Below are 1,153,433 nucleotides of genomic sequence, written 5' to 3' on the forward strand. Positions count from 1 at the left end.
CCTCTTCAAATTACAGTATTTACACTGGTTGTATTTAAAAAATAATTACTTATTCTAATAATTACACTCAATTAATTTTGTGTCTTTTGTATCTATTATTAAGTGTTCTTGCAAGAACACTTATTTTTATCTCACAAATATATTCTTATTCTTATTATAGCCAAATTTCCACGTTAACTCCTCCCACAGTTTTTACACTACAAAGACAAGTAATATATCAAAACGTGTGGATTGTTCCCGATCGGATTGCTATTACTTTGTGGAATGTTTCGCCAAATGGTTCACAAAATATCGCCGTTTTTGTGGTGAAATTTTCCCATAGGAATGAATGGAGCAACTAGAGTGGGAGCTGACAAAGCTAGAGTGTGGAAGGAAAAATCAGAACATGATTTCTAAACTGCCATCACTCTGTGATTTTCAAGCCCACCTACACATATCTTATATCAAAACGTTCAGCTATCCCTGCTGCCACTAAAAATGACCATTTGTTTGCAACTCACGATGCCCATTGACTTTCATTGAATCTCCATTACCAGACACCTGAAATTTTAAGGGACATTTTTAAACTGCGACTGTCCCTTCATTTTTAATATTTCAGAGACATACTATACATCAAAATGTAGGTCTGGTTCTTGTTATTTTCACAATATAAAGCTCTTCGCAGTAGCATGTATACTTTTAAAAGTGTTTGCAAGTGTTTGAAGATGGCAATCGCCAGTGCAGTTGGCAAGTTGGAGCAGTGTGTTTAGAAAAGCCCTTCTCACCTGCCTGTGAGTGAGTGAGTTGCTATAGCAACCAAAGATGACTCACCAGGCAGCTGAATGACCAAGGCTAGACTGTGAGCTGCAAAATAAAAGTTGAAATGCATTTCTCACTCTATCAGGCTTGCCATGTGCACTGCTTACATTTCATCAATCACTTGGTTAGGGTTGGATGCAAGAACACTTCACACAATTTCCCCAGAAATTGTACCTTTTCTAGTTATAATTATTATACAGGATTTATATAGAGCCAACAGTTTGCACAGCGCTTTATAAAATGAAGGTAGACATTACAGTTACAATACAATTTGGTACAAGAGAAAACAGAGGGCCCTGCCCATTAGAGCTGACAATCTAACTAACTGGAGTATAGCTTCAGGCAAGTAATAGTTTGCAAGACTTGCTTACCGACGGCACTTTGTCCTTTTTCAAATGAGTTCCAGCTAATTGCCTGCAAACCAATAGAACAAGTAAAATGGCAAAATCAACTGGCAGGCTAAATGCACCAACTTACCTACATCATTATCCCCACTCCAGGATTTATATATATATATATATATATATATATATATATATATATATATATATATATATATATAAAACAGGCTTACCTCGATTTACGAATTTAATGCGTTCTGCGGGACTTTTCGTATTGAGAAAAATTTGTGAACCAAAAAGCGGTTTCCCATAAGAATGTATTGAAAACCAATTAATCCATTCCGGAGGTCAGAAGTAAACAAAAAGTCTTTTATCTGTTCAAAAATCTTTAAAGTGCACTTTAAAGGCATAAATACTGTACAGGGACATGATTAAATAAAAATTTGTAAATGCATTGAAAACCAATTAATCCGTTCCGGAGGTCAGAAAAAAGTCAAAAAAAGGTTTTATCTGTTCAAAACTCTTTATAAGGGGCACTTTAAAGACATAAATACTGTACAGGGACATGATTAAAAAAAAATATTTGTAAATGCATTGAAAACCAATTAATCCATTCCGGAGGTCAGAAAAAAGTCATAAAAAAGTTTTATCTGTTTAAAACTCCTTATAAAGTGCACTTTAAAGGCATAAATACTGTACAGGGACATGATTAAAAAAAAATAATTTGTGCACAGCAGAGAAATACAAAACAGTATGTCTCCAAGGAAAAACACACACGGCACACACAGTAAAACACACACAGCACACAGTTAACCCTTTGATTGCCCCAGATGTTAACCCCTTTCTGCCCAGTGTCATTAATACAGTGTCAGTGCTTTTTATTAGCACTGATCACTGTATTAGTGTCACTGGGGATATCAGTGGCAGTTAGTCAGTTCCCCCCAGTGTCAGAATGCCCGCTGCAGTCCTGCAGTCCCGCTATAAGTTGCTGATCGCCGCCATTACTAGTATGAAAAAATAAATAAATAAAAATCCCAGTATATATACTGCCATTTGTAGATGCTAACTTTAATGTAAACCAATTGATTTAAACATATTGGGATGTAGCAGAATACATTTTGGCCTAAATTTATGATGAAATTAGATTTTTTAATTTTTTTTTGACATGTTTTATAGCAAAAAGTCAAAAATATTGTTTTTTTTTTAAATTGTCGAAATCTTTTTGTTTATAGCTCAAAAAATAAAAAAGGCACAGGTGATCAAATATCACCAAAAGAACGCTCTATTTGTAAGGAGAAAAGGACATAAATTTCATTTGGGTACAGCACTGCATGACCGTGCAATTGTCAGTTAAAGTAACACAGCGCTGTATAGCAAAAAACGGCCTGGTCAGGAAGGGGGGTAAATCCTCAGAAGGGCAAGCGGTTATATACATTAAAGTAAAAAAATCCCCCTGGGCTCCACAGATACAAAATAAACAATAACAGTGCCAGCTGCTATCACCTCTTCCCTTTACCACAGAAAAATTCATAACATTCAATTCAATGGTGAAGCGCTATGCTTAACATAATTATAAAGTGCCATATGTGATAAATAAAATTAAATAAAAATAATAATACACACTATAGTAATGTGTGCAATCCTATACATAATGTGCCACAAAAATACCAGATTAAATTCCCATACTCAAAAATGAATCATAAAATATATATACAATATGAAATAAACATGATATACACAAGTGCAATATAAATAAATAAAAATGAAAAAGTAATACATAAATATTCACAGTGATATAGTGTTGTAAAACCACACTTGTGATAATGTGCAAACACTAATTTTATCTGATATGCCAATCAACTAACCAGACCAATTATGTGAAATAATCCAGTGGGTGTCACTCCATCTATTCACACAAAGTGACAGGTGCTCAAAATTTATAAAAATATAAATATATATTCAAAAATTCAGTTGACAATAAAGTGCAAACCAATAAGTGCAAACAATAATAATGTGCAAGTATGCAAATGAAGTGCTTCACTTCTCCACTCCATGCTTGATGTGTGCTCAGGTGACACTCTGGTGTATCTATCCTTAGGTGGCTAGAGTGCCTCCTCACCTCCTTAACTCGACCCCTCGGGGCCACAGCTCATTTGGGTTATTGGAAGTTCCACACCTGGAGGAATCTCAACCACCTGGCTCCACTGGCTTTACTGGCTCCGCATAGACTCCACTGACAGAACTGGTACTCCTCTATGTATATGATCAGCATTGTAGGACTCAAACATATGCGGTGAATACCAAGGCCATAAAGGGATACACAAAGAAGACCTTCGTAGTGTAATGCTGTTTTATTCCAAATATCAAAAAAACGCCAAATAGAACACTCACATTTAATCAGGTACAGACCAGCGGTTTCCCATGTGCTATGGGTGTACTTGAGAGACAATGGGTGTATAAAGATGTCGTGAACCGCAACCGGAAATGCGTCACCGGTTAGAGCGTGTGAATAGATGGAGTGACACTCACTGGATTATTTCATATATTTGGTCTGGTTAGTTGATTGGCATATCAGATAAAATTAGTGTTTGCACATTATCACAAGTGTGGTTTTACAACACTATATCACTGTGAATATTTATTTATTACTTTTTCATTTTTTATTTATATTGCACTTGTGTATATCATGTTTATTTCATATTGTATATATATTTTATGATTCATTTTTGAGTATGGGAATTTAATCTGGTATTTTTGTGGCACATTATGTATAGGATTGCACACATTACTATAGTGTGTATTATTATTTTTATTTTATTTTATTTATCACGTATTGCACTTTATAATTATGTTAAGCATAGCGTTTCACCATTGAATTGAATGTTATGAATTTTTCTGTGGTATAGGGAAGAGGTGATAGCAGCTGGCACTGGTATTGTTTATTTTGTATCTGTGGAGCGCAGGGGGATGTTTTTACTTTAATGTATTTAACCATTATCTATAGGATTGCACACATTACTATAGTGTGTATTTATTATTATTTTTATTTTATTTGTCACGTATTGCACTTTATAATTATGTTAAGCATAGCGCTTCACCATTGGATTGGATGGTTAAATACATTAACCCCTTGACGCCGACGGCACACAAATATGCGGCCTCATGGAACTGGGCTTTTTTTCATGGGGCGTACCTGTCTTTGTGCTGGGAGCGCGCCGCGCGGTGCACTTCCAGCACAGAGACCGCGGTGTCACTGAGAGCCCCATGTCCCGTTCTAACGATCGGGACCCTGAACTCCCAATTCCGGGTCACGTGATCGCTGTGATAGCCTCTGATTGGCTATCACAGTGATTAGTCACTGTGCAGCCCGGCCCCGTTGTTTTTTCTCTCTCTATGAATGGAGAAGAGAGATACATTGTATCTCTCTAACTCCTGACATAGAGAGATAAAAAAAAGTTTGTAAAAAAAAAAAAAAAAAAGAAGATAAATAAATAAATATTAAAAAATAAAAGAAAAAAATAAAGAAAATACCTAGATCAAGGTTTGATCTAGTTCAGTACCAGGGTTAGTGTTTGGGTCAAGTTCAGGGTCAAAGGTCAAAGGTCAGGATTTAAAAAATAAATTGGTATCAGTGTCAGTTAGCGTTAATGTCAGTGTCAGTGTGTTTTAGGTAAAAAAAAAAAGACGAAAAACAAAGTGCGCACTATTGTTTCTGGGCTGTACTACGGGTACAAACAACAAATAACATACACATATATGGTATCGCTGCGATCGTCAACAGCTGGAAAATTTATTTTGGGTTGTTCTATGGAGGTAGGTTATGGTCGTAACAAGAAACACACAGCTAAATAAAAAAAAATATTTTTTTTTTACTATTTTGGGCCAGTTTTCCTTTGATAATAAAAAAAATTAGGAGCTATCCATTACTATTTACCACCAAATGAAAGCCCACTTTGTCCTGAAAAACACAAGGTATAATCCACCTGGATGTACAAAGTAGTTGTGATGATATGTATGGTTTTACTAACACATGTCAACATTGCAGAATTGTGCTTAGGCGTTTAGATTTGTTTTACCCTTAGGTGTGAAGGGGTTACGAATGAAAATAAGCTTCAGGAGGGCAGTATTTTTTATGAAGCTAATTTCAAGAACATGGGGACATGACCTTAAAATAGCAGAAGGAAAGTTCAAAACAAATATAAGAATATAGAAATATATATAAAAATATAACAAAATATAAGAAAAAAAAGAAAGTATTATTAGGGTCCCTGCACACTGGGCTAAAAGAAAATCGCTGCTTCTACAGGAGTTTTGCGTTTCTTCCTGTAGAAGCAGCTCAGTGTCTCCATGCACATTAAGACGTTTAAAGGCATATTTTAAGCTCAACATTTAGAGACAGGAAAAAACCCTTATGGTTAGAGATTTTGAGAGGAGTTTTGTGGCAGAAAAAAATGCTAAATGCTCCTAAATGCTCCTCAACACCTGTACAAAAATGCTCTATGCCAGCATGCACACTAGCGGTTTTTTAAGCTCAAAACATGCTGGTAATAACATTTTTAGTTTTTAAGGGTTTTAGTAGCATCTATGGGCGTAGCATTTTATTAGCCTTTTTACAGTGCATGTAGAAAAAGCTAGAAAAAAAGATGTTTGGAGCATTTTAGTAGCGTTTAACATTTTTTTTCTGCTGGAACAAAGTTAAAAAAAGCTACAAAAACTATTTTTTTTTCTGCTACTAGATACTGAAACTCAAAAAATGCTAATAGCTTAATCACTTCAATACTGGGCACTTTTATCCCCTTCCTGCCCAGGCCAATTTTCAGGTTTCAGCGCTTTCATACTTTGAATAAAAATTGCACGGTCATGCAACACTGTACCCAAACTACATTTTTATAATTCTGTTCACACAGCTAGAGGTTTATTTGGTGGTATTTAATCACCACTGGGGTTTAAATTTTTTGCTAAATTAATAAAAAAGACAGAAAATGTTGAAAAAAACATGGTTTTCTTTGTTTCTGTTATAAAAGTTTGAAAATAAATGTTCTTCATAAATTTAGGTCAAGATGTATTCTTCTACATTTCTTTGGAGAAAATATCCCAAATTAGTATTTATTATTTAGTCTGTAGGAAAGTTATAGAGTTCACAAACTATGGGATATATCTGAAAAGTGATCAATCCTGAAGTACTGATGGCCAATCTAATTTCTTGAGGTCCAAAAATGTCAGAACAGTACAGATATCCCCCAAATGACCCCTTTTTGCGAAGTAGACAGTTCAACGTATTTCATAAGCGGTAAGGTGAGTTTTTTGAAGTTGTAATTTTTTTGTCATAATTTTTTGGAAAATTAAGAAATTTAAAAAATTATTTTCACAATTTTTTTTTTTACATACTGTCACCACTGCAGTACAGCATCATCATATAACTGGTGTGGCAGTGATCAGGGACACTGACTTGTGACAGTACGAAAAAAAAATGTTAGAATTTTTTTTCAATTTTTCTTTTATTATGTGTTTATTTTATATTAAATTTTTTCCTCTTTTTTAAGATTTTTTTTTTCATATTACACTATGCCCAAAGTATTATAATTTTACCATAGCAACATTGTACTACTTTGGGGAAGTGATCAGTTTTTTTTAGTTTTTTTTTTTACACAATTTGATTGCTTATAGCAAAGAATTTCTTTATATATCAATATTGTACCGCGCTCCACTATATTCAACCTTAAGTGATGGATTTTATGTGATGTTATAAATTACTAAGTGTGTCACCAATTATCTAATAATTATCTAAATCAATTATACTTAAGTCAATGATTATTATTCATATATAAATAAATTATACTGATAAATGTGAAAAAATCAATTGATAATTTTTCAATAAAAATCTGTGAATACAAAAAATACATGTGAATGCAAAAAATATATATAAAAAGAAATAAAATAAAAAATAAAAAATGAAAAATAAAAAATGGGAATAACAGTTCAGTTCGTTAGAATTGAGATGGTATTGTGATTCAATCTAATCTGTGTGATGAGTCTGTGTTCACGGCGTGAACCTCTCTCTCCTTTCTCCTCTCCTCTCTCCTCAACACAGCCTTCTCAATAGGATTTTCTCCTCTGGCTGCTTGGCTTATTCCTCCATATATGATACATACAGAGAAGGGAAAAGAAACATAGTGTCTTATCCGAGATAACAATTATTTATTGAGCTTTGATCTCCCACTCACATGGTATAAGTAAAAGTAGCGCTTTGTGTAAAATGTATCCAGATCGTACTATAAAACAGCCTTGCAGGTGTGTTTGTCTTCATTGAATATACTCGCCGTTCCTCTGTGGATGCGTGATGACGTCACCGCCCCTCCCCTACGCGTTACGCTACAGGGACTCGTAGCTTCCTCTGGGGGATGTAGTTTTTTTTTTAGAGGAAGCTACGAGTCCCTGTAGCGTAACGCGTAGGGGAGGGGCGGTGACGTCATCACGCATCCACAGAGGAATGGCGAGTATATTCAATGAAGACAAACACACCTGCAAGGCTGTTTTGTAGTACGATCTGGATACATTTTACACAAAGCGCTACTTTTACTTATACCATGTGAGTGGGAGATCAAAGCTCAATAAATAATTGTTATCTCGGATAAGACACTATGTTTCTTTTCCCTTCTCTGTATGTATCGTATATGGAGGAATAAGCCAAGCAGCCAGAGGAGAAAATCCTATTGAGAAGGCTGTGTTGAGGAGAGAGGAGAGGAGAAAGGAGAGAGAGGTTCACGCCGTGAACACAGACTCATCACACAGATTAGATTGAATCACAATACCATCTCAATTCTAACGAACTGAACTGTTATTCCCATTTTTTATTTTTCATTTTTTATTTTTTATTTTATTTCTTTTTATATATATTTTTTGCATTCACATATATTTTTTGTATTCACAGATTTTTATTGAAAAATTATCAATTGATTTTTTCACATTTATCAGTATAATTTATTTATATATGAATAATAATCATTGACTTAAGTATAATTGATTTAGATAATTATTAGATAATTGGTGACACACTTAGTAATTTATAACATCACATAAAATCCATCACTTAAGGTTGAATATAGTGGAGCGCGGTACAATATTGATATATACAGTTAACATTCATACACCTAGAGAGGGTGTAATAAGTACCTGGTGATCTAATATTTCATATAATTTATTTAAGCACGTAATGAATTAATTAGAAATATTTTAATTATTTATATTACTTTTCTTTTTAAGCACGCAATTAATTGATCTAAGAGTAAGAAAACTCCTAGTGGCTCACAAGTACTAAATTTTAAAGAATTTCTTTGCTATAAGCAAGCATTTAACTGAATGAAATCGATTCATTCAGGTTTTTTTGTTGTGATTAACTGTGATTGGCCACGGCTAATCACATGACACAGATGGGCTGTGATTGGCCCAGCCTGTGCATGTGATCACTGTGACCATTCATGGATGGCATGAAAGGAAGCCATCCATTGTATACAACTAGAGATGAGCGAATTATTCAAAAATTTGATTCGGCTGATTCGCCGAATTTGCGGGAGAAATTCGATTCGATGCGAATTTATTCACTGCGAATTTAACTTATTAAAAGGGTTTCTAGGCTTCAGAGAGCCTTTATATTAGTGCAGAACACTGTACCTTTAATTTAAATGCCCTTGGAGTCTGCTGGGGAAGAGAAATAATACTGTCAGTCAGTATGACATGCAGATGAGTGCCGTCGATCTTAGAATCACCGCACACTTCACTCATTTGGGCAGTCACGGGGCACGACGAAGAAGAAGAAGAAGAAGAAGAATGAGAAGAAGAAGAAGAAGAAGGAGAAGAAGAATGAAAAGAAGAAGAAGAAGAATGAAAAGAAGAAGAAGAAGAATGAAAAGAAGAATGAAAAGAAGAAGAAGAATGAAAAGAAGAATGAAAAGAAGAAGAAGAAGAATGAAAAGAAGAAGAAGAAGAATGAAAAGAAGAAGAAGAAGAATGAAAAGAAGAATGAGAAGAAGAATGAAAAGAAGAATGAAAAGAAGAATGAAAAGAATGAAAAGAAGAATGAGAAGAAGAAGAAGAAGAATGAGAAGAAGAATGAAAAGAAGAAGAAGAAGAATGAAAAGAAGAATGAAAAGAAGAAGAAGAAGAATGAAAAGAAGAAGAAGAATGAAAAGAAGAATGAAAAGAAGAAGAAGAATGAAAAGAAGAAGAATGAAAAGAAGAATGAAAAGAAGAAGAAGAAGAATGAAAAGAAGAAGAAGAAGAAGAATGAAAAGAAGAATGAAAAGAAGAAGAAGAATGAAAAGAAGAATGAAAAGAAGAAGAAGAATGAAAAGAAGAAGAAGAAGAATGAAAAGAAGAAGAAGAAGAAGAATGAAAAGAAGAATGAAAAGAAGAAGAAGAATGAAAAGAAGAAGAAGAAGAAGAATGAAAAGAAGAATGAAAAGAAGAAGAAGAAGAATGAAAAGAAGAAGAATGAAAAGAAGAAGAATGAAAAGAAGAATGAAAAGAAGAAGAAGAAGAAGAAGAAGAAGAAGAATGAAAAGAAGAAGAATGAAAAGAAGAAGAAGAAGAATGAAAAGAAGAATGAAAAGAAGAAGAATGAAAAGAAGAAGAAGAATGAAAAAGAAGAAGAAGAAGAATGAAAAGAAAAATGAAAAGAAGAAGAAGAATGAAAAGAAGAAGAAGAATGAAAGTAAGAATGAAAAGAAGAAGAAGAAGAATGAAAAGAAGAAGAAGAAGAATGAAAAGAAGAATGAAAAGAAGAAGAAGAAGAATGAAAAGAAGAAGAAGAATGAAAAGAAGAAGAAGAAGAATGAAAAGAAGTAGAAGAAGTAGAAGAAGAATGAAAAGAAGAAGAAGAAGAATGAAAAGAAGAATGAGAAGAAGAATGAAAAGAAGAATGAGAAGAATGAAAAGAAGAAGAATGAAAAGAAGAAGAAGAAGAATGAAAAGAAGAATGAAAAGAAGAAGAATGAAAAGAAGAAGAAGAAGAATGAAAAGAAGAAGAAGAAGATTGAAAAGAAGAATGAAAAGAAGAAGAAGAAGAATGAAAAGAAGAAGAAGAAGAAGAATGAAAAGAAGAAGAATGAAAAGAAGAAGAATGAAAAGAAGAAGAAGAATGAAAAGAAGAAGAAGAAGAATGAAAAGAAGAAGAAGAAGAAGAAGAATGAAAAGAAGAAGAAGAATGAAAAGAAGAAGAATTCCAGTACAGCAAAAAGTGTATCTGCAGAGAGCTCCGCTATTTCTGACAGTTCTCTGACAGTTCCTTCACATTTACAGCGGTTGAAACATTGTATCTATTTATTTCCGAATAAAAACATCTGTATCCTAAATGGAAACAAATAGATACAATGTTTCAACCGCTGTAAATGAACTGTCAGAGAACTGTCAGAAATAGCGGAGCTCTCTGCAGTGACATTTTTGCCGGCTGATCGGGGAAAATTCGATTCGTGCATCCGAAGTTTGCTAAAATTCGGATTCGGTGCGAATCTAATTTTTCCTAATATTCGAAACGAATTCCACTTCGCCAAGTTTGATTCGCTCATCTCTATATACAACTGTCATGTGACCAATCACAGCCGGTCACATGGTACTGGCAACAGAGCCGGTACACAGATCTGTCATATTTAGCCGGTGTCAGATCTTGCTACAGCGCAGCCTTGCGGGCATGCGCAATGCGCGATCTGGGATGAACATCATATGACGCCCTCCCGGAGGGACGAGAGGCTCATCTGGCCATCATTTTACTATAGGCTAGGCGGGAAGTAATTAAAGTAGTGTGCATGAACACCTAGGATAACACTATTTGGCTTCTAGGAGCAGAAAAAAATGCTAATATCAGATTCTAGGAGCTTAAAAAAATGCTAGTTTGCATGGAGCCTAAATTAGTGTTTTTGGGGTTTATTTGCCAAGGGAACTGGTGTTGTTTTTTTTAAATGAGAAAACTTTTTTTTTAATCCATAAAATGATGAATGAGATGTTTATCTTGAGCCATATATGAAAATATAATCAAGATTCAGCTTACATTTCTACACAATGCTATGCAATAACTTTTCCTATAGAGATATAAAGATTAGAACATATTCAATCAGGACAGAGAGCTGAGCTACAGTCCTCTAAGCTCTAATGCCTGTTTTACATGCCATTATGATAGTTATTTTCAGCTGATGTTCTTTATAGCTCTGATTGGCCTTCATTACTGAAAATAATGGTTGGGATGCAATAAACAACTGTTATAACTTAGTGAATTGAGTCTCCTCTTTGTTATGAATGCAGACTGCCTACTTCCACCATGGCTTTTACTCCATACACTTGTGGTTTTTTTTTATTTGATATGAGAACATTAACAAAACAAGGCTTTTTCTTGTATTAATAGGAAGCAGTAGATGTACCAATCATAGAAAGGTTTCAGCCTAAATTAAAAGGATAAATGCAAATCCTCCCTCTCCTTCAACCCACAGCAAATTTCATTACATCTAATGGCACCTGTATGACAGTCTAAACAAGTCCTAAATCCAGTTACTATATTGCATAAGCCTCATAAAGTAAAAATAAAAAGCAAAAAAAAAAAACTTCCTTTACTTTTCTTGACTGAGTCTAATCCTTGTTCATTTGTGTCTCACATGCTTTCCCTCCCAGATGCAGCAGCCCTATAGTAGGAAGATATAAATTAATAAATCAGATTTTAAAACAACAAAAATAAATAAAAGCAGCTTGCACGTATGAAGGCAATAATGTAAAATAAATGAATAAATGCAGCACTAATTATATAATAGTCTTATATCACTTTAAATGTAATAAAGTCCATATAAATTCCCAAATGAATGGAAACAGGTGCATAAGAGGAAAAGGTCGATCCAAAAAGCCACCACCATACACCCAAACAGACTGGCCTCTTACCAGAAAGGTCGATCAACACGAGCAGTGTGATATAACATCAAATGCAGCAATCGATCATCAATAGAGATCCACTCCACAATAATAAGTAGCTTCTCCAACTTCAATAAACCTCCAAATGGCAGAAACTCCCATCAGATGGTAAGGGACTTCCGTCCTGGCCGCAGGCATGACACCCGCTCAGTGATTTACATCGCAGACAGCCGCCAACTCCTCACTAACTCTTCCCGAACACTTAAGGTGGGAATACACGATTAGAAAATCGGCCAACCGGTCATCCGATGACCGAGAGGTGTTCGTTCGTTGGTCGAAATCGCTCAGTGGTTCCGTGAAATTTTTCAGACGATTTTCTTATCATGTGTACAGGGCATTAGCCAGAGGACCACAACAACAACACCTGTGCTAAGTGTTCGGCAATAGGGGATCATGGGGCCCCTGTGTCCTTGCCCAAACTAAAAAAAAAGCCTATGAAAAAGGTACCAGGGGCATCTCATGGGGCCCCTTACTGACCCCGGGCCCTTGGGCAGTGCCCGAGTTTCCAAATGGTCAGTCCGCCCCTGATTCTTACATAATATTATACTTAATGAAGATGAAGAGCCCACCCACATTCTACCACTGAAAAGGAAAAAGAATCAGAGCAACATCATTCACAAAATCATACATTTTGAGTGCTGACCAGAGTTCCATTTTAAATATGCCCATCTACAGTATATCTCTTCACCAGTGCATGCCCCCAGGCTGATCATTACACTTTATGATGCATACATTGGATTGCAAAGGACTGTTGGGAGTGCAGGGACTCTCAGGGAGTCCGCCCCTGGTAAGAATACTTACCTCCTCAATACTTACCTGAGCCCCATCATGATCCAACGATGTGCACAAGAGCCTCGGTTCTCCAAGGACTCTCCCTCCGCATTGGCTGAGACATCAGTGGGAACCATTGGCTGAGACATCAGTGGGAGCCATTGGCTGAGACATCAGTGGGAGCCATTGGCTCCCACAGCTGTCAATCACAGCCAGTGAGCCAATGAGGAGAGAGAGGGAGAGGTGGAAGGGTTGAGCTGAGGCTCTGTGTATGAATGGACACGCAGAGCAGCAGCTCAGGAGTGAGCCTGCTTGGGTGCCCCCATAGAAAGCTTCTTGCTCTGGTGGCACTTGGAAGGAGGGATGGGCCAGGATCTCTGACGGGGGACCTTAGAAGAGGAGAATCAGGGCTGCTCTGTGCAAAACCACTGCACAGAGCAGATAGGTATGACATGTTTATTATTATTATTTTTTTCTTAAATGCCTTCAATATCACTTTACTCCACTGGGAGGAAGGGGGGACACATTTTTCACTCTTCTTGGACAATAAAACAGTTTTTGTGTATTCTCTTAAATGTTTTGAAGGATCTATTGCCAGCACTCCCTTCCAGCATATAGTATGACAGAATGTGAACTGTAAGTCATAGGCTTCTTACTTTCCTTCAGAGTCATTTAAAATGCAGAGGTGGGCGCTTTGCTTTGCACATCATCACTTGATATCTAATGTGGACAGTGTCATGAACGAGGCAGTAATGGGAAAGAACAAAGTATAGGCTTTTGCAAATTCTGATCTGGTTGGTTAAGCAATAATCTTCTTTGGTATTATTACTGCTGTTTGTTGCAAGATGCTTACAATGAATTCATCATAATATACCCATTCATTGGCTTTACTACTAGTGTATAATCAATCTGTTCATAACATTGGTAAATCAGCTCCTAATGGGTCTTTAATGTTTTTTTTCATCTTTCATGCCTTAAAGTAGAACTTTAGTCAGAATATTAAGTTCTGCTAGATCACTTCAGGCTCACCCCTTTTGCAGGTATAGCTACTGTATGTAAAATCTGTTTCACCCTGCTTTGCACATTCTCAGTTGCTCTCTATATTTAGGCACTGTCCCAAAAATGTAGAAGCAAATCTGCTGACAGCCTACAGATTTAAGGTGTTACTAAACCCAGGACCCATTCACTATATCTGGTCTCACACAGTACACAGAACATGGAAATGCAATTATTTTAGTAAATATAAACTGCTAAATACCTTTTCTCATCAGCGGTTAGAGCAGTCTTGTGACTTCTCACAGTGTCCAGCAGAGCACTGGTTAAAGCTTGTAGGAGGAGTTTTCTCTAGGAGGATGTAGAACCCCTGACCTCTGACTGGACAGTGCTGATTGGCCCTGTGCTGATCACATGCACTCTCATAAGAAAAAAAAACGCTCTTGGAATACACATCAAACTGAGCATGTGCACAGCGTCTCAACACAATATGTCTTATCAGGAGATAAAAAGGAGACACAGGAAGAAGGGGAGGATCAGAGAAAACAGGATCAAACAGCATTTTTACACAATGCAAAGGATTAACCCCTTAGGCTCCACAGTGAGTATAACAAGCATGCTTTACTGCATATACAGACTGATTTTACTGTTGTGGGTTTAATAACACTTTAATGCTGCTCAGAGGCACTGGGCTTCAGCAAAATGGCAGCCTCCAGCAATAAGAAACAGAAAGAATGCTGGAGGCATAATTATTAATGTGGAATATATGCTCCTTGCTTTTATCAAGGTGTTAGGGGGAAAGTTCTGCTTTAAAGTGATTCTGGTGCTAGCTGGCAGAAGTAAGATTACTATAACCCTGTAAAAGGAGAAGGTACTTACTTATTCGAGGAATGGCAAATTAAAACTAAGCTGTCTTCATGAGGTCTCTGACACTTCTGGGTGTGTGAAATTAGCAGCACATTGTGTTTTCTCCTGGTGACTCCTATGTCACCACTGTATCATGTAGTGATATTGGGGTTGGTGAGAGGACCCATAGTGCCCATTATGGCCAGACGTTTTAAGAGCTTTATTATGGTGCTTCTTACACTGCTCAACTGTCTTACTTCTAAAGGCACCCACCAGTAAGGGTTTGTTGAGCCCTCACAGAACTTCTGTTCCCACAAGGCCCAGCACTACCTTACACATCATTCTAACAAAAAACAGTTTGATTACTACTCCAATTTAACAGAAATAAAGTAAAAAAATGCATTTTCAGAGCCCTCTGCTCCATTTAAAATGGCAATTTGATGCATGGTTTTTGACGACCCTTTGGGATAAATTCAACAACCATCTTCATCTTCTCTGTGAAAGAAAATTATATATGTCTGCTTACTCTGGTACATGATACTTTGTTTTCCCAGCCAAGAGGTAAACACCTTCCACTATAGCAATATCTATGGTTCACCCACTCAGAAGATTCAGGGGATTTTCTCTAATGGGACAGAAATTGATGGTGATTCTTTTTAGTGGGGAAATAACCAGTCCCTATTTAGTGGGTTACCTTTCACTTCCTAGGACAGGCAATAAAGGCAATCTTTCTAGTGCAGACAACCTTTCCTATCCCAATGACAAGTGCTAGCCTCATTTATTGTCCTGTTACAGGTACAGGAGGTAAAATAAAATCCCAGGGTTCACAGACAGTAATCATAACTTACAGAAGTGTTCACTCTTCCCAAGTCAATCTAAAAATAGGACTTTAAAAGAAAGCATTATTAGTATAAAAGGATGGATCCAGTATACTTTCAAGAATACCCCTTTTCTTAAATGGTTGGTTTGGTAGAGTTTCCCTCTTTTGATTTAGTTCTATCTGAATCTCCTTATCAGCTAAATCAAGCTAATTGTGTATCATACTAGCAAGCAACTGGGTTGCTTTTATGCTGGGTACACACATGAAGTTTTTTTTTCGTTCAACCACCTCGTACGATCACTACTTCCCCCCCCTTGCCACCTGGGCACACTAATTAGAGCTCTCAGCCATTGGCTGTCAGCGCAGCCCTGAAGCCAAGCGGAAGCTGGTTCTACAGTATGCCTGTTTCACAGAAGCTGGTTATTAGACCGGCTTCCGTTGGATGAGGAGCTGTACACACAGGCCAAAGGTCGGGCGGTTCCTGCCTAACAAACTGTTTTCGGACAATTTTCGGATCATGTGTACCCAGCTTGAGAATATCATACTGAAATGTTTCCATTCATTTACTTATGTAGATCCTCACCTGCTGTAGTGAGAGCCTAGATTATTATTACCTCTACTGTCCTTGATTTGGACATTTTTTTCAAAGCAGCCTTTGAGCTGATGAAATTATACACAATACTGTTACACAGGGCATCTCTGAATTTTTTCTTAACCAATAGGAAGTCTGTCAAATCTCCTGCATACAAATAAAGTATCAGGTTAATTCTTCTGCCGGCTTGGAAGGGGTCCTTAAGTTGGTGCACAGGGAAGGGTGCAGTCCCTTTCAGATGGGAAGAAACAGAATAATCCCCTTTAGTGGCAAAGTGATTTGCAGAGTTCTTCTTAATATGAGGAATTGATGGGAAAAGTTCACTTTAAGATATGGCGTTGGAAACAACAGTCACTTTAAGAATAGGAGGTGGGGGTAGGGATTGACAGAAGTATTTTCTTTTAAATAAAGAAGTTGAACTTGCACAGAAAAGTAATTTTTTAGATGGCTTAAACTTATTTTTATATGACTACAGGGTTCTGCCTAGTAGGGAGTAGAGGGGTTAACTCAGTCATGTAACCTACAGGCAGTATTCGTGAAAGCAGACTGCAGCAATTAAAGGGCTCTGGCAAAACTTTGTATAATGTTGAGTGAAGCGTTGAGAGTCCAGCAATGGGGGGGGGGGCTCCCTTTTTCTTTGAAGATGAGACTATGACGATGCAGTAAACAGTCTTCCATGGCTGCCTCTTTACTGGTTGCTCAGCTTTACGTTCAATGTGGCTTCCTGGCCTAACCCGGTTCAGGCCGGCGTGATTGGCAGAGCTCTTTCCACAAGCTCCTCTCACCAGCCAAGTCTCTCTCTCCACTTTCCCCTGTGTTTCCGGGCTTTTGCTTTTATATGCTCCCACCACCTAATGATTGCTCATGGACTGTGTAGTTTAAATGCAGCTTAACTGTCAAGAAAGTTCTGCTTACAGCATACATCACCCGGCAGTCTCTGGACGCCTTTATCAAGACTGTGATGGATAGCAATGATAAACACTGTCATCTTGTGGTTAAATATGAAAATGCACTAACAGTAACGATGCACTGTGTTACATATATCATTTTTATATATATGATGGTTCTACCCTAATGGTCTCAGGCCACAGTACAGCTTCTGTTGCCTCAAGGGTGGTAGGAACATTAGCTGCCCCAACAACATATCCCTGAATGCAAGTTTGAAATCTAAATAGCCTATAGCCATCACCCATGTAGTGTAGCACCTACACCATGTGCGTTACCATCATAGTTGGGGAAGAACTGTTTGCCTGAAACAGTAATAAACTTAACTGCAGTATGCATGATACTATGTTGACTTTTGAGTTCCCTTTATTTCATTTTATAAACTGGATATGGGAACTGCCCCAGACATATCCATTTATAGATGCTAACTTTTGCTGAGCATAATAATAGCCAGTGAAGTTCTTCAACTGTTTGGTAATGGAACCGTAAATCTTGTTCTGAATAAAGTTCCACATGTTGAAATCAGAATTTATACATGGAACAGAAAAGGTTGCTCTTTCAGCACTAGCTTAACTACAAACCAATAGATAATGTCTAAAATGCAGATTACTGCCAGGAAATATTGTTTCACTCTATGACATACCTACAAGTCCAGATCTGTTTTATCCATACATCATATGTGTATACTGAATCAAAGTATTTTAATCATGGAGTTTCTGTGAGAAAATAAGCTCATGGGGTTCAAAAGCTTTGGTCAAACTTTGACCACATCTGAATCATATGCCAATAGTTTTTTTTAATTGATATGTGATTATAATTTGTCCAAGGCTTTAAAAACAGTATTGGTGCCTTCCAATGTATTCTACTTACTAATATCTGCAGACATAACTTCAAAATTCCCTTTTCCTTCCTGGACTTGGAATATGAGGCTCATGAAGATTGAAAGTGACTTTATCAGCCACAAAAACTCTTTTACTTAGTGAAGGGAGTAGCTAACAAGCTTGTGTGTTCTATCTCTTTGAACGATACAAAAAGCAACCAAACACTGGGATTAAATACTGTAAGGATAATATCTTGCCATTTTAGTATCAAATTTGCTGTGCAACAGTTCATAAAATGTTAAATTGTAATAACAATGTAGAACGCAGAACAGAAGCTCCAAATGTTAGCAAATGAATAATAATTATATATGTATATAAATACCAGTGGCACAGGAACAGAGGAAAGCTGTTCTGGTAGGGGACATTTGAGCCTTTCTAATCATATTAAAATCCATTCCTTACCGCCATCACCATGAGCTGATATGTAGCTAAACTGCTTCCCCTGGAGGAGGATGGATGTGCTGTTCAAGATGGAGAGGATAACAGAGTTGGGAAGGATATTACATGTAAATTAGGAGATATTATGGGGAGTTATATGGATTGGTATTGTTGTGTATGGAGAAGAGATGACAGTATTGAAGTTTAGGAGCCCCCTTTGCTTCCCTTTCCCACCCCTTCTTCTGTCCCTTCCACATAACAATTTTTCCTTACTTCAGTGGTCCTCACTCTGATAGAAAGTAGACCTGTCATAAATATAATCCTATAAAAATAACATAATTAGCTAAAAGTGGGCCCAAGGTTACTGTACATTCCTTTTTTTTTCTTATTCCTCTCCTGAGCATCCTGGGACAGCTCAAATAAAAAAGCACTTGGCAGCCTTAACAGTGAGTTCAGGCAGAAGTGAGAATTCTAGCACCCTATGAGCCCTAGTGACCTATAAAAAGAAGGCAGTGAATGCTTAAGTACTAAATGAGTCTAAAGTACACTTAAGGAGTTAATTAAAAGAAAACAGTAAGGGCTGATATCTTTAAATACCAGATTGTATCATAATAGCTTGTTGTATATGCAAAGTTGAAAGATAAAAACAGCACTTGCACTAAAAAGATATACAACTCAAAAAAAACTCCCAATGAGTCAAAATAAAAGATATGTTGTATATAAATAAATAAATATACACATATCACATGCTCAAAATAAAGTTCAAATTGAACCAATTGTGCTTGTATGCAATTTCAACCACCATGAGCTCCCATCCACTGTGTGACCAGGAAACACTCCACACTATTGACCTCTTGCTATGAACAAGAAATTCAAAAGCGCTTGTTGTAACTCCTTAACTGGCAGGACCTCTGGATAGGGAGCCTTAAATCACCATCCACTTCCCCAGGCTGATTGGCACCACTGGATACTGGACATGCAAGGGTGATCGAGAGAGAAGGGGTGTCTCCCCATAGTACAAAACTGGTTTATTAGAGATAAAATGCCAAATATACATTTGCACAGATGTATATGTAGCACTACCCCTGTAGGCACCCTTAGGAGTCGCTGAGTTTTTTTTGGGCTCCCTGTCTCCCCTCTCTAAAAGCCCACCCCTGCTGACACCACAGTACTCTTTTAATCAGTGTAAATTACCACCAAAAAGTAGACTCACACATAAAATAGAGTAAACTGGTATGATGCTTCTATTAGACTTCAATGTAAGCTTGGGTAAACAGCACAAAGTAGTATAGGTGAGTGTAATAGCAATTGTCACTCTGAGCAATTTTAAGTAAAGAAAAAACACTCACAATAGAATCTAAATAAGTGTTAGCGGGCCTGCTTCTCAGAAGTAAACCTAATACCTCCAATCTGAGGTGTTTCTAGTTCCCAGTGAGCAAGGGAAACTACCAAGGATTGAACTAGTTCAGTTTTGGCCCTCGGAATCTGATGGAAAGGTTTAAATCTGAGATAGAAAAGAGCTCTTTGACCAGGGTAGTTAATGTCCCTTCAAGTGCACTGAGGAATTTTCTGCACGCTCGTTGGGGCCCAGCTGGTGCACAAGTAGGGAGAGATGAAGGTGACAGTCCCTCAAAGAATTAAATACAAGGAAAGGAAGAAAGAAGGACAAGTACTTTCCCTTTAAGTGGCACTTGACTTGGGTGTTGTCCCCTTTAATCCACTGAGAAAAAGGGCAGCTTTAGGCAAATAAGGTGCCAAAACTGACAATAGGGCTTGTTGGCAAAGGGGTAACTCCACTCTGGGCTGCAGTAACCAATGTTAATTGTGATAGAAGTTCCTTTAAGAGGGTAGGCCGATGGTTAAGGAAGCACTGGTGTGATCCGGCCCGCAGAAGGTGTGCACTGCTGTTAGCTCTGATGATTGGAATATGTTGCAAATGTGTTCAACAATAGCAGCTATGGGAACTAGGCCGCAACACGTGTTAACTGAATGCAATGTCCGCAACTGTGTGCAGGAAAAGTAGCAGATATGAGGAGAATGTCACTGTTCTCTTCTTTAATTGGTGTATGGGACTTTCTCAACCAATCAGTGGCTTCCAGCAGGTCCTGGCTGTCTCTCTTTGTCAGCAGATAGGACCGCCAGAGGTTCTCCGGCCTCACTTGCAGCATTCCATCTGGTCACCGCGCACCGGGTCACCTGCTGGCAGACTATCTCGCCAAATAGGGTGGTAAGGCTAGCAGTCAGCGACTCCTCCTTGCCTCTCCTCTCTCTAGCTCTGTGGCCTGGTCTGGTTCTCTGGCAGTCAGCACAACTCTCTCTCCACTTCTGTTCTCCAGCTCTCTCCGCTCTCACTTCCTGTCTAGTCTTCCAGGCTTCTGTATATAAATGTCCCCACTCACAAGCCTGCTCCTCTGGGAAATGTAGTCCTCTAGTACACTGCTCCTCAGCAAAGTCCTGTGGTTCAGCATACAGGGTCCATGGGGCTGTTCTACAGAGTATGAGTGCCACTGAATTGCAGGACACTGCCATCTCATGTCTCTTTTAACATCCTGCAACTCGCATTATAGCAGGGTGTTACATACAGTAATGTGAACAGCTTAGGAAGAGCCACCAGTTACCCAGTTGTAATATATGCAAAATTATCATGTTAGATTGCAGCATTCCTTTAAATTTGCAAAATAAAACAGTAGCAAGCAACCTGTATCAGCAACTCAGCTTAAAGTATAGGTAAAGGCAATGCTTCCGAATAGGGGGATGCACCCTCTCTATATATTCTGGTTTCTGTTATCACCAAAAGAAACTCCCAAATTTTGTCTCCAAAATAGGAATAGAGGGAAATTGTTTCAATGGGGGCACTAATTCTGGTTACCCTGGGGACAGCCAGAGAATGCCTAGTTATGCAGAGATTGTGTTTCACTTCCTATGGGACAAAGAGTGAAGGAAAATCTCCCAAATGGGAGACAGAGGGCAAAAAATATCTGGAAGGGGTTATAACCGTCCCTTACTCTATCTAAAATGAAAAAAAAATAAAGTTTTGTTTTTAGTTCTACTTTAACTCTGTAATAAATTGTAGATCAAGATATCTGTGCACATAAGGCATGTGTTGTCATATACTTATACTATACTATATAGTTTTAACAGGTTCACATAACAATTGGGCAATGTAAAATGTACAAAACGTAATCGCAAAAACTGATCGTAAACAAAAAAAAATTGGCAACAAACCCCCATTGTTTTATTTTGATATTTCCATAAGCATGGTGTGAAAAAAACTAATTAATGATTTGTTCCTAAAAATTTTTGAAAACCCTAGTAATGGACTTTTGTCTTATCCACTTGATAAGTGCACAAAAATCTGTTAATATTGTCATAAGTTCATTGTGGTCCAGTGTCCATGGGCCACAATGTACCAAGTTCATTACTATTCTCAGCATAGAAATGGTACTCAGTCATTATGCAGTTGACTGAAAATGCTCTCAACTTAGCCATATGTAGTTCAACAATGCATTTTTTGTAAAATGCCAATACTTTGAATTACTGTGTGATAAAAATATACCTTGAGTAAATTCCATACTTTCATAATACTTAAAGTGATACTAAAGGCTTTTACTTACCTGCTCACTGCAGTGGTTTTGCAAAGTGCTGCCCCAATCCTCCTCTTCTCGGGTTCCCCTATGCACTCCTGGCCCCTCCTTCCTGTTGGTTGCCCCTACAGCATGAAGCTTGCTATGGGGGCACCTGCTGTTCCGTGTGTCCATTCACACATGGAGCCACGGCTTGGCCCTGCCACCACGCTCTTCTCATTGGCTCACTGGCTGTGATTGCTGCTCAGTATACAATACTTTAATCATTGAATTGCCATGGAATTTATTCAAGGACTGAGTTTACCATGGTAACTTGTTACGGATTATACCATATACCAGATACCAAATTCACTGTGATGTGACTTGGTTATGTTCAATTCAGTGTTTTTTTGCCATTTTAGAATGCATTAGCCACACTGAAATGATGATGGGCCTTTATACAGTGTACATGCACATATGCAAATCACAATTGAATGAACTCGTATGAGGGTGACATGGTCCCTACAGATGATTATATTCATGGACTACAGCAATATCACATACAGTATATACTCTCATATGATCGAATCTGTTCATGTTTGAGTGAACTTTCAGGGCTTCTGTGTGGAATATATGGATACCTGTGAGAGGGAGGTGATTTATTTCTTTGAAGAAAAATGCTCTTTGTTTCTACAGCCTCCTCTAGACCGTGGTATTAAAAATAAGGATATATTTACAAGGTCACTGTATATAATACTTGGATGTCTGTGAGAAGAAGGCAGCCAATAAATGCCAGGAGGGGCCGATCAAATCATTCAGTTATGGCCCCAATTACCTCCTCTGGACCACAGAATCAATGCTATCTACTACTGAAAAGCTGAAATAAAGTGATTGGGCTACTATCATTTCCGATATACTGTTAGTGACTATCTTCTGATTGCTATCTATGAGGGAAGCAACCAGTAATTTGGAAACATATCCACACTTTGATTACAGTCCCTCCCTTTTGGGTCATAGATCCCATTGGAAAATCTGGATATCTTTCATACAATATGAATTGATGTATGTGACCATAGGACAATTCAATTCTCATTATTAGGTTATGGTATGATATATACAGGCATACTTCGGTTTACGAATTTAATGCGTTCTGCGGGACGTTTCGTATTGTGAAAAATTTGTAAACCGGAACGTGGCTTCCCATAGGAATGCATTGAAAACCAATGAATCTGTTCTGGAGGTCAGAAAAAAGTAAAAAAAAAGGCTTTTATCTGTTCAAAACTCTTTATAAAGTGCACTTTAACCGTTTCAATGCCGTGCAATTTTACACCTTCCTGCCCAGGCCAGTTTTCAGGTTTCAGCGCTCTCACATTTTGAATGACAATTGCGCGGTCATACAACATTGTACCCAAAGTAAAATTTGATTATTTTCTTCACACAACTAGAGCTTTCTTTTGTTGGTATTTAATCACCGCTGGGGTTTTTATTTTTTGCTAAATTAACAAAAAAAGACCAAAAATTTTGAAAAAAAAAACACATTTTTCTTTGTTTCTGTTATAAAAGTTTACAAATAAATAATTGTTCTTCATAAATTTAGGCCCAGATGTATTCTGCTACATGTCTTTGGTGAAAATAACCCAAATTAGGATGTATTTTTTAGTTTGTAGGAAAGTTATAGAGTTCACAAACTATGGTATAGATCTAAATATTGATCAATCCTGAAGTACTGACAGCCAATCTAATATCTTGAGGTCCAAGAATGTCAGAACAGTACAGATATCCCCCAAATGACCCCTTTTTGCAGAGTAGACAGTCCGACGTACTTCATAAGAGACATGGAGAGTTTTTTGAAGTTGTATTTTTTTGTCATAATTTTTCGGAAAATGAAAAAATTAAAAAAATTATTTTCACTATTTTTTTTTTTACATACCGTCACCAGTGCAGTACAGCGTCATCATATAACTGGAATGGCAGTGAACAGCGACACTGACTGGTGACAGTATGAAAAAAAAAATATTTTTTTTTTTTTATTTTTTTTTTTTTTATTATTATATTTAATTTTTTATTACTTTTTTTTTATTTTTTTTAAGATTTTTTTTCATATTTTACTATGACCAAAATAGTACAATGTTACCATAGTAACACTGTACTACTTTGGGGAAGTGATCAGTATTTTTTTTTTTTTTACACAATTTGCTTATAGCAAAGAATTACTTTACTATAAGCAAGCATTTACCTGAATGAAATCGATTCATTCAGGTTTTTTTTTTTTTTTTTTTGTGCTTAGCTGTGATTTGGACACAGCTAATCACATGACATGTGCATGTGATTAGCTGTGACCATTCACAGCTAGGCACTAGTATACAATGGATGGCATCATGAATGAAGCCATCCATTGTATACAACTGTCATGTGACCTGCTGTGATTGGTCACAGCAGGTCACATGGTACCGGCAACGGGAGCCGGTACTCGGATCTGTCATCGGCCGTGTCCGAGGTGCACGGGCGGTGACAGATCACACTGCTGCGTCGCTCTGCAACCGCGCAAACCGCGCATGTGCGGGAGCACGCCAAATGGCGTGCACCCGGAAAGCTGCAGCGCTTTTCAAGCCGCCAAACGGCCATTGGCCGGGCGGCTAATGGTTAAAGGCATAAATACTGTACAGGGACATGATTAAAAAAAAATTAGTAAAAGCATTGAAAACCAATTAATCCATTCTGGAGGTCAGAAAAAAGTAAAAAAAGTCTTATTTGTTCAAAACTCTGCACTTTAAAGGCATAGTACTGTACAGGGATGTGATTAAAAAAGATAATTCCTAAATGTAGTGAAAACCAATTAATCAGAAAATCAGAACAAAGTCAAAAAAGTTTTATCTGTTCAAAACTCTTTATAAAGTGCACTTTAAATGCACAGGGCTGGTGCTATAAACGCTTCGTATTGCAAAAAAAATTCATAAACCGAGGCATTATTTTAAATGGATTTTCATTCGTAAACCGAAAATTACGTTAACCGAGGCATTCATAAACCGAGGTACGCCTGTATATGTAATTACATTGGCTGGTCTAATATCACCGGTGCACTATTCCAGCAGCAATTTAATGTATTACAGGTCAAGTGAGATACTATTATAGGTACTCTATTCTTATGGAATACTTTAATGGAAAACCCCAAGAATAGTGCTGCGCTGCCCCCTAGTGACCACAAAAAATAAACTAATAATAAATACCCTCCTGAGCATTAAACCCAATGTGTAATTGAATAAATCTGTGAAACAAATAAAGTCAATAGTAAATAAAAAAACTTGCTGAGCCACTAAATCCAAATGATATGTGAAACATATATAAAAATAAACCATAATCAAGTAGCAATAAACACCTAGCCAACCTATAATAAACACCCGGCGGCGCTGAAGAATAAAGTGTACAAAAGCAAGAACAGTAAAATATGTGAAAAATATGTGAAATATATTTTTACACTTTATTCTTCAGCTCAGCCAGGTGTTTATTATAGGTTGTCCATTTATTATAGGTTGTTTCATTCACTAAGCTCTGGGGAAACGTCCCTTGCAAAGCAAACAGTCTATTTGCCTTTAGTAATTCAATCCCGATTAATTTTAATATAAGATAACAAGATAAAAAAAGGTGTCTGTCAGTAATGTATATTTTAGACAGAGTTGTGTCTTGCAAAGATCAATTGGTATTTCATATATCACTTGTTAATCTTTAACCATTGATGATTCTAACTCTGTGATTGGCACCAGAAATAAGTGATTTGTTTATTATAATCAACCAAATCTCATCTGTGGTAAGGTCAGGAAAGGATTGGTTTTCTGTTGTTTCTAATGAGATCGAAATAAAAACAGTGTGATGGACAAAGACATTGGTGTAAACCAGTGGTCTCCAAACTTTGGTCCGGGGGATGTATGTGGCCCTTTGCTTGCCTTTATCTGGCCCTTGGAGCACTATTTCTCCCACTGATGTTTATGATGGGGCACCATTCCTCCCAATGATACCAACAATGGAGCACTATTTCTCCACTGATGCCTATGATGGGGCACCATTCCTCCCAATGATATCAACAATGGGGCACTATTATTCCCACTGATGCCTATGATAAGGCACTATTCCTCCCAATGATACCAACAATGGGACACCATTCCTCCCAATGATACCAACAATGAGGCACTATTGCTCCCATTAAAATCAATGATGGGGTATTGCTTACTCCCATTGATGGCAGGGCATTTTCTACTCCCACCAGCCACAGTGTGCCCCCCCTAAAGCCTGAAGGACAGTAAATTGGCCCTTTGTTTAGAAAGTTTGGAGACCCCTGGTATAGACATTGATGAGCTGAAGTTGAAAATGGTTTCTGAAGAAAATGTGTGAATTATCACTACAAATATCTAATCCCATGAAAAGCAAATTCATGTTCAATCATGTTCACATGCTTTTCATGTGAACAACTGAAGTTAATATTCACACAATTTATTGAACAAAAATTCTCCAAGCCTCATTTTACCATTTGAGGATGGTGTTAATGTTGCTTTGTAAATCAAAAAGAGGTTTCGTCATCCCGTTAAAATGTACTGTTTAATGGACAGCCTCAATTTACTGCTTTGTTCACCTAATTATAAACATAGCTAATATTGTCCACGGTCTTCATTTTCTTCTCACATCTGTCTTAAATGTGTGAATTAAATTAAAATTGTAACGTGAAATTAAATAAATCATGTGTAAGAACTCAAACTCATTTGTGTTTTGTTTGAAAATTTTGCTTTCTTCAGAACTATACATCATTCGATGACATTTTCACTGGGGTGGATGTCCTTGTAGCAGACAGTCACAATTGAAACCAAAGCTGTTTTTACTTTGCCTTGAAGCAAACCTGTACTATAGTAATAAAGCTGTCATTGCTAACTTCTCTTTGTGAAAATGCTAGTTGCCTGGTTGTCATGCTGAGTCAATGACTTCAGTACTTTTTTATTCTTCCAGAATAACGGGTCAGTTTTTACTGCCAGTACACTAAACCGCTACAGGTCTCCATTCCAGCTGTAGTGAGTCGGCGATAGGGTGAGGTGTGATGTGTCAACGCATCACATAAGTTCCCCTTTTTCTGTGTTAACTTTATTTGAAGTACGCAAAGTGCACTTTATTTGGAATGCACATGTCACTGCACAGCAGCTTGGTGCATTGTGCTCCTGTACAGTGATATGCGATCCCTTCCGGTATGCTACATGTCCGAATTTTATCACAGCTCACTGCACCACACCTCCAGGGTGCTTTGCAGTGTGAATTGGACACATAGAAAACAATTGTTTTTTGTGTGTCCTAATGATGACCTGTGTTTGTTCTGTGCAGTAAAATGCAGGTCACCTCATTATATGTGAACAGGGCCTTAGGGTTCTTAGGGGCGATTAGCATGCACTGCAAATTCCAGCCTTAAGACTCTTGTGGATTCTTGTGACTGGAATGATAGTTGTACTGTATGTGAAGAGCTGCAGCCACTCATCCCATACAAAGAAATGATAGTCTGTCAGCCTATCATTGCAGCCAGCTTCTATGAATGCAGCAGCTGGGCAGTAATGGCAGACATAGTTTGCTAAAACAAGTAGCTAAAGAGACTGTTGTTTGACTGCAGCCGGCATATACAAAATAATGATTCACTGCAAGATACATGAGAACCTTTTTCTATTAGTACTGATACATTTTAAGTTAAAGACCACAATTCTGATGAAGGGGTCCCACAATAGAGAGATCTAACTAGCTGGTATAGTAGGCGAGTTTGCCCAGGTGGGGGAGGTCGACTTTAAGTGGGCATGTGTACATGTGCCATACCAATCCCAGACATTCTGGATACCAGGAGGGAACACTTGTGCAAGCAGAGGTGCTGATTAACAACATACATATGAAAGCGCTGCCCAAATACAATTGATAAGAAATGGCATGTACTAGATAACCATTAGCCCTCATGCACACTTGAGGTTTTGATAACGCTGGTAACGTTAGCTGTGTAAAGTCATGTTAAAAACGTGAGTTTTTCAGCTTTTTTTTAGCATTTTCACATTAGCGTTTAGTGGCGTTTTCCCCCGATTAGCTGCGTTTTCCCATGTCTTTCCACATTTGCATTTTTCACTATTTTTTTTTAAGAAAAATACATTTTTTTTGGTCAAAAAACGTCCAAAACGCTGGTTTGCGGCATCTTACCGCATTTTGCTGCATTTTTCAGCGTTAGAGCGTTTTTACAGCTAAACAACTGCTCTAGAAACCCACTAGTTTTGTTTTTTTTTCCTGCCAAAAAACATCCCAGCCAAAAAACGTTGATTACAGCCTATGTGTGCATGAACACATAGGATAACATGCTGGGGAGTTTATTGACTGTAGAAAAAACGTCAAAAGCCAAAAATAACAGCTGTAAAAATGTCAAGTGTGCATGAGGGCTTATACATAAATTCAATAAAATAAATAGATAAAGTCCTTCATGTGAAAATAAATTGGTGCATGTGCTTTTTCCACAAACAATCGGTGACTCATGTTCTGTAAAGCTGAGTTCCTGTGAGCTACTATGGTGTATTTATTATGTGAAAAATTATATTATATCTAAAATATATATATATATACACTGCTGTGAATGGCGTGCTAAAGAAATTACATATACTTGTGTGTGTGATAAAAAATATATATATTTTCAAACATAAAAATAAAAGTAATACTAAGTGATTATGTGGGTCACCTATACCATACACATACTCATAATTGTTTGTCACTATAATCAAAAACAAATGCGAATACGTGTTGTGCTCCACTAATATATGTGAAATATACTCAACGGACTTATTCATAAACAATATAAAATTCAAAGTAATTTTCAATAAATCGTAAATAACATATGAGTCCAACTTTAGTGTGCAGTCCTGAAACTGCGTGCTTATTTTAAACACAATCCATGCTTATTTAGGTGTTTTCCTCTAGTGAAACATAAAAAAAGTCCACAAAAACTTTTACTTATGTGCTCCTTCACCAATGTGCGCTCACCTGATTTATATGACCAAATCGTTAAGGGAGGTCAAAAACAGCTTGTGTCCCTTTAAATGGACTTGGAAATGAATGGATTTATATATCCCTATCCCTGATGGATGGATGGATAGATGGAGTATTTCCCTTTTTCTCACCGATTCCTATGGATCTTTCCTCCTGGAGTTGGATGGATGGAGTTATCCCTCTCTCCTCTAGGGGGTCTCTTCACTCCTTTTTGGCTTATTGCTCCAAGACCAAAGCTGGGATCTGAAGACTCAGGCAGCGTCATCAATCATGCTCTGTGCTCCCCACCTGTGTGCCCACTAAATCACCAGCTATATTGGACTCTTATAATGAAACAAGAGTCATTCAAGCTTTGGTGGGGCATGTGGAGTTCTGCCGAATCTTGTAGTCCTAATGGTTTGAATGATGCTTGTCATCCTCAGTCACCCCGACATGGTAACATAATGTGGAGTATGTGCATGCAAAGAATGGAGGAAGGCATCCAAATAGTGTGATTCCATTTATGAAATAAAAATAGATACACATATGTTGCACTTACATGTTTCCAAAGTAAAGATAGCATGAATGTCAGCTTGGAAAGCAGTACACCGCTTGTGCGCTCCAAACACAGGTAGTGACGTCACCACGGTCCGTACCTAACATGTTTCGCCCCTCCCACTGGGCGTCCTCAGAGGCAACTAATTGCTACAATTTGATATTGCTGATTTCTGCTGTGACTAATTTGTAATAACCTTTTCAATTGTTGAACTGCGGTATGCTCAACTAAATAAAATTCAGGCAGAGCTTATTGTGCTGCAACGCAAAGTGGTGTTTGTAACTGAGCTTGTTGCATTGTGTCTTTCACTAAATAACTGCGGTGTCACCAGCTGGTGTGGTAGCCAATGCCATTCATACATGTGGTGCTAAATCCCAGTCTGTCCAGCAACAGTAGCTTTTGAAAGCTGCCACCATACAGTACCTCTTTACAGAGCAAAATTTCTCCAAAGATTCCCCTGAAGGCAGATGCCTTTGTTAATAAAAAGCAATGACAGAACTGGTACAATTGCTTTTGTCTTTGAGCAACCAAATAATCACACAGCACCCCTTCTTGGCAAATCCCCGGAGAGTCTAATCCTATGTAAGATTCCCCAATTATTATTATCATTATACAGGATTTATATAACGCCAACAGTTTGCTCAGTGCTTTACAATATAAAGGGAGAAAATACAGCAACAATACAGTTCAATACAAGAGAGTTAGGAGGGCTCTGCTCCTTGGAGCTTACAATCTAGGAAGGAGGGGCTGGTGGTATAAAAGGTAATAACTGTGGGGGACGAACTGATGGGAGAAATAGATTTGGTTATTAGCCAAAGGCAGGAAAGGCTTCTCTGAAGAGATAGGTTTTCAGAGATTGCATAAAAGTGAGCAGAGTAGGCAATAGTCAAATAGATTGGGGTAGAGAGTTCCACTGGATGGCGGAGGCTCTGGAGAAGTCTATCTATTTCTGAACCCCCCTCCTCCAGTTTAAAGCTGAATATCAGGCAAACAGTTTAATACACAGATAAAATAGATATAAAAGAGAGGTTTAACCTGTCAAAGGAATTTATACAGTAGTTCTCTTCATCCAACCCTGAAATATACACTCCCCTGCCACACAGCAATGCCAGATTGATGACACCACTTGCCATTAAGGAATGCAATGGTGTCATTTCTCCATCTGTAGAAAGAGCAGCAAACTGATGGGGTCATCTATCTGTCCTTTTCTCCTCCATGTTCCTTGTTAGCAAATTTGCATACAGCACGCCTGATTGACAGTACTGCCCCTCCCTTTCCTAGCTTGAGTGCCACTGTATAGAAAATGGCAAGAGGCTAATATTAGGTCAAATTCAGGTACCTATCTCTTAAGAGCCTTCGGGTCCTCCTGTCTAATTTGAATTTCTCATATTTATGCAAAGCGGCATAATGGCTGCTGGTGAAGTCGGATACTAGCTAGCCTCTTGCATGTCATTATTATTTGTTGAATGTGTGTCATATTATGGCTTTATTTTGTGAAAATTTTGAATATTTTTGCTGATTCATTGTATATATCTATCTGAGGTGCTTTGCCATAATAATAAAAATAATTAAAAAAAAAACGCAGGTACCTATACTCGTTGCATTTAAAAAATGCATTTAATGATGTATCATGAATATAGAGCAGTGTGAATCTGTGTCTTTAATATCTTCCTTAATTTAAAGTGCTTCCAGCTTTAAAGTTTTTTTAAACATTACATTTTAAAAATATATACAGCAGCATAAATCTGCAAGTACCATGTTCAAATTTTTTTTGAAAATTCTCCTTGCTTCTGCTTACATTTTGGGGTAGATCTATTGCCTTGCAGAGTCCCCTGGAGCCACCCATACAAGCGCGCTCCTGGTCAGCATTGCAGCCCTAAGTGTCACCAATTCATGCCCAGGCAGTTCATAGCTCCAGGAATGGGTTATTACCCAACTACTCCCCTGGAGATTGCTTGGTAGCTGTGGGTGGGGAGACCAGCTTAAAGTCAATGTTGGCCATGCATGTGCTGGGGTAAATGGCACTAGCAGTGATGGGACATGAATCCCTGGTGCAGGCAGTTATGTGATGATGTTTATAGTGCCCTCCTTTCCAACTAGAAGTTTGGGACGTGGCCCTGGGGGATAAGGAGGATGTGGTTCATCAGGATTCAAAAAGTAAGTGATTGAGGACAAATATAATAGGCATTCTCCTATTAAAAAATAGGGTTTAATACTACTTTAAAGTAGTTCTAAAGGCTTGATTTTTGTTCTTTAACCACTTCCAGACCGGACACTTTTACCCCCTTCCTGACCAGGGCAATTTTCAGCTTTTAGCGCTATCACACTTTGAATGACAATTGCGCGGTCATGCAACACTGTACCCAAATGAATTTTTTACCATTTTTTTGAGATAGATAAAGCTTTATTTTGGTGGTATTTATTCACCACTGGGATTTGTATTTTTTTTGCTATGTAAATGAAATGTCCAAAAATTTTGAAAAAAAGTGTTTTTTTTATAAAATTTTGCAAATAAATAATATTTCATCATAAATCTTAGCCAAAATTTATTCCATTATGTTTTTAGTAAAAAAAAAAATCCAAATTAGTTTATAAGCAAAAATTATAATTTTTAAACATTTTTTTTTACATTTTTATTTTATTTTGTTATATTATTATTTTTTATTTATTTATTTTTTTTACATACTGTCTCCCTAGCAGTACAGTGTCACCATGGTGACACTGTACTACTTGTGGGGGGTGATGAAGATTTTTTTTTTTTTTACACTGATTGCTTTTACACCCATATAGGATGTAAAAGCAATAATTCCTCTTTCTCTCTGTGTGCATTCTTGCACTCATTGAGAAGTACTGAGTGAGCTGTGATTGGTCACAGCTTGTCACATGGTACAAGGCTTTTGTGAATAGCCTTGTACCATGTGACCTCTGTGATTATTCACAGATTTCACACGTAGTAAGCAATGATGTCACAAGTGACCCCTGGTGGATAGGAGAAGTACAGTTTTCATTTCTGACAAAGTTGGAGAGAGAGGTCCTGAAGGGTATTACATCACAAGTGCATATTGCTGTTCTATTGTTAGACAGCACTGTGTTGTGGTAAGCCTGCAATTTACCTATTTGGTGGAGGATTAACACAGCTGGTGTTTGTCACATTGATGGTGAAGATTTGAATTAAAGCACTGGGATCCATCGGTTGTTCACTGGATGCACAAGATATATATGCTGGGATTTATTATGATGACTTTTATTTTAATTTAATTTAATTTTAATTTGTATGGACACTATTATTTTTGCATTCAGTTCATATAGTGATTTATGTATTTACTTTTATTATTATTCACATAGTGTGAACCTAAATTCTTTGCACCTGCATTTTGAGAACACAGGAAATTCCTTTATGACATCATCCAAGTTACCAAGTAAAAAGGATTTAGTGAATTGGGTTCAGCTGAAGAAAGAGCCAGACAGAATCAATGCTGAGTATCAATTACTGTACAATGTTAGCCCATAATCCTTTGTACCAGACCTTCCTCTAGACTTATCTCTAAACATTTTATTTTGTTTCTGTAATTTTTTAGCAAAAAAAATTATGTGTTATTATTTTAGTCATACTACTGCTAAAAAGTATACATTTTATTCTATAAATTATCAAATTTATAATGACACTAAAATCATAATTCTGGTACAAAGCACTGCAAAATTATTTACAAATAAGATAAAAGCTTTTTTTTTAAATTGAGTACATGTTTTTAATGGGTAAATGCAATTTGAAAATAATGCTACATTGTACTAGATCTCTGAATCACACATCTTAACCACTTCCAGACCGGACACTTTTACCCCCTTCCTGACCAGGGCAATTTTCAGCTTTTAGCGCTATCACACTTTGAATGACAATTGCGCGGTCATGCAACACTATACCCAAATTAATTTTTTACCATTTTTTTGAGACAGATAAAGCTTTATTTTGGTGGTATTTATTCACCACTGGGATTTGTATTTTTTTTGCTATGTAAATGAAATGTCCAAAAATTTTGAAAAAAAGTGTTTTTTTTAGAAAATTTTGCAAATAAATAATATTTCATCATAAATCTTAGCCAAAATTTTTTCCCTTATCTTTTTAGTAAAAAAAAAAAAAATCCAAATTAGTTTATAAGCAAAAATTATAATTTTTAAACATTTTTTTTTACATTTTTATTTTATTTTTTTATATTATTATTTTTTATTTTTATTTTTATTTTTTACATACTGTCACCCTAGCAGTACAGTGTCACCATGGTGACACTGTACTACTTGTGAGGGGTAATGAAGATTTTTTTTTTTTTTACACTGATTGCTTTTACACCCATATAGGATGTAAAAGCAATCATTTCTCTTTCTCTCTGTGTGCATTCTTGCACTCATTGAGAAGAACTGAGTGAGCTGTGATTGGTCACAGCTTGTCACATGGTACAAGGCTTTTGTGAATAGCCTTGTACCATGTGACCTCTGTGATCATTCACAGATTTCACACATAGTAAGCAATGATGTCAGAAGTGACATCTTGCTTACTACTTTGCATGTGATCACTGATTGGCCAATCAGTGATCACATGATCGGGACCTCGTACAGAGGTCCCGTCCGACGATCGGTGTTTCACTGTGTCCGGAGGACACAGCGGGCACCGGATCGCGGTGCTGCGCGCTCCCAGGGAGCGCACAAGCAGGGTGCGGGGAGGCCGTTTATAGACGGCCACCCGACCCTGCAGTGCCACCGTCCGGCCGTTTATATACAACGCCCGGTCGGGAAGTGGTTAAAATAATAAACACATCATACTTACCTGCTCTGTACAATGGTTTTGCACAGAGCAGTCCCGATCCTCCTCTTCTTCGGTCTCTCACCAGTGCTTCTGGCCCCTCCCCCTTGGATAATGCCCGCAGAGCAAGCTACGTACTCTGAGGGCACGCATGCATGCTCTTTCTCAAGCCGCCTCTACTTGTCAATGAGACACACAGAGCATGGCTCAGTCCCACCCCCTGCTCCCTCCTCACTGACTGTGATTGACAGCAGTGGAAGCAAATGACTGCACTGCTGTGTCTCAGCCAATGTGGAGAGAGGGAGAGCTTCTGCTCTCATGCACATTGCTGGATCGAAATCAGGCTAGGGCAAGTATTAGGGGGCAGTATAGAATGCATGAAGGTAAAAAACCTTCAACCTTTAGAACCACATTAAGTGATAGTTACCTGCAATGTACATCGATCATCCAAAGGAGTTTTTCTTCTCAACAAAAGTGGAGTTACTCTTAAAGTGGTTGTAAACCTAAAAAAAAAAATCAATGTAATCCTGCAGATGATTATATTTTACTTTTACTAAGCTTTTGAGCTTAGTTTGGTATCTTGAAGCAATCCCCTTCTCCAGGGACCCCCCCCCCGCTCTTCTGAACAGAATAAATCCGACACAAGCAGAAAAATGGTGTCGCCACTCCCTTTCTCCTGTGAGTGACAGGCCATGCTGACGACGAGACCAGCATGAGCCTCCATGTAATACACTGCAAAGGGGTGGAGGAGCGGGTGTCCTCTCCCTGCTGGTCTCTGCTTCACAAGATCGAGACCTTAGCAGCAGTGATTTATGACATAGATCGGCATCACTTCAGTAATGCTGTATTTATCTAGGTAAGTCTGCTGACAGCTGATTATTGTCCTGCTCTATTCACAGTACCTAGCCTGTGAATTGCTGTTTAAAGAGTTTTACATGAGAATGTTTCCTGGTCCACATTGCCACTTTAGGCTGCAGGATTCCTAGGATTTTTAACATTAACCCCTTCCAACCAGCTTTCTCCTGATTAGCACAGATCCTGGAGTGTACACAGAGCTGACATGCTGTAGTTGCTGGCACCTGTGTATTCCACTGAATGCACTCAGGAGACATGCTTGCAGGCATAGAGATGTCAGATAACTGTGCATGTCCTTGAGCCGTGTATAACTGAGGGATTGTGTGACATCACATCTCCGCCTACTATTCTCTGGTCCTAAGCCACGCCCACAGACCAGCAATTTTTGGAGGGCTGAGACAAGCTAAAGGAGCATTTTTCTGAGCTACACTCACAGCTGTATGTATGTTTACATTAAAATGTAATCATTTATGGCAAAAAATTATTTTTTTTAATATTTGCCTTTACAACCACTTTAAGCTTCATATGGAATTTGTTACTTCTGAGATGGGACAGCATCAGGGATCCATCGAAAGAAAAAAAATGTGCAAAATCCTAAAAGAAGGAACCTACCGATTACACTGTTGTCACAGCATTTTAATCATTCACGTTTCAGTTCTAATTGTTTGCGAAACTTCTCCCTGGTTCTGATGAGGTACACGGTGGAAGCATGTAGCATTAGCTTATCATTGATTAACTCGGTTTCGGTCATCTGTACGTGGTATTGCTCTATATCCAGTGATAGCAATGTTTTATCAGCAACTTTAGCTGACTACTAACTTTTGTTTGCCTTTTTTTTTAAATGTATTTGTGCCCTAAAAGATGTGCCTGGCTGACAGCAATAAGTCTCAAAGTCCAAGTCCAGCATGCTGTGTGATCACAGAATGTGCAGTTACTGCAGTCTCTATGTCCTTCTGCACTATTATTTACCAAACTTGTCTATTCTCCACAACTTAACACCCATCTTTTTTCTTTGTATTTTGTATTGTCTGCCAGTATTTTCTACATCCAACACAAAATATGTGCACAGAGCATTGATTATGTAGTGAATGTTTTTTCTAAATTGACCTCCCTAAAAATACATTGTTATAAAATGTACCACTATATACCATGTATATATACACTATATTGGCAAAAGTATTGGGATGCCTGCCTTTACACGCACATGAACTTTAATGGCATCCCAGTCTTAGTTTGTAGGGTTCAATATTGAGTTGGTCCTCTCTTTGCAGCTATAACAGCTTCATCTCTTCTGGGAAGGCTGTCTACAAGGTTTATGAATGTGTCTATGGGAATGTTTGGCCATTCTTCCAGAAGTGCCTTTGTGAGATCAGGCACTGATGTTGGACAAGAATGCCTGGCTAACAGTCTCTGCTCAAATTCATCCCAAAGGTGTTCTATTGGGTAGAGGTCAAGAGTCCACTGCATCCGATGCTTTGCATTGCACTTAGTGATGTATAGTAGGGCTTGAATGCAGCTGCTCGGCCATGGAAACCCATTCCATGAAGTTCTCTACACACTGTTGTTGTGCTAATCTGAAGGCCACATGAAGTTTGGAGGTCTTTAGCTATTGACTCTGCAGACAGTTGGCGACTTCTGCGCACTGTCACTTCAGCATGTGCTGTCATTTTACGTGGCCTACCACTTCATGGCTGAGTTGCTGTTGTTCCCAGTTGCTTCCACTTTGTTATAATACCACTAACAGTTGACCGTGGAATATTTATTAGCAAGGAAATTTCCTGGATGGACTTATTGCACAGGTGGCAACCTATCACGGTACAACACTTGAATTCACTGAGCTCCTGAGAGCAACCCATTCTTTCACAAACGTTTGTAGAAGCAGTCTGCATGCCTAGGTGATTGATTTTATACACTTGTGGCCATGGAGGTGATTGGGACACCTGAATCCAATGATTTGAAGGGGTGTCCCAATACTTGTATCAATATAGTATTATTATAGCCTAAAACAGAAAGTGTTTAATATGGTTGTAAACCTTAGACATGAAATATGAATAAAGCATATCCTTCTATAGTGTGTACTTGTCTCATCTAAGAGCACCAAGTGTCATTTCTATCTGCTGCCACTTCTGACAAATTTTCCTGACACCAAGAGAAAAATGATGATAGGAGAGGGACCTCCAGCAGAGTGACAGCCTCAGTTCTGTTCCTGTATGCTGTGTGAAGGGGGGGGGCATCTTCCCTCCAATCAGCTCTCAGAACTTTCCTCACTGTGTTCTGCAGAGTGTAACAACAGCTCTCCACCCCTTTTTTCTGAACTCTCAGACAAGCTTCATAAATTCAGCACTTTGAAACAGATGTAGAAAAGGGAAGACTGAAAAGACTGGTGCAACTTATGTAGGAGAATTTGTTTAATCTCTGTGTATCACCTGAGGCCAGTCACTTTACTGGGTATATGTAAGGGCTTACAACCACTCTAATGAATTAAGGTTTCTTTAGGACTTTCTGCCCACTGTTATTCATCAGACAAGCAGGGTACATTCCATCTCAATCTGTTCACACGTGATCTGTCTCTCGTCTCACTCATTATCGCTTAGATCAGACAACAGTAAGGCACAGGCAAGACCTTGGCACTGACTCCCAGAATGTTCTCTTTAATGAGCTGCATCAGAAGAAATGACTTGCACCTTCCTGTCACATCCATGCCCATTCAGTTTATGCAAAGCGGACATGGACAGATCCGCTGACCTCCTGGGTGTAAACAGGCTCCGTTGTTTGTTTACACCAGGCTACCTCCGAATCGGTCCACCAAAACTGGAGCTAGTCAGACTCAAAGTTAAGTGGTTGTAAATGGTCACAGGTCTGTTTACACCCAACTGTCCACAGGCTCCATGGACCTTCCGATCAGGTCTACCTGAAAAGCTGGTAGGCAAACCTGATCGGAATGTCTATGTGAAAGGGACCTAACACGACCCTTCTCCCAGACTGACAATGCTGCTGCCCAAAAGTGTTTCTGGTGCTCCTTCATCCTGAGTTTAGGCACTCTAATACAAGAGGTGTGTTACTGTCCAGATCACCAGGTGAAAACAGATAAAAAAGCCTAACAAAAAAACCTAATGCAACCACCACATCTAATGAATGATAAGCTGCAATGTATTACATTTTTGTTTTTGGGTTTAATACTGCTTCAGCTTCAAATTAGAAATTTATACTTAAAGCGGAGTTCCAATTGAAAAAAAAAAAAAAAGTCAGCAGCTAAAAAACTGAAGCTGCTGTCTTCTCTCCCTGGCACCGGCATCTTTAGTGTGGGCACCCAGCTGTGACAGCTTGCGGCGTCACAGCTGGGTGGCCACTGAGCATGCACGAGAAGCACTGCGCTTTGTGAATGCCCCCATAGTCTTCTGGGACCTGTCTTGTGTCCCAGAAGACTACGGTGGGGGGGAGGACAACTTCTGCTTCCGATCGCCTAGGCAATCACAGCGGAAGTGGGAGCGGGTACCTGTCAAATTTGGGTACTCGCTCCCCCCCGGAGAGGGGGACAAAGGCTTAAAAAGGAACATCCCCTTTTGGGTGGAGCTCCGCTTTAACATGTTAACATGAGAGACATGGTCAGGAGACAAGCCAGGGCCATGCACAGATAATCAGCCAGAATGAGAGATGTGATCAGGAGATAAGTCCTGTGCCCTCTGCATATTTCCTGTGTTATCTCAAAGAGTCCTCCTAGTTCTTATACTGTATTGGACCACAGAATTTTCAATCTAGCCATACACGGCTTACATTTTGTCAGATTCATGCTGAAACAGTCAAAGACTAAGCCTGCCAGCACCTACCCGCTCAAAAAAAAAGCTGATTTCAAAATCAACTGAGCTGGGTGGAAAATTCTTGGCTGAACAGTGACTGAATCCTATCAAATGCAGCCACTGTTCAGGTATCTGCAGTTGCAGCAGCTGTCTGAATGTAATACCCAGCAGTGCATATTCCTGCATCCACACAATTTCGAATGAATGGAGATATCTATTGATCTGCTCTTGTTCAGCCCTTGTGCTGAACAAGAGAAATCTAAACATGCATGGCTATCCTTAGTCTTACACCCCTGCAGACAACCAGACTCAGTCTAGATAGTTGAAGGCTCTCATCGTGTGTCTGCATCAGAACCAAGAAAGTAAATTAGTTATAAATTGATTTAAGCAGCTGCCATTTTTCTTTGTTTGATCAGGCAGTAGTTGCTTACATACAAAGAAAACAAAGAGAGGGCGCACAGTCCTAGTGCATTACCTTAAATAATGTTTATTGATAAAAAATGATAGGTGATATACTCACAAAGGACAAATGTAAATGAGTTCATCATAAAGAACAGCACTGTCCAGTCCACATGGTATCGCTATCCACATAGGAACACTAGATCTCCAACAGGCTAACACGTTTTGAGGACTTGCCTCTTCCTCAGAGCCCAGTAGTAGCTTACACATTTACATCCAGAAATGTTTCTTTTACATTCTTAAAAATGGTGTCTCCCATTTGTATTATTAAATGAGCTCTCCATCCTAATAATGTGTTATATCAGCCCAATATATACCCAAAGAAACAACAGAACTCCCTATTGTCTTGGAGATCTAAAGTGATTGTTATTATTCCATTTGATATCCAATCTACAGGCTTTCTGTGCATAGACAATGTTTATTGCCCTTTTCCCCATGTCTCAGCTCTCTCTAGAAAATAGGGATGAGCTAAGGTTACTCCCAAACCTGCAGGAAACTGTCATTTGACCATAGGCTGCTGTCAGTTGAAGCCGCGGAATTCCATGCCCCACAAACAAACATAATAAAAGGGCGGTGATGCTAGTGACATCATTGACCTAATAAGACAACATGGCCATAATTGGTCAATGATGTCACCAGCATCCCTGTCCCTGAAGTTGATTGAGTCGGTGGCCTGCTGTCATACGACAGTTTCCCATTGGTTTGGGCCAAACTCAAACCTTAGCTCATCCTTACCCATAATCCCTAGTTAGCAACTATGAAACACGTGTAAACATTAACTTTACTTTCAGAAATCAGTTTGAATATGACTTTATCTCATCCAGTCCATTCTAGACTAGATGAAATTATTATTTTTTTGTCTATTGGCTGACAGCCAATCTAAAAAGGAGATATGATATTATTGTATCCAGAAACACTTACTACACATGCGTATTATGCTGCTGATAGCAAACGTGAATTTTACATCTGTGCATTGGTCAATGGAATAACAAATGGAATAGCCAGGTTCCATTTAAACTTTAAACAGACGTACCACAGCGCTGTTTTTTGTAATATATTACATTGTTAAAAAAAACTCCAAAAACTTACATTTACTGTATTTTCTAAATAACACTTACAACTTAAGTGTTCAGTAACACAAGGATTGTTTTCAAAGACTTCCTAAATGAGTCACAAGTCTCTACATATACTTTTGTTTACTTTTTGAAGGACTATTCAAACGAATCTAAACCATGCTGTAGAGCATTAAGAGAATGAACAAGTTAAAGCAGATACCACAGTACAGTCAGGTCCATAAATATTGGGACATCGACACAATTCTAACATTTTTGGCTCTATACACCACCACAATGGATTTGAAATGAAACGAACAAAATGTGATTTAACTGCAGACTGTCAGCTTTAATTTGAGGGTATTTACATCCAAATCAGGTGAACGGTGTAGGAATTACAACAGTTTGCATCTTCTTTCTCAAAGACATCGGCTACACTGAATTCATAATGCAACTATGGCCAAGTTATGGATAATAAATAGCTACAAAGCTTTATAGTGTAACTGCACACTTATACTTTATTTTCCCCTGCCCCTAGCCCACACTGCCAGTCTTAAACTCACTTGTCTTGGATACAGTGAGATATCACTGAGGATGTCATGTATTAGTAATGTAGGTGGTCAGGCACCATATCTGGCTTCTGGGTTCTTCACCTATAGCTGCCCCCTTTCCCATAAGGCAAGCTGGCCTACTGGTACTTGGTTGCCCATAGGACTTATGCACAATGCTATAATGCCTGGCTACCACGCTGAGGCAGGCACAAACTGAGCACTGCAAGCAAGTATCTGCAGATGGCAGACAGGCAAAGTGGTTCAATGGCAGTCCAGGTACAAGGCAGGCAAGGTTCAGAGTAGTCAGTGTTCAATCTGTAGTCAAAAAGCAGGCAGAGTTCAGAGAATAGTTGATATCAGATCTGAGGTCATGAACAGGGGAATCCAAACAGCAGAGCAGGACAGATAGACAGGAAGTTTGAGCATGTATTACACACATGATCACAAGTATGAGACTGCAGGCTTGACTGGCTTAAATCAGATTTGGTCTCCACCCAGAGACTGGCCACATCAATCACCTTGTAGGTGGACATACAGACAGGGAAAATGGAATGATACTAGCAGTTGTGATGGAGCAGGAGCACTAGATGCTCCTGACAGCATCTTATCGAATTCTCCTGTGCTGGGCCCATGCATGTGATGAACACTGCCTATTCAGTCCTATAGAGAGTTTGTACTCCACTGGAGCATGAAGTACAAATACTCCAAAGGGTGAGGTTAGTGATGAACTAAATGTCTCAGGTTTGGGTGCATTTCCTCAAACATAGCTGAAGTTCTGATACTGAATCTAAATGCCGTTGAAGTTAGTGTCACTAAACCCAGGACCCTGCATTGACTATATCTGGTCTCCCACAGTACACAGAACATGGAAATACAATTAATTTAGTAAATATAAACTGCTAAACACATTTTCTCATCAGCAGTTAGAGCAGTCTTGTGACTTCTATCAGTTTCCAGCAGAGCACTAGTTAAAGCTTGTAGAAGGAGTTTTCATTCTCCCCTATGCAGGACTCCTGACCCTCTGTCTGGACAGTGCTGATTGGCCCTGTGCTGATCACATGCACTCTCCCAAGGGAAAAAAAAACTCTCAAGCAACACATACCAAACTGAGCATGTGCAGCTTGCCTCCAAGCCTCTGTTCTATCCGGGGATATACTGTATTGTGGGCAGCAGAAGGAGAGGATCAGAGAAGAGAGGATCAAACATCCTTTTTACACAATGCAGAGGATTAACCTCTTAGGTTCCACAGTGAGTATAACAAGCATGCATTACTGCATATACAGACTGATTTTACTGTTGTGGGTTTAGTAACACAATAATGGAAGCAAAATCTTCCATTATTGTGTTACTAAACCCACAACAGTAAAATCAGTCTGTATATGCAGTAATGCATGCTTGTTATACTCACTCACTAAAATCTAAAAGCTAATGGGCAAGAGTCTGGTTGGGGGGGGGGGGGGGGGCGTGAGGGCATGTACCAATTTACATCCTGTTCAGTAGGGAGCAGCATTTACAATAATGCTTAAAGCAGAGCATTACAACTGCTAAACTCCTTTAAATGACATTCCTGTGTGGCGCACCTTTCTGTGCAGGGTTAGAAGGCACTCCAGCAAAAATGACATTTAAAAAGAAAAGCTGTTGTTTAAATTGCTGTAATTTACATTTCCCTGTTGGCGTCTTCACTTTTTTTGTAAAATATTGTAAGGATTAAGAAGCCTAACTCCAGGTTCACTATGGTTTTAAATAGTTTGCTGGGGCTGAGCTAGGTCAAACAAACTATTTTCTTTACCAACAGATGCACCTGCTAGGAACGCTGTTTGAACTGGATGTAGCACCAGCTACATATGGTGGGGGGACCTATCGGAAAAAACTGTTTTTTTTGCTGGAAAATTACTTCGATTTCTCCCCCACCCCAAAAAAAAAACATTGTGTATTTTCTAAAGGAGGGGCTCTACAGAATAAAATGATGGGTGTTAAAATTTTTTATGTCACACAGTATTTACACAGCGATTTTTCAAACGCAAACTTTTTGGAAAAATGCACTCTTTAGGATTTTAATGCACAAGAACACAATATATTGCCCACTTGTTTGATAACATATAAAAGATGATGTTACATCGAGTAAATGAATAACAAACATGGTATGCTTCAAAATTGCACACGCCCGTGCAACGGCGATAAACTACGTAAATTTTTAATATTCATAGGTGACGCTTTAAAAGCCTTTACAGGTCACCACTTTAGATTTACACAATATGCCTAGTGCTAGAATTACTGCCCTCAATCTGATGTTTGAAATGATACCTCACATGCATAGTGCAATCTCTGTTTACATACCGCCACAGGAAGATCGCTTGCATTTGCACACAGGCACAGGGGAGGGGTGAATTTTTTTAATTATTTATTTTTGCTTTTTTTTGTTATTTTTACACTGTCTCTTTTACATTTTTTTAGCACTTTTATTGTTATCACTGTGATAGCAATAGGCAGTGACAGGTACCCTTTTCTGAGAAATTTTGGGTCTATTAGACTCTAGATCTGTCCTCTGCCCTTAAAGCATCTGATGACATCAAGATCGGTGTGATCAAATACTTTCCCAATTTTAAAATGGTGCTGTTTATATCTGGCGAAACGGAACTGATGAAATGCTTATAGCTTCTGGTCTCTTAGACCAGGGCTTGAAAAAACCGCTCGCCCGCTCGCCAAATGCGAGGATAAATTCCTCTGTGGCGAGCTGCTGCGAGCGGTGAGCACAGATGAAGCTTGGAGCGACTGCACCTGCGCTCCAAGCCTCATTGTGAAGCCGAGTTCCGGTTTACAACTTCAGGTTTCCAGCTACTGCAGCACCACCGCCAAGGGGACAAGTGCAGGAGAGGTCCGCTCTCCTCAACTGAGAGGAGACACCCTCTCCACCGCCGCGGGGGACTCGGGGGGACAGTAAGTACTGTATACAACATGTCCTATCACTATAATGGAGTACAGGGGAGCTGGGATATACATTACTGTATACATCTCATATCACTATACTGGAGTACAGGGGAGCTGGGATATACATACTGTATACATGTCATATCACTATAATGGAGTACAGGGGAGCTGGGATATACATTACTGTATACATGTCATATCACTATAATGGAGTACAGGGGAGCTGGGATATACATTACTGTGTATATGTCATATCACTATAATGGAGTACAGGGGAGCTGGGATATACATTACTGTGTGTATGTCATATCACTATAATGAAGTACAGGGGAGCTGGGATATAAATTACTGTATACATGTCATATCACTATAATGGAGTACAGGGGAGCTGGGATATACATTACTGAGTACACGTTATATCACTATAATGGAGTACAGGGGAGCTGGGATATACATTACTGAGTACACGTCATATCACTATAATGGAGTACAGGGGAGCTGGGATATACATTACTGAGTACACGTCATATCACTATAATGGAGTACAGGGGAGCTGGGATATACATTACTGAGTACACGTTATATCACTATAATGGAGTACAGGGGAGCTGGGATATACATACTGTATACATGTCATATCACTATAATGGAGTACAGGGGAGCTGGGATATACATACTGTATACATGTCATATCGCTATAATGGAGTACAGGGGAGCTGGGATATACATTACTGTATACATGTCATGTCACATTACTGTATACAGTAATCATTATTGTATACATGTCACATCACTATAATGGAGTACAAGGGAGCTGGGATATACATTACTGTGTACAGTTTTATATTTCAGACTATTTATTCTAAAGAAAAATGTAATTTCATAAGCTTTAAGGGGGCGTGGTTGGGGGCGGGCTGGGGGTTGGGGCAAACCTGGGCAATGTTGGGTGGGGCAACTGGTGGCGAGTAAGTTTTTTTGACTGGCTAGTAGGTCTGGACTCAAAATTTTAACCCCTGTTTAGACCATAGAGAAGATGGAGGCATTCCAGTCTCCAATCCATTCTATTGTCAGCCAGTGGAACTGCCGACTGAATTTTTGGGTTCCCTTGTGGGACAGGAGAGCCCAAGAAAAACTTGGAAGGTAGCGTTAGGGTGGGGGTGTCCCATCTTGCTGCTTGTAAAAATGATTCAGCAGCTAATTAGTGGCTAGGATTGTTTTTACATAAAAGCCAACTGCCAGCTGAAACAAATGATACCAGGATGATGCCTGTAGCTGCAGGCATCATACCGGTATAATCACTCAATGTCCAGTAACGTACCAGTACATTGCTGGTCCATGTTGGGCATATATGTAACAGCAGAGAACATGATGAATCAGGTCTGTGGACCAATATGACCACAATTCATTCTTTTTTTGTAATGCCCATGTTAAGGGTTAGGCCCAAAAAAATTTGGAAGCCATGATAGGTTTCCATGCAAATTGTATGGCAAGAACTGAATTTGTGTGCGTGGCAAAGCATTGTTGTGTGTATAAATTGCTTTGGTCCACAATCAATTGGAACAAATATTCCATGAAAAACAGCGGAGGGGCTAAACGCTAGTGCTGGCAGTGAACGGGGCTGATCCTGCTAACACTGCATTTTTAGGGACACTATACAAAGGAGGCACTAGTATAGATCTGTTTGTGATCAACATATTGATCTGTACAAACACTATACTAGTAATGGCAGTGATCAGCAACCTTTAGTGAAAGTGCGATAGTGTGCAGGCAATCTAACGCTAGCTGACCCTGACTGGGAGGGGTGCTAACGCTATCTGATGTTGCTAGTGGCAGTAATACAGTGATCAGTGAAACATTCTATATACTGACACTGTACTAATGGCACTGGGTGGGTGACTGGGTGATCAAAGGGTTAATAAGGGCGATCAAAGAGTTAAATGTGCTAATCTAACGTGTATAAAATTTAGCACTTTTACTCAGTGCCATGTTGTGTTGTCTGAAACACCCACAAAATGACCCCATTTTGGAAAGCAAACATCCCAAGGTATATTTTATCAGGCATAATGAGTCTTTTGAACATGTTATTTTTTTCCAAAAGTTTTTAGAAAATGTGGAAAGAAAAATGAAAACTTTTTTTTTTCACACAAAGTTGTCAATTTATAAGATATTTCTAACACACAGCATGTAGATACCAAGAATTATGCTGTAAAATACATTCTGCTACTCCTTCTGAGTATGGTGATACCACAAATGTGAGACTTTTCCACAGCCTGGCCACATACAGAGACCCAACATCCAAGTAGAACCTTCACGCATTCTAGGAGCATAAAAGGGGCATAAATTACAAATCTAATTTCCTGACTACCTATCACAGTTCTGAAGGCCCCAGGTACCCTGACAATGGAAACAGAAACAAAATGACCACATTTTGGAAAGAAAACACTCCAATGTATATTCTATGCGGCGTAATGAGTCTTTTGAGCATGTCATTTTTTCCACAAGTTTTTGGAAAATGTGCAAAAAAAAAATGAAAAAGTATTTTTTTTTACACAAAGTTGACAATTTCTAGAATATTTTTTCTATAGTCAAAAATACATTTTGCTACTCCTTCTGAACATGAAAATACCACATGTGATACTTTTTCACAGCCTAGCTGAAGAAAGGATAAACAGAAGATTACCTGTGGTTTTAGTAGAGCAGTTGTCCACAGAGAAGAACATTGGACCAGGAAGCAGGCAACAGCCACAGGAATTGCCCAGGCAGCAGGCAGGAATATGGTGGATAAACAAGCTATGGTCAGAACAGGCAGCATGCTGACATCCAGGCAGCAGGCAGAAACATGGTCCATAAAAAGTCCTGGGTCAGTACAGGCAGCAGGCAGAGATATGGTCAACACAGCCAAAGAATTGGTCCGGGCAGCAGGCAGGAACATGGTCCGAAAAAGTCTTGGGTCAGCACAGGTAGCAAGAGGAGATATGGTCAGCACAGCCAAAGTATTGGTCCAGGCAACAGGCAAGAACATGGTCCATAAAACATCCTGGGTCAATACAGGCAGCAGGCAGAGATATGATCAGCACAACCAAAGTATTGGTCCAGGCAGCAGGCAGGAACATCAGGCTTAGGTCCTTGGTCAGGTAGGACTGGGGTACAGGAGTAGAGGCTTCGTCCCACCCAATCTCTTTGAAGACCCTGTTCCAGGAATTACAAAACACGGAGAGAACAAAAAAATGGTTTACCTCTACTCTGAAGCCCCTCACATATGTGAGACCCCTGTGTTATCTTGAATCCCACTACTGCAGTAGCAGGGCAAAAGATCAATCCAAGCAGCAGGCAAAAAACATTGTCGATTTAACAGGCCAAGGTCAGTCCAGGAAGAAGACATAAATGTGATTGATAATCCAGACGGCAGGCAGAATCATAGTTGATAAACAGGCCAGAGTCAGTTCCGGTGGAAGGCAGAAATGTGGGTTAGAAACAATTCAGACATCAAGCAAAGACATTGTCGGTAAACAGGCCAGGGTCATTTAAGGTGGAAGTCAGAGGCATGTTCAATCAAAGCAGCAGGCAAATGATCAGCACCGATAAAAAAATGGGGAAATTGCAGGCTGTTAAAAATATGGGGAATTAATATTTCACTAATGTGTGATAACATCGGAAGCAGTCTCCGATGCATAGGCCTGGTTGGGAAGGATATTGATGACAATGAAAATTGGTATCTCTCCTAACTCCCCCTCTGTTGCATACCCTACATTTTTTTGGTGACTTCTTCCTGTTTCTGATGGTGGAATGTTCTCAGGGAAATGGCGTTCATGAAGTCTGCTGACACAATTGGAGCGAATGCTTTGTGGTGGAGATCCTTGTTGATAGGTTAGGGCAGTGACAACATCTTCTATAAATTTGAGGAAGGTGGTAGGTCTTTCCATTGACTTTTGATAAGTGATGTATGCATTAAAAATGGTCATGTGGAAAAAGCATATTGCACCTTTTTCATACCAGAAGAGGGACTTCCTTGTTGATAAATAGGACTGCAGCATCTGATCGTTTAAATCCACCCCCCCCCATGAATCGATTATAATTGTGGATACACTCTGGCTTTCAGATGGGACCTCGTCTTCCGTGAATTTCGGCCATGGTGTCATTATGGATGGTGGACAAGGCGTAAACATCTCTCCTATCCCTCCACTTCACGGCCAACACTTACTCATTCCTCAGACTTGCAGATTCCCCCCTTTGTAGCCTTGTGTTCACTAAATTTTGTGGGAAGCCCTTCCTGTTTGTTTGGGTGGTACCGCAGGCCATTGTTTTCTCAAGGTACAGGTGGCTGAAAAGGGGCAGGCTTGTATAATAATTGCCTAGGTAGATGTGATATCCCTTCTGGAAAAGTGGAAAGGCCAGGTCCCAGACAATTTTTCCGGAAGGCATGAACATATCCCGTGGCACTTTCACAGAGTTTGTTTAGCTTCAGTCCTTACTTGGCCCTTTTACTGGGAATGTATTGCTTGATTCTCAGCCGGGCCAGTAAAGTAGACAAGAGATTCGTCCACACAGATATTTTGGTCAGGGACATAAAGTTCAGAAAATATTTTAGAAAAAAAATTATTTAGTGGGTGAATTTTTAGAGTTTGTCATAGCCAGGCTGATATCGGGGAGGGCACTGGGAATTATCACTGAAATGCAGAAAGTGCATTATCATGTCATAGTGGGACATGGACATTACAGCTCAAAAGATGGGAATGTGATGGATGGGGTGGGTGGACCAATATAAATGTAAATAATTTTTTTTTGTAAGCCCCATGTTGATTGTAAGGCCCAAAAACAATTTAAACTCTACTGTTAGCCGTCTCCACTCAAATGGACAGGCATAGCATGAATTGGGCTTGTCTGTGATATATTGTTGGACAAACAGGGTAGTCTGATCCACAAAAAATTGAAGTAAATTATCAGCGAAAAATACATTTAAAAAATCAATTGGCAAAACATTTTCTGTGTTGGGCTGCATGCCTGGTTGTGCAGGAAAAGGGGGGATTGTAGCTGATCCTGAGCTGGAAGGCAGCCACAAAGGGTTTGCCAGAGAGTCTGGGAGGTATGTTTGGGCCCTGACTCTTGGGGTCTGGCGTGATATTCCAGTGCTGGTACTGGGCCTTTCATCCTGGGGTCTAGCTCCGTTGGCATTTGCCGATGGACCATTTGGATGTAATGGAACTGGTATGTTGGCGCTGTTCGTGATTGCCTGCTCTTCAGAGCATCTTACTTTTTTAGGAGGGACTGCTTCCTCTTCCGATTCAGTCACCGATCCACTGCTTTCTACTGGCTCATATTCCAAATCGGAATCAGAGTCGGACTGTGAAAACTCCTCACTGCTCTCATCCGTCATGCTGAGGATTTTGAAAGCCTCCTCACTAGTGAAATATTTTTTTTGACATCTTGGCTATGTGACAGGCAGCTGTGATGGGTACACTGCTGATGGGCGGCAGTGATGGTGGCTCTTTTATGGGTACTCTGATTAGGCTGCACTGATGATAGGTACACTGATAGGCTGCACTGGAGTATGTGCTGACAGGTACACTGATAGGCTTCCCTGATGGATGTGCTGACAGGTACACTGATGGGCTGCTGTACAGCTACACTGATGGGCTGTACTGACAGGTACACTGATGGGCTGTGCTGACAAGTACGCTGATGGGCTGTGCTGACAGGCTGCATGACAGGTACACTGGTGGGCCGTGCTGATAGGCTGCACAACAGGTACAATGATGGGTTGGCCACAGGTACACTGATGGGCTGGCCACAGGTACACTGATGGGCTGGCAACAGGTACTAGGTACACTGATGGACTGGCGACAGGTACACTGATGGGCTGGTGGCAGATACGCTAATGGGCTGGCGAGAGGTACACTGATGGGCTGGCCACAGGTACACTGATGGGCTGGCGACAGGTACCAGGTACACTGATGGACTGGCGACAGGTACACTGATGGGCTGGTGACAGGTACGCTGATGGGCTGGCGAGAGGTACACTGATGGGCTGGCCACAGGTACACTGATGGGCTGGCGACAGGTACACTGATGGGCTGGCAACAGGTACCAGGTACACTGATGGGCTGGCGACAGGTACCAGGTACACTGATGGACTGGCGACAGGAACACTGATGGGCTGGTGACAGGTACGCTGATAGGCTGGCGAGAGGTAAACTGACGGGCAGCTGTGACAAGAAATCAGGGCAGGGTGACAGGCAATCAGGGCAGTGTGGTGCACAGTACTGAATGCAGTAACTCCCTGTTCCCTTTCTCCTTCTCAGACATGGTCTGTGTGTGAGAAGGAGAAGCGGTAACAGCAAGTTACTGCTTTTTGTTTACAATTGTGATGGGCTGTGATAGGACACAGACAATCACAAGGCAAACAGTCAATTTCATTGGCTGTTTACCTGCATCAGTGAAGCTCTGTGTTCATGGGACACAGCAGATGAAAAATTGGCATGCTGAGAACCGCTAAGGGAGCGCTCAAGGAGCGTGATCGGGAGCGTGATTGATCTCAGCAGCGAGGGCAGACAGCATGGTGTCCTGTGCCTGTGAAAAGCCAGCCGTGTCAGCACCAGGGGCTTGGTCAAATTGGAAGGACCATATAATGTCCCTATGCGGGGAGAATGGGCAGAGTTTGAGTCAAAATGGACAGGGCAGCTGCAGGCCTCACTAGGAGATGCATTGAACTGTGCTTTGCTTTGTGCACTGCTGGGACTTGTGGTTCTACATTGCCTGTGTGGTCTTGAAGCTGCGACCAAGACACACAGCCCTCTGAAGACCCGTGAGGAGTTGGTGCCTATCTGCCTAGATTTCCTCTGCTGGGGCCACTGCTGGCTGGTAAGCCCCTGAACTACTACCCTGTGCCAAGCGCTTAACCCTCTCTGCTTTGACTGCTGGGTGACACCCCCTGTGCTGAGGATCCAACCTGGACTTAATCCTTTCTCACCAGAGTTCTGCCACCCTGTTGTGTGCCACCCCCTGTGCTGAGGACCCAACCTGGACTTAATCCATGCCCACCAGAGTCCTGCCTGTCTGCTGTGTGCCACTCCCTGTGCTAAGAACCCAACCTGGACTTATTCCTTGCCTGCCCGAGTTCTGCCGCCCTGTTGTGTGCCACCCCCTGTACTGAGGACCAAACTTGGACTTAATTCTTGCCCAACAGAGTTCTGGCACCCTGTTGTGTGCCACCCCCTGTGTTGAGGACCCAACCTGGACTTAATCCTTGCCCGCCAGAGTTCTGCCTGCCTGCTGGGTGCCACCCCCTGTGCTGAGGTCCCAACCTGGACTTAATCCTTGCCCGCCCGAGTTCTGCCGCCCTGTTGTGTGCCACTCGGACCTAACCCATTGCCTGCCAGTCTGTTACCCTGTTGTGTGCCATTCTGACCTAACCCGTTGCCTGCCAGAGACTGCTCCCTGTTGTGTGCCACTCAGACTTAACCCATTGCCTGCCAGTCTGCCTCCCTGTTGTGAACCCAGATGGTGCTACGGGCTATCCCCCCGTGTTGCCTACCAGAACTTAGTGATCCTTGTCGTGTGTCCACCCTGTGGTACGGACTTAACTTTTGTTTTTCCAGAACCTTGCTATACTCATCGTGTGCCCCCCAAATCACTCAATAAAAGCCTTGTGTGTCCCACTGCTCTCTGCGTGTGTTCTGTTCCACCCACATCTCCATCACACTTTGTTATCATTGTGATCATGTGGTCGCACAGCGATCACATGATCACGGGTCCCAATTACCAGGATTCTCATTCCGCTGTGTCCAGTGGACACAGCAGAGATGGGGAGGTGAGGATTGCATGCCTGCTCTGGAGCGCAGCGCCCCCCTGTTTTGGCAAAGCACCGTACATCAATGGTCCTGTAGTTGCCACCCGTCTGCATTACATTGCGGGTGGGCGACCAGAAAGTGGTTAAAATACCCCTAATTACTCACTCACCTAGTACCACTAGTTACTCACTCGCAAAACACACTGAAAAGTAAATAAATTCAAACACACCTTAGAATCAGTCTTTAATTGAAAAAAACACACATACTTTCTGTCTTTGACAAGTCCTTTATTAAAAATAAAAAAAAAACAAACAAAAAAGTCCCTCCTTGTAGATCTATCAGCAATCATGTCTTTCGGTGATGTAGATCTATGTCAAACACAATAAATGATGCCAGCCAAAACAAAAAAACATGCTGACCTGTCCACTGAATACCACTTGTTAATGATCAGCTTCCCTAGCAGTCATCTGAAATGTACACAAAGGCACCTGCAGCTTCCTTTACAACCATTTACAGGGACAGTAGGAAGCTGGTAATATATAGTAGCAGTAGAAAAACGCTACTATATATAAAGTGCAACATGTTCTACTTTTTTTTTTCTGGGACTGGAACATACTGGAACTGACCGCACTGCTGTGAACTATGTCACTGGAAACCATGTAACCTACTATCAATGCGTTTTTTATGCAGATAAAAAATGCACTGGACTGCATGTGGTGTGAATTGGCCCTAAATCCAAACTGGGAGCACATCCCTGGATGAGGATGAATATAGAGTGCAGAATATATCCAATAGAAATCCTCACTGACTTCTGTAGCTGCAGGCACTGTGGAGTAATTCCCCTTCAAAATTTACAGCAGAAGCACTTTCACCAGCTCAGTTCATCCTACACCTCCTCCTAGCAGTGACTTGACAGCCTTCTGGCCTTTGGATCTCTAATGTAAAAACAGAGCTGGGGAACAGGGAGAGGTGGAGAGTAAAGTGCTGAGACACGATTCTAAAACCTCTATAGTGAAATTTAAAGTCCAACTCTAGGCAGACAAAAAGGTATCCCTTGCAGTCGGGCTGTGCCCACACTGCAAGGTTTAACTGTTAGTTTATGTCAAGGGGAACAATAAAAGGAAATACAGTATACTTACCCAATCCCCTGCTCCTCCTCACAGCTGAACCAGTTCCTACAGCTTCTGCACAACTGCTCTCTAGTGGTCTAGGCTCCTGACATCATCAAGACCAGAGTGGGATCCATAGCCCGGCTCTGGACACAAGGGGTGCCATCTGCCGGGGAGCGTAGGATCAGGTAAGTAAAATAGTTTTTTTTTCTACTCCCCTGGACATAACGAGCTAGTAACCATTGCAGTGTGGGCACAGCTCCACTGCAAAGGATATTTTTTTTCTCTGCCTGGAGTTGAGCTTTAAGAATGGTTCACAGTGCCTGTAGTTACAGAGGTAATTGAAGGTTTGTTTTAAATCTCATGCACTTCTTGCTAAAATACGCTATTTGAATGTGCACTTTTTCCTTTATTATTATTACTATATAGTATCATCCTACAATTTGAATTGCAAGAAATGGGGTGGTGAGGTCATTGTTCACAGGCGACTTAAACAACATTAAAGCATATGTAACCTCTGACAAATATACAGTGAAAGCATTTTGTTATATCTTTTCAATGAGTGCAAAAAATGCCTGTTGATCCTGCCATAAACCTATTGCATTCAGTACACCCTGCCTGTGCTGCACTTTTTCATATAACAGTCTAGTAGTCATTCATCTCTGTGGACTAGAGAACACATTCTCGCTATGGTATAGAGAGGAGGAGAAGATGAGGTCTGTAGTCTACTCCTAGATGTGTCAGTGCTGCTCCTCCATAGATACAGTATGGTAAGCAAGTGTTGTCGCCCTAGGACAGGAACGCATTACTGGTAGTATAAATGGGTGAAAATAAAAGGAAAGATAGCCTGAAAAAAAAGAAAGATAATGCAGTCACTACATTTAAGCACTGGTAGGCTGCAATATATTAAATGTTTTTCTCTTGGGTTTAGAATTTCTTTTACTGGTTACAAGCAATTCATCTTACAGTTTAGTGATTCAAATTGCATGCTGCCACATTCACAGTGTTGACTTCACAATTACCTATAAAATATATACAGCAACATGTGTATAGCTATATGAAAGATTGAACTCTATGTTTAAAATCAAGCTGCTTTATAAGTGTAGAATTTTGAAAAACACCTTTATTTTTATGTATAAACTTCAACAGATGAACCTATTTAAACTGCCATGTGCAGGTACCTTATTGAATTGGTCACTCAGCAGACTAATCTTTTTATGTGCTCAGTCAATATAATTGATGTGTGCGTGTGTGTGCATATGTGTGTATATATATATATATATATATATATATATGCAACTGTGTATATATATATATATATATATATATATATATATATATATATATATATACAGTTGCAAGAAAAAGTATGTGATTACGTGCAGTTTTGCATGAATTGGGCATAAAATGTGCTCTGAAAGTCATCTAAGTCACAACAATAGAAGAACACAGTCTGCGGAACATAATACTACACAAACATTAGATGTTGCCATGGTTTAATTGCACATAACATGTAAACATTCACAGTGCAGGGAGGAAAAAGTATGTGAGGCCCTAGCTTAATGACTTCTCCCAGAGCTAATTGGAGCCAGGAGTGAGCCAACCTTGACTCCAATCATTGTGATGATATTGGATGTGTTGCTGACAGCTGTCCTGCCCTTAAAAAGCACACACCTGTTTTGGGTTTACTGGTTTCAAGAAGCACTGTCTGATGTGAACCATGCCTCGCAGAAAAGAGCTCTCAGAAGACCTATGATCAAGAATTGTTGACTTGCATGAAGCTGGAAAGGGTTACAAAAGTATCTCCAAAAGCCTTGATGTTCATGTGTCCACGGTAAGACAGACTGTCTACAAATGGAGAAAGTTTAGCACTGTTGCTACTCTCCCTAGGTGTGGTCGTCCTGTAAAAATGACTGCAAGAGCACATGCTGCATGAGGTAAAGAAGAATCCCAGAGTGTCAGCTAAAGACCTACAGAAATCTCTGGAACATGCTAACATTTTTGTTGACACATCTACAATAAGGAAAACATTAAACAAGAATGGAGTACATGGGAGGACACCACGGAGGAAGCCATTACTGTCCAAAAAGAATATTGCAGCACGTTTGAAGTTTGCAAAAGAGCACCTGGATGTTCCACAGCACTACTGGCAAAATATACTGTGGACAGATGAAACCAAGATTGAGTTGTTTGGGAAGAACACACAACACTATGTGTGGAGAAAAAAAGGCACAGCACACCAACATCAAAACCTCATCCCCACTGTAAAACATGGCGGAGGGAGCATCATGGTTTGGGGCTACTTTGCTGCCTCAGGACCTGGACGGATTGTTGTCATTGATGGGAAAATTAATTCCAGAGCTTATCAAGACATTTTGCAGGAAAACGTACCATCTGTCTGCCAATTGAAGCTCCACAGAGGATGGGTGATGCAACAGGACAATGACCCAAAGCATACAAGTAATTCAACAAAACAATGGCTGCAACAGCACAGAATACGCCTTCTGGAGTGGCCCAGTCAGAGTCCTGACCTCAACCCGATTGAAATGCTGTGGCATGACCTTAAGAGAGCGATTCACACGAGACATCCCAAAAATATTGCTACACTGAAACAGTTTTGTGAAGAGGAGTGGTCCAAAATTACTCCAGATCGTTGTGCAGGTCTGATCTGCAACTACAGGAAACGTTTGGTTGAGGTTATTGCTGCCAAAGGAGGGTCAACCAGTTATTAAGTCCAAAGGTTCACATACTTTTTCCTCCCTGCACTGTGAATGTTTACATGTTATGTGCAATTAAACCATGGCAACATCTAATGTTTGTGTAGTATTATGTTCAGCAGACTGTGTTCTTCTATTGTTGTGACTTAGATGACGTTCAGAGCACATTTTATGCCCAATTCATGCAAAACTCCACGTAATCCCAAGGGGTTCACATACTTTTTCTTGCAACTGTATATACTTCTCCATCAAGATCAATCATACAATCATCAGTCCCTCCCCTCATACCAGGGTACTAGGTGTAATCCTGGACTCCCATCTGTCCTTTTATCCCCAAATCCAATCACTGTCCAAATCTTGTAGACTTCACCTTCGCAACATCTCCAAGATACGCCAGTTCTTAACCTCTGAAACTACTAAGAAACTTTTTCACTCCCTGGTTATCTCTTGACTATTTTAACTCCCTCCTCATTGGCCTACCTCATCGTAGGCTAACCCCTCTATAGTCTATCATGAATGCTGCTGCCAGACTCATCCACCTTACTAACCATTCCATATCTGCCATCCCTCCACTGGCTTCCCATTGCCCAACGAAAAAAAATCAAAACATTACCAATCACATATAAAACCATTTATAACTCTGCCCCAAATTACATCACCAATCTTGTCTCCAAATATCACCCAAACCGTCCTCTCCTCTCCTCCCACTACCTCCTGCTCTCTAGCTCCCTTGTCTCCTCCTCCCATGCTCACCTCCAGGACTTCTTCAGAGCCTCCCCTATCCTCTGGAACTCTCTACCCCAATCTATCAGACTATCGCTTACTCTGCCCACTTTTAGGCGATCTCTGAAAACCTATCTCTTCAGGGAAGCCTATCCTGCCTCAGCTAATAATGGAATCTTCTATTCCTTCTACCAGTCCATCCCCCACAATTATTACCTTTTGTGCCACCAGCCCCTTCCTCTTAGATTGTGAGCTCCAAGGAGCAGGACCCTCCTAACCCTCTTGTATTGAACTGTATTGTTGCTGCATTGTCCCCTTTATCTTGTAAAGCGCTGAGCAAACTGTTGGCACTATAAATCCTGTATAATAATATAATAATATATATATATATATATATATATATACACACACACACACACACACACACACACACACACACACTGCTCAAAAAAATTAAAGGAAAACTTTGAAAACACATCAGATCTCAATGGGGAAAAATACTGTATCATGCTGGATATTTATACTGATATGGACTGGGTAATGTGTTAGGAATGTAAGGATGCCCCATCGTTTGATGGAAATGAAAATAATCATCAACCTACAGAGGACTGAATTTAAAGACACCACAAAAAACGTGAAAAAATGATGCAGCAGGCTAGTCCATTTTGCTGAAATTTCATTGCAGCAACTCAAAATGGTACTCAGTAGTTTGTATGGCCCCCACATACTTGTATGCATGCTTGACAACATCTTCTGCCAGGAGGAACCCAAGACCCACTGCAACAGCGTAGGGTCTGACAATGGGTCAAGGATTTCATCTCTATACCTAATAGCAGTCAGAGTGCCATTGTCTAGCCTGCAGAGGTTTGTGAGTCCCTCCATTGATATGCCTCCCCAGACCCTCACTGACCCACCACCAAAACAGTCATGCTGAATGATGTTACAGGCAGCATAATGTTCTCCATGGCTTCCCCAGACCCTTTCACGTCTGTCACATGTTCTCAGGGTAAACCTGCTCTCATCTGTGAAAAAGCACAGGGTGCCATTGGTGGACCTGCCAATTCTGGTGTTCAGTGGCAAATGCCAATCGAGCTCTATGGTGCTGGGCAGTGAGCACAGGACCCACTAGAGGAAGTCAGGCCCTCTGGCCACCGTCATGAAGTCTGTTTCTCATTGTTTGGTCAGAGAAATTCACACCAGTGGCCTGCTGGAGGTCATTTTGTAGGTCTCTGGCAGTGCTCTTCCTGTTCCTCCCTGCACAAAGCAGAGCAGATACCAGTCCTGCTGATGGGTTAAGGACCTTCTACAGTCCTGTCCAGCTCTCCTTGAGTAACTGCCTGTCTCCTGGAATCTCCATGATCTTGAGACTTTGCTGGGAGACACAGCAAAGCTTCTGGCAATGGCACGTTCTGATGTGTCACCTTGGAGGAGTTGGACTGCCTCTGCAACCTCTGTAGGGTCCAGGTATTGCCTCATGCTACCAGTAGTGACACCGACCCTAGCAAAAAGTAAAACCAATGAAAAACAGTCAGAAATGATGAGTAGTGAAAAATGTCAGTGGCCTCCACCTGTAAAACCATTCCTGTTTTGGGGGTCATCTCATTGTTGTCCATCTAGTGCACCTGTTGTTATTTTCATTTACACCAAAGCAGCTGAAACTGATTAACAATGCCATCTGCTACTTAACTGACCAGATCAATATCCCAGGAGTTTCATTAACTTTTGCCACATTTTGTTATGTTGCAGCCTTTTTCCAAAATGGATTAAATTCATTTTTTCCTCAACAATCTACAAACAATACCCCATAATGACAACGTGAAGTTTGTTTGGAAATCTGCATATTATTAAAAATAAAAACGCAAAAAAACACATGTACATTCACATCCTTTGCCATGACACTCAGAATTAAGCTCTGGTGCATTATGTTCCCACTGATCATCCTTGAGATGTTGCCACAACTTGATTGGAGTCCACCTGTGGGAAATTCAGTTGATTGGACATGATTAGGAAAGGCATAAACCTGTCTATATAAGGTCCCACAGTTAACAGTGCATGTCAGAGCACAAACCAAGCCATGAAGTCCAAGGAATTGTCCGTAGACTTCCAAGACAGGATTGTATCAAGGCAAAGATCTGGGGAATGGTACAGAAATATTTTTGCAGCATTGAGTGTCCCAATGAGCACAGTGGCCTCCATCATCCGTAAATGGAGGAAGTTTGGAACCACCAGGAATCTTCCTAGAGCGGGCCACCTGGCCAAAATGAGCGATCAAGGGAGAAGGGCCTTAGACAGGGAGGTAACCAAGCACCTGGTGGTCACTCTGAAAGAGCTCCAGCATTTCTCTGTGGAGAGAGGAGAACCTTCCAGAAGAACAACCATCTCTGCAGCACTCCACCATTCAGGCCTGTATAGTGGCCAGACAGAAGCCACTCCTCAATAAAAGGCAAATGGCAGCCTGCCTGAAGTTTGCCAAAAGGCACCTGAGGGACTCTCAGACCATGAGAAACAAAACTCTCTGGTCTAATGAAACAAAGATTGAACTCTTTGGCCTGAATGCCAATTGCCATGTCTGGAGGAAACCAGGCACCACTCACCACCTGGTCAATACCATCCCTACAGTGAAGCATGGAGGTGGCAGCATCATTCTATGGGGATGTTTTTTAGTGGCAGGAACTGGGAGACTAGTCAGGATCAAAGAAAAAATGAATGCAGCAATGTACAGAGACATCCTTGATGAAAACCTGTTCCAGAGAGCTCTGGGCCTTAGACTGTGGTGATGGTTCATCTTTCAACAAGACAATGATGCTAAGCACACAGCCCACATAACAAAGGAGTGGCTACGGACCAACTCTGTGAATGTCCTGGAATGGCCCAGCCAGAGCCCATACTTGAACCCGATTGAACATCTCTGATCTGAAAATGCCTGTGCATCAACGCTCCCCATCCAACCTGATGGAGCTTGAGAGGTACTGCAAAGAAGAATGGGAGAAATTGCCCAAAAATAGGTGTGCCAAGCTTGTAGCATCATACTCAAAATGACATGAGGCTGTAATTTGTACTAAAGGTGCTTCAACAAAGTATTGAGCACAGGCTGTGAATACTTATGTACATGTGTTTTTTTTTTCATTTTTTATTTTTAATAAATTGCAAAGATTTCAAAATGAACTTCTTGCACATTGTCATTATAGCTTATTGTTTATAGAATGTTGAGGAAAAAATTAATTTAATCCATTTTGGAATAGGGTTGCAACAGAACAAAATGTGGCAAGAGTTAAGCGCTGTAAATACTTTCTGGATGCACTGTATATACATATATATATATATATATATATACACAGTATATATACATATACACACACACACACACACACACACACAATGTTGTCAAAAGTATTGAGACACCTGCCTTTACACGCACATGAACTTTAATGGCATCCCAGTCTTAGTCCGTAGGGTTCAATATTAAGTTGGCCCACCCTTTGCAACTATAACAGCTTCAACTCTTCTGGGAAGGCTGTCCACAAGGTTTAGGAGTGTGTCTATGGGAATGTTTGATCATTCTTCCAGAGGCAAATTTCTGAGGTCAGGCACTGATGTTGGATGAGAAGGCCTGGCTCACAGTCTCCGCTTTAATTCATCCCAAAGGTGTTCTATCGGGTTGAGGTCAGGAATCCACCGCAAACTCACTCATCCATGTCTTTATGAACCTTGCTTTGAGCACTGGTGTGCAGTCATGTTTGGAACAGGAAAGGGCCATCCCCAAACTGTTCCCAGAAAGTTGGGAGCACGAAATTGTCCAAAATGTCTTGTTATGCTGATGCCTTAAGAGTTCCCTTCACTGGAACTAAGGGGCCAATCCCATGCCCCTGAAAAACAGCCCCACACCATAATCCCCCCTCCACCAAACCTTACACTTGGCACAATGCAGTCAGGCAATTGCCATTCTCCTGGCAACCGCCAAACCAATACACGTCCATCAGATTTCCAGACGGATAAGTGTGATTCATCGCTCCAGAGAACACGTCTCTGCTGCTTTAGAGTCCAGAAGCGATGTTCTGTACACCACTGCATCCGACGCTTTACATTGTACTTAGTGATGTAAGGCTTGGATGCAGCTGCTCAGCCATGGAAACCCATTCCATGAAGCTCTCATAGCACTGTTGTTGTTCTAATCTGAAGGTCACATGAAGTTTGGAGGTCTTTAGCTATTGACTCTGCAGACCGTTGGCTTCAGCGTGCGCTGACCCTGCTCTGTAATTTTATGTGGCCTATCACTTCGTGGCTGAGTTGCTGTTGTTCCCAGTTGCTTCCACTTTGTTATAATACCACTGACAGTTGACCGTGGACTATTTAATAGCAGGGAAATTTCATGGATGGACTTATTGCACAGGTGGCAACCTATCCCGATACCACACTTGCATTCACTGAGCTCCTGAGAGCGACCCATTCTTTCACAAATGTTTGTAGAAGCAGCCTGCATGCCTTGGTGCTTGATTTTATACATCTGTGGCCATGGAGGCGAATGGAACACCTGAATCCAATGATTTGGAGGGGTGTCCCAATACTTTTGGCAATATAGTGTGTATGTGTATGTATATTTATTTATATATATATATATATATATATATATATATATATATATATATATATATATATATTTACAAACACACACATCTCAAATTGCTGTTGTCCGAGTGTTGTGACAAATGGAAGATCTGTCACTGTGTATATTTGCAGATAATAATAGTACTCAGAGTGAGGCATGTCTGCACTGGGAAATTAATGGTCATTAATGTAACAGCTTCCCGCACAGCACTCTATCCATGGCCCCATCCAGCTGTCAGAAGATTTCCAAGCCAAAAGCTAAATGTGGGCAGGGGTGATGATGTTGTCACCCAAACACGGCAATGCCCATCCTTTATAAATTACCCCTATCAGCCATAGTGCTGTCCCTCCCTCTCCCAGTTTCTGAGTAAAGGCTGCACAGGAGATTAGATGATGCTGATATCAAGACATTTCAGAAACATTAAAATGGTGTAACCAAAATGCTTAATTACTAGTAGCACTGTGAAAACAATAACCACAATGAGAAGAGCATTAAATAATGTCCATAAACAATAAAAATACTTACTTAGTGATAACATCATAAAAATATTACGATGAATATTATGATGAATAAGAATATCGAATCCAACACTGAATCCTCTTCACTGCTGCGACTCCAGTGATCTATTTTTATGATGTCATCACTATGTAAGCAGTTTTAGTGTTTATGGACACTTCAGACTTTTTTTCATATACATTGCTCAAAAACATTAAAGGAATACTTTTTATGCATTTTAAAATAAGGCTGTAACATAACAAAATGGGCAAAAGGTAAGCGCTGTGAATACTTTCTGGATGCACTGTATGTATATATACAGTTGTGTTCAAAATAATAGCAGTGTGTTGAAAAAAATGAATAAAGCTCAAAATCCTTCTAATAGCTTTTATATCCATACACACAAATGCATTGGGAACACTACACATTCTATTCCAAATCAAAACATGAAGAAAAATATATCAAATTTGTGTTGTTCCTCTAAAAAAATTGAAGAAAAGTGAATATTAGATTGTTCAAAAAAATAGCAGCGTTTGTATTCTTCTTTACAAACTCAAATATTCACAATATAAACTGAAAAATGTCTGAAGATTTTGCTTTCCTTTGAATCACTTAATTAATATTTAGTTGTATAACCACTGTTTCTGAGAACTGCTGTACATCTGTGTTGCATGGAGTCAACCAACTTCTGGCACCTGTGAACAGGTATTCCAGCCCAGGATGATTGGACTACATTCCACAGTTCTTCTCTATTTCTTGGTTTTGCCTCAGAAACTGCATTTTTGATGTCACCCCACAAGTTTTCTATTGGATTAAGATCCGGGGATTGGGCTGGCCACTCCATAACGTCAATCTTGGTCTGGAACCAAGATGTTGCACGTTTACTGGTGTGTTTGGGGTCGTTGTCTTGTTGGAACACCCATTTCAAGGGCATTTCCTCTTCAGCATAAGGCAGCATGACCTCTTCAAGTATTCTGATGTATTCAAACTGATCCATGATCCCTGGTATGCGATAAATAGGCCCAACACCGTAGTATGAGAAACATCCCCATATCATGATGCTTGCGCAACCATGCTTCACTGTCTTCACAGTGTATTGTGGCTTGAATTCAGTGTGCTCTTTGGCAAATTGTAACCTCTTCACCACGTCTTTTTTTCAACAGTGGGACTTTGCAGGGGCTTCTTGCAGATAGCTTGGCTTCACATAGGTGTCTTCTAATTGTAACAGTACTCACAGGTAACTTTAGACCTTCTTTGATCTTCCTGGAGCTGATTGTTGGCTGAGTCCTTGACATTTTGGCTATTCTTCTATTCATTCAAATGGTAGTTTTTCCCTTTCTTCCACGTCTTTCAGGTTTTGGTTGCCATTTTAAAGCATTTGCGATCATTTTAGCTGAGCAGCCTATCATTTTCTGCACTTCTTTATATGTTTCCCCTCTCCAATCAACTTTTTAATCAAGGTACGCTGTTCTTCTGAACAATCTCTGGAACGACCCATTTTCCTCAGAATTTCAGAGAGAAATGCACTGTAACCAGCATGTACAACATTTGCTGCCTTCCTTCCTTCCTTAAATAAGGGCAATAATTGCCACCTGTTTTTCAAAGAATGAATGACCTCACTAATAGAACTCCACACTGCTATTATTTTGAACATGCCCCTTTCAATTAGTGATTCAATTACACAAAATCAGCAGCATGCATGTCATGACTGTTGGGTCTGTTGGATTTCTATTACTCTACTACACCTGCTAGTAAATTATTTGCAATGTAGAAATATCATTTCTACCAAAATCAGTAATTGATCAGGTTAGTGATGTCTGACTGTTATTATTTTGAACACAACTATATATATATATATATATATATATATATATATATATATATATATATACATACATACACAGACACACACTGCTCAAAAATATTAAAAGAACACTTTTTAATCAGAGTATAGCGTCAAGTCAATTAAACTTTGGTCAGTTAAGTAGCAGAGGGAGTTGTTAATCAGTTTCAGCTGCTTTGGTGTTAATGAAATTAACAGGTGGGCAACAATGAGACGACCCCCAAAACTGGAATGGTTTTACACGTGGAGGCCACTGACATTTTCTTCCCTACTCATCATTTCTGACTGTTTCACTAGTTTTGCATTTGGCTAGGGTCAGTGTCAACACTGGTAGCTTGAGGTGATACCTGGACCCTACAGAGGTTGCACAGGCAGTCCAACTCCTCCAGGATGGCACATTAATACGTGCCATTGCCAGAAGGTTTGCTGTGTCTCCCAGCACAGTCTCAAGAACATGGAGGAGATTCCAGGAGACAGGCAGTTACTCAAGGAGAGCTGGACAGGGCCGTAGAAGGTCCTTAACCCATCAGCAGGACCGGTATCTGCCCTGCTTTGTGCAAAGAGGAACAGGATGAGCACTGCCAGAGCCCAACAAAATGACCTCCAGCAGGCCACTGGTGTGAATGTTTCTGACCAAACAATGAGAAACAGACTTCATGAGGGTTGAATGAGGGCCTAACATCCTCTAGTGGGCCCTGTGTTCACTGCCCAGTACAATAGAGCTCAATTGGCATTTGCCATTGAACACCAGAATTGTCAGGTCTGCCATTGGTGCCCTGTGCTTTTCACAGATAAGAGCAGGTTCACCCTGAGCACATGTGACAGACAAAAAAAAGCGTCTGGAGAAGCCATGGAGAACATTATACTGCCTGTAACATCGCCCAGCATTACTTTTTGGTGGTTGGTCAGTGATGCTCTGGAGAGGCATATCCATGGAGGGACACACAGACCTCTACAGGCTACACAATGGCATCCTGACTGCTATTAGATATCGGGATGAAATCCTTGAACCCATTGTCAGACCCTATGCTGGTGCAGTGGGTCCTGGATTCCTCCTGGCGCACGACAGTGCCCCGTCTTAGGTGGTGAGAGTATGCAGGCAGTTCTTCGAGGATGAAGGAATTGATACCATTGAATGGCATCGCGTTTCAGTACATCTGACACTGCCAGGTTGCACCTCAGACTGTCCAGGAGCTCAGTGATGCCCTGGTCCAGATCTGGGAGGAAATACACCAGGACACTATCCGTTGTCTCATTAGGAGCATGCCCCGATGTTGTCAGGTATGCATATAAGCACGTGGGGGCCGTAAAAACTACTGAGTACCATTTTGAGTTGCTACAATGAAATTTCAGCAAAATGGACTAGCCTGCTGCATCATTTTTTCACTTTGATTTGTGGGGTGTCTTTGAATTAATTCAAAGGTAAATTGAATAGGGTGATAATTTTCATTTACATCAAACGATGGAGCATCCTTACGTTCCTAACGCATTACCCAGTCCATATCAGTATAGATATCCAGCATGATATTTTTCCCCATTGAGATCTGATGTGTTTCCAGAGTGTTCTTTTAATTTTTTGGAGCAGTGTATTTACTTATCTACAGTATGCGATTATTGTTTTCACAGCACTACTAGTAATTAAGCACTTCGATTGTTGATTACACATTTGTACTTATAAAAGTGGGGTTTAAGTAGCAGCAGTGGATTGTTTTGTATTTTTATGTATGTTTAGTTTTTTGATTATCACTTTTTTAGCACAGAGAGGGGATATAAATATTGATTTCATGTTTTTAATTAAAGTGGTTGTAAACGCTAACATAAACCCAGTGAAGTGACTGGCTTCAGGTGCTACACAAAGATGAAACAAATCATCCTACATATAGTAGGTTGTACCTGTTTATCTGCAGTATTATCTTGTCTACATCCATTCAACATTTTAAATTTTTAAGCTTGTCTAAGAGTTCACAAAAAAGGGGGCAGAGAGCTGAAGTTACATTCTGCAGAGCTGATTGGAGGAAAGAGACACCCACCCTCCACACAGCACACAGGAACAGAGCTGAGGATGTCAATCTGTCACCAATTTTTTTCTTGGTGTCAGGAAAACTTGTCAGAAGTGAGTAATTCGGATAGCAGAGGAACAAGGCAGCAGGCAGAAATGACACTTAGTGCTCTTAATTGAGACAAGTACACACTACAGAGGGTTATGCTTTGTTCATATTTCAGGTGTGAGGTTTACAACCACTTTAAGGGAATTCCGGAACCTAAATAAATAGGACTTAAATAGAAATGGTGTAATGTGGCCCGTACAAACCATATGTGCTATCTGTAAGTCTACATTTTTGTATCATGAAGCCTACACACATCAGCAGGCACTGTACTTCAGCATCTGTTATGTAGACAACAAGGTTTCTCAAGGACACTTCTGGGAAAGATTCCACAATACAAAGTTTCTGTAGCGGCAAGTACCCAGTGTGAATGCATAGAGACAGGAAGAGCCTGCAATTCTGGAAATGCTTTTTCTCCTGGGTGGTATAATATTCAATTGTAATGTTTTTGTGCTTGACATCTGGAGATAGTCAGGACACAGAAAACATACTGTAATGTCAAACTTTATATTCAGCATCAGACAGGAACAATGGAGCTATAACCCCATCCTAAACCAAAAGCCAACAATATAACGTGATATTATCCATTGACATTCCGTAAGACAACAATATGTTTTATCTCCCTTCTTTCAAAGGACATAAATATACACAGGCATTACATATTTAGAACCACGACATGGTGCTTTTTATAGCTCAAGACTTAGTAATGGATTGACTACCTTGCCAGATTCTGTAATTTGCATGTTTCTGTTTTAATGTGACTCCTCATCAGCGTATGTAGAATCTGCCTTTGCTATTGCTGTAGGTCTGGTGTATACTTTGCATTGTCTTTACTGCACTGCATTGTCCTCGTCTGTTCCATCAGAAAACAATTATGTGCTTGTTTTGATCGTCATTATGTCGCTTTGGGGAAGGGATCCCTGCGAGGTCCTAAATCTTAGTATTTGGGACTCAAGTAATGCTGTCTTCACAACAAATATGTGATGCACATTTACTTGCAGTGCTGGTGCCTTTGTATCTTCTCATTCGGTTCCCTTTCAATTACTTCGAGCACCCAACGATCATTTAAAGGTCAAGTATTGTGAGGAGAGCAGCTTCAAACTTGGACTTCATTATTTTGATCATCTGTCTTCTATATGAATCACCATCCTCAGTTTGCACAGGTAAAGCTGTTTTTTTGTAACTTAGATTACTACCATGTTCCTCTAGGTCTTTGGGTTATGATGTGATCACCATTCTCTGAAACAGTTAATGACCTCGTAGTTTTATTGTAGAACATAGCTTGCATTTGTTGGTAAATCCGCTATTGTTTTCCGACTAGGACAGGTGAAATGACCTATGGCTGTTTATAGTTGCTTGTCACAGATTAGAAGAGCGCAATTAAAGATTCAATTGTAGATGAGCTAGTCATCAATGTTTTTGTACTACAGCATGGCAATATGTTAATCTCTACATTTAGTTGCTTTTGAGTACTAATGCTTGGCAGTTTGAGCATTTTTCTTAATCTATCCATTTCACTGTGGATAGTTAGGTCCTGAGGCTTTATGCTAAAAAGCATTAGCTTTATACAACCTTTCAAATCCTTTTGAAGCAAACAGAACATAGTCTTCTGGAATTCTATATCTGGGAAAAATACTTTCTAGAAATAGTACATTTTAAAGGATCTATTTTAAAAATCTGCTGTAATAGTCAGCACAGAGTCTGACCCACTCTTTTACCATGATCATGAGGGCATTGCCCATGAAACCTTAAGTACTCTTGGATTTGAAGTACATTGTTGAAATCATAGTAGGTATTTGATCACCATTTCCTCAATTTGAACATTCATTTTGACAAGCAGAATATTATTTGGGTTTATTTTTCTGTATTTCCTCTTCTTATCAATTCAGCTTTTCATGAATTTAAAGGAAATCAATATTCTAGCTTTCTAGATCAGATCATCATTAATAACCAACTCTTTATTAAAAAATGTAACACCTGCCATTTAGTATGACATTTTCAGTGACAACAGTTTAGGGTCATCATCTTTGTGTTTTCAGTTGTCCTATTTTATTATTTTAAATGAGTAAGCTTGACATAGTCTTTGATAACATGCAAAGACTATAACATGGATCACCTATTGGCAGGTTTGTACTGTAGGTCACTACAATGTCATATTTTTAAGGCATAGCATCATATTTTGTATCTTAGCTTTCCAAGGATTTGGGATCTGGTTCCACAATTATTTGTAACCTGTATACTGCATGTGATGATAAAAAAAAGTTTGTCTTAACACAATGACATATTAATGTATTTTATTTCTACACAGCTGAGTTATGTCCCTGTTTGTGTCATAGAGGCAAAAACAACAAATTTTTCTTGTTGCAGCAACATGGTACCTAGTACTCATTTGGACGTATCAACATAAAGTCATACTTCTTCTGGCAGATCAGTTATTTCGTTATGCCAAATGCTTTACTCTGTTGAGATTCTCAGGATTGTTCTCAAGAAAGAACTGTATAAGCAAAGTTTGTAGGCTGCAATTGCTGACTCCTTTTGAAAATACTAGTTGCTTGGCTTTAACGCCTTTTCAATGGCTTTAATACTTTTTGTGGCGCAGAAGTTTTTACTCTACTCTATTGTCCTGTTTTGCATGTTTGTTCTGTGTCAGCGACTCAAAAATATTGAAGGTGACCAATGGCAGTCTACATATTTCTTTCAGTTTAAGTATTCTTTAAGGAGTTCTCTCAGAGCTGATTAAACATCAGTAAGATGTGGAATAAGTTTTTCCAGGTTACCAGCTATCCCTAGAATTCTTTTCAGCTAGGAATATTTTTCAGGTGGTCTCATGTAAGAGATTGTTACATTTTATCTTGATCTGCTTGTATTACTTCTAATGACAGTATATGGCCAATATACTTCACTCATTTGAACGATTTACTTGCTTGCATGATGCATTTTTCTGAACCCCACTCACGTTTTTCAATAACTTTTGCAAACGAAATACCAACCATAGGGATGATCGAAGGGTCTGGACAGAACCCAGGTTTGGACCGAACTTTCTGTGTTCAGACAATTAAAATGGAACTTTACGTTTTACTTTACTTTACGTCTGATAACAATTAATGTTCTTTACCAAAAGAACATACATTCCACTTTAATAATAATGCTAAAATAAGTGTGCGCTGTTAATTGCCTCCAGCATTACTCTTGTTTCTTCTTGTTGGAGGCGGCCATTTTGTTGAAGCCCAGAGCCATCACTTCCTTATTGGACAAATAGAATATAAATAGTGCTGTGCTGCCACTAAATTAAAATATACATGTGTTTCAGTATTCCTCAAACCAAGTGACATCCAATATAAACCAATCTCAGTGCAAAAAAAAACATCTTGGTAAAAATAAAAATTAACACCCATCAGACCTAGAAGCAAACGAAAAAAGGAAAAACAATAATGTTGGAAAATAATATTGTGTAAAAATCCTTCAGAATAAGTGTGAATCCAAAATAAATTTGCAAAATGAACTGCAAATAAACACCCCGCCTCCCTGCTAGCACACTGATGTAAACAAACAGGGGAAGAGGCAAGGCACCCAAAAGAATAGAAATAATATTCAGTAATAAGGGGGAAAATATATAAATGTGACACTAAAATATATATGCAAACTAAATATAAACACCACGCTGCCCTGCTAACACACAAATGCAGAAAAAGCAGGGAGGAGGCAGGGCACTAAAATAATGTGATCAATGTCTGTATAATAAGTGACAAGTCCACATAAGTGAAGTGCCAAGACAGTTCCACTACACCAGGGGAAAAAATTTCTTATCCAAGAACACCTGCTTATCTTCAATGGTAACCACCACCGTGATCCACCACCACTCAACTTAACATATGACCCATAGGATACAAGTCAAGTGTGCTTTTTGGTATTATCAGACTTCAGGTCCTCAAGAGCTCCTCCTTATTGGAAACTCTCTTCCTCTTCTTTGTCTTAAACTAAATTTCTCTTTCTGTGATTAAAATATGTACATTTCCTTGATTGTAGATTCTGGCTCAGATAGAGAGGAAGGTTGACAAAAGCTTTACAGTGCTGAAGTTCACAGGCTGTCAATGAGGGAGAAAGAAAAAAGTGTCAGGGAGATATCGGATGGTTAGACAAAAAAAAATAAAGTATGGCCTACTTGTGGGTGGGGCTTAGATGCCCTAGTGGGGGACAATGAGAACTACTTTCTCTAATTGCCTAGGTTCTAGGTAGGAGTTTGCGGTCATGTGAAATCAGCATTAAGGCACAACTTCAGACTTCTGTATGTATGTAATAATGAGTATTCATACCTGAATAGTAGCAAAGTCTTTAAAGTAGTCCATTAAAGGCAAGAGTTCATGAAGGCAAATACTCCACAGAGTGGCCTTAGAGTCCATGATTGACAATAATACTGAAGGAAGTAAGTCCATTACTGGTAAATGAAAGTCCATGAGAGTCCTTAGGTTCCCAGCCCCTCAGGGAACACCGACTGCCCCCACCCAACTGGGGTAAAGTCTAGCAGCATAACAGCCTACAATTTGGCAGAATTTCCCAGACAAAGCTTCATCCCAGCAGAAAGCTCCTGGGGTCCAGCAGAGCCCCTATTTATATGGGCTGACCTTCAGGGGGCAGAGTTTTGGTTTGAAAACTTGGCCAGCAATGTTAACTCCTTCCTCTCAGACCCATCCACCCAGTTCAATCCAGGTATACAGTGAACCCATAAACAGTGTAACATTTAGAAAGACAGCAAACTTGACCCAGGTAACTGCAGAACATGAGTAAGCACAGAAAAAAACATTAACTACTTGGAAGAACCTGCTTGCAAACTTAAAGTGGATCTTCATCTTCAAAGTTAAATTCCCTCCTCTCCACCACTCCTCTACACATAAAGTGCACTTTTTTGCTTATTTACAGTTTTTTGGTTTTTTTTGGAAAAACGTTCTGTCCAGCTCCTCCAATGTATGTCTCTATCCTAGGCAAATGATGTGCTTATGTCCAGTGTGCCTCCTGGGATATGTGACGTGCATATCCCAGGAGGCATACTCCTTCATTGATAAAAGAGGAGGGGGGAGCGAGCCAAATGGCGCATCATTGTGAGGCTAGGGTCTCCCACAGACAACACATAAGAAGATGGTGGCAGGTCCATTTACATCCGACGCTCCATAGAAATGAATGGAAGTTCCAATCAGGGCCTCCTGAAAAACGGTCAGGCAGACCTGATTGGAAAGTTCGTGTGAAAAGGGCCTCAAACCACATGGTAAGACTCTGTCCGTTTCAACTCAGTAAGTTCACAAACGTATTCGAAAACCGAACCCAAAAACAAATGTAGATATTATTGATGAGCTGAACGCCCGATCAATAATATCTACACTGCACGCTACTTTTTTGAAAACTGCATATATTTAAATTGCTTTCCGTGACAGCACTACCTGTAGAGATGGAATGAAAAGTGGTAAGAAGGTGCTGTGTATATGGTATCATATGGCACAGGCTATTTACCCACAAAATATGCTTTAATTACTGTGCCACAAGCAATATGTACCTCACACATTACAAACCTCAGCACAATCAGATGTAAAAAGTGAAACTCTTCCATTACATATGCTTTTCAGCATACAGCCCACCCTTCAGGAAAACTTTATTAGCATGGTGACTATTAAAAAACTAGCAACTGTTATACAACATAGGATAAACAATGCATGGGTCAGGAGTATATAATTTACCTAGAATTCAGGGGTCAGTAATATGTCATAGGCAGCCCAGTATACACAGTACAGTTGTCAGAGTATGTCATATAAAACCCAGAGTACAGAGTGCAATGATCAGGAGTATGCCATATACAGCCCAGCGTACAGGGTGTAGTGGTCAGGAGTAATGTCATATATACTGTAGCCCAGCTTGCAGTAGTCAGTTAAAGTAGTCCGTTAGAACCATCCATATACTGGAATGACTGGTACAGCAGTCATATAATGCACTAGGTATACAATAGTGGTTCTAAAACGTAGTAACACCATAACCCTGTAATTTTCTTCCAAAACCTTCTATGTCCCAACAGTAAATTCTCATTTACTTCATTGCTGTGTGTTAATGTGCATTACGTTGCACAATACATTTAGGCAGCCCTATCAAATACAATAAAAGTATGGGAATACATATTTTGCATTACCATATTCCTATTCATACCCCAGAAGTATTGAAATGCAAATATGTAATCTCGCTCTTCCACCTATTCGTGGTTTTGTGGTGCTGCTATCTACCCCAGTCTCTGTGCCACTGCTGTAATCTATATGATCACTCTGATGTCAGCAGACACCGTGAAAGCATACCCCTACTGGCACAGGGGTTTGCCCCTGCACCTCTTTTTTAATACTGCTCACTTCTGCATTCCCTGCCATGTTCTTCCAACACTGTTCACTTCTGCATCCCCTGCCATCCTCTTCCAATACTGCTCACCTCTGCAACCCTGCCTTCCTCTTCTAACACTGCTCAACTCTCTATCCCTGGCCATCCTCTTCCAGCACTGCTTACCTCTGCATTCCTCTGATACCCTCTTACAAAGCACAGCTCACTTCTGCGTTACCTGACACCCTCTTCCAATGCTGCTCAACTCTGCATCCCCCACTATCCCCATCCAATACTGCCTAACTCTGCATCCCCTGACACACTCTTTCAACACTGATGACCGCTGCATTCTTTGCCCTCCTCCCCCTGTTTCAACACTGCTCACCTAAGCAACCCTTGCCCCCCCCCTTCCATCATTGCTCAATTCTGCATTCTTTGCCACTCTCTTCCAGTTCTGATCACCTCTACATCCCCTGCCACTTTATTCCAATGCTGATCACCTCTGCATCCACTACCATTCTCTTCCAATACTGCTTAACTCTGCATCCCCTGACGACCTCTTTCAACACTGCTTGCCTCCCTCTACAACTCTCTTCTCATACAACTGTAGCACTACCCCCTCAGGGGCCGCTGAGTTATTTTGAAGTTCCCTGTATTTCTTGATCCAGCTCTGGAAGCCCAACCCCTGCTTACACCAACCTAAACCTCTGGCCAGAAGAACCCTCTGGCTACAAACATAAAATAGACTTGCATACAGTTTAGAGTGAACTGATATTTTGGTTGTTTTAAGGTTAAATGTGAGCACAGTGAAGCAACAGAGAAATGTTCATGAAATGACAGCTATCACGCTTAGTAACTTCAGGTAATGGTCACAACACAGCAGAATAATCAGTTCTAGATGTCCTGCAATTCAGAATTTAAACAGTCACACCTGTCCTGATATGTTTCTTCCCCAGTGAGCAAAAAACAAACTACCAAACAGAGAGGCTAAATCACTCTGGTCTCTTAGGGGCTGATGACTGGGTTTAATTCTGAGGAAAGAAGAGTGTTTCAATTAAATAGGTCGATGCCCTTTAAACTGCGGTATCTGATATTCTGCACGCTCAATGGGGCCCTAGTTGGTGCACATAGGTATTCACGTCTTCCTTGAGGCAAAGGTAGAAGTTCCTTAATAGGATCTGAACACAAAGAAAAGGAGCTGCCCCTTTAAGTGGTATTTAATTTGGATGGTACCCCATCAACACCGGCAAAGTGGGGATGTGGTATTAGGCAGAGTTTAAATAATGGGCAAAACACGCTTCTGTAGGGATTAGTTACTCTTTGGACCACGGTGGCAAACTGAGGCAATGAAGAAGTTCCTTGGCAAATCGAGCCAACCGTGATGGCAGCAATAATACAGCTTGACCTGCAGAGGGCAGACACTGCAGAAGGCTCTTGTGATATGTTGAAAGTGTAATAGATAGTACGTTGGATGAACTGGGCCTTGACACATGTAACTTGAGAAACAGTGTCAGTCAATCTGAGTAGAAAGTAGCTGAATTTAATAATGTCATTTGCAACTTACATGGCTTGAGAGGAACTCTCTCACCTGATCTATGGCCTCGGTCAGGTAGCGGATAGTGTCTCTGTAGGCAGTGTCCCCATGTTCTTGTGGTTCCTCCTTCAGTGATCACTCCGGACAACAGCACTCCAGTCCACCTGCTCACAGGGCATTCTCCATTCACTCGTCAGTGGTGTCAGTGGTCAGCAATTCCCCCTTTCTCCTCCACTCTGAGGCTTGGCCTGGGCCTCCAGCATCCCGCACAGCCTTCTTCTCACACCTGCTCTCCAGCTCTCTCCATCCACTTCCTGTCCTCGGGTTCCCAGGCTTCTGTATTTATCTACCTCTGCCCATTACCTAGCTCTTCTGGGAAGTGTAGTTTAATAGCTCGCTGCCAAAAAGGGAAGTCCTGCAACCAGTCTACGAATCCCACAAAGCTTTTCAACAGAGTCTGTGTACCTGGGCTGCAGGACACTGCTATCTTGTGTCTATTTAACATCCTGAAACCAGTGTTATAGTAGGGTGTAACACTACTTACCTCTGCATCCCCAGCTGCTCTCTCCAACACTTCTCACCTCTGCATCCTCTGACACCACCTTCCAATGCTGCTCAACTGTGCACCCCCTGCTGTTATCTTACAACACTGTTTACCTCTGCATCCTATGCCATACCCTTCCAACACTGCTTATCTCTGCATCCCCTGCCACCCTCTTTGGTACTGCTTACCTCTTCATCCCCTGCCACCCATCTTTCAACACTACTGAACTGCATTCCTTGTCATCCTTTTCCTTTCTGCACCTTTTGTCACCCACTACCAACAATGCTCACCTTTACATGCACTGCACCCCCTTTTCCAATACTGCTAACCCCTGCAACTGGTAAGCTGAAATTTTTCTAATTTTTGTTCTTGGGGTTAGATAAAATTTAGGACAACTCTAATATTGTGTGGTTAATGCTAGAAATATGGAACTGCTTAGCTTTGTCTGCCTTTATCCTGACCAGACAGGCATAACACTGAAATTTGCTAATTATATTTTCTCTTGTAGACATTTAGTAGTGCTCCCATTTTATAACCTTGACATCCAAATTAAACTTCCGCTCACCTCTGCGTGGTGAAATTACACACGTATTACTTTGACAAACAACTCAAATCAAGCTGCAAGTCTTTCTTTTAGTGCTGTGGGGATTGTTCGAATAGTCGCTGTTGTTTAATTTTTTTTATTGGCGGTTTTGTATTCTCCCAAAAATTGTCCTTGTCTACAAAATACAACAACATGCTCACATAGAATATCAGAGCTATTAACATCAGATGACATTTTAAATGTCACATAGAGACAAAACCATATCTGTATTGGTTTTAATTCCATATACACTCTGAGCCCTAGCAGTGGGTAAGTCGTGGTTTTTGTGAAAACGTTAGCTGGTGTCTGTGAAAGTTTTCATTTATCCAAATCATGGCAAATCTATACGTAATCACCTTAAAGTGTTACTAAACCCAGGACCTTGCATTCGCTCTATCTGGTCTTCCACAGTACACAAAACAAGGAAGAGCAATCATTTCAGTAAATATAAACTGCTAAATACCTTTTCTCATCAGCAGTTAGAGCAGTCTTGTGACTTCAGCAGGGCACTGGTTAAAGCTTGTCAGAGGAGTTTTCTTTCTGCTCTAGGAGGATAGTGCTGATTGGCCCTGTGCTGATCACATGCACTCTCCCAAGAAAAAAAAACCCTCTCTAGCAATACACACTAAACTGAGCATGTGCATGTGGATACGGGTTCAGTCTGTCTTATCTGTAGATAAGACATGGACATTTGAACAAGAGAAGGGGCACAGAAAACAGGATCAAATGGCTTTTTTACACAATGCAGAGGATTAACCCCTTAGGTTCCACAGTGAGCACACCAAGCATGTTTTACTGCATATACAGACTGATTGTACTGTTGTGGGTTTAGTAACACTTTAAACTGAATCTTTTGGATTCACAAATGTAATACATTGCATTTGAAATATATTGGGATTTTGATTTACAGTTATTTTTATAAAAGGATTGATACATGTACTGTATATACTGTGTGTTGTTTTGTGTTTTTGTGTATTTTAGGATGCCTATACTTCTAAAAGGAGAGATCACCAATGTAATGGTATAACTCTCCCTTTTCAAAGATTTTGATTGTATAGTCTATAGTAACATAGTTGCTCGGAAATTACTAAATTATGTGATTGCTTGAATGATTGAAGATGATTATTGCTGGTCTTACTAGTATATGTGTGAGTATTGATGTATTAGTATATATCTTTCTTTCTTGGCCTGATGAAGAACTGCCAAATTGTAACTTTTTCATCTGATGGGAATTTAATATGGTTCTAAACCTCAGACAAGCATGTCCCGCTATAGTATGTACTTGTCTCAATTCAGAGCACTAAGTGTAATTTTTATCTGCTGCCTTGTTCTGCTGCTATCTGCATGAGTGACTACTGACAAGTTTTCCTGAAACCAAGGGAAACATGGTTACAAGGGACCTCCAGCAGATTGACAGCCTCAGCTCTGTTCCCATGTTCTGCGTGAAGGAGGTGTGTCTCTTCCCACCAATCAGCTCTCATTGAGCTATTTCAGCTCCCCATCCCCTACTTTCTGAATGCTGAGACAAGCTGTGAAAATTCTGCACTTTGAATGGCTGTAGAAAAAAGAGGGCTGCAGATAAACAGGTATAGCTTATGTAGGCAGATTTGTTTCACCTATGTGTATCACCAGTCACTTCACTGGATACATGTAAGGGTTTACAATCACAAATAAATCCTATGTATGCTACAACTCCCTGGTTTTGGATTCTGGATTTACTGTATATGCTGTGTGTGTGTGTGAATGTATGTATGTGTGTGTGTATATATATATATATATACATACTGTATATATATATATATGTATAAATATAAAATAATATTATTATTTATTGTTATACAGGATTTATATAGGGCCAGCAGTTTGCGCAGCGCTTTACAATATAAGGGAGACAGTACCATTTCAGTACAGAAGGAATGGGAGGGCCCTGCTCGTGGAGCTTACAATCTAAAGGAAGGGGGAGATGATACAAAAGGTGATAGCTGCGGGTGATGATCTGCTGGAGGTGATTCAAGTACAGTTCTTAGGTGGAGGTGGGCTAGGCTTCCCTGAAGAAGAGCGTTTTCAAAGATCGCCTAATGGCAGACAGGGTGGGGGTTGACTGGACATGCTGTGATAGGGAGTTCCAGAGGATGGGAGAGGCTCTGGAGAAGTCCTGGAGGCAAGCTTGGGAGAAGGTCATCAGGGAGCTAGAGAGGAGGATATCATGGGAGGAGCGGAGTGGGCGATTTGGCCGATATCTGTGGATGAGGTTGGTGATGTAGCTAGGGGCAGTGTTGTGGATGGCTTTGTAAGCTGTGGTTAGTATTTAGAATTTTATACGTTGGGTTATTGGGAGCCAGTGGAGGGATTGGAAGAGAGGGGCAGCAGACGCTGATCGGGTGGTAAGGTGTATGAGTCTAGCAGCAGCATTCATAATAGACTGAAGGGGGGATAGCCTGTGTAATGGTAGATCAGTGAGGAGGGAGTTGCAGTAAACGAGGCGGGATATAACCAAGGAGTGGATAAGTTGTTTTGTGGTGTCATTGGTCAGGAAGGGGCGAATTTTGGAAATGTTCCGGAGGTTGAGGCGGCAGGATTTAGCCAGTGAGTGGATGTGGGGCCCAAAGGTCAGAGTCTAGGATTACGCCTAGCACCCTGGCATGAGGGGAAGGACCAATGGTTGTGCTGTTGATCTTAATGGTAAAGTCGTGAGTGGGGGATCGGGGAGGAGTAAATATTACAAGCTCAGTTTTTGAAAGATTGAGTTTGAGGTAGTGATGTGACATCCATGCTGATATGTCGCTTAGTAGATTTGTGATACGTGAGGAGATTGAGGGGGTGAGCTGGGGAGTGGAGAGATAGATTTGGGTGTCATCAGCATAGAGGTGGTATTGGAAGCCATGGGAGGTTATCAGTTGGCCCAGGGAGGAGGTATAGAGAGAGAAAAGGAGGGGCCCAAGAACAGAACCTTGGGGTACCCCAACAGAAAGGGGAAGAGGAGCGGAGGAGGAGGAGTTGTATGTGACACTGAAAGTGCGCTGAGAAAGGTAAGAGGAGAACCAGTAGAGAGCAGAGTCACAGAGGCCGATGGTGTGGAGTTTACTGAGGAGGAGCAGGTGGTCGACTGTGTCAAAGGCAGCGGAAAGGTCAAGGAGTATGAGTATGGAGTAATGGCCGTTGGTTTTAGCAGTTAGTAGGTCATTAGTGAGTTTTAGTAGGACAGTTTCTGTGGAATGTTGTGGGCGGAAGCCAGACTGTCGGGGATCAAGAAGGTTGTTGTCTGTGAGGTAACAGCTCATACGGTTGTGAACAAGGTGCTCAAGAAGCTTGGAGGCAAACGGGAGCAGGGAGATGGGTCTTAAGTTATTCAAACAGGTGGGGTCCAGGGAGGGTTTTTTGAGAATGGGGGTAACCAGTGCATGTTTGAGTGGGGAAGGAAAGGTGCCCATGGAGAGTTAGAGGTTATAGAAAATAATAAAATATATACTGGTGTATTATATATTATGAATTTTATGAATACACATTTTAAAATATTTCTTTACTAAAAAAAACCCATTTTTTTTTGTGAAGTAGCATATTTTTTTTTAAAGGTGTTAGACAATGTGTTTGGAATATGATGAGGCACATATTTTTGTAATGTGGCTGGGACAGTCAAAAAATTGCTTTGTGCAACAAGCATTTAAGTGACACAAAAGCATTGTCTGGAATATAATGAAGCACAAATGTCAATGTTACAGTTTAGCTGAATCTGTGACACACATAATAATTGTCTAGCACCTCCCTTGCTCCCTTGCGTGTAAGGGACTACCAGAGACAAAGTGGACTAGCATTTTCCCATGGCTGAAAATAAAGAATGTATTAATTGGGCATCAGTCGCTTTAGGGATGTTTTAAAGGGTTTTATTTCTCATAGCATTACATGGGAGAGAGGTATAGTGGATTTAAACACCTTTACTAACTTACAGACTCTATATTTAAGGCTCGGGGGCGGACTGACAACTCATGGGGCCCCCAGGCGATGGGGGATCATGGAGCCCCTGTGTCCTTGCCCAAACTCAAAAAATCCTATGAAAAAAGGTACCAGGGGCATCTCATGGGGCCCCCTACTGACCCTGGGCCCTCGGGCAGTGCCCGAGTTTCCAAATGGTCAGTCCACCCCTGTTAAGGCTCATTAAAGGTAAAGAGGGCCTTAAAGCTGAAACAAGCAATCTGTACCTGTTCCAGAAGTAGAAGAATCTCTTGTAGCAACAACACCCTCAGGTATCCTGTGATGAGTTCCCAACCTCTCTGTGAGTTCCTTGCCTTCAGAATCTCCAATGCTTCTTCAGATTGTAAGCAGGTGCTTATGGGTTGCCATTGAATGCATTCCCGAATGCAATCCTGTTGTATTAATGGCACTGTGTAGCTATGTGGTTAGTTCAGGCTAGCCTGGATAAGAAGGGGTTAACTATGTCTCAGATTTTTTCCAAGATTTTCTTGGGCCCTTCCCCCTGTTACAAACCACATAAATACAAGGGGAGGGCTCAGAGCTGAGAGCCTGCACAAGGGATTACAGAGGAAGAACTGTTGCGCCATGTAGTCCCTCTGGAGCATGTGACCCCCATAGTAGGTCACTGTGCTGGGATTCTCCCTGGAACCAGGAACATGCCAACTATGGAATGTTGCTAATGGACTTTGCTTTCCTAAAAGGTATAATTTGGGCAGGCTTCAGGTTGGTACTTAGGGCGAGAGAGAGACTAATGCAGTATATTCTTTATGGTGCTGGATTGTCCTGCCAAGATGTTCAGTAAACATTATTAAATGTTTCATGCCTGTTCTGAACTTTCTTCAGAGAGGTGCATGGTGGTATATGACTTATGACAAAGAACAGGGCCTGTTACATACATGCGAGGTGAAAAGGAAGACATGTAGTTACTAAGAACAACCAACACAAGGGAATGATATGGTGGCCAAACAACGGAAGGACAGTACCCGCAGGGGTGATGGGTTTTCTGTATAACAAAGGCATTGGTTCATTGATTGGTGCCCCAGCAACCGGAACTGAATCTGCAATGCAGAGACCTCATGGAGCTAGCCGCAGGTATGGGAAGAGTTAATTAAGTTAAGACATGCATGCAGGAGGTTCGCATTGCCGCTTGGCAGGACCTGTACTCTATCACTGGGAGTGTGGTGAAAGGAAAGCTGAACTGGTGGGATAGGACACCAGCTCAACCATGTTCCCTTCTAAATTCTGCATTTCAAGGGACACATTGTGTAGTACCAGGGGACGGAGCGGTTCACAGTACAGATCCTCAGGTTGTGGAACAGTTGCACCAGGTGTATGGCTCACTTCCAACTACTTTAAGATTGAGTTCACATGAACATGGACCCGCCTGGTCCCTGGCATTAGTGAGCACGTAAATGGGAAGAGAAGGCCCCATGTGCCAGTCGTGTATCCCCCCTCCCCCATGAGCTCCCAGGCTTTTTCATCAAGCACATGTAAAGGCCTCCTAGGCCACAGCCCTATCTAAAACAGCTGCACATCACACATCCTTGAGAGCTCACAAGGTCAATCCCAAATATTTATGCTCTCACTAGCATGCATCACAGGCTATAAACCTCCTTGAGGTCAGCCAGGGGGGAACATAAATATTCATAGCCCAACACTTCTGTAGCCACTCATCCAATTGTGTGGTTCCAGTGCCACTTACAGCCCACAGGGAAAAACAACAGTAGCACTGAACTTAGGGGAAGACCAAATGATGAACCAGAGTACAAATCAGCTTGGGCTGTCTACCACCCAGCAAGACTAAATTTGGTAGTCACCTCTGCTTAGAGAAGGGTGGTTACACATTAATGCAACTAACATAACAATAATAAAATACTGAGGTATGGTGTGGCATATATTTATTGTGATACTGGAATATGAGTCTTGAATTTGTGTAGGGATGTTTTAATACTATCGTGGCTATTGATACATTTCAAAGTAAACCTATGTTACTATTGAGAACTTTTCTTTTATTTTGAGCTAATTCCAGTAAAAACATCCTTTCTGGATGAACCTTTTATGTACCTGGAAGGGATTCTGAGTGTTTTATGTTGGAGATTACTGAGTGACTTTTAACCTACCTTTAGTGTGGGTGGTCTTTCTTGCTTGGTGAGTCCCTGTCCAAATAGCTGTGGGATTAAATCACAACGTATTTAGTGCACCTCAAGGTGGATTTTTTCCTCTTGAAAAAATGGTTTCTTGCTGGTTATGGGATCAATAATTTGTCCTATGTTTTCCTGTATGTATTTCTAGTATATTGTAATTTTGAAACAGATCTTTGTATCCACTGTGTGTAAAGCACTACCACTATAGAATGAAAACAAGTTTTAACCAGTTCAATTACAATTTCCCTGAAAAGGCTTAAAGTAGAGGTTCAGTCAGTACTAATAAAAATTAAAAGTCAGCAGCTACAAATCCTATAGCTGCTGAATTTTAGTAAATGGACACTTAGCTGTCTCAGGATCCAGCACTATCCTCACCCGGGCTAGTACAAACCTCCAGTTTCCAGAACTCGGCATCCTAACTGTTGGCAGCCGGCTGTGCTGCATTTGGCTTCACAGCTGGGTACCCACTGCACATACGTGAATTGCACTGCACTTTGTGAACGGTAGTCTTTTGGGACCTGTCACGTGTTCCAGACGTCTGGTGGGAGGGAGGGGGAAGGAGATCTGAGTGCGGAAGTGGGAGGGGGTGCCTGTCAAAACTAGGTAACTGCTCTTCCCCTTCAAAATTACATGCTAAATTAGGCAGAGGAGGGGGGAGGATATCTTAAAGCGGAACTTCCCCTTTTGGGTGAAAATTATAATTATTATACAAGATTTATATAGTGGCAACTATTTTTGTGCAGTGCTTCTCAAAATGGAGGGAGACAGTACAGTACAATACAATTAAATATGATGAATGCGATAATCATTAACTAAAGTGTTACTAAACCCGCAACAGTAAAATCAGTCTGTATATGTAGTAAAGCATGCTTGTTATACTCACTGTGGAACCTAAGGGGTTAATCCTCTACATTGCGCAAAAAGACTGTTTGATCCTGACTTCTCTGCTCCTCCTCTTGTTCAGATGTCCATGTCTTATCTCCTGAAAAGACAGACTGAACCTGTAGCCATTTTGCATATGCTGAGTTTAGTGTGTATTGCTAGAGAGGTTTTTTTTTCTTGGGAGAGTGCATGTGATCAGCACAGGGCCAATCAGCACTGTTCAGACAAAGGTCAGGGGTTCTGCATCCTCCTAGAGCAGAATTAAAACTCCTCCAACAAGCTTTAACCAGTGCTCTGCTGAACACTGACAGAAGTCACAAGACTGCTCTAACTGCTGAAGAGTAAAGGTATTTAGCTGTTTATATTTACTAAAATAATTGCGCTTCCATGTTGTGTGTACTGTGTGAGACCAGATGTAGTGAATGCAGGGTCCTGGGTTTAGTAACACTAACTTCAACGGCATTTAGATTCAGTATCAGAACTTCAGCTATGTTTGAGGAAATGCACCCGAACCTGAGACACTTAGTTCATCACTAACCTCACCCTTTGGAGTATTTGTACTTCATGCTCCAGTGGAGTACAAACTCTCTATAGGACTGAATAGGCAGTGTTCATCACATGCATGGGCCCAGCACAGGAGAATTCGATTAGATGCTGTCAGGAGCATCTAGTGCTCCTGGGTTTAGTAACACTTTAAATAAAAGGTATCAGAGGGTCCTCCTCTTTAGAGCCTAATATACATGTATGACGATGTAGTTGTTTTTAATAGGACAAGCAATAAATGAAAAAAATATACCCAGATACGTTCTTTTTGCATTTTAATATTCAGACTAACAAAGCTGATTTTTTTTTTACACTTGTATTAAGTGTTAAACATTGGCAGCAATTTAGCAACTACTGTCAGCTTTTAGCCATGGAAACAGAGTACCAGACTAATTCCTACGTTCTGTAGCACTAATGCGACATTTCAAATATACATTGTGTTCTTGGTTGTATTATGTGGTGACATTATTTAAACAATCAGAGTATATTATCTAATTTTCTTCATTTAGATTTTCTAATTGAAATATTTTTTGCTGTGCAAAAAAAAACAAATGTAACTGAAGTAGTTAATTTCAAGTAGATTGCAGACAATACCTTGTTAAGCAAAAAGAATGGTTTACATTTCACAAAATGTTTTTAAATACTAACTAGTAAATAGGGTGTAGCTAAAGTCATGTATATGGTCCACCTAATTATTCTTCAGCTAGGTGTACGCATTCTATTAGGGCTTGTTCTAATAGTCTAACACTTTAGTCTAACACTTGACTAAATTTCTAACTCTTAACAAATGCTCCTATAGCATTAGTATGTGTGTTAGACATGAGATATTGAGCTTTAGTATGGGCGTTAGACAGGTGATAAGGAGCTTTAGTATGTGCATTAGACAGGTGATAATGAGCTTTAGTTTGTGCATTAGACAGGTGATAATGAGCTTTAGTATGGGCAATAGACAGGTGATAAGGAGCTTTAGTATGGGCATTAGACAGGTGATAATGAGCTTTAGTATGTGCATTAGACAGGTGATAATGAGCTTTAGTATGGGCATTAGACATGCGATATTGAGCTTTAGTATGGGCGTTAGACAGGTGATAATGAGCTTTAGTATGTGCATTAGACAGGTGATAAGGAGCTTTAGTATGGGCAATAGACAGGTGATAAGGAGCTTTAGTATGGGCATTAGACAGGTGATAATGAGCTTTAGTATGTGCATTAGACAGGTGATAATGAGCTTTAGTATGGGCAATAGACAGGTGATAAGGAGCTTTAGTATGGGCATTAGACAGGTGATAATGAGCTTTAGTATGTGCGTTAGACAGGTGATAATGAGCTTTAGTATGGGCAATAGACAGGTGATAAGGAGCTTTAGTATGGGCAATAGACAGGTGATAATGAGCTTTGGTATGGGCAATAGACAGGTGATAAGGAGCTTTAGTATGGGCATTAGACAGGTGATAATGAGCTTTAGTATGTGCGTTAGACAGGTGATAATGAGCTTTAGTATGTGCATTAGACAGGTGATAAGGAGCTTTAGTATGTGCGTTAGAGAGGTGATAATGAGCTTTAGTATGGGCATTAGACAGGTGATAAGGAGCTTTAGTATGGGCGTTAGACAGGTGATAAGGAGCTTTAGTATGGGCGTTAGACAGGTGATAAGGAGCTTTAGTATGTGCATTAGACAGGTGATAATGAGCTTTAGTTTGTGCATTAGACAGGTGATAATGAGCTTTAGTATGGGCAATAGACAGGTGATAAGGAGCTTTAGTATGGGCATTAGACAGGTGATAATGAGCTTTAGTATGTGCATTAGACAGGTGATAATGAGCTTTAGTATGGGCATTAGACATGCGATATTGAGCTTTAGTATGGGCGTTAGACAGGTGATAATGAGCTTTAGTATGTGCATTAGACAGGTGATAAGGAGCTTTAGTATGGGCATTAGACAGGTGATAAGGAGCTTTAGTATGGGCAATAGACAGGTGATAAGGAGCTTTAGTATGGGCATTAGACAGGTGATAATGAGCTTTAGTATGTGCATTAGACAGGTGATAATGAGCTTTAGTATGGGCAATAGACAGGTGATAAGGAGCTTTAGTATGGGCATTAGACAGGTGATAATGAGCTTTAGTATGTGCGTTAGACAGGTGATAATGAGCTTTAGTATGGGCAATAGACAGGTGATAAGGAGCTTTAGTATGGGCAATAGACAGGTGATAATGAGCTTTGGTATGGGCAATAGACAGGTGATAAGGAGCTTTAGTATGGGCATTAGACAGGTGATAATGAGCTTTAGTATGTGCGTTAGACAGGTGATAATGAGCTTTAGTATGTGCATTAGACAGGTGATAAGGAGCTTTAATATGTGCGTTAGAGAGGTGATAATGAGCTTTAGTATGGGCATTAGACAGGTGATAAGGAGCTTTAGTATGGGCGTTAGAGAGGTGATAAGTAGCTTTAGTATGTGCGTTAGAGAGGTGATAATGAGCTTTAGTATGGGCATTAGACAGGTGATAAGGAGCTTTAGTATGGGCATTAGACAGGTGATAAGGAGCTTTAGTATGGGCGTTAGACAGGTGATAATGAGCTTTAGTATGTGCGTTAGACAGGTGATAATGAGCTTTAGTATGGGCGTTAGACAGGTGATAAGGAGCTTTAGTATGGGCATTAGACAGGTGATAAGGAGCTTTAGTATGGGCAATAGACAGGTGATAAGGAGCTTTAGTCTGGGCGTTAGACTGGTATTTTACAAGCATTAAAAACACTCCCCAAATACTCTATGTGCAGTTTTGATGCATTTTACAAGCGTTAATACTGCACCACAAATGCCTTCAATAAACTGTAATGTTATTAAAACACCACAACCGCACCTCAAACGCCTGCCAGCATGTCACCATAGACTTTAATGGGAGGCGCTTCAAACTTCTCCAGACTCTACATGAGGCTTTAATTTTGAAGCAACGCTAGTGTTTTGATAATGTGAACAGCACTGTGTGCTATCCATAGTATAATTTGCATAGGCGTTTGAGGAGCATTAAAAATGTTTTCAATGCCAATGTGAACTAAGTCTTAAAGTGATATTAAACTCAGGGTTTTTTTTAAACATATCATACATAGAATGCTGATAAAAATTGCCTTTCTTCCTTTTTTTTTTTAATAGTCCCATTGCCCCCACTTTTATGTTTTGAGGTGGCTTCTTGCACTAGCAGAGTCCTATGGAAGCAATTATTCATGCACACTTTTGCGGCTGTACTACAGTCCAACATGAAGACTCTGTGTTGATATGTATATGCAGCAAAAGGTAAACACACAGAGGACATACCTCTTCTCTGACTGTGTTGGCACAGGGTAGTGCCTGGATGCAGGGAGATTTACCACTTGCCCTCCTGAGGATTTACCCCCCTTCCCGACCAGGCCATATTTTGCGTTACGACGCAAAACAGTTCTCCTCCCTGTCGGAGGTCCTTGGAAATCACCGGAGGCCAGCAAAGTAATCACCGGCTGGGACCTGGTGATTGACAGCCACGGCCGTGTGTGGCTCGCACGCACCTCCTACCCAGAAATGCAGGATCACTTATATATTCATGATTTTGCGCACCTGTGGCACCCTGTAGCAAAATCTCTGCTATAGAGTGGTCGGGAGACGGTTAATGAAGGGGCAGAGTGAACAGTGAGAGATGTAATCTTGACTGCTGTTGGCTGGCTATTAATGATAATATAGGTATGTGCTGCCTGGATGGAACAAAAGGGACACGGTACAGAAGAAGACATATGATACGAAGAGTCTCACAACATTTCTGTGATGCCTCAATTCACAACTATAAATTTTCATAAACTGCCTGTGTGGTTCCTATACCCTACTCCCTTGCTGTAGTTTTGATTTGGCTACTGCCAGTGCAGAATCCTGGCCCCCAGACTGTTTCCAGTTCAGCCCCGTACCGCAAAAAAGGCTCAATAAACTCTAAAAACAGCAGGCTGGAGGCCTAGATAATTCTCTGTAAAAGAGAATGGGACTGTTACCAAGCCAGAGATTAAACATTGCATCTACTTATGTGTCACTTCACTAACTAAGTCATGTCATCAAAGTCCTTTCTCAGTGCATTATTACAAAAATTTAATTCAGTGCCACATTATCAGAGTTACACTGCCAACTGTGTTGTGAATAGGCCCCCTGTGCTGCCCTAGGCAACACGAAAATTGGACGCCCCCCCCTGCAAAGAGAGTCTGACACTGACCTACACCCCCCCTTCCCCCCATAGAGAGGGCCTAACATTGACCAATAACACCCCTGCCCCACCCCCCACCCGAATGAGCCTTCTACTAACACACACCCCCTCCCTTCCCTGCTAGAGAGAGAAAGAGACTCACCTTCACAGCTCCGGACATCCCTGGGAAAGAGTCGGGCTCTGGATACACCATAGAGCAGCACGCAGCCTCACCTGGTCCCTGGTCCGCATGTTTCCCTTCTTCAGTCCCTTCTTCGGGGGGGGGGGGGGGCAGTGCTGCCCCCGTGAAAAATGCCACCCTAGGCAAATGCCTTGTTTGTCTTGTGGTAAATACGCCCTTGCCTGTAGGCAAGCTGCCCCGAATCTGTGACTCCCTATCCCTCTTATTTATTAAATAGAAGTATATGGCATTGACCCACCACAACTTTTAAGCACCTAGACCAGTGATGGCGAACCTATGGCACGTGTGCCAGAGCTGGCATGCAGAGCCATCTCAGTGGGCACGCCAGGAAGAAGAGGAAGAACGTGCTCTCCCGCGCACCGCCGGGGGCGCGCAGCGGGCGATCTCCGTGATTGCTGTGTCCTACGGACACAGCTGATCACATGACGTGGTAAAAGGCCAATCACAGCGGCCTTTTACCACGTGATCAGCCGTGTCCAATGACACGCTGATCACCGGGAAATGCAAATGCCGCTTCTCGGCTGCACTTTCCTCACACTGTCAGATCGTGAGGAAAGTACTACCGAAAACCGGCAGTTGTCAGAGCAGGGAACGGCACCGATCATCAGGGTCACTGATCATCAGTGCCCTGATGATCGGTGCCCAGCAGTGCCACACACAAGTTCCGCCCACCTGTACCCAGCAATGCACCCACCTGTGCCCAGCAGTGCGCCCACCTGTGCCCAGAAATGCACCCACCTGTGCCCACCTGTGCCACCCAGTAGTGCCACCTACCTGTGCCCAGTAGTGCCACCCACCTGTGCCAAACAGTGCCACCCACCTGTGCCCACCAGTGCCACCCACCAGTGCCCATCAGTGCAGCCCAGCAGTGCTGCCAGTCAGTGACACCAGTCAGTGCCCAGCTGTTGTGCCAGTCAGTGCCCAGCAGTGCCACCAGTCAGTGCCCAGCAGTGATGTCAGTCAGTGCCACCTATCAGTGCTGTCTATCAGTACTCATTATCAGTGTCGCCTATCAGTGCCACCAATCAGTGCCGCATATCAGTGCCACCTATCTGTGACACCTCATTAGTGCTGCCCATCAGTGCCACCCATAAATGATGACCAGCAGTGCCGCCGGTCAGTGCCGTCTGTCAGTGCCTCCAGTTGGTGCTATCAGTCAGTGCCGCTTATCAGTGCCCATCATTTCCGGCATATCAGTGCATCATCAGTGCCTCCTCATCAATGCTCACCAGTGCCGCCTCATCAGTGCTACCTATCTGTGCTGCCTCATCAATGCCCATCAGTGCTGCCTATCAGTGCAGCCTCACCAACGCACATCAAAGAAGAAATATTACCTGTTTGCAAAATTTTAGAATAGAAGCAAAGGAAACCTTTTATGTTTTTAATTTTTTGCTCTTTTTTCATTTATAGTCCAAAAAATAAAACACCCAGTGGTGATTAAATACCACCAAAAAAGCTCTATTTGTGTGAAAAAATGATAAAAATTGCATATGGTTACAGTGTTGCATGACCGCACAATTGTCATTGTTAAGTGCAACAGCACCGAAAGCTGAAAATTGTCCTGGGCAGGAAGGGGGTAGAAGTGCCCGGTAGGCAAGTGATTAATTCCAGTGTTGGCACTTTGAAATAAAAAAGTTGGTTTTGTGTTGCAGTTTGGGCACTCGGGCTCAAAAAGGTTCGCCATCACTGACCTAGACTATGACGTAGACTATCATAGGCCAGAGGGAAGGTGTTGGTGTAGGGTGAGGAATCCAGTACTTCCTGCTTTTTTACTGAGGTGTGGTGGGATGACAATGGGCATTGTGCACTAGCAGGTATGGGCTCCCTTGGAGACTCCACAGTAGGGATCCATCCCTTGTCAATTCAGAAAGTTACTTTAAACAAAAAAATTATTATTATTATACAGCATTTATATAGTGCCAACAGTTTGCTCAGCTCTTTACAATATAACGGGAGACAATACAGCAACAATACAGTTCCATACAAGAGGGCTAGGAGGGCCCTACTCCTTAAAGCTTACAATCTAAGTGTGTACTATCAGTGTTTCCTACAAATAGGAGCAATGACAGTTAATTCGTGACTCAGATTATCAATAGAAAAAAAAATCTTTCTTTTTTCAAATGTGTATGTAGCAGGCTCCTTGTACAAGAGGATTCAGAAGGAATCACATGTTCAGCAGTCAGTCCTTCCTCTCTCTCCCCTATTTGTAAAACCTGGGCATTCTGCCAAGTTCATGACTCATCCACTACACAGCAAAGAACGCTGGGAAGGGAGGGAAGCAGGAAGTGAAGGGGAGAACAGAGAGACACGAGGCTGGAGAAAAGACAGGGACATATGGAGCCCGTCCAAGCAGAGGAGGAGGCACTACAGAACTCAGCGCGGACAGAGGGACCCTGCTGTGTGTTCAGAGTCTGGTGAGCTGTCCCACTGGAGAGAGTAAGACACACCATTTACACTTTGCATATAGACTGGGACATCCGCACCCCACTGCTGGGATCTCACCCATCCGGGGCCCTGTGCAAGCCACAGATCCCCCTGCCTGCTTTACCCCTCACCACCAGTGTAATTGAGACTGTCTTCCCCGGGGACTGACACATACTGGGAGATTGCATCCTGCGACTGCCCCTGGTCTTGGGGTGCTTTGTGTTGTGTTTAGACACTGAGGTTGGACCCTCTCAGCCCAGAAACCTAGTGAAATCTGATGTAACCCACACCAGCTGAAACTCAAAAGAAGCCTTCAGCTGCTATTTACTTATTGTAAGGACTAAACGTGCACCAACTAGAGCTCCACCGTTACAAGGACTGAAGTGGGGGAATCTGGCTTAGTAGCTTTATTAGAGGTACCTCTTTATTGCATTCTGTTCTGACTCTGAGGTGATTTTTGGCTAACGCCCCTCAGAAGCAGAATCATACACCGGTGTGGGTAATACATTTCATTGATAGAGCATAAGTAAGTTTATTTGTTTGATATCAGTTGTATTCTGCTTAAAGTGCGACTCTGCCATCCGGAGATTCTTGGCTGTGAAGCCCTCTAGTGGCAGACCAAATTTACTGCATTGCATAAAAGAAGAAAAGAAAGTTTTGAAGTTGAAAGGGGAACCCCACCCCTCTACACTGCATTTCATTCTCCATAAAATTGTTCTTGTTTCATTTAACCCTGTGTCAGCAAATTTCTTGGCGGGGTATTTGCTATTCATTACCAGTTGTGCCAGAGGGATTGGGTTTGCTTAGGGTTGGATCTATTGAGCGCAGGACCCATAATATATTCCAGCTGGTCCCAAGGGGCAGTGCTACATGTATGTTATTAATTGTGGCCAAACCTCATTTAAAGTGTTTTTTTTTGTTATAAAGTATGAATTATTTTATTACATTTGATGATGGTCCCTTAAAATTTATAAGGAGAAAATTGCGAACATTAATCAAAACCAAATTGAAGTCAATGGGAGGAGCAAATCTTGAAAAACAATTCTGGCAGTAATAAGTAAGGGATTGTCAAGCAGAGGGCATAGGGAGCTGGGCACTAATATGGGAGACTTGTTCCAATGCAAAAGTACATTTTAATGTATTATTATGTTATACTGTATATAATATTTTATATATATATATATATATATATATATATATATATATATATATATATGTATATAATATTATATACCAATGTTATTCACTTTTAAAATACTGTAAGTCTTCTACTTTGTCTCTATGGCTAACAGGAATTCCATCTTGTGGTTGAGATTACATATAGGAATGTTAAAAAAGGGTGGTTTCTGCAGCGCAAACGGAACCAGATTTAGACTTGTTATTTAAGAAGTGGAAAGCCAATGGTCTCTAATAAGTGATAGAAAGGGCAGAAACTTGAAATGAGAGCCAAAAACAGGTACAGACCCATACATTTTCCCAGCCGTCAACAGTATTTTTTATGCTTTTTTAATATTTCATGACCAGAAATTTCACTCTTTTAAGTTTTCATTATTAAAAATGTTTTTAGTCATAAATTTTTATCATCAAGAAATTGAAATCACAGTGTTTTATTTCACAGAAAAATTCCAAAAATATTGTAATGAGTTCATACACACATAAGCACTTTTACTAAGCCTAAACAGGGTCCAAAGCAGCAATTTTTAAATCACAAAATGAACATTAGAGTGCAATTATTTGACTGAAAAAACAAAACAAATACTGAAGTGAGTACATGCACAGTATTTAAACACTTTGACTAGGCTGCATTTTCAACAGAACCCTCAACAGCCACTTTTAAATCAAGAAATTAACATTGGAGGGTATTTTTTGTCTGGAAAAATATTTTAGTTAATATGTACGCTATACTTAAACAGTTTGACATTCATTTTTATGACAGTGAGTCAGTTATCTGCAATCTGATTCTACAATTGGTTAGATCCACGGTTAAGAACGTGCAGTTACATAATTTTTTCAACATAGTCCCTTTGCTTTTCAACGCACTTGCTCCAGTGTCCACACACTTGTATATATCCTCAGTAAAAAATGTTTTGGGTTTGTCCCTCAGCCATGTGTGTAACGCTACTTGGTCTGTGCATGTTGGTCTGTGGCAAATTGACAACCTTTTAAGGCATCTTTAAGTAGACCAAACAGATGGCAATGTAAGGGAATGAGATCTGGACTTTATGCAGGATGCTCCAATACCTCGAAACCCAGTTTCTGAAGCGTTTGAAAAATGTGGACAGCAGTATGAGGGTGTGCATTGTCATGCAACAATAAAACACCTTTCTGCAATAGGTCTTGGCATTTGGTTTGAATTATTGGCTTCAGCTTGTCACACAGCAAAACACATTGTGATGAAAGCCTTCAATGAATTTTGGCTCCTGGTACACCTTCAGACCATAAAAAAGTTTAAGATTGTTCACTGTTCTTTTTTTCTGCCAATGGAGACAGTGGCACAGCCAAGATTACTGTGCAAGATCAGCAAAGGAAACTGAGTGATGAAAGTCAAAGAACTGATAAAGCAATAACATATCTCAACATGCACATGCAGCAATAATTACAGCCAACCAAAAGATTATTATAGCAAAAGTGTAGACATTTTAATGGCTCACCCTCATAACAGGACCCACGTTAGCTATTTAAAAATCAAGAAATCAGCACTAAAAAAAAATCCCACAAAATATTGTGGTGAGCAGGTACACAGTAAACACTTTGACTAGACCGCATTTTTAACAGGACCCTCAGCAGTTTTTTATTTATCAAGAAATTAACACTAGACTGTATTTATTTTGCTTAGAAAAGCCTTCTAAATATTGCATTGACTAAACATCTGAAGGGCCTGGTAATTTTTAATTGCCTGCAATTCTTTTTTTCATTCAACGATAACTCATCAGTTGTTAAGGACGCAGCGGCTGCCTGCTCCTTAAAAACTATGACAACTATTAGTTGCTAAGGGCGCCTGGTTGTTAAGGCTGCCTTCTCCTTAACAACCATGACAGTTACTGGTTGTTAAGAACGCCGGTGGCTACCAGCTCCTTAACATCCAGAATTTACTATTGATAAATAAGCTGGTTACTGCCAAGCATTGCACTACCACAAGTTTTCACTACTAACATATTGCATTATTTCATAAAATAACTCATGCAGTATTTTAGTAGCGTTTTTTAGTGAATGCCAACAAACTTTTTGAAAAATTCTGTGTGGTATCTTACCGCATACGTGGATGTGGTAAATCTGCGCATGAGCCGTGATCTGCAAGGGACAGAAGTTATGGGGTTAATGCCGGCCATAGATGGGTCGAAAATCGGCCGTTTTTTTTAACGTTGATGGTAATGTCGGCCAATCGAACGACTTCGATTTTTTTTTCTTTTCGAAAAATCGGCCGATGTTTGACCCATCTATGGCCTGCATAACAGACACTAATGATACATTTCCAGTGTGTAGAGTGTCCAATTTTACAAAAAAAGTGTTGTGTTTTACATTTGTTGTATACAGTCAACCTTTTTTTAGGTTTATAAAGAATTACAAAATTCCTTCCCTCTATTGTTGAAGTGTAAATAATTGTCCATAATTATTCGTAAATTATATGTAGCATTTGTGTTGCACATTTATGCACAGCCATTTCAATAATTTTTTGTATGTCAACAATACACAAAATATGGTGGCCACTGTCATGCAACTGATACTAAGCAACATTTTAATGCTCCTGTCCCCTCTAGTGCCACTTTCCCAGATCTTCCTCTGTCTCTATCTTCCTATTCCTTTTTCTCAAGATAATATATGCAAAAAACATCATCACTATTAACATAGTTTTCTAACTTAGCCAGCATGTCATCCAGTGTGGATCCAAAGAAGTTTCACTCTCCCTTGACTTTTTTTTATTAAATGGTACTTCTCATAAATAGATCTTTTTAATTTACTGCAGTTGTGGAAAACAATATGTTGTTAAGGAAACTAAAAGGTAAAAAGTAACAAATGATACTAAGTCATGACATCTCAGATTTAAAACTTTGGCTTTCTACTTCTGGCACAGAGATAACTGCTTGTCCCCCAGCAAATGCGGTTATGATCCAGGCATTTTTTTTATTGATAAAGGCAGAATATGAGTTTATCAATAAAAAATCTTAAGCTTTTTAACAAGTTGCGTTTCTTTGCTTCTTTCACAGCTGGGGCCAAAATACCTTATTTTTTTCCTTTAAACACTTGCCCTCCAGAGGATTTACACCCTTCCTCACCAGGCCATTTTTTGCGATACGGCGCTGTGTTATTTTAACTGGCAATTGCGTGGTCATGCAATGTTGCACCTAAATGCAATTTACCCTGTTCCAAATTATTATGCAAATGATATTTTTCTCATTTACCTAAATAATTGATGTAAATAACAGTCAGCATAATTCTCATGTTATCAACTATTAAGAGTACAATTCAAATTTTATTGAACAAACCTCCTAATGATAACAGTATTTTTTTAAAACATAAAAAACTTACAATGCACTGTTTCAAATTATTACGCACAGTAAGTTTCAAAACACTTTATAGGTTGTAAAGAATTGAAAATTGTCATTTGTTGTGTTTGCAGCATATTTACTGAAATCAAAAGCTATTTCAATCAAACTTTTAACAACATTTTAACTTTTTAAACATTTTAACAGGTCATGTTACATTTTAACATAGGACCCCTCATTTGATAGCAACTTCACAAGTCTTGCATCCATTGAACTGTTTTTGGACAGTTTCTGCTTGAATTTGTTTGCAAGATGTCAGAATAGCCTCCCAGAGCTGCTGCTTGGATGTAAACTGCCTACCACCCTCATAGATCTTTTGCTTGAGGATGCTCCAAAAGTTCTCAATAGGATTGAGGTCAGGGGAGGATGGAGGCCACACCATGACTTTCTCTCTTTTTATCCCCATAGCAGCCATTGATGCAGAGGTATTATTTGCAGCATGAGATGGTGCATTGTCATGCATGAAGATGATTTTATTACGGAAAGCATAGTTCTTCCTTCTGTACCAGGGAAGAAAGTGGTCAGTCATAAACTCCACATACTTTGCAGAGGTCATCTTTACACCTTCGGGGACCTTAAAGGGGCCGACCAGCTCTGTTCCCATGATTCTGGCCCAAAACATGACTCCACCACCGCCTTGCTTACGTTGTAAGCCTTGTTGGAACAGGATGGCCGTCCACCAACCATCCACTACTCCATCCATCTGGACCATCCAGGGTTGCACAACACTCATCAGTAAACAGGACTGTTTGAAAATTAGTCTTCATGTATTTTTCTGCCCAATGCAGCCGTTTCTGCTTGTGAGCATTGGTTAGTGGTGGCCGAATAGAAGGTTTATGCACAGTTGCAAGACTCTGGAGGACTCTACACCTTGATGTCCATGGGGCTCCAGAGGCACCAACAGCTTCAAATATCTGTTTGCTGCTATGTAATGGTATTTTAGCAGCTGCTCTCTTGATCCGATGCATGGATCTGGCAGAAATCTTCTTCAATGTGCCTTTATCTGCACAAACTCGTCTGTGCTCTGAATCAGCCACAAATCTCTTAATAGTGCGATGATCACGCTTACGTTTTCAGGAAATATCTAATGTTTTCATACCTCGTCCAAGGCATTGAACTATTTCACTCTTTTCGGCAGCAGAGAGATCCTTTTTCTTCCCCATATTGCTTGAAAATGGTGCTCTGCTTAATAATGTGGAACACCGTCCTTTAGTAGTTTTTCCTTAAATTGGGCTCACCGGCCAATCTAATTATCACAGGTGTCCGAGATTGTTTTCAGTGATCAAAAGAGCCCTGAGACACAATGCCATCTATAAGTTAAATTGAAAAACAAAATATTTAATCTTTGTGACACTTAAATAGAATTTGCATAATAATTTGGATATGTCCTTTTTTCCCCACAATGGAGCTTTCTTTTGGTGGTATTTGATCGTCTGTGCATTTTTTAAACAAAAAAATCCGACAATTTTGAGGGAAAAAAAAATATTTTTTACTTTTTGCTATTAAACATGTCCAGTAAAAAAATAAAAAAAAAATTATTTTGTCATAAATGTAGGCCAAAATGTATTCTGCTACATGTCTTTGCTAAAAAAAATCCTAATACGTGTAAATTAATATATGTAAATTAATTGCTTTTTTATTCTTATACTAGTAATGACAGCGATCAAGACTGTGAGACTGGGGAGACAGGACATTGCGGGACAGGGCATTCTGACACTGGGGGAGAACTGACTAACTTCCACTGACATCCCCAGTGACACCAATACTGTGATCAGTGCTAATAAAAAGCATTGACACTGTACTAATGACACTGGGCAGGAAGGGTGATCAAAGGATTAACTGTGTGCTGTGTGTGTTTTACTATGTGCTGTGTGCTGTGCTTTACTATATAAGAATGCTGCTTTGTATGGCTCTGCCATGCAGAGTCATACAAAGCGTGTGCTGGAGCTGACAGGGGAGAGATCTGTATCATTTACATACAGACCTATCCAGTGATACTCAGCAATCACTGCATGTTGGCAGGGAATCGGCGGCTGGGACCCAGTGATCGACAGCTGAAGCCTCCAATGGCTAGGATAGGGGCATGCACCCCCCTACCCAGAAATACAAAACCACATATATATACAGCAATACTGCTGCCCTGTTGCAGTACTTCTGCTATAGGGCGGTTGGGAGGTGGTTAATGCATATCACAGAGTGTTTTAACATGTTGTAACACGTTGCAAGTCTTGTTCTACATTGTAGCATGTTCTATTTCACCCAGCACACAACACTACAGCTCATTGGTGTGAATTGGGACTATTCGAAATAATAGATTTTATTTTGCCATTGTCGTGGGCCTGCATTGAGGAACAAAGTCCAATAAAACCCAATGCACATACAGAATGTGGTGTGAATGGTCCCTGTTCTGCTTGACAGGCATGAAGCTGAAATTGCACCTTTCAATCATGATAAAGCAGGAAAGATGAGCCCAGCATCTGAAGAGCTGATAATCTAAGTGAAAAACCTACATTTCCAAGCAAACGCTAGCAGGTTTCCATGGATGGTGAACACATATATGAACATTATTATGCCACACATACTAGGTATCACTGTGTGCATTGAACAGTAAAGCCTGGGCCATCACTCAGCTCTAAACTGATGACCTGTAAGGGCTTTTGGAGTCTAAGGCTAATTTTGGGTACCCTAGTTTTTGTCTGTATGATGGAAGTGCACAGTTTTGTGGCTTGACATTTGGTATCTATTTACCCAAAAACATCCTCATCTGTTGTATTTTAACAATATATTGGGGATTACAGTATATTGTATTTGTGTGCACTAAATTTGAGCGTATATTTTTAACTGCAAATTACATAAAAATTGCAGACACTTCCATTTTATTTTGCATGGCCTCTGCTTTTAAAAATTTTCAAAAAAAGTTATGGGGGTTTAAGTGCATTTTCGTGTAAAAAAAAGCAGTTTTAAGTATAATGTAGTAGGGTTAGAACCTTTGTCTGGTTTTATTGCTGGGAAGATACACCCTCTCTACTGGTCCTAATGTCCATTATCTTATGTTCAAAACGTGAAGGGAAATTCAAAATTTATAGGCTGTCACAAAAATAGGAATTGAGGGGAATTCTTTAATTGAGGATACAGTTTCCAGTGACAAAGCTAAGTGGAGATATCTCCTACCTATGGGGAAATTACAACTTACTTTCTGCTAGGCCTCCAGGAAAGGAAGTGGAGGGAAATCTTAAATGAGACACACAGACATTCCCTACTCTATTAAAAACTGAAAAAAAGCATGCTTTTGTTGTAAGTTTTTATAACCTTTGTAAATAAATTCCTGAGTCCTCATTACTGCACTTGTGGATCTCCATCCTATTGTTAATGTTTAGCACAGAGCACTTTCTGACATTATTACTTTTAGGGGTCAGTATCCGAGGTTGAGAGGCTGTCTTAAAGGTGGTTGGACTGGTGTAAATGTTGCAGTTTAAGGTGAATTTGAAGTTCAAACAATGGTGGAATCTCAAGCATTTTATGCACTGCCTTGACACAATGATGAACATAATATTAATTTAATGTATATTACATTAAATGATAAAGATCAGTGCTACCCTTTTCAACCCTCTCAACCTATTTAGCTGCTGTATGGATATCTAATTCTGTGTCAAATCCACATGAACTTAATTTGTGCAAATACATGGGTGACAGATCTTTCATAAAGTACAGCAAATATATAATTGACAAATCTTTCATAAAGTCAAGTGTGTCAGAGAGGATCTTCATGCTCTGCCTTCAAGCATCCTCCTTGTGGCAACCTTCACCTAAAAGCACTCCAACCCTTTTTGGAGTTCAATTCGCTAAATACTTCTGACCTCTTAATATAATTAGTAGGTCTAACTGAACTTATGGGTATTTCCAAATCTACAAAAGGACCTCCATCTTCTTATTCTTATTCCCATTCTACAAGCTGGAGCTGGTAGAAATGGGCAAACTGAAGACAGAATTAAAAAAAAAAGAAATTTATACCAACTGTGCAGCATCCTGGCTGTGCTGTCTGGGAGGGTGTATACATTACAGAAGTGTGTGGGCAGAATTTCAAATAATTTAGGAGATAAGGCACTTTATATGTGAATATGTGTATTCAATAGTTTTTACTATGATTTTAAATTTCTTGTACCTGTTAAAGCACAACATGCCCGCCCATTTCCCCCTTCCTGATGAACTGTACTTAGGCATGAAACTGGGTTATGCAAGCTTGATGGTTCTACATTTGTTTAACTTGTTAATTGTAAAGTATAAACTTTAAAGTTTCAGTTTTTGGTGATGCTAGAGGTGAAAAGCTCATTTGAGAGTCTATTCTTCCTTGCAATATGTGCTGGCTGTACAGAAATGGTGTATACTTGGAGTGTAATAATTCACATTTGGCTAATAGCAGCTTCATTGTTAGGAAGGCCACATAAAAGGAGCGAGCTTTTGAAAAATGGCTTTGTTTATGCCAAACAGTGCTTGTTTGTTGGAATTATTTAGTACGCTTGAAAACTGACACATTTTAGTAAATTAGCTTAAAGCAATATTCTTCTTTTTGCTGTTTTCCATATGCAGGGTCTTCTCATTGCACCCTAGGGGATAGACTGGAAAACTTGCCACATACAGCCAAATAGTCTTTTTGGGTGTATTACTTAATGTCCTACATTATTTATCCTATTTTTGGACATTATGCTGTAGTTGATTATTACTGGGTTTTTTTTTACTTTTTTATGGGTTTCAATCTGTTATTGATGAACAAAAACTGTATTTGATGGAACTATAAATATAGTAATAATTTTGCCAAACCATTTTTACAAGTTACAGTGGGGAAAATAATTATTTGATCCCCTGCAGATTTTGTAGGTTTGTCCACTTACAAAGAAATGAAGGGTCTATAATTGTTATCATCGGTGTATTCTAAATGAATGAGACAGCATATCAATCAAAAATACAGAAAAAACACATGATACAAATGTTATAAATTGAGTTGCAGTTCACTGAGTAAATTAAGTATTTGATCCCCAAGCAAAACATGGCTTAGTACTTGGTGGAGAAACCCTTGTTGGCTAGCACAGAAGTAAGACATTTCTTGTAGTTTGTTACCAGGTTTGCACACATCCCAGGAGGGGTTTTGGTCCACTCTTCTTTACAGATCTTCTTTAAATCCTTAAGATTTCTTGGCTGTCGCTTGGCAACTCGAAGTTTCAGCTCCCTCCATAAATTTTCCATAGGATTAAGGTCCTGCGACTGACTAGGCCACTCTTCTTCTTGAGCCACTCCTTTGTTGCCTTAGCGGTATGTTTTGGATTATTTCATGCTGGAAGACTATGGCCCATCTTCAGTGTTCTGGCTGAAGGAAGAAGGTTCTCATCCAAGATTTTACAATACATGGCCCGTCTATTGGCCCCTCAATTGGCCTCTACCTTTAGCAGAGAAACAACCCCAAAGCATAATGTTTCCACCTCTGTGCTTGACTGTAGGGATGTTGCTCTTAAGGTCATAGTCAGAATTTTTCTTCCTCCAAACATGACGAGTCGAGTTAATGCCTAAGAGCTCAATTTGGTCTCATCTGACCACAGCACTTTCTCCCAATCCTTCTCTGAATCATTTAGATGTTCATTGGCAAATTTCAGATGGTCCTGTACATGTGCCTTCTTGAGGAGGGGGATCTTGCAGGTGCTACAGGATATTAAACCATGGAGGCGTATTGTCTTACTAATGGTTTGTTTGGTGACTGTGGTCCCAACTGCCTTGAGATCATTCACAAACTCCTCCCGTGTAGTTCTGGGTTGATGCCTAACTTTTCTCATGATCATCCTTACCCAATAAGGTGAAATCTTGCATGGAGCTCCAGACCAAGGGGCGATTGATGGTTATTTTGTATTTTTGCATTTGCAAATAATCGCTCCAGCAGTTGTCTCCTTCTCACCAAACTTCTTGCTGATAGTCTTGTGGCCCATTCCAGCCTTGTGCAGATCTTTCTTGTCCCTGACTTTCTTTGACAGCTCTTTGGTCTTGCCCATGGTGGTAAGGTTTGAATGGAAGAAAGAGATTCTGTGGACAGGTGTCTTTTATACACATAATGAGTTGTTGTTAGGAGCAATGTACTGACTCAACTACAGGACCATAAGCTTTATCTCCAGTGATGTATACAGCTATACAATGGGTATTGAATCTATCTCTTGCATAGGGCCAAACAGTTTAACTCAATTAATAAACTCACATGTTGAGGAAGTCAGATGAGGAAAACCATTCATATGTTCCATTTTATGGAGGTTAATCATAGGTAGAAAAAACCTAATGTTGTAAGCCTCCTGGAAAGATGCATTCAGGAAGACAGGATACAGTGGAATGGCTACCAGAGAGAGAGGCAGGGGGGAGGGGTATACACAAGTATGGTGAGAGAAAGATCTCAGCTTAGACAAGAGAAGACAGCTTAAAGACACAGAGCAATGATAATCAAGTAATGGTCACAGAGATAAAATAATAAATCAAACAGTGTAGCACAACAAGCACCTTCTTAAATTGACAGGACTAATCTGTGTACCACATGAGCACAGTTTGTGGGAGCCAGAATTATTGTTGGTTGGTAGGGGATCAAATACCTATGTTACTCACTGAACTGCAACTCAATTTATAACATTGGTATCATGTGTTTTTTCTGGATTTTTGGTTGATATTCTGTCTATATCATTTAAAAAATACCTATTATAAAAAGACCCTTCATATCTTTGTAAGTGGACAAACTTACAAAATCTGCAGGGGATCAAATAATTATTTTCCCCACTGTAGTTAACATGTAGCTTGGCTATTTGTATTTTATTTCATGTCTGTGTTCATTGTATATTAAACATAATTATCTTGCATATCTGTACATTTACTGTAAATAGGTATGTTATATTTATCTAATATATAAACATTTTGTAGTTTAAGCCACACAGCAAGTATATCTGTTAAACTCATGTTTAAAAAAATTATTCAAATTTGTGTTTGTAACTTAAAAAATTAAATTCAGTTGCTCTCAACCTTTTAAATTCTGCAGTGATCTGACTTCAAGGATGGCCTAGGCCAGGGGTATTGCATTAAAATTCAAGGAGGTCCGGTCACTAAAATTTTCTTCTGGCCAAGGTCCAAATAGGGTGTTCCCATCAGTATGCCCCTTTACATCAGTTATCCCCATCAGAGTGCCCCTTTTACATCAGGTGTCCCCATCACAATGCCACCTTACATCAGGTATTCCTGTCAGAGTGCCCCCTTACACTCAAAGTACCCCTCTCTATAATATTTCCCCATCAGACTGCCCCTTTTATTTATTTATTTATTGCAGGTACTTATATAGCGCTGTCAATTTACGCAGCGCTTTACACATATATATTGTACATTCACATCAGTCCCTAACCCTCAAGGGGTGTACAATCTAAGGTCCCTAACTTACATTCATACACATATTAGGGCCAATTTAGACAGGAGCCAATTAACCTACTAGCATGTCTTTGAAGTGTGGGAGGAAACTGGAGTACCCAGAGGAAACCCAAGCAGGCACAGGGAGAACATGCAAACTCCAGGCAGGTGGTGCCGTGGCTGGGATTTGAACCAACGACCATAGTACTGCCAGACGGAAGTGCTAACCATTTAGCCACTGTGCTGCCCATCAAAGTGCCCCTTACCATCACATGTGCCCATCAGAGTGCCCCTTTCCACAATATGTGCCCATTTGTGCCCCCTTAACATAAAACAGGCCCATCAGAGTGCCCCTTAACATAAAATGTGCCCATCAGAGTGTCCCTTAACATAAAATGTGCCCGTCAGAGTGCCTTTTAACATAAAATAAGGGGCATGCTGATGGGCACATTTTATGTTAAGGGGCACATTTATATTAAGAGGCACTCTAATGACCACATTTGTATTAAGGGGCACTCTGATGGATACGTTTTATGTTAAGGGACATTCTGATGGGCACATTTTATGTTAAGGGGCACTCTGATGGGCACATTTCATGTTGTGCCCATCAGAGTGCACCTTAACATTAAATGTGCCCATCAGAGTGCACCTTAACATTAAATGTGCCCATCAGAGTGCTCCTAAACATAAAATAAGAGGCATGGTGATTGACACATTTTATGTTAAGGGACACTCTGATGGGTACATTTTATGTTAAGGGGCACTCTGATGGGCACATTTTTTGTTTTTCCCATCAGAGTGCACCTTAACATTAAATGTGCTCATTAGAGTGCCCCTAAACATAAAATAGAGGCATGCTGATTGACACATTTTATGTTAAGGGGGCACTCTGATGGGCACATTCTATGTTGTGCCCATCAGAGTGCCCCTTAACATTCAATGTGCCCATCAGCGTGCCCCCTGTAAGACTACACCCTACCTTGAGGGCAGTCAGGAGCTTTGTCAGGATCCTTGCTGGACGCTTGTGCACAAGCAGGGAGTGGGAGCCGGAGAGACAGTGAGCTGAAAGGGGCGGGGCACACACGTGATGTCATGTTGGCGTGAAGACCGCCCTGCTCAGCGGCGGATCTGTCATTGCTGGCTGGCGGTCTAGGCAGCAGTGCTGCTGGGGCCATTAGCGGATCGTGATCCGCCATTTAGTGACCGCTGGTCTAGGGACTCTGGACTATGGGATATGTAGTGTGCATAGAATAATGTACACAATCGCAATTAACATGCATTGCTTGTTCAAGACACATGACAGTCAGGGGAAAAGGAAAAATATTTTACAGGGCTATTAAGTAGTGAATGTGTATGGATTATTTTCAGATAGTAAAGATATAGTTTACTGTCACTTTAATTAATGCTTGCAATATTTGTGTAGCTCCCCTATAGTTAGCCAGGGGGAGGTAGTTAGGTTTTTAGTTAGAGGCTGGATAACAGCCTGGTATGAGTCAACCTGGGATGAGTCAGAGAGGTAACTTTAGGTCAGGGCTGAGGGCTCTGCAAGTCAGTTCTCTCATACCTCCCCCCGCTCTAGAAGCTTAAGAAGTTTCTAGAAGGTAGTGAGTGGGGGTGAGGAGGGGCTGATCTGCATACTCAGGGAATCTGACCGAGCCCTTAAGTATAGGAGAGTCTGATCAGTAGTAGTAGTAGTGTCAGGTGGAAGATTGTGTGAGAAGGCTGGAGTGTGGAGCCTGGGAGGGACCCAGGGAGGGGCCTACCCGCAGGCAGGAACTTGGATAGAGGATCTCTCGGCCTCAACCATCCCCTGAGAGAAGACAGCCTAGGAAGCAGGGAAGGAGCCAGCCCAACATAAGGCCTGAAGGCAGCCAGCAACCCACAAGCTTACAGGAGAGGACTGAGTGAGTAATCCTGCACCCCCTGGTGCATCTGGGGCTGCTTTGCTACAGTGGCAGTTTCCGGGTCCCCTTGCTCAGGGATTCCCTCAGGCAGCTGAGTGTAGAGGAAGATTAATCTGGGGTCTGAGGAGGTACAACAAAAGGGCTGGAGAACTCTTCAAGGAGGGACTGTTTATCTATGAACTTGTACATAGTTGCTAAGGACTTTGTCCTCATGTTCACAATTCCTTGGGCATCCCATACACCCAGGGGCGGACTGACCATTTGGGAACTCGGGTACTGCCCGAGGGCCTGGGGTCAGTAGGGGGCCCCATGAGTTGCCCCTGGTACCTTTTCATGGGCTTGTTTGGGTGTGGTTTGAGTGTGGGCGAGGACACAGGGGCCCCATGATGCCTATTGCCCGGGGGTCCCAAAAGTTGTCCACCCCTGCATACACCCCTCAACCCCATCCAAGTTTAATACCCTTTAATAAAACTTAAAACCAAGCTCAAGGACTGTTTACTGACTCTGAGTGCAAGTGTGAAAGAAAAATGCGTGTTGCCTGCTTGTGCAGGACTATAGGGGGACCCAAAACTCAGCAAATCCTAAGAGGGGTATGTAGCTATTGTACGTACAAATATGGATGCGAACATCTATCTTGTTAAAGATCCCCCATTTTGAGTCATTTTCAATCCACATCAGCTCCCCTCTCCCTCTCTGTTGAGTGACACATGGTTCGTGTGTGCTGTGTTCAGGAGTGCATCGGGCACAGCTGGATATCCTGGTATATACCCTGGTATAACTTGGGAGGGATTTTGGTTCTAGCTGGGGTCTCCTCCTAGACCCCCCTCCCCAAATAGGCGATTGGCCCTTGGCTTCAGAGACACCCCCTGCTGGGGAAGTACAAAATAGGCTGTCAGGCCTGAGAGAGGTAAGATGAAGAGATCTCCCTTTTAACATCAAGAACCAACTTTGGGAGAAAAGGCAGCCTTTTGTTCGGACACTTGAATGCTGCTTAAACCAGGATTTCTGCAAGTATTCTACCTCTCTAAACTTCTTTCTTTATCTCTCTGTTGTGGTATTGCTCTCTGTATTTATATATATATATTGGCTACATCTTTTTCTGTAAATATTTTTATTGCACCATTTTGACCTTTTTAGTAATAAATCCTATTATCTGAAAAGTGTTGAACTGTTTCTGCAATGCAAACTAAGAATACCTGTCTCTGAAGAGCACTACTGTGTGTTTTTAAACTTCTGCATACATCTGCCTGCGGTGACAGTGTGTATACAGACGATTATTCAAATATCATAGTGTTACTGCTAAGATTGGCGAGTTTCCTGCTACTCTGTACAAAAAGGTGGTGGTGGCAGTGTGAAGGGTTAATTGCGTAATTAACCTGACCCAGTAACAATCGCTCTCAGGCTGCGGCACATAGGTTGTGGTCCAGTGAGCTGGAAAATCTTTGTGCGTTGTGCAGCTGAGCGTGGCATTGGTTTTAGATTGACTAGTCCTTCGGTCACAAGTTGGTGAGAAGGGCTGAGGGTCTGACGCCACGACCATCACAGGGTAGTGCTGCATTTGTACACATTCTTTACTATAAACATTTAAGAGAAAACATTGTGATACATTGTTTTAACTGGTACATAAGTATATGTCCCTTTTGAAAAAAAAAGACTTTGATAAGATTTTGAGATGCTGAGGTGCTTTGCTTTGTTTTGCTCAGAGTCCAAGTGTTGCCATTACACCTTTGTGTTTTTTTGTTGCCTGTATAAATTGTGGTCTTTTATAAACCGTTTCCACACAAGATCACACAACGTTTGTCTAGGATTCACACATTTTCCAGTTGTATCCAATTAGAAAAATGTATGACTCCTCTATGAAAGTTACATGAATCCTGTGTGGAAAATTAAGCCTCATGTATTTTATTCTTTATTTAATTTACACACATAGTTAACTACACATGTGTAAAGGAAAGCTTTATAAGGATGGTATTTTATGTAACATTTTATTTAGGTGAGCCTGTGTCATTTTTAAAGTCATCTTGTTTTGCTTCCTATGATAGCAACTCTTTACAATTTATCTTTAAAAATCTTCTAGTGCGGGCCGTGCAGCACGCGTTTGCTCGGGCATGGCAGCCCATTAATTTGAATGGACTGCTGTGCCGCATGTCCCGCACAAAAAAAGGTGCATACACCTTTTCAAATACGCATCCAAATGAACGGCAGCACAATTCGGCTGCGGGTGTCGGAACAGATGTATTTCCTGCAACCGACCCGCACAGTGTGAACCAAGGGTCATTTGCAATAAAAACTCTTTTTATACACTGACGAATTTTACATTCTTAAAAAGGATATAAGGATAGAACTTTGAATTGCAGCATAAATAGTTTAATTTCTGAAATTCATCTTTTATTTCTGTTACTTCATTTATCATTCACCACAATAATGTGTGACACCTGAAAGCTAAACTCTAGGCAAAAACAATTCAATCTTTCCTTTTTTTGCTTCTTCTCTCCTAGAACCCCGTTTATTTTTTTTACTTTTCCTCACTTTCTTACATTCCCCCCCCCACTCACTAAACAGCCCATGGTTTTTGACCCCTCTTCAGCCTCAGAACCCCCATTGCACTCTTCCTACCAAATCTTACTTCATTTCTTCCTTCATCTTCTTCCTTAACCACTTGAGCTCCAGAGGATTTACCCCCCTTAATGACCAGGCCTCTTTTTGCTACTCGGCGCTGCACTAATTCAACTGATAATTGTGCGGTCATGCAATGCTGCACCCAAACGAAATTTACGTCCTTTTATTCACACAAATAGAGCTTTCTTTCGGTGTAATTTGATCACCTGTGATTATTTTTCACGCTATAAACAAAAAAAGGCCAAAAATTTTGAAGAAAAACAATATTTTTTTCTTTCAGCTATAAAAAATATATAGTAAACTCAAAGTTGGTTATAAATTTAGGTCAAAATGTATTCTGCTACATGTTTTTGGTAAAAAAAAATCCCAATAAGTGTATATTGATTGCTTTGTGTGAAAGTTATAGCATCTACAAACTATGGTATAAATACTGCAATTTACGCCATTTTTCTGCTATACAGCGCTGCGCTAGTTTAACAGACAATTGCACGGTCATGCAGTACGGTACATAAATGAAATTTACATCCTTTTTTTCCCCACAAATTGAGCTTTCTTTCGGTGGTATTTGATCGCCTGTGCGGTTTTTATTTTTTGCGCTATAAAAAAAAAGGCTGACAATTTTGAGGAAAAAAAAACAATATTTTGGACTTTTTGCTATAAAACATGTCCAGTAGAAAAAAAATGTAAAAATCAAATTTAGTCATAAATTTCTGCCAAAATGCATTCTGCGACATGTCTTTGCTAAAAAAAAAAACCCATTACGTGTAAATTAATTGGTTTACGTGAAAGTTATAGCGTTTAAAAATGGCGGAAAAGATACTGGGATTTTTAGGTTTTTTTTTATACTAATAATGTTGGCAATGAAGGACTTATGGCAGCGACCAGCGACTTATGGCGGGACTGCGGCGGACATTCTGACATTGGGGGGTACTGACTTGGGGTCACTGACATCCCCAAAAACACTAATACAGTGATCAGTGCAAAAAAATAACCACTGACACTGTACTAATGGCAATGGGGAGGAAGGGGTTAACTTTATTTTGCAGGGAAGGGTTATAGGAGTGAGGGGAGTGTTTTACTAGGGGGCGGGGGTGTGTACTGGATGGGACAAGGCTGATCGAGAAAGAGAAACTGTTCTTTCTCGATCAGCTCATCCCCTATTTGTTTACAAAACACACGTTTTAAAACGTGGTTTTGCCTGCGAGTGCCGCCCTGCCGCTGTATATCTACAGTGGCTGGGCGGCAAGCAGTTAATCTTTGCAGACTGTAATAAAAACCCATCACACAAACACGCAGATGCTCCTGTGCGATCGGAAAGGCCGCTAAGGATGCGACTAGCCTGGGACACAGTGAGATGAACTGATGTTGTTCCTCCCACTTTGTGACGTCATAAATGAAGTGAGGAGGGTTTCGTCACTTCTGGTGTCTGTCTCATGTAAGCAAGCCATTACTGGCTTGAACAAGCATCTGATCAAACCAATCTTGGTTTGATCAGATGCTTTGGAGATCAGACGAGAGATATTCGGTCTAATAGACCTAAGATCTCTCTATTAAGAGGACCTGTGAAGGCCCATGCCATCACAAGGAATGTTGTTCATCCCTTATAATAGCAATAACAGATTTTAAAAAAAATAAAGATACAGGGTAATTTTTTTTCAAAGAAAATAATTTAAAAAATGTGTTTTACGGCACCCTGTTTCTCCTTGCTCACTCGCAAATGCAAACGAGCATGAGAGGTTTGCACACATAAGTAAACTGCATTTGCGCCACACTTGAGGTATCAACATGAACATTAGAGCAAGGGAAATTATTTTAGGACCAGACCTCCACTGTAACTCCAAACTGGTAACCTGTAAAGGCTTTTAAAGCTTTGCCTATGGAGATTTTTAGGTACCGTAGTTTGGGGCCACTCCACGGGCATACGCAGTTTTAAAGTGTGACATGTTTGATATCTATTTACTCAACATAACATAATTTTTTATATTTTACCAAACAATTTGGTATTATATTGTGTTTTTGTGCATTAAAATCCATTCAAGTGGTTTTTTTTTAAATTATGTTTGAAAAACTGCTGCACAATTATTGCGTAACATAAAAAAATTAAACACCCACCATTTCATTCTCTATTCTTCATTTTAGCCCACTTCCCCCATTCCCCCCCTCCTTATTTTGACTTCGGCTAGCATTAGTGATCCTGACCATCATCGATTAATCATTAAGCCCCTTTCAGACAGGGCGGACTCCATCAACTGGATCCACCTGCTCAGCGGTGGATCTTTCTGCTAATCCCCACTGAGCACGTGGCTAACAGGTCTGTGTTCGCTCTGCTATACAGAGTGGACATGGACACAGTCACCTGTTCTTTATGGGGCAGTTGGATGGAAACGGACCGCCTCTCCTTTTCTATCCAACTGTCATTTGATCTGATCCACCAAACGGATGGGGAACAGATCCCCATCCACCTGTTTTCAGCAGACAGGATCAGATTGGATGCTGGCAGGTGTCAGAGAACACATGTCCGCTGATACCACCACTCCATAGAGCTATGGACAGTCCGATCGGGTCCACCTGAAAAACTGACAGGCGGAACCAATCAGTCCAGTGTGTCAGGGGCCTTATAGGCACTGTAGGGCTCAGTGTGACACTACTTTGTCATTGAAATCTGATGATATGCTTTGTAGAGTTCTTAACTGTACTGCTACTATTTATACTGCATTTTCTAAGCAAAACGTGGCCTGCACAATATGCCTTAATTTTTATGTGTGTTTCTCTGTTGATTTGTTCTTTTATAGTCAAAAGAGTGTGAGGTTGTTAAATTTGTTATAATCTCTTTAATAAAATTCAAATGAAAAGAGAGAAAAAAATTGCATTCACCATTTTTTTATTCTACAGCGCCTTTGCGTTCAGGTAATGTTCTGGGGGTTATAAATATTCATAGCCAAAAACACAGATATTAATGTGTGCAAAAAATGAAAAAAAAAATAAAAATAGAAGAGCTAATGAATATAAAAATGCACTCTGCAAAAGATTAATGATACCAGTCCCAGGGGCACCAATCCTAATGTCATTATGTGGTCTCAGAAAAAACTTCAGCATACAACACACTTCCAGGTGTGTTGGATGTCTGGTTTTCATTTGTCCTACCTGCTAATAGCTACGTCACTACTGTATCCTGTAATGACATACCAGCTAGCAGTTGAAGTGACAGTGCTTTATGGCTGTTTTAGATATTTCAACATTTTTTTTCATATTCTTTACACAACTGACCATCTGTTCTGTAGTCAAAGTGAGCTCATTACATTTATATTGCTAAAATTTACTGCCTTTGTATATTTACTTTATTACATGTTAGAAATAAACTATAAATGTCCGCTTTGTATATGCTTATATGCTGTCCAATATCCACACTGGAACTCCCAATAATAAATAACATTTTAAGGACCATAGATGTATAAGGATACATTTGATTTATAGGTCTGTAACTCAGTCAGTGAAGGATTTTTGAAGGTTTTCCCATGAAGGCAAATTTCATTCTTAGATGTCAATAAAAAAAAGATGTTTTAAATGTTTAAAATGTCTGAACTTGCAGAGAAAACCTCCTGACTTTAAGCAGTAACTCAACCTTTCTGTGTAAACTTTTATGCATCATTAAATATCTGGCAGAAATGCAGTGTTTGAGCACATTGTTTGCATTATGCTTGTTTTCTAGAAGATGCTTAATTTTACATATATATATATATACAGGCGTACCTTAATTTACGAATGCCTCGGTTATCGTAATTTTCGGTTTACGAATGAAAATCCATAGAAAATAATGCCTCGGTTTACGAATTTGTTTCCCAATATGAAGTAAGTCTCTCCAAGATGCATTGCACCTGGGAGGTTTATAGCGCCGGCCCCATGCCTTTAAAGTGCACTTTATAAAGAGTTTTGAACAGATAAAAGATTTTTTTTTTACTTTTTTCTGACCTCCGGAACGGATTAATTGGTTTTCAATGCACTCCTATGGGAAACCACGTTTCGCATTTCGATTTATGAAATTTTCGCAATATGAAACGTCCTGGTGAACGCATTAAATTTGTAAACCGAGGTACGCCTTTATATATATATATATATATATATATATACATATATATATATATATATATATATATATATATATATCCTGCATCTCTAACTTGTCAAAAAGGCTTCTACCAGGAGATTACTGAATGCAGTGCTTTCAAGCTTTTGAATAAAAGCAGGGGGGCCTACCTGGTGTGTGGTATGCAATATTGTGGTAAGGTGGTGCACAGTGTCAGTATTTTGGACAGGTAAAACTCTTAATTCCTAGCACTCTGTTGGTAAAATAAAATTGTTTGGTCTCATTGTAGATGTAACATTACTTTTTCTGTCAGGTTACAACTCCGTGCCTTTGAGTTCAATGTCCATTACTCAAGTGACAAGTTTAGCTATGTGGCATTGTGTTTTGATGCCTATCATTTTGAAGTAGGCAACAGTATCTATTGTTTTAACAGAAGCATCAGCAAATATACACAGTTTTTGCTTCCTCTTCTACAGTATACATTTTTGAAAGGTAAAAGAATTGGATTTCAAGTCCCATTTTTTTTTCCTTAAGTAACAACCATGTTATAATTATCTGATCTGTGCAATGTTATTGCACAGAGTGGCCCTGATCCTCCTCTTCTGGGACCCCCGACCAGCCCTCTAGGCACTCCTTTTCTCTGCCCACCACCACAGAAGCCACTGCCTATGGGGGCAAACCTGTGGGCTTGCCCCCAAGCCGGGCTGTTTGCATTCATAGACACACACACAGAGCAGCTCTGACACTCCCTCCATCCCACCGATCACAGTATTTTTTTTTTTTTTCAGCAAGAGCAAATAGCTTCCACTGCTCTCACTTAGTCCTGTGAGCAGAGGAAGAGAGAGCAGTGCTGCACAGTGTTGGAGTGAGATAAGACACAGGTAATTATTTCGGCAGGTTGGTGGGGGGAGGGGCAATACAAATACTGGGGCATTTTTACTTTAAGACAGGGAATGCATTAAGGTAATAAAATGTCCTGCATTCAGAACCACTTTAGAGTGGTCTTGGGAAGGAAAGCTTCCATTTCTTCTGTGCTCTTGGGAGCAATATTGTGAAGCCAGAGGTTTGAGCAGGGAAGAATTTCCTGTGCTCTTTTGAGGATACTGTTTGTGGAGTCATTGGAATTCAAAGTCATCCACATAGAAATCCTTCTCTATCATTTGTAAAGAATCTGAGCCATCTTAGCCTCTTGAACAAAATGCCAACTTTATCAAGAAGTGTCCCTTTAGCAAGTACTCTATCATATATTTCTCTATGGTGTCTATGTTATGTGATCATTGTCTCTGAACCAAAGAAATCTTAAGAAGCTTCTATCTTTCTCTCTAACAAAGAAGCAATGAAACATCTGTTGGATGTTAGCTATGAAAGCAAAAGTACCTGCAAAATCAGAAAAGCACTCCCAGAAGTTTGTTATTAAGGTCTGGACCTGTCTAAATGGAGATACTCTTACACTTGGCACTGGAGTCAACACTTTTTTAATCTGACCTGACTTTTATTCTCCACATACTGGTAGGTACCAACATTTTTTGGAGTCCCTAAGAAAGGAAGAGTTTTCTGCATTACCATTCATAAAGATTTTCTCCATGAAAGTAAAAAATTGGTCTCTCATCTCTGGCTTTCTTTAGAAATTACATCTAAAATAAGAGAAACATTTCAGTACTTGTTCACTATTAGGTCGACATTGCCTGTGTAGTCTGAGGGATAGAGGTGTGACCCAGCTGTTTTTGTTATCTTTCACTAATCCCAGCTCAGTTATGTTTAAGTAGTGTTTGTTCTCAATAGACATTGCCACAGATTGTCATCCTTTGTTCTTTAAAAGACTGTGCAGCCTAAATGATCCTGGTCACTTTCACAGGCAAAGTTGTCACAAGGGGGCCCTGTGGATAGGCAAGGCAGATGGGCTTTGTATGAAAACTCCTTCCTGAGGAAATTATTGTGGTATGTTTGGAAAAGAGAGGGACACAATGTAAGCATGCTGATGACAGAGGTTGCTTTGTGCATGCTCCCTAAACAAACATCTCCTATTCTAGCAAAGCAACATTTTTGCTTCAATACCCCAACCTCAGCTTCACATACTGTACCTACCACACCTAATTTTCCTTTGCTCCACTGCCACTCTTTTTTGGAAGCCAAAGGAAATACCTGGTATGAAGGAGCATTTAACACATTGCATGAGACAGCTCTAACATCAGTATCCTGGGGAGACCTAAGCTACATCTACGCTATGACTATGGTGGTTCATAGCTTACACTGGAACTTCCTGTCCCTCATGGTGACTAAATAGAACAGTGAGGGATTGAAAGGAAAGTAAGTATATAAAGCTGGGCATTGAGGCATTAAATGTAATCTGTTGCTTGCCCCGCATGGGAAAAACACAAATTCACTTTAAGGGGTTGATTTACTAAAGGCAAATAGGTTGTTTACTTTGCAAGGGAATTTTCACTTGCACCCAATCATTTGCAAGAAAAAAAACAGTATTTTTGTTTCTACATGATTGGATGATAGACGTCAGCAAAGCTTCATTATATAAACCAAACAATTACCTCAAACTATGGCTTCCATGCCCAAGTCACTTAAAGTCTTACGTCTGATGGCACGGAATGAAATGGCAAAAATATAAAAACAGATTTAAGGCAATTATTTTTAAATATTTGGAATAATTATATGACTGGATTGAAGTGTGAATTTACAGTTAGGCTGGAACTATGTGAAGGATCAGTTTTTTAAAAGAGAAATTGGCCATTCTTATAGAGAATCTGTAATTCTCTGTTTATTGCCTAGATATTCTTTCAGCTTTTTGCAAGTGTGTGATCTCTTAGAAGGTTCCAAAGCCCTGAAAACCTTCAGCTTTGCCATCACTAGCCCCTTGGTGATCTCTGGGGATTGACAGTTTCATCTAAACTCACCCCTACAGCATTTTCATTTGTAAATGGAAGGAGTCAAATGTCACCCAGGGAGTGATATATTTTGAAGGCTTCTATGGTTACAGTGTACGTAAGTCTTGTACAGCTAAAAATATAATAGACCAGTCTCTATTTACTTTTCACTTTCCTTTGCATTATTTAGGATGTGCTTATCTTATAAGCATATAATGTTACCCCTTCCTGTGCTGAGCAATTAACACATTTAATTCAGCCTATAGATTGCAGAGGGGCAGCAGATCATGTCCATTGGCAGCTTGGAACTTACGTGGGCAGCTTTGTGCTTCATAGAGGCTCATTGAGATCATTGTATCCAGTTCACATGTAATTTCTCACAAATTGCCAGCTAGTTTCTTAAAAAGATCCAGTTACATAATTTTCCTCAATGCTCTTTTTCATATCTGCCTGCCTAAAGCTGTTTTTACTAATAAAAATGTACATATTATTCTTCCAGATCAGGTTCAGACAGCAGACGCCAGAATGGAAGAGATCGGATAACTGGAACTATTGATAAGGGAACACCAACAATGGAATCCAGCAAAGAGACTCGATACTGTGCCGTGTGTAGTGACTATGCATCTGGGTATCATTATGGAGTCTGGTCATGTGAGGGCTGTAAGGCTTTCTTCAAACGAAGTATACAAGGTAACACCAATTAAATGTTTGGGATATGAATATATGGCTATCTAAAACATTTACAGTATTTGTCATTTATGTAATTTTATTTTTATATCTGGGAAGCATGTATAGCAAGAACCTTAGCACACAGTTGTAAACACACCTTTCAGCATTCTCAAATTATAACAAGAGCATACCAGTAACTCCAGACCTAATTGTCAGTTTTAGGATATATAACTCACTTTTAATGTCTTTTTCCAATAATTAACAGAAAGCATTCAAAAACTTCAACTGAAGCATTTTGCCTGACTAGTGGCCCTCACTTCCAGATACCAAAAACACACAAAAAAAAAATCCCCTCCCAACCTACAAACCTAGCTGCTCACTTAGGGTGCAATCTTAATCCCCTGACTCATCCATCCCAGCTCCACTGACAGGTAGCCTCAGCCACAGGCAGGGCTTCCAGTTCCAGGGCTGCTGCTCCCAAAGCTGAGACAGCAAGAATTTCATATCAGCCTTTCTGGCTAATTCAGACAACCCTGCCAAACCTCTAAGCCATATCTTTATCATTTACTGCTGTCAAAGCAATTCGTTCTGGTCAAGGGGCTAAGACTGTGATTGGATGTAAAGGATAAACAGCTCACTGATAAAATCTCCTACCTCTCTGCTCCATCCTCCAACCAGTAAGCTTCATTTTCTATACTTGCAGCACTGTACAATGCAGTACACCTATACTGGCCTACAGTGCTTTCATTCCCCCCAAAACTAGACACACCAAGGTTAGTCAAATTTATTTCCTTTCACTAAAGACATTTCCTGAAAAATGCTTACGGTCTTGCTTCACTGCTTTTAGTTACTGACCTGAAAATCGTATGAAACAGGTCAGTGACTCAGAAAGTACTGAAAGCTGTAGCTCAGTTTACTAGTCAAACAACCATCAGCAATGGCCATGCCAGTATCACCTTCTCACTCTTTTTGGTATTAGAGCTGTAAGTAGAAGCGTGATTCCATAGACTAATTGATCCTTTGTTTTGCTCTACAGCAAGATGTATCTGTTTGGTTTTTTTTAGCCTTAGTTTGCTTCGTATCCTACCATAAACCTGAAATAATCGGATAGAACAAATGGCATATTTTGAACCTCAATTATTGCATTTGAACTTTTGAGCAGTGTTTTTATATGCCCACAATATAATTACCTGCTAAGCTAATGAAGCAAACAATATTTTTAAAAACAATTACTTGTTTTTAAATATAAGAGCTTTCCTGTTCTGGATTGTGGCTCATAAATATGCTTTCTTCAATGTTCTACTACTATAGCTTCTACATCTAAGCCTGTTATAGTAGTTTATCCTTCTATTTCCTAAAGTCTTGGTTATTTGAGCTATTTCATCAAAGTCTAAGGTTCTGGCTATAATATATTGATTTAATAAAATATTAGAATGAGTGCTAAATGTATGTAAAGGCAATTTGTGGGTGTCTTTTTTTTAAATGACGATATATTAATAATTTTTTTCAGTTAAAATAGAAAACCAGGTCTGAAAATGAGATCTTGTCTCTACCAAAATTGACAATGAAAGTAAATTAAAATCATTGATTTTTAACTTAGTCATAAACTCTATCAGTATTGATTCACATCCATACCCGTCCATATGACAAGGATGTCGTCAATATACCTGTGTCACATGACACAAGTACATTGACCGGTCTGTGTCTAGGAAAAATTGTGCTCTTCTACCTTCCCAGGTACAGATTTACATCCCTATGCATACTTCCATCTATACATGCATCACTTGTGCTCTACGTCAGTGATGTCTTCACCTCTGCAGACATGTGATGTGGATGTTTGTTTGGAAATATAAGAAGAAGGGTGCAATTGAGCCTTTCTTTTTCTCCCTGGTAAAGCACTGGAGACACCAAGTTTACATTTCTGTCCACATTCTTGCAGTCTGGATGTAAGTCTTTGGGGGCTTCTGTATCTGCAATTTCTGGTTTATATTGCATCTGGAGGGGAATTTTTCCCAGCTGTGCTTTTATGAATATTTATTTTTCATCTTTCCCCCCCCCTTCTCCTGGGGTACAAGGCACTAAGATGTTCATATATGTGTATTTAATGTTTATGTGTTAGCATAAGACTTCAGATGAGGTGTGTATAGTATATTGCCATGATGCTTTTGTAATTATTGTATCATGTATTGCAAAGATCTAAAAAATGATATGGAATAATAAGGTGCGTGTTCAAGCTCATGTTCATGTTCTTTGCTGAATTCTCATCAGCAGTTTTGTCATACAGGACTATGCATATGCTTGAGCCTGCTTTTTCTCTCTTTATTAACAGTACTTTTTATTAACAGTGATTATTTTGGTGAAATATATGAAATAAAGCAAAAAAAAATTTGTGTCTGTAATGTTGATGTTTATAGCATTGATTTTTCACACCTCAGTATCCATTGTTATACAGTATATGTTTTTTTTTTTTTTGTTCAAAATGCCTCAGCTAATTGTATTTCTAAGTCCAGGTAATTTATCAAAAGCCGAGTCTGACCAAGGCAAGTCTGATCAAGGCATCAGTATTATAGCATTCAATATTTGGGAGCCCCAAACAAATCTGCTTGGAATTCAAAATTAAACCATTAATTATTTTTTCCTATCCACAAAACCATCTAATTTCTCATTTCTTTTTTACAAATTCTTTGTATTAAGGGAAAGTTATGGGGATTGCATTAAGTACACCAATCATTGTAATATGTTAGATTTTATTATACTAACTTGCCCAGTTATACAAAATGGTAACCATTCCCAATCCTTTACTAGTTTAAGCACAGAGTCTGTAGTGGGAGGGGAGGTGGGTAACTACAGTATATATCTTCTCAAATTTATTAGTATAATTAAATCTTTGTGTGCATTCTCTATCAGTAGGGATATACCCACTGTTCCTACCTACCCATGAATATTCTGATTTAATGTTATACCCTGCAAAAGACCTGACACTTTCAAGCAGGTCTATGATTTAGATATCAGATTGGTTCAGAGATGTACAAACCAATTATTTGCATAAAACAGAACATTCACTGTTTTAATTCCCAAGAATATACCAGGATATTACTTTCTAAAGAAGCAAGTGGTTCCACTTCAAGATTATGAGCCTGCTCTCCACTGGCAATCCCTTCAGAGCTCTGCCTTAGCTAAATGAACATTGGAAATGCTCTGAGATTCTGATATGATGTCACTATGAATTAATTTCCACATCATCCTGGTCATGGTGGGTTGGGTAGGATAATTTCCTAATGTCCCATCTTTTTCCCTTTTTTTTGTTTTTCCTTCCCCCTCCATTCCTTCATTCCAGACTTCCTCTTATTCTCCCTACCTAATTTTCCTCACCTCTTTTGCTTTTTATAAGTATACTGTGGTGACTCTAGATACAGTCATATTGAGATTAGTAGATATACTGCCATCAAATACTACATGATTGAAGTGTTTATATCTAGATAGATACTTGGAAATGACCTGTATCAATGTACCTCAATACAATACATTTACAGTCATTTCTATTTGCCCTTTATACCATACTCCACAGCGTATGACAATAGTGGTAGTAGTTTTCCTTCAAGAAAAAAAAATGAATTATACATATCAGTTAGACTGGGCACTATCTCACTGTTTAGCATGATATATTCTTCTGAACTATATCCATGTGGTTCCAAATTCTTGAAATCAGAAATATTTGTTATAGATCTCACTTCTTGTTGTCTTATGTTACCATTTAAGTTTCTAACTGACTAGTGTCTAAATTTTTTAAATTCACATTGGGTCCAAAATTGTTCTTTATTGTGATCATTGAAAAGGTTTGACTTATTGAAAAATGTGTATAGAATTCTCTAGGTACACATTCTATATCCTCTTCTGAGGTTACTACTAAGCCATGTTTATTTTTCATCCTAGAGATAAAATTATTATTAATATTTTTTTATTATTTAAGATACATTTTCTTGGTTTGCCATACCTAGACCATCCTGCTTAATGCATTATAGTTCTAGACATAGCCCCAATTGTTCTCTAGTATTCAACTCAATATACAGTATACTTATATTACAAGATATAGCCCCAATTGTTCTCTAGTATTCAATTATTCCTCATATACCTTTTTTAAATGATCCATTGGGAATTACTTGTTAACAACAAAAGCATGTGTTGTGTAGTAAAGATAGACATAAAAAATACTCCACACAGATCCATATAGTAATGTTCAAGGTGGAAAAAAAGCACCACGGAAGCTGGCCATAGATTTTTCTTTTTTCTTTTTTTATAAGCCAGCAGGCTACAACATACATTAACTGTATCTGTTAATGGATGTCTTTGTTGTACCTATGCATGCCTCTAAAACCTTTGTACCTTCTCTGTAAGACTGGCCAAAGGTGGATCAATTTTCTTTCTTTTAGCCAGCAGGCTGATCAAAAGAAAAAGAAAAGCTAATTCTTCCATACACAGCGAGGTTACTAGTTGAATCCTTCCCTCTGGGGCATTGTATTCTGACAGAGGGGACTCTTTACTGTTAGAATACACTGACTAGTGGCTGCTGCCCATTGGCTAATCAAGAAATTGTTTCCAATATTCCCAGTTTGATAGAAGACAATTGTTAGATCAACTTCTGTTGAGCAGGAGTGGCCACACATGAATCAAAATTCGGCCAGTGCCCACATGCCTGCAAATTACCTAGGATCTACTGTATTGCACACTGGGACCCCAAAAAACCTTCTTTAAATTGCAAATAACTAAGCTTCCTAGCAGCGACACTGGGCCCAATCTCTACATCAGATACACCTTACTAGTGGTTAATAAGATCAGCCATAACCGTACTGGTCCAATAGTTTGGCACAGGAAGCAGAGAGACCAGGGTCAGTGTCACTAATTGGGAAGCGCAATTGAATATTTAAGGTACAGATTACCCAAATCTCAGTAAAACAGATTTTATTGCATTATGACATAAATTAGGTATATGAGTTCAACTAGATGAAGGCTACTTATAAAACCCTTTTAAAACTATATTTTACATATTTTAGGGCTAAGTTACAGTTGATGTGAGATCAAATAATTTATCCATATTTATAAACTATCTTCTTGTACTAGATGTACATGCTCGACCATAAGAATTGCATTGGTTTCATGCATCTGCAATTTGTTGGAATGGTAATTATAGGAGGGGCGTTCAAGTCAAACTGGAACTTTTGAGTTTTTATTAAAAAAAAAAAAATTTTAGGAAGTGGAAACAGAACTGCAAAACTTTATTTTTCAACATACTCCCCTGATACATTTACACACTTATCCCAGTGCTAATGCTTGTAAAGCTTCGGCATTGAATAGTTCCTACGACTGCAATATCATTTATAGTATATAATGCATTACTTACATAGAAATATAAACTATGACTTAGCCTGAAACGTTTATATGTAAAACAGGTGAATAAACATAATACTCCATATGCTAAAAAGAAATAAATAAATAGTAACAATAATTTTTGTGAAGAGCAAGCAGACTGAAGCCTCTTATAGTATAAGATGCAATTTTCAGAGCAATGTCAATATAAATTAAAATGAACAGTATACTCATTTAAGCTATACTGGAATGCAACAATTCCCCAAACTATTATCTGCTATTTATTATGAGATAGAAAATGTTACTTTTTAACATTATTGTTGTACAGTTGTGTAATGTGGACACTAAATGGCCCCAATATAATTGATTCTATATTCCTATACAGTAGGTGTATGTTTAATCAGTGTAGTTGTATTCTTTGGACTCTAGCTGACCTCAGTCTGTTATAAATCTATTGTGCATGTGGGTTATGTTATATTAACAGTCTTTTAAAAATGATTTTATGGCATAGGGCTGTCACATTAAAAGGTTATTCCACCCAAACATTTTATTAAGTTTTTGGTAAATACTAAAATGTTAAACCCATGATGATATCTTATATTTCCGGTGGACTCTGTTGGTGAGACCTTTGCGCTTGAGTTCCTTAGTCTGCATACCAGCATCAGACCTTGTGACGTGTTCCTACTTTCCCTGATGATGGATTTTTAATTTAAAGTGCATCTAAATCCAAAACCAAATGTGATACATTGCAGCTTACCAGTACTTAGATGTAGCGGCGGTGTTATTTTTTTCCTTTCTTTTTAACCCAGTAATCCTGCCATCAACACATTTTCTGTCCCCTAAACTCAATCCTCCTCTGTATCTATGGAGGAAGCCATAGTTGCCCTGTTTATTTTCATTATATGGTAGTTGATGGGATTAGTAGATTACAGGAGAATGATAACGCTGTTTTTGCTTCCAGTTCCTTTCACAGAAAGTAACAAGGGCAAGTAATTTCTGGCAAGAACAGCAGGTATTTTCTGTGCCTAAAAAAATGTTAACTAACACAGTCACCACATCACAGAGCACCAAACTGAAATATATAAAATTTTTGTTCTTGGGTTTAGATTTACTTTCATTTATATACTGGAAAATGAAACAAGGGAGCTGAGATATGTGGGTGAGACCATCCAACCACCAGGCTGACAGGAACAGAGCTGGAAATTATGGCAAGACACATAAGAAATTAAGGGCTGACTTAGCTCTGTATCCAAAATATCACTTTCAGTGGCCTGCCCCTATAATCAAACCTATAATATTTAATTATTATACTTTTAAGTTCTTAATATGTATACTTCTGTGTAGCTTTTTTTTCCTCTGTTTTAATTTTCTGTCTTAGCTCCTTGCTGCCATCCAGGGGGTAGTGTATGGTCTTTGGCTTTCAAACCTGTAGGGATGAACTGGCTGTTAAACTGAATGAATTGCAATAGGTTTCTACAGCCAAATCATTTAAATCAAGTCTTTAGTAGAACCAACAATTAAATCCATTTAGTATACTAGGAAAAGGAAAAAATGTAACTGGGTAATACAATAAGCCTAGTACAAGCTGTACACTGTAATGAGTTGGCATAACATGTGAGTTTTTCATCATTTATCTGTTTTTTCTTAAGAAAAAAACTTTTAATCTTTACTGGGGGAGACAGGTTAGTTCTTCTTTTTTACTTTCAAGTTTCATGCCTGAAGTCCTCCTCCATGGCCTTAATTATTTACTGCTGTGTCTATGAAGTAATCTGTAATCTTTCAAGCTGCAAACACTAAAATAAGATATTTTACTGTGTGGGTTTATTGACATCATTGTCCTAGCAGGTGCAAGGGCAAAATGGACACTACCCCACTTATCTTCAAGGTTAACAATACAGATTTCAAGTAAACGAGAAAAAAATACTAAAGGCATGTCACAACTAGTGATAGGCCGAACACCCCAATACACAGTTCACAGTCGAACATCCGAAACTAAAGATTGTTCGACTGTGAACTTCAAACTTAATGCAAGTCTTTGGGACTCAAACTTGTAAATTCAAAAGTGCCCATTTTGAAGGCTTATATGTATATTATTGGCCATATAAGTGGTATGGGGACTCGGGTACTGCCCTGAGGGACATGAATCAGTGAAAAATGTTTTTTCAAAAAGTACCATATTTAAAGGGACAGTCATTTTTCATTGCCTAAAGTAAAAAAACAGTTTGAAAAACTCCTTTTAATATCATGCCGAGGGGGGTTCTGCTTAAACTACCTGCAAAGTTGCAAATAAACAAAAACAAAAACAGCTTGTGGTTTCCCCCCTCCTTTTTTATGGTGGCAGGGTAGGAAAGAGGGCGGACGATTGAGCACCCCCCTCCCTGCAGCTTACCAGGCCACATGCCCTCACAGGACACAGGACAGCTCTGACTTCAATTATATATTTAAAGGATACGTTCACCTTTTGGAGAAAAATAATAAATACACATTTTTTTGCAGGTAAAAAAATGTGCATTTATTGTTTTCGTCCAAAGAAGCCTGTAAAGCATTGCACCAGTGATCAGTAGATCGCTGATGTCATGCTGGCCTCCTGCAGACCTGTCAGAATATCTGCTAGCTATACGGGATATATGGCCAAGCAGATATTCTGACAGGAATCTTGAAAGAACTACCACAGAGCTCCATTGAAACCTACAAGCCAAAAGTTGCTAAGGCTGCCGGGACTTGTAGGCACCCTGTCATGGAAAAAGAGTTTTGTATCTGCACACATCTGTGCGCCAGTGCCTGGTGCCCGGTGGCTGTGCCGGTGCGCATGCACACGCGGTTGCGCGCACCCAATTGCGCACGCATGCACGCGCTGAAATGCACAGGCAGGCTATTTAAACCCCTGCTGCACTTAGAATGGTGCCTTCTATGTTCTGTGCCTGTACCCTGACTCCTGTTATCTACCTGCTTGACTGACAACGATTGAACTCCGCCAGCACCGACCCGGCTCACCCCTTGACTATCCGCTTGCCTGCTCCTCTATACCCGATTTGCCTGATTGATCCTGACCCGGCTTGCCTGACGCTTCTACCTCTCCTGCCTGTGACTATTCCTGGCTGCCAGCTGCCATGGTTGTCTGCATCTCCACTATACCTTTCTGCTGCTGCACCTGCTCTCATGCATCTGCAACTGACCTGCATCCTGGTCCTCTGGGTCATCACCTGCCAGCTGTCACCGCAGACCTGTCAGGCACTCATGCCGCTCCTAGTTCGATACTTTCTGTCTACCCTATCAGGGGTCCTGAGTGAGAGTGGTTAGAGGACGTCCTCTCTCCCCATCAGGCTCCCCGACCAGGTACGTTACACACCCATTCACAGAACTCTGTGAATGAGTGACGCTGTGTGGGCGGAGCCCCGTGAGGACACAATGTTTTCAAATCTGAAAGATAGTATGGGGAAATTTCTCTCTGTGCTATTTGTCAAAGGGGGGGGGGGGGCTGGCTGCTGCTATGGGAACATGTTACATGTTCAACCCTAAAAATGGGCGGATCATGTAACATGTCCCAAAGGTGAACTTATCCTTTAACAGACCAATAGAGCACAAATAAGAGACGTTAAGTGTAGATAGAGCCCGGACTCTGTCCCTGGAGCAATGTCTCGTGTAGAAGAAGAAAGCATCAAGATATTCTTGACAGTCTAGACAAGTTTATTCATTATAGTAATCATTTGAAAACAAATACATTTACAGGGGTACCAAGAGAGGACGTTAATCCTTGAAATGTGTTGCTGGTGGCTTTTTAGAGCTATCTGTACCACAGTCAGAAGCTATGGAACTGAACTAATCATCTTCTGTGGTTAATGTTTGACTGATGGTCCCATTACCTCAAGTCCTCTAGAACTGTCATTTTAAATCAAATCTTACAGCTCATAAGAATGTCATGTAGGTTTAGTTGGAAGTCCTGCCTGATTTTTAACGAGGTACATGTAAATTGTTACTTCCCAGAATATCTTGTTCTTAAACAGTACATTGTGGAAAGTGAATTTGTCAGCCCTCAAAATTTTAAAAGTAAAATTCCTTGCCGAGATCAGACATCAACAATGTTTCGACTCATCAACTTGGACACAAAAACATTTTCTATGTAAGACTGTTAAACTAAGTTTGCTTTTGTTACTATAGTTTCCATTTTCCTGACTTCTGGAATAAGCTCTCTCTCTGAAGTTAAGGATCCACCTATCCCCTTTCCAATGAGGCCAGTCTTTGTGTACATTGGGAAGTGCTTTCAGAAAGGGGATTGGCAGGTGGGAAAAGGTTTGCCCAAATATTATTACTATTGTAGCCTTAAAGGCAGTAACAAGTTAAAACCAGTAATAAAGGAGCAAAAATAACCTTTTTGACAAACAAACATAATAGCATGCTCCTTGGGTTCACTTTCAAGCAAGACTTGAATACAGTCTCAATTTAACCACTTCCCATCTGGCCCATGTACATAAACGGTCGGACGGGAGCAGTGAAGGAGCAGGTGCCCGTTTCTAAACGTCCTCCCGCATTCCCTGGTGCTCGCTGTGTCCAGAGGACAAAGCGGAACACCGATCGCTATACAGGACCTCTGTGTGAGGTCCCGATCATGTGATCACTGATTGGCCAATCAGTGACCACATGAATAGTAGTAAGCAAGATGTCACTTCCTGACATCATTGCTTACTACTAGTGAAATCTGTGAATGATCACAGAGGTCACATGGTACAAAGCTATTCACAACAGCCTTGTACCATGTGACAAGCTGTGACCAATCACAGCTCTCACAGTATTTCTCAATGGTTGCAAGAATGCAGGAGAATGAGAAATGATTGCTTTTACAGCCTTTATGGGTGTAAAAGCAATCAGTGTATAAAAAAAAAATCTTCATCACACCCCACAAGTAGTATAGTGTCACTATGGTGACACTGTACTGCTAGGGTAACAGTATGTTAAAAAAAAAAAACATAAATAATAATATAAAAAAAAATAAAAATGTAAAAACAATTTTTGAAAAATTATAATTTTTGGTTATAAACTAATTTGGGTTATTTTTTTTTTTTACTAAAAAGATAGCTGAATACATTTTGGCCAAGATTTATGAAGAAAGATTATTTATTTGCAAACTTGTATAAGAAAAACACTTTTTTTTTCAAAATGTTTGGACTTTTTCATTTATATAGCAAAAAAATAAAAATCCCAGTGGTGAATAAATACCACCAAAATAAATTTTTATCTGTCTCAAAAAAATGCTAAAAAATTCATATGGGTACAGTGTTGCATGACCGTGCAATTGTCGTTCAAAGTGTGATAGCACTGAAAGCTGAAAATCGGCCTGGACAGGAAGGGGGTAAAGTGTCCAGACTTAAAGTGGCTAATAAAGACTCAAATAGCCTAAATAAAATAAAAATTGTTATAAATGAATTACAGTATATAAACAGACCGTATTGGCCTCCTTCTACCTATGCTAGTTACCTACCTTTTCTGGCTTCAATACTCTGTGACCTGGAACAAGTAAATGAAATCAAAGCACCTGACCTCCATATTTACAAGGTACTATAAAGGAAATGACATTAGGGGACTGTCACAACAATTGGGCAATAAGCATTTTAGGAAGCAATGGCAGCCTCAGGGGCGGACTGACAACTCATGGGGCCCCCGGGCAATAGGGGATCATGTGGTCCCTGTATCCTTGCCCAAACTCAAAAAAGCCTATGAAAAAGGTACCAGGGGCATCTCATGGGGCCCCCTACTGACCCCGGGCCCTCGGGCAGTGCCTGAGTTTCCAAATAGTTAGTCCGCCCCCCGGGCAGCCTACATATTTTTATCATGACAAATTACCATTATATCTGTTTTGGCATAACCTTCAGTTTTGTGGTTCTTCTGCCCCTTTCTCCTCTTCATCATTCAATGAACACTGTGTATTCTATGAACCATTCCAGGTGCATTGAAACAAAAGGCATTCAATGTCTTACAGTTCATTTGCTTTCTAAAGTGGTCACAGCCTGAGCATAATAGCCTGTTCCCTGCCAGCATGCTGCTGAGTGGGACCTTTGCTCTCTGTTGGGAAGCAGTGGTTTAAATGCAGAGGTCTAACACCCCCCCTACTCAGTCAGACCTGCAGCTTTTCAATCAGCAAAGCCTATGTTTATGCTGATTGGAAAGCTCTGGTTTAAACTCAGCAAGGGTCCAACTCTGCAGCATGATGGGGGGGGCAGGTTTTTGGACAAACTGTGCCTGTTTTTTAAACAAAACAAACTGTAGGACTTTAAACACTCTTTTTTTGTTAATGTACCTTGAATTTGGCAAATTTATACTGAAAGTTCAATTGGGCATAAGGTAGTTCACAGAACAATGCACATTCACATTACCTTCAGAAAGCAACTAGTTAAGTTTTACTACAGGCAGATGTAGCATTGATCTAATGCCAGCCTCTTAAAAGTATTGTGATTTATAAAATCAGATAAAAAGAAGAAGAGAAATTTCTTGTACTTGCCAAACTCTAAGAAAAACTGATTAAAATCAGCCTCGTGACTGTGGGTGGACTTTTAATTTATTTTATTTTTTTATTTTAATTTGCAACTGGTAGAAAAGAACACACAAACAATTGCAGCATTTAGAATATCACATGTAAGATATTGTAAATAATAGTTTTTACCTTGTGTTGGTTTCCTAATTATTTAGAATTGTCCTCTGGGAGAATGAGACTTGAAACAAGTTGCAGAAAAACCATAATTAAAAAGCTTCTATGGTGCTGCCGGAGTGAATGTCCTTGTTTTTACTTCATTGCATTTGCTAGTGTTGTCCATTAAAGATTTGACATCGATTGCTGCTATGTGCACTTATATTATTCAGTGATGTGATGTGAATATGTTATTTATATTAAAAATGACCATAAACATGAAATGGCATTCATAATCCAAACACTGTATGTATGACAGACATGCATGTATCCTATGAATATTCATGTAATCCACGTGGTGGAATTATCTTTTTATTGTCAGTTCAGAAAGTGGAAAGCGTTAAAGTGTACTTCCACTTTTGAAGCCAAACTGGGATAATACCTACTGTATATTTGTTACATGTTCCTATTTACAAAGAAGCTACAGTCATGAGCTTTGTACCATCATCGTTCTTTGCCACTGACCAGCTTTTTAGCTGAAGTGATCTGGGTGGTTGTAGATACCAGCAATCACTTATACAGTACTGAGTAGGTGCTTCCTGCGTTTGTTTGGAGCTCTCCTGTTCCTCCCTGCCAGGGGGAGAAAGATGTAAACAGACAAAAAAAAAAAAAATCAATGCTTGATCTAGGTCAGTGCCAGGGTCAGTGTTAGGGTCAAGGTAAAGGTTAAAGGTCAGGATCAATAAGGTAATAAGTTAGTATATTTTGAGTAGGATTTTTTAAATTAGCAAAATGCACCTTTGTCTGTGTAGACAAAAATCCTTGCACCAGCCCTGGATGACGTCACTCATGCACACAGAGGCGGACTGACCATTTGGAAACTCGGGCACTGCCTGAGGGCCAGGGGTCAGTAGGGGGCCGCATGAGATGCCCCTGGTACCTTTTTCATAGGCTTTTTTGAGTTTGGGCAAGGACACAGGGGCCCCATGATCCCCTATTGCCCGGGGGCCCCATGAGTTGTCAGTCTGTCCCTGCCTGCACATGTACACTGGAGTTTCACCATCACACCATAGAGAGGTGCTATAACTGCATGCCGAGCAGAACATGTGTGTACATAAATTTTGACAGGCAGGGAGAAAGGCTTATGGCATAAGAGACCAATACGGTCTCTTCTGTCATAAAAATCCTACCTGTCTTCCTTTTTTTCTAGCATGAAGAAATTATATAAAACAACTATAAAATTCATATAAAAGCCACAACAAACCAGAACTGTCCAATTTTAGTCCTTGATGAAAAAAAATAGAGAACAAGACTTTGGACAGAGAGAATTTTTCATTGATAGGTATGCTTTAATACCAAATTTTATGGTATGATTATGGTACATAGAATAGGGAATAGAAGCAGCAGGGCAAGGAAGACAACTTTTAAAATCTAAATAGAACACTATACATTTCTAATTTTTCTTTTCAATGATTTTCTTTTTTTTTAATAATGCCTGACAACATGTGAATCTAATAAAAGTAAAACATATCTGTGTGAAGTCAATGCTTAGAAAAACATCTAAAACCAAACAATTTTAAGGTTATTAAGGTCATAATAACATTTCATTTCTCCCCAGCTGATTTTCAAAAAGTCCATCTTTTTGTTTTAAGGCCATATGGTGAATTTAAACAGTTTGTATTCTTAGAATAAAAGAATTTTATTTTGGTTTATAGTTGTCAGTGCAGAAATGTTAACTTTTTTTGTCAAGACTTAATTGCCACTGGCCGTTTCATTTTTATATGTACAAGTGAATGTTTAGAAAAAACTTTCACTATCAAACCCTATCCAGGACAAAAGGTTATCAGGGTCATTAATACTCTTCAATTGTTTTCCAGACGATTTTTACAAAGACACTTATTTTCTTTACAGGCCATAATGACTACATGTGCCCCGCAACCAATCAGTGTACCATCGACAAAAACAGGAGAAAGAGCTGTCAAGCCTGCCGACTCCGAAAATGCTATGAAGTGGGGATGATGAAAGGGGGTATGTACTGGGTGCATTCAATGAAACAGCCTCCAAATGTGAAAAATATCCCACTTTGTTGTAATCAAAGAAACCTAGGCTTTAGAGCAGTTAGTTAAAATGTTTGCAAAAGTCCCCTTATGCTCATAATAGTATATCTGAAAAAAAAAGCTCATGCACACTTTTAGAGCCATAAAACATAACACTTGAAGTATAGTCAACACTACAATAATTTTACAAGGATAGCATAGACGAGCCAATCTGATATGGCAAAATAACAGAAAGATTGCTCTAACTGGTTTATCAAATGTTCAGGATTACAAGCACCAAAAGAAGATGAGTATAGAGTTGTGCTCATATGTTTGCATAGCCTGGCAGTAATTGTGACATTTTGGCATTTATATTGAAAATTTAAAAAACTGAAAAACTGACTGAAAAATTGTCTTTTTTTTAAGGATAGTGAACATATGAAGCCATTTATTATCACATAGTTAGGCTCCTTTTTAAACAATAATGATAAGAGAAATCACCCAAATAGCCCTGATCAAAAGTTTACATACCCTGGAATATGTGGCCTTGGTACAGACACATGAGGTAACACACACAGGTTAAAATAGCAATTAAAGGTTAATTTCCCACATCTGTGGCTTTTTAAATTGCAATTAGTGTCAGTGAGTTTGTTAGCTCTCACATGGATGCACCGAGCAGGCTAGATACTGGGCCATGTGGAGCAGAAAACATCTGTCAAAAGACTTGCGTAACAAGGTAAAAGAACTTTATAAAGATGCAAAAGAGTATAAAAAGATATCCACAACCTTGAATGTGCCAGTCAGTACTGTTCAATTACTCATTAAGAAATGAAAAATTTAGGGATCTCTTGATGCCAAGCCAAGATTGCAGCCACAACTGCCAGAAGAATTGTTTGGGATACAAAGAAAAACCTACATTGAACCTCAAGAGAAATACAGGCTGCTCTGAAAAAAAACATCGTGGTTGTTTCAAGGAGCACAATATCCACTTGATGAAGATTTACCCCACTTCATGACCAGGCCATTTTCCACTGATTGAATAGTACCGACTGGCATATTCAAGGCTTTGGATATTTTTTTATATCCTTTTCCATCTTTATAAAGTTCCATTACCTTGTTACGCAAGTCTTTTTTCACAGTTCTTTTCTGTTCACCATAGCTCAGTATCTAGCCTGCTCAGTGCATCCACGTGAGAGCTAACAAACTCATTGACTAGTTATACACAAACAGTAGACACAATTTAAAATGTCACAGATGTAGGAAATTAACCTTTAATTGCAATTTTAAGGTCTATGTATCATCTCATGTGTCTGTACCAAGGACAAACATTCCATGGTATGTAAACTTTTGATCAGGGCTATTTGGGTGATTTCTGTTATTATGGTTTAAAAAGGAGCCAAAAAACTATGTGATAATAAATGGCTTCATATGATCACTATCCTTAAAAAAAAAAAGACAATTTTTTGCCATGATCAGTTATATTTTCAATATAAAGGCCAGAATGTCACGATTTCTGCCAGGCTATGCAAAGCTTTGAGCACAACTGTATGTAAGGCTTATGATGGCCATATGTACAGCATTAAATTGGTTGGTTACAGACTTGCTTGTTTTAAAGCAATATTTTCCTAGATAAACATCATTGAACACAAAAATGAAAAAAAAAAACTGATTTGGTTAAATTTGACTGGATTCTTTATCAAGATGAATAATTGCCTTTTTATTTAAAAAAAATGCACATTAAAATGGACCTTGCACTAACAGGCAAGGTCCACTATCCAAATTTAATAAATTGCGGCATAAAAGTAAAGAAACTGTGGGGGGAAAAGGTTAGAAAATATACTTACCTTACCCCTGGTTTCTGCAGGATGTGATCTAACAGCATTTTCAGAGAGATCCCGGGAATACTGATTATCCAAAATACAATGCATCTCTTTGTGAGACCTGGAATAATCAGTATTCCCTGGGATCTTACCAAAAGGAGCTTGATGTCAACTTTGTCTAGACACTGCAAGGCAGATGGCAGGGGCATAGTAAATATAATTACCAACTTTTCCTTGTGTTTTTTAAGGCTTTCAAGCCGTGATTTATTTATTTATTCATTTATTTATGCAAATTACTCTATCAGTACAAATTAAATCTCAAGATCGTTTTATTGGTTTTTTAAAGCAATTGTAATATTGAATGATCAAATGCATTGCTGGCCATAGGCTGGACAAACACCGTACCAACAAACATGCAAAGAAGCATCTATAGTTCACTGTAATATGTCAGTGGTAATTGACTTAATCTATTGAATTCCTTGAAAATCTGCAATGTGATATAGCTGCGAATAATTTAGATTTTATGATAACTTGTGTTTTGCATAATGTAGATTTACCTGTTATTAGCATTTACTGAGATTAGCAAATTTCACTAAGAATGAATAAAACTTGTAAAGTGTTTGCACTAGCTAGTGCCAGTCTTGCCCTTAGAGAACATGTCAGTTCACACTTGGCAATTCCTACAGTAAGTGTCTCCATAATCAAATATGATTTCATAGGCGTTTGTAGCAGATTATTGAACTGATTATTTATTGAATCAAAAAAGAACCAAAAATACAAACATGTATTGAATCAATGTATAAATGTTCCTTGGTCCTCTTAGACTCTGTGACTGTGATGTACTGTATAGTTTGTACGCAAGGTATTTTCACATTTTAACTGGGCTGTGTACACACACATTTGTGTGCTGAAATGCCAGAAAGTGATGAAGTCAAATGATAGGGAGGAGAGTTCCTGGAGGATGAGTGCTGGCATTTGATTGATTGTAATTGCAGAATGCAGTTGTCAGGAACCAAATAGGAGAAACTTGCATTACCTATTAAATGAAGAAAAATAACATAAAATAAAAAAAGGGGGAACCCTAATAACGTTAAAAAAAATGTGTAAAGTATTACATTTTAAAGTTTTGAAATTTGCTCAGCAAAGAACAGATGACAACCTCCATAAAGTGGTATGAAACCCAAAAGCAGACATTTATTATACTGCAGCTTACCAATTCTTAGGTATGATGGCTGCATTAGTTTTATTTTTTAGGTACTCATTTTTATATTTTCACCTGGTGATCTAGTCAGTAAGTCTGTTGTTTTTGTTTTAAAAAAAGAAAACAAACTCTCTTGCAAATTGTATGAGTTACAGGGATGAGAAAAACCAATTACAGTAACATTGGCAGGGGTGCTTACAATTACCAGCTTTTATTTACCGTATTTTTCGCTCCATAAGACGCACCTGACCATAAGACACACCTAGGTTTTAGAGGAGGAAAACAAGAAAAAAAAATATTCTGAACCAATGGACTGCAGACACAGTACAGGGGATGACCAGAGACTGCGGACACAGTGCAGGAGATGACCAGAGACTGCGGACACAGTGCAGGAGATGACCAGAGACTGCGGACACAGTGCAGGAGATGACCAGAGACTGCGGACACAGTGCAGGAGATGACCAGAGACTGCGGACACAGTGCAGGACATGACCAGAGACTGCGGACACAGTGCAGGGAATGACCAGAGACTGCGGACACAGTACAGGAGATGACCAGAGACTGCAGACAGTACAGGGGATGACCAGAGACTGCGGACACAGTGCAGGGAATGACCAGAGACTGCAGACAGTGCAGGGAATGACCAGAGACTGCAGACACAGTGCAGGGAATGACCAGAGACTGCGGACACAGTGCAGGGAATGACCAGAGACTGTAGACAGTGCAGGGCATGACCAGAGACTGCAGACAGTGCAGGGAATGACCAGAGACTGCAGACAGTGCAGGGGATGACCAGAGACTGCAGACAGTGCAGGGGATGACCAGAGACTGCAGACAGTGCAGGGAATGACCAGAGACTGCTGACCTTTGGGGAGGGAGGGGGAGCGGGTACCTGAATTTGACAGGTACCTGCTCCCACTTCCGCAGAGTTGTCCTTCTCTCTTCTTCCCGGGCCGGCTTCTGTGACAGCCGGGTGCCCACTGCGCATGTGCGAGGAGCGCTGCGCTTTGTGAATGGCCCGGCGCTTTCTGGGACCTGTCATGTGTCCCAGAAGACACCGAATCATTCACAAAGCGCAGCACATGCGCAGTGGGCACCCGGCTGTCAGAAGCCAGCGCGGGAAGACTGTGCAGCGCTGGAGCGAGGAACAGGTAAGGCCCTGCAGGAGAGAACAGCTGAGCGGCTGGCCCGGTATTCTGACATGGTGGCGGGAGAAATACCGGACCAGCCGCTTTATATTCGCTCCATAAGACACACTGACATTTTCCCCCCTTTTTTTGGGGGAAAAAGTGCGTCTTATGGAGCGAAAAATACGGTACCTTTATTCAAAAAGGAAATAACTGTTTGCTGTAAATGCCTATACAGTATACTGTAGTGTTAGCTGGTGTTTAGCTTCAATTTCTTTATTTAAAGTGGTTCTAAAGGCTCAAGGGTTTTTACCTTCATCCATTATTTGCATGAAGATAAAAAACCTTCTGTGTGCTACAGCTCCCCCAGCCCCCTCAATTCTTACCTGAGCCTCATCGCGATCCAGCAATATGAATGACAGCCTTGGGTGTTTCGTGTCTCTGCCTCCTCATCACAGCCAGTCAGCCAATGAGGAGGTGGGCCAAGCCACGTCTCCATGTGTGAATGGACACATGGAGCAGTGGGGGCCCACATAGCAAGCTTCTTGCTGTGGGGGCACCCAACAGACAGGAGAAGTCAGGAAAGCCTGTGGGGGGCCCGAGAAGGGGAGGATCCAGGCTGCTCTGTGCAAAACCACTGCACACAGCAGGTAAGTATAGACATGTCTGTTATTTTACAAAAAAGAACCTTTAGAATCTCTTTAAATATGCTTGTGCAGGATTTGAAAAAGCCGCTCGCCAGCTCGCTCGCGAGGAGAAATTCTTGTGTGGCGAGCACAGATGATGGATAGTTTGCATCTGCGCTCCAAGCCTCATTGTGAAGCCGAGTTCCGGTTTCCAACTTCCGGTTTCCGGCTTCTTTGGCACCGCCATTACACTGGCAGTGCCGCTGAGGGGACAGGTGCAGGAGAGGTCTGCTCCACGCTCTCCACCGCCACGGGGAACTGGAGGAGAGGTCCGCTCTCCCCCACCACAGGGGACACGAGGAGAGGCCCGCTCTCCACCTCCTTGGGAGACATTCTTAATTGAATAGAATGCAATCCACACACAGCCATTAAAGTGGTATTTTGCATCACAAAAGGGTATTACACAAGTCTTGGTCCTGCTGTACAACACAAACCATGGCTGCTCTATTAGCACATCCAGGGGCGGACTGACAACTCATGGGGCCCCCGGGCAATAGGGGATCATGGGGCCCCTGTGTCCTTGCCCAAACTCAAAAAAACCTATGAAAAAGGTACCAGGGGCATCTCATGGACCTGGGCATGTTTGGGTGGGGCAACTGGTGGAGAGTAAGGTTTGTGCCTGGCTAGTAGGTCTAGACTTGAAATTTTAAGCTCTGTGCTAGTGTATCTAACACTTTCCTCCCCTGAAAGTGATGATGCTGCTGTACAAATCTGCCCTCTGTGCACCTTCATCCAGAATGGAGACATTCAAATACAGAAGGTGTGTTAGTGACCAGATCACCAAGTGAAAACAGAGGGAAAAAATCCTATCAAAAGAAAATGAATGCAGCCACCAGATCTAGTGATAGGTAAGCTGCAATATATTGCACTTTTGGCTTGGGGTTTACTATTGCTTTAAGTTGCTTTAGATTATTTAGAAAAAAAAATAGTTAATTAATGTAAACTTGTGTCAGAAAACAGGAAAAAAACACCAATGATCTAACCTAAATTTCCATTAAAGACTCAATCCCACTTGTCAGTAGCCAAGTATCACTTAAAATGGGCATACATGTGTCAGTTTTTTTTTAAATCAGCCAACAGGCAAGGTACATGGATTAATCCTCCCCAATGTGTTATTGTATTTTGATGGAACTACATTTTTTTTCCAGAGAACCTAGATAAACTTCTCAAGAATGGGAATGGCCATAGATGGATCAAAATTCAGCTGGTCCCTGCTGAACCAGCCAAATTACGATCCATCTAAAGACAGTTTTATTTTCAGCAAGAAACAGTGAGCTGTCTCATATTCAGACTGAAGACCCACTTTGCTATCTGAAACTTATTGAAGTTTTAACCTTCAGCCCCAGTTCACACTAGTGCAGGCTGTGAGGCCACTTTTGCTTAGGCACAGCAGACCATTCAAATAAATGGGCTGCTGTGCCTGCATTTCACGCAAGGAAACGGTGCATGCACTTTTTCCAAAGTGCATTTGCGGGGAAACCACATGTTCTTTTTGACCATATGGTTTCCGTGCAGTTCCCACACCCGTGATCACGCTGTGGAATGAGATGCATGGGTGTGACATTCTGAATGAATGGCACCCCCACGTGTCTTGCAAGAGAAATGCGATGCGGGTGTGGGTGGTTGTTGGTGCGGCAATCAGCCTGCAGTGTGTGGGCTAGTGTGAACTCATGAAAGTTTAAAAGTCAGCTCTGTCCAATAAAACAACAGAAAGCTGCATGCCACAGGTAAAGATATACAGTACACCCCTTGAAACAAGTGCATAATAATTGCTGTGCTAAAATTAAATACATAAATCACTATATGAACTGAGTGAAAAAATAATAGCGTCCATACAAATAAAATAATATCCACATTGTATTGAAGCTCCTGATAACATGCAGTCATGCAAAACATTGTTGAAATTGTGTGGTCCTGCTGCCATTCCATGCTAGATTGGCGGTCACCTATGTAAGTGCAACAAACGGCATTTAGAACTGGCTTTTCCTGACACAAGCATGACAGCATATATGTATGGGTAGGCTCCACCCCTCTGCCCAGTTCCAGGACCGGTAATACTATATAAATGAGCCACCTTGTACTAGGAGGCATTCTCCTTTTTTTCCCCTCACTGCTCAACCACTTATGGAACTGTTTAAAGCAAGAATTTTTACCCTCACCTTGCCAGGTTCATCTGGCCTATCTGCATAGGTTTAGCCTCCTAAACGCCTTCTGTACAGATTGTAAAATTCCTATAAGAGAGAGGCCTCCCTATATCCAGGTACTATGGTTTAGGATGCTGGTCTTCAGGAAGCCATCGGCAAGCATCAGGTTAGTGATGACCTTTTGCAGTCCCTGTGCAGGGTACTTTGTGGCTTGTACCCTATGGTAGTATTCTCATACTGTTGTTTGCTAAATTTCACACAGTACTTCTGCATGTGACTTAGTTTGGGGTGGCTGCCCTCTTCCATGATGGCTTCTCTGTGACTTCCGGTGGCTGGGCGGCAGGTTGCCTTCTCCTAGATGGCACCTGTCAAACTTCCAGCTGACTAGGGAGTAGCAACATCGCACCGGGCTGACTTACGGTTTGCTGGAAACGGTGGCCGGAATCCCAGCGGTTTACGCTGTGGTAACTCCTCTGAAGGGAGAGACATAGATCCTCCAGTCCAGTAGCTAAACTGTGAGGCATGGGTGCACAGAAGGAAGCATGGAGGCACATAGTGCAAGGTGCACTGCGGCCAGTCCTGGTTATGCCTGTGATGCTTATGGCTTATGATAGTACTTATACCTATCATTCCCTTAATTCTGTTTAGATGGGGACCTGTCAGTGTCATTTGGGATTCAGCTGTTTGCAGGTAGAAAGGGTCCTTAGTCTGCTGTTTGTCTAAATTTGTGTCCCACAGTAGCTCAGTTATTTTGTAGCTTCCCTTAAGGTTCAGTGATGAGCTCTCCCAGAGGCAAGCCACATAGCCTAAGGTGAGGGCCAGGTGTGTATATATATCATTTCTTTCAAAAAAGAGTGCATGGCTAATCAATTTTACATTTTTGCAGCCCTTATCATTAGCATCGCTCCTCCAGAAGCAATGTTACTTTCTATCCTGGTCCAGGTTCAAGCCCAGAGAAGTTAGCAGCCAACTCCGAAGCCCGCCAGGAGGGCTGACACAGAGTGGAGTCTGCACAGCATGAAGAATCTCAAGGATGATCAGTCTGGGATGCGGACAGGCAGTACTTCCAGGGAAAATGCTATGCCAGGCATGCTTGCTGGAAGCAGGGATGGGCAAAGAAGCTGTGAAATCTGACGCAGCCTCATTGATCAGATAGACCATCAAGGAACCCTACAGGAGTTATCTAAACTCAGCCAAGGAGTAACTTCTGTTACAGGTACACCTCTGGCCCAAAAAAAATCCCCTAAGGGAACTTTCTCCAGCATCTTTTTCAGGATAGGACTCCTCAGCAGAGGATGAACTGATACTTGGGTTCGATTTTGCTTTAGTGCAACCTCTAGTAAGAGCAGTCAGAGACGCATTCATTGGGGAAGAAGAGGTGGTGAAACCATCTAAAGCCAGAAAGTATTATCCACAGCTAAAAAAGCCAGTACTTTCCCTTCCCTTGATAGAAGAAGTGAGAGACCTCATCTATGAGGAGTGGAAGAAGGTAGACAGGAAGCCTTCACTATCTAACAGATTCTTTAAAATGTACCCATTTAAAGGGGAGGAAGTGCGCTCACTAGAAGCACCATCTTTAATGGATGTGGCAGTCATTAGGCTGGTCTGACACGTGACACTGCCAATGGACGCTGCAGTGTCTTTCAAAGATGTCCTTGATAGGAGGATGTTTACACATCCGCTGGCAGCTCCTGCAGACCAGTGTTAGCGCTCACCTCAGTGACTAGAGCCTTAAAGTGTTACTAAACCCTCAACAGTAAAATCAGTCTGTATATGTAGTAAAGCATGCTTGGTATACTCACTGAGGAACCTAAGGGGTTAATCTTCTGCACTGTGTAAAAAGGCTGTTTGATCCTGACTTCTCTGCTCCTCCTCTTGTTCAAATGTCCACACTGATAAGACAAACTAAACCCGTAGCCCTTCTGCACATGCTTAGTTTAGTGTGTATTTCTAGAAAGGTTTTTTTTTGTTGGGAGAGTGCATGTGATCAGCTCAGGGCCAATCTGCACTTTCCAACAGAGGCCAGGGGTTTTGCATCCTCCTAGAGCAGAAAGAAAACTCCTACAAGCTTTAACCAGTGCTCTGCTGAAGTCACAAAACTGCTCTAACTGCTGATGAGAAAGGGTATTTAGCAGCTTATATTTACTAAAATAATTGCATTTTCATGCTCTTTGTACTATGGGAAACCAGATATAGTGAATGCAGGGTCTTAAATTTAGTAACCCTTTAAGAGTGTGGGCCAACAAAGCAGAAGCAGATCTCCCAGCAGAAGCTGAAGTCTCCAATCTTGAAATTGTTGGGTAACATAAAACATACAGTCGATTTCATGAGGGAAGCTGCCATTGATTTCCTTTGATTCTTGGCCAGAAGTATGCTTTTCTCAGTGATGGCAAGAAGAGCTTTATGGCTCAAACCAAGGACAGCGGACTCTTCTTCTAAGTCAAACTGGTCTCGCATCCCCTTTGATGGTGCGGCACTGTTAAGCAACAAGTTAGAAACTGCAATATCTAAGGATACGGAGGAAAGACAGGGCTGTTCCTGCAAGACCTGAGGTCCAGGAAATGCCATCTGCTGGAGAGAAGAAAATATGGGAGCAGACCGAGAGATTTCAGGTCCTACAGACAAGGCAAGGATTACAGAAGAGGCTGGAAGTCCCCTCAGGGAACATTGGCTCGGCTAGTCAAACCAAAGTCCACTCCTGCACAACAACAGAAACCCTTTTGAGGGTTCTTCTGTCCAGATCTGGGTGGTAGGTGCCAGATTACGCAGATATATTCGGGTCTGGATATAGCAGTTCAGAGACCCTTGAGTCACGAATGTGATCCATTTGGGTCACTGATGGAAGTTTTCTTCTACCCCTTCAATACCTCACTTCATACCCATGAAGCTCCCTCATTCTCAGCAGAAAATCCAGATAATATTTCGATTACACTTAGACACTTCTGCACAAAGGTGCCATAGACAGAGTTCCTATTCAGGAAAGATATAAAGGCTTCTATTCACTGCTTTCTTAGTAAGGAAAAAAACAGGCGACTTGAGGCTCGTGTTGAATCTAAATTGCCTGAACAGGAAGAAAAAAGTTCAGAACTTCCGCAGGGAGTCGTTATAGTCAGTCGCCCAGGCTATCATACATGGAGACTGGATGCTATCCCTCGATTTGGACACATACCTGCATGTCCTGGTGCATCCTTAGTTTTACAAATACCTTCATTTTGCAGTCATGGAATACAACTTCCAGTTTGTATGTTTGTGTTTGGCCTTTCCACCTTACCCAGAATATTCTTCAAAGTTCTACTTTCAGTGACTGTCATCTTGCACAGACAAGGCGTGCAAGTATTCCATTACTTAGATGATATTGTATTGGTGGCTTGGAGTCCTCAGGCCCTAATTAACCATTTGGAAGTCCTAGTTCAAATGCTGCAAAAAGTTGGATGGGTCATCAATTGGCAGAAGAGCCAGCCGGTTCCCTCACAGAGATTACTGTTCCTGGGAGCAATTTTAAACACCCACAAGAACACAATAGAGCTTCCACCAAAGAAAGTGTCAGCTCTCATCTCCCATCTGAAAGAGGTATCAACACTATCTTTCCTTCCAGCCACTAAATGCCTCAGGCTGCTGGGGACATTATCTTCCAAAATTCTGATGGTCAAGTGGGCCCACTGGTGGATGAGAGCACTCCAGCTAGAGTTCCTCAAACAGTGGAAGAGTAGTTCTACTCACCAGAGGATTATACTGACTCCGCCTATGAGACGATCTCTCGACTGAAGGAAGGAGCAATCAAATCTCTTCAACTTTCAATAACTGAATTCGGATCCATCATTAGTGATCACATCAGATGCCTCGGCATTTGGTTGGTGTGCTCATCTCAATGGTCTGCAAGTCCAGGGCCGATGGGAGAGCAGCCAGAGTGAGGTTTCCAATGTGATTGAGTTGAAAGCGCCTTTCAATCCTTGAAGGTGTTTTGGAGTTATGTCCAAGGAACTAATGTAGTCCCTCACATGGACAACAAGACAGCAGTCGCATATGTGCTAGGGCAGAACACAGAGTCAAACTCTCCTGACAGAAGTAACACCCATTATGGCCTGAGTCCAGAGGAACCTGTTACACCTTTCGGGAGCTTATATTCCAGCTGCTCAGAATTTCCAAGCAGACACTTTGCATCACAAGACCTTAGACAATAATGAGTGGTCTCTGAACCAAGCGGTTTTTCTCTGGATATGCAACAAGTGAGGATACCCAGATCTGGACCTGATGGCAACTCCAACCAACACAAAATTCAAACGCATCCTATTGAGCATGAGGTTCTCAGAAGTAGAAGCAGTGGATGCCCTCAGTTCCACGTGGGTCTGCAAACTTGCATATGTGCTTCCTCCAGTGCCATTGATCTTCAGGCTACTCAGCAGGATACGCACTCATTCGGTCTAGCGATAGCGATTATACCATTCTGGCCTCGCAGGCCATGATTCCCGTGCAATCTCTGGCATTGGAACTTCTGGTCCTGCTCCCAGGGAATCTGCTTTAGCAGGGGCAAGGGCTGCACATGGACCCAAGCAAACTCCACCTAGCTGCTTGGAGATTGAGAGGTGAAGACTGATAGAAGTTGGTTGTTCAGTGTCAGTGGTTGAAACCCTGCTGAAAGCCAGAGCTCCCAATACGAATCATACGAATCATACCTATTCCAGAGTCTGGAAAAAATTTGCCATCTTTATGGAATCACAAGGATTTGACCCTGTGTCACCGTTAGAGTCACAAGTACTAATTTTTCTGCAAGCTGGCCTAGAGTCCGACCTGCGTGTAAACATGCTTAGTACAAGTTTTAGCCCTGTTTTCCCTAACAGGAGTTAGCTGGGCCTCACATGGACTAGTTTGTCAATTCCTGAGGGCTTGCACTAGAATCCATCTCTCAGAAAGGTTGTTTGTTCCTCCATGGGACTTGCAAGTGCTTTTGTATATGTAATCTCAGTCACTATTCCTGTTGAGTCAATCCTCATCAATCTGGAATGTAACCTTCAAGGCATTATTCCCCACGGCCATAACGTCAGGAAGGAGGGTGGCAGCCATCCATGCTTTAGGGTACCAGCCTCCTTATTGTTGCCTTTTCACAGACAGAGTTGTATTAAGGACTCTTCCACATCATCACCCCAAAGTTACCCCATTCCATTACAATCAAGACATCGTCCTTCCAACTTTCCAAGATGATTCGACTGCTACCCCTCACGAATTAGACATTGGTTTTGTAATGAAACTGTACGTACAGTTGACATCATCCTTCAGAAAAGCGGAGAAATTTGTACTATAAATACCTTTTTGCATTTGGTGGCTCCTTATGGAGTTGAAATGCTGATATTGACCCCTGGTGGATAGGAGAAGTACAGTTTTCATTTCTGACAAGGTTGGAGAGAGAGAGAGAGGTCCTGAAGGATACTACATCACAAGTGCATATTGCTGTTCTATTGTTAGACAGCACTTTGTTGCGGTAAGCCTGCAATTTACCTATTTGGTGGAGGATTAACACAGCTGGTGTTTGTCACATTGATGGTGAAGGTTTGAATTAAAGCACTGGGATCCATCAGTTGTTCACTGGATGCACAAGAGATATATGCTGGGATTTATTATGATGACTTTTATTTTAATTTAATTTTAATTTGTATGGACACTATTATTTTTGCACTCAGTTCATATAGTGATTTATGTATTTACTTTTATTATTATTCACATAGTGTGAACCTAAATTCTTTGCACCTGTATTTTGAGCACACAGGAAATTCCTTTATGACATCATCCAAGTTACCAAGTAAAAAGGATTTAGTGAATTGGGTTCAGATGAAGAAAGAGCCAGACAGAATCAATGCTGAGTATCAATTAATGTTAGCCCATAATCCTTTGTACCAGTAGACTTATCTCTAAACATTTTATTTCTTTCTGTAATTTTTTAGCAAAAAAATTATGTGTTATTATTTTAGTCATACTACTGCTAAAAAGTATACATTTTGATCTATAAATTATCAAATTTATAATGACACTAAAATCATAAATCTGGCACAAAGCACTGCAAAATTATTTACAAATAAGATAAAGGCTTTTTTTTTTAATTGAGTACATGTTTTTAATGGGTAAATGCAATTTGAAAATAATGCTACATTTTACTAGATCTCCGAATTACACTTCTTAACAATGATTACAATTACAAATCAGGAGCTCTGTTTTGAGAGCAGCAGCTCTAATTGCTGCTGCAATACCCAGCAGGTACCACCTGTCATTTTGGTATAGCCTACAAATATGACGGGTGAAGGGCATATATAGCATGCCCAAAGTCCACAATTGGTTAAATTGTTTGGATTTTTTTTTTAATACACCTTCACTATTGCAATGTGTGGATTAAAGTTCCCTGAGCAGAGAGGGCATTAATTAATGTCTTTTATTTTCGGCTCTATAGATATAATGAAGCAGTAAGGCCATTGTCAGACTATTTGCAGGAAGAACATATTATTTTATACATGGTACAAACTAGGTTTGCACTGATACTGTTTTTTTTATCGACGAATACCAATACTTGTGCTGAAAGACTTGCCGATAGTATGAGTACTCGTGCAAATGCTTAGTATTGGCACTGATACCAGTATATGTATCAGTGCAACCCTAGTGCAAACACAGGATATTCTGTTACAATCCACACATATCTCTGCATAGTAAAAGTACTGTTGTTCAACTCTTATTGGCAGATAGAAAATTTTATTTATCAAAGCAAAAAATGGCAACTGCTCAGCTAGTCAGCACTTAAAGCTGCTTCAAAACTGATTCAGGGTTTTAGGTTAAAAACATTTTAAACAGGCTTTTTGTGCTGACTAGTTGGAGAGGGTGCTGGGAAGTTTTTCTATTGCTCTGAACAAAACATTTATTGAACATTTTTTTTTTTAATTATCAACTCTGTACTTTAAACAACATTTCAAAATTCAAGAAGTCTTTACTAGTGGTAAAGATGTTTTATATAGGTGAGCAAACACGTATGGAACACAACCTTGCAGGAAACGTACAGCAAGTACTTTCCAAAATAACAGTTAGTAAGAATACAGAGAAAGAGACCTTATAAATACAATATGGCATTTGCATTTGAAAATACGGTTCTCTCTTCGGCAAACTGGTAAAGAAAGACACGGCTATTGCTACAAGCCTCATGTCTTGTACCAGGAACCAATTAAAGTGGTTCATTGGTATGAAATCACATTACAGTGATACTATAGGTAGATTTTTTTTTTTAAATAAACATGGCATACGTACCTGCTCTGTGCAATGGTTTTGCACAGAGCGTCACTAAACCTGGTCTTCGCGGGTCCCCCACTGGCTCCTTCTCAGTGATGAGTGCTCTCTCATGTGTGCTCGCTCCCGAGCTCTGCTTTGCGTGTCCATAGATTGTGGCTCAGCCACACCCCCCACTCCTTTCTCACTGGCTGTGATGTGGCTCCTGCTGCTGTCTCTGAGCCAGTGAGGATGGAGAGAGCTTGGAGAGCCGCTACTTCTGAGCACATCGCTGGATCAAGATCAGGCTCAGGTAGTTATAAGCTTGGGCTGGGGGGGGGGGGGGTTTGCAAACAAAGGGTTTTTTACCTTCATGCCTACAATGCATGAAGGTTAAAAACCTTCAGCCTTTTGAATAACTTTAAGTTCTAAGCATTTTTCTTCTTTTTAGTGGCTGTGGCTACATGTCTCCTCCGTCCTCTAACAGATCATTGAACTGCAGAGAGAAGCCTCCTTTAATAGAAGATATCTGTATGTCTTATTTGAGATATAAAACAAATAGGAGGTCTAAAACCAGGAAAATGAAAACATTGTAGAAACATACTGAAAGTGTAGCCAAATTTCACTGCCCTCATCGTGCGGTGTGCACTTGAGAAACTGGACTAATCAAGGATAATTAGGCCCCTGTGCTGTTTTCACAAGGGCCTTCCTCAATTTCTTGAAAGCCAGGGAGAATCAGAGCATGTTCCTCTGTGGAGAGGCACTATGAGGTGGCAGCTTTGCAGGCAAGGACTATTGTTTTCTTTCTGCCTTTGGACACAAGGCCTTTTTGCCTGCTAGAAAAAGATGTTTATTTACAGATTTTTTATACAGCTAGAGTTAGGTGGGCTATGATTTCTTTAGGTAGTGGCAGAGGTAAACCATGCACGGGACACAGTCCAAGCAAGTTTGTCTGATACTTTTATTCACCAAGGTGGCAAACAAATGGTTTCAATACAGGAGGGCTTCGTACAGCCAATTAAGAGCATGAAAAAAGCAAAAACTCTGCTTGTCTGAGCCACCAACTTAATTCATGTCAGTTCCTGAATAACAGGGTGTTTGCTAACTGGTTCCCTAACAAAAACAGGCAGCAATTGTACCTTTTTAGTGTTCTGTCAACACTCAACCTTTTCACCCAGCAGCAGGCTCCCATAACAGAGAGGGCAAGAGAGAGAGCACCATTTAGTTCAAATCTATAAGAGTCTGTGGACAGCAGAGACTTATAATGAGGTTTGGCTATGGGATAAGATGAGGTCCCAGGATTGGTAGCTTATATCCCACCAAAAGCTCTGCAAAGCCTCTGAGCTTATCAGTATTCTGTGAACAATATGTTTGTTTTCTTTATATCAGCCATCTATAATCCTGCCAGCCAGTGCCTTAACACATATATATATACAGTCATGGCCGAAATTGTTGGCACCCTTGATATTTTTCCTGAAAATCAAGTATTTCACACAAAAAAGGTATTGCATTAACACATGTTTTGCTATACACATGTTTATTCCCTTTGTATGTATTGGAACAAATATAAAACAGAGGCAGAAAAGCAAATATGACATAATGTCACACAAAACCCCAAAAATGGGCTGGACAAAAGTATTGGCACCCTTAACTTAATATTTGGTTGCACACCCTTTGGAAAACATAACTGAAATCAGTCGCTTCCTATAACCATCAATAAGCTTCTGACACCTCTCACCCGGAATTTTGGACCACTCTTCCTTTGCAAACAGCTCCAGGTCTCTCTTATTGGAAGGACACCTTTTCCCAACAGCAATTTTAAGATCTCTCCACAGGTGTTCAATGGGATTTAGATCTGGGCTCATTGCTGGCCACTTCAGAACTCTCCAGCGCTTCTTTGCCATCCATTTCTGAGTGCTTTTTGACGTATGTTTGGGGTCATTGTCCTGCTGGAAGACCCAGGATCTTGGACGCAAACCCAGCTTTCTGACACTGGGCCCTACAGTGCGACCCAAAATCCTTTGGTAATCCTCAGATTTCATGATGCCTTGCACACAGTCAAGGCACCCAGTGCCAGAGGCAGCAAAACAACCCCAAAACATCATTGAACCTCCACCATATTTTACCGTAGGTACTGTGTTTTGTTCTTTGTAGGCCTCATTCCGTTTTCGGTAAACAGTAGAATGATGTGCTTTACCGAAAAGCTCTATCTTGGTCTCATCTGTCCACAAGACGTTTTCCCAGAAGGCTTTTGGCTTACTCAAGTACATTTTGGCAAACTGTAGTCTTGCTTTTTTATGTCTCTGTGTCAGCAGTGGGGTCCTCCTGGGTCTCCTGCCATAGCGTTTCATTTCATTTAAATGTCGACGGATAGTTCGCGCTGACACTGATGCTCCCTGAGCCTGCAGGACAGCTTGAATGTCTTTGGAACATGTTTGGGGCTGCTTATCCACCATCCGGACTATTCTGCGTTGCAATCTTTCATCAATTTTCCTCATCCGTCCACGACCAGGGAGATTAGCTACAGTGCCATGGGTTGCAAACTTCTTGATAATGTTGCGCACTGTGGACAAAGGCAAATCTAGTTCTCTGGAGATGGACTTGTAACCTTGAGATTGTTGATATTTTGCCACAATTTTGGTTCTCAGGTCCTCAGACAGTTCTCGTCTCCTCTTTCTGTTGTCCATGCTTAGTGTGGCACAGACAGACACACAATGCAAAGGTTAAGTGAACGTCTCTCCTTTTTATCTGCTTTCAGGTGTGATTTCTATATTGCCCACACCTGTTACTTGCCCCAGGTGAGTTTACAGGAGCATCACATGCTTGTAACATTCTTATTTATCCGCAGTTGTGAAAGGGTGCCAATACTTTTGTCCAGCCCATTTTTGGAGGTTTGTGTGACATTATGTCGAATTTGCTTTCTTTCCTCCCTTTTTTTGTTTTGTCCCAATACACACAAAGGGAATAAACATGTGTATAGCAAAACATGTGTTAATGCAATACGTTTCGTGAGAAATACATGATTTCCTGGAGAAATATCAAGGGTGCCAACAATTTCGGCCATGACTGTATATATATATATTCGCTATATACAAACACACTATATTGCCAAAAGTATTGGGACACCCCTCCAAATCATTGGATGAAGGTGTTCCAATCACCTCCATGGGCACAGGTGTATAAAATCAAGCACCTAGGCATACACTCTCCCCCCCCCCCACAGATGAACTCCTCTGCCACTGCGAGACAGACTCTCCGCATCTATACGTCCTGATGTGAAACCTTCTACCTCCCTCAATTGACCAGCACTCCGCTCACCCTCCAAATAATGCCACCTGCATTCCTCCTCGTACTCCTCTCCTCCATTCAAAAAATCTCCTCCCACTATCCCCCTACTCCCCCAAAACAACTATACATCGGACCCTCACTACTTCCATCTCCTCTCTACGGCTCTCACCATCTCCTCCTGATACTCCACTCTCCCACTGACCCACACACCACCACTAACAGACCCACACGCTCTTGCACATCCCGCTCCCATGGCTCCTTTCTCACCCCCCTTCTCCTCCTAACCGTGGGGGATATCTCCCCGAACCCTGGCCCTCCACCACCTCGCTCACCCACACAACACCCTCCCGCTTCCATGTCCTGCCGCAACCCCCACAACTTAGTATCTGTCCCCCTGCTCCCTAAAACCACCCCCCGTTTTCGTACGCACTCCTGAATGCCCGATCAGTGTGCAACAAACTCACCGCCATCCACGACCTCTTTGTTTCCCGCTCCCTTAACCTCCTAGCGATCACGGAAACCTGGATCCAGGCCACTGATTCTACCTCCCCTGCTGCACTCTCCTATGGAGGTCTCACCCGGACCCACTCACCCAGACCCAATGGTCGTAAAGGTGGTGGGGTTGGTCTGCTCCTGTCACCACAGAGGATCTTCCGAGTCCTCCCAAACCCCCCCTCTCTATCCTTCTCCTCCTTTGAGGTTCACTGCATCCGACTATTCTCCCCAACCCCCCTGAAGATTGCCGTAATCTACCGGCCTCCTGGACCCGTATCCCGCTTCCTTGATGACTTTTCCTCCTGGTTACCATTCTTTCTCTCCTCCGAGCTACCCACCATCATCCTTGGGGATTTCAACATCCCTGTCAACATTGACGATCCCCGGCCACATCCCAACTCCTCCACTTAACCTCCTCCTTTGCACTTGCACATTGCATACAATCCACCATGCACTCCGACGGAAATATCCTGGACCTTGTCTTCTCCAACTGCTGCGCTCCCCACAACCTCACAAACACCACCTTCCCTCTCTCTGACCACAACCTTATTACCTTCTCTATCTTCTCGTCCTCTAACGCCTACCCCTCCAAATGACATACTACCACCAGCTGTAACCTCCGCAACCTGAATCCTGCCCCCCTCCACTCTGCAGATGATCAACTCCATGACAGCATTCTCCCCCTGTCCTGCCCTTACCTGGCTATGACTGCCTATAACAACGCGCTGTCAACAGCTCTTGGCTCACTAGCGCCTTTAACCACACAAAACATCAGACCCCGACCGCTCCAGCCCTGGCAGACTGATCACACCAAAACTCTCAAGCGACACAGTTGTGCCCTGGAGCAACTATGGCGCAAAACCAGATCCCAACAAGCCTTCACCCGCTATAAATCTGCCTTCCACACCTACACCTCCTCCCTCCACGCCGCAAAGCAAGCCTACTTCCAGACCCTCATCAAGACCCTCTCCTCCAATCCTCGCCGACTCTTTACCACCTTTAACTCTCTACTCTCTGAGCCCCCACCTCCACCCAGCTTCTCACTCACCGCCCTTGAAATTGACAATCACTTCAAAAACAAGACTGACACAATTCGCAAGGACATCGCCGCAGCTCACACTCCCCCCAAACCCGTCCCCTCTCACACAGCAACCCCCTCATCACCCCTCTCCCACGGCCCCACCACTACTCTGACCTCCACCCCACCCAACATTCCTCACACTGAAGCCCCCTCAACACTCCACACCTTCGACCTTACTATCATCGAGGAGGTCTCCAAGGTCTTCTCTGATGCCCACCTCACCACCTGCCCCCTCGACCCTATCCCCTCACAACTCCTACGACCTCCCTCCATCCTATGCTCCCTCACCCACATCTTTAATCTCTCCCTCTCTTCCGGCGCATTCCCCTCCCCTCTGAAGCATGCACACATCACCCCCATACTTAAAAAGCCCTCCCTGGACCCCAATGACCTGAACAACCTCAGACCCATCTCCCTGCTCCCATTCACATCCAAACTCCTCGAGCGCTTAGTCTACACGCGCCTAAGCTCTCACCTCAATGACAACAACCTCCTCGATCCCCTACAGTCCGGCTTCTGTCCCCTACACTCCACCTAAACTACCTTACTCAAACTCTCCAACGACCTTCTAACTGCCAAACCTAATGGCCACTATTCAGTGCTCCTACTCCTTGACCTCTCTGCGGCCTTCGACACAGTCTACCACCCTATCCTCCTCAAAAAACTACACTCCCTCGGCCTCAGAGATTCCGTTCTCTCCTGGCTCTCATCCTACCTATCACAATGCTCTTTCAGCGTTACCTGTAACGCTACCAACTCCCCCTCACTCCCCCTCTCTGTTGGGGTCCCTCAAGGCTCCGTCCTCGGGCCCCTTCTCTTCTCCATCTACACCTCCTCCCTTGGCCAACTCATACACTCTCATGGCTTCAACTACCACCTATATGCCGATGACACACAAATCTATCTCTCACCCCCTCAGTCTCCGTCTGAATCACAAACTGCTGAACGACATATCAGACTGGATGTCACTCCACTTCCTTAAACTGAACCTCTCCAAAACCGAGCTCCTAGTCTTCCCCCCAGCCCGCACACCACCCCCCATTGACTTCTCCATCTAGTCCAACAATGCCACTATCAGGCCCGCCCCGCCGGCCAGAGTACTTGGTGTCATTCTGGACTCCAACCTATCCTTCCAGCCCCAAGTCAAATCACTAACAAACTCATGCAGACTCCACCTCTGCATCATCGCCAAAATCCACACGTTCCTAACCCCCAAAACCACTAAACAGCTCATCCACTTCCTCATCATATCACGACTCGATTACTGCAACTCCCTCCTCACTGGCCTGCCTCACAACAGGCTATCCCCACTTCAGTCGATCCTGAATACGGCAGCCAGACTCATTCACTTTACCAACCGCTCCGTTTCCGCCACCTCCCTCTGCCAATCCCTCCACTGGCTTCCAATTGCGCAACGGATCAAATTCAAAATCCTAACACTGACGTACAAAGCTGTCCACCATACTGCCCCAAATTACATCACCGACCTAATATCCAAGTGCCACCCAGCACGCACACTCCGCTCCTCACAAGACCTCCTTCTCTCTAGCTTCCTGGTCTCCTCCTCCCATGCCCGCCTTCAGGATTTCTCTAGGGTGTCACCCATCCTCTGGAACTCCCTTCCCCAACCCATCAGACTATCACCTACTCTCCTCTCCTTTAGACGCACCCTGAAAACCTATCTCTTCAGGGAAGCCTACCCCACCCCCTGCTAATTTGCCGACCTCCTTCACTCTTCCTACCACTCCATCCCCCACAGCTATCTCCTCCTGTACCACTATCCCCTCCCTCCTAGATTGTAAGCTTGAAAGAGCAGGGTCCTCGAACCCCTCGTGTATCGCATTGTATTGTTACTGTACTGTCGCATGTTCTGTCCCCCTTTGTAATGTACAGTGCTGAGTGAACTGTTGGCGCTTTATAAATACTGTATAATAATAATAATAATACAGACTGATTCTACTAACATTTGTGAAAGAATGGGTCGCTCCCAGGAGCTCAGTAAATTCAAGCGTGGTACCGTGATAGATTGCCACCTGTGCAATAAGTCCATCCGTGAAATTTCCTTGCTACTAAATATTCCACAGTCAACTGTTAGTGGTATTATAACAACGTGGAAGCAACTGGGAACAACAGCAACTCAGCCATGAAGTCGTAGGCCACATAAAATGACAGAGCGGAGTCAGTGCATGCTAAAGCGCACAGTGCGCAGAAGTCGCCAACTGTCTGCAGAGTCAACCAAGCTTCAAATATATATATACTGTATATATATATATATATATATATATATATATATATATATATATACATAAAGATGTTTATGGCAGGTTGTTGTGCATTTGCACCAGTATGAGCTTTGGAAGTCACTCTGTCAACCCCTTCAGTATTGACATAAAGCAATGTTTTGCTGTACCTTTGTCCTGTGAATAATAAGAATCAAACACAAGTTGAAAGTGATGAGTTGCATTATATAAATAAGTATATAACACTCTGACTGTTTTGGCAGTTGATTGTTGAGGTAATAACATACAGATGGGATACTGTTTGAATGGCAATTTTAATCTAAATATTTGTCTGTGCTCTTTCTAAGTGTGCTTTCACACTTGCGAATGCACCCTGCCCACCATTTCCTGACAAAACCCCAGTGGAGGTTCCTGCAATTATCTGATAGTAGGCAGCCCCATTGAAAGCAATGGGAGGTTTCCAACTCTCACAGCTAATCACACTCACTCAAATATAAACTCTCAAGCAGCGATTACATGCAAGTGATCGGCCCTGGATGCAGGGAGGGCTACACATGCTCAAATCTGACTGTGTAATCTTCATTAGATCAGGCAACAGCTATGTAGTGCAAGGTCCCACCTGTTGAGATGACAAATTTTGCATCTGTAGCACTGGAGTCTTAACCAGTGTTATCTTTTCCTGGACTACAGGACACCCCTCCTTTACATATGGAGAAGGTGTTCTGTAGTCCAAGAAAAGAACTGGGTAGGGCTGATAACACTACTTGGGATTTGAGTGCAACAAAAATGTGATGTCAGCTCAGACAGAAAGTTAGGAGCACACTGTGTTTCTGGCAGGTCAACAGGTATTTTTCTCTGCTTGCAGTATATTCATTTGAAATGTGTATCTGTCACAGATGTTTTTTATTTTGCCCTGACATACATAATACCTTTAATCATAGTTTGCTTAATGATTTGCTCTAGGTTTCTTACATATAGCAAACGTTTGCCAAATTGGATCATATTAATACTCAAGATTCCAATCCCCTGCCTTCCCATGCAGGGCAATTCAATGTTCTCAACAACTACCTTCTTGAGTTTTTATACTTATCATTCCTTTACATCTCCACCACTCCTTTCAGTAGCCAGGAGTGAATCGGCATGCTAGGAATGGTGCAGCCCAGTACCTTTCCTTCCATGTGGTTTAATTATTGGCTGCTCAGACACCTAGAACTATCACACTGAAACAAGGAGAGAACCTCATGCCCGGGTAAGCTCCAAGTCACAGGTCAACTTCTATTCACTCCTAATGGCTGAACAAAGTGGTGGGGGAATGAAAGGAAGCTGAGTATGCAAAGCTGGTAAGGGTGAAAATTAAGTGAATCTCTTGCTTTGCATGGTCAAAGAACAAGTCTACTTCAAGTATTTGTTGTGGAGTAAGTTTTCTTATTATGGATCTCATCTAAATGTACAGCAGACAACCCAGTTTCTTTCTGATCAGATAGAGATGCTCGAGAAAACCTTGTACCAATGATAATTTTATTGATCTTTCAAACCTTAGGAAACAACTACAGCAATTCATTAACCAAAATTATCTTAGGCAGAGAGATAAGATATGGAAATATTAAGATGAACTAGGTCATGGGAAATACCCATTTGTGGATAAGGAAAATTAATTCATGTACTCTTGCGATTGGAAATTTTTGCCATTGAACCCCAGGGAAATTTGTTTCATAATCCCACTGCAATTTCTATTAATTTTAAAAAATTTTACTTTTTCCCATATAATATTGAAACATAATTGAGTGAGTTGCCTTAAAGGAAAGCATAAGAAAATACATTAATGAGCTAGTCCTTACTACAAAATTAAAAATGCCCTTAGTGAGTCCTTTAATAAAGCGCTTTATGAGTCCTTTACTGATAAATACCTACTAAAGTAATTAAAAAATTCTGCTTGTAAATGTCTATGAGAATCATTACCTAAAAGAGAAGTATGGGATATCCCCCCCCCCCAATTATGCTTACCTAGGTGGATGCAGTATCGGTCCAATGCTGCATCTGTCCCCTGCAGGCTCTAAGTGTGAGAACTCAGTGTGAAAACAACACTCTGCTCTGCTCCAAGCCCACCCCCCACACCCCCCATGCACACTGTAGCGCTGGACTATGAAGAGGCGGGGTGCAGCTGACTCAGGCTCTCAGCACATCACTGAGAGGCTGAGCCAGGTGCCGCTCCAGACTCTGGGGTGAATACCGACTTTAAATCCGGGATCTTTCCCCAGCCTTGACTGGCTGAGTGAGTCAGCCAACAGCAGGCTTCAGCCCACTGTTAGCTAAAACCAGGTCACTGCGAACTGCACGAAGAGCTTTGGCTGTACTTCCCCTTTAAGTAAAACAGTTCAAAACACAAACAGCTTCTTGCATTTATCCTCATAAACAGCATCCCTCTGAGTGAAGTTCAGGGTAGTTCTGGTAACAGAGGATCAAAGGCCCAAGGACACACAGGGAAAGGGGAGCCCACTGGATGTAGAGTACTCTGGTAACAATTTTTGTGGTGCTTCACTCAGTAGCCGGGCCTTCAGGAGACGTAGCTGGGCCTTCAGGAGAAGCTGTTTACTATTAGGCTCCTGCTTGGCTGCTTATACACCAGTTCTGACAGTGAATGGCCTCTTACCTGACTGCAGATCACTTGCCCAGCTACTTATGCCTTATCAGGTGCGACCTCTCTGAGCATGCCCAGGAGCCCATGGAGATGTGGGAAGAGTTAAAGTTGCCTGCACATGCACATGAGCATGGTGAGTAAATAGACACACTGCTACACTCAATACCATTTGAATTTGCTAGCCTTGGCAACTTTGCAGACCATTTAAACTCATCCTGAGCAAAGTGTACAGGGGTCTCCTGAACTTTAGATTTCTGGTGTCAGAGGTTTGTGGCTTACAAACATGAACAAGTTCTTCAAAAACCTCTGATCATGGGTTGTTACTGCCACCCCAAACATTTTAAAGTGGTTTCCACTAGCAAGTACATGATGTTACAGTATCTGTTTTCTGACATGTTGAGTTGAAGGAAGTCGGTGGTCAGTATTTTCTGTGGGGCAAACATGTCCCAAATCAGAAGTGGAATCCGAGCCTCAGCCCCTTCAACATTGAACAGGCCACAGAGTGTCAGCAGGCATGTTCAATCCACCGGAACAGGCTCACACACATGGCTTGTCACTTGAAACAAGTTAACATTTTTGGGGATACCCCAGTGTCCAGCTTTCATGTGGATTTTCTCTGCCGCAGAGAGGGCTCAAGCCTTTGACAGTGCAACCTGCTAGGTCATTGATGAGTCAATAGGTTACATTCTTCTGTGGTACAGTATGCCACTTCCTAGGATGAGACAAAACCATTAAGGAAATCTCTGACTTTGTTCACAGTCACTGGGGGCCTCCTTTCCTGTGTGGCTTTTTTTTTCTTGGGACTGGGAGTGTGGAGAAAATTTTGGCCTCTCCTAGAGAGGCAAGGGAGTCCTCAGTTCATAGAAGAGGATGGGCATCCCTCATGGTAACAGAACTCAGATGCCTTTAATCCACACAGTAGTGCAAGGTCCTGTCCTTTTTCCTCTTCAAAACAATTGGAGCCTCCCATAGGCTCTTACTCTCTTCATTCACCCCTTGTTGCCTCATCTGTTATAGCATTTGATTGACTTCTTAGTGGAGGTGTTGCTTTGATGTCTCTCCTGGAAGGAGATGTCTTGTATTCAATCCCATCATTTCAGCCCAGATCACAATCCCTCTCTGAGAACAGTTCTGACCACTTATCTAAAAGCCACCTATACTTACAGAGTGTGTGTCAGTTGGTAGTGATCAAGCTGCAAAATTGGTAGTATTTGTGCAGCTTTCCACTTTTATTTTAATCCCTGTTAACCACTGAGTCATATTAACTCTTGCCACATATCAACAACCATGAAACTCTTGGAGCTCTGTGTGACAAAACCTTGGGTGCAATCATGTCTGTGATTAAGGACAGTTCTGCCATTGTATTCCCAGGGAGAAGATGGAGTGGAAGAGTTTTTTTGTCATGAATTCCAGCTGCATGATGTAGTACCATACCTTGCTGGACCACTCGGAGGGCCCTAGCAACAAATGGAGCCACTTCTACTGTCAAAGGTTCCATTAAGACAGGGAAGCCTTGCAATCCATGATTAAATCCAACATTTATGGAGTATGAGCTCTTGGTTAAGTGGCTTTTAAACTCTGGCAATGCTGTTTTCCCAAATGTTTACAGAGCATGTGCCAAGGTCCACATAAAGTTTCTTGATTTCATTAGGTTGGCCTATTAGGCAGGGTGTCCCTTCAGCATCTCAGCCCTCAGTCCCCTTGTGACATTCATCCTAATGCTGCTGGCTGGTCAAATGATGCTAAAGCATAATAGACCCTGTGAAATAGTGTGATGCCGGCAGTGCCATGCCCCATTTTACTATGGCCCTTATAAGATACACCACCGTGATATAAGAGATTCTTAGAAGTCACTGAAATGTTGGAAGAGACTACAAGAGGCCGTTGATATGTAATAGACTATTGGAAAGTACTGATTGGTCAATAACAAATTGCAAGAGACAAAAGACCACAGCAGCTGACCATTGCTTTTACAGATATCAGATTTTACAGAGGTTGTCTAATGATGTCCTATAACTAACAGCATAATAATATATTGCAGCTAAATTAACAGGAAACAGGGATTGAGGATGAGATGGCAGAAGAAGTGTTAGTTCTGACTACCAATGTTGTTCTTAGGCCAAAGCAGGTGAGCACCTACTGTATTTAACATCCAGGGCAGATTATTATTTTTTATCATCATCTCCTGTATCAAACAAAATTATTTCCAGTAATAAGTATTAAATTAGATAAATAGTTATCATGGACAGAAATAGAACAGAAAAAAAATGCACGCAGACAATTGTAGTGCCTTTCAGTGTAGTTCTCCCTTACATTAGTGGTCAGTGCAGAAATTTTCTTGCATTGGTAGTCAATTCTACAAAGAATACCTTCTTACAATAATAGTCAGTTTGAAGAATGCTCTTTCTATTTTTGTCAAATGGGTAATATGCCCTCTTTGATAAGTGATCAGTGAGAAAATCCCCCTTACACTGATGGCCAGTGAATAGAATGACCCATTATATCAGTGGGAGAAGTGCCAATTTACAGACAGTTGTAGAGATCATTGGTGGTATTGGTAGCCTATTTGGGAGATGAGAGGAAATGCTACATTGGCTTTATTTGTTCTGCCAAGTGACATGAGTTCAATTCCTGTTTTATTAGTTTTGTACATTCATTTTGTACGTTCATTTTAGTATATGTCCTGCCGAAGCGAGGACATTTTGTACATTCATTTTGAAAGCATTGACATTCTGATGTGTTGAAGAAGAGGAAGCCAGAGACCTTTCCCTTGTTTTATAGTTTTATCTAGGCTTTGGAAAACTTTGTAAAACGTCCTCTTCCATAGAGATATTAGTATTATGAATACATTTGAAAAGGCTCTGAAGTAAAGGAGGTGTTGTGAAAGGTAATTGATTATCTGTTGTTTTCACAGACACTGTGTCATCCATATCATTTGCTCTAGGGATGTTAAGTTTCATTTTTGAGGATTTGGAGATGTGTTCTCTCAAGTAGTTGACATCAAAGTAAATCAATGCTGAACAGTCAGTGTTTGTTCCATCAAATGGGCTGTTCTGAAAAGGATAATGCATGAGGTCACAGGAACAAGTGTTTCCATTGGAAAATATCCCTTCACCTCCTAGTTCAGCAACAACTTAAAATTTGGGAGTATTAGTCTTAGAGGCAGTGGTCACCAGGACACAGAGAGTGAATATCCCAGCACAAATACAGATAGAAGTAAAACTTGACTCCCCATTATGCAAATAAAAAATTATAAAAGTAAAAAAGGGTTTTGGCCATAGATACACTGTGTATTGCATCATATAACTATGTGCTTGCATATATACTTTGATATTTTGGGCTTACTTATTTTTAATTAGACACTAGTGCTGGCTTAGGAGAGCAAACTATGTGTGGGCCTACAAGGATAAAAGAATGTTTCTATTTAAATTGAAATGATGTTTCATTGCCAGAGTATCTCATATTTGAAGGGTGAAGGTTGAATCACACAGCTAGAAATTACTTACAACAAAGCAGATGTTTAAATAGAAATAAGAGTCTTTCCAGACATATATTAAGAATATGTTCTAGTTTATTTCATTACAAGTAACATTTTCTCTGGAGGATTTAGCATCTGATTTTTTTTTTGTTATTTTCCCAAGGGGGGCATACAGGAAGGATCTACATGAATAAAATGTTGGGAAACTGCAGCCTTGTCTTAGAATGTGAAACTAGTCATAATCTGAATGCATTTTGATGACATCTACTGTCTTCAGTTATGTCCAAGATTTCCTTCCCACCATGCTTGACACATATTTTTCTCTTTGATGGATGCAAAGATGTAGGCCAGTGGCTCATCCCCTTGGCTGAAGGTTGTTAGACCTCAGCCAGCAATGTATCTCCAAGGGCCAACCAAAATATTGTTTACATCTAAGATGAGAGATGAACAAGCACTCATTTGTCTTATAATAAAGCTTGCTATGTCTTTCTTGTACAATCGCACATCATCGCTTAAAGTAGAGAATGAGAAGATGGTGCGGTTTCAAAATGCCAGTCCTACAGGGAGTTAACATTTGGCACGTGCATGCTCTTATCTAAATATGCCTAAACTGCTTTGTGTTATGCCTTTTACCTTTGAAGTCCATTGCCAGACTGGGGTTAAAAAACAAAGTGTATGCGAGTTGGAAGCCAACGAGCACAAACTTATCAAATGCTTTCACCTAGTAGACATTATTTATACATACTACTGTTTCAAAAATAGTTCTCTGGGAACAGAACTATATTGAGAAAACATGCTGACCATCTATTTACTGTTGCCCACCCAAGAAATCAAAATAAAATGGTGAACGGGATGCCACCAACAGAGAACATAAATCCTTACATAAAACTATGTCATAATCATTGTTCATTATCAGAACATCACTAGAGCACAGTTCTGTGGTTTTTTAAATAATGTTATGCTTAAATTCCAAAATGTTTTGGATAGAGTATCGACGGATTACCAGTTCTTTCCATTTTTTTCTCTGTGACCCATTTGGGAGATTTTTCCTCAATTCCTGTCTGTTTGATGGGTGTCAATACTGGAAGTGAGGGTAAATACAAGCACAAGCAGAAAATTAACATCTTTGCTAACAGAATGAAGAATGTTTGGAACCTCAGTGGGGACAGTACTACTGTCAGTGTAATCAAGGGAGATTTCCACCTATTTCCTGTCAATATGATGGATGTCTCATGCAAAAGGAAGAGAAGAGAGATTTCTTTCTTAGGGACTTAGCAATTAAAATCTAAAAAAAAATCTCTTTCCCTTTCTATACAAAATTTAAAAAGTGTCGATTGGATTTAGGATTTTAAGCAAATTTATCAATGAAAAAAGAAGGTTACTTTAATGTTTTTTTCTTTTCCATTGAAATTACTGATTTCTGAGGTAGCGTAATAAATACAAGGGTCGTTCAAGTCAAACCAGGACTTTTAATTTTAAAGGTATAAAAAGGGATGCTAGCGTGGCCATACTACACATGCATTGAACAGCGTGTTGTGATGAAATTTCTTGTGAACGAAGGTGTAAACCCAGCAGATATCTACGGGTGACTTCAAGCACAGTACAGTGATGAGATGTGGTAAGACATTTGAATGGTGTAAACATTTCAAAGATGGCTGTACGTCCATCAGTGACAATCCCGGCCGTGGTGGTTCCCGGCCCACAGCAGTCATTCCTGTGAACATTCAGCGTGTGGAATGCCTGATCCTGGATAATTGATGCATAATCTGTTGTGAAATTGCACAAGAGACAAATCTTTCTGTGGTCAGCATTTCGGCACTGATGACGAAGTGAAGCAGGCTGTCCTAGGATGGTTCAGGTGTACTGACAAATCTTTCTATGTCGAAGCTTTTCAGGCATTAATTTACTGCTGGGATAAGTGTATAAATGTAGCAGGGGAGTATATTGAAAACTAAACGGGCAGCACAGTGGCTAAATGGTTAGCACTTCCGCCTGGCAGTACTAGGGTTGTGGGTTCAAATCCCAACCATGGCACCACCTGCCTGGGGTTTGCCTGTTCTCCCTGTGCCTGTGTGGGTTTCCTCCCACATTCCAAAGACACACTGGAGGGTGAATTGGCTCCTGTCTAAATTGGCTTTAGTATGTGTTTGTATGAATGTGAGTTAGAGACCTTAGATTGTATACCCCTTGAGGGTTAGGGACTGATGTGAATATAGAATATATATGTAAAGTGCTGCATAAATTGACAGCACTATATAAGTACCTGAAATAAATAAATGCAGTTTTCACTCCCTGAAATGTGTTCTTTTATTATATAAACTCAAACATCGCATTTTGACTTGAACGCCCCTTGTAAAAATGCTCATTCACTTCTGGAAAGTCAATCTGGGGAGGGAGAGACATTTATTTCTAGAGGTAAGGGGTTTCCCAATGTTAAATTTCAACTAAACTGTAAAAGCTTTTTCATAATGTATCCTGAGTACTGTAATGTATTGTACAGTAGTTGTTTTACATGGGTGTGGGTGACTAGGCTATTAGAAAAGGCTATTATTTTAAACACAATAGGGTTTACTAAAACTGAAGAGTGCAAAAACTGGTGCAGCTATGCATGGTAGCCAATCAGCTTTTAAGTTCAGCTTGTTCAATTAAACATTAACAAACAAAGTGGAAGCGGATTGGTTTCTATGGAAAGCTGCATCAAATTTTGCACTCTCCCATTTTTAGTAATCTAATTCCAATGTGACCAGAGCCAGAATTCTATGGTGTATGCTATGTCCTTTTTATGACTATCCACTGACTTAAAATGGAATTGCATAAACACCTCTGATCTCTCAACATTGACAGGTACCCCTGACTTTTGGCACAAGCTTAGTGCGGAAGGGTTATTGTAGAAAACGCATATCCTTTAACCACTTGAACTCCTGAGGATTTACCCCCCTTAATGACCAGGCCTTTTTTTGCTGTTTGGTGCTGCACTAATTCAAATGATAATTGTGCGGTCATGCAATGCTGTACCCAAATGAAATTTACGTCCTTTTTTTCACACAAATAGAGCTTTCTTTTGGTAGTATTTTATCACCTGTGCGCTTTTTTTTTTTTGCGCTATAAAACTATATTTTCTACTTTCAGCTATAAAAAATATATCATAAACTCAAAGTTAAGACAAAATGTATTCTGCTACATGTTTTTGGTAAAAAAAATCCTGTGCATTAGCGGGAAAACTGGCGCTATATGGGAGGGGCGCTACCACTATCGGAAGTCACCTGTGACACTAATACAGTGATCAGTAAAAATCTGTTCACTGTAATCAATGACACTGGTGACAGGGCAGTGAAGGGGTTAACTGGGGGGGTGGGGGGCGATCAAGGGATTAAAGGAGATTACTGGTGTACTGGTGGGCAAACTGGCGCTATCTGGGAGGGGCGCTAGCACTATTGGAAGTCGCCAGCGACACTGATACAGTGATCAGTAAAAATCTGTTCACTGATCAATGACACTGGTGACAGGGCAGTGAAGGGGTTAATTCGGGGGGGGGGGGGGGGCGATCAAGGGGTTATACGGGATTACTGGTGTATTAGCGGGAAATCTGGCGCTATCTGGGAGGGGCGCTAACACTATCGGAAGTCGCCAGCGACACTGATACAGTGATCAGTAAAAATCGGTTCACTGATCAGTGACACTGGTGACAGGGCAGTGAAGGGGTTAACTGGGGGGGGGAGAGATTAAGGGGTTAAATGGGATTACTGGTGTACTAGCGGGCAAACTGGCACTATCTGGGAGGGGCGCTAACACTATCAGAAGTCGCCAGTGACACTGATACGGTGATCAGTAAAAATCGGTTCACTGATCAGTGACACTGGTGACAGGGCAGTGAAGGGGTTAACTGGGGGGGATTAAGGGGTTAAACGGGATTACTGGTGTACTGGCGGGCAAACTGGCGCTATCTGGGAGGGGCGCTAACACTATCGGAAGTCGCCAGCGACACTGATACAGTGATCAGTAAAAATCGATTCACTGATCAGTGACACTGGTGACAGGGCAGTGAAGGGGTTAACTGGGAGGGGGGCGATCAGGGGGTTAAATGTGACCTAGGTGTGTTCTAACTGTAAATGTGTAGTGTTTTACTCACGTTTACTGTGTCTTCTTCTCTGTCTGGAACGGAATGTGTCCAGGCAGAGAAGAATGACATCATATCCTGCCCTGTGTAAATGTCAACACAGGACAGGATAGGACAGGGACAGATCATCTGATTTCAGCCAGACATCACTGGCTGAAATCGAATGATTGATCCCTCCGGGATCGAATGGTGTCACCCGCGGGTTGGCGGGAGCGTGCGCGCGCGCCCTCTACCCGCGAAAGTGTCGGGAGCGCGGAGCCCGTTTTAAAACGTGGTTTTGCGCCCCAGTGCCGCCCTGCACACGTATATATACAGTGGCAGGGCAGCAAGCGGTTAAAATGAACTTGGCATAGATTTGTGATGTCTGCAAATGCATGGGTTTGTGTCTGAAACTACCTGTGTTAGTCTTTAGATTCATTCTTATGTCCCTGAGAAAGTCCTTGGTTCCAATACTTTTGCAATAAATTGCCCATAGCGTCCATTCAGTATTTTTTAAATGAGTACCTTAGTTGGTAAGTATGTAGTATGAATTTTTGTTTAAGGTCATGCTAGTTTAACTCTAGTCTGGTGGTAGCTGTACTGAATATTGCTATTAATCCTTCCATAATTGATATAGACTTGTTGGCGTTCTTGTTTCTTTTTTTTTTACATTTTTGCTTATTTGGATTTTATTACAGTAAATCGTTTCATTTATATTTACCCATTTTGTTAGTTCTGGCTTCAATTATACTAAATGGCTGGAAAATTATGAATAATGTGGTATTTAAATAGATTACGCTATTAAAAAGAAAGCTATAAACTATTGTTGTTAATAAATCCAAAGCAGAGGAAATTAGACTGTAGCTAAACATTTATCACTTAATTTTGGCAAACAGTAAAGTAGAAAGGTTCATTGCATGCTCCTATCCACAAAAATCAACAAGCTGTATGCATTAGTTTTGCAAATATATTCAGGCAAATCATTTGACTGTACTTTGTTTTAAAACATAAAAACATAAAATAATCTTCAACATTATCTAATTAGTAAAGAGCAACAGATCCAAGTGTTCTGTAACAGTGAACAGATTATTCTTCATTTTAAATGTATAGCTTTTTTAAAAACAGAAACAGCTCATTTTGCAAGAGAATTTTTACTTTGCATGGACATTTTACCTTAGCTTAGTCTAGGTTCACACCTATGCATTTTCCGCTGCGTTTTGTGGAAACTCAAAGCAGTCCATTTAACATGATTTCTTATGGGACAGGTTCACATCTCCGTGTTTTCACCCACGGTGTTTTTTAGAAAGGGTCAGGGACTTTTTTAAATGCAAAATGTTGTGTATTTGGTTCTATAGACCTCAATGGAGATGCTGCAGAAAAGCATGTAGTGCATTTTTGATGTGTTTTGCGTTTTAATCTGCCCAGCTACAAATTAAAAATAAGACAAAAAGTGGCAAAAGCACATGTGCAAAAATGCAAAATTCAACGCAAAACACACTGCAGAAATGGATCAAACGCAAACTGCGTAGGTGTGAACCAGGGGCGGACTGACAACTCATGGGTCCCCCGGGCAATAGGGAATCATGGGGCCCCTGTGTCCTTGCCCAAACTCAAAAAAGCCTATGAAAAAGGTACTGGGGCATCTCATGGGGCCCCCTACTGACCCTGGGCCCTTGGGCAGTGCCTGAGTTTCTAAATGGTCAGTCCGCCCCTGGTGTGAACCTAGTCTTAATGAATTAGGTAAAACTGTGCTGATTTTCATAATCCAATCATGTGCAATAAAAAAACTAGTTTTGCTTCATTTTCCTTGCACATGATTGGGTATTTGTTGCAAAGTGAATTGTCACCACATACACTAATCTTAGGGAAAATTCCCTGGCAAAGTGAAAATTCCATTGCAAGTGAATAGCCTATTTGCCTTTGGGAAATCAACCCCAATGTCTGAGTTCAAACCAAGATGTCTATATGATGTTGGACTTTTAGCTTGAACCATTTGAAAGCCAAGATAGCATAATATGATAAAAGGACATGATTATACCAATTTGAAAAACAGGAATCTTATTGAGAAGGTAATCATTGTTCAAATTAAGTTTCAAAATTGGGGTCCAGCATTTCCAAATTTCCAGACTAAATCTTAAAAACTGGAGGCAATCCTCATTAATTTGGAAAGATCAGTGGCTACAAAATAAATAGACAAACTATTTATAAATATGGTACAAAAAAAAATTTCATGAAACAATATTTTTAAACAATTGAATAAGTCAGGAAGACAACTGAACACAGACTATTAGAAATAGGTGCAAAAGAATTGTGCCAAATCAGCTTAAAATTCATTTAAAACAGTTATTGCTGCTGCGGTAAATGTTGCATTATTATGCTTCTCTAAAAATAAATATAGAAGAGCTTCTACTACGGAAGTTGCCTTGTAATTTTCCCTCAGCAAATATGATGAGGTATTATCAAAGCAGACATCACAGGTCAGGATCACGCTCTTAATGACCTGCCACCATTTTTATATAACCCTTTGTTACTGTTATTTCTCATGGCAAGTGCTTCTGACAGTGAACAATTTTATGTATGATATTCACCATATTATGTGATTGAGATCTAGATTAAGGAATCATTTTGTGCTGTCCAGAGGTTCTAACTAGTGCCTGGAATTGGAGGAGGAGAATATGTCTTCTTTCAAAAATGATACAATTTCTGATTTTTGATGATCAAGTCATTTTAAGAAATTGAGCAATCTTCTTTTATTTTTATCTGTTCCATTTCTATAAGGCGTCTTATTTTCCTGACAATTTTTAGAGCAATGGTGGTATATGTATCATGGAAAACCGGCCTTAAAAAGTAAAGTATGAGAACAGGCCATAACATCATGGTACAATGACACAAAGGGGGGGATTTACTAAAGCTGGAGCACTAGAATCTGGTATAGCTGTGCATGGTAGCCAGTTTCTAACTTCAGCTTGTTCAATTGTGCTTTGACAATAAAACCTGAAAGTTGATTGTTTTCTATGCAGAGCTGCTCCAGATATACACTCCCCAGTTTTAGAAAATAACTCCCAAAGTGTTCGTTTCAAGGTGCTCTTGCCCACTTTTTTCTATTTCCCAACAAGGTAAAAAAAAAGCTAAATTCTCTTATGGGGGTATACAAATTGAAACACAAGGTCTTCATTAGACATGTGCAGAACAAAAAATACTGTTTCATTTCGCTTCGATTAATTATTTAAATAATTCTGTTTCGTTTAATTTGTTTTCGGAATTTTTGTTTATTCATTTTCAAATTCAATTAGAATTCCATTCGACTGAATTTGGAAAATTTGAATCGGCATTTGAATTTATTCTATTTGATATCCGTAAGACTGTTATATACTTTTGATTTTATTCTATTGAATTCTATTGTTTTTTCTATGCAATTCTTTTCTGTTCTATTCTATTCTATTCTAAACTATTCTATGCAAATTCAAATTGATTCTATTCGAAATTCGAATTTTCGAAGACAATGATGTTCTTTCTATTTTATTCTATTATATTGTTTTTTTCTATTTGATTTTATTTTTTTCTATTTTTTTTTATTCTCTTATTTTCTATTCTTTTCTATTTTATTCTAACCTATTCGAGTTCAAATGTATTCAAATTTCGGAAGACAGTTAAATTTTCTATTCTATTTTTTCTGTTCTATTCTTTTCTATTCTATTATTTTATTCTATTCGTTTGTATTCTAATCTTCTCTGTGCAAATCCAAATTTATTCTATTCAAAATTAAAATTTCGGAAGACAGTTATATTCTATTTTATTCCATTCTATTGTTTTTTTTCTATTCTATTGTTTTTTATTCTATTCTTTTCTATTCTAATCTATTCTATTCAAAACTCAAATTTCGGAAGACAGTTGTATTTTTTGTATTTTATTCTATTCTATTCTTTTCTATTCAATTCTATTATGTTCTATTCTATTCTTTTTTATTCTATTCTTTTTTATTCTATTTTAATCTAATCTATGCTATTCCTTAATGTTCTATTCCATTTTTTTCAAATTCAATTTAGAATTAGATTAAAATCAAATTCGATTCGAATTCAAGTCAAATTTGATTCTAATTCAAATTTTGTCTGAATTTAATTTCGTTATTTCGCATTCGTTACTTTTGTAAATTTTAAATCGCTTAGCCGACAGTAACACAATTATAGTGCCTCTTCTCCTCACACTGTGCAAAGCCCCTACCTTTATTACAGCACTCACCTTTCTAGTCAGATACAAAACTGGCATAGTCTAGTGGCCAGGGAACCTACTCACTCCTCCCCTCCGCCCCACAAAAAAAAAAACATAAGCAGACCCCAATATGTCTTGTATATTAAAAGTCCCACTCTGTCTGGAAGGGCTAATATAATCATCAATTTCAGCGCTGATCTGCAAAAACAGACATTTCTGCTCAGTACTTATTAACCACTTGCCCTCCAGAGGATTTACCTACCTTCCTGACCAGGCTATTTTTTGTGATACGGTGCTGCGTTATTTTACCTGACAAATGCACGGTCATGCAATGCAGCACCCATATGAAATGTATGTCCTTTTTTTCTCACAAATGGAGCTTTCTTTTGGTAGTATTTGATCACCTCTGTGTTTTTTATTTTTTGAGCTAAAAACAAGAACTGACAATCGTGAAAAAAAAGCAATATTTTTGAATTTTTGCTATAAAATATGTCCAGTAAACAATTTAAAAAATCTAATTTTGTCATTCATTTAGGCCAAAATGTGTTCTGCTACAAAATGTTTTTGCTAACAAAAATCCCAATACGTGTAAATTAATTGGTTTACATGAAGGTTATAGCATCTACAAATGGCAGTATATATACTGGGATTTTTTTTTTTTTTATACCCTAGTAATGGCAGCAATCAACGACTTATAGTGGGACTGTGGTGAGCATTCTGACACTGGGGGGGAACTGACTACCACTGACATCCCCAGTGACACTAATATAGTGATTAGTGCTAATAAAAAACACTGACACTGTACTAATGACACTGGGCAGAAAGGGGTTAACATCTGGGGTGATCAAAGGGTTAACTGTGGGCTGTTTTACTGTGTGTGCTGTGTGTGTTTTGCTATGTAAGCACACTGCTTTGTATTGCTCTGCTATGCAGAGCAATACAAAGCAACATGCTGGTGCTGGCAGGAGAGAAACCCGTGTTGCTTACATACAAACCTTTCCTCTGTCAGTGTTCCTTGGCGATCGCCAGATGCTGGCGGGAAATCACCAGCCGGGACCCAGTGATCAACAGCTGTAGCCACCAATGGCGGCACGGGTAGGGCGCCGCATGCGCCCCCTACCCAGAAATACAAAATCACGTATTTATTTGTCATTTTGCGCAGCCTTGCTGCCCTATAGCAGAAGTTATTGCTATAGGGCGGTCAGGAAGCGGTTAATGTAAATGTAAATGATAAAAAAGTAATAATAAAAATTTAACTTCTCAAGAGAAGATAATTGCAATATATCGATTTTTTAACACAGGATAAACTTAAAATAGAATTCCATCAAAATTCAAACTATACTTTAACTTGCTCTCACCCCTATTCTAAACTTATTCTAACTACCCTGTAAAGGAAGGATTTGTATACTTACCTATTCTTAGGGAGCTCTGATCTGGTCACATGATCTCTACAGAGACCGGAGAACAATGGAGAGCAATGCTGTCAACCATACGCTTACTATGGGGCATCCATTGTCAGCTGTCCCTACACTACAGTGAAGCCAGCGCTGGGAACTGATCATGTGACCAGACCCTTAGACTAGGTAAGTATAGACATCTTTCCTTTACAGGATAGTTAGAATAGGCTTAGAATGGGGTGGGAGAAGGTTTAGGAATAGTTAGCATTTGACTGGAATTCTACTTTAACAGCTTGCCGACCAGCCACTGTACGTATACTGTGGCAGGGCAGCAGCTACGGGTGCTGCGATGTACTGGTACGTTGCTGCCTGTTTCCAGGTTTTGGACATGTACACATACTGTATCCCTGCCCACCTACTCCCTGTGATTTGATACAGCGGGAGTCCGTCAACAGACCCTGGCCAATGATTCATGGCTGAGACCTGCTGATCCCTGTATTAGTCTCACTGTTGATGCCAGTGCCAGTTACTCAGTTCCTACAAAGTGTCAGTTAGTGTCAGATTGGCTGCCACACTATCACAGCGCCACTATAAGTTGCTGATTGCAAAAAAAAAATATCAAAATTCCAGTATATATACCATAGTTTGTAGATGCTATTACTTTCACGCAAACCAATTAATATACATTTACTGGGATTTCTTTTTACCAAGTGTAGCAGAATACATTGTGGCCTATTGTAAATTTATGAAGAAATTACATTTTTTTGTTATTTTGTATTGACTATGTTTTGTAGCAGAAAGCACAAAATATAGTCTTTTTAAGTCTTTTTCATTTATATAATAAGAAAAAAACCCAGTGGTGATCAAATACCATCAAAAGAAAGCTCGATTTGTGTGAAAAAAAATTATATAAATTTAATTTGGGTACAGTTGCTCATGACGGTGCAGTTACCAGTTAAAGTATAGCAGTGCCAAATTACAAAAAATGGCCTGGTCATGAATGGGGTAAAATCCAAGATAGAAAATGAGTACAAACTTATTTACGCACCACAGTGATAGCACACTCTTAAAATTAAGAGACTATCATATACTCGGCCTACTGAGGTATACATCAACAAAACAGATTGGTAATTGCACTTTTAGCTACTGACAATATTGGTTATAATTAAGGCATATAGTACCAGCATAGTGCACTAATTGCCATCACAGTTATCCCAGAAGAGCAGACCAATGCATGGCCGGACTTCCAGGTAGTATAGTTTTAAGGAGTGGGGTGATATTATGTAGTGCCAGATGAGGTTCTGGGCTAGTCATCATTCCAGACACACGCGAGATAAGTACAAAAACTTCTTGCCAGAATTTGGGTAAACAGGTACATTCCCACATAATGTGAAGTAGGTTACCCTCCTTGAAACAATTTCTCCAGCACAATGGCGACACATTAGAGTACATCTTAGCTAGTTTGTACTGGGTAAGGTAGCTGCGGTATAACAGTTTTAGAGAGCAATCCCAGTGATCAGTGCATTTGGTGATACTCAACTTATTACTCAAGGCTGTATTCCATTCATCTCGGGTGAAAGATCTTTGAAGATCCTTCTCCCATTTACCCATACAGTGTAAGATAGAAGAATCATTGTCATAATGTAAAAACTCATAAAACCATGAGATACCTTTTTTCAGTCTAATAGGGTTAGTTAAAGCATGCCAGATTTTGGAATCTATTTCAATCCATTTCTTCGGATTCACAATATGATAATCTATAATTTGCAGAAAAGAGTGTAAGCCTCTACTTGGCACAGTGTTCCCTATCTCAGCGAAAGTGCTGTAACTTAGATCCCTTAACCTCCCTAGCAGTCTGATTATGTCCATATTTCTGTGCTCAAAGCGGTACATTTTTTTTCATGGAAAATGTATTTTTTTTATTGTAGGCCTGTAATTTTTTAGGAATAACTCACTGAAATCTGTCCAAACAAGAGTCTAGTAAACATCCTGGGTATGTTAAAATTTGAAACATGAAATCATAACTTATAATTTAATAAATAATCATAAGAAATAATAATAAAATAATAAATTTAATTAAATAATATAAACAAACCAAAAACACTGAAAGTCTTACATCACTGAGCAAAGTCGCAAAATCATTTTCAGTGTCTGATGACGAATTTCCCCACAAATCATTATCACTCAATTCTGTAAGTGATTCTAATTTACTATCACTGTTTTCTATATGGTCTAAAACTGATTTTGACCTAAAGGGACGCTTTTTGGACACCATGGACATTTCTCAGTTTCCAGGCAGAAAGAACAGTAAAAATGCAGGCAGGGCACAGGACAAAGCAGTAGGGACAAAATGTATGTGAAATGGTTTGATACAGTAATGTTTTACTAAGTGATTTTAGTGAATTTAGTGAATGTCACTTTTACAACTTTCAAATTTCCCGCCAGTTCCGTCCCCAGTACGTCCCAACGTCGCAGGGAACGGAACCCAGAAGACAGATGCCGGCATCCGCCGGAGGACATTGCAGGGAACAGTGCAGGGGGGACATCGTGTGAGCGAAGGACAAGATAAGTGAAGAAGAGATCCCAGAGCAGCGCTGCAGGGTATTCCCGAGTGTAGATCAGGGTTACCGCTTGTGGTTCTGAAACTTTACCCCGAGCTACACTTGAGAATACCGCCAGGGAGGTTAAAGGGTTGGTATTGAGATTAGGGATAAAGTATTCATATGCTAGTAATGGCATATCAAGTTGAAGCTTGTGAGAGGAAGAGGATATTTTGTGCAGACCAATTATCCACGCTTCAAGTGTTGCGGAGCTGGATGGAAGACATGTATTTAAGAGTTTGGGTGTAACGGATCTCGCTTGAAGGCTTGCAGATCTCTATTGGGAACTGCACTCTGCTCTATTTGTACCCACAATTTATCTGATGGGAAGAACCACTCTGGAAGTTGATCTAAAATGGCTGCATAGTAGTAAATAGAGAGTACTGGAAGACCTATACCTCCTTTAGATGTGTGTTTAGTGAGTGACTGGAATGGGATCCGTGACTTCTTTCCCCTCCAAATATATCTTTTTAAAGCCACCTCTAACTTTCTGAAATAAGTATGAGGGATAGGAATTGGGATTTTTCTAAAATAATACAATATTTTGGGAAATATCAGCATCTATTCTACCTATCCACGAGGTTTAATATTTTTCAAGACGCTGCAATTCCACTAGGATCGACTGATACAATTTTTCGTAGTTGTCTTTAAATATATTGGAGAACGGGGCAGATATGCATATACCTAGGTAGTCTAGTTTCTTGTGGGTATTTGTTTTTGAGATATTTCAAAGGTCCCCTTGTTACAGCTATTGGAAGCCACAGGATATCGTGATATTAAGTTTATAATAAGAAACTGCACTAAATGACTGCAGAGAGGCCGACATTTCTGTGAGGGAATTCAAAGGGTCGGTAGTGGTAAGTATGACATTATCTGAGAACAGTCCTATTTTATGGGATGTTGAAGCAACTGGAATGCCCGAGATACATGGATTAATTCTAATTGTGGTCGCTAGGGATTCCATTATTAGTGAGAAGATGATAAGAGATAGAGGACAGCCCTGCCTAGTTCCATTGGTGATAGTAAAAGGTTCTGATAAGGTGTTGGATGTAAATACTTGTGTGGTAGGGACCGTATATAGTGCCATAATAGCAGACTTTATAAATCCACTAATGCCAAATTCTTTTAGAGTAGCTTCTAAGGAGAGGAGTTATGTTTAAGAGATGAGTTGCTATGATTTTGGAGTATGTCTTAAGGTCTGTGTTTAGCAGAGAAATGGACCTAACATTTTGAGGTTGGTCTGGAGTCTTCCTCGGTTTAGGTAAAGTGACAACGATAGCCTTTAACATCTCAGGGGGAAATGTGGATGTAAGCACAGCTTCATCAAATGATCTTTTAAGTTGTGGTACTGCAATATTGTATTCTGACAGCAGGACATTCCCCTATCAGAATACACTGATAAGCGGATGCAGCTAATTGGCTGCAACCACTGACCGATTAAAGTTTTCCACCTTGGCCCTTTCAGCTGAAGGTGATCTAATGATCAATTCTGTTGAATAGGGAGGGCCACATACAGACTGAAATTTGGTTGGTCCCTGCTGAACCAGGCAAATTTCAGTCTAATTGTACCCACCCTAAATGTTTGCAATGGTTTTGTTTGTTTAATGGACACATACCCAAAACCTTAAAGTAGAACTATACCTTCACTTCCTGTCCTATGGTCAAAACAGGAGGTGAGAGAAAATCACTGCAAATTAAAGGAATTCTCAGGTCGCCAGAACTAGTGTCCCCATTGGAAAATTTCTATTACTTTTCTGGGGAATTTTACTTTTCCAGCTGGAAAATCACTCTTTACATATTGAGCTAAACTTTGAGTACTCCTGTGATGCTTTGTAGGTACCATTAGGAGTCTGATATTAAAGTCCTCTGCCAGTTGAATAATTTTATCCAAGTGACGTTTCCTTTAAATGCATTATGTGTGTATCATTATACAATGTAAACAGCTGTACATTTTAAGCTTCTGAATGTGGCTGGAACTGAGTGGGTAGAGAAGATAACATGGGTGGAAGGAATTTAGGTATGTTCCTGCAAATGAGTTTTTTGATAAAATTAGATATCATATCTGAAAACTGTTCAGTTCTGAAAACCTAATCAATCACACTCTGAAGATTTTAAGGGGATGCCAAGAAAAAACTAATCTATGTTCACTTATTTTTCGGTAGCTACTAAACCACAAATATTTATTATATGAATCTATCAGGATCCATTCTATCAAGTAACTGAAAATTATTTTTAATTTGTAGAATGTTTGCTCAACTCACTGAAGCTGTGTCCAGTTGTGTGCAAGTGAAATTCCTATCTTTTTAACATTCATTTGAAATGAACATATGTTCACAAGGTTAAGTAAACTTTCTACCCCTTTAGCAAATTGACCTTTGCATCTTATATGAAAAGGTAGGTGTCGATTGGGCAGAGAAAGAATACATTTTAGAGTAAAACTGTGCAGTTGACAGATTACGACAGGTGAAGTGTGTTCTTTATTGCGGCTGTCCTTTTTGAAAATATTTTACAAAATATAATCTATTTCAAGGTATCAGAAAGGATCGCAGGGGAGGACGAATGATGAAACACAAACGACAGAAAGAAGAGCAAGAGCAAAAGAGTGAAGGCAACGCATCGGAGATAAGGACAGCCTCCATCTGGGTGAACCCTTCTGTGAAAAGCATGAAGCTGAGCCCTGTATTGTCTTTAACAGCAGAACAGCTTATCAGTGCCTTAATGGAAGCGGAGCCGCCTATTGTTTATTCTGAGCATGACTCAACTAAACCACTCAGCGAGGCTTCCATGATGACCCTGCTAACAAACCTTGCAGATAAAGAACTGGTGCATATGATTAATTGGGCGAAAAGAGTGCCAGGTAATTACATGCTTAATAATTTATTTAAAATTGATGATAGTAATCATTCCTAACACAAATCACTATGTGTTTGAGACTTGCATGGCCAGAGTGGTAGACGTTCCTTTGACCACAGGCCTTTGTGGCAGTTCAGCCCTACACACTTCACAAAACATGAATACAATAAGCCAAAATAATATATGCGATAATGCATTTGTGTGTCTGGAGAATTACATTAAAAAAAAATTAGATGAGATAAAAAAACAATAGCAATGTACCTAAAACATAAAAGTTAGGCTCCCTTAGGGGCCAGAAACATGCTGACAGTAAATGCTCCTGATTTCAATCATTATTGGTTAATGAGTTCTTCCAACAGCTGGTGGCAGTTATGACACAGAAAGCATTTTAACTTGTTGGAAAGGTCCCTTGATTTACTCTTATCCTTCCTTTTTCCTATGAAAAATTCAATCCAACAGATCTTGGTGCTCTAATAATTCAACCAAGGATGAGCAGATATCTTCCCACCTGTTGATGTCTGTCTGTGGCCACCCTATCTCCTAGTTTATGTAGCTTTAATCCAGCATGAAAGTAATATGATCAGCATCTTTGACCAAGTATGTTTCTGCCTAATACTGCATGATCTGCCTATGTATGAGCATCTTCCTTTAATTATTTTTTGTGTGTTTTGTGTGGAGATATAATTTCAAGAAACAGGAGATGTTGATGGAAGCAAAGCAATTTTTCATTTCACTTTGTTTCTATTGAAAGAGAGCAAAAAGTATTACAAATACAAAATATTGCAGATTGCTTACAAAACTGTCTATACAAATTCTCAACCCTTGTCAGAATGGGGAATAGCATGAACACCAAATAATGATTTATCTCTGAAATACAGTGCAAATGATACATTAATCAAAAACTGGAGGATGGGTAATCCCTTAGACAGTGGGACCTCAGTTTGTACTAACAAACTGGATGGGGTAGGTTTCAGAAACAAAGTAGTGTCACAGGGAATTAAGGAAACCCATAGGTAAGTGACAGTACTGGAGAAAGGTAAAACTTACTGGAAGAGATCCTTACACAGCTAACTGTGGAAGAAGGGCCATTTGTATGTTGGAGAAAACAGCTGATTGGAGAGGCTGTGGGGAAAAAAGGAAGCTAAAAGGGAAAGAGTCAGACAAGGCTGAGAAAAAGGAAAGTAGAGTAGGGATACAGAGGGAAGAAGAGCGTAACCCAGGGGCTCATGTAAACCAAAGTTAATTCCACGATACTTATATTACAACTCAAAGAAATGGTTGGTCAACCATGATGATGGGAATTGATAGAACCAAGGCTGCCAGGTGCATAAAAAATGTATCATGTGTATCATTCAGGACCACTGTTAACTTCTCCTTAATAAGCATGCCATGTACACGACTTGTTATCTCTTTGAAACTACTGTAAGTGTCAGCAACTTCTATACCTTCGCTAAGCACACACTCCCATCGGGTGATGTCTTCTATTGGTTTATGTAGTAGTGCTTCCCAGGGATTTTTGCGTAGGCTGATATGGAGGACCACATTGACCATAGTGTATACCTGATTCCCCAGTTTCTTGACCCTGAGACATGTATCATATCTCCCAGGTCTGGCCAGTCTCGGAAACAAACAGATGGGTAAGCGGGTAGACACTTTACAAACCTAGCTGTGGTGAAATACCAACGTGACATAACTTTAAACAAATTTATTGCAGCTATCACATTACCAGATGATTTAAACTGGGCTTCCCTCATATTGCTCCAATCCTAAGAGGTTAAGACAGTACTGAAGTTGCCTTCCCACACTAAGCAATATAATGGGACTTGCACATTGGTATTGCCCTGAATGGAGGAACATAGCAGGGATATGATACCCTGGGTTCTGGGGCATGAATGATATCTAAACTCAAAAGCTATTATGGTTATGGACCAATTATGGTTCTTAGTTAAGAATCCCACTAGATGGCAAATTTGAAGGTAGTGAAATCTTTCTTCTAGTCAGCTAGTATGTCATGGAGTCTCAAAGCTGCTGATAGGAACGAATGCCTTGTGTGGTAAAAAGGGATTGGACTGTTGTGAGGATTTGCTGGTGCCAACAATGGTAGCTCTGGGAGGTTTCCAGCCCCAGGGATAAGAAAGGGCAAAAAATAATTTGCAAGAGTGGGAGATGTGGGGACAGCAAACAGGTTACATAGTTATATAGTTATTCTGGCTGAAAAAAGACAAAAGTCCATCCATTTCAACCATTAAAAAAAAAAGATATAATCCTATACCCACAGTTGATCCAGAGGAAGGCAAAAAAACCCAGCAAAGCATGATCCAATTTGCTCTTGCAGGTAAAAAAATTCCTTCCTGATCCACCCGAGAGGCAATTGGATATTCCCTGGATCAACTTTACCTATAAATGAGGTTCAATGAGGTAAATGAGGGAACAGGTAAACATGAGTTATTACCAGGTTAGAGGGTTTAGGGCACAACGACGGGGAATCCAAGGCATAGAGGGGTTATCTAGGCTGCTTTGTAATAGGATATATTAGGGACCCCCCAATCCTCACTTGCTTTTAAATTTATATAACAGTTGTCTATTCAGCCTCGGCCTAGTGGAGTCCCAGATTAACTTAAGAGTAAGTTGTTACAGAGAGTGGAGAATGTGGGCTGATCCAGGGATTTGCAAGACCCTCAACTGATACAGAAAAGACATTTTAATAATATGTATGTGGCTGATGCATGAAATATAAGACTTATCCCAGGTTTTTGGTAAACGGTTATAGGATTAAATAAGAAAAGAGTAATTAGCTGAGTACAATGAATGGTAGGAATGGGTAAAGTTGATTCCTAAATATAGAACTGAGGTGGATCATTGAAATGGAAATTGGGCCCACAAGGACCTGTATGTAGCTTCTGATAGAGATACATTCAAGTCATGCAATTTGGTCAAATTCACATGGAGACCTGAGAGGGATGCAAACCCACCCATAAAGGAATGTAGGTTAGGCAAAGAAGAATGGGGAGATGTGGCATGCACTAAAAGATCATCTTCAAAGATTGTGAGCTTGTGTAATACATCTGCCAGCTCTGAAAAAATTGTTTAATTGTTTACTTAGTTTAAGTCAGCTTTGGAACCCCTAATGGCGGTGCAGCAGCAACTCGCCGAGATTTGAATAATCTATGGCAGTGATCTTCAAGCTGCAGCCTGGGGGCTTGGCCGCTGGTAATAATCACTGTGTTCTTCCAGAGAGGATGGCTCCACCCCCACCAGGAGAGCACAATAGCTCCACGGGAGGGATTCCATCAGTGTTGAGGGAATCAAGCGATACGTTTTCCTGCAACCCTGGGTTTCAGGAAAGAAAATTGCATTATCTATGGCCAACCTTACTAAGAGGGGATCTGACTAAGGAAAGCCAAAAAGCGGACAAAAGTGTTAATACATCTGTCCCACATTCAGTTACCTTTTCAGGATGAGAAAGTGATGAGCAAAGGGAAAAGACGATAATACTCTTATTAAGGCTTTGCCCCAACATGATCAAAAAAGAGCAAGGACAGAGTGCTAGCCTGTCCTTATGCAGGATTAAGAAGTGGTAACAACAAGCTCCCAACTCCAGGCTTAGTAAAAACATGGTCCACCTTCCAAAAGATTAGTCTGAAGACTCCAGGGAGGCACAGATGGTCTCCAGGGGGGCACAGATGCACCTGCTATTTACAAACACTCATCCATTTAAGTGTTAATGGGACCCAATTCTGCGTAATGCCCAATATCAGATTACAGCAATGTGGCCTTAGGCTAAGGCAGGCCATACTTTATGCAATTTTCTTTCCTTAAACTACACATTGAAGGAAGGAAAACATCCCAATTCCCCCATCAACGCAGTCACTATTATGTTCTGCCTGCAGGGAGCACTGAAGCCTTCCCCACTGGCAGAATATAATGATCACTGCTGGTGGCTATAGCCTTTGGCAGTGATCGGTTGAAAAAAACCTGACAGGCTGGTTGTACTGAAGTTGTTTGATGGATCAATTTCTTTACAATCAGCCTGCCCATAGATTGATCGAAATTTGGCTGGTTCTTGCTGTCTATGGCCGGCTTTAGATAGTGGCACAGAAAAGTGGCAGTAAGATGCAGATGAAGGAGATATAAAATATAGATATAAAACTACAAGTAAGATATGTGTATTTTGATGGTTCCTAGTACCAGAATCTCATCTAGGTAGTATATGATATGAGAAAAATATGCAAATTCAGAGCTTGGTGAAAATTTCAGCCCTTGATTCCCTAGTACGCGAGTATTAAATCCATGCACTTAAACATAGGATGGTAGGAATGAGCAACGGGGACCCTTGCTACAGATGGTCTGGCCAAGACGGGAAGCTAGGAAGTCTCTATGTACAGCTTTTCATAAATGGAAAGACATACCCTAGGGAGTACTGAGCCCCAGGTGAGGTGGAAAATGACAGGCAGAAAGGATGCTTGGAGTAGGCTACAGTCCCAGAATCTTTGTGGTTGTGGTGAGACATCATCATGTTTATGGCCAAAGTATAAAACACAGTTACTAGCAAGAATGAATATTTCCTATGAAATTGATCAGCAGTTATCCTGAACCTACCAACTCAAGGTGGCCTGAGGACTCAAATCCAATAAAAGAGGTTGTCTGTCTTGGGAAAAGGAAAATTCATCCCACCGGGAAAAAAAGACCCTATGCAAGGCTTGGAATTCAATCAAAAGAGGCAGCAGAAAAGAAGAACACTCTCTGCACCAGGGAAGCCTGTTTAGGGTAGTCAACTTGGGGGAAATGAAAAAATCCTATTGAAATTCGTGTTCTGAATCTTTCCAGATAATCAGTGTCCTGGAATACAAGGTCTCAGGTAGAAAGTATGATTGGCTGACAGGGACTACATGAGTACATATTTCAAGTCAAAATTTGCAGTGCTTCATTTGTTATAAGGAACAGCCTGAAGGGTAATGGCACAATTTGTAAGTTTAGGTCCTTTGAGGCAGAGATACATGTCAGAGATTATACCGATGCAAGAAATTCCCCTTTTTCCAAAAAAGCTTTTTGGGTGCCCCATGAAAAGACTTCATGCAGAATGTTTTGTGGTAAATGAAACTGTACAAAGCCTGTGGTTTAGTGTAGGACACACAAATTCTTCTTTGAGAACTAAAAAGGGTGGAGCAGAACCCTTGAAACCATTTCAGAGTAGGAGCAGGAACAATAACCTTCTGAAGGATGTGTCGTTGTGGACTTTGTATAGCAGAGAAACAGCAAGAGAGAGAATAGAAATAGTGGAACAAGAACATTTTACATTCTGAATTGTAGTGGCATCCCTTGCCAAAGTGCAAAGAAATGGCAGTACTTGATACCAGTAGGCTAGAGAGAAAGTTCCTTACTTTGAAATCTACATACTGGGACACTCCATCATGCTGCCACAGGCATGCCTATTTACTGGGGAGCTTGGCTATCCAGGTTGTCTTAGGGTGAGTTTGCACCTTTAGAGAATTTTGGACATGTCACATGGCAAAGGGGCTGTAAAGTAGAATGCCCTCTGCAAGAGGATGTTATGAGTTCAGGCTATAGGAGCAAGGGTGCTCTTTCCTCATTGGCATCCCTGAAGATGTAATCAAGGGAGAAACTGGATGGATGACAACACAGAAAAAAAAGAATTACCAAGGACTTCATGAGCATGTGGTCTGTGGGTGTCAGGGCTCCCGGGTATGACCAGAGGTATGTGAACTGACGCAGGGAAACGCGGGCTTCAGATATGTTATAAACAATATAGTTTATTAACACTAACAATACATAAACGCAGTGCAATACTAAAACATAACACAGTGCAAACGAACCAAACCAAACCACCCCCAGATAACAGTACATACAATGCAAGCATCGTCAGGCAGGCCAGGTCAATAACAATCGGGCAGGTAGGAACAGGAGGAGCAGGCAGAGAGTAGTCAGGTCACGAGCCGGGTACAGCAACTAACGGGCAGGTAGGTACAGGGGGTCAGGCAGAGAATGGTCGGGGTCACAAGCCAGGGATCAAACAGGAGAAGTCAGCAGAGGTCCAGATCACGCAGGGTCAGCAACGAATCAGTCAGACAGGAACAGGAACAGGGATGCAGGTAACAAGATACAGGGGCCCATAGAAAAGCACACACCAAGGCACAGACTGCAGGTCTGGCCATCCCTTAAATACACCTGCATAATCAGCTTCAGGTGTTTGGCTGACTGCAGGGTTGAGTCTCTGATTGCTGAGAGCACCCGCTGGCCAGCCCTGGTACTGCAGCCCACAAGGCAGGTGAGTCCCACCATTACTGGCAAGTCCATTCCTGACAGTGGGCCAATACCTGGCCCATTATATAAACTCACTGTAGTCCAGTTTATGTACTTGTAGGAGCTGCTGGATTTGGGTCCTTTCTCCCGTGCACCACACCCACAGCGAGGCAATAGGAATTTTCACACTCTCTTCTCAGGCTCAATAATCAGTCCAGGGGATTTTGCTTTTGTTTTGTTTTACTCTTGGGTAGAACATGGATAGGGAATAGGGATGCTTGGGATACCCAGAGCTGAAGAACTTGGATAACTCTTGCGGACTTGCTAATCTCTCTGGCTACTGCGAACTGACTTCAAATGTGCTCTCCACTCATGGGAGTGATGATGCAACAAACTAGCAACAAGTGCAAAGTTCCAAAACTGAAGATGGAGGTGCTGCTCTTTGCTGGAATGCCAAAGCACTTGGCTACTGCTGTCCCAAACTGGAGAAATGGGGTGGTACTCAACTGTCCCCCTAGACCTGGACATGCAAGGTACAGCAGCCTTACTGTCCACTATATATAGGCTTGGGGTAGGTAGAAGTGGAGGTTACTCACTCAGTCCCTTTAAGTAAATCCTGGAATCCAAGAGGCTGCTGTAGAGGTGCACTGCTGTACAGGCCAGGACTTGATTTTAGAGAGTTTCAGCTAAGCCTGGCTGAAGCTGGTAATGGGTGTGAGGCTTTAAGCTGCTTTCCTTCTCTCTCTTTTTCACTCTCTCCTTCCTTCTGCCCAGGGGCTAAGCCCCCCAGCACAGTGGTCTCTTCCAGGCGACTGGACCCTGGACTCTCTTCCCTGACTGCCAGGCCTCTATGTATGGAACTGTTCCCCCCACCTACTGAGCTTTGCATCCTCACGGATTGGTGGATCTACGTCTAGAACTATCCAGTGCATTCTAGAAGCCAGGTGGAGGTAACAGAGCCACAGCCTTTAAGCACTGCACAGTCAATAACAACAATTAACCATCTGCCTACAGAGAAGCCAACTTAATTGACCTCACCTAGCAACTAGGAGGGTGCTACATACTATTCATAAATATAAAAAAGCTCTGTGCTTCAGTATGGATGAATGAAACATTTATAACGGGCCTGGCCTGCACCAAAGTGCTTGTAACTATTTTAAATGATGCCTTTCATTTTAGGAGTACCTATGAGATAGTCTGTAGTATCAGAAGTAGTTATATTATGTTCTTTATTGTAAAATAAATGTATTGGTTCTTGCTCTCAGAACCCTCAGTATCCCCAGATATCTACTGTGATGAGAAAACTGGAATAAAAACAGAGAGAACAATATGCAGTGTGAACATTTTTATGTATCGCAATACTTTTCCATTTTCACTCTTGCTGCATGCATGGAACCCGAGTGGTATCTGTCATGTAAAGTGACTACAGAATGCTAAAACAAAGGCTTAGGATGGTGATGCACGGCTGATGTAGAGGCCATATAGAACTGCATAAGTAAACATTGTTGCACAAAGACACCTGATATACCTATTGTTCACCTTAACAAGGGGTTTTTATTATACGGAATTATGGTGTTATTCACCACACATTTTTTAGTTTTATGTGTTTTTTTCTTTGTTTTTTTATGCACTTTATGTTTATTTGTATGTGATTGTTTATTGTCACTCATGCACCCATTAGGTGCATTCTGCTAGTATTGTGTGTTACATTGTTCGTTTTTATTTATTCCATTAGTGCATTTCTTTGGGGGGGGTTTTGTCAGCACTTTTTGATGTGCAGTCCTACTTGGGACTCCTTGTCATATAGTTTCTTTCTTATTTATTCCATCACTTTTAGATCCATTTTTGGATCTTTTTGGGCACTTTTGTTTTATTGGTCCCATTTGGACTTTTCCTTGGCACATTTCATATTCAGTTGAATTTATACACACGTTTGTGTGAGTGTTGTTGGCACCTGTCATCATTATCACTTTGCATGATTTATTGTATTATTTACATTATTTGCATATATCATTTTTGTACTTATGTTTGTGGGTTTCACATTGTATTTTTATTGTATTAGCGCCACATCATTGTTTGTATTATTTCTTCAGCTGTGAAGTTGATGACTAAATCGTAATAACAGCTTGTAGCAGTTTGATAACATGCTTACAATTTCCTTAAATACAGTTTGAATATATGCTGGCATGTTCTAATCATGCTATTCTCATTATTATAGTAAGATAGATTTAATCAAACCATTAAGTAGTGCGATGTTCCTTGATTTCATAATTTAATGAACAGATCTCAAAGAGATCAGCAATTGTCTGGCACTGTTCATCTAAAATTAATTTGACCACAATTAAAATGATTATATATGTGATTTAATTTGACAGACACACACAAAATTAAAACTAAATGAAGAAAAAAATAACATTTACCTAACTGGTAACAGAAGATAGATCAAAAAACAGTCTCCAGTAAATCTGAAGATGTTTAGTTGTGTTTCAATGGTCCTAATGGCAGTGCTCCCATCATAAACCCATGGACCAGACAGAGTGAGAACTGGTTAAATGCTACAAAAATTGATGACTTACCAGGCACATGGTGTTCTGTGTCATCCAAATTTGGGAAGTATCCCCACTCCAGATACTCAACAGACATTCAGTTAGCAGCAAATTTTATTGCTCTGTAGAAAGCAAGGCTGTTGCTCAGTGAATTCTAGTCCTTGTTTTAGTGCGATCCAAGATAATAACGCAATGTAAAGATTACATACTTATCTAGCAATACAATACACCTTGAATTCACAGAGCTATATAGCTAGAAATCTCTAGTCTTATGAATCTCAGATAAATCTAAAAATTGAAAAAAAACATTGTGATAAACCAAAAATTGAAATTGTACTTATCCATGCAATGTTAAATACTTTTATATTAATACAGCCTATGATTTTCCCCAATATTGCTGCAGTAGAATACTCACTTAGCTTTAGGTGGGCTGATAACAACAAAAAGGCATTAACATATAAAAACAGCTATTTGTTGGACTAACAACATTGCATGCACAAATATCCTCCTGAATCTTCTTTGTCTTGTCTTAGTGACACTCTAAAAGCTGTTTACATGGCATATGCCCTGTGCTTCAGTCTTTCCAATGTGCCCTAAGCAGAGTTACAACAATATTATTGCCTTCCAAATGACAGTTAGAACTCGTCACAGTCATTCTGCACAAACGACAGGGAAGTCCTCCAGCTTTTGATACCACCCTACAAATAAATTAGCACAAAAGTATTTATTCAGGTTGTTTGCAGAGAATGTACTTCAATGCTTCCATGGACCATTACAAAAGGTAGAATGGGTGTTTTCTTTCATTCAATAACAGTGCTCTGGGCAGCTATTAGTTTTCCCATGATGCAATATATGATTCCATGATGAATACAGTACATTTTGTAGCAATCATATTGTAACACCCTCTATCTTAGCTACGCAGGATTTTTTTTGTCAGAGGCTGGGTAGCAGCCTGGGAGTGAAGTACTGAGGTTACCTCAAGACAGGCTGGGAGGCTCTAACAGATGAGGGCTTCTGGAGCTCTCTTACCTTTATAGAGAGTGGAGAACATTCTGGAACAGGGGAGTGGAGGGGAGAAGGCACAGATCTGCATGTTTGAGGGACCTTTGCCAATCCCCTGGCAGAAGGCTGGGAGTGGTGACTGAGGCAACCCTCAAATATCACAGAGCCTGAAGGGCAGTGGTCAGTGTCAGGTGGAAGATGAAGTGAAGAAGCCTGGAGTGTGAAGTCTGGGAGAGAGATCCCCAGGGAAGGGACCTACCTACAGACAGCTTGCAAGGACATCCTCAGCAGCAGGGAAGGAGCCAGCCCAGCGAAAGGCCTGAAGGCAGCCACCAACCCACTAAGCTGACAGGAAAGGACAGTGTGAGTACTCTTACACCCCCTTACACCTCTCTGTTTCCATCAGCATTCATGGCCAGGTAGGTGTGTCTTCCACAGCTGCTGGAGTGGAAGAAAAAAATGTCTGCTAATCACTCCCATGCCCAGTGTCTCAATGCCAGCTTGGCAAAATTGCTGGCTTTACATCTGGTGGATAAGTTTATGGCCTGTGCTCCACCACAGTAGCACATAACCAGCCATCTTTTTTTTGCTCTGAAGGCTATTTTAGTGCTCCACCAGCATGTAGCTCAACCATGCTGTCAGTGGCAGGGTTCACATGACCACATACACATGTTCCAGCAAGCATGGACAAGGATGATTTATCTATATCACGGCTCACTGGGTACATTTGCTGGTAGATGTTATCATATATCAAGGATGAGGGGTGAGAATTATCATTATAATTATTGTTGCTGAGACAAAAGTTCCCTGGCCAATATGGAATACAAAACACTTCTATCAAAGAAATTCATTTTCCCGCAGCAACTTGGTTCATCCAGAGTTATTACGCTCCGGCGCAGTCCACAGGATACTTGCAGTAGATGACAAAATCCAGCAGAATATTTGTAACTATTACATCGAAAAGCAGCCCTCAGAGTCCCATTTATACTTCATATTAAGCATAGAGACACTACATAATCCAGAATATGTCCAATCTATAATATGAACCTAGGTAGCTGACTTGGATGTAATAATGTGTGTTATGATCTATACCTGTGCTTCCATATTGATGAGTGAATGAATCTAGTCTTCACAGCTAAACTTCCCTACACATATAAAGTTTGCTACCAGTAAGCAAAGCTGGAGGGATTTTGATTGGCCGACAAAACACTTTTGATCTTAACATGAAAATACTTAATTTGTCATTACTGTTAATCCCAATTAAAGTCATTATAGTGTGTAGTGTGACCCTTTCACCATTTCCCATGACTACCCCCTCAAGTTTAATTACATCTTTAAGTACTTCTTGTATGGTCAAGTCACATTCTTTATCATCCTTAAATATGTAAACAATATACCATTGAAATGTTAACTTTCCACAAACAAGGACAAAAATGCCCATTGGATCTTTAATACCCTTTTCATATCTAACTTGCATTTTACAACTCCTTGGAAAAGTTTAATTGGATAATCAACCATAAACAGGTCAATCCACAACTGCCAAGATAAGGAATTTATCTCTTGCATAAAATTAACATAGCTAAGAGTCCCTTTGATGTGTAAAATGGTCTTGTAACTGGCCTGTCCAAAAATAAACATGTATGTATGTAATGTGGTTATACAGTGGGTAAAACAAGTATTGAACAGGTCACAATTTTTCTCAGTAAATATATTTCTAAAGGTGCTATTGATATAAAATTTTCACCACATGTCGGTAACAACCCATGAAATCCATGCATACAAAGAAACCAAAACAAAAAAGTTCAAAAATTAAGTTATGTGTAATAAATTGGAATGACACAGGGAAAAAGTATTGAACACATGAAGAAAGGGAGCTGCAAAAAGGCATGGAAAGCCAAGACACCAGCTGAAATCTATCAGTAATTAAAAAGTAATCCTGCCCCTTATCAGTGTAAATTAATATCAGCTGGTTCAGTCTCAACTGATGGCCTATGAAAAGGTGTCTCATTGCCAAGGTATTACACAAAATCAAAGAACTCTTTCAAGACCTTTGCAACCTTATTGTTGCAAACATGCTGACGGCATTGGTTACAGGAGGATTTCTAAACTTCTGAATGTTCCAGTGAGCACTGTTGGGGCCCTAATCCAGAAGTGGAAAGAACATCATTTCACCATAAACGGGCCACGACCAGGTGCTCCTAGCAAGATTTCTGACAGAGTGAAAAGAATTATCAGAAGAATTGTCGAAGAACCTAGGACCATTTGTGCAGAGCTTCAGAAAGACCTGGAATTAGCAAGTACAATTGTTTCAAAGAAAATATGAAGTAATTCACTTGACCGCCATGGCCTATATGCACGCTCACCACGCAAGACTCCATTGCTGAAGAAAAAGCACATTGAAGCTTGTTTAAAATTTGCTGCACAACATTTAGACAAGCCTGTAAAATACTGGGAGAATATAAGCTGGTCAGATGAGACCAAAAATTAACTCACTGGATGCCATAATACACACCATGTTTGGAGGTCAAATGGTACTGCACATCACCCCAAAAACACCATACCAACAGTGAAATTTGGAGGTGGGAACATCATGGTGTGGGGCTGTTTTTCAACATACAGTACTGGCAAACCTCATGTCTTTGAAGGAAGGATGCATGGGAAAATGTACAAAAACATTCTTGATAAAAATCTGCTGCCATCTACCAGGATGATGAAGATGAAACGAGGATGGACATTTCAGGAAGACAATGATCCCAAACAAAAAGCCAAGGAAATTCTTAATCGGTTTCAAAGAAAGAAAATAAAGCTGCTCAAATGGCCCAGCCAATCACCTGACTTAAATCCAATAGAAAATCTATGGAAAGAACAAAAGATCAGAGTTCATAGGAGAGGCCCACGGAGCCTTCAAGATTTGAAGACTCTTTGTATGTAAGACTGGGCCAAAATCACACCTGAGCAATGCCTGCAACCAATTTCTCTATACAGGAGGCGTCTTGAAGGTGTCGTTACCAACAAAGAATTTTGTACAAAGTATTAATTACATTTCAGTTAGCGTGTTCAATACTTTTTCCCTTTGTTATTCCATTTTATTACACATAACTTAATTTCTGAATGTATTTGTTTTGGTTTCTTTGTATGTATGGATTGCATGGCTTGATAACAACATGTGGTGTAAATTTCATGTCAATTGCATCTTTAGGAATATATTTACTGAGAAAAATGGTGCCATGTTCAATACTTACAGTATTTTACACACAATATGACAACACACTACAGTAGATGGAAATAATACAAGACAGGACACGCTGCTGGAACTGATAGTGAATCCCCGTGTCCCACACTTTGGTAATGATGAGAGTGTAGTCACTCCTCCTCAATGGCGTCATTCTTTGCTTTCTCAGAACCACCAGACACCAGTGTCCCCGAGCATATGCAACATCTTAAGCAAAACTCTGCCATGCTGTTTTATGTTTGATATACCTGATAGGATAGGAGCCACACTGGGTCAAAGATTTTGGCTGTGTGTGTGTATATATTTGTATATATATGTGTGTGTGTATATATGTGTATATATTTATAAATAAAATTGTGTAACCAACAATCAAAGTGCTTAATTACTAGTAGTGCTGTGAAAACAATAATCACATAGGTAAGTAAATACACTGCTCAAAAAATTAAAGGAACACTTTGAAAGCACATCAGATCTCAATGGGGATATATATAATGCTGGATATCTATACTGATATGGTCTGGGTAATGTGTTAGGAACGTAAGGATGCCCCATCATTTGATGGAAATGAAAATGATCAACCTACAGAGGAATGAATTCAAAGACACCCCGTAAAATCCAAGTGAAAAAAATGATGCAGCAGGCTAGTCCATTTTGAAATTTCATTGCAGCAACTCAAAATGGTACTCAGTAGTTTGTATGGCCCCCACGTGCTTGTATGCATGCCTAACAATGTCCTGGGGTATTTCCTCCCAGATCTGGACTAGGACATCACTGAGTTCCTGCGCAGTCTGAGGTGCAACCTGGCGGTGTCAGATGGACCGAAACATGATATCCCAGAGCTGTTCAATTGGATTTAGGTCAGGCGAGTGTGGGGGCCATTCATTGGTACTAATTCCTTCATCCTCCAGGAACTGCCTGGATACTCTCGCCACATGAGGCATGGCATTGTCGTGCACCAGTAGGAACCCAGAACCCACTACACCAGCTTAGGGTTTGACAATGGGTCCAAAGATTTCATACCGATACCTAATGGCAGTCAGGGTGCCATTGTCTGGAATTAATTCATGCCTTTCCTCCCCATACTTTTGCAACAAAAGGCATTCAAGACTTTAAAAAGCACTTTTATAAATATTGCTTTTTTCTCACCAATAAAGTAGCAGTACAGCATGAAAAAATTTTTTTAAAATGGTGATGCTTCAAGCCATACTAGTTTGATTTCAAACCAAACAAGTACAAACACAAAACATCAACACTTGTTTTAATTATCCCCTCAAACCAATCACAAACTACCACATCAACACACCATAAAAAAAATCAGACAACAGCAATTGGCAACAAAATACATTTAAAAAGTGCAGTTTCCAAAAAAGAAGAGACAGACCAGATCAAGAATCTCCTACATAATGAAAAAATCATCCCATCCCTAAGGATGACAACATAACCTGTCAGGGATGCGGGTGTGACCAGAAGTGTGTGGACTGACACTGGGAAACGTAGGCTTCAGATATAGTAAATAATTTAATTTATTGAGACTAACAATACAAATATAAATGCAGTGCACCAAACCCCAAGCTAACACAAATACATACAACAAGGTGAAACAAACCCAAACCTAAACTGATATAGATACACAGGTACATACACATATAGAGCACAACGTAGTCAGGCAGGCCGGGTCGATAACTATCGGGCAGGTAGGTACAGGAGGAGCAGGCGGAGAGAATGGTCAGGGTCACAAGCCAGGGATCAAACAGGAGAAGTCAGCAGAGGTCAGGATCAGGCAGCGTCGGCAACAAGTCAGGCAGAAACAGGAATGCAGGTTACAAGATACAGGGGCCCATGGAAAAACACTCACCAAGGCCCTGACTGTGAGTCTGGCCATTCCTTAAATACAACCCCTGCAATCAGCTTCAGGTGTTTTGGCTGACTGCAGGGGTGAGTCTCCGATTGCTGAGAGCACCCGATGGCCAGCCCTGGTACTGCAGCCCACAAGGCAGGTGAGTCCCACCGTTATTGGCAAGTCCATTCCTGACAGTACCCCCCCCTCAAGGAGCGGCCTCAGGATGCGCCAAACAGTCCTAGCTGGGTAAAATGTTCCACCGCCTGGGTCTGGTAACTGGCGGGATATCAAAGACTGGCACATCGAGCTAGGCACCGGACGGAGGCCCATCGGGCTGGGCACCGGACGGAGGCTCATCGGGCTGGACACCGGACGGAGGCACTTCGGGCTGGACACCGGAGGGAGGCACTTCGGGCTGGACATAGGATGGAGGCACTTCGGGTTGGGCACCGGACGGAGGCACATCAGGCTGGACGCCGGATCACCAAGCGGAGCAGCGGGCACCGGGCCACCAGGCGGAGCAGCGGGCACCGGGCCACCAGGCGGGGCAGCGGGCACCGGGCCACCAGGCAGGGCAGCAGGCACCAGGTCACCAGGCAGGGCGGCAGGCACCGGGCAACCAGGCAGGGCGGCGGGCCCCGGGCCCCCAGGTGTAGCGGCGGACACCGGGCCCCCAGGCGGAGTGGCAGGCACCGGGCTCCCAGGCGGAGCGGCAGACACCGGGCCCCCAGGCAGAGCAGCGGGCACCGGGCCACCAGGCGGGGCAGCAGGCACCGGGCCACCAGGCGGAGCGGCAGGCACCGGGCCCCCAGGCAGGGCAGCGGACACCGGGCCTCCAGGCAGAGCGGCGGGCACCGGGCCCCCAGGTGGAGCGGCGGGCACCGGGCCCCCAGGCAGGGCGGCAGGCACCGGGCCCCCAGGTGGAGCGGCAGGCACCAGGCCCCCAGGCAGGGCGGCGGGCCCCCAGGCAGAGCGGTGGACACCGGGCCCCCAGGCGGAGCGGCAGGCACCGGGCCCCCAGGCAGAGCAGCGGGCACCGGGCCACCAGGCGGGGCAGCGGGCACCGGGCCACCAGGCGGAGCGGTGGGCACCGGGCCCCCAGGTGGAGCGGCTGGCATCCGGCCCCCAGGCAGGGTGGCAGGCACCGGGCCCCCAGGCAGAGCGGCGAGCACCAGGCCCCCAGGCAGGGCGGCAGGCACCGGGCCCCAGACGGAGCAGCAGGCACCGGGCCCCCAGGCAGAGGGGCGGGCACCGGGCCCCCAGGCGGAGCGGCGGGCACCAGGCCCCCAGGCAGGGCGGCAGGCACCGGGCCCCCAGACGGAGCGGCGGGCACCAGGCCATCTGGCTCGACAGCGGGCATCAGGTCACCAGGTACAACAGCAGGCACCGGGTCATCAGACATTGGATCCTCTTGCTCGACCGCGGGCACCAGGTCATCTGGCTCAACAGCGGGCATCGGGTCACCAGGCACGACAGCGGGCATCGGGTCACCAGGCATGACAGTGGGCACTGAGTCATCATGCATTGGATCGTCTGGCAAGACTGCGGGCACCGAGTCATCTGGCAAGACTGCGGGCACCAAGTCATCTGGCAAGACTGCGGGCACCAAGTCATCTGGCAAGACCGCGGGCTCCGAGCCATCTGGCAAGACCGCGGGCCCCGAGTCACCAGGCACAACAGCAGGCTCTGAGTCAACCGGCCCGACAGCGGGCTCCGAGTCAACTGGCAAGACAGCGGGCACCAAGTCATCTGGCGGAACAGCAGGCATCGAGTCATCTGGCAAGACTGCGGGCACCGATTCGTCTGGCAAGACTGCGGGCCCTGAGTCAACCGGCCCGACAGCGGGCTCCGAGTCAACTGGCAAGACAGCGGGCACCAAGTCATCTGGCGGAACAGCGGGCATCGAGTCGTCTGGCAAGACTGCGGGCACCGAGTCATCTGGCAAGACAGCGGGCACTGAGTCACCTGGCATAATAGGATCATCAGGCTGGATCAGTTCATCAGGCTGGGTAGAGACATCATGCTGGGTAAAGACATCAGGCTGGGTAGAGACATCAGGCTGGGTAGAGACATCAGGCTGGGTAGAGACATCAGGCTGAATAGAGACATCAGGCTGAATAGACACATCAGGCTAGGTAGAGACATCAGGCTAGGTAGAGACATCAGGCTGGGTAGAGACATCAGGCTGAATTGTGGGTGCCGAGGCACCAGGCTGAACCACGGAAGGCGGGTGTGACCAGAAGTGTGTGGACTGACACAGGGAAATGTAGGCTTCAGATATAGTAAATAATATAATTTATTGAGACTAACAATACAAATATAAATGCAGTGCACCAAATCCCAAGCTAACACAAATACATACAACAAGGTGAAACAAACCCAAACCTAAACTGATATAGATACACAGGTACATACACATATAGAGCACAACATAGTCAGGCAGGCCGGGTCGATAACTATCGGGCAGGTAGGTACAGGAGGAGCAGGCGGAGAGAATGGTCAGGGTCACAAGCCAGGGATCAAACAGGAGAAGTCAGCAGAGGTCAGGATCAGGCAGGGTCGGCAACAAGTCAGGCAGAAACAGGAACAGGAATGCAGGTTACAAGATACAGGGGCCCATGGAAAAACACTCACCAAGGCCCTGACTGTGAGTCTGGCCATTCCTTAAATACAACCCCTGCAATCAGCTTCAGGTGTTTTGGCTGACTGCAGGGGTGAGTCTCTGATTGCTGAGAGCACCCGCTGGCCAGCCCTGGTACTGCAGCCCACAAGGCAGGTGAGTCCCACCGTTATTGGCAAGTCCATTCCTGACATAACCCCACCCACCAGCAGACCTGGTGGGGAATATCATCACTGTATACACAAAACCTAAACCCTCCAGTTTCTATTACCACTGAACAGTACCACATGATCCAAAGACTACACTATATAGAAGCCATCCAAATTTGAACCAAGGACCTCTCAATCTGCAATTCAGTACTCTACCACAGAGTTATACCCTCCACCCCTACAGAATGGACCAACAATAAAGGATCCCAAGAGCACTATTGTTTTTCTAAAGAGAGAGCACAGCAATGATTGTTTCCTTACAGACATAATGTCTCTACTTAAAACCTCAGACAGAAAGGAAGTAAAAGCAAGGAAATTGAGTCACCACTCTCAATTCTTCCACTTGCATGTGTAAATTTTATCTTGAGCTTTTTAACTCTGCAACCAGCCTTTTTTCAGCAGGATGTAAGGACAAAACATCTGAAGTGGACCCAGGAGCTCTACCCGTTGTTTGCCTGTAGAATTGCAAAATATTTAAATGCAAGGTTTTATATTTACCTGACATAAAATTAAAAAAAAATGACCATAAAAATATAATAAAAAAAGAAAATGTACAGAAAACAACTGTACAATTCCTTTAATGCAGCTAATCACTTGTAAATTTTATGAGAAAATACAATGCTTACTAAGGTTTCCTTAAGAATCGTTGGTGGTCTCCTGATAGTATAATTTCTTTCGCACTGAATTTTAAAAGATAAGTTGAGATCCATACAGTATGTCAGGCATTTTGTTACAACCATTCTTCCTCCATGGCCATGCCCCCTTTTGTTTTGATGAAACCAAAGGATCATCCAGTGTCATTCTTTAATTTATTACAACTATTTATTTAGCAAAAAAATTTACAATGAAAATAACTGCACGCAAATTGGCAAGTGCTTGTCCACTTGTTCACTGGTTAAATTTTACCAGATGGTAATGTAACTCCACTTTTATGAGTTATGATGTGTTTTTCTACACAGACTCTCAGCCTAACATGTCCTTTTGGCTTTGCTGATTTTGCTTCTCCCACACAGCAACCTGTATGTTCTTAATTTGTACTGGTCAGAGGAAATTGCTATAATTAATTTTGGACGGTATCCTTTGATGTGACATCATCCACAGTTTCATGAGAATGGTCAAGCTTGGCATCCATTCACACTAATTCTATATAGAAAATGAGGCGGGAAAATAAAAGATGAATCTTTTTAATGAGTTGTGACACGGCTGTGCTAATGTTGTAATTAAAACTGCTGTAATGACATCTCATTACTTTGTTTATTTTCTCATCCTTATGGAAAGATCATTGACTACAGAAAAACATAGCAGACAGGCAAAAAATAAAAAAATAATTTATATTCATTGCTAATTATTTTTACATATCTTGCAGGAAGGAATAATCATTTAAAAACGAAAGACATCTGAAGGTTTAAAATGTCTGCAGGTGTCTTCAGAGGAGATTAATTTTATTTTCTAATAGCAAAATGCATTAACCAGACCTTGAACTTCTTGGGCTAAGCTTCAGTCTTTGGGCAGAGTACACAGTGTTCTAAAAAGTTTCTATTTGTAGACATGATGCTGTGTTAGTCTTGAAGTTAATTCTTCTACTTTAATTTCCTGGTATCTTAGAATACAAGTCGATGTTCAGAAAGCACAGATTTGACCAAGTAATTTTGCGATCTTCGGCTGTATATTTAATTCAACCATATGGAGTACTGTATGAAAACAAATTGTTACATTTTCAACTCATAAACAAATGTATATTTGATTAGGAAAAGCAGAGATATATTTTAACATTAAAGTTAGGCTTGATTTTACTGATTTCTACTTTGTGTACTTTTATTTACCTTGGCTTAGTATCATCTGTCCACTGCCCATCATTTGTGCTAAGCCATACTTTACAAATTAACCTTATGCTTCAATGTAACCCTTCATAAAATCCTAGCTTTGTCGAATAATCACCAAAATCATTTCAACTTGCATATCACAATGTTTCTATATGTTATATAATATATTATGCCTTATGTATATACATTTTATATCTATAAATACTCTATATGTGTTTATGTGTGTGTATGTATATATATATATATATATATATATATATATATATATACAAACTATATTGCCAAAGGTATTGGGACGCCTTCCTTTACACGCACATGAACTTTAATGGCATCCCAGTCTTAGTCTGTAGAGTTCAATATTCAGTTGGCCAACCCTTTGCAGCTATAACAGCTTCAACTCTTCTGGGAAGTCTGTCCACAAGGATTCTATGGGAATGTTTGACCATTCCTCCAGAAGCGCATTTGTGAGGTCAGGCACTGATGTCGGACGAGAAGGTCTGGCTTGCAGTCTCTGCTCTAATTCATCCCAAAGGTGTTATATTGGGTTGAGGTCAGAACTCTGTGCAGGCCAGTAAAGTTCTTCCACCCCAAACGCGCTCATCCATGTCTTTATGGACCTTGCTTTGTGCACTGGTGCGCAGTCATGTTGGACCAGGAAGGGGCCATCCCAAACTGTTCCCATGAAGTTGGGAGCATGAAATTGTCCAAAATGTCTTGGTATGTTGATGCCTTAAGAGTTCCCTTCACTGGGAGTAAGCGGCCAAGCCCAACCTCTGAAAAACAACCCCACACCATAATCCCCCCTCCTCCAAACTTTACACTTACCACAATTCAGTCAGGCAAGTACCATTCTCCTGGCAACCACCAAACCCAGATATTGGATTTGCCAGACAGAGAAGCGTAATTCGTCACCCCAGAGAACACGTCTCACTGCTCTAGAGTCCAGTGGCAGCTTGCTTTACACCACTGCATCCGAAGGTTTACATTGCACTTGATGATGTAAGGCTTGGATGCAGCTGCTCAGCCGTGGAAACCCATTCCATGAAGCTCTCTACGCACTGTTGAGCTAATCTGAAGGCCACAAAAAGTTTGCAGGTCTTTAGCTATTGACTCTGCAGACAGTTGGTGACTTTTGCGCACTGTGCGCTTCAGCATGCGCGGTTGCTTCCACTTTGTTATAATACAACTAACAGTTGACTGTGGAATGTTTAATAGCAAGGAAATTTCACGGATGGACCTATTGTACAGGTGGCAACCTATCATGGTACCACACTTGAATTCACTGAGCTTCTGAGAGCAACCCATTCTTTCACAAATGTTTGTAGAAGCAGTCTGCATGTCTAGTTGCTTGATTCTATACGCCTGTGGCCATGGAGGTGATTTGGAGGGGCATCTTAATACTTTTGGCATATATATATACATATATATATATATATATATAGTGGGGTTGGACAAAAAAATAAACACACTACATGATTTGCAGGTGTGAAAGTGATGACATGCTTCATGTTGAAAGCGGAGATGATGTAATGTTCTTTTGCTTCCTCTGTGTAATGAGACATCTAGCTAACAGGTGGGAAGCCTCACTTTCATCATTCACTGTGTGTACTGCTAGTAATACAAAGTCATGCCAGAGCTTACTCAGTTTCAAAGAGGGCAAATTGTTGGTGCCCACTTAGCTGGTGCCTCTGTGACTGAAGTTGCCAAGTTATTTGCCGTGTCGTGAGGTCAAGTATCAAAGGTTATGATGGCATATACAGTTTCCAGGAAAACATCCTCTGATAAGCATAAGTGCAATCATCATGGTCAACTGATCAAAAGAGACAAAAGGACATTGCGCAGGATTGTGACCCGGAATAAGAAAACAACTGCCGTAAAAGTGACTCCAGAGCTCAGTCTCAGTCTTCCAAAGTCCATATGCACAAAAACTGTGTGGAGGGAACTCCATAAGTAATGCAATAATGGGCGAGCTGCAATTGCCAAACCACTAATAACCGATGTTAATGCTCAGAAGAGGAGAGAGTAGTGCAACACACACATAAATTGTGGACTATTGATCAATGGAAGACTGTAATATGGTCCAATGAATCAAGCTTCACACTGTTCCCAACCACCAGATGTATTTACGTGTGGCAATGATCGGCCCAAGCTTGTCTTGTGGCAATGGTAAAACATGGTAATAGCGCAATTATGCTTTGGGCAGCCATATCTTGGTATTCTGCAGGCTCATCAATACCTTGAAAGGTAGAGTCACTGCCAGCAACTATGTACACATTTTGTCTGACCATGTGCACCACATGGTGCAGACATTGGGGTTGATTTACTAAAGGCAAATAGACTGTGCACTTTGCAAAGTGCAGTTGCACTCTGCAAGTGCAGTTGCTCCAGAGCTTGGTAAATGAGGCAAAGCTTCCCTTTGCCAAGAATACCCAATCACATGCAAGGAAAATAAAAAACAGCATTTTTCCCATGATTGAATGATGGAAGTCAGCAGAGCTTCTGCTCTTTTACTAAGCTCTGGAGAAATTGCACTTGCAAAGTGTACAGTCTAATAGCCTTTAGTAAATCAACCCCATTGTTTACTGAAGACAGCACCTTTGACCAAGATGATAATGCTCCAATTCCCACAGCTGGTGTTGTCAAATCATGTTTGATGATCATGCAGATGAAATCTCGCACCTTCCCTGGGCGCACCAGTCGCTGGCCCACAATATCATAGAGCCACTATGGTTAATTTTGGAGAACACGTTTTGGGCTCATTTTCCGCCTCCAGCATCTCTGGGAGAACCGGGACTGTTTTTGCATGAACAGTGATATCAGATTCCATTACCCACCATACAAGACTTATATTTGTCTATTCCCAGGCCAAAGATGGTTCCATATTAGGTAACAATTTAATTATTTTACCTGGTGTTTCCATAACTTTGTCCACCACTGAGTGTGGGTACTATATATATATATATATATATATATTGCTCAAAAAAATTAAAGGAACTAAAGGAACACTTTGAAAACACATGAGATCTCAATAGGGAAAAATATCACGCTGGATATTTATACTGATATGGACTGGGTAATGTGTTAAGAACATAAGGATGGGCAGCACAGTGGCCAAATGGTTAGCATTTCCACCTGGCAGTGCTAGGGTCGTTGGTTCAAATCCCAACCACAACACCACCTGCCTGGAGTTTGCATGTTCTCCCTGTGCCTGCTTGGGTTTCCTCCAGGTACTCATTTTTCCTCTCACACTCCAAAGACATGCTGTTAGGCTAATTGGCTCCTGTCTAAATGGGCCCTAGTATGTGTATGTATGAATGTGAGTTAGGGATAGTTGTGTATCATCTATCGGTGCAGGGTGATCACTGAGCATGGACCCTGAGCAGGGTGGGGGCCCACTGTACCCTGACACACTGCATCCATGAATGCCTTAGAGTAGGGCACCTATGTAGAAGGATGCCCTGCATACCTGATTCTTACACAGGGGGCAGGGAGGAGACCAGTCCCAGTGGGAAGGTAGGAGCCAAGCGCTCCATTACTAATGAGAAGTACTCATCTGACCAGTGGGGAACCCAGCCCGTAAGTGTATGGCCAGTGATCCATGCAGAGTTCCCGCAATGCCACCTGGATGGAGTAGGGCAGTGATGGCGAACCTTTTTGAGCCCGAGTGCCCAAACTGCAACCCAAAACCAACTTATTTCTTTCAAAGTGCCAACACTGCAATGAAACCTGAATATCGAGCTTTTGGTTTAGTAAAAACAACTCGTACAGTAGTGCAAACTAATTAACAGTACAGGGATGACCAGAGACTGCGGACAGTACAGGGATGACCAGAGACTGCGGACACAGTACAGGGATGACCAGAGACTGCAGACACAGTACAGGGATGACCAGAGACTGCAGACACAGTACAGGGATGACCAGAGACTGCGAACACAGTACAGGGATGACCAGAGACTGCGGACACAGTACAGGGATGACCAGAGACTGCGGACACAGTACAGGAGATGACCAGAGACTGCGGACATAGTACAGGAGATGACCAGAGACTGCGGACACGGTACAGGGATGACCAGAGACTGCAGACACAGTACAGGGATGACCAGAGACTGCAGACACAGTACAGGGATGACCAGAGACTGCAGACATAGTACAGGGGATGACCAGAGACTGCAGACACAGTACAGGGATGACCAGAGACTGCAGACACAGTACAGGGATGACCAGAGACTGCGGACACAGTACAGGGATGACCAGAGACTGCGGACACAGTACAGGGATGACCAGAGACTGCAGACACAGTACAGGAGATGACCAGAGACTGTGGACACAGTACAGGAGATGACCAGAGACTGCAGACACAGTACAGGAGATGACCAGAGACTGCGGACAGTACAGGGGATGACCAGAGACTGCGGACAGTACAGGGATGACCAGAGACTGCGGACAGTACAGGAGATGACCAGAGACTGCGGACAGCACAGGGATGACCAGAGACTGCGGACAGTACAGATGACTGCTGACCTTTGGGGAGGGAGGGGGAGCGGGTACCTGAATTGGACAGGTACCCGCTCTTACTTCCGCAGAGTTTTTTTTTATCTTACCTGTTCCTTTATCCAGCCGCGCGCTGTCTTCCCGGCTTCTGTAGTGTGGGCGCTTGTCGGACAGCCGGATGCCCAGTGCGCATGCGCGAGAAGCGCTGCGCTTTGTGATTGGTCCGGCGGCTTCTGGGATCTGTCATGTGTCCCAGGTACCGCCTTACCATTCACAAAGAGCACTGCTTCTTGCGCATGCGCACTTGGGACCCGGCTGTCACGCACACTACAGAAGCCCGGAAGACAGCGCGCCGCTGGATAGAGGGACAGGTACGGTCCCACTGCAGAGCTGAGCGGCCGGCCCGGTATTCTGACACGGCGGCGGTGGAAATACCGGACCGGCCGCTCTATATTCGCTCCATAAGACGCACTGACATTTTCCCCCCTTTTTTGGGGGAAAAAAAGTGCGTCTTATGGAGCGAAATATACGGTATTCTCCTGGCGTGCCCACAGATAAGGCTCGGCGTGCCGGCTGTGGCACGCGTGCCACGGGTTCGCCATCACTGGAGTAGGGGATCAGGCAGGAGGCAGTGGGGAGGAGAAAGGGAGAGCTGGGCAGCGGAGGTGAGTAGGGGCACAGGGTGCATGCTTTGAAGTGGAAGACTGTCTCCTGTAGCTCAGCTCTCTGGCATGTTGTGTGTCACTCCAGCTGAGAGAAGATAAGCAGAAGGAGAGCAGCAGGTGTCAGAGCTGGATACCTCTCTGAAACCCACTTCCTCTTGACTACTGCCATCCTCATGGTGACCTCACCCCCCTCCCCTGGCTTATGAGCACCTCTTTACCCCCCACGCTCACCCCCCTAACTGGGACTGCACGAACTCCACCACCCGCCACTGCCTTATGACGTGATGCTGGAGAAGTTCTATGTCTTGTCTTGCTGCCCCCCTTCTTATTACACTGCCCTCCTCCTGTCCCTCTGCCCCCTACTGTAACACCACCCCCTCCTGTCTCACTGCCCCCCTCATGTCTTGCTGCCCCCCCACTGTGACGGTGCCCTCCTCCTTTCCCACTGCCCCCCTCCTGTCTTTCTGCTCCCTTCCTGTGACGCTGCCCCCTCCTGCCCTTTGGCTTTCATCTCATGAATCTGGCTCTGATTTAAATGATACGCGAGAACATAGGACAGATGTTTGGCTGGTTGGATGCCTCTATTGCTTCTGGTGGATTTCCTGATTGAAGCCTCTTGTGGCCTGGTTTCTTCTTTATTGCAATATTTGGATTGTCTGCATTCATTTCTATTTCAGTGTCACTTTGTTGGTTATCTTCATGTGACACTGATGTGGACTTTCCCTCAATTTCAAGCGTTTGTGTTAGTATATGAAATGCTGAACTCACTGAAGCTTCATTGACAATTACACATCTGCTGATGGTTACCTTGTATGTGTCTTGGTGTAGAATGCTGTACCCCTTTTGAGATTCACTGTACACAACAAGTACACATTCCTTTGCGCAAGCATCCCATATTGTACGCTTTTCTTCTGGGATGTGCACATAGGCTTTGCTTCCAAAAATTTTTAGTTGGTTCAAATTCAGGGTTTTTCCATTCCACAGTTCATATGGAGTTTTCTCAGTTAATTTTCCTGGTAGTTGATTTTGGAGATAGCATGTGTTCAAAAGTATAGAAGGTAAATATATGTGAGCGCGCTAAGAAAAAAATGGCTATGCACGAAGGTAACCAAAGTAAAACCTCAATATAACAGTATAGTAATAGTATAAAATAGATAAGTGCAGCGCTAAATAACTTAAAATTATAATGACCGTTTGTCCAACAACAAAAGTCAGCAATAAAACTAAATTATCAATAAAATAAATATATGAATAAATGACCAAGACTTTATAAAATAAAGGTGCAGAATCTCAGTTAAATCCAGTAGTGGTGCTCCGAATAGTGTGGTAAAACTACACACTCACCAGATGCGTAATGTAAATATGCATTATAAGAACCAGTAGAGGTCTCCTTTAAGGATATGGATCTGGTCTGGAACAGAGATAATCCTCCTTCTAGGTGAGTGATGTTGTCTGGAGCGGACAGGGAAGCATAAGAATCCAGCTGACCAGAGTTCCCTTTAAGGGATGGATGGGTGCAGATGCCTGTATACAGGAACTCCCTTCTCTGGAATCTTTAGATGGCCGGATCAGGCAGACTCTATGGATGAATAGCTCCTCAAGGGAGAGTATAAAGAGTGCCCATAGTGTAGTATATTAAAAGTATAATTTATTAAATTAATTTGCAAATTTCCATAAATAGAGTAAAATTAAGCAGGGTTAAAACAGCAGCGTTAGGTAATGGACTAACCATCCCGTAAGCAAGATGGCCGCCGAGCCTCCATGTGGCTCACGGTTTCTTGGCCCTTACTAACGCATTTCGTGCGCACGCACTTCTTCAGAGGCGGTAACCAATGGTGATATAACGTCAGTCCATTAAATTTATAGGCAAGACGGCGTGTGCGCATTACATCGGCGCCATCTTGCCATAGTTCTAAACAAAGTAGATATTCGCATGCATGCGCGGCACCATTTTGCCATGTATTTTTAGAAGATGAGTAATCATATGTGCCGGAGGAACATTTAGTTAAGTCAGGTGTCTATAAATAACATAATTATTATAAGGCAGCAGGTGATTGATGCCCCGAGGACAAAGGGGCTGGCAAAAACACTATGACTGCTAGGGAATTAAAAATATATGAATGATATAAGAAAATATATATAAATAAAAAGAGGGTCAGTGCATATATAAACTGTCAGTGCCCTAAAACAGTCCTCTCAATACCAAAGAGTGACTGGATTGGAGGAGGAAAAAGTAATTAAAATTCAATATTAATAATGATATCCTGATAATTGAAATAAATTAATAGTGATATGTAAATTATATATATAAATCTATATAGTTCATTATTTTCTTAAAACACCTGTAAAAACAAAAATTTAAAAATTGTTGATTCAGAATAAAAGTAAAAAGTGGACTTAAAAAATCCATGGCAAAAATAAGCGAATATAAAAACGAATATTATGAGTAACAAACCGATAAAGTACGAATATATAAATCAATCGCATAGAATATAAAAATCTCAAATATTACTAAGCAACCAGATATATGAAGGATATAAGTATAAAATATACAAAAGGTGATATAAAATATATGATATATAAAATGGAAAAGGTATAATAAAACTATAGACTAAAATCACTGTCAACTATTGTCAATAAAACAATTCACATCTATTTCCACATTATGTCCTGCTGGGTGTAGTGTACCTAATTCATAAATGAGTCTGGTCTCCTTCTCCTCCTCCAGCCGTCTCCTCGTGCTGCGCTCTCCCAGACAGGGGATCTGATCTCGGTGTTACAGCAAGTGGCCAGTGGCCACCATCTACTGCGCCAGGAGGGAGTTTCTTCTGCTGAGAGCTCTCAAGTGTCTCCTGTCAGTGAATTTTCATAAATATGTCATATGGCTCTGTGGCTGGAACTGGATTTGGAAGTAGAAATCTTTTTGGCGGGCCGTCTTCTCAGGGTTACCAGCCTCTAGGCATGTCCTTGTTTTAAACTCCCTGGGCAGAGTATTAAATTTCAGATGCCCTGCACATGGTAAAGATCCATCCCAGTACCCAAAGAGGGATTCTCCAGCACATCCAGGGAGCAGCATCCACTCACCCCTTAAGGGGAACTCTGGCTGATTTAGATCACCAGTAAAGTCCAAGGACCCAGTTGATGTGCCACCCTACCCTTCAGATGGAAGTCACCCCAACACCTTACCCACCTTGATGACAACAGGATTTATACTGGATGCATTCATATTGTGCGCCTGGTGAGTGCGCAATTTTCTCTAAACCATTGCACAAGCACAGACGTACCAGGATAACAAGCACCCTAAGAGCACTGAAAGTCACTTTTGAACTGTACATTATTCATTTACTTTATTTTATGAACTTTTATTTAGTAGTTTTTTATCAATTCTACGGTCAGATTCGCATTATTCTTAATATTATTTAGCGCTGCACTATTACTATTATGTGTTCAAAAGTGCCTACCCTCAGTATGTGGTTGGCATATCTGCATTAAACAGCATGGATCATTATTTCTGAAACCCCGTTTTTATCCTGGGTTGTATGGTACAGTAATATGAAATATTATGCTATCCTTTCTGAGAATCTCCTGTGTGCTATTGCGTGTATATTCAGTTCCATTGTCTGTGTGCAATACACTCGGCTTTTTGCCAAACTTGTTGCTTACTTGAGCCAAATGCCGTTCAAGTTTCTCTGGTACTTCACTTTTGTTGTGTAGCAGATATAGTGTAGTATACCTGGACTAACCATCTATAAGAGTGAGAAAATACCTCTTCTTTCCTGGAGTCAGTTTTTTCATTGGACCACAAAGATCTGAATTAATTAAGTCCAGAGGTTTTCTCTAGCTCTGCTGTTACTCCGCTTTGGAAAGGCTTTTCTTGTCATTTTTTCCTTTTATACAGCTGGTGAATTTCATTGTTCGATCACAAAGACTAATTTTTATTCCACTTGCATAGTCATTCTCAGTTGATTCTTTTATTATGTCATGACTTCTGTGCTCACGTCACCTGTGCCATGTGTGAATGTAGTGAGAATGTTTTTCCCCCTTGGCAGTATTAACCACCTCATTGCAGTTCAGCTAATACAGTTCATCTTGCATTTTAGCCTTTGCAAGCAAGATATCCCCTTTTGTGATTGCACAACTGTCACCATGCATGGTCACTACATTGACTTTCTTTGTGAGCTTCTTCACTGACAAAAGATAAGTTTCAAGTGCAGGGATATACAGGACATTTTTCACAGATATCTTTCTGGTGACACTCTGGGAAATAGGACAGTACAGAAACCATCTCCTATTCCTTCTGATTCCATTATTTGTCCATTAGCTGGCTATGACTGGGATTCCTATGCTTCTGGGCCCATAACCTGTTAGAGATTCTGTTTATAGCTTTGCAGAAAAGACGGTGCACAATCCATATTTGCTTTTCTGCTTTACTGCAACAAGGAACAGGAAACTTTATTCAGAGAAAAAACATAGATGCAGCTACAAACTTATAAACACTGCCATCTACTGGTTGAAGAATATATCTCTACTGAATACTGATGTAGTTGTTGCACAAAATACATGGACACTGTATTCCAACAATTAGCCATATTTCATAATTACTATACAGTAATTAGAATTTAGATATAAAGATCATATGTTGGCATAGATCTGTTTTGGGGGCTTATGGGAAATGGTCCTCCCCAAACAGGATATTGCACTAAACTCCCTAAACCTATAGGTAAATAAGACAATCAGAACCTTTGCTAAGTGGAAGCATGGTTAATAAAGTTGAAAGTGCCTCCACCCATAACAGGACCTCTGTGAACAGAGGGGATTCCTTTCCTGGAAAATTAACCGCTTCCCATCTGCCCTATAACAGAAGTACTGCTGCAGGGCGGCACAGGTGTGCAAACTCATGCATACATATGTGATTTTGCATATCCGGGTACGGTGCATACGCGAGGCATGGCCGCGGCTGTCAATCACCGGGTCCCAGCCAGTGATTACTTGCTGGCGCTCAGTGATTGCCGAGAATCTTAGTAAGAAAACAGTTCTGTCCTCTGTCAGCTCCTGCACACTGCTTTGCATGGCTGTACACATCACAGCCATGAAAAGCAGTGTGCTTACAGTGACGCACACATACACAGCCCCTAGTAAAACAGCATACAGCACACAGTTAACCCTTTGATCACCCCACGTGGTAACCTCTTCCTGCCCAGTGCCGTTAGTACAGTGTCAGTGCTTTTCATTAGCACTGATCACTGTATTAGTGTCACTAGGGATGTCAGTGACACCAAGTCAGTTCCATCCAGTGTCAGAATGCCTGCCGCAGTCTCTAATCTCTGCCATTACTAGTAAAAAAAAGGTCCAGTATATATATCGCCATTTGTAAACCCTATAACTTTCAGGTAAACCAATTAATTTACACGTATTGGGATATTTTTTAGCAAACACATGTAGCAGAATACATTTTGGCCTAAATTTATGCCGAAACTTGATTTTTAAATAATTTTTTACTGGACATGTTTAATAGCAAAAAGTAAAAAATATTGTTTTCTTCTTAAAATTGTCGGTCTTTTTTATTTTATAGCGCAAAAAAATAAAAACCACACCGGCGATCAAACACCGAAAGAGAGCTCTATTCATGGGAAAAAAAGGATGTAAATTTCATTTGGGTGCAGCGTTGCATGACCGTGCAATTGTCAGTTAAAGTAATGCAGTGCCGTAACGCACAAATTGGCCTGGTCAGGAATGGGGGTAAATCCTCAGGAGTGCAAGTGGTTAACCAGTAATCTAATCAAAGTAATTTGAAGCAGAAGATCTACTGCAACCAGCATCTAAAATTACCCAAAAGTATATAGATGAACACTAGTATAGAAATAATGCAAGCTTTCTATAAGAAGAGATTATTAATAGTACATACTGTTAATAATGAATTAATCAGCAAAGGTCCTGATATGAGTCCTGGTGGAATTGGGCACATATACCCAGGTATATATATTTATTTATGACTGATAACTGTTGCAGAAAAGTCCTGTTGTAAGGGTCCCTGTGGATGATGCAGTGCCAGTCGTTGTGTCGGAGACCTGAACACAAGACCTGCGGTGATATGGAGACCATAAAGCTGTTACCCAACCAGTCTGGAACACAATCCTAGTTATCTGGCACTGGACATGTGGATGAGGTCTTCTCTCTCTCCATGTAAGAGAAACCGAATTCATAGCCCCAGAAAACCAGTACAAACTAATGCTCAAAAGATGTGCTCTTCCAGTTCATCACGCACACATTTGTGCACACATGCGCACTTGCAAACGGGCTCACACTCATTCCAATTAGCATGCACACTTGGTGCCCAATGGCCTATTTAAACTGGTCTGTCATTATGAGCAGTTGCTAAATAGTCCTCAACTAGTTCCTGTGTTCCTGTGACCTGATCCGCTGTACCTGCTTACATGTGTATGACCAGGCTTACGGTTGGACTTCACTTTGGCTCCTGCTTAAACTCTGTTCAGCTGATTACTCTGACCTCACCCTGTTTACTGGACGTGCCTTTGCCTACTGTTTGTGTACTGCTTTGCCTGGCTATTACTGACCTTGGCCTGCCTCCTAGACTTGCTCTGCCTGTGACTACCAGTTCTACCCACCTACAGAGTGGACACCCCCAGCCAGCTACTTCGGCATTCGTGCCACTCTTTGCCCTCACACTCTGTCTTCACCTTCAGGAGTATTGGGCAGGAGGTGCAAGAGAGGCCTCAATAACATTTAAGTCTTCACCAGGTACTTGATACTCCACTTCCTTCTTCCAGGAAATTTCCCAACAACCCCAGTGTTAGGAAGTGATATACATAATTATACATTACTGTGCAATGCTAACAGCTGAGAGCAGCAGATCATTACATTGGTATTAGGGCCATACACTTCTGACTGATTATGAAATTGCTTCCTGTCCATTAGTGCAGGTACTGGATTGCAAGTATTCTAATTACATCTAATTTTGTCTATATCTGGAAACATGGTCAGCAAGTAAAAATAATTAAAGTTCTGAAAAATTATAAGAGGAATCATTATGGTATGGTTCTTAAACTTAGAAAACTTAAAAAGGCACTGAATGTAAACACTTATATAACACAAGCATCAGAAGGGTGACTATTTGCTTGTCCAAAAAGAAATAATTGTAATTATTTAAGTGTGCTTTAAAAAAAATAAAAGGGAAACTGCCTCTCTAGTTTCTCTAGTTTCTATGAGACTGTTTATTACAATCTAGCCAATGAGTGGCCTCTTGAGGATTTTAAAAGAAATGCATTGCTCCCTATGTCACTATATTCTACTTTGCAGGAAACACCAATTATGGCCTTTCCTTATTTTTGTAGATTTTGACATTTTATTCTTAATTTGTTCAGAGAAATTGAAAAAAAGGGAAATTTTCCCCAATGTGTCTCCATATTATTTCCAAATGTCTTTAATTTAAGGATCTGGCCAGAAGAGGGCTGAGTATAGTCCCTAGAGGGGGTGATCCATTCAGAATTTTAAACGCATGCTCAACAGCAGGTAGGACGGTAAATATAGTTCCGTCAAATGCATTTAATAGTGAACACAAATACATTAGTAACACTAGTACTGTATATCCAGCTCTGGAACATGTACATTTGTAAAAGTTACGTTTTTTTTTGGGGGGGGGGGGGAGTGGAGGATCTATATTTCTAGCTGCTATGAATATACTATGAGGCTCATCCACACCTGAGTGTTTTGTAGCCCGAAGCTCAAAGCTCCAAAAAGCTCAGGGAGAAAAAAAATCAATATTACTCTATGGAGATGGTTCACCTCTCCATTCCAAGTCGCCTGAAGCAGAACGCCTGAAGCTCAAAAGAGTTTTGGAGCTACATTTTCATTCCCATAGAGATACATTAAAAACACATAAATTGCTAATTTTTTTATGTGCTTTCATGCTTTTTGTTGTGCAACCAAGAGCTTTTCTCTGGCATGGAAAAACATGGCAACAATTGATGTCAAAGATTACATTTTTCTCTTTTGGCTAATACAAAAACGCCAGGACTCAAAAAGCCCGAAAACCCTAGAACAAAAAGGGGAAAAAAATTTGTAAATGCAAATGTATATGCAATGTATATGTCCATATACAAGCATGCAGGGGTGCATATATGTTCAGGCTAGCTGATATACCAATCCAGTAGAGGGTATTTCTGAATTATTTGATTTTAATTGTCTATATGTGTATTACTAGTTTTTTACATATTAGGAGATTGTATTCGCAAGAAACTTATTTTGATTTTATCATTTATGTCTCATGTTGTGCCTATAAAGTCTGTTATTGGGAGCTGGCAGTGATCTTTCCTCTCCTACAGTTTATTTTCCCTTATTATTTTTTAGTGTGTCTTTCCTGGGTTTTTAAAAAGTGATTATGAAGACAAAACACTTATTTGAACAAAGTCTCAACAACGTTGCAGTGAATATTTCTCAATCTTTGTCCAACACATCAGAGATGTACAATATTAAAATAGACACATTAACCACTTTTGGACCAGCGTCATACCCTTGTGTCACTGGACTTTAGATGGTTGTGACCTCCGTAATCTAAAGTGGTAACCTGTAAAGGCATGAACAATTTTAAAGCGTGACATGTTTGGTATCTATTTACTCAGGATAACATCATCTTTTATAACCCAAAAAATTGGGTTATGTATTGTGTTTTTTGCAAAATATTTCTCCCAAAAATTGTGCTTCAAAAACCATTGTGCAAATACCGCAGGATATAAAAGAAAAATGCAAAAACCACCAATGTATTCTCTAGGGCCTTTGATTTTAAAAATATATAATGTTTGAGGGTTCTAAGGCATTTTCTGGCAAAAAAACCCTGATTTTAAAATGTGAACAAAAAGTGCCAGAAATGGCTAGGGGCTGACTTGGTTTAAAAAAATTGTTTCATCAGCTGCAATTCCAACATGAAAAATGTACAATGAGACAAGCATGAGGTAGAACAAATCGATCAACGCATTTCGCTCAAGAAGAACTTCTTCAGGATCCACTTAGTTGTTGACTCTCTATAGCAAGTGCAGCTGACAAATAACACAATACATTAATTATATCTACACATATATGTCAAATCAACCATTGAGATAAATATAAATTGGTCAAATAATAAAAAAAACTAGACTGTAGAGAGATTAGCACTACAGGGAGGAAGATGGAGGCAGGGGGCTGGTCTTGGGGAAGGAGGGGGGGGGGGATGAGAGAGAAGTATGAGGGGGAAAAAAGGGGGGAGGGAAAGTAAAACACACAAATCACACTGAGGCGATCCAACAGGGATGAAGTTTTATATTGTCAAAGAACTTGGGCTGGCTTTTAATGAGCAGCACAGTGGATAAATGGTTAGCACTTCTGTCTGGCAGTACTAGGGTTGTTGGTTCGAATCCCAACCATGGCACCACCTGCCTGGAGTTTGCATGTTCTCCTTGTGTCTATGTGAGTTTCCTCCCACACTCCAAACACATGCTGGTAGGTTAATTGGATGCTGTTAATTGGAGGATTATTGCAAGGCACAGATCTGGGGAATCTTGTCTATATTCCCATCACACACATTCTTGGGGTTCATCAGTAATAGGTGCTGCAGCAACTACCAGCTGGATACTAGAAACATCACAGATCAATGTGCATATTTGCCAGCACATCAAGGATCTTCAAGTGTCGTCCAAAAGGTTTATTGCAGAAAGTTCTCACAAAAGAACAGGTACAACATTTCAGGGCCACGCAGGACTCTTTCGTCAGGCATGTGATGAGATGAACACCTGTTCTTTTGTGATGTGATCTTTCTGCAATAAAAGTTTTGGACAACACTTGAAGATCCATGGTGTGCTGGCGAATATCTGCACATATCTGGGGAAACTTTTCTGTTGCACTGAAGGTTCCCAAGGGCATAGTTCTCAAATGGGAGACGTTTGCCACAAACAGGACTCTTCCAAGAGCTGGTTGCCCAGCCAAACTGAGCAATTGGGGGAAAAAGGTCTTAGTAAGAGAGGTGACCAAGAACCGAAGGTCACTCTGACTGAGAAACAGAGATCCTGTGTGGAGATGAGACAAAATTCCAGAAGGACAACTATCACTGCAGTCCTACATTGATCTGGGCTTTATAGCAGAGTGACTAGACGGAAGCATCTCCTCTGTGCAAAACACATGAAAGCCTGCTCCGAGTTTTCAAAAAAAGACCTGAAGGACTCTCAGTGGGCTTTCATGTGTTTTTCACTGAGGAGAGACCTCTGTCTAGCCACTCTGCCATAAAGCCCAGATCGGTGGAGGGCTGTAGTGATGAAACATCCATTCTGTTTGGCAGAAAAATGCATTCTTCCTTACAGCTAGTAAAACTATTATTACGGGTATTAGTTGATATTTTAAAACACATCTGAATTTGAGTTAAGTGATCATGATAATGTAGATGATGAATTTTATAGAAAAAGGACAGGACTAGGAAAGGTGCTCAAAATGATATGAAGTAAAATAAAGAAGAGGAATGATCCATAGTAGCATATAACCAAAATTACAAAATGACCAGGACACCGTGCTACTTCTTTAGTGGGCAGCTCTGTTGTCAGTGATTCTGCATTAGACTTTCACTCTCAGGGTACTAGATTTATAATAGACTCTGTCCCCAGGGGTTACAGAGCAGCAATCAAATTACTTTGGTATCTCTAATCTAGCAATTTTTCTGTACACTCGATGATATATACATTGTACTCAATGTAAGTAAGCTAAGCAGGAGCAGCTGTCATACAGCATATGAAACACCATTACACCATCCAGTGGGAGAAGTACTGTGGTAAGGGGTACCAAGCTCTTACCCCTTTTTCCTCATTAATCGGCTTCTCAATCATCATCATGATTTATTATTCCTGCAGTCACTGATAACCATGATGGATAGTCGGCTTCTAGTCAGACTTCTTCATCAATCACTGTGGCAGTGATGAAGAGGAAGGGACAGGTGGTATGAAATATTATTTCAATTTGGATTCTTTACAGGATGTGTTTTCAGATGAAAAATGTTCAACGTATGTGGGACTTGAAAGGGAGCATTTTTTTTATAATCTACAAAAAAATCCTATAAGGTCATTGTTGAAAAATGTGATCGGCCATAGATTTTTTTTACCCTGCAAGCACATTAAGAGTATGCTGGATGAATCATTGATAAAGACAGTTTTAATATCTAGTTTTATGTCAATACATAAACCAAATGAAATCTGACAAATTGGTATAACTTATGCAATTCTATCAACAAACTTGTTATTAATGTAGATTCTTTTTGTTGCAGGTTTTGTGGACTTAAGCCTTCATGACCAAGTACATCTCTTGGAATGTGCTTGGCTTGAAATCCTCATGGTGGGTTTAATCTGGCGCTCTGTGGATTTTCCAGGAAAACTTTCATTTGCTCCAAACCTCCTATTGGACAAGTAGGTATTTTTTTGTTTAGCCGAAACAAATAAAACATAGAAACAATATAATAAGAATACTAGTAATAAAGCAAAACATTTAGGAGGAATAATAAAGAATTTAGGGCCACACAGTTTTTATTTAATTTTTTTGAAAAAAGGGCCTGGATTATGCACAACGTAGCACATATCCAATTACAAAATACATATAGATTAAAATTCCTCTTTGTTAAAATATATACATGTTTTATATGACAAAAAGCAATGGTAAACCCAACATTTTACAACTATCACCAGTAACAGGAGGCGAGAGTATCAATTCCATTATCAATGCTTGTTCTGGTGGCAACTGTATGTTTTTCGATATTTTTTTTCTCAGTTCCTTTTGCGTCTTCAAGACAAGAAATAAAAGAAAAGCTTTGCAATGGGAAACAGACAACAAAAAATATGAACAATCTGGCAGGGGATTTACCCATTCTGCTCTATCCAAATCAATATGGCCATTACATCACTTATTACATTATACATCACTTATTGTCATGAAGTGTGGGATAATTCCCTTACCTCAGATTGATGTGGGTTGTGGAAGTAGACCCCTTACCTCATCACAACTGCTTCCCCTGAAAGTGCAGTTTAAGGGGCAACTGGTGTTCCCCAGGGACTCTCACACAAGAGTTTGGTTGGAAACTACCCTCAACTTTAGTTGGAAACTACCCTCAACTCACCTAAAACATACTCTTGGAAAATGGGGCAGGTTGGTCCCTGGAAATCTGAAAAGCCTACATTAAAACAGAACTTCATTAAAATAGTCAGGGACTACATAGCAACTGGCAAATGTAGAAACCATAAATGCTTTGTTACAGACTTAAAATATAGAAAATAGAGTGTAGGGATCAGGAATATGTAATGTACAACATATTGTATATAGTGCAGGGTTTAGGAGTATGTAACATATGGCCAGGTGTACAGATAGCAGTGCTGGAAAGTACACTGTTCAAAAAAATTAAAGGAACACATTTTAATCAGAGTATAGCATAAAGTCGACTAAACTCCTGGGACATTGATTTGGTCAGTTAAGTAGCAGAGGGGGTTGTTAATCAGTTTCAGCTGCATTGGTGTTAATTAAATTAACAACAGGTGCACTAGATGGGCAACAATGAGATTAGCCCCAAGACAGGAACAGTTTTACAGGTGGGGGCCACTGACTTTTTATTCATCTTTTCTGAGTGTTTCCCTAGTTTTGCATTTGGCTAGAGTCAGTGTCACTACTGGCAGCATGAGTTGATACCTGGACCCTACAGAGGGTGCACAGGCAGTCCATCTCCTCCAGGATGGCACAACAATATGTGCCATTGCCAGAAGGTTAGCTGTGTCTCCCAGCACAGTCTCAAGAGCATGGAGGAGATTCCAGGAGAAAGGTAGTTACTCTAGGAGAGCTGGACAGAGCCGTAGAAGGTCCTTAACCCTTCAGCCAGACCAGTATCTGCTCCTTTGTGCAAGGAGGAACAGGATGAGGATGAGCACTGCCAGAGCCCTACAAAATGACCTCCAGCAGGCCACTGGTGTGAATGTCTATGATTAAACAATCAGAAACAGACTTCATGAGGGTAGCCTGAGGGCCCAACGTCCTCTGGTGGGTCCTGTTCTCACTGCCTGGCATTTGCCATTGAACACCAGAATTGGCAGGTCCGCCATTTGCGCCCTGTGCTTTTCATATTAGAGCAGGTTCACCCTGAGCACATGTGACATACGTGAAAGGGTCTGGAGAAGCCATGGAGAATGTTATGCTGCCTGTAACATCATTCAGCGTGACCGTTTTGGTGGTGGGTCAGTGATGGTCTGGGGAGGCATATCCATGGAGGGACGCACAGATCTCTACAGGCTAGACAATGGCACCCTGACTGCCATTAGGTATCAGGATGAAATCCTTGGACCCATTGTCAGACCCTACGTTGGTGCAGGGGGTCCTGGGTTCCTCCTGGTGCACAAAAATGCCTGACCTCATGTGGCAAGAGTATGCAGGCAGTTCCTGGAGAATGAAGGAATTGATACCACTGAATGGCCCCCATGCTTTCCTGACCTAAATCCAATAGAACACCTCTGTTTCGGTCCATCTGACGCCGCCAGGTTGCACCTCAGGCAGTCCAGGAGCTCAGTGATGCCTTGGTCCAGATCTGAGAGGAAATACCTTAGGACACCATCCATCGTCTGTGCTCAGTCTGTTGTTGTCTGGCATTAGATCTCTCCAAAACTGCTCTTTTCTCATTCCTGTTTTTGGGAGGCTCCATTCCTTTACAGCTTCCCATGGAGCCACCTTTGCATGCAGACTGATGATTGGCACTATACAGTGGGGATCGAAAGTTTGGGCACCCCAGCTAAAAATTTGTATTAATGTGCATAAAGAAGCCAAGGAAAGATGGAAAAATCTCCAAAAGGCATCAAATTACAGATTAGACATTCTTATAATATGTCAACAAAAGTTAGATTTTATTTCCATCATTTACACTTTCAAAATAACAGAAAACAAAAAAATGGCGTCTGCAAAAGTTTGGGCACCCTGCAGAGTTAATATCTTGTACTGCCCCCTTTGACAAGTATCACAGCTTGTAAACGCTTTTTGTAGCCAGCCAAGAGTCTTTCAATTCTTGTTTGAGGTATCTTTGCCCATTCTTCCTTACAAAAGTCTTCCAGTTCTTTGAGATTTCTGGGCTGTCTGTCACGCACTGCTCTTTTAAGGTCTATCCATAGATTTTCAATGATGTTGAGGTCAGGAGATTGTGAAGGCCATGGCAAAACCTTCAGTTTACACCTCTTGATGTAATCCCCCGTGGATTTCGAGCTGTGTTTAGGATCATTATCCATTTGTAGAAGCCATCCTCTCTTTAACTTCAGCTTTTTCAGATGGCATCAAGTTACCATCCAAAATTTGCTGACATTTTTTTGAATCCATTTTTCCTTCTACTCGTGAGATGTTCCCTGTGCCACTGGCTGCAACACAACCCCAAAGCATGATTGATCCAACCCCATGCTTAACAGTTGGACAGAGGTTCTTTTCATTAAATTCTGTGCCCCTTCTTCTCCAAACGTACCTTTGCTCATTCCGGCCAAAAAGTTCAATTTTAACCTCATCGGTCCACAGAAATTGTTTCCAAAATGCATCAGGCTTGTCTATATGTTCATTTGCAAAGTTCAAACGATGATTTTTGTGGTGAGGACGTAGAAGAGGTTTTCTTCTGATGACTCTTCCATGAAGACCATATTTGTACAAGTATCTCTTTATAGTGGAATAGTGTACCACAACTCCAGTGTCTGCCAGATCTTTCTGGAGGGATCGTGCAGTCAAACGTGGGTTTTGAATTGTTTTTCTCACAATCCTGCGAGCTGTTCTGTCTGATATTTTTCTTGGTCTTCCAGATCTTGCTTTAACTTCCACTGTTCCTGATGACTGCCATTTCTTAATTACATTCCGAACAGAGGATATTGACATCTGAAAACGCTTTGCTATCTTCTTATAGCCTTCTCCAGCTTTGTGAGCGTCAACTATTTTCAGTTTCAGTTTTCTAGACAACTGCTTAGAAGAACCCATGGTGCTGATTGTTGGGGCATGGTCAGATGAGTCTGGGCATTTAAAACCTTTGAGCTTGACATAACCTGGTCTTCCCAGACGATGAATGAGAACAATCCATGACACTGGCTGGTCTCAGCTTGGCAAAGGGGGCAGTGCATGCTATAAATTCTGCAGGGTGCCCAGACTTTTGCAGACGCCATTTTTTTGTTTTCTGTTATTTTGAAAGTGTAAATGATGGAAATAAAATCTAACTTTTGTTGACATATTATAAGAATGTTTAATCTGTAATTTAATGCCTTTTGGAGATTTTTCCATCTTTCTTTGGCTTCTTTATGCACATTAATACAAATTTTTAGCTGGGGTGCCCAAACTTTCGATCCCCACTGTAGACCCCAGCTTCAAGCTGCTCCTCTTTTCCCCATCCGTTCTGCTTGAGATAGCTTAGAGATTGCACATTGCACTAATTTATAAAAAAGACTTTTTAATTTATTCATGCACCATATGTATTATATTTGCACAATTTATTGTATTGATATTATTGATTGAGCACATATGGTATAATTTAGCACAATATTGGTTTAATTTATACACATTGATCTATATGTCACATTAATTATTTATTATTAATTATCATTATTCAGTTTATTCATATATTTATTTAGATGAGTGACACATAATATGTGATTAAGAATTTATAGTAGGAGCGCGGCATTATAAGCTTCTTTAAGTGCGGACACCGGTTCACTCAGTGAGGACTTCATTTTGACACTTCAATACACCGATGAGCTTTTTCATACTTTTACCATGTGAGTGATTTTCCATTGTTCCGAAATAAATGTCCTTATACTGCACTTAGAGGTGCTTTTTCTTCTTCATTGTGTCTTTACCCAGAGCCTGCTACAGCTTCAAGAGCTTGCCCTAGTGCTATGTGGACTTATATACATTGAACTTTAATATGTACTTTTACTTTGTTCTTTGGCATCAGGACTTGGGAAATTAGTTTGCCAAGTCCTGATGCCAAATATTATACAATTAACAACTGAAGTTCAAAAAATTAACAAGAATACCTACAATTGATTGCCCATGCCTTTTTCCAACTCACCAATGATTACAAGAAAGTGGGATAGCGTTCCTCCAAAAAATCCAAATGTATAGAATAGATCATTCAGTTAGATTCTAGTAATCTTGGCCAGCTACACAGGTTATGGCCTTAAATCGGATTGATGGTGGGTGTGGTGTTTATATTTCCTCCCAAAAGCGGAACAGATCTGTTAGTTGTAGAGGGAGGAAGATGGCGCCCATCAAGTGGTCCCCGGCGTTTTCCACAATTGTGGTGGTTTCTCTTGTGCAATTTAAGGTTACCTTAAACATCCCAATAAATGTAAGATATAAATTCTTTGTATCAGGTAAGCAACTATTGATAGCAATGCTAGGATGTTTTTTCTTCACCTGACACCAATGCTGGGGCTTTGTTTCTCACACTGGCACAAACAATGAGGTGTTCTTCCTCCCAAAATTCCTGGAGAATCTTTACGTCGAACTGACCACCTATGCTGTAGGATTTTTCCTCCCACTGACCACTGATGCTGGGGCAGTTTCTCCTCTCACTGAAAACAAGGGGGAATTCTTTAGCCCAGGAATGCTAGGGAATTTTCAACTCAAACTTACCATTGCTGTTCTAGAATTATTTCCTACCACTGCCCACTGATGCCAAATCATGCTTTCCTTCAAGTGATCACCGACACTGGGGCATGTTGTCCTTCCACTGATCACAGATGCTAGGGTTTTTTTCCTTCAAGTACAACTGAATTTGTCATATGTACCAATAGGCACACTTTCAATAATTTAACCAGATGGCTGCTCTGCAAAAGTCAAATTAGGTATAGATGGACTAAACCTTCTATAAAGGGCACAGTAAAGCAAGTAATGAATGTGTGACAGAAGTTGTAATACAATTTTAATGGCATTTCCTCTACATGGGAAAACTGATTTGTCAGTGTATATTTAGTGAATAGTTGCAAGAATGGTTTATTGTCAGAAGTCAGAGGGCAGCTTTAGGCTGCTTAATTGTGAAAAACATCTCCATCTATAAGCACTCAATGACTCAAAGAAGGGAATTAGTCTACATCTGCAACATTGGCAGAAAGTCCTACTGTTTCTTACAAGTGGATTGTGGAAAGTAGGGCATGCCTTCTTGCTATTACACAGATGGGGTCTGAAGCAAGGAAACCACTTTTCAATGAAAGTGGAACATTTTTTTATTTAATGATCACAACGGAAGAAATAACTTTTGCCCCAAATCATTTTAGTTTTGCTTTACTATTTTGTATTCATTATAGGAATTCTTAACAAAAACAATATATCTGTTAAGATTTATATTTTCTTTGTAACATACAGTAGATCTTGGGAAATGTCTCTAATAAAGGGGGTTAAAGAAACATGCCGAGGTGCTTTATAAACTTAATTTATGCTAGAATAACTGTTATTTTGAAATCTACATTTTATAGCAGAAAGGTTGGTCACAGTAAGTGAACTATAACAATGCACCTTGGAGCAGAAAACATACCCCCTGCCTGAACAGACTTCTTTAACAGTCAATTACTGGACTGGGAAAAGAATGTTTCTCACCTACTAACATCTATTTCTAAGTGGGGGAAATTAAAAAAAAGATTAATATGCATGTCTGTATGTAAAATAATTCATAGTGAAGGACCATAGATGTGACATGGCATGAAGATCTATGTAGGCAGGCATATGGACCAAACATCAAGCAGAAAGTAAACAAATGTGTTAAACTATTATATGTGGGGCACAGAAGGACCAAGGCACTACACAGCCTTAGTACAGATTTTAATACTTTCATTTAAAGTCTGGCTGAATGTTCTTTCATTTAAAGTCTGGCTGAAATGTTCTATTTCAAAGTTCAGGTCCATTATCTTTGTTCTTGAATTTCAGATTTTAGTTTATCTAAAGCCAAAACTTTTTCTTTCATTGTGGAAAGAGTAAGGAATATTTAAAGTGTTACTAAACCCAGGACCCTGCATTCACTATATCTGGTCTCCCACAGTACACAGAACATGGAATTGCAATTATTTTAGAAAATATAAACTGCTAAATATCTTTTCTCATCAGCAGTTAGAGCAGTCTTGTAACTTCTATCAGTGCCCAGCTAAGCACATGTTAAAGCTTGTAGGAGGAGTTTTCATTCTGCTCTAGAAAGATGCAGGACCCCTGACCTCTGTCTGTACAACGCTGATTGGTTCTGTGCTGATCACATGCACTCTCCCAAGAAAAAAAAAAAACTCACTAGCAATACACACCAAATTGAGCATGTGCCGAGTGACCCCACACAATATGTGATAAGGAGATAAGAGGAGAGCACTGAAAGAAGGGGAGGATCAGAGACAGGATCAAACAGCATTTTTACACAATGCAGAGGATTAACCCTTTAGGTTCCACAGTGAGTATAACAAGTATGCTTTACTGCATATACAGACTGATTTTACTGTTGTGGGTTTAGTAACATTTTAACATCCTACCAGATGGTAGACACAACAGGAAGCGAGAACAAATCTTTCCAAAGTGCCTTAAATTCCCTTTTGGATTGACTTAGTTGTCACCAGAACAAATGCTTCATTAAAAAGTCTTCCCCTCTATTAATGTTTCAGTGGCAACTCAAAATGTTAGATTTTCCCATACTTTCAGTTCCAGTGACAGTGGCTACCAAGACAAATAGACAGGGTGAATCTCTCTAGCAAGGACACAGACAGCAATAGAAACCTGACATAGCTTCCAATCTCCCATCACTCTATCCAAAAAAATGTTTTGGCTCTTCATTCACTTTAACCACTTCAATACCGGGCACTTTTACTCCTTTCCTGCCCAGGCTAATGTTCAGCTTTCAGTGTTGTCGTGATCATGCAACACTGTGCCCATAAAAAAAGTTATCATTTTTTTCACACAAATAGAACTTTCTTTTCATGGTATTTATTCACCACTGAGCTTTTTTTTTTTGCTAAATAAAAAAAGGAAACTTTTGAAAAAAAATACATGTTTTTCTTTGTTTCTGTTATAGAATTATGCAAATAAATAACCTTTCTTCATAAATTTAGGTCAAAATGTATTCTGCTACATTTCTTCAGTGAAAATACCCCAAATTAGTGTATATTATTTAGTCTGTAGGAAAGTTATAGAGTCCACAAACCATGGTATATATATCTGACAATCGATCAATCCTGATGTACTGACGGCCCATCTGATTTCTTGAGGCCCGAAAATGCCAGGTTAGTACAAACACCCCAAAATGACCCATTTTTGGAAAATAGACACTCCAAGGTATTTAGTAAGAGGTATGGCAAGTTTTTTGAAGTTGTAATTTTTTGTCACAATTTTTTGGAAAATGTAAAAATGTAAAAAAATTCACATTTATTTTTTTGTGTGCATATTGTCACCAGTCCAGTACAGTGTTATCATATAACTGGGGTGGTGGTGATCAGGAACACTGACTGGTGACAGTATGTAAAAAAAAATTAAATTTTTTTCAATTCTTTCTATATTATTTTTCTTTTTTATTATATTTTTTGTACTATTTTGTTTCAACACACTGTGAGCAGAGCAATACAATGTTACTCTGGGCAAGTGATCAGGATTTTTTTTTTTTTTTTACACATTATGATTGCTAATACTAATATACACTATATTAGGGCACCCCTCCAAATCATTGGATTTAGGTGTTCCAATCACCTCCATGGCCACAGGTGTATAAAATCAAGCACCTAGGCATGCAGACTGCTTCTACAAACATTTGTGAAAGAAAGAGTCGCTCTCAGGAGCTCAGTGAATTCAAGTGTGGTACCATGATTGCCACCTGTGCAATAAGTCCGTCCATGAAATTTCCTTGCTACTAAATGTTCCATGTTCAACTGTTAGAACAGTACTTGCCTGATTGCATTGTACCAAGTGTAAAGTTTGGTGGAGGGGGGATTATGGTGTATGGTTGTTTTTCAGGGGTTGGGCTTGGCCCCTTAGATACAGTGAAGGGAACTCTTAAGACGTCAGCCTACTAAAACATTTTGGATAATTTCATGCTCTCAACTTTGTGGAAACAGTTTTGGGATGGCCCCTTCCAGTTCCAACATGACTGCGTGCCAGTGCACAAAGCAAGTTCTATAAAGACATGGATGAGCGGGTATGGGTTGGAGGAACTTGACTGGCCTGCACCTCAACCCAATAGAACACCTTTGGGATGAATTAGAGCAGAGACTACGAGCCAGGCCTTCTTTTCTAGAATCAGTGCCTGACCTCACAATTGCAGCTCTGGAAGAATAGTCAGGCATTCCCATAGACACACTCCTAAACCTTGTGGACAGCCTTCCCAGAAGAGTTGAAGCTGCTATAGCTGCAAAGGGTGGGCCAACTCAATAATGAACCCTGCAGACTAAGACTTGGATGCCATTAAATATCATGTGCCTGTAAAGGCAGGTGTCCCAATACTTTTGGCAATATAGTGTACTTTATTGATATTAGCAACCAATTTTACTGAATGAAACTGTTTCATTCAGTCTTTTGTTGTGATTAGCTGTGATTGGGCAAAGCTCATCACATGGTACATATGGGCTGTGATTGGCCCTGTCTGTACCATGTGACCAATCACAGCTAACAACACAATTGTATACAATGGATGGCATGAAAGGAAGCCATCCATTGTATACAATTGTCATGTGATCTGCTGTGATTGGCCAGAGCGGTCACATGACACTGGCAGTGGGCCGGTGTAGTAATCTGTCATCGGCTGTGTCCCGTTTGAGCAGCACCTTCTGATAGGATGTCATAAGACATCTACTCAGAAGGAGGAGTGTCCCACCCGGCCTATAGCAGATTGATGGCAGGGCTGGACGCTCCTCCTTCTGAGTGGACGTCATACAATGTCCTGTCAGAAGGTGCGGCTCACATGGTCATGGGGCCACACAGCGGCGTGATCTGTCACTGGCTGTGTTAATCACAGCCTACAATTTGGAACTTCAAACAAACCTTTTTCTAAAACTTCACACATTGCCTTAGACCTCTTTCATAATCATTCGTTTAATAGTGTTGTATGTTGATGGCAATTAATGATGATCATGGGTCAGTTTTATTTTAATTTTTTTTTAAATATATCTGCATTTTACAATATGTTTTAGAAATAAACATTTAATACATGACAATTGCCAGAGCGCCATGGACAACCTAAAGAGAGAGCACGGCAGTCACTGCCTACTTTTCTACTTTCCTACGTATTTATGATTGAAACTTTAGTCTGTGCTGTTTCATAAACGATGACTAATCTGCTCTTTTTGTATACATTTCCTCTTGAACTACCATTTGAAATAGAAGGCTTTTTTAAACAAGTCTTTGGGAAATAGCATTTTCAGCACACATATTTCACTTATTACTTATTATTTTTTCCCCCTGACTGCCAATAGACGCATACTACCCATCATGGATGTACCTCTTATAGACAGCCATTGATGTGTAGTACACATCATGGCAGTCATAAGTGTTAAAAAAAGATTGTTTTCTCCTATTGGAGCTATGAGCTTGTTTAAATTGACTCTACTGGCTCTGTTCCATGTGTAGAAGTGATTAGGGCAGCTTTTCAGCCACTCCAATGACTCTTACAATGATATAGGTAAAGCCGGTATATTGTGATGGCGGGTGAAAGAATATTTTCTAATAATGTGCACAATGTCATTGTTTGTAATATATATGAAGAATATTCATCTAAATATGACATCATATGTATGACAACATACAATTTAGCACCTAGTTTGTAATTAACACTGGTTGGAAGAAATGTATAGTCACATATGCTGTTACATTCATATATATCCAGCACAAATTCAGTTTCTGATTATACTTTTATGCAGGAACCAGGGGCGTTGTGTGGAAGGTTTGGTTGAGATTTTTGATATGCTGGTCACTACAGCTACACGTTTCCGGATGATGAGGCTCCGTGGGGAGGAGTTTATCTGTTTGAAATCTATCATTCTTCTCAATTCTGGTAAGTATGAAGATGTGATTAATGATCAGCCTGAATCTTCTATACCTCTCCTTAATTGCTTCCATTGGTTGTATAGGACTCCTTGTGTTAGCCTTTTGTGTGTTCAGATTAGCTGTTGTGCTTTCACTTCAACTAAAGTTGATTTGGTAATCTAGCTGGGTCCTCTCATTCCCCATATTATAATGTAATTTGTACATACCTTGCATTTATGTGTGACAAAATGCTCATACCAACTGTATACAGGCTCATATAAATGGCTCTGTGAATTTAACCTGTACCTGACCTATGCAAAAGTTGTTCTGGATGGCGTGACTTCTGGTTGCTCCCTCTTCAATTGTAGCCTAGTTAAACTGCTTACATGATGTGTAGCAAATCTGTATAATATTTCTAGCTGTTGTCTCTGAAATAATATACTCTACTTTTAGTTTTATTATAAAACTTGCCTTGACCCCCCTCCAATTGCAGCCTGGCAAAATTACTTACATAATGTGCAGCGAGCCTGCACAATAATTCTAGCTGCAGTCTCTAAAATAATATGCTTGAATCTTTTTTCATGAAAAAAGTTCCTCATCTTAAATTTCAGCCCAGTCAAGATGCTTACATATGCTCCAGCCATTGTACTATACATATGGCTACTGTCTCTGAAATATGGCACTGTCATTTTTATTTCATAACAACATAACAACTCCCTCTTTAAAAGGTGGAGTTTTGGTTTTGAAGTGTTATTGTGCACTCTGTTTTGAGATTAACATTAATTAAACCGACTGCAAAAAGGAGATCACTATAAACTGTTTTGCCACTGTTAAGAATTGCTTCTGTTGGTCATATAGTATTTCTTGTCATCCTTTTGTGTGTTCCCATTAGTTGTTGTGCTAGTTGTGCTTCCACATCAACCTAAATTGACTTATTAATCTATCTGGGTCCCCCCCAATCCCCATACTATAAAGTCATTTGTCTATACCTTGCATTTATGTGTGACCAAATTCTCAAACCAACTGTATTCAGGCCGAAATAAAATTCTCTATGAATTGAACCTGTATTGGAGCTATGCACAAGTTGTTCTGGACGCACATTTAAATACAGGAACATGAAGGAATGACTTGCATATCTATACTTACTACCCTAAAATGAGGAATAAACCCCTGGTTTTTTCATTTGTATTGACATTTAAATACCTTTTCTTCTGACCTTCTTCTCTAAAATGTTAGTAGGCTGTTTGATATTTAGAGCCACTGTCCTCAGTACTTTCTAGGAGACATACCTGGAGCAAGTATTCAGATCGGGAAAGCGACAGTATAATCAGATGTTCTTATCTGTGTGTTTCTATTCAGTAGTCTAATGTATGATCAGCATAACTCCATAAAGTTCAAACAGAAGCTGCCCACCTCACAGAACTTGACCTTGTCATGACAGCTGCCCAAAGTGAATGCCACAGATGGTGCTGTGCCAGAAGAAAATACAGTGGGGATCGAAAGTTTGGGCACCCCCGCTAAAAATTTGTATTAATGTGCATAAAGAAGCCAAGGAAAGATGGAAAAATCTCCAAAAGGCATCAAATTACAGATTAGACATTCTTATAATATGTCAACAAAAGTTAGATTTTATTTCCATCATTTACACTTTCAAAATAACAGAAAACAAAAAAATGGCATCTGCAAAAGTTTGGGCACCCTGCAGAGTTAATATCTTGTACTGCCCCCTTTGGCAAGTATCACAGCTTGTAAACACTTTTTGTAGCCAACCAAGAGTCTTTCAATTCTTGTTTGATGTATCTTTGCCCATTCTTCCTTACAAAAGTCTTCCAGTTCTTTGAGATTTCTGGGCTGTCTGTCACGCACTGCTCTTTTAAGGTCTATCCATAGATTTTCAATTATGTTGAGGTCAGGAGATTGTGAAGGCCATGGCAAAACCTTCAGTTTACACCTCTTGATGTAATCCCCCGTGGATTTCGAGGTGTGTTTAGGATCATTATCCATTTGTAGAAGCTATCCTCTCTTTAACTTCAGCTTTTTCACAGATGGCATCAAGTTACCATCCAAAATTTGCGGAAATTTTATTGAATCTATTTTTCCTTCTACTCGTGAGATCTTCCCTGTGCCACTGGCTGCAACACAACCCCAAAGCATGATTGATCCAACCCCATGCTTAACAGTTGGACAGAGGTTCTTTTCTAACTTTTGTTGACATATTATAAGAATGTCTAATCTGTAATTTGATGCCTTTTGGAGATTTTTCCATCTTTCCTTGGCTTCTTTATGCACATTAATACAAATTTTTAGCTGGGGTGCCCAAACTTTCGATCCCCACTGTACAAGATGCAAAGTCATCAGCATCCAAATAGATGCCTTTCATGTGTTTATTGTGACAGCATAGACTCACATAAGGCATAAGAAACTGACAGTTCAAACTGACTGATGCTTTATGTGAAGCTGTCTTCACAATACACAAGTGACACATGTCTATTTGGGGTGCTGATGACTTTACATCTTTGTGATCAGTAAACACTGTCAAGCAGCAAGCATTTAAAAGACAAGTAGTTAGTAACGGCCACCCCATGTTTACTGTACTTTCCATTGTTTTAATGGAAAGCTTTTTGGTTTCTTTTGGCCCACCTCACCCTATTCTGACAAGCTTTTCTACTTAGTAATCTAGAATTAACTTTATAAAATGAACCTTGGCAAAGAAGATCAAGGTTGCCCTATTTCGCTGCAGATTGCTTTGAGCATGAAGGTGCCAAATGCCAGCATTTTTAATCAGAGGCTTTAGTTTTTGGGATCATTTATAAATAGTTTGTTCAGAAAGCATTCTTCACGCTGGGCATAACTCAGAGATTCTATAACTATTAATTTTTAAACCTTTTTTACTTTCTTGACATGTTTCTTGTATGCCAAGAATTTCTACACAATAATCTTTACCAAAAAATATAATAGCACTTCCACAGTAATTATACGTTTAGAGGTTCATTCTTGGATATGACGCCATTGAATGTCTTGCTACAATACCTAAAATTTGACATTAACAAAGTTAACCATTTTGTTTTAAGTGCAGTCATACTTAGAGTCCATTAAATATGCTTTATGTTATAGCTGTTAATTTATGACTTTAATTACATTTATTTATTTCAGGTACTTATATAGTGCTGTCAATTTACACAGCGCTTTACATATATATTGTACATTCAGTTCAGTTCCTAACCCTTAAGGGGTGTACAATCTAAGGTCCTTAACTCACATTCATACATACACATACTAGGGACAATTTAGACAGGAGCCAATTCATCTACCAGCATATCTTTGGAGTGTGGGAGGAAACCGGAGTAATCAGAGGAAACCCACGCAGGCATAGGGAGAGCATGCAAACTCCAGGCAGGAGGTGCTGTGGCTGGGATTTGAACCAATGACCCTAGTACTGCCAGGTGGAAGTGCTAACCATTTAGCCACTGTGCTGCCCATAGATAATAATCATAATTTTTATTGTTATGTTTGTGAACAGCAGAAACATATAAAAAGAATTAAGAGGATGGAGGCATATTTGCCTGTTTAATGCGCCTTTTTACATTAAAGTCCAATTGAACCCTTGTTATTTATTACTGTAATGCAGTTAGACTGGAAGCACATTGGAGAGTTGGACTGGATTTCATTTTTTTTTTGTATGTATTATGTTTAGAACTTGAAAACATATTTAGAAATTGAAAGCATATGCAGATGATGGCCACCATACTAGCTAGCATGCTGTTTGGTATGCATTGTGATTTGTCTGTCAGATGTATGCATCGCACATGTAGTAAGAGCTCCTTAGAAAAGAGAAAACCATCAATTGTTAGAAAAAGTTACTTTTGTTTCAATGATAAGAAGTAATGATGAGCAATTGTCTAGTTTCCATGCACAGGCCATTTGTTGAACTCTGTAAATTCTGGAAATTACTTGAAAGTGTTTGGAAAGCTACATTTTTTAATTAAAATAATAAACTTACTTTTTCTGTGCACTGGTATTGCACAAGTGGACTCGAAACCACCTCCTCTGGGGTCCCCTGCCGATGATCTTGGCTGCCATAGCAAGCTGCATGCTATGGGAACATTCATCCAGGAGCGCTCCCAAGCCAGGCTGTGTGTGTCCATAGCAGAAGGGCCATCTTAATATCATCATGGGCCCCTGGGCATAATAATGCACTGGGGCCCCCACAAGCCTGCACTACCACTCACCAAACACAACCCATTCAAATAAAAGGGTCTGCGCTGCAACTTTCCCACAACCGACAACCGTGTGCGATGCATACGGTTGTAGTTGGGGTAATGCAGATATTAGAGCAGGGGTAGGCAACCTTTGAGAAGTGGGTATCTACCTGAACAACATGAAAGAAATGTATAATTCCTTTTTTTTTTAAAAGAAATTAACTAGCAAGGTCTAACTAGATGACACGCAGAAAACTTAGAAAAATTATTATAAAACTAATGTCAATGTAAACTTAAGCCTACTTTAAAAGTTAACGTTGGTGAATGCCGAGTTTCAGGCCTTAATGCAGGGCGGGGTATAGAGGTCAGTAATAGGTAATGCAGAGTAAAGGAGTCAGCTGTTTGTAGGGCAGATTATAGGGGTCAGTATGACAGAGGATGGGGTCAGTAGAACAGTAGACAGTGTCAGTCAGTAGGACAGAGGATTGTGACAGTAGGGCTGTGGATGGTGTCAGTTAGTAAGACAGTGGATGTTGTCAGTAAGGCAATGGATGGTGACAGTAGTGCAGAGGATGGTGACAGCTAGTATGATAGTGGGTGATGACAGTTAGGCAGTGGATGATGACAGTTAGTAGTGCAAAGGATGGTGACAGTTTGTAGGGTAGTCGATGAAGACAGCATTGCAGAGATGGTGACAGTAGTGCAGAGAATTAGGTCAGTCAGTAGAGCAGTGATGTGTTGCCGGCCAAGTTGATTGTCTTTCCATGTTGGAGCCATCAGCTTGCCACTCCATTGTTCATGTAAGCACAGTGCTTTTTATTTTGCATCTTACTTATTTGGATGTGAACTTTCAGTTTAAGGAATAAAGAGCTTTTTTGGGCATACTTCACATATGCGTTTTCTTTATTTTTCATTTATTGATATCACGGTCATTGTGTCAGGGCTGGAGCGGTGGAATGATCAGGCAGGCTTTATGGTAAGGTCATGCACTGACTGGCAACAGCCTCTGGTGACCCACAGACCGGAGTCCCTCAGGGCGTGGAGTCTAAGCCCCAGGCTGCCTTTCACCAGGGTCCCTGATGGTGGGGATGGACTTGATGCAGCCTGAGACCAGGTCGCGACCCCCGAATAGCCCCAGCTGCGGCAAGGGTCAGAGCAAGAGGAGTCTTTGTCAAAGCCGAGTCGGTTTCCAGGAGAGCAACGAGAGCCAAACAAGAGCTTGCTGCAATGCAACATACAGGACACGAATGCAAATAACGTCTGCAACCGACAGACTTAAATGTGATAGGCCGCACCCTCCTGGGAGGAGCTGCAGAGGACTGAGAGCATAATGGATCCCACAATGCTTAGCAGACACCCAAGATGGATGCCAGCACATGGAGCAGCACAAATCCTGAGGAAAGGTAGGACCTTGACAGTACCTCCTCCTCAAGGGCCCCTCCGCTGCTCAACATAAGGCTTCTGGGGAAAGCGGGCATGAAAAGCGCGGAGGAGGGCCGGAGCATGAACATCTGCGGAAGGAACCCAGGAACGCTCCTCGGGACCATAACCGCGCCAATGGACCAGGAACTGCACCTGACAAATGGACCAATTGAGAGTCCAGGATGCGGCTCACCTCATACTCCTCATGCCCGTCAACCCGGATAGGACGGGGCCAAGGCAGAGAGGCAGTAAAGCGATTACAGACTAGAGGCTTTAACAGGGATGCTCTATTCGGACGCAGAACGCCATTATTTCACCCTCTAGTGGTCCGTCTGTTTTGGAATATCATCTATTATGGTTACTGGCCTGCTATGGTGAAGTTGTGATTGCACATCTTTGAGCAGAGTGCTTATGACCATTTATAATTTTATGGTTCACCTGGTCTGGTAAGAGGCCCTTTACATCTATATGTGGAGGTGGTGGAGTTTTCTCACATCTTGGTGCATTGTTGCAACATAGATCACACTTGACACTTTATGTATACTTACTTTTGGAGAAGAAAGGACTCTAATTGCAATATGAATTTGTAATTTATGTTTCACATGAACACTTTAAATAATTTATATTATTTTATTATTTATTTGTTTCTTTCACTTTTATTTCATTGTATGAAATTTACTATATGAAAATTCACTATACTGTAAATATTTGACTTTTACATTATTAGCACTGCTAAGGAGCTGCCGAGACATGCATACGGCAATGATCAAAGGTGACGGCTTGGAGATGGCAGGCAGTAGGTGATGCCGGCACCCTCTTAGTCAGACCTGCTGCTAACAAAACTAAAGTTGCTTGTGTGCAATGCAGTAACAGTTACCATGCCACCTGACCTCCATATTACATTCCTCTAGTCTAGATCATTGCCAGCCCTGATGGTGCCCCATGAGCATCTGGTAAGATGGCTCTGTATATAGCAGGGCTTCCGGTGGGGACAACGCAGGATCAAGAGTGATGTCAGGTAAGCGTTAAGGGAGAAGGAGAGACACAGTGGAAGGATTTTTACTTTAATGTAGAGATTGCATTCGGTAAAAAACCTTCTGCCATTAGAACCACTTTAATTCAAACCTCGGTGACGTCAATGGGGGACAATTCCTGAAAACAAATTGTGCCCATTTTAAAAGATAATAGCCAAGGGTTTGTCAAACAAAGGGTATGTGAAGTTGGGCACCACAATGGGAAAAATGTTCCACTACAAAAATGTTTTTTTTAACCACTTGCCTCAAGTGAGGGCTTAGGAGCGGGCTTGTCTCAAGTGGTCAATGGGGAAAAGCACCCAGTAGTTTTTCTCAGTAGGAAACTGACGGCGGCAGAGAAAAACTATGCTGTGGTGGAGCGAGAGTGTCTCACCATTAAATGGGCTCTGTACTCATTGTGGTACTTTTTGCTAGGTGACCTGGATGAGACAAAACAAGCATGCCAATGTCATGGTGACAATATGGTTTCTTTCTCTCCAGGAGTTCAACTTTGGAGTAGAGCACAGGAGGGAGACAGCAGTAAAATGCTGATGCCTTCTCCCAAGTTCATTGTCTGATGCCAAATGGTGCCTCCAACACCTCTGCGTTGTGGCCGGGGGGGGGGGGATATGTACAGGACACCAGGGATGGGTCCTAGATGGGCGCTATGTGGCCACAATATTTGGGTTATGGTCCCCTTAACCCCTATACTCAGGGGTCTCACCCGTCATGTGTGAGGTATTCCGGGGTAGCCATGCAGAGGAGAGGACTGACTCACAGTTCTCTTTGTATTAGCAGAGATATATTTTGGGAATGTTTGGAGTGACATTCAGGTGGGAAAAGAACCTCCACTCCTGACTATGGGAACTCCAATCACTAAGGGGTTAAGCAGCCTCCAGGATGCAGCACAAAAACAGAATGGTCTGAATGTCAGGTGTGGAGAGTAGGAGTTTTGAGAGAGACATGTTGGAGTGCTGCATGTGTGCTGGGAGCTGCCAAACAGCCGGAGTTTGACTGAGCTAACCATGAGGTGAATCCCGTCTATGAACTTTATTTTTCTTTATGTTTTCTTTATGCTGTTTGTGCTGAAGATAAGCAGACTTTTCTGTTATATTTTCTGGAGTTAAGTGAATTTCATGTTGATGCTTGACTTGCATTTAAAGACCAAGAAACCCAAGATCCCTAGAGCCTGTCTCTGTCCTGTACTCACACAAAATATTCAATGATTATCTACTGTTGCAGTTGCAGTCATGGTACCATGGCCAACTCTGTGTTGTAGCAAGTGGGTGTTTTGCTAGGCAAGCAGCTTGTGTTGCCACTGCATTTCAGCCAGTTGAACACTCGCTGGGTATGACTGCCCTAACTGCCCACACATACTTCTGACATGCTGCAGGACATCACAAAAGCCAAGATACCTAACCAGGAACTGTTGCACCATCGGATGGAGTGGATGTGCTATACATGCATGAAGTTTTCTTGCTGAAGAATGGACAGCAGGTTGGTGCCACTGACACATATGACCCTGCTTGGCAGAAGCTGGCATGTGGTTAGCCACCTTACACTGGTCAGTGTAGCTTCTGTCTCCCAGGTATATCAGCTGCAAAAGAGTGTAGCAGAATTTTGCCTCGGTCATTGCATAAGCCCTTGGTCACTTGGGAGACCCTGGTGGTTCATGATAAGTAACCAGATAAAGCTATTGAGGAGGAGGAGGGGGTAAAGGTGACTGAGCTGTCATCATCATTAAGGTACATGATATGGGGTGGAACCACCTTTGTACTCATCCTTCTGAACCATCAGCAATTTTTTCCAGTGTGTAGTAAAATAGATGTACCATACTTTCTAGACTATCTTTCTGTGTTCATGTGAACCCTGTCACTGACCGTGTGGCCCAGGAGACATTATCTTCCACATGCCAGTGGTGAGAAGGGGCAGAGTCTACCAGCTGGAAATGAAACAGCTGTGAAGACAAACTGGCTCCAAAAGCTGGGGGGGAGACACCTGATGGAGGATGATGCTAGAAACAGTGGAGTGGGGTTAGGAGACTTATAGTGAGGGTCACAACTACTCTTGGCCCTAGTCGGCATGACCGTACGATAACCCTCTTCCCTGCTTGATTTGCAATGATCATAATTTGTAAGGTAAGCTTCTCAAACCCCTTGTCAGACTTCCACCTCATTGCTTGAGGCCACTGATGTTGCAGTAATTATGCTTCCAAAACATCCAATAACAAGTAATCTTCAGCATCCTCCATCAGCAATTACTCATTTTGTGCTGAAATATTTAATCTGACTCCAAAATTAGCTGTGATGGAAAAGGGTGCATTCTCAATTGATCAAAACGTGCTGCTCTCTGCATGGGAAGAGGAAGGCTTTGCTAGCCACTCCACAAACTCCTGCACATGCTCTGGCAGTATAGCATGCCCACTGCTGGAAGAAAAGGCAGGTGTGTCTTGCCTTTCAAAGGTGTGCCTGGACCATTGCTTTGTCCTGCAGAACTTGTTAATCCCCCTTTGGCTGTGCATGAAGAACCTCTCTCTTTTAGACAACCCTGACATGATGAATACAGGGGATTGCTTAACTTTATTAGAAGCTCCTGTCAAGCACTACCATTTTATTTATATCATAAGGAGCCAGCTGTCTTTACCTGGTTCTTGTAGCTGGCGCAAGCTGAAACAGACATCTGGTGCCACATATGTTTATATGTTGTCCTATGAATGGAAGAAAGTAATGCCTCCTGAAATTCCAACATTGCATATCCCAGGAGGCATTAATTTGCTCACCATTTACAGACCAACATGTAAATGAGCAGGGTGCCAGTTAGTGTTTTATGAGGCCCAAAACCTAAAGGTAGGAGGCATGGACCTGTGGGGTGGTAGGCGGACTGCCACAAATGGTTGCTTTATTTGTGTATTTACAGAGTCCTTTTATAGTATGAGTGAGAAATACACCTATTTTTTTTTTAAATTTAGGGTTTTTAATTAAGAATCCATATAATATTTTCATTGATGTTTCTATCATTGGGGAGATCTTTCTTTACTTGACAAGACAGGAAGCAAATAGATGCTCTCCTACAGGCTTGCACATGTTAATAAAACTTTTAAAAGTAGTGTGGGCAAGGGTGAAAACTTTTGTGAATGTTTTCTTGCTGTCTGTGTCTTCATTATAAAATATTCCTTACTTTCACTTTGATCACCAAGACAGTAAGTGAGAAATCTCTCTAACAGGCCTATAGATGAAAGTAAAAAACTGAGAGGTCCTAACCCTTTTACACCATAAATAAATCTACAAAATGTGGTGGCACATGGAGGCTCAGTCATACCTATATATATGTGATTGAGCCTGCTCCGGTTTAGGAGCCCCTCCTGTGACCACTGTGTCCACCGAACACAACTGATACCCGATTACTGGTTACTGATGATTGGTCATAGCAATCACATGATAACAATGTAAGCAACCTGTTATGAATGGCTTTCCATTCATGAACAGCTTGCTTACTGTTGTTATCTGTGATTGGCCCACAGCAATCACATGGTACCTGGCTACCTGTACTATGTGATTAGCTTAGCCAATTACAGATCACAATAAAAAAACAAGCTGTTCATGAATGAGAAACATATTCATGACAGCTAAATCTATTGATTATACAGTGATCCTCAAAAATGCAAAAATCAAATAAAGAATTGTTCTTTTTTTTTAACATACTATCATCAGTCAGTATCCCTGATCACCACCACACAAGTCATATGATGACACTACTGCATTGGTTACAGTATGTAAAAAATACAATTGTGAAAAAAAAAACAAATTTTATTTCACTTCTCTATTTTCTAAAAAATTGTGCCAAAAATTACAAGCTCAAAAAACTTGCCATGCCTCTTACCAAATACACTTATTGGGATTCTTTTTTTTTTTTTTACCAAAGACACGTAGCAGAAAACATTTTGGCCTAAATTTATGAAGAAATTAGATTTTTTTTCCTTATTGTCTTGACTGGATATGTTTTATAACAAAAAAGAGAAAATATAGGTTTTTTTTTCAAAATGTTCTGTCTTTTTTTGCATATATAATAAAAAATAAAAAAAACCCAATGGTGATCAAATATCACCAAAAGAAAGCTCTACTTGTGTGAAAAAAATTAGATAACATTCATTTGGGTACAGTTCTGCATGACCGCACAATTGCCAGTTAAATTAGAGCAGTGCCAAATAGAAAAAAAAAACACTGTCAAGTTTTTATTGTTGTCTGTGTTCCCGTTAAGGAGATTCACTCTCTAATTTTCCTGATCACCAATGTCACTGAGAACAAAAGTCAGGGTAAATCCTCAATTTTGAGTTGCCACCAGAACAGGAATAGAGGGGAAATCCTCTGAGGACACTTGCCCACATTGCAAAGACATCTTTTCACTTACTGTTGAGTCTACAGAGCAAGAAATAGAGGCAAATTTCCGTAGCCTCCCTGGCGGTATTCCCGAGTGTAGCTCGGGGTAAAGTTTCAGTGCCACAAGCGGTAACCCCGAGCTACACTCGGGCTTACCATGCGGCGCTGCTCCGGGATCCCTCAATCACTTACCTTGTCCTGCGCTCCCACGATGTCCCTCCTGCAGTGTCCCCTGTAATGTCCTCCGGCGGTTACCGGCATCTTTCATCTGGGTTCCATCCCCTGAGAGTGTCGGGACATACGGGGATGGAACTGGCGGGAAATTTGAAAATGACAAAAAGTGACATTTACTAAATTCACTAAAATCATTACTGTACCAAGCCATTTCACATACATTTTGTCCCTAGTGCTTTGTCCTGTGCCCTAACTACATTTTTACCGGTCTTTCTGCCTGGAAACTGAGAAACGTCCATGGCATCCAAAAAGTGTCCCTTTAGGTCAAAATCGGTTTTAGACCAGCTAAAGAACAGCGATAGTAAATTAGCACCACTTGCAGAATTGAGTGATAATGATTCATGGGGAAATTCGTCATCAGACACTGAAAACGATTTTGCGACTTTGCTCAGTGATGTGCGAACTTGGCGCTATATTTCAAATTTTAGTGTTTTTGGTTTGATTATATCATTGAATTAAACGTATTATTATTATATTATTAATTTTTATGATTATTTATTAAATTATAATTTATGATTTCGTGTTTCAAATTTTAACATACCCGGGATGTTTACTAGACTCTTGTTCGTACAGATTTCAGTGAGTTATTCCTAAAAATTACAGGCCTACAATAAAAAAAATACATATTTCCATGCAAAAAAATGTACCGCTTTGAGCACAGAAATATGGACATAATCAGACTGCTAGGGAGGTTAATGAGACATAGATAGCAAAAACTGATAGCGGTCTTTAAGACACTCCTACTCTATTCAATTTAAAAAAGTATTGGCTTCACATATAAATTAAGAGCGCAAGAAATTAGATGACTATCTCCTACACCATCAATTTTTTTTCAGCTCAGTAAATGTTTTGTACCACCAGAATGATATAAAATAATAAGCAAATTTAAAGCAATTTTTTTTTTTGCTAAATTCAATTATAAACACTGAAATGGAAACGTGTTTAATTTAAAGAATGGTTCCAGACTCCTGTTGTGTATTGAGTCATTTACTGTTGTCTATAGCACCTTATTGCAAGGATTTTACTTTTGCTCATAAATGCACTGTTACAATAGAAAGGTAGTGCTAAAGCATTACTACAGGTCAAATGAATGTGTTTATCATGGACCCCAGGGTGAGGGGATAGCAGAGTTCATAGTATGTACGTATACTTTATTATTTTAAGCATGGATGTAATAAAATATGGGATACAATTAATTTTTAAAGTGTCAGGATTTATCGAGTTTAGTGATTTTGTACATGTATCAATCCTTACTATTTCAGGTTGTTTTTTTATTATCTACCAGAGACTATGAAGGTGTTATTAGAGCCCTAAAGAACAATGGGGTTGATTTACTAAAACTGAAGAAAATGCATAATCTGATGCAGCTCTGCATAGAAACCAATCAGCTTCCAGTTTTTTTTTTTTTTGTCAAAGCCTAATTGAATAAGCTGAAGTTAGAAGCTGATTGGCTACCATACTCATCTGCACCAGATTTTCCACTCTCTTATGATTGCATAGGAAGTATTTTGGTATGCAGATTTATGTTTTGTATTTGATGTGCAGTCTAATTTATTTACTCTATGATAAACGGTATATTTGCATATGTTAGAAATGCGTAAAAGCCATATTTATTATTAACTTAATTGTCTTTCTTTTAATACTCACAGGTGTATATACCTTTCTGTCTAGTACCTTAGAATCTTTAGAAGACACAGACCAAATTCATTTGATTCTGGACAAAATCATAGACACATTGGTGCATTTTATGGCTAAAACTGGACTCTCTCTTCAACAGCAGCAAAGACGACTGGCTCAACTGCTTCTGATACTTTCACATATTAGGCATATGAGGTAAGAAGCCATCTGCTTATTTTTTTTTTTTTAAAGCAAAAAACATCATTGAGTAAGCTTTCTGCTTTCTGCATCTAGCTATATAGCATATTCAAAAATTATTTGCTAAACTAAGTGAGCATTCACTTTTTAATGTGAATATTTCCTGCTACATGAGTGAATGAATAACAAATGAGTCAAGTGACTCCCACACTTCCATTTAGAAAAGAAGGGTAACCACTCTGTAGAACTGCAAAGTAAGAAGCAGATCCAGTGTTCGGAATGATCAAATATGGCGGCCACAATGTACAGTTAAAATTACACATTTTTCATAGAAGCAAGGTTCTGAAAACAAATCAAATACTTAAAATAACTTTTAAATCAAGTTTATCTTGTTTACCTTTACACACTATATGGTTAAAAGGATGTGGACACTTATATGAGCTTGTTGGACATCACATTCCAAAACCATGGGTATTAACATGGAGTTTGTCCGTTTCTCCAACTTTGCTACTATAACAGCCTCCACTTTTCTGCAAAAGCTATCCAGGCTGCCTAGCTGTGGGAAATAGTCCCCAGTGTGTCAAAAGAACATTTGTGAGGTCAGATGCTCATGTTGGGTGAGAAGACCAGTTTAATTTCATCTGAAAGATGTCAGGACTCTAAATTCCTCCACACTAAACTGTGCACAGGGGCACAGTCCTGCTGGAACAGAAAAAGGCCTTCCCAAAATTGTTACCACAAGGCTGGAAGTGCACAATTGTTTAAAATATCTTTTTATGCCTTAGCCTTAAGTACACTTCACTGGAAAGCCATGAAATCAATCATTTTGAGGGGTGTCCACATACATGCACCATATACACTATATCAAAAATTGTCTTCACATTAATAAGATTATACATTAACCCCTTCATGCCCAAGGGTAAATCACATCCTAATGCCTAAACACAGGATTGCAATTTTGACAGGTGTTAGTAAATCCGTACATATCACAACTACTTTGTACATCCAGGTGGATTATACCTTGTTTTTTTTAGGACAAATTGGGATTTCATTTGGCAGTAAATTGTAATGGATATCTCTGGATTTTTTTATTTTTATTATCAAAGGAAAGCTGGCCCAAAATAGTAAAAAAAACAAATGTTTTTAAAATTTAGCTGTGTATTTCTTGTTACTACCATAACCTACTGTATTACCAAAGAAAAACCCAGAATAAATTCTCCTGCTCCTGCGATCACTGCGATGCCACATATGTGTATGGTTGTGGTTTTTTTACCCATAGTACAGCACAGAAACAATAGTGCACAATTTGCTATTTCTTTTTTGTTCTACCTAAAACACACTGACACTAACTGACACCGATATTAATTTACAAAACAGAAAAAAAATCCTGCACAAAATATACTGACCCTGACCTTTGACCTTGACCCAACACTAACCCTGACACTGACCTAGATCAAACCTTGTGCTAGGTATTTTTTCTTTATTTTTTTCGTTTATTTTTAATATTTCTTTATTTTACACACTGTTGTTTCTTTTTCTCTCTCTGAAAGGCAGAGAGAAAACACAGGGGAGGGCTTCACAGTGATTGATCACTGTGATAGCCAATCAGAGGCTATCACAGCGATCAGGTGACCCAGAACTGGTAGTTAGTACAGGACCAGGAGCTTATGGTGAGACCCATGTGGTGTGCTGCCAGCACAAAGGGAGATACGCAAATATGTGGCCACATGGCATAAAGCCCAGGGCAGTGAGGCCACATATTTGTGTGTGGCCAGCATCAAGGGGTTAAATAAATGAATTTAAAGCTGGAGTTTAGATATGGCAATTTTTGCATAGTATGTATGTGCCATACCTGTAGGATCCCTGTGAAAGCTGGAAATCACTGTAGGTTGTAGCTTACTACAGTGATCTCCACTAGCTTCTGGGTCCCATCCTGAACGATTGCTGTGCTGCACTGGGAACATAGAAGGTCATTCATGGAACACTTAATATTTTCTCAATTAATACAAACATTCTTTGATTAGACAAGGTAGAGAGGTGGGGCAGTATCATCACCAGCTCCAGCTGATCCAATCAGAGAATTCTTTACATTCGAGGTGAGCACCTATCCCAGGTGAACATTCTCCTGTGTTCAGTAAGCAGCAGGGCAGTCACTCAGCATGGGACCCAGAAGCTAATGAAGATCACTTTCCAGCTTTCATGGGGATTCTATAGGTATGTCACATACATACTCTTGGACCAATGTGACTATATAAAACTGTCATACCTAAACTTCAGCTTTCAATAAATTAGGCTCTAGTTACTTGAAAGACATGCTGCACCCTCAGGCCCCCATTCACCCTCTTTGATCATCGGGTTCAGGAGCATTCTCTAATTTAACCCCCACTCTCTGAAGCTCGCTACCAGATTAAATAAGACATAATCCTCAATATGGGATAAACACTCACATCATTTTCTACATGGTATATGAGAGTAAATTTAAATCCCTATTCCTCTTTAAGACAAATAACTGTTAATAATTGTTAATATATACTGTATGTAACTGCAATATTAGCTCCAAGGATGAAAAGTTAATTATAACTGTTTCTTTGTACTTGTAGTGAATAGCTTAATATCATATTTTACTAGTTATTTTACTAGATTTTATAAAGTAACTCCAGAAAAAACAACACTTGCAGCATTCCCCCTTCCCACTGCAAAGGTTAAATGTTTGTTTTGTCATCCACATCCCAGAACCACTGGTCCTACATTGAACATGAATACATCAGAAAGGCCATGAATGTTTGAGTGGCAAAAAATCCTCTTTGGGGACCACTTGTGTGACAGGGAGTAAATTTGCAGAAGTATAGAAAAGGTATTTGCTTAGTCATCTGCCCCTAGACAAAATGTACAATGCAGGGGTAAATAGTTTTTTTTTCTGGAGTTCTGCTATAAGAAAGCTATTTTTCAATGTTAGGGTTCTAAGAAGTAAATAATAGGATGTACTTGGCAAACAAATCTACGTATCGTGCATTAATACTTGGCTCTACCTAATGTTATAAATCTTTTGATTAAATGAAAAAATCCTCTTTGAAACACTACAGCTCCAAAGGCTTCCAAAACATACAAGATGGTATATATGATAAGACATTAATATTTATTGAGCATTAAACTAAATAACCAGAAGGTATTTAGGTATTAAGTCTTGTAAAAATGATTAACAGCTTCGATTTTATTGAAAAAGAGAGACAGTATGATTATTTACACTACAGGTCATATTTAATAACAATATGCAAATAATGCCATAAAATATTAGCTTTGTGCTTTAAGTTTTATTCATAATAATGATTAGTTGTTGCAGATTATGCCAGATCACTGTTCTTTATGCTATATTAGTTCATAATTCCTTAACATTGACTATGGCCTGAAAGAGCAACTATCTCAGGTCTATAGACACAAAAGACACCCTCAGTCAACCCTTTGGCCGATATCCTCATCTAAAAAAGACTTAGGTTGCATTCAGACTGGTACACAAGGATGGCCACCAAATATTATCAGAGATTCTCGCCAGTGATGCTAAATGTTGTCACACAGTGTGTGTGGCCAGAAACAGTCAGCGGTGGCTGTAAAATTTGTATTCTGTACAAGTCAATTGTTGATGCTACTGCAGTTCACATTTAACTAAGCGACCATGGTGCCAGTGTGTGTCCAGAGTTGGCATTCTATAGAGTTTTTATGCGGCCATAGTGTTGCTGTGTCCAGATGCAGTATTTACCTGACTCTGAACTCTGCAAACTATCTGCCTCGGCCTCCTGTGTGAATGTAACCGTAATCATGCCAACCTCCATCTGATATCTGTGGTCACCCTAAAGCTGAACACCACACAAAAAAAAAACTTTTGATATATATATATATATATATATATATATGGTTTGGGCAGCACAGTGGCTAAGTGGTTAGCACTTCCACATTGGTTCAAATCCCAGCCATGGGACTACCTGCATGTTCCCCCTGTACCTGTGTGGGTTTCCTTCAGGTACTCCAGTTTTCTTCCACACTCCAAAGACATGCTGGTAGGTCAATTGGCTCCTGTCTAAAATTGCGAGGCAAAACAAAACAAAAAGCACACCAACCTTGCACATTACTTCAGTAAACCAAAATTTATTGAATACAGAATAATACTCACAAAATGCGAAGCAAATCAAGCACGTAATTCCTCAAGGGAACTTTAAAATAGTAGAGCCTGCGCGAGTCCCATCATAGGGGTAGACAGCCATGGTACAGCTGACGCATTTTGAAGCTCTGATGAAGACGGGACACCCTTTGAAACGCATCAGCTGTACCCTGATTGTCTACCCCTGTCATGGGACTTGCACAGGCTCTACTATTTTAAAGTTCCCTTGAGGACTTACATGCTTGATTTGCTTCGCTGTTTGTGAGTATCATTCTGTATTCAATAAATTTTGGTTTACTGAATGTAATGGTAATGCGCAAGGTTGGTGCGCTTTTTGTTTTGTTTCGCTTCGCAGTATTGGTCGGGCTTCCCCAGCCTTGTTTGGAGCTGCACAACCTCATATGCACTGGTGGTCAAATTTTTCAAGTTCTGGTTCCATCTATCCACCCCTTCTCGGGTCTCAGAGCGCAGGAGAGTTCGTTTTTGGTTCTTCCTGTCTAAAATTGACCCCAGTATATGTACTGTATGTATGAATGTGAGTTAGGGACATTAGATTAAAAGCTCCTTTAAGGTTAGGGACTGATGTAAATGAACAATATATGTAAAAGTGCTGCATAAATTGGCACTTGCCCTCGGTACAGCAATGTGGTGTAGTTAGTATAGAAGTACCTGTAATAAATAAATAAATATATATTTATAAATAGCCACAAAGGCTGTAAATACATTTTCTTTGTGGCACATGCCGTTACAAAACCAGATAATACCTTGTAAACGTAGCAGTGACATCATCACTGTGCTGCACAAAGCTTGTCTACATAGGAAGGCTGTGGGTGGGAACCATCAGGTCCATCTACTACAGGCAGCCTGCAGAACACCACATGGTTGCCAATACAAACCAGAGAACCCCGTAGGAGAAAGTAGCAGAGACAAGGAAACTACTGCTCAGAGGTAAAGTGTAGAAATTGTTTCATGCTGGAATACTGCACAGATCTAAAAATATGCATAAAGGACACTGAAGGGGGCTTTTTATATATATATAAAAAAAAAAAAGTCTCAAACATTAACATAGCTGTCTTGAATAACATCCACAGTTTATGTAGTACAGGTGCATCTCAATAAATTAGAATATCATCAAAAAGTTAATTTATTTCAGTAATTCAGTGAAAAAATTATATAGATTCATTACAACAACAGAGTGATATATTTCAAGAATTTCTGTCTTTTAATTTTGATGATTATGGCTTACAGCTAATGAAAACCCAAATTCAGTATCTCAGAAAATTAGAATACTGTGAAAAAGTTCAATATTGTAGACTCACGGCGTCACACTGTAATCAGCTAATTAACTAGCCTGTAAAGGTTTCCTGAGCCTTTAAATAGTTTCTCAGTCTGGTTCAATAGGTTACACAATCATGGGGTCACTGCTGACTTGACAGTTGTCCAGAAGACAGTCACTGACACCCTCCACAAGGAGGATATGTCACAAAAGGTAATTGCTAAAGAAGCTGGCTGTTCCTAGAGTACTGCATCCAAGCATATTAATGGAATGTTGAGTGGAAAGAAAAAGTGTGGTAGAAAAAGGTGCACAAGCAACGGGGATAACCACAGCCTTGAGAGGATTGTGAAGCAAAGGCCATTCAAGAATATAGGGGAGATTCACAAGGAGTGGACTACGGCTGGTGTCAGTGCTTCAAGAGCCACCACACACAGAAATATCTAGGACATGGGCTACAACTGTTGTATTCCTTGTGTCAAACCACTCCTGAACCAGAGACATCAGAAGTGTCTGACCTGGGCTAAAAAAGAACTGGACTGTTGCTCAGTGGTCCAAAGTCCTCTTTTCAGATGAAAGTAAAGAGGGAGAGTGGAGAGGCACAGAATCCAAGTTGCATGACGTCCAGTGTGTAGTTTTCACAGTCAGTGATGATTTGGGGAGCCATATCATCTGCTGGCGTTGGTCCACTGTGTTTTATCAAGTCCAAAGTCAGCACAGCCCTCTACCAGGAACTTCTAGAGCACTTCATGCTTCCCTCTGCTGACCAGCTTTTTAGAGATGCTGATTTCATTTTCCAGCAGGACTTGGCACCTGCCCATACTGCCAAAAGTACCTATATCTGGTTTAATGATCATATACCATGTATATATGACTTGACTGGCCAGCAAACTCGCCTGACCGAAACCCCATAGAAAAACTGTGGGGTATTGTCAAGAGGAAGATGAGACACCAGTCCCAACAATGCATGCAAGCTGAAGGCCGCTATCAAAGAAACATGGCTTTCCATAACACCTCAGCAGTGACACAGGATGATCACCTCCATACCACGTTGCACTGAAGCAGTAATTTGTGCAAAAGGAGCCCCAACCAAGTTTTGAGTGCATACTATACTGTACATACTTTTTAGTAAGACAAAATTTCTGTATTTAAAATCTTTTTTTTTATTGGTCTTCTGTAATATTCTAATTTTCTGAGTTACTGAATTTTGGGTTTTCATTAGCTGTAAGCCATAATCATCAAAATTAAAAGAAAAAAATGCTTGAAATATATCACTCTGTGTAAGGAATATATATAATATATGCGTTTCACTTTTTGACTTGAATTACTGAAATAAATTAACTTTTTGATGATATTCTAATTTATTGAGATGCACCTGTATGTATATTTCCTATGATCATCAGCCCCATCTAGTGACTATAATGCAGTATTCTGATGAAAAAATCAGGAAAATACATTGTTATGACCACTAGATGGGGCTGACAATCATAGGAAGTAAACATATTACACAAATTACGGTGATTATTCATGACAGCTTCACAAATGCGTGAGACATTCGCATAGCAAAATGTTATATAAATATATAAATTCATACCTAAGGTTCAAGTAAGAATAAACAAAGCTCTTGTATTGAGATACTGGAAGACTTCAAGGGGTGAAGACTGAGGTCCAAAGACCCAGGTGCACAGTCTGCCCCCTCATCCTATTTCCTTCTGTCTGACATTCTGCATGAGCAGAAGGAGTGCAGCCATCCTGGGGTTTATTTACTAAACCTGGTTGACTCAGAATCTTGGGCACCTGTGCATGGTAGCCAATCAGCTTCTAACCTTAGCATGTTCAGTTAAGCTTCAGCAATAAAACCTGGAAGCTGATTGGTTTTTATGCAGAAGTGGACAAGATTCTGAGTCAACCAGGTTTAGTAAATAAACCCCCCTGTGTCCTACAACTGAAGGCTGCTGGATATCATGGTGAAGGCTGATGTGAAGACCAGGGTTACAATATGGAACAGGATAGTAGCTGGAGCTGTGCTTGTCTGTAGCAGGAGAATGTGCTCAAGATAGCCATTGTTCACCCAAATGTGTCACAGGGTTGCATAATCTTCATAGCTTGCGGAAGGTGGTGCACACTATGATCATGGACTTGACAAGCTATTTAAAGTGGCTCCTGCTGAGTCATGGCTGCAACAAATTAATCAAAATCAACCTGCCCCACCAGCGTCACACTACACCTGCACTAAGGTATTCTCGCTGCCCACGGCAGTGGCCCAGTGTCCAGGGATTACCCTCTGGGTGGGGTCTGAGGTGTTTGAGGGGTGGGAGGGGAACCCCAGAGAGATAGGATCAAAACCCTGAACTCACCACACTGACCCCTTTCCAAGGGAAGACCCACCAGGTGGGCATATCCTCTTCTCCATAAAGAGGGTTTTATGCACTGGAACTACCCATTGTTCTGTAGAGCACTCTGCATTTAACTGCACCGCATTGCAAGGTCCAGTGCTGAAGTCACCATTACAGGCCAGCCCCATGTCTTCCATATGGCGGGGTCTGGGTACAGTTCCCTGAGGTGCTGCTGATGAGCGACCCATCTGGAATATGAAATCACATTGCTCCAGTGGCATTGATGCAGCCAGAAGGAAAAGTATTTCTCCATGTGAAGAACTAAGCATAGTCTTCAATCTTTCAGAAATGTTGGAATGACAAACCAGAAGCTGCTCTCTGTAGAGAGAGATCAACCCTCAACTAAGGACAATAGAAAAAAACTGAGGATTGCTGGGAGTGGGAGGGCTTATATGGGCTGTCCTACCAACTCTTTGCCATTGTCCTCACCTGAAGGTAACAGCATAAAACGCATGTTCAAGACTGTTTAAAGTTTATTTGCTACTTTTTAAGAATGTGTAAACATTTGAATACTCATAGTCTATCCACAGTTCTACATTAGGAAGCCAGGCAACATTCCTGTTTATTCATAATGAAAAATGTATGTACCTTTTTCTGCATTAACTTTAAAATGTTGCATTTTTTTACAGCAATAAAGGGATGGAGCACCTGTACAGCATGAAGTGCAAAAACGTAGTGCCGCTATATGACTTGCTGTTGGAGATGCTGGACGCACATCGCATGCATACACCCAAAGAAAAATTTGTAACTCAAGAGGAAGATAGCCGTAGTCCACTGACTGCAGCCCCGACTACTTCACCCTGCTTGCAGCCTTATTATGTAAATAGGGAGGAAACAAGTTTGCAAAACTCATTATGAAAGAATGCTGTTTTTACTTTGATTTTCTTTTTTTTTTTTAATTGATTGGTCTTAAGTGGCCATGCAGTTCCCAACAATATACTACCTAGTACCTATAGTCTGTGCACCAATTTAGCTGAATAATGCTGCATATATAAACACACTCCGGCATGCATCTTTTCAATGATTTCTAGTGCAGGGTTTCATCATCTCTTTGCAACCTATCAAAGTGGAAGAGGCGCCATTGGGCTGAAGGACTCTCTCCATTACAATAAATGCTTTCTGTGATTTTATTTTTGTACGCTATTTCATGTAACTCTGTGCTACCAAGGAGCACAACTACATTTCTACAGCTTTCAATAAAATAGTTTGGATAGTGTTAAAATAGCATGGACTATGACTGATGCAAAATCAGTATATACTGTAGTTTCACGTGTGCAAGTTTTTATCTAGCACCAAGCATTTACAAATATCATTTATATGAACACTTTATCTACAGTTGTGTTAGTGTATCTAGTTCTCAATGTTACTGTAGATATCACTAGTGCCATTTCACTTACTACTTTATATAGTTCATCCCATCATATTCCTATTCATTATCCATTTTCTTTACTGTTTATCAATGGTTTCTCTGGCTATTAATCAATCTGACAAGGGAGCAAATTGAATATACATGTAGTGCCAAACATTTATTGGGCACAATGGTTTTACAGTTGAGTGGTAGTCCTTAAGATGTCATTAGCCTTGACTGTTGGTGAACGAATGTGGTGCTCCAACCAGGTCCAACCAAGTCATATTATATGTTTAAGTGCTTATCTACATTTTGTGTTCTCTTTGATTATTAATAAGCCTACAAATGTAGGATTTTTAAAGGCACTAAATTATGATAATATTTTTGATAATTTAATAATGAAATATGATAAAGGTGGCCTAAACTATAACTAAACCATCTCAGTAAACAGATGGCCTTTGTTTGTTTTTTTATTTACTGACAATGCTGAAAATGCTCTATGGGTGTGGCTAGAAATGTGTACCCTATACTATAAATATCATAAATATACCTTATCAATATGATAAAATATGAGAATGTTTCAAATCAATTATTATTGCCTAACATGCCTTGAGCATGGATATATTTTGTTTGCACTATAACAAATGACACTTTGAATTAGACTGGCTGCTATGGGTTACAGCCAGAACCAGTTCTACATGAAAGTAGACAACAGGAATAAAACATTTAACAGCATAATTCCTGCCTTTTCTATCCAATTGCCTTTGGGGATCTTTAAATAATTTTCCTGTTAGAGCAAACTGGACTATGCTTTATAAGGGTTTATTTCCTCTGATTCAACTACAAGTTAAGGATTCTGTGGAAGTATTTTTTAAATTTTTTACAAGCATAAATATGTAGCCCCAAATCCTGGGGTGCTCGAATATGCAAATTCTGACACTTCTTAGCACTGATGGAAGCTTACTTATTCCTTCTTCCTCCCATACCTTTCAGTTGGCCTATATGCCTACCAGTATGATACCACTTTTTGGCCAACAGGAAAGTACGGGAGGGAGTTTTAAAAAATTGCTAAGGAATGGTCATGAGGCCAGTTCAATACGATTATAGCACTGACAAGTGTATTTTAATCACATTTGATAGTAAAAACATGTTATTACTGTAAATGCAGTTTATGTATCCTTGCGTTTTGCACAATACACGCGGTTCTTTAGAAGATCTTTATGTTGTTCTTTGATATATTTATTAAATATATCACCTAAGTTGTCTTTTTTTAGCTCTCTAACACTGTCATTTATAAGGCACCAACATATTCTACTTCCCTTGATAATTCAGGAAGAACAAACAAACTAGGGAAGAACATGTAACAAACAAAACAAAAGTTGCATTTTTTTTCTAAGTCTGCTGGTGTCTGTGTTACTGTTACCATGCAATTTAAAACTTGATCAGGGTGCATCAGCGCTGAGCAAACCTTTTAGCGCTATATAAATACTGTATAATAATAATAATAATCTATGCTGACTAATCATCTAGAGCAGGGGTTTTAAACTGGTGGCTCTCCAGCTGTTGCGGAACTACTAGTCCCATCATGCCTCTGTCTGTGGGAGTCATGTTTGCAACTGTCAGCCTTGCAATGCCTCATGGGACTTGTGGTTCCGAAACAGCTGAAGGGCCACCAGTTTGACATCTGTGATCTAGAGTGTGGCCATACTTCTCTTCTGGGTCACAAGAGTGCACTTCTTTTGCACTCCTGTGACCAAGGATCAGCTGTCAGCAGACTAAAGCCCAGATTCTGACGGGATCCTGACAATAATGTTGGGATTCACCCAGAAGCCTGACTGGCAGCTGATTCCACCTCTCAGTGTGCCACTGAGAGCCTGAGCTAGCCACTCCCACCATCTTCACAGCCCAGCACTCCAGTGAGCGCTGGAGGAGCGGATCAGAGAGCTGGTGACTTACAGTCACTACTCTCTGCTCAGAGCGGATTGAGGACTAAGTGATCAGTGGTCATGTGATCACTCAGTTCTTGGACTTAGAGCTGGGAGGAAACAGCTACACCTATAGTGGTATGAATTTTTCCTTTTTTATTCCTACTCTGCTCCTTTAAGTGATTGACACTCTAACACTCTGATGTTACACTTTTGATTACTTAACAGTGTATATTCAACAAACTATACAATTTTTAATTGTATTAGGCTGCTCTACAACACATATATGAGAAGAGTAAAAGTAGAAATTAAATCAGATTAAAAGCTGAAAAAAATCTCAATGTACAGTTCATACCTACTGTCCCCCCACTTGCACTGTTGATCTCTATTCTCTTGAAAAGCTACAGTGGCTGAACACAAAAGAGGCACCTCTATGAGTGTGGGATGCAAGTTCCCCCACTTCATTCTTTTCTTTTTTTCCACCCACTAATGTAAATTAGCACAAAAGCTAACATTTTCAAATACATGTTAGCAATGGAAGCCCAAGTATTCCTCAGATTTATTTTAAGCTAGATTTGCCATAGACACAGATGACTATAAAAATACAAATGCATTGATGATTCTCACTGGCCTGAAGTGGGCTAATGTCCTTTGTAAATGTTACAGACCACTATGTACCCTTTGACATCACTCAATTGATTCACTAGCTGTGTTGCATTACCCAGACCTAAAACATCGGGACTGAACTCCAATATCTATGTCGGTGCAGCCATCTCCTTCCCTGTAGATGTTACCATAAAACTGTATTTTGTTCATTATAAAAAATGGAATACAGTGAACACTTAGTACAGCTGCTCAGATTTTCTTTTTAAATACATGTATTCATAAAAAGGAAAGATCCCACTTCACTTTCATGCCTCTACTGTTGGGGTACAATCAACTTAAAAGAAAATGCAAACTCTCACAAAGGTGATTACAGAAAAATCAATGCGCATTGTAGTTTGATCGACTAGTTTACATATTTTTATAGTTTTATTAGTAATATTTGTATTAATATTGACTACAATAATTTTTGATCCAGCAAATTAGGCTTAAGCAGTAAAAGGCACTTTACATATACAGTACTGTATACAGTATCTATGTAAGCACCAGTTTGTTTCTGTTTTGGGCAACACGTGCCTAGCTTTATCATTTTTCAGAGGGGAAAACTGAAAAATATCAGTTTCATACTCACATACTGCCTTAAGATTTATGTGATATATTTTCCCTACAGAAATGGTGCTGCATGAATACTTTGTATGCCTTCAGAGAGATAACAATTGTCAGCACACCAGACCACTATAGTTTCAATGGGTAGGAGAGACTTTTTTACTTTGCAAAAATAAAGCTAAGTGTACTTCAATCATCCATTCAAGATATCATGCATATGATTGGGTGCTCAAAGTGAACATACCTTCACCTAGATCACTAAGCTAAATAAATATTCTCTACTTTTTTAGTACGGAAATAATAAAGTGTATCAAATTTTGGCTAGAGTAGTGAATAGTTAGAACTCCTTTCAGATTATTGTGCTTTCTGTGTCCACCTTGGAGAGATTTCCTTTCACTTCCTGTATCAGGACACAGCAGGAAGTAAAAGGAAATCTCTACAATGTAAGGGGAAATCACTTATTTGTCGTTTACAGAACAGGGATTATCCATGTGACATAAACGTCCATGTAAACGTTCATTAAAAATTAAAGATACTTTTATGGAAGATGCAGATGATTATGTTATTCTTTTACTATTTTGTATACATTGCTGAAAAGAATGTTGGTGCTCTATAAATGAAAAAAAAAACTGTACTTCAGCAACAGTTCACCTACATATTCCAACATCCTCTGCCCAATATTGGCTAGATGTGATTTCACAACAATTTTATTAAGAATCCCAGCTGCTGTGATGACACATGTAATTCATAGTGCCAGAGCAGATGCCTGTTATTTCTAGAAGGTAAACCCATGATGATTATTTGAACAAGCAGCTCACCCACTGTCCTGTAGCTTTATGCCTTGTACACAGAATGAGAAAATCGGATGAATGTTCCTTCATGTTTTTTTGCATATTACGCAAATATCAAACATCTCATACGATACAAGTTCCTGTGCGCATGACAACATTCCAGCATGTAATCAGAAGTGATGTCTTGTTTGTGTGACCCCTCTGCAGATAATAACCAAATTGTAGCAATATGATTATCACTCCATTATTGCTATTATACAGTCAATATTTCTATCCTGAAAACAATATTTTTTTTCTATTTAGGAGCATTTTGTTGTATACGAAAATTGTTTTCATTGTCTTTTCTCCTTCTGGGGGGAGAGGCTGGCTTAGGCTCTCAGTGGCATGCAGAGAGGCTGAGCTAGCTGTCAGTCAGGCATCTGGGTGGATCCCAACTTTAAATTCAGGATTCCTACAGAATCTGGCTGGACCGGCTGAGTAAAGTCAGCCAACAGCAGGCTTTAGCAGATGAAGGAGTGCAGAACGAAGTGTACTCCAGTGACCTACAGGAAAAGTAGGGCCAAAGAGCTTTTTATACCCTTAGGGTAACATATCTCTGAATTAGAAATCCAGAATGCCTCTTATTTAACATTTTCTTAAAATGTATGTAAGGGCAAAATGTTTTAGTTTTGAATCAAGGAAGGAATGACAGAGATCCCTTTAAATGTTTTTTGCTGTCTGCCCATTGTGGAATTTCTCTTTCCTTCATATCCCAGAGAATCATCAGAAAGTAAGCGGTGATCTCTCAAAGGAGATGGGATATTCAACAGTCCAGGGGTCCCCACTAGGAGATTTTCTCTTACCTCTTGTTCCTGTGACAATTAAAATATTTTGGATTTCCTTTCACTTTCTGTGCTGGAGACATTGGTCACCAGAACCAGTAGTGAAGGTCAGTCCCCCCTGTGAGGAGACAGACAGCACTAACAACCTGCCAGGGGTACGTTTGGGCTTTACAAAGTCTTTAAAATTACATTCTCTGACTTCTCTCTATTCCTTGGTTAACAAATCGTAATGTATTCCTCACTTATACAGACAAAAAATGTACCATTGAACAGATTGCATGATCTGGCTTTCTGGAATCACATGTTCTGAAATCATCCTCTCCATTGGGCAGTTAGTTCAATCTACGTATTGGAATGTAGACCATCTCATTTATTATTTGTGATTGCTAGAACCTTTGCACTACTGTTAAACCAATACAGCACACATGTCAATCACAATAAATAAACCAAAGTCTGCTTACTTACTTTGTAGGAGGCACACATAAAGTCCAACTGAACCTTCACTTAAATCAGCTAAATACATTTCAGAGGCATCAAAACAAAAGGTGTGCAAAGTTTTAGTTTACTTTTATCTAAAGCAGCTACAGCCCACATTAAACCTGTCTCCTGTAAGCAGCTGTAGAGAAGGACCCTTACTCTCTGAGGGGAAGCAGTTGTCTCTCTGTTGAGGTCTGATACACCCCCTATGTTGTCAGACATTTAGCTCTGCAATCAGCAAAGCTTACACTCCCTACTGATTGGAGAGCTTTGGTTCTAACTCAGTAGAGAAGTGTGTTAAACCTCTGAAAAGAGACCACTGCTTGCCCATGGAAATGAATTATCCCACTCTGCAGCTGATGGCAAGGGACAGCCTTTTTTCTCCGGCTGTGGGTGCTTGTTAAAGCAAGCTAATTGTAAGGCTGTGCACATCATTTGTTTTGCTGCACCTCAACACAAATACATATAACATTCAAATAAATATATTTAGATTTCCCATATAACTTAAATATGAACTATTCATATACAGTATGTATGTTTTCAGTGTGTGCCTGACACTGTCTCACTGGATGCTTTTATTATCTAAAAGTTGCACTATAGCTGAATGTAAGATTAGCACTAAATTGGGTTTAAATTCCCAGTAATGCACTCAAGAATGGACCAAAATAACATTTTAATCAAGACAACTATATAGCATTCATCTGTAACAAGGAAGTTATTAACAAGTTTTGTATTTTTTCTTTTTGCATTAATGTTACAGTTGTGTAAATAAAACCTTAAAAAAATGAATGATTTAATTACAAAATAAGCTGAGTGTTGTACAAAGGAATGATCTTTTACGCACAATAGTCAGGTATACTCAAGTAGGGTTATTTAATTTTTTGGGATAAAAACACCTGCAATTGTAAATTGTCACTGGATATCAGTTTCACATTTTGTGTATGGCCCACAGATCTGGCTATGGATCCTATACCTGAACTTATATTGGTCAAATATACCACTGACCTAAATTCTTAAGTCTCCTTTAATAGACATAGACACAGACATTAGAGAAGTAGAATTGGGGCAGTAAAATCAGGAGAAAATTAATTGTCAGATAAAAATGCGGTGTTGTGTTCTTACATAACCCATGTTTTCAGGGCAGGGCACTAATGTCAGCTGAATCTTCATATAAAGGCATTGAAGAGTCTGCTGACACTGGTACTCAACATAGAAAGCTGCTAAGTATTTCAGCTTCACATCATATTGTCCAGATTCAGAGCACCTTTTTTACAGCTAGTTTCATAGGCCAGTGTCTGATGATAATACTGCCCTTACCCTTCCTTCTAAACCCCTGCTACATCTAGTATAGCAGACCCTTCTTTAGGCTTATTTTAAAAAATGGCACAAAAAGAAAACCACTAAAATGCAGAGTTCAGTAACCAGAGCAGCCAATTAGAATTAATCTGCTGGTTTGTTATGAAGCAGATTTTGATTGGTGACTATAGGTTATTGCACTTTGCAGTTTGTTCCTTGCACTATTCAATGAATAAGCCTACTTTTTTGCTACTAATTGTCAGACAGGCCGAATAGACCTCTGTAAATGTATGATTCTTCTAGAAATGCATCAAAACCCAAGTATACATCATATCAATTCTTACATGCCTATGTATTTTGACTGCTGCATTTAGAAAAATATAAAAAATAATAATGGTCACCTTAAAGTGTTACTAAACCCAGGACCCTGCATTCACTATATCTGGTCTCCCACAGTACACAGAACATGGACATGCAATTACTTTAGTAAAAATAAACTGCTAAATAACTTTTCTCATCAGCAGTTAGAACAGTCTTGTGACTTCTATCAGTGACTTCTAGGAGAGCACTGATTAAAACTTGTAGAACGAGTTTTCTTTCTGCTCTATGAGGATGCAAAACCCCTGACCTCTGTCTTGACAGTGCTGATCACATGCATGCTCCCTAGAAAAAACCTCTCTAGTAATATACACCAAACTGAACATGTGCAGAGTGATTCTACACATTATGTCTTATCAGGAGATAAAAGGAGGGCACTGGAAGAAGGGGAGGATCAGAAAATTAATGATCAAACAACATTTTTACACAGTGCAGAGGATTAACCCCTTAGGTTCCACAGTGAGTATAACAAGCATGCTTTACTGCATATACAGACTGATTTTACTGTTGTGGGTTTAGTAACACTTAGGGAAATATTAGGGAAATATTAAAAAATATTCTCCAGGCAACTTTTTTTTTGTATCAACAGTACTGTTGCAGTATATTTCTTTTGTAGTATTCTACACTACTATAACACTATTCAATGAGCACACACATGTCTCAGTGGGGGCATCCGTATTGTGGACTATACTAACACATACTTTACTGTTACTGGAAACCACTGGCATTAATTGGTGGAGGTGTTTACTATTCCTGCCTTTCATATCTATTTTAGAAATCACCATATTAGACAACTGCTTTAAAACCTGAACCTTTATTTACTATGAGGGATCTTCAAGAAGTTTCCACACTTTTTTTAACATATATGTATAGAAGTGTGGAAACTTTTTGAAGACACCTTGTACAATCAGTAAATTTGCTACTTGGATAGAGTATGGAAACGTTAGAACCTTTACTAGGTTTCTCCTGTTATTTGCTGATCTGTCAAAGACAATTTTCTGAAATCTCCAACAGAAAAAAATGCCTATATATATATATATATATATATATATATATATGTGTGTGTGTGTGTGTGTGTATAATTTTTTTTTTAGTACAATAAGAGAACCGTGGACTTTTTTTTTTTTGTTGGTGTTGCTGTTTAACATTTTTTCTCAGTTCCTGTCCTGCATAAGCATTGTCACCAGGACCGAAAGTGAGACAAAACTTTTAATGCTGCCTCAGATTGCAGTAAAAAATCCAACAGAATTTCAAAGCTTTCCCCACTCTATCCAAAAAAACCCGAAAAAGTTTTGGCTGGACTTACACAAATCTGAAAACTTGAGACTTCTACCTTTAAGTACATAAAATGGGTAGGTGCACTTTGATTAGTGTGTACTTAAAAGATCAGTCTACCAAAACTATTTTAGTTCCGAATACATGCCAACGGTTTGAATTACTCACCAAATACTTAAAGCTCCCAAGGTCTCCCATGGTGATATATTTGGCTCATCTACTGTAGACACTACAAGGGGTTCTCATGGCCTTTTGCTGAAATTTTTGTTTTCTTTATTCTGGGAATGTAGCAGGAAGAGACAAACACCTTCAACTGCAACAACAACATCATCAATTTTCACAGAAAAGGGTCAAGAACACAGAAATTCTGTCTTGTAGGTCCTTGAAAGTTGTAAGCCAGTATGTAATTCAGCCCTTTATCATCCACTCATTAAAGCCTAATTAAGATTTAAGTTTAAATCAGTTAAATGCATTCCAAGTGCATGAGAACAAAAGGTGTGCAAAGTTCCAGTGCCAGTTTGTTTCCTTTAGAAATGAGCCAGAGCCTACATAGAAACTCCTGATCCCAGCTAACATGTTGCAGAGATGGACCTTTGTTGTTTGTGTGAAAGCAACAGTCTCTCTGCAGGGGTCTGATAAGTCAGAGCTAGATCTCTCCAATCAGTAAAGCTCATGCTATCATCTGGCTTAAGAGCTGTTGCTATGACTCAGCAGCAGGCATGCCAAACCTCTGCAGAGAGACCGCTGCTTCTGCCCAGAATGCTGCTAAAGCAAATCAACTGTAAAACTTTGCATACCTTTGTTTTGATACACCTGGAATGATTTAAACGGTTCAATTAAAGTGTTACTAAACCCAGGACCCTGCATCCACTATATCTGTTCTCCCACAGTACACAGAACATGGAAATGCAATTATTTTAGTAAATATAAACTGCTAAATACCTTTTCTCACCAGCAGTTAGAGCAGTCTTGTGGCTTCTATCTGTGTCCAGCCCAGCACTAGCTAAAGCTTGTAGGGGGAGTTTTCTTTCTGCTCTAGGAGGATGGAAATCCCCTGACCTCCATCTGGACAATGCTGATTGGCCTTGTGCTGATCCCATGCACTCTCCCAAGAGAAAAACAAACAACCTCTCTAGCAATACACACCAAACTGAGCATGTGCAAGCCTACAGTTCAGTCTGGAGATGAGGTGGTCTCTTGAAAAAGGGGAGGGACACAGAAGAAAGGATCAAACAGCCTTTTTACACAATGCAGAGGATTAACCCCTTAGGTCCCACAGTGAGTATAACAAGCATGCTTTGCTGCATATACAGACTGATTTTACTGGTGTGAGTTTAGTAACACTTTAAGCTTGAAATGCGTTGGATGTACCCTTGGAATTATCACTATGAAAAAATATGTTGCCTGAGAAATAAGATGTTGCCATCAAGTTTATAGAATAGAAAAAAAGTTTTTTTCAATGCAACAATGTTATTTGGACCTACTCAGATTTGAAATAAATATTAATCTATGTGTATAGTTTTGTTTCGTATGGAATGTAATGCGCTTTATGTAATTTGTATGCATTTCTTTCAAAAACCCAGTTTGCTGTGCATGTGAGGAATAGCACCTTAAATATCAGAGATGTCTAGAAAGTCTCTGAGAGTGACATTGGACTGTTGAATGTATTTCTAATAATGTGTCAGACCGTTTCTAAATGCCAACATTTTAAATCTTGACTGAAAATTGCATGTGCAATTAATTGTGCCTTTGTCTTTATTTTGTTTAATAAGCTCTCACTTAAATGTACTAATTAAAATGACCATTACTATGACAATATTCTGCTGATGTCTGTGTTATTTCCTGATGCTAATGCCACCATTGACTCAGCTTTGATTTCTGAATGCAATTATCTGTTATGTGTGATACAGCACCATAAAGCTTATTTCCACTTTTGCAGTTAGATTTAAGAAAACCTCACTATATGTTTGTTACTGTGTTCCCATTCACACCTCAAGAAAAGATACCAAAAATATTACTTAACTAGATGTTTCTAAGGAGAAGGTGTTATGGCCAATGCTAGGAAATTCTAGACAGTCTAATATTGTCTTTGTCCCCAAACAAAACTGAGCTATCCCTTATTAACATATAATGCAAGGAGGAGGTTTATATATTTTTAACCCTTGCTTAGGACAGACGGTATTCAGAGCTAGTTTACAGCTGATAATGAACATCTGCAGGAAGAGCACATAAAGATTTTTAAGCAAGTAAAACGACTGAAAAAAGGTAACTATCATTTTTTTTACGTTATGCTTTGTTAGTGGAAACGTAACAAATATAAAGAAAGTGTTCCTCAAGTTAGCTGAAAAAGTGGAAATACACTTTAAATTGTATGATGTGTGTTGATACATACAGTAGATAGATAGATAGATTGATAGATAGAGAGATAGATAGATAAACAAAATGAAAAATGGTGCCGCACCCTTATACTCAGCCCGTATAGAGATGAGTTGAAATAATATTTAAATAAAGAAATTGACCTAGATTCATCAAATATAAAAAATGCAATTCATTATTATATTAAAAAAAATGTTATATATATATATATATATGTATCAGAATTAAATATATCAAAAAAAATTATAATAGATAAATACTTAAAAATATATATAATGAAATGTCCAATATAAGTAAAAGTCCAATCTTAAATTAAATCCCATCACAATGGGACTGATTATGGTTGCTGCAACTTACTGTTGACATAATCCCGGATATTATATAAGTGGAAATTCTCAAAACAACAAAAGTTACTTGGTATGTTCCTCTATGAAAAGCAAGCTGAATGGTTCTCCTCTTTACTCCTGCTATTCTGCTGTGAATGGGTCCAGGGTAAGGTCCTCCCTCCACCAGATTGTGTCTGCTTTCTCCAGATTTAAAAACTAAATAACGCTTTTGGTATGTGTGCTGTGTCCAGCCTGGACGGCGTGTGGACACACACTTCCTTTACTTGCCATGCATAGGAGTCGGTGGTGACGTCAGTGCCCCTCCCCAATGCGTTGCGCCACAGGGTCACGTGGCTTTGTCCGGTGGATGTGATAGATAGATAGATAGATAATCACACATCATTTCAATGACAAGACTGGCTAACATAGTGCCAATCAAGCACTTTAGCACAAACGACAATAAAAAATACAAATGACAGCTGATCCATGAAAAAGAGCCAATCAAACATATATTTGAAAGGAAAAACATTAAAACCAGTTAGTAAAGCTAAGGATAGGGTTACACTGGTGATTATATTTCTTTGTTGCTGAGATATTCACCTTGCCCAACTTTTAAGAGCTACCAGCTGACACTAACAGTTATGGTCTCCACTATCAATTGGGAACCAATCAGAGAGGTTTCGGACCATGCAATCACTATGTCAGCTATGACATAGTAGTCACATGCATGCTGAAGACTTCATTGACTAAAGTTTTAGCGTGCAGAAGTCAGTGCAGACTGTAGAAAGCAGTGTGTCTCTGCCTAACACTGTAATTGTTTGATGCAATTATAGAATTTAAAAAAAAATAACAAAAACATCTGGGCATATGGGCTTCAATAAACTCTGAGAACAAAAAAGTAATGTTGCATTACCCCCTTAGGAGTAGCTGAAGTTTTGGTTCCCCGTACACACCCAGACAACTCGCATTTCCGCAATAACTTGCATCCAGGAAACAATAACCAGTCCTTGAGCTTTGTTTTGAGGTTTTATTAGGGGATTTGAACTGACATAGGATTAGGGGTGTACGGGATGCCCAATGGAACTGTGAAACCAAGTACAACTTCCTGGAACTAACTACAAGTTTTTTGCAGCAAAATACTCTTCTTGGAGAGCTAGCCAGCATCTCCAATTGTATCACCCCAGACCCTAGATTCTCCTAATCCAGCCGATCTGGGTGAATCCCTGAGCAGGGCATCCAGTGCTGCCACTTGACAGTCCCAGGTAGTCACTAATCTGATTTCACCTATCTGGCCCAGGGGGTACAGGTTTACTCACTCAGTCCTTCTCCTGTGTTGCTGGTGGGTCAGTGGTTTCTACCAGGCCTTCTAGCTGGGCCGCTCCTTCTGTGCCACACAGGTGGTCCTCTCTCTGTGGGCCCAGTGAAGTCCCAAGCTTTCCTCCTTCCAATCTTCTTGCCTGGAGGTGAGTCCTTCTCCCATCTGGGCCCCCTCCCAGGCTCCTGCTCTCCAGTCTCACTTCCTCTTCATCTTCCACCCCAACTCTCCTCAATTCTCCCCCTGCTGAGCAGGCTCAGTTACTCTTAAAGGCTGTCCTGGCCTCTTTCCAAGCCTCCTGTTGGGGAGTTTCCAAGATCTTCCAAAAGTACAGACCAGTCACTCCTCACCTCTGCCCACTGCCTCTAGATCTTTCTCCAAAGTTCTAGAGCAGGGATAAATCTCAGAGAGCAGGTCTGCAGAGCCTCTCAGCTCCAGCCTAAATCTGACCCACCTGGCCAATACACCCAGGCTGCTATTCAGCCTTCCCTTCCAGCAACTAGAGCTAGAGCTCCCCCTAGCTGATTAGGAGGCTGCTACAGTAAAAAGAGACAAATGTTATCATCAGATAGCCATGCTATGAGGTGAATTTACTAAATGAAAATAGAATGTACTTTGGAAGTGCAGTTCCACTAACCCCCAGGAGCTTAGGAAATGTGGTAAAGCTCTGCTGATGTGCAAGCAAAATGCTGTTTTTTTTTTTTATTTTATTTGCATATGTATCTGGGTATTCTTTACAAAGTAAAGTTTCACCACATTCACTAAGTCTAAGTGCACATTCTATTTGCCTTTAGTAAATCTACCCCAATGATTATTTAAGAATGACCATTAAAGGTTCAAGTGAATTTACCTACCTGTGTTATTCCACAGAAAGAAAAAAATGCAGATATGTGTTTTCAGAATTTAGGAAAAATCTCCACTTTCACTAAAAAAGTATACTGTATCATTCTTATACAACCCATATGTATTTTACCAAAATCCCTTCACATATTACTTTCTAAAACATTTTCATTGGCAGAATGAAGGCATTCTACTCAGAAATCGTATTCCAATTTGTATAATTTGCTGTTTAAATATTATCAGGAGTTTGTACAGGTTACAGGCATCCCCATAGAATAGGAGTTTCCCCCAAAAGATTTCATAATATAACCAATTATCTATACAATATCAAGAAGTATTTGTTGGTACATATGGTTACTTTGGGTACCCCCGTGCTGAAATTTTGATAATTTCTTACATTTCAGTAAAGCATAACTGAAAATGATAGACTGTTTCAGCCAAGCTATGGTTGTAGGCACTAGCTGAGGAATAAGTGGGTATTTTAGCTTGCCCTAATAATAAACTTGCTGTAAGAGAGTACATATACTCAATGTATACAGGAGAACAGAGAGAAGATAGCAACAAGAAGCATATGACCTGGTTCAGAACAACCTCATTACCTGGAAAGCAAATCTAATATAGCAACAGGTAAGGCTCAAGAACACTGAAAGACCAGGTCATAGTCAACAATCCATTACCACAATACCACAATCATTACCACCAATTACCAACCAATCATTACCACAATATCACATATGTCAGTCTCCCTGGTGTATTTATTGTGCTACAAAAATAATATTTTTTCATGTGCATGCCCTCTAAGTAGTGTATGTTTAGTACTTACAGGTATTTATTACCACTTACAAAGATCACTGTACTCCCCCAGACAATAACTTCATCTGCTTTTATGCTGCCAAAAGGATGGCACCATCTTTGCCATTAGATATTATCCAACATCAGCATCTATTTTCTGCAGTGAAATACTGGTTTGAAGATAGCGCAATCACATAAATACTAGTGCTTGTGCATTTCCTGTCTGTGTTAACAACTATAAGACAAGGATCAATCCCTCTTACTTTGTAAGGTACTAAAAGGTAGCAATTTTGTCATCTGTGGTGGTAGAGGAAATGCTTCCTTCAGCCTGCAGCAGACTGATGACATTTGGGCTGATTTACTAAGGCTCAGTTCATACTGCCACGTCTTGGGATCCAACTTGTGAGACCCCAAGTTGCATGACATGTGAAATCCCATGTTAGTCAATGAGACCTGTCTTAACTACTGAAGTTGCTCCGACTTTAGAAAAGGTTTCCGTACTACTTCAAGGCGACTTCTATCCGACTTGTGCCCATAGACTTTAGTGGAATTTGCCTCCAAGTCGTATGCTCATCTATATTGATGTGATTTCGATCCAACATTACAGGAAGATTACCCAGTTGCATCAAAGTCACATCAAGTCGCATCAAAGTAGAACTCAAGTTGCCTGGCAAAGTCACAATGTAAGTTGCATTAATTTCAGGTCGCAGTAGTATGAACCGAGACTAAAGGAGTGGAGACTCCTAACACAATAAACTGTGTTCAGTTTGCCAATCATGCAAAATGTATGGCAGATCAGCAGGGTAATAATCTGATTTGAATACACCTTCTCTGCAGAAAAAATATTCTTCATTCATTAACCATTAGCCGCCCAGTCTATAGACGTTTGGCGGCCGCAAAAATGCTCTAGCTTTCCGGGTGTACGCCACTTGGCGTCCTCCCGCACATGCGCAGTTCGCGCGGTTACAGAGCTGCGCAGCGGCGCGATCTGTCACCGGCCGTGTACCTCGGACACGGCCGATGACAGATCTGAGTACCGGCCCCGTTGCCGGTACCATGTGACCTGCTGTGACCAATCACAGCAGGTCACATGACAGTTGTATACAATGGATGGCTTCATTCATGCCATCCATTGTATACTAGTGCCTAGCTGTGAATGGTCACAGCAGGTCACATGCACATGTCATGTGATTAGCTGTGGCCAAATCACAGCTAAGCACAAAAAAAAAAACAAAAAACAAAAAAACAGAATGAATCGATTTCATTCAGGTAAATGCTTGCTTATAGCAAAGTAATTCTTTGCTATAAGCAAATTGTGTAAAAAAAAAAAATACCGATCACTTCCCCAAAGTAGTACAATGTTACTATGGTAACATTTTAGTACTTTAGTCATAGTAAAATATGAAACAAAAATCTTAAAAAAAAAAAAATGTAATACATAATAATAAAAAAAAAAAATATATATATATATATTATATATATATATATATATAACTTTTTTTCATACTGTCACCAGTCAGTGTCCCTGTTCATCGCCATGCCAGTTATATGATGACGCTGTACTGCACTGGTGACAGTATGTAAAAAAAAAATAGTGAAAATAATTTTTTTAATTTTTTCATTTTCCGAAAAATTATGACAAAAAAAATACAACTTCAAAAAACTTGCCATTCCTCTTATGAAGTACGTCCGACTGTCTACTCTGCAAAAAGGGGTCATTTGGGGATATCTGTACTATTCTGACATTCTTGGACCTCAAGAAATTAGATTGGCTGTCAGTACTTCAGCATTGATCAATTTTCAGATCTATACCATAGTTTGTGAACTCTATAACTTTCCTACAAACTAAAAAATACATCCTAATTTGGGTTATTTTCACCAAAGACATGTAGCAGAATACATCTTGGCATAAATTTATGAAGAACAATTATTTATTTGTAAACTTTTACAACAGAAACAAAGAAAAACGTGTTTTTTTTTCAAAATTTTTGGTCTTTTTTTGTTAATTTAGCAAAAAATAAAAACCCCAGCGGTGATTAAATACCACCAAAAGAAAGCTCTAGTTGTGTGAAGAAAATGATAAAATTTTAGTTTGGGTACAATGTTGTATGACTGCGCAATTGTCATTCAAAATGTGAGAGCGCTGAAACGTGAAAAATGGCCTGGGCAGGAAGGTGTAAAATTGCCCGGTATTGAAATGGTTAATACTGCTCACATATAAAAATATCAAATATCAGCATTTTTTTACCCTATGAAAGCTTTCAATATCCATTTCCATGTGAACTTTTTACCATCTCATCAGTTTCTGTGGAAGTACATTGTGAAGACAGGTCAGACTGTTGAGACCGAATATTTCTGCCACATCTCTAGATACATTCGTAAAACTGTATGTCACATCTACTGACCCAGCTAACAAAGCTGTCATAAAAAAGGGGAGAAAAAGCCTGGCACATACCAAGAAAAAAAATTAAAAATAAAAGATTTTGCTTCACAGAGCAAAATTTAGTGTAACATTGTCATAAAAAACAGCAATATTTTTTGAAAACCATTTACAAATATACAATGTATCTTGGCCCTTGTTACAGAAATAAAAGATTTGAAATGTTGTATTCATCAGATGCAGCAGAAAGACAAAACAAACATACACATAAAATGTATTCTTGTGAAATGATTCTTTGATCTGCTATTATTTTGACTTTTCTGATTCCTCCTTTCCTCCCTGATCACTATAAGTACAACCATTCTGTTTTCATCACACACCTTATTTTGGACTTTTAGACTTTTTTTACATAATAACTGAGTCTCTGTGCTTCTCTAAGCAATGCAGACAGATCATGACTGACTAGTGGAATGGGCTGGCAGAGTACCAGGCCCAAACTGGAACAAAAAAAAAGGCCTGGGCAGCCAAGTTTTCCAAGGACTGTTGGAAAGGGGGGGGGGGGCATTCGTGGGGGTTGGTGACGGAATATTCATGGAGTCAGTCCTCACAGTGCCCCTTTACATTACAGTGCCCCTAGCAATCACAGCCCCCCATCACAGTGCCCCTTGCACACTACAGACCCCGCTTGAATTCTACAGACCCTGCAGAAGACCTGAATGGAGGAGGGGGGGGATCCATAAGCCAGGAGGTCTGTGGCAGGCTCAGCAAGTGGAGTGCTGGGGTACCAGCAGAAAATACATGACTAGGGGGTTGTAATGTGGCAGGGCAAGGGGAGAAGCCAGTACACATCTGTGGGGGAGCTACATGGGGCGGAAATAGCCGAGCTCTGCCAAGCCAAATGTGATAGCTGCACCTGTGCCTGACAGGAGGGGGCAGGACAGTGGGAAAGGGGGGAGCTGGGCTTGTTCTCTAATGCAGGCAGCCTCCTGAAGTAAAGGTCCATGGACAAATGCCCAGTGCGCCCTATGGCCATTCCAGGCCTGCAGGGTGCTGTATACACAGTAATTTCCTGAAAATATCACAGTACCCTCCCTTAGTACTCCTCTCAAGAACCCTTAGCTCTGGTGCAAACAGTGGGCTGACCCTTGGGAGTCATGGAAATATCAAACGCCTTTATGTGCCAGACTTGAGGAGTGAGATTTCCTGCATTTACACAAAGCTCTCCCTAGGTAACACCCACATTGGATGTGGAGCCTTCTTTATTAAAAGAACTGAAATCCACTGAATGGAAGGTGCAGATCAGGGACAGTCAAGTTGGAGAGGAAAAGCTAGATTGCTGAAGCTCACAGTATGAAGTGAAGTGAGAGAAAGTAATTTCGGCACTAGAGAGATGCCTGTTCAGTTTTGTATTATTAGAAGTAGCAAACCAGTATTCTAAATGTAGCAATGAACATAACTGGTTGTATTCTTCAATACAGAATGACAAACTGCACAACCCTTACCACTTGAATCCCTGGACCTTTTTCTTCTTATAACTCCTGAGCCAGTGTATTTTTTTTATGTTGGTAGATTTCTCAGTTACAAGACATTTTAGCTTTTGTAGTCTAACCTAGGAACTGGCTAGCCTGTAGTCTAATTTAGGAATTGGCTTGTGACTGTTTATTCTGTTATGCTGAAGTTCATAAGTAAAGTCTTGGAATGTTTAATACCTGGTCTGAAGTTACTCTGAAAGGATGTATGAAAGTAACCTGCACTCTACACAGTCTACAGCTTGGGTCATTTAAAGCACATTAGGGTATGAAGACAGTTCTGCAAGAGTTAACAGTGCGAAGTACAGCAGGTAGTTGCCTTGGGTAATGGAAGTCTAGAGCCCAATACAAGCAGCCTGTCATGAAGTGTAGTACCTACTCCGGTAGCGAGGGGGGCTGCCTCTGGGATCCCCCTCCCCTAGAAGTCTTCCCCCATAGCAACGGGAGTAGATCAGCATTATGGAGGCTCTAGACCTGGTTGCCAGGTATGGGAGAGTAGGAAGACAAAGTGCACACATGAGGTCCTCGCTAGGTAAACAGCGGAATCCCATTTTGTCACTGAGAGTGAGGTGACACAGATACTGTACACTGGATGGGTGGAGTGGGCATAGGCTCAGCATTTCCCTCCTAATTGCAAGCAGTTACAGTCAAGGTGTGCATTGACACAGGACCAGAAAGTTAACTGAGTTGTTTACTCAGTGTATGGCCATCTTTAAGTTGGAGGACCACCTTGAGGTTGAATCTCCCTAAAAGCATTCCCTGCCTAATTTCCGGGCACTGATGAGCACGCCACAGTAAAGATACCCCTTGTGCAGGGCGATTGACATCCTCAGTGCCTAGCGTAGCCCAGAAGAACCCACCCTGGGGGTAGGCCACTTATGTCACCCTACACTTGATGCTTGATCCACCTGTCTACCCCAGCTCTTACAAGTATGTATATATATATATATATATATATATATATATATACCATATTTTCCAGCGTATAAGACGACTGGGCGTGTAAGACGACCCCCTACTTTTCCTGTTAAAATATAGGGTTTGGGCTATACTTACCGTATAAGGCTACAACTCACACCAAATAAAAATTAAAAAACATCAGATTTGATTTCAATATGGTATGGTATTTCAGTATGGTATTCTAATGATGGGGTGCTATTCCTCCCACTGACACCAATGATGGGGCACGATTCCTCGCTCTGACACCAATGATGGGGCACTATTCCTCCCACTGACACCAATGATGGTGTCCCATCATTAGTGTCAGTGGGAGGAATAGTACTCCATCAGTGTCAGTGGGAGAAATAGTGCCCCATCATTGGTGTCAGTGGGAAGAATCGTGCCCCATCATTGGTGTCAGTGGGAGGAATAGTGTCCCATCATTAGTATCAGTGGGGGGAATAGTGCCCCGTCATTGGTGTCAGTGGGAGGAATAGTGCCCCGTCATTGGTGTCAGTGGGGGAAGGAATAGTGTTCCATCATTGGTGTCAGTGGGGGGTGAAATAGTGCCCCATCGTTGGTGTCAGTGGGGGGAGGAATAGTGCCCCATCGTTGGTGTCAATGGGGGGAGGAATAGTGCCCCATCGTTGGTGTCAGTGGGAGGAATAATGCCCCATCATTAGTATCAGTGACACCAATGATGGGGCACTTTTCCTCCCACTGACACCAATGACACTTGTCTACCCCTATTCCAGTATGGTGCTGCTGCAGCCAACACACTTACCGGCACACTTACCGGCCGCTCCCTCACTCGATTTTCGCGGGGCCGCTCGGCTCTGCCTCCTCGCCGGTGATTGGCCGCCTGTGTGCCTTTCCTGAGCTACAGTTCTGGCGGCCAATCACCGGTGAGGAGGCGGAGCCGAGCGGCCACTCGAACATCGAGCGGCCGAACTGAATGAAGGAGCAGCTGCGCTTCCTGGACTGGATCGTCGTGGGACTGGGACCGGAGCCAGGTAAGAAAAAGCAGCCCCCTGCCCACCCCTGTACTTAGGCTGGCCATACATTATACAATTATCTGCAGATTTTTGGTTTAGATTTACCAAAAACCATATAATAGGAGGACAAACCTAAACAACACTTTCAGTTGTATCCAATTAGGCAGGCCCTTGCACTACATAGTTGAAGGTAAATCTAAAGGAAATTGGGCAGAAAATCTGCAGATAATTGTATAATGTATGGCCAGCCTTAGTGTCTCTTCCATTGGAAGGGGGGGAGGCGGCGGCACCGCACCGCCCCCCTAAAAAGTGCCGCCCTGACACCAAGTGTCAACATGCCGTATACCGGCGTATAAGACGACCCCCCGACTTTTGAGAAGATTTTCAAGGGTTAAAAAGTCATCTTATACGCTGGAAAATACGGTGTATATATATATATATATATATATATATATATATACACAGTTGCAAGAAAAAGTATGTGAACCCCTTGGGATTACGTGGAGTTTTGCATGAATTGGGCATAAAATGTGCTCTGAACGTCATCTACGTCACAACAATAGAAGAGCACAGTCTGCTGAACATAATACTACACAAACATTAGATGTTGCCATGGTTTAATTGCACATAACATGTAAACATTCACAGTGCAGGGAGGAAAAAGTATGTGAACCTTTGGACTTAATAACTGGTTGACCCTCCTTTGGCAGCAATAACCTCAACCAAACGTTTCCTGTAGTTGCAGATCAGACCTGCACAATGATCTGGAGTAATTTTGGACCACTCCTCTTCACAAAACTGTTTCAGTGTAGCAATATTCTTGGGATGTCTGGTGTGAATCGCTCTCTTAAGGTCATGCCACAGCATTTCAATTGGGTTGAAGTCAGGACTATGACTGGGCAACTCCAGAAGGCGTATTCTGTGCTGTTGCAGCCATTGTTTTGTTGAATTAGTTGTATGCTTTGGGCCATTGTCCAGTTGCATCACCCATCCTCTAAGGAGCTTCAGTTGGCGGACAGATGGTTGTACATTTTCCTGCAAAATGTCTTGATAAACTCTGGAATTCATTTTCCCATCAATGACAACAATCCGTCCAGGCCCTGAGGCAGCAAAGCAGCCCCAAACCATGATGCTCCCTCCGCCATGTTTTACAGTGGGGCTGAGATTTTGATGTTGGTGTGTTGTGCCTTTTTTTCTCCACACATAGTGTTGTGTGTTCTTCCCAAACAACTCAATCTTGGTTTCATCTGTCCACAGTATATTTTGCCAGTAGTGCTGTGGAACATCCAGGTGCTCTTTTGCAAACTTCAAACGTGCTGCAATATTCTTTTTGGACAGCAATGGCTTCCTCCGTGGTGTCCTCCCATGTACTCCATTCTTGTTTAATGTTTTCCTTATTGTAGATGTGTCAACAAAAATGTTAGCATGTGCCAGAGATTTCTGTAGGTCTTTAGCTGACACTCTGGGATTCTTCTTTACCTCATGCAGCATTCTGCGCTGTGCTCTTGCAGTCATTTTTACAGGACGACCACGCCTAGGGAGAGTAGCAATAGTGCTAAACTTTCTCCATTTGTAGACAGTCTGTCTTACCGTGGACACATGAACATCAAGGCCTTTTTTCTGAGGGGTCGATATATTGTTGGGAGCAATCTACTGTTGGGGTCTACTGATGCTGGCTGCTGGGAGATCTGTAATTGCTCCTAGGGGTCCATTGTTGCTGGGGTGGTATTTTGTTGCAGGAGGTCCATTGTTGCTGGGGGGATTCTATTTTCTTGGGACGATCTATTGTTGCTGGGGGTGGTTCTATTGTTGTTGGGGGAATATCTATTGTTGGTGACTGCAGGGATCTATTTTACGGCCTTTCGTTGTTATCATTAACAAATTTGATACAAACTGATGCTTATCTTTATGTCCTGAAGTGGTACTGGGAGGTGGATAGGGGTGGAACCAAGGTACGATGTTTGAATGTGTATAGGGGGAGGAGACAAGCGGTGACTCAGAAGCGGAAAGTCCCTGCACCTATTTTCTGAGAAAAAAGCAGTGGTTATAGCAAATAAGAAATGTTATTGTCAGCACACTTCATACACAAGCCCATTTAGCTGGGTCAGACTTTTATTTTGCCCTGATATATACACTTTAAAAGATATGAACTGGCAGACTCATGGTCTTTTATGCTGAAAAGCAAAGGAAATTAGGCTGCATATAATATAACAAGATCCATTTTCTCTTGAACAATATAAAGAGGGTGTGGAGGAAGCTTGGTGCCAACACAAGCTGATGTTCTAAACAGAATCAACTACCCAGACAAGCGTTTGCATTTGTTTAAAACAAAAACTGGGATGTTCTAATCCAGCATTAAAAACGGGCTCAGTATGAGACGTGTCAGTAGGGCCACTTATAAGGGGGTAGCACCTGCCCTTCTGTAAGGGGCCCGGGCCCCACAAGTTCAACAGGGGGCCTAGAGCAGCAGGGTTGAGAGCAGTTACTGAAACTAATTTCCCTGTGGCCCTCCCTGTGTTTACAAATGCATTAGTTTATCAGTGAAAAGGGAGCCTCTATACAGAGCTCTTCCTGTTCAATCACACTGCAGGGAAAGGACTGAGAAATATGTGTCCTCAATCTCTTTCTCAGTCTCAAAAGTGAGATTTGGGGTGTCTGTTTAGACCCTCAATATTTCACCAACCACAGGGCTGTTCAAAAAATGTAAAAAATATATCAAAACAAAATTGTAAAAAATAATTAAAAAAACATAATTAAGTCTCATTCTCACAGGAATTCTGGTTGCATGTATGTGCCGCTTGTTCATGCGGCTGGAGCCACCTGTTAGGCTTGGTTCACTGTTCCTGTCAGCTAGGCTGTACGGGGACCCATGATCTCTAACAGCATCCCTGTATGTATGGTTAAAGTGATTCTAAACCCTGAAACTATTACAGCATTCAAATAACATAGGTAATAATTAAATTATTACCATTAAATTAATTCAAATTATGATACAAATAACTAATAAAAGTGCATACATACCAAAAAATATTTAAATAGATAATTTCAACTAATCAATCTCCTCCAAATAAATATCAAAATAATTCCACATGAAATACTCCTCTAAAAAAATATTTTACCAAGTGCTCATAAATCATCTATTAGTGACATGATGTACTTACTAATACCCTCAATTTCATTTATATTCATAATACCCTCATTTAATATAATAAAAATAGTAAACCAACTAATAACCCTCAACTAAAACGCATTTAAATGATCCCCCATAAATAAAAATAACCAAATGCTCATAAATAATTAGTAGTGATTAGTATGAATCCAAATATCATCAAAATAATAGTCCCATTGAATAAACAATTGTTTATATATAGTGACTTGGTGCTTGTTGTTCTTCAATTTGTGACTTTTGTGAATCCTTCAAATAGTGAAGATGTGCGCTCACCTCCTTTGATGCCTGCAATTAGGCTATACACACTTTCGGTTCACTTTCCCTGGAACCTGCTGGATATATACTTTTGCTGGTAAAATTGGGAGATCCTTCCTTTAGGAGTAATGGATTATCCCTGAGGGGATAATCAGCCACCAGAGGATACATCCATTACTCCTAAAGGAAGGATCTCCCAATTTTACCAGCAAAAGTATATATCCAGCAGGTTCCAGGGAAACTGAAACGAAAGCCTGTATAGCCTAATTGCAGGCATCAAAGGAGGTGAGCACACATCTTCACTATTTGAATTAATTTAATGGTAATAATTTAATTATTATTTATTGAGAAGTATTTAGGAGCGCAATATATATTTGTAGATATTTCCAACACAGTTGTAGTTACGTGTTTCATGTTTGGGATCCTCTAGTAATTATCACACCTGTGGCTCACAAGTCACTCTGATTCACCTATACCTATTTAAATAACATAGCACACCACAAGCCATTCATTACATGTGACCCGCTTTAATAATAAGAGCAATAAATACCTTTTTACACCTTCTGCAATCTAGGGTCACATAACATTTTCTTCACTTCCCTGCAGCAAGGACTGGGCAGGAAGTGGGGATAAGCTGGAGTGTCACCAGGCCCTTCTCCAACCATGCAAAGCCAAAGTGGAGCTGTCAGTCAAGGATCTGATCAAGCCACCAATACCTCCTGCCAGGTCAGATTGTTGACAGTTCCAATTCACTTTACAGAGTCAGGGGGAGAGCCTAGTGATGCTACATGGCATGTGTCTCACCCCAGCTTGGCCATAGAGACAGGTAGCTCTTGAACGGAAAGCCGTGTGGATACTTTCATTAAAGAAACAGGGCATGCAGAGTGTGTTGGCATTGATGCACAGGCTCTATGAGCCTGCAGATCATTGCAACCAACAACAACAAGGAACATAGGTGACAAGTAGTTTAAACATAATTACAGATTTCTGATCTAAACAAAGATTATAATGCTAATTAGGAAGGGAGTTTTTTTTAATTTTAGCAACACTATAAAGCTATGAAGGAAAAGTTTATTGTATTCATCAACAAGACTAAATAATCATCCGTGCATCCCTCTGAAAGTGTTTTCACTTTGTTGTTAAGTGCCTGAATTCTCCGACTTAAGAAGTTAGTGTCGTCGACTTCCATTCCCCAACAAGAGTCCAAAAAGAGTACCCTTATTAACCACGGGAAGTACTTTCATTGGACAGGAAAGCTAATTTCAGAACTAATTTAATAGGAACACACAAGAGATAGTTTTCCAACTAAGAATGGTGATAGCAGGCATCTTATGATAGCTGTTCTCTGGCAGGACTTTTACAAGTTTAAAATAACTGACATATTTAAGCTAAAATAAATATGCCCAACAAAATCTTTGGTAGTAGTTTTTGGTGCAACTGTACTTACTTAAGAAGTTCTACGATCCAGTATTACAAAGCTCCATGTTCTGGCATTTCCATCAGAAACTTCCAAGGGTATCTGATTAAGATGTTTAGATCACCTTGTGTTATACGCAGAGGGTATCTTTTCCTATTATCATTACTAGTACCTCCTTCCAAACAGGAAGCCTTCTTGTCGGGGTTTGGGCACGTAGGCTGGCATAGGTTGCAAGAAAAATCTAGCACCGGGTTGCTCTTGGTGGCTGGAGTCTTGCTATGAAGCAAGAGGTGTTTTTCCATTCTTATTATTTTTATTGATGGACACTTGTTTTTTGCATTCTTGGTGTTAGGTATTAAGGAAAAGACCACTGAATCACCTTTGAAGAAAGTTGTTGAATAGTGTGTAATTCTTTTATGTTTGGTCCTGGAGAAGTGGATTCATTCTACAAAATGCATTGCCTGTTTTGGTTGTAAAGTGGAATATCTGCAATATGTCAGTATGTATAATTTAAGATAAGGGGTCAGTAGTCATAAGCTAACGGTCAGTCCGATGTCATTGATCGAATATAGCCATATTAGGTCAATGTTGTCACCAGCATCCCCTCCCTTTTTTTACATGCAGCTGCAGGGCAGGCAGTCCTCATGTGACAGTTCCCATTGGTTCAACCAAACCTGAATGCTAGTTCATTACTTGTGGTCAGATGTGTGCAACCTATACCTTTGACATGCCTAGTGTTTTTAACTTACTTGAATGCGTATATGTGTCTATTTTGTACAAATAAATTATGATTTTTGTATCTTGATAAACATCCATGTAATTTGAATTCTTGAGTGTTATAAAGTCCCCATATATATTTTTCTTGGCATGTGTTTTTCAATGATAGTACTTCAGAATAATGAATCCCCTAACTCCACAGTTTTGACATAAACTAGTCTACCATTACTGATGGATCTGTCTAAGCAGATACTCTTTATAAAAGGGAACTTGCACAGTATATTGTGACAAAGCATGTCCAAAAGACAAAGTGTTATCTTTAACCAAAAAATGCAGACAACAAAATTATTTTACAATATCTATAATTGCAAGAAATCAATACAAACAAACTTTGCTTAGCAAACTGTACATACATAAATAATATTTTCTATTTCTTTACTTGACATTTCATAGATAGTTTTCTGTCGAGGTCAGAACTTCATTTCTTACATCCAGTTTCAAAGCTTTAAAAAGTGCTTCTCATTTGTACATCTGCCATACTTAATACAGAGTTTACAGTTAGTTCATGCTTCCCCCACCAAATCCCCACACAGAAAGCCCATCAACCAAAAATGCCACAGAGAAAAGTAAAAAAAAATATTGGTTGTGTAAGCTCTTTAAAATTTTATATTACAAGCATCTAAAATCGCATCATAATTGCATCATGTCAAATACTGATAATACTCACATTGGGGATCGATTGACTCATTAGAGTTTTCTTTGACAAAAAAAAATATTAATTTTGGCTATGCATAGTTAATCTTTTTTAGAAGGTCACATGATTTAAGGTAAATAGGCTGTTTTTTCTGAGCTGAACTTGGTGACTGTGTTTTGAAGCACATCATAATGTACTCAATACTGCAGGGGCTCTAACAGAGCTGTAATTTTATAGATTATTAAGGGAAATAAAGCTGCCACATTAAGTGCAAATAAAAGCTGGCAACAGCTCATGTATCTTCCAGACAAGGTTCTGCCACATTTTTCATATAGGGGGTGGTCCATTGGTATAACGGAGCATTGGGTGGAAGGATCTTGCAAAATTATTGGACAGAGTGCAACTGTAGTCTTCTTCGGACATTGGTACAAGACAAGCAAGACCAATCAAAAGCAGCAGAAGAAGCTGAAGTGGTAACGCAGCTCGAAGGACTCGTAGGAAGAATGACTGATGTCTTTGAGCTAAATTAGCTTCAGAAGGGTAGGAACCTGAGCCATCGTCTTTGGACCTGATAAACAGAATTGATAAAGGTAAGTTTACAAAAAAAAACATTTTATTGTAGCTTCCATACCTAACCAGTGTTTGTGATAACTCACCACTTATCAATACACTGAGCAGTCCTAGCCCATAAATGTAAACTTTCCACATGGAAAGGAGGTCAATAAATGATATTCTGATGCGGAAATCAGAAAACAGTTGTAAAACTTAGATCTGTGTGTAATGTTTTACCTAAATTTTAAACATCTTAGGATATTAGTTAAAATGAATGCCTCAGAAAAGAGTACTTATTGTTAAATCTCTGAAACAGCACAGTGGACAGTTAAGAGGAGGAGAATGCTGTATAGCATCTTCTCTCTCTCTCTCTCTCTCTCTCTGTATATATATATTTTATTTTTTTTTTCCCTAGGGCTGTTTTCCTTAACTCTTTATACGTTTCCATATCACTGTGCCCAGATATATATTCAATTTTTGCTCTAGCACCATCCCAGTTGTAACAGTTCCTGTACGTGTTGTGGAAAAAAGAAGGTCATGCATTATGCATCTTCTTCCTAGCTTGTACAGAAGAAGGCAGTTGGGGGCCACAAGGCACATTGCATTCCGAGTCTATTCTGGCAGTTATTTCATACATAAGTTGAATAACTCAGTAATCCTTTTGGCACTTTTAAAAACAAGGCAAATACATCTGTACTACAGAGAACTACTACATTTACTTCTTTCCTAAACAGTAAATAAAAATAATACTTTCTGTACAATCCAATTGTTATGTGAACAATACTAGGCTTGGTGTGGTAGAAGATTTGGCGGATTTCCATTAGAACCAGGATCCTGTGCTGTCTTCTCAGTCGTTATACTATTCCATCACAAATAGCACATTTTCTCATTTGCAGAATGATGAGGGAGGTAAAAGTATGACCATGATGTGGCAGTTATAGGACAGTGCAACAATCCATAAGATTGCTTGTGTATAAAGTCAATGCTGGGAGATGGTCATTCAGTGCCCAGGGCGAACGTGGGAAACCGCACCCCCCCAACTGCCTATCACCCGCACCAAACCCTGCTCCCAAAGGGCCAACATGGACCGAAATGTTTGTGGCATGCAATTATATAGCACAAATATTTTTGATACACTGTAGCAAACTGCCATAATTTATTATATGATGATGATTGATAATATATAGTCACAGAAGTGCAGAACTAAGTGTACACATGTGACCTATAGGAGAAGTAGGGCCTGTCAGTTATTCAGGAGAACCTGATCGGAAGGTTAATGAAGCATGTAATTTTTTATTAATATGTTCACTGCCGCAGCCTATAGCTGACAGCAGTGATCACTGTATTCTGAAAGCAGGAAAACCTGCCACTGTCAGAATACAAAAGGAGCAGGAGAGATTCCCCCATCAACGCTGTCAGTGTTGATGGGGAAATCAAGCACATTTCTTTCCTTTAACCCGTGGTTGAAGGAAAGAAAATTGCACGATGTATGGTCAGCCAACGAACCAGCCCTAAGAATAGCCAACCAAATGCAGGTAAGTAAAGTGTTAATCTCCTCACCTGAAAACAGAAAGCTCATTAAACACTGCTTATTTATTGCCAGGATGACAGTGTAAGGTGATCTCTAGTCCAGGCTATGGTGAGGGGTCCGGACCATCTGGCAAAAGGGGACAGATACAATGCAGTGCACACTGATAACTGAAACTAATAGCTCTGGGGGACCGTGTGACAAACTGGTCCTCCTTTGTTAATGAACTTCTGGTACTGTGATGGGTAAAAACTTTGGGTCTTTGAGCTGAACTGCAGTAAAGATGGTCCAATGGGAAGATGCCCCCTTCTCCACCATCGAGAAAAGCATGTAACCCAATATTTAAATTGCTAGAGATGAATCTCAGAATTCTCTCTCCTATTTAGATATTGTGTTACATGTTGTACAAATTGTGAAAGAACTTTTCTTAATTCAGGAGGAGGGAGAAGGGGTGGGTACCCATTGAATATTACTACAGTTCAGTCTTAGGTCCCAAAGCTATTAAGCACCACAGCTCCAGTAGTTCAGGGCCAGGAAGAGGACCAGCATACCTGCACAGAAGATTTCTTCAGGATTCAGCTGCAAACGCAATGTGGGACATATACAAATACATGTTGATCCTGCCACTGAAGTCCTCTTCATGCAGCTTCCTGCTATAAGGGGACAATCCTGCTTACACTGCTACTGCTATTCAAAGCAGCATTGTAAGCTGTGTCTAAGTGTACTACAGTGAGATATTGTAGGTAACATGACAATCAGCATTGTCTTAGCTGATTCATAAGACTCTAGATAGACTCTAGATAGCGCTGCCCACTGCTTTCTTGGTTGACACCACTGCTTCTGTTGCTAAAATCCTCTAACCGTGAGCTGCAGTGTCTGACAAGTGGAGCATCTGCCTGACTTAAAGGAGGTAAAATACATTTTAATTAGATGAGGCTCTGTTATCACATAGTAACTGTACCAGAGATATGTTATAGACTACCACACAAGAGCCTTTAGGTACAGTATAATTTAAAGCTGTATTAAACCCAAAACCAAAAATGTAATACAGCATATTGCTGCTTACCAATCATTAGATGTAGTGGCTGTATTAGTTTTCTTTTAGGCTGCTCACCCTCTGTTTTCACCTGGTGATCTGGCCAGTAACACACCTCCTATATTACAGTGCCCTCGCTCTGGATAAGCGGGCATAAGGGGGCACTTTTGGACAGCACTTACAACAACAATGTTTTTCTTTTTGGGATAAAAGGTTTTACATAAATAAATACAAGCTGGTCATTGTAAGCACCCTTGTCAGTGTTAAATGGTTTGTCCCATTCCTGTAGCCTAAATATCTGCAAGAGAGTTTGTTCTTTTGAAAAACAACAGACTTATTGGCTGGATCACCAGATAAAAATAGAAGAAAGAAAGCCTGTAAAAAATTAATGCAGCCATCACATCTACGAATTGGTAAGATGCAACATAAGAAATGTTTGTTTCTGGGTTTAATACTGCTTTAATAGCTGCCAGAATGTTTGTTAGCTGCCTTTATCTAACTAAATTATCTGGTTGGATCCCATCTGTTCTAGAAGAAAGAAGGGGGGGGGGTCATCCTCTGAGTTAGCTGAGTGTGTAATCTGGATGGGCAATTCACAACAGAGTAGGCAGTCAACCTATTTAAAGGGTGGTGCTTTTGCCTAGAGTGGACCAGCTGCTAGTTACAATGAGAAATATAGAATTTCCTTATGTAATATTTCATATTTACCCAACAATAAATATTTCTTCCTAAATATATACGTTTCCTAAACATAATATGAATGACTTAATTAAAATGCACCCTGATTATCTCTTTGCTCTAAGCCTGCAATGATGTTACTGCTGTACCAAGCAAAACTACACTAGACTTTTCATACTTTCTAGCATGGACACAGCAACATTCAATGCTAATAGTGTAAAATATGTAGAATCAGTCACATTCAATATTAGCAGAGCAAATAACTAAGCCAAGAAAATCTATAAAGGTCAAAAGTTATTCGATTTTTTTTGCTGTTTGTTAAAATTATTTTGCCTGCAGGTTATAATGCTTCTAAAAAACACTTTGTACTTCCTTTTACAAAGCTGTAATTGATGGCCCATACAAATTCTTTGTACAAACTTCACTTTGGATTTGATTATTCCGTACTCATGAAATCAGCAAGCTTTTGGTTAGACTAATGCAGAAAAGCCTACTTTTCAGATTGTTTACCTGCTGGTTATGTGTCTAAATATAGAAGATTGGTGAAAAGGTCATTAGCGATCTCAGATTAGACTTTCTAGATTTCATGAACTAAGCTTTCACAGAAAAAAAATATTTTTAAATATACACAAACCAGCTTTTACCTTTCTTGATTATAAGTGTACTCAGAGTAATCTACTTATATATTGTCTTTATTTTATTCTGACATATTCAGTCTGAGCATATATAAATCAAAGTGCTGTCAGTAAAAACAGAATGTCAAAACAATTAGGTCCAAATTAGTGAATCATTAAAGGTTTTTATGTAGTTTTGGCTGTGACAATTACATTTTTATCAAGCAGTAATACGCTTGAATTGATATTTGGAAGTAGCAGCCATAACAGATCTACCAGCTAAGGGAAACTGTACTTTACAGGTGACTGCACTGTCACCATGGGCAAGACATGTGATGGCACTGCCAGCTCCATTAGTGTGCCCCATCCTACTTCATTCCCAGTGCCATAGGATTGACCCATTGTGCTGTTAAGGGAATGTAGTGTTCCTGCCCATGTTTACTAGCCCATATGTCTGTGGTCATGTCTGTCCTGCCACTGACAGCATGGTTCAATGTCACAGATATGCTGGTGGAGGGTAAGGATGGCTTTCTGGGCAAATAAATGATGGCTTGGTACCAGTTAATGTGGTGTAGCAAAGGCCATAAACTTGCTGTAGGGAATTGATTCCACAGGCTGTAATGGAAGTATCTGTAAAGCCAGCAAAGGAGACAAGGTGGCATTAGGACACTGGGCATGGGGAAGAGCATGATTTGAGATAATTTTTTTCTTCTGCTCCAAAAGTTGCAGAACAAACACCTGCCTTGGAAAGGATGCTACTGGAAACAGCCAAGTGAATGTAGGAATGATCTGCAAAGAGCCATAACTTGACCCTCCTCAGCACTTATTCCTGCTGGATTCGTTATATCCTAGGCCTCTGAAGTGCCTTGTGAGACCTCCCTGTGTTTTCCAATGGTTGTTGTACCCAAATGGCTAGTACGTATACCACTGCAGTTATGTTGCATGCAGAGACTGCAGACCACAACAGTGCTATCAAAAGCAGAAAAAAAGGCCCTGCATACATAGCTCATTGTACATTCTAAAAAAGACTGCAAACAGGCAGGTAAGTTTGTTTTATTGCAAAGGAGACTAGCATGTCTTTTCAGCAATAAAAAACCTGAGTGCTTCAATTTGTTTTACATTTTATTTCTGCTTTTTAGGAAACCGGAAAAATCTTATGGGAAAACTCGCTCCCATGTGCCGTCAACCTCACTGTGGTCTCCCACCCTCCTGTCCTGCACCACTTTTCTTTTTCTTTTCTTTAATTTTTTTTCTCCTTCTTCTCCCCTTTTCCTCATCCCACCTCCCCCTCCTAAACACCTTGGGTGTCCTCTTTTCTACCCCAAAGTTACTGGAAAATACCTCTCTGTATGCTCTGACCATAAGATATGACTGCCCAGAGACCTAGGATATGTGTCCTTCATTATATAGAATGAACACTTAGCTTCTACCCTCTAGCAGTAATGTGCCTGTAGGTTGTACTATCTTCTCGGTATGTACATGATCATCATGTTCTCTTACATTTTTACCACAATTGACATGGTGGAAACAGGTTCATCAATTCATTGCTAGCTGCTAATTTTTCATTTTTATACATACAGACTGTTTTCACTGTCATTTGTCACCAAGAATGTGATGTCATGCCACACTATTCTGTTCTGTTGCATACCTTTAAATAAAGAATTTAAAAAAAAACTTATGGGAAGAAAAAATTAAAAAAATATGGAAATCCACGCTGCTGCTGGATCTGCACTCATGCTTGATATTCCTGCTGACTCCAGGTGATGAGGAGGAGGAGCATTGGAAAGGAAAATGCTTCCAGGGATGAGACAATTAACGTAAACCTGTTGCTATTCTCTGAATGGGCAAAGCAGAGGTTTGCTTTAAATGTACATTTTATAAAGGAGCCGATTAAGTTCTGTAATTAGTGTACAACATACAAAATAAAAAAACTAAAAAACTCTTTGCCTGCACTAATTGCACAAACAGCCCACAAACTATTTATGAAATGCTTGAGTGTCATTAAAAATCCTGTAAAACTGCTTTATTTTATTTTGTTTGCCCTTAAACCGTAGTCTATCAATGTTTACTGATCCAGTGCAAGATCAAACACAAAGTACTCTGATCAGAGGCATTTAAAATAATAAGGAACACAGTGACAGCCTGTTCTGTGTTATCAGTTAGTACTGTAGCTGACATCAAACACAACCTGTCTGACTTGTGCTTTTGATTAAGCTCTCCATTCAGTTGAAACTCGTTTGTATTCCATGCTTGCCTGAATGACAAATTGAATATTGTGCTGTACTGCAAAAAGATGTGTTAATCAACAGTGCCAGTGGAAAGAAAGAGTGCTGCGGCTGAGATGTTATTAGGAAGTGGGCTCCACTGCAAGCTGCAAAGCTGTTAAGACGCACGCTGGGCCAGATGTTTGGCAATGGAAGATGTCAGCTGGAAAGGTGATGAGAGCTTGACACTTTTATTATCACTTTAGATTAAATAGAACATGCTCATCAGCTCATAAGCGAACCTGCTGGCTTCTAATTACGCCTTCATATTACACAAATTGACAAGTAGAAAAAGCAGTCTGCTCTCTAAGGGCGAATTCACACTATTAGGAGAGCTACCGCAATGCTTTACCACTGTGAAAGCTCTCCTTTGCCAGTTGCGCTAGGGGGCAGTGTGGTTCAAAATTCAGCACATCACATTGCTCCCTTTTTTTGTTTGTTTTTTTGGAGCTTTATTTGAAGTGTACAAAATGTACACTTAATTGACTGCAAGGTCAGGCAAGCGCTGGGCTGCCTGACATTGCAGTGCAATTCGGGCCAGCACGCTGCGATAAAATGCAGCATGTCGGCATTGCAGTGTGACTGGGACACATAGGAAACAATTGTTTACTGTGTGTTCCTGCGGTGACAGCTGTTTTATCATTCGGTAAAATATCTGTCACCACACATAGTGCGATTTCACCCCAACTAATTTGTTTTAAATCAATTTTTATCTATTTATTTTTCACTGAGATCTGATAAACATAGGTGTATGGTCAAGGTTGTTGATTTGTCATGACCTCACATCAAAAAGATACAGTATATGAGGCCATTTACAAATGCAGGTATGTACATACCCGTAGCAAATAATTAATTATTGGCTCCTACAGGTCTAAATTAGGATGTAGACAAGAAGATCAAGGCACAAAATTGGTTTTGAGCACTCCCGCCTACATCCAATCTGGCCTTCTACAGTGATGGCAAAATCAAACAATTGTTGGAAACTATACTTAATTCCCCCTAAGGTAATAGAAATGGTTGTGTTAGAACCACATTATGCAAACCAATGTAGTTCTAGTACAACTTAATATTTTTCCCTGACTGTTCAATATCTGATCAGTTATCTGTTGAATGTTGAAAGTCAGATGTGGCTCAAACACCCTCTCTTGACCAATAAATGACCAAGGTATGGGTAATTTACCTGTTATAAGACAAAATGTCTTGCTGTTTTTGAGGGTTACTGTGGCATGTTCTTCTACCATACACAGTAAAAGCAACAATGGACAACTTTAAGAATAAGGCATGTTTTAGCACTCTGTCAAGTGAAACACTATTGAAGAATGTTTAGAGCCCTTCAATAGTCATCGCCTGAAGTACAGATATGCCTTTCACTGTGACCAAAAAGAAATAGAAAATGCTTTAGTAGCTTAGTGTTGCCATTGAGTATGAGCTTAAATCAATTGGTTTTCTGCAACAACATTTTTTACATGAAAGGAAAATGTAGCAAAGGTTGCCCTTAGCTATTTTGGATGGCTGAATTGGGTGACAATCCTCATGTCTATGAGAGCCAGAAGACATCTCAAACACTTCATAACCAAGCATGAAGAAACAGCAATTGGCTATGTTTTATATTTTTATCCATTTATTACTCCTGCCAAGTTAAGCTGGTGTTGGCTCTCCTCCAGCCTTTTGCCTGCACTGAAATAAAGATAGTCACTCAAGAATATGTATGTTTTGGCATTTGGGTTGCAGGCTGTCTGTATAGTTACATGGTCAACCAGTACAATCTGCAAAAAAAAAGTTGTTGCATTATTATTGGATTGTAAATGTGCCTTTTTACATACTTACCTGATTTTTATATGGATATCAACAGGAATGCTTAAATAAGATGGATTTCCAGGGCAATTGGAAACCCCCTATTTGTTTGAGGTCCATTTGTAAAGGTACACTATAACATGGACCCCAATTCCCAGACACAATTAATAAACTACATTAGGACCATATCCCATTGTTCCCTTCATACTTTGGAGTACTGGAGCCCAAACAGTATACAAAAGTGTTCCACAAAGGCAACCATTGTGTTTTATGGTCTGGATGCATTAACAGATTTTACCAGCAGAAGGAAGTCTACAAGTAAAATCTGCAAATGCAGATCTGTCTCCAGAAAAACTAAGAATTAAAGGATGGGTGGACCCCTCTATTTTACTGTATGTAGACATCCTGTACATGTCTGGCATTGCCACTTTCCCTGAAAAAAATTCTTTAGTTTTACCATATAAATGTAATAAATTTCACTGGTATTTAATAATCACTGATGTGGCCATGTGACATTTACTTTAAATATTACCAGAAATTGATGCTAGGATTTACTGTACAGAGTGCACAGTAAATGTCTTTGCATCTATGTGCACATTTTAGGTTTATCCACAATGATCATTAGTACATTTTACTAGGGCCTCTTTTGTCAATGGTTGATTAAATATCTTTCTTAAAATTTTTAATTTTAAAATCTATTTTAATAGACATGTGGTCTTGTTGACTATCTTACTAAATTTGTATTATGTCCTAAAACTCTAGTGACAGCAAGGATGCTTGGGATATTTAGGACAAATAGGGAAAGTAGACTCATGAAAAAATAAAAATGACTGAAGCACACAAAACAACAGCAACCAAAATGCGCAAGCCTTTCTTTACAGAAAGATGTAAAATGTACCCAAATAACAGAAAGAAAAGCAGAAAGCTTCATGTCTGCACTCTTGTGGTCAGAGAAACATGGGCTACATTTATGTGCAAGTATACTGACAACTGTGTTAGTAAGGGTTAGTGAGGTTAGCGAATAGAGATGGCGCCAGCAATTCCATGGACCAATCTGTTCTGACAATGAAGAGTTCAGAGAAGGCAAACGCCTACAAAATGGACTGAATGTAACAAGACCTCATATCCATTTTGATGGCTGGCAAGTTCCAAAGATGAATGGAGTAAAGCCTGACTTAAACTGAAGTCTAGAAAATGAGAGGATGATGAAAGCATGTGCCATAAAGATTGACTTGTCGCCCTTGTAAAGCTCAGCATGGTGTATCAGATAATGATGAGATCCCAGTAAATTTTGAAAAACAGGATTGACCTTGCTGGACATATTCTATCATCCTCTGTGTTCTAGAGTAGAACTTGGAAACCAGGAGAATAAGGTACCTGCTAGGTGGGTTGTTGACAGAGGGTCCAGGCTGTGAGACACTACATTTGCCCCGTGGCTGTTTGCAATGAACAGGGGGTAAAGAAAGAAGAATGTTCAGTCCAGGCAAAAAAAGACAAGCTACCGATGAAAGAAAAATCAACAAAATGAAAAGTGCAGCAAAAGAAAATAAAATCACATGAGGTGACCAATACCCAGGAGGGAAGGGAAACTGGCTTTCGATTTTGTTTTTTTGAATAATATATAAATAAACATGCAGTATATTAAATACTATCACTAAATAATATACTTATTTCATCCAGTAAATATTTGTTTTTTATTGAGCAAAATAAAATGTATTCATATATAAATGTATACATAACTATTGGTTCATTCCATAATTCATGTAATTGATCATTATGATTAATGTTCATCTTGACTATATAATACAATTGATAAGTTTTGTTAAAACATTCGAAAAGCCAGTATTCCCATACATTATACCACTAGGACCTATAGGAGACTAGTGAATGTGAAAAAATCAATTAAGGAGATCAAATAGTTCATAGGGATAGAATTTATAGGTGTTATTCAACTAAAGTGCAAATGAAATTCATAATTCCAAAACCACAGAAAACTGATTAAAATATAATTAAACAGAATGATAAAGGATAGGCCAACATAACCCCAGCTTCATTAAAAAGTATAATTTATCCATTTTTTTGTGCAGAAGTGACATGTCAGGGAGTTAGAACAGTGGAATATTTCAGTGTGTCCGGCTAATGGGAATATGGATGTGCTTCTGGGCCTACCTAGTAGAAGTGTATCACAAGCTCTGCCTGTCTGTTTCTCAAATCTTTCTGAACTCTGTTTATTTTAAACCAGGTGTGCTTTACCGTTCTCTGCCTGCTGGGGGTGCTCCTGCCAGACACAGGGCTAAGGGATCCAGAGGTGTCTAACTCATCTGCAGAAGACCATGATGATAATTCCTGTGCGTAAGAACAAAATATACATGTAAATGAAAGATACATTTCCTGTAATAACAACTCTCTGCTCTCTCAAGCTGGTGTATTGTGATATATGGAATGCCTACCAATATGTGGGTTTATGTACAATAGGGGCATGTCTAGTAGTATAGTTATTCAGGAGAAAATAACTAGGACACATTAGGACTTAAAACAAGTCTTTGTTTTGTATTCAGAACTTTTTTTTCTAAAATAGTTTATGGATAATGCCAACGCATCTTTCAATCATTATGTACTATTTCACATTAAACAGGGTAAATCTAATGTAAACTACTATTCAATTGCATGCTTTTTTTATTAGTTTAGTTTTATTCTGTGTGTGTGTGTGTGTTTCAGAGGTAGCAGTGATGAGCCAGTACACGATAACATCTGGAAGGTATGTTGGAAAAGCCTTCTCTAGTGGTACCCCTATTTTTTTTCTATTTGCTGCATGATAAACAGAATGATAAAGGATAGGCCAACATAACCCCAGCTTCATTAAAAAGTATAATTTATCCATTTTTTTGTGCAGAAGTGACATGTCAGGGAGTTAGAACAGTGGAATATTTCAGTGTGTCCGGCTAATTTATCCATTAGCAGCAGCACCAGAAGAATACCCTCTGAAGAAGCCTTCCGCACAGGAAGCTTGTCTGGTTACAGGCTGTTTCAACTGGGCTCATAGTCAGGGCCAGTGCTACCACTAGGTGAACTAGGCAACCACCTAGGGTACACTGCCACCTAGGATGCAGCCACGGCCACTGGTTTCCCTGCTCTGCGCCATGGTCAGATCTAGGGGGTGCTGGGGTGGGAGAAATGACAGGAGAGAGCCAGGAGATGCAGGCTGTGCTCTCCTCTCTTGTCAGTGGAGCAATCCTATATAAAGCAGATGACACAGGATCACTCTTACATCAGCATGTTCAGTGTTTGAGTTATTCCCTGGCTCCCTGCTGCCAAGAGATGAGCAGTCATTGGAGGAGATAGGGGGCATGGGAATCAAACTGTGTACAGCCCAATCCAAGAGCAATCCTGTGTCATCTGCTGTATGGAGGATGGCTCCACTGACAGACCTTCCATATGGTATAATCAACTGGTCCATCACTGTCAGCTCTGAGACTTAGAACTTGGAAAAAAGGATATTTTGAATTGAATAGCAGTGTAAATTAGACATTTAATACATTTAATGACAGTTGTAGAATGAGGTTATACGTCCAACTGTTGTCCTTTAAACAGACATCAGGGTTTAAAATGTATCTTTTCTTGGTCTAAAGAATTTATTGTAATTAAAATAAAACAACGTATTTACAACAATGTAAATGTTGAAAAAAAGCTAATTGAGCTCTTCAGGGGCAAAAATGTAAAATGTTTTATGTAGTTGATAAAGCACTGTGTGATATACATTTCAAGGGTCTATTCACTTGCTCTTGGAACATAATGATGTTGGTTGTAGTACTCCTAATACTCAGGTCTTATGTTACCATGACCTACTTTGTCTTAGAATGTGTTACAAATATTTTTGTATACTTTACCCAATGTGTGCGATATCTTTATTTGCTTTCTTTATCTCCTTGAAAACTCAATACAATTAGATTAAACATAAGGGTCTATTAATTTCAGCCATTGTGTTACAATGCAGAAGCTAGTGTGTGGTGCGGTTCGGCTGCATAACTGCAGTGCCGGTGTGCCGATCGCACCGCATCGCACTGTTCATGTTTTTTTCTAAAACTAACTTTACTAAAAAGTTGCACAGTGACATTTCATTACGTTTTATTGGCCACTGTTCAGTAATGGATTGCCTTGCACTGCACTGTGCTGGAAAAAAGTATAGCATGCAATACTTTTTTCAGCACACACGGACTGCACATCACCACAGTGATGTGAACCAGGCTTACAGGAGTCAAGGCAGTTTTGCAGTGGAATAGCCACCCAATGACGTCCCACCGCACCTGGTGTGAATGGCCTCTTACTGCTATTTGCTACAAATAAGAGAGATGAATATAAACTATATATGCTAAACTGCAGCCTGGCACCCTTTACATAATATCCCCTCTTTGCTAAAGAATTTTTCTTTTAATTCCTGATACAAGCTCAATAAAACAAATAAGTGTTAAAATATGTTTTTAACATCTCTTTTATTCATATCCAATCACACAGAAAAACTTACCAGCTGATTGCTTGATATGTCTAATATTTTCTCTATTTCTTTGATGTGACGAGTTACTTCCTTCAAGAGCACTTTGAGCCTGTTCCCAATGACATGTACCTTTTCTTTGGCTTCAAGGCAATCCTTGCCCTCTGCATTGACCAGCAAATGGCAGGACATGTCTTGCAGTAATGCCACCTTCAGCTGTGACTCGAGCAGTTCACGCTTGATTTGCTGTTACGCAAGGATAAGGTCAGTCTTCTTTATACTAAACGTCTAAAACTTTAAACCTTTTAGTACGAATGACAAATTATTCAAGTTAATCTAATAACTGCAAATATAAGAGTTTGAGCTATGTCATATTTTATCTAAACTAAATCAGCCAGTACTCTAGGGGTACAGAAATGATTTTGACAATGCAATACCTGTACCTACCTTCAGGTTATTGATTGAATGCCAGGAGAACCCTAAAATTCGAACAAGCTATCCCAAACACTTGAAGGCTTGCTTGCCTCCAGCTTGTAGTTATTGGCCTTACTGGCCCATCATTATTTATTTATTATTATTTATTTCAGGTACTTATATAGCGCCGTCAACTTATGCAGCGCTTTACATATATATATATATATATATATATATATATATATATATATATATTGTACATTCACATCAGTCCTTAACCCTCAAGGGCCGTACAATCTAAGGTCCCTAACTCACATTCATATACAAGGGCCAATTTTTTAGACAGGATCCAATTAACCTACCATCATGTCTTTGGAGTGTGGGAAGAAGCCGGAGTATCCGGAGGAAACCCACGCAGGCACAGGGAGAACATGCAAACTCCAGGCAGGAGGTGCCATTTATGGTCAAATAAAAACAGACACTAGAGGGTAGGCCAGCCTTCAACACTATTAGGAAGTATTGCAGATTCCAATCTACAGTAGACCTGGCATTAGGGTTCCCTTTGCATTGGAGCAGTCACCTAAAGGCAATTTTAGGCAGTTATGTGCCTGCACTGTAGTTCCCAATTCTATCCAGTACCATTACAGTACTGATGAGTTTACTGTTTTGTTTGCAAACCAGAAGCAAAGAAAAATACATGGTTCTTTCATATATAAGGGGAGTATGTGCTTAGTGATTGGTAGCTCAGACACTGAGCCCTGTTACATGGAGATAACGAGAGAGCCCTCAGCCCTGTGTAATCTCCAAGACAAAGGTTCACTTTAAAATAACTTTCATCATCTACTGACTAAAACAGCACAAACCACAAAGGCTTATATAACTACCTGACATATGTGATATTCTTTTTTACATCATTATAGAATATTATGGAATGTTCTAAATATTAGATATTGTTTTGGAGGCTGGCTAAAAACAGGATCACAAGAATACCATTCAATGAAAAAAAAAACAAGAAGTCGACCACTTTAAAAAATTATCTGTTCAATTACTAACTGTATTTCAAATTTAATTATAGTCACATTTAAATAAGACAACCACACACTCATACAAACAATGGGGGAAACTTATCAACATGCGAGCGGGTAGAATCTGGAGCAGCTGTGCATGGTATCCAATCAGCTTCTATCTTCAGTTTGTTCAGTTAAGCTTTGGAAATGAAAGACAGAAGCTAATTGGTTGTCATGTGCAATTGCTCCAGATTCTGTCTGCTCTAGCTTTCATAAATTCACCTGAATGTGTTAACATTTACATCCGAAGTGTGTCAGGTAATGGAAGAACAATGAAAGGAATGCATTCAAAAGTAAATAGCCCACAATGTAAATTGCCACCTGCAGCCTTTTAGTATAACTTGTTATACCGCAATAATAGAAAACAAAATTCTTGATGTACAAAAAAGAGGAACTAGCTATTTACAAACTAAGCTGAAAATTAATATTTACTTTTATCTAGGACTGATAAACTACTACTTTTATCTAGGACTGATAAACTAATAGGGGCAAAATTCAGCGTGAATTCTATTTTTCAGTAAATGTGAGCAATACTGTGCCACAATATTTTGTCTGTGAATACAAGAACTGCAGACAAGTCTGATATCCCTGTGGCAATAAAGAAGGTAAAAGTAGTACCGTTAACAGCTTGAGATGGTCGTGAAGAGTGTCACTATCAAGGCTGGGATTGATAGGAAGCAGTTCACCTCTTCTTCGGTCAATGTTTTCTAGCCAAAGCAGTAGCCCATGACTCATTTCATGAAAGTCCTATCATAAACATACACATACAAAATAATGTATGAATTACAACTATGGCATTTGCACTGTAAAGATATACGTAATTCAATCTTAATGTGACCCACCACAGTGTCAATGTTACCCAAACCTGTTAACAGTCAGTGTATGAAAATGTCACAGGATCTCCACTCCTCAGCTCCTTCAATTATTTGATTACCAGATGACACACAAGTTGGTGGAAGGAACCATAGTGGCTGGCGGAGGAGGAGTAAGTATTCTACACATTTAGAAGCATGGAATACTTGCACTGTCCTGGGCAGCAGAGAAGTGGTGGCTTTTCAATACACACCAGCTGGAAAGGTAAGTATATTTACACTTTGAACATCAGTATTCCTTGACAAAATTTCTTTCAAGTATTTTGCACATATTTGTGCATGTTTGTACGTACACGAGTACACAAGTAAAATATATTCTAGGTCTCGGTCTAGGCCTGCATGCCTAAAAATACTGAGTTGTTATGCAGCAGTATGTAATAGACCTAGCTGAGGGCAGCTAAGGAACAGCAAGAGAGTTGCATCTGCTGAGAAAATGCCAATGCCAAGAATTCAATGGGAAATGAACTACAAAGGAGGTAAAACATAAATCATTATAATGATTTAATGAGCTATGCTGTTTTACAGTAATCCTTCAATAAAAAGACCTATAGAATTGTTAATGCTTTCAATACAATTTACGCTTTTTTATCTTTTCATTTCCATTCTAGTATTTTGAACCAATATTTTAAAACCAAACATGATGGGATTGATTTCCTAAAGGCTGTTCACTTTGCAAGGGAATGTGCATTATTCATGGGGAGTTCCCTTAGCTTAGTGAATGTGGGGAAGTTCTGCTGACTTCCATCATCCAATCATGTACAAGCAAAAATATTTTATTAAGACTTTAGTAAATCAACCCCAATAACTCCAGAGGTTATAATACAATTTTAAAGGTGGATAGTTTTAAAAACATACAAAAGAGCAGGAACACTACATTATATATATATATATATATAGTCCTTGATACATAAACGATCAATACTGTATATTTCATATGCTATTTCTCATAGCCAATGTTTTGGTTTTTACTTTACTCTTACATTCACATTATTATATTTTTTCACACATATATTTTTGAGCAAAATGCATGTATAGAATAGATTCAATGCAAATGTCAATCTTACTCGTTTATTCCTTTTAACAAAGGCTATTTTTATTGCAAAAACTATATGATTTTGTGTGCAGAAGTATAGCCAGAATTAAAAATGTCCAGTTCCAAAATGTTTCAAGACATTCACATTGCATTATAAGCTAGTGCAAACATTTGATGTTATATCTATAAGCAGTTTCAAACCAATTAGAGTCCAGGCATTCCTGAAGTATGTACTGCTGGGATGACTTGGGAGAACAGGTGCTTATTGTGTAATTTGTTTTACTCAAATACTTTTCATTTAAATTTTTTCAGTTTAACAAAAAACAACAAAAAAAATGGAAAAACAAAACATAATAATAACAGCGGCAGCAGTACATCCCACAGTACAATTTCAAGGAGTAGCATCCACATTGCTTATAAACATACCTGTATATAGAAAAATATTGAGACATCTGATATATATATACAGTCATGGCCGAAATTGTTGGCACCCTTGATATTTCTCCAGGAAATCATGTATTTCTCACGAAACGTATTGCATTAACACATGTTTTGCTATACACATGTTTATTCCCTTTGTGTGTATTGGGACAAAACAAAAAAAGGGAGGAAAGAAAGCAAATTCGACATAATGTCACACAAACCTCCAAAAATGGGCTGGACAAAAGTATTGGCACCCTTTCACAACTGCGGATAAATAAGAATGTTACAAGCATGTGATGCTCCTGTAAACTCACCTGGGGCAAGTAACAGGTGTGGGCAATATAGAAATCACACCTGAAAGCAGATAAAAAGGAGAGACGTTCACTTAACCTTTGCATTGTGTGTCTGTCTGTGCCACACTAAGCATGGACAACAGAAAGAGGAGACGAGAACTGTCTGAGGACCTGAGAACCAAAATTGTGGCAAAATATCAACAATCTCAAGGTTACAAGTCCATCTCCAGAGAACTAGATTTGCCTTTGTCCACAGTGCGCAACATTATCAAGAAGTTTGCAACCCATGGCACTGTAGCTAATCTCCCTGGTCGTGGACGGATGAGGAAAATTGATGAAAGATTGCAACGCAGAATAGTCCGGATGGTGGATAAGCAGCCCCAAACATGTTCCAAAGACATTCAAGCTGTCCTGCAGGCTCAGGGAGCATCAGTGTCAGCGCGAACTATCCGTCGACATTTAAATGAAATGAAACGCTATGGCAGGAGACCCAGGAGGACCCCACTGCTGACACAGAGACATAAAAAAGCAAGACTACAGTTTGCCAAAATGTACTTGAGTAAGCCAAAAGCCTTCTGGGAAAACGTCTTGTGGACAGATGAGACCAAGATAGAGCTTTTCGGTAAAGCACATCATTCTACTGTTTACCGAAAACGGAATGAGGCCTACAAAGAACAAAACACAGTACCTACGGTAAAATATGGTGGAGGTTCAATGATGTTTTGGGGTTGTTTTGCTGCCTCTGGCACTGGGTGCCTTGACTGTGTGCAAGGCATCATGAAATCTGAGGATTACCAAAGGATTTTGGGTCGCACTGTAGGGCCCAGTGTCAGAAAGCTGGGTTTGCGTCCAAGATCCTGGGTCTTCCAGCAGGACAATGACCCCAAACATACGTCAAAAAGCACTCAGAAATGGATGGCAAAGAAGCGCTGGAGAGTTCTGAAGTGGCCAGCAATGAGCCCAGATCTAAATCCCATTGAACACCTGTGGAGAGATCTTAAAATTGCTGTTGGGAAAAGGTGTCCTTCCAATAAGAGAGACCTGGAGCTGTTTGCAAAGGAAGAGTGGTCCAAAATTCCGGGTGAGAGGTGTCAGAAGCTTATTGATGGTTATAGGAAGCGACTGATTTCAGTTATGTTTTCCAAAGGGTGTGCAACCAAATATTAAGTTAAGGGTGCCAATACTTTTGTCCAGCCCATTTTTGGGGTTTTGTGTGACATTATGTCATATTTGCTTTTCTGCCTCTGTTTTATATTTGTTCCAATACATACAAAGGGAATAAACATGTGTATAGCAAAACATGTGTTAATGCAATACCTTTTTTGTGTGAAATACTTGATTTTCAGGAAAAATATCAAGGGTGCCAACAATTTCGGCCATGACTGTATATCTATATATATCTATCTCAAACGTGAGTGTCAAGTCTTTAACCTTATATTCAGTGCTACCCAAACCCTTCTGCGCCAAGTGTGGAGAAGAGGAACAAAGAAGCATTATCACTTGCAAACCAAAGAGATCACACAAGGGAATAATACCACTGCTATAGCCACTTCAGGTAGTGAGTACGTTTAGCATGCCTATACATCATGTGCTCCGGCCAAATACAGCTGTTTTATTGTTTTTTAGTTACATTATGACCTACAGCATCATATGCATCAGTAACATTGTAAAATCTGTATGAACACTAACGCTAGGGGATTTCTTATTGTGTTTTTGATGTAAAAAAAAAAATATATATATGTGTGTGTGTGTAAAATAAAGCCTAATCCTACTAATACTGCTTCTGTACAATGCATGATCAGCACATTTGACAACTTATAGGATATTGTGTAAAATATATTACTACAATGGACTGGCACATTCCCTCAGCTACACTACAGCTGAGGAAAAAAAAAGATTGTTATTAGTAATAATGATAATAATGGACAGAACGTAATACTACAAAAGCTAAGCTTGACTATTTTTTTTTAACAGACTGAGCAAATCTTTAAATCTACACCAAACTAAAGGTAGACAAAGATGGCGGAGAATTAAATCACTTGACACATACCTAAATCCATCAGGGACTACCTGGTATGCAACCCCAGAGGCAGGTGTATCTTGCTCTTTGAATGTCCAAAATGTATAAAAGATAAAGGTTGACTCAACCTATCAACCTCCACTAAAATACCTCCACTAACTCTTTAACATGCCTAAAACATGTGCCTATCTATAGCTGGAATATTATCAGACAGCTTTGTACCACACATATTTATAAAGCAGTGAAAGTAACTTTCACTAAACATTCACTGGTAGTGAATCAATTATAAACGCATGCACCAGGGACATTCACCTTTAGTTAATGTTTAGTGAATGTCAGATTCACTGCTTTTTAAATATACCCTACATTGTCAAGATGTTCCCTGATATTCACGAAATGACAAATTGTAGTATATGGATACAATGTAATTGCATTAATAAAACTAAAATATACAATATGTTTCTGTATTTTGGGATCCGATCCTTTGAACATCTAATAAACTAGTGATATTAATGTATTCTAGATTTTGTAGGAAGCATTGAGAGAACCTGCTTTACACAAAAAAACCACACCACTTGACAAGTTTGTAAATAATGGAGTCTGCTACAAACCTGGCACTGCATTAAAGCATCCTGTAGTGAACAGCGCCAGTCTTCTAATGTGCTGCCCACACGGTCCCATCTTAGGTTCATTTGGCTCAGTCGCTCTTGAAGATCCTTGCTCTCTTGAGTATCTGCCTGAGTGAACTCGGAGCTGCAGAGATTAATGGACAGCACAATAGCTTTCCGACTATCTACAGCCTTCTGAAGTTCCTGAAATAAACAAGTGGAAGAAGAAAAAAGATATTTGTTATTTATCAGTTGTAGACATGCCTAATTCTAGAAGTGCATGGAAAAAAAATATCGGAATAGTGCCACTTTAGTTTCTACATCAGTTACATATAGATGTAAAGAAGACCAAATGGTGCTTTCTGATTTTCTCTTGTAATGATTTTCCTTTTATTTCATGCTGATATTAGGACACAGAGCAACTTTCTGATAAGAATAAAATTTCACTTATTGTTATTATCTTTTAATACTATAGTACCACTATTTTTTTTAAAAAAAGGAATGGCATAAAGTGCAGGAGCTCATCATACAGCTTTGTCATTTTCTACTATATCATGAAAAAAGGATCTTACAAATTAACTTCAACAGGATTATGCGCAGACACATACAGTATTTATATAATTTCATATGACAGGTGACACAACTTATATAAAATACATATAGATAAGCTGGCCAAAGACTAGTAGATTTTCGAATAAACCTTTGTACAAACATTTGTGTGAAAAATCTCAAAATATATTCAATGACTTGATGAATGTCATTCGAAAGTACTTGAAAATCAAATTTGCTTTTATCAACATTTGATGTTGGAATGAATGGACTTTTCCAAAACAAAAACCACATTCACTGTTAGAAATTCATTCCTTCAAGAAAAAAATTCCATCCTGCTTCTTCAAATTTTCTCATTACTGCAGACAAAAAGTAACACCAATTTGACCCCACTAACTATAAGAAAATTGAACAACTGTTCTTAAAGTGGGATTCCACTCACACCGTAAAAAATAAAAGTCAGCAGCTACAAAAACTGTAGCTGCTGACTTTTAAAAAACAGACACTCACTTGTCCCTCGACCCCATGGTGTCACAGCCGGGTGCCCACTGTGCATGCATGAGTAGCGCTGCGCTTCCTGAATGGCCCTGTCATCTTCTGGGACCTGTCACGTGTCCCAGACGACTACAGGGAGGGAGGGTAGGAGAACAACTTCCGCTTCCAATCGCCTAGGTGATCGCAGCGGAAGTGGGAGCGGATACCTGTCAATTTCAGGTTCCCGCTCCCCAAAGTTGTCAATCCTTAATGGGGAGTGGGGGACCAATCTTTAAAGCGGAACTTCCCCTTTTGGGTGGAACTCCGCTTTAAAAGGAAACATTTTGAATACAATTCTACTAGTGTATGGCCAACTGTATTGTATATGATTGGGCTGGAGGGATCAACAATGGATTAACAATTCTTGTATCAGCTCTTTATTTTGTCTGTCACACCACTTTTCACTTTCACAGAAATATACATTTGTACCAAGAAGTGGCAAAATGCAAATTGGGATCCTATGGGAAGAACATAGTAGAGTCATTTTTTTTTTTCATTCTACAAAATAAAATTACCCGATCCTCCCACCCAAACATTCAAGGTGAATGGTGAATCCAAACATGCAAGGTGAATCACTCTCTCTGAGCTATTGTGTTCTGAGAGTGGAAAGTGTCAAAATACGCTCATCAGCACTGCTGGTGGCTCTGCTCACGCTTAAATTTCCCAACAGGCTGGTTGTACAGAAGTTAGTCGGTAGATCTACTTCTGTACAACCAGCCTGTCCATACATTGGTCGAAATTCAGATGATTCCTGCTGAATCAGTCAAATTTTGGTCCATATATGAGCAGTTTAAAGATCCAATTCCAGAAAATCTTTTTTCTTTTTAGTTTTGAAGAGAGTGGAGAAGGGATGAAACCGTCTTTATCTGAGCTATGCGTGTTCGTTAGGGGGATTTCAGTTCATTACCTTTGTGGGCACAAAGAGGGTTATTTACTAATACTGGAGCTTGCAAAATCTGGTGCAGCTCTGCACAGAAACCAATCAGCTTCCAGGTTTTATTGTCAAATTTTATTTAGAAGCTGATAGGCTACTATACACAGCTGCACCAGATTATGAATGCACCAGTTTTAGTAAATCAACCCCAAAGTGACATATAAGGTCTTCAGTGGGGACACAGGGTAAAAAAAAAATTTTTTTTCAGTAAAATGGGGAAAGATTGATTAGAACCTATGTCAAAATATTATTACTGTCTGTGTCTTCCTGTCCCAGGAAAAAACACCTCATTTCATATCCTGCTTTCACAGTTAATGATGTCATTATTTTTTTACTTATAAATATATATTACATTATAAATATATTTAGAATAAGAAATATAAAAAATCATTAAGGTCCACTCCTGTCATTCTGGAAAAAAAAAAATAGAGTGGGGAAAACTTAAGACAATCTGTCAGGTTTTCATTTATATCCAGGACTCCATTGTGTAGAATTTCACTTCCTATCTATTGGCTACAGTAATTACAGTGACAGGAAAGCACAGACAGCAATAAAACTAAATTCAAACCCTTACCCACTTTACTATAAATTTATTTTTTTATTTTTTCCCTGCTAGAGAAATATTCCTTAACTCTCTGTCCGTACAGAAGGTTAGATGAAGCCTTCCCAATAGGTGCACAGATGCCATTGAACCCTAACAGACACTCTTTCTCTGCCTGCTCTATCCAAATACAAATGTCTTGAGTTGGGCTTTAGTTGGGCTAAATTTGTATTGAATTTTCAGCTTGCTGGTAGATATACAGTGGGTACAGAAAAGAATAATCACCCTTTAAAACAGTGGTTCTCAACCTTTCTAATGCCGCGACCCCTTAATACAGTTCCTCATGTTGTGGTGACCCCCAACCATAAAATTATTTTCATTGCTACTTCATAACTGTAATTTTGCAGAGGGAGGAGTAGTGCCATGTCATTGGTGTCAGTGGAAGGAGTAGTGCCCCATCACTGATGTCAGTGGGATGAATAGTGCCCCATTGTTGGTATCAGTGGGAGGAATAGTGCCCCATCGTTGGTATCAGTGGGAGGAATAGTGCCCCATCATTGGTGTCAGTGGGAGGAATAGTGCCCCATCACTGATGTCAGTGGGATGAATAGTGCCCCATCATTGGTATCAGTGGGAGGAATAGTGCCCCATCGTTGGTATCAGTGGGAGGAATAGTGCCCCATCACTGATGTCAGTGGGATGAATAGTGCCCCATCACTGGTGTCAGTGGGAGGAATAGTGCCCCATCACTGGTGTCAGTGGGAGGAATAGTGCCCCATCGTTGGTGTCAGTGAGAGGAATAGTGCCCCATCGTTGGTGTCAGTGGGAGGAATAGTGCCCCATCGTTGGTGTCAGTGGGAGGAATAGTGCCCCATCGTTGGTGTCAGTGGGAGGAATAGTGCCCCATCGTTGGTGTCAGTGGGAGGAATAGTGCCCCATCGTTGGTGTCAGTGGGAGGAATAGTGCCCCATCGTTGGTGTCAGTGGGAGGAATAGTGCCCCATCGTTGGAGTCAGTGGGAGGAATAGTGCCCCATCGTTGGAGTCAGTGGGAGGAATAGTGCCCCATCGTTGGAGTCAGTGGGAGGAATAGTGCCCCTTCGTTGGTGTCAGTGGGAGGAATAGTGCCCCATCATTGGTGTCAGTGGGAGGAGTAGTGCCCCATCATTGGTGTCAGTGGGGGGAGTAGTGCCCCATCATTGGTGTCAGTGGGGGGAGTAGTGCTCCATCAATGGTGTCAGTGGGGGGAGTAGTGCCCCATCACTGGTGTCAGTGGGAGGAATAGTGCCACATCACTGGTGTCAGTGGGAGGAATAGTGCCCCATCATTGGTGTGAGTGGGAGGAGTAGTGCCCCATCATTGGTGTCAGTGGGGGGAGTAGTGCCCCATCATTGGTGTCAGTGGGGGGAGTAGTGCCCCATCATTGGTGTCAGTGGGGGGAGTAGTGCTCCATCACTGGTGTCAGTGGGGGGAGTAGTGCCCCATCACTGGTGTCAGTGGGAGGAGTAGTGCTCCATCATTGGTGTCAGTGGGAGGAATAGTGCCCCATCATTGGTGTCAGTGGGGGGAGTAGTGCCCCATCATTGGTGTCAGTGGGGGGAGTAGTGCCCCATCATTGGTGTCAGTGGGAGGAGTAGTGCCCCATCACTGGTGTCAGTGGGGGGAGTAGTGCCCCATCACTGGTGTCAGTGGGAGTAGTGCCCCATCACTGGTGTCAGTGGGAGGAATAGTGCCCCATCATTGGTGTCAATGTGGTGGAGGGGAGAATAGTGCCCCATCATTGGGGTCGGGGGGGGGGGAATAGTGTCCCATCGTTGGTGTCAGTGGGGGGAGGAATAGTGCCCCATCATTGGTGTCAGTGGGAGGAATAGTGCCCCATCATTGATGTCAGTGTGGTGGAGGGGAGAATAGTGCCCCATCATTGGGGTCAGGGGGGGGGGGAAATAGTGTCCCATCGTTGGTGTCAGTGGGGGGAGGAATAGTGCCCCATCATTGGTGTCAGTAGGAGGAATAGTGCCCCATCATTGATGTCAGTGTGGTGGAGGGGAGAATAGTGCCCCATCATTGGGGTCAGGGGGGGGAAATAGTGCCCCATCGTTGGTGTCAGTGGGGGGAGGAATAGTGCCCCATCGTTGGTGTCAGTGGGGAGAGGAATAGTGCCCCATCGTTGGTGTCAGTGGGGGGAGGAATACTGCCCCATCGTTGGTGTCAGTGGGGGGAGGAATACTGCCCCATCGTTGGTGTCAGTGGGGGGAGGAATACTGCCCCATCGTTGGTGTCAGTGGGGGGAGGAATACTGCCCCATCGTTGGTGTCAGTGGGGGGAGGAATAGTGCCCCATCGTTGGTGTCAGTGGGGGGAGGAATACTGCCCCATCGTTGGTGTCAGTGGGGGGAGGAATACTGCCCCATCGTTGGTGTCAGTGGGGGGAGGAATACTGCCCCATCGTTGGTGTCAGTGGGGGGAGGAATACTGCCCCATCGTTGGTGTCAGTGGGGGGAGGAATACTGCCCCATCGTTGGTGTCAGTGGGGGGAGGAATAGTGTCCCATCGTTGGTGTCAGTGGGGGGAGGAATAGTGCCACATCGTTGGTGTCAGTGGGGGGAGGAATAGTGCCCCATCGTTGGTGTCAGTGGGGGGAGGAATAGTGCCCCATCGTTGGTGTCAGTGGGGGGAGGAATAGTGCCCCATCGTTGGTGTCAGTGGGGGGAGGAATAGTGCCCCATCGTTGGTGTCAGTGGGGGGAGGAATAGTGCCCCATCGTTGGTATTACAAATGATGGGGCACTATTCCTCCCACTGACACCAATGATACTTACTTTGCTGACCCCTGCTCCAGCCTGGGCTCGCTCTCTCACTTACCTGTCAGCTGTCTTCCTTCTCTGGCCTCTCTCCTCTTCACTCGCTCCGGCAGCTCCCTCGGTCTTCTTGGATGTACGCGCGCTGCCGCTCGGCTCCTCCTCTCCAAGCTCCACCTCCTCGCCGGTGATTGGCCGCCTGTGTGCCTCTCCTGAGCTACAGTTCCGGTGGCCAATCAGCGGCGAGGAGGCGGAGCTGCTGAGCGATCCCGGAGGTGTGGCCAGGTGACAGCAGCGTATCATCCCGCCCACACATCGCCGGAGACTGCAGCGGTGTCTCGGTTCCTAAGACCATCGGAAATATGTGTTTTCCGATGGTCTTAGGCGACCCCTGGGAAATGGTCGTTCGACCCCCAAAGGGGTCGCGACCCCCAGGTTGAGAACCGCTGCTTTAAAACAATCACATTTTGTTGCTTTGCAGCCTGAAATGAAGACAGACACTTAGTCAGAGCCCAGACTTGAAGCCCATTGAAAATCTGTGGAATGACTTGAAGACTGCGGTCCACAAATGATTACCATCAAATGTAACTGAACTTGAGTAGTTCTGCAAAGAAGAGTGGGCAAATATTACAAAGTCTAGATGTGCAAAGTTAGTAGAGACATATCCCAACAGACTAAAGGCTGTAAAAAAGCAAAAGGTGATTCAACAAAATACTGACACAAGGGGGTAATCCTTTTTCCAACTCAGTGATTCTGTTTTTTTTCTGACTTATGTTGGCATTTTATCTTTCACTTTGATATTATAAGTTGCACCGAGTAAATACAGTCTGTCTTCATTTCAGGATGCAAAGCAACAAAATGTGATTATTTTAAAGGGGGTGATTCTTTTATATATATACAATTGTAGCGGGCCATTGCTGTTTCCCTTTTAAAACTGCATGTTGTCAGAAAGGGTTTGATTGGCTCAGCTCTCAGCAGTACTGGAGTGTTTGTGGGAGTTGCAGTTTCATCACAGAGGCAGACAATGTAACTTTATACTGCACAGGACTACAGGACCAAGATGCTTTGCAAGGAGGAGGGGGGAGGAAAGCCCTGTGTGCTTTTGCAGAGGACATGTGGGAGCTAGTCTGCAGCTCCTACTGTTGAAGTACATTGACACTGTTTCCAGATTGGCAGCAGATGCTAAGGACAACGGTTATCTACAGCAGCTGAAGTCAGTGGCAACTGTGATCATGGGTACCAGTCACCAGCAACGGCAGTTACCGACAGCAACGACATCTCCCACCACAGAGAGAGGTCAGAGTGTTGGAAATCGCAGAGGAGGCCTGTGACCATCCCAGGTGAGGCACCTGACAACAAGAAACACTAGTCAGAGAGAGACAGAGCCCCATTCATCATCCCTTCAAGGAGTTAACCCCTGGAGACTTTTCTTCTTGGATGTGGTGAGCAACTGCTAACAAGTGGCATGTCAGTGCTTAAGAGTGCTCCACTAATTCACTAACACAGACCTGTGCAACACATAGACTCACACAGTGTTACAATCCTACAGCATGCAAGTGAATTTGGAACTGAGCCTAAAGAGACGTCAGTTTAGCTGGGGACATATTGCTGCTGTAGTTGCAGGGGGTTAATACTGATCTATAGCTATATCAGTATATATGTTGTGACAGGAAGGCAGGGAGAACTAAGGATGTGTCCAGAATGGGAGGTATATTTGTCCCAGGTTCATGCTCTACACCGACTGTTTCTCCTTTTGTGCTGTGTAGTGAGCCTGTTTGGCTCAATGATGATTTCATGAGCTCAGCTGTAGTAAGTTAAGGGCTTTGGGCTCTATAAAACTCCCAGGCTGCTTAGAGAGAATGCTCCAACCTGGAACCAGTTTGCTGTGCAGGACAGACTGGGGAGCAACCAAACAATATTGCGGTGAGAGTAAATCTGTGTGATCTTGGACTGGGAGACACTCTGTGTGACCACCCTGTGTCTGTGCAGCGATAGGCTGTCTCCAGACAGGTAAATAGGAACCTGTGTTTGTAGTTAGATGCCCAGAGTGGCAAGGCTTTATTTTCAGTTTTTTTTTATTTTTTTGCTGTTTTGATTATATGCACCTTGTGTTCACCAGACTTGCAAATAAAGCACAGCTTTCTTCACCAAGATCCTGCTGTCGTGCTGAGCCTCTTTCACCTTGCTCTGACTCATCCAGGGGGTCAAGCACAACCCGCTACTGAGCTAATCCCTCACAACGTATATACATTAATATTGTGTTTATGATGTTATTGTGCCAATTCTAAAAGGTTTGTGTATTCAGTGCATTTAACTGCTATTTTCCAAGTTAATTTGCAGTCTATTTGCAGAGTTTTACCTGTCTTATTAAACCTTTTATTAAATTTCCCACAAGGTGTACTGGTGTGTTGTGGATCCAATATATACGGTTCATCACTGAAGTAAGGACAGAAGTGCCCATTAATTCCAGTAGCTCCTTTGGGGGTGAGCGCTACACAATAAATGCTGTGAACATTTCTGAATATACTGTATTGTTGATAACAGTGCTTGGATCAGTCACGTCTCAAGCAAAATTGAGGTCTTTTATGGACAAAGATGGAACACACCTTCTCCTAATTAGCACATCCATTTACCAAAAACAAACAATAGTGAATAGTTAAATGAAACCAGTGCATTTTAGTAAACTTGTTTAGCTACACAACCTTTTTCGCAATGCAGTGGCCTCCTCTAGTTAGGCTGCTATGTAAATTCATTTTATTGGCTCCACTGTAGTTAGTGGAGCAGTGATTGATTGTGTTGGTCTGTTCGGGGTTTCCTAAGCTTTTGATTACTTCCCCTGGACTCTGAAAGAAGTTTCCAGAGCATGAAGATGGGAGATTCTAATGATCAGTTGACTATTTACCATGCCCCAACCAATCCCTAGAAACAGGTATCCAAAAGGTGGTTAGGAAGGCGATAAATGTTCAGGAGGCCTGGACAAAATTTTTCTTTCCCTCAAGGGAGAGTTCCAGTTCTCCTGGGGGGCTGTTGCCCCTGGAAGATAACCAGAGAGTTCAGAAGCTGCAGTCTAGGCATTAGTAGGGCTGAGAGCCTGGGAAAGATTGCCTGATGATCACATTTCCTGGAGAGAACTGCACTGCAGTCCTGGGTCTGCAGAAGGAACGTGTTATCTCCCCCACGAAGGATCTACGTGTGGATGCTGAGTGGCGGCTAGTTCCTGAGACACTCTGATTAAAGAACTTGTTGGGGACTGGGGCGCTAGAAGTGACTGCTGTAGGGACCTATATACTGGCCATTCCCTGCTACCTCCAGAAAAGCTGCTTTGGGAGATTAGAAAGGAAAGTTTCGGACCGCGTTACTCAATGAACCTGTAGACAATGTCCTGAGATCTACACAGACTTTGATACACTTTATGTTACTGACTGCCAAGATAGGTATTGCTACTGCTTGAAAAAGCCCTGTGATTGATTTGGCCTTAATGAAACAGAGCCTAACCTGGATCATGCTACACAAAAAACTAGTCAGTGTTCTGCAGGATAAACAACCCCTGTTTGACAAAATATGGCACCCCTGGTTATCCTACCTGCTGGTACTGGACACTTCAGGTCTTCATCGGATTGGAGGTGTGGCGGATTTCTGGGATGGGTGTATACTTCCTCTTTTACTCTCCTCTCCCTCTTTCTCTCTCCTCTTCTACTTTTCATTCCTCTTCCCCCCCTCCTTTGCATTTCCTGCTTTAATTATTTTGGTGCAATATTGGTCCACCTTTTGGACCCTTATAGTCTAGAATACATGGGTGCTCCACCCCCTAGGGGGATATGAGGATGTTGCATTTGAACCGACTATAGTGTTACTATCTCCTCTCCCTGTTTTCCCTCAGGTCCCTCATTTTTTGTGCAATTTTCTTATGGTCACCTATGTATAAATCTTGTGTATGTAGACATTTCAATTTGATACATACTTTGGTACTCCTGTACTGTTCTATTGTTATTTCAAACTTAATAAAAAGATTGAAACAGAAAGAAAACATTGTCCTCCTACCATTGTTACTAATCGTTTTGGAGTAAGCTCTTCGGCAGTAAATACTAAAAAGACATTCCCTAGACTGAGCCTTAATTATTGGTGTGCATGGGACTGTGCTTGTGTGACTTGCAGACTCTGTATTATTTGGGAGAACCTGGGCATATTCTCAGCAGCCCCTTCAGGGGTTTGCTACAATTACTGTTTTTTTCTCATCCATGCATGCACATCTTAACGTAGTAGTGGAATTAACTTACTTTTAGCTTTTTGATTCTTTGTTCTATAGTTTGGATATCTGTGCTGACATCAAGCTGGCGAAGCTGCTCCAGCTCCTCCTCTGTTTCTCCCAACCAATCCATGATGTTGTTCAGATCTGACATAAACTGCTGCCACTGCTGTAGTTTCTGTTTCATTCGGAGTTCTTTGTTTAAGGCCTGTGCATGAATTAATTCCCATCGCTCGATAACACCTGGGACAGCAATGATATCAAGACATCAATTAAGTAAAACTGAAGTTCCTATTGAAAACCTGAAAATATTTAAGGACTCAGTGCACCTTGTCTTTCAGAGGCAGACTTGGTAAACTCTGGGATGAGCATGGAGATCTCTGCTGGTATGTGCATGTGATGTGAATGTGAAATATATATATATGTAAAGCACTGCGTAAATTGACAATGCTATAGAAGTACTTGAAATGTGCAGCCAGCTGCCTGTCATTGATTTGAAGAGGTTGCCTGCATACCCCTGCACAAGACACCTGTACAACCCAGGTGGCTGGAGACGACCTTTCACACAGGCATATGGATCAGTATGCCCATGTGAATGAGGACTCACCGGTTCAGCACTTTCTATCCACAATTGCATTTCAGTAAAAAATAAACTGATTCCATATTTTATTTTATTTACAGAAGGAGAGAATGTCAATATACAAGAAAGGTAACAATCTCCCTTTTATAAAGGCTTTCTCCTTTTGAACAATATATGTTGCCAAATATCAGGAAAGCAATTTTCGCTGGGTGAATGTTAAGTGAATATACACTAATATTGCTTTAAACATAAGGTGAATGTTGCACAAAGAATGTTAAATACATTTTGGATAAATGTCAGGTGAATTGACCATCAAATTGTTTATAAATGGACCACTAAGTCTTCATATGTTTGACTATTCCGTTGTCTCTTATTGCACAATCATTAAAAATGTAATAAAAATTACTGCTTACTTCAGAATAATTATACGTATATATGTCATATACAGTTTTGAGTTTTAACAGGTAAATGTAAACCCTTATATATTACTCACCAGCAGACTGTGTCTCTGTGCTGTTTAGGTTAATGAAACCTGAGAGTTTCTCTTCTTCCTCTTTTAATTTCTCACTTACTCTCCTCACAGTGTCTATACTACCCCGACACTCTCCAAGAAGCCTCATCTGAAGAAGAACAACATATAATATTAAACTGAATTATCTAGTGGAAGCAATATGCTTTTGGGGGTCCCTTGCCATTTTTGTTATAACTTTGCGAAGTGGCTGGAAAAGACATACAAAATGTGATAAAGAATCAATAAACTGTTAAGTCTACATCAAAAAGTAACATTTCAGTTGTAGGTAGAGAATGATGGGCTTTCTCAGTCCCAGGCTTCTTATATTTCTTGGATACGCCAACAGTAAGTTTTGCTTCTCATAGTTCCCAACTCTGTTCCTGTTCGCCTGAGAGATTTCAGTGCTCAAACCCATCTTGGTGTGTTCCAGTTTCTCCTGTTGTGTTCTAAAAGCTATAAAGTTAATCACAAAGGCAGCGAGAATACCTCAAAATCACCACTGCAAATGTGCAGATCCAGGAATGCAAGAACAGATATATTCCTGAGTTGCTTAGTGATATAAGGAACTTTCAGATGTTTATCTCTTAAACATTTACCAAAAACTAAAAGCATTATTGCAGTGTTTGTTAATCTAAAAGTGTTGTAGAGCAACAGGTTAACTGTTTAAAATGAATTCTACCCAACACCCATCTACAGGGAGGTAAGAAAAATGTTTATGCTACCTGGACTGTAGCTGATAACTGCTGTAAGATGTCTTTCTTTGTTTCTGCTGTATTATCTTTCTGCAGTGTGGACAGGGTTAAACTGAATATTCATTAACACAGAAGTGCATCAGCCAATTTTAAGGTGATCACTTTGTAATGCTCATCTATGGAGTGTCTCCAATGCACAGGGCAGCCATCTTGGCTGGGTCTGGAATGACTGGAAGACAGTGATTATAAGATGCAACAGAACCAGGTGTAAGTGTGTCCGCAGGCTGGTGAGAAGAGATGGGAACTGGCTTGGAGCAAACACGTGTGCAGCAAAGAAACTGAACTGCTGCTGCTGGATTTATTGATCCTTGCCATAGTTAACCCCAATTAGGTAAGAATTCAGAGAAGTAAAGAGACAGAAAACCTTCTCCCTGGAGGCCTGTGATTTGGATGCTTTGTGAGATCACACTGTACTAGCGAGCACTCCAACCACTTGTTAGGAAGGGACTGTCTAACTTGACCTTTACTCAGTCAGAGCATGTGACCCAGAAGAGCGTGTCCTGGCTCTGGTAGGTGACTAACATTATACATGCTGGGAACTGTTGTGCATTCTTCTATATATATATATATATATGAAACAATTTCCTGTTTTTTTAAGTGACATTACAGTTCACCCCTCTAAATAAAACTATAAAAATGGAGTTGTATTGCACAAAACCAGGTCCATAAAGACATAACAATGTGATCAGTTTGGCATGGAAGAACCGCATTGCAGAGACCACTTACCTCAACCCTACTGAACAACTCTGGGATGAAATGGAATGCCAGCTGTGATCCAGGTCTTCTCATATAGCTGTCATTGTCAGGTGACCACAAACCTTTGGCTACATAATGTATATTCTGCCCAAGAACTTTAAGGAGATGAATTACACATAGAGGTAACAAAAGATGAGCAGGTGTCCATAATGACCAATCAGACTACTTGAAGGGCAACAGGAGTAGGGAATCTCTGATCTGATTTTGCAAATGTTCCCCTCAAAGTAATGGGCCTTTATTACTGCTCGTGCACATTATAAGATAATCAGCTGTGTACTAACGATCACATTATGGGATGATTTTTTTGTCTGATTTTCTCATCGTGTGTACTAGGCATAACCTGTCTAAATCTATAGCCATAACCTAAAGTGTCCCTGTCATTCAATGAAAGACATAAGAGCAGAATAAACCTGTAAAAGGTTTCCAAAACATAGCAAAGAAAATCTTCGCTTTCTTCTTTACCTCTGGCTGGTGCTGCTGTGCAATACTTCTGGGTATGTTATATAATGCATCACTGGTTGCGCACTGTGCTTTTTTTAAAAAAACTTAGTGCAATGTCACTATAGGACACAGATGCAAAGCAGCATCTGCCGAAGCTCACGAAGAGAGCAAAGATTTCCCTTGCTGCCCCGTGGAAAGGTTAGTATTCCTCTACTTTTCTTACAGGGTGATTCTGTTCTAACATTCTCCAGCTGGTGACAGGGTCACTTTAAAAACATTGGCTCTGGAACAGAATTTTTTTCCTTGGTTGACATGGAAGTCATTAACAATGCAGAGACAGCTCTGACATTTCAGAGGCATCCATATAGAATAAATAGTTGGATTCCCCATTGTCAATACTTACATATCCTGTGTAACTTGAATCTAGTTCAGGTCCAGTGGGGGTTCTGCTGCGAATGACATTCTCTGTCTGCTGTAAATGGAAACGGCTTGTATCCAGTGCTTTGTCTAGCTGACGGATCTGTGATTCTAACAAACCAGACTCTCCTGATACAGAATGAAAAACAATAATCATGAGTTGTGTGTTCTCAAAATTTGTGATAAGCATGGGATAAGCATTTAGAATAACTAGTATAGTAAGCATGCAGAGAATAGCAGTAGTACTAACTATTGGGTGTGTCAGTAAGTAACTTAGATAGCCAGGCAAGTAATGTATGTACTTTATAAAAATTAATAAACAGCACTATTAAAGAATGAAAAAGAACAGGGACTCTAACCCTTTCTTATTACTGAGAGAAGCTCAAATAAGTTCATTGTATGTGAATTGGGACTACATATCTATAGATTGCTCAAAAATAGCATTATCATGTACCACTTCCAACATTACATGCTTAGCATGTTTAAAGTGCAGTTTGATTGGTTTGTGCTTTTTATCTTATTGTTCAGTAAAGAGAGGCAATAGAAGAAAGCCAATATGAACATTGCAATTTGTAGGGGAAGTCATATTTGTTCTAAGAACAGATGCAGGACTGCTCGTAAAAGCCATTCAGAAGATTCATATCTCTGATGGATAAAGTTAGAGATCAGTATGAGGGGTGAACTATGGTGACTTTTGTCAGATCAATTGGTAACAGGTAAAGATGATACCCATGGCTATAATTTTTCTTTTAAAAGCATTGTGCTGGTTGCTATTAACGCACCTCCATTTTTATCTTTAGTGCATTAAAATAAACCCTTGGTGTTCATAATTTAAATGTATTTATTGATGACTCACATATTTCCTTTTAGCGTTTCCTGTGGGTAGCATTAAAAGCTACTTTCTGACCGGTCCACGTAGCTTTACTGCTACAGGGCAGCTGCTCTGTGCTGAATCACATATATATAGGGTAGGAGAATCCACACTGTCATTGGCTCCTTTACATGTCAATCACAGGGTCCTGGCCAGTGATTCATGGCCGGGACCCAACGATCACTAGTGACAGGAGAGAGATATGTGTATGTAAACAACATCTCTCCTGTCAGTGGGGATGTGCTGGTTTTCATCTACCTGCAAAGCAGGGAATAAAAACCAGCACATCTCCTAGTGAAACAGCGCACAGTTCACAAGAATAACACTCCCTAGCACACAGTTAACCCTTTGATCGCCCCAGATGTTAACTCCTTCCTGCCCAGTGTCATTAGTACAGTAACAGTGCTTTTTTATTAGCACTGTTCACTGTATTAGTGTCACTTAAGATGTTAGTGGCAGTTAGTCAGTTCCCACCCAGTGTCAGTTATTGTCAGAATGCCTGTCAGACTATCACAGTCCTGCTATAAGTCACTGATCGCCGTCATTACTACTATAAAAAAATAATTCCAGTATCTATACCGTTGTTTGTAGATGCTATAATTTTTGCGAAAACCAATTAATATACACTTATTGCTTATTGGGATTTTTGTTTACCAAAGATATGTAGCAGAATACATTTTAGCCTAAATTTATGAAGATATTTTATTTTTTTAATTTTTAATTGGATAAGTTTTATTTAAAATTAAAAAATATTGGGTTTTTTTTTTGATAGCACAAAAAAAACAACAAAAAAAAAACCCAGTGGTGATCAAATACCACCAGAAGAAAGCTCTATTTGTGGGGAAAAATTGTATACATTTTATTTGTGTACATTGTTGCATGACTGTGCAATTGTTAGTTAAAATAGTGCAGTGCCGACATGAAGGGGGGTAATCTTCCAGAGGGTAAGTGGTTAATATTGTTTGAAATATTTGTCAGATATTTTTTTACCAATGTCTTTAACTTGTTTTGTATATAAAGTAAATTTGATTATTAGTAGTTATTCACATTCAATTTAAGTTGTATCTCTTTTAATAAAGGATTCTTAGAATTTTGGCGAGTCAGAGCTGACTCATTTTTGCTGTTTACAAAGCGCATCTAAATTCAAGAACAAAAATTTAATACATTGCAGCTTACCATTCCTTACATTAGGTGGCTACATCTTTATTCATTTTAAATTTTTTTTTCCTTTAAGCTGGCCATGCATTAATGATTTTCTTGTTCAACCAGTGGTTTGAACAAAAAACATTTCCCAATTTCCTCATCCCCCACACTCGATGTGAGATCAGTGTTGTCAGCTATAGCTGGCGGCACTGATCGTTCGGGAAAAACCAACAGGCTGGTTGTGCAGAAGTCAATCTATAGATTGACTTCTGTACAACAAGCTTGCCCATACATGGATCAAAATTCAGGCGATTGCTGCTGAACCAGCCAAATTTCAATCCATGTATGGCCATCTTTATTATCACCAGGTGAATCTGCCATTAGCACACTTCCTGTCCTAGGGTGGAGGAGCAGAGTTGTCACCCTAGGCTGCTCTCCTAATTTGGATTACAAATACCTCCCCTATTTCATTACACAGGGGGAAGTTGTTTTGTAGCTCACAAATGATAAGATTTTTCTGTGTCATGCACAGAAATTTATAAAACACTGGATTTCTGCCAGCATCAAAAGGTGTTTTTCTATGCTTGATAAAACTGTTCTGGTAAAAAAAAAAAAGAAAACTACTGCCACCATTACATCCAAGTACTGGCAGGTTGCGGTATAAAAACACTGCTGCTCCTAAACTTCAGTTTAGGAGCGTTTGGCATTCTTTTGCCAAAGCCCCTAAACTCAGCTCAATAGGGGCAGTTAAACTTCTCTATCCTGAACGCAGAAGAATCGCATTCAGGAGGGGAATGTTTTGGCCAAAAAATGCAAAATGTGCGTATATCTTCCCAAGCTAGCCAAGGTTAGCACTTGGGTGTTCATTCATTTCAATGGCAAGTACTCTGGCTAATAAAATGAATAAACGTCAAAGAGCTAAATGCAGCTAAATGGAGGTAAACACGGCTAAAACGCAGTACCGTGTTTACATGTGTTTTTTGCTATGTTTAGCATTTTTCAGCTGCCACAAGAGCTTGGTGTCCAAGGGAGCTTAGTGTACATGTATCCTAATACATATTTGTTTTTGGGTTTAGCTCCTTTAATTTCATGCAACCTCATACTGATTTTCAACGCAAAGGTTTTTTAAATTGTGGATTACCACTAAGCCATTGTGGGCAAAAATAAAAATCCAAGTAATAAATATATAACAAATGCAGTGTTGTAACACATATTTTTTTTAAGTCTTTCTTATAGGCTTATCTTGCATACACGTCAGTATGTTTACTAAGTTGAGTATTAAGCAGGTGCTGGAAATGTGAAATATGAATTACAGGGTTCATTGACCATCATCTTAAGTTTTTGGGTGGCCTTATCAGGTCAATCAATATGTAAATTATTTTATTAACAAAGGTGTATTTTAGGAATAAAACAAGCCTTTCAGTGAACTTTATGGATAACAGCAGTCACCTTTAAGTTCAGATATATGTACAAAAGTACAAAGCATGTATGCTAGTACCTTTATAGGGCTACAGAAACAAACCATGTACTCTTTTAGTGAGGCACACATTACACAACATAGTGGGGTTGATTTACCTCACTATGTTGTGGGGCAAACAGACTGTGCACTTTGCAAGTGCAGTTGAACTCTGCAAGTGAAATTACCCCAGATCTTAGTAAATGAGGTACAGCTTTGCTTTTACAAAGAATACCCAATCACATGCAAGGAAAAGTAATTAAAAAACTGCATTTTTGCTTGCACAAGATTGGATAATGGAAGTTAGCAGAGCTTCCCCTCATTTACTAAGCTCTGGAGTAACTGCACTTTCAACGTGTACAGTCTATTTGCCTTTTGGTAAATTAACCCCAGTTATGTGCACCAGTCCGGAACATGTTCCCAGGGGATGCAATGCTTTTTCAGTGATATTTTTGATACTGCATAATATTATAGGTTAAGAATCTACAACTGGTTAACACTGTATTAGCTTTGCTCATTTGATGTTAAATATAAAGGTTAGGTTAATATTCACTGTTATACATGCAGAATGGGGCAGGTGTGTAACATAGAAAATAGGTTAGATAAAATGACAAGATTTAAAGCTGTGACATGATGTTCAAACTAAATGTGAAAGTTATACATAAAGTTTCTTTATCTCGGCACTCAGCCTACCAGTGGACTTTCTCAGAATATTTTCTGTAAGTTTAATATAGGCTTCAGGGCTTTCAGTGATTTCTACATCTGTAAAGACAAAGGACAGGCTGAGAATGTTGCAGGTGTCCAGATTTGTTGGAACCTTTGGATGTGACTGTCACCATCTATAGATCATGCAGCAGTTATTACATATTCCAGCTTGTCCCTATTACATCACTCACAATAAAGCTACACTATCTATAACACAGTTGGACATGCCATGCTCGTTCAAAAATCCCAAGCCACAAGATGGTTTTCCAACTTTTTTACAGTTTCTAAAGAGCTGAAAGGCACAGATCACTCAACTGCAGTCTTTTGTAGTCTAGTGTCCACATGAAAATGAAGGAAATTAACTGATAAGGTTATTAACTGAGGTGTAGGACACTTCCACTTTTTAGCTCCTACTCTTTAAAAGAACAAAATATCTGCATGTGTAAACTATAACCTTACAGTTGAGAATCATGAATATAAACATTTCAGAGGCTCTTCAATGTCTAACCCCAATCAGCTCTCACATGTTTCTATATAATTACTTTAATGAAGATCAGTTGCTACCACGAGCCACCATGTATGGGAAAACATGAAACAAACTTCTTATTTCCTTATCTGGCCCCCTACTACGTTCTCAACTCCTGTATACATTGAGAGGAAAGAGCAAAAAAAATGGTGTTACTGTTTCTCCAATGTTTACAGCAGTGTGGTCACCAGTACCTATTAACCTCCCTGGTGGTATTCCCGAGTGTAGCTTGGGGTAAAGTTTCAGTACCACAAGCGGTAACCCCGAGCTACACTCGGGCTTACCATGCGGCGCTGCTCCGCGATCCCTCGGTCACTTACCTTGTCCTGCGCTCCTGCGATGTCCCTCCTGCAGTTTCCCCGGCAATGTAATCCGGCGGATGCCGGCATCTGTCATCTGGGTTCCGTCCTCTGCGAGCGTCGGGACGTACGGGGGAGGGAACGGCGGGAAATTTGAAAATGACAAAAAGTTACATTTACTAAAATCACATAGTAAAACATTACTGTACCAAACCATTTCACATACATTTTGTCCCTAGTGCTTTGCCCTGTGCCCTGCCTGCATTTTTACTGTTCTTTCTACCTGGAAACTGAGAAATGTCCATGGCGTCCAAAAAGCGTCCCTTTAGGTCAAAAGCAGTTTTAGACCAGCTAGAGAACAGCGATAGTAAATTGGAACTACTTGCAGAATTGAGTGATGATTTGTGGGGAAATTCGTCATCAGACACTGAAAACGATTTTGTGACTTTGCTCAGTGATGTGCGAACTTGGCGCTATATTTCAAATTTCAGTGTTTTTGGTTTGATTATATTATTGAATTAAATTTATTATTATTATATTATTATTTTTTATGATTATTTATTAAATTCTAATTTATGATTTCGTGTTTCAAGTTTTATCCTACCCGGGATGTTTACTAGACTCTTGTTCGGACAGATTTCAGTGAGTTATTCCTAAGAATTACAGGCCTACAATATAAAACGCCAAATTTCCATGCAAAATAATGGTACCGCTTTCAGCACCAGAAATCTGAAATAATCATACCGCCAGGGAGGTTAATGGGCCTCAAAAAGAATACTACTGATTAACCAAGCAATCAAAAAAAACTGTCATGCAAGCTTGTTTGAACAAATATTAGTAATTTTAACATAGCTTACAAACATTTCTGATACCCACATGAAGTAAAAATCGCAACCAATTTCTGATATTATGCTTTTTTCAAGGGCTTGTAACTTAGTGGTGAATTTATAATCTTGCACTGTTCATCACATAAAAATGTACACAATGCCAGAAATACATTTAATTAAAGTATATCTGTAGGACTGGCTAAATTGGTATGAAAACTCAAAGCAGGTACCCACAGATGCAGGTTTCTATCTCTGCCCAAGTCTAATCAGTAGAGTAAAAGCCAAGAGCATTTTAATATAAAAATCTCAACATATGTAAATAAAGGAAATTTCCTATTGGTTTTTCAATGCAAGGTCTCAATGACCAAACGAGTTACAGAAGGTGGTAGGCCCCACCTAGGCATTCTCTGAAAAACATTAAGATTTGCATACTTAAGGTTTGTGCCCACAGTAAAGGTTGCCTGATTTAATATTAAGTTCAGTTACGGTTGTTTTACACAGTAACAGATCTAAATTCAATCTTTTGATGTAAACACAATTTACTAAAGTGAACTATGATCCTACAAATTAGACATCAACACATAAGGTTTAACTGATATGCTAGTTAGACAGGAGTTTTTTGGAAACTGGCAGGAATTTAGAGCCAAAGTTTCTGGGGATAAATATTTAATGATGATCATGGTGAGTTAACTTGACAAATGCAGTAGTGGAATTATTCAGAAACAGCAAAAAGGTGCACAATGAAAGATAATCCATTCCACTCCAATACAATAATTTGGCATTCAAGTTACTTTAGTAAGACCAATTCACAATGCATTGTTTTACTGAATAGGTTTGCAGAGCAATCTCTTTTATGTACGTCTAGAGTGTTTTGCCACTGTTTAGGACAAAACACAAACAAATAACAGAAAATCTGGCCTTGTGTCAAAGTGCTTTCACTCTCAACAATAGGTGTCTGTTAAGACCACTTAAATGCTTTAGAACATTTTACATCAAAGCATGAACATATAAAAGATGGACTATTTTACCAGTTAAACCAGTTGCTCCTTGAAGAAAATAACTTTTGTCATCTTCATCATCTGAGTGCAATGCTTGGGATACTGCAGTTTCTAAATCACGGCTGAGGTCATAGTCATGATCCCACTCCAGTGGTATGGAATCCACACTAGCTGGTGTATCTCGACCTGATCTTTCACTCCTCATCGGAACAATTAGGGACAGTGAATGGTTTGAAGAAGGCAGAGGTGAGAGGATGCCGCCTGAATTCTTTGTGTGCCACTGCAGATCAGACAGGTCCATTGTCTCATCTCCATCCACCTCTCGGTCTGAGAAGTCATGTTCATCATCTGTCAACTGGAAGTAATCAGCAAGAAGAACAGAAAGGTGAAATTCTAGGGTAGGAAAGTACCAAGCTATTTTCACTGTAAGAGCTCATTCACATGGATGCAGATACCCCTACAAAATGAAGAACCTGCTTTATTCAATGGAGACGCAGTAACTGTAAGGCCTCACCCTCACATTTGAGTTTTACAGGTACACAGGGACAGATGTATGGCCCTAAACCATGCCATGGGGCCATGTACCTATTTTTTCCTTCCCTTTTAAACTTGTATGTGTCAGTGAATCCATGTGAATGAGTCCTAACTGACAGAAAAAGCACATTAAAATATGTTTTTGTGGTACTAGGCAGTAGTTAATAGATACAGTGGATATAAAAAGTCTACACACCCCTGTTAAAATGGCAGGTTTCTATGATGTAAATAAATGAGACAAAGATAAATAATTTTAGAACTTTTTCTACCTTTAATGTGACCTATACACTGTACAACTCAATTGAAAAACAAACTGAAATATTTTAAGTGGAGGGAAGTAAAAATAAAAAACTAAAATCTAAAAAGGCAAGTGGACCTTCAAAGGTTGGTGTAGATAACTGTGGTATACCACAATTAGTTAATGACTTCTACAATATAACACTGAGTGTCCTCCACTTCTCATACCTTTTTAATCTGAATGGTGGAAGTTTTTAATATGCTTATTATACATTTTTAGATTGATATTTTTTGTTTCAGCTTTGAAAGGTTAGGCTACTTTATCCATATCATAAATGATCTGGAAGCATAAAAAGCTGTAATATTCCAATCACACAGCAATGCAAATGGCATAGAAAAGAAATTGCAATACTAAGAGAGAAATAGTAATAATAGAAAAATTGCAAACCCTTGGTCTGTCTTAATTAATGACAAACCACTACACACTGGAATTAAAAAGAAAGAAGCAGGAAAAAAAGTACTACATGGTTTTGCAGCAAAGGCACCGATTGTGCAGCTGCTAGAAAATATTTTCCCTTTGCAAATAACAGATCCCCTTTACTCATTAAAGCTTGTCCCCACAGTAAAACATGACTTAAACTAAAACTAAAGGCCCCTATATGACAATCCAAACGAATCCAATATCCAGTTACTATGTGATGCACAAACCTCAGGCAGCACTGTTAATCCAGAAAGAAATGGGCAGGGCCAGGTGTGGCCAGGTGCTGATTGACAAGCTACAGCCTTCTGAATCAGCTGTGATAATGCCAACAATTAAACACCCTGCAACATTTTTTCATTCCACGGTAGTCCTAGCATGAACAGACACACATAAAAGCGACAACTCTACTATGAACTCAGGAGCAGCATCATTGCCACACCATCACAGAAAGTGGACTTCACTGACAGGCTCCACAGCAATTTTTTGGGATTTTGCAGCAGGACTAAGAGAAAAAGGGAAGTGAAGATAAACATAATAAAGTGTTTTTTTAACTTTAAGCCATAGTTCTATTTTAACATATTTGTATGTTGTCAACTATTGACATGCATTGTATGGCATATTGGATATACTCTTTATTGGGACCCAAGACACACAGGGGTTTATTTACTAAAGCTGGAGAGTCCAAAATCAGACTCACTTCTGCATAGAAACCAATCAGCTTCCAGGTTTCATTGCAAAAGTTTCATTGAACAAGCTGAGGTTAGAAGCTGATTGGTTTCTATGCAGAAGGGAGTCTGATTTTGGACTCTCCAGCTTTAGTAAATAAACCCCACACTGTCAAGCTCAGAAAGAGTAAGTTAAGCTACATAACAGGAAATTTAAATCTTTCAATCCCCAAAAAGATGTGAGTAAATACATTTACAGTAAACGGTAAATAAGCTACTAAAACTGATCTCTGAGTATCGATGAAGAAATGATATAAATTTCAATATCAGTTACGAAGCAGTACTTGTAGACATACCGGAAGACGGATGAGCTTTTTGTGATATCGTTCAACGCGACCAAAGACCTCCACGCAATACCTCCTCAATTCATCCAGTTCTTCTTCAATAACAGCGGCATCAAGAGGTTCACTCTTTTCTAAAAGTTGTTCTCCCTGAGTAATAATTTGATCAATCTTGTAGTTGTTTAAGGCTATCTCTTGCTGGAAGGCCTTAAGGAACAAAAAAACTTTGATCATATGAGGTTTTATTAACCAGTTCAGCTCTCATACTTGTACACTTTGGACCAGAGCAATTCTTATTTTTCTGCTATAGACCATTTTATTTTGAAGACAAACAATGCTTTCTTTTAGTGACAGTCTTACAAAAATTATTTAGGCTTTACAGCAAACTCTCTTTACAGTGCAGGCCCACAGCAGCACATACATACATTTTTTTGTTCCCCACCCTCTCTGTCCACCACTGATAGTGATGAAAATAACTTTTATTTTTGGATATTGAGATTCATGTAATTAATTCTATATGGCAGTGTTGATGCTTGGTGATTGGTCAGCAGTGTCATATGGGAATAGGGAGACAATAACCATGAAAGCTCTAACTGAAGATCTGAATTGGGTTTACACAAGGCTGCCTTTCTTAACTCACCAGGGCTGAATGGAGAGGCAGAAAGGCAAGAATAGGCAAAGTGCAGGTTTGATTTATATGCCTTAGAATATCAAGTTTGCTCATTTTAATATTATGTTGAAATGGTGATATGGTGACATGTTTCTAGACTGCATTTCTTTTTTAAGCCAGTTCTTTTCCTTTTTAAAGCTTACCTATCCTAGACAGAGTCCCTTAAGCTGGTAATTATAGTATAAGTAGGTTTCTAATTAACCAGAATTTCCATCCTGTCTTTCACACAGAAAACCAATGGCTAACCTTAAGCTGTTTAATTTTTGCCTGAACATCACACTCAGAAAAATGTTCTATGTTTGTTAACTGAAGGTCCATTTCTGTAAGCCAAACCAAGATGCTGTCTCGTGCAGTCTCAAATTCTTCTCGCTGGCCAATAAAATGCTGTAATGAAGTAAATCAGAAATGAAAGAGGTAAATCAAATGATTTTTTTGTCTAACATAATTTAAGCATCTGAGTAAAAAAATTAGAAAAGTATCTTTATAATTTCCCAGTATAATTCAGTGTTTAACCAGTTTTGTTTAAAATTCAGAGTGCATATACTTATGACATTCTTTAATTGTGATATAAGTCCAAGCTGTATGCTTCCTAGCATATAAAAAATGTAATTCACAAAAAGAAAATAGATGTATAATGTGTGTTACATAAAGAAAAGAGCATTGGATTCACACCGATTTGCAGTCCTGAGATGGGTTTCACAGTAAATTACTAGAAAGTGTGGAGCTTTGTCTGTTAGAATGGTCTGGCCTTCAGGTAAAGCAGGGTGACTGGAAACACCACAGGCTGTATGCACTTTATAATTGTCAGCAGTTTTTTTGCGCTCCTAAAATGACAGTCTCCTTACCCTGCATTAACTCAAAGAGAGCATTTAATAAAACAAACCTTCAGCCTCCTGAGAATAGATGTAACTCTCTTCTGCAGATTGTCCCACCGTTGGTTGCCTTCATGGACCATTTGCTTTAGTTTACATGCTGAATCAGTGCGGTTCTCCCGAGCCAGGCGGCGATACTGTTTGTTTATGAGCTCCAGCTGAGTGAGGCTCTCATGAACTTGTCTTTGAAAAGCCTAAAATATAGATAAATTTAAATAAATACTGAGACACTAGTATACAAAATATATGAGTTCCCTGTATGTGAAAAAGATATGAGATGATATGAGTGTTGGAACATTTTTGGGTTTCTGGAAGAAAATGGTCTGTGGCTTCTTAAACTCAGCATTAACAAAAAAAAAAAAAAAAGAAAATAAGAAGTGGGGGACAACCTTGTTGCTGCTTGGCAAAGGAAAAGAAAGCATCAAATCCAAATTAAAGTCAAGGAAATAATATTGACCAAAGATAACATCTAGTTCTGTGGGACACTAAGGAGTTGGCCAAGGCAAATGTATTCTCTTTCCTGTCATAAAATGAGCTTTGTTCCTATTAATAAATGCACTTCTTAACTGAAACATTTAATTGGTCTAAAAAATAAACTACATAATAAAATCTGGAGACGAGTTGCTCCATATTTGTAAGAATTAAAGTCAAAGGAACAAAGGTTGTTGTAAGTCTAACCAAAATCTATTGAAAACATGGTGATGCTATACGGTAGCCCATAGAGTCTTTGTGTTTTTTTTAGATTGTAATTATTGTAAATCTTGTAAATCAGTTTGCAGAGATCTGTTTTTACTTAGACATGAAATGTATGCTGGCTGTTTTACCTCCAAAAGAACTTGTACTTTAACCCAGTTATAAGATGTACACAGCACTATTAGACATCAGAGCTAGGCTGGTGACCTGACTTCTCTCTATACAAGTTAAGCAATACACCCAGGTCACTTTCCTGCCCTCAACCTGTAACTTTAAAGAAGCAGCACAGTGATTAATCAACTCTTGGTTTACTCTGCTCTCTCTTTTTATGACATTGCTCCTTGCCTACTCATGCACTGCAGCACTCTTGAATGAAGGGTCCCTAGTGATGACCCTTCTGCTTCCAGTCTGAGTACAACTGAAAATCAGATATTTACACTAATCGTATTTAAAAATACATTTAATATTTTTTTGTGATTAACACATATCTACATTAATTTCTATATCTGCCTTCAGCTTTAAGCAGGCTCATGTTTACTTCATTTCTCACTTTCCAGTTTAGTAAATCAGGTTCTGAGCTGAGTAGAAATAAACAAACAATGGCAGAACCAGTCTTGTATCAGCTTGCTGGCATTCAAAATGCGTTTTTATGATTGTGCTTAACTTCTTAGAGCTGGGCATATGTTGAGGGACCACATATTTGCATACCCAATATAAACAAAAGATGTGCCGAGAGCACGCGCCCTAGGCGCTCCTGGCACATTTACTGACACCTCACGGAAAGGTCCCGATTGCTTGTAGTCGGGAGCTTTCCAATAATGCGACTGCTGTGACAGCCAATCACAGTAGTCACATGACCCTAAACCCCACCCCGCCTCCTTGCGTCACAAACCCCTTAAACAGCTGAGAGCCAAGGGGTTAAAGTAGAACTAGAGTCAAAACTTTTTTTATTTAATAGAATAAGGAAGGGTTAATTTTTTTGCATTTGTGTCCCATTTGGGAGAGCTCTCTTCTGTTCCTGTCCCATACCCAAAACAGGAAGTGAGAGGAAATCCCTCCAAAGTTAGGGAATCCCCGGGCGTCACCAATCAGATGCCGTCTAGCCTGAGGTGTCATCGCTCTGCAAGTAGAGGAAAGAAAGCGGCGTGGATTTCAAATCCCCACCACTTTCTCTCCTCTCCTACTACTGATGCGCAGCATAGGATGCATGCAGGCAGGTTTCCTGCACTGCTCCTGTGTGAACTCAGGCTATGACAAGCCTGAGTTCACACAGGAGCAGTGGGGAAACCACTTGCAATTTGGACAGGAATCACGTTCCTGTTCAAATTGCATGCTATTCTTTGAGAAGCAATTTGCGTTCATTAACGCAAATTGCACCGCAAAGTATTGGTACTCAGTATCGGCAAGTGCTTGACCGAAAGTATCAGTACTCGTACTCATCGATAAAAAACAGTATCGGTGTATCCCTACTTCTAGTTAATATTAATAAAACGGAGTAATGAAGACCAACTGCAAATTTGTGTACATAGACAGGCCTATGGCCTGTCTCTGTAAACTGTCTAGCAGGGCTGTTTGCTGCCGCTACCTCCTCCTCTCCCCATCTATCACTGGTTGGTTAGGGCACTGTCAGCTTTACAGTTGACAGCCTCCTAATGACTCTGATAGTGGATGGAGCCTGATGAGGAAACTGATACACTACTTCTCGATCAGTTCCACTGCTTGTGACAGACACCAAGCAGTGGTTGGATTCTATAGCCAATAGCAGGTTGTCTATTGCAATGGACCTGTACACTGCCTACTGGCAATCACAAGGGGAGTGGACCTGATGTGTAAATCCCCTCCAGGGTCCATCCACCCAGCCCCAAATCCTTGGATGATGTGTTGTGTGACAGCCGCAGTGGTGGGATGGTGCTTCGAGGACAGACTATGGACCAGAACCAGCTTGGCCCCACACATGGTGCTTGCCCCAAATTCATGTAGAGGTTTCCGGCAGGTAGATTAAATATTTTGTCTGCACCAACATTTGTCATGCAGAGGTACAATTAAATTCTAAGGAGTGGCATAGACAGGGGCATTTGTGTACTTTGGTGTTAGAGTTACAGGTTATCAGATCACCTGTAAGTCTTTTCATGAAAAATCTGTATTAATAACTGAGCTATTACATGTTTTAAATTCAGAATGGCTATACTGTATATCAGTGAGTAATAAAAAGACATGTATTGACTTATCTATCTTACATCTATGGTGACCTTGTGCGAAAACAAACTTTTACTCTTCATCTCAGCTGTTATTGCAGCATGGAAGAAGTATGAGAAGCCAACAGGTGCATTTATAGAGGACAGCTGGGGACGGTACTGACAGCTGTGATGAAGAAATGTGCTGCATATTCAATGACTCATATCACAAACACCGATGGTCTTAGACAGTCACAAACACTGTATGTAAGTGTACTTTTTTTCTTTCAGTCACAACTTTGTTCTGCTGTGCCTGGTTCAGTTCTCTGGGTGACAGTTTCTAAATTATTAAAAACTAACGTAAGTCACAAATTTGTGTCAGCAATAAAAATTCTTTTACTATGCCATGCCTAATCATTCTGTATTTCTCGCACTAGCGAGAAAACAGAACTATTCCTAATGCTGTGCCCAGGCTGATTTATTTGAGATAGGACAAATATAGTATTGGTGGGAATTACCATGTATTTAAAACTGTTTATTATATCTACATGTTATTTAATTACAGCTGTAAGTTAACTACACATTGCTTGATATTATTTGTGTATTTATTTTTAAATTAGCTGATGTCACAGCCAATAGAAAAATAAATAATTACAGCCAATCAATCAGTCACAATAAGCCAAACGCATGGACTTCAGAAGGTAAAGCAGCTTTTACAGAGATGTTATAACTGCTATCTGGGGATTACTGATAAGATGTGACATCAGGGAGGGAGCAATGAATAGTTTTTAAGACCTTCTACGCACAGATACTTTGGAACAGGAGAGCATAAAGAAGAGGTATCGCTTAAACATCACTCTTTGTCAACAGCGTGTATGAGAACTCAAAGCAAGGAACCTACTGGTCCCTCCTTTGATGCTAATCATTTTTATCATTCTTGCATCTGGCCAATCTTTCTTTATCGGGAACTCACAGTACAGCTCCAATTTGTTGTAACTTCAGACATACATGACTGTTTCTTCTCTGCTCCTTTAACCACTTGAGTACCAGTCTGCAAATTAATTTTATATCATATTTATATTTTTTAGATAGATGAGGCTTTTTTGATGGTTTTTTTTTTACTATGTAAAGAGTAAATGACCATATATTCTGAAAAAAACTGAAAATAAAGTGCCTGCATGCCAGGATAAGGGTGATGTTGGTTAACATACAGATCACATACTGAGACAGGCTGCAGAGGGGGTAGGTAAAAGGGTTAAAAAAATGATCCTACAAATTAAAGAAGTACAGCCAAAGCTATTTTGACTGTATTTCTGTGGATCACAGTAGTGCAGTTCACTCTACACTCTTGTGACTTGTTTTCAGCCGACAGCGGGCTGTCAGATGACATCACTCAGCTGGTGAAGGCTGGGGAAAGATCCAGACTTTAAAGTGGAGCTCCACCTGAAAGGGGAAGTTCCACTTTAATGCTTCTTCCCCTGCTCCCCATTAAGGATTGGCACCTTTGGGGAGCGGGTACCCAAATTTGACAGGTAACCGCTCCCACTCCTGCTACGATCGCATTGGTGATCAGAAGCAGAAGTTGTCCTCCCCCCTCCCTCCCTCCCCATAGTCTCCTGGGACTACAGTTTTTGTAGCTGCTGACTTTTATTTTATTTATTTTTTTCAGCTGCAACTCCGCTTTAATGTCAGGATCCACCCCAGAGTCTGGAGTGGCACCTGGCTTAGCCTCTCAGCGAACCACTGAGAGCCTGAGCCAGCTGCTTCCTCCGCTCCAAAGCCCAGCACTCAAGTAAGCGATGGGGGGGGCAGAGCAGACAGCAGTGACTGACAGTCACCACTCTCTGCTCAGAGCGGTTGTGAGAACTCAGCGAACAATGGTCATGTGATCGCTGAGTTCTCACAGTTTGAGCCGGCAGGGACAGATGCAGCATCAGACCAATCCTGCATCCACCTAGGTAAGTATGATCGGGGGAAAAAAACAAAACCAAAACCTCTCTTTTAAACCCCTCACCACAAATCTGTTGCTGTGTTTGATCTGAAACTAATAAATAAGTCATTTACTCATCAGTTCCTCCTTCCACCTCTGCCTCTGCCATTGTCAGAGGAAGGGGTGGGCTTTCCAATGTAAAGAGTAGTAGTATTCTGATGACAGCTCAGATCACAGCCACTATTGGCACTTTGGCTACCTGAGGGTGATTTCTGCTATACAGAACTGTAGAAATAAATATCCACTACTCTGCTGTTCATAAATGTATGGCAATAGTGAAGTGGTTGAAGTGTTTGGAAGGGTTTAGAACCCCTGTCAAATTTTTTTATGTTGTCTGGTGCTTCATTAGAGAGATTTCCCCTCATGGTCCCAGGGACAACCTTTGCACCAGACAGGAAATGAAGGAAACTATCCATCAGCAACATAGACAAAAGTAAAAAAGTTTAGATAAGCGGGGGAGTGCTAGAACCTCCGTCAGATTGTTATTGCTATCTGTTTCCCTGTTGGAGAGTTTTCTAGACTTCCTTTGCGGAAAAATGATGTCCCTGGGACAGTAAGGGATGACCTCTCAATGCGTTAAAAACTATGTCCCTGGGACAGTAAGAGATGACCTCTCAAATGGAACCCCTGTTATCAGCAAAACCTGACAGGGATTCTAACTCTTTCTATCCAAAGCTAAAGCTGGCCTTACACCGTTCAAAATTCGGCCAATTCAACCGAACAGAATTCAGCCAAACTGGCTGAATTTTGACCAGTGTGTGTTGGTCCCTGCTCAACAGAAGTCAATGGAACGTACTGCAAATTTTTCTCAAACAGCATCTGTAGCCAATTAGTTGCAGCCTCTGATAAGTGTATTCTGACAGGGGCAGGTGCAGCTGTCATAATGTAATTTTCTGGTCAGGGGGGATTCCTCCATCCACTCTATTTGGGTAGATAGAGGAATCTGCAAAAAAAACAGTGTATGGCCAGCCTAAAAAAAAAAGGGCTACAGATAATTCATCATCATTTCAGGGCAGCATGGCAGGCACTAAATTCATCTAAAATTATCTTATTAATTATCTATTATCTTAAATTAAATACAGTGCTGACTGAATACAAATCTTGTGTGGTGGAATAAAACGTGTGTTCATATGTACACCAATAGAATAGGTTCTTATTTTCCACAAACAAATCTTACAATTTTAAATGACATATCATGAGACATGTAGGCACATTGGCAATGCAAGGGGAAGTGCCAAGTGTTAAATGGTGCCATTTAGACCTATGATGGCAGAAATTTTACAGTGTCCTCATTGCCATCTGACTTGTGCTAGGAGATACAGCTTAGTGCATGGTAGGCCACATAATTCAATTCTAAAATTATTTGTGCAGTTTGCATTTTGTAATTTTGTAATAGAAAAACATGTTTGCAAATTAGCAATTTAGAGTTAATTTCCAGAATCGTGATTATGTTCAAAATCATGGTGAAAAATTGAGAACCCCCCACCAAATAACATACAATATATTCACTTGGAATGGACGACTTTTTATCTGAATCCTACTTTTCTAATTACTGCATTTTTTACTCAAACACCTGCATCTTTTATCAAAGTGAAGTAAGTTTTCAAATAACCTCAAATTTTTTCAGTTCTTCCTTTGCCACTGTATAAAGCACACCAGAAGAACTGGGAAAGGCAGCTGTCCGTTCTGAAATTTTCAGCCAGTCTTCAAAGCGAGAAAAGTCCTCCAGGAATTTCTGCCAAAGCCGCCATGTCTCCTCGATCCTAGAAGTAGAGGCAAAAATGTTTTATTACAACACATTGCTTAATGTGTACTAGAGGCCAATACCTGGTCATTGCTTAGTGATAACTGGTCTCTGCTACTCAATGATTTACAAGCAACAGCTGTGGCATTAAGAAAAAAAAACTGTGGCGGCTAGCCAGGTCATGACATTTAAACTTGATCGATGTGCAACTGCTTCTGCTGGATCAAACCAGTTGCTTTCTAGTTGAACCTCTGCAGTCAGGATTGAACAAAGGAGCATTGTAAATATGCTGGAGCTGGTAGAACATGCTGAATGAATGAGACAGGTATGAATGCATGTTCCCAAATGAGGACACAAGTATAGTAATGAATACATTGACAACTGGCTTACCTTATTAGCCGTATGTGCAGCACCACACCAGAAATCCAGACTTGCTGAAAACAGCTGAGGTCAACCAGTGTGGGGAGGGGGGGGGGGATTTACTAAAACTAGAAACCAATCAGCTTCCAGGTTTTATTGTCAAAGTTTAATTGAAGAAGCTGAAGTTAGAAGCTGATTGGCTAGCATGCACAGCTGTACCAGATTCTGAGTACTCCAGTTTTAGTAAATCAACCCCAGTGTGTGTCTGCACCACATATAACAAACCAAAAAATGGCATCTATGTCCCAACCTGGGCACTGAATAGATTAGAGATAGGTAGCACACTTTGCAGTGATGCCTTGATGTGGCAGTGTGGCTTCACATATATTTGCAAATGTATGAAACAAAAACCTCAGTTTTGAATCTAAATGTTTGAATCAGTTAAGCATTGTGTGCTGACTAGCTGGATCAAGTACTAGGGATTTTTGTACAGTTTAGGTTATTTCTCCAGTGATATGCAACTTTCTTTTGCAAGTTATAAATTGATTGGAGCAGCTAACATTTTTTGGTTTGGCCTTGTTCCCATGGACGATGAGACCCGTATGCCGTGAAAGGGCCATTTTTTACAGCTCATCTAGACTTCAGGTGCTGCATTCAAGCAGTCTAGTGATGTCTATTAGGACATAGCAGCTGCAAGAACACAGCCACTCTTCCTAATGTGACAGGCATGCACGTGAGTGGCCCAAACGCAGTCAGTGTGCTTTCAGGGGCCATTCATCCATACGCCTGTAATGTTAAATGGGAGCACAGATATAGGGTTTGCACGACACCAGTGTGACTTCACATATATTTACAAATGTGTGTAACAAAAACTTTGTTTTATATGTTAGAAAAAAATTAGGACTGGCTCAGGCTAGTGTGATTTCAGATGAAACTTGAGAATTGCATGACAAGGGAAATAGTATAGTTTTCAATGATGTCTGTTCATAGCAATGGAACTCAGCATGGAGTAAATTTGGAAAATGCTCTTTTGCTACCTTGGTGCGTTTTCAGTGCAATTTTTGCCCCAAAGAATATACAAACCTTGTCAAAGTTGCATCCACATAACTGCACTGAAAGTTAGACCAATATGGTATTGTAGCAATGTGAACATAACCTTAAGCTGATCATACATTATATAATTTTCTTATTCAATTTCCTTTAGATTTACTTTCAACTAGGTGAATTGGCTCCTGTTTAATTTGTCCCTAGTATGTGTATGTATGAATGTGAGTTAGGGACCTTAGATTGTACACCCCTTGAGGGTCAGGGACTGATGGGAATGTATAATATATATGTAAAGCGCTGCATAAATTGACGGCGCTATATAAGTACCTGAAATAAATACATAAATAAATAAACTATGTAGTGCAAGGACCTGCCTGTTTGCATGCAAATTGTTTAGGTTTGACATCATATTATATGGTTTTGGTAAATCTAAAGGAACATTGTATAATGTATGGGCAGCCTTAGTTAGGTTTTTTAGACCTAGCTAATTGGAACAAGTGCTGGAAGATGTTTGTATTGTTCAGTGTACCGTGCTACCCATGTGTACCTTTCCTTTAATACTTACAGTAAGATCATTTATAAATAAATCAATGGTTCATATAGTGAACTCGGTGTAGAGCTATTCACCTTGAGATCATCACAGAGGACATGGTGGCACTTTTTACATCTGGAGGAAAAGAAATGTAATCTCCAAACATGGAAAGGTTTCTTCACAGTTAGAGCTGTGAAAATGTGGAATAGACTCCCTCAAGAGTTGGTTCTGGCCAGCTCAGTAGATTGCTTTAAAAAAGGCCTGGATTCTTTCTTGGATAAACAGAATATAACTGGATACTAACATTTATAGGTGAAGTTGATCCAGGGAATATCCGATTGTCTCTCGGGGGATCAGGAAGGAATTTTTTTCCTGCAGGAGCAAATTGGATCATACTTTGCTGGTTTGTTTTGCTTTCCTCTGGATCAACTGTGGGTATAGGATTATAGCTTTTTTTTTAATGGTTGAACTAGATGGACTTTTTTCAGCTAGACTAACTATGTAACTAATCTGAGCAGCTAACGTGTTAACATTTTTACTAATTCTTACCTTTGGCCTACATTTGGCTCAGCATTCACCAGAATTAATAAGCTTTATGTCTAGATACACCTACATTCCAAATCTTAACCCTATAGAAATTTCTTCACACCTATCATAATAATAGATATGAGATTTTCCTGTAATTTACTGGGGTGGTGACATGTAAAAGTTCTATGGTGGAGTTGATTCACTATGGTCTACTACCCATTTAAACCATTTTTATGTTGTAAGCTACATTTTAGTGTGCATTGATTGGAGAACAGTATGCTTAAAGAAATGTTCCAGCAAAAGCTTTTTTTCCTAGTTTTATGCAGTGTGAGTGTAATAGAACCTCTGTCAGGTTTAATTATTGCCTGTCCTTCATTGAGGAGATTCACCCTCCTTCTTTGCCATGGTGCCCCAATATTATCACCAGAATGGATGAAAAATTAAAATGTTTATATTTTCAAACAGAACAGGATTAGAGGAGGTATTTTCCATGTAACACCCCTTTTTGCTGACACCTATCAAAGATAGGATTCCTCATAACTATAGGGGTTGACTTCCTATCAGGTCTCAGGAAGGAACCTTTATTTTTTGCTGCCTGTGCTCTGGTCAAGGGGTCAGGAAAATGTTCCAAATCTGCAATGCTCATTTAAAATAAATATATAAATAAATAAAAATACATTTTGCAACTGTCTGTGTAATAGACTTGTCCCCCTGCATGAGCAAATTTTAAGGTTGTTATTGGCTTAAAATCTCAATAAAAAATTATTGTGCAGAAAAATACATTTTGACTGGCATTCTGGTTTTAGAAAATATTTAAAAAATCTGATTCTAGACTTTAATGCTGAAATATGGGGTTAACAAATGTTTATATACAAGAGGCATGTGTATTATTACCTAAATATGGACAGCCTTTGTTTATTTTTCTTTGAAAAATAAAAGCCTTTTATCCACCCCCACCCCATACAGACAGCCTGTAGAGGGTGGAGCTGCTGGGACCCACAGCTCTGCACTCTGTGCAATCCAGTACTGACACCATTGCAAAAGACATTTGGTACAAGCAAAGTGGATTTAATGACAGTTTCAGTACTGGAGTTCAGCTTTAAAGCTTGCCTTTAATATGGCAATACAAATGAGGAGGTCTCCCCAATGGAGTCACTTACAGCAATAAAAACAAAGCTTTTAATACTTTCCCATTTCATCCACAACAAGAAAGATTTGACTGTAGCTGGGTGTTGAACTATGGAAAGAGGTGGGATTTGAAAAAGAAATATCTAACAAAAATATAAAAGCTATCTGTCAATGGTAACAATTCTTGTCTTTTGAAGCTTATAGACACCACCATGTGCAAATAGCAAGTATTACAAGAGGTAAAACGGAAAACTACAACCTGAGATTTAAAAATATTTTTTTTACTTCTTTGGCTTCTGTAACTAATTGTCTGAGCAGCTGGTTAGTATATTGGTAAAGAAAATTAGCATATTTGTTGTTTAAATTACACCATGATTTCCTAACCTGCTTTACCCCAGACCCCCATTTTTAAAAACTTACTTGAGTCTCCTCTCCATAGACATAGCACAGATGTTCCTCCACCTGCGGTCTAGACTGCGGGTGGCCTGCTGAATGGAATCGCATTCACTGTCATTGGCACAAGCATCGCAGTCATGCAGAAGTACTTCACAGAGATTTAGAACCGATGCAACTCCGGTACTGTGCTTCTCTATGTCTCTCTGGAGTTCCTGAAATAAATGCCTCAAAATGACACAATGTCACATAGCACATTTTGTATTCTTCCAATACATGTAAAATAGGATGTTTTATTTAGTACTGAAGCTGCACATGTCAAGATATAAACACACACAATACTAGATCTATATACTAGAGCTGTAAGCAAGCTTAGATACAACTAGGTTGATCTTCTAGAGCAGTGGTTTCCAAACTGTGGCCCTGGGGCCGGATGTGGCCCTTTGCTTGCCTTTATCTGACCTTTGAGGCATTATTTCTGCCACTGACACCAAAAATTCAGCATAATTCCTGTCACTGACAGCAATACTGGGGCACTATTCCTACTGCTGACACCAACAATGAGGCAAAATTCCTTCCACTGACCAGAAAAATTGGGCACTTTTCCTCCCATTTAAACCAGAATACACTGATCAATGTTACAGCCAATGGCTGCAAGTGCTGATCCGATGCTGGCTTTCCAGCATGTTCCTTGGACAAAAGCCAGTCATTAGACTGGCTTCTGTTGGACAAACTGCTTTACACACTGACTGAAGCTTTAGCTTAGGGAATGAGGTGAAGCTCTGCTGATTTTTATCATCCAATCTTGTGTACACAAAAGTCCATTATTTTCTATTGCATGTGTATGGTTATCCTTTGCAAACTGAATTTTCACCACATTCACTAAGATAAGGGAAACGTTATACTGAACAGTCTATATGCCTTTGGTAAATCAACCCCAATGTATCAAATAGGTTATATCCTATTGTATATGGCTTCATTTAGATGTGTGGCTGGGGTCGGTAAAAATGAGCAGTTGTCAACTGAGAGACAGAAGTGTCAGCATAAGTTGCCCAAGTATTTCTTCATACAGATTAACCTTAGAGGTAGGAAAATGTAGTTAATACCTTTAATATAACAGATGTTAAATATATAGAGAGAAAGCAAACATATGGAACTAAGTCCCCTTTCACACGGGTCTTCCGTTTTTCAGGCGACCCTTATTTAAAGGTCCATTCATCCCTATAAAAAGGTTGGTGTAAATGGACTTGTGTATTTTTACACCTGCCTCCCACCAGGTCCAATTAGGCCCATTTAAAAAGGGGAAAATGACTCCATCTTCTTCTGCAGAGTGGATATGGAGGTAGCTGAGTGGAAACACTGGTTAACAGAAACTCAACAGCAGCTTCTGCCAATGTTTACGTAATTGTGCCTTTGGTACCCCCAAGAATCCTTCAGTACTGTTCAATAAACTTATTTTTACCAAGTCAATCCAAAATTGATTTAATTTTTACCAATGTAGAACACTCTAACAACTGTTATATCTATAATATATTAGAGATGATAGATCTCTAAAGCAGCTGTAACTATAATATGCATAATATATGTACAGTGTTTGCATCTTAACGTGTTAATTTTGTTTTATTTATATAATATACACTTTATGGATTAGCTATTGATTTATTTATTTTGTAGTCGCAAATGGGTGAGCTCTGTACTTATTGTATTCTACAACCCAAAAGTGATGTTTGACTGCCTTGCCAGCTGGCAAAGAGAGTTAACAGCCAGAGTCATAGTATTTTTTCCAATAACAGTCATACTGATTATTCCTTCAATTCCAGGTCATTACAAGTATGTCAATTTTCTATTGCTTTCATTTGTATTCATGTATGGTAGATCAAGAGGAATCCAGTGAAAGTATCCTTTGAAAACACTTAAGGCTCCTTTCACACGTGCAGACCATTTGTTCATTTTTCATCCATCCATTCACGGATGAAAAAATGGACATCAATGCATCTCTATGGAAAAGCAGATGTAAATGGATGATCATCTGTCTATATCCGCTTACATCCACATCCGTCAACATCTGTTTTTTGAAAAGGATAAAAGCCCTATTTTTGTTTTGTTAAAAAACTGAGAGGGCAAAAAAACAGATGTAAACGCACAAATGGTGCTTTGCATCCGTTTTTTTGCATTGGTAGTGGATGTAAAAAACTGATGTAAATACTGATGAAAAGCTGATGCAAACTTCATCTGTTTTTCATTTGAAAAAACATGACTGATCATATTAAATGAACAGGGCCTTTCTAGGTACAGTATCTTACTTCTAAAATCCCACAGAGGTATTTGATAGTAATGAAAGAAACAACTGTGGGAAAATCATTGTTGAATGGACATGGCCTTTACAATACATCATTAAACTAATAGGTGTCTGCAGTACTTAATAGCTACATTTTGTAAACAGGCTTTCAATCTTTATGAATAGCTGTTAAAAATGATACATTGTGAACTCTGAAACAATTTCCAGAACATTGACATATTCGCAAAGCTTAGTTAAAAGTGATCTGCGAGGAAGATTCTTTTTCTTAATATTCTTGCACAGCTTTAAAAATTAGTCAAAGAGCAACAATAACCTCATTCACTGTTATTAGGTATGAATCCTAATAACTGTACTGTACATGCTGTTAGTGTTAGAACTAGATAGATAAGCCACACAAATATCATGCATTTCTTCTATGTCATTTTATACTTTGCTAACATATGTAAAGTAGTATTCTCATAATGCAGTGAAAGTAAATTAACCAAAATATAGTTATATATGCAGTTTATTTACAGTTAATTAATATGTGAATAAAGAAATGTTACTAAGGGTCTATTTACTCCAGTTACTGGATTGCAACAGATAGGCTGGTGTGCATTGTGGTAAACGCGGTGCTGATGCACCGATCCCGGCACATTGCCCTGTTTACTTTTTTTTTTTTTAGACAAACTTTATTGAAATGCCAATTTCACATTGATATTTCATAAAGTTCTCTTGGCCAGAGTGCAGTGACTATGCTGTGCTGAAAAAAGTACTGCATGCAGTGATTGTTTCAGCGCATATTACCCAAACACCAGCACAATGCAGTGGTGAGAACCAGCCACACCAGAGACAAGGCATTTTGCATTGTCTTGCAGAGGGGTTGTGGTGGTACTGAACTTAAATAGTTGCCCAACGCAGTCCCACCGCATCTATGAATCTACCCTAATAGTCACCACAACCACCTGACTGTTGTAGTGCAAATTGCAAATTACTATTTTCTGTTAAAAGTAGTAATCATTACATTTCACACAACAATAAATTCAATTGCTAAGAAGACCTTTCCTTAACCATGAATAAGTACTTCTGTTGGTATGTGTTTCTAATATGGCACAACATTTGGAGTTACTGAACAGAAAAGTGGCACATGCACTGAACTGTAATTGGCTAAAATCTAATGAACCAAAATAGTAAGTGGGTGTTTTTATTGTTATATTAGGTCCTAACAGCTATATCTCTTCCTTGCTAAATGTTTAAAAATGTGTTAAAGTTCATCAGGCTCTGTTCCTCAGAGTCTCTGTAATGTTACAGACATTTGTAACACATCATCAGCCATCGTAGATATACTACTGTAGCAGTATGCCCGAAAGACAAGGTTGTAGGTTTCTTTATTACTGTTCCCTACTGCACCAATAAAGAAGATTTATTGGATGCCACACATAGTTCTCCTCACCAATTATATTGGAGACTCCATTATGGGAAGGGTTGCCTGAGGCATCCCCAATCACAGGAGCTACATACAGAGGCCTCTAATTCTGACATGCAGTGGTCTCAAAGCAATTGCCTTGGTGACATCACAGTCTGCAGAAAGATAGCCTACATGTCTGAAGAAGTGCCTTTGTGCCTTATGTTTGCATTACTAAAGGTTTTAATTCAGTTATCTCTTTGTATTTGAAAAATTACATTTCCCGATCAACATCATCCTGTCTATCATCGATCTCTCAATAGATGTTAGCAGAGGACTGGATTTTGCACTGAAATATAGCTGGTGGCAAAAAAGAAGGTTACACTTCAAAACTAAAAACATGTGCAACATTTGTTCCAACCTTAGCGTCTCTAGAAAGCGCAACAAAAATCATAAAAAAACTGTTTCAGCAGCCTCAGGCACCATGCATTTTAAAACATCAGCGTTGCATAGTCTGCTTTATCCACTGCAGCAGTGTAACTATGGTAACATACCTGATAAAATGAAGACAATTGAGCTGCTTTCTAGTTCCATCGCTGGTGCATTGACAGCCAAGTGTGCTTGTGCACTTGGACCTCCCACGTTGTGGTGCCAATGCTATTTAAGCTTTTACTCCTGCTACCGACAGGAGTGGTGTACCATACTTATTTAGGGTTTACCTGCTGCTCATTTAGTTTCCTTTGTATCTCTTCAGAATCACTGGTTTCATACACGATTGGTTTGGACAGCTCTGATTCTATGTGACCCAGCCATGATCTTAGGCTGCTCATGTTCTTATCCAACTGCTGTACTGCAACCAAGGTCTCCTTTAGTTTCTTCACTCTGCCAGGTAAAGATGTAATAAATCACTTTATTATTGCTGTCAGTAGAACATTGTTAGACCAGTTCTTCAGCATATCAAATGCAAAAATGTGTCACTATAGCAATGGTAAACTGTGCTGTGCTGTGGGATCCAAAACATAGGACAGAATAGACATAACTGATAATGATCCCTCTAACCAGAAAAACATGGGAAAAATTAAGAACAACACAAAGCACAAGCACCTACCAGTGTTGTTACTTACTTTGCTTGGGTCCTGCGAAGTAGATTCTAGGCCACTGCTTCTTGCTGGCATTGTTGATGCCAGCAAGGTTGATGCATGGGCAGAATACTGGATCCAGGAAAAGTGGGCAATCCTCTAGCAGACGAATGACTACTAGTCAAACCTAATTAGAGGCTCTCTGGAAGCTGAAGTGGGATGTCACAGGACCAATATACCTGACATTTCTATTGCCTAGCTAACCTTCCCTAAAGTTCATTCAGAGTGATGCAAAACTCTTGCTTATTGTTTGGAGTTGTTCATTCCACTACCATTATGAATTAAAGGTTGTTTTGCATTAGTTGTGTATCAAAGCAAACAATGATGTTTCCACTATGTGACCTAAAAATGGCAGTGTGAATGTGGTTTATCCAATAAAACCTAAAGGATGCACCAAATTACCAAAATATGGAAAAATGTCAATAACAAGTTATATCATTATAAGTTTTATTGCAGGAGACGGCTGCATTGACATGATAACTATAAATTATATTTTTCCTATTTTATCTGTACATTATGTGTATTTCTACTGGGGATTTGTAATATGCTATGATATGTGGATATGCAAGATTAATGCTTTTATACTCTGATTCTACACATAATATTCTGAGATGACAAGGGAAATTTATTCAATTAGTCTTGGATGAAGATGCTCTTCTTACAGCTTGGCTGTCCACTCAGATCATCTTAAATGATATCAACAATTTGTGGAACACACGTACAAATTTCAGTTTTAGCCTCATTAGAATTTATACAAGATGTAATGTGACACACATAATTTAGCATGTGCCATAACAAATATATAAAGCACCAGGATATGTGCTTTTCTGCAGAGGCTGGAAAAATTCCCAGAGGACACTGTACTGGTATAGAAGGCACCATTATCAGTTCAGTACAAAGTATGGGACAATACATAGTTTACATCTCTAACGTTCCAGTTTAAATTTAGATCCCTTCAGACAAAACTCACATCAAACTGGGCTTGCAGATTAGAGCTGCTAAAACCTAACAGTACAATCTATACTACTTGTAGAAGAAAAAACTAAAATTTCAGTGAAACACTGATAGGTTTTTTTTTACATTCAACCAGCGAGTTGAATGAAAAAAACCTGACTGATTCCTGCATCTACACAAAAATGTGGATTTGGGAATATCCCCCAATGCGCTATTGTATTCTTACAGTAGGGATTCCCCTCATCAAAATGCACTGAATAGTGCTTCAGCAATTGGCTGCATGTGATGATTGAATGCTGTTTTTTCCAGCAGGACCTTTCAACAGAAGCCGGCTGAACAGAGAAGCATAGATGTGGATTGAAATTCAGCTGGTTCACTGGTTCCTGCTGAACCGGCCCATTTTCAATACATATATACCCTGCTTAAAAGTAAAGTATAAGAATGTAAAAAAACAAACAAACTAGGTGGATGTAACATCAGTCTGATGCTGTGTCTGTCCCCTGCTGCTTTTAAGACTAGGAACTGAGCGTTCAATAATTTCTGATTGCTCAATTCTCAGTCCTCAGTCAGCAGAGAGCTGGTTACTGGCAGCTACAATGTTAGAAGCTTTCCCTGTTTGGTCTATGTACACTTTGCCTTATAACAGAGTAATGTGGGGATGCAGAGTTTTGGGAAACAAATACAACTTTTTTAAGACATTGGCTGCATGTTAGTTGCTCTTTCAACCGATATTGTTAACTGCCTGTATCTAGTGATTTCATAAGCTACTGTTTTCAACAACATCCTTCTGCTTTTCCATTGGATTAGAGTTCCTTAGTGCAATTTACTAAAGGAGTGGATAATTTTTACTTAGGAAAGATAATGCTTACTTAGCTTAGTAAATAAGATCAATCTGTGTCCACTTCTCTTGTCTAATCAAATACAAGAAATAATCCTCTCTTTTAATTTTCACATGTGCATGGATAGTTGTTTAAAGTGAGCTTCACTGTATTCACTATACTAAGTAAACATTCTCTACCCTTTCAGTAATGCAACCTCCTTTACTTAAAATATCTATACATATCCTTGGACTGATGGTGGTGATTAAAATAAATCTGGCAAGTAAGCCTCCATTTTCCATTTACATTAAGCTTACACAGGCCACTGGCAACCAAAGTAAAGCAAAGAAGAACTTCTTGCATAACTGGACACAGACATACTTATATAATTGATGGATAATTACATAGATCATTTATTACTACCTATCTAAATATATATATACAGTATGTGTAAGTTTCTGTGTGTGAAATGAGCTTTATTCTATTTTGTTCCCAAGAAAACTAATATTATTATACACCGCTGGCATCTTGTCTGGTAACATCACTGACATACACTGCAAGCAACTTCTAGATCAGTACGTTCATGGTCCTTGCGGCAGCCATTGCTGATTTAGGCATGCATAAGATGGCAGAGAACATTAGGCTGCAAACACACAATAACATGCGGTGGGGGGGGGGGTAGAAAAAAAGAGAAAAAGAAAAGAAAAATAGGTAATTCTGCCACAGAAAAAAAAACCAAAAACATTGGAGGCAAGTGTACTTAAGGCTGGATTTACACCTTTGTGTTTTTGCTTCGTGCATGTTCCATTAAGAACAATTAAGACACATCAAGACACATCAGTGCATGTGTTAAAACGCACGTCAATGCAGCATTCAATGTGCGTTAAAAATGTGCAACAATGCATATTAAGGTGCTGGTATAGCTTTTGTCGCATTTCTATGAATTTAAATAGAAAAAACATCAGAAGGGAAAGTGCAGAGGTGTGGCATGTTACTGTGCATAACCTTCCTCAGAACCTAAGCTGCTGCGTGGCTACTTTCTGCAACTGTGTTCTAATTTACTTTGGTAAACGGTATGGATGCAAATAATTTGCAAGTGATTTCTATTTATTGCAGTAACATCACTGACATGTACTGCAAGCAACTTCTAGTTGCTTCACAATAATGCTACATTTTTAAGTTGGATGCTTGCACATGCGTATTTTTGAATGATATTAGTATATTTCTTTACATAAAAGTAATTTAGGCTATCTGGTCCTCTAGACATTAGACTGCTATGCAATGTCAAATCTATAGCATGCGACACATCATAAGTCTGTTTCTTGCCTTGAGACATCACAGTCGCAGTCGGGAAGTTCAGAATCCTCAATGCTGTCCTCTGCCATCCTATGCACGCCTAAATCAGCAATGGCTGCCGCAAGGACCATGAACGTACTCATCAGTAGAAGCAAAACCATGAGCAATTAATGCTCACTGGAAGATAAAAAAACCTTTTCACTTCTGTGTAGAACACAGAAATGAGGGCTGCACACAGGCACAACAAACTGTTGTGAGATCTGGGCGTGCAACGTGAGACCGAGTGTTTGGACAACTGCTCATGCTTCTATAAAAAGACCCCACTCAGAAGAATGTAAGGGATATGTGCCCAGCAATGATGTCTGCAAACAGAATATGTCCTTGTAGTACTGTGTAGGTCTGTAGGACGCCTACAACATAGAGAGCCTGCACATGTCAAATACTTATTATAGCCTTCTTATGTTTATAGACAGTACAGCGAGCAATCCTGAAATTAGGCTGCAAACACAATAACATGCTGGGGAAGGGGGTTGAAAAAAAAATAGGTAATTCTGCCATTAAAAAAAAAAAAAAAAAAATGTGAGAAGCAAGTGTACATAAGGCTGGATTTACACCTTTGTGTTTTTTCTTCATGCACGTTCCATTAAGAACAATTAAAACACATCAGTGCATGTGTTAAAAGGCACATCAATGCAGCATTCAATGAGGAATACAAAGTGCATTACAACCTGCGTTAAAAATGTGCAACAATGCATGTTAAGGTGCTGGTATAGCTTTTGTTGCATTTCCATTAATTTCAATAGAAAAACATCAGAAGGGAAAGAGCATATTACTGTGCATTATCTGATCTTCGTCAGAACCTAAGCTGCTGAGTGGCTAATTTCTGTAACTGTGTTCTAATTTCCTTCGGTAAAGGTATGAATGAAAATAATTTTCAAGCAATTTCTATTTATTGCAGTATGTCTACGTATAAAGCCCAGAAGTTGTCACCAGCTATACACAAACTGTAGTGCTTGTGAATTATGCATGCAGAGCCCTTCAATACATTTTGCAGAACATTATTTATTTTTACAAGTACTACTGCTCTGATGCAATTAGAATTTTTTTTTTTTTTAAATTGAACAAATGTTTTCAATATGCCTGCTTCTGCTTCTTGTGATGACATTAGCTCACATTTTTGAGATACAGCATAATAATAGTAATTCAAAAGACAATTGCATGTCATGACTAAATTCTGGCTTAAACATGCAAATGGTTTCTTACATTTTTAGAAAACAAAGCATTTTCTAGGCTATTATAGAATAATGTTGACAATCTACTACTCAGACGAAACTGTAGGGATGAATCTATAAACGTCATGCAGAAAATGAAAATCAAACAATACCATGCCAGCAAAGAACAGAACAATGAAAAACCCTGTTTGCATAATTTGGTATACCATTATTATTATTATTATTAATATTATTATTATTATACAGGACTTACCGGTATATAGCCCCAACAGTTTGCTCAGCGCTTTACATTATGGAGGGAGACAGTACAGTAACAATACAGTTCAATACAAGAGGAATTAGAGGGCCCTGCTCCTTGGAGCTTACAATCTCTACCATGAAAACAAGTAATGCTTTAGAAGCATTCTTTAATGTTGAACTCCAAACGAATAGCTAAATAAATATCTAAAATACAAATGTGAATTGTTCATTTGTGATTTTTGTCCTTTTAATAACCAGGTACTCCCACTACAAAGAAAATTTTTGTCTAGGATCTCACTTTACTGCAGGTAACAGTGGAGCTGGTAAAGGCCTGCTGACTGGACAGTAAACATATATACATATATGTATATAAACATATGTACATGTAAACATAGGTATATGAAAAGATTGTTCCTGTGTTCACCCATTCTTTAAGCATGTTTAGGCATGCTGCAAAGTAATGTTTGTTGAAATATATACACAGCAGGTCTCAGTTTGGCTAAGATTGGGAAAAGAAGGGGCAGAAATCTAAACATTGTTCTGCAATCATTTCAATAATTTCATTCAATATTTCAGCCTCAGTTGACCTATGGGGCCTCGGAAATAGGACACGACTTAATTGCATAACACCGTGTTTATACTGTAGCAACAGTACTGCACTGAGCCAGCACAACCATCACTACTCACAAGGAGTTCCAAAAGCTACATGTCACATCCTTGTGGCATTAAAAGAGTGAACTGAATAGCTAGCATGCTCCTGTATCACTGAAATACTTTGTGAGTTAGTGCCCATGTTGTGCGTGCATTATGTTACAGGTCTAATGATTCAGCGGCCATGAGGTATGCAGGAGAAAAAAAGCCTACAGTTTTTTTTGTTTTTTTTTGTACAATGCACCGATATATATAGTGCCTTGAAGAAGTATTCATACTCCTTGACATTTTGCACAGTGCGATTCATGAATTACACAGGCTGCACAGACTGGTGCCAGTATTCAGGCACATGTACATGCGAGTGCATTGCCATTTCATATATTTGAACCATGGTTCTTATTAAATACTACACTTAGAGCATTTTAATCTATTCGTTTTATTGGAGCTATTTGGAGCATTACCCATCCTAAGGACAATTGGAGATATATCTTGAGGAGAGCCTAGGACTGGGAATCTATCCACTATCCGTTTGCCCAGAGCTATGTGACCACCCATCTGGGGGTCAATATCCTTTGTTCCTTGGATCACCATTCCTAATTAGGAAACTAGGAGACCCATTCCATGACAGCCTGGAGTTGGATATCTATACATTGCATGACCATAGAGTATTATTTGACCACCTTAACAGGGGTCAAAAATTTCTGGTGAGTGAGAAATTCATCTATTGCACACTCGTGGTGGAAAAGAATATTTCTTTGATTTATGCGATACTTTCCTATGGGACTGAAAACAACTATTTATATTCGATATATTTTGTTTGGGACTTTAAGTCACTTTATGTTGTTGTGAGAGCATTTTTGTTTTTAATTTGTCACATGGTTTATTGAGCAAGCGCCTACCTATTCACGATTTGGTAAAACCAAAAACGTAAATGTATTTTATTGGGATTTGAGGTGATAGACCAACACAAAGTGCTCACTAATGTTCTCTAACAAACCTCTGAGGGCTTCACAGAACAGCTATATTTATACTGAGATTAAATTACACACAGGTGGACTCTATATACTAATTAGGTGACTTATGAAGGCAATTGGTTCCACTAGATGTTAGTTAGGGGTATCAGAGTAAAGGGGGCTGAATACAAATGCATGCCACACTTTTCAGATATTTATTTGTAAAAGTATTTGAAAACCATTTATCATTTTCCTTCCACTTCACAATTATGTGCCACTTAGTGTTGGTCTATCATATAAAATCCCAATAAAATACTTTTACGTTTTTGGTTGTAACATGACAAAATATGGAAAATATCAAGGGGTATGAATACTTTTTCAAGGCATTGTACATACTGCATAACTGTATATATATATATATATATATATATATATATATATAAAAATGATATATGATACAAAGAGGTTACAGCACAGTGTGCATAACTTATTACTCCATGAAATAATAATACAGCAATTCAAAGGATAAGTTCACCTTTGGGAGCAAATTACATGTTCCACATATATGTTTACCGCTGCTCAGGGTAGAGAGACTCCCAATCTCCAAGCACAACTCTTCCAGAACAAAGGAAGTCTGATCGGCTGTACCCCAAATAATCCACTTTATTGAACCAAGATAAAACCAATACACAGTGGACATACAGCGAGGGACTGGCAGGTAAATGCATTTCATGCTAAAGACAGCGCTTATTCATTACTCATTACTGGGTAATGAATAAGTGTTGTCTTTAGCATGAAACGCATTTACCTGCCAGTCCCTTGCTGTATGTCCACTGTGTATTGGTTTTATCTTGGTTCAATAAAGTGGATTGTTTGGAGTGCAGCCGATCGGACTCCCTTCGTTCTCATATTACATGTTCCATCCGTTTTTAGGGTGGAACATGCAACATGTTACCAATGCTGCAGCTGCTGCCACAGCTACTACATGGGATGTATGGGCAAGCAGATATACTAGCAGGTATGCAGAAGACCTGCATGGCACCAGCTGATGCAATGCTTTACAGGCTCCTGCAACCAAAAATAATAAATGCACATTTTTTTTACCAGCCAAAAAATAGGCATTCATTTTTTGTCAAAAGGTGAACTTATCCTTTAAGGCATCCCTGCCCTTTTTAATTACTGACATGCACTATGCAGTGGAAATTGAGCTGTGTGTTCAGGTCCTTAATAGCTTCCATATATACAACACATGAGATGCTAAAGGTGTCTAACCACGCACTAACCCTTACATACTCATAGCAAACTCTTGCATATAAAGAAGGGAATTCATAGTTTGCATATATTGCAATACATGTTCAAGCTGGCCAGCTGAGTCAATGTGATCCTGCCCTGGCTAGTCCCTACTCTATCTTGAACATTGCCAACCTCCTATTTGCTAAAATAGCATATAATGTGTACATATATAGTGTAAATATGTGGCAAACAGACGTGTATGGAGATAAATGAGTTATAGACCAAAATCCAGCAATGCAAGTCCACACTGGAAAAACACACAAAGTTTAGGAGGATGGGTGTGGGGATTATAATAGGAACGATTTACATAAAAAATTATAAAAAGCATTACACAAGTTGAAGGTAGAGGTCGAAGGAATGGGAGGTTTATATTGGAGCTGTAGAGGCATGTCTTACTTGTCTATAATTAACATTATTTTGGGGAAATGCCCTTATTAAAGTTTATCTATAGGCCCAAATAGTTTTTTCCCATTTTGAATAGAGTAGAGAAGGGCTAAAACATTGATTTACCTTGCACCAATAAGGTCCAGAAGATGCTGCCATCTGTCATTAACTTTGCTCAGCTTGTACTCGATCTCTGATGCCTTGCTCTCGTGGCTGGCCTTAGCCAGTCTTTCTCCCATTTGTTGCAGCTGGATTTTGTTTTCCCGAAAAACTGCAATTTCCTCCTGATAATCCTAAACAGCACAAACAAAATCTATCAATGTCAGAAAAAAAACAGCTACTTGTCTAGGTAACAATCAGATTCTTCCCTCAATTTTCTCCTTCTGTACTAAGGCACATGGCTATTAAAATTTAGATTGTTGATCCAGGGAAAAAAGGATTTTTTCCCTGCTGGAACAAATTAAACCACAATGGGTTTTTTGCTTTCCTCTGAATCAACTGTGGGTTTAGAGATTGTGTGTATAGGTTTTGATTTATGTATTAATTCATTTCTCTATCGGCTGAACTCAATGGTCTTTCAATATCTTTTTTCAGCCAGAATAACTGTGTAGCATATGTATACAAGATATACTGTACTTGTATGTCATTTCTGGAAAGAACCTGAAAGAGGAGGGCTGGAAAGAAGTAGTAAATTCTCCTCTCAAATTAGTGTAATTTTCCCACTTAACTGAAGTGGATAGAAACAGGAGGTCACCAATGCTTAGAAGGCATGGCACTATTAAAGTGGAAGCAGCTTGCAAAAATATAAGATCAATATATACCTTTACAGCGGGTAGTGTGTTATGTCTTTATGTTTTTGTAAAGCTACACTAGCAATTTGTATCTGACACTTCCAAGTGTGTCAGATACCTAGTCCCTTGCTGGGAGCTTTAGTTCCTTCTACCAACCCCTATATCACTAGAGGGTACAACCACAGGGGACTAAATATCTGAAACACCTGGAAATGTCAGATACAAAGGGAGGCCATAACTGTGCAAGACAGCAAAAATGTAAACTACCATGGAAGAGTTGAGTATTCATTTTTTGAATGCAGCTTTCAGTTTTATTTTGTGGAGATGGAACCCATTCATACCAACAGGTATTACAACACTAGATCACAGCAAACGTAAACCACATAAAAACTAGTTACCATTATAATTTCCAAAGCTCTTAACATCAGTGTCCTTGCTGCATCTTCTGTGCATTTTTGTAAAAATGCTTGCTACATTACAGTCAATGGGAACACATTGAAAACGCACTGAAAATGCACTAGAATGCAATATGTGTTTTAATGTGTGTGATTTTCAAGTCACATGTCCATATTTTATATATGTAAAATGTGAAATGCATCTCACATTGCAATGCATAGGGGTGATTTTACGGAATCTGGTGCAGCTATACATAGTAACCAATCAGCGTCTAGGTTTTTTTTTCAAAGCTTCATTGAAAAAGCTGAAGTTAGAAGCTGATTGGTTACTAAGCACAGCTGCACCAGATTTTGTGTGCACCAGTTTTAGTAATTCGCCCCCATGGAATCTCTGTTCACCCACCTCAGGGCCAATTCACACCAGTTCGTTGATCTGAGTTTTAGCGCAGCTGCAAAACACAGATCAACGGAAGGACATCTAAAAAACAATAATTTCCAGTGTGTCCTATTCACACCATAATGCTGCATTGACCTGCGTTTGTACTAAAATGCAACATGTATGCATTTTAGCACATGGATATAAGCAGATGTAAGCCGATGTCAATGCAATGCAAAGGATATCCTGTGAAAACGCAGTATACTTTAATGAGCGCTAAAATGTATGTCAACGGACGCCAAAATGTATGTCAATGGATGTCAGCATGCAACTAAAACGGATGAAAATGTACATCCATTTTCTATACATTTTAGTGCAAGTCAGTGTGAATTGGCCTTCAGTCTGTTTTTAAATCGACTTTTGCTGAACTCGATCATGCTGACTAGGCATCCCACAGCTCAAATTCAGCTGTTGAATCTATGGGCTATCTATGGCCAGCTTAAGACAAAAAAGTACTGAAATGCAGGGACCTTGATGTGCACATATTTACCTGCATCAGTCTAATCAATCATTATATAGTTCTTGGACCTTTAGCTTCTACAAAGACACAAGGACTGATTCAAAATCACAGTCAAGGGAAAATACAGGCTACTTGCACTTCAGAACTGCAGAACTGTTCTTACCTTTTAGACCAGGCAAACTCCACACCAATGTAGAGTTAGTATAGCTCCTTACCATTGAGTAGCACTACGCAGGGGCGGACTGACCATTCGAGCACTCGGGCACTGCCTGAGGGCCCGGGGTCAGTAGGGGGCCCCATAAAATGCCCCTGCTACCTTTTATAGGCTTTTTTGGGTGTGTTTTGAGTGTGGGCAAGGACACAGGGGCCCCATGATCCCCAACTGCCCGGTAGCCCCATGAGTTGTCAGTCCGCCCCTGGCACTACGTTAAATAAGTCAGAGGAAGCCAGTTGAATAACTTACGTTGTAATATGTACAATTGTATTTTTGGATGTCCAAATCAAATGAACCTTGATTTTAATGAAGTGCCCCCTTAGGTTCAATCTCTTGTACTTAAATACCTTTAGCTGATATGTTTTAAAAGGCAAATAATAAATTACTAACTGCTTTTGACTATTTTTAAGGTTCACTTTAAAAAAAATACCCTAGGCAGATGTAAAGATGGCGTCTGGAGCGGCCGCATAACTGCCAGCTCCGGCGCCCCCACCGAATCCGCCGTCATCCGCTGCTATCCGGGCGGTAGAGGGGTCCGGTGCACCCCCCGAAGGTCCTCCCAACACCCAGAAGGGGTGCTGGGTGCCCCGTCCCTCCGGCGGGGCCCGGGTGACTCGCGGCCTACCACGGCCCCTGAACCCTTTCCTGCCAGCCGCGGAGGACCGCGAACCGCTGAGGACCGCGGCCGACCGAGACGCCCCGCTCAGGAGGGGACGCAACCCCGCTCCAGAGGGAACGCCACCACCACCCCCGCCCCCGTTGGTACCCTCACCAGCCGCTCCGGAGGTCCTGCCATCGCCCAGGAGGGGTACTGAACGCCCTGTCCCTTGCGGTCTACTGCTGCCTCCTAAGCCTCGCTACTCCCTAACGCCTGAACCAGAACGCCGCCGTCTGCGCCAGCGAGAGGGGAGCTACCACCACCGCCTTCCCTACCTACAGCCGCTACAGAGAGAAGGGAAGCAGCAACCACCCCCACCGGCACCGAGAGGGTAAGCCGCCACCGGCACCGAGAGGGTAAGCCACCGCTACCACATCTGCTTCCCTGCTCCCCACCGTGTGCCACACAGCCGTGCCCCTGCCACTGCACAGCCCCGGACCCCGTCCAATCCAGTGGAGGTGAGCCTGCCACGCGGCCTCCAGCACCCCTTGACGCCGGGCCATACAACACCTTTGATTGCCGGACTCTACCACACCCACAGAAGCTGGGCCCCTTAGCATCCTCATTCGCTGGCCCGCAGCATCCACACGCACTGGCCCACAACACCCACTGACGCCAGGCCCTACTGCTCCTACCAACGCCTAGCCCACTCGACCTCCAGACATCGGCCTACACCACCTCCAGACGTCGGCCTACACCACCTCCTGACACCGGGCCTTTAGCACCTCCTGACGCCGGGCTTTTAGCACCTCCTGACGCCGGGCTTTTAGCACCTCCTGACGCCGGGCCCTCAGCACCCCCTGACGCCGGGTCTTCAGCACCTCCTGACGCTGGGCCTTCAGCACCTCCTGACACCAGGCCTTCAGCACCTCCTGACGCCGGGCCTCAAAACCTTCCGACGCTGGGCCTTCAACACCTCTCGACGCTGGGCCTTCAGCACCTCCCGACGCCGAGCCTTCAGCACCTCCTGACGTCGGGCCTACAGCAGCTCCAGTCACCGAGCCATCAGCATCCCCAGACGCCGTGCCCTGCAACACCCCCAGACACCGCGCCCTACGGCTCGTCCAGTTGCCGAGCCACTGTACCCACCGACACCGTGCCACAGCACCCACGGATGCCAGCTTACAGCACCCACAGACTGCAACTGCAATACAAAGCCATTCACAATGCTGCCCCAAACTACCTAACTGACCTGATACCCAAATACCACCCTACCCGTGCCCTTCGCTCCTCACAGGACCTCCTACTCTCCAGCTCCCTGATCTCCTCCTCCCACGCCCGACTGTAGGACTTCTCCAGGACTTCCCCCATCCTCTGGAACTCCCTACCCCAATCCATCAGACTGTCACCTACCCTCCTCACCTTCAGGCGCACCCTGAAAACCCATCTCTTCAGGGAAGCCTCTACCCCACCCTCACCTAACAACCAATCTCCTCCACACCTCCTACCACCTCCTACCACTCCATCCCCACAGCCACTTCCTCCTGTACCACTATCCCCTCCCTCCTAGATTGTAAGCTCGAAAGAGCAGGGCCCTGGAACCCCTCGTGTATTGAATTGTACTGTATTGTCTCATGTTCTGTCCCCCTTGCTAATGTACAGCGCTGAGCAAACCCTTTGGCGCTATGTAAACACTGTATAATAATAATAATATGCCTAATTTGCCCAAATAGAGAAAAAGTGTAGCAATTAAAGAAACAGTTTTAATGTAAGTACCTTTCTTAACTTTTCAATCATCTCTTCAATGCTGATGTCCCCATTCTGAGAGACCTTGCTTTCCATCTGGGTCAGCCACTCACACAGCTCCTTGTTCTTTTCATTGAAAATTGCCCACTCATTAAGCCTCTCACTGACTTGCTGCCGACGTAAAGAAACCTGTAATTACAAAACACAGCCATTGTTGACCCTAAATTACTTAAAATTCCAAGACCTAATGCACAAAAACCACAACTATTAGAGGCATTTTTTGTTTTTTTGCCTCTGAACACAGCTCTATTTCAGCCACTGTGTCTATGTACATTGTGGCATTTAAATCAGTATTTTAGAGCAGCATTTAGGGACATAAAAAAGCCCCAAACCTGTGTTTGGAGAAAAGCTATAATTTATATACATAATATAATATAACATGTATAAATGTGTGTGTATGCATGTAAATTCATTTTATTGGCTAGACTAAATTAATATTCTAGTCCAGTGTCTCTTTTTTTCAGTTGCAGCACTCTTTAAATTTCTCCACAATCTTGAGGCACCCCATTTTAAAATGTAAAAAACAGCCTTAAGCTAACAGTTTTGCATAAAGAAAATGAAATGCCGCTTGACGGAACCGATGCTCCTAAGAGTGTGTGGCCTCAGCCAGAACTGCTCCACTGGCCACAATTTTTTCTGCACTAGGAAAACGCAGGTCTCTAAGAGGGCACACAGAAAACAATTGTTTTGTATGTGCCCTGTTTACACTGCAATGGAGCCCCTGGGTGCCAAGCAGTGCAGTATAGAGCAATGTATACTTTATGCATCTGTCCACACCTGATGGGAGCTCACCTGAAGAGCTCATACTGTCGGTTTCTAAACCATGCATAGAAATAGATAACATGGAATTTTGACATTTCAGTACAGTTAAAAGAAAAAAAAAATCACTGTATCCTCTCCTTGCCCTCACACTGACAGATATGCTCACAGTAAAACCCTAAATTTCACAGTGTGGAACAGTGTGAATGACCCTTAATCTAAATCTGCACTTGCAAATGTGTAAATGCTTCACCCTGTAGTCTAGATTTAAACAGCAAAGGTAACAACACAAATCTGTATCAGAGATTTCTCAGGCGATAATATATAAAATATTACATACTCACACACTAATATCAGAAATCATACTTACACATTCGTTTGCACTGAACAGCAATAAAGCTTTTAGTGGAGTAGTTATTCATACCTCTAAGCTGGCAGAATGAACAGAGTGTCTGCGAAGAGCTCTGTTTTATTCTAAAGTAAGAAATGGTACATTTCCTGTTGGTTTCACCTCAGAAAATGAGCAGAGGAAATAACTGTGATATGCTTTGCTAATTGTCACATCCGGGAGACTTTAGGCATTTGTAGCATTTGTCAAATTCTATACATCTGTCTTTTTATATAACACCTACAACATGTACACATACAAGAGAGAGCTGCGCAGGAAGTCATTATATGATATTTTACATGGAAAGTGTCCAGAACCTGCATTTACAAAATGTAGCTAACAATGAACCTGTCATTATTAGCTACATTTTGCCAGATCTGTTGATTTTGCACTGTTATAAGCACAATTATTATTGCAATTACATAGTTAGTCTGGCTGAAAAAAAGACAAAAGTCCAGTTCAACCATAAAAAAAAAAGAAAAAGAGAAGTTATAATCCGATACCCACAGTTGATCCAGGGGGAGGCAAAAAAAACCCCAGCAAAGCATGATCCAATTTGCTCCTGCAGGGGAAAAATTCCTCCCTGATCCCCTGAGACACAATCGGATATTCCCTGGATCAAATTACCTATAAATGTTAGTATCCAGTTATATTCTGTGTATCTAGGAAAGAATCCAGGCCTTTTTTAAAGCAATCCACTGAGATGGCAAGAACCAATTCTTGAGGAAGTCTATTCCACATTTTCACAGCTCTTACTGTGAAGAAACCTTTCCGTGTTTGGAGATTAAATTCCTTTTCCTCCAGACGTAAAGAGTGTCCCCTTGTCCTCTGTGATGACCTCAGCATGAATAGCTCTACACCGAGTTCACTATATGAACCACTGATGTATTTATACATGTTGATCATATCCCCCCTTAATCTCCTCTTCTCAAGAGAGAATAAATTCAGTTCCTCTAATCTTTCCTCATAGCTGAGCGCCTCCATTCCTCTAATCAGTTTTGTTGCCCTTCTCTGTACTTTCTCCAGTTCCCAGTTCCCCAATGTTCTTTTCGTGAATTGGTGCCCAAAACTGAACTGCATATTCCAGATGAGGTCTTACTAATGATTTGTACCGGGGTAATATGATATCTCTCTCTCTGGAGTCTATACCTCTTTTAATACATGAGAGGATTTTGCTCACTTCAGAAACCGCTTTGCATGCCCTTATTAAGCTTATGATCTACCAGAACTCCCAGATGCTTCTCCACTATTGTTTCCCCCATTTGTACCCCCACCCCAGTATGTATGATGCATGCATATTCTTAGCCCCCAAGTACATAACTTTACATTTATCAACATTAAACCTCATTTGCCACATAGTTGCCTAATTAAACAGTGCATTGAGGTCAGCTTGCAAATTGGAGACATCCTGTAAGGACGTTATTCCACTGCACAGTTTGGTGTCATCTGCAAAGACTGAAATGGGATTTTTAATCCCAGACCCTATATCGTTTATAAATATATTCAAAAGTAAGGGTCTCAACACTGAATGAACTAGGGTTGTTAGTGGTGTATCCCAAGGTTCAGAGTATGAATCGTTAACCACTACTCTCTGAATACAAACTTTTAGCCAGTTTTCTATCCATTTACATACAGATTTTTCCAAGCCTGTAGACTTTACCTTACACATTAGCTGTCTGCTGGGAACTGTGTCAAACACTTGTGCAAAAATCCAAGTATACCACGTCCGCCACCACCCCTCTGTCCAAGGTTTTGCTCACCTCCTCATAATAAGAAATCAGATTTGTTTGACAACTTTTGTCTTTCATGAATCCATGCTGTCTGTTGCTTAAAATATTTTTTTACAGCAAGAACTCATCTATGTGGTCTTTTATTAAACTCTCCAGTATCTTTCTAACTATAGATATTAAATTAACAGGTCTATAATTACTTGGTAAAGATTCTGATCCCTTTTTAAATATAGGCACCATATTGGCCTTACACCAATCCAGGCATAAAAATTAGAAACAATGGCTTTGAAATGACAGAGCTCAATTCTTTAAGGACCCGTGGGTGTATGCCATCCGATCCAGGTGCTTTATTCACCGTTATTCTGTCTTAATATTTCTGGATCATATCAGTTATGAGCCAATGTGGATCATCTGGGGCCATGTCAATACCACGCCCATTATGGAGAAGTGCTCCCCCATGCTCCTTTGTATACACAGAGCTGAAGAAGGTAGTTAATAAATGTGCCTTCTCTTTGTCCCCAGTCACCCACTCTAGATTATTTAGGGCCTACGTGCTCGGACCTGACCTTTTTGCTATTAATATATTTGAAGAATTTTTGGGGGTTTGTCCTGCTATTTTTTGCAATCTGTCGTTCGTTTTTAATATTTGCTATATTACAATATTCCAAAGTGCAATGCGTATCTGAAAACAAAAAAAAATTGTCAGCTCTATACAAATACCTGTAATAAATAAATATCAGTCCCTTGATGCGTTTGCTATATTTTTTTTTTTTTCCAGATTTTTTCCCCCTTTTTTTCACCTGGTGATCTATGTGCATATCTGTGATCCTCTGCTGCAAATTCCAGGGCCCACTGGCACAAAGCTGCAGCTGAACTACCAGATCTGGAACTTGCAGAGACAATAACTAGCTGCTTCTGCCAGAGCAAAAGACATAATCAGTTGCAACATTAGGGCAGAAGTAGAAGAGAATCAACAGACTGGTCAGGCCCAGAAGAAGACTTTCAGGGTCACAGGTATTTTTTAGGATTTACAGGTTGTAGGATACAGGGGGCATGTTTCTTTTTTTTTTTATCAGATAAGGTTTTTTTGGAACAAATCCTACATCTCTGCACCAATCCCCTCACCACCTACCCATCCCAAACAAAGCCCAACAAAAAAACATACAAAAGCAGAAGCATGTAAATGCTGAGACTATAAAAAACAAAAGCTCAAAAACTTGAACTTTTGCTAGAAAGAAGGAACACTTGGCAAGTATGACTAAATCAGTTTGGGCTTACATTTATGGAGAATAGTTTGGTACTGGTAAATGTCTGATCTATAACATCAGGAATCATAAAACACAGTAAAACATATTAAACGCTCTTTTGACTGAAGATTGAACAGAAACTTTGTGACTCAATCACATGAAAAGCAGGGCTAATAGAAATACATAAAAGTTGAACTCCTGACAGATATAAAAGACACACATGAGTGCAACTAATATATTTATATATTACATGTATTTATTAAAATGCAAGCAGTGTAAGTACCTGAATAACCCTTTGCAGACAATCTACAGCAGAATTAAAGCCAGCTATAGATGGAGCAATTTACTTTGCTAGAAAAATAAGTGTTGCGCTAAAAGGTGACTAATACTAGGATATATAAAAACAATTCCAAATATAATAAGTGTTGTGCTATACAGTGACTAATAATGAAATATATGCAAACAAAATAATAACACAGTATATAAACTAAAGCGCTAAAGGTGAAAAAGAACGAGTGTCTCAAAACAATCACAATAAATACAAATTATAAAACAGTGAGAAAAAAAATAAAATTGAAATTAAAAAGTCCTCAGTGAATGAACTGAAATACAGCATTCTAAACTCTTCTCTTCATCCACTAACACCAGTGTGACCCACCACGAAGAGGCTCCACTGTTACGTCATCGCGCACAGGAACCGGAACTTGTTATCCTTGCTGGCTTGGTGATTACTGATTTGCATATGCATACTTTCTGTTTGAGCGATACTGGTGACCATTATAGGGATTGACATGGAGAGCTAATATTGATGTGGAGCATATAGAGTATGACCACTCTGAATAAGGGGGTCTATATATCTGTTAAGCCAGCATCCTATTTTCACTGCTGTGGCTGGTCACACTGGTCTTAGTCAATTCATTCACTGAGGACTTTTTCATTTCAATTTGAATTTTATTTTCTCACTCTTTTATCATTTATATTTATTGTGACTGTTTTGAAACACCTATTCTCTTTCACCTTTGGTGATTTTGTTTATATATTATTGTTTTGTTTGCATATATTTCATTATTAGTCAATGTATAGTGCAACACTTATCATTATTATTATTATTATTATTATACAGTATTTATATAGCGCCAACAGTTCGCTCAGCGCTGTCCATTACAATGGGAGACAATATATGAGACAGTACAAAACAATACAATGGGATACATGAGGGGTTCAAGGGCCCTGCTCCTTGGAGCTTACAATCTAGGAGGGAGGGGATAGTGGTACGGGAGGAAAAGCTGTGGGGGATGGAGTGGTAGGAAGAGTGGAGGAGATCGGCAATTAGCAGAGGGCGGTGTAGGCTTCCCTATAGAAGTGGGTTTTCAGGGTTCGCCTAAAGGAGAGGAGAGTAGGTGATAGTCTGATGGATTGGGGTAGGGAGTTCCAGAGGAAGGGAATTTCAGAGGATGGGTGATGCCCTGGAGAAGTCCTGGAGGCGGGCATGGGATGAGGAGACCAGGGAACTAGAGAGAAGGAGGTCTTGTGAGGAGCGGAGAGTGCGTTTTGAGTGGTATTTGGATATTAGGTCGGTGATATCGTTTGGGGCAAAGTTATGGACAGCTTTGTACGTCAGTGTTAGCATTTTGAATTTGATCCGTTGGGCAATTGGAAGCCAGTGGAGGGATTGGCAGAGGGCGGTGGCAGAAACGAAGCAGTTGGTAAGGTGGATGAGTCTGGCCGCCGTATTCAGGATCAACTGAAGTGGGGATAGCCTGTGGTAGGCCAGTGAGGAGGGAGTTACAGTAATCGAGTCGTGATATGATGAGGGAGTGGATGAGTTGCTTAGTAGTTTCTGGGGTTAGGAATGGGCGTATTTTGGAGGTGTTGCAGAGGTCTACATGAGTTTGTTAGCGATTGGACTTGGGGCTGGAAGGATAGATTGGAGTCCAGAATGACACCAAGTACTCTGGCTTGCGGGGTGGGCCTCATGGTGGCATTGTTGGACGTGATGGAGAAGTCAGTGGGGGGGGGGAAGGTGCGCGGGCTGGGGGGAAAACTAGGAGCTCTGTTTTGGAGAGGTTCAGTTTAAGGAAGTGGAGCGACATCCAATCTGATATGTCATTCAGTAGGCTAGTGATTCGGGTGGAGACTGAAGGGGTGAGGCAAGTAGTCGAGAGATAGATTTGCGTGTCGTCGGCATAGAGGTGGTAGTTGAAGCCGCGAGAGTGTATCAGTTGGCCAAGGGAGGAGGTGTAGATGGAGAAGAGAAGGGGCCCGAGGAAAGAGCCTTGAGGAACCCCAAAAGAGAGGGGGAGTGAGGGGGAGGTGGTAGCGTTATAGGTAACGCTGAAGGAGCGTTGGGATAGGTAGGAGGAGAGCCAGGAGAGAGCGGAGTCTCTGAGGCCAAGGGAGTGTAGTCTTTTGAGGAGGAGGGGTGGTCGACTGTGTCAAAATCCACGAAGAGGTCGAGGAGTAAGAGCACTGAGTAGTGGCCATTAGCTTTGGCGGTATATATTATATTTGGAATTGTTTGTACATATTCTATGTAACAGTATTAGTCACTTTTTAGCACCTGAGTTGTAGGAAAGAAAATCGCTGGATTCTCCCATCAAACACAGTCATTGTTGATCCGGGAATCCTTTTAACAGAGCCATTGTTTTCTCCCAAGGGGGGGGGGAAGTCACTTAGCTGTGCTGTTGTATTCATGTGCTAACAAGGGACAATCTGAAACAGGAGACAGTCCAGTGACCAGGAGATGCACTTATCAGTCTGCTGCTTCTCCATCACATTACAGTCACAGGCTGGGGATAGGGAGGATCAAGACCTGTAAGTGTTACTTAACTGACAAAAACAAAAATCTTTTGCAGATAAAATAGACCCCACATATAGATGTTTAGTTCAGCTTTAAGACTGAGTACAAATATAATTTTTTTAAAAATACAGATGCAATTAAAACGGTTAGTTATCTTATAAAGTTTCCAGAGAGCATAATGACAACACAGACTATGAGCTAGGTACAGTATTAAGTGTGTTTTCATATCAATCATTTTCGTTAGTATCTCCTGATTAAATTACCTGATGGCACAGTTCCTCCCACTGTCTCTGCAGCAGTTCAATGCGCTCATTAAGAATAGATATATCATCTGCACTAATAAATGGCGAAAAGGTGTCCTTCAGTTCTGTTAGATGAGCAAGATCCTCCACCCATCCTTCCACTGCATTTCCAAGTTCCTATAAGAGCAGAACCATTATATATATAATTTACAAATATACGGCATTGAAAACTCTAGTACATAAAATGGTCCTTTTAAGTAACATACAGCTACATTCTAGACGCAGTTATCAGGGGGTCATCTGCTGCTTACCTTGCATCTGATCTGTTCTGAATGCAGTTCATCATGATGGACAGGCAATGGCTGAGAGAGGTTTTTCCTGAACGTTCTTAGCTTTTCCAAGGAATCTGCTATTCCTTTTTCACATTTCTCCCAGTCCTAAAAATTATATTTTTCCAAAGTGTTACAAGGTAATGAAGAAAGCAACAAAGAAAAATCTATATATGTCCAGCACAGCATTCACTGCAAAGCAATCTATGTCAGGATTACCCTTTTGTCTGCAAAGTCAGGGATTTGTTTCATGTCTGAAAAAACAAGCCCCGCAATACTCTGCACTAAATCACCTTACAGCTGTAGGAAGTGCTGTCTCTATATAATATTACAAATATAATACAACAATTACCTAAATAATTGGTACTAAGTCTGTCTAAAATTTAAATAATTGAAACTTTAATTATTAGCAATAGTTCCTGCAATATACAGATAATGCAGAATTTGAAACATGGCCCTGTAACTTACTTGCAAACGTGTGCTACTTATAATAAAAATCTGCAGTAGGGACACATTCAAATGAACATTTTAGTCTTAAGCAGCTCATATATTATTCAATTTTCTTTTCTTCCCAAGGAGGAAGGAAAGAAAATTGCTCAATTCCCCCATCAACAAAATCAGCTGTATGGTCTTTTCACAAAGATGGTGTCGATTCCAATCAGCGAGATATATATTAACAGATCCCATGCTGAACTGGAGCAAATTATTATTATTTTTGTAATGTCCATGTTTTTACATTTTTAACTCCATCTTGTATTGGAGGAAAAAACAGAGCTTAACAAACCTATGTTAGGTCTAAGGGCAGGCAGAGGTGAATAGACATGCATCTGTTTATATCCTTTTACTTCCATTCTATGAATGGAAAACCAGAAGAGGAAACAACCTTTTCCCATTTTTGTGGACCTAGACCTAGATGGACTTGATGGTGATCAGAGGTAAACAGCCACACGCCTGTTTAGATCCACCTGACCATAGACTAACGTTGAACTTCCACTCAGATCCACCTGAAAAATTGGCAGGTGGATATGATTTTAACGGCCGTGTGAATGGGGCCTTAAAGTCCTTAACTGCAGCAAGTTTGATGACTAACAGGTGCTCGCATATCGGAAAGAGAGTACCAGGTACTCCATAGAAAGCAATAAGTGAATCATATCAATGATACTTCATTGAATGACAAATGCTCTAAACTTGATTTGGTCCAGCAGATGTATCAATCAATGTATTAGTGCATTACAAATATGGTGAATATTATTACCAAGACCTGGATTTCCCACTGAAGAATAAGAAGTCCAGGTAATTAGTGACTACAGCTCAATCCCGTGAACATGCATGAAGCAAATACAGTATATGCTTCATAACTTTGGAATCAATGGCTGCGAATTGGTGGTGCATGATCAATTAACTTTTAATTCTTACCCAATGTCTCTTCAAATGCCCGCCAGTTACAGCTTTAAGACTGAACTATTGTTACCTACAGTATCTTATCTATACTATATGTCAGGTTATATCAGGTTATAATAACTCTATAGTGAAATATGATGTATACTTATACTATGTATATGTCAGATTTCTTGATAGAGATTTCTATATAACAAGGAGACCAGCAGGACAGATGTTTCTGAATTTGATCCCACGGGGGAGCAAATCAGATAACTGTTAACAAAAAAAAGTGAGTCTGATCTATAGATTCTACTTCCCTGTTTAACACATTAACATGCAGTTGTCCTTTAAATAAGCTCACATAAATTGAAACACATGGAAAATACCTTACATATACCTTATATCTTACAAATACCTTATGACCTAAATAACAAAGCAGCAATAACATTATTCAGATTACTCCAACTATATTACTGCAAGGTTGTGTGCCTGCTGTAAATATCCTGAACATTACTGCAATTGTAAAATGCAGGCCTGCATCATTTTGTGCACTGGTAAATCTAACACGAATCGGAACCAGGCGGTGACAGTATTTTTTACATCTGCTTAATTTATGACACTATCCAAATACTAAAGCTAATTTCTATAGGAATTACAATAAAGAGGAATGCACATACTTTCAGTAGAAATGCAAGCTGTTTCTTCTGTTCCTCCAGTCTCACTGTGGTGGCCTTCCATCGCTCTTGAATGTCAATGAGCTCTGCCTGCAAGGAAGCCTCCGCCCCACTGTCAGCAGAGAGAAGCAGTTGCTTCCCAGCCTCCACAGTCAGGATGTAGCTCCCTTGCTGTCTGTGAAGTACTCTGTCTCTTAGCTGCAACATCAAACAAAAATGCATCTTGTTTCAATAACATACATGCAGAATAAACTTACACAGAGAGAATGCAATTATGCATATCCCACAATAGGGCTGATTTATTAAATGCGAAAAGAGGAAATGTGTGCGTGATAGTGTTGTAACATGCCCTACATCTTTCCTGAAACTACCAAACAAACACTATGAAAAGCATGGAAATCATCTACCTTGAACTAGGAAGTACGGAAAGTGCTGCAAATAATAATGGACACTATGGTCAATTTAAAAAAGATCACTAATTTTCAGGGCTCACAGCAAAAAGTTCCAAAAGTATGGTAACCCCATTTCAGACTACATGTGCCTGAGAGGTCTTCAGAACCCACTTTTAGCTTTATAAAAGCAGCAGCTGAGGAACTGATGTTGGGGGAGGTGGGGTGGGAGCATTGCCCTTCACCTTTCCAATACTTCTTCTCACCCCCATACACGTAGAGTTTATACCCAAAAAAAGTTCAACCAGCAGGTTGAATGGAGAAAAACTCACAGATTCCTGCATCCACGCAAGTGATATGGATGCAGGGATCTCCCCCACTGTGCTATTGTATTCCGACAGGGTGGAACTCCTCTCCACAGTCAGAATACACAGATCTAATACTGGTGTTCCAGCAGGACTATTCAACTGAATCCAGTCCAACGACTGGCTTCTGTTGAAGAGTCAGGGCCACATATGGATCAAAATTCAGCAGGAACCAACTGAATTTCAGTGTATACCTAGCTTTATACTATCTTCTTTACTTTGCAACAATCTCTGTAACATTAAACATGAAAAAATGTCTACTATCCCTGCACCCTGACTATAACCATTGTAGGTAAACCTTACTATATTTATCTAATCCAAATATTCATCCCACCTTGAGGACACTGTGGACATACAGATCCAAGATTCTAAGAATAAATTCCTCCTGTAATGTTTTTCTCTGTGTTGCCAGCAATGATATTAAATAACACCCCGGTCACATCAAGCTCGACTTTGAAATCGTGAGCCTTACAGTGAAGTCGCATAATTTCAAAGTCGGGTGACCTGCCGATTTCAGGTGCAATTTGCAAGACAGATGTCTATGCAAATCGCACGAAAAGTAGCGCACGTACTACTTTAGGAATCGTTGTGGCTCCTAACAAGTCGGAACCACACCGGTTTTACCACTGTAATTGCGAACAATAGGATGCGACTTGGCATACGATTTGCAAGTGGCTTGGCTTGCAAATCGCATGCCAACGTGCACCTAGTGCAACCAGAGTGTAAGGGACCATGCTCTACTGCATGCGCATCCACAATGTGTATGTTGATTAACATGTGGCATTACCATGTTGTTATTCACTTGCAAAATAATAACAATTCTTAAGAAAGAAAATCAATGTCAAACCAGCAAGTATATGCAAGTCAAAATACACTACAATATGTGACATAAGTTCAACAATACGTTAATGGATACCTGGACTTCATCCAGAAGGTTCCTGGCTTGCTGCAGTGGTATTGGAATGTTCCCCAGGCCTGTCACTGGCTGATAGGACATCTCCACCAGCCACTTGCGCAGCTTCTCTGCCATTTCTCTGTAACGTTGCCACTGATGTATCTGACTGTCGATTATCCCCCTCCTCTGTTGAGCCCGACGGATTACTCCTTGCCATTGGTTACTCAATAAGGCAAGTTTAAGGTTAAACTCATCCCTAAGAAATTGAGGTGAACTGATTAAATCAAGAGATGATATGGGGAAATTTATGGTCAATTACAAGTACCAACAAAATTAAAGTCTAACTTAAGCGCAAAATGTTTTTTAGTTTTGGATAGAGTGGAGAGTGATTACAAAACCTGTCAAGTTTTTATTGCTGTCTGTGTTCCCATTAAGAAGATTCACCCTACACTATTTGTCTTGTTTACCGTTATTATCAAAAATGGAAGTAAAAGACAATCCTAAATTTTGGGTTGACACCAAAACAGTAATAGAGGGAAAAACTTCCAATGGGGACATTCTGGTGACACCCTGGGATTTACTCACTTTGGAGGGATTTCCTCTAACTTGCTGTTTTGGGTATGGGACAGGAAGCAAAGGGAAATATCCCAAATGGTATACGGATAGCAAAAAAAAAAAAACAATTAAAAAAAATCAAAAAAACTGACAGAGGTTAACTTATGACCACCATTACTCTATCCAAAATGAAAAAAAAAGTTTTGCCTTTAGTTCTACTTTAAGGGATGCTTTAGATGTACTAAACCAACCATTTTCAAATAAAGTTTACATTTAGTTTAAACAATTATATATAAATATTAGAAAGTATTTCTAGAAAAGGTTAAATAAAAACAACATTATAAATCAATACAAAAAAATCTTTCAGCTTGCACTATGGTCAGCTTTGTAAAACCTTACAGCTTACTTAGATCTAATAAGCAAAAAATGACTTCACTTCCTAAAAAGTTGTGCTTGTTCCTGCCCCTTTTAATGCCTTACTGTTGGCCAATGAGGCCATTCACTATAAGGACTGGGTGACACTAAGGAGGGGGGGGGGTAGAGTAAAAACAACTTCAGAATTCATGTTACCATTTGCATACTACAACTCCTCATGGTTTAGGATGTCTACAAAGTATCTGGCCATGTGTGAAAACCTATGAGAACTAAAGTGCTCCAGTTGCAACTGTGCAAAGGAAAACCCTTGTTCTATATTTTTACAGTGCAGTGCAGTCACTATGGGATGACAGGTGGACTGCAAGGATTACTTATAAGAAGCCTTTTGGAAACTAAAGCCATACTGAAGTGCATAGCAGCTAGTACACAAAAGAATGTGCAGTACAGTACAAATGGCTCCACAACTGAAAGAGGGGATGAGGGTTTTCGTCAGTGACACTTAAATGTGAACAGATCTTTAGCCTCTAACATAGTTATAACATCAATCTATAACATATAACTGCATTTAGATATATCTGTACCTATCATCCACTTGCCCCTGCTCAAGAAGCCGTTGTCCATCAATGATTATAGAGTGCAAAATCTGCTGGCGACTGAACATTTCAGCTTGGAATAGCTAGAGAAGAAAAAAAATACTTAATGACTTGTTTTGTTTGTATTATTTTATACCCAATGTATATTCTACAGCATGCAGCTGTAGAAGTTTCTTATGGACAATTGTAGAAACATTTGTTAAAGTAACCCTGTCATCAGTAGAATTAAATTATGGAAAAAGCACCCAGTAAAAGAAGCTATCTGGGTGCAACACACAGCATGTCATCAGCTGGGTGCTTGGGCTGCTCTCGACAACTTCTGTATCACTAGCGACATATAAAGGGACCACAGCACCTAGCTGAAGACATGATATCCAACACACCTGAAAATGTCAGATAGCATGTCCCCAGCTAGGCACTGTGGTCAGATGCAAATGTCTCTAGCAAAAATAAGTTAGTGTATTGCCTGATTTAGTAATATAGGGGGAAAAAAATCTGCTTTGTAACTTGCCTCATGAGCTCTCTGCTGTTCTAGTAGGCTTTGGTAGTTTCCAGGTATCTCTACTGCCAGTTTCTGCTCAGTCTGAATCAGGAACTCCATCCAAGTCTCACATTTTTCTAGGAAGGTCTGATGGTGTAGCAAGAAGGACTGTAACTTACTAAAAGAAGAAAAATCAGGTACCATTAATAATATCAGATATTGTAGAACACTGCTTGAATACTGCCAGCACAAAAGAAAATTAAAGAGGCACGTCCTATAACACCCAAGGTGAAGGTGCCAAAATGCTAAGATGAATGAAGCTAGCATGGAGACATGCATTGCATTTATTATTATGATAAACAAAATTAATTCTGTCTGGGAACAAAAGAAAAGTAACTTATAATGCACAACACTACACAACTGCAAATTATCCAGCCACTTATCCTTTTTATAAAGAGGACAAAGATTATGCTTAGGCAACAAACATTTTTTAAAAAACAAAAAAATGTAAAGTTTACAAACATATTATCATAAAAAAAAAAAAGGACGATGGGGTTAAAAAAGGTACTATTATTGAATGAGGTGGTGAGGAGAAGCAGATGATGTCACATTTTAAACTCATCCAATCAGAGAACACCTTCTGTTCATTGATATTACTGAAATAATAGTCCCCATAAAGAGTATCATGACACCACATCCCAAGTATATATTGACAACAGAAGGCAAAATTGAATATTAAAGGAATTTTGAGGTGCCAATATGTTACCCCTAGCCCACCACTTCATTTAGCATAGGATTTTCGGAAAATACAATTTGCTTTTTAAGGATATATAGTGGGTACATGAATGTTGAATGTTATATTGGTATTTATAGCTTCAAAAGCCTATATTATTATTATTATTATTTTTTTTTATTGAAAGGCTTACAATTATACACACAGATTTGTTTTACTATGCAGGCAAGTTTGTGACATACACAAGCCACAGCCATACAGGTAACACATGCTGTTTCAAAAATCACATAATTAGCCTTCTTGTTTCAATAATTCCACTTCCTGTGTCACCTCTCCACTTTCAGCCCTCTCATTGAACAGTGAATAGGCATCATTAATACCTATGTCCAGTACATACGAAGCATACCCAAGAGGCACCATGCTGATCAAAAAAGTAATATTAAACTGGGTAATAGCAGAGGTGGAAAATTACAAATCCATTAACAGGTAAAATAGTAAACACATAAGTATTTCAACCATGATGTAAACTTTGTTTGAAGTGCCAATTTTTGGTACAGGTTGCAGCTAAAGTCTCTCTTGTCATGTACTGCAGTGATACAGTGCCCAATTATTCAGTTACTGAAGTCATTATAATGTTGACCTTACCTGAATCTTTCTGTTGTCTGAGATGACACCATTGTCCAGTTTCTATTCAAACACTGCATCCGTTTTATTTCCTTGTCATTTAGTGGTAATCTGTACCCTAACTCATTAAGACGATCCAAGTCTGGGGCCATGCTACTGAACTGCAACATTTGCCTCTGCAAAACACAAACAAAAATCATTTCTATCAGCTGGCAAGTATTTTTGGTTATATATTTTTCACAAATTTCGATTGTTCCATGGTGCTCACATTGTTTTTTTTTTTCAGTTTAGCCATATCCTGGTGTGGATTTCTATATAAGCAACACAGACCGCATTTGAGGGCAGCAGGGAAACTAGGGACAACACACAACCAGCCACCTAACATTTTGCTGACAGAAACACATGTAAAGGCATGATAAAATATTTTAGACTATCCCCAGCTTGCCAGGTCCATCCAACTATATTGTTTATGTTGCTACCCCATTTGTTATTGATAGACTTTACTTGGGAGATTTCATTAACAGCATAATTTGCACCTACAATTCACACACTCTGGGGGTTATTTACTAAAACTGGAAAATGCAAAATCTGGTGCAGCTCTGCATAGAAACCAATCAGCTTGCAGGTTTAATTGTCAAAGCTTCATTGAACAAGCAGAAGTTAGAAGCTGATTGGCTCCCATGCACAGCTGCACCAGATTCTGAGTGCACCAATTTTAGTAAATCTCCCCTCTGTGTCTCTGTGCTGAGACTTTGGGGATTATTTACTAAAGGCAAATAAGACTGTTCACTTTGTGATTGCAGTTGCACTCTGCAAGGGAAATATCCCCAGAGCTTAGTGAATGAAGTGATTTCCATTATCCAATCATGTGCAAGCAAAAAGGCAGTTTTTTTAAATTTCCATGCACGTGATTGGGTATTCTTTGCAAAGTGGAGTTTCACAGCATTCACTAAGCTCTGGGGAGAATACCTTTGCAGAGTGCAACCTCACCTTCAAAGTGAACAGGGTATTTGTAAAGCAGCTCCTCTAGAACTGAACTGCTAGGGAGAAAATATGCCATACTCTGTAGTTATGGGTTTTAGGTACACTTGGAATGCGTAGTGTCTTTTATCCTTACTGCTCCCGGGCTCAATGTATTGTGTGTAGCTTGTGATTTCTGATCTTTTAGTTAGTATGATACTAAAGTCAGCCCTAAACAAGTCGAAAACCTAAGGAAAATTTTGAATTGTTTGTTTTTCGCATCACTGGTATGCCAGCTGCAACAAGCAATTTTCATGCTGCAATTGAAAGCGCCGGATTCAGCATGCTGGATTTTTTTGACAAAAATGAAACAATTAATGGCACAAGCTATTTTAGACCGAAGATTTGGTTTTTGCATATGGCCTGCTTAAGGCTAGACAGTCAAATAGGGTAGGAGGAAATTTGCAAAAGACAGTTGGCCATAAGTGGCAGGAAGTATAAATGCAGCCCTGTCAGTACCCTAAATGTATTCCATTTGACAGTACAGGTGCCATCAAAGAGTTACTTACTTTTAGTTCTTCCATCCTCTCTTGAATTATGGAAAGATCTGATGAGCGGTTAGGATCCTGACCATTTAACACCTCTCCTGCAGACACAATCCAGGCCTCCAGATTTTCTAGACTATTCACAAAGGTTTCATAATCTAACACTCCAGCCTGAAACAAAAAAAAAATCTTTATACTACAAGCTTCTTAAAGTTTACCTTCATGCATCAACACATTAACATTATGATTGTAAAGAGACATGTTGCGACTCATTACAGTTGTATCATTGTTAAACTATATACCTTTTCCATTAATGCATAAACATGCCATCATCTAGGACTAGGCAGATAAATCAAAATCATTAGTACAGTATATATCATTATCATTATGCTAATTCTTCTGCATACATTCCCCAATATACACCAAAGCTTTTTGATTCATTCTAGATGGCATCATGAACATTAGTGTAACAGTATAAGAATGCTGTATTTCATACACAAATAAGATAAGACTATAGCTTATTCTTCTCATAAAATAGTTTGTAGAGATATAGAGATTGTAAACCAGCATATACTTATATCCATTTATTATTTGGCAACTGAAAATACACATGGACATTCAAACATACACTCTATAGATAAACTTTACATGCTTTCACCTAGTCCACCAGTGCTTGAAGTGCAAGTGAAGTCTCAGATCTTTTACCTCTTTAAAGTCCTGTACTATTGTATATTATGATTTGTGAGTGATTTGTTTTTCTATATGCCCTAAAATACTTTGGTATTCTCTGTGAAAAAAAGCTGCTTCCTGCTCTTATATTTCAGTGCCCTATGGTTGCATAGCTGAGTAACATCCACAGCACAAGTGTTTTTAAGCAGACTTGTATTGTAGAAGAAGAATGAGGTTGTGTCAGACAAGGCCTGTTACTAAGTGCTTACTGCTGAGAACACTGGGTATTTAGTCAGCCATACGTGGATCAAAATTCAGCTGGTTCACCAGGGACTGCCGAATTTTAATCCAAGTATGGGCAGGCTGTTTGACAGTTTATCGGGTTGTACAGGAATTAGATAATTTTTTAATTCAACCCACTGGTTGAATGAACCAAAAAAAAAAAGACCAATGTATGAGCTGCCTAATACTGGTGCCAAATGGACTGCAATAGCATATTCAGCCACCCCATACAACTTCTGGTAAAGTGGAATTAGGTTTATGAAAGTTGGAGCTGTTAGAACAATGTCCATCTGACTGTATATTTATGTCCATGACCCCAGTTTGGCTTTAAAGTAGAAGAGTAATTGTGAATGTAAATGTAAAATATACTTAGCACAATCATGTTGAATAAGTAACTACTGTTTTCAGGAGTAAAACTGAATTTACAGTTCAGAATCTATCTAGCTTCTATGCAGTGTTCTCCTAAAATGTTGGAGGTTTATAGTTGAACACCTGGCAAATAACAGTTAATAAAAAGTGGACCTATATTTAAATAAAGCTGAAAAGGGCAGGTCCACTTTAATCAATATAACATACATAACCTCTTTACATGCTATGTTTTAGAGTGTTAAAATTATATTTCTATATCAGGCTGCAACCTACTGAATTGACTGAAACCACCACAAAATTTAAATGTTGTTTCCTTATAATTGCAGCAAAATTGGTAATATTCTGCAAAATATTCTTTATATTGTTTGTGCAAATCCCCAAAATGTCAATTCCAATTTGTGATTGGCTCACTGCTTTTCCCATCTGTTTTTTCTGTTATTACAAAACTGGAGCTGATCATGAGATTATTTCAGATAGACCCTCCCACTAAACATTGGAAGCAGGAAGTTACTGGTATGCATGAGTTTTCACAGAACAGCAGCACGTAAAGTTTTTGCAATGCATGTAATTGATGTGGAAGAGGTTGTATTTTCTGAACTAAAGTTGAGTTACACTTTAGCAGATTTGCTAGTTAGCTTGTTTAAAAAAAGAATAATGGGGGCTGATCTTTCCTAGAGAAATTCTGCGTCAGGTTTTTGGCAATGCCGGCCCTATGCGAGACATTAGAGCTATTTAGTCTCATGATTTCTGAGGGCTGATCAGTCAGTCTGTCCTTTGATATTCCCATTTGCCCCCAGATCACATGACCGGTTCTTTAGATCATCTGGCATGTGACTGCACGGAACCTGGGGCATAATTTTCTCTTTGCAGGGACATATTTTTAAGGTCTACTATCACTCTTTGTTAAGTGTCCTAAGCAAGACTTTTAAAAAAGCTTTGTGCTAAGGTTCAAATAAAAGTGCCAGGGGCCCAGAAAAGACAACAGAAACTACAATACGGAATGAACCATAAAAAAGGTCATCACCTGTATGGATATCTAGTATTGCAGGTGTGTGTGAATCACAAGATTAGCTGAACAGAATTAACAATTTGTCAAGTTGAAGAGTACTCATATGTGTATTTTAATTACTGGTAAGCTATTTACCAATAGCTATCAAAACCTTTTGCTTTCTAGTTTTGGTTTCTGGAAAACTGCAGAATGAATACAAAATATAATAGAAATTTCTACAGTGCTTTAGTATGTTCTGCAAACTTACAAGTTTGCTTTGAGGATAAAATAATTCTTAAATGTTACTGACTGGCTCCCTAACTGCTATGATTACCATTATTATTATTTTTTGTTGTTAGTACTGTATTTAAGGGATGTGTCTTATGTATTCATAGTCTCTAACAATTAAAGCAGAACTAAAGGTAAAAACAACAAACAACTTCAGGGCATTTATCGCAGAATAGACGTGCTATGCCTTTTCTGCTATAAAATAAACTTTCCTTCCAGATGGCTTTACAATATACATTCTCGGCATAGTGCCTGTGTGCCAAGACGAGGGAGCTTGTGCAAAGGACCTCATGGAAGTATTTGCGGCTTTATTTCCACTTTTATGGCAACAATAGGTCTCCCCAAGTAAATAAGGTTGATAATATAAAGTGACAAGTAGTTCAATACCTGGAGGATGGCCTGTTGTCTTTGAAGAGCCTGCTCTAATACTGACAAACGCTGACTCAGTGATAAGTGGTCAGATAAGATGGTTGCAGCTGCAGATGAGTCCACTTGGTGTTTAAGCTCCTCTCCAATCTCACAGAGACCAGCCAATGAGATTTTTGCTGTTTCCAGATTTTTCAAAAGAACCTGTTTAATTAAGCAGACAAATAAAACATTATAAACTACTACCAATGTCCTAACCCCTCCTGTACACTCTGTAACAGCTTTCTCTGGATTTTGATATTGCTGGATTTGGCTCCATGGTTTGGAGATTTCAAAGTAGCTTAGGAGGGAAGAAATCTCAAAACCAGGGTCCAGATCTTGTTGGAGATCAGCATGGTGTGTGTCCAGGTGCACACAGCTCTTATAATGAAGGTTTCGGCATAGATCAGAGCCCCAGCTAGAGGGGCGGTGTGCGCCTCTTTGAAGACAGGTGTGTGATCCTGTGTGGAAACTGAGGTGCCCTATCTGAGAGACTGCACTCCATGTTGGAGGAGTCCTATGTCTACTAGTCAACTAGGTGAGTCTATGGGACTGAGGGATTCAGTCTCAGGGAAGTGAGAGAGGCTGGGGTGTCAGGAGAACCCCTATGGAGAAGCCAGGAGTGAGCCCATACAGCAGGGGGCAGTGACTATTGGCTGAGTGAACTAGGAGAGAATTCAGAGAGCCAGTACAGCTCTACTGAGGTGGTTGTCTGAGGGACCAGGGAGAGGAGCAGTAGAGTTGCTGAAGAAAGAGCCAGGTGACTTTTTTTTTTATTTTTGTAAACCTGATTTGCTGTGTGAAACTGAAACCCTTGCATGGGCAAGTTTTATGGATTTTTTCTTGTTGTGTTTAATAAATATAGGCTGGCAAGCCCTAAAATAAAGTTTGGACTAGCATAGTCTCAGTTACAAAACTACTAGGGATGCACTGATACATGTTTTTTACAGGCAAGTACGAGTACTGATACTGGTACTCTAGTACTCACCAATGCCAATTATTGATATCTTTGAAGTGCGATTTGAGCCCTATACAAAATGAATGAGCTCAAATCATACTGCAAAGAATAGCATGCAATTTGAACCGGAAAGCGGTGTGATTCCTGTCTGAATCACATGCGGTTTCCCACACCGTTCCTGTATGAACCCAGGCTGAAGTCACTATGACAACTTTGGTTGTATGGGCTCAAATCACACCACAAAGGTATCGGAGCATTTGCACGAGTACAAGTACTTGTGCAAATGCTTGGTATCAGAAACTATACCGATACTGGCAACGGTATCGGTGCAACCCTAGTTACCACCACCATATCACAATATATATAAATATATATAAACTTATACAACAGTTATAGATCCACCTTTAGCAAATTTGTTCTCTAAAAAACTTTAATATTTGTCAATTAATTCAGAAACAAAAGATAACTGTGTTAACTAGTACTTTCAGTGTGTTTGTTCTCTGCCACTGAATCAAGAAGAGAGCTTTCAGAAGGCATTTCTGTACATACACTGCAGTCCTGTATCCAGGTTGCTATCTCATCATCTCCTATGTCCTTGTTGGTTGCAGTCTTCAGTAACTGATTGGTGCGGTCTTCCTGCTGCTGCACAGTGGCAGAACACTGAGTACAGAAATCTTTGTACTTCTTCCATAGCTGAAGCAAAGTCTTGCTTGAGTGCAGCTGTTCTGAAATGTCTTCCAATAAACTATTCCACCTGTTAAAGTAATAACCCAGAATAATTTTTCAAAATAAGAAAAAAACATTTTTTTTAAAGGTATATCAAAGACTTGACTATACTATCCTTGTGCCTCAGAAGTGTCACACACCTATACCTTTTAAGCTTTAGGTGTTTGACAAACTGGGTTCAGTCCAAATCCCGAAGTTAGGTGTGTTAGGAGATTACTGCTTATCAATTATTCAGGGAAACAACAAAGAAAACATTGGGATCAAAAGAAAATATGTGCAATGCAAAGACCCCCATGAAATTGCTATCAAAGCAATTAGTATTTCGCAGTCTTAGTGCTTCTGGTTTCTAAACTACATCACATTTAAAAGCAGAGCAAAGAAACAGGTTCATTTAACTACCGCTCTCCACAGCTACACATTCTCATGTTCCTTTAATGTCACCGCTTCTCCACTAGCTGCTTGAAATGATGATATATGCTAGGTACTTCCAGCATGTGATTCACGGCCTCTTACAGTGGTGGTGTTTGGCAAAAGACTGCTTAAGCACCTAGTGCTAACAACTTTACAGAAGCCTATCTTGCTTCTAACTAATGCACTGTGTTTTTACTTTCTCCATCAGCTCATCCCCCACAGTTATTACCTTTTCTATCACTTGACCCTCACTCTTAGATTGTAAGCTTCAACAAGCAGGGCCTTCTGATTCCTCTTGTACCAAATAGTATTTTAGTTGTAATGTCTGCCTTAATTTTGTAAAGCGCTGAGCAAACAGTTGTCGTTATATAAATCATGTATATTATTATTATTATTATTATTATTATTAATAAAAATAGTGCTGTCACATGGGAGTGCAGAGTGAGTCCTCAACTATGTGTAAGGTATGACTTAAAGGACACTCCGGGCCTTCTCACTTTGATCCAGGCAGCAGACCAGAAAAGCCAGGGAGGAAAAGGACGGTGAGTTTGTGCAGAAGAGAAAGCTGACAGTTAAATTGTTATAAGTGAACATAGACCTAAAATAATGTTGTTAGACGGTCTGTTCATAGTAAAATAGATCTAGCAGCACATGAGCCTTCGATACAATGCATGACCTGAAAAAAGCACTATGTTTAAATTCAGTAAAGCCTTTATGCCAAGATTTGAGTTATCCTGTTGAAATGTTTACAAAAGAGCTTTGTAGCTTAGGATAGTTAGCATGGCACGGTATTCTTCTTCATGTCTAAAGTGGTATAGTGAGATCAATTCAGACCTTAATCACAATATTTGGGAGAGAGGGTTTCAAGTGCTCGAAGGGAACAGCAAGAATGCGCCTATATGTGATTTAGATAAAATGAGCTTTTTACCTTGAGGTAACCTCTTTTAAAGTGCTCTTCAGTGCTTCTGCGACAGTGGAGTAACATTCATTCTGGAGCTTGTTGGATACACAGGCAAACTTATTTAAAACTGTCTCCTGTTTGTCCAGCTCTTCCTGTAGACTCTGTAAGAACCATTCCATCAAGACAAAATTGAAAACAACTCTAGATTATTTAGAACCAGAACACAGTAGATGAGTTTTTTACATTCCTAAAATAACACTATTGACTTCTTTCCATGTAACAGGAAGTAAGCTAATACACAACCTAAAACCAAAAGTATAACTAAAAGGTAAAACTATTTTTTAGTTTTGGACAGAGTGGAGATAGATTAGAATACGTTAGATTTGTATTGCTGTCTGAGCCCCTGTAAGGGTGATTCACCTTATTTGTTCTTTTTACCATTATCATTGAAAGTTAAAGAAACCCCAAATTTTGAGTTGTCCCCAGAAAAGTAATAGAGGGAAAATTTTCCAATGGGGACACTAGTGCTAGTGACCTGGGGTCCCCATGGAATTCCCTTAATTTGCAGATTTTTTTGGACTTCCTGTTTTGGCCATGGGACAGGAAAAGAAGGTAAGTATCTTCAAGGGAATGCAGATTGCAAAAATTAAACTGACCAGGTCCAAAATGAAAAAATAAGTTTTGCCTATAGTTCTACTTTAAACCCACTGAAATACTGTTCTGATCCCATTCATTGTACACTGCTAACTGACCACACAATGTATATAGATCAAACTAGTAAAATGTTTTAGTGAAGAATATGACTTGGCTTCTGGTTTGTACCACATTAGCTATGTCATTCTGGGAAAAAGAAAAAAAGTTTAGAATATATCTATATATTATTAGGCCAATCTGAAGAATATCAGCTTTTCTTGCCACAGATTGAAAATTGTAAAAATTTCAGTGTTTGCACACAAACAACTCAAGCTCTTCCACTGAAATTCCTTGGTCAATTGAACCTACAATGTACTGGGGTTGGTGCAGCTGTGCATGGTAACCAATCAGCTTTTAACTTCAGCTTGGTCAATTTTATTTGACAATAAAAACTGGAAGCTGATTGGTTTCTCTGCATAGTTGAACCAGATTTTGCACTCTTCAGTTTTAGTAAATGAACCCCCATTGTGTGCTGGATCCTGTTCTCAGGTGGATATGACCTGTTCAAAAGGACTTAAACAGTGAGAATATACATATAAAACACTTGTGTAGAGCGTGCATGATAAACAGTTTGGTCATTTGGGAGCAACAAATCCTACAAATGTTGCTATTAATATCTGGAATAATAAAAGCAAGAGAACGTTACTGCATTGGATATAAAAAGTCTACACACCCCTGTTAAAATGTCAGGTTTCTGTGATGTAAAAAAAATTAGATAAATCATTTCAGAACTTTTTCCACCTTTAATGTAACCTATAAACTGTACAACTCAGTTGACCAGCAAACTTAAATCTTTTAGGGGAGAGAAGTAAAAATAAAAACTAAAATAATATGGTTGCATAAGTGTGCACACCCTTAAACTAATACTTTGTTGAAGCACCTTTTGATTTTATTACAGCACTCAGTCTTGTTGGGTATGAGTCTATCAGCATGGCACATCTTGACTTGACCTCTGTGGGGATATCTGACCTCTTGAGATATCCCCAGACTCAGGTCTGGGCTCTGGCTGAGCAATTCCAAAACTTTAATCTTCTTCTGGTGAAGTCCTTCCTTTGCTGATTTGGATATATGCTTTGGGTCGTAGTCATGCTGAAAGATGAAGTTCCTCTTCATGTTCAGCTTTCAAGTAGAAGCCTGAATGTTTTGTGCAAATATTGACTGGTATTTGGAACTGTTCATAATTTCCTCTACCTTGACTAAGGCCCCAGTTACAGCTGAAGAAAAACAGCCCTAAAACATGATGCTGCCACCACCATGCTTCACTGTGGGTATGGTGTTCTTTTGGTGATGCTTTTGGGAGTCTTCAGATGTGTTTTTTGCAAAATTTAGCTGGGCTTGGATGTTTTTCTTTGTAAGAAAAGGCTTCTGTCTGGACACTCTACCCCATAGCCCAGACATATGAAGAATACGGAAGATTGTAGTCACATGTATCACACAGACAGTACTTGCCATATATTCCTACAGCTTCTTTAATGTTGCCATAGGCCTCTTGGCAGCCTCCCAGACCAGTTTTTGTCTCGTTTTTTTATCAATGTTGGAGGGACATCTAGTTCTTGGCAATGTCACTGTTGCACCATATTTTCTCCACTTGATGACTGCCTTCACTGTGTTCCTTGGTACATCTAATACCTTTGAAATTCTTTTGTACTCTTCTCCTGACTGATACCTTTTAACAGTGAGATTCCTCTGATGCTTTGGAAGCTCTCTGTGGACTACAGCTTTTGCTGTAGGATGCGACTAAGAAAATGTCAGGAAAGACCTACTAGAACAGCTGAACTTTATTTGGGGTTAATCAGAGGCACTTTAAATGATGGCAGGTGTGTACTGACTCCTATTTAACATGATTTTAAATGTGATTGCTTAATTCTGAATGCAGCTACATCCCCAGTTGTAAGAGGGTGTGTACACTTATGCAACCGCAATATTTTAGTTTTTATATGTTTACTCCCCCCACGAAAGATTACAATTTGTATTTCAATTGAGTTTTACAATTTATAGGTCACATTAAAAATGGAAACATTTCTGAAATTATTTATCTTTGTCTCATTTGTTTACATCACAGAAACCTGACATTTTAACAGGGGTGTGTAGACTTTTATATCCACAGTATATAGTAACACCTGAAGTAATATTAGTCTCTGTATTGGTCATTTATCTATTTTTATTACTATCACATGGATCTAATGATGGTAATTCCTCATTGGCAAGATCAGTCAACAAATCCAAATAAATTGTCTCTCACCTGCAGATTGTCCACTTGGACTTTGACAGCTTCCATGGATCCTGTCAGGAGCCGGAAGCGGGACAAGGAATACCTGGCTTCCATCAAATAACTGTTCAGATCTTCGTAAACTTCCTTGTAAATGCTCCACTGATCAAGTACCGACTGCAACAATATCTTTAGCTGGCACACCTAATAAAAACAATAGAAACATAAAATAAGTTTGACTTTCTTCTGCCTTCTCTTTTCTTTGTCCATGGCTTCAAATGAGCAGATTAACAAAAGGCTTCAAGGTTTTAGGAGCAGTTAGCTATTCAGACTTCAATACTTGTTCTAAGTTATTTACACTGTTGCTCCAACCACAAAGGATAGATTGCTGCTCAAGAAACCTATATCATACTCCTGAAGTGATTGGTTGGCAATGATCTGTCTTACAGTGGAAAGATTTATGAACTTCAAAGAACATCACACGTGTTAAAGTGTATGTATTGGCCAAATAATTTTTTCATTTTGATAGAATAGTGAAGGATTGGAACCCCTCTCAAATTTTTACTGCTGGTAATCTTCTTACTGGGGAGATTCACTCTCTCTGTTTGCCCTGGTGAGCAATGTGACTGGGACAGGAAGTGATAAAAATTCCAAACATTGAGTTTTGTCACCAGAACAAGCTGAGCGTAAATCTTCTACTGAGGACACGTTCCATCTATCTAACATAGGATTTCCCCTTGCTCAGAAGGAATTTTCTTTCCAGTCCTGTTGTGTCTTCAGGATAGGAAATGAAAGTAGACACAAGAAGGAATGACAGGGTATTTTAGCCTTCTCTACTCTATCCAAGACCAAGCCCATTCACTCAATCACAAAGCATATAGTATGTTCTTCTTTTTTTAATCCACTAAAAGATTTATTAAGTGGATTGGCTGATATTACAGCACTACAATATTAACTGTGTATGTGAAAGTCAATTCAGAGAGATTATCAATTGTATTTTCTCTCTTTAAAATAGTGCTGACTATAATTCTGAGATTCTATCAAATGTCCTTTGGGGAAGAGAGGACGTAAAAGGATGTGTTGGAGGTGGAAATGAAATAATGATTATGATTTACCTAAAAAAAAAACATTTCTGAGAAAAACTCCTATACTTGTCACTTGAATGCAGAAAATAAAAAGAAAAAAATACTTTTGTATGTAAAAAATACTTTTTAAGGAGCTAAAATAACACACATCCTAGACATCCTAGAGAACTGACCCTTTTGTAACTCAGTGTTTGAAACATAGAGTACACTAGGAACTTCAGGAGCGGTTCACAGGCACCATGCACCATAAAATACCACATTGTATTGTGCAGGAAGTGTCAGTTATGGCCAACCTTCTGGTTGGCAGTGCCTTGCGCTTTTAACAAATTGAGCTCCGGAAGGTTTTACCTCTTTCATGACCAGGGCATTGTTTGCTATTCCTCACTTCACTACTTTAACTGGCAATTGCGCTAGTGTATATAATTTTTTTTTCACATAAATAGAGATCTCTTTTGGTGGCATTTGATCGCCACTGGGTTTTTCATTTTTTATTACACAAATAAAAAAGACTGAAAATTTTGAAACCCCCCCCCCCCCAATATTTTCTACTTTCCGTTATGAAACATATCCAATTAAAAAAAAAGCAAAAATCAAATGTCTTCATAAATTTAGAACAAAATATATTCTGCTACATGTCTTACTATATGGTAGATATATTTGAAAATTGAGCAATCTTGATGTACTGACAACATCTAATTTCTTGAGGCCCTTAAAATGCCAGGAGAGCACAAATACCTCCTAAAGGACCCCTTTTTGGAAAGTGACATGGCGAGTTTTTTAGAGTTGTAGTTTTTTTTCACAATTTTTAGCAAAATGAAGAAATTAAATCAAATTTTTTTTTATTCTCACATTTGTTTTTTTACATACAGTCATTAGTGCAGTTCAGCATCATCATATGACTGGTGTGGCGGTTTTTTATTCAACATTTTTTAAAAATGTTTCTCTTTAATGCTATTATTTATAATATACTTTCAACAGAGTAATTCAATGTCACCATAGTAACACTACTACTCTGGGTGGGGATTTTTGTTTTTTTTTTACACTTTGATTGTGAAGTGAAGTTCCCTGTGACAGCATATTTTTTACTGTAATGAATAGGTTACAGTCATAACAGCTATGATTTTACTATGGTAATTTGTGAGTGGACCACAGCTATCACATAGTATAGGGTGTTGTAATTGGCCCAGGTACCATGTGATAGCTGTGGGCTAATCACAGTTCATTATAGGAAACACAGCTGATATGAATTAAATTCATTCATAACAGCTTTGTTGACATTGCGATCATGTGATTGCATAGCGATCACATTATCCTCCCTCCACTGAAAGTGTCTGAGTACCTGCAACCACAATCCGCTGTGTCCTGTAGCTGTGTCCTTTGTCCTGTAGCTGTAGCTGCAGCTCACCCGTAATATATTTACTGCATGCAGTTGACAACTGGTTCAAGTGCTGAGCGCTGTTTACTTTTTTGGTTAACTAAGCTGTGGGTGAGCTGCAGTGTGGGATGGAAATAAACAGACATGTTGCAGATTTCTGCACTGTACCACAGCTCAACTGCAGGCGGTGTTTCAGCGTGAACAAGGCACATGGAAAACAATTACAAACTAGAAAAAGACCACTACCCACACAAGTGTGAATGAGCTCTTAGTCACAATTTCTGCTTTTCTCCTAAAAAAGTTCAAGTTAAAGTGAGAGAAAATATTACTTTCTAGCTACAGGACAATGACACCCAGTGGTCATTTCTGATAAAGCATTGAATTCCACTTTCTTCACCTAGTTTACTAGGTGATGCAAACAAAATGATTAAAAATACATTTCAAATATTCACAAGAAGCCATATAATGACATTATTTTATAAGGTCATATGCTTGCTTCCAATTCTTGCAAGCAGTACATTGGAATCTAACAATGCATTATGCTTAGGTACTGAAAAGTCCATGGAGGTTTGGAATATGGCGGACAGTTCATCAGAAAAATGACTACTTTTAATAGACACAACAAAACTGCTATTTACATGATGAAACATATCTGCAACAAAAGTCTGTCTCCAGAAAAATCTCCTTTTTTATGTTTTGCATTGCTCCACACACACTGGGCGTTTTAATAATGCTGGTAATGTTAGCTGTGTAAAGTCATGTTAAAAACTTAAGTTTTTCAGCGGTTTTTAGCTTTTTTGCATTCACTTTTGCATTTTTTAGCGTTTTTTTACCAAAAAAATCCAAAAATGCAGGTTTGCCACGTTTTACCGCATTTTGCCACATTTTTCAGCATTAGAGCGTTTTTATAGCCAAAAAACTCCTCTAGAAACCCACTAGTTCTGAGTTTTATTTCCAGCCAAAAAATGTCCCTGCCAAAAAACGCTGATTACAGTCTATGTGTGCATGGACACATAGGATAACATGCTGGGGAGTTAACTGGCTGTAGAAAAAAATGCCAAAAGCCAAAAACAGCCGCTGTAAAAAAGTCCAGTGTGCGTGAGGACTAAATGGGGAAGCATTAGAACCCCTGTTGGTTGTTACAGGTGTGTCCTTGTTCAAGAGATTTCCCCCACTTCTTGTCTCATATCTGTCAGACAGAACAGGAAATAAGAAGACATTTTTCCAATGGGGACAGGGCAATAAAAACATTTCAATTAAGCAAAACAAAGAAAAGCTTTTGGTTGGAGCTGAACTTTAATAACCATAACTCTTTGCATTATAACATATATATATATATATATATATATATATATATATAGGAAGTTGGTTATTTTGCATATTTATTCTAATTTCACTGTGTAAGAAAAACACATTTTTTTTATAAATATTGCATATTTATAAAGCAGTGAATGTAATGTTCACCAAACATTTCCTGGTGGTGAATCCATCACTGTCATTTAGATTCACTTTTAAATAAATATGCCCATAATACGTAATACACACACACACACACACACAATATTTAACATAACTAAACCACATACCTTGCAATCCAGATTAGCCCAAGACTGGTGAAGGTCACCAAGGTTGTCCATAATGATGGCACTAACTTTTTCTTTTTTGTTATGAATTAAGGAAAGTCCAGTCTGTCCGACCTTCTCTACATCTTTTTCTTTAGCCTTGATAAGCTCTTCCAGTTCCTGATGGCAAGGAACAATTTGACAAATGTTAATGAAAAGTCTTCGGAAACTTAGTATAAACAAATTGTGCTACTTAACTTTTTTACACAGCAAAGGACAACTTCTTTGTGTTAGCTGAATAATGAGTGAGTAATAACTAGTGATAGCAAAAATATTTTTGATGGTACAATAGAAACATCAAGTCAGTTCAAGGTTACATGGATACCACAGGAATACAGAATAAACATTGAAAGAAAAGCAGACAGTCATTAAGGGCTCAATCACCTTGCACTGTGGCCCGTAGAGTGCAAATCAGCCTTTTCCTTATGCAGCTGAGCTATGTTGGAGGACACTTGTTTGTCACTGCACATCTGTCAAATTAGGGATGATTGGCTGTGTCTGTACAACCACTGCACTCCCACAGAGTTACATAGGCTGTTTGCATGCAACTCTTGGTGGCTCCAGCCGCATAAACGAACAGCTAATTCACACTGTAGGGGCCACAATGCCTGACCCTATTTGTTGGGTTTGCTTTATCTGTCATGAGGATTATTGCCATTTGGATTCTCTATTATTTCACGGAGAAGAAAATGTCAGTTAAGGCTTCATTCACACAGGATTTTTCTTCCAGCTGTGACAAAAATCCAACTCACACCTGCGGCTAGATTTGCAAGTGGATGTGGATAGCATGTACAAAGCAATGACAGGATGACAATGCCTGCACCTGTATTCATATGTAATTGCATGTGGAGCAATTGTCTGTGGTTAGGGATAGATGGTCGCCACTGGACACAAACTAGTCTAGGGATGATCATCTGTCCCTAACCACAGGTAAGCACTCAGCCTGAACACCCGCAAACAGACGTGGACAGCTGAAGATACTGTGAGTCTTTCAATGCTTTGTAAAAGCTTAGCGTGACAACTATCCACACTGACCTTGCATCCAACCACAGGTATATGCTGGAATCTTGCCTCAGCTGTAATAAAAATGCTGTCTTTCCTAGCCCCCCCACCCTAAACACTTTCCTGGCTCCTGTTATCTGCCCCAGCACTGTCTCCAGCTCCAGCACTGCTTTCCCCATTTCCTGCATTTACAGGAGGCACTCAGGGCAGCAGGAGCCATGGAAGGAGAGAGCCAGTGTGGCTTTTTGCCGTTATGTGTGTCTGATGACACCAAAGCCCAGCACGGGAGTGCACACGCACAGGTGCCTCCATAACATCTGGCTTGCTAAGGGGTCACATGGAGTGAGGAGCAGGTGACAACACCAGCAGGAGGCTGCCAAAAGAGCAGAAGACAGTGCTTTTTGTGAAATTTCATTGCACAGAGCATTTCATTGACCTCTTTTTTATTTAATAAAGTAGACTTTAGTATCACTCTGACAGTTATATTCTCATAGAAAGAAAGGACACCTAGTGTCTCCTACTAAACTTAATAGTGTTGAAAATTAGCAAAAGGGTATTGAGATGGGTTTCAAATATCAAAAAAGCCTTTTTTTCGCCCAAGAGAAATTTCACCTACAGTAGTTTAAAGCCCAACTTAATCTTCTGTATTCATCACTGTAATCAACAGTGCTACTTAGGGAGCTAGAGCACTGTTGATTGGAGCAGTGTTTAGAGGAACGAATCAAACCAGTGGACCGCTGCACATGAATGACACTGGAATGCACCAGTCGGTTTCATTTGTTACCGTAATGCAATAGTATCAGTGCAGCCCAAATGTAGGAGAAACCCTTGATATGTATTCACCTTTAAATATAAATTATGTACATCAGGCGTGAACCCCAGAAAAGCTTTATTGCTGTACATTGCTGTAAGTGGCTCTTAAAATGAGTCTTATAACTGGCAGGTAATATACAAAATAGATAACATACGGTGTCTTACCTGGCAGTCTTTCAAGCTGTTCTGGACTGAAGCTTGATCTCCGATGTTCTGATATTTCTGCAGTTGCTTTTCTTGTTTCTCAAACCAAGATTTTAAACTTTGCACACTGTTCCTGTATTCTGTCCAAGACTCCAGCAACCCCTCTAGCAGCTGAATCTGTACAGAAATACAAATGTGAATATTATGGTCAATTTTCATAATAGATGGCATTACAATTTTCTTGAAGATTTGAAGAACTTGGAATATTATGAACAAATGCATTTTAAAGTGGCAGATTAAAAAAAATATGCACTTCTGTATTTCTTTAATAACAGTAAATGTATTTATGGATACAACTAGTAAAAGTACCAGAATCGGTCTTGTATGCTGTACATCTGCCATCCCCTGAAATTAAGCACTTAGAAGGTAGCATTAGAAGCCAACCCAGCTCTGCTGTATGCATATGGGCAAACAGGCAACATGCTGACGAAAGGAGAAAGCAGTGAAATGCTGCTCCCGTTGTGCTCCAAGTCGATTTCAGCTTGATATTTAGCTGTTTGCCTGGAGCCCAGCTTTTGTTAACACAGAGTGATATTAGTTATACAGAATTTTTTTTAAATACTGTATATAGTTTATTTAGAGATTTCACTGGTCTGTGGACCAAAGGACAATTAGGTTATACATAGAACACCTTTTAAATAAAAAGTAGTTAGATTATTCATGTGAGGAACACAGAGAACTCCTGCTGACTAATAAAATATCAGGGAACTTTGAAATAGCCACATCAATAGAATGCCTGTAAAATTTGCACTTAAGCCAGCTATAAATGCATTGAATCTCGGCCAGTTTAGGAGGGACTAGACAAATTTCTATCCATCTATGGGCAAGCTGGTTGTACTGAAGTTGATCCATCAATTGATTTCAATACACCCAGCCTGTTTTTTTTCTTTCAATCACTGACGGTGGCTATAGTCACCAGCACTGATCATTGTATTTTGCCAGCCAGGAAAGCTCTCCTCCGACAGAATACAATAGCGCTGCAGGAGGGATTCTCACGCTGCGGAAATCAAGCAGGTTTTCTTTCCTACAATCTGTGGTTGCAGAAAAGAAAGTTGTATAATATATAGTCTGCTTTAGACTTCTGTGTGGAATTAGTAATTGAAGTATGTATTTCGTAAGAGCATGAACGCAGCATTGAAATTAAGCCATAATTGTAAGTGTGAGTGATTTATCAGCACTGCCAAGGACCACCAATACAGAGCGGAGGATTTAAATAACACAGTCACTGGCCATTAATGCTGGGAGGGGGTTGCCAGAATTGCCACTGACCAGTAATGAAGGGGGTTTATATAATGACCACCAATGTTGGGTGTAATATTGTAGTCACTGGCACCAATGTTGAGGGTTGTTATTACAGTCAATGGCACCAATGCTGGGGTTATTGCTGCAGTCACTGGCATCAATACTGGAGGTTATTACTGCAGTCACTGACACCAATATTGGGGATTATTACTGCAGCCACTGACATCAACACTGGGAGTTGCTATTACTGTCAATGACACCAAGTGGGGCATATTTCACTACATTTCACTTTCTCTTCAGTGTTCGTTGCAGTAAAAAATACAAAAGTACTGAAATTTTTCAGCATCAAGGTACATTACAGCCCACTCATTTTAGATGGGCTTCCAAACTCAACACAATGCACTTCAACTTACAGAAAAGAGCGGCCACTGTGCCCCTCTGAAAGTTTCAGGGGCCACACTTGAACCCCTCTATAATTTTCAAGTTGACCACCACTGCTACCTATATGCTACCTGACCTACTGGCATATAAAATGAAAACTATAAATAAAAAAAATAACAAAATAAAATATAAATTTATTTTATATTACCCTTATAAAAATATACAATAAACAATATACCTTTTACAGTTGGCGTGCATGTACTGTATTATTACCTTTTCAGTTATCAATCCTTGAAGGATCTGCCAGCGTCTATTCATGGCTCCCAGCTTTTCAGCAAAATCAGTTTTGTCACTCCTTTTACTTTCCACATCCTGGCTACTAATCTGGAGCACTGACTGATTCACAAAGTCCACTGTCAGCTGCTTACAATTGATGTCAATCTTAAATCCCTGCAAAAAAATACAAATGATATTCTGAAATGTTGAATGTAAGGATTACAGCATTTACCATGGCATACATATATTTATTTGATTTATTTACATAGTGCTAACTTGCACTGCCATCTGCTACATAAACTATTTTTATGAGGCTTTTACATAAATTAAATTATGTTATCCCTTTTCTCAATAGAACGCCAATGGACCATGCTGACAGAGGTGCTATGCGGCACAATGTGCAGCAACACACTAATATGCATTGTGGTGCAATGTGCAACCAGGAAAGGTGCCCTGCCAACCCATTCATTCTGAATAGGCTTAATGCAGCACACATTAACATGCAAAAAATGTGCATGCTTTAACACAACAGGTTTTAGCAGTTTGGCCTTAGAATCACCTGCTGGTAGGCTGCCAAGATTTTGCTCCCATAAAAAAATCCAATGCCTGTCTAGTGAACTTTGAAAATAATTTCTTCACATTACTTACAGATACAGAGACGAATAATGTGTTTTAGAGTGATTTTACTGCTTGTTCAGAATATGTAAATATGTTACAGTGCATAATCTGATGTGCATGATGTGTTAGTTAAAATGCATTTTTACATGGAACTAGCATATTTAACTGTGTTGTCAGATTCCTTGAATGTCCTGCACAGACATTAGCAGAACAGCAGAATGAGAATAAGGGCCAGCAATCTCAATAAGGAATACCGTATATTGTGTTGCACAATGTAGTCAGTGAGCCAATCACTGGCTGAAGCAGGAGAGGTGATATAGTAAACAGAAACAAAACAGCCATTTTATTTTCCTTTAGTCACCTGTTATATGGCTGGGTTTGGATAACATAGTTTCAGTGGAAGAAGGTTAATGATCTATGCACCTTGAGAATGCTTGAAGATAAAAGAGTAAGAAAGGGCATACATGCAGAGCATATCACTGAAATGCTGAGCTCATAGTTATTGTTTGGAGTTTCACTTTAATACTTGTGCCATGTTAAAAAAAATTAAATTACAAAAAAGGTGACCAGGTACAAACAGGAAATTATTGTGCTAACAAATAGTGATTTCTTTGAAACAAGAATTTGAGTGGAAACCATTCCATACCTGACTATTTCTGTTCACACTTAATGAGCTTATCCATCCTAAATTAAAGCTGGACACCTACTTTAGAGGTAGCTGAGGGTACCCAAACCTCATTGTTGTTAAAGCGGAGTTCCACTCACACTGTAAAAAAATAAAAGTCAGCAGTTACAAAAACTGTAGCTGCTGACTTTTAAAAAAACTGCCACTCACCTGATCCAATGATCCTGCAGGTGTCCTCCCCTCAGCCCGTTTAACAACCGGCTGTCTTCTCTCCCTGGCGCTGGTATCTTCAGTGTGGGCACCCGACTATGACAGCTTGCGGCTTCACAGCCGGATGCCCACAGTGCATGCCGGAGTAGCGTTGCGCTTCCTGAATGACCCAGTAGTCTTCTGGGACCTGTCATGTGTCCCACAAGACTACGGAGAGGGAGGGTAGGAGGACAACTTCTGCTTCCGATCGCCTAGATGATCACAGCGGAAGTGGGAGCGGGTACCTGTCAATTCCCCTTTTGGGTGGAGCTCTGCTTTAACATGCCCTAGGCTAAATAAGTCTGTCCATTCAGGTCTAATCAAAGTAATAGATTGCCTTAATATTTGTGATGATTTACCAAGATTTTGATTTTTTAAGTAAAGTATAAAGATGTTTTCCTTTCAATTATATCCATTCAGTGAGAATATACAGTACAATGTGACTCAATATGACAATTATTAACATAATTTAGTGGAAAAGTGTTTTGAGGCCCCCTCTGTGGTTAAGAACATTTGGCATTTGACATTACCTTGTATTTCAGCAAATATTCCTGAATAGCTTCACATCCTACAACATTCCTGATGTTCTGTTCATCTTCCTTAATTACATTTTCCATCAGAGAAATCCAAGTCATGACTTCAGTAATGGCATGGCGTGAAGGAAGCTTGTCCATCTGCAGCTAAAAAACAAATAAAGTTTCTAAGCCACATAACATACAATAGTAGGCTGGACATAGAATAATTGTGGAACTGTGAAATGTGTGTTTTTTCTGCATTTAAATAAGGAAGGAATGAAGAAAGGGATGAAATGTGTGGTTTCTTTGCATGTAAATGCAGGAGGAATGCAGAAAGGAAAGGAAAAGAAAGGAATGGGAAAGGGAAAGGGAAAGGGAAAGGCTCATCATATTCTTTCTACCCCACCACTCTGTTCAGCTGCCTGGAACAAAGTTAAATACCCAGTAGCTATTGGTCTAGATATCAAGTTATAGGTGAGCGTGTGACTCACTCCCCTTCCCTTCCTCCTTGTGACAGCACTTGTGCCTTGTGATTGGTCCAGCGCTATCATATGGGTGTGGGGAAAGCGTTCACAGCCCTGTGTAATCTGCAGCAAATTGATTTGAAGCTTACATGAGGCACTATTTTCCAATTCCTGGCAGCCACAGAAGTGGCACAGGAGCAAAGAAAAGAAGTGGTGAATGTTAGATTATGCTGTCCTGCTTGGAAAAGGAATGGGTCACTATAAAGCCTGGAAAATTTAATATTTTATTATTTAGTGACATCAGACTGTCCTAACTTACTTGATGAAGCTTTTCTTGTACTACAGGGATATGAGTGAGGAGCTCTGTCCACTGATTATCTATCTGTGCCAGTTCAGAACGAAGTGCTGCTGTATCTACTTTCTTCAGACGAAGCAGCTGGTTTCCAGTGCTCAGCACTGATGATTTCAGAGAAGATTTGGCATCAACTTCTTTGGAGAATTCCTAGAAGGACAAAGTAAGTAAGTAAAATGAATGGCAAGTTCAGTTCCTAAAAATATTTAGCAATTCAAGAAAACCTAAAGAATAGAAAGGCTTCTATAGTAAAAACCTAAAGAATAGGAAGGTTTCTATAGTAAACCCCTTTCTGAAAATACTAGTTTCCAGGCTATCATCCTGATCCAATTGCTAGGTACTTTTTGAGTCAACCAAGAACAAGCATGCACATGAGGAGTTCTCATTTTATTTGTTGAGTGATTGTTCTGGGACAGCCAGGTAGCTAGCATTTTTTAAGGTCAGCTACGGCTTCTCATGTTAGTCTCAGTAAGGTTTGTATGTGTAAGTGTGTGCCAAGAAAAAATGCACTGCATCTTTGCAATACATGTACTACATTTCCCCAATTTTCATCTCAGGGAATGAAGTAAGATACCTGTAGATCTGTCAAAATGCTACAAATTTCTTGTTTTGAGCCAACACACAGGAATTTGTGGAAAGAAAGAACAAGAATTGGTGTCAGCTCTGCCAGTATTTTGCTGTACTAATGAGTTTTATCCCACCATCCTCACCTCTACAACCTAGAGAGTAAGTGTTCTGTCATCCAAAGGAAGAACTAGCAGGGCTGATTAGGCTCCTTGAGATAACACAAGAAGAATGAACAAGACACAGAACGTCTGACCAATATTGATTTTTAAATGCTTATATATTCATGTTTGGCAGAATTTAATGCCTTTATATACATGTGTGTCAGCACAGTAAAGAAAGGTAAACATTATCTGGCCACTAGATAAGATAACTATATCTAGTTCTGTCACCTAATGTTTGGATCTGTATGAAAATATATGGTATACAAACAAAAATTATGGATGAAATAGGTTCACCAACAGTTTTGCAAATTGTGCACAAAATTTGCTGTGTGGTGAAGTTGGTGGGACAAATATTGTTATCATACCAATGCCAAACCAAACATAAATAAAGGAATACATATACAAATAGAGATAACAAACACAAGCAGTATTCCCCGACCCCCCTACACAGAAAAACACAGATTCAACTTACAATGACAACATTGCTGCTGTGAGCTCATTCTTTTATAGTAAAGGGGGTTGGTTATGCAATACTTCAAATTATTGGCTTTTGTGACTTGCAAACCCAAGGTAGCAGTGAACCAAAATCTTATTCCTACCCACTTATAACTGGGCATGATGGTGTCCTTTCACTACCACAAAAACACATTTAGAGCTCACAAAGTTCAACTTGGTATCCATGTACTCCATATTTTCAGTATGAGAAACATTTACATAAGTGTCCTAATCTATGCATAAAAGAAGAATCAGAGTTCAGACTGGCTCATTATCCCATTTTATCCTTTCTAAAAAGAAAGTTAACAAAGCATTAATGGAAAGCAATAAATTGATAGCTTGATTGCAGCTTCTATACTGACCACAGGTCAACGAGCTGACACATATTTACCTTATTTTCTAGGGCAACTAGTAAACTAGAGAGCCCAGGGTTTTGGGGTTCCACATGACTCAAAACAGGTAAACATGCATGTAGGCACTGACATGGATGCAGGCACCTTTATATCAGCTATTTAACAATCTTTTACATAATTACCAAGAAAGCATTTAGATGATCTCTGACTGTCTCCAGCTCTTGAGGCACAGTAACAGACTGTTCAGTCCAAAAGTCTAGTCTATCCATTGCAGAGCGCAACCAGTGAACAAGTTCAGCTGATTCATTTTTATATCTAGAAGCAGAAATGAAATGTTATAGTCAATCTGGCTTTTTCATACAAGTATTTTACATTACGTGGACAATTTAGTAACAAATTACAAAAATACTCAAGATATTTACTGAAAAACATCAGAACTTTTTTAAATAAGAAAATTCTGTTCAATGCATTTGTAACTCAGAAATATATCTTATATTGCTCTCAGCCTCCTCCACAAATCCTGATGCTTTTTTTTTTTGCTGCCGTGTGCGACATTCGTTCTCCATGGTCCTATTGCAAGCAGGAGTATAGCTACCCTCTTTTTCTCACTCAAAAGATGGACTAGGGATGATTGACTATAGAGGCGCCCCTTTGTGCTGGGGAAAGAATTTGAATACACAAAGTCCTTGGGTTTCTTCTCCTGCGGCACCAAGCACTGCCCTGAACTCAGAAAAGTTCATGAATAAGCACTTCGATTCAGTTTTACCCAGCAGGAGATCAGTAAACATTAGAGTGATGGTTACTTATCTCACTGTTTTCCATCCTGAAAAAAATGTAAACAGTGCTGCAGTGGCTGATGAGAAATGTAGAAAACTTAATAAATGGATGTCATCACATCCATTCATAAAGTTTTCTATGCCTTCTGTACTGCTATAGTCACTGGCTGTCCATTGCAGTGTTGTTCACATTCCAGGAAAGGGACTGCAGCAGTGTGGGGGACAGCTATAAATTGTATGAATAAATATGATGGACAACTTTTTACCAGGCAGTCCTGGGCACCAGAGGATGTAAGTTTTTGGTTCCATAAACTTACAGCCTTTGAAAATGCAGTGGACATAAGGGTTAATGAGTTAGCCTGATGCAAGTAGTTCTGTTCTAACCTGACATTTACATCCATGGCATTAAAATGACTACGTAGAGCTTCAGAAGAATTTTTATATTTATAATCCATATGTGTTTGGAAAATCTGTTCATTAGAATTATACAAATGTGTCACTAATAAACATTTATTTTTGATGCTGGGCCCTATCGGGCATTCCTGTACACTTGTGATACCTTGTCCAGTGTTTGAGGATATTCTCCAGTCTGTTCAGTTCCTTGGAAACCTTGCTGGTGCTGTTCAGCCATTGCTCTCCTAACTGATTCAGTGAACTCTCTAGCTCTGAGCAATTGATTGACATCAGCAGTCTCTTCCCATCTTCCAAGACCTGGTAAAGTCGTGGCTGGTACTCTGCCAAGCTGGACTTAAAGCACTGTAAAGAAAAATCATTGATAGCTAGTTAGTTTGTTATCATGCCTGCCGCATAGCTAGCTAAAAAATGTCAAAAGAAAAACACATCAATAACCAACCACTATCAGACCGTGAGCCCCATTTAGATGCTGTATGTTAAACACCAATCACAAACAAAATAAAGCAATGACATTAATGTTAATCACTGAGATTAAATAACTGTATGGTGCAGCTTCTGTTCACAGAGACCCCTGTTCAAAGGCAACTAGACTAATGGGAAAAAGTGGTGCAAGCCACATGGTTCTCAACTAAAACCATATATAAACCGCGCTCGCCACATAATTATAAGTCATATTTCTTAAACTGTAACAGATAAAGTGCAAAAGAAAGTCCAATATAATGTCCCAAATTGTGCATTGTGCCCATGTTCATACATATATATCCTGTGCTCGACTTGACAGTGCAATTTGTACCCCACATGGACTAACATTCCTTTATGTAGATGACCATCTATCTCTAGAATGGTCACAAGCCCTTGTGCGGCATTGCCCTGTACAATCACCACTGCTCTGTTTTATCAGAAGATATACAGCATTCAAGATGAATACGTTAAAAGGGAAGAACCACAGAAATTAGACCTCATAGCATAAAACCACTCCAGTAATTTATTACAAGGGGCTGTGTGGCAAACAGCTTCCTGAAGACGACCAATCAAATTGAAATGTGTCAAGGCTTGGTGACGCAACTTTTGCCGAAGTCACTTTTGGGCATCCCATTTCCGGTACCGGAGTGGGCAGCGGCCATCTTTACCGCTATACACAAGCTGTTTACTCCGGGTGCTGGTCTTTTAGGCACTGTACCATGTGAGGGTATTTATGAATTTTTATTCATAAATTACTGGAGTGGTTTAACGCTATGAGATCTACTTTATGTGGTTCTTCCATTTGAACAGATTAATTCTGAATGCTGTATATCTTCAGATAAAAAGGAGCGGTGGTGATTATACAGGGGAATGTCGCACAAGGGCTTTTGATCATACTAGATTTATATGGTCATCTACACATGCTAATTATTAGTCCATGTGGGGCACAAAATGCACTGTCAAGTGGAGCACCAGGGTATATGTGCATGAACACGGGCACTTTGCACAATTTTGGACATTATATTAGACTTTCTTTTGCACATTAATAATATGGTTTTAGTTTATGTATTGTGTGATATAGCACAATTTTTAACTGCAAGCGGTCATGTTATTTTATTTTGTAGCAAAAATGTATCCAAAGCACAGAACTTTATTTATTTTATTTTCACATGGTTATCAAGCCACCAACTGGGGACCTTTAGTCCCGCAACTACAAAATCTGGATATGTAGTTCTGGGCACCTAGTAAAAATAGTCATCTTGCTTGGAAGTTTGTTTACGATCTTTTTTGAGCAGGAACATCAGATACGGTCAATGCATTTGGGGGATAGGCCTTGCCTTCTGCATGGCTTAAAAAACTGTTTGTGAAAGAATCACAACAAAATTTGTTATGAGGACAAGATTAAACATAAAATGGAGCAGCCTTCACTATGCTCAGGTTACACTGGCATTTTCAACCCCATTTTTTGCCTTTTCTTAGGCCTCATTCACACAGCCGTTTTTATCTGTACACCCATGCAAACAGCCGCCTTCACCCAAGTGGAATGCACAGCTACATTCTCACTTGGTTGCAAACTTCATCTCTTATGGGATATACACGTGGTCTATTCACCTGCAGGCAGACAGCCTATTCAAATCAATGACTGGTGGCCAGCTGCATTGACCTGCACAGATCTTCAAGAATGTCCCAGAGCTTACATCAGTGTAGGTCCAATGCACATATCTACCAGAGTCTCTGCAACTACAAGAGGCACCTTATCCAGATATGTTCCTTGGACAATATAAGAAAATGAATATATTGAGATTAAAAGGTAGATCATGACCAAACAGAGGGAGATTGTAAAATCCAGTAAAACTGAATGAAATTTGATTCTTTTTATGTACTTAATTAGTTGGTGATAAATATATTTCACAGTACCTGATACAACTGAATTCTTTCTTTTAGTCTTTCTTCTGATTCTTCCACAAGCCCCACAATAGGTATGTTGCTCTCAATTGTCTCCAGCTGCCTGCTTAGGTCTTGATATTTTTCATCCAATTGCATCCATGTCTAGAGATTTGTAATTAGCAAAAAAGAAAACATCATATGGAACATAACGTTTCAAACTATTAAAGCAAATAACCTGACATTATCATTAAGGGGCATAACACACCTAAGTGTTTGACAATGTGCCGCTGAGAGAAAAAAAGACAAGAATCTTTTCCCTAGGTAAATAAATACTTAGTCAATGTGGAGACATACACATTGCTCATATGGTTGATGGCAGTGATTCTAGGATAATTGACATTTAGGTAGAGCTGGCCAGTCAGTGGCTCAACCTTTATAGTGATTCTACCTATCAGCAGAGATCCAATGACTAATGCCTCAGCACTGATTACATGGAAGACACCAACAAATCGTAAATTCTCATCTTCTCCACAAAAGATACAGTTTCCAGAATCTTATTTACCTATTCCCAATGTAATGCAGATGAATTCTTAAAATAAAAATGTTTTAAATTTAAGTAAAGTCCCACAGAAAACCTGTACCAAAAGCAAACATTTAGGTATATGTCAAACCACAAACTTTTTATTCTAGTTCAGTAGCTAAGTTGTTAGCATTTCCACCTAGCAATAGTAGCAATGTCAGTTCAAATCCCAACCATAGCACTACCTGCCTAGAGTTTGCATGTTCTACCTGTGCTTGCATGGGCTTCTTCCCATTCCAAAGACATGCTGATAGGTTAATTGTCTCCTGTCTAAACTGGCCCTAGTATGTGAATCTATGAATGTGAGGTATGGACCTTAGATTGCTCCTTGAGGACAGGGATTGATGTCAATGTACAATATATATATTTAAAGCGATGCATAGATTGGCGGTGCTATATAAATGCCTGTCATAAATAAACAGTTCTAAAAAGAGTGGGAATGATCGGAAGTCTTTTTGGGAAAGATTTTCTTATACTTCCTGAAGTGCTGACAATGGTTTTACCAGACAGGAACTGAGAGACAACCTGCAACGGGGACACAGACAAACATAAAAGGCAGATGGGGAACTAGCCTTTCTTGGCTCTCCTAAAGAAAAGCATTTTTATTTCTCTCTGTGCCGATGTTGGGCTGTTGGCATGAGATGGCATGAGATTTGCAGATTTTAGAGGTATAGGTCTGGCTCAGAAGAGGATGTGTCGTACCTCTACAAAAAAGACCACTGCTTCTGCACAGAGAGCAAGTGTCCAACATGCTGGCAGTGAACAGGCTTTTCCATTTAGGCTGTGACTGTTTCCTTAAGAAAACCAACTGTAAGACTTTTCACACATTTTGATGCAACTAAAATGTATTTAGCTGATTCAAATTGAAAGTTCGGCTGGCGTTTAAGATATAATTTTGAACAGCAAATATATTAATAAAAAGAAAAAACATAGATGCCTATAGATGAATATACATTTGCCTTTTCTCATATTTTCTCATGCTGATAGGCTAGAAAGCTTACTAATGACCTTGAATGTTTTGCCTTCAGTTAATTGAATGCAACATGGGGAAACTGTCAGTGCCAAGGAGGGCATACAAATACAGTTTTGTTGGTACTATTTCCAAATCCCAGTTTAACCCAGATTAACAATATTATGCATATAATTTAAATATGAATATATCTCAATTGGAACTGCCTTAGATAACAGTGCATGGCTTCTGTACATGTAAAGTAGCAGATGATTAAGAACAGATTTTGGTGCAACTAATGAAGTATTTAAACAGTTATTAATACTGAATTCTGCTTTTACTATCTAAAGTTAGTACATTGACTAAAAAAATACAGTCGTATATAGAGACTAGAGACATGAGCCTTGCGATGTTATATATCTGTAGGACAACTGCTCTTGTTGCCCATTAGTTTTATATTACAGGAGGTATAGGTAACAGGAATATGTATCAGACTAAATGATATGACAATATTTCTTCTGCACACACTCTTAGTCATGAAGCTTTTTCTTATGCTCGCTTTAGTGTTTAACAGATGAAAATTATATTTTTATGAAGCATAACTAAACTAAAAGCATAATTTCCAAATGGATGGAGTGAGATCAAGTTATAATCCACCCACTAGGTCTTTACAGCTCTTCGTATCCTAGAAGGGAGACCTCTTATCTCCCAGCATTGTTCTGCTGTCACTAGATGTAGTGATACTGTATATTCCTACAGGAATCTTCTAAGTAATGAATTATCCATATCTACATATTGCCCTGTTAGACTGCCTATAACAATACATGGAGCACTCACTTCACCTAATGACACCTGAAGCTTAACTCAGACACCAATCAGTATGGCATACCACCATGCCAGAGGGTGGGTGCAGACCTCTTTACCAGGGTCCTGTTTTTAAAACACAGTAATGAATTACACCCACTCTACCAAACAGAAAAAAAACTATATTGAGAGCAATTTTGTCTTAAAAACAGAATTTTGCTACTTATTACACCCATGCAACTCTATGGAAAAGAAATATCACACAAACCTAGTCCTTGGTACTTGAAATCTCAGAGCAAGTTAAAACAGTACAATTTTGTATTTAAACTATTTATGTCCAATATTCATGTAGTTTTGTGATCAATAGATATTTTTTCTCAATAGATATGCACATGTCCGTTTTACAGTTTTTTTAGGTCAGTCAAATAACATAAAAATAATCAAATTAATAAGTCCTTTCTGTTATATACATAGGAATCACTCATGTAAAAAGGCTTTATCCTTACCTCTAGTATGTATTCCAGTTCTACTCCTCTCTTGTGAGCTTGTTTCAGTACAGCAGATGCTCTCGCCATCAAGTCTGAGTGTTGCTGAGTCTCCCTAAGAGAAGCATAGCTGCTGATTTTCCGGAAAAGTGTTTCTGTGAGAATCATGTGTGACTCCAAGCCTTGGAAATACTCCTGGAAAATATTGCATGTATTCATAATAAATATAAAAAGTGGTATTTCCATTTGCAAATGATATTTGGACCAAACTCATACATTTGACAATATTATTCAATGATGTGACTATACTTTAACGCAATTCTCCCACATTCACAATAAAACAGTGTTATAATCATCATATCTGAGCTCATTAAGACACTGCAGGAACTGTATTTGATCTTGCAGTGGACCTTCCTACCTTTGTTGATTATGAATGTTTAGTTGTTCCTGCTTCAAAGCAGATTTAACCATGTTTAGACACACCACAGTGGCTAAATGGTTAGCACTTCCACCTGGCAGTACTAGAGTTGTTCGTTTAAATCCCAACTGTGGCACCAGCTGCCTGGAGTTTGCATGTTCTCCCTGTGCCTTCATGGGTTTCCTCTGGGTACTCTGGTTTCCTCGTACATTCCAAAGACATGCTGGTAGGTTAATTGGGTCCTGTCTAAGTTGGCACTAGTATATGGATGTAAGGTAGGAACTTTAGATTGTAAGCCCCTATACAATATATATGTAAAGTGCTGCGTAAATTGACAGTGCTATATGAGTACCTGTAATAAATAATTTAGTTGTGTTTACATGAACAAACAGAATTCTATTTTCTCTAAATGCAGCTAAACTGACTGCAATTAAACGCATGTAAACACGCAGCGCGATTGGCACCTTTGGAAAATCATTACATGCATTTATATGTGTTTAGAAATGTCCTCTAAATGAATATAAACAAAATATTGACAGTGAATGTCAGTGTGAATGTCAGCTCAGATCCCTCTGCTCCCCTTCCTAGCAGGCAGCCTTCCAGTCTTCTAATCTCTAACGTAAACATAGTGAGGGAGATTTACTAAAACTGGAACACTCAGAATCTGGTGCAGTTGTGTATGGTGGCCAATCAGCTTCTGATTTTAGCTTGTTCAATTAAGCTTTGACAATAAAACCTGGAAGCTGACTGGTTTCTATGCAGAGCTGCACCAGATTTTGCACCGCGTAATAACCTCCAGTGTCTTAGAAAGTGACTGGACTTGTGTAACAACTTTCCCTGCTTCTTTGATCACCAGCCACCTGGGTTTGTACCATTTCTCTCCACGTGTTCTATATATTAGTGGGTTAAATCATTCTACCATTATCATGATTTAGCTTTACATTTGTGTGGATCTGCTTAAATTTTAAGCAGCAGAACTTGAGTAGCAATGTAAGCATTTTAACTGTACATACACTTAAGCCGGCCAAATAGGGATTCAGCAAATTTTGATCTATATATGGGCAGGCTGATTGTACAAAAGTCAGTCTAATGATCGACTTCTGTACAGTCTCCCTGTCAGGTTTTCCTGATCGGTCGGTACCGCTGGCTATAGTTGGCAGCACTGATCATTGTATTCTGATGGCAGGGAAGTCTTTCTGCTGTCAGAATACAATAATTCAGGACCAGCTGGTTGAATACAAAGAAAAAATTGTATGGGCTGCCTTACCTTGTGCTTCTGAAGCATATTGTAGACTTCTTCTCTAGAGGTGACAATGCATTTCTGTCCTCCAGACATCTTCTCCTCTCCTGTTTCAATCAAATCAGATAGGTCTTGTAGAGCTCTTTCATACTGACTCTTTAGAGCTAGATTCTGGTTTAGTCCACCTCTTCTCGAGTTGATTATCATAATCAATTCATCATAAGTGTCCTGTACAGGAAAAAGAAAATAGTTTCTGTCAATTAAAAAAAAAAGGCTGCTAACCAAGTCTTGTTGATAGCTGGGCAATTTGTGTAGTTAAAGTATAACTAAAAGAAAAATCCTTTTTTTATTGGATAGTGTGGAGAAGGATTGGACCCCCTGTCAGCTTTTACACAGAAAGTGAAAGATAATCCCAAATGTTAGGTTGTCACAAGAACAGGCTTAGAGGGGAAATCTTTCAATGGAGACACTAGTTCTGGTGACACCCAAGTATTCCCTCACTTTGATGTCCTCTCACTTCCTGTTTGGGCTATGGGACATCAAATGAACTGCAATCTCCTCAGTGGCACACTGATAACAAAAAAAAATGACAGGGGTAATAATTCTGATTCTGTCAAAACATTTTAAAAAGTTTGCCTTTAGATCAATTTATTTTAATTGAGGTACTACAATCACATGTGTACAAATACTGCATATAAAAAAAAACTACTAAGCATAACACATCGTAACACCTCTACAGTTTTATCCTAAAGGGTAAGTTTACTCTTACTAAACAAAAATGGCAACCACCCCAGTTTATAACTAGCTTTAAAAGTAAGGTGCACATTGACTAGTTTTGTACAGCCTAAACAAACAAAGATTTCCCAGCACACTTACTAACTAGCTGGTATTTATTTACTAATAAGTCACTTCAATTTTACTTAAAGGGTAAGTTTACTCTTACCCACATTTCTCAAAAAAAGGTCCACATGCACCACAATGTGCCCAATATATTAAAATGCTATGCTCTGTTTCCCAAACAAATGCCCACTTCAGCTGCTAACACCATTGTCCTCCCCCATCCACCCTATAGAGGGCAGGATGAACCCAAGCCAGTAGTGCAGCCCTCAAAATCCACACCTGACCTTCCTCCCCAACCACAAATGCACAGTCTGCACTCCTTTACAAGCAAAACCACTGAGCTGCATGAGTGCACAGACTGTGCGTGTGCTGCAGTGGGAAGGGAAGCAGGGACTGCTCATTCGTGGATTTCCGGGGCTGTGCATCTGGCGCTGGGTGCGTCCTGCCATCTTCAGAATGAAATGGAAGAACAATGGTGCCAACAGGGAAGTCGTTTAAAGCTATCAGTCCTTGAGGAGTGCTGTTTGCTGAGGTGATCCAGAGGTGATACATATATGCTCTGTGGCCCTGCAGGGTCGCAAGGCGGAGGTGAGAGGCCATTGCAGCCATTTTGGGATCACATCCGGGGTGTGTTGGTTCACCCACATTCCTTTTTGTGCATGATCAGAAGGAATGCGACACTGATTATTGGACTATTTCTCATTTTGCCAATATTGTTGTCTTCTTTCGCACTGAGGCTATTTATTTGATCCCACTATAGGGATTCACTTATTATTGGTTAATGTCCCTTATTGGGGACCAGGGAGTCACATTTATATTATCCCCATGTGGATTGGGGGGTCACCTTTTTTGGTAGATTATTCACCATTTATGGTCCATTATAGGACCTGATACTTGTGTGTATATCACTGTATGATCACTAATTTATATATTGTTATGAACGCTACATCACATATATTGCATTTATGTTTTGTTGCCTAATTGTATAGGATTAGATGTTAGCTGCTTTTTAGCTTTTTATACCTTTCCGAGTTAATACATAAGAGCGCAGGAGGACTGTTTGATTTTAAACACTGGGCTATTCTGAAGAGGGACCAGCAGGAATGTGTGTGTGTGTGGTGAGGGAGAAGGGGGGAGTGGGGAAGTCTATTTGAAAGATATAGAACATTGGTTCATTAAAGCTAAACTCCAGGCAGATAAAATAGCTCCAAAAAAATGCAGCCCTGTAATCAAAAATATATGATTAATTATATATGTTTAAATGCAAGAAGGGTAAGCACCTGAATTTGACTTGGTATGAGCAGTATAGCACAGCACAGAATGGGGGAGAGAGAAGCAGCACAAGGAGCCACTCAAGCAGGAGCGGACTGACCATTTGGAAACTCGGGCAATGCCCGAGGGCCCGGGGTCAGTAGGGGGCCCCATGAGATGCCCCTGGTACCTTTTTCATAGGCTTTTTTGAGTTTGGGCAAGGACACAGGGGCCCCATGATCCCCTATTGCCCGGGTCCCCATGAGTTGTCAGTCCGCCCCTGCACTCAGATACACTGCACTGTAACTAGTGTACTGATAGAAGAAGAGAACAGAATGAAAGAGATGATCTCCTCCGTGTACTATTTCTTTCACTGTCCATTCACAGGATGGAGGTGGGGAAGAGACTTGTAAGTGAAAGTTGAAGATGCTGCAGAGAAAAATTTGGTCCCCTGATCTGCCACGCAGTACTATATTATCTGGCAGAGCTGTGTAACTCTCAGAACTGGAAGCACAGAAATAAAAAACCTTGGTAGGTAGAACATCTCATATATGTATTTCATCTGTGTACATATTTGTTCAGCTTTAAAGGAAGCATCCCAAGTGTGATTATATACCACATTTCCAGCAGATTATATACTCATCGTTCCCCTATGATAAGGTAAAAAGGGTCTGAATTGCTAAACCACATTTTCAAAAGTGAAATAAATAAATATCAACTATTCCTTGATATTTATTTCTGCTCTTCCTACTATATCTGTTAAGATAGCTAAAATTCTAAAACCCTTTCCCTACCCTTTCGTGTTATTTTCCCTACTTACTGTTTCCTGAACATTATCTTTTAGGACACAATGGGGCTGACTTAATAAAACTGGAGTGCAAAATCTGGTGCAGCTTCCAGTTTTTTTTTTTTTTTAAAGCTTAATTGAACAAGCTGAAGTTAGATGAAGATTGGCTACAATGCACAGCTACACCAGATTTTGCATTTTCTAGTTTTAATAAATCAACACAAATGGACTTCTACTACCCTTTTTTTTTATTTTTACATACAGATTTGACTTCACACAGATGAGGTTTCCGCCCTCTCGTTTTCACTCTATACGTACCTGTGACATTCTGTGACACAAGTTGTATTCCTACACTTTGTACTACTACAATTTGGTGGAATCATCCTTTCTTTTTCAATAAAGAATCGTATGGAAAAAAACCTGCTAAAATGAAAATATTTTATCTTTTCCCACCTTACCTGAAGCTTTGATAATTCTTGCACTGATTGCTGGTCCACTTGTAGTTTATCTCCGTGTTTTTTCAACTCAGTAATTTCTGTGTCCAGTTCTTTTAAACTATCTTCTGCTTGTAAAATAGCCTAAACACAAAGCAAATAGTCTAATTAATGAATAACTAGAAATATAAAATTATAATAGTTAAAAAATATTATTAATGTTAGAGTTTTAAAGGTATGAGAGTTCTGTAATCACAATGTGATATATGTTGGTTTACGTAGCAACACATTCTATACAATAGCTGTAAAATTGCCTTTTAAGAGCTATCATCTTAAATAGCAGAGTTGGTAAAATATGCTACTGTAAAACATATATCCCACCATAGTATCACCTTTAAGACCATAACATCTAAAACAGGGGAACATTATATATATATATTATATATTGTGATCCATAAGAAGGGAAGATCAGAGGTGTTAATCCATATTGCTAACTCCTATTTGTGTGTGTAATGGTTAAAGCCCAAACTCCATCCAAAACATTTTTTAAAGTTTTCAACAAAGCGCATAAGAGTCTCTACCAAGTTTTTATGGGTGTCTGTATCTGACTAGGTAGTTTTCCTCTCACTTTCTGCCCTGGTGACCCACTAACTTTAAGTGGAAGTATTGTGACACAGAAACGAATAAAACCTTTCCCTCTTGGTACAAAGAATAGTAATTTCTATGCCCAAAGTGATATACCGGCAGCAGTTTTGGTAGATTTAGCCCCATCCGTGTTTAGCACCCAATATGTGAGATCATTTATTTTGGTCAGTTTAGTTTAAAATTATTATATTTTATGTAGCTAAAAATCTATGCTTACTGCAAAAACAGATAGAAAATGTAACATCTTTTTACTGCATATTGAGTGTATCAAAACAATACAGATATCTACTTTAGACTAAGCATACTCTTATACAGGTGTAGAGGGATTGTCCACAAAATGAAAGTTCATCAGAAACTAGACACACTTTGTTCCGTGTGTGGCTCTCTCTGTTCAAGAGAATTTGCTTGTAAGACAGGCTCTTATTGAACAGCCCTACTAGAAAACCAGCATTTGATCAATGCATGCAGCCAAGCATTTGAGTGCTGATCTGTATTTTCTGGTAGAAGGGGAGTCCCTCCTGGGAGAATACAATAGCGCAGCGGGGAGATCCCTGCATCCTCATCCCTGCTTTTGTGGATGTGGGGATCTGTGAGTCTTTTTTCTGTTCAACCCACTGGTTGAATTAAAAAAAAAACCAAACATTTGTGTATACCCTGCTATATAGAATACTTATACTATATGACTGAGTATTTATCACTGATGTTCTAATAATTGGAGGCACTGTCGAGTAACTCTACATTATTAGGCAAACAAAATGCACTTATGTGGGTCTACAACTCTATATGAATAAGGGCCAGCTCATAACTATACATTTTAACACACAACATATTTGCACTTTAAATAGTGATTGTTTACCCATTAGATGTGTTTTAGTGCAGACATTAAAGAGCCTATTGATAATGACAATTCCTGAAAATGCAGCTACTTATCTCTATTCTATTAAACCCAAAACACACACTGGCTAATTTTTAGAAGTTGTTAATAACTTACTACCCTATCCAGGCATTTTTATAAACAGCCAGTCATAAAGGCAGATTCAGACATTTTACACCTATTCCATGGATAACGTCCCTATGTATAGACCAATATTAGCTATCAGCTGTCTTAATATTATTGATGACATAACAGTCAGTGATCTCTGTACGGCTGCTTACATTTTTCTTGCATGCTCTTGGAGGGCCTTTTACCAGCTTACACAGACTTGTATATAGGGAGTCCAAGGCTTGCCTGCATCAGACTTTGTTTGGAACAGGACTGACATTGCTTATAGGGTTCCATAAATTTTATGTCCAGCCCAACTGCTATGCACGCAAGCACCATTTTTCTTTATACGCATATGTGGTTAAGCTGAGTGTAATATAACTACTTTATGTTTCTAACTATTTCCAATGAGGCACAAAAATGATAATTAAGTGACTGACATATACTTTAGAGTTAAAAAACAAGAATACCCAAAGACATGCTGGTAGGTTAATTGGTTCCTGTCTAAATTGGCCCTATTATGTGTATGTATGAATGTAAGTTAGGGACCTTAGATTGTACGTCCCTTGAGGGTTAGGGACTGATGTGAATGTACAATATATATATGCAAAGCACTGCGTAAATTGACGGTGCTATATAAATACCTGTAATAAATAAATAATATGTATTTCTTATTTCCACATTTACTGGTTCATTTTAATACACTTAGCCGTTTAATGTTTTAAGTAATATTCCACAATCCTATCATATAGGTTGAGTTTAAAAAGTAAGGAGTGTCTAATTATAAGAGACACATGACCTTATGCAGGCTGTATGCTTTCGTAGAGGCAGTTTGGAGGATATTAGTTGAGAGTAGGGTTTTTCTGAACCTCATGATTCGTTGCTTACTTTTAAGATTTGCTAGCCTAAGATTTAATTAGGAGAGATAATTCAACTGTCCCCAGCATGTGGCTACAGATGACAGTACTGCTGTCTTTTTGGTATACAGTATTTGTATTGTACATATCTGCTTCTATTCTAGCACACAAACTTACCATAATCACAGGACCAGCGATAAGATTTGATTTTTTAGATACTGGTATAGAATGGTATGTAGTCACATTCTAGTTATCCCATCTACATTGGTAAAACAAGTGTTTATAATGCTCAAAATTTTAAAACAGTCTACCTTTTTCATACAAGCTATTGACTTAAGCTGGCCTTACATGGATCAAAATTCGGACAATCAGCAGGAACTGTCCAAATTTCGATCCATGTATGGGCAGGCTGGTTGTACAAAAGTCAATCTACTGATCAACTTCTGTACAACCAGCCTGTTGGGTTTTTCCTGATCGATCAGTGCCACCAGCTATAGCTGATCAGTGTATTCTGATGGAGGGGAAGTTGCCATGCTGTCAGAATACAATATCTCAGTTGAAAATATATGAATGGGGGAATTTGGTCATTTTTTTTTGTTCAACTCACTGGCTGAACGAACAAAAAATGAAACATGTATGGGCTGCCTTAGTCTACCAGTGCTTTGATATAAAGAAAAGCAGTAATTAAACAACATTCTCACCTATGCAAAACACATCTTCCACAGGGATGAATAGTACCAAGGTAATAATTTTGTCCCAAGCAGAGCATGTACCTGCTATGTGGACTTGAAAGAAAGGGGGCCTAACATTTTCTAGCTACATAGTTATTTATGCAGTTAGCAATAGGATTTGGCAAATAAATCTGTATAAAATAACTATATATAAAGGATGGGGACGTCACATTGCTAGCAACAGAATCATGCAGAACAGGCTTCAACTTGTCTGTATGGAATCGCTTCCTCACTGGTTTGCGTTGCTGCTGAATCTACCTTGCTACGGAGGGAGAGGCATCTCGCTGGTCCAACTAAGTAGGGAATGACTCCATTAAAACCGATAAGTCGTTTCTTAGTGATTCTATCTCTGATGAGTTGTCTCTTGTGAAAAGGCTCTTAGTGGATGGAGAAGTTGAAAAGTTCTTAAAGGTTTTGCTACAGGACCTTATTACACATAGTTATGGTCCTGAATATCTAAAACATAGCAGACTGCAATGCATGAAAAACATACTTGTGTATAAAGTCTTAGACATTTTTGTTTGGATAATATAAATGTGGGTTACATGTCCAGAGCAAACTGTAAGATTGCTGTTTTTATTTCCATTTAACAACTAAGTTCTATCTGGCTGTGGACAAAATGTAGTTCTTGGAAACACCTAAAATGCAAGATAAATGTTTTACTGAAAAACTGGAACACAAAATGTAATTTTTGTGACTTCTAAAGAAAATGCTGGAATATTTCTATTGTTTTTTTTTTTATCTGGTTCTTGGAATTTATGGCTCATGGCCTATTGGATAAATAAAGGGACTTGAAAAAAGCTTTTTTTTTTTTTTCCATCTTACAATTGAAGCCACCTATGGACTAGATGGTATGTTTATCCAAGTGTCATGCAATTATCTATTGATGTCATGCTACACTAGTACACAAAAGAGGGCGGGGGGGGGGGAGTTGGTATAGGCACCATCATCTTGTCGTTCTTTTTAGCCAGCTTGGAAGAGGAGGAATGTGTCCATTAGTAGAATCTCTACTATGAAGCCCCTGGTGGGTGGTGGGGAAGAGTTTAGCATTTGAGTTTGCTCAACCCTGATTTGCAGGAAGTCTTAAAAGTGCACTGGCAATGGATGCAAAACAGATAATCACATTTGGTATCTTCTGATAGGATATACGATTCACTTTCTTCTTTTGATCTCAGTACAGATAAATTATAAATCATGATATCATGCTGATTTTGGACAGATAGTATGAGTAGGATAATTACACATTTAATTTTGATTATTCAAGATACCTATGCAATGCTTGGTAAATTTAGACTGCTGATGGATACCTGCTATACCATAAATTAAAGTACATTATACCTGTTTGTAAATTTTTTTTATAAAACTAAACCAATGTGACACCATCTTCTGTACATTGCAGTTATGTAATAACAAACGGACAGTTAATCTGCTCTGAGACATTATATTTTCCTCTGCCATCTGTACTTCTATTTATGCACCAATATAATAAACCCATCCCTGGTGTCAGTTATGTTTTGCCTTTATAAAATGACACTTTGGAAAAAAGACAGGTACATTTTATTCTTATACATTTATTGAAAAATTACATGAACAAAACTTTATTTACAGATCTTCTGTAATAAAATCCACAGCTTTATAAAATGCCAGGAGTCATATCACAAACACTATGCTTTTTAACTTGGTACATCTTGTAGTGAGCACCTTGCTTAATTTATTGTCAAGCTACAGTTATTTGAAGTTAGCAAAAGAACAAGGAGGACAGAATGGCAAAGCAGAGAAGTAGATTTACAGTGGATGAGCAGTAATGGAATAATGATACAGAAACACAAAAAGGTAACAAAAGGTTTCACAACATTCCGCTAAGTAAAGTTAGCGGTATCTTGGAATGTGACCCATCTGGTACAGGGTTCCTGTAGATTCAACAAAAGGGGAGAATCCCTGAAAATAGGAAATTCAGAAGAAAAAGGATTTCAAGACAGATGGAAAGATGTAATAGGGGTGAAAGCAAAGTATGGTACAAAATCAGATTAGCTTTGGCTAACCTCATTCATAAGACTCTGACCAAAACTAAATAAGTGCAGGCAGACAGACATTATATGCAAACCACAGTTTCTTCTACAGGCTCAACGGTGGATCAGTAAAACAATCTCCCTAAACCTACTGAGTTCATAAAGCAAGCTTCCAGTACAGTCATGCAGAAATAGTATTGGCGTATATGCGGAGATAACTAGTCGACTTTGTGTATCTAGGGGTTTGGTTGGGAAAGTAAGTTGAACTTGCAGGTATGGATTGCTATTTCTCTCTTTCAAAAGCTTATTAAAGCAGAGTTCCACTTGAAAAAAAAAAAAAAAGCCAGCAGCTACAAAAACTGTAGCTGCTGACTTTTATAATACAGCCACTTACCTGTTCCTTGGTCTAGCGGTTTCCTCACCACCGCTGGTTTCACCAGCCATCTTCTCTTCTGGCACTGGCATCTTCAGTGTGGGTACCTGGCTGTGACAGCTTGCAGATTCACATCCGGGTGCCCACTGTGCATGAGCGAGAAGCGCTGCACTTTGCAAATGGCCCCGTAGTCTTCTGGGACCTGTCACACGTCCCATAAGACTAGAGAGAGAGAGGGGCGGAGGACAACTTCTGCTTCCAATCGCCTTAGGCGATCGCAGCAGATGTGGGAGTGGGTACCTGTCAAATTTGGGTACCCGCTCCCCCCCTCCTCCCCAAATGTGCCAATCCTTAATGGGGAGTGGGGGACAAAGACTTAAAGCAGAACTTCCGCTATTGGGTGGAGCTCCGCTTTAATAACACTGGGTCAATTAAAGTGCCATACTCTCCACCAAAAACACACTTACATTTTAAGAAGAAGCTAGTGAATTATATCACCCACAGTGTTTTTCCTGTCAATTTGGAAGCCCTGTAGCAAGATCTGGGTGTGGTGTGGATAACAATTTACTTCATTTTATATTTTCTGTCCTGAACATTCATTGGTGCTGTCCAATCCACTTAGGGTTATTTCTTATTATGGTGAGTGAAAACAACCTTTTTAATTCCATATTTACTCTGCTTCTCTTAAGGCATCTCTGGGTTTCTTTGGGCCCTTTCCTGTTGGCTGTGGCCTACTACTGAAAACACCTGCTGAGGGGTGAAGACAGATAAATATCTTCATAAGTTTTATCATGGTTACTCTTTCCACCTGGCAGCCATAAATGTGTAAGTTGCCAAGTCAGTCTGTTATTGAAATCATATACAGTATGTTTCTACAACCTGTTACATTATAAACTATATTGCTCTTTTTTTTACCATTTTGTGTCAAATTCCAGGTATTAGCTTAAAGTAGAAGTCCAGTTAAATCCTATGTAAACTTAAACCTGCTCCCACCCACATTCTAAGTCCTATACTAACTACCCCATAGAGTAAAGATGTGTATACTTACCTCTTTCCTGGGCATTCTGGTCCAGTCACGTGATGTCCCCAGTGACTTGATTCAGTGAAGACGATAGATCACCGACAATGGCTACAAAAGACTTACTATGTGGCATCCAATTTTGGCTGTGTCTCCTCTACCCTGAAGTCGGCGATGGGAGTCAATCACATGACTACACAAGGGCGCCCTAAGAATAGGTAAGTATGCACATCTTTTGCTCTACGGCACGGGTGTCAAACTGGCGGCCCTCCACCTGTTGCCAAACTACAAGTCCCATGAGGCATTGCAAGATTGACAGTTACAAGCATGACTCCCAAAGGCAGAGGCATGATGGGACTTGTAGTTTCGCAACAGCTGGAGGGCTGCCAGTTTGACACCCCTGCTCTACGGGGTAGTCAGTATAGAGCTTAAAATGGGGGTGGGAGCAGGTTTAAGTTTAGATTTGACTGGACTCCTACTCTAAAAGAATTGGCAAGGCACTTATTTTGATGACAGGTCCACAGGTAGCTAAAGACAAGTAATGATGCTGTGTGTATTACAGATATATGAAAAAAGTATTAACATGTCTGGATGGTTTACATGAAAATTAGTTTGTTTACAATGACCTGTATGAGAATATGTGGCATATTTCCAGGTGTATACCAAGGTAATAAAAGCAATGCTATGCCTTTAACCTTTGGACAAGTCTCATGACATCTGTGACAGTTTTCTGGTCAGAGGTGAGGTGAGTATCTTTATAGCATATATCTTGACATTGCTATAATGATAAGTTAAGGTATGATCATGGCTTGTCATCAAATATGGCATAATGGCCATATACAGTAATTACCTGCATCTGTTCTTTCGCCGGTCGCTCTGCAGCTTCTGCCAGTTTGTGCAGTATGATGTATTTATTATCAGCCAAGGAAGTAAACAGCATCTTCAAATCGTTCTGTTAGAACAAAACATGTATACAAATTACATTTTACATAAAAACTCAAATATCGCACTTTCAAAATTTTTGCATGGAGCACAAACTTAAGGCATGTTTTACATATATGTAGATAATACATGTTGCATATTATTAGGAGAAAATTTTGGATGATTTAGGTGGTATGATCAGAGATCAAAGGTGTATATATGTGATAGACCGTGATGTATACTAATTATGAGAAAAATATTGGTGGATTTGTACATCGACTGATATACGGCTCTTCAGACAACCCATTACAGTCAAAGGAGTCAATGTTGCTTAGCTCTGAAAGGAACTAGGAAAGAAAAATACACAATGCTGATCTGAGGTCACTTTTTAATGCACATAAGAAGAGGATGGTGGATTTGGAGTGTTGGGGCATGGCGAAAAATAATTTGATTTTAACTAATCAACATACAGATCTGACTTAAATGTGAGACCCAATATGGTTACCCGTGAATAAGAGCCAACACCTTAGTAACTACTGTGCAGGGGCGGACTGACCATTTGGAAACTCGGGCACTGCCCGAGGGCCCGGGGTCAGTATGGGGACCCATGAGATGCCCCTGGTACCTTTTGCATAGGCTTTTTTGAGTTTGGGCAAGGACACAGGGGCCCCATGATCCCCTATTGCCCAGGGGCCCCATGAGTTGTCAGTCCGCCCCTTCTACTGTGAATAAGGCTGATAACAAGTGCAAACCGTGTTTAAGCTGCTTGAAGTTACAGTGTTAAAATGATCTAAAACCCCAAAACAAGCATATAATATACTGCAGCTATCCAATCCTTAAATATGATAGCTGCATTAGTTTTCCTTTTAAGTTTTTTTTTCTTGATTTCATCTAGTGATCTGGCCAGTACCATGCTTCTTATCTTTGGGTGTCTACACTATGAATAAAGCAGCAACCTTTGGACTGCAGCATTGTAGGTCTTGGGAGAAGGTAGTGTTTGATTCTTAAGCAGGTTTAGATGGACTAACAAACTAAAACCAAACGCCAGCTAATAGTTTTAAAGAGTTACACCAACAGACCACTGTAGGCACCCTGCCAATGTTAAGTGGTTTGTTTCAACCTTCTGAAATTTTTGCAAAACAGCTTGGTCTACTGAAAAATAACAAACTTACTAGCTGGATCGCAAGCTGATAATAGAGCTGATAATGCAGTCACCAAATCTAAGGAGTTCTACGCTGTAATATAATTTTTTTTTTGAAAGGGGGATTCATACTACTTTAACTAACACACATACCATTATAGAATTGCTCAATTTTTGATACTTAATTAAAAACATATCAAAAATAAAACTGTTGTTGTATACTAAGCTGCTGTCACCAATATGTATTAAAATGTATGTAGAATATAGAGTATTTATATTTAACCAAATACACACTGTTCAGCATGTATTGTTAAGCTGGGTGTCATTTTTGGCTAACGTAAGCTTACAAGCTTTCTTTATTGTTATTTATGCTGAATGGCCATTTATAGTGAACCAATAATAAATTGACCCCCAATAAATTTAAAACCCACAGCTAGCTGATTGTAGCCAGCAGAATAAAGAATATAATTTGAACTGTAGTTCTTACATACAGTATGTAAATGATTCACAGGAGTTGATTTACTAAAGGCAAATGGACTGTTTACTTTGCAAGTGAAGCTGCACTTAGCAAGTAAATTTTCCCCATAACTTAGTGAATAAGATGAAGCTGACTTCCATCATTCAATCTTGTGCAAGCAAGTTGTTTTTTATTTTCCTTCCCTGTGATAGGCTATTCTTTGCAAAGTACATGTTCACCACATTCACTACTGTCTGGGAAAGATTCCCTTGCAATGTGCAACTTCCCCTGCAAATTGAACAACATATTTACCTTGAATAAATAAACCTCATAGTATCCAGGTAATGTCAAGATTGTGTATGCAATGTAAGGATCTCATATGATCATCATACCTGAAAGGTCAGAAGATCTTGTAACCTCTCTTTCATCTGATTACATCTGTGGTTTACAACAGATTCCAAAGAGTTCAGTCTTCCCAGAAGACAATACAACGTGTCCTCTATGATTTCCTGGTGGTCTCCGGTACTTGTGAAGGCTTGTAAAAAGAGTTTTTTGTTCTTGTCCATCTCTTCACTCATTTCTTTAATGTCTTTAGCCAAAGTCTGTGAGTAAAAACAGAAAGTTGAGATGCATTTGTATTGCCCCTGACCACCCCACTTAAACTGCAAAGGCAGCCAGATGGGTTTGTAAACATACGGCCACCGTGCTGCTTTGCTTCATAGCCACAGTTTATCTCCCTTGTCCTGTTTCATGGGCAGCACTGCCACTGAACTTGACCCATTCAATTGAATGTGGCTGTTTCACAGTCATGTGCACCCCTTTCAGAAGGGTGGCAAAGGCTGCGGCAAGTGTAAACTGAGTCTTAGGCCCCTTTCACATTTTGTTCAGCAGGGGATCTGTTTGCTGATCCCCTGCTGAGCTGAGTGGAGTGGGCAAATGACAGGTCTGTGTCCGCTCCGCCTATACACAGCAGTAACAGACACAGCCCACTCTGCTCTAAGGGCAGTCTAATGTAAACGGACCAGCTGTCCATTTATACTCGACTGCCCTCTGATCTGATCCGGCCAAACAGAAGAAAACGGATCTCCTTCCGTTTTTTGCTGGATCAGAAGTAGCTGGGTGTAAACAAGTCCGTTTACACCCATATGACCATAGAGGAGAATGGAGGGGCTTATAGTGTCTGCCCGGAAAACAGACAGATGGACCCGACTGGACTACTCGTGTGAAAGGGGCCTTAAAGTTGGCCTGAAGACCAAATGAAAGACACAAATGAATGCAGTTTCATATTTACTAAAACAGCATTAAATAAATAACTTTTAATGCATGCAGCGTAAGTACTTGAATTTGACCTGATATCAGCCTCTTGCAGTTCATGTACAGCGTAGCTCACAGTGAGAGAAGAAAAAGCCGCACATGGAGCCATTCAGTTGTGCTACAGTCCTTCTAAGCTAACAAGAAAACATGCTGATAGATCCAAAGAACTGAGTGACAAAGAAACAAGCTCATCAGTCTGCTGCTCCTCCTGTCTGGTTACAGGCTAGGGGAGGGTATAAACCTGTAATCATCACATTACTGTGGTACAAAATCAGGTCTCCTGCCTTGCCAGTCAGGGCTGTGCTGTGAGACAAAGCTGGGTAAATCTCAGGATTAGATGTAAATAATTATTAGAAATAAAAATAATTTTTCAAGTAAAGCAGCTCCCATACAGTATATGTATTTCAAGAGCTGAGTTTTACCAGTAACAAATGCTCAGTGATGGTCCTCTTAAGCCGGCCATAGATGGAGCAATTTTCTTTCCTGTAGCCACTGGTTGCAGGAAAGAAAATCACTCAATTCACCCATCAACATAGTCAGTGTTGATGGGGGAGTCCCTCCTGTGGAGCCAATGGGAAGGGGGAGCCGTCCCTGCTGGGAGAACATAGTGGAGTTTATTTACTATAACTGGAGTGGTAAATCTGGAAAACCTGGAATCTGATAGAAACCAATCAGATTTCAGGTTTTTTTTTTTTTTTGACAAGGCTCAATTAAGCAAGCTGAACTTAGAAGCTGATTGGTTACCATGTACAGTTGCACCAGAATTTCTACTCTCCAGTCCTAGTAAATCAACCCCACTGATTATTGCTAGCAGTTATAATAGCCTATGGCAATAATCACATGAAAAGTCGAAAAGGCTGGTTGTACCCAAGTTGATCAATCGATCAACTTGAGCACATTTAACCTGCCCAAACATGGTTTAAATCTTGGCCGGTCCCAGCTGAACTGGCCAAGATTCGAACCATCTGTGTCCGGCTTAAGCCCCACAGCAAGACCAAAGTCAGAATATTGAAAACTTTTTCAGCTATCACTATGGCACACTGTGATAATCCCTGGTCACAGTAAATTATGTCATGTTGACAAAAACAATATTGTATTAAAAAAAGACAACAATAATTAAGGATAAAGGAATTAGACAAAAGTAGCAGCAAAGTAGTTTTAAAGTGGGATGCCTCTTCATTTTTGCTAGCTATTAAGTCACAAGCCAGTGAATACAACATACCTCTTGGTGGTAAAGACAGGATTCTGTCTCTTCTGGTTGAAGGGCAGTTTGTACAAAAAGTCGTTCCTCCACATCATCCAACCAAGTAGAAGTAGCTGAGACAGCATCATAGAGTTTTTTCTCTAATGGAAGGATCTTTTTTTCTCCAACTGTAGTCTATATAAGGTCAAAGGTTAATAGGGGCAGTTTAGATTAGGAAAAGTAAAGTGTAACATTTACTTTTATACATTACTGTATAATATTTATTTATTTCAGGTACTTATATAGCACCGTCAATTTACGCAGCGCTTAACACATATATATTGAACATTCTCATCAGTCCCTAACCCTCAAGGGGTGTACAATCTAAGGTCCCTAACTCACATTCATACATACACATATTAGGGCTAATTTAGACAGGATCCAATTAACCTACCAGCAAGTCTTTGGAGTGTGGCGGGAAACCGGAGCACCCAGAGAAAACCCATGCAGGCACAGGGAGAACATGCAAACTCCATGCAGGAGGCGCCATGGTTGGGAATCAAACCCATGACCCATTTACTGCAAGGCAGACGTGCTAACCACTAAGCCACTGTGCCGCCCTAATATATGTATAAGCCATAATATATGTATAAGTCTCAGCAAGTCTATTATTTGAAAGAAAAAAATAATATGAAGATAAAAATATGTTTCAAATTGTATAAACATTTCACATACTATATGTGGAAACTTAAAATAAGATATATCCAACAATAATACATTTTTCAGATGTAGTTTTCACTACAGCAAAAACAATATTCATTAATTAAAAAATAAAACATTTCAATCACTTTTTCAGTGTAAGCCCTGGTTCACACCGGTGCAATTTCAGGTGTGACATAAGAGTTACAAATCGCACCTGAAGTATTTCTATGGCACTGTCTTAATCGGTGTGAATTGAAGTAGCGCAATTTAAAAAATAGTTCATGCACTATTTTTTTCCGATTTCATTGCGACTTGCTTTGACTTCTGTTATATGAAGTTGCAAGCCACAGTGAAACTGGAGATACAAATTGCACTGATCTGCAACTTTGAAATCACGATACTTCAAGTGAAGTAGCGTGATTTCAAAGTCACATTCACAGTGAACCAGGTCTAATTGATAAAATGGCAGGACCACATGTAAGTTAAAAAAAAGATAACATAACGATACTAGCTAATGCTAATTGATAAGCACTGAAGCTGGTCATACATCCTGACTGCAAGTGGAACAAAAGAAATCTGACAGATTCCTCCATCCACACAAAGAATAAGGATGGCCGAACTACACCTGCTGGGTTATTGTTTTCTGACAGCTGACTGACTACAGGTGCCATTCAGTTGACAATTTTTAGCCCATCTACTTTAAGTAATCGACTTTTGTCGATCCGGAAGAGGCACCCACTGTTATATTATTGGCAAAGTGCTCTGAATCGTTTAAGGTTCTAGCACTGTATGGACAGCTTTAGTCCTTAATGGGAACATACAGAGAAAAAAAATAATAATATAAAAAGACACACACCACCTTAAATATTTATATTTGAGATGTAGCTAGTAAGGGTTACAGACCCTGTCAGGTTTTTATTGTCATATGTCCCCTCATTAAGACATTTCCTCTTATATTCAGGGGCAGAAAATCAAGATGGGGAATGATGACAAATCTCTCGAACAAAACAAAAACACGTTTGTAGTGGGATGGAGAAGAGGTAGAACTGATTATGTCTCTTTTTTTACCGTCTTCTTTGCTTTCCTGTCCAAGTGACACCCACAATCCCCACTTCTTTTGTTGGATGTCACTACTGCAGGAAGTGAAGGAAAATTTTGCATGTGGTGATAAGAGACAGAGATAGGAACAGATAAAAATAGTAAGGGCCTTCAGTCTTTCTGTTAACCAGATACACATGCAAGTAATACTATTAAAAGAAAAAAAAAAAGGTAACTCTTATGAAAACTAACGCTCTTCCAAAATTAAAAAAAAACAACATGGCTCTAGTAAGGTTTTAGTCTAGGTTCACACCTAAGCATTTTCCATTGCGTTTTTCAGAAATGCACAGCAGTCAATTTAACATGATTTTCTATGGGACAAGTTTACATATCCGTGTTTTCACCTGGTGCGTTTTCTGGAAAGGGTCAGGGCCTTTTTTTTAACTCAAGACATTGCATTTTTGGTTCTATAGACTTCAATGGAGATGTGGCAGAGGAGCATGTTGTGCATTATTGAAGCATTTTTTACACATTTTGCGTTTTAATCTGCCCAGCAACAAGTTGGAAAAAAAAACACAAAATGCAAAACGCACCTAAAAAGCACTGCAGAAACTGATCAAATGCAAACTGCATAGGTGTGAACCTAGCCTTAAGTTTTGTTGCCTAAAAAATGGTAGGTAACAAGAAGACAGGAAAGATTATCACATCAGAAAATTGAGCAAATGTAATCTTTTTTGGATGTAAACACTAACATTTTCATCCAGTGGATTTCAGACTGGACGTTCCCCTGACTTACAGTTATATAATTTGCATGTTATAAAATAGTGCTGGGCTTCTTTAGATGCAACCGGGGGGTGGGGGGGGGGGTCTATGCCCATACTTTCCACTCCATTTTGTTTACATAAGAAAAAATAAAGTATGGAAAAGGGCATGACACAATGGATTTATGGATTTACTAAAGCTATCTACAAAGCAGCAATCTACAGCAATCTACAGCAATCTACAAAGAGTAGTAACGCTTAAGAACTACCAATCAACATACTGTTCATTCTGCTAATTAACCACTTGCCCTCCTGAGGAGTTACCCCCCTTCCTGATCAGGCCATTTTTTGTGATACGGCACTGCTTTACTTTAACTGACAATTGCACGGTCATGCAACGCTGCACCCAAATGAAATTTGCATCCTTTTTTACCACAAATAGAGCTTTCTTTCTGTGGTATTTGATCGCCTGTGCATTTTTTATTATTTGCACTATAAACAAAAAAATTTTTTTGAAAATATATATACCGTATTTGCCGGCGTATAAGACGACTGGGCGTATAAGACGACCCCCCTACTTTTCCTGCTAAAATGTAGTGTTTGGGCTATACTCGCCGTATAAGACTACCCCTCTTCCAGTGCACACCAGTGGGAGGAATAGTGCCCCATCATTGATGTCAGTGGGAGGAATAGTGCCCCATCATTGGTGTCAGTGGGAGGAATAGTGCCCCATCATTGGTGTCAGTGGGAGGAATAGTGCCCCATCATTGGTATCAGTGGGAGGAATAGTGCCCCATCATTGGTATCAGTGGGAGGAATAGTGCCCCATCATTGGTATCAGTGGGGGGAATAGGTGCCCCATCATTGGTATCAGTGGCAGGAATGGTGCCCCATCATTGGTATCAGTGGCAGGAATAGTGCCCCATCATTGGTGTCAGTGGGAGGAATGGTGTCCCATCATTGGTGTCAGTGAGGGGTGGAATAGTGCCCCATCATTGGTGTCAGTGGGGGGTGGAATAGTGCCCCATCGTTGGTGTCAGTGGGGGGGGGGAATAGTGCCCCATCGTTGGTGTCAGTGGGGGGGGGAATAGTGCCCCATCGTTGGTGTCAGTGGAAGGAATGGTGCCCCATCGTTGGTATCAGTGGGAGGAATAGTGCCCCATCATTGGTATCAGTGACACCAATGATGGGGCACTATTCCTCCCACTGAGACTTGCTGACCCTGTTCTCGTATGGTGCTGCTGCAGCCAGCATATGTGGTTACAGCAGCACCTCTACACAGAACACTTACCTGCTGCTCCGGCACTCAATTTTCGCGGGGCCGCTCGGCTCCGCCCCCTCGCCGGTCATTGGCCGCCTGTGTGCCTTTCCTGAGCTACAGTTCTGGCGGCCAATCACCGGTGAGGAGGCGGAGCCGAGCAGCCGCACGAACATCCAGTGGCCGAACTGAAGGAGACGCCGCGCTTCCTGGACCGGATCGTCGTGGGACTGGATCCAGGTAAGAGACATCAGCCCCTGCAAACCCCTGTACTTAATGCCGCAGCCCCCCTAACATGTGTACCGGCGTATAAGACGACCCCCGACTTTTGAGAAGATTTTCAAGGGTCAAAAAGTCGTCTTATACGCCGGCAAATACGGTATATATTTTTGACTTTTTGGTATTAAACATGTCCAGTAAAAAAAATTTTAAAATCAAATTTCATCATAAATGTAGCCCAAAATGTATTCTGCTACATGTCTTTGCTATAAAAAATTCCAATACGTGTAAATTAATTGGTTTACGTGAAAGTTATAGTGTTTATAAATGGCGGTATATATACTTTAATTTTTTTTTTTTTTTATTAGTAATGGCAGTGATCACCAACTTATAGCGGCACTGCGGCGGGCATTCTGAACTGAGGGGAACTGACTTGGTGTCACTGACATCCCCAGTGACACCAATACAGTGATCAGTGCTAATAAAAAGCACTGACACTGTACTAATGGCACTGGGCAGGAATGGGTTAACATGTGGGGCGATCAAAGGGTTAACTGTGTGCTGTTTTACTACTGTGGGCTGTGTGTGTGTTTCACTGCATGCACACTGCTTTGTATGGCTTTGACGATAAAGCCTGGAAGCTGATTGGTTTCAATGCAGAGCTGCAGCAGAGCTACTACCAGTTGGATGCCCTTACATAACGTGGAAGTAATATTAAAAAAGTACCTGAGATGATACATCTTGCAGCGCTTGATTTAATCCATCCAAAATATTTACAACAGATGATTTGTCTTGTACTTGCTTGTCTCCTTTGTAAAAAGGCACCCCGGGTATAATTCTGTTTGTTTTGCTGAATATCTGGTTACAAAGATACATACAAATAATAATTACAATTACACATCATAAGGGTTTACTGTATACTGCAAACAACAAGCTCCATACACTGTTCTGTGTGACATAACTATAATTTAATCACCGGCTGTTCTTGCTCCTGCTGTAAAGCACTGTGAATTAGCTTCTCTTTGGTGCTGAGCTCTTGGTGCAGACTCTCCCATTTCATTTTCATCCGATCTTGAGATTTTGGTTTTACTCCTTCCAAGCCTAACTCTCTAGACAGGGAATCAGGTCCATCACTATGGAAAACAGTAAGTTACATTTTGCTAAACAGATGTGCCATATACATTTCGGATTTAAGATCTGTATGAATATTAGAGGAAATGAAAAGTATTGTTATTGCTTTTGGAAATCAATCAAGTACTAACATTCTGCAACAGCTAGATTGAATCTGGCTTCTTTTGGACAATAAAGTTGCAACAATATTTTTCCAAAAGACCCAAGTGATTGTAGCGCAAAAAATTAAAAAAACAAACTTGCCAATATTGGGATTTTAAGGTACACACAAAAATTGGTTAAAGCAACTGTAAACAGTATATCAGTGCAGTGACTGGCCTCAGGGGATACACAAAGATGAAGAAAATCCTTCTATATGAGTTGTCTATGTTTATCTGCCACCCTCTCTTCCCTAAAGCCATTTAAAGTGCAGAATGTATAAAACTTGCCTGGGTTTTCTGAAAACAGGGGCCAGGGAGCTGAAGTTACATGCTACAGAGCTTAGTGAGAGCTGACTGGGCAGAAGGGGCATACCCCCCTTCACACAGAACACAGGAACAGAGCTAGGGCTGTCAATCATAGAATGTGTGCTGTAGCTCCCTCCCCTGTCACCTTTTTTCTGTCAGGTGTCAGGAAAACATGTCAGAAGTGACTCAATCAGATAGAGAAGGAAGGAGGCAGCAAAGAAAAATTACACTTAGTGTTCTGGATTTAGACAAGAACACAATATAGAAGGATATGCGTTGTTCATGTTGGAGGTTCAAAACCACCTTAAAGTGACATACATTATGTTAATGTGTTTTAATTGTACATGTATATGGTACTCCATATACACAGTATTTATATACTATATATATATATATATATATATATATATATATATATATATATAAGTATAATGTGCTTTCTACTTTACAGTGGTACAAACAGTGGTTGTGTTTTTTACTGTTCTTTCTCACACTGAAAATCTATGAATGGGATTGATTTACTAAAAGTGAAGATTGCAAAATCTGGTGCAGCTCTGCATTGAAACCAATCAGCTTCCAGTTTTTTTTGTCAAAGCTTACTTGAACAAGCTGAAGTTAGAAGCTGATTGGCTACCACAGCTGCACCAGATTTTCCACTCTACAGTTTTAGTAAATCAGCCCCAATGTGTTGCTGATGGTTCTTAAACCAGGCAGCATAGGACCGACTGAACTGACATACAAAGCCTTTGGGAGGTATAACGGCTTAGTAAATCTAGCTTTAAAGGTACAACATCCGCAATTCGGTACAACATCCACAATTGCGTAGTATATTACAACACCAGTGGCATCTTCTTTGGGAAGATCCTATTTTGCATAAATATATTCAAAGTTACCCAGAAATAATATTCCATAAAGCCTTATCCATCAGGGACACAGTGACGTCTAGCTATTACACACCAGGAACTAAGGGTCCATACTCCTTAGGGGAATTACTGTTTGTGGGAAGTGTAATTATTGCCCTTGGGTGTGGATGGGAACGTCTTTCCACCTACCCAATGGGGAATCGTTTCTTCCCAGATTTCATGCTAATTGTAAAACCAGAGGAGTGGTCTACCTCATGTTATGTACATGTGGAACCAGGGGCGGACTAACCATTTGGAATCTTCCCGAGGGCCCGGGGTTAGTAGGGGGCCCCATGAGATGCCCCTGGTACCTTTTTCATAGGCTTTTTTAAGTTTGGGCAAGGATACAGGGGCCCCATGATCCCCTATTGCCCGTGGGCCCCATACGTTGTCAGTCCGCCCCTGTGTGGAACTTATTATGTTTGCAAGACTATACGCCAGTTTAATCAGAGAATACATGATCACATCTATTATTCCTCGAATGCTAAAATACTTACCCCTATCAGCCGCCATTTGGGAATATATCATAAATTTGATACCACTCAGGCCAAGTTTACTATATGAGAAGTAGTAACTAAAGACCCACGTGGAGGGAACTGGGATCAGAAGATATTATGCAAAGAAACTATGTGGATTGAACGGCTTAATGCAGTACATCCACCAGGCCTTAATGAGATAATATCATATAAACCATTCCTATAAAGATTAGGGAACCAGAGGTACTGGTTGTTGTGCAACCCCTTGCCCGTGTGGCTCCTTTATGGATTGGGTTTAGGAATATCAACATTACTAATATCTCAATCCCTCATTTTTGTTCCCAATAATTATCCTTTCAGTGAACAACCCCCCGTTTTCTGGTAGATGCTCATCAACTTTACTATATTGCTGTAACTTTAACCAGGCTGTAACCTATGTCCTGTATATGTTGATTTATTTTGTGCTATTTTGGTATTCCTTTATGTTTGAAAAAATCTTCTTATATATTTTTTTTCTTAATGTTTGTTTTCTTTATTTGTGCACCATGCTCTTGTGGCCCCTCTTAGCCCCTGTGAGTTGGACCTGCGATTGCACCCTTGGGCCTCTTGTGGGTGAGAGCCTGTTCCTTTAGAGACTTGTGTGCGGCCGGGTGGCCACGGGATTTCCTGCCCAATCCCTAGGGCGCTGCATAGGCGGTTTTAGACGATCCTTCCCCTGTGTGCGCATGTGGTATCCACCCGCAGTGCCTTGCGGTGCATGCGTGGGTGTGTCGTGCTCGTGCATCCCTGACGGCCAGGCGCGGTGTCATCGCACGTTCTGCCATGGGCGCGCTGTGCCGGGGTGCTTTTTAGGCCACAGACTGGCACTCGATCTCTGCCATTCCTATTAGGGCATCTGCTCTGTAAGACATTTTTGCCATCAGCTCTCTGTGATCTAGTGCTGTTGTACCTATTTCCAGGTAAGACACCTGCCATCGATGGATATATATGTAGCTTTGTGACAAATCAGTGATAAGCAATATGATATATATATATATATATATACAGTATATATATATATAAATATATATATATATATATCATATGGTCTATCTTCTCCCCCCTCCCCCCACCTCTTTTTCTGCTAGGAGGTGGTCTACCATGGGATTTGGCTATACTTTTTGTATACCTTCTATGGTTCAGCTCTGGATGTCTTTACAACCACAACATTGTGATTAAGGATTGTTCATACTACCCTAATCGGTATTTGCTATGTAGCCTGCATGTAATTGGAGATGGGCTGTTAGACAAGTTCTGCATACTAACCTAACAGTAATATACTCCTTTTAGATAGCTGTATCATTTTTCAACACTGCAGAAGTCTGGCATTTTTTATTTGAACACAAGCCTCCTCCTTGTTAAGGATTGTAGGTTAGCTGATGATTACCATCACTAATCTCCTTGATGCAAGGGATCACCCTATATATAACAGCGCTGTGGGAAGGTAAATAACTATCCTTATACTGTATACCTTAATTAATACCATTTTATGTAGGATGATATTTTGAATCTCTATATATATATTTTTTTTTATTTAGGTTCTTTTCGGCTCCCTACTATTCCTTCGTATGTGTAATTCAGCTTTTTGAGGTACTTTTGGGTGCTGGCCTGCCTTACCCTTTTTTGCGCTCCCATATTTTGCCCCCTGGATGGTTTCTGCCCCATTGGGTACTCAGAGGAGGCCTGCTCTCACTGACTGGAGGGCTCATGACTGTCTGATGCATAATGAGATTTTATGTAAGTGTATTACATGCTTTATGAGCTTTGTATCATTTTTGTATGATTTTTTGTTTTCTTATCTAAGTCTATGTATCTCTTTTAGATATATAAATAGCCCTTGAGGAAGTGACTGCTGTCGCGAAACATGTCAGGCAAACTCTCCAGCCCCAGAATGTCCCTCATCCCCCCATAGGATCATCCTGGTGGTCTTTTCCATGGCTCATCACTGGTTGTGCTCCTTATTTACATGGTGGGCTCTGGGACATTCATTGCGGGGATATTACTAAATAAGTTTTATAATACTATGGTCTATATGTGACGTAATGCCAAATAAAGTAATACTGATTTTATTAATACGTGTATCTAGTCTTTGTGCTTATAAAGTCCATTTGTTTTATTCCTGTTTCTTTTGAGCAGTCAAAACTAGGACGTGGCACCAGTGTATATATTGGGAGTGACCCTTCACCCTGCCTCTTTTCATTCAACCAGCTTTAAAGGTGCATGATTGCAACTAATTCAATATTTAATTCAACCCAAAAATCCAAACACAAAAAACTGGAAGAACAGGAGAAGCTCTATACCTGACATTTGTCCGATCAGTGGCTGTTTGCTGATTTATGATTTCACCTCCACGACTTGCAACAGATTGCAATAATTTCTTCTGCTCAGCAAGTTCCTGTTCCAGTTCCTAGTACATAATAGAAAGCACATATTTCCTTTCTATAACTATGCTATCAACAATAAATGATATCCTTATTCTTCACAATATTAAAAAAATCATCCATACACATCTACTTAATGACCCTGCAATCTATTTTCATTAAATTGTTTCTTACTATGTTTTTTTGCCTCATTGTAGCTTCCTCCATGAGCTCCTAAACCTCTCCTGTTATCCTTCACTTATGTTTATTTGGAACAAGCATTGCACATTAGTTGTGGTTACTTGCACTCTTCTATGCATGCTACAGGCCCCATAGTCCATGGTACAGAGTCCCTAGCCCTTCTCAGGAGTAAGGAAGAGAAGGGTGGCTAAGCTCCTACTTACAGCGAGATCATGGAGAAAGAACATAGCCACCATATAACAGGAAGTCAGATCACAGAAGCCAAGTGTCACATAAAGGGTTTATGGAAGTAAAGGTAAATCTCTCTAGGTAGACATAGGCAGCAAAATTAAACTTATAGGAGTTTTAGATTTTCTAACTCTATCTAAAGCTAAAATAATTATTTGCCTTTATATCCACATTAAGGGTTATGTATTAGGGTATGCTTTCATGTTATATATACTTTACATGATATGGACACTTAGGGGACTGACAGGCCATTGTAGGTTTCATCACTATGCAGACTGAATATTGTCTTACAACCCCAGTACAATAACACTGCCACATTATAGTGTTTATTGTACCCCTTATTATGTGCTACTTATAATATAATAGATCAGTCTTTTCAAACTTTACCTTCTGCTTCTGAAGACTGTTCTGCTTCTGAAGTGAGCGAGTTGTACGTGTTTGCACCAACCATTCTTGGACACTGGGACTTTGTGAAGAAGACAGCTCTGCCTCTGATTCTTCCTTTTCATGAAATGTCCCCTGTAGGATGAAAAATGAAAAGGCAGCAGTAATGACTGGCTCTTCTCAAACCCGCCACAAGAGACTTTCATAACCTTCATATAAAATAGTTCACCAGGTCACAGTGGCCTACTTCTATCTACACTGCAGAATCATCCTTTGATAACATAGTACAATGAGTACTGCCATATTGTAATTTATTTAAAGTTACAACAATCAGGAATATGGTTTTAAAATCATTATATTGTAACGTCTAAAACGAACTGCATTAATAGTTTCGTTACTTTTTGATAATAAATACAGACAATTAATTATTCAAATCCAATTAGTATTGTGCTCCTCTAGTGAATGTGACATTGAGTATTATGTTTGACTTTTCCAGCAGGTCTGTGATAGTCTAAGCAAGGTAATCTCGAGCCTCTCATATCAGCGTCACATCACATATCTGATTTAGACTTTGTGACGTCAATGAAGCAGACACAAAGCAGATCAGCTTTAATTAACTACCATTTGTAGTTGGTAAGGAGTGGTTCAAAACAGCTTATAGTCAAGTCAATAGTCAAGGAAGCAAAATAAAGGCTGGCAAAATAGTTGACTAGAGAAACACCTGGTATGTAAAATTATTAACCTATAAAAATAAAATGTCAAAGTACATAAAACCCCACTTAGAAATCAAGTCACAATCCTGAGCTTTTTGTCCATGTTTCTCTTCTGGGTCACAGGAGTGCACTTATGTTTTACTCTCTTGTGACCCAGAGTCAGCTAAAAGTGGGATATTGCCTGCTATCAGCTGATGACAAAGAGCTCCAGGCTTGGGAAGGATCCTGACCATAGGATCCACCCATCTGCTATCCAACTGCCTGATAGACAGGCAGTTGGCTGAGAGCCAGAACCAGCTGCAGTCGCCCTCCTCACAAGTGCAGTGCTCCAGTGAGACCTGGAGGGTCAGAGCAAAAATCAGCGAATGACAATCACTGCTCTGTTTTCCAGGCTCAGCAATCAGTGGTTATGTGACCTCTCAGTTCTCAGGCTTAGAGCCAACAAGAGACAACAGCGGTAGCATCAGACCAATGCTGCAGCATAGAGGCGAGTATAGATGTTTGTTTGTTTTTTATTATCTACCTCAACCTTCTTTAGTATATACAGTTTAGGAAGAAAGATCACTGCAGAGACTGAAGCTGGTTACCTATGATGTAGTTACATAGCATTAAGAGGAGATTTCTTTCTGCAAAACACTCAGTCGGGCACAACTCAAAAAGATAATGTGCTGCTGTCTTCCTCTTTGGGCAGCGACAGAGATGGTTGCTTAGCTAATTCTGAACCATTGTGGAACTGTATGCATTAGAATCAATGCCATTACATTATTGTGCCACCACCATGGCATACTCATTAGGGCTACAGACTGCCTAGACTTGCACCTTAAATGTTTTTTTGCTTAAACCTAAATAAAATGTTGGCCCTTTGCCCCCGCTGACTATATTCAAGGGATCCAAAAATGTAACTGTCACATCTGCAGTGGAAGGAAAATAGCTTTTAATCCCAGTGAAACAAGATGTCTTGAGTCAGATATAAGAAATATATAGCTGAAACCTCAAACCTCCAGGACTTTCCAACCCTTATTCAAAATACTATTCATGTGCTAACAGGAGCCAAGCAAACAATTGCCAAAGACTGGAAATCACTTATCCTTTCCTTTGCTGAAGCCAAGTCTAGGATCAATTCAGTCATGCTCATCGAAAGAAAGAAGATAGATTGACTGGCACAATAGATGTTTTTCTGACCATATGGCATCAGTGGGCAACCTGATATCTCCCAACAGAATTTGAACTAGTCCTTCTGGTCCTTTGAGAGGGAGTACACTCCCCCTTCTGTTCTTATACTCCTGGTCTTCTTGTTCTAAATTGTTTAGCAATCTTCCTTTACTACTTCCTTGTCCTTTCCCTGTAACTGCTCTAGACCCCCCACCAGGCCATGTCAAGCTCATCTTCTACATTAGTGAACCTACTTTTCCTTTTTTATGCCTTGGAGACAACCTACTCTAAACTATTTTAATTAATGGCACCCTTCATACTCAAGTTTACAAATTGTAATACTGACAATGTATGTTTGTTAAAAAAACGAATTAACATATTGAATATAAAAGTAGCTCATGAGGCAAACTGACAGCAGACACCCTAAGGCATTAAAGCTGGACAGTTAAATCACTGGCTTAAATATTATGTTTGATTCCTCTTTCTTCCGACCCTTTAGAGCAGTGGTTCTCAACCTTCTTAATGCCACGACCTTTAATACAGTTCCTCATGTTGTGGTGACCCCCAACCATAAAATTATTTTCGTTGCTACTTCATAACTGTAATTTTGCAGTGGGAGGAGTAGTGCCACATCATTGGTGTCAGTGGGAGTAGTGCCACATCACTGATGTCAGTGGGAGGAATAGTGTCCCATAATTGGTATCAGTGGGAGGAATAGTGCCACATCCTTGGTGTCAGTGGGAAAAATAGTGCCCCATCATTGGTAACAATGGGAGGAATAGTGCCCCATCATTGGTGTCAGTGTGGGAGGAATAGTGCCCCATCATTGGTGTCAGTGGAGGGGGAATAGTGCCCCATCATTGATGTCAGTGTGGAGGGGGGGGAATAGTGCCCCATCATTGATGTCAGTGTGGGGGGGGGAATAGTGCCCCATCATTGGTGTCAGTGGGGGGGGAATAGTGCCCCATCATTGGTGTCAGTGGGGGGGGGGAAGTGCCCCATCATTGGTGTCAGTGGAGGGAGAAATAGCTCCCCATCGTTGCTGTCAGTGGGGGGAGAAATAGTGCCCCATCGTTGGTGTCAGTGGAGGGAGGAATAGTGCCCCATCATTGGTGTCAGTGGGGGGAGGAATAGTGCCCCATCGTTGGTGTGAGTGGGGGGGGAAATAGTGCCCCATCATTGGTGTCAGTGGGAGGAATAGTGCCCCATCATTGGTATTAGTGACACCAATGATGGGGCACTATTCCTCACACTGACACCAATGATACTTACCTTGCTGACCCCTGCTCCAGCCTGGGCTCACTCCCTCCCTCTCCCATCTACAGCCAGCATACCTGGCTGCAGCAGCACCATTTGCACGGTACAGACACATATCAGTCAGCTGTCTTCCTTCTCTGGCCGCTCCCTCACTCGATCTTCTTTGATCTTCTTGCTGGCGCTCGGCTCCTCCTCTCCAAGCTCCACCTCCTCGCCGGTGATTGGCCATCTGTGTGCCTCTCCTGAGCTACAGTTCTGGCGGCCAATCACCAGCAAGGAGGCGGAGCTGTTTAGTGATCCTGGGGGTGTGACCAGATGACAGGGGCGGCTTGTCATCCCGCCCACACATCGCGGTCCAGGGAAATGTGGGCATATCTGCATGTGGTGGACCTGCCTGGAGACGGATAGAGGAACGGTGTCTCGGTTCCTAAGACCATCGGAAATATGTGTTTTCCGATGGTCTTAGGCGACCCCTGTGAAAGGGATGTTCGACCCCCAAAAGGGTTACGACCCACCGGTTGAAAACCTCTGCTCTAGAGTGTCTGGACACAGTAAAATGTGAGGTGAATACCTTCCAGTGAATGCCCAAACATTCAAGTTGATATCAGTGGAGAGAATGCAGAGGAAAACAGGACAGCACTGGTAACTGTCAAAGAGCTTACAATCTTGATGGCAGGATTAGTGACTAATGACAAACCATTATCTAAGGTGTCTTTACAGTGGAGGCTCTTTTTATTCTGTTGCCCAAAGCATAGGGTATTTTTTCCCCCTGCCAGCACAGTATTTATTAATGATAAATCAGAAAGAAGGTTGTAAAACAGTTTCCTAGAGGTGAAAGTTGTTTTATCAGATACGTTTTTAAAGACATTTTTAGTTTAACAACATACAGAGACAGCACTAAGAGAAAAAAGAAGAAAGAGCATTACAGTAACACAAGAGAAAAGAAACAGTGGCTCAAGTCTGCTACAAGCAGAAAATTAGTGTGGCTACTTTTGCATAGTTACATTGGTCTAGCTTGGACCAATGAAACTATGCATGTGCCATACCTGGCCAATCACAGTGGAAGCTTAAAATCACTGTAGTAGGCACCAGTACTACAGTGATTGCTGTTAGCTCCCAGGCCCTGAGCCAAGCAGCTACCCTGCTGCTTAGTGAATACAGGACGTCCCTCACTTGGCATTAGCACAATTTAGAAAATACTTCACTTTTTTTTCTTAGTGAATGCAAAGTGTTCTCTGATTTGATGAGGTGGAGAGGCAGGGCAGCAACATCACAATTTCCACCTCATCCAATTAGAAAAAGCTTTAATTGTGGAAATGCAAGCTGGACCAATGTAATTATGGAAAAATTGGAATTCAGCTTTAAATAAACTGCACAATATACAATATATGGCACAACTGTCATTAACAGTCAGAAGTGTTTGTGTGTAGGAAGTCAGAAAAGGATAGGAGGTCATTAAACAGGTGTAATATGTATCATCTCATATATAGAAAGTACCAGAACAATTAGTTTCCCAGCATATAGTGTGGAACAGCTCTAAAGTCAAATACAAAGAAACCGTGACTTGCTAATTGGATATCAGCAATAAACCAACTGTGGCATAAAATCGTTTCCTGCATGTCAATTAGATCTTAAAGCTCCCACGTGGAAGCCCCTAGGGCAGTAAACCCAAAAAGGGTTAGGGCCTAACCTTAGTGAGGTGTTCACACTTTCAATCCAACAGAGCCATATTCTTTGAAATCTTAGTGGGATGGTTTTGCCTATGTAGGCATTTTTCTAAAATGAAAGTAAGAGGTGCTTTTGTCGACTGCTCAACAAAGATGGGGAAGGGATGATCCACCTCCTAGCTGTTACTTTCCTTGCAGTAAAAAGAGCCCTGGAAGCTGCGTTAGCTTGAGAGTTGGATGTTTACTGTGTTAACTGTGCAGTCAGCATTCCAAAAACTAGCAACAAAGAAAGCTGCATCTGTATAGGCCTACAGGAGAATCACTACACAATACTATGCTCTAACTATATAAACACTAAAGAGTCAAATGAGCGCTTAACACTTCTAGTCAGTGAAGAATATTCACTAAAATTACATCTAGGTGCACATTTTTTGCCAGTAAATCAGCACTTAGATTTAATCTTTGTAATTTTAGCTAGACAATCATTTATTAGCCAAAATACTGTATAATGCTAATGAATAAAGTTCAGGTAATATTTGCAGTTGAGTGTGCTGGGCAGAACATGTCTTCAATAACCTTCACTCATAGCAATAATATGTGAGTTTATGAAAAAGCAAGAGGATTTATGCAAGTATTAACCATCAAACTGGTACTGAATTGAATGTATACTTTCATCTCCTTAGGATTCTACTATAGTGATCATTACTTGCCATAATAATGGATTTTTATTAGAGATAGTCAAAGACAGTTGAAAAAAAAGACAGTAATATGACTGAAAATAGCGATCAGCATGGCAAATAATATATGCTTTAGCTTTGTGGATTGAGCCTTTAGATTATAACCTAACTAGTTTATTTTAAAAACAGTACTGCAATAATTTCAAAATATATTGATTATTTTAATAAAAGGCATGCATAGGAAAAGCTTGATTTACTTAGAAAATATATAGGCAGAGTAATCAAATCTAAAAAAATATTGTTTGATAAACTATTTTATCAGAAATGGAATTTGGAAAGGAATTGGTTAATAACATTTCAGCTTGCACAGCACACCCCAAGAACAAGAAAAACCAAACAGCAAGCAGACCCCAAACCAGAAAAACAGACACATTACATGTTCTGCTTTCTTGTGTGCTTTCATCTCGCCCCATGCTAGCTTAGCCTATGGAACAAACAAAACATAAGAGCACTGTTAAAGTAATTCTGTAGATCTCTAAAAGCATGGGAATACATACAATTTTATTGTACCATACTCACTGCAGTACACACTGTGCAGGTTAATGTATAATTATTTAAATTAATTGTAAAGGGGTTACATTATTGTGTGACAGTTCTTAATTGCATCTGGTTACAACTAAAATATCAGTGGTGATTTACTGTATTGTTTCACATGGAAATACTTGGGAAAAAAAATCAATGCATGATTCTTTATAGTTAGCTGAAGTATCTTTTGCAATAACAAAATCAATGTAAGGGTTGTAATTTGATTTATCACTGCTAAGTTGGCTAAATACGGTATTTGACTCAGAGTCAAGTCAATGGAAGGAAATAAAAGCCAATAAAAAGGATTACAAATCAGTCCATAAATATCTTAAACCTGGCTAGAACCATGGCCACCATGCTTTTCTTAAGTAGGTAGCATATGAAGAATATAATAAAAAAATAGTGTATTCAATATTCCCACAATAAATAATATACAATTAAACAATACATTAGTTTGAACTACCTGGATGCTTATCTGTTTGTCTTGGAGAACCCTCTGCAGTTCCAAGAGGCTCCCCTTCAAAGTTCTTAGTTTCATTGCCAACTGTTCAGCCTCTTCCTTAGTTTGGGCCTTCCCTTCCATGAGTAAGTTCTCACTGTGTACGGACAGTTCCGACAAAGCCACCACTTTCTGTTCTATTTCCAAAAGCATGTTCTGCAGCAGTGAAAACAAAGAAGCAAGTTCAAACATTTTATGAAATAAGGCACTTCGGCATCTCTGTTACATCGATGGCAAAGTCTTTGTTACAGGAGCAAATCCACAGCAAAAATAGAGTCATTTTCATAAAAAGAACAAAAAAAACTTTGCAAAATTAAAACAAGGTTATCTCTTGAACCCAGTAAATGGCAAATCTATATAAGAAATGATCTTGCATGCGCATTTATTCTTCAAGCCTATGCATTATTAGACCCAAGCTCTTTGCTCTCTGCCTTGTTTTCTACAAATGAGCCATGTGCTATATGGATAAGCTTTTAGCTTCCAAGGTTTGTGAATGACTGAGTATATCTGCATAATCCTCTTTACAGATTGACCTGCATAAACACATCTTTACTGGGTATCCTTCTATGAACTGCTCCAGTAATGTGTAACTTCACATGAAGTTTTATTTATAGATGAATCCTAAATTACCTTATTCAGGAAATCACATAAAACAAGAACTGTAAACTGTAATTTTTTAATGTAGCAATTTTCTCAGCACAGAAATAAAAAAATTAGGTCTCATGCACACTGGGCTTGAAAAAAACCTCCACTTTTAGCCTATGGGTGAGATTTACTAACACTGCATGGCAGTCAATCAGCTTCTAACTTCAGCTTGTTAAATTAAGCTCTGCCAATAAAACCTGGAAGCTGATTGGTTTCTATACAGAGCAGCACCATGTTTGGCATTTTCCAGTTTTAGTAAATTTCCCCTATATGTCCATGCACACATAGGCTTTTACAGGTATATTAGAAGAGTAGTATTTACAGACTAAAAGTAAAAAAAACACTAAAGATGCCTTTAAGTGAGAAGCCGAAATACAGAAAAAAAAAAAAAGCTGGATGTGTCTAAATGCACCTAAATGCTAGATGTGTCCGGCTTTTGAGCAATAATGCATTCCATTGGCCAGAAAAAATTAATATCCATTCCATTCAAATGCTTAACACATCTAAACATGCCTAAACCAGTGTGCAATATGCAGCTTTTCCCTTATTATTTAAGCAGCTTTTGGTGTTCAGAGAGGCTAAACAGACGCCCTGTGTGCATAAAGCCTTAGAGAAGTATGGTCACAGGTTTTAGGGCCAAACTTGTCTTCTGGCTCACAGGAATGGTCTTAATGTTGCAGTTTTGTGACCCAGAATAAGCCAACCACAGACTAAAGCCCACTGTTGGATGAGTCACAGAGCCGCTCTCGACTCTGGAAGGAACCCAACATTATTGTGGGAGCCTGAGCCAGCCGCTCCTGCCCCCTCCCCAGCCCAGTGATCCAGTGAGCACTGGCAGGGCAGAGCAGAGAGCCAATGACAGACAGTCACCGCTCTTTGCTCACTGAAGACCTGAGTGATCAGTGGTCATATGATCGCTCAGTTCTTGGGCTTTGATGAGGTGGAGGAAAGCTGACACATTACAGCGATGCTGCAGTCATAGAGGTGAATATGGATGTTTGATTTTATTTTATTTTTCTTTTAACACAAACTTTGTGCATATTATAAAACCTAAGGAGCATATTTATAAAGCAGTGAATGTGATACTCACCAAACATTTACTGCATGTGACTCTTCCTGGGCAAGATGTTATCACATGAAGTTATTGATTCATCACCAGTGAATGGTTTTGTAAATGTCACATTCACTGCTTTATAAATATGCCCCTAAAGGCTAAATGTAGTACAAAAAAATGTGCACAATGGATATTAATTACAGTCAGTAGGACATGTACCTTGTGCTGGTGTCTCCGCTGTTAGCTGTTCATTCTCCATCCCCTCCACCTCCCACAATCTTCTGGTGCATCAGAGATAATAGAACTAAGGAAGCTGTGATACTCACTCATACTTGGCTATGCTTGTCCTTTCCAGCCAGCTCCTCCATTCATAGACAATGCTATGATCTATGAATAAAACATGATCTATGAAAGGAGAGGGCAGACCTTTCAATCATCTACCCAATCCTCCATTCATACCTCCATTTATACATCACGTTTAGGTCATAGAAGCAGTAGTATGCCTTCTATGAATGGAGGAGATGGGCAGAAAAGAGCTGGGCAATCTTGATGAGCTTCCTCAGTTCTATCAACTCCCACCACCCTGGACAATTACAGTGGCAGGGTGGGGTGGGGGGTGGGGGGAGAATAAGTAGAGGAAAATTTTAGCTAACAGAGGAGAAAGCTCAAAGAGTAATATCCATTGTGCTAATTTATTGTTTTACTTTGAGTACAGTTAGGCTTTAAGCAGATGATGTTTAGCGGAAAAAAAAATGTTATGTTATTTAAAATAAAATAACAAAATTTAATTAGCACTTTACTACATTTGGCATTGAAGCATAAAAAAGGCACCACTGCAGCATTACCCTACTCATCACTGCAGCTGCATGGTTTACAAGATTGCTTCATAAAGACCTGCCACACCACCTACATTTCCAATGAGTTTGACTATAGGTGCAGGGTATACCATATGTAGATAATATGGTTATTTTGCTTCTGGTGGAAGTGACGCAGAGCACCTCTTTAAACACTCCTTCTAATACCAAGAGACAGAAAGTGTTGTAGTTCCTGTAATGATGTAATTGGACTAATAACAGCATTTCCCACTCTCTCTATAAAAGGTTTGCCAAAAGAAAAAAATATAGTCTGTATGCTCCCTCCAATGTATATAAGCTATATTTATTTATTCTTTTATTTCAGGTACTTATATAGTGCTATCAATTTATGCAGTGCTTTACATATATATTGTACATTCACATCAGTCCCTAACCCTCAAGGAGTGTACAATCTAAGGTCCCTAACTTACATACACATACTAGGGCCAATTTAGACAGGTTCCAATTAACCTACCAGCATGTCTTTGGAGTGTGGGAGGAAACTGGAGTACTTGGAGGAAACTCACACAGGCATAGGAAGAACATGCAAACTCTAGGCAGGTGGTGCCCTGGTTGAGATTTGAACCAATGGCCCTTGTGCTGCCAGGTGGAAGTGCTAACCATTTAGCCACTGTGCCACCCTTTATAAATCCTGTATTATAATAATATTATTAATAATAATGTATTATTTTTATTATTATTATATAGCAACACTGAACGACATTTACACTGGGGGGGGCGGAGAGGTAGATAGATGGAGAAAGCTCACTGAGGTTGAGTTGAATGAGGCTTTACAGAAAATGAGGAATGCTCTATTTATTTTGTCAAATACAGGATAATTAATTATGCCTTCTATTACAATTCTGTAAAGTGTATAATGAACAAATATGCACATAAAGCAGATATGGAACCAGACCTGTGCAAGAATTTATTAACGTCTCTAAAAATATAGAGCTCTGAACCATGTTATATGTGTGACGCACTATACCTGGCAATCAATAAGTTGTGCCTCCATATCCATAGGCTCCTCAAAGGCACGCAATACATTGTCCAGAGTAGACCTGGCCCCCAGCAGCCAGTGATCAAGTTCATCTGCTTCACTGCGGTATCTCTGCAGAGCCTGTTCATGGCGTTGTTCTTCCAGCTGCTCACTCAGTTTTTCCTAATGACATAATTTGTTTAGCTTTTCTGTCATTGTTAAGGGGTGTGCTTAAAACATACATACTTTCCACTGTAGGAAATTAGCATCATCAATGTAATCATGCACAATATTCTTTTAACTCCCCTCCTCCACCCCACCCAAGTAAAATGTTGTTGGGAATATAATGATACCAACATTTTTTTAATTTATTTATAATAGCAGAAAGGCATGGTGATAAGGTTTGTTTGTACACTGTTCAGTAATAGGAATGCAGTATCTACTGTATAAACGCAATGCTTTTTAATATTTGTAAATTTAGTACTGTCATTTGATCTGATTAAGTGTTCCAGCAACTGAACTTTACAAAGTTTGTGTTTTGAACACATATTAACAGCTATTTCAGAGTTGCTGAATTATTGGCACGCTAGAAGCCTGAAAGTTGTACCTAACAAAAACCACTAAATGAGCAGAGAGGGAGACCAAAAAGACTAGGGGCTACTTTTTTAATAGCATACTACTTTAAAAAAAAACATTTAGAAAGCATAGCAATGTGCTTTACAAATGTGTTCTGCATTCTGCAGACTATACACCACAGTCCGATTTTTCTAAATAAGATGGACTGTACAGTTGATAGTGATATCTGTTCTCCATTATACAAGTAAATCAGCACAAAGGTTCAAATCTGGCAACAAAATGACAAAATGTGGAAGTGCAACTAAACTCAAAAATAAAAACGTAATCATTTGCAGTTTAGCAGCCCTACCAGATGTGGTTAGCTTTCTTACTATTAGGCCTTTTCCCTTTATTTTCACCTGGGGATCCTGCAAATAACACACTAACTCTCCCTTTGTGTTTACACTCACTTCTCTTCTGTATCTATGGGGGTGGTAGCCATGGTTGTCACACAAGCTGGACTTTAAATATGTCCTCCCTTTGTTCATCTTCGTTCATCACCATTACATGGTAGAATGATGGGACTAGTATCTCACACAGGCAAGATAAGAATATTGCTGTGCTTGTGTGTATAATGCATGATAATATGTCCAGAAGTAAAGCGCCAACACTTTGATGATTTCAGAACATTCTATGTCTATTACTTCTGTAATAATGGTTTGCACCAAGAAGTAAAACATGTTTCAATAAACTATTAAATCAATTACAATTTTTCACCTGTGCTGTTGAATTGTATAAGGTGATTGTAGCCTTATTAGTGCACTTGCAACAAGAACAATTGAGTACTGTTTGTAATACTTCTTTTATTTGCACTAACATCCAAATTTTCAGAACAAGCTTTCAGGGTGTACCCCCTTCTTCAAATGTACTGCTTGGACCTTGAGGAAGAGGGGAACACTGAAAACATTGAAAGCTTGTTCTGAAAATTTGGATGTTACTGCAAATAAATAAAGTATCACAGACAGTAATCAACTGGTGTTGATGAGTTGCATGAAATCTTTAAAATTTAATTTTGTAAATTATAAGGTTTTAATATATATATATATATTTAATATGGCAATTTTTATTTTCATCCATATATAACAATTTTACAGTAATACTATACAATACATGCTAGAATGCTTAGAAAAAAATGAAAATAGTGTAAAGACCTCTCCCCTAAGTATAAGCAACAGATTGCACATCAACAGTGTAAAAGCAATATTCAGTAATAGGTGTATATAGACAATGTTTTCTCATCTCAACAACTTGAATGCTGCATTTACCTCCAAGAGTTGCCGTTTTCCTGAGGCCTTCATTCTGATGGTGGCCATTCTCTCAGCCAAAACAGTCAGTGTTGATTGCAGAGCTAACTGATCAGCAGCTTCTGAATCAAGAGATTCAGATACTAGCTCATCTGCAAAGGAAGCTTGCAACTTGCTGATCTCTTCCTGTAACATTAAAATCTCATCCATAAGAGCCTGGAGAGAAATATATAAATATATTATATACCTCCATCTTACAATCTTTGGCATAAAAAAGAAAAAATTGCAGATCTCCTACTTAGAACAGTGCATGAAAGATCTGGCCATCCTCACTAAAACTGTGCAATCATCAGAAATGTTGTCATTATCTTGCTTAACATACAGGCATGCCATAGCCATTTTTAAGTTTATTGCACACATAATTAAATAATCATTTTAGGTCTGAAGGTTAGTTAAAACCCCAAATAGTATATATTTTCTGAACAAAAATAGTGGTATTTCCAGTGTTTTTTATGTATCAGTGCAAATCTTCATCAGGCACAAATGTTTTGACCACATTCCAGATTAATTCCATACAGAAAATAATGCTAAATGTTCTACTTTTGTTGACTGCACTGGAACGCACTGCACTGATTTAAACTAGGATCATTTGAATACATGGAAAACACTGTGCATTCCTTTTTGATGCAGATCAAAAATGTACTGGACTGCATCTGGTGTGAACCAGCCCTAATGGACATCAGGGGTCTATTAGACCCCTGATGTCTTCCCTGCACTCCAGTGAAGCCACTGGAGCACATCTACCAAATAACATCCATCTGAAAGGCAACAGTTGGCTTGCAACACACTGCTGCTGTAGCAGCTAGGAGTGTGTGTAAAAACCCCGCTTCTACTGACATATGGTATACATCAGTGGCAGACAAAGGGTTAATCCACAGACAAGAGAACTATTGGCAAATGTCAGCATAGAAATTTCCTAACAAGTCAGAATACACTTGCATGTGATAATATACACTTCTGAAGCTTGGAAGCTCCCATTCTAATTCTACACACTGAATGATCACTGTGAGGAATAGTCCATGAGTGCTCAATTTGTTGATTAGATTAACAGAATTTACCAACATATATATAGTGCAAAGACCCACCTAAATTATATATTTATATATCTTATCTGATAGATCATCTGACTACACAACTGTCATAAATTTTGTTCAAATTTTGTTTATCTTTTCTTTTGTGATACAAAATAGGTCTGTGTGCAGTTAGCATAACAAAACAGTTAAGCGGATCCTATTTTCTTTAATTAACAGAATAAACAGAATGTTGGTTTGTGGTTCCCAAGCGTTACTACTCTTTGTGGATTGCTGTAGAGTGAAGACCACTCGATTATTAAAAGTGAAATTACTAAATGTGCATTGAAATCTCAAACAATGACTCATTTAGCCACTTGCCTACTGGGCACTTTTACCCCCTTCCTGCCCAGGCCCAAATTTTCAACATTTTTATAATGTTTTTACACAAATAGAGCTTTCTTTTGGTGATATTTAATCTCCACTGGGGTATTTATTTTTTGTTAAACAAACAAAAAAAGACCAACAATTTTAAAAAAAAAAATGTTTTTCTTAGTTTCCGTACTAAAATTTTGTAAATAAGTGCTTCTTCTCCTTCACTGATGTGCGTTGATGAGGCTGCACGGATGGTCACTGATAGGCTGCACTGATAGGCAGTGCTGTGGGGGCACTGATGAGGCTGCACTGATATGCGGCGCTAATGGGCATTGATGGACATTGATAGATGGCACTGATGGGCACTGATAGGTGGCATGGACAGGCATCACTGACGGGCACTGACAGGCATCACTGAGGAGGCACTGATGGGCACTGAAAGCCAGCACATATGGGCACTGATAGCCAGCACAGATGGGCACTGAAAGCCTGCACATATGGACACTGAAAACCAACACAGATGGGTACTATTGGCCACACTGATGGGAATTGATGGGGCTACACTGATCATCGGGGCACTGATGATCAGTGTAGATGTCCCCCTGAGAAATGCAGCTTATTGGCTCTCTTCTCCTCTCTCAAGCGCTGTGAGCATGAGGAGAGGACTGCGGATAACCAGCATTTGCTATTTACACTGTGATCAGCTATGATTGGACACAGCTGGTCACATGGTAAAAGACAGCTCTGATTGGCCCTTTACTTGGACAAGTGATCAGCTGTGTCCAAAGGACACAGATATCACAGATCGTGCATGGCGCGTGCCCCAGGTGGCACACGGGGGATGTGGTTAAAATACACAATTTTTAACTGTCAAAAAGTGACCTTATCCTTTTACTTAGTGTAAGGGGTTTAAGAGTAAGGGTTGGGTTACAGTTAGTGTCTAAAAGTGATTGTAGCTGTATTAGTGTACTTGTTACAAAAACAGTTAAGTACTGTCCATGATACTTCATTTTTTAAATACTGCTTGAACCTTGAAGAAAGGGATACACCCCAAAAGCTTGTCCTGAAAACTTGGAGTTTAGTGTCTAAGAATAATAACTAAGTCTAGGTTTTAGGAATTAAGTGCTAGGCTACATTTTTGTGGTAAAAAGATAAAAATATTTTTTTAGGATTAGGTTAAAGTTATGGTTAGGATTTGGGATTACTTAGATGTTAAGGAACTCAATATGGGTTCATTCATTTTTAGGGCCCTGGTGCGGAAGGAGTTATGTTTTAAAGAAAACCTAATGGTTGGAATGGTGTGAATTCACACATGGGATCCTCTTTGTTTTCACAGCTAATTGACAAAGTAATTGTTCAGTGTTTCAGGTCAGGTTTACATCAGGATCAGGTCAACATTTCAGGGTACTGAAAAAAAAAGCACAAGTAATACAAGACATGAATACAACAGATTACCTGGTGTTCAGCCATCTGACTTTCAGGGGTCTTGCTGGGCTCCAAACTTTCATTTAATTTAACTTCAACAGCCTCCATTTTAGTGGAAATGGACTGAAGCGAATCTTGATATCTTTGCTGTCGTTCAAGAGCCTCATATAAAGTGCGTTGCTTTTCGCTAATCTAACAGACATATCAAGGCAGAATGTACACTATTATACAAAAATATTGTAGCACAGGTGATCATAGAATGCAACATCAACAATTTAAAACGAATACAATGGATTTGTAAAAAATTCTTTTAACATATTCTATCCCATGTTTTGCTTTTAATTCCATATACTGCATATATTTGGCTAAACATTAAGATAAAAACATACCACATTTTTCAGTGTCTCCCAGGAACGCTGTAGATCATCTAATTTGGCGTTAGCAGCTGTCTCTATTCCGGGATCATACAATTCTTGAGAAGAAGCTGTGTTGGGCTGGATCTTGGCAGCATCTGTCTGCAACTGTTCAGCAGATAAGGCCTGGTAATAAGCAATGTCCTAAGAGCATGAAGGATAACACAGTACTTTCAACAGAAAAGGTAACACAAGCATGCAAACTAATTCCTGTAACTGCAATACATGTTATCAGCTTGAATAAAAAAACTACACTTACACTTTACTGATATAAACACCTGCAACAATTCCAAAGAACTGATTTATAAAACCAGCTTAAAGTATTACTATATGTTTGTTTTGTTCTAAGCACTGGGCTTGATGTTTTATATATCTATCTATCTACCTATATATATATATATATTTTTTTTATTCTATTTTATTTTATTTGCTATAAAGCCCCTGATTTTGTATGCCCTACTGTATCTAACGGCTGTGGAGAGACAGCCTAGGGCAGATTTAGGAGGGGGTTAATTGTAGAAGGCAGGTACTTCCTCTTCAGACCGGTTTATTAAGCAGCTGGTCAGTGAGGCTGGTTGATGGCAGTTTTGCTGTTTGCAGTGAGGAGATCTGTATGCAGCCTGGAAGTCTCCATAGTCGGACCTTTACCTGGTGGGTAAGTTTGCCTCTAACGGGAATTTGGAAATATTCTGTGTGTTGTGGCTATAACACTGGAGACTGTGTATTGTACTGATGGGAAGATTTACCTGTCTTGCTTGAGCTGAATCTGAAGGCAAATTCTGTCACATTTATGTTTGCTGATAAATAAAATGGATTCTAAATTTACCGAACTGTCTGCCAAGAGCCTATTTACCCCTCTGATCCAGACAGGACCCGGAGGGAGACACAGAAAGAAATAAAATAAAGTTCTTTCTTCTAGGAGCTCTGGAGTCTGGCCAGGGAAAGAGTGAATGGATTCCCTGGCCACCACTATGCTACAGGTTTTGCACTTGGCTGAGGGCCCAGGTGCCTGAAGGTGGTGTGACTGTTGATGTGCTAGGAGTATTGCCACCGAGGTTAAATAATTGTGTTTGTGCTTGTAGAACCCACTGTGAGGCATGTGTTCAAAAATGAAAGTGGGTAAGGAAACTTCTGAAGTATAACCAATCCAAAGAACAAAAATTAAATACAGTATATTACAGCTGACCAATCCTTAGATGTGGTGACTGCAGTAGTTTAATTTTTTAGGCTAAGAATTTTTTCAACAAGTACAGAAAATACATGTTGATCATGTGAGCTAAACTAAAAGCACAAATAATTTTGCCTTCCTCCTACAACATACCAACCCCCCCAGCCCCATGCAAGAAAGATAAAAAGACAAAGACATATTTGAAGTTTAGCCTGGATGGCAACCATAGCTACCTCCATAGATACAGTGGAGTGAGAGATTGAGTGAGTGAGTGTAGCCACCCTAGGACAGGAACGTTGTTGTCCACAGGATTCAGGTAAAAAAAAAAGGCAATAAAGCCTGAAAATAAGAAGACTATTGTGGGTACCCCATCTAAGAACTGGTAAGCTGCCGATATATGAAATATTTTAGTTGGATTTAGATACACTTTAATTGGAAATTGGCCTGTCGACTTAAAGCAGAACTCTGGGCAGAATTTGTTTGCTCCTTTAAACAATTTCTCGGTGTTATAGTGTACAGTCTCCTTGCTAGTCAGAAATCCAGCCTTGTTTGCTCTTTGATGAGCCCTCTGTTCCCCTTACACCCTGTTCATCATGGTGGTGGCCACTGTGTCCTCTATCCCCCTGGCCACTGGTCTTGTACATTCCCCCCTGTAGTTCTAGTAAAATACCTGGTTACGTTATTATATAACAGCTCGTCGCAGAGGATGGAGGTGGATCTGAGCGTCTCAAACTCCCAGTCTAAACTGCCCACTGTGCAGCACAGATTGACATTGATCTATTCCAAACATACCCACAGTGCCTCCCATTCAGACTGTAGTTTTTAGTAATGCAAGCGGTGATGTGAATGGGCGGCACTGTGGGCGGGACTGTGGGCGTGTTTGGAATGGATCAGTGTCAATCTATGCTGCGCAGTAGGCGGATCAGACCAGGAGTCTGCACTGGCTGCAGTGGTGGGGCTGGAATCTAAGCTGGAGCAAACGCTTAGGGAGAGAGCTCCTCTGTCACTGTCAAATTGTCTTTATAGCACTTAATTTCACTGGCCTTGAGTTCCATCAGGTCTTTGGTGCGGGGAGCTGTGAGGAGAAGTGAGCTGGCAGTGGCAATGGACCTGTGGCCCTAGAGAGAAGCTAAAGGGCAGCAGATGTCTTCCTCTCATGGAGGCTAAAGCTCCTGCAAATGTCACCGAGGCAGGCTGCTCGCCCAACACATCGGAGCCTTCACACCGCTTGCTGCAGTGGATGGATCCCAGAGTCCCAGACTCCTGCTCTGATCCTCCCACTGTGCAGCATAGATTGACAGGCCAGGAGTCTTCTCCATTCCAAACAAGTCCACAGTCCTGCCCACAATGCTGCCCATTCAGACTCCATATCCCAGGGCATGAAGGGATTGTAGTCTAAAGAAGCCATAACTAACACTGACAGGAAGTGATGTCGCTGCTAGAGCCCGGGAATAGAGGAAGATTCTCTGCAAGGAGATGACATCACAGCTTTTTAAAACTGTGTGTTTTATGTATAGTGTGCATTTTTATTCAAAATCAAATTAAATTATCTATTTACACAGGACTATTCTGCAGTTTTTATCATCATCCCGAAGTTATTCTTTAACTCAGTGTTTCTGCCTCCCACATTTGCTTCAGATTTGCACCTGAGCTGCTTTGCTTTGCCTTGCTGTTTTGCCCTTATCGTTTCATGCTAAACATCTTAAATAATGCTCTGACATAGGTAAAGCCAGATACAGCCTTATGAATTATTTACTCTACAAGCTATTTTCTTAATTTTTTACTTTTCTATAGTAATTATAAATTATAATACCGAATGCTCTAAAGAAGAAGCTCTGAAGAAGTTTCTGACACAAACATAATTAACACATTATTTCATCATAAGATAATATATAAATTTATGGGATGCCACATGACACGTACAGATTCTGAGTGTGGAATATAAACTGGACCCAAGCACTAGAACATAATAGTAAAGAGGTTAGGAATTAAAAAAAGGGAGTATATAAAAGCATGATCGGTACAATGTTATTCCAAACAGGGCCAAAACTATAAAGAAAAATAATTTCCTAGACACCTTATATGACAACACAAAGTAAATTATATATATCTTCAGTCCACTGTGTAAGTGCCATAAGAATATGGATTTATGTACTATTCACAATGCTGTGACTTTGCTCCTAAACGGTACTGAGCAGATATCTCGTCCCCTGACAACATGATCCTTACTAAAAGCAATAACAGACACATGTGTACCAAACTAAAAGACCATGCCTCCTAAACATCACTAGCAGACATCTCTCTCTCCAACTTTCTAGATTGTAAGCTCGAAAGAGCAGGGCCCTCGATCCCCTCATGTTTTGCATTGTATTGGTATTGTTCTGTCACATGTTCTGTCACCCTTTGTAATGTACAGCGCTGAGCGAACTATTGGCGCTTTATAAATACTGTATAATAATAATAATAACTCCAACACCCTCACTTCTAAATAGGACCAAGTACATATCAACATCTCAAACTCCAAGACTTCCACTCCTAAACAGAACCAAGTACATATCAATGTCTCCAACTTCAAGACCCTCACTCCTAAACAGGACCAAGTACATATCATCGTCTCCAACTCCAAGGCCCTCACATCTAAGCAACAGTGAGTAGACATTTGTGTCTCCATATCCAAGCCCCTCACTCATAAAAGCAAAGAGTAGACAGTTCTGTCTCCAGCTCTAAGGCCCAAACAGAACTGAGTGGACACCTCTGTCTCCAACCCCAAGCCCCTCATTCCTAAATAGCATTGGCAATGAAACCTTTGATTCCAAAACCAAGTTTCTCATTCCTAAACAGCATTTTGCAGACACCTCTGTCTTCAACTCCAAATTCCTCATTCCTTCAATAAAAGTATTGTGCAAGCCCCAGTGTCCTCTACTACAAACCACAAATATGTATCCAAACTCCATGATGTAGATACTCCTTTTATAACCTGCAAATGTATTTACCAATACAAAATCCCAAGGAATGTCACACATCTAGTATCAGACTCCAAAAAACACTGATTTATGGTAAAAGCCACTTCCACCTAAGATCCTGCAGTACCATGTTTATGTAAATCTGTACTATGGGATAACATTAGGAATTATATGGGGAGGCCAGGATGGTGGCTGCAGGGAAACAGGAATATACCAGTATTAAAGAGTATATAAACCCAGCATTTCATATTTCTGATATGTGCCTGATGTACCATTTACTTATATGAAAAGATATCTTGTTCTCTTTGTATTGCTTCCTTTGTTTGCAATCCCTGGTAATCCTGCCAGTCCCTCTGCTTTCCTATTAAAAACTGACCATACTAGGCATAACAGCACAACATGGTCAGTTCTCTTGCTGTGCTGGTAACTCGGCCTGCTCTCCTCCAATGATTAGACTTGCCCTGACACGCCCGGCCTGCACAACCATTCACTGGGAAGACCACTGTGCTGCTGTTTGCCTACCTCAGCTCTGTATGCAACTGAGGGTTAATGATCACTTATAAAAAAGGAAAAAGAGGTATTTATAATTTTTTTTATATCTGTACACAAATATTTTACCGTTCATTTCTATTTTAAACTGAATGGGTTGTTTTACAAGGTGAGGGTTTACATACACTTTAGACAGATGACTAGTGCAAAGAATGTTACTTAATATGTTCTGTAGTGGTCATAAAATGTTAAAAACCAACATTATCAATCAATGGATAAAGAAGAGACAGGCTAGAACTTCAGTGAAATATGAAAGCTGTATGTAGCCCTGTCGGTGTGATTTGCTTTCATTTCATTCTCCTGAGATACCAGGACAAAGAATGGGGACGGATCTCAATAAAATTGAAATATTTGCTCAGCATGAAAAATTTGACAATAACCTTTTCCCAATTACAAATTACCCATTTTGCTGCTGTATGTGCCTGTACTGGGGAGGTATTGATAATTGCTGATAAATTTTATATGCCACCATACCAACCAACTACTCTACCAGCATTTTTCTCTTGCATCCCAGTCATTTGTTCGGCACATGTTAATGTACAAATATTGACAGGATAATTGGAAAGCAGTGGTGTTATGTTGGATTGGCTTTTGAATTTTAGCTTTATTATTCTGTGTCCTTCTATAGGACAGTACCTATACCTTCACCAGTCTAGCAAACTTCTAAAGTACACCACACTAAGCCTGATATACAAAACTAATTTTGTTTCCTAGTTCCGCCAATATCTCTTCTCCCTAAACATCATGCAAATGGTGGAGAATGCTTGACTATAGATGGATAAACCACTGAACAGAAAACAGAAAATCAACAAATACAACAAGACAAAACATTTATTTCACAGTGAAGTGCAACACTCAGCTTTCTGTACCTAGTTTAAATATGGCTTTCAATAATTAATATTTATTGTGCTAACATATAATTTTGAAGGGCATATACAAATAATAATTATTAGCTGTATAGTATAGCCCCAACATATGGTATTTCACCCTGTAATATAGGATCTACCTATTATTTTGCAGCTTTCACATATAGCATGTTTTAAAGGGGATTTCTTTTGTAGAAAACAGGCTATAGGTGTTTCACAATGATTTGTGTAGTCCCCAGTGCACAAATTGTAATATGATTGAAAGGAATGAACTACATTTATAGCAGTCAGTCTGGTTAACTGGTATGACTGTCCTTATGCAAAAAGCTAAAACTTGATGTATTACAACTATGTTATTAATTAAATGCCATTGCTGCTGTGAAATATTTTGAAATGATTACAATTTGTACTTCAGGACCTTTTTATCTCTGGATCTTGATACTTTTTATTAGGTGTTGCTCCAATGAACATTAAAGTGAACCTAAAATTTTCTAAAATTGAAAACAGTGTTGAAGCACAACACATTGTTAATCCTGCAAGTACCTGTGTTAGTCTTCAAATAACTACCCTAAATGGAAGGCTGTACATGGAGTCTTGACTAATGCCCATGTCAAGCCCTGCTTCCTGTAGTGTTTCAGCCCACTCCAATCAATGCAGTGGATAGTACCATTTTGTTACCAATCCAAGTTGGACCAGGAAGGCAGAAGAGTTTAATCTTGACTTGGGAAGAATTCAAAGTCCCATTTACAGCTAGAGCCAGGTTCCAAAGGGCACCATAGGGACCCAATCATTGATTTAAACACTAGCACACGTACTTGCTGACAATACAAGGTGTCTTTTCTTTAGCATATCTGTTACTTTAGATACGGTAGGGTCAGGTCAAGGATATTTAAAACTACCAGTCTTTTTTGGCCTTAATTATCCGTTTGCGCACTCTTTATTGTACAAGAAGGTACAGAGAACAGAGTGTTGCCTTTAATTAGGTAGGGGGAAAATACAGCAAAGTGATACCTGATTAACAGAAGCATCTGTATTAGCCACAGGTGAAGGTGAACGACAGGCCGGTGGAGAGGAAATCTCACTGTTGGTACCCTCCTCCCCTGATTCCTCAGTGACAGGTGATAGAAGAGTGTGACAGCGACCAGCGGTCATCTGCCATTAAAGATCATCAGAAGAACCCCAGAAGGCAGCAAGTAGAATAGAGAAAGTCAGAGACAAGTGCACACACAAATCAACAAACATCAAAAGACAACTAATCAGCATAAGTGTATTCACCTAAGAAATATGTTATTTGAAACTGACATAAAAAACATAATTATTTCACAATAAGCATACTGTACATATTGAGCTGCCAGAGCAGTTATAATAATAAATATGGGGACAGATGCCATATGGAAAACTGATTGCAAGTAAGAATGCTTATAAAGTAAACTTTAATGTATTTTAAACTATTTGAAGACTTGGACCTATCAATACTTTTATAAAATACTAACAAAAGTAAGACACAAAAAAAGGTTTTGTTATTGCCTTCTATCGAAACCGTGAGGCAGGTGATTCCAAAATAACTATTATGCCTAAAAAGCACAACACCCAAATTATTAAAACAGTTTAGTCATACTTTTCAGAGGCTAATAGATTTTTTTCTATGTAAGGTTGTCCTATCTACTGTGTGAGCTTAAGGCCTCATGCACACTGGGTGTTTTTACAGTGGCTGTTTCTGGCAATTTTTTCTACAACCAGTAAACTCCCCAGCATGATATCCTATATGTCCATGCACAAATAGGCTTTAATCAACTTTTTGGCAGGGGTGTTTTCTGTCTGGGAAAAAAAAACAGAACTAGTGGGTTTTAAGAGGAGTTTTTTAGCTGTAAAAACTCTCTAACGCTGATAAAAGCTGAAAAACACTGATAAAAGATGAAGATATTAAAAAAATTATTTATTGAGTTTGAGCGTTTTTGAGCCTCAAGCTTTTTTGGGAGAATAGTTTTGCTAAAAACACAAACACTGAAAAACACTAAAATACATTGAAATAAGCTAAAGCAAAAAAAGAAAAGTGAAAAAACTCGTGTTTTTAATGCGCAATTCTACAGCTAATGATACTGGCGTTTTTATAATGTGCAGTGTGCAAGAGGCCTAATGCTATTGCTGGCACTGAAAAACGGTCAATCATTGGTGCAAAAAGGATTTACAATATGTTTAGTTAATCAATAGCTGAATCTAACAGAGTGGCAGTTATCAATTCTATAGATAGGGGATTTGACTGACACTTCTCTGTCAGAAAGAGAATACAAGTGAATATCAACATCTAGTCCTGCATTATTATAATAATTTTAAATGGTAGAATTGGATTCTTATGAATATCCAATCTTGGTCACTCTTCTTGGCTGCTTCTCTTTAATAATATGTCCCACAGCAGACCTACATAACGTTTAATCGTTCCTTCACAATGCAAAATCCAAAATGTAATCTTCACAGCTTTCGCGATTTCGATATAATTGCTGAATTACATGAAAGAATGTGCACTTTGTTCATTTAGAACAGCAGTTTATGTGGAGCATATACAGTGTGGGGTTGATATACTAAAGGCAAATAGGCTGTGCACCACAAGTGCACTCCAAGTACACTTGGAAGTGCAGTTGCTCTAGATCTAAGGGGAACATGCGAGGAAAATAAAAAAAACGCATTTTTGCTTGCACATGATTGGATGAAAGAAATCAGCAGAGCTTCTCCTCATTTCAGAGTTTACCCTTGGATATAAAGCAGCTGCACTTGCAGTGCACAGTATAGTTACCTTTAGTAAATCAACCTCCATGTGTCTAGGAGCAAAAGCTCTTAATTTTAAAATTATGACAAAAACAGATTCAAAGCTCAATTTAAAATAATTAGTTAGCGGTAAAATTTTCCACCCAATTCAGTGGCATTGGTAACATAATTAACACAATACACATAGCAGTGGTGTGCTGTAACCCTTGGCATCTAATTCAAAATATTCTTTATCATGTATAGAGCGGGCAAATGGATTAAGAAAGATTTTTGATTGCCCCCCCAGATAACAGCACACCATTGATATACACACCATTATAGGCATAGCTGAATAACTATAAAACGAATAAAAATGAAAACAAGAACATTTCTAAATAAGGACAATGGTCTATTAATGGTGGATTAAAAGTATTATTATACACATTAACCTTAAAAGATTACTTTATGTGTCTCCTACAGGCCTTTAAAAATAAAAATAATGAAATGTGTAAAAATGATTATATACAGTATATACAAAAAAACTTACTACTACAACTTCTACTTAAGTCATTTTATATCTGTGCAATGATTATCTGTGCAAACAGGTTAAGATTGAACTTTTTTTTTTTTTTTTTTGGGCCATTGCAGTTGCTTGTTTTGTAATGCTATACCCCTTATTGGTATGGTCATGTTAATATTTCATAGGAAAACTGGATAATAATAATGTGAGATACAAGATCGTGTGCATTTTTAACAATGTAACCTGTCACCACAAGGTGTCCTTCCTACCAGTTCTCTTCTGCAAGATGTCTCTGTTGCCTAGCAATATATTTCCTACATCAGCCCTCCATTTTATACTGCATTACAAATTTCATTAGCTACATTTCTGTATGCAAATCTAAGAAAATGATGATATTGAAAGTTGCTGCAATGAATAGGGATCGTTAAATAGGAAATTAGAAAGTGATACTAGGGAGTGAATGAATTCAGGGATAGCTGTACACAGAATGTTCACAGTCACATGCCTTGGCCAGTAAACAAATAGCATGCAGGAAGGATGTGGTACACTAACAAAGGAAACAATTGTGTACAGCTTAACAGTTTATAGAAACACAATAGGACCGTATAAAAACAAAAAACGAAAACTATTTAAATATATATGTATAAGGGAATGTCAGTGTAATCTTTTGACTAAGTAATAGCTGATTTTATCTGTATGATTTAAGAAAATCTATATTAATGAATTACAACAGAAATGTTATGTAGAAGCAATCAGATATCTTTTTTTTGTCCGAGAAAGCAGCCGACATCAGAAGCTGTGTTGGTGGCTTTGTTCCTGCCTACATGTAACGCAGCCCATACAATAGCAGCTAATGTGAGCAGAGGCCTTACCATAACAACTGACGGGTGAGCAGAGTGTGCAGGGAGGAGTTCAGCATCCAGTTCTTCCATTCCCTCTGTCAGTCCTTCCACTTCAGTCACAGTCAGTAACATCGTAGCATGTTTTGCTTTCATGGTTAACATCTTACATTTAGAATTCAGCGACGCTATCTGATCCTGATAGCCTTTGATTTTCTTTGCCAGCTCCTGCGAACACATTTTTTATTTAGGCAGAAAACACAGAGAGGGACATGAAAAAAAAAAATCAAGCTTTCATTGTGCTTCAGGCAGGCAAATAGGCTGAGTGCGTCTGGCCAATAAAATCACAGCTCACTAGCCCTGCATCATCCATCGGCAGTGGCTAAGAGGCAGGGTGTTGTTGACTGTGAAAATGAACTAAGCCAGGCTGCATCTCACAATACAGGGAAACCACAGAACAGAAGTAGAGCGCAGCAGCGAGAAGAGGAAACGGCCGTGCAGCTTTTCAGGGCCAGATTCTAACCCGACAAACACAAAGATTCAGCAGACAGACGGCGAGGCCAACCTGGCAAGATTCTAGTCACTTAATACAGAAAAGTATAAGCTGCCCCCCAGATGGCTTATGTCTCAGGCTTTGTAATGAGGTCATGTGATGACTACCAGCATAAAATATGCACTGCTCAGCTATCAGCCAAGCTTAAAACAATAACAGGAGAAGTTCTGAACAATAGAGGGCAACAACTGTTAAAAAAAGTTACCATCTACGCCTGCATTCATGCCAACCTGAGCAGAGCATATTCCTGGTGATTTTGAAGCCTCTTTCAAGCATTTTACAGGCATTTTTGTTCAAAATTTAAATTATAGCACTGGACACTTTTTGAACTATTTTCAGGAGATTTTTATTTTTTGCATAGTTTTTGTAATATTTGCAATTATTGTTTTTCAGTTTTTTGTCATACTGTACTATTTGGACTATTTATGTTTTTTCATTTTGCACAAATTTCAGGACATAAAACTGTGTATTATATTGTTGGGTGTTGCTAAAAGGTTACAGTGCAGTCACCATTTGTAGGTTATGTTTTTGCATGTGTATCAAGCTTCAGGAGTTGGTTTCCTGGGCTGGACAAGGGAAGGAAAGCAGTTCTATGGGAGTAGAGAAATTCTTTAAGCATAAAACCGTGCATATCATGCATTTATAGGCATTCCCAAGCCTAAGGGTTTAAAAACATCTGAAAACACTACAAAAAGAGCTCATGTACTTTTTTGAGCATAGGGTTCAGAGCGTAGGGAGACAATGTGATCAAGCACAATTGGAAAGAATGGTCAGGCATAGTAAGGGATAGCCAGGCATAGGGAAACAAGGAGAAAAAAGATAGTCAAGTGTGAATGGTGGCTAAAACTTGGGCACTGTACTGACATTACCTAAACAAATACAATGCAAAGAACACAGATTGTATTTTGGCAGCTAAAAATGAGTCACAAAAGTTCCATAAGATGTAATGAAATAAAATTGACTTTAATACAGCAATCATTTTGGATTCATCTATCACTGATTACAGTCCAGTAAATGGAAAGAATACGGGTTGCTGCACTTTGTACCTCATCACCGTTATCTGTATTTTCCAGTAATACAGTAAGTAGTCTTTACAAACATGTTTGAACATTCAACACCGTTCCAAACCTATAAAACCTGTTCTCTATACATTGCATGGGGACCTACAGTATACTGTATATACTAGCTATTGCCAATTGTATACATCAGCCGTATAAACATGTTCAGTTTATATAAGAAGCAAACAGGTGACCAGACAAATGTTATTATTATGCTGTAGAATAGCTCAATAAATATACTATGTTTGTCCAAACTAGTATTATGCACATACAATCATATAAAGGGAACATACTATATTGTATAATGGTCTTTAGTGGTGATGCTTATTTTCTTTATTATGATCAAGACTAAAAATACAACTGAAAAAAATGCGTTTTTTTTCAGAAAAATATAATGAAATTGCATGGAGAGGCGAATAAGCCTGATGTTAAAAAAACCCCCAAAACAAAACAAAAAATAAAAAACAAAAGCAAACTGGCCTTTTATTAACCACTCCAAGTCCAGACACGTTCACCCCCTTCCTGTCCAGGCCAATTTTCAGCTTTAAGCGCTCACACTTTGAATGCAAATTGCGCGGTCATGCAACACTGTACCCATATGAATTTTTTTACATTTTTTGAGACAGATAAAGCTTTATTTTGGTGGTATTTATTCACCGCTGGGATTTTAATTTTTTTGGCTATAAAAATGAAAAAGTCCCAAAATTTTGAAAGTGTTTTTCTTATAAAATTTTGAAAATAAATAATATCTCATCACAAATCTTGGCCAAAATATATTGTTATTTTTTTTAGTAAAAAAAATAACCCAAACTAGTTTATAACCAAAAATTATATTTTTAAATAACATTTTAAACATTTACATTTTTATTATTTTTTTATATTATTTGTTTTTTGTTGTTTTTTTTTTTACATACTGTCACCCTAGCAGTACAGTGTCACCATGGTGACACTGTACTACTTGTGGGGGGGTGATGAAGATTTTTTTTTTTTTACATTGTTTTTACACCCATAAAGGATGTAAAAACAATCATTTCTCCTTCTCTCTGGCTGCATTCTTGCAGCCATTGAGAAATGCTGTGTGAGCTGTCATTGGTCACAGCTTATCACATGGTACAAGGCTGTTGTGAATAGCCTTGTACCATGTGACCTCTGTGATCATTCACAGATTTCACACACAGTAAGCAATGATGTCAGAAGTGACATCTTGCTTACTACTCTGCATGTGATCGGGATCTGGCACAGAGGTCCTGTACGACGATCGGTGGGCACCGATCCGGACACAGTGGGCACCGGATCGCGGTGCTGCACGCTCCCAGGGAGTGCACATGGCTTGAAAATGTGGGCGCCGTTTATGAACGGCAACCCGCCCCTGGACTGCCACCGTCCAGCCGTTTATATACAGCGGTCAGACAGCAAGTGGTTAAAACACCTTTTTATAACTATAATTATGTTTATATCATTATATATGTTTATCTGAGGCATATTTAAATTCTCTTATTGTTAACTGACTCACTACCTTTCTAGAAGTCTGTTCTAAGCATTCGCTACTCTTTTGGTAAATATAATACTTTCTAACATTACTCTTGAACTTTCCTTCTGCTAGTTTAAGATCATGCTCCTTTTTCTATATCTCAGCTTTATATAGAAAATGTAGCCCTCTCAGCTCAACCTTATTCACAACTTTCAAGCTGAAGTTTAGGTATGGCTATTTTGGCATTATTACATTGTTCCAGCTTGGACCAATGTAAGTATGAATGACCCATATATCTAGCCGATCCCCATGGAAACTGGAAACCACTGTAGAAGCGCCGTTGCTGCTAGATTCCAGGTCCTGTACTGAGCGGCTGCTTGCTGCTGCTGCTGCACAGGGAATTATTCACTTGGCATAGGCGCCACTTTGTATTTTCTCAGTGAATGCAGAGTGTTCTCTGATTCAACCAAGTGGAGACCATGACATCACCCCCCGACCTCTCCACCTTGTACAAATCTGGCTTTTCAAACAATGTCTGCATGGAAGTGGACAATCTATAAATAAGTAAACAAGCAATGTAGAAAAACACTCTCAGCACACTAGAGGCTCATATCCTGTTAAATACACAATAAGTCCATGATATTCCATAAATGTCCATAACTCTATAACCGCTTAGGTGGCAGCCATCCCAGAGCATGCCAACTCTATAGAGATAAATGTATAAGAAAGAAGAGAGAGAGGCACCTTCTAAGTGCACTATATAACACAATTGAATAAGTCACTGATTAAAAAACTCACAATAGTGAAGAGGTAAAAAAAGCCCATCAATTAGGGATAGTCTCCAGGTATGCTGCCGTCATCCACATCCTGCAGATGTCCATCTAACTGTCATGGGACCACTGTGGGTGGTAGGAGAGTCTCAGAACACCGCCACCGGAACTGGAAATGTTTGTGACCAGCGTGGACCGCGAGAGTGGGGCGGATGTGATGTCACGAAGTGGAAAGGTTGGCACACCAAGGAAAGGAAAGGCTATGCGCTCGGAGCTTACTGCTCCTTCTACAGGCCATGGTGACGTCACATCCACCCAGCTCTTGCGGCCTACGCTGGTCACAGACACTTCTGGTTCTGACAGCGGCATTCTGAGCCTCACCTACCACCCACCATGGCAGTTGGATGGACTTCTGCAGGATGTGGATGACGGCGGCATACCTGCAGACTATCCCTACTTGATGGGCTTTTTTACCTCTTCACTATTGTGAGTTTTTGTAAACAGTGGCTTATTAAATTGTGTTATATACTGCACTTAGAAGGCGCCTCTCTCTCTTCTTTCTTATATAAATAGGTAAACTTCTTTGAACAACAATACAATAAAACATACACAGAAAAGCGCCACAAAAAATTATCTAGATGCAGAATACCTCATGGCGTTTGATTTGGATCTGTAGTTCTTGGATGTTGTTAGTTGTTACTTTTGCATCTTGTAATTCCCGATGTGCTTCCTCAATGAGATGCTGCAAATGTTTCATTTCCTGTTCATACTGTTCATACTGGACTACGGCCTCCTATGGGTTAAAGAAACAAAGCAACAGCTTCACATGAAACTGTATACATGCAAAATGCAATTTGTATATTTTTACAAATGCCCATTGTTGTAACAGGGAACAAAACTATATACCGAGTCACACTGGATAACAAAGTCCATGCCCTGGCCCCCATAATTAATTTCCAGGCTGAGCCTGTAGAGAGCATTTATTACATTCTTAACACATATTTATATATTTAGGTCATACAAAAGCAAACAGAGAAACAAGGCTATTGGATAGGTTAGATTTCTAAGCATGTGCTGTTTTATAGAGTGTTCATTAAGTAGTTACCTGCATTATATTGCACTGTTGGATAGCTGTATGTTGAAGACGGCTGGTCTCCTCTAGCAGCCTGACAGCTGTACAGCATATAGGAAGGCTGGTAACAACCTCTTCGGGGATTCTTAAGGCACTCTGGCAAACCTGTACAGCTTGTACTTTTGGCTTCAGAGATTCCATTTTGGAAAGCAGATGCTGTAAAACGTAATGATTATTTTACAAAAGTGTATAGTAAACATCCAAAACGGAAACTGTTTTTTAAACTTTTAGGAGTAAACTCAACACCATCTCACCTGTCGATGTGATAGTTGTTCCTTAAGACTTAAGCGCCCAAGCTCTGTAGAAGTCAACGTAGACTGGGCTTGTGCCAGTGCGGTTTGTAAAGCTCTCACTTCACTTTCAAACTTCTTCATATCCTAAAAAGTATAATTTTCAGTATAATAATCAGGGAATTATTGATCATTTTCGCAAAATAATACAAATTGTGGGTATGTTATCACGTAAAAAAAAACAAGAGCAAAATATCCCATGTATAATATTTTACTAGCATCCTAATTGTCATGTATGTACTCTTAGTGCAGACACTACAAAAAGATGGACATACCTATTAGGGAGTTACTAACGGGGGTGGGGGGGAGGTTGGGGTTTTTTGTTTTGTTTTGTTTGATTGTCCCAAGCATGTTTGAAGCTATTTGCTATTGACTGGCTCACTACCTCTGCTAGAAGATAATTACAAGCATCAACTACTCTTTCAGCAAAGTAGTACTTTCTGAAATTAGTTTTAAACTTTCCTCCAGTTAGTTGCATCCAGTGATGTGCCTCTATCCCTTAATATATCCATACAATCAATTTATTTGTCCCAGGACATTAAATGAGGCACAACACACTACCAACAAATAACTAGTTTCCAACATAAATTTTTAATAATTAAATAAACTTTTCATTGCATACAAAAAGAGGATAAAATGGTAACAAGCTGTTTTGTAATAAATCCATATTAATGCATTTCATACATAATTGGATATACTATTGACCGTATACAAACCAGATGTCAATACATAATTACATTAAAATTGCATTCAAAAACTCAATGTGTTTCGTGACTTCTTGTTCACATCTTCAGGAGTAGATGCATATATAATATAAGTCAGCTAAAAATACGTATGACAGTATTTCCAAATGGTGATCGCCAGGGGAGTCTCACCCAGGAGCTATGGAAGTGTGACTCTGCGAAAACCCAAGGGAACAAGCCAGAAGCAGAGTCAAAGTGGGTGGGCAATCATGATGGCACCCAAAGTAATTACATGAATCAAGAGCTGAACGTCCATTCATCAAACGTATGTAAGTGTTGCTTCTCAGTATCCTCATGGAGCAATTGATTTGTATGCAATGAGAAGTTTATTTGTTTATTAAAAATTAATGTTGGAAACTAGTTATTCGTTGTTCGTGTTTGTTGTGTCTCATTTAAAATCCCAGGATAAATACATTGATTGTATTAACCAAATGTTTAAGACCATGAATACAAGGGTCAGCAACCCGTCGATCGTGATCTACCTGTTGATCGTGGGAAACCGATAGGTAGACCACGATCAGGACTGTGTTTCCCCCCAGCCTCCGCTGCTCTTCTTTTAACCACATTCCCGCCGCCCTACAGCAGGTATACTGCTACAGGGTGGTAGGGGTGCACAAAATCACATACATATATATATATATACGTGATTTTATATTTCCGAGTAGGGGGTGCACGCCCTACCCTCTCCGCCATTCGAAGCCGCAGCTGTCAATCACCAGGTCCCGGCCGGTGATTACCCGCCAGCGCCCGGTGATTACAGAGGATCTCCAACGGGGAGGAGGGCTGCTTTGTTTACTAACAGTCCTCCTCCCTGTCAGCTCGGGCACACTGCTCTGGATGGCTGTGCTCTGATGTACAGCCAGGGTAAGCTAAGAGAGAGGTACCTACACATGGCTGTGTATTGTGAAGGGATCAAATGTAGCCACTGGTGGGCAACAGAGAACATTTCTTTGGGGGGAAGGAAGGAGGGGCAGAGGACACTGAAATGGGGGGCAGAGAGCACTACAGTGGGGGGGAGGGGGGCAGAGGACACTGCTTTTTTGGCGGCACAGGACACTACTATGGGAAGGCAGTGGACACTGCTATGGGGGGGCAGAGGACACTAATGTGTGTATCAGGGGGGCAGAGGACACTGTTGTGGAAGGGGGAATAGAGGACACTACCGTGTCAGAGAGGAGGGGGGGGCAGAGGACACTACCGTGTGTGTTGAGGGGGCAGCAGATACCATGTGTGTAGGGGGGACAGAGGACACTCTATTTTGGGGGAGGGGGCAGAGGACCCTACCATGTGGGGAGGAGGGGTGGCAGAGAACACTACAGTGGGGGGGGGCAGGGTTCATTATTGTGGGGTGATGTGAAAGGAGGCAGAGGACACCACTGTGTGTGTTTGTGGAGAGGGGGCAGAGGATACTACTGTTGGGGGGGAGTGATGTGAAGCGGGGCAGAAGACACCACTGTGACACACTATATGTTCTTCATGCCATCTTTTTGTTGGAGGTTTGAGTTGTTTTTTTTTTAAAAGGGTGGTGGTGCCGCACCATCCCCCCCTCCCTGGGGATCTTTGATTTCTTCCTTAATGTCCCGACAGATCTCAGCCTCTGAATGGTTGCCTACCCCTGTTCTGATATAACAAGACTCTTACTTCTGCAGCATCATAAAGGCTCTGCAAGCGTTGTTTGATTGTTTGTTGCAATTCTTCAGTCTCTCGTCCAAGTTCCGATACTTGCTGACACAATCCACCAGTATGGTACACACTTGACAAGTAGTCTATTTTCTCATTCATAGCTTCCAGATCACTGCGGATATCTCTAGACTCATCTAACATAGCCTATGAACAAAAAACACGTGAACAGTTATTTCCAGTAGCAACAGTGCTAAAAGTCAAAGAGTAGGAAGGCATTAGGTGTGTACTTTCTGAAGTCTGTGCATTTTTTGCTTCCTATATAACAAATCATATTTAAAATTGTATGGTAGATTTGAACCTGATTGGTGGCCGTTATAAAGGTCTTAGTAATGGATTTCTGTACGCGAGGGGCAGGCAGGGGTTTCAGAATCCCCATTAGGTGCATTCCAGGATTACCAGATTACAGACCTAAGGAACTGTCATAGACAGGCAAATTATCTAAATAACAAAAAATAAGCTATGAAGCACTTGGTTTGGCATCCCAGGGCTTCCCATTTTTGACAGAAATATTCTTTATAGAACTGAATGTATAAGACTAGATAAACGAAAAAGATATAATTTCAGTTCAAGTGTTTAAAAACTCGAAATCTATTCTTCAATATGCTTGAAATCATGTGTCACTGTACAGTTTTCACAAGCATGTTGCTTTTATTTTTGTGCAAAGTTCCTTACCTGGAGATCTTGTCAGTTACAGTGCTTCCATTTGCAGGCTGACAACAAAAAGTCGCTGCCTCTCAATTAGCAGCCTGCAGTGTCCCAATTAGGTTGCCTAAGGCTGGCCATACATGAATAATTTTCTTTCATTCATCCAGTAGGTTGAATATGAAGAAAATTAGTTGATTCCCCCATCCTCAATGTGTATGGGGAAATCCCTTCTGTGGTGCTATTGTATTCAGATAGCATGGAGGCTTCCCCGCTGTCGGAATACACTGATTAGCACTAATCGAGGGGTAAAAATCTGACAGGGTGATTGTACAGAAGGTGATCAGTAGAATGTTCATTCAACTTTCAAATCATTAGTGGGGTCATATTGATGTTTGTTTTTGACCACAGTGACAAGAAAAATTGAAGGAGCAGGATTAGAAAATGTTTAGAACTAACAAATTGTTGTACAGTTTTTCTTTTGGGAATTACAATCATTTTACAACTTAATGTTAAAAGCAAGTTAACCTTTTGAACGACATTCATCCATTCATTAAACGTACAAAGAATTCTCATATGAATGTTTGTACAAATATTCTCATCCAAAAACCTACTAACGTATGTCCAGCATTAGAGTTTCTATATACTTTAAGGTCTTGGTCAATAATTATCCACCTAAAATGTTTTCTAAATTGTGACAGGTAAATCTACATAAGGCTGCGGCTTCATAGAGATAAAACAAAATGAAAACACATATATAGCTATCCAAAGTAATCTGTCTAGTGGTGTAATCCAAAAGTAGTAAACCACTGAAACAGCTGCAGCTTACCTGGTGAGCCATTGCCTGATCACGAAGCTGACTTGCTGAATTCCAGGTAATGAGACCATGCACTAATATTTTTGCCTTCCCTATCCACCGCAGAATAAATTCTAGCATTTCGTTGTATTCCTCCAGTTGAACTGCAGCCTATAAAAAATGTAGGTTGGTGGGAAGCATATTATTAATATTCTTCAGGATTTATATAACGCCAACAGTTTGAGAAGCTTTACAATATAAAAGTCGTTCAAAAATGTAATAGCTCTGAGGGATTAAAGTTCAGTTGTTAGGCGGAGGCAGGATAGGCTTTCCAGAAGAGATGAGTTTTCAGAGATCACCTAAAGGTGGCCAGAGTAGTAGCTAGCTGAACAGACTGAGGTACAGAGCTCCGAAAGAAGGTAAGAACTTCTCGAAGTCCTGGAGACGAGCATAAGAGGAGGATACAAGGGAGCAACAAAGCAGGAGGTCTTTGGAGGAGCAGAGAGAATGGGTGATATCTTGAGACAAGATTGGTGATGTAGCTTGGGCCAGAGTTGCAAGTGGCTTTGTATGTTAGTATTTCAAATTTAATTTGCTGGGCAATCAGAAGCCAACGGAGGAATTGGCAGAGAGGGGTGGCAGACACTGAGGAATTGGTAAGGTAGATGAGTTTGGCAGCAGCATTCATGAGGGACTGAAGGGGGGATAGCCTGTGTAGAGGTAGACCTATGAGAAGGGAGTTGCAATAGCCAAGATAACAAGGGAGTGAATGAGTAGTTTGGTGGTTTGATTAATTAAAAGGAGCGAATTTTAGAGATTTTACAGAGGTGAAGTCATATAAACATTAAACAAAGAAATCTGAAGAAAGGCAAAACAGCTGCACACAGCAATCAGGCATGTTAAGACCAACGTGTTGGCATTTTTGAAAAACGTTTGAACAACTTTAAGTGTTAAACATCTTGTCTCCATGGCTACTACTACACTTTTTAGGCATGTATAAATTCTCACATATTGTATTTATATACAGTGGGGCAAAAAAGTATTTAGTCAGCCACCAATTGTGCAAGTTCTCGCACTTAAAAAGATGAGAGAGGCCTGTAATTGGCATCATAGGTAGACCTCAACTATGAGAGGCAAAATGAGAAATCACATTGGCTGATTTGGAAAGAATTTATTTGCAAATTATGGTGGAAAATAAGTATTTGGTCAATATCAAAAGTTCATCTCAATAATTTGTTATATATCCTTTGTTGGCAATGACAGAGGTCAAACGTTTCCTGTAAGTCTTCACAAGGTTGGCACACACTGTTGCTGGTATGTTGGCCCATTCCTCCATGCAGATCTCCTCTAGAGCAGTGATGTTTTGGGGCTGTCGCTGGGCAACACGAACTTTCAACTCCCTCCAAAGGTTTTCTATGGGGTTGAGATCTGGAGACTGGCTAGGCCACTCCAGGACCTTGAAATGCTTCTTACGAAGCCACTCCTTCGTTGCGGTATGTTTTGAGATCATTGTCATGTTGGAAGACCCAGCCATGTTTCATCTTCAATGCCCTTGCTGATGGAAGGAGGTTTGCACTCAAAATCTCACGAAACATGGCCCCATTCATTCTGTCCTGTACATGGATCAGTCGTCCTGGTCCCTTTGTGGAGAAACAGCCCCAAAGCATGATGTTGCCACCCCCATGCTTCACAGTAGGTATGGTGTTCTTTGGATGCAACTCAACATTCTCTCTCCTCCAAACACGACGAGTTGTGTTTCTACCAAACAGTTCTATTTTGGTTTCATCTGACCATATGACATGCTCCCAATCCTCTTCTGGATCATCCAAATGCTCTGTAGCAAATTTCAGATGGGCCCGGACATGTACTGGCTTAAGCATGGGGACACGTCTGGCACTGCAGGATCTGAGTCCCTAGTGTGTTACTGATGGTAGCCTTTGTTACGTTGGTCCCAGCTCTCTGCAGGTCATTCACTAGGTCCACCCGTGTGGTCCTGGGATTTTTGCTCACCGGTCTTGTGATCATTTTGACCCCACGGGGTGAGATCTTGCGTGGAGCCCCAGATCGAGGGAGATTATCAGTGGTCTTGTATGTCTTCCATTTTCTAATTATTGCACCCACAGTTGATTTGTTCACACCAAGCTGCTTGCCTATTGCAGATTCAGTCTTCCCAGCCTGGTGCAGGTCTACAATTTTGTTTCTGGTGTCCTTTGACAGCTCTTTGCAGTAGCTGTGCTTTCTGTCAGTTCCCTGACAGCTCCAGGACACGGGACAGAAGAGTTTCTCTCTCCCGATGGGTGGTGTTCCCTGCAGTACACATCCCCGCCCCCTAGTAAAACACTCCCATCACACAGTTAACCCTTTCCCTGAATAATAAACTTAACCCCTTCCTCCCCAGTGCCATTAGTACAGTGTCAGTGTTTTTTTTTTTTTTGCACTGATCACTGTATTGGTGTCACTGGGGATGTCAGTGACTCCAAGTCAGTACCCCCCAATGTCAGAATGTCCGCCGCAGTCCCGCCATAAGTCACTGATCGCCGCCATTATTAGTATAAAAAAACCTCTAAAAATCCCAGTATCTTTCCCGCCATTTGTAAACGCTATAACTTTCACGTAAACCAATTAATTTACACGTATTGGGGTTTTTTTTTAGCAAAGACATGTTGCAAAATGCATTTTGGCAGAAATTTATGACTAAATTTGATTTTAAAATTTTTTTTTACTGGACATATTTTATAGCAAAAAGTCCAAAATATTGTTTTTTTTCCTCAGAATTGTCAGTCTTTTTTTCTATAGCGCAAAAAATAAAAACCACACAGGCGATCAAATACCACCGAAAGAAAGCTCAATTTATGGGAAAAAAAAGGATGTAAATTTCATTTATGTACCGTATTGTATGACCGCGCAATTGTCCGTTAAACTAGCGCAGCACTGTATAGCAAAAAAAGGCGTAAATTGCAGTATCTATACCATAGTTTGTAGACGCTATAACTTTCACACAAAGCAATCAATATACACTTACTGTGATTTTTTTTACCAAAAACATGTAGCAGAATACATTTTGGCCTAAATTTATAACCAACTTTGAGTTTACTATATATTTTTTATAGCTGAAAGTAAAAAATATTGTTTTTCTTCAAAATTTTTGGCCTTTTTTTGTTTATAGTGTGAAAAATAAAAAGCGCACAGGTGATCAATACCACCGAAAAAAAGCTCTATTTGTGTGAAAAAAAGGACGTAAATTTCGTTTGGGTGCAGCATTGCATGACCGCGCATTTATCAGTTGAATTAGTGCAGCGCCGAGTAGCAAAAAGAGGCCTGGTCATTAAGGGGGGTAAATCCTTAGGAGGTCAAGTGGTTAAATCGCTAAAATAAGATCCTGATAACCACCATGCTGTTTGTATTTTACTCTAATTGCCCGCATGTAGTTTGGTCAGAACACGTGGGCCACCTCTTGTCTAATGTACAAAAAAGAGCACATTAGGGGCACAAACAGTAATATGCTAGTAGTAAATGTTGAAATATGAAATTTGGTGTATTGCATTTTCATCACAAAATTAATTCTAGCTGCTAAAAAAAAATAAAATAAAAAATCAAGCTTCCCGTGGAAAGATGCTGATCATGTACTGATTAAGTATTTGAAAAGTAAAGCCAGTTCTGTACCTGTTTTACTCTGCCTGTCTTGTATTCAGCCTCCTTGCTGGCTTGCTGCTGTAGTTCTGTTAGTATGCCTACTTTGTCCACCAGCTGCTTTGCCAATGTGGGACTTTGCTCACTAAAGTCTTGCACAGCTGCATCCAGTTCCACAAGCTTTATATTGCACTTGTCTAATTCCTCACATAAGATCTGTGAAAAGAAGGAATTGTAATCAGACATTGTGTATACAATAGTCAAGATCATATAAAAGTTATATGTAGTGTTGCAGCACCCCACTTTTGACCCCAAGTTATAGTTTATCCATGCATAGAACAGATCTGCAGCGATACATACTGAACACATACAAATGTTAAGCAGCTGTAATGACATTAGAAGACCCATTCAACACATTTAGCTATATTTGTTTGCTAACTGCAATAAAAAAGGTTGGCCCTGTCTAACATTTTTTGTGCTCTCTGTACAGCATCAGTTACAACTCCCCCCATGCTATAAAGAAAAAAGGAAGGGGAAGGTGTTCTGTAATCAAACATACTTTCTGTCCTAGAGTGACAACAGTGCTCCTCCATAGATACAGTACAGTAAGTGAGTGTTGTCCCTGTATGACAGAAAGTATGTTACCGCAGGCTTTTGAGGTGAAAAGAAAGAAACAAATAATTAAAAAAAGAATACCAACACAGCCACCGCATCCAAAGACCGGTAAGCTGCAATACATTTAAAATTTATGTTTAGGTTTATTTATTTATTTATTACAGGTACTTATATAGCGCCATCAATTTCGCAGCACTTTACATATACAGTATTGTACATTCATATCAGTCCCTGCCATCAAGGAGCTACCAATCTAAGGTCCCTAACTCACATTCATACCTACACATACTAGGGCTAATTTAGTTAATTTAGAGTGTGGGAGAAAACTGGAATACACAGGGGAAACCCATGCAGGCACAGGGAGAACATGCAAACTCCAGGCAGGTAGTGTCATGGTTGGGATTCGAACCAACAACCCTAGTGCTGCAAGGTTCAGATGGAATCAATTATAGAATTCATCACTTTCACTCCTATATATAAAGTTCCAAGATTTTCAATACAACTGGAGTGTCTTCTGACACTTCTCTTGTGTCAAGTCCTTGTATAGCTCTTCTAGAGTAGCTATTCTGAAGCTAGAGCTGCCCAATGAAGGCAAGCTATACCCCTTCCTGTACTTTGTTGTGGCTGCAGAAAGCTGCACCATTGCTTCACACATGTAGACAAAGTATGTGAATTGTCTCTCCTGATCAGAGAAGGTAGGAATGTCAGCACACACACACAAGCCATCATTTACACTTGAGATGCAAGTCAACACAGATTTCAGACCTTACATACCTTGTGATCTTTTTTAGCTTGAGCCACGTCGCTTGCTTTCCCTTTCAGTTTTTCCAAAATTATATTCAACTCTTGCTCAACTTCTGCAGCTTGCTGATTTAGATCCTGATACAACACTTGATTCTGCTGTGCTTCTTTCTGCTTCATTTGAATCTAGAGGATGAACATTGCAGAAAAGGTATAGTGTATCATTGAGCACATATATTTAAAGCTAATACTAAAGTGTTCATCCTATGCATGCCATACATGGGTCAAATCCCAAACAAATTTTCTTTAGAAAATCGGAAATTTTGTGCTTGCTTTCCGATGGTGCCAACATTGAGTTCGAAATTCAAACAACCAAGCCTTCAATTTTACCTCATGTTGTTAAAGAAAAGAATTTTCGTGGCCAAGAATTTTCTTTTCTTTCCAGGTCACAGCTCATGCTAATTTCTTTTTCATTTATATTTCTCACACGATTCTCCCATCATGGATTTGAAATTCGTTTGTTTTTCAAAAAATGTCTAACATGTCCGATCACTCAAATTCGATGGTCACACAAAAATCGTCCATTTCTGTAACCCACTAATGGTGCAAAATTCGAAAGAAAATTCTTAGAAAAGATTTTCAAAAGAAAATTATTTCGGAATTCGACCCATGTTTGGCCGGCTTTAAAGTGACATTTATATGGCATTTACAGTTTACAATCTTATTCTTCCATATTTTTGTTAGTGTGGTAAATGTAAAGATTTGTACATTATCATAAGAGGGAGTTCACAGTGGCTCGCTACAGTTGCTTTGCCTCTCTCTGCTAACTCCAATTAAAATGTTTTATTTCATTTTGGACAGAGCAAAGGTGGCTTAGAACATGTCAGGTTTTTAGTTCCCTTTATGTCCTTTACTGGGGAAAATTCCCCTTCGTTCCTGACAATGCAGGAAGTAATGGGAAATCTTCCAGCCAGTTACACAGACAAAAGCACATTTTCAGTAAATGTGCCCATATGTCTTGTATGTATGTTTAAATGCACTTACCACTGTAAGCACTGCAAGTACATTTGCTCGAGAGCTTAATAAATTAGATAAAACTTCATTTTGGAAAGAATACCCAATCACATGCAAGCAAAAAAAAAACCAGCATTTTTGCTTGCACATGATTGGAAGATATAAATCAGCAGAGCTCCTTCTCACTTTAGAGATCCCCCTCAAATTTATAGCACCTGCACTTGCAGTGTGCAGACTATTTGTCTTTAGTAAATCAACCTCAGTGTGTATGTTGCTAGGCTGTAACCGGCCTGAACTATCTACCCTTTCAAGCTTCTTCAGGTCCTCCCTAAGCTCAGTGGATTATGTGCTTTTGCCTGTTATTGTAAAAGGGATTCCAGGAATCATTGTGGTAAATACATTCTCTTATGTTATGAATATTTATTTAACCCAACCAACCCCAGAGGTCCTTTTTCACAGGTATAGTTTGAATATATTTTGCGTCACCTATCCACAGTACCCTTTCTACCTCCTAGGTTTCTGGGTCTATAGGATGTGAGTTTAGGGTGTCTATCCACTTGGGTCATCTCATCATGGTACCATGGGCCCAGGGAGCTACCAGCTGGAGTGGATATTTGAATACAGTTGGATTTGTAAAGAATCTTCCTGCTGAAGAGTATCACAGAGGAGATGGGTAGAACTTATTGTCTGGACTTTGAAAAAAAGATTCATTGCCCCCCAATCAAGGTTGACTGTTCTAAATGGGTCAAGAACCCAGCACAAAGACTGCCAAAAATGGCTCTTGGTCCCTTCCAACCGTGTGAGACCAACTTCCAACCGTGTGGCTACTGTGATAGGCACAATGCCTTGTAAAAAACTTTTTTGTCCCGTATTTTTCAAAGCCATTTTACAATGATAACTAATATCTCTTTGACGTGGTATTCAAACTATATAACATGAAGACCTTAAAGCCGAACTTTACCTAACAACTTGATAAAAAATAATGTTCTTTAGCAGGGAACATACATTCCACATTAATAGTTATGCTACCAAAATGAGTGCGTGCTCTAAATTGCCTCCAGTATTGCTCCTGTTTCTTATTGCTGGAGGTTGCCATTTTGTTGAATCCCAGAACACCTGAACAGAAGTAAATCAAAAAGCAGAACTAAAGCCATCGATACAATGATTTAAAAAACAGTTACATTCCTGGAATACCAGAATTGCTAACTGTCACATTTGCTTGTGTCCTCAACCAAACTATCAAACCATCAAACAGCTGGTGTTATAACTGATCACATTTGAAGCACCATGGCACTTGCAGATTAAACAGAAGCAGCTTCCTTGGCTGTAAGACCAGGTTCACACCAATGCAGTGCGGGAAACCACAAACTTCCCCTTTTTTGGTGCGAAGCCATGCAATTTGAGCCATACAAAATGTATGGCTCAAATTGCACCGCACAGTCATTTGTATGCAATTTGCACAGGAATGCGGTGCTATTCCTGTGCAAATTACATGTGCTGTCCTGCACCGCATAGTGCGAACCCGGGCTAAAGGATAGGAGGGTTTAATTCCACTTTAAGGCTGTCAGCAGATCAGCTTCTACAAATTCAGCAGTGCCTAAAAATGCCTAAAAATTGAGAGCAACTGAGTATGTGCAGAGCAGGGTAAGACAGTGTATTACTGGATTTTAAACAGTATATACACTTATTTTTAATGTTTTACATAGGTATACCTACAAAAGGGCCAGCCTGAAGTGATCTAGCAGGACTTAATTTTCTGACTAAAGTTCCACTTTAATGAAAGATTTCTGAGATTTTATATAAAGTCTTAAATTATGGCAAATTATCTCAGCTGAAGACAAGAAACTCCTGGAATACAATTCAAGTAACACTGTACTTCTCAATCCAATTCTCAAACAAGAGACATATGCATTTCTGCCACTAGGAGGCACTGCAGGGGAAAGGCTTTGGTTTAGTTTTGCTTGTGAGCTCCATCTTGTACCTTCTACAGCTGGGTGATTTTTGGAACACAGTGGATGAAAGTTTCTGTCCTCTCCTTAATTGACAGGTAAGAGGGTAAATTTGTCTCACAAATTAGTTTATCTTTTTCACCGTTACACGATTCCCATTATTATTATCTACTATCACAGCATAATGTTTACCTATAGTCTGGTCAGTAAATTGTTTTTCTTTTCCTCCTCTTAGTAAAATGGTGAGAACAACATCTAGAGTTTGGAAACATTTCCACACTGCAATTTCTGAGAGCAAGGCTGCAATTTGCAAATATTGTGAATATTCTTTTCCAAATGCAACAAGGATGTCAAAACACATCCTTACATGCCAGAGGTGCCCTAAAGACATTAAAAATACTTTATGGAATGAAATGATGAGGACCATAATGAAAGTGCGAGTAGCTTTTCCCTCTAGAGTTCTCATTCTAGAAACAATCTTTCTGCTGCTTCTGGATCATCACAACATGTTTCCTCACCAGCAGCATCTTCAGGTAAGGAAGTGTTGCAAACCACTAATCACAAAAATAGAAAATATCTTCATTTACAGACGAAATGCTTGCAATATATGCTTCTGGATCAGCATTGTCAATAACTGAAAATGCATATTGCAGGAAGTTTTTTAATTATTATGAGGGACATGTGGGTGGTTACCTGTTCTCATGTATAGCTGAAATGTTCTTACCATATACAGTCCTTTTCAATTCAATTTGTAATAAAAAATAAAATTTTAAAAAGCTATTTTATTTATTACTGAATAAGCTATACTTTTATTTCAAGCATAATATTTTTATATACACTGCATTTCACCTTGCTAGTGTAACAAAATGACTTTCAATTTGTAAAACTACTCCCCACCGAATTGTTTTTTAATTTTTCCAAAATTTCCATTTTTTTTCAGAAAAAAAAAGTTTTCCTCATAACTTTAAAATTACCAGAAATTATATATCTCTTCCCCTGAGCATTAAGAACTTTTAAAGGGGACACCGGGGTGGGTGGGAAGGGGGTTAAGATAGACTGTGACTGCTCTTAAAGGCTCAGCAATTATCAAAAGACTGTTCTTGCTACTATCAGAAAATATGTATTATTTTTTGGTATCCTGCACCTCTCTCCTAGAATTGAGTTGAATAAAAAAAGGTAAAAAGACTAAAATAACTGGCATACAACTTATCTTTCTCCCAACCAAGGACCAGACTCTGAGACAGAAATGTTAGCCTGCCACACTACTTAGGGGGTTATTCTCCACCATCCTAATTGTATAAAGAAAGAAACAAACTCAGGTATCTTCTCTATATGCACACTGCAGTATGTACTAAAACCAAAACACTAGAATTCACACCAGACCATGGCTATATCAAATTTCAGGTACTTATATAGCGCCGTCAATTTACACAGCACTTTACATATATATATATTATACATTCACATCAGTCCCTAACCCTCAAGGGGCGTACAATCTACAGTCCCTAACTCACATTCATACATACTAGGGCCAATTTAGACAGGAGCCAATTAACCTACCAGCATGTCTTTGGAGTGTGGGAGGAAACCAGAGTACCCGGAGGAAACCCACGCAAGCACAGGGAGAACATGCAAACTCCAGGCACGTGGTGCTGTGGTTGGGATATTTGAGCTGCACATGGGAATGCACACCAAATTATATGAACCTCTGTTAGTGAGAAAGCAAGAATTGTACTATTTTAAAACAAAAAAAACTAGCGGGTGACGTACCTCTTCATTTACATTTGCCAGTGCTAATGCCACTTCAGCAAGCAATAATGAAAGTTCAGATGGTAGAATTGCATACATCTCCAAATATTTGTTCTGTTGCTCTTCAGACAAATTCTCCACTTTGTGACGATGAGAATTTAATTCTTTCTGCAAACTCTGGGAAAGATGGAAATTGGCATATTTTAGAACGCAGCAATGTTATTCATTAAATATATAAAAGTGTTTATCACAGTCTGAAATTAGAGCCATCTAGTAGATCAAACAGGGGTGAAGACTTGCTATACATTTGTTTTTTTTCTATATCTTACACCTCTGAAGAATTGTCAGTATTTATAAAAGAAAATGAAAACCGCACAGATATCACATTAAATGTTTAATGACATGTGATAGTCCATATTCAAATATACAAGTTAAAATATTTAGATAGAAATAATATAAAAAAAACCCCAGAAAGTTGAACATACTACTTGCTAACTTGCTAAAAGCTCACATTCAGAAAACAGCAAAGCAGCCAGACTAAACATTAAGAGAGCCAAGCACTACCCCACACATGAGTGGAATTTTCAAAACAGATAACACTGTTAAGCAAATTTATTAAACAAACTGCCTGTTAACATCTTAGTTATTTGAAATAAAAAAAGAAAAACAGCTAAAACTGTGTATATGTATATCTACTAAAAAAAGCATATGAAATGTTCACTTCAAATATAAGTGATCTGGGAAGACAAATGAAAATCAGATCTATTAAGTGTTAACAAACCAGAAACAATACTCACTGATAAGCAATATTTGGAGGACTGAAATACTAAGGGGTGGATTTTCTAAAGGCAAATAGACTATGCACTTTCCAAATTGCATTCATTTTCCCCAGAGCTTAGTAAACGTTGATTTCCATCTTCCAATCATGTGCATCCTTTTCTTGCACTTGATTGTGTATTCTTTACAAAGTGAAGCTTCATCACATTCAGTAAGCTTTAAGGAAAATGAGTGCAAAGTGCACAGTCTATTTGTCTGTAGTAAATCTACCCCTAAGTGTGATACTTTCAGGAGCATAGAATTTGGTAATCCTCCATCTGGGGTGTGAAATGGGATGTTTCTGCATCTGTTAGAAATTCTGCTTTAATAAATTAATTTCAGATTTATTGACATTAATAATGACTTTTGCACTGATCAGCCATAATATTATGACCACCCACCATAACATTAGGACCACCCACCTAATATTGAGTAGGTCCCGCTTTTGCCTCTTAAAGTCCTAACCCGCTGAGGCATGGAATCCAAACTTTTCCAAAGATATGCAGCACCAATAAATGATAATGTGCAATATAGTGTAAGTCAAAATTTGTTATGAATAAAATTATAACTTCTTGAATATATATATAATGTATGATCATAAGTGAAGTCTACAATATACAAATGAGAAGAGGAGATCTTAGGGCGCATCTGCCTTGGAGACCAGTGGAGGGAGACAGTGGGAATAGGCACTAGAATAGCACTTCCAGGAGTAGAAGCAGACTCTGGGCAGAACATAAGAGAAAGAAGGCACTTCTAAGTGTAGTACATCCACATGTTTATTGGTAAAAACGGTTAAAACCACTTACAAATAGGGCTCAGGCATATAGAACGTCAATGCAGGGCTCTGGTCACTGTTTCCTGGAGCTCACTGTATTGACACGGTCTTGATGAAGAAGCTATTGTGCATGCTCCGGAACACGTCACCGCCCACCATTGACATCACTTCCAGGATGTGCGCACGCGGATAGTGTGCGTTCTTCTGCGGCCCAGGAAGAACGGCGGCCATCTTGGAGCTGCACCTGAGCTCCCCCTGCTGCTACTGGACGGCACAGTGAGCTCCAGGAAACAGTGACAGGAGCCCTGCATTGACATTCTATATGCCTGAGCCTTATTATCGTTTGTAAGTGGTTTTAACCGTTTTTACCAATAAACATGTGGAAGTACTACAATATACAAATAAAATCCAAAGCATGAGATAAAGGGTGTCTGTGTGTTGTTAATCCATTATTTCAAAGGCGATACACCACATGTGCTCAGCTGTCACCACTATGCACTCACCAACTCACAAACTGCAAAAGTTGCAGCATCAACGCATATGATATCAAATGGTCACTTCGGCTTCTCCCTTTACAGACTGTTATGTAGCGGCAATTTTCATCAACACCAGAATGGCAGCATGGTTCCCAAATTCCAACAATCACTGGTACTATTCACCCTTTAAAAAGAACCATGCATCCAAGTCTTGGAAATGCATATAAATGCTCACCAGCCCCTTTTTGAATATGCATATTCAAGAAGTTAAAGTTTTATTCATAACAACTTTTGACCTTTACATTATATTGCACATTAACATTTACTGGGGCTGCATATCTTTGGAAAACTTTGACTGAGGGTTATACGGTATATACTTACCTGTTTTGCCAGCTGCCTCTATTTTCTCTAGCACTGACTCTTTCCCTACTTTACATTAGATATGGAATGCAAAGTAGCATCAACATGAATGGCAGCACCCAAGGTTTCCCAGCAGAACATTGCCCAAAACATCACACTGCCTCCACTGGCTTGCCTTCTTCCCATGGTGCATCCTGGTGTTATCTATTCCCCAGGTAAGCAAAGCACACACCCCCAGCCATCCACATGATGTAAAAGAATACATGATTCATCAGATCAGGCCACATTCTTCCTTTTCTCGTGCTCCTGTGCCAATTGCAGGCACTTTTGGCTGTGGACATAGGTCAGTATGGGCACCCTGACCAGTCTGCAGCTACACATCTCCATATGCAACAAACTGTGATGCACTGTGTGTTCTGACACCTTTCTATTGTAACCAGATTAACTTTTTGGCACTTTGAGCTACAGTTGCTCTTCCATTGGAATAGACTACATAGGCCAGCCTTCGCTCCCTAGGTACATAAATAAGCCTTGGACACCCATGGCCCTGTCACTGTTTTTCCTTCCTTAGACCATTTTTGGTAGATCCTGACCACTGTAGACCATCAACATCCCACAAGAGCTTCAGTTTTGGAGTTGCTCTGACTCATATGTCTAACCATTACAATTTGGCCTTTGTCAAAGTTGATCAAATCCTTACGTTTGCCTATTATTTATGCTTTCAACACATCAACTTCAGGGACAACATGTTCACTTGCTGCCTAATATATCCCACCCACTTTCAGGAACCAATGTAACGAGCTAATCAATGTTATCCACTTGTCGGTGGTAATAATGTTATGGTTGATTATTGTAAATCTTTCATTGAGTCTTGCACAGTTGTATTGAAGATGATTAATCCAATTTCACTGCACAATGTGAACCTCCAACAATGTGCAATAAAAGCTGCAGGAAATCAGATATAGCCCACACTATTTCCTAGCAAAAGATCAGCTAGCATCACCTAGCCCTTTCCTCTCCTGTCTTACTGCCCATGGTCCATCCCTTTCATTCATTTGATTTCAGCTCTTTCACGCATGGAGGCTCATCATCACATGTGGGTGTTACACGACCACTTTCCCTCTGCCCTATAACAGTTTTACTGCTACAGGGTAGCATTCCTGTGCAAAATCACGTATATAAACGTAATTTTGCGCTTCCACCACACGGGGGTGGACACACACCGCCAGAGGAAATCTTCGGCTGTGGAGTGTCACAGCACAAAATGATCTGCAAGCACCTGCAGATCGTTGGTCAGGGAGGAAGAACAGAGCTATGTCATAAATCGTTTCTCTCTGTAGAGCTGAGAACATGATCCATCACTTCCCATACGAAAAGTCGTACCTATTGTACACCAAGCACATAGCTAGGCACACTCTTAACCCACTCTAGATGTTAACCCCTTCCCAGCCAGTGTCATTAGTACAGTGTCAGTGCATATTTTTAGCATTGATCACTGTATTAGTGTCACTGGTTCCCAAAAAGTGTCAGTTAGTGTAAAAATGTCCGCCGGAATATCGCAGTCCCAGTATAAGTCACTGATCGCCGCCATTACTAGTTTAAAAAAATAAAAATGTCCAATATATGTACCATAGTTTGTAGACGCTATAACTTTTGCGCAAACTAATCAACATACAATTATTGGGATGTTTTTTTTACCAAAAATATGTAGCAGAATACATTTTGGTCTAAATTTATGGAGCAATTTTATTTTTTATTTTTTCTTTATTTGATCTGTTTATAGCAGAAAATAAAAATAATTGTATCTTTTCAAAATTGTCAGTCTTGTTTTGTTTATAGCGCAAAAAGTAAAAACTGCAGTGCTGAACAAATACCACCAAAAGAAACCTCTATTTGTGTGAAAAAAGGACATAAATTTAATTTGGGTACAGCATTGCATGACCACGCAATTGTCAGTTAAATTAACGCAGCACCGTATCGCAAAAAAATGGCCTGGTCAGGAAGGGGGGTAAATCTTCTGGAGGTTCTGCTTGTAAATACAGCTTGCTTAGAAATCACTCCTCCAGACTGACATCCACTCATCAAGGCATTTTGATATAGATTACATCAGGAATGAGGGCTATTGACAGGCATACCGAGGCAAGGTGATATTTTCAGGAAACAATGTACTGTACCCTGCCAGCCCCTCCCACCAGCCATGAAGCCTCTATCACATAAAGAAGCATAGAGAACCCAGTTTTAGCATCCGTTGACCTAAAATGAAGTGTGTAATGAAAATGAATGATTTTTATTAAAAACGCCACTAGCGTGTTCATGTGGAGGGAGGAACCAGAGAAGGCAAAATATAAGCAATTTTAAACTTCAGCATTAACTTTCCCACAATAGGGTACCTGCCAATCTTCTATCTGCATGTCCATTTCTGATGCAGGGTTCAGTAGACTGGCCTTAGTATCCTTGATCCAGGTTTTAACTGCATTCAGCTCCTTCTCCACATCCTCCCTTTCCTTCAATTCCTGCTCTACAAGCTTCTTGCTCTTCTTTAATTTCTGCTGCATACTTTAAGAAACCATCATGAATGACAAACATGAAATATGATTTATGCACAATTTAATTTTCCACAGTTGTGTATAAGCTGTTAAGTTAGTTATTAGAAAACCCAATCAAAAAGCTGGTGATTAAGCTTGGGGTAATTGTTGACACAAAGAAGTTCCTGACTTGTTGAAAGTCCACATGGGCTGAAGTCTAGAGGTGATGCATTTCAGGTGGCACCATCTCATTTATATTTATTATCACTTTATTCGCTTGTTAGCATGCAAGTATAAATGTATAAATCATAAGATCTTTAGCTATGGAAATTATATAAAATGAGTCTGTAAAATTTCAAGATATAGAAAAGTCAAAATAAGGGCCCATGCAAATAAAATAAGGCACAGAAGCAAGTCATATGTAGTATGTATTTAGGTGCCTTTCAGTTGTATTGACTCCTGTTTTGCCTGTCCGTTCCTCAAGGATTTACTGCAAGCTGCTTCTGAGCTGAATCCACTTGCTTTTGCATTCACATTAACTTGTGTGGCCAAGAAACATGCAAACAAAAGTTACTGTACATGAGCCCCACAAAAACTGACCTTAGGGGAAACACAAATGAACTTCGGTCCTGCTTGTATGCATGGCACATATACTGTATACCTATTGCTTAAAGTGGACCATGCAGTAAAATGCAAGGTATGTTTTCATTGTCGGGGCTCTCCCACCTTTTAAAAACACCCAATGTTAGTCATTCCAAAATGTCCTTGTACTGTACAGAAAAACACTAGATTTAAATTTACTATACACCAGTCTTCCACATACGGTGCCTAGACAAGGATGACATCATATTTCTTTTGACTACATGTTGGGAAATACAAGCAGTCCAAATCCCGCAAGAAGAATATTTCCAGAATCTTCCCGCAGGAGTCTTATCAGAAGGATGTTGATATCACATGCAGTGATGCAGAAGATGAGGGTAAGGTAAGCATAAATCTAACATTTGTATTGACTGGTACATTTTGAAATAGATGAATTTTAAAAGGAAATGGAGCCTGGGTATTATATGAGGACCTTGCACTGTGCTGCAAGGTCTGCTTTAAGAGTTTTGTAGTTGAAATAGAAAAACTTCAGTAAAAAGGGGTTGTTGCATATAACAACCTATTTTTATCAATTGTCCTGCTTCAAAGTACAGCATGCGTGTTCTCCAGTATCAGCTGAATATCGACACTCTCTAGCTTCCAGACAGTGAGAACTGCAGAGCATGTGTGATGGCAAAGATGCTTATAGTCTCCACCAGAAGTGCACATAACAGTGTGATATTCAGGACTGCAGCCGGGAGACTGGGACAGTGTTGTCACCCTATCACAGGAAGTTCCTGAAAAGCCACTTTATCCCAGGATGTCTATACAATATTGTCCATATTTTAATGAAAGCTGCATATTTTTAAAAGATTGAAAACTATTTTTAAATTACATGTTAAAAATTATATGAGATTTAAGTGACTGAGTTAATGTCTATTTTAACCTCAAATTAATATTTGCTATAGCTACATTTCCAAGTACAGATTCCTTACTTTGAACATCTGTCAAGCATGGCTTTAATTTCTTGAATGACTGGCAGGTCTTCAAAGGCAGCTGGTTCAGATGCAGCATCTCGCAAGACAGTATTCAGTGCATGCTGTCTAAGCCGATTGACTGCTGAGAACTCCTTCTCCAACTGACGAGAGAAGGTTTCATGGTTTTCCAGTAGCTCTATTAGTTCAGCTTTCGTGGCCTTTTCTGTGGAGCTCTCTGGTAGGCGTTCCTGAAGCTGATCAATTGCCAAGGTGGATTCCTGTATCTGAAAATGCAAACCAGACAGCTTAAGCATCCTGCTTACTTACACCTCTTTCTGAGAACACCCAAATCAAAACTCATTAAAACCTCAGACGTATGGGATTTTGTACAGGAGAGTACACCTTGCCAATGGAGTGGGACTTTAAATAGGAAAAGTGAGTCTCTCTTTTACCTAATACAGATGTTTTGAGCCTAACATTGTTTAATTTTTAAATTACAACTGTTAGTAAGTAGACCTAAATCACATTCCTTATATGAGATGACCACTGGAAGAAGCATTTACAAATTAATGCAATACAGTTCTCAAAATACAGAACAGGTATTCAGGACAATCAAGTGACACTTCACCTGAAATTTACAAGATAAATGTTAAAATACCCCCCCCCCCAACAAGTACTCGCTAAAAACAGTTTCACATTAAAGTAATTTTTGATTAAAAGGTATGATTACACAGCTCCCATACCAACAGCTGGTACCTTATCACTGAGATTTTTCCATTCCTGTACAGCCTCTTCCAGTATCTTCTCCTGCTCACGTGCTGTACTGCGGAGTCTGGTCCATCTCTGCCATACTGTTGTCATTGACTTGCTGATGGTTGCTTTGGTTGCGTTATCCCCTAGTTTTTCCATTGCTGATGCCTTCTCCTCAAGAGCTGTGATTTTCTCATGGAAAGAATTCACCAGTGTTACCAAAGTCTACAAAGTTAATAACAGTTTGGGGTAATTAGAGGTGGCTCCATATAAAAAAAAAAATTTAACACTTAATTTTCCCACATTCTTTTTAGGGTGCAACATATCTTTGTTTGAGATGGTGCTCATTACAATCACCAAAGGTTCACATAGATCAAACATTTTTGCTAGGGAGGACTGATGATATCCTAAACTGGATTTTTTTGTCCAGCTGTTATTGTTCCCCTCTAGGATATATCTACCATCTATTGGGATGTGTGGACATTACTAATCCCGTTTCCATAAGCATTAGTGAGCATGTTAATAGAAAGAGTATATAAAAAAATGTTCAGCAGTCAGATAATATCTACACTATTCAAATTTTCTTTCACATCTCCTTTCATTACTTTTCCTAGAGGCCCAAAGGAACAAGGAGTATCAGGGCAAAAGACAGCAGGAGTGACATTTTATGAATACCAATATTTGTATAAGCGCTTTTCTATGTCAAATAACACAAAGGGGTGAAACCTGTGTTGCTCAATGAACTTTAAAAAATGATTGTATGCTATGTACAAAAATCCTATTTCATTTGCCATGCAATGAGGGACAAATGAATTCACAAACTGTCAGGATGCCCTAAAGCAGTCTAAGTGAAGGGTGGGCTTACATTTCTTACCCTTGGGATTCAGGGAATCTTTTGACCCCTCCATCTGAGTGAAGCATCCATAGCCATAGAACAAGGGACAGAAACCTTAACCAAACAGCTGTGAACATTCACATGATTAGCAACAGACCTGATGATGGGATCTGGAGGCACTTCCCCAAGAAGCTGAAGATCAACCACAGGGGGAGAACCTATCTCTAGGTGATCAGGTCCCACAAAGGCCTCAGACATGCTTTATCCCTAACAGGGGATACCGGCAGCAGAATTCCAGCATGTTCTGCCTACTGACATTCCACTGAAACACGAGGCCCCAAGTGATGGTTTATTCCTGCAAAGCAGGAGATGAGGAGCACCTAGGTGCACGAACCTCTATCTCCAATGTGTAGACTACTGGTTGGAGAGAGCCAGATATTCTCTAAGGAAGACAGTGTGGTCAGGAGTAGCATTTGTCCAGCGTACGGACCGGGTTACTTGTCCAATTACAGGGACAACTTCCAAACCTTTTAAAAATGTCTTAAAAACCCTAAGTGATGTCCAGCGAATTTTAGGTCAAAATGGGATCCCTTGATGAAATGGGGCCAACTGATCTGAGGAAACACACATAAGCCCTCGGTATAGGGACAATCCTGAAAGTGGAGTGCCCCTTTGTAAACCTTTTACCCTAAGAGAAATAGGGGTCATGCCTCAAACTTGAGTGCAAAGTCCCAGGAATTGATGGGGAAGCAGAAAGGGAACAAGAGTCAATGAGAGAGGGGGAGACTAAGTAAGGAGGGTATTTTCTTAATACTCTACAAGCCCCTAAAGGGAAATTTAGGGGGAATGTCTTTGAAAGGGACCAATGACCCACAGGGTGCAGACTTCTTTAGCGGAGATTTGAGCTGAACTGCCTTGCCCTTTGGTGACTAATTACCATCACTAGACAAATATGATGCCCTATTCGGTCAAAGCTTGCAGTTGTTACAACCTTCAGAAAAGCTCTCACTGCATAGGTACAGAAGCTGACTAATTTCAAGTAGGTAAATCCGTGTGTTCCACAATGGGAATGCCAGGAAAAGTCACTAGAGTGGACATACAAAAAGCTTGCATGCGCTCCACCACGTAGATGATGTAAGCACAGCCCGCACCACTGTAAAACTGGTGATATTGAGAATTTTAAAAAAGGCACCCAGCTGTGCAAATAGTGAGGTAAAACAGGTGCTTTCACCCAACCAGCCTCACTCACTAAGTGAGTCTTCTCAGGGTCACATTTATGACTGTGCCATGGCTATGGACCTGGAAAGCACTTAGTTGTTAAATAATAAAATACAATGAGGGATGCACTGAAATTTCGACAGCCAAAACATATCAGCTGAAAATAGCCATTTCGGCTATTTGTTATTGATGGTTTTTAAATGCAATTGCCAGCTTTTTTATTTCTTCACTATTGCTCCAAGAAGGAGCTGTCATTCACCCCACTGCTAAAGTAAACAAAGAGTTGGGGTCACCCAGTGACATTACCAATTGACCCTGCCCCTTTGCTTACTTTAGTGGTGGGGCGAATGCCTTCTTGGAGCTGTAAAGTGAAGAAAAAAAAAAGCTGGCAATTGCATTTAAAAAACGGCAATGACATTTAGCGGCGGCAAGTGAGGGAGCCTGACTGTATATACTGCTCTCTCACTGTATACACTGCTCCTCTCCTGCCCCCTCCTTGTACACACTGCCCCCCACAAAGAGGACCTGTCACTTATATGCTATCACATAGGGGACTATTGGTCCCCTATGTGATAGAAATAACATAAGTTAAAAAAAAAAATAAATGAAAACACACATTAAAAGTAAAAAAAAAATACAAAAAAAACTGAGCCTCCCCACCTTCACAAACATTTCAGTTTCAGTTTTCGGCCAAGTACATCCTGAATTTTTGGTTTCAAATAACATGTTTCTTTTGGGAATACTGGGTATACAACCCTACCTACATAGGCTGAGGACACCCATGTCAGTGGGACTGTCCTCTGTGTATTTTAAGGAAAACAAGTTATTTTCTTAACATAGAGGTAAAGCTTTGTGTTTACACTTTTCCAAATGAATGTTGAAAAGACAAGAACAACTATTGGATTTGGCTAAAATCCTCATTTGCAAGACATCGCATAAAATGAAAATGTGTGCACATAGATACTGCATCCTCCATAGGAATCAGTGGATAATGATTGAGAAAATCAATGGTTTAGCATCATCAAATGTAAAATGTGGGGACAAAAATATGTCAGTTTGCTGATACTTTTTTTTTACTTTAAAAAAGCCAGTTTATGTGATGACATACAGTAAGTTGATTCCCTGTATTGATACCATGCATCATGATTTTATCCCTCTTGGAGGAAGTGTGCAATTTTAATTTGAAATCAAGATCACTAACTTGTGGTTGCCGGTCACACTTTTTGGATACTATTTTGAAATATTTGAACATAATAACATCTGATTTACTGTATGTGTCTTTTCTGGTTGAAGCTCATCCTTAGCTCAGTACCCAAGAAGATACCATACGCACTTATGCCACTTACCTTGTGAGCCAGAAGATTCTCTTCAGCTTTGGGACACGAAGCATCTCTAACCACAGAAAACTTAGACAACTTTTTCTCAGCCTCATTTAAAGACATAATAACCTGTTGTCTTTCCTCTTGGTATAAATTCCACTGGACAGTGCATCTATGATCAACAAATTCACATCAGATGTGAAGTGCAGAACAATATCATAAACCTAATTAACTTTTTAAAATTTTCAATAAAAATGTATCAAATTTCTTGCAGAAAACTAATCACATTTCATTGGTCTTTGTATGCATGGACCTGTCCAGGTTTATTAGTCACGGTATTGATTGATTTGAGTAAAGTTGCAGTTTAACTCAACTGCATTTAGCAGTTGTGGAGTCATTTTATATTTAAAGTTGATGTTAAACACCCCAATCACATACAAGAAGAATAGCCATAATACCTTCTCAGCAAGTCTAACTGAAGTTGGGCTTGCTCTTTGGCTTCTTTTCCTTTCCTTTTCAGAGAAGCTACAGCTTCTTTCAAATAATCTTGTCCAGATTTGTGCACAAAAGCTTCAAGTTCAGATACCAGAGTCCGCAGTTCATCTAAAAGTCCATTGATTTTGCTTTCTGTGCTAAAGAACTCTGTATAGACTTTAAGACTTTCTTCAGCTACCTCAATATCCACGCCAGTTTCATTTTGTTGGAGTAATTCCTGTGCTTCTTCAAGCCAGTCAGATGCAGACTGCACTGCTTGGTGGTACCGGTGACTTGCAATATACATCTTGTCAAGAGTCATCTAAAAACAAAATAAAAAATAGCACTAACGCTAATAATATAAAGCAGAAAATATGTATCAGTTAATAAATGTACTATCCACAATTCTACTTTTATTTGTCTTAATATAGTACAGGAAATAATATAAGTATTTTACCATCCATTCACCACCCTCAGGTTTTCAGTAATAGATCCCTCTAATCCATTTGTCCTGATATTAGGAAATATATGATCTGTGTGTACAATGAATAGAGCAAATATTTTCCCCAACACATTACAACTAAAATTCAGTTGCATGTCTTTGTGAAATCAAAGACAAGTTTATCATAACTAGGCAGAGCTCCTGATCAAAAATGCATATAAAAATGTCTCTCCTCTCTGCATGTGACACTGCATTCTGTCTATCAGCTCTGTATTTACTGTTATTAAAAAATATAAATAAAAAATTATGCTCTACTATAGGAACAAGCACTGTCATATCATAGAAGGAGTGATGTCACCGTCGCCTCTAGTACCTGACACCAGCAAATACTGGGGTTTTAATGCCAATTATAATAATGTCTCTTTAATTATAGTAATTGTACTTCAGAATTCCAAGAGGCATGCGCTAAAAGCAATAATTCTAATCATGCATACAGCTAATCATTCAGGAAGAGCCTTTTACTCAGCAACATATCAAAAATAGTACAGTATTTGTAGGTCTCAAAGAAAGATATTACATAACAAAGAAACATGCCTAAATTCTGTCAAGCCATTTTAGGGGGTTGATGAATTAGGATGTCTCTGAATAATATAGCTTCTAAAGATGAATATGCCACATAGGTATGAAGCATGTTTACAGGAAGGAATGGTGTGATCAATAATATGTGGCTCCTTCATTGTCCAATCAGAGTACGGTAGAGGTAGCTAATAAAGCAACATCTTAGTAGCAGTTTTTTCCTATAGTCACTCATCAGATGGTTGAGTACTATCAGCTATGGAGACTTAGCTATAAGGGCAAGGTAAGGTTTTGTTTTTTTTAGTAGAGTGCGCAATGTTTAAAATGTCTGCCATTGTTTTCTGTTATCTGCGTCCTATTGAGGAGATTTCTTTTCCTTAAAGCACAGAAAAACTCTTAAATGTAAGTCTTGTTCGGTACTGGTGAAAGCGGTCACCAGGAAAATTCAGAGGGTTAAATCTTTACAGCAGAAACATAAACAGACATAACAAATTTATGGATCAACTGTATAACAAAAAAAAAAAAAAGTTTGGTCTTTACATACACTTTAACAATATGACAAGAGTTTACCAATTTTACATTTGCCTTTAATAAAATGTTGATTAAAAGAACTAAGGATAAAAATATGCACAAACCTGCTTTCCAGTGATTCCTTCATTAATTTCCTTTTCAAGTTCTGACAGCTCAGCCATACTGTTTTCCAGATCAGCTGGAACGAACTCCTTTGCCCTCAGATACTTCTGTTTCTCTCTGAGACATAGCGCATTTATTATTCTTAAACTTGATTCAATTTCCTCTTGTTGAATTTGTAACTTTCTGATTTCTTCTTGGATGTTTTCAAGTTTCCCATCTAATAGCACAGGTTCATTTAGCTCCACCTTCATTTGTCTTAGCCACTCTAAAATACGACAGATCTCAGTATGAAAGTCTATACTCTGCATAAATCTGTTCTCACTTTCTCCCATTCTCTCCTTCACTAGTGAGTTCCATAACTTTAACTTCTCATGCCACTGTTGTACTTGCATATCGGCAGATTCACAAGCTGAAACTTCAAGCACTGAGGACATTTCCTCTAACTGTTCTGTAATGCGCCTAAGAAGAGTTCCAGCATTCTGAAGGTTTGCTGCCAATGTACGGTAACTTTTCAGCTTATCCTCAGCTGGAAGTGTCTCCACATTAACTTGCTCTAGCTCCTTACTAAGAGCTTCAAACTTTATATTCAGTTTGGAACAAAGGTCTTCATACTTCCTATAGGAATCTGTTGTGTCTGCCAATTGGCTAACTTTCTGCTCTATCATTCTTTTTAACTTATGATACTGACTTACAACTTGCAGCATTTCTTCAGGAAGCCATGGTTGTCCGGTGCTACGGAAAATTTCTTTCTTCTGATTGAGTTCGTTAACTGCTGTGCCAAGAGTCACAACTTCATTTAAAAGAGAAGAATAGTCTTGCTGAAGTGCCAATGCTTCTCCAGCTAAAAGACTGGAAGGAACTTTGTTCATGAGTAGAAAATGGTCTTCCAATTCTTTTAAAGCTTTGCTTGTCAAATCAATTAGGGAAACATATTCTTTACGCATAAAGATTGCTTCCTGGACTTTACCAAGCTTTTCTCTGGCTAATTTGACAACATAATTACACTGCTGTGGCAATGAATTCAGTTTCTCATCTAGGTAAGAATGATCTACCTCATTCAGTGACGGGAGAATCCCCTGACCATTTTGCTGCAATGAAAGTAAAAGATTTTCATACTCTGGTGCCTGCTCGAGTATTTGTTGGTATTTGGACAGCTGTGAGTAAAGCTCAGAATCGTCATTCATTAAATTAATTTCAGGAAATGTAAGAACATCTGCCTGCTTAATCCAGTGACAAGCCTTATCTAAATCCTCCTTAAAATGTTTTCTTGAAACTAGGCTCTTTTCAAGTTCAATGAGCCTCTGTCCACATTTTTGCAGCACACTCTCAAAGACATTTTGAAGCTCTTGTAATTTTCCTAAAACCTCAGTCTTCTCTTGCTCAGTGGCCTCCTTCATCAATTCCCTGCCTTGGCTCCACAGGCTGTTAATATCAACCTGATATGCCTTTAAGCCAGCTTGAGCATTTTTACAAGTTCTGATTTGCTTACTTACATCATCAGGATGGAGACATATGTATTCCTGAAACATAACCTTCTTTTCATGCTGCTGAATTTGGTTCAAGGCTTGATAAGCTGCCATTAAAAACTGGGCTCTTTCAGACAAAGCCTTGTTCAAATGTCGTTTACGCTGGTTGACCAAGTCACTGAGACAGTCTACATGTTTCTGTGAATCTGCTAGAGTTTTCTGAAGTTGTTGTCTTTCGTTCAGACCTAAATTGCCCATAATTTTATCAGCATCTTTAATCAGGTTTTTCAGTAAAAGTTGTTTGGTCTCAACCTCACTGCAGATAGTCAAGTGCTCCATGAGCAAGTTCTGAGCAAGTTCAGGTGGTGGACTTTGTTTTAAAGCCTCTGAGATGGTAGGCTGTTGATCTTCAGCCCACTCAGTTAAATCTTGCAGGCGGGAATGGACTAAGCTTAACTGTTCCAAAGTTGTAGCACAGGTCTGGATTTTATTCTTCACTAGATCTGCAAGTTGAAACCAGCGCTGCTCAAAGTGATTGGTTTGCTCCTTCACTAATTCTTTGTCATCTGCATTCAGATGTTCAATTACTTTTTGCTTTTGTTCCTTGAGGTCTTCAAGTGCAAACCTTCTCTCTTGAAGAGTACAGGCCAATGTTTTCAGGGCTTCAAGATGTGCAGCTGTACTCTCAGTATCAGACCTGTTAAAAAGAAATTTTAGAAATATAATTATATATGTGGTATAAAAATATTTCAGTTTATTCTGCCATTACTGTTCTATTATAGAGAGCCGAGTGCACTGGCCTTCAAACTGAAACCAACGCACAATGACTGCTCTGTGGGCCCTGCAAGTTCCAGGTGTGTGGAATATGTGCTCCCCTGCCTTATGCTGTGGTTACTCCCACCAGCTCACAAGGGCTGTCTTTATTATTGCTTGGACCCTGGGCAAATATTTTCTTGCTCCCGTCATGCAATTTCACTCTCCACCTGCTCTGAGACATACAATAAATAGCAGCTAGACTCAAAATCAGTTTAATGCAGCAGATCACACGGCGATTGCGATTGGTCGCCAGAGGTTACAGCATATCATTATTGTTCACTGACTGGTTGCTATAGGTTACTGCACATCATTAAAAATACCGTTTCAGTCTTTGTAGATGGCATCAAGCTCTGCAATGGAATGATGAGGGTGTCTCCAACTTACAAGCCAACCTCAATGCACTGTTTAATTGGGCAACTATGTGGAAAATTAGGTTTAATGTTGATAAATGTAAGGCCATGCACCTGGAGGCTGAGAATATGCATGCATCATACACACTAGGGGGAGTACAACTGGAGGAGACAAAGGTGGAGAAGGATCTGGGAGTTCTGGTAGATCACAAGCTAGCTTAATAAAGGCATGCAATGCCAAGCTGTGGTTTCTAAAGTGAGCAAAATCCTCTCTTGTATTAAAAGTATAGACTCCGGAGACAGAGATATCATTCTACCCCTGTACAAATCATTAGTAATGCCACATCTGGAATATGCAGTTCAGTTTTGGGCACCAATTCACAAAAAGAAAATTGGGGAACTGGAGAAAGTGCAGAGAAGGGCAACCAAATTGATAAGAGGCATGGATGAGCTCAGCTATGAGGAAAGATTAGAGGAACTGAATTTATTCTCTATTGAGAAGAGGAGATTAAGGGGGGATATGATCAACATGTATAAATACATCAGTGGTACATATAACAAACTCGGTGTACAGTTGTTCCCCCTGAGGGCATCACAGAGGGCAAGAGGGCATGCTTTACGTCTGCAGGAAAAGAGATTTAATCTCCAAATACAGAAAGGTTTCTTCACAGTAAGAGCTGTGAAAATGTGGAATAGACTCCCTCAAGAGTTGGTTCTGACCAGCTAAGTAGATTGCTTCAAACAAGGCCTGGATTCTTTCCTAGATACACAGAATATAACTTGATACTAACATTTATAGGTAAATTTGATCCAGGGAATATCCGATTGCCTCTTGGGGGATCAGGAAATAATTTTTCCCCTGCAGGAGCAAAATTGAATCACGCTTTGCTGGGGGGGGGGGGGGTTTCTTCCTCTGTATCACCTGTGGGTATAGGATTATAACTTGTTTTTTTTTATTGTTGAACTAGATGGACTTTTGTCTTTTTTTCAGCCAGACTAACTATGTAACTATCAGTACTGCTAACTGATTCGTTACTAGAGGTTACTGCACATCATTATTGCTCCCGGATTGGTTGCTAGAGATTACAGCAGATCACTACTGTTGACTGATTGGTTGCTAGAGGTTATTGCACATCCATATTGCTCATTTATTGGTTGCTAGAGGTTACTACACATTATTACTGCTCACTGATTGGTTGCTATTGGTTACTGTGCATTATTACCAGTTACTTCTTGATTGCTAGAGGTTACAGCACATCATTACAGCTCACTGCCTGCACACCATGGACGGAGAAGGTGAGGGGACCCACCAAGAGACAGAAAACTCCTAAGGATCCTAGGACTCCTGGGAACAGTGGCAGTGCTGGGGGGGGGGGGGGGCGGAGTGATCAGTGGCAGTGCTGGGGGGATGGGATCAGTGGCAGTGGTGGGGGGAATGAGATAAGTGACAGTGCTGGTGGAGGGATGGTATCAGTGGCAGTGCTTGGGGGGACGGCAGTGCTTAGGGGGATGGGATCAGTGGCAGTGCTTGGAGTGGATGGGATGAGTGGCAGTGCTGGATGGGGATGGCAGGTGACATTTCTACACCAGCCGCCAATGTTAGGAGGGATTTACACTTATGAATTATGTAAGGGAGGATTTACACTGACCAGCAGTGTAAGGGCAATTCTACACTTAGCACCAATGTAAAGAGAAATTTACACTGACTACCAATGTAATGGGGAATTTACTCCAACCACCAATGTAATGAAGAGTTTACACTGACATCCAGTGTAATGTGGGATTTTACACCACCATCCAATACATTTCTATACTGGCCACCAATTTACACTGACCTCCAATTTAAGGGAAGCTTCTACATGGACCACTGTTGTAAGGGTGGATTTGAAACTGACCACAAATGCAAGTTGGGATTTTTTATTGATTACCAATATAAAGAGGAGTTTCTACACTGGCCACCAATGTAACAGGGATATTCACAGACCACTAATGTAATAGGAGGATTCACAGTGACCACCAATGTAGGGAGGGATTTACAATAACCATCAATGTAAGGGACAAAGTATTCACAGTGACCACCAATGTAGGGAGGGAATTACAAAAACCATCAAAGGAAGGGGCAAAGCACACTGAGAAATGATTCTACATCATGCCCTAATGTAATGAGAAGATATACTCTGACCAACAATGTAATTCATGGTGCTGTGGCACTGTTTGATTTTGAAAAAGAGTCAGGGCCTTTTTTTCTGTATTTCTAGCCCATTTAAATAATTGGGCTGTTCTACATGTGACGTGTACACCTTTGCATCCTACATTTCCCTGCTAACATCTGCACCCCAAACCTTCCTTATCCTTTCTACTCCAACCTAGCTCTCCCCTGCATTAACTCTACATGCCTTCTCTGCTCATCTTTGCATCCTGATGGTAGGCTTAGTGACCACAGTTGCAGGCAGGACTTTCAAGCATGCCTCTGTTTACCTCCCCAGTGGGCAGCATGCAGCAGAGGTGATGGTGGCTGGAACCTCAGGGGGTATAATATACATATGAATGTAGTTGCTATTTATATATCCTCCTGTACCACCTTCCCCTCCCTCCTAGATTGTAAGCTCGAAAGAGCAGGGCCCTCGAACCCCTCGTGTATTGTATTGTTACTGTCTTGTCTCATGTTCTGTCCCCCTTGCTACTGTACAGCGCTGAGCATACCCTTTGACGCTATATAAATACTGTATAATAATAATAATATATGAATTCTGTTGTTATTTACATATGAATGCCAGATATTTATATGTGAATGATGACAAGATCTGCTCAGGTGAGTCATCTGTACATGGCAATAGGGCAGCATAAGTGACAGCACTTCATATTGAGCTATCAGAACACAGCTTGGGACCAAGACTTCAATGGACAGTTGGCAAGTTGGGCAGCTGGTTTTAGTGCACAGTAATGAATGGGTCCAGGGCAGCTGCCCCTCCTTAAAGACGGCCCTGCAGCTCCTACAATGCTATAGGAGGTACAATCTGGCATATGTAACTACTACGTGCAGTAGGAGAATCAGGCATTTGACCCATCTGAATGGTTAGCAGTTGCGGACTGCTTGTACTGTGGAAGGGTGGCCCATAGAGGCACAGCAACATACCTGTACATTGCTTGCCTCCTCCAGGTATTGGGAAGACTGAGATTGAGCTCTGCTGTCACTTTTGCAGCAGTTGCTTTCTTATTCTGGGTCAAAATCCTGTGCAATGTCCTTTTGTCTCTTTCGGTCAGTTGATCATGTCGACTGAGCTTATCAGTCAACGCTTTCTCAGAGACTGTATATACTGTCATAACCTTTGATACTGTGCCTCATGACACAGTACCTCATGAAATAAATTGGCAACTTCAGTCACAGAGGCACTAGCTGTGCGAGCACCAACAATTTGCCATCCTTGAAGTTCAGTAAGCTCTGACATGACTCCACATTACTAACCTAGCAGCGCACGCAGTGCATGATGAAAGTAAGGCTTCCCACACTAGGTGTTACATCATTACTGCTTTCCATGCAAGACATGTCACTTTCACAGCTGCAAATCATGTAGTGTTTCCATTTTTTGTCTAACTCCTGTATATTCCAACTTTTTAGTAGTCATGCTTTTAGATACAAGTAATCCTGTGCTGACAGAAGGCTAAATTAAAAGTGTGGCTCTTGCCATGTCAATTATTGTCTTATAAATCCAAGAAGAAGAAATGTGATTGGACAACAGCCCAACAAATAGCTCAGCCTGCTTTGCTCAGGTTTTATAAGTCAGCCTTCAACAGCTGTATATTAACATTATAGTCACAATTTGGTTAAAGCTGTGAGGAAAATGCAAATTTAGTTTGTACACTATAAAAAGATACATTTTATCAAAGAACATGACTATTCATAAATTACCTGGCTAAATTATCCCATTCGGTGGTGAGCTTTTCCAGAAAAACATCTACCAAGTTGAGACGATCATGATAATCACGTGTTCTCTGCAAGTCCTCCTCCCTCTGCTGAAGAAGACTGTTAATTTGAAAGCAAAAGTCCAACCATCGGTTACTTAGGTGCCCAATGTCTGCATGCTCTGGAGACTCCTGTCCATTGGTAAGCTGGTTGACTTTCTCTGTAAAACTGGTAATCTTATCTTGCTGCGACTGAAGCTTCTGACTGAATCCCTAGCACACAGACAAAATAAGAGTAGGATAATTTTAACAACAGTTCTTCATATACTCATCTAAATTCGCTAAAAAATCTAACACAGAGATTACTTCAAACACAATGATAGATTTTGAGAACTACCAATTTTAATAGTAGTGGTCACTGAAGCTGCAGTATTGTACTTCTGAATGAAACCCACCAAAAGCCAAGGTGCTGGAAAATATCTCACTATTTTGGTTGCTTCCGTGCATTCATTGTGGCTTAATGTTGTTTGCTAACTTACATACTGCAAGATTAAAGTGATCCTAAAGGCAGGACATTCTCTATATTAAGGCAAAAATGTCCCATTGGTCATATTGCCCCTTTACCTCCCTAAATTCTTGGTCCTATCATGACCTAATGCTGCTTTCTCGTCCTGTCCTCATAAGACTCAGTGAGAGCAGCGAGAGCCATTAGCTCCTGCTGCTGTCAATCAAATCCTGTAAAGAGGAAGCGGGGCAGCGGGGCAGCAGGGCCGCACTGTGTATGCCAACAAATTCTCAAAGTCCAGCTTAGGAGCAAGCCCACAGGTGCGCCCCTATGGGAATTGGCTTCCTAGGGCGGTACACCAAGACGAGGAGGAACAAAGATCATTGGTGCAGAACCTGTAAAGAGAAGGCTGGAGCAGTTATGTGCAATACCATTGCACAGAGCAAGTAAGTATGTTTATTATTTTAATTTAAAAAAATTAAATCTTTACAATCCTGAGCCCTGGTTCACTCTCAATGCGGCCATGAATTTGCGATATTTCACTTGAAGTTCTGAATATTCTGCAAAATATTCAATATTTTGGGTCAGTAGCCAGACCTGAACCTGGTAGCTCTACCCCACTTTGTCTTTTCCCCTATGTTAGCATTGTGTCCACGGTAGCATTTGCGTAGTCAGAGCAAAGTAGGACTGGCAATACAGGGATTACTTTGACGCAGTTGGCCAGCTTAAACATGTATTGCAATATGTGTGAACTAAATATCCCCATTTATTGCAGAGTCTGCTTGAAAGGGTATATACCAGTGTGCAGAGGGCCCTTCAGAATCTCTAGTGTTAATATGTGGTTGCACCAATTTAGCACCTGATGGATAAATGCATGCAATAGCTGCTGGGATTTGAGCACAGGTATATCTTGTTTGTTTATTTCACTTGAAGTTTCGCAATTTCAAAGCCCCTGGTCAGTGCAATTTAATGTGCGGCTTGCCTGACATCTGTGCAACTTCATGCACAGATGTCTATGCAAGTCACACATGAAATCACCAAAAATGGTGCAGGAACCTTTTTTCAAAATCGGTGCCGCACTGCAAAGTTGGAGTCGCACTGATTTGAACGGTTCCATAGGCACAAATAGGGTCATACAATTTTGAACTGTCAAATTGCATGACAAATCGCATTGGTGTGAATGCGCTAAAAGATCCTAAAGATCCTCAAATATTTTGCATCACTTGCAAGTTTCCAAAATTGCCCATAGGTTGTGTGTGCATTATTCTGTCTAAAGAACTGTCACTGTGGGATAACCAGAACTCAGCTATAGGTGCTTATGTAGCCCTAAAAGTATTTGCTGGAATCTGTTAATAATATTAGTAGCTCAAAGCAGAATAACACAAAACATCCTACGCATTTTGGAAGCCCAACACAAGCTCCTCTTTTTCCAGGGAAAGTGTCAAAAAACATTTTGCTGGTAAAAAGATTGCAGGTTTTCAGTAATATTTCTGGTGAGTGTGCCATCCACTTTGCCACTACCAGTGGTGAGTGTGCCACTACCACTTTCAACACCAGAGGTATACTTTTATTGACTTTGATACATTCCTTGAACAAGTTGAGCCCCTGAAACGTATTGGCTGTGTTGTATTATCCTGATATTATTTAAAGATTTTGAACTCTTGAGCCTTTGTTTGGCACTCTTATTAGTCTGTATATACATGGATTCTCAACACTGGTTCCCCTTTTTCAAGGGGCACACTGGAGCCATTCTGTGCTGTTATAATCAGACTGAATTACCAAAAATGTGTACCCGGCACCTCATCTTCATTTATGTTTACTAATTAAAACTGGACAGATGTTTTAATTTTTGGTTTTAAATACACTCTAAAGGAGAAGTAGGGCCAAAGCTTTTTGTGTCCTAATTCTCCTACACATCACAGCAATTCATTCTGCTTTCTTGTGACCCGTTTTCAACCATCAGCTGTCTAAAGCCTGCCTTCTGCTGACATCATCGAGGCAGTCCAGGCTCTGGAAAGATCCAGACTTTAAATTTGGGATCTACTCATAGGTTTGAGTGGCAGCTGGCACAACCTCTCAGCAAGCTGCTAAGAGCCTGAGCCAGTCACTTCCACTCTCATCACAGCTCAGCATACCAGAGAGCACTGGAGGGGGAGAGCAGAGAGCTGATAACTGACAGTCACTGGCAGGGGCGGACTGACAACTCATGGGGCCCCTGGGCAATAGGGGATCATGGGGCCCCTGTCTCCTTGCCCAAACTCAAAAAAGCCTATGAAAAAGGTACCAGGGGCATCTCATGGGGCCCCCTACTGACCCGGGGCCCTCGGACAGTGCCCGAGTTTACAAATGATCAGTCCGCCCCTGGTCACTGGCTCTGTGCCGACTGAAGATTGAGAACTAAGCAATCAGCGGTGTTTTGGTCACTCAGTTCTCAGTCTTAGAGGTGGTGGTGGACAGATACAGCATCAGACCGATACTGCATCTACCTAGGTGAGCATTAATGTTTATTTTTTTGTAATCCTGAACTTCTCTTTTAATTATATTTTTGACCAGAAGCATAAAAATAATTCTTATGTTTTTTATGTTTTTACCCAGTATCAGTCACTGAAGTGGACTCATCAAAACAGGAGAAATCATGGTTACCTGAGTTAACCATCCAAAATTCCTATTTGATTTTTCATAAAATGACAGCTCTTGGCAACATAACCACATTTTTTCAGTCTTCATGTAACAGCCCTACTATTTGCAATCAGATCTACAAAGACCATGGTATGTAGAAAGCACCTAGGCTAATTCTCTACTATTAGCAAATAAAAGGAATTCTGATTTACCTGTAAATGCCATATTTTGGAGTACAGTACAGGACATAGGCTGAGTTTTCCAATCACCTGAAGGTAGCAACCTATAATCCAAGATCTATGAAAACGCAGCCTGTGTCCTGTACTGTAAGATTAATTTAGAGAATTTATATCTCTTTTCTCAGATCTTAGAAAGCACATGTAAACCATATACTGTATACCCCAAGCTGAATAGTTCCAATTTTCACTGTCTAAACATAGAAGGCAAAAGCTCCCAGTACCTTAAGCTGTGATACCATGTTCTGTGCCAGTTTAATCTCCAGCTCTGCTCTTCTTCTCTTCATGTTCTGAATCTGCTGGCCCGCCTCCTGGAAATATGCTTGAAGTTCTGCCTTTAGATGTTTAACTTCTTCCCAGCCGTTTGCCAGAGCCTGAGACGCCATCATTCTCTGCTCTATCTGGAAATGGAAAAATTGTCAACCATGTCAGCCTTTGTCATTTTAGTTTCTAATTTGTAGCTTTCCTTCACGAATCACCTAATTTGTATAAGCTAATATTAAACTATACAGTAGATACTGTGCAGATTCTCCGACTAGGGATTTAAAAACAACTTTTTATTGTTATGTTTACTTATAACAGTATTCACATTATCCGCTGGCAAAGATAACAACTCAGTCTAAAGTTGGCCTTGTATTTTCCAATCTTATTGTACAACCTCTGAGAGGACATCCATGTCACAATTGAAGAATGTATCCTTTATTCCAGTTCTAGAGATAACTGTAAAATTTCCCATTACTTTCTGAGTGATCATGGTCATACTACAAAAGAAAGGATGATTCTATGCAGCAGGGACAAAGATAGCAATAAAACCTGACAGAGGTTTTAACCCTTACATATTCTATCCAAAACTAAAAATATGAGCTTTACATACACTTTAAGCAATCAATTCAGTATATATCTGGATGGACTTGTGTCTTTTTTTCAACCAGATTAACAATGTAACTATGAATCTAGTCAGGCAGTCCCTTGCACTACACAACTGTATATCCAACTTGTGTGCACAATCAGATGGCAATATGTATGGTCAGTTTAAAGTGCAAGTTCAGCTAAAGATTGTTTCTGTGTGTTTAGAGTGGGGAAGGGTTTGTACTGCTATCTGAGGATCTGACAGATTTATCTTCCCTTCCTGTCCTTCGGACAATTTATCAGACAGAAAGAGAGGGGTAACCATTTAACAATAACAAAGAGAGAAATACATTTGGATTTTTGCTCTCACTCTAAAATTGTATTGTCAAATTTTTAAAGTAGAACTAAAGGAATTGTGTTTTCATTTTTGATAGAGCAAGGAAGGGTTATAACCCCTGTCATATTGTTTTTTTTGCAATCTGTGTCCCATTGTGGAGATTTCCCTTCACTTCCTGTCCCATAGACAAACAGGAAGTGAGAGGAAATCCCTGCAAATTAAGAAAATTCCTTGGGGACTCCCAGGTCACCAGAATTAGTGTTTCCATTGGAAGATTTCCCTTCTATTACTAATCTGAGAGCAACCCAAAATTTGAGATGTTCTTTTACTTTCCCTGATAATGGTAAACAGGACAAATATAGAGGGTGAATCTCCTTAATGAAGTCACAGGCAGCAATAAAAACTGACAGGGTTCTAATCACTCTGTATTCTATGCAAAACTAGAAGAAAAAAAAAAGTTTTGCCTTTAGTTATACTTCAATGTTTATTAAGGGACACAGGATTCAGAGACATTTTGGCTATACTGCCGTCTACAGGAGGATTTAGATACTGGCAAACAAAACCACTGACTAGCCTGGTGTAACACCTCCAAGCAAGCCTCAATTTTGTATCAATGAACTCAAATAAAAGTTTTTCACAGTTATGACAAAAATCCAATGTCTTTCTAGTTCATGACAGACATAGGATTCAGGACATCCCAAAGCAATCCTACTGATCTGTATAAAAATGAATAAAAGAACCCCTGCGCTTAGATGACCCTAATAATAAGCTGCTAGCACCTACTATGTACCAGTGTCACATAAATTAAAAAACTATAAAATGGTGCAGCGCTATTAATAAATGACATATGGAGCAAATAACCACAGGTGAATGAACCCCCTTAAGTGACAGCATAAATCAATCACTGGTGTCAAGATGCAATTGACACGCACTTAACAAGTGACTACGGGGTGATAAAGTCCAATATGAGCACACAGGTGAGGAACTCTTCACACGTGGATGTGTCATACGTGCCACAGGAATCCCAAAACACTCTGAGTGCCCCCTCACCTCCTTGAAATGACCTCAAGGGCCAACCAGCTTTCCAATGATAGTCAGGCAATCTCCTGTTGATCCCTTCAGTCTGACTGGAATGATGGTAACTTTCACCAGACCTCTTTCCACCGCTCTACCGACACCACTATCTTCCACTCAGAGACATAACCAAAACAGGCTCCATAGTGCAATATGTCCAATTTATTAAGATAAAAACATAAATACCCACTTACATGTAGGCAAACGATCATGCACAATACTCGGCAGTCCTCCTGACATGCGGCTTCATGGAGTCCCAATATGGCGCGGACGCCGGACGCCGGCGTCCGCGCCATATTGGGACTCCATGAAGCCGCATGTCAGGAGGACTGCCGAGTATTGTGCATGATCGTTTGCCTACATGTAAGTGGGTATTTATGTTTTTATCTTAATAAATTGGACATATTGCACTATGGAGCCTGTTTTGGTTATGTCTCTGAGTGGAAGATAGTGGTGTCGGTAGAGCGGTGGAAAGAGGTCTGGTGAAAGTTACCATCATTCCAGTCAGACTGAAGGGATCAACAGGAGATTGCCTGACTATCATTGGAAAGCTGGTTGGCCCTTGAGGTCATTTCAAGGAGGTGAGGGGGCACTCAGAGTGTTTTGGGATTCCTGTGGCACGTATGACACATCCACGTGTGAAGAGTTCCTCACCTGTGTGCTCATATTGGACTTTATCACCCCGTAGTCACTTGTTAAGTGCGTGTCAATTGCATCTTGACACCAGTGATTGATTTATGCTGTCACTTAAGGGGGTTCATTCACCTGTGGTTATTTGCTCCATATGTCATTTATTAATAGCGCTGCACCATTTTATAGTTTTTTAATCCTACTGATCTCTCTAACACAAATCAGGTAGCAGTACAAACCCAACAGTAGTTCTAATGTTTCCCCACTCTATCCAAAACTATAAAACATGTTTTTGACATGATATACATTTGAACGTTACAGTCAAACAAGCACACCTAACATGGGCAAATAGCATGCCACCCATACATTGAGATTATTTAGAACAAGCTAAAAAGGTGATTCATGTTTTCTTAACCTAAGTGGATTATCAGTGACGCCATTCATTTTTAGCCCTCATTTCAGCAAGTAGACCTCAGGTTACCCTGACCAGCACAAGCAGATTTTGATCAATTAGTTTTGTTTTTAACATTCCCCATAACATATTGCCTGTGAGAATGCAAAGTCGATCCTGATGGTCTGGTGTACCCTTTAGGAAAGCATTCTGTTTTAGCCAGGAGCTATTAATCTTAGCAGTATGTATTTAGTTTTCAAGACAAAAATCTATAAATACATAAACTAAATGCATATACCCTCTTGTTCAAATTAAATAAAGGACAGTGCAGTGCTCCACACTAACACACTGTGATTGCCGTCTTTTCTAAGTAATTAAATCCCCTGTGGCAAGCAATACAAGACATAGTGGATTTTATTTATGAAAGTGTCTGACATAACTGTCTACATTACTTCATAGCAATCAACCAGATTGAAACCAGCAATGGGTAGAAAGCAAGTATAAATATAAGTGTTTGTTCTGGGATAACACAGAGGGGGTTATTTACTAAAGCTGGAGAGTGCGAAATCTGGTGCAACTCTGCATACAGACCAATCAGCTTCCAGGTTTTATTGCCAAAGCTTAAATGAACAAAAGTAAGAAGCTGATTGGCTATCATGCACAGCTGCACCAGATTCTGAGTGCTCCAGTTTTAGTAAATCCCCCCCATTGAGTTCTTGTATGAAGCAAAAAATCAGTGGCCAATAGTTATTCTTTGGAGATAGAGCGAAGAAATGTTTCATCCAAAATACATGTGATCTTCATACTGCTGTCAGTTTACTAGCATTTAGATAGTAGCTAGTGGTTACCAGGTGCACACGTTTTGTTTCTAATATAGGGCAATGCAGTTCTTACTGTTTGCTTTGTTTGCTGTACATTGATTGCTACATTCTTCACGGCACCATCAGACAAGTCACAAGCAGTACACAAGAGATCCAAGTATGTGTTGGCCTGCTCCTGCAGAGTCCTGAAATGCTTCGCCTGGATGGATACACATAATGCCATGACTAATTAGTACATTTAAAATTCACAATATTTCATTAAAGCAATTAATGTCATTACTGATAGTAGATAGCTTAGCAACAAACATTAACATTAAATGCTGCTCAAAATAGAGTCAGTCTTAACTAACCTGCTTCATTGCCTCTGCTAGGCTGAGAGGGGCTTTGGTGCCAAGTTGTATGTCTTTCTGTACGGAGGCCAGCCAGGCCTGGCACTGCAGCAGTGTGTCTTGGTGACTGACATGCTTCTGGAGTTCATTTTCCAAACTTAAATAAACCTGTGGTTAAACATGATGATTTAAGAGTGCAGCCAGTACTAAACAGATATCTTTCTTCAAAGTACAAATGAATCCAAAATGTAAGGTGACAAATAACAAATATCTATGGCTAGTAAATTATGTGTGCAAATACAAAGGTTTTATTAGTTTGTCAAATTTTTTTTATTTTTTAGAACTGGTTTATATTAAGAGAGGGTGAACTTTACTGTATGCAGTTTATCATTAGCCTGCCATTGCTCATTGGTCAATGTGTTCAGCTACCCTATATTAATAAAATACATCAAGCACTGTTGAAGTAAAAACCATTGGAGCCTGCTCATACCAAGGCACGTATCTGTGTGGGATAAAGCAAAAAATGGCAGGTCATTGTTGCTCTTACTGTTATACACTGTAGTTAATAGTAAGCACGTTGCATACAACATATAAAAGTCCAGCGCTAAATAGTCAATTAAAATAAAATATGTCATATACTAATCATAACAAAACGAGTGCTCATAACTATTGTGACATAGTTACATAGTTAGTCTGGCTGAAAAAAGACAAAAGTCCATCCAGTTCAACCACAGAAAAAAAAAAAAAGTTATAATCCTATAACCGCAGTTGATCCAGAGGAAGGCAAAAAAACCCCCAGCAAAGCATGATCCAATTTGCTCCTTCTGAGCAAAAAAAATTCCTTCCTGATCCAACGAGAGACAATCGGATATTCCCTGGATCAAATTTACCTATAAATGTTAGTATCCATTTATATTCTGTGTATCTAAGAAAGAATCCAGGCCTTTTTTGAAGCAATCCACTGAGCTGGCCAGAACCAACTCTTAAGGGAGTCTATTCCACATTTTCACAGCTCCCACTGTGAAGAAACCTTTCCGTGTTTGGAGATTAAATTCCTTTTCCTCCAGACATAAAGACATCTATGTATGAAAAGTCCCAAGTGAAATGTCCTGAGTGGAGGCAGGTCCCTTTAAGAACATGTGCACGAAACACGTCAGTGAGGACCCTACGTGCTGACGTCACACCGCCGTGTCCATGTCGATGATCCGGTGGCCATCTTAGTAAGTGTGGCTGCTTGTTTTTATCTGTCTCCACGTGGATGTACATTTCCTGTTTTACAATAAATACTACACTATATACCACTGTTTCTTGGGCTCTGTATTGTGAGCAATTCCTTTACGACCCCTTGTTGGTACACCAGAAGAGTTTCCTAGTGGATGAGCTGTTGATTATTTGGAGAGATCTCCCTATCCAGAGCTTGTTCATTCCACTTCTGGCACATCATCACTTATTCCCACAGCTGATGAGTTTATGCTGCCTGGAGGAATTTCTTTGCCCTATGTCTGATCTTATTTTATTTCTGGTGAGCGTATAGTGGTGGAGGATTGTCACGGCTGTTTTTTTTTTCGTCTTCACGGATGGCGCATTTGTTTTGATTACTGGTCATAACACCGCATCACTGAAGAATGTTGTCCCACTCAGGACATTTCACTTGGGACTTTTTATACATAGATGTCACAATAGTTATGAGCACTCATTTTGTTATTATTATTATATGACATATTTTATTTTAATTGATTATTTAGCGCTGCCCTTTTATATGTTTACAATTTGTGGATGAAGGGGTTCATTCTTTGTGCTAGCTGCTTGTTATTGGCTCTTTAGCGCTCACTGGTATTTATTATATTTTATTATGTTGCATACAACCCTGTGGAGTTTATTTACAAAAGGCAGATAGGCTGCTCATTTTTAAAGGGAATTTTCGCTTTTCAAAGAACCTTTCCCTTAGCTTAGTGCACTTTGCAAAGAACACCTGATCATGTGCCAGAAAAAAAAACTGTATTTGCCTTGCACAGATTGGAAGATAGAAGTCAGAACAACTTACCCCACCCCAAGCTAACGGAAAATTCCCTTGCAGCCTATTTGCATTTAGTAAATCACCTTGCTTGACCTCATCCCCTGCTCTCTCCTCATTGGTGCATTGGCTGTGATTGACAGTAGCAGGAACCAATGGCTCCTACTGCTGTCTCGGCCAAAGAAGATGGAAAGCCTCGGGGGAGTCGCTGCTCTCATGCACAGAGCTGGATCGAGAGGGGGCTCAGGTAAGTATTGGGGGGGGGCTGGGGAGGCTGCTGTACACAGAAAGTTATTTACCTTCATGCATAGAAGCTTTACAACCACTTTGAAAACAAACTCAATACCTCCTACTGCTCTGCACTATTCTCTGTTCACTGTTCACGGGCATGTTCCCTTAGCTTTGTGAACATGATAAACATTTACTTTGCAAAGAATTCCAATAACTTACTAGGAAAATAAAAAAAATAGTATTTTTTGATTATGTACAACTGAAAGATGGAAGTCGGCAGAATGTTGCCTTGTTCACTAAAGGAAGTGAAAAATCCTTTAAAAAGTAAAGAGCCTATTTGCATTTAGTTAATGAACCCAATGGTGTGAATGAGCTATTGTATATATATTAGCAAATGATATCAATACTTTGTGTAAGGGATCCATATAACAGGATTGTTTGCTAATAAATTTAGTTTAAACGTATTCAAAATTTCCAACATCCTACAAACTACAGTCAATAAATTTAAAGAAGAACTATCATTACATGTTTTATTTAACTACCCAGGGGACCAATTCAATTGGTGTCATTCATAGCCATCCTTTAATTTCCAAGCAGCATGGTCTAACAGGTTTCCACCCCCTTCCCATCTTGTTCGACAACACCACTCATAAGGAGAAGGATTTGTGAGTAACCGCTCAGGTCTCTAGCTATTAGGGCCTTTCTGGAGACCAGAGCTGCCATTACCAGAGATCACTCAGTGCTGCAGAGCTGTGTGCTCCATCGGCTGGGCTGTGTATGTGTAAAAGTAGCTGCTGATATACACACAGCATCCTGATGCTGCTTGTTCATTCATAATAATAAAACAGTCCATCGGCAGATACATTACACAGAGCCACAGCTCTGAGTGATATTTTAGTATTGTGAATGAATAAGCACTTATTGACCATTAAAAATAGTAACAGATCACTCAGCTTAAACAAGGGGCGGGACTCTTTGATGGCTGTAATACCACCCCCCCCCCCTTAGGAATACACCTAATTTTCAAAAGGGGGTGAAGCTACAGCCAACATATAGAGGTGAGTTTTCGGGACAAAGGGGTCACCAATAAGAACAGGACCAAATGCTACATACAATGGTCACCTAGAGAGTAAAATGAAATGTATAAAAATAACAATAGTTCTTTCTTACACCCAGCATGATCTGCTAAAAGTAAATACTGTCCCCAAACTACAGACCCTAGCATAGTGGGGGCAGTTTTCAGGTATGAAGTAAATCTCAACTTTGTATGTATATTCTGGGTTTACCAATACTTACTCGCTGGACAGTGCTACAAATAGCAGAGTAGCTGTCCCTTGTCCCTTGCAAATGGGCCTGGATATTCTGCTTGAATTTTCCTTGCAGGTGCTCAGCACAATGAAGAACCAAAGTCTCTCCCTTTAGCTTAAGACTGTTCAGACGTTCTTCAAAACCAGCAATGTCCTCCATCATTGCCTGCAGGAGTAATTGATACATCATTAAGTTCCTGCTTTTACTGATTAATTTGCAAAGATAACAACAGTCTTACAATATACACAGTTTAGGCAAGAAAACAAATAAAAGTGTACATTAAAAAAATTTGTTGTGCAGTTTTTCAAACTGACACTCTCAACATGGTGATCATATTGTTCGCATTTCATTCTTAGCTTTTTCAGTTATTCCAAGAGCTTTAACACTATGGCTACTCTTCAAGTGACTCCTTTTATGAACACGCCAATCTTTTATATTTATATTTTTAGCTACTTCAACTGATTTACGTTACTCACAAACACTTTTTAATGATGCCTACACACAGAGATGATTAAGCTTCTCCAGTTCTAACAGAGAAACCACTGAGGTTGATTTACACTAAAGAATGCACACAAAGCAAACTGTGTTCAATCTAAGCACATCATAATCAGGGAATTTAAAAAAACAGGATTATGTCTTTCACATAATTGGAAGACTAAAGTGAACACAGCTTGACTTTAATAAAGAGATTCTGTCCCCATACTATTAATATTAGCAACAATCTTCCCATAAAATAACATATCAGATCACTTTGTTTTGTGAATTTTATCTCCCTGTAATTGATGATAGTATGATACTGAACAGGCTGGAAACTGCTGCTGCGCATCTCCATCTTGGATGTGACAGCAGCAGTCCCAGGCAGACTCAGACCTGTCACTCCAAATTACACTTTGTAGTATTCCCTCACTGTCACTTATTGATGTTTGAGGATCACTGAACAGGCTATCGTTTGTTTACAAGGCAGAGAGGCTGATAGTAGGAGCTTGCACACAGCAGAGCAAATGCTCCAAAAATGACAACAGTGACACATGCCCTGCTGGTGCTTCTGGCCCCTCCCTCCTGCAAAGTGCCACCATAGCAAGAAGTTTGCTATGGGGGCACTCAAGCATGCTCCCTCCTGAGCCGCTGCTCTATAATCACACACAGAGCGTGGCTTGACCTCATCCCCTGCTTTCTCCTCATTGGTGCATTGGCTGTGATCGACAGTAGCAGGAACCAATGGCTCCCACTGCTGTCTCAGCCAAAGAAGATGGAAATTCTCGGGGGAGTCGCTGCTCTCATGCACAGCGCTGGACTGAGAAGGGGCTCAGGTAAGTATTGGGGGGGGGGCTGGGGAGACTGCTGTACACAGAAAGTTATTTACCTTCATGCATAGAAGCTTTACAACCACTTTAATATCAACACCATAGCCACGTGAAGACAGCACTAGAAATTAAACAATTTCACCATTATAAAAAGCTTATTTATTACTTATGATACAATACCTTGTGGTTTGCCAGCTGTTGAGTAATTGTCTCTAGATTGTTGCTTTCCATTAGATCTGGAGTCACAAGTCTGCTAGACATATGAAGCAGCCACTTCTCCACTTCCTGCAGCTCAGAATTGTAGGTCTCATGTTCCTTAACTTTTTCTTCCAAATCAGCTACACTTGTCTATTTACAGGTTAAAAAAAGAGGATGGAGTGTGGTTAGTTTTTGCATTCCCAGAACTATAAATGCTTTAAAATCCTATAAAGCTGAAACAGGATCTGCTTATATTTTGCATTCCCTGGCTAACTATTCCCCCAGCCCCCATTAGTCAACATGGTCAATACATTTTAAAAAAAAATCAGTTTCCATAAAATTATTTTAGATCCAGTGGCATTATCACTGAGTGTCTGTGTTTCTATATGATATACAGGTATATCATGGTTAGTGGCAGGGGCTTTCAGTGTTCTCTACATAGCTTTCTTAAAACATCACAGCACCCTGCATTTTGGGGGGCCATGATGGATTAGTGTCAGTCTGGAGCAGTGGGTATTCCTAGGAAGACCGCATTTACAAGTAGACACATATGTTGCTGAGCCTTCTTTATTAAAAAACAATAAAACAAAAGGGACAGTTAGGCTGTGGAGGAAAGAGCTAAATGAAGCAGGACATCCTCTGGCCAAGAAATGAGGTGAGCTCTATCTGACTTGCTGTAGCTTCTAATGCACACTGTGAGAAGCTCACAGTATGTGATATAAAAGTTAAGCACATGGGAGGAGCCTGTGCAACTGGGCAGGACTGATGGTAATGCTGGAGTTCAATTTTAACTCCCACAGCTTTATTTAGCGATTGGTGTCATGATTAATAACTACACTGTATAACTATACTGCCTACTTGATATTTGGGTATCTAGCATTTTCAGAACAGGTCAGAAATAAATAAATCTCCATATTTCACATATATATATATACAGTGGGGATCGAAAGTTTGGGCACCCCAGCTAAAAATTTGTATTAATGTGCATAAAGAAGCCAAGGAAAGATGGAAAAATCTCCAAAAGGCATCAAATTACAGATTAGACATTCTTATAATATGTCAACAAAAGTTAGATTTTATTTCCATCATTTACACTTTCAAAATAACCGAAAACAAAAAAATGGCATCTGAAAAAGTTTGGGCACCCTGCAGAATTAATATCTTGTACTGCCCCCTTTGGCAAGTATCACAGCTTGTAAACACTTTTTGTAGCCAGCCAAGAGTCTTTCAATTCTTGTTTGAGGTATCTTTGCCCATTCTTCCTTACAAAAGTCTTCCAGTTCTTTGAGATTTCAGGGCTGTTTGTCACGCACTGCTCTTTTAAGGTCTATCCATAGATTTTCAATTATGTTGAGGTCAGGAGATTGTGAAGACCATGGCAAAACCTTCAGTTTACGCCTCTTGATGTAATCCCCCGTGGATTTAGAGGTGTGTTTAGGATCATTATCCATTTGTAGAAGCCATCTTCTCTTTAAAGTCAGCTTTTTCACAGATGGCATCAAGTTACCATCCAAAATTTGCTGAAATTTTATTGAATCCATTTTTCCTTCTACTCGTGAGATGTTCCCTGTGCCACTGGCTGCAACACAACCCCAGAGCATGATTGATCCAACCCCATGCTTATCAGTTGGACAGAGGTTCTTTTCATTAAATTCTGTGCCCCTTCTTCTCCAAACGTACCTTTGCTCATTCCAGCCAAAAAGTTCAATTTTAACCTCATCGGTCCACAGAACTTGTTTCCAAAATGCATCAGGCTTGTCTATATGTTCATTTGCAAAGTTCAAACGATGATTTTTGTGGTGAGGACGTAGAAGAGGTTTTCTTCTGATGACTCTTCCATGAAGACCATATTTGTACAAGTATCTCTTTATAGTGGAATAGTGTACCACAACTCCAGTGTCTACCAGATCTTTCTGGAGGGATTGTGCAGTCAAACGTGGGTTTTGAATTGTTTTTCTCACAATCCTGCGAGCTGTTCTGTCTGATATTTTTCTTGGTCTTCCAGATGTTGCTTTAACTTCCACTGTTCCTGATGACTGCCATTTCTTAATTACATTCCGAACAGAGGATATTGACTTCTGAAAACGCTTTGCTATCTTCTTATAGCCTTCTCCAGCTATAACGTCAACTATTTTCAGCTTTCTAGACAACTGCTTAGAAGAACCCATGGTGCTGATTGTTGGGGCAAGGTCAGATGAGTCTGGGCATTTAAAACCTTTGAGATTGACATCACCTGGTCTTCCCAGACGATGATTGAGAACAATCCATGACACTGGCAGGTCTCAGCTTGGCAAAGGGGGCAGTGCATGCTATAAATTCTGCAGGGTGCCCAAACTTTTGCAGATGCCATTTTTTTGTTTTCTGTTATTTTGAAAGTGTAAATGATGGAAATAAAATCTACCTTTTGTTGACATATTATAAGAATGTCTAATCTGTAATTTGATGCCTTTTGGAGATTTTTCCATCTTTCCTTGGCTTCTTTATGCACATTAACACAAATTTTTAGCTGGGGCGCCCAAACTTTCGATCCCCACTGTATATATATATATATATATATATATATACACACACACAAACATATACTGTATATGTATTTGATACTAAAATACTTATTTGTGTCACAATAGCTTGCATTCTGTCACCATCACCCATATAACACATTAGCCATATGTACGTTTATTTTGTCTTTAATAAAACTTTCTATTACCTTTGCCATGTGGCACAGTCCTTGATAGTCTTTCTGCAGTTTCTGAATTTTGTCTACTATGGTAGCATCATGGGTCATGCTAAACAAAGCTTCCCCTTTTTCAATGACTAGCTTGATAGAAGGCTCATGGGAGAGAACAGTCTGCTGGATCGACTGCACACACAAAAACAATTACAATATTAACATTTTGTCTTCAGATAAAGTACAAACTTACTTTTTGTATATTTAAGGCAGTGGCAGAGCATAACATTCCCTTAGGGCTTGTTCACACTTTCTAACTCTTAACAAACACTCTTATAGTATGGGCATTAAACAGGCGTTAATGAGCTTTAGTATGGGCATTAGACTGGCATTTTACAAGCGTTAAAAACACTCCCCAAATGACCTACGCGTGCTTCTGACATGTTTTATAAGTGTTTTACAAAGCATTAAATCCGCACCACAAACGCCCTATAATAAACTGTATTATTATTAACACGCCGCAACTGCACTGCAAATGCCTGCCAGTGCATTTTCGGAGCGTCACCATAAATGTGAATAGGAGGCTTGAAAGACTGTGTGCTGTTCATAGTATCATTTGCATAGGCATTTGAGGAGCGTTAAAAATGCCCCTCAAATGCTTACTTTTAATTCCAGTGTGAACTAGTCCTTACAGTGGACAGTGATCCAGTATCAGGATTCTCTAACCTGGTATTACAATATTCATGTAGGCTACTATAGCTAAAGCGAATAGACTCCTACCAGAACACCTTGCAACAACACTTAGGAGGAAGAATCAATGTAGCAGGTTATAAGCCTATGGATCTCTGCCAGCTGTGCTTGCAAGTGTGTGCCCTGCTGTAAAATTTCTCTAGCCTGGGGCTAATTGGATTGGTTAACCAAATAATATAAGTGGTGAAGCGCTCAACTTAAATAATCAAACCTAGTGCAATATCCCCATATATAAATATTAAATCCCTAGTGATATAACAATACACAAATAATACCTCTTAGGTTATGCAAATAATACTGATAAATAATACTTAGAAAACTAGTGCAATATCCTCATATATATAAAGAATATATATCCCTGGTGATATAGTGATAACTAATATCTCTTAAACTGTGCAAAAGGTGAAATACATTGATTATTGAAATAAATTAAAATGGTGATGCCACACTGTGCAAAATAATGGCAAAGTGTTCAAATAATGTCACTCCATGCTGCAATAGTGCTCTTCGTGAAAATCTTGACGTGACTCCCCTCAATAGCAGAAATGCCCCCTCACCTTCCACATTCGACCCTTGCGGGTCACAGAGCTTTTTGTATATATATCTCTGTCAGATGTTAATCTCCTCCACTGCCTCCACCGACCATGATCCTCCTCCAGGCAGTAAGTACCACTCCAATTACTCCCCTCATACACCGAACTTTGCCAGATAATACTCTCCTCCACTGCCACGACCGACCAAGATCCTCCTCCAGGCAGTGAGTAATATTCCAATACCCCTCACACAATGGACTCAGACACAGAGCGATTCATATAGAAAGACAAAAGCAGACCTCCATAGTGCAACACTGTTTTAATAGACTAATCCGATACAGTGAAACATTACACTCACATGTCCTCACAAATCGAAAAGCAGTTTCCCATATGCTATGGGTGTATACAGGAGTCCAAAGATGGCGTCCGAACCCGGAACCGGAAGTACGTCACCCCTACGTCGACGCGTTGCGCCACGGTCACGTGGCTTCTTCAGGATCCTGAGTCCATTGTGTGAGGGGTATTGGAATATTACTCACTGCCTGGAGGAGGATCTTGGTCGGTGGTGGCAGTGGAGGAGAGTATTATCTGGCAAAGTTCGGTGTATGAGGGGAGTAATTGGAGTGGTACTTACTGCCTGGAGGAGGATCATGGTCGGTTGAGGCAGTGGAGGAGATTAACATCTGACAGAGATATATATACAAAAAGCTCTGTGACCCGCAAGGGTCGAATGTGGAAGGTGAGGGGGCATTTCTGCTATTGAGGGGAGTCACGTCAAGATTTTCACGAAGAGCACTATTGCAGCATGGAGTGACATTATTTGAACACTTTGCCATTATTTTGCACAGTGTGGCATCACCATTTTAATTTATTTCAATAATCAATGTATTTCACCTTTTGCACAGTTTAAGAGATATTAGTTATCACTATATCACCAGGGATATATATTCTTTATATATATGAGGATATTGCACTAGTTTTCTAAGTATTATTTATCAGTATTATTTGCATAACCTAAGAGGTATTATTTGTGTATTGTTATATCACTAGGGATTTAATATTTATATATGGGGATATTGCACTAGGTTTGATTATTTAAGTTGAGCGCTTCACCACTTATATTATTTGGTTTCACATATCTTGCGGTATAGAGAATGGGTGATAGCAGCTAACTCACTAGGTCCTGTGGAGCGCAGGGGGATTTCTGTAATTTATAATTGGATTGGTTGTCCGCACATCCAACATGACTTTATGGCCAGGCCCCAGGCCATACTTTGTTAAAAGTAGCGACATCTTACCTCCCCTTTCAATTAAATGTGTAGTTCGTGTGTCAGTTCAAAGTGATTTAGAGCTTACAGACTCGGTTAGATTTTAAGGTTCGCATACATCTGACCATTTAGTAACACACAGATTCTCACACAAGCTTCTTTTTACCTATCATGCACATTCATTATTCAGTGTATGTCCTTGTGCTATGAAGCCAAATATCAGAAGCAAAATTATACCTAGATGATAACTAATGACACTGCTGAACCCCCTGGTCTGCAGATAAGACTGTTAATGACCCATATATGAAAAACGTACTGCACAGATGCACTACACCACAAATTTCAAGTTCTTGTATGGCAAGCTAAAGACTGTGGATAAAAAGAGGAAATTTATCCTGAACATGACAGTGTAGGTTACCTTGTATTTAGCTAGCTGTGCCTTCTTCTCATACAGTTCAGTTTTAGGCTCCACATCAGCTTGCAGAATTGACTGATATTCTGCTAGCCACTGGGCTTGCACTTTGTACTTGTCCAAGAACTCCTTAGCCAAATGAAATCCCTTCTCCAAGGCTGTGTGTTCCTTCCTAATGGAACTTGTCAAGTCCTCCAGGTTCTTCACATGGCTGTGTATACTTTTCTCTAGTTGCTCTGCCTCAGCTCCTGTTAAGTAGTTTAGAACTCTTTCTCCTTTCTCGCGAGCTGATTTTAGCAATCGATGACCTACATCCATATCACTTAATGAAAGCTGGAGGGGACAGAAAATATTTAACAATAGTTGAAAACATAAGAAAATAATTAAAAATCTACGTATACTTTTCAGGATCTTTAGTAGAAACATATACACTTGATTGCCACCTATCATAAAATATGTTGTTCATGCTCAGTACATAATTAAACTAAAACTAATGTAAGTATAAAAATCCCAGTTTTACTGAGTCTTTCTGTATAGTAACTTGGAAGAGTTTTCTCCTTTCAGCCTTGGCATTTAGATAAGAGTATTATAACATGTAATAACAAAAGTTAAACAAACCCACTTTTTTCATAGTATTATGCCCCCTCTGTATTCACCCTTTTAGCATGGAACAAATGGCCATTTTTGCTAGTCAGACAGTAACTTCTGGATCAACTACCTCAAGTTTCTTCATTTTCTTCTCCAGGCCTGTCTTATCCATGACTCCCATATCTGATGTGACATTTTTAAAGTTGTTTTGTGCTTCTCCAAACCAGTCGCTATATGATTTAATGGCAATGTCCGACTCCTCTATACTTCTGATTTCCTCTTCAAGCAACTGGGTTTGTTCCTGAAAACGAGGGAGTCAAGCAAACAATGAATTATGTTAATTGACTGACAATATATTATCAACCTTTGAGAAGCATATACTGTTACATTAGCATGACTCATCCCATCACCAAAATGTGGCTTAAAGTGTTCCCTAGTTGTAAAACAAAGCATGGGTCTTGATATCTATGGCTAAGCTATCTGTGTCATACACTACATAGATGAAACACAAAAATAGTAGGCATGGTAGTTGTGCTTTATCAATAAAACAAAAACAGCAACATTATTTTTAAAGAAAGCATTTACCAAAATGTATAATCTGACAGCTTGATAACGAGATGCGAGCAGGCTGGCCATGCTACTCATTCTGCTACTACTTCGGCCTTCCTCCAACACTTGCTGAGCCAATGACCCAACCTCTTCCACCTCCTCCTTGTAGACTAACACCTCCTCATGCCATTTCTACACGATGAAAAAAAGATTTAGAACTTTCCATGATATCAAAGTAAAAATATCAGTGATTAAAGTCTGTTATTGTAAACTAATACAATTTGAGATTGATCTTTTGTAGTTTATTTTAGTTATTACAAGTACTTATATAACTGTCAATTTGCACAGCGCTTTACATATATATTGTACATTCACATCAGTCCCTGCCCTCAAGGAACTATGTTTTTCCAATTGTGTGATTTCACAGTAAGTATCCATGAGGGAAACTGTAGTCTTGGGGCTCTACAGGTGATAAATTCTATATCATAGGGAGTGATCAAAGAAAACCACTATAAATAAAAAGAAACATTTGGAGAAAAAAAGTAATATAATCTTGACTACTATCAGGTAATTCTTACTCTTGGGTTATGATTACATAACCATAAAGTCAGGTCACTGAAAGAGAATCAATTTTAAACTACCTAACACAATTATTAATCATTTGGAATTTTTGTTTGCTATGACTTTACCTTCATTTGCTGAAGCTGTATCTCCTTTGTTGCTCTGTCTGACTGGCGTCCCGTTCTAATATTCACTTTTCCCTCCACGGAGTTCAACCATTCATCAGTCTTCTGGAACTTCCTTTCCATCACTTTCAATTTACTTAAAACAGCATTAAGCTGTCCTCTGGTCTCTGTGAGTCTTTGCTGATATACTTGCCAGTCTTGTCGTAATGATTCCAATTCCCTGTCTTCAATGTGAGGAATGCCCCATTGTATAACTTCTTCCCGTGTGTGTAGTGCAGAGTTTAGTAAAGCCTGACCTTCTGCACACCTCACCTGAAGTTCCTGAAAAGAAGAAAATACTAGACGTTTGGTATGGTGTGAGGATCCACCAAACTCTTTTTGAAATGTAGCCCTACTAAATATAAAGAAGTTAAACCTGTAAATCTAGAACCCTCGAAAGCTGGGATTTAGTCCTGTTGGAGGTATTTTAGCTTTGAACATGTCAGTTGAAATGACTTAGTATACACATTCACAACTTTGTGGTATTCTCTATGGTGCAGTTATAAAGGGACATTGCATGTTGTGCTTTTGTTGTACATTATATTTATCATACCCGACACTGGACCTTGTTTTACAGCTTTTGCAGATCTTGCTTGATGGATCCAACAACCATCATTAAGTGCACAGTTGGCCATCTACTTTAATATTTTGCTCTTTCAATCCTGTGGAATGATCCATAGAAGTCACTTAATTCCTCCATCTGCACAAAAAAGTGTGAATGGCAGGGGCAGACTGACAACTCACGGGGCCCCCGGGTAATAGGAAATCATGGGGCCCCTGTGTCCTTGCCCACACTCAAACCACACCCAAAAAAGCCTATGAAAGGTACCAGGGGCATCTCATGGGGCCTCCTACTGACCCTGGGCCCTCAGGCAGTGCCTGAGAGCCTGAATGATCAGTCTGCCCCTGGTGGATGGACAAATCTGCAATGCCAGCTATTGTATTCTGACAGCTGATGCCAGTGGCAGTCAGAAGTCCTGAATAGTATATGCATCTGATTGGATGCAGGCACTGTATGGATGTCTCCTTTAGACAACAGTCGGGTGGCACTGATTGGACCACCTATGGAAAGAATATTAGCCAATTCAGCAGGAATCAACTGAAATTTGATCTGGAATTTGAACCCGGGGGTCTAATAAAGAAGATGTAGGAGCACAAGATTGAGTGCCAGTATTTACTTTTCAGTTGGTTATAAAGGGCATACGGGAGCCCTTACCATAGCACCACCTATTGCACAGATATCGAGTCCAGCCAAGTTGAGCATGGTGAGTTCTTTTCATGTAGAAATTTGATCTGTGTATGGCCAGCCTAACTGTATTTTTTTATTATCTGTATACTTCCATACTTCTAAGTAATTATTTTTGGGTGCAGCTAGCTTAGGTAGGTTGATTACTTGAGTCAAGATGGCCATAGACATCTAAGTATGGCTTTATGTGGGAACACAATCTAACCATCTTCAGCTTCTATATAAGCAAACATCCAGCTGAAATTGGCCAAAGCACTCTCAAGAGCATTATCAGTATCAAATATTCATAAGTTATAGTAGTGATTTAGAATATTGTCTTAAAATAGATATAGTATAGTTGGTATATGTGTACTAAGCTGTCATTATTGCTTCACAGAATGACTGCATTGATATAGCTACTAACTAAACATTTAATGTTAACATTTTTTACGTACCTGAAGTTCCCGAAGTGTGCTTTCATACATCTCAATATTGCCATCCAGCAACTCCAGACAATCCAGCTTCTCAATTTCTTGCTGTAACCAATAATCAAATGTTCGAAGACCCTTCTGATAATCTTGATGATCTGAGACTATTTTATCTGCTTTGGAGATGGCCTCCTACAAAAGAATATATCTCTGTTAAATAAGTGATTTCATAGTCTCAAAAACAATTGAGTACTGTCCATGATACTTTTTTTATTTGCACTAACATACAATTTTGAGGACAAGTTTTCGGGGTATGTCCCCTTTTTCAAGGTCCAAGCAGTACTATACAAATTTACTATACGATTTGTATAGTACTGCTTGGACCTTGAAGAAGGGGACATACCCCGAAAGCTTGTCCTCAAAATTGTATGTTAGTGCAAATAAAAAAAGTATCATGGACAGTACTCAATTGTTTCTGTCGCAAATGCACTAATACGGCTACAATCACCTCAAGCATAGTCTCAAAAGCAACACAGGTAGCAACCGCTAATGGGTCCATTGGCAGCCAGAGTCTAAAGTGATATTACACCATTTTCCAGCTTTAGAAGCGTTATCAAGACATGTTTAGCAGTTAGCTTATCACTCTAAGGCATTCCATAAATGTTCATTATTCTTCGTAATGAGAAGATGTTGTTGGAACCTGTGTAACACTCTGAATGGGCTTCCAATGATATTTAGCAACATACCTATGTATTACTGAAAAATAATGCTTGAGCACCAAAAGGGAGCAAACAACACCAGTGAGTGTACATTTGATCACATATACTGATTTTCATTACACTGGACAAATGTTGAAGAAACAGGCATAATTGTTGTAAAATTGCCAAATTTCCCAACAAATGTATAATTAAGTTCACAATTTACTAAATACCTTGGTCTTTCCTTGTAGTGCACTGTAGCGTTCCTGCAAATCTTGGAGCTCCAGCTGTGTAACATAATGTTCAGTCATACTGGACCCCTTCTTTTCTATGGTGTCCAACAAAGACCCATGACTTACAACCTCTTCATTCAGTAACTGAAAGAAAAAATAAAGTAGTGGTAAAATGTTTCTTTATTGTTCTAGACATTGTAAACATTTGCACATACTGATCTACTGTTTCTTGGAATTAAAAATCTCAAGATACGTTTTGTAATAAATAAAAATAACCAGCATAGAAAATATTCTAGAGTAAAATGCATACGAGTACTCCAGTAAAACTGATTTTCTTCCTCTGATGAACCTATGCCAAGGCTCTATCATTCTGTACCGTCATGGCCTCAGTGTAGAGGAGTGACAGTCGATAACAGATACCCCATAGTAAGCCTATGGGTGATGTCAGTGCTCAGGCTTTTCAGCCGTTGTCAGTTTTATCTCCTATTCACTAAAGCCGCCTGCTGGGGAGATCACGTGACTGCACCAGATCGCTCTGAAAATATTTAAGTAAACATATCTTTCTTTTCATGGGGTAAATTGAAAAGAGTTTAGAAAGGGGTGGGAGCAGGTTTTAGTTTAGTTAGAAATAGGCTGACTTCCACTTCAAGCTATTCTTTTAGACACATTCAGACAACTGTAAATTACTGTGAATGAATAAACATATACTTACTTTAGCTTTGCTCTGTGCAGCAATTTTGTCCCTCAGTTCATTGTATTGCCTTTCAGCTTCATTCAGTCTTTCCTCAATCCCATCCATCCAGCTGGAGAACTGACGCACATCGTCCTGATAGCCTGTCCACTTGGACAGAGCCCCTTCAAGTTGGCTGAAGTAATAAAAGACAATTAATAAAATACATTTTCTTACTTAGAAGTAAAAAAAAAGAAACACATTTAAATGGAGGAATCTGAAATGCATCTATAATATTTACCTTTTACAATGTATACAGGAGGATAATAGAGAGGCCCAGGAGTCCTTCAGGTCTTGAAGCTGGTCCTGGATGGCAGGGGCTCCTTCTGGAGATGTGTTTCTCAGAACAGATTCTCCTCGGGTTAATAACATCTTCATCTGTATTTCCTTCTCCTGCTTCACCAGTAACAGAGCCTATACCAAAATAATTGTCAATATGATAATAGCCAGCACCCACTCAGTGCTATTGTTTCAGTTTGGATAAAGGCTAACAAACAGAATCAACCACCAGCCCCTTACATCAGTATAGGCTTGTAATGAGGTTGTCCCACTCCTGATTAGAAATCAGTTTGCCTGTGTCTAGCACTTTGTATTGTAATAGGCTATATGCACAGTGCATTTTTTTATCTAATGACAGATCACCCACAATAACTATTTTGGTTTTACGTCACAGTTTCAAATTTGACTTACTGATACAGGCAGTACCTCCACCATTCGTATCATTCATTTCTACATAATACCCCTGACAGTACAGTTTTCAGTGAGAATAAAAGGGAAAGCAGATATATACTAAGCCAATTAGATCAATGCAAGTTTATACAACGGATGTTTCATACTGTTGTGCAGAAAACCTTACAGCAATTGTCATTTGGATGTCCAAGTAGCTGCAAGAACGAGGTAATTTGTCACATTTTAAAGGAACTCTGCTAATCATTTAATCTATGAGAATGGAAACACACACAGGCTAATGCCAGACTAGAGATGCACACAAATGCTGCACTTCTAAATAAACCAGACACAGCATCAACATCTGTCGGATAGCCGAAAATTCATGTTGAGAAACCAGAGTAATATGCCTATCAACTCCTGAAGAGATTACATGACAAAACGTTTTCAGTGGGCAGGGAGATGCTGAAGCCATTACACAATCTGAAAGTGCTGCCATGGGGTTCAAGCGGCAAGTAGGGCACATAGGGGGTAATTTACTAAAACAGAAGCCCTCAGAATCTGGTGCAGCTGGGCAGGGTAGCCAATCAGCTTTTAACATCAGCTTGTTCAATTAAGCTTTGACAATAAAGCTGATTGGTTTCTATGCACAGCTGCACCAGATTTTGCACGCTCCAGTTGTAGTAAGTCTCCCCCATAGAGTGTATATACTTGGTGCTGCCTCTATGAGTGTGTTGTTACTTTGTCTTATGCATTAAATACTTGTGATTTTACATAATAGAGGTTCTGTTTTCTCTATGTATATATTAACTTGAGGGAAATTTTGCATAAATCTGTGATAAGAGAAAGTTGTGAACTGATTTGACAAAGTGTTATTCAGACCTTTGATTATTATGTTAATGTGTCTATTCACTTCATGGGGAGCACAAGATTGATAGGCATAGCTGGATAAATTTATGTTTGGAGCACATTTGGGTACGTTTTTGCACTTTATAATATATGTTTTACTGAAGCCACCACTGTAGCAGAATACATTTAATTTACGTAAGCACATTATTATTATCCCTTGGCTCCTCCTCCCATGCTCATCTTCAGGACCTCTCTAGAGCCTCCCCCATCCTCTGGAACTCTCTACCCCAGTCTGTCTGGCTGTCTTCTACTATGTCAACTTTTAGGCGATCCTTGAAAACTCATCTCTTCAGGTAAGTCTATACTGCCTTTAGCTAATAATCAGAACTTTTATTTCTCCCATCAGTTCATTCCTTACAGTTATTAGATTTTGTTCCACCAGTCCCTCCCTTATTATATTGTAAGCTCCAAGGAGCAGGGCCTGCCTAACCCTCTTGTATTGAATTGTATTGTTGCTGTATTGTTTCCTGTGTTATAAAAATAATAACTACTGATGTGCTAGTATAGCACTTTTCACTGTGAGTGCGATTCTCATTGTATGATTGGTTTTTTGTTTGTTTAACACGGTGGAAGCTTTTAATCCCTTTGCATTAATGCTGAGAGAGATCCCAGGTGGTGGCATATTGGAGAGAGACAATCTACTAAACAATGTGGATAGATAATATCAAGTGCATATTGACCATTAAATATAGTGGTCCACAGCATTTGGTGAGTCAATCAATTTCAGAGGAAGACCTCAGTTAATGCCTGAATATTAATTTTTAGAGCAACTTTTTGGAGGAGTGAGCACTTTGTAATTGCAAAGCACTGAGAATATGATTGGACACTGATAAATGCGGACATTAATTATTGAGATTATTGACACAATTTTTATTTCTTGTCATTTTATTTGTGTTATTTAACCAGTTTTATTCTATGAGCACAGTGCACGTTAACATTAGCAAACTATAAGGGTTACTCATGAACTACAGTATTTGCTGAACTGACAGTTTTTGCTGACTGACTATAATATAAAAATAAATGAAATGCTTGTGACACAGTTACCTCCAGCTTAGACATTCTGCTGTCAAGGACACTTTTATCTGCTGTGGGGTGACAGTAGGACTGCAGCAGGTGAACAGAATCCTTTATCCAGTCCTGAAGCTCATTCAAGCCTTGAGAAAACTGCTGATGTTCTGCAACAATTCGATCCATCCTGGACATTTTTTCCTACAGAGGAATTAAGTGCAATGTTGGAAATTGAGAACAGTGCTGAGTCTCTGAAAACTGTACAATACATTAGTGACTGTGTCCTTTTCTCTTTCTACACTGACACTGACTGTGTAGTGGTACCTAAGGCTAGGTTCACATCTATGTGGGTGCGGGGCTGCATAACCACCCATGTTCATGCGCCAGCAGTAAAAATGGGCTGCGGTTTAGAAAACACATTGAAAACCATGGCATGTTTTTCCATTCACAGAAACGCAAAGCACCATGTGATTTCTGTGTGACTGCAGTTTTAGAAAAGGTTCATGGACCTTTTCCATGCATTTCCCGCAGGTACAGCAGCCAATCCAAATTAATAGACTGCCATACTCACTCAAACTGGGCCACAGGGAAACCACATAAATGTGAAAGAAATCATATACCTTTTGATGTAACACATAATGGCACATCATTATTATAGGACAGATCCTAGAACAGATAACAACACACATTAGCACATTAGCAAAAATAATCTTCATAGAGATTGTGGGGACTAAGCCAGCAGCTACAATTGTGAGCTGAGTGGCACATGCCGCACCATGCTATTCGTGTTCAATAACATTTTCTATCCATCAGTGGCATACCATCACATGCACCTATAAGACTATAATAGTAGTGATCTGCTCACTAGGTGGTGGCCAGAAATTGTTTTTTTCCAGAATTTGTGTGCAGGCCTGTAAATGTCATCACTAGTGGTGCCTAATTCACATTAGTTATGGAAATCTTTCAAATACAATGCATAAAGAACACACAAACAGATCAATACACACTGAATAAATAATTGTTATAATAATTATTATAATCTGAATAAAATAAGCAACATGACATAGATAATGATTTTATATGCAACTGAAATGATATATGAATGCAATTTAAATCACTATTAATGTGTTTACATGTTTACATGGAAAGAAGTGCAGACTGTATAAGACCCTTCTGCAGATTAAAGTAAAAAAAAAACCTCTTTGGCACCCCCTTAAAAAGATTGTGTTTAGATTGTCTTGGTAGCTTTGCCAGATCACTATAAATTGTAGTTCTGAATGCTCAGACTGCAATGTAATGCCTCTGTGGGGGAAATCTTTTCATGAGTATCCAAGTCTCCACATTACAAGGAAAGTGCTTTTACATGACTTCTATGAAACTGTATTCTAATCCTGACAGCATACCTAATGTAAGAATGATGGAGCAAAAGTTATAAGCATCTTTTAGTGAAAGACAACCTGAGGAAACAAAGAATCTAACAGAAAAAAAAATCTAAAAGCTTAGATACAGAGATCTTCAAGTATGGGATAATACCCATCAGTGGCGTGGCTATGGGGGTGTGGACCCCTCCTGAGTGACACCCACCAGAGGGGTGACACCCAGAGCCGGCCAAACGCCAGTAAGAGTCTGATTTTTCCTGTGCAAAAATGTCAGTGGGACAATGTAGGAGTAGTTGGCTGCAGCTATGTTGGCACAGTGTGATTATTACTGTGTCAAAGTGCAGTTTCCCCCTGCACTAATGGGAGAAGAGAGAGGCTGGATCTGTTTGCCTTCTCCTGCCCCTCTCCCCCTGTGCCCATTCACATTCAGTGCAATGAAGATGTGTGGGCAGGAACAGCAGCTGGCAGATCCAACATGAATATGAGGCCTCAGACTGAGTCATAAGCCTCCAGGCACCATCCAAATGTGAGCACTGTGACCGGACTCTCCCGCTCCCTGCCAACCTTCTCTCCTTCAAATCTATCCCCCCCCCCTTTATAACTTTGTCCTCCAGCTGTAGCTGTTATAACTGCAGCCAAAGAGTTTAGAATTGTGTCATCAGCCTATGGTAGGCCTTGGCCTGCTTTGTGCTTTTAAGTGGGTTCACACTGGTTTACTGTGGTTTGGATGCATTGCTGTTGTATCTGCAGTTCTTCTGCATTTTACCCGCAGTCATAGCTGCAGTCCTATAGATTTCTATTAGGTTGCGCACTGTTTTCTGCGTCTTCTGAAAGTGTACCAAAAGTCCCGAATGCTGCACTTTTGGCACACTTTCAGGAAACAGGAAAAAAATTATTGGGGGGGGGGGGGGGGGGGGGGTTACCGCATCAGGTAGTGATTGTGGTGCACATAAATAGAGATGAGCGAAGTATTCAAAAATTCGATTCGACTGATTCGGCGAATTCGTGGAAAAATTTCGATTCGAGTCGAATATATTCGCTGTGAATTTAACTTAAAAAAGGGTGTTTCTAGGCTTCAGAGAGACTTAATATTAGTGCTGAACACTGTACCTTTAATTTAAATGCCCTTGGAGTCTGCTGGGGAAGAGAAATAATACTGTCAGTCAGTATGACATGCAGATGAGTGCCGTCGATCTTAGAATCACCGCACACTTCACTCATTTGGGCAGTCACGGGGCCAAAACCAGAGTGTGGAGCCACAGTGTGGCGGTGGAGGCAGCAGCAATGGGAGGCCATACAGCACCCTATGACAAAAATGGAAACCACCAGCAGTGTGAGGAGACCTGAAAGTGGCACATGGCAGAGTGTGGCGATAGAGACAGCAGCAATGGGAGGCCGTACAGGGACCCATGACACACTCTGGACCTGGCAGCAGCATGAGGAGGCGGTACAGGGGCCCATGGCAGATTACGGGCCTGGCAGCAGCATGAGGAGTCGGTACGGGGGCCCATGGCAGATTACGGGCCTGGCAGCAGCAATGGGAGGCCGTACAGGGACCCATGACACACTCTGGACCTGGCAGCAGCATGGGGAGGCGGTACAGGGGCCCATGACAGATTACGGGCCTGGCAGCAGCATGAGGAGTCGGTACGGGGGCCCATGACACACTCTGGACCTGGCAGCAGCATGAGGAGGCGGTACAGGGGCGCATGACAGATTACGAGCCTGGCAGCAGCAACTTGGACAGGAGGACGTTCAGCTTCTGCACCGTCTGGTGCGTGCTCGCAAACTGTTGTCTCTTGGAAACGGATTCCAAGAAAGACTGCTGACGGAATCCGTGAAGAGGAGTAGCAGGAGAAGGAGCATCTGAACGAGCGGAATATGCCAACAAGCGACAACAGGGGCCCATGGCAGATTAGGGGCCTGGCAGCAGCTATGGGAGGCCCGTAATCTGCCAGCACCCTATGACAAAAAATGGAACCCACCAGCAGTGTGAGGAGACCTGAAAGTGGCACATGGCAGAGTGTGGCGATGGAGACAGCAGCAATGGGAGGCCGTACAGGGACCCATGAGAGACTCTGGACCTGGCAGCAGCATGAGGAGGCGGTATAGGGGCCCATGGCAGATTAGGGGCCTGGCAGCAGCTATGGGAGGCCCGTAATCTGCCAGCACCCTATGACAAAAAATGGAATACACCAGCAGTGTGAGGAGACCTGAAAGTGGCACATGGCAGAGTGTGGCGATGGAGACAGCAGCAATGGGAGGCCGTACAGGGACCCATGAGAGACTCTGGACTTGGCAGCAGCATGAGGAGGCGGTATAGGGGCCCATGGCAGATTAGGGGCCTGGCAGCAGCTATGGGAGGCCCGTAATCTGCCAGCACCCTATGACAAAAAATGTAACACACCAGCAGTGTGAGGAGACCTGAAAGTGGCACATGTTTGGGGCATGATTCATGGCGGATTTAGTCAGTTGTGTCAGGAACTGGTGGTTTGAAATCCAGACTAATCCACGCCTGATTCATTTTCACAAACGTCAGTCTCTCCACACTTTCGGTGGACAGTCGTGTCCTCCGCGGAGTTGCAATACCTCCTGCCGCACTAAACACGCGCTCCGATGCCACGCTACTGGCCGGGCATGACAGCCTTTCAAGGGCAAATTCAGCTAGTTGGGGCCAAAGGTCAAGTTTCGTTGCCCAGTAGTCAAGGGGATTGTCTACCTCGGTTGGCAGGGTGCTGTCCAAGTAGGCCTAAGCCTGTTGTTTGAGGTCCTGCTCCAGGTCCACCTGATGCTGCTGCTGCTGCTGCTGCTGCGGCTGGTTAGTAGTTTCCTCACTGCGCTGGTGAAGAAAGCTACTCATCATCGACTGCAGACTGAGGCAGCCGCTGCTGGTGGAGCTGCCACTGCTCCTACCACCCCACCCCTCCCCTGCTGCCATGGCAGCGGAACGCGAGCGCACAGGGCCCACAGTGTCTGAGGATGGACATTGGCGCAGACAGGCAGAGACCAGCTGACTACATAGGTGGTTTTTATAGTACGTTATTTTGGCCTCCCTCTCAGCAGGTGTGAAAAAGGCCACCATTTTTGAACGGTAGCGAGGGTCCAACAAGGTGGACAGCCAAAAGTCATCCCTCTGTCTGATGGTTATTATTCGGCTTTCGCTACGCAAGCAACCGAGCATGCTATGGGCCATTTGTGCCAAGGAATGCGAGGGACTCCCTGCCTCCATCTCCACAGCATACTGCCACGGTGCGTCTGGGTCCTCTGTCTCCTCCTCCTCCTCCTCCTCTACCAGATGCTCCTGCTCCTCCACTCCTGTCCGCTGAGTGGAAAAACCACCCATTTCACTCAATAATTCCTGAGCACCAATGTCCTCCTCTACCTCCTCCTCTTCTTCCTGTCCTGCCCCCACAGGGGTCATGTGGCGTTGAGATCTGTGCGCCACGTCTACCGCACCCTGACCAGCCATTGTTAACAGCATTTGTTCCAGGACGTGCAACAGAGGAATGACGTCGTTCATCCCATAGTCCTGCCGACTCACGAATAGCGTGGCCTCCTCAAAGGGCCTGAGCAAGCGCAGGTGTCACGCATGAGCTGCCAATGGCTGACATCTAAGTTACACAGGGAGTACCTTTATCCGCTTTTAACATCAGGAAATCTGTGATGGCCTTTCGCTGTTCGTAAAGGCGGTCTAACATATGTAGGGTTGAATTCCACCTTGTTGCAACATCACAGCATGAGGAGTCGGTACGGGGGCCCATGGCAGATTACGTGCCTGGCAGCAGCAATGGGAGGCCCGTAATCTGCCAGCACCCTATGACAAAAAATGGAACCCACCAGCAGTGTGAGGAGACCTGAAAGTGGCACATGGCAGAGTGTGGCGATGGAGACAGCAGCAATGGGAGGCCGTACAGGGACCCATGAGAGACTCTGGACCTGGCAGCAGCATGAGGAGGCGGTATATAGGGGCCTATGGCAGATTAGGGGCCTGGCAGCAGCTATAGGAGGCCCATAATCTGCCAGCACCCTATGTCAAAAAATTCTACACACCAGCAGTGTGAGGAGACCTGAAAGTGGCACATGGCAGAGTGTGGCGATGGAGACAGCAGCAATGGGAGGCCGTACAGGGAACCATGAGAGACTCTGGACCTGGCAGCAGCATGAGGAGGCGGTATATAGGGGCCTATGGCAGATTAGGGGCCTGGCAGCAGCTATAGGAGGCCCGTAATCTGCCAGCACCCTATGTCAAAAAATTCTACACACCAGCAGTGTGAGGAGACCTGAAAGTGGCACATGGCAGAGTGTGGCGATGGAGACAGCAGCAATGGGAGGCCGTACAGGGACCCATGAGAGACTCTGGACCTGGCAGCAGCATGAGGAGGCGGTATATAGGGGCCTATGGCAGATTAGGGGCCTGGCAGCAGCTATGGGAGGCCCGTAATCTGCCAGCACCCTATGTCAAAAAATTCTACACACCAGCAGTGTGTGAGGAGACCTGAAAGTGGCACATGGCAGAGTGTGGCGATGGAGACAGCAGCAATGGGAGGCCGTACAGGGACCCATGAGAGACTCTGGACTTGGCAGCAGCATGAGGAGGCGGTATAGGGGCCCATGGCAGATTAGGGGCCTGGCAGCAGCAATGGAAGGCCCGTAATCTGCCAGCACCCTATGTCAAAAAATTCTACACACCAGCAGTGTGTGAGGAGACCTGAAAGTGGCACATGGCAGAGTGTGGCGATGGAGACAGCAGCAATGGGAGGCCGTACAGGGACCCATGAGAGACTCTGGACCTGGCAGCAGCATGAGGAGGCGGTATATAGGGGCCTATGGCAGATTAGGGGCCTGGCAGCAGCTATAGGAGGCCCGTAATCTGCCAGCACCCTATGTCAAAAAATTCTACACACCAGCAGTGTGAGGAGACCTGAAAGTGGCACATGGCAGAGTGTGGCGATGGAGACAGCAGCAATGGGAGGCCGTACAGGGACCCATGAGAGACTCTGGACCTGGCAGCAGCATGAGGAGGCGGTATATAGGGGCCTATGGCAGATTAGGGGCCTGGCAGCAGCTATGGGAGGCCCGTAATCTGCCAGCACCCTATGTCAAAAAATTCTACACACCAGCAGTGTGTGAGGAGACCTGAAAGTGGCACATGGCAGAGTGTGGCGATGGAGACAGCAGCAATGGGAGGCCGTACAGGGACCCATGAGAGACTCTGGACTTGGCAGCAGCATGAGGAGGCGGTATAGGGGCCCATGGCAGATTAGGGGCCTGGCAGCAGCAATGGAAGGCCCGTAATCTGCCAGCACCCTATGTCAAAAAATTCTACACACCAGCAGTGTGTGAGGAGACCTGAAAGTGGCACATGGCAGAGTGTGGCGATGGAGACAGCAGCAATGGGAGGCCGTACAGGGACCCATGAGAGACTCTGGACCTGGCAGCAGCATGAGGAGGCGGTATATAGGGGCCTATGGCAGATTAGGGGCCTGGCAGCAGCTATAGGAGGCCCGTAATCTGCCAGCACCCTATGTCAAAAAATTCTACACACCAGCAGTGTGAGGAGACCTGAAAGTGGCACATGGCAGAGTGTGGCGATGGAGACAGCAGCAATGGGAGGCCGTACAGGGAACCATGAGAGACTCTGGACCTGGCAGCAGCATGAGGAGGCGGTATATAGGGGCCTATGGCAGATTAGGGGCCTGGCAGCAGCTATAGGAGGCCCGTAATCTGCCAGCACCCTATGTCAAAAAATTCTACACACCAGCAGTGTGAGGAGACCTGAAAGTGGCACATGGCAGAGTGTGGCGATGGAGACAGCAGCAATGGGAGGCCGTACAGGGACCCATGAGAGACTCTGGACCTGGCAGCAGCATGAGGAGGCGGTATATAGGGGCCTATGGCAGATTAGGGGCCTGGCAGCAGCTATAGGAGGCCCGTAATCTGCCAGCACCCTATGTCAAAAAATTCTACACACCAGCAGTGTGAGGAGACCTGAAAGTGGCACATGGCAGAGTGTGGCGATGGAGACAGCAGCAATGGGAGGCCGTACAGGGACCCATGAGAGACTCTGGACCTGGCAGCAGCATGAGGAGGCGGTATATAGGGGCCTATGGCAGATTAGGGGCCTGGCAGCAGCAATGGAAGGCCCGTAATCTGCCAGCACCCTATGTCAAAAAATTCTACACACCAGCAGTGTGTGAGGAGACCTGAAAGTGGCACATGGCAGAGTGTGGCGATGGAGACAGCAGCAATGGGAGGCCGTACAGGGACCCATGAGAGACTCTGGACCTGGCAGCAGCATGAGGAGGCGGTATATAGGGGCCTATGGCAGATTAGGGGCCTGGCAGCAGCTATAGGAGGCCCGTAATCTGCCAGCACCCTATGTCAAAAAATTCTACACACCAGCAGTGTGAGGAGACCTGAAAGTGGCACATGGCAGAGTGTGGCGATGGAGACAGCAGCAATGGGAGGCCGTACAGGGACCCATGAGAGACTCTGGACCTGGCAGCAGCATGAGGAGGCGGTATATAGGGGCCTATGGCAGATTAGGGGCCTGGCAGCAGCTATGGGAGGCCCGTAATCTGCCAGCACCCTATGTCAAAAAATTCTACACACCAGCAGTGTGTGAGGAGACCTGAAAGTGGCACATGGCAGAGTGTGGCGATGGAGACAGCAGCAATGGGAGGCCGTACAGGGACCCATGAGAGACTCTGGACTTGGCAGCAGCATGAGGAGGCGGTATAGGGGCCCATGGCAGATTAGGGGCCTGGCAGCAGCAATGGAAGGCCCGTAATCTGCCAGCACCCTATGTCAAAAAATTCTACACACCAGCAGTGTGTGAGGAGACCTGAAAGTGGCACATGGCAGAGTGTGGCGATGGAGACAGCAGCAATGGGAGGCCGTACAGGGACCCATGAGAGACTCTGGACCTGGCAGCAGCATGAGGAGGCGGTATATAGGGGCCTATGGCAGATTAGGGGCCTGGCAGCAGCTATAGGAGGCCCGTAATCTGCCAGCACCCTATGTCAAAAAATTCTACACACCAGCAGTGTGAGGAGACCTGAAAGTGGCACATGGCAGAGTGTGGCGATGGAGACAGCAGCAATGGGAGGCCGTACAGGGAACCATGAGAGACTCTGGACCTGGCAGCAGCATGAGGAGGCGGTATATAGGGGCCTATGGCAGATTAGGGGCCTGGCAGCAGCTATAGGAGGCCCGTAATCTGCCAGCACCCTATGTCAAAAAATTCTACACACCAGCAGTGTGAGGAGACCTGAAAGTGGCACATGGCAGAGTGTGGCGATGGAGACAGCAGCAATGGGAGGCCGTACAGGGACCCATGAGAGACTCTGGACCTGGCAGCAGCATGAGGAGGCGGTATATAGGGGCCTATGGCAGATTAGGGGCCTGGCAGCAGCTATAGGAGGCCCGTAATCTGCCAGCACCCTATGTCAAAAAATTCTACACACCAGCAGTGTGAGGAGACCTGAAAGTGGCACATGGCAGAGTGTGGCGATGGAGACAGCAGCAATGGGAGGCCGTACAGGGACCCATGAGAGACTCTGGACCTGGCAGCAGCATGAGGAGGCGGTATATAGGGGCCTATGGCAGATTAGGGGCCTGGCAGCAGCTATGGGAGGCCCGTAATCTGCCAGCACCCTATGTCAAAAAATTCTACACACCAGCAGTGTGTGAGGAGACCTGAAAGTGGCACATGGCAGAGTGTGGCGATGGAGACAGCAGCAATGGGAGGCCGTACAGGGACCCATGAGAGACCCTGGACTTGGCAGCAGCATGAGGAGGCGGTATAGGGGCCCATGGCAGATTAGGGGCCTGGCAGCAGCAATGGAAGGCCCGTAATCTGCCAGCACCCTATGTCAAAAAATTCTACACACCAGCAGTGTGTGAGGAGACCTGAAAGTGGCACATGGCAGAGTGTGGCGATGGAGACAGCAGCAATGGGAGGCCGTACAGGGACCCATGAGAGACTCTGGACCTGGCAGCAGCATGAGGAGGCGGTATATAGGGGCCTATGGCAGATTAGGGGCCTGGCAGCAGCTATAGGAGGCCCGTAATCTGCCAGCACCCTATGTCAAAAAATTCTACACACCAGCAGTGTGAGGAGACCTGAAAGTGGCACATGGCAGAGTGTGGCGATGGAGACAGCAGCAATGGGAGGCCGTACAGGGAACCATGAGAGACTCTGGACCTGGCAGCAGCATGAGGAGGCGGTATATAGGGGCCTATGGCAGATTAGGGGCCTGGCAGCAGCTATAGGAGGCCCGTAATCTGCCAGCACCCTATGTCAAAAAATTCTACACACCAGCAGTGTGAGGAGACCTGAAAGTGGCACATGGCAGAGTGTGGCGATGGAGACAGCAGCAATGGGAGGCCGTACAGGGACCCATGAGAGACTCTGGACCTGGCAGCAGCATGAGGAGGCGGTATATAGGGGCCTATGGCAGATTAGGGGCCTGGCAGCAGCTATAGGAGGCCCGTAATCTGCCAGCACCCTATGTCAAAAAATTCTACACACCAGCAGTGTGAGGAGACCTGAAAGTGGCACATGGCAGAGTGTGGCGATGGAGACAGCAGCAATGGGAGGCCGTACAGGGAACCATGAGAGACTCTGGACCTGGCAGCAGCATGAGGAGGCGGTATATAGGGGCCTATGGCAGATTAGGGGCCTGGCAGCAGCTATAGGAGGCCCGTAATCTGCCAGCACCCTATGTCAAAAAATTCTACACACCAGCAGTGTGAGGAGACCTGAAAGTGGCACATGGCAGAGTGTGGCGATGGAGACAGCAGCAATGGGAGGCCGTACAGGGAACCATGAGAGACTCTGGACCTGGCAGCAGCATGAGGAGGCGGTATATAGGGGCCTATGGCAGATTAGGGGCCTGGCAGCAGCTATAGGAGGCCCGTAATCTGCCAGCACCCTATGTCAAAAAATTCTACACACCAGCAGTGTGAGGAGACCTGAAAGTGGCACATGGCAGAGTGTGGCGATGGAGACAGCAGCAATGGGAGGCCGTACAGGGACCCATGAGAGACTCTGGACCTGGCAGCAGCATGAGGAGGCGGTATATAGGGGCCTATGGCAGATTAGGGGGCTGGCAGCAGCTATGGGAGGCCCGTAATCTGCCAGCACCCTATGTCAAAAAATTCTACACACCAGCAGTGTGAGGAGACCTGAAAGTGGCACATGGCAGAGTGTGGCGATGGAGACAGCAGCAATGGGAGGCCGTACAGGGACCCATGAGAGACTCTGGACCTGGCAGCAGCATGAGGAGGCGGTATATAGGGGCCTATGGCAGATTAGGGGCCTGGCAGCAGCTATAGGAGGCCCGTAATCTGCCAGCACCCTATGTCAAAACATTCTACACACCAGCAGTGTGAGGAGACCTGAAAGTGGCACATGGCAGAGTGTGGCGATGGAGACAGCAGCAATGGGAGGCCGTACAGGGAACCATGAGAGACTCTGGACCTGGCAGCAGCATGAGGAGGCGGTATATAGGGGCCTATGGCAGATTAGGGGCCTGGCAGCAGCTATGGGAGGCCCGTAATCTGCCAGCACCCTATGTCAAAAAATTCTACACACCAGCAGTGTGTGAGGAGACCTGAAAGTGGCACATGGCAGAGTGTGGCGATGGAGACAGCAGCAATGGGAGGCCGTACAGGGACCCATGAGAGACCCTGGACTTGGCAGCAGCATGAGGAGGCGGTATAGGGGCCCATGGCAGATTAGGGGCCTGGCAGCAGCTATGGGAGGCCCGTAATCTGCCAGCACCCTATGTCAAAAAATTCTACACACCAGCAGTGTGTGAGGAGACCTGAAAGTGGCACATGGCAGAGTGAGGCGATGGAGACAGCAGCAATGGGAGGCCGTACAGGGACCCATGAGAGACCCTGGACTTGGCAGCATCATGAGGAGGCAGTATAGGGGCCCATGGCAGATTAGGGGCCTGGCAGCAGCAATGGGAGGCCCGTAATCTGCCAGCACCCTATGTCAAAAAATTCTACACACCAGCAGTGTGTGAGGAGACCTGAAAGTGGCACATGGCAGAGTGTGGCGATGGAGACAGCAGCAATGGGAGGCCGTACAGGGACCCATGAGAGACTCTGGACCTGGCAGCAGCATGAGGAGGCGGTATATAGGGGCCTATGGCAGATTAGGGGCCTGGCAGCAGCTATGGGAGGCCCGTAATCTGCCAGCACCCTATGTCAAAAAATTCTACACACCAGCAGTGTGTGAGGAGACCTGAAAGTGGCACATGGCAGAGTGTGGCGATGGAGACAGCAGCAATGGGAGGCCGTACAGGGACCCATGAGAGACTCTGGACTTGGCAGCAGCATGAGGAGGCGGTATAGGGGCCCATGGCAGATTAGGGGCCTGGCAGCAGCAATGGGAGGCCCGTAATCTGCCAGCACCCTATGTCAAAAAATTCTACACACCAGCAGTGTGTGAGGAGACCTGAAAGTGGCACATGGCAGAGTGTGGCGATGGAGACAGCAGCAATGGGAGGCCGTACAGGGACCCATGAGAGACTCTGGACCTGGCAGCAGCATGAGGAGGCGGTATATAGGGGCCTATGGCAGATTAGGGGCCTGGCAGCAGCTATAGGAGGCCCGTAATCTGCCAGCACCCTATGTCAAAAAATTCTACACACCAGCAGTGTGAGGAGACCTGAAAGTGGCACATGGCAGAGTGTGGCGATGGAGACAGCAGCAATGGGAGGCCGTACAGGGAACCATGAGAGACTCTGGACCTGGCAGCAGCATGAGGAGGCGGTATATAGGGGCCTATGGCAGATTAGGGGCCTGGCAGCAGCTATAGGAGGCCCGTAATCTGCCAGCACCCTATGTCAAAAAATTCTACACACCAGCAGTGTGAGGAGACCTGAAAGTGGCACATGGCAGAGTGTGGCGATGGAGACAGCAGCAATGGGAGGCCGTACAGGGACCCATGAGAGACTCTGGACCTGGCAGCAGCATGAGGAGGCGGTATATAGGGGCCTATGGCAGATTAGGGGGCTGGCAGCAGCTATGGGAGGCCCGTAATCTGCCAGCACCCTATGTCAAAAAATTCTACACACCAGCAGTGTGAGGAGACCTGAAAGTGGCACATGGCAGAGTGTGGCGATGGAGACAGCAGCAATGGGAGGCCGTACAGGGACCCATGAGAGACTCTGGACCTGGCAGCAGCATGAGGAGGCGGTATATAGGGGCCTATGGCAGATTAGGGGCCTGGCAGCAGCTATAGGAGGCCCGTAATCTGCCAGCACCCTATGTCAAAACATTCTACACACCAGCAGTGTGAGGAGACCTGAAAGTGGCACATGGCAGAGTGTGGCGATGGAGACAGCAGCAATGGGAGGCCGTACAGGGAACCATGAGAGACTCTGGACCTGGCAGCAGCATGAGGAGGCGGTATATAGGGGCCTATGGCAGATTAGGGGCCTGGCAGCAGCTATGGGAGGCCCGTAATCTGCCAGCACCCTATGTCAAAAAATTCTACACACCAGCAGTGTGTGAGGAGACCTGAAAGTGGCACATGGCAGAGTGTGGCGATGGAGACAGCAGCAATGGGAGGCCGTACAGGGACCCATGAGAGACCCTGGACTTGGCAGCAGCATGAGGAGGCGGTATAGGGGCCCATGGCAGATTAGGGGCCTGGCAGCAGCTATGGGAGGCCCGTAATCTGCCAGCACCCTATGTCAAAAAATTCTACACACCAGCAGTGTGTGAGGAGACCTGAAAGTGGCACATGGCAGAGTGAGGCGATGGAGACAGCAGCAATGGGAGGCCGTACAGGGACCCATGAGAGACCCTGGACTTGGCAGCATCATGAGGAGGCAGTATAGGGGCCCATGGCAGATTAGGGGCCTGGCAGCAGCAATGGGAGGCCCGTAATCTGCCAGCACCCTATGTCAAAAAATTCTACACACCAGCAGTGTGTGAGGAGACCTGAAAGTGGCACATGGCAGAGTGTGGCGATGGAGACAGCAGCAATGGGAGGCCGTACAGGGACCCATGAGAGACTCTGGACCTGGCAGCAGCATGAGGAGGCGGTATATAGGGGCCTATGGCAGATTAGGGGCCTGGCAGCAGCTATGGGAGGCCCGTAATCTGCCAGCACCCTATGTCAAAAAATTCTACACACCAGCAGTGTGTGAGGAGACCTGAAAGTGGCACATGGCAGAGTGTGGCGATGGAGACAGCAGCAATGGGAGGCCGTACAGGGACCCATGAGAGACTCTGGACTTGGCAGCAGCATGAGGAGGCGGTATAGGGGCCCATGGCAGATTAGGGGCCTGGCAGCAGCAATGGGAGGCCCGTAATCTGCCAGCACCCTATGTCAAAAAATTCTACACACCAGCAGTGTGTGAGGAGACCTGAAAGTGGCACATGGCAGAGTGTGGCGATGGAGACAGCAGCAATGGGAGGCCGTACAGGGACCCATGAGAGACTCTGGACCTGGCAGCAGCATGAGGAGGCGGTATATAGGGGCCTATGGCAGATTAGGGGCCTGGCAGCAGCTATAGGAGGCCCGTAATCTGCCAGCACCCTCTGTCAAAAAATTCTACACACCAGCAGTGTGAGGAGACCTGAAAGTGGCACATGGCAGAGTGTGGCGATGGAGACAGCAGCAATGGGAGGCCGTACAGGGACCCATGAGAGACTCTGGACCTGGCAGCAGCATGAGGAGGCGGTATATAGGGGCTTATGGCAGATTAGGGGCCTGGCAGCAGCTATGGGAGGCCCGTAATCTGCCAGCACCCTATGTCAAAAAATTCTACACACCAGCAGTGTGTGAGGAGACCTGAAAGTGGCACATGGCAGAGTGTGGCGATGGAGACAGCAGCAATGGGAGGCCGTACAGGGAACCATGAGAGACTCTGGACCTGGCAGCAGCATGAGGAGGCGGTATATAGGGGCCTATGGCAGATTAGGGGCCTGGCAGCAGCTATGGGAGGCCCGTAATCTGCCAGCACCCTATGTCAAAAAATTCTACACACCAGCAGTGTGAGGAGACCTGAAAGTGGCCCATGGCAGAGTGTGGCGATGGAGACAGCAGCAATGGGAGGCCGTACAGGGAACCATGAGAGACTCTGGACCTGGCAGCAGCATGAGGAGGCGGTATATAGGGGCCTATGGCAGATTAGGGGCCTGGCAGCAGCTATAGGAGGCCCGTAATCTGCCAGCACCCTATGTCAAAAAATTCTACACACCAGCAGTGTGAGGAGACCTGAAAGTGGCACATGGCAGAGTGTGGCGATGGAGACAGCAGCAATGGGAGGCCGTACAGGGAACCATGAGAGACTCTGGACCTGGCAGCAGCATGAGGAGGCGGTATATAGGGGCCTATGGCAGATTAGGGGCCTGGCAGCAGCTATAGGAGGCCCGTAATCTGCCAGCACCCTATGTCAAAAAATTCTACACACCAGCAGTGTGAGGAGACCTGAAAGTGGCACATGGCAGAGTGTGGCGATGGAGACAGCAGCAATGGGAGGCCGTACAGGGAACCATGAGAGACTCTGGACCTGGCAGCAGCATGAGGAGGCGGTATATAGGGGCCTATGGCAGATTAGGGGCCTGGCAGCAGCTATAGGAGGCCCGTAATCTGCCAGCACCCTATGTCAAAAAATTCTACACACCAGCAGTGTGAGGAGACCTGAAAGTGGCACATGGCAGAGTGTGGCGATGGAGACAGCAGCAATGGGAGGCCGTACAGGGACCCATGAGAGACTCTGGACCTGGCAGCAGCATGAGGAGGCGGTATATAGGGGCCTATGGCAGATTAGGGGGCTGGCAGCAGCTATGGGAGGCCCGTAATCTGCCAGCACCCTATGTCAAAAAATTCTACACACCAGCAGTGTGAGGAGACCTGAAAGTGGCACATGGCAGAGTGTGGCGATGGAGACAGCAGCAATGGGAGGCCGTACAGGGACCCATGAGAGACTCTGGACCTGGCAGCAGCATGAGGAGGCGGTATATAGGGGCCTATGGCAGATTAGGGGCCTGGCAGCAGCTATAGGAGGCCCGTAATCTGCCAGCACCCTATGTCAAAACATTCTACACACCAGCAGTGTGAGGAGACCTGAAAGTGGCACATGGCAGAGTGTGGCGATGGAGACAGCAGCAATGGGAGGCCGTACAGGGAACCATGAGAGACTCTGGACCTGGCAGCAGCATGAGGAGGCGGTATATAGGGGCCTATGGCAGATTAGGGGCCTGGCAGCAGCTATGGGAGGCCCGTAATCTGCCAGCACCCTATGTCAAAAAATTCTACACACCAGCAGTGTGTGAGGAGACCTGAAAGTGGCACATGGCAGAGTGTGGCGATGGAGACAGCAGCAATGGGAGGCCGTACAGGGACCCATGAGAGACCCTGGACTTGGCAGCAGCATGAGGAGGCGGTATAGGGGCCCATGGCAGATTAGGGGCCTGGCAGCAGCTATGGGAGGCCCGTAATCTGCCAGCACCCTATGTCAAAAAATTCTACACACCAGCAGTGTGTGAGGAGACCTGAAAGTGGCACATGGCAGAGTGAGGCGATGGAGACAGCAGCAATGGGAGGCCGTACAGGGACCCATGAGAGACCCTGGACTTGGCAGCATCATGAGGAGGCAGTATAGGGGCCCATGGCAGATTAGGGGCCTGGCAGCAGCAATGGGAGGCCCGTAATCTGCCAGCACCCTATGTCAAAAAATTCTACACACCAGCAGTGTGTGAGGAGACCTGAAAGTGGCACATGGCAGAGTGTGGCGATGGAGACAGCAGCAATGGGAGGCCGTACAGGGACCCATGAGAGACTCTGGACCTGGCAGCAGCATGAGGAGGCGGTATATAGGGGCCTATGGCAGATTAGGGGCCTGGCAGCAGCTATGGGAGGCCCGTAATCTGCCAGCACCCTATGTCAAAAAATTCTACACACCAGCAGTGTGTGAGGAGACCTGAAAGTGGCACATGGCAGAGTGTGGCGATGGAGACAGCAGCAATGGGAGGCCGTACAGGGACCCATGAGAGACTCTGGACTTGGCAGCAGCATGAGGAGGCGGTATAGGGGCCCATGGCAGATTAGGGGCCTGGCAGCAGCAATGGGAGGCCCGTAATCTGCCAGCACCCTATGTCAAAAAATTCTACACACCAGCAGTGTGTGAGGAGACCTGAAAGTGGCACATGGCAGAGTGTGGCGATGGAGACAGCAGCAATGGGAGGCCGTACAGGGACCCATGAGAGACTCTGGACCTGGCAGCAGCATGAGGAGGCGGTATATAGGGGCCTATGGCAGATTAGGGGCCTGGCAGCAGCTATAGGAGGCCCGTAATCTGCCAGCACCCTCTGTCAAAAAATTCTACACACCAGCAGTGTGAGGAGACCTGAAAGTGGCACATGGCAGAGTGTGGCGATGGAGACAGCAGCAATGGGAGGCCGTACAGGGACCCATGAGAGACTCTGGACCTGGCAGCAGCATGAGGAGGCGGTATATAGGGGCTTATGGCAGATTAGGGGCCTGGCAGCAGCTATGGGAGGCCCGTAATCTGCCAGCACCCTATGTCAAAAAATTCTACACACCAGCAGTGTGTGAGGAGACCTGAAAGTGGCACATGGCAGAGTGTGGCGATGGAGACAGCAGCAATGGGAGGCCGTACAGGGAACCATGAGAGACTCTGGACCTGGCAGCAGCATGAGGAGGCGGTATATAGGGGCCTATGGCAGATTAGGGGCCTGGCAGCAGCTATGGGAGGCCCGTAATCTGCCAGCACCCTATGTCAAAAAATTCTACACACCAGCAGTGTGAGGAGACCTGAAAGTGGCCCATGGCAGAGTGTGGCGATGGAGACAGCAGCAATGGGAGGCCGTACAGGGAACCATGAGAGACTCTGGACCTGGCAGCAGCATGAGGAGGCGGTATATAGGGGCCTATGGCAGATTAGGGGCCTGGCAGCAGCTATAGGAGGCCCGTAATCTGCCAGCACCCTATGTCAAAAAATTCTACACACCAGCAGTGTGAGGAGACCTGAAAGTGGCACATGGCAGAGTGTGGCGATGGAGACAGCAGCAATGGGAGGCCGTACAGGGACCCATGAGAGACTCTGGACCTGGCAGCAGCATGAGGAGGCGGTATATAGGGGCCTATGGCAGATTAGGGGCCTGGCAGCAGCTATGGGAGGCCCGTAATCTGCCAGCACCCTCTGTCAAAAAATTCTACACACCAGCAGTGTGTGAGGAGACCTCAAAGTGGCACATGGCAGAGTGTGGCGATGGAGACAGCAGCAATGGGAGGCCGTACAGGGACCCATGAGAGACCCTGGACTTGGCAGCAGCATGAGGAGGCGGTATAGGGGCCCATGGCAGATTAGGGGCCTGGCAGCAGCAATGGGAGGCCCGTAATCTGCCAGCACCCTATGTCAAAAAATTCTACACACCAGCAGTGTGTGAGGAGACCTGAAAGTGGCACATGGCAGAGTGTGGCGATGGAGACAGCAGCAATGGGAGGCCGTACAGGGACCCATGAGAGACTCTGGACCTGGCAGCAGCATGAGGAGGCGGTATATAGGGGCCTATGGCAGATTAGGGGCCTGGCAGCAGCTATGGGAGGCCCGTAATCTGCCAGCACCCTATGTCAAAAAATTCTACACACCAGCAGTGTGTGAGGAGACCTCAAAGTGGCACATGTTTGAGGCATGATTCATGGCGGATTTAGTCAGTTGTGTCAGGAACTGGTGGTTTGAAATCCAGACTAATCCAAGCCTTATTCATTTTCACAAACGTCAGTCTCTCCACACTTTGGGTGGACAGTCGTGTCCTCCGCGGAGTTACAATACCTCCTGCCGCACTAAACACGAGCTCCGATGCCACGCTACTGGCCGGGCATGACAGCCTTTCAAGGGCAAATTCAGCTAGTTGGGGCCAAAGGTCAAGTTTCGTTGACCAGTAGTCAAGGGGATTGTCTACCTCGGTTGGCAGGGTGCTGTCCAAGTAGGCCCAAGCCTGTTGTTTGAGCTCCTGCTCCAGGTCCACCTGATGCTGCTGCTGCTGCTGCTGCGGCTGGTTAGTAGTTTCCTCACTGCGCTGGTGAAGAAAGCTACTCATCATCGACTGCAGACTGAGGCAGCCGCTGCTGGTGGAGCTGCCACTGCTCCTACCACCCCACCCCTCCCCTGCTGCCATGGCAGCGGAACGCGAGCGCACAGGGCCCACAGTGTCTGAGGATGGACGTTGGCGCACAAAGGCAGAGACCAACTGACTACATAGGTGGTTTTTATAGTACGTTATTTTGGCCTCCCTCTCAGCAGGTGTGAAAAAGGCCACCATTTTTGAACGGTAGCGAGGGTCCAACAAGGTGGACAGCCAAAAGTCATCCCTCTGTCTGATGGTTATTATTCGTCTGTCGCTACGCAAGCAACCGAGCATGCTATGGGCCATTTGTGCCAAGGAATGCGAGGGACTCCCTGCCTCCATCTCCACAGCATACTGCCACGGTGCGTCTGGGTCCTCTGTCTCCTCCTCCTCCTCCTCTACCAGATGCTCCTGCTCCTCCACTCCTGTCCGCTGAGTGGAAAAACCACCCATTTCACTCAATAATTCCTGAGCACAAATGTCCTCCTCTACCTCCTCCTCTTCTTCCTGTCCTGCCCCCACAGGGGTCATGTGGCGTTGAGATCTGTGCGCCACGTCTACCGCACCCTGACCAGCCATTGTTAACAGCATTTGTTCAAGGACGTGCAACAGAGGAATGACGTCGTTCATCCCATAGTCCTGCCGACTCACGAATAGCGTGGCCTCCTCAAAGGGCCTGAGCAAGCGGCAGGTGTCACGCATGAGCTGCCAATGGCTGACATCGAAGTTACACAGGGGAGTACCTTTATCCGCTTGTAACATCAGGAAATCGGTGATGGCCTTTCGCTGCTCGTAAAGGCGGTCTAACATGTGTAGGGTTGAATTCCACCTTGTTGCAACGTCGCAGATCAGGCGATGATGTGGAATTCCGTTCTGCCGCTGCAGCTCAAGGAGGGTGTGCTTTGCGGTGTAGGAATGGCTGAAATGCATGCAAAGTTTACGTGACATTTTAAGGATGTCTTGCAGTGGGATGGTGGATTTTAGGAACCGCTTGACAACCAGATTGAACACGTGAGCCATGCATGGCGCATGGCACAACCTTCCTTGACGCAGAGCAGACACCATGTTCTTTCCGTTGTCGGTCAACATGGTTCCGATTTTCAGTTTGCGCGGAGACAGCCATCTGTCGATTTCTCTGTTCATTACACTCAGAAGTTCCTCCCCTGTGTGACTACGTTCGCCAAGGCATACCAGGTGCAGAACAGCGTGACACCGTTGCGCCCTGCACATGTGATATGCCGGTCGGGTAATGGGACTTGGCACGGGGGTGGCGGCTGAGGACACGGCGGAAGAAGAAGTGGTAGAGGCGGACATCTTTGCCGGACCAAGGACGTGCAAACGTGGAGGCAAAAGCGGCGTGACCTGTCCAAGTTGCTGGTGCGACTGTGACGGCACCACGTTCACCCAGTGGGCCGTAAATGACATGTACTGTCCCTGACCGTAGTTACAGCTCCACACGTCGGCGCTGCCGTGCACTTTGGCAGAGACCGACATGCTCAAAGACTGGCCCACCATGTCTTCTACATGTGAATGCAGGGCTGGCACTGCCTTTTTGGCGAAGAAATGACGGCTTGGCACTCTCCACCGCGGCGCGGCACAAGCCATCATTTCTCTGAAAGGTGCTGAGTCCACCACTTGGAAAGGGAGGGACTGCAGCACCAGCAACTTGGACAGGAGGACGTTCAGCTTTTGCACCGTCGGGTGCGTGCTCGCAAACTGTTGTCTCTTGGAAACGGATTCCAAGAAAGACTGCTGACGGAATCCGTGAAGAGGAGTAGCAGGAGAAGGAGCATCTGAACGAGCGGAAGATGCCAACGAGCGACAACTCCCCTCAGCAGAGGTGTTGGAGCCTTGACTGGCTGATGGAGGGCGATTGACGTCGGGTGACGGAGCAAGTAACGGAGCGGGTGATGGAGCGGGGGCTGGGGCGGGCAGAACCGCCGTATCTTTATCACGGTTTTCCCAGGCCACCAAATGGCGACGCTGCATATGCTGCCGCAACGCTGTAGTCCCAACATGGGCCCCCTGGCCACGCTTGACTTTCTGGCCACATAGTCGACATACGGCTACGTTTACTTCCTCGGGCGGCTTGACGAAAAATTGCCACACCGCCGAGTAGGAAACTTTGCCCCCGATACTCCTCACTGGCTGACTGCTGCTTCCTCCGTGCACACCGGCACCACTACTGGCCGTGGTGGTAGGCTGCAGTGGAGCTGGTGCTCTACTCCGTGGCCGTTTGGCTCCACTGACACTGCTTCCACTGACACTGCTGCGACCCTGCTGCTGTCTCCTGGGCAACCCACCGACTGTTTCGCTCACTGCCAAGCTGCCACCCTCTTCTCCTGATGATGCGGAAGAAATTGCCTGATGACGACGAGGCTGCCAAGTGCGATCAACCTCCTCATCATCAAGTAGGGTCTCCGCCTCACTACTAGCCCCCTCGGCTGCGTCTGGGTCAGGAGACAGACCTGTCTCTAGACCGGCTACCGGGCCACTCTCCTCGCCACTACTTCTTCGCCTGGCTGCTGAAAAGGCGGATGTCTCCCCCCGTTCCTGACCGCCCTCTGTTAGCTCTTCCTCACTGTACAGTGGGGCTGAGCCCACAGCATGCGATACTTCGCTTGGTGAGGGAACACCAAAGGACAGGGGCAGGTAGAGGACACGTGATTTCAGTGGGCTTGCTCCCGGGCCATGCCAACTAACGGTTGTGTCTGACGTACCCACCGACCGTTGGCTGTAGGTGTCAGAGGTGACCTGGGAAGAGGAAGACGACCGAGCCAACCAATCGATGACAGCAGGGTTGTCGGTGGAGACACGACCGCTGGATGACACCGGGAGCACTGGCCTCTGGCTGCGAATAGTGCTGCCTCGACCCCTTCCTCTGCTGCCACGTCTGCTCGCTCCTAAAACATTGCCTCCTCTGCCACTCCTCTGCATGTTGTCTGACATACTCTTTAATTAAACGATTATGTGTCCCTGAGTAACAATTCTGTGTCCCTGAGTAACAATTCTGTGTCTGTGCGAGTAACAATTCTGTGGCCCTAAGTAACAGTTCTGTGGCCCTCAGTAACAATTATGTGTCCCTGATTAACGTTTCTGTGGCCCCAAGTAACAGTTCTGTGGCCCTCAGTAACAATTCTGTGTCTGTGCGAGTAACAATTCTGTGTCTGTGCGAGTAACAATTCTGTGGCCCTCAGTAACAATTCTGTGTCCCTGATTAATGTTTCTGTGGCCCCAAGTAACAGTTCTGTGGCCCTCAGTAACAATTCTGTGTCTGTGCGAGTAACAATTCTGTGGCCCTAAGTAACAGTTCTGTGGCCCTCAGTAACAGTTCTGTGTCCCTGTGTAACAATTCTGTGTCTGTGCGAGTAACAATTCTGTGGCCCTAAGTAACAGTTCTGTGGCCCTCAGTAACAATTCTGTGTCCCTGATTAACGTTTCTGTGGCCCCAAGTAACAGTTCTGTGGCCCTCAGTAACAATTCTGTGTCTGTGCGAGTAACAATTCTGTGTCTGTGCGAGTAACAATTCTGTGGCCCTAACAGTTCTGTGGCCCTCAGTAACAATTCTGTGTCCCTGATTAACGTTTCTGTGGCCCCAAGTAACAGTTCTGTGGCCCTCAGTAACAATTCTGTGTCTGTGCGAGTAACAATTCTGTGTCTGTGCGAGTAACAATTCTGTGGCCCTAACAGTTCTGTGGCCCTCAGTAACAATTCTGTGTCCCTGATTAACGTTTCTGTGGCCCCAAGTAACAGTTCTGTGGCCCTCAGTAACAATTCTGTGTCTGTGCGAGTAACAATTCTGTGTCTGTGCGAGTAACAATTCTGTGGCCCTAAGTAACAGTTCTGTGGCCCTCAGTAACAATTCTGTGTCCCTGATTAACGTTTCTGTGGCCCCAAGTAACAGTTCTGTGGCCCTCAGTAACAATTCTGTGTCTGTGCGAGTAACAATTCTGTGTCTGTGCGAGTAACAATTCTGTGGCCCTAAGTAACAGTTCTGTGGCCCTCAGTAACAGTTCTGTGTCCCTGAGTAACAATTCTGTGTCTGTGCGAGTAACAATTCTGTGGCCCTAAGTAACAGTTCTGTGGCCCTCAGTAACAATTCTGTGTCCCTGATTAACGTTTCTGTGGCCCCAAGTAACAGTTCTGTGGCCCTCAGTAACAATTCTGTGTCTGTGCGAGTAACAATTCTGTGTCTGTGCGAGTAACAATTCTGTGGCCCTAAGTAACGGTTCTGTGGCCCTCAGTAACAGTTCTGTGTCCCTGTGTAACAATTCTGTGTCTGTGCGAGTAACAATTCTGTGGCCCTAAGTAACAGTTCTGTGGCCCTCAGTAACAATTCTGTGTCCCTGATTAACGTTTCTGTGGCCCCAAGTAACAGTTCTGTGGCCCTCAGTAACAATTCTGTGTCTGTGCGAGTAACAATTCTGTGGCCCTAAGTAACAGTTCTGTGGCCCTCAGTAACAATTCTGTGTCCCTGATTAACGTTTCTGTGGCCCCAAGTAACAGTTCTGTGGCCCTCAGTAACAATTCTGTGTCTGTGCGAGTAACAATTCTGTGTCTGTGCGAGTAACAATTCTGTGGCCCTAACTAACAGTTCTGTGGCCCATAAGTAACAGTTCTGTGTCCCTGAGTAACAATTCTGTGTCTGTGCGAGTAAGAATTCTGTGTCTGTGCGAGCAACAATTCTGTGGCCCTAAGTAACAGTTCTGTGGCCCTCAGTAACAGTTCTGTGTCCCTGAGTAACAATTCTGTGTCTGTGCGAGTAACAATTCTGTGTCTGTGCGAGTAACAATTCTGTGTCTGTGCGAGTAACAATTCTGTGTCTGTGCGAGTAACAATTCTGTGGCCCTAAGTAACGGTTCTGTGGCCCTCAGTAACAGTTCTGTGTCCCTGTGTAACAATTCTGTGTCTGTGCGAGTAACAATTCTGTGGCCCTAAGTAACAGTTCTGTGGCCCTCAGTAACAATTCTGTGTCTGTGCGAGTAACAATTCTGTGTCTGTGCGAGTAACAATTCTGTGGCCCTAAGTAACAGTTCTGTGGCCCTCAGTAACAATTCTGTGTCCCTGATTAACGTTTCTGTGGCCCCAAGTAACAGTTCTGTGGCCCTCAGTAACAATTCTGTGTCTGTGCGAGTAACAATTCTGTGTCTGTGCGAGTAACAATTCTGTGGCCCTAACAGTTCTGTGGCCCTCAGTAACAATTCTGTGTCCCTGATTAACGTTTCTGTGGCCCCAAGTAACAGTTCTGTGGCCCTCAGTAACAATTCTGTGTCTGTGCGAGTAACAATTCTGTGTCTGTGCGAGTAACAATTCTGTGGCCCTAACTAACAGTTCTGTGGCCCTAAGTAACAGTTCTGTGTCCCTGAGTAACAATTCTGTGTCTGTGCGAGTAAGAATTCTGTGTCTGTGCGAGCAACAATTCTGTGGCCCTAAGTAACAGTTCTGTGGCCCTCAGTAACAGTTCTGTGTCCCTGAGTAACAATTCTGTGTCTGTGCGAGTAACAATTCTGTGTCTGTGCGAGTAACAATTCTGTGTCTGTGCGAGTAACAATTCTGTGGCCCTAAGTAACGGTTCTGTGGCCCTCAGTAACAGTTCTGTGTCCCTGTGTAACAATTCTGTGTCTGTGCGAGTAACAATTCTGTGGCCCTAAGTAACAGTTCTGTGGCCCTCAGTAACAATTCTGTGTCCCTGATTAACGTTTCTGTGGCCCCAAGTAACAGTTCTGTGGCCCTCAGTAACAATTCTGTGTCTGTGCGAGTAACAATTCTGTGTCTGTGCGAGTAACAATTCTGTGGCCCTAACTAACAGTTCTGTGGCCCTCAGTAACAATTCTGTGTCTGTGCGAGTAACAATTCTGTGTCTGTGCGAGTAACAATTCTGTGTCTGTGCGAGTAACAATTCTGTGGCCCTAAGTAACGGTTCTGTGGCCCTCAGTAACAGTTCTGTGTCCCTGTGTAACAATTCTGTGTCTGTGCGAGTAACAATTCTGTGGCCCTAAGTAACAGTTCTGTGGCCCTCAGTAACAATTCTGTGTCTGTGCGAGTAACAATTCTGTGTCTGTGCGAGTAACAATTCTGTGGCCCTAAGTAACAGTTCTGTGGCCCTCAGTAACAATTCTGTGTCTGTCCCTGAGTAACAATTCTGTGGCCCTAACTAAAGTTTCTGTGGCCCTAAGTAACAATTCTCTGGCACTCAGTAACAATTCTGTCTGTCCCTGAGTAACAATTCTGTGGCCCTAATAACGTTTCTGTGGCCCTAAGTAACAATTCTCTGGCACTCAGTAACAATTCTGTCTGTCCCTGAGTAACAATTCTGTGGCCCTAATAACGTTTCTGTGGCCCTAAATAACAATTCTCTGGCACTCAGTAACAATTCTGTCTGTCCCTGAGTATGAATTCTGTGGCCCTAACTAGCGTTTCTTTGTCCCTAAGTAACGATTCTGTGGCCCTAATTAACAATTCTGTGTCCCTGAGTAATAGTTCTCTGTCCCTAAGTATTGTTTCTCTGTCCCCAAGTATCGTTTCTGTGGCCCTAACTCTGTCCCTGTCCCTAATACAGAGCGGTCTGCCTCTGTTCAATGACTGCAGGCAAATGAAGAATTCCAAAATGGCCGCTATTTATAGCTCGACCATTACACAGTGCTAGCTGGCTGGCTGCTGATTGGCTGATGCGATCACATGTCGTTGAGGAATGCATTATGGGTCAGCGCGCCTTGTCTGCGCGCCTTCCCAGACATCCCCGCTCCGTCGCCGCACATGTCAGCCGCCATTTTCGGAAAAATTTCGATTCGCGCGTCCGAATTAGGCTATTTTTCGGATTCGGCGCGAATCGAAATTTTTCCGATATTCGACTCGAATTCCACTTCGGCTACTTCGATTCGCTCATCTCTACACATAAAGATAGAAAATCGACTGTTCTCTTCTGGTTTCTAAAATTTGTTTAACCCTTCTTTAGATGTGTGTGTAGCAGACTCTTTTTATCAAGTCAGATTCCAAGAAAAACCAATGTTAGTTAACTTTGGAAATGATCTTCACAGGTTTTGTACAAAAACTTTGGAGATCATTTGGGTACAAAAACTGGAGATCATTTGGGTAAAAAACTGTGAAGATCATTAGGGTATAAAAACCTATGGAGTTTATTTTGCGAAGTAACAACTAAGGTTGTTCTCAGAATTTGAATGGATAAAAAGAAGCTGTTGCACACACAATGTAAAAAGGGAAACACATTAGAAACCAGATGAGATGTCTCCTAAGACTTTCTTCCATCATCTCTCTCTTCATTTTCTTCCTGCCAATACACCAGTATCTGGTATTGGATGTAAGGTCAGTGCATAGTACACTTAAAAAGAGAACTCAGTAAGCACTTTAGATGTGTTTCCAGTATTATCTAAAACCCAACATTAGAAAAATGTATTGCGCTAGATTATTCCATTACATACGAGCTCCCAGAGAGGTGTCAGATACACGTAGGGGGTTGCATCTATGTGCGCTGTAATCACCATTCATTTGTTCCTGTACTGACCTCACTGCCTTGGGGAAGCATTTACAATTGTATGGCAACTTTTATCTTTATGGCAGTGACTCAATAACTACTGCAATACTATCCTCTCATCCCTATGCCCTGCAACTATGTTTACAGTCTCTGAGCTTAACCTCCTTTTACACAAAAGACTGGATTGGGGAGTAAAAGACCAGACTTACCTTTACATCTTTGAATAAAATCTTCAGAAACGTCCTTGCAACTGCATAATGCGAAACCACCCTACCCTCATTCTCTTAAATTTATGTCTGCTACAATGTTTTTTAAGGTCTATCAAATTAGCGGTACAGGTTACTGTTCAGGCAGTTAAAACAATCCATGCTTCATTAGATAACATCAGGCATAGCAATAAAGACACAAGCAGCAAGCACAAATGGTGAACAATTACCTTGGTTAGATTGTTTAAAGCTAGGTATTGAGCAGACAGCTGAGACACCCTGTGCGCACAGGTTTTGCTGGCAGACTGTCCTTCCCTCAACTGCTGAGCTTTTTCTTTTAGTCTGGTGATCTGTGGCTCATGACAAGCTATTTCTTCCAGGATAGACTAGAGAGCACAAGCACATTTCAAAGAGAGCAGAAGACAATGGCATACAGACATTAGTAGAAGCTGGATGCAACATGTTAGACAATAGGCCATCTCTACCCACAATGCACATTTCAGAAAGCAAACTGAATCACATGTTGGTTTTTTATATCTCTTGGGAACTCCAGTGATGAAATACCTCTCACAAATGTTAAAAGCTACCCAAATAAACCAATGCCAAGCCAAATGGTGGTGTCACTGCTCCTGCTGAATTCTCCATAAAGTAAAATACACAAATAAAGGAGAAGCCCAACTACACCACCATCATGATGGCATTGTGGGTAACAAAGAGGGGATACATTGGAAAATTTCACAACTGGAGTTTGAAACAGCTAAAATCAGCCAGCAGGTGAGTCATGCTACAGGTACTAATCGGTTTTGGGTGAAACTGGCCTTTAAGCTGAGAACAGTATGTTAGATTATTGCCAGGTAAGCTTATGACTGAAAGAAATAATTTGGTGTAAATGTTGGTATAAATTCCTAAATGTTAGAGCATAGGGAGGCAATGGACACATGCAGGATGATCAGAAGTTACCTGCAGCTTCTGCTGTTCCTTTCTTTTAGAGGGCAGATCATGCAGGCGATTATTACTGTCTTGAACTATTCGATCAGTATTGCTGAGCCACTCCTGAACTGGCTGAGCACTTGATTCAAAGTCTCTCATTTGTACTTTTAGATTCTACAATAAATTCAAAAGAATTATACAGAATACAAATTGAATGTACATTAATGCACACTGAATCAATGAATTCTGGAAAACGAAAAGGTTAAAAAAAAAAGTGTAAAAAAAAAAATTGACATAGTCAGTGGAGTAATATCAGTATAGTTAAAGGACTATGTTGTAACAGTAAATAAACAGCATAAAAGGGATATAAGGTATTTGGGATAAATACTAATAAAATAATATTGTATGCTTGTATAGTATGCTATTCATTCCTGTGCAGTTTTATGTGCTTATATTTGCAGTAAAATGCATATAAACTGCAAGTCCAAAAGTAAATCCTATTAACCTTGCTTGCACTTTCATAATAGTATGAGACTCTGTTCCCACCATTGAATGGCAGTACACACTGAGAGGGGTTACTTAAAGTAGAACTATACTGCACTTGAGCACCACAAAGCAAAAATGCTATTTAATTAATTTTAAATATTCAAACCAAAAAAAGGATTAAAAATAGTCAATGTTGATTGAAAGAGTGAAGTTCCACTTTCAGAACACTTTCTGCCACCCTCTAACTGCCACTCTTTAATACAGAGAATGGGCATTCATTAACACTGCATAATGGAATACAATGCATTGGAGCCGTCAGAAAGATGACTGCTGATAGATCTGCCTGTCCTGTACAAATCATGTGTTACTGGGTCTGCTATTACTTAATCACTGCTTAAGGCAACATTTAGATGCATAACATTAAGCTGCCTTTTAATATGAAAACAAGATGTTTACTATCACTGAGACCTTTGCTTAATACTGTATGGGGTTTTAACTATAAACCTACCAAAAGACTTAGGTAACCAATATCAGGATGGCAATGAACACAAAAGTGTCATCTCATATGTGATCTTTTCAAGTCCTGTTCAGATTTTCCCAAACATGCCCATACTTTAAAAATATCATGCTTATTTTTCAACAAGCCTTACCTTTTTGTGATATGAATATCAGGACTGTCCTATCAAAATCCGGAAATAGCTAACCTAAGCAGAGCTATGTCATATGAGTATATGATAACAATCAGAATTTCAGTTTATTGTTTATTTACTAAACAACATAAAAGGATGGATTGTCTACTACTCACATAAGCAAGTATGGTGTTATCTTGCTGCCAGTTATAAAGTATGTACATATGAGTTTATATGAAATAGAAAATAAAAATCAACCTCTAAAGCAGATTCTTTCTGATGAAGAGATGAGATGAAGCTTTTCCAATCATTTTTTGCTGTATGGACCTTTTGTTGGATATTTTTAATTTTCTCTTCAGGCATAATACTGCACAAAAGTTCACCTCTAGATGTTACTATTTGTAGTTTTTGTTGACCACTTTCACTCTCTGAAAGGCACTCCTAAAAAAAAATTGTTCAGAAAGCTGAAGAACGCTGAATTCAATATAAAATAAGTACAAAGTAATCCTTAATATATGCTACAATCTCATAATACAACATATTATCTTACTTGAATTCTCTCCAGACTGGCTGATGCTTCAGTAATACTTTCATGAACATTGAAACACTTGGCAGTCATCACTTTTGCATTTACTAGCCACTGCTGAAAGTCCCGGAAGGCTGTGCGGAATCTCTGCTGTAAAGTTTGCTCCTTACTTTGGCAGGCCTTTGAGGCTTGCAAGCAAAGTCTTTATAGATAAAAAGACAAAAGAAATATATAACTGTAAGATAAACTAATATGTTGCTAACTTCTAATCCGATTCATTAAGCTAATATAGCATTTAGGGTATGCTAAAGTGGTTAACGTTAAATTTGATTACTTGAGAAGCCACCTTAGAATGCCTTGAGTGCTATCATATTTTGATGAATCCAAATAGAGTAGGCAATAGTTAAAACCCCAAACCAGTTTTTTTTTTTGTTTTAATGTCTGTTTCCATTGTATCCTTTATTTATTGTCTGGAGGCAAAACAGAAAGTGAGAAAGGATATTTCCAAAGCAACTCCTAAGACAGGTGTCAGTGCAACAAGTGTTTTCATTGGCATATTTTTCCTCTATTCTATGGACATACAGTCAGGTCCATAAATATTGGGACATGGACACAATTCCAACATTTTTGGCTCTATACACCACCACAATGGATTGGAAATGAAACAAACAAGATGTGCTTTAACTGCAGACTGTCAGCTTTAATTTGAGGGTATTTACATCCAAATCAGGCGAACGGTGTAGGAATTACAACAGTTTGCATATGTGCCTCCCACTTGTTAAGGGACCAAAAGTAATGGGACAATTGGCTTCTCAGCTGTTCCATGGCCAGGTGTGTGTTATTCCCTCATTATCCTAATTACAATGAGCAGATAAAAGGTCCAGAGTTCATTTCAAGTGTGCTATTTGCATTTGGAATCTGTTGCTGTCAACTCTCAAGATGAGATCCAAAGAGCTGTCACTATCAGTGAAGCAAGCCATCATTAGGCTGTCTTAAAAAGAAGGAACGCACCGGTGAGCTCAGCAACACCAAAGGACCCGGAAGACCACGGAAAACAACTGTGGTGGATGTCCGAAGAATTCTTTCCCTGGTGAAGAAAACACCCTTCACAACAGTTGGCCAGATCAAGAACACTCTCCAGGAGGTAGGTGTATGTGTGCCAAAGTCAACAATCAAGAGAAGACTGTATTTTTAACAGTGACAACTCAAATTTTTTAATTTTTTTCTAACTATAAGTCCTGGTAACAAAACAGAGATGGCAATTATCCCTTCCTAAGACACAGACAACATAAAACATGTGACAGAGGTTCTAACTCTTATAAACTTTGGTTAGGAAAAGCGAAACATCTTAAATTACGTAAGTAGCTTTTTTTCATAGCTCGTCTCAAAGTTTAGTCTCTGGTAGTTTCTTGTGGGTATTATGCACAATCTAGAAGAAATATACCTGTTATATTCTTTAATGAGAGCAGACACTTTGGAAGAATAGACACTTAAGTCTTTTGTAAATCTGCAGAGGTCATTAAGTTGAGTTTTCAAGTCTTCTGTTATATGTTCAGCTTCAGTGAGGGCGTTGAGAGCATCCTAAAAATAAATATAATACAAGCTGAAAACACACATGAAAACAACTTGCTTGGTTTTTTTATAAACTAGGTCTTATCTCATTTTTTATCTCCCTAGTATTTCCAGACCTATGATCCATATGCACAGGTGCCAAAAGGGAACAATTTTGTTCTCTTGTTTTGAATAGAATGCAGAACAGTCAGCCTTTTGTAGGCCTTTATTGTTGTCTGTGTCCTCATTGGGGAGATCCTTATTTCTTGTCTTGAAGACATAAACAGAAGTGGGAATTAATCTTTCCAAAGTGACAGGTGTTTCTATTAGAGATTTCCTCTGTACTTTTGTTCTGTTGATTACTGTATTAGGCGTCCCACACTTTCTGTCCTGGGAAAACAGTAGGAGTGAATCTCTTCAGTGGGAAGGACAGACAATAATAAACCTGAAAGAGGTCCCTATACTTTTCTATTTAAGCCAAAACTGGAGTTCTGTTTTTGCTTTCATCGTGTTACTGACTACAACACATGAATGCTTCCTGCAGCATCTGATATCTTTGACTCTGTTGACCCAATTCATATTAATGGTTCCTCAAATATTGCAACACATGAAGAGGATCTATTAGCTGGGAGGAATGTGGTCTCATAGGCACATTAGGAACTCCTATGTATCCTCTAATTCTCTATGAGCCCTTAGGCAAGCCACAGGTTTCAGGAAAGACAATTGCTTGAACATAGTCAGTGTTGATGGGGGAATACCTCCTGCAGTGCTATTGTCAGGGACCATCGAGACGCATGGGTCTACACATGCGTAGGCGTCTGTCAAGACGTGCAGGTAGCAGGGCACTAGGACCCAGGCGCACCCGTCGTCTTGACAGTACTAGGCAGGCACTGGGACCTAGGCGGCACCTGTCAGGTTGTAAGGCGGCTACTTAAGCCAGCCCTGCACAGATGCTTGTTGACGAATGGTCTTTTGTATCCTGTTGCCTGTGTAGTGAGTACTCTGATCTGGATTGTCTGACCTTGTTGCCTTCTCCTGTCCTGACCCCTTGGCTTGCCTGACTCTGCTCCTGGATGTTCCCTTATAGATCTGATCTTTTGGTATTGACCCTGCGTGTGACCCGACTATTCTTTGCCTATCGTCTTGTACATCATCGACCCGCTAGTTACCGACCCAGCTTGTTTGACTCTGACTTTGCTCATCCGTCCATCCATCCCTCAGGGATCCCTGGGCTCCCTCACATCAGACTCTTAACCTGCTGGAGCCCTTGGCAGACTCCTCTACCTCTGGTAGAGATACCTAGCAGCTGCGACCTGGTTCCGGAGCACTCCAAGTCCATCCCCACCATCAGGGGCCCTGGTGAACAAGTGCTCCGGTACTTAGACTCCGCACTCTGGGGAGGCTCTATCAGGGGACAGATAGAGGTACTGTCAGGCGGTCCGTTACAGCTATTGTGTTCTGCTGCAGGGGAGACTTTCTTACTGGAAGAACACAATGATTATGGCTAGCGGCTATAGCCGGCAACAATAATCACATGCAAAATATCTGCCAGGCTTGTTGTACTGAAGCCGAACTATAGATCAACTTCAGTACAACCAGCCTGCCCATAAATGGATCAAATTCCGGGCGGTCCCTGCTGAACCGGCTGAGATTTGATCCATCTATGGCTGACATTGGTGATTTTAATGAAAGAAAAAAAATGCCATTAGGGCCACTTTGTGTAGGCCTATTAAGATCTAAGCCAAAAGTTATATGTCAGGATTATGACAATCATCTCATACAGAAGTTTCTCTATAATATGTTCCACAGCCCTTGTGGTCTTTGCACTTAAATAGCCTCCAGTTGCTTAGGTTAGTCTTTATATATATATATATATAATGCAATGCAACATGACATATTCCATTAAAATGCACAGGGGCCTATATGCTAGGAGTGATATTCAAAATGAAATGCAAAGTATATACACATCACAATGTAGTGCAGTTATGATGGGCACAGCAAGCACGTATAACTGCAGTGCACTAGATGTGAATGCTTGAATATTCAATTAATTTATTTTCAAATTACCCTGAACGCAATAAGCTATTCAAACTTACATTAAAATTGACAAGCTCAAAATGACTGTCAACGTGAGACTCCACTGTCTTTGTACATAAATGACTTTAAAGAATGTCAATGTGTTCTCTGTACTCTAGCTCGCCTCCCAACTCTCTTCATATGTTTTTAATCACTGTAGCATAAAGCCAAGTTCCTAGCAACACAAAGCCTTCCTCCTGCAGAAGCAGTGTTTGTACATCTGAATGAAAGACTGTATATATTTCCCAGGGTTCCACAGTTTGAAAGCTACTCTGGGTTCAATGTAAACTGAGGTCACGGCATGGCAGATTTGGGTGGATCATAATTTGAACTTTATTTGATGAGAATAATCTGACTTTGGATCTTGTATATATATCATATTTCACAGACAACACGGCTTACTTCTTATATTGCATAGTTATATATTAACAGGGATGACTGAATCAGCAAAACTATCAACATAGACATGTAGGCAGTTTTGATTACTGGTTGAGTAAATTTAGGAAAAATAAAAGTGTGCAGTATGCCTGTTTGCATTGGTTTGTTTTTCACATCATTCTATAACAGTTTCAAGTTACTACAGTAGAATCTCAGTGCAGTCCATATGGATTTTAACAATATTTCAGATTCCCTTTAACATATAAATTGCATCAATACAGGCATGTTTGGTTGAAAGGTGATGTGCTTAGTTTGTGCTCTTGCATTCAGGCCAACAGAGCCATCTGAACTACCCAGGAAAATATGACTGGATCTACTTGGGAGGTAATTTTGAGTCAGAATGGAAAAGGTTCTCACTTCCTTCAATATGGGTAGTTCCGTTGACAGATTAGAAACAATATGGGGGACTTCAGGAATTTTGTCTTGCTGGTGGACTTTGTGATACCAGGCACAATATTCCACATGTGGTTTCCTGGCAACCTGGGTAAGTGGCACAACTTCAGTGACAATGACAACATGATAAAATAATTTCCAGGAATTTTCTATTACTGACTAGGTTTTTCTAAGCAATGGGGTTGATTTACTAAGGCAAATAAACTGTTAGCTTTGCAAGGGAATTTTCACCAAGTGAATAAGGTGGAGTTCTGCTGACATTCATTATTTAATCACGTGCAAGCAAAAATAATTTTTTTTTAAATTTTTCTTGTACATGATTGGGCATTTTTTGCAAAGTACATTTTTAAAACATTAATTAAACTAAGAGAAAATTCCCCTGCAAAGTGAACAGCCTATTTGCCTTTAGTAAACCTATCCCAATATTTGTGCAGAATAATCAACATGTCCTTCCTATTTTGCAGCAAACATGCACTAGGTTATCTAGGTACCTTATAACTGTCTTGCACAGAAAGCCTGTGTTATGTAAAGAGGTGCATTTGAAACTGAACTCCAGGGAAAGTTACAATACTCCCTTGCTATGGGGCTGCCATATGCTCTGGGTTGCAAGGATTAAGTGGCCATTTAAGTCTAGGGACAAAATAAAAGCACTTTTACATGTATGTGATCTCTCACTCCTGCAGATACCTTCACGCTGCAAGTGTGATCCCTGCTCCCCTATGCTCTGGTGGTCAGTTGCTCTCTGACATCATCAAGACTGATGCAGGGTCAATAGCCCTGCACTGTATATGAGGAGCCCAAAGGACAGTCCACTGTTGCAGTATAAGGGAGGACAGTTTGCCAGAGGAGTAGCTAAATATCCGGTAAGTAAGACTGCTTTTCCTGTCCCCTAGACATAAAAAATCAGATAACTCTTGCAGTACGGGGGCATCCCCACATCAAGGGAGCTTTTTTACTTTTTCTGGAATTGGGTTTAATGAAAAAACTGTTCTTCTATGCCACCCTGCCTGCCTTCTACAGTAAGGCCTTGTAAGACATGCTTTTGCTCTGTAGTAAAGATGAGCGGGGGATGAGACATCAAGGCTGATTAAGAGTTCGTCAGAATGTGGGATGAAAGTGCTTGTGTCAGTGAATATAGGAATGATGCAGTTCATGGTCTGCTCTGCAAATACAGCCCTTTGTAGCGTGAAACAAATTGATTTAGCAGACTTTAACTGCTTAGGGCTCAGAGTGTATTTTCCTCTATACATGACGCACTCATACAGCCCAAAATGATGTAAAGTCTCACCTTCTGTCTGTGCCAATGTTCCACTATTTCTCTGTCCGTATTCTTGCCTTCCCCTTGCATCAGCTTCTGAGCCCACTTTTCCAGAAAGACACTGAAGTCTTGGACTGCATCTTCCAGTTTCGAGACCTGGGATGTGAATTCCTGTTCCGAGATGGCCATTTGATTTAAAAGCGTTTCCAAAGTGTTTTTACTTTGACTGACACTCTCCTCCCACTGCTTCCAGTCTGTTTGCAGGCCCTGGATCTCTGCGTCTATCTGTTCACATCCACTAGATGTGGTGTTCTTCTTCACTGCAGGAGCCAGAGTTTCAACTTTGCTTAGGCGTTCAGCTCCAGTCTGTCTGGAATCCATCAACTCCTGCAATGGAAAAAGTTGTTGTTATAGCAACCAAAGTTGTTTGCGGCCCTAGAATAGGAGGAAAGCCTGACAAAGTTTACAAAGTTGTGCAGGAAACCGTACCAGCAGTCCGTCCCGGGAAATGAGACGGCTCACATGCTATGCAGCTGCTAATTAATTCCAAACACTGATGTTTCAGTTGTTGAAAGTGAATACGGAATGCTAGTAACACACACAAAATAAACACTTTTTCTCAGTATAATTGATAAAATCTCTTATTTGATAAATAATAATAAAATAGAGTTAGCACCAGCAAGAATATAGCAAAAACATTCATGCAAAATGTTAATGCTTTTTTTGCAATTTACAAAGTTAGTCAAATTAAATCTACATTTAATTCCTAAGTACAAATATCCAAGTGAGACACTAATGTGTTCTTGTATGAATATATGTAAAAAAAAAAATGGGTTAGACGTTACCCATGTCAACCAATTACAATCCAGCTGTAAATTTTCTGTTACAGTTTAGAAAGCAAATACCTGCAGAAACTGGTTGTTCTGGGCTAAATTTGTAACTGAACAGTGTGTTTGAGGGAAAAAAAGCTCACTAGAGATGGATGCCAAGATAATGAGAAACTGTCTATTAGTGTCATTAGTAAAAACCACACACATCACCTTACTAAATGTCTATATTTGCATACTTTTAAACTGTCAGGTTTGCGCATACATTTCCAACAGACTGACACCTCTGGAAGTGTAAACATTACATTGCCATCCTCCTGTAACTTTCTACAATAATGCAAAAAGCAAATGCGAAAGTCCAGAGGTTGATATGGGTTCCTTGAGCTGTGGATGATTTGATGGTGCCTGCATAGTTCTGGGATCTCGGCAAAGCCAAGCCACCAGTGACATTTTAACTGTTTGTAAGGGTGGACGTCTTGGCTACCGATGTAAAGCTGGCATTTTGACCTAAAATTATTTAAAGGATTCCCCTAAGTTAAAAGGGTTGAGAAAGGCTGTGTTATATGCTGATATTAGTACAAATTCAATGCATAGGCAAGTACTACTCTATGCCACAGGAAAATGCTATTACTTTTTGTACTACACTTAGGGTTTGAACATAAAGTGCCTTATTTTAAAAAGTGAAAATAAACTACTGTATGTGAGCTGCCTGTAACAGCCTATTTGATTTTTTTTTAATCTGCAAGGGAAAAATATCATATAGTTATGTCTGCTGTAATATTTTTAAGGTGATGACCTGAAAACCATTCTACCCAGGTGTAACAAGCGTACACACAGAGATGGACGCAGTACAACCATTTTGGCTTCAACCTCCATTTTTATTGCACCTGTTTGACCTTTTAGTAATAAATCTTTCCTTCTGAAAGTGTTGAACTGTTTCTATAGTGCTTTATTGCAATTTACGAATTCCTGCCTCTAAAAGAGACGCTACTGTGTTTGTTCAACCCTCTGTATAACCCGGCCAGCAGTGACCATTTTATACAGACGATTATCTCAACAATTATAGTGTTATAGCTGATATCGCCGAGTTTCCTCTTTCTCTGTACAAAAAGGAGGTGGTGGCAGTGTGAAGGGTTAATTGTGTGATTAACCTGACCCAGTAACAATCGCATTCAGGCTGCCGGTGCATCGATTGTGGTCCAATTAGCTGGAAAACAGTTGTGCAGGATGCAGCTGGGTGTGGCATTGTTACACACGTGACAGTGTGGTTTTAGATTGGCTAGTCCTTCGGTCACGAGTTTGGTAAGAAGGTTGGGGTCTGACGCCGCCGTCGTCACAGATTGGTGACAGCGATCGTGGGATCGTCGCATATTGGTGGCAGCGATCCCGCGTTCATGACACCAGGATGTTCTCTTTGATTTACATTCTGTTAATTAAAGTAGAACTAACGGCAAAACTCTTTTTCATTTTGAATAGAGTAAGGGAGGATTATGCCCCTGTCAGATTTTTTTTTTTTTGGCCATCTGCGTCCCATTGGAGAGATTTCCCCTCAATTCCTGTCTCATAGCCAAAACAGGAAAGCAAGAGGAAATCTCTTCAAAGAGAGGAAATCCCTGGTTGCCACCAGACCTAGTGTCCCCATTGGAAGATATCCCTTCTATTACTGTTACTAGGGACAACTTAAAACGTGGGATTTTCTTTCACTTTTACTTTCTGTAATAACCATAAACATGGGAAATAGAGAGGGTGAATATTCCTAACAGAGGCATAGACAGCAATTAAAACCTGACAGGCGCTCTAAATCCTCCCCGCTCTGTCTAAAATTTTAAAAAAAGTTTGGGCTTAAGTTATACTTGAAATATTAATATATTCAAGTCTTAAAATATCTAAAGCCAAAACCTTGAAATGTGGAATAGCTAGAACACCTGACTGATTGTTTCTGCTGGCTGTGTACTGCGTGACTAAACACAGGGACAGGAGGCGAGGGAAAATCTTCCAATGGGTAAACCTCATCTGGTAGCAAATGTTTAAGATCCCCTTGCTATGAGAAGATCTCCTCTTACTTTCTATTGTGCCTATTGGAACAGTAAGTGAAGGGAAATCACCCCAACAAGACATTTGAGAGTCCTAACCCATCCCTACTGTATCCAAAATTAATGGAAAATGGATGTTCCTATTGCTCTCCATTATATTTTACTCAGTTTCAAACACAGCAGCTGGCATTTCATGGCCATTGTGTAGAACCATACAAATATGTATAAAGGATATAAACGATAAAACACAGCAGGTATGTTTCAGTATTTAAAACTGTAGTTTTTCTGTGTTGTATATCATACTATAGCCAGCAGAGCTGCTGTTAGAAACCACTGGGCCCCATACAGCCAACTTGACAGGGCCCCCTACCCCAAGAAAAACAGTTTACTATGCTTTATTTATAATTGAACACAGTGAGTGATCGGTACCAATAAGTCACTGTGTTCGTTAAGGAAAGGAGGGGCTGGTAAATGTGACATATTTACCACACCCTAGGAATCATATTATGTGCTTGCAGCTGCTGGTAGGATGGAGGGGAGGGAAGTCAGCAGTACTGCGGGGAGGGGGCACACAGGTAAGGTGATGGGTGTAGTGAGGGAGCAATTACTGGAACAGAGCTCCTGTATGGCTTTTTCTGCAGCAGCTGAAAGCAAGCAGCAGAAGACAGCTTTAAGTAGCTGCAGGGAGAGCCATACAGGGGATCGGTTCCTGTAATTGCCCCTCCCGATGTGCCGATCACCCTTCCTGCCCACGTCTGATTCACTTAGCTGCCTGGGCCCCCCTGCTGGCCTGGGCCCCGTACAAGAGGACTGGTGGTACACCCTTATCCACGGCCCTAATAGCCAGTGTAATTTGCAATTCGTTCATGCCCGGACTATTATGTCAGTTTTAGCATTAGTTCTTTCTATAGCAGTCAAGACTGAAATTCACTTCCCCCTTACAAATGTTTTTTCCCCAGAAACCCACCTTAACTTTTGTGACTTTCTTTTGGATGGCAAAAGAATCTCCTGAGGCATCAGACCAACGGTGAAGTTCTTCTTTTGCTGAGTGCAGCCAATCTGTGAATTCATGTACTGCATCCAGGTAAAGCAAATGATCCTTCACTATGTCCTCAATGTTCCTCATTTTTTCCTAAACACAAAATTCAATGTTTATTAGTTAATGCCTGTTTAGATTTACCACACTGCATACTAGGCAATCCCCTATGTTTTTAACTTTTCAAAGCCAAAGCATTAATTTTTATGTAGCATGAAGCTCTGTACGATATATTAAACAAAACTCTATCCAAAATTCAGAGTAGACAGCCCTGATGTATAAATATGTATGGGCAGATATACAGTACCATTACGCACAGTATGCCTGTACCTATAGGATTTAGAGGCAAAGTTGAAGCTTGTTCCCTGTATAATTAATGCCGACACCATTTTTTCTATCATGAGTAGAAATAAATTCATCTCATTTATCTTATTTATATATCTTTATAACATACTAAGCCAGATTATAACCAGTAATACAGAAAGGTTCTGTAAAAAATGATCATAGATAAGTCATGTTGTCTTGGGCGCCAACGGTTGTGGGTCTACAGGCTCCAGTGATAATAATCGGGTCCCAGGACCAAGGTTTGCACAGGCCGTGCTTGTGAGTTCATCCTGACTCCTGAGGTGCCCACAGTCCCTATCTATCTATATCCAAATGTCCTGTCTATCATCTTGAAGACGTGTGCAGCTTAACTGCTTTTCCTACAACAGGTAATGCAATAGGCATGTTTGATGCAGGGAAAGTAATAGGAGTTGAGGTTGTAAAGTTTGGGGCAGTAGGTAGCCCAGGTCTGCAGATCTCAGGTCCTGGCGGAAATCCTTAATTTTGTGTTATTTGCATGAATTGCAAACATGTTTTGCTGTTAAACTACAAAAATCAGCACACCTTTATGTAATTTCTCTTCTGTTAAAGCCAACACTGTGGTGAAACATGTTGGGAACACACTTATACTGATTTTGGGTGGAGCTATGCATTTCTATTAGTGATGATGGGCTTGTGCAATAGAGTGAGAATACTTAAATAAGAAGAGATACCAGTGATTTTACAGATATAAGTTATGCAAATGTAAGACAGAATCTGTAATATATGAGAGATAGCTAAGATTTAAATATAGGCTTGGGTACAGTAAGAAACATTTTTTTGCAATAAACAAAGAATTCTTAGCACTCAGATCCAATTTTTGCACAGTCATCATTATTGGTTAACAATAAATCAAAAAAGGCTTTTAATGATTACAAATAAAGATCATGTTCTAGAATCTAGTGGGTAAGGCGTGAGGAAATACAAGCCCCTCAATTTGTAATTAAAAGAATTTGCACTGGATCCCAACACTTGCGTCACCACTGCTAAGCAAAAATACAAATATACTAGTCCTAAATAATATAGCTCATTCCCACCACTGCACTTTACCTAAACTTAAACATTTAAAATTAAAATTAAATTCCAATCCATTTAGGGTCAAAATGCTGCATGCAACATTTTCACTTTGCACCATTACTGAATTACAATTAAAGACATCCACTGTCCACAGCACCAAAAATTGCAGGTCAGGTCTTACCCACATTTTTTTTCTTTAAACGCCTCCCGCCCGCCATATGAGGAAATGACGAGGGGGCGGCGATTCTCTCGTTCTGGGTGGACGTCAATCAGTGGTGCACTGTGTCCCTGGGACACAGCGGATCACCGATCAGAGTAAAGAGCCGATGACGTCAGCTCTGTCATGTGATCAGCTGTGTCCAATCACAGCTGATCGCATGTAAACAAGGAAATGCCGGATATCAGCAGTCCTCTCCTCACACTGACAGCGTGTGATTAGAGGAGAAGAGAGCCGGTAATCGACATTCCTCAGAGGGGACATCTACACGGATCATCAGGGCACTGATGATCAGAGCCCTGATGATCAGTGTAGCCCCATCAGTGCCACCTGTCAGTGCCCATCAGTGCACATCAATGTCTCATATCAGTGCCAACCAGTACACGTAAATGCCACATATCAATGCCCATCAGAGCTGCCTTTCAGTGCCAACTATCAGTGCCAGTCAGTGCCGCCTAGCAGTGCCATTCAGTGTCGACTATCAGTGCCAGTTAGTGCCGTCTATCACTGCCCATCAGTGCTGCCTATCAGTGCCCATCAGCACCGCCTATCAGTGCCCGTCAGTGCCGCCTAACAGTTCCAATCAGTGCCACCTAACTGTTCCAGTCAGTGCTGCCTGTTAGTGCCCATCAGTGATTCTTGTCAATACCCGCAAGTGGTGCCTGTCAATGCCCATCAGAGCCTCCTCATCAGTGCTGCCTATCAGTGTCCATCAGTGCAGCCTAACAGTCCCCATTACTGCAGCCTCATTAGCGCATATCAGTGAAGGAGAAAAATTACTTATTTACAAAATTTTATAACAGAAACTAAGAAAAAAACTTTTTCTTTCAAAATTTTCAGTCTTTTTTAGTTTGTTTAGCAAAAAATAAAAAACCCAGTGGTGATTAAATACCACCAAAAGAAAGCTTTATCTATCTCAAAAAAATCATAAACATTTTGTTTAAGTACGGTGTTGCATGACCGTGCAATGTCATTCAAAGTTCGACAGCGCTGAAAGCTGAAAATTGGCCTGGGCAGGAAAGGGGTAAAAGTGCCCGGTAGGCAAGTGGTTAAAATACAAAAGAACATTTAGAGCAATAGATTAAAATCTTACTTTGGCAACAGTCATAATGTCATTGAAGTGCATTTTCAGATCACTTTGGACGATGTCAGAGAAGGAAGGGTCCTCAGTTTTCTGGTGTAATTCCTTGGTCTTTTCAATGAGATGATGTAGCGTTGTTGAGTGATCTTCTACATCAGATAAGACAGCTTGAATGTGATCTAGCACAGCAAATTTCTCCTTCAGCCCATTCTGAGGCTGAAGAGGTTGTTCCAATTTATGATCCACAGACTCAAGCCACTGCTCCATTTGATTTTTCCTCTCAGTGTGCTCATTCCACTGATTGATCACAGCCTTTAAAACACTGCATTTACAACATATAAGAAAATAACAACGCAATTCTGGTACTAAATATAAAAACAATCATTGTAAATGATCCCTACATACTGTTCAACAGTTCATACTATACTGTGGTAATGAAAAAAAGCTGTATTTTTTCTTGCGTACACAGATAAGTTGCTAAAACTTTCCAATGCAAAAAAAAAAACAAAAAAACAACTGAGGTTCCTACCTGAGACATCTAGTGGCTGTACTGTTGACAGTCCCCCATACATCTTTCAATGTCTGCAGCTGCATTTGGATTACCATCTGTCCATCCATGTTGCTACTCTTAAGAGCCTGTTCACCTTTTCCGATAGCCAAGTTCAATTTGACCTCACCTTCACCTTTAGTTAGTATGATTTCCTAAAAAAAAGTAGAAAATAAATGCTTTAGGGAAAATAAAAAACAACCATTGTTGCCTGCACAATTTGCAAATGGATCGTACAATGTAAACAAAAATTTTACAAATTTGTCAATGTGTTTTTGGATGCATAAGGTTCAACAGAACCATAATTCCAATACAACCATGAGTGTTGAATTAAGTAATATGAATCAGTAGTTGGAGCTAGATGTTTTTGTAATTAGATCTAAACATATAATTTGCATTGTGGAACACTACAGTGCTGGCCAATGTGTTTAATAGGGATGAGGACGAAGCTCTGTCAGACAATTCAAAGTCGTTCACACCAAACTCATCAAAACCATGTATTTATGGAGCACAGTCATGCTGATACAGAAAAGGGCCTTTCCCAAAACTGTTGGCACAAGGTAGGAAATGGTCACTTGTCTAAAATATCTTTGTATTGGCCTTAACCATACTCGTTATTGGAAACATCTGAACTCTATATTTTGAAGGGGTGTCAGAATATTACATATAGTAGGTATCATGATCAGGTGGCCACAAACGTTCGTCCATATAGCATACATAGGCCATGCTATGATTTTAAAGTGAAAGGAGCCTGTGTACTCTTCAAACATCCAATCATGAATGGGGAATTCAAGAAGTAGAAACTTTTTCTCCACATGGCTGGATGCTTAAAGTCAATACACATTCACTTCATACATAAGTGAACATGGCAAGTTTCTGAATACCTGGGGGGTGCAGTTATGTGGGGTAACTGAGGTTACCCCTTCCTTACACTCACTCAGCATAGAATAACTTACTTTTTGAATATAAAGGTTCTTGATTCTGCTAAATGTGTGTATTTAGTAATGTGGAACGCTTAGTATGTGGCCAAAGGAGCTGTGGTTAAGGGAAGACACTTACCTGAACTTGCTGTTGACGTTTTTCAAGCGTGCTTTTGCTTCCCACTGTACTCTCTGTGGTAGAGAGCTTGTCTTGGATATCTTTCAGCCATAACCATGTGGTTTGCAATGCTTCTTCAAAAATTTGATGTTCTTGTACAGCCACCTGGCAGACACGAAGCTTCTCCTTGATTACTTTCACCAAATTCTGATAGGTTGTGTGAAGCTGGTTTGATTGACGAACTTCTTGCCCATCACCACGGCCATCTTCATGGAGGGCCTGAGCTCGCTGGCAAAGTTTCTCAAATGAATCTCTACAACACAGGGTTTAAGGCAAGACTACTAATATAATCCTCACATATTCAGTTCCATTAATGTAACAATTCTTCTAGTAAACTTGTCAGGAATATGACCTTCCTGACAAAAGTTAGAGGTTTCTATCTTCATAATTTCTTTGCTAGTATCTCAAGCAACAGAGGAAGAGGGTCAGCTTGGCATCCAGACAATTAGTATTTTCTGAATTAAAATTGTAGCCTAGACAGGTTCACTTTTAGGTACAAACAATGTCTGTAAAGTTGTATGCGATGTTTACAAAATGTGGCATCATTCACCCCACTGCAGTATAACAACAGAGGTTCTGTTCTATAGTTGGTGGAAATCTTCCTCTACTCAGGGGAAATGCTAAGGTAGCAAATGCTAAGTGGTAAAGCTCAGTCTGTCACATGAAGAGGCCCCTTCTCTGTGTGGAGTGAGATAATTGGCCTTTCCATGTGAATGTTAATTGAGGTTTTCTGTCCTGAAAGGAATACACAGCAAGGACTGTGTTCCACTAGGGACTTTCTGCACCTTGAGATGCATGGAAAAGGACTGCCCAATAGCTCCAGATGAATCAGCTAGCAGTTACTGTCATTGTTACAGTGAGTTTCTGTTATTCTGCATCCTGTTCCTGCTATTCTGCATTTGAGAAAACCTCAGTAAAAGTTCCTCAGTATCAAAGAATCTATGATGTGGGAAGTGAAGTGAGTACTTGTGAATTGTAAGCTAGGCCAAGATGTTTAGCAGCCACACAAAAGTGAGAAGTCATTTTTGTGGCTCTCTGATTTTGAGCCCTATGTGTGGAGTCAGAATGTAGTAAACTCCAAGGGATGAGTTGGAAGGCCTCCTAAAATGAGCATTGAGACCAATAGATGAAATCTAATCAATGTTTTCAGAACCTGAGCCTAAGTTTTGGATAATCCTACACTGAGAACCCACTAAATGTTGTAAGATTGTAGCATAGGGTGTGTGAAACAGTTTAGGTTCACATGACATATGGCCCTCCAGGTTCAACACAAAAAAGTACCACACTTCAGGAATGGGGCTTGATAGATCTGAATTGTTGTCAGTACATTGTACTTTTGTCTCAAATTTCCACTCATATTCACGGGATAGTATAATTGTAAAACAATCTAAAACATTACAGTTAGTAATTTCAGACAACACAAAATAAACATATGTTTACCTTTTTTTATTCCAGTACAGTGCCAACAGTATAATAACAACCCCCTCCTCACTATCAATCAACCCTCTCTTGTATACAGTATATCAGCCCCATCCTGTCTCTGATCTGGCTTGTATATCAACCTCTTACCAACCTTATTCTGAACACCTGTACATTAAGCCTTTCATCTCTATCTTCTCTCACTGGTTGCAGTGACAAGAGCTGGTATCAGTGCACCATTCAGAGGTGTAAGGATTACCAAAGAGAAGAAAAGGCAATGCTTACCAACCCAGTGCATTAGTATGTAGATTAATGTGACTTTTGCCAGAGGTGGCTCTGTGACCAAGCCCCAGTGAGCAGGGCAAAACATGTTGGGGGGGGCATGGCTGAATCTGCGATGGTTGAGGCCACTGGGTTGGTGAGCAGCGCCTTTTCTTCTCTTTGATAATAACCTGTACATTAACCCCTTCACTACCTGATCCCATCAATGTGCCTAGTGCACCATTACCAAGTGTGTTTCCAAAAAATGTGGCAAAAAAATCAGATCACCTTGTGGTGTCTCTTTTACAAAGGGTCATTTTGAGAGTCTTCACTCTGTCCTGGCAGTTTTATTTGCTATCTTTCAAAACATGAAGGATTTTTTTTCAAAATGTTTTGATTGTTTTTTTAACATTATATAGTAAAAAATAATAACCCCAGTGTAGTACCTAAATACCACTCAAAGAGAGCTTTGTCTGAAAAATAAAAAGGATACAAACTTCATTTGGGTACAGTGTTGCATGACCAAATAGTTGTCAGTCAAAGCATCACAGCATTGAAAAGTGAAAACTGGACTGGTATCGATTGGAGAAAGGGGTAGGGGGAGCATGCCGGTACTGAGGTGATTATATAATAACCATTATATAAGAGGGCATCATTTTGGGACACAAACAAATTAAATTGAGCCGCTCACTAGTACACATATCAAACATTTGGTTTACAATTGCTTTAAAATTAAATAACTCCAGACCTTGAACTTTAGTTTGTCTAAACAAACATTCAGTGCTTTAACTCCCCCTCCTCCCTTCTACCCCTTTGCCCATTCTCTGCATCTTCATTCAATGGGAGCCAAAGGAAATGCTCACAAGTTTCAAGTACAGTCACTGACCCATGTGACAGCATTAAAAGGGTATAACATACAAACCATTTGTACAACTTAGTTTATTTTTTGTTCATCTGCTTAAGCAAATACATTTTCTAAATGTATAAATGTACTACTGATCAGCTTTATTTTCACACATACACATGCCTGCTTTAAAATTTTAAATAAATTTAAAAAGCATAATCTACATTACATGAGTTCCTGGATTCAGTTCCCTAGCAAGAAAATTCCTAACGCTGTTTTGGGTTTCCTTTCACAAGCCAAAAACAGGGTAATCGCCTTCTGCTGACGTAAGCCCTGGTTTGTATATGTACAATTCTGACAGGGTATATATATTTAGAAAACTGTTTCTGGGACGGGTACTGATGTGATATACTGTATATACTCAGTAGTGCTGCAGAATTTATTGGTCCTAGATACATTTCTAAAATCTTTACTCATATTTACCGGGCAGCCAGCAACTCCTCCAAGAACATTTCCACTTTATGCATCTCACTTTTCTTTTCTGGAATGTGCTGCTTGCTCTCTCCAAGTGTCTCTGTCCTAATCCGTTCCTCCAGTTCATGAATCCACAGGCTTAACTTTTTATATTGATCCTCAAAGCTGAAATCATACATTGGGTGTGTTACAGTCAGATATTTAGTAGAAAGATTAGGTCTTTGCAATTAATTCATGTTTTTGGTCTTCATTTACCACCATCCATGTATTTGATTGCTATAACTATTTGCATACTCTTTCCAGGCAAAGAGAATTGAGCAAAGTGTAGAACCTACAATCTGATTTGTTGCTTCATATTATAGTAGTTTGCCTTACTGAAGTGAATTGTCAGCCAAAACAGACTGCTAGTAGATGAGTAGTGGAGTTAAAAAAAACCAAAACTTTACTCACATTACCCAATCATGTGTATTCTTCAACTAGAGAATCTAGTTACTATGGGTGAAAGCAGCAGTTTTGCTCCAGTTGAATGCACTACTTTGGTTCCATGTTTATTACCAAAAAATCAAGAGGAAGCTCTCTGGATTTTGTGAATTCCAGATGCAATGTGTGTAGGCACCTATGCTAAGGGCTCAGACCTCCTTTACTCATTAAGGCAGTCAAATAGGTTTTGCTTTATGTAGCAGTAAAGGCCACAATTGAACCCATATTCATTATATAAATAGACATTTACATATGCTTTCCACAGGCTCTTTAATGCCATACTGTACCCAACCTCTATTTATATACAGTGGAGTTGATTTACTAAAACTAGTAAGTCTAAAATTGTAGCCTTCATTTGAAAATGAAGGCTAAAAGCAGATTGATTGCCATGCAATCCACTCCAGAACAACATTCAGATAGTCAGATGAAGAAAAATTTTAAACAAGCTAAATTGCTCTGCTGAGCTGCTCTCACACAGCAAGGCTGTGGAAGGAGTCTAATGCGATTTAGGGGCAGAACTACTCCCCTATCATCATCAGAGCTCAACCCAGGAAAAACCTTGGATGGACTCAGGGAAAACAGTGACTTCACATATTTATAACAGAACAAGTATTGAACTCTCCACATGGAGTAACAGCTTGAAAGCAGGGGAATAATGTGTTTGGAATACCTGTGTGCAAAAACTCACCTTCCAAGCTCAGAAACACAGTCCTCTAAAGCCTGCTTGTCTTTCAGACACTGCTTCTTGAAACCCTGGAACTCCTTTTCTGCTTTTGATATTTTCTCCTGAATATTGAGCACAAGTGGCTTTGGCAAACAGTAATAAAGTTTCTCTCCTTCGTCTGTTGCCTTATCCAATTTACTTTGGCCTTCACTGACTGAGTCTAATACATCCTGTGTTAAATATAAAGAAAATAAATTGTGCACATTTGTTGGGAATTAGCAAAAACACATGATAAATTTGGGTATCCACTGGTCTACAGAAAAAAAACTAACAGGGAGATTCTCGAGGAGAAGAAATGCTTGAGGTGATTGTAGCCATATTAGTGCACTTGCAACAGAAACAATTGAGTACTGACGTGATACTTTTTTTATTTGCACTAACATACAATTTTGAGGACAAGCTTTCGGGGTATGTCCCTTTCTTCAAGGTCCAGGATGTACTATTACACAAAGTTTTAGCAGAATGTTAGCAGAGATGTTGAAAGGGGGAAGAAAAAAAAAAGAAAAAAAAACAGAAAGAAACACACACAAACAAATGTACACAGCAATGGTTATAAGACTAGGATTAGACTAGAGGTAAACCGCAGCAAAAGCAAAGACTGGGGGGGGGGGGGCAACACTCACAGAGGGGTCATAAAACTCTTGGATAATGAGTGAGGAATCCCATTTGCAAATTAAGGCCGTTATCTCTTGTATAAAATAGAATTATCATCTTAGTTCAAAATTTTTCAAAAAGTTTTCCTTTCCTGAATAGTTTTGAAATTTCCTTTAAGAACTAAAATATTGAGGTCTTCCATAATGTGGTCTGGTTGTGCGAAATGGTGTCCCACAGGTGTGCAAAAGTCATCTTCTTTATGTTCCTTGATGGTATGTCTGTGCAAATTCATCAACACAGCACACAATTAACCCTTTGATCACCCCAGATGTTAACCCCTTCCTGCCCAGTGTCATTAGTACAGTGTCAGTGATTTTTATTAGCACTGATCACTGTATTACTGTCATTGGGCATGTCAGTGGCAGTTAGTCAGTTCCCACCCAGTGTCAGAATGCCCGCCTCAGTCCCGCTATAAGTCGCTGATCACCGCCATTACTAGAATAAAAAAAGTAAAAATAAAAATTCCAGTATATATACTGCCATTTGTAGATGCTATAAATTTCATGTAAACCAATTAATTTACATGTATTGGGATTGTTTTTAGCAAAGACATGCAGCAGAATTGGCCTAAATTGATGACGAAAATGGATTTTTAAAATTTTTTTACTGGATATGTTTTATAGCAAAAAGTCAAAAATATTGTTTTTTTTTTTTTTTTCAAAATTGTCGTTTTTTTTTGTTTATAGCGCAAAACATAAAAAACGCACAGGTGATCAAATACTACCAAAATAAAGATCCATTGTATGAACGCACAATTGTCAGTTAAAGTAACACAGCGCCATATCACAAAAAATGGCCTGGTCAGGAAGGGGGGTAAATTCTCTGGAGGGCAAGTGGGAAGGGGTTAAAAAACAAAAAAATCCCTCTTGAGAAATAAACAGGCATTTGAAAGCTGGCAGCAACTTCTCCTGAGCACTTTTAAACCACCTCTGAAAAAGCGGATCCACTATGAAAATGCTTTTCATGGGGGTGGTAGAGCCTGCCGCCAGTGTGAAAGAGGCCTATAAGGGATCAATTTGATGTAATCATTTTATCAAAGTGTGTTCATCATGTTTTAAAAACTTTGTTTCCATGTATAGTCTGTAATATATGTGCTTAGAGGCAGCAATGTTTGCTAGAAGCTCTGCTCTCTGCTTTACTGCTGCTGTTTCTCAAATGCAAGTCTATATATAGCACAGTATACAAAGTGCAGCAGTTTGCAGCATGTGTTCATAGGATAGTGTACAGATGCTATGATCTAGGGAATTTAGTACAGATCATCATACAGACTGCAGTGGGGCAGGGATATGTAACATACACCACTTTGTACAGAGTGTAGTAGGCAAGAATATGTAATGTAGAGAGCAGTGTGCAGCACCCTGAAGTTAGTAATATGCAGCATAATATGGAAGTGGAATACTACTGCCAAAGTACTCAAAGAGTATGTAAACCCAACATTTCACATTCCTGCAAATGTCCCTGCTGTACCATGTACTTGTATGAAAAAGTATCCTGTTCTTTTTGTATTGCTTCCTATGTGTGAAATCCAAGGTGTTCCTGCCAGTCCCTCTGCTATCCTATTAAAAACTGACCACTCCAGACAGGAGAGCACAGCATGCTCAGTTCTCTAGCTATGCTGGAATTCAGTGTGTTCATCCTCCAATGATCAGACTTGTCCTGACACCCCCCCCCCCCCCATGCACAGCCTTTCAGTGGGAAGATCAGTGTGCTGCTGTTTCTCTTCCCTCTGCTCTTATGCAGCTGAGAACAGAGGAAATGTGATCACTTATAAAAAAGGGGGAAAAAGTGTTTATCCTTTTTTTTTTATACACTGCTCCAAAAAAAATTAAAGGAACACTTTTTAATCAGAGTATAGCATCAAGTCAATTAAACTCCTGGGATAGTGATCTGCTCAGTTAAGTAGCAGAGGGGGTTGTTAATCAGTTTCAGCTGCTTTGGTGTTAATGAAATTAACAACAGGTGTACTAGATGGGCAACAATGAGATGACCCCAAAACAGGAATGGTTTTTCAGGTGGAGGCCACTAACAATTTTTTCCCTACTCGTCTTTTCTGACAGTTTTTCACTAGTTTTGCATTTGGCTAGGGTCAGTGTCACTACTGGTAACATGAGGCGATACCTGGACCTAGAGGTTGCACAGGCAGTCCAACTCCTCCAGGATGGCACATCAATATGTGCTATTGCCAGAAGGTTTGCTGTCTCTCCCAGAACAGTCTCAAGAGCATGGAGGAGATTCCAGGAGACAGGTAGTTACTCTAGGAGAGCTGGACAGGGCCGTAGAAGGTTCTTAACCTATCAGCAGGACCGGCATCTGCTCCTTTGTGCAAGGAAGAACAGGATGAGCACTGCCAGAGCCCAACAAAATGATCTCCAGCAGGCCACTGGTGTGAATGTTTCTGACCAAACAATCAGAAACAGATTTCATGAGGGAGGCCTGAGGGCCCAACATCCTCTAGTGGGCCCTGTGCTCACTGCCCGGCACCACAAAGCTCGATTGGCATTTGCCACTGAACACTAGAATTGGGAGGTCCGCCACTGGCGCCCTGTGCGTTTTACAGATGAGAGCAGGTTCACCCTGAGCACATATGAAAGACATGAAGGGGTCTGGAGAAGCTGTGGAGAATATTTTTGCTTCCTGTAACATCGTTCAGCATGACCAATCATTGGTGGTGTGTCAGTGATGGTCTGGGGAGGCATATCCTTGGAAGGACGCACAGACCTCTACAGGCTAGACAATGGCATCCTGACTGCCATTAGGTATAGAGATGAAATCCTTGGACCCATTGTCAGACCCTACACTGTTGCAGTGGGTCCTGGTTTCCTCCTGCTGCACGACAATGCCATGCCTCATGTGGTGAGAGTATGCAGACAGTTCCTGGAGGATGAAGGAATTGATACCATTGAATGGCCCCCATGCTCACCTGACCTAAATCCATTAGAACACCTCTGGGATATCATGTTTTGGTCCATCCGATGCCGCCAGGTTGCACCTCAGACTGTCCAGGAGCTCAATGATACCCTGGTCTACATCTGGGAGGAAATACCCCAGGACACCATCCGTTGTCTCATTAGGAGCATGCCCTGATGATGTCAGACACGCATACAAGCATGTGGGGGCCATACAAACTACTGAATACCATTTTGAGTTGCTACAATTAAATTGCAGCAAAATGGACTAGCCTGCTGCATTATTTTTTTACTTTGATTTGCAGGGTGTCTTTGAATTCAGTCCTCTGTAGGTTGATAATTTTCATTCTCGTCAAACGATGGGGCATCTTTACGTTCTTAACACATTGCCCAGTCCATATCAATAAAAACACATGATAAATTTGGGTATCCACTGGTCTACAGAAAAAAAAACTAACAGGGAGATTCTCGAGGAGAAGAAATGCTTGAGGTGATTGTAGCCATATTAGTGCACTTGCGACAGAAACAATTGAGTACTGACGTGATACTTTTTTTATTTGCACTAACATACAATTTTGAGGACAAGCTTTCGGGGTATGTCCCTTTCTTCAAGGTCCAGGATGTACTATTACACAAAGTTTTAGCAGAATGTTAGCAGAGATGTTGAAAGGGGGAAGAAAAAAAGAAAAGGAAAAAAAAACAGAAAGAAACACACACAAACAAATGTACACAGCAATGGTTATAAGACTAGGATTAGACTAGAGATAAGACGCAGCAAAAGCAAAGACTGGGGAGGGGGGGGGCAACACTCACAGAGGGGGTCATAAAACTCTTGGATAATGAGTGAGGAATCCCATTTACAAATTAAGGCCATTATCTCTTGTATAAAATAGAATTATCATCTTAGTTCAAAATTTTTCCTTTCCTGAATAGTTTTGAAATTTCCTTTAAGAACTAAAATATTGAGGTCTTCCATAATGTGGTCTGGTTGTGCGAAATGGTGTCCCACAGGTGTGCAAAAGTCATCTTATGTTCCTTGATGGTATGTCTGTGCAAATTCATCAACACAGCACACAATTAACCCTTTGATCGCCCCAGATGTTAACCCCTTCCTGCCCAGTGTCATTAGTACAGTGTCAGTGATTTTTATTAGCACTGATCACTGTATTACTGTCATTGGGCATGTCAGTGGCAGTTAGTCAGTTCCCACCCAGTGTCAGAATGCCCGCCTCAGTCCCGCTATAAGTCGCTGATCACTGCCATTACTAGAATAAAAAAAGTAAAAATAAAAATTCCAGTATATATACTGCCATTTGTAGATGCTATAAATTTCATGTAAACCAATTAATTTACATGTATTGGGATTGTTTTTAGCAAAGACATGCAGCAGAATTGGCCTAAATTGATGACGAAAATGGATTTTTAAAATTTTTTTACTGGACATGTTTTTTAGCAAAAAGTCAAAAATATTGTTATTTTTTTTTTTCAAAATTGTCGTTTTTTTTTGTTTATAGCGCAAAACATAAAAAACGCACAGGTAATCAAATACTACCAAAAGAAAGATCCATTGTATGACCGCACAATTGTCAGTTAAAGTAACACAGCGCCATATCACAAAAAACTTTGTTTCCATGTATAGTCTGTAATATATGTGCTTAGAGGCAGCAATGTTTGCTAGAAGCTCTGCTCTCTGCTTTACTGCTGCTGTTTCTCAAATGCAAGTCTATATATAGCACAGTATACAAAGTGCAGCAGTTTGCAGCATGTGTTTATAGGATAGTGTACAGATGCTATGATCTAGGGAATTTAGTACAGATCAGCATACAGACTGCAGTGGGGCAGGGATATGTAACATACACCACTTTGTACAGAGTGTAGTGGGCCAGAATATGTAATGTAGAGAGCAGTGTGCAGCACCCTGAAGTTAGTAATATGCAGCACAGTGTGCATAATATGGAAGTGGAATACTACTGCCAAAGTACTCAAAGAGTATGTAAATCCAACATTTCACATTCCTGATATGTCCCTGCTGTACCATGTACTTGTATGAAAAAGTATCCTGTTCTTTTTGTATTGCTTCCTATATGTGAAATCCCAGGTGTTTCTGCCAGTCCCTCTGCTATCCTATTAAAAACTGACCACTCCAGGCAGGAGAGCACTGCATGCTCAGTTCTCTAGCTATGCTGGAATTCAGTGTGTTCATCCTCCAATGATCAGACTTGTCCTGACACCCCCCCCCCATGCACAGCCTTTCAGTGGGAAGATCAGTGTGCTGCTGTTTCTCTTCCCTCCGCTCTTATGCAGCTGAGAACAGAGGAAATGTGATCACTTATAAAAAAGGGGGAAAAAGTGTTTATCCTTTTTTTTTTATACACTGCTCCAAAAAAAATTAAAGGAACACTTTTTAATCAGAGTATAGCATCAAGTCAATTAAACTCCTGGGATAGTGATCTGCTCAGTTAAGTAGCAGAGGGGTTTGTTAATCAGTTTCAGCTGCTTTGGTGTTAATGAAATTAACAACAGGTGTACTAGAAGAGCAACAATGAGATGACCCCCAAAACAGGAATGGTTTTTCAGGTGGAGGCCACTAACAATTTTTTCCCTACTCATCTTTTCTGACAGTTTTTCACTAGTTTTGCATTTGGCTAGGGTCAGTGTCACTACTGGTAACATGAGGCGATACCTGGACCCTAGAGGTTGCACAAGCAGTCCAACTCCTCCAGGATGGCACATCAATATGTGCTATTGCGAGAAGGTTTGTTGTGTCTCCCAGAACAGTCTCAAGAGCATGGAGGAGATTTCGGGAGACAAGTAGTTACTCTAGGAGAGTTGGACAGGGGTGTAGATGGTTCTTAACCCATCAGCAGGACCGGCATCTGCTCCTTTGCGCAAGGAGGAACAGGATGAGCACTGCCAGAGCCCTGCAAAATGACCTCCAGTAGGCCAATGGTGTGAATGTTTCTGACCAAACAATCAGAAACAGACTTCATGAGGGAGGCCTGAGGGCCCAACATCTTCTAGTGGGCCCTGTGCTCACTGCCCGGCACCACAAAGCTCGATTGGCATTTGCCACTGAACACTAGAATTGGGAGGCCCGCCACTGGCGCCCTGTGCGTTTTACAGATGAGAGCAGATTCACCCTGAGCACATATGAAAGACATAAAGGGGTCTGGAGAAGCTGTGGAGAATTTTTTGCTTCCTGTAATATCGTTCAGCATGATCAATCATTGGTGGTGTGTCAGTGATGGTCTGGGAAAGCATTTCCTTGGAGGGACGCACAGACCTCTACAGGCTAGACAATGGCATCCTGACTGCCATTAGGTATAGAGATGAAATCCTTGGACCCATTGTCAGACCCAATGCTGGTGCAGTGGGTCCTGGGTTCCTCCTGGTGCACGACAATGCCATGCCTCATGTGGTGAGAGTATGCAGACAGTTCCTGGAGGATGAAGGAATTGATACCATTGAATGGCCCACATGCTCACCTGACCTAAATCCAATAGAACACCTCTGGGATATCATGTTTTGGTCCATCCGATGCCGCCAGGTTGCCCCTCAGACTGTCCAGGAGCTCAATGATGCCCTGGTCTACATCTGGGAGGAAATACCCCAGGACACCATCCGTTGTCTCATTAGGAGCATGCCCTGATGTTGTCAGACACGCATACAAGCATGTGGGGGCCATACAAACTACTGAGTACCATTCTGAGTTGCTGCAATTAAATTTCAGCAAAATGGACTAGCCTGCTGCATCATTTTTTTACTTTGATTTTCGGGGTGTCTTTGAATTCAGTCCTCTGTAGGTTGATAATTTTCATTCCCATCAAACGATGGGGCATCTTTACATTCCTAACACATTGCCTAGTCCATATCAGTAAAGATATCCAGCATGATCTATTTTCCCATTGAGATCTGATGTGTTTTCAAAGTGTTCCTTTATGTGTTTTGAGCAGTGTATATCTATACACAAATGTTACGCCTTTCTTTTCTATTTTAAGCTGAATGGATTGTTTTTTAACATGAAGGTTTACATATACTTTAATTAAACTGTCCATAGGTTTCAGATGTCATTGGCTGCAATAGGTGGCACTGAAATGTTGCCTTCCTCTATTTTTAAGAAATTAATTTTTAGCCCTGGTTCACACTAATCTATTTTCGGATGTGTTTTGAAGTGCAGTGATTCGCATGCCAGTGGAAAAAAAAAAGCTTTCCTATGGATGGCTTTCACATATATGCAGTACAGCCACAGTGCGATTTGAAAAAGGGTCCTGCATGTGTTTGGAGTGCTGTGATCTGTTTTTTAGCTCTATTGAGTAGAATTGAAACTGCAGCGGGAATAGTTTTGTGTTGAGAAAGAGACATCCCAAATCACAGCTATACCAAAATTGCATGAAAAATGCATTGGTATTCAAGCAGAACCGCGGGTAAAGCACACCCCAACTCGTTACTGAATCACACTAGAGAACTGAACAAATTTGCACTGCACATGTCTGAACATAGCCTCAATTTCAAAATCAGAATTCAATATGTGCAAGTCTTTACAAAATATCACAAACATATGTAAAAACTCAAAACAACAAAAAAGAGTACATGTGCCCACATGTTCACCTGTAAATGCTGTATTTTGGCTTCCAAAGTTTTGCTGTCTCCAGACCAGTCTGATGAGCCTTGAATACCTCTTTTTACTTTTTCAAACCACTCCTCAAATTCATACATAGCATCTATATTAACAAAAACCATTAAACATATATTATTTTGATTTGAAAAGCAATTAGGAATTACATTGAAGAGTACTTTTGTGTTCCTACATTAACCTTTATTATTAAATTTGAGCTGGTTTGGAAAGAATAGATTACTGGCTCCTTGTTGGCAATATTGGGCCAACTATATGGCTATGCATGGGCTCACTATATGGCTATGCATTGTAGAAAATAATCAAATAATATTATTATACAGTATTTATAAAGCGCCAATAGTTCGCTCAGCGCTGTACATTACAAAGGGGGACAGAACATGTGACAGAACAATAACAATACAATGCAAAACATGAGAGGATCGAGGGCCCTGCTCTTTCGAGCTTACAATCTAGGAGGGAGGGGATGGTAGCACAGGAGGAGAAAGCTGTGGGGATGGAGTTGTAGGAAGAATAGAGGAGGTCGGCAAGTTAGCAGGGGGTGGGGTAGGCTTCCCTGAAGAGGTGGGTTTTCAGGGTGCGCCTAAAGGAGAGGAGAGTAGGTGATAATCTGATGGGTTGGGGCAGGGAGTTCCAGAGGATGGGTGACGCCCTGGAGAAGTCCTGCAGGCGGGCATGGGAGGAGGAGACCAGGGAACTAGAGAGAAGCAGGTCTTGTGAGGAGCGGAGTGTGCGTGCTGGGTGGTACTTGGATATTAGGTCGGTGATGTAGTTTGGGGCAGTATGGTGGACGGCTTTGTACGTCAGTGTTAGGATTTTGAATTTGATCCATTGCGCAATCGGAAGCCAGTGGAGGGATTGGCAGAGGGGGGTGGCGGAAACGGCGCGGTTGGAAAGGTGAATGAGTCTGGCAGCCGTATTCAGGATCGACTGAAGCGGGGATAGCCAGCGGCGAGGCAGGCCAGTAAGGAGGGAGTTGCAGTAATCGAGTTGTGATATGATGAGGGAGTAGATGAGCTGTTTAGTGGTTTCTGGGGTTAGGAACGTGTGGATTTTGGCGATGTTGCGAAAGGTGCAGTCTGCATGAGTTTGTTAAAGATTGGACTTGGGGCTGGAAAGATAGGTTGGAGTCCAGAATGACACCAAGTACTCTGGCCTGCGGGGCGGGTTTGATGGTGGCGTTGTTGGACATGATGGAGAAGTCAACAGGGGGTGGGGTCCGGGCAGGGGGGAAGACGAGGAGTTTGGTTTCGGAGAGGTTCAGTTTAAGGAACTGGAGAGACATCCAGTCTGATATGTCATTCAGTAGGCTTGTGATTCAGGCGGAGACTGAGGGGGTGAGGCGAGGGTCGAGAGATAGATTTGCGTGTCGTTGGCATAGAGGTGATAGTTGAAGCCATGAGAGTGTATGAGTTGGTGAAGGAAGGAGGTGTAGATGGAGAAGAGAAGGGGCCGAAGGACAGAGCCTTGAGGGACCCCAACAGAGAGGGGGAGTGAGGGGGAGGTGGTAGCATTATAGGTAACGCTGAAAGAGCGTAGTGACAGGTAGGATGAGAGCCAGGAGAGAGCAGAATCTCTGAGGCTGAGGGAGTTTAGTTTTTTGAGGAGGAGGGGGTGGTCGACTGTGTCGAAGGCCGCAGAGAGGTCAAGGAGTAGGAGCACTGAATAGTGGCCATTAGCTTTGGCGGTTAGCAGGTCGTTGGAGAGTTTGAGTAAGGCAGTTTCTGTCAGGAATGGACTTGCCAGTAATGGTGGGACTCACCTGCCTTGTGGGCTGCAGTACCAGGGCTGGCCAGCGGGTGCTCCCAGCAATCAGAGACTCAACCCTGCAGCCAGCCAAACACCTGAAGCTGATTATGCAGGTGTATTTAAGGGATGGCCAGACCTGCAGTCTGCGCCTTGGTGTGTGTTTTCCATGGGCCCCTGTACCTTGTAAACCTGTGTTCCTGTTCCTGATTCCTGTGTTCCTGTAGTGCGTTCCTTGTTGCCGACCCTGCCTGTTCTGATCCATGCTGACATTCTCCTGCTCTGACCCCCGGCTCGTCCCTGACCATCCTTCTGCCTGATCCTCTGTACCATGCTGCCCGTAAGTTACTGAACCTGGCGTGTGACCTGACTACCCTTGTCTGCTGCTTGTACTGTGCCTGTCCCCACCGTTACTGACCCGGCTAGTCTGACCACGTCGCTCCTGACTGTCATCCATCCCGCTCGGACCTGGACCTGCCAGCACTCTCTACCACAGCCGGACGCACTCAGGGGTCGCGACCTGGTTCCAGTCTGCACCAAGTCCATCCCCACCATCAGGGGCCCTGGTGAATAGCAGGCTGGGACTTAGACCCTGCGCCCTGAGGAAATCCGTGCTGTGGGCTTGGCCTGCCTGACCATTCCACCTCTCCAGCCCTGACTGCACTGTGTACCTATTGGTTTGTTTGTTTGCTCTGTGTACCTATTAGCTTAAGGTTAGCTTGCTTGCATTGTGTTTGTTTATTTGTGCAGCTGATAATAAATATTATTATTATAACATATCTGAAGCCTGTGTTTCCCTGCGTCAGTTCACATACCTCTGGTCATACCCGGAGCCCTGACAGTTTCGGTGGAGTGTAGGGGACGGAAGCCGGACTGTAGGGGATCGAGGAGGTTGCTGTCGTTGAGGTGAGAGCTTAGGCGGGTGTAGACTAGGCGCTCGAGGAGTTTGGATGTGAATGGGAGCAGGGAGATGGGTCTGAGGTTATTTGGGTCATTGGGGTCCAGGGAGGGCTTTTTAAGTATGGGGGTGATGTGTGCATGCTTAAGAGGGGAGGGGAAGTGCCGGAGGAGAGGGAGAGATTAAAGATGTGGGTGAGGGAGCATAGGATGGAGGGGGAAGGAGGTTGTAGGAGTTGTGAGGGGATAGGGTCGAGGGGGCAGGTGGTGAGGTGGGCATCAGAGAGGACCTTGGAGACTTCCTCGATGGTAGTAAGGCCAAAGGTGCGGAGTGTTGAGGGGGCTTTAGTATGAGGATTGTAGGGTGGGGTGGAAGTGGAGGTCAGAGCAGGGGTGGGGCCGTGGGAGAGGGGTGATGAGGGGGTAGCTGAGTGAGGGGGAACGGGGTTGGAGGGAGTTTGAGCAGTGACGAAGTCCCTGCGGGTTATGTCGAGGGAGAGGGGGGATGAAGGGGTAGCTGTGTGAGAGGGGACGGGTTGAGAGGGAGTGTGAGTTGCGGCGATGTCCTTGCGAATTGTGTCAAGCTTGTTTGTGAAGTGATTGGCAATCTCAAGGGCGGTGAGTGAGGTGCTGGGTGGAGGTGGGGGTGGAGAGAGTAGAGAGTTGAGGGTGGAGAAGAGTCGGCAAGGATTGGAGGAAAGGGCCTTGATGAGGGTCAGGAAGTAGGCTTGTTTGGCTGCGTGGAGGGAGGAGGTGTAGGTGTGGAAGGCAGATTTGTAGCGGGTGAAGACTTGTTGGGATTTGGTTTCGCACCATAGTCGCTCCAGGGCACGACTGTGTCGTTTGAGGGTTTTGGTGTGATCAGTCTGCCAGGGCTGGAGCGGTCGGGGTCTGATGTTGCGTGTGGTTAAAGGCGCTAGTGAGTCAAGGGCTATTGACAGCACGTTGTTATAGGCAGTCATAGCCAAATTGGGGCAGGACAGGGGGAGGATGCTGTCGTGGAGTTGATCAGCTGCAGAGTGGAGGGGGGCAGGGTTAAGGTTGCAGAGGTTACGGCTGGTAGTAGTGTGACATTTGGAGGGGTAGGCGTTGGAGGACGAGGAGATAGAGAAGGTAATCAGGTTGTGGTCAGAGAGAGGGAAGGGGGTGTTAGTGAGGTTGTGGGGAGCGCAACGGTTGGAGAAGACGAGATCAAGGATATTACCGGTGGTGGATTGTATGCACTGTGCAAGTGCAAAGGAGGAGGTTAAGTGGAGGAGATGGGATGTGGCCGGGTTGTCGAGGTTGACAGGGATGTTGAAATCCCCAAGGATGATGGTGGGTAGCTCAGAGGAGAGGAAGAAGGGTAGCCAGGAGGAAAAGTCATCCAGGAAGCGGGATATGGATCCAGGAGGCCGGTATATCACAGCAATCTTCAGGGGGGTTGGGGAGAATAGTCAAACGCAGTGGGCCTCGAAGGAGGAGAATGATAGAGAGGGGGGGTTTGGGAGGACTCGGAAGGTGCTCTGTGGTGACAGGAGCAGACCAACCCCACCACCTTTACGACCGTTGGGTCTGGGTGAGTGGGTCCAAGTGAGACCTGCGTAGCAGAGTGCAGCCTGGGAGGTAGAGTCAGTGGCCTGGATCCAAGCTTCCGTGATCGCTAGTAGGTTGAGGGAGCGGGAAACAAAGAGGTCGTGGATGGCGGTAAGCTTGTTGCACACCAATCGGGCGTTCAGGAGTGCACATGAAAATGGGGGGGTGATTTTAGGGAGCAGGGGGACAGATACTAAGTTGCGGGGGTTGCGGCAGGATATGGAGGCGGGAGTGTGTTGTGTGGGTGAGGGAGGTGGTGGAGGGCCAGGATTCGGGGAGATGTCCAATGCGGTTAGGAGGAGGAGAAGGGTGAGAAAGGTGGCATGGGAGCGGGATGTGCAGGAGTGTGTGAAACTACTAGTGGAGGTGTTCGGGTCAGTGGGAGAGTGGAGTATTAGGAGGAGGTGGTGGGTGCCATAGAGAGGTGAAGGAAGCAGTAAGGACACAATATACAATTGTTTGGGAGGAGCAGAGGGATATAGTGAATGGATTTTGGGAACGGAGGAGAGGAAAATGAGAAAGAGGAGTGGAAGAAGCATTTTAGGGAGGTGCCCAGGAGGGCGGATAGGAGTGGCGGGAGGCTTGGTTGTCGATACGCCTCTGCCCGCTGGACTATCTCATCGATGTGTCTTCTGGTGGCTGGAGTTTAAGGGAGAAGGGAGAGGGGATCGGGTGTGGATGGATGGTTTCCAGGGGAGCTTGAGTGGCGACAGTCTGGGGTGCAGAGGGGTCTCTCGTTGTGGTGGCTTTCAACAAGGGTTCAAGTCTTTAGGTCAAGTTGAGCTGGGGGTTGGTATGAGTGGAGGTGCTGAAGGCCCGGCGTCTGGAGGTGGAGTGGGCTAGGCGTTAGTAGGCGCAGTAGGGCCCGGCGTCAGTGGGTGTTGTGGGCCAGTGCATGTGGATGCTGCAGGCCAGCGACTGAGGGTGCTAAGGGGCCCAGCGTCTGTGGGAGCGGGATAAATATTGTCTACAGTAGACTATTCATCTCTTATCTAGGCTCCAACTTGTGAAATAGTCACATTTAATTATAATAAAAGCCAAACTCCAGGCATATACTGTATACAAAAAGAACAAATGACTGCAACTCTATAATCATCAGTATATAATTAAATGTATTTTGACTTACGGCCCTGTTCACACTGGTGCGCTTCTGCCGTGCTAAAACACACCTTTCGAGAGCAACAAAATCTCCTGAAAATTTGCCCCCTTCATATCCTCTGTAACTGTTTATATAACTGTCCTGTGGGTGTGCTGCATTCTAAGAATGTCTGGTGCCTTGTTTCAAAAACACACCAAAAATGCACCTTCCATTATAGTCAGCGGAAACGCACCGTTTTTGGTGCATTTGTTGAGTCATGTGTCAATTTTTTCTCAGGCGACCAGGGATGAAAGTGCATGCAGAACATGTGCAAACTACATATAAGTCACATATGTGCTGCACTAAATTTTAATGAAGCACTTTAAAAAAGCATTTTTGAAAGCTCCACAACACGTTTTTAGGCACACCAGTGTGAATGGGTCCTAACTGTCAGCAGTTCAAGCTCCTGAATTTGACTCAAGATCAGTCTCTTGCAGTCTGCACAATATCGCTCAGACTTGGGGAAGAAGAAGCAGCACACAGAGGCAAAGGGTTCTGCAGCTGTGCAAGGAGCAGAGTGACAGAGTGATGAGCTCATCGTTCTGCTGCTTCTCCTTTCACTCTCTAGTCACAGGGTGAGAATGGGGACAGGAGCTGTAGGTGAAAGTGAAACTTCAGCAGAGAAACAGCAGATCAATGCTATTTAAATCTCATAGTTGGATAGACAGAATTACAAATCATTTGGCAGGTAAAATAGCTCTTGTGTGTTAGCTGTTTGCTTTAAAGTTAAGCTTTAAAAAATAAGAAACTAATGATCAAATGGAAAAAGCATATTAGGTGTATGAAACTACATTATCTGTGGTCACAGGATGTGGCACAGCAAAACTGGCCTAACAGCACATAATTAAAAATATGTCTCTGCTGCTGTGTTGACCATTAAATTTTATTCAGTGTGAATGTCCACATCTGGCCAAACTGGACAATTATCCCATAATTTGTACATCTGATTAACTAGTAGCATCACTGAATATAGTCAGTTTAAAGTAGATCCAGTGGATTATGCTGCCCTTTCTAGCCCTCGGTTTATATTTAGATTTTTTTTTTAACCAAGAAGATAGATCAATTAATTAGGAGTCATATATGTCACCTATCTAGCAGAGTAGTGCATAAAATGTGTAGAAATCCCAAATTTGGCTGCACAGAATTAGAAATCTTTAGACAGGTAAAGCAGTAAACATATATGATATTCAAATATACATTTAGCTGTTTGCTTGGAAATTTCCATTAAGTAACCTTTAACGGTTCCTATAATATCTTACCATTAAATTGTTTTTCCAGTGTCTCTTGCAAAGTAGCTTGCGTTTTAAGGCAGAGCTGGTTGGTGGCTTCATATTTCTTTATCAGCGCAGTCAGAGCTGTCCCAACAGCCTCAAGCTCAGCAGATCTGTAGCGTCGGCAAAGAGTATTCAGATTCTCCTGTGTTGAGTCAATGCTGCTTTGCTGGGCCTGAAACTCCTTCTGTATCTCCTGGATTGTAATACTTTGGATTACTATTTTGTAACAAAGTTTACTTTTGCATTGCGTCTAAAACAATATTTTTAAACTGGAAACATGCTTGTGGTGATTGTAGCTGTATTAGTACACGTTACAAAAACAACTGAGTAGTTTTTTTATTTGCACTAACATCCAAATTTTCAGGACAAGATTTCAGGGTGTATTCCCTTCTCCAGTGTTCAAGTAGTACTAATACACAAAGTGGTCTGAGGTAATCATTCAGTTAAACACTGGGCTGCAGTTATGTTAACATATGATAACAAGTAGAGGTAAACAAACCAATCTAGCAAGTTCAAGATCAGACCTTAACTGGACTGATTCAGGGATAACAGAGCCACTGAACATTTTTGTAGCCACCAGATATATAGGCTAGAAAGCATTTGGGGAAGACATTTATAAGGTTGGCGGACATGCATATATTAATGCCAGACGATATTCATCAGGAAGGTTCTTCAACAGTAAAGTATCAATATTTGGTCCTACTCTCAATATACGATCCTTGTGTTAATGGGCCTAGAGATCCTCTAAGATGAATATATGGGTAAAGGAGATTTAGGTGCTCAGTGAAAATGCCCCCATTTTAAAGGATGTATTTTTTTATTGTAATAAGAAAACTAAATGAGAGATAATGTATACAACTCTTCTTTCTTGGTCCAGTGCTGAGTCATGCCTTCAGTTAAACATACTTTCTAGGGTTACAGAGCCAGGCAACCCAGCAGTAATATTTTACAAGTAGTTGGAGACTGTTGGGCTAAGTAAGCTCCTGGCTTTTTATTTGTCTTTGATATTCCAGCAGCAAAATCTCCCTGCTATTTTCTCTGGCCCAGTTCTTGCCCACTTGGGAGCTTTAGGTGTTCAAGCACAACTTTGTGTGCTCTTTAAAGGATATAAAACATATTCAGGTCTTTAACTCTATGGCATTTGCTGAAAATGTAAATATGTGGGTGGAATGACAACCCAAATATTATAAGTAAGATTCCCCTATTCAGTATAGGAGTGAACACATCTCAGAAATGTGTTATAGCACCCAGTAACTTTCTTACAATGTTTGCTGCTTTGAATGAATGCTGCTTTTGAAAGTCACAACATAATGACATCTGGGAGGGCTACTGCTGAATTTTAACTCTAGATCAGCCTTTGTCAACCAGGGTGCCCAGGCATTCTGGGGTGCCTTCAGGTTTCTTCAGGGGTGCCTTGGCAAAATACCTAAAAATTGTCTAAAAACTGTATACAAGCCAGTGGATGGATGAAGCTTGCCTTTTAGTTACACAAAGCCATAGGTTTTCATTGTGCACCATTACAATCTTCCAGCCTTCAGTGTCCTAAGAAGCAATGATGTCATCAGTTGATGAGGAGGAAGTCAGGCACCTGTACAGCCTTTCCCCTTCCCTGCTCCTCTTCATCAGCACTGGGGTCATATTAGCCTAATGAGAGAGAAAAACCCTAGAATACGAGTCAGTACCAGGTTGCAAAGGTGTGTTTGCTTTGGAATATTAAAGCGCATCTGACATCAGGTGTCCTACATGCTTGAATGTTAATGCGTTGTATAAAACTATTGTTACAGACTTTGTTACTTTTTTAAGTGACATTAACAAAAGGTGATTTTTAAACAAATGTTAGTTCCACATACTGGGTACCTAAAAAGTCTGCAATTTTTTTTTTCTTGGGCTAAATCAGGTGTTTGGCATTTACTTTATCCAGACCCTTCACAAATTTACTGACAGTGGTGACAAATTAACTTATCAACATACACAATGGGGCATGTAAACTGCACTAAAAATGTATCCAAAAAACGTAATACTCCTTGAGGGTACCATGGGTATGGAAAAGCCCAGAGCACATTAGCAACAGGCTGGTGGTTTTTTTTTTTTCGGCTCCCATCTCGAAGCACTTGTCACATGCAATAAAACATATGAGCTGATAACATATTTAACATATGTTTACAATAGCAAAATATTATCAAATCAAATGGTTGACTTTAATCAACAACTGAATGAAGGCCAAAATATCAGTCTATTTTGCAAACATAGTCCAAAAGTTAAGATTGAAAGCAACATTTTACCACTTTTTGTTGGTATCCATACATCAAACAACTAATGCATTTAATGAAATTTCATACTTTAAACATTGTAGGTTAGCTATGAGCCAACTAACCGAAAAAATGATATACCTTAAGTTTTTTCAGGTCCTCAGGTTCCTGGCTGTTGGTATATTTTAAAACTGATTCTTCAACTTTATTAAGCCAGTTGGTCATCTGGTCGATGAATGTCTCTAGCTGCATTTTCTGAAGACTGAAGTCATTTAATGTCCCCTTGGCCACGTGGGAAATTTCTTTGGCATGCTCCAGTTTCTGCCTTAAATCTGCTTCCATGAACTAGATCAAAATAAAAATACACAATTGTAATCCGTTAAAATAACTAAGAAAAATATCAACAATAACAAAAATAGCAGTTATTATAATTCTATTACATAAGACAATATGTATAGACATGACTAGGTGTTGAGTTTCCCTCTATTGGTGTAAATGATGCTTCAGAAATATTCCTCAAACCAGTGTTATTTATATACTAACATAACAGTGGGAAGATCTGTACGTCATAGCTTTTCAAAGGTCATTATTAAAGGGAAACTAAGCCTTAAAAAATGATAGGAGGTCTCTCTTGCCAAAAAAGTGTTCCTCTATTTCCTAGAATTTTTTTTCCATTTGTGCACTGCCTACAACAATAAAATAGGATGAACATAATCAAAATGTCTGTCTAGAGGAAATGTTGATGTTTTTTACCAGCATCCAAAGCATGGTTGTCACTCATTGCAAAGTGAAGAACTGATGACCTGGAAAGATGGCAGTGAGTAAATGTGCATCCCTTATGCTAACGGATGCTAAAGAGGATTCTAAGAAAAAGTTAATGTGATGAAGGGAGACATTAACTGACTGATTAGTTTCCATCCAAAATGTTTGAGTATGAACAAAGGCATTGAGAGTCTTTAGATCTAAGCTAAAATGAATGGCTCCTTTGGGTTCCAAAACTGCAAAAGGGTTTGAATAAAACTTTAAATATTTTGGTTGGAGGAACACAAATGATAACCCTCTTGTATAACAATCCTTGAATGGCTAAAAGAATGTCAGTCTCAGGTTGCTAGGATGTGGGATTTGTATGGAGTGTGTCAACACCAGTAGCTGACGAATCTCTACTTAGTGATTTAGACTTGCTGCTAAAGTCTGGGAGACAGTTGAGCTTAGGTTGAAGGGCAGATCACACCAAGGAGCAGATTGTTTCCAATCTCATGGGGTCCTTAAAAAATGGCACGTCTTTTATTGAAATTATCAGAAGGAGGCACTGGTTGGTTGACTATGAAGAAAGCAGCCCATTTTGTGACAAAGTCTTCTGCAAAGGAATATGGTCCCTGAAACCATTTAAGAGTAAAGAATTGCTTGTCTAGGTGTTTTCAATCTTTGTACATCAAATCATCAAATAGGGGATGAAGAATAAACACTTTGGTGGAACATTTAGGTCTATGAGAACATAGTCTAGGCATCATGGTACAGAAGGGGACAGTGTAATATTCTTATTTTAAAGTGGAATACATATCCTCAATTAGAAAAAAAAAAGCAGTTGTTTTCTGTTTTGAAGAAACAACCACCACATGAAATTCAGCTGATAGCGTCTTGTAAAAGAAATTCCAGTAAGGTGAGTGGCGCACAGATATGCGCATGCACATAACATCGCTCACAGAAATGATCATAGGCGTATCACTAACAGATATTAGCATAGGTTTACGCATGAATGCAGGAATGTGCACACACATGTGCATTCACGCAAAAGTGTGCCTACAGTTTCTGGTGCCAGATGAGCTATTTAAGGGATGTTTTTGCTCACTGTCAATGCTGACTGATCTTGACCACTTCAATACCGGGCACTTTTACCCCCTTCCTGCCAAGGCCAATTTTCAGGTTTCAGCATTCTCACACTTTGAATGACAATTGCGCGGTCACGCAACACTATACCCAAACTAAAATTTTATCATTTTGTTCACACAACTAGAGCTTTCTTTTGGTGGTATTTTTTGGTGGTTTTTATTTTTTGCTAAATTAACAAAAATGTTTGAAAAAAAAACACGTTTTTCTTTGTTTCTCTTATAAAAGTTTGCAAATAAAAAACTGTTCTTCAGAAATTTAGGCCACGATGTATTCTGCTACATTTCTTTGGTGAAAATAACCAAATCATTATTTATTATTTAAAAGATTGATAAGTCCTGAAGTACTGACAGCCAATCTAATTTCTTGCGGCCCAAAAATGTGAGAACAGTACAGATATCCCCCAAATGACCCCTTTTTGCAAAATAGACAGTCCAACGTATTTCATAAGAGGCATGGTGAGTTTTTTGAAGTTGGAATTTTTTGTCATAATTAAAGCTTGCCAGAGCTTCAACAAGCCACGCTTCCAGAACCTGCAGTACATGCAGAATGTCCCTTTAGCCTTGACAGGTCCAGCATGCATCACATCTGCTCCTGGGATGATGTCCTGTCTGACTTCTCAAGCCTGTCTCCTGCTGCAAGTTCTGCTATCAACACCTGCAGGCAGGCGTGTTCCTCCTGTCCCCTGGCACCATCTCTTCCACCTTCAGAGGGGCCAACCTCATCAGTTCAGTCTCCTACCAGGTACGTGACAGGTCTCATCCCTTAAGGAAAGAAGGGACTCAGCAACCAACAATGAATACTCTAAAGAGTTCCTGACAGAATCAGAAATATTAGGCATCTCTACATTAGATTCCACTGAAGATGGTGGCAGTGGAAGTATTAAACCCTTGTGATCAGGGGAGCAACAAGTTGAATTATCTGAGTTTTAAAACCTTTAATATTAGAAGGAAATACCTCAGATGTAAGCGAGAAGGAAGAATGAGTACATGAGGATAAGGTATGGGGTAGAAATAACCATCGATGCAGGCAGTTTCACCTGGGAATTGTAAGTGACAACGCCACCATATTTTCCTGCACCAAGTTCAACCTTGCACATGATACAAAAGGATGCAAATAAGACCCTGACTAGAAGATTCACCCACAGCCTTAGAGCAAACACCATCCCTTTTCCAGCCATAAAAAAGGAGCTCCCCAACCCCCAGAATACTCACAGACCTAAGCTGAACACATACTTTCCAGTAAGGAACTGGCCAAACAAAAATGGTGAGAAGTTTAAAATGGTGGTTTGGGTGGTTGCCCAGCCAGCAAACACCAACATCACACATACCAACCTACCAAAAATAAAAAGGACCCCAAAGTTCAAACACACTGCCCAATGTGTCATTATACAAAGAATTTAAGGTAAATAGGCAGCCCAGAGAGAAGGGAGAAATTTAAAACCGCCTCACATATTGCCCAGCCAGTTTTAAAACAGTCATTTCAGGAGCTCTACACACATAGCCCTATGTACAGAAAATAGAAAAAAAATCTCAGAACAGTAAGCAACCTGCTAGTCACTCACAACAGTGAGTCTTCAGAGATGGACTAAAATCACTAAGCATTAACAATCGTTAATATAGGAGAGATGAAAATAGCAATCACATAGCTGAAAACAGAGGTTGATATGGAAAAATAACATATGTGTTGTAATTGAGTAAATTGACACTACAAACCCTTAAATGTTTTGTTCCCAACAACCAAACAGGATTCATGTTTTTTTCTAGGGAATTAAATTCAGTGAATATTAAGGACTTCACTGTATCTTTATTAATGTTTCAGTTTTGTTAAAAACACCTTACCACCTTTCCTATTTACTGTAGATATTAATAACTTCAAACAATCTGATGCTACAGAGGATTTTGAACTAGCAAGATTGTTGTTACCATTATGTCTCATCTATTTTCAGAGCTGGACTTGTCACACAGCAGGACATAAACTGCAGTATATAGTTTTAGAAAATAGTTCTAATATCAGTAAAGAATGGAATACTGACCTGCAGTTCTGCAGGGGGCTCCTGGCTCTTGGTCAGCTCTTTGAGTTCATAAACCTTGGAATGAAACTCCTCCAGTTTCTGTCCCTTGTTTGGTACTTCAGTCTGTATCATTGCAGTGAAGAAAATGGCATAAAGAAAAAGAGCGCAAAGTTACTTTTTTTTTTTTCCAGTAATCCCTTGATTCCAGGCCAAGCAAAATTCCTCAGTTTAGAGTACGTAGATGAGTAAGAATGTTTCCAGTGTGTTAAATTTGGTGTCCTTATGTTTAATGAGAAAAGAAACAAAGTATTCCTGCTACAGTACTGCTAAGGCACTCAAGGGGACACAAACATTCCTAAAGGGAACTACTCATTATAGGCTTTTGCAAGAATCTAAACAATAATTCCTAAAGTGTAGCAAAAACCAACACTTTTTTTTTGATAGATTGGAGAGGGATTAGAACATCTGTAATTTTTTATTGCATACCCATGCACCTGTCAGGGAGATTCGCCCTCTCTATTTGTCCTGTTTACGGTTATCATTGAAAGTGAAAGTATAAGAAAATACCAAACATTGGGCTGACACCAGAACAGTAATAAAGGAGAAACCTTCTAATGTGACATTACTTCTAATGACACCTTTCTCACTTCCTGTTTTTGCTATGGGACTGGAAGTGAAGGGAAATCTCCTCTATAGGACACAGAAGGAAAATAAAAAACTGACAGGGGTTATAACCCCCCCTTACTCTATCCAAAATGATAAGAAATGTTTTGCCTTTAGGTACACTTTAAACTTTTATTAGTTCTGACAGCCTAACTAGGAAAGATTTATATGTATCCCTTATTTAACTTTAGTTCATTTGTCAGTTGATGACCCTTTGAGCTGGAAATCAGATGTAAGAGGGCCCTGGGGTCTAAAAGCTGCTGCACTTAATACCTTCCAGAACAGAGGGTAAGGGGGTTTATGTATAAAATGTTTGCTGTGTGAATGAGACAAACATTCACACAATCAGGGCAAAAATGATCGTACATCCTCTATTATGTGTGACCCCTATATTGTCTGTGCCACCCAGTGGCCATAGTGCATTTTTTTCACAAATTACTCAATCAGGAAAAAAACATATATTTGCCAATAGATGGCATTGATGAGATCAGAATCACACATAAGGGAAGACGTACGGCAATTTTCACCCTGATTGTGCAAAGGCTTATCACATCTGCCAAATGATAATTTTGTATATGGACCCCTTAGTATATAAGTACAGAGCCCTGTAGCTAATGAATTTAATTTTTTACACGGCTTTGCAGTAAAGCACTGAGTCAGAGAGGAGCACTGGAAGCAGCGGAAGCTCAGCTGTAACACTGGCCCTGGACAACCGGCATCTTCCTCTGTCCTTTCTTCATCCCCTCTGCCGTCCTTCCCCTCTGCTGAAGGATCATTCATGATGTGGCAGCGTCTGTGCCGGTCTGTGCTGGGCCCAGGTGCCCCTAGATGGCATTCCGCCCTAGGTGGTTGCCTAGTTTGCCTAGTGGAAGCACCGGCCCTGCTTGTCCCCCTCTAAAAAACTAATTAGGACACAATTAAGTTACCGTATATCAAGGAACCTATAGTTTAACACAAACCTGAAATTCTGCAAGACAAGATTTCAGGTGCTGACTGCTGCTCAGGTTGGTAATACTCTCATTCATCTGTGAAATAGAGCTAGTAGACCACCCATCAATTTCATCATTTATGCTCAAGACATCTTCCCATAAGGCCAGGCTCATGCTTAGTCTTTCCAGGTTCTCATCTATTCTTTCCAAAATCTGCAAAAAAAAAAAATATTATTAAAATGATCATAGTATATTAGCTATTATCATTCTTGGTTACAACAAAAAGCTTTGTATTCTAAGATGAAGGTCAATTACTATCAAGTGATCAATGTAATGCTGATAAGAATGAGAATAGGGAAGGTAAACATTTCCTTCTCTTTCGAAGCTTTCAAATTCTGTCTGCCTACATCTTGTTTATATAATGATATAGGAGCATCAGGGGCAACATTCTAGAAGTAAGGTATTACAGACTCAGCTATTATTCTGGGAACAGATAGAGCTGTGGAATCCAAGTGATCTAAGGACCAGTCACCAGTGGTGACAGTCTGAATATGCACTCTTGAATTGTTTTTTTTTTTATTGTAAATTTTTATTAAAAGCCAAAGCCCATTTTTTCAGGACAAGATTACAACAACACTTTAGGTGTAAACGTTGCAGTTAAAATAAAAATCCACGATCAATGTAAAAGAGAACAGAAACAAAAGAAATATGAACACAATTAGACAGCATGGTAAACTGTACATCACAAAAACGCAAGACAACATTGTTGGGTTACAGTAATTGTCAGAAACTTGGTAAGTAAAGAGATATCTGAGCTATATAAGGGGGGGGGGGGGGAAGAGAGGGAGAGGGTGACATTCTACCAAAGGGAGAAGCGCCTTTATGATGAAATTGCACCCCTGTCCTGCCCAGAGCTGGCTACATCTGCCTACAACAACTATTTATCATCCTACCTGGACGCTCTTGCTCCTCTTTCTACACGCAGAACCAAGCCTCGCTTGTCACAACCCTGGCAAACAGATGACACCAGAGGTCTCAAGAGACGCAGCCGCACTCTTGAGCGAGCATGGCGTAAAACAAAATCCCTGAAAGACTTTACCCTCTACAAATCCGCTCTTCTCAAATACAACTCCAGCCTCCACACTGCTAAGCAAACCTACAATAATAATCTCATCAAGACCCTCTCATCCAATCCTTGTCAACTCTTCTCTGCCCTTAATTCCTTATTCCACCCCCCACTGCCTCCACCCACCAACTTACTTACTGCACAGGAGATTGCCAGTCACTTCAAGAAGAAGATCGACACAATTCGTGATGAGATCTCCAGTGTCAAGCTTCCTCCTCTAACCTACATACCAGGCCCAACACCAAACTCAACACTCTCCTCCTTCGACCCTGTTACCACCAAGGAAATTACCAAACTCCTTTCCAAGGCCCACTTCACCACCTGTCCACTGGATCCTGTCCCCTCGCGACTGTTGCAGCCTACTTCCTGCTCTATCCTAAACTCTCTAACCCACATCTTCAACCTCTCACTCTCCATGGGCACCTTTCCCTCCCCACTCAAACATGCACCGGTTACCCCTGTTCTCAAAAAACCCTTGCTGGACCCCACCTGTTTGATAACCTAAGACCCATCTCCCTGCTCCCGTTTGCCTCCAAGCTTCTCGAGCACCTTGTTCACATCCGTATGAACTGCTACCTCACCGACAACAACCTTCTTGATCCCTGACAGTCTGGCTTCCGCCCACAACATTCCACAGAAACTGCCCTACTAAAACTCACTAATGACCTACTAACTGCTAAAACCAATGGCCATTACTCCATACTCATACTCCTTGACCTTTCCGCTGCCTTTGACACAGTCGACCACCTGCTCCTCCTCAGTAAACTCCACACCATCGGCCTCCGTGACTCTGCTCTCTCCTGGTTCTCCTCTTACCTTTCTCAGCACACGTTCAGTGTCACATACAACTCCTCCTCCGCTCTGCTTCCTCTTTCTGTTGGGGTATCCCAAGGTTCTGTTCTTGGATTCCTCCATTTCTCTCTCTATACCTCCTCCCTGGGCCAACTGATAACCTCCCATGGCTTCCAATACCACCTCTATGCTGATGACGCCCAGATCTATCTCTTCACTCAGCCACCCAGCTCACCCCCTCAATCTCCTCACGTATCACAAATCTACTAAGCAACATATCATCATGGATGGCACATCACTACCTTAAACTCAATCTTTCAAAACCTGAGCTTGTAATATTTCCTCCTCCCCGGTCCCCCACTGATGACTTTACGATTAAGATCAACAGCACAACCATTGGTCCTTCCCCTCATGCCAGGGTGCTAGGCGTAATCCTAGACTCTGACCTCTCCTTTTGGCCCCACATCCACTCACTGGCTAAATCCTACCACCTCAACCTCTGGAGCATTTCCAAAATACGCCCCTTCCTGACCAATGACACCATAAAACAACTTATCCATGCCTTGGTTATATCCCCCCTCTATTACTGCAACTCCCTCCTCACTGGTCTACCGTTACACAGGTTATCCCCCCTTCAGTCTATTATGAATGCTGCTGCTAGACTCATACACCTTACCAACCGATCAGCGACTGCTGCCCCTCATAAAATTCAAAATACTAACCACAGCTTACAAAGCCATCCACAACACTGCCCCTAGCTACATCGCCAACCTCATCCACAGATACCGCCCAAATTGCCCACTCCGCTTCTCCCATGATATCCTCTTCTCTATCTCTCTCATCACCTCCTCCCACGCTCACTTCCAGGACTTCTCCAGAGCCTCTCCCATCCTCTGGAACTCCCTTCCAAAGCATGTCCAGTCAGCCCCACCCTGTCTGCCTTTAGGTGATCTCTGAAAACTCACTTCTTCAGGGAAGCCTACCCCACCTCCACCTAAGAACTGTACTTGAATCACCTCCACCAGATCATCCCCCGCAGCTATCACCTTTTGTATCACCTCCCCCTCCTTTAGATTGTAAGCTCCACGAGCAGGGCCCTCACATTCCTTCTGTACTGAAATGTATTGTAATTGTACTGTCTCCCTTATATTGTAAAGCGCTGCGCAAACTGTTGGCACTATATAAATCCTGTATAATAATAATGATCCCATGGTTCCCAAATAGATCGAAAATGACCGGAGTAGTCACCCACTAGGGCAGTAAGATATTCCATATCTCTGATTTCAGAGATTGCTCTTAAAAGATGAGTTAGTGTGGGGGCATCAACTGATTTCTAGTGTCGTGTTGTCACCCGTCTAGCAGCCATCAGAATATGTATTTCCAACCTCTTAGATTGCTTAGAAATACCCCTAAAGAGTAGCCCCAAAAGATAGTGTAGCGGGTCTAGGGGAAGGTTAACATTAAGTACTTGCTTCAAGACCATTTTAGCCGTAGACCAATAACTCACAATCTGTGGACAAAACCAATAGATGTGTGCCAAAGTGCCTACTCCACCCATGCACCTCCAGCACTTGCCTGAAAGATTCGGGTTGATCGCGTGAAGCACTACAGGGGTCTTGTACCAACGCACAATATTTTATATACATTTTCTTTAAACAAAACACAATGAGAAGTTTTAGTAACAGAGTCCCAAATCATCTGCCAACATTTCAGAGAGATTGGGCATTGAAGTTTGTTTTCCCATCTCTTCATATAACGGTGGGGGTTATCAATAAGGGGACCGCTATTGAGGAGTAGCTTATATAAAGAGGTGATAAGATGTTGTTGGAAGGGACCTTTAGCTGCTATCTTTTCAAAATCTGTAGGGCGGGTTAGAGTCAGAGAAGAATTCATGGTATGGAAATAATGACGGAACTGCAAATAGACATAACTAGCTGATGCAGGTAATGTGGATTTCCACATCCTAAGCTCTTCAAATGGCCGAATGCTGCATGAAACAGGATTGATCAGATGACAGAGTTGGAATATCCCACTAATTGCCCAAGAGCTCATCTGTGGGTAAGACAGACTATCTGGGAGTTCTGGATTATACAAAAAAATTCAACAATGGGGAGCATATGGACAAGAACTGCTGGGATTTCACACAGGTTGACCATATTTTGAGGGTGAATTTCATAGATTCAAGAATGGGGGGGGGGGGGGGGAATAGTGGTAATGAGTAATGAAAAGGGCGTAGCAATGAACATGTGTGGATCGGATAAATATACCCTAATTCAATCTCCATCCATCTGTTCTGGGATTTTTGGGTGAACCATGACAGTGTTTGTCTCAAATGAGTGGCTAAATAATATTTAGTGATATCCGGTACCCCTAAGCCTCCATTGTTTTTGGAAGTCAGAAGAACCGTTCTCGCTATTCGAGGCTTTCTGACATGTCAAATAAATCTAAGGAACACTTGTTGTAAAGTCGGCAGTTGAGCTTGCTGTATTAATACTGGGAGAGTTTTAAAAAGGTTAAGTTGCTTTGGTAGAATTGACATCTTTAACACATTTACTCTACCCAGGAAAGATATCTTATAGGTGTCCCACTGATTTAGGAGAGCATAGACTGTGGGGATAATTAGCCTCAAACTACTGAGCATAAGATGGGTTATATGAGTGCCAAGGTATTTAATAGGTGACAAGCACTAGTGGTATAAGTAATTTTGTTGGAGCAATGAAAACGTCTTGAGATGGGATATTAATGGGCATAGCTTCCGTCTCTGAAGTGTTTATTTTATAGCCAGATAGATCACTAAAAGCTTGTAAAGTTTGTTCAAAGCAGGTAATGACAAGTGTGGTTTAGTAATAGTTAATAGAACATCATCTGCAAAAAGTTAGAGTTTTACTCCTTCCCCCTCACAGTCACTCCCGCTATGTTAGGGTGTGCTCTAATCGCCACTGCCAATGGTTCAAGACACAACACAAATAAGAGCAGAGACAGAGGACATCCTTGTCTAGTTCCATTAAGCATTAAAAAAAGGCCCTTGTATTCCTTCATGTCAATAGTTCATACATATAAGGCCAGCCCAACCTATCACATGCCTTCTGAGCGTCTAAACTTAACAATAGAGCAGGTGTTCATGAGCCATTGAGTATATCAACTAAATTGATCGTACACCTAGTGTTGTCTCCTGCCTGTCTCACCAAGATAAATCCCACCTGATCATTGTGTATGATTTTGGGAAGCAAAGGAGCTAAGCGATTAGCTAAGAGTTTAGTAAAAATTTTATAATATGTGTTCAGTAATGCTATGGGCCTGTAGTTAGCTGGGGTCGTAATGTTTTTGCCTGATTTGGGAATGACTGTGATAAGAGAATGTTGGAATTGCGAATGGGGTTCTTCTCCGCTCATCAGAGAAGAATAAAATTCCAATAGTGCAGGACCGATATCCGCAATAAATTGCTTGTTGTATGTGTAGGAAAACCCATCTGGGCCCAGCGCTTTGTGCAATGGTAGTTCCTTAACAACTGCACATAGCTCCTCCATAGTAATGGGGGCGCTCAAGAGTAATCTATTGGTAAAACTTCTGTCTCATCCATAACAGTTTCTTCGCTATAGACTTATCCTCAAGTGAGTTAAGTTGATCTTTAAGTTGTACCACTAGGTGAAGTCTAGGTAAAGAGGGTGAATTGATTAGTTTTTTTTTCCACTTGAGATAATTGGTTCATAAGGTCAGTTTTCTGATAAAGCAGGGATTTTTTAAGACGTGAGCTTTCCACTATAAAGTGACCTCTAATAAACGCTTTATGGGCTTCCCACAAAGTTGAAGATGCTGACACAGATCCAGTATTAAGTTAAAAAAAACTCACGCAGTGCTGTCGAAATAGAAGTGTTGACTCCTGCTTGATGTAGAAGTGTGCAATTCAGGTGCCAATGGCATGTGCGTGAATTTAATCGATCTACAAACAGATCTAGAGCCAAAAATGAATGATCAGACCCGGAGCTTGGGACAGTATCAGGGCCTACTCTCTGTTTAGGTAGCGGGGCTGAAAGCAAAAAGTAATCTAGTCTGGTGTAGATGTGGTGCACCCGGGAAAATAACGAAAACTGTTTAGCATTCAGGTGTTGTATTCTCCAAATATCAAACAGTTTATGTCCTCTGATCCATTGCCGAAACGAGTTGGACTGCTTCAAAACATGTTCTGAGGGCAGTTGTCCCCGAAGTGATCTCCTATCTCAGGCTGTGGATACAGATAAATTGAAGTCTCCTCCAATAATCGTGAAAGGGTGTGAAGATGCTAAAAGTGGGGAGATAGTATCTCTAAAGAACTTCAATTGATTAGTATTAGGAGCGTATACATTAATAATTGAAATATAGACATCACCATATTGATATTGCAGTAGTATAAATCTGCCCTGGGTGTCTAGTACAGAAGACAACACCCGGACAGGCCAACCTTTCTTGATAAGAATAGCGACACCAGCTTTACCTGTGCCATCCATAGCGGAGTATGCTACAGGAAAATACTTGAGGGCAAAGTTAAATGAGCATCACTTTTTGAAATAGTGTTTCCTGGATAAGAATAATATCAGCAATTCCCTAAGAGCTATCGACTTCTTCCTCATTGAATTTAAACCCTTAACATTACATGAGTAAAGTCGTAAAGACATGTTGGCGTATTCTGAATACGAGGCAGTTGTATGCAGGGCAGTATGACAAATAAACTATGCTGCTCTAAAAAAGAGTAACACAAAAAATACTGACAAAGAAAGACGCATCCAGTGTGTCACAAAATTACTAGCAGACACAGAGTAAACAAATCCAAAAACGGGAAAAAAATGCAGATATAGTAAGATACCAAAATATGGAGGAGGCTTGAGCAGCCATGGCTGCCCAGTCATCTACAGCAACAGCTGTAGATGTTTGGGGACGACATAGGAAGGGTGAAAACCAGGCGGTTACTTCACTCTTCTCTTCTAAATTAAACAGCAAATAACAGGACATCATCTGAGTAGCTCCCGATAGGGTGTCGGAGGTATCCTAAAGAGGGTATCAAAATTGACGGGCAAAGCATGTCTATAGACATTAAGCCTTAAATGGCAACAGCTGTACTTTGCGTGATGTCAGGTGATAAGAAGAAAACTGGGAAGCAGGAGACCGCTGAGGAATCGGGAGGCACGTCTTGTTTCTGGATCTTGCTGGGCTCCACATCTTGTTAGGAGTGTTGACCGCTCTTGGCTTGTGTAGGGGTAGTGCTAAGGCTTCATCCGGGAGGGGGGTAGATCCAGGTTACGCAGATACGCCTCTCCTTCTTGAAGATCTCCGATTGTTTGCTGAGTGCCACCTTTGGTTACGGTTAACATGAACGGGAAGCCCCATCTATATACAATGCGATGCTTCTGAAGGTGGAGAGTAAGCAGACCAAGTGTACCTCTCTTAGACAGTGTGATAGAGGTCAAATCACTATAGACTTGGATTTTTTCACCTCTAAAATCAACCGAGGCAGTGTTAAGTGTAGAATTCAGCTATCATAGTAGTGAAACCGGACAATGATGTCTCTTGCACCCAATGGAGGTTTCGAGGCAAGAGAGCGATGGGTTCTATCCATTCGCCAATCTATGTCCAGAACCACAGGGGCCAATGTAGTGAACAGACTAGGCAAATAATCTTGCACATGCGTGTCCCCTATTGATTCAGGAACGCCTTGTATACGGATATTTTGTCTCCACTCCCTATTCTCCAGATCTTCCTGCAGGGATTGTAGCTGGGACATCTGTTTCTTCAAAGTATGATTGTCTTCCTCCAGTACATGTACATACTGCACAAGATCATCAAATTTGTTTTCTAGATGATCTGTACGTTCTTCCACTAATGCTATCTTCCCTCTGAGTTCCTGAGCTATTTTCCCCACTGCTGCAGAGATAGTATGGGATAAACTCTGCAGAAGATCATGTAACTTATCATCCAGAATGTGTGCTGTGAGGTAGGGGATAGGAGAAGAGGGACATTAGGGAGCAGTATGATGAGCTACCTCTGCCTCGTGACCTGCTGGATCCTCCGGTTCTGCTGCTGGGATTGTGTGATCACTCGAGGCCGGGGATGTGGCTCGTGACACATATTTATCCATATGTGTAGGCCGCAGGTGCTTGGTGCCCAATGGAGGGTACTTCTGACGTCCGATTTTGCCAAGGGGATCTGCAAGTGGTACTGAGTCTGGTACCTGTTCTCCTCTGCTTTAAGTAGCTGATGTTAGCTCCGGAGGAGCTGGAAGAGAGAGTGGTGAAGCGGAGCGAGGTCAATATGCGACTGCCATCTTCAACAGCGCATGCTTGATTACTGACCACTTATTTTATTATTTTCCAGTTACAGCAGAAACAAAAAAGACAGCACCCCAGAATAAATGTCCTTTAAGAGCCCTGAATCTGGCAGGACAGAGGTCAGCCTCACTAGAGGCCTTACAAACAGATGGGGAGAGGATAAAAATGAACAGCAGCACACACAACTATCTTTGAATGGTAGGTCTGTACTATAAACACATTAAGAATGGAGATTCAAATTCTTGCAAATGTGTATTCCTAACAGCTTCTTTAAAACATATCACCAAGTTTTGCATTGTTTGTCTTGCTTTTCTTTAGCTTGTTAAAACTCTACAGGAAGCCTGACAAAATTCTTTCTCTTAACATCTTACACCAGCCATGGCAGCAGGAATGTAGGAGTTGAGACTTATTAAAATAGCAGGCAGTGCTTACTATTGCCATTTTATAAAGAACGAAGGGCTCATGTACATAAGAGATATTTCCCAGTGTTTGAAATGCATTTAAAGTGCAGGTCAGTAGATTCTTACTATCATCTGACATCAAAGGAGTAACATAGATGATAGTTAAGAGGCTGCAATTGACACTTGCTTTGCACTATATTTCTTCTTAAAACAGAACTTCACCTAGAAGGGGATGTTTTGGTTTAAGTCCGCTTCTGCCCCCCCCCCCCCCCACCACCACATGTGGCATATTAATTTTTGGGGGAAGGAAGTGTGTAAATGGTTTTAACAGGTACCTGCTCCCATACCCTAGGTGATCCGAGCGGAAGTCCAGTCCTTCTCTCTTTGCCTGCAACCTTCTAAGACACATCACAGGTCTCAGAAGACTGTGGGACCATGCACAAAGTGCAGTACAGCTCGCAAATGCACATTATGAAGTCATTTGTGAAGCCACAGTCAGCTTCCCACACTAAAGATGTCGGGTGTCGGGAACCTGAAGACCGGTGATGAACTGGTTCAGGTGAGGACAGTACTGGATCCCTGGACAGGTAAGCGTCTTTATAATAAAAGACAGTAGCTACAAAACTTGAAGCTGCTCACTTTTATTTTCTTTTTTCTAGAGTTAAGAACTGCTTTAAGCAGCGTCTTTTATTGAGGTCAAACGCAGTCTTTTCTCATTAAACACTACAATTTGTATGTGAATGCATGCATCAGAGCAAAATAAAAAAAGTTGTTTTTGACAAGACTGCCCATCTAGATGGTCCCTAAAATCATTTCAATGGGGGAAAAGGAAAAAGGTAGCTTAAAATCTTTCCTATGTTCCTATGCTACTTACCAATCTGATCAGTGACCAACCTCTCTAGATTGTAATCAGATAAGATGAATAAAAAATCATGTAAAATCATTTCTCAAAAACGCAACTAAAAAATCAACCAATTGGATTCCTTTCCCCTCTCCAGGGGCACGCGCCAGGGTTGCCCCCATCTCCCCTACTGTATGCACTGGCAGTAGAGCCCTTGGCCCTAGCTATCCGATTACATCCTGATATCCACGGTTTGTGCTCCGGTCTACTGACCGAGACAGTGAGTCTATATGCTGATGACATGCTTTTGTATCTGGAGGATGCGGGCCTTTCGCTTGGGGCTGATCTTGCTCTTATTGAGAATTTCGGCCAATTTTCAGGGATTTGCATAAATTGGGGGAAATCCCAGATTCTTCCTTTAGATTTTGGTGCCCCTACTAGGGAACAGGCTAATCTTTCTCTGGTTAGGGTTAGCAGCATTACTTATCTCGGGATTGTGGTCTCTCGTGATGCTGCAGATTATTCCCAACTTAATTTAGAACCCCTTTATCCTATGCTAAAGTCCAAATTGCAAGCCTGGTCTCGTCTCCCCCTTGGGGTTATGGGACAGGTTAATTTGATTGAGATGGTGCTTCTTCCTAAACTTCTCCATATTCTTTGGCACGCACCTATATATTTACCATTGCGGGTATTTAAATCCCTTGATTCTATGTTTAACTATTTTGTTTGGGGTAGTGCTCTTAAAAATCCCAGGCATTTGGGGGGTACTGCGCTCCCGGATATTAACCTTTATTATTTGGCAGCCCAATTATCTAATTTTTTCCACTTGGATAAGGGGGACAGGAATAGATACCTTGCACTGGTGTGTGCCCTGGCTTTTTCCTGGGTTGTTCATCCCTTTCAATTGTTACTGCGGGGTGTGCGGGATTTTGTGGCTCTGGGGGGCCGGAGGGGACTGCTGTATCACCACTGTTAGATTTGGTCACTAGCCTCTGGAAGGTTGCAACTTCCACATATCCATGCCTATACCCCTTTGTGGGATAACCCGGATCTCCCCAAATTGCGTACACTCCCTGATTTTAGCCTATGCATTGGCAGGGGGATTTTGTACGTTTCCCAGGTGTTCACCAGTGCGGGAGTCAAATATTTTCAAGACCTCAAAGGGGAATATGACCTCCCCAACTTTATGTTTTTTCGTTATCTCCAGCTCTGTCATGCTCTGCGGGCCCAGTTTGGTGACTTTGTTTTACAACCCAACTATATTTGTCTTTTGGATGTGATTTTGGGCACGGAATCTAAGAAACTCACATCCACATTCTATAATGCTTTGCTCTCACCTTCTGCATCCTTATTGGCATATCGCCTTAAAACCTGCTGGGAGGTGGACGTGGGGGAGCTGGATGATGAAATGTGGGAGGAGGTGTTGTCCTCGACTAAGATGGTTTCCCCTAGGTTGTCAGACCGTCTTACTCAGCTATATATTATATATAGAACCTACTTGACACCTATTCGATTGTCTAAATACAGGCCACAACATAGCCCACTTTGCCCTAAATGTGGGGACCCTGATATTACTTTTTTCATTTAATATGGTCCTGTCCCCGCATATGGGGCTACTGGTTTCAGGTGGTCCGGTTTCTTCATGACAAGATGGGCTCTCCTCTTACCCTTTGTCCTAAACAGTGCCTGCTCGGTTTTCTTCCTAGCTCAGAAACCAACAAATTTCAGACTCTATTTTTGCAAGAAAAGTTATTAGTGGCTAGGCTATTGCTTGCTCGCATGTGGTTGCAGGCGCTGTCGCCTACGTTTTCACAGTGGGTTGCAGCGGTAAATAGCACTTTACCATGTACAGTAAGAAGGTAATTTATATACACAGAGGATGCCCTGCTAAATATCACAAAGTTTGGGATAGATGGCTCGACTCTACATTTACTTGTGACAAAGAAGAGGAGGAATGATAGCTTTTTGTGAATTCTGTTATGTTGGTTGCTATTATGCTAATCCTCCTTTCCTTGCCTGCGGCAAAGGCTCTACAGTCTGTATAATGCATTACTCGCTTGTCTAATCGACCTGTGTTTGTTTTCATTGAATATGTGATGTGGCTGCATATCTGTTCTTCTCAATAAAAAGTTTGCTTGATTTAAAAAAATCAACCAATAACTTGCAAATACCTTCATTCTTTGGGATATGATGGAATTGAATACTATATTTGACTTCACAAGCCTGCTTTTTATTTTTGGAGTCTTTTATGAAGAATGTTACCACACCCCTAAACAAGACATATGTTTTCGTATGCTATGTGTAGCACATAAACCACTTTACTAAATATGGAAGAAAAGTTACTTTTGCCCTTTACAAGTTATGTAATATGGTTATGGTATTATTACAACATTGAAAAATGCAACTATCCACTGATCTACTCTTCAGCACAATGTAGAAATCAACTATACATGGAATGCCTTTTATAAAAACTCTCCGATGGTATTGATTGGGAAGATACAAGAGACAGGGGCTTGTTTGCTAGTTTGTACAGTTTTGTATTTTGATTGCTGCAAGGCACATGCTGCAACATCCTGATGCCTGTTATACAGTTGTGTTCAAAATAATAGCAGTGTGTTGAAAAAAGTGAATAAAGCTCAAAATCCTTCTAATAGCTTTTATTTCCATACACACAAATGCATTGGGAACACTACACATTCTATTCCAAATCAAAACATGAAGAAAAATATATCAAATTTGTGTTGTTCCTCTAAAAAAATTTAAAAAAAGTGAATATTAGACTGTTCAAAAAAATAGCAGTGTTTGTATTCTTCTTTACAAACTCAAATATTCACTATATAAACTGAAAAATGTTTGAAGATTTTGCTTTCCTTTGAATCAATTAATATTTAGTTGCATAACCACTGTTTCTGAGAACTGCTGTACATCTGTGTTGCATGGAGTCAACCAACGTCTGGCACCTGTGAACAGGTATTCCAGCCAATGATTGGACTACATTCCACAGTTCTTCTCTATTTCTTGGTTTTGCCTCAGAAACTGTATTTTTGATGTCACCGCACAAGTTTTCTATTGGATTAAGATCCGGGGATTGGGATGGCCACTCCATAACGTCAATCTTGTTGGTCTGGAACCAAGATGTTGCACGTTTACTGGTGTGTTTGGGGTCGTTGTCTTGTTGGAACACCCATTTCAAGGGCATTTCCTCTTCAGCATAAGGCAGCATGACCTCTTCAAGTATTCTGATGTATTCAAACTGATCCATGATCCCTGGTATGCAATAAATAGGCCCAACACCGTAGTATGAGAAACATCCCCATATCATGATGCTTGCGCAACCATTCTTCACTGTCTTCACAGTGTACTGTGGCTTGAATTCAGTGTTTGGGGGTGATCTGACAAACTGTCTACGGCCACTAGAGCCAAAAAGAACAATCTTACTTTCATCAGTCCACAAAATGTTGTGCCATTTCTCTTTAGGCCAGTCAATGTGCTCTTTGGCAAATTGTAACCTCTTCAGCACATGTCTTTTTTTCAACAGTGGGACTTTGCGGGGGCTTCTTGCAGATAACTTGGCTTCACATAGGCGTCTTCTAATTGTAACAGTACTCACAGGTAACTTTAGACCTTTGATCTTCCTGGAGCTGATTGTTGGCTGAGTCCTTGCCATTTTGGCTATTCTTCTATCCATTCGAATGGTAGTTTTTCACTTTCTTCCACGTCTTTCAGGTTTTGGTTGCCATTTTAAAGCATTTGCGATAACTTTAGCTGAGCAGCCTATCATTTTCTGCACTTCTTTATATGTTTTCCCCTCTCCAATCAACCTTTTAATCAAGGTACGCTGTTCTTCTGAACAATGTCTGGAACGACCCATTTTCCTCAGAATTTCAGAGAGAAATGCACTGTAACCAGCATGTACAACATTTGCTGCATTCCTTCCTTAAATAAGGGCAATAATTGCCACCTGTTTTTCAAAGAATGAATGACCTCACTAATAGAACTCCACACTGAACATGCCCCTTTCAATTAGTGATTTAATTACACAGAATCAGCAGCATGCATGTCATGACTGTTGGGTCTGTTGGATTTCTATTACTCTACTACACCTGCTAGTAAATTATTTGCCATGTAGAAATATAATTTCTACCAAAAACAGTGATTGATCAGGTTAGTGATGTCTGACTGCTATTATTTTGAACACAACTGTACATTGTCTAATTATTCTGTTTGTGTTTCATATTCACAAAAAACTAACTACATTATACTACGTTTCCATACCATGAGGTGTGACACAAATCTGTCATTGAATAATTTTATTGAGCACTGAGAATTAAAGGAGAAGCATGGACATTGAAAGAAATAAATACACATACTTACCTCAAAACGGTGTGATGCTGCAGCTGCCCTCTGCCATCTCTAAGACTGGGAACTGAGCAATCACATTACAGTTGATCATTTAGCTGGGTCTTCTCTGGGCAAAGAGCAGTGGATGTCAGTCACCGATCTCCTCTTTGCTTCTCCAATGCTTGCTGGAGTGCCAGGCAGGGGAGGGGGTGGGCATGGCTGGAACTTGCTCTCAGCCGTGCGCTGAGAGGCAGAGCCAGCTACCAATCAGGCAGCCAGGTGGATCCCAACAATATTGTCAGAATACATCCAGAGCTTGGAGTGGCTCTGCTCCACAGCTGATAGCAGGCCATAGCCCTATGATTCTATTGTATACAAAAACAATATCAAATTCTTGCATATTGAAGTTGGGCTTTCAGCTGACATACATATCACAATCTCAATGTAAAATGCACCAAGGATAGGTTGAATTTTACAAAAATACCTTAGAATCAGGATGCAAGAAAATTGTTTGGAAAAAAATGCAGTGCTAAACTAGTAAAAGACATTACAACTACTCTGTACAATCAGGTAAAGCATTATACTACATAGTTGTAAACCTAAGAGGGAATATACAATTAGATTGTATATATTGAGTTAGTAGTTTTCAAACCTGCTTATCTAAGAAACAACTTATACAATAAATATTTCATACAATCTCATAAAAATTGTATGATTATACAATATATTTTCTAAAGTACTGGGATGCCTACCTTTACATAACATGAACTTTAATGACATCCCAGTCTTAGTTCGTTGGATTCAATATTGAGTTGGTTCACCCTTTGCAGCTATAACAGTTTCAACTTTTCTGGGAAGGCTGTCCACAAGGTTTAGGAGTGTTGTCTATGGGAAGGTTTGAGCATTCTTCCAGAAACGCATTTGTGAGATCAGGCACTGATGTCGGACGAGAAGGTCTGGCTTGCAGTCTCCACTCTAATTCATCCCAAAGGTGTTCTATTGGGTTGAGATAAGGACTCTGTGCAAGCCAGTTAAGTTTCTCTACCCCAAACTCGCTCATCCATGTCTTTATGGAACTTGCTTTGTGCATTGGTGCGCAGTCATGTTGGAACAGGAGGGGGCCAACCCCAAACTGTTCCCACAAAGTTGGGAGCATGAAATTGTCCAAAATGTCTTGGTATGCTGATGCCTTAAGAGTTCCCTTCACTGGCACTAAGGGGCCAAGTAAAAAAAAAACCCACTTTATAATCTCCCCTCCACCAAACTTTACACTTGGCACAATGCAGTCAGGCAAGTACTGTCCACCAAACCCAGACACGTCCATTGGATTTCCAGACAGAGAAGCATGATTAGTCACTCCAGAGAACACATCTCCACTGCTCTAGAGTCCAGTAGTGGCGTGCTTTACACCACTGCATCCGATGCTTTGCATTGCACCTGGTGATATAAGGCTTGAATGCAGCTGCTCAGCCATTGCAACCTATCCCATGAAGCTCTCTACGCACTGTTGTTGTGCTACATGAAGACCACATGAAGTTTGACGACCTTTACCTATTGACTCTGCAGACAATTGTCGACTTCTGCGCACTGTGCGCTTCAGCATATGCTGACCTTGCTCTGTCATTTTATGTGGCCTACCGCTTCGTGGCTGTGTTGCTGTTGTTCCCAGTTGTTTCCACTTTGTTATAATACCGCTAACAGTTGACTGTGGAATATTTAGTAGCAAGGAAATGTCACAGATGTACTTATTGCAGAGGAGGCAACCACGCTTGAATTCACTGAGCTCCTAAGAGCGACCCATTCTCTCACAAATGTTTGTAGAAGCAGTGTGCATGCCTAGGTGCTTGATTTTATACACCTGTGGCCATGGGAGTGATTGGAACATCTGAATCCAATGATTTGGAGGGGTGTTTCAATACTTTTGGAAATATAGTGTATTTTAGGCCCACACACCTTTAGATTATATACAATTTTATCTTAATAGACTGTGAAATCTGCTCAGAGGTGGTGTTAGCTATGTAATAATAGTTGCAGTGCCCTCTATTGAATGAAAATTTATCAGCTAAAGATAAAGGTTTTATCAGATGGTGAAAAGATTTATTAGCTGAGAGGAGAATTTACCATATAAAAGATAAACATTATTTGATTTGATTTCAACAAATATAGGATGAAAATTTATCATATACAGTGTGAGGTTTCAGGAAGACAGCAATTTATGCAGAAAAGAATGAGGTTTCATTGATTGAAGGATTAGCATTCATTAGATGCAAGAAGACTTTGGTGAGAGGGTGATGTCTCATTAGATGTAGGATGATTATTTTTGCAGGATAGGATGAGCTTTCATTGTATGCAGGATTAGAGTTAATTGGATGCAAGTCCAATTGGACACAGGACATCGTTGAATCAAACACAAGATGAGATTGTATTGGATGGAGGATGAAGTCTTAAAATTATATATACAATGGACATCAATACTGCTTAAATGACTTAATAATAATAAATGAATCTCCGATATATAACATATACAACATAGAAACTACATATAGAAACTCTATGAGAGAGTGTTACTAAAACTGCTGCACACAGAATCTGATGGAGCTGTGTATAGTAACCAAGCAGCTTTTAGGTTTTATTGTCAAAGCTTAATTGAATAAGCTGTAGGTAGAAGCTGATTGGTTACTATGCACAGCTGCACCAGATTCTGTGTGTACCAGTTTTAGTGAATCTCCTTCTATGTTTACTATTACTACTTTTCTAGAACTGTACGCCATTGTGAACCCAGGTCAACATATGATTCAAACTCAATACTATCTGTCATTGTTAGATAGCACAGAGAAAGAAGAGAATAACTAAAAACAAATTCCAGCAGTTATCTTACATCAAGCCACTGGTCCACAAAGTAGTCCATATCTTTTTTCACTGGTCTTGTGTCACAGCCATGAATTCTCTTAAGTTCCACCAGTAAACGCTTTCCTTTGTTGGTGAACTCGTCAAGTTCTTTCTGCTTCTCTGTGATTTCATTCTTGGCTGATTCATGCTAAGTAAACAATGAGGTCTAAAATTAGCGAACACAATCACAAAAGCAATAGTAACAGTCTGATGTGCTACAATGGAGTTCGGGGAAGGTTGAAGAGTTATAATCTGTGTGTTTTAGTTTTGTGGTCTGATACAAATATATTTTAAAGTTAACTTCGTTGGGTTGCAGCCAGTGATGGACTGCAAGTTAGAAATACCCTAGACCATACACAAGCTGCAGTTAACTTCTGTCTGTATACTTTAGAAGTTTAGAAAAGCAAAGAAAAAAAAATCATATTTGAAAAAGAAGTTATACTGTTGCCCTGTACTTGTTAACTGCTTCCTGCATCACATCCCTGATAAATGGACAGTGATGATGATGCAGACGCATTGTGCTATAACCACGCTGGAGGCAAGGCACTAAAGGCAGCATCTAGGGCTAGGTTGATGTTAAGTGGACCCTGCTGCAACCTTCATGATGTACACGGACCTGTCACTTCTGAAGGGACAATGCACTATTAGGCAGTTAATGTTTGATTAGGCCATGCCATTACAGACATAGTGGCTTTTCTGTGCCTATTGCATTCCATATCAATGTAAATCAGAAGGATGAGGGGATACAATGCTGCTACCTAGCCTAGGACCCCATTTGAAATGAATCCATCTTTGTGGATAGGTGACATAAGATGCTTCATTTCTGCACCAAGAAATACGTATGTAGCCTGTCTGGTTTTGCAACTTAGCAAATACTGTATGTGCAAGTCGCAAGGCGTACAGAATTACAAATCCATTTACAATTAAACATATATGTACTGTATTTAAACCATGTATTTAATTGTTTGCCTGGAGTTTTGCTCTAATAATGTTTTAGTAATGAATTAGAACTTTGCTTTTGGATTTTCCACTAATTATGAGTACTATCATACAAACAATATTTTAGAGGGATCCTTGTGGCCATAAAAAGGTCATGTGACAATATGAGTTAAAGTGATTGTAAAGGATCACATATTTTCAAATAACAAACATGATATACTTACCTGCTCTGTGCAGTGGTTTTACAATGCTGATCCTCCTTCTCTCGGGCCCCCACTGGCACTCCTTCTTCCTTCACCCTCAGACTGCTCCCGTAGCAAGCCGCTTGCTATGCGGGTACTTGTGCAGACTTGCTATCGAGCTGCGCTCTATGTATTCCTTGACACACAGAGTGCAGCTCGACCCTGCCCCCTGCTCTCTCCTTACTGTCTGTGATTGACAGCAGTGGAAGCCAATGGCTCGCACTGCTGTCTCTGAGTTAGGGAGGAGGGATAATACCAAGAGAGCCTCTGTTCTTGTGTACAGCGCTGGATTGTGATCAGGCTCAGGTAAGTAATGGGGGGGGGGGTTAGTCTTTTTTTATTCTTTTAAATAACAATATTATTGCACAGAGCAGGCCTGAACCTCCTCTTCTGGGGTCCACCACCAGTGCTCTTGGCTCCTTCTCTTGTCTTGGCTCCACAATAGGAAGCCACTTGGGCTCTATCCCGAGCCAGGCTGTGTGTGTCCCCTCACAGGATTTGACCTACAGTAGCAGGAGCCAATGGCTCCCACTTCTGTTCACCAAGCCTGTAAGAACAAAGAGAAGGGAGAGAACAGATGCAGCTAGATACAGCACTGGATCAACAGAAGACTCAGGCAAGTATTTGGTGTGGGATGGGGGGAGGGACACAGACAGTGGTAGAACATTTTTTACTCTAATACAGGGAATGCTTCCAAGTAAAAAACGCTTTATCTCTAGAGCTACTTTAAGTGACCTGAAGCAATAAGAAGCAGCTCCATGTTCTGGGTCAAGTGACCTGAAGCTAGAGTGCCATGCCAAGTGACATGACCCATAGCAACTCTTGACTGAAGACCTCTGCTGGTAGTGACCTTCTGAAATGTACCATAGCTTCAGGTGATGTGATCAGGAACCAAAATGCTGCATGATCACCTTTCTGGCACATAAGTTTCTCCTGAATGTGTTGTATCCACAAAGTCTCTAAAAAGCTTGGCTCATCTATATAAGCAGATTTAACTAGTTGTGATCATTGAAGTAGAATAGTCACAAATTCATAAATGTAGGACTCTCTTGAATGCTTCCATGTAGATCAATCTGATCTGTGGAGAATCATACAATTTAGAAATTCAGACTCGATGTTCATGAATTCTGCAGACTGAATATTTTGGTATTCACCTGGCTTTCAAACCATTTTACTCAAAAATACTAGTGTTTAAGAACACTTTAAAATGTATATGACATAGAATACTAAAATAAAAACACAGATATTTTCTTACTTTTGCTATGGTGCGGCGAATGTCCTCTTGATCTTTTAAAGTGGATTTGATTGTGATCATATTTTCCACAGTTTCTAAAACCTTCATTATAGAGGATTTGACATGTTCATAATTTTTCAATAGATCAATGAGGGCCAGACACTGCTCTTGACTGAAATAAGAGAAACAAACATAGTTCACTGAATAGAAGGAACATTCAGAAACATTTTATGAATTTCAAAAAGAACCATTACATTGTCATTAATCGGGATCTGGGTTGTCACATCCTATACTAATGCAATTATTGGTGATTAGGTACTCCAATTCATTTTTAATAAAGTGGGAAGACTTACTTCTTGAGAGCAAAGGATCTCCAGAAAAAGAAGGTCTGCTTGGACAAAACCTATAGGGCCTGGAAGTGTTGTGGATGTGAGATTGTGTAATCTCATAGTACACTATTTTGGTTCTCTATGTTTTCTAATTATTAATGCTGATAGGATATACAATGGATGGTTTATTGATTGACAGGAGAAGAAGGGGTTATAGGTGGACTCAAAGACATCATACTAAGAGTACATTGGCCTCCTACTGCTGGAGGTCAAAATATAAAGTATAGAGTTGTAATTTATATTATTGGTTACAGTATAGATACTTTGCATTTGTATTTAAAGTGTTTTTTACAGTGATATACAGTGGCTAAATTTGTTTCACAAATTTGGACAATATGGGGCATATTTATAATTTAAAACAAATGCACCTGCACTGAATGTTTAGTGAATGTCACATTCACTGTTTTGTACATAAGCTCTTTACATATATGTATATGTGTAAGTAGAGTGGGATAGTCATCACCTGCAGCTCATACAATCCATGCCATCAACCAAAGCCCTCCCTTCCAGGCATGATATGCAGCAAAAATCCAAAACAGGGGTTGCAGCATACTAGCATACATATAATTTAGTAAAAGCCCATAGTAAAAATTAAAAATTGCTAATTTTTTATATTTTATATAATACTGCAGATTACCCTGTCAGTAATGTTTTTCTTACCTCTCACTGATAAGCTTCTTAGTATCTTCCCAAGTAATGTTCAATCCATTCAATTCTTTGTCTGCTTCAGCTGCCAGAGATAAATCCTTCTGAGCAATCTGCTTTGCTTTGTCCATCAGCCACTGTCTTTCATGCTGGTATGAGTTAATTTCCTCCTCCAGTTCATTAAAAAATGTCAACCTGTATTTTTGAATAAAAAAGTAAATTTTTTATACTTTTGCTATATAAAACATGGTTAGCATTTCTTTAATACAGTGCTTGAGTTTAATTTCAATTTCATTACAGTGTATATTCTGTGTGTAGAATCTATAATTGTCATTTGAAGCCATGCGCATTGTAAGCATTTTACAGTATCTGTGCCTTTTTGTTGTACTGAACAAAAAGTTTCTGAAAACTGATTTTACGAAAAGCCAGTGTGACCATTTTTCCATCACAATCGATGAGTATAAAAATTCTCACTACAGTCTAGCAAGTATAACACCCTCCTAGTTAGCTAGGGGGAGCTAGTGTTCAATTAATAGAGAGGATGGTTGAGTAGCAGCCTGGGTGTAATAGTCAGGGGGTTAAATTGTGGTCAGGAGTTGAGAGGCTCTGCAGGACAGCACTTCTGGAATGTCAGCCTGCTCTAGAGCTTTGGAGGAAGGTCTAGAGGCAGTGGGTGGATCTGAGGAGTGGCTGGCTTGCACTCTTGAGGGATCCTAGCCAATCCTCAATAGAAGGCTGGAATACCATTAAAAGTGTTGAAGCCTACTCCATTGCAGGAGAGTTCAGGTGGAAGATAGTGAGGAAGATGTGAGGCTGAAGGCAGGAGACTGAGAGAAGGCCAAGTGGGATGAGGCCTACCTGCAGGCCTGGAGCTGGAAAGGAGGAAAGCGCAGAGCTCACTAGCCCCCAGAGCGGGGACAACCTCTATGGCAGGGAAGGAGCAGCCCAGCTGATAGGCCTGGTAGGAGCCACCAACCCACCAGCAGTAAAGGAGAGGATCTGAGTGAGTACACCTGCACCCCCTAGGTGGATAGGGGGAGGAGCAGAAGATTGCTGGGTGAAGAGAAGTTCATCTAGAGTCTGGGGTGGTACATTAACCACTTGCTTACTGGGCACTTTTACCCCCTTCCTGCCCAGGCCAAATTTCAGTTTTTAGTGCAGTTGCACTTTAAATGACAATTGTTCAGTCATGCAAACATGCAGATGAATTTTTTTTAGCAGTTTTTCACAGAAATTGAGCTCTCTTTTGGAGCTATTTAATCACCACTGGGTTTTTTATTTTTTGCACTATAAACGAAAAAAGGATAAAAAGGAAAATTTGGGAAAAATTGGTTTCTATTATAAAACTTTGCAATCAGGTAACACACTGATGTGTGTTGATGAGGCAGCACTGATAGGCTGCACTGATGAAGCGGCACTGGTGGGCATTGATGAGGAGGCACTGATGAAACTACACTTATATGTGGCACTGGTAGAGGCAATGTTGGGCACTGATAGACAGAACTGATGGGCACTAATAGGCAGCACTGACTGGCGTCACTGACTGACAGCACTGACTGATGGCACTGACTAATAGCACTGATAGGCGGCACTGACAGGCGGCACTGACAGCCACAGATTGGCAGCACTGCTAGGCACTGATGGGCAGCACTGCTGGGCACTTTTGGGGTTGCATTGATAATCAGTGCCCTGATTATCAGTGCAGATGTCTCCTTTGACAGTTGTCGGTTATCAAGAGTGCTTTCCTCATGCTGTGACCGCGTGAGGAAAGTACTACCGGTAATCGGCAAGTGTATTTACATGGTGATCAGCTGTGATTAGACAGAGCTGATCACATTGTAAAAGGCCGCTGTGATCGACCTTTTACCATGTCATGTGATCAGCTGTGCCCAAAGGATCACAGAGAGTACTGGGTGCGCATTCTGGTAGGACGTCATATGACTCCCTCCCAGAACTGGACGACCGTGCCGTTGCCGTCATTCGGCTATTGCTCGGTTAAGGAGATGGTGGCTAGCTCTCCAACAGAGACTGTGTTGCACTGAAGGCTTGCAAATAGTTTCAAGAAAACGTCATCAGTTCATCAGTACCCTTGGGCATCCTGTACACCCCTAACCCTATCCCAGTTCAAATCCCCTACATAAAACAACAAAACCAAAGCTCAAGGACTGATTTCTGACTCTGGATGTAAGCCTGTGTGAAGACGTGTGGTGCCTGCTCTGCAGGACTATAGGGGGACCCAAATCTTTTAGCGACTCCTAAGGGGGTAGTGCTACACAAGCATAACTTCTGAACTGAAATTGTGGGTATAAACAAATCTGATCACGTTTCTTAATTTAGCAACAGAACGTTTAAGCTTTTCAGTGCTACCACAGCAGCTAGATTTTGTGGTACTTTTAGTCCAAACACATGCGTCAGGCCTTTAGCAAACAGGTCTTCTCACTGAGAACATGTTCCTATGATGGTCATTAATCTCAAATTGGACTCTTAGGCCCTGATTAACTAAAGTACATAGACAGCGTCTAGGCACACGCCCGTATGCTAAAGTCAACTTTTCATTGAAATACATCTACTTTTAGATGGCAAAGACATTTACTAAAGAAAACGTCTAACAAATAGATGTGAAAGCGTATTTACTAATGGACACAATAAAGGAATCTAAAAAAGCAGACGTCCTAGAAGCACTTCTAAAGGAAAGAAAAATTACTGTACAAACAGGTTCACATTGAAATTTGGTTTCCCAAATATCTGGACTTAACTTTAAAGAATATATTCCTTAAAAAAAAAATTCAGTGGGTAAAAAACAGTTTTTTTGGGGAATTCATGAGTGTCAAGAAATAGATGCCTTTCCAGTGTCTATGCACTGAATGAAATGCACATGAGCAGAACAAAATTTAGCCATCTAGCGCTGATGCTTTTCTTTTAGACTGTGTCTAATAGTAAATCTCTGTGTGGAGTCCTCTGGAAGACAGCAATCCCGAGAGTCAACTGAGTTTCACAAAAAGCACTATTTTAGCTAGGCATATCTTTATGTATTCTAATTTGTTTTCCTTAGTTCTATTGATTCTAGTTTTGTTTCTTATCCTTTATAATGATTTTCTGTGATGGTTTTACATGACATTTATTCATATTTCTGTATATTTCTCTCGAAATGTTGTGAATTTGATATATCATATTTCGAAGATCTACATAATATATATTATTGTGCCTTAAATATAAGTCCTCGTATACCTTCCCCATTGTAACTGTTGAATTTTGGCAACAAAGTTAAATCTCCACAACGATAATCTCATAACTCGTATTTCCCATATTAATCCTTTGTAAGCAGCGTTTCGGTGTTTCTAATACATAAATTTTCTTTGTGACACATTTAATGAATGCTAGTACATTTTTGGAAGCATATATTCTCGTCAGTATATATACTTCTGTCTGTACTGTCCTTTACATTGATCATACACAGAGACTTCGACATATCTAGCATATATCTTTTTACACTGAGCATGCCCGGCAACTTAGCCATTTAAGACATGTTTCTTGTTACACTGAGCATGCCCATGGACTTTGCAATTTCTGAGTTGGTGCCTTGTGTAACTTAGCATGCGCATGGACTTTGAATTTTGAGAGATATTACCAAAATGGTGGTCCAACCGCACTTTTTTAGCAACATCTAATATTAAGCTTAAGCCAAATGCCCTCAGCTGTCTATACGCACCACACATCAAACCAGCGCTGTTGAAAAACTCAACCTTAAAATTAAAAGGAATACAAATGTTATGCTGTGTTACTAAATGAGACATGTGGGGTATATGTATCGCAATCCCAAATGTTCACAATATTATCCCCAAAATGTGTTCGCCCCATGTTTGTTTGTTACACTTTGCAATAGTGGTGTCACCCTCTTTCTTTTTTTTACAGCTTTTTTCACTATGATATTGGTACACATACTGTAGCACATTTTGGAGGATAATAGGACAATATTAGTATTGCAATACTTTGTATTGGGATACATAGAACCACCACAACTGAATTGGCAACATAGCACAACATGTGTGCCACATTTGAGATATCTGGCTTGTTACCCTAACCTTGCACAGGGACTTAAGGTTGATTCACACCACAGAAATGCATTCTAGATGTGTGTGATAGCACAGTGGTTAAGTGGTTAGCACTGCTGCCTCAGCACACTAGGATTGTTGGTTTGAATCCCGACCATGGCAATGAGGCTGCATGTTCTTCCTGGAGGGCTCCCCTCACAGAGACATTCTGGCAGTATCTTTGGCTTATGTCTAAATGATCCCTAGTATGTGAATTAGAATGTGGCCTTGTCCATGCTTAAGCTCCTTCAAGACTGGGCCTTATGTGAATGTCAAACGATGGTGCGAGATAAGGGCCTGGACTCATAACTGATTTGATATTGCTGGTTTGCACTCTACCCCTTTTGGGAAGGGTTTGTCAAGCCAAGAGCTGAGATTCCAAAGGAAAAGAGAATAAGAAAGTGTGTGAGTGACAATTGTGCCCATCACACAATGGGCACAATTCACTAAGCGGTATCTTATCGCATCCGAGTATGCAGTAGGATCCCACACAGCATTTAAAACAAAAATGTTTGCATTCCCTAAAAAACGCTATTAAAATAACGCATGATTTACTCCAACATGGTTCACACTATCCTAAGCATACCTCTCATGTAAGCGCGACTCAAGTTTACAACCTCCCCAGCCAATCGGTGGGGACCCTTCTTACATTTACCGACTGTTATATCTGAATGTGAATCTCATTCATGTTAACGTTAATGTACATTGTTTTGTATGTTGAAAATCCTTTAATAAAAATATTTGAATATAAAATAACGTATGAGTTATTTTATCAAGTCATACGGCCTTTTAGTAGTGAAAAACATGTGTTCATGTTGCAGCTGTCAGCTGGGTTCCCCACTGACAGCTGAATATAAAAGAAAGAATTATTAAAACAATAATAAAAAAAAGGCGTGCCCCCCCCCCCTCCCATCCATACCAAGCTCTTCGGGTCTGGTTCAGATTTTGAGGGGAAGCCCCATGCCAAAATTTAAAACTAAATGGCGTTGGGGGTCACCCCCAAAATCCATACCGGGCCCTTATCTGAGCATTCAGCCTGGCAGGTCAGGAAAGGGGGGGGGGCAGCAAACATCCCCCGTCCTGAACCATACCAGGCCACATGCCTTCAACCTGCCCAAAGCACTTTGTCCCCATGTTGATGGTGATAACCCTAAGCTTTGGTTGTGGGGGTCTGCGGGCAGGGGGGCTTATCAGAGTCTGGAAGCCTCCTTTAGCAAGGGGGCCCCCAGATCCTGCCTCCCCCATGTGAATGAGTTTGTTGTACATGTTACTGCTACCCATTCACAAAAAACAAAAAGTGTAGTGTAAAAAAAGACAGGAGTCAGTTTTTGACAAGTCCTTTATTAAAGGCAGAAAACTAAAAGAATGTCCCCCGCAGTAGATCCAACGTCAATCACGATGTCCGTCGCCACCGTTGCCACCTGAAAAAAAGTCTAAAAAAAAAGCTCTGTTGTCAACGCTGGCTCCTGGCCATCTGTCTGCTCTGCTGGCTTGACAGTTCTTAAATTAGTAAGAGGTGGGGCCACCTGTGGACATCACGCATGTGACCCCACCCCATGTGACATCAATGAGCCAATTTCCCCAGTGGATGATGTCACATAGGGCAGGGTCACATGGGTAATGTCCCCGGGTGGCCCTGCCCCTTACATATTTAAGAACTGGCAAGCCAGTGGAGCAGACAGATGGCCAGGAGCCAGCATCAGGAGCGCAGCCTTTTTTTAGTCTTTTTTGGGTGGGGCAGCGGCGGCGGCGGCAGACATCGTGATTGACATTGGATCTACATTCTTTTAGTTTTCTTCTTTTAATAAAGGACTTTTTGTTTTTTGTGAATGGATAGCAGTAACATGTACCCCATACTCATTCACATGGAGGGGCGGGCTCTGGGGGCAGCAGACCCCCACAACCACAGCCCAGGGTTGTGGGAAAGAGGCCTTTGTCCCCATAAACATCCATCCATAGCAGACCCGAAGTGCTTAGTATGGATGGAGGGGAGGAACCCACCCCGTTTTTTTAATTAGTTTTTTAATTGCCAGCAATTCTTTCTTTTACATTCAGCTGTCAATGGGGAACCCCTCTGACAGCTGAAACATTAACGCATGGTTTTCACTACTAAAATACCGTGTGAATTGATAAAATAACTCATGCGGTATTTTAGTAGCGTTTTTTGGTGAATTCAAACATCTTTTTTTTTTTAAATGTTATGCAGTATCCTAGCGCATACTCGGATGCGGTAAGATACCGCTTAGTGAATTGTGCCCAGTGAGCCTCTCACCAGGCCCCCTACTGACCCCTGGGCTCAAATAAGCATTAGTGTGCCTGGGGGAGGGGGCACCTTGTGCCTTTCCAAACACTGTAATTGCTCCAAGAATGTTTACTTAAACTCCTGAAATGGTAAAGAATGAAAAATACACTCTAGCTAGCCTGCACTGAGAAATGATTGTCATGATGAATTGTCAATGATTCTTTGCTCTCATTTTACAGGGGTGGTCCTGCTTGCGGTTCAAGCTAGGAGAAAGCTACCTTCAATGTCCTCCACTCGCCTTCATTTGTGGAAAGTGGTTATTTTGTGGCACCAGGCAAGAACTGGCATCAAGGACCTCCATAAACACCGTGGCATGCAAGAGGTGGTTTGGAAGTAGCACAGCAACTTGTCCATCCCTTTCCTCTATGCTGCTTTTGGGGGTGCATAATTGCTTCTCGTTCCTGAATGAACTTGCAACAGATATTGGAGTCCCCATATTTTCCAGATGTGGTTAAGCCGTGTGCTGGCAAAGAGCGGAGTCTGGTTTTGGTTTTCCTACCAATTGGGAGCTTGCAGGCATGTGTTCACATCAGGCCATGTATTTGCCTTTTTTTTGTGTCGAATAAAGACTATTTTGGTTCCTAAAAAAAGTGTCAGATCCTCTTGATTCTATTTCCTAGACTTAAGACGGCCAGATAATATGCAATGTGATTGATGAAAACTCAGTGCAATTTCCTCCACAGGTAGCTAATATCTGTAACAGGAGGGCCTACCGGAACAATGCATTCATTTAGAATGAGTCAGGCCCATACAGTACATATTGGAGGTTTGCTATGAAGGAACATTCACCTTCGCATACCTGAGCTCATATGGTTTGGGTCCAAATATTTCTGGCCATTGCAACGTATTGACTAATGCAGCTCAAGATAGATCAGGCATAAATAAAAGTGTACCTTGTCCATAGAATAGCCGGTCGTATCTGGGCACACAGATCTGGCCTATGCATAATTGGGTACATTCTGGCAAATGAGAATTTGGGATGCTTTATAATAATAAGGGGTTGGTTCATGCTTGCTTCAGGGGAAACACTACTAGTTGTATTTTCAGTAGAAAAAGTGCCCGTTTCCTAGATGCATTGAGGTACATAGGTTCAAGGTGCAGAGGTTGCATTGAGGTGCAGAGGTTCAAGGTATTCCATAGAAGAAGTTATTGTTCTTCCTAACTATACAGGTGGCACAGACACAAGCATACACCAGTCAGCTCGTCTACTCCTTCTCCACATTCTAGTCGGTAGCCAAAATCTTAATTGATCGATCAATATTCCTGGCACTGACAAAGCCCTGGAAATTGACCTCCATATGTTGGGACTTGACAATAGTCTGTAACATCAAGGAGCTTACAATCTAAGGGCACAAATTCATACACATACTAGGTCCAATTAACCTAATAGCATGTCTTTGGAGTGTTGGCAGACACACACGTGAAAAGAGAAAGCATGGAAATGCCTGACAGGTGCTGTCATGACTGGGGTTAGAACCCATGACCCAAGTGCTGTAAGCCATGAGTGCTAACCACTAAACCACTGTAACAGTCAGAGTTTGAGCTGGAATGTACAAAAGTAACATGATTAAAGAGAATGAAGCTATATAATTAGATTGGGAAATTAGAACTAGACATTAAAATTATTTTGGATATAAGTTTGAAAATATTTGACATTCAAAAATAGGATGTATAACTTTATAGCATTCATTAGGAAATGCATTAGTTGGGCGATCATTTTTGGAGAAAAAAAAAGGCAAGAAAATTAATAGAGTCAAAAATAATAGCGGTTTATGCTGGTGTCGGCTTAGACACAATTCATTGTAAGTGCGATGATAAATTTTAAATAAATTCCTTGCTATACGTTCCATATATGCTGAGAGTCATCTGCAGACCATTGCTCCCAGAGCACAAGCGCTTTTGCTGGCTTATAAATTTGATCAGCACATTGATCTGGTGAGTTTATTCAATCTGTTCGGTGGTGGATTTGTGCACGGTGGTTTTGTATTGTTTCACATGAAGAATTTTGGATTGGAAGATCTTGTTTATTGATACAGATGCAACAATTTTTGATGTTGGACACTTGCACATTTAATTTGGACACTATTAATAATTGATTTATATAAAGATTTATGTAGTTACACTATAAGTAATAATTTTTATAAATTGTGTGGGATTATTAGCGCAAACCTGTTTTTTCATTTATAAAACATACAAAAAATTAAAAAGCCATTAAAACAAGCACACCTGCGAGTTTTCTCATCTGGCCTACAAATAAATGCGAACAGGACAAAGTCTGTGCTTGTGCGTCACCTAGGCACCATATCCAGCATTGCTCCTACAATTGCATCTACTCTGGTCAGAGATTTACAAAGAGAATTCAGTCTACCTGAAGACGTTTTTCCGTTGACCACTGAAAGGTCTTGATTGATTTAATTGGGTCTGGCTGAATGGCCAGCATCTGCTGTTGGACGTTATTCTTAGTAAAACAGGGCCATAAGGTCTTGGACTTGGAGTATGGCAGTCTGAAGCATGTGTAGCTGCAAAAATTAAACACTGTCTAGCCCTGAGCAAGTCATGGCAGTGACAAGCTACATGTATCTGCATCTGAAGTTTGTCATTTCATATTAGGAATCTGATGGGGGGTTTACAGGATTTTGTTCATAACAGTAAAGTTCTAAGTTAAAACTTACCCACGATCTAGCATCACCATTGCAAAATATTGGAAGCAGCCTGTGGTGTGGCTGACTATGTTAAAAGTAAACTGAATTGGATCATGGTTAATGATTATGCTCTCCTGCACCCTCCAAAACAATACTGCGAAATTTGACAGGACGTGGGACCCATGGATCCAGTGCTTGTCTGTAGACTAGCGAGTTCTTGGACAACCCTCTCTTATTTTCTTTTATTTAATATTTTTCTATTCTTTCTCTTTACTTTTCTCTCATATGCCTATTGGTTACAGTTGACCTTGTATTTACCTCCTCAGCCATTGATGTGGTCATACTCTCAGGTAATAGCTATTAACCTTTTTAGCTTCCCTTTCCCATGCCCCCCTCCCTTCCCCTCTATATATTGAATAAAGCCCTCATTGGGCTCATATGTGTGGATGTTATGGCACCCTTCAATTTTAAATAGGCTCATTGTCTTCTTGTGCCTTCTTTGAAAATTCCTGAGACGAATGTTGCTAACATTTTCACCATTTCACAAATCCCGTTAGTGGGACTCATATTTGTTATGCTTTCTTTATGAAGTTGGATATTTTATCATCCTTCCACGCTATGCAAACGTACTCTGTGCCTTATTTGTATGGAAATCTGAGAAGCACTTGTTATCTTTCTATACTCATTTTTTATTGTTTATTTGTGAAAATGAATAAACAGATTGAAACCTAAAATTCACCCATGGAGTATTTAACTCTTAGACTAATATTGGATATGAGGGGAATTTATCATTATCTCTATTTCTTAAGGGATAGGTTCACATTTAAATGCACAGGACCTGGATTCTTCTATGAAGCTCTGTAGCACCTTTCATCTATGAAGAAGATGGAATATACATTGCCCAACATATATGCTGAGCTGGAGACATACAGTAGATATCCATTATACTCTATGATATCACCCAGCACATGCAGCACATTTCAAAGCAGCACGAGGAGTGCAAGAGGCTTGACATCTTATTCATGCCATTGGTAGGCTGACCAGTGTAAAATGCATACTATATACTTTCAAGAGAATTAAATATATTTAGAAACTTTATGCAGGAAAAGGGGTAAAGTCAAGGTGAGAATCTGGATATTGCAGTTATACTGTACAAATTACAACTAAAAGGTGAACAAGTCAATAGTAAAAAAAAAGTACTGAATACTACTGTAAGTTTTGATTAGTTTAGAACAGCATGTTCTTTTAAAAAACGCTACTTAAAGAAAAGCCAATTCATGTGTTTATTACCGTTGTTGAAATGCTTGTAGGGTTGGCTCTTTCATCTCCTCGCTGTCTGCCTTTTCTTCAATGTCTTCAATAGTCTTGAGCAGCCTCTCTCTGCAATCAATAAATGATTTCCACAAAGCTTCAAGAACCTCTGCCTCACTTAGCTTTGTTCCAAGTAATGTTTGTACTTTTTCTAGTTCTAGACTTAGATTGTCAGACAGTACTCTACAAGAAGTTCTCTGCTCAGACATAGAGTTCTTTAGGTTATACTGTGCTTTGGTAAGTGTAGTATCTAAACCTGCAGACATGCCTGCTATCTTGTCAATGTCCTGTGAAACATCATTTAGGTCTTTTTCAAGGGCATCTGATTTGTCTTTATCCAAGCTAACTGCTCCCAACACTGTTTCTTTTAAGATTTGAAGGATTCCTAGAGAGTCTGCATGTATTCTTAAGAAGTCTCCTAATTTGGACAGAGATTCATGACGTCTTTCTGTGACTTGAGTTGCTTCTTCGTACAACTGTACACAATCACTGAACCTTTGTTGTAAAAGGGAATGATCTTCTGAAATGGTGAAGGTGCATAACTTGGCAAATTGGCTTTTCAGGTGACTGATATCTTCTTGCCGTTTTTTCATCTCCGCTATATGTTTCTGTGGGATAAAGAATGCAATTACTTACAAAATAATTGTACTTTGCAGATGAAGTTTACCTGTAAGTTGAAAGTGATATTTCACTTTATAGGTTAAATCTGATGGGTAGTGCCTCTCCATGGCTTCTTACTGTATATCACCAGAGGGTTTCAGCTGCACGATGTCCTAACCATTGTTGCTTTCTTGGCATTTCAAATTTTCTGCCCACCTGTGGGTATTGTCATTATTCCTGTTGCTACTCTAAAATAAAAACTAAAAATCCAAAAGCCCAGAATGGGATCTCCACCAAAATAATCATGGAATCCACAACAAATATTAAAAGTAAGGCAAGTTTAAAGCATAATTTCACCTTTTGATAAAAAAATTATAAATACACATTTTTTTTAAAGTAAAAAAATGAACATTTATTTTTTTTGCTGCAGGAGCCTGTAAAACATTACACCAGCGATCAGCAGATTGCTGGTGCCATGCAGGTCTCCTGCAGATCTGTCAGTATATCTGCTTGCCCCTACGGGATGTACAAGCAAGCAGATATACTGACAGGAAGACTCAGAGCCAGTTCACACTACAAAAATGCACTCTGGATGCATTCCAGATACGTTTTTTATTACAGTTCACACCACACACAGTTCCAGTGCAGTTTTGATACAGTTTGCCATGTTCGAGTGCAAAAAAAATGCAGCACGTTCCACTTTTTTTTCTGCACCAGAAACTGACTGGAACTGACTGCACTAGTGTGAACCAGGGCCATTGGAATACATGGATAGATGGAAAACACTGTGCATGCATTTCTGATGTAGAAAAAAAGTGCATTAAACTGCATCTAGTGTGAACTAGCCCACAGTGAACTACCATAGCACTCCACAGTGCCATTCTAGCTCATTGAGAAATACAAGCTGACAGCCACTAAGGCGGTCAGGATTAGTGGGTAGCACAGTACATAAATGGTCTGTAAAGATTAATGGGCAGCACAGTGGCTAAATGGTTAGCACTTCTGTCTGGCAGTATCAGGGTTGTTGGTTTAAATCCCAACCATGACACCACCTGCCTGCAGTTTGCATGTTCTCCCTATGTCTCTTCCCACTCTCCAAAGACATGCTTGTAGGTTAATTGGATCCTGTCTAAATTGGCCCTAGTATGTATATGAATTTAAGTTAGGGACCTTAGATTGTACACCCCTTGAGGGTTAAGGATTGATGTGAATGCACAATATATAAGTAAAGTACTGCAAAAATTGATGGAGCTGTATAAGTACCTGAAATAAATAAATAATTTTGTAATTTCTCATTCACAGAAGAGTGATGTGGACAGAGCCCCACATGGCCATGTTTTTTTAACATTTGCCAGCCAGCAGGGGAGTGGTAGTAGAAGATCAGCGGGGAATGGGGACCGGAGCGTTCAGAACATATTACATGTTACACCCTGAATATGGAAGGTGAACTGATCCTTTAACTGTTTAATATCTACCAAAAACTGAATAATTAGTTGCCATTGACAGAGTCAAAGTAAAATCTAAAACATAATGCAACTTTACTGTGAAAATGATATATTCTACATGTGTACAATTGGTTTGATGCGCAGATATTTCACCTCATTTAAAGTCACAGCAGCATCATGTTTAGAGGTATTGATCTCAGCAGCTTCCTGAAGCTCTCTAAGGAACTGTTTAATCCAGAGGGATGATTCAAGCAACATGTCATCAAATTTCTGATGCTCACTCAGGACAGACTCCAAATCGCAGATCCTAAAAAAAGTGATATAAACAGTAATGGTGAAGAAAAAAATGCATTGTAGAAAGTCTAACACAAAGACATTTTGGATAGTGAGCATATCTTCCCAATTGCGTTACATACACATATTCTGCTAGTGATTATGTGCAGTAAACAGGAGTAAAATCACAAACCTTTTAGAAACGGCATCAGGCAGACTATTCCATCTTTGGGACAAATCCTCTAGACGGCTCCTCATCGACTCTATGCTGCTTTCGATGGAGGTTGGATACAAAGATGCGGACAACTGAACCAGAACGGTGTACCTTTGTGATTGTGCTAACTCAGCATTAAGAGCCTGGTAAATCCAAAATATCAGTAGTTACTTTAGCATCAGCCCTATACATTATATTTAAAACACCCTTGAGAAAAGCATCTAGTGTATTCTGCATTAATTAGGTTCAATATTTTACCATCTTTCAGATGTTTATTAGGTAAAAACTGTTTAAAATGATGACCGTTAATAATATAACCCATCTTTAAAATAAACAGACTTCACAGTCACTGCCTATTCCATAACACTGGTACCTTTTATAGGCTTTTTGGGGTGTGCTTTGAGTGTGGGCAAGGACACAGGGGCCCCATGATCCCCTATTGCCCGGGGGCCCCATGAGTTGTCAGTCCACCCCTGTTTGCTAGTATTGTATTAAAGTAAATGATTAGTATTTTCATTTATTTGTTAAAGAGATTGCCTTGATGTATGTAGAAACCCAGCCACCATGTTTGAGCTCAAGTGGAGAAAAACACCCGTCTCTTCTTACATTGACATAATTGCTGGTGAGCTTTGGATTCATAAATGTACTTTATCTGTTACTCTCAATAGCAGCACTGCTTATTTGTTATATTACATGTGTTTTGAATGTACATTTTTTCTTTTTTTCTTCTCAGGTTCACCAACCCTGATCTTTTCAATAAAGTCTCAAGATTTATTGAAGGAGCATGCCTGTCAAACTGCACACAAGCCATGAGGTAAATTGTAGTTAGGGCAGAACAAGACAAAATTACTCGATAAAAATAACTTTTCTATATACATGGGAGAAAAATTATATACTGCTGGGTTTTATTCAGGGCTGGAAGTTTGTTGTTAGCTTCCAATTTCTTTGGTGTATTTTGATGTTCTAAATGAAAGACAACCACAATAAGTAATTGTTAGTTGTTGAAAGACATTGTATTCAAGATCATCAGACAGTGAGATAGCCATTTCTATTATTGTAAATGCATTATTAAATCATAAAAAAAATAATTAATGGTCATATGATTTATTATGACATGTGTTATGTTAAAATAGATATATAAACGGCATGAAAAAAATGTAATGTAATGACCTTCCTTGATTAACCCCGTGTACAGTTGATGATAATAAATCTGATCTAGAATTTGAGTTTGGTCTGTTTTCTTTTTGAGAAACCAGTCAATTCATATCCAAAGTAATATACTGTATATACACATAACTGAGAAGTACAAAGAGAAAAAACAAACTCCTTGAAGACAACATTCTCTTCATTTGGTAATTTTGTCTTAACAGCTGATAAAGGAAACCTTTCCTACAATTCTTACTTCCTACTTACACACTAAGTGCTGCCATTGTCAGTCTCTCTTTCTGCAAATGCTAGCTGCCTAACTGTCATGCTTGTTTTAATACCCTGAGTCACTAACTCAAAGTAAGTATGCAGTTAAAGACTTTTAACTTTCCTGATATGCCAAGTCTGACACAGACAGAACTGAAGCCAGAGTTAGCATAAAAACCAATAACCATGTTCAGAAGGAGATAGGCAATGAGAAACCCCTAGTTCTATTAGGAAAGGTGTACTTTAAACAAAAAATTTGGGGCCAAGCCAATAGAGAGCTCTTCTACTGGAAAATCCACAACGCTATAAATGTAATATAATAAAGAAATAATCTGAAAAATGTGAATACTACAGTCAAAATTACTTTAGCCTTCTGGACTGTACAGTCATATTTAGACACCCTTCACAACAGCTGTATTGGGAAAAGCGAGGTAACACTATGAAAATGGTAGCTAATTAAACTTGCAGCGCTGCTCAAAGCCAGAAAGCTTGAAATAACCCTGGCGGTACAGAGAGTGGGAGCCGGTGTCCTAACACCAATACAGAGCGATGAAAGAAAAAGGACAGGCACCACATCAACCTCCCCAGTAAGGATAATGGTGTTGGTCTCAGCTCCCACTCCAGCCATGCCCCCTGGAGGCATGGCTTGAGGGGCAGCTGAGGCACACACCATTATCCTTACTGGGGAGGTTGATGTGGTGTCCGTTCTTTTTCTTTCATCACTATGAAAATTGTGTTGCTAGTAAAATGTCTGTTTGACTTAATCTGTTTTTGTGACTTAAGGACTACAGTACCTAAAAACATGAGTTTGATAGCAATACGCTGTGCATCACTTTAGACATGTTCTGCAATAAAATGTTGATTTACTACTTTGTGTCTACAAAGAACGCAAATTGTCTAAATGAAAAAAATGAGGATACTTGTGCCTGTGGAAAGGTAGGACTGCAAAAAAAAAAAAAGGATGGCAGCAGTGATGAGGTGCATTGTTTATATTACCTTAGAAAGAAAATCTCCATAAAATAACTAATATAATGCCAGATGCCAAGCTTTTAACCATTATTCCAAATCCATGCATACTCGTTGACTATGACAGATGACACATACCTGGACTGCCTGCATTTCATTTTCGATTTTTGTCTTGTCTGCAGGGAATAGGTCTTGTGGAGGACTGAGCAATGCTTCATTTCTCTCCAGCCAGACAGTAAAAGAAGAAAACTCCTTTTCTTGCCTAAAAAACATAAGCAATCACTAGAGAGGCACATGACTGTGGCTTTAGATTCCTAAATAACAGACAGCTATCACAAAAAAAAAAACCCAGTTAACGGGATCCTAAAAATGAGCTGTAGAGATTCCATGCAATGCACAACAAAATCTATGTACTTTAATTTTTACTGAATACACATTATTACATGCCATGGAACAGACAAATATAAGATAATCATTGGATTGGAATATACCTTTGCCAATGTGCTAGCAGTTGCTCCAAGAAGGAGTGCCTCTCTTTAGCTTGTGTCCAGGCAGTTTCAATTCGTTGTTGAAGGTTTGAGGTCTGCTGCACTGCTTTATCCTTATTTGTGAGATTGCGAGCACCAGCAGTCAGGGAATGAATTCTAGTTTTCAAGGTTTCAACATCATGACAAAGATCCTGTGGGAAACAGCAAACACATTTTATAGAATATGGTAAGGATTGGGCAAAAGGCAACAAAAAAGAGGTAAGGAGAGAAGTAGTGAGGACAGTGTGATGTTTGATTATCGCTTTCCTCTGCAACTTTGCTCTGTTGATATATTTGCATCTGGTTTAAGTCTTCCTTCATCTCTCTACACCTATTATAAATCTACCAATCCTGTTAAAGCCAAAGGACATTGAGCTTCCTCAATGCTATATAGGGTACTTTATACAAGTGATGTTAAAAGAGGACCTAAACTCTGGAAGTTGTGCCCAAAAACAGTAAGCAGAGGGCCAAGCACTAGTCACTGGTATTGCTTGTAGATTCACTGCCACTCTCTTTCCGCTATTACTGATTTATCATTCCCTCTTCCACACTGGGCATCTGTGTGGAGTTGGTCACTTTGGCATCAGTGCTGTCCTTTTGATAACTGGCGATCCGGTGACTAACGGAAGAATAATCAAGCTACAGCAGGAAGGGTGAAGGAAGCTAAGACCCTCAGCTACAGCTTTCATCGCAGTGAGCAGCACAGTAGACCCATCATCAAATCTCCTGACAATAGCAGTCAAATGCAGCAGTGCCCTAAATGACACACTACAGATATACAGTTATGAGGTTCAGGGCATATTAATGCCTTGACACTGAAAGTGAACTGCCATTTTTCAGAGAGAATTAAAAGGCAAAAATGTAAAATAATGCAGCTACTACATCTAAGCATTGCTAAGTTGCAATATATTAACTTTGGGCTTAATGCAGCTTTAACAAGTTCCTGAATTCTGGGATGGGGCTTTTTAACCGATTTAAATCCACCCTATAGCAGGATAACTGCTACAAGGCGGACTCCCTGCGCAAAATCCTGTATATATATTTTATCTGCGCTCCCGCCATGATCGCGGGTTGGGGTTTGTGTGCGCCTGCCGACCCAATGGTGCCGTGATTCTGTGCTGCACCGATCAATCAGCAGATTCAGGCCAGTGATGTGTGGCCTGGATCTGTTGATTGATCACTGCCCTATCAGAGATCTTCCTGTACCTGTGTTTACAGAACACAGGTCCAAGAAATGATGCAATCTTCTTTCCCAGGGACACATTCCATTACAGAGAGAGAGGAAAATAGATCTATGTGAGTAAAAGCAGCACACTGTTACAGTAAAAGCACAGCTAGGTCAGATTTAATATCCCAATCGCGCCCCCCTAGTTAACCCCTTCACTGCCCTGTCACTAATGTCATTAGTAGAGTGTACAGATTGTTTTACTGATCACTGTATTAGTGTCACAGGCAACTTCAGCTAGTGTTAGAGTCAGTAAGCGTCCCTCCCAGAAAGCATCAGAATGTCCCTTATGTGATCATTTTATGGTGACAAGTTCTCTTTACTGAGACATCCAGAATCTAACAGACCCTGCATGTCTCCCCTGTGCGCCAATAAATGTAATGCAGAGACCTCACGGGGCGGGGGGTTGGAGAGGCTGGCACTGTGTGGAAGCAATTGGGTGGCAGCGCTGCCACCGAAATGCTTCCACCTGCAGGTGAGCCCGCTGCTTGTCCGCAGGGCTAAAGGTAGAAAACAACTACATGCCCAAAGCCCGGAACTACATGTCCCAGGCATCGGGCGATAGTAATCAAACATCCCTGCAGATATGGGGTCAAAATGTATAAGACCTGTGAGAGGGCAACAGATTATACATGTCATTTTTGGATTTACAAGGAAAACGATAGTCACGTGCAGCGCCCCGGATGCCCAGACTACAAGGGGAGCAGTGGCAAGATAGTTTGGGACTTGGTGTCACCCTTTTTCCATATGGGGTACCACTTATATGTGGACACTTTTTATACAAGCATGCCACTATTTAGACAATAGAATCTTGGAATTGGTGCATGTGGCACCATGCAACCTAATCACTGTGGTTTCCCCCAACGGCTTGTAAATACCTGTCTTAGAAAGGGGGAAAAGGCCTGCTTGAAAAATGCTGAATTGCTCACAGTGAAGTGGAAGGACAAATGGGATGTTTTCATCCTGTTTTCCATTCACACAGACACGACCATCCAAATCTCCATGGCAGCTGGTGTTGTTGAGAAGCCTCACTGTGTCCACGACTATAACCTTAACATGGGAGGGGTAGACTTCAACGACCAGATGATTAAGCCATACTTAGTTTTCCGAAAAGCCAGATGCTGGTACAAAAAAGTGTCTGTTTATTTATTTCAATTGGCTCTATATAATGCTTTTATGCTTTACAAAACAACTGGACAAAGTGGATCCTTCCTAAAATTCCAGGAAAGGATCATCACGCCCCTTTTGTATCCTGAAGATGCTGTGGCCCAAACCCCCAACACAGATGTAGTGAGCAGGCTGCATGAGAGGCATTTTTCCAATGCTATTCCTGGTACCCCAACCCAAAAGGCACCCCAAAAAAGATGTTGTGTCTGTAGCAGACACGGAATTAGGCGTGACACCTGCTTTTTTTGTCTTTCCTGTCCTGGCCTGGTCTCTGCCTCAAGGACTGCTTCTGTCGCTACCATACACCAGTGGAATATTAGTATAGGGTATAGCATGGTACAGTATAGGGCACATACATGCACAGGGTCATGAAAGATGTTAGACACCCTACCATTTGGAAGTTAAAAAAAAGTTTAAAAAAAAAATAAGAGAAGTAAAAAAAACCCATAAAAATAAAAGTAAAAACAAATTATAGAAACAAAAATAGTTGTTGTTTTATTGTTGTCAAGTTACTGTCTTATTGTTACTGTTTTATTGTTAACCATTGCTGTTTTCTTTGCAGTTATTACATTGCAGCACCGATCTGTTTATTCTGACAGCAACAGGGCCTTGCTCTCAGAATATACGTCAGTGCGTGCAGCGCTGTTGAATGAAATTTTTTATGGGGTGGCCAGTGGGTGGATCGCCCCTATGCTTCGGCATATATTTTTTTGGCAGAGATTTCTTCATCCACATTGATCGATGTGAATAGAAGAATCTGTTAGGTTCTTTTTTTTTCATTCAGCCCATGGCCTGAATGAAAAAAAAAGAACATTTCATGTGTGCCCACCATTAGAAGTGGGTGGATGCAGTGCCCACATAAGCTGCATAAAAAAAAGAACATAGCATACATACCCAACAAGGACTAGCATGGTTGAGTGGTTATACCAAGATGAAGCCTGCAGCAGTTGCCAGCGATCAGCTTTCATGTAAAAGCAATCCTAGTGGCTAATTAGCTGCAGGATTGCTTTTACACTGCTTTCTCGGGCAGTCCCATGCCATCGGGGGAACTTGAGCCAGTGTTTCTGCCAGCTGACCATAGAGCTGACTGGAAACCGGAATGGCACCAATCATCTCTATAGTCGAAGAAACCGGAAGCTATGAGCATTTCATCACTTCAGTTTCGCAGGATATAAATAGCGCCATTTATAAATTGGGAAAGCATCTGATCACACCGATCTTGGTAAGATCAGAGGACGTAAGGGCAGAAGAGATATCTAGAGTCTAATAGATCCCATATTTTCAGAAAAGAATACTTGTCACTGTCTATTGCTGTGACAGGGGATGTTTATAAAAAAAATGAAAGAGACAGCGTAAAAATAATAAAAAAAATCAAAATAACTAAAAAAAAAATGAAAGCACCCTCACCCCCCCCCCACATGTACGCACAACTGCTTGTGCAAGCGTGGCCTCGTGTTGGTATGTAATCAGCAGTTGCACCATGCATGTAAGGTATCGCTGCGAATGTCAGATCAAGGGCAGTAATTATAGCACTAGACCTCCTGTGTAAATCTAAAATGGTAGCCTGTAAAGGCTTCTAAAGCGTTGCCTATGGATATTAAAAAGGGGCGTGCACAGTTTTAAAGCATGTCATGTTTGGTATCTATTTACTTGACATACTGTCATCTTTTTTATTTTACCAAACAATTGGCCAATATATTGTGTTTTTGTGCATTAAAATAAAAAATTGTATTTTGTTAAAAAAATTTGCATTTGAAAAATCACTGCGCGAGTACTATGTGATATAAAAAATTGCAGCACCCACCATTTTATTCACTAGGGTGTCTGCTTTAAAAAATACATAATGTTTGGTGGTTCAAAGTAATTTCCTAGCAAAAAATACTGATTGTATCATGTGAACAAAAAATGTCAGAAAAGGCTTGGTGGTTAGAAGAGTGACGCGTGGCATAAACTTCTAATGCTGGGTATAAAATGCCCCCCTCCCCTCCAAAATGACTCCTTTTTGGAAAGTAGACACCCCAAACTATTTCCTGAGAGGCATGTTGAGTCAATAGAGGAATTTATATTTTAACCACAAGTTTTTGGAAAATGACAAAAGAAAACATTTTCTTTTTTACACAAATTTATCACTTAAATATTATATTGCTCACACATGCCATGGGTATATGTGGAATTACTCCCCAAAATACATTCTGCTACTTCTCCATAGTATGGGGTTACCACATGTGAGAGACTTTTTGGCAGTCTAGCCGCGTACATGACCCTAAAATTTAATAAGCACCTTCAGGCTTTTAAAAGGCTTGATTTCCTCATTACACTTCTTGACTACCTATCACAGTTTCGTAGGCCCTGAAATGCCAGAATAGTACAATCTCACCGTCCCCAAATAACCCCTTTTTGGAAAGTACACACCCTATGGAATTTGATAAGAAGCATGATGAATATTTTGCAGATTCCGTTTGTTGCCACAAGGCTCCCAAAAAGTCTCTCACATGTGGTATCCCCATACTCACAGCAGAATATATGTTTTTGCCATTTTCCAAAAACTTGTGGAAAAAAAAAAAATTCCATGGACTCAACATGCCTCTCAGCAGATAGCTTAGGGTGTCTACCTTACAAAAAAGGGGTCATTTGGGGGTGTTTGTACTGCCCTGGCATTTTAGCACCTCAAGAAATGCGCTATAACTTTCACACAAACCAAATAATTTGCAGTTATTGGGATTTTTTTACCAAAGACATGTAGCAAATTATATTTTGACCTAAATGTATGATGAAATTTGAGTTTATTGAATATTTTGTATGACAGAAATGAGAAAATATTGGGGTTTTTTTTCAAACTTTTCAGTCCTTTTTTGCTTACAGCGCAAATAATAAAAAAAAACCAAATACAACCAAAAGAAAGCTCTATTTGACTGAAAAAAAATAACATAAATTTAATTTGTACAAAATTGCATGACCACACAATTGTCAGTTAAACTAATGCAGCACCGTATAGCAAAAAATGGCATAAATTCCAATATGTATACCATAGTTTGTAGATGCTATAACTTTCACACAAACAAATTAATATACACTTATTGGGATTTGTTTTTTACCAAAGACATATAGCAAAATTTTGGCTTAAATATATGATGAAATGTGAGTTTATTGGATATTTTTTATAAGGGTTTTTTTTCTACATTTTCAGTCTTTTTGTTTATAGCGCAAAAAATAAATGGTGTTCAATCACCACCAAAATAAAGCTCTATTTGTGTGAAAAAAAGGACATAAATTTTGTTTGGGTACAACATTGCATGAGCACGCAATTACCAGTTGAAACAGCGCAGCGCTGAATAGCAAAAAATGGCCGAATCAGGAAGGGGGATAAATTGTCTGGAGGGCAAGTGGTTAAGATAGTTAAAATTATATAAAATTAGAGGGAAACTTTAACAAAGTGCAACATCTAAATTGCAATCTATTTGGTAATTAATATTCTTATTGAAAAACAGAATTACCCGATGTGAATTCAGCACTTTGTATGTCTCTGCTGCAGAAGAACAGTTCTTAACCGGACATGCAAGAGAAGCTTCAATGTTCTCCAAAGAATTTTGTACCTGCAGAGCAAACAACAGCAGCATAAAGACTGAGTTATGTTTAGAGCAATTCTGACTACACATTCTGCACTCAGGATTTTAAACACAATCACAGGACCACAGGATCATACTGGAAACACATAAAGGCAACAAAAATAAATCCATCCAAAGGCTCAGCATGACCACAACAAACATATTGCCTGCAAGATTTAAATGTATTATGTTTTAGTATATTCATAGCTAACACCTTTAAAAGAAAGTCATCAAAATGTTCTTGTGCAGAAATGCTTTCCCTTGTTTGTCTAGCCTTTCTCAAGTACAGGATTTTACATGAGGATATTTCACATGATCTTTAAATACTGTCATATTATTATTATTATACAGTATTTATAAAGCGCCAATAGTTCGCTCAGTGCTGTACATTACATATTAAAGTTTTATTAAACACACAACAGTAAAATCAGTCTGTATATGCAGTATATGCAGCATGCTTGTTATACTCACTGTGAAACCTAAGGGATTAATCCTCCGTATTGTGTAAAAAACTGCGTGAGCCTGTCTTCTTTGTTACTCCCCTTCTTCTAATGTCCCCAATTCATCTGCTGATTGTACAGAGCTCTAGTAGTCATTCTGCAAATGCTCAGTTTAGTGTGTATTGTTATAATTTTGTTTTTTCCTTGGAAGGGTGCATGTGATCAGTACAGGGCCAATCAGTACTGTTTAGACAGAGGGTCTGAAAGGGTTATGCAGCCTCATAGGACAGTCAGAGCAGAATGAAAACCCCTCCTACAAGCTTTAACCAGTGCTCAGCAGAACACTGATAGAAGTCGCAAGACTGCTATATACTGCTGATGAGAAATGGTATTTAGCAGTTTATATTTACTAAAATAATTGCATTTCTGTGTACTGTGGGAGACCAGATATAGTGAATGCAGGGTCCTGGATTTAGTAATACTTTAATTGAGAACTCTACATTCCTACTTGGACTAGGTTTGTTGCAAAGTATTTTTACTTCATACTGTAAAATAAAAATATAATAGTCACTGCTAACTGATATTTTGACAGTGGATGTGCGTCTTTCTACCTGATTAAAGGCCTCATCAAATTTTTGCTGCTGTTCGGCATGTCCCAGGATACTTTCTTTCAGCTGCTGAGCATGTTCTTTGAGTCCATCCCAGTCCTTAACCATTTGTGAGAGTCTGGATTTTAGCCGAGCTATCTCAGGTGGGCTTACAAATTCAGCTAATGACTGGCTGTTAGCTTCAAGATCTGCTATTGCATTACTTTTCTCTTGTAGTACCTTTAGTATTTCCTATAGCAAAAAAACAAAAACTTTATTTTTTACCAGTACCTTATTCTGACACTAACTTCAAAGTACATAAGTTTTAATTTTTAAAGAGCAATGCAAACAAAGTAGCCCTTTTGAATCATACAGTTTCCAGCTTTCATGAGTAAAAAAAACTGACGGATGAAAACAAATATAAAACTACTTTTCATTGGTGAAAATAAATGCCCATTTACTCTTAGAGGATCTACTTTTGGACAGGTAACCTTTCTGTAGCATGTTCTTTGTTTTCAACATTGTGTGGTCTGTCCTATCCCAAACAAACCTTCAACCACAGATAATAGTACTGATCAGTTTATACAGTATATGCATTCATCTTAAAGGGTTACTCCACCAAAACGTATATACATATCCGTAACTAAAGTAAGCCATGGATTATGCGATTTTCTTTCCTTCCACCATGGGTGGAATTGCTCATTTCCTCCATCAATGCTGTCAGTGTTGATGGGAGAATCTCTCCAGCATTAGTATTGTGTTCTGCTGGTGAGGAGCCTTCACTGCTGGCAGAACACAATGTTCAGTGCTAGCGGCTATATTCGCCGGCAGTGATCGCATGCAAAAAATCCAACAGGCTGGTTGTACTGAAGTTGATCAATGGATCAACTACAGTATAACCAGCCTGCCCATAGATGGATTGAATTTCAGCCAGTCCCTGCCAAGACTCGATCCATCTATGGCCTGCTGGAGACATAAGAGTAGTGTCACCCTACCCCCTTAGGAGTTGCAGTAGTTTTTGGGTTCCCCTATAGACCTGCATAGCCAGGCAACATGCATTTCCACTCTAACTTGCTTTCAGGAATCAGTAACCAGTCCTTGAGCTTGTTTTGATGTTTTATTGAGGGAGATTTCAACTTGGCTATGGTAAGGGGTGTATGGAATCCCCAATGGAACTGAGAAACCGAGGACAACTTCTTGAACTATATACAGTGGTTACAGCAAACAGTCGCTTCCAGAGAGCTAGCCAGCATCTCCTGTAGTACCACCCCAGAACCCAGATAAATCTCCTTCTTTACCCAGCTGTCTGGAGGAATCTCTGAGCAGGGGATCTGGTGTCTGCCATGTAAATAGTGAAACAGTCCTGGGTGGCAAGCTAATCCAGCTTCTCACTAGAATGCATCCTTCCCCTTTCTGGCCCAGGGGGTGCAGGTTTACTCTTCTGTGTGGCTGGTGGGTCGGTGGCTGCTACCAGGCCTTCTAGCTGGGCCGCTCCTTCCCTGCTACACAGATGGTCCTTGCTGGCGGGGGTCTGAGCTTTCCTCCTGCCAAGGAGGGTGCTATAGTAGGATGACTTTTCCTTTATATTATGGCACATTACAAATAATATACTGTAGATATAACAGATACAAGATAGATAGATAGATAGATAGATAGATAGATAGATAGATAGATAGATAGATAGATAGATAGATAGATAGATAGATAGAGTAGATAGACAGACAGAGATTATACTGCATATTAATATCACATAAAAAAAATATGTAGGGGAGTGCCATGTCCACCTGAAGCTCCGCCACACTAGGGGGAAGACAGCCTCCCGAGCTCCGCTCCCGGCCTGCAGCGATTTATAAGCGGGCCCAGTCGCTGTGGCAACCCCTCTGGCACCCAACAATATGGTCCGGGGAGCGACCCGACACCTAGCGCCGCCGCTAATTAAGCCCGTTAAAGAGGCCTTATCAAAAGCCTCATCCAAGATGACTGCCGTGCCTGCAGCAGGAAGCAAGACACAGTCACAGCCATATGCAGCCCTGAAGCCAGCTCATTCCAGCCCTTCCTGCACATCAGATGGTGAGTCTGACACTGACCTGGCGACCCCCCTACATGCTCCCATCACTGACCCATCTACATCTGACCTTCTCATGCATTTTGAAAGGATGCTACATAAGGCCCTGAAACAAACCTCAGACCGCATCATTGACAAGCTGTCTAAGGAAATCCTGGAATTGGGGCAGCGCACCACTGACTTGGAACACCGGGTCGACGACCTTGATACCTCTTTTCAAATACACTCAGATGAGCTTGAGCTTTTACGTGACAAGAACGCAACATTACAATCTCGTCTTGAGGACTTTGAAAACCGAGCTCGCCGCTCAAATTTCCAGAATCTATCGTAGATGTCCAATCCACTGTCACGGCCCTGTTTCAAGAACTAGCCCCTGCAATACCAATAGAGCGACTAGAAATAGACAGAGTCCACAGAGCACTGGCTCCATGCAGCACTGATGCCCCCCCCACGTGATATCATTGCCAAGCTGCATTTTTTCCACTCCAAGGAAAAGCTCCTCCAAGCCGCCCGCAATGCAGGCTCTCTGTCATTCCAGGGCCATTCCTATCAGCTGTTTCAATACTTATGCCCCACAACGATCTCAAAACGCAGAGCTATGAAGCCTCACCTTCAAGCGCTCCAACAGCATGGCATACCTTATAGATGGAGCTTCCCATTCGCAGTACGCTTCCATTTCCAAGCCCGAGACTACACCTGCAAGACCCCTGAGGACCTCCTCGACACATTGCGAAGTCTCCAACTTCTTCCATCTGCGACCCCCCCTGAGGGCTCCCGCCGACGATCCGCATCCTGCTCTCCACTAAAATTGCATCCTTCTCATCTCGCCACTGGTCAACTCAGTGCCCACAAGAGAGGACGTTTCTCCTCACCTGTTCCAGCCCACCAAGACTCCATGGACTGATGCTTACTTGTCCGCTTCGGCCCCCTTGCCTGCACACCATGGGTCGTGCCAACCTGCCTGTTGCACACCCTCGGCCTCCATTTTCTCTCACCTCACACTCTACTGAGAAACTTATGTATCCTTGCTGACAATTAACCCCAACTGTTAAAAATGTATGTATATTGTGTTTTTTTTTGTATTGTTTTTTCTTTCTCTCTATCTCCCCCCCTGCTTTGTACTTGATTGTATGTTTCTGTTAACAGTTGTGCTTATGCACCCATTTAAGAATCCTGATCCAAGCCACACACACGACTAGTCCACGTTAAAGCCCATATTGGGCAATGCCAAAGGCATGTGTCACCTGACTCCAGGGTCCCCACGATTCCCCGGGAACTTAGATTCCGGCTTTATTTGCAGGAACCTAACACCGTATGTTTACATACTTGCTGTCTTCCCCTTGGTGCACGTAATTGCGCACTCGCCACTAGCCCCTGCGATATAGCATTTTTGTACTGCTCAGGCTACTTATGCTCCCTGGGCCTCTCTTCCTTACAGAGACCCTAGGGATCACCACCTGGGTTACAAAAGCCCCCCCCCGTTACTTTTGCTTTATGCCCCTTCCTACACTTACTCCCCCCCTAACTTTTCCATGTGTCTCCTTACACCCAACTCTTCACCTCTACAATTTCTTCTCCTACGCTCAAGGCAATTTCTTACCCGCCTTGATGAAGATTTATTACTGCAGACTTCTTCACTCATTCCTCCCATGGGTTCCCTGAATATTCTTACCCTGAATGTTCAGGGTCTTAACATACAGCAGAAGCGTAACAAAGCTTTCCGATCATTTGCGTCACACAAGGCACACATTGTATGTCTACAAGAGACACATTTCTCTACTACATCCACTCCTAAATTTTTTGGCCCCTGCTACCCGCAGGTCTACACCGTCTCTGCTGCCTCCAAACGCAGAGGTGTTCTCATCGCCTTCGACCGCACAACCCCCTTCACACTATTTTCTGAAATCAAAGACACTGAAGGGCGCTATCTTCTCCTGACAGGAAAACTGCTAGATTCAGAAATCACCATTGCTGCTTATTAAGCACCCAATCAAGGTCCACTACCATTCCTCTCCCATCTGTAGGCGGTTATTGACCACCACAAACGTGGCACTCTCTTCATCTGCGGAGATTCTAATTGTACCCTTTACCCCTTCCTTGATAAGTCGCCCCAACCTTCCCTCTCCAAACATGATTTTCAATCTCTACTACACCGTCACTCCTTGGTTGACACCTGGAGAAAACTAAACACGGCAAAACGCCAATATACCTTCTACTCTCATCCTCACAAGACATTCTCGCGAATTGATCATATCCTCACGACTGTCAGTTCCTCCCCCCGCCTCTTGACCTCCGCAATCCTACCCATACCCTGGTCGGACCACAGCGCTGTCTTAACATCCATTGCATCATTGGCACCTTCTCCTTCTGATCCCTCCTAGATCCTTAACGACAACTTACTATCCCACCCATCACACTGCTCGGACATCGAAAGTGCCCTTAGGGAATACCTCTCCTATAACAACACCCCAGATATCCCCCCCTTCTTCTTTGGGAGGCACAAAACCTGTCCTACGTGGGTTTTGTATCAGTAAAGCATCTATTTTGAACAAAGAGAAAAGACTACAATGCTCCCGACTCGAACAGGCTTATAACCAGTCCCATCAGGCTTTCCAATCGGTTCCGTCATCCACTAATCGAAAAGCGTTAGAACAATCACGTTTGGCTCTTTATCTTTTCCTCACGGATCAGGCAGAACTGTCACTCCACAGGTCTCGACATAAGTACTACATCAAAGCAAATAAGCCCAACACGTTTCTAGCCCTTTCATTTCGGAGACTAGATCAGATCACCAAACCAATCCGACTACGGGTCTCCTTGGGCAACTTCACTAGTAACCCTGAGCGCATTCTGGATGTCTTTCGCAAACACCTCTCATTACTCTACTCCCCCTCCTATCCCCCTCCCATCCCCTCCCCTTTGACCCATCCCACGCGGAAACTCTCTTAGCCCTCCTCTCCTTCCTGAAGCTATCAGACCACCACCTATCGGCACTAGAACAACCAATAACTTCCACTGAAACCTCAAACACCATCAAAAACCTGAAGCTACGTAAGCACCCTGGCCTGGATGGCTTTTCCACCGCATACTACAAAAAATTTGCCCACCTCCTCTCCTCTATTCTAACAAATGCCTTTAATACAATTCTGTCCGGCCATTCTTTCAACCCAGACACGGTATCAGCTAACATCTCCATGATCCCAAAACCAAACTCTGATGACACGTTGTGGTCAAACTACTGACCAATTTCCCTCCTCAACATAGACATTAGACCGCCGCTCATTAACAAACCCCATCACAACCCACTATATTTCCCTATGGGATAAACTGAAACTTCGCTACTCCACTTCGTGAGATGCATTCTCTCCCAGCCTCTGAAATATTCAGATATCTACAACTACAACACTTTTATGCTCCATATACTACCACTCACCGTCCTGTCCACCCGATGTCCTTCTTTGAACGTGCTTGCTACAAAGACCCGCATACAAAGACCCGCATAGGAGAGGACTAATTTCAGACATCTATTCCCTCCTTTCTATCCCTAAATCCTCACCCCCCCCCCTTATGTCCGCAGATGGGAGACGGACCTTGGCCGATCACTGGATCCTGCAGACTGGGACCTTACTGGACCAATACCAAATCCTCATCACAAAATGTAGTAGCTCTAGAAACAAACTATAAAGTATTGACTCGTTGGTACCTGGACCCGGCGAGGATCTCTAAATACACCCCAAATTACTCCCGAGTGTTTCCGAGGTTGTGCGGTGGCAGGAACCTATTATCATATCTGGTGGGCTTGTTTGGTAGCCCAAGCTTTCTGGACAGACATTTTTCATATTTTATCTAGGCTTAGCACAAAGCCGCTCATACCCGACCCGATAGTAGCGCTCCTAAACTTACGCCCTCATGGCATCACTAAATCACAATTTAAACTCCTCCTACAAGTCACCACGGCTGCCAAGCAGATAATAGCCAAATCATGGAAATCTCCCTCCTTATGCACAGTAGCAGTTAAGAACAAGGTTACGCAGGCTATGATCCATGCTAAAATCGAAGCTACCATTTTAGATAATATCCCTAAATTCATGGTAATCTGGAACCCATGGGTGGAATGCTTCCTTCCACCTAACTTTGATGATTCCCTCCTCCTTTCTTGATTTTACTACCCCCACTGCCTTGTTACTCCATCAATCTGTTATCCATTATCTTCAGTCTCGAACCCCCCCTATAGGATCCTAGGAGTCACACGCTACCCTCCCACTCCTCTATCCTCTTCCTAACTCTTCCCCCTTCTAACCCTCACCTTTATTCTACCCCCCCCCCTCTTCTCTCTTACCCCCTCACAATAGTTTTCTCTTTTCTTTCCCCAACACCCTCACTTGAACTTAGGGAGAACACCCCTGTAACCACTTTATACTAAGCCAACATATAAGTCAAAATGATTGCATACAACTATGCCTTCTCTCAGTCATCTAACCTGCAGCTTTTTGTATTTTGGTGCTTTTCTCCCTTCCCTTACTTGGACACCATATCTGTTTTCACAAATTGCTTTGTACATATGTCTATGGATTGTCCTATGCCTATGTTCCCATCCCTTGAAAACCAATAAAACGTTTAAACAAGAAAAAAAAATGAAACCACAGAGTGAAGGAACTATTTTGTTACATAAAAGAAAATAACAAAGTCCGTTTACTATTATCTGCCTTTTACTCTGTAAAATATTTAAATTATAAATGCTGATTATATATCAATTGTTATTCTAATAATTTACCTTGATTTGGTTGACTTGCATGTCTGCTGAAATATTTGACAGTTCAAGGTCACTTAGTTCCTTTTCTTTATCTGAAATCAATGTGGAATGCATCTCAAAATCACGATCAAACTTCTGCCATTTATCTTTCAACAGTTCCATTTTGGTAATGCTTGAATTGAATGAAAAAACAAATAACATTTTAATATATACACAACAATAACATCTTAATAAACACCTGAATTCTAAGAATCAGAAGCTCTGCAATCTCACTAAATTAGAACAGTAAGTTTATTCTTACTTCCTTTTCTGGATCACTTAGGCCCTTAGGCGAATGTATAAATTCTCATGTCATCTTAATTACATTGTTCTCAGTGAAGATGGTTCACATCAATGCGGTGTGATTCTGATGCAGCAAAAAAAAAAAAAGGATAATGCACGAGTTTGATTCTGTTCGGTGCAATTTCAGCTCCATAGACTTCAAAAGGGACCGGATTTAATTTCCATTCCTGTGTTCACATTACTGCAAATACAGTTTTTGTTTTATAGATTTTTATATACTTTGGCCAGCTGTGACCAATCCCCTCAAAAATTTGCTTCAAATTTGCATTATAATTGCACTACGCCACTACAAAACTGCTATAATTTGCACTGCCAGAGTGTAAACTAAGCCTTAATGGGCCCTTTTCAACAGACTTTGTTGCAGTAACTTACATTGTTGCAATAGTTTGACATCAGGTTAAGATTAGTTTCAAGATCAGTTATTGACAAGTACATTTGACCTGCAGTTTACCTCTTCTGACCTGCAGTTGACCTGCTTCAAACAGCTTTTGAGTTCCCATAGGTTTGCATGGGAATAAAAGCCATAAGCTGCAGTAGCTGACTGAATACTGGGCAGGGCCGTTCCACAGAAGATGGTCTAATGACTAGCTTCTTTTGAACAGGCAGGGTTACACACAGATTGAAAATTGGTAGGTTCCTGCTGAACCGGATGAACATCTATATGTGTATATCTAGCTTTGGTGTTTTTTCTTAACTCCAAGGAAGGTGGAGAGGAAGGGGGGAGAAACTGAATAAAATTCTGGAGTTTTGCTTTATTCACCTCTTTGTATTTCAATTATTTTTATTAACTTTTTTAAAAACAATTTAACAAAGAAAAACTAGAGCAAAAGACACGCCCACGCAGGGGCTATTAGTGGCACATAAAAAATAAAGAAAACAGTGCTGTAACACAAACAATGTAAAAGATGCGCCCACATAGGGGCCATTAAAGGCACATAAAATACATAAACAGTGCTATAACACCAACAATACACCAGCCAGAGGCAAGTAACTACCACTTCACAGATTCAAACTGTAAATAAAGAGGAAAAAAGAGTAAAGAAGGAAGAAGAAAACAAGACCAGAAGCAGGAATCCGGGAACACCAATACCATACAGCATTATGAACCCAGACTAGCCGGGGGGAGCGTGGGAAAAGCATATGTCAACCACGGCTCCCATATTTTCAATAATTTCCATTGTGAGTCATTACAGATACTTGACATCTGTTCATTGAGCATCAAAGTGGTCATACGGTCCCGTACCCTCTGAAGAGGAACAGACAGGCTTTTCCAGGCCTGAGCAATTGTTCTAGTGGCTGACAAAAACAAATAGGAAGCCAACTTTTGCTGATGGGCCAACAGGGCCAGTATGGGACAATGAAGCAAAGTATACCGAGCCTCTCGGCGTATGAAGAGATGTAACAATGTGTAAAGAAGGTCAAACATACAAAACCAAAAACCAATCAATCTTGGGCATGACCACCATATATGCAACACATCTCCACGATGGCCACAACCCCAAAAGCAGCAATCACTATAAGCAGGGTTTGCCTGTGCTATTCGAGTCGGGACCCACTACCAACAAAACAGTACACTTTGTATGCAGCCTCCAGTGTGGCTGTATTAAACAAACATTTAGCTATAAGCAACCAGGCCCTGTTCCAGTTCTCCAGATCCATGATCGCCCCCAAGTCACGCTCCCATTGGGCAACATATGATAGATAGGTACGCATTGAGTGCCTATTCAAAAATGCATAAAGTAGGGAAATAAAGCCTGGAGCTCCTGGACACTGTTGGCAAAGCTGTTCAAATGCAGATTTATAATACAGGAAAGCAGAAGAGGTCAGCAAGTGCTGCAACTGAAGATAACAAAAAAATTCCACCTGAGGAACATCCCGTGACTCCCAGGATGGGGAAGGACCGAGAAGTCAAAAAGTGTCGCACTTGTGAAAAACCATTGGCCACCCACCAGGGGAACGCCCCTGGTTGATCGAAGCCCAGAGGGAAAAGAGGATTATTAGTAATTGGGAGCAAAGGCAGAGAGGGAGACATCAAGCCACTGGAGTAACGTACGGCATCCCACACTTTTAGGTCATGGAGCAAAATCAGACTTAGTGTCAGTGAGTGTAGGGCAGGGGGAGCCATAAAAGTGTCAATGTCATGATGGGGGCACAGTTGGACAGTTTCAAAAGGACCCAAAGAGGAACATCAGAGGAAGCATGCAACATAGACAGTGGGGCAATCTGGCTCGCCTTGTAATACTTAGCTACATTAGGCAACCCAAGACCTCCCTAGAGTTTATGGATAAAAAGCGCATCTCTTTAAATTCTGGGGCATCTGTTGGTCCAGATGAATTGCATAATCCTCGCCTGAATCAGCCGCAGAAAATGAGGAGGAACCCAAACTGGGAGGGTGTGAAAATAATATAACAACTCAGGCAGGATGGTCATTTTCACTGAGTTGATCCGTCCTATCCAGTACAGGGGAGGGAATTGCCAAGACTGCGTAAGAGAGGACACAGAACGATAAAAGGGATAATAATTTGCAGCAAACAAAGAGCAATAGGTAGGGTTCAGGCGGATGCCCAAGTATTCAAGTGAAGAGGAAGCCCATTTGTAAGGGGAATTAAACTATAAACGCAAAACCAAATCTGAGGCCAAAGAAATATTGAGAGCGATAATTTTATCCAAATTAATACGGAGACCTGAAATCAGAGAGAAACATGCAAGGACCTGTTGCAAATCTGGGAGCGTCGTCAAGGGATTAGTGAGAGTCAAGAGGGCATCATCCGCAAAAAGGTTCAATATATATTCCTGTCCCGCATATGGAACACCCGATACATTACAATCAGCCCGGAGCGCAAAAGCCAGCGGCTCAAGAGCCAGGACAAAGAGTGCCAGGGACAGGGGGCATCCCTGTCTCATCCCCCACCAAATAGGAAAGGTGTCTGAGAAGTGCCCCGCATACTTAACCAAAGCTGTAGGAGAAGAATATAAGGCCTTAATACAAGAAAGAATAGAGTCCACAAAGCCCCAACGGGACAGCACGAACAGCAGCTATTCCCAAGATAGGGAATCAATAGCTTTATATATGTCTAGGGACAGTACGAATCCCGGGATTTATCGGTGTTGTAGAAGGTGTATAACGTGGACCACCTTATGTATGTTATCACCCGCCTGTCTCCCAGTGACAAAACCGACTTGATCCCTATGGACCAAACTACGCAAATATTTATTTATACGAAGACTGAGAATCTAGCGCAATATCTTCAGATCTTCATTAAGAATAGAAATGGGCAGAAAGGCTTGCGGTTCCGGCACATCAACCGTTGTCTTAGGAATCACTGAGATATGAGCACTGAGCGCATTCGGAGAGGGCAAAGAACCCTGTTGTAACTCATTGAAGTAACCCGTCAAAAAGGGCTCCAACTGGGTCGCACATTTCTTATAATAGAGGCCTGAAAAGCCATTAGGGCCCATTAGGGCTATTGCGTGCCATAAAACGTACATTCCACGAGTCAATTTCATAAAAATTCCTAAACTTCAGCAGGAACTGGGCACATTAATATGAAGTATATATTCGGATAGCTAATTTTAATGTGAGTCACACAAGACCTTACATGACTATATTAGTACCTACAAGAGAGAAGAAAGCAGTCTCTTTTATCCTGAGTGACAAGGATATGCTATGTTTGGTATCTTTGCGTTGGGAATATAATTCTAAATATTAACCTGCCAGTTGCTAGGATGTTACCTGTACCTCTTGAAGGTTATTGACCTTAGTATGAAATTGTAAGGGATTTGGTCATAACCTTGGTTACTGTCTAACACCCATCTCCAAACTGGATGATTGGTCATTTGTTCTCAGGAGACATCCCTTTGAGATGATAGAAAAAGACTGACAACCTGGAGAAAGAAAGCTCTCCTTTAACATCGATCAGGAACCATCTAAGAGACTTGAGAGCCAAGGCAACCTTTTCTTCAGACAATTGGACTCTGCTCAAACCAAGGACTTTTGCAAGTATTCTGCCTTCTGAACTCCTTTCTTTTATTTCTCTGTTGTTTTATTGCTCTCTTTATATCTTTGTTACATCTTTTTCTGTAAATATTTTAATTGCACCATTTTGACCTTTTTAGTAATAAATCCTGTTTTCTGAAAAGTGTTGAACTGTCTTTAAAGCTTTTAATGCAAACTAAAGAATCTCTGTCTCTTGAAGAGTACTACTGTATGTAATAATCCTCTGAATATATCTGTCTGTGGTGACAGTGTGTATTACAGACGCTTATACTAATATCATAGTGTTGCTGCTAAGATTTGTGAGTTTCCTCCTTCTCTGTAAAAAGGTGGTGGTGACAATGTGAAGGGTCAATTGCGTAATTAACCTGACCCAGTAACAATCGCTCTCAGGCTGCTGGCACATAGAGTGTAGTCCCACAAGCTGGAAAATCTTTGTGCAGGGCGCAGCTGAGAGTGGCAATGTTACGCAAGTGACAGTGTGGTGTAAGATCGGCTGTTCCTTCGGTCATGAGTTGGTGAGAAGGGCTGGGGTTGGACACTGCGTTACATCACACAGACCCCACAGGGAGTCATAACCGGACCGGTTTGTGGGGTTTCTTTATTCACCTCTTTAAACTCAGTGACTCACATATAATGAAGTAGCACCATTCTGTGATAATACAAATAAAGGCTGCAAATTTTTGTGCACTTACTTCTCGGACAGGCACTTTTTAATCTGCTTCACATTTTCATCTATGGCCTTAGTTTTGCCCAGTAGGTTGTGTTTGCTTTTTTCTCCAAGCCTTATGTCACTTGATTTCTTTACCAGACTCTCAGCTTGAACTGAGAGATCCTCACTTTTTTTACACAGCTCCTGTTAAGGTAAAAATAATCTAGTCATTAGATGATCCGCATACATTGCAGAGTATTCTGAGTAGAGATTTTGGAAAGAAAGCTTTTGCATCTAAAAAAATTAGTTCATATATATTATTCATATTAAAGAATTTCTGTGGCCAAACATGGCAAAAAATTGATTTAGGGAATAGGACATTTTTTATTGCAACTGGGTTTTTCCATCCGCTACCCACCCGCCCGCAATGTACTGCGGCAGGGCGGCAACTACAGGCAAAGAGACCTACCCATACGTCGCTCTGGCTGTACTAACACAGGGGGGCATGCAGCGCTCCCCCCTTGCAACTGCTGTGTCCAGCGGACACAGCGGAATGAAGATCCCGGTGAATGGGACCCAGTCATCATGTGATCAATCTCATTCATAACAGCTCTGCTCCTCTTCCTAGTGAGCAGCTCCAGCCAATCACATATCACTATCCTTTTTTTAACTACTTGCCAACCGCTTACCCGCATTTTGCAGGCGAGCATCAGCTCTTGGCAAAGGGACATAATCTTGCATCCCTTCCTATTTTGGGATGTGAACGCACCTGCGCCACCCCGCTGCACCCCCCCCCCCACCCGTTGGTCCAGGGGGAGAAGAGAGAACACGGCACCGAGTAAAAGCACTATATTTTACACACACGTTAGATTAGCACATTTAACCCTTTGATTGCCCCTATTAACCCTTTGATCGCCCCGTCACCCAACCAGTGCTATCAGTACAGTGTCAGTATATAGAAGTTTTCACTGATCACTGTATTCCTGCCACTTGTGATATCAGATAACATCAGGGTCAGTAACCGCCCCACCCAGTCAGGGTCAGCTAGCGTTAGATTGCATGCACAATATCACTCTTACGCTATAGGTTGCTGATCACCGCCATTAATAGTATAGTGTTTGTACGGATCAAGATACTGATCACGTACAGAACTGTACTAGTGCCTCCTTTGTATAGTGTCCCCAAAAATGCAGTGTTAGCAGGATCGGCCCTGTTCATTGCCAGCACTAACATTTAGCCCCTCCGCTGTTTTTCATGGAAGATTTGTATCAATTGATTGTGGGCCAAAGCAATTTATACGGACAAAAATACATCGCCGCCCACCAAATTGAGCTCTTGCCAGACAATTTGCATAGAAACCTATCACGGTTTCTGAATTTAAAACTCTTTTGGGCCTAACCCTCAACATGAACATTACAGAAAAGAATGAATTGCAGTCATATTGATCCACAGAGCCAATTCATCATATGCCCGTGTTCTGTGCTGTTACATATATGCCCAACATGGACCAGCAATGTACTGGTATGTCGCTGGACTTTGAGTGGTTATACTGGGATGATGCCTTCAGCTATAGACATCATCTGGTATCAATGTTTTCAGCTGGCGGTCGGCTTTCATGTAAAAGCAATCCTAGTGGCCAATTAACTGCTGAATTGTTTTTACAAGCAGCAGGAAGGGATATCCCCCCGCCTCCTGCTACCTTCCACAGTTTTCCTGGGCTCTAATGTCCCACAGGGGAATCCGAGAATGCAGTTCCGCTGGCTGACCATTGAGCTGGTCAGAGACCAGAATGGCTCCACCCATCTCTATAGTCTATGGAAGCTACGAGCATTTCATCACTTCAGTTTCGCAGGATATAAACAGTGCCATTTGCAAATTGGGAAAACATCTCATCACACCGATCTTGGTGAGATTAGATAATGTAAGGACAGAGGAGATATCTAGAGTCTGATAGACCCCAGATTTCTCAAAAAAGAATCTATGACAATGCCCATTGAAGTTATAGGGGATATCTGTATTCCCTGTGATAGCATTAAAAGTGATAAAAAAAATGAAAGGGACAGTGTAAAAATAAATAATAAAATCAAAATAACTAAATAATAATAAAAAAAAGCACCCTTGCGAACATCAGATTGAGGGCAGTAATTCTAGACTTACTGTGTAGATATAATTTGGTGACCTGTAAAGGCTTTTAAAGCATAATACAAATGTATGTACTTTGTTGCCATTGCATGGGCATGCGCAGTTTTAAAGCATGTCATGTTTGGTATCTATTTACTCAGCGTAACATCATCTTTTATATGTTATCAAACAATTGGGCAATATATTGTGTTTTTGTACATTACAATTCTAAAAAGTGTATTTTTCCCAAAAGATTTGTGGTTGAAAAATTGCTGCACACTGTGCGACAAAAAAAATTTCAACAACCACTGTTTTATTCTCTAGGGTCTCTGCTTTAAAAAATTATATACAACTGGGATGATGAAGGGTCATTTGTCCATTATTTATGCTTCCCTTGCTGATCCACTCACTAAATTATCTTATTTGACTCAATGGGAAAGGGATTTGAATAGCTTAGAGGACCTGGACACTTGGCGGAATGAGGCCCATACTCTATCAAAAATTTTGATTAATACTGCTCTTATCAAATCCAATTACAAAACACTACTTCGCTGGTATCTAGTTCCTACATGCCTTGCAAAAATGTATCCATCAGTATAACCTAATTGCTTCTGACACTGCAGACAAGAGGGCACTATGTTCCATTTCTGGTGGAAATATCCGGTAGTGAACAGATTTTGAATCCGAATGTTTAACTTCATTTATTCGGTAACAGGAATTAATATTCGTAGATCACCGGAAGTGGCTTTATTTCATTTGCTACCCACTGACATTACCAAAAAATTTACTAAATTAATTCTTTACCTCCTACTGGCAGCACATATTACCATAGCTAGATGTTGGAGACAATCACTAATTCTGCTAGACAGGATTAAACAAAAACCTAATTGGATAATGATAAATGATAAACTTACAAGCATTGTCAATAATGTTGCTTCTAGATTTGAGGTGACGTGGGAACCATGGATCAGATATATCTCTATTACTTAATAGTACTACGGCTGAGCCTCTCTCTCTCCCTTTTTTTTCTCTTCTCTCCCCTTCTCCCCCCTTCTTTTCTGACTTATCCTGGATCTTTATTATAATTTTTCTATTTTTAATCCTTTTTCTTCTTTTTTGGTTTTCTTATTGTTGGTAAATCTATATGGAACTGCCTATGTTTACTGACTGATGGAACATTTGCTACCCTGTGGGGATGGTGTTACCTGTTTACAACATCATCGACTAATGTTTTTTCACATGCCTATATATTTTATGAATATGAATATGTTTATTCACCCCATCTCACCATGTAGGTGGGCAATGTTTCTATTTCTGTGTATACCAATGTTTCAATAAAATATTGAAAGATAAAAAAATATTTAATGTTTGGGGGTTCAAAGTAATTTTCTAGCATGTTTTTTCATGTGAACAAAACGTGTCAGAAAAGGCTTGGTCTTCAAGAGTGGGTACATCACATCGTGGCATAAGCTTCTAATGTTGGCTCTGAAATGCCAGGATAGTAAAAGCAACCCCTCTAAATGACCCCTTTTTGGAAAGTACATTCCAAGGTATTTTCTGAGAAACATGGTGAGTGTTTTGCAGATCTCATTTGTTGCCACGTTTTTGGAACACGGAGAAAGAAAACAAAAAATTAATTTTTTCGTTTCTTTTATTTTTTTCAAACGCCTGTGACAAAAATGATATCTGTAAAATACTCAGGATGCCTCTTATCAAATTCCTTGGGGTGTCTACTTTCCAAAAAGGAGACATTTGGGGGGGGGGGGATTTGTACTATCCTGGCATTTTAGAGCCTCCGAAACTGTGATAGGTAGTGGGGAAGTGATATGAGGAAATATGCCCTTTGAAAACCTGGAGGTGGTCATTGGATTTTGGAGGTTTGTATGTAGCTAGGCTACCAAAAAGTCTCTCACATGTGGTATCCTCATACTCGGGAGAAGTAGAAGAATGTGTTTTAGGATGTTATTCCACATATACAAGGCATGCGTGAGCAATATATCATTAAAGTGACAACTTTGTGTAAAAATAAAAATTAAAAACAATTATCGTATTCAAAAAATTTGTGGCAAAAAATAAAATGTTCCATGGACTCAACATGCCTCTCTGCAAAATCCTTGGGGTACCTACTTTCCAAAAAGGGGCCATTTGGGGGGATGGGAGTTGTACTGCCCTGGCATTGTAGCACCTCAAGAAATGGGATAGGCAGTCAGAAAGTAAAAGCTACATAAATTCCAATATATATATCATAGTTTGAGATTTTTTTTTTACCAAAGACATGTAGCAGAATACATTTTAGCCAAAATGTATGACTAACTTTGAGTTTATTAGATATTTTTTATAACCAAAAGTGAAAAATATCATTTTTTTTCAAAATTTTCAGTCTTTTTTTTGTTTATAGGTCAAAAAATAAAAACCACAGAGGTGATCAAATACCACCAAAAGAAAGCTCTATTTGTGTGAAAAAAAGGACATACTTTTTGTTTGGGTACAGGACTGCATGACCGAATAATTACCAGTTGAAATAGCGCAGTGCCGAACAGCAACAAATGGCCTGGTCAGGAAGGGGGGTAAATCCTCTGGAGGGCAAGTGGTTAAAAGTACTGCTGATTCTCTCCCTCTCCCCAGCCTGTAACTGAGTTGCAGGTTGTTTGAGAGGAGGGGGTAAGTACTGTTTTTTGTTGATACCCGCTCACACTTCTGCAATTCTCGTCTAGGTGAGGATGCCATTGCTCAACCAGCTACCTCCCTGTACATAGCCTTCAGGGTCACGTCAAATGTTGCAGATAGATGCAGGACCAGTCTAACTGCACAATCTTCCACATGCAAAGTGGGGAGCTGGCTGTGACATATCAGGAAGTCACAGCCAACAACCAAATTTAAGATGGTTGCATCGGGGACTCGCCGTTGTGACAAGAATCATCTGCAGGAGGACAGCTTTGGAATCTATGGACTGGTAAGGACCTGAATTTTAAAATTCAGCAGCTGACTTCTAAAAATCTTAGTGAAGTTCCTCTTTAATCTATTCAGGCAAGCACACATCATTTTTGTTTTTCTTGTACCTGGAAACATTATGTGGCATTGTCACATGTGTATTTTACAAAGAGATTGAGATTGTGTATGACCATAAAGGCTATGGAAAGAAGGGATTAAAGCAATCAAAACCCTCATGCTGAATAGGGCATGATTCTAATATCCCAAAAATTTGAGAATTATTCCTCATTTCAGGACCCGGAGACTAGCCATGCAAATCATTGTTTTTTTCCTTTCTGGCCAGCTGCACATCCAGAACTGCTGTGGTATAGCACAAATACAGCATGTGAATATTTTCTGCTACAAGGAAAGTTTACTGTGCTAACCACTATTTCGAATTTTATTGTTGTGTGCAGCGAAGACATATCACATTTCATTCACATATATTACTGTAAATACAATTGTGTACATACAAATATAATCTAACCTTTGCCTGCAGAAGTTCTAGTGTTACATTTTCCAGTGTTCCAAAGGTCAAGGATCGCTCAAGTGTAGGCCCTATCTGGTTCAAATACTGGGCAATTGACTTTTTTCCAGTTTCTATCATCTCCCAATTATGGATTGTGTCCTTCAAAGAGAAAAAAACCCAAAATATTTATTACAATAAAATATAATAAATATATTTCTAAACATGTGTTTTGAAATACCTTTCTATATAGCACATAAAATATTTAATGGAATAGGTGAGGACTGGGAACATTTGGCTTTTGGAGCAACTACTTTAAAAAGAATTATGTGGCTTAAATAAAGCATACAAAGCAAAGTACACTGTTCAAAAAAATTAAAGGAACACTTTGAAAACACATCAAATCTCAATGGGGAAAAATACCATGTTGGATATCTATACTGATATGGACTAGATAATGTGTTAGGAACGTAAGTATGCCCCATCGTTTGATGGAAATGAACATTATCAACCTACAGAGGACTGAATTCAAAGACACACCAAAAATCAAAGTGAAAAAATGATTCAGCAGCAGTTGAACAATGTTACAGGCAGCAGAACGTTCTCCATGGCTTCTCCAGACCCTTTCACGTCTGTATCATGTGCTCAGGATGAACCTGCTCTCATCTGTGAAAAGCACAGGGCACTAGTGGCAGACCTGCTTATTCTGGTGTTCAATGGCAAATGCCAATCAAGCTCTATGGTGCTGGGCAGTGAGCACAGGGCCCCCTAGGGGACGTCGGGCCCTCAGGCCACGATTATGAAGTCTGTTTCTGATTGTTTGGTCAGAGACATTTACACCAGTGGCTTCTTGCAGGTCATTTTGTAGGGCTCGGCAGTGCTCATCCTGTTCCTCCTTGCACAAAGGAGCAGATACCGGTCCTGCTGATGGGTTAAGGACCTTCTACAGCCCTGTCCAACTCTTTAAGAGTAACCACCTGTCTCCTAGAATCTCCTCCATGCTCTTGAGACTGTGCTGGGAGACATATCCTATTGCCTTCTGGCAACAGCACGTATTGATGTGTCATCCGGGAGCAGTTGGACTGCCTGTGCAACCTCTGTAGGGTCCAGGTATCGCTTCATGCTACCAGTAGTGACACTGACCCTAGCCAAATGAAAACTACTGAAAAACAGTCAGAAAAGATGAGTAGGAAAAAAAAGGCAGTGGCCTCCACCACTGGGGGACATCTCATTGTTGCCCATCTAGAGCACCTGTTGTTAATTTCATTAACACCAAAGCAGCTGAAACTGATTAACAACCCCTTCTGCTAATTAACTGACCAGATTAATATCCCTGGAGTTTATTTGACTTTATGCTATACTCTGATTAAAAAGTGTTCCTTTAATTTTTTTAGCGGTGTATTTCATGGTGCTGCAGTTTTGGTGGGAATGGTAAAAGGTGGGTGTGCCTAAGGGATACGTTCTCACATCTCAGAGCTGCAAAGAAAGTTGATGGTGGAAGACTTGAGTCTGTCGGAGGCTGTGATCACAGATCTCGGTAGGGAGGAGGTAGCTATATTTTGCTCTCCATCTATCACTGACTGGGAGTTCCACTCTGATCAATGTCTGAAAGGTGAAGTATCTTTACTTATTGCCACCAGCCCAACATATCTTATCAGTACTGGCCTAGGGGTCAAATGCTTCCCTTAGCAGGTATAGAAAGTGCCAGTTGCTTTCTCTGTAATTAAACAAATACAAGAATCCAACAGGGAGTTTGGAACTCCTTCGTAATAGTCACAACAGGTATACAGACCAAAAAAACTCAAATCGCAGCTATTTCTCAACAGATTCCCCAACAGATACAGAGGTATAAGAAACTGACAGATGGTTTAATTCTATTGCATCTACCAAACCCTAAAATATCAGTTTTGGGCACATGAGCCCATTCACTTGTTGCCTTGATTGGCTCTTTATTACAAAGAAAATAAAAGCATTATTTTTTGCAGTTTATTCATTGCATTTGTATGTATTACAATAGGTCTGCAATATATCTAAATGAGTGAAATAGTGTTACCTCCAATTAGCAGACATTTTAGGCCACTGATAGACCCAGGGTAAGATATCATGGGGGGTCCCCATCTTTTGATTGTCCCAACACAAAAAATGCATACTAATACCAATGATAGACACAAAAGCCAAAATGATGCTGCTCCGGGTGAATGACTGATTCTCACATGCTATGAACTGGAACTCAGGTTGCTGCACAACTCATCTGTAAGATTCAGTAACATGCACATATATGAGATTTGAGTAAGCACTGAACTTAGCGTGACACGTGTCACCTTTTTAATGTTCCTCTTATACCTCTGGTGCCATTTTAATGCTCCAATAAAGATACCAAAGAGTGCATCAGTATTCCGAATTTGTACATGTTACTGACGTATGCTCACAGTGAGGAAGTGACATCACCAACACTCTGAATGGAGGAACCAGGTTGCTTGCACGTATATACAGTACAGAAGTGCATAAGTCCACAAGATCTGGGGTCCAGTCGCTGGGAGAAGGGGGATCTGTTACATATTCTTAAACAACTGACTGCCAAAAAATTAAATAAAGCCTTTCCCTGACCTCTCAGTCCTGGCACAGAGATTAGTTAGCCTTGCTATTCATAATCTTTGGGGAGATCATTTTATGTTGGCTGAAAAAAACAAACAAATAATGACCAATGGGAATTGCCCACACTAGCCAGGCAGAGAAGCACCCCATGAAGCACCCTTCCATTCTGTGGACCAGAAGACTTGGGATCCAGTGCATCATGTGACCATGGAGTTAGGTAAGTAAAAAGGGCATTTAGACTATTTTTTTCAGGCTGCAGCAAGTAGTTTGAGGGGGTGGAGGCGTGGTAGGTATTGTTTAGTGTGTTTTACGGGGAACGGGGGGTCTTATTGGGGTACAGCTTTAAAAGTACTCAAGCTTGCTTGACTTACCTTTAAGTCTGCTTCCTGTTGCACCAATGCTGTCTCTACATTTTCTGTTTCAGCTTCCATCTTCATTAATTCATCCTTGACATCTCTGGACAATCCCTTCTCAGTTTGTATCTGTTTGGCACGAGTAATCTGGAGCTGAACATCCTGTTTCTTTGAACGTATTTTCTTTACATTGTTCTACAAGGACCAGAGTATATGGTACATTATACCATGGTAAGACATTGTTTCAGGTATTATAATTTGCACTGTGAAAACAAATCACTGATACACAGACTAGGACACTATCTAACATACAGTACTTTGCAGAACAGACATCAACAGTGAGGGACAGACAATACCGGAGAGAACTCCAAAAAAATTATATTCAAGTCATATATTGTACACACATTTGGACAGATGAGTATCAAAACCCTGGGAGATATTGGCCAAAGTAGAATGATTTGTCAAAATGTCAGGTTGGGCATAGCTTTAACATGGCTTGGGGAACCCATAATTCAACAGTGATACAATACAAAAAGTGATTTCTGACTAATATAAGGTTATGCAAATATCAACACAGGTCATTTAGGTAAGCAATTGTCACACCTAAAGTGTTAGTTTAATTTCCGAAAAAATTAAAAGGTGATATAACACTGTACACCCTCTCTATGGTCCCAGTTGTACTTACCTCAGAGAATGCTGAGCTGTTAGTGCCTAAGCAACCAGTCCAGATTTTGAATCACTGCTCTTCTCCTTCTTTGTGCTTCTGGGAACGACCAGAGCAATTTACTGCTTAGGCACTAACCTTTCAGATTCACTCTGCTGTGTGCCAGAAGCGTTGCAAGAGGGAGAAGAGTGGGGATTTCAGATCCCTGGATCGCTGGACAAGCTGTCTGGGCACTGACAGCTCAGCATCTCCAGAGGTAAGTACAGCAGGGAACGGGGGGTGGGCAGTGTGTTTTTCTCGGAAAAAGGTGAACTAACACTTTAACTGTTACATACAAATATATGAGATGTTTATTTGGACTATATAAAATATGAATACCTCATAATGAAGAAGTAGCTCCTGAGCCTCCTCAAGGCTTTCTGTGTTCAGGATCTTCGCTACTTGCGATTGCATGTCCTTAGAGCTTGTCACTAACTCACTGAGCTTATTCTTTACTGCCTCCTTGCACTCTACACAATCTCCAACTGTGCTTAAAATCTTCTCAGTCTAGTGGGAAACAGAAAAGAATGTAAGAATTTTTCTGTGGGGTCTATTTATCAATATTTATCACCAATTAATCACCTTTTTTTTTCATTTGAATCTTACGTGAAAATTGTGTGTGAAATTATGAATTATTAGACTATATTTTTAAGATCATTTTAACAATGTACTGCAATGTAATGATGAATATATACAATGACTCCACCCAGGCCTACCTACTTCAGTCATATCATATATATAACCTTTATGTGTGACCTGTTGTGTATCTTTAAAGTATATGTAAACCCTCACTTTGTAAAACATTTAAAAAAGAAAGCAGAATATTGTTTTATATATATATATATATATATATATATATATATATATATATATATGCACATACACACACATACACATATATATTATCAATACATATCGCCCTTTTTTATAAGCGATCACATACCCTCTGTTCTCAGCTGCATAAGTAGAAACAGCAGCACACCTTGGTGGCACTGCAGGATTTCAATCCTTGTCGGCGTAGTGTGTTACCAATTGTTTTCTTGGTGACTGTGGTCCCAGCTGCCTGGAGATCATTGACAAGATTCTCACATGTAGTTCTGGGATGATTCCTCACTGTTCTCATGATCATTGACACGCCATGAGGTGAGATCTTGCATGGTGCACCAGACCTAAGGAGACTGACAGTTGTTTTGTGTTTCTTCCATTTGCGAATTATTGCACCAACTGTTGTCATCTTCTGTCCAAGCTGCTTGGCGATAGTTTGGTAGCCCAGTCCAGCCTTGTGTAGGTCTGCAATCTTGTCCCTGACATCCTTGGACAGCTCTTTGGTCTTTGCCATGGTGGAGAGTTTGGAATCTGATTGTTTGATTGTGCCTGTGGACAGGTGTCTTTTATACAGGTAACAAAATGAGATTAGCATCACTCCCTTTAAGAGACTGCTTCTAATCTCAGCTTGTTACCAATATGAAAGGCACCTGGTAGCCAGAAATCCTGCTGAATGATAGGGGATCAAATACTTATTTCCCTCATGAACATGCAAATCAGTGCATAATTTGTTAGACATGCATTTCTTTTGAATTTGTTGTTGCTATTCTGTCTCTCAGTGTTACAATACATCTACCATTCAATTTTTAGACTGATCATTTCTTTGTGAGTGGGCAAACATTCAAAATCATCAGGGGATCAAATAGTTATTTCCTTCACTGTAATACAATGTTTACATAAATTTGATCTTTTGATGATAACTTTCAAAGCACGTGAACAAAAGCAAAGGGAAAAGAATGAGAAAATGTCTAAAACATTTTGTGGTATTCCCAAAAATAAGAAAAGAATGAATGTATTTTAAAAATACTGCTTTGCCATGCAGAATGTACCCGATGGAAAAAACACACACACTTCACTTATTATTTACTGTGTTAGGACTCAATTTGTTCATTTTGTGATGATAACAGGTTGCTGCTTTGGCTTTTTATCAAACTAGTAAAAAACACAGTTCTAGTACAGCACTGGCAAAAACTGGACTTATAATAAGATGAGGGCTGTCTATGTAGTGATGAAATGCTAACACAATGTACCTCATTTAGCGAGTCCAGGAACAATTTCAAGTTGTCAGAAAGTCTTGCTAGATCACCATTTTGCTTTCTTACTTCCTTCTCCACTGATACCTCAGTAAGTGCAGTCAGTCTGTCTTTCAGATACCTGAGATTATCCTCTTGTTTAACCACATCTTGTCTAATTTCCTGTAACAATACATTTCTCCATGTTAGTAAGAATGACATTACATGTTTGAATATCAATGGTTGTGAGGACTGGGAATGGAAGCATGTGGAAGATATACTGTAGATCTATCATGATGAACTACATGTATTGCTCCACTTGTAGCACCCTCCTATTTAGGTAATAGGAGTTTTAAAGTTAGGATAGGTATAGCTGTGTTTCTCTGCCTAACAGAGAGGCTGTTAGGTAAATTCAGTTTAGTATTCTGCTTAAAAGAGTGCTGTAATTGATTAGTCAGGTCTGCTCATGAAGCTCTGATGCTGTTAAAGTTTGTCTTGAGCTCCACTTGCCTTCAGGAAGCTATGAGAGTCTTCCAGAACATAGGTAGGGGCTAAGCAAATTAACAGCATGATAATGGATACAGCCCTGGCCAATTGCAGGGGAGTGGCCACATTGCATTCTGGGAGTGGTATTTATGTTCTGTGGGCACATGGGTTCAGCGTCTTTCCCTGGAGAGGATTGCCCTGCAGCCAGGCTGGAAGTAGGCTTACCTTGCCTGGCACTTGCTGCCATGCAGCCTCAGGTGGGCGACCTGAGGGCCTGATGTTAGAAAGAGTGACCCTGCTACTACTACTACTGTTAATGGGACTTTGCTCACTACTAAACAGTGTTCAATTAAGAGATCAGCTAGATGTCCTCAGTTGTGAATAGTTCTACTTTTGAAGTATCCTCCTAAATTCCCAATCCCTATCCCCAGTTCTACAATAAAACTCCAAAAACAACATCCCCTAGACTGGTCATTGGAGACAACAAGCAAAAATGTGTGTGCCCGATTGTGAAAAATACTTTGAGCCTGGCTGCAGGGCAAAGCATGGGGAGACCTGGACAAAAATACAAGCAGCCCTCACGAGAGTAGAGCTACACACTCTTCAGAGCAGATAGCTTACTGATTTTAAGTTTATTATAGGTTTAGTTTCCACAATAAAACATTTACAGTACAATATATAAGCAAGTGAATTTTCCTTAAGATTAAGAATTACTCCAAAAAAGAGGAAATTTAAAGTGGACCTTGATTCACAATGCAAGATCCACTTATTTTGTAGATCCCCACCCTTCACGGGTGAAAAAAGGACAGTAAAATAAAAATAAAAAATTAGCAGAAAAAAAGTAAAAAAAAACCTTACACCCAGAACTTCAGATAGCTTGCTGATGCAAGGTTGACATCACTGAACTTTCTCCTGGGATCCTGGGAAAGCTGAGAATCCCAAATCTCATAAGACAATTCTCCCACAAAGTGCTGGAGTACCTTCTTGTAAAACGTTTTCTTCTATCGTTGTTTTTTTGTTTGTTTGTTTTCCTGTGTATTTTGTATTGTATTTTCTTGGAGGGTTGGGGGTTTATAAGATAACTAGGTCTTGAATTTTGATGTAATGTCCTCTTTAGATATGCAGTCAAGCTCTGTCTATTCCAGCATAAGTGACAGTAAAAGCAAACATTCTCACTGGGGTTACGGAAAATAATAAGTAAAAAAGTAGACGGATGGAGACTCCTTTAAAGTATGTGGAAAGTAATTTCATAGTATATACATGATTTCAAACCTTTCACTTTCACTAGGAGAAAATAATAAGAAAGCACTGTAAATACCTTAGTTTGTATATTTTATTGACTGCTAATGTACCTCTTCATCCCCAAGCTCTGGGGGGGAGATATCAAGAATATGCTTGGTGATTATCGCCAATGTCACAGATCCCAGGAGTTCTTTAGCTCTATGAAGTGTACTCAGGCTGTAGGTGGGACTAAATGGATGGTTGACATGCCTTTACTGTGAAGGCTGACATGTCAGCAACTGTCTGACTACAAGACTGAGGTTTTCATGGCACTCTGTAGGTGCCAAATAGGAAGCAGAGACACAAACTTACCATGCTAGTGCTGATTTGCTTCTGTTTTCAGAGTGGTCAGCAAGGTAAAGGAAGGAGACTGGCAGGATCGCCACATATTTACTTAATTTTACTGCTTTTTACATACAAGAAAGAAAATACTAGGTGCATTTTGAGAGACAAAAGGAAGTTGTCCCCAACTATTGAATTTAAAGTCAACATACAGCTTCTCATTAGCTGTTTTCCTCCCATATCTATAAGCAACTTCATTAACTCAGATCAAAGTAAACAGTCAAAGCTAACATCTTCTCCAGCAAAAGTAAGACTTTTACATTCAGACAACAACTGACACAGATTTGTGGTTTGTGTTCAAACTAGTTTTATTGCACTTGCCAAAGGGAACAACTAACACTGCAGAAAAATTGAGTTTAAAGTATACCTTTATTAAAATGAAAAGTTAATATCTTAGCTAAAATCTTCCCCCACCTTACTACTCATTTCAGTTTTACCATATACTGCAGATATTCTGTCTCGTGCTCTGTATTTTCTCATACACTTAAAACAATAAAAATAAATGGAAGGAAAAAAAACAAACAAATTTCAAGAAAAATAGAAAATAAACCTATCTTACACTCCTGGCTTCCTCCCAGGGTGCCTCAGTGAGGGTAACATTGCAGAACTTCCAGTGAAACCCTGAGAAGGCCAACAATCCCTAGTGAGACGGAGCTCCTGCACTGTGCTGTTCGTCCTCAGTACAGTGTGCAGTGACTTGTGACCTTGTCTGTCTACTGGGCAGCTCCATTAGTTAGACATACAGTAAAGAGCTGAGGAGTTTCCTCACCTCTGTGTTACAGGCTCGACTGGCTACAAGTGAGCAGGCAGGTGGCAACTGCAAAACCTGCACATAAAAAAATAAGATGTGGGCTGTTGCAGTGTATGAACCCCAGTGCACTTGTTAATAGATGTGGAGTATGTGCCTTTTTTGCTCAGCACTAGCAATGTCCTGGGGAGCATGATGTTAAAATACAGCCTTGTTCGCATGCTGCTAAAATCTTCAACCAATGGAAACTAAGGAGTAATGGGTCTACAGCACACCCATTAAAACATGTAAAGACATTATAGCTCTGGAGCCATTACAGTCTCCAAAATAGTAGTAGTAAACAGTATAAAATAAAGTAATCACTCAATATCTTATACTCAAGTACATCAGCTCTACATGTTACCTGCACTGAAGATTTTAATTGTTCATATTTTGTAATGTCTTTAGCCCCTCCTTTAATTTGATTTAACTCTTTTTCCTTTGCTGCCAGCCAATCTGACACTTCTTTTAGCCTGTAAAGTTGAAGAGGACCAGTCAGTAACAGGCAATAAAAAATAGTAACACAAAAATTAAAATTATCAAAATTAGTACAGTTTAGAAAGCAAAATATAAGATGATGTTGTCTGGGTAAAATCATAGTCTTCTATCCATATCCAATTCAAAAGCCAAATTCTTTTGCTCCCATCTGGCTGTAGTTAGTTAGTTACATATACACTATATTGCCAAAAGTATTGGAAAACCTGCCTTTCCATGCACATGAACTTTAATGGCATCCCAGTCTTAGTCCGTAGGGTCCAATATTGAGTTGGCCAACCCTTTGCAGATATAACAGCTTCAATTTTTCTGGGAAGGCTGCCCACAAGGTTTAGGAGTGTGTCTATGGCAGCAATGGGCAAACTACGGCCCGGCGGACCTTTTAATCCGGCCCGCGGAGCTAGGCTCCTCTCACAGTCCGCCCTGAAGACCGGTGTAGCATGAAAATCTATGAGGATCTGTCCCCCTCGACGTATCTGCGCATGTGCCGGAGATCGCCGATCGGCTGCTAATGCCTGAAACTGGCACATGCGCAGATACGTCGAGGGGGACAGATCCTCATAGGAGACAGATTTTCATGCTACACCTGAACGGCGCGGGAAGACGGCGAGAGGAACGCGCGGAGCAAAGGTAAGTGAATTGACACAGGGGGGACTTGGGGACTTAATATGGGGAATGAATTAATATGGGGGATGAATTACTATATGGGGGATGAATTAATATGGGGAATGAATTACTATATGGGGGATGAATTACTATATGGGGGATGAATTACTATATGGGGGATGAATTACTATAGGGGGGATGAATTACTATGGGGGATGAATTACTATATGGGGGATGAATTACTATAGGGGATGAATTACTATGGGGGATGAATTACTATGGGGGATGAATTACTATATGGGGGATTAATTACTATGGGGGGTGAATTACTATATGGGGGATTAATTACTATGGGGGATGAATTACTATATGGGGGATGAATTACTATGGGGGATGAATTACTATGGGGGGTGAATTACTATGGGGGATGAATTACTATATGGGGGATGAATTACTATATGGGATGAATTACTATATGGGGGATGAATTACTATGGGGGGTGAATTACTATGGGGGATGAATTACTATATGGGGGAAGAATTACTATATGGGGGATGAATTACTATGGGGGATGAATTACTATGGGGGGTGAATTACTAGGGAGGTGAATTACTATATGGGGGATGAATTACTATATGGGGGATGAATTACTATATGGGTAATGAATTACTATATGGGGGATGAATTACTATATGGGGGATGAATTACTATGGGGGGTGAATTACTATGTGGGGGATGAATTACTATGGGGGATGAATTACTATGGGGGATGAATTACTATATGGGAGATGAATTACTATGGGGGGGATGAATTACTATGGGGGATAAATTACTATGGGGGTGAATTACTATGGGGGGATGAATTACTATATGGGGGATGAATTACTATATGGGGGATGAATTACTATATGGGGGATTAATTACTATGCTTACTATGGGGGAATATTACTATACTTACTATGGATGACACATACACATCATTCATCTACTCTTGGTCCGGCCCCCGGGTCCAATATATGAACCCATTGCGGCCCTCAAGTCAAAAAGTTTGCCCACCCCTGGTCTATGGGAATGTTTGACCATTCTTCTAGAAGCGCATTTGTGAGGTCAGGCACTGATGTCGGACGAGAAGGCCTGGCTTGCTGTCTCTGCTCTAATTCATCCCAAAGGTGTTCTATCGGGTTGAGGTAAGGACTCTGTGCAGGCCAGTCAAGTCCCTCCACCCCAAACTTGCTCATCCATGTCTTTATGGACCTTGCTTAGTGCATTGGTGCGCAGTCATGTTAAAACAGGAAGGGGCCATCCCCAAACTGTTCCCACAAAGTTGGGAGCATGAAATTGTCCAAAAGGCCTTGGTATGCTGACGCCTTAAGGGCTTGTTCCACTTGACTAAAAACTCTTCAAAAACGTTCCTATAGCATTAGTATGGGTGTTAGACAGGTGTTAATGAGCTTTAGTATGGGCGTTTTGCAAGCGTTACAAATGTTCCCAAAATGCCCTATGTGTGGTTTTGAGGCATTTTATAAGCCTTTTACAAAGGTTAAAACTGCACCACAAACGCCTATAATAAACTGTAATGGTATTAATGCGCCGCAACCAAACTGCAAATGCCCTGCAAACATCTGCCAGCGTGCTTCTGGACCGTCACCATAGACTTGAATGGGAGGCGTTGAAGGGCTTCAAACTTTTCCAGACTCGACATGAGGCTTCAATTTTGAAGCGACGCGAGGCTAATGCTTCATGTTTTGATAATGTGCTGTCCATAGTATCATTTGCATAGGTGTTTGAGGACTGTTAAAAACACCCTTCAAACACCTGCTTTTAATGCCAGTTGGAACTAGGCCTAAGAGTTACCTTCACTGGAACTAAGGAGCCAAGCGCAACCCCTGAAAAACAACCCCACACCATAATCCCCCCTCCACAAACCTTTATGCTTGGCACAATGCAATCAAACAAGTACCATTCTCCTTTGTAACCGAAACCCAAACACGTTCATTGGCTGGCCAGACAGAGAAGTGTGAATCATCACTCCAGAGAACATGTCTCCACTGCTCTAGAGTTCAGTGGTGGCATGCTTTACACCACTGCATCCGACGCTTTGCATTGCATTTGGTGATGTAAGGCTTGGATGAAGCTGCTCAGCCATGGAAACCCATTCCATGAAGCTCTCTACACACTGTTGTTGTGCTGATCTGAAGGCCACACAAAGTTTGGAGATCTTTAGCTATTGACTCTACAGACAGTTGGCGACTTCTGTGCACTCTGCCCTTCAGAATGTGCTGACCCTGCTCTGTCATTTTACGTGGCCTACCACTTCGTGGCTGAGTTGCTGTTGTTCCCAGTTGTTTACACTTTGTTATAATAACAGTTGACCATGGAATATTTAGTAGCAAGGAAATTTCATGGATGGACTTATTGCAGGTGGCAACCTATCACGGTACCTTGTTTGAATTGTATCAGTAGAGTGATCACTGTTACCTGTCATTACATTCACACCCACTTTCCAGTTCTAGTGATTTAGTGTGTGTTGCCCACGTAATGTCTGGAATATTGGCACAACAATGTCACTGGTACATCAATAGCTGTATGGATAGGGCATGGCTAATGTTCTAAAACAGTACCTGATTCTGAAATCCTTCCACTTGTCTGGATGTTCCATCAGCTTTAGATGTGTATTGTCAATCTGAGTTTTCATGTCTTTTAGTACCACTTTACTGCTTTCATAAACTCCTTTTATGGGGTCTCTCTCCTGCAGTTTTAAACACAGCTCTTCAATTAGTCTCAGCCTCTTCTCACACAGCTGGTAGCACCCTTTCTCACCAAAGAAAGCCTATAGCGAAACAGTAATAAAAACAAAGAAGAGAGGGAGGTCAGCAAAGTTGGATGAATGTATTAATTAAATATATCTATTGTTTATTAGCCCAAACGTAAAATTTATAGTCAACCTGTACTTTGCCCTAACTTAATTTAATACTTATAGTCAACCTGTAATTTGCCCATGCAGCCTACAGCACAAGATATCATAGCTAGCCTAGTACTGAGCTTGAATAATGCTATTACTACTCAACAGGGTTGATTTTCTAAAGGCAAATAGACTGCGCTTTGCAAGTGCAGTTGCTCCACAGCTTAGTAAATGAGGGGAACCTCTGCTGACTATCCAATCATGTGCCAGCAAAAATGCTGTTTTTTTTATTTTCCTTGCATGTGATTGGGTATTCTTTGTAAAGTGAAGCTTTACCTCATTTATTTAGCTCTGTAGAAACTGCACTTGCAAAGTACACAGTCCATTTGTCTTTAGCAACTCAACCCCACTGCCTAGTCAGTGAGCAAAGTCAAGTAAATATATATTTGTCATACCTTTTCTGGCTTTGGAGTTTAAGGCAGTCACCTGAACATGGGCTTAGAGCCAGTTGAATGTAAATTGTTTTAGCAATACTGCATCATGTTCAAACTGGAAATGTAATCTTTATATAATAGTGTAAATCAAAGTAGGGTATGAACAATTGGGGGACATACGACTGTGGGACTTTGGGGCCCATTTATACTAGATGTAAGTCCTCATCTAGAATATCAAAGATATAAAATGTGAACCCGCGAGCAGTTAAATAAGCAAAGATCCTACCTCGAAATGAAAGTGCTATAACAAAAAAATACAATCAGATAATGAAAAGCCCCCACACCTACACATACTCATACAAATGTGCTAAATATCAAAATTATACAATAACAGTGCAACGCTTTTCTCAAGCTCAAATAGTGACATAAATAATAATCCCAATGTGAACTGAATGGTGAAAAAATATTACAAACAATCTAATGAACTAATACAGTCCATCACTAATACATAGTCCTTTCAACTATAGAAAAAACTTTTGCCATTAGAAATCTTCTTTTTTCATATACAGTGCACCTCCATCACCAGTGACACCAGCTGTTCCCTCACCTGGAATTTGTAACCTTACAACTAAGTTTGGTCAAAAAATGGCTTGCGTCCTCTAGGTCAGGGGTCTCCAAACTTTTCAAACAAAGGGCTAATATGCTGTCCTTCAGACTCTAGGAGGGCCGGGTTGTTGCCAGTGGGGGTAAAAATGTCCTGGGCTCAGCATCAGTGAAAATAAACATGGCCTCAGGGTTGGTGGTCAGTAGGAAGAATAGTGCCCTATTGTTGGTATCAGTGGAAAGAATAGTGCCCCATAGTTGGTATCAGTGGGAGGAATAGTGCCCCTTCGTTTGTATCAGTGGGAGGAATAGTGACCCATTGTTGATATCAGTGGGAGGAATAGTGACCCATCATTTGTATCAGTGGGAGGAATAAAGCCCCATCATTTGTATCAGTGGAAGGAATAGTGCCCCATTGTTGGTATCAGTGGGAAGAATAGTGCCCCATTGTTGGTATCAGTGGGAGGAATAGTGCCCCATTGTTGGTATCAGTGGGAGGAATAGCGCCCCATTGTTGGTGTCAGAGGGAGGAATAGTGCCCCAAGGGCCGGTTAAAGGCTAGCAAAGGGCTGCATCTGGCCCTTGGGACACAGCTTGGAGACCCCTGCTCTAGGTGTACTGAGTGGAGGAGAAGGAGTCAGAAGAAGGAGCTGAATCAACAGTGAAGGAGAATCTTGGTAGAGGTCATACCATCACCATATGTCCACCTAGAGGACGCAAGCCATTTCTGACCAAACTTAGTTGTGAGGTCAAAAATTCCAGATGAGGGCACAGCTGGTGTCACTGGTGGTGGAGGTGCACTGTGTATGAAAAAAGAAGATTTCTGATGGCAAACGTTTTTTTTTATAGTTGGAAGGACTATGTATTAGTGATGGACTGTGTTAGTTCATTAGATTTGGGCACATTGTTTGTAGTATTTTTTCACCATTCAGTTCACATTGGGATTATTAGTTTTTTTATCTAGAATATGCTGTTTGATTTTGGCCACAAAAAAGATATTAGGGAACTGGAGAAAATGCAGAGAATGGCAACCAAACCTGAGAATGAGCGCACCTATGAGGAAAGATCAGAGGAACTGAATTTATTCTCTCTTAAGAAGAGGAGATTAAGAGGGGATATGATCAACATGTATAAATACATAAATGGTCCATGCAGTTGTTCACTGTAAGGTCATCACAGAGGACAAGGGGGCTCTGTTTACTTCTGGAGGAAAAGAGATTTAACACCAAAATAAGGAAAGGCTTCTTCACAGTAAGAGCTGTAAAAATATGGAATAGGCTCCCTCAAGAGATGGTTGTGGCCAGAACAGTAGATTGTTTTTTTTTGTTTTGTTTTTTAAAAGCCAGGATTCTTTCCTAGCTACAAAAAAATATAACTGGATACGAATAGTTATAGGATAGGTAAAGTTGATCCAGGGTATATACGATCGACTCTTGGGGGATTGGGAAGGTATTTCTTCCCCTGCTGGAGTAAATCGGGTCATGCTTTATTGGGGGTTTTTTTTGCCCTCCTCTGGATCATCTGTGGGTATAGGACTGTATATACACACACACACACACACACACACATATATATATATATATATAAATATAGCTATTCTCCCTTCTATTGGTTGAACTGGATGGACTTATGTCTTTTTTCAGTCAGACTAACTATGTAATTATATGGGCAGGGCAGGTAAGAAGCAGAAGGCCTTTCAGCATGATGTCCCAAACTGTGCTCCTAGTATGTAATATTCCAGCGGAGTCCAGCAGTAAGGACCTTCATAACTCTTTCCCTGTCAAACACTGAGACACTGCTCTCCCCAGTACCTCTTGACACCATACTGACTGGAAATGAATGTGGTATTCATGGCCTGACCCAAGTTATATATACACTGCTCAAAAAAATAAAGGAACACTTTTTATTCAGAGTATAGCATCAAGTCAATTAAACTCCTGGGATATTTATCTGGTCAGTTAAATAGCAGAGGGGGTTGGTAATCATTTTCAGCTGCTTTGTTGTTAATAAAATTAACAAACGGTGCATTAGATGGGAAACAATGAGATGACCCCCAAAACAGGAATGGTTTTACAGGTGGAGGCCACTGACCTTTTTTTCCCTACTCATCTTTTCTGACTGTTTTTCACTAGTTTTGCATTTGGCTAGGGTCAGTGTCACTACTGGTAGCATGAGGCAATACCTGGACCCTGCAGAGGTTGCAAAGGCAGTCCAACTTCTCCAGGATGGCACATCAATTTGTGCCACTGCCAGAAGGTTTCCTGTGTCTAGAAGCGCAGTCTCAAGAGCATGAAGGAGATTCCAGGAGACAGACAGTTACTCTAGGAGAGCTGAACAGGGCCGTAGAAGGTCCTTAACCCATCAGCAGGACCGGTATCTGCTCCTTTGTGCAAGGAGGAACAGGATGAGCACTGCCATAGCCCTACAAAATGACCTCCAGCAGGCCACTGGTGTGAATTTCTATTACCAAACAATCAGAAACAGACTTCATGAGGGTGGCCAATGTCTTGTAGTGGGCCCTGTGCTCACTACCCAGCACCATAGAGCTCGATTGGCATTTGCCATTGAACACCAGAATTGGCAGGTACGCCAGTGGCTCCCTGTGCTTTTCACAGATAAGAGCAGGTTCATTCTGACAGACAAGAAAGGGTCTGGAGAAGCTGTGGAGAATGTTAAGCCAACGTCAGCATGATCGTTTTGGTGGTGAGTCAGTGATGGTATGGGGAGGCATAGCCATGTAGGGATGCACAGACCTGTACAGGCTAGACAATGGCACCCTGACTGCCATTAGGTATCAGGATTAAATCCTTGGACCTATTGTCAGACCCTATGCTGGTGCAGTGGGTCCTGGGTTCCTCCATATCAGTATCGATATCCAGCATGATATTTTTCCCCATTGAGATCTGATGTGTTTTTAAAGTGTTCCTTTAATTTTTTTGAGCAGTGGAACGTATGGAACGTAAGGGAGTCCAGGGTATCACAAAGGCTTTTCAATCTATCTATCTATCTACATTCATGCATCTAGAAACAGTGAATAAGAGTTTGTACTTGTTCAACTGTAGCTGACTTGTTCATGCATACAGGTCCTTTGGTGACTTTGTACACCCCTGCTTATGGCACTACATAATTATTCTATTCTGTTGATTAGTGTTATTATGCTGACATTTCCATGTTTAATTTCTGAGGTAGGCAGATGTTTAATGTGTTCCTACCCTGTGTTCTTTCAAAATCTTCTCACTGCCATCTATTGGAAGCATTTTGTTTTCCCGAGTCAATTCTGCTCTGCAGTCCTCCACTGAGGCTAGAATCCTATTTCTTTCCAGCTCAATTTTCAGATGTAATAAGTGGTAGGGAGCTTGACTTTGAAAATCCTATAAAGCAAAAAAAAGAACCATGAAATTAAGGTTTAGAAGAAAACATGACTTGAATTTCACATTCACTGGTCACAGTAACTGCTGTGATTGTAGATACACATTCACATTTCGGGACCAGCTCAGGACAAAATTGATATAAAGTATAATTTGTTTATTTTGTTGGGTTCAGCTCCAATGGCTTCCATTTAGGAGCATCTACACAAGATATCTAAACCACTTTAAATGGTCTCTCAGCAACAAGGAGCAGCAGTTAAAACAGCTCAAGAACACATAAAACGCAACTTAAATTTGCACTTCATTTCCAGGATTTTTTTTCTTAGATCACAGAAGCCTAATTTGTTTAAGGATATAATGTGAAATCCAAAACATAAACTAAAATACAAACCTTCCATTGTTTGTGTAATTTCCTGACAGTTTCTTGAAGTGGCTGCTGTTCTTGCTCTGGCAGGATATCTGTAAGTTCATCACAAGCTTTCAGGAAAGCATTAAGAACCTTCTGATCTAACTGGCCAAAAAAGTCCTGCATACAAAAAAAACGTTATAGAGTTTTCTGACAGGACAAATGTATTTCAATAAAGTGCATTATATCATTTTGTGTGCTGTAAATGTGCAACTTGCTAGTGTAGCGCAACTCAATTGTCTTTAGAGACACTAACCCTTTAAGCATGGCAAAATAAAAAACATATGCTGTACATCCCTGCAATATATGCACATTTCTCCATGTTTTATCCTTTAAAATACCTGCAAGTACAGAAAAATACCTGTTGATTGGCAAAAAATACACTCCTAAGTTGTGTTGTAGGCTAATAACACACAGCACTTTGTGGACTGTGGTGTCAGCCCCGCCAAGTTGTCTTTTTCCATCTCCCTATCCATAACCTTATCCTTAAGATAAAATAGAAAGTGTTGCATAGGACAGCTCTGAATTTATGACATGATCAACAAGTAGTTTTTGCACTTATTGAACAAATATATAAAGCACTGTAATTTTCACAATCATAGTTGTTCTGCTGTATATTGTGCTTCTTAATAAATTCTATTGGTAATTTGTGGTTAAATTGAAAGGTTCAAATATCCTAAACGTTGTACATTCCAATAAGCACCTGAATCCTGAAATTTATGTACCACTAGTTGTTATTTTATGAGATAAAGGGAAGGGGGGATTTACTAAAACTGGTGCACACAGAATCTAGAGCAGCTGTGCATAGGGAAGACCAATAGGCATAGGGACCAATTGAACAAGCTGAAGTTAGAAGATGATTGATTACTATGCACAGATGTACCAGATTCTGTGCGAATCAAGTGTAGTAAATCTCCCCCAAAGTGGGTTTTATTTTTGATGGCCCTTGACTACTGTAAATAGAATGGTGCAATTTGTGCACATATTGTCACTTGGGTAGTGAAGGGTTAAAAAAAGTTTGGCCCTCTGTTTGTGTCCCACTGGAAATTTAAATTTGCTTCCTGTTCCATAAACACATCAGGATGTTAGAGGATATTTCTGCAATGTGAGGAAAGTCCTCTCATGGACAGCTGTCACTAGAATGTCTCCCCACTTAAACACTTCCCCTCTTTTATGGTTCAGGTGACAACTGAAAGTTTTGGATTCCCCAGCTCTTTCTCCCCCAAAAATAATGGTCAAATAAATGGGCAAATAAAAGTGTGAATCTGCCCAGCATGGACACATCACATCAGTGTGGAGACATCACTCAAAACTGGAATGAGGCTCTTACCCTTCACCACTATATCCAAAACTAAAACTAAAAGTTTTTGCTTTAAAGTACCTTAATTTGACTTGCTAGCAGCCTCTTCCAGTCTACTGCACAGCAGAGTTCAGAGAGGGGCGATAGAGAAGCTGCACAAGAAGCCAATCAGTTGTGCCGGAGTGCATGCAGCATACTGGTAGAAGACTGATAGCAAAGTGACAGAAGATGACTTAATCAGCATGCTGTCTCTCCTTTTGCTGTTCAATCACAGGGTATAGCATAGCTGTGTAAATCTTATATATGCTTTTAGCTGTGTATTTAGCCGTTTGCCCGGAGTTCAACCTTTGCTGTAAAATGCTCCCATTTTGAGTTGTGTGGGGCAAGACATTCTGTTCCTCAAAATGGGAAATGCTATAGTCTTCAGCTTTTAGTGGTTTTTCTATAGGATACAAGGAGAGCTCACAGACCAGTTACAGAAGTAGCATAGCCAAAAATGTTCATCCTGTCATTACTTCCATGACACCATGGCTTCAAACAACAGTCAAGTTCTAGTGATGGTGGAACCGATCTTTAAATATCACATTTAAATAAAGTCTGTTATCTGTAGCTATTTCATTTTGGGTGGAAGTTAATAACAGAAAGCAGTATGTGAAGTTATACATGCTTCTACTGTCTGCTGTCTGCTAGAATAAAGGTCTGTCTTGAAAAGGGGGCCTTCATGTCCCTGGAATGTTGATTGACTGTAGCCATGCTCTGAACAAGAGAGGAGGATTTCACTTCCTGCTGTAAAGTGGGAACCCACTTAAAACTTAGAAAAACTAAAACAGATCCACCTTGTTTGCCCCTCTGCAACGTGAATAAACTTACCCATTTTAGAGTAAAATTAAACATTTTTTGTTTGAGCCCTCCCCAAAAGGACTTCTAGCTGAAGAAGCCATGACTTTGTTGCAAGGCAATGATCTAGTTATGGCTTTTCAATGCTACTCATTAATTAAAAATGTTTGAAGTGCTGCCAGCTTGAAGACATCAACAGAAGGCCCAATTGCCACTATATACATTATTTAGATTTATACAAAATATTAGGGAATTCTCTTTTTATTATAGTTTATTATGCTATACTAAGCCTCTATCTTGCTTTAGTTAGTACAGGGAACTATAGTTCCAGATGAAGAATTATCGGGAATATTTGCAATATGGAAACAAAGCACCACTACTATTTTGAGTCTAAATAATCATTTCAGGTTTATCAGCACACCCAGAAGCTTCTGTTTGGATTTTCAGGAGAAACCACCATAAGAGTTCTCATTTTCCCTAACTTTAGCAGCTGTCTGCAATTCCTAAAACCTGAATGGGGGGCCAGAGGAACCTCAAGTCAAAAGTCACAAAAATCATCAAATGGCAAAAGCTACTTACAGTGTGCTTCTTTAGCAATTCTTCTGGGTTTCCCTTCTCTTTCAAGTATGATTCTGCTGTTTTCAAGACCTTCTCAAGTTCCGCTCTAGACTCTTCAAACTTCTTCATTAGGCTGCTGTTGGACTCTACCATTTTTTTCCACTCCGATATTTTCTTTACCATGGTCTTAATTTAAAAAGAAAAATGGCACATGCATATCTTATATTTATGGCTTGTGCAAAGTAAAATATCAGTGGTAGAATATTTTTAACAGATTTATTTACTTATTAATGTGGGCAAGTTATGAAGAAATGTCAAGTTTTAATTTAGGATCCCCAAGTCCTAGAACTGTATTTAAAATACAATATGTGTGAGATTTTTTTTTTTTTTTTTCAATTCAAATCTGACCATGGACATCAAAGGATAGCTCTGATGTAATGTAAATGTCTGTCAAAATCATTTGGCCACACTTCAGGCATGGTGGGGACAGATTCAGTTCAAATGTTCCAGGCAATGTTGGAACCAGCTTATCTCAAGGTAAACAATGGCAACTGTACTAATTTGTCCAACTTTTTGAAAAAGTACATTCCCCAGGATTCTTCAACCAGAACTGTCTGTCATAGAATTGAGACAGAAAGTGAAAAGGTTGGTTGACTGTCATCTTGAATAAAAGGGCCTTCAGACACCTATCCAAATGTAGTAATATGAGTCATACATTTATGCATGTATTAATGAACTTTTAAAGTGTGATTAACAGCAATGTTGTACAACCTAAATTCATGTTTGTTTCATGTATTACTTAATTGATTAACTGATTGTAACTGATTGTAAACCTCAAACATGAACAAAGTATATCCCTCTATTGTTTGTACTTGTCTGAATTCAGAGCCAGTGTCATTTCTGCCTGCTGCTTCGTTTCCTCTACTAAAGGCATAAGTCACTTCTGAGGAGTTTTCCTGACACCATGAAAAAAATGGTGACAGGGGAGGGCACAGCCTGTGCTTTCCTTCTGTGTGCTGAGTGAAGGGAGGTGTGTCCCTTCTCTCGAATCAGCTTTCGGAGCTGTCCTCTCTGATGTAACTTTAGTTCCCTGCCCCCTGCTTTTCAAAGCTGAGAGATCCTGTGTAAATTCTGCACTTTGAATGGGTGTAGGGGAAAGATGACTGTAAGTAAAGAGGTACAACTTATGTATTTGTTTCATCTCTGTGTATCATCTGAGGCCAGTCACACCACTGCGTATATGTAAGGATTTACAACCACTTTAATGTATTATAGAAAGTGAGCCATTACATTGGACAGATTGTTTTAAAATGCACCAAAAAGGCATGGACATTTGAAAAGACCCTAAAGCGACATTGCTCGCAATTACTGACTATTCCCCATTTTTCATTTTTTTCTCTGTAGTGCAGGGACTACTGTTACTTCCTGCAACATGAGGCTTCTAAGCCAGAAATAGTAACATTAACTGTAATTTCCTCAAATATTCCATGTGCTTTGCCCTGGTTCCTGCTCAACAACTTCCCTGATGTAAATAGGACCTCATATGCAGTCACATTCATCTTTACACTGTCTTGCCTATCCCAGACTAGAGCTCCCTGCATCTTCTAAAATATTGCAATTAGAGATGAGCGAATTATTCAAAAATTCGATTCGGCCGATTCGCCGAATTTCAGGAAGAAATTCGATTCGATGCGAATTTATTCGCTACGAAGTTAACTTATAAAAAGGGTTTCTAGGCTTCAGAGAGCCTTTAAATTAGTGCAGAACACTGTACCTTTAATTTAAATGCCCTTGGAGATGAGGAACGAGAAGGAGAAGGATGAGAAGAAGGAGAAGGAGAAGGATGAGAAGAAGGAGAAGGATGAGAAGAAGGAGAAGGAGAAGGATGAGAAGAAGGAGAAGGATGAGAAGAAGGAGAAGGATGAGAAGAAGGAGAAGGAGAAGGAGAAGGATGAGAAGAAGGAGAAGGAGAAGGATGAGAAGATGGAGGAGAAGGAGAAGGATGAGAAGAAGGAGAAGGAGAAGGATGAGAAGAAGGAGAAGGAGAAGGATGAGAAGAAGGAGAAGGATGAGAAGAAGGAGAAGGATGAGAAGAAGGAGAAGGATGAGAAGAAGGATGAGAAGAAGGATGAGAAGAAGGAGAAGGATGAGAAGAAGGATGAGAAGAAGGAGAAGGATGAGAAGGAGAAGGATGAGAAGAAGGAGAAGGATGAGAAGAAGGAGAAGGAGAAGGATGAGAAGAAGGAGAAGGATGAGAAGAAGGAGAAGGATGAGAAGAAGGATGAGAAGAAGGAGAAGGATGAGAAGAAGGATTAGAAGAAGGATGAGAAGAAGGAGAAGGATGAGAAGAAGGATGAGAAGAAGGAGAAGGATGAGAAGAAGGATGAGAAGAAGGAGAAGGATGAGAAGAAGGAGAAGGATGAGAAGAAGGATGAGAAGAAGGAGAAGGATGAGAAGAAGGATGAGAAGAAGGAGAAGGATGAGAAGAAGGAGAAGGAGAAGGATGAGAAGAAGGAGAAGGATGAGAAGAAGGAGAAGGATGAGAAGAAGGAGAAGGATGAGAAGAAGGAGAAGGATGAGAAGAAGAATGAGAAGAAGGATGAGAAGAAGGAGAAGGATGAGAAGAAGGATGAGAAGAAGGATGAGAAGAAGGAGAAGGATGAGAAGAAGGAGAAGGATGAGAAGAAGAAGAAGGATGAGAAGAAGGAGAAGGATGAGAAGAAGGAGAAGGATGAGAAGAAGAAGAAGAAGGATGAGAAGAAGAAGAAGGATGAGAAGAAGAAAGATGAGAAGAAGGAGAATTCCAAGCCGGCAAAAAGTGTATCTGCAGAGCTCCGCTATTTCTTAGCGGAGCTCTGCAGATACACTTAGCGGAGCTCTGCAGATACACTTTTTGCCGGCTTGGAATTCTTCTTATTTTCATCCTACTTCTTCTTCTTCTTCATCCTCATCCTCTTCTTCTTCTTCTGAGGATGAGGATGAAGAAGAAGAAGAAGAAGAAGTAGGATGAAAATAAGAAGAATTCCAAGCCGGCAAAAAGTGTATCTGCAGAGCTCCGCTAAGTGTATCTGCAGAGCTCCGCTATTTCTGACAGTTCTGTGACATTCACTCCATACAGCGGTTGAAACATTGTATCTATTTGTTTCCATAAATGGAACCATTTATGGAAACAAATAGATACAATGTTTCAACCGCTGTATGGAGTGAATGTCACAGAACTGTCAGAAATAGCCTATTTCTGACAGTTCTGTGACATTCCCTCCATACAGCGGTTGAAACATTGTATCTATTTGTTTCCATAAAAGGTTCCATTTATGGAAACAAATAGATACAATGTTTCAACCGCTGTATGGAGGGAATGTCACAGAACTGTCAGAAATAGGCTATTTCTGACAGTTCTGTGACATTCCCTCCATACAGCGTTCGAAACATTGTATCTATTTGTTTCCATAAATGGTTCCATTTATGGAAACAAATAGATACAATGTTTCAACCGCTGTATGGAGGGAATGTCATGGAGGGAATTTTTCCTGAAATTCGTATCGAATTCCACTTCGCCTGGTTCGATTCGCTCATCTCTAATTGCAATCCATGCAGAACAGTGGCTTTGTCAATCTCAAGCTTAGCACATGCACTTTGGAAAGCCATTATTCTCAATGACCATGTCCTTTGCACACAGGAATGCTGAACATTTTTAAACACTGTAAAGTCCCAGAGCAAATGGTGAGAAAGGTGAGTAGACTCTAGGCCAGGGGCAGACTGACCATTTGGAAACTCGGGCACTGCCCAAGGGCCGGGGTCAGTAGGGGGCCCCATGAGATGCCCCTGGTACCTTTTTCATAGCCTTTTTTGAGTTTGGGCAAGGACACAGGGGCCCCATGATCCCCTATTGCCGGGGGCCCCATGAGTTGTCAGTCCATCTCTGCTCTAGGCAATGCACTTATCTTTAAAACTATGCTTTTTTCTTTTTTACTTTCAACTGTGTGGTGTGACTGCACAAACTGTTATGTCAGACTTGTCATACTTAATATCCAGGCATAAAGTAAAGGGATTTGCAGTAACCATGTATAACCAATTGTAATGCAGTTCTCACTACAATGCCTGCTCAAGCTGCTGACTGCTGTTTTACTATGAATAACAATGCACTTGCTTTGCACTGTTATTAAAAAGAAATTATACATTTCCTGAGCTGAACATATTTTAAACACAATGGGCACATTAATGCATGCTAAAAGCACAACATAAAAGTGTTTTTGAGAAAGCTCAGAAAGGGGAAAACTGATTGTTACACCAACAAATTAGACCCAGAACCACAAATCCACAATCTATCTCTTGAAAATATAATATGTGCCAGACTACATTTCCTATCAGGATCTGTTTTCTGATAAACTTCTGTTTTTAGTTGTTAACATCAAAAGCTGCACTAAAGAAGATATTTTATGTTTCCTTCACTCTTAAAGTGGACCTATACTAAAAACTAAAGGTTTGCTAGCCAATACCTAGAAATGATAACTGTGCTTAAACAGTATCCTAAAATCCTATTTTTTGTCTTAGCAGTTCTTGTGCCTAGGCACTCTTGTGCATTACGCTTCATACCTGATCATTAATTTTACTTCTTTCTAGTGGTCGTAGATGGATTGAAATTCCTTGCCGAATTTCGATCCATCTATGACCAGCTAAAGGCACTGTGCCTCTGATTACTAGTCTCATGAGATTTGGAGTGAGATATGGTGCTGTCACTACTGTGCTACTCACTTTTCTCTTTGCTAGAGAGAAATCTACAAAGGCAAGCATTTGTGGTTTTAGCACTTCTGCTGCTTATGTATTCCTCTATTGGTCAAAAGACCACTAGCCATCAAGAGGGCTGCTCTGATATGAGAAAGCAAAGCCCTGCACATCTACCAAGATGGTTAGCCATCACCTTTCACCTCTACTAAGATGCTCACAAAGACGCAGTGTAGATTAGAATAAGTGATTGTAAGTCAGAAATGAGGAAAATACACTAATCTGCTTTCCTCTACTTGCATTTTTTGGGCACAGCTTCCACAGTATATTTCCTAATGATCCCAAATTATCCCAACCGCGGAAATGCACGCTAATTACAAAGCTATCACTTGATTCAAGTTCTCTTGTTCCAGAAGGACTAAATTGGGTCCAGTTAGAAACAGCTGAATTCAGTTACTCAGAATGTGGCTGATTCATTCAGCACTAATTGGCTAGCTAAATATATTATGAAGGAGACAAGGTGACAAATTTAGCAACAAATAGACAACAGTACATAGGTTTTTCCTGCTCGCTTGCAATCAGCACTTTGTAACATTTAAATGATGGCGTAAGACATGAAGAACAACTGCCAAATTAAAACAACATATGAGACACAGTGCAGAACACAGCATTAGGGATTATTACAAAGTAAAATGATTTCAATTAAAAACAAGTGTAATAAAACCCACCAAAATGGCACAAAAAACATAATAAATAACATGAAAAGGAGGATATCTACATATTGGAAGCCAAGACATTTTTTAATATGTCAGTGTGATGAAGATTCTTGGTGATGATAGTATTTCCTCTCAAGGCTCGCATTTACAGTTTTTTTTTAATTTAAAATAGAGGTGATAATGGTTGTTTCAAAACCAAACTGACCCTCCATTGCTACCATAAAAAATCATATATTATAATTATGTGGTCCTTGAAAAGCATAAAGGCTTTATTTGAGGCCCCCATAGTATAACTGGTTGCCTACAACTGGCTTAGAGAACTGCATGTCTCAGTAAGTCATCTACTGTAAGTTTTAACTGCTACAAGAACACGCTAGACTCTTCTGGGCAGGTGACCAAACTGACATCTGAGTAGAAACAGGTTAGAGTAGTAAACCATATGGAAACAGTGTGAGAATTCTAGTCCAATAATGCCAACTGTTTCTTTTTTATTTTTAGGCTAAAGATTAGGTAAAAATATGTTATAGATAGCTCGGAATTCAAAGGAAATGTTCTAGTCTAGCGTGCCTTGCGAAAATGATACATCACATTGACCCTCACTTAGTATTCGTGAGTTATAAGGGTTTAGCTATTGGAGAACATCTTTTACACTTTACTGTTAAATCAGGTTTGTTGTAGTACAGGTTTACCATATAGTATATTTTTATTGTGACCTATTGACAGCTAAAAAAAGAAACTCTGTCGGAAATAATGCTTATTGTAAATCCATTCAGAATATTCAAATATTTCTGTAGGTGCAAAACTACAGCTGTACCTACAGGTAGTTTATCTAATTTGGTGCTAGCATATAAATCCTATTTTTTTTTTCAGGAAAATGGGCAGCTTATGGTATATGAATTGTCAGAACAAATAAGCTTTATATGCTATAGATGTGTGAAAAGTTGAGTGATAGAGACAGAAAATCTCTGACCACTTACTATTCATTATGAAGATTGTAGAAAAGCTCCATTCTGAACTCGGAACTTACTATCAACAAAGATGTGATCAGTACATAAAAGATCATTTGATGACCAGTTTTTTGCTAAACAATGGGAATCACAAAACCTCATGATTACTACAAAGTGTATCTATGTCATTGTGATTTGTTTGCCTATTTGCAGGTTAATAGTGTGCATATATAAATGGCTCTTGTCCGTGTTTTACTGATTAATTGTGTTACTCTACGCATAAAGTTGCAATGATTTTTGTTCCACTGTTAAAATTAAAAACATTCCCACCGCTAATGATATAAAACTGTTTTTTTATTTATTTGATTCACGTTTATATATTGATGAAAACATTTTAATAAAGATCAACAATATACAAAGAAAATCTAACAATAAACACATTTGATTATTAAAATGTGTTTATTGTTATATTATTGTTATATTGTATTCTCTCGTAGTGGCAATTACATGCAATTATCTGTAAACCTCCTGAAGAAGCCAAAAATGTGGCGAAACACGTCGAGTGGGAATTGTTGCATTGTGAACTCTAAGTCATATGGAGCACCTTGTTGGTTTTACGTTTTTCACAACTACTAATGTGATGTCGTTTTTTATATAACAATATGTCATAAAGCTTTGTATGATTTTAGTACAACATATAATGTTTGGAACGTTTTGAGCACCTTAAAAATCCCTTTTTCTTTCTATACTGTTGGCTATTTACTATATGGGATGTGGTGCTAACTGATCTCCAGTCCACCTGAAACAATCTAAAAAATATTTTAATAAAGATGTGCTGGACACACCATTTATATTTGTCCCAGACAGTATCCATTTTTATAAAAAAATACATTTAGTTCAGTATTATATTATCCATCACAAAATTATGTACATTAGGCTCATATGTGTTTTCAATTCATTGCGAAGGAACACACTAGTTAGGTGTTAATTTAATCTATAAAGCTGTCCACTGCTAATCAGAACTATTTGTCTAATGTGATAGAGTTGTAGAAATGTGACAAAAAAAGGAAAAATGAAGAGATGCCCACTGACATAATATGCAGTAAATGTGTTATTGATTTGCAGGATAAGAAAAAAATGTGATAGCCCTAACAGACAAAAAACACGTAGAAATCCTATAGATGCTTGGAAATATTTTACGAGAGTATCTCTGGTAATTTACGATTCAAGAATAAATTTATTAAGATTTAGCTGCTTTAGGCAACACAAAGACTTTTTTTCATATAGCACTGCACCCAGTAAGGTGGTAGAAGTTCCAAAAAAAAAATAAAGGCATTTTTTTTCTGCATTTTGAATAAAGTAAGGGAGGGTTAAGGCAACTGTCAGTGTTTTTTGCCATCTGTGGGGACATTTCCAATCACTTATTGTCTCACAGCCAAATCAAGAAGTGAAATCCCTCCAGTGCAAGGGAATCCGTAGTTGTCACCAGGGTTACAAGAACCAGTGTTCCCACTGGAAAATTTCTCTTTTTTTGTCTTCTCCTATTCTGGCGACAACCCGAATTTTAGGATTTTCTTTTACTTTCACTTTTAGTGATAATAGTAAACATGACTCATAGAGAAGGTGAATCTCCCCTACAGGAGCACGGACCGCAATAACATTATAGGAGTTCTAATTGTTCTGCAATTAGTTCTATCCAAAACTTTCAAAAAAAAGTTTTCACTTTAGCCAGATTTTAACTACAATTTAGTATTAAACAGAACCCTAGGAGGAAAAAGCTAATTTCCTTTCCAATATATATATATTCCATATATCCACTTCTACAGATAGACAAAAACTGATTTGCATGGTGTGCAAATTTATAATTGTAAGATAATGAAAGTTTTGGCTTTATTAAACTTTTGCTTGTTGATAAGGGGAAAAAGATATTGACTACTATGTTTACAGCTATATAATGCTTCACATTTCTACACTTTCACAGATTATCATCAACATCCTGTAAAAAAAAGAGATAAATTGAAAAGGCACACAAAGTTTGTAGAACAAAATCTTTAATAGGAAGCACAGCTTATTTAATTCAGGTTCCCACAAATGTGATATGAAAATTCCCTTATTGCTTTACATTCTGCACTGTGTCTTATAGATATTCCTGATAACTTGTGTTGAACACAGGAGGATGCGGATAAAAAGTACTCAAAGGTGGAAAAACCAGTAGGAAAAAAAACACAAGAATAAGAATTTGTAAAGTGACAGTTGGGGGAGTCAGAAATGAAGTCATCAACCAAAAATCACCTGAAAAGCGGACTGAGCATCTGTTATTTTCTTCTGCAGAGGAGATCGGTCAAAATGGTGCATTGATTTGCTGATTGTCAGTGCTTTGTGTACAGCTTGGCCATTCTTCTCAATTATGGCCAAGGCTTTTTTACAGCTCTCTTGATATGTTATTAGCTCCTACAATATGAAAATAAAAATAAATATTAATTCTGTCATTCTGCAATGCTTGATATAAACTTTCAATTAATACAACTATGCTAGAATTCAATTTAGACACAGTTATCATTAATGCTTTTTTAAAAAACTGTCCTTATGAGGTGGCTAATTTTGATCTATGTGTGCATCAGGGTCGTATACAAGTCAATCTATTGATTGACTTGTGTACAACCAGCCTGTCGGGTTTTTCCCAAATGATGGCTATAGCCGGCAACACTAGTTATTGTGTTCTGCTACCAGGTAAGGTTCCCTGCTGGGAGAGCTATGTTGATGGGGAAATCAAGCACTTTTCTTTCCTTCCAGCCTGCCTTAGGTTTAGACCTTTAGAATGTTTGATAAATCAGTCAGGTTCTGTGACTTCAGTACTATTGCTAATAAGACCCATTGTTATCTGAGCATGTTACAGTATGTATGGCATAATATTATGTATGCAATCTCACATTACAAATACTGTTAAACATTTACTAGCTCAGAACTGGTGGGATTATCTACAGTATCTCACAGAAGTGAGTACACCCCTCACATTTTTGTAAATATTTTATTATATCTTTTCATGTGACAACACTGAAGAAATTACATTTTGCTACAATGTAAAGTAGTGAGTATGCTAACTTTTGTTGCCAGCGGTTTAGACAATAATGGCTGTGTGTTGAGTTATTTTGAGGGGACAGCAAATTTACACTGTTATACAAGCTGTACACTCACTACTTTACATTCTAGCAGAGTGTCGTTTCTTCAGTGTTGTCACATGAAAAGATAGAATAAAATATTTACAAAAAAGGGAGGGATGTACTCACTTCTGTGAGATACTGTATGTACTATAGACATATAGGGCTTAATCTGGTTTAGCAAATAGCAGTGATGTTGATCTGACCACAGTAGTTGCTGCTTTACTGCTCATTTGTTACCATCAGTGCTTTCTACACTGGCTTAGTTCAAAAGTAATGTCAACTAAATATTTCTAGACACTGATACATAGAATAAAAATAGAGATGTATTCAAATTGTTTGCTACTGCACACACAGAAGGGAGAATGCCAGCTACACAATTCATTAGTCTCAGTTCACTAAGATGATGGCATATCTACCTTCAAAATATGGTTTTTCAATTGCAAACAAGAAAATTGCATATGATGATGAAAACACTGCATACATTATGCTTTTGTGAACTGACCTGATTGTTGCATGATACGCTGCAGCATGTAGCAGTAGTAAGGACTACCCTATTATACATACCCGCTGCTTCTGTTTAAGAACAGATGTGGATTGCAACTCCATGTCTGACATTGAGATAATTCCAGTTAGTTTCTCAAGAGTCTCATAAAAAATGGTCATGTGATTCTCGAACTCTCCAAGTGGCATAAGAAGTTGTTGCGATTCATACAATAGTGGAGGATATCTCTCTCTTATCTGAGGATAATGAAAAAAAAAGTTATACAGTCCTTCATGTAGAATAGTGAATCAATTGAAAAACACGCCCCAAGTTTTTCATGTTTTCATCATATCCTAATGGCTACTTTACAGCAGGTGGTTATACTGTATCTTTAGATTAGCAAATTTCTTTCTGTGCCGATATTTATTTTACTTTGATTAGTCATGTCAAATTATAAAAATACCCTACAAGACAATTTGGTCAGTAAAGTAAATAACACCCACAATCTGTTAAAGACTAGTTGAAGGCACAGGAAAAAAGATATGCAAAACAGATATGCAGACAAATAAAAATTGCAATGGCAATCTCCATTTTCATAGTGTTATCTGCGCATTCCTATTACAACAAATGTGCAGAGTGTTTAAATATGGTTGTGCAGTCCTATAAGCAACATATTTAGACCTAGTACTCTCAGTAATCAGCTCTCAGTAAGAGTACTGGCTTAACCAATCCCCTCACCTTCTCTGAAATATAAGACTAAGGACACTTGTGGCTAATAGACAGGTCTGTCAGCACCGAGCATTTGAGTGTGAGATAGGAAGCAGTATTTTTAAGTGAGAAAAAAGAACATATAAGGTATTGTCATGCAAATATCAGTTGCAAATCATCCTATGTGGGGGACTGTATATGTATACGAGGAATAATAGGACTGTCAAATGAATTTACTCGATTTAGTTGGTCCTTGATTCTTGCTACAGCTGCCAACATCTCACTGGCTTCAGATGGTGGAGTTTCCTTTGTAAGAAGCTGAGCCATCCTTGTCACTGACTTATACTGGGCTTCTATGATTGGCATTTTCTGTTTAATATCCTGTAATAAATAGAAAGTAATTGAAAATGGTTAGTTTCTGTGTCAAATCATGACTAAGCACACAGCTAAAAATAAACAGAGCTCTCTGTTCTTTCACAAATGGATATCATACAACGAACACGAAAATCATCTAAAGCAGCTAATGCTATGTAAAATTAAATCCCAAGCAGATGTTCAAACTTCAGTCCCTCTACCTACAATTGCTTATTGCACATATTACAGATATGTGACTAGGGCTTGTATTTTGCAGAGAAGGAAGCACCATAGTTGTGACCCTCTTCTCCTATGAATCACGCCAACCTTTAGCTGATGGTCCAGCAAAGAAGGAAGCAGGTTGCACTTAGATCCAAACACTGACAATCTATTAATTTGAACATAAACAGCAGATAGTCTACAACTAATGCCAGGTCAATGACAGAAATGCCTCAGTGGAGGAGGTCCCAGGTGGGAATCCTCTGTTTGCTTTTTCTGCATTAATAACATTTGTCAGTGTATGAAACAGCTTCCTTCTTCTTTGGATTTGTGAAGTGTGTAGAGTAGAGGTTGAGCCCCTGCTGGTGTTCTGCACCTGGTTTTCTGGAAGAATGACCCAAGTACCTTCCAAGGTTGATTTGTAATTTATATTACAAGGGCTGAAATCAATATTGAGCTCTGAAAGCTAATTAGTGCTACCTGTTAACTATTTTTCTTATGTCCTATGGTCCTAGGGATGGTTAATGTGAGGACACCTTCAAGTACGGCATTGTTTTCTGCACCAAAACCTATGAGAACTGAGCTCCCAACACTGAAAGTTTATGTGTCAGGAAATATTTGCATCTTGTTAAATAAAATATTATATTTCTAGTCAAATTGAATTATTGGACTGCTTTAAACAAAAAACTGGCTGATAACTTCAAAAAGCATTTGTTTGCATTTACAAGATAAAGGACGGGTATACTTTTATATAAACTATCACCAACAGCCTCCCCCTCTAACCAAGCTAATCCAAAGTTCTACTTTCAGATGATACACAGTACTAAATTCAATACATCACAAAAAAAGAAGAAAAAAGAAAAACAACATTTAAAGATAAAAAACATGCCTCTAAATCTTGAACAAACATCTTGACATTTAGAAAGGACACTTCCAGAGGGATGGAAATTCTTTCATTGCCTCCTTCTGCAAATGCTGCCAGTGCTATCAAACCTTCCGCATATTCCTTCTTTGCCCGCTGAAAATCATCTGCTCTAGCATACTACAAAAATGAACAGCAAAACATTAGATAATTTTTAAGAATACACAGGGGCTGTATATACAAAAATACATACAATACAAACACAAAAACAATATTATTTTACAATGTAGTGGCAACACCAGATCTAACTAGCTACTTATTGCAGCCTAAAAAAGTGTTAGCTTCTAGTGAATATTCACTTGCGCTAAAGCGAATATTCACTTGGGACAAACCATTTAAAGCCAACAGTTAGGTCAAATTGAAATGAGTTCCACCTCAGACTCAGCTAAAACTGATTAAAGTACAACAAAAAAAAATTATTTACCAGTAGGCCTTTGCCTAAAGTATATCTAAACGCAAGAACAAAAATGCAATTTATTGCATCTTACAGTCAGGTAATCCTTTAACATATGTATCAAATGCAATAACAATAAAGCAAATAAATGTTCTGCCATCTTGATGCTATTAACATAAATATTTGGGTTTCATTTTGGCACACATACCTACCACTTAGGAAACCTGCAATGAGAGAAAAATGTAAGATGCCATTGCTGTACTCTCTTTCTGAAAATACTAGAGGACTGGCTGGCCTGCTTACCCTTTTGTGCCTTGAAAAAGTTACTGGGAACAAGTATTTCTAAGGATTTCTGACTTTTCTTGACATTTCTATTCTGCATACTTGTTATGGGTCTCAGGCCTTGAAGTCACAATGTAAGCATGATAGTAAAGCAATTTGCATTTTCAGAGAACAACAATTACAGATGCAGCTAATTTTTTCATGGAAAATTTACTTTGTTTTTCCAGATGTGACATCTTAGGTTTCTGGAGGATGATGGAAAGCTAGGCCACCTAACCATTTTTTTTACATCTCTTGAGCTAGTCGCATGTAGGGCGCTAGATTTGGATGCTCTTTATGAGGTTCAAATAGCCCTTTCAAATTATTTTCTATGATAGGGAACACAAAAGGAAAAGTGTGGATACCAAAAGTGTTCAGGAACAGCCAAAACTGAAAAGTAAACAAGAACAGAGTCAAGAAGTATAAAAGGGAGATCTTGCCTTTGGAGTCCCTAAGAAGCAAAAAGACCTGCAGGTGACATAGATATTCAAAGAGTGGGAGATGGAGACAAATTTACTCTCCATAGCCTTGTGAACAGGGTTTTACTGGTACCACACCCCTAATCAGAAATGTATTAAATAAGACCCTAACCAAGAATAACTAAACGTGCTTTGGGGGTACCAAACCATATAAATCAACATTGCTTATATAAATAATATAAAGACAATTAATACAATTGAACACCTTTTAGTAGGTTAAAAGACCACCAACAGGTGGAACATGACTGTCAAACACATACATAAAAGAACATAAATTCAATTGATGAAAAAGCCACAGTGATTGCCACCTATGTCAAAGACGCAAATGGGCATCGTGGGCATCAGCTAAATTGTGATAAGTTGCTGACATCTAAATAAAGAGACAATACCCACTTTTTCAAGGAAAACAAAACACAAATTCCTACAATAAAGCAGAGGAAAGACTCGGGCACAGGACCCGGAAGATTGTAGCCATCACTGTAGTAGTGGCAACTTTAATTATATTAGTTTATGGAATATCACTATTTATTAAGTAGAATGAGCACAGATTGGATATAGAGACATAGAGATATATATGTATACAAATAGGAGCGCGGCATTATTAATACCTTATATATTGATCTGACACTACCAAGTGAGTTTGTGTAAGTGCCAGCGCACCTAACACAAAAAACTAGCACATAATTGTTTAACACCCACAGAATACCTCATTCTTAATAGCTCACAAGGATTCACATTATATAATGTCTTTTTGGTATTTTAGATAATGTTACCCAAGATACATTTATACTAGAAGCCCTCTCCAAGGCCCTGTTCCTTCCTGTTGCAAAGATATTCTTGTGCATTGGAAATCAGAAACTCCCCCTACTATGGAGGATTGGAGACCGAATACGGGAACCATCTTACGATACGATTGTTTAATTTACCAACATCGTGGGTGCCCAGGTAAATTTGAGAAACTCTGGGAAGCATGGTTGGCCACTCCGAGTTTAGCCCCATTGGATTTGGTAATGCAAAGGCTGTTGTAATTATCCTTTCATGATGTGCTCTGCCTGTTGTGTTGTTCACCTGGAATATCATGTAAGAAGATCTATCTGCTGTATTTTCCACTGGTCCACTGTTGGAGGGGAACATCTACTGCTCTGTGTCTGTGGAGTTCTGCATAATAATACCACAATCTTGTTGTACTTGTTTGTTCATTGGACAACTGGTAACACTGGAAATGTTCTTTTAGTACTTTTGTTCTTTTTGTTAATGGCTGATTCTTTCGTAATGTGTTATACTTGGTACTGCATTCTGTACTATGTATGCCTTAAACATTAATAAATAATATTTCTGATTTAAAAAAAAGAGCACCACTGTTACTTTCCAAACAATTCCAAATCTACTAGGAATCTGCAATGGCCACTAAAAAGATGCCAGTCGAACAGTAAAGTAGAATTCTGGGATACACCTAACTAATCTTAAACCCCCCCCCCCCCCCCCCCCCACTCCTAACACCTAAGCTAACTAACCTGAGTAAAATAGATCTGTATACTTACCAATTTTCAGGCTGCTCCAGACGGGTTATGTGACCCAACTCCCCTGTGTCAGCCAGCGATGCCTGCAGGGGAGAGGAGGGAGTGGCAACAGTGGATGAGCCACAGTAAGTCTATGGGTAACGTTGCCATTCCCAGGCAGTGCCAGCTGTTGTCAAGACCTCTACCCTGAAGCTGGTGCTGGCTGACATGGGAAATCATGTGACCAGAACAGCCTGGAAATACTTAAGTATACCAATCCATCATACACAGGTTAGGTCTGAATAGGTGTTGGGGGAGAGGGAGGCATTTTTAAGATTTTTGCCCATCTGTGTGAATTCCAGCAGCTTCTTTCACATTCTCCATAATATATAAATGAATACAAAATCTACCAGAAAGAGTGAGAGCCCTCATAGAGGCCAGAGCAGACATGTAGATATGGGAAGTCAAGTCTAGAGAGCTCAACCCAACACAAACCCTGAATGGTATAAGAAAATGTCAGTTGGATTAGCTCTTCAGTATTTACCAGAAAATGAAGTATTAGTTTTGGGGAGGCTGACTCTTTAAGAAAATATAAAATAGAATCCACTGATAACAACATACATGCTTAACTTCCACAAACAGGTCTCTCCAACGGCCATTCAGCAATAGAAGTTGTTGCTTGATGTCCTTAGACACTGTGTCATCACAAGTTTCAATCAGAAAATTTCCAGAGTCGTTCATTGTCGCGTGTTGCTGGATCACGTGAGGCAAATGGCGAAAAAACTCCTAAACCAAGGCAGATCAATGAAGATGTTAAGGAGAGCAAAAAAAATAGATTTTTAGATGAGGAAATTCTCTTATCAAATATAGCTGTTAAGGTCACACACCCATATCCTACGTTGGCTAACAGACTTTACAAACTTTGGAACCTGTTTGCTCTTGCACAAATAATTAATTTATCATGTCCATATGATCTGCAACAGATAAACTCCAGTAACATGATGATGTTAGAAAATGAATGTATGAATACAGTCACTTCTCATATTTCCAAAGTCCCACATCTATAACTCTATATACATGCCTACAACATGATACCTGTCTATAAAATCTTTCTACAGTCTTCTGTGTGTTGCTAATGCATTGTGTGACAATTGCTAACAGCCTTCATGTTGATGAAAACTAAACATAACCAAGTCTAAAACTTTTTGTATGGCCCATACATACAAGGTGTTCTCTTGTGTCATCTTTGTGAAGTCACCATATCCCCATCCCCTGTATGTTTCAGGACACATTGCACTCATTTTAATAGATCCAAGTCACCCCTTTACAGACATACAACCTTGAAATCTCCCAGATAAGGACATGCATTAAAATCAAGAAACATATCAGTGCTATGAATGAGCACAATTAGTAATTTGCTATGTTGCTGCCATATTCTTCTAACCACATTTATTATTGTTAAAGAGTAACTCCACTTTTGTTGAGAAATAAACATTCCCCTCTGGGTGATCTATGTACATTGCGAGGATTTTAACAGACTTTGTTGCAGATTCCTACCTTTTGCTACTCTGAAGAAATAGATGTTTGTGTCCATGTACAAAATGAATGTGAATGGGAGTGACTTTATAATGATCAATCAGCTGCAGCACTTACAGGGCTGTAATCAGGAAAGTTAATTCAAGGTATACATACCTTTAGATGTGCTTTCTCTTCAGGAGTATCTCACCAAAAATGACATTTTTGTTACAGTGGATGCCCAAAATCCGACTTGTATCTTAGTACAGACTTCTGGGAAAATCAGTGAGCCAATCACACAAACAGGTAATAACATTTCTGGGGAGCATTCTGTACACTTTCTGTGTACAAAGCGCCTCCAGGTTACCATATTGCATTTGGTATCCTTCTCTTCTTTCTCTGAGTGTGGTTGTGTTGGAGATTTGGATCGAGACCAGATTGCTAGTGGTGCAATATTGTGAGGAATTTGGGAGTGCTATTTTGGCCATGCTTCCATGCCTTATAGGGAACCTGTGATCAGCCTGCAACCAGTCAGTAGTTCCTGAAGAGTGCCATTGAGGTGGGTCTGCATAATAACATACGCCATACCTATGACCTTTCTTTAATTTGAAGGTCATGCAGTTCTGGTACGCCTCACATAAAATATTTGTGGTGGAGGTTGACTTACTGGTGTGGGATACACTTTATTGTCTTCAAGTGGACTTTGTAATTTTTTATGGTGGTATTTTCTATATTCATTAAGCGCAGCACATTATTATTTACTGATTTGTATGCTATGGTAAATTTCGCCTAGCATGCTTGCAACTAATGTTCATGTAGCACCCTCCTAGTTAGGTGTTAGGGTTTGTATAGTTAGGATAAGTATAGCTGTGTTTCTCTGCTTAACAGAGAGACTGTTAGGTAAATCTAACTGGGTTCTCTGCTTAACAAAGTGCTGTGATGGATCAGTAAGGTCTGCTCATGATGCTCTGGTGCTGCTAAGTTTGCCTTGAGTTCTGCCCGCTTTCAGAAAGCTATGAGAGCCATGCAGAATCTGGGAGGGAACTAGGCAAATGAGCAGCATGAATATGGATACAGCACTGGCGAATTACAGGGGAGGGTGGCCCCATTGCATGCTGGGAGCAGTATTTATGTTCTGTGAGCACATGGGTTCAGCATCTTTCCCTGGAGAGGATAACACCAAGCCAGGCTGGAGGCAGGCTTGCCTCGCATGGCACTTGCTGCCATGCGGGCCTCAGGTGATCGAGCTGAGGGCCTGAAGTTAGGAAGAATGACCCTGGATCTACAGTAAGCTAAGGGGTGCTGTCTGCCAAAGCTCTGTCTGGTATCACTGAAGAGAGTCACTTGGAAGATTGGAGGGAGGCTGCCATTCTGTCCTTGGACTTGTGAGTACTCTGAGAGATCTTGGAGACTCTGTGTGCTTGCTACCCCTCTGGTGCCTGGTAATCAGCGTAGGTCCCAGAAAAGGGAACACTGGCGGGTGTTCTGAAGAGCTTATCCAACCTTTCCTACTGGAAAGGACTTTGCTCAGTTCTATTACTTTTGGACTGCCACAGTCTGCCGTAATCGGCCTATACCTGAAGAGCTCAGCCCTTCAACTACTACTACTACTGTTAAAGGGACATTGCTCACTCCTAAGCTACTTGTTACTACAATTTAAAGAGAAGTCTGCTATCTACTTTCAGCCAGGACTTCAAAAGTGCTCAAGTAAGAGATCAGCTAGATGTCCTCAGTGTGAATAGTTCTAATCTTGGAGTATCCTACTAAATTCCCCATCCCTATCCCCATTTCTACCATAAAACTCCAAAAACAAACATTCCCTAGACTGGTCATTGAAGAAAATGAGCGAAAGAGTGTGTGTACCTGACTGTAAAAAATACTTTGTGCCTGGCTGTGGGGTGAAGAAAGGGGAGACCTGGGCAAAAATACAAGCAGCTCCTCTGGGGGCAGCGCTACATTCATAATAATATTTGTTTTGCCATTAGTGTGGTTTCTTAAGGTATGTTTTGATGCCAAATTTCATTGCATTTTACAGAAAATTACAGCGCTGCAGATTGAAAACATTCAATTACAATATGACTTGTGTCGCAATTGTATATTATATATCGTTTTTTTTTATTTGCTATTTTTTTATTACAAAAATGAAATAACCCTTTAAGTATCTGCTTTGATTGTATGGGCCCTGAGTGCTTTGGCTATGTTCATTTTCTATGTGTGATGTGAATCAGTAAGCTGCCTGTCTGTGTGCTATGATTAAATTTGCTGTCAGCCTGTTTACTTTGGTTCAATGTGCGGCCTCTTTTTATGTTCTAAGTATTTGCATTGTATGTAACTGTGTCTGCATTGTCTTTGAAGGTGTTTCACCTTTTAATGCATGTATAATGTCATGACACTGACATGACAAGTGTGTACTCGATTTTCTGTGTACTGATGGTGCCCCCATATTGAGTATTCAAACACTCTATATTGTGTAAGTAGCACTACCCCCTTAGGAGTTGTTGAGATTTGGGTCCCCCTATAGCCCTGCACAGCCAGGCAACATGCATTTTCTTCAGACCTTGGACACTGGAGACAGTAAACAGTCCTTGAGCTTGTTTTTTTTTTTTTTTTCATTAAGGGGTATTGAACTTGAATAGGGTTGAGGGTTGTATGGGATGCCCAAGGAAACTGCAACTTGAGGACAACTTCTTAACAACTGTGTACAAGTCCATAGACAAACATTCTCCAGCCCTCCTGGTGTAGCACCTCAGACCCCAGATGAATTCTCCTCTTCACCCAGCTGCTTGAGGGAATCCCTGAACAAAGGAGCCCAGAAACTGCAACTTTAGCTGAGCAGCTCCAGATGAGGAACTATTTATGTTGGCTACCTGACTGCCCTCTCCCCTTACCTGGCCCAGAGTGTGTGGGATTACTCACTCAGTCCTCTCCTGCAAGCTTGTGGGTTGGTCGCTGCCTTCAGGCCTTACTCTGGGCTGGCTCCTTCCCTGCTTCCTAGGCTGTCCTTTCTCAGGGTATGGTTGAGACTGAGAGACCCTCCCTTCCAGCTCCTACCCGTAGGTAGGCTCCTCTCCTGGGACCCCTCCCAAGCTCCACACTCCACCTTTCACTCCATCTTCCACACAACACTACTCCTTTGCTGATCAGGCTCTCTCATATTTAGGAGCTTTCCTGGCCCCATGCCAAGCCTCCTGCTTGGGGACTGGCCAAGATTCCCTAGGTATGCAGATCAGTCCCTGCCTTCTAGAGACTTCTCAAGTTTCTAGAGCAGGGGGAAATATCAGGGAACTGGTCTCCAGAGCGCTCAGCCTTGATCTAAAAAATGACCTGGCTGACTCAATCTAGACTAACTCACACACGGCTGCTCTTCAGCCTCTAATTGAAAAACCTAGCTAGCTCCCCCTAGCTAACTACATGTATATTTTAATGAGGGTGCAGAAAGACAAAAAAGGAAGGAGAATTAGACACAAAAGAGAAGAATATAACCTGGACAACGTGAGTGTGTGATAGAAGTTCAACACTGGAAAAGAGAACAGAGCAATATGTGGTACATGAGGGTATAATGCTGAAGGTTTGCAGGGACTACTGACAAAAAATAGGATAGGTAAGTGAGCACTGAAGAGGAAATCACATAGGGGTATGGAGTATTCTCACTGACGGTGTAAAGCTGAATGGCTGCAACAAGCCTCCAGTGCTTCTCTCTTTTTAGATTATACAGCATAATATAAAATAATATCTTTTATCATACATTGTTTGGCCCTTATCCAACCGTTATTCAATCACAGTCCACTGTGCCAGTGTTCACACCTGGCAGTTGAAATATGATTTTAATGATTTCCAGATAAATGTCAGACAATATTTATGTTTCATGGTGAAATGCCTCTGCAGTGAAACCACCATTTCAGGAACGAAGAAAGCTGCCATTTAACCACACCCCGACCACCCTATAGCAGATATACTGCTACAGGGCAGCAGGGGTGTGCAAAATCACGTATACAGTATATACAGTTGTGTTCAAAATAATAGCAGTGTGTTGAAAAAAGTGAATAAAGCTGAAAATCCTTCTAATAGCTTTTATTTCCATACACACAAATGCATTGGGAACACTACACATTCTATTCCAAATCAAAACATGAAGAAAAATATATCAAATTTGTGTTGTTCCTCTAAATAAATTGAAGAAAAGTGAATATTAGACTGTTCAAAAAAATAGCAGTGTTTGTATTCTTCTTTACAAACTCAAACATTCACTATATAAACTGAAAAATGTTTGAAGATTTTGCTTTCCTTTGAATCACTTAATGAATATTTACCGTATTTTTCGCCGTATAAGACGCACCTGACCATAAGACGCACCTAGGTTTTAGAGGCAGAAAACAGGAAAAAAAAAATTCTGAACTAATGGACTGCAGACACAGTACAGGAGATGACCAGAGACTGCGGACAGCACAGGGATGACCAGAGACTGCGGACAGCACAGGGATGACCAGAGACCAGAGAATTTGACAGGTACCCGCTCTTACTTCCGCAGAGTTTTGTTTGATCTTACCTGTTCCTCGATCCAGCCGCGCGCTGTCTTCCCGGCTTCTGTAATGGCGCTCGGCATGACAGCCGGGTGCCCAGTGCACATGAGCGAGAAGCACTTGCGCTTTGTGATTGGTCCGGCGGCTTCTGGGATCTGTCATGTGTCCCAGGTACCGCCTTACCATTCACAAAGCGCACCGCTTCTTGCGCATGCGCACTGGGCACCCGGCTGTCATGCCCCAGTGCCCACACTACAGAAGCCGGGAAGACAGCACGCCGCTGGATAGAGGAACAGGTAAGGTCCCGCTGCAGAGCTGAGCGGCCGGCCCGGTATTCTGACACGGCCGCGGTGGAAATACCGGACCGGCCGCTCCATATTCGCCTTATAAGACGCACTGACATTTCCCCCCCAGTTTTGGGGAAGAAAAAGTGCGTCTTATACGGCGAAAAATACGGTAGTTGTATAAGCACTGTTTCTGAGAACTGCTGTACATCTGTGTTGCATGGAGTCAACCAAGTTCTGGCACCTGTGAACAGGTATTCCAGCCCAGGATGATTGGACTACATTCCACAGTTCTTCTCTATTTCATGGTTTTGTCTCAGAAACTGCATTTTTGATGTCACCCCACAAGTTTTCTATTGGATTAAGATCCGGGGATTGGGCTGGCCACTCCATAACGTCAATCTTGTTGGTCTGGAACCAAGATGTTGCACGTTTACTGGTGTGTTTGGGGTCGTTGCCTTATTGGAACACCCATTTCAAGGGCATTTCCTCTTCAGCATAAGGCAGCATGACCTCTTCAAGTATTCTGATGTATTCATGATCCATGATCCTTGATATGCAATAAATAGGCCCAACACCGTAGTATGAGAAACATCCCCATATCAAGATGCTTGCGCAACCATGTTTCACTGTCTTCACAGTGTACTGTGGCTTGAATTCAGTGTTTGGGGGTCGTCTGACAAACTGTCTCCGGCCACAAGACCCAAAAAGAACAATCTTACTTTCATCAGTCCACAAAATGTTGCGCCATTTCTCTTTAGGCCAGTCAATGTGCTCTTTGGCAAATTGTAACCTCTTCAGCACATGTCTTTTTTTCAACAGTGGGACTTTGCGGGGGCTTCTTGCAGATAGTTTGGCTTCAGATAGGCGTCTTCTAATTGTAACAGTACTCACAGGTAACTTTAGACCTTCTTTGATCTTCCTGGAGCTGATTGTTGGCTAAGTCCTTGCCATTTTGGCTATTCTTGTATCCATTCGAATGGTAGTTTTTCGCTTTCTTCCACGTCTTTCAGGTTTTGGTTGCAATTTTACAGCATTTGCGATCATTTTAGCTGAGCAGCCTATCATTTCCTGCACTTCTTTATATGTTTTCCCCTCTCCAATCAATTTTTTAATCAAGGTACGCTGTTCTTCTGAACAATGTCTGGAACAACCCATTTTCCTCAGAATTTCAGCGTGAAATGCACTGTAACCAGCATGTACAACATTTGCTGCCTTCCTTCCTTAAATAAGGGCAATAATTGCCACCTGTTTTTCAAAGAAAGAATGACCTCACTAATAGAACTCCACACTGCTAATATTTTGAACATGCCCCTTCCAATTAGTGATTCAATTACACAGAATCAGCAGCATGCATTTCATGACTGTTGGGTCTGTTGGATTTCTATTACTCTACTACACCTGCTAGTAAATTATATGCCATGTAGAAATATAATTTCTACCAAAAACAGTGATTGATCAGGTTAGTGATGTCTGACTGCTATTATTTTGAACACAACTGTATATGATTTTGTATTGCAGGGTAGGGGGCGCGCGTGCCCTACCCACGCTGTCAATCACCAGGTCCCGGCCGATGATTTCCCACCGGCGTCCAGTGATTACCAAGAATCTCCGATGGGGAGGTGGGCTGCTTTGTTTACGAACAGTCCTCCTCCCTGTTAGCTCAGGCACACTGCTCTGATTGGCTGTGCACAGCACAGCACAGCACAGCCATCCAGAGCAGTGTGCTTACAGTGAAGCACCAACCCACCGCCCCCCAATGAAACACTCCCAGCTCACAGTTAACGCTTTGATCACCCTTCATGGTAACCCCTTCTTGCCTGGTGCCATTAGTACAGGGTCAGTGCTTTTTTTTTAGCACTGATCACTGTATTGGTGCTACTGGGGATGTCAGTGACACCAAGTCAGTTCCCCCCAGTGTCAGAATGCCCGCTGAAGTCCCGCTATAAGTCGCTGATTGCCGCCATTGTTAGTAAAAAAAACAAAAATTCCAGTATATACTGTATACCGACATTTCTAAACGCTATAACTTTCACGAAAACCAATTAATTTACACGTACTGGGATTTTTTTTTAGCAAATATATGTAGCAGAAAACATTTTGGCGTAAATTTATGACGAAATTTGTTTTTTTAAATTTTTTTTACTGGACATGTTCAATAGCAAAAATTATAGTTTATTTCTCAAAATTGTCGGCCAAAAATAGTTTATAGTGCAAAAATTATAGTGCAAAAAAACAAAAAAAGCACACAGGCGATCAAATACCACCAAAAGGAAGCTCTATTTGTGGGAAAAAAAGGATCTTAATTTTTATTTGGGTGCAGTGTTGCATGACCGTGCAATTGTCAGTTAACGAAGCGGGCAAGTGGTTAAATACAATACTCAAGTGAACTTGGGACTTCAGAAATCAAGATTCTATCAATACTTTGGGTCATTGATGGATGTAACAGTTTTCTTTACTCAGCAGTGCAGAAAAAAAGTATGGCAGTAGTCCTAGTTGGGAGGTCTCCAGAGCCCTCCAGCCTTTTAGCAAGCAAAATGCAAGCTCTTAAAGTGGTTTTAAACTTGAAAAAAATGCTGACAGGCAGGGTTTTTATGGCATAAATGTCATACATGCTTCCTCCTGCCTGTCATTGGTAATGTATACTGAGTCACACAAGTGCAACTCGGAATGCAGTAAGTCACCCACTCTTTGCCCTAGTGATGTGACTCCCATGCACATATGCGGAAGTGACATCAATGTGGCCCAGCCATTTAAAAGATCAGAAGTGGCCTATCCATTCAAGCAGCCCGGGAATAAAAAGATTAGATGAAGATAGAAGTGCCCCTGCACTGACAGCCCAGCGCTGGAGGTCTTCCTTTGACAGGTAGGTCTGTTCTGCTGTGCTAGTATGCAATGCATAGTAGCACATTATGGCATAAAGCTGCAGGGGCCCAGATAAATAAAAATAATGAGTTTAATACCACTTTAAAGTGTAGATTATTAGCTGGGAACAAAGTACTGTAGAATACAGCAGCAAATCAGCCCAATTTAAAAGTCATCAGAAAATATTTATCAATGTTTATTGTGAAAACAATAGAAAACTTACAATAAATGCATAGCATATGTAAACTCAAATACTAAATTTGTGTAAAACACTCCCCCTTTTCCATGTAAATTTAGCTGTGTACGGATTATATATAATAAAGAGTAAACACATACATAAAAATATACAAATACTTGTTGATCCTGCCAGTTTCTGCTCTCAATGAGTCTTTCCTTAACAAGGTGACTACAAGCTCCCAATGCTGATGGATTGACATCACCCTCCTGTGTAAACTGCAGACAACTGTGCCTTTATCCAATCTGATACAGACAAAGCACCTCACTGGTTGATTGACAGCTGCTTTGACCATTTTGCAGGTCAAACTGGAACTTTCTATAACTGCAACTGACATTTGTGCAGGACAGCTTGTCCTGTTACAGGAAGTAGAAAAATAATAGATCTTCTGGCAGGATCAGTAGGTAATGAAACAATGTTTCATAGGAATTTAAAAAAATAAAGACTGCTGTGTTAATACCACTGACAGACTAAATCATACATGTCATATTTTGTTTCTTTTTAGTGATAGATTATGTTTCTTTAGGTACATTGGCTAACTCGCACCTGGAATTTGCAATCAATGAAATGGAGCTGTGGGGTTGATTGATATTCAAATACCTCACTGCTCTTTATTGAAGTTATTTTACCGAGCATTTCATTGCTTTATATTTCAGTGTGGGGGCAATATAATCTATTAATACAATTAAAGCACAATGGATAACCAAATAGTTCTATAATTAACTCACTAGTTGCAATGTTGGTAAGTCTGTGTTTCCATGGCAATAATAATTGTGAATGCAGTTAGGCTATCCAGAATGCTAGAGTTAGCTAATATTCCTAAATAGATGCACAGAACAAGATACATATGCCCTGTTATACCTTTAAGGTACAAAGATTAACAAGTCATTAACAGACTTAATCTAGAATAATTCCATTTTAATTTTGTCAGGATGGGACTACATGTAACTGTAGCTCCAAGATATTCAGAAATGCTCCAATTCTGATTATTTTAAACCCCAACTCAAGCTAGAAATGTTTTTTTAATTTAGTTTTAGATTACTACTTTGGACATATAGACAATAGTTTTGTATACTTTTGGGGGTAAATAAGAGAACAGATATGCATCAGGGGTCCTTGAAAAACATTAGATGTTATGAAGGGTTACAAATGTCAAAACACCAATGACAAATGATTAAAGATCACAGCTTTTGGTGTGTCATCACTTGGTAATGAAGATCAAAACAACAGGTTTACTAACTGTTGCCCTGCATATCTGCACATACTTACCTTCCAATAAACTCACCACTTTGGATGTAGGTAATGTAGGAGCCAATGAAAAATAACTGGTCCTACCAGGTCTAAGGAGCATGTGACTTAGTCCCCTTCCTTTCATATTAGAGTACTTGGTGATTACTTGCTCAATGCACCTAGCACAGTCAGAAGAAGGTGGGTATAAAGTTTTTAGCTCTCTGTAAGTCATGACTTGGAACTTAAACAAGACTTGCCATCTTTGTTTTTGGTGGCCAAAACAAAAGGAAAACAAGTATGTGTTTCTTTACTGTAAAGGATATGTAGGGGAGAAAGAGTAAGGGACTTTTAAGGTACCAAAAAAAGCGATAAAATTCATAAAGTTGCATAAACATTTATAAATTTCATTTGAACGGTCAGAAAATTGCCCATGATTGAGCCTGATACAACAAGACTCTCACATAATAAAACCTCTTAAGAACTACACCACCATGCTCATGTTCCCCATGCTGCCTGTCTATTATTCTGAATAATGAGAACACCATCTTACAAAAGAACATATATATAGAATAATTGCAATGTTAATAGCTGACACTGCTCAGCCAATATAAACAAATGACAGGCTGACAGTAGCTGGTGCTGTTCACATGTAGCCATACACCAAGCAGATACCTGTGGTAATGGACAGATGTCAGAGCCTAGACACAGCTGACTGTGTACAGTCTCATACATCTGACCCCAACTGCAGATAATCCCCCATGTTGCCTGTCTATTATTCTGAATAATCAGAACACCATCTTATAAAAGAACATATATATAGAATAATTGCAACCAGGGGCGGACTGACCATTTGGAAACTCGGCACTGCCCAAGGGCCCAGGGTCAGTAGGGGCCCCATGAGAAGCCCCTGGTACCTTTTTCATAGGCTTTTTGAATTTGGGCAAGGACACAGGGGCCTTATGATCCCCTGTTGCTCGGGGACCCCATGAGTTGTCAGTCCGCCCCTGATTGCAACATTATTTGAGATAGATAAAGAATCAGCTCTGCATGTTTTGTTGAATAATTCCAATTTCTCCAGGAGTTAATGGTGGGTAACCAATAGAAATGATAAAAATCATCCATATGCAATCATGTAGAGATCAGCATTTACAAGGCAGGAATAAGGCACTGCCAGGGATCACAGGTGAATACAACCCCACAGAACTATATATAAAGGATGTGTAAACCAGACCAAATGGTCCACTGGAAATAAACCCCCGGAAAAACCCTTCAAACAATGTCAGTTTGTGGAAGTTTTGAATATTACAACCTCTCAAGGTCTACCAGCAACTTCTATCAAAACTGAAGCCTCATTGTTATCCTGCAGGCTCTGCCGGTGTTTGCACTAGGCAAACTAGGCATCCACCTAGGGGCGCCTGGGAGCAGCACAGGCCTTTACTCTCTCTGTGTGGGATGCTGCTACATCATGAATAATCCTTCAGCTGAGAGGAGGGGTGGCAGAAGGGAGGAAGAAAGGAAAGAGGAAGATGCCGGATGTCTGAGGCCAGTGTAACAGCTGAGCTTCCGCTCCTTCCAGTGTCCCTCTCAGACCACTGTGGAGGTCCAGCCGTTCTCTTCCCATTCATCAGCAGAGGCGGAACTGTGCCTGCGGAGAAAGGTAATGTCTGACTCTGATATCTCAAGTCTGTGTGAGAGTGACTCGACCAGCCGGACATCCATCACATGTGCAATGTGTCAGTGAGTGATGACATCATTATCCCACAGCCTGCTCTACTAGTGCCAGCTGGACCTACTGATCTGTGTAATTGTTGGTGGTGGTGTTGTTGTGCCAGATCTGTCACTGTGTGGGATTGCTCAATTCAGCTGCCTGCAGTCACAGCATATTATCTCCCCCCATTACCTGGGGAATTCCAGCCTGGGATTTGTCAGTGTGGCTCTATCATCATCCCCTCACTGCAACTGTCACCCTGTCACTGCCAGCCACAGGTACAGTCTATCTGTGACACTGGTTTTGTCTTTAACTAGTTGCCAACCGCAGGTAGCCTAATGACGGCTGCACTGCAGCCAGCCAGTTCTGCTGTGTGAGGAAAGTACTGCCAAGAACCGGCAGTTGTCAGAGCAGGGATAGGCACCGATCGGTGCCCTGATGATTGGTGCCCAGCAGTGCCACCCACCAGTTCCGCCCACAAGTGCCCAGCAATGCTGCCCACCTATGCCCAGCAGTGCCACCCACCTGTACCCAGCAGTGCCACCCACCTGTGCCCAGCAGTGCCCACCAGTGCCATCCACCAGTGCCAATCAGTGCAACCCAGCAGTGCCGCTAGTCAGTGGCGCCCAGCAGTGCTGCCAGTGCCCAGCAGTTGCGCCAGTCAGAGCCCAGCAGTGCCGCCAGTCAGTGCCGACTATCAGTACCCATCATCAGTGCCCGCTCATCAGTGCCGCCTGTCAGTGCAACCTCATTAGTGCTGCCTATCAGTGTCGCCTATCAGTGCCCATCAGTGCTGCCTATCATTGCCCATCAGTGCTGCCTATCAGTGCCCATCAGTGATGCCTATCAGTGCCCATCAGTGATGCCTATCAGTGCAGCCTCATCAACGCACATCAGTGAAGGAGAAAAATTACCCGTTTGCAAAATTTTATAATAGCAACTAAGAAACTTTTTTTTTTCCAAATGTTTTGCTCTTTTTTTGTTTATAACACAAAAAGTAAAACACCCAGCGGCAAGTAAATATCACCAAAAGAACGCTCTATTTTTAAAAAATTTTTTAAAAAATTTCATATGGGTATATTGTTGTATGACAACGCAATTGTCATTCAAAGTGCGACAGCACTGAAAGCTGAAAATTGGCCTGGTAAGGAAGGGGGTATAAGTGTCCAGTAGGCAAGTGGTTAATACTGGTGCTAGTGACATCTTATGGAACTTATTTTTTCAAATTAAAAGAAATTTAGCAGTTTCATGTTTTGTTGATTTAATATTTTCTACTGTTTTTAAAACATTTTATTTTGATGGGTTGGCGCAAGTAGCTGGTCCTGCCTAGGGCGCAAAATAGTCTAGCACTGGCCCTGCCTGCAGGTGTTTGTGATCCCAAGCATGGCAATGACATGATTGCATACGGATGATTTTTATCATTTCTATTGTTTACCCACCATTAACCCCTGGAGAATTTGGAATTATTTAACAAAAGGCATAGAGACAATTGCTCAACTTTCTCCAATAATGTTGCTACTATGCTATATATATATATATATATATATATATATATATATATATTTATTAGGGAGGAGCTACAGTGTAGTGGCGTCACACCGCCAGCGCCACGAGGGCCCGGCAGCCATCTTGAATCTACAATCTGGTCAGTAGCTGTGTTTTTTGTTTTATATTTCTGCTGGATACAATGAAATTCAATATTGGAAACAGTATTACGCTATTCGGCCTCCTCTTTTTGGGGCTCTGTGTGAGCTTCCCACTACCCACAGAGTCACGTATAAGAAGGTTAGAGCCATGCTGATTAGCTGAATGAGCAGAGAGCGGCAGCAGACCAGACCACACACCAGAGGGAATTCCGGTTAACCTTAAGAGGGGTAATCTCTTACATGCGCATACTGTCTGCGCATCTGGTGAGTGCGCAGTCTTTTATCAATTTGGATACTCTATCACCTTTCACCATATTACTGGGATCTTTGAGATCGTTTATGCACCTAGCCCACTGGGATATTGTGGACGATTATCACACGCATCTTTGATTAGTCACGGCGTAGTGACATGGATATTATATATGTGAACTATAATCCTTGCACTTTATTATATGCACTATTGTGTGTCATGTATAGTCTCAGAGATTATTGAACATACTAATTGAGCACTTTACTATCAATATATGTTTTAGATGTTCTCTTTTTTAGCGCTGCACCCATTTATATATATATATATATATATATATATATATATATATATATATATACATAAGTTTAGAAAATGGTGCTCTCATTATTCAAAATAATAGATGGGGAACCTGGAGAATATGATCATGGTGGTATTGTTCCTAAGATCCTAAGAGGTTTTTTTAATGTGTGAGTCTGGTATTGGGCTCGATTATGCACAATTTTATGACTGTAACAAATAAAAATGATTAATGATGATGATTTCAGATACCATAAGCACTTAATTGCTTTTTCCAGTACGTTAAATGTCCATTACTCTACTCTACTATTGTTTGTATTTGGAATGTTGGTACCATTATACACACTGAGTAATCTTAGGTCCGTACACACGCTTACTGGTAATCTTTGCACTAAAGAGTTAATCATAGGTTCACTTGAAGCCCACTCACTAGTAGATATAGGGAAATATGGCAGTTTTTACCTTCTATCAAACATGGTCCTTAAGCCCAGGAAGTATATCTTTGTAAATTTAGTTTGCTACATACCTTTTTGGCATGCTCTGGCTGGTCAAGCATCTTTTCAGCATCCTCCAGCCAAGCTTGTAAACTGGCCACTGTACCACTGTATTTATCCCAGTTTGAAACGACTTCCTCAAGCATGCTTCTGACACTTCTGACTTCCACCGATAAGTTCCTCCACTGGATTGTAGTCTCATGTAAAAACTTTGTCACGCTTTCAGCTTCTTCAGCTGCATACAAGCAATATATAAACATACATGATTTCCTGATGGTAGACAGTTGTATGCCTAAAATCTTCCGTAATTAAAAAGGGTATCTGTGGTGTTAAGAAACACAGTCTGAATCCGCTAATTTGGCGATAAAAAGATATGTAAGATTTAAAGTACAGAAATTAGAAACCATGGAATGAAAAGCATATTGAGTATTGTTTTTATATGAATACTTCTCGCAAATCTCAATCAGTGTATCTCAGTGTTATACCTCTTAATAAACCTTGTGTAAAAAACAATTTACATGTCCATGTCTCAGTATGTTACTGTTTACACTGAAATGTGTTTCCCACACCTAACATTAATCATCCATCAAGCCATCAAAAAGTGCAGCACAACACATATATATATATATATATATATATATATTCCATGCCCTTTTTATATAAATACCCATTTCTGTAATAAACAAATATACTATATAATCCAAAACAATTTGTGTCATATCCACACTCTTTGTGAAATATATAATTCACAAGTCACCCAAGGAAGTTACAGACTGTGATGAAAAGTGTTGGGGTGGAGCCTAGTGATGTCGTTACATTACCTGGAAGTCGCTGCTGGGTTGGCTTGTGAGTGATGCTGGAGCCTATACCATATGGTGGCAATGCACACTTAACTTTAAAACTGGTCTGTGGTGGTGCACTAACATTCTAGTGCATTTTACTTCTGAGTGTGATACTTTTATTCTCTTAATAAAGTGTTATAATTTATAAAAAAGGTATAATTCCATGAGATTTTTTAACTTGTGTTGAGCTGAGGAACCTCCTGATCATGGTTGTGGATTATGACTGGTATCAAGAATAAGAACTAAGGAGAGGAGAGGGATATCCAGAGAAAAAGTCCAGGGGCACCCTAAGAAGCTAATTAAGACCCCTTAAAGGAGACTCTGCGCCATGACCTATTTTTATCACATAGGTCAATGTGTTCAGGTGAGCGCACTGTGTAAATGGTGGTGGGACTCTGGTGGAGAATACTGAATGTTAAGGAGATAAGCAATACACAGTGAATAAATTTCATGATCACAAAAGGACTTTTTTTGTAGAAAGAGTGTGCATATGACACAAATTGTTTTGGTTTATATGGTATACGGGGATGTAATATATATATATGGTGTGCTACCTTTATGGGTATTGACTATAGTCTATGGAACAGTTCTGCTGTTTATTTATTTCAGGTACTTATATAGCACTATCAATTTTTAAGCAGCATTTTACACATATATATATATTGTACATTCACATCAGGCCCTAACCCTCTAAGGTCCCTAACTCACATTCATACATACACATATTAGGGCCAATTTAGACAGGATCCAATTAACCTACCAGCATGTCTTTGGAGTGTGGGAGGAAACCGGATTACCTGGAGGAAACCCACGCATGCACAGGGAGTGCCGTGGCTGGGATTCGAACCAACGATCCTAGTACTGCCAGGCGAAAGTGCTAACCATTTAGCCACTGTGCTGCCCATATGTTTAAGCAGAGGTTAGCAATTCACAAGCTATGGAGATATCAGTTGGAATGCCCTGAACATAGGATGTGCATCGCCAATAAGAAAGATGTTCCAAGGGTCTGTTCAATTGGAAACAAGTGAACTGTGGACAGCTAGCCTCAAACCTTACACATATACTAAAGAACCAGATCAGTATTTGCTCAAATTTTTGCAATAAAAAAAACTTATACCAACATTTTTTCTTTAATTTTCCATGCCTATTGCATAATCAAGAAAGAAACAAGTTTGCTGCATTTGTCCCCACTCCTGCCATTTACATACAGTCGGAGAAAAGAATATACACCCATATTGCAAAAGAAGCATCACCTTTTCTTCTCTTTGTAAGTTAACCACCTCCCGTCCGGCCATTGTATATAAACGGCCGGACAGTGGCAGTGCAGGGTCGGGAGGCTGTTTATAAACGGCCTTCCCGCACCCTGCTTGTGCGTGCTCCCTGGGAGTGCGCAGCACCGCGATCCTGAGCCCGCTGTGTCCTCCGGACACAATGGAACACCGATCGTCGGACGGGACCTCTCTGTGAGGTCCCGATCATGTGATCACTGATTGGCCAGTCAGTGATCACATGCAGAGTAGTAAGCAAGATGTCACTTCTGACATCATTGCTTACTACGTGTGAAATCTGTGAATGATCACAGAGGTCACATGGTACAAGGCTATTCACAACAGCCTTGTACCATGTGACAAGCTGTGACCAATCACAGCTCACTCAGTAGTTCTCAATGGCTGCAAGAATGCAGCTAGAGAGAAGGAGAAATTATTGATTTTACATCCTTTATGGGTGTAAAAGCAATCAGTATAGAAAAAAAAAAAATCTTCATCATCCTTCACAAGAAGTACAGTGTCACCATGGTGACACTGTACTGCTAGGGTGACAGTATGTAAAAATAAATAAATAAATAAAAAATAATATTAAAAAATAATAAAAAATGTAAAAAAAAGTTTAAAAATTATAATTTTTGGTTATAAATTAGTTTGGGTTATTTTTGTTTTACTAAAAACATAACGGAATAAATTTTGGCCAAGATTTATGATGAAATACTATTTATTTGCAAAATTTTATAGGAAAAACACTTTTTTTCAAAATTTTTGGACATTTTAATTTACATAGCAAAAAAAATAAAAATCCCAGTGGTGAATAAATACCCCCAAAATAAAGCTTTATCTGTCTCAAAAAAATGCTAAAAAATTCATATGGGTACAGTGTTGCATGACCGCGCAATTGTCATTCAAAGTGTGATAGCATTGAAAGCTGAAAATTGGCCTGGACAGGAAGGGGGTAAAAGTGTCTGGACTGGAAGTGGTTAACTTTGAGGATCAAGGGACGTATTTGCCCCATGTTTGTAATTGCGTGTATCATCTGATTAAGAACTTAAAACTCTTTTTTTTTGGTTTGAGTCAAATATTAGTTCTTATCAACAAACAATAAATGGATCTAGCTTTTTGCCAATTATTTCATGAAATGGCTTAGTTACAGCAACTGAAGTGTACGAACTTTAAAAACAAAAAAATTGATTCTTTTGGTGTTCCAAAACCTTACGGTCCTCAAAGGGTTAAGCTGTCAGCCAATATGATGTAATGAATCGTAAATTATTGTCCTACTTTCATACCATAAAAGTTGTTTCTGGAACAACATATAGCAAATGTCCACTGTGGGAACTGCATTAGACAACACCTACTGTATATGTCTCTTTGAGATCCACATTACTAAATGATAACTGTAGCCAGGGGCGGACTGACCATGTGGAAACTCGGGCACTGCTGAGGGCCCAGGGTCAGTAGGGGGCCCCATGAGATGCCCCTGGTACCTTTTTTCATAGGCTTTTTTGAGTTTGGGCAAGGACACATGGGCCCCATGATCCCCTATTGCCCGGGGGCCCCATGAGTTGTCAGTCCGCCCCTGACTGTAGCTACTACTGTTTTTAAATAAGTTTTAGTTTTCTAAGTTTTAAGTTGATAAGATTAAGTTTTAAGTTTTATGTACAATGCAGGACATCAATCAATATTCTCTATGCACCATAAACAGCACATGCCACATTGGTGCTGCAAAGCGCCTGAAATTCTGAAAGTGTCATCAAATGGGTAAAGAGAAGATTTATATCTAGGGATGGTAGTTAAAAGTTAGTTAAACATATTTTAAGGTTGAGGTGTAAAAGGTGAAAAAGACTCCAAAATTATCAGATATTGTATTTTTTTCTGATCTACATAAAAAATCTAGATGGAGTAGATTGAATGTCTACTGACAGCATGCACTTTTTTCTTACTGTTTAAAAGAAGAATAAATTGACAGGTTAGAAGCCAAATCATTTAGAAAATAATGGTCTATTAAATTATATATTCTTTTCTATGGGCTTTAATAAACAATAACAAAATCTTACCTGATCCTTCAGCTTTAACATAGATCTCAGCTGCTTGCTTAAGAGATTGGCTGGTAAACTCATATTGCTCAAAGAACCTACTGCCATCAATAAACGTCTGTAACATGAAAAATAATAAATTAATTGGGAAAACTAAGTATACACATCATGTTTAATAATGATAATGCAAACATTTTTGTTCTTGCCTTTGAAAGGCCACTAAGCATTATTTATTGATTTATGCTAAAATGCTTTTGATCATATTTGTATTTGAATGGGATCTTAACAGATTGAATAGGAACTTAAGAAAATGAATAGAATCTTAGCAGGGCATTGCCAGAAAATATTTAAAATGAAGGTGATATACTTAAGACATTTTTTAACATACAGCTGACTTTCTCATTAATGAAATTTGCTGACTGTCAGTTTTTCCTGTCTAACAATGGTAGATTACGCAAGGCCAATTTCAGCTGATTGTAATTTCCCAGAGTTAGCAAAAATCTTTAACTCATTCTTATTATGGTATAATGACTTAAGAAAAGCTTGTATACTAACATAATTATTAGATGGATTATAAAAACAGCTTGCTTGAACTGCCAGTCAGGTTGTTCAAGTACATGATTGTCTATATTCTGTAGACAACAAGTGCACTCTAAAATGTTAGAAGTGTCAGTCCTTTATTAAAGCTTTCTACAGAAGATGTTGCCATGGTGATATGTTGCATTTGATTTAACACTGAAATAAAGGAATAAACAGCTCACTGTAGCAATGGTCCAGATGCTGAAGATATTCATCTAATTCAAATTTATAATGCAATCCTATACACATTAAAACTGAAACTTTAAGGCCATTTCTGGTTTCACCACGAGGGGATTTTGCCTGCTTTTATGGATTCAGCCAATGTTTGATATGAAGACTTTATGCTCTGTTCTCTAGTTTTCCCTCCACCAGTGACAGTTTTTACTTCCAAATTGCTCTTTGGCAACACTATCCGCTACTGTTATCAAAGTGTCCACTCCAAAACTGTACACCCTATCATTATCTGTGTGTCTACCCATACTTGCTGTTCCCTCTCATTAAGTACTGTGCTAGTGCCAACCTATCTCCGAACCTGCCATTGAGCAGTCCCCTGACTACACTCTTCCTCACATCCTGGCTGTCTGTCTCCACTCCTCTACTATAACATTCCCTAAAAACAGTATAAAGGTTTGAGCATTATCCTTTACTTTTTTTTTCAACTACCTATCCATGCTTTAACCCAATCTGTTATCAGTTGTCAAAATATGTGATTAAATGGAACAGTTTCCAGCATATGTGCATAACTCCTTAGTGGCCAGTTTCTAAAGTATATCTTAACTCCTTAGTGATTAGTCTCTAGATTATGTGCGTCAACCCCTCAATGATCAGTCCCAACAGTATGTGCTTTAACCTTTTTAGGTCCTCCCCCAGTATATGCATTAACCCTTTTATGACCATCCTAGTCAGGTGCATTAAAGTAGAACTCTAGGCAAAACTATTTTTTTTTATTTTGGTTAGAGCAATGGAGGATTGTAGCCCCTGTCTGATTTTTTTTTCACCATCTGTGTCCCATTGCGGAGATTTCTTTTACTTTTACTTTCACTTTCAATGATAATGGTAAAAAGGACAAATAGAGATGGTGAATCTCCTTAACAGGGGCACAGACAGCAATAAAAATTGAGATGTGTTCTAATTCCTCTCCACTCTATCCAAAACTGAAAAAAAGGTTTGCCTTTACTTATACAGTAAGTTCTCAATTATTAGGCTCTTGTCACGCCTATGGTAGTGAGCTCTATAGGTCCATGGCTTGGGTTCCCCAGGGCGCGGAGTCTAAGCCCCAGCCTGCTTGTTCACCAGGGCCCCTGATGGTGGGGATGGGCTTGTATCAGGCTGGGACCAGGTCACGGCCCTAAGGTACACCCAGCTGAGGTGGAGGAGGCCGCTAGCGGGAGCAGGGTACAACGGGAGAAGACACAGGGAATCCAATGGGCAAGCCGAGGTCAGGACAGGTGCAAAACAAGCACGGTCAGGAACAAAGCTGGGGTCGGTACACAGATAGACAACAAAGAATTCACAGAGGAACCACACGAGAGCTCCAACAACACGAAGTTGCTCAGGCAAAGTGGGACAGACTGAGCATGCCTTAAATAGACAAGCCAGCTAGGAGGCGGGTCAGGAAGTGATGAAAGGGAAGGACATAAAACCCAGGGAATAGCAGACGATGACCACCGGTTAGCACAGACTTATATGTGAAGGAATCAAGAGCAGCAAGAAGGTAAGAGTAAACACACAAGAGGCTGCAGGCTAACTTGTGACAACTCTAGAGTATATTCATTAACTCATCAATGATTAGGCTCTAAAGTATGTGCATTAACTCCTGAATGAGCAGTCTCCAAAGTATGTGCATTAACTCCTGAGTGACCAATCTTCAAAGTATGTGTATTAATGCCTCAGTGAAAATTCTCTACAGTATGAGTGTTATTTCCACAATGACCAGTCTTCAATGACTACTCTTGAGTGTCTACTTATTCGCACCCTATTTACTAGTTTTCAGAGTATAGTCAGTAACCCCTTAGTGACCAGTCTTCATAGTATGTGTTAATTTCCCAGTGACTAGTCTCAATAATATGTGTTAACCCCTCAGTGACCATTCTTTATTGTTTATGCTCTTTATTCTGTATCCAAAGCAGGAGCATTGGTCTGTGTTACTACAGGCAATAATACATTGTAGATATCTAATGTTACATGTCATGATCTGGAGAAGAGGTGATGGAGAGCACCCAAACTCCTGTATGTAATCAGTTTTGGTTTGCTCAACATAAAGTATGTTGATAAGTGTCCTCCTAGAAAACTTCATTACAGCACTCAAAACCACACTTTGATCCCCAGTTTTCAGAGCAGATATGTGAACTACAGCTCATTCCTAGTCATCAAGTTACAACTTCCCATTGTCTAGCACATTCCCAACTAAAGAAAGACAACCATATAAACAATAGTCCTGGCTTTGTATCTATCATCAGATGATGGACCACAGCTGTATTTAATCAAGTCAATGTATCTGAAAATAGGGGTGAATGATAACTTACAATGTAATTTTGCAGAAGCAGTTCAACAGACTCTCGCCTTCCATATTTGATGATCCATGACTTAAGCTTGGATTCTGCTAAGACTAAAAGTGCTAAAAGACGATACTTTAACTCCATGAATTCCAATTTAATGATATGAAGCTGGGAAGACGAGGCAACAAAACTAAACCTGAAAAGGGTGAAAGACAGTTTGTGTCACTATGTACTTTATATAGAATGCCATTTTACAAATGAATATCAAATCACACATGTTCTTTCTGTTATTAATAACAAATCTTTTTATAATAAAGTTCATATATGTACTAATACTTAGTTTACAGATGGGAGCCAGTGTTGCCAACCTCCTGCAAAATTTTTTACTGACAAAACATTGAAAATTTACTGACGGAGAACATTTTTTACTGACAACCTAAAAAATTACATTAAAAACTAAGACAATCAATATTTACAAAGTATAAACACAATATAGAAACACTGACAATACCCATAACAAGTAATTTGACTGGTTTACACTAAGGCCTGGTTACACCTATGCGGTTTTTAGCGCTTTCCGGGTTTTTCAGAAACTCACTATAATCCAGCCAAGGGCTCCTGGACCTAGAAGATAGAGCTGGAGGGCTCCATGTCTGTCATAATGTACTAGCATGTGGTGCATACTAGCACATTATGAGCTAACACTGCTGAGGGCCCATTATTTATGATTTTTTTGTAGCCGGTTTACTACTGATTTAATAGATGCTCCTAAAGTTGAGCATGCAATGTCAATATCCATAACAAGTAATTTGATTGGTTTACTCTAAGGCCTAGTTCACACCTATGCAGTTTTTAGTGCTTTTTGTGTTTTGCAGAAACTCACTATAGTCCAGCCAAGGGCTCCTGGACCTGGAAGATGGAGGTGCTGGGGAGCCATGACAGTGCAGCGCTGGAGGGCTCCATGTATAGGTATGTTTGTCATAATGTACTAACATGTGGTGCATACTAGTACATTATGGCCTAATACTGCTGGTGGCCCATTATTCAGGATTTTATGTGGCCGGTTTACTACCGATTTAATAGATGCTCTTACAGTTGAGCATGCAGTGTCAAATGATGTCCGAAGCGGTTAGTGATCTTTTAATTCATTCTGATAACTGTGTTCACCATAGAGATTAATTAATTCTTTGATGACTGAAATGTAGATAGCAGCTGTGCTGAAGTAAAAATAATCACTCCACAGTAAAGTCAATTGTTACTTTAGTCAATGTGTATGTTGCCCTGACCTTTGTCATGATTGCTTATTTGGATTCTAGTGCCAAAGTGGCAGAACACATGGAAGATGTATTATACTTTAAAATCATTAATGCAACTCTGTAATAAAATAAGATCAACTGTTAAGGCCGAAAAAGGGACCATTTTGGCATGCAAATTTTCAGCACTTCTTGGTTGTCTTGAAGCTTGCCTGCTCACATCCTCTCTCAAAGCACTCTTTTTAGGCAGTGAAGCAGGAATGTGTGGCATGGAGAGGGCAAACTCTGTCAACAGTTAGGAGTGAGGGGGGAGGGTGACACTTTTTAAACACTTGATTTTGTTGCTGAAACCCCTGCACTGGTTCAAGGTAGTTTGGTAGGTTGGATTTGATACTTAGTAGCCGTGACTACTACAGCAATTTGCTGCTTCCACAGCAATCACTCTGGTATGAGGTATGGACACTTTGATTGGTCCAAGCTGAATGCAAATAAACAATAATATTATATCTAGAGTTCGGCTTTAAAGTATATCTAAACCCAAAAACATACATTTTAAAAATTGCTGCTTACCAGCCATTGGCCCATGTGGCTGCATTCATTTTTTTCATGCTTTTTCCTGGTGATCCTATTAGAAACACAATTTCTATCCTACATTGACTACACTCCTTCATTGTAATTGAGTAAGAGTGTTGTCAATCTAGGACAGATAGTGTGTTGGGACTACAAACTTCCTCCCCTCTCCTCACCTCCAAAACATAGGGGAAATTCCACAGGGAGAACTGGGAACAATGCTAACTGATAATCTTCAGAGGCAGAGAGCATTTCAAGTTCGTAGTTCATAGCTCATCGAATTTCTGTAATTATTTTTTCCTGAACAGTTATAACAAAATGCTTTCAATGGTATATTTAACAGACCAAGGAGCAAATAAGAGAATATCATTAGAAATAGCATATACTTTAAAGTACCTGTCCAGGATATCAGCACCTCGTCTCTCATGACTGGACAATGAAGGTGCATCAACACAGTGATAAGTAATCAACTTTACTCACTCTACTCTCTCCTTCTTTTAAAACGTTTCCTGTCAACTCATTTGCATAGAACAGAGCCTGACTTGTTCTTAGCACTGTTCCTCCCTCTCCCAGTCTACTGTGCAGGAGGTTGATAGCAAGATTGAGGGTCCATGCACACTGGATTAAAAAAATGCCAGTGCCCTTGGGAGAAAAACACTAATTTTGAGCAGTTTTTCTAGCATTTAGGTGCATTTAGCATTTTGTTCTGCTAGAAAACTGTTCTCAAAAGTGTAAATGCTGAGCTTAAAAAAATTCCTCTAAACGACCTAATGTGAATGGACACATAAGATAACATTGAGCTGCTTCTACAGGCAAAACGCTAAACTCCTCTACAAGCAGCATTTTTTAGGCCAGTGTGCATGGACCATAAACCCAAAACAAACGTTTAATATGTTATAGCTTACCAATCATTAAAGCAGAGCTAAACTGCCACAAATCAAAAACAGTCATTCACCCATCTATCCATGTCTCCATGCTTTCTTTTGCTGAGAAATCATGTTTAAAAATACCACCCTAGCATTTCTGGCTGCGGCCATCTTGAGTAAGGGAAGATGATTCACGTAACATTTACTTCCTGGAATCCATCTGTCCTTAGCTTATGCATGCAGATGGGAGGGGGTGCTTAGCTCAGAAAACTCCTCATCTCCTCCTGAAGACTCCTGGGATGTATGACATCCTTTGCCAAGACATGGAAACCAGGAAGTAACTGAATAAATGTAAAAAAAAGTTTAAAACAAGTAAATATATTTACTAATAATATGCAATAAAGTGAGCGCTACTAATAGAATAATCAAGTAAGCAGCTAATAGCACTGAAGATGATCACAACCACCGTCGGTATAAATAAAATAAACAAAGTGCAGCGCTTTATAACAGGTAAAAAACGTTCGACCTCAAAAGTTCGACCAAGAATCGATCTATAGACACACATAAATGTTCATAGGATCAAAAATAGGCAATATGTGAATACAGCTGGAAATCTGGTCCGGGAAATGGCAAGAATGCGCACTCACCGACCGCACAGAGGAAATGCGCCTTTATGTATATCCAATCAAAACGAGTGTAGATATCCCACAGAGAGAGATGTCCTCAAACGATCTGCTGGTTAATGGATCAATCACGGCACACGTTCCTTCCAGGTACAGGTATTCCTCCTCTGGATGATATGTAGCTGTGTCTGCCGACCCAAGGGCAGTAGGAGACTTGAAGCCAAGAAGAGTGGAGATTGCAGCACTCTGTGTCAGCTCAGCCTAGCAATCTCCACTCTTCTTGGCTTCAAGTCTCCTACTGCCCTTGGGTCGGCAGACACAGCTACATATCATCCAGAGGAGGAATACCTGTACCCGGAAGGAACGTGTGCCGTGATTGATCCATTAACCAGCAGATCGTCTGAGGACATCTCTCTCTGTGGGATATCTACACTCGTTTTGATTGGATATACATAAAGGCGCATTTCCTATGTGCGGTCGGTGAGTGCGCATTCTTGCCATTTCCCGGACCAGATTTCCAGCTGTATTCACATATTGCCTATTTTTGATCCTATGAACATTTATGTGTGTCTATAGATCGATTCTTGGTCGAACTTTTGAGGTCGAACTTTTTTTACCTGTTATAAAGCGCTGCACTTTGTTTATTTTAAATATATTTACTGTTGCTAGCAGCAAAAGGATTAAAAATACTCAATGTTCATTGAGAGAGTGAAGTTCCTCTTTAAATGTTGTAGCAGCATTCATTTTTTTTTTTTAGGCTTTTTTTTCTTTATATTCACCTGGTGATCTGGCCAGTAACACACTCCCTGCCCAAGGGTGTCTCCATTCCACTGGATGAGCAACAGAGACACCTTTAGGCAGCAGCATTGTAAATCTTGCAGAAGGGTAGTATCGATGCGGATTTAGATTTAGATGGACTTGACTAACAAAGTAAAGCTGAACTCAGCTAACATTTTTTAAGCAGTTACAACAACAGTATTTTTTCCTTTCGGGATAAAGGTTTTACAAAAATAAAAAAATAAATAAAGGCTAACCATTGTAAGCACCCCTGTCAGTGTTAAATGGTTTGTATCAACCCTCTAACTGACACTTTTTGTGGACAACTTGGTCTGTTAAAACCTTGTAAGAATGTGCACACTTCAATATATTAAAATGTTGTTTATAGGTTAAATACCACTTTAAGACCAACGGCAGTAACAACTGATACTTCAAAGTTACATTGGCAAGGCGAGTCACATGCTGGCTTGTTATATCACTCCAGACTTTAGTGCAAGAAACCCAAGTTCTAGGTAACTCCTGCAGCCATCAGTTTGTTTAAGGATTTGAATAAGTTGAGGTCCCAGCTGTTATCCAGTTAATAAAAGAAACTTCCTTATATAATTTTCCAGCTGCATCCCCCAGTTAAATGTTTTATTGACCCTTCCTCTGATATAAAATGTTCTACATTGTAATTGTTAATATACATATAGTGAATTATAAAGGTGCTCTAATATTTTTTTGAAATGAAGCAGATGTGGTCATTAGTAGGTATCCTGCAGTTCCTTAAATATTTATTCCACTCAATTGAGCTCACTGTTTCATTTAAGTTCCCTATGGCTGTGGAATAATCTAATCATCTGTGAATCCTGCTGTGAGGGAGTGACATTCTTCTTACATCCTTGCAGAAGAGAACAGACAAGCAAACTACTGTGGAAATTTGACAGCTAGAATCTACATGAGAGATAAGATGCTGGCTCATTTATCCTAAAATACTTAAAATAGTTTGGGGTGGAATTACCCATTTAAATATGTGTATCTATATCTAAAATCTACTAATCTAACTGCTGTAGTCTTTAAAAGTCCCATAAATAATAGTCGTGTAATTTTATACTGAAAGAAGCGTGTGCTCTTTAAAATCTAAATACTATCACACATTAATGCTGATCTCCAAGGCAACAAACCTGTATTGCAGTTAGATTTCAAGGAACAATATACCTCTGTAGTATGAAGCATTTTTAACATCATCAACAACTTCTAAATAAGTCATTCCCAACGTAAATATTCTCTTTCCCCTTAAATAGGCTATCATTAATTTAGTAATAGCAACGCATATGTGATTATTCTATCACAATCCTAACACAAATCTGCCCCTCTCCATTTCAAAAGGCTGCAGCAATTTCTCAGCAATCACTGACAATTAATGTCTAAAATTCTCCTTTTACCTTTCTGCCATGTCTTCCAATTGCTCTATTGGGACTGGGACTCCGTTTACAGACCGTGAACGGTGGATCTCCTGGAAAGCCTTTTTATAACCATCCAGATTCTTCAGTATGTCCTAATTGTAGGGATGAAAAAAAATGCATATAGTAAGCGAAACACAGAAAACGTTTTGGCAGTATAATCATGAAAATGAAAAATAAAAAACAGGCAGGCTGCAGAGATGAGTCACTGTTCAGTATTTGTGCACCGGGAAATTTTATCTGTCACAGTGGTATGCAATTTTATCCCTTCATGAAAGCCAGTATTAATAAATGCTTTCAACAGATCCTTTGAAAGCCTTTCAGTGTGTGTGCTAAAGAAGTGTACCTGATTAGAATCCTGGCATCTGAAGACTCGTACAACTGGCACTGCCCCTGGAGTCCAGATCTCATCTATTGATTGGATTTAGACTGTCAGAAGAGTTTTAGGATAAAAAAATGTTTTATGTTTCATAGCTTCTAGAAATACTAATCCCCATTAAGGGGATGCAGTCTAAGGATCTGAGTGGATAATTAATGCCACTGATCACTAGCAGGCTCAGCAAATTTCATTTTGATCAGATATACAGGATGATGGCACAGTTTGGAAAAGCTGCATGACTGCTGTATGAAATAGTCATCAATACAGTTTCCAGATTGCAGTCCCCCAGAAACGTCATGTTTTCACAGTTCCAGGTGAATGCACTTGTGTAGTCAGTAATATTGTTATTTGGGTGTCAGTTTATGACACCAGAGAATAGCTGTGATCCTCTGAATCGCAGCTATTCTCTGGTCATTCACAGTTTATGACACCCAGGAGAACATGTTCAGCCCTTCACTGGAGATCTGTGTTCTCCCTCCAGATTCTCCAGCCCAGAGCTGGAGAATCGGAGGGACTGCAAACTAAGCAGAGATAATTTACCTCTGCTTAGTAAACTGATTTTTTACCATAAAGAGATTATAGTAAAATCAGTCGTTTTCCAGCGTTTGTAGACCGTTCTCCCTTCATTTGGAGAACTGATCTACATATGCTTCATAAACGGCATTCACAGGAGAACAGTGTTTTCCTGACAATGCCAGAGAACTGAGCAGAGATCTATTACTGCTGGTTCAAAAAGGGACACCTTAGTCTTTCAGGCCACCTTTACTAACTGCAAAGCAATTGTGTGAAACCAGCCTTAAAGTGGAGCACTAGGATGAGCAAATCTTGTTTACCACTTCCTGCCCAGGCTAATTCTGACACTCCTCACCTACATGTACAAATCAACATTTTTTTCTTAGAAAATTACTTAGAACTCCCAAACATTTATATATACAGTGGGGATCGAAAGTTTGGGCACCCCAGCTAAAAATTTGTATTAATGTGCATAAAGAAGCCAAGGAAAGATGGAAAAATCTCCCAAAGGCATCAAATTACAGATAAGACATTCTTATAATATGTCAACAAAAGTTAGATTTTATTTCCATCATCTACACTTTCAAAATAACAGAAAACAAAAAAATGGCATCTGCAAAAGTTTGGGCACCCTGCAGAGTTAATATCTTGTACTGCCCCCTTTGGCAAGTATCACAGCTTGTAAACGCTTTTTGTAGCCAGCCAAGAGTCTATCAATTCTTGTTTGAGGTATCTTTGCCCATTCTTCCTTACAAAAGTCTTCCAGTTCTTTGAGATTTCTGGGCTGTCTGTCACGCACTGCTCTTTTAAGGTCTATCCATAGATTTTCAATTATGTTGAGGTCAGGAGATTGTGAAGGCCATGGCAAAACCTTCAGTTTACGCCTCTTGATGTAATCCCCCGTGGATTTCAAGGTGTGTTTAGGATCATTATCCATTTGTAGAAGCCATCCTCTCTTTAACTTCAGCTTTTTCACAGATGGCATCAAGTTACCATCCAAAATTTGCTGAAATTTTATTGAATCCATTTTTCCTTCTACTCGTGAGATGTTCCCTGTGCCACTGGCTGCAACACAACCCCAAAGCATGATTGATCCAACCCCATGCTTAACAGTTGGACAGAGGTTCTGTTCATTAAATTCTGTGCCCCTTCTTCTCCAAACGTACCTTTGCTCATTCTGGCCAAAAAGTTCAATTTTAACCTCATCGGTCCACAGAACTTGTTTCCAAAATGCATCAGGCTTGTCTATATGTTCATTTGCAAAGTTCAAACGATGATTTTTGTGGTGAGGACGTAGAAGAGGTTTTCTTCTGATGACTCTTCCATGAAGACCATATTTGTACAAGTATCTCTTTATAGTGGAATAGTGTACCACAACTCCAGTGTCTGCCAGATCTTTCTGGAGGGATCGTGCAGTCAAACGTGGGTTTTGAATTGTTTTTCTCACAATCCTGCAAGCTGTTCTGTCTGATATTTTTCTTGGTCTTCCATACTTGCTTTAACTTCCACTGTTCCTGATGACTGCCATTTCTTAAATACATTCCGAACAGAGGATATTGACATCTGAAAACGCTTTGCTATCTTCTTATAGCCTTCTCCAGCATTGTGAGCGTCAACTATTTTCAGTTTCAGTTTTCTAGACAACTGCTTAGAAGAACCCATGGTGCTGATTGTTGGGGCAAGGTCAGATGAGTCTGGGCATTTAAAACCTTTGAGATTGACATAACCTGGTCTTCCCAGACGATGATTGAGAACAATCCATGACACTGGCAGGTCTCAGCTTTGCAAAGGGGGCAGTGCATGCTATAAATTCTGCAGGGTGCCCAAACTTTTGCAGACGCCATTTTTTTGTTTTCTGTTATTTTGAAAGTGTAAATGATGGAAATAAAATCTAACTTTTGTTGACATATTATAAGAATGTCTAATCTGTAATTTGATGCCTTTTGGAGATTTTTCCATCTTTCCTTGGCTTCTTTATGCACATTAATACAAATTTTTAGCTGGGGTGCCCAAACTTTCGATCCCCACTGTATATATACATATATAAATATATATATATTTTTTTTTTTTGCAGAGGCCCTAGAGAATTAAATGGTGGGTGTTGCAATTGTTTATGTCACACGGTATTTGCGCAGCAGTTTTTTGGAAAAAATACGCTTTAATAAATTCTATTGCACATAAACACAATATAATACCTAATTTTTAAAAAAAAAAATTATTTTATTTGAAACTTTTTTTTTTTAATGCCTCTTAATTTTTTTTAATCAACTATTGCTTTCACATGGGGTGGGACAGGTCCTCTTTATGGAGAGATCTGGGGTCTATTAGACCCCAAATCTCTCCTCTGGGCTCTAATGCAGCCAATCAGAAACACACTGTCTGCTTTCCTGGCCAGTAAAGAAAAAGCCGAAAATCAGAAGTGATGAAATCTCGTCGCTTCCGGTTTCCGGGGTTACAGAGAGGGAGGAACAATGTCAGTTCCACTCTCGTGTAATGTTGCCGCCGTCGGCTAGAGCAGTCGGGGCTCTGTGATCGGTCAGTTGAGCTCAGGATAGGTGGCAGGAGGGGGGACCCACTTACGCTGTCTGCAGAAGTGATGTAGAACTGTTTAGCCACTCAAATCACTTCTGCATAAAAGAGAATCAGCTGCTGTAAATTTTAATACTGGGATGATGTCTGTAGCTGCAGGCATCATCCCACTATAACCACTCCAACCCAGGACGTCCATGGACATCCTAAGGGCAGGAAGTGCATAAACACTAGAGTTGTGTGTTTCCTTACTTTAGCCACTTTGCATCTGGAGCAGTTTTTTAAATTTTTCACAAAAACGTTAAAAACAGCATTTTTTGCTGGAAAATTCCTTAGAACCCCCAAAAAACATTATATATTTTCTAAAAGCAGAGACCATAGAAAATAAAATGGTGGCTGTTATAATTTTTTATGTCACTCAATATTTGCGCAGCTGTTTATCAAGCTAAATTTTCTGGAGAAAAAACACTAAATGAATTTTAGTGCACACAAGCACAATATAAAAGATGATAATGTGTGGAGCAAGGGCGGACTGACAACTCATGGGGCCCCCGGGCAATAGGGGATCATGGGGCCCCTGTGTCCTTGCCCAAACTCAAAAAAGCCTATGAAAAAGGTACCAGGGGCATCTCATGGGGCCCCCTACTGACCCCGGGCCCTCGGGCAGTGCCCGAATTTCCAAATGGTTAGTCCGCCCCTGGTGTGGAGTAAGTACATACCAAATATGTCATGACTCAAAACTGTGCATGCCTGTAAAATGGATGCAAACTACGATACCTAAAACTTTTCATAGGTGATGCTTTAAAAGTCTTTGCAGGCTATCACTGTCAAGTTAATTGCAAATAATGGCTATAATATGATTGCTAAAACTTTGATGTTTGCTGTGGTACCTCGCATGTGTGGTGCAATGAATGATTACATATGTAGCCAGGTGCTCACCGACTCTGTGTGCGTATCCTCTGCCCGCTCCCCCCTCCCCCCACCACTGTGTTGTTGCCTGAGGAGAGCGCTGAGCTGTGTGTGTTCAGTCGGCCTCTCTCCCTTCTCTCCTTTCACTTCCCTGCTGGCTGCAGCAGTGGAAAGTCTGTAAGGAGGAGACTGGATGATAGAACAGACAATAAGGATCATGCCATATATAGTCCTTAAACAGGCACTGCACAATGCAAGGAAATGGAGACAAATGTGCTGTGGACTTTATTACCTAGGATTCCCTGCACATGGAGAAGAGAGCAGGACTGTGTGGGAACCTGTTTCTGTGCATGTCTATACAGCAGAGCCTGGTGTGCGAGGACCGGAGCTGGGTATCCATTCTGTGTCCTTAGAGCCAAAGGAAAGAACCGATGAGGACTAGAGCAACAGACTGAGTCACAGAGAGTCACTGTGTCTTGGGACCAGAGCTAGGGAGACCCATTGCTATGTGTGCCTGCATCAGTGAGGACCTGATCAGTGAGGACCTAATCATGAGGACTGAGACTTTTGGACAGCAGACGGCCAACCAGACCTGTTGTGAATTAGAAGTTTTTAGCATAACTAACTAGCTGAATCCCTTGCCGCACACAGTACATACCTATAGAGACTGCCATTTACTTAGCAGCCCACCAGCCAATCATTGCTCCATCTTAAAGGGACAGCTTCACATGCACCACCTTACAGAAGGGTCCCAATCATTGCCAGCTAATATTGACAATTTTTTTTATTTTTTTTGTCAGAAGAGCATACACCCACTCACTGTTGGGACTGTATGCATTGTGTACCCACTAGGACCTTTATTTATTTATTTTTTTGGACTAGCTAATAATTATACCTTTAACCCTGTTTGCATTGGTAACATTGGGTTTACCATTGTTGTAGTACACTTAATTGCCATAATATAGCAACTGGCCTTTGGCACTTCAGTAAAAGTAACTAGGTGAGTGTACAGCCATGCAGATCACTTTGCTGATCACCGGCTGTAAAAAATGTTATATGTTCAGCTATCCACTGAGCAGAAGCTTTCTGTAATAAAGACCAGTCATTGTTGTTCTCTCTCCTTGTGCAGGGTGATGCCCTCCTACTGTAGTTTCCTGGGAGGTAGCCTGTGGTGGGTGCATCTGCTTGGTCCTTCCCACAGCTCTGTTCTGTGCAAGGATTGTGTGCAGCCCAGTGATGATGTTGCCACTACTTTTATCTGGTAATATCTGGGTTTATAAAGGAATATATTTTAATGAAAGGTTTTGCACCTGTAGTTCAGTGTAAAGTGTAGCTCCAGGCTCCCCCCAAACAATTAAGTCATTTTTCCAGTGATGTCCTCACCAGAGCCAGTTCTTAAATCGGCTTCAGATGCAGGGGTCGGCATCTTAGGTATGGAAATCTAACAGTGAAGCCTTGCGACTTTACAGCTGGTTTCCTACTGCGCATGTGCAAAGTGCACTGAGCTTTGTGAATGGTCCCACAGTCTTCTGGAGGGTGAGGGCAAACTTCTAGCTCGGATAGCTGCGGCACATCTGACTGGAAGTGGTAGCGGGTACCTGCCAAAGTCAGGTACCCACTCCACCCTCCCCCCCAAAAAGTGTCAAATGTGGCAGTTGAGGGGGAGGATACAAACAAATGGAACTTTCCCTTTTGGGTGAAGTTCCACTTTAATGTTTTAGATACATGCAGAGCCTTTATGGATTTACTGTAGGGTGGGCATTTCTGCTTTTTCTGAATATTTTACTGTATGACACATCATGCAATCAATTAGCTTGACAGCTAACCTCAGAATAGATTTACTTGTACAACAGGTAGCTACTTCTTCACTTCATGATCGACAACAGTTTCTATATGACACCCAAGGTAGGAGTTCAAGCGGATGGTTCTGCTTATATCACTCAGTTTGATCCAGTTGAAATTTTTGTAGGAAAGTCTAACAACTTTAGAAATAATTATCTTACTGTCAAAGTAACAGTATTTCTTTGATCCAATGTGTTAGTATTATGACATTAAATTATATAATGCCATGAGCAACAATAATACAGGAATGCATTTGCTTCAAAATGTTTTTTAGGTAAATAGGTAAAATAGATCAGCTTGATGTGAATAATCTCATGAATGTGTGGTAATTACTAAAAGAGAAAAAAAGAGTGCCATTTAAAATTTGCAATTATATACAGTGGGGCAAAAAAGTATTTAGTCAGCCACCAATTGTGCACGTTCTCCCACTTAAAAAGATGAGAGAGGCCTGTAATTGGCATCATAGGTAGACCTCAACTATGAGAGACAAAATGAGAAAAAAAATCCAGACAAACACATTGGCTGATTTGGAAAGAATTTATTTGCAAATTATGGTGGAAAATAAGCATTTGGTCAATATCAAAAGTTCATCTCAATACTTTGTTATATATCCTTTGTTGGCAATGACAGAGGTCAAACGTTTCCTGTAAGTCTTCACAAGGTTGGCACACACTGTGGCTGGTATGTTGGCCCATTCCTCCATGCAGATCTCCTCTAGAGCAGTGATGTTTTGGGGCTGTCGCTGGGCAACACGGACTTTCAACTCCCTCCAAAGGTTTTCTATGGGGCTGAGATCTGGAGACTGGCTAAGCCACTCCAGGACTTTGAAATGCTTCTTACGAAGCCACTCCTTCATTGCCCGGGCAGTATGTTTGGGATCATTGTCATGTTGGAAGACCCAGCCACGTTTCATCTTCAATGCCTTGCTAATGGAAGGGGGTTTGCACTCAAAATCTCACAATACATGGCCCCATTCATTCTGTCCTGTACATGGATCAGTCGTCCTGGTCTCTTTGCGGAGAAACAGTCACAAAGCATGATGTTGCCACCCCCATGCTTCACAGTAGGCATGGTGTTATTTGGATGCAACTTAGCATTCTCTCTCCTCCAAACATGATGAGTTGTGTTTCTACCAAACAGTTCTATTTTGGTTTCATCTGACCATATGACATTCTCCCAATCCTCTTCTGGATCATCCAAATGCTCTCTAGCAAACTTCAGACGGGCCCGGACATGTACTGGCTTAAGCAGGGGGACAAGTCTGGCACTGCAGGATCTGAGTCCCTGGTGGCGTAGTGTGTTACTGATGGTAGCCTTTGTTACGTTGGTCCCAGCTCTCTGCAGGTCATTCACTAGGTCCCCCGTGTGGTCCTGGGATTTTTGCTCACCATTGTAATCATTTTGACCCCACGGGGTGAGATCTTGCGTGGAGCCCCAGATCGAGGGAGATTATCAGTGGTCTTGTATGTCTTCCATTTTCTAATTATTGCTCCCACAGTTGATTTGTTCACACCAAGCTGCTTGCCTATTGCAGATTCAGTCTTCCCAGCCTGGTACAGGTCTACAATTTTGTTTCTGGTGTCCTTCGACAGCTCTTTGGTCTTCACCATAGTGGAGTTTGGAGTGTGACTGTTTGAGGTTGTGGACAGGTGTCATGTATACTGATAACAAGTTCAAACAGGTGCCACTGATACAGGTAATGAGTGCAGGACAGAGGAGCCTCTTAAAGAAGAAGGTACAGGTCTGTGAGAGCCAGAAATCTTGCTTGTTTGTAGGTGACCAAATACTTATTTTCCACCATAATTTGCAAATAAATTCTTTCCAAATCAGCCAATGTGATTGTCTGGATTTTTTTTCTCATTTTGTCTCTCATAGTTGAGGTCTACCTATGATGCCAATTATAAGCCTCTCTCATCTTTTTAAGTGGGAGAACTTGCGCAATTGGTGGCTGACTAAATACTTTTTTGTCCCACTGTATGTGCATGGGGAGGCCATATTTGTTAATTGTATATGTAGACTTCCTGCCTTGCATTGCTACACAAATAAAGTGAATTATTCTATAGCAATGTGAATTAATGCTCCATCTCTCAATGAAAATCTCTGAATTGAACAACTCATTCAAACAATGTACACCCTATACTACAAATGTATTTTTGCTGCAGCAGCTAAGAGACAGGCAAATTAATTACACTGAACCACCAAAACCCCCTCTAACCTCAAAATAATTATATTTAATACAATATGATAGCTATGAAAGAGCACAGAAATGTGAAATCATTATAAAAAATATTTAAATGCACACATTGCAAAGAAAACTCAAAATATGTATACAGTGAAAATGTTCTATACATTTCCTTTATTCCCTCCATACCACCAATCTGCAGATGGATGTTCTCAAGCACAATTTCCCACACTGAGAGAATGGTAATCTACCTTTCATCTGAGAACTATGATATGCAGGTCTCACAGTAGGGACTTAAAACCAAACAGCGTGGTTCTTGATCATGTGATCATTGTTTACATTGTTTAGAAACAAACCTGTCAGTTGTAGATGTCATTGTGTCTAGAGATGAGCGAATCAAACCAGGCGAAGTGGAATTCGTTTCGAATATCGGGAAAAATTCGATTCGCATCGAATCCGAATTTTAGCCAACTTCGGGTGCACAAATCGAATTTTTCCCGATCAGCCGGCAAAAGTGTCACTGCAGAGAGCTCCGCTATTTCTGACAGTTCTGACAGTTCATTTACAGCGGTTGAAACATTGTATCTATTTGTTTCCATTTAGGATACAGATGTTTTTATTCGGAAATAAATAGATACAATGTTTCAACCGCTGTAAATGTGAAGGAACTGTCAGAGAACTGTCAGAAATAGCGGAGCTCTCTGCAGATACACTTTTTGCTGTACTGGAATACTTCTTCTTTTCATTCTTCTTCTTCTTTTCATTCTTCTTCTTCTTCTTTTCATTCTTCTTTTCATTCTTCTTCTTTTCATTCTTCTTCTTCTTCTTTTCATTCTTCTTTTCATTCTTCTTCTTCTTCTTTTCATTCTTCTTTTCATTCTTCTTCTTCTTCTTTTCATTCTTCTTTTCATTCTTCTTCTTCTTCTTTTCATTCTTCTTCTTCTTCTTTTCATTCTTCTTTTCATTCTTCTTCTTTTCATTCTTCTTCTTTTCATTCTTCTTCTTCTTCTTTTCATTCTTCTTCTTCTTTTCATTCTTCTTCTTCTTCTTTTCATTCTTCTTTTCATTCTTCTTCTTCTTTTCATTCTTCTTCTTCTTCTTTTCATTCTTCTTTTCATTCTTCTTCTTTTCATTCTTCTTCTTCTTCTTTTCATTCTTCTTTTCATTCTTCTTCTTCTTCTTCTTCTTCTTCTTCTTCTTTTCATTCTTCTTCTTCTTCTTCTTTTCATTCTTCTTTTCATTCTTCTTCTTCTTCTTCTTTTCATTCTTCTTTTCATTCTTCTTTTCATTCTTCTTCTTCTTTTCATTCTTCTTCTTCTTCTTCTTCTTTTCATTCTTCTTCTTCTTCTTTTCATTCTTCTTCTTCTTCTTCTTTTCATTCTTCTTCTTTTCATTCTTCTTCTTCTTCTTTTCATTCTTCTTCTTCTTTTCATTCTTCTTCTTCTTCTTTTCATTCTTCTTCTTCTTCTTTTCATTCTTCTTTTCATTCTTCTTCTTTTCATTCTTCTTCTTCTTCTTTTCATTCTTCTTTTCATTCTTCTTCTTCTTCTTTTCATTCTTCTTCTTCTTCTTTTCATTCTTCTTTTCATTCTTCTCATTCTTCTTTTCATTCTTCTTTTCATTCTTCTTCTTCTTCTTTTCATTCTTCTTTTCATTCTTCTTCTTCTTCTTTTCATTCTTCTTCTCATTCTTCTTTTCATTCTTCTTCTTTTCATTTTTCTTCTTCTTCTTTTCATTCTTCTTTTCATTCTTCTTCTTCTTCTTTTCATTCTTCTTCTTTTCATTCTTCTTTTCATTCTTCTTCTTCTTCTTCTTCGTCGTGCCCCGTGACTGCCCAAATGAGTGAAGTGTGCGGTGATTCTAAGATCGACGGCACTCATCTGCATGTCATACTAACTGACAGTATTATTTCTCTTCCCCAGCAGGCTCCAAGGGCATTTAAATTAAAGGTACAGTGTTCTGCACTAATATAAAGGCTCTCTGAAGCCTAGAAACCCTTTAAATAAGTTAAATTTGCGGCGAATAAATTCGCATCGAATCGAATAAATTCGCATCGAATCGAATTTCTCCCGCAAATTCGGCGAATCAGCCGAATCGAATTTTTGAATAATTCGCTCATCTCTAATTGTGTCTTTATGAACTTACTGTGCACAGACAGACAAAGCAACAGTTGCAACTGACAACTCTCATTGTGCACTACAGTATGGAAAATTGTTTTTAATTTGGTACAGTGCTAACAAATTTTCTTTTCTTTTTTATTATAAGCTGAAAAATGAAAATAATGCATTTCTAGATATCGTAGACAAGCCTGAAACAAATAATTAAAGCTATAAAAAAATCAAACCCTTTTTTAAAGAGGAGATCCTAGCCTAATGTAAATGAATATTTTTCTTTAACAGTTTCTTTTATTTTGTCTTTGGGCTGGTTCCTAAGCCGCCAGCCCCCCTGCCTGTTTGTGGGTGTCTCCTGCTTAGAAGACACTCTTGTGTGCACACCCCCATTCATAAACACACACAGTGCCCAGAAAGCTACGCCCCAACTCTCTCCTCCTGTCAACAATTTGACAGCAGAAGGAGCTGATGGCTCCCCTGCCCTCAGTACCTGCTTCCAGATAAGGAACGTGGTGTGGATCAGTGGTTGACAACAGGTCACAGGTAAGTGTTTAGGGATGGGGGCTGTGGAAATGTACCAGGGTGTTTTTTGCCCTAATACAGAGAATGCATTAAGGTAAATTATGCTGAGCATTTAGTACCACTGTTAAATATTATTTTGCCATGAGAGAACAGTGGAACCTGATGCTTAGTTGTTAATGCTGTCTGAGTCTGTAACCCCAAACAAATTTAGAGATAATGGGACTGATTTACTAAAGCCAAACAGGCTGTTCATTTGCCAAACAGGCAAAGGAATTTGCTCAAGAACTTAGTGAATGTAGTAAAATTTAACTTTGCAAAGAATACCTACAAGCTTGGAAAGAACATAAAACAAAACAGCATTTTTTCTTGCATAAGATTGGATGATGGAGGGCAGCAGAGCTTCATCTCATTCACTAAACTTTCCTTTTCAAAGAGCAACCAACCTTGCAACATGAACAGCCTATGTGCCGTTTAGTAAATCAATCCCAATGAATTCTAACAAGTTACATCATTTTTGTTCTGGGTCTCGAACTCAAAAGTACGTACAGTGTTACTAAACCCAGCACCCTGTATTCACTGTATTTGATCTCCCACAGTATGTAGAACATGGAATTGCAATTATTTTAGTAAATATAAACTGCTAAATACCTTTTCTCATTAGCAGTATATAGCAGTCTTGTGAATTCTATCAGTTTCCGACCGAGCACTGGTTAAAGCTTGCAGGAGGAGTTTTCATTCTGCTCTGTCTTATGAGGCTGCATAACCCCTGACTCTCTGTCTAGACAGTGCTGATTGGCCCTGTGCTGATCACATGCACCCTCCCAAAGAAAAAAAAACTCTCTAGCAATACACACTAAACAGAGCATGTACAGAGTGACTCCTAGGGCTCTGTACTATCAGCAGATGGACTGGGGACAGTAGAAAAATGGGAGGATCAGAGAAGACAGCATCAAACATCCTTTTTACACAATGTGGAGGATTAAACCCTTAGGTTCCACGGTGAGTATAACAATAATGCTTTACTGTATACACAGACTGATTTTACTGTTGTGGGTTTAGTAACACTTCAAGTCTGGCAACTTGCATTTCATAACTAGGCCAGCTATGTCTACCCCCATACTTCTCTCTTGCAATAATCACTTTAAATACCTATATAGTATGTCCTTAAAAAAGAAAAACTATTTAGGCAGGCAAATTTGTCATAATGTTATAGTTGTAGAGTTATTGTCAAGTTACTGTGTGTAATGACACTGCTAAATTGGTCCAGGCATCTAGTTTTTAATGGCCTATGGATGGTAAAGGAGGTTTAGGATAAGACATAACCCATCTGATTCCAATAACTACTATTGCAAGCATTTTTGTTTTTATTATTTGTGCAACTAGTGCTGAAATTAATTATTTGTGTTATTTACCTTGAGTTGCTCTAGTTTTCTGTGTACGATATTTGCTGTTTCATCATGAGATTGCTGAATGATAATTTCTTCCCTGAGTGCAACCTCTGCTCGATATAACCAGGAGCCAATAGTTCCCAAAGGAGCAGGTAGGGATTTATCAAGTTGTACATGCCAATCAAGAATCTGAAATAAAGTCACATGACATATTATTCTTAATACTATCAAAAGGTTCACGGTATTTATGCAAATCCAATATATGAAATATAGATCTTGAGTAATAAGTCAAAAAACAAAATCTTTCTGACCACTGTACTGACCTACTACATATACTAGGCCTTAGCCCAGCATAGTTCACCATTAATTAAAGCAGAAATGATATTGGCCAACTCAGGAGATTGAAAATGAATGCTTTCCAAATAGGTTAGGCATCGTTGTAAGGCATTATTTTAGTATAATAAACTATACTGGATTTGACAACAACACATTTTTACCCAAAACAGCAAAAAGAATACTGTTTTTTTTCTGACACATAAGTTGTATAACTATTGTAAAATTTTAAACACCTACCTGCACCTAAACAAGATGTGCATTGATCATGTAGTTTCACGCTGTCATTTGTTGTGCTGTGTGCCCCACCACATTCCAATATCAAAAATGTGTTTGTTTGAAACATAAGGAATGCTGCATGGCACTGCACAAGTTAATGCATGATCTTCATCAGTAACCTAAGAACTGACACTTCCTTTGAAGAAACTATATATCCCACAATCCCTGGGCCACTCAGTCCATTGCTTTTCAGGTGAGAGCAATTAACAGAGTTTACCATGCTGGAAGAGATGGGTGCTATGTTACCCGGAAAGAGAAGAGGCTCATATTTTGTCTGATTTCTGATGAATTGCCTGAAATTTGAGCCACATGTGGCTTTGTCAGCACCACCCAGCTCTACAAAAGTCAAAATTTCCACTGATCTGGATGATTTTTTTAACAGTGACTGCATCCTCTCAGGTGTAGTCACTGTTCCGGTATTCAGACAGGTGCGGGTCTTAATACAATAGCTCACAAGGGAGATTCCTCAATGGGACTGAACAAGAAAAATCTAGCGATGTATGGCCAGTTTTAGACAAACTTTTCAATCACATGCCTTCATTTTGACAGAGTATTTTTTCAATGTTACTGTAGTTTCTTATATTTCAATAAAATCACCATCACAGAAGCTGATGGTGGAGAGGACAGGCGCAGAGAGTACAATGGGATCTCATCTTGTGGGGACACAAGACAGAGGAGAGGGTGAATGAAACATTTATACAATGGGGTATTTAAAGAGGATTCTTGGAAGGAAGGATGTGCAAGAAAAGGATCTTCCTCCTGTGTTAGATACTACAGTTCAGTTAGTTTCCATCGGTACTCTTGGTGTTGACTAAATGTCACATCCTGATTGACATGAATTTTGGAAGTCTGATTCAAACACTTGAAGAGGAGTCTAATCCAGTTCCATTAGTGCTGGGGACACTGACACTGCAGGTTTGCTGCTTGGAGCTCTGTCCTGGGAAGTGCTTTTCTGTACACAACTTAAGTGGTCTTGAGAAGCGCTTAGACGGGCCTCAGTTCTGGTGGTCCTGGGAGGTAGCATGACTTTTGCTGGTAGTCATGTGTCATTTGTGCAAGTACCAACTTTCCTTTATCCCATGGATATAGTATAATGCAACTTATTTCACCCCTCCCATTTACTAAGCAAAATGTATGTTATCATGCGAGAAAACATGTTCTACAATCCTATTTTACTCAAGTTTGCTGCCCCTGCACTGCAAGGATTAAATGCTGGTTTAGGTTTAGGGGGTTGCAAAAAGCAGTTTTATTTACACGATCCTCCTCTCCAGCCGGCTCCCTCCAGGCTGTTAAACTGGCTCCCACAGCCCCCCCCCCCCCCAAGCTCTAGCAGTTGCAGGTTGTCTGTTATCATCAAGTCTATAGTAGAGCCCATAACCCTGCAATCGACATGAGAACAGATCACTGCCAGAGCATAGGGGAGTAGAGAAGAGCACCAGCTGATGTGGGAGCAGAGGACCTGCGAAGCATTTCTCCATTTCCAGGAGATGAGCGTTAGGTCGATCACAGCCAGGCAAGCAGCATTTTCTTCATTAGGCCATAAATGGTGGCCCCCATACTTCCTTGCAACGTGTCACTTTAAGAATGTAAAACTGTAGTGTTGGGAAGATGGTAAAAATGGAGCACTGTAGAGTGAGTCTGGGTATAGTCCTTCACCAGGATTAGTTGCCATGTATATGTTATTTTCATTTTGCTGGCTGCTTACTACATAAATGCCAAGAGAGCTCATTATATCCAATTTAGCAACATGCTTTTCAGATGGCCAAATTCAGTCTCTTTCTTGTATAGCTGAATATCATAATCAAGTAGAAATATAGATAAAAGGTAAAATGCAAGACCAAGTCAACAAGTTCATCAATAACCTGATACATATAGATTACAGAAAGTAACATACCCTTGCGGAAACTTTATCCCATGCTTGTTTCAGCATTGTCTGATCAAGTGATAATTTTCCATCTTTGCTCAATGGATGAAAAACACTTTCAACTTGCTTTCTTTTCATTTCATACTGGACTCTATATTGTTTAAATGTCTACAGGAACAAAAAAATGATAGTGTGCATTTAGGGAACAAACACAATAAAAAAAAAGCCTAAGAAAAAGAGCAATATTCATTACTAAACCAAATGTGTGCATTTGCTGAACACCTGGAACACCTCATTACTACTTAAAAATGGAACTCCAAATTCATAAAGTGGACAGAAACAGCAATACAAACCTGGCAGAGGTTCTAACTCTTCCCGATATAAAAGAAAAGATTATAACTGTAGGTGTCCCCTCTGCTGCCCAGGAAGTGGAGAAAAATCTCACCACACAGCAATAAAACATGACAAAGGTTAACCTTTAACTATTTCAGTTCAGTGCTTATTTTAACTCACAGAATGCAGACATATGCAGTGGCAGTTTCAGTTTAGCTCAAGATAATGGAGGCATATTGTTATACCTGATATTTGTCTTGTAAGCTGCTTTCAACTGTTTGCGCTCTGATGATGTCTCGTTCAAACTGTTCGATCCAAACTTTTAAGTCTCGAAGCATCAGTCTTTCTTCCTTCTGCCAAAAACATATCACAGATATCCTCAGAGGAGTATTGTCATAAAGAAGATTTAGATTGTATCCTTTGGTGGGCTCCAATGGTTGGCCCCAGGGTTGATGGTAAACCTGAGCTAAAACACTAATACGACCTTCAACTACAGTAAGTTAAATCTAGACGTCTACTGGGACATCTTGTTAAAAATGACTAAAGCTGGCCACAAACTGGTAGATTTATTAAAGAACATTTGTACAAACATTTTTACAAAAATTCTCATCAATACTTTTGATGACTTGATGAATGTCGACCAAATGTACCTAAAGTGGTATTAAAGCATTTTTTAATAACAACTGTGTCATACTTACCTGCACCGTGCAGTTGTTTTGCACAGAGCAGCCCCGATCCTCTTCTTGGAGCTCCTGGCCCCTCCCTCCTGCCTAGTGCCCCCAGAGCAAGCAGCTTACTATAGGAACCTAAGCAGGCAATTTACAGAACACAGTAATTTTAGTATCATGGTTTTTAATGTGGAATGTATGTTCTTTTGATAAAGAATATTAATTGTGGTCAGATTGTTATGGGTGAAGTTCGACTTTAACATGCAAGCAGCCTATGACAGATTTATGTTACATGTAAACAGTCTCAGACAGTCTTTTACAACATATGAGCATATGTTACATGCAAGCAGTCTGAAAATATTTGTAATGTTTATAACAGTAGTTTTGTAAAATGAGCAGTCTCTGTTGATCTTTGAATTATAACAGTGGATCGCAGGAAGGGTCAGCTGTTCTGCTACTGAAAAACAAAATGAAAACTTTTGAATTAAAAAAATAATTTCCCCTAAACTAGGCTTTTATTTCTGTACTGACTTGGAATAAGTTATTTACCATAGTCCCTTAGTAATCCCTGCCAAATTGTTTCTACAGTGCACTGTGCAAAATTGTACCTGTGGTGCAGAGGCTCTTAACATTTGGTCCATGGACCCCTAAGTGGTCCATGGATGGGTGTCAGGGTTTCAAGGTGTCCGTCAGGGTCAGATACAAAATAACATTTACTATACAGCCACCCTCCACTTGTCCCAATGGTTTCCAATTAAAAGAAATGAAAGAAAACTACATCCAGCCACTTCTCATATCGCCAACCGCGATATTGTTGACTCATTGTTAGCCCCTATTTACTATTTAAATTTCTATCATCTTTCTCTGCACAACTGCCATCTTGTTCCACTACATAACAGCAAGGGCTAATTCTCATTTTTTTAGTAGTAGTAGTAGAAGATTTGAGCAGAATTTAAATTATTTTATTTAATTTACACAAGATAACTGTATTCCATTTTTGTAATGAGTGACCCCTACTTTTTACATGAAAAGAGTTTTTTTGTTAAAGAGTAACTCCACTTTTGTAGCAGGGGATGCAAAAAATCTGACGTGTATCTTAGTGCAGACTTCTGGGAAAATCAGTAAGCCAATCACTCAAGCAGGAAATTACATTTTCAGTGGGTGTTCTGTACATCATCTGTGTACACAACACCTCCAGGTAGCCATATTGCATTGAATTTTACATAAAAATTACAGTACTGCAGATTGAAAAGGAAAGGTGATTTTTAATAACATTCAATTGCAATATGACTTGTGTCGCAATTGTATACACTACATTATTTTTTTATTACAGTATTTGCTATTTTTTCCCACGAAAGTGGAGTTACCCTTTAACCACATCTTTAACGCACTATAGCCGAATGACGGCTACAGCGTGGTTGTCCAGTTCTGGGAGAGCGTCATATGATGTCCTCCCAGAGCGCGCCCTCCCACGCACCACTAGCGGCATGCACTCGGTGATCTCCATGATCGCTGTGTCCTACGGACACAGCTGATCAAATTATGAGGTAAAAGGCCAATCACAGCGGCCGTTTAACCACGTGATCAGCTGTGTCCAATGATACAGCAGATCCCAGAGTAAATACAGTTGCCGGTTATTGGCAGCACTTTCCTCACGCTGTCACAGCATGAGGAAAGTACTGCCCATAACCGGCAGCTGTCACAGAGCAGATCAGTCCTGATCATCAATGCCCTTCAGTGCCGCCCAGCAGTGCCACTCACCAGTGCCATTCACCAGTGTCCTCCTGTGCCCAGCAGTGCCACCCATCAGTGCCCAGCAGTGCCACATATCAGTGCCCCCCATTAATGTCACCCATCAGCGCTGCCCAGCAGTTGCACCCATCAGTGCCCATCAGTACCGCCAGTCAGTGCTGTCAGTCAGTGCCATCATTCAGCGCCACCCGTCAGTGTCACCTATTAGTGCCCAGCATTGCTGCATATCAGTGCAGCATCATCAGTGCCTCCTTATCAATGCCCATGAGTGCTGCCTATCCGTGTCACCTCATCAGTGCCCATAAGTGCTGCCTATCAGTGCCCATCAGTGCTGCCTATCAGTGCAGCCTTATCAACGCACATCAGTGAAGGAGAAAAATTACCTGCTTGAAAAATTTTATAATAGAATCAAAGAAAAACTTTTTTTCAAATTTTTTGCTCTTTTTTTTTGTTTATAGTGCAAAAAATCAAACACCCAGTGGCAATTAATCTCCCTGGCGGTATAATTATTTCAGATTTTTAGTGCTGAAAGCGGTACCATTATTTTGCATGGAAATTTGGCATTTTATATTGTAGGCCTGTAATTCTTAGGAATAACTCACTGAAATCTGTCCAAAGAAGAGTCTAGTAAACATTCCGGATATGATAAAACTTGAAACACGAAATCATAAATTATAATTTAATAAATAATCATAAAAAATATTATAATAATAAATGTAATTCAATAATATAATCAAACCAAAAACACTGAAATTTGAAATATAGCACCAAGTTCACACATCACTGAGCAATGTATGTTATCTCTAGCAAAATATAAAAAATCAAATGCTTGCAGCATGGATAGGGTAATTTTCCTCTCATATGGTGGCCAAAGTTGCCTAGCAACATCTTCTGCTAACTAAAAAAGGACTGGAGACTATCGTTCAAAACCTCCTACAGAACGATTAAAAATACTAATGTAACACTTAGGTTCTCATTAATGTTAGCCACCATATTTGATGCATTTCAAATATTGGGCATTGCGAAAATGGATTCCTCCTTCCTAAAGTACACATGTATTTGAACGTACAACATATTAGCATGTATTTCTGTTGAAAAAGCTGCCATCAGAAGGTGATTAGTTTATCTAGGCAGGCTGGATAGTTACACCTTGCTTTTGCATGGTCACTGCCATCTGTTTCATGCTGCTGGCGGGTGGATACCATTTGCTCAGACTGAGTGACCATATGGTAACCCTTACATTTTCTTAGATACAAGTGAAGACAGCTAAAACATGAAATCATGATCTGATAGAAAGGATTATATTTTTTTAACAGCAGCTGTATATATGTAGGTGCCAGTTGTGACGTAAACGCAAGATAAACAAAACCGTACATGAGACTGATCTGCTGGTATACAAACTTTCAACATGAAATTCAGTTACAATACATAGAAGTGTAATGCATAGTTCTTACATAAGAATATCCTGTTAACAACACATAGGAGGACTCTGGCTGCCTTTCTTCACTTTAGCAAGATATAGGTAAAGGGAGGTACAAATTATCACCTGGGAGGGGGGAAGTTAGTAATACATTCATCTTCTATTGTTGCTTGGGTAGAGGAAAGAGTCAAACATACTGGAAAGGTAGGTAACCTAAGCTGGCCATGGATGGTTTGAATCTCGGCAGGTTCAGCAGGGACTGACTGAGATTTGAACCATGTATGGGCAGATTGATTGTACCCAAGTCGATTGTTGTAGGACTTGGGTGCAACCAGCATGTTGCATTTTACATGCGATTATTGCTAGCGGCTATCATGTTCTCCCGGCGTGGAGGGAGGGGGAACCAAGAGAACACAATAGCTCACCGGGAGGGATTCCCCCAACAACACTGACTGTGTTGATAGGGGAATCAAATTATTTTCTTTCCTGCAACCCATGGTTGAAAAAAATAGAAAATCACATGTATGCTGGGGGTGATACTGGGGCTGAAAACACGCACAGCCTGATGCTGGCAAATTGGGATCAAAGGATAGATTTGAATTGCTGTGTGAACTCACATATGACTAAAGGGAAATCATATATTATACAAAATGATATATTTCCTACAGAAAGTTATAAAGGACACGGTAAGTCAGTTCATGGGGGCATATTTATAAAGCAGTGTATGTTACACTCACCAAAAACCAGTTGTGCTCAAAAGTTTACTACCCTGGCAGAAATTGTGAAATTTTGGCATATATGACTGATCATGCCAAAAAATACTCTTTTATTTAAGGACGATGATCATATGATGCCATTTATTATCAAATAGTTGTTTGGTTCCTTTTTAAATTATAATGATAACAGAAATTCAGAATACCAATTAGAGGTTAATGTCCCACATCTGTGGCTTTTTAAATTGCAATTAGTGTCAGTGTATAAATAGTCAATGAGTTTGTTAGCTCTTACGTGGAAGCACTGACTAGGCTACATACTGAGCCATGGGGATAAGAAAAGAACTGTCAAAAGTCCCGCGTAACAAGGTAATGGAGCTTTATAAAGATGGAAAAGGACATATAAAGATGTCCAAAGCCTTGAATATGCCAATCAGTACTGTTAAATCACCTATTAAGAAGTGGAAAGTTCGGGGATCTCTTGATACCAAGCCAAGGTCAGGTAGACCAAGAAAGATTGCAGCCATAACTGACAGAAGGCGGCGACCATCACCACGCTCCGATAACAGACCCATGCGATACGTCACTGTCCCGTGACTTCATCAGGGTCAATGAAGTCACAGGACAGTGACGTAACGCATGGGTCTGTTAGTGGAGCATGGTGATGGTCGCTGCCATTTTGGTACACCCTAGAAGCATAAACCTATATCAATACATGTGTTTGAGGCCTGATTTCAACTGATGTGATGTAAGTGTTGATTTGGCATTTCTCCATTAAAGTTTTTGCTTTAAAATTACTACACTATGGGAGTGCTCTCTCTTTCCTCTGGGGTGCGTCTGAGCTGGCTGATGTTCCTGTGAAAAGGATTACCAGTTTCAACACTACTGAAATCATTACGGTTATATGGTGAGGAAGGCCATATTCCTGTGATCTGTGTGATTCTATCATCTTGGATATCTATTAAGGGCCCTGGGAGTGTGAGGCCTGAAAGCTGTGTGGCCTCTTGGGGTCTTGGCGTGGAGGTGAGGAGGCATTTTAGCCGGTGACGGATCTATCATTCATTTCACACAGTTGCTTTGTACGTTTGGAGTTAGCAGTCTATGTACATGGACTTTATGCCGGTTTGATGATCACTTATGTTTATTTTGATGGTCACTGTGCGTTTTTCATTGGCATCAATCCTGATTATAAGGGGCATTTTTAGTTTCATGCACCTTGTATGATTAGTTTTGCACATATAATTTTTGCTTTTTGATTGTCGCAGTTTTCTTTGCACGGCGCTTTTGTGCCCTTTTATTTAGGACGTGTTAGTCCTATTATGTTGAATACATCATTTATGTTCACTTGTTGATTATTGTGCATGTTGTTTTCATCACAATCCATATTGCAGTTTGGTCTCGTTTCAGGCCTTTACATTTGTATGTATTATTTATGATGCATTTATAGTTTCATGCATTTATAGTTTCATGCACCTTGTATGATTAGTTTTGCACATATTTTTTGCCATTTGATTTTGGCACCGTTTTTCTTTGCACGGTGTTTTTTGTGCACTTTTATTTAGGACATGTTAGTCCTATTATGTTGAATACATTATTTATGTTCACTTGGTGACTATTGTTAACGTTGTATTTCATCACAATCTATATTGCACTTAGTTTGGTCTGGTTTCAGGCCTTTACATTTTTATGGATTATTTATGTTCACTTGCTGATTATAACTCACATTATTTTTGTCATAGTTCATATTGCACCTAATCGGGTCTGGATTCAGGCCTTTATACTTATCACCTCTGTTTTGGGGTTATTTTTTTCTGTCTCCCCACTCTTTGAATTATTGTGTCCTTAGTACTATTGATATTAGCGCAACACCATTTTATTTGTTTTGTATCCTTTAAGGAGTGTCTACTTTCTATAAAGGGGAAATTTGGTTTTTTTTATACTGTCCTGGCATTTTAGGGCCTCCAAAAATGTGACAGGTAGTCAGGAAATAAAATGCAGAAGTTACACCCTTTGAAATCCTGAAGGTGATCATTGGATTTTGGACCCATGTGCATGACTAGACTCCCAAAAAGCCTCTCTTATTTCATACCACCATACACGGGAGAAGTAGCAGAATGTGTTTGGGGTGTAATTCCACATATACCCATGGCATGTGTGAGAAATATCTAATTAAAGTGACAACTTTGTGTAAAAAAATTTTTTTATTTTTGTCATATTCCAAAAACGTGTGGCAAAAAATAAAATCTTCCATGGACTCAACATGCCTCTCAGCAAATACCTTGGGGTGTCTACTTTCCAAAAAGGGGTAATTTGGGGGGTGTTTGTACTGTCCTGGCATTTTAGCTCCTCAAGAAATGTCATAGGCAGTCAGAATGTCAGAGCTGCATAAATTACAGTAAATACAGTTATACCATAGTTTGTAGCCGCTATAACACAAACCAATAAATATGCACTTATTGGGATTTTTCCCCAAAGACATGTAGCAAAATACATTTTGGCTTAAATGTATGAAAAATTAGATTTTATTAGATATGTTTTATAACAGAAAGTAAAACGTAGTTTTTTTCTGTCAAAAGTTTAGCTTTTTTTGTTTATATAATGAAAATTAAAAACCCAGTGTTGAGCAAACACCACCAAAAGAAAGCTCCATTTGTGTGAAAAATTTCTAATTACAACAAAAAAACTCTATGATCTGCAAATACATATTACAAGAACAAACAACATCTGTTTCATAAATATGATTTGCTAACAATGCCAAAATCCTTATCTCCTATTCCAGAATTTTGCAGTTTTTCTGATATAGAGAGATTATTAATCAGAAACAAGTTTGACAAGCTTACCTACTGCTCTAACTATATCATTTGAATTCATGATAAAAAGGATGAAAGGAACCCAGACAGAAAATAATCATATGTATTAAATTATTTAAAATGAATCCTCCAATTTATGAGGTGCATATTATTTGCTTGCCAGATTCAAATCTGTTGTAACAATGGGTAAAGCCTAAGTGCAGACAAAACCAAAAAACAGAAAAATCTGCACAAGGGACAAAACTTACAGTCAGTAGGATGTGTCCTCTGTGCTATTTCCTCTGCTGTTAGTGGTAATTCTTCTGCGAAAAGGCAGAAACTAAAAAGTCCCCTGCACTCAGGAGTGGTGTACTATGATGAAAACGTATCAGGTCCTTAGCGCATTCAGTGCTGGAATAGGCCTTGCTACCCTCTAGGGGTCGGGGGAATACCCAAAGGTAATCACTGTAAAAACAAGGGAAAAGAGGGCGCACCAGCCTGGTGCTTTGCCAAAGATAGCAGCTTTATTAAATTCAAAGTAGATATATACTCGCAAACAACTGTAGTAAAAAAGCGTATCAAAGTCCAAAGCAGCCGATTCACTAAATCAGCTCCCGATCATGTGAAGATCCTCAAGATGGCTAACGTGTTTCAAGGAGCAGTCTTCTCTTCCTCAGAGCCAATCCTAAATTCACAATCTTTATATCACAGAAACTGAGATCACATGTTGTAATGTAAGCTCCCACCATTAGGAGGTGGGGAAACTACTCCAAAGTGTATGCGGCTGGTTCTAGCTTATATTACGGTCAAATTGACCTTAACATTGTAAATCTATATAACAGTTATATATCTGAATAAAAATACATAAATATAAGAAAACAAATACTTGCTGATTAAAAAGGATAATTATCCTTTTTAATCAGCAAGTATTGTCATACTAATTATGTATTTTTATTCAGATATACAACTCTTATATAGATTTACTATGTTAAGGTCGATTTGACTGTAATTGCTAGAACCAGCCACATACACTTAGGGGCAGTTTCCCCACCTCCAAGTGGGATGAACTTGCATTACACCATGTGATCTCTGTTTCTTTTCTGACTGGATCTGAGGAAGACGTCATTGCTCCTCGAAACGCGTCAGCCATCTTGAGGATTTTCTCATGATTGGGAGCTGATCCGGTGAATTGGTTGCTTTGGACTTTAAAACACTTTTTTACCACAGTTGTTTGTGAGCAAATGTCCACTCTGGATTTAATAAAGCTGCTATATTTGGTAATGCACTAGGCTGGTGCACCCTCTTTTCCCTTGTTATAATAGTAATTCTCCTGTGCCTGGGACAGCCCTTTACAAGTATTTGCCCCAACCACACTGGAAAATTACAGTAGTGAGTGTAGGAGGTGTGTGTGGGTGTGTGTGTGTGTGTGTGGGGGGGTGTCAGGACAGGACAGAGAACTATTACTAACAGCAGAGTAATCAACACAAAAGATACATCCTATGGACTGTAAGTTATGTCCCTTGTGCTAATTGTTCAGTTTCTAATTCTGGCTATATTTAGGCTTTGAAGATTCACAAGCTAAGCTTCTGCATTATATGTTTATGAGAGAAAAAAGCCTGTTCTTAAGCTGGCCATAAATAAATAAGGATTTGGATGATTCAGCTGGGACCAGCTGAATTTCACTCCATGTGTGGCACCTCCCGCTTGCTAGAAGTAGATCTAACAATCGACTTCTTTCAAATGGGCTTGTTGGAAAACTTTTCTTGATCAGCCAATGGGCTGCAGCCTCTGATAAGTTTATTATGACAGCTGAGAGTCCCCGCTGTCAGAATACCACTTGGGAGGATTCCTCTATAGAGCTCAACTGTGTGGATGGAGGAATCTGTTTGTTTTTTTTTCATTTAGTCTGCTATCTATCTATAGCCAGCCCTAGCCTTTCTATTGGGACAAACTCACTCTGAACTTGTTCAGAAATGCTAGCAATATGACATGACACCTTCTCCTAAGAAACATCTAAAAGGGAAGAAATGTTAAAAAATAGGCATGCTGTGTAAAAAGAAACATAAAACAAACACATAGTACAGTGTTGTTTTCTCAAATTTGACCACAAAAGTGGAAATACAGTTTAAGCACCCTAATATTTTAAACTTTGTTATAAAAACAAAATCACACACACATAAAACATTCACAAAAACAGGGTTTATGTAGGGAGTTAACATTTTAGGTCCCCAGATAGCCCTAAAACCATAATATAATAGTGGTACTTGCAATGTCCCTTGCAGGAACAAGGGACATTAATTTTTTTTCCCCGATATGTTATTAACTATGCCAATTTATAACTAGCACAGAGAACACTCATTCCATCAGTGCACTTTATTTTTAATGAGTATCAATTAATTAAAGAGAATGGCTGGATGAACTCCAACCAGGGAAAACTCCAGGATGTCTTAAATACTCTCATTCACTGTGAGACACTCAACTGGTTTGTTTTCTCTGCAACTAATGTATCTTTTAATGATGTGCTGAAGACAAATATTTCTTCCTAAAGATGTTCTCATATAATAATAGGACATATACACTTAGTGGCCAGAAAAACAGTAACCTAACCACTGCAGAAATAGTCCAACATAATCATTTGTATATATATAATACTATATATAAAAACAAATGCAACTTCAACTCCATTATTGTACTTGTCTAATTTGTGAACAGGTTACCGAGAATAGGCTTAAAGGATAAGTTCACCTTTAACCACTTGCCCTCTAGAGGATTTACCCCCCTTAATGACCAGGCCTCTTTTTGCTACTCGGCGCTGCACTAATTCAGCTGATAATTGCGTGGTCATGCAATGCTGTACCCAAACAAAATTTACGTCCTTTTTTTCACAAAAATAGAGCTTTCTTTTGGTGGTATTTGATCACCTGTGCAGTTTTTATTTTTCGCACTATAAACAAAAGACCGAAAATTTTGAAGAAAAACTATGTTTTTTACTTTCGGCTATAAAAAATATAAGTAAACTCAAAGTTAGTTATAAATTTAGACCAAAATGTAATCTGTTACATGTTTTTGGTAAAAAAAATCCCAATAAGTGTATATTGATTGCGTTGTGTGAAAGTTATAGCGTCTACAATCTATGGTATAGATACTGAAATTTACGCCATTGTAAACAGCGCTGCACTAGTTTAACTGACAATTGTGCAGTCATGCAATACGGTACATACATGAAATGTATGTCCTTTTTTTCACACAAATAGAGCTTTCTTTTGGTGGTATTTGATCACCTGTGCGCTTTTTATTTTTGGCGCCATAAACAAAAACATTTTGATAAAAAAATGTTTTTTTAAAAAAAACAATATTTTCTTGTATCTGTCATAAAAAATATCCAAAAAAACTAAAATTTTGTCATAAATTTAGGCTAAAATGTATTCTGCTACACGTTTTTGGTTAAAAAATCCCAATAAGTGTATATTGATTGCTTTGTGTGAAAGTTATAGCGTCTACAAATTATGGCATAGATAATGGAATTTACACAGCTTTTCCTTTCTGACTGTTCATCACATTTCTTGAGGTGCTAAAATACCAGGATAGTACAAACACCCCCAAATGACCCCTTTTCGCAAAGTAGACACCCTAAGCTATCTGCTGAGAGGAATATTGAGTCCATGAAAGATTTATTTTTTTCCACAAGTTTCTAGAAAATGACAAACTTTTTTATTTTTTACACAAAGTTGTCATTTAAATTATGTATTTCTCGCACAAGCCATGGGCATGTGTGGAATTACACCCTAAAATACATTCTGCTACTTCTACAAAGTATGGGGATACCACATGTGTGAGACTTTTTGGGAGCCTAGCCACATACAGGATCCAATGACCACTTTGAAAGCCTGAAGGTGCGTAACTTCCTCATTTCACTTCCTCACTACCTATCACAGTTTCGAAGGCCCAGGATAGCACCCCCCCCCCCAATTACCCCTTTTTGGAAAGTAGACACCCCAAGGAATTTAATAAAAGGCATGGTGAGTATTTTGCAGATCTAATTTTTTCTCAAAAGGTTGTGAAATATAAAAAACGAAAATAAATAATGTTTTTGTTTTTTTCCTTCATTTTCCAAAAACTTGTGGCAACAAACGAGATCTGCAAAATACTCACCATGCTTCTTATCAAATTCTTTGGGGTGTCTACTTTCCAAAAAGTGGTCATTTGGGGGGGTTTGGTGCTATCCTGGCATTTCGGGCCTCTGAAACTGTGATAGGTAGTCAGGAAGTGTAATGAGGAAATAAAGCCCTTTAAAAGCCTGAAGGTGCTTATTGGATTTTGGGGTCCTGTACTTGGCTAGACTGCCAAAACGTCTCTCACGTGTGGTACCCCCATACTCAGGAGAAGTAGCAGAATGTATTTTGGGGAGTAATTCCACATATACCCATGGCATGTATGAGCAATAAATCATTTAAGTGACAATTTTGTGTAAATAAAGAAAACAATTTTTTTTGTCATTTTCCAAAAACGTGTGGTAAAAAAATAAATTCTTCTATTGATTCAACATGCCTCTCAGCAAATAGTTTGGAATATCTACTTTCCAAAAAGGAGTCATTTTGGGGGGGTGGGAGCATTTTATGCCCAGCATTAGAAGTTTATACCACACATTATTCAATCTTTTAACCACCTGAAGACCAAGCCTTTTCTGACACTTTTTTGTTCACATGAAAAATATCAGTATTTTTTGCTAGGAAATTAATTTAAACCCCAAACATTATATAATTTTTAAAGCAAACTGTCAGGAATGGACTTGCCAATAATGGTGGGACTCACCTGCCTTGTGGGCTGCAGTACCAGGGCTGGCCAGCGAGTGCTCTCAGCAATCAGAGACTCAACCCTGCAGTCAGCCAAACACCTGAAGCTGATTATGCAGATGTATTTAAGGGATGGCCAGACCTGCAGTCTGTGCCTTGGTGTGTGTTTTTCCATGGGCCCCTGTATCTTGTAACCTGCGTTCCTGTTTCTGTTTCTGCCTCTGCCTCTGCCTGACTTCTTGCCGACCTGGCCTGATCCTGACCTCTGCTGACTTCTCCTGTTTTGATCCCTGGCTTGTGACCCTGACCATTCTCTCCGCCTGCTCCTCCTGTACCTACCTGCCCAATAGTTATCGACCCGGCCTGCCTGATTACGTTGTGCTCTATATGTGTATGTACCTGTGTATCTGTATCAGTTTAGGTTTGGGTTTGTTTCACCTTGTTGTATGTAATTGTGTTAGCTTGGGGTTTGGTGCACTGCGTTTATGTTTGTATTGTTAGTCTTTAACCACTTCCAGACCGGACACTTTTACCCCCTTCCTGACCAGGGCAATTTTCAGCTTTTAGCGCTATCACACTTTGAATGACAATTGCGCGGTCATGCAACACTGTACCCAAATGAATTTTTTACCATTTTTTTAGATAGATAAAGCTTTATTTTGGTGGTATTTATTCACCACTGGGATTTGTATTTTTTTTGCTATGTAAATGAAATGTCCAAAAAATTTTTAAAAGTGTTTTTTTTATAAAATTTTGCAAATAAATAATATTTCATCTTAAATCTTAGCCAAAATTTATTCCGTTATCTTTTTAGTAAAAAAAAAAAAAATCCAAATTAGTTTATAAGCAAAAATTATAATTTTTAAACATTTTTTTTTACATTTTTATTTTATTTTTTTATATTATTATTATTTTTTATTTTTTTTTTTTTACATACTGTCACCCTAGCAGTACAGTGTCACCATGGTGACACTGTACTACTTGTGAGGGGTGATAAAGATTTTTTTTTTTTTTTTTACACTGATTGCTTTTACACCCATATAGGATGTAAAAGCAATCATTTCTCTTTCTCTCTGTGTGCATTCCTGCACTCATTGAGAAATACAGAGTGAGCTGTGATTGGTCACAGCTTGTCACATGGTACAAGGCTGTTGTGAATAGCCTTGTACCATGTGACCTCTGTGATCATTCACAGATTTCACACATAGTAAGCAATGATGTCAGAAGTGACATCTTGCTTACTACTTTGCATGTGATCACTGATTGGCCAATCAGTGATCACATGATCAGGACCTCGTACAGAGGTCCCGTCCGACGATCGGTGTTTCACTGTGTCCGGAGGACACAGTGGGCACCGGATCGCGGTGCTGCGCGCTCCCAGGGAGTGCGCGCAAGCAGGGTGCGGGGAGGCCGTTTATAGACGGCCACCCGACCCTGCAGTGCCACCGTCCGGCCGTTTATATACAACGGCCGGTCGGGAAGTGGTTAATAAATTGTCTTATTTATACCATATCTGAAGCTTGCGTTTCCCTGTGTCAGTACACACATCTCTGGTCACACCCGCATCCCTGACACAAACACCCTAATGAATAAAATGGTGAGTGCTGCAATTTTTTATGTCACGTAGTACTCGCGCCGCGATTTTTCAAACTCAATTTTTTCCAAAAAAATACACTTTTTTTTACTTTTAATGCACAAAAACACAATATATTGGCCAATTATTTGGTAAAATATAAAAGATGATGGTATGCCGAGTAAATAGATACCAAACATGACATGCTTTAAAACTGAGCATGCCCGTGCAATGGCGACAAACTGCATACGTTTTTAATATCCATAGGCAACGTTTTAAAAGCCTTTACAAGTTACCATTTACAAAGGAGGTCTAGTGTTAGAATTACTGCCCTTGATCTGGTGCAACCGCTGTTTACATACCGGCACAGGGGCAACGCTCATGAGCGCAGATGCTCACGTGCGTGCGTGGGGGGGGGAGTGTGAGGGTACTTTTTTTTTTTATTAAGTTATTTTGATTTTTTTTTATTATTTTTACACTGTCCCTTTAATTTTTTTTTTGATCACTTTTAATGCTATCACAGGGAATGCAAATATCCCCTATAAATTCAATGGGCATTGTCATATATTCTTTTTTAATAAATCTGGGTTCTATTAGACTCTAGATATCTCCTCTGCCCTTACATTATCTAATCAAACCAAGATCGGTGTGAACAGATGTTTCCCAATTTACAAATGGCTCTGTTTATATCCTGCGAAACTGAAGTGATGAAATGCTAGTAGCTTCTGATTTCTTAGGCTATAGAGATGATTCTGGTCTCGATTCAGCTCTATGGTCAGCTGGCAGAAACACTGGCTGCATTCTCAGGTTCCCCCGATGGCACGGGACTGCCCGAGAAGGCCGTGGAAGGCAGCAGGGGAGGGGGGACATCGTCTCCCACTGCTTGTAAAAGCAATCCTGCAGCTAATTAGCCACTAGGATTGCTTTTACACGAAAGCCAATCGCCAGCTGAAAAAAATGATACCAGGATGATGCCTGCAGCTGTAGGCATCATCCTGGTATAACCAGTCCATTGATGTACCAGTACGTCGCTGGTCCTTGTTGGGTATATATGCTATATTCTTTTTTTTTGTTGGTATGCAGCCTGTGGGCTGAATGAAAAAAAGAGAAGAAATCACTGTCGCAAAAAAAAAAAATGTGTGGTATGCCCACCATTAAAATATACCACCCTGCATCCACCCACTTCTAATGGTGGGCGCACATTAGGCCACATGCGGCAGTTGCAAGATTGTAAAAATGTTTAAATAGTGGCACACTTGAATAAAAATTGTCCATATGGTACCCCATATGGAAAAAAGATGACACCAAGTCCCAAACTATCTTGCCACTACTCCCCATGTGGTCTAGGCATCCAGGGGGCTCCATCTTTTCCCTCGTAAATCCGAAACGTATAAGAATAGCCTGTTGTCCTCTCACAGGTCTTCTACATCTTGAGCCCATATCTGGCATGCTTGCTGGGGAGAAATTGTTTGAATGCAAGGTGGCCAGAAAAATTAATGAGGGACTCATCAACGCAGATGTTTTGCTGGGGAGTATAGACATCTGCAAATTTTTGGTTAAGGTGATTTACGAGGGGCTGAATTTTGTGGAGCCGGTCAAATTCAGGGTCACCTCAAGGACGACAGAGTGTATTGTTGAAATGTATAAAACACATTATACTCTCATATCTATGCCTGGCTATGGCAGCAGAGAACATTATTATTATTTATTTATTTCAGGTACTTATATAGCGCCGTCTGTTTACGCAGCACTTTACATATATATTGTACATTTACATCAGTCCCTAACCCTCAAGGGGCGTACAATCTAAGGTCCCTAACTCACATTCATACATACACATACTAGGGCCAATTTAGACAGGAGCCAATTAACCTACCAGCATGTCTTTGGAGCGTGGGAGGAAACCGGAGTACCCAGAGGAAACCCAAACAGGCACAGGGACATTAATATTCCTGGCTATGTTCTTTCTGAGAGACAAGGTAAATAGGAAAGGTGGTGGTGTCTGTCTCTATGTGAGAAGTGATCTCAGAGCGAGTGTGAAAGAGGACCTAGTTGATGGAGAGTGTGATGAGCCTGAAGCATTATGGGTGGAACTACACATGGGGGTGCGTACTACAAAGGTAATCATTGGAGTTTGTTATAGGCCTCCCAGTGTTAATGAGGAGGTGGAGATTCAGCTCCTTGCACAGATTGATAGGGCTGCAAGGACTGGGACAGTGATAATAATGGGGGATTTTAACTATCCAGAAATTGACTGGAGTAATGGTACTGCAGGAACAGTTAAAGGGCAAACATTTTTAAACCTACTACAGGACAATTTTATGGTACAGTTCATATTGGCCCCAACTAGGAATGATGCTCTGCTGGACCTGATAATCTCAAACTATGCAGAGCTTATTACGAATGTCCATATAAAAGAACATCTGGGTAGCATTGACCATAACATGATTTCATTTATTGTTAGCTATAAACAGCAAGCGCATACAGGAAAAATAAATCCGCTCAATTTTAAGAGAGCTAATTTTCCAAGCCTGAGAGCTGCTCTCCAAGACTTAGACAGGTAGGGAATATTGGCATCAATGAACACAACACGGAAATGGGAGTTCTTCAAAAAGACTATATGCGAACACACTGCAAAATATATTCCCATGGCTAACAAGTTTAAAAGGCTAAAAATCAACGTATCTGGCTTAAGGCCAAAGTTAAAAAAACTATAGACAATAGGAAAAGAGTTTTTATTAAATATAAAAATGAAGGAACGCTATCATCATTTAAACATTACAAAGAATATAACAGAATATGCAAAAAGGAAATAAAGGCCGCAAAAATTTTAAATGAATGACAGATTGCAAAAAGTAGCAAGACCAACCCCTAAATAATTCTTCAAATATATTAATAGTAAAAAAGGACCGGTCTGAGCATGTAGGCCCTTTACAAAATAATCTAGAGTGGGTGACTGGGGACAAAGAGAAGGCAAATTTATTAAATACCTTCTTCGGCTCTGTGAATACAAAGGAGCATGGGGGAGCTCTTGTCCATAATGGGCATGCTATTGACACAGCTCCAGATGATCCGCATTGGCTCACAATTGATATGGTCCAAAATTATTTAGACAGAATAAAGGTGAATAAAATACCCAGACCAGATGGCATACACCCACGGGTCCTTAAAGAATTGAGCTCTGTCATTTCAAAGCCGTTATTTCTAGTTTTTAGGGACTCTAGTACCACTGGATTGGCGTAAGGCCAATGTGGTGCCAATGTTTAAAAAGGGGTCAAAATATTTACCAAGTAATTATAGACCTGTTAGTTTAACTTTTGGGAAGATACTGGGGAGTTTAATAAAAGACCACATAGATGAGTTCTTGCTGGAAAAAAATATTTTAAGCAACAGACAGCATGGATTCATGAAAGACAAAAGCTGTCAAACAAATCTGATTTCTTTTATGAGGAGGTGAGCAAAACCTTGGACAGAGGGGTGGTGGTGGATGTGGTTTACTTGGATTTTGCAAAAGCATTTGGCACAGTTCCCCACACATGGCTAATGTGTAAGGTAAAGTCTACAGGCTTGGAAAAATCAGTATGTAAATGGATAGAAAACTGGCTAAAAGAACATATTAAGACAGTAGTGGTTAATGATTCATACTCCGAATGGTCTAGGGTTGTCAGTGGTATACCCCAAGGTTCAGTGTTGGGACCTTTACTTTTTAATATATTTATAAATGATATAGGGTCTGGGATTACAAATACCATTTTAGTCTTTGCAGATGACACCCTGCTGTGCAGTGGAATAACCTCCTTACAGGATGTCCCCAACTTACAAGCCGACCTCAATGCACTGTTTAATTGGGCAACTACTGTATGTAGCAAATGAGGTTTAATGCTGATAAATGTAAGGTTATGCACTTGGGGGCTAAGAATATGCATGCATCATACATACTAGGGGGGTACAACTGGGGGAATCAATGGTGGAAAAGGATCTGGGAGTTCTGGTAGATCATAAACTTAGTGGCATGCAATGACAAGCTGCAGTTTCTAAAGCAAGCAAAATCCTCTCTTGTATTAAAAGAGGTATAGACTCCAGAGAGAGAGAGAGAGAGAGAGAGAGAGAGAGAGAGAGAGAGAGAGAGAGAGAGAGAGAGAGAGAGAGAGAGAGAGAGAGAGAGAGAGAGAGAATTTTACCCCTGTACAAATCATTAGTAAAACCTCATCTGGAATATGCAGTTCAGTTTTGGGCACCAATTCACAAAAAGAACATTGGGGTACTGGAGAAAGTACAGAGAAGGGCAACCAAACTAATAAGAGGCATGGAGGAGCTCAGCTATGAGGAAAGATTAGAGGAACTGAATTTATTCTCTCTTGAGAAGAGGAGATTAAGGGGGGATATGATCAACATGTATAAATACATCAGTGGTTCATATAGTGAACTCGGTGTAGAGCTATTCACCCTGAGGTCATCACAGAGGACAAGGGAGCACTCTTTACATCTGGAGAAAAATAAATGTAATCTCCAAACAGGGAAAGGTTTCTTCACAGTGAGAGCTGTGAAAATGTGGAATAGACTCCCTCAAGAGTTGGTTCTGGCCAGCTCAGTGGATTGCTTTAAAAAAGGCCTGGATTCTTTCTTGGATACACAGAATATAAGTGGTTTCTATATATAGGTAAAGTTAATCTAGGGAATATCCGATTGCCTCTTGGGGGATCAGGAAGGATTTTTCTCCCCTACAGGAGCAAATTGGATCATGCTTTGCTGGGGTTTTTTGAGTTCCTCTGGATCAACTGTGGGTATAGGATTTTAACTTTTTTTTTCTTTTTTAGCCGTTAAACTGGATGAATTTTTGTCTTTTTTCAGCCAGACTAAAATTAGCTAAAAGTAACTAATAGACCGGCCTCTGCTCCCCCCTCCCCGCTTCCCTGCTTTGACAGCTAGATGGGGATCTTCTCCCGCTAGCTGCCAAAATGAAAAAAAAAACCCTCTGTGAATGAAAAACTATAAGTCCTGACAAATTGGACTGTAAAGCAGATGGCTGCGGGGGCACCAGAGATTGGTTCATGGAGCTTGGCTTTGATTACTGTTTTGCTCTGTAGATCCTGATGATCCAAAATATGCATCTCAGGAAGTGCTTTCTCATTCCATGCACATGCTGCTTATATTCCTGACAACGCATGCACTGATGATCCATATGGAGTAGATGAACGTCATCTGAACCATCATTGGAGGTTATGAAGGAGGCTGGAGCGGTTGCCACATGATTGTTCTTGTACTCATTTTGACCACTCTATAATATGATGGTCAAATATATCTGCAAAGCCTTCTTTGAGCACAGAGTGGGGTGACACGTGTTTCACTTGGATATTGTTTGATCATCTTGCAACTAAACATCCATGATCGCACTTTAAGATATTTTTTGAGTGTTCTTTTGGCATTGGGACTTTTCACTTCATTTTTCCAATTTTTACTCATTCCATTGATTTGCAAGTGTTGTCACTTTTGGTTTCACTTATGTTTAGTTAATGTTATTAGATTGTTTTTTGCACTTATAGCGCCACACTTATATTTATATGTCTTGCAAATTCTTTGTATCAGTGTTTGCAGCTCTTGTTTTCTTTGAACCAGTGCAGATTTCAATGTTATTTTTACAAATAAAAACTTAAAGTACACAAAAAACATATATCTGTATACGTTCTTAGATTATCAGGGAAACAAACAATTCTGAGATTTACCAACCAGCAAAGTGTGTAGCACTTTGCTTGGGGAGTAACAGTCATTCATGCCTCTTACCTCTCCTACCCCTGGTAAAGAGGCCACATCATTTAAATAGAATACAAAACATCATACTGGACTGCTGATGACTTAAAAACATTATCTGGCCCACCTAATTCTTGTTCCAGTTACACCATGATAGCAGAATCTTAATAAATGCCTTTGTGAAGAATCAAAGGGGGAGACTATGCACTATGATTAGGGCCTCTTGTCTAATATGTATTAGCAGTGTTAACTATTCAAATGTATTATACTGCTTTCCATAAAGTGATTTGTACACTTTCATCTTACACTCATTATATACGTCTTACAGGAGCTTGAGCCGCAGCACCAATCCTCCTCACGGCTCCTATGGATCACCTGGGTTGTGTGTGGTAAGGTGGATATGCTTAAAAGGAATCAATATTTTTGGGTAATACATTTTATTTATTTATATTACAAATTAAAATATAAGCTAATTTTTAAATTATGTATTATTTATTTAATGTTACAAAATTATTATTACTTGCTGTATTTACCACTTGCAGTCAGCAGGTGGTGCCCTAAGGGCTACTTTCCAGTTGTTAACTCAGATGATTTGTTGCCTTGCTTTGTGTAGCCATAACAGGTTGTGTAATTTAATTTCCTGCTACCACACACAGAATTAGTAAAAGCTGGTATACAATCCTTCCCCTTTGCTAGCTCAAAATTACCCATATGAATATTCAGTGCGTAGTCAACAAACCCACCATGCTTTGCAAATAAACTGCCACATATGTACCCTGCATTACATTTTAAAAGATCAAACCATTAAAACTGACATATTAGTTATAGGTAGAGACTCGTTGGTCAGCCGCCAGTAGGTCAGTGAAATATACCTGAAACACTTCTCAACTCTTCCTACCCACTTGACAATTTTAAGTGTTTATATCCACCTTTGCATATTTCAGCACATCCTGTTACATTCTTCATAATATACATAATGTAAAAAGATACAAAATGTAAAACATTCAACAGAGAGACTGGGGACTCCTCTTAATTGACACACCAAAAATAATTATAGTTTATCTTTATGGTCAAGCCCATACACGAGATGAAAAATTGTTTGAAAAATCTGTCACTTCGCTTTTCATCCAGGTAATTGTTTCAAATAGAAAGCCAAAAAAATCAAAGGAACAGGTTGGAAAACTTCTGCCAAATGAACAATAAATTGAAAGGTTAATGTGTTTGTTGCCTGTTAAAAATCGAACTGTTTGTACTGCGCATATGTGACAAAACAAATGAAAAAATGAGTCATATATGTCCAATGAATGATTTACCACTCAAAATTCTGTCATTACATGATGGCACTATCGTTTGCAATCACGACCAAGTTTTCGATAATTGAAAATGTGTTTAAATGATTTTTCAGCTAGTGCAGTGGTCGGCAAGCCGCGGCTCGCGAGCCACATGCGGCTCTTTACACATTTTAATGCGGCTCTTCTGTGTGCCGGGCGCCCGCTCCCCTCCCTCCTCTCGGGCGGCCGAGGACTCTGCAGCTAGCCCAGCAATGATTGGCCAGTCTCGTTGCCACTCACATCCTGATAGCTAGTGATTGGCTGTCAGGATGTGTGTAGGCGGGGCAGCGTGACGAACGTGAGGGGAGCTAGGCTCCTCTCACAGTCCGCCCTGAAGACCGGAACGGCGCGGGGAACACGGCGAGAGGAACGCGCGGAGCAAAGGTAAGTGAATTGACACAGGGGGGACTTGGCTTACTACTTGCTACTTACTTACTACTACTATATGAGGGATGAATTAATATGGGGGATGAATTACTATATGGGGGATGAATTACTATATGGGGGATGAATTACTATGGGGGATGAATTACTATATGGGGGATGAATTACTATGGGGGGTGAATTACTATATGGGGGATGAATTACTATATGGGGGATGAATTACTATGGGGGATGAATTACTATATGGGGTATGAATTACTATATGGGGGATGAATTACTATGGGGGATGAATTACTATGGGGGATGAATTACTATATGGGGGATGAATTACTATAGGGGGGATGAATTACTATATGGGGGATGAATTACTATATGGGGGAGGAATTACTATGGGGATGAATTACTATGGGGGATGAATTACTATATGGGGGATGAATTACTATATGGGGGAGGAATTACTATGGGGGATGAATTACTATATGGGGGATGAATTACTATGGGGGATGAATTACTATATGGGGGATGAATTACTATGGGGGGATGAATTACTATAGGGGGGATGAATTACTATATGGGGGAGGAATTACTATGGGGGATGAATTACTATATGGGGGATGAATTACTATGGGGGATGAATTACTATAAAAACTTATTGAAACTAAAAACAGTGTACCATCCTATGTATTTTCAGTTTTAAAAATGTGGCTCTCAAAATAAAATAATTCATTTTTCAGAATCTGTCCAATTTTTCAGAGACTGGGCACTACAACCATTTCTCAGCTATCACACTGCAACTATTTCCACAGGCATTCATGAGCAATGCCTTATTCCCTATACCAGATCAACAGGGGACCATGGATGAAAATATTTCTAGGATTACAATTAATCACACTTTTACAAACTTAACAGAAACATTCTCTGTGTTCATAGCATACTGTATATTGGAGATGAAATTTCTAAAAGAATAAGCTTCTTTATAATTCTTTAGAAAGCTTCTTTAAAGTGACACTAAACTCTATTTTTATAACATAAAATAAATGCATTATGTCTAGCTAATACTGTATATACCTACTACCTCTGTCTTACTTTGTTACATCGCTCAAATGCAAGTCTTTTTCTGCTAATCTCAGACTTCCTGTTCTAGGGTGGCTACCTTCGTTCTCCATGCCCCTTTTGTGTGTGTGAATGTAGCCACCCTTTCCTGCTTACCCCTGAGATGGACTGACCTGCAGACACATTCTGTGGGAATTTTAGGACACATAGAGGGGAATATATCAAAACTGGAGCAGCCAGAATCTGGGACAGTTGTGCATGGTAACCAATCAGCGTCTATCTTTCCTTTTCACAGCTTAAAGTGGTTGTAAAGGCTTAAGGTTTTTTACCTTCATGCATTGTATGCATGAAGGTAAAAAACCTTCTGTGTGCAGCGCCCTCCCGCCCCCCCAGCCCCCCCTAATAATCACCTGAGCCCGAGCTTGGTCCAGCGACGTGCACAGGAGACTTGGCTTTCCCAGGTCTCCCTCTCCTCATTGGCTGAAACAGAGCAGCGGAAGCCATTGGCTCCCACTGCTGTTAATCACAGCCTGTGAGGAAAGAGCAGGGGGTGGGGCCAAGTCCCACTCTGCTGTGTCTTATGGATGCAGAGAGCGAGGCTCGGGGACAAGCATGCACCAATGCCCCATAGCAAACGGCTTGCTATGGGGCACTGATCGGGGGGAGGAGCCTGAAGCGCCAGCGGGGGACCCAAGAAGAGGATGATCGGGGCTGCTCTGTGCAAAACCACTGCACAGAGCAGGTAAGTATGACATGTTTGTTATTGAAAAAAAGAAAACGAACCTTGAGTATCGCTTTAACTGAACAAGCTGATGTTAAAAGCTGATTGGTTGCCTTGCACAGCTGCTCCAGATTCTGGCTGCTCTAGTTTTGATAAATTTGCCCCATAAAGCAGAGCGTGTGACCAGAAATAATGACACTGCTTGCTCTACACCAGTAGCATCAGGAGCAAGCACAGTACAAAAAAGAAGCCTAAAAAAATGGTAAGAAACTTTTAAGAAAAAAAAGGAAAGTCATATTTTGTGATTTTAGAATGATTAATGTAAAAGATATTTGTGTTTAGTTTAATATCCGTGCTTAAACAGAAAAAACAGTTTGGGACTGCCACCTGTTGGTTATGTTTAGTACCACATTGCCTGTATTTCAACATTTTTTTAAGCAATAGCCCAGTGAAACACTTATTGTCATTTCAAGAACAGGATCACTTAGTAAATTACTTGCAACATTAATACTTATATTTAAAGAGTAGCTCTAGCCAATACCGTACATTTTATTTTAATTTTGGATAGCATGGGGAAGGCTTGAACTGTCACTTTTTATTTTGGGCTGTCTTTGTCTCATTGGAAAGATGAAAGGTGCTCTATGAATGAAGGAAGCAAACATTCAATCATCAACCCATCCTCCATTCATTGAGCACATTTCATAGTACGGCTTCTATGAATGGAGAATGGGGGTGGAAAAGGCGGGCATATTCGACACTCTTGATGAGTGTCTGTGACAGGTCTAGTTGATCGAATTAACCCCTGTAGTAATGGATGATTATGGATCTGCGTATATGTGTGGACAGAGGACTTTAGATTTCAACTAAGAGATCAGCCAGCAGTACAAGGGATAGGTCACACTGAATGTATTTTTTTTTTCTTTTTAATTTAACATAACTTAGGCATTGATACTTTAATAAATGAGGATTGTGATACATAATGCACATACTGTACCTAAATAAAATGTTTGTTCATCATTCTGAAAGTAGGTTGTTTAGAGCAGGTTATTATACATACTTGCTTTTTGTACTACACCAGGGGTCTCCAAACTTTCTAAACAAAGGGCCAATTTACGGTCCTTCAGATTTTAGGGCCATTGGGAATAAACAAGGTCCTGATGCCAGTTGAAAAAAAAATGCTCAATCGTTGGTGTCATTGGGAGGAACTGTGCCTCATCATTGGTGTCATTGGGCTCCATTCTGGGTGTCATTGGTAGAAATTGTGCCCCATCATTGATGTCATTAGGAGGTATTGTGCCCCATCATTAGAGTCATTGGGAGGAATTTTGCCCTTTCATTGGTGTCAATGGGGGGGAATTATGCCCCATTGTTGGTATCAGTGGATGAAAACTTGCCCCATGGGCCACATAAATGCAAGCAAAGGGCCACATCTGTCCTCCGGACTGCAGTTTGGAGACCATCGTGCTAGACTATAAATAGGGCAAAGAGGTTGAAGTCATTATGAAAATGTTATTCCTGAGGTGTACACTGGTCAGAACTGGACTGTATGTCAGTATTAGCTAGACATGGGTGGGCTACTGTGGTCAAATTCTCTTAAAGTGAATGTAGGATGTTTTAAAAGGAAAAGTCCTCATATTACATGTATTAGCTAGATAACATTTTCCCTCTGTTCCTAGTTTTACTTTCTTACTTTGTTAAAGTGTCATTAAACCCAAATCATCAAAAACTGTCAATACATGCTATAATACATTGAGTTCATACTCACTCATCAACTAGAGCATTTGGTTTCTGTTGAATGCAAAAATCCTAGTTGATCCTGCTGTTCATTGTCCCTCCATCATTGTCTGTGTCCCCACTGCAGCATGAGATTGTGTAGACCACTGAGCATGCTTCAGTTTCAGTTCCCCCTAAGCTGTTCATTTGTTCCTTTTTCTAATCTGTGCAGACCATATGACTATGGAGTGGCACATATGGGTGTATACAGAGTGTTAAATGACACTCTCTCGCTCCTCCTCCATGTCTTCATATTGTAAAAAACTATGGGGGCAGGACATAAAAGGGTGATTGATGGAGGCTTTGCCTCCCTGTTAGTCCCAGTGCATCCACACAATAGACACAGGCCTGTGATTGGCAGAACCTCCTCCAGATCTGTTTACAGTGTGAACAAAGTGAAAACTATTGTCAGTCAACTTAGGCTCCACCTACACCATGCTACTGCAAAAACAAATAAACATTTTCTTTGAAATATAGATTTGTAATAAGCTTTAAAACACTTTGTTGCTATTGATTATTTTAATTCTCTATTCTGAAAACCTTTTTATTGTATTGTGACTGACACAGCACCAATCAATGCTGTGCAGACACAGATTCATACATCAGGCCTCCTTCAGAACTTTCCTTGAGGACAAGAAAAACCTGGGAAATGTCATGTGACCTCTGAACAGCAATGATTAAATAAGGTACTAAGAAGATTTTGTACCTTAAATTAAATACAATGTCATGAACGTTATACAGAAATAGAAGGGATAATGGGAATTAAACATTGTATGTTTAGAATCATTTTAAGTCCTGAGCTTCACTAACTTCAGCACCAAGTCCTTTATTCCCAAAGTTCACCCATCAACCCACTCAGTGAAAATACTCTACTTAACCAATTAGACACTTAAAAATCACAGATGGGAGCACAGAATGCCTTTTTTCTGGTTATGAAATGTAATAGAAGGCATTTTGAAGCAGATGTCTTTGTTTAACCTGCTTTGCCTGCAAATGTAATTCAATAGGACCTGCTGTATCCAAAGAAATGCAATGCAAAACAAACAGGTCAAACACAGCCTCAGAAATGTCATCATATCACTGAAGTACATAGGAATCTTCTGACCTGCATTTAAGGTGCAGGAAACAACATCCCTCTTAAGCTTAAAATTTTTTTTTTCTCCTACAGGAGTTTACTGCATCAAAAATGCGGTAATAAGCCGCATTTTTGCATGGGCGTCAGTGCATCTTAATGCGCGTTCATACAAGTTCCTGTATCTGGAGTTAATGCATTGTATTGGCCAGAATTCTGGCCATTAAAATTAATTTGTGCAGAAATGCACATTAAAGCACATTAACATGCTTTTGAGTGTTTTTTTTAATGCTCTAAAGTTCCTCTCCTGAATGCACAAGTAGTTTTTTTTTTATGACTGTATACTCCCCTGCCTCTAAACTCCTGACAATGCCTATAGTGTGCATAGACACATAGGCTAACATGGAGCAGAGTTTACAGGCAGAGAAATAAAAGCTCAAACCCTCAAAGAAGCAGCCTTTTTGAACTGCAGTGTGCATGAGGCCTAAAGAAAAACTGTAGCTGCTGACTTTTAAAATACAGACACTTACCTGTCCCTTGATCCAGGGGTGTCCTCACCACCGCTGGTTTCACCGGCTGTCTTCTCCCCCTGGCTCTGGCATCTTTAGTGTGGGCACCCGGCTGTGACAGCTTGCGACTTCACAGCCAGGTGCCCACTGCGCATGTGCGAGAAGGGCTGCGCTTTGTGAATGGCCCGTAGTCTTCTGGGACCTGTCACGTGTCCCAGAAGACTACAGGAAGGGAGGGGGGGACAACTTCTGCTTCTGATCGCCTAGGTGATCGCAGCGGAAGTGGGATTGGGTACCTGTCAAATTCGGTTACCCGCTCACCCCCCCACTCCCCAAAGGTGCCAATCCTTAATGGGGAGCAGGGGGCAAAGCATTAAAGCAGAACTTCCCCGCTTAAAATCAATTGGCAAACAGATATAAACATTTTAGCAATAGGTTCTTGACACTTACGTCATCTTGCTGTGCATCCCCTGCTGAGCTGTGAAGATCAGGATAGTGTTTGAGGAATTGAGCGATGTATGTCATGATGGACTTTTCATCAGGCTTATCAACATCAACATCTAAGGTGAAAAACATGTAAATATACCTATTTATTCAGTCTGGCAATGTTATTGTATATTATACATTTAATACTACACTGCTAAAAAAAAATTAAAGGAACAATTTAAAAGCACATCAGATCTCAATAGGGAAAAATATGTTGGATGTTTATATTGATATGGACTGGGTAATGTGTTAAGAGTGTAAGGATGCCCCATCGTTTGATGGAAATGAAAATTATCAACCTGAATTCAAAGACACCCCAAAAAAGTGAAAAATGATGCAGCAGGCTAGTCCATTTTGCTGAAAGTTCATTGCAGCAACTCAAAATGGTACTCAGAGGTTTGTATGGCCCTCATGTGCTTGTATGCATGCCTGACAATGTTGGGGCATGCTCGTACTAAGATGACAGATGGCGTCCTGGGGTATTTCCTTCCAGACTTGTACCACGGCATCACTGAGCTCCTGGACAATCTGAGGTGCAATCTGGTGGCGTCGAATGGACCGAAACATGATATCCCAAAGATGTTCTATAGGATTTAGGTCAGGCAAGAGTGGGGTCCATCAATACCTTCATCCTCAAGGAACTGCCTGCATACTCTCACCACATGAGGCCGGGCATTGTCGTACACCAGGAGGAACCCAGGACCCACTGAGTCACCCTCATGAAGTCTGTTTCTGATTGTTTGGTCAGAGACATTCACACCAGTGGCATTCTGGAGGTAATAGGGCTCTGGCAGTACTCATCCTATTCCTCCTTCCTCAAAGGAGCAGATACTGGTCCTGCTGATGGGTTAAGGACCTTCTACGGCCCTGTCCAGCTCTTCTAGAGTAACTGCCTGTCTCCTGGAATCTCCTCTATTCTCTTGAGACTGTGCTGGGAGACACAGCAAACCTTCCGGCAATGGCACGTATTGATATGCCATCCTGGAGGAGGTGGACTGCCTGTGCAACCTTTGTAGGGTACAGGTTTCGCCTCATGCTACCAGTAGTGACATTGACCCTAGCCAAATGCAAAACTAGTGAAAAACAGTCAGAAAAGATGAGTAGGGAAAAAAATGGCAGCAGCATCTACCTGTAAAACAATTCCTGTTTAATTAACACCAAACCAGCTGAAAATTATTAACAACTCCCTCTGCTAAATAACCTCCCTAGCGGTCTGATTATGTCAGTATTTCTGTGCTCAAAGCGGTACATTGTTTTCAATGGAAATATGTTTTTTTTTATTGTAGGCCTGTAATTCTTAGGAATAACTCACTGAAATCTGTCCAAACAAGAGTCTAGTAAACATCCCGGGTATGATAAAATTTTAAACATGAAATCATAAATTATAATATAAAAAATAATCATAAAAAATAATAATATAATAATAATACATTTAATTCAATAATGTAATCAAACCAAAAACATTGAAATTTGAAATAGAGCACCAAGTTCGCACATCACTGAGCTTAGTCGCAAAATAGTTTTCCGTGTCTGATGCCGAATTTCTCCACGAATCAATATCACTCAATTCTGCAAGTGGTTGTAATTTACTATCGCTGTTCTCTAGCTGGTCTAAAACCGCTTTTGACCTAAAGGGACGCTTTTTGGACGCCATGGACGTTTCTCAGTTTCCAAGCAGAAAGAACGGTAAAAATGCAGACAGGGTAGAGGACAAAGCACTAGGGACAAAATGTATGTGAAATGGTTTGATACAGTAATGTAACACTATCAGATTTTAGTGTATTGAGTAAATGTCAAATTTAAAAATGTTTTAAATTCCTGCACGTCCTGACGCTCTCAGGAAACAGAACCCCGAAGACGGATGCCGCATCGGCTGGAGGACATGGCCAGGGATGCTGCAGGGGGGACATCGCGGGAGCACAGGACAAGGTAAGTGCTCGAGGGATCTCAGAGTAACACTGCAGGGTAATCCCGAGTGTAGCTGAAAGTACTGAAAGTTAACCCAGAGCTACTCTCGGGAATACTGCCAGGGGGCTTAACTGACCAGATCAATATCTCAAGCGTTTAATTGACTTGATGCTGTACTCTAATTAAAAAGTGTTTCTTTAATTCTTTTGAGCAGCGTATAAGATTTAGGTATATAATCTGTAGTTAATTTATCTAGTTCCATTTTTGATTCTAGTTGCTGTAATACAAGAATATAAAAGTACCTTCAGGCTCTAAGAGTCTTGGAATCCCCAGCTCAATTTCTGCAATTGAAAAAGCTTCTTCCAGATTCTCCCGATTACTTCTTCCTTTAAGTTTCTCCATGTCCACCAGTTCTGGACGAATTGCATAGATTATTGAGTGGAAGGCAATGCCACTTCTCCAACTTGATCCAAAGTCTTTTATTTCGATTCCATGTCGCCTTTCATTTTTTAAGAAAAACAAAATGGATACTTTTTTTCAAGCAGTCTGTATCTAGTATTGACATATATTTAGATATTTTAGGAAGTATCAGAGTGAACTTTCTTATTCCTAAAGGATATAAACCTTCATAGTTCATCCATCAGTGTTTCAAATGCTCTCCATATTTCCTAAAAACATTCAGTCAGTCAGCCAAAGCCTCATCCTCACCTCTAACCCCTATCCTTGGCCACTGACATAAGCATGGAACAGTAATACATGACCGTCACAGGAAAGATAGGGGCGTCTTTGACAAGAGGACTGCGACTGACATCCTGGCTTCACCGCTTGTAGGTATGCGATTGGCAAGATGGCAGTGCCAAGTCGCAGGATAACAAAGTTTGTGGGTACACAATTGAGTAGAGTCTTTTTTATATTAATGTGCACCCTTGAGTTGTTTGTTAGCAGAATAATTCATGATTGACATTGGACTCTGTAAACCACCCTTTCTCCTTGGAATGGGCAGCACATACATGTAGCAGCTTTAATAACTTTCTTTATGCTTAAAGGGACTCTGTCACCAAAGTGCTAGAAGACATGGACTGTGGGGAGTTAAGTATAGCTTCTCTTTTTTACAGGTTGGACTTTTACAAGTGACCCTGTGGTGAGAGGAACACTTTCAAGTCCTGGAATTCCATATATTAATTTTGGAGAAAAGACATCTTACAGAAGACTTAATTCTATCTATCTATCCATCCATTCAGTCGTATCCAACCCTTGCCGATTGCATGGACTGTCACCTGTAAGTGACTTTTTCCATGAATTCGCTTAGCAATTATTTTACAGGGTAGGTTGCCAGGTCTTTCCCCAACCCCTACCATGCAGGAGATCCCACATGGCCAGGGATGAAACTAGGACAATTTAAACAGGAGCCAATTAACCTACCAGCATGTCTTTGGAGTGTGGGAGGAAACCAGAGTACCCAGAGGAAACCCACGCAAGCACAGTCAGAACATGCAAACTCCATGCAGGAGGTGCCCTGGTTGGGAATTGAACCCATGACCCATTAACTGCGTGGCAGACGTGCTAACCACTAAGCCACTTTGCTGCCCATAAGACTTAATTAGCATGATCAAATACAGTATTTAAAAGGGTAGGTAAACGTTTTGAGAAATGTATTTATTATGCCAAGGACTGGCAAAACGCACATCAATTGCACGAGGGTAAGAAAACAAATTTCAATCAGTTTTGAAAAAGGACCTTTACAGCAACTGTGTTCAAAGCAACTCTGTCACTAAGATAACGCTGCTAAGAAATGTGGCCCGTAAAAGGAGTACCAAGCTCCAGGTTTTATGCTGCACTTTGTGGTCTAATCCATTTATCGCTGAGTCACAATATGAAAGAGTAGTGATGTATGGATTAGCAGGAGTAACCAACTTACATTACTTGAAATACTTAAGGGGTTTCATATTCACATATTCAGGAAGTTAAACATGTTTCAGTTAAAACTATCTGATTCACAAATCATGCCTGATTTACTTATCCCCTTTATTGATGTATAAGGCTCATTTTCTAACTTGACTCTTCCTATATTCGATGAGAAGTTTTAGAACCAGTACATAAGACATGTTTTACGAACATAAACAAAAAAAAAACGAAAGTAAACAAAAACATATACTTACTTGGCTGCAGTATATTGTACCCATCTAAGCAGGGCTTTCTTGGCACTTCCCTGAATTTTATTGACCACTTTGCGTTTGGTTGGGGGGCTGGCTATATCAGAGCTCACCATACTGTCTACTGAAGATGTGCTACTAGATAGTGAGTGAAGTTGTGGAAGATTGCTGGTTAATTCTTCAATCTATAAAAAGTTAAAAAAAAAAAAAGCATAACACATAGTAACATAAATTTGAATGTGAACATAATTATTATTATTATACAGTATTTATATAGCGCAAACAGTTCGCTCAGTGCTGTACATTACAATGGGGGACATTACATGAGTGCAATAACAATACAGTGCGAAACACGAGGGGTTCGAGGGCCCTGCTCCTTGGAGCTTACAATCTAGGAGATGATACACAATGTGGTTGATTTTAAATATCATGGTAAATGGACAATTACAAAGTCTTTTCACTGGTTAATCAGTAGCTCAGAGAGCACTTTCGAACTAGCACCCTGCTTTTTAAAAATAATTTATAGTGATTTTCTGCATATGTTTTTAGTTATTATGGTCAGGACTCTGTAAAAAAAATACTTTTTTTAGTCACTTAAACATGATAATATAAACATAATTATTGTTTACATTTTCTTTTAAAGCCAGTAGACCTCTAGTCTCCTTTTGACCTTTAGCATTGTATCTTTGTTGGTACAATACTAAAAGAAGCTATTAACAAAACTCTGTGGAGTTTGTCAATGTTGTCACCCAAGATTCGCACATTTTCTCCTAAGACTTAAAACAATTTGAATCTTGGGTGAAAGTTGTGTGAATTGATAAACAGATCCCTGTGAGTCATCACCGCATTGAATCATCCCTAATCAGACAGTTCAGTTGGAGGTTTTACTAGGATAAAGTGAGCTCTAATGCAAGCAGCATCTGCCATACCATCACTTTAGCCATAACGTGTAAAAAAAGCAACCACTTTTTGTAGTTTTGATGGAGTAGGGAATGGGGAACTTTTTTCCATTGCAGAGATTTTCTTCCACTTCCTGTCTGAAGACCTGATAGGAAACAAGAGGGGATATCTCCAAAGTGGGGGAAATACCCTTTCAGGTAGTTGTCACAAATGTCCACATTGTCAGATTTCTTTTCTATTCTTGATGTGGTGACAACTCAAAATTTCAAATTCTCCCTTAATTTCACCCCACTGAAGGACAAATAAAGAGGGAGAGTCTCCCCTGCAGGGACCCAGACAGCAATATCAACCTGGCAGATTGTAATGCTCCTCCCCTGCTCTATGAAAAACAGAAAAAAAATGTTTTTTCAGATAAACTGACAGGTTGCTGAATTGTGTGATTCTCAACACATTGACTAATATGTAGTGGAATCAAAAATTAGCTTTATTCTGTCTAAATACAGTGGGGCAAAAAAGTATTTAGTCAGCCACCAATTGTGCAAGTTCTCCCACTTAAAAAGATGAGAGAGGCCTGTAATTGGCATCATAGGTAGACCTCAACTATGAGAGACAACATGAGAAAAAAAATCCAGACAATCACATTGGCTGATTTGGAAAGAATTTATTTGCAAATTATGGTGGAAAATAAGTATTTGGTCACCTACAAACAAGCAAGATTTCTGGCTCTCAAAGACCTGTACCTTCTTCTTTAAGAGGCTCCTCTGTCCCGCACTCATTACCTGTATCAATGGCACCTGTTTGAACTTGTTATCAGTATAAAAGACACCTGTCCACAACCTCAAACAGTCACACTCCAAACTCCACTATGGTGAAGATCAAAGAGCTGCCGAAGGACACCAGAAACAAAATTATAGACCTGCACCAGCCTGGGAAGACTGAATCTGCAATAGGCAAGCAGGTTGGTGTGAACAAATCAACTGTGGGAGCAATAATTAGAAAATGGAAGACATACAAGACCACTGATAATCTCCCTCGATCTGGGGCTCCACGCAAGATCTCACCCCGTGGGGTCAAAATGATCACAAGAACGGTAAGCAAAAATTCCAGGACCAAACGGGGGGACCTAGTGAATGACCTGCAGAGAGCTGGGACCAACGTAACAAAGGCTACCATTAGTAACACACTACGCCGACAGGGACTCAGATCCTGCAGTGCCAGACGTGTCCCCCTGCTTAAGCCAGTACATGTTTGGGCCTGTCTGAAGTTTGCTAGAGTGCATTTGTATGATCCAGAAGAGGATTGGGAGAATGTCATATGGTCAGATGAAACCAAAATAGAACTGTTTGGTAGAAACACAACTCGTTGTGTTTGGAGGAGAGAGAATGCTGAGTTGCATCCAAAAAACACCATACCTACTGTGAAGCAGTGGCAACATGATGCTTTGGGGCTGTTTCTCCGCAAAGGGACCAGGACGACTGATCCATGTACAGGACAGAATGAATGGGGCCATGTATCGTGAGATTTTGAGTGCAAACCTCCTTCCATCAGCAAGGGCATTGAGGATGAAACTTGGCTGGGTCTTCCAACATGACAATGATCCCAAACATATCGCCCGGGCAACGAAGGACTGGCTTCGTAAGAAGCATTTCAAGGTCCTGGAGTGGCCTAGCCAGTCTCCAGATCTCAACCCCATAGAAAACCTTTGGAGGGAGTTGAAAGTCCGTGTTGCCCAGCGACAGCCCCAAAACATCACTGCTCTAGAGGAGATCTGCATGGAGGAACGTTTGACCTCTGTCATTGCCAACAAAGGATATATAACAAAGTATTGAGATGAAATTTTCATATTGACCAAATACTTATTTTCCACCATAATTTGCAAATAAATTATTTACAAATCAGCCAATGTGATTGTCTGGATTTTTTTTCTCATTTTGTCTCTCATAGTTGAGGTCTACCTATGATGCCAATTACAGGCCTCTCTCTCTCATCTTTTTAAGTGGGAGAACTTGCACAATTGGTGGCTGACTAAATACTTTTTTGCCCCACTGTATTTCTATATCAAGAATCGATTTACTTATTTTTTATTGGCATAAAGAGTGATATGTGGCAAAACAACACGTTGGCAATGCAATACACATTATTGTACACGTAAACGTGCATGCACTGACACATAGTAAAACACTGCTCAAATGTTCTTGGCATTTTTTTTTTATTTGATTGATCATATTTGTGTACAGTCACTTTAATTTTTTTATTTTACCTTTCACTGCTTTTTTTTTTCTTTTTAAAAAAAGTAAAGTAAAAAACTAATGAGGACCTGTTTTTTTAGCACAAGCACTAGTCGAAAATAATTAGAAGGTACATTGGCTCAGAAGCCTTTTAAAGTCCAATTGCATGGTTACAAATATCTCTAATTTCCCATTACCTTCAAAGCACTTAGCCAAATTCCCATTTTCAAGGAGAAGTTAGCTCTCAGTTCCACTCTTCCCTACACCCTAATTTCAATTACCTGAAAATACAAAATGATGGTCCATATCAAACCAAGCACAATGGTAGGTTTCCCGTCAGCAATGTCAGTTGAGTTGATATTCACTAATTTAATCTGCAACAAAAAGACAACAGTGAATCACAAATGGATAGTATTTTCAAAATTATTGCTTCAAATTATTTGTTTTAATTTGAATTAAATTATTTAGGAGATTCTGATTTCATACACTGTACTTGAGCATGTTTGGTAGTTATACAGTATATGGCATACAGAAGACTAGTCCAAATTATATGTAATATATTATACCCATTGCCTGTAGGTGCTGCTGTTTGCTGCTATTCACTGTGGAAATACAGACATGCTCATGAGGAAATAGGAAGGGGAACAGAAAATAGACAAAACTGAAAGCAATGTACATGCTAAAGGCATATACAGCTGCCCTGCAAAGAGTCAACGTAAGTTGTAAAGGAAGCATTACCTTAAAAAGGATATCATTGTATAGTCAACATAAAGTGCTCCGTAATATAAAGCACACAGCATGCTCAGCTGCCTATCTTATTGAAAAATCCTAAAAACTTAATATCCAGTTTAGTTGTTTATTACTTAATAGTTATTAAAGTCTATTAAAACTACTAACCGGGGATCCTCTGTATACAGACTTGCATGTAAAGTAAAATGCATAGTATTAAAAAAACAGTTGCAAGTATCAAGTCTATAAAGTCTCTATACCAGGGGTCTCCAAACTATGGCCTACGGGCCACATCCGGCCTGCTACAAGATTTTATCCAGCCCGCAGCTATGGTCAGGCTACCTATAGTCTCTGTTTCTGATGTAAGTGGGGACCCTAATATTAGGGGGACTCTGATGGGGACCTGGCTGAAAGGGGGACCCTGATGTAAGGGAGAACCAGATGTAAGAAGGGACTCTGATGGGAAACCTGATATTAGGTAGGACTTTGTTTCTGATGCGGGGGGCTGATGTTGAATTTTTTTCACAAATATTTGTAAAATATATGATGTTGCCCTTGTAATAAAAAGTTTGGAGACCCCTGCGCTACACCAAAGTAGCACCATTATTATGGCATACACTCACTCCCATATGTGTTCTTATACCATTAAACATAACATGAGGAGTGCAAACTCCTTTTTAGCAGAAATTTATTTTAAAAATATTAATTATGTCTCCCACATTTCTGAGATGGGAAGAAAGGCAGTTTACTAATATAGCAACCTAAAAAAAAAGACTTTTTAACCAAGTGTGATACCCCCAACTGCATCCAATAACAATTACAATGACAGTCCTAGCAGCTGTGACCTACAGCTGGCCATACATTAGTAGAATCTCGTATGAAAATTTTCATTTTTGGAAGGTTCATTTGATTTCTTTATGGTTATTGGGGTCAAACCAACTATGCTGATGAAAAACTGTGGAGCAAAATGGAAAGATTTTCTCGAATGAACAAAATTTGAACTTTGAATATGGTTTTCCTTTGGGAAGATTGTAATTAAACCTGTTTAATATTTCTGGGATTATATTTAAATAGCATATCTGCACAACATTTGAAGGGCTTTCAAATTAAATTAGTTGACTCAAAGATGGCATGAAAGATTGTTCTAAGAATGTTTTGACAGGAATTTTCATATGAACATGTATATGAAATTCAACTAATGTATGGCCAGCTTTAGAACTGTGTAGGAACTTGCATGTTTATGGAGGCATGAGTGGGGTGGACAATCAGAAAAATCCATCCAGGAAGACTGATTGTTCCCCAGGGCATGTGAGACAAGAAGCACTGAGAGAAGACAAATACAAACAGCCAGATTAGGCAAATGTTCTCTTATGTCTTATTAGGGATCTTTATGCTGGCCATACATTCAGATTTTGTTTCGGTGCTCATCTGTCGAATAATGTAGTGTGAAGGTCTTCCTCATCGCATACAATTTAAATAGGTTGTCTAGGTAGCTTTCCAACTACCAGGGGCGGACTGACAACTCATGGGGCCCCCGGGAAATAGGGGATCATGGGGCCCCTGTGTCCTTGCCCACACTCAAAAAAGCCTATAAAAAAAAGTACCAGGGGCATTTCATGGGGCCCCCTACTGACCCCGGGCCCTCGGGGAGTGCCCGAGTGCTTGAATGGTCAGTCCGCCCTTGCCAACTACATAGTTTTTGGAAAATACAGTATCGTTCTCACAGATGATGTCTGTAACAAATATGTAACAAAAGTGTGGCCAATGTAAGCTTAAATTCTGCTGTGCACAGGCTCGAGGGAAGGTGACACTGTATACAAGTATATTGCAGGCAGTCACACTACCAATATTTTAAAATACATACAATCTTTGAGGGAATATATACGGTAATATAATTGGGCCAGATGGTGGTTCTTTATACAGTATATAGATTTTAGCTTTTAATGGTCAGTCCACCCAAAACTGATAATCCACCATTTGGCAGTTGGTGGAGAGTTAAATGCCAGTTTCTTATATCTTTCCAAAGCTTTGGTTGTGAGATATATTGCTTGAGGTTTTGGGGCAGCACAGTGGCTAAATGGTTAGCGCTTCCACCTGGCAGTACTAGGGTCATTGGTTTGAATCCCAGCCACAGCACGCCCTGCCTGGAGTTTGCATGTTCTCCATGTGCCTGCGTGGGTTTTCTCCGGGTACTCCGGTTTTCTCCTACACTTCAAAAACATGCTGATAGGTTAATTGGATCCTGTCTAAATTGGCCCTTGTATATGAATGTGAGTTAGGGACCTTAGACTGTACGCCCCTTGAGGGTTAGGGACTGATGTGAATGTACAATATATATGTAAAGCACTGTGTAAATTGACGGCGCTATATAAGTACCTGTAATAAATAAATAAATTTGTGCAATTATTGCAGCCATTAAAAGGGAGCCCCACTGTTTCTGTAGGAAAATTTCTGAGAATCAATTTTGGGGTAAACTTTGAAGTGTGTGTATGTTTTGGAGAATATGGAGGAGTGAAAACCCCTGTTAGTTTGTGTCCCCGCTGTGAGATTTTATTTTGACCTTTTGTCCTGGTGACAACTGCTAAATTTTGGACTTTTGGACATGTTGGACAGTGGTTACCAACACAATTAGAGAGGGTGAATTTATCTAGCAGCAGCAAAGACAGAAATAAAAACGCACCTTTCTCTACACCCTAACCTATATTACAAAAAAAAAGGCTTTAGGCTCCTGAAAACTGGGCGTTTTTGAAGCTACTTCTAGGGGCGTCAGGCGTTTTTTTTTTACTGCCTCTAAACTCCCCTGCATGTTATCCCATGTGTTCATTCACACATAGGCTTTTAGCAGCATTTTGTGGCAGGAGAGTTTAGTGGCAGGAAAAAACCCCCACTGTCAGTGTGTCCTGGAGCAGTGGCGTTTTGGCAGCATAAAATGCTTGACACGCTTAAACACACCTAAACGCTAGGCGAATTTAGTGCTTGAGCATTCATTGATTTCAATGGCCAGAATAAATAATTTATTCTGCTCAATTGCATTAATTAAAGCCCAAATGCTTGATGTGGGTAAACTCAGTACACTCTTTTACAAGTGTCAGTGTTTTTTTGGCCAAAATGCTGCTAGGCTTCTAGGGGAGTTAGAAAAACAGTGTGCATGAGGCCTTAAACTCAGCAATATTTGTGCACAGAACACTATGATGTGAATTGGGTCTGAAAGACTGCCAGGGGCTGCATGCAGATTTACTGATATGTATATATTTAGTTTAAATGTAGGCAACTCTATTTGTGTATTATGGTCATTCTGGTATTGTGAGCCATGGGGAAAATACATTCATTATATGCCCTGTGAAACTATTACACACAAAAAGAGTGTAATGCAATGTGGAACACCTTCAAGCTGACCTGAGCACATAAGACTATATTAAAAAAGTTTCTGTTCCTTGAAAAATCTAAAATGCATTATTCTGAATTTAAGAGACCTTTCGGGCCATATAGGGAATGCTCTCTGTAAACACAAAGGTTGTGAAAGAAAATGCTCTTAAAGCTTAGAGTGTCTTTGTGTTACGGTGAACTCATCAATCTTTCAATAGATTCAATCAGTGTGGCTAGATTGGATTTTTCTCCAGAATAAATCTCCATGCTTGGGGCGATATGTCAATATTCCATCTGTTTAAATTTCCTGAGTCTGAAATGAAATGTTGATCTTGCACAGTACCTAAAAAGATACATTCAAGTTCTTTGACTATATATAGAACAAAGTTTAGTAACAAACTACTGTTCTGTAGTTACAATAAAGCTCCATGGTATTGCAAGATCTTGTGATAATGGGACATTTGAGCAAAAAGAGGATGTAAGAAAAGCACACTAGAAAAAAAAATGTTTTGTTTCCCCTAGCAACAAATCTAATTCCTGGATTAAGTTTAAAGTCATGGATTGTAGAAAGGACAGTGAAAAGCTGATTGATTCCTGTGATTTCTCTATGTTTTATATATATGCTCCTATAAAGAAGCTGTGTGAGAATTGAATGATTGGAAAGGGGTCAGCATTGATCCACTCATTCTAAAAAAGTCAAGGTCATACAATATAACAATGTATGAATTATTCATATTGCCAGTCAAGAATAAAATGCAGAGTAGTAAAAAACTCACCCGTCTGCCTTCCAGAAACTTTAACGCTGCACCAATGTTGGCTACCCAGTGAATGCGCTTCATTTGCCTTCCTTGTTCACATGGCTGCAGCAAACATTTAAACAATAAGTCAGCCTGTCATTATATTACTGTTTTGCTCTTTAAAGGTAAAATAACAATAAAGGTTAAAGTGGTTATAAAGCACTCACGGTTTTTTACCTGAATGCATTCTTTGCATGCAGGTAAAAAGCCTTCCGTGTTACAAACTCACCCCTCACCCCCCCTTATACTTACCTGAGCCCCATCATGATCCAGCACTGTACATGAGAACTGCGGCTAACCTGGCTTTGTCCCTTCTCCCTGGGCAGATTGATTTGATACCATTGGCTCCAGCTCCTGTTAATCAATTCCAGTGACAAGAGAGCTGGGGGCGGGGCCTTATCCCACTGTCTGTGTCAATGGACTCAGCTGCGGGTCTCGGGAGCAAGCCCACATAAGTGCCCCCCCCCCCACAGGAATCATCTTCCTATTGGGGGAACCAGAAAGAGAGGAGGAGCCAAGAGTGCCGGCAGGGGACCCAAGAAGAGAAGGTTAAAATAGACATGTTTTTATCTTTTTTTTTTACATTTTCTTTAATTCCTTAATTTTCCTAAATTGATATGTTTTTTTATTGTAGTCTTTTGGCTCCTGTTGGGGATGTTGTTGCTACTCTTGGAGATAGCAATGCTTTTGTTTTTTTGTCTGGCATTGGATGTCTACTGACGACCCTCACTCTGGATAGCTAGCCCTTAATTGCATTACCAGCCAAAACATTATAAGGCTTCATGCATACTGGGGCTTTTGTAAATGCTTTTCACCTAGCAAGACAAAAGCAGCTTCAAAAACATCCCTATACCTTGTTTTTGCACATGTGTTTAGACACATTAAGTGATTGGGCATATGTTTATTTCATTGGGCAAAATATTCATTTATTCTGGCCACTGAAATGAAAAATGCTCAAGGTACATTTAGACATGTTGGAAGTTTTTTCTACCTAAAAGCTCCTCTCCTGAATGCGATTTTCGTGCATTCAGATTTCTGCCCCTAAATGCCTCTGCCTCTAAACCCCTATGTGTGCACTGACATGTAGGCTAACATAGAGGGGCATTTGGGGGCAGAAAAAATTAAAATGCCTGTAAGACAGGCGCTTGACAGCTGCAGTGTGCATGAGGCCAAAACCATCAAGAGATGGTGGCTAGCTGTGTAGGCATAACTTGTCTGCCATATAATTACTGGAGCTAAAAATCTTTGTACAAACATGTAAGTCTGAATTGAGTGAATTTGCATGTTTATACCTATGCAGGGGGTGGAGAAGCACTGGAGGCCATGACCTATCACTAGGAAAATAATGGTGACAGGTTAGGATAATCAATCCCACCTTTACTATTGACCTTTGAACAGGCTTCACCAGAGGAGGTGCCTACAAACATATGTAACACTACCCCTAGAAAGCCGCTGGACTTTTGAGTCCCTCTTTTTCTGCACAGCCAGGCAACATAAATTTTCAGCAGGCACACATAGTGAAAGAAACCAGTCCTTGAGCTTGTTTTTAATTTTTATTGAAGGATGGGGATAGATGGGGATAATGGGTTATGAGATGGCCAAAGTGAATTCAACAACAATTTAAAAGACAACTCTTCCAGGTACAACTTGCAGCAAAAATAGATCCTAGACTGTACTCCCTCTGGAATAATGTCAGTCCTTAACGGATCAGTAGCAAATATTCTTTCTGCTTTTAGGAGCATTATGTCACCTTAGTAGAAAATAGCAAGGCCCCAAATGTATGCAGGAGCTCTATGTCCCCTTAGCAGAAAATGCCAGTGCATCCGGTTTCAACTGAAAATTGCCCAAGCAAGGGTGATGGATAACAGTGTACTGTCCCTCTGAAAGCTAGCTGAATATTGCACTTGGCTGCAATTGCCCTACAAGGCTTTGGGGGGTGAAAAGTGTAGAAAACTTTGAGGACCACTGTGGCTACACTGTCTCCTTAGCAAAACTCCAAATCATGTGTCGAAGGGAAATTACCTTCAACCGACTGGCAAAGCACTTCCAATACTGATCCCAGCACTGACACATTAGCACAAGATTATCCCAAGTAGGGGTGAAGGTTTGCCAAAGCTGTTCCTCCCGGATGGCTAGCTGGGTATTGCACCTCCCCTCTATAGGCTTTGGGTGGCTAACGTAGAGATATTCACACTGTCCCTTTAGACATCAAGAACACCTGAAAACATGTCTTCTTTCTCTCACAAAGTTGATTCTATGTAAGCATCCATAATCTTTTCAATACAACAAATACCTTCAATAAAATGTCTTTAAACATGTAAAAAAGGAAATAAAATGCCTACAGGCGCAGAGTAAATGTTTTGTTCAGTTAAAAATTTAGGTATCCTTGACATTACTTTAGCTGAGCGTGCTCCATTTTCACTTTGTATGCCAAAGCTAAACTGATCAAAGCAGCATACATATCTAAGCTGAGTGGTTTCTTTAAAAAAAATACACCTAAAGTATCTGTAAATGCCTTTGGAGTAAAATTACCAAAGAACAGCAGGAGAAAAGAAAAAGTGTTGCCTTTGCAAACTTGCTAAATTTACCAGACTTTATTAAAATAATTATGTTAAACTACTAGTTCTCAAAGTGAAACTTCTTTCTCCCAATCAACATTGACTATTTTTAAATCCTATGCTGCTAGAATGACTAAATAGATAGGAAGGTATATCATATTTACTTATTTTAAACTTTTTTTTATATTTGGGATGTATATGTTGCTTGGGACAGGCATAGATCTATACTCAGACAAAAAAGTTCCAAAAAAAACAACCCCCCCCCCCAAAAAAAAAAAAACAACTACCCCCTCCACCAAAAAAAAAAAAACACAACAAAAATGTAAAAAATGGGCAGACTCCCTTTTCCTGCCTAGGCAAATTACATCATACATCCCAGCAGTCTTCGGGAGTGGAAGGGAGGGCTCTCAGCTCAGCTCAGCCAATGTCCAGGCTGAGGGCAGAGGGATACCAAGAAGTAAATGCTGCATGAATCTCAAGATGGCCACTGCCAGAAATGCTAGGGGGAGTTTTTCAAAGTTATTTCTCAGCAAAATAAAGCAGAGACAAGTGAGTGAGTTTGTTTTGAATATAAACAGTGAATTAAATAGCATCTTTGGTTTGTGGTGCTCAGATGCAGTGCAGTTCCACTTTAAACTAAATTTAAAACCTTTAATTAAATGCATTCAAACGATAGTAATGATATTATGATATACTTTCAAATCAAATTAAACTAAATTAAGTTGTATCTGAAAAGGTCTTTTGAACACTTTTTTATGTTACCCACCAGTTTTTGTCCAGACAAGACTTCTAATAATGCAAGTAACTTTGTTCCATCTTTTATGTCTTCGAAAAGATCATTTACTACTAAAGGAGGATTTCTCTATAAAAGAAAAAACAACAATACCACAGTCAGCATCATGCATTGCCATTAGATAGACATTTATAACTTTATAAATATATCTATTTATTGCAAGTATTTATTGAATATAGTGCCAACAACTTACACGGCACTTTACTTACTATACAAAATAGGGGTATGAACCTCCTGCACTACCAATCTAATAAACTGTTTAGATGAGAGAAGCTGCCAACATTAAATCATATACCCGTGATCAGTGATAAAAACAATAAATGAATGTAGCGCTACTCCTAAATATTAACAATCAATATACCCTTATGTGAATATTTGACCAATAAACATGTAGTGTTAAATAAATAACACAGACTACAAAAACAAAAAGTGCCACAATAAAAAGAGCTCTGAGGAAGTCACATGGTATTGTGACGCAACGCGTCGGCCTGACGTAGTGACGCACTTCCGGCGTGGTGGCCATCTTGGTGCACCTTTTTCCTATACCCATGCAGAGTACACCCAAAAAGCATGTGGTTTGAAGCTGTTAAAGACTGAAGATCGATGTGAATGCATTTTTATTGTATTTGGATCTGTTTGATGAATAAAACATATTACACTATGGGAGATTGTGTTTGTGTTTGAGATACTGGCACATACCCATACCTTATTATTATTATTATACAGTATTTATAAAGCGCCAATAGTTCACTCAGCGCTGTACATTACAAAGGGGGACAGAACATGTGACAGAACAATACCAATACAATGCAAAACATGAGGGGATCGAGGGCCCTGCTCTTTCGAGCTTACAATCTAGAAGGGATGGGATAGTGGTACAGGAGGAGATAGCTGTGGGGGATGGAGTGGTAGGAAGAGTGGAGGAGGTCAGCAAGTTAGCAGGGGGTGAGGTAGGCTTCCCTGAAGAGATGGGTTTTCAGGGTGCGCCTAAAGAAGAGGAGAGTAGGTGATAATCTGATGGGTTGGGGCAGGGAGTTCCAGAGGATGGGTGACACCCTGGAGAAGTCCTGGAGGCGGGCATGGGAGGAGGAGACCAGGGAACTAGAGAGAAGGAGGTCTTGTGAGGAGCGGAGTGTGCGTGCTGGGCGGTACTTGGATATTAGGTCAGTGATGTAGTTCGGGGCAGTATGGTGGACAGCTTTGTACGTCAGTGTTAGGATTTTAAATTTGATCCGTTGCGCAATCGGAAGCCAGTGGAGGGATTGGCAGAGGGGGGTGGCGGAAATGGAGCGGTTGGAAAGGTGAATGAGTCTGGCAGCCGTATTCAGGATGGACTGAAGCGGGGATAGCCAGCGGCGAGGCAGGCCAGTGAGGAGGGAGTTGCAGTAGTCGAGTCGTGATATGATGAGGGAGTGGATGAGCTGTTTAGTGGTTTCTGGGGTTAGGAACGTGCGGATTTTGGCGATGTTGCGGAGGTGGAGTCTGCACGAGTTTGTTAAAGATTGGACTTGGGGCTGGAAGGATAGGTTGGAGTCCAGAATGACACCAAGTACTCTGGCCTGCAGAGCGGGTTTGATATTGGCGTTGTTGGATGTGATGTAGAAGTCAATGGGGGGTGGGGTTCGGGCTGGGGGGAAGACAAGGAGCTCGGTTTTGGAGAGATTCAGTTTAAGGAAGTGGAGCGACATCCAATCTGATATGTCGCTCAGTAGGTGTGTGATTTGGGCAGAGACTGAGGGGGTGAGGTGGGGGGTTGAGAGATAGATTTGTGTGTCGTCGGCATAGAGGTGGTAGTTGAAGCCGTGAGAGTGTATGAGTTGGCCAAGGGAGGAGGTGTAGATGGAGAAGAGAAGGGGCCCAAGGACAGAGCCTTGAGGGACCCCAACAGAGAGGGGGAGTGAGGGGGAGGTGGTAGCATTATAGGTAACGCTGAAAGAGCGTTGTGACAGGTAGGATGAGAGCCAGGAGAGAGCAGAATCTCTGAGGCCGAGGGAGTGTAGTATTTTGAGGAGGAGGGGGTGGTCAACTGTGTCGAAGGCCGCAGAGAGGTCAAGGAGTAGGAGCACTGAATAGTGGCCATTAGCTTTGGCGGTTAGAAGGTCATTGGAGAGTTTGAGTAAGGCGGTTTCGGTGGAGTGTAGGGGGCGGAAGCCAGACTGTAGGGGATCGAGGAGGTTGTTGTCGTTGAGGTGAGAGCATAGGCGGGTGTAGACGAGGCACTCGAGGAGTTTAGATGTAAGTGGGAGCAGGGAGATGGGTCTGAGGTTGTTTGGGTCATTGGGGTCCAGGGAGGGCTTTTTAAGTATGGAGGTGATGTGTGCATGCTTCAGTGGGGAGGGGAAAGTGCCGGAGGAGAGGGAGAGATTAAAGATGTGGGTGAGGGAGCGTAGGATGGAGGGGGAGGGAGGTCGTAGGAATTGTGAGGGGATAGGGTCGAGGGGGCAGGTGGTGAGGCGGGCATCAGAGAGGATCTTGGAGACTTCCTCGATGGTAGTAAGGTCAAAGGTGTGGAGTGTTGGGGGAGCTTCAGTATGAGGAATGTAGGGTGGGGTGGGAGTGGAGGTCAGAGCAGTGGTGGGGCCGTGGGAGAGGGGTGATGAGGGGGTAGCTGAGTGAGGGGGAACGGGGTTGGAGGGAGTTTGAGCAGTGACGAAGTCCCTGCGGGTAATGTCGAGGGGGAGGGGGGATGATGGGGTAGCTGTGTGAGAGGGGACGGGTTGAGAGGGCGTGTGAGTTGCGGCAATGTCCTTGCGAATTGTGTCAATCTTGTTTTTGAAGTGATTGGCAATCTCAAGGGCGGTGAGTGAGGTGCTGGGTGGAGGTGGGGGTGGAGAGAGTAGAGAGTTGAAGGTGGAGAAGAGTCGGCGAGGATTGGAGGAGAGGGCCTTGATGAGGGTCAGGAAGTAGGCTTGTTTGGCTGCGTGGAGGGAGGAGGTGTAGGTGCGGAAGGCAGATTTGTAGCAGGTGAAAGTTTGTTGGGATTTTGTTTTGCGCCATAGTCGCTCCAGGGCACGACTGCGTCGTTTGAGGGTTTTGGTGTGATCAGTCTGCCAGGGCTGGAGCGGTCGGAGTCTGATGTTGCGTGTGGTTAAAGGCGCTAGTGAGTCAAGGGCTGCTGACAGCGCGTTGTTGTAGGCAGTCATAGCCAAGTCGGGGCAGGACAGGGGGAGAATGCGGTCGTGGAGTTGATCAGCTGCAGAGTGGAGGGGGGCAGGGTTAAGGTTGCGGAGGTTACGGCTGGTAGTAGTGTGACATTTGGAGGGGTAGGCGTTGGAGGACGAGGAGATAGAGAAGGTGATCAGGTTGTGGTCAGAGAGAGGGAAGGGGGTGTTAGTGAGGTTGTGGGGAGCGCAGCGGTTGGAGAAGACAAGATCAAGGATATTACCGTCGGAGTGGGTGGTGGATTGTATGCACTGTGCAAGTGCAAAGGAGGAGGTTAAGTGAAGAGACGGGCTGTGTCCGGGTTGTCAAGGTTGACAGGGATGTTGAAATCCCCAAGAATGATGGTGGGTAGCTCAGAGGAGAGGAAGAAGGGTAGCCAGGAGGAGAAGTCTTCCAGGAAGCGGGTTATGGATCCAGGAGGCCGGTATATCACAGCAATCTTCAGGGGGGTTGGGGAGAATAGTCGGACGCAGTGGGCCTCGAAGGAGGCGAAGGATAGGGAGGGGGGGTTTGGGAGGACTCGGAAGGTGCTCTGCGGTGACAGGAGCAGACCAACCCCACCACCTTTACGACCGTTAGGTCTGGGTGAGTGGGTCCAGGTGAGACCTCCATAGGAGAGTGCAGCAGGGGAGGTAGAGTCAGTGGGCTGGATCCAGGTTTCCGTGATCGCCAGGAGGTTGAGGGAGCGGGAAACAAAGAGGTCGTGGATGGCGGTAAGCTTGTTGCACACCGATCGGGCGTTCAGGAGTGCACATGAAAACGGGGGGGAGATTTTAGGGAGCAGGGGGACAGATACTAGGTTGCGGGGGTTGCGGTAGGACATGGAGGCGGGAGGGTGTTGTGCGGGTGAGGGAGGTGGTGGAGGGCCAGGATTCGGGGAGGAGAGGAGCCACTACCTGATTGCTGACCACCCTGAGAGGGAGATCTGTGTGCGGGGAGAGCAGACCAGTGGAAGAGGCTGTATGCTACAAGGATCTGAGAGTGTGATCCCACAATACGCTTTGACCCTCACAGGTTGAAGTCTGGAGGTGAGAGACTAATCTAGCCGTCGGTTGGATTTTTGTACCAGCAGTTACCTCACTTTTATCAGCACGAGTGTTGGATTTGAAGTAGTGGTATCATCCACTGCTTGGACTTTGGACCACGGATCCAATTTTCTAGCTTGATCTAATTAGTGTGTTGTTTGCACAAGGATTTTCACATTGTGTCACACATTTTCTTTTTTCTATTTTTTGTTTGATGTACATTTATTGCACATATTGAGATTTTCACATATATTATACTTATGTATGGTATTATCCTCTGTTATATATTGTGGCACTAGTGTATGGCTTGTTTATTTCATATATATGCACTAATCCTATGCATGGTATATATGCACTAGTCCTATGCATGGTTTATATTTTATTTATATTTAGTGGTATTGATGTATCACTTTTTTCACTGGATCATTATTCACCTCCACGTTTGAGTTTTATTGTAGAACACTAATATTTGATGTAGTACATTTAGTGTCACATTGCATGGTGGTATTTATATATTGTTTATAGGTACGTCACTTTTAATTGTGGCACTTTTTTGTTTTTGTAGTCTGTGTTATTTATTTAACACTACATGTTTATTGGTCAAATATTCACATAAGGGTATATTGATTGTTAATATTTAGGAGTAGCGCTACATTCATTTATTGTTTTTACTCACTGTACAGTTACATCAGTCCCTGCCCTCAAGGAGCTTACAGTCTAAGGTCCCTATTATACATGTATGCTTGGCACTCAATCCCTACATTTATTTTTTTCATTCCATTTTATCAACATATTCTGCCACTTTCCACCCACTCATTTTCCCACAACTTGTGGTCTTCTCCCAAGCTCTCCCTTGCCCTGTTTGCTCTGTTACCCCCTCAGTTTCTCCCAGGTGTGGCTTCCTTTCCTGAGAAACCAACCAGCATCGCTTCATAGTCCCAGTCATCCATCTCCTAACTACAGTCCCCTATACCAAATGGTCACATACTCACTGCCCTGCACTGCTCTTTTTCCCCAACAAAGCCCAAATACATATAGACACCACACCATGATCTACTTCCAATCTCAGCACTGTCAGTCTTTTTTCTGTCATAGTTACCAGTCCATATATATGCAAGCCACTACACATGTACTTAACACCACACTCTGTCTCCTCCAATTTTTGGCTTCTTTTAACCAACAGTCATGAGCACATCTGCCCAGCAATGTTTCCTCTCCCCAGTCCTTCCCGCTGGACACCCCTCTGCCACTTAATTTAATGACAAAATACAGGCAGTGAGGAGAATCACTTTAGTGTATATATTTGTTCTTTCTGTACACCTGTTATAGAGATTCTGATACATGTCCTAGCTCTAATTGAACTATATCTAAAGCAAGGGTGTCTAACATGCGGCCTAAAATGGCTATAAATGCGGCCCAACACCAAATCAACACTTCTAAACTAAAACATGCTTTGTCTGGCATTCCACATTCACTAACGTTTGCCAGCCTAGTTGTGTAGCTATGTACCTATTAGCATTAACTACATTCACATATTTGTTATAATAGTGACAAGACAATCCTTCTAAAGCAAGCTCAAGATGTGAGGGACTAATATAATAAAACATAAATGGTAGTGATAGGCAGCAAAAACGTAATTAAAAGAGCAGTAGTCATATCTCAACTCCAGATTAGGAAGACGAAGCAGTGCACTTGTGTTTAAAAACAATTTACTATGACATTTTACTATAGTGCCTCTGCTGCTGAAATGCTCCACTTATATCAATGACTCTGGGATGGATTTTATATTTTGCTGAGGTGTGATAATTGGAGTTTAAGTGCATCATTTTTCACATGGCAAGCTTGTTTACCTAAAGGTGTCATAACAGTTTCCAGAGGATTGTGCCAATATCAAGCTAGCATACAACGAACAGATAAAAAAAACTCATCCGTTTTAACGTTTGCTTTGACAATCTGCTTCAAAACTTCCTCTCCACTTCCAGCAGAGATGACTACATGGAAATACCATGGAAATAGGGATGAAAGAAAAAGATGACGTTTGTATTTAACAATTCACCAATGAAGGAATATTGGAGTGTTATTTAAATCAAGCATTTAGATGATAAAATTTGTACCACTGCCTACACACACCATATAGCAACCTATGAATACCAGTGTAAAGTATAACATTAAAGTCAAACATTTTTTTTTCACAGCTTTGGACAGAATGAAAAAAAATGCCCTCCGTTAGGTTTTTCTTGCTATTTGTTTCCATGCCAAGGACATTTTTCCACACTTCTTTCCAAAAGGATCACACACAGCACGTAATAGAGGTCCTAACCCATACCCTTTCTATTTAAGACAGTGCAAAAAAGTGTTGGCTTGAGTTCCACTTTAAATAGGAAGAATACAAACTTGGTAATCATAAAAGAAACCATCAGTAAGGAAGTATGGACGCTTTCAATGCTAAACTATTTCCTTGGTTATCATGCTGGTTCAGTGGCTTTAGTATTCTTTTTAAATAATTGATTCAGAACACATCTGCAGATCAGAAGTACAGAGTTCAATGTAAGTTTCCTGAACTGCATGCCTGTTCCCGATCAGTGTCTCAATTTATATGAGCCAGAGACAACTGGGCAACAGGCAATTTCAGGACAGCTATGGCAGCCATGTATTTTATACTCTATATTTTTCTTTACATGCTTTCTCCCATGGTGTTCCACTTGATCAGGTTTGATTCAGAAGTCTATGAAAGGAAGCATCTTTAAGAAGGTGTCTTTACAGATGGAGTTGAATGCATAGCCAGATGCCAGAGGACACTATATGTACATAGACTTTGGAGGATGGAGGGGGCTCTAACTGCTTCCATCAGAACAAGTGCATTAATTAGATACTGTTTCTGCCCACGTATGAAAGCCCATATACAGGAATATATATGGCCTACTAATAATAATTATACTATTACACATTAAATGAACTTGACATTAAAAATAAAATACAATCACGTGGAAACATGGATTTTTATAAAAAAAAAGATGTACTTTTAGTATTTGTGATATCACTCTCCTTCCATTTTGAGGACTTTGATGTTTTTATATTGTTTATAGTCTTCAAGAAGGGATGCATATCTTATCACCAAAATGTGTTGTTTTCTCTCTGAAAATTACTTTTTTCCTTTTTCGCTACTAATCACCCTTGGTATACATGGTAAACTTTGAAGTACTCTGATTTGGTCCCTCTACGAGTTGAGCAACCTATGAGAATCTGTGACCCCTGTGTTTGCATTTATGGACAACATTGCATATTTATACTTTCCCAATATGTACCATCAACACTTCCTGCACAGCTTTCAGTAAGGCTAGATTCGAACTATTGAATTGTGGCAGCATGCAATAAAATGCAATTTTACCATACATTACAGAAGGGATGTCAAATCTTTTGACTTAGCTGGACCAGAGGAATTATCTTGGGCCAAACATAAAATACACTAACAATAAGAAACCAGATAAGCAAAAAAAGTCAAGCTGATCACAACGCTCACTGATATAGATAATGTACCTATCTGAGTAATAAAACTTCATTTTTGTAATATTTTTTATTATAAAAGTAAAAAAGGAAAACATAAAACTAGCATGAGAGTTTACACTGTTTTTCATAAACTAACGCATCAATATCTGGTTCAATGAATTTAGTAGCAATTCTCAATGAATTCTCAAGAAGCTCATCAGATATTTTGGTTCTAAATTTGCCGTTTGTGTACTTCATCCTTGAAAATAGTTTCTCACAAATGTAGGTGCTGCTAAAAATTGATGATATGAATAAGATGTGATTGTGAAGAGTTGGATATTTTTCTTTGGAAAGATGAAAACTTATAAGTCCAGTAAAGAGACACTGTCAAATTCTCCTTCAGCCTCATGAATTCGCTAACTGTAAACACACTTTTATTAAGTGCCAGAAATAAAATCAGCATATTTAGGTGAGTTTATGATTTTGTGTTGGGCCAACTTCATAGCCTTCTTGAGCCGCATACGGCCTGTGGACCGCGGGTTGAACACCCCTGCATTACAGCAACTTATGGTAATGCACAATTGGCAGTATGATGCCATTTTGAATGGCACCCCCATACACCTGGAAAACCCAGCATTTCAGTGCACCACAAGGCACAGATAGTAACACATTTACACATTTGGCAAAACAAAATTCAACTCTGTTATATCTTTTTTTGTTTCAGATGACAAATCAATGCTGCTTTCCAACAACGCTTACTGTCATAATCAAATTGGTTTTCCATTTGCTTTTAAGCTTTGTGGATGGCAATCTGTACTTATGAAAAACATTTATAAATAGATAAATTAGGGTAATTTGTCAGTTAAGGCATGGACATTATTTAATGGCATTATTCAATAACAGAATTTACTTTTGATTAGCAACATACTTAATTAAGTTACATGAGATAGAAAAGCTGTTCCTGATAATTTAATTCTCCCCTCAAGACCTTATTAGCATTTCAACCATGGGGATAGGCAGAATGAACTGTGCTAAATAAACACAGAAACCCGCAATGATCAAGTATCACTGAGAAATAGTGAGTGTGCAGTGTAAACTTCACCTTGTAATATTATTTATTTGGATAATCAACCATATGGAGTTATGTATTTACAGCTTTCCTGTGACTGGTATGGTATGAGTTTCCACACTCATGGTGATCTATACGGCCATGTTTTACTGCTCAAAAAATGTAATCAAGACTGTAATGGAGAGACCCTATTTACATATTCATATATAGTTACAGTACTTTGTAAAAGTGCATAATAATACCACAGGCATAGAATCTGCATTTGTGGAAACACAATTCTATACAGTGATCAATAGTGTGGAAATAAAGCTAAGATGCATTTGATTAGTCTAAGAATAGTACAACACTGACTGAATCAGAAAAGTGTAAAGGGCCCACACTAAGTCCCTTAGTCTTACATCAGTGCTTATTATTTCCACTGGAGTCCCTACTGCTCACTCCTTTTAGGTATTTAGTTAGGCTGTCCATAAACAGTTCAAATCTTGGCCGCTTCAGCATCAAACGTCCAAGATTTGATCTGGTACAAGCAGCCTGACGGATTTTACATGTGATTATCGCAAGCGGCTGTCATAGCCTCTAGCAATAATCACTGTCTTCTCTCGGCAGGGACTGCTCTCCCTGTCCCCCACCCCACCAGGAGAACACAAACATATAAACATACTAAACACATAAAGGAGAGAATAAAGGAGAGTATATAACTGCATCTCTGATTCTGCAATCTTGTCTACAAAGTTTAGATGAATTCATTATGTTTCTCTTTTTAAAACTTTTCTGTATTAAAAGTAGAAACAAGGCTCTATCCTTCATTAAAAGATATAGGCCTACTATACTAAATATACCAGCTGCTATCTCCAAAGCAAGAAGAATTGAAGTTTTCAGGCCCTATCAGCTTATGCTCTATGCTGTTCAGCAATAGCTAGCTTCTTGAAAAGAGGCTCAAGAAGAACATCTTTCTTCTCAAAGCAGTAGGTTGGTGTTATAATACAAAAATGTGCCACGCTCCACTTTTATCAATAGAATTCATAAATATGTGCAGTTTCACTCAAATAATATATAAGTGCAATTTTACATAAATCCCCTATATAAATAACAAAAGATTTTCCATATATAATTCTTCCCAATTCTTGAGTTCACTTTAATAGTTATATTTAGTGCAAAACTCGTGCACCCCCACCGGTTGTGCTCTCACCTCAAATATATGACCAAACCGTTAAGCGAGGTCATATAAAGTCTGTGTCCCTTTAATTGGACCAAGTGTGGATGGGATGGTATCCAGCTGAATAGGATCCCATTTTGCTCATCTAGTGGCTCTCCTCCTTCGGTGGGTATGTTAAGAGAATAACCAGATTATAGTGCTTTATCCTTAAATACTCATTTATTAGTACAAAGTAGTACACTCCCATGATCAATATACAGAAGCGCTTTGTGCAATAAATTGCCTCCTGAATTTTAGCAGTGATGATATCCTGCATGTAGCCAACTGGTGTCACTATAGAAGCATTGTGACGTCAAAGCCCTCCAATATGCGTTACGCCATCACGTGGCTTCATCAGGGGGAATGATCACATTACCCAGTGGCGTAATGCATAGGGGAGGGGCTTTGACATCACGACGCTCGATGGGTGGGGGTGCACAATCTTTGTAGTGAATTTTGACACTGAAGGTGTCTATTGGTAAAAGTGGAGCACAGTACATTTTTGTAATATATGCAGTAGACACATTTGTATGAGCATGTGTTAGGTGTAGGTGATACACTAATTTGTATTTTGGTTTGGCATGAAGTATCTGATATAGCAGCTCACAAGTCTTGTTTATAATTTCGCATTAGTTTGGTGTTGATGGCCACTGCAGTTTTCCACAACTAAACTGGTGTGAGCAATGGTGGGGTTTATGTGCAGCCTTGTGTCAGGAAGAACAGGTAAAGGAAGTAGTGACCACTTGGGTTCTAAGCTTTTAATAACTGAGGTGAGCAGATATTGAAGCAGATATGATTGAGCCCTGCTCCAACCTAACAAAGACTGCTTTTCCAGGATGTATCCCAAAGCTTTCAACGCATTTAATTCAAAACCATGTCAAAATATACATGCCAGCACACCATGGATCTTCAAAATAGCATCCAAAAATATATTAAAGCAATCACATCATGGCAGTAAATTGTGAGGTTTCAGGGCTACGCAGGACCCCTTTATCAGGTATGTGATACCTGATGGAGTCCTCCATAGTCCTCTGTGGTCCTCATGGTCCATGGTACTTAATCAAAACCTATGATTGAAGCATCCCTGTCGCTAAATGCATGAAAGGAAATTAAACTCAATCCTGGAATGACATAGGAGGCGATGGACGGAACCACAGCTTGTGGCAAAAGAACAAGTATCTGACACAGTAGCTAATGACATAGACCTCCAGAAAGATTATTGTTATAATACAGGATTTATACGGCGCCAACAGTTTGCTCAGCGCTTTACAATATAACGGGAGACAATACAGCAACAATACAGTTCAATACAAGAGGGTTAGGAGGGCCCAGCTCCTTGGAGCTTACAATCTAAGAGGGAGGGGCTAGTGGTGCAAAAGGTAGTAGAAACTGTGGGGGATGGACTGGTAGGAGGAATAGAAGATTCCATTATTAGCTGAGGGCAGGGTAGGCTTCCCTGAAGAGATAGGTTTTCAGAGATTGCCTAAAGCAGAGTAGGCAATAGTCTGATAAATTGGGGTAGAGAGTTCCAGAGGATGGGGGAAGCTCTGGAGAAGTCCTGGAGATGAGCATGGGAGGAGGAGACAAGGAAGCTAGAGAGCAGGAGGTTGTGCGAGGAGCGGAGAGTATGGTTTGGGTGATATTTGGAGACAAGTTTGGTGATGTAATTTGGGGTAGACTTATAAATGGCTTTATATGTTATTGGTAATGTTTTGAATTTTATCCGTTGGGCAATGGGAAGCCAGTGGAGGGATTGGCAGAGAGGGGTGGCAGATACGGAACGGTTAGTAAGGTGGAGGAGCCTAGCAGCAGTATTCATGATAGACTGAAGAGGGGATAGCCTGCGATGAGGTAGGCTAATGAGAAGGTATACATCATCTTCCTTTACGAGCTGGTTTATGTACTCACTGTACACTGATCATATTTTGAAAAATAAACATTCTTGATTAGCAGTTTACTTACAATATGTTAAATATTACAAAGGAATACAAGGAAAGTCTGACAATGTTAGACAAGGTTAGAAAGTCTGACAATGTTTTTATTGCTGTTCATGTCTTCCAGTTCTAGTGACAGCCAACAATCTACATTTTTTTTTGGGCGTCACAGGAGCAGAACATGAAGGAAAAACTCCCTGATGGCTTCACAGACAGAAATAAAAACCTTTAAGCACCTGACCTCCGGAAGATTTACCCCACTTCCTCACCAGGCCATTTTTTGTGAAACGTTGCTGTGTTAATTTAACTGACAATTGTGTGGTCATACAATGCTGTACATCATTTTACCCCCACAAATAGAGATTTCCTTTGGTGGTATTTGATCACCTCTGTACTTTTTACTTTTTGAATTAGAAACAAAAAATACCAACAATTAAAAAAAGAAAAAAACTATATGTTTTTATTTTCTGCTATAAAACATATCCAGTAAAAAAATAAAATGTATTCATAAATTTAGGCCAAAATGTATTCTGCCACATATTTTTGGTAAAAAAAAAATCCCAATAAGCGCATATTGATTGGTTTGTGCAAAAGTTATAGCGTCTATTTAGTTATTTTTATACTAGTAATGGCGGCAATCAGCAACCTATAGCAGGACTGCGATATTTCGGAGGACATTTTTACACTAACTGACACTTTGTGGGAACCACTGACACCAATACAGTGATCAGTGCTAAAAATATGCACTGACACTGTACTAATGACACTGGCTGGGAAGGGGTTAAACATCTAGGGTGATCAAAGGGTTAACTGTGTGCCTAGCTATGTGCTTGGTGTACAAAAGGTGGTGCTTTTACTAGGGGAAGTAAAGAATCGTGTTCTCAGCTTTGCAGGGACACACGATCCTTTACTCCCCCCTGTCAAAACAGAGCTCTGCCTTGTTTACATAGGCAGAGCCATGTTTGGAATGTGGTGACGTATTTCCAGCGTGGACACCATCTTGCTACACTCAAAAATGCCCATGCAAGTACACCCATAGCATGAGGTTTTTTTCAGCTTGTTTTATGCTTTGAAAAAGTGACTGGGCATTTGGCTATAAATGTTTTAATTAATATTAAACAGTTTTACACTATGGGAGATATCTTTCTTTTCTATCCTGACCTTTTGATGGGAGCTGGCTGTATCAGGGGCAGACTGACCATTTGGAAACTCGGCACTGCTCGAGGGCCCGGGGTCAGTAGGGGGCCCCATGAGATGCCCCTGGTACCTTTTTCTGCTGCTTCGTTTACTAACTTGTGAAGGGGATACCACTGTTGCGGACTGATACTATCCGAGAGTGAAGAAGGCCGTGGATGGTCATTCTTGTTTTCTAACAGGTGTTTTGGCCCTTTGGGTCGCTTCAAGGAGGTGAGGGGGCAATTCAGCCGTTTATGGATTATTTCCTTCTGGTTGTCATGCGAATATAACTATATTACTTGCACCTTCTGAGTTGTATTATTTGATGTTTTTCTACGCACCATTGAACTTTATTTTTCTGGACAATTTTTATGTGACACAGGAACAGAGGTTTCTGAATATCACGTTTTGCTGTGATACCACATATTTATGTGTCATTTTATTTATTCATTTTAATTATTTAATTTTTTTGGGTCTTATAGTCACTGCACTTGTCACTTTAGTGTGATATATTTAATCCCACATTAAGGGATTCACGGATTTTTTTCACTATTTTTTGGATAATTTATGGTCACTATTAATATTAATGTATTTATTGATCCCACATTCAGGGATTCACTTTTTATGTTGATTATTATTATCACTGCACTTGTCACAGTTATGTGATATATTTGATCCTATATTCAGAGATTCACTATTTTTCATTAATTTTGGCTAATTTACAGCCTTTGTGGTCACCATTACTTTTAGTGCGAGTATTGATTCCACATTTAGGGATTCACCTTTTATGTTTATTATAGTTCATAATTATTGAAGTCCCATCAGGACATTTTCTTTCACTGGCGTTTCTTTATCCACACATTATCTATTCAATTTCTGTTCATCTATGGATCACTTAGCGGATCAGCTCACTTTGTGAACTGTGAAAGAATGGGTTGTTGTTTTCACTGAACTGCACTGGTGGCATTCATTAGTCACTTATAAAGGTTTGTATGAGTCATTTTGGATTTGGATTCAAACTGTTTTTATGTGCATTCTATTCTATTTTATGTATTTATTGTACATCATTTATTGGTTTATTCTATCTAATTTTGAGATAAGACAGTGAGGGAGTAGTGTAGTTTTGGGGAAGCGCTGCACCAATTCACTTTATATTTTGCATATTATCCATTTGGTATATGGTTGGGTATCAGCAGCCTCCTCCCCATAATTGTTATTAGTCCATTTTTTTGAGCAGCACAGGAGGTTGTTATCGTTTAATTATCCTTTAATACTGTCCTTATATAGGCATTTGTATCTGTCCACTGAAGTACAGTCCAGACTTGCCTTGAAATTTAATACATCTTGTACAATCCTCAGTTCATCATCATACTAACAGAAGCTGATGGGAACCTAGGTCCGCAGACCACACAAAAGGGCTGTCTAAGTCAGCACTGACTTTTAGTCAACAACTTTTTATAGTAACAACAGGAATCCAGCCATGCTGTTTACCATCAATAAATTCATAAATAGATTGCAGAGATTTGTAAAGTCATTTTAATCCAACCCATGTAAATATAATTAATAAGACAAAGTGCAGTTTTAATTTGGTTAAAGCCTTAAACCCACAACAGTAAAATCAGCCTGTATATTCAGTAAAGCATGCTTGTTATACTCACTGTGGAATCTAAGGGGTTAATCCTCCGCACTGTAAAAAGGCTGTTTGATCCTGTCTTCTCTAATCCTCCCCTTCTTCCACAGTCCCCAATCCATCTGCTGATAGTACACAGCCCTAGGAGACACTCTGTACATGCTCGGTTTGGTGTGTATTGCTAGAGGTTTTTTTTTTTCTGGAGGGTGCATGTGCACAGGGTCAACCAGCACTGTCCACACAGAGGTTCGAGGGTTGTGCAGCCTCATTGGACAGTCAGAGGAGAATGAAAACTCCTCCTACAAGATTAACCAGTGCTTAGCCGGACACTGATAGAAGTCACAAGACTGCTATATACTGCTGATGAGAAAAGGTATTTAGCAGTTTATATTTACTAAAATAATTGCATTTCCATGTTCTGTGTACTGTGGAAGACTGAATATATGTAGTGAATGCAGGGGTTTAGCAACACTAAACCCAGGAGTTTAGTAACTCTTTCAGCTTTTTTACCTTAATGCATTCTCTGCATTAGAGTAAAAATCCTTTTGAAATGACGATCCCGCCCCCTACATTCCTTTCACTTACCTGAGCCCAATCTTGGTCCAGCAATGTGCATGAGAGCAGCAGCTCTCTCTGCTCTCTCCCTCCTCACTGGGCAGATTAATAGCAGGGGGAGCCATTGACTCCTGCTACTGTCAAATCCTATGATGAAAGAGTGGGGCAAAACCACACTGTCTGTGTCTTTGGAGTGAGCCCACATGAATAACCCCCTTAGTAAAGGGCTTGCTAGGGGGTTGCTTGACAGGGGAGGAGGAGCCAAGAGCGCTGACAGGGAACCCCAGAAGAGGAGGATTAGGACATGTCCGTGCAAATCCAAGTTTGTTATTAAAAAAGTGAAGGTTTAATAGCACTTTAAATACGACTTATAAAAATACAGTACTGAGTATGCTTATTTATTAGAAATATACATTGGGGTTCACCTTAGCCAAATGTGAATTGATCCATTTTGTGAAGGTTCTCTTTTGCACTGCTTCTTGTTCATCTGTGGAAGAAAAAGAAAACCAAGTAAGTACAGCAACTGACATGGTGTCAAGAAAGCACTGATTTAGCATTAGACCAATGTTTCTGAAAATGTGCATTATGCAATACGGTACTTTATAAATTATTACAGATAATGTAAGGAAAAAGACAATGACTTTCTTGTTTCATAAGTGTACTGTGTCTTCTGGAATCACTTTTTATGTGACCATAATGTATTTATTTCTGGTTCCATAGTATATAAATTGTTTACTCAGAGCGGAATGGTAACTTTTTTTTGGCTATGCTATTGATGGGGAATTTTTCAGAATTATGATTTTCACAACTAATGAAAAACAGGAAAAGTGCTCATGCACATGGTGATATTGGGCCACATAACATAAACGGTGGCTGGATTTTGGAGCCCACAGATGTTTCGTACAGCCGACCATTTAAATTATTCACAGGATCTGATTATAGGCAGGTATATGCTGGTACTTGCTTAAACACCTGCATGTGTATTGATGTACACTCCTGAAAGCGCACACATCCAGGGGCTTATTCCTGTACGCATGCTTACGCTCAGAGGTGCGTATATCTGCAATTATTACAATTCATTTGCACAAGCAATGGTATGCAACACCTGTTGCTCCCAGGTGCCAAAATACAGCATAGAATAACATACATTTTATGCTATATGGCCCAAAGCACCAATGAGCATGAGCCTAAAAGATCAGCTATTCAGTTTGTAAGCATTAATAAAAAAAAAAACTGAAATAAAACTGATTAAAGGCTGGTACAGGATAGGGAAAAAAGGGGGAGAGAACAATGTTCTTGGACAACTTGCCAGCCAGCTTGCTAACAACCGAATTAACCTGTCTAACAGTATGCGTTTATAACAGGGGTTTAGTTAGCACACATTTGCAAATACATACGTAAGCCACAGAGCCACGACACGGCACCCTGATCATCTGTGGTCCTAACTCTAAAATTTGTGAGTCCCCATAGTAGAGGCACATGCATTTAATGGATAGATCAAGGGCAGGTTTTTCACTATGTGATGCCTGTTTATGTGTCCTTGCTTCATAAGCCAGTTATAGACTTGGGCGGGTGGCCACTTTTATGCATGTTTGATTTTTTGGTACGTGGGTGCACTAGGACCCTGGTTGCCATTGTGCTACATGCTGGGGTCCAGTGCACTCCTTTGCCTTTAAGAGGGGTGGCTCCCTCAGGTCCACCTGCCCTTGTCTAGTGGTTGTCAAATTATGAGCTAAAGGGGACCTCAAATGCGGCCCCTGACATCACCAAAGGGCCACACATAATGTTCAATATATGTAATGCTTGAGAGAACTCTCAGAAACTGCAGACCCAGAGGGAATGAGGATCAGAAAGTGTAGACATGCTACATTGTTAGCTGTGGATATTCTGCAGAGGACAATACAAAACTGAGTACCGAGAGCAGCATGTGACCCTTTTGAATATGATGTGCGGCCCATGGGACGCAGGTTGGGCAGTAGGGCTTTCATCTTTTTGGGGGTTAAGTACCCTCTACACCATGGTGCCAAACCTCTCCACTCCTAATCAACTGTCAAGTGATATTGCCGCAGTGGGAAGTAGAGGCACTGTCATTTGAATGGCAGGAGAGAAACTTTATGCCAGGGAGAGCAGAACAAACCTGGACAGGAGTCATGGCCAATTTTTTATAGCCTGGGCCGGGAATAAAGCGCCTCAGCAAGAACACAGGAATTGAATTGACAATGATCCTAGGTATCTTAGGGCACCAGAAAGGGCTTTGATACCTTACACAATTTTCAATCAATGACAGGTTCACTTTAAATGAACACAGCCCTAAAGATTCTAATAGTATCTCAGTTATCGTTGGTAACCTGTGATTTTTAGAACTGGTCATACATAGCAAAACATCTATAACGGATATGTTTGTATACTACAAATGAATCTCTCATCAGAGCAAGCTGTGTCATTAATCATAAAGCCAGGGATATGTCTTTCCTTCCCTCAACAGGAAAGAGATACAGACATCCTTGTTTGTAAGATAAACCTGGCTTCACAGATCTCCCCACAATTTCACTTCCACCTAGACGTTGTCTACAGCACTGGAGTATTTCCCTATGAAATATTAATGTCTTCCATGAAGAGAAATTAGTTGGTAAATAATTGATTTGTTCCCCATGAATTTCCTTTATAGAAAGGAGAGATATACAATGTTTTTCTGAAAAGCCTTCTGCAAAGCATGAGACTGACCATAACACTTGATAGGGACAGGTCCTGACGAAGAGCTCTATGCATGTATGCTCCCTTATTGGGGATTTCAGCTTTTGCTATATTGTTTTCAAACAAAGCAGAAAAAATGATAATCTTATAATGAGGGACCAGTTGCTATTGTAATTTACAGCAGCAGTCTCCAAACTATGGCCCAGGGGCCAGAAGCGGCCCTTTGCTTGCCTTTATCCGGTTCTTGAGGCATTACTCCAGTCACTGATACAGGGGACTACTCCCTCTTTTGACACCAACAACTGGGCACTGTTCCTCCCACTGATACCAATTATAGGGCACTATTACTCCCATTGTTACCAATTATGGGGCACTATTCCTCCCACTGATGCCAATAATGGGGCAATTTTCCTCTTAATGACACCAATGATGGAGCAATATTCCTTCTACTGACACCAAAGATGGGGCATGGTTTACTCTCAGGGCATTGTCTACACCCACTGGCCACAGGCTGGCCCCATCAGTGTCTAAAGGACAGTAAACTGGCCCTTTGTTTGGAAAGTTTGAAGACCCCTGATCTAGAGCCTTGAAGTCAGTAACCTTGACCCCAGAACAAAAGATGTTCTTAAAGTGGAACTTCACTGACCACTTTTAATAACTACACTGCTAGTATTAGTAAATGGATAGGAAGGTATAATATATTTACTTGTTTTAAACTTTTTTTTTTTACATTTCTTCAGTTACTTTCTGGTTTCCAGGCCTAGGCAAATGATGTCATATATTCCAGGAGTCTTCAGGAGGGATTTACTCAGCTAAACACACCTTCTGCCTGTATGCCTGAGCTACAGGCAGATGGATTCCAGGAAATAAATGCTACATGAATTATCTGCCCTTACTCAAGATGGCCACAGCTCGAAATCCTTGGGAGGTATTTTTCAAAGGGATTTCTCAGCAAAAAAAAAAGCATAAAGACATGGATGGATGGGTGAGTTTGCTTTGAACATTAAAAATTACTTAGATAGTGTTTTTGATGTGTGGTGCTCAGATACAGTGTAGTTCCATTTTGGATTCAGAAACAGTCGCATTAAAATCCTGTATTCTGCATACCTTTACCATTAAGAGATCTAAAGGTAAAATTGAAAACCTGTTTAAGGAGCTAACAGTATAATATCTACCAGATGCTTTAGAATAAGATAGATAAATATATCTAAAGTAAAACGTGTTTTTGGGGGGTTTTTGAGGGGGTTAAAGCGCATCTATGGTAAAAATGTAAAATCATATATTTCTTTATACACGGGGGGAGATTTACTAAAATGGAGCACACAGAATCTGGTGCACATGTGCATGCATCCAATCAGCTCCTAACTTCAGTTTGTTCAATTAAGCTGACAATAACACCCTGGTCGCACTGGGAGTGACTTGGCATCCAATTGGCATATCAAGCAACTTGCAAATCGTATGCCAAGTCGCACCCTATTGTCCACAATTACAGAGGTCAAATCGGTGCAGTTCTGACTTGGTCGGAGCCACATTGATTTCTAAAGTAGTACATGCACTATTTTTCATGCGATTTGCATAGACATCTGTATAAGATGTCTTGCAAATCGCACCTGAAATCGGCATAGCCCCCAACTTTGAAATTGTGCGACTTCACTGTAAGTCGCACGATTTCAAAGTCGGGCTTGATGTGACCGGGGTCTAAAACCTGGAAGCTGACTGGTTATTTTGCACAGCTGCACCAGATTCTGTCCTTAGAAATTGAAAGTAAACAGCAGAGAAAAAGCCGCATAGCATGCAGGGAATCCAGGAAGATGGCCAGCAGACAGGCAGCACTCACAACATGAAAGAACTTTTAGTTATGGATAGAGTGGAGGTGGATTAGAACCCCTGTCAGTTTTTATTGCTGTTTGTGCCCCCATTAAGGAGATTCACTCTCTCTATTTGTCCTGTTTACCATCATCATTGAAAGTGAAAGTAAAAGAAAATCCCAAATTTTAGGTTGTCCCCAGAAAAGTAATAGAGGGGAAATCTTCCAATGGGGACAATAGTTCTGGTGACCTGGGGGTCCCCAAGACATTGCTCTAATTTGCAGGCATTTCCTCTTGCTTCCTGTTTGGCTATAGGACAGGAAGTGAAGGAAAATCTCCCCAATGGGACACAGATATCAGAAAAAAAAATCTGACAGGGATTATAACTCTCCCTTGCTTTATCTAAAATGAAAAAAAAAAATGCTTTGCCTATAGTTCCACTTTAAACTTGCTCCCACACCTATTCTAAGACCTATACTAAAGGAAAGATGCTTATACTTATCTATTCTAAGAGCACTCCTGTATGGTCAAACGATCTCCCCAGTGGCTGGCTTCAGAGGAGATTAGAGAGCAGCGCCAATGTCTGCAAAGCCTGGGTGGTGACGTCACCCATAGGTTTATTATGGGGCACCAGTTCGTTGTCCCTTCTCTCCCCTGAATCTGGAGCTGGGAGGTAAGTATAAGCATCTTTTTTTTTACAGGGTAGTTAGTATAGGACTTAAAATGGGGGTGGGAGCAGGTTTAAACTTAGTTAAGTTTTGACTGGACTTTAGGCTCCATTGGGGAGATTTTATTTCACTTCCTGTTCCATGGACACAACAGGGAGAGAGAGGAAATCTCTGAGAACTTTCCTTCACTTTTAGGGTCAGTTCACCCCCTGGAAACATCGTCCAGATGCGTTCCAGATGCGTTTCTGCATACACGGTTTTGATGTTTTTTTTATGGGTTTCGGTGCATTTTTTAAGCATTCCGGTGCATTTTTCTCTATTTTTTCTTCACCTTAAATAAGGACATGGGCGTTCGGTGCATTTTGGTGCTTTGTTATGTGTTTTCCAGTACAGTTAAGTGCAGAAAAAATGGAGCATGTTCTACTTTTTTCCTGGAACTGGAACTGACTGAACTAGTGTAAACTATGCCATTGGAAAACAACCTACAATGCATACATTTTTGATGCAGAAAAAAAACGTACTGGGCTGCATTTGGTGTGAACCGTCCCTTTGTCTAGTTTACACTGGTTACTAGGGCAAATAGAGAGAACAACTTTACTAATTGGGTACAAGGCTGCAAACCCATTCTCACTCATTAAGTATTTGCACTTCTGTACAAAGTAATGTGGATGTGCGGTATAAGAATACTCCACCCCCCTAGGCCTTATGATGGCTTTCTTAGTAATAATGTAGCACTATCCCCTTAGGAGTTGAAAAGTATTTGGGTCCGCCTATAGTTCTGCACAGCCAGGCAACACGCATTTTCCACATAGACTTTCACCCAGGAGTCAGTAACCAGTCCTTGAGCTTGTTTTGAAGTTTTATTAGGAGATGTAGAACTTGGATACGAATAGGGGTGTACAGGATGCCCAATGGAACTGAGAGACTGAGGACAACTTCCTGAACTATGTGCAAGTGATTCCAGCAAATAGTCTTTTTCAGAGAGCTTGCCAGCATCTCCTGTAGTACCACCCTAGATGCTCCTCTATCTGGCTGCCTGGAGGAATCCCTGAGCAGGGGATCTAGTGCCTGCCGCTTTAAAAGAAGACAGTCCCGGGTAGTGGCTAAACACGGGTTTCCCACCAGAGTGCTCCTTCCCCTATTTGGCTCAGAGGGTGCAGGATTACACACTTACTACCTTCTCCTATGCTGTGGATGGGTCGGTGGCTGCTGTCTGGCCTTCTAGCTGGGCTTCTTTCCCTGCTAAATAGGCTGTCCTTTCTCAGGTGGCAAGTGAAAGTCCAAGCTTTCCTCCTTCCTAAGCCCCTGCCTGGAGGTGAGACCCTTCTCCTCTGGGCCCCCTCCCAGGCTCCTACTCTCCAACCTTTACATCCTCTTCTACCCAAACTCTCCTCCAGCTCTCTCCTCCCTGCTGAGTAGGCTCTGTCACTTCAAGGGTTGTCCTGGCCCCTTCCCAAGCCTCCTGTTGGGTATTGGCCAGGATCACTTGAAAAGTGCAGATCAGCCACTCCTCAGATCAGCCCACTGCTTCATGATCTTTCTCCAAAGTCCTAGAGCAGGGGGAAGTTTCAGAAGGCTGGTCTTCAGAGCCTCTCAGCTCTGACCTGAATTGACCCTCCGACTATTGCGCAGATTGCTACTCAGTCTCTGACTAACAATTAGGATTCCTAATTAGCTGACTAGGAGGGTACTACAATAACATTGGAAAGCAATTCAATGTAATATTAATCATAAACACTACCCAGGAGGCACCCCTGCCTGTGCAGTTCACTTTTTACAGATTAAAGTACTGTATATGTAAATCCTAGCAACTTCTCTTATCATCCAACTTTTCCCTTTTGGTCTTTGAAATGTATAATTGAAAGTGTTTTATTATATCTCTTTATAAAAGCAAGAAAATGCCAGCTGGTCCTTGCAAGATGGTAATTTTCTGCGCTCTCTGTCTCAGTTTTCTATGTAGACAATAAACCACTTCCACCCTATGTTATGGAGATGGTGAAAGGGGAAGATATTCTATGTGTGCTGTCTCAGCAAAAATGGTGCAGATCTAATTTTTCTGTCTGTCCTGGTGCGATGGAAGCCCACTCATCTGAATGGACTGATTTATTGCTATGCATGTTAATGCAAGACACAACGTGCAACAACGCAATGCAACAGAACGGCAAAGTGAGAATTGGCCCTTAATGTAATTATATCTTGCACGGTATGTGAATTTAAAGTGTTCAAGGAGAAACATAGCCAAAGCTATTTTGGTTATACAATGAACCAGCAAACACAAATGCTCCTGCGCTTGGGGATGGACTCAATGCAGGGTGCAACCACATTAAGAATGTCCTGGAACATGCACACCTTGCTGCCCTCAACAGACCGGGGGAATCCAAATATACTGAATGAGGAAAGAACAAAGAGGGCGCACAGGCCTAGTGCATTACCATAAAAAATGTTTAATAAGAAATAAAATAGGTGTTGTACTCACAAATGACAATAGTCAAGGCACATCATAAAAGAACAGCTGGGTCAACACCGCGCTGAGTAACAGTCCGTAATGGGGAATGTAGACATCCAATAGGCTGACGCGTTTCGAGGACTTGCCTCTTCCTCAGACAAAGTTGACCCAGCTGTTCTTTTATGATGTGCCATGACTTTATTGTCGTTTGTGAGTACAACACCTATTTTATTTCTTATTAAACATTTTTTATGGTAATGCACTAGGCCTGTGCGCCCTCTCTTTGTTCTTTCCTCATTTTGTTTATACTCCTGTAGGTTACAGGAGTGCAGTTTGTTCTGCAATCCTGTGACCTGTTTTCACCTGACAGCAGGATAAAGCCCGCTGTCGGCTGACATCACTCAGCTGATCCAGGCTTAGGAAGGATCAATGCTGTATCCACCTAGATGGGTATAAATGTTTATTTACTTCTCTTTTAACAGCAGTTACACAGAATAAAACACATTAGAAGAAATCAAATTTGTACATTGTAACTGGTGTACATTTGAAAGGTGATGCATACATTCACGAAGGCAGGCCATAGATGATGAGATTTTCTGTTCTGCAACCACAATTCCCCCATCATCACAGTCAATGTTGATGGGGGAATTCCTCCCGTGGAGCTATTGTGTTCTCCTGGCAGGGAAGGGGGGGGGGCTAGGCCTGGGGTGCTGTAGGGAGAACACAATTATTTCTATAGTGGCTGGGAATAATTGCATGCTGAAAATCCAACATGCTGATTGTACCCAAGTTGATCAATGGATCAACTTGGATACAATCAGCCTGCCCATAGGTGGATCAAATCTTGGCCAGTCCCTGCTGCCGGGGGCCGAGATTCGATCCCTCTATGGATGGCTTTACATATAACACTTGGCATCAATGATAGGCTGGAGCATTCATTTTACTAACAACTGTTCCGCATCTCTGTCCTTTGTCCCAAGTTGTGTCCTGAGATCACAGCACCCCTTATCTGAGTTTCTGAGCATGCACATAATTAGGGGCAAGACTGTCCAGAAGACAGGTGGGATCTGTGCTGGATCACATGGAAGAGGGGAATATCATGTGTGGGTCATGGGCAGGGGTGACAAAATCTTGGGCACTAGAAGGAAAATGTTGCTAAGTATGGCGTATGAGCATGCCCATATGCATTGTGGGTGCACAGTAAATACCACAAGGATTCAGTTTGGTTATTCTTACTTGATCAATGTGAACTTATTCTTTAGTAAGTAAGGACTAGAAAGAATGCTTCTGTATGAAGACTGCTTCTTCAAAACATAGACAGCATAGGTTTAAAGCGGTGAGTGTCCTAAAGTATGAAATACTTTTTGAACACATACTAAACTCCAAAGTTGTTCTTCTGAACAAAGCACTGCTCGAACAAACATAAATCTTGCCTGGCACTCATTTTATAACTATTTGCAACTGTGTGGAGTCATGTCCTGCTGCTAACTGCTACTTATATTTCACAGCGTAGTGGCCTCCTACATCAATACATCAATATACACACTTGTGGGAGGTTGAAGTCCAGCTTAGGTTACAGTGAGTGGTGGAAAGGCAATGTGAAGACAGTGAGCATGTGTGCCTGATCAGGCAGCTGCTGTGCACTCACATCAGATCTGCCAGATGGATGGATGGCTGGTGACATCTTTGGCCATATCCCATACACCACAGTGAGACCAAGCACACTGATAGGCAGAATGCAACATGTATCAGGGACTCAGTCACCTTTGTCAAGCAAGGATGTAATTATGCCATCTCCGGGAGTTTTTTAAACATTCTTTGAGTGGTACTAAAATGGCCTACACCTATAGCAAGGGCATTACTTAGCTTTGGTCAAAGCTGCACAGTTTGTTTTTATTTACTGGTGGCCCTTACCTGCAGGGCCAATTTTTTGGTAAAGGTGAACCAACCCTGTAGCCTCCCTGGCGGTATTCCCGAGTGTAGCTCGGGGTAAAGTTTCAGTACCACAACCGGTAACCCCGAGCTACACTCGGGCTTACCATGCGGCGCTGCTCCGCGATCCCTCAATCACTTACCTTGTCCTGCACTCCCGCGGTGTCCCCCCTGCAGTGTCCCCGGCAATGTAATCCGGCGGATGCCAACATCTGTCATCTGGGTTCCGTCCCCTGTGAGTGTCGAGACGTACGGGGGACGGAACGGCGGGAAATTCAAAAATGACAAAAAGTGACATTCACTAAAATCACTAAAATCACATAGTAAAACATTACTGTATCAAACCATTTCACATACATTTTGTCCCGAGTGCTTTGTCCTGTGCCCTGCCTGCATTTTTACCGTTCTTTCTGCCTGGAAACTGAGAAACGTCCATGGTGTCTAAAAAGTGTCCCTTTAGGTCAAAAGTGGTTTTAGACCAGCTAGAGAACAGCGATAGTAAATTAGAACCACTTGCAGAATTGAGTGACAATTATTCGTGGGGAAATTCATCATCAGACACTGAAAACGATTCTGCGACTTTGCTCAATGATGTGCGAACTTGGCGCTCTATTTCAAATTTCAGTGTTTTTGGTTTGGATATATTATTGAATTAAATTTATTATTATATTATTATTTTTTATGATTATTTATTCAAAAGCGGTTTTAGACCAGCTAGAGAACAGCGATGGTAAATTAGAACCACTTGCAGAATTGAGTGATAATTATTCGTGGGGAAATTCGTCATCAGACACTGAAAACGATTTTGCGACTTTGCTCAGTGATGTGTGAACTTGGCGCTATATTTCAAATTTCAGTGTTTTTGGTTTGGTTATATTATTGAATTAAATTTATTATTATTTTTTATGATTATTTATTAAATTATAATTTATGATTTCGTGTTTCAAGTTTTATCCTACCCGGGATGTTTACTAGGCTCTTGTTCGGACAGATTTCAGTGAGTTATTCCTAAAAATTACAGGCCTACAATAAAAGAAATACATATTTCCATGCAAAAAAATTTACCACTTTGAGCAAGAAATATGGACATAATCAAACCGCTAGGGATGTCAATGGTGACTGAATCTGATAGGATGCAATCAATGTTGAGCCAATAATTTTCCACCTGGCTCAGATGATGTTCTGAGTTCACAGACTTTTGCTGGGTAGGGTGGTGCTTGTAGGACCACCCAAGGCTTAAATTTTGTCCACATCAGCAGCAATCAGCCAAAATGTAAGCTGTCTATGGCTAGGTTAACATAGCTACACTCCAGTCAGATGCATTTGATGGCCTGAGTAATAAAAGCTGGCACTTTCATCTAAAATATGTCTTGACCTAATTTATATTCCATTGTATTAATGAATCTTGGACTTTTTTTCTGCAGTCTGATTCTAAGCTCTGCAGTGCAGCTTCACTTCCAACAAAAATAAAAGGATGGATAAACCGTACAATAGCCGGTGACTTGTATAAACATCGCACAGTTCCAGTAGAGAAGGAAGTGCCCTTCTAACCTTGTGTATAAAGCTTTATCTTGCCCTGACGTCCCCAGAAGTGACTATTGATTTTTTTGCTAGCCTCAGTGCTCAACCTAAATAATGGAGTGGTGCTAGTCAAGTGATTTTCCTTAGCTGTACTTCTTTATAGAACAGAAAATTGGAATGCTTGCTGGACAACATAGTCATTGTTTTAGATACCAATTCTTGTTAAAGACATTACATAACCGTCCTTGATGTAACAACAGCAGACTTGTTTTGTGAGATGTTCAGCCGAAACCTTATATAAGAAATGGCCAGCTATTCCGTGAGCTATGGCTAAAATCCCATAACTCAATTTAAAGTTGAAGTATGGCCAAAAAGGTTTTTTGGCCATTTGCACAACAAAAATATATTTGCTCTGAAGATGTGTGCCACATCTCTGGGTACTGCAGTGTTTGTTATATATTACACTTTTATTTCGGCAGCAATCTCCTGCTGGGGTCACAGGGCTAACCAAGTGTTCCAATGGGACAACCAATCCCCTCCTTTCCATCTTGTATTGTATCATAGTTAATTGCTTTAATTGAATTATTATAATAAAAGTCACAAATCTTTCTGCTGACTTTTGCTGTTTATCATTCAAGTCCTGTGGGCTCCTTTCCCCTTTACATCCTGATCCTGATAGGAAGTCACAGAAAACAGCTATTACCGGAAGATCCTATTTGCTTTGATCGTGGGCAGCCATAAAATAATGATGACTGGAAGCTTACATTTGAATATAAATTAACAGACAAGTATGGCTTCTTACTTGTGCTCTCCTGTGACCTAGAATCATATGCCAGTGAGCTAAAGTCCACTGTTGGCAAACGTCAAAGAGTCCCTTTAGGCTCCAGAAGGAAGTATCCCGCCCATATTGTCAGGATCCACCCAGGTGCCTGATTGGCAGCAAGCTCAGCCTCTTAGTGTCACCTCCCCAGCCCGGCACTCCAGTGAGTGATGCTGCAGTATGGAGGTGGGTATGTTTGTTTATTTTTTTTTTGCATACCGCAAATGTATTCTTTAAGCAACTGGTGGGATTGAAGTTTTTCCTTTATAGCTTCCTTCAATCTATTCTCTTCCCTCCCTTTGTTGCAGCTCTGACTTTATTGGGGTGTTCACTTTTGTGGGTGGACAGTGCTATGATGGTGAAATAGTAATGTATTGCATGTAATAAATAACCACAAAGTGTAATACATATACAATATGCAATCCCAATATATGAGCCTTAGATTAAAACCATATAAAGAAGTGCAAAAAACTATATGAAAGCTAAAGTATAGTGTCCAAAAAAGGGTCCCATCAATAGTGCAGGGTAAACCTAAAAATAGGTTGAGGATTTAACAGATTTATTTGATTCATTTTGCACTTTATGGTGATGGTATTCATTAATATTCATTATTTATATATTTAAGGGTTGCGCTATTATTTGTGGTACATATAAAATTTATTTATTTATTTATCACAAATTTTGATTATAAGTAATAGTGCAGGGTAGATGCATTTGTGCCTCTTCAAACAAAGTTGTGTCAGTGAGGTTGCCAACAAACATCTTCATCCAGAGTGATAATAGAATGCATGCTTACCAACTCTCTATGACCCCCTTAATAAGAGTGGTCATATAGTGCTTCTGTACATTCCATGTAAATCAATGACACCTTCCATACTGTATCTTCTCTGGTCACCAGTAAAGCCGCTCAACAAACAGCCATATCCGGACTTCTAACAATGAACTCAAGAGCAAACAAAGAGACAGCTCTCCATGGTGTAAATATCCTCTAAAATATTCATTATAGCAAAGAAATACACTCACATATAGGTAAATACAATGTGCATGTAAAGATAAGCCGGCAATAGGACATCAACTTCCGGAACGCGATGATGTCAATACGAGGCTTCGCCCAAGTGCTATGGTGCTACCTGGTGGTTGATACAGTAAAGGCTCTTTCACATTTGTGGTGCCCTCTGATTATATTGTCTCCTCACCACCTTTAAACTCAATGTGTGCATTTGACAGGCGATGCCGCTTGCCACACTCTGCAGCCCAAGTTAAAAATTCAGAGTTAGTCATCCCCAACTGGGAGACCTTTGGTTATCTTAAAGTGTTACTAAACCCACAACAGTAAAATCAGTCTGTATACGCAGTAAAGCATGCTTGTTATACTCACTGTGGAACCTAAGGGATTAATCCTCTGCATTGTGTAAAAAGGCCGTTTGATCCAGTTTTCTCTGGCCCTCCTCTTGTTCAAATGTCCATGTCTTATCTCCTGATAAGACAGACTGAACCTGTAGCCACATGCACATGCTCAGTTTAGTGTATATTGCTAGAGGTTTTTTTTTTTTGTCTTGGGAGAGTGCATGTGATCAGCACAGGGCCAATCAGGAATGTCCAGACTTAGGGTCAGGGGTTTTGCATCCTCCTAGAGCAGAAAGAAAACTCATTCTACAAGCTTTAAGCAGTGCTCTGCTGAAGTCACAAGACTGCTCTAACTGCTGAGGAGAAAAGGTATTTTTTCTAAAATAATTGCACTTCCATGTTGTGTGTACTGTGGGAGACCAGATATAGTGAATGCAGGGTCCTGGGTTTAGTAACACTTTTAACATTCAATGGCATAATAAATTCCTTTTTACTCTATTTCTCAGCATGTGCCACCTTTCAGACTTGTTTTCTTTCAGGCCTGCATACACTGGATTACAGTGGCAAAATCAGTGGATTTTTGCGGCTGAAAAGATAAGTTCAAGCGAGTAGCTGAAGCCTATATAAACTAATAACAGACAGAAGTCACCACTGTTTACATGTAGCCACACACCAGGGGGCAGGGCCGGTGCTAGACTATTTTGCGCCCTAGGCAAGACCAGCTACTTGAAGCCCCCTGCCTCCCCCATCCCCCAAAAAATAAAACAATCCCACATAGTAACAGATCTGACACAACACACCACCACCAACACTAACACAGATCAGCAGGCCCAGCAGGCAGACTTTGGGATCGTGATGATGTCATCACTCACTGACACTTGTGATGGGTAGCCAGTCGGCTGGGCCACACTCACAAAGACACAAGACATCTGAGTCAGACACAACCTTCCTCCGCAGGCACAGCTCTGTCTCCACTGATGAATGGGAAGAGAAGGGCTGGAATTCCACAGTGATCAGCAGCCACCAGCCAGCTTGCAGTAAGGGACTACATCTGAGAGGAACACTGGAAGGAGCGGCAGCTCAGTTTCTACACTGACCCCAGACACCCGGCATCAGCCTCTGTCCTTTCTTCCTCCCCTTCTGCTACCCTTCCTCTCAGCTGAAGCATCATTTATGATGTGGCAGCATTCCACTCAGAGAGAGTGCCAGCCTGTGCTGCGCCCAGACGCCCCTAGGTGGCAGTGCCCCTAGGTGGCCACCTAGTTTGCCTAGTGGAAGCACTGGCCCTGCCTGCAGGATAACAATGAGGCTTCAGTTTTGCTTGAAGTTGCTGGTAGATCTTGAAAGGTTGTAATATTCAAAACTTCCACAAATTGACATCGTTTGAAGTGTTTTTCTGGGGGTTTATTTCCAGTGGACCATTTGGGATGGTTTACACGGCCTTTATATATAGATCTGTGGGGTTGTATTCACCTGTGATCCCTGGCAGTGCCTTTTTCCTGCCTTGTAAATGCTGATCTCTACATGATTGCATATGGATGATTTTTATCATTTCTATTGTTTACCCACCATTAACTCCTGGAGAAATTGGAAATATTCAACAAAACATGCAGAGCTGATTCTTTGTCTATCTCCAAAAACGTTGCAATCAGGGGCGGACTGACAACTCATGGGGCCCCTGGGCAACAGGAGATCATGGGGCCCCTGTATCCTTGCCCAAATGCAAACAAGCCTATGAAAAAGGTACCAGGGGCATCTCATGGGGCCCCCTACTGACCCTGGGCCCTCGGGCAGTGCCCGAGTTTCCAAATGGTCAGTCTGCCCCTGGTTGCAATTATTCTATATATATGTTCTTTTATAAGATGGTGTTCTGATTATTCAGAATAATAGACAGGCAGCATGGGGGGTTATCTGCAGTTGGGGTCAGATGTATGAGACTGTACACAGTCAGCTGTGTCTAGGCTCTGACATCTGTCCATTACCACAGGTATCTGCTTGGAGTATGGCTACATGTGAACAGCACCAGCTACTGTCAGCCTGTCATTTGTTTATAATGGCTGAGAAGTCGCAGCTATTCACATGCACCTATCATTCCAGCTGCAAACATTTGCTCATGTATGTAGCTAAACTGCCATGTGAAGGAGGCCTTAAATGTGAAAACTGCCAAATTTCCACTGCTGGTTACTCACTAATGGCAACATAAAGAGAAAAACTGAAAGCAATTCCAGAATTTGCTCTACACTACGTCATTGTAATCCTCTTTAGGGTCAGCATACACATTACAATCTAACTGTGCAATCTTTGTACAAGCAACTTTAGATTTACTAAATCTATGTAAAATAAGAACCTACCTAAACTATCCAATCAGGCCCTTGCGTTAAAAAAATCTTGGTAGATCTAAAAGAGATTGTACAATCAGATTGTAATATGTATGGTGAGCTTTACATGTGATAGATTTCTTTTAATCACACTAAGGCCTTGTTCACATGGGTGCACTTAAGCGTTGCCGCTCCCAATCTGATAGCTATGCAAATGTACACCCTTGAATGCAGAGAGTGCATTCGGGGCTGTGCTTCTGCATCTGCACAGCTATAAATTCGGGAGTAGCAGCTGTATCTGTGCAACCAGTGTGTTCCAATTGACACGAATGGGACTGCTTGCATGGGTGTATGCTGTGTGAATGAGGCCTTAGAAAAAAAATGTTCTTATCTATCTGCCATGAGCACACTTATGGAAACCTGAAGATGTCTTCCACTACAGACACTGACAATGATGTAAAACGACTCGCATATATTTCATACTCTGTATAAAATATACGCAGTTGCAAATGTATGTGAATAATTTACAAAGACTGTGTTAATGCCAATTCTGTTCACATGACATAAATAATCGGCACTATCTGAGGACACCATGGAGTCTTTAGCTGCCCCCCAGGAAGTTTAATCTGCACAAGAATTTATAAATAAAACTTCAACCACAACAGCAAATTCCTTGTTGCAAACACCATGCAACTGAAATACACAACTTTACAAAGTTACAAAAGAAACCTACAAAAAAAGAAAAAAAAAAGCCAAAAAAAAAAAGAAAGAAATGGAAAATTGTGTGGAAATCAAGCTGCACAGCTCTTTCCAAATCTACCCACTGTGTAATTACAAGTTAATGCATCCCACATTAATTACCAGCCACAGAAAATAACAGATTAATTAGATAATAAAAACAATGATTAGTAGTATTAGGCGGACTTACCCCGGAGATACTGAAAAAATCCTGTAACCAAATTCACCGAAGTAACCTTCCGGGTACCAACTTCTCTGTACAAAGCCATACTAGCCCACACCAATCTAGGAAGATCACAGCAGCTCTGCGTCCCTTGTCGTTACCAAAAGCCATTAATCCCACAAAGCATGTTCCAGTGTATGATCCCGTTTTATAATAGGAATCCCATCCACAGGGTTACTGGCAGGCAGCTGTTCTGTAGTAGTGATCTCTGCTCCATCCCCTGCCACCATTGTGTCTTCCTGATGTGCAATTTCATCTTCCCAAAGGACAGCCAATCCGTTTGGAGGAACCAGTGATGTCAGCAACCTAGTTCATCTATCCTGAGCTCAGGACAGCCCAAGGAAAACAAGCTGTTACGCTGAAGCAAGCAATTTTCTGCACACATCAGATGATGCTGCTTGGAGTGCATGGAGAGGATGTCAAAGGAGGTAAGAGCTATAGAGTCTCACTTTTCACTGTCATTTCTACACAAATCAGAGCACAGCTATTCTGAACGACCTCATGTTAGTTTAATATTCAGATTGTTTATATACTGTATATATATAATTTTTTCTTTACACACAAACATATATATATATATATATATATATATATATATATGTGTGTGTGTGCGTGTGTGAGAGAAAAGTGGTCCATCACCATTTTTTTTTTTTACTTTTTAGTATAGATCTATATTTGTCCTGAGCATGTTTGAATACACTTACTGTTGACCTTTATTTTAGCTTTTTGGAGTATACACAATATGCATATGTATATATACTGTATATATAGACAATATTGCCAAATGTATTGGGACACCCTTCCAAATCATTGGATTCAGGTGTTCCAATCACCTCCATGGCCACAGGTGTATAGAATCAGGCACCTAGGCATGCAGACTGCTTCTACAAACATTTGTGAAAGAATGGATCTCTCTCAGGAGCTCAGTGAATTCAGGCGTGGTACCATGATAGGTTTCCACCTGTGTAATAAGTCCATCCGTTAAATGTTTTTGCTACTAAATATTCCGCGGTCAACTGTTAGTGGTATTATAACAAAGTGGAAGCAACTGGGAACAACAGCAACTCAGCCATGTAAAATGGCAGAGCGGGGTCAGTGCATGCTGAAGTGCACAGTGTGCAGAAGTCGCCAACTGTCTGCAGATCTCCAAACTTCGTGTGGCCTTCAGATTAGCACAACAACAGTGCCTTGAGAGCTTTATGGAATGGGTTTCTATGACCAAGCAGCTGCATCCAAGCCTTACATCACCAAGTACAATGCAAAGAGTTGGATGCAGTGGTGTAAAGCACATCTCTTCTGGACTCTAAAGCAGTGGAGATGTGTTCTCTGGAGAGATGAATCACACTTCTCTGTCTGGCAATCTGATGGATATGTCTGGGTTTGGCAGGTGCTAGGAGAACGGTACTTGCCTGACTGCATTGTGCCAAGTGCAAAGTTTTTGGTGGAGAGGGATTATGGTGTGGGTTTTTTTTTTCTGGGGTTGGGCTTGGCCCCTTAGTTCCAGTGAAGGGAACTCTTAAGGCATCAGCATACTAAGACATTTTGGACAATTTCATGCTCCCAGCTTTGTGGGAACAGTTTGGGGATGGCCCCTTCCTGTTCCAACATGACTGAGCACCAGTGCACAAAGCAAGGTCCATAAAGATATGGATAAGCGAGTTTGGGGTGGAGGAACTTGACTGGCCTGCATACAGTCCTGACCTCAACCGATAGAACACCTTTGGGATGAATTAGAGCTAAGACTGTGAGGCAGGACTGCTCGTCTGACATCAGTGCCTGACCTCACAAATGCACTTCTGGAAGAATGGTCAAACATTCCCATAGACACACTTCTAAAACTTGTGCACAGCCTCCCCAGAAAAGTTGAAGCTGTTATAGCTGCAAAGGGTGGGCCAACTCAATATTGAACCCTATGGACTAAGACTGGGATGCCATTAAAGTCAGTGTGCGTGTAAAGCAAGCGTCCCAATACCTTTGGCAATATAGTGTGTCTATGTCTATCTATCTATCTATCTATCTATTTTTTCTTTTTTCATTTATTTATTTTAATTTACATATATGTTATATATATAAATATACAAAGTGATCTATTGAGTCTGCCATTTTTTTTCACCTCTTTAGTACAGATCTATGTTTGTCCTAAGCATGTTTGCATACACTTACTGTTGACTGACTTACTACCTCTACTGAAAGTCTATTCCAAGCATCAACTACGTACACTGGGCATAGATTTCTCCATCCACACAATCAACATGGACAAAGGAATCCCCCCACTATTCTGACACAGGGAATTTTCCGCTATTAGCATACACTGATCAGCAGCTGTAGCCCACTGACTGCAGCTGCTGATCGAGAAAGATTTTCAATTAACTTTTGTCAAGCAGACTGTCCACACATGGATCAAAATCTGGCCACTCCCTGCTAAAATAAGTACCTGTAAGACTAAAGCTGACTGTACAACTGGTGGATTTTTGTATGAAAGTGCATACAAAAAAATCTCATGAGTATATTTGATAATGCCACCAGAGATTTGACAAATGTAGTTCCAAAGTACTTAAAAATGTTGTATGCTTTTGAAATTTGATTTTGCAATACGTGTAATTTCCCAAATTAAATCCACAATAACTGTTAAAAGTTTCCATCTTCCTCCATCACTTTGATTGAAAACAATCATTGATTTAACCCCCAAATCAAACATACGTTCTGAAATCTTTTTTTTTTTTTTGCAAATGAAATTCTACCCATGTATGGACAGCCTAATGTGGCCTAATGTGGCTAATATTATGGTCAGTGATGCGTATTTTAACTGTAAGGGAAGGATCCTATATTCCTAAATTGCACATGAGTGACATTTTAATTAAAATGTGTTAAATAAAATCATAAGAGAACATTTGTAAACAGCATTTAAAATTCCTGTATGTCCTTTTATATTGGTATTTGTTAATAAAAATCATTATTATTATTTTCTTGTATTGTATGCCATGTTTTGCTTAGTACTGAGCTGGCAAATTTGCTACCAAAAACACTTTCAGAGATGGAACACTGTATAAGCACCCTCCGCAGGTTAAAACAGGGTACTACACTTTTTTTTATTTTATTTAGTGTACGCTACCTCTTGGTTCCCTTATTTTACTATAATTCCAACCCTCTAACAGGAGACTCATGGATCTCCTACACACAAGCCACACTGTCTGCCCCACTTTTCCCCAGTACAATCAGAGAACACTTTGTATTTTCTGAATAGGTTCATAACATACAGTAAGTTCCCTACATACAAATCTTCAAGTTGTGAACTTTCAAAGATGCAAATGTGCGTTCACATGTTCAATCATGTACGTTGGCTCATGTGTCTGGAGTACATTGTCAACTGCATGCTTGCTCTAAAAGTGGTTGTGTATTTGTGTACAGTATAGAGTACAGTAGTACAATATCATTATTTGTGTGAATAGTACAGTACAATATAGCCAATTGGTACCTAGGCTAACTTTGTTGGACTTACGAGCAAATTGGATTTAAGAACCCTCTCTCAGAACAGAGCCTGTTCTGGGTAAAGGCCTTACTGTACAAAGCATTATACAACGTATAACTAGTCAAGGAAGGAGGAGATGTGGACATTTAAATGAGAGGTGGCATTTCACCTATTAGAGTATCAGAAGTATAGAGGACTCAGCAATCCAGGAGGGGGCATACACCTCATTGCACTTCACTATTTGTAACTCTACAGATTTCTAAGAAACAGTTCTGTTCTATGTCACCCAATGGATATTGTTCTATGTCACCCGATTGTTTGCTACCACTTGGGACAGTGGTGCCCTATTGCCCGAGCTTCTGTTCTATTTTTATTGTCTACTAAGCACCATCTTTGGTTAGTTCCCAGTTGCCTCTTCAGCATCAGCTAATTCTGATATCATATGGTGACAATGTAAATGTATTTGCTAAAAATGTAAAAAAGTGTTACAGGTGGATGGAACAGAGATATTGTTTCTTTTTTTTGCTGATGCAACAACATAATGTAACATTATTAAAACTCAACAGGGCAGTAACATAATACATGAGGACATTGAACCAGCAGTGGGGTGAGCAAAAAGGAAAAAAAAAGAAAAGCAGAATTCCAATAAAATAAAAATTGAAAATGAATGTAAAACAGAGTTCACACTATTCCATGTGCATTGCAGCATGAGTGGTAATGCGCACTTGTAGGTTTGAATGCAGTTCTATTTCACACTAAATTGCAGCCCACTAAGAAAGAAAATAATTTTTACCTAAAGTCCATTTTCATGCAGCAGAATGCATGGGTTTCGAAAATGGATGCATGAGAATGGACAAGTGTGAATAAGCTTCTCGGAATCCCAGACCAAATCACAACCAGAACCCCATCATTAAGGGCTGGATCACACTCTAACACTGCAAAATTAATTTTGATTGGCACCCCAAAACACTAAAGCTGGCCTAGACAATGTGATTTTCTTTCCTGCAACCTGTGCAGAAAATCACTTGATTCCTCCATCAACACAGTCAACAAAGTACTAAGCAAGTTATGGGCAGCACAGTGGCTAAATGGTTAGCATATCCATTTGTCAGTACTAGGGTCATTGGTTTCCTGTAGGTACAAGCCAGCAAGCAGTGTTTACTACTGCTTTATTACATACAGGGAGCCCAGCCCACTTATTTATTACAGGTACTTACTGTATATAGCACTGTCAATTTTATGCAGTGCTTTACATATATACTGTACATTTACATCAGTCCCTAACCCTCAAGGGGTGTACAATGTAAGGTCCCTAACTCACATTCATACATACACATACTAGGGCTAATTTAGACAGGATCCAATTAACCTACCAGCATGTCTTTGGAGTGTGGGTGGAAACCAGAGCACCCACACAGGCACAGGGAGAACATGCAAACTCCAGGAAGGTGGTGCCATGATTGGGATTCAACCAACAACCCTAGTACTGCCAGGCAGAAGTGCTAACCATTTAGCCACTGTGCTGCCCACATCATACATGTATACTTTTGTGCATTGGCCTATACAGCCATTCACGTCTATAGTCGGTTTCTGAAGTCACCTGTGGTTTCCCAATGTGGTTTTGTGCAAATGTAAATGTTAAGCCTCAGACTGTCAGTGTATAAGAGACCTAAAGTAAAATACATTTTGTTGGACACAAAAAGCAATGTGTAAAAAGCAATTTAAAAAAATAATATGGTTTTAGGTTATCTACTTAAGAACATTTTGATAATAATCCTAATAAATGTCCTATCAATGTGACAGGTAGGAAGAGAATTGTTTTATCCTGTACAAACTGTAATGAGAGCACACAGCTAATAAATAAGGAGAATAAGCAGCTATGGTTGGCCCACAGCCAGGTGCAGAAAAAAGGTAGAATTCCATGTTTCTGTATGGGCTTAATACTCAGTATATTTGCTTATATTAACTAACACATCTATTAAAATCATTTTTGCCAGGAAAAACAACATCACTGCACTATAACCATAAAAGTGAAATGAGAATTAATAAACAATGAACTCAACAGCTGGATCCAATTTGCTGTATTTCAAATGGTTCAATTATCAGTGAACTAGTCTGCTTACAACTTATTATTGACACTTTTTTTTAGCTGAATAGAAATTACATTTGGAGTACATTAAAATGAATACTGGAAGTTGGCTATGTTTGTGCATCTGAATAAAATGTAAAAGAACATGAAAAATTAAAATTGTATGTAGCATGGTGTTCCTAAAAACAAGTTAAAATGCTTAATTGATTAAAAAAAGAAAACACCTGGAAGGCATACAAGTCAGTGTGATTCTGCCAATGTTCAAAACACTTGCGGGGCATAATAATGTCCCCCAATGTCTACAACACCTGCATGAATCATAAAAGTTAATGTAATGTCTACCAATGTCCACAACACCTCCATGAGGCATAATAGTCAATGTAATATCTACCAATATCCACAACACCTCCATGAGTCCTACAAGTAAATGTAATGTCTACCAATGTCCACAACACCTCCATGAGGCATACAAGTAAATGTAATGTCTACCAATGTCCACAACACCTCCATGAGGCATACAAGTAAGTGTAATTTCTACCAGTGTTCACAACACCTTCATCAGGCATACATGTCACTGTAATGTCTATAAATGTCCACAACACCTCCATGAGGCATACAAGTGAATTTAATATCTACCAATGTTCACAACACCTCCATGAGGCATACAAGTAAGTGTGATGTCTGTCAATGTTCACAACACCTCCATGAGGCATACAAGTCAATGTAATGTCTACCAATGTCCACATCACCTCCATGAGGCTTACAAGTATATGTAATATCTACCAAAGTCCACAACACCTCCATTAGGTATACATGTCAGTGTAATGTTTGTCAATGTCCACAACACCTTCATGGGGTATAAAAGTCAATGTAATGTCTGCCAATGTCCACAACACCTCCATGGTTCATACAAGTCAGTGTCATTTCTACCAATGTCCACAATAGCTCAATGATGCATAGAAGTCAGAATAAAGTTCACAACATCTCCATGAAGTATACAAGTCACTAATGTCTACAAATGTCAGCAAAACTTACATGAGGCATACAAGTCAGTGCATTGTCTTCCTAAATTCACAACACCTTTTTGAGGCATATCATTCAATAAAATGTCTATCAATATCCACATCTCCATGAGGAATAGCGGTCATAATAATCTCTATTAATGTCCACTACACTTCCATGAGGCATACAAGTCAGGATAATGTCTACCAATAATCAGAACACCAACATGAGTCATACATGTCATAATAGTGACGTCCAATGTCCACAACATCTACATGAGGTATACAAGTCAGGACAATGTCCATCAATGCCCACAACTCCTTCGTGAGACATACATGTCAGAATAATCTCTACAAATGTCCATAGCACCTTCATGAGGCATACAAATCAGAATAATGTCACTCAATGTCCATAAGACTTCCATGAGACATACAAATCAGTGTAATGTCACCCAATGTCCACAACACCTCCATAAGGCATTCAAGTCAGCGTAATGTCTATCAATGTCCACAGCACCTCTATGAGGCATACAAGTGAGAATAATGTTCACAACACCTCCATGATGCATACAAGTCAGTTTAATGTCTACTAATGTCTACAACACCTCCATGAGACGAGACATACAAGTCAGAATAATGTCTACTAATGTCAACAGATCCTCCATGAGGCATACAAGTCAGGATATTGTCTACCAATGTACACAAATGCTCCTTGAGACCAATGGTCACAAATGTGAGCCACACAAGTCAGAATAATGTCTAACAATGTCCATGATGTCTACATGAAGCATACAAGTCAATGTAATGTCTACCAATGTCCACAACACCTCCATGAGGCATACATGTCAATGGGGTTGATTTCCTGAAGTAAAAGAAGCTGATCATTTAACAAAGAATATGTTTAGTTTGAAAAGTTTGTTTTCACTCTGCAAAGTGAATGTTACTGAATAAGATAAAGTTGTGTTAATTTTGAATACCCATTTGTGTGCAAGCAAAAATCCTGTTTTTCTAATTTTCCTCAAATATGATTGGGAACTCAAGTTAGTAACAGATACACCATATTAGTAGCATTCACTTTTCCACAGAAAACCTTCCCAGCCTGGAGAATGGCATCTGCAATTTGACTGTTATGAACAATTAATTTTGACCAATGGACATTTCCATTCACACATTCACATTTTAATGTGCTGAAATTCATGTGTCTTTATAAAGAGAGCCTGTCCATTTGTATGCTGTGTAAGATGTGACCCTAGCCTTCTGTTTCCTCTATTTTACTATTCTGCATAATAAAAAGTATGAGATTGGATCTGGTGGGGTACAAACACTACTGGGTCCTGCTTCGCCAGGTTGCTGATCTCTTTGCCACCCCTAGCTCCCTCTCACACAGCACCCCCCTCTCGCCTTATTTCATACCTAACATATCTCCTAAATCCGTCTACTTTGCAATGCCTTCTATGAGATATACACGGCTCATTACTGTTGTTACGACTTTTCTTAATAAAATGTTATTGGAACAAAATAAAAAGTATGAGCTGCACAATCAGAAGCAAACCATTGGAGGATCAATTGAAAGGATAACTAAACCCAAGAACAAAAATGTAAAATATTGCAGTTTACAGACCTTCAATGTAGTGCTGCATTCGTTTTCTTTCCTTTTATCAATCTAAGACATTTTTTGGCAAATGCAGAGAATACCTGTTACTCCTGCCAGAAATGTGGTTACATTGTCACTTCCTGTGAGCTACACAGAAGAAAATCTTCCTGCCTAGCTGTCTTCTGTAATCTACCAATTGTCCATACCGCTAATGCAATGAAGATGAAGATATACAGACATGTTTGTATTCCAATGACTCCCTTCATAGGTCAGTGGAGGAGTGACATAGCCACTCTTGAAGAGGAATTGAGTTATTAGAAAGATTACCAGGTGTAAATACAGCAAGAGAATATTGAAAAAAAGAAACCTAATGCAGACACCACACCAAGAACTAGTAAGCTACAAATCTGTCAGACTTCTGGTTCTGGTTGATTTTGGTCCTGGTTGTGTCAGCACACACCTGACTCTTCCCTTATGAACCTATTTTTGGCATTAGTTGTGTCAGAACAGTTTTACTTCTTGTTGTGACTGGTCTGTACATAACAATTCTGGATGAACCTTCTGCACACAGCAACACACCCTCCCTAGCAAGCTTTGCAATAAAAAAATTGGGGATTTTTAGTTCACATACATTGCAATGCATGTTTAAGCTGACCAATTGCATCAAAGTCCCACTCTGCTCTGCAAAATGCAAATGCTACTGTGGACACAGTGCCAATATGGGGCAGATAGACAGAAGTTGTTGGGAGATCTATAAGCATACCGCCCAACTTTTTCTGATAGGAACAAAGCACACCTGTTAGCAAAAGTATGTATGCATAGGACACCCCCCTGCCCCACCCACTTAAAGGTGTATTATTAAAAAATATATATATTAGTTAAACCCACAAGTGATTTTTTGTTACCACTACAGTTCCTTTATACTGGCTTTTAAAATTTGCCAGTGCAGAAATTTAGAAACTGGATGAATGGTTTAGCACTGGAAAACACTTTTTGAAAAGTAACTAGTGCATTTTATATACAACTATATAGATCAGTTCAAAATTAGGGACAAATGAGGAGGGAAAAAAGGGACAGATGGACTTTGTTGCAAATCAGGGACAGTCCCTCGAAATCAGGGACAGTTAGGAGCTATGGCTATAAGTCTCAGGTCTAGTCACTGATCTGCAATGAAAGAGAAGAAAGGTATATCTGTGATCAAATCCCAGTATCTTCTAAGTTTATATAATCTAGCAGGTGCTAAAGGATCAGGTGTACATAGGATCCTGATCTTATTAGTGTAAACTTAAGGCAAGCTGTAGACATGAAATGGAAACTGAAAAATCAAAGCACACCGAAAGATTGATACCCTATATTGCCAAAAGTATTGGGACACCTGCCTTTACACGCACATGAACTTTAATGGCATCCCAGTCTTAGTCTGTAGGGTTCAGCATTGAGTTAGTCCACCCTTTGCAGCTATAACAGCTTCAACTCTTCTGGGAAGATTGTCCACAAGATTTAGGAGTGTGTCTATGGGAATGTTTGACCATTCTTCCAGAAGCGCACTTGTGAGATCAGGCACTGACGTCAGACGAGAAGGCCTGGCTCACAGTCTCCACTCTAATTCATCCCAAAGGTATTCTATCAGGTTGAGGTCAGGACTCTGTGCAGGCCAGTAAAGTTCCTCCACCCCAAGCTCATCCATGTCTTTATGGACCTTGCTTTGTGCACTGGTGCGCAGTCATATTGGAACAGGAAGGGGCCATCCCCGAACTGTTCCCACAAAGTTGGGAGCATGAATTTGTCCAAAATGCCCTGGTAAGTTGATGCCTTAAGAGTTCCCTTCACTATAACTAGGGGGCCAAACCCAACCCTTGAAAAACAACCCCACACCATAATCCCCCCTTCACCAAACTTTACACTTGGCACAATGCAGTCAGACAAGTACCGTTCTCCTGGCAACCTCCAAACCCAGACACCTGCATAAAATTGCCAGCCAGAGAGGCGTGATTTGTCACTCCAGAGAACATGTCTCTACTGCTCTAGAGTCCAGTGGCGGTGTGTTTTACACCACTGCATCTGACGCTTTTCATTGCACTTGGTGATGTAAGGTTTGGATGCAGCTGCTCGGCCATGGAAGCCCATTCCATGAAGCTCTGACACACTGTAGTTGTGCTAATCGGAAGGTCACATGAAGTTTAGAGGTCTTTAGCTACTGACTCTGTAGACAGTTGGTGACTTCTGCACACTGTGCGCTTCAGCATGCGCTGTCCCCACTCTGTCATTATACGTGGTCTACCATTTCGTGGCTGAGTTGCTGTTGTTCCCAGTTGCTTCCACTTTGTTATAATACCACTAACAGTTGACCGTGTAATATTTAGTAGCAAGGAAATTTCACGGATGGACTTATTGCACAGGTGGCAACCTATCATGGTACCATACTTGAATTCACTGAGCTCCTGAGAGCGGCCAACTGTTTCACAAATGTTTGTAGAAGCAGTCTGCATGCCTAGGTGCTTGACTGTATAAACCTGTGGCCATGGAGGTGATGGAACAACTGAATCCAATGATTTGGAGGGTTTGCCCAATACGTTTGGCAATATAGTGTATCTCTCAAACAATAAAGACAACCCCAAGATGGAGCATGATGTTGGGGGATGTTTACATACAGACAGCAGGAAGGAAGTGCATCCAGGAGCAGTAGAGTTATGGCAGAAAAAAAACACTTGAGGCTTCTAAACATGTGTAAATCAGATTATCACCTACTCTACTTGCCTTTCAGCGATCACTGAAAACCTTTCTCTTCAAGGAAGCCTATCCCGCCCTCTACTAATTCTGGAATCATCTACTCTTCCAACCATTCCATCCCCCACAGTGACTACCTACTGTACCATTCACCCCTCCCTCCTAGACTGTAAGCTCCAAGGAGCAGGGCTCTCAAATCCCTCTTGTATCGGACTGTATTGTTGCTGTATTGTCTCCCACTATAATGTAAAGTGCTGAGCAAACCATTGGTGCTATATAAATCCTGTATAATAATAACATAAAAATGTGCAGCTTTTTTTCTGATCAGCATGTATATTTATGCATTGTTCAGATGCTTCGGTACGGGATTCGGGCTTCATGCACACTGACTTTATCAGACTCAAAGTGCTCAAGGATAAGGCCTCATTCACACTAGATGTTTTCACAGCTGCTTCTAGGGGTGTCAGGCATTTTTTTCCCATCCTCTAAATGCCACTGTATGTTAGCCTATGTATCCATGCACACATACACTTTTAGAGGAGGTTGGAGGCAGGAAAAAAAAACAACTGCTAGTGCGTCCAGGAGCAGTAGAGTTATGGCAGAAAAAAAACTTGAGGTTTCTAAACATGTGTAAATATGTCTAAACGCACGTTAACACTAGGCGCATTTACAGCTTGAGTGTTAATTCTTTTTAATAGCCAGAATCAGTTATTTATTCTGGCCAATGAAATGAATTAACGCCCTGATAGGGAAACTGCATATTTCATAATCCTTATTAATGTTGGCCTCACAAATATCTAAGAAAGCTTCTAATATCCTGGTTATTCTGGCCACCTTAGCTAACTATAGAAATTTCTTTGTGAGCTGACCATATGGACAAGCCAGTCCACTAATCTCCTTTCAGGAATGTGTGATTGCAAACTGACCAAGTCCTTAAAAGGTCATATTGCTTGCAAAGGGAGTTGACTGATTCCTTCCATTCAAGTCATACATTATCACAGCCATAACTTGTAAGTCTTGTCTTCAGAGCTTGCAATCATGCATGCATCTGTGATCGTCTGCCACACCATCATGGGGGGACTCCGTGGCGAAACAACATCTTTAGTTATGTATTGTTATATTTTCTAATATTTGTCATCTGTATCTGTCATTATTTAATTAAATGTTATAAGTATTTGTTTGATTTCTCTTTGTACATATCGAATACAATCCGAAAAACATAATGCACATGCCCAAACGACTGACGCTCCTAAACATGGCTGAATGTGCCTAAACCTGTTACACACCTTTACAAGCATTAGGCGTTATTTTTAGGATGAAAGTCTTCTAGGAGAGTCAGAAAATCAACTTGCGTGCTCGAGACCTAAAATTTAAAGCCTTTTCCCAAAGGTGGTATGTACAGTCTGCAACACAAGTGAACATATGTAGTTGTACGCAGACATATTCAGTAAATGCCAATGCTCCTGTGCCTCTAAACGTCTGTGTGCATGAGGCCTTTGAACTCTGGATGGGAATGATAATTGGCATGGGGGGGGGGGGGCTGGGGGCAAAACGTATAATCTCATTCTGACCATTCCAAGAAGAATGAAAATAAAATTAGTATATGGAACATTGGCTAAAAAAGTGTATGTTCTACAAGCATGAGCCACACATTTACGCCATCTACTGGCCATAATGTAACAATATATTCTTTTTTTTTTTTGTATGTTTATAATATATGTACAGTATATAATATTATTATATGACATATGAAAGAAACATTCATATATGTACTTGCATTTTTTTTTTTGTTTTTAATATATATACCTTTTTCATTGCACAACTTTATAATAAGGATTTACTGTGATTTTTGACACCTTGGATGTTTTGAGAACATTTTGAAATTCAGTAAACTACACATACACAGTGTTTTTAGTATTAACAATTTGCTAACAATTTTGAACACATTTTTTGTAAATACAATTATTCACACAAACACACTACTGGGTTTTAAAGGAAGGTCTGATTTCTGGAGCTTTTGCTCTGTCAATTGGTAATATATTAATATTATTATATAATATATGGTAATGATAATTATTATTCTTTTTACTACAGGTATTTATATAGTGTGGTCAATTTTTTTATGCAGCACTTAAAGTGGAGTTCCACTCACCCTTTTAAAAAATAAAAGCGGGCAGCTACAAAAACTGTAGCTGCTGACTTTTAAAAAACAGCCACTTACCTGTCCCTCGGTCCTGTGGTGTGTCCCCCGCAGTCCGTTTCACCAGCTGTCCTGTATTCCAGGAGGCCGGCATCTTCAGTGTGGGCACCCGGCTGTGATAGCGTGCGGCTTCACAGCCGGGTACCCACTGCGCATGCGCGAGAAGCGCTGCACCTTGTGAATGGTCCTGTAGTCTTCTGGGACCTGTCACGTGTCCCAAAAGATAACAGAGAGGGAAGGAGGACACCTTCCATTTCCAATCGCCTAGGTGATCGGACCGGAAGTGGGAGCAAATTCGGGTACCCCCTCCCCTCAAAGGTGCCAATCCTTAATGGGGAGTGGGGGAGCAGTCCTTAAAGCGGAACTTCCCCTTTTGGGTGGAGGTCCGCTTTAAAGTGGAGTTTTACTCATAACAACTTGATAAAAAAATAAAATGTTCTTTTGCAAGGGACATACAGTACATTCCACATTATTAATTATATTACCAAAATATAGGGGTCAGACAAAAAAATGGAAACACTATATGATTTGCAGGTGTGAAAGTGCCAACATGTTTCACGGTGAAAGCGGAAGTGATGTAACATTCTTTTGCTTCTGCTGTGTGATGAGACACCGAGCAAACAGCTGGGAAACCTCACTTTTGTCATTCACTACGTGCGCTGCTAGTAATATTGTTAGGAATGGACTGGCCAGCAATGGTGGGACTCACCTGCCTTTTGATCTGCAGTACCAGGGCTGGCCAGCGGGTGCTCCCAGCAATCAGAGACTCAACCTTTCAGCCAGCTAACACCTGGACCTGATGATGCTGGGGTATTTAAGGGATGGCCAGACCCACAGACTCTGCCTTGGTGTTGTGTTTGTCCTGGGCCCTGTATCCTGTTTCTGAACCGCTGCTGACTTCTCCTGCTCTGATCCCGGCTCGCTCCTGACCATCCCTCTGTCTGACCCTCTGTACCACGCTGCTTGCTACCTGTTCTGATCCCTGGCTTGTGACCCTGACCAATCTCCGCTTGCTCCCCCTGTACCTACCTGCCCTATTGATATTGACCCGGCCTGCCTGACGACGCTTGCTTGTATGTACTATTATCTGTGGGTGGTTTGGTTTGGTTTGTTTGCACTGTATTATGTTTTAGTATTGCACTGCGTTTATGTTTGTATTGTTAGTGTTAATAAATTATATTGTTTATAACATATCTGAGGTCTGCGTTTCCCTGCGTCAGTCACACATCTCTGGTCACACCTGGGAGCCCTGACATTACACCAAGGCCAATCCTGACCAGAAGTGGCTGCACAGGGAAGCCATCTTGGCTTGTTGATGGGAAGGATGGATCTTGATGAGGTTGAATATTTATATCTGCTAGTGTTTGATGACAGGGAGTATGCTTATCAAACTCTGAAGGAGTATCCCCGGGATGAACTGCTAGAATGTATACGGCTCGCTCATGTTCTAGTAGATCAGGGCACAGAGTTCTCTGAGGTGCAGCCTTTGATTGAGGTTTGTGCTGAGTTGGTTTCATCTGGTTCCCCCGAATGCAGGGATGAATTTTTGCCACCATTTAGTGCAGACCAGGTAGAGTCCCTGGTGTGGTTATTAGAGGATGATGTGGGTTACTTTCTGGAGCGTTATTCCACATGTTCACCACAGACACTAAGAGATTGTATAAACGCAGTGCAGTCATTGACCAGACAGGCTTTGTGTAAGCTCAGCTTTGTTCAACCCATACTGCAGACATGGACAGACTTGTTGCACCCAGCCTCAGTCAGCTTACAAAGACCCAGTCCTGCTTCTAATCTATTTCCTCAAAACTCTATTCCTGCATTCCCAACAGCTCCTCCTGCCCTGCTATCTACCGCATGTCAGTACCCTGTTCCCACTCGCTGCACCTATCCTGCCTTTAACCCTGTAAAAGAGCCCTCTGTAGCAACCGCTCCCTCTCCTGTTCCATCCTCCAGTTCTTCCCTGTCTCCAGCTGCTCCATTCGTTTGCAGACCTGCGTTTACTTGCAGTGCTCCAGTAGTTAAAACCAGAAAAAAGCGAAAATTCTTTCCAACCAATACCATCCTGCCAGTATCCAAACCGGTGAGCCTGCCTTCCGTGGTTCAGCCTGAAGCCTCTACTCAGCCTGAAGCCTCTACTCAGCCTGAAGCCTCTACTCAGCCTGAAGCCTCTACTCAGCCTGATGCCTCTACTCAGCCTGAAGCCTCTACTCAGCCTGAAGCCTCTACTCAGCCTGAAGCCTCTACTCAGCCTGATGCCTCTACTCAGCCTGATGCCTCTACTCAGCCTGATGCCTCTACTCAGCCTGATGCCGGTACGCAGCCTGATGCCTCTCTTCGGCCTGATGCCTCTCTTCGGCCTGATGCCTCTCTTCGGCCTGAAGCCTCTCTTCGGCCTGAAGCCTCTCTTCGGCCTGAAGCCTCTCTTCGGCCTGATGCCTCTACTCGGCCTGATGCCTCTACTCGGCCTGATGCCTCTACTCGGCCTGAAGCCTCTACTCGGCCTGAAGCCTCTACTCGGCCTGAAGCCTCTACTCAGCCGGACGCCGGCATTCAGCCTGATGCCTCTACCCAGCATGATGAACTGATCCAGCCTGATGATCCTATTAGGCCAGTTGACTCGATGCCCGCTGTTGATCCAGATGATCCGGTACCTGATCCGGTGCCCGCTGTCGAGCCAAATGACCTGATGCCTGGTGACCCAGTGCCCGCTGTCATACCTGGTGACCCGATGCCCGCTGTCGAGCCAGACAATCCGGTACCTGATGACCCGGTGCTCACTGTCGTGCCTGTTGATTCGGAGCCCACTGCCTTGCCAGATGACGCGGTGCCCGCTGTCGAGCCAAATGACCTGATGCCTGGTGACCCAGTGCCCGCTGTCCAGCCAGACGATCCAATGTCTGACCCAGTGCCCGCGGTCATACCAGTTGACTCGGAGCCCACTGCCTTGCCAGATGACGAGGTGCCCGCTGTCGAGCCAAATGACCTGATGCCTGGTGACCCGATGCCCGCTGTCCAGCCAGACGATCCAATGTCTGACCCAGTGCCAGCGGTCATCCCAGTTGACTCGGAGCCCACGGTTGTGCCTGGTGACTCGGTGCCCGCCGCCCCGCCTGGGGGCCTGAGACCTGTCGTTCCGCCTGGGGGTCCGGCGCCCGCCACTCCGCCTGAGGGTCCGAGACCTGTCGCTCCGCCTGGGGGTCCGGCGCCCGCCGCTCCGCTTGAGGGCCCGAGACCTGTCGCTCCTCCTGGGGGTCCGGCGCCCGCCGCTCCGCCTGAGGGCCCGAGACCTGTCACTCCACCTGGGGGTCCGGCGCCCGCCGCTCCGCCTGAGGGCCCGAGACCTGTCGCTCCGCCTGGGGGTCCGGCGCCCGCCGCTCCGCCTGAGGGCCCGAGACCTGTCGCTCCACCTGGGGGTCCGGCGCCCGCCGCTCCGCCTGAGGGCCCGAGACCTGTCGCTCCATCTGGGGGTCCGGCGCCCGCCGCTCCGCCTGAGGGCCCGAGACCTGTCGCTCCGCCTGGGGGTCCGGCTCCCGCCGCCCCGCCTGGGGGCACGATGCCTGTCGCCCCGCCTGGGGGCACGATGCCTGTCGCCCCGCCTGGGGGCCCGGCGCCCGCCGCCCCGCCTGGGGGCCCGGCGCCCGCCGCCCCGCCTGGGGGCCCGACGCCGGTCGCCCCGCCTGGGGGCCCGACACCTGCTGCTCCGCCCGGGGGCCCGGTGCCTGCTGCCCCGCCCGGGGGCCCGGTCGCCCCGCCCGGGGGCCCGATGCATGTCGCCCCGCCCGGGGGCCCGGTGCCTGCTGCTCCGCCCGGGGGCCCGGTGCCTGCTGCTCCGCCTGGTGGCCCGCTGCCTGCTGCTTCGCCTGGTAATCCGATGTGCCTCTGCCCGGAGTCCTGCCCGATGTGCCTCTGCCCGGAGTCCTGCCCGATGTGCCTCTGCCCGGAGTCCTGCCCGATGTGCCTCTGCCCGGTGTGCCTCTGCCCGGTGTGCCTCTGCCCGGTGTGCCTCTGCCCGATGTGCCTCTGCCCGATGTGCCTCTGCCCGGTGTGCCTCTGCCCGGTGTGCCTCTGCTCGATGTGCCTCTGCCCGGAGTCCAGCCCGGTGTGCCTCTGCCCGGAGTCCAGCCCGGTGTGCCGCTGCCCGGAGTCCTGCCCGGTGTGCCAGTCTTTGATATCCCGCCAGTTACCAGACCCGGGCGGTGGAACATTTTGCCCAGCTAGGACTGTTTGGAGCGTCCTGAGGCCGCTCCTTGGGGGGGGGGGGTACTGTTAGGAATGGACTGGCCAGCAATGGTGGGACTCACCTGCCTTTTGATCTGCAGTACCAGGGCTGGCCAGCGGGTGCTCCCAGCAATCAGAGACTCAACCTTTCAGCCAGCTAACACCTGGAACTGATGATGCTGGGGTATTTAAGGGATGGCCAGACCCACAGACTCTGCCTTGGTGTTGTGTTTGTCCTGGGCCCTGTATCCTGTTTCTGTCCTGCATCCTGTTTCTGAACCGCTGCTGACTTCTCCTGCTCTGATCCCGGCTCGCTCCTGACCATCCCTCTGTCTGACCCTCTGTACCACGCTGCTTGCTACCTGTTCTGATCCCTGGCTTGTGACCCTGACCAATCTCCGCTTGCTCCCCCTGTACCTACCTGCCCTATTGATATTGACCCGGCCTGCCTGACGACGCTTGCTTGTATGTACTGTTATCTGTGGGTGGTTTGGTTTGTTTGCACTGTATTATGTTTTAGTATTGCACTGCGTTTATGTTTGTATTGTTAGTGTTAATAAATTATATTGTTTATAACATATCTGAGGTCTGCGTTTCCCTGCGTCAGTCACACATCTCTGGTCACACCTGGGAGCCCTGACAAATATGTAGTCATGCCAGACCTTAACAAGCTTCAAAGAGGGCAAATTGTTGGTGTCCGCCTAGCTTGTGCCTGCAGAACTCAATCTCAGTCCGGTGAAGACTGAGATTGGGCTCTGCAGTCACTTCTGCAGCAGTTGTTTTCTTATTCAGGGTCACAATCCTTGTCCTTTTGTCTCTTTCGGTCAGTTGACCATGTCATGCTTATCAGATGATGTTTTCTCGGAAACTGTATATGCCGTCGTAACCTTTGATACTGAACATGGCAAAATAAATTGGCAACTTTAGTCACAGAGGCACCAACTAAGCGGGCACCAACAATTTGCCCTCTTTGAAGCTCAGTAAGCTCTGAAATAACTCCGTATTACTAACAGCACATGCAGTGAATGACGAAAGTGAGGCTTCCCACCTGTTAGCTAGATGTCTCATCACACAGCGGAAGCAAAAGAGTGTTACATCACTTCCGCTTTCAATGCGAAACATGTGGCCACTTTCACACCTGCAAATCATGTAGTGTTTACCTTTTTTTGTCCAATCCTTGTAAATGTGTGCTTCAAATTGCCTCCAGAATTTTTCCTGTTTCTTTTTGCTTGAGGCTGCCATCTTGCTGAGAGCCCCTGAGCAGCAGTAAATCTTTAGGCTGTCAGCAGATCGGCCTCTACATTTTTGGCACAGTGCCGAAAAATATAGAGCAACTGAGCAAATTCAGAGCAGGGTGAGACAGTGTAATACTGAGTTTTAAACAGTATAGATACATATTTTTAATGTTTTACACAGCTATACCTGTAAAAGGGACCAGCCTGAAGTGATCTAGCAGTACTTCATTTTTTGCAAACTTCTATTGCAGGTCTGAATTTCAGAAGTGTGAGGAACTTCTAGGTACTGCCACTCTGATAAATTGTTTTTTTCTGTAAGTGAAAGACAGCAAGCAACCTCTGGGATGACATTACATCATGATATCACCACCCCACCTCTATACCTCATCCAACCAGAGGACGCTCTGCAGCCATTGAGAAAATGAAATGCGTTGATTAAATGGTGCCTGTGCCAAGTTAGCGTCCTGCTGTCAGGGCCGGTGCTAGACTATTTTGCACCCTAGACAAGACCAGCTACTTGCACCCCCCCCCCAAAAAAAAAAAATATAGTAGAAAATATTAAATCAACAAAACATGAAATTGCTAAATTTCTTTTAATTTGCAAAAATAAGTACCATAAGATGCAACCAGCACCGTATTAAAGACAAAATCACAGAGGGACTGTATCTGTGGCTGGCAGTGGAAGGGTGACAGTTACAGTGAGTGGAGGATGATGGATCCAAACTCTGATCCCAGGCTGGAATTCCCCAGGTAATGAGGGGAGATAATACGGTGTGACAGCATGCAGGTGAACTGAGTGATCCCACAGTTACAGATCGACACAACACACCACCACCAATACTGACACAGATCAGCAGGCATTAGAAGAGCATACTGTGAGATCGTCATCGTGTAATCACTCACTGACACACTGTGCATGTGATGGATGTCTGGCAGGGCGGGTCACACTCACACAGACACAAGACATCAGAGTCAGCCATTACCTTCCTCCATGATGAATGGGAAGAGAAGGGCTGGAACTCCACACTGATCAGCAGCTGCCACCCGGCTTGCAGCAAGGGACTGAGTCTGAGAGGAACACTGGAAGGAGCGGCAGCTCAGCTGCTACACTGGCCCCCGGTATCTTCCTCTGTTCTTTATTCCTCCTCTCTGCCACCCCTCCTCCCAGCTGAAGTATCCTTTGTGACGTTGCGGCACACAGAGCGAGTGCCTGCCTGTGCTTCACCCAGGCGCCCCTAGGTGGCAGTGCACCCTAGACGGCCACCTAATTTGCCTAGTGGAAGCACCATCCCTGCCTGCTGTGTTCACTATGCAACAGGGCAGCTACTCAGTACGGGACAGCAAGGATCACTGTACATATCGGCAGCTACTACAGTGACTATTCATTTCCACAGGGATCAGCCAGGTTTGGATATGAATATGCATGGACCAATGTAACAGCCCCAAAAAATGGAATTCAGCTTTAACTCCTGCATGTGTGCACAGAAGTTCATTCATTCTGGTACCGAGGTGTGCTATGAGTATGCACATGTGCAGGCAGGTACGTTTGTCTTATTGCAGAAGAGACATGCAACAATCTGCTGACAATTTTTCCATACATTTTGGTTCCTCTTTTAAAAGGGACAGATCCTGAAAAAATTAATTCTATCTAATATGTGTGAACACATAAATACACATACAGCAATGTCCACTATTATGGGCTGCCTGCATGCAGCTCTGATGTGGATATGCATGCAGCAAGAAGCTGCTCATCACAGGTGATGGGTCTGGGCGCCTGTCTAAATGAGCCCATAAAGTGAATAGGTGCACATTGTCAGTACGGGCTCACCACATGGATTTAAAGGGTATTCAGAGAAAAGAGAACCCCTGTTGGTCCGGGTCTGTGTACCCGTCCCTGCATACCTAACAAACCCAGCTGTGTGGGTGAGTCCATACAGCCAATGCACACCCATTCAATTTCTATGGGCTGCCTGCATGCAGCTCTGATGTGGATACACATGCTGGAAAAAGTGGCTAAGCGCAAAGGATGGGTGTCAGCGCCTGTCTGAATAAGCCCATAAAGTGAATGGGTGCGCATCGGTTGTACAGATTCACTGCAAAGATTTGAAATGTACGCAGATAAAGGTGCAGCTGCGTTTGTCCAAGTCTGTGCACCTGTCCCTGCATACCTGTCAAACCCAGCTAGCAGCCTTAATTGGCTGTCTGTAACAGCTCAGTTGTAGGAAAAGAGTAAACAAACGGTTCTGTGGTCTGTACGTGGCTGATCATCCATATAACCGTCTGAATGAGCCCATAAAGTGAAAGAATGAGCATCAGTTGTACAGACTGTTGTTATTATACAAGATTTATATAGATTTATACAGTGCCAACAGTTTGTGCAGCACTTTACAATATAAAGGGAGACAGTGCAATTACAATACATTTCAGTACAGAAGTAATAGGAGGGTCCTGCTGGTGGAGCTTACAATCTAAAGCAATGGTCTCCAAACTGCAGCTCTGGGGCCAGATGTGGCCCTTTGCTTGCTTTTATCCGGCCCTTGCGGCACTAGTTCATCCACTGATTCCAACAATGAGGCATAATTCCCCTCACTGACACCAATGATGCAGCACAATTACTCCCAATGATACCAACGATGGAGCATAGTTTCTCCTAGTGACTCCAACGGGGGGGGGGGGGCAATGATACCTCCCATTGACACCAATGATGGAGCATGATTCCTCCCACTGACACCAAAAAAGGTGCATTGTTTTTTCCCCACTGACACCAGGACCTTTTCAACTCCCAATGGACACAGTCCGGCCCCCCTAAAGTCTTCAGGACAGTTAACTTAGAAAGTTTGGAGACCCCCTTATCTAAAGGAAGGGGGAGGTGGTACAAATGATGATAGCTGCAGGTGATGAGATGATCTGATGGAGGTGGCTCAAATACAGTTCTTAGGTGGAGGTGGGGTATGCTTCCCTGAATAAATTAGTTTTCAAAGATCGCCTAAAGGCAGACAGGGTGGGGGCTGACCGGACATACAGGGGTAGGGAGTTCCAGAGGATAATAGAGGCTCTGGAGAAGTCCTGTAGGCGACTGTGGAAGGAGGTAACGAGGGGGCTAGAGAGCAAGATGTCTGAGGAGCGGAGCGGGCGATTTGGACAATATCTGTAGCTAGGGGCAGTGTTGTGGATGGCTTTACATGTTGTGGTTAGTATTTTGAATTTTATACGTTGGATTAGTGGAAGCCAGTGAAGGGATTGGCAGAGAGGGGCAGCAGTCACAGATCGGTTGGTAAGGTGTATGAGTCTAGCAGCTGCATTCATAATAGACTGAAGGGGGGATAGCCTGTGTAACAGTAGACCAGTGAGGAGGGAGTTGCAGTAATAAAGGTGGGATATAACCAAGGCATGGATAAGTTGTTTTGTGGTGTCATTAGTCAGGAAGGGACGGATTTTGGAAATGTTCTGGAGGTTGAGGCGGCAGGATTTGGCCAGTGATTGGATGTGGGGCCCAAAGGAGAGGTCAGAGTCTAGGATTACGCCTAGAACCCTGGTATGTGCAGAGGGACCAATGGTTGTACTACTGATCTTAATGGTAAAGTCACGAGTGGGGGATCGGGGAGGAGGAAATATTACAAGCTCGGTTTTGGAAAGTTTGAGTTTAAGGCCAGGTTCACATCTGTATGGTCATGCGGGCACGAGAGCCCATTCATTTGAATGGACACCCAAGCCCTGGGACATGCAGGGAAGAAGTCCCTGCATTTCTTCAGAAATTGCAGTCCGCATGGAAACCAAGGTTCCCAGTCTGGTTGAGATTTCCAGTGCGGACGGCAAATTAATTAATGGCATTAGAATTAATAGCACCCGCCCGCGGGTCCTGAGGGTGGTGGGGCTGCAGGTATTTGTGAGGGTTCCGCAGCGGCATCACCCACCTAACCAAGTCTAAGAGAGTGGTGTGACATCCATACTGATATTTCACTTAGTAGATTTGTGATACGTGAGGAGATTGAGGGGGTGAGCTGGGGAGTGGAGAGATAGATTCACCACACAGATTTGAAAGGTACGCAGTAAAAAGGTGCATCTGTGTTCATCCGGGTCTGTGCACACCTGTCCATGGATACCTTTCAAACCCAGCTACGGGCTGCCTGCACGCAGCTCCAATGTGCATACACAGGCTGCATAAATCAGCTCAGCATGGGGCCAGGTCTCAGTGCAAGTCTGAATGAGCCCATTAAGTGAATGGGTGCGCATTGGCTGTACGGATTCATCGCACGGATTTGAAAAGTACCAGAAAAACATGCACCTTCATTCGTCTGGGTCTGTGCACCCATCTCTGCATACCTATGAAACCTAGCTGTGCGGGGGAGTCTGTACAGCCGATGTGCACCCATTCACTCCTTATGAGCTGCCTGCGCACCACACAGCACTAGTGAGAACAGTGGCTAAATGGTTAGCACTTCTGCCTGGCAGTACTAGGATTGCTGGTTAAAATCCCAACCATAGCACCACCTGCCTGGTGTATGCATGTTCTCCCTGTGCCTGGATGGCTTTATGCCGGTTTCCTCCCACACTCCAAAGACATGCTCATAGGTTTATTGGATCCTGTTTAAAATGTCCCTAATATGTGTATGTATGTAAGTTAGGGACCTTAGATTGTACACTCCTTGAGGGGTTAGGGACTGATGTGGATGTATAAGAACTGTGTAAATTGATGGTGCTATGTAAGTTCCTGTAATCAATAAATAAGAAATATAAACAAGCATCTCTGCGCACCGTATAGTTCTGAGCTCTTGTGTGAACGCACCCTTCATAGTAACATGCAAAAAACACCAGCAAAGAAATGCAATTCATTAAACTCAGATTAAAACAGTTCAATGTGATAATAAACAAACAAGTGTTTACCTTTCTTATGAAAAGACGATGCAAGGTATCCTTTGTACATTTTCTTTCCTCCTCACACCGCTCTGTTTTGGAAGCTATTCTGATTCCATGAGTTTCAAAAGCAAAAACACTGGCCTTTGTCACGGAAACCTCCAGCCAGTAGCTGAAGTCAGTGGTCGTCGCCGTGGCAACCCTTCTGTATATGCACTTTAATTAGTCTTCCTGTTCAGTACTTTTTACCGCCCAAACTTCGCACTGTCACACTGCTCATCAGAATGAAAGTGCAGAGAGCAGAGCCATTATACAAGTCCCTGTCTGTGGTCACTAATCAGCTTAGCCTGCTTCTGTCTGATGTTCAGTAATCACCTGCACCTCAGAGCAGAGCCCCAACAATGGAGATCCTCCCTTCATTGGTAAACAGACTGGGGCAGCGTACATCGTATCCACCAACACAACCTGGAGACTGAATGTTGGTAGAAACTACAGCAAACCGCAGCAAGCAACACCATTCCTATTAGATATAACCGTAAATCACCAGCGCCAAAGAAATATGTATACAAAATTAAAATTAAATGCTGCTGCACATAAGTGCAATAAACATTAAAGAATATAGAAACTTCACAACCAGTGCAAATAATTAATATATACTAAATCAATAAATTGAAATAAAAAATATTAAATAATATAAAATATATAATATATATAGTCCCATTCCAAAATTTGTGAAAAATTGTGAAAAAAGTATATATATAAATATATATATAAAACTCAAGTGCCAAAATAAAAAATAAATAAAATATAAAAAATTCCAAACAAAAGTCCTTGTTCCAAAGATGTGTACTTCCACCAAAGATCAGTGCTATAAACCAAAATATACCGCACTCACCAGATTCTGGTGAAATAAACGCCTTTTAGGTATTTTAGGGATCCTAGACCCTTAAGTTAAGCCTCCAGAACTCCACTCCACCACAAGAGAACTTTCCTCCAACTTCCAACACCATGAGTTGTCAGTCTGCCCCTGGTTCCAGTACAGTTCTGTGCAGAAAAAAAACAACTTTTTTTTCTGAACCTGAGACTGACTGGAACTGACTGCACTGGTGGGAACTAGGGCCATTGGAATACATGGAAAACACTGTGCATGCATTTTTAATGTAGAAAGAAAAACACACTGGACTGCTTTTGGTGTGAACCAGCCCTTAGGGCTGGTTCACACCATAGAAACGCAGTCCGGATGTATTTCTGTATGCGTGTTTTTGACACGTTCCAGTTGATTTTTCCCTTCTCTTTTTCTTCAACTTAAAGACGTACATTTCGTTGCATTTTTGGTGCGCTCCAGTGCATTTTTGATGCATTTTATTGTGTTCCAGTACAGTTCAGTGCAGAAAAAATGCAGCATGTTCTACTTTTTTTTCTGGAACAGACCGCACTGGTGTGAACTATGCCATCGGTAACCATATAACCTACTATCAATGCGTTTTTGATGCAGAAAAAAAACATACTGGACTGTATGTGGTGTGAACTAGCCCTTAAAGTGAAAAACCGGAAAAATGGGAAAAAATACAACTCAACGCATCAAAAACGCACCAGAATGCATCAAAATGTGCATGCAGAAATGCAATCTCCAAATTCCTTTTTTTTTTTGTTATTGCTGTAATTCAACTTCCCGTTACACTAGGTCAGGGGTCTCCAAACTTTCTAAGCAAAGGGCCAGTTTACTGTTCTTCCGACTTTAGGGGGGCCAGACTGTAGCTGGTGGGAGTAGAAAATGCCCTGCGCAAAACTCATCAAAAACACGGCAAAAATGCATGAAAAACGCACTACAACCTTTTCTGTAGCGTTTCAATTAGAGTCTATAGAACTAAAAACACAACCTTTTGCTTTTAAAAAAGTCACTGATCCTTTCCAAAAAAACGCACCGGGTGAAAACATGGAGATGTGAACCTGTCGCATAGGAAATATGATTTTAAAAATTTCTGCAAAACGCAAAATGCTGCAAAAAATGCTTAGGTGTGAACCTAGGGTTAGAGAGGGTTTGACAGACAGTAAATGGCCTCCTCACCTCCTTTTTTAAGCCCTAAAAGCCCTCACCACTGCATTGCAACCACGTCCATTGCACACAGTTGCAGCGCAGCTCTATTCACTTGAATGGGTTGCGTTCAGTGGGCACTAGAGTACCAAATTGTTTTTCAAAAGTTCTACTTTCAAGGCTCATTCATACAGGCACACAGCCCTGTAGGACGTAAACAACCATTTGCTGCTACCTAGATTGTAAGCTCTAGCAAGCAGGGCCCTCTGTTTCCTCTTGTACCAAACTGTATTGTAATGCCGGCCATAGACGGGTCGAAAATCGGCAGATTTTACGGCCGAAAAAAAAAATCAGCCAATTTTCGCACAGTTAGTGGGTTAATTGGTGAGCCATTTTCGGGGTTTTTGCTGATTTTTTTTTATCGGGCATGTTGGAAAATTCGTGGCCGATTTTGACGATCGGACGATTTTCCCGGTAATGATGGGCAAATCGGCCAATCGTTTTACCGAAAAAATATCTGCGTATGAGCCGTGACCTGCAAGAAGAAGAAAAAAGAAGAATAATAAGAAGAAGAAGAAGAAAAAGAATTCCAGTCCGCTATTATATTTATAAGAAAGTCTTGCGGTTGCAACAAATGTATCCATTTGTATCCAAATAAAAACATTGTAATCCAAATAAGGTATTACAATGTTTTTATTTGGATACATTTGTTGCAACTGCAAGACTTTTTCATATAAAGTATAATAGCGGACTGGAATTCTTCTTCTTTTCTTATGTATTGCTGTCACATTGTATGGTGTGCTCCCCTGTCTCAGCAAGGGACAGAAGTTATGGGGTTAATGCTGGCCATAGACGGGTCGAAAATCGGCCAATTATTTTAACGTTGGTGAGAATGTCGGCTGATCAAACGACCGATTTATTTATTTTTTTAAATCGGCCGATGTTCGACCCGTCTATAGCCTGCTTCACTGTAATGTCTACCTTTATATTGTAAAGCACTTCACAAACTGTTGGCGCTATATAAATCCTGTATATTAATAATAATACCAATCTGTGCTGCGCACAGGCAGCCGGTATAAGTGAATGAGAGCATATCAGCTGTACAGACTTCCCTGCACATCTGTGCTTGACAAGTGTGCAGCATCGGGTACATGGAGATTTGGCATAACCCTTTGATAACGTGCATGCGCACGAAACGCGCCAGGGAGGAGCCTGTTGTAATGACGTCACTCCATCTTTGTGAGTGTCATTATGCCATTTTGTTCCCACGTGGATGTTTTCTATGACTTTACTAAATTAATTACTGCACCATAAGCGCTCCTTTTCTGTGGCTCGTTTTGGAAGCTATTCCCTTTAAGGTGGGCTGTGTTTGCTGTTTTATGCCTACGGTGGAAAGGTCATCCCTTAATATAGTGTGAGGCCAGTGTTATTCATTTCCATACTGTGAGCATTTTGGTGGACGATTCTTACCTGTGGAGGAGTTTCTGTCATCTTTCAATGCACATTTAATATGCGCTTCTGGTGACTGCATTCATGAGAAGTAATTTATCACGGAGTCCCTCTTCGCCTTCTATCACGGATATATATTGGACTTTTTGAGATTTGTGCTTGGATGATTTTATTCAGCATATATGTTGGATTATTCACTACTGTCACTAATAACAGTGTTTTTGATCACTTTTTTCTCTGTCATTCAGCGTGACACATATGAACTATTATTCACTATAGCGCCATATTCAGAGCGCCTCACATACATTTTTGTGTATTGTCACTTAATTTATTAGCAATTTGCCTGTTATCAACATTTAATATGGCGCTGCATTTTACGTTTTACGTGCTTTTGAGGCTACAGAGGGCTGTCCTTTATGCAGGCTGCTTTTTTCCTCCTTTTACGAGTGCATGGATATACATACACAGGCTCTACGCCCAGGTCCGTGCACCTGTCCCTGCGTACCTGTCCCTGCGTACCTGTCCCTGTGTACCTGAGCTGGGGAGTCCATACATCTAATACGCTCTCATTTACTTGTATGGGCTGCCTGCACACAGCTCAGCGGTAGCAGAAGTAAACACATGGCTCTTTGCGCTCTCTGAGGCTGTGCGCCCATGTGAATGAGCCCTAACTAGATAAATAGAGTTGTTCAGATTTACTGATAAAAATTTGGTAATAATATCTGCAACAGTTCAGCTAAGAACCCCCCCCCCCTCCCCCGAACACTGCACACATCAGTCTCTGGTTAATGGGGGCCTATTGTAATTCATGGTTAGGGATTTGCATATTCCTGAGGTAACAAAGGGTCTAGGTTTGTAAACATGCACCTCTCATTCATGGTCTGTTGTAAAAAGTAAGTCCTCCCCTGAAAACAGGATCTCTAACTGACTTTCTTAACAGTGAGAGTTGATTTCCTGTGGTGACAACAATTCATAACTGCCAAGAGCAGGATTTTTGTAGCAGGATCCTCTGGGTACTAACTGTCCCATGTTCTGTCCCTTGCGACACTATACACCATCCCTGTTGTGTTTGGTTTGAGCCCGGGTTCACACTGATGCGGTGCGAAATTTGCAGCGTTTTCTGTGAGAATTCCGCATCGCATCAGATTCACACCCCGTTCATGAGAATCGATGCAGGTGTGTATGTTAAGGTAACAACACCCCGAAATCGGTCTGCAAAATGCGGTGCAATGTGCAGAATCGGATCGCATAGGTGTGAATACCCATGCAATCTGATTCTAGTGCGGACCCAAGAAAGAGTCCTGTACATTTTTGGTGTGGTTGTGGTGCGATTGGAGCCATACATAATATATGGCTCCAATCTCACCGCACACAAATCGCATGTGATTTGCACAGGAATGCAGTGCGGCTCCTGTGTGAATCACATGCGATGTACCCACCGCACATATGTGAACCTAGCCTAAATGGTCTTAGAGCCCTTCACACCTGTGAGTTGCTTTATTGCGTAAACATGCGTTTTACATGTGTTGCGTTAGGAAGCCCATTCATTTTGTATGGACCGCTCATCAGCAAAGATGCAGTATGCCACACTTTTCTTAACGCACCAAACCGCAAAGCAGTGCACAGATTCACATCTGTGCGCTGTTCTACGTTACAGCTCATGGTCGTTGCAGTGCTATTAAAAATGAATGGGAACATGCACTTCTGTGTGTTTGTAGCAACTTAACAGTGTGATTCCAGCCTTAAAAGAAAAATTTGGGGTTATAAAAAAACAAACAAACAAACAAACAAACATCTATGTACACCTCTATGCTGCTATGCTGTAGGATCAGTGTAATGCTGCCTCACTGGCTCTAAGACAGAGAACTGGTCAATCACCACTGATCGCTCAGCTCTTGGTCTTCTTGAATAGGAGAGGAGTGAATGTCAGTCACTACTCTCTGCTCTGTTCCTTCAATGCTCGCTGGAGTGCTGGGCTGGAGAGGGGTGGGAGCAGCTGGCTTCTGCTCTCTGCCCTGTGCGGTGAGCCAGAACCAGCTGTCAATCAGGCATCTGGGTGGATCCCGACAATATGGTTGGGATCCGCCTGGAGCGGTTTAGTGACATCAGCTAATTCTGGGTCACAGGAGAGCAAAAATAATTCAAAAGAGATGTGTCACCAAAAAGCTTTGGCTTTACTTCTCTTTTGATCACTATTTGTACTAATGATAGAAAGAAAATGTGTAGCCGATACGCATGTGCCTACTGTACAAATGAGGTCCGAGCGCTCTTCATATTCAAAGATTCCTTCTGTGTTCAAGATACAAAGCCTCTTCCTCACAACCCTGGGCTGCGGTTGTGGGGGTCTGTAGGGGGTGACATATCGGAATCTGGAAGACCCCTTTAACAAGGGGGCCCCCAGATCCCAGCTCTGCCTCTTGTAAATGAGTAGGTTGTATATAGTACCCCTACCAATTCACCAAAAAAGTGTAAAATGTGAATAAAAAACACAAGTTTTTGACAAGCCGTTTATTAAAAAAAAAAAGCTAAAAAAGTTGTTCCATCGTTGTAATCCATTGTTAATCATGACATCCAGCGTTTATTAGCCAAAATAAAAAAAACCCTGATGACCACTGACCCGTCCACACCCGCTGAGCACTTGCCGCTTCTGACAGTTGCCGGTTAGATGTAAACAACTGGGCGGAGCTACTGCTCTGATTGGCCAAATGTGGTCAGGTGCACTGCTTTGGCCAATCACCGTGCACTGTCAGAGTGCAGTACATTGTGGGGCGCAGTGGGTGAACACATGAACGGCCGATGTTCGAGTTGAACTTACGTTCGACTCGAACATCAAGCCCATCACTAATAGACACACAAAGGAGAGAAGCCACAGATATAGAGATACAGATGCAGATGAATGGCGAAGACCCAGGACAGCATGACTGCAGGGATGATCTGCCAATACAAGTGAAGGGATGGACGCTGCTCAACTGACCCCAGGAGTCCAATGTTAAGGAATATTAAGAAATGGCCTCAGCTGCTGTTTTGGCCACACCTTCTGATGCGTTTCATCCCACCCACTGGGGCTTGGTCACAGAAGGATGATCTTGTAGATAGTATTTAGTAGGTCCCCACACATGGTTTCCAAAGTTTCCTTTTTCCACACATCTAATACAAAGAGGAGAGGTGGTGATGACTAGTGCTGTGCTGTAGTTCTTCTATAGGAACATCCATAAATTGGGCTTCAGTCTGGGGAGGTGCTACAGCCAGCAAATGTGTTAAAATGTGCTTTTATTTCACAGCCACATCCCAGATCTGAGTGGCACAAAGTGCACTGCCTAGGCGACCAGTGCTACATGCACTGGTCTCTTCTAGGATTCAACAAGGGGATTCAAGATTGCAAGTTCTAACGATACTTCTTCAAACATAGAAGGAATCTTTGATTGTGGTAAATGCTTGAACCTAATTTTTACTGGTCTTTGGGTGTTATTCTGCATGACATGGGAAGGAGAGGAGGGCAGTGCCGGGACAAGGTCATCCAGCGCCCAGGGCAAAGATGCCAAACTGCACCACCCCCTCTCACCATTTATGGTGTGCAAACTTAAAGTGTTACTAAACCCACAACTGTAAAATCAGTCTGTATTTGCAGTAAAGCATGCTTGTTATACTCACTGTGGAACCTAAGGGGTTAATCTTCCACATTGTGTAAAAAAAGCTGTTTGATCCTGTCTTCTCTGATCCTCCCCTTCTACCGTCCCAAATCCATCTACTGATAGTACAGAGTTCTAGGAGTCACTCTGCACATGCTCAGTTTAGTGTGTATGGCTAGAAAGTTTTTCTTTTCTTCTTTGGGAGAGTGCATGTGATCAGCACAGGGCCAATCAGCACTGTCCAGAGGTAGGGTCAGAGGTTATGTGGCCTCAAAGGACAATCAGAGCAGAATGATAACTCCTCCTACAAGCTTTAACCAGTGCTTGGCTGGACACTGATAGAAGTCACAAGACTGCTATATACTGCTGATGAGAAAAGGTATTTTTCAGTTTATATTTACTAAATTAATTGCATTTCCATGTTCTGTGTACTTTGGGAGACCAGATATAGTGAATGCAGGGTCCTGGGTTTAGTAACACTTTAAGGAAGCCTACGCCAATCAGCCACTGATTTGTCAAAAATCACTGCCACTGTCACTACTCAGCCTTATAAGAGAAGGAAGGCGCCCTCCATTCCTATAGTAAACAATTGCGCCCAGGGTAGCCGCGCCTCCCGTCCTCCCCTTGTCCCGGCCATGGAAGAGGGGGTCATCATCTGAAGGTTGCAACAGCCACTATCTCTTTAGTCAAGACATCTTAACTCTGAGCTCCACTTTTTGGTACTTTTATGTGCCTAATAGCAAATCCAGCCTTGCCCCCCTCCTTTTTGCCCATTTGTTCATAGCATACACATCTCAAAGTGCATGGGGGCTATCTGTAAAAAAAAAAAGGAAATGATAACAAAAGTGAGGTTGATGGCCATAGTGCCCAATCAAATTCCTCCTTTCATTTACCCAAAGAAAAAAAAAACCAAATATGATATCTGATTGGCTACTATTGACAGCCCCCTATATAGCAATACAGAAACAAAATTACATGAATATACAAATAAAACTGCTTAGTATTTTCTGCATTGCTGTATAAGGATTTTCATGGCCACAGCGGGAAACCCATTCTAAGAAATAAAAGCGACTAAACAAGTGATGGAACATGATGAACATGAGTCTTGAGACCCTTCTTGTCTTTTGAGGACCTTGGAATATTTTTGGAGCTTTTAGAAGATCTCATATGGATACAGAGGGTAATAGTATCTAATATTGGTGCTGGTGGATACACAGTATTGCAGTTTCACTGAGTGGTCACCGTTTATTCACATGTGCACGGAAGAGATATACACATATATAGTGTTTGCACATTTTTGTGTTTGCACGGAGAGAATATATTATGTACTAAAACTATGCACTAGATTTCTAAAATTTGTTTTTCTCGAGGTATTACGGGATGAAAAAAGAATTTCTTATGACTGGATGAATTTAATTTGGAAATTTGGACAATTTTTTGGACACTAATTCTGTTGGACACTAATTTTTGTTTATATTGGGACTTTTGGGACACTTTGTATTGGACTTTTTATTTATTTTTTTATTTATTTTTTATTTATTTATTTATTTTTAATTTGAATTTTATGATTATATTGAAGTGTTTGGATTTTATTATATTCATTTATTTATTTGAATTTGTTTTCAAAAAGGTTATAATAAAGTGATGGAACACTTCAAGTAACTGTTATGTCACTGTCACTGAGCAGGTTTATTGATTTTCTCAGCCTTAGGCCTCCCACCAGTTCCTCACTGATCTCTTGAGGGACTCTCACAGCACAAATGAATCCTTATTCACAATAATTACTAGATACAATATCTATGGAAGTCGTGTCTTGGTCCCAGAAGATCCAAACAACTTTGCCAGAAAATAGAAAATTTGCCAGAACTTTGCCAGAAAATTTGCCTGAATAGCAAGAAAAATACCAAATAGCCTAAAACCATGTTCACGACACCAATGAAGCAAGCTGGATGAATGAAAGTATACTTTACAGTCATAAGGAGCTGGTATTTCAGAGCCTGCATATGGCCTACACCGGGTGTCGGCAACCCGCGGCTCCAGAGCCGCATGCGGCTCTTTTTCACCTTTGCTGCGGCTCCGGAGCACACTGCCCACCAGGCGACAGGCAATAGGGTTGCCGTAGCTCAGTGGTCGGCGAGCCGCGGCTCTTTACACATTTTAATGCGGCTCTTCTGTGTGCCGGGCGCCCGCTCCCCTCCCTCCTCTCGGGCGGCCGCCCCAAAAGTCAGGACTCTGCAGCTAGCCCAGCAATGGGCAAACTACGGCCCGGCGGACCTTTTAATCTGGCCCGCGGAGCGTGGCAAACATTGGCTTTCAGGATGTAGGCGGGGCAGCGTGACGAACGCCTCTCCTCTCACAGTCTGCCCTGAAGACCGGAACGGCGCGGGAACACGGCGAGAGGAACACGCGGAGCAAAGGTAAGTGAATTGACACAATATGGGGAATGAATTACTATAGGGGGGATGAATTACTATATGGGGGATGAATTACTATATGGGGGATGAATTACTATGGGGGATGAATTACTATATGGGGGATGAATTACTATATGGGGGATGAATTACTATATGGGGGATGAATTACTATAGGGGGGATGAATTACTATATGGGGGATGAATTACTATATGGGGGATGAATTACTATAGGGGGGATGAATTACTATGTGGGGGATGAATTGCTATGTGGGGGATGAATTACTATATGGGGGATGAATTACTATGGGGGATGAATTACTATATGGGGGATGAATTACTATGGGGGATGAATTACTATATGGGGGATGAATTACTATATGGGGGATGTATTTTCAGTTTTAAAAATGTGGCTCTCAAAATAAATTTCAATCGTGGTTTTGGCGAGATTTGGCTCAGTTGAAAAAAAAGGTTGCCCACCACTGACCTAAGGCTATGATTGTGATTATGACAATACACTGTGGCCCTGATTAACTCTTTGCTTACTGGGCCCTTAAACCCCCTTCATGACCAGAGCGCTTTTTACAATATATGCAGTGTCGGATTTGTTTTAAATGTTGCAATGGTTTTGCGGCTCCCAGTCTTTTTTTCCCTTCAGAAACGGGTCCAAGTGGCTCTTTATGTCTTAAAGGTTGCAGACCCCTGGCCTACACAGACCTAGGCTGGCTGGAACAAGCCCTGGTTAGGAATTCTGTTAACCACTTCCTGTCAGGACACTTTTACCCCCTTCCTGACCAAGGCAATCTTCAGCTTTCAGCGCTATCACGCTTTGAATGACAATTGCGCGGTCATGCAACACTGTACCCATATGAATTTTTTACCATTTTTTTGAGACAGATACAACTTTATTTTGGTGGTATTTATTCACTGCTGGGATTTTAATTTTTTTTGCTATGTAAATGAAAATGTCCAAAAATTTTGAAAAAAAGTGTTTTTCTTATAAAATTGTGCAAATAAATAATATTTCATCATAAATCTTGGCCAAAATTTATTCCGTTATCTTTTTAGTAAAAAAAAAAAAAAAAACTAAGCCAAATTAGTTTATAAGCAAAAATGATAATTTTTAAACTTTTTTTTTACATTTTTATTTTTTTTTTATATTATTATTTATTTATTTATTTATTTTACATACTGTCACCCTAGCAGTACAGTGTCACTATGGTGACACTGTACTACTTTTCGGGGGTGATGAAGATTCTTTTTTTTTTTACACTGATTGCTTTTACACCCATATAGGATGTAAAAGCAATCATTTCTCTTTCTCTCTGTCTGCATTCTTGCAGCCATTGAGAACTACTGAGTGAGCTGTGATTGGTCACAGCTTGTCACATGGTACAAGGCTGTTGTGAATAGCCTTGTACCATGTGACCTCTGTGATCATTCACAGATTGCACACATAGTAAGCAATGATGTCAGAAGTGACATTTTGCTTACTACTTTGCATGTGATCACTGATTGGCCAATCAGTGATCACATGATCGGGACCTCGTACAGAGGTCCCGTCCAACGATCAGTGTTTCACTGTGTCCGGAGGACACAGTGGGCACCAGATTGCGGTGCTGCACACTCCCGGGGAGTGCGCACAAGCAGGGTGCAGGGAGTGCCACCGTCCGGCCGTTTATATACAACGGCCAGTCGGGAAGTGGTTAAGCCAGCGCACTAAACCTTTGCTGTGTTCACTAACACTAGTACATTCTGCCCTCCTGGAATTGTTCCATGCAGAAAATCACAGCAGGTGCAGTGCAGTTAAGTACAGTCAGAATTCTTAAACCCTGATGAAGGGGGACTGTGTTGGATTTATTCTGCTGTGAATCAATTTTATCATTAACTGCATTGCCAGGTAGGGGGGCGCGTGTATCGCCCTACCGGTGCCGCCTTTTCTATAGCATAAATACTGCTACAGGGCGGCAAGGCTGCGAAAGATCACTCATATATACATGATTTTGCATTTCCGGGTAGGGGGCGCACGCACCGACCCTACCTGCGCCGCCCTACCTGCGCTGCCATTTGTGGCTATGGCTGTTGATCACCGGGTCCCGGCCAGAGATTCCCCATCGGCACCCGGTGATCACTGAAGAACACTGACAGAGGAGAGGTCTGTATGTAACCACTACAGATCTCTCCCCTGTCAGCTCCTGCATGCTCCTGCATGCTGCTTTGTTTTGCTCTGCATAGCAGAGAAATAAAAAGCAGCATGCTTACACAGTAAATCACACACTGCACACACAGTAAAACAGCACACAGTTAACCCTTTGATCGCCCCAGATGTTAACCCTCTCCTGCCCAGTGTCATTAATACAGTGTCAGTGCTTTTTTTCACACTGATCACTCTATTAGTGTCACTGGGGATGTCAGTGGCAGTTAGTCAGTGTCAGAATGCCCGCCGCAGTCCCTCTAAAAGTCTGATTGCTGCCATTAATAGTATTTTTTTCAAAATTGTCAGTCTTTATTTTTTATAGAGCATAAAATAAAAAACCGCAGAGGTGATCAAATACCACCGAAAGGAAGCTCTATTTGTGTTGAAAAAAAGGACATATATTTCATTTGGGTGCAGCGTTGCATGACCACGCAATTGTCAGTTAAAGTAACACAGCACTGTATCGAAAAAAAATGGCCAGGTCAGGAAGGAGGGTAAATTCTCTGGAGGGCAAGTGGTTAAATTACTTTGGACTCTAGGCTATTTGTTTGGCACACTTATCAGATTGTATGTATGTTGATTCTCATCTCTAGGTCCTTTCCCATTTCCTGGAGGGGGTCCCCAATTTGAGGAGTGCTGACAAAGTTTTTTTGCCCAGTTACAATTCCAATAACCCTTAGAAAATCTGAATCCAGCTCCCCGTCTCTTCTTGTGTCTGCTCTTCCCAATTTGACAGCCAATTTGACAGCCTTGCGTTTGGGGATGGTTGGGACTTGTTGGGGCTGTGTTTATGCAGCTGCTGCTTCCCAGTAGACATGAATGGGCTGCCGGCATGCAGCACCTGGAGCCAAGAAAAGAATAAACAAGGAAGGCATTTATTGGATATAGATGTCAGTGCCCATCTGAATTTGGCCTTAGAAAAACATCATCTCTCTGCTAAAGAAATTTTAGTAAATCTTTAACTCTTCTGCTGCCAATGACTTACGGAGGTGACAACAGGGGGTTTTACACATACTCCCAACAGCTGCAGCCACTGGGAGTGTGTGTGTATCTGACAAGCTGACTGTCAGCTGTCAGGTGGAAACAATCCGGTGGCTGTATAGATACCTGATCACTTGTAAATTATTATTATTATTATACAGTATTTATAAAGCGCCAATAGTTCGCTCAGTGCTGTACATTACAGAGGGGGACAGAACATGTGACAGAACAATACCAATACAATGCAAAACATGTAAATACCCCTGACCCCACATAGATGCACCTATGAACTTATATGCATGCATTGGAGGTGTCTACACATGAAAATGTTGATACCACTACACATGTTACATATTGCCATGCACCTCAGAGCTCCTGGGTAACTCTGAACTGATAACATGTAGGGGCTTTTAAAGCGTTGCCTATAGAAAATATAGAGTATTCAAGTTTTTTGCAATTTCATGGGAGCAAGCAATTTTAAGGTTTGACATGTTGGGTATCTAATTACTCAGCACAATCTCATCTTTTATATATTGGGTAATTTATTGCATTTTTGTGCCATAATATTTACTATAGGATATTTTCTACTGAAGTTTTGCATTTCCTAAACCACTACACTAATATCGTGTAACATAAAATAACTGGAACTACCACCATTTTTTTAAACAAAAAAAAAAAACTCTCTGGCTCTCTAGCTCTGGCAGTGAAAGGGTTAAACACAGCACTATTGTGAAATAGCTAATCAAATAAAAATAATGTGGCATTCCCTGCTTCAAATTCCCCAGGAAGGTCTGCAGAGTGTAATCTGTCAGAATGACGTGGATTCTCACTAGGCTTAATAAACACATTTGAACAGTTCCTTCTCAAAGTCCTGCACTGCGTTCTTGTTTTATTTATTTTCAGGATAGACAAACAATACCCTTATTTACATGTATCTATTTCAGGTAATTATATAATGATGTCAATTTACGCAGTCCTTTACATATATATTGTACATTCACATCAGTCCCTAACCTTCAAGAGGCGTACAAGGTCCCTAACTTACATTCATACATACACATACTAGGGCTAATTTAGACAGGAGCCAATTTACCTTCCAGCATGTCTTTGGTGTGTGGGAGGAAACCGGAGTACCCCGAGGAAACTCACGCAAGCACAGGGAGAACATGCAAACAGGATTCCAACCAACGACCCTAGTACTGCCAAGCAAAAGTGCTAACCGTTTAGCCACTGTGCTGCCTATATTATGCCTCATTCACCCTTGTGAATAAGGATGGAGTGGATTCCTGCGGCTGGAATCACAGGTGTCTGCGAACAGCTGCGGTGGCAATTCTATACAAAGCAATGACAGGCTGATAGTTGTGGCTGTCTGCACTTTCGCACTTTCGCATATATCTGTACATCCAGCGGTAAACTACAGCTAGGGAAAGATGACCGGATCTGGATGCAATCTGTCTTTGGAGTGAAATATGGAGGCTGCCACTGCTGATTTCTCATTCTATGTAATTCTGTCTGGCTGTCGTTCGCCTGTCATAGGCCCCTTTCACACAGGGCGCCCTCTAGGGTTGCCACCTCATCCTTTTAAACCTGAACACATTAATTACACAGGTTCACAGAAAAGGAAAAGTTCACCTTTCGTAACATGTTACACCCTTATTCAGAGTGTAACATGTACCATGTTACGTTTGGACTGCCCACCCCTCCCCCCGATCCCCATTGTGACAGCTAGCGGGGGATCTTCTCCTCCACTAACTGCCACAATTTAAAAAAACACAGCCAAGCGGGACTCCACATCGCTCATTCGCATTATTCTGTGAATGGGAAAACTACAAGTTCTGACAGCCTTTGCAGCTGTTGGCTTGTACTTTTGAATCAGCCTTTCTGTCAGTATCTGCTTGCTTGTACGGGATGTACGAGTAATGCAGGCCATAGACGGGTCGAAAATCGGCCACTTTTTCAGCCGAAAAAAAAATTGGCTGATTTCCGCACCGTTAATGGGTTAATTGGTCTGCCATTTTTCGGGGTTTTGGCACATTTTTTTTATCAGTGCAGTTGGAAAAAAAATCAGCTGATTGGCCGATTTTCCCAGCAATGATGGGCAAATCGGCCAATCGTTTTACCGATAAAAAATCTGCGCATGAGCCGTGACCTGCAAGAAGTAGAAAAAGAAGGAGAAAAAGAAGAATAAGAAAAAGAAGAATAAGAAAAAGAAGAAGAAGAAGAATTCCAGTTCGCTAATATATTTGACATGAAAAAAGTATTGCGGTTGCAACTATGTATCTATTTGTATCCGAATAAAAACATCTGTATCCAAAATGGATACAAATAGATATAATGTTGCAACTGCTATACTTTTTAATGTCAAATATAATAGCGGAGCTCTCTGCAAGGGACAGAAATAATTAAATGCCGGCCGTAGACGGGACGAAAATCAGCCAATTTTTGTTACAGTTGGTAACGTCAGCCTATTGAACAACCAATTTTTCTTTTTTTTTTTTTTAAAATGGCCGGTTTTTGACCTGTCTATGGCCTGCATTGGAAAATACACTGACAAGTCAAGGGGAGACCTGCATGGCACCAGCGATCTGCTGATTGCTGGTGCAATGCTTTAGAGTCTCCAGAAACATAAAATTATAAATGCACATTTTTTTACCTGCAAAAAAAGTGCATTATTTTTTGTTAAAAGGTGACCTTATCCTTTAAAGCGGAGTTCCACTCAAAAGCGGAAGCTCTGCTTATTTGCCTCCTCCCCCCTCCACTGCCATATTTGGCACCTTTTGGGGGGGGAGAGGAATGGATACCTGTTTTTGACAGGTACCCGCTCCCACTTCCGGCTCAGTTTACCATGGCGAAGTGAGCTGAAAGTTCGGCCCCATCCTCCTTCCCGCAGTCTCCTGGGAACTTTCACACTGCCAGAGCAATTAGGAGGTGCAGTGCGACACGAGCATGCAAAGTGGGCACCAGGCTGTGAAGCTGCAAGCTTGAGAAGGGGAGAAGGGACGGCGCGGGTGAAAACATCGCTTGACCCTGGTACAGGTAAGAGGAGATTGGGACCTTTCCGTCAGTACCGGACATATGTGCCGGGAGCGCGCAAGGCTTGCGCTCTCAGCACGTTTTTCTTAATTGCATGCAAATGTGCGGCCACTCGGCGTCAAGGCCCAAACGCCGAGAGGCCGCACATTTGCATGCGCTTGGCGAGAACAGGCTAAACTCATTTGGAGGTTATTCACTAAAACTGGAGAGTGCAAAATCCGGTGAAGCTCTGCACAGAAACAAATCAGCTTCCAGGTTTTAGTTCAGGCTCACACCTATGCATTTGCCATTGCGCTTTCCAGAAACGCACAGCAGTCCATTTACTGTGATTTCCTATGGGACAGGTTCATGTCTCCACGTTATCACCCAGTGCGTTTTTTGGAAAGGGTCAGGGACTTTTGAAAATGCAAAACGTTGTTTTTGGTTCAGTAGACTTCAATGGAGAGGCAGCAGAAATGCATGCAGTGTATTTTTGATGAGTTTTACATTTTGACTTTTAATCTGCCCAGTTGGAAAAATAAACGTGCAAAAAATTCAAATCGTACTGCAGAAATGGATCAAATGCAAACAGCATAGGTGTGAACCTAGCCTTATTGTCAAAGCCTAATTGAAAAATTGAACTTAGAAGCTGATTGGCTACCATGCACAGCTGCACCCGTAAACTTGTCTTAGTTAGGGTCCTTTCCCCATATGTTCATTTTTCATCTGTTTGTTGTTGGATGAAAAACGGACACCCATGTATTTCTATGGACTAGTGAATGTAAACGGATGATCATCTGTTGAGCATCGGAGCGGACGCAAACCTATCATATGCTTGTCAACGTGTATCAGAGGAGAGATCCCCCACTAAGCAAGCGGATCTGCTAAACGAGTCTGCCCCGTGTGGAAGGACCCTAAGGTCATCGCTGGATGCACACTGTCCGTGCCCAGGGTCGGTCAGAGGCGCTATTCGCATCTAACCATTCATACAGTTAGTGGTTATGTTCAAACTGTGGTCTTGCCAGCCATTGATTTACACAAAGTACAGATCCTAGGGCCCCCATTGATGGCTGCTGCTGGTCTCGCAATGTATAGGTAAGTAGGCAGTGTTTAGAACCACCGGCAAGAATCTACTACTTTTCACTGGCAGTCATCCCTGGCTGTCACTGGCTACATGAGAGCAGCCTAAATAATTTTTTTTAATATTGCCTTTCAAAAATATTTCCAACGGCGCGTTGATTTAAATGTTGGACAATTGCAGTAAAGGTAACAAGAAACTGGAGTGTACTATTCATTGCTTAATTTTTATAAAAGCAGTTAAACAACTGAGCATACGGAAAGAATACATTTTAGAACAAAAAGCAAAGAAGGGTTAAAAAATCCACTTCTGTTGTAGCTGCATGGCTGGTAATAGAGCTGTGAGTATTTTATTGGTCATAGCAACTGTAACTATGGACAGATTCGGAGCATCATGCAAGATAGGTCAGTTTTGTAAACCCTCTAGCATCATCAAGAAATTCTACTATCCAAAGTGACAGATTAGAAAGGAGTCGAGATTGTGCTACCATGTACTCCATTCCCACTGCGATGAGAACCTTCACGTGCCTTCCCGCATACTGATGTGCTGGGAATACCTCGGAAACTCGACAACCATTGTGATCTTCACACTTTTATACCACGATCCCAGAGAAAGGCAGAATTCATTTATTGCATTTGTTTTCAGAAAATCATCTTTTCGGTAGTGTTGATGACAATCTAATAGTCTGGCATGGTACAATCTAAGACCGAGTGCACAAGGTCTTACAATGTAAATGGTGGTCGTATTTCAATGCCTGGGAGACAGATGCGGTATAGCCCGTCCCTAGTAATGAATGGCTGTACGCTAGTTGTACCTGGTTATACGCCAGTTGTACCTGGTTATACGCCATGCTTGTGTAATCACACATTGACATAAATCCCTGTACATGAGATGCGTGCGTCCGGGGACATACATCCGAGTTCATGTTTATGCAAGCAATAGGTGTATATTCACATACCGCTAGCGCATGGCAGTTATTACTATAGGTGGCTGTATAATGAAACTGGCCAATTAAATTAATTGGCTGCACACTGATGATATCACCAATTAACCATTTTATTCCAGGGATAAAGGTTCACAGCATGTTAATGTGCCTGTCTATCCTCCTCCTGCTGCAATACGTTTCACCTGCAAAAGCACTTAAAGTGACTGTAAATCTCAGACATGAAATATGAACAAAGCATATCCCTCTATAGTGTGTGTACTTGCCTCAGTTCAGGCTCCATTCACATCTGAGCATAGCATTTTTCAGCGTTTTTCGTGCGATTTTTCATACATATTTTACTAGGATTTTACAGAGATTTTTGCACTGTTTTGTGCATTTTCTCACAGCATTTTTAGCCATTTTTGAGCTTTGAAGTTTTTGTTATTAGCCAATAGAGAAAAATATTATCTATTGCATCATTTGTAGCTAGGTTGTTCTGTTTTTTTAGTTTTTCCATCAGCTTTTAGTTTTATTATTATTATTAATTTATTAATTTTTTGTTTTTTGTTAGGGTAAGGGTTTAGAGTTAAGGTTAGGTTAGGGTTAGGATTAGGGGTTAGGGTTTGGGTTAGTAATTTATTATTTTTTTTTAATAGTATTTTATTCATAGTATTTAATTTATTATTTTCTTATTATTTATTCATTTATAGCATTTTATTTATTATTTTCTTATTATTTATTTATGTATTTATTTATTTATCTGTTAGGGTTAGGGTGATAATAATACTAATAATAATAATAATAATAATAATAATAAATAAATGCCTAAACCAGAAAAAATACATTATTATTAATAATAATAATAATAATAATAATAAATACATGTAAAATACACAAATAAATAAAAATTATCATAAGTAAATAATTGTAATAATACAGTAATAATAATTAACCCCTAATCTTAACCCCCTAAAACCTAAAAAAGTAATAAAAGAATAATATCAATAATTTAATTGGTATTATTATTATTATTATTATTATTATTATTATTATTATTATTAATAATGTCTTTTTTTGTTCGAGTGTTTATTATTATTGTTAATCATTTATTTCATATATTTTAAGGTAAGGTATTAATTATTAGTTAGTTATTTATTTATCTATCATTTTTTTATTTCTATGTGTATTTACTTTGTTTATTTTACATTTATTTATTCATATATTATTACTCTTTTTTTTTTTTTTCATCTGAGCAGAAAATCGCACAAAACGTGTGCAAAAATGCACCAATAGCGCATTTTTATACTTTTCTGTGAGAATAAAAACACACTAAAAACGTACAAATCTGCCCAATTTAAGCTACGAAGGTAGCTCCAAAACGTTTTTGAGCTTCAGGCATTCTGCTTCAGGTAACTTGGAGTGGAGATATGAATAATCTAGAGTAATATAGATTTTTTTCTCCCTGAGCATTGGGGCTTTGAGCTTTGTGCTACAAAATGCTCAGGTGTGAATGGGGTCTAAGAGCACTAAGTGTAATTTCTGTCTGCTGCCTCATTCCCCTGCTACCTGCATGAATCACTTTTGACTGATTTTCCTGACACCAAGAGAAAAAAAGTGACAGGGAAGGGAACCTCCAGCACACAGCTTGTGACCGACAGCCTCAGCTTTGTTCCTGCATGCTGTGTTGGGGGGGGGGGGGGTGTTCCTTTCCTCCAATCAGCTCTCACAGAGCTCTGCAGAGTGTAACTTCAGCTCCCCACCTCCTGCTTTCTGAATGCTCAGGCAAGCTGTATAAATTATGCACTTTGAAAAGCTGTAGAGAAGAGAATGCTCAGACAAACAGTTACAACGTACAGTTAGGTCCAAATACATATTTGGACACAGGCACAATACTTTTGGCTCTGTATGCCACCAAAATAAATTAAAACAAACAATCCAAATTAATTTGAAGTGCAGACTTTCAGCTTTAATTCAAGGGGTTGAACATAAATATCAAGTACAAATTTTAGGAACTGCAACCATTTTTATACACAGTCCCTCCATTTTCAGGGGCTCAAATGTAACTGGTCAAATGAATATAATCATAAATAAAATGTTCATTTTTAATATTTTGTTGAGAATCCTTTACTGGCAATGACTGCCTGAAGTCTGGAACCTATGGACATTACCAAAGACTGGGTTTCCTCCTTTCTGATGCTTTGCCAGGCTCTAACTGCAGCTGTCTTCAATTATTCTTTGTTTGTGGGTCTTTCTGCCTTTAGTTTTGCCTTCAGCAAGTGAAATGCATGCTCAACTGGGTTGACATCAGGTGACTGACTTAGCCATTGCAGAATATTCCACTTTTTTTCCTTCTAAAGCTCCTGCGTTGCTCTTGCAGTGTGTTTTGGATCATTGTCCATCTATACTGTGAAGCCCCGTCTAATCAACTTTGCAGCATTTGGCTGAATCTGGACTGACAGTATCTCTAAACTCTGCAGAATTCATCCGGCTGCTTCTGTCACATCAATAAACACCAATGACCCAGTGCCACTGGAAGCTATGCATGCCCATGCCATCACACTGCCTCCACCATGTTTTACAGATGATGTTGTGTGCTTTGGATCATGAGCTGTTCCAAGCCTTCTCCACGCTTTTCTTCCCGTCATTCTGGTATAGATTAATCTTAGTTTCATCCATCCAAAGAATGCTTTTCCAGAACTGGTCTGGCTTTTTTTGATGTTTTTTGGCAAAGTCTAATCTGGCTTTTTTATTCTTCAGGCTTATGAATGGTTTGCACACCTTGTGGTGAACCCTCTGTATTTGTTCTCGTGAAGTCTTCTCTTGATTGTAGACTTTGACAATGATGCGCCCACCTCCTGCAGAGTGTCCTTCACTTGTCTGGATGTTGTGAATTATTTTTTTTTTTACCATAGAGAGGATCCTGCGATCATCCACCACTGTTTTCTTCCGTGGACATCCATGCCTTTTTGTGTTGCTGAGCTTACCAGTGCATTCTTCTTTCCTCAGAATGTACCAAACTGTTGATTTGGCCACTCCTAATGTTGCTGCTATCTCTCTGATGGATTTCTTTAATTTTTTTGAAGCCTTACAATGGCCTGTTTCACTTGCATAGACAGCTCATTAGGATGCATGATGTAGGTTCACAGCAATAGATTCCATATGCAAATACCACACTTAGAATCAACTCCAGACCTTTTACCTGCTTAATTGATGAAGAAATAACGAAGGAGTAGCCCACACCTGGCCATGAAACAGCTTTTGATTCAATTGTCCAATTACTTTTGGTCCCTTGAAAAAGGGGGAAGGCTACTCGTAAGAGCTGTAATTCCTACACCCTTCCTGCAATTTGGATGTACATACCCTCAAATTAAACCTGAGAGTGTGCACTTTCAGCCCATATCCATCATATAACTATAGCTTGAATATATTTTGGTGAATACCTCAAAAAAACTAAAATTGTGCCTGTGTCCAAATATACAGTATATGGACCTAACTGTATGTATGAGAATATAAGGATGTTTAATATGTGTATCACCTGAGGCCAGTCACTTCAATGGGTTTATGGAAGGGTTTACAACCAATTTTATTGTGGAGACACTGGCTATAATATACTTTTGTGTCTCCCTTACATAGAAATACTGCAATTTATGTTGCATGCCCCCATGCACCAGTGTGCACAAAACCTAATGTAAGATACACACAAGCTGAATATACTTTAGACTTTTATTAGACTGGTGATTCGTTGCCTTATTTTTCTTGGCAAAAAATAAACATTTGATATTAGTCTGAACAGCAGCAAATATGTTTTGGACTGCAATTATTTTGTACTCTCTGGGGATGATTCAATATAACATTTGCAACATATTTCTGGCAGTGTGTATGTAGTTGGAAGTCTTGCACCAAATTCATGAAAACTCCCATTGTTAGTACAGACACATGCAACAACTTCAAGTAGTTCTTATCTGTAACAGTCACTCTTGAGAGGGTATTTGACAGGTTTTGATGAGGCAATACTGCCTCCTCCTTGCTTGTTTTAACCCCATAGATGTTGCAATGACATGGTTGCAGGATGCCCATATTTAGTTGAATAGGTTGCACTCAACCACTCTTACCACATCATGGCATATTAACCCCCCCGTTGCCTTTGCAGTAATAGGGGAAGCAGTTGGCGGGCAATAAAAATGCAGTTCACTTGCCCCCAAACAAATATGTAAAAGAGGCCATACTGTATGGCACTTTTGGCAAATTCTTAAACAAATACTGACATATTGGTGATAAGGTCAAGAGGAGATAAATATAGCCTTTTCCATGGAGTAAGTTGTTGTTTTGCATCTTTGGGTCAATTTTGTGACAAAATTCCTGTTTAGGATCCTTAGGATGAAGAGTGGGGGAGGGTTCGTAAATATGTCACATTTACCAGCCCCTTCCTGGGGCCGATCACTCACTGTGTTCAATCATAACTGAAATATAGTAAACTGTGTTTATTTGGGTCCCTGTCATGTTGGCTGTACAGGGCCCAGGGGCGGACTGACCATTTGGAAACTCGGGCACTGCCCGAGGGGCCCGGGGTCAGTAGGGGGCCCCATGAGATGCCCCTGGTACCTTTTTCATAGGCTTTTTTGAGTTTGGGCAAGGACACAGGGGCCCCATGATCCCCTATTGCCTGGCGGCCCCATGAGTTGTCAGTCCGCCCCTGACAGGGCCCTTGGTTTCTGAGAGCAGATCTGCAAAGAAGCATCACCATTTGCAAGGGCATGACCGCATACAGCCATTCACTTGTATGGCAGGGTATGCATGGTACATGCAGCTCTCCAGGCTCAGGAAAGCGATGGGAAATTACGTCAGGCATATAAAATGCCGGTGTAAATTCCATATTCATGAGCCCTGAATGATATCAGCCTTCTTTGAAAAATGACACTGTTGCTGTGTATTGTGCCATGTCAGAAACTTGCTCATGTACACTACTAAAGGTCCATTGGAAGAACTGGGGAGTGATAAGCCCCCTTTAATAACCTGCTCATTTTGTCTAGGATCATTGTATCTGTCTAAATATATTCAGATGGTGTCTAGCTAAGTGTATAATAAATGCTGAATACTTGATGTTCGGCACTATATTTTACCTGCCACCAGCACGACAGAAATACGTTTTCAGCATTTTACAATGACACTTAGAGAGCACAGATTGTATAACAATACAAAATCTAGACAAGATCACTAAAAATAGATTTGCAAAATGTCCTGCTCATCCTCCGAGGAGTCGCTGTAAGGATTCAGTTATGTGATTTTAAAGAAACAAAATATACAATCGTATTTGTGTTACCAATATAACTTTTTTAGGGCCCATTCACACCAGCAGTTGCGCTAGAATGCAACCATTGGTGTGCTGTAGGACGAGAGCGGTGCCGAAGTGCTGATTGTGGCATATCACACTGTTTACATTTTTTTCAAAACAAACTTTATTGAAATGTCAAAAAGGTGCAAGTAAACACACTGCGTTTGCGATCTGCATTTGGGGTGTCATTAACTTGAAGTGTTACTAAACCCACATCCGTAAAATCAGTCTATACGCAGTAAAGCATGTTTGTTATACTCACTGTGGAACCTAAGGGATTAATCCTCTGCATTGTGTAAAAAGGCTGTTTGATCCTGTCTTCTCTGATCCTCCTTCTACTGTACCCGATCCATCTGTTGATAGCACAGAGCCCTAGGAGACACTGCACATGCTCTGTATGGTGTGTATTGCTAGAGTCTTTTTTTGTGATAAGCACAGGGCCAATCAGCACTATTCAGACAGAGGGTTAGAGGTCATGCAGCCTCATAAGACAGTTAGAGGAGAATGAAAACTCCTCCTACAAGCTGTAACCAGTGCTCTGCTGGACACTGATAGAAGTCACAGGACTGCTCTAACTGTGAGAAAAGGTATTTAGTAATTTATGTTTACTAAAATAATAGCATTTCCATGTTTTATGTACTGTGGGAGACCAGACATAGTTAATGCAAGGTCCTGGGTTTAGTAACACTTCAACACTGACACCCTCTGCAGATTGCAAATGCGTTGCAATTTGAATGGGGTGTGGGAAACGCACACGGAACATGGGTTTCCAGCACCGTGTTCTAGTGTGACTGAGGCCTCAATGTTTCAGTTAATTTTGTGTAGTACAATGAGAGATGAAAGTGATCAATCAAATTTATTATTTTTAGTAGAAATAATATTAAATACTGTGTAATGGTGACCACAAATTCTTTGATTACCCAATTAATTCACAAACAATCATATAGCTATACCTTCCCTTTCAATTGATTAAAGCTTGGTTCACATATATGCATTTGATGCTTTCTCCAGTGCTTTTTGCAGTTTGTTTTGTGTTTTTCTACACGCATCTTTGTGTTTTGTTCAGCTCTTTTTTTTTTAGTTAAAGTGGAATTCTTTTTGTTGTTGGGCAGAATAAAAAATGCAAATCGCGGTAAAAACACGGCAAAAACACACTACCATGCATTTCAGCAGCTTCTCCATTGAACTCTATTGTAGCAAAAATGCTGCTTTTTGCTTTTAAAAAAGTCCCTGACCCTTTCCAAAATGCAGCAGCTCAAAAAAGCATAGATGTGAACATGTTCCATAGGAAACCATGTTAAATGGGCTGTAGTGTGTTTCTGCAAAAAGCACTAAAAAATGCATTGGTGTGAACGGAGCCTTCTGGAGGCTATACATGGGTCGAATTCTGAACTAATTTTCTATTGATTCATTGATTTTGAAATTTGACCAACCAAGCCTTTAATTTCACCTCATGTTGCTACAGAAAAGAATTTTTGTGGCCAAGAATTTTCTTTTCTTTCCAGGTCACAGCTCATGCTCATTTCTGTTTCAATTACATTTCACGCACAATTCTCCCATCATTGATTAGAAATTTGTTAGCTTTTCAAACAATTTCCAACATGCCCAATCACTCAAATTCGATGGTCGCTCGAAAAAAAAATGTTGCTGTGGCCCACTAATGGTGCAAAATTCAAACAAAAATTCTTAGAAAAGATTATCGAAAGAAAATTCTTTACACGCGTTTACAAGCGTTTGGTGTTTGAAACGCCAGTAAAATCTACTCCTGAACACAAGTTTGGTGCATTCAAAAAAAAGAATGTAAACTCAACTGCCTGTAAATGACTATGTGTACATAGGAAATCATTAGGGAGAGTTCAGGGGCTGCTGAAAAATAACGCTGAACAGCTCCTGAACGCCAGTTTCGCAGCTGCAGTGTATATGAGCCTTTATTGGTCAGTATGAGTGGGGCACTGCCCGAGGGCCCGGGGTCAGTAGGGGGTCCCATGAGATGCCCCTGGTACCTTTCATTGGCTTTTTCATAGGCTTTTTTGGGTGTGGGCGAAGACACAGGGGCCCTATGATCCCCTATTGCCCGAGGGGCCCCATGAGTTGTCAGTCCGCCCCTGGTCAGTATTCTGCATATGTACCCGAGAATATGTGCAAATTTGCATGTAAATCACACCTCCTCTACATTATTTTGCACTGTGAGAGCTAGAAGAATTTTTAGATGAGTGCATATATGCATGAAAACGTGTACAGCACACTATAAAGACCATACACTCGTTTTTTTTGGCTAGGAACTTTCTGCCAGAAAGACATGACATTTATACACACCTATGCATGCAAGTTTTTGTGCATTCATTTCAATGAGCTGCCCTATGGCAAAATGAACACAAAAGAACATGATTCTTTTTTAAAGTATCTACGAATGGAGGAGACCTATCAATCATCTGCCAGTCCTCAACCCATAGATCCTGTTTCATACATAGAAACATAAGTATGGCTTCTATGAATGGAGCAGCTGAGTGCAAAGGGCAGTATAGATGGGCTATCTTGTTGAGAGCCTTTGACAGCCGCTTAATTCTATTAACACCTGCTGCACCAAAAGATTATGGTGGCGTAGGTCGGGACACAGAGGAAGGAAGATTTCAGCTAAACGAAGAGACCTCAACACCAGACACACATCCTACGTATAGTAAGTTATGTCCCTTGTGCTGATTTTTCTGTTTGTTTGTTTTTCTATTTTGACTGCATTTAGGCTAAAGATAATCTTATAAAAATGTATAGACCAGTATAAATAATGTTACAAAACCAGATTTTGCTGAAATAATGATCTTTGATTCAGAGATTTCCCAGCAGTACTTTTTTTCTGCCACTAGATGTCCTCAGTCTGGCCAACATCATTCAAATCAATTCCTCTGAGCCCAGGTCATCCTGGACCTGCCCCAGCCTATTACTGGACAGTGAAAGAAGAAGCAGCACAGTGATAAGTTCATCTCTCTGTCTGAATGTTCTTCCTATAGCATGATTCTTGTCAGCAATAAACTAATTGGCTCCTTGTGCTATTTTTTCTAGTTACCTCCAGCCCTATGCTGGGGGTTGTTATTGAGCCCACTGATACCAATCCTAGGGGTTATTATTGTGTCCATTGATACCAATGCTGGTGGTTATTATTGCATTTACTGACACTAATGCTAGGATTATTATTCTGTCCACTGCCACCGATGCTGGGGGTTATTATCATGTTCATTGACACCAATGCTGAGAGTGATTATTGCATTCACTGACATCAATGCTGGGGTTTATTATTCCATCCACTGGCACCAATGCTGGGGCTTATTATTACGTTCACTGACAACAATGCTCGGTTTTATTATTGCTTCCACTGACACCAATGCTGGGGGTTATTATTGCGTGCACTGATAACAATGTTAGGGTATTATTAAATTCACTGACACCAATGCCAGAGAGTATTATTGCATTCACTGACACAAATGCTGAAGATTATTATTGCATCCACTGACATCAATGCTGAGGGTTATTACTGCATTCACTGACACCAATGCTGAGGGTTAATATTGCATCCACTGACACCAATGCTGGGGGCTTTTAACACGTTCGCTGACACCAATGCTAAGAGCTATTATTGCATTCACTGACACCAAAGTTGGGGGCTATTATTGCGTCCACTGACACCAATGCTGGGGGTTATTTCTGCATCCACTGACACCAATGTTTATGGCTATTATTGCATTCACTGACACCAAAGTTGGAGGCTATTATTGCGTCCACTGACACCAATGCTGGGGGTTATTTCTGCATCCACTGACACCAATGTTTATGGCTATTATTGCATTCACTGACACCAGTGCTGAAGACTATTATTGTGTTCACTGACACCAATGCTGGGGGTTATTTCTGCATCCACTGACACCGATGTTTATGGCTCTTGTTGCGTTCCCTGACACCAGTGCTGAAGACTATTATTGTGTTCACTGACTTCAATGTTGGGAGCTATTACTGAGTCCACTGACACCAGCCCTTTAGGTGCTGACAAAATTAGTGGTGGACAAATCCTATATATCAGGAGACTCACAAATGTCTGGTTCGCCTTAACATTTCCTTGCAGAGCAGTCTAGTTTGCAGTGAATCGAGCAATATAGCTTTCAGGCAATCGTGATTAATATATCATATAAATCTTAGCAGACTGGGCAAGTTTGCATTAATATTTTTAAGTGAATTGAAAAGGTTTCACCTTGAGTAAATCAATTTGCTTAATCCTATTTAAAATACCTAAAACATTATGATAACTATTCATGAAATGAATTCCAGTTAAAAAATATAAATGTGGCAGATTTTAAGGTCAAAGGAAATATATAAACTAAATTGAAGCAAGTAATTACCAGAAAAGTTTCCCTTCTGCTGTTGCCGAAAGTAAGAATATGGAGCTGCTACACATATACTAGATTGCCAAATGTACTGGGACACCCCTCCAAATCTTTGGATTCAGGTGTACCAATCACCTCCATGGCCACAGGTGTATAAACTCAAGCACCTAGGCATGCAGACTGCTTCTACAAACAAATTCTTTGTGAAAGAATGGATCGCTCTCAGGAGCTCAGTGAATTCAAGTGTGGTACCATGATAGGTTGGCACCTGTGCAATAAGTCCATCCGTGAAATTTCCTTGCTACTAAATATTCCACGGACAACTGTTAGTGATATTACAACAAAGTGGAAGCAACTGGGAACAGCAACTCACCATGAAGTGGTAGGCTACGTAAAATGACAGAGCGGGGTCAGCATTGTCTGCAGAGTCAATAGCTAAAGACCTCCAAACTTTGCTTGGCCTTCAGATTAGCACAACAACAGTGTGTAGAGAGTTTCATGGAATGGGTTTCCATGGCTAAGCAGCTGCATCCAAGCCTTACATAACCAAGTGCAATGCAAAGCGTTGGATGCAGTGCTGTAAAGCATGCCGCCACTGGACTCTAGAAAAGTGGAGACGTGTTATCTGGAGTCAACAATCATGCTTCTCTGTCTGGTAAACTGATGGACGTGTCTGGGTTTGGTGGCTGCCCGGAGAACATTACTTGCTTGACTGCATTATGCCAAGGGTAAAGTTTGGTGGAGGGGGGATTATAGTGTGGGGTTGTTTTTCAGGGCTTGGACTTGGCCCCTTAGTTTTAGTGAAGGGAACTCTTAAGCATCATCATACGAAGATATTTTGGGCAATTTCATGCTCCCAACTTTGTGGGAATAGTTTGGGGATGACCCTTTCTGTTCCAACATGACTGTGCACCAGTGCACAAAGCAAGGTCTAGAAAGACATGGATGAATGAGTTTGGGGTGGAGGAACTTGGCTGGCCTGCACTGAATCCTGACCTCAACCTGATAGAACACCTTTGGTATGAATTAGAGCAGAGACTGCAAGCCAGGCCTTCTCGTCCAACATCAGTGCCTGACCTCACAAATGTGCTTCTGGGAGAATGGTCAAACATTCCCATAGACACTCTCCTAAACCTTGTGGACAGCCTTCCCAGAAGAGTTGAAGCTGTTATAGCTGCAAAGGGTGGGCCAACTCAATATTGAACCCTATGGACTAAGACTGGAATGCCATTAAAGTGCATGTGCGTGTAAAGGCGGGTGTCCCAATATATTTGGCAATATATGGTGTATATGCAATCATGGCTGATTCAGTAAATATACCAATGGCCTGGTGCACACAACAAATTACAAAGCATGAGCGGTGTCACTGAATAACGATGAGGCAGCATTTATTATTAATAATTTATCAAATCCTGTGCACTGTATATTCCAAAGAAGGGTGCTACAAAATCCAGTTTCTGTGAATAATTTGATGCCCAAAAATTCCAGCTCTGGTTTTCACTACAGAGGGATCCCGGAAACCCCAGAGATGAATGACACAACTGCACTTGCCTTCTATGGCAGCCAAGTGGAGCTAGACTACTGTGCACATCGACATACTCTCCAATTCATACATGCCATTCTTGTTTATAAATCAGGCTCCCTTTTGGTGAGGCACTTAAGCTGGCCATACACCAGTAAATATCATTCAAAATTGTTCATTTTTGCAATATTTGTTGATTTGCTAATGGTTAGTGGAATAAAATCGCAGAGTGCTTTCAACTGCAGTGATGAGAAAATTTAAAGAAGCAAGATAGTCATTCTTATTTATTCTTATCTGAACGAACTAAATTCTACCCGTCTAATTTTCATTTGGGAAAAAATGGTACATACTGTAATATACATGTGCTAGGTACAAAGGAAACTGGTTTGATACACCAGGGAGTCCATTCAAGTAGGTCAGGATGAAATTTTAAGACCCTTTGAACAAAATTAGTTGACTCATTTTTCAGAATTTTTAACAAAATTCTATTGGTTTACGGCCAGCTTAAAGTGGAACTTTACTCTCTCAATCAACATTGACTATTTTTAATCCTTATGCTGCTAGCATTAGTAAATAGATAGGAAAGTATATCATATTCACTAGTTTTAAACAGTTTTTTTTTTACATTTCTTCCTGGCTTCCTGCCTAGGCAAATGATGTCATACATCCCAGGAGTCTTCAGGAAAAGAGGGAGGGTTCTCGGCTCAGCCAATGCCTAACCTAAGGGCAGATGGATTCCAGGAATTAAATGCTTCCTGAATCAACTGCCCTTACTCAAGATGGCTGCTGCCAGAAATGCTAGGGGGTGTTGTTCAAAAGTATTTCTCAGCAAAATAATGCATGGAGACATGGATAGACGGGTGAGTTTGCTTTGAATATTAACAATGCATTAAATAGCATTTTTGGTTTGTGGTTCTCAGATGCAGCGCAGTTCCACTTTAATTCCTGTTTAATAGTGTGTTGTAGAAGGAAGAGGCTGTCCCAGAGGGTTTTTGTATGAAAAGTGTTCAACAAGATAATTTATTGATGTATGCATCAGCCATTAAGGCTAGCCATACATACAGTTGTGCTCAAATGTTTACATACCCTGGCAGAAATTGTGAAGTTTTGGCATTGATATTGAAAATATGACTGATCATGCCACAAATGCTCTTTTATTGAAGGATGATCATCATATGAAGCCATTTATTATCAAGTAGTTGTTGGCTCCTTTTTAAATCATAATGATAACAGAAATCACCCAAATGGCCATGATCAAAAGTTTACATGCTCTGGAATGTTTGGCCTTGGTACAGACACACAAGGTGACACACACGGGCTAAAATACCAATTAGAGGTTAATGTTCCACATCTGTGGCTTTTTAAATTTCAATTAGTGTCAGTGTATAAATAGTCAATGAGTTTGTTAGCTCTTACGTGGAAGCACTGACTAGGCTAGATACTGAGCCATGGGGATCAGAAAAGAACTGTCAAAAGTCCTGTGTAACAAGGTAATGGAACTTTATAAAGATGAAGAAGGACATAAAAAGATGTCCCTGTTCACACCATACAGATGGGTTGCTATGCATTTTTATGCAGCACATTGCACAGTAAGGTCTTACAATGCATAGCAGTGTGGGAGATCAGGTACAGCTGTGTACGATAGCCCATCGGCTTCCAACTTCAGCAAGTTCAATTAAACTTTGACAATAAAATCTGGAGGCTGATTGGTCTTTATGCAGAGCTGCATCAGATTTTGCATGCTCCAGTTTTAGTAAATCTCCCCCTGTGCTGTAACCTGCCATTTTATCAAGCGGGCACCCCTGGGCAGTGTGCCCAGGGACCCCAGGTGTGCATGGGGTCCCATCAGGGCAGGCTCCGATCTAAAAGGATGCAGTACGAAGGTCAGGTGGCATGGTAACTGTTACCATCGCCTCTGCTCATTGCCGAATGCATGTCTTGGCAGCTCCGCCTCTGAGCTGGGAGTCCTTGGCTGGGAGCTGTCAGTGTCACCTCTTTCTGATCATTGGCGGCTCTGCCTCTGCCTACCTCCCAGCTGGGAGTCCATGGCTGGCAGCGAGTGCACTGTGCTGTCTGTGGCTGTGCCGACAGGAAGCTGAATAGGCCCATAATGTTTACCCCACCTCCTTCTGATCTAGCCAATCCCTGCCGTGCCTGTGCTGGCAGCCTGATCCATTCTCCCCCTGATGTGGATATACACACACACACAGAGTGCAGTGCAAATTAGAGGACGCACACACTAGAGGCTGCAAAATTGGTGAGTCCACTGCACAACCCCCAGCTTACAATGGCATGCGTCCCTCCCTCTGCTGTTCTGACTGAAAAAGACTGGCACTCCTCTGAAAAGCAATCCACACATGGATTGCTTTTCAGAGGCATTTCACAGGTGGTGAGGAGGCAATATGTTTTAACACTCTAAATCAAGGGGCCGCCAACCCATCAATAGCGATCTACCTATCGCTTACAGCCAGGTGACGGGTAGATCGGTGGTTCTGCTTTGCTGACCCCCACACTGCAGAGTGGCGATGGGAAGGAACTACAGTCAGGTCCATAAATATTGGAACATCGACACAATTCTAACATTTTTGGCTCTATACACCACCACAATGGATTTGAAATGAAACGAACAAGATGTGCTTTAACTGCAGACTGTCAGCTTTAATTTGAGGGTATTTACATCCAAATCAGGTGAACAGTGTAGGAATTACAACAGTTTGCATATGTGCCTCCCACTTGTTAAGGGACCAAATGTAGTGGGACAGAATAATAATCATAAATCAAACTTTCACTTTTTAATACTTGGTTGCAAATCCTTTGCAGTCAATTACAGCCTGAAGTCTGGAACGCATAGACATCACCAGACGCTGGGTTTCATCCCTGGTGATGCTCTGCCAGGCCTCTACTGCAACTGTCTTCAGTTCCTGCTTGTTCTTGGAGCATTTTCCCTTCAGTTTTGTCTTCAGCAAGTGAAATGCATGCTCAATCGGATTCAGGTCAGGTGATTGACTTGGCCATTGCATAACATTCCACTTCTTTCCCTTAAACTCTTTGGTTGCTTTTGCAGTATGCTTTGGGTCATTGTCCATCTGCACTGTGAAGCGGCGTCCAATGAGTTCTGAAGCATTTGGCTGAATATGAGCAGATAATATTGCCTGAAACACTTCAGAATTCATCCTGCTGCTTTTGTCAGCAGTCACATCATCAATAAATACAAGAGAACCAGTTCCATTGGCAGCCATACATGCCCACGCCATGACACTACCACCACCATGCTTCACTGATGAGGTGGTATGCTTAGGATCATGAGCAGTTCCTTTCCTTCTCCATACTCTTCTCTTCCCATCACTCTGGTACAAGTTGATCTTGGTCTCATCTGTCCATAGGATGTTGTTCCAGAACTGTGAAGGCTTTTTTGGATGTCGTTTGGCAAACTCTAATCTGGCCTTCCTGTTTTTGAGGCTCACCAATGGTTTCCATCTTGTGGTGAACCCTCTGTATTCACTCTGGTGAATTCTTCTCTTGATTGTTGACTTTGACACACATACACCTACCTCCTGGAGAGTGTTCTTGATCTGGCCAACTGTTGTGAAGGGTGTTTTCTTCACCAGGGAAAGAATTCTTTGGTCATCCACCACAGTTGTTTTCCGTGGTCTTCCGGGTCTTTTGGTGTTGCTGAGCTCACCGGTGCGTTCCTTCTATTTAAGAATGTTCCAAACAGTTGTTTTGGCCACGCCTAATGTTTTTTCTATCTCTGATGGGTTTGTTTTGTTCTTTCAGCCTAATGATGGCTTGCTTCACTGATAGTGACGGCTCTTTGGATCTCATCTTGAGAGTTGACAGCAACAGATTCCAAATGCAAATAGCACACTTGAAATGAACTCTGGACCTTTTATCTGCTCATTGTAATTGGGATAATGAGGGAATAACACACACCTGGCCATGGAACAGCTGAGAAGCCAATTGTCCCATTACTTTTGGTCCCTTAACAAGGGGGAGGCACATATGCAAACTGTTGTAATTCCTACACCGTTCACCTGATTTGGATGTAAATACCCTCAAATTAAAGCTGACAGTCTGCAGTTAAAGCACATCTTGTTCGTTTCATTTCAAATCCATTGTGGTGGTGTATAGAGCCAAAAATGTTAGAATTGTGTCGAAGTCCCAATATTGATGGACCTGACTGTACTTGCACTGATCCCAACTGGCCCTTCTCTCATGTCCATTTCAGGTGCTTGTGTGTCACATCATGTGAGGAAAGTTTCTGCTCTCCTGTGAGCCCCTGTATACACATCACTGCACTACTGACTGACCCAATACTTTGCACTACTAACTGTCACCATCCTCTGCACTACTAACTGTCACCATCCTCTGCACTACTAACTGTCACCTTCCTCTGCACTACTGTCACCATCCTCTGCACTACTATCTGTCACCATCCACTGCCTTACTAACTGTCACCATCCTCTGCACTACTAACTGTCACAATCCTCTGTCTAACTAAGTGTTAACACCCACTACCTTACTAACTACCACCATCTTCTGCACTAGTAACTGTTACCATCCTTTGCACTACTGTCAACATCCACAGCCTAACTAACTGTCGCCACCTACTACCTTACTAACTGTCACCATCTTCTGCAAAGCTAACTCTTACCATCCTTTGCACTACTGTCACCATCCACTGCCTTACTAACTGTCCCCATTCTCTGCACTACTAACTGTCACTATCAACTGCCTAACTAATTGTCACCACCCACAACCTTACTAACTGTCACCATCCTCTGCACTACTAACTGTCACCATCCACTCCCTAACTAACAGTCAGCACCTACTACCTTACTAACTGTCACCATCTTCTGCACTATTAACTGTTACCATCCTTTGAACTACTGTCACTATCCACTGCCTTACTAACTGTCACCGTCCTTTGCACTACTAACTGTCACCATCCTCTGCACTACTAACTGTCACCATCATCTGCACTAACTGTCACCATCCACTGCCATACTAACTGTACCATCTTTTAACTACTACTAACTGTCACCATCCACTGCCTTACTAACTATCACCATCCTCTGCACTACTAACTGTCACCATCCACTGCCTAACTAACTGTCATCACTTACTACCTTACTAACTGTCATCATCTTCTGCACTACTAACTGTTACCATCCTTTGAACTACTGTCACTATCCACTGCCTTACTAACTGTCACCGTCCTTTGCACTACTAACTGTCACCATCCTCTGCACTACTAACTGTCACCATCCACTGCCTAACTGTCACCATTCACTGCCTAACTGTCACCACTCACTACCTTACTAACTGTCATCATCTTCTGCACTACTAACTGTTACCATCCTTTGAACTACTAAACTGTCACCATCCACTGCCTTACTAACTGTCGCCATCCACTGCTTTACTAACTGTCACTATTCTCTGCACTGCTATCTGTCACCATCCACTGCCTGTCACCTCCCGCTACCTTACTAACTGTCACCACCATCTGCACTACTGTTATCATCCTTTGCACTACTAACTGTCATCATCCACTGCCTTACTAACTGTCACCATCCACTGCCTTACTAACTGTCACTATTCTCTGCACTACTATCTGTCACCATCCACTGCCTAACTAACTGTCACCTCCCACTACCTTACTAACTGTCATCATCTTCTGCACTACTAACTGTTACCATCCTTTGCACTACTAACTGTCATCGCCCACTGCCTTAATAACTCTCGCCATCCTCTGCACTACTGTCACCATCCACTGCTTTACTAACTGTCACCATCCTCTGCACTACTAACTGTCACCATCCACTGCCTAACTAACTGTCACAACTCACTACCTTACTAATTGTCACCATCTTCTGCACTACTAACTGTACCATCTTTTGAACTACTAACTGTCACCATCCACTGCCTTACTAACTGTCATCATCCTCTGCACTACTGTCACCACCCTCTGCACTACTAACTGTCACCATCCACTCCCTTGCTAACTGTCTCCATCTTCTGCACTACTAACTGTTATAATCTTTTGCACTACAAACTGTCACCATCCATTGCCTTACTAACTGTCACCATCCTCTGCACTACTGTTACTATCCTTTGCACTACTATTTGTCACCATCAACTGCCTTACTAACTGTCACCATCTTCCGCATTACTGTCATCATTCACTGCCTTACTAACTGTTACCATCCTTTGCACTACTAACTGTCTCCATCCATTGCTTAACTGTCATCAATCTCTACTTCACTAACTGTCACCATCCTCTGCACTACTAACTGTCACCATCCACTCCCTAACTAACAGTCAGCACCTACTACCTTACTAACTGTCACCATCCACTCCCTAACTAACAGTCAGCTAGTGGTAGTGGGTCTACCTTGCTAACTGTCTCTATCTTCTGCACTACTAACTGTTACAATCCTTTGAACTACTAACTGTTACAATCCTTTGAACTACTAATTGTCACCATCCACTGCCCTGCTAACTGTCACCATGCTCTGCACTACTGTTGCTATCCTTTGCACTACTATTTGTCACCATCAACTCCATTACTAACTGTCACCATCCTCCTCACTACTATCACCATCCACTGCCTTACTAACTGTCACAATCCTCTGCACTACTAACTGTCACCATCCTCTGCACTATTAACTGTCACCATCCTCTGCACTATTAACTGTCACCATCCACTGCCTAACTAACTATCACCACTCACTACTTTACTAATTGTTACCATCTTCTGCACCACTAACGGTCACCATCCACTACCATACTAACTGTCACCATCCTCTACACTACTAACTGTACCATCTTTTGAGCTAATAACTGTCACCATCCTCTGCACTACTGTCATCATCCACTCCCTAACAGTCAACACCCACTACCTTACTAACTTTCACCATCTTCTGCACTACTAACTGTTACCATCCATTGCCTTACTAACTGTCACCATCCTCTGCACTACTGTTACTATCCTTTGCACTACTATTTGTCACCATCAACTGCCTTACTAACTGTCACCATCCTCTGCACTACTGTCACCATTAACTGCCTTACTAACTGTTACCATCCTTTGCACTACTAACTGTCACCATCCATTGCTTAACCCCTTGACGCCGACGTAACACAAATATGCGGCCTCACGGACCTGGGCTTTTTTCCGTGGGGCCGCATATTTGCGTACCTGTCTTTGTGCTGGGAGCGCGCCGCTCGGCGCGCTCCCAGCACCAAGACCGCGGTGTCACTGAGAGCCCCGGGTCCCGTTCTAACGATCGGGACCCGGGACTCCCGATTCCGGGTCATGTGATCGCTGTGATAGCCTCTGATTGGCTATCACAGTGATCAATCACTGTGCAGCCCGGCCCCCTTGTTTTCTCTCTCTCTATGAATGGAGAAGAGAGATACATTGTATCTCTCGAACTCCTGACATAGAGAGATAAAAAAAAAGTTTGTAAAAAAAAAAAAAAAGATAAATAAATATTAAAAAATAAAAGAAAAAATAAAGAAAAATACCTAGATCAAGGTTTGATCTAGTTCAGTACCAGGGTTAGTGTTTGGGTCAAGGTCAGGGTCAAAGGTCAGGGTCAAGGGCAAAGGTCAGGGTCAAAGGTCAGGATTTAAAAAAAAAATTGGTATCAGTGTCAGTTAGTGTTAATGTCAATGTCAGTGACAGTGTGTTTTATGTAAAAAAAAAAATTAAAAAAAAGACAAAAACAAAATGCGCACTGTTGTTTCTGGACTCTACTACGGGTACAAACAACAAATAACATACACATATATGGTATCGCTGCGATCGTCAAGAACTGGAGAATGTATTTTGGGTTGTTCTTTGGTGGTAGGTTATGGTCGTAACAAGAAACACACAGTTAAATTAAAAAAAATGATTTTTTTTACTATTTTGGCCCAGTTTTCCTTTAATAATAAAAAAAAAATTAGGAGCTATCCATGACCATTTACCACCAAATGAAAGCCCAATTTGTCCTGAAAAAAACAAGGTATAATCCACCTGGATGTACAAAGTAGTTGTGACGATATGTACGGTTTTACTAACATGTCAACGTTGCAGAATTGTGCTTAGGCATTTAGATTTGTTTTACCCTTAGGCGTGAAGGGGTTAACTGTCATCACCCTCTACCTCACTAACTGTCACCATCCTCTGCCTTACTGTCACCATCCTGTGCACTCCTAACTGTTACCTTACACTGCCTAACTAACTGTCACAACCCATGACCTTACTAACTGTCACCATCCTCTGCACTACTAACTGTCACCATCCACTGCACTACTGTCAACATTCACTGCTTTACTAACTGTCACCATCCTCTGCACTGCTGTCACCATCCTCTGCTTTTCTTACTGTCACCATCCTCTGCACTACTAAGTATCACCATCATTGCCTAACTATCATCACCCACTACCTAACTGTCACCTTCCTCTGCCTTACTAACCATCACCATCCCCTGCACTACTAACTGTCACCATCCACGACCTTACTAACATTATCCTCTGCCTTACTAACTGACACTATCCACAGTCCTCCTATCTGCCACCATACCCTGTATTACTAACTGGCACCATCTTCTGTCCTACTGACTGACACTATCTACTGTTCTATTGACCTGTCCTCTGCCATACTATAATCTGCCCTACAATCAGCTGACTCCTGTACTCTGCCCTACCTATTACTGACCTCTATATACCGCTCTGAATTCAGGCCTGAAGCTAGTCACTCACTGACGTTGACTTTTAATTTAGGCTAAGTTTATATTTATACAGTGACATTAGTTTTATTACACTTTTTCTAAGGTTTCCTTGTACCATCCATGCTATTTAGTTAGACTTTGTAATTGTTAATTAATTTCTTTAGAAAAAAAAGGCCACAGAACCCCGGTGATCATTGATTTCTTTCATGTTGTTCAGGTAGATCTCCACCTCTCAAAGGTTTCCTACTCCTGCTTTAAATGCTGCATCACTCCAACCACAACAGGGTGCATTGCACGGGGTTATGGGGAAGTTGCAAAACAGACCCTTTTATTTGAATGGGTTGTGTTTGGAGAACGGTAGTGCAGGCTTGTGGGGTCCCCAGTGCATTACTTTGCCCAGGGGCCCATGATGCTGCTAAGATGGCTTTGTGTATAGAGTTTATTGAAGTGCTTTTTGTTAATTTTTAGTAAAGGTAAAAAAGAAAAGAGAAAAAAAGTAGACTCTGCAATGCATTATTAGAACGCATCGTCCCTATGCAGAACACAAAAACACACACATTATATGGACCATAATACATTTTTTAGTCCCATTGACTACGGGGGCATTTGTACTCCACTGAACACTGATCTAGGGACATTTTTTTATCCCACTAATCACTGTTGTAGGAGCATTTTTACTCTCATTCAATACCAGTGTAGGAAGTATATGTGTGCTATCACAGACCACCAATGTAGGAGCATATTTTCTCCCCCTGACCTCCAATGCTGTGTGACAGACAGGAACTGACCCTTTGTTTAGAAAGTTTGGGGACTTGCCTGCCTTGAAAAACAAATGAAGTGACCTGATAAAAATAAATGTATCTTTTTTATGTACAATTGATAGCCCCCGCATGGGCGTGTTTTGTTGCTCCTGTCTTAAAATGTTTATAAATTAATAAAAACATTGAAATGCAAAAATAAATGTATCTTTATGTAGAACAATTTGTTGTCTTCTACCTACACATGATTATTTTCCAATAAAAACATACAGTTCCACCAGGTATTCTGATTCCCTGATTTCAGAGATCGCTGTTAAGAGATGATTTAGCGTGGGAACATCAACTGATTTCCAGAGTCGTGGTATAACCCTTCTAGCGGCCGTCAGGATATGCATTCCCAACCTCATAGATTGCTTAGAGATACCCCTAAAAGGGTAGCCCCAAAAGATAATGTAATGGGTCTAGGGGTAGGGTAACATTGAGTACTTGATCCAAGATCTTTCTAACCATAGCCCAATAACCCTCAATCTGTGGACAAAACCAAAAGATATGTGCCAAGGTGCCCACTCCTCCCATGCACCTCCAGCTCTTGTCAGACAGATTTGGGTTGATCGCATGAAGCACTACAGGGGTCTTGTACCAATGCATCAATATTTTATATAAGTTTTCTATATATACAATACAACGAGAGGTCTTAGCAACAGATTCCCAAATTACCTGCCATCATTTTAAAGAAATTGAGCATTAGAGTTCATCTTCCCATCTCTTCATTTAACGGTAAGGATTATCAATAAGAGGATCCTTATTGAGAAGTAATTTATATAAAGAGGTGGTAAGATGTTGGGAGAGACCTTTAACCTCCCTGGAGGTATTCCTAAGTGTAGCTTGGGGTAAAGTTTCAGCACCACAAGCGGTAACCCCGAGCTACACTCGGGAATACCTTGCAGCGTTGCTCCGGGATCCCTTCTGCACTGACCTTGTCCTTCACTCCCGCGATGTCCCCTGCTATTTCATCCGGCTGATGCCGGCATCTGTCTTCCGGGTTCCGTTCCCTGCGACGTCAGGACGTACGGGGGATGGAACAGCGGGAAATTTAAAAATGTCAAAAAGTGACATTCACTCAATACACTAAAATCACATAGTAAAACATTACTGTATCAAAGCATTTCACATACATTTTGTCCCTAGTGCTTTGTCCTGTGCCCTGCTTGCATTTTTACTGTTCTTTCTGCCTGGAAACTGAGAAATGTCCATGGCGTCCAAAAAGCGTCCCTTTAGGTCAAAATCGGTTTTAGACCAGATAGAGAACAGCGATAGTAAATCAGAACCACTTGCAGAATTGAGTGATAATGATTCGTGGGGAAATTCGTCAGCAGACACTGAAAATGATTTTGCGACTTTGCTCAGTGATGTGCAAACTTGGCGCTATATTTCAAATTTCAGTGTTTTTTGTTTGATTACATTAATTAATTAAATGTATTATTATTATATTACTTTTTATGATTATTTATTAAATTATAATTTAAGATTTTATGTTTCAAATTTTATCATACCCGGGATGTTTACTAGACTCTTGTTTGGACAGATTTCAGTGAGTTATTCCTAAAAATTACAGGACTACAATAAAAAAACAACATATTTCCATGCAAAAAAATGTACCGCTTTGAGCACAGAAATACTGACATAATCAGACTGCTAGGGAGGCTAATAGCTATCATCCTCTCGAAGTCAACTTTCTTTAAAATGATCGTGTTGCTTCCTCACCATAATAAAACTGAAAGTCCCCTGCAAAAGAAGGGTCACTGTGCTCTCTTGTAAATTGTTTCTACTTTCTGACAGTTTTGGATAGAGTTCCCCCCGGCTGCTGCAATTTCTCCCTTTGACTTTACATCACTACTGTGTTCTTAAGTATAGTGAGGATCAGACAGAGGTTTGACATGCCACCAATGCATCCAGAAGAGATATCAATAGTACCTACAGCTCTGCAACAGAACACATTTTCAACATATTACCCACCAGAAAGGTGAGTATTGATTTTGTTCTTTAGTAGCAAGCTAAAATGATAAAAAGCTAATGTAGCACTACCCCCTTAGGAGTCACTACGTTTTTGGGTCCCCCTACAGCCCTGCACAGCCAGGCAACACGCATATTCTTCCTGTACACTTCTACACTGAGACAGTAAGGAGTGCCTAGAGCTTGTTTTTATGATTTTTATTTAAGGGCATTGATCTTGGATAGGGTTGAGGGATACGTGGAATGAGAACTTCAAGAACAAACTATGTACAAGTCTTTGGAAAGGAGGCAAAATCTGTCTCTGCTTTGAGAGCTCTCCAGTGTACCTCCTCAGATCCCAGATGAATCCTCCTCTTCACCCAACAGTACTAAGGGTATTCCTTGGGCAAGGGGATCCAAAAGCTGCCAAAGATTAAACAGTTCTGGCCGAGGAGCTAGTTGAGTTCTCCACCTGACTGCCCTCTCCCCTTATCTGGCCCAGGGGTTGTAAGGTTACTCACACTGTCCTTCCTGAGAGCTTTATGGGTTGGTGGCTGCCTTCAGGCCTTCTGCTGGGCTGACTCCTTCCCTGCTGCTCAGGCTATTCCTCTTAGTAGATGGTGGCACAGTGGAGGTCCCCTCTTCCAGCACCTGCCTGTAGGTAGGCCCCTTCCCTCAGCCCCCTCACAGGCTTCACACTCCAGCCTTTTACTTCATCTTCCACCCAACACATTGACTCCTTCCTGCTATCATATCTATGGGCTGTCCTGACCCCATGTCAAGCCTCCTGCTTGGGGATTCGTCAAGATCCCTCAGACATACAGATCAGCCCCTCCTCACCCCACCCACTGCCATCTAGAAACTTCTCAAGCTTCTAGAGCAGGGGGAGGTATCAGGAAACTGACCTGCAGAGCCCTCACCTGACCTGGAGTAACCTTGCTGACTCATCCCAGGCTGCTATTCAGCCTTTGCCTACAATAAAAAATTACCAACTCCCCCTGGCTAACTAGAGGGGCACTACACTAAAATTAGATCCTGAAATGGTTTGCTTACTAAGCATTATGGGTACAAGGAATGCAGCTAAACTCTTGCTAAAATGAAATGAGTACAATATTGATTTGCTGGTATATTATGCCACACTCCATATGTCATCTCCAACAATGTAAACAATCTGCTGTCTTCTGTAGGCAGGCCTTGCTGTGGGCCAAATATTCTTTAAAAATGTGCTTATGTGAGATTATTAGTCATCAGTCTCTCACTTGAGAAGCCTTGAAGTATTTTTACAGGCATTTACACAGCTTAATAGCATTTCTCTAGATAGGGTTGCAATAGGTGTGAACAAATGAATTGTTAACAAGTTTGTATTTACTTATTTGGCATATCTGTCAAGTAATGAATCAAAAGCAAATATTAATGTTCACAATCAGCAAACAAACCACGGCCAATAAAATCTCAACAAAGGGCTAGAAAAACCCAGCTTTCAATTTCCTTTAGAAGAAATTATTTTTTACAGTATAAAGCACAATTTTTATTGAATAGGCTAACATGTAGAATGAAAATCAAATGAAAATATAACATATCCATATTTAAAGTGTTACTAAACCCAGGACCATGCATTGATTATATACAGTCTCCCACAGTACACAGAACATGGAAATGCAATTATTTTAGTAAATATAAACTGCTAAAACCTTTTCTCATCAGCAGTATATAACAGTCTTGTGACTTCATTCAGTGTCCAGCTGAGCACTGGTTAAAGCTTGTAGCAGGAGTTTTCATTCTGCTCTGACTGTCCTTTGAGGCTGCATAACCCCTGACCCTCTATTTGGGCAGTGCTGATTGGCCCTGTGCTAATTACATGCATCCTCCCAAAGGAAAAAAAACTCTCTAGCAATAAACACTAAACTGAGCATGTGACTCCTGGAGCTCTGTGCTATCAGCAGATGGTTTGGGGACAGTAGAAGAAGGGGAGGATCAGAGAAGACAGGATCAAATTGCCTTCTTTCACAATACAGAGTATTAGCCTCTTAGGGTTCACAGTGAGTATAACAAGCATTCTTTACTGCATATACAGACTGATTTTACTGTTGTGGGTTTAGTAACACTTTAAGCGTAAGAAGCCCATAAAGCTGCTTGCCTATACCAGTGCATAGGTGAATTTCATGTTTAATATATACTAAGCAATACAGTAAATGAATATTAAAGAAAAAACTAACATGCAATTGATCAATGCCTCAAAGTACAATAAATGTACAGTATATACCATAAAAGTGTCCATCAATTATTGTGCAAAAGTCCGCAAAAAATAAAGCGCATATGCAAAGTGTCTGTGCTTCTTCAATAAATACTGTTCATATGCCACTTTGTGCTTAACACATGTAATAAAGGTGTAGCTGAATAAATGAGTGAGTTTGTTTAATGCTGTTTTTAATAAAGTATAATATGGTTTTATGCTATGGGATCCCATCTGTGCGATTCTGAGTGAGCATGAGTATGGAAAAAAGAGCCATGTAGAGCAGTGGTAATGTGTAGGAGTCATCTTCTGGCATGTGATACCTCAGCCAAGTGCTGTCAGACCTTTTTTTCCAATAAAAAGGTCCATTACCTCTGGTGAGTGTGTTGCAGCACTGGGGAGAGCACTGAGAGCACCTTTATTACATGTGTCAAGCATAGAGTAGCACGTGGAGAATAGTTACTGAAGAAGCACAGAGAATTTCCATATGCACTTTATTTTTTGTGGACTTTTGCACAATAATTGATTGACACTTAAATGGTAAATATATGTATTACAGTTTGAGGCATTAATTAATTGCACAGGTTTTTTTTTTTAGATTTATTTATTGCTTAGTATATACAGGTATATATAACGGGGAGCACAGTGGCTGAATGGTTAGCACTTCCGCCTGGCAGTATTGCGTCAATGGTTCAAATCCCAACCTGCCTGGAGCTTGCATGTTCTCCCTGTCCCTGCATTGCTTTCCTCCAGGTACTTTGGTTTCCTCTCACACTCCAAAGACATGCTGGTAGGTTAATTAGATCCTGTCTAAATTGGCCCTAGTATGTGTATGTATGAATGTAAATTAGGGACCTTAGATTGTACACTCCTTGAGGGTTAGGGACTGATGTGAATGTACAATATACTGTATATGTAAAGCACTTCATAATTTGACAGCACTATACAGGTACCTGAAATAATAATAATATAAGACATGAAATTCAGCTTTCCATTTTAAAGCACTGCCTTATTCGATTTTCTATATTTGGGAGTGTTTTCATATTAACATGGAGGGACATTTAGAGGCAGAGGAAAAAAAAACACCTGACACCTGCAAAACAATACAAAAAAATTCTATAACTCAAACATGTAATAAGGTCAAAGTCCAATGATCAGATATTAACACGGTAATTAACAATTTTATAGTCCAAAGGAAAAAATACTGTTACAATTAAGAAGTATATAGCCGGGAAACTATTTTGAGCAGAATAAAAAACCCATAAAGTGTAAAGAGAAGTAGAGTGATAGGAAAGGGAAAGGAGGGGTACATTGTAATTGAGTCCCAACTGTCATTCTGTTCAAGAGACACTCCTTCTATTGAACACAACTCATTTGCTTCACAATTGTTCTTGTTTTTAAGTAAATGTAAAAGAAACAAATGTACATTCACCCAACAAATTGCTATGCTTTTTATTTTCAAACATCAGAATAAATAAAATGTGGAAGTATTGTGAGTAGCATTTGTTTCCATACTCAATAAGTCTTTAGAGATCAGTAGTACATCTGCCAATGGGGACTTTCTTAAAGAGAAATGTCACTGCATCTTAGCACCACAAACCAAAATTGCTGTTTAATTAATTTCTATTCTTCGAAGAAACTCTCAACACCCCCCCCCCCAAATCCATCCATGTAATCATGCTTTATTTTGCAGAGAAATCACATTTGAAAACCAACCCCCCTTGGCATTTCTGGCTGTGGCCATCTTGAGTAAAGGCAGAGGATTAGTTGGTTCCCCGCCACCCTATAGCAGAACTACTGCTACAGGGCGGAAGGGCTATATCACGTATATTTACGTGATTTAGCATTTCTGGGTAGGGGGTGCGTGTCCGCGCACGGGCTGCCCTACCCACACTGCCATTGGCAGCTGCAGCCGTCAATCACTGGGTCCCGGCCGAAGATTCCCCGCCGGCACCCAGCGATCGCCAAGGAACAGTGACAGGGGAGAAGTCTGAGCGTAAACAACACAGATCTTTCCCCTGTCAACACGGACATGCTGCTTTGTATTGCTCTGCATAGCAAAGCAATACAAAGCAGCATGTTTCCCTAGTAAAACTCACACAACACACACAGTAAAACAGCACACAGTTAACCCTTTGATTGCCCCAGATGTTAACCCCTGTCAGCACAGACATGCTGCTTTGTATTGCTCTGCAGAGCAATACAAAGCAGCATGTTTCTCTAGTAAAACTCAAACAACACAGTAAAACAGCACACAGTTAACCCTTTGATCACCCCAGATGTTAACCCCTTCCTGCCCAGTGTCATTAGTACACTGTCAGTGCTTTTTATTAGTGCTGATCACTGTATTAGTATCATTGGGATGTCAGTTGCAGTTTGTCAGCCCCCCCCTCCAGTGTCAGAATGCAGCCGCAGTCCCGCTATAAGTCGCTGATCGCAGCCATTACTAGTATAAAAAAAAATTCCAGCATGTATACCTCCATTTGTAGACGCTATAACTTTCACGTAAACCAATTAATTTACATATGTGGGCTTTTTCTTAGCAAAGACATGTAGCAGAATACATTTTGGCCTACATTTATGACGAAATTTGATTTTTAAAATGTTTTTACTGGATATGCTTTATAGCAAAAAAGTCAAACATAGTTTTTTTTCTCAATAAAACAGGTAAATAGAATATTATTCTGACTCAGATTGTTGTGATAGCAATTTATCCCTTGTGAGACCTCTCTGCCTAGCCTGTATAAGCAGATATAATCACTGTGGGCAATCCTTATCAGATAGCTTGAACTCACCAATACTGTGTTCATCCAGAAGTTGCTTTATTCTGTACATGTGACAACAGGATACAGCAGAATGAATGGTTTCCAGTATTATGCGGTCAAAAGATGATAATTTCTGTAGCGTACTATGCAGAATACATGTGTCCCTGTTACATGTGGTCTGTTAGCTGCATCCATGACACAGGAAGTGATGTACTCAAGAAGAAGGGAGGAGATTCATATGCACAGGAATTGTGTCATAGATCTCAGGGAGGTAATATGAAAAACAAATAAGGCCACTGGATGGCAGCATATAACTAACTATAGAAATGTCCATAGGAAATGGTACAAAAAATAAACTATATGAATTCTCAAGTACATTAACATAAATATTAACTGTGTAACAGCATAAATATACTTTACTATCTATTTACTAATGCTAGCAGCATAAGGATTAAAAATAGTCAATGTTGACTGAGAGGGCGAAGTTCTGCTTAAAGAAAGTCTGTGCAGTCCTGTGAAAGCAACCAATCAAAAAACACATTTATCTGAAGTGCTTGCAATAAACTTTCAAAGTTGAGTTATGATGAAACCAGAACAAATTTCCTCTTGGCCTTATCCAATTTTTCATCCTTTTTTTTTTGCACTGCTCTTTCAGAAAACCAGTTACGATGTAATGAACTTACTGTACATGTTATAGTAAAACAGCACTACATTTATATTCTGTATGTAATAACCACTCTTTAGTATAACCACTGTCACTAAAAGTAAAATGTAGGGCATTTTAAGCTTCTTTTGTGATCGCCTACTCATTGCCGAGTTTCATATTTCACAAAGTAGTAGCCTGTGTAATATAATCCTATTAAAATCTAGAATGGTGGCATGGTTAACGTTATAAGCACTCAGAACTAATTTTTGGCATATATTGATTTATTGCCTTTTTCCCTTTAATGTCATAATGTATCTCCTAACAACTCCTGTACCATTTACCTTTGTTAAATCCAAATCTTTACTATTATTTTTAGTGAACATCAATAGAAATAAAGACAAGCAATAAAACCAAGTCTTGCAATGGCCATGCACCAGGGCTGGGACAAGGGGTGGGCAGGAGGGGTGGCTGCCCTGGGTGATGTGGTATCATGTGAACTGGGGGGTGTTGCTTGGAGAGTTCCTACCTTCAAGCTGGCAGGTGTTGTGACAGCAGCTTCAGAATAGCAAACATTTGTGCTGGGAGGGGGAGGGAGAAATAGATAAGTGCTAGGAGGGGGGTTTGGGGGGAAATATGTGCTAGGAGGGGGCACTGGGGGAGCTGAAGAGGAAATTTGGTGGTGGCAGTGGAATATGATTTATTTTAGAAGGCAAAATCTGGAGGGGGGAGAGGATTTGTGCTAGGGGTGATGTGCTAGGAGGGGGGATTTATGCTGGGAGGGGAGATGGGGGAGAAGAGCATTTGTGCTAGGAAGGGGGATTTGTGCTGGGAGGGAAGATGGGGGAAGAGCATTTGTGCTAGGAGGGGGTCCCCTCCCTGCCACTTGTCCCCATCGCGCCACCTCCCTGAAAATTGGTGCCCTAGGCATACACTTTGTTTGCCTTGTGGTAAATATGCCACTGATAGGAGGGGAGTTTGTGCTAGGAAGGGGGACTTGGGGGGGATTTGTGTTAGTAGAGATGATTGGTGGGGATTTGTGCTAGGAGGTAAAATTTGGGGAGGGGATGGATTTGTGCAAGCAGGGGGGATTTGGAGGGAGAGAGGATTTATGTTAAGAGGGAAAAATTGATGGGTAGAGGATTTGTGCTAGGAGGGGGGATTTGGAGAGGGAGAGGATTTTAATTGGGGGGGGGGGATGGTGTGGGCAACAATTTGTGCTGGGTAGGGAATTTCAGTGAGAAGAGGATTTGTACTGAAAGGGGGAAATTTTTTTGTCAGGGGAGAATTTTGGCTTGCAAAGGGAATTTATGCTTGGGGGCAAGCGTGCAGATTAGTGCTCACACTTTATGGGGGGAGAGGGAGGGAATTTTTGCTGACACATACATTTTTGGGAGGGTGCACCGTTTAGCATCTCTGCCCTGAAAGCTAGATGACCATGCAGATGATCTGCAGAAGGCTTTGAAGTTCAGGTTGAATTGTACAAAGCTGGTTCAGTGGTTGTAAACCTCTGAAATGAAAAATGAACAAAACATATCCTTCTCTAGGGTGTACTTGCCTCAGTTTAAAGCACTTAGTTTGATTTCTGGCTGTTCTATCCTCCCTTTGCTACCTGCATGAGTCTCCTTTGAAAATATATGTCCACACCACAGAAGCCAAAGAAATAGGAGATGACCCCAGCACACAGCAGGCAATTGACAGCCCTAGCTGTGCATGTTTCCCTATGAGACTGGGTAGAGGGAAGTGTCCATTCCCTCCACTCAGGTCTCAGATTACACTTAGCTGTCCTCTTTGTGCTGTGCAGTGTGTGACTTTATATCCCCACCCCCTGCCTTCTGAATCTCAGAAATGCTGTGTACACTGACAGCTTTAGGAGTCTGCAGAGTAAAGGACTGCAAATAAACAGGTACAACATATGAGGATTTGTTTCAGCTCTGTGTATCACATGAAGCCAGTCACTTCATTGGGTATATGTAAGGGATTATGACCACTTCAAGCAGCCTACAAGTAGTAGATGGCAAAGCAATGCAAAAACAACCAAATCTACATAGGATGTCTGTCTGTTTTTATGAATAATGGAGAGAGCACTCTCTTTGCTGCCAGCCAATCACAGAGCAAACAATAGTCAGACCTGGATAGATAGATTTCTATTTTGCAGAATTAATGGGGTCGATTTACTAAAACTGGTGGCACTCAGAATCTGGTGCAGCTGTACATGGGAGCCAATCAGCTTCTAACTACAGGTTGTTCAAATAAGCTTTGACAATAAAATCTGGAAGCTGATTGGTTTCTATGTAGAGCTGCACCAGATTTTGCACCCTCTGGTTTTAGTAAATCAAATCCAATATATTTAGTTGCTCAGGTTGACACACTGAGGCTGATTTACCAAAGGAGGTTAGAATCTTCACTCAAAAATAGTGTGAATAAATGTCACCTTTAGGAGCATGTTATATCTGTATTTAAGGTGTAACATGCTCCAGCACATGTCCTCCTCACTCCCCCCAGTGACAGCGGGTGTAAATCACTGTGGTAGTTCATTCATTCTTTCTGTCAGAATATCTACTTGTTCATACATCCTGTATGGCAAGCAGATATTCTGACAGGTCTGCAGGGGATCTGCATGGCATCAGTGATCTACTGATCGCTGGTGCAATGCTTTCCAGGCTCCTGTAGACAAAAATAATAAATGCACATTTTTTTTACCTGCATGTGCATTAATAATTTTTTTCTAAAAGGTGAACTTATCCTTTAACCTCCCTAGCGGTCTGATTATGTCAGTATTTCTGTACTCAAAGCGGTACATTTTTTTGCATGGAAATATGTAGTTTTTTTATTGTAGGCCTGTAATTTTTAGGAATAACTCACTGAAATCTGTCTGAACAAGAGTCTAGTAAACATCCCGGGTATGTTAAAATTTGAAACACGAAATCATAAATTATAATTTAATAAATAATCATAAAAAATAATAATATAATAATAATGAATTTAATTCAGTAATGTAATCAAACCAAAAACACTGAAATTTGAAATATAGCGCCAAGTTTGCACATCACTGAGCAAAGTCGCAGAATTGTTTTCAGTGTCTGATGACGAATTTCCCCACGAATCATTATCACTCAATTCTGCAAGTGGTTCTGATTTATTATCACTGTTTTCTAGCTGGTCTAAAACCGCTTTTGACCTAAAGGGACACTTTTTGGACACGGACGTTTCTCAGTTTCCAGGCAGAAAGAACAGTAAAAATGCAGGCAGGGCACAGGACAAAACACTAGGGACAAAACGTATGTGAAATGGTTTGATACAGTAATGTTTTACTATGTTATTTTAGTGAATGTCACTTTTTGACATTTTAAAATTTCACTCCAGTTCCCTCCCCGTACGTCCCGACGTCGCAGGGAGCGGAACCTGGAAGAGAGATGCCATCATCGGCCGGAGGACATTGCCGGGGACACTGCAGGAGGGACATCGTGGGACCGCAGGACAAGGTAAGTGCAAAAGAGATCCCGGAGCAACGCTGCAAGGTATTCCCAATGGTAGCTCGGGGTTACCGCTTGTGGTGCTGAAACTTTACCCCTAGCTACACTCGGGAATACCTCCAGGGAGGTTAAAGTGGTTGTGAAGGCTGAAGGTCTTTTACCTTCATGCATTCTATGCATGAAGGTAAAAAACCTTCTGTGTGCAGCAGCACCCCCAGCCCCCTTAATACTTACCTGAGCCCCATCATGATGCAGTGATGTGAACAACAGCCTCAGTTGTCCCAGGTCACTGCCTCCTCATTGGCTGAGACAGCAAATGGGAGTCATTGGCTCCCGCTGCTGTCAATCGCAGCCAGTCAGCCAATGAGGAGGGGGGCAAGCCGTGGCTCCTTGTGTGAATGGAAACACAGAGCATTGGGTGCCCCCATAGCAAGCTGTGGGGGCTCCCGACAGAAAGGAAGGGTCAGGAGAGCCTGCTGGGGACCCAAGAAGAGGAGGATCCAGGCTGCTTTGTAAAAAAACACTGTACACAGCAGACAGCAGGGAAGTATAGACATATTTGTTATTTAAAAAAAAATGAACCTTTAGAATTGCTTTAAGTGAACCATATCCTGGACTCCATTGCTTAAAGCAGTATTGAACCCAAAACCAAAACTTTTATATATTGCAGCTTACCAATCATTGGATGTGGTAGCTGCGTTAGTTTTCTTTTTTTAGGCTGTTTCACCTCTGTTTTCACCTGGTGATCTGGCCAGTAATACACCTCATGTATTAGAGGGCCTCCACTCTGGATGAAGGAGCACAGAGACACCTTTGGACAACAGCATGGTCAGTCTGGGGGGGAGGGGATTGTTAGATGTACAAGAAGATTTAGATCGGGGGTGTCAAACTGGCAGCCCTCCAGCTGTTGCAAAACTACAAGTCCCATCATGCCTCTACCTTTGGGAGTCATGCTTGTAACTGTCAATTTTGCAATGCCTCATAGGACTTGTAGTTTGGCAACAGCTGGACGTCCACCAGTTTGACACCTGTGCTTTAGATACACTAACAAACTGAAGACAAACTACTGCTAATACTTTACAATCAGTTACAGCAACCCGTTTTTCTATTCCTTTTGATATAAAGGTTTTACATAAAATAAATATAAGCAGATCATTGTAAGCAACCCTGTCAGTGGTAAATCGTGTGTCTCAACCCTCTAACTGCTACATCTGCAGGACCGCCTATTCTGCTGAAAACCATCAGACTTAATGGCCAGATGACCAGCTGAAAATAAAAGACTGAAAACCTAAAAAAAGAAAACTAATGCAGCCATCACATCTAAGAATTGGTAAGTTGCAATGTAATACATTTTTGCTTTTGGGTTTAATACGGCTTTAAGAAACTTTCAGACACGTAGAAATGACCCGTCTGCTATGCACTCGGGCAGGACCATTCTGAAGCAATGATGCTTGAGCAATAAAAAATGATCAAATGTGCAATTGATACTGATTATGCTTTATATGATATCTTGAAAGAGGTATGTGAAGCCGTCAGCTCCTAGGGAACTGCTAGTACACAGTAATATCAACAGCTCACATCGGTATTGTCATTATAAGTAGCTCCTTTCACAGCCAAGCCTTGCTATAGCTTGCTTAGCTACACAAATAAAAAAAACAGCGTTGGTGTCAGGCCCAGGAATGCCCTGACTCTACTTTCAGTTTACAATGGAATGTTTGCAAGCAGCGTAATAAAATGCTTCCTGATTGCAGCGTTTAGGTATTTGAAGAGGCCGTGTCACCGTAATTTTATTTTTATTCAGTCCAATGGATCCTAAAAATGCAATGAATAGTGTATCTAAATCGAAAAACAAAAATATAATATATTGTATAATACCAGTCCTCAAATGTGGTGGCTGCATTAGTTTTAATCTTTCTATAACTTTTATATGGTGCCAGTAACATACTTCATGTGCTAGGGTGACAATGGGACAATATGTATTGTGATGCACAAGGAGATATCAAAAGGTTCCAAGACTAGTTTTTTAATATGCCAAGAGATGGCAGCACTAGGCTGCAAGCACAGTCACAGAGAGCACCGACCTTCATAAGGCAGGGTGCCAAAAGACATCGTCCTGTGTACATTGGGAGCTGTGCAACTGGTGCTTTTCCTGGAGGATGTCATATGACGTCCTCCCTGAACGAGAGAACCACCTTGCATCCGTCATTGGAGTATATGGCGGGCGGGAGGTGGTTAATATCACTTTAAGATTAAAGCTGGACTTCATGCAAGCAGCTAAATACACAGCTGAAATATATGCAGTGCTCAGTATAAATGAGTACACCCTAACAGATATGTCAGAAAATCTTTAGGCCCCGTTCACACCTATGCAGTTTGCTTTTTGTCTGTTTTCACAGTTCGTTTTTAATGATCAGCAAAGCTTTACTTATCAATCAGAATACTGAAGCAAACATGATACAAAAATTTAACAAAGATGGAACTGCAGCCATCTCACAGAGACATCCAGGCCATCCACGGAAGTTAACACCTCAACAGGAGCATCTTCTGATGAGAAAGGTTGAAGAAAATTGTCATGCAACTTCCCTGCAGTTAGCTAAAGAAGTAGAAAGCCAAACTGGGGTGATTGTTTCCTATGACACAATACGGCATACACTGCAGAGGAATGGCATGTATGGGTGTCATCCACGAAGGAAGCCTCTCCTAAAGCCCATGTACAAAAAATCCAGCCTAGAATTTGCCAAGGCCCATGCTGAAAAGAAGAAGACTACTGACACTCTGTACTCTGGAGTGATGAGATCAAGATAAACGTTTTGGAACTGATGGCTTCCAAACTGTATGGTGTCACAAAGGTGAGGAGTACAAAGAAAAATGCATGGTGCCTACAGTGAAACATGGTGATGGCAGTGTCCTTCTGTGGGGCTGCATGAGTGCTGCTGGTGTCTGGTAGCTGCATTTCATTGATGGCATCATGAATTCACAGATTCATTGCTCTATATTGAAAGAGAAGATGCCACCAACATTCCATGGCTTTGGTCGTTGTGCACTTTTCCAACATGACAATGATCCATAACACACATCTAAGGCCACTGTTGCATTCCTGAAGAAGAACAGAGTCCAAGTACGTCTCTTGATCTGTATGTCTCTTGATCTGAACCCAATTGAACACCTAAGAAGAAGTTGAGCATTACTCTCCATCCAGCATCCAGGCTCTAAAAGAGATGGTTCTTGAAGAATGAAAAATGATAGATGTTATAATACTGGGCAGCACAGCGGCTAAATGGTTAGCACTTCCACCTGGCAATACTAGGGTCATTGGTTCGAACCCCAACCACGGCGCCACCTGCCTGGAGTTTGCATGTTCTCCCTGTGCCTGCGTGGGTTTCTTCCGGGTACTCTGGGTTTCTCCCACACTCCAAACACATGTTGGTAGGTGAATTGGATCCTGTCTAAATTGTCCTAGTTTGTGTATGTATGAATGTAAGCTAGGGACTGTAGATTGTACACCCCTTGAGGGTTAGGGACTGATGGGAATGTACAATATATACGTAAAGTGCTGCGTAAAGTGACGTTGCTATATAAGTACATGAAATAAATAAATATATCACCAACTTGTTCATTCCATGCCTAGAAGACTTGGTGCTGTCCTTACAAATCATAGAGGTCATGCAAAATACTAGATGTGGTAATTTTTGTTGTGGGGTGTATTCATTTTTGCATCAACGATTTTGAGTAAAACTGAAGATTATCTAATCTAAATTATATTATTAACCTTACTTCCATGAAAGGAGCTAAACAAATGTTGCATAAAACTCAATTTTGTCAAAATTTTGGAAACTGTTCTTGTGTTCATTGAGGTATTGTTTAAAATCTTACTCTCAGGGGCGGACTGACAACTCATGGGGCCCCCGGGCAATAGGGGATCATGGGGCCCCTGTATCCTTGCCCAAACTCAAAAAAGCCTATGAAAAAGGTACCAGGGGCATCTCATGGGGCCCCCTACTGACCCCGGGCCCTCGTCCGGTGCCCGAGTTTCCAAATGGTCAGTCCGCCCCTGCTTACTCTTCATAAAGGGTGCACTCATTTATGTTGAACACTGTATATGGGATCTGTTTTACCTGCCAATGCATATGTAATTCTGTACCGACAGATCTGTGTTCAGGTACCCCTGCCAAACAGCACAGATAGATCCAAGCAATTCCAAAAATGTTTTTAAATATTTTTTTTTTAAAGATTTGCTAGTGATCACATAATCTGCCTTAGCTCTGTTTGCATCCAGTGCAGCATTGGCTGAAGGTGTGTATGCAAGGGACACTTACACACCATATCCGGTCCTGTCTTGTCATTGTTCAGTACAGGCCGGGCTAAGACATGCCCATGCGGTGGGAAGAGGATGACAACGCAGCTTTCAGCAGTGATCTAGTAGTGTTGTCAGCTCTCTCCTGAAAATAATCCAAGGTACTTAAAACTGGCAGGATCATCAGGTTGAAACAAGTAGAAATATAGGGCAACATTTAAAAAAAAAAATGGCCTTGTATTACTTCATTATTTTAAAGTGCACCTGATCCCAGACTATGGACAAGTTTTCACACATTCTTAACAAATATTACCTTTATTTAAAACATACTATCACTGACCTCTCTAGATGCATGTACTGTGAGGTAATTTATCCTTGAGGATTACAACAAAGACTCTAAAGAGGGCCATACATGTATCCATTTTTTTTTTGATCAGCCAGCCGATCAAAAAAAAAAAAAACCAGAATGAATTTCCCCATCCACACAATTGAGGTAAATGGAGGAACACTCCCTACTGTGTCATTGTACTCTGAACTCCACATGATTAGCATCCTGGCCATGGCATGTGTACAGCTCCCTTTGTTGTATGGTAACTTCTAGATGGGCAGTAAAACCGTGGTTCAACCATTTGTTTTTACTGTTCCCTGGCAGTTTCTGTGGAAAATTTATTTTACTACTTAAAATACTTAGTCTGGGTACTGGTGATTTGCATAAACTTTAAACACATCTCTTAAAAACAAATCGAAAGATAGTGTATAGTTCTATATGTTTTAAAGAATATGTAATCCCAACATTTTATATTCCTGATATGTGCCTGTTGTACCATGTACTTGTATGAAAAGTATGCTGTTCTCTTTGTATTGCTTCCTTTGTGTGAAATCCTTGGTGTTCCTGCCGATCCCTCTGCTTTCCTACTAAAATGTGATCGTACCAGGCACGAGTGCACAGCGTGGTCAGTTCTCTAGCTATGCTGAAAACTCAGCCTGCTCTCCCCCAATGATCAGGCTTCTGCTGACATGCCCCCCATTTTCTCGAAACAGCCTTTAACCACTTCCAGACCGGACACTTTTACCCTCTTCCTGACCAGGGCAATTTTTAACTTTCAGCGCTATCACACTTTGAATGACAATTGCGTGGTCATGCAACACTGTACCCAAATAAATTTTTTTAAAAATTTTTTGAGACAGATAAAGCTTTATTTTGGTGGTATTTATTCACCGCTGGGATTTTTATTTTTTTGCTATGTAAATGAAAAAGTCCAAAAATTTTGAAAAAAAGTGTTTTTTTAAATAACATTTTGCAAATAAATAATATTTCATCATAAATCTTTGCCAAAATTTATTCCGTTATCTTTTTAGTAAAAAAAAAAATCCAAATTAGTTTATAACCAAAAATTATAATTTTTAAACATTTTTTTTAACATTTTTATTTTATTTTTTTATATTATTTTATTTTTTTACATACTGTCACCCTAGCAGTACAGTGTCACCATGGTGACACTGTACTACTTGTGGGGGGTGATGAAGATTTTTTTTTTTTTTTTTACACTGATTGCTTTTACAGCCATATAGAATGTAAAAGCAGTCATTTCTCTTTCTCTCTGTGTGCATTCTTGCACTCATTGAGAAGTACTGAGTGAGCTGTGATTGGTCACAGCTTGTCACATGCTACAAGGCTGTTGTGAATAACCCTGTACCATGTGACCTCTGTGATCATTCACAGATTTCACACGTAGTAAGCAATGATGTCAGAAGTGACATCTTGCTTACTACTTTGCATGTGATCACTGATTGGCCAATCAGTGATCCCATGATCGGGACCTCGTACAGAGGTCTCGTCCGACGATCGGTGTTTCACTGTGTCCGGAGGACACAGCAGGCACCGGATCACGATGCTGCACGCTCCCAGGGAGCGTGCACAAGCAGGGTGCGGGGAGGCCGTTTATAAACGGCCACCCGACCCTACACTGCCACCGTCCGGCCGTTTATATGCAACGGCCGGTCGGGAAGTGGTTAACTAGGAAAATCAGTATGCTGCTGTTGCTCCTCCCTCAGCTCTCTAAGCTCTGTATGCAGCTGAGAATAGAGGGTATGTGATCACTTATAAAAAAGGGGAAAAAAGGTATTTATAATGGGGTTTTTGTCTATATACATATACACAAATGTTCCACCTTTCATTTCTGTTTTAAACGTAATGGGTTGTCTTACAGGTTAAGAGTTGACATATACTGTAATTTAAGATTAAACAGGCAAAACAGATCAGCAAATAATCCTATGAATATATTTTTATATGTACAAAATTCTTGTTTATGTGTATATTTTATATTTGTATATAATGGGACAGCCATATTTGATCAATGCAAAAAATGTATGATTTTTTTCCACCAAGCTGTTTTATGTATTGAAAAGGACATTCTAACGTACTCTATTTCTAGTGAAACAGAAAGTCCTCTCCATTGCAGATTATCAGCTCATTCATAATGCAGCACCACACACATCCCACTATAAATCTTGGCAAAGGTATGAGATTTTTATTTAAATGACTACAGTATTACAGGCAGACTGAGTCTACTGATTGCTTCCAGCATCAAATAACACTGCCAAAGTAAGAGAATAGAAACAATAAAACACAGTCTTATATTTGTTGCTACTCTTTTTATAAATGTGTATTTAAAGTACAGACGTACCTCGGTTTACGAACGCCTCGGTTAACGTAATTTTCGGTTTACGAATGAAAATCCATTGAAAATAATGGCTCGGTTTATTCATTTTTTTCGCAACACGAACAGATTAATTGGTTTTCAATGCATTTAAAAAAATGTTTTTAATCATGTCCCTGTACAGTACTATGCCTTTAAAGTGCACTTTATAAAGAGTTTGGAAAAGATAAGACTTTTTTTACTTTTTTCTGACCTCCAGAACGGATTAATTGGTTTTCAATGCATTTACAATTTTTTTTCAATCATGTCCCTTTATGCCTTTAAAGTGCACTTTATAAAGAGTTTTGAACAGATAAAACTTTTTTTTACTTTTTTCTGACCTCCGGAATGGATTAATTGGTTTTCAGTGCATTTATGAATTAATTTTTAATCATGTCCCTGTACAGTATTTATGCCTTTAAAGTGCACTTTATAAAGAGTTTTGAACAGATAAAAGATTTTTTTTTACTTTTTTCTGACCTCCGGAATGGATTAATTGGTTTTCTATGCATTCCTATGGGAAAACGCATTTCGGTTTACAAATTCTTTGCCATTCAAAAAGTCCCGCAGAATGAATTACATTCGTAAACATAGGTACGCCTGTATAACTAAAGGCTCCTATATGAGAATCTAAAGCTACAGGTTTGTAAACCTCTAGTGGCAATGCTGACAGCTGTGCTTCCTACAACATTTTTTTTTTAATCACATTGTAGTGCAAGCAACCTCAAGCCCGCATGAGAGTGGCAACTCTGCTGTGAATTCAGGAGCAGTGCAGCATCACTGTGACCCATCAGTGAAAGCTGTATTAGGTGGAGTTCAGTGGCGGCATCAACAGGTAATTTGTGGGACTTCACAGGAGGACTAAGAGAAAACTGTCATTGCAGATATACTTGTTACCCCCCTTGTGATAGCAATAAAGTTAAATGAAAAAGAAAACACATACAACAGTGTACAAAAAATAAATTGCAATAAAATAAATGAAAAAAATTAAAAATGTAGTTATTTTTTTCCCCTAAAAAATATGCATTTTATAAACAGCTTTGCTGTTTCGTGTGACTTAAAAAAATTACAACTGCCACCATTTTATTCCACAGGGCTTCTGCTTTCAGAAAATATATAATGTTTTGGGGTTCTAATTATTTTTTTGTAAAAAAAAGGTGATTTTTACCATGTATGTGAAATATGTTAAAAAACTGCCCTCGATCCAAAATAGTTAAAGTATAAATAAAGGAAAAACTTTTTTATCGTTTTGGATAGAGTGAAATGTCAGGTTATGTTGTCGCCTCTGCCCCCATTAGGGAGATTCACACTTATAGTCTTTTTTTGTGAACGTGAAAGAAACATTTTGGGTTGTCACCAAAACAGGCTTCGAGGGGAAATTTTCCAGTGGGGACAATAGTTCTGGTGAGCCTGAAACCATCTCAGGATTCCCTTACTTTGGAACAAAATGTCTCTTTACAGCTCCAATCTCAAAAGTCACAGCAAAAACTTTAGAATAATCTGGGTTCGAACAACCTGATCTTTGCTGACAAGGTTCCGCTCCTACCCAGGGAAAGTTGGGATTTCATTGCCTTTGTTGTGGATTTTAAAGATTATTTTCTACCCAATGCCTATAGCTACAGAGGTAAATGAGGATTTGTTTCAAAGAGCTTTTAGGCTAAGTTTAGATTGTAGTTGACTATCTTTGGTTTCTGTACTTCCGGTGCTACTGACCCAAAACATGTATGTAGCATGTGTTCAAATGTGCTGACTTCACTACCAGGTAAGCAGCAGTTAAGAAAAAAAAAATATGGGGGAGGAAGGAGGGGGAAAGGTTAAACTCCACTTTAAGCTGGCCATAGATGGATCATTTTGGGCTGAACGAAAAAAAACCTTAAACAATTCCTCCTTCCACACAAGTGAGGTGGATAGAGGAATCCTCGCCTCTGAGACATTGTATTCTGACAGTGGGAACTATGCAACTCTCTGCTGCTGATTGAGAAAACCGTTTCCAACATTCCCATTCCAGAGCAGGAATGGCCATCCATGGATCAAATTTCGGCCATTTTTAGATTGCTGATGTCTACAGAAGTAGCAGCACACTTTCAGACATACATTATGATCAGTACCTGACCATCTCATGTCTATGGGTACCACAGTCAGGGCTGTGGATAAGGGGGTACCACCAGTCCTCCTGTACAGGGCCCAGGCCAGCAGGGGGGCCCAGGCAACTGGGTGAATCGAAGAGCATGTTCTGCATGGTGGGTGGGGGGGGGGGGGGGGGAATTACCGGAACCAACCCCCTTTATGGCTCCCTCTGCAGCAGCTGAAAGCTGGCTTCTTCTCCTTCCTGTCCCACAGGCTTTTAGTAGAGAGAGCCATACAGGAGATCACTCCCAGTAATTGCCCCCCTTGCCACACCCATCACCCTCCCTGTGCACCATACATTTCTCCCAGCTGCCCAGCCCCCCCCCCCCCCCCCGTGTGCCCCCACTCCCAGAGTTGCTGGCTGGCGGTTTCCCTCCTTTCTTTCCCACCGGCAACTGCAAGCACACAATAGGATCCTTCAGGATGGAGAGTGGGGGAAGGGTCTTATAAATATGTCACATTTAACAGCCCCTTCCTTTCCTGAATGAACACAATGAGTAATCAGTATTAATCACTCACTGTGCTCATTCACAACTGAAGCATAGTAAACTGTGTTTTCCTTTTGGGTGGAGGGGCCCTGTCAGGTTGGCTGTATGGGGCCCCGTGGTTTCTAACAGCAGCCCTGACCACAGTGACAGCTGCAGTATGACATAGCTTCCTGATCATTGCTTTGTTAGTTATAGGTAATGCTTTAATATACTTGCTTTATGGATTACATACTATTATACACTTGGTTTATAAATACAAGTTTATATGACTGCAAGTATGTTGAATATTGTTTATGATTTTGATCACTTCATATATTTTTAAATTATGCATTCTCTATGTAGTACCAGATACTTGTATATAATCATCAGCTAGTGCTTTCATCTTGAAAGTTATTCATTTCTCTCACTTACAGCTTTTGATTTACAGAGTTGCTGCGTTTGTGGTATTTTTAGCAGGGCTTAAATTTGGAACATAGAATAATGTATTATGTAGGAGTGATATAGCAGAAGAATAGGCAGAACAGTATGCCAACACACAAAAGCCCATAATACTTCCAGCAGGGCTTATAATCACATTATACAATGCTTAGCTATGCCTGAACATAGACTGTGCCAGCTAGGTGACACTTACCTTGTAACCTTTGCATCACGTTTGCAATGTCTCTTGTGTTCCTGCTCAACAGCCGGGAGGTAGCCATGATGCCTCTGCTGGGATCCTTCACTAAAAGGTATGTTCAATCCAAGTTTTGCTGCTAGGATGTTAGAAAATATCTCAGACTGTTCTGAAGCATCATCCACCTTCTATCCCCGTACGGCAGCTGACGCCTGAGTCATTGATGTCTGGCACCCAAACAAAAGCAGACCTGTCACGATTCCGGTGCCGATTTTAATTTGTTCTTATGGGTCCTGTCCTTCTTACCAAGGGCTTAAGCTGCCTGAAAAGACAGAGAGGCTGGATTTAGAAGGGACTTGCATGGTTTCTTGCAACAGTAAAACCTGTAATCTCATTAGCAATTCTGACAAAAGATTGGCAGGGCAGGAGACATGGTGCAAAGCGTGCCAAGGAAGCAATTATTGTTGAAAGTGCATTTGCCGTAGCTGCGGTCTGTTGAGTGAAATATCTGTAAATAAATGAAGAGGACCGTGTCTTCTATCAATCAATATATTTCATATCAAAGATCTTAATCCTCAGTAGAATAAACAAAGATGCTTTCTTTATCCTGCTTAAATCACACGTGGCTATGTTTGCACTAAAAGAAACTTCCATTATACTCATTTCAAAGTTTGAAAAGTATGAAAAGTTTTTTTTACAGTGGATGAAAAATTTGATATGTCAACAGGTTCTGCACCGCTCTATAGCAGAAATACTGCTACATGGTGGCACAGGTGCACAAAATCACGTATATATATATATATATATATATACACGTGATTTTGCAGTTCCGGGTAGGGGGCGCATGCGTGCCCTACCCACTACGCCATTCGCGGCCTTGGCTGTCAATCATCGGGTTCCACTCGGCGATTACTCGACGGTACCCAGTGATCGCCGAGTATCTTCAACTGGCAAGAAACCTGTGTATAAACAACACAGATCTCTCCCCTGTCAGCTCCTGCACACTACTTTGTATGGCTTTGCATAGCAGAGGCATACAAAGCAGTGTGCTTTACAATGAAGCACACACACAGCCAACATAGTGAAACAGCACACCGCACACAGTTAACAGTTACTTGCCAGCACCCGGTGATAGAGGAGCATTACCGATGGAGGGAGAGAACTGTAAGTCAGCTCCTGCACACTGCTATGCATGGCTTTGCATAGCAGACCCATGCAAAGCAGTGTGCTTACAGTGAAGCACACACACAGCACAAAGCACACAGTTAACCCCTTTGATCGCCCCAGATGTCAACCCCTTCCTGCCCAGTGCTATTAGTACAGTGTCAGTGCTTTTTATTAGCACTGATCACTGTATTGGTGTCACTGGGAATGTCAGTGACACCAAATCAGTTCCCCCCAGTGTAAGAATGCCCATCGCAGTCCCGCTATAAGTCGCTGATCGTTGCCATTACTAAAATTTGATTTTTAAAATTTTTTTACTGGACATGTTTAACTGCAAAAAGTCCAAAATACAGTTTTTTTCTCAAAATTGTCGGTCTTTTTTTTTTATAGCGTAAAAAAAGAAACAACACACAGGCGATCAAATACCACCGAAAGAAAGCTCTATTTGTGGGAAAAAAGGGTAAATTTCATTTGGGTGCAGCATTACATGACCGCACAATTGTCAGTTAAAGAAACAGTGCGCTGTATCGCAAAAAAATGGCCTGGTAAGGAAGGGGGGTAAATCCTCTCGAGGGCAAGTGATTAAAGGCCAAAGTCCCCTTTATAAACCAGAGCGCCACTCAAAAGGGGAACTCCGCTTGTTTGCACCCTCCACTGCTACATTTGGCCCTTTTTTTGGGGGAGCGGGTACCTGGTTTTGACCCAAATTCTTCCAAATTCGGCCCCCTACTTCCCCCTGCAATCTGGGAAACTTCACAGGACCCAGAAGACTATGGGACCAATCACAGGGCACAGTGCGACTCGTAGGAAACGGGTTCTGAATGCCGGCGCCGGGAACCCGCAAGCTAGTGAAGAACTAGCCTGGGTGACGATGACGCTGGACCCCTGGACAGGTAAGTGTCCTTATATTAAAAGTCAGCAGCTACAGTATTTGTAGATGCTTATTTTTTTATTTTTTGGCAGCCTGTAACTCCTTTTTAAGAGTGTAACCGATGCACACAAACAGCCCTAGAAAGTTAAAATACATTGGGAGAATTTAACAAAACTGGAGCAGCTGTTCATGGCTTCTATATTCAGCTTGTGTAGTTGAAGTTGTTGTAAGGGTTAACATTTACTTTCTAAAATAATAAACATATTATACTTAATGTACCTGCTCCGTGCAATGGCATTGCACAGAGCATTCCCAAACCTCATCTTATGGAGTCTCCCTCTGGCCTCCTCTCCTGTGTGTGCCTTCATAGCTAGCCTCTTGCTAGGTGGCCTGATGTACATTCTCAATCCAGAGCCAGGCTGTGTACAGCCATAGACACACACAGCGCAGCTCGGCCCTGAAAAACCCTCCTCCAAACACTGCTTACTGGATTTGATTGACAGAAGCAGTAGGCAATGGCCTGCTTATGTGTGCATAGACACACAGGCTAACATTGAGGGGCATTTAGAGACAGAAAGAAAAGGTCAAACATCTGTAACACAGGCATTTTTTAGATCAAGTGTGCATAAGGCTTAAAAGTTTATACTTTAACATTTAAAATGGTTGTAAGATTCAAACTATTTTACCACTGTGTGTGCAGTAGTCCCCCCAACTTACCTGAGCCCCATCTCGATCCAGCAATGTGCATAAAAACTTTGGCTCTCCCGAGTCTCTCTCCTCATTGACTGAGATGGCAGCATTAGCCATTGGCTCCCGTTACTGTCAATCACAGCCAGTGAGCCAATGAGGAAAGCGTGGGGTGGGGCCCAGCTGCGCTTCGTGTTTAAATGTAAATACAGAGTAGCGGCTTGGGAGCCTGTTTGGGTGCCCCCATAACAAGCTGCTTGATATGGGGGCACTAGACAGAAGGGAACGGCCAAGAGTGCCATCAGGGGACCCTAAAAAGATGAGGATCAGGGCTGCTCATCAGGGAACATGTGTTATTTTTAAACTAAAAAATCTGCCTTTAATATCACTTTAACCTATGGTTTAACTTGTATCCTGACCCCAAACCTAAACACAATAATTTGGTTTTTGTTATGGTCACCAGAGAAAGCTACGAATTTTAGAGAAGATGCCTGGAGACTTTAGAAACGAGCATATACTGAACCTGCCAGCAACCAAGCATAACGGAAATATCTGTACTGGGTGAAATTGACCTTTAAGTAACAAACAGAGAATAGGAAACTCACACATTGTAACACTGTATTCACGTGAACACATCTCAAGATTCTAACAACCAATGCAATTATTTTATTTCCTCTCAGTAGGGAGAACAAATAAATGTACAAACATAAATGGTGATATAATGTCCTGTACTAAGTGAGAAAAGATAGTATGCAATGCCAAATAAAATTACAAGATTATATACACAGTATATATATATATATATATATATATATATAACAAATTACATCAGTGCAAGGGCAAAAAAGATTGCTGGGCATCACAAGGTCAAAGGCATTACATACACCAAAATATATTTTGACTGTACCATAAGGAAATTAAACATGGAGGGATACAAACCAGGGAAGTAACAGTAGACAATCCATGGCTTAAATGTCCTTCAATGTATCTAACCAAACTGATTTTAAAAATGTCATAATCAGATTATTCCAGTTCCGGACCTTTATTGTAGCAATATGTATTGTGGCATCCCTGGTTAAATACTGAACACATACAGTATATGGCAATAATTTATTTTATACCTAGCTATATATACTGTATCCTACTATAAATAATGAGTCAAATAAGTATGTGAATATACAATTATGCAATAAATGAAGTCTCTCTTCAAAAGTAAATCATCATAAGAATTAGTGAAATCATGAACCATAGAAAAATAAAGTTCCATACAACTTCCAGTTTCTGTGTAATCTCAACTTTGATTCCAATTTCTTCAGAAGTAAAAAAATTCTTCAATGTGCACGTGTATATACACCCAAGTGTCCTTCACCCCACCTAATGGGTATCTGCTCACTTCCTCTGTAGGACCCCCACTGCAATAAAAGGTCAGCTGTGCTTAATTACATCAAAACATCACTTCTTTCCAGTTCTCCTCTTTCAGCAGTAAACCAATCTCCCAGGTTAAATGATGGCATATAAAAACTAGAAAACAGCAGATCGCTAATGCAGTTTATTAAAAAAGGTTAAAATTACACTTACATATCAGCAGATAAAAACCTGTATAACACCTACATAAGTATTTCGAAAGATGGTGTCCAAACCCTGCCGAACGTGATCAGGTCACCGCGCACTGACGCGTTGCACCATTATTGGCTTTCTCAAAGGCTCACTATCTGAGTGTACAATTTACTTTAGGTTTACCATTACCTGTGTAGTGCACGGGTCTACCAGATTTATTACAATATATAGATTGTTTAGGCTTTTCCTCACATTACATTATTTTGGCAAAACTAAATGAGGGTTAGGGATGCACCGATATCATTTTTTATCAGCAAGTGTGAGTACTGATACATTCAAGTACTCGCCGATACTGAGTACCGATACTTTGTAGTGCGATTTGAGTTAATGAATGCAAATTGCACTGCAAGGACTAGCATGCAATTTGAACAGGAATGCGATTCCTGTCCAAATCGCATGTGGTTTCCTCACTGCTCCTGTGTGAACCCAGGCTTGTCATAGCCTGAGTTCACACAGTAGGAGTGTGGGAAACCTCCCTGCAGGCATGCCATGCTTGGTGTGAGTGGTAGGAGAGGAGAGAAAGCACTGGGGATTTGAAATCCCCACTGCTTTCCTTTCTCCACTTGCATTGATGACAGTTCAGGCTAGACGGCATCTGATTGGTCACTGCAAGGAGAGGACAGAACGCATCGGGGATTTCAAATCCCTGATGCTTTCTCTCCCCTCCTACCACTGACGCCACGCATGGGATGCAGGGAGGTTTCCCGCACTAATCCTGTCTCCTGTGTGAACTAGGGCTATGACAAGCCTGGGTTCACACAGAAGCAGTGGGGAAACCGCATGCAATTTGGACAGAAATCGCATTGCTGTTCAAATCGCATGCTAATCTTTGCAGTGCAGTTTGCTCATTGACGCAAATCGCACGGTAAAGTATCGGTAGTATTTTCATGAGTATGAGTACTCATGAAAATACTCTGTATCGATACCAATACCGATATTGGTACTGGTGCATCCCTAATGAAAATTATACAGCCATTGTGCAATCAGGTTGTATAGCCTACGGTCAGCTTTAGACAGCTGTCACCAAAACTAGAATGAGAAGCAGTTTAACTATAAACTGCATAGGGGGTTATTTACTGTTAGAATGGTAAGGATGAAACCCTTCTACAATTGGTGGTGTCAGCGGGATGTGTTGATAATTAAAAAAAACTTTTAGATGGGCATCTTAGCAAACACAATATACAGGGATATGGGAAATGGTAGCAACATAAATACATACCCACACCCACACAGATTGAACTGGATGAACTGGTGTCTTTATTCACCCTTACCAACTATGTAACTATGTGTCCATGGGAACAATGTTTCCATTGAAAGATTTCCCTTCTATTCTTATTCTGTTGACTATTAAAAATTGTATAATTTGCCATCTTTTTTTTTTTAAATACAAAATAGTTTCTTTTGGATTTGTTTCTAATCCCTCACCACTAAATTCAAATAAATTTCTTTAGATATACTTTAATCCTGAATTGACCACCCTCAAAAAGGCCCACTGATTTGTCACAGGTTCTTTTCCCAGATTAGTGCAGGGGCAGCTAGGAACACAGCAGCAGTCAATCTTTCTGGCAAATAAACTTAGATGGGTTGCAGGAAGCTGTGGGATACTCCAGCAACACTGTACAATAATTAGAGCACACTCTTCAGTTTGTCAAGAGAATCCCTCTAGTAGCAGCTAAGAGAATGCACAGCACTGAGACACCATAAGAAATGCCTCAATCCAAGCAAGTATTGGCACTAATGAACAAGGAATAGAATCAGCAAACAGTAACTAGACTCTTACTCTCAGGGCTGTACTCAGAATGTCCCTGGATACTTGGATGCCACCTTCCAAAAGTCACAAATTTCTGCCGTGAACACTCCAGACCAGATCCTCAGTGAAATCCCTTGATTAGTTCCAGAAATTTTCAGCAAGGCAACACCCTAGCTCCAGCAGAGCGGTGACCTTGATGAACACATGTAGGACTTCAGCTGGGCAACCCAGAAGGGCAGCAGCTCTTCAGGCTGGGGACTTCTCCCCATGGACAAGAACAGGGCAGCGCGAGACCCCAGGCTATTTATGTACTCCCCAGCCACCTACTGGGCACCCTCCTCCAGGGATTGGCTAAAACAACATAAATATTCAGTTGCTGATTGGCCATTCCAGCCCAATATATTCTATAATTTTCCAGAATGCACGGGGAAACAATCAAACCTGCAACCAGTAAAGTCCTGAACAGCTCATAGTAATCACAAACTGTTCCACAAAAAATAGCTAAATTTACCTAACCATCCTAGCAACATATCTATAAGGCTACAATACATTTGGCCTTTGGTAAATTAATCTGCTGAAGGGGTTGATTTTTTGTGTGACGTTTATCCCCGAATACGTAGACACTAACCTGAAGCAGGCTTGAGAATATTAGGCGATCCAACATGCAATATGCAGATGCCTGTTCCAGGTCAATGCCTCCCTACAGTGAGGAACAGAAGTATTTGTACACCCTGCGATTTTGCAAGTTCTCCCACTTAGAAATCATGGAGGGGTCTGAAATTCACATTGTAGGTGCATTCCCACTCTGAGAGACAGAATTTAAAAAAAATTCAGGAAATCACATTGTATGATTTTTAAAGAATTTATTTGTCTTGCACTGCTGAACATAAGTACTTGAACACCTAAGAAACAGCAAGAATTCTGGCTCTCAAAGACCTGTTACTGTACCTTTAAAAAGTCCACCTCTACTCCACTCATTAATATAACTTAGTAGCACCTGTCTGAGCTCTCTAAAGACACCTGTCCACCCCACAGTCAGACGCCAACTACTACCATGGGCAAGTCCAAAGAGCTGTAAGACACCAGAGACAAAATTGTGGACCTCCACAAGGCTGGAAAGGGCTATGGGGCAATTGCCAAGCAGCTTGGTGAAAATAGATCAACTGTTGGAGGAATTGTTAGAAAATGGAAGAGGCTAAAGACAACTGTCAGTCTCCCTCAGACTGGGGCTCCATGCAAGATCTCACCTCGTGGGGTATCACTGATGATAAGAAAGGTGAGGAATCAGCCCAGAACTACAAGGGAGGAGCTTGTCAATGACATGAAGAGAGCTGGGACCACAGTTTCAAAGGCCACTGTCGGTAGAACACTACGGTGTCAAGGTTTAAAATCATGCATTGCACGGAAGGTTCCCCTGCTCAAGTCATCACATGTCCAGGCCCGTCTGAAGTTTGCCAATGACCATCTGGATGATCCAGAGGAGGCATGGGAGAAAGCCATGTGGTCAGATGAAACCAAAGTAGAACGCTTTGGTCTAAACTTCACTCGTCGTGTTTAGAGGAAAAAGAAGGATGAGTTGCATCCCAAGAACACCATCCCTACTGTGAAGCATGGGGGTGTTAACATCATGCTTTGGGGGTGCTTTTCTGCAAAGGGGACAGGATGACTGCACTGTATTAAGGAGAGGATGGATGGGGCCATTTATTGTGAGATTTTGAGCAACAACCTCCTTTCCTCAGTCAGAGCATTGAAGACGGGTCATGGCTGGGTCTTCCAACATGACAAGGACCTGGTGCACACAGCCAGGATAACTAAGGAGTGGCTCCGTAAGAAGCATATCAAGGTTCTGGAGTGGCCTAGCCAGTCTCCAGACCTAAATCCAATAGAACATCTTTGGAGGGAGCTGAAACTCCGTGTTGCTCAGTGACAGCCCCGAAACCTGACAGATCTAGAGGAGATCTGTGTGAAGGAGTGGGCCAAAATCCCTGTTGCAGCGTGTGCAAACCTGGTCAAGAACTACAGGAAACGTTTGACCTCTGTAATTGCAAACAAAGGCTTCTGTACCAAATATTAACACTGATTTTCTCAGGTGTTCAAATACTTATGTTCAGCAGTACAAGACAAATAAATTCTTTAAAAATCATACAATGTGATTTCCTGAATTTTTTTTTTATTCTGTCTCTCAGAGTGGGAATGCACCTACAATGTGAATTTCAGACCCCTCCATGATTTCTAAGTCGGAGAACTTGCAAAATCGCAATGTGTTCAAATACTTCTGTTCCTCACTATATGTAATGAATGAAGGATAAGGATGACATCCATGGAGTTTCCATTTGCCATGAGAAATCAGCAATGGCTGCCTACCTATGTCTATCTTTATGGGTTATTTTTGACATTATCATTTGTTCTGGAAGAGAACGTTTTCACTTTCCCTTGGTTGCTTACTATTAAATAATTTCCTTTCAAATTGTCCCTATCCTCAATTCCATTAAGAGTGAATATCTCTCTTCTGGGCAGAGGTGAAATTAAAACGTGAACAAGAAGAGACTACGGATGTAGTAACATAATAAAATGATGGAATGCCAACATCAAGCGGGGAAGCTGCTTCTTACTGCACTTCCTCCCCGCACTAATGAAAAACACTCGAGGCTTATTTTCAGTGGATTTCAAAACAATAAGTCGGCTTTTTAAAGTCAAAATTTAGAAAGGCTCATTTAATAAAATATATACATGACAAGAGCAGTACGCCAAATCCTTCAAGATTAATAAACTGAATTTATATTTCTGTACCTGATCTCTGACAACACCGCACAAAAGAAGTATGCCCTGCTTTTAATAGAAGGAACATGAAAAATGTTGCGGTTGACCTATGAGCAAACCCTGACCAATATAGCGTAGGAGAAAGACAAAGTTCTGCTCTTTTCTTTTACATTATTTCTTGCAATTTTTTCAATGTGACAATTTAGCGAGATTGAGTTGCCCCTTTACAAACAAAAATTTTGCTCAAATTTTTTATGCCTGATTGCTAGACAGTTTAAAGGTCAACTGCGACTAGAATGGAATTATCTGCAAAGAGAAAGTAATTTATCATTGACCCATTTTGGGAGTTTTACTAAAACTGTAACACTCAGAATCTGGTGCAGCTGTACACGAAAGCCAATCAGCTTATAACTTCAGCTTGTTCAGTTAAGCTTTGATAATAAAACCTGAAAGCTGATTGGTTTGTACAAAGAGCTGAATTAGATTTTGCATGATCCACTTTTAAAAAATTACCCCCATTGTGTAGCCTCACTGGCTTCTGAAAAATACCAAGTATTTGGGGTATACACCAGAGTGCAACTAAAAAAAAAACAATATACACAAAATGGTTTAGAATTCTCTCTATCACTGGATCACTGGATAATTTCCATCCATTTCTGGCATTTCAACCAGTTTTAGGGCTGGTTCACACCAGAACATGGTGTGGGAAAGGCCCATTCCGTGTGCGTTTCCCACACTGCCTTCAAAACGCACTGCTTTGTGATCTGATGTAGGTTCCAATACATTGTTAATGGCACTCCAAATGCAGATCACAAACAGAATGTGTATTCTGGCACCAGATCGCATTGTATCACAGTACAATGCAATTTGGTGCAATGTGTTTTTTCAAAAGTAGTGCATGCACTACTTTTTGTGTAGTCCGGTGTGTTTTGCAGCCTATTCAAGTGAATGGCCTGCCAAATTGCTCTGCAGGGGAATGTACATGAATCGCACAGGAATGCAGACCACATTTCTGTGCAATCCTGATGTGAACCGGCCTTTAGAGACTGTGCTGATAGGCTTTTGCTTGCTTCAAGTGGGTTTTATATTATGATACAAGATTATGGAAATACAAAACCTGCTTGGAGTAGGTCAAATGCAGGTTAGAAGGAGGTCACAAAGCTTGTGGATCAGCCATAGCAATACTGTGGGACATCTGTATATGATATTTGTTTGTGGAGTCATTGAATTAATTGTGTTTACCAGAATTTTCCCTAGTAAGAAAATATGTCTATGCGATCAAACAGGATAGAAAGAAGATCAACTCATTTGAGCTTTGGTGCTGGAGAAGACTTTTATCTGTGCGCTGGACAACCCATAGAACTAATAGATTGACTTTGGAAGAGAGCAAACCGGCCATGTCACTAGAATCCCAAATGATGAAGTTGCGACTGTTATACTTTGGTCACACTGTCAGAAGAGAGAGATCACTGGAGAAGGAAATACTGTTTGGGAAGATCGAAGGATCCAGGCAAAGAGGGAGACCCAATACTAGACGGTTGAACACATTGACTACAGCTTTGAGGATGACTCTGGAGGATCTCACCAGACTAGCACAAAGCCAACTTCATTTTAGAGCTCTGATTCAAGTCGCAAGGACTCGAACTCGAGTTGATAGCACATAATAATAATATGTAATAATTTAAGTGGTTAATTGGCCATGTTTTATCGAGAAATATAGCATTTTACACACTGGTATAGCTATACATCTGTGGATGTATTTTAAGGATCATAAACAAAGGAATGCACCACAAAAATATGAACTCACAAATTTTGCTAAATTATATAAACATGCAAATGTGAATATTGAAACATAAATCTTGCTGCGTAACAGTATTATAAAATTAAATACCCATATCTGTGCATAAACTGTGCTACACATATAAAACGTCTCAAAATACAAAAATCTCAGTGATGCACCATTCCTTTATTGCTCCCTGTACTTCACAAGTGCTATGTCTGCTGTGCATCTAATACCATCAACAAGTGTCCCAACACTATGATAACAATCCTGATGAACCGTCCCTTTAAGACCACTGTGCTCCAAGTGCATATAGTTGCAAGAAAAAGTATGTGAACCCCTTGGGATTACGTGGAGTTTTGCATGAATTGGGTATAAAATGTGCTCTGAACATCATCTAAGTCACAACAATAGAAGAACACAGTCTGCTGAACATAATACTACACAAACATTAGATGTTGCCATGGTTTAATTGCACATAACATGTAAACATTCACAGTGCAGGGAGGAAAAAGTATGTGAGGCCCTAGCTTAATGACTTCTCCCAGAGCTAATTGGAGCCAGGAGTGAGCCAACCTTAACTCCAATCAGTGTGATGATATTGGATGTGTTGCTGACAGCTGTCCTGCCCTTAAAAAACACACACCTGTTTTGGGTTTACTGGTTTCAAGAAGCACTGTCTGATGTGAACCATGTCTCGCAGAAAAGAGCTCTCAGAAGACCTACGATCAAGAATTGTTGACTTGCATGAAGCTGGAAAGCGTTACAAAAGTATCTCCAAAAGCCTTGATGTTCATGTGTCCACGGTAAGACAGACTGTCTACAAATGAGAAAGTTTAGCACTGTTGCTACTCTCCCTAGACGTGGTCGTCATGTAAAAATGACTGCAAGAGCACAGCGCAGAATGCTGCATGAGGTAAAGAAGAATCCCAGAGTGTCAGCTAAAGACCTACAGAAATCTCTGGCACATGCTAACATTTTTGTTGACACATCTACAATAAGGAAAACATTAAACAAGAATGGAGTACATGGGAGGACACCATGGAGGAAGCCATTGCTGTCCAAAAAGAATATTGCAGCACGTTTGAAGTTTGCAAAAGAGCACCTGGATGTTCCACAGCACTACTGGCAAAATATACTGTGGACAGATGAAACCAAAATTGAGTTGTTTGCGAAGAACACACAACACTATGTGTGGAGAAAAAAAGGCATAGCACACCAACATCAAAACCTCATCCCCACTTTAAAACATGGCGGAGGGAGCATCATGGTTTGGGGCTGCTTTGCTGCCTCAGGGCCTGGATGGATTGTTGTCATTGATGGGAAAATGAATTCCAGAGTTTATCAAGACATTTTGCAGGAAAACGTACGACCATCTGTCCGCCAACTGAAGCTCCGCAGAGGATGGGTGATGCAACAGGACAATGACCCAAAGCATACAAGTAATTCAACAAAACAATGGCTGCAACAGCACAGAATACGCCTTCTTGAGTGGCCCAGTCAGAGTCCTGACCTCAACCCGATTGAAATGCTGTGGCATGACCTTAAGAGAGCGATTCACACCAGACATCCCAAGAATATTGCTACACTGAAACAGTTTTGTGAAGAGGAGTGGTCCAAAATTACTCCAGATCGTTGTGCAGGTCTGATCTGCAACTACAGGAAACGTTTGGTTGAAGTTATTGCTGCCAAAGGAGGGTCAACCAGTTATTAAGTCCAAAGGTTCACATACCTTTTCCTTCCTGCACTGTGAATGTTTACATGTTATGTGCAATTAAACCATGGCAACATCTAATGTTTGTGTAGTATTATGTTCAGCAGACTGTGTTCTTCTATTGTTGTGACTTAGATGACGTTCAGAGCACATTTTATGCCCAATTCATGCAAAACTCCACGTAATCCCAAGGGGTTCACATATATTTTCTTGCAACTGTATGTGCAATCACTCCACTGCATATATTCATCCAGTGCTTCTGTGTGACCATCCAGTGCTTTATCCACCTCCGACACACTTTTGCGCTCACCTTATGGATTGACCCGAAAAGTCAGGTCAAACCGTGCCTTTCCCTTTAATCCGGGTGGGTATGCTGGTACATAGATCTCCAACTCCTTCTGCACCTCTAAACTCCAAAACGCTGCTGAGCCTTCCAGAAATCAAGTCAGCTAATAACTTCCTGAGCTCTCAGCCTGTGCTGCCCTCTTGTCATTTACGATGTTCCCAATTCATAAATAAAAAGTCCTGCTTGCAATCTTGAAATGAGATAAGCACCTAATTCTGTGGTTACATGTCAACTGCCATCAGCAGGTGGTCTGGAGCAGGGGTGGACTGACCATTCAAAAACTCGGGCACTGCCCGAGGGCCCGGGGTCAGTAGGGGGCCCCATGAGATGCCCCTGGTACCTTTCATAGGCTTTTTTGGGTGTGGTTTGAGTGTGGGCAAGGACACAGGGGCCCCATGATCCCCTATTGCCCGGGGGCCCTATGAGTTGTCAGTCCGCCCCTGGTCTGGAACATGATGAAAAAAGAAGGATCAATAAATACATTTTTTTATTTGAATGCTGTTGGCTGTTTGTGCCATAGTAATTAACAAACCTTTACACCTTTTCTAGTTTCAAATATATAAAACCATCAGTGCTGTGTTGTCCTAAACCAATCATTTTAGCTCACTATAACTTAGCTAGCTTTTGATCAAAACAAGAATTGAATGGTTTAAAGTTGAACTCCAGGCAGGAACATTTTCATTGGAATATATTCCTCAATAGCCATAAGTGATATAAATGCAATTTGTGTGCACAAATTTCTTTGCAAAACTAAGTCCTCATGCACACGGAACGTTTTTACAGCAGCTGTTTTTGGCTTTTGAAATTTTTTTCTACAGCTAGTAAACCCCCCAGCATGTTATCCTATGTGTCCATGCACACATAGACTGTAATCAAAGTTTTTTAGCAGGGGTGTTTTTTGGCTGGAAAAAAACCCAGAACTAGTGGACTTCTAGAGGAGTTTTTTAGCTGTAAAAACACTAACACTGAAAAATGCAGCAAAACAGCACTTTTGGACTTTTGTTTACCAAAAAAAAAAATATTTTTTTTGGTCAAATAAAACTCTAAAAAAAGCTAAAAAATGCAAAACGCAAAAAAGCGACCAAACGCTAATACAAAAACGCTAAAAAATGCAGAAAAAGTTTTTGACGTGACTTTACACAGCTATTGTTACCAGTGTTATAAAAAGGTACACATGTTTTGAAATTCACCCAGGTTTAGCAGGGACTGGTTAAATTTCAATCCAGGTGTACTCTTCTCTGTTCAACAGAAGCTGATCATTATATAGGCTTTTGTTGAATGTTCCTGCTCGAAAACCAGCATTCAATAAGCTGCTGCAGTCGATGGCTGCGGCACTGATCAGTGTATACTGACTGTGTGTGTTTGTGTGGGGGTGGGGGTGCCCTCTTTGTCAGTATACAATAGCACAGCAGGGCAGATCTCTGCATCAAGCATTGTTTGTATGGATGCAGGAATCTGTTTTTTTTTTCATTCAGCCCACTGGTTGAACCAGGGGCAGAATGGCCATTTGGAAAATCGGGCACTGCCTGAGGGCCCGGGGTCAGTAGGGGGCCCCATGAGATGCCCCTGGTACCTTTTTCATAGGCTTTTTTGAGTTTGGGCAAGGACACAGGGGCCCCATGATCCCCTATTGCCTGGGGGCCCCATGAATTATCAGTCCGACACTGGGTTGAACACAAAAAATAACCCATAGTGTATACCCATATATACAGTAGCTCTTTCAGTGAGCTGTTGGGCTGCTTATCTGATAAACCTGACAGGCAGACTCTTGACCAAAGAGAAGGAGTGCACATGGCAGGCTGACAACACTGCTACTAATTGCCTTGCACTAGATTAGCATTGTCAGCCTGATGAAGGAGCATGCTCAGAACGCGTGTCATGCACACCGCTTCCTCCTCCTGTTCTGACATCACTTCCGCCTCCCCAGGGGAGCCGGACCTACCAGAATTGCTGAGAGCCACCAGCACTGCCAGGAGCTCATTTTGGTATCCACCACAGCAGGATCAGCGGGACTGGACTGACTTTGCAAGTATTCTGCCTTCTTAAGTCCTTCCTTTTTTTCTCTGTTGCATTATTGTTCTCTTTATGTCTTTGTAACATCTTTTTCTGTAAATATTTTAGCGGCACCATTTTGACCTTTTTAGTAATAAACCCTGTTTTGAAAAGTGTTGAAAGTGTCTCTAAAGCTTTTAATGAAAACTAAAGAATCCCTGTCTCTTGAAGAGTGCTACTGTATGTAATAATCCTCTGAATATACCTGTCTGTGGTGACAGTGTGTGTTACAGACGCTTATGCTAAAATCATAGTGTTATTGCTAGGATTTGTGAGTTTCCTCCTTCTCTGTAAAAAGGCGGTGATGGCAGTGTGAAGGGTTAATTGCGTAATTAACCTGACCCAGTAACAATCGCTCTCAGGCTGCTGGCACATAGATTGTGATCCCGTGAGCTGTAAAATCTTTGTCCAGGGTGCAGCTGAGAGTGGCATTGTTACACAAGTGACAGCGTAGTGTGAGATCGGCTGGTCCTTTGGTCACGAGTTGGGTGCCGTTTTCCGTCACAGGGCGCAAGTGGCTGGTCGTGCCTAGGGCGCAAAATAGTCTAGCACTGGCCCTGTTTGGCATGACAAATGACCATAGGACAGCCCATTCAAGAAAAAAGGTGAGAAAAAGAAAAGTAATACAGATGCAAAAAAGATATTTACAACTACCTTTTCTACTGACCTGTACATGATATGCACAACAGTGATGAGGACGCAGGACACAACAGTAATGTCCAGAGAGAGATGATACATTGTCACATTACAAATGGTTCCAGAACAGAGTGCTTGCTGTACTTCATCCCTTATAATGGACTCAATTTTCTGGGAAGGGATTTCAAATAAGTTCTCAATAATACCTGAACAATAGAACAATTTGAGCAACTCACTCTGTTGCTATTATAACATAATATAGGGCTTGTGTTCAAGGACATTAATAAATTGCTTAGGAACACAATTTTGAAACTTCTCTAAAGCACTTTTGCCAAAATCAATGGAGTCGGACTGGTCTAGCAGCTTTCTTTTTCTTCCATTTAGGTTATGCTTCATTTTTTAGAGGCAGATTCTTCTATTTAAAGTTTTCATTACCCAAGTTATTTTATTTAGCTTTGGACAAAATAAGGAAGGGTCATAATTCTATTTATTAAACTGTACAGTAGTAACTTATACACTTTACATATATATATTGCACATTCACATCAGTCCCTCACCCTGGGAGGGTCCTTAACTCACATTTATACATACACATACTAGGGCCAATTTACTTAGAAGCCAATTAACCTACTAGCATATTTTTGGAGTGTGGGAGGAAACACAAGTACACAGAGGAAACCCACGCATCCACAGGAAGAACATGAAAACAGCAGGCAGGTGGTTCTGTGGCAGGGATTCAAACCAACAACTCTAGTACTGCCAGGCAGAAGGGCTAACCATTTAGCCACTGGGCTGCATGCTTTTTTTCCTGCTATCTATAGCCCATTGAGGCAATTTTCCTTCACTTCCTGAGATGCAATAGAGAGTATGAGGAAATCTCACATGGGTGCCTGGTACCATACAAGGTAAAAAACCAGGCATATCTCTCCGCCACAATAGTTTCATACAGCCGTCCATAGAAATCAATGATAGCAGTGGTGGTCAACTTTCTTGAAATGGAAGGCCTCAAGTGTAGCCCTTGACATCACATAAAATTCACTGAATATTCAGTGTCAGAGACAACAGACACACAACAGGATACAGTCAAAGACCATGGGCATGGTACAAGAGATTATCAGAGTCTGTGGACTGTACCCTGCTACTGTGTGAAAAGGGTTTGGTAACACCCAGGATTCTCTTCCAGGTAGATAGAGGGGCTCCAGGGTGCTTGTCTCACAGGGTTTGATACAGTTTCCTCACTGGTTGGTAAAACCTGATTTGGGACATCGAGCCTGAAGATTTCTCGGTCGGATTAAATGTTCAATCCTGGGTCCTCGTTTTGGGAACAACCAGCAAACTGATTGTGCAGGTATGTGCTCAGATTTTTGTAGAGTCAGGACTAGGGTTCTGGGCACCACAACCCCGACGAGATCATATGGTTTCAAGGAAGCAACTAGAAAGGTGCATGTCTACGCTGGAGCAAACAGACACCCAAGCTTTTTGAGCCAAAGCAGTAGGGAGCTGCATGAAACAGAGAGCTGTCAGAGGTACAGTGTTTGTACATGAACACAGGGATGCTATGTTAGGTGGTCTGGAGGAACAATGCACAAGGTCTGATCAGCAGTGAATATTTTTATTTTGTGTTGATGGTGGATACCCCTGTTCTCTTGGACTTTTCTTTCTTTTTAAAGCCCATCTCCGGGCAAAAAAAAAGTTTTCCCACTAAGTAGTGCTGTGTCCACACTGCATGGGTTAACCTGTTCATTTTTATCCCGTGGAGAGGAGAAAGGGAGAAAGGAGATATATTTCCTGATCCTCCAATCCTCCCAGAACAAGGTCAGTCTGCACCCTGGAGTCTTGAATTGTGGACTGTTTCTGTTCTTCATCAAGCCCACAGCAGATTCCATAGACCAGGAACAATCCACCGCTAGACTGTGGGGAATAACCATTTTCTGGTGGAACAAAGGATCTGGTGAGTATAAGCTTTCTCCATACCCCTAGACAAAATGAACAATTGACCCGTGCAGTGCAGGCACGGCCTACTCCATAGGAAAACATTTTTTTTTTGCCTGTAATTGGTTTCTATGGGTGACTGTCCACAGCAACTGTGGTTCCCAGGTGCAGTGATAGGCTGATTATTACATTGTACGGAACCTGGTGCCTGAGGCCTTAGACAGCTGCCACCCAAGCAAGCATCCGCATTGGAATTTTTCCACACTCACCTCTTGTTCTGGTGACTGCCAGTCACTGCCAGTCACCCATGACTGCCCTGTTAACATTGGTAATCCACACAAATAAAGAGGGTGAATCCACCTTGTTAGTCACAGACAACAATAAAAATGTGACTGGTATTCTTACCGTGACCCGTGACCTCCCAGGCTAGAAAGAAGCACATCTCCTACTCCTGTTTAACTTAATTGCTGTCAACAGGAAAGCATCTGAAATCTGTAGCTAGAGCTGTACATGCAATTCAAATGCATTTGCTATACTTCTTAAATGGAAATAGCAATGACCTAGTTGTTGAAAACAAACTTTACTCAGCAAAAGACAAGGCACACATACACATCATCTTTTCACACATATCTCAGACACGGCATAAATAATCATATTGTTTCACCAAAACGTGTTTAAGAGTCCACAGGGGGATGGATGCCTTTGCCTTAGACAGCTTCCAGCATCTGCATATACGAGCCCCAAAGGTGGTACAAACCACAGTCCATTTTGATTAGCAGTGCCATACCAAGTAATGCCATGAGGGTGGGAAAGTTTAATAATTCATAGGAGGGAGGTCAAATACATTGAGTGATTACGTGTGTAACATCATTCAGGGTATTCAAAGATAAAGGTAGTGAGAGGTTAAAGCAAGGAAAGAAGGAAGGAAGGATAGAAAATTGCTTGATTCCCCCATCGTCAGAGTCAGCATTGATGGGTTGTTCCCTCCCGCAGCACTATTGTGTTCTGCTGACGGGGAGCCTTCCCCACCAGCAAAACACAATGCCTTCCCCACCAGCTATAGCTGCTGGCAGTGATCGTATGTAAAAAATTCAACAGGCTGGTTGTACTGAAGTTGATCGATGGTTCAACTTCAGTACAACCAGCCTGCTCATAGATGGATCAAATTTTGGCCGGTCCCTGCTGAACTGGCCAAGATTCAATCCATCTATGGCTGGCTTTACTGTTCAAATATAGCAATCTTCAAACAATGCTGATGGATGTTATGCTGGGTACACATGGTCCAAAACAGGGGCAGACTGACAACTCATGGGGCCCCCGGGCAATAGGGGATCATGGGGCACCTGCATCCTTGCCCAAACTCCAAAAAGCCTATGAAAAAGGTACCAGGGGCATCTCATGGGGCCCCCTACTGACCTCGGGCCCTCGAGCAGTGCCTGAGTTTCCAAATGGTCAGTCCGCCCCTGGTTCAAAAATGGCTGGTTCAGTAGGAACCGGCTGACATTCCGACTATGCGCATAGCTGTTTGTCCAACAGATGCTGGTCTAAAGACCAGTTTTCGTCGAATGGACATACTGGAAAACCAGCCAATGGCTGTGAGCACTGATCAGCGTCTTCTGTTATAGGGAAGTTCCCCCTGTCAGACCACGGCACAGCAGGAGAGATTTCCGCACTTACTTTGCTTGTGTTGGTATGGAAATCTTGTCAGTTTTGTTTCATTCAGCTCACTTGGTTGAACAAAAAAAAACTAGTTTTATTTACCAGGATACAGAATACACAAGATGAAATGTTTTTCCCCTTGTTGTCTGAACCAATGAGGAAAGAGAGACCCAGGAGAACCTACATTTTGTATTGTTTAATTCCACTGTAGAGCAAAAAGAAAGCTGAAAACAAAAATGTATGTTATTGCAGCTTACCAATAAGCACTTAGCCCAACACTCTTTAAAGTGGAAGTCTCCATACTTACCTGTCAAACAGTCCTGCAACGGCACCAGGATCTTTTTCTGACTGCCCATCTTTGGGTCTCTTCATTAGATGGCGGAGGATGATGTAATATCTGTGCATGTGCAGAAGACGGTCATCCCAGCGCTTGGAGACCAGCCTGCCACTGTAAGCGGAACTGTGCATGCACAGCTCAGTTTACAGTGCTGGAGGAGACAGCAGGCAGGCAAGTACGGACATTTTATTGCAGAAGAGACAATGGATGTCTCTTCTGCAATAAAAGCCTGCCTGCTCGCAGTTTTTTACAGAGGGACTTCAGTTCTACTTTAATTCCAGCAGCAGGCAGAACGTTACCTGTACTGCGGCCAGCACACAGCGTAGCTTACTGTATGTAACTAATGCTACTACAGTATATTGCAGCACACACAGCAGCCTCATCATTTAGTAATGGAAATCATTTGTTTGGGCCAACTTGGTTCAAATAAATTATTTAAAGTGACATGAAACCTTGAATTCTAAGAATTAGTAACCTGCAATTTCTTAAATGTTTGTTTTTGGGTTTAATCCTGTTTTAAAGCAGAGTTCCAGTCGAATTAAAAAAAACAAAACAAAAGTCAGCAGCTACAAAAACTGTACAGACCCTTACCTGTCCCTCGGTCCAGCGACATCAATAGCCGTCTTCTCTCCCTAGTGCAGGTACCTTCAGTGTGAGCACCCAACTGTGGCAGCTTGCGGCTTCACAGCTGGGTGCCCACTGCACATGCACGAGTAGCTCTGCGCTTTGTGAATGGCCCCGTAGTCTTCTGGGGCCTGTCTTGTGTCCCAGAAGACTACAGGGAAGAGGGGGGAGGACAACTTCCACTTCTGATCGACTTAGGGTGATCACACCGGAAATGGGAATGGGTACCTGTCAAACTCGGGTACCCGCTCTCCCCCTCCCCAAAGGTGCCAATCCTTGACAGGGAGTGGGGGACAAAGCCTTAAAGTAGAACTTCCCCTTTTGGGTGGAGCTCTGCTCTAAGGACTGAATTACTGCATGTGTACTGAACCTTATTCAATTCCCACCATTCATGTGAAGAATTTTACAAGTATAGGAGAATCCAAAGTTTAAATAAATTTGACTGCAAAGTGTAGTAAACTATCCTATAAAATAATCTGAAGTATGGTTGAATAGTTTAGCGCAATATTTACAACTGTTATTAGCTGGGCATGGACAGAGCAAAATTTGTCCGGTTTAACAGGGACCAGATAAATTTTGGTCTGTGTTTGGCCATCCCTGTTTGACAGATGTGCTGGAAAACTTTTGTCAATCAGCTGCAGCCACTGATCAGTGTATTTTGATAGCAAATATTCCCACTTTCAGAATAAAATGCTTGGCATGACGAATTCCTCCATTCACCTTGTTTGTCTGAATGAAGGAGTATGTTTTTCTCCCTAGCTGAACGAAAAAAAAACCCCCAAATTGTCTATGCCCAGCTTAAAGTGGTTGTAAACCTCAGCCATGAAATATGAACAAGGCTTATCCCTCTATAGTGTGTTCTTGTCTCAGTTAAGATTACTACAGTAAGTGTCATTTTTGTCTGCTGCTTTGTTTCTCTGCTATCTGCATGAGTCACTTCTGACAAGTTTTGCTGATACCAGGAGAAAAATGGTGACAAGGGAGGGACTTCCAGCAGAGGGACAGCCTCAGCTTTGTTCCTGTGCACTGTGTGGAGGGGGTTGTGTCTCTTCCCTCCAATAATCTCTCAGAACTCTTCTTACTGCATTGTGTAACTTCAGCTCTCCACCCCCTTTTTTCTAAACTCTAAGAAAAGCTTTATAAATTCTGGACTGTGAACAAATGTAGAAAAGAGAAGAATGCAGATAAACAGGCTCAATTTATGTAGGAAGATTTGTATAATCTCTGTTTATCAGCTAAGGCTAGTCACTTCACTGGACATATGTAAGTGTACAACCACTTTAAGGCTGGCTATGATAACTTGATTGAATGCTACTAAATTAGCTGAAATTCATGCCTTGGTGACCAAAAAGGTTATTTTAAAATTTGACTGAGCTAAATGGAAAATCATCGGCCAAACAGTGACTGTATCTTATTAGATGCAGCACAAGTGTAGTCAGGTAGCCTTACGTGCTGTGACTATTGAAAACAATAACCAGAGATGGAGATCCCTCCAGTCAAGCTGGTTAGCATGAATGGGGATATCGGTTCATTTTCTAGCTCTAAAAGTGAAACATTTGAGGGACAGGTATTCCGAAAGAGGAACTGTTGGATGCCCCGTCTAATCATGGCAAGGATGTAATTTACTAAAGTGTAACATTGTATTAAAAGAGGTATAGACTCCAGAGAGAGAGATATCATATTACCCCTGTACAAATCATTAGTAAGACCTGATCTGGAATATGCAGTTCAGTTTTGGGCACCAATTCACAAAAAGAACATTGGTAAACTGGAGAAAGTAAAGAGAAGGGCAACCAAACTGATTAGTTAGAGGCATGGAGGAGCTCAGCTATAAGGAAAGATTAGAGGAACTGAATTTATTCTCTCTTGAGAAGAATAGATTAAGGAGAGATATGATCTCCATGTATAAATACATCAGTGGTTCACATAGTGAACTCGGTGTAGAGCTATTCACCCTGAGGTCATCACAGAGGACAAGGGGGCACGCTTTACGTGTGGAGAAAAAGAGATTTAATCTCCAAATACGGAAAGGTTTCTTCACAGTAAGAGCTGTGAAATGTTGAATAGACTCCCTCAAGAATTGGCTCTGGCCAGCTCAGTGGATTGCTTTAAAAAAGACCTGGATTCTTTCCTAGATACACAGAACATAACTGGATACTAACATTTATAGGTAAAGTTGATCCAGGGAATATACGATTACCTCTTGGGGGATCAGGAAGGAATTTTTTCCCCTGCAGGAACAAATTGAATCATGCTTTGCTGGGTATTTTTGCCTTCCTCTAGATCAACTGGATGGACTTTTGTCTTTTTTCAGCCAGACTAACTATGTAGCGAAGTAAATCATGAGCAGAATCATTTAGAAAAATGGAGTTGCTGCAGCACATAAACTGATAATTCAGCAATTACATGTTCACTTATTTTAATTTTTTTTTTTATTTCAGGTACTTATATAGCGCCGTCAATTTACACAGTGCTTTACACATATATATTGTACATTCACATCAGTCCATGCCCTCAAGGAGCTTGCAATCTAAGGTCCCTAATAGAGATGAGCGAATCGAACCTGGCGAAGTGGAATTCGTTTAGAATATTAGGAAAAATTCGAATTTTAGCAAACTTCGGATGCGCGAATCGAATTTTCCCCGATCGCCCGATTTTCATCCCTTCTACAGCCGGCAAAAAGTGTCCCTGCAGAGAGCTCTGCTATTTCTGACAGTTCTCTGACAGTTCCTTCACATTTACAGCAGTTGAAACATTGTATCTATTTGTTTCCATTTAGGATACAGATGTTTTTATTCGGAAACAAATAGATACAATGTTTCAACCGCTGTAAATGTGAAGGAACTGTCAGAGAACTGTCAGAAATAGCGGAGCTCTCTGCAGATACACTTTTTGCTGCACTGGAATTCTTCTTCATCCTCATCCTACTTCTTCTTCTTCATCCTACTTCTTCTTCTTCTTCTTCATCCTCATCCTTCTTCTTCTTCTTCTTCTTCTTCTTCATCCTCATCCTACTTCTTCTTCTTCTTCATCCTCATCCTTCTTCTTCTTCTTCTTCATCCTCATCCTACTTCTTCTTCATCCTCATCCTACTTCTTCTTCTTCTTCATCATCCTCATCCTACTTCTTCTTCTTCTTCATCCTCATCCTTCTTCTTCTTCTTCTTCTTCATCCTCATCCTACTTCTTCTTCTTCTTTTTCTTCATCCTCATCCTACTTCTTCTTCTTCTTCTTCTTCTTCATCCTCATCCTACTTCTTCTTCTTCATCCTCATCCTACGTCTTCTTCTTCATCCTCATCCTACTTCTTCTTCTTCTTCTTCATCCTCATCCTACTTCTTCTTCTTCTTCTTCTTCTTCTTCTTCATCCTCATCCTACTTCTTCTTCTTCTTCTTCTTCATCCTCATCCTACTTCTTCTTCTTCTTCTTCATCCTCATCCTACTTCTTCTTCTTCTTCATCCTCATCCTACTTCTTCTTCTTCATCATCCTCATCCTACTTCTTCTTCTTCTTCTTCTTCATCCTCATCCTACTTCTTCTTCTTCTTCATCATCCTCATCCTACTTCTTCTTCTTCTTCTTCTTCTTCATCCTCATCCTACTTCTTCTTCTTCTTCTTCATCCTCATCCTACTTCTTCTTCTTCATCCTCATCCTACTTCTTCTTCTTCTTCATCCTCATCCTACTTCTTCTTCTTCTTCATCCTCATCCTACTTCTTCTTCTTCTTCATCCTCATCCTAATTCTTCTTCTTCATCCTCATCCTACTTCTTCTTCTTCTTCTTCATCCTCATCCTACTTCTTCTTCTTCATCCTCATCCTACTTCTTCTTCTTCTTCTTCATCCTCATCCTACTTCTTCTTCTTCATCCTCATCCTACTTCTTCTTCTTCTTCTTCTTCTTCATCCTCATCCTACTTCTTCTTCTTCTTCTTCTTCTTCATCCTCATCCTACTTCTTCTTCTTCTTCATCCTCATCCTACTTCTTCTTCTTCTTCTTCTTCTTCTTCATCCTCATCCTACTTCTTCTTCTTCTTCTTCATCCTCATCCTACTTCTTCTTCTTCTTCTTCATCCTCATCCTACTTCTTCTTCTTCTTCATCCTCATCCTACTTCTTCTTCTTCTTCTTCATCCTCATCCTACTTCTTCTTCTTCTTCTTCATCCTCATCCTACTTCTTCTTCTTCTTCTTCTTCTTCATCCTCATCATCCTCATCCTACTTCTTCTTCTTCTTCATCCTCATCCTACTTCTTCTTCTTCTTCTTCTTCATCCTCATCCTACTTCTTCTTCTTCATCCTCATCCTACTTCTTCTTCTTCATCCTCATCCTACTTCTTCTTCTTCTTCCTCATCCTACTTCTTCTTCTTCCTCATCCTACTTCTTCTTCTTCTTCTTCATCCTCATCCTACTTCTTCTTCTTCTTCTTCATCCTCATCCTACTTCTTCTTCTTCTTCTTCTTCTTCATCCTCATCCTACTTCTTCTTCTTCTTCATCCTCATCCTACTTCTTCTTCATCCTCATCCTACTTCTTCTTCTTCATCCTCATCCTACTTCTTCTTCTTCTTCCTCATCCTACTTCTTCTTCTTCTTCCTCATCCTACTTCTTCTTCTTCTTCTTCTTCTTCATCCTCATCCTACTTCTTCTTCTTCATCCTCATCCTACTTCTTCTTCTTCTTCTTCTTCTTCTTCATCCTCATCCTACTTCTTCTTCTTCTTCATCCTACTTCTTCTTCTTCTTCTTCTTCATCCTCATCCTCATCTTCTACTTCTTCTTCTTCTTGCCATGGGCCCCTGTACCGCCTCCTCATGCTGCTGCCAGGTCCAGAGTGTGTCATGGGTCCCTGTACGGCCTCCCATTGCTGCTGTCTCCATCGCCACACTCTGCCATGTGCCACTTTCAGGTCTCCTCACACTGCTGGTGGGTTCCATTTTGTCATAGGGTGCTGTATGGCCTCCCATTGCTGCTGCCTCCACCGCCACACTGTGGCTCCACGCTCTGGTTTTGGCCCCGTGACTGCCCAAATGAGTGAAGTGTGCGGTGATTCTAAGATCGACGGCACTCATCTGCATGTCATACTGACTGTCAGTATTATTTCTCTTCCCCAGCAGACTCCAAGGGCATTTAAATTAAAGGTACAGTGTTCTACACTAATATAAAGGCTCTCTGAAGCCTAGAAACCCTTTTTATAAGTTAAATTCGCAGCGAATAAATTCGCATCGAATCGAATTTATTCCACAAATTCGGCGAATCAGCCGAATCGAATTTTTGAATAATTCGCTCATCTCTAGTCCCTAACTCACATTTATGTGTATGTATGAATGTAAGTTAGGGACCTTATACACATACTAGGGCCAATTTAGTCAGTTTAACTTTACAGTGACGTTAGCCCCAGGTGTCTGCAAAGTGGAATCTGCTGCTATTGTTTTCCTGTATATAAATGGTATGCAACTTATATATTTGTCAAAACATCTGGCGTTTTGAAGTAATGGACAGTACAAAGGTTTCCAATATTACCACAGCAAGTTCAGTAACAATAGTCTGATCAATCACTCCTAGTGACAGTGGTTAGTGTAAAGTGCCCAAGCTAACACAATTACACCCGTTATTTGCAGTTTATCACTGTGTCAAAGTCACCCGTGTGAAAGAGCCCTTGGCAAAACGTAACAGACTCACACAGATACAATTAGAAGGCAACTGCTGTGTATTTAGAGGAAAACTGTAATCAGTAAGGACAGTCCCTGCCTTCCAGAACTGCCATTTGTTTACTCTGCCTGTAGATGAGGTTTACAGTATAATAGACATGCTGATAGATGTAGCAGTAATTAATGAGTTCAGTTTGCAATATTTACAAATCACAAACTAATTCTTAACTAAAGCATTTAATTAGAAATTAGAAGGCAACTGCTGTATATTTAGAGGAAAACTGTAATCAGTAAGGACAGCCCCTGCCTTCCAAAACTGCCAGTCTGTGTTGAGATCTGTGGTAAGCACAGGCGGTAGTGTGCATACAGGGCCTAATAAACTATACATACTGCAGTGCCCTTCACGTGGGCACAGAGGTCCATACAGTATAAACAGCCATTTGTTTATGTGTCCAGACACATAGAACTGCACGCAGGCAACCTGTGTTACCCCTAGTTCACATATCCGCGTTCCTGCGGGCCGCGTTTTGCACGGGCACGAAAGCCCGTTCATTTGTATGAACTCCCGTGCCCCAGGAAACACAAGGAAGAAGTCCCTGCACTTCTTAGGAAACCGCAGCCCGCACGGGAACCTCGGTCCCCAGTGCAGTTGCTATTTCCAGTGCGGGCAGTGTGCCATTAGAATTAATGGCACCCGCCCGCGGGTCCACATTATTCTGTGTGGGTGGTGCGGCTGCATGGATTTTTGTGCAGATCCACAGCGGCACTACCTGCACATATGTGAACCTAGCCTTAGTCAATAGAGATGCAGAGGCTGTACAGACCCATCTGCACATTGGAATTTTACAGGCATACAGGGATGGAGGTATGGTCCTGGATGCACACAGTCTCTGGTTGGGGCCATACACCCATCCCTGCCAGTGGTGTATTTAGTTAATGTGCTGCTCTATGCAACAATAAAATTGGGCTCCCCCTGGGCTGCTGCTAGAAAACATGGAGCCCTGTACAGCCTACCTGACAGGGCCCCACCCCTGAAAATAACAGCAGCCATGGCAGAAAATATACCCTCGCTACTGACGCGTGTATTTTTTTTACTTTTCTTTTTAAATTGCCGAAAAACAGTTTTACATTGCGAGACCATGCTGACAAGTCTGCCGAATGTGTAAGGGGCCTAAGGGACAATCACTGAACCATGCAATAAACTGACTGGGTAGCCCTTAAACTAAGTAAAAGCCAAATCAAGAGGTGGGAATCCATATGTATCTAAACAAAAACAGGGAGGGACAGGGGCGGACTGACCATTTGGAAACTCAGGCACTGCCCAAGGACCCGGGGTCAGTAGGGGGCCCCATGAGATGTCCCTGGTACCTTTTTCATAGGCTTTTTTGAGTTTGGACAAGGACACAGGGGCCCCATGATCCCCTATTGCCCGGGGGCCCCATGAGTTGTCAGTCCGCCCCTGGGGAGGGAGGATAGACAGCACAGAACCACTGTGCAGTGTACCTAGTAAAAAGGGCTTTATTAAAAACTACAATGGTTCTACGCACCCATGCTCCAGGCAGGGAAGAGGATCAGTGGACAGCGCACGGACCTCTGTCATGCACTCAGCTGTGTGGAAGCTGAATACAGCCATCGGGATCCTCTGCTCCAAATGCACCGGTACTCAAAATGACATCAGAGGGGGAGTTTCAGGACCTGGCAAAGGCATCCCCCTGCAGAGCAGCCAGAGGGAGAAGCTGGAAGTACAGCTGCCCTCCTTGCCCAGGCCAGTACAGCCTCATCAGCGGTCCTGCCCACTACCACCACCACTACAGTCCATCACTGCAATCCCCCCGACACCTCCACTGATCAGCACACATCCCCCACCAGGACCACCATGGACTAACCTTAACATCAGCAATCAAACAATCAGGCGGCCATCCCTGCATCCTGTGTCGGAGCTGAAAAGGTCCCCATCCCTGACTTCTTCCAAGGGGTGGCGCCGACCCTGAAAACTGCTGCCTTAGGCACCGCCCCCTGAAAATTGCTGCCCTAGGCACCGCCCCCTGAAAATTGCTGCCCTAGGCATTTGCTTTGTTTGCCTCACGGTAAATACACCTTTGATCCCTGCATACCTGTCAAAATCAGATGTATAGGTGAGCTCAACATTGCTTATTAACCGCATCCCGACCGCCCTATAGCAGATATACTGCTACAGGGTGGCAGGGGTGCGCAAAATCACATATATACATATATATATATATATATATATATATGATTTTGTGTTTCCAGGGCTGTCAATCACCGGGTCCAGGCCGGTGATTCCCCACCGGCGCCCAGTGATTACCGAGAATCTCCAACGAGGAGGAGAACTGCTTTGTTTACTAACAGTCCTCCTCCCTGTCAGCTTTGGCACACTGCACACAGCACAGCCATCCAGAGCAGTGTGATTACACTAAAGCCCACACACACCACCCCCTATGTAAAACACTCTCTGCACACAATTAACCCTTTGATTGCCCCTCCTGTTAACCCCTTCCTGCCCAGTGCCATTAGTACAGTGTCAGTGCTTTTTATTAGCACTGATCACAGTATTGGTGTCACTGGGGATGTCAGTGACACCAAGTCAGCTCCCCCCAGTGTCACAATGCCCACCGCAGTCCCGCTATAAGTTACTGATTGCCACCATTACTAGTAGAAAAAAAAGAATTCCGGTATCTATACAGCCATTTGTAAACGCTGTAACTTTCACGTAAACCAATTCATTTACACGTATTGGGTTTTGTTTAGCAAAGACATGTAGCAGAATACATTTTGGCCTAAATTTATGACAAAATTTGATTTTTTTAATGGACATGTATAATAGCAAAAAGTTAAAAATATTGTTTTTTTCTCAAAATTGTTGGTCTTTTTTTTTCATGGCGAAAAAAATTAAAAATGCACAGGTGATCAAATACCACTGAAAGAAAGCTCAATTAGTTGGAAAAAAAGGATTTCATTTGGGTGCAGTGTTGCATGACTGCGCAATTGTCAGTTAAAGTAACGCAGCGCCGTAATGCAAAAAAAATGGCCTGGTCAGGAAGGGGGTAAAGGCAAGTGGTTAAATACATACTGCAAAGTGACAATGCACACCCAATGTACTGTCACTGTGCAGAGAGTGATGCAGCAAGCTATAGTAGCTCACTGTATTGCTTCTTCTACTCTCTCTCCTATGTAACACCCTCCTACACAGGTCCTAAGTTAAATTTAGTTTGTATTTTGATAGGTAAGTTTAGTTGTCACACTGTAGACAGTGTGTATGTAATTGTTGCTAGATAAAAGGATAACTTGTGCACTGTAATCAGTGTTGTTCTATTAGTTAGGTCTGCTCAATTTGTTCAGCTGCTGCCAGCCTGACATCTCCCTCTGCATCTATAAAGCTTGAGAAGTTTCTGGATGATAGGTGTGGAGTTATGCAGATGGCAGCATAAATATTGATACAGCCTCAGCCTATCCCAGAGAAACTGACTCTGATGGCATGCTGGGGAACTGTATCTATTCAGTGAGAACACTGAGTTCTATGTCTTTCTTGTATAGGACTGTTGCAGCCTGGGGGAGGGCGCGTTGTTCTCCCAGGCAACTACTGCTATGCGGCTACAGGTGAGCAACCTATGTGCCAGAATGCTGAGACCCGAGTTCTACTATAGATGACTGAGGGGCCTTCTATTGAAGATCTGGTCTGGTATCATGGAATAAGGGTTCCAGCTGATCTTGGGCCTTGTGAGTACAGACACCCCTAAAGGATCTTAAGGACTGTGTGCTACTTAACCCCCTCTGGTGCTTGGGAGTCAGCTGTGGGTTTAGATAAAGGGGACCCCTCCTACTTCAAGGGACTCTGCTCAAGCTTGCTAACTCTATTACCACTGCTGTTTAATAGCTGAAGTCTACTGTTTGCTGCAAGCATGGACTTTGTTATAGCTTATTGAAAAGAATACTTAAAGTCCTCAACTGTATATGTACAACTGTTTTTGGAGTATCCCATCTAATTCCCCAACCTATCCAAGTTCTCAAAAAAAACAAAACAAAAAAAAAATCACCCCTAGACTGGTAACTGAAGAAACATGTGAATGAGCCTAGGTGTCTGGCTGCGGGGCAAAGCTTTTGGGGAAGGCCTGGACAATATTCCTGTGGCTCCTAGGTGAGTAGCACTATACCTATATTTAGAAAGTGATCACTGGGGGAGAGTGATGTTTATTGATCCCCTTCCCAGGGTAGGGGGAGTACAGGCAACAGAACAGCACAGAGCTGCCCGCTGCCTGCTCCCTCTGGTGAGTTTCCAAATGGACACTCATTAGAGGGAACCTGCTGACTGCCTGTACCTCCTCTGCTCACCTAAGCAGAGAGAAAGAAGAGGTAGCCTCTCTTGATCTCCCTCTAGTAAGCATGTAAAAAGGGCTTAGTGGGTGTCTGGTTTTGGCACCAAAGCACAAGTCCCCACTCCCACTTTACCCTTGTAAGCATGTAAAAAGGGCTGGATGTTTTTGGCACCAAAGCACAAGTCCCCACCTCCACTCTAGCCTTGTAAGCATGTAAAAATGGCTTAGTGGTTGGTTGTTTTTGCCACCAAAGCAAAAGTCTTCACCCCTGCTCTAGCCCTGCTAGAACACTGTCCCTCCTGCTGAGGCCAAACCCTTTACTATCTTGTGCCCTGCTCCTTGCCATAGACCTTTATATCCCAAGGAAGGAATGTTCACACAAAAAAAGGTTAACTTCACTTTTTTGGTGGTGTTCAGGAAATGGCCTTGCGGTCACATCACAAGGACATTCCAGAGTCATTTGACATACACAGTCAACTACATTTTGTGGACTGTCCGCAGTGGTCACAATAGAAAGCACATGCAGCACATTAGCAGCCATCTCTCTACTGTTTCTCCTTTGCCCAGGGCCGTTAGTACTCACAGGACTGCGCTCTCCATTGTTATCTCCTTGCTAGGTACACCTCTCCCGGAAACCCTTCAGGGAAGTAGCCTCACACAGGGATCCCCAGCCTGGCCTAAAAGACCTTTTGCAATCCGCCTGGTACCCACCTCCATAAGGGATAGATATACTTACAGGTTCAATCCACCTGGCCTCCTTCCCTGTCCAGGGCCTACGTGTGCTGGCTACATCCCCATAGGTGTGAGGTGTTTAGCTCCCATACTCCAAGAGTGTCTTTGTGGTCTTCCCCATCTAGCTTATATGTGGGTGCTGACTCACCCCTGACATCACTGTGGGAGGGTTCTACCTAAAAGGGCCCTAACACCTGGTACCACAACCTGCTGTACCAGACACTATTCTGGTATAAAGCCACCTAGTGGCAAGGTGGCTAACTGCACTTGCCTACAAATAACTATACAGCTTCATTGTAGAGGGAATCAGTCTGATGTGCTGAACTGTTCCTGGTCAGATCAGGCGGAGATCTGCAGCGAACACTGCCCCCCACTGGAAGCAGTGCAAATTCACCTTCCATTGATTTCAATGCAAAATCACCTCCCATTGTTTTCAATGCAAAAACGCCTCCCATTGACTTCAATGCAAAAATGCTTTCCATTGACTTTAGTGCAAAAACTCCTGTCAATAGCAATCCTATGTGAACACTTATCTCCGCATGGTACTCTATTCTATCACTTGTGAGTGTGGAATGCACAGCTACAAATTCAGGACCCTTTTCATAATGGCACTCAAAACACAATGCAGGTGTATCACATCTGTGTGAACCACCTTAATAGGAATAGGAACACATAATATCTAGCCTGCTGTGCGAATCTGTGAGATTGAAAATGCATCCAGAATTGCATATATATGTACCTGGGCGGCTCTATTCATACCTGGGTATTTTGGGATTGCGGCAGAATTGCTTTGATTTGCAAAAACGCAGGTTCAGGTGTCATTGGCACCTAAAACGTGGTGCAGTTTTGCCATGATTGTCTCATGGCAAATCGGATTGTGTGAAGTTTGTTGTCCAAAATTTGCCTTACCTCAGGTACTGACAATCCGCGAAACTCTAAAGAAAAACTGGCTCTTAACTTTTTTAGCTGGCTCCTAGATTGAAAGCAAACTTGCCAAGCCTTGCTCTGGTGGTCAGAAAAAAAAATACCAAACCAAACCTGGAGTCCATCTAGCTCCAAAAAAATACATCTGAAAATGTTTGCATGTGGGCTGCAGGCACCGTAGACCAGGTCACTCACCCTGCACATGGGGTATCTTTACCTATCAATGCCCCAGAAAAAGGTGAAGGCCACTCTTGTGGAAAAACTCAAGCTTAGGGCAGACCTTCAACATAGAGATGGGTGTACACTTGAACAAATAAACTGGACTCCATGCATGCACTTAGTTAGCTTTTCCTCTTCCGTACCTGTGCACAGGTTGTGGACTTCTGCAGCACTGATCTGCTCCCGTTGCTATGGGGGACGAAACTACTCATGGAGAGATTGCCGTCAACAACTCCTCCTGGAAGAGGCTATCCCATTTGCCACATGTACACACAGTGGCATAGCTAGCACATCTGGCACCCCGAGGCTGGTCATTTTTCTTTGCAGCCCCCCCCCCCAAAAAAAAATGGTATGTAGTAATATACGTGAGCTTTGTGCGCCAAAACTTTGGGTGCTGTCAGATCTCTTTCCTAGTCCAGGGCCTCCACACTCCCCGTCTCCTAGTCCAGGGCCTCCCAACATCCCCTTTTCTAGTCTGAAACCTCCAGGAACCCCCTCACCTAGTCCAGAGTCTCCTTTGTCCTCCCCAATCCAGGGCCTTTGCCACACCAACTCACTTTTCCTAGTAAAGGGCCTCCTCTGCAGCACCCCAAGTTTAGGGCCTTCTCTGCAGCCCCCCCCAAGTTCAGGGCCTCCTCAGAACCCCCCTCCCTAATCCAGGTCCTTTGCCATGTCAACCCCTTTGTTCAAGTTTTGCAGCATCAGAGTTGAGGCTATAAAAACACTCATCCTACTACATCCATTTCACATGCATCACCTATGATTAGGTTCTCGAAGGTCATCATCTACCCTGAATAGCAGACTTAAAACTAGGGCAATGTATTTACAGGACATGTAAAGTCCCTATGCGTATATGCCAGTCACTGCAAAAAGAAATCCAAAGCTAAGTAGAAAGAACAACAAATGTTGAGTGATTTCCAATATGCCAGCACTTACTTGGCTGTACTCCTATTCCTAATGTACCATGGTTTCTAGAAATATCTTATTAAGGCTCTTTATTGTAAAGGATGATTTATTGTTATTAAATAAATGGCACAAACTGCACCAGTCAAATAAAATCAATGTAGTATGTCTGTTCGGTTTGCCAGGGTTGCAGTAGTTTTTTTTTTTTTACTAATGAAACTGAAAGGCCAACTCCACCTAAAATTGAGGGGACGTTTGCTATTTCTTATATCTTCTTAAGACTCTAATATATAATATACTCATATAGTGTGGCACCATCATTTGGTTTTGTAATATTGTAATCTTAATAAAACTGCAGTAAGGGCAGACAGCACAGGGTGTCAAGATTTCTAGAAGGAAAAACAAGTATTTATTGCACTTGGGAAAAAGGTATAACAAAGACTATTCAATGGTATGTTTAGCTAAAATACATAAACGGTCTTTTAAACATAAAATACTGTAACATTAAAAAAAATTGTAAAAATAATAAAAATAAGCAAAGCTCATTGATAGGGTTTACTGTATATACCCATTTATCTTGGTTTCTGGGTCATGTTTATTATTGTGTTGTTTTGTATACTATATTCCTATGTACTCTTTTTAGTATAGTTACAAAGTGAACCTAAAGACAATATGAAAAAAGAGAGATAAGATACAATTCTTACTTCACAGATTGGTTTCCTGTGTCAGTATGCAGACTAAAAATTTCACAAGTGCATTTCAGGAACCAGAAGCAGGAAGATCAGCAGCAGCCTCCTCTAGACACATAGACAGCTGCTGTCCTGTTCTACTGTGTAGATGTAAAACATTTTTTGAGGTTTGTAAAATAGTCTTTGGCAGTTGGTTATTCTTTAACATATTCATGCTAATAGAAGAGCTCCAGTCTAAGTAGACAGAATTTCAAAGCTAAAAAATAGATCTGAAGTCATAGTTTTGGATCACGTAAAGAATGGGTAAAATAAATAATTTTTTTTTTACTTTTTTTTTTGCTGTTTGTGTCACGTTGGGGAGATTTCCCTTTACTTCTTGTCCTTGAGATACAACAGGAAGTGAAAAGAAGTCTCTACAAATTGAAGAAAAACCTACTCTTACAGTTGTCACTTGCACAGGCATCCTCATTTAAAGATTATCCCTCTATTCTTGTTAAAGTAATGACTGTAAAATGTTAGATTTCCTATCATACATACTAGGGGGAGTACAACTGGGGGAATCAATGGTGGAGAAGGATCTGGGGGTTCTGGTAGATCACAAGCTAAATAATGGCATGCAATGCCAAGCTGCGGTTTCTAAAGCTAGCAAAATCCTCTCTTGTATTTAAAGAGGTATAGACTCCAGAGAGAGAGATATCATATTACCCCTGTACAAATCATTAGTAATACCTCATCTGGAATATGCAGTTCAATTTTGGGCACCAATTCACAAAAAGAACATTGGGGAACTGGAGAAAGTACAGTGAAGGGCAACCAAACTGATAAGAGGCATGGAGGAGCTCAGCTATGAGGAAAGATTAGAGGAGCTGAATTTATTCTCTCTTGAGAAGAGGAGATTAAGGGGGGATATGATCAACATATATAAATACATCAGTGGTTCATATAGTGAACTCGGTGTAGAACTATTCACCCTGAGGTCATCACAGAGGACCACTCTTTACGTCTGGAGGAAAAGAAATTTAATCTCCAAACACGGAAAGGTTTCTTCACAGTGAGAGCTGTGAAAATGTGGAGTAAACTCCTTCAAGAGTTGGTTCTGGCCAGCTCAGTGGATTTCTTTAAAAAAGGCCTGGATTCTTTCTTAGATACACAGAATATAACTGCTCACTAACATTTATAGGTAAAATTGATCCAGGGAATATCTGATTGCCTCTTGGGGGATCAGGAAGGCATTTTTTTTCCCTGCGGGAGCAAATTGTGTCATGCTTTGCTGGGTTTTTTTTGCCTTCCTCTTGATCGACTGTGGGTAAAGGATTGTAACTTTTTTTTTTTTAATGGTTGAACTGGAAGGACTTTTGTCTTTTTTCAGCCAGACTAACTATGTAACTATCACTTTCTGTTCAGGTGGCAATGGTTAATAGAAAATGGACATGGTGAATATTTCCAGTGAAGATACAAACAGAAAAACAATTGATAGAGTTCTATATCTTTTCTTCTGTAAAAAAATTTAAGAAAGGCTCTGGATATAGTTTAGGAACGTTACTAAATATCACCAGTTGTAAACTTTGCAAAGTAGCTTCATGCTACAAAGTGTCAGTACTATCACTTTACCTCCACAGGCACCAATCAGCCTGTGGCAAATGCCCCGCATGTAGATTCCTGAAAATATCAGTGTACTAGGAGTCACTCAGATGGCAAAAGCCATTCAACCTAAATTAAAGCAGAACTCTACTAAAAAAAAAGAATTATATTGGACAGGTTTTAAAAACAATAAAAAATGCAGCTTTTACGGCAATTTTCTACCTTCTACCGGGTGGTGTTCACCACAGGGGGTTGCAAAAAGTGGGGATAGGCTTCAACCCACTCACAAATTGACCCACATTTGTTAGTATTATCTATTCCACACTTGTTAAAGATTTTAATGCACCATAAAAGATGGATCTGCAGTGTGACTAAACTTCAGTACTATATCAATCTACATGAAATACTGTTCAGTCATTTTTTGAGAATATGAGATATGTCTCAGCAATTCCCCCAGCTACTTGCCTGAATCAGATGAAAGGAATTGAGCTGCTTGTTGTATTTCACAAAGTCAAACGCTGGAAATGTCATAGTGATAACTTAGTGCAACCTTTCGTACAAAAATACCTTTCATTCAGTATGAGTGCCATTAAATGTAACTACCTCTGTTTTAAAGTCAACTCCAGCCAACATTCTTGTTCTTTTGGTTACAGTGAGCACAAATTAAAATGTATTTAAGGTTTTTATTTCAGTCAGGTTTAATAATATTTTAATGTACAGAAAAACAAAAACAAATGCTGTGCAAATGTGTCAATCAGAATTTGAAAAAGGTATGCTATCCTTATTATACAGGAATAATCCATACACATCCAACACATAATGGCCCTGTAATCTATTTTTAGATTTCCCTTTTTCTTTATTAAAGTGATTGTATGTTTTACTATTTTAAAAAATTAACAAGCATGTCATACTTACACTCCTTGTGCACAGAGCAACACTGATGCTCCTCCTCTGAGGTCTGCCGCTGGTGCGGCTCGCTCCTCCTCCATTCCATGTGCCCCCATAGGAATCCGTTTGTTATAGGGCCACTCATGTGGGCTTGAGTCTGAGTTGGGATGTGTGTGTCTATTGACACACACAGCAACACTCGGCCCCGCCCCCTCTGCTCACTCGATTTGATTGTCAGCAGCAGGAGCCAATGACTCCCGCTGCTGCCTCCATGTCCAGTAAGGAGAGAGAAGAGTGACGCTGCTCTTGTGCACAGCACTGGATGGAGATCCGACTCAGGTAAGTATTTAGGGGTAGCTGGGAAGGAGCAGATCACAGAAGGTTTTTTTACCTTAGAGCGGAGCTCCACCCAAAAGCGGAAGTTCCACTTTAAGGACTGCTCCTCCACTCCCCATTAAGGATTGGCACCTTTAGGGGGCAGGCACCCGAGTTTGACAGGTACCCACTCCCACTTCCGGTCCGATTGCCTAGGCGACCAGAAGCCAAAGTTGTCCTCTCTCCCTGTAGTCTTTTGGGACACGTGACAGATCCCAGAAGACTACAGGACCATTCATGAAGTGCAGCGTGACTCGCGCATGCTCAGTGGGTACCCGGCTGTGAAGCCGCAAGCTGTCACAGCCGGGTGCCCACACTGAAGATGCTGGCTTCCTGGAATACAGGATGGCTGTGGGGCACACAACGCGGGACTAAGGGACAGGTAAGTGTCTTTTTTTTTTTTTAAAGTCAGCAGTGACAGTTTTTTAAGCTGCTGACTTTTATTTTTTTGACAGGGGGAGTGGAACTCCGCTTTAATGCATTCTCTGCATTAAAACCTTCTGCCTTTACAGCCACTTTCAGGTTTTTCCTACAATGACAAAAGGACAGCAGATATCAAAGCGTAAATCATTACAAAGTGCTCACAAGTTGGAAAGTCAAAGCTCATAGCAAAAGACAAGTAAATGAGTACGAACATAATGCAAGTAATACCATAACCATAAGTAGTTGGAAGAGATACTCTGGTGATCAATGACAGTGACAAAGGTCTGAGCAGTCTTATCATCAGGTACAACTTAAACAGTAAAACTATCGGGGAAAAGAGGAATCAGCAAAACACTGTTTTTGTATCAGCTTCAGCTACCTAGTTATTTCACAGGTAAACTCACAGGTAAGTGTGTTAATAATTGGAAAAGTTGGGCAACACATTACAGTATGGACAAGCAAGCCATTTATTCCATAAGTGCAGAAATTTAGTATAACGATTGTTCTTAAAGCTGAACCAAACGCATTGTTTTAATGGTTTCAAAAGACAGTTACATTCCTGGCATGCCGGGAATGCTAACTGTCATATTTTCTTGTGCTTTCAAGCAAACTGTCATAACTGATCACATGTGCAGCATCCTGGCAGTTGCAGAACAGAGGCTAAGATGTCAGCTTCATTGGCTAAAAAGGATGGAAGGGTTTAGTTCCTTCTGCTGTAATACAGAACAATTTTTCTTGTATGCATTGGTGATTCACATCTCCAATGGTGATCCCAGCAGAGTAGAAGAATTCTATTTATACGTAATATTTTGTTTAGCCGCATATGATAATGATTCTACATATAACTGGTATGTTATCTACATTGATATGTAGGTTGGCTAGATCCATAGAAGGTTTTATTGGTTGGGAGGCCAATTCAGAAATACAGTAAGTTTAAGGTTTGGTGCCAGTAGGATCTCAGGGATTTACAGTGCCATAGAATGTGGCTAAGGGAGCCCACACGTCCACAGTCTCTCCAGCACTGAGAGGAGGTGGTAAAGAAGAATTTTGAGAGTTTATATGATGTAAGATGTCATCTAAGAACTGCTTTTTGAAGGAGCAATTATTTTTTTGCTTTTTGAAGCAATTATTGCATTGTTTGGCCTTATAACCCATATGGAAGAAAAATATATTTTAAATATATTTGAAAAATATTCTTCCCAAATATATTGACATATATATGCTACAATTTTGGCTATTTCAATATCCAAAATTTCAATATTTCAAAATGTATTTCAATAAAAAAAATTATATTTTATATATATATATATATATATATATATATATATATATATATATATATATATATATATATATATACTGCATGTTGAAATGCGTTTTTATTACAAAATATATGAAAAATATTTTTAAACATACATTTCAAATATACTGTATGTCTTTAAAAGTACAAATCTAAATTTTTGGAATGCATTTACAAATATATGTTAAAATATATGTTAAAATTACTTTTTTATATGTTAAACAAAAAAACTATATATTTTTAAAAATATTTTTCATTTAATTGGTAATATATAAAAAATGCATTTCAACATGCAGTATATATATTGTGGGCGGTACAGTGGCTTAATGGTTAGCATGTCTGCCTTGCAGTAAATGGGTCATGAGTTCAATTCCTGACCATGGCAGCTCCTGCATGGAGTTTGCATGTTCTCCCTGTGCTTGCATGGGTTTCCGCCAGGTACTCCGGTTTCCTGCCACACTCCAAAGACATGCTGGTAGGTGAATTGGCTCCTGTCTAAATTGGCCCTAGTATGTGTGTGTATGAATGTGAGTTAGGGACCTTAGATTTGACCCCTTGAGGGTTAGGGACTGATGTGAATGTACAATATATATGTGTACAGTGCTGTGTAAATTGATGGTGCTATATAAGTACCTGAAATAAATAAATATATGGTTGTCCTCCTACCCTCCCTCCCTGTAGTCTTGTAGGACATGTGACAGGTCCCAGAAGATGACGGGGCCATTCAGGAAATGCAGTGCTACTCGTGCATGCTGTCACAGCCTGTTGCCCACACTGAAGATGCCAGCACCTGGAATACAGGACGGCCGGTGAAACAGGCTGCAGTGGGGGCACCGCAGGATCGTGGGACTCCACTTTAACTCTCCTAAACTGTGTACAAAAATGTTCTACATCAGCAGGTTTTTTTTCGACCAAGGGAACTGGTGTTTTTTTAAGCCCAGTATGCATGGAGCCTAAAGGATATTAGGCTTAACCTTAGAGTTCAGCCAACTTTATAAACCGCCTCCAGGCTCAGTAGGGGGTACATTATTCCATACATTACTTTGGCTGTTTGTACTCTTTTTTATATTGTAGAGACGTCTCGATTTACAGATCTGCATTCCCTATCTATATAGGGTTCCCTGTGTTAATCCTTAAACTCTTTGATAGTTTGCCAACTGTTGTATATGGATATCATTATTGTACTTTGTGTTTGGTTCAGGGTAGAGTTACCTGCTATTGGTAAAGTCCATCTGCACACATGTGAAGAGAATTCAGGTATACAGAATCAGCTTTTCTTAGCTACCTTCAGGAATGAAACCTTTCCATACTGCTGCTTAAAAAAATGGCGCATGTATAAGGCACAGCTGTGTGCATTATAAATATGCTTAAGTCAGGTCTCAGTGATCTTCGGCGGAGCTGATAGGGGAGAGATCTGTGTGTAAACAACACAGATCTCTCCCCTGTCAGCAAGAACATTCTGCTTTGTATTGCTCTGCATAGCAGAGCAATACAAAGCAGCATGTTTACATAGTAAAACACACACACAGCATACTGTAAACCCTTTGATCTCCCGAGATGTTAACCCCTTCCTGCCCAGTGTCATTAGTGCACTGTCAATGCTTTTTATTAGCACTGATCACTGTATTAGTATCACTGGGGATGTCAGTGACAGTTAATCAGTTCCCACCCAGTGTCTGAATGCCCGCCACAGTCCCACAATAAGTCACTGAAAAAAAAAACCTCCAATATATGCTGCCATTTGTAGATGCTAAAACGTTTACGTAAACCAATTAATTTACACGTATGTAGCAGAATACATTTTGGCCTAAATTTATGATGAAATTTGACTTTTTACATTTTTTTACTGGATATGTTTTATAGCAAAAAGTCAAAAATATTGTTTTTTTTTTTCAAAATTGTCAGTCTTTTTTTTATTTATAGCGCAAAAAATAAAAAAATGTAGAGGTGATCAAATGCCACCTAAAGAAATCTCTATTTGTGGGGAAAAAATTACATAAATTTAATTCATGTACAGCATTACTTGACCGTAAATTGTCAGTTAAAATAATGCAGAGCTGTACTGCAAAAAATGGCCGGGTCAGGAAGGGGGGTAAATCCCTTACTATAGGTGTAGTACCTCCTGAAGCCTGACTCCCATGTGATAGCATAATCCTGTCCTGCCTTGTTACTAGGATGTTTCTAAGACACTGCTTGCCCTCACCATCACAGGAGTGAGTTCTCAACTGCTGAGCTACTGCATCAGGGGAGAGAAGAGCATGTGAGGGGCTTTGAATCAGAGAAAGAGCTCACTCCTGTGATGGTGAAGGCAAACAGCAACAGCTGGAAGTATCTTAGCAACATCCTGGTAACAGGGCAGAATGGGGAGACAACATCCATTTGAAAACCTGATCCTGTGATGGTGGGGGTGAGGAGTGTCTTAGAAACATGTTAGGAAGGACAGGAGGATGCTATTGGAGTTTTTCAGCCATTCTTCAGGAGGTACATAAATGACCTACATTTATAGCAGGGGCAGGGGCAGACTGACAACTCATGGGGCCCCCGGGCAATAGTGGATCATGGGGCCCCTGTGTCCTTGCCAAAACTCAAAAAAGCCTATAAAAAAGGTACCAGGGGCATCTCATGGGGCCCCCTGCTGACCCCGGGCCCTCGGGTAGTGCCCGATTTCCAAATGGTCAGTCTGCCCCTGAGCAGGGGCATTATTCAGGACAAGCTCATCCAGCGCCCAGGTCAAAGATGCCAAAATGAGCACCCCCCTTCCTGTTCATGGTATGCGAGCTTTGGGAATCTGCTTAGGGGGTGCACAACCCACACCTGCTACCTGCTCTCTGCTCACTGCTCCCAGCCCTTGACTGACAAGAGTAGTGATGCTGCTGTCACTACTCCTGTCAGCCTTGTAGCAGAAGTAATTCAGCACTGGGTGCCCTCATCCTTGCAATAAACCATTGCACCCAGGGCAGCTGCCCCTCCTGCCCATCCCTTGTCCTGTCTCTGTTACTCAGCTTTGGTCAAAGCTGCACAGTTTTTTTTATCTAGAGGTGCCCCTTACCTGCATTTTGGTAAAGGTGAATTATGGCTTTGCTGGATTTGGGTTGCAAGTGAAGCCCCCTTACAGGTAGAAGCAATTATGGGCTATAACATCTATGACTAAAATTCAATGCAGTATATTTCAAATGCTGGTTATTCACCATGGCAATTTAAACTTACTACCTTGTCACCAGGTGCAGTATGAAGAGAGAAGCCACTTCTAACCACTAGTTGGCAGATACCTACCTAACTCAAGCAATGCTAGCAGTAGCAACTGATTCCTAAACAGATGGAACAAAAGGAACTTGGCCATATACGACTTGATTTTATGTCTGTACTACTCAGCTCAACAAAAGTCTATTTAAAATCAGCTAAGCTGGGTGGAAAATGAGTGGCTGAATATTGACTGTTATCATATGTTTGGGTATTCAGGCAGCTGCGGCTGTCTGAACACAATAGTCGCCAGTGAAGCTTCCTCCATCCGTGAGCTGAGCAAAAAAAGAAAAAACTAAACAAGTGTGGCTAGCTTAAGCTACACAAGTAGCATATAAAGTCATAGTAATCTTGTAGTGAGAAATCACACATGATTAGAGCATTTATTAAAATAAGGTATGGCGCAAAACATATATATTAGGTGAACAATATTCCAACTGTAATAGAAACATGTACAAACCTAAAAGTGATATAAATTAATGAGTCCAAAGTCAAGAACAAAAACAAAAAACAAAAGTCCCACACCAGGTTGTAGATCAGAAACAATGGTGCATAATCTTCTGGTGCCAAATAAATTGCTCCATGCAGATTCTTTGTGCTCCACCACCATAAGACAATATATTGCACTCACCAACCACCTCTTAATTAACCACTTGCCTTCCAGAGGAGTTACTCCGCTCCCTCACCAGGCCATTTTTTGCGTTATGGCTGGCGCTGCGTTACTTTAACTGACAATTGCGCGGTCATGCAATGCTGCACCCAAATGAAATTTACGTCCTTTTTTCCCCCAAATAAAGCTATCTTTTGGTGGTATTTGATCACCTGTGCATTTTTTTTTGCACTATAAGCAAAAAAGGACTGACAATCTTGCTATTTTGCTTTTAAACATGTCCTTTGCTATTAAACATGTCCAGTAAAAAAAATCAAAAAATCAAATTTCATCATAAATTTAGAGCAAAATGTATTCTGCTACGTGTCTTTGTTACAAAAATCCCGGTAAGTGTAAATTAATTGGTTTACATGAAAGTTATATTGTTTACAAAAGGAGGTATATATACCAGATTTTTTTTTTTACTAGTAATGGCGGCGATCAGCAACTTCTAGCAAGACTGCCAGACTGCGGTGGGCATTCTGGCACTGGGGGGAACTGACTAGGTGTCACTGACATCCCCAGTGACACCAATACAGTGATAAGTGCTAATAAAAAGCACTGACACTGTACTAATGGCACTGGGCAGGAAGGGGTTGACATCTGGGGTGATCAAAGGGTTAACTGTGTGCTGTGCGTGTTTTACTATGGAGCCGTGGATAAGGGGGTACCACCAGTCCTCCTGTATGCGATCCAGGTCAGCAGAGGAGCCCAGGCAGCTGGGTGAATTGGATGTGGGCAGGGAGGGTGATCGGCACGGTAGGGGGCTATTACTGGAACCGATCCCCTGTTTGGCTCTTTCTGCAGCAGCTGAAAGCTGGCTTCTTCCCTCTCCCTCTCACTTGCTTTCGGCTGCTGCAGAGAGAGCCATACAGGGAAATGGTTACAGTAATTGCCCAACCCTGGTGCACCCAGAACCCTCTCTGTACACCATACAGTTCCCCCTGCTGACCCTTCCCCTGTAATGTTGCAGGCTTCCGTCTTCTCATTCCCATCAGCAGCTGCAAGCATACAATAGGATTCTTCAGGATGGAGAGTGGGGGAAAGGTCTGCTAAATGTCACATTTACTAGCCCCTTCCTTTCCTGAATGATCACAGTGAATGATGGGTACCAATGAATCACAGTGTTCATTCATAATTGAAGCATAGTAAACTGTGTTTCTTTGTGGGAATGGGGGGGTCTTGTCAGGTTGGCTGTATGGGGCCTCGTGGATTGGGGGGCCCTGCAGGTTAGCTGTATAGGGCCCCGTGGTTTCTAACAGCAGCCCTGGCTGTGTCTGTGCTTTCCACTGTAAGTACACTCCTTTGTATGGCTCTGATATGCAGAGCCATACAAAGCAGTGTGCTGGAGCTGACAGGGGAGAGAACTGTATTGTTTACAGTTTTCTCCCCCTGTCGGTATTACTCAGCAATCACTGGGTGCCGGCAAGTAATCATCGTCCAGGACCCAGCGATTGACAGCAGAGGCCTTGAATGGCAGCGGTGTAGGGCATATGCGTAGCTCATGTGTGCCCCCTACCCGGAGGTGCAAAATCACATTTAGTCCTTATGTATCTATTCACAACAATGCGTGTGCATTCATACATGTGGTAATGTACATTCTTATGTACGCCAATTTACGCATGACACATCATAGTGCTATATGTGTCCTGCGGAGCACTGCCATTTATTCTGAACAGCGCTCCAATGCACAAGTACAGCTTAAGGATCCATGCACACTGGGCTTAAAAAATGCTGCTTCTAAAGGAGTTTTGTTTGTAGAAGCAGCTCAATGTTATCCTATGTGTACATGCACATCATATATATATCACATTATATATATATATATTGTACATTCACATCAGTCCCTAACCCTCAAGGGGTGTACAATCTAAGGGCCCTAACTTACATTCATACATATACTAGGGCCAATTTAGATAGGATCCAATTCACCTACCAGCATGTCTTTGGAGTGTGGGAGGGAACTGGAGTACCTGCAAACTCCAGGCAGGTGGTGCTGTGGTTAGGTTCAAGCCAACGACCCTAGCACTGCCAGGTGGAAATGCTAACCATTTAGCCACAGTGCTGCCCACATTTAATTTTTCAGCATTTATGCAGGCCATAGATGGGTCGAAAATCGGCCGATTTTTCTTTTAAAAAAACGAACAATCGGTCGTTCAAGTGGCCGACGTTACCACCAATGGTAAAAAAAATCGGACGATTTTCATCCCGTCTACAGCCGGCAAAAAGTGTCCCTGCAGAGAGCTCTGCTATTTCTGACAGTTCTCTGACAGTTCCTTGACATTTACAGAGGTTGCAACATTGTATCTATTTGTTTCCATTTAGGATACAGATGTTTTTATTCGGAAACAAATAGATACAATGTTGCAACCGCTGTAAATGTCAAGGAACTGTCAGAGAACTGTCAAAGAAATAGCGTAGCTCTCTGCAGAGACACTTTTTGCTGGACTGGAATTCCTCTTATTTTCATCCTACTTCTTCTTCTTCTTCTTCTTTTTCATCCTCATCCTCTTCTTCTTCTTCATCATCCTCATCCTCTTCTTCTTCTTCTTCTTCTTCATCCTCTTCTTCTTCTTCATCCTCATCCTCTTCTTCATCATCCTCTTCTTCTTCTTCATCCTCATCCTCTTCTTCTTCTTCCTCATCCTCTTCTTCTTCTTCTTCTTCTTCTTCATCCTCATCCTCTTCTTCTTCATCATCATCCTCATCCTCTTCTTCTTCTTCTTCATCCCCATCCTCTTCTTCTTCTTCTTCTTCATCCTCATCCTCTTCTTCTTCTTCTTCATCCTCATCCTCTTCTTCTTCATCCTCATCCTCTTCTTCATCCTCATCCTCTTCTTCATCCTCATCCTCTTCTTCATCATCATCATCCTCTTCTTCTTCATCATCATCCTCATCCTCTTCTTCTTCTTCCTCATCCTCTTCTTCTTCATCCTCTTCTTCATCCTCATCCTCTTCTTCTTCTTCATCCTCATCCTCTTCTTCTTCTTCATCATCCTCATCCTCTTCTTCTTCTTCTTCTTCATCCTCATCCTCTTCTTCTTCTTCTTCTTCATCCTCATCCTCTTCTTCTTCATCCTCACCCTCTTTTTCTTCATCCTCATCCTCATCTTCTTCTTCTTCATCCTCATCATCTTCTTCTTCTTCTTCATCCTCATCCTCTTCTTCTTCATCCTCATCCTCTTCTTCTTCCTCATCCTCTTCTTCTTCTTCATCCTCATCCTCATCTTCTTCTTCCTCATCCTCTTCTTCTTCTTCTTCATCCTCTTCTTCTTCATCTTCTTCTTCATCCTCTTCCTCTTCTTCTTTTTCTTCTTTTTGTCTTCCTCTTGCAGATCACTGCTCATGCGCAGATTTTTTATCGGTAAAAAATCAGCCAATTAGCCCATTAATGCCACGAAAATCGGTCGATCGGCCGATTTTTTTCCAACTTTACCAAAAAAAAAAACCGGCCAAAATCCCGAAAAACGGCCGAACAAATAGCCCACTAACGATCCGAAAATCGGCCAATTTTATTTTCGGCCGAAAAATCGGCTGATTTTCAACCCATCTATGGCCTGCATTAGAGGCAACAAAAATCCCCCTTCTGGTCTGCATTTTTGAAAGTGGTTTTCTGCCAGAAAAAAAAAAAAAACAGCTAAACGCTCCTAAACCCCTGTAAAATGCTCCATATGAGCATTTTTTTCTGCCAAGGGAACTGACATTTTTTTAAGCCCAGTATGCATGGACTCCAAAGAAATAAAGCTGCCCTTCAATACACCACAATGCATAGATGTGAATACATTGTGTGTTATGGCGCTTTGCCCAAAAATAGCGATCACATGTTTTTTGTACGTTGAGGCCTGCTAAGGACACATTCGTAGTGAATGATCTACCCGAACACAATATGCATCAACGCATGAAAAAAATACGGGAAAATGTGTGCACAGGCTGCATAAAGCATTAATAAATAGGTGGCCTCACCGATTACCAAGGCCGAGGAGGTTTGCAGGTGTCAGGATGAGATACTACACCTCCAGATGCCTATATGGTTTTTGTTTTTGCCCCTTTTTGTTTTTGCCCCTGTTTGGCTCCTGTTACAGTGGAGTTCCATTCATTTGCATGGGAGAGTGTGACAGGGTGACAATGTTAGTGCCTCCTGCTGCCTATTTTTTTTTTTACTTGTAAGTGGGTGGTTGGGGGGAGGTGAAAATGTGGATTTAGGCTGGCCATACATTATACAATTTTCTTGAGAATTTTGCTTTAGATTTACCAAAAACCATATAAGAGGTCAAACCTAAACGGCACTTTCAATTGTATCCAATTAGGCAAGCCCTTGTACTACACAGTTGAAGGCAAATCTAAAGGAAATTGGTCAAAAATTGGACAGAACACTGTAAGAAAATTGTATAGAGTATGGCCAGCCTAAGGCTCCGTTCACACCAATGCGTTCTATAGTGCTTTTTTTCAGAAATGCACTACAGTCCATTTAACATGGTTTCCTATGGAACATGTTCACATCTATTTTTTGAGCTGCTGCATTTTTGGAAAGGGTCAGGGACTTTTTTTTTAAAGCAAAAAGCAGCATTTTTGCTACAATAGGTTTAAAATGGAGAATCTGCTGAAATGCATGGTTGTGCATTTTGCCACATTTTTACCGCGTTTTGCATTTATATTCTGCTAAGCTCCCCCCAAAAAAATCAGCTTTAAAAAAAAAAATGAGCTGAACAAAACGCTTTAAAAATGCATCAAAAACGCATCAAACACATGTGTAGAAAAATGCAAAATGAACTGCGAAAAGCACTGCAAAACGGACAAAAATCATACTGCATAGATGTGAACGGAGCTTTACTTCCTGTCTTTACGACCCCCGGCTGTGTGGCGTGTTAAAGGAGCCTACATCTGGCCACAGATGGGTTTTCTTTTTGATCGGCCAGAGGGCTGATAAGAAAAAAATGGATTCCTTCATCTATACAATCAAGGTGGATGGAGGAATTCTTGCTGCTGCCATATTCTGACAGCAAGAACTCTTGCACTGTCAGAATACACTGATCAGAGCTGCAGCCGATTGGCTGCAGGCACTGATTGATTGAAAATTTACCAACAAGAGGGGTCGTTCATTAGACTTACTTCTCACTAATGGAAACAGCTACAGATGGATGAAAATTCAGCCAGTCCCTGCTGAACCAGCCAAGACTTCACCCTTCTATGGCCAACATAACAGTGGATATCAAGGCTATACACTTCACACTACATCCACCCTACATTGCAGCCCACCCTTAGGTGCAAGAGACCTTCCATTTTCTTCGGTGACAATTATGATCATTTCACATACACAAAAGAATAAAATGTTCTGTAAAACTGACTGCTTTGAACATCCTCTGTCCTCTTTGTGATGGAACAAAGGACATGTGAATGTGCCCAGTGTCATGGTCTAATCAGAGATATTTACATTGTATCAATCTGCTCTACAACTCAGTGACCTTCAATCACATGTAACAGATTCCTATTAACATAAAAAAACTGCATTGTATATTGTTCTCATGTTCTCAAAATAAAATAGCCAATATTACAACGTGGAACAAATGTTACAAAAGCACAATATATTGAGATAACAAATAAACAAACTTTCAATCACAGAACAAACTACAGGAGCCGGATGTGTGATCATTGGCCAGTGAGCGACTATGAAGGTCTTTCACATACAGCATTAAGACTCCGGTCACGTCGGGTGCGACTTGGTATGCGATTTGCATGTCATGCGACTTACAAATCGCATGCCAAGTCACACCCTATTGTCCGCAATTACAACGGTCATATCGGTGCAGTTCTGACCAGGGGTGGACTGACAACTCATGGGGCCCCTGTGTCCTTGCCCAAACTCAAAAAAGCCTATGAAAAAGGTACCAGGGGCATCTCATGTGGCCCCCTACTGACCCCGGGCCCTCGGGCAGTGCCCAAGTTTCCAAATGGTCTGGTTGTATTCACTATGGATCCCATCATGAGCATAATGCGGCACGTTCTACCATTTTTTCCTTCACGCAAAACCTGGAGCTGACTGCACTGGTGTACTAGGTTCATGTGAGTACCTGGAAAACGCTTTGCATGCATTTCTGATGATGAAAAAAGGCTCTGGACAGCATCTGGACATGGAACAGTTAAAAAAACACTTCTAAATGCAAACGCTTATAAATGCGGTTAACCGCGTTTACAAGCGTTTACAAGCATTTGGTGTTTGAAACGCTGGTAAAATCTACTCCTGAATGCAAGTGTGGTGCAATAAAAAAAACGACTGTAAACTCAACTGCCTGTAAATGACTGTAAACGACATAGCGTACATGGACACATAGGAAAACAATAGGGAGAGTTCAGGGGCTGCTGAAAAAAATGCAGAAAAGCTTCTGAATGTCAGTTTATCAGCTGCAGTGTACATGAGCCCTAAAAAGTGATTTTTTTTTGTTACTATTTTGGGCCAGTTTTCATTTGATAATAAACATCAGGAAATAGCCATTACTATTTACCACCAAATAAAGGCTCAAATTTTCCTGAAAAAAAACAAGATATAATCTACCTGGATACACAAAGTCATTGCAATGATATATACATAGTTCGAATGGATACTGTGCTAGCGCAGTATCCATTCGAATTAAGTTTTTTAAGGGAGGATATCCTCTTTAATACTTGCAGCTTTGTGACATTAGGCGATTCGAGATTTGCGCGGTTTGATCCCATATACACAATGATATATACAGCAGTTACTCACACATGCCAAAGTTACAAAACTGCATTCGGACATTAGGATTTGCTTTTCCCTTTAGGCATGAAGGGGTTAAACATATCCTAAAAAGGAAAGACCCTTTTTTTGTCCACAATGAACAATGCTTTTACATCTTCAGGTTTTTTTTTTTACCATTCCCTGCAAAATTGAGCGTCGCGAATGGTTGTCACAGGCAACGCAGCCAGATATCTACGTGAGGCCCTGTATTTTATGACTGATGTTTTCACAAAACGCCAGGGGGGGTCAATCCATACAGCATCAGGGAATGACTTTAGGGGGTCATGCGTCCATTCATCTATCCAGAGAGCCTTCTATTCTTCTCTATAACACTCTGTCCGATCTCTGAAAGGGTTCTGGCACTGAAAGCAGGACGAGCCTTTCTAAGTGCCTCCAATTCACTATCACCATGGTAAATCTAACATCTCTAGGCAAGTCTTCAACTGCAGAAATACTTTCCTAGCATCCAAGGAGATGGCAACCTATTCCTCAATATAGCTCCCTCTCCACCAATGAACTGACGACGCACAGCCAATTCATGGAAATGTATGCTAGATGCCTATTTATCACTTCTACCGTATATTCACTCATGGTGAATGTGTCTACTATTAATATTCACATCAAAGGAAAGCAAAACAAAGGTAACAATGCACACCTCGGCTTTACATTTGCAAATGAACTACATTTTCGGCATATATCACTTTCAAAGGAAAGTTAACAAATGGCATTATAATATGGTCCTGCCTAAAGTGCCCCCCGGTCACATCAAGCCCAATTTTGAGATTTCAAAGTCAGATGACTTGCCGATATCAGGTGCGATTTTCAAGACATCTTACTCAGATGTCTATGCAAATCGCACCAAAAGTAGCTCATACACTACTTTAGAAATCGGTGTGGCTCTGACCAAGTCAGAACTGCACTGATATGACCACTATAACGGACAATAGGGTGTGACTTGGCATATGATTTGCAAATCACATGGCATGCAAATCGCATGCCAAGTCGCACCCCATGTGACCGGGGTGTAAGGGGGAAATTTACTAAAACTGCTTGGTACAAAATCTGGTGCAGCTCTGCATAGAAACCAATCAGAATTCCAGGTTTTATTGTCAAAGCTTCATTAACCTCTTCAATACCGGGCACTTATACCCTCTTCCTGCCCAGGACAATTTTTAGCTTTCAGCGCTGTCGCACTTTGAATGACAATTGCGTGGTCATGCAACACTGTACCCATATGAAATTTTTATCATTTTTTTCACACAAATAGAGCTTTCTTTTGGTGGTAATTAATCACCACTGAGTTTTTTATTTTTTGCTAAATAAAACAAGAAACACCTGAAACTTTTGAAAAAGAAACCACACTTTTCTTTGTTTCGATTATAAAATTTTAACATGCCTGTGTGCATGAGGCCTTAAGAACCCACACTTGAACAGAATTTGTTTTTAAAGCAAAATTTTGTGTCACTGTAACTATGTCAGTGGTCAAAAGGATTTACCACTGTAGATTTTCTTTTTTAGCAATAATAGCTCAAAGCATACAGGCAGGGCTCATTCTCAGCTCTGTTTACGCAGACACATGTTTTTGTGCACTGAAGTGCCATGCGTTACCATTCTCAATGTGCCACAACGCACAAAGAACCCTGAAGCACAGGTGAGCTTTTCCAGAATACAGCAGCCTCTCACAACCAGGGTTATGTGGAGTCCTAAGGTCCTGCTCACACCTGAGCTATGCTGCAGCCAGGGACAGTCTGACCATTTGGAAACTCGGGCACTGCCTGAGGGCCCGGGGTCAGTAGGGGGCCCCATGAGATGCCCCTGGTACCTTTTTCATAGGCTTTTTGAAATTTGGGCAAGGACACAGGGGTCCCATGATCCCCTATTGGCCGGGGCCCCATGAGTTGTCAGTCCGCCGCTGGCTGCGGCATTGCATTTTTTGCGCATTTTTTAGCATGTTTTTGGAGTAGCATCATCCATTTTGAATAGGCTTCCCTCTGCTTCAAAAACACACAAAAAAAGTTCTTGTACCAGATTTTGGCACTGAGCCAGGCACAATTTTTAACCCATGTTTTCCCATGATTTTTGACAATCGTGGCAAAATTGCACTGCATTTGGCGTGCCATTAAGAATAATTGACACTGAAATGCACATTGCGTGTTTTCCTGTAAATTTCATGTGGTTTCAAATCGCAGGCAGAATTGTGGCAATTCTGCTGGTAACTACAAATTGCCAAGTGTGAATGGGGCCCAAGGTTCCTCCAGAGGTTGCCAGGAGTTCTTTGAGCAATGAACAATTTCTGCCTCTCAGATAAGTTCCCACTGACACCAATGCTTCTCTAACCCCTTCACGCCTATGGAACAATACAAATCCTAATGCCTAAGCACAATTTTGCAACTTTGACGTGTTAGTAAATCCATACATATCATCACAACTTCTTTGTACATACAGGTGAATTATACCTTCTTATTTTCAGGACAGATTGGGCTTTCATTTGGTGGTAATTGGTAATGAATATTTCCTGATTTTTTATTATTATTATCAAAAGAATAACTGGCCCAAATAGTAGAAAAAAAATATTTAAAAAGAATTTAGCTGTATATTTCTTGTTATTACCGTCACCTACCAAAGAAATACCCAAAGTAAATTCTCCTTCTCCTGATGATCACAGTAATGCTACATATATGTATGTTATTTGTTGTTGTACCCACATGACAGCCCAGAAACAATAGTGTACATTTTGCTATTTTTTTGTCCTACTTAAAACACACTGACACTAACTGACACTATTATTTAACTGCCTCCTGCCCGCCGTATAAGGAAATGATGGACGGGAGGGAGCTCTCTTGTTGTGGGAGGACGTCATATGACGTTCTCCCACTTTAGCTGCACATGCGCACCCCAAGGGGCACGCGTTGATTGGTGGTGCTCTGTGTCCCTAGGACCTAGCAGATTACCGATTGCAGTAAAACGCCGATGACTAAGGCTTTACTATGTGATCAGCTGTGTCCAATCAAGCTGATCACATGTAAACAGGAAATGCCGGTAAGCGGCATTGCTCAGAGGGGACATCTACAGTAATAATTAGGGCACTGATCATCAGTGCCCTGATGATCAGTGCTGCATTCCAGTACCCGTCATTGCCGCTGATCAGTGCCCTTCAATGCCACATATCAATGCCCATCAATGCCACATATCAGTGCCACATATCAGTGCCCATCAGTGATGCCTGTCAATGCTCATCAGTGCCACTCACTGTTCAACAGGTAAAAAGTTTTGGGCATAAAATTAGCTAATCTTACATAATTTTGGGGTGCTGAAAACGAAAATGACCCTAAAAAATGTTGATTGGCTCTAGTTTCCATGATATATTCACCCATCTAATGACGTAAGCCATTCAAAATTATGATGCAACTTCAGCTGCATATTGCGCAATTGATACTGGTGACCAATAGAAAATTGCATGTATACTGAGATGATGCAATATTAGCCTTTAATTGCATCACTTCACTGCATAAAAGCTGCAGTATCTGTAGCTGATTGTAGTTCGACAGCGTCTTTACATTTCGTTTTATGCTTATATAGGCTACTTAGTAATGCCTCGAACTTGTGTGAATAAAGCAGATAATTTCTGCTATATCTGCGGTGAAATAACTTTTATCTCACAAAAAAGGAGGATAACAGGAATGATTAAGAAAGCCTACAACTTGTATTTTGGCTGCAAGATAGGAGACCAGGACAAGAGCTGGGCACCACATATATGCTGCAATTCTTGTGGGACGGCACTGGAGCAATGGTTGAATGGAAAAAAGGCATCTATGCCTTTCGCTGTGCCAATGATTTGGAGAGAGCCAACAGATCATGTTAGTAATTGTTACTTTTGTATGGTGCCTCCAATTGTAAAAGGGCTAAATAAGAAGAAAAAGTTATCTGTGCACTATCCAAATATTCCATCGGCAATACGTCCAGTTCCTCATGGAGAGGGGCTACCAATTCCTAAAGCACCAGAATCCTTCGTGGTTGAGTCAAGTGAGGAAGAACCTGAAGCGTGTAGTCACGTGCAGTTGTAAGAGATAGCCCTTTCCTCGAATACAAGAGAAAAGCCAAGAGAAGCAAAACCGACACAAACTGAAGACAAAACTAGTGAGAATACTAAGTATTAAAATGATTCAACTTAGCTTATGGCTATAATTTTTCTTGGTAATCCTATGCAATATATTATGCCATTTAGGCTTTGTTATGTAGTCAATATCACTTGCTTTATATTTGTGGAAAGACATCTATCTATATAATTATTGTGCATTATGTAGTCATTACGCCTATAGTAGAAAACTTTCCGTTTACAGAAAAACTAGAGCCAATTGACAAATTTCATTGTTATATTTGAACTCAGAATGTGAAATTCATTAAGAAATGGATCCTTTTGTTTCCAAAACTGGCAAAAAATAAAAATTTGTTGAACAGTGCTATCAGTGCCTCCTCAACAGTACAGTCTATCAGTACCAATTAGTGCCACCTATCAGTGCCAGTTGGAACCGTCTATCAGTGCCTGTCAGTGCTTCCTATCAGTGCCAGTCAGTGCCACTTATCAGTGCCTATCACTGCCATTTATCAGTGCAAATCAGTGCCACCTATCAGTGCCAGTCAAAACCATCTATCAGTCCCTGTAAGGGCTGCCTATCAGTGCCAGTCAGTGCCACCTATCAGTGCCTATCACTGCTGCTTATCAGTGTCACCTATCAGTGCCCATCAATGCCACATATCTATGCTGCCTTTCAGTGCCCATCAGTGATGCCTGTCAATGTCCATCAGTGCCGCCTAGCAGTACCCATCAGTGCCAACTATCAGTGCCAATCAGTGCCACCTATCAGTGCCCACCAATGCCACCTATCAGTGCCAATCAGTGCCACCTATCAGTGCCAGTCAGTGACGCCTATCAGTGCTGCCTATCAGTGCCACCTATCAGTGCCCGTCAGGGCTGCCTTTCGGTGCCCATTAATGCCTGTCAGTACCCATCAGTATTGATAGCAGCGCCATCAATCAATGCTGTCTATCACTGCTGCTTATCAGTGCCTATCAGTGCTGCCTATCAGTGCCGCCTCAGCAGCACACATCAGTGAAGGAGAAAAATTACTTATTTACAAATTATTATTTTTTTTAATTTTGTATTTTTTAGTTTTAGCAAAAAATAAAACAACCAATGGTGATTAACTACCACCAAAAGAAAGCTCTATTTGTCTCAAAAAAATGATAAAAATTTAACTTGGGTACAGTGTTGCGTGACCGTGCAATTGTCATTGAAAGTGTGACAGCGCTGAAAGCTGAAAATTGGCCTGGGAAGGAAGGGGGTGAAATGTATCTTTCTCCTCCATTCAAAGAGAAAATACAGGGGGGGGGGGGCTTCACAGTGACTGATCAGTGCGATAGCTAATCAGAGGATATCATTGCCATCAGGTGACCCGCAATCGGGATTTCCGGGTCCCAATCGTTAGTACAGGACTCTGGGCCTACGGTGAGACCCCAGTCTCTGTGCTGGGAGTGCGTAGTCCATTGTTCTCCCAGCACAAAGGGAGATACGCAAATATGTGGCCCAACGGCATAAAGTCCAGTGCAGTGCGGCCACATATTTGTGTGAGGTCAGTATCGAGGGGTTAATGACTCTTTCACATTTGGTGCTGAAATCAGTATTTTTCGCACAGATCTCTGCAATGGGGTGCACAGAAAACAATTGTAAATGCACTGAAAATGCATTACAAATGCATGTAAACGCACATGCAGAAACACACAGGGAGTGCAGATATTGTAGTGTGAATGAGCCCCACAAGTGTAAGACACCGCCGTCCAGCGTCAACACACGAAACATGAAACATGGCATAGTTGTGTGAACTGGTTTTTGCCTATTATCCCAATGGACATGTATGTAGGGCTTGGTTCACATCTATGTGGGTGGTGCCCACACAAATACCTGCAGCTGCACCCCCCACACAGAGAAATGTGGGACCCGTACAAATACCTGCAGCTGCACCCCCCACACAGGGGAATGTGGGACCCGCACAAATACCTGCAGCTGCACCCCCCACACAGAGGAATGTGGGACCCGCACAAATACCTGCAGCTGCACCCCCCACACAGAGGAATGCAAGACCCACAAAAATACCTGCAGCTGCACCCCCCACACAGAGGAATGCAGGACCCACACAAATACCTGCAGCTGCACCCCCCACACATAGGAATGCAGGACCCACACAAATACCTGCAGCTGCACCCCCCACACAGAGAAATGCAAGACCCACACAAATACCTGCAGCTGCACCCCCCACATAGAGAAATGCAAGACCCACACAAATACCTGCAGCTGCACCCCCCACATAGAGGAATGCAAGACCCACACAAATACCTGCAGCTGCACCCCCCACACACACAGAGGAATGCGGGACTCACACAAATACCTGCAGCTGCACCCACTACACAGAGGAATGCAGGACCCACACAAATACCTGCAGCTGCACCCCCCACACACACAGAGGAATGCAGGACCCACACAAATACCAGCAGCTGCACCCCCTACACAGAGGAATGCAGGACCCACACAGATACCTGCAGCTGCACCCCCCACACAGAGGAATGCGGGACCCACACAAATACCTGCAGCTGCATCCCCCACACATAGGAATGCGGGACCCACACAAATACCTGCAGCTGCACCCCCCACACAGAAAAATGTGGGACCCGTACAAATACCTGCAGCTGCACCCCCCACACAGAGGAATGTGGGACCTGCACAAATACGTGCAGCTGCACCCCCCACACAGAAAAATGTGGGACCCGCACAAATACCTGCAGCTGCACCCCCCACACAGAGGAATGTGGGACCTGCACAAATACCTGCAGCTGCACCCCCACAGAGAGGATTGCGTGACCCACACAAATACCTGCAGCTGTACCCCCCACACAGAGGATTGCGTGACCTGCACAAATACCTGCAGCTGCACCCCCACAGAGAGGATTGCGTGACCCACACAAATACCTGCAGCTGCACCCCCCACACAGAGGATTGCGTGACCCGCACAAGTACCTGCAGCTGCACCCCCCACACAGAGGATTGCATGACCTGCACAAATACCTGCAGCTGTACCCCCCACATAGAGGAATGTGGGACCCGCACAAATACCTGCAGCTGCACCCCCCACACAGAGGATTGCATGACCCGCACAAATACCTTCAGCTGCACCACCCACACAGAGGATTGCGTGACCCTTAATTCTAACGGCACACTGCCTGCACTGGAAATCGCAACTGTACTGGGAACCTTGGTTCTCGTACGGGTTGCAATTTCTGATGAAGTGCAGGGACTTCTTCCCGTGTCCCGGGGCACAGGAGTCCATTCAAATGATTGGGATCTTGTGCCCACGCAAATCGCGGCCTACACAGCCGCACATATGTGAACCTGGCCTAAGGCTAGGTTCACCTGTACACAAAATCGCATGCTTTCCTGACACACCCAGAAATGCACTGACCATTAGCAGGCGCGCATTGGTGCCATTAATTGTTATTGGCATCCTCATGCATCTGCTAACGTGCGCCTTTTTGCCTGCGCCAAATTGCAAGGTGCTTCTGCATAATGCGGTTTGTTGCAGCAAGATTTTGGAAAAGGGTAAGGGACTTCTGTCCCATGTGACTAAGGAAGACTATTGAAAAGAACGGGCTGCCCTACATGCGACATGCAGGAACTTGGGGAACCTGTAGGTGTGAAACTGGTCCAAGAAATGTTCTCATCATCAGGCCTCATGAACATTGGGTGTTTTTGAAGCTACTGTAGGGGTATCAAGAGTTTTTTTTTCCCCTGCCTCTAAACTCCCCTGCATGGTATCCTATGTGTCCATGTAGACATAGGCTTTAAGGCCTCATTCACACAGGGCACTTTTGCAGCACTTTAGGGGTGTAAGGCTTGTGTTAACTCTAGACGCGTTTAGCTCTTGGGCGTTAATTCATTTCATTCTGGCCCATGAAATTAATTAATGCCCAAGCACTTGACGCTTGTAAATGTACCTAAATGCTTGTAAAAGCGTTAGACACTTTATCAAGCGTCGATGCTGCCAAGAGGAGGAGCAATTTTAAAACATCCTGTGTGCATGAGGCCTTAGCAGCGTTTAATGGCAGAAGAAAAAAAAACCCCATTACCAGGGCGTCCTGGAGCAGCGACCTTTTGGGGGAAAAAATGCTGGACGTGGTTAAACGTGTGTAAACGCACCTAAGCACTAGGCACGTTCAGCACAGGGCGTTAATTTATTTCTATGGCTAGAATAAATTACTTATTCTGGACAATGAAATAATTTACGCCTAAACTCTTGATGCGGGTAAATGAGTGTTAACACGGTACACACTTTAAGGGCCAGTTCACACTACATGCGTTTCAGTTGCTTTTTTCTGCATCCAAAAACACACAGAGAGTAGGTTATCTGGTTGTCAATGTCATAGTTCACATCAGTGCTTCCAGTTTCAGTGCATTCCGGATTCAGAAAAAAAAGTAGAACATGCTGCATTTTTTCTGAACAGAACTGTACTGGAATGCAGTAAAACGCATCAAAAATGCACCAGAACACACTGGAATGCACCAAAATGCACCAAAAATGCTATGAAACGCACATGTTCCTATTTACATTGAAGAAAAAGAGAGGGGAAAAATTTAACTGGAACGCGATAAAAATGCATCAAATATGCACCGGAACAGGGGCGGACTGACCATTTGGAAACTGCCCAAAGGCCCGGGGTCAGTAGGGGGCCCCATGAGATGTCCCTGGTACCTTTTTCATAGGCTTTTTTGAGTTTGGGCAAGGATGCAGGGGCCCCATGATCTCCTATTGTCCAGGGGCCCCATGAGTTGTCAGTCCCAGGGGCTGACTGACCATTTGGCAACTCAGGCACTGCCCGAGGGCCCGGGGTCAGTAGTAAACACAACTCCATAAAAGCCAATGTGTCCATGCACACACAGGCTTTTAGCAGAGTGTAAGAGCTGACACGTTTAGGTGAGGTTACACCTCCCTCTCCTGAACGCAAACAAATTGTGTTCCGGATAGGAACATTTTGACCGCCAACCGTGGGAAAACGCGGTAAAAACATGGCAAATGCGGCAACCGCATTTTTGACATGCATTTCTCAGCGGCCAGTGGTAACAGTAGGCTTGTGTACATGAAGCCTTAGGCCTCATGTACACTGCTGCTCCTAAACGTGAGCTTAGGTGCTTTTGGCATTTTTTTGCCAAAGCCTCTGAACTCAACTCTATAAAAGCCTATGTGTCCATGTACACATAGGCTTTTACCAGAGTTTAGGAGCAGCAGAGTTTTGGGGCAGTTCAACATTTCTCTTCTGACCGCAGAATAATCGTGTTCAGGAGTGGAACGTTTTTGCCAAAAAATGCCAAACGCAGCAAAAATGTGTGTAAATGTGGCTAAACGCATCTAAACATGGCTAAATGCATCTAAACTCTAGCAGTGTTTAGCACTTAGGCGTTTATCAACGTGAATGGAAACTACTCTGGCCAATCAAATGAATAAACGCTAAACGCAACTAAACGTGAGTAAACACAGCTAAACGTGGTACTACGTTTTTGCTGCGTTTTCCAGTTTTCTGCTGCCAGGAGAGTTTAACGTCTAGGTGAGTTCATGTGTACAGATTGAGAAAGGCGGGTGTGCAGTTTGTGCATCAAGGTTCTTATATACAGTGTGTCACCACACACTGATCTGTATAACTGAGCCCCCAGCCACATCTGAGCATTTATTTGCTTGTTTCCCAACACCTAACTACACTCTACATGCAGATTCCTATTGTGTCCTATTGTCCCTGTTCACACTTGTATGTTCAGCCCCCCCTTTGCTCTACTCTCAGATAAGTACAGTACATACACCAAGAATACGCTTTGCATACCCTTCTGCCCAGGTGTGAATCCAGGCCAAAAGTTCTTGGGGCATCCTCTATGTGCGTTTGTATGGGTGTTTTTCAGCATTTTCAGACTTGAGTATTTTTATTTTAGCCAATGGGAAGCTGGTTAGTAGGAGAGGGAGTGGCCAGAAGTTGGCATTAAATACGCACCATACACACATTTTCAGGAATGTTTTAGGAGCTGCCATTGACGTCTACAGGGGCCAAAAAAATCAGTACTGATCACTCACTGTGTTCATTTAGAATTGAAGCATAGTAAAATTGTGTTTTGTTTCTTTTGGGTTTTTTTTTTAACGGGGCCCTGTCAGGTTGGCTGTATGGGGCCCCGTGGTTTCTAACAGCAGCCCTGGCCGTGACCATGATGCTTCTCTTTACGCCTGTGGCGAAGTTCACCTGACATGTAGCAATCAGCGGGCAACACGCCCCTCCGAACGTTACACAGTCAAGCAAATGAGGAAGCGCCACAAACATTGCAAAGCAGGCAGTTGCGATGCATTTCTCAGGAACTATGAGGTTAAAACAGGTGGGGAGGCGTCATATCACTTCTTCACCACCTGTCAGTAGCCTCTGAAGTGCCATCTGAATGTGGATCGGCCTTCAGAGGAAGGGAGATTTAGATGCATGTCTACCCTTTGTCTTCGGTCACACCAAATCCCACTTTGAAATTGTGCGACTTCACTTGAATTGCCATGATTCAAAGTAGGATGTCAGTGCCACTTCAGGTGCAACTTGAAAGACATCTGTGGGACTTCATGCATAGATGTCTATGCAAGTCGCACCTCAATTTGCAAAAAAGTAGTGCATGAACTACATTCAAAACTGATTTGACCGCTTCCATCACAGACAGTAGGCTGCGACTTTTCATGTGATTTGAAATGATTAAATCGCTTGACAATTCACACGAGTGTGACTGGGGACTAAGTGACAAAACTTCAAGTGACACAGTGCTCAGGGCCAAGCAGGCACTGCTGAATATAAGGGGAAATGTGATCGTTGAAGTGCTTCGGGAACTCTTGATGTGATCGTTGAAGCGCTTCGGGAATTCTTGATGTGATCGTTGAAGCATTTCAGGAAATCTTGATGTGATCGTTGAAGCGCTTTGGGAAATCTTGATGTGATCGTTGAAGAACTTCGGAAAATCTTGATGTGATCATTGAAGCGCTTCTGGAAATCTTGATGTGATCGTTGAAGAACTTCGGGAAATCTTGATGTGATCATTGAAGAACTTCGGAAAATCTTGATGTGATCATTGAAGCGCTTCGGGAAATCTTGATGTGATCGTTGAAGCGCTTCTGGAAATCTTGATGTGATCGTTGAAGCGCTTCTGGAAATCTTGATGTGATCGTTGAAGCGCTTCGGGAAATCTTGATGTGATCATTGAAGAACTTCTGGAAATCTTGATGTGATCATTGAAGTGCTTCGGGAAATCTTGATGTGATCGTTGAAGAACTTCGGGAAATCTTAATGTGATCATTGGAGCGCTTCGAGAAATCTTCATGTGATCGTTGAAGAGCTTCGGAAAATCTTGATGTGATTGTTGAAACGCTTTGGGAAATCTTGATGTGATCGTTGAAGCACTTCGGGAAATCTTGATGTGATCGTTGAAGCACTTCAGGAAACCTTAATGTGATCGTTGGAGCACTATGGGAATTCCTGATGTGATCGTTGAAGCACTTCAGAAATCGTGATGTGATCGTTGAAGCCCTTCGAGAATTCTTGATGTGATCGTTGAAGCACTTCGGGAAATCTTGATGTGATCTTTGAAGACCTTTGGGAATTCTTGATGTGATCGTTAAAGCACTTCGGGAAATTTTGATGTGACTGTTGAAGCACTTCGGGAATTCTTGATGTGATAGTTGAAGCGCTTCGGGAAATCTTGATGTGATCGTTGAAGCGCTTCAGGAAATCAAATGCAGTGCAATCTGATTCTGCACATCGCACAGCATTTTGCAAATTGATTTCAAGGTGTCTACACACCTGCAGCAGTTCGTATGAATGGGGTGCGATTATGGCGTGGTGTGGAAATCACACAGAATTCCACACCACATCAGTGTGAACCCGGGCTAAAGGAGAACACAATGATTCTACTTAGGATGCCCATCTGTGTGTGTGTGCAAAGTTCAGATTGATATCACATATTGTAATCACAGAAATTGGGTAAAGTATAAATCTTGTATTTGTTTCTTCTCACACATAAACAAACTGTTCTTTTAAATCCAAACACCTAGGGCTTGCTCTGATGTGTGTGCAGCAGCCCATGATGCCCCTCTGAAAAGCTCTGTGCTGAAATGCTTTTCAAAAGCAGCCAGTGAGGAGGTGATATGTTGCCTACTCGCCACCTTTTTAACCCTAAAAAAGCCAAACCAAGTACACTAAAATGTATTGCATATAGAGGCGGGAACACCTGCCAAATGAAGCGTGTGGTTCTGTTTTCACCACAAACTCAGAAGCAAAGAATTGCAATCGCAGCATGTGTAGTGTAGTGGCAGAATGCTCTTCTGTAGTTGGACAGTCAGGGGGTGGTAAAACAGCAACTCAGCTGCCAGCTTTCACTGTCCCCTGTATGAATGAGTCCTTAGGCTGGGTTCACATCTATGTAGTTTGGTCCGTTTCTGCAGTGCTTTTTGTGGTGTGTTTTGCATTTTTGCACATGCCTTTTTGACACAGGAATGACACTTTTTTTGATACATTTTGCATTTTTATGAGGGGTTTTGTTGTGCCAACTTGTTGTTGGGCAGATTAAAAAGTGAAAGGCATTAAAAAAACGCATAATCACTGTGTCAAAATCGCATGTGCAAATATGCAAAATGTACTGGAGAAACAGATCAAATGCAAACTGCATAGGTGTGAACCTAGCCTAAGGGCTCATTCAGACATGCATTTATGAAGTGTCTCCATTGAAGTCTATTGAACCAAAATGCAATGTTTTCCATTTAAAAAAGTCCCTGACCCTTTACAAAACACTCACCGGGTGAAAACGCGGAGATGTGAACCTGTCCCATAGGAAATCATGTTAAATGGACTGTAGTGTGTTTCTGCAAAATGCAAAAGCTGAAACCTAGACTTAGATACACTTGTCTCTACCCCTGCTATGGTTTCTGCAGGCAGCCTGTAGTGGCTGGGTCAGCTGGGCCTAGGTACAGCACAGTGATGATGTCACTGCTACTTTCACAAGGTAATATCTGGGTTTGCAATGCAATTTAGAGCACACAAAGTGGCTTTATATGCTTTGTGAATATTAAAGTGGATTAAAGCCTAGCACTAACTATTCTTAAAAAGTTACCTTTCACCACCATCTCCTTCTACCTATCCTGTCTACCCTATATAAAAAAAGATCTGTATACCTACTTTTCCAGTCTGGTCACATGATCCAAGGGCAGCTGTTAGAAATCTTGGGGCCCCAAAACAGCCAACCTAACAGGGCCTTCCCCAAAATAACCACAGTTTACTATGCGGCTGTTTATGAATGAACACAGTGAGCGATAGGTACTGATCACTCATTGTTTTAATTCATGAAAGGAAGGGGCTGGTAAATGTGACATATTTACTGGATCCTTTCCCCGCTCTCCATCCTGAAGGATCCTATTGTGTGCTTGCAGCTGCCAGTGGAAGGAGAGGAGGGAAGCCGGCAGCACTGTGGGGGTGGGGGCAATATATGGTGCACAGGGAGGATGAGGGGTGCAGCTGAGGGGGGGAGGTAAACCAATCCCATGTATGTCGATCTATGCAGCAGCTGAAAGCCAGCAGAAGGGAGAGGAGAATCTTTCAGCTGCTGCAGAGAGAGCCATACATTGGTTCCAGTATTTGCCCCGATTCACTGATTCACCCAGCTTCCCGGGCCCCCCTTCTGGCCTGGGCCCCATACAGGAGGACTGGTGGTACCGCCTTATCCACAGTACCTACATGATCCAGCAGTTCCCACTCCCCTGTGTCAGTGAGCAGCTGCTGCAGGGGTGAGATTGGGTCCATCCTCCCCCTCCTGCGGATGCTTCTTGGGATATCTGACATAGAAGTCCCAGGAGGCTGCAGGAGCCAACGCTATTCTCAGGGGAGAAGAGGAGCAAAACATTCTGAACAAAAAAGGTAAAAACTAAAGTGCCAGATTTTGCTGAGGTGGGGAGAGTTGAAATGCTACAAAGTGCTTCTTTGCTTCAATGGTCATCTTTAAGTAAAATACAATGTTTAGTATGACTTCAAAGCAGAATTAAACCCACAACCAAAAATGTAATATATTGCAGCTTACCAATCCTTAGATATGGTGGCTGCATTAGTTTTCTTTTTTTAGGCTGTTTCACCTGGTGATCTGGCCAGTACCACACCTCCTGTATTAGAGTGCCTCCACTCTGGATGAAGGAGCACAGAGACATCTTAGGACAACAGAATGGTTAGTACAGGGAGTGTTAGATGTATTAGCAGATTTAGATACACTAACACATTGAAACCAAACTTCTGCTCACACTTTATAAGCGATTACATTATTTCCCTTTTGGAATAAAGGTTTTACAAGAATAAATAAAAGCTGATCATTGTACGCACCTATGGCAGTGTTAACTGGTTTGTCTTATCCCTGTAGCTTGTTCTGTTAAAAAACAACAGACCTACTGGCTGGATCACCAGATGAAAATGGAAGAAAGAATGCCTAAAAAGGAAAGTAATGCAGCCATAGCATCTAAGAATTGGTGAGCTGCAATATAATAAATGTTTGCTTTTTATATTTAATACCGTCCTACATCAAAACCAAAAATGTTTTATAGTGCAGCTTTCCAGTCATTAGATGTGGTGGCAGCTTTAGTTTTCTTTTTTAGGCATTTTCCCTGTTTTTACCTGGTGATCTGGCCAGTAAATCCTGTATTAGAGCGCCTACACTCTAGATGAAGAAGCACAGGGGGCACCTTTGGACAGCAGCTTTATCAGTTGGTTTGATGGGGGGGGGGGGGGGTGTACGAATCACTAGCAGATTTAGATTAATTAACAAATCAAAGCCAAACTCTCAGCTCATACGTTACTGTATAAGCAGTTACAGCAACCATTTTTTTCCCTGTTTGGAATAAAGATTTTACATAAAAAATAAAAGCTCATTTTAAACACCCCAGTCAGTGCTAAATGGTTTGTCTCAACCCTCTGTTACATCTGCAGGACAGCTTGCTCTGTTGAAAAACAGACTTTCTGGCTAGATTACAGGTGAAAATCTTAGAAAGAACGCCTAAAAAAGAAAACTAATATAGTCATCACATCTAAGAATTAGCAAGCTGCAATGTAACAAATGTTTGCTTTTGGGTTCAATACTGCTTTAAGAAATCATCACTTACAAAAGCCAATTAAAAAAAATCTATTTTTGACATCCCGGATACTAATAATTAAAAAGAAAAATCCACTCTAGCAGACAACTTCTCCTGTGCTGAGATGTACTTGTCATTTCAATGAGCTACCGATCTGAGCCAGGAAAAGGAAGTGACAAATCTAGAGCAGACAGTCACTAATGCAGCACAGGAGGGAGAACAGTAGGTAGGTAGGTGACCAGGGTGAGGTAGGTCTGTCCAGGCAGTCATCTAACATGGAGGATCTCTGGTATCCCTCAAACCTCTGATGACCCCTTCTTCCTCCTCCTCCTCCTGCTGTGTTTGCATTGTAAGGATCCGTCAGCCTCCAGTGATGTGTGTTGTGGTTGACAGGAAGCCATGCTGCTTGGTAACCAACTACAACAACTCTGCTTTACTAGTACAGCAATCTGAAGTGTGCTCCTCTCCACCCAGACACTTGTTAACTGATCACATCGATTACTATGAACGAGCTACAGATTGCATCCAACTCATTACTTATTTCTATAGGATGATCTACAGATTGTCCCAATTCATCATCCCCATACAAGATCTACAGTTTACCCCAACTGATCAACACCTATTTTTATAAAAGATCTACACATTGTCCCAACTCATCATCCCCACACACATCTATTTCTATAGGCGATCTACACATTGCCCCAACTCATCATCCCCACACACATCTATTTCTATAGGTGATCTACACATTGCCCCAACTCATCATCCCCACACACATCTATTTCTATAGGCGATCTACACATTGCCCCAACTCATCATCTCCATACATGATCTACAGATTGCCCCAACTCATCATTTCCATACATGATCTACAGATTGCCCCAACTCATCACCATACATGATCTACATATTGCCCCAACTCATCACCATACATGATCTACAGATTGCCCCAACTCATCATTTCCATACATGATCTACAGATTGCCCCAGCTCATCATCCCCATACATGATCAACAGATTGCACCAACTCATCACCATACATGATCTACAGATTGCCCCAACTCATCATCCCCATACATGATCTACAGATTGCCCCAACTCATCATTTCCATACATGATCTACAGATTGCCCCAACTCATCATCTACATACATGATCTACAGATTGCCCCAACTCATCATCTCCATACATGATCTACAGATTGCCCCAACTCATCATCTCCATACATGATCTACAGATTGCCCCAACTCATCATCCCCATACATGATCTACAGATTGCCCCAACTCATCATCTCCATACATGATCTACAGATTGCCCCGACTCATCATCTCCATACATGATCTACAGATTGCCTCAACTCATCATCCCCATACATGATCTACAGATTGCCCCGACTCATCGCCACACATGATCTATTGATTGCCCCAATTCATCCCCATACATGATCTACAGATTGCCCCAACTCATCATCACCTTACTTGATCTACAGATTGCCCCAACTCATCATTTCCATACATGATCTACAGATTGCCCCAACTCATCCCCACACATGATCTACAGATTGCCCCAACTCATCCCTACACATGATCTACAGATTGCCCCAACTCATCACCTTACATGATCTACAGATTGCCCCAACTCATCACCTTACATGATCTACAGATTGCCCCAACTCATCACCTTACATGATCTACAGATTACCCCAACTCATCACCATACATGATCTACAGATTGCCCCAACTCATCACCTTACATGATCTACAGATTGCCCCAACTCATCACCTTACATGATCTACAGATTACCCCAACTCATCATCACCTTACATGATCTACAGATTGCCCCAACTCATCACCTTACATGATCTACAGATTGCCCCAACTCATCACCTTACATGATCTACAGATTACCCCAACTCATCACCTTACATGATCTACAGATTACCCCAACTCATCATCACCTTACATGATCTACAGATTACCCCAACTCATCCCCATACATGATCTACAGATTACCCCAACTCATCACCTTACATGATCTACAGATTACCCCAACTCATCACCTTACATGATCTACAGATTGCCCCAACTCATCATCACTTTACATGATCTACAGATTGCCCCAACTCATCATCAAATGCACGATGTACAGATGAAATCAAAGCTAACCAGAGCTGTCAACTGCTGCAGATCCCATGATCCGATGTACAGAATAAGGCATCCCTACAATAAATCCAGGAATTCTGCACACTGCAGGCGGAGAGGATGCACAACATACCCCACATCTGAAATCAGTGCCCCCCTCCATCTCACAGAGGATCCCCCCACACTCACCTCTCTCCATGCACTGGCTGTGTAGTGATGGATGCCTGGGATCACCCTGTCACCTTCCAGCTGGTCAGAGCTGCATTGCTCCTGCAGTGTGTAGTAGACTGTGTGTCTTCAGTGTGGAGGGGAATGAGCAGAGTCTGAGGAGGAGACTGTGTGGGAGGAGGAGGTCTCACATCTACACTCACTTTCTTCACTATGACTCTGCAGGAACCTGCACATTGCTATTGCATAACCTGCACATCACTAGGAGATGATCACTGACAACAGGAGCTTGGTAACTGGCAGCAGCGGATCTCTGCCTGTGTGTGGTGTGCAGGGATCAGTTCATGTCATCACACAGGGGACCTAGTATGGGAACAGGATGGTTAAGCAGCCCAATGATCACACAGTAGGACAACTGAAACTTGCAGTATACTAAACAGATGCAAAGTTAAAGCAATATAAGCCTCTTGTCCAGGGTCTGGGAGTACAGTAAAAAAGTCAAGGGGTGAGTCACTGACAATCTGTCACACAGTGCCAGGACCTGGGAAACACTAGTATGTTTATATCCATCACAGTGCCCCCCTACATCTGGTATCCCCACCAGAGTTCCCCTTTACATCAGGTGTCCCCATCAGTGTGCTCCTTACATCAAGTGTCCCCATCAGAACTCCCCCTTACTTCAATTTTCCCCATCAGAGTGTCCCCTCACATTTGATCAGTTATCTCCATCACAGTGCCCCCCTACATCTGGTATCCCCATCAGAGTGCCCCCTTACATCAGGTGTTTCCATCAATGTGCCCCTTAGATTAAGTGTCCCCATCAGAGTTTCCCCTTACATAAATTGTCCCTATCAGAGTGTCCCCTCACATTTGATCAGTTATCTCCATCAGAGTGCCCCCCTGCATCTGGTATCCCCATCAGAGTGCCCCATTACATCAGGTGTTCCCATCAATGTGTCCCTTAGATTAAGTGTCCTCATCAGAGTTTCCCCTTACATAAAGTGTCCCTATCAGAGTGTCCCCTCACATTTGATCAGTTATCTCCATCACAGTGCCCCAGTACATCAGGTATCACCATCAGAGTGCCTCCTTACATCAGGTGTTCCCATCAGTGTGCCCCTTACATCAAGTGTCCCCATCAGAGTGTCCCCTCACATCAGGTGTTCCCATCAGTGTGCCGTTACATCAAGTGTCCCATTCAGAGTTCCCCCTTACATCAATTGTCCTTATCAGTGTGTCCCCTCACATTTGATCAGGTATATCCATCACAGTGTCCCTGCACATCAGGTGTTCCCATCAGTGTGCCCCTTACATCAAGTGTCCCCATCAGGGTGTCCCCTCACATTTGATCAGTTATATCCATCACAGTGCCCCTCTACATGTGGTATCCCCATCAGAATGCCCCTTACATCAGGTATTCCCATCAGTGTGCCCCTTAGATCAAGTGTCCCCTTCAGAGTTTCCCCTTACACAAATTGTCCCCATCAAAGTGTCCCTTCACATTTGATCAGTTATCTTCATCACAGTTCTTCAGTACATCTGGTATCCTCATCAGAGTGCCCCCTTACATCAGGTATCCCCATCAGAGTGCCCTTTACATTTGATCAGTTATCCCTATCACAGTATCCCCCGTACAATTGGTATCCCCATCAGTGTGCCTCTTTAAGTTAACTGTCTGCGCAAGACTGGCTTATGGATCAGTGGATTCACTCTTAGAAACCTGGGGGGGCATGAATAATATCTGGGGGGGGAAGCCTGGGCTGCTGCGCTGAGTGCTTGCTCCCAACTGTCTTGGAAATTCGCTTTAACGAATTTCTCCTTACCGTGAGTACTCGCAGTTGGATGCGCAGAAATCCCCCATAAAGCTGTGCAAATCTCACTTACCACAACTGCAGCTAAACTACACAATTCCTACCCCTCCAACTGCTTTAGCTTCTGTTGAGATGTGGGTGATTGGAGCTCCCTATACCTGGAAATGATCACACGACACTTTCAGGATGATGTTTGAATTCACATAGAGAAGGTTTTCATTCTCACCCTCTAGTTTTATTACAAACACACACACCCCCCCACATGAATAAGGTCAATCCCCTCCCACAGAACAATGCAATGGGGAGTGCCTATACACAGGATGTACATTCCGATTGGAGCATAGCCTTTCAGTTTCAGGTTGGTAATGGGTTGTAAGATATGCATAAGCCTACACGCGGAGTTCACACCGCTTGGCGCCTTGCGTTATGAAGTCCATGTAGTACTATGCTGCTGATATGTGGATACAGGCCCGCGGCCTACCGCCGGCAGCATTCGCATCGAATGCCGTGGTGGTATACACGCCGGTCTATAAGCGCAGATCTGCCATCTCATCCATTACCGAGCTGAGTACTGTAATACATACATTGTACATGGGCATGGCCCAATTGCAGCCTTCAGAGCTTTAATTAAGCCACACAAGAGACATATGAATAACACTCATATATGACACATTTAAAGTTCAACCAACAATACAAAATTTCCATGACACAACACACTGACCAAGATGTCAAAGACAGCTCCTAGTCTCTGGAAAAGCGAAACTTAACTTCTGCTGTAAGGCTGGCCATAGGTAACTCATTTTTTTTCCATTCAACTATCAGGTTCAATGAAAAAAATGACCTGATTCCCCCATCTACATACTCGATGTGCATGGGGGAATCCTCCCCAGTAAGCTATTGCATTCTGACAGCAGGGAGCCTTCCCCATTGTCAGAATACACTCATCAGTGCTGCCAGCTATAGCCAGTGGCACTGATCAAGTAGGAAAAAAAAGACAGGCTGATTGTACAGAAGTCGATTGTTGAACAACTTTTGTACGACCAGCCTGTCCAAACACAGATCAAAATTCAGACAGTCCCTGCTGTACCAACTGAATTTTGGTCCATGTATGGCCTCCTTAACCTCTTCCGCACTGCCCTATTGCAGAAATACTGCTACAGGGCAGTACAAGTGTGCAAAATCACGTATATGTATGTGATTTTGCAGTTATGGGCAGGGGCGGACTGACCATTTGGAAACTTGGGCACTGCCCGAGGGCCCGGGGTCAGTAGGGGGCCCCATGAGATGCCCCTGGTACCTTTTTGATAGGCTTTTTTGAATTTGGGCAGGGACACAGGGGCTCCATGATCCCCAATTGTCCGGGGGCCCCATGAGTTGTCAGTCCACCCCTGGTTATGGGTAGGGTGAGCGCTCGCTGCCATTCACTGTGATTCCTCGCCGGCACCCGACAATCTCTGAGGATTTCCGATGGGGGAGAGACCTGTATGTAAACAATACAGACCTCTCCCCTGTCAGCTCCTGCACACTGCTTTGTATGGCTCTGTATACCAGAGCCATTCAAAGTAGTGTGCTTGCAGTCAAACACACACAGAGCACACAGTAAACCAAACGCAGCACACAGTTAACCCTTTGCTATCCCACATGTTAACCCCTTCCTGCCCAGTGCTATTAGTACAGTGTCAGTGCTTTTTATTAGCACTGATCACTGTATTGGTTTCACTGGGGATGTCAGTGACACCAAGTCTGTTCCCCCCCCCCCCCCCGTGTCAGAATGCCCACCGCATTCCCCCTGTAAGTCGCTGATTTCCGCCATTACTAGTTTTTTTTTTTTGTAAAGACATGTAGCAGAATTTTGGTCTAAATTTATGATGAAATTTGATTTTTAAAAAATTTTTTCTGGGCATGTTTAATAGCAAAAAGTCAAAAATATAGTTTTTTTTCAAAATTGTTGGGTTTTTTTGTTTATAGCACAAAAAATAAAAAAACACACAGGTGATCAAATACCACTGAAAGAAAGCTCTATTTGTGGGAAAAAGGACATAAGTTTCATTTGGGTGCAGCATTGCATGACCGCGCAATTGTCTGTTAAAGTAACACAGGGCTGTACTGCAAAAAATGGCCTGGTCAGGAAGGGGGGTAAATCCTCTGGAAGGCAAGTGAAACATCTAGCAGGCATGTTTTTATTGCAGAACGGACACGCACTGTCTCTTCTGCAATAAAATACCCCTAACTGCCTGTTTGCTGTCTTTTCCGGCACTGTAAACTGAGCTGCGCTTGAGTACTTTTGTTGAGAGAGAAAAAATAATCCCCTCTGGGTGTTCTATATAGCAGAGTCCTACCTGTTTCTGTTCTTAAGAAAAGCTGTATGTTCTACTGTGTCTGGTTCCTGAATAGGAGGGTCTGTCTATCTAATCAGCTGATGGCTGGAAATGTTCTATAGTGGAAAGTTGCAGTGTCTGCATCCCTTTTGAAGTAATTGTAGGGCAAACTTCTGGTAAAACCACTGAGCCAATCACATTAGCCGGAAATTACATTTTGTACACCAGCTTTGTATAGAACACTTTCAGGTTGCCAAATTGCATCGAATTTTACAGAGCTGCAGAATTAAAAAGAAAGGTAATTTTTTATAACATTCAATTACAATATGGCTTGTGTAGCAATTGTATGGGCCCATTAGTTGAAACCCACTAATTCTGTTTTTTTTTCCAGCCAGAGAATGCTACTGCCAAAAAACGCTGATGAAAGCCTATGTGTGCATAAACACATAGGATAACATACTGGGGAGTTTACTGGCTGTAGAAAAAAACACCAAAAGCTACAAACAGCAGCTTAAAAAATGTCCAGTGTGCATGTTTTTTTCTACAGCCAGTAAACTCCTCAGCATGTTATCCTATGTGTCCAAGCATTTTTAGCTGAACCCCCCCCCCCCCAGAACTAGTGAGTTTCTAGAGGAGTGTTTTAGCTGTAAAAACATTCTTCACTGGTAAATGCGGTAAAACGTGGTAAAATGCCTCAAAACGCAGCAAACCAGCGTCTTTGTGCTTTTTTTTTCAAGCCAATTTTTTGTTTGTAAAACGTGCTAAAAAATGCTAATGCAAAAAAAGCGGTTAAATGCAAAAAAATGCAAAAAAAAGCGGGTAAATTTTGAGTTTTTAACACGATTGATATGTTCTAATTCATCTCCACTCTATTCAAAACTAAAAAAAAAGAAATAAAAGTTTTTCATTAAAGCGGAGTTCCACCTGAAAAAAAAAAAAAAAGTCAGCAGCTACAAAAACTGTAGCTGCGGACTTTTAAAATACAGACACTTACCTGTCCCTCAGTCCAGCGGTGTACTCACCACCATTGATTTCACCAGCCCTCTTCTCTCTCTGGTGCCGGCACCTTCAGTGTGGGTACTGGGCTGTGACAGCTTGTGGCTTCACAGCCAGGTGCCCACTGCGCATGAGCGAGAAGTGCTGCGCTTTGTGAATGGCCCCATAGTCTTCTGGGACCTGTCACGTGTCCCAGAAGACTACAGGGAGGGAGGGGGGGGAGGACAACGTCTGCTTCCGATTGCCTAGGCGATCACAGTGGAAGTGGGAGCAGTTACCTGTCAAATTTGGGTACCCCCCCCCGCTCCCCAAAGGTGCCAATCCTTAATGGGGAGCACGGGACAAAGGCTTAAAGCGGAACTTCCCCTTTTGGGTAGAGCTCCGCTTTAAGTTGTACTTTTAAGTTACACACAACATGGAAATGCAATTATTTTAGTAAATATAAACCACTAAATACCTTTTCTCACCAGCAGTTAGACCAGTCTTGTGACTTCAGCAGAGTAAACTCCCCAGCATGTTATCCTATGTGTCCAAGCATTTTTTAGCTGGACCCCCCCCCTCCCTTTAGAACTAGTGGGTTTCTAGAGGAATTTTTTAGCTGTAAAAACACTCTTCACTGGTAAATGCGGTAAAACTTAAAATGTCGCAAAGTGCAGCAAACCAGCGTTATTGAGGTAAACCAGCGTTTTTTTTGTAAAAAATGTAAAAAAACACTAACGTGAAAAAACGCAGTTGAACGTGACAAAATGCTAATGCAAAAACGCTAAAAAATGCTGAAAATCTTGCATTTTTTAACACGACTTATAGAGCTAATGCTACTGGCATTTTTAAAACGTCCAGTGTATATGAGGACTTAAACCGAATGGGTTGTTTTACAACTTTTTAAGAATAATGAATTTGCTACTGCGGAGTGAACTGCGATACAGAATTGCTACAATGTTGCAGAGATAAATCTCCACATCTGAATGTTAACTCTTGGATCACCTAAGGTTGTCTCTGCAACATTTTATCAATTCTGTACCCTGTTCACTCTGTAGTAGCTGATTCATTACAATGTCAGTAGTGAGCTCCATACACTTAGCAGAAGTCTTCCTCATATTTCTTCTTCTGGTCAAATCTTCTTAGCCAATAGTGTTAAAGAAGAACTATAGGCAAAACGTTTTTCTTCATTTTGGATAGCATAAGAGAGGGTCATAGCCTCTGCCAGTTTATTTTTTGCCTTCTGTGTCCCAATAGGGAGATTTCCTTTCACTCCCTGTCCCATAGCCAAAACAGGAAGTGAGAGGAAATTCCTTCAAATTAAGGGAATCCCTTGGGGATCCCCAGATCACCAGAGTTAGTGTCCACATTGGAAGATTTCCCCGCTATTACTTTTATTGGGTTTTTCTTTTTTTTTTCAATTTCAATGATAATGATAAACAGGACAAATAGAGGGGGGGGGGGGATTTCTCTAACGGGGGTACAGAGAGCAATAAAAAAGGGCAGATGTTCAAATTCATTGCAGCATAGTGGCTAAGTGGTTAGCATTTCCGCCTGGTAGTACTAGGGTCGTTGGTTCAAATCCCAACCATGGCACCACCTGCCTGGAGTTTGCATGCTCTCCCTGTGTCTGCATGGGTTTTCTCCAGGTGCTCTTGTCTCCTCCCACACTTCAAAGACATGCTGGTAGGTTGTTTGGCTCCTGTCTAAATTAGCCTGTGTATGTATGAATGTAAGTTATTGACCTTAGACTGTACACCCCTTGAGGGACTGATGTGAATGTACAATATATGTATGTAATGCACTGAGTAAATTGATGGCGCTATATAAGTACCTGAAATAAATAAATCTCCTCTCTAACCAAATCAAAACGTTTTGCATTAAGTAATTTTTTTTTCTATTGGTTGAGTGGTCTTTAGCTCTTCTGATTGAATGTTCTTAACACTGCTGCTCGCGGGCACAGCGCTGGACCACGATCAGGCTCAGGTAAGTACTTAGGGAGGGAACGGCACCTAAAAATGATTCCACCCGAGAAGGCTTGCTCCCTAGCAGCAGCTCTATGTGTCCGTTCACACATGGAATGTGACTCGGCCCTGCTCTTACTCTCTCCTCATTGGCTCAGTGGCTGTGAATGACAGTAGTTGAAGCCAATGGTGACCACTGCTGTCTCAGCCAATGAGGAGTTCGAGACCCAGGAGAGCTGAGGCTCTCATGCAGATTGCTAGATCTGGATGGGTCTCAGGGAAGTTTTAGGGGGAGCCTGGAAGTGGAAGTTTTTTTTACTGTCATGCATAGAATGCATGAAGGTAAATTACAGTTAGTTTAAATCATGGGGCCGAGACAAGGGAGGGTGGAAGGAAGAACCAAGCTTGTTACCCTAGCAGGTATCAAAGTGTCCCATCCTTAAAGTGTTACTAAACCCAGGACCCTGCATTCACTATATCTAGTCTCCCACAGTACACAGAACATGGAAATGCAATTATTTTAGTAAATATAAACAGCTAATTACCTTTTCTCATTAGCAGTTAGAGCAGTCTTGTGACTTCAGCAGAGCACTGGTTAAAGCTTGTAAGAGGAGTTTTCTTTCTGCTCTAGAAGGATGTGAAACCCCTGACCCTCTGTCTGGACAGTGCTGATTGGCCCTATGCTGATCACATACACTCTCCCAAGAAAAAAAAACCTCTTCAGCAATGCACACCAAACTGAGCAAGTGTATGTGACTACGGATTCAGTCTGTATCAGGTGGTCATTTGAACAAGAGGAGGGACAGAGAAGAAAGGATCAAACATCCTTTTTACACAATGCAGAGGATTATCCCCTTAGGTTCCACAGTGAGTATAACAAGCATGCTTTACTGCATATACAGACTGATTTCTTAGGAATTAATTTTAAAGCAGAAATAAACTCTCTGAAGCAACATTAACTATTTTTAAATTCTTATGCCTCTAGCATTAGTAAATAGACAGGAAAGTATAATATATCTACTTGTTTTAGCCTTTTTTTTCCATTCCTCAGTTCCTTCCTTGTTTCCGGCCTAGGCCAAAATTATGTAATCATCCCAGAGTCTTCATGGGCATTTTTTTCCTCTGGAGGAGAGAAGAAGGGTTTTTTTCAGCTAAGCACACCCTCCTGTCTGCATGCCCGAGCTAAGCGCAAAGGGGTTAATGCAAAAATGTACTTTCTATTGCTGTTAGCCTCCTCCATATCTCCAAATTCTTTTCTTTCTGCTGTGATCCAACTTCCTTTTAGAAGGTGGCTATGGGTATTCTCCATGGCCCCACTGTATGTAGGAACATAGCCACCCTCTCTTGCTTACTCTGAGGGTCTATGGACTATGGGATGTGGTGTGTGTATAGAACAGTGCACATAACCACATCTAATGTGCACTGCTTGTTCCTGCACACTATGACTATTCCTTTTGTTACACCCCAAATATGAGTGTAACATTAACCAGTTGCCACCCAGCCTATAACACAATGACAGCTGGGTGGGACTTTCATGGATCCAGGTGGACGTCATATGACGTCCTCCTGGATCACTTCTTGTGTGGAGCAGCGGGGTTGCGTTGTAGTGTGATCTGTCACCAGCTGTATCCATCAGACACAGTTAATGACTGATCAGTGAACTAGCCCGCTGCTGGTCCCATGTGACTGCTGTGACCAATCACAGCAGGTCACATGACAACTGAAAACAATGGATGCCATTCATTGTGTACAATTGTGTTGCTAGCTGTGAATCGATTTCACTACAGTGCTTGCTTATGGCAATGAAATTCATTGCTATAAGCATACATAATGTGTAAAAAAAAAAAAATTACTGATCACTTCCCCAAAGTAGTACAATGTTAATATGGTAACATTATATTCCTCATAAAAAAAAGAACAAAAATGTAGTAACAAATTTAAAAAAATTATTTTCTTTTTTTTTTCGTAGTGTCACCAGTCAGTGCCCCTGATCACTGCCACACCAGTTATATGAGCATGCCCTACTGCACTGGTGACATTATGTAAAAAAACAAAAATTGTGAAAATATTTTTTTTTCATTTCTTCAAATTCCAGAAATTATGACAAAAAATTATAACTTCAAAAACTCACTATGCCTCTTACTAAATACCTTGGACTGTCTACTTTCCAAACAGGAGTAATCTGGGGATATCTGTACTGTCCTGACATTTTTGGGCCTCAAGAAATGAGATGACATGAGTACATCAGGACTGATTGATTTTCAGATACATATACCACAGTTTGTGGACTCTATAACTTTACTACAGACTAAATAACATACACTGATTTGGGATATTTTCACCAAAGAAATATAGCAAAATTCATTTTGGCCTAAATTTATTAAGAACAATAATTTATTTTCCAAATTTTTATAACAGAAATGAAGAAACACTTGTTTTTTTCCAAAATGTTCAGTCATTTTTTTTAGCAAAAAATAAAAACCTCAGTGCTGTTAAATAGCACCAAAAGAAAGCTCTAGTTGTGTGAACAAAATGATACAAATTTAGTTTGGGCACAGTGTTGCATGACCGCGCAATTATCATTCAAAGTGTGACATGCGCTGAAAGCTGAAAATTGATCTAGGCAGGAAGGGATTAAATGTGCCCAGTATGGAAGTGGTTAAACATGGTCAGAAAGGTGGACTCAGTCTTTAGGATTTCATTTGTGAGCCCTCAAGCTGAACAAGAGAAAATCTGTGGCTTTGTCAGGGTAACACACGGCTGCATGGCATAGTCTCTGTAAGAATCTATAAAAATAGAAAATCAAACGTATTATTTGTTCAAAACACAAATTCTTATAAATAGCATTTTCCCATTGAAGTCCAGGGTAGCTCTGGTAACAGGCAAACAGTTGGAGGTATCCAAGACCCAAAGACAAAGGAGGGCCACCCCACTGGAACTGGAGTACTCCAGTCACAATTGGCTAGGACCTACTTTCCACATCAGTTGGGTCTCCTGGAGGAGCTGTGTGCTATTAAGTTCTAGCCCGGCTGTCTGCACCCCAGTTCTGACAGTGGAGGGACTCTTACCTGGCTGCAGATCACTTGCCCTGTTACCTCTGGCTTATCAGGTTTGGCTTCTTTTAGCTCTTGAGGAAGGGAAGCAAAGGACCTTAACTTGCCTGGACGGGCTCAGGAACCCAGGTAGTTGTGGGAAAAAGGAGTTAAAGCACCTATGCGTGCATTTGAGCATTTGAAGTGATCAAAAGCTCAGTGTTAGCAATCACAATTCAGATACAGTATATAGGAATGGGGTACATGTCAGCAATACCAAATAACACTATAATTGTGAATAAAGGTGCCAATATTGTACTGTCAGGCTGGGTTCACACTGATGCAGCTTTTTCTATGCGAATTCTGCATCGCATCAGAATCGCACCCCATTCTTGCGAACCGATGCGGGTGTGTATGTTAAGTTAACAACATCCTGAAATCGGTTTGCAAAACGCGATGCAATGTGCAGAATCAGATTGCATAGGTGTGAATACCCATGCGATCTGATTCTAGTACGGACCCAAAAAAGGGTCCTGCACCTTTTTGGTGCGGGTGCCGGTGCGGTGCGATTTGAGCCATACAAAATATATGGCTCCAATCGCACCGCACACAAATCACATGTGATTTGCACAGGAATGTGGTGTGGTTCCTGTGCGAATCACATGCAATGTACCGCAACGCATTAGTGTGAACCTAGCCTGAGCGTTTGATATTACAAGGCTGAACGCACACATGTATTCATTTTTCTGCAATTCTTTGATTGACTCCTTCCTGGATAGTAATAGGCTTTCAAAAGCAAACTCCCAGCTAGACACAAAATTTCTCCCCTAAATGAGGAGATAAAAAATGCTTTCTGACATGTACAACAGCAAAAAGAAGAGTGTAATTAAAGTCCATGTCCAGCTTCCAGCTTTTTTTAAGAGTCCACTTTGTGTTTATAAAAAGCCACACCTTTCCTACTTATTACTTTGTGTTCCACCACCTGCTCTCTTCTGGGATAAATGATGCCCTGGAGTCTAGGAGAGTGGAACTGGGCTGCAAGGAGACAATGGGGGTTATTTACTAAAACTGCATGACGCACAATCTGGAGCAGGTTTGCGTAGAAACCAATCAGCTTCCAGGTTTTTTTTTTTCTCAAAGCTTAATTGAACAAGCTAAAGTTAGACGTTGATTAGCTGCCATGCACAGCTGCACTGTATTCTGAGTGCACTAGCTTTAGTAAATCCCCCCCATTGAAACTTTTCCCATTCAAGGCCAACCTGATAGTGCTGCCTGCCCAGCAAGGTATACCTATCCACAGTTCCCTGCTTCCTATAAGCTCCCATAGAGACCTAACAGTATTGCTTGAACTGAATGTGGCTTCCATATATAAAGGAAAAATGCCACCTTCCTCATGTCATTTGGTCCAAATGTTCCATTGCAGGCATGAACTCTGTCACATTTGCAGGCAGTTATGTCATCCAGCTTATTAAGCTTTGACACCATCAAACACTGAAGCTTACCCAGGGTGGACTTTAAAAGTGTGGAGATGGTTAGGGAACATGGATAACTGAGTATACCTTGCTAGGGAGGGCGAATTACTTTGTACTCAATGGACAGATGACATTGTCCCTTTAAGCTTCTCTGGGTTCTTATGTGAAAAAGGAGTATGGAAGCCTCTTCCACCTAGAAGCACATTCATTCATTTATATTAGTGCCATTAGGAAGAAAGACCTGACTGCTTCTCCTGTCCGATATCCTAATGAAGGATCTTTGTTTTGACTCCAGTAGATACATCCAGATTTCCTTGCTCCATCTTCAGAAACTACTGCTCTCGCTCTGAATACAGACAAAAATAATGACTTTTCCTTGTTACATTAAGATAAAAAATCTATATTAGCCTAGGTGCTTTAGTAGGGTTATAGGGATTACTATGAAGAAGTAAAGGCATGTCCTGACTCTTTATAGCAAAAATATTTTAGAATGTTTGACTTTGCTAATTTTGTTAACTTTAGGATTGTCCAATTCCAAAAATGTAGGCAACAGATGAATACAAAAATCTTCTTTATTGCATAAAGGAGTAACAATATTCCATGACAAACTAACGCTGCCGCGTTTCAGTCTGAAAACAGACCTTATTCATAACTTTAGGTTTGTGGTGTTTCTTAAAGTAGAACTAAACACTTTTTAGTTTTGACTAGAGTGGAGAGGGATCAGCACCCCTGTTAAGTTTTTATTGCTGTCTCTGCTCCCACTAGGATTCATACTCTCTATTTATTAGAGAGGGGAAATCTTCCAGTGGGACACTAGGCCTGGTAACCCTGGTGACAATGTGGATTTCCTCTGTTTTCCCAGTTGTGGCTATGGGACAGGAAGTGAAAGTCATCCTCCTGACAACGACAATGAGACAGTATGACTCCCACTGACACCAATAATGGGGACACTATTCCCGCCCACTGACACCAATGATGAGGGCACTATTTCTTCTATTGACAGCAAAGATGGGATGCTATTACTCCCACTGACACCAACAATGGGGCATAATTTCTCCCACTGAAGTAAATGATGGAACACTATTCCTTCCACTGATACCAATGATGGGGCACCATTCTTTCCACTAATACCAACAATAGGTCACCATTCCTTACACTAATACCAACGATGGGGCACCATTCCTCCCACTAATACCTCAATGAGGCACCATTCCTCCCACTAATGCTAAAAATAGTGCACCATTCCTCCCACTAATACCAACAATGCAGCACCATTCCTCCCACTAATACCAACAATGCAGCGCCATTCCTCCTACTAATACCAATGATGCGGCACCATTCCTTACACTAATACCAACGATGGGGCACCATTCCTCCCACTAATACCTCAATGAGGCACCATTCCTCCCACTAATGCTAAAAATAGTGCACCATTCCTCCCACTAATACCAACAATGCAGCACCATTCCTCCCACTAATACCAACAATGCAGCGCCATTCCTCCTACTAATACCAATGATGCGGCACCATTCCTCCCACTAATACCAATGATGCAGCACCATTCCTCCCACTAATACCAACGATGCAGCGCCATTCCTCCTACTAATACCAATGATGGGGCACCATTCCTCCCACTAATACCAATGATGCAGCACCATTCCTCCTACTAATACCAATGATGGGGCACCATTCCTCCCACTAATACCAACAATGGGACACCATTCCTAAAACTAATACCAACAATGGGGCACCATTCCTCCCACTAATACCATTGATGGGGCACTATTCCTTTCACTAATACCAACAATGAGACACCATTCCTCCCACTAATACCAGCGATGAAGCACCTTTCCTCCCTCAATTACCAATGATGAGGCATCATTCCACCCACTAATACCAATGCTGGGGCACCATTCCTCCCATTAATACCAATGATGGGGCACCGTTTCTCCCACTGATATCAACAATGGGGTACCAGTCCTCCCACTTATACCAACAATGGGGTGCCATTCTACCCATTAATACCAATGATGGGGCACTATTTCTCCTTCTACTCACCAAAGGTGCTGTGTAGTTTTTTTTTTAATCCCAGTGACTACCATGTCTGAGGTACTGTTTACTACCACTGATGCTGGGGCCTTTTCTACTCCCACTTGCCATAGTCTTTCCCCCCTGAAGTCTGAAGGACAGTAAATTGACCCTATGTTTAGAAAGTTTTAGGAACTCCTGTTTTATATAATTAATATTTGAGGTTATTGGCTGCTTTAGAGAAGAGTCTTTCACTTTTAGCTGATATTTGTGGTGTAATTAAGACATGACAAGCCAGTTGTGCTAATAGGGGAAGTGAAGCTTTGCATATGTTTCAAATTGTTTTAAGGCAAAATCAGAGAGGTTCCCACTTCTTTGTGCCATATCACTGTGCAAGGGTGAAGAGTGTTCTGTTACATCACTATCAGGGCTGCTGACAGACAAATTATTGATGCATGAGGTCTGGCTAAAATACTTAAATTATACGTAAAGTAAACCCAATCAATAAAATCTGCAGCATTCTCTAAAATAATATTTGATTACCCTGCTGTAAAGACCCTTGTTCTTTTACAGTGACATTGATTATGTGTCTCCCAGTTGGTCTCCTCCATTGTCACCTGTAACAAGCTTTCAACACAAATTTTGCACTAATGTTCCACTGTCTACTCCATCGAGAAGTCTGACCTGATGTGCAGCCGATGGTGGAATTTGTGAATGTAGCCAGGAAGTGGCTGAAATAGGTTCGAGGACAGCATGCTTGCACTTAAGTGAGATGCAAAAAAGGATGAAAAAAAAATGTAAAAACAGCCTTTGTAAAGGAAAAAACAGGTCTAAATTGAGGTTGAGTGGTATAGGTCTGGGAGCAGTTGTTGATATTATGGGTATAATGTATTTAACCTGCCAGTACTGAAAATGTGCCTTGGATTGCGCTAGGTATTTGAGGGTGAGTCACCATCACATAGATCTCATTCGGGATTTGTGCCTACTCACTTAGGGCAGGTGTATGGGGTGATTTGCTGAAAAATATATACAGTTTTATTAATGTTCACATGACTATGAAAAATTTAGATTTTTCTGGGAAATGCATTGGCGTTATTGGGAAAGCAAAATGAAAGCACAGCTTCACCTAAAAAGAGACATTTCACGTATCCTTCTCTCTACCTCCCTGCTCTCTCCTCTCTCCTTCTGGTAAACATTTTTTTTTTGGCAGAGGGTATCTAGTTTTGACATGCACCCGCTTCCACTTCCGCTTGGATCACCTAGCCCAAAGATACTTTTTAAAAAGAGGGTCAGTTTACTGTCCTTTAGGCCCTCAAAGTAGCATCAGTTAGAGCAAACATTACCTCACCATTGATTTTAGTGGTGTGCCCCATTGTTGGTATCAGTGGGAGCAATAGTACCCAATTGTTGGTGTCAGTGGAGAGCATAGTGCCCCAACATTTGTGTCAGAAGAAGGAAGAGTGTCCTATCATTGGTGACAGTGGGAGAAATAGTGCCCCAACGGCCAGATAAAAGCAAGCAAAGAGCTGCATTTGGTCCCTGGGCCAGTTTGGGGAACAGTGGCCTAGGCGTTCAAAGCAGAAATCCACTCCTCCATTTCCTGCCCGAAACCAACTGGGACACATCACAGGTCCCAGGAGGCTGCAGGATCATTCAGATTTGGGGAGCTGGATTTGAAGACACAGGAAGTCACAGTCAGCTTCCCATAGTCAACATGGTGATGCCAGGGACCCGAGATCAGAGAAGGACCAGCCCAAGTGAAGACAGAGCTGGATCACTGGGCTGGTATGTACTGTATCTACTGTATTTATAGCTGCTGACTTATTTTTTTAAACCTGACTGAAGCTCCTCCTTAAAGCAGTTTTAGTGGTTGCCAGAGGATTATGCAAGCTCCTTTAGACTATCCTAAACCTGCTCTTGTGTTATAATTACATTGTCATATTATACATTTTTACATAATTAGTAAGGGTGTTCAGTTTGATACTTCCAGTATGTTTGTTTTTATGATTAATGGTTGTACTATATGCCTTCAATTGCAGCAGGTCCATAAAAGTAGCTTTCCTAAAAAAAAGTATCTTTCCTAAACCTCAGAAGCCATTGTAAGAACATTGACCCACTAAAACCACCAGAAACCACCTAATTTCACTACTGACTCCAATACTTTGTCCTAAAATATCAAAATTTCACTGAACTGACCTGATTTTTGCATCAATTCCAGTAAGGTGATATTGGTTATTTTTGCTCATTCAAAATGATGATGCAAAGTTTTGTCCCAGAATGTGATATAAAATGCTCCTGAGAAAGACATGCAGGAAAGCCCTGTCTCTTTAGGGATCTAAAGTCCAAGGTGAACAACATGTCCAACACATCAATAGGGAATACTTGTTTATTATATCTGAAATAAAAAGTGCAGTGCACCCCTCACACGCTATGAAGATCAGAAAAGGAGAATGTGTTCTATAGTTCCAATCAGGAATGAGCAGCCTACGGAACAACTTTCAGAAGATAACATAACAAGAGGCTTGCATTCAAAATATTACCATAATTTGCCAGATGTATCCATTATGGTTCTGGTATACTGTTCACTGTACTTCTCAATGAAGTCAAACTGAAGCTATTAAGTTTGATATAGAAATGAAAGGCAAAAAACACACACACACACACACATATATATATATATACATACAGTTGCAAGAAAAAGTATGTGAACCCCTTGGGATTACGTGGAGTTTTGCATGAATTGGGCATAAAATGTGCTCTGAACGTCATCTAAGTCACAACAATAGAAGAACACAGTCTGCTGAACATAATACTACACAAACAGATGTTGCCATGGTTTAATTGCACATAACATGTAAACATTCACAGTGCAGGGAGGAAAAAGTATGTGAGGCCCTAGCTTAATGACTTCTCCCAGAGCTAATTGGAGCCAGGAGTGAGCCAACCTTGACTCCAATCAGTGTGATGATATTGGATGTGTTGCTGACAGCTGTCCTGCCCTTAAAAAACACACGCCTGTTTTGGGTTTACTGGTTTCAAGAAGCACTGTCTGATGTGAACCATGCCTCGCAGAAAAGAGCTCTCAGAAGACCTACGATCAAGAATTGTTGACTTGCATGAAGCTGGAATGGGTTACAAAAGTATCTCCAAAAGCCTTGATGTTCATGTGTCCACGGTAAGACAGACTGTCTACAAATGGAGAAAGTTTAGCACTGTTGCCACTCTCCCTAGGCGTGGTTGTCCTGCAAAAATGACTGCAAGAGCACAGCACAGAATGCTGCATGAGGTAAAGAAGAATCCCAGAGTGTCAGCTAAAGACCTACAGAAATCTCTGGCAAATGCTAACATTTTTGTTGACACATCTACAATAAGGAAAACATTAAACAAGAATGGAGTAATGGGAGGACACCACGGAGGAAGCCATTGCTGTCCAAAAAGAATATTGCAGCACATTTGAAGTTTGCAAAGAGCACCTGGATGTTCCACAGCACTACTGGCAAAATATACTGTGGACAAATGAAACCAAGATTGAGTTGTTTGGGAAGAACACACAACACTATGTGTGGAGAAAAAAAGGCACAGCACACCAACATCAAAACCTCATCCCCACTGTAAAACATGGCGGAGGGAGCATCATGGTTTGGGGCTACTTTGCTGCCTCAAGGCCTGGACGGATTGTTGTCATTGATGGGAAAATGAATTCCAGAGTTTATCAAGACATTTTGCAGGAAAACGTATGACCATCTGTCCGCACACTGAAGCTCCGCAGAGGATGGGTGATGCAACAGGACAATGACCCAAAGCATACAAGTAATTCAACAAAACAAGGGCTGCAACAGCACAGAATACGCCTTCTGGAGTGGCCCAGTCAGAGTCCTGACCTCAACCTGATTGAAATGCTGTGGCATGACCTTAAGAGAGCAATTCAAACCAGACATCCCAAGAATATTGCTACACTGAAACAGTTTTGTGAAGAGGAGTGGTCCAAAATTACTCCAGATCGTTGTGCAGGTCTGATCTGCAACTACAGGAAACGTTTGGTTGAGGTTATTGCTGCCAAAGGAGAGTCAACCAGTTATTAAGTCCAAAGGTTCACATACTTTTTCCTCCCTGCACTGTGAATGTTTACATGTTATGTGCAATTAAACCATGACAACATCTAATGTTTGTGTAGTATTATGTTCAGCAGACTGTGTTCTTCTATTGTTGTGACTTAGATGACGTTCAGAGCACATTTTATGCCCAATTCATGCAAAACTCCACGTAATCCCAAGGGGTTCACATACTTTTTCTTGCAACTGTATATATATATATATTCACAGAAAAAAGATATTTATAATGATATATATATAGATATATTAGATTGTAAGCTCCAAGGAGTAGAGCCCTCCTAGCCCTCTTGTATTGAACTGTATTGTTGCTGTATTGTCTCCCGTTATATTGTAAAGCACTGAGCAAACTGTTGGTGCTATACAAATATTGTGTAATAATAATTATATATATATATATATATATATATATATATATTATATATCATCCTAAACACCTTTTTTTTCTGTGATCCTGTACCCTCTGTTATCAGCTTAGAGGTGGTGTTGGGGGGTAGCATTTTAGAAACATCAGGACACTGATCTTCCTAGTGAATGGTTGTGCAGGGAGGCATGTCAACACAAGCCTGAACATTGAAGGACAGGCAGGCTGTTCTAATAGCACAGTCAGAAACTTTCAGAAGATAACATAACAAGAGGCTTGCATTCAAAATATTACCATAATTTGACAGATGTATCCATTATGGTTCTGGTATACTGTTCATTGTACTTCTCAATGAAGTCAAACTGAAGCTATTAAGTTTGATATAGAAATGAAAGGCAAAAAACACACACACACACACATATATATATATATATATATATATATATATATATATATATTCACAGAAAAAAAGATATTTATATTGATATATATATAGATATATTAGATTGTAAGCTCCAAGGAGTAGAGCCCTCCTAGCCCTCTTGTATTGAACTGTATTGTTGCTGTATTGTCTCCCGTTATATTGTAAAGCACTGAGCAAACTGTTGGCACTATATAAATATTGTGTAATAATAATAATTATATATATATATATATATTATATATCATCCTAAACACCTTTTTTCTGTGATCCTGTACCCTCTGTTATCAGCTTAGAGGTGGTGTTGGGGGGGAGCATTTTAGAAACATCAGTACACTGATCTTCCTAGTGAATGGTTGTGCAGGGAGGCATGTCAACACAAGCGTGAACATTGAAGGACAGGCAGGCTCTTCTAATAGCACAGTCAGAAAACTGACCACGCTGGGATGGATGGACTCTCAAGCTTGGTGTGGTCAGTTTGACATAGGAAAGTAAAGGGACTGCCAGGATTAACAGGAACTTCACACAAAGTAAGCAATACAAAGAATAAAAAGAAAACAGGATTCTTTTTATTACCAGTATATGGTACAAGAGACACATATCAAGAACATGAAATGTTGAGATAACAGATTCTTTAATATTGTTAGTGTTTAATTTGTTTAATATTGTTATTGTTTAATTACTGCTCATTAAGCCTGGTTCACACCAATGTGTGTTGCAATTTGTTAATAGAAAAAAAGTCCTTGACTCTTTCCAAAAATGCAGCAGCTGAAAATGCATAGATGTTAACGTGTCCCATAGGAACTACTGGTGCTTCTGATTGGCTGATAACGTGGAGCTGTCCCTGGGAGTTAAGTGAGCAGAGTGAGACCTGTGAGTGAGAAGTATTACCCTGTGTGCCCATGGTGTGCTTTATGACCCCACAGCCCCTGCCCAGACCCAGATGACCCTTGATGGATATATTACATACATATTTTATGCGCTTCTGGTAAGTGCATAATTTTACTGGCCCTCGTCATTGAATTCACCAGCACGGATTACGGATCACTATTCCTTCTGGACTTTTTTTGCATTTTTAACGAATGATTCACTATTGCCACAATTTTATATATTGACATTTTATATTTCCCCTGTGTGTTAATAAGTCACAATAAGACGATTTATCATGTCATCCTGCTATAATAGCGCTCACTTCCCTTTTATGATTACCTATCATTTTGTATTTTATATTATATTTTAGCGCTGCATATTAATTTATTGTGTCCCATAGGAAAGCATGTTAGGTGTGTTTCTGAAAAACGCAAAAAGCATTAAAAAAAACCATAAGTGTGAACCAGGCCTTAGGAATGAGCTGTCCATAGCACCTCACTCCAAGCCATGAACATTCTCTGACATGCAAATACAAAAATTGTTGGTCTGAGTCTGATGGAAGGTTGCATCATGAAGTTAAGAAGTTATGCTAGACATATTTAAAGTACACATTGGCCATCCCCCAGATATCATATAAACCATCACTCAGCACTTGCCAGTATTCTCTTCTGCTACTCTATCTCTTGCTCAAAATGAATGTACATTAATAAATAACAGCATGCGCTACAATCAATGTGACTTAACAATTTGATGGCATGATGCATTGCTACTTTACCCTGTCAGCATGATTTATAATCTGAAGACAGTGTTCTTGTAACTAACTGCTCAATAAACATGATGATATTTCATTTTTGGTAAAGCCAGCATGCTTTGAACTCTATGAGGTGTGCTGCATATTTCCATTAATCGCTCAACACAATAAAGGATATACAGGTGTAGTGTTCTAAGTTTACATTGTACTGTTTGAACATCCAGCCAGCATGCAAATAAAACAGTTACATTGTTGGAGTATCCATCTGGTAATCCATTCCTCTGAAATACTGCTCATGCACCAACCAAGGAGTAAAATAGGCCATCAGCAGATAGTCGCCAGTGATGGTCATTATTAGAGATGAGCGAATTATTCAAAAATTCGATTCGGCTGATTCGCCGAATTTGCGGGAGAAATTCGATTCGATGCGAATTTATTCGCCGCGAATTTAACTTATTTAAAGGGTTTCTAGGCTTCAGAGAGCCTTTATATTAGTGCAGAACACTGTACCTTTAATTTAAATGCCCTTGGAGTCTGCTGGGGAAGAGAAATAATACTGTCAGTCAGTATGACATGCAGATGAGTGCCGTCGATCTTAGAATCACCGCACACTTCACTCATTTGGGCAGTCACGGGGCACGACGAAGAAGAAGAAGAAGAAGAAGAATGAAAAGAAGAAGAAGAAGAATGAAAAGAAGAAGAAGAATGAAAAGAAGAATGAAAAGAAGAAGAAGAATGAAAAGAAGAAGAAGAAGAAGAATGAAAAGAAGAATGAAAAGAAGAAGAATGAAAAGAAGAAGAAGAAGAATGAAAAGAAGAATGAAAAGAAGAATGAGAAGAATGAAAAGAAGAAGAATGAAAAGAAGAATGAAAAGAAGATGAAGAATGAAAAGAAGAAGAATGAAAAGAAGAATGAAAAGAAGAATGAGAAGAAGAATGAGAAGAAGAATGAGAAGAATGAAAAGAAGAATGAGAAGAATAAAAAGAAGAATGAAAAGAAGAAGAAGAAGAATGAAAAGAAGAAGAAGAATGAAAAGAAGAATGAAAAGAAGAAGAAGAAGAATGAAAAGAAGAATGAAAAGAAGAAGAAGAATGAAAAGAAGAATGAAAAGAAGAAGAAGAATGAAAAGAAGAAGAATGAAAAGAAGAATGAAAAGAAGAATGAACTATATTACTATATCAGTCTCTAATGGATGCTGGAGAGTTAAACCCCCTAACACCTGCTGTGCCCATTATGAGGGGTTCCCACCATCCCTGTGCTGAGGTTTTGGGTATGCACACCTGCTGTGCCCATTATGAGGGGTTCCCACCATCCCTGTGCTGAGGTTCCAGGTCTGCACACCTGCTGCGCCCATTATGAGAAGTTCCCACCATCCCTGTGCTGAGTTCCTGGGTCTGTACACCTGCTCTGCCCATTAGGAGGAGTTGCCACCATCCCTGTGCTAAATTCCTGGGTCTGTACACCTGCTGTTCCCATTATGAGGGGTTTCTACCATCCCTGTGCTGAGGTCCCAGGTCTGCACACCTGCTGCGCCCATTACTAGGGGTTCCCACCATCCCTGTGCTGAGGTTCTGGGTATGCACACCTGCTGTGCCCATTATGAGGGGTTCCCACCATCCCTGTGCTGAATTCCTGGGTCTGTATGTACACCTGCTGTGTCCATTGTGAGGGATTCCCACCATTCCTGCACTGAGTACCTGAGTCTGTACACCTGCCAAAAGAAAGTTTCAGGATTTTGAAAGAGCAAAATACAGTAATACTGGAACAAAAATGAGCTGCGTGGTGGAGTTGCCAGAAGAAGAAGAAGAAAAGAAGAAGAAGAAGAATGAAAAGAAGAATGAAAAGAGGAAGAAGAAGAATGAAAAGAAGAAGAAGAAGAATGAAAAGAAGAATGAAAAGAAGAAGAAGAAGAATGAAAAGAAGAAGAAGAAGAATGAAAAGAAGAATGAAAAGAAGAAGAAGAAGAATGAAAAGAAGAAGAAGAAGAATGAAAAGAAGAATGAAAAGAAGAAGAAGAAGAATGAAAAGAAGAAGAAGAAGAATGAAAAGAAGAATGAAAAGAAGAAGAAGAAGAATGAAAAGAAGAAGAAGAAGAATGAAAAGAAGAATGAAAAGAAGAAGAAGAAGAATGAAAAGAAGAATGAAAAGAAGAGGAAGAAGAATGAAAAGAAGAATGAAAAGAAGAAGAAGAAGAATGAAAAGAAGAAGAAGAAGAATGAAAAGAAGAATGAAAAGAAGAAGAAGAAGAATGAAAAGAAGAAGAAGAAGAATGAAAAGAAGAATGAAAAGAAGAAGAAGAAGAATGAAAAGAAGAAGAAGAAGAATGAAAAGAAGAATGAAAAGAAGAAGAAGAAGAATGAAAAGAAGAAGAAGAAGAATGAAAAGAAGAATGAAAAGAAGAAGAAGAAGAAGAATGAAAAGAAGAAGAAGAATGAAAAGAAGAAGTATTCCAGTACAGCAAAAAGTGTATCTGCAGAGAGCTCCGCTATTTCTGACAGTTCTCTGACAGTTCCTTCACATTTACAGCGGTTGAAACATTGTATCTATTTATTTCCGAATAAAAACATCTGTATCCTAAATGGAAACAAATAGATACAATGTTTCAACCGCTGTAAATGAACTGTCAGAACTGTCAGAAATAGCGGAGCTCTCTGCAGTGACACTTTTGCCGGCTGATCGGGAAAAATTCGATTCGTGCACCCGAAGTTGGCTAAAATTCGGATTCGATGCGAATCGAATTTTTCCCGATATTCGAAACGAATTCCACTTCGCCTGGTTCGATTCGCTCATCTCTAGTCATTATACTGTACTCTGTGATTGTGGCTGGACCCTGCATGGCAATATAGAGTAGCAATGCTTTAGAACAGGGGTCTCCAAACTTTCTAAACAAAGGGCCGGTTTGCTGTCCTTCAGACTTTAGGAAGGCCAGAGTGGCCAGTGGGAGTAGAAAATATCCCAGAATCAGGGGCGGACTGACAACTCATGGGGCCCCCAGGAAACAGGGGATCATGGGGCCCCTGTGTCCTTGCCCAAACTCAAAATAGCCTATGAAAAAGGTACCAGGGGCATCTCATAGGGTATTAGTGGGAGAAATAGTGCCACATCATTGGTGTCAGGGGGAGGAATGGTGCCACATCATTGGTGTCAGGGGGAGGAATAGTGCCCCATCATTGGTGTCAGGGGGAGGAATAGTGCCCCATCATTGGTGTCAGTGGAAGGAAAAATGCCCCATAGTTGGTATCAGTGGGAGGAATAGTACCCCAAAGGCTGGAAAAAGGCAGGCAAAAGGGCTGCAGTTTGGAGGCCATTGCTTTAGAATATAAACAAAGCATGGTCCAGGTCAGGTCATGACAAGGAAATCACTGATTCAGTGGGGCATCCTTTATGTGTGCAATGTGTACCAAGCACACGGGCCCCAAAGTGGGTGAGACCCACCGTCCGCTCACACACTGCACAACCGTGTTTAGGGATTAAATAACACCGTTCTGACTTCTGAGACTGGGCTGCAGTCATGCCTGTCAAACAAATTATGTGACTGTGTATGTCAGGGAGTGGGTGCTGACATAAAACTGGGGTAGGGCAGGTGTCGCCCCACTAGAACTGGAGTACATTGGCAGCAATTTTGGAGAGGCTATTTGCTGTTATGCCTTGGGCTGGCTGCCTGCATGCCAATTTTAACAGTAGAGGCCTCTCACCTCGCTGCAGGTTGCCCAGGTACCTCTGCCCCAGGGGCGGACTGACAACTCATGGGGCCCCCAGGCAATAGGGGATCATGGGGCCCCTGTGTCCTTGCCCAAACTCAAAAAAGCCTATGAAAAAGGTACCAGGGCATTCTCATGGGGCCCCCTACTGACCCCGGGCCCTCGGGCACTGCCCGAGTTTCCAAATGGTCAGTCCGCCCCTGCTCTGCCAATAAGGTGTGCCCTCCCTGAGCTGTTTAGGGATGGAAGCAGAGAATCTTCCCTGGGTGTGTTTAGGAACCCAAAGATTTGTGGGTAAAGGAGTTAAAGGGTTCTGTGCCTGCATCTAAGCATGGTGAGTAAAAGGGCACTTCACTACACTACAAGAAAAAATCTCCCAACCTGATGGAATTTATAACCCTTCTCCCCATTGTACTAAACTAAAACACAAAACATTAGTTGAAGTTAATGAAATTAGAGAAACTAAATACTATCAATATTTAGGATTCCTTGGTGCCTAGATTTTAGACAACAAGGAAGACTGATTCTCTAGGGAGAGTCACTAACGATCTAACTATGCAACATATAGGGAGCTATTTGTTCTTAGTGATTAATTAATTTTAGTAGCACTTCTACCCTTAAAGTGACAGTCCTAATGTCAGGAATCTCTCCCTCATGCATCAGATCTCTTCTGGCCGTGGTGGTGCGAGTGCAGATGCGTGGGAGCGTGCAGGCGCGCATGAGCAGGAGTGTGCGAGTGCGCGTATGCGCACTAGCATACACGTCATCGCAAGGCGAGCTATTTCAACCACCAGTACAGTTTAGCCTATGCCTTCTGGTTTATAACATTCTGCACTCCGTAACCTGATTCTGTTGCCTGTATCTGATCTGACCTTGACTAAGAAAGAACTCTGCCTGCACCGACCCCGGCTTATCCCTGACTAGCCGCTTGCCTGCTCCCTTGTACCTGATTCGCTTGATTGATCCTGACCCGGCTTGTCTGACAGTGCTGCACATACATACCTGTATCTGCACCTGGCCTATATCCTGGTTGCCGCCATACTTACCTGCTGCTGCACCTACGTTCCTGTACCTGGCCTGCACCCTGGTTACCGCCATACCTACCTGCTGCTGCATCCACATTCCTTCATCCGAACCTGGCCTGCATCTGGATCTTCTAGGTCTTCACCTGCCTACCATCAGCTCCAGACCCATCTGGCACTCATTCCACTCCTGGCTCCACGCCCTCTGTTCCCATTATCAGGGGCTCCAAGTGGGAGTAGTAAGAGGCAGGGGCGGACTGACAACTCATGGGGCCCCCGGGCAATAGGGGATCATGGGGCCCCTGTGTCCTTGCCCAAATTCAAAAAAGCCTATGAAAAAGGTACCAGAGGCATCTCATGGGGCCCCCTACTTACCCTGAGCCATCAGGCAGTGCTCGAGCTTCCAAATGGTCAGTCCGCCCCTGGTAATAGGACACCCACTCTCCACGTCAGGCTCCCCAACCAGGTACGTGACACCTAACCACTGTGCTGCCATGTTGCCTTTTAATATAGTATGTAAAGTAAAAAGGTAGCAGGTGTTTACAAAGTGCATCAGGACTCAGCTTGTAGGCAGGTTGAATTAGCTAGATAGGTGCTGCCCCCGAATGGGAGGGTAGAGGTTAATGCCTTCTCAGCTCTTTGGTTTTTTTTGGCAGGAACCTTGGGTCCAACCCACTGCACCTGTGCATATAAAAGGGGACATTGGGCTGAGACCGATGTTGGTTGTGGGTGATTGCTTGGCCTTATTTATTCTATGTTTGCCCATTTTCCTGGTTCCCCAAAGAGAGCTGCACCTGGGAGGAGTGCAAGGATGTCACAGTCTGTCATCAAGATGCAAAGTCATCAGAACTTGGTGTTTGCCCTGGATACACTAGATGCTGGAGAATGCCTCTGAAAGATGTCGTAATCACATGGACTCTTTGCAGGTATGCCAGGGCAGCACATAGCTTGGTTAGGAGTAGGGACTAGGGACTTAGGATGTTTACTGTCCTACTGGACTGTCATGTCTGCTTTGGACTCTTTTGTAATGCTGCATTTTAATCTAAGTAAAGCATTGAAACTTTGCTTTTTGCCTGGTCTGAAGTTACTCAAAGGTGTGCATTGCAAGTAAACAGCACTGCCACACACTTAACCTACAATTTGGGTTACTGCTGCATGTGGTATGAAGGACTAACATGTTGAGAGTCACCTTACTGAAAGCAACCAGAATGGAACTGTGTTGCAGAGGTCCCCATCCTGTACAGAGTTAAATTCAAGTGTATATTGGAGCCCGCGCTATGTGCGCAGCGGGTTCCATGCTGCCACCAGGACCAGTCATGGGAAACACTGGACAGGTGGCTGTGGTCAGTGTTCGGCATGGCCTGCCTAATTGCAAGCTACAGTGGGCAGATGTACATTTACATGGGGAACTGAGAGTAACAGTTGTGCAAATGTACATCTGTATGTTCATCTCTAAGAGTAGAGGCCTGCCTTAAGGTCAAGTATTCGCTGATGGCAGCCTCAGCATTGTCCCAGGGCATTGGTGAAAATAGTGCAAAGTAAAGGTACTGCATGTGTGTGAATTACTTAGAGACCCTGTGTTAGGTGCCAAGCGTATCCCAAAAGAACCCACCCCGGGGGGAGGCCTCTCATGTTTCCCAGACTTGGTGCCCAATGAGTTAATTGGAAAACATGGAGGACGTGACAAACAACGAACCCCCCACCTTACTAGCTCTTCTGCCTCTGCAGAAAAACTGTAAGCTGTAAGTGGGCATTGTCTTTCATTCATCTCATAAGTAACAATGGATATCTGATCAAAGTAGACAGAGAGAGATTTACTAAAATGAGTGCATTCAGAATCTGGTGCAGCTCTGCATGGTAGCCAATCAGCTTCTAACTTCAGCTTGTTCAATTAAGCTTTGACAATAAAACCTGGAAGCTGATTGGTCTCTATGGAGCTGCACCAGATTTTGCACTCCAGTTTTAGTAAATAACCCCCACTGAGTAATAAAATTACAGTTTGTCCAAATGTAGACTGAGAATGTGGTCATAATACATGTGAGGACTAGTATAGTTGCCTTCCTTCCTTATTTTACTGTCAGGAAGTTGTACAATATGTGAGAACATTGCATTGTCTCGTGAGCTTGATGCCAATAGGGCTGGATTGAGCACTTGTCAGCTGCAAAATACACACCAAATATTGACAGTTGACCCTCACTGCCATGTAATCAGTCTGATTGTTCTAAACTGTAACAAGATGTGATTGATTACTATGGGTTGCTAGACTAGACTATTATTATGGAAATATATATACGCATTCTGCAGAAAAACCACTGCTGTAAGTGCTATTGGGATTACTTTTTTCTAGCTAACGCAGCGAAGACGATTTATTTGCTCAATATCTGATTTTGATTAAGGGCCCGGTCATACCGGTACGATTTCAGGTGCGATTTGCGAATTGAAATTGCATCTAATGAATGTGAATGTTGGTATCTTAACATTTTCTAAATTTCTAAAGTAGTTCTTGCATTACTTTTTCTACAGTTTACTGAGATTTCACATACATAGAATATAATGGAAATCTCAAAGCAAATCCCAAGAAATCATTGAAAATCTGTACAAGGCACAATAAAGTCTTCAGAAATCACACCTGAAATCGCTCTGAAATCACACACAAATCGCTGATTTATAATTTTGCTGGATTTATATGTAAACCATAATGTATGAGAAACATGTAATGAAAAAAGCGATCAGCTGTTTTTTTAGAAGCAAACTTGTTTACCTTTCCACAGCTTTAAGTACAATCTAAATCTCATTCTTTTCACTGCACGGGGATGAATATTGTTCAAAAAATTCATACATCTTGAAATCTGTCTTTCTGGGATACAACATAATGAAATACATGTTTTTCTCATTAGGAAGGTACAATTCTATACAGTGCAGTATTTTCCAAACAAAGTATTCTTATTATTCTTCTCAGTGACCCAAGTTGAGATAGGCAAACAGGGGCGGACTGACCATTTGGAAACTCGGGCACTGCCCGAGGGCCCGGGGTCAGTAGGGGGCCCCATGAGATGCCCCTGGTACCTTTTTCATAGGCTTTTTTGAGTTTGGGCAAGGACACAGGGGCCCCATGATCCCCTAATGCCTGGGGGCCCCATGAGTTGTCACTCCGCCCCTGTAGGCAAAACAACCTCTCAACAGGAATGCAAAGGCAGCAGCAGGTTGATGTTGCTTATAAACAGTCCTGCAGTCCTGCTATAAGTCACTGATCACCGCCATTACTAGTAAATTTATTTACTTAATTTATGACAAAATTAGACTTTTCAAATTTTTTTACTGGACATGTTTAATAGCAAAAAGTCAAAAATATTGTTTTTTTCTTAAAATTGTCGGTCTTTTTTTTATAGCGCATAAAATAAAAAAAGCACAGGCGATCGAATACCACTGAAAGAAAGTTCAATTAGTGGGAAAAAAGGACATAAATTTCATTTGGGTGCAGCATTGCATGACTGCATAATTGTCAGTTAAAGTAATGCAACACCGTAACACAAAAAAATGGCCTGGTCAGGAAGGGGGGTAAATTCTCTGGATGGTCAGTGGTTAAAGCCACTGTACCAGAGGCAATAACAACACACGCAAGATGTATAGAATGTACGATTTTATTAATTACAATATTATAAAACCATAATCAGTTGAATTAAATTCATTCATTACTGGATAGTATAATAACCAGGGATCTAGCAATTTAGCAGTTTAGCAATAGCAGCCTCAATATTTCCCTTAATACGAATTTTCATTCAAATTTTTTTTCTAATGAGTGCAGCAAACTAGTTACATCTATAAACATCGACCAGTTTACTTTCTAGGCCAAAGATTTCTAACCTTTATCTGGTGCTCATTAGACTTAAAAAAAAAGAGTAATTTCTTACAAATGAATATGCCCCACCCAGATAGAGTAACGGCCTTCTATACTGGATTTTATGTTACTCTTAAAGAACCACAAAAGGAAGTGTGGCATCACTGAGTCTGGGTTTCATTTCTGTATGTGGCATGAATACTAAGGAGGAAATGATAACATGTAACCAGCAATAGAGAAAATGAAATCATGAAGTTTGCAAAACCATGCATGGACAATGTCTCACTAAAAAGAATTCCTTGTTTTGCTTTATACAATAAGTATTACTTTTTAGCTTATTGCATGCTGTACTTGTTTGCTGCTAACAATGATGCTTTTATGTGATATATTATAAGTGCAATAAGAGAGAGAAATCATTAGAATCATTGATTAACTTTTAACTAAACAAATTAAATTGTTTGTTTAATTTGTTTGATTGTTTTACATTTTGTTTGCTAAAATCCCTGTTCCACCATTGTAATGGCATGACATGTTATGCACAGTCCAGTGGTTTTGTGACACTCATTAGATTTTATATCCAGTATGTTAGAAGTCGTTATAAATTATTTTCCAGTTGTATTGGAAAAGGGTTTTGTGACAGCTGGTTATATAAATCTGAGAATACATATGCTAAAGCACTGCCATTTATTTTTGGCTGCTAAAAAGCATCCAGTGCACATTTGGGGCATATTTTTTTCTACCAGAACAAACCTATATTTGCCGAAAGGGGTATTTAAATTCAATAATAAAAATATAATACATTACAGTTTACTGGTCGTGGCTACATTACGTTATTTTCACTTAGTGGCCCTGCCATTAACACATTTCCTTCTGTAGGGTGACAACACTCATTAACTACATTGTATTTGCAGAGAAGCAGCATTGTAACTATAGGACTAGAAGGGTGTTAGGGGGAGATTTTAAAGTAGACCATCACCCTCTGCTATCACTTGACCTAATCCCCCCCCCCTCCGCCCCCATTACACAATGGACATAAAAATATTAGAGAGTGGAGGAAAGGGGGTTTAAGTGTCTTTTCTGCAAGATCCAGACCCACATTTCCTACTTTGTCGCTTAGGAAAAAATGATGTTACCCATCCACACTCAAAGCCTCCTGAGATATTGATGTCACACATCCTAGGAGGCTTCAGGCAATCTTATGCTCATTGTGTATATGTGAAAAATCTCAACTGTGCCGCCATGTTTCATCAGGGGGTAACTTAAAGAACCCAAAAAAAGACAGCTAGCCTCCTGGTGACATCACATGGGAAGATGGCAGTGTAAGACCCGTAGTTTTTAGGTGGAGTAGTGGCATACACCATTTAACGCTGGATTCACTGCGCCATTCTTGCTGACCCCAATGTTTCTGCTTCTTATTGTGGGTGAATTTCCATGGTAATAGGGTTGGCCATCGGAGATCCTACCTTGAATGTTTCTGGTGATCCTGCTTTGCTATGTCTCATTGATGCTGTACCTTTTTGACATCCGATGTGTCCATTTTGCCGCCCCATTAGTTGCTAGCATGCTGGCACAGCAACACAGCATCATTAAACTATGGCTTAGTCACCAGCATCCTAGTAACCAATAGCGCACAGTGCCTATGCATCAATAATCGTTAGGGTGCTGGCAGGTGGGCCGCACAGTGTCGATGGATACTGGGGTGCTGGTAAGTGGGCCACACAATGAATTGGATGTTATGGAGCAGGCAGTGCCAGTGTCCTAGCAAACAGTTTGTGAGTTTAATTGTTTAACCCATTGATATAGTGTGCAGCTGTTCATGTGTGGGGCCGTTCAGGGGGTGATAACATCGTCCCTAAATTTAATCACACAGTGAGATATACACTACATTGCCAAAAGTATTGGGACATCCCTCCAAATCATTGGATTTAGGTGTTCCAATCACCTCCATGGCCACAGGTGTATAAAATCAAGCACCTAGGCATACAGACTGCTTCTACAAACATTTGTGAAAGAATGGGTCGCTCTCAGGAGCTCAATGAATTCAAGTTTGGTAGCGTGATAGGTTGCCACCTGTGCAATAAGTCCATCCGTAAAATTTCCTTGCTACTAAATATTCGACTGTCAACTGTTAGTGATATTATAACAAAGTGGAAGCAACTGGGAACAACAACAACTCAGCCATGAATTGGTAGGCCGCGGTTCAACCATATAGTACACAGAAGCCGCCAACTGTCTGCAGAGTCAATAGATAAAGACCTCCAAACCTTTTGTGGCCTTCAGATTAGCAAAACAACAGTGTGTACAATGCCTCATGGAATGGATTTCCATGGCTGAGCAGTTGCATCCAAGCCTGACATCACCAAATGCAATGCAAAGCGTAGGAGGCAGTGGTGTAAAGTACGCCTCCACTGGACTCTAGAGCAGTGGAGTCGTGTTCTCTGGAGTGACGAATCACTCTTCTCTGTCTAGCAATCCAATGGATGTGTCTGAGTTTGGGGTTTGCCAGGAGAATGATACTTGCCTGACTGCATTGTGCCGAGTGTAAAGTTTGGTGGAGGAGGGATTATGGTATGGGGTTATTTTTCAGGGGTTGGGCTTGGCCCCTTGGTTCCAGGAAAGGAAACTTCTAAGGCATCAGCATACTGTACCAAGACATTTTGGACAATTTCATACTCCAAACTTTGTGGGAACAATTTGGGGATGGCCCCTTCCTGTTCCAAAATGAATGTGCACCAATGCACAAAGTAAAGTCTGTAAAATCATGGATGAGCAAGTTTGGGGTGGAGGAACTTGACTAGCCTGCACAGAATCCTGACCTCAACCCAAAAGAACATCTTTGGGATGAATTAGAGTGGAGACTGCGAGTCGGGCCTTCTCTTCTGACATCAGTACCTGGCCTCACAAATGGGCTTCTGGAGGAATGGTCAAACGGTAATTTGACATGTTAGTTACACCCTAAACCTTGTGGACAGCCTTCCCAGAAGAGCTGAAGCTGTTATAGCTGCAAAGGATGGGCCAACTCAATATTGAACCCTACCGACTAAGACTGGGATGCCATTAAAGTTCATGTGCGTGTAGGGCAGGCCGTCCAATACTATTGGCATTATAGTGTATTTAGATTGTGTATTTTGATACCTGTCCCTTATACCATTTCCAGGTTTTAACTTCTCATATGCTTATATTCAATTCATAGGATTTTGTGAGGGAACGTTTTAAGCAAAACTAAACTTTCTCAGTCATCATTAATCATTTTTAATCCCTATGGTGCTAACCTTAGTAAATAGATAGGAAAGTATATTATATTTACTTGTTTTAAACTTTTTGTTACATTTCTTTAATTTTTTTCTGTTTTCTGGCCGATGTGAAAATTATGTCATAAATAGGCATGAGTCTAAATGGGCATTTTCTTTCTTTCATCTGGAGGAGGGGCTTCCACAGCTATGCATACTATCCAGCCTGCATTCCTGAACTAAAGGCAGATGGATTTTAGAAAGTAAATGCTACATGAATCTTCTGCTCTTACTCAAGATGGCTGCAGCTAAAAATGCTGGGTAGATGGGAGGGGGGAGGAGGGGGTTGATTTGTGAATATTTTTGAATATTAAAAATGAATAAAATAGTGTTTTCAGTTTTTGATGTTCAGATACAGTTGAGTTCTACTTTACAGTAAATACTCTCTTAAATAGGTTGCATCAACATTTTTGACAAACTGACAGCTGAAAGATGAGCTTTTAAAAAGACAAACAGTAATGTAAACCTGATGTCTGTGGTTTATGTACTTTAACCCCTTAACACCAGCATCTCCTTGCCCTTTAAGTGGTTTCTGATGCCGGGAAGGCGGGGTTTATGATTATGTGACCGCCGTGATTCACAGGGGTCACATGATTTGAAAACTCCCGATCGCGAGAAGAAGCACTCTTGGCACAGCTTTGTTTACATTTTGGTACGCATATATGTGGCATCTCGGCGTCAAGGCTCAACTGCCTAGAGGCCACATACAGTATATGCAGTTGGCGCAAACAGGTTAAGTTGTTATTGGATAAATTACATTATTACAGTATTTTCTATAGTCTTTTCTTTCAAGATCAAATCCATATTATTTTGATTTGTAGTCATGAGGCCCTTAAACGGTGTGGGGTTCACAGACCTGTATCTACTCGGCCTATTTGGTAATCTGGCAAAGGCTGTTCTGTTTCCCCAATGTAAGTATTGCAAGTATTATCTCTATAATTGATCCAGTTGTGGTGAGATAGCTATAATTTACAATCTGAGCAGCACTGTCAGACAATGACTTGATCCAAATGACATCTTGCAGAACTTTAACTGAAAACTTGCACAGTTCTTCACAGATGACCATCAGATAGGTAAAAAAAAAATCAGAGTATGTCCAGCAATTGCATGTGCTCAGAACTAGGGCTGTACGGGGCCCAGCTATGTGAATTGGATGTGGATGTGGGTCAGCATGATCAGCACATTGGAGGGGGGTGCAACTACTGGAATGGATCCCCTGTATGGCTCTCTGCAGCATCTGAAAGCTGGATTCTTCTCTCCGTCCACTGGTTTTCAGCTGCAGCAGAGAGAGCCATACAGGGGATCAGTTCCAGTAATTGCACCCTCCCACCCACTTTGCCAATCACCCTCACTGTGTACATCTAAATCACCCAGCTGCCTGGGCCCCAACAGTGCCGGCTTCCCTGCTCTCCTTCCACCTGGCAGCTGCAAGCACACAATAGGATCCTTCAGGATGGCGAGTGAGGGAAGGCTCCGATAATTATGTCTTTAACCATCCCCTTCCTTTCCTGAATGAACACAATGACTGATTGATACTGCTTACTGCTTACTGTGTTCATTCATAACTGAAGCATAGTAAACTGTTTTTTTTTTTAAGGGGGCCCTTTCAAGTTGGCTGTATGGGGCCCCATGGTTTCTAACAGCAGCCCTGCTCAGAACAGAGACTAAAGACACACTGAAAGGAGAGTGGGACTAGTTTTACAGAGCATCTTCTAGTTATGGTGTTAGGAAGGATTAAAATTATTTAAAGTGTTGCTAAACCCACAACAGTAAAATCAGTCTGTATATGCAGTAAAGCATGCTTGTTATAATCACTGTGGAACCTAAGGGGTTAATCCCATGCATTGTGTAAACAGCTGTTTGATCCTGACTCCTCTCATCCTCCCCTTCTTCTACTGTCCCCCGTACATCTGCTGATAGAACAGAGCCAAAGCTGCACATGCTCAGTTTGGTGTGTATTGCTAGATTGTGTTTTTTTTCTTCTTGGGAGAGTGCATAGGATCAGCACAGGGCCAATCAATACTGTCCAGACAGAGGGACTGAGGTTACACAGCCTCATAGGACAATCAGGGGAGAATGAAAACTCCTCCTACAAGCTTTAATTAGTGCTCTGCTGGACACTGATAGAAATCACAAGACTGCTATTAACTGCTGATGAGAAAATGTATTTAGCAGTTTATGTTTACTAAAATAATTGCATTTCCATGTTGTGTGTACTGTGGAAGACCAGATATAGTGAATGCAGGGTCCTGGGTTTAGTAACACTTAGTAATAGAAATCACAAGACTGCTATTAACTTGCAAGCAAACAGACAATACATGTGTAATGTGATCAGTGATATGCATCATTTACATACCAGAAGGGGCCATCTGTGTTTATCTTCCAATTACATTTACCAATGTATGTATGATAATAATTCATTGTATTGTTCTTGGGGCTGGGGGTTTCCGACAAACAGTTTATAATATTAAGCCAACATTTCTTATAGCACTGAAAAAAAATTTCACAGACAAGCATGCACAACCATGATGAAGAGGGCACACAGTGCTGGCGGTCTGTGTGCCAATTCAAATGAGTTGTAGATTAATATAACAGACTATGGAAGAAAACATTAGCTAAGGCATACAGACTTTTACTCACAGTGATTACTCACAGCTATGCAGCCGTTCTAAATACCGCATGCATTATTAATACCCTGAAAGTGCATTACACTTAAAAATGTATTAATATGAATGTACTAGTTCACTCTAGGTTACTGGAGCTGTAATATAAAAAGGTTGTATTGTTGCATTTCAAGATTTACCGCCTGCTTACATTAACCAGCCATGTTCAATGCAGAAGAGCTGGTGTGATACAGTGCCGATGTGGCCATCTTGGCATAGCTCAATATTTTTTTTTTTGTCACAGAACGAGTGCCGATTGATTTTTCAATAGAGTTCTATTCACCACAGTGGTGGTGCGATGCAGTGATTTGCATAAGAATCCCCTACTCTAAAAACTGTAGTGCATGAAGTATTTTTTTCAGCACACACAACAGCACCTGTCCCATATTTTGCTTTGTCTATGCATTGGGACTGGGCTGCTGTTAGAAACTTTAGGGCCCTTAACAGCCAACCTGATATGCCCCCGTTCCCCCACCCAAAAAGCATAGTTTGCTAGGCTTCATTTATTAATGAACACAGTGAGTTATTGGTACTGATCACTCATTGTGTTAATTTAGGAAAGGAAAGGGCTGGTGAATTGATATATTTTCTGGACCTTTACCCCACTCTCCATCCAGAAGGATCCTATTGTGTGCTTGCAGCTGACAGTGGGAAAGAGTCGATGGAACCTGGCAGCACTGCGGGGGTGTTGGCACACCGGGGAAAGATAGGGCATATGTATGGTGCACAGGGAGAGTGAATGTGGAAAAAACTGCCAGGGCAGCCCCACCACATGGTGTTGAGGACCCTTATTGAAAACTTTCCATGGACTGAGACTTTTGGTGTAATAAAGGGACTTGTTCTCTTTCTCCTTCTCCTGATGATTGCAGCGATACCACATATGTGTTCGTTATTTGATCTTTGTACCCATAGTAAGGCCAAGAAACAATAGTACACATTTAGTTTTTTTGGCCTTCCTAAACATACTGATACTAACACTCACACTGACACTAAATACACTGCTCAAAAAAGTTAAAGGAACACTTTTTAATCAGAGTATAGCATCAAGTCAGTGAAACTCCTGGGATATTGATCTGGTCAGTTAAGTAGCAGAGGGGGTTGTTAATCAGTTTCAGCTGCTTTAGTGTTAATGAAATTAACAACAGATGCACTAGATGGGCAAAAATGAGACCACCCCCAAAACAGGAATGGTTTTACAGATGGAGGCCATTGACATTTTTTCCCTACTCATCTTTTCTGACTGTTTTTCACTAGTTTTGCATTTGGCTAGGGTCAGTGTCACTACTGGTAGCATACTACTGGTAGTATACTGGACCCTACAGAGGTTGCACAGGCAGTCCAACTCCTCCAGGATGGCACATCAATACGTGCCATTGCCAGAAGGTTTGCTGTGTCTCCCAGCACAGTTTCAAGAACATGGAGGAGATTCCAGGAGACAGGCAGTTACTCTAGGAGAGCTGGACAGGGCTGTTAAAGGTCCTTAACACATTAGCTTGACTGGTATCTGCTCCTTTGTGCAAGGAGGAATAGGATGAGCACTGCCAGAGCCCTACAAATTGCCCTCCAGCAGGCTACAGGTGTGAATGTCTCTGACCAAACAATCAGAAACAGACTTTATGAGGGTGGCCTGAGGGCCCGACATCCTCTAGTGGGCCTTTTGCTCACTGCCCGGCACCATAGAGCTTGATTGGCAATTGCCACCGAACACCAGAATTGGCAGGTCCACCACTGGCACCTTGTGCTTGTCCCAAATGACAGCAGGTTCACTCTGAGCACATGTGACAGATGTGAAAGGGTCTGGAGATGCTGAGGAGAATGTTATGCTGCCTGTAACATCGTTTAGCATGACCATTTTGGCGATGGGTCAGTGCTGGTCTGTGGAGGCATATCCATAGAGGGACACACAGACCTCTACAGGCTAGACAATGGCACCCTGACTGCCATTAGGTATTGGGATGAAATCTTTGGACCCATTGTCAGACCCTACGCTGGTGCAGTGGGTCCTGGGTTCCTCCTGGTGCACGACAATGCCCGGCCTCATGTGGCGAGAGTATGCAGGCAGTTCCTGAAGGATGAAGGAATTGATACCATTGAATGACCTTCACGCTCGCCTGACCTAAATCCAATAGAATACCTCTGGGATATCACATTTGGGTCCATCCAACGCCACCAGATTACACCTCAGACTGTCCAGGAGCTCAGTGATGCCCTGGTCCAGATCTGGGAGGAAATACCCCAGGACCCCATCCATTGTCTCATTAGGAGCATGGCCCGATGTTGTCAGGCATGCATACAAGCACGTGGGGGCCATACAAACTACTGAGTACCATTCTGAGTTGCTGCAATGAAATTTCAACAAAATGGACTAGCCTGCTGCATCATTTTTTCGCTTTGATTTTTGGGGTGTCTTTGAATTCAGTCCTCTGTAGGTTGATAATTTTCATTTCCATTAGAGGATGGGGCATCCTTACATTCCTAACACATTACCCAGTCCATATCAGTATAGATATCCAGCATGATATTTTTCCCCATTGAGATCTGATGTGTTTCCAAAGTGTTCCTTTCATTTTTTTGAGCAGTGTATAAAGCCTTTTTTTTTTAATCTTACCTAAACACACACTAACCCTAACACTTACACTAGCTGATGCCAATAACTGACACTAACACTGCGACTTACAATGTCAATGACACCAACTGACATACTAACTGGCACTGATACTGATACTTACTGATACTTACACGCCTTCCATTTTTTTAGCAGACCTAATCAGACCTGGAGGTAAGTGTGTGTAAACAGTCACAAGTCTGTTACTTAGTCAGGTAAGTAGTTAGGGATGTTTGCGGAGTAAACAACTACTGAATGTTTTTTTACCTTAATGCAAGTAAAGCATTAAGGTAAAAAACCTTGTAACTTTGAAACCACTTTTCTTCTTTTCTTTCTTTTCCTTCTCTGGCTTTTGTTTCCTCTACTCAACCTCTACATACTCTGTAAAATGTTTACTGATGTGACCTTAAAACTCTGCAACAAAGAGCTATAAAGATGTAATCCTATTGTGTATGTTGTATATGAACAATGTACATTTTTCTTGTACCCATTTGTATGATTGTCTACTGCCCTTCTCTTTGCTCCTGTATTTCCCTTCATTTTTCAATAAAAAAAAATAGTTTGGATTAAAAAAAACTTTGAAACCACTTAAAGGACGGCTGAGCATTCTAAGATATTGGTTCCCTGATCTCTTCTGCTGAGAACAAACCTCAAAGTGCTGAGTACTTCTGAATTCAGAGCTGTCAAAATCCTGTCTGCACTGGGTAAACAGCGAATCAGGAATTATCTGTCATTATTATGTATAACAGCCTGTTTAAACTCCTGGTATCTCCATATGAAATGAAAGCCTTACACTGGAAAGTAACAAAAACAAAAATGTGTAAAAATTAACTATAATAATATAATAAATATCATAAAAGCCCTGTAAGTATGTGCCATACCAGTGGGGTCCTCGTGGAAGCCAGAAATCACTGTAGTAGACACCACTACCTCAGTGATCGCTGCCAGGGGCGGACTGACCATTTGGAAACTCGGGCACTGCCCGAGGGCCCGGGGTCAGTAGGGGGCCCCATGAGATGCCCCTGGTAGCTTTTTCATAGGCTTTTTTGAGTTTGGGCAAGGACACAGGGGCCCCATGATCCCCTATTGCCCGGGGGCCCCATGAGTTGTCAGTCCGCCCCGATCGCTGCTTGCTTCCCGGTACCATACTAATCGGCTGCCCTTCAGCTTACTGAACAAAGGTGTTTGCTTGGTCTGCATGCAAACCATTCAGAGAACACTTTGGTGTTAATTTGCTAAAACTAGAGAGTGCAAAAACTGGTGCAGCTCTGCACAGAAACCAATCAGCTTCCAGGTTTTATTGCCAAAGCTTAACTGAACAAGCTGAAGTTAGAAGCTGATTGGCTGCCATGTACAGCTGCACCAGATTTTGCACTCTTCAGTTTTAGTAAATTAAACCCATTGCATTTTTTCAATGAATACAATGCGTTCTCAGATTGGATGAGGTAGAGATTGTGATGTCACCATCTTGTCCCTCCACCTAGTCCACTGTATTCATTCCAAGTGAGCGACCTCCTATATTTACAATGCAGCAGGGCAGTTGCTCATCATGGGACCCGGAAGCTAGTGGAGATCTCTGTTGTAGCAGTGTCTACTGCAGTGATTCCCAGCTTCCACAGGACCAATATGTAAAAAAATGCCTGAATTTCAGCTCTAACCTGTTTGAAATTGACCTACTGTACATTAATGTCACAAGCTGGATAGTGGATTACAGCCATTGTACTAGAAAATGCCTAATATAAAGAGACCTTAAATATATGGCTTATTGACCATACATCAATGACATATGTATCAAGACCTATGCATGTTACCCTGTACTCAGGATAAATAGGAGAAAATAATTTAGTGAAAATATTGAAAATAGTCATGCAATAAACATTACTTATTAAACAGAGTAAAGCTGAAATTGTATTCTATTTTGTTTCTTTTTCTACTTATTATAAGAGATATGTTCAGGGTGTTTTTAACCATTTCCCATCTGCCCTATAGCAGAAATACGTGATTTTGCATTTCCGGGTAGGGTGTGCATGCAAGCTGCACCACCATTCGCGGCCATGGCTTTCAATCGCCAGGTCCCAGCTGATAATTATTCGCCAGTGCCCAGTGATTTCCGAAGATCTCCGACAGGGAGGAGGACTGTTTTGTTTACTAACAGTTCTCCTCCCTGTCAGCTTGGGCACACTGCTCTGGATGGCTGTGCACAGCACATCCATCCAGAGCAGTGTGATTACAGTGAAGCACACAGACACCACCCTCTAGTAAAACACTCCCTGCACACAGTTCATTCTTTGATCGCCCCTCATGTTAACCCCTTCCTGCCCAGTGCCATTAGTATTGGTGTCACTGGGGATGTCAGTGACACCAAGTCAGTTCCCCCCAGTGTCAGAATGTCTGCCACAGTCCAGCTATAAGTCGCTGATTGCCGCCATTACTAGTAAAAATAAAAATATATACAGGTGAAACTCCAAAAATTAGAATCATGCAAAAGTTCATTTATTTCTGTAATGCAACTTAAAAGGTGAAACTAATATATGAGATAGACTCATTACAAGCAAAGCAAGATAGTTCAAGCCGTGATGTGTCATAATTGTGATGATTATGGCTTACAGCTCATGAAAACCCCAAATCCACAATCTCAGAAAATTAAAATATTGTGAAAAGGTGCAATATTCTCGGCTCAAAGTGTCCCACTCTAATCGGCTAATTAAGCCATAACACCTGCAAATGGTTCCTGAGCCTTTAAATGGTCTCTCAGTCTGGTTCAGTAGGAATCACAATCATGGGAAAGACTGCTGACCTGACAGTTGTGCAGAAAACCATCATTGACACCCTCCATAAGGAGGGAAAGCCTCAAAAGGTAATTGCAAAAGAAGAAGTTGGATGTTCCCAAAGTGCTGTATCAAAGCACATTAATAGAAAGTTATGTGGAAGGGAAACGTGCGGAAAGAAAAGGTGTACAAGCAGCAGGGATGACCGCAGCCTGGAGAGGATTGTCAGGAAAAGGCCATTCAAAAGTGTTGGGGACTTTCACAAGGAGTGGACTGAGGCTGGAGTCAGTGCATCAAGAGCCACCACACACAGACGGATCCTGGACATGGGCTTCAAATGTCTTATTCCTCTTGTCAAGCCGCTCCTGAACAACAAACAAGTGTCTTACATGGGCTAAAAAAAACAGACCTGGCCTGTTGCTCAGTGGTCCAAAGTCCTCTTTTCTGATGAGAGCAACTTTTGCATTTCATTTGGAAACCAAGGACCAAGAGTATGGAGGAAGAATGGAGAGGCACACACCGCAAGATGCTTGAAGTCCAGTGTGAATTTTCCACAGTCTGTGTTGATTTGGGGAGCCATGTCATCTGCTGATGTTGGTCCACTGTGCTTCATTAAGTCCAGGGTCAACGCAGCCGTCTACCAGGAGATTTTAGAGCACTGCATGCTTCCTTCCGCAGACGAGCTTTATGGGGATGCTGACTTCATTTTCCAGCAGGACTTGGCACCTGCCCACACTGCCAAAAGCACCAACACATGGTTCAATGACTGTGGGATTTCTGTGCTTGATTGGCCAGCAAACTCACCTGACCTGAACCCCGTAGAAAATCTATGGGGCATTGCCAAGAGAAAGATGAGAGACATGAGACCGAACAATGCAGAAGAGCTGAAGGCCGCTATTGAAGCATCCTGGTCTTCCATAACACCTCAGCAGTGCCACAGGCTGATAGCTTCTATGCCACGCCGCATTGAGGCAGTAATTGCTGCAAAAGGGGCCCAAACCAAGTACTGAATACATATGCATGCTTAGACTTTTCAGAGGTCCGATATTGTTCTATGTACAATCCTTGTTTTATTGATTGCATGTAATATTCAAATTTTCTGAGATTGTGGATTTTGGGTTTTCATGAGCTGTAAGCCATAATCATCACAATTATGACAAATCACGGCTTGAACTATCTTGCTTTGCATGTAATGAGTCAATCTCATATATTCATTTCACCTTTTAAGTTGCATTACTGAAATAAATGAACTTTTGCATGATATTCTAATTTTTTGAGTTTCACCTGTATATACCGCCATTTGTAAATGCTATACCTTTCACGTAAACAAAATAATTTACATGTATCGGGATTTATTTTTAGCAAAGACATGTAACTGAATACAATTTGGGGTAAATTTATGACAAAATTTGATTTTTACTGGACATGTTTGATAGCAAAAAGTAAAAACTATTGTTTTTATTCTCAAAATTTTGGGTCTTTTTTTTTATAGCACAAAAAATAAAAACTGCACACACGATCTAATACCACTGAAAGAAAGTCCAATTCATGGGTAAAAAAGTACCTAAATGTCATTTGGGTGCAGCATTACATGACCGCGCTATTGTCAGTTAAAGTAACACAGCACCGTAATGCAAAAAATTGCCCTGTCAAGAAGGGGGGTAAATCCTCAGGAGGGCAAGTGGTTAATAATAAGTTACTAAATAACAGCCTCACAAGAGCCAAAAAGTTGTGAAAAACATTTTGGTATACATCGCAGATACAAAGTTATTGTAAAGTAATCCGGTTCATGGCAAAGCTTCAAAATGAGGTCCGCTCATGCAAGTTTCGATTATCCTGGGTCTTGAAGGGGTTAAGGATGACAGCTGCATACAATGGTTCACTTACAAAACTGATACTTCTTTCTGTGTGTTTGGAAATCAGATGCTGCAATTTCCTTTTTTTTGTGATCACATAGATATTACTGATAAAAAAGGAAGAGTGCTTTCAAATATCTTGTGATCACAGGATTCTACCTTGGTGCTTAGCTTAAGCCAGAATCCAGAGACCCTGTAAAAACACGCATCAATTTTTAAAATATGGTCAGCCTGGTGTTTTCATTATTTTGACTTCTGTCATTTTCATCCCAGTAGCTGAGCAGGAGCACTCATGAGTTAGTCGTATAATGTTTAAAAGCTCTGGGCCTTAGGGTTCTTTTGATACTGTAAGATACTTAATAAATCCTTAAGGTGGTTGTAAACTTGGAGATCAAACAAATCCTCTCACATCAGTTGTATCTGTTTATCTGCAGTCTCCTCTTCTCTACATCCTTTGTATCTGTTTATCTACAGTCTTCTCTTCTCTACATCCTTTCAAAGTCCAGAATTTATAATGTTTATCTGAGCTGTCAGAAAAAGGGGGCACAGAGCCAGGGGCGGACTGACCATTTCGAAACTCGGGCACTGCCCGAGGGCCCAGGGTCAGTAGGGGGCCCCATGAGATGCCCTTGGTACCTTTTTCATATTCTATTTTGAGTTTGGGCAAGGACACAGGGGCCCCATGATCCTCTATTGCCTGGGGGCCCCATGATTTGTCAGCCCACTGCTGTGGAGAGCTGAAGGTACACTCTGCAGAGCTCAATGAGGAGAGTTCTGAAAGATGATTGGAGGGAAGGGACACGCTCCCCTTCACACAGCTTAGAGGAACAGAGTTGAGAATGTCAATCTGCTGGAGCTCTCTCCTCTGTCACCATTTTTCTTGTGTTGTCAGGAAAACTTGTCAGAAGTGACTCATGCAGATTGCAGAGGGAGGAAGCAGCAGACAGAAATGATACTTAGTTCTCTGCATAGAAACAAGTACACACTATAGAGGGAAATGCTTTGCTCATATTACTACTACTTAAGAGAAAATCTATGATCACACCATACACTTTAAATTTATAACATCAGCATTATAACAGCAGTACAAACAATAGTTATATCTGACAATCCAATATAAACTCACTTAAAAATATCTCCTTTCATGTTGTGAGTTCTGCCTGTCTTCTGGCCATCTCTTTCCACAACTTCCTGGATTCTCTGCATGCTTTGCAGCTTCTCCTTGATCATTTCCTTTTAATTTCTAAGGACTACATATCCCATGATACCTTGCTTACACATTATTGTTGGACACTGCAATTTCCTTTGGGCTTTATGATTTAGATATTGGATATTAGTTCACTTCATTATTTTTGTTCATATTTTAGCACTGCACCTTTGTATGTGTTTATTCAGTGAAATAAGAGGGTTTGCTACTTTGTGCTAGCGGCTTGTTCATTTATTTCTTTGCGCTCACAACACCTTTTTTCATCACCTAATTATTATTTTCGTGCTGATTTTTTTGTTGTTCATTTCTATTATATAAACTATTAATAATTAAAACTTTTTTTGTTTTTGTATACTTTGTTCGGTCATATTTTTACACCTTTAACATATATTTATACATTTCACAATGAAAAAAGAGCAAAAAAAATAAATAAATAAATACATTTCTTTTGTAAATAACTTTTTAATGTTTTGTACCAAAATCATAATTTTAGTGTCATATTAACAGGACAAATTACAGAGTAAAATGTGCACTTTTTATGTACCATTTATTTTTAAACTAACACTGCTCCAAAAAAAAAGTGTTTTTTGTTTTTTTGTTACATTTAATTGTCTTAGGATTCTAAAAAAAATATCATTGTTGCAAGACAATATTCACGAAAATAAAGGTTTGCTTGTCCTTAAAGAAACAACATAAGTGTTACGTTGTTATCTTGATGACAATATACAGGTCCGTAGCAAAAATGTAAAATTGGTCTCGTCCATAGGAAATGAACAGGTGTCGAAGTGGCTAAGGATTGGGGCCACCACTCCTTAGAGCGGAGTTCCAATCACACTGTAAGAAAATAAAAGTCAGCAGCTACAAAAACTGTAGCTGCTGACTTTTAAAAAACAGCCACTTACCTGTCCCAGGATCCCACGGTGTCCTCCCCGCAGCCCGTTTCACCAGCCATCTTCAGTGTGGGCACCGGCTGTGACAGTTTGCGGCTTCACAGCCGGGTGCCCACTGTGCATGCGTGAGTAGCGCTGTGCTTCCTGAATGGCCCCATCGTCTTCTGGGACCTGTCATGCGTCCCAGAAGACTACAGGGAGGGAAGACAACTTCCTCTCTCGATCGCCTAGGCAATCGCAGCAGAAGTGGGAGCGCGTATCTGTCAATTTCGGGTACCCACTCCCCAAAGGTGCCAATCCCTAATGGGGAGCGGGGGACAAAGCATTAAAGTGGAACTTTCCCTTTTGGGTGGAGCTCCACTTTAACAACTGATCACTGAGGTTCCCTTGCTGACATCTGAAGTGTAAACACAACAGTTGCTGGCAGGTATCGGTATCAGAGTACAAAAACAAAAGTATTGGTACTCGTAAAAAAAAATGGTATTTGTGCATCCCTAGCTCAAATTGCACTGCACAGAATCGCATGTGAATTGTACAGGAATGCGGTGCTGTTTCTGTTCTATCCACATACAATTCCTAGTGTGAACCTAGGTTAAAGCAGCATTAAACCATCGGTTCTTTTTTTTTTCTCCTCCAATGATCAATCCTGTGCTGACAACCCCCCTCCCCCTGCACAGCCGTTCACTTGGAAGACCATTGTGCTGCTGTTTCTCCACCCTCACCTCTCAATGCAGTTGGGAACAGAGGTAATGTGTTCGCTTATAATAAAGGGAATAAAAGGAACTTCTAATGGTTTTTTTAATATCTATTTATTTATTTATTTCAGGTACTTATATAGCACTGTCAATTTACGCAGTGCTTTACATATAAATTGTACATTTACATCAGTCTCTAACCCTCAAGGGGTGTACAATCTAAGGTCCCTAACTTACATTCATACATACAGTTGTGTTCAAAATAATAGCAGTGTGTTGAAAAAAGTGAATAAAGCTCAAAATCCTTCTAATAGCTTTTATTTCCATACACACAAATGCATTGGGAACACTACACATTCTATTCCAAATCAAAACATGAAGAAAAATATATCAAATTTGTGTTGTTCCTCTAAAAAAATTGAAGAAAAGTGAATATTAGACTGTTCAAAAAAAAATAGCAGTGTTTGTATTCTTCTTTACAAACATTCACTATATAAACTGAAAAATGTTTGAAGATTTTTCTTTCCTTTGAATCACTTAATGAATATTTAGTTGTATAAGCACTGTTTCTGAGAACTGCTGTACATCTGTGTTGCATGGAGTCAACCAACTTCTGGCACCTGTGAACAGGTATTCCAGCCCAGGATGATTAGACTACATTCCACAGTTCTTCTCTATTTCTTGGTTTTGCCTCAGAAACTGCATTTTTGATGTCACCCCACAAGTTTTCTATTGGATTAAGATCCGGGATTGGGCTGGCCACTCCATAACGTCAATCTTGTTGGTCTGGAACCAAGATGTTGCACGTTTACTGGTGTGTTTGGGGTCGTTGTCTTGTTGGAATACCCATTTCAAGGGCATTTCCTCTTCAGCATAAAGCAGCATGACCTCTTCAAGTATTCTGATGTATTCAAACTGATCAATGATCCCTGGTATGCGATAAATAGGCCCAACACCGTAGTATGAGAAACATCCCCATATCATGATGCTTGCGCAACCATGCTTCACTGTCTTCACAGTGTACTGTGGCTTGAATTCAGTGTTTGGGGGTCGTCTGACAAACTGTCTCCGGCCACTAGATCCAAAAAGAACAATCTTACTTTCATCAGTCCGCAAAATGTTGCGCCATTTCTCTTTAGGCCAGTCAATGTGCTCTTTGGCAAATTGTAACCTCTTCAGCACGTCTTTTTTTCAACAGTGGGACTTTGCGGGGGCTTCTTGCAGATAGCTTGGCTTCACATAGGTGTCGTCTAATTGTAACAGTACTCACAGGTAACTTTACACCTTCTTTGATCTTCCTGGAGCTGATTGTTGGCTAAGTCCTTGCCATTTTGACTATTCTTCTATCCATTCGAATGGTGGTTTTTTGCTTTCTTCCATGTCTTTCAGGTTTTGGTTGCCAATTTAAAGCATTTGCGATCATTTTAGCTGAGCAGCCTATCATTTTCTGCACTTCTTTATATGTTTTCCCCTCTACAATCAACTTTTTAATCAAGGTACGCTGTTCTTCTGAACAATGTCTGGAATGATTCATTTTCCTCAGAATTTCAGAGAGAAATGCACTGTAACCAGCATGTACAACATTTGCTGCCTTCCTTCCTTAAATAAGGGCAATAATTGCCACCTGTTTTTCAAAGAATGAATGACCTCACTAATAGAACTCCACACTGCTATTATTTTGAACATGCCCCTTTCAATTAGTGATTCAAGTACACAGAATCAGCAGCATGCATGTCATGACTGTTGGGTCTGTTGGATTTCTATTACTCTACTACACCTGCTAGTAACTTATTTGCCATGTAGAAATATCATTTCTACCAAAAACAGTGATTGATCAGGTTAGTGATGTCTGACTGCTATTATTTTGAACACAACTGTACATACACTAGGGCCAATTTAGACAGGAGCCAATTAACCTACCAGCATGTTTTTGGAGTGTGGGAGGAAACCAGAGTACCTGGAGGAAACCCACGCAGGCACAGGGAGAACATGCAAACTCCAGGCAGGTGGTGCTGTAGTTGATATCTATACACATATGTTTTACCTTTCATTTCTATTTTAAACTGAATGGTTGTTTTACAAGGTGAAGGTTTACATATAGTTTAACTTTTATGTAGCTTCTGGCGGAGAAGCAAAGGAGAATACTATAGCAAGTCACTTGAGTGAGAGCTTGGAGTCTGTTGTGACTGCAGATATCACATCCCGGATGGCAGCATACAGCAGCAGTCTCAGGGGTTTCTGATGTCTACACAAGGTAAATAACATGCATAAAATATGTGAAACGCACGTATAAATCCTATGGGAAGATTTTTGTTGAAACAAATGATCTTTCAACAAGGCACAGTTCATGATTACCAAAAATCTTCCTATTCAGATAAAGGGCACCTGTAGATAAAAATAAACGGTGTAGCTCTGATCAAAGTTCAATAATGCCCTTGCTATAGATATAGGCCATTTATGTACCTTATGAAGCCTAACTGTTCTTGGAGGCTGCTAAGGACATTGCTAAGGGAGGTCCAGCTGTTACTGTTCACCTTCACAATACAGAGGCAAGCTCTTTCTCTGATTCAAACCCCCTCACATGGGCTTTCTCTCCCCTGATGCACTAGCTCTAAACTCAGTGGTTGGGAGTTCACTCCAATGATGGTGAACAGTAATAGCTGGGTGTGTCTTAGCAACATCCTTAGCAACGTCCTACAATTTTTCAAGTCAGGTTTCAGGAGGTATGTAAATGGCCTACACCTATAGCAAGGGCATTATTCAACTTTGGTCAAAGCCAGGGGTGGACTGACCATTTGGAAACTCAAGCACTGCCCGAGAGCCCGGGGTCAGTAGGGGGCCCCATGAGATGCCCCTGGTACCTTTTTCATAGGCTTTTTTGAGTTTGGGCAAGGACACAGGGGCCCCATGATCCCTTATTGCCCAGGGGCCCCATGAGTTGTCAGTCCGCCCCTGGTCAAAGCTATCCAGTTTGTTTTTATCTATAGACATCCGCTATCTGTATAGGCAGTTTTTTGGTAAATGTGGCCTAATCCTTTAAGATTTTCTGTGGATAGGCATTAGGCTACTTTCACACCGATCTACGGAGAGAGGTATAACCATTACTATTCACCTTCACAATACAGAGGCAAGCTCTTTCTCTGATTCAAATCCCCTCACATGGGCTTTCTCTCCCACTGACGCACTAGCTGTAAACTCAGTGGTTGGCAGCTCACTCCTGTGATGGTGAACAGTAATAGCTGGGTGTGTCTTAGCAACATCCTTAGCAACGTGCTAGGCTACTTTCACACTGATCTGCAGGAAAAGTGTATATATATGTTTTTACTGTGTTTGTGGTGTGCTTTTAATGTATGACTCAAAAACCGTGGTGCTTTTTTGAGGCATTTTTGCTGCATTTTCCATTGATTTTGATGGAGAGGTGCATTTTTGGTGAGGTTTTTTTTTATAACTGCACCAAAAATCCACCTGACGCACATTGGATCAGTGTGAAGAGTTCCGTAGCAATACGTGGCCACACGTTTTTCTTCCGCTTTTATTAATGCAAAAACGGAAGAAAAACAGATCAGTGTGAAAGTAACCTAAACCATCACCTGGAAATAACATAGTTTTTCATGTTTTATTCCAGGGGCCTCCAAACTGCGTCCCACGGGCCAGATGTGGCCCTTTGCTTGCCTTTATCTGGCCCTTGGTGCACTATACCTTCCACTGATGCCAAAAATGGGGTATTATTTCTCCCACTAACAGCAGAGATGGGGAACTATTTCTTCCATTGACACCAATGATTGGGCACTATACCTTCCGCTGACACAGTTGATGGGTCATTAATACACCCACTAACACCAATGATGGAGCACTATTCCTCCCACTGACACCAATGATGGGGCACTATTCCTCCCACTGATACCAATGATGGGGCACTATTCCTCCCACTGATACCAATGATGGGGCACTATTCCTCCTACCAGGGGCGGACTGACCATTTGGAAACTCGGGCACTGCCCGAGGGCCCGGGGTCAGTAGGGGGCCCCATGAGATGCCCCTGGTACCTTTTTCATAGGCTTTTTTGAGTTTGGGCAAGGACACAGGGGCCCCATGATCCCCTATTGCCTGGGGGCCCCCATGAGTTGTCAGTCCGCCCCTGCCTTCTACTGACACCAATGATGGAGCACTATTCCTCCCACTGATACCAATGATGGAGCACTATTCCTCCCACTGACACCATTGATGGAGCACTATTCCTCCCACTGATACCAATGATGGGGCACTATTCCTCCCAATGACACCAATGATGGGGCACTATTCCTCCCAATGACACCAATGATGGGGCACTAATCCTCCCAATGACACCAATGATGGGGCACTATTCCTCCCAATGACACCAATGATGGAGCACTGTTGCTCCCACTGACATCAATGATGGAGCACTATTCCTCCCACTGACACCAATGATGGAGAACTATTCCTCCCAATGACACCAATGATGGAGCAGTATTCCTTCCAATGACACCGATAATGGGGCACTATTCCTCCCAATGACACCAAAGATGGAGCACTGTTCCTCCTAATGACACCAATGATGGAGCATTATTCCTCCCACTGATACCAGTGATAGAGCACTATTCCTCCCACTGACACCAATGATGGGGCACTATTCCTCCCAATGACACCAATGATGGGGCACTATTCCTCCCAATGACACCAATGATGGAGCACTATTCCGCCCACTAACCCCAATTATGTATTTTTTTGCTCCCACTGACCACCATGCCTATGGCACTGTTTACTCCCATCGATGCCTGGGAATTTTGTACTCCCACTGGCCAAAGTCCACCCCCCCCTAAAGTTTGAAGGGCAGTAAACTGGCCCCAGGGGCGGACTGACCATTTGGAAATCTTGATGACATCAGAATCCCAGGCCAGTGGAGCTTGGTGTTGCAGACGCTGTTGGAATATGGTATAGCTGCAGAGAAAATTAAATTGAGGATTAGTTAGGTAAACCTCCTTTTATAGTTTTCCAAGACATGATTGCACAATTAACCCTTGCAGTGAGGGCACAGCCTCACTGCAAGGGATAATTTTTGATTGCAGAAGTTGGGCTCAGAGGCAGAGGCGTCCCTAGGGTTGGTGTCACCCGGTGCGGTAACACTTGATGACACCCCCTCCGACGATCCCCGTAGAATGGATCGCAGTAGTTCTATCATCGATTGATCATGCCCAGGGGCGGACTGACCATTTGGAAACTCGGGCACTGCCCGAGGGCCCAGGGTCAGTAGGGGGGCCCCATGAGATGCCCCTGGTACCTTTTTCATAGGCTTTTTTGAGTTTGGGCAAGGACACAGGGGCCCCATGATCCCCTATTGTCCGGGGGCCCCATGAGTTGTCAGTCCGCCCCTGACTGGCCCTTTGTTTTAACATTTTGGAGACCCCTGTTTTATACCAAACTATAAACAGAGCGCAGATATATTACAATGTGAAGTAAAGAATATATTTGAGATCAGAACTATGCCAGTACATATAAAGAGTCATCCTTATGTTTACTAATGGATATCCTTTTCTACTATCTGAAGGAACAAACTGTTATTTTGTCTGCAGCTGATACTATTCCTTTTCATCTAAATATAGAGATGGTCAGTACATTCCACTTAAAGCAGTGGCTGTAAATATCAGTTAGTAAGAAACATCCACTTTATAACAATGATAACAACAATACCCTGCTGGTCTGCCTACTTCCTGCAAACAATGGGTGAAGGGCACATAGATCAACACTGTGCTAGGAATGAGCCAGGGTTAGTGTATGGCAAGGTCATACGTAACAACATTGTGGATTATTACTTGTCTATAGTGAGTATTTATGACCATAGGAGTTTAAATAATTTTCACTTTGGTATTTTTTATATGAAAAAAAAAATTCAAATCAATCTTGTATGATCTTTTAAAGCCCTGTGACCAATATGAAACGCTGAGTTAAAGCAGTATTAAACCCTCAGCATTTGTTAGCTTGACACACCACAGAAATGCAGTCCAGATGTGTTCCAATTGCGTTTCTGCATGCACGTTTACATACAGTTTTGATGATTTTTTATGCATTCTGGTGTGCTTTTGATGCGTTCCAGTGCGTTTTTTCCCCTTCATCAGGAGAAGGGCTGAGTCATTTGTTGTTAAGCAGCTGGCACCTGCCAGCTTCCTAACAACGATGAGTCATCCCTACTGTTTACAGTCTGCTGACAGCGGGGAATCCCTGTTGACAGCAGGGATGACTCATCGTTGTTAGGAAGCTGGCGGGTGCTGCCTTCTTAACAACTGGTGACTCATCCCTGCTGCTGACATCAGGGATGAGTCACTGGTTGTTAGGACTCTGGCAGGTGCTGGCTTCCAAAGACCAACAGAAATTGCAGGCAAAAAATGCATTCCAGAGTGTTTTTGATGCATTTTGACAGTGCAGGTCCATGCAGAAAAATGCAGCATGTTCTGCTTTTGTTGACTGCACCAGAACTAAGGCTTTTTTTATCTTAGAGAATAGATGCAGGTACTCCCCCCCCCCTGCTGGATCACTCCTTGACTCCACCCCTACCTACCTCTGAGCACTGTCCCTTGGTCCCACCCCCTGCCCACCTACCAATACTGCCCCTTTTAGAGAATTCAGAACTAGGTATCATTTTTGGTGTTAAGTTATTTGTATAGAATTTGTTAATTATAACAAAAAAGCAGTAAAATATATCCTCCAAGCAACAATGGACCCCCCAGTAACAATTGATCCACCCAGCAACAATAGACATCCCAGCAACAATATACCCCCTGCAACAAAATACCACCCTAGTAACAATAGATCTTTCAGCAGCCAGCAAACAATAGAATGTCTAGCAGCTAGCAACAATAGATCATCCTCTCAACAGTAGATCTCTCCCAGCAACAACTGACCCCCAGCAACATAAAAATCTCCAGCAACAATAGATCCTCCAGCAACTAGCATCATTAGACCCTTCAAGACCCCTTGCTATTAAATACATCCAGTGCCTCCAGCGCTGGAGATGCTGGAACTGCAAAAGCCCTGCACCGTTGCACCGTTGTGAAGTAAGGCCATTGGAATACATGGAAAACACTGTGCATGCATTTTTAATGCAAATAAAAACAAACTGAACTGCATGTGATGTGAACCGGCCATGAGCACAACAAAAATAACTATTCCTCAGTAGCTATTGGTTAGAATTCTTATCTAAACATTTGGGGGGGGGGGGGCTGATGGAGTGGCAGGGGTGACACCATGATTTACTGCACCAGGTGACACCAAACCTATTGATGCCTCTGACCAGTGGCGTCCCGAGGCAGGTGCGGGGGGTGTGGTCCGTACCGGGTGACACCGACTGCACGGGGTGACACTGGACCCGCTCCACAAAAAGGTAAGTTGTAAAGCAAGCTGACAATCCCCTCAGGATGGATTTCTGTACAATTTACCTTTTCTTGGAGTGGGTTCGGTGTCACCCCCTATAGGTCGCATGCCGACGATCCTGCGGGGATCATCGGCATGCAACCTATACGGGGTGACACCTGTGTAGCGGCAAGATGTGTCTCCCATGCAGATGCCCCCCCTGAAGCAACTGAGCATGTCCCAGTTTCAGGCATGATCAGGGGCGGACTGACAACTCATGGGGCCCCCGGGCAATAGGGGATCATGGGGCCCCTGTGTCCTTGCCTAAACTCAAAAAAGCCTATGAAAAAGGTACCAGGGGCATCTCATGGGGCCCACTACTGACCCCGGGCCCTCGGGCAGCACCCGAGTTTCCAAATGGTCAGTCCACCCCTGGGCATGATCAATCGATGATAGAACTACTGCTATCATCGATTGATCATGCCTGAAACCGGGACATGCGCAGTTGCTTCAGGGGGGACATATCTACATGGGAGACACATCTTGCCGCTACACCCGGACCCGCTCCAAGAAAAGGTAAGTTGTAAAGAAAGCCGACAATTCCCGCAGGGTGGATGGGATCTGCGGATTGAGCATAATGGATTGGAGTCCAAACCATTATGCTTAATCCACAGATCCGATCCATTCTACGGGGATCGTCGGAGGGGGTGTCATCAAATGTTACCGCACCGGGTGACACCAACCCTAGGGACGCCTCTGCCTCTGAGCCCAACTTCTGCAATCAAAAATTATCCCTTGCAGTGAGGCTGTGCCCTCACTGCAAGAGTTAATTGTGCAATCATGTCTTGGAAAACAATAAAAGGAGGTTTACCTAACTAATCCTCAATTTAATTTTCTCTGCAGCTATACCATATTCCAACAGCGTCTGCAACACCAAGCTCCACTGGCCTGGGATTCTGATGTCATCAAGACCAGAGCATGGTCCATAACCCTGCACTGGATGTGAGGACACCAAGGGACAGTCTGTTGCAGGATTGTGGGGGAGCGCTGCCTACTATGGAAAGTAAAGGAATGAGGAGCAGGGAGTTTCTTGCAATCCTAGGCTACAGGACTGTGTGACTTTAGAGTGGTTACATAGGTTGCTGCAAAAGAAAGTAGCCCTTCTCTCAGGATCCTGGGAATCATACAAATTCCTGCAAGATTTGGGATCCTCTCCTTTGCAATGATCCCAAGAGAAGGCCCAATGAGGTCACCCTTGCCTAGAAGAGCTGGCCATTACACGGGGTGTAAGGTTTACTGATTTCCTCTCATTTTATTTTCCTTTAACCACTTGCCCTCCTGAGGATTTACCCCCCCCCCCCCCCCCCCTGATCTGGCCATTTTTTGCATTACGGTGCTGCGTTACTTTAACTGACAATTGCGCGGTCATACAAGACTGCACCCAAATAAGATTTACGTCCTCTTCTTCTCCAAGAATTGAGTTTTCTTTCATTGGTATTTGGTCGCTTGTGCATTTTATTTTTGCGCTATACAAAAAAAAGACCGACAGTTTTGATAAAAACAATATTTTTGACTTTTGCTACTAAACATGTCCAGTAAAAAAATTTTAAAAATCAAATTTCATCATAAATTTAGGCCAAAATGTATTCTGCTACATGTCTTTGCTAAGAAAAATCACAATACATGTAAATTAATTGGTTTACATGAAAGTTATAGCACTTACAAATGGCGGTATATATACTGGAATTTTTTGTATTTTAAATATTTATACTAGTAATGGCGGTGGTCAGCGACTTATAGCGGGACTGCGGGACTGTGGCGGGCATTCTGTTACTGGGGGGAACTGACTTGGTGCCACTGACATCCCCAGTGACACCAATAAAGTGATCAGTGCTAAATAAAAAGCACTGTATTAATGGGTAGGAAGGGGTTAACATGAGGAGCGATCAAAGGGTTAACTGTGTTCTGTCTCACTTGTGTCTGTGTCCGTGTGCCTCACTGTAATCACACTGCTTTGCACAGCCATCCAAAGCAGTGTGCATGAGCCGACAGGGAGGAGAACTGTTTTGTTTACAAACAGTCCTCCTCCCTGTCGGAGATCCTCAGCAATCACCGGCCGGGACCCGCTGATTGACAGCCGCTGTATACATACGTGATTTTGCTCACCCGTGCCGCCCTGTAGCAGTATTTCTGCTATAGGGTGGTTAGGAAGCGGTGTTTCATATTTGGGGGGTTGAAGGGTTAGAAGAGAACTCTGCATTGCCATATTTGGGAATGTAGAACATGGAAGAAACAAGGAGGGTTTAGCTAGGACTGAAGTGACTAGCACATAAAGCATAACTAAAGGCAAAACATTTTTTTTTTTTAATTTACATAAAGTGGAGATGGATTAGGTTAGGTGTTTATTGCTGTCTGTGTCCCCGTTAGCAAGAATCACTCTCTCTATTTGTCTTGTTTACCGTTATCATCGAAAGGAAAAGAAAATTCCAATTTTGGGTTTTCCCCAGAAAAGTAATAGAGGAAAAATCTTCCAATGGGGACAATAGTTCTGGTGACCTGGGGGGCCCCAGGAGATTCCCTTAATTTTCAGGAATTCTCACTTCCTGTTTTGCCTTCAGGATAGGAAGTTACATAGTTAGTCTGGCTGGAAAAAGACAAAAGTCCATCCAGTTCAAACAAAAAATAAACAAAAAAATAAAGTGATAGTAAAGCTCCCCAATGATACACAGATGGCAAAAATAAACATTACAGGGGTTTTAACTCTTACTTACTCCAAAATGAAAAAAAAAAGGTTTCAATATAGTTCTACTTTAAATCCTGGTGCTGTGCAGTTCTTGGCTAGGTTCACAAATGTCTGACACAGATCAGCCCCTGATGCAAGCTTTCAATGTTTGGCTTGGTACAACGTTACAATGCCTTCGTTCCTAACGCTGAGGGAGAACAGACTAAGAAAATGCTTTCTTCAGCCTGCAGCAGACTGATCACATCCAGGCACATATCTGCTCTCACCCAAAAGTTCCCAGTTTTCCCATCCTGCTACAGACTTTTCTCTAATGTTTTTGAATCTGCAAAACTATTGGTATTATTTTAAATTTGGATATCATTTATAAATAAAGCAGCAGTAGGCTCTATTCACACTGGGCTTAAAAAAAATGCCAGTTCCCTTGGCAGAAAAAAAATGCTGATATAGAACTTTTTGTACACAGTTTAGCTGAGTTTAGCATTTTTTCTGCCAGAAAGCCCCAATCAAAAATGCAAAACTAGAAGAGTTTTTTTATTCTGCCACTAAACGTTGAGCTTAAAATATGCCTGTAATCCCCCTAATGTGCATGGACACATAGGATAACACCGGCAAAATACAAAACTCCTGTAGAAGCAGCAATTTTTAAAGTGTTACTAAACCCAGGACCCTGCATTCACTATATCTGGTCTCCCACAGTAAACACAACATGGAATGCAATTATTTTAGTAAATATAAACTGCTAAATACCTTTTCTCATCAGCAGTTAGACCAGTCTTGTGACTTCTATCAGTGTTCAGCTGAGCACTGGTTAAAGCTTGTAGTGGGAGTTTTCATTCTCCTCTCACTGACCTATGAGATTGCATAACCTCTGACCTCTGTCTGGATAGTGCTGATTGGCCCTGTGCTGATCACATGCACCCTTCCAAGACAAAGAAAAAACTCTCTAGCAATACACACCAAACTGAGCATGTGCAGAGAGTCCCTGAGGCTCTGTTCTATCAGGAGATGAAATGGGGAACACGGAAGAAGGGGATGATCAGATAAGTTAGGATCAAACATCCTTTTTACACAATGCAAAGGATTAACCCCTTAAAGTTTTACTAAAGCCAGGACCCTGCATTCACTATATCTGGTCTCACACAGTACACAGAACATGGAAATGCAATTATTATAGTAAATCTAAACTGCTAAATACCTTTTCTCATCAAAAGTTAGAGCAGTCTTGTGGCTGCTATCAGTGTTCACCAAGCACTGGTTAAAGCTTGTAGGAGGAGTTTTCTTATTGCCGTAGGAGGATGCAAAACCCCTGACCTCTGTCTGGGCAGTGCTGATTGGCCTTGTGCTGATCACATGCACTCTACAAAGAAAAAGAAAAAACTCTAGCTATATACAGCAAACTGAGCATGTGCAGAATGACTCCCCTTTTATCAAGAGATACAAGGGGGACACTGGAAGAAGGGGAGGATCAGAGAAGTCAGGAATAAACAGCCTTTTTACACAATGCAGAGGATTAACCTCTCTAGCGGTATTCCCGAGTGTAGCTCGGGGTAAAATGTCAGTACCAAAAGCGAACTACACTCGGGCTTACCATGCGGCGCTGCATAGGGAGTCCCTGCAGAGCTTATCTTGCGCTCCTGCGATGTGTCCCCTGCAGCGTCCCCGGCCATCTCCTCCAGCCGATGCCGACATCCGGCTTCTGTGTTCCGGTCCCTGTGATGTCGGGACGTATGGGCGCCGCTGCCGGCGGCGGGAAATTTGAAAATTTTAAAAAATTTCATTTTTTTCCAAACAAATTTTACATAGTTAAACATTGCTGTTTCAAACCATTTCACATACATTTTGTCCCTACTGCTTTGTCCTGTGCCCTGCCTGCATTTTGTCTGTTCTTTCTGCCTGGAAACTGAGAAACATCCATGGCGTCCAAAAAGTGTCCCTTTAGGTCAAAAGCGGGTTTAGATCAGCTAGAGAACAGCGATAGTAAATCAGAACCACTTGCAGAATTGAGTGATAATGATTTGTGGGGAAATTCGTCATCAGACACTGAAAACGATTTTGTTTAAGCCAGTGTGCATGAAGCCTAGGCTTCATGCACACTGCAACCTAAAAATGTCTGTGTTACAGGCATGTGGTGTTTTTTTTTTCTTTTCGTAGCCTCTAAATGCCCCTTTATGTTACTCTATATATCCATGCACACTTAGAGGCATAAAAAAAACATCACTAGAGCGTTAGGCTAGGTTCACATCTGTGTGGGTGGTGCCACTGCGGATCCGCATGAAAATCCATGCTGCCACACCACCAGCACAGAGAAATGCGGACCCGCAGGCGGGTGCCATTAGTTCGGGCTTTGTTTTCAGAAGAAGTGCAGAGACTTCTTTTCTGTGTGTCACGGGGCACGGGAGTCCATTCAAATGAATGGGCTCTCGTGCCCACGCAAAACACGGCACGCACGGCCGCATTAATGTGAACTAGGGCTTAAAGAGAGGTGCATTTCAGCTGAAAAAAATCCAAACCCTCCTAAAATGCTTGTAATCATGTCTAAACACATCTAAGTGCTAGGTGCGTTTAGTGCATGAGCATTTTTTCATTCCAAATGAAAAAATAAATTAAAATTTGGGCCAATGAAATGAATAAACACCCAAGCGCTAATTGCACCTACATGCATTTGAAAAAACACAAGTTAGGGCTCGTTCACACTTGACTTTATTTCTAACTCTTGCCAAATGCCCCTATTGCGTTTGACAAGTGTTAGGCATTTGTGAAGCATTTTTAATGCTCCGCAAACGTTCCCAAAACGCCCTATGTGCGGTTTTGAAGCGGTTGATAGGCGTTTGCCAAGCGTTAAAACCGCACCACAAATGCCTATAATGAAGTTTAAATGGTATTAACATTCCGCAAACTCCTCGCAACCGCACCATAGAGCAGCACCATAGACTTGAATGGGAGACTTCAATTCCTCCTGACTTGACCAGAGGCGTCCGGTTTGCCAGCGGCACTAACGCTTCCGTGTGAACAGCACTGTGTGCTGCCATGTGCAGAATTTTCAGAGGCATTTGAGAAGCGTTAAAAACGCTTCCTAAACGCCTGTCTGATGCCTGCTGACAGAGCTAGTGTGAATGTAGCCTTAGGCATGCGTTTGAGGCTGCTTTTCCTCTGCCAGGAGGTAAGCGTTTAGAAGAACCGCAGTGTGCATGAGGCCTTAGCCCTGGTTCACATTGATACATTAACCACTGGGGCACTTTCATCCCCTTCCTGCCAAGATCAGTTGTCATCTTTTAGCCTGGGTTCACACTGATGTGGTGCGAAATTTGCAGCGTTTTCTGTGCGAATTCCGTACCGCATTAGAATTGCACCCCATTCATGCGAACCACTTCAGGTGTGTATGTTAAATTAACAACACCCTGAAATCGGTCCGCAAAACGCGGTGCGATTTGCAGAATTGGATCGCATAGGAGTGAATACCCATGCGATCCGATTCTAGTGCGGACCACAAAAAGGGTTCTGCACATTTTTGGTACGGGTGCGGTGCAATTAGAGCCATACATAATGTATGGCTCCAATTGCACCGCACACAAATCGCATGTGATTTGCACAGGAATGCCATGAGGTTCCTGTACGAATCACTTGCGATATACCACACCACATATATGTGAACCCAGGCTCAAGGTGATACTGAACCAAATTTTTTTTCCCAAAAATAATTCACACACATCAACTACTTTTCTTATTCTTATCTATTTTTCATTAAATCATTTCTTACTATGTTTTTCTGCCTCTGTGAGCTCCCAAACCTCTCCTTTTTCTACTGACTTCTCTTTGCTTGGAATGAGCAATGACGGTTAGTTGTGATCAGGTGCACATGTCATATAGTCCCATAGTCCTTGGTCTCTTTTTGGGGATTATATTCGGTATCAGCGAAATGACACCAATCAGAAACTCTTAACTTTGCTTATTGAATTGTTTGAAATTTGCCTAAAAAAGACTCTGTGATATTTGGGGTCTACGTAGGGTTTGTAATTGTGTTTTTTTTTTTGTAAATTTAATCATTGTTTGTATACTGTCAATTTAATTTTATCATTCTCAGTATTTTTTTTGTTTTTGACTTTCTTTATATGTGCCCAAGACAATTCCTCTTCTTCCAGTGTGGATAGTCCAAGAAAGTCAAAAGGGGTGTCTTGCCTTTTGACTTTCTTGGACTATCCACACTGGAAGAAGAGGAATTGTCTTGGGCACATATAAAATATGCAAACAATAAGGATAGCTGATGAGCAGAGAAGTCAGACAGATCACAAGTTAATGATCACTGATATAGATAATGGACCTATCTGAGTAATAAAACTTCACTTTTTGTAATGTTTTTTATTAAAAAAGTAAAGGAGGGCAACAGAAAACTAGTGTGATATTTAACCCTGTTTTTGATACATTATCGCATCAATATATGGTTCCATGGATGTAGTAGCAATCCTCAATGAATTCTAAAGGTGTTCCTAAGATATTTTAGTTCTAATTTTGTCCTTCGTGTGCCTCATCCCTGAATATAGTTGCTCACAAATATACGTTCTGCCGAAAACTGATGACATGAGTAAGACATGATTGTGAAGAGTGGGAGATTTTTCTTTGGGAAGATAAAACTTATAAAAGTCCAGTAAAGAGACAATGTAAAATGTTAACTTTTCCGCATGTGTTCACTAAGCGTAAAGGCATTTTTCCAACCCCCCCCCAAACAGAATCCAAAATGTTACGTCATATGATGTCATCCCACTCTAGCTGCGCATGTGCGCCCCTGGAGGTGCGCAAAGATTGGTGGTGCGCTGTGTCCCAGGGACACAGCGGATCACCGATCGCAGTAAAGAACCGATGATGTAGGCTCTATCATGTGATCAGTTGTGTCCAATCACAGCTGATCGCATGTATATAGGAAATGCCGCTTACCATCAGTCCTCTCCTCATGCTGACAGTGCTGACAGAGCTGACAGCGCGTGAGGAGAGGACAGCTGGTAAGCAGCATTCCTCAGAGGGGAAATCTAAACTGATCATCAGTGCCCTGATGATCAGTGTAGCCCCATCAGTGCCACCTGTCAGTGCCAATAATTGCCACCTGTCAGTGCCCATCAACGCTACATACCAGTGCCCATCATTGCACATCAATGCCACATATCAGTGCCCATCAGAGCTGCCTTTCAGTGCCAGTCAGTGCTGCCAATCAGTGCCATTCAGTGCGGCCTATCAATGTCCATCAGTGCCACCAATCAGTGCTGCCTATCAGTGCCAGTCAGTTCCACCTATCAGTGTTTGTCAGTGCTGCCTATCAATGCCAGTCAGTGCTGCCTATCAGTTCCATATATGAGTGCTGCCTTTCAGTGCCCATCAGTCATGCCTGGCAATTCCCACCAGTGATGCCTGTCAATCCCCATCAGTGCCTCCTCATCAGTGCCACCTATCAGTGCCCATCAGTGCAGCCCAGGGGCGGACTGACCATTTGGAAACTCGGGCACTGCCTGAGGGCCTGGGGTCAGTAGGGGGCCCCATGAGATGCCCCTGGTACCTTTTTCATAGGCTTTTTTGAGTTTGGGCAAGGACACAGGGGCCCCATGATCCCCTATTGCCCGGGAGCCCCATGAGTTGTCAGTCTGCCCCTGGTGCAACCTATTAGTGCCCATCACTGCAGCCTCATTAGCGCACATCAGTGAAGGAGAAACATTACTTATTTACAAAATTTTATAACAGAAACTAAGAAAAAACTTTTTTTTTTCACAATTTTCAGCCTTTTTTAGTTTGATTAGCAAACAATAAAAGACCTAGAAAGCACTATCTGTCTCAAAAAAATTATAAAAATTTTCTTTGGGTACAGTGTTGCATGACCGCACAATTGTCATTCAAAGTGCGACAGGGCTGAAAGCTGAAAATTGGCCTGGGCAGGAAGGGGGTAAAAGTGCCCGGTAGGCAAGTGGTTAAGTAAGTTTATAATTCTGTGTTGGGCCTCAGTCAAAGCCGTCTTGGGCTATATTGTGCCTGTGGGCTGCAGGTTGGACACCCTGGTGTAAACAGAACAGGTCCAGGATAGTTAAAAGCAATTTGTGCAACTCTCAGCCAATGCAGCCTTAACAACCATTACAATATTGCCTGCCTATTGACTCCAAAGTATGAAAACACAGAATTGTGCTCATCCTCATTGAGCATTCCTGCTGCTGCACTATCTGCCCTCCTTTCCACCACTGTCCCATCTGCTATTACTGTGCAGCCAGGGAGCCCACTGTCTGCTCCAGGTGGTCCACATCTTGCTCCTCCACTATTTATTGTCTCTCTGTGTTCCCTTCCCCTAAAAGTGGATTCCATCACTCAGTAGGTTCCAGGCAGGGGTGGACTGACAACTCATGGGGCCCCCAGGCAATAGGGGATCATGGGGCCCCTGTATCCTTGCCCAAACTCAAAAAAGCCTATGAAAAAGGTACCAGGGGCATCTCATGGGGCCCCCTACTGACCTCAGGCCCTCGGGCAGTTCCCGAGTTTCCAAATGGTCAGTCCACCCCTGGTTCCAGGTTTGGATTTTAACTTGTAGGAAGAGAAAATCCTTCACTTCATAAGAAACTGCAGTCTTCCAGTCAGTTGGCAGCCTCGTAGGGGGTAGACGCCCATTACATCTTTGTTGTATGTTAATGACATTAGAATTGCATATCATGGACGTAAGCACAGAAAGCAAACTTTCATGGACTGCCTTTTTACAAGGCCATTGGTACATTTATTTTTTTTGTTTCCAGCATTGTGAAAGACCGTTTATTACATTATGCAGTGGTATCATATATTATTATACAGTGGTATCAATGCATTTGTACTGTGAAATACAATACATTGTAAGCAATCCTAATGCTTTTCTTTACATTGGTGTAAAAGAATCCTTGGGATACGCTGTGTTTTTTTCAAGTAAGGTCACACATTCTATGTTTTTAGAACTTTACTGTTCCCAGGGATTCAAAGATAATGAGAAACATCTCCTTCCATTTGTTTTACGTGCTGTACACAAATCAGACCCATACAAGCTGGTTTTATGAGCCTGTGCAAAAGCAGTGATGATGGTCATATTGCAAAAATCCATAGCAGACAAATAGAAATATTCTCTCAAATGGTCTCTAGTTATCTAGAACCTGATCTATTGCGCTGGGTACTCACTTCTATGTTTGCACTTTTTACTGCTCTTTTAGAGCAGTGGTCTCCAAACTGCGGCCAGGGGGCAGTTGGCCCTTGAGGCACTTTTCTTCCTACTGATTCAAGACACTATTTCTCCCACTGACACCAACAATGGGGAATAATTCCTTCTACTGACATCAGCAATGGGGTCCATTGACACCAACAATGGGGCCCTATTTCTTCCACTGACACCAGAAACAGGGCACTATTCCTCACACTAACACCAGCAATGGGGCCCTATTTCTCACACAGATACCAACAACAGGACACTATTCCTCACACTGACACCAATGATGACGCATTCAAACTGACACCAATGATAGGGCACTATTCCTCCCACTGACAACAGCAATAGGGCCCTATTTCTCCCACAGACACCAACAACAGGGCACTATTCCTCACACTGACACCAATGATGAGGCACTCAAACTGACACCAATGATAGGGCACTATTCCTCCCACTAACACCAGCAATGGGGCCCTATTTCTCCAACTGACACCAACAACAGGGCACTATTCCTCACACTGACACAAATTATGATGCTCTCAAACTGACACCAACGATTATTTTATTTTATTTTAGGTACTTACATAGCGTTGTCAGTTTACGCAGCACTTTACATATATATTTACATTCACATCAGTCCCTAACCCTCAAGGGGCGTACAATCTAAGATCCCTAACTTACATTCATACATACACATACTAGGGCCAATTTAGACAGGATCCAATTAACCTACCAGCATGTCTTTGAAGTGTGAGAGGAAACCGGAGTACACAGAGGAAACCCACGCAGGCACAGGGAGAACATGCAAACTCCAGGCAGGTGGCGCCGTGGTTGGGATTTGGACCAACAACCCTAGGCCAGGCTGAAGTGCTAACCATTTAGCCACTGTGCTGCCCAATGATAGGGCACTATTCCTCCCACTGACACCAGGAATGGGGCACTATTCCACTCCCTAATACCAAAGATGCATTGTTTACTCTCACTGATACCAGAACAATTTCAACTCCCAATGGCCACAAACCGGACACCCTAAACTCTGAAGGACAGTAAACTGGCCCTTTGTTTAGAAAGTTTGGCGACCCCTGCACTGGAGAGTATGCTATTAGATTCTGAATATTGATATCACAACAAGAAAACAAAAATAACAGCACTCAGTTATATTTATGTATAAGTAAAGCAGATAGATAGCATCACGGTAATGCCGTCCATTGACTGGGGCATAAATCAGAAAATGACTCTTGTTTTAATGTTTAATCCATAAATGCACCATCAGTAAAAACTGTTTTGTAATTGGTTGACGTTTGCGCTCTCGCTTTAAAAAGTGAGCACATTCTTGTGCCTTGCTTGTATTCTACCAAAACTAAGTATATTTTGTATACTATAAAGCAGAGGTCTACAAACTTTCTGAACAAAGGGCCAGTTTTCTGGTCTTCTGACTTATGGGGGGCTGTAACCAGTAGGAGTGGAAAATGCAGCAAAAATAGTGCCCAATCTTCGGTGTCAGTAGGAGGAATAACAGCTTATTATTAGTATCATTGAAAGGAATAGCGCCCCAACATTGATGTCAGTGGACAGACAGGTTTCCCAACACTGCTATCAATGAAAGAAAATTTGCCCCAATACTGGTGTCAGTGGAAGGACTGGTGCTCCATCATTGGTTTCAGTGGAAGGACTGGTGCTCCAACATTGGTGTCAGTGGCAGGAATAGTGCCCCAACTTTAGTGTTAGCAAGAGTAATAGTGCTCTATATTTTATATCAGTGGATGGAATTATGCCCCATTGTTGATGTCAGTGGCAGGAATAGTACCCCAATGATGGTACCAGTGGGAGGAATAGTGCACCATCTTTAGTGTTAGTGGAAGTAATAGTGTTCTGTAGTTTATATCAGTGGGAGGAATTATATCCCAATGTTGGTGTTAGTGGAAGGAATGGAGCCTCATATCAGTAGGAGGAATAGTGTTTCATATCAGTGGGATGAATAATGCCCCAAGGACCAGATAAAGGCAATCAAAGGGCTGCATCTGGCCCTCGGGCCGCAGTTTGGAGACCACTGCTATAAAGTATTAACGTTTAAACAAAAGTTCGGTTTATGGGAAATAAAATAAGTAATAAATCAGAAATGATCTCTCATTAGGAATTAACATTTTTCCACTCAAAAATTGGATAAATTAGAAGCTAATGCATCACATTATAAATCTACTAAGTACCTTTGTGCTTTGACATCACTTGGAAGGAAAAAATATATCTGAAATAGGCTTTTTTTAAATTAAATAACAAACATGTTATACTTACCTGCTCTGTGCAATGGTTTTGCACAGAACAGCCCCAAGCCTCCTCTTCTGGGGTCCCCCACCAGCGCTCCTGGCTTCTGTTGCCTTAGAGCCCCCCCAGCAAGTCGCTTTCGCAACACTGTTGCTCGCGGGCAAGATGGACCAAGATCAGGCTCAGGTAAGTATTTAGGGAGGGAACGGCACTGTGACAGGAGTCACTTTGGGTGGGGGGCCCGTGGAACACAGCGCACTTTAGAGAGGTGGGGAGACCCATCTCTCAGCTCCCCATATCCCTCTTATGTGTAAGTCACCCTGTGCCTGTTTGGGGTGCAGGGTGGAATGTCCTGATATTGTGTAGACATGTATAGGAGATAGCTGGGGGTTGTTCATTATTTACTGCCATGTGGCGAATCCCATTGTTCTATTGTGTGTCTTGCTTGGGAGCAAACTATTATGGGATGTATGTGTTTGTGTATTGGCTTGGCGGGGGGTGTCTGCTGATGTGTCTCTGGTTGCTAGATTTGGTTTGCCCCGCCCTGTGATCATATGCAGGGAGGTGGGTTGTTCCCTTGAATGTTTATATCTTGTGTCTGTGTTAAAATAAAGCACTCTATTTCCTGGTTTTACTTCGAGTGGTGTCCGTGAATCTGTTTTCGGCCAGGGTAGCGTGTGGCTAACGGAAATACCCTAGTGCAGTCGGGGTTCGGTTCCGTTACAGGCACCTAAAAAGTTTTTCCACTTTAATGCAGAGAATGCATTAAGGTAAAAAAAACCCTTTACAACCACTTTAACTTTGATTTTGTTTGACATTTTGTTTTTATTTCCTACGTCGGCGATCCATGCCCCTCCCTTCTGCCTAGTGCCCCCATAACAAGCAGCTTGCTTGAGGGCACACAAGAAGGCTTGCTCTCGAGCAGCAGCTCTATGTGTCCGTTCACACGTGGAACACGACTCGTCCCTGCCCTTACTCTCTCCTCATTGGCTCAATGGCTGTGATTGACAGTAGTGGGAGCCAATGGTGACCGCTGCTGTCTCAACCAATGAGGAGGGAGAGACCCAGGAGAGCTGAGGCTCTCATGCAGATCGCTAGATCTGGATGGGACTCAGGGAAGTTCTAGGAGGGGCTGGGAGTGCTGCTGCACACGGAAGGTTTTTTCACTTTCATGCATAGAATGCATGAAGGTAAATTACAATTAGTTTAAATCATGGGGCCGACAAAAGGGAGGGTGGAAGAAAGAACCAAGCTTGTTACCCTAGCAAGTATCAAAGTGCCCCATCCTTAAAGTGTTCCTAAACCCAGGAACCTGCATTCTGTTTTATATTCCATCCCTAAGCACTTTCCTGGCTCCATGTCAGAGCTGTTGACTCCAATGTTGCTTCCCTCATTTTCTAATTTCACAGGAGAAACTATGTCTCCTTCAGCTGTCAGTCAAGTTCCCGTGAGGATGGAGAGGGGCCGTGGCTTCCTGTATATGGAAACAAACAGCTTGATGTGTGGCCCGTGGGGGGTAAACATCCATGGGTGCCTTCCCAGCATCTGGCTTGCTACAGGAGGTACACAAAGGAGGGGTGCAGCATGCAGCGCTGGTGGGAACTGCTCGAAGAAGACAAAAGTGACATATCTGTGCAACATATTTGCACATAACAGGTTATCTCTTTCGTATGGAAAAAAAAAAAAACTTTGTTGTTACTTTAAATTCTTGTAGCAAAGCCCGAGTCTGTGCTCTTTGTCTCTAGTAAATTTAGGCCTAGCCTTGCTATTTAAAATTGCAGTCTTTTAAAGTCTTTTTTTTTTCATTTTGGATAGAGTAATTTTTCTTTGCCACCCATAGGGAAGATTTCTCTTTACTTCCTCTCCCACAGCCAAAAAAGGAAGAAAGAGAAAATCCCTCCAAATTGAGGGAATCCCTGGTAGTCACCAGTGTCCCCACTGAAACAATTTCCCAGTGTCACTGTTCTAGGTTCAACAGAAAATTTGGGATTTCCTTTTACTCTCACTTCCGTTGATAACAGTAAACAGGAAAAATAGAGAGAGTAAATGTCCTTAACGGGGGGCACAGACAGGGATAAAAATGGAGAAGTGTTCTAATCACTCTCCATTCTATCCAAAAGTATAAAAAAAGTTTTGCCTTTAGCTACACTTTAATTATTTTAGTAAAACACCTGCCTTTGCAATTCATTGCATTTCAACCAGTTCTCCCTCATTACAAATGCCCCATGGTGTCCATGTTTACACTGCTGCATCATCTCAAGACCCCCAGGTGTTTATTTTTTTTGTAATCCTATACATACCTTTTTTCCTGCCGTCTATTACCTGCTCCAGTGTCATTGCAGCTTCCTCTTCTTCCAGAGGTAGTGGCATGGGCAGGCATTCCTCCAGGGTTAAGCAGCACTCACATGCTTAGTCCCCCATCCCCACTGTCCCTCCCAAAATCTCAGGAATTGTAAATACCAAAGATATGTTAATAAGGACAAAAAGAGGAAGGAAGCAGAGGGGCGCCAGACTAAGTGCAGCATTAATAGTGGAGTTTAATAAAAAACATACAATTGGCAACTCACTGAAAAGTAGACAAAGACAGGCATGTCAATGTTATGTTCGGATTCACTATGGGTAGTCAATACCAGGCTGTCTGTGTGTAGCTGGGTAGTGGTACAGGAGGACTATCCAACTGCCGCATTGACCACAGTGGAACGCAAGATGGCTCCGGACTGGACGTGATGTCAGCAGAGAACGTGATGACATAAATGGGTGGTAACGAGTTTCAAAGCTTGTGCTTCTTCTTCAGACCTTGAAGAAGTGCAAGCTTCGAAACACATTAACACCCATTTACGTTATCACATTCTCTGCTGATGACACGTCCAGTATGGCGCCATCTTGCGTTCCACGCTGGTCAATGCGGCGGTTGGATACTCGTCCTGTTCCACTACCCAGCTACACACAGACCACATGGTATTGACTACCCATAGGGAATCCGGACATAACATTGACATGCCTGTCTTTGTCTACTTTTCAGTGAGTTGCCAATCGTATGTTTTTTAAATAAACTCCATTATTAATGCTGCACTCAGTCTGGTGCCCGCTGTTTCCTTCCATTTACAGAGTTTCAGCTTTGCTCTAAGGGTGCTGCCACTGATGCTGCTTATTGTGCTCCCTGGATTTTCCCATGGTCTCCCACATGGACTAATATATGGACTTAAAACAAAACTAACACCCCTTCAGCGCCAATTATTATTTTCTTAGGACAAAAAGAGACATTCACTATCACCTCTGACACCAAATGACAGCAAAACTATGGAAAACATGCAGCAACACAACTTTTTCATTAACTTTAAAAAGTTGTCTTTAATTCTGTAAAAACGGAAATTTTAGTTCATCTGTACTTTTAGTGTCAGCAGATGAATACACAACAGGGAGTAAAACATTCAAATATCTTGTGGGGAAGGGGTTCTGAGTTTAGGGAAAAGCTTTGATAAGGTGCATTGGCCAAAAAGGTTGAGGACCACATCTTGTCAATACAACCTGCTCTGAAGGTTTAATCATAATCATATGCTGCCATCTACTGGATACATTGGTAACTGTTTTTACTGTGTGCATTTTTTTATTCATGTGTAAATAATATTTTTTTTCTATTTGGCATATCTTTCATGATTTCATTTTAAATGTAATTGTACACCCAATCACTAAAATATCATATACAGGTGAAACTCGAAAAATTAGAATATCTTGCAAAAGTTCATTTATTTCAGTAATGCAACTTAAAAGGTTAAACTAATATATGAGCTAGACTCATTACATGCAAAGCAAGATAGTTCAAGCCGTGATTTGTCATAATTGTGATGATTATGGCTTACAGCTCATGAAAACCCAAAATCCACAATCTCAGAAAATTAGAATATTACATGCAATCAATAAAACAAGGATTGTACATAGAACAATATCGGACCTCTGAAAAGTATAAGCATGCATATGTACTCAGCACTTGGTTTGGGCCCCTTTTGCAGCAATTACTGCCTCAATGCGGCGTGGCATGGAAGCTATCAGCCTGTGGCACTGCTGAGGTGTTATGGAAGACCAGGATGCTTCAATAGCGGCCTTCAGCTCTTCTGCATTGTTTGGTCTCATGTCTCTCATCTTTCTCTTGGCAATGCCCCATAGATTCTTTATGGGGTTCAGGTCAGGCGAGTTTGCTGGCCAATCAAGCACAGTAATCCCACGGTCATTGAACCAGGTTTTGGTGCTTTTGGCAGTGTGGGCAGGTGCCAAGTTCTGCTAGAAAATAGAGTCAGCACCCCCATAAAGCTTTTCTGCGGAAGGAAGCATGAAGTGCTCCAAAATCTCCTGGTAGACGGCTGCATTGACCCTGGACTTAATGAAGCACAGTGGACCAACATCATCAGATGACATGGCTCCCCAAATCAACACAGACTGTGGAAACGTCACACTGGACTTCAAGCATCTTGCAGTGTGTGCCTCTCCATTCTTCCTCCATACTCTGGGTCCTTGGTTTCCAAATGAGATGCAAAAGTTGCTCTCATCAAAAAAGAGGACTTTGGTCCACTGAGCAACAGACCAGGTCTGTTTTTCTTTAGCCCAGGTAAGATGCTTCTGATGTTGTTTGTTGTTCAGGAGCGGCTTAACAAGAGGAATACGACATTTGAAGCCCATGTCCAGGATCCGTCTGTGTGTGGTGGCTCTTGATGCACTGACTCCAGCCTCAGTCCACTCCTTGTGAAAGTCCCCAACACTTTTGAATGGCCTTCTCCTGACAATCCTCTCCAGGCTGCGGTCATCCCTGCTGCTTGTGCACATTTTCTTTCTGCACTTTTCCCTTCCACATAACTTTCTATTAATGTGCTTTGATACAGCACTTTGGGAACATCCAACTTCTTTTGCAATTACCTTTTGAGGCTTTCCCTCCTTATGGAGGGTGTCAATGATGGTTTTCTGAACAACTGTCAGTTCAGCAGTCTTTCCCATGATTGTGATTCCTATTGAACCAGACTGAGAGACCATTTAAAGGCTCAGAAACCATTTGCAGGTGTTATGGCTTAATTAGCTGATCAGAGTGGGACACTTTGAGCCGAGAATATTGCACCTTTTCACAATATTCTAATTTTCTGAGATTGTGGATTTGGGGTTTTCATGAGCTGTAAGCCATAATCATCACAATTATGACAAATCACGGCTTGAACTATCTTGCTTTGCATGTAATGAGTCTATCTCATATATTAGTTTCACCTTTTAAGTTGCATTACTGAAATAATGAACTTTTGCACGATATTCTAATTTTTTTAGTTTCACCTGTAAGCTTTGTTAAATCTGTAGCTTTCCCTACCTGTTAAAAAAAACCCCTAAACTTTATAGAGTTCAGTAAAATAAAACCTAGTAACCTTACCATGAAGGTCCTTGTTCAGGGATTTCCTGTTGTAGGGTGACCACGTGCTTTCCTTGTCTCCCAGTTGTGCTTCTACATTGTCACCCAGTTTTATAGGCTTGTAATGGAGACTACAAGTAGCTGTATCAACACACATTAAAATGCATTGTTTACTGTTGCCACCATCAGGAAACCCACCCCGGGAAATGCCATAAAGCCATCATTGGTGTGCATGCATGTAGGCAGGACATGGCTGCAAAGAGGCTACAGGAGATCAGTAGCCCTGAGATGCAACAAAGGTGAAAAAAAAGGGTGAAAACAAGTATTTTATTTTTGAAAATGGCAATTGCTGTTGTTACACAGAGCTTTAGCAAACAAAATGTTATTTAGTTAGGTTTAGCTTATGTATATACTTTAAAAGAAACAATCAGAACTGAGTTTTATAAAAAAAATATATTATTTTTTCGTAAAGAAACACTATTGTAATAAATAGTGTATTCTCATAGCTGTATGTGGTTAATGCATGCAAAAACATGGGGTCCCCACCATAGCACCCTAACTCGATGCTGACCAGAAATGGGTCCTCTGGTACCCCTGGTGTGGGCAGGGGGTGCCAGCAAAGAAGGAGACTCATGTTCCACCTACATACCCCCCATCAGGGGCAAGTAGGTGGTGGACCTATACTTGGTGAACTGGTTTTAGGGGTTCATTATCTGCTGGTCAGAGTTCGGGGAACATGGGTCCTCCCTTCTTCACTGCTCAAACTGTGATAGAAGTCCTTGCTAAATGCCCAGTTTTGAATGGACAGGGAACTCTGAGGAAGGGGTTCCACTGGCATCATTACCCATACTTGGACGTACTGTAGGCCAAATATGGTCAGTGATGTCAGGTAAGGTACAACATGATGCCCCCCCCCCCCCCTTCCCTTGTCAACATCCCCTAGTCACAGAGATTTCAGTGCAAGAAACCATCGGGCTAAAGGAGTTTTGGGACAGACTCCTATTTTTTGGAGGTTCTGCCCCTCAATGCACACCCCCAATGCTGAAGAGCAAGTGAGCTTCTATCTGCAAAGCAGGGTGGCTGCATACTGGTTGCTCCTTTCCTTCTGAGATACCAATCTACATACCTGGTGTGCACACTGGTTTGTTACAGGATGTGAGGACACCCTATTATTTTCTTATTACAGTAAAAAAATTACAGTAAAAAAAAAAAAGAAGCACAAACAATTAATGGTGGGAGTCTTAAACCTGTGTTAAAAATACAGGTCTTGCGGAGGACTGGAATAGGGCCTGGTCGCTTATAGCTAAATGTTCATTTAATACGACCACGCTGGAGGTGGCATACAAGGTATTGTTTTGTTGGTATTGGGCTCCGGCTCATTTGGCTCAGGCAAACCCTGCCTGCAGTGATCAATACTTTCGGGGTTGTGGCCATCGTGATGATGTATTGCATATCTGGTGATCATGCCCGAGACCATTTAATTTTTGGTCTCGTGTGTTTGGCCTCCTTTTTACCTTGTTCCATCTCTCCATACGCCGGGATGCTTTGTATGCTTTGTTTCATTGCCCCATACCGGGCCTCTTGGCTCACCAGCAGAAGTTGGCTTCCTATTTGTTTTTGTTGGCCACTAGAAAAATTGCTCAGGCCTTGAAGAGCCCGTTTGTCCCTCTTCAGGGGCCGTATGACCACTATGATGCTCAATGAACAGATGTTGAGTATCTGCAATGACTCCCAATGTAAATTCTTGAAAATATGGGAGCCGTGTTTGCAATATGTCTTTCCCACTCTCCCCCCGGCTAGTCTGGGGATGTGATGTTGTTCGGTATTGGCGTTCTCGGACCCCTGTTTTTGGTCTTGTTATCTTTTTCCTTTTGTACTCCTCTTTCATTTTCTTTTTCTGTTTGTTTTAGGTGTGGCAGTGGACAGCTGCCTTCAGTTTGAGTTACTGTCGGTGTTATACTGATGTTTTGTCATTTATGTGCCATTGATAGCCGTGAGCGCACCTTTTGCTCTGTTGGTGTTAGAGCACTGGGGTTTTTTTATTTTGTGCAATTGATAGACCCTGCGTGGGCGTGTTTTGTTGCTCCTGTCTTAAATTGTTTAAAAATTAATAAAAACATTGAAATACAAAAATACAGGTCTTGCTAACTGTGAGTTAAAAAGTCACAGCTCCAAAGAAAAGAAACACTTTAAATTATACATTCCCCACCTTAAAACAGGGAATACTTTGAATGTTGTGCAAGGTGAAAAACTGGCAAATGTTGGGCCAGTTTCAGAGCTAATTTACATTGAATGATAATTGGTTTTAATTGCAGAGTAAAGCGCTTTCCCATTGAAGAACAAATGTTAGATAAATCCTGTTAATGAAGTTTCACACGGGTGAATCTTGATTGATGCGATTTCCAATAAATGAAAACCACTGTGATTAACAGTGGTGGAAATAAGCAAATGTTTGGCAAATTTCATGTTGATTCACCGTGGAACATGAATTAACATGAAATTAATTATCCCTCAAAATAAACACAGAAATACAGACAAACACTATACAATTTAAAAATATATACTTCCCCAAGCAACGCCACCAGATGGCCTCAGAGTACACTGAACCTATGTAACAAATACCGTATTTGTTACACCAACTGAGAATAAAGTAGCAGAATAGAGTTACAACATAATACATGACTCATTAAGGCTGGATTATGACCTGTGCGCTGCAGGTGATGTGGGTTACTGTAACATGCCTCATTCATAATGGCACCCCAATGCACCTTGTCAACGTACTTACATTGCAGTGCACCACAATGCACAGTAACACACTACCATGCAATGTGGTTCACTGTGTTGTATAAATCCATACACATTTATTAATGGCCATGTAATCTATTTTTCATTAAATAATTTTATACTGTGCTTTTGTGCCTCCGAATGTCCACCATGAGTTCCCAATCCTCTCCTTTTCCCTCCTAACTTCAATTTGTTTGGAACAAGCATTGCATGTAAGTTATGGTCATGGGCACACCAAATCTCATATTCTAAAGTCCATAGCCCTAAATCCATCTCCGGAGTGAGCTAGAGAGGGTGGCTATATTTCTACAAATAGTGGGATAATGGAGAACAAACGCAGCCAACTTCTAAAACAAAGTCAGGTATCAACAGCACAACCAAAGGAATTTGAGGATATGGAGGAGCCTGGGAGTAATAGAATGTACTTTTTAGTTTAACCCCTTCAATTCCGGGCACTTTTACCCCCTTCCTGCCCAGGCTATTTTTCAGGTTTCAGCGCTCTCACATTTTGAAAGACAATTGTGTGGTCATACAACATTGTACCCTAACTAAAATTTTATAATTTTCTTCACACAACTAGAGCTTTCTTTTGGTGGTATTTAATCACCATTGGGGTTTTTATTTTTTTGCTAAATTACCAAAAAAAGGCTGACAATTTTGAAAAAAAAACACGTTTTTCTTTGCAAATAAATAATTGTTCTTCATAAATTTAGGCCAAAATGTATTCTGCTACATGTCTTTGGTGAAAATAACCCAAATTAGGATGTATTTTTTAGTTTGTTTGTAGGAAAGTTATAGAGTTCACAAACTATGGGATATATCTGAATATTTATCAATCCTGAAGTACTGACAGCCAATCTAATTTCTTGAGGTCCAAGAATGTCAGAACAGTACAGATATCCTCCAAATGACCCCTTTTTGCAAAGTAGACAGTCCAACGTACTTCATAAGAGGCATGGCGAGTTTTTTGAAGTTGTATTTTTTTTGTCATAATTTTGCGGAAAATGAAAAAATTAAAAAAATTATTTTCACTATTTTTTTTTTACATACTGTCACCAGTGCAGTACAGCATCATCATATAACTGGCATGGCGGTGATCAGGGACACTGACTGGTGACAGTATGAAAAAAATATATATATAATTTTTTTTTTTATTATTATTTTTAATTTTTTATTAAATTTTTTTTCTTTTTTTAAGATTTCTTTTTCATATTTCACTATGACCAAAGTAGTACAATGTTACCATAATAACATTGTACTACTTTGTGGAAGTGATCAGTATTTTTTTTTTCTTTGCTATAAGCAAGAATTTACCTAAATGACATCAATTCATTCAGGGTTTTTTTTTTTTTGTGCTTTGTGCTTGGCCACGGCTAATCACATGACACAGCTGGGCTGTGATTGGCCCAGCTTGTGCATGTGATATCTGTGACCATTCACAGCTAGACACACTAGTATACAATGGATGGCATAAATTAAGCCATCCATTGTATACACTGTCATGTGACCTGCCGTGATTGGTCACAGCAGGTCACATGGTACCGGCAATGGGGTCGGTACTCAGATCTGTCATCGGCTGTGTCCGAGGTACACGGCCGGTGACAGATCGCGCCGCTGAGCGGCTCTGCAGGCGCGCAAACTGCGCATGCCCGAAAGGACGCCATATGGCATCCACCCGGAAAGGTGAGGGTTTTTGCCGGCCGCCATTCGGCCATAGGCTGGGAGGGAAATGGTTAAGAATACATACTTGAATAGAATATCTTATTTTAAACCAGAGTTAATTGAAACGTTAAAGTGTATTTCCACTTTTGAAATCAAATTTGAGAAAATTCCACTATGTGTTTGGTATGTGTTCCCATTCACATCTGTCACAATAGATAGTATGGGGACTGGATGAATTTAGTTCAGTTGATGAGCTTATATATGGCATCTCAGTACACACAGATTTAAAACCCAGCATTTCACAGCCCCTTCATAAACAAAGTGAAAGAAGTAGGATTTTACAGTGCTGGAACAAGCAGAAAAGCGCATCTAAAAAAAGGAAAATCTGAAATTAAATATTAACATTTTTCAAAGTTTTGCTATGTAAATTGGGACATGTAACCAATATAAAATAGTTGTTATCCAAATTACAAAATACACTTTAATGCAATGCAAGTTAACATGCAAAATAAGTTGAGTATCCCAATGCTCTGGAGTTCACAGGTGTGCCTCAAGACAAAATCCACAGGAAACCAAACTATCAAGTGTGAACATCCAAAATGTTTGTCTTTCACATTTTCATGTAGCTTTTAAAGCCTTCCTCCATTAGGAAAGCTTTCCAGACTGCATACCCTAATGTCATGAGGGTTTATATTATGTTTGTATGAAAGTGTCAGGGGGCACAATGCACTTTAACTTTATTAAAACAGAACTGAAGTTAAATGTGGACTCCCAGAGCTCTTGCATGACTTACTTGAAATCATTTTCACTTGTTGCTTTAAAGTGGATCTAAAGGCTCAAGGTTTTTTACCTTCATACATTCTTGCTGCTTGCTGTGGGGGCACCCGACAGAAGGGAGGGAACAGGAGCGCCAGCGGGGGATCTGGGCTGCTATGTGCAAAACCACTGCACACAGCCAGTAAGTATAGACATGTGGCCAGCCAGGCCACAACTCAAACAATCAGTCAGGCCAAAGCTCCAACCAGTCAGCCAGGCCACAACCAATACAGCCATAACTCAAACCAACCAACCAACCAGGTGAGAACCCAAACCAGTCAACAAGGTCAGAACTCAAACCATCCAACCAGGCCAGGACTCAAACCAGTCAGCCAAGCCACAGCTCAAACTAGCCATCCAGGTCAGAACTCAAACCATTCATTTAGGCCACAGCTAAAACAGTCAGCCAGGCTAGAACTCAAACCAGCCAACCAAGTCATAACTCAAGCCAGCCATCTAGGCCACAACTCAAACAGTCAGCCAAGCCACAGCTCCAACCAGTCAGCCAGGCCACAACTTAAGCCAGCCAACAAGGCCAGAACTCAAACCAACCAACCAGGCTAGAACTCAAACCAGTCAGCCAGGCCCCATCTCTAGCCAGCCAGCAAGGCCAGAGCTCAAACCAACCAACCAACCAGGCCATTACCCAAACCAGTCAACAAGGTCAGAACTTAAACCAGCCAACCAGGCCAGAACTCAATTCAGTCAGCCAGGCCACAACTCAAACCAGCCATTTAGGCCAGAACTCAAACCAACCAATCAGGTCAGAACTCAAGCCAGCCAACAAGACCAGAACTCAAACCAGCCAGCTAGGCCAGAACTCAAACCAGCCAGCCAGTTCGAAACTCAAGCCAGCCAACAAGGCCAGAACTCAAACCAGCCAACCAGGCTAGAACTCAAACCAGTCAGCCAGGCCATAGTTAAAACCAGCCAACCAGGTGTCAGGGCAGGAGCCGAGGAACGGACAGGCAGGCCTAACAATGTAACGCACTGGCTGACGACAACCACCACCCACAGACCGAAGTCCCTCAGGGCGCGGAGTCTAAGTCCCAGGCTGCCCTTCACCAGGGCCCCTGATGGTGGGGATGGACTTGCCGCAGCCAGGAACCAGGTCGCGGCCCCCGAGACACCTCAGCTGCGGTAATGGCCGCCACCAATGGCGTGTAGCTGGTGGAAGAAACAAAAGAGTAGTCAGACAAGCCGGGGTCAACAACAACAGGACAAAACAGTACAGGACAGCAGACGAGAGAGAATCACAGGTCACAAGCCGGGTTCAGCAACAGAGGGTCAGATCAAAGGAGAATACAAAGAATAGTCAAGTCACAAGCCGAATCAGAATACCAGGAGAGTCACGAGAGTCAGAACAGAGTAACAGCAACACAAAGACACAAGACACAAGTGCAAAGAGCATGTGCGGGCCACAGGCTTATATGTCATCAGCCACGCCCCTCTGGGGGGTGGACCTCAGAGACCTGAAGGCATAAAAAGGATTCCCATCATGCACAGTAGAATCCAAGTAACATAACCTCAGGGAAAAGGTAGGACCTTGACACCAGGCCAGAACTCAAACCAGTCAGCCAGACCACAGTTAAAACCAGCCAACCAGACCAGAACTCAAACCAGTCATCCAGGCCACAGCTTGAAACAGTCACTCAGGCCAAAACTCAAACCAGCCAACCATACTAGAACTCAAGTCAGTCAATAAGGCCAGAACTCAAGCCAGAAAAAAAGGCCAGAACTCAAACCGGCCAACCAGACCAGAACGCAAAGCAGCAAACAAGGCCAGAAAAAAACAACCAACCAGGCTATAACTCAAAACAGTCAGCCATGTCAGGACTCAAACTGGGTAACCAGGTCAGAACTCAAACCATTCAGCTGGTCCACAAGTCAAAACAGCCAACCAGGCTACAACTCAAGCAATAAGCCAGGTCACAACACAAACCAATCAGCCAGGCCACAGGTCTTTTTATATGTGACATGAAGTTGCATGCCCCACACATTTCTCATTATAAAAATTGTTCTCTGTTTCCCTGTCTTTTGGTGACAATAGCAGTTTAAGTCTTCAGGTCTTGTTGTCAGATTGTTATTTTCCCAAATTCTTCCTATGACATTCTTTCTGGTGTAAATTTGGTGCAAAATAACCTCTTCATGATTCCTCATTGGGATTTTTTCCTTCTGCCATGCTTTCCACTGGAGCCAGATATTTCTCAGATGTTTGTACTAGATCCTCATTTTTATATCCCTGTTTCTGTATGCATAATATTTCAAAGTTTTTAGAATTTATGAAACTTGTTTTTCTTATAAGCAGGAACCTGCTCAACAAGAAAATTGGAGAAGAATCTTAAACATTTATTTTAATGAGAAATAATACCATTGATGCAGTGGTCATATTTGTTTATCTTTTCTTTCTGCCTTTGGACATTGCCTTTACAATATCTGTAAATGACATGGGCAGGCAATTAAGTATTTTGTAAACTGTGTTTTTGCTAAATAATTAAATGACTACTATTGTGAAAACTACAGTGTGGGGTTTTGTAGTCAGCATTTACTATGAAGGTTTTTTATATTTAACATTTATTTATCTAAACAAATTGAGGAAAAATAATAGCCATAATGCAGGAAAAATAGTGATTGGCAAAATGTAGTTTGCTTCTAAAAATGTGCATATAGGGGTATTAAGAGATCCTTCTGCTGACAATAGGTAGTATAATCCTCAATTTGAAAAAGCTTTGAGAATGCAGTAACCATTTTAAGAAAAGCTCTTCCTGTTTAGTTATATATTAGTAGCTTCAGATTCTTTTCACGCTTTCTAAGGCATTGGGAATATTTGAACTTGTAATATTTAACAAGGCTCATGTGTTTTGAATAATGTGAACCATGACCATAGATGCAGTGTAAAAAGTGTTTTCACCCTTCCAATTCAAAATCCCTACGTTAATATTCCTCAGCATAATGCCACTTGCTGAGAATAAGTTTATAAAAAGTTTATAAAAAGTTTATAAAAATCTTCTTTTCGAGAGCTAAAAGCTGAAACTTTGTGTGGCTGGTAGCTCTAAATTCTGTCTGTCACTAACAGCTCAAGCTCTCATTAACAATCAGGAACCAATCAGAGTAGATTCTATTTTTGTGTTCATTATATTGGCCATGACAGTAATTGCCTTCAAAAAGCAAAGAACACAGGATGCAGGAAAGGGTTAATAGTAAAATACATGTAATGGGCTGAAAACATAATATCCACTCATATTAGGTATGTATCGAAGGGCATCCATAGATCAGTGATGTACAGAAGTTGTCTCAAGAAAGGAACTCTGCTGGCAGCGGCAAGCTGTCTGAAGCTATCTGAAAAGCTGGTCCTGGTGTTTTGGACCCCCTCAGCATGCAGGCTGCCCAATACCAGGCGTGCAGGCTGATAGCCCCATAGCAAAAGATGCAGCTGCTCCTAATATGGTCAGTGATTTCACAGTCTCCAGAGTTCTCCAGGCACTTAAAACCATGCCAGTACTACCCCTTTCTACTAACCAGCCCATGCTAGATGGATGCTGCAAGATACCTCTGGACCTTGTTGGTAATGAAATGTCTAGTGCCTATTAACCTTGGGGCTAAGTGCTTTAGGAGGGGGACTCTTGTCTTTTGGGGGATGCTCTTCTCAAAGCACCTTCAATTCTCAAGGGCAAAAGGACTGATATCAGCATAGCAGGAGATGTGCATGCCTGCAGCTTTTTGTTATGGAACAAAAAATGTCCAAAAACATTTAAAGCACCACCACCCTAGCTTATGGATTATGAAAGGTGTACTATAAATAAATGGTGCCTAAATTAGCCAGGGGGGCCTGGTGTAGTAAAGAACAAGAATAAAAAGAAAAGTGAAGTCTATGTTTAGTCTCAGCTATTTATAAACCATAAAAATGACCAGCATACAGAAAATTAAATGCCAATGAAAAAAATACTGATGGTTGCCATAAAACAGGCAAACTCTTTATCTTTAATATATTTCATCGCCTGATGAAGTCATGTGACAAAACCAATGAGGCAAAGCTGCACGGGAGACCCCTCTTTTCATACGGCTTATCCCAGCACTTAGCTAGGAGATTTGGTCAACTAGGAAAGAGGCTGGAAGTGTGCACATCACTAACAGCAAGTCTGAAAGCTGGTTTCCGAGGATGTTGCCGAGGATATAGCAACATATGCAGTATACAGTACATAGTGCTTGGTGCACTAGACATAAGTGAGTGGATCTGTTTGTTCTTATTGTTAATTTAAATAAATAGAATTATGCTATGGTTTTGTTTCCTGTCTACTTCTGTTTATTATAAGCAACTGCATTATGTGATCCTAGAGATGAAGTTTGAAGAAAGAAAAAAAAATTTCAAATTGCATCTGGATCTCAAATATAAGGTTTCTGTGATTTCGTGCATTTTCATAATTAATAGGTCAATCAATTCTGGTGAATTGTTCCCACTGTCAGGTGGTGGATCTTTGTTTTCAGCACTGGGTGGGTGCACAAGAAAAACTGCACAGTGAACACATGAAATTGGACTTTACTGGACTTATTTTTTGCGATTTATGCATTTGTAGCAAGGTTGAAACAGCTCAGTACATTAGGAACTGGCCCAGGCTGAGTTGGGAAGGGGTTAACCCCACTGCGTCAGTGCATGTTTTTTTATGGAGCGTCAGCTGGCCCACCTGTGATATAAACTGGGTGAAGGCTGAGAACCCACTTTCCTGCAGAGAGCCCTCTGAGAGTTTTTGTATATTCCGGTGCTGTTCTGCTGTTCCAGCTTCCAGGAGTAGTCAAAATTGTCTTCCTTCTATACTGAGGACCCTGGTATGCTACCATGTATGGAATGTGCCATCCACTTTGGACTATAACACCATCTATGGACTTCGTCATGATGAACTGAAACCTATGAGGTATGCCTGGGCCATCTATGAGTTAGTGAGGCTTAGTAATGGAACTGTTGCAGTTCGTATCATGTTTTCACTGAAGCGATTAGTAAAGTCTGTTAAAACTTTGTCCTTGACCCTTGAACCAGTCAAGGTGTGGTACCTGGGTAAGGTGAGGTGTCCTCTGGTAGCAAGGAAGTCGCTATTTGGGCTCCCTCCCTAGTGGTCCATCCCCCATTGCAATTGGGAGCAGACCAGCATCATGGATGCTTTCAGTCTAGCCGTACAGTACGGAAGAGGACGAGTTAATACAAGAAACACACAAGATCCGTGCTAGGTGTCTGGTGGGATCCCATCTTGTTACTGGGAGTGAGGTAACAGAAGTGCAATGACTGATGGAGGTGGTGCGGTTCATCCCGCCACATCTAATAGTCACTGCATGTTGAGCATGGGAAAACAATTTATCAGGAATTCAGCTTCTTTCTACATTTAGTGCCAATGCATCTCTAAGTCGGGAGACGGCTTTAATGATAGACTGTGCACATGACTACAGTTCCCACCTGGACATTGGTGAGTGTGTCTCTGGCAAAGGTGCCACTAGTGCTCTGGAGCAGTAGGCCCTGGACACAATCTGGTGTAGTCAGTAAAACCCAACCACCCTACACATTTTAAGTTTCTTCATTCTAGTGTCTACATCTCTGGCCTAGTCCCCTCCCCCAGACATACTTTGTGCCCAATCCTGCAGCCGCTTGGGAGATGTGATGTAAATAATTTAGGAGACTGCAGGACTAGGAACATATTATTGTGGCAAACAGAAAGAATGGCAGAGGAAGCAGGGCCAAAAGGGAAAAAAAACACAGTTCTGGGTTAGAAACCCTGATTTGAGGACTGCAGTTTCTTATAAGGGGAAATTTCCAGTAAGTAGAGACATAATGGGACCACATGACCAGCCATGCAGAAGCCACTGTTGATGCATTTCATTCGGACTAAAAACAGAGACTATTAGGCAAGTCCTCCTGTGTTTTAATAGTTTAAATTTGAACTATAGGAAATTTGTTTTCATTTTGGATAGAGTAAGGGAGGGTTATAACCCCTGTAAGGTTTATTTTTGCCATCTCAGTCCCATTGGGGAGATTTACTTTCACTTCCTGTACCATAGCTAAACAGGAAGCAACAGGAAATCCTTGCAAATTAAGAGAATCTCTTGGGGACAACTAGGTAACCAAAACTAGTGTCCCCAGTGGAAGATTTACTTTTCTGGGGACAACCCAAAATTTGGGATTTTCTTTTACTTTCACTTTCAATGATAATGGTAAACAGGACAAATAGAGAGGGTGAATCTACCAAATGGTGATATAGACAGCAATAAAAAAATGACAGGTGTTCTAATCCATCTCCATTCCATTCAAAAAAGAAAAAGGTTTTGCCTTTAGTTATACTTTAGCTGTAGCTGCAGATAGTTTTTCGTGCATGTATCTGAATTCTGGTGACAGAAGTATCTCTATTATTATTTCACGTGCACTGTGCCTGTTCTGTTGCAAATGCCCCTTTAACCATTGACATTGCTCCTTAGACCTAGTCTGTCTGGACAGTATGGTCACTTGCTGACTTGGCACCATACACAGGCAGCTTAATTCTTCAATAGGACACAGAAGTTGAATCCAGCTCAATTTTACTTCAATATAACAGTACAAAGGATGTTTTTCCAGTCTTTTGAAGTGTAAGAAGACAATGACTTTCCGAAGCCCTGTCTCTTTGAATGATTACTTACTAAGGGAACATGGAAGAAATGGGAAGGGACCAGCTAGGACTAAATCAACTAGCATGAAACAAAAGAGGATGATGTGATGGACGCAGGGATCGCTGCCACCAATATACGACGATCTCACAATCGCTGTCACCAATATGTGATGACCGCGGCGTCAGACCCCAGTCCTTCTCACCAAACTTGTGACCGAAGGACTAGCCAATCTAAAACCGCGCTGTCACGTGCGTAACAATGCCACACTCAGCTGCACCCTGCACAACGATTTTCCAGCTAATTGGACCACAATCGATGCAACGGCAGCCTGAATGCGATTGTTACTGAGTCAGGTTAATTACGCAATTAACCCTTCACACTGCCACCACCTCCTTTTTGTACAGAGAAAGAGGATACTCGGTGATATCAGCTATAACACTATAATGATTGAGATAATCTTCTGAATAAAACGGTCACCGCAGGCCGGTTATACAGAGAGTTAAACAAACACAGTAGCGTTCTCTTTAGAGGCAGGAATTCGTAAATTGCAATAAAGCGCTATAGAAACAATTCAACACTTTCAGAAGGAAAAATTTATTACTAAAAGGTCAAACGGGTGCAATAAAAATATTTCCAGAAAAAGGTGTAACTAAGATATATATATATAAATATACAGAGACTAACAGCACAGCAAAGAGATATCAGAGAGAGGTGAAAGAGTTAAGGTACTTGCCAAAGTCCTGGGTTAGCAGATCCAGGTTTCAGAGCAAAAGGGCATGGGTCTCCCCAGGTGGTACTGATGTTAAAATGGGAGACGTCTTCAACTTCCTTCTCTTAGGCCTGACAGCCCATTTTGTAGTTCCACAGCAGGGGGTGTCTCTAAAGTCAAGGACCAATATCCCGTTTAGGACGTGGAGGTCTGGGCGGATACCTCAACCAGAGCCAAAATCTCTCCTAACTCATATTTTGACCCATAACTTTCCATCTGCACAAGTGACATTCCACCCGCGGGTAGATTATTATGCAGACACGTTTGAGGATTGATTAGATATGAATTATGAAATTATACACTGAACGGTTCACGAGATCTACTTTTCTGCTTTCTTATGTTTTCGAGACAAGGCGAGTGACCTACCAAAATGTTCGTCTCCTCTTAGCCAATCTGACGATATGTCTGGTTTTTATGTAAGCCTCTCATATTCCAAGATATGAGACATAGGGGAAAATGGATTTTAACAAAGGTTATCTGGTCGTGTTTCCTTGGAATGTTCTTTGAACTCCTGGGAAAGCTTGCCTTGTCTTATACGAGGTGTTACATTTTACAGGTTCTTTGGACAGCTAGGCCCCGGCTCCCTTGGGGGTCCTCTAGCTCATAGCCCCCCTGCTGGCTCTGGCCTGTGACACTTTTAACACAAACACACACACACTGCCATATATCACTGTGCCTCTCAGAGAGGGGGGGGGAAGAATGAGGGAATAACATGGATACTCTTAACAAAATGGAGGCTGCGTCCTTCACTGTGTGTACGCTAGTTACAGATGATACCAAACTCACAATAGTAAAAAAGTTGTTTTGGCCAGCATACTACAAAAATATGATAACCTAATGTAGTTCAACACAACAAAGAAAAAATACATGAAAGTGGGCAGAACAGTGCCAGATAGCTAGGTCTATGTGTATTGGTCACCTTGCAGCATATTATTAGGTGAACTTCTTTAATAAAAAATTGTTTATATGTAGCTTCTATTACCTTAGTTAACTGCTGTCCTTTCTTGTCTGGGATTCTTTAGCTAGCTTTACTTCAGTAAATGGCATTGGATTGAACCAGGTTAGACACCCAAAGGACCATAGGTAGCTAGAGGTCTGGATGCATGGTAGATTAGAAACTGTTAGGCCTTGTTCACGCTATATGTGCATAAAAGCCGATGGAAAAATCAGATTTGACCGCCATATAGGGACTGGGAAGCACAGTAGATATACTGACATTGAGTTCCAGAGTCATACCACTGATGTATTCAGTAGGTAGCTGCCAGTTGGAGGATTTCCATACTACCACTGATCCAGTATTCAACTCTTCAGAACCAAAACAGACGCCATATCTATGCCATTTTCATCTGGAGGTATCTGTGCTGAATAGTCATATGCTAAATATACTCAACTTATCCATTAAGATCCCACTGAGCACTTGGAAAGCCATGATTTTATTGGACATATTTTTGCGGTTTATGTATTTTTGTAGTGGGGAGATTTATGTTACAGATTAGTAAATAAGGGCTGGTTTATATTCTAAAAGTTGGTTTAAGGGAGATTGTGTTTACTCTGAAACAAGCAGCTAATGTATATTATTATATTTTGCATTATCATTGGGCAAATTTCCACTTTTATCCATAACTACCATCTCAAATAGCATTGTGTTTCTTTATCAATTCACATACAGGTGTACCTCGGTTTACAAATTTAATGTGTTCTCCGGGACGTTTGGTATTCTGAAAAATTTGTAAACCAGAATGGGGTTTCCCGTAGCAATGCATTGAAAGCCAATTAATCCATTCCAGAGGTCAGAAAAAAGTAAAAAAAAAAAAAAGTCGCTGTCACTATAGTTCAGTGCTGATTTTTAAACGTAATTACTGGATTTTTTTGTTCTTCACTAAAGCTCAGAGAATCAGCTGTCACTTTCCCCCCCCAGCTAAAAAGAATGTTTCCTTTTAGTTTATTTCCCTGAGTTAAAAGAAACACTGCTTCCTTTTAGTTTGTTTCCCGAGATAAAAGAAACAAAGTATCCTTTAGCTCCGGGGAAAGTGACTGCTAATTCTATGAGCTATAGTGAAGAAAAAAAAAGCCTGCAATTGCATTTAAAAATTGGCATCAACATACACTTCGTTTTGCGAAAAAAATTTGGAAAAATTTGTAAACCGAGGCATTATTTTCAATGGATTTTCATTCGTAAACCGAAAATGACGTTAACCGAGGCGTTCGTAAACCGAGGTACACCTGTAAATGTATTTATTGTGAACTTCAGTTTAACAAGAATTCTATTTAAACCATTGTGTCAACAGCAGCAATATCCTCAAGAGGGAGCTATTTTACAAGATCTGGAAGAGTTTCCCATACTGATGGAATCTTAACTTTAAAATGTTTTGGATTATTTTCATGATTGGATTTTAGACTTTAGTTTAGATTTAAACAAAGCTATGGTCTCCAAAGGTTTAGGCCCTGTTTACATCTGGCGTTTTGGGATCTCAGGCAGAATTGACGCTATTCTGCCTGTGATCTCAAAACGCACTGCAATAGTGTGAAAATGCATCATGCGAGTTCGGGTGCCATTCATTTTCAATGGCAGCTAAATGCGGTGTGGTTCTGCCGCTCTTGTCGAACAATAAATCATGATGAAATCATGCCGCAATCACGCTGCAATCGTGGAAAACTGTGCAGATTGTTGCCCAAGAAGGGGCAGGAGCTTCTCTTGGGTGACAAGCTGCATACAATGCGGTTTGCCGCGATTGCAGTGCAATTTATCTCTTGACAATCACGGCAGAACCACATCGCATTTAGGTGCTTTTTCCCACTATTGCAGTGCGTTTTGAGATTGCAGGCAGAATCGCAGCAATTCTGCCTGAGATTCCAAAGTGCTCAGATGTGAACAGGGCCTGAAAACTATACTCTAAATCTGGGCATAGAAGATTTTCAACCACGGGAAAGAAAATCGCTCGATTCCCCCTGTCAACACAATCAGGTGTTGCAGGAAAGAAAACGGCTTGATTCCCCTATCAACATCAATATAGTCAGTGTTGATGGGTAAATCCCCCCCCCCCCGCAGAGCTATTAAGTTCTCCTGGTGGGGGGGGGGGCATGGGGGGGAGCTGTCCCTGCTGGGAGAACACAGTGATTATTACTAGGGGCTGGCAATAATCACATGAAGATCTGACAGGCTGGTTTTACCCAAGCTGTACAATAATCAAATTGGATACAATCAGCCTGCCCATAGATGGTTCGAATCTTGACCAGTCCCTGCTGAATCAACTGAGGTTCAAACCATCTATGGCCAGCTTAAGTATACTTTACTGTATATATAGTATTGAATTATTTGTAGTTTTTAATGTTTTACTGTACTTCATAGATGACTAACTTGTGCCCCACTTGTAACCTGTCACTTTCAAATGTGGCAGTGATTGACAGGCAGGCACAATCATCTGTACATGTAAGACCCAAGGATCAGTTGTACCTGTGACCCTAACCTTTGGAGAACTAGTGTAAATGTGGTAATTCTTTGTCATTTTAAGGAGGGGGGGTTTGTGACAATTACACCCTCAACCTCACCCTAATATATATATATATATATATTTACAAGGATATATTTACAAAATACGCATAAACAGTAAAATGTAAAGATTATAAAAGTAAAAAAACAGATAGGTTTGGTTCACTGCAAAAATCACACCTGCAGAGTAAGTCCAATCTATTAGGGCAGAGTCAGTGGCCCTCAGAAAAATGAATCTTGACATCCTTGGTAGTTTTGATGGTAAAGGAGAGCTCCAGCTGCCAAAGGTAACCACCTTTTTCTTGACCCTAGAGAGGGTGTTACAGAACTAATTCCACCCAATCAAAGGGTTTGAGTAGTGTGCTGTAGATGTGCTGGAGAGCATTTTATTATGTTCAGCAGATACACCTGTAATGCCGACTATCCTGTGTATAGCTATATTTACATATGACTAGGTTTTAAAATCTGATACCCACTGTAGCAAATAAATGAATAAACCTCCCAGCAATGCTATTACTAGGCTGCCTCTGGAGGGAGCAATGATTTTTAGTGTGACTGCGAGATACTAATACTAAAAAGCTTACGTTAAACTTGGAATGAGCAAGTGAGCATATGTGTTTTCGGTTCTTTTCCCTCTACAGATTAGTCACACTTGGTTTATGCTATCTTTGTTCAGTCATGTTCAGTCATGTGATTGTTCTGCCATTCACTTTTTTTTGTTTAGTGCCTTATATATTAGTAATGGTAACTCTAATTCAAATTGATATGCTTCTCCATGTGGCCTGCGCTGCCACTATAAAGAAAGTAATTATCTGTATAGTGTGATTAATTTTAGTTGTCTCATTAAAGTTGGAATGAGCAAGTGAGCATGTGATTTCTGTTCTCCTCTTGGTACAGATACTGCCGGCTGCATCTTTGCTATACCTCGCACTGAGACCACCGATAGTCCTATAACACCAGCATGTTTTTATGCTGAATTAAATTATAATTATATTGTTAGATACTAAATGCAATACATATCTGATGTATATTTCTTGTAGGAAGTCTAATACATCTTCTTACCCTTCTGGACATTGTAATATAAGCAGGTTCAGTGTCTAACTGGTATATTTTTTAGACATTAGTGTAGGCACTTTTAGGAAGATATCTCTATTACATTAGGAGCTATGGAATATAGTAAATGTATGTTGAGAGTTTAACTGCCTCCCGCCCGCCCGCCATATAAGGAAATGACGGGCGCAAGGCGGTTCTCTCGTTCTGGGAGGATGTCATATGACGTCCTCACACTCTAACCACGCGTGCGCGGCTCTGGGGACGTGCAGCGCGGCGATCGGCGGTGGCCTGTGTCCCTTGGACACAGCGGATCACCGATCAACAGAAAGAGCTGGAGACATCGGCTCAGTCATGTGTTCAGCTGTGTCCAATCACAGCTGAGCGCATGTAAATAAGGAAGTGCCGGTTATCGGCATTTCTCTCCTCACGAGCTGTCACACTGACAGCTTGAGAGGAGAGCCAGTAATCGGCATTCCTCAGAGTGGACATATACACTGATCATCAGGGCACTGATGATCAGTGTGCCCTGAGGATCAGTGTAGCCTCAGCAGTGCCACCTGTCAGTGTCCATCAATGCCAGCTGTCAGTGCTCATCATTGCCACCTGCCAGTGCCCATCCGTGCCACATCAATGCCACATATCAGTGCCTACCAGTGCACATCAATGCCACATATCAGTGCCCATCTGAGCTGCCTTTCAGTGCCACCTATCAGTGCCAGTCAGTGCCACCTATGAGTGCTGCCAATCAGTGCCACCTATCAGTGCCAGTCAGTGCCGCCTATCAGTGCCAATCAGTGTCACCTATCAGTGTGTGTCAGTGCCACCTATCAGTGCCCGTCAGTGCCACCTATCAGTGCCACCTATCAGTGCCATATATGAGTGCTGCCTTTCAGTGCCCATCAGTGATGCATGTCAATGCCCATCAGTGCCACCTACCAGTGCCTCCTCATCAGTGCCCATCAGTGCCACCTATCAGTGCCTATCAGTGCAACCTATCAGTACCTATCACTGCAGCCTCATTAGCGCACATCAGTGAAAGAGAAAAATCACTTATTGACAACATTTTAGATCAAAAACTAAGAAAAAAAACTTTTTTTTTCAAAATTTTCAGTTGTTTTTGGTTTGTTTAGCAAACAATAAAAAATCCAGAGGTGATTAAATACTACCAAAAGAAAGCTCTGTCTCAAAAAAATGATACAATTTCATATGAGTACAGTGTTGCATGACCGCTCATTTTTCATTCAAAGTGAAAGCTGAAAATTGCACTGGGCAGGAAAGGGGTATAAGTGCCCTGTAGGTAAATGGTTAAACTGGTTGTAAAGGTAGAAGGTTTTTTGCAGTAATATATTCTCTGCATTAAGGTAAAAAACATTCAGTGTGCTGCTCCCCCCTCCCTTCTTATGCTTACCCAGTCTGATCTTCATTCAGCACTTTGTCCAAGAGCAGCATCTCTCTCTGTTCTCTCTCACATCACTGGACATGGAGGCAGCAGGGGGAGCTACTGGACCCTGCTGCTGTCAATCACAGCTAGTGAACAGAGAGCAGGGGGCAGGGTCAAGATGTGGTGTGTGTGTATTAATGGACAAACAAAACGTGATTTGTGATCAAGCCTGCATAAGTATCCCCATAAGTGGCTTGCTATGGGGGCACTTGACAGGATGGAGGAGCCAGGAGCAACCATTGCACAGAGCAGGTAAGTATGACGTTTGTTATTGCAAAAATTAAAATGGGTTTACAATTATTTAAAATTTAAGTATCCTCCCGTATGTTGATATTTTTTTAAAGTTGTACCTAAAGTTAAACTTTAAGTTGTTTCAAATCCGTACATAGGTGTTGTGAGGGATAGGTCTGGTAAGATATGTTGGTATGTGTCCTTAATGTTGGAACAAGGCTATAAAAGTGACACCATAAGTTGTTGGGTAAGGCCTCATCTAACGTTTTAGACCTAGCAGCATGTGTATGTGGTGGAGGTGGTATCTGGCTTCTAAGGATTCTTGAAACAGTAGGACAGAGCAGGCTTGAAGCATGAAGATCTATGGCTTAACCACTTGACCTCCAGAGGATTTACCCCCCTTAATGACCAGGCCTCTTTTTGCTACTCGGCGCTGCACTAATTCAACTGATAATTGCGCGGTCATGCAATGCTGCACCCAAACAAAATTTACGTCCTTTTTTTCACACAAATAGAGCTTTTTTTTCGGTGGTATTTGATCACCTGTGCGCTTTTTATCTTTCACGCTATAAACAAAAAATGCCAAAAATTTTGAAGAAAAACGATATTTTTTACTTTCAGCTATAAAAAATATATAGTAAACTCAAAGTTGGTTATACATTTAGGCCAAAATGTATTCTGCTACATGTTTTTGGTAAAAAAAAATCCCAATAAGTATATATTGATTGCTTTGTGTGGAAGTTATAGCGTCTACAAACTATGGTATAGATACTGCAATTTACGCCATTTTTTTGCTATACAGCGCTGCGCTAGTTTAACGGACAATTGCGTGGTCATGAAATACGGTACATAAATGAAATTTACATCCTTTTTTTCCCACAAATTGAGCTTTCTTTTGGGGGTTGATCACCTGTGTGGTTTTTATTTTTTGTGCTATAAAAAAAAAGGCTGACAATTTTGAGGAAAAAAAACAATATTTTGGACTTTTTGCTTTAAAACACGTCCAGTAAAAAAAAAATTTTAAATCAAATTTAGTCATAAATTTCTGCCAAAATGCATTCTGCAATGTCTTTGCTAAAAAAAAAAAAAAAATACATGTAAATTAATTGGTTTACGTGAAAGTTATAGCGTTTACAAATGGCGGGAAAGATACTGGGATTTTTAGGGGTTTTTTTATACTAATAATGGCGGCGATCAGCGACTTATGGCGGGACTGCGGGACTGCGGCGGACATTATGACATTGGGGGTACTGACTTGGGGTCACTGACATCCCCAGTGACACCAATACAGTGATCAGTGCAAAAAAAACACTGACACTGTACTAATGGCACTGGGGAGGAAGGGGTTAAGTTTATTATTCAGGGAAAGGGTTAACTGTGTGAGGGGAGTGTTTTACTAGGGAGCGGGGGTGTGTACTGCAGGGAACACCGCTGATCAGGAGAGAGAAACTCTTCTGTCCCGATCAGCATGTCCTGGAGCTGTCAGGAAACTGACAGAAAGCCGGAAACGACCGGCTGTGACCCAGCGACTGACATCCGCGGCTGTGATCAGCGGGACAGGTAGGGCAGCGGTGCGCCTCGCGCGCGCCCCCTACCTGTTTTAAAAACACACATTTTAAAACGTGCTTTCACCCAGCCGTGCCGCCCTGCCGCCGTATTTCTACAGTGGCTGGGTGGCATGTGATTAATCTGCACAACCTGACTGTGAAGGAATTTATTTTTGGCCATCTTCAGTGTATCAGATCTGCATCAGTCAGGGAGCTTGGGGTTTTCAATTCTGGAGACAGCTTACTTATTCACTTTGAGCAGAAATCTCAAAGATCTCAGAGATCCACTTTTTTAATAAACTTGAGGGTGCACATCATAGAGTCAGATTGAATGGACTTAAGTCTGGATTCAGGATCTGGATTGTAGTTTTTGATACGTGCTAGCCTCAGCACCTCTGCAGGAAAAAATATCAGAAATTTTCAGGTAGGGTGAGAACAAACCTCTGCTGACACATGTCCATACCGTTCATACACCAACCTTTTTTTCACTGTTCCTATGGTGAACACTGTGTGTGTGTGTGTGTATATATATATATATATATATATATATATATATATATATATACACTATGCGTGTTAACATTTGACAGCTTTGTCATTTTGCTCGTATTATATGTTAATTTACTGGGAAAGAATTTTACTTTTAGAACATTTTCAAAAGAAAATTGTTTTAACTTGATTGCATGTGGGAATTTATGGTAAATATGTCTTGATGAGATTCATGAAGTGTAAGAATTTAATTATTTAATCAGTAATGTCACTGGGGAAATTAGTTAGAATAATTTATTAATTTAAAAATTAGCTAAAAAATATTGTTTTGAATTTTACTCATAAGGAAGTTTGTACCAGTATATCAATGAGATAAGTAAACAGGTGTCATTTTTATTCTAAAGGGGTTTTCTGAATTTAGCAAAGTGTATACCTGATTTTAACCATACTGCTTTATGACACTATGGGAGGCCAAAATTCACTCTGCCCCATTGGCCCCCACTTCATCCTTCTTAACAGGCTGTGGCTTCATGTGAAAACTGGCATTGCAGTATTTCCCTGCATATTTGAATTACCATTACTATTTGAGTGTATCATTACAAATATTATTAAAGTGGACATTTAGCCAGCCTATCAGCATTCAAGTATTTATGTATTTTTAATAATCATTAATTGATATTTAAAACAGATCTTTAATTACTTCTGCAGATGTGGGCACTGTGAAGAAATTCATCCTCAAAGTGCATGGCAGAAGCAAATTCCCTAGGCCAGCTTATCTCATTCTTCTCCACCTTCCCAGCAGCAACTTGGCAGACATCCAGCCTTCTAATTTCCAATGCATATGCAGATTTCTAATATAAACACAGAGCAAAAGCTCTTGGAAGGGAGCAGGGTGACCCTAAAGGAATTCAGAGATATGCTGTAAATGTGGATATGAATTGTTACACAGTGCTTGCAGCTACTGAAGACAGTGGGGTCTTGTGTCAAATCTGTTCAGAATAAATAAATAATTGAATGATCAAAGAATGGTCACACGTTCACTTTAGTTGTTCCAACCTAAACCAATATTTTGGTTATTGATGCTGGCTAAATTACATTCTGGCTTCTTTTACCTTTTGGAAAATCAATTGTAAAGATTGTGTCCAGTTTTTCCAGCAGAATCTCTACTTACTACTGTTGCTGGCAAGTGCTCTGCCACACACAACCTTTGCACCATCATTATAGAGCACTTGGAGCCGTGTGTGGCAGGGAACTTGCCAATGACAGTGTTGATTAGAAATTTTGCTGAGAAAGCTGCCTTGTACTGTCATTAGAGCCCGAGGCATTACAGGCAGCAGCCCACAGCTGGCAAACCTGGTAAGGTCAGGGTCAGGGTAAGCGGGCATGAAGAAGTTTGCTATCATCAGATTGAGGTAGTATCTGATGCCTCCAAATGTTTCAGAGGTTGAAGAAGCTTTTGCCAGTCTTTTGCTGAAAATAAAGGGATATTAGCATACTCTAGGCACCATCAGAAAGCGTTAAAGAGGGTCTTATCTGTGGAAGCTGTGATAAAAAAGGCAAAGGACCAGTCACCATTATTGTCTGTGGTCTCCCTGCACCTGATCTTTCCCCATTACTGACTTACTATGCTTTGTTCTGCATTGTGTCTGTGTGAATGCGCTCTTCATACTGAAGGCAAGGCTTTGCTTGCCCATGTCAGAGCTGCCCCCGATGACTGGTGATCTGAAGACTAAGAGAAAAATAATTAAATAGATGATGGAGAGGTTTAGAAAGCACAGATCCAAGAATGAAAGAAGCAGAGCAGTGAGATGCTTGTCAGGTACAGCTTTCTTGCCTCTCTGGCAAGCCTCATGAAAATCAGTAAACAGCACAGTAATGATATCACCAGATTTCACTCCAAATCTTGTGAGACTAGTAGTCAAAGGCATGCTGCCTTGGATCTCACACTGTAAATATACAGATATGCAGCACAGGAGTGCCTAGGCACCCTCACATACCAGGAAGTGCTCTGCTATATTTTAGGAGGAATTCCAGGCAAAGAGTACATTTTTCAGGGTACTGTTTTGGCACAGTTAATATTTCTAGATGTTCCTTATAACATATTGGTAATTAGTGAATGCAATTTCTTTTACTGACATTCTGTTCTGATAGTTACCCACTTAAACATTTTTTGGAGATGGACTGAAGCTGCATATGCACTGGCACATGTATGTGGTTCCTGAGCTATGATTTAAGTGAGTATGTACTGGGCTAGGCTACTGGCTGAGAAAGTCTGATTGCCAATTTTCCATGCCTGATCATGATGTTCTGTCTAGGACAGAATTCTTTCTACCTCTCTTGCTGCAGCCTGCTTTCTGGTTCTTTCCTGATGGTTGTGTACACCACTGCCTTGATATTGTCTGACTGGATGCTGTTTAGATGGCCCTCGAGTCAGGATGTCCAGCACTGTAATGACAAACAAATCTCACCGAATTTCAGAATGTTATGTGAGACATTATTCCTCTGGTGTCCATGTCCCCCAAACAGACAAAGTGTCTAGGACTCCTCCCCAGCCTGTTAGGTGGGCATCTGTAGTAAGGATCCTTTGAGGGCTTGAAAGGAAAGATTTCCCCAACTCCAGAGTTGATCTCCTGAGTCACTGGGCTAGAGATGACCTGGTCCTTGGTGTCAGGAAAATCAGTTTGTCCATAGACTTAATTGATTTATTGAGTTGAATTGTTGGATGTTGAGGTGTAGGGTTCCGGAGTGGAACTGGGCGAGCAGGACTCAAAGGAAGGTACTATCATCCCCATGAGTCTTATGCAGAAGTGAAAATTTAGATGATTCCTGTACTAAAAAGTCTGAGTTTGGAGATGGAGAATTTGAAATTTAACAAGGGAAAGAAAAACTCTTCCTTGAGAGGTGTCTAGTATAAGACCCAGATACTCTGGGTGATGACACATATGCCTCCACTGTGCATCAGACCAGACGAAGAAGCCCACATACACAGATTTCCCTCCCTATGGAGCGGAGGATGCATCCTCCCATGCTGATCGCCATGTCTATGCTGCTGGAGGGAACCCAGGCTACCATGGATGAGTGGTTGGAGGGCAGCTGGCAGCAACACAGAGTGCTTCCTTACCGACAGCCAAGCGGACACAGGTGGCACAGCTAGACCATACTGGCTGGGATCTAGTATCCACACTCCATCAACCCCACCCTGCAGCTTGATCACATTGAGTGAGACAACCCCATCTCCCCCATAGAGCATCCCATACCCCTCTCCATCTTCCTTGGGGACAGGAACATCATCAGCCCTGGGGACAGGGACCCAATCTTGCCTGGGGACAGGGACCCATCTCGCTTGGGGATAGGAACCCCATCTCCCCTGGGGACAGGGACCCATCTCCCCTGGGGACAGGGACCCCATTTCCCCTGGGGTCATGGACTTCATCTCCCTTAAGTACAGGGACTCCATCTCCCCTAGGGACAGGAACCCCATCTTCCCTAGGGTCACGAACCCCATCTCCAAACTATGCTGGCTGGCAAGGCTAGCATCAGCCACCATAGGGTGCCAGGAGGGGGCAGTAAAATCCAGATTCCCAGCCATTTGGGGATTTTGGGGGTGTACCAGTGGGGTTGCTGGATGCGGAGGGGGGGGGTTGTAGAGCAATTCCAGTGTGGGGTGGCTGGAGGACAGAGGGGGATCTAGCAGTAACAGTGTGGGGTGGCTGGAGGACAGAGGGGGTCTAGCAGTACCAATGCAGAGTGGCTGGAGGATGGGTGGGTACAGTAGTATCAGAGCACAGTGGCTAAATGGTTAGCACTTCCGCCTTGCAGTACTAGGGTCGTTGGTTCAAATCCCAGCAACGGCACCACTTGCCTGGAGTTTGCATGTTCTCCCTGTGCCTTTGTGGGTTTCCTCTGGGTACTCTGGTTTCCTCCCACACTCCCAAGACATGCTGGTAGGTTAATTGGATCCTGTCTAAATTGGCCCTAATATGTGTATGCATGAATGTAAGTTAGGGACTTTACACTAGATTGTACACCCCTTGAGGGTTAGGGACTGATGTGAATGTACAATATATATGTAAAAGCGCTGTATAAATTGACGGCACTATACAAGTACCTGAAATAAATAAATAAATAAAGTGGGGTATTTGGAGTGGGGTGGTTGGGCAGCAGTACCAGTGTAGGATGGCTGAAGATGAGGGCAGCAAAATGCACTTTTGCTTGTGTAGGCAAAAATCCTTGCACCAGCCCTGCTTGTACACCTGGATAGGAGGAGCAGCAGAAGCGGCTATATATGGAGGAATCAATCTCTCCATTTTCCTCTTGCCTTCCTTTTCATGCCTGTGGCATTCAATGGCTGCAGGAGGAAAATGGAGAGATAGATTCCTCTATCGACAGCTGCCCTGCTGCTCCTCCTATCCAGCTGTGATCTTTCCCACCCCCCACCTCCCCTCATCCCCCACAGCTCTGCTGGGTTCCCCCCTCCCCTCTCCCACTGCTGTGGGGGATCTGTCATGATAGAAAGTGGGTAGGGGGCCGGTAAATATGTAATTTACCAGCCCCTTCTTTTTCTGAATGGAAAGTCGGTGTTTTGTACCGATCACTGACTTTGTCTATTCATAACTGGGCATAATAAACTATGTTTACTATGCTTCAGTTTACAAATGCATAGGAAGCTCTGCACAGAGCTGTTCCTGTCCAATCATTCAGTGCATCTGAGGCTGTAGAGAAGCCGATGAGGGCTGTGTCCTCAGTCTCCTTTCCCTGTTTCAAGGGTGGAACATCAGAGGTCTGCTTAGACCCCTGATATCTCACCAAAGCTTCCAATGGGGCTCCTAAAAAAATAAAAAAAATAATAAAAAATAAAATAACAAGAATAAAAACCTATGATACCAGTGGTGGAACTACCAGGGTCAGAAAGGTTGTGCTTGTGACCAGGCCCTGGCATTCCACCGCCAGGCTCAGAGGGAAGGGCCCCAGCCGGGGGTCTGGGGGGCCCTTCATGGTTTCTTGGACCAGGGCCCTGAAGGTTCCAGTTATGCCACTGATGTAAGACTATTGACATATTTTGAAGCCATACTGATATCTAGTAGAATTGGTAATAATCATGCTTTCAACAGTCTGGCAAATGGATTATGTTATAGGCACATACTCGGCAATCCTCTGGGGGTCTGTATTTGTAAAATGATTGTACAAATTGTTAACAGTTGTTTTAAAAAACAAAAGAACAGGACGTAAGAGTCAGTGTAAAACTATGTTCATAATTTTAAGGAGTCAGTGATAAAATACACAAAAAGTATCAATAGCCAGTATACAGAGAAGAGAAGCACAATATAGTGTTTACATTTTGTTGTTCCCTGCATGATATACTGTATGTGGTTGGTAGTTGCCTAAACCACCCACATCTGTCAAATGTGACCATCACTGAGAATAGTGAAATATGTTGTGGATAAGGATGCTTAATGTTGCAGAGAAGAAGGCACTTAAACAATGGGACATGTAACCTTAAATAGCTTACAATGATGGATCTGAATGTGGGAGATCTCTGTGTGGCTACACTGAGAATTGGGGTCATCTTACCAGTAGAAAATGGGGAAAAAACACCATAATATATTGTATATATTATGGTATATTTGTGGCACTTACTGTAATCAGTTAACTACACTCTTGATAGACTAAGATGGGCTATATATGGCAAATTATATATACAACTATACTAATTCCAATGTTTCATTTTGAATTTCTTTCCTAAAGCTTTTATATCATTGTTCATATCATTGTGCAACTTAGGTATCAGTATGAAAGTGTTATGAGATGAAGAGTGAAGGGTTATTACTTTTTCTAAAATTACAGTGATTTTCATGGGTAATGTGCTTTGACTCAGCTATAAGAATTGAATCATGACTTCTCTAGAATTTTATTCAATATGAAGAGCAATTAAACTAAAGCTCCTTATTTAATTGCATTTTTTTCATTTGTTTCTGTACTCATTTCTTGGAAAAGGACTCCTCCATTTAACAATTCATGGGTGTGCCAAATATGATCAATTATAGTAGATCCCAGGCTGCTTAGATAAGCACAAAGATTTGGTTGCTTTAAGATATACAACATTTTTGTAGGTGTGGACTCAAGTCGAACCAAGAAACATACATATTTCATGTTCATGCCTCCTTGGTTATAGTAACAACACATTGATTGATGTAATGTTTCCTGTAGATCTTGTTTAGTGAAGTTAAACAGAATTCAGATTGTACGGTAGGTGTTTATGGTTATTTCATTTCAGAACCTATGAATTATGAAATTGTTCCCACATCATTAGTCTGCTGTGATTGGTAAGTGGCAGAATGTATGAAGGCAAGTGTTAGCCTGTAAACTAAATAAACTTAAAAAATGTTTGCACTTAAATCAAAATAAACTAAATACATATAACAAATGTCCAAGTGTATCCTAGAATTAAACTTGATACTCTGTGTTCTGCGCACCCCATGTGCTCCAAAAGTCAAAAAGATATGTGCTCCACTCCTCCGTGTCCAACAACAAACACCCCACAATCAACAGACTGAACCGACTTCTTGTACAACAACATTTGTAATGTTGTCCCTCTAATTCACTAGCAAATCATTCTTTTGTACAAGCACACCCCTCCTCCCCTTCTACCCTCCCTGTCCCTCTGATACAAGGAATACCCTTGGACAGTTACTAGCCAGTCATGTGAGCTGCCAAACCAAGTTTCTGATAATCCCACAAAGTCATCCTCGTGCATCCACATCTCAAGTTCTTTGATTCTAGGAGCTAGGCTCCTAGAATTTGTGCACATGACTCTCAGTTTTGTACTTGTGCATATTATTTCCTTCTAAGTTGTTTTGTGGCTGTATTTTTGTTTTTGTTTAGCTAGCCCACTTTCCCAGGTTTCAGGTATTTTGGTTATAGTACCCTCTGCCCTTCTGTTATTGCTGGCTATTATTTCCTCTGATTCCTACCCCCCGCTACCTAGTTTAAAAGCCCCTCTACCTTTTTGGCCATCTTTCCCCCCAACAGAGCTGCATCCTCTCCATTATGGTGCAGTCCGTCCCTACTATAGAGCCGGTAACTGACTGAGAAATCAGCCCAGTTCTCCAGCAACCCGAAACCCTGTTTCCTGCACCAATACCTCAGCCACTTGTTAAGATGTCTTAGCTCTTGCTGCCTCTTTGGTGCGGCTCGAGGTAGGAATGTTTAGGAATTTATTAGCGTTCATTAAAACAGCAGTAATGCTTCAAACGTTTTTCCTCTAATCCATGACACCAAGCTGTGCAGTGGAATAACGTCCTTAAAGGATGTCTCCAACTTACAAGCCGACCTCAATGCACTGTTTAATTGGGCAACTATGTGGCAAATGAGGTTTAATGTTGATAAATGTAAGGTTATGCACTTGGGGGCTAAGAATATGCATGCATCATACATACTAGGGGGGATACAATTGGGGGAATCAATGGTGGAGAAGGATCTGGGGGTTCTGGTAGATCACAAGCTTAATAATGGCATGCAATGCCAAGCTGCAGTTTCTAAAGCGAGCAAAATCCTCTATTTTATTAAAAGAGGTATAGACTCCAGAGAGCAAGATATCATTTTACTCCTGTACAAATCAGTAGTAAAACCTCATCTGGAATATGCAGTTCAATTTTGTTCACCAATTCACAAAAAGAACATTGGGGAACTGGAGTAAGTACAGAGAAGGGCAACCAAAATGATAAGAGGTATGGAGGAGCTCAGCTACTGTATGAGGAAAGATTAGAGGAACTGAATTTATTCTCTCTTGAGAAGATGAGATTAAGGGGGGATATGATCAACATGTATAAATACATCAGTGGTTCATATAGTAAACTCGGTGTAGAGCTATTCACCCTGAGGTCATCACAGAGGACAAGGGGGCACTCTTTACAAATGGAAGAAAATAAATTTAATCTCCAAACACAGAAAGGTTTCTTCACATTGAGAGCTGTGAAAATGTGGAACAGACTTCCTCAAGAGTTGGTTCTGGCCATCTCAGTGGATTGCTTTAAAAAAGGCCTGAATTCTTTCTTGGATACACAGAATATAACTGGATACTAATATTTAGAGGTAAAGTTTATCCAGGGAATATCCGATTGCATCTCGGGGGATCAGGAAGGAATTTTTCCCCCTGCAGTAGCAAATTGGATCATGCTTTGCTGGGTTTTTTTTTGCCTTCCTCTGGATCAACTGTGGGTGTAGGATTATAACTTTTTTTTTTTAATGGTTGAACTGAATGGACTTTTGTCTTTTTCAGACTGACTAACTATATTAGCATTCCTCACTATATCTTCCTTTCTTTGTAAAAGCCATTTTGCCTCCCTGGAGACTTGTTAGATGGCTTCTGTTCACATTAGAAATGCTTTTTTCCCTAAACTAGTAATTGGGAATGCAAAATCAGCTTGCAGCAACATGAGGCAGCTTAGAGTGAAGGCAAATAAAGATCAGAAGCACTTATTAAGGAAGGTGTTGACTACTAAAGGCAAATAGTCTGTTTGCAAGGGAATTTGTCCCAGAGCTTGGTAAATGCAGTGAAGATCTGCTGACTTCCATCATCCAATCATGTGCAAGCAAAAATCTTCCTTGCGCGAGATTTGGTATTATTTGCTGTTTTGCGTTGCGTCTATTAAGGTAGTGTAATAATATAATAAAGGTACTCTGTAGTATAATACTGTGCTTTGCTAAACTACAACTACAGAATACACAAATCATAACATGCAAAGAATAACAAAATATGCCTACAACATGCACAAGCTGACTATCTATGTGATAGGCGTACACTAAAAGTTACTTAAAGCGAAACTCCACCGAAAAGGGGAAGTTCTGGTTGTTGGTATCCCCCCTCCACATTTGCCACTTTTTGGGGGGCAGAGGGAGCAGGCAACTGGTTTTTGCCATGGCAATCTATGGCCCCTATTCCTTCCCTTTACAGCCTTCTGTGACACATCACAGGTCCCAGAAGACTGGAGTACCAATCACATAGCGCAGTGCCACTCGTTTTTAAATAGAGTTCTAGATTCCCCCTAAAAAATTACAAGTCAGCAGCTACATATACTGTAGCTGCTGACTTCTACTATACTGTAAGGACACTTACCTGTCCAGGGATCCAGCGATGTCCTCACCCAAGCTGATTCTTCAATTGGCTTCTGGTGAGGGTGCCAGCATCTTAAGTAAGGCTTCACAGTTGGTTTCCTAATGCGAATGTGGAAACTGCACTGCACTTTTTGAATTGCCCCATATTCTTCGGGGACCTCTGAAGTGCCCCAGAAGGCTTCGGGGGAAAGAGGGGGGCAATCATCTGGTTCAGACCGCAGCGGTGTCCCTAATCGGACATGGGAGCAGGTACCTGTGAAAACAAGGTACCTGCTCCCCCTTACCCCCAAAAAAGTGCCAAATGTGGCAGTGGAGGGAGGGAGGATGCAAAAAAGCTGAACTTTCCCCTTTGAGTGAAGTTCCCCTTTAACTTGGATCTTTCTTTATGATGGAGTCATCTTCTAAGATCCAGGACCTTCCAAACTGCTTTCTTCTTCGCCAAACTCTTTAGAACCACTGTCCTTTGTCTCCAGAGCACATGGCTTACAAAGTCCTCGATCCCTCTCCCTATTTCCTGTTACATCATATCCTGTAGTGAGCTTTCTGTGCTGAGCTCATAAACCAGTCCCACTAGTTTATTAGCATATCAATAGGGGAACCTTATCTTCCAAACACTACACATGTAACTAAAATAACAATTCACATATCTAAGCTATACCAAATCACAGCCATAGCAACAATGCAAATTGAAACCTTGCCACATTTACTAAGCTCTGGGGCAAATTAACTTGTAAAGTGCATTTTCAATTAAAAAGTGAAGAGCCTATTTGCCTTGAGTAAATCACCTCCACAATGGCCTAGAATCATCTCATTTTGATTTTAAATGCAAGCTAAATGGTCCTGAAAGTGCGTTGCATTTGCCTGTTTGCACAACAGAAAGGAAAAAGTATAAATGCCCTGATGGCTCTCTGCAATATTATTCAACTCTAACAAACAGATCCCAATCATATTCCTCATAAATAAAGAATAGAAAATATAAAATTATATAAATGTACTCGTAGAAATAAATAACAATATGTATGTAACAATGTCTATAGACACGAAGATATAATCTTGAAAGTTGTAAAACGCTGCAAAAACTGTTGGTGCTATATAAATCCTGTATTATTATAATAATAATAATATAACCTATCACTACATACAATGTAACTTAAACTAAAATATAACTGCTGTCAGCTCAGAGGAAGGATGGGAATTCCAAAATGAATCTAGGGCAGCCAATTTCAACCAGGGTGTCCATGCACCCTGGAGTGCCTTCAGGTTTCTTCAGGTTTCTTCAGGGGTGTCAGCACCTGTGGTAGTGAGCTCTTGTTGATACTCAACTTGGGGTTCCCCAGGGTGCGGAGTCTAAGCCCCAGCCTGCTTCTTCACCAGAGCCCCTGATAGTGGGGATGGTCTTGCAGCAAGCGGGGACCAGGTCGCGGACCCCAGGTACGGCCAGTTGAGGTTGAGGAGACCACTCGTGGGAGCAGAGTATAATGGGAGGAGTCAAACGGAATCCAATAGGCTAGCCGAGGTCAGGACAGGCGGAAAACAAGCAAGGTCAGAGAATGAAGCCGGGGTCGTTACACAAGTAGTCAATGTAGGATTCAGACAGTAGTAACACACAGGAGCTCCAACAACTAGGAAGTTGCTCTGGCAAAGTGGCCTAATCTGAGCACGTCTTATATAGACATGCAAACAAGGAGGCAGGCAAGGAAGTGATGGAAGGGAAGGAAATAAAACCCAGAGGACAGCAGATGACGCCCATAGATGAGCACAGACAAACACACGAGAAGGGATCAGGAACAGGACTGCAGCAAGAAGGTAAGAACACAAACAAGAAACTGCAGGCTAACTTGTGACAGTACCCCCCTCTTACGAGGTCTCCCCACTTTTTTAGGGCCAGGCTTAAGGGGAAACTTCTGATGAAAAAATTCCACTAGACAGGGTGCAGAAACATCAGTAGAAGGAATCCAACACCTCTCCTCAGGACCATATCCCTTTCAGTCAATTAGATACAAGAGCTTACCTCTGATGAATTTAGAATCCAAGATTTACTTGACTTCATACTGCTCTGAAGTACTTGCTATTGGGGTAGGATGACGATGACGACGGGAAAACCTGTTGATATACAGTCTCAGAAGAGAAACATGGAAAACATTAGGGATTCTCAAATGTGAAGGGAGGCAAAGTTTGAAAGCAACAGGATTAACCTGGTGGAGGATGGTAAATGGACCAATAAAACGTGGAGCAAATTTCATAGAGGGTACTCGTAGATGGATATTCTTGGTAGACAGCCAAACCTTGTCAACAAGGGAAAAATTTGGGACTCACCCAGCGATGACAATCTGCAGCTACTTTGTACTTGGAAGCTGACAGATGTAAGTTCTTGGAAACATTTGCCTCAGAAGGGGTAAGAATGGGCGGACATAAGACATGAAGCTGGGCTGGAGCAGACCCCAATAACCAGGATGAAGGGTCTGGTGAGGAGGCTGCCAGGGAGGACACAGGAGTAGACGTGAAGGCTTGGATTTGTACAGTGGGCAAGACAGGCTGTGCAGAACAGGAACCTGGGGTATTACAGGGGACTGAGGGCACTGTAGGGTGTATTGGGGTAGTATAGGGGACAGAGGACACAATAGGGTGTATGGGGGCAGGACAGGGGGACAGGAGGCACAGTAGCTACTAATGTGGAAACCACAACAGGGTCCAAAGCAGCTGAAGGGAGTTTTGGGGTCTCTGCAGGCAGGGCACACGAACTGGGAACTCAGATGGTACAGAGGTCACAGGTGTTGGGGCCTCCACCCATCGAGAAAGTGAAATAGGAGCTCTGAGCTGCACAGTATGTAAAAGGACCGATGGTTTGGGCAGCAAAAAGGGTAAGGGACTAGAGGTGGACAGCACCGAAAGGCGGCCCACAATAGGAGTAGGTAGGGGAGCAGCTTTACTACAAGAAACATCTTGGAAGGCCTGGCAATGTTGAGAAAGCATCAGAGAGGTGGTGGCCTCAGCCACAGGTACAATGCGAGGTGGAGCACCTTAGGGAGACAAGTCCGATTGCATTTCGACCCCCAAGACAATACTTGGCCAGAGTTCCAGTCAAGATTGGGTGAGTGTTTCTGCAACCATGGAAGTCCAAGAATGATGGGGCTAGAAGACTTAGGGAGGATCAGGAAGGAGATTTCCTCACGATGAAGAGCGCCAACATGCATAGTTATGGAGGTGGTCCAGAAGCGTAGAGGTCCTAAGTCCAAGGTAGAGCCATCAACTGTAGATATTGATTGGGGTGTCATCAAGGGGACAAGAGGAATGCCCAATTCAGTGGCCAAAGATTACTCGATGAAGTTCCCGGGTGCCCCAGAGTCCACATAAGCAGAAACCTGGTACGAGTTCAGGGCCCAAAGAATGGAGACAGGTATGATAAATCTATGGAAGGTGGCGGAATTCAGGTTCTGGTCTAGATCACCTCCCTCAGAATGACCTAGACCCGAATTTCCTGGGCGGACAGAACAGAACTTAATTAGATGACCTTCAGCCCCACAGTAGAGGCATAAACCAAATCTTAGGTGATGCCATCGCTCTTGTGGAGTGAGGTGTGTTCGGCCTAACTGCATAGGCTCTTCAGATGTCAGTACAGTTGCAGAGGTAAGTTGATCAGGGGCTTTCTGGAAAACAGGAGCAAATGAACCCACTGGGGGGTGACGTGGACGAGTCCTTTCCAGATCTTGCTCCTGGAAGCGGATATCGATTTGGATGCTAAGAGCAATCAAGTCATCCAGGGTGGTGGATATGGTTCTTCCAGCTAGTTCGTCCTTAATACAGTCTGCTAGACCCTGCCAAAAGGTTGCAGAAAGGGCCTCATTATTCAATGCAAGCTCCGAAGCTAAGGTGCATAACTGAACTGCATACTGACCAACCATCATGCTACCTTGACGAAGCCGAAGAAGGGCTCCCACAGCAAATGAAGTCCTGCTGGGCACATTGAAGGTTTTCCGGAAAGCTTGCTGGAAGGCTGGGAGACTGGAAATAGTGGGATCTTGACGCTCCCACAGTGGCGAGGCCCAAGCCGGTGCTTCACCAGAAAGGAGGGAAATCATGTGTGCCACCTTGGAACGGTCAGTAAAAAATGGTGGGCTGCTAGCTTGAAGTGAATTGAGCACTGATTGATGAAGCCCCGACAAGCTTTGGGATCACCAGAGAAGCGAGGCAGTGGAGGCAGCTAGAGTTTCAAAGGACTGTGTACCACTGGAGGAACAGTGGGGGTTGGAGCAGCAGGAACCGGAACAGGAGCCGAAACAGAGGGTGAGGAAGGGTACACAGCCTGCAGCTGACCCAACCGGGAGGAAAGTTCCTGCAGACACTGCATAAAATGTTCCTGATAGGCCTGCTGGACATTGACTCTCTGTGCCAAACACTGGAGTAGTTCCAGGAGAGGCTGCGGGGGCTCTGAGGAGCTCATGGCCTGAGCAAACTGTCAGCACCTGTGGTAGTGAGCTCTTGTTGATACTCAACTTGGGGCTCTCCAGGGCACTGAGTCTAAGCCTCAGCCTGCTTCTTCACCAGAGCCCCTGATGGTGGGGATGGACTTGCAGCAAGCTGGGACTAGGTCGCGGGCCCCAGGTACGCCCAGCTGAGGTTGAGGAGACCGCTCGCGGGAGCAGAGTATAATGGGAAGAGACAAACAGAATCCAATAGACTAGCCGAGGTTAGGACAGGCAGAAAACAAGCAAGGTCAGAGAACGAAGCTGGAGTCAGTACACAAGTAGTCAATGTAGGATTCAGACAGTAGTAACACACAGGAGCTCCAACAACTAGGAAGTTGCTCAGGCAAAGTGGTCTAGTCTGAGCACATCTTATATAGACAGGCAAACAAGGAGACGGGCCAGGAAGTGATGGAAGGGAAGGAAATAAAACCCAAAGGACAGCAGACAACGCCCATAGATGAGCACAGACAAACACATGAGAAGGGATCAGGAACAGGACTGCAGCAAGGAAATAAGAGCACAAAAAAGAAACTGCAGTCTAACTTGTGACAAGGGGTGCCCTGACAAAATGCTTACAAATTGCCCAAAAATTGTATACAAGCCAGCAGGTGGATCAAGTCTGATTTTTTAGTTACACAAAACTACAGGTTTTAATTGTCCTCCATTACAACGTTTTATCCGCTGGTAACATAACAAACAATATTGTCATCAGCTGATAAGAAGGACATTGGACACCTGTGCAGCATCCTTGCTTTCCCCTTCCTTGCACTGGGGTCACACTAGCTGAGTGAGAAAGAGAAACTGAGAGAGAAGAGAAACAATGGAATATTAGTCAGTACCAGAGTGCAAAAGTTTTGGAAGAATAAATCACCTCTAAAGTTGGGTGTCCAACATGTGCAGATGTTGCTGCATTCTGTAAAACTGTTTAGTTTTTACATTTGGGTGCCTCAAGATTGTGCAGAATTTTATAGGGTACCTCGAGATTGTGAAGAATTTAAAGGGTGCCTTGACTGAAAAAAGGTTGAGAAACACTGATCTAGAAACATAAAAGACAGTGGTGTTAATAAGCCCTGATAGTGTGGTAAATGAATCATGTATTGGGCACTCAAAACATTAAAAACACTTTTTGGGAATTGCACTCACAAGCATGGGAGAGAGTAAGTAAAACAAAGTGCTCGCTGAGACATAGGCAGAGCACCTGTAACAGGGTCACTTGCCTTGCACATGAGGTACCTCTACTTCAGCCGATTAAATCAATGCCCAGGAACAAGGCTGAGGTCACTGTCAGGGAAAACGTGACCTTAAGGAGGGCCTCCAACTTTAGAGATGGCCATACAATGTCTACACTTAAGCAATAACTGTTTTCCAATTAACTCTCAGGTCCCCAAGTCAGTGTACACTTTCACTGTAATTTGTCACAATTAGGAGGGACACGCTGAGCCTATGCTCACTCCACCTGTCCAGCATATCCCCATTACCTCACTCCCAGTAGCGGAATGGAACCCCACCGTGCACCTAGCATGGGCTCCATGAATGCACTTGACTTAACTCTTGACTTTCAATACTTCTGCCCAAGCTGGGGACTTCCATTGCTATGGGAGACAGACCACTGCAGAAGGAGTGCTGACAACATCTCCTTCGCTGCTAGAGGCTTTTCGCACCTGACACAGGTACACTCCTAACATCAGGCTGCTTGACTGGCTGTTGGCTTCCGTTACACCTGTGTCAGGAACCATAAATCAGGCAGAGACAGAAAGTACAGTTAAAATCACACCTTTAGTGAATTAGCAAAAATAACACAGTTCAGGAATGTCGTCAGAACAGAAGCCAGGGTTTGGATGCCAGGGTGGGTAATCAGATGAGCCAGGGTCAGGAAACCAGAAGTCCGCGTAGTTAGGAGCCAAACATCAGGAACTGGAATCAGAAGAGAAGTCAGCCAGATCAAATTGTACATAGAAACACAGGCAGGAACACACTGGAGATCATAGACCACACAAGGGCAAGGAGAAAATGAGCTAAGCTGCTAAAATAGCAAAAAGGGCTGGCTATAGGCTGAACTAATGAGGCAGGTAATGGTATCCAAATTAGTCACTGTGGAGACGAGTGGCTGGTAATTAACTGACAGCTGAGAAGCTTCTGAGCACTGAAAGAAAAGGGATGCTCATTGAGTAGCAGGAGCCCAACCCTGACAATCTTGTAACCATTTGCTGTCTTTATATCCCAATGTGCTATTGACCCAAGTGGGGGACAATGTGTGGTTCTGGTTACTTGCATTACACTTTGATAACTTCAGGCCAGACAACATGCAAAGTTACAATATTTTACTTAGACATGTGCCAAAATGTTACAGAGTCCAAGCACAAGTAACATTTCATCCCTATGTCCCTAATCCCTAACTCGGGCTTGTGTGCTGCCCTTGCATAGCTGCAAAGGTAGAGTTCACCAGTGTCAAAGTCCATAGGTATCACCCGAGTCTAGCAGCTGGTGTCTTCGGGGATGACAACAGGTCCCAGTAGTCCCCCTAGATGATGGCAGATTCCTTACAGCAAGAAATCTCAGGTAATGTGGGACAGCGATTCATCAGATCAGGAGAGATAATGCCAAGGCATACGCGTGTGCTTGGTAGAAGCTAGAGATTACATCTTGCTGGCTTGCTGTGTCTTTCTTTCCATGCAGCAAGCTGATCCAATCTGGGCGGAGCCCTTCCCCCATTTTATACCTGCACAGGGAGACTGACAGAGCCCATTAAAAAGTGCAGGAAGGTGGTTAACCCCTTCACCCCCAGCCAGGGCTGCACTTGTCTTACTACCCAGCATTTCAACCTGCTCACATGCTTGTTGATATTACCAAAAATAAAAAAAATGCCCTTGTAACATTTTTTGGACTAAACTGAAACAATGTTATCAGATTTTTTTAGCTATCATCTGTGAACTACAAAGCAATGCCCTATGTAGTCCAAATCAGAGGAGAAAATGTTTGTAGTCCGAATCAGGAGAGCAGCTTAGGGTAACAATATTGATTATCCATAAGCAGGAGTGGACTGACCATTTGGAAACTCGGGCACCGTCGAGGGCCAGGGGTCAGTAGGGGGCCCCATGAGATGCCCCTGATACCTTTTTCATAGGATTTTTTTAGTTTGGGCAAGGACACAGGGGCCCCATGAGTTGTCAGTCCAACCCCGTCCATAAGTACAGTGCAGTGAGTGAGCATTGCCACGCTAGGACAGGAAATGTGCTATTGGCAGAATCACCAACTGAAAATAAAGGTAAAAAAAGCCTGGATAAAGCATTTGCAGCCACCACAACAAAGGGCTGGTAAGGTGCAATATAGTACATTTTTATTTTGGGGTTTTGATATACAGCAGTTTAACCCTCCAGCAGAGAGGATGTTTTATTAAAAAGCTCTGAGGTTGTAAGACGATTTTGAAAAGTACACAGTACATTGAATAAAGACAAGGAAATAGCAACCAACCCTTGAACCATAAAGGGGTGCACATTTTGCACTTTGGTTATATTATCCAACACTGACCCTGGTACCTAGACAGGTTCTTTTGAGCCTTGTCCAGAACTCTGTGGAGTTCTACAGCTCAATGCCATTGGTGCAGGAAAGATACCATATTGGTTTTCAAGTACTTTAGGTAAAAGGATGAAAAGGAGCGACAGCTGCCTGGTTTGTATGCTGAAGTATGAGTATGGCATTGATTACCTTTTAGTATAATTAGTTCATGACTGCAAAGTAATTTAGAATCATTTGGACTTATGACGTACATCGTACTGACAGAGTAATTTACTGTATGTATGTACTGCCACACAGGACACATGGAGGCAAGGTTTAGTTACTTAATTAGATAGAGGATAATCAAGACTACTAATTATATCAAATGATTTATTGCTGACTGTTGAACAAGAATTGCTTTGGTGTGAAATTTGAAAATACTGAAGAAGAGCATTTTGAGAATCCTCTATGAATTTGTTATGCTTTATTTATTTGAACTCATCCATAGGGGAAGATCATGTGAATGTGAAGACATATCCTAAACTATAAAAAGGCAAAAAGGAAAGTCCTCTTGCAATAAAAATACCCCACCTGCTCTTACTAAAATTCCACACTGAAGCCTTCATTAAAGTGACCATCACCTTGTAAAACAACCCATTCAGTTTAAAATAGAAATGAAAGGCAAAACATTTGTGTATAGATATTAATAAAAAAAATTCCCTGTTTTATAAATCATCACATTCCTCTTAAGCTCCCTTTGCAGCTGATAACATAGAGATTGGGGTGTGGGGTGAAGGGGGGCAGCACACTGGTCTTCCCAGGGAAAGGCTGAGGGAACATATGAGCAGAAGTTTGATCATTGGAGGAGAAGCAGGCTTAGCTCCCAGCACAGCTAGAGAACTGACCACGCTGTGTTCTCCTGCTTAGTGTGGTCACTTTTTAATAGGAAAGCAGAGGGACTGGCATGATCACTAGGGATCACTATGGAGAAAGTGATTATCTGTGGGTTGTTTTTTCTTAGAAGGATGTAACATTACAGAGTCTCTTTCAGTGGAAAAATCATTGCATCTGCTGTGGACAAGTTCTTATGTAAGAGACCCGGAAAGGTACATTTTTCACAAATTTAAAACATTACCTTTTCCATAATTGATGTTGAATTTACCATGTAGAATATTTTTGTCGTGAGACAAAGATGCTGGGATCAGGCTCTTGTCCTCCATCAACATGAGCCCCCCCCCTGGCAAATCACCCTTCCATTGTTGAGGGCACACTTGGTGAGCTTTCCCTTTCCTCAGAATCTTAACATATATGGGTCTGGAATGAATTGCAAAAAATAAAATAAAAAAATAAATGAACACAAAAAAAACCCAGCATGAGCTCCCCCTCAAAATACATTCTAGGCCCTTATACTAGATAGGGGTCTGCTATTGGTTTTTAAGGGGGGCCCCATATAAAAAAAAACAAACATACCAGACCCATATCTGGGCAAGCAGTTAGCTGGCCAGGAAAGGGAGTGACAGCAAGCATGCACCCTCCTCCTCCTGACCTATATCAGACCACATGCCCTCAATATTGAGAGGGTACTGACCAGCTGCTAAATGTCAAAAAAACAGCCAGGAATGTTGGCTCATGTCATTGACCATAAAATGGTCATCACTATATGTGCTCAGTGATGCCTCCCAGCATGCCCTGGATAAATTGAAGCCAGCAAATATGGAACTGTAATTTTTTTTTAACTGTCATTTTTGTTAGAGTACATTCTGCAGGAGGCATCTCTCAAGAATGTTATTTAAAGATGAAGTTTAGTGATTAATGTTTTTAAACCAGCACCAGAGGAAATACTTACATGAATGAAGAGTGTTCTGTGTGCTGGTAGCTGTTGTGTTTCCATCTTCTGTCTTTTGTCCCCCCCCCAGATACTCATCAAAAGTACCAACTATGCCCACTCTTTCCACCTCCTCTCTGCATTCACAAAAACTGTGCTATTGGTTCCCACAATAAAAGATGATCTATGAATTTCTAAGAACTGTCCTGAAAAATTGACAAGATTCAGCTTCCACAGACTTCAGTTGGGTCTGCAAGCTATGTTTGGGGTTTGTGGACTTTTTCAAGTGTTTGGTGAGCATCCACTAAGCTAAATTGCGCTTGGTTCGCTCATCACCAGTTAGACAGTAAATTGGTTGTGTGCAGAGGGAATGTACTGTAGGACCTGCTAGAGATAAACTGCTGCTCTAACACAGAACCGCTTGCAGGAGAGGAATATTTGGGGTGGCACTGTTGTTCCATTAAAGAAATAGAAAAGTAAGAAATTTGAAAATTAAACTCTTTATTTTGATTTGGTTTATCTAATGTAATGTTCATTTAATGTTTAAAAAAGGTATCGGCACAATAATACATAAAAACCAGGTACATTTTATGCCAAACAATGTTTGAAGACCTGCTCTGCTGATTTACAGGGGAAGCAATATTCCTTTCATGCTGCTTTCATTGAACATAAGGAGAGCTTTCTGTATAATGCCATAGCTTGGCTGTATATAAGAAATTGGGGCTTTGGTCCACATTTTTTTATCTTGGGTATCATCCCTATACTCAGGGGTGGACTGACAACTCATGGTGCCCCCGGGCAATGGGGGATCATGGGGCCCCTGTGTCCTCTCCCACACTCACACCACATCCAACCAAAAAAGCCTATGAAAGGTACCAGGGGCATCTCATGGGGCCCCCTACTGACCCCAGGCCCTCAGGCAGTGCCCGAGAGCCCGAATGGTCAGTCCGCCCCTGCCTATACTCCTTTACAAGGCACTTTATCAAATATACAGGATTTAAATAGGTTTGCTTCAATATTTTTTCAAAGGGATAAGAAAGGTGTACTCACTATTATTTGTGCTTGCCATTGAACTACTGATGCAACTTTTCAAAGATAACCCTGATGTTACGGGTATTGAGACAGTATGTTTTCATAACAAGCTCAATCTGTTTTCTGAGAATGACTTATCACACACCTGCTGACTTCTCTATCCAACTAACTTGCTGCACTTTTAAAATCACCATCTCAGGGTTACAGGTAAACTGTACCTAATAAAACCACTAAACATAATGCTAACACCTTGAATGGTTTATTACCTACATGATTCCTTCACATATTACTGAAACTCATCCATACCTATTTATTTAACATATCCTAACTAATTACTTTTATGCATTCTATACTTCAAACTATCTATCCCTCTTGTATAAGCTTTGAATTTGGAATACCCATCACATCTCATTATTGGTAAGAATAGGTGCTATCAAAGTGTCTTTGTTATAAACCACCTAGCGGGGCCAATAGCAGTCCACAGGACAGGATTCCCCAGGGCGCGGAGTCTAAGCCCCAGTCTGCTTGTTCACCAGAGCCCCTGATGGTGGGGATGGGCTTGGAGCAGACAAGGACCAGGTCGCGACCCCTGAGTACCCCCGTCTGTGGCAGCGGGACCCGCCAGAGGTATATGCAGGTAGAAAGCCTGATGTGAAGAGGTGGAAGACTGGATCCGAGCGAGATGGATGGATGGCAGAGTAGTAAGCGTGGTCAACGAGCCGGGTCAGTAACAGTGGGGTCAGCATAGTACAAGGCGGCAGGCGGAAGAATAGTCAGGTCACTTGCAGGGGTCGGCAACAGGGGTTCAGATCAGGTATGGAGTATGCAGAAGAGAAGTCACACTAGCCAGGGGATCAGAGCAGGAGAAGTCAGCGGAGGTCAGGTTCAGGCAGGGTCAGCAACAAATCTTAGGATCACAGGAACACAGGAACACAGAGAAGAGACCATAAGGCAATGGGTGTTAGTGCAGGGTAGGTTTAAATAGTGCGCCCTGCCCTGCTATTGGTGCCGGGCGAGCGGCCGCGATCACGAGTGCGCATGCGTGGCCACCGCCGTACAGGTCTCAGAGTCCGTCGGATCGGATGGATCGGTGCTCCGCGCATGCGCGGAGTCACTTGCCGCCGCGATCCCTGACATTGCCCCCCCCTATGGGCATCCTCCGGATGCCCAACCGGCTTCTCCTCCGTGGGTGGTTGCGATAGAACTCCCGAACCAGTCTAGGGGCATGGACATTTTGGGCCGGTTCCCACGAATTCTCCTTCAGGGCCATAGCCCCTCCACTTGATTAGGAACTGTGTCTGACCGCCTCTTTTCCTGCAATCGATGATTGCGTCAACCTCGAATTCTTCCTGTTCGTTAATGGTTATAGGCTCAGGGGGCCTGGATCTTCGGTCCGGGAAGGGATCTGGCGTAGCTGGCTTCAGTAACGACACATGAAACACTGGGTGAATCTTGAAGTTTCCTGGGAGTGCCAGCTCATATGCCACCTCATTGATCCTCCGTTTCACCCGGAATGGGCCCATAAATTTTGGTCCCAACTTCTTCGAGGGGCAAGACATCCTCAAATTGGTAGTAGCTAGCCAAACCTTCTCTCCTGGTTGCAAGCTCAATTCACCTCTTCTTTTCCTGTCAAAGGCCCTCTTACTGTCTTCTTGGGCCTTTGACATGGCTTCTTGAAGTACCTTGTTATTGGTGGAAAAAAAATCTAGCATGTTCTGCGTAGCCGGGACCGGGCTTTCCGGAATTAGGTCAGGTAAAAATGTGGGGTGAAACCCGTAATTAGCGAAGAAGGGGGATTGCCCCGTAGCAGAATGCTTCACGTTATTATACGCAAACTCCGCTAATGGCAAGAGTGCCAGCCAGTCGTCCTGGAGGAAAGACGTGTAACATCGCAAGTACTGCCAGCGTCTGGTTCGTCCTTTCTGTCTGCCCATTCGTCTGAGGGTGGTAGGCCGATGAAAGGGACAGCTTGATTCCCAGAACCTCGCATAATCCTTTCCAGACCTTTGACGTAAATTGGACCCCTCGATCTGAGACAATGTCTTCTGGCACACCATGGAGTTTCACTACCTCCTTCACGAAAATCTGTGCTGTTTCCATAGCTGAGGGTGTATTTTTTAGCGGCAGGAAATGGGCCATCTGGCAGTGCCCCAGTACTAAGGTTTGGCTCTCCTCAGGTACAATGATCCGCCATTCTTTCCAACAGAGACCCTCCTTAATCTGTAGAGATACCCCAGGTGGGCTTGGCATTCCTATGGATGCGGTTTGAAGCCTGGAGCGAAGCTCTGACTGGAGAGCGAGGAAGTTTCCTCTGGACAGGATGGTGTCTGGTCGAGGAACTTCTCCTGGGTCTTCAAACATACGTGAGAGAGCGTTTGGCTTTGTATTCTTGGACCCGGGTCGGTACGTGATGTGGAATGCGAATCTGGCAAAGAAGAGTGCCCATCTTGCTTGGCGTGGTCTCAGACGTTTGTCTGTCCTCAGGTATTCTAGATTCTTGTGGTCAGTAAAAATCAAGATTGGATGTAGGGCCCCTTCCAGTAGATACCTCCACTCCTCCAGCGCTGTCTTGATAGCCAGAAGCTCCCGGTCGCCAATATCATAATTTCTCTCTGCAGACGTCAACTTCCTAGAGAAAAATGCTACCGGGTGCATAATTTCCTTGGTTCCCTTCCGTTGGGACAGGATGGCCCCAACTGCGTTCTCCGAAGCGTCCACTTCCAAAATGTACGGCAGGGAGGAGTCAGGATGGCTAAGGATAGGGGCAGTAGTAAACAGTTTCTTCAATGTCTCAAATGCTGCTTGAGCCTTGGGCGTCCACCGAAAACGGGTTCCCTGTTTGGTGAGCTGCGTAATGGGAGACACTAGGCCTGAAAAGTTCTTAATGAATTTTCGGTAGAAATTGGCAAATCCTAAAAGCGTTGTATGCCCTTCTTGTCTGTGGGTACTGGCCATTCTAAGATTGCCGAGACCTTCTGGGGATCCATCGCAACCCCCGTGGTGGAGATGATCAACCCCAAAAATGCAATGCTGTGCTGCTCAAAGCTGCATTTGTCAGCTTTCGCATACAGCCCATGTTGGCGTAAACGTTCCAACACCTTTCTGACATGACCCCTATGGTCTTCCAGAGAAGGGGAAAAAATCAAGATGTCATCCAGGTATACTACCACAAAAACGTCCAGATAATCTCGGAATATGTCGTTGATGAAATACTGAAATGTGGCTGGGGCATTGCACAATCCGAAGGGCATGACAAGATATTCGAAGTGCCCGAATCTTGTGCGGAATGCAGTCTTCCACTCGTCCCCATCTCTGATGCGCACCAAGTTATATGCGCCCCTCAAGTCTAACTTGGTAAATATGGCTGCTGTCTTTAACCTTTGGAACAGTTCCGGGACCAAAGGGAGGGGGTAACGATTCTTAACTGTAATCCTGTTCAAGTCACGGTAGTCGATACAGGGTCTGAGGGACTTGTCTTTCTTTTCGACAAAGAAGATTCCCGCCCCGGCCGGTGACGTGGAGGGATGGATAAACCCCTTCTCAAGGTTCTCGTCAATGTACTCCTTGAGTACTTCCAACTCTCGCTCTGATAGGGGGAAAATCCATCCGAACGGAATCTCGGATCCAGGTAGGAGGTCGATAGGACAGTCATAGGCCCGATGTGGAGGGAGAGTGTCAGCACCCCGCTTACTAAAAACGTCTAAGTAGCCGTGGTATGCCGGGGGGATGATCTGGATAAGCTCGGTGTCCCCGTTGATACAGAAAAGCGACTGGGGAACCACAGAGGTTGGGGCGTGACAATGTTCCTGGCAGTAAGATGACAGAAACTGGACAGACCCCGTCTTCCAGTCAATTTGGGGATTGTGTGCCTGCAACCACGGGAGTCCCAGGATAACTGGAAACAGAGGGGATGCGATAGCATCCAAACGAAGGAGCTCCCGGTGATGGTTACCCACTGTGGTATGGATAAGTGGGGTCTCCTGGTCCACCAGCCCTGACTTAATACGTGACCCATCTGCTAAAAAGATATTAAGCCCGTGTTCCCTGGTCCTGGAGAGGAATGTTCTGTTGGGTGGCAAAATCTAGATCAATAAAGCAACTACAAGCCCCGGAATCGATAATTGCTTTTGCTGACACAGTTCTCCTTGGGAGTTGAAAAGACACGAATAAGGCTACATAATTGGCATGATTACTATGTTTAGAGGAAACGGTAGAGAAAATGGAAGTGCACTTACCCAATTTCGCTGGGCAAGAACGCACCACATGACCAGTTCCCCCACAGTATAGACAGAGGTTGTTCTTCCGTCGTCTCTGGCGTTCCTCCACTGATAGTGAGGGCCGTGCACGTCCGAATTGCCTAGGCATTGGTGTTCCCCCAGGGTCCAAGTTTGCATCTCTTCCTGGCAGGGTTTGGACCGGAGTGCGGGCTAGTACCCATGGGGGTCCTGGTTCTGGGCTTGACCTCTCTAACCTGCATTCCTGCAGTCTGCGGTCGATCTGTATGACCAGGGTGATGAGATCTTCCAGAGAGTCAGGTAGGCCCACCCTGGCTAACTCATCTTTAAGTGCTTCAGACAGACCCCTGTGGAACTGGTGGCGTAATGCGGCATCATTCCACCGGGTGTCCCCCATCCAGCGTCTGAAATCAGCTGCATATTCTTCCACTGCCCGGCGGCCTTGCCGGAGAGAATACAGGGCCGATTCCGCGGATGCTACCTGCTGCGGATCGTCATAGAGGACTGCCATCGTGTTGAAAAAGTCGGTCACGGACCCTAGGTGGGGGTCGTGGGTCTCCATCAGCCGGTGGGCCCAGCCCTGGGGCTGGTCCAGGAGTAAGGACATGACGAAACCCACCTTCACTGTTTCAGAAGAAAATGTCCGGGGCTGCAGGCTAAAGTACAACTGGCAGGCGTTCCGGAAGGCCCTGAACTTTGTTCGATCCCCGCTGAAGCGTTCCGGCAACGGTACGTGAGGCTCTGGTGGAGGCAACGTGACTACTGCCCGGCTGGGAGGTTCTGTTGGTTCTCCTGCTGCCGTGGTGGAACCCGAGCATTGGGATGGAGCCGCAGGTGCGGCCAATATCTGAATCCGGCCATCGAGGTGTGTGTAACCCTCCTGCAGCGATTGGACGGCTTGGGTTAGTGTCGCCAAATGCTGGCATATGTCTTCCAGTGGGGATGGTCCTCTTCCAGGCTCCATCATGGCCGTATGGTTCTGTTATAAACCACCTAGCGGGGCCCCTAGCAGTCCACAGGACAGGATTCCCCAGGGCGCGGAGTCTAAGCCCCAGTCTGCTTGTTCACCAGAGCCCCTGATGGTGGGGATGGGCTTGGAGCAGACAAGGACCAGGTCGCGACCCCTGAGTACCCCCGTCTGTGGCAGCGGGACCCGCCAGAGGTATATGCAGGTAGAGAGCCTGATGTGAAGAGGTGGAAGACTGAATCCGAGTGGGATGGATGGATGGCAGAGTAGTAAGCGTGGTCAACGCGCCGGGTCAGTAACAGTGGGGTGAGCGTAGTACAAGGCGGCAGGCAGAAGAATAGTAGGTCACTTACAGAGGTCGGCAACAGGGGTTCAGATCAGGTATGGAGTATGCAGAAGAGAAGTCAGACTAGCCAGGGGATCAGAGCAGGAGAAGTCAGCGGAGGTCAGGTTCAGGCAGGGTCAGCAACAAATCTTAGGATCACAGGAACACAGGAACACAGAGAAGAGACCATACGGCAATGGGTGTTAGTGCAGGGCAGGTTTAAATAGTGCGCCCTGCCCTGCTATTGGTGCCGGGCGAGTGGCCGCGATTGCGAGTGCGCATGCGCGGCCGCCACCGTACAGGTCTCAGAGTCCGTCGGATCGGATGGATCGGTGATCCGTGCATGCGCGGAGTCACTTGCCGCCGCGATCCCTGACAGTCTTATCTCTCAAAATGACTTTACCTCTTCAGAATTCCACCAGTCAGTGTTCCTTTCAATTGCCGGCAATTAAAAACATTTTGAAAAATGAATGGGGTCCCCCCACCACCCATACCAGGCCCTTCAGATCTGGTACTGATTTTGAGGGGAACCCCTACGCCAAAATTATTTTTAAAAATGGCATGGGCCCCTCCTAGCCCGGAAGGTCAAGAAAAGGGGGAGTGAATGAGCACCCCCCTCTTGAACCATACCAGGCCACATAAATATAAATGTAGTGTAAAAAATAACAGTAGACAGTCTTTGACAAGTCCTTTGTGACGTTATCACAGTATTTAAGAACTGTCATCCCGATGCAGCTGTCAGACAGCCTGGAGCCAGCATCAAGAGTGGAGCAGTTTTTTTTTTCTTTTTTCGACTGTGCACAATGCACTGTCAGGGCAAAATGCATTGTGGGGCGCGCCGGGTAAACAACTCACCGAATGTCCTTACTGGTCATGTATTCGCCGAACTTATGTTACGCTGACTTACGCTCGACTCAAACATCTAGCCCAACACTACTGGACAATCTGTATTTCAGTAGCATTGTTGCATTTATAATAGGGCAAAGGTTACCTTTGTTTGCTCTGTCAGTTTTTAACAATCTGAATTTACTAATAGTTACCCTTAGATGTTAAAAACCTGTATGTCATGAAGCCAGCCCAAAACATACCCCCCTGTCTTCCCACAATCTCCCAGGTTTCCAAGATGTGAAAAAAGGACACTTAATAGCACAAAGAATGTAGGAAAAGGACAATCCTTACCACATCCCCATTACACAGACTGTAAAGGATTATTATGTGGAAAACCAATATGAGGGACAACTGAGGAAAAAAATAAGAAGGACAGATTGATTTGATTCCAAAAGAGGGACAGTCCCTTCAATGAGGAACAGTTGGGAGCTATGCACAATGCAATGCTTGGAGCTTGACTGTTCAATCCTCAGACTTCACAGTCACATGGGCCCAGAGGGAATGACATAAATGTATTTTAAATATCATTGGCATCTTTTCAGGGGCAGCAGTGGGAATCAAAAGTGGTTAGTGAATGGACATACATACTGTAAAAGGATGTGAATGTACAATATAAGTATGTAAAGCGCTGCGTAATTGACGGCGCTATATAAGTACCTGAAACAAAATAAAATAAAATAAATAAAAGAACACTTAAAACAGTTCCCACAAGGAAATAATCAAACTGAACCTTTTTTATAGACATTATTTAAAAATCTTTTTTTGCACCCTTAATACTGTAAAAGCTGGTATACTTCAGCCACAATGTTTGAAAAGCATGTATTGTATATTGCTGACTCGAGGTAATCTGAATGTTAATGGTTTGCATTCTTTACACATCTGTATATGAAGGGAGTACAGATGAGATTCACAAAGCTTAAACAATGAAAGGAAATCCCAACCCAGGCTTTTTATATCAAATGGAAATAGTCTCCCTTGTAAGCCTCTAAGTGGCTACGTGCATTGAAAATACCTTACAAAGGCACCAACATACAACTATCTCCAGATAACACACAATTATTTTGATAGAGTGCCTAAAATGGCTTATCATTTTCAACTCTATGTTGTTCAAAGCAGGGGCAGACTGACAACTCATGGGGCCCCTGGGCAATAGGGGATCATGGGGCCCCTGTGTCCTTGCCCAAACTCAAAAAAGTCTATGAAAAAGGTCCCAGGGGCATCTCATGGGGCCCCCTACTGACCCCGGGCCCTTGGGCAGTGCCCGAGTTTCCAAATGATCAGTCCGCCCCTGGTTCAAAGCATTCAGTAAAAACTCTACTATGATTGGTATTCACTAATGACCTTGAACGTCACTACACAATTTTGATATTACTTTGTGAAATATAATTTACCAATGTCTAACAAGCAGATAAATATGATTAGCATGCTCAGATGCTGGTGCATGCCCCTTTAACTCTATATTCGATAACACACATTGGTTCCCTGGATACACCCAGGGTTTATAGATTCATCCCTCCTCCAGTAGCTCGGTGAAGCCACATCTGGTGATTCAGAGGTAGCTGGGCAAGTGATCTGCAGTAAGGTAAGAGGTTCTTCATTGTCATAAGCAGTGTGTGGGCAACCAGAAAGGTGCCTAACAGGAAGCAGTTTTTCAAGAAGACCCAGCTACTGTGAGGAGCACCACCCTGATTGGTACCACAGTACTCTAGTTCCAGTGGGGTGATCCTTTGGCCTTGGTTTCCTCCAACTGTTCATCTGTGTTACCAGAGCTACCCTGGACTTCACTTTGAGAAACATGGCTTGAAGAGTCCATGTTTGTGCAGCTTTCACAATCTATTTTGTATTATTCTGCAGTTTATGCATGTTCTTTGCCATTCTTAACATGTTTTGCATTATTGCTTCTAACTTTGATCATTCAGCCTATTACCTAATCTTTTAAAAGACCATGACCTGGGCCATAGTAATTCAAGAGACTGAACATGAGATACTAACAGGAGAAAGCCCTCCCATCCACTCTATATATTGTAGATAGTCATCCAACCACTATCTTTCAATGTACAAACAGTATATTCACATAAGTGGTTATAGTTATAGTTCTTGATTACATACTGAAGAGACTGCAAGGATAGTACAGGGACCCCCCAATACAAAATAAAGGTGAGGGGAATTTAAAACCATCATTTCTTTTAAGCACATTTCTCTATGCTAATCTATTCAGCATAGATGGTATACATTATTTTTTGTGGAAGCGATAGTCAAATATATACAATATTGTGTGCTGGTAAAACAAATTGTATGCCAACTGAATCTATATGGCACTATCAGAGCTTATGGTGCCTGCAAACTTAGCAGTGTTGATGCAAGCCTACTTGGACCTTAGCTCTTAGACATTTTTCCGACAAATGTTTCAACATCAAATTAACACATAATCTATTTTGGACTTGATTTATTGGAGATTAACTTTGGACTTTTAGTCTTAGATGGCACAATAATTGAGATACACCTTTTCATCTGTCACATCTGGATTTGGAGAAGCATGCCTGCCTATATACATTGAATACTAGGCATGTGTGTGCATTAAAGTTCAGGCTAGCTAATATACTAATCCAGTGGAGTGTTTATGTATGTTTTATCTGTCCAGGATATACTTATCTAGATATATGTTTTCCCTTTTAATATGTGTCATTGTACTTTATTATTATTATTGTAATAAACACATCTTGATCTTATATTATAGTGTCTTATGGTGTGCCAATAAAGTACGTAGATACTGGAAGCCAGTGGAGAGCAGTCTTCTCCTCCATATCTTTCTTCTTTTACTCCCTTTTGATAATTTTGGATGTGGCACTTTAAGGCTGGGTTCACACATATGCGGTGCGATATATTGCATGTGATTCGCACAGGAACCAAACCACAGTCCTGTTCAAATCACATGCAAATTTGCATCGCATCCGCACCTAAAAGGTGCAGGACCCTTTTTTTGGTCTGCATTAGAATCGGATCGCATGGGTATTCACACCCATGCGATCTGATTCTGCACATCGCACCGCATTTTGCGGACCAATTTGGGGGTGTTGATAACTTAACATACACACACACAGCGGTTCGCATGAACGTGGCGTGATTCTGATACGGTGCGGAATTCACAGAGAAAACGCTGTGAATTCCGCACCGCATCAGTGTGAACCCAGGCTTAATGTCTTTATCACCCTATAATAGATTTTTTTTCCTCACTTCCTGTCATTGTTCTCAAAAACAGGAAATTAAGAAAATCTCTCTAACAGAGCCCTGAATAGATGTAAAACCTAAATAAAAAACACAGCCCTGTGGCCCCACCTAAAAATAAAATATAATGCAACATATGAATGCAAGAATTAAAACAAGAACTATTTTTATTTAAATAATTATAAATAAAAAATATTATTTATTACAAGTACTTAAAGCCGTAACTTTACGCAGCGCTTACATACAGTATATTGTACATTCATATCAGTCCCTAACCCTCAAGGAGAGTACAATCTAAGGTCCCTAAATCACATACATACACACACTAAAGTCAATTTAGGCAGAAGTCAATTAACCTACCAGCATGTGTTTGGAGTGTGGCAGGAAACTGGAGTAACTGGAGGAAATCCACACAGGCACAGGGAGAACATGCAAACTCCAGGCAGGTAGTGCCATGGTTGGGTTTCAAACCGACAACCCTAGTGCTGCTGGGTGAGAGCGCTAATCACTTAGCCACTGTGCAATATATTATTTCCTAAGAAATTCTGTATATTGTTGGATTGAAAATGTTTCACATTTGTCACGCTTTCACCCGGCATACACTTTTTGTGAATTTGCACAATTGTATGCATTGTTGCTTATTACAATGTGAGTTTTTCACAGTTTATACAATTTTCTGTTTATTATATATATTATAGGTGGGGTCACAGCACTGGGTATTTTATTCAGGTACTGATCATCCAGAGGCACAATATAACTTAGCTGCTTTGTGTAAAGGTCAGGGCTAAGTAGGTAAGTGCATGGTATCCTCTAAATATAGAAGAAAAAAACTGACAGGGGTTCTAACTCTTTCCCATTCTATCCAAAACTAAGAAAAAAAGTTTTGGCTATAGACAGATATGGTCTGCCTGCTTTAATTCACTGAGTGTTTTTTCTTCGATGGAAGCTATAGTACAGCACCTATGAATGTACTGTAGGTGGGGTGTGAAAAAGACAGGCATAGCAGCACCCTTGTTGGCTGAATCTAGTTGACACTATTGACAGGTGCCTATGTTGGGTCCAGCAGCTGTATTAACCCCTTCAGGAGGATGGGGAGGGGGTGGATCAGAGCATGGAAGATTTCAACTAGGCCAGCAGCCACTTGCTAAAAGGACGCTTCTAGTTAAAATGTAAGTACTGTCCCTTCTGATTAAAAAAAATAAATTAACGTAGGCTTCAAGTGCCACATATTCAAAGCATATTGTGGTGGGAAAATTGAAGTAGTCTTTCTTGGCATTTAGTAACTGTGTTATACTGTATATTTTTCTCTCTATCTGAGCCTAATCCAGTAGCAAATGAGTCCTTAGACATTAAACATCTGCCTTGACATAACAAAAAGAACAAACTAGCGTTCAAATCTTCATGCAGACTAAAAGTTATTCGGAATGCCAAACGGTGAGGTGCAGCCCTTCAAAACGGTGAGGTGCAGCCCTTCAAAATGGTGAGGTGCAGCCCTTCAAAACATTGAGGTGCAGCCCTTCAAAACAGTGAGGTGCAGCCCATCAAAATCTTTATGTTTTTTCAATAAATACATGGTGTACCATGGTAATGCACGATGAGAATTTGTTTTTGTGCATCTGCTTTGACATGTTCCATGGTGATTGTCTATGCCAGTGGACTCCAAACTGCGGCCCGGGTGGCAGATCTGGCCCTATGCTTGCTTTTATCTGGCTCTTGGGGCACTATATAATCCACTGACACCAATGAGTTCCTCCCAATGATACCAATGATGGGGCACAATTCCCACCAATGACACCAACAATGGGGCACAGTTTATCCCAATGATACCAAGAATGGGGCCCAATGACACCAATGATGGGGCACAATTCCTCTCACTAACACCAAATATGGGGCATTGTTTACTTCCATGCATGCTTGGAAAATTTCCGGTCCGGCCCTCCTAAAACCTGTAGGGCAGGAAACTGGCCCTTTGCTTAGAAAGTTTGGAGACCCCTGGTCTATGCTATTTATGTGGATATAAATTCTTGGGTATATTTTGTGACACTCAGAACTGAAGAAGTGGTCCAGCTAAATGTAACTACTACTAATACCAATGACAAGCATAAAAAATGTACATTAAACAAAAGACATACTGTTGGCAAGTATAAACATTTGTATAAAATTGTTATGGTGTTGTAGCCTAATAAATGAGCGTTGGATGAAAAGTTTTCTAGGAACACCAGGATGTAAACAAAGGAAGTTATTTATTTAGATAATGCCGTGAACACTCTATTGCAAACTTTCACGCTCCTTACTGTTCTTCACATCATAATACTGTATGCAACATCAATGGAAGACAAAGCACATTTATTATGACAAAGACAAACAACCATTCTACTGTCAAATGGAACTCAAGAGGGTGAAACTTAGGAGTTAGTGATAGAAGTAAATATAACTAGAGCATATCAAGTAAGGCCATGGAATAGTGCATTGTTTAGAGTCAATTCAGTTCAAATGGGAAATGACGAGAAGGAAATCATTCCATGTCTCAGGAACTGTGTGCAGCCCACAGATAAGAAGTGACTTGTTCGATGTGAGTAGAAATGCAGGAAGTGTGCTCCAGTCATGTTTCCTTTGACACAAGCAGAGAGAGAGCATTAGGGATGTAGATCATCTATAGTCACTCTGACACCAAAATTCACATACATTCAAAGCTCTTGTATGATTCTACTGGATGTACTTGTATTAGATATCCACATTGGATATGGGTAACATCACAGTTTATCACAACATTACATGCATTAACGAACTGAAGAACATCACCTGCCAAACAACGTTCTCAAAACCTTTTCTAGGTAAGAAGAATCATTCTTTTTACATTTTAGATTTTGTAAATGATTGTTAAGACTTTATAATAATGTCCCTCTTGTCCGGTGTGCTGTAGTCATATTGTAATGCCATTTTTACATATACAGTTGAATAAATTATATTGCATATTATTTATATTGCTAGGTTGATAATATCATTGGACAACCTCACATGTTGCCCAGAACTTTTTTTTGACCCGGGCCAGGAAAAATAGGACTTGCTGCCAATGCTAATAAAATGAATCATATCATCCAGATACAGAACTTTACTGATCAGGGGTCTAAATTGTATTCATACATGGGACTTGAGAGGTTTTCTGGGAAAATTTAAGTGATGTAATCATTTTCTTTGTTAGTCCTGATATGTCTATGTAACACACAAAGGAAAGGCATTACATATGATAGCTATATTGGTTGTATGAAATAGACATATGGGGGCAGATTTACTGAAAGTGGTGCACACAGAATCTGGTGCAGCTGTGCATAGTAATCAATCAGCTTTTAGGTGTTATTGTCAAAGCTTCTGAGTGCACCAGTTTTAGTAAATCGCCCCCATTGTTTTGCTTTCCTAAAAGAAGTGATTTTATCTAAAATATAATACATGAGGGTAGGTTAAGTCCTTGTGTAACTTGTATGTGAGTGTATTTATAGAATATATATATATATATATATATATATATATATATATATATAAATAGAGAGGGAGAGAGAGAGTATGTGTTACATAAAGTATGCACAGATTGGTAGGAGCTCAAGTGGAGTGAGTACACTAAACCAATGAAAATTTACAAAATTAAATCAATTGAGATAATAATTATTTTTTTAATTAATCTTGCATATGACTGGATGTTACTGCACTTCACACTGCACCTCACCTTAGTCAATTAGACCTATATAGAAAAAGAAATCTACGTCAGGCTACTTCATTAAACCCTTGTGGCCTGTTGGCACCACTTTATTAATTTATGGGATCTTATAAAAAAAATTAAAGGAGATATTGACAAGTAAAGGGGTTACAGATCATCCCAGATGACACAACTCTGTCAGATGCTGCATCAGCTTTATTTCTGTAAATAAAATTCTAATATTTTTAAAATAATTTTAGTGCACCTGCCATAGGAGAAACATGGAGGACACCACTGATGACTTCATTCTGAAAATCTCAGTTGCCTGTCTGGTATGCTGACTCACTGGCTTTTACACTGGAATTAGAACAGTTCAACCATGGAAGTAGAGGAGGTATTTAGATCAGAACAGTATACTTGTTTCTGGTCTGCAGTTCAAGAAGCAAGAGGATAAGCATGACAGCCAGGCTACTAGTGTTTCAAGCAATGTCAGCCTCCATGGAGTTAATTTACTAAAACTCTAGAGTGAAAAATCTGGTGCAGCTGTGCATGGTAGCCAATCAGCTTCCAGTTTTTTTTTTTTGTCAAAGCTTAATTTAACAAGGTATAGTTGGAAGCTGATTGGCTACCATGCAGAGCTACACCAGAGTTTGCACCAGCTTTATTAAATCACCCCACATGTCTCTAAAAGCCAGTCTTCTTTTATGTAGTGTAATCTGAAGAAAACTCCACTCATATTAACAGCTTAATGGGATGCCTCATAGTTATAATATACATTGCAACATTTTTGTGACATGTTTTCTGCTGGATGAGATTTTTTGACAGTTCAAGAACATTTTAGTCTTCTGCAGACATGAGTAGTGTAGAATACATTGCATTTTGAACAAATTTGAATCACAACTCCTGGTTGTTATTATTTTCTTACATTACATACTAAAACTAAATAGTTTTAAACATATTTAAAGCAAAATATAAGTACATTGCGCTACATTTGTGTTAATTATTCATTTAGGCTAGGTTCACACCTGTACAGTCGTGTGGGCTGCGATTTGCGTGGGCACAAGAATCTATTCATTTAAATTGGCTGCCATGCCCTGGGACATGCAGGAAAGAAGTCCCTGCACTATTTTCTAAATTGTAGGCAGCACAGGAACCGAGGTTCCCAGTATGGTTGCGATTTCCAGTGGGGGCGGTGTGCCATTAGGATTAATGGCAGAGAACTCACTTCCACAATCGGTGGTGTCAGCGGGAAGTACTGAGAGTTTCAGAAAACTCTTAGATGGGCATCTCAGCGAACACAACATACAACCATATGGGATATGATTTTTTACATGAACACAAACATAACCACATAGGTTGAACTGGATGGACTAGTGTCTTTATTCAAACTTACCAAGTATGTAATGGCACCCGCCCACTTGTGTGGATGATTGCAGCTGCTGGCATTTGTGCGGGTCTCGCACTGACACCACCGGCACAGATATTAACCTGAGCCTTAGGCCTCATTCACACCAAAGTTCGAGTTGCCAAACATCAACCACCAAACCTTAATGACTTGGAGAGGATCTGCCAAGAGGAGTGGGCCAAAATCCCTCCTGAGATGTGCGCAAACCTGGTGGCCAACTACAGGAAACATGACCTCTGTGACTACCAACATGTTTTGTGAAGGGGATCAAATACTTATTTTCCAAATGAACATGCAAATCAGTGCATCATTTGTTAGGCATGCATTTCTTTTGAATTTTTTGTTGCTGTTCTGTCTCTCAGTGTTACAATACACCTACCATTCGATTTTTAGACTAATTTCTTTGTGAGCAGGCAAACATTCAAAATCAGCAGGGGATCAAATACTTATTTCCTTCACTGTAGAGCTTAGGCACATTTAGATATGTTTGACATGTATTTTGGTGAGTTTTAGTCTATTTTCTGCCAAAACGCTCCTCTCTTGAAAACGCAAGTGATATTTTTTTTTACTGCTTTTAAATGCCCCTGCCTCTAAACTCCTGTAAATGCCTATGTTTGCATGAACACATAGGATAACATGGAGGGGGGGGGTTAGAGGCAGAAAGAAAACATCAAGCTCCTGTGAAAGAAGCACTTTTGAGCTCAAGTGTGCATGAGGCCTAAAACGTATTTCTATGTTTGATGACACCCGCAAACAGGTTCATGTGAATGGGGTGCGATTATGATGTGGTGCAGAAATCGCACAGAAACCAGTGCAAATTTCACAACATCGGTGTGAACACAGATGCACTGGCTGTCTGAGTATATTTAGAATGCAAGCTTTGAAGCACACACAGGGGCTAAATTACTAAACATGCCAGTGGAAACAAAAACAACACCTCCTGCTATCTATGGCCCAGAGCAAGGGTGGATAGATGGACACGGAACGTGCAGAAATTCACCACCAAAGCATCAAAGGTTGTGTGGCTCTAAACAAGGCTGGGTAAGCCCGACCAATACTATAAAGCAAAACAAAAAGAAAGTGCACCAACCTTGCGCATTACCTTAGTGAAATGTGATTTTATTGAATTTAAAATATACTCACAAGCAGAGAAGTATAACAAGCGTGTAAAATCCTTAGCGAGACTCAAGGAGTCTGAGACCAGTGCAATTCTTATCACGAGGGAAGATTCTCAAAGTCAGGCTGACGCATTTCGAAGGGAGTCCCTTCTTCATCAGAGCTCATTGTGAACCCAGGCTGAAAGATGCACTGGCTGTCTGAGTATATTTAGAATGCAAGCTTTTAAGCACACACAGGGGCTGAATTACTAAAACTGGAGAGCACAAAATCTGGTTCATCTCTGCACAGAAACCAATCAGCTTCCAGGTTTTTTTGTCAAAGCTTAAAATTTTACTAAAGGATATATGGGGTGAATCTGCAAAATACTAGTGGGCTGCTGCTAACACCTACCACACCCTAAAAGAATGTATAGGATTAATTAAAATCAAGATGTTGCACTGCTCCTACTTATAAGGATGATATGTAAATTATTTAAATGCTCCTCCCCCACTCAAGAGTTTTTCATATGTGCATTAGGTGCTTCTAATATGGAGATGCAATATAGTCCTATCTCCCATAGGAGAGACAATTCCATGCTACAAAACACCTTCCCCCTTTCTATAAACGAAGAGTGTCCTTAATTGAAGAAAATACCTGTGTTTCAAAATCACAAAGGTGCTGGACAGGCACTATAAATCAACTCCCCATATTGGATGTGACAATAACCGTTGCTCAAAAATACTGGGCTGGTACTATAATGCACCTCCCCCTACAATTGTGAAAATACCGTTTACTCAAAATATATAACATAACATTAAAAAATATGAATTGAATAGTGAATGCTTATTCCCCAAACCAAATAAACAAGACTGTGATACTCTAATCAGTGAATGTTAAACAATTAAGTGTTTAAACATATAGAAAATATATGACCAGGAAAGTCAAAACTGCGGTTCACAAATATAGTCCAAAGAAACTTCTTGTGCTCAAATAAACTGTGGGTGATGAAAACAACCAGTGCCTCTACACATGCTCTCCCTTTTTCACTGCACTCACCGCAGTGTTTGACCCCTGTTTCCAGTGGGTCCAACATGCTGTATAATGCTCTCCACTCCATTGCGTAAAAGGACTCTGCATGGCCGTGTCCCTACAATCTTAGATGTAACTGCCCTCCATCATACGGGCCATAAGTAGATATGTCAAAGAGAGGGAAGCTTCCATAGTGTAAAACCTTTTATCAAAAAGTTAAAATGCCGAAAACACACTTACAAACATAAGATGCATAGGCGCTTTAAAATGGAAACCAGAATGCCAATGCATTCCACAGCCAAAAACTTGAAACCGGAAGTGATGTAGTTAGCTCTGATGACAATGATGAAAATACATTACATAAAGGTATGGCTGTATTTATTTCAGGTACTTGCATAGCGCTGTAAATTTGAGCAGTGCTTTACGTATATATTGTACATTCACATCAGTCCCTAACCCTCAAGGGTTGTACAATCTAAGGTCCCTAACTTACATTCATACACATACTAGGGCCAATTTAGAAAGGAGCCAATTAACCTACCAGCATGTCTTTGGAGTGTGGAAGGAAACCAGAGTATCTGGAGGAAACCTACACAAGCACAGGGAGAACATGCAAACTCCAGGCAGGAGGTGCTGTGGCTGGGATTCAAACCAACGACCCTAGTGCTGCCAGGTGGAAGCGCTAACCATTTATCCACCGTGCTGCATTTTTGGAATGGCACCAGTGCCTAATGTAATAGATTTGAGAAGGCAGCATTAAGCCTCAAAATATACAAATTAGGCTACGTTCACACTAGCCTTGTGTGCAGGCGGCAGAGAGGCGTTTGGGAAGCGTTTTTACCGCTTCCCAAACGCCTCTGCCAATTCTGCACATTACAGCACATGGTGCTGTTCTAACAGGAGCGTTTGCGTCGCGTCACGTTGCGTCGCGGCAAAACGGACGCCTCTGGTCGAGTCAGGAGGCTTTGAAGCCTCCTATTCTCGTCTATGGTGCCGCTCCGCAAACGCCCGGCCGGCGTTTGCGGTGCGGTTGCGACGCGGTTGCGGGGTGTTTGCGGAGCGGTAACACCACTCAAATGCATTATAGGCGTTTGTGGGGCGTTATTAACGCTCGGCAAACGCCTAGCAACCGCCGCTAAACCGCGCATGCGGCGTTTGCGGAGCGTTTGCCGAGCGTTAAAAACACTCCGCAAACACCGGACCAACGCTTGCCAAACGCTATAGGGGCGTTTGGCAAGCGTTGGCAAAACAGCCTAGTGTGAACGAGCCCTTATGATACATTTTATTTATTTATTTCAGGTACTTATATAGCGCTGTCAATTTATGCAGCACTTTTAAATATATATATATTGTACATTTACATCAGTCCCTAACCCTCAAGGGGCCTACAATTAACACATGTTAATTGTTCTGGATATCTCTGGGTAAATTCAGTGAAAGAACCTGTAGGTACAAAGGCTGACAGGGATGTAGAGAGGTGTCAAAAATCTTTTAAGTGGAGAACCATTAAAACCCAATTGACTTCTCAGTTTAAGTGAGCTAAATACATTCCAGGTTTGTTAAAACAAAAGATGTTTCAGGTCCTGCAGTTGGTTTTCTTTTCCAAAACAGCTACAGCCTATGTGGTAAAGCTTGATGCGTCTTTATAATAACATTTGTCTTACTACCTGGTCATACTGGTGCAATTTCAGGTGTGATTTGCGAATTGAAATCGCACCTGATATCACATCTAATGAATGTGAATGTCAGTGTCTTAACATGTGCGATTTGCTGCAGCACAAATTCTACAGTAGTTCTTGCATTACTTTTTCTGCAGCTTTTTGCAATTTCACATACATAGAAAATAATGGAAATCGCACTGCAAATTGCAAGAAATGATTGACAATCTTCACAAGTAGCAGTAAAGTCTTCAGAAATCGCACCTGAAATCAGGCAATTTTAAATGGCAGCGGTGTGACTGGTGACTTAGATAAGTTAACATGCACACAACATTGCTATATGACAAATACATCCTGATATGTTGTTCCATTTATGTTACATTATGCTGAACAAAAATTCCCATGCATGTGAAAATGAAGGTGGAACTCTAGCTAAAACTACTTTCTTAGCTCTCAATAGGGTTGAAAAGCTGAGAACCTCTATCAGGTTTTTGTTACTCTCTTTGTTCTTGCTTGCCTGTCCAAGAGACAATGGGATTGATTTACTGCAAGAGTAGAGCATGTTCCATTTGAAGGGTGAGTTTTCACTTAGTAGATTTAGTTGACTTAGTTGACTTAGTTGATGCTGTGCTGATTTCATCCAATCACATGTGAGCAAAAATCCAAATTTTTTACATTTTGTTTGCACGCAAGTGGGTGTTCAAAGTGAATACAGCTTTACCTCATCATTTACGCCGCTAGAAGATTAACTTTGTAGAGTGAACATGTACTACCACTTAATAATTCCAACATTTACAGGTTCAAGATTCTAACCTTTTCACCATCTCAAATTTAAAAAGTACTGTCTGGTGTCACTTTAACCACCTCCCGACCACGTCATAACCGAAAGGCGGCTACAGAGCAGTCTTCTAGTTCTGGGAGGGCATCTATAGGCATCATCCCAGTACCTCTCCCTGTGTTCCCCCCCGGGCACACAATTTACCTGATCTGTGATCAGCTGTGTCCAAGAAATCACAGATCGAGGTAAATTACCAATCACAGTGGCCCTTTACCATGTGACCAGTTTTTACCAATGACAGCTAATCACATGTAAACAAACTTGCAAGTTATCGGCATTTCCTTTCCTCATACGCTGTCACTGTGTGATCATCAGTGCCCTAATTATAATTGTAGCCCCATCAGTGCAGCTTATTAGTGCCCATCAGTGTAGGATATCAGTGCCCATCAGTGCAGCATATTAGTGCCCATCAATGCTGCCTATCAGTGCCCATTAGTGCTGCCTTATCAGTGCAGTCTCATCAGTGTCTCCTCATCGGTGCCCATCAGTGTCCAGCTTATCAGTGCCCATCAGTGCCACCTCATCAGTGCAGTCTCATCAATGCCCATCAGTGCACAGCAATGTAGCCTCATTAGTGTATATCAGTGCAGTCTCATCAGTGCCCATCAGTGCAGCCTCATCAGTGCACATCGGTGCAGTCTTATCAGTGCCTATCAGTTCCCAGCAGTGCAGCCTCATCAGTGAAAGAGAAAAATTACTTATTTACCAACAGAAACTAAGAAAAACATTTTTTTTCCAAAATTTTTTGTTTGTTTAGCAAAAATGTAAAAACTTAGCGGTGGTTAAATACCACCAAAAGAAAGCTCTATCTGTCTCAAAAAATGATACAAATTTCATATGGGTACAATGCTGTATGACTGCTCATTTGACATTTAAAGTGGGACAGCTGAAAATCACTAAGGCTGGGTTCACACATACAGTATGCGGTGCGGTATATCGCATGCGATTCACACAGGAGCCGCACCACATTCCTGAGCAAATCACAAAATCACATGCCAATTGTGTGCGGTGCGATTGGAGCTGTACATTTTGTATGGCTCATATCGCACTGCATCTGCACCAAAAAAGTGCAGGACCCTTTTTTTGGTCCATGCTAAAATTGGATCCCATGGGTATTTACACCCATGCGATGCGATTCTGCACATCGCACCGTGTTTTGCGGACCGATTTTGCAGACCAATTTTGGGGTGTTGTTAACTTAACATACACACCCGCAGTGGTTCGCATAAACGGGCTGTGATTGTGGTGCTGTGCGGAATTCGCACATAAAACGCTGCAGATTTTTCACCACATCAGTGTGAACACAGGCTAAAAGCTGAAAACTGACCTTGGCAGGAAGGGGATGAAAGTGCCCCAGTGGTTAACGTAGCTACATTTTCCTATTTCACAAAAGAAATATTCCCATAAACAAAAGTAAAGGGTGAGTAGCATGTGTACTAAACCGCTTTCTAGCCAGTCTTGTATGCGTAAAAACCCGTATTGCCCTCATTTCATATCCAGTATGTATTTTGTAGACTTGTTTGTTTAATGTTTGTTTAATACTATGTATTACATTGCAGTAATACATAGTAAGTATTTAGAATTCAGTTTACCTTATTACTACCTACTAATTTTATAGTTTATTCCATGCCATGAGTTATTGTACTTTGCACTGCCTTATAAAATGTCTACATTAGGATTCTTTTGGCCTTAGGAGTCAGCAAAAGTGCATCTTCTAAAAGTGCAGTGGTATGTAATTATAAAATGTTCTACTTATGTGTACCCTAGCATTGTTTGTATTCTTATACAACATTCTTAACCTTTAACATAGTTATGCTCTGCTTCGGCATTGACAGGATGTTTTATTTGAAGTGAATTTCTATTGAAGGAAGTATGGAAACTAACATAGTGAAATTCTGTATATATGGCCAAACATATACGGTACTTAGATGGGTTAGTGCCAGTGGCTTAAAGCTACTAAACTTTTTCTATTTTTAAGCTCTATTAGAACACCAGAAGTTAGTAATGTTGATAAATGCCTTTAGTGTTTCTAATATGGAGAGTTTCAAGGCTTTGTTTTTTGGAATCCTAATGCTCAGGTTTTGTGTATATTTAGTGTACATTTTGTATGAGGAAGCTGAAAGTGACCCTGTACCTCGTCCATGCATTCCTTACTTTCAGCTTATAGAGGACGTTCTTACTGTCCTGAGTTACAGCATTTGGTCAGCCACCATAAACAACCTTTGTTGACTCAACAGAGCAGCAGAAGATAAACTTTTAAAAAAATAGATCCCTTCCAGCTTATAATGCATCCATTGATCACTTTTCTCTAGAGAGCAGGGGCGGACTGACAACACATGGGGCCCCCTGGGCAATAGGGGATCATGGGGCCGCTGTGTCCTTGCCCAAACTCAAAAAAGCCTATGAAAAAGGTACCAGGGGCATCTCATGGGGCCCCCTACTGACCCCGGGCCCTCGGGCAGTGCCCGAGTTTCCAAATGGTCAGTCCGCCCCTGCTAGAGAGTATTACTTAAATTACTCTAGGTTTCCACAAAAGCCAGATGTTCAGTCCACATCCAGTGAGTAGACATTTGGACATCATCATGTACAATATAGGAGCAGTGGCCACATAATTTGGCTGGGAGGTAGCAGGTGGTTCTGCATTGCATGTAAAAATGGAGGCCAAAAGACCCATCAGAGATCAACAAGTAGAGCAGTTTGGGGGGGGGGGGAGGGGGGAGTCATCATAATTGGTTTTGGTTTGTCACCGTAGGACTCTGGATCAAGGTAAGCAAGAATCTGTTTAATCCCATCCTTCACAGATTCTTTCTTAGCTGTGGTGGATGAGTTAATGTTTTTGGCAAAGCAGAATTATTACTGCTAACAGCAAGTGTAAATAGCAAAGATAGCTCTGCAGTTGTTACTGACATTAGCAAAGCGATACCAGTCTGTGAAAACATTTTTAACACTAAGGAGCTCCCTTAGGTGATTCCATTAGAGGAAAACTATAGAGGTTTGGGGCAAAAACCAGCACTAGCTCTGAACTTGTTGACTGCTCTTGGAAACTGAGGTTAAATGGCACCATCTCTGCTAGGCGGTGTAACTCCTCTGATTAATTCAGCTGACTCGTTTAGTGTGTATGTAATCTGTTATCTCATTGTTAGGTCTGTAGTCACAGGTAGTGCCTGGTCACAATAGGACTGCCTCTGTTTGAGAAGTAATATGGCTCTCTAGCAGAACCAAGATAATAGTGGGATTTTAAGACCCAGCAAGAGCTGGGGGTGCATCCCATACTCTTACCTGTAAGCTGTGAGGATATTGTGGACTCAACAGCAGGAGGTACATTTAAACCAGGCTGTTCACAGCACAGAAATATGAGAAGATATCAGAAGGCATAAACAACTGCTTGCATATACCATCTGCTTGCAAAGCCGAATTATTAAAGAGTGGGATATATTTATGTACAGCCTGGAGGGCTTTACATGAGGTGAAGGAGGGAATCATTGCACATTCACTTTAAGACATGATTAAACCTTCTGACTTTCTGAGACATATCTTGGTACATATGGGTAGCACAATCAGGCAGTGCTTCAGGTTGTGTCCCACCATGCCCAGCTGGCTCTTTGATTTTTATAAAATGATAGGGCTTTCAAGACTTTCACATCCTCTGAATGCCTGGATTATCTCTAACCCACTGGTCTCATTGCCCACCTCTAAAGCCCTTTTACCTCCTCTTCCAGTAGTCCACTTCATTGTGACACTGACCACTGAGATGAGTACTGCTATCTCTCAGTGCAGCCATTTCTGTGTATGTTTTAAACATGTCATTATTTTTGTAAGTTCCATACCCTAAAAAACACTTCACTTCCCACAACACAATTTTTTTTAATAGCAACACTGCAAGGGACACATACTTTAATTGATGCTGCAACATTTCACTGGCATTTTATTAACTTAGAACACAACATCTTGAACAACAATTGCTCCACAGTGCCTGCAGCCACAGAGGACCTTGAGGGCTTAAAACTCAGGTACTGCTTGTTATGGATATGTGAACACTTAATTGTCCATAGCCTCGCCACAGTTCTACTTTAACCCCTTGATGCCGATTGCACACAAATATGCAGCCTCTCGGCGTCTGGGCCTTGACGCCAAGCGGCCGCATATTTGCGTGCAATTAGAAAATACATATGTGCTGAGAGCGCGCACCCTGGGTGCTCCCAGCACATATGTCCGCGACTCCTGGAAAGGTCCCGATCTCCCCTTTTGATCGGGACCTTTTCCGATCATGTGACTGCTGTGATGGCAAATCACGACGGTCACATGACCCTAAAACCCCGCCCCGCTTCCTAGTTTCTGAAACTCTTAAAGGGCCGGGAAGCACCAGCACCAAGAGGCTAATCTTCCCATAGCATAGGTAATCCCTGGGGGTAGAGAAATCGGGGTAGTCATATTCCTGGTAGAAACCCCATTGTAGTCCTCCCTGGTGGTGTCCCCTCTATTTCTGTTTCACTAAATCTTTGGGATTTTCTTTCACTTTTGGTTATAATGGTCACTACGATAAATAGAAGGGGTAAATCTCCGTAACAGGACACAGACAACAATCAAATCCTGAGAGTTATTCTAACCCCTTTCCACTCTATTTAAAATAAAAAAAAAAAGGTTATAAATAGCACCCACCAATGACGCAGGACTTTGGATGTACCAAGGAGGAAACTAGTAGTCTAATGTCATAAAATCATATATTCATTGAAGCACTTTCTTATACAGTATTAGTCATTAAAAGTGAAAAACTATCAACTATTTCATAAAAAACACAGCAATTTCATGAAATTACAAGATTAATTGTACAGATCATATATACAGATTGTGATAAATTTCTTGTTCAAACAATTTTATTAACCATAAAGCAGAATGGTACAAACAAGGAGACATTGCTAATGTACAATGGACATGGAAGTGGCAATAGGACAGAAAAAAAATGCACAGTACATATGTCTATATACTACTAGTATAAACAGGTAGATAAAAGTTGACAATAAAAGATATTATTGTTCCAGCCAATCAAAGTACTGTCTCCCGAGTGCATTAAAGAAATAGGGGGAAGTTTGAAGGGGGGGTCAAACTGGGATGGGAGGGGGGAGAGGGAAAGTGGAACAGCAGCCATGACTCCATGAGCGTTCGGCAGGTTTACATCAGTCCCTGCGTGCTACATACAAAGGGCTATTGATTATATCCAAATCGCATAGTATATAAATCAGGGGAGAAGGAGTGATTCGTCAAAGTTAGGGGGGAGGAAGCGCTCTACCCAGGGGCTCCATATGAGCAAGAATTTAGGAATCATGTCAAGAATTGTGGCTTCCACCTTTGCATGTATCATGGCTTGTGTTATTCTAGTTTTGACGGCCGCAATACCCAAGGTGGGGGATTTCCAAGATTTTGCTATAACCTGCTTAGCCGCCGACTTAACTTGCATAATGAGCTTAAATTGCGAGTTGGAGACGCCAGGGGGGCATTGATTGAGTAGGGCTATTGTTGGGTCGGGTTGTAGTGTGATTGTGCTAAGTGTAGATAACATGGTGAAGATCTCACCCCAAAAGGTACGGGCTATTGGACAGTCCCACCACATATGGTAATGCGTTCCTGGGTCCGTACAGCCTCTAAAACAGTTGGGTGAGTAATTAGGGGTAAATTTCGCAATTCTCGCCGGGACTAAGTACCATCGGGTTAAGACTTTATAATTCGTTTCCAATGTTCTGTGAGGATGATTTGGTGTTGGCCCAAATGCGGTCCCATTCAGACGTGTCAAATTTCTTTCCCATATCCGCTTCCCACTTATGGGTATACAGAGGGGGGGACGTGGTAACCAAAGTGGTGAGGAGTGAATATAAGCAGGAAATAAGCCCACGTCTATGAGGGTCTTTGTAGCATGCTCGTTCAAAGAAAGACATGGTGTCTGGCCGATTGGTTATTGTGGTATAGGGGGCGTAAAAGTGTTGTAGCTGCAAGTATCGGAATATCTCGGAGGCTGGGAGGCTATGCGTTTCCCGCAGCGAGGCAAAGGATTTAAACTTATTCCTCTGTAGGAAATGATGTGTACGGAGTAAATTAGCAGAGGACCAGGCTTTAAATAAAAGGGGTGTCTGCCAAGCTGGGGGGAAAGCTGGGTTTCGCAGGAACGAGAGCATAGGGTTATGTGGGGATTGGAGAAGTTTGTCCCATAAGGATAGAAAGTGAGAAGTGATGGGGTTGGTTATAGGGCGGCGGTCTATCGGCCTCAACCAGAGTAAGTTTGCTGTAGATAAGGGGTCGCATTCTATCGATTCCAGCGCAACCCATTGTGGGATTTCAAAAGTTGCATGGTATTTAGGCAACTGGGCTAAATGCGCTGCCTGGTAATATTTGCTAATATCAGGTAGGCCCAAACCTCCACTGAGCTTAGGGCGATAGAGGGTGGAGCGAGGTATACGAGGACGAGTATTGCCCCATACATAAGAAAAGATGCGACGCTGCAGTGTGCGGAGGTAGTGAGGAGGTACTGGGACGGGGAGGACTCTAAACAGATATAGAATTTTTGGGAGGATTGACATCTTGATAACTGCTATTCTGCCGAGCCATGCGAGGTGGAGGGAGGACCATTTGGTCAGAAGGGTTGAGAGGTGGTTAAGCATCGGTAGATAGTTAGCTGCGTAAAGGTCCGATAATCTAGGTGTCAGTTTGATCCCCAAGAAAGGGATATGACACTGTGACCATGGGAATGGTAAAATTTTCTGCAAATGCGACAACTCTATAGGGGGGAGAGAAATGTTGAGTGCTGTTGATTTATTAGGGTTTATTATTAGGCCCGAAAGCGCGCCAAATGTCTCAAGGAGCCGGAGTAAGGAAGGGGTGGAAGTTAATGGGGATGTGAGAAAGAGCAAGACGTCATCTGCAAAGAGACACAATTTATGATGCGTGCCTCCTATTTCGAGTCCCTTAACATCCGGGTTAGCTCTGATTAGGAGGGCCAGGGGCTCTATAGCCAGGGCAAAGAGCAGGGGGGACAGAGGACAGCCCTGTCTCGTGCCTCTGGAAATCGGGAACTGAGCTGATCTGTGCCCCAGATACCTAATTCTGGCCGAAGGTTCTCGATACAGCGAAAATATCCAGGTTAAGAAGTGTGGGCCAAAACCCCAACGATGCAAAATATAGTTGAGGTATGGCCATGAGACTGTATCGAATGCTTTCCGGATGTCTAGGGAAAGGAAACAGGCAGGAATATTACGAGACCTGGCTAAGTTTGCTAGAAGAGATGCACACCTGATGTTATTTCCTGCTTGTCTAGTTGGGATAAAGCCCACTTGGTCGTTATGAATTAGAGAGCCAATACATAAGTTAAGACGCAAAGATAGGATTTTTGCTAACAGTTTGATGTCAATATTGAGAAGAGATATTGGCCTGTAATTGGACCACTGTGTGTCGTCAGAATTCGGCTTTGGGATCATTGAAATGTTCGCTTGCACTGTTTTGTGGTTAAAGGTTTGGCCAGATAGTAGATCGTTAAAAGCGTTAGTAAGGATGGGAGTGAGGAGGTGAGCAAATTTCCTATAATAAGTGGCTGAGAAGCCATCCGGTCCCGGGCGTTTCCGTAATTTTAGATTTTTAATAGCGTCTAAGGTTTCAGTAGGAGAAATAGGTCGCTCAAGCGCCACTAACTGGCACTCTGAGAATTTCGGGAAGGAAATGGAACTTAGAAGGGTATCAGCTTGTGCGGGGTCAAAAGGTGTGGAAGAAGAGTAAAGCTGTGACAAATGTTTATGGAAAGTCTGTAGAATGAGTTCTGGGTTACTAGTGAGGTTGCCAAAGGAGGAGTGAATCCGGATAGGTTTAGTGAGCTGGTCGAGCCTACGGAGTGAGAGGGCCAAGAGTGTATTGGGTTTATTTGCCCTAGTATAATATTTATGTCAAGATCTACGTAGAGATAGTTCCGCTTGATCTGTGAGAAAAAGATCTAGAGCCAATCTAGATCGCTCTAAGGCTTCACGATTGGCGGGCGTAGCAGCCGCCTGGAAAGTTTGATGGGAACGATCGTAGGTTTGCTCCAGTAAGAGACGTTGTTGTCTTTTGGTTTTATTTAAAAAGGATGCTTTGCTAATGCAGAACCCTCTCAATACCGGTTTATGCGCTTCCCATAACAGGAGAGGGGATATATCAGGAGATTGGTTAAGAGTGAAATAGTCTTTTAGGGCAGCTTCAATTTCTAAACAGTGATCTGGGTTAGCAAGCAGGTTGTCATTAATGACCCAAGAGGATTCAGTAGGAGATGGGGCTAACGAGGCCATAGCCGTGAATACAGTGCAATGGTCAGTCCAAGGGATTGGAATTATTTCAGAGGTCAGGAGCCGAGGGGAAGAGGCGGTAGCAATGAATATATGGTCTATCCTGGAGAATGACTGGTGGGGATGAGAGTAAAAGGTGTATTGGCGTTTAGTCGGGTTGAGTTCCCGCCATGTGTCTATCAAAGAATAACGATGTAGTATGGCTTGGAAGGTCTGTTTAGAGGCAGGGATGGAGGATGGTGGAGGAGATTTGTCAAGAAAGGGATATATTACACTGTTAGAGTCCCCGCTAACAATTAGAGTTCCGCGCTTATGGTGGTCTATAACCGAGAGTAAGTGGGAGAGGAATGGTAAGGGATCTTGGTTGGGGGCGTAATATGCTACAATGGTAACATCTATGTCCAGGAGTTGCCCTATTAACAAGAGGTAACGACCTGCCGGGTCTTTGATTGCGGTACATAGCGTGAAAGGTGTTGTGCGGTGGAAGGCTATCAGCACCCCCCTGCGCTTGGTGGTGGCAGAAGCTGTATAGACCTGAGGGTATCGAGGGCCAAAAAACTTAGGAGTGGAGTTGGGAGTGAAATGCGTTTCCTGTAGACAGACCACGTGAGCTTTAAGTGTAGCAAAGGTTCGGAAAGCCTGCGTTTCTGTGGAATATTGAGACCCTGTACATTCAGGGTAAGGATATTTAACAAGCCCATGGGTAAAGTGCAAAGTGGTTTGTAAAGCGTGGCACTCCCACTCGTAATGTAGCCTGATGATTAATACAGGGGATGAGAGCTTTACGAAGCATGTTGTGCGAAGTCATGGAGTAATGTTGGAAGGAAGGAGGGGGGGTACGGTATGAAAAAGGTAACAGGTGAGAAGGGGTGTAGAAGGCCATTTGTGGCCTAAAAGGTGGGTTCCCTAAGGACATCCTGAATCAGGGTTGGCCAGGGAACAACAAAAGCCCAAGTGTTATTAAAGAACCAGTTACACAGGGGCTAGGGTGGAGTGTGCAGGTACGCGGACCGTGAGGGTGACAGCAGCGTATTTAATAAATGGTGGCTAGGTCCCGGTAGAAAAAAGTAGGTACATACGAAGAACATTCGAGAAAATCAGGGATCCTAGATTCAGACGGCACTAGTAGTGCTAGTAAGACAACGTTACTGCAAGGGTGTGGTATCTCATGTCGCCAAAGCCCTGGATCCCACATATAAACTACAGTGGAGCTCAGGAGGGGGGGTGTAGAACAATCACCAGGTATTGGGGCAACCAAAATTTAACAGGTAAAGGGAGGGTGGATAACCACGGTGTGAACCGTCATAGTGATAATCAAACGAGTATACCTTACGATGTATGTGGCGAAAAAAGGAAAAAGAAGAATAAACGTGAAATATCGTTCAGTCCATGGTATCGTGCGAAGGTAGGCCCGGAGACGAGAAACGCCCCCGCTTGTGGAAATTGAGTTGACCTTCAGTTGCACGTGTGGGGAAGGACTTCCGCTTGGATGTGGACCTCCGCTTGGCGCTTTCTGAAGGCGTTGCTGGGGAATGTAGTCGCAGTATCCGTAGGGTGTCTAAGAGGTCCTCTGGAGTCTTGCAGGTGTAGTCCTGGGACTGGTGTCGGAAGCATACTGCAAAAGGGAAGCTCCACCTATATTGTATGGCATGTTGTTCGAGAACTTGTAGGTGGGGTTTCATAGCTCCGCGCTTGGAGATAGTTGTGGGGCATAGATCTTGGAATAATTGGTAGGTATGACCTTGGAACTGTAGAGATTCTGCGTTGCTGGCCACCTGCAGGAGTTGCTCCCTGGTACGGAAAAAGTGGAGCTTGGCTATAATATTGCGTAGTGGACCATCCGCGCGTCGCGGTGCTAACGCCCTGTGAACTCTATCCAATTCTAATCTGTCGATTGGGATAGCTGGAGCAAGCTCTTGGAACAGGGCTGTTATCGTTGATTGGACATCAACAATCGTTTCCGGAAGGCCACGGATACGCAGGTTTGAGCGCCGTGCTCGGTTTTCAAAGTCCTCCAGTCATGTTAATAATGTTGCGTTTTCATCACGCAAGAGATCAAGGTCATCCGTAAGCTTCTGAAGCGAGGCGTCAAGACCATCTACCCTCTGTTCTAGGTCCGCAGTGCGCTGTCCTAGCTCACGGATTTCCCTAGAAAGTGTGGCAGTGATGCGGTCCGAGGTTTGCTTCAAAGCTTTGTGTAGCATTTTTTCAAATCTTGATAATAGGTCAAGGGGTGTAAGGTCAGGCGTCAGGGCTTGTGCAAGGACATCTGTTTCATTGTCGGACTCACCCTCAGATGTGCAGGGATGGCTGGGCTGCGGATCCTGCAGGGCTGCATATGCCCCTGCTGCTGCGTGCTTGCTTCCATGTGTTGGGGCGGTGGCCGACGGGGGGACCTGATGCCGGGGTGCCCCTTTGACCATTTTGCCGTTTGCTAGGGGAGGGGGGCTGTTATACTGCACTCAGCCCCCCCTGCTCTCTCTCTCCTTGCCTCGGCTGCGTTATTCTGTGTGCAGCAGTGGGCAGGCCTATGGACGGCTCACAGTGGGGAGCCAGTCCCCTGTCGGATTTCTCCGACCTGTTGCAGAGGATCCGCCGCAGACCCGGGCGGATCGGACCCCGTGATGGTTGCCGTGGGGATCGGATCCCCCCTGAGTGAATTGCGGGCCGGGACCCGCTGCTTCAAGGTGCCGTCACCCGACGGGGAGACGGAGCCTCATCGGGACATGTCCGTCCCGCCGGCCCCGCATGCGCACTCGTGATAAATTTCAATACCAATATTTATTGACTTGTTCTGCAGTCTAACGGACTGGGCGATAAGGGTTATTATATAAGCGCTTTAAACTGATATGTATGAAATAGACACATATGAGAAAATACATCTTGTATCAATCCATCAAAAAACTAATGTAAATGTCCTTTATAGTTGTCACTTACATATCTAATAAATTGACAAGCAGGTGGGTAATGCTTGTAATTTAAACTGTCCCAGGCAGCCATACAATGAACCCAGACAAAAAAAAAAACAAAACAAAGAAAGAAAGAAGAAAAAGATAAAACTGGACAGCCCCAATCACAAGAAGTCATACAGCTTCTTTTCTTAAAAAAATCAGACTACGCAGCGCATGGGTAGGCCTCGTATAAACAATGAACAAGGAGCCAATAGGAGAAGCATAGCAAAAATAAATTGGGTGTAAAAAATAATAATAAATAAAAATACATCAAATAGCCTACCCACAGGATCACACACTTCAATAGTCCAGGAAGACAACACCACAGGTTCTAGGAAGCTATATTTATCTAGACCACGTGGCGGTGCAGTTGGCTGACAAAGCAACTGACAAAAGGATGAAAGGATTGATAATTTTTCAATTTTTATAACTAATATAATAAAATAATGCTTCTTTTAACTAGATATATGATTGTATGATATTAGAATATTAGGTATTTCCTTGATACATTCAAATACCATTTATTTATTATTTGTTAAGTTAGGGATGATACCCTTGAGAAAATAAAATAGTCTAATACATGGTTTCCACATTCAATTTGTATTGCTATGTAAAGAAAAAAGTTTTGCCTTGAGGTAAAAGTGAAAAAACATTACTTAAACTTTGCAAAATCTGAATAACATGGATGCTCAGGGACACAATTGGGGCATAAATCAAGAATCCACTTGTACAGTCCTAATATATAAAGTTGTTGTCAATTTAATATAGCATATTCAAAACAGGCACTATCAAAATAGATATCTTACATGCGGATAAGTAAAGTAAAGTTAATGTGTAAAGTGCAGTAAAGCATAGCAAATAATCAGACATCTATTTACTGTAGTGAAATAAATGTCAGAAAACAGGACCACATTTGTAAAGGGGCACAAGGATACAAGGCAGCACAGGTCTTGGCCCGGGGCAGTAAAGTTCAGAGGGTGGCATGGTGGTTCTTTTGTTTTTGTTATATTGAAACACAATTGAACAGCTAAAAACAGTTCAATTAAGCACAATACACAATACATTCGTCTTGATTTATTAGAAACCATTGAAATCTAGGAATACAAGGGAAACATTATTAAAGCTGAACTCTAAACAAACAGAATGATAAGCAATTGAACTACATGTACAGTATGTGAACTGGTTTACCTGCCAGGAAATGTATAACTCTCTTTAGTCAATCCAGCTTCCCCTGTCAGACAGGACAGCCTGGCCCTAGACCTCCCAGCAGACTGCACTGCTATCATATAGTCTGGTCCAAGCCCCATCCCCTCCTGTGACTGGGCAAAAAACAAACAACAGCACACTGATATGGTTATCTCTGTGTTTTTCCTTCTTCTATGATTGTCAGCATTGTGAAAATCTGTAGAACCCTGATTAAGTTAGAGCACTGCTCCTCTTTCTCCCAGTCTACTGCACAGAGGATTATAAGAGACTGATTGTCTTAGTTAAATAGTTAAACCATAACTGAATGGAATATCTTCCAAGCATTGGAAGGAGCCCTGAGTGAGCAAAATGAATATGATACAATGGTTCTTTTATTAGACAAATATTTTGTTTGTCTGTTGGAGCCCCCAGAAATAACTAGCAATTTCGGATATGGGGTAACATCTGACCTTCTCTCGTTCTTCTAAGGATGCAGTGCCTAGTCCAGGGGCGGACTGACCATTTGGAAACTCGGGAACTGTAGGGAGCCCCATGAGATGCCCCTGGTACCTTTTTCATAGGCTTTTTTGAGTTTGGGCAAGGACACACGGGCCCCATGATCCACTAATGCCTGGGGGCCCCATGAGTTGTCAGTCCACCCCTGGCCTAGTCCCAAAGCACAACCTAACAAAGTTGCTCCCCTTGGCCCCTTCATAGCCCAACTGACAAGACATTAAAACTCAAGAAGTGTTGAAAGGGTATTAAAAGCTTTAGTAGTCTATGGAGCTTTGATGAACCTACGTAGCCCAGAGAGAGAGATGAATTGCAGAGTGGGATATCAATAAATAATAGAGGCCAAGGCAGTGGGACCTTTGTAAGTATAAATCTGTGGAAGGGGAGGCTGGGAATCATTAGCTCAGGGCAAAGGGGGAGGAAATATAAGAATGCTGTTTTTTTAAGTGCAGTTATCCTTTAAGGGCTTGACAGATAGGAGAAAACTCTGTGGTTCCCCTTTCCCTTGTTGCCCTAAGCACATGTTTATTTTGGTAATGGCTAATCCAGTCCTGCTTAGGCCCATTGCCAGGCTTGAACACTTTCTTGTAGGGGAGAAGGTAATTACACCTATGTAAGTTCTGACGTAGAGCTTATACAGAACCTGTATGCAGAAACACAGGGTGGCAGGGGATGTGGGGAAGGTGAGTATCACTTGGTTGAGGGGAGACCTATCAAGAGAACTTATCACTTCCTGAATGGGAAAACTGACAGATTACCTTTAAGGACTACAGTATATTTTTGGGGATTTATTTTTCTTCATAGTACACTTACACTCTTTTCACGAATGCTCCTACATAATTTCAAGAATTTACAAGAAGTTTGTATTATATATGCATTGTACCAAGAACACAATCCAGTTTCAAGGAAGGACATACAGCTGCGCTCATATTTAACTATTGTTATGAGTAAAATCATGTTACTCTCTCATTCATATTTAGCATTACACCATTTGCATTTGTGTGCAACCTGCATGAGCCCGCATCCATTCCATTATCATCTACTGGATCCATGCTGATATTTAGCTGGAGGCCATTTAAATATGTAACAAGAAGCAGGAACATTTCTATACATAAACAAAAGGCAGGAGGGGTATTTGCATGCATTTAAATAGGCAATGTACTGTACACCATGTGAATGCTTGCTGGTACTGCAGGCTAACAATGAATACAGTAGGTAAGATGGCATATCTGTTTATATATGCAATTCTAGCTGAGAGAATCAACAGTTTTACATATAATTAGGTTGAAAAAAAAAACCAGTTCTAATTTTTTTTTCCACAAGCCTCAAATTAGCAAACTGAAATTAGCAAATGAAAACTCTCAATTACTGTACTGTATCTATGGATAAGCACATATCCTGAAATGTTTTCTCTGAATTTACGGCACTATGCACACTCATGGCCATTTTATTAGGTACACCTTGCTAGTGCCAAGAAAATATCCCTCACAATCACTAGCCTGAACTGTTGATAGAAGGCAGGATGGATCCATGCTTTCATGTTGTTTACACCAAATTCTGACTCTACCATCTGATGGTCACTGCAACCAGTGTGCCCATTCTCCTCTGACCTCTGATATCAACAAGGCATTTTTGGTCCACACACCTGCCAATGACTGGATATTTTCTCTTTTCAGACCATTCTCTGTAAACCCTAGAGATGGTTGTGTGTGAAAATCCCAGTAGATCAACAGTTTTTGAAATACTCAGACCAGCTCATCTGGCACCAACAGCCAAAGTCCCTTAAATCCCCTTTCATCCCCATTCTGATGCTCAGTTTGAACTTCAGCAAGTCATATTCACCACTTCTACATGCCTAGTTGCATTGAGTTGCTGCCATGTGATTGGCTGATTAGCAATTTGTGTTACCAAGCAATTAAACAGGTGTACCTCATAAAGTGGCCGTTGCGTGTACATGTACAGTATATATGACAGTCATGCTGCCCTTTTTCTTGCCTTCACTATTAGTCTCTTCTTGGTGGCTGTTAGCTCTCTAACATATTATTTATGACATAGGGTTATTAGTCTTATGGATAAGACTCAGCATGTCATTTGCTTTTTGGGTTTCCATGCCCAGTAGCTTACAGAGTTTAATCCACCCATGGTAGTCCTTTCCATTAAAGTATCCTTTGGTATCCTTTGATACCCCTTCCTATTTCAAGCATGAACACAGTGCCATGTTTATTTAAAAGTGACATGCATTTCCCAAATCACAGTTGTGATTTTTGTTGAGCTTGATTACACTGATAGTTGTCCTTAACCACTCTAATAAAGCAACTGCATTGGCCTAGGACTATTTTTGTTGGGGTTCTTCCCATTCTAAGCTCACCTATATCTCAGTAGATAATTCCACTAACTGCCACCTGTGGATCTGCCCAGTAGTCAGGGCTGACTTTAAAGCAGGGCAAAAGGGATATTTGCCCCAGGCCCAAAGCAACTGCCCCTTTTCATGGAGAGTCCCAGTCTGGTGGTGGTGAGAACAGGGCAGTGAAGGCTTGAAGACCTGTGGATCTAAATCCAGTACTGACAGTGGCGTCCTCAGAGTGCAGACAGGCTGAAAGTGCCTTGCTCTGCATATCATGTGTACACGGTGAGACAGAGGCCATGGGGATGGTGGGCAGTGAGGACGGCTAGGACCAGAAGAGAGAAAACCTCCAGTGTCTCCCTGACCCCCCAAAGAGGTGAGTAGCAATGCATGCAGCATCCCTGGACTTCTACTCCAACTTCCTCTCTGCTCAGGGACAGCAACCTGGAGGACAGGCTGAGCGGGGGCCTGGAGGACGAGGACTGGCAGGTGACACCAGCAGCCAGGGACCACTTCCCTGGACAGTATACATCTACTGCTGGCATGGAAGGTACCAAGCATCACAGACACAACACACCTACTCACAGAAGGGACTGCAGACAGGGACAGGGCTAGTGGTCTCTCTCCAATCCCTCCCTCTCTCTCATCCCCCCTCTCTCTCTCATTGGAAGGGGGGGTGTGGTGGGGGACCCAGAAAAATGTTTGCCCAGGGTCCAATCAATATTAAAGACAGCCCTGCCAGTAGTGAATGCTCACCTTGGATAAGTAAGCTGGATGCTATTAAATGAGACCATCTGAGAGTTAAATGTCACTTTCAAATTTTTATCATTGATTCAGTTGTAAATTGCAAAATATTCAAATTCAGTTCAGTGTAAGCATATGTAAATAGAGAAGATTGCAATTAGTTAATTAATGCTGTAATATGGCTCTGATGTCTGTGCTATATATAGAATAGATATTTCAGCTGTTCAGTAGTTGTAAGCTGCAGGAAAGGGCATGTCTGGAAACCCATGCTATATTTGGTGAACAGTGATATCACATCTGAATTCCTTTACATAATTGAATCATGTTTTTGTTAATCATTTTCCTGTTTGGAAAACAAACACCCAAATCTTGCTGATTAAACTATCTACAGAAAAAGTACTTTACTACTTTAAAGTAAGATTACTGAAAACTCCCAACAGTTTCCAACACCTTATCTTTATTCTGGTTTGATTTTCCTAATAGCAACAGGGAGTTTTTTTTCTTTTGTTAAAAAAAATAAGAAAGAAGAAAATTAAGTCACCAAATCTGAATTGAAATAATGTACCTGCAGGAGCTATCTTAGCATTTAAAAATACCCTTATTGTGGAAAAACAATTGATGAATTGTGATCAGAACAAACACTAATCAGATGAAAACTTATTACTTGTTTCATGTTATCCTGTTGTAACATTAGGTGTGCTTATTCAATTGGTTTTATGCGTCTTGTCTGTTTAATTGTTTTTGATTGTTATAATAAAACACATTTGCAGGACAATATAAAAACCTACAAGCAGCAACAAAAGTTTTTCTTTGTTAATTTGTGGAGTAATTGATGCATTTTTATATATTTTTATAATTGTAAAAAAAAGACAAGGCATCAGGGTGACATCAGACTTTTTTAAGCTTTGGATAGTGTAGGGAAGGATTACCCCCCCCCCCCTTTCCCGTTTTGTTTAAATCGTTTCCTGTATCCCAATTTAGGAATATTATCTCCCATCATTTGTCTTGGTGACCAATGTCATTTGAAGTGAAAGTGAAGGAAAATCTAAAATGTTTAGTCACCAGAACAAGAATAGAGGGATCTATCCAAAGTTAAAAAAAAGTTTTGGCTTTGATATATTAAAATAGCAAACCATAGCAATTAAAACATGCCTACATTAAATAATGACTATAATTGTGGGGACAGCAAAGATACTGCATATAGATACTTGGGTAATTGGCCAAATGATAAGGTGATAAGAGTAAATGTAACTTGCAGTTAAAATCAATAGTGCAAAATAGGATCAGGATAGCAAAGAGCTTGCATACATTATAGAGTAATACAGAACAGATTATCAAAGCTGCACATACATAGCCTGTTCACAGCAATATCTCTGTGGCTCAACCAGGGTAATGTGTCTGCGTAGCATAATTTCTATACAACTTTATAACAACAGAGAGTCTAGATGTGAATTGCTACTCCAGTAAAACAGTTCAGAACACAAACAGCATCCCTTTCAGTGAATATCAGGGTAACTCTGGCAACACAGGCAAACAGATGGAGGCATCCAAGGCCCAAGAGCACAGGAGGGCCACCACACTGGAACTAGAGTATTCTAGTAGAAATTGGGCAGAGGTTCCCCACAATAGATGAGTCTTGCATGCATGTTGGTCCTGAGACTGAAGGGCTTCTCACTTGGCTGAAGATCACTTGTCCAGCTACTTTTGCCTGATCAAATGTTGCCTCTCTGAGATGCTGATGGAGGGGAGCAGATAAACTTATCTTCCCTGGGCATGTCCAAGAAACCAGGGAGTTGTGGGAAATGGTGATAAAGAGGCATCAAAGCATGGTAAGCAAATGGGCACTCCACTAAACTAATACCACTGAAACCAAAAGGTTGGCTTGCAATAAATGTTGACCGTAACAAATATTTACCTATTAATATCTGCAAATATTGCAAATTAGATCCTAGTTCTCTTTTACCAAGAATTTTAAAAAAGTCTGTGTGAATGATCACATTCTTTCTTTCATTTTACAGAATGGTAGAATGAAACAGGCACATCAACGTCCGTCATGAGAGAGATCGCCACGATGAGAAGCGAAATGTGCAGCTGTTGGTGGTCATCGACCTTCAGTTAGTGTTCCTGGCAAGCCGGTAAGATGGAGGGGCCCTAGACCGCACCTGGAGCACAACGTGTGCGAGATGACGTTCGATGATTACCACTAACAGCTGCACATTCCGCTTCTCACCGTGGCGATCTCTCTCATGACAGACATTGATATGCCTGTTTCATTCTACCCTTTAGTAAGTTGCTCTTCATTGTGTGCAATAAACTTGTTTTAATGTCTAGACTTAGAGGTGCCTTTCTCCCTTCCGTTTTACATGATCCACTCTAGATCAAGCTTCATATCTAGTGAGAGGCAGTCACAAGGGTGATGGACCTTTCATCCTGCTTTATAAAGAAACTTTATTAGCAATGTTACCTTATTATACCCATTGTTTATACCAACCAGCTGTATTCTTATGGGCATTGCATAACCACGGTCTCCATGGTTAGCATCATTGTGCCATCTATTTTACACATGGTGATTTTTGCATTTAATCCATTGTTTTAGTGCTACCTTTAGATTGAGATCAGGTTGGGCCTATTTCCCTTGTTTATCCTTTCATTTTACAGTTATAATTTTTCTGTGTATTTTCCATTCCTATGGAGTAGGGATAAGAAAACCAGGCAAAATTAATTTTGTGGGAGGTTCGGTGAACCCAGAGGGAAGCTTGTGAACCCCAAACATAGCACTGAACCCTAATAAATTCTGTAAGAGTTTAATTTTCCTGTTTTTTTGTACTTTTTCAAGGTTTATTTGCTAGCAATTGGTAGAAAAGGGCAGGGGTAGCCATAAAAATGCAATTGGGGATATTTATCAATGCAAAACCTTCTTTCTAAATGCCTTCTGCAGGAAGAGGGTATTTTCATTCAGCATACAGGGCAACACTGAAAATATGCAAATTCTTAAATAATGCTTGGGGATGCATTAAAGTTGACCTTAAAGTTATGGAACAGTACACTATAGTCCTTTTAAAGTGTTACTGAAAAAAAGGAAAAAAGTGGCATGTGTCTTCCTAAAATTTAAACCAAACCATTGTGGTGTTGTAGAACAGTGTGATTCTCACAGACAGTGTCTGTGATATTATATTCTGGTATCACATATTTTGGATGTGTGATTGGTTTCTAAGCTTCTGTGTTCACAGTACCACACTGTATTGTCATAAATGTTTAGAATGCACAAAAACACTTCAAAACCGCAATCTGCACAACCTCCCATTCCAATATCCCAAAATACTAAAATTTGCTAGTGTCAGGATTCTGACTTGCAGGTTTTGACTTACCGTACAATAAAAGTTAGAGTGCATTAACAGACAATAGCTTCAAATATTGCTCAGTGGCTGGACAGCATGAGAACAGCATGGTTAGGCAGCAATATAAAGGCAGAGAATTTTTCAGTCTATAGCCACAAATGTTGTACAGTGGTAGGACAATATGTAAGCAATGTAATGTAAGAGGAAGAGACGAGGCAGGCTTTATCTAGAAGCAAACATTAGAGTATATTGTTTCAGAAACAATAGCCATGCATAATATACAGTGACTGTGCAGAATGTAAGCACCCTGGTTATGGCGCAATGTAAGAGAGAGATGATGTAGGTATAATCTTAAAACAGAAATTATAGTGTATAATTTAAGAGACGATAGTCATAAATTTTGTACACAGGCCCACTGGTAAGATATTACAGCTGGCCCTCCTGTATCAGGCCTGGGCCTCATCAGTTAAAAAGGGGGCCTGGGCACCTGTCAAGCAGGAGGGACAGCCGTACTGCTTTATTGCAGACACCAATCCTCTTCTGCCTCCCCCTGCAGCTCTGCCGGATTCTTCCCCACTTCCAACTGCACTGCAGGGTAATCATTTCTAGCATCTGCACCCACATCCCCCTGCTGTCTGGGCCCCCCTATGTGCCATTTTCCCTCAGTGTTTCCAGCTTCCCTCCTTTCCTTTCCCACTGGCAGCTGCTGCAGACCCACAGGAGGGTGTTTCAGGTTGGAGACTGACAGGGGCCAGTAAATAAGTCATATTTACCACCCCTTCCATTCCTCAATGAGCACATTGATTGATTGGTACCATTCATTCCTGTGTCCATTCATCACTGAAACATAGTACACTGTGTTTACTAAGCTTCAGTTTGGGAATGAACAGGAAGCCCCTCAGCACAGTTTGATTCCCATTCATGCACTGTACAGTGCAGATGAGGCTGCAGAGAAAGTTATGGAGAAATTTGTTGGGACCCCTGATACTTCACCAAAGCCCCCAAAAAGGTAGTTAAAACTACTGTAGAAATAAGTAGTGTGAAAATAAGTTAATAAATACATTTCTAAAAGAAAGTAAAAAAAAATAAAATTCTAAAAAATAATCTAAAAAATGAAGGACTCATTCGCACTCTCTATAATTTCTGCCATGGCTGAGAAGCATAGCATCGTGGCCATGGCATGTTTATGTGTGCACCCTTAGCCACTTCCTATGTTGCTAAAGGGGGTATCAATTGGTGTGCGGTAATAGCGTAGGCCAACCTCATGTGTGATGGAACTTAAGGACTCATTCACACTGGTACTCTGGCCATGTGAACGAGTGGACTTTATATGCTGCTGGAGCCACTTGTTAGTCTTAGGGGACATAGCAGCTATACGAACACAGCCACAGGTCCTAATCTGACAAGAGTGCAGGCTTGGATTAGTGGCCCAGAATGCACATTGTCTTTGTTTGGGGCCATACACCTGCACCCACAAACCTGTTAAATTTGGATCTGCAGCTGTATTCGTACAGCTGGTGCATCCCTGTAGAGTAACATAGACTGCCTGCACACAGCTTCAGGCAGCTCCAATCACATAAACAAACTGCTGATTCACACTGTGCAGGCCACAGCAGCCATGTGAATGACTTCCAATACCCCATTCACACACAGAGCTTTAGCAGGAAGTCTGTTGTATTTGTATCCACTAAAAATTATTTTCATGTATTTTAAGCAAAAATACAGTATAACCTGATATTTTCTTGGGGGGCTTGGGCTGTCAGGTAGGCAGTATGAGACCCCATGAATTCTACTAGAAAATATGTAAGCAGCTTGGTCAGGCACAATGGATGGTGAGACAAGGCAGGTTCTAAAATGAAATAAACATTTGATTGTATTAGCCAAAATATTTTGAGGGCTGGAGCACTGGAATGCAGTAGGCCACAAACTTGGAGACAGAAAACAGGATTTACCCTACAGCAAACATTAGATATTTGGCAGCTGTGAAGACATTGTGTGCTACCTTAACTGTTCTGGAGAACAAGAATAGGCTACAAAGTTGGAAAAACAGAGCATGATTTACTCTGCAGCAAGGAATACAAATTTTGCAGCTGAGGCCCAGCTGCGAAAACATTGTATGGTTGTATTGTATGGACATATTTAATAATAAGGCTGCATACCCTGGGGCACAAAGCAGAACTTACCCTACAACAAACAATACAAATTGTGTAGCTGATGTGGAAACATTATGTGTAGCATCTTTGCAGGGTTGGACCATCAGAATAGGCTGCAATGCAGGATTTATGCTACAGCAAACATGAAATATTTTGCAGCTGAGGAGCGGCTGTAGAAATGCTATCTATGGCAACTTTACAGGGCAGGACCTCTGGTATAGGCAAGGAGAGGTGTCAGGGGCTGGTAATGATGGAAGGCCAGGATAGGTGGCAGAAGCTGGTAATGGTAGCAGGTTAAGAGAGATGTCAGGAGCTGGTAACAGTGGCAAGCCAGGAGTGGTGGCAGGAGCTGGTAATGGTGGCAGGCCAGGAGATATGTCAGCAGCTGGTAATGGTGGCAGGTCAGGAGAGGTGGCAGGAGTTAGCAATGGTTGCAGGGAAAGAGAGGTATCAGGAGATGGTATTTTTGCATGCCAGGATAGGTAGCAGGATAGATGGTAATGGTTAAAGGTGCCATTTGTTTCTGTATGGCAAAAAATGCTGCAGAACAAGCCAGAAGTTTCTGCACAATCTTGGAGTGTTCCAGCATGGACATCCAACAGGCCATGAGGTCCTCATTTGGAAAAGTGTCCACATCAGCCCATGAGTGCTGCTTACAGCCAGATATGTCAGCCACCATTTCTCTGGTGCAGCAGAGGAACCCTTTTGGGTTCTTGATGTTGCTAAGGTCAACAGTGTCATCAATGATCTCACTCTATCAACTCCTGGAAAGGATAATATGTCCTTCTCTTCCTTCTCCTCACTTTCCTCCTCTGCCTTTTGCTATTTCTGCCTCTCGGGAATGGAAGCAGTAAGAAAAGGATCCTACTAGGTTTAAGACAGCAGGAAGTCCTCTTCTTACCCCTGCGGCTGCGTCTTGAGTGCCCAGTCTATTGCACCATTCAGTGTGTGCTCCAGGAGGAACACAGGAGGGATCATGTTGCTAATCCTGCCTTATTGGAGCTCACCATTCTGGTCACCGCTTCAAAAGGTGAAAAGATACTGCACAAGCCATGAATCATGAGTCACTAATGTGGTGAAAGAGCTGTCAGAATTTATGGTCCAGTGCGGCTCCCAGGCATAACAGCTGCAAAGCAGCATGTTCAGAGTTTTGCCTGGGCTGTTGAATAGGAAGTGGAGCACTTGGGGGATGGCGGATTTGAGGAGTCAGATGATGAGGCCATTGAGGAGAGGGGGTTGAGGTGACTCAGCTATCACATTAACCAAGGTACAAGACACAGGGCAGCACCACCAGCTCCACTGGTGTGCTCCCTTCCTACATCCTTCCCTGCTTCCAAAAAGATTTGCCCAGTCTGCAGTGAAGGATATGTAGCAACCCTGCCAATGGTTCCTGGACCATGTGTCCATGGTCATGCAAACCCTGCCACATACAGATTGGTCTAGGGACACATACACATTACCAGAGATATATTTGCAGCTGGGTACCTGATCAGGTCACACACCAATGGAAGGGAGCCATTTCCACAAGCTGAAATGAGAAAAGTTGCAAAGCCAGTAGTTTTGCCATGCTTACATTGAGACTCTGGGCATGGTGGTGATTAGGGGACACTTTTTCCTTTTGCTTTAGCAGCTGCAAATTAGACACTTGTCTTGTCAAGGATGCTACTAGACACAGCAGGGTGGGTGTTGGACAGTTATTCCTAGTACTTCTACCATGACTCATATACTGCAGGCAGAAATTGCAAAGCACAATGGTGCTGTTAATAACACATGTTAAAAAACACTTGCCAATCACCTTCAGTAACTGGGAAAATATGTCATGATATGTCATGATTTTGAATTTTAATACTTGGGTTATGTCTGCCGCTAGATGCCATAACCCTGGTATTAAAATTTTCCTCAGGTCTTTTCGATAAATGTGATCAGAGCAGCTTATTAACTGCTGGATCACTTTTAGTTTTTATTTTACTGTGGTTCTAAGGCTTATCTGGATGATCCAGCATTGGCATCAGCTGGCCATAGAGACGAGTAGAAAAAAGATGGCCTCATCTGCAACTCTAAACTGGTAACCTGTAAAAATGTTTAAAGCATTGCCTATGGAAATTTTTAAGTATCGTAGTTTGGTGCCATTTCCTGAGCGTGCACAATTTTAAAGCATGACATGTTAGGTATCTGTTTACTTGGAGTAAAATCATTATTCATATTTTACAAAAACATTGGGTTATATATTGTGGGGATTTTTTTAATTAATTTAAGTGTTTTTCCAAAAATTGCATTTGAAAAACCGCTGTACTGTAGGAGAGAAGTATCAGAATAAGGCTCATAAATCACAGTTCTGTGGGCTGGCCCTGGGGATAGTAGTAGAATGTATCCATGGGGCAGTGCCATCCTGTAAAAAAGGGCTTCCTCTGCAAGCTACCCCTGCTACAAGACAAAATGCTCCCTGCTGTTGTTCTGCTTCTTCCTCATTTACTTCCTCTACAATCTCTGGCATGCATATATGGCCTACCGCTTTGTCATCCATACCCTGTTCATTGCTAGAGTTCACTTGGCAGCAAACTGCAGGAATATCACTGCCACTTGCTACTCCTTGCCCGAATGGCTGATGCCCCTTCTCCCAATGGTCCTGGCTCTCTCTTCCTCATCCTCAACATCTGAAATGAGGAATTCTTGGGCGTGACCAAGATCAAATGACTCATTGTGTGATTGAAAAATTCTGCTAACTCCTCCATGACAGTTTGAGGGGCTATGAAGGGATTAACAAAAAAATGGGGAGAAGGAAGAAGAGGGTGTATTTGCAGCTGTTGAAGACAGCTGACTGCTCTGCGTCTAGAAGGAAGTGGAAGTCTTTGTCAGCCGCTCAACTAACTCCTATACATGCTTTGGCTGGATAGCATAGCCACTCTCAGAAAGAATAGGCAGATGAGCTCTGTTTCTCAATGGCATAGCCTGGCCACTGCTTTTTCCTGTGGAAGCTGATTGCCCCCTAGTCTTCTTTGTGGAGAACCACTGTCTAGTGTGTGAGACCTATATATGTGTTCCCATTTTCATGTGAACATGGGGGGTAGGGAGGTGCTTTAACCGTTTTTAAATTTATTTACTTAAATGTAATTTTTTACACTGTCCCTTGAAATTTTCTTATTGCTATCACGGTTGCACAGGGGGATCGATTCTTGGATCTGTGCCCCTTTCCACCAGCTGTCCACCCGTGTGTCTCCCCTCCTCTCAGTTCTGTTGGCTTCCGTCTTATCTGGCATTTGTTGTGGGCTCCAAGGGGGATGTTTCAGGATGGAGAGCAAGGGAAGGGGTGGTAAGTATGTCATATTTACAAACCCCTTGCTTTCCTGAATGAACACAGCAATTGTCCTTTCATCACTGAAGCAAAGTAAACTGTGTTTACTATGCTTCAGTTTGTGAATGGACATGAAACCTCAAACTGTTTCAATCACTGTCCAGTGCAGCTGAGGCTGCAGAGAAAGGGACTGACGAATCTATGTCTTCAGTCCCTTTCTCAAATGTTAGACATCAGGGGTCTGTTTAGACCCTCTGATATTTCACTAAAGGTCCCCCAACAGGGCAGTTAAAAAAAAATAACATTATGAAAAATAATTTAAAAAATGTATTTGGAAACAGCACACGGTTGCGGTGCATTAGTGCAGGGTTAAAGCAGGTAATATGCCTCTTCACTGCCTGTAAAATGCTCTCTGAAGAGCTATCCAAATGTTGACTGAGAGCATTTGACAGGGGGTGAGGAGATATTTTGCCTCCTCATGGCCTGCTTTAACCCCTCACCAGTGCACTCCAACTGCATGCTTTGCACGCGATTGTGGGGCACTGGCAGAGTGAATGGGTCTTGTTCGATGGGGGTATAATTTCTGCCTTGGCTGCGATGCATAGCAAAATATATTTTGATATTTTCAGGAAGGGGGAGCCCTGTCAGGTAGACCATGTGATTTCTAACAGCAACCCTGTTTACCCAGTGTGGAAAAATGCAGGTCATCGCACATAGTGTGAATGAGGACAAACCAATAGAGCATGTAAACATTACTATATAACAATAACAGTTTGCATAAAAAGTAATATCTATTGTTTTTGAACAACAGCAAAACTAACGAGAGCAGACCACAAATGTATAAGTGTGTAAGGGGAAAATATGGCTACCTTATGTACATTTAGAATTACAGACTACATATAGAAACAAGGTTTTCATACAAACTCGGCAATATGTTTATCTATGTACAGCTGGTCTCTTGCATTTAGTGCTAATCACTGATATATGGACATTTAAAATTGATTAAAAAGACTACAAAGTCCACTTTAACTGAGAGATCTTGTACTGCTCATGCACCTGGTTACAACATTAAAGAGCAATAGATGGATCAGCAGATTTTAGAAAGGAAGCACCTGGCAGGCAAAGCAAAACAAGGCCTATATGTCACAGTGTCTGTGTTTGAAATTTTAACCCTAAAGTTGTTCTAAAAACAGCTTTCTATTGAACATTGCCCCTCTGATGCACCAAGTTAAGCATATTGATGCTTTTGAGAGTACAAAGATAGATACTCTGCACAGAAGTATAATATTATCAGAATGAAAAAAACCTCACCGATTAGTGAAAACAGAACTTAGTATATTGTTACGAGTTAAAATAAATGACAATATATTCATAAATGAGCAAATCAAGAATTGGATCAACCACAATTCACTGGAAGGTATAATCGGAAACTTGTAGCAGTTTGGTGTAGAACTCAATATAGTTGAATTGGTCAGTGTACTAAACTGCTAGGGTGCACTCTTGAAATGACTATGCTAAGACCCAAGTCTACTGCAATGATACCCTCTAACTATAGACAATAAATTAAGTCTATGTGGAGCAGCTTATCTAAAGAGACAGTCCTTTGCCCTAGTTCTTCAGTTGGCTAGCGTTGGGCCACAGTCTTTACAGTGGTGCACATAAATACAGTCCCAGTAAAGTCTGCATTCAGTGGTAAAAGCAGCTCATCAAATGTCCAGTCCCTAGGTGCTCAGTCTCTACTAGCAGCAACAGGTCAAAGGCAGCAATGCTCTCTCACCAGTCCTAATAAAACAGCCGCCACAGTCCGGCTGTTCAAATATCCTCTTGACCTGCTTGAAGTGGCACTCATACTCAGCCCACTGGTATACAAAGGTCTGGTCCATGTCTCACCAGCAGCCCAGTCCTCAGCTTCTGCATACTCAGATTTATTCACTCTGGTCCTCAGCACACAAGACCCCGATCTCTGGCTCAGGTCTCAGGCTTGTGTCAGGTGGGAGCACACTCAGGTAGACAGATGTGCTTGGTCTGGTACCTTTGCAGTAAAGAGGTCGCTCATTGGTCTGCAGCCCGGGAAATACAGCCTTTCCTCCTTCCTCTCACTGCCTCCCTGTTCCCCATAGGATTCCACAGTATGGCTCCCATTTAGGACTTCGACTTCAAATGTCCAGTCCCTATGTGATCATTCTCTACTAGCAGCAACAGGTCAATGGCAGCAATTCCCTCTCACCAGTACTAATAAAACAGCCTCCACAGTCAAGCTGTTCAAACATCCTCTTGACCTGCTTGAAGTAGCACTCATACCAAACACATGAAAAGCAGTTTCCTGTTTGTTTATTTATTTGTTCTGCCCAATAGATTATTGAAAATGAACACAGCTACAATTTAGTGAGTGAAGATTCTTTAGTAAATCTGCCTCAATTAGCCTGATTTATTAGACCTCATGCACATTGGACGTTTTGATAATGCTGGTAACGTTAGCGGTGTAAGTCATGTTAAAAACTTGAGTATTTCAGCTTTTTTTAGTTTCTTTTGCATTAGCGTTTAGCGACGTTTTGCCGTTTTTAGCTGTCTTTTCCTGTGTTTTTCCACATTTGGTTTTTTTAGTGTTTTCTTACCCCTCAAAAAAATTTGGGGGGTAAAAATAAAAGTCCAAAACGCCAGTTTGCAGTGTTTTACCACGTTAGAGCGTTTTTACAGCTAAAAAACTCCTCTAGAAACCCACTAGTCCTGGGGTTTTTTTCCAGCATAAAAACGTCCCAACCAAAAAACATTGATTACAGTCTATGTGTGCATGGACACATAGGATAACATGCTGGGGGGTTTACTGGCTGTAGAAAAAAAGGCCAAAAGCCAAAAACAGCAGCTGTAAAAACGTCAAGTGTGCATGAGGACTTAAAGAAGTTGAGTGTTCAATGTACAATATATGTATTAATGGCTGTTTTTTAAGTGTAAACCAACAAAATATTTTGGACTAGTGCTCCTGCCATTTATGAATGTTTTTTTTATTTTTTGTACAGCTTTGTCTTTTTTTTTAGCAGCCTAACCTTAGCCAATGAGTTTTTCGAATGTTTTTGTCTTCTCACTACTAATTTGTATGAACTCACATTAATATCTCAAGGATGCTGTTTTCTTCATTGTGTTTTGTGGCCATGTCCTTTGCCAGGTAAAACAACATATATATATATATATATATATATATATATATATATACATATATTGGCGTTAGCTTACTATGTGAAATGAAATGTAGTTGCAGAACATCTTAAAGTGGTTCTATAGGCAGAAGGTTTTTTTTGTGCCTTACTGCAGTCTATGCAATACAGTAAAAAGCCTTCTGCATGCAGCTTCTCCTGCAGCTCTCCTCCAATTACAAACCTAAACCCTATCTTGATCCAGCGATGTGCACAAGAGTCAAGGCTCTCTCACCTCTCTCACTCTTCATTGGCTTACATACAACAGAAAGGGCCATTGGCTCTTATGGATACACAGAGCAGGGCTCGGGAGCGGGCACGCACGAGTGCCCCCATAGCAAGTGGTTTGCTTTAAGAGCACTCTGTGTGGGAAGAGCAAGGAGTACCGGCAGGGGGACCCGAGAAGAGGAGGATGAGGGCTGAGGATGAGGAAAACCAGAGCAAGTAAGCATGACACATTTGTTATTTTCAGTTTTAAAATATAAAGCTTTACACTCACTATAAAACCAAATGTTCCGTTGAGTAGTAATAAAACAATAACTACTGTATATAGACATATATGATACATTCCCCATTCTGACTTGAAATAAAACTTTCTGGTCTTGCAGATTCTGTCTTGCAGATACAGACGGTCTTACAGATTTCAGATATGAGGAATTTTAAAATGTGGTCTATTTTGATAAAGATACCTCAGGTTCCAGCCTTTCTTTTGGAACACATAGCCAAAACATGATAGTTTATTCTTAGTTGAAATGGAATGTTCAATTCTTTTGGGCCATGAAAGAGATTACATTTCTTCTTTTAACACTATAGCCACATTTTTTTCTGTTTGTAGTGTTTTCCCGGGCTTTCATTCTTCTTAACAGTTCACTCATCTCAATGAATAATAAGCGCTCTATTGAATTTCATAATATAAACAGTACAACAATACTGTACGTTTGCAATTTAAAACCCAGCCAAAGTGCTTTTGCATATCTCTTGTATGTATGCCAGTCTAAGAGAGTGCTTACCAACAAGGCATAAAAAAAAGAAAAGCATTACTTACTATACAGCTAAGAATTTAACAAATCAGAAAATGGATGCACTGTAAATTCATTATTTATTAGAAACAGCAAAAAAAGAACATGCATAGCAACTACACTTCATCAGGGTTTAGAATTACAACCACATGTTATGGCTGAAAAAGATCATAAAGTTTTAATAGCTTTGTATATTATTTTTAAAACATTTTATGTTGAATTGAGAGTCTGAAAACCTCAAAGTGAACTGGCTGATATGTTCTATTTATTGAGCACCTCTCCATTCTAATTGACAAATTGTGTGTGAAACTTTTGTGGGTTGTGCAGCTAAAAAGCAGATGCCCCCTATTCATCTTTCTTGGGGAAGACAACTGACTGTGTATGGCTAAATGTAGATGTGAACTGATCTAAGGCAACAGTTATAGTGCTTTCATTTCAGAGAGTTACTTGGATGGCACTATAACCTGAGAAGCCCATAACAAATGTTTTTTTTCTACTAAGAATGAGCCTTTGGAAAAAAAAGGCAAATAAAACTATAAACACTGGAGAGAGAAAGAGAGAGGGAGAGAGAGAGATAGAGGGAGAGTAATAACAACAATGGGGTTGCAACAATCTTCTTTTTATTAGAGAATAATACAAAGTCATAAAAAAGTAGAAATGTCTTTCATAGATACTGTATAAATGGTGTCCAGACCTGAAGTGTCCAGACCTGAAGGGGTTTATTTACTAAAGCTGGAGAGTCCAAAATCAGACTGCCTTCTGCACAGAAACCAATCAGCTTCTAACCTCAGCTTGTTCAATGAAGCTTTGGCAATGAAACCTGGAAGCTGATTGGTTTCTATGCAGAAGGGAGTCTGATTTTGCACTCTCCAGCTTTAGTAAATAAACCCCAAAGTGTCCAGACTCATATCTTTAACTTTTAGTTGAATGGATCTCCTAATGTGAAGATTAGGCACTTTCCAGTCTAGACAAAGTTTGTACGCCATAAACTCTACATGGCTTGAGAAAGGATGGGTGTGATCCAAAATTGTTGCCATTTTGTGGATATGTTTTAATGATATCATGATGCAATAAAAAGAAGATTGAGTGCTGCAACCCAATTTTGTTATAATTATATATTAGGGGTCTTGGACAGGTTCATGTTGCTGGCACCGAATTGAGAAAGAGTGTACAATATGTCTACTTTGATACGTCTATGGATAAGCTCTCCCCATAGCCTGTCACACCCAGATGGTGGGAAAGGCTATATTATTTGGCTAGTGATGCTCTGCAGTCTTGAGAGTGTCAGAATACCTTCTAGGCTGCCTAAATAAAAGTATTTTGATCAAATTTATAAAAGTCTTCAGCAATTAGATATTCAAGATGCATTGTGAAATTTAATTCCACAACCTGTTTTGCTAGAGGTGATATCTGTGGCGACCGCCAGTGTCTAGGGAAAACAGTTCTCGCTGCAGTAAGGAAATGGTATAAGATGTCTCTCTTAATGGATTTAATTGCTCCAGTAATAACTGACAACAGGGTGGTTGTCAGGGTATTTAGTATCTTAGTACCTGTCACCGTAAATCTGCACAATGCAAGCCCAGAAGTGTTTGATAGGAGCACATTACCACTAAATGGGGGTCATATTTCAAACCGCGGCCTGGTATCGCAGGAAGGATTTTTTGTTCTGCTGGAGTAAATTGGACCGTACTTTATAGGGGTTTTTCCCTTCCTCAACATCAACTGTGTGTTTAGGGCTCCGTATATGGAGGCTTTCTATTTTTTTACTTTTTCTATTGGTTAAACCAGATGGACTTGTGTCTTTTTCAACCTGAGTAACGCTGTATCTTTGTAAGACACCTGGTTTTTGCTTATGACTTTAATATTACCTATCCAGATGTTAGTAAATGTTCTTTCCTTTTCAGCTGTCTCACAGCTCACCATTTCCATTTCATACAATCCCATTTTAAGAGATTTTCCTGTTTACTAAATAGTTCTAAACTTCTTTTCAGGTTTGCCAAGATCACATCAACAAGTATTTCCTTTACATCTCACAATACGCCCATTTGTTCAGACAACATGCCAGAGCACTCAAGATATTACATACTGTATAACTGCACGATTGCTCGGAAAATCCAAATCCCCTAAAGGTCACTTGTTGCCAAAAGCTGTTTTGTTTAAACAGACACATGGGTTTCAGGCAAGCCTTGCCACCCTAGTGCTTTCCTAGACATGACCAGTCCCAGTTATAAAAAAAAAAATAGTGAACAAATGATATAACATTTTAAGGAGAGTTAAAGTGGTAGTAAACCCAAAACCAAAAATGTAATAGATTGCAGGATACAACTCATTAGACTTGGTGGCTACATTAGTTTTTTTTTGTTTTTTTTTAGGCTGATACATTCTGCTTGAGAGCTTGTTCTTTTAAGAAATAACAGACACGTGATGACCATGCATTCTACAATTTTATCATTCAATTTCCTTTAGATTTACCTTCAACTATGTAGTGCAAGGGCCTGCCTGATTGTTTAGGCTTGACCTCATATTATATTGGTTTTGGTAAATCTAAACGAAGATTGCACAAGAAAATTGTATATTGTATGGCCAGCATTACTAGTTGGATCACCAAAATGAAAATAGAAGAAAGAAAGCCTAAAAAAGTAAACTAATGCAGCTAACACATCTAAAAAATGGTAAGCTGCAATATAATAAATGCTTACTTTAGGGTTTAATACCACTTTAAAACACCAGATACAGAATGCTTACATTGGTACCAGTGGCACCATGATTACAAGGAAGCAACATTTTCATTTTTGTCCGTTTTATTAAATCATAGCAGATTGAAAAATATTTTTTAATAACCTTACATTTCAAAATGATGTAGGAATTATATTTTTAGATCATTGTTTTTACATATAGTATAGTTTTAATGTATTATGTGAATCATTGGAGTTGAATTACTGATGACAATAGGCTATTTACTTTGCAAGATAATGTTTCCCAGACCCTAGTGAATATGGTGAAACTTCACTTTGCAAAAAAATACCCAATCGTGTGCAATGTAAATAAAGAACAACAACTTATTTATATGTAAATGTATGGATGATGTCTACTGCTGAAGTCAGCAGAGCCTCATCTCGCTGATTAAGCCCTATGGAACTTTTCCATTGCAAAGTCCAAGTTCCCTTGCAAAGAGATCACTGTATTTGCTTTTGGTAAATCAACCTCTTAGAGTCTTGAGATGCATGATGCAGTCAATACAATGTGTGCACTGTACACCATATGCCCAGTGGCTTATTGCATTTAAACTGTGGCCATATCCAGCCACAGAAGTTTGCTTTTGTATATCGACTTCCAAGTTGAAAAATACTTCCACCTGTGATAGCTAAGGATATCAATAGACATAAAACAGAAATCTAGACCATATCTGACCAACTCTTTTAAATGTATTACGTTTGTTTGTATCTATTCTTTGCTCAGAGATTGCTGTCTTGTAGATTCATTTGTAACACTGAAGCCATAAAGCTTGTCCTGAAAATGTAACTGTAAGTGCAAAACAAAAAAAGATCACAGAGAGTACTCAACTGGGTTGTTGTATAGTGCAATAATATAGCTACAATCACCTTAAAGGCTATGTTCACCTTTAATAAGGAAATAATTGATGCACATGATTTTGCAGGTAAAAAAGGCACGCTTATTGTTGTTTTACAAAGGACCCTGCAAAACATTGCAATGTCAGGTTCCTACAGACCCTGCCTACAGCTCTCTGCCCATACCTCTACAGGAAGCACAAGTGGACTATGAAGGCACTGATCAGTGTGCTTATTGTCCATTGAGAACTACAAGCCTGTCTGCCGCAGTGGAAGATGGGAGTTGTAGTTTATTCATGCACAGATATCTGTGAATGAATGATGTGACTGTGCAGGTGATGTGATCTGCACAGCCGCACAAATTTTAAATGTGATAGGGGAGAAGAACTTCCATCCAGGGGCGTTTCTACCGTGAGGCAAATAAGGCGTTTGCCTAGGGTGTCAATTTTTAGGGGGGTGGCACCGCCCCCCGGAAGAAGGGACCTTTTGAGAAGTGGCAGACAGAGCCATGCAGGGCTGCCATCAGAGGGATATATATATATATATATATATATATATATATATATATTAAAGGGTTACAAATAAAAAATAGTTATATATATATATATACACGTACATAGTATAAGGGCTGTGCAATGCAGATGTTAAATACCTGAATCAGTCGTAAGACTTACACAGACACTTTTCAAAAACTACAAGACAAGACCTTTACACATGCCAGTTATCAGCAAAGGAGGCCAATAGACACATTTGCTTGACAATAATTGGCTTCTATAGGGCTACCATTACATATCCTTAATTCATGCAGACAGTGATGCTTAAGTTAGCCACATAAGATTAGATTTTGCTTAGAACTCATTAGTTAGATCAGATTGTTTCAATGTAAGAGGTGTTGGATGCCCTAACAGTGGCCTCTGTAGGCACCAAAGGGCTACGTATAATATTCAGTAAATTTAACTGTACATAAAAATTCTAAGATACTGCAGAGATATTAAAGGTAATGGTCAGGATTTTCTGATATACTACAGGCGTGGTTGGTGACTAGAAACCTGCTGCATGAGACAGTCAGAGACAGTGAACATGTTACTTGAGACTGCAAGAGATCATTGCCATCAGTGTAACTTTGCATATCAATGCTTCCATTCCCACTACTGAGGTCTTAAAAGGCTGCATAGCAAGTACCAAGAAGCCAAAGGCTGGGCACCTGGGACAGATCATCAAAATGTAATAACTTGTAAAGAACTGAGCGACAAGCAACAAAGGTATATCCCCCCCAAAAAAAAAAAATAAATATATATATATATATATATATAAAATAAATAATAATTAAAAATAAATATATATATATACATTAGTAAGAAAAAAAAAATGGGGCTATCATTGCTGAACTAGCAATACTGGGTGACCCTCAGACTGTACTAAATCCTTGAACAAATATGTAGATCAGGAAACTTATTGTAGAGCAGTGATTGTAGCTACCAGGTGTCTCTTATGACAAGTTATCTTAAAGAAAAATATACATGCATTGCAGCATGATGTACAGTACATTATCTTCTCTTTACTTGTATTTGCAAACAAGATCAAAATGTGTTTGAAAAAAAGCCTTTAAAGTATTATCCTGTATTTTCTCTTAAGTCCCCTACTTGACGTTAAGCCCAGAAACAGCAGTAGACTAATTATGCAATATGCATGCAGCAGTAATTCAAATCTTGTCTTGTGTTTGCACTGCAAATTTCTTTCAAAAACATATGCAGTATCTAAATTAGTATTTATATCTAAAAAGTATTTCAAAAACATAAAAAGCTTTTTGCACATCACAGAACAAAGTGCATTTCATAGGCAAAAGTCTGTGATATCATCGTGCAATCTTAGGTCCAATAACTTGCTAAATAGAATGAAATTCAATTTTCTTGCAGGGTTTAGGTTTAAAAAAATCTATACAAGAAGTTGACTTGTTAATCAAAGAAGTCTGAATCAAACAACTATGTCTTTGTTTTCTTCTGCTAAAAGCCTTCTAGTGTATGTCCAATCAAAACTTTTATTTTTATTTTTGAATAGAGTTTGGAATGATCAGAATGGTTTCACTGTTCTGTTGGGAAGGTTCCCCTCTTTGCTCCATTTACCAAAAAAGGAAGAAGTGGAGCAAACTCCAATAAAAAGTATTTCCTACTCTCCTAAGAAAAAGATTTAGGACAGATTAATACCTTCGAATTGTAGTGATGCATGGTAAATGTGTAATGCATGGTTTGTTATCCCAGGTCATGGAATCATGTGAACCTTGGTGCACTGCATTGTGATTTGATTTGAAAATAATTATCACCAATGCACAACAGACCAGCATTTTAGCGTACCACAATGCACAAGTGTAAACTATTTGTGCATTCTGCTGCACTGTAAAAAAAGCGCAAGTCTGTTAAAATATCTATTATTCAAAGATGAATGGGCTTTCTTACCGTAATGCATGCTATCATTACATGGGTGTAGTAACAGACTGCAAGAGCCTGAATCTGAATTTAATTAAAAACATTGTGCAGTTTCAAATGTTTTTGCTGTTATAACTATGATTTTAGTTATATTCCCTGTGTTGATTGCTTGTTTTACCTTGTAAGGATTTGCTCACATGTTATGGCTGCAGTTTGTAGTATAATGGCTAATTGGTTTCCCTATGTCCATCTGTTCATTCATTTAGCTTGTCCCTATTTGCTAAAGGAACTGCTAATTTCTCATTCTTGGACACGCAGCAACCAATGCCTTGCCATGTCTTCTGTGTTGCTTTACAAAAGTGTTGATAATGTGATGAAAATACGTTTTCTTCACTGCTCTGCCTGCTTGTGACTGTTTCAGATCTAATTACTATGCAGCTTTTACCTGCAGAACACTGAGAAACCCAGGCATATGTAGATTGTTTACAGAAAATGTCAGTTTTTAAACTGCAGTCAAAAGTCATGCATTAATCTGTGCAGTGCCATGTAGCATGCCTCATGTCTGAACACAAACAGAAACTTCTGACACCAGAATTTGGGGATATACTCTACTAGGCTGTGCAAACAAGGCAACAAATGACACACTGAAACTCAGTGGCGAGCCATGCATTTCAAACCTAGGCCTTCAGTGATGTCCTACCTGAATTAATCCAACAAATTTTGGCTGTAACCTAAAAAAACAACATGGAATAATGGAGACATGACAAAGTGGGGCCTTGATTAGCCAGGGTTGACTGTACAAAAAAATTAATTAAAATGCATTGTACTCACCAAAATACTGATTACTTACTTAATGAGTACACAAAATACATCCTTCTGAACAGACTTCAGTTACTCTGTTGTTCACGTTATCTGTGTGTTTCAGTTCTAACAATAGGTTCTTTTCTATCGCCAAGGAGGCTAATACTGAAAGTCGAGTCTGTCCAGTCGTATTTTATGGCATAAGTTTTAATTTGATTTAGGGCTGAGAATGTCCACTCAACAGAAGCAATGGACACAGGGATTGCACTCCTGCTAGATGACCCCGGTGTTGCCAACTTAAATCTGATTGGTTAAAGCTACAGTTTCATTGCCAATTACTGTAAGCTATAGGTGTTGATTCTGAAGGCCTCAAGGTGTTTTTCTTTGTATGTTTTTTTTTTACCATGGCAACACATGATGGCTATCATGGCTGAAATATGTTTGGATAAAAGCTCTAACATAAGCATACACTGCTGGAAGCAACGGAACCAAAAGAAAAGCTATGAAATAAAGAGAATAGACTATATTGGGAAAAACACATGGAAAAAATATATTCAAACATAAGTCAGTGATTCTGATAGTTTAGGCAGTGTTTAGGCCAGCAGAGAATGCCATACTGGCCATGATGGCCCACCACTGACAAGATCAATGCACATCTTATACAGGTGAAAAGCACAAGGTGCAGGCAGGAAGGTTTATAATGCCTTTTATGATCCCATGGTGAGGATTCTGCTCAATTTTGTTCTGGTGAGCACACAAAAAGTAAAGTTAGTCTTTAATAATAGGAACCCAAAGATTCTCAAGAAGACTTGACCACTCTATCCAAAAGAGAAAACATTTACTGTATTTCATTGTATTACTCATTGTTTGAGAATAATATTTCTTTCTGGGTATAACATCTCTTTTTTATAAATTACAATGACAGGCTTAGTATTATTTGCAGATTTATTTCATGTGGGTTATGAAAGATACCTTTATGCACAGTGATCAATTCAAGGAAACTATTATGATATGTTTTGAAAACATGATACTGCTGTGCTACCCTCATTTCCATTATACTTTGAAACAGATTTAAGTAAACTTGTCATGCAACTAGGCAAATATTCTTAGACCTATTGTTTATACTCAGATATTGGGCTACATACATAGAGGGGATGTACTAACAATATGAGATTGTAATTTGCATCAGCCTCTTTTCTTTTTGGTTTTAAAATATTTATTAAAAACATTTAAAATTTTGGGGTTTTTTTGGATGGTATTTGGAGTACCCTAAAGTCCCAGTGGAGTTTTCTCTTTGTCTGTAGCAATGAATCACTTTATTACATTACGGTAATTAAAATCTACCTCTTTTTAACATGAACAAAAATATGGTTTTGCTCACTTCTCAGTCTAGCTTATTTTCTCTGGTTACCAATCATTACTGCAGTTAGTCTAATAGTTTCAATAACACAGAGAAAAAAAGGATCACAAAAGGTGTCCCATGTATACTGATAAGTGCAAACAATGAAGAAAACAAGGTTATTTAAATACCTTAAGCCATATTGAGAATATTTTTGCTTTAAATCTGGGTAAATTAAAATAGACATATAATGTACAGTACATATCTGCAATACCTGCACATTTCACTGTGTTTGCTCTGTTTAAAAAATCTGTAAGTACTGAAGAATATATGTTGATCTGCAAGAAATCCAGTGCACTTCTAATTTTCTGCTTGAGCTTGCAACACAGTGGAGGTTATGTACTAAAACTGCGTGGTGCAAAATCTGGTGCAGCTCTGTATGGCATTATAAACAGTTATATTTCTCTATTTGCAAAGTTTTTTAAAACTTGAAAAATGAGCATATATTGCAGAGATGCACTAAAAATGCTTTTATTTTAACTTTTTTTCCGAGATATAGTCATGTAAAAAATAAATGCAGCCAATGGAAACGCTTCACTTTTTCAACATATTTTAACAGATAAACATTGGATCTTCATTCATTTGGTGCCTGCACATAAAGATGATAGCTAAACAAATGACACATGATATCAGCATAATGCTCTCCATCTCTCCACCACACCTCTCCACACATTATGAGAGGTGTGGTAAGAAAATGCCTTTGCTGTCCGTAAAAAAAATATTAGAGCAAGACTACAGTTTTCCATTGAACATGTAAGCAGACTAGGTCCTCTGGAACATTGGGGGTTATTTACTAAAGCTAGAGTGTGCAAAATCTGGTGCAGCTCTGCATAGAAACCACTCAGCTTCCAGTTTTTATTGCCAAAGACTAATTGAACAAGCTGAAGTTAAACGGTTATTGGCTACCATGCACAGCTACACCAAATTCTGAGTGCACCAATTTTAGTAAATCTCTCCCACTGAGCAGAAGACTGGGCAATTAAATATTTGGTCTTGGTTAACAATAGACATGTCTCCTGCATACCAAAGACAACTTTTTGAGAAAAAGAAGAACTGTGAAGCATAGTGATGAAAATGTTATGGTTTAGTGTTGGTTTGCTGCTTCGGGGCCTGGGCAGGTTGCAGTCATCAAGTCAACTTTACATTCTGCATAATCTCAAAGTGTGCTTAATAAGAATGTGGTGCCATCTGTCCAAAAGCTGAAGTTGAACTGTTCTGAAACACACTAGTAAATGCAGCAGGGAATGGCTCAAAAATATGTAATAGATTCCCCCAAGAAATTTTGTGGGGGATTTTGAAATCGGCAAGGAAACCTATAGTGTAAGCATTTTACAATTAAAGAAATTTTGCATGAGGAAGTGGTCAAAGATGAGGGGATGAGAAACGCCACACCGATAGCTCAATAGGTGGTAGAGGAATGTGAACTGCTTCAGCTTTGAGCTCCTCCTAATCCATGCCCCTGATGCATTTTTCCCCTCCCACTGGAGCTTAGTCATAGAGGTTGGTGGGGCAAAATGCATCAGTGACGTGGATTAGGAGGAACTCAAAGCTGAGGCTGTTCACATTCCTCTCCAGCTGTTGAGCTAGTGGTGTGCGGTGTCTCTCATCCCCTCATGCTTCACTGCTATCTGGATAAAGCATAAGACTGCACCCTTACATTGCTGTGACACACCAGATTTTTTACCAGCAGAGCACCTTGAGAAGCACTACAAGTGGTTATAGGGAAGTAGCCAAAGGTTTCAGAGACTAACTTATACAAAATGTCTACAAAAAGCAATTTATGCTAAAGAATGCTATACTAGCTTATAATACCTCTTCACTATTGATATTTTGATGAATATATATTTGCTAAAGATTTCTTGGGTTTTTATTCAAATTTATCACCTTTATCTGCAAGCACTGTCTAAATAAATAATGTTTGCCTAGTCAAATGTATTGAAAGAGTCTACAATTTTCATTAGGTGTACCTAATTTTTTAATGACCGTACAGCTGTATAGCTAACCTATGTCACATGTACATATCTAAAAAGAATATCATTCCTCATAAAGGGAAAAGATGGTGTGCTGTGCGTGCAATATACCTGATGCACCAATTCCCAACAATAAAGACGGTGGGCATGTATTGTGGAGGAAAGAAGTTTACAGACCCGAATGATGCCATTCACCACTGGTGGTGTTGGAGGGACGTTAGTGTTTGGAATAAGTTGTCTAACTCTTTGATCAGTTATTCTCATTGAAGCATGTAGTCCTCCTGTGTCTATGACAAAGTTTTATCCTTCTAATCAGTACCTAATTACATAGGTTACATTAAAAAACATTATAAGACAGATCTCACTCACTGCAGTGATATCAGAAGAGTTCATTTCAGGTTTTAGCAAGGTTTCTCGCCCTTTGAAAAGGTGTTATAATGCAAAAGGACTAAAAGGAAACTTTTTTATTTGTTATTTTTTTTTAATAAATGTTTTATTTTATATTCAAATGCATTATTAATTCAAACTTGTCTTTTTCATTATAGATGGTCTGATATTGTCATTTACCGTCTCTGTTGTCATTGGACTGGTAATTGGTGGTATAATATGGCTTCTACTCACATGCATGTCCCGTCGTCGAGCCAGTGCAGCTATATCCCCAAGAATGACAAATTCATCTAGTCGCCGTCCTAGAACCTCATCTCAAAACCATTCTCTAAACAGATCTGGGTTTTACCGCAACAGTAGTTGTGAACGCAGGAGTAACCTTAGTTTGGCTAGTTTGACTTTTCAAAGACAGACATCACAGGAGCAAAATGACCCATTTAATCGGAAACCTAGCTTCAGAGCATCCACATTCCATCCATTCCTACAGTCACCTCCACTACCTGTTGAAGCTGAAAGTCAAATGGTTACACTTCCCAGATCCAACAGCGCATCACCAACGCTTAACAATGTAAGCAATCTCGGCCAGCCTGAATTCCATTGGTCAAATAACAACTTGCGTCTTGGTCACTCCACTCATACTCCACCACCTGCCTATGAAAGCATTATTAAGGCTTTCCCTGATTCTTGAAAATGATGTCTAAATTGCTGAACTGAACAGCTTAAAATCATTTTCAGTGGATGGAGCACACGAAAGGGTGCCATTTGACTATTTTAGTGCTTTCTTAAAGAAGAGCTCCTGTTTAAATGACAATCTGAATATAGCTACATTGAGGGAGCTGTTAATTTTCTAAATATAATTGTGTATGCGATCTTTTAATTTCCAGGCACTGGGACAACGGTCAACAAGCATATTAACAGATCAATAACTTCCACAATCCTGACTCATTTTATAAAGGGGTAATATCCCTAGCCTGTGTTTACTTCACATTGAAACATGTACAGGGGAACTTCCATTTTTTATTCCTCTAAATATGATTGATGCTCCAAGTAAGAAAGGAAAAATGGCTACTTTAGTTAAGATACCGCTATGTCTTTGTGCTTGAATTAGAATTGTCATCAATATTTTATATTCTATAGCAATTATACAGTGTATACTTACTATGTCAAATATACACTGGTATGCCAAATGCTACTCTTGCTTGTAATAGCTAAATGTTGATTATGTTTGTATATTCTTCTACATTTGTTTGGTTAAATAAAAAACATATATATATTTAAGAGTCCAATATTTGAAATTTAAAGTGTGTGTAGAGTCAAATGGTTTTTTTTTAGCTTATGGAAGGATTGGAACCCCTGTCACGTTTTTATTGCTGTCATTGCCTTTGCTAGGTAGATTTACACTCTCTATTGGTCATGGCGATCATTACCACTGGGACAGAGAGTAATGGTGAATACAAAAGTTATAGTTGTCACCAGAATAAAGGGTTAAGATAAATATTCCAAAGAGAAAATCTGTTCCAGTGACAACTGTCTAAGGGGAGATTTGCTCTCACTTCCTATTGTATCCCTGGGACAGAAAATGAGGGAAATCTGCCCAATGATATACAGACAGCAAAATATAATCTGATTAGATTTTAACCCTTCCGTACATTATAATAAACAAACACATTTTTTTGTGTAGACATGCAATTGAATGAAATGTAAACTTGACACAGACATGGACAATTCAGTCTGAGAGTATGAGGAAAAATACATAACCTGAGGTTTTTATTACTACAAACACATGTAGAAATAATCAGTAGATCCAGAGTTCTAGGCAGCTAAATATATAAGCAAATCTCAACCTTTTCCATAAAAGTGGAACTTGTCCCAACTTAGTCAACAAGGCTGACAAACCCACTAAAGGCAAAGGGTGAATTTATTGAATTAAGATATATACTGACAAAAGTGGCAATAATTAGAGCTCTGAAGAAGAAAGGATCTTCCTTTGAAACGCACCAGTTTCACCCTGAGAGTCTCCTCTCTTGATGGGATTCGCATGAGTCTCCTATGTGCTTTGATGTTGGATTTTATATGTCCTAATTATTGCCACTTTTGTGAGTATATATCTTAATTCAATAAATTCACCCTTTGCTTACTGAGGTAAGGTGCAAGGTTGGTGCGCTTTTAGATCAGTTTTTGGACAAACTTTCATATATTGTTCTATCTGCTCATTTTTTATCTAGGTCTCTGAGCACAGGAGGTGTATTTTTTTTCCACTGAGCCCACTAAAGGAACAGAAGGAAGGCTTGGGAGGTGGAAAGGAGTGAGATCTGTCTTTTACAGAAAAAAAGAGATCTCCCTGCCTATATCTCTTGATGTACTAGGTAGTACAAAAGCAGTAAAGAAGCGTTAAAACAAGCCTTCACCTACCTCTGTAGCTGCAGGCATTGTGGAACAATTTATCCTCAGTTCAGAGCAGAACCTGAAGAGATTTTCTCAGCAACTCAGTTCTCCCAGCAGCCTGATAACCCTATAATTTAACATATGATCACAGAATAGATCAAACTCTTTCATGTTTCTCTTAGGGATATTTTTTTTAAGCTTGGAAAGAAATGATATTGTGTCCTTTCCAAAATACAAATTTGCATAACAATTATGTATGATCATGTAACATACTAATATATTGTATCTGCAGGATGTCTATGAGGCTAACTACAAATTTCAGTGTTAAAAAAAAACTGGAACAAAAGTGGAGTCGATGTTCTGAACAACCATCTAGGTTCAATGTTTGCTTTTTAATGAAGCAAAGGAATCTGGTTGGTTGCTTAGAACAATTGATTATAATTGACACTAGTCTTGCACTCAGTTCTGGAACTTACATTTATCCCAGAGATTTACTGTAGTTTCTGTGTCTTTTTTTCTACTTTTTTATTACTTCTGTATTTGGTGTTAGGAAGACCACGCAGTAGCAACTGAGACATGCAAACCTTTGGGTTGGTAAAATTTAGGGACACAGCAATCATGCATTTTCAGAGTAATGTTCCCTTGAACATTGGAAATTTTGCTTTAAGTAGAACTATTCTTTAAATACAGTTCGTCTAACTGTCAATATGTTATGTACGAGGAACAGAGTTAAAAAGTGATACTAAACCATATCCTTATTTTCCCATAATAATCCATACATATCTGCAACCTAATGCCCCTGTAATCTATGTTTATTGAAATAATTTCTTACTGTGATTTTCTGCCAACCTGTAATGTTTTTCTATAGGCTGCTGAAGCTCCTGTTTCCCACCTCATTTCCGTTTGTTTGGACCAAGCAGTGCACATTAAATGCAGTCATGGGTATGGCTCTATGCATACTACAAACCCCATGGTCCAGAGTCCATAGTCTGTAGTCCATTTTGGGAGTTAGCAGGAGAGGGTGGTTAAGATCCTACATACAGTGGGAGCATGGAGAACAAATTTAGCCACCCTCTTAGAGAAAGTCAGATTACAATTTAAAAAAAAAAAGAAATTTGGAGATTTGGAACAGGTGGAAGGCAATGGAAGGTTATTTTTTCTATCTATCTATCTATCTATCTATCTATCTATCTATCTATCTATCTATCTATCTATCTTTTTTTGTGTCACCTTAACAACCACTTAACAGAAAGCTGAGAAAGCAATATTTGATCCTGTTTGAATGAACAAGCTAGACAGTGCGCTGTTGAACCAATTATGCTATCCCCAACATTTTCCGCAGACAGCCTGGCTCCTTTCTGCTCTGTACACTACACTGTAGATGTACCAGCCCTATTAGCCAGTAATTAGTGCAGTCGCACCCGCATGCAGTGTGAAGTAATATTTGCATAGCAGTGCTGGGTTAACACCATAGAAACTTAAATGAACTATCTCATTTTTAGCATAGCTATTTTTTTGAATTTAGTATGCTTGCTAATAAATTTTAATTGTTGCCTGGTGTTCTTCTATAATGAACTTTTGCTTTGATAAATATGTTGGGTTTTAGAACACATGCTCTTCTTACTAAAGGAGAATGAAGATGATAACAAACTTTTCGTTATTATTATATCGTTTTTGGAAGTTGTTTTTTAAATGAGTCCTGTCTACTTTTTTAAATCAAAAATTTGTTATATTGAATATGTTTGCAGTTATATAAATGACCAAACCAATATCCAGTACAAAATGTTGGGTGACATTAATATAAATACATTTTATATGCAATGCCGGAATTATAATGGAAATTCGTAAAAAAAAACAAAAAACAAAAAAAGAATTGCAAATACCCTTATATGAAGAATAATTTTTTTTTTTTTAAAATAAGGGTATATTTTTTGTTATGTAAATGTATAAGAATGATGGAAACATATATTGTTATGTAAACGCATGAATGAGAAATAAAATGCTTTTGTGATTTTCCTGTGCACATTGGTATCTGAGTTGTTTGGGACAACTTTTCCTTTGAACAGTTTTATAAAAAAAAAAAAAGCCTAAAATATTTGATATAATAATTTTTCTGATACTTATATCGTGAGAGAAAGGCATTTCCTGGAACACAGTGATCTAACAATTTACCTAATTTTCCCTGCAGATTTGTTTGCAACATTTTTGAACCATGGGTTTTTCCTTTGTGGAAACAAAAAGAAAACATGCTTCATTCTCCATTTGTCACACTCTTTTTGGCACAAGCACAGCTCTAGAAAGGAGTCCAATTAAAAATATTATATTGATAAAATATTAATTTTTTTCCAATGATTTTCCAGTGATTTACACATTTTGGACTACTGACTATTAAATAACCCACCCTACCAAGGATATATTTCATATCACTGAAACTTTAAAGTGTAGTGGGATAACAACTACTTTATATTTGTTACATTTTCATATAACATAGCATAACGTAAACATTTAAAACTTTCTGGTTACCTTTTAAGTGCTTTTTACTTGCCTAAAAAATCATCACATCTTCTGTCTGTTCTATTTTCACAGCTCTTTATTATCAGTTGTAAACTAGACTTGAACACTAAGGGGTATATTTACTAAAACTGGAGAATGCAAAATTTGGTTCAGCTGTGCATGGTAGCCAATCAGCTTCTAACTTCAGCTTGTTCCATTAAGCTTTGACAATAAAACCATGAAGCTGATTGGTTTTTATGCAGAACTGCACAAGATTTTTCACTCTCCAGTTTTAGTAAATCAACCCCTGTCTATCTTAACAAAAGTAAAACATTTAGAAACTGCTTTTCTGCATGGTATGTTAATGAGGGATAGTTGAGGCTGTCCCTCAATGAAAAACTCACTTGAGACTGTACTGAATTTATTAGAATCAGCCAGGGGCAGACTGACAACTCATGGGGCCCCCGGGCAATAGGGGATTATGGGGCCCCTGTGTCCTTGCCCAAATGCAAAAAATCCTATGAAAAGGTACCAGGGGCATCTCATGGGGCCCCCTACTGACCCTGGGCCCTCGGGCAGTGTCCGAGTTTCCAAATGGTCAGTCCACCCCTGGAATCAGCCATGTCTCTGTAGAAACATCAAAAATGTCTGGGTCATGTGCCTAGAGGCTGTCCTGCTGCATTGCAACCAAAGGAGGTTGGCTCCTCAGAATGGGCACCATTCAGAAATTATTTGCACTTTCTGAATGAAAGCAAAGCATTCTCTGAATGGACAAGGTGGAAAACTTGTCATAACCACACAGCCTCTTCATGGGATATACATAGTTGCAGTGGTCCAAGCTGGACCAGTGTAACTATGTAAAAAATATACCATACCATTCATCTTTACGTAACATAGAGAGTTCAACAGAAAGTGAACACTGTTCAAGGTATGTGCACAGAATGCCTTGTCTCCCATTCAAAAATAAAGGTACCGGTCTGTCTCGCCTCTAAGATCAGCAGGAACAAAGATAGGTAAATGGCTGTACACTCTAAAAAAATGTAGAACTTTATTGATCCATATCAAAAAAGGTAAAGATATAAAAACATGACTGCACAAGGAGCGCAAGGAGGTGAATGTTAATGTGTTTCACGCACAAAATAGTGCTTACTCATAACACAAAGTAACTGAGAAAAGCTACCTCTTAACCAGTGGAAGGAGTAGAGTTCAGAGGACTTTAATAAATTCAATGGTGAAAACATGTCAAGCATGCTAGAGCAAGCATTTGTAATAGTTACACTATGTTGAGATTTTTTTTCGGTTTTCTATGAATGTAAAAATATTTATTATTATTAAATTTATGTCTGATATACTGGAAGAGAGGTGGAAAGTTCCAGATGATTTGAAGTTGAAATCCTGTTTAACTGTTTGCTATGGATCTTAAGAGTTATCAAAGAGCTAAAAGGAGGAAGAACAGCACAGGACGAAGGCTGTTGCTAGAGGCAATTACCTGGAGAACTGATGATCAGGAGGCTGTAACACAAGTGTTTATAGACCTTCAGAAATGTGGTTCTGACATTTCTTTTGAGTGCTGAATCTTAGGTATTTGTTCGTAATTGAAAACGCAGCTGTTAAAGTACTATTGTTGTTACTTTGCAGCCCAGAGTCAATCGAAAATGGCACTACTGGAGTGAACTGTGCATGTGGGACAACATGGTAGGATAAATCCGGGGATGCCTATTTCCCAGGGTCAGACCTCAAAACAGGATTGTCCCTGGGAAATGGTGACAAATGGTAACCTTGCTTATTCCTGCCTGTGTCTTCATTGGAAATGGCAATATCCCTTTGTAACTAACTAAAAAGAGGTATTAAAAAGTATTGTCATTTGGCAATAAATACATTGATACCACCCATTCTGATAGGCTGTGGATGTGTACATAGAAGAATGGGGGGTCACACATGATATCATAGAAAACACTGTCAAAACTCACCAGAACTAAATGACATGTTTCTGATATAAAAGCCACTAAAACTTTACTGTCTTTGATAAAAAAAAATTAAAGTGGTTTTAAAGGCTGAAGGTTTTTTTTAACCTAATACATTTTCTGCATTAATGTAAAAAAATCCTTCTGAATGCAGCCCAGCACCCCTTTATAATTACCTAAGCCTAATCTAGATACAGTCATGGCCAGCACCAACATAAGGCAGCATAGGCAGCCGCATTAGGATGCTAGGATACAAGGGGAAGAAAAATGTGAATCTCCGGCCACTTGGGAATTGGGGGGTGGATAGCAGTACCAGTGCAGTGTGGCTGGAAGATGGGGGGTGGGCAGCAGGGTTCCATGTCCTTCCACATTGCTTTTCAGGCTAATATTCCCCATGCTGTTTTCTTGTCTGGCCCCTCTCTCCTGCCCCATGAAGGGACACTTAGTCCAGTGTCCCCCCAGCCAAAGTACCGGGACCCCCAGAGTCACCTCAATCCCTCCCTGTGTGCACATTCCAGTGCACACTTCTCCCAGACAAACAAACTACCCAAGGCTGGTTCAGCCTTATAAGAGCTGGATCCCCAGAGGACATTGAAGGCTTGCTTTCCAGCCTCCTGTCATACAGGGCCTCCTGTGCTGATCGCCCTGTCTTTGTTGCTATTGCTGCTGGTGAGAGCCCTAGGAAACTATGATTGCGTGCTCAGAGTGCAACCAGCCGAAGCACTGTATGCTTGCTCACTGAGTACAAGGCGGACACAGTGGCACAGCCAGACCATGCTGGCCAAGATCCAGTACTCACACTAACCTGGCACCTCAGTGACTGAGATAACCCTATGTACTTCGTACACCATACCCCAGCCCATCTCCCCTAAGGACACGGACCCCATCTCCAGACCATGCTGTCTGACAGGGCTGGTGCCAGCCTCCCTGAGGTACCAGGATAGGGTGGGAGCATTAAAATTCAAATCCCTAAGCACTTGGGGCTTGGGAGGTGTCAAGCAGCACCAGGCAGGGTGGATGGAGGATAGGGTCAGCAGTACCAGCAAGGGGTGGCTAGAAGACAGGGGGTACAGCAATACCAATGCAGGGTTGCTGGAGGCCAGGGGTTACAGCAGTAACATTACAGGGTGGCTGGAGGGCAGGGGACTTTATCAATACCAGTGCAGAGTGCCTGGAGGACACAGGGATCTACCAGTACCAGCACAGGGTGGCTGGAAGACAGGGGGTACAACAGTACCAGCATGGGTTTGCTGAAGGTGGCGGGGTACAGCAGTACCAGCACGGGATGACTGGAGGACAGGGGGGTGATTGGGCAGCAGTACCAGTGCAGGATGGCTGAAAGATGGGGGGAGGGGGGATGCATCTTTGTATTTGCAGACAAACATCCTTGCACTGGCCCTAGATCCAGCAATGTGCAGCTCTCTCCACTATCTCCCTTCTCATTGGCTCAGATAATTGTCAATCACAGTCAGTAAGGAGGGAGCAGGGGTGGGGCAGGGCCAAGCCGTACTCTGCATTTTTATGGGCAACAGAGCTGGCTTGCGAGTGAGTCCACACAGTGCCCCCATAGCAATTGGTGGGGGATCCAGGAAGAGGAGGTAAGTATGACATGTTTGTTATTAAAAAAAAAAATAAAGGATTACAATCTTTTTAATGTGATCTGGGATATAGCCCAGTTTGCCTGTTCTTAGTTGGTATGGATTATGGTTCTCAAGTCTGCTCACTGAACTGCTTTATTAGTCAAGCCCAACTGTATAAAAACATGCATAGTAGGTACAGTCTTTGAGCCTCATATTAAAACTATATGAAATGTAAGTAAATATAATAGAGGTGAACATAAAAGATAAAGAAGTAGTGGATGTACCACAGATATTGAGTATGTTCTGTCACAAAATGATTTCAGTGTTTCTAACATATTGCACTATAAGGAAATTTTCCTATCTTACATGCAGGAAGAAATGTTTCCTGTTTTCAGTTCAATTTAGGAAATGATTTCTTGCCATTCTTTGAGTTATACTTCTTAGTCAACAGGATGATGACCTGTACAGTAAATTTAAAACAGCCTTGAAAACTAGTTCATTCTTTGTCCCGCTATGTAATAAAAGTGTTATACAAAAGTGAAATCAGGAATGGCATGTTACATAATAGGATTCGGGATATCCCTACTTCCATTCCCTCATACGACATTTTTGCTGTTTATATGGCTTAGCTATCCTATTTTGGGCATTTTCAGCAAAGAATGCACAAGGCAATATATGTTTTGTACTGACTTCTTGGTTAAAGCGAATTGGCCATTTTAATCTGGTAAAATATAAAAGCCTTGCTTGGCCTCATGGGAAGCATCCAGTAATGCAGTATTACCTATGTACAAATTGAAATACTTTAATCAAGGTTGTCCTGGGAAGTTCAATAAGGTTTGGCAACCCTGGATGGAACAATGAACGTGCTACTCTGTTGATGTTTTGCTTTATAACTGGTTGCATTGCTACTGATATTGTTGTGAGCCCTGCTCCTCTACGCCTGATAGGTTGCACTGATTTATCTTGTGTTTTTTGTTTTATGTCTTTGTACATTGTTGTCTCACTGTAGTGCTTTCTACTGCTTGTGTGTTACGGTTATTCTACTATGCCATTATTTCAATAAACAATAATCCTGGATGTTAAAAAAAAAGCCTTGCTCAAGATGAATTACTAGCAGCATTTCTGCATTTCTAGCTTAGGTCCTTCCCTGGATTCCCAGCCATGCAGTCCCACCCCCAGATTCTGCACATGTGCAGGTGTGCCACATGGATTCAGGTCCTGACAGAGCTCCGCAGCACATCTAAGCATGTGCAGTTTTCTTGCACATGTGCACATGCATGGCTTTCCCATGCATGCACAAAAGACGACTGTTATGAAAGTGGCAAAACTTTGCCCTGTTTTGCATATGCAGGAAATGTTCTGCACATGGCAGATGTGCCAAAGGGCTCTGGCAGCACCTGAAGGCTGGGCAGAGCTCTTCGGAACATCTACGTACGTGTCATAATAATGAAAAGGGAGGAGGAGCTGAACAAAAGGGGGCTGAATCTCCTCTTTAATTTGATGATAGAGGTTAGGTATAGGTCACATCAGGGTAAATGGTTAGGGTCATAGTAGGTCTAAACCCTATATGGACAATATTTAGTTTAAAAATATTTTTTTAGCTGTAGTTCTCCTATAGATTGCAGGAGTGCAGTTTGCAGCCAACAGCCGGCTAAAGCCCACTGTCGGCTGACATCACAGAGCCGGTCCAGGCTCTGAAAAGATCCACTCAGAAGCCTGGAATGGTACCTGGCTAGGCCTCTCACTAAACTGCTGAGAGCCTGAGCCAGGTGCTCCGACCCCTTCACAGTCTAGTCACGGCTCTTTGCACAGAGTGGAGGGGAGAACTAAGCAATCAGAGATCTCTGATTGTTCAGTTCCTACTGCAGAGCTGGCAGCGGCATCCACCTTTGTGAGTATACCTTTTTTTGGTCTCCTAGCATTTTGCTGAGGGCATTCCCTCATCAGCAACCAATTTAAGGGAACCAGACACATTTTATTTCCAGAACCACTGTGTGGACCCTGCTCTCTATAAAAATGTAACCATCTCTGTTCAGGCCCCTTAGACTATGATCACATGAAAGCTTTCACATGGCATTGTCCAGTATGCAGGCCATGCTGAATTGCTCAATGCAAACACAAATGTTAAAAGATACAATTTTGCATTAAGCTACAGCTATTGTTTTCTGTTTATGGACAGTTTACTTGGCAGTGTTCTGCTGAGTTTGGTGGCATATCAGGTCTGCTCGTTTAACTGTTCTCCATATATAGCAGAGTTCATTATTTATTTAGTTAGTCCTTTTGTCTTTCATTCTTCCACTCTTCTATCATTCTCTTGACCATCTCTCCATTTGTCTTTATCATGTCAGACTAATCTGATTCAATTTTTTGATCATACTACCAATATTTTGTGCCAGGGTGGTGCTGTGGACATAGCATATTCGATTTCAGCAAGGCATTCAATACAGTTCCACATAATGAACTAATACAAAAGTTGTACAAGCTAGGACCTAACCCTTGTGTGGTTCAGTGGATATGCAGTTGGCTAAAGGATAGATACCAGAGTATGGTTGTAAATGGGGTTCACTTGGAACAGAGACCAGTCACTAGTGGTGTACCACAAGGCTCTGTACTAGGTCCCGTTATATTTAATCTATATGTAAGTGATGTAACTAAGGGTTTGTTAGGCAAGGTATGTCTTTTTGCTGAAGATACAAAGGTGTGTAATAGGGTTGATATCCCTGAAAATGTCTGTAACATGAAAAATGATTTGGCATTGCTTGAAGAATGGAGTGGAAACTGCATTTCAATGTTTCTAAATATAAAATATTGCACCTAGGGAAAAATAATCCGTTGAGAGAGTACAACATTTGGGGTACAGTGTTGACCAGCACTACAGAGGAAAAAGATTTGGGGGTATTTCAGATGATTGCAAAATAAGCAAACAGTGCGACCAGGCATTGGGGAAAGTGAATACAATAATAGAATGCATCACTAGAGGGATCACCTGCAGGAGGAAGGAGGTCCTGATTCCCCTATATACAGTAAATCTTTAGTGAGACCTCATTTAGAATACTGAGTCCAGTTCTGGAGACCTCACTTACAAAAGGTTATTGATAAGAGAGAATGAGTCCAGAAACAGGTAAAAAAAAATGATGAAAGGTCTGGGAGCAACAACAGAAACAGGGCAGACTCGATGTACCACTCAGCCTTTCTTCTGCCGTAATTTTTCTATGTTTCTATTCTTTTTTCAAATGTTATTTATCTGTCTCATCCTATGACAGCTCAGGGGCAATAATGGGTGGAATTATGTTTTTTACTTTAAATAGGTTCCTGTGGGCACCTTTCTCCATTTAACCATGACTTTTTTTGTGACATCATTGAGCGCTATAGAAACGAAAGTAAAATAGTTACTAACAAGGCAACATACTGTATATACATCAGTCATGGCCTTGGAGCTGCATGTAGGTGGAGAACTTTGTATAAAACATACATTCTGAAGGACTTACATTTTCTTCTAGATCTGTACTGAGCTCAACAAAGTTACTAAATATAAAACTTGCTAACAAGGAAATGAAAAAAAAATCAGGCAATACTAAACAGATCTGGAAATTAATGCATGTATTAAAATGAACTTAATTCATATTATACTAATATAATCATGTATTAAGGACATTATGTTTCTGTAATCTGATGTTGGTGTTCATGTATTATAAGCACCATAACCTGTACTGTTTTTATTTAATCTCATAATTTTTTAGATTGCCAAGAACTTTTCGTTATGTTGTTTTGTTATAATGTAATTTGCTGCTTGTGTGGCATCTATAGCATCACCGAGTCTAAAAACAAGACCAATCTCCATCTTTTGTATTGTTATCAATCTTTGTGCAGCCTACTACACAAACTGTATTGAACTTTTTTTTTAACAGGCCTGGGCCACAGCTGGTCAAGTCACAGGAACTTAAACCAGCCCTTACATACCCAGCAACAATCAAATCTATGCCTGCTATTACACACTGATTAAACTATGTTCAGCTTAAAAGTTAAGTCAAACTTCAAATACCTGCAAGAAACACAGCCATAATAATGAAAATGGCAGAAGAGGAGAGAAGCGGAGCCAAATGAAAGGGTGCTGAAGCTCCTCTTTAAGTTGATGTTAGAGGTTAGGTTATTGGTCACATTAGGTTTAAATGGTTAAGGTTAAAATAGGTCTAAACACTATATAGACAATATAGTTTTCTAAAGCACTCAGGGCTCATTTTTGAAATGGAAACACTCATGCAGCACACTAGTCCACCTCACTACCTGGGAACCCCTGTTATTTACTTGTTTTTAATAATGGAAATAGACTCACAAACACAACTACTGCATGTGCATTGCTATAATTCACATAGAAAAGGAGTGATGTATCAAAATATTTGTACCTAGAAGTCACCAATAAAATTCAAACCTGCTTTGGAGGATTTCATCTGACTAATAGTTCATGAAGTAGAGTGGAAATTACATGGCATAGTCACATGCTACTAGTTCTCCTAGACAAATAAGCTTCTGTCCACCATTCTGACCCTGGTTTCCCTTTCTCATAAAAGACTTTGACTTATATTGGACCAAGCCCCCACCCTAAACACCAACCACTTACTGCTCCTTCTCTGTAATGGCACTTCAGTGATCAATGAGGTTGATCTCAGTAGGCAAGGGCTAGCAATTAGAGGCAGTAGTACGTTGGATCTTATGCTGCAGACATACAGCTATAAGGCTATAGGCACATGAGTGCCTAGGTACCTGCACATATCAGGAAGTACAGTGCTATATTTTTCAGGGTACTGCTTAACTCTTATAGTTGCTCCCTTGGTATCCTGATTTAGCACGTGTGGTTTTGGCCATGTTATGGTGATGCCACAATGCCGTGATCTCAGCAGAAAGTGACCTCCTTGATAGGGACATGAAAGGCAAGGGGGTAGATGTGCCAGGATGTTGCAGTGAGTGGAGATCTCCCCCTCTGGCAGCTGGATTGGATTGATATAGTCAAGAAACCTTCAGGAAAACTCAACCGTGTGGCATGGTGAATAAATTACTATATGGCTGGGAATTTGGCGGTAAGGTACAATGGGGCGTTAATTTGTTGATCAAGCAGGTTGTATGGTTAAAGGGGAAACTACAGAGGAGGCTGTATCTATATAAATCCCCTCATTATCTATTATGTTGCCTGTGTATGTGATCAATGATTTTATCATAATGGTAAATAAAATAAAGTGCTACACTTAGATTTGATAGTTGTAAAATTTTAAATTTAGATACATGCTTGATATTTTGTGGTATTTTGGATTTATCCACTATAGAGAGAGAAGTAGCAGGTGGACAGGAGGTTTATATGACAAGTACCTGCTTTTCCCCTTGATGATTTTGGTGGATCAATATTGGTAAATGAAAACAGCTGACTTGGAGAAGATTAACTACTTCCCCACTGGGCCAATTCTGACATTTCTCTCTTATATGTAAAAATCATAATTTTCTGCTAGAAAATTACTTAGAACCCCGAAACATTGTATATACACTGCTCAAAAAATGTTTTAAAAAATTAACAATGTTTAATCGGAGTATAGCATCAAGTCAGTTAAACTCCTGGGATATTGATCTGGTCAGTTAAGTAGCAGAGGGGGTTGTTAATCAGTTTCAGCTGATTTGGTGTTAATGAAATTAACGACACATGCACTAGATGGGCAAAACAATGAGACGACCACCAAAACATTCTTTTCCCTACTCATCTTTTCTGAGTGCTTTTCACTAGCTGTGCATTTGGCTAGGTTCAGTGTCACTACTGGTAGTACGAGGCAATACCTGGACCCTACAGAGGTTGCACAGGCACATCAATACATGCTATTGCCAGAAGGTTTGCTGTGTCTCCCAGCACAGTCTCAAGAGCATGGAGGAGATTCCAGGAGACAGGCAGTTACTCTAGGAGAGCTGGACAGGGTCATATAAGGTCCTTATCCCATCAGCAGGACCAGTATCTGCTTCTTTGTGCAAGGAGGAACAGGATGAGCACTGCCAGAGCCCTACAAAATGACCTCCAGCAGGCTACTGGTGTGAATGTCTCTGACCAAACAATCAGAAACAGACTTCATGAGGGTGGCCTGAGGGCCTGACATCCTCTAATGGGCCCAGTGCTCACTGCCTGGCACCACAGAGCTCGATTGGCATTTTCCATTGAACACCAGAATTGGCAAGTCCTACCACTGGCGCCCTGTACTTTTCACAGATGAAAGCAGGTTCACCTGGATCACATGTAACAGACGTGAAAGGGTCTGGAGAAGCCATGGAGAACATTATGCTGCCTGTAACATCATGCAGCATAACCGTTTTGGTAGTAGGTCAGTGATGGTCTGGGAAGGCATATCCATGGAGGGACACACAGACCTCTACAGGCTAGACAATGGCACCCTGACTGCTATTAGGTATCGGGATGAAATCCTTGGACCCATTTTCAGACCCTACACTGGTGCAGTGGGTCCTGGGTTCCTCCTGGTGCATGACAATGCCTGTCCCCATGTGGCAAGAGTATGCAGACAGTTCCTGGAGGATGAAGGAACTGATACCATTGAATGGTCCCCACACTCGCCTGACCTAAATCCAATAGAACACCTCTGGGATATCATGTTTCAGTCCATCCGACTCCGCCAAGTTACACCTCAGACTGTCCAGGAGCTCAGTGATGCTCTGGTCCAGATCTGGGAGTAAATACCCCAGGACACCATCCGTCGTCTAATTAGCAGCATACCCTGATGTTGTCAGGCATACATACAAGCACATGGGGGTCAAACAAACTACTGAGTACCATTCTGAGTTGCTGCAATAAATTACAGCAAAATGGACTAGCCTGCTGCATAATTTTTTAACTTTGATTTTTGGGGTGTCTTTGAATTCAGTCCTCTGTAGGTTGATAATTTTCATTTCCATCAAACAATGGGGTATCCTTATGTTCCTGCCACATTACCCAGTCCATATCAGTATAGATATCCAGCATGATATTTTCCCCATTGAGATCTGTTGTGCTTTCAAAGTGTTCCTTTAGTTTTTTTGATCAGTGTATATTTTAAGCAGAGGCCCAAGAGAATAAAATGCTGGGTTATGCAATTTTTTTTTGTCCGCAAGTGACAAAATACCCGTTGCTTCCATTTTTTAATGCTTTAGAGATGATCAGGGAAATTCTAGTACCTGTTCAGCTTTACATTAAGCTGAAAGTAGCACTGGCTTCAGTCTCAGGCTCCACGAGCCGCTAGAATTGCTTATACAGAACAAAGGATCAGCTGCTGAAAAAGAAATACCGAGATGATGCCTATAGCTGCAACTGTCTTCAGAGTCAATAGCTAAAGACCTCCAAACATCATGTGGCCTTCAGATTAGCACAACAACAGTGCATAGAGAGCTTCATGGAATGGGTTTCCATGGCCAAGCAGCTGCATCCCAAGCCTTACATCACCAAGTGCAATGCAAAGTGTCGGATGCAGTGGCGTAAAGCACACTCTCACTGGACTCTAGAGCAGTGTAGATGTGTTCTCTGGAGTGACAAATTGCACTTCTCTGTCTGGCAATCCGATGGACATGTTTGGGTTTGGTGGTTGCCAGGAGAATGGTTCTTGCCTGACTGCATTGTGCCAAGTGTAAAGTTTGGTGGAGGGGGGATTATGATGTGGGGTTGTCTTTCAGGGGTTGGGCTTGGCCCCTTAGTTCCAGTGAAGGTAACTCTTAAGGCTTCAGCATACCAAGACATTTTGGACAATTTCATGCTCCCAAACTTTGTGGGAACAGTTTGATGATGGCCCATTCCTGTTCCAACATGAGTCCTGACCTAAACCCGATAGAACACATGTGGGATGAATTAGAGCAGAGACTGCAAGCCAGGCCTTCTTGTCCGAAGTCAGTGCTTGACCTCACAAATGTGCTTCTGAAAGAATGGTCAAACATTCCCATAGACACACTCCTAAACCTTGTGGACAGCCTTCCCAGAATAGTTGAAGCTGTTATAGCTGCAAAGGGTGGGCCTACTCCATATCGAGCCCTACGGACTAAGACTGGGATGCCATTAAAGTTCATGTATGTGTAAAGGCAGGCGTCTCAATACTTTTGGCAATATAGTGTATACTGTATATCTATGTCTATATCTATAGATAGTAAATAATATAAATTATTCGATAAAATTGCAAATATGGCAGAAGATTCTGTAAATGTTTAACTTTAATATCATTTTTACTATGAAATGTTTACATTACACATTTTACATTTGAAAAGAGAGAAGAATGTTAGTAAGAGCAACATAAAACCACTTCAGATAGCAAAAACACAATTATATTATTTTTGACAGCTTCTGTTTTAAATAAACTTTCTTCACAATGTTCATTTTAGTCTTGTCACTTTTAAAAAGCCTTTAGAATAACTTATTTGATTTGATGAGTGAATAATTCAAAGTATGAGATTTTTTTTTCTTACTAGCATTATTATGGTATGAATTAGGACATTGCTGTGTCCAGTATATCTATTTGCCACTAGAGGCCACCATAGATTTACAATTGATTTAGCTCCAAAGTACATACAAAGAACTGAAAGTACAAAGAAATTGGCAAAGGTTAGACTAACCTGTTTCTTCTAGCAGCTAAACAGATTTTAATTTGATAATACTGCTGTCACATGTCTCAATTAACAAGAATAGTATAGTAGAATGTTTAGTAATAGATAAACTACCATTGCTTTAGTCCAGTGGTCTCCAAACTGCAGATGTGGTGCTTTATTTGCCTTTTTCTGGTCCTTGGGGCACTATACCCCCTCATTGACATTAACAATGGGGTATAATTCCTGCCACTGATACCAACAATTTGGCACTATTCCTCTCACCTACACCAATGATGGAGCACTATTGCTCCCACTGACATCAATGATGGGGCACTATGGCTCCCAATAAAACAAATTATGAGACATTGTTTACTCCTACTGATGCTGTGGCATTTTCTACACCTACTGGCCACAGTCCGGCCCACCTAAAGCCTGAAGGACAGTAAACTGCCCCTTTGCTTAGAAAGTTTAGAGACTCCCGCTTTAGTCCATCATTACATTTTAGTAAAACGAGCACTATCTTTATAGTGATGTAACACCCTCCTAGTTAGGGGCTAGAATGTTGGCAAACTTAGTTTTTTTGTCTACTCTGTAACTAGTGGAGCAGTTGTTGATTGCTTTGGGCTGTTCTGTGTTTCACAGGCCACAGGTTTGATTGCACTCCCCTGCCTTTTGGAAAGTTCTAGAACACAGGAGTAGAGCAAGTCAGATGAGCAGTCTAACCGAAGTTTACATGCATTCATAAAGATCCCAGCTAGGGCTATACTTTTGTGAGAACATTTGAAACTATTTGAGGGATGACACTGGGAATCTGGTCTGGAGAGCTTACAGGTGAATGCCTGGCTGATATTAAAAGGAGGCATCCAAGTATCCAGGGACATTGTGAGTACAGACCTGAGTCTAAGATCCTAATGATTGTCGAGTGCCAGTGTTTGCATGAACTAGGACAATCCCTACAATGTCTCAGTGCTGTCCATTCACTTGGTTTCTACTATGGAGATCTGACAAGGCGAAGAGGGTCCTCTTGTTGATGTACAGTATTGCTGGAGTATCCCTAAGCTCTCTGCACCCTATCCAAATTTATTCAGCAATAAATACTAAAAAAAGATACCCCATCAGACTGATTTGTGAGCCAGAGTGAATGAACCTGGCTGCCTCTGTGACAATCAGTGGCCCATGGGAGTGAGCCGTACAGTATCATAAGAAATACATTTATCAAAGAAATGTACTCCTTGCCTATACAAACTATATACTTACAAGACTCAAAAGCTGAGACCATAGATAATCTGAATGTGTATACATTTCCTAATTAGCATGCTCAAGAATATGGGCAAGCATTCATAAAAGGACCTATTAATGCAGAGTTATAATTATTTAATTTTTATAAGAGTATTCTTTTGTAAGCATCCATCTGCGCACCCTCTTACATATGAATTTTATTTATAGCATTAGGAGGTTTAAAATGTTGGAGTGCCATGTTACGGGATGCTTTACCACATAGCTTTCGTTTATCACTCATTTAAAGCAATTAAACTGGGAGTGTGGTTTCTTCCATACAAGAACCAGTGGAAATAATTGAAAGGAAATATTTTGTGAATGAGTCAAATCTATGAATGTAATATGCACCACAAATGAAGTGTACAAACAGGAACCAGGAAACAGCAGTCTCTGTTTTCACCTTCCTTGGATACAGTAAAGATCATCTAAGATATCATCAGAGATGCTTGTCAGTGCTGTTAACATGCAGTTGGGTATTTTAGTTTGTACCTGAAAATGGAGAATCCCTTTAAAGGTTTGTAATCCCTTTTAACCATTTGCAATTATAATATATTTAACAAATATAAAATCAAACATAATTTCTGCATTCAACATAACCTCACTTAGTGTAGCTTAGTGGGATGTCCCATGCATCACTTGTGCAGTGAAGGGGTCATCAAAAGCTTCCCCACACATAAAAGCATGCACAATGGTTCTTCATGCTTGAGGCACTGCATCAGCACAGGCGTAGTGTGAGGGCATTACCAAACATAAGTACAATGATTTAATTTCACTTCCAGAATGGACAACTATATATCACCATTTGTATTTTGTCTAGCATTAGGTCCTATGGGAGGACACTGTGTTGATGAAGTTAATTAGGCAGACTATACAAGTGAGGGCACATGAGCATTGGATTCAAGGTAGTTCCAAATATTACAAGTTATTGGTAAAGATTAAATTTTTGACAATTTAATGGGACTATGATAAGAACGAAATAACGGAGGGTGCCCACCTAAGTGTAGCATTAGAAAGACTTTAACAACAAAAAGACAAAAAATAACTCATAAAGGTAGCAAACTAAGGCACCTGTCATAAGTACACACTGGTAAAGATCACATGTGGATGGATGACAAATCACTCCATTCCAGGAAACAGCCTCACCACCAATGGTCAGATGAAAAAAACAAGGAAGCAGGTTCAGAACCAGGAAGCCAGGGATCTTGGTGGACCAGAAGTGATGTTAGACACTGTTGAAAGGCAAAAGGGGCACGCCTACATGTTTCAGACCCAAAACCTATTTCTGGCCACTCTAGATGCTATCCCTTAAAAATCTAATACCTTGTATATAGTACTGTAGCATATGTTATACAGCAGTATTAGAATGTCTCCTCCCCACAATTAAAAAAAAAATTCAGCCATACATATAAAATGTTATTGATTATCTGAGGATTCAATATTTTCTAGTAACCTCAGCGATTGCCTCATGTGGGCCCTAGGTACTGCTTGCTACTGAGACCCCAATGAGTGCTCCCCACTGTAGCTTTGACCACCATCCCACTCCCAGAGTTAGCTCTAAATTATCCATGGCCCTTATTCAAAATAGGTCTATGAATAATTCTCTGCTGATGTCATACTCTCATACAGTTATCCATGATATAATGATGGCAGAGAAAATTGAAAGTAGAACATATTCAAACAGAAATCACAGCAATGCAATATTATTTGGTTTACCATACCAGTATATTCAGAAAAGTAATTTTTATTTGATTATTTGATTAAGGAAAAATGCATTTATTTTCATTGAAGTGGTATTTTTTAAAAATGAAATATTGCTTTAAATGCTTTGAACATTTTGTGGCAGACAACATGTATAAAATATGTTTGCTTTGTAGTACGAAATTCAAAATCGCATATCCATGAATATTAGATTTTCTTGCTACTGGTCAAGAGATCCGATTAAAATGATATAAACCATAATACTTAAATATGTGGTCACAGAAAAGTAGTACTGAATTTTAAATCTAGTTTACCCTTTATAATGTGGACTTTAAGGTATGCTCTGTTATTAACCACTTGCCAACTCTGCTATAGCTGAATGACGGCTACATCATGGTTGTCCAGTCCTGGGAAGGCGTCATAAGACGTCCTCCCAGAACGCACCCTCCCGCGCGCCCCCGGGGACACGCACCCGGCGATCTCCGTGATTGCTGTGTCCTGCGGACACAGCTTATCATGTGATGTGGTAAAAGGCAATCACAGCGGGCTTTTACCATGTGATCAGCCATGTACAATGACACAGCAGATCACCGGTAAATGCAGTTGCTGGTTATTGGCTGCACTTTCATCACGCTGTCACAGAGTGAGGAAAGTACTGCCGATAACCGGCAATTGTCAGAGGACGGATCGGCACCGATCATCAGGGCATTGATGATCAGTACCCTGATGATCGGTGCCCAGCAGTGCCACCCACCAGTGCTGCCCACCTGTGCCCATCAGTGCTGCCCAAAACTGCCCATCAGTGCCACCAAGCTGTGCCCATCAGTGCCACCCACCTGTGCCCATCAGTGTCTAGTAGTGCCACCCACTTGTGCCCAGCAGTGCCACCCACCAGTGCCCAGTAGTGCCCCCCATCAGTGCTGCCCAGTAGTGCCACCCAGCAGTGCCCAGCAGTGCCGCCAGTCAGTGCCGTCAGTCAGTGCCACCCATCAGTGCTGCCCATCAGTGCCACCTATCAGTGACCATCATTGTTGCATATCAGTGCAGCACCATCAGTGCTACCTCATCAGTGCCGGCTCATCAGTGCCGCCTATCAGTGCCGCCTATTAGTGCTGCCTATCAGTGCCCATCAGTGCTACCTATCAGTTCCCATCAGTGCTGCCTATCAGTGCAGCCTCATCAACGCACATCAGTGAAGGAGAAAAATTACCTGTTTGCAAAATTGTATAATAGAAACAAACAAACAATTTTTTCCCCAAATTGTTTGCTCTTTTTTTGCTTTTAGAGCAAAAAAATAAAACACCCTGTGGCAAGTAAATACCACAAAAAGAAAGCTCTATTTGTGTGAAAAAATGATAAAAATTTCATATGGTTGCAGTGTTGCATGACCGCGTTATTGTCATTCAAAGTGTGACAGCGCTGAAAATTGGCCTGAGCAGGAAGGGGGTATAAGTGCCCAGTAGGCAAGTGGTTAAAGTAAGTAGAGAATTTAGCTAATAAAAAAATAATGTCTCCAGGTCAATATACAGTATTGCAGCTTACCAGTACTTAGATGTGGTTGCTGCATTTTTATTTCTTTGTTCTTATCTGGTGATCTGGTCAGTAACACACTTCCTGACCTTTGGTGGCTATGGTCACTCCTCCACTGTATCAATGGAGGATCAATCTATCCACCCTTGGACTACAGAATTGTAAACCTGTGGAGAAGGTAGTGTTAGATGTCAAAGTAGATTTAGATGGACTTTTCAAAAGCCACTAACAAATTAAAGCCTAACTCCCGACAACACTTTTTAAGTAGTTACAGAAACTGTTCATTTTCCTTTTTGGGTTAAAGAATTTAAAGTGGAACTAAACCCTCCTATTCTTTACAGCCAAGGAAGCTGCCATTTTAGCCTTTGTTTGATCTGCAGTTGCAGATGTGATCAGTTATGACAGAAGCCATTTGAAGTCTTGACAATACTGTTGAGAGCACAACCTTGAAATTAACTGTTTTGGTAAACAGTTCAATTGATGGGTTTAGTTCCACTTTAATGGTTTTGTTCACCTTTACAAAAAACTGCCTATGCAGGTAAGGGGAGTCTGTAGATAAAAACAAACTGTGCAGCTCTGACTAAAGATGAATCCTTGCTATACGTGTAGGCCATTTACTTACCTCCCAAAGCCTGAATGGAATACTGCTAGGATGTTGTTAGGATATTGCAAAAAATGGCCTAGTCCTTATTGTTCACCCCCACCATCACAGGAGTGAGCTTTTTCTCTGATTTATATCCCCTCACATGATCTTTTTTTCTCCTGACAGAAAGCTCACTCCTGTGATGGTGGAGGTGAGCAGTAATGATTAGACTTTAATTAGCAATATCCTGGGAGTATTCTAGTCAGGCTTCAGGGGGTACATAAATGGCCTACACCTACAACAAGGGCATTATTCAACTTTAGTCAGAGCTACATGGTTTGTTTTTATCTACAGACACCACTTATCTGCAAAGGCAGCTTTTTGGTAAAGGTGAACTAACCCTTTAAAAGATGATGCTTCGGTAATGCTTTTTTGAAGCTTGGCAAATGCTCTGTGCATTGATTTTCTGTTTGTTGTAGAACCCTAGCTCAGTAGTACCCCACTCAGCAGATCCACCACTCATTAATCCCTTTTCAGCAGATCCCCAGCTAATTGGTACTCTCGTTCCACAGATCCCCAGCTTTCTAGTACCTTCGATCAGCAGATCCCTTGCTCATTAGTGCCTCTACTCAGCAGATCCCCTGCTCATTAATAGCCATTTTAAGCAGATCCCCAGCTCATTGGTACCCTCATTCAACAGATACCCAGCTTGTTAGTACTTCAATCAGCAGATCCCCTGCTCAGTAGTGCCCCCAGCTCTGCCTTTCGCTATAACGTGCCCATGCTACACACCACAGGTGCTGTCTGCTAGTTGCTCCACTCCAGACCTCACTAATCTTCCTGATGCTACACCAGAGGTGACTTCTGCACTAGACATTCCAATAATATATACACATGAACTGGAGGTGGCTGCTGATGTCTTTCTAGTTCACTTGTTTGTTTCCCAGTGCTTCCTGGGATATCTCATACTTGCAATGCTTCTAAAACAAAGCAAAGAAAACCACCCCAAAAGCTGCAGGTGCTGTTAGAGAGCTTTGTCATAGACTTCTATGGAGGCTTTGGAGATGCTTTGAAGCACCAAGAAAGTGACAAGGTGTATAATTTGTGAAGCAAAGCGCACACAACATGTAAACAGGACTGTATGCTTACCTATTTATTTAGTGACAGGTGCTTTGATTGGCATTCAGAGTTCTTTAAAAAAGCATGTCCAGTGCCACATTTAAAAGCAAGTGTAAACGAACCCTAACTGCTACTTTTGCTGGACAGTCTGGTCTGGTAAAGGATGCTGCAAAAAAGATTTACTGGCCAGATCAGCATGTGAAAATAAAGAAAAAAAAGCCTCAAACATGAAATGAATGTAGCCGCCACATCCAAAGTAAGCTGTAATACTGTACAGTTGCAAGAAAAAGTATGTGAACCCCTTGGGATTACGTGGCGTTTTGCATGAATTGGGCATAAAATGTGCTCTGAACGTCATCTAAGTCACAACAATAGAAGAACACAGTCTGCTGAATATAATACTACACAAACATTAGATGTTGTCATGGTTTAATTGCACATTAAACATTCACAGTGCAGGGAGGAAAAAGTATGTGAACCTTTGGACTTAATAACTGGTTGACCCTCCTTTGGCAACAATAGCCTCAACCAAACGTTTCCTGTAGTTGCAGATCAGACCTGCACAACGATCTGGAGTAATTTTGGACCACTTCTCCTCACAAAACTGTTTCAGTGTAGCAATATTCTTGGGATGTGCGGTGTGAATTGCTCTCTTAAGGTCATGCCACAGCATTTCAATCGGGTTGGGGTCAGGACTCTGACTGGGCCACTCCAGAAGGTGTATTCTGTGCTGTTGCAGCCATTGTTTTGTTGAAATACTTGTATGCTTTGGGTCATTGTCCTGTTGCATCACCCATCCTCTGCGGAGCTTCAGTTGGCGGACAGATGGTCGTACGTTTTCCTGCAAAATGTCTTGATAAACTCTGGAATTCATTTCCCCATCAATGACACAATCCATCCAGGCCCTGAAGCAGCAAAGCAGCCCCAAACCATGATGCTCCCTCAGTGGCGTCCACCCTCTGATGAAATGCCCTAGCACGAAAGGCCTCAGGAGGAGCCAGTAGCAAGTGTGACTTCCTGACCACTGGGACCACGAGGAGGTCCGGTGGTCTTCCACCTTTTACCTTTGCCGGGTTAGTACATGTATTATTCATTTTCTCACTTACCAGTCTGTCTGATCACTGACGGTATTTGCTATATGCATGTGACCCTGGCTAGCATTTTAATGACCCAATAAAAGTTTTTGAACATACTACACTATTGGCATTCCCTTTTTTTGACCCTCTTGTTGGAGGGTTCCAGATTTGCAGCAACCAATTCTTGGGGTACCTATAACCAGGAGAGGGATCTCTATCTACCTTATCACTTGGGGCAAGAGGGCTCTCTGGACCTGGAGGTATATCGCTGCACCCAAGGCTGATGTCGTTACTTGAAGGGGATGACCAATGTGTCTTACCGATCTGCATATCTGACCGATCATCTGGATAATATTATACACATGCGCATTTGAAATGCGCGGTCGGTGAGTGCGCATTTTTTCTATTTGATTCCAGCCATCTAAATGATGAGGAAACCTTCACATGTTTTTTGTTCACGATCACTTTTATTGTATAAAGGACTATATGAACTTTTATTCACATATATTTTATATTAGTATCATAGCGCTGCACTATATATACATTATTCTTGTTACAAGGTCCAGTGATTCCTTAGAGTGTTTCAGCAGCTGATTTTTGAGCGCTCGCTTTATCTTTATCCCATGATGCTCCCTCCGCCATGTTTTACAGTGGGGATGAGGTTTTGATGTTGGTGTGCTATGCCTTTTTTTCTCCACACAAAGTGTTGTGTGTTCTTCCCAAACAACTCAATCTTGGTTTCATCTGTCCACAGTATATTTTGCCAGTAGTGCTGTGGAACATCCAGGTGCTCTTTTGCAAACTTCAAACGTGCTGCAATATTCTTTTTGGACAGCAATGGCTTCCTCCGTGGTGTCCTCCCATGTACTCCATTCTTGTTTAATGTTTTCCTTATTGTAGATGTGTCAACAAAATGTTAGCATGTGCCAGAGATTTCTGTAGGTCTTTAGCTGACACTCTGGGATTCTTCTTTACCTCATGCAGCATTCTGCACTGTGCTCTTGCAGTCATTTTTACAGGACGACCACGCCTAGGGAGAGTAGCAACAGTGATAAACTTTCTCCATTTGTAGACAGTCTGTCTTACTGTGGACACATGAACATCAAGGCTTTTGGAGATACTTTTGTAACCCTTTCCAGCTTCATGCAAGTCAACAATTCTTGATCGTAGGTCTTCTGAGAGCTCTTTTCTGTGAGGCATGGTTCATATCAGACAGTGCTTCTTGAAACCAGTAAACCCAAAACAGGTGTGTGTTTTTTAAGGGCAGGACAGCTGTCAACAACAGATCCAATATCATCACACTGATTGGAGTCAAGGTTGGCTCACTCCTGGCTCCAATTAGCTCTGGGAGAAGTCATTAAGCTAGGGCCTCACATACTTTTTCCTCCCTGCACTGTGAATGTTTACATGTTATGTGCAATTAAACCATGGCAACATCTAATGTTTGTGTAGTATTATGTTCAGCAGACTGTGTTCTTCTATTGTTGTGACTTAGATGACATTCAGAGCACATTTTATGCCCAATTCATGCAAAACTCCACGTAATCCCAAGGGGTTCACATACTTTTTCTTGCAACTGTATATAATACATTTCTGTTTTTATTATTATATTTCAGGTACTTATATAGTGCCATCAATTTATGCAGCGCTTTACATATACTGTACATTCACATCAGTCCCTAACCCTCAAGGGGCGTACAATCTAAAGTCCCTAACTCACATTCATACATACACATACTAGGGCCAATTTAGACAGGAGCCAATTAACCTACCAGCATGCCTTTGGAATGTGGGAGGAAACCCATGCAAGCACAGGGAGAACATGCAAACTCCAGGCAGGTGGTGCCGTGGTTGGGATTTGAACCAGCGACCCTAGCACTGCCAGGCGGAAATGCTAACCATTTAGCCACTGTACTGCCCTGTTTTTGGGTTTAGATATGCTTTCATGGTGGCTTTCCTGGGGAATGCCACTCATACTTTTCCAAGATAGATTTTTATCCAGTACACTTTTTCAGGGTAGTAAAATCAGATGACTTTGTGGGGAAAGCCACATTTTATGCTGCAATTGTGGCTGTCCTGGGTGAAGCTGTAAGCCAATTACAGCAAGTTGATGCTCTCCTGGGAAATCCCATCAACTGGATAGAGATGGCATAGAGGGATCGAAGTTCCACCAGTTTAGGGATATTTCGATCCATCTATGGCAACTCCCACTGGACAAAAATCTATTCAACGAGGGAATGGGAATGTTGGAAAACTTTGGTCAGTGTATTCTGACAGTGGAGGAATCCTGCTGTCAGAATACAATGGCATAGCAGGGATAGTTCCTCCATCCACAGTGTGGATGGGGGAATTTGTTCATTTCTTATCATTCAGCCCACTGGCTGATTGAAAAAAAAAAAGCGATCCATGTATGGCTACCCTAAAGCCCGTACACATAGGCCGAATATTGGCCAGTATCGGCCAAACGGGGCATGTTGGAAAACCAGAATCCGATCGGCATCCAATCAGTGCTAGCAGCCAATGGCTTTGAGAGCTGATCAGTGTATTCTGGTGTGTCAGCACTCAAAGCCATTGGGAGGATTGTTGTACTAACATCAGATAGTACAGCGAGCTCCTCTCCAGATCTTCAGCTTTTTTTGTTCAACACGCTGGGTTGAACGAAAAAAAAAAACTGATAGTGTGTACTAGGTATAACATTGTCATGGTCAAAAAAATATATAAATTTACATTGTCATGGCAGAAATAAAAATCATATGTGCTGACTGCAGATAAAAGTCTAAGGGTACATAAAAAAAAGGGTAAGTAAAGGGAAAACTTTTTTTTTTTGTCAGTTTTGGACTGAGTGTGGACCAGAAAGAAAGTGATGGGAAATAGCAAATTTATACAGATATCACCAGAGCAAGAGGTCAGGGTAGATCTTCCACCAGTTCAAATGATTACAAAAAAGAGTTTACCTACTTTGTTAGTACAACTGCTGTACTGGTTAAGATTAAAAACAATTAAAATAATTGAATCAGTGATGTTATTATGCCTACCTAGAATTTCTATACAAGTAAGATGTTTTCAGCGCATATTATAGACACTTCATTAATGTCAGGTTATTAATATGAACAGGTGTAAATTACATCCCTGATCGTCAGTTTCATCAATCTGCATTGCAAGCGTAATGTTCTTATGGGGTGAGAGGTCGACTACATGAAAGCAAGTGTCATCCAAGTACAGTATCAACAGTAATAGAAGTAAATTGGGTGCAGTAAAGGTACAGTATGAAGGGTCATAGAAATAAAATGTCAGTGAAATGAGAGTGTATGACTAGTAGTGATCACGACAAACCAAAGCTGATATGCAGGCCTATTTTTTTTGCCACCTGCTCTTCTTGCACAATGTCACATCTGCAGTTTACCCGAGAAAATAGCAAACTTGTTCAAGCTAACAGGGTACCAGTAAAATCAATGGAACACAAATTAAAAAACTACTTTCAAATTGTATATAGATCAATATTCAGTTGAGAAATTAATATGACAACCCTCTGGTAGGTCATTTGTTGTTAGACTCTATCAGACTGAGGTTATGCTGAACTACAAAACTGATGATCCTTATTCTAGCTGTTTTGTATCATTGTACAATCAAGAGATAAAAAAAGCAGAAATATGAAGTATGTAACATATTTATTTCCTATATTTTCTTTTTTGGAAATTCGTTTGTATTCTTTTATTCAAAGCAGATCTTAACAAGATCAGTAGGAACACAAATGGCATGTCTGCAGAAACAATAAGCATCTCAGTGCACCCCTTCTCCAGTACCATGTTACTGCTTCCAAACCCTTCCCATACCCATATCCCCTTGGCTGTTCACCTGCAGTTTGTAGTCTGCAGTCTATGAGGTTGGGTATTCAAAGGCTTGCATAGGATTTTTGTTTTTGATACATCTCAGTGTTTTTTTTTTTTCCTCTTTTTTTTCTTCATCTCAGTTGAGGACATGTCCGATCTGGTGCGTTTTTGATGCATTTTTTTGCGTTCCATATGATGCAATCCATACAAAAAAATGTAACATTCTACTTTTGTTGACTGTACTGGAACTCACTGCACTGCTGTGAACTAGGGCCATTGGAATCCATGAAAGTATGCTATCACTTTTCTCTGTTAAAAAAAAATGTGTGACGCATATGCATTTTTTATGAATTTGTCATGCATTTCTGGTGCATTTTCTGGTTGGCATACACCTGTGGAACATGGACATGTGACTCAAAAAATGCAACTGCGGTGCATTTTTGATCTGTTTTTGATGTGTTTTCTCTTCATTTCAAAGGGAAGCTACATTTTTGGTGCAGTTTTGAAAAGTGCACCAAAGATGCAGCATGCAGGACTTTTCAGCGCAGTGGTGTGAAGAGCCCCATATGATTCAAAGGGAAATATTTTTATTGCCTTTTTCTTGCCTTTTTAGCAAGGTTACAAGACACAAAAAATGCATATGTGAAAGGGCTCATAGAGTATATTCACACTGATGCAGTGCAGCTATTCCAGAACAGTCTCACCACATGGACAAGGTAAAATGCCTTATCTCCTATGTTCCCAGGTCACACCATTGCACTGCAGTAGTGTTCAAGCACAGTGCACTGACAAAAAGTACCGCATGCAGTACGATGAGAGGAACTCCACTGCCTCAAACCACGCGGCCGGCAATGGAATTTTATGAACTTTATTGCCATCTGTATTACTTTATTTGTGACATCTCATCAAAGTTCATTATAAAAACAAAAACTGTGTGATCCACCGAGCTCAGTACATCATCACATTGCTGAGCTCAGCTGGATCACACTGCACACCAGCCACTGTGCTGCACTACAGCGGCTGGTGTGAACCAACTCTTGAACACTGTCCATGTATTCTTGATGCAGAATAAAAGTGCACTGGGCTGCATCTGATGTGAACCAGCCCTGACTCTGAGAACTGACCCTCTGTTTTTAAACTACTGTGCAGAGAATTATTAGAGACTGATGTCAAAATGGACTCATTTATTTAACTGCCTATAGACAAATGATGGCTGAGCGGAAGCACTGTTACTCTGGGAGGATGTCATATGATATCCTCGCAGTAGCGTGCCTCATGAATGCACTAAGCGTAGCACTGCAGCACAATCTGCCACGTGCTGTGTCCACAGTACACAGTGGAAGACTGATTGTTGTACTGGGCCGACTCCAGTACCATGTGATCTATGTGACCAATCTCAGCCATACACAATGAATATCTTTCATTCTTAGGCATTCATTGTGTACTATTGTGATGATCTCTGTGATTGGTCACAGTGGTCACATGCCTGATGAAGGGGTCCTGCGAGACTCCGAAACGTTGCCTTGCTGTAACTATGTGATTGTTTATTAAAACCTTTGGGCCCATATTGGTGATCCTCGGTGTGCCGGTGACATTTTTTCCTTGCTGATTTTGTTCGGTTCCAGCCAACGGTCACTGCAGCACCCACTTAAACACACAGCCATTTTTAACGTAGGAACGTGTGCGTTTGGAATATACACTTGATCTCTGTGATTGGTCACAGTGATCACATGATATAAACAGAGTTAATCACAGTGCATCTGTACCATGTGATAGCTTTGTCCATTAATAGCTATCACAATAGTACACAATGAATTGCTATGAATGAATGGATGGCATTCATAAAAATTATTGCTTCTAACAGTGATCATCACAGTTGTAAGCAATCATAGTGTAATATAAAATCCTGACCACTTCCCCAGAGTAGCACAGTGGCGCAGTACACTGCACTCCTCTGGTCATAGTATGTAAAAAAATTGTTGAAAAAATTGTAAAAAAAAAGTGATATTAAAGGCAATATTTAAAAACAAAAAAAGTCATACTTACCTGCTCTGTGGAATGGTTTTGCACAGAGCAGTCCTGATCCTTCTCTTCTGGAGTCCCCTGTCTGCGCTCCTGGCCCCTTCTTCCTGCCAAATGCCCCACAGCAAGTAGCTTGCTATGGGGGCACCCGAGCAGCCTCACTCCCAAACTGCTGCCCTGTGTGTCCATTTACACACAGAGTCGCAGCTTGGCCCCACCCTTTCTCTCTGCTCAATGGCTGTGATTGACAGCAATGAGGGCCAATGGCTACTCTCTCTACCCTGGAGAGCCAAGACTCTTGTGCACATTGCTGGATTGGGATGGGGCTCAGGTAAGTATTATGGAACGCTGGGGGGCTGTTGCACACTGAAGGTTTTTTAACTTCATGCATATAATTTATGAAAGTAAAAAACCCTGATTTTTTAAAAAATTTGAAAAAATATAATTTTTTTTAGATACTATCACTAGTCACTATCTCTCATCACTGCCACACAAGTTATATGATGGCACTGTACAGCTCTGGTGACAGTATGCATACAAAATTGTGAAATATATTCTATTTAATTTCTTCCAAAAAATTGTGACAAAAAATTACAACTTCAAAAACTCACCATGCTCAGACTGTCTACTTTCCAAAAATTGGTCATTTTGGGGGTTATTTGTATTGTCCTGGCATTTTAGGATTGCAAGAAATGAGATCAGGACTGATCAATTTTCAAATATATATGTACAATAGTTTGTGGACTCTATAATTTTCCTACAGACTAAACAATAAACATTGATTTGGGTTATTTTTACTAAAAAAATGTAGCAGAATACATTATGGCCTAATTTTATGAAAAAAGATCATTTAAATTTTTAACAGAAAGTAAGAAAATGTGTTATTCAGTTTTCAGTATTTTTCGTTTATATACCGGAAAAAAAAATAAAAACCCAGTGGTGATTAAACACCACCGAAAGAAAGCTCTATTTATCTAAAAAATATATAAAAATTTACTTTGGGTACAGTATTGCAAGAGTAATGGCATTCAAAGTGTAACAGCGCTGAAATCTTAAAGTGGCCCGGAAAGGAAGGGGGTAAAAGTCGTTACACTAGAACTATGGGTGCGCTGTTCTAGTGTAACGACTTTGTACACGGGATGTTTCTGAACGATGGAAACTGACTGCTGGAAAACGTAGGTTATAAAACATTTGTTTAGCCACGTTTGCATACCGCTTTTATGCGCGTTTATGCGCGTTTGCGTTTAGAAGCGTTTTTTAAAGATAAGCACAGGAGAACCTCCCAAATGCCCAGAATGCACTGAAAAGTGGTAAATTATTAACTATTTCAGACTTTCAGAGAAATACACACAGCAGAAGCAGACACAGCAGTATGTGTTGACATTAGCTAGGTGTGAGTTGCTCATTAACATTTCTTTTGTTTCCAAGGGTGGGAAAGGTGTCTGCTGGAGGGAGTCATCAAAGCCACCTGGCAGGGGGTCTTCATGAGGAATTTGAGGTGTGAATGGGCATTAACATATCTTTTGTTTCCAAGGGTGGGAGAGGTCTGAGGTGTAAATTGGTCATTACCATGTGTGACAAGCTTGGTAGGAACATCCTGTGTTAGGTGTTTTGTCCATCTGAGCACCCTGAAAACGCTTTGCATGCATTTTTCATGATGAAAAAATGCTCTCGACAGCATTGGGAACTGGAAGAGTTAAAAAAAAATTTTGAACGCAAACGCTTATAAACGCGATTTGCCGCATTTAGACTCATTTTGCAGTGTTTACAATTGTTTTGCGTTTGAAACGCTGATAAAATCAATGTCTGAACGCAAGTTTGTTGCGTTCAAAGAAAAAACTGTAAACTAAACTGTCTGTAAACGAAGATGTGTACATGAACACATAGGAAAACATTGGGGTGAGTTCAGGGGTCGCTGAAAAAAATGCTGAACAGCTCCTAAACGTGAGTTTATCAGCTGCAGTGTACATGAACCCTTATTGTGTAACAATATAATGCAATGCATAGTTATGGGGACTGTTAATATACTGCCATCTTGTGGATGTTTTAGTTATTACACCTTCCATTTCTGTCTTTCATCCTGATCCCTCCCGCCTGTGATGCACTTCCTTTTTCCCTCTTGTACTCTGTTTTCTTGGGATGAATATGGCCGCTTGTTTCTAGGCCACATGTAATCTGTTCGCATCCATATTTTGACCTGCAAATACTGTCCTTTCATTCATCTGCTACATCTTGTTGCCTGATGTACCGCTATCTGATAAAAACTGCAGTGATTGTATCTGCCTTTACAGGCCAGGTACAGAGGTTTCAGCAAGGGATAAGTCACTAATACAACAGTTACAGTCATAATAATGGGCAAAAGCAAAAATGACATACAGTATACGCTGTCTGTCAATAGCAATAACACAGCAGGTTTTGTTCATTGATTTCCCCGGTAATTCAAAGAATATATAAACCCAACATGTCATAGTCTTGATATGTGTCTTCTTTACCATATACTTGTATGAAAAAGTATCCTATTCTCTTTGTATTGCTTCCTTTGTGTGAAATACCTGTTGTTCCTGCCTCTGCTTTCCTATTAAAAACTGACCACACTAGGCATAAAAGCAGTGTTGTCAGTATGCTAGCCAATGATCAGGCATGTGCTGACCCCCACCCCCCATCCCCACACACACACACACACAGCCATTCACTGGGGAGTTCAGTGTGTTGCTGTTTTCCTCCCCAGCTCTCTGAACTCCTTATGCAGCTGAGAACAGAGGGCATGTGATCACTTGTATAAAAGGGGGAGAAAAGATATTTATATGTTTTTTTTATGTATATGCAAATGTTTTGCCTTTAATATCTATTTTAAACGGAATGGATTGTTTTGCAAGGTGAGGGTTCACATATACTTTAAGCTGAGGATACATGGATCAAAGTTTGGCCAGTCCAACAGGAACTGGCCAAGATTCGATCCATATATGGCCAGGCTGATTGTACCCAAGTTGATCCATCAATCGAGTTAGATACAACCAGCAATTGTTCTTCTCTACATGCAATTACTGCCTGTGGCTATAACCGCTAGCAGTAATCGTGTCCTACAGGCAGGAAGGCTCCATACACCGCCCCTCCACCAGCAGAACACAGTAGCACTGCGGGAGGCATTTCCCCATCAACACTGACTGTGTTGATGAGGGAATCTAGCAATTTTATTTCCTCTCACCCATGGGGGACGGAAAAAAAAAGATCAACCTACAGAGGACTGAATTCAAAGGCCCCCCCCCCCCGAAAATCAAAGTAAAAAAAATTGTGCAGCAGGCTAGTCCATTTTTGCTGAAATTTCCATGCAGCAACTCAAAATGGTACTCAGTAGTTTGTATGGCCCCCATTTGCTTGTATGCATGCCTGACAATGTCAGGGCATGCTACTAATGAGACGACGGATGGTGTCCTGGGTTATTTACTCCCAGATCTGGACCAGGGCATCAATGAGCTCCTGGACAGTCTGAGGTGCAATCTGGCAGCGTCGGATGTACTAAAACATAATATCCCAGAGGTGCTCTATTGGATTTAGGTCAGGCGAGCATGGGGGCCATGCATGCTCTCGCCAAATGAGGTGGGCATTGTCGTGCACCAGGAGGAACCCAGGACCCACTGCACCAGCGTTGGGTCTGACAGTGGGTCCAAGGATTTCATCCCAATACCTAAAGGCAGTCTGGGCGCCATTGTCTAGTCTGTAGAGGTCTGTGCATCCCTCCATGGATATGCCTCCCCAGATCATCACTGACCCACCAACAAAATGGTCATGCTGAATGATGTTACAGGCAGCATAATGTTCTCCACAGCTTCTCCAGATCTTTTCATGTCTGTCACATGTGCTCATGGTGAACCTGCTCTCATCTGTGAAAAGCACAGGGCGCCATTGGCGAGACCTGCCAATTCTGGTGATCAATGGCAAATGCCAGTCGAGCTCTATGGTGCCAGGAAGTGAGCACAGGACCCACTAGAGGATTTTGGGCCCTCAGGCCACCCTCATGAAGCCTGTTTCTGATTGTTTGGTCAGAGGCATTCACACCAGTGGCCTGCTGGAGGTCATTTTGTAGGGCTCTGGCAGTGCTCATCCTTTTCCTCCTTGCATAAAGAAGCAGATGCTGATAGGTTAAGGACCTTCTACCGCCCTGTCCAGCTCTCCTAGAGTAACCACCTGTCTCCAGAAATCTCCTCCATGCTCTTGAGACCTTCTGGCAATGGCACGAATTAATATGCCATCCTGGAGGAGGTGGACTGCCTTTGCAACATCTGTAGGGTCCAGGTATCGCCTCATGCTACCAGTAATGACACTGACCCTAGCCAAATGCAAAACTAGTGAAAAATAGTCAGAAAAGGGAAGCAGGGAAAAAATGTCAGTGGACTCCACCAGTTGGTGGTTGTCTCATTGTTGTCCATCTAGTGCACGTGTCGTTAATTTCATTAACACCAAATCAGCTGAAACTGATTAACAACCCCCTCTACTACTTAACAGACCAGATCAATATCCCAAGAGTTTAATTGACTTGATGCTATACTCTGATTAAAAAGTGTTCCTTTAATTTTTTTGAACAGTGTATATATAAATAAAACCCTGTGAATTAGGAATTTACATATTGAATACTACTCTTACAGGTTCTATCCCCTAAGCTACCAGAATATAATATTTTTTTACTTTAGCGTTGGCTGGAGAAAATTCATGTCTGTCTTTTGATGTGAATGTTAGCGCAAGTCAATACATTATACGGCTCCCGCCCTACTCAATAAGAAAAAAGCATGATATCATACTGTAAGTGTGAAACTAGCCCTAATGTTTTTTTTAAATGACTACATAACTATGTTAAATATATTTGTCTGAAGATCAGCTTTAAAAGAATATTGCCTCCAGTGAGTATTTTGCAACAATGAATTTACACTGGATAGATATGGGGTGATCTTTGTGCATAGTGGCATCAGGTCAAGAAATGAATTAACAATTAAATATGACTAATCTTTACAGACATTTATACCCTGAACATTAAACTAATACAGGCAGGTATCTTTAAAGTAAAATAAAAAAGAGAAATTTCTGTAGAATTTATCGGTGCACCTAGGCATACTTCTTATTCATTATCTACTAGGCACATCAAACACTAGAGCCTGCTTCTGAATTCAAGTACATCTGTACTGTATATCTAGCAGTATCATCTTTTAGCTAGTCAGACTTTAACAGTCTAGATGTCATAATGTGTACAGGTTTAGTAATTGAGATACAAGAAGGTGAAACAAATGTTCTCATTATACTGGATGTTCATGGCATTACATCGTAATCCTTTTCTATAAATCAGTAGCAGCAGTGGACTCAGGAGTGATTGCTTGAAGTACCTAAAGCTGACTGAGTGTATGATAGCGTGACGTAGGTTTTACCCACAAAGTTTTAGTGAGGTAAGAGATATGTGCAATGTAAAATCCGGACAAGTAAAGGACAAATAACTAGCTTGGACTTACAATAGTATTCCTGTGCATGCATTTTCCAGTACAAAATACTCCATCTTAGATGGATAACGAACAGTGGGCCTCATTTATAAATTTGTCTGAAAGACATTGTTGCTATTGTATCTATAAAAATGTATCTATAAACATTATATATTTACATTTATTTATTATAAAATTCACTTATATAGTTACATAGTAAGTCTGGCTGAAAAAAAGACAAAAGTCCATGCAGTTCAACCATAAAAAAAAAAAAAAAAAGTTATAATCCTATACCCACAGTTGAGCCAGAGGAAGGCAAAAAAAAACACAGCAGAGCTTGATCTAATATGCTCCTGCAGGGCACAAAAAATTCTTCCTGATCCCCCGAGAGGCAATTGGATAGTCCCTGGATCAACTTTACCTATAAATGTTAGTATCCAGTTATAATCTGTGTATCTATTAAATAATCTTGGCCTTTTTTAAAGCAATCCACTGAGCTGGCCAGAACCAACACTTGAGGGAGTCTATTCCACATTTTCACAGCTCTCACTGTGAAGAAACCTTTCTGTGTTTGGAGATTAAATTTCTTTTTCTCCAGACATAAAGAGTCCCCCCTTGTCCTCTGTGATGACCTCAGGGTGAATAGCTCTACACCGAGATCACTATATGAATCACTGATGTATTTATACATGTTGATCATATCCCCCTTTAATCTCCTCTTCTCAATAGAGAATAAATTCAGTTCCTCTAATCTTTCCTCATAGCTGAGCTCCTCCGTGCCTCATATCAGTTTGGTTGCCCTTCTCTGTACTTTCTCCAGCTCCCCAATGTTCTTTTTGTGAATTGGTGCCCAAAACTGAACTGCATATTCCAGGTGAGGTCTTACTAATGATTTGTACAGGGGTAGAATGATATCTCTCTCTCTGGAGTCGATACGTCTTTTAATACACGAGAGGATTTTGATCGCTTTATAAACTGCAGCTTGACATTGCATGTCATTGTTAAGCTTGTGATCTACCAGAACTCCCAGATCCTTCTCCACCATTGATTCCCCCAATTGTACCCCCCTAGTATGTATGATGCATGCATATCCTTGGCCCCCAAGTGCATAACCTTACATTTATCAACATTAAACCTCATTTGCCACATAGTCGCCCAATTACACTGTGCATTGAGGTCGGCTTGTAAATTGGAGACATCCTGTAAGGACATTATTCCACTGCACAGCTTGGTGTCATCTGCAAAGACTGAAATGGTATTTTTCATCCTTGACCTTATATCATTTATAAATATATTAAAAAGTCAGGGTTCCAACACAGAACCTTAGGGTACACCACTGACAACCATAGACCATTCAGAGTATGAATCATTCACCACTACTCTCTGAATATGATCTTTTAGTCAGTTTTCTATCCATTTACATACAGATTTTTCCAAGCTTGTAGACTTTACCTTGCACACTAGCCGTGTGTGGGGAACTGTGTCAAATGCTTTTGCAAAATCCAAGTATATCACGTCCACCGCTAACCCCTCTGTCCAAGGTTTTGCTCACCTCCTCATAAAAAGAAATTAGATTTGTTTGACAGCTTCTGTCTTTCATGAATCCATGCTATCTGTTGCTTAAAATATTTTTTTCCAGCAAGAACTCATCTATATGGTCTTTTATTAAACTCTCCAGTATCTTCCCAACTATAGAAGTTAAACTAACAGGTCTCTAATTACTAGATTTTGACCCATTTTTAAATATTGGCACCACATTAGCCTTACGCCAATCCATTGGTACTATGCTAGTCATTAAAGAGTCCCTATAAATTATATCTATAATATAATTTGAGTTTAAGGCTTCATGCACATGGATATTTACCAACTCCTGTGTGCCAAGGCATAAAATCCACAGCGCTTTCTGGCAATCTAGACATCCTGCATGCAACCACCAATACAAATGAATGACTGTACATGGCTGAGCTCAGGTAAACGCTAATGACTTTTTTCATAAGTGTTTAACCACACATGGGTGTATGGCACTTTTTCCTAAAAGCAAATAGGCATCCGGAAAGAAGCACTTGTAAACGCTTATAGATGTGTAAGCAGGAGCGGACTGACAACTCATGGGGCCCCCGGGAAATAGGGGATCATGGGGCCCCTGTGTCCTTACCCAAACTCAGAAAAGCCTATGAAAAAGGTACCAGGGGCATCTCATGGGGCCCCCTACTGACCCCGGGCCCTCAGGCAGTGCCCGAGTTTCTAAATGGTCAGTCCGCCCCTGTGCATAAGGTTATTCACTTATATTGCCACTGTACACAACACGTGTGGCTCCCTGGGCACTAAAAAGAACCAGGGATTTTATGCCTTAGCCGACAGGAGCTGGTGAGCATCCATATTCATGAGGCCTAACTTATTCGTACTTGCATTTTGTATATTATTGTTGCTCAGCACATCATCTTATGCTGAAGGGACATTATTCTAAATTGTGTTATTGAACTAGGAGCCCACATAACTGCAGGCTTCTTGTTCAGAGGAAGTTCAGTCACTAACAGTGCTGGTCCTGTTGGGTAAGGCACAGAGGTCCCCATACCCAGGAGCCGCTAGATATTACCATAGCCAAGAGTCAAGGAAGACTCAGAAGTCATTAAGGTTAAGTGCCAGCCCTGTCCCTGCTAGGAGAGGGGCAGCCTGGGTAAGCGTATATCAGGAAGGCAGAGAGCCTTCTGTGTTAGTTGCCATGAGTAGAGTGATGACTGAATTTCCCTGTGGGTGCAACAGCACAGAGAAGCATGTAGGCAGGGAGCCTACATAGTGTAGCTTCCACATAGGGGAGAAGTCTATCTAGAGTATCTTGCAATATGAGGCCACTCACAACCTTGTTTGGGGATGATGGACTCTGGGACACCCCTCCTGTGAGTAGCAGACCTCTCATTTCTCCTCTTATGCCACATTTCATATATCTATGCTAAACTGTTGGGGCCACCACCTTCAAGGGATTGCTGAAGTATTGGTTCTATTGGTTCACTAAACTGTTAAAATATATTCCAGATGTGGACTCCCCCTTTTCTTAATCTCTATGCGGATTAGGATGTTTCTTGGAAATTAAAATAATACCATAGTCGGAATCGGCTAGGTAAAGAACTGTTAACGGGTATCAGTTAAGCCAAGACAGACCACCCTGCAGACATCTCTATATGCAAGAGGGCATAGGATAGTTCCCCTTGGTACTCTGGTAAAACAAAATTATTATCCCTGTGTCCGGGCAAGAATGGGTTAAATAGTGATACAACGGTCTTACACAAAGATTAGGGAACCATGCGGACTGGTATTCTTTATCATGTGTTCACCAAGACAGACAATGAGTTGACAGCCTGCGGTTCTCACAATTTAATACAGCATTTAAAATTGCAGTGATAATAATAAAATTTAAAAAAATGAATGAAACATTTATGTATTAAAAGAACATTTTAGTTAATTTACCAGCCTATACTAAAAATATAGAATGCCAAATAAAAGCCTTAAAGAAATATAAAAATGATTTAGGTAAGCATATTGGTTCCAGAGTTGAAGTAAAGTTAACATAGACATACTAACACTGCTAAGCTTGGTCTGGGCATCAAGGCTTCGATGACCTCTGGTCATAAAAGGGTTTAAAATGGGCAGCAAACAATACTGATTGTATTGGTATCTCTAACCGTGCACACTACACAAGTATTTTCACATGTGTCCTAGGATCCCCTGCACCCAGCTTCTTCCAGTGGAATATTTTATATAAGCCATGTTGACAACCAGGATGACCCAGCCATGTAAGGATGTAGGAAATTGACTGTCAGCTAGTGACACACTAGTGTTAGTGTTATTGTCACAAAAGAGGCTAAAAGCGTCCCTTTGTTTTTATACAATCTCAAAAGCCCTTGTAAAACAATATGTACTTGAAGAAGGATTCTAATCCTACTATAAAGGCAGCAGCTTTTGTAGTAAAATTGAAATCCTTCTTCAAGTATATATGGATGATAAATTAAAAGTATGCAGGAATATTTCCTGCTGTCCATATTTTTCCTGTAGCACACATTTTCATACCCCAGCCCTGCATTATGATGCCGGCAGTTACATAGCAATACATTTTCAAATAACAACTGACAGTTTTAATTGAAGACACTTTTATGAGTAAGGCCTGATGACCTCAGTGTGACTTCAGAGATGGGAATCCCTGAGAAACGTACTGTAAGACAGGGTTAGACATAGGAATCTGTCATTAAACCACACACCTAGGGTATGTGCTTCAGGTCTACTGCCTAATATCACAGTTCTAGGGACACCTTCTTATGCAGACAGTGCTGGGCAAAGTGCTACTCCACCAGACACTGCCTGCATAGTTCCAGTGCTGATACCACTCTGCAGAGACCAGGGGAGTGGTTGGCAGTAATACGGGCTACGTGTGTGGCTTCTTTTAGGTATATAGGTACTGAACACCAAATATTTCTATTACTGAGCTCTCAGTGACTACCAATTAAAAAAGAAAGTGGTAAAATATTGCTAGACCTTAAAAATGTTCTTATGTATGGCCAAAGCTTTTTTTGGCCCTACTTTTCCTATGGACCACAGGAGTGCAGTTTGTTCTGACCTATTTTCAGTTGACAGCAAGCTAAAGTCCACTATTGGCTGACATCACCCAGCCAGTCCAGGCTCTAGATGGATCCCTCCAGATGCCTGGACTGGCAGCTGGCTTAACCTCCATACGAGCTGCAGAGAGCCTCAGCCAGCCACTCTCAACCCCTCCACAGCCATGCGCTCCAGTGAGACCAATGCTCCATCCACCTAGGAAGCCTCTGGATGCAGCCTCAAAATCGACTCACAGACAGTTTAGAGTGAACTGATATCTTGGTTGTATTGAGAACAAATGTAAGCACAGTAAAACAACAGAAACGTTTGTGCATGAAATAATAGCTATCACTTGTAGTAATTTCAAACAAAAGTCAAACACAGCAAAATCTCAATCAGTTCTGGACGTCTTGCAATTCAGAATTTAACCAGTAGCCCCAGTCTTGAGATGTCTTTCCCCAATGAGCAAGAAGAATTACCAAATGGAGCTGCTAGCTCACGCTGGGCTATCAGAGGTGAGTACCAGGGTTCTATTCTGAGGCAAAGAAAGAGCTCTTGAATTGAATAGGTCAATGTCTATTTAAACTGCAGTATAAGATCTTCTGCACATTTGATGGGGCCTGCGTTGGTGCATTTTAAGAATTCAAATCCCTCTGAAGGCAAAGGTAGAAATTCCTTAATAAGGGGTGAATACAAAGGAACGGAGCTGCATCTTTAAATGGTAGGCAACTTGGATGGTACCTCTGCAACAAACACAGGACAAGATGTAGATTTAGGCAGAGATAAAAAAAAATGAGTAGCAACCCTTTCTGTAAGAATTAACTACTCTTGGAACCCCAGTAGTAAACTGCAGCCAGGCATGAGCTATTTGGTGAATGTGGGGCCGACTACGGTGGAAGCAATAATGCAGCTTTGCTAGTGGTCGGCAAGGCAGTGTGCTTCTGTGATTGGATAATGCTGAAGGTGTAGTAACCAGTTGGTTGGGTGAACTAGGCCTCAACATGTGTAACTTGTGAACAGTGTCAGTTAAACTAGGCAGAAAGCAGCAGGCTTGAACAATGTCATTGGCAACTTGAATAGCTTGAGAATGAAACTCTCTCACTCGATCCATGGCATCCGTCAGGTAGTTGATGGTCTCTCATGTGAGGGCCCCCAATGTTCCTGTAGTTCCTCCTTCACAGATCACTCCAGACAGCAGCACTCTGGACCACCATCCTGCAGAACAGCTCACCAGACTTGTCAACAGTGTCAGCGGTCAGCAACTCCTTTATCTTCCTTTACCTTCTCTCTACAGCCTAGCCTGGCCCAGTCCTTCACTGTTCCGCATAGCTTCTCCTCCACCCCTGTTCTCCAGTTCTCACCACTCACTTCCTGTCCCAGGTTCCTGGGATTCTGTATTTATTTGTCTCTGCCCACACACACGCTCCTCTGGGAATTGTAGTTCGCTAGCCTGCTGTCAAACAGTAAAAAGTCCTACAGTCAGCCTATGAATCCCACAAAGCTTTGCAACAGGGTCTGTACAATTGGGCTGCAAGATACTGCCATCTTGTGTTCATTTAACATCATGCAAGCAGTATCACGACAGGTTACACACAGAAACAGGAAATGAATAACTATGTAGTTCCACTAGGAAGTACATTATATTATGCAAGCATTAAACACTAGAGAAAAAAAAACTGTGCATAGTGCCCAAATTATAAATCGTGAGAATCAGAAACCATCAGTGATAATAAAAAGGACCTTACAGCCACACTCAGAAATACAAAAATATTAATACATTATTAGAATTAAATATCAATGCTGTTGAGCTGTGGAAAAACCTCATCCATAAACCTAAAACAAATAAATAAAAGTTATCACCAAGTTATCATCAAGTGACAAAGTGAACTAATTAAATATACATAACATGTATCATAATGTTCATTATTCTTCATCAAATGATGCAGCAAAGTGTTTCCGATGAGCCCTCCATTTTAGCACACACAGCCTCTTACCAAAATGAGATACCCCAGGTTAAAGAATGTCTGACAAAGCATGAAGCTGTGTGGATCCCAGGCAAGGAATCCTCAATCCTTCGAAACCTCTAATGAAGATTCCAGTATGATCTCCTTCTCTTGCTCTGCAGCTAAGCCTGGCAAGACAAACACATGAAACCTCCAATGGTACAGTAACGTTCAAATAATGAGCATACAAATTAAATATCCACAGCCATAGCAAAAATGTGAAAGTGTTACTAAACCCAAGACCCTGCATCCACTATATCAGGTCTCCCACAGTACACAGAACATGGAAATGGCAATTATTTTAGTAAATATAAACTACTCAAAAAACCATACTCAAAAAACCCTCCCTTGACCCCACTAACCTTAACAACCTTAGACTCATCTCCTTGTTGCCCTTCAGTTCCAAGCTCCTTGAGCACCTGGTCTACAAACGCCTAAGCGCCCATCTCACTGATAACAACCTCCTTGACCCCCTACAGTCTGGCTTCCGCCCCCTGCACTCCACCGAAACCGCCCTACTTAAAATCACCAATGACCTGCTAACTGCCAAAGCCAATGGCCACTATTCTATCCTCCTGCTCCTCGACCTCTCCGCGGCCTTCGACACTGTTGACCACCCTCTCCTCCTTGCCAAACTGCACTCCCTTGGCATCAAGGACGCTGCTCTCTCCTGGTTCGCATCCTACCTTTCCCAACGCTCCTTCAGCGTCACCTACAACACTGCCACCTCCCCCTCCCTCCCCCTCTCTTTCGGGGTCCCCCAAGGCTCTGTCCTCGGGCCCCTCCTCTTCTCCATCTACACCTCCTCCCTTGGCAAACGTATTCACTCCCATGGTTTCAATTACCACCTCTATGCCGACGACACCCAAATTTACCTCTCCACCCCCCACCTCACTCCCTCACTCTCTGCCCGCATCGCCCACCTCCTAAACGACATATCAGACTGGATGCGGCTCCATTTCCTCAAACTTAACCTATCCAAAACCGAGCTCCTGGTCTTCCCCCCACCCCGTGCCCCCCCCCCCCCCATCCTCTCCATCACTACTAACAACGAGAAGTCAGGATCAAATGGCCTTTTTACACAATGCAGATGATTAACCCCTTAGGTTCCACAGTGAGTATAACACGCATGCTGTACTGCATATACAGACTGATTTTACTGTTGTGGGTTTAGTAACACTTTAATATCCATAATTTATTCTTATTAGGTGATACGATAAAGTGATAACAGTGAGCCCACCACCTCTTACTGCATACAGCCTCTTACCAAATTTAAAGACCCCAGATTATAGGTGGTATAACAGAGCACAAAGCTGCATGGAACTCGGGCAATGGATCTTCTGTCAGAGGGATACATATGGCACCTCCAGTGAAGCCTGAACACTCTCCCTCTCTCGCTCAGCCATTATGCCCAGCAAGAAAAAACACATACAGAACCTCAAATAGTGCAGTACTCTCCCTCAATATCATTCTGGAAAACCCTGATTAATAGAATGTTGCCTATTTGAGTAGGGGCCAGGGGCGTATTTACAATAATAATCATTGATTTGAATCCCAGCCATGGCAATACCTGCCTGAAGTTTGCATGTTCTCCCTGTGCCTGCATGGGTATCCTCCTACACTCCAAAGACATGCTGGTAGGTTAATTGGCTCTTGTTTAAATAGGCCTTAGTGTATGAATGTGAGTAGGGGACCTTAGATTGTAAGCTCCTTTAGGCTTAAGGACTGATGTAACTAACTAATGTAAACTTCAAAATATCTTTATTAAAAAGTCATATAAAACACTCACAATTTGCAGGGTCACCACCGACACTGGTATAAGCAGCATTTGTTTGTAGCGCCCCTTGAGGATGTCGAATGATGAAACACTTAGGGCTGGGCTAGGACATTACATCACCGCGCACATTGAGAACGCTCGTGGTAGAGTATGATGAGCGAGGTCTTGATACCAACAAATGCTGTTTATATTATCATTATTATACAGAATTTATATAGCGCCAACAGTTTGCTCAGCGCTTTACAATATAATGGGAGACAATACAGCAACAATACAGTTCAATACAAGAGGGATAGGAGGGCCCTGCTCCTCAGAGCTTGCAATCTAGTTGTCGGTGGCAACACTGCAAAATGTGAGTGTTTTATATGACTTTTTAATAAAGATATTTTGAAGTTTTTTGTAATATACGAGTTCCTCTTCCTTTCCTTTTCTGGACAATATGATGGTGACCTTGGAAATTCCAGAATAGATCGGAGATCTGACATATATAGTGATAATCCTCAGGGGAAAATGCTTGGTGGGCTGGTTTATGATTTTACCAGCAACATCTTTTTGGTAAGTTGAGGCTAGTAGAATTGGTGATGGATACACATTTTGGTGATAATTTAAGCTGCAACAGAGGGGGTCCACTGCAGATGAAGAAAATTGTATTCATTTTTTGAGAACGTTATACATGGTGATGGTGTATTCAAAGAAAGAAGATTTAGGAATTTTGGACTTTTCACACTGATTTAATTTATTTAAGATAATTTGGGATTTTTATATTGCAAATATTTCATTTATGCACTATTGATTAGAGTGACCAAGTTATATATATATATATATATATATATATACAGTCATGGCCGAAATTGTTGGCACCCTTGATATTTTTCCTGAAAATCAAGTATTTCACACAAAAAAGGTATTGCATTAACACATGTTTTGCTATACACATGTTTATTCCCTTTGTATGTATTGGAACAAATATAAAACAGAGGCAGAAAAGCAAATATGACATAATGTCACACAAAACCCCAAAAATGGGCTGGACAAAAGTATTGGCACCCTTAACTTAATATTTGGTTGCACACCCTTTGGAAAACATAACTGAAATCAGTCGCTTCCTATAACCATCAATAAGCTTCTGACACCTCTCACCCGGAATTTTGGACCACTCTTCCTTTGCAAACAGCTCCAGGTCTCTCTTATTGGAAGGACACCTTTTCCCAACAGCAATTTTAAGATCTCTCCACAGGTGTTCAATGGGATTTAGATCTGGGCTCATTGCTGGCCACTTCAGAACTCTCCAGCGCTTCTTTGCCATCCATTTCTGAGTGCTTTTTGACGTATGTTTGGGGTCATTGTCCTGCTGGAAGACCCAGGATCTTGGACGCAAACCCAGCTTTCTGACACTGGGCCCTACAGTGCGACCCAAAATCCTTTGGTAATCCTCAGATTTCATGATGCCTTGCACACAGTCAAGGCACCCAGTGCCAGAGGCAGCAAAACAACCCCAAAACATCATTGAACCTCCACCATATTTTACCGTAGGTACTGTGTTTTGTTCTTTGTAGGCCTCATTCCGTTTTCGGTAAACAGTAGAATGATGTGCTTTACCGAAAAGCTCTATCTTGGTCTCATCTGTCCACAAGACGTTTTCCCAGAAGGCTTTTGGCTTACTCAAGTACATTTTGGCAAACTGTAGTCTTGCTTTTTTATGTCTCTGTGTCAGCAGTGGGGTCCTCCTGGGTCTCCTGCCATAGCGTTTCATTTCATTTAAATGTCGACGGATAGTTCGCGCTGACACTGATGCTCCCTGAGCCTGCAGGACAGCTTGAATGTCTTTGGAACATGTTTGGGGCTGCTTATCCACCATCCGGACTATTCTGCGTTGCAATCTTTCATCAATTTTCCTCATCCGTCCACGACCAGGGAGATTAGCTACAGTGCCATGGGTTGCAAACTTCTTGATAATGTTGCGCACTGTGGACAAAGGCAAATCTAGTTCTCTGGAGATGGACTTGTAACCTTGAGATTGTTGATATTTTGCCACAATTTTGGTTCTCAGGTCCTCAGACAGTTCTCGTCTCCTCTTTCTGTTGTCCATGCTTAGTGTGGCACAGACAGACACACAATGCAAAGGTTAAGTGAACGTCTCTCCTTTTTATCTGCTTTCAGGTGTGATTTCTATATTGCCCACACCTGTTACTTGCCCCAGGTGAGTTTACAGGAGCATCACATGCTTGTAACATTCTTATTTATCCGCAGTTGTGAAAGGGTGCCAATACTTTTGTCCAGCCCATTTTTGGAGGTTTGTGTGACATTATGTCGAATTTGCTTTCTTTCCTCCCTTTTTTTGTTTTGTCCCAATACACACAAAGGGAATAAACATGTGTATAGCAAAACATGTGTTAATGCAATACGTTTCGTGAGAAATACATGATTTCCTGGAGAAATATCAAGGGTGCCAACAATTTCGGCCATGACTGTATATATTTTTTTTTTTTTTTTTTTTTGTGGGATTAGCTCAGGTGGGGGATCCCCTTCCCTGGGAAAAAAAGGTAGACCGCACTGCAGGCTTTCTTAAAATCTGACTGTTTGTCAGTTTTATTCACAGGTTTGCAAAAATGTCAAAACAGCAAAATAAACCCTTGCCATCCAGGCACTAATTAAACATGAAACTTTTCCTCTCTCAGAGGTGAAGGGCTTCTCCCTGTCACCCAAAAACAAAACAAACGCAAACCTTTTCTTGTAGGTATAGTACACACACAGTTCTCTCAGAATAGCTCTCTGAGTCCCAGGCCATGAGCGACTCTTTGCTCCAGCCCTGCTTTTTTTATACCGTATATATATATGCACTTTATTTTTGAGGCACATCATTTTGCATTGTCTTTTTATAATGTATATTATATATGATCTATATGTATAAGCACTTTATGAGTATGTTATATATGTAAAGGCACATTATGAGTATATTATATATGCACTAAATGTAAAGGCACTTATGATATTTTTTGCACAAAATGCCAATGCACCTGACATTTTGGACTTATAATCTTTAATATTAAATATGTGTGATAGAATAGATAGTAGTATATTTTCTAGTGTTCCCTCAGTCAAAAGAGACTAACTAGAAAATGCTTATGCACCTGACATCATGTTTTTAAATTACATAGCGCTGTCTAGATTTTTCATAGAAATTGGGGTGGTTGCCATTTTTGTTTATTCTTTTTATGGTGGTTTATTTTATGACACATGGCCACATCATGTGTTTGGGTGAGCAGATGGTCACGTCTTATGGTCAGTCTAAAACTGGCCATTCACTAGTATATTTTTAAATGAACATTGACATAAACATTTCTATGAAAATTCTCATTAGTACAATCAGATACAAATGTCATTAAAAAGTGCTTTAAAGTGGCTTTAATGTTCAAGTTTAGAGTGAATAGACTTTGCTGAATATTTAATAGAATCCCAAAGACGAAGCATAAGCGTCAGAGTCGGACTAAGGACTGAAGGACGATGAGTAAGAGGAAGCCATGGCAAAGAAGAGAATGGTATCGGGTGGGAATCCATCAAGTCTACAGTAGCCCACAAGGGAATATTGCGAGATGCATGGAGATGGGCTAAGGGGGCAATATTGGACGCCAGATAGTAAGCCTGAAGATTTGGGACAGATAACCCACCCTCGGTCTTACGGGCAGATAAGATTTGTTTGCTAATTCTGGGTCGAGAGGAACCCCAAATGAAAGACAGGAGTTTTCGCTGATGAATACGCAATATATGTGAGGGAACAGAAACTGGTAGAACTCAAAACACGTACAATAATTTGGGAAGATAAGTCATGCGGATCGCATTGATTCTACCGAACCTTGAAAGCGGGCAGTAAGACCAGGAGGACAACAGCTCTGTCAAATCACTAAAAACAGCGGGGAAATTAGCCCGATAGAATCCGTCATAAGTCGGAGTGAGCTTGATTCCTAAATACGGGAGGGCCGAAAGCCATTGAAAAGGGAACAAATGTTTCAGAGTTGCCAACATTGATGGTGAAAGGGTAATCGACATAGCCTTATATTTGGCACGGTTGACATGGAGGCCTGAGAGAACTGCAAAGGAATCCAAAACCTCAAGTAGGTTTGGCAAAGTAACCCCTGGATTTGTAACTGACAACAATATATCGTCAGCTAACAGAGATAACTTATTTTGAGAACCAGCTACATCCATTCCCTTAATATCGGGTTGCATATGAATGGCTTCTGCCAGAGGTTCTAAAGCCAAAATAAATACTATGGGAGAAAGAGGGCAACCTTGTCTAGTTCCCCTGCCAATCGGGAATATTGAGGACTCAGAACCGTAATATTTGAGTTTTGCTTGGGGGGACGAGGGACCAAAGCCAAAATGGTGAAGTTCCGACATGAGATAAGGCCAGGACAAAGTGTCAAAGGCCTTGTTTATATCTAGAGATAGGAGCATCATATCAGTTTTGCGAGTATGAGCCAGATGTTGTAACTGTAAAATGCGTCTGATGGCATCACCCGCTTGTCTGTGGGGGACGAAATCCACCTGGTCCTTTTTAATCAGATGAGAAAGGAAAGAATTCAAACGAATGGCTAAGATCTTGGTTAGGATTTTCATGTCAATGTTAATAAGAGAAATTGGCCTGTAATTTGCCCATGAGGAATGATCTCTATCCGGTTTTGGGATCATAACCACATTAGCAGAGAGTCAGGGGAAAAAGTGGAACCTCCCTTCATCACATTGTACATAGTGACAAGGTGAGGAGCAAGCACATCAGCTAATTTCTTGTAATATAAAGCCGTGTATCCATCTGGACCTGGACATTTGCCCGTCTTCAGATCCGCAATGCAATGCAAAACTTCCGATATTTGAATATCATGATCCCTAAGATCCTTATGAGCCTGAGTCAAAGTAGGCAAAGACAAATGGGACAAGAAGTCAGAGATGTGTGCGGGATCCGTTTAAAGTCTGGCAAGTCGATGCCGGAATTCCTCCAACACCGCTACAGGATTACTTGTAAGAACATTCTGGCGAGAGCGTAGAGTAATCAGTTTAGGGTGGTGCGTAAAAGAGCGCAATCTACGTGCTAACGTGGAATCTGGTTTATTTGCTTTACTATAACATTTCTGGCACGTCAAACGCAAAGAGCGCTCAGCCTCATCAGTCAAACAGAGATCCCGTTCCAAGCGGGCCTGATCTAATAACCTACGGTTCGATGGGGTCGGTACCTGCTTAAATTGAGCAGACGCGGAAGCTAGCTTTGATTCAAGCTGACACTGTTTATGTTGTCTATCCCTCTTCCGCTTTGAAGCTATCTGACAAATAAACATTCTTAAAATGAAATTTGTAAAAGAAATTCTACTAGGGTAGGGCCAACTTAAGGGTTAGATTACAATAAGGCAGAATCAGGGATGATGTACAAGCAGGAAAACCATCTAGGAGGTAGAAAAGTTCTCAGAAAAAAATAGGCTGACATCTTTATATGGGGTCCTCTGGATAAGCTTGAACTGGGTCAGTTCCAAATTCCAGGATATCAGTACGCTTATCATTAACTGGAAGAATATTTGTCCTGAAATCTTTTGTTTTTAGATGAAGATGTCTACTTTGATATATCATTGTTCTGAAGAATAAAAAGGAAACATAGTAAAAAAAAGTGAAAGAAACTATTTACATGCTATGGTTAATAATTAAGCTTTAGTACAAAACTGATCTGAAATTCTAAGGGAGTTGTTAAAAAAAAAGGCCTACTGAGAGCAATATACATCATAAGCTAATGTGTTTTGTGGGTTTTTGTTCCTGCAAAGAGTATTGAATTCAATTATTTTTTCACATAAACCCCCCACCCCCAATCCATTTAGAAAGCATCAACATACCTTTAATACCCATTTTATGGGCCAGTTTTCCTAGAAAAAAAACTCTTTCTACTTTGAGTCAAGGAGATTTATTACTTCTGAGGAAAGTGCTACAATAAAAACAAGAAAAATGTCTGAAAAGGAAATTTGTATGGGCTAAGAAACACAAACATGTTATTTATTAAATTAATGTTTAAAGGAGAAGTATGGCCAAAGCTCTTTTGGCCATACTTCTCCTGTGGGTCACTGAAGTGCATTTAATTCTACACTTCTGTGACCCAGATTCAGCTGTCTAAAGCCCACTATCGACTGACGTCACAGAGCTGGTACAGGTTTTGCAGGAATCCCATAAATAATGTCGGGATCTGCCCAGATGCCTGATGGACAGTTGGCTCTGGTGCACAGCTGCGAGCCTGAGCTAGCCGTCCCCACCCCATCTTCAGCCCAGTGCTCCTGTGAGCACTGGAGGGGCATAGCAGAGGTAGTTGATTGATGGTCACTGGTCTGTGCTCAGAGCAAACCTGAGAACTATATAATCAGCGATCTTTGATTGCGCAGTTCTCGGTGTTGAGCCAGCAGGGGATCCGATGCTGCAACCATCTAGGTAAGTATAAATGTTTGTTATTTTCCATTCCCACACTTCTCTTTTAATAGAACATTTTGTCTGTTTACTCATATTTTTATTCATGTATGGGATGTTTACAGGAATAAATATCCCACAAGTAGGGATGAGCAAACAGGCCTATGTTTCGTTTGTGTGGCATTTGTCAAACATATCTTAAATTCTTTAAATTGTGAATTTGAATCTGAACTCAATAAAAGTCTAAACAGTGTTAATCTTGAAAATCAATTCTGGCCATTTTCAAGGATCATAGGCAGGGTATTGATAAACAAAGGGCATTTGGAAGCTGGACACTGTCAAGGTGGATATGTACCAATGCAATAAATACATACATACATACATACACACATACATAAATAAATAAAATACCAAGCAGGGAGAGGATCCTCCTTTTTTATGCAACTTCATGGGTGACATAGGAAAAACACTATTCCTTCCTAAAACTGTACAAGCATGGGACATGATGTCAAGCTGTATGTGGTGATATGCAAAAATACGCTTCTCATGGACCGCAATAGTGACATCAAATTCTTGCATTACATATTTTGCATATGTAATTGTTTTTTAACTGATTCATTATTACTTGGCTTAAATAGTTAGTTTGGCTGTGACACCTGATAAATAGTATAAACAGTGTTGTAGACCCTATTTTGAAAATTACCTACAGCATGCACCGTTCATCCACAAAAGTCTCATGCAGTGAATATATTTCACAAGTGAAGAGAAGGACTATTTTACACACTGTAAAACATTTTCAAACACTGTACTTTAAGCCAGCTGTTCAAATGACACAGCAAGCAATTTTGCAACCCAAAAATCCACAATAAAGTGTATATATTTCACAGAAAAGGGAAGGAACATTGTACACATGCCATAAACAGTGTTTAAAGTGGCCTTCACTCAAAAAAGCACTTGACATCACAGCAATCCTCCATCATTTTGCTATATAAAATTGTGACTTTATTTTTATTTTGTTTATTTACCTTTTACTTTTTTTAGACCCCAGCCCACCCTCTGTCTCTGTTCTCACCGAGACTAGAATGACGTGTACCTCACTCCTGAAAACTCTTATATGCACGTCACATGTCCCAGGAGGCTTCAGCTTCTACAGAGTGTCTAGAGGATGGCAAACCCCTGGCTACGGGAGGTTGAACCAGGTGGAGGGCTTGCTGAAAGACCCAGGAAAAGAAAGCGATCTTTTTATCAGAAAGGAAAATGGCAGCACAGAACCTGCCATATGACACGGAGCTGTGGATCACATCAAAACTCTGGATTTCCTGGGCATGTAGACATATTTACAAAATAGCATAGTGTAACGCAACTCAATAAATTATAAAGTCCAATATACATCCACAGCATGTGTAAATAAAAGTGACATCCATATACCAGGATTTCAGGCCTTTTGCAACTGGCCGGTTTCACCACAAAGCTCAGTGGGAGTAATGTTTATCCCAATGCATGTGGTACCCAAATAACTGGTATGTATACCACTCTTGAAATCCTGCAGGCAAAGGCTGCAAACCACTATAATGCTATCTGCAGTAGAAGTGTTAAAAAAATGGCCAGACTGCCAAGCTCCGTGGAGTGACCCAGGGGATAGCAGTGTCCTGAATCAGGGGCAGTGCTATCTGATGGAACAGGATGGCTGCTCCCTCCACTCCCTTGCAAGCTGCCCCTGCCCCTGGATGAAATCCTGTCTTGCTGTTGTTGTGCCTCTCTATCATCTCTCTCACTTTGATCCTCTGCCACCCAGGTGGGGTTATCCACCTTATCATCATTACCCTCCTTATTGCTTGAGTCCATTTGGTATTAGGCTGTAGCAGCAAGAACATCAATGGCAATTGCTGCTCCTGCCTATTGTCCCCATCCTCTATGCTCTGGGCACTCTCTTCCTCAACATTTGATAACAAGAATCCTTGAGCACTGTCGTCTATGATGTGACAGATTTTATGCTCAAATAATTTTGCTGGCTCCTCCATGCCAGCATGTGGGGGGTCAGCTAAAAGCAGGAGGAGGAAGGAGAGAGTAAATTTGCGGTTTCTGGGGAAAATGTATTGTTCTGCATCTGGGAGGAGGATGAAGAAGGCTTGGCTATACTTTTCACTGCCTCCTCCACATGTTCTGACTGTGTAGCATATCCACAGCAAGAAAGAAAAGGCAGATATGCCTTGCCTCTTAAAGGTGCAGCCTGACAACAACGTTTTCATGCATTTGCAGAACCTTGTCATTCCCTACTACTGCATGTGAAGACTCTCCGCCTTTAGACTTCTCAGACATGAATACAGACTAAATTTATTGTAAGCTATGGCAATAGGGGGATTCAGGATGTGATATTTTGGTTCCTAACAATGTGGTAATTTGCTTCACAAACTGTACTGCATAGTATACATTGATGTGCTGCCAACAAAGGGCCACCTTTCCTGTGTCAGGAACAAGTTTATGATGCTGACTCTCAAAAGAAAATGAACTCCTTCATAATGGAAGGTAAACCAAACCTTAATATCTGAAAGTCACAGTTTTGCAACTTTGGCATATGTTAGTAAAAATGTACATAACACTGCAACTACCTATTTACATGAACTATTCCTTGTTTTTTAAGTTAAATTGGACCTTAATTTAAGCAAATGTTAATGGATATCTCCTGATTTTTTATTTGCTATGACCTGCCACCAAAAACAAAAAAATAAATTCCCCTACTCCTGATGTTCATGGCATTACCACATACAGTATGTTTATATTTTATTTGTTGTTTGTACCCCCAAAGCACACTGATCCTGTCCTTTGACCATTACCCTGACCTTTGAACCAAATATTAAATAAATATTTTTTTTACATTCTTCTATTCTAGCTAGGAGAAGAAAAGGAAGAAAAAGAAAGAAATTAAGTATTTTTTACATAGTAAGAGCCAATCACAGGTAGGTCCTTCCACCTCCCAGAACATCAGCACGAGACCTAGCACTCTCGGTGGCATAATTAAATTCAAATAATTCATACCTCCCTCAAAAAAAAAATTAACCTTCAAACACTAAACTACAGCTCTAAAACACAAAGTCGCAAACTTCAACCCTAAACCACTAAACTCACTTTTTTTGGTTTTTAAGAACTTTTATTTGTTTTTCAGAACTAAAAGAACTATATAACAATGTGTAATAAAAGAAAGCAAAACAGCAGCAGCTAAGCAGCAACTGAACTTGTTGCTGACAGCTAAAAAGGACTGTAGGGCCTATTACCTGTGAACACAAAGGTTGGTGCACAATAATGTGGAACCCCAACACACTGCAATTTGCAGATATGTATCACAATACAGTGTACACAGGGGGGTACAGGCTTTGTAGCAACCACACTGCAATTCACTGTAATCATGTAGCACAGTGCAGCATTTTATAGCACTGTATATAGCGCAGATTAGCATTGTATAGCAGCAACTATCTCTCCCTACAACACCTTGTCAGCTGTCCCTATCTACTGCAAGTCTCCAAACACACTAGCGATGTAAACCCTGATTCCTAAAAGGAGGTGACCTGCAAACAGGAAAATCCCCATTGTTGACTCTTCTAAGCTACCTGACCACATTTCAAAGGCCAGGAAAACCATGATTTATAATTGGGTTACTATGGTGGTGAATGATTACATTAGTTCAATGTTTTTCCAAACTGTGAATGACTAAAGTTCTGGCCAAACTTATGGTTGACCCAAAGCTCATTCTTACCTACAAGCACATCCTGCATCAGTCACACATGCATCAAACAAGAACAAATTCCAAATCTGCCATTAAAATTGTACCAAGTTTATTGCCTTAATGCATTCTTTGCATTAAAGTGATATAAAAAGTTATATTAGTTTAGCTAAAAAAAAAAATTATACTTAACCACTCTTTGTGATATTGTACAGCAACTTACTTCCTCTTCCGGAGTCCCCCTGTGGCACCTCCGTTCCTCCTTTCCATGTGCTAAGGGGGTACCTATGCAGGTGTGCTCCGGAACTGGGCTTGTGCATCTATAAACACACACAGCACAGCTCGACCATTTCCCCGCTCTCTTTTTATAGGATTTGACAGACAGCAAGGCTGCCAATAGCTCCTGCTGTTCTCAGAGTCTCCTGTGAGACTAGGAAGAGAGCAACACTGCCGATAGGCACAGGACTGGATTGGGAGAGGAATCAGATAAGTGTTGCAGAAGGAGTGGGCAGGGAGAAAAAGGTAGTGGAAGGTTTTTTCTAACGTGCAGAGAATGCATTAAGGTTCAAAAGCCTTTTGACTTTAGAACCACTTTAAGGTTAAAAAAACCGCCTCACTACCTGTGCTATCTCCCACCATTCCTAAACATTGACCTGGCTCCATGTTACTTCTCCAGTGCTGCCTCTGGATCCGGCTTCACTCTCCTTACTTCTAGCTTTCGCAGGAGAAACTGAGGACAGTAGATCCCTGTGAGGAGGGATGGGGTAGCATGTCTTACCACCTCTGTGTGTGTCTATAAACATATACAGCTCAGCATAGGATCCAATGGGAGCATGCACATAAGGATGCTTACTTAGCATTCGGCTTGCTACAGGAGGCACCCAATGGATGGGGGGCGGGCAGGGGCTACAGCATTGGCTGGAACTGTGAGAAAATAAAGAAAACAATATTTCTGTGCAAATATGTTGCACAGAGCAGGTAAGTGTTACCTTTTTTGTTTCTTTCTGTAAATGGAAAATAATAAGGCTGATGAAGGGCTCTTATGTAACCCTCAGGATCCATTTAGAACTTGTTGTACCCTAAAAAACTACCCTTCCCTACTGGCTTAAAAATGGCAAAACCAGCATTTCTGCATTTTTTTTACCAAAATTCGTGGGGGGGGGGTTAAAATTGAAAATTTTGCTTATTGCTATTGTACACTTTTAAACTTTAATATCCACAACACACTTTATGTTATTTGTTGTAGCTTAGGGTTGTGACTACTCTACCAGTATACACTATCTTACTCACATGTACTTGTGTCTTTTGAGCAGCTAGCAGTCCTCCTTGACATTTCCCCAGTGAGGAATTTTTGACTGCTCATTCAGACGTTTGCAAATAATCATTTTTTCTTGTAACTGCAGAACAGACGATTCTTTTTTTTCCCTAAATCTAATATGACAAGTTCACTAACAATTTAACATGAGTCATAGAGGCATCTTTTCTTTCTCTTTAAAAGCAAAACTGCATTTGCAGGAACCATTGTCTTTCAGGAAGGATATGATGCATGCCAGATCTCAAACCTATGCTAACTTTATGAAATTAGGACGTTAACCATGACACAAAGCAGCTTGACCAAACTGCTAATTAGCCATTCACCTTTAAAAGCAGTTTCCTCTGTGTCTGCAGTGTTTACTTGGATGCTATGTACACATAGGTATTCATTTAAAAATGTGCTGTTGGGATTTGTTTAAAGTTGTATCCTATTGTTTTATACTTTTCAGGCTTATAACAAAAAAAGGATCTGATAATGCAGCAAGGACATCAATAAAATTACTTTTCTGTGTGATAAGGCATTAGAGTATATAGAAAAGATGATCATTAAAGCAAAACTCCAGGCAAAAACATCTTTACATGTCCTTGTTGCTGGTTTCCTACCTTCACTGAATATGTCATCCAGGTTCTGCTTCACTTAGTAGTTGCTCTGAAGTAGCCCATTCATTTTCAAATCAAACTGTTAATTCTCTTTGGTTTCCTTTTTGTAAGACCGGTGGCTGCTATGCCTCCTATTCCCCCAGCCACTGTTTTTGGTACATCCCTTCTGTAGTTCTTTTTCCAGAAAGCAGTGATTTATTTCAGCCCCACCTGCAGTGGTGGGCAGATGGAGACTCTCAGACACATTCAACATGTACAGGCCTGGTGTACCCGCCCACATTCACTACAACTCCCTGTGGTTGATGGGAACTGTAGTTTCCATTTACTGCAGAGAGAGAGAGGAGAGGATATGATGTAATCCCTGCTGTTACACCTCCTCCTTAGGAGAGCAAATCCTGTTATCTTTTGAATAGTAGAGATGAGGTCATAAAAATTCAATTAGACTTTACTCCTAAATGGTAAGGATTTTCAATTTGGTATTAACTGTTTAGTGTTTTGTGTAGGGGGGTGTACTAATGGGTGATTTTTTTTTGCCTATCCTGGAGTTCTTTTTTAAGGACCACACTTTTTCTGGCACTTTTTGTTCACATGTAACAATCAGGTGTTTTTGATTAAAAATTACTTAGAATCCCCAAACAATATATATATATTTTTTAAAGCAGAGGCCCTAGAGAATAAATTGGTGAGTTTTTCTGTTTTGTTATGTCACATGGTATTTGTGCAGCGGTTTTTCAAACAATTTTTTGGGGAAAAATACACTTTTTTAATTTTTAACGCAAAAAAACACAATACATAACCCATTTTTTGTAAAATATAAAAGATGTTGTTACTCCTAGTAAACAGATACCAAACATGTCATGCTTTAAAATTGCGTATGCCCATGCAACGGCAAATAAATACATTTTACTATCCATAGATGATGCTTTAAAAGCCTTTCCAGGTTACCACTTTAGTTTTACAGAGGAGGGCTAGAACCACTGCCCATTATCTGACCTCACATGAGTGGGACTATCACGGTTTGCATGCGTGTAGGACCGACATGTGCATTCGCCTTTGCGCACAAGCATCGGGGGAGTTGACCTTTTTTCTTTTTTATGCTGTCGCAAAAAACTATTTTTGATCACATTTATTGTTGTTTCCAAGTAAAGCGGAAGTGATGTCAGGTCATTGCTTCAGGTTTTCTGATTCGGTCTATGTTCGGCTTTGTGAGTAGCCGGAGGCAGTGCCGACTGGTCGATTGGGACTCCCGGTGGGGTGGGAGATCCTAGTAAAGTGGTGGAAGGTGGTGGGAGGGGGGGATGTTCCCTTCCACTTTTTGTAATAGTGATCAAGCAGCTAGTTAGCAACTCCAATTGCTACTACAAGAAAGCCAACCATAGGCTGTGAATAATGATAGCGGGATGATGCCTGAAGTTGTAGGCATCATCCCGGTAAAACCACTTGAAGACCGTTGGTTGGTAAGTGATTAACACTAGTAAATGTATGTACTGAGGATGGAAAGACCACTTGCGCTGCATCTATAACACTTTTATAACTTTTTTTTGTTAGGTTTTTTTATTGTTGTCTGTGTTCCTGTAGTGAGATTTAACCTCAGGAGGAAAAAAAGGGACATCTTCCTAATGCGACACAGCAGAAAAAAATTTGCAATAATGTTTTTAGTATATAGATAAACCTTAAGCCAGTAGGACAATGTATTTTGGGATCTAAAGACAAGTCAGTTTAGTACACCTGCGACCATATAATGATTTTTTCACACCTAAGTACATATATATTTCCCCTAAATAAATGCTTAAGAAAATAAATACATACATAAAATATATCAAGATAAGCCCTAGAGCCACATTT

The 1,153,433-nt window shown here is 41.1% G+C and overlaps 3 protein-coding genes across 8 annotated transcripts; 2 read left to right on the forward strand and 1 right to left on the reverse strand.

Moving 5' to 3' along the window:
- The first annotated feature begins 112,585 nt into the window (after nt 1-112,585).
- On the forward strand, nt 112,586-238,141 carry ESR1 (estrogen receptor 1). The gene is made up of 7 exons (XM_089694284.1): nt 112,586-112,769; nt 126,643-126,759; nt 169,034-169,360; nt 205,342-205,480; nt 215,933-216,066; nt 228,932-229,115; nt 237,549-238,141. Exons 1-7 carry the CDS (start codon nt 112,652-112,654, stop codon nt 237,775-237,777), a joined length of 1,248 nt encoding a protein of 415 aa, XP_089550410.1. The 5' UTR covers nt 112,586-112,651; the 3' UTR covers nt 237,778-238,141.
- Nucleotides 238,142-263,834: 25,693 nt separating this feature from the next.
- On the reverse strand, nt 263,835-926,300 carry SYNE1 (spectrin repeat containing nuclear envelope protein 1). 6 transcript variants are annotated; one of them, XM_089694288.1, is made up of 145 exons: nt 926,207-926,298; nt 860,098-860,401; nt 760,854-760,915; nt 745,170-745,265; nt 741,825-741,908; nt 737,235-737,327; nt 733,832-734,010; nt 731,975-732,171; nt 729,729-729,838; nt 703,225-703,332; nt 702,677-702,814; nt 700,195-700,359; nt 687,778-687,890; nt 682,292-682,460; nt 679,209-679,305; nt 675,077-675,279; nt 660,622-660,786; nt 657,275-657,427; nt 656,050-656,193; nt 655,188-655,361; nt 653,755-653,913; nt 645,096-645,260; nt 642,365-642,499; nt 641,818-641,976; nt 637,288-637,496; nt 633,930-634,038; nt 630,688-630,852; nt 628,952-629,119; nt 627,928-628,104; nt 624,983-625,123; nt 619,448-619,608; nt 614,438-614,588; nt 607,623-607,850; nt 606,461-606,559; nt 600,539-600,726; nt 600,186-600,309; nt 597,648-597,811; nt 597,335-597,488; nt 595,116-595,744; nt 584,806-584,985; nt 583,778-583,928; nt 581,331-581,489; nt 564,683-564,865; nt 563,082-563,183; nt 559,301-559,504; nt 556,896-557,103; nt 550,256-550,368; nt 542,052-542,257; nt 540,893-541,048; nt 537,847-538,138; nt 536,770-536,942; nt 536,253-536,562; nt 533,494-533,658; nt 529,697-530,053; nt 525,395-525,531; nt 523,975-524,152; nt 523,683-523,865; nt 522,340-522,483; nt 521,610-521,765; nt 495,215-495,379; nt 492,837-493,009; nt 492,578-492,731; nt 491,866-492,009; nt 490,962-491,126; nt 489,246-489,563; nt 488,593-488,748; nt 488,138-488,308; nt 487,426-487,752; nt 484,496-484,648; nt 481,771-481,938; nt 480,275-480,451; nt 476,755-476,901; nt 476,478-476,603; nt 472,527-472,703; nt 468,950-469,215; nt 462,410-464,570; nt 460,741-461,078; nt 460,310-460,454; nt 456,917-457,135; nt 456,179-456,444; nt 454,470-454,635; nt 449,674-449,829; nt 444,974-445,126; nt 443,618-443,800; nt 439,988-440,125; nt 438,475-438,660; nt 436,055-436,177; nt 435,774-435,956; nt 435,318-435,461; nt 430,850-431,044; nt 427,727-427,867; nt 421,146-421,277; nt 420,787-420,948; nt 417,908-418,102; nt 416,037-416,210; nt 412,460-412,651; nt 405,949-406,080; nt 405,073-405,179; nt 400,755-400,911; nt 400,505-400,636; nt 395,840-395,995; nt 393,696-393,905; nt 391,635-391,736; nt 384,194-384,313; nt 380,885-381,085; nt 379,221-379,394; nt 376,412-376,543; nt 374,178-374,374; nt 373,025-373,157; nt 371,234-371,416; nt 370,466-370,615; nt 368,441-368,617; nt 366,506-366,661; nt 364,490-364,645; nt 360,477-360,647; nt 357,569-357,702; nt 356,053-356,257; nt 354,528-354,710; nt 351,569-351,715; nt 350,061-350,215; nt 348,713-348,860; nt 348,190-348,284; nt 346,700-346,934; nt 345,033-345,227; nt 342,958-343,083; nt 342,668-342,823; nt 335,451-335,609; nt 330,907-331,073; nt 322,540-322,702; nt 318,165-318,352; nt 314,018-314,168; nt 307,560-307,742; nt 306,923-307,060; nt 306,022-306,213; nt 303,779-304,103; nt 301,087-301,155; nt 296,910-297,052; nt 294,540-294,666; nt 293,498-293,709; nt 283,872-284,072; nt 279,238-279,366; nt 277,172-277,384; nt 274,903-274,995; nt 274,027-274,085; nt 263,835-264,751 (listed from the first exon to the last, which is right to left on the reverse strand). In XM_089694288.1, exons 2-145 carry the CDS (start codon nt 860,162-860,164, stop codon nt 264,511-264,513), a joined length of 26,376 nt encoding a protein of 8,791 aa, XP_089550414.1. In that variant the 5' UTR covers nt 860,165-860,401; nt 926,207-926,298; the 3' UTR covers nt 263,835-264,510. The 6 variants fall into 6 exon arrangements, with proteins under 6 accessions (XP_089550414.1, XP_089550413.1, XP_089550412.1 ...); XM_089694287.1 differs by having other exon boundaries at nt 421,146-421,295; XM_089694286.1 differs by having other exon boundaries at nt 421,146-421,313.
- Nucleotides 926,301-1,048,845: 122,545 nt separating this feature from the next.
- On the forward strand, nt 1,048,846-1,099,959 carry MYCT1 (MYC target 1). The gene is made up of 2 exons (XM_089694292.1): nt 1,048,846-1,049,090; nt 1,095,710-1,099,959. Exons 1-2 carry the CDS (start codon nt 1,049,000-1,049,002, stop codon nt 1,096,237-1,096,239), a joined length of 621 nt encoding a protein of 206 aa, XP_089550418.1. The 5' UTR covers nt 1,048,846-1,048,999; the 3' UTR covers nt 1,096,240-1,099,959.
- The last annotated feature ends 53,474 nt before the right edge of the window (nt 1,099,960-1,153,433 follow it).

This window comes from Staurois parvus, unplaced genomic scaffold, assembly GCF_062004578.1.
Source record: "Staurois parvus isolate SC_StPar_1 unplaced genomic scaffold, SC_StPar_1.0 ptg000657l, whole genome shotgun sequence".
In the NCBI taxonomy this organism is placed as follows: Eukaryota; Metazoa; Chordata; class Amphibia; order Anura; family Ranidae; genus Staurois; species Staurois parvus.

Coding starts and splice junctions, on each gene's coding strand:
- ESR1 (XM_089694284.1), top strand. CDS start 112,652: ATGGAATCCAGCAAAGAGACTCGATACTGTGCCGTGTGTAGTGACTAT. Junction 169,361..205,341: donor TTGGGCGAAAAGAGTGCCAG/GTAATTACATGC, acceptor TTTTTGTTGCAG/GTTTTGTGGACTTAAGCCTT. Junction 205,481..215,932: donor CCAAACCTCCTATTGGACAA/GTAGGTATTTTT, acceptor ACTTTTATGCAG/GAACCAGGGGCGTTGTGTGG.
- SYNE1 (XM_089694286.1), bottom strand. CDS start 860,164: ATGGCTACCTCCCGGCTGTTGAGCAGGAACACAAGAGACATTGCAAAC. Junction 583,929..584,805: donor AAGAAGCTTATCAGTGAGAG/GTAAGAAAAACA, acceptor CTCTTATTTCAG/TCAAGAGCAGTGTCTGGCCC. Junction 492,732..492,836: donor TCCTGTATACATTGTAAAAG/GTAAATATTATA, acceptor TTATTACTTCAG/CCAACTTGAAGGGGCTCTGT.
- MYCT1 (XM_089694292.1), top strand. CDS start 1,049,000: ATGGGTAACATCACAGTTTATCACAACATTACATGCATTAACGAACTG. Junction 1,049,091..1,095,709: donor GTTCTCAAAACCTTTTCTAG/GTAAGAAGAATC, acceptor TTTTCATTATAG/ATGGTCTGATATTGTCATTT.